The sequence below is a fragment of the Schistocerca serialis genome, chromosome 5 (genome assembly GCF_023864345.2).
Source record: "Schistocerca serialis cubense isolate TAMUIC-IGC-003099 chromosome 5, iqSchSeri2.2, whole genome shotgun sequence".
NCBI classification, from domain to species: Eukaryota; Metazoa; Arthropoda; class Insecta; order Orthoptera; family Acrididae; genus Schistocerca; species Schistocerca serialis.
Window position 1 is genome coordinate 85,789,255 of NC_064642.1, and position 1,045,304 is coordinate 86,834,558.

The following is a 1,045,304-nucleotide window of genomic DNA, read 5'->3' on the forward strand; positions in this document are numbered from 1 at the left end:
TAGACAGAAAATGCAGTTGCAACATTCTTATTTCTGCTTTTTCTTTTTTCCACATTTTTCCATCTCATATTTTCATTAATTCCACTGCTGAAATATAGTCTGCATGGTTTTGAGTCTATTTAGCTTGTTTCCACAGTAGACGTGCCTGAGTTGAGTCTTGTACTCTGCAGCTCGGATGTGACCGCTCTTCCATATCACTGGTTACGTAATGTCCTACCAGACGTGTCCAGATGTTTTTCTTGGTTATGGGATAGCAGTTTTCCCCTGGTTGTGGTGCCGTAGGGAAACCCAGTAGAAGACTTTTGTGGCCAAGGAGACGTAGCAATTTTAAATATGGCAGACCTAAGATCGGCTGCCGGCCGGAGTGGCCGTGCGGTTCTAGGCGCTACAGTCTGGAACCGAGCGACCGCTACGGTCGCAGGTTCGAATCCTGCCTCGGGCTTGGATGTGCGTGATGTCCTTAGGTTAGTTAGGTTTAATTAGTTCTAAGTTGTAGGCGACTGATGACCTCAGAAGTTAAGTCGCATAGTGCTCAGAGTCATTTAAGATCGGCTATAAAGGGAAACATTTATGAAAACTATTTAATTCTGTAGTAATTTTAATCTGCCTACATAAATTTTCTTAGTGATCCCAATAAAACTTGAATATTGGTCATATCTATAATAGTTTGGGATTTATTGTTAAAAGTGAAATTAACAAGTTTTGGAACAAAGATCTGAATGCTAAAATCTGAACGGTTTGGTCGATCTTAACGATCGACATTTCATAAAGAAGCGCATCATTAAAATGACAGATGTTGTAAATATCAACTCTGTAACTCTGTTTGTTTAAAAGATACAGTAAATTTAAATTATCAGTATTTTCAGTTAAGCATCAGATCATCATTTCCTCCACACAAAATACTTTGAACGATGACAGCATGACACGCTGTTGAATCATTAGACAATATAATATTTGTTGTAAAATTTAGTGCATAATGGTTACTTTTGTTCTTTGTTTATTTATCAGAAATCACATTGGTTCAAGGCTACTAGCCGTGGCGTTTAAAAGCTAAGAAGGAAGTTGTATTGGTTATATGTAATAGAATTTAACGTCTATTATGTAATGGATATTAGTGTTATTTTATTTAGAACGTGAAAGTGGTCAAGCTTTGATTATTTAAATTTGTTAAAATGTAAAGCAGTGTAGAGTAAGCTGTAGCCAATCAGATGGACGACTTCAGGAAAGAGAACAGCGCTTGTCAGTTGCGCGAAGATGTTCGACTCGCGGGAAATGCGGCCGGAAAGTTCGGCTGGAGACACCAAAGGTTACAGTTCGGACTGATACGCGAAAGCGGACAGTCGGTCTTTAGGCTGCTAGGAAGTGAAACGACTTAGAAAATTTCGCGTTGTGTGGTATCGCGGGACTTAGTTTGTGACGGTTGAGCAGCCCCGCGCCTAGTGTAAAGTCAAACTTTCCGCATATTTAATGAGGTGGAGTTATGAACTTGTATTTCGCGGTGAGATTATGAATGATCGACCTGTGTCAAATGGATATGCGCTCGAGTGTAACAGTAACTGTAAATATAACCACTTTCTCAGTTAGTTTGCCTTGTGAATAAGCATTATTCTAACCAAATCGCAACTGTGTGGCCTACATCATTTATGGGTCGTTAATTTAGTTCCCGATATTACTATTACCCTTATTATATATCATATTAGCTTCATACAATTTCGCAAACTTGCCATCAGCCAGACAATTTAATCAAAGGGTCACAAGTGTGTAATTTAGGGCGTGTAATGCGACACGTGCTGGTCAACCCCTAGACGAGTTTGAGCCGAGACGTTTAGACGAACAGGAACCCCATGTGAACCCGAACATCTTTGGGATATTAGCTCGCAATGTGCTGCCTTGTTTTTGCTCAAATCAATATCAAATTCTTACAGCACCATTCCCACATGACCTTATTCCCTCCACAGACGTATCTCTGTGGCAGGGTTTCGATAAAATTACACGCTCTACAGTTCCAACAAATATATTCTGTGAAGTTTTTCTTTTTGTTGGTTTGTTTCTTTGACTATTTGGTAGCACGTTAATGTTGCTGCTTCTAGCACCCTTGGATGGTATTTTTACTTCTATCCGGTTAACTCTTCCAGTGCTCCTCATTATCTGGTTTATTTGGGCGGTGATTCGATCTCACAGTATATTTGTTTTCGCCCGGGGGTAGCTACTTTGCCGTAGCAACATTCTGATGTGATCCGGCTCGTGGCGTATTTTCCTCCAAATTTGTTGATGCGTGAATATTGTCCAGCTTATATGTCTTCATGACCCCACTCAACGTACTGTCCTGGTATCTGCGGCACAGCTTCATTACTCTCTGCATCAACAGGGCCTCGCATTTTGTTTGTACATATGTTAACCCAAGGCACCCCTTCTCTCTGATGGGAGGTTTGCATCATTTATCCCCACCTTAAACGTTGTACCCCTCCAAATATACTACCCTATTGCAGCCATTATTTTTCTAGCTACACTTACTACTATGCAACAAACCTCTCACGATTTCTCCGCCAAGGGGATTCGCAGCACAACGTCAGCTATGCCAATGTCGAGGGATTACAGCGAGATTCTGACAGCGAAATACACAGAAAATTGCAGACATTACTCGTCTGCAACCTCACAGCCAGAATACCATATGTAGCTTCTGCCACAAAAACTGCATTACACTGGGAATACGGAAAAAAGCCATGGCTCGCTTTGCTACAGTTGCGTTGCAGCGAGGTACGGTAAAAAGAGTATCTAAAGCTACCACCCGAGACCTGAAGTCATAACCGAGAGCTCGCCACACCATGACGCCAGAAGTAACTCCGCTATATACACTGCTGGCCACCGTAAATGCAACATCAAGAAAGACAAGAGGTAGCACAACAAAATTTATTTTGTAGATAACATGTTGACCAAGTATCAAATGATTACGTTTACAGACGTCTGTGACATGTGGTTCCTGCCAGAATCAGTAGCCAGAGTAGCCGCCATTGTTGGAGATCACCGCTGCCACACGTCTCGGCATTGAGTCAAAGAGACGTTGGATGTGTTCCTGGGGTACAGCAGCCCAATCAACTTCCACACGTTGCCAAAGATCATCTGGTGTGGCAGCTGGGGATGTAATCTGGGTCACTCGTTGAGCAACCATGGACCACATGTTTTCTATCGGCGAAAGATCCGGAGAGCGAGCCGGCCAGGGAAGCACTTCAATCTGGTTATTGACGAAGAACCTTTGGACAATGCGTGCCACGTGTGGTCGCGCATTATCCTGTTGAAATATGGCTGTGGCCGAGCCCTGAAGGTAAGGAAGGACAACTGGCTCCAGCACCTCGGATATGTAGCGCCGGCTATTTAAAGTACCGGCAATGCGTACTAGAGGCGTGCGAGAGTAATATCCAATACCGCCCCATACCATAATACCCGGTGCAAGACGAGTGGGGCGGTGCATAATGGAGCTGTCCATCATCCTCTCTCCACGGTGTCTCGACACTCGAATCCGACCATCGTGGTGCTGCAGACAGAAGCATGCCTCGTCAGTAAAGACAACGTCATTCCATTCTGCCGTCCACATCCGTCTGTCATCACACCATTGGTGACGGAGACGTCTGTGGTTCTGCGTCAATGGTAGACGAAGCAATGGACGTCTTGCGGACAGACCACTCTGCTGTAAACGGCGTCGAATGGTACGCGCAGACACTGGATGATGCGTTACAGACGCAATGTGCTGTGCTATGGTTCGGGATGTCACTGAGCGATCCGTCACTGCCATGCGCACAATTTGCCTATCAGCACGTGCAGTGGTGCACCGAGGTGAATGCGATCGACCACGTCGGTCCGTCGTACCCTCCTGCAGCCAACGGTCACATATCCGCAGTACAGTTGTTTGGTTTCGTCCAACACGACTAGCGATTTCTCTGTATGATAATCCACAATCTCGGTAAGCCACTATCCTTCCTCTGTCGAACTCGGATACTTGATCAAACGATGTTCGCTGTTGTCTACGAGGCATAACTGATCGTCTTGTGAAACAACCACAAGGTAAACACACGTGTCGAACGTACACTCGTCGAAATCGTCAAGCCTTAAATGGCGCTATGAGGTGGCGCCACAGGCGCGCGTGATGTGCGTCTGCGCTGAAATTCTAATCAGTTGCATATCTCATCGCTGCAAACCCATGGTGTAAATTTCACTTGATTCGGATGCTTCCTTCAGGGTGTTGCATTTACGGTGGCCAGCAGTGTATAATTGCGTAGGCTTTGAACAATATGCACGGGAGGATACAGTTCACGCTGGAAGTAGAAAAGAAGAGCTAACACTATAAAGATTCGTGCTATTGAAGCATCAATAACGGGAGAAGTAATCGAAATGAAATTTCACAGTTTGAGAGATTATGTGACGTTGTGTCAATGATTACAAAAACGTGTCAAATTTTCAAAAAACTCAATCAGTAAGACGTTCCATCCACTCTCTCTGAAACCATGCACTGATTCTGTTGGCCACGGTGTCACAAAACCGGTGTAACCTCTCCTCTGGCAAGCCGTCTCACAAGTGTTGTAACTAGATGTTGATATCCTCGGAACTGGCGGGGCGGAGTTGACGTCGGAGATGGTCCCCTATCGGGGACAGATCTGGGGTATTGCTGGCAACTGCAGTTCTTCAACATCACGCAGACATTTTATTAGGACGCACGGCATGAGAGGACGAGCATTGTGCTGTTGAAAATAGCAACATCAAATTATCGCAGGCGAAACACCACGTGAGAACGCAGGACGTGCACGAAGTAGCATTGTGGCGTCATAGTTCCCTCAACCACCACCACTCGAGACCTGAAGTCATACCCGAGAGCTCATCACACCATGACGCAGGAAGTAACTCCGCTATGTCTCTCCAAAACGTTGAAGGCATGGGATCTTTTCAGAGGCCACTATTGTATTCGTCGGCAATAGTCATCTGAAATAGTGCAGCACCAAAATTCATCGCGGAACGCAATGCAAATTCATTCACCAGCAGGCCATACTTCCCGATCCAGGCACCGATACAAACGCAGCCGTTGCTTTTGTTCTATTAACGGCAGCATAAGCATGGGATGGTAATTTCGTAGTCTGGCTGCTGCTAGCCTCCAACAAAGATGTCGGACGACAAAATGTTTTGAGAGTCCATTACCTGTTCTCTGATCGTAGACGCACATGTGAAGGGGTTAAGATGTGCCAGGTGCATAATACGGCGAACGCCGGTCTTCATTTTGTGGTCCTCATACGTGGTCGACCGGAACCTTGATGACGAATATTTGTGCCCTCATATCTACATCTACATCTACATCTACATGATCACTCTGCAATTCACATTTAAGTGCTTGGCAGAGGGTTCATCGAACCACAATCATACTATCTCTCTACCATTACACTCCCGAACAGCGCGCGGGAAAAACGAACACCTAAACCTTTCTGTTCGAGCTCTGATTTATCTTATTTTATTTTGATGATCATTCCTACTTATGTAGGTTGGGCTCAACAAAATATTTGCGCATTCGGAAGAGAAAGTTGGTGACTGAAATTTCGTAAATAGATCTCGCCGCTACGGAAAACGTCTTTGCTTTAATGACTTCCATCCCAACTCGCGTATCATATCTGCCACACTCTCTCCCCTATTACGTGATAATACAAAACGAGCTGCCCTTTTTTGCACCCTTTCGATGTCCTCCGTCAATCCCACCTGGTAAGGATCCCACACCGCGCAACAATATTCTAACAGAGGACGAACGAGTGTAGTGTAAGCTGTCTCTTTAGTGGACTTGTTGCATCTTCTAACTGTCCTGCCAATGAAACGCAACCTTTGGCTCGCCTTCCCCACAATATTATCTATGTGGTCTTTCCAACTGAAGTTGGTCGTAGTTTTTACACCCAGGTACTTAGTTGAATTGACAGCCTTGAGTATTGTACTATTTATCGAGTAATCGAATTACAACGGATTTCTTTTGGAACTCATGTGGATCACCTCACACTTTTCGTTATTTAGCGTCAACTGCCACCTGCCACACCATAAGCAATCTTTTCTAAATCGCTTTGCAACTGATACTGGTCTTCGGATGACCTTACTAGACGGTAAATTACAGCATCATCTGCGAACAACCTAAGAGAACTGCTCAGATTGTCACCTAGGTCATTTATATATATAAGGAACAGCAGAGGTCCCAGGACGCTTCCCTGGGGAACACCTGATATCACTTCAGTTTTACTCGATGATTTGCCGTCTATTACTACTGCGACTGCGACCTTCCTGACAGCAAATCACTAACTGAGACGATACCCCATAGGCCCGCAGCTTGATTAGAAGTCGCTTGTGAGGAACGGTGTCAAAAGCTTTCCGGAAATCTAGAAATACGGAATAAACTTGAGATCCCCTGTCGATAGCGGCCATTACTTCGTGCGAATAAAGAGCTAGCTGCGTTGCGCAAGAACGATGTTTTCTGAAACCATGCTGATTACGTATCAATAGGTCGTTCCCTTCGAGGTGATTCATAATGTTTGAATACAGTATATGTTCCAAAACCCTACTGCAAACCGACGTCAATGATATAGGTCTGTAGTTCGATGGATTACTCCTACTACCCTTCTTAAACACTGGTGCGACCTGCGCAATTTTCCAATCTGTAGTTACAGATCTATCGGTGAGCGAGCGGTTGTATATGACTGCTAAGTAGGGAGCTATTGTATCAGCGTAATCTGAAAGGAACCTAATTGGTATACAATCTGGACCTGAAGACTTGCCCGTATCAAGCGATTTGAGTTGCTTCGCAACCCCTAAGATATCTACTTCTAAAAAACTCATGCTAGCAGCTGTTCGTGTATCAGATTCTGGAATATTCCATTCGTCTTCCCTGGTGAAGGAATTTCGGAAAACTGCGTTCAGTAACTCCGCTTTAGCGGCACAGTCGTCAGTAACAGTACCATCGGCACTGCGCATCGAAGATATTGACTGCGTCTAGCCTATGTTACCCGTTATCGGACCGCTGTCAAATCCCAACGGTCCAGAAATATGGATATCGCACGATTCGACCAGCCGCCCAAATGGACATCCACACTTTCAAACTCTATCAGTTGCTGATATACTGCCTCACATGAGTACCAGACATATCGGTGTCCTTCACAGTGAGCACTCAACATATAACCCCAGTACACATGCCCTATGTGAATATACACTACAAAAAGAACGTTAATGTATTCTCGTGGCTATTCTACCTGTCACAGTGATTTGAAATTCTAATCATTTGCTTACTAGCTGATGGTGCGTTCGTTACATTGACATCTGACGATGTCTTCAAGATGCTTTAGTGTTTTGGTCAGTCTCTGTACTTACACCAAACCTAACAAATATGCTAGATTAGACAGCTAAGCCACTCCACCGGTAATAAACTGCGCAACGCAATTAAAGGTTCAAAATGGCTCTGAGCACTATGGGACTTAACATCTGAGGTCATCAGCCCCCTAGACTTAGAACTATGTTGTGTACATAGTTCCGCGTAGTCAGCACGTACACAACTTTCCCACTGGAGCGCGCCCCGCTAAGCACAACAGCGCAGGCGCAGCGCTCGTCCGTCTCCACACTACGACATGCCGCTGCCTTAGAGACGGGCCAAATTCTGCTTCCGCCGATCCGAGCATTAATATGTAACGCAGCCAATGAGATTGCTGCTAACGTAGAAACTTTTCTCCTCGCGGATCTCACTCGCGCAGTGATACCTGAATGCGCGAGGTATTATAACGAGTGTACAGACCTCCGATTAGTCAGTCTGCATTTGTCTGCACCCGTCTGTACCAGTCTGCATTAGTCTGTAGTCAAGTTTCAGTCTGTGCCTAATAAGATTACCATATTCCTGTGCATAGCCATGAAGAGAAATGTATAGACACTTTGTCAAGTATCAGAGATATGTGAAAATAAGATTAACGTATCAAGACCAAAGGAACTTCAGATTGTCAATTGTAAACAGCATCCAGAATCAAGTTAAGTAATTTCTGTGCTTTCTATTATTTTAATAAATGTGTGTGAAAATTAATCAAGTTCTGTTTAAAGTTGGTCACCGTCAATCTGCTACTCTAAGCCTGCAAGTGGCATTTCTATCGTCTGACCTAACGGCAGAAGATAAACACGCCACGATAACACCACGAGACATATTGCTGACACTCGCCTACTTCGTTAGAGCGACAAGTCAAATAATCTGATGGTATGTGTACCGAAGGTCTTACAGTACGCACACCACAAACTACTTAAACCTAACTAACCTAAGGACATCACACACATCCATGCCCGAGGCAGGATTCGAACCTGCGACCGTAGCAGCCGCGCGGTTCCGGACTGAAGCGCCTAGAACCGCTCGGCCACCGCGGCCGGCCGCAATTAAAGGGTCACCTTTTTTTAAATACCGTAATTGTCTCCCCTTGCATCGTGGAAGTTTGAAAATTTGGTTCAAAGTTGTCTACAACATTCCTAATGGTACAAAACCGAGGCTCCGTCCGACGTAATACTCAGGTTCGGCAATAATTCGAACACCAAGTTGTCACCACCTGCGAAAAAAGCCCAGATCTCAGAAGTTCATGTGAGCCGTCACGTCTGTTATTGGTGCGACACTGATACCAAATGTCATAACAGTTCTGCCCAGTCCCACCTTGGACGGTTCACACAGTAGAAAGATGGTCACACTCGCCTTTACTCATATGTCATCTCCCATCTCCTTCGTTTGACGCCTCTACGACGAGGGGTCAGAACAGCGACGCCCAGAGTTGCAATCGAGCAGGTTTCTTTTGGGGTAGCCGAGGGAATCATCTCAAACACGCAGCTGCTCAGAATCGGCCAAGAGGGTGGCATAAATGGCGTCAATGAAACTACCCCTTCCATAGTGACGTTCTTTTCCATATATTTCGCTCTCGAAACCGACAGCTTGCAGTGCGATATGTAACAGAACGATGTTCTTGACCAATTTTGTCACTGTTGACACCTTGCGGACGATTCGATGCTCTTCTAAGGAAAACGCAGGGCTGCAATCCCATTAAACGTGATATCATCTTTTGGAGTGTATCGTGACCGCAAGCTTTGCTTTGGTATGCAAGGTGAAACCACTAGAGCCGGTTCAAAGCCATTCGACGAAATTTGAAACTGATCTGAAGCAGAGACGGATGTGTATTTTTTCCACCCCTCCTTTTTCGCGCCTTCCTGTGGTGAGTGCAGGGGTGGAGGTATGCTATATTGCAACGCAGTCCAATTAAACGGTGAAGGATCGCTCTAAGATAGATAGTAGATAGTGTCGGAAGTTCCATGCGGCTTTTCGCGGATGATGCTGTAGTATACAGAGAAGTTGCAGCATTAGGAAATTGCAGCGAAATTCAGGAAGATCTGCAGCGGATAGGCACTTGGTGCAGGGAATGGCAACTGGCCCTTTACACAGACAAATGTAATGTATTGCGAATACATAGAAAGAAGGATCCTTTATTGTAGGATTATATGAAAGCGGAACAAACACTGGTAGCAGTTACTTCTGTAAAATATCTGGGAATATGTGTACAGAACGATTTGAAGTGGAATGATCATATAAAATTAATTGTTGGTAAGGCGAGTGCCAGGTTCAGATTCATTGGGAGAGTCCTTAGAAAATGTATTCCATCAACAAAGTAGGTGGCTTACAAAACACTCGTTCGACCTATACTTGAGTATTGCTCATCAGTGTGGGATCCGTACCAGGTCGGGTTGACAGAGGAGATAGAGAAGATCCAAAGAAGAGCGGCGGTTATTTGGTAAGCGTGATAGCGTTACGTAGATGTTTAGCAAACTCAAGTGGCAGACTCTGCAAGAGAGGCGCTCTGCATCGCGGTGTAGCTTGCTGTCCAGTTTTCGAGAGGGTGCGTTTCTGGATGAGGTATCGAATATATTGCTTCCCCCTACTTATACCTCCCGAGGAGATCACGAATGTAAAATTAGAGAGATTCGAGCGCGCACGGAAGCTTTCCGGCAGTCGTTCTTTCCGCGAACCATACGCGACTGGAACAGGAAAGGGAGGTAATGATAGTGGCACGTAAAGTGCCCTCCGCCACACACCGTTGGGTGGCTTACGGAGTATAAATGTAGATGTAGATGTAAGAACCCACCATTCAGCAAAACCATCGGTACTACCTGCGCACTTTTGATGGGCACTTTAAAAATGTCTGTACAGAGACATCCTTCTACAGATCTCTGTCCCTCTGATTTCGCATGCAGCCAACAGGCTCTAGAGTGGAGCAGTTTGGCTGTCCCACGTGTGTGTGGGATTGGTGAATAACTATCTCTGTAGAGGGACATTCTTAAAGTGCCCAACGGAGTAGTTCGAGGAGCACAAAGGGTGTTCCCGAACTGGAAAGTCTTCGAGGGACATTTCTCCATTTGAGTCACGTTCATTCCAATGTCATACTGCTCAGCGAGGACACCACAGGAGGGAGCGAAAACGGAGGAATGAAAAAGCATGAACACTCTTTTCTTCTTCGAATCATGTTCAAATCTCGTCAAATGATTTCAAGTGGTCCCTAATGGATCCACCCTGTATACGAAAGCAAAACTTCCAGTTATCTATACTCCAAAAGAGCGAGATCAAGTGATATCGCGTTCAATGTTGCTGCATCCCCATGATGTCCTCAGAAAAGCTTTGAATCGTCCGAAGCGTGTTATCAGAGGCGTCGTTCTCTTGAATATCGAACTGCAAACTGTCGTACTCGAGGGCGAAATGTGTGCAAATGAATGCCCATAGGAAAAGGGTGGTGGTATTGAGATGCTATACGCCATATCCTGACGCCTTTCTGTCACGATTATGAGCGGCTGAGTGTTTTAAATGATTTCCGCTGCCACCCATAAGAATCCCACGTGATTTCAACGCTAGGCGTCGTGGTTCTGACCTCCAACGCTGAGGCATCAAACGAAGGGATGAAACGTAGGTAAAAGGAGATGTGACGACCTTCCCACCAAGTGCCGCCTGCACGATTCCGTTGGGGATAATTTTTTGCAATCTGGTGTCAATGTGACACCATTAACCCAGGTTACAGCCTACATAAACTTGTGAGCTCTGTCCTTACTTCCGCTTGTGTTGCCACCGTGCTGTTTGTAACGTCGCCGAGCCCGAGGCGTGGGGCGCCACGCTGTTGCACCATTACGTATGTTGTAGGCAATCTGTAGCCAAATTTTAAGACTTCTGTGTCGCAATCGGAGACTGGTACGGGGTTTCAAGAAAATGAACCTTTAATTTCACTGCGCTGTGTACACTGTGTAATCAAAGGTATCGGGACACCGCCAAAAACATACGTTTTTCATATCAGGTGCATTGTGCTGCCACCTACTACCAGGTACTCCATATCAGCTACCTCACTAGTCGTTAGACATCGTCAGAGAGCAGAATGGGGCGCTCCGCGGAACTCACGAACTTCGAACATGGTCAGGTGATTGGGTGTCAGTTGTGTCATACGTCTGTACGTGAGATTTCCACACTCCTAAACATCCCTAGGTCCACTGTTTCCGATGTGATAGTGAAGTGGAAACGTGAAGGGACACGTACAGCACAAAAGCGTACAGGCCGACCTCGTCTGTTGATTGACGGAGACTGGCGACAGTTGAAGAGGGTCTTGATGTGTAATAGGCAGACGTTTATCCAGACCATTACACAGGAATTGCAAACTGCATCAGGATCCACTGCAAGTACTATGACAGTTAGGCGGGAGGTGAGAAAACTTGGATTTCATGGTCGAGCGGCTACTCATAAGCCACACATCACGCCGGTAAATGCCAAACGACGCCACACTTGGTGTAAGGAGCGTTAACATTGGACGATTGAACAGATAAAAAATGTTGTGTGGAATGACGAATCACGGTACACAGTGTGGCGATCCTATGGCAGGCTGTGGGTATGGCGGATGCCCGGTGAACCCCATCTGCGAGCGGGTGTAGTGCCAACAGTAAAATTCGGAGGCGGTAGTGCTATCGTGTGATCGTGTTTTTTACGGAGGGGTCTTGCACCCCTTGTCGTTTTGCGTGGCTATATCACAGCACAGGCCTACATTAATGTTTTAACCACCTTCTTGCTTTGTTGAAGAACAATTCGGGGATGGCGATTGCATCTTTCAACACGATCGAGCACCTGTTCATATTGCACGGCCTGTGGCGGAGTGGTTACACGACAATAACATCCCTGTAATGGACTGGCCTGCACAGAGTCCTGACCTGAATCCTATAGAACACCTTTGGGATGTTTTGGAACGCCGACTTCGTGCCAGGCCTCACCGACCGACATCGATACCTCTCGTCACTGCAGCACTCCGTGAAGAATGAGCTGTATATCTAGAACGAGGAAATATGTGATGCAATTGTTGCTCAGCTACAACGAACAATGGGCGAGGTTTTGAAATACACAATAAATTTTTTTACGTGCGGAATTATGGTACCGACTTCATTATTTTCAAATGGAACTACGTACGTTTTCTGTGCATGGGGTAAGAGGGAAGGGAACGCGAAAGGCATAACACGTCCTGTCGTCAGCAGAAGAGGTCCCAGAGCCATCACCCTGCTGTACAAAATGCAAACACATCCGTAACAAAGGAGCGATTCGAGTGATTATTATTATGACTCGTATTAACTTTTCACTGGTTCAAATGGCTCTGAGCACTATGGGATTTAAGACCTGAGGTCATCAGTCCCCTAGAACTTAGAATTACTTAAACATAACAAACCTACGGACATCACACACATCCATGCCCAAGGCAGGATTCGAACCTGCGCCCGTAGCGGTTGCGCGGTTCCAGACTGAAGTGCCTAGAACCGCTTGGCCACTCCGGCCAGCTAACTTTTCAAAATATTGGCGTTGATCGATGATGCACGCAATGAAACGATTTTTCACATAGAAACAAACTGCAAGGAGGATATCATCTGCAGATATTGCACCATAAGCCGGTCTTATACAGCATTTCATGTCTTCTGAAATAGTGTTTTTTCTGTTAAATCGATGGCTCACTACCAAGAAATCCAGGACGTGCGCTGGGCCGTCGATTCTGGTTCTCGCATTGCCTACTAGAGATGGGCAAAACTGGTCTTTTCAGAGATCGGATCAGAACTGTTCACTCCCTGAAATGAATTAGCTCTTTTTCATGACTCACCACTCAATTACAATAGAAAATAAATGGAAGGCACATTGCCCTTTAAACTTGGTTTATTCCACTACTATACCTGTATTTTGATCTTATTTGATCCTATTTTGAAGTAACACAGATAATGAGTAAGAATTTTGTATTGTTTATTGAAATTTCCACGATATGACAAAGTTTTTGATTATTGATTTATTTTGCACTATCGTGGTTTTTTGGGTGATCGGAAAATGTTGTAACTTCAGATTTACATTAACAATATATTTGGCTACAATATATTAAAATTTCATTAACCTCATACAAATACATCGCAAGCCATATATTTTTAAAGTGAATGTTTCCTTCCGAAGACGCCTAAAATCGCAAAATCCGTACCAGAATAAGAAAAAAACTATAAATTTGACTGTAAAACGAAAGTGCTGCATATAGCCTTACGCAGAATAAAACAAGGAAAATATTGGTGTATCACATTTTGCGATACGTTTATCGGTTCGCTCGTAATTAAAGCGTAAATTCGAGTGTCCATAATAAAAATCCTATAGTAAGAGGAGTCGTCAGGAACCTAATCTAATCAGTTTAAACAAATGAAAATAAAATAAAAACAAATGATGTATACATAACATAATAATGTAATATACGTAGCGGTATTACTACGAAGAACAATATCCAGTAGAGACGAACTCCGATGCAGAGCCGCTGAGTCGAGCAGGTCGAGCCGCGAGCTGTATTACTGCGTGAGCAGAGACCGCAGAGACCAGAGTGACACCTGAGTCGCTTTGCTCAACGCTCTGGCTAGAGTCGAGACGGTGGAGTGAGCGTTGAGCGGGCGAGTTCCGTGGGTGGGGGGAGCGGTGAACTCACCCGCTCTGAGACAAATCGTCTGTTCTCTTGCGAGCAGGTTGTTGCAAGTAGTTCCTATGTTATCCGCTAGGTGGCTCTCTGTCCTGTTGCTCGCATCAACTGCCCAGAGGGCAGGACGTGCGACTGAAACGATCGTCGACAGAGTGCGATGCGAAGTCAAGCTGCGCCAGACACTGCGCGCGGCAGACGACGCACAGAGACGGCACGGCATATGTGAAACACAAAATCCAATGGGGCACTGCACAATGCAGGCAGCCAAGGTAGAAGCAGGGCAGAGGCCGGCGCTGGCTGTGTTGTGTGGCGTGCACTGTGCTGTGACCAGCAGAGGCGCCGCTGATATGCTCCGTCTCTCTCTCTCTCTCTCTCTCTCTCTCTCTCTCTCTCTGCCGTCGGAAACGTTTGGAGCTACCGTTCTTTTTTTCTGAATCACTGATTGTTCACTCCTTTGAAAGATTCAACTCTATGAATTAGTTCAAGAGTGCATCCCCCATCTCTATTGCCTACACGGAAGACGGCAGGCTAGTTTCTGTACGTTATGGTGTTCGCACTTTCTAGCTCTCGCACGTTTATAGTTCATCATTTCGCCACCTAGTTTGGACAGCACTTTCACTCGGGAATGCTACATTTCACTTAACCTGTTGAAATCGTAAACGTGTTTTTTTTTTCTTGTTCTCTTGATCCTCTGCATGTTTAGCTTATAGACGATTGCTGGAAATCGCCGGTTAACACAACAGTGAACATTTCAGTAAATGAGAGTCTTTTGCTACGCTGTACATTGTCCAGAATTTTAATTGTAAGCGAGGAACAAAGACCCGCGGGACAATAGGTTGTAGACAGAACACTGCGATACGCGAATCCACACACCGCTCTGTGGAGAGAGCGCAAAGCACGCACAGTTGCACGCCCGCGCGTGCGTCGGGTCATGCCCGGCGCTGTTTTCTGTTTGCGGATCCGCAGTGAAGGCCATTATACGGACACAATAACGCGAGGGGGGGGGGGGGGGAGCCAGGCGGGCGCTGAATGGGTGATCAGCGGGGACCGAGCGCCCACACAGCGTCAATTAGAAACGGCCGCGCCGGTCGCGTTCAAGGGTCGCCTGTGTCGCTTGTATACGAGGCCACATACAGCTTGTCAACAGCTTCTTTCGCCCGACTTGCTGCCTGCTTGGACATAGCTCAATATGGTCCCTACTTTTTGACATAGCAGTCAATTGCCGGTCACTGGGCGAACGTGCCGGCCGGTGTGGCCGAGCGGTTCTAGGCGCTTCAGTCCGGAACCACGCTGCTGCTACGGTCGCAGGTTCGAATCCTGCCTCGGGCATGGATATCGGTGATGTTTTTAGGTTAGTTAAGTTTAAGTAGTTCTAAGTTCTAGGGGACTGATGACCTCAGATGTTAAGTCCCATAGTGCTCAGAGCCATTTGAACCATTTTTTTGGGCGAACGTGGCATTCCAAAAGATCCCAAAAAGGCGCAGGTCATTTCCGTTTCCCACACTGGTAGTTCACATAGCTGACGGCATTCTGTTGTCCAGGGTGTCCGCCGAGATGTTGCCGTACTTTTGATGTTACTCCTCTGTGAACCATAGCACTTAACCACACACTTCACTTACTAATTAGCATCGTTAATTTGTCCTAATACACTCCTGGAAATGGAAAAAAGAACACATTGACACCGGTGTGTCAGACCCACCATACTTGCTCCGGACACTGCGAGAGGGCTGTACAAGCAATGATCACACGCACGGCACAGCGGACACACCAGGAACCGCGGTGTTGGCCGTCGAATGGCGCTAGCTGCGCAGCATTTGTGCACCGCCGCCGTCAGTGTCAGCCAGTTTGCCGTGGCATACGGAGCTCCATCGCACTCTTTAACACTGGTAGCATGCCGCGACAGCGTGGACGTGAACCGTATGTGCAGTTGACGGACTTTGAGCGAGGGCGTATAGTGGGCATGCGGGAGGCCGGGTGGACGTGCCGCCGAATTGCTCAACACGTGGGGCGTGAGGTCTCCACAGTACATCGATGTTGTCGCCAGTGGTCGGCGGAAGGCGCACGTGCCCGTCGACCAGGGACCGGACCGCAGCGACGCACGGATGCACGCCAAGACCGTAGGATCCTACGCAGTGCCGTAGGGGACCGCACCGCCACTTCCCAGCAAATTAGGGACACTGTTGCTCCTGGGGTATCGGCGAGGACCATTCGCAACCGTCTCCATGAAGCTGGGCTACGGTCCCGCACACCGTTAGGCCGTCTTCCGCTCACGCCCCAACATCGTGCACCCCGCCTCCAGTGGTGTCGCGACAGGCGTGAATGGAGGGACGAATGGAGACGTGTCGTCTTCAGCGATGAGAGTCGCTTCTGCCTTGGTGCCAATGATGGTCGTATGCGTGTTTGGCGCCGTGCAGGTGAGCGCCACAATCAGGACTGCATACGACCGAGGCACACAGGGCCAACACCCGGTATCATGGTGTGGGGAGCGATCTCCTACACTGGCCGTACACCACTGGTGATCGTCGAGGGGACACTGAATAGTGCACGGTACATCCAAACCGTCATCGAACCCATCGTTCTACCATTCCTAGACCGGCAAGGGAACTTGCTGTTCCAACAGGACAATGCACGTCCGCATGTATCCCGTGCCACCCAACGTGCTCTAGAAGGTGTAAGTCAACTACCCTGGCCAGCAAGATCTCCGGACCTGTCCCCCATTGAGCATGTTTGGGACTGGATGAAGCGTTTTCTCACGCGGTCTGCACGTCCAGCACGAGCGCTGGTCCAACTGAGGCGCCAGGTGGAAATGGCATGGCAAGCCGTTCCACAGGACTACATCCAGCATCTCTACGATCGTCTCCATGAGAGAATAGCAGCCTGCATTGCTGCGAAAGGTGGATATACACTGTACTAGTGCCGACATTGTGCATGCTCTATTGCCTGTGTCTATGTGCCTGTGGTTCTGTCAGTGTGGTCATGTGATGTATCTGACCCCAGGAATGTGTCAATAAAGTTTCCCCTTCCTGGGACAATGAATTCACGGTGTTCTTATTTCAATTTCCAGGAGTGTATGAAGTGATGGACTGAGGTATACACAACTTCCATTTATTAATATTCTATTGTAGCTAAGTTTTGGTTTGACTTATATTTATTGAAGATACACTCAGTAGTGAGAGTTGACCGTATTCGAATTATTTTCATTACGTTGTTTGCATAACGTAAACGTGATGCAATGCAAACGAAGCAACTCGTGCGCCTTGGGCTAAGGCTGTCAATAAAACGTCGATGTATCGATAATTTTTCCAACCAATCTCGATGTATAATGAACACATATATTCCCGACGTATCGATACATCGATATCGAAATGCCAATATCGGGTGCTGATATTACACTACTGGCCATTAAAATTGCTACACGGAGAAGAAATGCAGATCATGAACGGGTATTCATTGGACAAATATATTATACTAGAACTGACATGTGATTACATTTTCACGCAATTTGGGTGCATAGATCCTGAGAAATCAGTACCCCGACCAACCACCTCTGGCCGTAATAACGGCCTTGATACGCCTGGGCATTGAGTCAAACAGAGCTTCGATGGCGTGTACAGGTACAGCTGCCCACGCAGCTTCAACACGATACCACAGGTCACCAAGAGTAGAGACTGGCGTATCGTGACGAGCTAGTTGCTCGGCCACCACTGACCAGACGATTTCAATTGGTGAGAGATCTGGAGAATGTGCTGGCCAGGGCAGCAGTCGAACATTTTCTGTGTGCAGAAAGGCCCGTAAAGGACTTGCAAAATGCGGTCGTTTATAATGTCCATTGTTCGACGTGCCGTCAATGCGAACAAGAGGTGACCAAGACGTGTAACCAATGCCACCCCATACAATCACGCAGGCTGATGCGCCAGTATGGCGATCACGAATACACGCTTCCCACGTGCGTTCACCGCGATGTCGCCAAACACGGATGCGACCATCATGATGCCGTAAACAGAACTTGGAATCATCCGAAAAAACGACGTTTTGCTATTCGTGCACCCAGGTTCGGCGTTGAGTACACCATCGCAGGCGCTCCTGTCTGTGATGCAGCGTCAAGGGAAACCGCAGCCATGGTCTCCGAGCTGATAGTCCATGCTGCTGCAAACGTCGTCGAACTGTTCGTGCAGATGGTTGTTGTCTTGCAAAAGTCCCCATCTGTTGACTCAGGGATCGAGACGTGGCTGCACGATCCGTTACAGCCATGCGGATAAAATGCCTGTCATCTCGACTGCTGGTGATACGAGGCCGTTGGGATCCAGCACGACGTTCCGAATTACCCTCCTGAACCCACCAATTCCATATTCTGCTAACAGTCATTGGATATCGACCAACACGAGCAACAATGTCGCGATACGATAAACCGCAATCGCAATAGGCTACAGTCCGATCTTTATCAAAGTCGGAAACGTGATGGTACGCATTTCTCAAAAACTGGCTCTGAGCACTGTGGGACTTAACTTCTAAGGTCATCAGTCCCCTAGAACTTAGAACTACTTAAACCTAACTAACCTAAGGACATCACACACATCCATTCCCGAGGCAGGACCGAACCTGCGACCTTAGCGGTCGCGCGGTTCCAGACTGTAGCGCCTAGAACCGCTCGGCCACCATGGCCGGCCGCATTTCTCCTCCTTACACGAGCCATCACAACGAAACGCCGGTCAATTGCTGTTTGTGTATGAGAAATCGGTTGGAAACTTTCCTCATGTCAGCACGTTGTAAGTGTCGCCACCGGTGCCCTCCTTGTGTGAATGCTCTGAAAAGCTAATCATTTGCATATCACAGCATCTTCTTCCTGTTGGTTAAATTCGAGTCTGTAGCACGTCATATTTGTGGTGTAGCAATTTTAATGGCCAGTAGTGGACTTTCTGAGCTCCCATAACATCCAGTCTTTCTCTTTGACTGTCCAAGCAAGTATAAGTGGCACAAAGAAGAAATCAGATTGCAGTGGCGGGTTGGCAATGTGAATAGAGTAACAAGATTTCCGATACGAAGAAATAGCACACCAAAACACATGTACTGTGCTATTTATTCCCATCGTCATTCTTAAAAAAGCAGTTGCTGAAAAAGATGGCCATAATCTAAATGACGAGATTGGTTTTTGCTGTGGGTGGAGATGTTTGAGAGGATATGCTGACGTATTCGGTGCTCGGCGCTACGAACGGAAACTGCAAAGTTTGACTTTAGAACTGCTAGATCGCTGGCGTTTGCAGAAATCGGAAAACAAGGAAGGCGACGTGAAGTGTTCCAGAAAAATCCGATATGTGACGAAACCGAACGAAGGACCCATCAGACATCTTTTATTGTGCCACTTACATGCATTTACCACTATTTACCACTGCTGGCAGGGTGATTCTCGCTAAGCATGAATGTGCATCGTTTTCCTTTCAGTCCTTGCTGTAAGCAGGCAGCTTGTTTGCTGATGCACAGAGTATCTAATAATAAATCAATATTTAAATATACAAATCTAAAACCGGCAGTATGTTTACAATGCGCAGTCTATATTTTTATAGGCAGGTACGTCTACGTATTTTACACGATATATTGATATTTCCCTCCGATATATATCGACGGCCTGCAACGATATTTTCGAAATATCGGTGTATCGGATTCCTGATTTTTTTAAAAAATATCAACAGTCCTACTACCTCAGGCGTGTCAATATTGAGAGCCGAACGGAGCGTTTCGTTCTGTGACAGTCAAGCGCGAGATGTGAGCGGGTGAGCGCGCGTTTAGCAAAGGATATGGGTTGCGGTAATGCCACACTGACACGTCCCTACTTGCTCATCAAGTATATTAATGTCTTGCGGCTCTGTGTACAATGCAGAGCAGATGGTGTCAATTGGAGTTATTTTCTTATGAGCACTGTATAAAGTTTCGTGATCAGTGTCAGTATCGTTAACTGTGGACAGTATAACGTTCGACTCTCTAGTCGATCTTCTACAGTTTCAACTGTTAGCAGTTTGTGACTTTATCCACTACGTAGTTTTCATTTGCGATTAAAAGTTACTGGCATGCCTGAGCTCAAAACTGGGCTTCTCATTCGGTAGTTTATAGAGCCTTAGGTCAGTCACTAGTAACTTTCATTACAACCTCGCATCAAATTGTCGAGCACCGCGACCCGAGTGCTGCTTCTGCGTTGGGACAGCAATCAAAACAAGTTGGTGGACACGTAGAAGTTTTGTGTGTTCTGCCTTGAAAATAGAACACAAACCTGGCCCCTAGTACGCTGTGCAATCAAAGCACAAATTTGGACTGGGGCGAGCATTCGGTTACAGTATCCAGGACGGGATACGCAGGATAGACACTAGGACGTTATTTGTGAAGTTTGTTGCCATCAGACTAATTAGTTCAGAATCAATTAGTTCCCAAAAAAATCGTAAACCCTTGTCAGTATCATCCATCCTTTTGACTCTGTGCAATCGGGGAACTAAACAGTCGTTTTATTGGTATCCCTGCTTCGAGGCGGACGGAAGGATAATATTGTCAGTAGTCTGTTGCTTAAGCATTGCGTTGTTTCGGCTGCGAACCCAACGCTAATGTGAGCGGACAAAGTTACACTAATTAGGAGTGATTTGTGGCGGTTGCACAATCAGTGCATTCAGAGATCGCTTTGGCAAGGACCACCTCATAAAGCAATCCTGCTTGACTGTGAGGAACGTGCTTATTCTTCTGGCAGTGTTAAAAGACAGGGCGCGAGAGGAAATGTGTTCTGCAGAAGAGCAATCAATGGCGCGGTCTTCAATAAAATCCATTCGTAATAGAGTAATCGAAAATCAGGTACTGCCCTTAAGAGTACATGACTATATTTTAAGCAAGGTTTTAAAATGAATGGACTTAAACTCATGTTTGTGAGTGAATTATCCAACTGCGACATGATGCAGTGGGTTGCTGCATGTCGCACTTTCTTCACACAATTTCCAAATGCCGTATCTGTGGGAAAGGTGTTATTTCCTGATGAATGTGCGATATGTCGCAGCACAGAAGGAAAATTATGTTTTTCTGATCTAAGTAAAATCGTCATTATGTGCAAGATTAAGAAAGTTATCTGCCGCACTGTCGCCTCACGATCAAAACATAAAATATCAGATCATATTTTTGATTCGATAGAAGATTTCGTAGCAAACGGGACACAAATGTCATTCTTGATGGAGAGAAAGCATTAGACGAGGAAGTAACTTTGGGCTGCCCCAAAGGGTGTTATAGGACTATTACTTTTCTCAACACACAAATGTCCCTGATCTCTTCACGGGTAATTCTGCTGTATATAGAGAAGTCGAAATGCTGAAAATTGTAGCGAACTCTAGTAAGACCAGCAAAAAATAGACACATAGTGCACGGATTGACAATTGACCCTCAAATAAACAAATACATAATATGCTGAACAAAAATAGGCACAGAAATCCCCGTTACTGAATGATTTTTCGACTGCCAAACAGTCACTGGAACCAGTCACCACCACTAAATTCGTGTGAAGTTTCGTATGGAGCGAATTACAGACGAACGATTACTTTCATTGGAAGAATCCATAAAAGTGTAGTTCATCTACGGTAGATGTAGCTTACATAACCCTAGTTCGATCGATAACTGAGTTTTGGTCGTGATAGATAAAATAAAGAAGATCCTTTAAAAAAAAATCATAATGGTTCAGATGACTCTAAGCAAAAATGGTTCAAATGGCTCTGAGCACTATGGGACTCAACTTCTGAGGTCATTAGTCCCCTAGAACTTAGAACTAGTTAAACCTAACTAACCTAAGGACATCACAAACATCCATGCCCGAGGCAGGATTCGAACCTGCGACCGTAGCGGTCTTGCGGTTCCAGACTGCAGCGCCTTTAACCGCACGGCCACTTCGGCCGGCGACTCTAAGCACTATGGGACTTAACATCTGACGTCATCAGTTCCCTATACTTAGAACTACGTAAACCTAACTAACCTAAGGACATCACACTCATCCATGCCCGAGGCGGGATTCGAACCTGCTACCGTAGCAGCAGCGCGATTCCGAAAAGGTCATAAGAAGATCGAAGAAGTAAGCACAAAAGCGTTACATAGGATCATTCAGCTCTACTGGCAGACGTTACAAGAGAGGTGTTATGCATCCCTGTTTGGTTTACTGTTAAAGTTCCGGGAGTTAAAATGCTTTGGAGAGTGAATCAATATATTGTTAATCACAAAAGGGACTGTGGAGTTCACATGTAAATGTAGACAAAGATGAAGCTGTAGAATGTTCATTAATTTATCGTACAGTGAAATACCTTTCCCATCTAACACAGCTTTTGGGTCTTACCGTAACTAAAACACGAATTGTTCAAAGGAGTTTCAGTCATTTGTTTAAAAATGCCGGAAAAATATAGCACGTTTCAAATTGTTGGGTAACTATTTCTTCTCGTCTTCGTTTTTACCTTTCTATTTTCATATTTGGTGCCCATTGCGAAATCAAGAAAATCGTTTCCTCGGTCCTTCCAAGTCTCACAGTGCCGTTGGCGTGAATCGGAATGTTTCCAACGGCTGTTTCTCAAAGGGAATCCCTCCTGTAGGTATATCTTCCACTAGAATACTACTGTCTTGGTCATTGTCTAAGGTCATTAACATGTTCGAGAGAAATAGCTGTACGGCCTCAGTGTGACAAAGCACTAAGGTATTCGGGCGTAATAAATTTTGACCACTTACCTAATGCTGCAAACGGTCTAACAGTAAAATTAACTTCAAACACGAAATGAATCTATTTTTGATTGAACGGTACCTGTCGCACTCATCCATAACAGAATTTATGAAAGCATAATAATTTGGTTCGGGCGCGCTTGTGTTTGTGTGTTCAGTTATTGGAATACACTGAGGCAACAGAAGTCATGGGACAGCGATGTGCACAATACATAAGGCGGCTGTATCGCGTACACAATGTATAAAAGGGCAGTTTATTGGCGGAGTTGTGATTTGTACTGAGGTGATTCACGTGAAAAGACTTCCTACGTGATTAAGGCCGCGTGACGGAAATTAATGGTTCGAATGGCTCTGAGCACTATGGGACTTAACTGCTGAGGACATCAGTCGCCTAGAACTTAGAACTACTTAAACCTAACTAACCTAAGGACATCACACACATCCATGCCCGAGGCAGGATTCGAACCTGCGACCGTAGCGGTCACGCGGTTCCAGACTGTAGCGCCTAGAACCGCTCGGCCACCCTTGCCGGCTGGAAATTAGTTGGAGCTAGATGCAGGGGACATTCCATTTCGGAAATCGTTAAGGAATTCAATATTCCGAGATCCACGGTGTCAAGAGTGTGCCGAGAATACCAAGTTTCAGGCGTTACCTCTCATCATGGGCCACGTAGTGGCATACGGCCTTCACTTAACGATCGAGAGAGCGGCGTTTGCTTACAGTTGTCAGTGTCGACAGAGAACTGACATTGCCTGAAATAGCCGCATAAGTCAATGCGGAATGTTTGACGAACGTGTCCTAGAGGACAGTGCAGCGAAATTTGGTGTTAGAGGGCTATGACAGCAGACGACCGACGCGAGTGCCTTTGGTAACAGAACATCGTCTGCAGCGCCTCTCCTGGACTCATAACTGTATTCGGTGGGACTTCACACGGCTGGCAAACCGTTTCCTGGCCAAATGAATCTCGATTTCAATTGGTAAGAGCTGATTGTAGGGCTCGGGTGTAACGTAGACCCCGCGAAGTCATGGACGCAGCCTATCAACAAGGCACAGTGCAAGTTGCTGGTGGCTCCATAATGGTGTGGGATGTGTTTACATTGAATCGACTGTGTCCTTTGGTCAAACTAACAGATCATTGACTCGAGCAGACCATTTTCAGCCTTTCATGGGCCTCATGTTCCCGTGGAATTTTTACGGACAACAGTGAACCATGTCACTGGAACAAAATTATTGGCGATTGGTTTGAAAACATTCTGGACAGTTCGAGCGAATGATTTGACCACCCAGATCGCCCTACATGAATCACAACGAATCTTTTTGGGGCATAATCGAGAGGTCAGTTCGTGCACAAAATACCACCTCGGCAACACTTTCTCGCTTATGGATGGCTATAGGGACAGCATGGCTTAATATTTCTGCAGGGGACTTCAAAAGACTTTTTTAGTGTATGCCACGTCGAATTGCTGCAGTTTCGGCAGGAAAACAGAGGTCCGAGACCACATTAGGAAGTATCTCACGACTTTTGTCACCTCCATGTTGTCGACTGTCTGTTCCAGAATCGTGGAACAAGATTTACACACATTTTGGAGATCAAATGTCTCCTCTACAAGTATAGCCAAGAATTCCTCAAACTAAGATTAAATGAAACTCAATTTGCTCTGTGCATCGTTGAGTCCAGAGGACCGTAATTACTTTCGTGCAGATGATGTCCCGTTCCTTGCATTAGATATGCATCCTATACATTTCTGCAACTTTATTTTTCTTCTTTTTTTTCCATCATACGTTTCACTGAAATGATGCCAAACTCTTCATCTCAGAGTAACACTTGCACCCCATGTTGTAAATTATTAGTTTGATGTTTTCCAATCTCCCTTCTACCCTATAGTTCTTATCGTGTACTGTTCCCTCCAGTACCACCGAAATTATTCCCTCACATCGTATCACATGTTCCATCCTCCTCTTCCTTCTTCTTATCAGTGGTTCTCATATCATCTCTGCCGTTTATGCGGAGAATGTCCTCATTCCGAGTGTATCATCAGTCTGATATTCATCATTCTTGTAAAGCTTCGATTTTCTTCTGTTCCTGTTTTTCCACAGTCCATGATTCACAACTACACAATACCTTGCTCCAAAAGCATTCTCAGAAACATCTTTTTCGAATTAAGACCTGTATTTCATGCTAGTAGACATTCCCTGAACAGCAATGCCCTCTTTTCCTGTGTAAGTCTGTATTTTATGCCCTTGCTTTGTCCATCACGGTATACTTTGTTTCCGTAGTAGCAGAATTCCTAAACTTCGTCTGCTTTGTGGTCACCCACTTTGATGTTTAGTTTCTCTCTAGCCACATTTCTGTTACTCAACGTTACCTTCACCTTTCTCCGATTTAATCTCAATCTACAGGGTGTGTTCATCAGAATGTTCATTTCACTATCTGAACTAGCCTTGAAGTTCTTCGTAGCATTCACTATTTCATAAGCGAATTTTTATCTCACCTTGGGACATTTCTTTTGTTGCACATATTGGGTATTACCCGTCTCTCTCTACAGCATACTTCAATGTTATTCAGAATTTCGAACTTATTAATTTAGTTTTCTTTGTCGAACGCTTTTTATATGTCAACAAATCCAGTGAATGTGTCTTGGTACAAGCCATGCTTTCATTATCAAGCGCAACGTGAGAATTGACTCTTTGCTGCGTGTACCTTTTCTGAAGACAGACTGGTCGTTTTGTAACAGATCTTCAATTCTCTTTTATATTTGTCCGTAGATTATTCTGGTTAGAAACGTGGATGTATGAGCTGTTAAGCTGGCTGGGCGATAGTGACAGTGTTATCCGTCCTTACTATCTTGAGGATTTTGTGGATGATATTTTTTCGGAAGTCTGATGGTATATCTCCATTCTCTCAGATTCTGCACAGCAACTTGAATTATTGTTTGGACGCTGCTTTTCCCAGTGCTGTAGATATTCCGAAAGAATATTACCTATAACTTCTGTCTTGTTTGTTCGCAAGTCTATTAAAATATAACACACGATCCTCTACATTTCTCATATCGACTCCAGGTTCTTCTGTCACGTGATCAGACAAGTCCTTCCCTCATAGAGACTTTCAGTATATTCTTTTGACCCCTGTTCTTTGCTCTCTTCTTCGTTTTTAACAGTCTTCAAATTGCCAGCCTTGCTTTTAATTTCATCGAACGTTGTTTCGACTTTTCTATACGCTGAATCAGTTATTCCAACGATCTTAGTTTTCTGTTTCTTGACATTTTATCTGTAGCCATTTGGCCTTGGCTTCACTGCCCTTTCTGTTTATTTCATTCCTAAGTGACTTACATTGCTGCATGCTATCTTTCCCACAGTATCAGATGAAATATTTCTCCTGTTACCCAGGTTTTCTTCGTCGCTGTCTTTCTTGTACCTATCTTTGTCTGCGGGCTAGTGCAGCCGCGCGGTCTGAGGCGTCTTTTCACGGCCCGCGCGACTTCCACCGTCGGAGGTTAGAGTCCTCCCTCGGGCATTGGTGTGTGTGTTTGTGTTGTCCTTAGCGTAAGTTAGATTAAGTAGTGCGTAAGCTTAGGGACCGATGACCTCAGCAGTCTGGTCCCATAAAACCTTATCACAAATTTCCAAAATTTCCATATTCGATGATTGTTGACCAATTAGTGTTCCTCCTCTCTCGTTCTACTACCAAGCCCATAGCGTCGTATAACTCTTCCTGCTAATATTTCCCCTACTACTTTTCTTCAGTTTCCCATGATCATTAGATTTACATCTCACTTTACACACTCGTGTACTTTTTATACCTCTGCCTCTTCATCTTCTACATGTAAAGTAGGCTTGTGTACCAGAACTACTGTTGCTGGCGTTCTTTTGATGTCGGTTCTAATCATTATAGCCCCATCACCGAACCGTTGACAATAATTCAACTTCTTCCGTTCCTTCGTATTCATAACGAATCTTACTTCCGTCATACCATTTTTTGCTGCAAGAAAATCATACCTCCTTTCCATTTCAGTTCTTCGATACCCTCACTTTTATTTACATTGAGCCTTTGTATATCCCTTTGCTGATTTTTTCATCTTCTCCACCAGGTACAATCTTCTTCCAGTTGACGCTCCAACTTGTAGAGTGTTATCATTATGCTGGTTGCACCATCTTTTTCTCAGGGCAACCTGTCACATGACAGTCCTCTCCCGGAAACCCGAATGAGTTACTAATTTCGATGTTTTGCCAATGGAGAGATCATCAGGACATTTTTTTTTTAAATTACAGTCCACAAGTCCTGTGGATACGCATTGGGTTTCTTTAATGCCGTGGTTTCCACTGCCCTCTTCATGTCCATTCTGTTGATTATTGTTGATTCTTTCGGCTTTTGGTGGACGTTTTCCACCATAAGGGCAAGAGATTGCCCTGAACCCCTGCTCTTTCCACGAAAATCTCTGACAAGGCCGTTGGCACAACGAGGGTGACTATTTATGCCGGAAGTCTTCGACAGTCATTGCGGCTAATGTTTATTCAAAATTTAAGCAGTGATTAGGTTCAAGCCCATGAACCGAAAATTTTCAAACAGAATTCACTTAACTCTTTGTTCTTAGCAGACTTTGCAAGTACACCGAGGGAATATTGTAGGGCTGTTACTGTCCACGATATTTACTCGAATAACATGGCAGGAAGATCGGAAACTCTATGAAGGTGTTCCCCTGCGATTTTGTTGTGAATTGGAAACTCACAACTCAAGAAATTTTACAAAGAACTGCAGAAAGACCTTCAGAGGATTAAAGAGACAGGCGGGTCACACTATAAACAAATGCAATGTAATCTACATAAATAGGTGAAAAGACCCATTAGTGTTAGAGTTCAATAGTATAGATAAATTACTGAAAGAATAAATCACGTGAAACGTCGAGGAACATCCGCGTGGGACGACATAAAGTGGAAGCACTGCAGGAAACTACTTTTTATGAAAAGTATATGGCAGGCACAGGTTATGTTGAAGCTTCAAAACGAAATACATCTCAGTCACAAAAGGGTAAGCTTACAAAACACTTGTTGTGCTGAATCTTGCTCATCAGACTGTGACCGTTACCTGGTAAGGTTAATGGAAGAGCAGGAAAGATCCAAAGAAGAACGAGATCCTCCAATAAACGCAAGAGCGACACCGAGATGATAGTCGACCTGCAGTGCCCGACACCATAGGAGATGCAGCACGGAGAAGTTGACAACCCGAAATAAGTCAGGAAACATATTAGATCCATCCACTTCCATCACTTGTGATGACTAAGACGGTAAAAGTCATAGAACTCATACTAAAGCTTATCTACAGTAATGTCTCTTGTGTTGATGGAACAGGAACAGGTGATTTTGTGATGTTTCATCATTTAGAAGTTTCTCTTATGGTCAATGTTTCCCTCCAGATCTGTGCAGTTTGTAAAATTGATATTTCGCAACCTAAATATTTTAGTCAACATGTTTGTTCTGTTATCTGATCGTCATGAATAATTTCAGCTCTTCCATTGTGTCGACCTATTATTGACACAGCTTACATTTTAATCACTGGAATTTTCATTACATAGTTTTTAACGCTTTGTTTAATTTTGTTGCATTTTCATTGAGATCTTCATCTACATCATACTTCGTAAGCCACTTACTGATGTGTGGCGGCGGGTACTTTTTGTACCGCTAACTGAACCCTCCAAACCTGTTCCACTTGCAAATAGCGTATGGGAAAAATGATTTTTGGTAAGCCACTGTATTGGCTCTAATTTGTAGAATTTTCTGGTCATGGTCATTACGCGGGACCTTTGTGGAGAGGGGGGGGGGGAGTAGTGTTTTGTACGACTCTTCCCTGAAAGTGCCCTGTCGAAATTTCAATTCAATTCACAACGCGTCTATTGCAACTACTGCCAATGGAGCTCGTTGAGAATCTCCGTAGCGCTGTCGTGCCGACTAAACGATCCCATAACGAAATGTGCAGCTCTTCGTTGAATCTTCTCTATCTCTTCTAGCAGTCCTATCTGGTAGGGATCCCAGACAGATAAACAACACTCAAGAATCGGTCGAACAAGTATCTTATAAGCCACTTCCTTCGTGGATGAGTTACGTATCCTTAAGATTCTTCCTATGAATCTGAGTCTGGTACTGGCTTTTCCCACTATTTGTTTTATGTGGTCTTTCTACTCAGTGTCACTCTGGATAGTTACTACTAGATATTTTACGGCAGATACTGTTTGCAGCGGTTTGTCATCAATAATATATCTGTACACCTGTGGATTTCTTTTCCTATGTATGCGCAATATCTTACATTTATTTACATGCTTTATGTATCATCTAATAGTACATAGTCGGAACGACATTATTTATCGTTTAATCATTGTCCTGATTTATATCATCATTTACTTTCTCGTAGGTTTTTGTTCGTACAGCAGTAGACGTCAAAGGCTGAAGGAGAAAAAATCGCGACATCAAGAGGGAGTTGTGCGACATAAAAGAAAGTGGGTACGAGTGTTTACACATTTGAAAGATGATGTCTGTTCAAATTTCAAGCCAGTCGCATAGAAGTGGAGCCGCTAGTCGCACTATAAGAGTGCACATCAGGGTTGCTTTTAAAAAAATAAAATAAAAACACTGAAACGGTTGTGAACGTCAGTCACCTTTGAGATTGGGCGTGATGAGTTGGTATTAGTCAAGAATTCCTTTGAGACGACAAAGACGCCGTTACTAACATCCCACTGAGTTTGAACGAGGCCGTGTAATAGGGCTACAAGAAACTGGACGTTCCTTCCGCGATACTGGAGAAAGTCTTGGCAGGAATGTAGCCACTGTACATGACTCCTGGGAGCGGTGGTCACGAGAACGTACGGTAGCAGGAAGACCGGGCTACGGACGAACACGTGGCACCACCGAGAGGGAAGACCATCGTGTTACACGTATCGCACTGCATCTGCAGCAGCAATTTCAGCTGCAGTTGGCACCACAGTGACACAACCAACTGTTACAAATCGGTTGCTTCCAGGGCAGTTTAGAGCTAGACGCCCTGTAGCACGCATTCCACTGATCCCAAACCATTGCCATTTTCGACTTTATTGTGTTAAACGAGAGGTCATTGGACGGCAGGATGGAGGTCTGTTGCTCTTCCTGAGGAAAGCTGGTTGTGCCTCAGTGCCAGTGACGGCCGTGTGTTGGTTAGAAATAGTCCAGTTGAGGGCCTGTTTACGTGATAGACACATAGGTCCTACACCTGGAGTTATGGTCTGGGGTGCGATTTTCTTTAACACAAGGAGCACTCTCGTGGCCAACTCACACACCTTGGATGCAAATTTGTATGTCAGTCTGTTAATTCGATCTGGTGATTTGAGCTGTTGTGCTTTCATTCACGAATACCATTTCATGGGGTGTTTTCCAAAAGGATAACCCTCGCCCAAAATGCTCTTCAGAGTGTCGACATAATGCCTTGGCAAGATCAATAACCAGATCTATCTCCAGTCGATCACATAAGGGACATCAGCGGCCGACAACTTCAGCGTCAACCAAAAACAGCATTAACCGTCCCTGTATTGACCGGGCAAGTGCAACAGGCATGGAAATCCATCTCACTGACTGACATGAGGCACCAGCACAACACAATTCATGCGCGTTTCCATGCTTGTATTCAACATTATGGTGATTACACCGGTTATTAATGTACAAGCATTTCACATTTTCTTATCTCGCGCTTACGTCAACATGTGATCTCGGAACGTTTATCATTTAAATGTGTTACCTAGTCAAATGCATTCCCGAAATTTCATTACCCTATATTAATTACTTTTTGGTGCTGCGATTTTTTCCGCACTTTAGTACAGGAGAGATTTCACTGCATAAGTTGTGGATGACAAACGGAAATCTTGAATTAAATTGGTGACACGTATGTGTATAATATCTAAGCAGTCATTTTTTTAAAATATCAGTACGATTTACTGAATAACTAGTTTTCGAGCCACTGCAGGCTTATCAGCTGGATGTGTCATAGGAACATTATGTTCTGTACCATATGGAGGTAGACGCTGTCATGGTGCTGCGTGGTGGAAATAACAGAAATTTGGTTATTGAATGTTTTACGTATCGAAAAAAATCGTTATGGTTCAGGACAGCGACATTCTATTGCCTCGTTAACCTCACAAACGACTGGATTATTCTGCAACACAACAGGAAAATAACATAACATTAGTCCACATTACCGTATAGCCTCTTGAGGCAGTTTTTCCTTATAATCGTCTAGTCTGTATTATCAGAGCAGGAAATTTGCATGATTGTGTTTTGAAGATAAAATAGTACTTGTGTCCAGATCTGCTTAGTTCCAAAATTTAAAAGTAATTGGTCGCTGTTGTATACATTGTGAAGCAATCAAAGGTACTTGACCTGCCATAAATATTGGGAATAAGAAGCTTTCACAAAATTCCATTAGCTACCATTTAGAATTAGTACCTAATGATGGCCAGAACTATTCAATAAGTTTGTCCGCCAAAGGTAAACCTACACTGCACCAGATAGTCCTTAAACTCTTTGTCAGATCGCTTCACAGCGGCAAAGAGATAAAAAAACACCTATTCGCCGACCCTAACTGTGTAAACGTCGACAACATCTTGCACTCAAAAGAATCCGAGCGATGTCGTAATTCCATGTGAGAGTGGATGAAAGAGTCGTACCGAAAGGTACCGACTCGGCAGTGAATTTTTAATAGGCGACCTTTCAGATAGGATCTTCTTTATTTTCCGTTTCTGAGCCTCGTCCGGGAGTGCATTTATTATGCACGCTTTCCGAAGAGCATTTATTGGGCTCTTTTATCTGCCAGTCTGTCGGAACAAAGCGCTTCCCGGGTTTTCTTGATTCCTTTTCATTAATATTGCTTATAGTTCCGTTAGATAGATATTTCCATGGTAAAGAGGAACAACTGCAGAGCACGTAATAAGAACATGACAGGAAATCTGCGCACTTTTCTAAAAATATGATTTGCTACTGTTCTCCTGTTAAAACATAACCATCAGAGAAGCAGCTTTTTTTCATGCTGTGTGCGCCGATGTTACATAGCAACTGTCAGTCTTTAAAATGCTTGTCTTTATGCCAAAGTAATTTTATGATTTCCTAGCAGAAACTTCATCTGTACCGTCTTTCTTCAACATCCGACAACAGTTGGATACCATATTTTAATTCCATCTCCCTTGTTATCTCCTCTCCATTTCCCTAATGTCATGATGGAAGTTTTCTCCTTGCTATTCACTACAACAATCCAGATTTTCAAGAAAGTAATCAATATTTGAGTATAGGATGAGGTTCCCAAACTCATGTCAGAACAGAACCTCTTGAAATTTTCGAAAATGGTTTGATAGCGTTCTCATATTTTAGCGTTCTTATATTTCTCGATAAAGTTCTCAGTAACAGACGTGAAGGAAGTCCTTGAATGTTTTTTTGTCTAACATTCAATGTGTTTTCAAATCCGTGCTCTTTCGACGGTTTGTGAATTTGAGGACCTAGAAAAATTTCAGCTTTCAAGCTTTGCTGCCTGATGAAGGGAAATTTCATAGAAAAGTAGTTAGAGTAGCATCTATCTTGTGGAAGATTCCTTAGAAACTGCTTCATCAAACCCAATCTGATAACGTAGCGCTGGTCGGAATATTTTTAGTCCTAGGCACAAAATGTCTCTGATTTGGCCGAACATTCACACTCTCGTACTTTTGATTTGAGCATCTACCTCACTCACATAGAAAGCAGCTCATTTTTGGTACCCAGCTTGCTCTCCTAATAAATTTCCCATAGCCTAAAATAAACTTCCTTCCATTATGATAAAACTGTATGTGACATAAGAAAACAAAGAGCAATTTTGATATAAATATAAAGAAGGCATGTAATAACAAACGTTTGCTTCCAATCATCTGACATCATGTAGACTGGTGATATTGGTAGTGATGAAGTGAATTGTGAGCTGTACCAAGAAAAGGCGCGCCACAGCATTTCCCTGTTTGTCTCTTCAGTGAATGCACACTGCCTGACAAGAAAGTGACGCACCTACAAGAGGAGAAGGAAACGCAATGAACCGTAACGGGTTGGGATGGTACTTTATGTTATTTCAGTAATTACAACATTGAGTCAAATTCACGAAGATCTTGGCAGTGTAGGTCAATTTACCATGACGTTGGACCGCGTCTTGCCTGTATGCATGTTTGGGTAGGGTTGCGAATGGTGTCACAAAGCAGTTATGTCCTCTCCGGAGGCAAGTTGGCCAACAAATGTTGTAACTGGTCGTTGATATCCTGTAGCACTGGGACTGAGTTGCCGTCCGAAAATAGCCTACAAGTGGTCTAGCGGGGGCAGGTCTGCAGCTAATAATGGCATCTCGTATCACGAAGATTGTTCACAGGCACATGTGTCATGAGTGTACGATCATTGAGCTGTTGAACAACGGCACCACGAGAGCTAACATGTGGACACAGGATGTCCGTAACATGCAGGGACAAAGGATGGCCGTAATATACCGCTGTGTTCTCGTAATTCCTACAATGGTTAGCAGCCGTGATCAGGAGTCATACCCGATGGCTCCCCATAGCTTGACGCAGTGAGTAATACTGTTGTGCCTCTCCAAAATACTGCAAGAGTGGGACTTCTTCACAGGACGCCACCATACTCGTAGACGATGTTCATCCAAAGTAGTGCAGAAATGCGATTCATCACTGAACACAGCGCGATGCCATTCATCAGCAGTCCGTGGTTCCCGGCCATGGAACCACTCCAGACGCAATCCTTTTGTGTTGTGGTGTTAACAGCAGCATATGCACGGGACGGTAATACCCTCGACCGGCTGCTGCTAGTAGTAGACCAATGGTACGGGATGGCACAGAATATTGCAGGGAGTCGATTATTTTGTTTAAAAAATGGCTCTGAGCCCTATAGGAATTAACATCTGAGGTCATCAGTCCCCTAGAACTCAGCACTACTTAAACCTAATTAACTACGGACATCACACACATACATGCCCGAGGCAGCATTCGAACCTGCGACCGTAGCGGTCACGCGGTTCCAGACTGTAGCACCTAGAACCGCTCGGCCACAGAGGCCGGCAGTCCATTATTTGTTCTTTGACAGCAGCTGGTGATGCGAAGAGGTTGCGATGTGCTCGGTGCTCAACAAGTCGATCCACCCATACAGTCGCCTGACATGCCGACTAGAACTTTGATGAGGAGTATGTCTGCGCTCAGGTTCCCATGCAGTCAAACAAAGGGCGGCAGCCACATCCGAAGGCCCAAAAAATCTGAATATTGCACGACTCGACCAGCAGGCCAAATCGAGACCGACAATAAGACTGCTTTCAAACTGTCAGGTACTGATAAAGCTGTCTCACACGATTACGCGGCCTCTCTTTGTCCTTCATAGCGATCACTCAACATCTGACGCTCCTTGTACACCCTAACCAGACCTTTTAACCACAGTAAACACGAACGACGCTAATGCACTTGATGACCGTTCTACCTGTCAAAGAGAATTGGAAGTTTCCAGAATGAGATTTTCACTCTGCAGCGGAGTGTGCGCTGATATGAAACTTCCTGACAGATTAAAACTGTGTGCCGGACCGAGACTCGAACTCGGGACCTTTGCCTTTCGCGGGCAAGTGCTTTACGAACATAGAGTGTAATGTTGATGCATTAAGTGGTTCTGAAAGCGGTGCTGATATTCAAGACAATAAAACCGGGTTAAAAGCTGTGAGCTATCTGGGGAAGTTAACCTTGCATTACTGAGCAACTGTTTCACCAGGTATCCAGTCCCGCTTACCAAATTCCCAACCAGACTAACATTAATTATAATGTTTTAATAGTCATCTTACGACAACCGGTGACATATACGTTTATATAAAGAGAATTTAAATAAAAAGAAATAAATCAGTTTATATTTGGACATTTATTTTAACATTGATCATTGTTCCGTTAAAATTTCAGCACATTAAACTTGAGTCATAACTAAACTGGTGCCTTATTTAGGATTGTGAAAATGTGAGTTTGTAATCTTACGGAACACATCAAATATGGAGCCAAGATTGGGAGATTGCATACAACACTGCATTCATAAAATAACACACGTAGAACGTTGAAACATATCTAAGAGGAAATTAACCACAACCAACCGATTCAATTTTCACCCAAAGAAGTTACGTTCGTAGCGCAATCCTGTCCGTTGTGAAATTACCACACGCTGGTATACTAAATTCATACTAACTCTCTGTGAAATCTTCCCGAAAAGAATAGCTGAGGGCTACTTTGATGATTACACCACATGCTTCACGTGGTCAACTTGGTTTACACAAAGAGTGTAAGTCCACAATAATTTTGATAATTAAAATAAATTACTTCGAAACGCAAATTACAAAAGAAAAACCTCGTACTGGTTACTATCGTCTTACTATTAACCTGTTGGGTCAAACAAGTGCATAAGCACGTGGTACAGGTCTTACAAAGTACACCCCACGTGGGTTGAACATAAAGAAAAGTTGCTGTATTGAAAAACATTGTCAAGACGAGACGTTATAATCTCACGCACATTAGCATTTAAGATTGATGATCTTAAAATTACGGATCATCCACACGTGGTCCCACTTTACTCACAAATAGTGGCAAAGCAATTACTGGAAGATATTCTGAACTTCACACTCGAATTACACTGCGTTTCAGTTTAAGATAACATAAGATATTTTAGATCTAAACCTGAAATAAAGGTGATTAAATTTTCAGTTTGGCTGAACTTAAGAAATCCGTTGTCCTACGGACTTAGCAGATACGCGCTTAGCCGGAGATCTTACCACTTCAGACGCTCGCCGCGGACAGACTGACCTGGGCCGCTACCGAGCGTGCTCCACAGATTCTAAACGGGAGTGACCAGAGAGGCAGCTTCCTATACCAAGATGACAAGAGACGGACAGGACCATACTAAGAATAGAAACTTTGCTTTTAGAAAGCGTAGCTACCTGTTCCGACGTTGGTCCTACTGTTCTCTAGCAGACAGGCTTGTCTGCTACCATCGAGCATGCAACTAGAAATACATTTGCTCATTCATCCTTTCACACAGAAGGGAAGGGGGGTGACAGTACCTTATCATATACACTATATAAAAAAAGCGCATGTAGGTTCCATATGAGGCTGTGTGACATGAATTACATATAAACTGTGTTTTAAAGTGTAGTAGTGTGACAGATCGTTCTTGTTTATGAGTAAAAGTAACGCGTTCCACTGCTCAGTCTCATCCCATATAGTCAGAAACACCAGAGTAAATTTAGAAGAGGAATTTATGCCGTAGATGACAACAGATTTAAGAAATTACGAGGGCTATCCAAAAAGTACATTACGTTTCCGTTTGTGTCCGTTAGCGGCGGGGCTAGTGCGGCCAGCCGGCCGCGGTGGCCGTGCGGTTCTAGGCGCTCCAGTCCGGAGCCGCGCTGCTGCTACGGTCGCAGGTTCGAATCCTGCCTCGGGCATGCGTGTGTGTGATGTCCTTAGGTTAGTTAGGTTTAAGTAGTTCTAAGTTCTACAGAACTGATGACCACAGCAGTTGAGTCCCATAGTGCTCAGAGCCATTTGAACTAGCGCGGCCATCATGGTGTCTTGGCATTCCGCCGCTCAGTCGGCATCCTGCCGTGCTAGTGAGAGGTTCGTGCTGTGCTCCGTTGAGTTACTGTGACAGTTTGAAATGGCAGCGTTAATTGAAAATGCCGCGAAGTGTGAAGTGCGTGCTGTAATAGGTTTCTGACAGCAAAAAACTGTACACCGATAGAAATCTATCGGCGGCTTTGTGAAGTGTACGAGGCCAACATAATCACTGAAAGTGGAGTGCATCAATGGGTCATAAAATTTAAAAATGGCCGAACTAACGCTCACGACGAAGAGCGAAGTGGAAGACCCAGCATAGTGACTGTCGAACTTGTCGAAAAATTTGATGCCGCGGTCCGTGAAAACCGTAATTTCACAATAAAGGAACTCTCTGTGAGTTTTCCACAAATTTTACGAAGTTTGTTGCACGAAATAATTACCGAAAAGCTTGGTTAACACAAGTTTTGTGCAAGATGGATACCAAAAATCCTGACAGAGATTCACAAAAATCAGCGAATGGCTGCAGCGTTAACGTTTTTGGACGCTTACGAGAAAGATGGCGACTCATTACTCGATCGCATCGTTACTGGTGACGAAACATGGGTTAAGCATGTGAACTGCGAGACAAAATTGCAGTCAATGCAGTGGGGGCACACAAATTCCCCCCAAAAACCTAAGAAATGCATGCAGACAATGTCGGCAAGGAAGGTGATAACGACTGTCTTTTAGGACAGAAAAGGTGTGATTTTAGTGGATTTCCTGGAAAGAGGCACTACAATAAACTCTCAAAGGTATTGCCAAACTCTGCACAGCCTCAGAAGAGCAATACAAAACAAGCGCAGGGGAAAGTTGGGCTCAAAGATCTTGCTGATTCACGACGACGCCCGGGCCCACACGGCAAATGCCACTCGTGAAGTTCTCGAATCTTTTGAGTGGGAGCTGTTTCCTCATCCCGCCGTACAGTCCCGACCTGGCACCGAGCGACTTCCACTTATTCCCAGCAATGAAGAAGTGTTTGGCTATGCAGCGTTTTGATGACGACGCATAGCTTCAGGAAGAGGTAACCACGTGGTTGAAGGCGCAGGCGACCGAATTTTACGACGAAGGAATTTCCAAGCTCGTCCATCGCTACGATAAGTGCCTTAATTTAAATGGCAACTATGTAGAAAAGTAGTATTTAAGTGTGGCTTTCATCTGTATATAATAAAAAAATTCCAATACTTTATTTATTTTTAATTCCAAAACGTAATGTACAGGGTGATTCAAAAAGAATACCACAACTTTAGGAATTTAAAACTCTGCAACGACAAAAGGCAGAGCTAAGCACTATCTGTCGACGAATTAAGGGAGCTATAAAGTTTCATTTAGTTGTACATTTGTTCGCTTGAGGCGCTGTTGACTAGGCGTCAGCGTCAGTTGATGCTAAGATGGCGACCGCTCAACAGAAAGCTTTTTGTGTTATTGAGTACGGCAGAAGTGAATCGACGACAGTTGTTCAGCGTGCATTTCGAACGAAGTATGGTGTTAAACCTCCTGATAGGTGGTGTATTAAACGTTGGTATAAACAGTTTACAGAGAATGGGTGTTTGTGCAAAGGGAATAGTTCTGGATGGCCGAGAACGAGTGATGAAAATGTAGCACGCATCCAGCAAGCATTTGTTCGCAGCCCAGGAAAATCGACTCGCAGAGCTAGCAGAGAGCCTCAAATTCCACAATCAACTGTATGGAGAGTCCTACGAAAAAGGTTAGTTATGAAACCTTATCGTCTGAAATTGGTCCAAGCACTGTCTGCAGCTGATAAGATTAAAAGAATCGATTTCTGTGATTTTTATCCTTGCTCAAATGGAAACAGATGAATCTTTCGTTTCAAAGATTGTGTTTAGTGATGAAGCAACTGTCCACACTAACGGGAAAGTCAACCGTCACAATGTCTGTATATGGGGCACTGAGAATCCGCGTGAAACAACTCAGCATGAACGTGACTCGCCTAAGGTGAACGTTTTCTGTGCCATTTCAGCCAATAAAGTTTTTGGTCCCTTTTTCTTCGAAGGTGCTACTGTAACTGGACTACAGTATCTGGAGATGTTAGAGAATTGGCTGTTCCCTCAGGTCGAACAAGAAGCACAACAATTCATATTTCAGCAGGATGGAGCGCCACCACATTGGCACTTATCTGTCCGTAACTACCTGAACGTCAACTACCCCAGGCGATGGATCGGCCGCCAGGCAGCCCGTGACAGAGCACTTCATCACTGGCCTCCAAGAAGCCCTGATCTTACCCCCTGCGTTTTTTTCTTATGGGGGTATGTTAAGGATATGGTGTTCCGGCCACCTCTCCCAGTCACCATTGATGATTTGAAACGAGAAATAACAGCAGCTATCCAAAGTGTTACGCCTGATATGCTACAGAGAGTATGGAACGAGTTGGAGTATCGGGTTGATATTGCTCTAGTGTCTGGAGAGGGCTATATTGAACATCTCTGAACTTGTTTTTGAGTGAAAAAAAACCTTTTTAAATACTCTTTGTAATGATGTATAACAGAAGGTTATATTATGTTTCTTTCATTAAATACGCATTTTTAAAGTTGTGGTATTCTTTTTGAATCACCCTGTCCTTTGTGCCCTCGTAACATGAAAGGAATCCAACAGAGACCTTTCAAGAGCACTTTCCCGCGGAAGGCAAAGGCCCGAGTTCGGGTCTCGGTCCGGCTTACAGCTTTAATCTGCCAGGAAGTTCCAGAATTGGAAGTGTTATCATTCATATACCCGCCGATGCAGTGTACGTATACTAAGCTGTGCTTCACTTTTGTGTCAAGCGGCGTACACCACCTGTTGTGACGCAGTGTAAGCCCCAGTGTTGACAGAGAGCCACCTGTGGTGTTGCAGAGCACCGCGGCCTGGTGTCGCCGGCCATCGTGGAGCACACGAGCAGCGTGCAGGTGGCGCAGGACGAGGGCGCCGTGCTGCTGTGCGTCGCACAGGCCTGCCCGTCGCCGGAGTACAGGTCAGTGGTCAGTGTGTGTGTGTAGCGGTGGCAGAAAATATCACTTGTTCCTGTTAATCTTGTAAGGTCAAACGCCTTGTAGTCTGGTGTGATTCTTTAATACCTCATCCTTTTACAACTGCCTGTATACTATTTGTGCGAACAGCCAGAAAGCGGTGGAGAGCGCACTGGTCATCGTCTTCAGTCCACAGGGTCGCCATTCAGCTCGCCAAAATTGAATTAAAATGTTCTCTCCATGAATAAGGCTGAGGGAAACCACGGCGATAAATAAAAGTCTACTATCTCTTAACTGAGCTGTATATTCTGACAAAACGTCACACGCTCAGGAAATAGTTTGGAAAATCATTAAAGCTCTTTCTACCATATTCAGCACGTGCCACAGTTGAGAGACGTTTTCTAAATTTTTTCCTAATTATGTTAAACTAATTTCTCTCCTTAAAGGGTCACTTCTAAAGAAATGCACACTATTTTTTTTAATCCATCTATTATTCTACGTGTTTGAAAGTTTTACACTGTGTAGATTCATCCTTCAGGAACAATATCTTCATTTCTCCACATAATTTCCATCCCTCTCAGCTGCCTTACGCCATCTTGGAACCAGCCCCTGTATACCCGCACGGTAAAATTCTGGACCAACCTGTTGGAGCCATTGTTTGTCAGCGTGCAGAAGGGAGTAATCATCTTCAAACCTTGTTCCACGAGGACAGTCTTTCAGTTTCCCAAAGAGCTGATAGTCACATGGAGCCAGGTCAGGACTGTGAGGTGGGTGTTTCAGTGTTGTCCATCCGAGTTTTGTGATCGCTTCCAAGGTTTTTTTGACTGACATGTGGCCGTGCATTGTCGTGCAACACCAAAACGTCCTGCTTTTGCCGATGTGGTCGAACACGACTCGGTCGAGCTTGAAGATTCTTCAGTGTCGTCACATATGCATCAGAATTTATGGTGGTACCACTTGGCACGATGTCCACAAGCAAGAGTCCTTCGGAACTGAAAATCACCGTACCATAACTTTTCCAGCAGAAGGTGTAGTTTTGAATTTTTTTTCTTGGATGAATTTGCACGATACCACTCCATTGGTTGCCTCTTCGCCTCTGGTGAAAAATGACGGAGCCATGTTTCATCACCTGTCACAATTTTTCCACGAATTTCATCTCCACCATTCTCGTACTGTTCCAAAAGTTCGCTGCAAATGCTATTTCAATATTTGATGTATAATGTATAGCTAAAAATAGTCCAGTTACAATTTGAATTACCAAACATAACCCTACCGTTTTTCTTGTTTCTTCGTGAGCCACCCCGGAACCCACCTGGCACAAACATTTTTAAACGCGAACACTTTCAGTCTTCTGCAAACACTTCCCTCCCCTATCCCATCGTAGCGTGACAATTCGTTCACTGTGATGCGTCTGTCAGCAGTCACCAATTCGTTAACTCTCTGCACATTGTCTGGAGTGTGTGCAGTACGAGGCCTGCCGCTGCGAGGACAATCCTCCATATCGCCGTGCCCGCTTTCAGCACGTAACCTGCTTGCCCACCGACTAACTGTACTGCAATCGACAGCAACATCTCCATACACCTTTTTCAACCTCTTATGGATGTTTCCCATTGTCTCGTTTTCACAGCAGAGGAATTCTATGAGAGCACGTTGCATCTGACGAACGTCGAGTGTAGCAGCCATCTTGAAGACATGCTGTGACGGCGCCACTCACGGGAACAGGTTGAACTAAATTTGAAAACATGCGAGAATTATGTATCTACACACTGTAAAACTTTCATACGTGCAGAATGAAAACTGTATTTTTACAAAAACAGTGTGCATTTCTTTTGGAGTGACCTTCGTATAATACACCAGACGGCATACGAACAAAAAATCGAAAACGAAACACTGCCTTTTCAGTTACATTACGAAACCAAGTAAGATCACTTTTACACATTTTCACAACAAACGCGAGTTATATAATTCGATCGAAAAAAATCATGTCAGCCATCATTAACGTCATCGTTGGCTTGAGCGGAGACGGGTAGGCAGACTCACGGCAAATTCTGTAGTAGAACGTATCTCCGTATGACTGACAATGATCGACATAGTTCCTCAGTGCAGACGCCCGTGTAACTTGTCCTTCATATTCTGAGTACTGGCACTGGGACGGAGTTGGCACTCACATCACGCAGACAATTCATAGGCGCATGTGCCGTGGCTGGTCGGACGTTGTCCTGCTGAAAAATGGAACCACGAAACTGCCGCACGAAATGTGACACAAAGGCGCACAGAATGTCCGTGACGAGCCGTTGTGCCTTAGGAGTTCCCTGAATGACTACCAGCCATGACCGGGAGCCGTAATCAATGGCTGGTTATGCGGACGGCGAATGAAATAATCGCTCCGAAGTTGCTTCCAGCGTCGGCAGCACTGCTCATCCATCACCCTTTTTTTATTACAAAATTACTTATGTGGTTCGTAGTTGAAGACCTACAACTATCCAAATCTTTCTGCAGGTGAATCTGTACTTTCTAACTTTAGCATCCAGAATTTTCACAACGGAACCAAGGTTAGATAGTGGCCTCTGAATAGTCTCTTTACCTATTTCTGTAACTTTGTCAAATTCGAATATGATAGTGAAAGTTGGTACAGTTTCATTACTACTCATTTAATCTTTTTGTCTTATATACTAAGATGACTTAATTTAACTCGGCTTTATAGCTTTAGGCACGAAAGTGGTTTTTACTTAATAATTTTAAAAGCAAATGAGGTAACTTCATGAAAACCTCTACGGAATGTTTTGCAACCACCTGATACCAGTTTTAAATTATAACGTTCTAAATTGTGACGCAATTTTCAAATTTCGAAGACACTGGATTTTTAAAGAAACGAATTACCGTTTCATGCTGCCATTAAACATATCGATAAGTGCTTGCTACCACGCAAGTGAACAGTGGGTGGCCAATTCACTATGCTCACACTCATCACCCCCTGGAGGCACCACGCTAATACCGTGTAACATCGACTCTACCCTTATTAACGCCCTCAATTCGAGTCCGCAAGTTTCTTCATGTCTACCACATCCAGTTGAAGTCTTATTTATCTTTAGATCCCATAGGTTCCTTACTACACTGATTTTCATCGCTACGTGCCACCTGCTATTCGAAATACACCGTAACATTTTCTGTGAGATTAAGATTGGGTCGTTTTGCAGGACAGTGGAGGTGCGATAGGATACTTGCATGTTCCTCAAATCAGAAACGTATGTCTTGCAGCCCTGTAAACACGGTTATTGTCATCTTCAAAGACTGCGGCGTTTATACCATACTGTAATTTTACAATACGTATGTATTAGGGGTTTGAAATGGTGTTTCCTTTCGTACTCGCCTGTGCGGATTCCGTAACCTGAGAAAACCAGCAGAATAAGATCTGCTTTGTACTGCTCAATCAACTATACCGACATCTCCGTGCCCTGACGCGTAACGTAACAGGTAGATACGTGCCACAGCGATACAGGAAGACGTACCGCAGGTGTACCCACAACGGAAAGGTGTCTGTTGGGAGGTCAGGCACCTGAAGAGGGGCACCATCCTATCCAGTAGTTGTAGGGGCAACATTTTGGATGTTTGACTGATCTGGCCTTGTAACATCAACGGCTGAAAACAAGGGGAAAAATAGCGATAACTTTTTCTCAGGACATGCAGCTCTACTCTATGATGATGGGATCCTCTTGAGGAAAATACTCCGGAAGTAAAATAGTCTCCCATTCGGATCTCCGGGTGGCTACTACTCAGGAGGATGTCGTCGTCAGGAAAAACAAGACAGGCGTTCTCCTGGTCTGAGCGTGGAAGAAAATAGGAATGCGTATAAGCTACTAAGAATAACACTATGAACGGGTTACAGTACCAAAGACAGATACGAAGCATTCGCCCACCACAGTAGTACAAGTTTACGTGGCAACTTGCTTCGCAGATGATGAAAGATTGAAGAAATGTATTATGAGATAAAAGAAATTATTCAAGTAGTCAAGGGAGACGAAAATTTTATTGTGATAGGAGACTGTAATTTGATAGTAGGGAAAGGAATAGAAGGAAAAATATAGGTCAGTACAGGCTGGGGCGAAGGAGTGAAAGTGGAGACGCCTGGTAGAATTTTACACAAAGAATTATTTAATCATCCCTAACACTTGGTTTATGAATCATGAAAGAAGATTATATACGTGGAAGAGCCCTGCAGACACCGAAAGTTTTCAGATTAATTCTATAATCATAAGACAGAGGTTTCGGAACCATACTTTAAACTGTAAGACATTTCCAGGGGCATATGTGGACTCTAGCCACAGTTTATTGGTTATGAACTGTAGATTAAAACTGAATAAATTGAAAAAACAGATAGGAAATCAAGGAGACGTCAACCGCCACAAGTTGAAACAACGAGAGTTTATTGAGAGTTTCAGAGGAAGCATTAGCAACGACTGTCTAGAACAGGAGAAATGAATGTAACAGAAGACGAATGGGTGACTTTAAGAGATGAAACAGTGAAATAGCAGAAGTAAAAAGACGAGGACTATTACAAATCCTTGGATGTCACAGGAGATACTGAATTTGGTCCATGAAAGGAGAAAATACAAAAATGCAGCAAATAAAGCAGTCGAAAATAATACAAACGTTTAAAATAGGAGATTGACAGGAAGTGCAAACTTGCTAAGCAGGAATTGCTCGACGACAATCGTAAGGGTTTAGAAGTATATGCCACTAGGGGAAACATAGATATCGCCTACAGGAAAATTAAAGAAGCCTTTGGAGAAAAGAGATGCAGCTATATGAATATCAAGAGCCCTGGTGGGAAACCCGAATAAAGCAACGAAAGGAAGGCTGAAAGATGGAAGGAGTACAAAGAGAGTCTATACGAGGTAAATAAACTTGAACGGAATATTATAGAAACAGAAAAAAACGTAGATGAAGAGGAGACGGGAGATATGATACCGCGAGAAGAATATATTAGAGCACTGATAGACGAAGTCGAAACAAGGCCCCGGGAGTAGACGACATTCAGCCAAAATTGCTGACAGCCTTGGTGGAGCCATCCATGACAAAACTCTCCCATCTGTGTATGAGGCAGGTGAAATACCCACAGACTTCATGAAGAACGTAATAATTACAGTTCCAAAGTAAGCTGGTGGTGACAGGTGTATCTGTTACCGAAGCATTATATCACGGTTGCAAAATACTAACACGAATTCTTTACTAAAAAAATGGAAAAACTGGAAGAAGCCGACCACGGGGAGTATCATTTTGGATTCCGGAGAAATGTAGGAACACGCAAGGAAGTACTGACCTATGAACTTCTCTTAGAAAAGAGCATTTGTACACTTTGAGAAACCTTTGTCAGTGTTGGGTGGAATACTGTCTTTGAAATTGTGAAGCTAGCAGAAGAAAAATACAGGAATCGAAAGGTTATTTACAACTTGTACAGGAATCAGATGGCAGTTATAAGAGTTGAGGAGCATGAGAGGGAAGCAGTGGTTGAGAATGGAATGAGACAGGGATGTCATCCCTGATGTTATTCAATCTGCACATTGAGAAAGCTATAAACCATAGAAGAATTTGGAGTAGGAATTAAAGTCCAGGGGAAGAAATAAAAGCTTTGAATTTTGCTGATGACATAATCTATATCATCTACGTTATTACTCTGCTATTCACAATAAAGTGCCTGGCAGAGGGTTCAATGAACCACCTTCAAGCTGTCTCTCCACCGTTCCACTCTCGAACGGCACGCGGGAAAAACGAGTCCTTAAATTTTTCTGTGCGAGCCCTGATTTCTCTTATTTTATCGTTATGATCATTTCTCCCTATGTAGCTGGGTGCCAGCAGAATGTTTTCGCAATCGGAGGAGAAATCTGGTGACTGAAATTTCATGAGAAGATCCCGTCGTCACCAAAAACGCCTTTGTTTTAATGATTGCCACTCCAATTCACGTATCATGTCTGTGACACTGACTCACCTATTTCGCGATAATACAAAACGAGCTGCCCTTCTTTGTACTTTTTCGATGTCATCCGTCAGTCCCCCTGATGCGGATCCCACACCGCAAAGCAATACTCCAGAATAGGGCGGAAAAGAGTGGTGTGAGCAGTCTCTTTAGTAAACCTGTTGAACCTTCTGAGTGTTCTGCCAGTGAATCGCAGTCTTTGGTTTGCTCTGCCCACAATATTATCTATGTGATCGTTCCAATTTAGGTTACTTGTACTTGTAATCCCTAAGTATTTAGTTGAATTTACAGCCTTCAGATTTGTGTGACTTATCGCGGAGTCGAAATTTAGCTGATTTCTTTTAGTACTCATGTGAATAACTTCATACTTTTCCTTATTCACGGTCAATTGCCACTTTTCGCACCATACAGATTTCTTATCTAAATCATTTTGCAAGTTGTCAAACAGAAAAGAACTCGGAAGAGCAGTTGAACGAATGGTCAGCGTCTTGATTGGAGGATATAACATTAACACCAAAAAAGACGGCAAAACAAGGATAATTGAATGTAGTCGAATTAAATGTCATGGAGTGGGAATTAGATTGGGAAATGAGGCACCTATAATAGTAGATGTTTTGTTGTTTGGGCAGAAAAATAACTTATGACAATGGCTAGGAAAGCGTTTCGGAAGAAGAGAAATTCGTTAATATAGAAAATAGATTGAAGTGTTAGCAAGTCTTTTGGACAGGAATTTGTGTAGAGAGTAGCCGTGTATGAAAGTGAAACACAGACGGTAAACAGTTTGGACAAGAAGAGAATAGAGGTTTCTGAAATGTTGTGCTACAGAAGAATTCTAAAGATTAGATGACTAGATCACATAAATAATGAGGAGGTATTGAATAGAACTAGGGAGACAAGAAATTTGTGGCACAACACGACTAAGCGAAAGTATCGCAATTATCAGGTTCAGAAAGATGTCGGTTGCAGCAGCTATTCGGAGAAATAGAGGCTTGCACAGGATAGAGCAGCATGGAGAGCTGCATCAGACCAATCTTCCGACTGAAAACACTGTTTTAGTTTCAGTGTCTCATTCGACCTGCAATATGTTTTCATTAACTTTATGTAAGCTCTATTCATATCTTACGCTACAATTATTTGCACTAAAAGGAGTAGGCCACGAACTGTTTTCAAGTAGGAAATGGCAACGCCGCTGGAGCAAGATAACTGATACACATTTCACCAGTGTTGCGCAATACTATAGCCGAACATACCAGCCTGCTCGCGAATACCAAGGGAGAAGCCTTGAGCGTCCGACGCTCTTGAATGTCCAGAACGAACTGCTATTTGGCGGTATCTGACCAGGAAGCCCAGCGAATGTTTGGACCAGCCAATCAGGGTCCCGTACCTCCCTCCAAGCTACTGCATCTTGTAAAGCCTTTTGTATTAACTGCTACTCTGAAAAATTATTAATCATGCCAGATGACTTCGTGGAACGCCGTATGTCTTTGATTATAAGCCATGAATTGCACTGGTTAATAGGATATGTGACATTATTTCAGTGATTGCAGTATAAAAGCAAAGTTACAAGAGACTAGGTACTAAGAGCCCTCTTATCAGTATGACATTGCAACCCGTTATTGCCTTGATGTATTCACTGATTCGGTTGCGAAGGGTGTGACGAGGCCGTTGCTTCCTCTCCTGACGCAAGCTGATCTACAACTGTTTTAACTGGTCTTTGATATCCTGGATACTAGCACTGACGTCAGAGCTGATCCTACACGTGCTCTGTTGCGGACATATCTGTGGATTAACTTCCCATAGCCAGGGTTGACCGTTTACACTTCAGTTTCAGCCTTTGAGCCATTTTCAAGTGGTGCTGCAAGAGATTTTGCTTCAGCGCATGTCGGACTTAAAAATCCTCCGACACGTACGCAAGGTTTAGTTTTGACGACGACAAGTGTACATATCGGAGGATTTTAAAGTCCAACATGTGCTGAAAAAAAAATCTGTTACGGTATCATTTGAAAATGGCCCAAAGGTCGAAATTTCAATTGCGAAATAAATACTTTCTACAGTCAACGGTGAATATTATGCCGTTTAGAAAAAGATCTGGGGATGCTGCTCGCCCCGGGAGAGCCTCAACATCACACAGTTTCATACGCACAGGTACGGTGAGGAAAAGAACACATTGTCCTGTTGAAAAATGGCACTACAATATTGTCGCACAATAGGGAACACACGAGGATGCAGGATGTCCGTGACGTATAGTTGTGCCGTCGGTGTTCCTTCAGTGACTACCAGTCTGTCCAGAAGTCATACCAGACAGCTCATAACACTATGAAGCCAGGAGCAACAGCGCGGTACCTCTCCGAAACACAGTTCCGATCCAGGGCTGTGAATCATTGTCTGAGTTTTCGGAGCACTCTGGTATTTTTTTGGCACGCAAGATTGGCTGAACCATTGGGGTACCACGCCACGTGTTCAACAGGTGAGCCTGGCGCTGCGCATTTGAAACATGCTTTGGGCCGCAATCCATCTGCCATTTAATATGGAGCTCTTCCAGCTCTTGACACCCTCCGCCAGCTACCTGTACAGTACTTGAAACTTCCACGTCCGCTTTCATACCTTTGGGCGTAGCCACAACATCTGACCAACTTATTGATCCCTTAGATATGAGTGCCATTCCATTACAATACTCATGATTGAGATGTAGGTGAAACAGCAAGCCCTAGTCAAAGAAGAACATTCTGGTTCATGTTCACGGTAACCTGAATGAAGAGACCCAAGCCACGGAGCGAGAAACACGCCTAAACATCACAGGATCACCTCCGGTCTGAATTAAACCCTCCACACAGTGCAGGTTGGGCACCTTATTGGGCCACTGTTGCACTGGACGCGTTGCACTATCTGAACTCAGCAAAACCATGACTATCGGACCACTTGCCTTCAGTCAACTACTGTCTGTATCGCTTGACTGACGTGCAGCTTTATGTGCCTTCTACTAGGTACCTAATAACAAACTTCTACTGCATGCAGTTCTCGTCGCATTATTTGTTCGGATACTTGTTCATAGAGACCTGCATTTACTGGCAGCACTTTCTGTCGAGCTTGAGAGCGATGTTCACTGACAAGGCTTGACGCACCTCTCCAGTTCCTGTCGGTTAGCGCGTTTTTTACGACCACCGTACTTAACCTAGAAGAGGTCCACCATGCAGACACGTTGGGGAGTCCCTGTTGATATACCAACAAATCGAACAATTTCATTCAGTTGGTGGGCGTTGGCGCTTTCAAGCAAGATAGCTTTTTTCTACCGTTCTTATCACGACTCTACGTGAACTACTGCATTGATTCCTCACAACCGACTGATGCATACGCTCCAATTTATTGTTATGCATTAGTACAGCAGCGAAGGGTCTGATGGTACACTGGTTTTAGTGCTACACCATCTGAAGTGCTTCAAAGCGACCAGTATGCATTTCTAAGGCGGCGGAGATATTTTGTCCAGTGACCCGACCTGCCATATTATCTCTGTGACAAAACATATTGTGTACGAGCACCATGAACCAATGACAGCTCCAAAAAATGGTTTAAATGGCTCTAAGCACTATGGGACTTAACATCTGAGGTCATCAGTCCCCTAGTCTTGTTGTTGTTGTTGTTGTGGTCTTCAGTCCTGAGACTGGTTTGATGCAGCTCTCCATGCTACTCTATCCTGTGCAAGCTTCTTCATCTCCCAGTACCTACTGCAACCTACATCCTTCTGAATCTGCTTAGTGTATTCATCTCTTGGTCTCCCTCTACGATTTTTACCCTCCACGATGCCCTCCAATACTAAATTGGTGATCCCTTGATGCTTCAGAACATGTCCTACCAACCGATCCCTTCTTCTGGTCAAGTTGTGCCACAAACTTCTCTTCTCCCCAATCCTATTCAATACTTCATCATTAGTTATGTGATCTACCCATCTAATCTTCAGCACTCTTCTGTAGCACCACATTTCGAAAGCTTCTAGTCTCTTCTTGTCCAAACTATTTATCGTCCATGTTTCACTTCCATACAGGGCTACACTCCATACAAATACTTTCAGAAATGACTTCCTGACACTTAAATCTATACTCGATGTTAACAAATTTCTCTTCTTCAGAAACGCTTTCCTTGCCATTGCCAGTCTACATTTTATATCCTCTCTACTTCGACCATCATCAGCTATTTTGCTCCCCAAATATCAAAACTCCTTTACTACTTTAAGTGTCTCAGTTCCTAATCTAATTCCCTCAGCATCACCCGACTTAATTCGACTACATTCCATTATCCTCGTTTTGCTTTTGTTGATGTTGATCTTATATCCTCCTTTCAAGACGCTATCCATTCCGTTCAACTGCTCTTCCAAGTCCTTTGCTGTCTCTGTCAGAATTACAATGTCATCGGCGAACCTCAAAGTTTTTATTTCTTCTCCGTGGATTGTAATACCTACTCCGAATTTTTCTTTTGTTTCCTTTACTGCTTGCTCAATATACAGATTGAATAACATCGGGGAGAGGTTACAACCCTGTCTTACTCCCTTCCCAACAACTGCTTCCCTTTCATGTCCCTCGACTCTTATAACTGCCATCTGGTTTCTGTACAAATTGTAAATAGCCTTTCGCTCCCTGTATTTTACCCCTGCCACCTTCAGGATCTGAAAGAGAGTATTCAAGTCAACATTGTCAAAAGCTTTCTCTAAGTCTACAAATGCTAGATACGTAGGTTTGCCTTTCCTTAATCTTTCTTCTAAAATAAGTCGTAAGGTCAGTATTGCCTCACGTGTTCCAGTATTTCTACGGAATCCAAACTGATCTTCCCCGTCGGCTTCTACTAGTTTTTCAATTCGTCTGTAAAGAATTATTAAACCTAGTTAACCTAAAGACATCACACACAACCATGCCCGAGGCAGAATTCGAACCTGCGACCGTAGCAGCCGCTCGATCACAACGGCCGGCAATGACAGCTCCATCTTGTCATTTAAATACTGTATTCCTATTTCCCTGTAAAAGACATATTCAGAAAAGCAAGAAAAATGTATTTCTTAGAGAAAAAGTGTTAAATGGCACATTCAGTTTCCTAAAAATCTACTACACGTTTGCACGTAAGAGTCGTTTTCTCCCAAGCACTCTCCATAACGAGATACTTGTTTCTTCAGGCCCTCGCCATAAGGGAACTTGGGGCAGAAACGGATAATGGGAAGGTGATGTTTCCTAGCCTGCAGAATGCTGCAACCTGTAGTAGCGGCATGTAACTATGACTCTGTTTGGAATGAGACTTGTAAGAGAACAATTATCCTTCACGTTAACTGTAGTCTTTTGTAACTTTTGTTGAATTTAGACGAAAAATATGCCTTTAATGGTTCATTTTACGCTCTTAAGTAACATGTTATTTTAAGGCGCATATCATTCGCTATACGTTAGTTACATAACACGTATGAATCGATTATTTATTATGCCCCGCAGAAGCTGTTAACCTGAAACGCACTCTTGAGACGGAACGGGGCAAAGCAGAATGGGTTTATTTTTTATGCGGGTAGATTTCCAACTTTATATTTCTTATTTTCCCTTGCTTTTCCAGATAGTGTGAACTTACATTTGGTGGACTGATAAACAACAGTTGGGTCTTAAATCAATGTAAACGGTAGTTTCAGCCGTTTCATCTTCCGAAACAGAGTTTTAAAAGCGTCTAAGGAGTTTATCGTACCAAAATTAATGTTGGAAAGATGGTAAGGCTAAGAACAATCTCAACTACAGAGATGAAAAAAAGAACGGTAATTTTAAAAATGTTCACTGTAGAACACAAAGACAAGCTGGTGCATGACTGAAGGCAGCGGAGAGCAGACTCATAGGCGCAACGATGAAACATCTCATTGTCAAATCATTAGCCTGTCAGCCACCAAAACGAAACGGCTTACCATACAGATTTGACAAAGAAACTTGCCTAGCTGGGCGGGATTGGGTTAAAGGATTTACTACTAGGCTTCCTATATTGTCTGTTCGCAGATCAGAAAATACATCTGGTGCGCGAGTGATGGAATAAAATAAAGTAACAGTAACAGTCACCTGGTATTATGCATTACAAATAATTGTAAGTTTTTTCAATATGACATTGAAACATTTTCTTATTGACAACAATACCATATTCCTTAGTCTAAATTGATCATAAGACAACCTTATGTCTTAGTTTTCATTTGAAATTCCTAATAATTTCAAAGTCTATGCAATAATTTGACAAAGAATGTTTTATTCCATTCCGCCCCCATGGTTGGGGCACAATGGGAAATACGCATTGACTTCTTTGAAAGAATGCAAAAACATGTATAACGTAGAGGTTTAATCGATTTTCATGTAAGGTACATTACACTATAGGACAATAGTATTTTTAATACCTTTAAGAAGTGTTCTTTTGTGCTCTTTTATTTTACAAATATTGTTAAACATCAAGTAGAGTATCACGATCTATCCCGAGTTCCCCTACTCGTTTTCTGCCAGAAAACTTAACCAGTTGATAGTGGCGGTAATGAGTGGCTCGTTGCCTTCGGACTATTGTCTACAAAACAATTTTTTCAAGTGCAAGAAGAAGTAGCAATCGCCTGCCTGTCTATCGATAGGGTTGCGGGTATTAAATTGGAGCCCCAGCTGAGGTGTAAGCTATACTGACAAGTGGAAAATATCTCTGATTGAACACAAACGAAATAGCTTCAGTAAACAGTGATAACTTGTTAGATTAATGTGGAAATGCAATGCAGTGATGGTTACTTCAGCATGAATGTGATACAAGCTTCGCAGTTAATACGAGTGTGTATGAGCGGAGGCATTACTGGGGAGTGTGTTACGAGCCAAAGGAATAATAAAACGAAGTAATATCGATCTGCAGTGTTCTAATTTCAAAGTTACTTTCTTTCCATTCTTTTAATTGAGAAACGTTATTATTTGCAAGTATTAGGTGACATGTTCAGTTTCAGTGACAGCTGATGTGAAGTCATCATATAACTATCATTTAAGCAATATTGATGATGTTCAGCCTAGTTGTCAGTCGTGTGACTGCCGCGAGGGATTAGCCAAGCGGTCTGAGGCGGTGCAGTCATGGACTGTGCGGCTGGTCCCGGCGGAGGTTCGAGTCCTCCCTCAGGCATGGGTGTTTGTGTTTGTCTTTAGGATAATTTAGGTTAAGTAGTGTGTAAGCTTAGGGACTGATGACCTTAGCAGTTAAGTCCCATAAGATTTCACACACATTTGAGCATTTTTGAGTCGTGTGATTATTGCCACAACAGGTTTCGGGACAACATTACGACATTTTCAAGTGCTAAAAACGAGGAAACCAGGTAAAAACGAACCTCTTTATAGCGACAGTCGTCATGAGTTATAACCTGCATTAAAAACTTTATGTCATTAGGCCTCATCAAAACTTTAAAAAAAAAGCTGCACACTTGCATTGTCAACTCAAACAGTTAAACATAAAGCAGCACAAGTCAGTATATCCACCGTTTCTGAGGCACAGTTGCAAACTGAAAGCCGTTGCCATCACCTACCAAAATCACAAGTCCTCATGCCACCCCCATAAACATAAATCAGCAATTTTCAAAAACGCTGTCCACCGGGCTAATTTCACACCTCTAAGTCTGGAAAACAAGAATGGATAAATGAAAACCCGCAGACAAATAACGGTAGGAAATGATTTTGACTTGGGTTTGATAGATCGGTTGGATGTAGCAGTTAGGTATGGTAACCAGCAAAACGATAAAAGCCCGGACGAATACAGAGTCATGCCGTATTGGGGAACCATCTCATATAAATTAGCGAGGTTTCTTTTTAACAAGAAACGGGTTAGAATGGCTTTCAAGATGGACAATAAATTAGGACAGAGGCTAAGGCATACGATGGACACAGATGCGTACTGGATGAGGAGATCGGGAGTGTATGACGTAAAATGTAAAGATTGTGAAGCGAGATATATGGGGCAGACGGGATTGAATTTTAAAGTTAAAGAGCATAATAACAGAGAAAACGACTCATCAGCTGTAGAAATACCTGCCTTACACCTGTAGAAAAGCACCGAAGCGGTGATTGCTTTACATCGGAGTAGAAATGCCATATATACGCCTATTGTACAAATCGTTTATAATATTCTTCTTTTCATTGTTTTCTGAAAAAGTCCATTTGACCATAAAGAATTACCTAAGAGTAATTAATCAATAAAGTATTTTAGCCTAATGTCACCATTACAAGAAATACCGTTTTAACATAAAATCTGAATTATACGTACAATGAGTTAAAGAGGTAAAAGGTGGTATGAAGCAAAACAAGACAAAAATGTCCAGTAAACATGGGACCTAAAATGCGTACCTTGAAAGCTTTTAGTACGTGTCCATCTTCGCTATTGTGAAATATATTTGTTCTATTGGTGGCTCTTTGCTATTAGGGAAGTCCAAGAAAATGAAGTACAGAAATGAGGACACAATCCTGTCTCGTTGTCCATGGATAAAGCACACAGTACACACTCGTTAGTGTTCTTTCTGTAAAATACATTCACAGTTTTGGGTAAGTGCGACGCTTACATTAGTTCTACCCGAATCAGTATGCGTTTTGATAAGTTTGTGAAACGATTTTATATTGTAGTTTTATCTTAGAGTTGTCGTGTGACTAGGGCCTTCCGTCGGGTAAACCGTTCGCCGGGTGCAAATCTTTCGATTGCGCGTCGATGGAAATGAAATGATGATGATTAGGACAACACAACACCCAGTCCCTGAGCGAAGAAAATCTCCGACCCAGCCGGGAATCGAACCCGGGCCGCTGACTGCTCAGCTACCGGGAGCGAACATCTTTGAGTTTAGCAGCAGCCTATTATTCCGCACGGGAAACGGCAGACATGGTCTTGTGTTCTGGTCTGCCGAACAGAAACAACGGCCGAGGCCGTGTCCTGTAAGCTGAAAATGTCCGTAACGCAGGCCACCGTCTGCATAATTATTCAGTCGTCTTTCCCAGCCACTAGCAGACTCGGGTTCCTTCACTGAAGAAGTGGATCGTGCATGATGGAGCACCAGATCATTTTCTCCGAAGTATCCGAGGACGCTTCACACAGACATTTAATGCGCAATGGTACTGATCCTCCGTGGCACATAAAACATGTCAGAACACTGTCACAGAAGCAACAAAAAAAGGCATGCCTAATTTAAAATGACACGAAATCTTCAAGACTGGGGATGTTTTACCGAAGCTCGGAACTTACTTAGCACGAACTTCAGTGCGATATGCTTTTAATAGCTTCCACAACGAAAAACTGTCTCGCAATCTGACAGAAAATCCAAAGAAATTTTGGCCGTATGTAAACTGTACTAGCGCCAAGACACAATCAATACCTTCACTGCGCGATACCCATGGCAATATTATCGATGACAGTGCCACTAAAGCGGACTTATTAAACACTGTTTTCCGAAATTCCTTCACCAAAGAAGACGATGTAAACATTCCAGAATTCTAATTCCCCGAGAACAACTGCCAACATGAGTAACTTGTAGATATTCTCGGTGTAATGAACCAACTTAAAGCTCTTGATAACGATAAGTCTTCAACTCCAGATGGCATGTCGATATAATAGCTACGTACTTAGAAGTCATGTACAACCGCTCGTTCGCCCAAACTTCCGTACCAAAAGTCTGAGAGGTTGTACAGGCCACACCAGAACTCAAGAAAGGAAACAGAAGTAATCAGCTGAAATACAGAGGCCCATATCACAAACGTCGAGTTGCAGCAGAGTTTTGGAACAAACGCTGTGCTCGTGTATTATGAATTACCTCAAAGATTAAAGTCTACTGACACACAGCCAGCACGGACTCAGTAAATGTCATTCTTGTGAAACACAACGAGCTCTTTATCCGCAGGATGTAATGAGAGCCGTCGGCAGGAGGTCTCAAATTGATTCCATATTTCTAGATTTCCAGAAGGCCTGACAAGAGACTTCAAATTGCGTGCCTATGGAGTATTGGTTCAGTTGTGCGACTGTATTCGTGACTTCCTGTAAGAAAGGTCATACAGTACGTAGTAATACACGGAAAATTATGGAGTAAAACTGAAGTTATATTGGACTTTCTCCTGCTGTTCCTAATCTACAGAAACTATTTAGGAGACACTCTGAGGTTGTTAGATTGTCTGCAGATGACGCTGTCATTTACCGCCTAGTCAAGTCATCAGAAGATCAAAACCAATTGCAAAATGACTTAGATACGGAATCAGTATGGTGCGAAAAGAGGTAATTGTCTCTAAAGTCCGTCATTCGATTACATACCTAGGAATTACAATTACGAATAACTTAAACTGGAACTATCACGTAGACAGTGTTGTTCGGAAGGCAAACCGAATACTGCTTTCTATTGGCGGAAAGACGATGCAACACGTCTGCTGAAGAGACTGTGTACACTTCGCCTGTTCGTCCTCTACTAGAGTATTTTTGTGCTGCGTGGAACCGTTACCAGGTAGGACTGACGGAGGACATTGAAAAATCCAGAACTGCAGCAGCTCGTTTTGCATTATTGTGAAATAGGGGAGAGAGTGTCACCTATATGGTAAGCGAGTTGGGATGGCATTCATTGAAACAAAGATCCCTTTCCAAAATTTCAATCACCAACTTTCACCTAAGCATTGGAAAATATTTTATTGTCGCCAACCCTCATACGGAAAAACGATCACTATTACAAATTACTGTGTGCACTTTACTAGCTTACGGTGAGTTCCACTCTAACCCACCTCCCTCTCGCAGTGGAACAAACTTCCCGGGACGTATGGGAATTTGTAGGTTATTCGTCGGCCGGCCTGGAACCTCGGAGCCTGGAATATATAAAGAAGTCACTAATCGACAGCCATAGATCGCCCGGAACCTGTCCGTATATTGACTCGTATATTTCATACGACTCAATTATCATCAGAATTAAGTCGATTTGTATAGGAAAATGTACTGCTCAATCCAGAATATATTCCCTTTAATGTTTAAAAGGTACGTAGTTATTTTTTATTTGGTGGTGTAATTAGCGTTACCATATCCTATTACCGTTACCATATCCTACGGTGTCTCATAGATCGTGCGGATTGATGCAGAACAGACATTTAGTAGGAACCTGCAATCAGACTAAATTTACTTGAAAATTTAGTAACTATGGCTGCCAACAAAGCACCTGTTACATAAAAGTGCCTATGCGCGATACATCGACTTACTCGTAATAGTTCTCAGACATAAATGAATCCACTTTACATTACTAATGTTAAAATTTGCCATTGAGGTAATACTACTGTGATTCAAAGACCGCTGAACTCTCTCGCAGCCGTATATATTACGCTCATAGTATAGGTTGAGCGAGAGTTTGTACGGTAGGTGTGTTTAGATGTAAAGTGACGTTATAGTTAGCTAGCTTCGTCCAAGAATAAAGCTTAAAACATTCATTTAACCAGGACTATAACGTAGATGACATTACATAGTGCAAGATATTCGTAATTTTGAGAAAAGTAGAAGTAACACAGGAAAGATACAGCCCACACGAGAACAAAATTGACAGGAAAGATACAGAACGGATTACCCAGTAAGATAGGCCTGCAGTCCCTTGCCCTTATTGCCCGATATACATGTCGAGGAAGCAATGGAGCGTTGGAGAAACCAAATTTGCGAAAAAATTTAATATCGAAAGCGGGGACCACGTAGTAGAGGAATTCTACTGTCTGGAAGCACAGACATGACAGACGAAGCAACGACATAAACGCGGGGTAAACACAGGCAAAGCGGCCATGTCTTCTGCTAGTATCAGATATAGGCATCAATCTCAGGAAGAAATTTCTGGGAATGTATGTTTAGAGCACAGTATTGTACAGTAGCGAATCATAGTCCGAAAAAGAATTGTATCTAAGCATTTTAGGTAAGGTATTATAGCAGGGTGTTGAAAATTATGTAGATAGGGAGGTTCTCTGCAGAATATGCGAAGAAAGGAACATGTAGAAAATACTGAGAGGATATTAGGGCATTTGTTTGGACATCAGTCGCACTAGAGGGAGTTGTAGGGGTGTAAAATCTGCAAGAGAAGATAAATTGCGGTTATATCCAACAAATAATTGAGGACGTATGGTGCAAGTACTACTTTGAAATGAAGAAGTTTTTGCAGAAGACAAATTCATGGAGAGCCTCATCGAACCAGTTAAAAGATTGGTGACTCTGGTAAAATAAAAAGTCTCAATCAGCTGATTGTACTTGATACAATGGGAAGTACCCTCCGCCATGTACTTCACGGTGACTGACCGAATACCTGTATAGAACAAGTAGCTTCACAGAGTGGTTATGGTCCTAAATCCATTTAAAGAGCTGGGTCTGGGCTTTACGAGCCTAGGGGATCCCCCCTGCGCGGCGCGGCCCGCAGCCACACTGCCAGTGGCTACCTGCGGGCGATGGGCGCGCGCCGATTGGCCGGCAGAGCTCGCGCCGCGACGTGCCGCGGCTGTGAATTAATAATCCGGTCGGCTGGCGAAACAGCCCCGTTCGGTGTAAATTTAATTTGGCGAAATGAAGCGGGCTAAGAGCGCCAGATGCCGAGACGGCGCGTGGCCCGCCTGCAAATGTGCCTTTCTGCTTCTCAGCTCCCGCCGTGCATCACGCACATGGTGGTCGGTACGTTGGATATCGCCCTATCGAGATAACGGGGAAGCACGTGCAAGGTGTTACTCTGCAAGCGCGGAGTTTGCGAGGGCGTTTCTGAAGGTGGCGCACGGTGATATAGACTCATGACAGTAAATTCAGCGGTGGGAAACTAACACACTTACCTCAGTACACCTCGGGGTAGCCGATCGGTTCTAAGCGCTACAGTCTGGAACCGCGCGATCGCTACGGTCGCAGGTTCCAATCCTGCCTTGGGCATGGATGTGTATGATGTCCTTAGGTTAGTAGGGTTTATGTAGTTCTAAGTTCTAGGGGACTGATGACCTCAGAAGTTAAGTCCCATAGTGCTCAGAGCCATTTGAACCTTACGAATGCTTTGACATTTTACGGTAGTACGTCTTGTGTAGCCCCACAGCTCGTAGATATTTAAGGACGATCATTTTCACGAACCACCAAAAACTGCCTACAAAATAAACATTTATTCCCTATCGGTTTCAAGCGAAACGACCGTCACCCGTCAACATAACGTTATTTACAGCAGACTGTATGGTATCGTCCTTACTGTGGCTTAACATAATGACAACTAGAGAAACAAACCTGAGTCATTTCCCGTAAATATCTTTTATTTCACTAGCGCCTACAATGTAATCCTATTTCATCCTTACATTACCAAAAACTTAAATGTTTTCACACTATTGGCTCAAATGGCTCTAAGCACTATGGGACTTAACTTCTGAGGTCATCAGTCGCCTAGAACTTAGAGCTAATTAAACCTAACTAACCTAAGGATATCACACACATCCATGCCCGAGGTAGGATTCGAACCTACGACCGTACCGGTCGCTCGGCTCCAGACTGTAGCGCCTGGAACCGCATGGCCACTCCGGCTGGCTTTCACACTATTAACGAGATGGGTGATTTTCTTGTCAAGATAACCTAAAACGTATTACCACATGCTAGCTAGTGCTATGCTCTCCAGACGATACGGATCATAACCATACAGAGAAGGACGTGGTGCTGCCTAGTACAGGGATATTCAAAATGATCTACGCTTTTGGGTGATTATAAAAGTGTTTGTATTGAGGTAAGGAAGCTTTTTGAGTCATAGCCAAAATGTTTAATGTGTGAACCGTTAGCCACATGGCACACGCCCACTGAACCGTCCGACACAGTCCACAGTTGCCCCAAAATACCCGCATCGATGTCAGTCACAGCTGGCCTGATACGTCCACCTTCAGAAAGTCATCCTACTTCCTTAAACTTATGTATTCAGTTGTAAATTCTTTGTCTGGCATGTGGGGGCCTTGTTAAATCTGGTCTGCGGATAAGCTCATGCAAAGCTCCATCACACAAACGCCTTCCCGTTGGTCCGGCAGCTGTGATACTGGAGAGTGCTGCAACAAAAAATTTTGAAAAAATTAAAGCAACTGGGCAGAAGATGGGAAAATAAAAAATGGTGGAAGGAGAGGAAAAGTGAAGGGGGGGGGGGGCGGTGAAAGGAGCCAACGGAGGGTGAGGGCCCATAAGAGGGCGGGGGGTGCTGGGCAGATGCAACAGGGTGGAGAAGGCAGCGGAGGGGAATACAAAAGGATTTGGGGGGGGGGGGAGAAGGGAGGTAGGGAGAGGTTTTGCTGGGAGAAAACAGGATGGAAGGGGGGGAGAGGGAGCCCAGGGAAAGAACAGAGGAAAGGAGGGGAGGGGGTGAGGATCAGAGTTGATAGGAGGGATAGATGGAGGGAGAGAGGGCATCATCCAGGAGGGGGAGTTGATGTAAGCCACCTTGGGAAAGAAGATGAAGGGTGTAGAGATGGAGGGTAGGGGGACACAACAGTGAAGACATGGCAGGAAGTGGGGATGGGAGAGGAGAGGAGCAACCAGGGGGTGAGGGGGATCAAGGCAGTGGGAGGTGTAGAGTATGCGGATATGTTCGAGGAATAGGAGCAGATGGGGGAAAGTAATGAGGTCATGAGGATCCACGTGGGGGACGGGAGGCATATACGGAAGGTGAGGCGAAGTGAATGATGCTTAAGGATCTGGAGGGACTTATAGAATTTGCGGGGGGGGGGGGAGGAGGGGGGGGGCAGATATCCAGTTGGGACTGGCATAACAGAGGATGGGACGGATTAATGATTTGTAGGTGTGGATGATGGTAGAGGGGTGCAACCCCCATGTCCAGCCAGGGAGGAGTTGGAGGAGCTGAAGGCGGTTGTGGGCAATGGATTGGATGGAGCGGAGATGAGGGATCCAGGTGAGGTGATGGTCAATGGTGAGGCCAAGGTAGGTGAGGGTGCGGGTGAGGTGGACAGGACAGGCGCAGATGACAAGGGAGAAATTCAGGAGCCGGAAGGAGCGAGTGGTACAACCTACCATGATTGCCTCGGTCTTGGAAGGATTAATTTTCAGCAGCCACTGGTTACACCATGCAGCAAAAAGGTCAAGGTGATTCTGGAGAAGGCGTTGGGATCGTTGGAGAGTAGGAGCGAGGGCGTGGAATTCAGTGTCATTGGCATATTGCAAGAGGTGTACTGGAGGGGGGGGGGGGGGATTGGGGCATATCTGCCATGTACAGGAGGTAGAGGAGAGGGTAGAGGACAGAGCCCTGGGCACACCTGCAGAGGGGTATAAGGTGTGGGAATTGGCATTATGGATGGTAACATAGGAGGGGTGGCAGGAGAGGAAGGAGGCCATCAGATGGATGTAGGTGACAGGAAGGGCAGGAAGGGCGAAGGTTTGGAGTTTAAACAGGAGACCGGGATGCCAGACATGGTCTTAGGCCTTTTCGAGGTCCAGGGTGACAAAATTGGCGGAGCGATGGGAGTTAAGCTGGAGGGAGAGGAGATGAGTGAGGCAGAGGAGTTGGTCATCGGCAGAGAAGGAAAGTCGAAAGCCACATTGGGTTTTGGGGAGGAGGTGGTTTTGGTGGAGGTGGTGAAGGATGCGCCAGGTAAGGATGGATTCCAAGAGCTTGCTGAGCACCGATGTGAGACAGATAGGACGATAGGAAGAAGCATCAAATAGGGGCCTTTAGGGTTTGGATAACATTAGGATATGGTAGGTTTTCCATAGGTCGGGATAGAAGCCAGAGGCAAGGATGACATTGTAGAGGGTGGCAAGGACTGAAAGGAAGGAGGGAGGGCAGTGTTTGAGGTGGCGGTAGGTAATGCAGTTGTGGCCGGGAGCAGTGTTGCATTTAGTGTGGAGTGTGAGGCTGATGTCCTGTGGAGTGATCAGAATATTAAGTTCAGATGGTGGTGTGTGGCCCAAGTACTGGAAGCTAGGAGCAAGGTGAGGAACAGAAGCATTTGTATGGTCCATGGCGTCAGGGAAGAGGGAACAATCAAAGTGGGGATCACCTGGGATGGGAAAAACATCGAAGAGGTGAGAGGCAAAGTGGTTGGCCTTACTGAGGTTGTCAGGAAAGGGACAGTCATCAAGGAGGCGAGGGTACTGGGAGGTGGGGCAGTTCCCAGTAAGGCGGTGGAAAGCAGACCAATACATGGAAGAGGTTATGTGGAGCATGGTGTTGAGTTTTGTACATGTCTGGCGGCAGGCACGGCGTTTCTTCACAGTAAGCAGGTTGCGGATGTGTCGTCGTAATTGCCGGAGGCGGGTAAGTGTGTCCCGTTCACGAGTGTGGAGAAAAGTGCGGTAGAGGCGGTGGGACTCTTGAAGGAGGAGGACAGCCTGTGGAGGTAGGGCGGGGCGGTGAGTGCTGGCTGAGCTTCTTTTTTTTCTGTATTGCTATTTTCACCCCCATACAAAATGACAGGCTGTCAGCAGCATGTTACGCCGCTCTTCAGCCATAGAATAGATAAATAAACAACAGAAAGAATACACGTAAGTGACATAACGGTGGGTGATAAAACAGAAGACACATGAAAACAAACACGGAGCCGTTCACACTCGACGATAATCCACACTACAAACTGTTGACACGACGCACAGACACTGAAGATGGCGATGGCACAGATGAACGATGGAGTGCGACGGTGAACACTGAACACTAAATACAACGGCACACACGAGACACTGATGGTGATGATCTCTGGCACGCGAATGTCCACGTAGCGTGTGTGAGTCTGGGGACCTGCCAAGAGGGGAAGAAGGGTGAGGTAGGGGAGAGGGGAGAACAAAGATGCCAATGGCTGAGGAGATGGGGGGATGAGTAGGGGGACAGAGGAGGGGAAGCCTGGGGGAGGAGTGGGGAGAAATGGAGGAGGGAGGGAAGAGGGAGAGAAGGGAGGGAGGGTGCCCAAAGGAGCAAACACAGGAAGAGGGAGGGAGGATCAAAATTGGTAGGAGGGGTAGATGGAGGAGGGTATCATCAGGGAGAGGGAGCTGGCGGAAGCCACCTTGGGAGAGGGTAAGGAGGGTGGAGAGATGGAGACCGGGTGGGATGTGGGAATACAAGTGTGGTAGCAGGTGGGGGTGGGAGAGGACGGAGGAGACAAGCGGATGAGGAGGTGTACAGGATCCGTATCCGTTCAAGGAAAAGGAGGAGGTTGGGGAACGGAATAAGGTCGTACAGGATCCACATGGGGGAGGGGAGACGGATGTGATAGGCGAGGCGGTGAGCATGGCGTTCAAGGATCTGAAGGGATTTGTAAAAGGTAGGGGGGGGGGGGGGCTGGCAGAGCGAGAGGCAGGCGCTTAAGTAATCTATCGGGGGCGCCGATATTGGCCGCTGGAACCACGTGTTCCCCTGTGGTGCCCTCACACTAAATGCGGGCCAGGGGGCGCGCGCCGCCACTTACGGCGTGATGGTGCAGGGACCTCCAGGGGTCTTCGGCGTCCATGACGTCTGGCGGGGATTCAAATTCCGCGTCGCGCGGTACCACACAGAGCACACCATGCCATTCTCAGGGGAGAGAAATCTTCTGACATCAAAGTAATTTTGGATGTACCCCAAGGCAGTGTCATATGACCATTGCTTTTAACAATATATTAAAATAACTGAGGGCGGATAACGTCGTAAGGGGCGATGAGGTTTTTTCGCAGATGATGCTGTTGTATATAGAGAAGTCGCAACGCTAGAAAACTGTAGCTAAATCCAGAAAGACCTGCAGATATTGGCAATAAACAAATGTTGCTCACAACAAGTGTTGCTCACAAATACTAGAGAGACTCATTATTGTATGCTTATACATCTGTAAAACAGTCACTGGAGGCCGTCACATCCATAATGTATCTAAGAGTACGCGCTGTTGCTACGGTCGCAGGTTAGAATCCTGCCTCGGGCATGGTTCAAATAGCTCTGAGCACTATGGGACTTAACTTCTGAGGTCATCAGTCCCCTAGAACTTAGAACTACTTAAACCTAACTAACCTAAGGACATCACACACATCCATGCCCGAGGCAGGATCCGAACCTGCGACCGTAGTGGTCGCGCGGTTCCAGACTGTAGCGCCTAGAACAGCTCGGCCACTCCGGCCGGCCCTCGGGCTTGTATGTGTGTGATGTCCTTAGGTTAGTTATGTTTAAGCAGTTCTAAGTCTAGGAGACTAATGACCTCAGATGTTCAGTTCGATAGAGCTTAGAGCCATTTGAACCATTTGAAGTACGCGAACGGAGTGATTTAAAGGGCAACGACCACGTAAAACTAATCGTAGATAACGTAGATGCCAGTCTGAGATCCACTGGAAGTCTCCTCAGGAAATGTAGTGCATCAATAAAGTTGTTACAGCAATATAAATATCTTACACTAGTCTACATGGTATTAGATGATTGAAATGTAATATGCGTTTTTAACTCGATTTCTAATCCTGATTCCAGAACTGTTCTTAATCTTTGTCTAATACGTACAGTCTTTTAGCTATGAAAGCGGGTGAATATTAGGGACTTGGATAGGAAAATTTCACTCGAAAGACCTGCAAGTCGTTGTATTTGCTTTGTTGTTTTTTTCAAGTTAAATGAATGCACTAGAATTTGTTGCTGAGCAGAGACTGGTGCGTTTCTCTCTTGGGAAGACAGTTTTATGCATAACTTTTCTTCGAGAGGTATTCTTAATTTTATTTTATTTCTGTGAAATACTTCTTCTGTGTGTGATAGTGTCTACTCCCAAATGTATGAACAGTTTTGATATTTTCTGTTACATTTGTCAAAACTTCACAGTGCTTAAGCAACGAAAGTACGTAACAGACTTTGTGTGGAGAGCTTATTACGCTTAAGGGAGCCAAAGAAAGTTTGCCGTTATTGTGTTGGCGGTTAGAGGCTATGGAGTAGGGGAAAGAAATCGTGCATGCCTTTTGCAATTCCTATGGTTTGGAGGGAGCCGAAAGACTACCTTACACCTACATCTACATCTACATGACTACTCTGCAATTCACATTTAAGAGCTTGGCAGATGGTTCATCGAAACAAAATCATACTATCTCTCCACCATTCCACTCCAGAACAGCGCGCGGGAACAACGAACACCTAAACCTTTCTGTTCGAGCTCCGATTTCTCTTATTTTATTTTGATGATCATTCCTACCTATGTAGGTTGTGCTCAACAAAATACTTTCGCATTCGGAAGAGAAAGTTGGTGACTGGAATTTCGTAAATAGATCTCACCGCGACGATAAACGTTTTTGCTTTAATGACTTCCATATCAACTGGCTTATCATATCTGCCACACTCTCTCCCCTATTACGTGATAATACAAAACGAGCTGCCCTTTTTTGCACCCTTTCCATGTCCTCCGTCAATCCCACCTGGTAAGGATCCCACACCGCGCAGCAATATTCTAACAGAGGACGAACGAGTGTAGTGTAAGCTGTCTCTTTAGTGGACTTGTTGCATCTTCTAAGTGTCCTGCCAATGAAACGCAACCTTTGGCTCGCCTTCCCCGCAATATTATCTATGTGGTCTTTCCAACTAAAGTTGTTCGTAATTTTAACACCCAGGTACTTAGTTGCTACTTCTGTTTAGTCAACATTCAGGTATGCAGTGCGAAAAATAAGAAACACATCGCGAATCCAAATATTCCTTCTGTCATTAGGCCCGTTCCACATGGAGAGGACTTGCCTGCCCCTCTCCCTCCAGTTGATTTTGAGAACGCGGGACCTGATGTTTCTGAAAGTGATGCTGCCGAACGTGATACTGTTAGTAATGACGACGACTACAAACCTCCACACGACCTAACCCACAACAATTCTCCCAGAGGGAAATTAATGTCCTAGTACAAGATCTGAATTTGCCTAAGGAATCTGCCAAATTACAAGAGTTCGGCTAAATGTATCTTCTGGCACCAGAAACAAAGTTTTCGCGGTACAGTAAAAGAACTAGTTCCTGCACTGTCACATAAAAATTCTTTAGTGTAGTGAAATAACATTAACAAGTTAATGCCGTTGTATGGAATTAATGTGATTGTAATCAGTGTAGACTTTTTATAGACTCATCAAAGATTAGCCTCAAGGGCGTGTTGCTTCATAAGGGAATACTTATGGATCCCTTCCTGTGGCTCATTCAGTTCGAATGAAAGACATTTGAGAACCTTGAGGTACTGTTAAGAAGTATTAAATATGAGCGACATGAGTGGTTTATCTGTGGTGATTTTAAAGTTTTAGGACTGCTCTTCGGACAACAGACGGAATGTACGGAAATGCCTTGTTTTTTATGTGAGTATGAGATATTGGCCAGAGTGGAGGTATTTCACTCCTGGAACTAAAAATATCCTACAAAGGCCGCTTGCGGATCCCAAGAAAGTTCTGCTTCCAACATTACATTTCAAATTAGGTGTGATGAAGGCTCTACCACAATATGGGCCCTGCTTCACCTGTTTGTAATGAAATTCCGCTTCATTACACAAGAAACGGTAATCGCTGGAATTTTTGCTGGTCCTCAAAACCGTATATTGATGAAGGACGAAGAATTTGAGAAGATAATGAATGAGAGAGAGAAGAATCCATGGACTTCCCTCAAATCTGCCACAGAAAATTTTCTAGGAGGTAAGAAAGATCCAAATTACAAGAATATTGTTGAAACCATGTTAGAAAACTTCCAAAAATTGGGCTGCAATATGAATGTTAAGCTTCACTTTCTGCAATCCCATATGACTATTTTCTGGAAAATCTGGGACATTACAGTGAAGAGCAAGGTGAATGCTTCCATTAGGACATTAAGGAGATGGAGAAAAGATACCGGGGAATATGGAAAGAAAATGTGATGGCTGACGTCTACCACACGTTAAAGGGGGACGGTAAAGGTGGAGAAGACGGCGGGTATGCAACGAAGACAAAAAGGAGACTATTTGAAAATTAATGGACATCTTCCCTTGGCACTTTGCTAGACCAAATATAAATTTGTAACTACTGTGCGTTTTAAATGTCTCAGTAATGTTTCTTGCGAAAAATCAGCCATTTCGAAACATGAACGTTTGAATAAATTGGTTCAATTCTTTGAAATGTAACCTCTTATTTTGTGTAAAAACCTGACGTGATGGAACAAAACGGAAGTCATTTCTGGAATCACCATCAACAAATGATTCATAACGCCTCTTAGTGACAAATCAACTGAGAAAAGTTCAAAAAATGCAGACTAGTATGGACATGTTCTGAGGCATCAAGGGATCACCAGTTTAGTATTGGAGGGCAGCGTGGAGGGTAAAAATCGTAGAGGGAGACCAAGAGATGAATACACTAAGCAGATTCAGAAGGATGTAGATTGCAGTAGGTGCTGGGAGATGAACCAGCTTGCGCAGGATAGAGTAACATGTAGAGCTGCATCAAACCAGTCTCAGGACTGAAGACCACAACAACAACAACAACAACAACAACAGTATTATACATACCAGTACTTGTAAGGCGACGTAGGGTTGAAACACAAGCAAAACAGCGGCAACAGTGCTGCTCTTCTTCATGAGCATCGATACATTAAAGACGTAAGGAGAGGTACTCTGTCCGCAACGGGGTTGAAGAACATGCTTCGAGAGATAGAATTAAGTGGCGGTCTGTGAATTACTCATGGAAGAGACTGCCGGCAATTGTGCCACAAACTGTTGAAGGAGTTAGCGTTGCCACGGTTGATGATGCTGGACGCAACGTGCCATCTCCAAGCGGTGCACGACCTGTGTCACGACAGTTGAACATTCCATGAGCCGCCGTTCGGAAAGCAGTAGAGCAGTCTCTAGCGCGGATCCGCCATACCGTGAATGCAGGTGGTCGTCACTATTAGCAACGGTTGTAACCTGGAACGTAAGCATGATACGCAATGAGCATGTGCTACCCTCTCATGTGGAAATTAAAATGCGTGTCTTTCAATAGCTCGTTCGTTACTTCTCTTAAGCGTGTCCTTACAAATGTTCCCACAAAGTTGCATTGTCCACGATGATTTGTTTTTGATGGAAGTGCTCTCAAGTAGCGAAAGCCTAATTATAATCGCCCTTTAGATGGCCAACAATCTGATTTTCACCTCCTCAGTTACAACTTGGAGAAATTATCTTCCTGCAGTTATACAAAGAGTCATCACACCTTCCAGTGTTGGTCGTTATTCGGTTAAGAACAGACCAGATCCAGCGTGGTAGTTCAAATCCAGGTGGCTTGGTCGATAGGCACGCCAACTTTAGTTATTCCGTCCTAGCGTTATTCTGCCATGCGTTTCTCCAGCAGTCATTAATATTATAGCCGTTATCAACTAACATCCTTCCAGTTACCGTTGGTGGGTGACGAGTCTGAAGCCTTCCTTCGCTAATGGTTTGAATGTCTGATTGAACAGGGAGGTGAGAATTTTTGTGCGGTTTCTTGTACTCCAGTACAAGTACACTTAACCCGTCGCAGAGTGGAGGTGGTATGAAGTTAAGTATGGGTAACCAGAAAGAAGGTGCAGGTCTGTTTATACCAGTTATAAGACGAATTGGAATGGCTGAGCTGTGTGTCAAGAAATACTGTTTCCAGAATGAATTTTCACTCTGCAGCGGAGTGTGCGCTGATGTGAAACTTCCTAGCAGATTAAAACTGTGTGCGGGTAAGTGCTCTACCACCTTTTTTTTTTTCTTCACTGACTTCGGAGGCCAGTAATGTAAGGCTGAATCATTTGGTCCAGTGCGACAGATCCATTGTTCAGTAATCCTTTGATTAAAAAATTCCACCACTACCAGATGCCAGTGTGGCGGTGCCCCATCCTGTTGGTAAATGAAATCGGATGGTTCTTTTTGATACACCCTGTACATCTTGAAGCAGCATAACTCACGGCGCGCAAATTACCCGGCCTACATTCGTCCAGTGTTTGAAAATGAGAGCACTTGGCAGCTTCTAACAAACTTTACACATAGTCTCAAACCTTATCGAACCTTTTCTCACTGACACTTTATTTCTTTTTCACTACTGATTCTATCTGCAACGCCATCCATCGACAAATTTCGCAGTAGTCAATAATGTAAAATCGTTAAAATAGCTTGTGACATCCAATTCCCGTTCGGTACTAAATGTTGTTGTTTATTATTCTCATGAGCCTAGGTGGCCCAGTTTGGTTTACAATGCATTCTGCAACAATTTTCTTAGGCGCGCTCATTAGAGGGAAAAAGAATGCGCCAGTGTTGAGAGATATTATCAGCGATCTTATTTATGCATAACAGGCGATCAAAACTTTTCAGTTTGAAGGCAGTACAATCCAGAATCGGTATGGCAATGAGGAAAACTGGCCGTGAGAATTGAGGCCATCATCCCATTGACATATCAGGTTGAAGATGTATGTTTGGTAAAACGCCGTGTACTGCTCCGTGAAGTAGTGCATAATGTACTGCTGCACATCAACTTGTGTATTCGTACACTTCGCAATGGATCAGGAAAACTGGAAAACTGTCTATGAGAAAAGAAACAAATTCTGAAATTAAATATAGATTACGTATTGGCGAATTCAAATTATAACGGTTTTTCTAAAATGAATATAAAAAATTAGCAGCCGCCTGCCGAGAAACAGCAGCAAGAGGGAAGTAAAGCGATTATGTGACATTTTACAAGTTCTTAACCAGGAGCGAATTACATAATCTCATTTGTGTGCTGTGGTAGTTTAGTTTTCAAATTTCCATGTGTTAGTTTAATATTTGATAGGCACGCTTTTCGCGTTTTAGTTTGTGTCGGAAAGTTATGATTTTGTGACTTTCACGAGTTCCTAACCGAGAATGAATTATATAGTTTCACCTGTGTGCTCTGGCAGTTAAGTTTTTGAATCTCTGTGTGCCGATCTTATTTGCTAGACAAAGTTCTTGCATTTTTCTCAGTGTCTAAAAACCAAATAAAATCAAACTTCCTGGCAGATTAAAACTGTGTGCCCGACGGAGACTCGAACTCGGGACCTTTGCCTTTCGCGGGCAAGTGCTCTACCATCTGAGCTACCGAAGCACGACTCACGCCCGGTACTCACAGCTTTACTTCTGCCAGTACCTCGTCTCCTACCTTCCCAACTTTACAGAAGCTCTCCTGCGAAACTTGCAGAACTAGCACTCCTGAAAGAAAGGATATTGCGGAGACATGGCTTAGCCACAGCCTTGGGGGATGTTTCCAGAATGAGATTTTCACTCTCATTCTGGAAACATCCCCCAAGGCTGTGGCTAAGCCATGTCTCCGCAATATCCTTTCTTTCAGGAGTGCTAGTTCTGCAAGTTTCGCAGGAGAGCTTCTGTAAAGTTGGGAAGGTAGGAGACGAGGTACTGGCAGAAGTAAAGCTGTGAGTACCGGGCGTGAGTCGTGCTTCGGTAGCTCAGATGGTAGAGCACTTGCCCGCGAAAGGCAAAGGTCCCGAGTTCGAGTCTCGGTCGGGCACACAGTTTTAATCTGCCAGGAAGTTTCATATCAGCGCACACTCCGCTGCAGAGTGAAAATCTCATTCCCAAATAAAATCAGTTTTCAGATTTTTATTTGTTAGCAACCGGGTTCGGCCCCTTCCTCAGATCAACTTCAAGCTTTTCCCCGCCATTATGGCTCCTGGTGGTGGCAGACGGAGCGATATCCGTAGAAATAAGGATTATAGAATGCTTGCTAAAATTTTAAGATCTACAGTATAGTTCTGCAGCGCGTGTCGACAGTCGTTTGCTTGTATATGTAGCGTAGTTTTCCACGGTATTTTGTATGGATAGGACTATGATTGCTGTTTGCTGATGCGAGCTGAGTTCGTGGCATTTCGCTCTCAGCTCCAAGGTGAGTTGGCTTCAGCTACACAGCTTAAGGCTGCAGGTCTGGGTATCACTGTTGTGGGGATCCTACGGGAGTCCAGCACGACTCACGAGTCCGCCGGTTTGTCCACAACTGCGGCCAGCCAAGCTACTGATCGCATTGAGGTTGACCCCTCACGTGTGGTCGAGTGGGAGGTCAGCTTGAGGCGTGGCAGGCTACGGAAAGTTTCCCACGGTGCCGAACGTAAGGCCTCCCCAGTTTCGCAAACAGGTCCCAGGTGCTGTCTGTGGTTGACACTCTCTCTTAGCCGGATACAGTCACTTGTAGTGTTTCAGAAGAAACCTCTAAGTCTGCAAGATATGGACAGTCACAGAGGGTGGGATTATTGGTAGTTAGGAGCACCAATGTTAGGCGCGTTATTGGGCCTCTTAGGGACTTGGCTGCCAAAGGAAGAAAGTCAGTGTGCACTCGGTGTGCATACCGGATGGAGTCATTCCAGACGTGGAACAGGTCCTCCTGGACACCATGAAGAGCACGGGGTGCAGCCAACTGCAGGTGGTGGTTCACATCGGTACCAATGACGTGTATCGTTGTGGATGTGAAGTGATTCTCTCTCGTTTAGAGTGTCTATCTAAAGTGGTGAAGGCTGCTAGTCTTGCTAGCGAAATAAAAGCAGGGCTCAACATTTACGGCATAGTCGACAGGATCTCTAGTCCAGAGCCGAGTGTAAGGTCTGAATCAGAGGTTCAGGTGGTTCTGCCACAGTGTAGGCTGCAGATTCCTCGACTTGCGCCATAGGGTGGTTGGGTTTCTGGTACCGCTAGGTAGGTCAGGAAGTGGCTACACGGGGGACGGGGGCTGTGTGGGGTGGACTGGGCGGCTTTTTTTAGGCCAGAGGTTTTCGTGGGAACACAAAAAGGGCTTCAGTTTCAAAGAACGCAGGTCAAACACAGGAAGAACGCGGATACAGGAATCTTCGATATAACAACTACAAATGGTCGTAGCTGTGTTGGGAAAGTAATAGGGCTCGAAGTGCTAATAGAAAGTACTGATGCTCAAATAATTATAGGCACTGAATGCTGGCTAAAGCCGGAGGTAAGTTCAGCCGAAATTTTTGCGGAAGGGTCTAACGGTGTTCAGAAAGGATAGGCTAAATACAGTTGATGGCGGTGCGTTTGTTGCTGTTAGAAGTAGTTTATCTTGTAGCGAAATTGAAGTAGATAATTGCTTTGACTTAGTATGGGTAGAGGTCATTCTTGGCAACCGGAATAAAATAATAATTGGACCCTTTTACTGACCTCCCAACTAAGATGATACAACTGCTGAAAGGTTCAAAGAAAACTAAGTCTATTTCAAATACATAGCCGACTCATGTCAGGAGGTGGCTACACGGGTAACGGGGGCTGTGTTCAGTGGACTGGGCGGTTCTTTTTAGGGTAGAGGTTTTCGTTATAGTTGGTAGTGACTTTGCTTTACCCTCGATATGTTTAAATCCGGAGGCACACATGAAACATCATCCGACATTGTACTAAACGCATTCTCTGAAAAAATGTTTCGAGCAATTAGTTCATGAACCCACCCGAATAGTAAACGGTTGTGAAAGCACACTTGACCTCTCAGCTATAAATAGTTCTGGGCTTATAACGAGCATAAAAACGGATACAGGGATTAGTAAACACAGGGGTGTCCTAGTGACACTGAATACCGTAACTCCCAAACCCACCAAAAATAAACGAAAAATAAATCTATTAAAAAAGGCAGGTAAAAATTCACTTACGCCACCAAAGACAATCTCCACTCCTTCCACATTAACAATGTAAGTGTAGACCATATGTGGCGTGAGTTCAGAGAAATAATATCGATAGCAATTAAGAGATTTATGCCAACTAAATTAATAAACGACGGAGCTGATCCCGCGTTGTACACAAGACAGGTCAGAACACTAGAAGAAACAACGAAAAAAGCATGCCCAGTTTAAAAGGGTAAGATTGGCGATCTTCTACAGAAGCTCGAAATTTAACACGGAGTTCAATGCGAGAGGCTTATGGTAGTCTCCACAACGAAACTTTGTTTCGAAACCTGGCAGAAAATCCCAAAAGATCCTTGTCACTCCTTCGGTCCAGATTGTATGCCAATTACGTTCCTTCTAGAGTATGCTGATGCAATAGACCCGTACTTAATCATATACAGTAGATTGACAGAAGACCCATATCCAAAAACTGGAAAGTTGCACAGACCACGCAAATATTCAAGAAAGGCAATAGGAGTAACTCGAGCAGATGTAGATGCATTTTGTAAAAAGCATCTTTTACTCAGCAAACCATTTACACATCCGTTAGTGTTCGGTGCTATACGTCATTTAACAGCATCGCGCACCGCCGAGAAGGTAGGCATATAACTCTATTACTTGGATGAAACACTGGTTGGTAAAAAAGACATATCACCGAAGAGGTTAAGGCAATAATAAAGCTAAACGCTAGAATTAGTTTCTAGTGAGGCGCGTCATCACCAAACAAAGACGAAAGTTAGTACCTTGCAACAAAGTTAGTGGCTGTTGGTAAGTGTTTGGGGCAGCTCAGTTTGGGTTAGTTCCCCCCCCCCCTCCAACAACCAAAATTTAGGTTCCCGTGGTTTTCATAAATCACTTATTGTTCCAGCATGATCTTTCTGAAAAATAAATCGCCAGATACCCTTCCCCATATTTCCGCAATGTAAGCTCCTCGCCCCGCCCCCCCCCTCCCCCTCAATATCTTCGTCAACGAGACGTTAAACACTAAACTTTATTCCAGCCACCCTTCCTTTTTTCCCCTCCTTCAGGTACATCAGAGGCAATCAGCATCGATGGCATTAAGCTCCGGCAACCTCGCTAGGACCACATGCGCTTCTTCTAACTGTTGCTACTTATTTTTCGCACAAAATGTTTTGCCATCCCAAGCATGAATTCTCGAGAAATGTGGGAATACAGGAGACAATACTGACTGTACGATTTATCCTCGAAGGTAAATAGAATAGGCAAATTTACGTTTAAAGTAGTCATGGACTTAGAGAAATCTTTCGATAGTGCTGACTGGAATGCACTTTTTGAAATTCTGACTGCAGAAGGGACAAAATGCAACTTTTGGGGAAACTAGACTCTAATTATACAGGCTGAGGGCATGAGGGGAAGCAGTGGTTGAGAAGGGAGTAAGACAGGGTTCTAACTAATTGCCAATGTTATTCAGTCTTTACATTGACTAGGGAAGCAAAGGTGAAATTTGGAGAGGCAAATAAGACTTTGAGGTCTGTTGAGGACACTGTGGCTTTGTCTGAGACGGCGAAGGACTTGCAAGATCAGTTATTATAATCGATACTGTCTTGCTTATAAGATGAATGTCAACAAAAACTATACTGGGGCTAATGGAATGTAGATAACTTAAATCAGATGATACTAACAGAATTAGATTACGAAATTAGGCATTAAAAGTAGTCGATGAGGTCCGCGATTTGGGCAGCAAAATAACTGACTATCTCATATCCATCTATATCTACATCTGTATGGATTCCCTGCAAATGACAAGTGTCTGGCAGAGGGTTCGTCGAACCATCGAACCACCTTCACAATAATTCTCTGTTATTGCACTCTCGAACGGTGGGCGGAAAAAACGAACGTGCGAGCTCTGATTTCTCTTATTTTTTACGATGATCGTTTCTCCCTATGTAGGTCGGCGTCAACAAAATATTTTCGCGTTCGGAGGAGAAAGTTGGTGATTGAAATTACGTGAGAAGATTCCTCTGCAACCAAATGCGCCATTGTTGTAATGGTGTCCATAACAAATTCCGGGCGCCTTGTCACGGTTCACGCGGATCCTTCCGTCGGAGGTTCGAGTCCACCCTAGGGCATAGGTGTGTGTGTTGTCATTAGCGTAAGTTAGTTTAAGTTAGGTTAAGTAGTGTGTAAGACTAGGGACCTATGACCTCAGCAGTTTAGTCCCGTAGTGCCTTACTACTTTCTCGAAGTACTCCGTTAATCCTATTTGATAAGGATCCAAGACCTAGCAGCAGTACTCCAAAAGAGGCCGCACAAGCGTAGTGTACGCAGTCTCTTTAGAAGGTCTGTTACATTTTCTAAGTGTTCTGCCAATAAAACACAGTCTTTGGTTTGCCTTCCCCACAGTATTTTCTATGTGTTCTTTCCAACTTAAATGGTTCTTAATTGCAATTCCTAGGTATTTAGTTGAATTTACGGCCTTTGTATTTGATTGATTTATTGCGTAAGCGAAGTTTTGCGGATTACTTTTAGCACTCACGTGGATGACCTCACGCTTTACGTTATTTAGGGTCACTTGCCAGTTTTCGTACCATGCAAATATCTTTTCTAAATCGTTTTGCAATTTGTTTTGATCTTCTAATGACTTTACTAGTCGATAAACAACAGCTTCATCTGCGAAACACCTAAGACAGGTGCTCAGATTGTCGCCCAAACCGTTTATGTAGATAAGGAACAGCAAAGGGCCTGTAATGGTTCCTTTGAGAACACCGGAAATGACCTCAGCAGTAGAGAGGATATAAAAGAAAACTGGTAATTGCAAGACAAGCCTTTGTGGAACAGAGAAATATGCTAATATCTAAAATAAATTTATGTTTTAGGAAGGTCATTCTTAAGTTATTTGTCTGTAGTGTAACCTTGTACGGAAGTGAAATGTGGAAGATAATCTCTTGATAAAATAAGATGCTACAGAAGAATGCTGAAGAAGAGATGGGTAGATCAAACAACAGATGAGGAGGTACTGAAATTATTTTATATGTCAACTTGATTAAGAAAGTTATCGTTTGATAGAACACATCCCGAGGCATCGAGGGATTGTCAAACAGAGGGCAGTTTGAGGAGTAAAAACTGTAGAGAAAGATCAAAGCTTGAACACAGTGGGTGGAGACTTCGTAAGTTGTGTGGATACGAAGACACCTACGCAGGACATACTAGCATAGTGAGCCGCCGCCTCGAACCAGTCTTTGGACAGAAGACCAAAAGAAGAATATGACGAGCACAGCAAGAAACATATGACAGGATGAAGCACGACAGCATCACAAATTCTTCTATTAAATCCCGATGAATGGATTATCTCAAGAACTCATAAAATATTGAAAGAATATTCCACTGACCGTAAAGGATTTGTGTGAGGCTAGATTTTAAGGTTTAGGCTCATTTTACGATCTGGATTCGTAGGACTGCACGAAGGCACTGGGAAGACTTGAAACGGTTCAGGGTTGTAACGATACAAGTATCTTTAAGACCATAAACAGTAAACTTCAGCCAGATAAATTTTTCCGTAATTACTTTGTATTGTAACGCCGGCCGAAGTGGCCGTGCGGTTAAAGGCGCTGCAGTCTGGAACCGCAAGACCGCTACGGTCGCAGGTTCGAATCCTGCCTGGGGCATGGATGTTTGTGATGTCCTTAGGTTAGTTAGGTTTAACTAGTTCTAAGTTCTAGGGGACTAAGGACCTCAGCAGTTGAGTCCCATAGTGCTCAGAGCCATTTTGTATTGTAACAACTGGGCAACGCTTAAGGACTTGTTTGCTCTCATGAGGAAAAAGAAAAAGACATAGCATAGAGCACGCCTAACTATACGCATATGCCATCTAGCAGGTGTAACGAGAGTTAATGTTGGAAGTGACAATAACATGGGAAGTCGCTGTGACCTACTGTCGCCTCGTGGCTGAAGTTGGAACTAACGATGCTATAGACACTTGTAAACCATATTTGTGAAATATAGAAATTATATTGTTTTATTTATTTAGTTAAAATGTCTATGTTATTAATAAAATTATAAAGTTATGTATTTCTCATTGTTAGAAGACATTGCTTTAGTATTAACGTATTCTGTTGGGAAATACCCACAGATGTATTGACGCGTCTATATCCACCCTTTTTTCAGTAACTCTAGTACTAGAACAGTACAACATGGAGTATCCTAGTTCAGTCCTGGTGATGTGAAGACGTAATGGTCTGTTCGATGTTAATTGCGCTAATTATCAATGAGAGGCTCGGAAGACAATGGTAGAATGCTACATTGATGCAAGGAGAACAACTAAACAAATAAGTATAAAAAAATGCCATGAAATGATCGCGTGTTATTGATGCCCGGGAGGCCCCAACCTGGAAAATTCGGCCGCCGGGTGAAAGTCTTATTTCAGGTAACGCCACATGGGGCGACTATTGCCTCGATAATGATGAGATGATGACGAGGACAATACAACACCCAGTCCATGAGAGGAGAAAAATCTCCGACCCGGCCGGGACTCGAATCCGATCCCGCCACATGGTAGGGAAGCACATTACGAAAAACAACTATCTAAGAAGAAGTGGGTTATGATTTATTACAAAATATATGCTAGATATGTAGTGGAATCGCGGGCTCTGCAGAACTTCAAGATGCGAGGTGCGACAATAAAGTAATGAGACTGACGTGAAAAAATATTGCTTACTGTTTTAGTCAAGTTTAGTGATGTCTCCTTCAAAGTACTTCCCTTCTGATTGCACACACTTTTTCCAGCGCTTGAGTCACTGATGGTAACATTTCTGGATCTCATCTTCTGTAATATCCTCCAAGACCCTCGTCACAGCTTTTTGGACATCTTGTGTTGTTTGAAAATGGTGTCCCTTGACCGCCGTTTTGACTCTTGGAACTAGAAAAAAGTCGCACGGAGCGATATCTGGTGAATAAGGTGGCTTTGGTTGTACTGAAATTTGTTTAGTGGTTAAAAATTGCTGTACTGACAGATCAGTTTGGGATGGCGCATTATCATGATGCAGAATCCAATTACCAGCAATATTGGCACGGACACGAAGAACTCTTTTACGAAGTCTTTATAGTAATATTGGTTAACTGTTTGTCCAGGAGGCATCCTCTCCTTATGAACAATTCCCTTAGAATCAAAGAAGCACACAAGCATGCATTTCACTTTTGGCTTTGACATGGGAGCTTTTTTTGGTCTGGGTAATCCCTTTGAGCACCATTGCGAACGTTGGCGTTTTGTCTCTGGATCGTACTGAAAAAAAAAAAACAACTTTCATCACCAGTGATAACACGGCTCAACAATTCTGGAATGATTTCCGTTTGCTCTAACAGACCGGCTGCCACAGTTCTCCGTGTTTCTCACTGTTGCGGTTTGAGATTTTTGAAACCATTTTTACACAAATCTTTCTCATACCAAGATCTTCAGTTATTATAAGACGAGCCTTTTCTCGATTGATGTTCAGTTCTTCTGCAATCATTTTCACGGATAATCTTCGATCAGATCGTACGAGTTCACGCGCCCTGGCCAAGTTGAGATCCGTCTGTGAGGTTGATGGTCGTCCACTGTGGTCTTCATCTTCAACATTCGTTTTGCCTTCACTAAACATTTTATGCCAACGAAAACTTTGAGCTCTTGACATAACCTCCTCTGCAAAAGCCTTCTGAAGCTTACCGTAAGATGTCGTCGCGTCTTCACCCAATTTAACGCAAAAAGAAATGTCATATCGGTGCGTAATATTATGCGGTTCCATTTCCGTGACGAGACACACAAACACGCGTTAACTTGTTACAGCACAACTCACGACTGTGCAGTTGCATCGATGTGCCGCTTGGACTAGAAGCGGCTTATAGACCAAGGTCAAAGATATTGTGCCTACGCAAGCCTGCAGGGTTGCCACATCTTGCAAAGAAAATCAGTCTCATTACTTTATTGTCGCACGTCGTACGTGGTACTGGTTATTAGTACAAAGCAGTATTATTCAGAGCCATAAAAGCGTAAGCTGCGAAGTGCATTTCCTAGCAACATTTTCGACGGAGACTTGGATGTAGCTCATCACACAAGTAGTAGACTTTATTTTTGTATGTGCTTTTGTGTAGTTCGGACTTCATATGGGAAAGTCATATCTGAGTTGTGAAAGCCATGGTCTATTCTGATTTTCAGATTACGTAACAATTATTTGAGTTATTCTAAATGCAAACGTTTTTACAATGTCATGATTTGTGTAGGTAAGAAATGATCGCTTTCTCCTTCTAGAACACGTGTTCTAGATTACCTTTTGCAGTGATAAAATCTGGTAGAAATCTGAATATAAATACTTGCCACTTACTTAAATTAAGCTAATACCTAAATTACAAAACAACATAATCCTATTGTAAAGGCTATGTGTTGCTGATGCTGAACTTACCAAGAATGCACTGCGAGGTAATGTAAAACTTTTATTGTTCTTGTCAAAAGCACTGTAGTGGTTTGTAGATTACGAAAATTCTCAATTAGTGTGCGTGTTGTGAAATAATATTCTTTTATTCAGAGTTAGGTTCAAATAAATATAGCTCAGAAAGTGTAATTTCTTGTCAGATATTGAGATATAATCTAAATAATTTCAGCTTTCGTATGAAACAAATGTTCATAACCGTGAAGTTACAAAATCTGCTACATAGTAAGCTAAGCATCTTTTATGCTTCGCAGGCTAAGTATTATAATATTTATCTAACCAGTATCCACAAAGTGTCTTACATTCAAAGCAGTTATTTGTGTGTGAGTGCACGTAGAAATGCTCGTTATGTATTGATGCACATTGTAATGGTACTTGAATTACGTAACCATTATGGTACCTCACCTGAACCTCTCGATACCAGTAATATTCTACTGTGTTTCTGTTAACTACCTAACATATTTCTGAGACAACATTCAGATTTGATTTCACTTTTGATACATCGATATGTTTATATTGCAATGATATTATTCATATGTGTATTCTTTCTTTTGTCACTATGATCTTTGACGTACTTGTAACTCTGATTTTTGGGCGCGTAAGCGATTGTTAGTTAAGCTGTTGAGTTGTTAAGAGAGTCGGACCTTGAGAATGACAAGTGTTGGACGTCATGTTGGAAAGACGCATAACGTAGTCAGCTTATAAAATGTGAACTTTAACAGTGACCGTGAGGAAGATGTTTTCGAGTATGTTTTGTATTGTGAAGTGATGTTTTGTGTTTACGTGATATTGCAATAAAAGCAATTATTTTTTTACATCACCATTGTCCAGCAAAAGTGTAAACTTCAAGGATGGTTTGTGAAGCGCATCTACAGAACTTTTGAATATAGCGGAATAAAACCTAAGCCTCTTTGCATCCGAGCTTGGAATCGTAACCACCTAGATTTTCGACGATTGAGCCACGATTTTACGACGAGACCAGCGTGGGAGACACAAAAAGGTGAGTGCCTAGTTTTTTGATTATTACATGAAATGACTCTATTAACTGTGCTCTAATGACACCTGCCACATAATATGACTGTTGTTGCCCGAAAATGCAGTATTTAGCAGCGTGAGCAACATCACAATCGTTATTAAATTCTGACCTTTGTTGTTCAAAAATGGTTCAAATGGCTCTGAGCACTATGGGACTGAACTGCTGAGGTCATTAGTCCCCTAGAACTTAGAACTACTTAAACCTAACTAACCTAAGGACATCACAAACATCCATGCCCGAGGCAGGATTCGAACCTTTGTTGTGGTAGGGTTGTTAGAACGTAAAGTGCTCATGTTAGTTCACCTTTTCCCGTCATCGTCATTTCAAAGGCAGTTAGTATAAATTCAGTCAGCCTTTCTCTACTTTCAGTCTGCAATAACTATTTATTTATGAGTACTTTGTCGTGTGGTAGTATGCAGTCTCTGTCTGTTATAGAGTGTGATCAGTAGTTTTACGGCTGAGCAGCTACTGCAGACGATAATTTCTCGTTTTTTTTTTTTGTTTTTTTTTCGAGTCCAATTGCCAAACACTGTCATTAGAGCAATTAACACTCCTAATTGGCGTATAACTCAAGCGAATGAGGACGTAGCAGGGTGAGGCTTAGCAGTATCCAATGAAGTATTCAGGACTGAGAAGAGAAAGAACGCCGAGTCGGCGTTATTACGGATGTTACACAGTTGTAGGCGTAGCATCGAACAACGATGGTTACTGCTCTGAGGGCGGCGCCACTTACGGCTGAAGTTTCTTGTGCGGCAAACAATGTGGGCACATTCAACTTTACAGACGAGCGTCGCAAGAAGAGCGATAGGCTACTTCCCGTCGGATTTATCTCCGCCGTTTACAGAAGCGGAGAAGAAGAATTTCCGCGTAATGTCAAGGGCTGTCACACTCCGGGCGAGAGAAAGTTCTCCAGGACGCTGTGTAGTTGACGTCTCTGCGAGCGCCCAGTGAGAGGAACGTCAACGCAATTCGTTGTTTTAGTTTCAAGGAAAAGAATCTCATATTTATGATAAGGCGAACTGTCTGTACAACAGCTTGACAGAAGCCGGGTAATACAGCATACAGCATACAGCAAAAAGGTGTATTTGTCGTGCAACTATTACCACATTACACAAGTACTACATCAAGCAGTGCTAAGCAAAGATCGGAAGACTACGTGGAGGAAAGAATGCATTGCGGGGCTGTATAAGAGGAATGAACTTCAAGGTAATGCTACAGAATGAGAAGAGGAAGTAAATGAAGACGAGGTTGGAAGACCCAACACTGCGAGAAGATTTCACAGAGCTCTGTGGCTCACTTCGACGCGGAACGCGTCGCTGAAGACAATTCTATTCCATTCAGTAAGATTCCAGGCACTGATGAGCAGCGAAGACGTGTATGATGAAGCCCCAGACTGCGGTTTGATGCCAACCTGATTGCACCCACCTTACGGCCCGACAGCCGAGTGTTATGGTCTGGTGCGCCATTCATTTGATGGGAGGACCCCTTTGGTTGTCATCCACGGCACCCTTACAATACAGCGGTACTTTGGCGATATTCTACTCCCCGTTTTGTTGCCCTTCATGGTAAGCCATCCTGGATGCACATTTCAGCAAGGTAATGCCAGCCAGCACACAGATAGGGTTTCTATTGCGTGTCTTCGTGCTTGCCAAACCACCCATTAGCCAGAAAGATTGCCAGATCTCTTTCGAGTTGACAATGTTTGGAGCATTACGTGCAGGGCCCTTCGATCAGCCTGGGATTTTGACGATCCAGCGCGCCAATTGGACAGAATCTGGCACGGTATCCCTTAGGAGGACATTCAGTAACTCTATCAGTCAATATCAAGCCGAATAACCGCTTGTACAAGGGCCAGAGGTGGACAAACGCATTATTGACTTGCTCAATCTGCGTAGCTCTTTCTGTTGAATAAATCATCAATTTTTCTGAAACTGCATCACTTGTTTGTCTGTACATGTAAATCACATCTACCGATTTCCGCCTCATTCGTATATTTCCTTCGTAGTGCGTCCGTTTTTAAATCTTAGAACGAACTTTTCAATTGAACTGGAAACAAACACAAAAGCATAGGAGAATACAAACGAGAAATCAAGGTACTTTCTCATAGAAAATGCGGTACGTAACCACAAACAGCAAATTTTCAGACAATGTGTTGTGATTTTGACGTCAATATTAACGAAATAAGAGTTAAACTACTACATTATTGTCTGTAGGTTACTGAGAGACAACAATGAGCAGGCCAGTACATTAACTTATTGTAACAAGCCTCATGTGACTTACGTTTTAGTTAAAAGCTGTTAAGTGATGAAAGCGCCTGCAACTTTTACGTTAGTCATTAAGAGGATGACACAATTGTAGTGAAAGTATATACAGGGTTATTACAAATGATTGAAACGATTTCACAGCTCTAGAATAACTTTATTATTTGAGATATTTTCACAATGCTTTGCACACACATACAAAAATTCAAAAAGTTTTTTTTAGGCATTCACAAATGTTCGATAGGTGCCCCTTTAGTGATTCGGCAGACATCAAGCCAATAATCAAGTTCGTCCCACACTCGGCTCAGCATGTCCCCATCAATGAGTTCGAAAGCATTGTTGATGCGAGCTCGCAGTTCTGGCACGTTTCTTGGTAGAGGAGGTTTAAACACTGAATCTTTCACATAACCCCACAGAAAGAAATCGCATGGGGTTAAGTCGGGAGAGTGTGGCGGCCATGACATGAATTGCTGATCATGATCTCCACCACGACCGATCCATTGGTTTTCCAATCTCCTGTTTAAGAAATGCCGAACATCATGATGGAAGTGCGGTGGAGCACCATCCTGTTGAAAGATGAAGTCGGCGCTGTCGGTCTCCAGTTGTGGCATGCGCCAATTTTCCAGCATGTCCAGATACACGTGTCCTGTAACGTTTTTTTCTCAGAAGAAAAGGCCGTAAACTTTAAACCGTGAGGCATCCAGAAGCTTTAAACTGTGCATACCATCGCTGAATGGAGTTAGCAGTTGGTGGATCTTTGTTGAACTTCGTCCTGAAGTGTCGTTGCACTGTTATGACTGATGTGAGTGCATTTCAAGCACGACATACATTTTCTCGGCTCCTGTCGCCATTTTGTCTCACTGCGCTCTCGAGCGCTCTGACGGCATAAACCTGAAGTGTGGCTTCAGCCGAACAAAACTTTATGAGTTTTTCTACGTATCTGTAGTGTGTCGTGACCGTATGTCAATGAATGGAGCTACAGAGAATTTATGAAATCGCTTCAATCATTTGTAATAGCCCTGTAGTACTGATTGTAGATAAAACATACATCAAAAATTTTGATGCAACCATTAAGCAAAAGGAATCCACATATCATGGTTCAAATGGCTCTGAGCACTATGGGACTTAACGTCTGAGGTCATTAGTCTCCTAGAACTAAGAACTACTTAAACCTAACTAACCTAAGGACATCACACACAGCCGCGCGGGATTAGCCGAGCGGTCTCGGGCGCTGCATTCATGGACTGTGCGGCTGGTCCCGGTGGAGGTTCGAGTCCTCCCTCGGGCATGGGTGTGTGTGTTTGTCCTTAGGATAATTTGAGTTGTGTGTAAGCTTAGGGATTGGTGACCTTAATAGGTAAGTCACATAAGATTTCACACACATTTGAACATTTTTGAACATCAGATACAGCCATGCCCGAGGCAGGATTCGAACCTACGACCGAAGCGGTCGCGCGGTTCCGGACTGAAGCGCCTAGAATCGCTCGGCTACACCGGCCGGTGTAAATTACGTGTAACGTGTTCATCACGTTGAATGAGAATGTAGAATGAGGTCCAGGTGCTAACTATCGAACAGGACGTACAAGAGGAGTATCAGATATAATTATTACTGAGACACAGTAGAATGCTTTAGTTTACAATCAAAAATAAAAACGTAAGCAGTAAGCAAAACCTCTATTCATTATGTATAATGCTTTTCTGAAGTCAGTCCACAATGTAGCCCGAGGTTTAGGTGCTACGTAACAATCGTTGTCTTGGTAAATAAGAAGTAGTAAGTAACAGGCTTTAATTATATCATTGGCATATAAACAATACGAGTTATGACTCATTCATTGTGGAGCAGATGTCCATAAATCATGCACGACGTGCACGTAAGAGGATGATAATATAATTAAAGACGGTATATTGATTACAGAAAAGTATAAATGAGGAATTTGACACAAATATTAAATAAAAGACGTCCGTTGGTCGTGTATAGGCACTCATCAAGTGAACTAAAAATGCAGACCGAGGTTTGCTATGACTCCATGTACAAATACTCTCCGAAAGGCGAACCACGGATGTTGTCTGCGGCATTGTTTCAGCCCCGAGTGCGAAGATAAGCTTCCTTTTTGCGAATGTCCGTAGACAGTCTAGGCAGGCATATAAAGAGCGGAGCATTTCCTGAAACTTTTGCCGCACTTTCCGTGAAGCTGGTCGTAAAACACGGCGACCGAAGTATCAATGTTTTATGTATCGAGCATTGCAGCCACTGCGTCATTCTTTTTGCCAAACAGAGAATACCATACTCTATATAATTTATGACTGGCAGCAAAAAGCTGCTTTGTTTTACTGCGTCGTTCTGGTTCTGGCGTAGCGATAAAGTAATAGCGGCCCCGTTACAACAGACATTATTTTGTTCTCCGTCCGTAGTGCGCTTAAGGACTCAGAGTCTTTTTCTTTCTGTGTACATGTTATCGATAAATGTTGATACAATTTAAAATCATCACAGCTTATGTTAAACGCGAATGTAAATGTAAAGTACCATTTTTTTAAATTTATTGATAATCTCAGTCGCTGACAGTGTAAAATTACAATCTCGAATGGCAAGGATTCAGTCTTTAATTGCTCCTACCAGTTTTATTACTTTAACTTTCTCTCTCAGTTATCATTTCTTCGGTGACTTGTATGTGAAGTGCTGTATTGCACCGTGGTTAGGAGAACACTTTAAACTGTAGACACTACTACAAATGCTTAGGTGCGCGTACATCATGCTGTAGGTTTATGCCTAATACAGCAACTTTCGTCGAGGATAGCTTTACCATGTCTTACTGGCAAGTTGTGCTGTAAATGCGCACATCAATCACGATTGGTCACCTGAAAGTCTACATACCAGCTACAGTTCAAAGTGATAGACATAGGACATTTCAGGCCAGCCTGGATAGTTCAGACTGTAATAACATCTTCTTCTTTCATCATGGTCTAGTCTATGGGCTTTCTCCGTCTTCTGAGTATCCATCCATCTTTTCTTGGTATTCCTATGGATCTGGAACCTGAAGGTCTGAAATTTAAGGCTTGTTTTGGTAGTCTTAAATCAGACATTCTTTGTAGATTTCCAGGCAGCTTTTTCTATTAGACTTGATCTTCTCATTTACAGCATATATCCTATATTTCAAACTCCGCACTTATGTCTTCGTTTCTTAGTCTACCTAATCTTGTACAGCCATAAACTCCTCTTAGAAATTTTATTTGTGTGTGTGTGTGTGTGTGTGTGTTTGTGTGTGTGTGAAATCTTATTGCTCTTAACTGCTAAGGTCATCAGTCCCTAAGCTTGCACACTACTTAACCTAAATTATCCTAATGACAAACATACACACCCATGCCCGAGGGAGGACTCGAACCTCCGCCGGGACCTGCCGCACAGTCCATGACTGCAGCGCCTAAGACCACTCGGCTAGTTCCGCTAGGCATATTTTATTTCTGCCGCTTGGATTCTACTTTCTTGCTTTTTCGTAATCGTCCAAGTTTCACTTCCTAATAGTAGTGTGGGGATGGCCATTAACTTATAAAACTTGATTTTTGTGTCTCTTTTCACTTCAATTCTCAATGTTCTATTTATTGTCCTGCATATCATTTGAAGTTTCAGCAGTTTGTTGCCAAACTCGAATTCATTCTCGTAGCTTATTTTCCCAGGTAATTGAAGTGACTGACTTGTTCAGTGTTTTTATTTGCTATTACGATCGTAGTGCTCAGCGGTTCTTTCCCTTTGAAAGCCATCACTTTTGTTTTTGGAATGCATATTTTTGTATTATATTCTTTAGAAATTTGGTTCAGTCCATAGATGGGCCTTTGTAGCTAAGTCTCCCTATCCTGTACAATTGCAAGGTCGTCTGCAAAAAACATCGTATTATAAGATACGTCATGTGATAATCTCAAGCCCACACCAATTTGTTATGTCCATGATCCAGTCATGTCGTCAATGTATATATACTTCGATATTTCTGGTATCTCAACTGTAGATTTTTCAGCGCTCATTTAACTTTAGGACTCTGTATCTCAGAATGAATAAAAATGGACTTGTACCACTATTGAACTAAGCCCTTCTAATGTGCTTCGAATGGTTATCAGCAATGAAATTTAATCTGGTCGCCCTTGCTTGAGAAAAGGAGATACTGTCCTCTCGTGCTTTCGTGTAGTGTTGTGGTACGCTTTACATACATTTTTAGCTGGCCCAAGAGGAAGACAGGCGTTGCTGTGCTTCTCATTTTATGGCGTTCATGTGAGATATACTCAGGTTGCAGTAATCAGTTTGGCACGCTAGTGTAAAAGGCGAAACGAAACTCGATAAATGCAAAGTCTGCGCAGTTCGCACGGTTATTTACATATATTTACGTGTATAATCCGACTTCCAGTACTATCTATGTGTCCGACAAAATTCACGTGAGCGAGATAAATTCGCCTTTAAAACGTACCCCAAAATCTTGACGTAAAATTTGAACGTGCTTCTTGTGTTGATTGTATTAAAACTCGTACGTGTGTATTTCCGTTATAGTATCAGTTGTAATGAACATTTGTGCTTTATATAATTTCAGCTGTAGAATTCTCGTTCAAAGAATCGTTAACTCCGAATTTCAGTGTGTGTCCACGTGGATAAAAGAAAATCTTTGAGAATTTCGGAAGGTACCACTAATTTTGTGCATAAAATATTTCGTGGAAAATCGGTGCTTGTTCTTTAGTTACTGTAGCACGTTACAACTAATGTACCTTGTTACATATAATTTTTCGTTTCACCACAATGTACATTCCCGGCGTTTACTGTAAATTAACGCTATTTCCAAGATTATTAGCGCATATAACCTCAAAAAGTTTCAAGAAATTAGTAACATTAACCCCAGGTTTTCCTGTTGCCTTAATCGATATTTCGTTTTGCGTATTAATTGCTTCAGTTCGTAAAAGAAATCAGTAACACGTTTAGCTTAACAGATCCAGACATCAACAGAAAATCACAGAGCTTATTTTGAAGTTGTTTATTTATCTTCTGTAAAACGTTGCATCATCCAGAATGCTGTTTTCGAAAGACTAAATCAAAGAAATATTGAAGTAATGAGCAGCAGCTGAAGTGAGATTAGCGAAAATATTAACGTCAAAATTGGTGACCAAGAAGTAAATGAAGTAAAGGAATTCTGATATCTTCTAGGGAAGAGAACATATGTCGGATAAAAGAATGTGGACATAAAGAACAGACTAGCACGGTGAAGAGAGCATTCCTGGCCAAGACAAGTCTACTGATATCAAACATAGACCTTAATCTGAGGAAGAAATGTCTGAGAATGTACATTTGGAGCACAGCATTCCATGGAAGCGGATCATTGACTATTAGGAAACTGGAACAGAAGAGAATCGAAGCGTTTAAGACGTGGTGCTATAAAAGTATGTTGAAAATTAGGTAGAACGATAAGATAAGTAATGGGGAGATCCTCTGCAGAATTGACGAAGAAAGGAACATACGGAGAACATCGAGAAAAAGAGGGGCCGGCTGAAAGGGCATACGTTAAGACGTCAGGGAATGACTTCCAGGGTACTGGGGAGAGCTGCAGAGGGTAAGAACTACAAGGGACAACAGAAATTGAAATACATCCAACAAATAACTGACAGTGTAAGGTGCAAGTGCTAATCTGCCGTGGATAGTTCGGCACAAGAGAAGAATTTGTGGTAAGCCGCACCAAACACTGATGGGTAGAGCCGGGATTTTATTGACCTAAAAGACAACGAATTATGCAACCATTTATGACCGAAAACTGACGTAAATATGACCTTACAAATGAAATATGACTTCGTATATGCTAATTTAAAAATGTTCTTCAGTTTTTTTATATGACAAATTATACAAAATTCATTTATGAACAAATTTTGGGCACAGTACTTATTCTCCGCCCTGGGACTGGATGTCTCTGCTGTCCCCATCATTTCATCATCATTCGGGAAAGTGGCGATACTGGGCAGTGAAAAATTTGGGAATTTGTATGGGCGCTGGTAACAGCGTAGTAGAACGCTCCACAAACCAATTATCATCATCATCATAGTACTTACCTTTTGCAGTGTTTGAAACCAACTAACACTTATTTTGCAATTTTGTGCTTGCGTCTGAAAAAAACGAGGTACAGTGAAAACACTAACAACTATCCAAAAAATAAAGTCATGTTTGCTGCTGCACACCACTTGTTTAAAGTTCAAAATGGGTCTGAGCACTATGGGGCTTAACATCTGTGGTCATCAATCCCCTAGAACTTAGAACTACTTAAACCTGACTAACCTAAGGACATCACACACATCCATGCCCGAGGCAGGATTCGAACCTGCGGCCGTAGCGGTAACGCGGTTCCAGACTAAAGCTTGTTTAAAGTGTCCCAAACTAGTTAAAATGTCCTGCCAATCATTGGTTTCTGCAGAGCGGCGTTGGATCACAAGGTTGTTTTTCATGTTTTCCATTTTCAAAGATTTGTGGTTGTCCCTGAGGACAGTTTTGTACCGGAAAAGGTCCTCTCCATACAGGATGTCACAGGAGCGCGTCAGGAGGAAGCTAGGTGACTGAAGACCAGCTTTGCTTCATCGGGTAGAGAATCTCAATCCCCTTGGTAGCTTTAGCCATGTATGAAACACCATCAGTTACTAGCAGCAAAACGTTGTCTCCATTCACATCATCCGGCCACACTAGCTTCATAGAATTGTCAAAGGAAATGCGACTGTCGAGTTGTTTACTGTCTCGAGAGCTTCAGACGTTCAGACGTTAGGAGGAACATTTCTCCAGGCCAATCAACTTTTAGGGCACCAACAAAATTTAGAACATAACACCCACCCACATCTCTCATTTTTCTGAGCAGCAGCTCCTCGTAGCACACGGATAAATAGTTCTTTTTCAAGGCAGATCCATATGGAACTACATGTGTTGGTACTTATCCACGAACTGCCCGAACCGTGGATTCCTCAACTGCTCCAATGGGAAGCAAGACCCATCATCTCACTAAAATCCTTGGTGAACGATTGCACGGCTGAAGATGGATCTGTTTGGTGAAATAACAGCCTTTGTTCGGTGTCCAAAAAAAAGTTCAAATGTGTGTGAAATCTTATGGGACTTAACTGCTAAGGTCATCAGTCCCTAAGCTTACACACTACTTAACCTAAATTATCCTAAGGACAAACACACACACACCCATGCCTGATGGAGGACTCGAACCTCCGCCGGGACCAGCCACACAGTCCATGAATGCAGCGCCTAAGACCGCTCGGCTAATCCAGCGCGGCGTCGACCCCGTGCAACAATGTCTCACGTCAGCGAACCGACTATAGTATTACGCCTTATGACCTGCTATAGTCCTGCTAACACGTAAGTGAAGCTCTGTTGTAAGTGTTTCGTTTACTTGTGACTATATCACATGAAACACTGCCTTGTGAGCAACATTTTCACGTTTTTAATCATTTATCTTTGAAGATATGACAAATATATTCGTTTCTGGCACAAGCCGCCGGAAATATGAGCTACTTCTGAAAAGATGTAAATAGCCTATGTGCAGGATTTTGAAGCCATTTTGACTATTTTTCGGCCGTGATTGTCTCAAGAAATATGTAATGTTTTTTTTTTTTTTTTTTTTTTTTTAAATTGCCGTTACCAGTCACAAACTTTGTCAACTATTGTATTACTTATTCATTTAGCGAGGATTAAACCTAGTCTTCAGGCTAAATGGCATTACAGAACATTTGGATTCGATAGTGTATTGTGGTAAAATACAGGAATATATCACCTGTCTTTAAAATTCGGACCCTACTGACGACTAAACAACTCACTACCTCCAGAATGATATTTTCACTCTGCAGCGGAGTGTGCGCTGATATGAAACTTCCTGGCAGATTAAAACTGTGTGCCGGACCGAAACTCGAACTCGGAATCTTTGCCTTTCGCGGGCAAGTGCTCTAACAACTGAGCTAACCAAGCACGACTCACGCCCCGTCCTCACAGCTCTACTTCTGCCAGTACCTCGTCTCCTACTTTCCAAAACTTTACAGAAGCCCTCCTGCGAACCTTGCAGAACTAGCACTCCTGAAAGAAAGGATAATTGCGGAGACATGGCTTAGCCACAGCCTGGGGGATGTTTCCAGAATGAAAGGCAAAGGTCCCGAGTTCGAGTCTCGGTCCGGCACACAGTTTTAATTTGCCAGGAAGTTTCAACTCACTACCTGCGTCACTCTTGCTCAAACCCCAAGTATGGCACAGTGTTTTACGCCGAACACATTAGTTTGGACGCTGTGTGACACAGTGCCGGCGTTCTAGGATAATTCCGTAGCACCTGTGGTGCCATTGATTGTCACCTGTGGTACGGTTTCACAGCGGGTGCGCCAGTAACCAGCATCCAACATTCCTCGCTTGGACAGCTGGGCGCGGTGCGTCGCTTTTTGTATTGATTCCCGGCTCCAACTGACGGACTGGACGGACCGACGGGCAACGGCTGCAGCTATGGCTGTGACTCACTGCTACTGCACACAACGCTCTCTCCCTTCTCAAGTTCCGCCGCGGCACCTCCAACGTGGCCATCTCACTGCCCACGTGAGACCTAAATTGAGGGCATGGTTATAAACTGTTAGTTAATATTCATTTATTTACCTATTGCATTCCATTGTAGCTTGTTACATGTAATTTAAAGATAGGTTTTATTGAATGTTACACTAATTATGTAATATACATTAATACACTACTGGCCATTAAAATTGCTACATCACGAAGATGACGCGCTACAGAGGCGAAATTTAACCGACAAGAAAAAGATGCTGTGATATGCAAGTGATTAGCATTGCCTGGTGAAACGTTGTTGTGATGCCTCGTGTAAGGAGGAGAAATGCGTACCATCACGTATCCGACGTTGATAAAGGTCGGATTGTAGCCTATTGCGATTGCGGCTTATCGTATCGCGACATTGCTGCTCGCGTTGGTCAGATCCAATGACTGTTAGCAGAATATGGAATCGGTGGGTTCAGGAGGATAATACGGAACGCCGTGCGGGATCCCAACGGCCTCGTATCACTAGCAGTCGAGATGACAGGCATCTTATCCGCATGGCTGTAACGGATCGTACAGCCACGTCTCGATCCCTGAGTCAACAGATGGGGACGTTTGCAAGACAAAAACCATCTGCACGAACAGTTCGACGACGTTTGCAGCAGCGTGTACTATCAGCTCGGAGACCGTGGCTGCGGTTACCTTTGACGCTGCATCAGAGACCGGAGCACCTGCGATGAAGTACTCAACGACGAACCTGGGTGCACGAATGGCAAAAAGTCATTTTTTGGATGAATCCAGTTTCTGTTTACAGCTTCATGATGGTCGCATCCGTGTTTGGCGACACAGCGGTGACCGCACATTGGAAGCGTGTGTTCGTCATCGCCATACTGGCGTATCACCCGGCGTAATTGTATGGGGTGCTATTGGTTACACGTCTCGGTCGCCTCTTGTTCGCACTGACGACACTTTGAACAGTGGACGTTACATTTCAGATGTGTTACGACCCGTGGCTCTACCCTTCATTCGATCGCTGCGAAACCCTACATTTCAGCAGGATAATGCACGACCGCATGTTGCAGGTCCTGTACGGGCCTTTCTGGATACAGAAAATGTTCGACTGCTGCCCTGGTCAGCACATTCTCCAGATCTCTCACCATGGTGGCCGAGCAACTGGCTCGTCACAATACGCCAGTCACTACTCTTGATGAACTGTGGTATCGTGTTGAAGCTGCATGGGCAGCTGCACCTGTACACGCCATCCAAGCTCTGTTTTACTCAATGCCCAGGCGTATCAAGGCCGTTATTACGGCCAGAGGTGGTTGTTCTGGGTACTGATTTCTCAGGATGTATGCACCCAAATTGCGTGAAAATGTAATCACATGTCAGTTCTAGTATAATATATTTGTCCATTGAATATCCGTTTATCATCTGCATTTCGTCTTGGTGTAGCAATTTTAATGGCCAGTAGAGTACTTTATTTTATCCTATACAATACTGCCTTCTGTCACCTTAAGTATTTCCATTATTATTACTAATAATAATAATAATAATAATGTTTCTTGTATGAATAAACTCTACCTACTACCAAATCTAGGCCTAATTCTGTTGTAATAACTTCAGTCCTTGCGTGTCACATTCCGTAATGCATTCCATCGTTCACTGGTCTATAGGCATGCCCTGCTGATTCCTTCGGCGCCTGGAGGTCACTGTTGTTGTATCTGCCACTTCCGTTGTTTGTTGGCTCCCTGGTTCCAGGGAAGGATTTCTCAGATCGAAGAGAGCATCGTTGTTGCTGTTGATGAGTGCAGCGACATGCCGGTCCACGTCGCCTCAGTTCTGGTTCCTCGAGTGGCGAGACACTCACGATGGTGTCGTTATGATGGCTGCGCATATGGTGTTGGCAGCTCTTCTGGCAGAAGTGTTGACTTCAACTGCCTTCGCTGCGTTTTTTCTCGATCTTCTGTCTCAACCTATCGCAGTGTAGTTGACGGGGTTTGTTTGTTAGGATAACGCGCTACCCAAGCCTTTCTTGAAACAGCGTCAGCAATGCTGTCCAAGAACTGCCGTTCTGTTTTGCAACACAGTACCTCTTTCATATCGAGTCTCCCTTTCTGGTTCAGATGCCGCCAATCGCTATCAATTACATTGGATTACATCAGATATCCCCAGATAGTATGTTCTGGGGTACCTACTTCACCACAGGCAGACTCTGAAGTCTGTCTTATGCCAGCTCGATACCAGTAAGCGGCGTCGGGCACATGACCAGTAAAGAAGTGTGTCGGCCCTCTTGAGTGATTCAAGTGCTTCATTTCCAGTCTCTGTTTTATATTTGGACATTACCCCATCGTTTCTGCTGTAGGTGGAGGAACTGATTTTGAATTTGCTGCTTGCTTATGGACCGTATTCCTATTAAATTCAGCACGTCATGATACAGGGTGATTCAAAAAGAATACCACAACTTTAAAAATGTGTATTTAATGAAAGAAACATAATTTAACCTTCTGTTATACATCATTACAAAGAGTATTTAAAAAGGTTTTTTTTCACTCAAAAACAAGTTCAGAGATGTTCAATATGGCCCCCTCCAGACACTCGAGCAATATCAACCCGATACTCCAACTCGTTCCACACTCTCTGTAGCATATCAGGCGTAACAGTTTGGATAGCTGCTGTTATTTCTCGTTTCAAATCATCAATGGTGGCTGGGAGAGGTGGCCGAAACACCATATCCTTAACATACCCCCATAAGAAAAAATCGCAGGGGGTAAGATCAGGGCTTCTTGGAGGCCAGTGATGAAGTGCTCTGTCACGGGCTGCCTGGCGGCCTTTGCACAAACACCCTTTCTCTGTAAACTGTTTATACCAACGTTTAATACACCACCTATCAGGAGGTTTAACACCATACTTCGTTCGAAATGCACGCTGAACAACTGTCGTCGATTCACTTCCGCCGTACTCAATAACACAAAAAGCTTTCCGTTGAGCGGTCGCCATCTTAGCATCAACTGACGCTGTCGCCTAGTCAACAGCGCCTCAAGCGAACAAATGTACAACTAAATGAAACTTTATAGCTCCCTTAATTCGCCGACAGATAGTGCTTAGCTCTGCCTTTTGTCGTTGCAGAGTTTTAAAATCCTAAAATTGTGGTATTCTTTTTGAATCACCCTGTATTATTTTCTCTTCAGCCAATACATCTCCGCCATTTTACGTATCTGGAGATCGAGTGGATATATTCCAAGTACTACTTGCAACGCTTCGACTGACACAGGGACGAAATCTTCCGTCAGCTGACGAACTACTTCACGCTGCAACCTGCGAACTATTCGTGCTGGTGTTACGAGCAGCCGCGCGGAGTGGCCGCACGGTTCGGGGGCGCCATGTCACGGATTCCGCGGCCCCTATCGCCAGAGGTTCGAGTCCTCCCTGGAGCATGGTTGTGTGTGTTGTTCATAGAGTAAGTAAGTTTAAGTAGTGTGTAAGTCTAGGGACAGATGATCTCAGCAACTTGGTCCCTTACGAATTCACACACATTTCAACATTTTGTTACGAGCAAAAGTCTGTGACCTCAAGCACTCGCTCAGTATCCCAAGATCGCAGGTAAGATACCTTTACGATATGTTCATATTGTATGCATTGACATCTTATAACCGTAACTGGCGAGACTAATAATTCTGTTCATCCTGTTCCTGGCTCTCCTGCTTATTTCTTCAACATGTGCACCACAATTTTGTTGACTAAATATCTGGTGACGGATTGTCTCTTTATGGACTTTCCGCTTAATTTCATGGCGAAGTCAGTTAAAAGATTCTCTTTTAACAGAATGTATATGCTCTCTTTGGGCGCAACAGACACTTTAACTCCATGGCATCACTGATGTAACTGTTTCAGGACTCTGTTACATTCATTTTACAGATTGCTTCTGATGCTTCCCTGCACAAGGATCATCATACGACCTCTTCATTACCCTGTGACTTTCCTAACACCGGGTCGAGTAATAGATCCTCGAAAACAGGGCTACTTACGGATCCCCGCCGGTAGCCTTTTGAAATTTCCATAATTAATACCTCTCCGGGCCATGACGGTGGTGCTCCTCTGTCTTCGCAGTAATTCTTGAAGCAGTTGCATTACTCTCATGGGCAGCACAAGTTCCTCAGGCGGTCAAAAAGTGCTTGCCCCAGTAATTGATCGAATGCCCTGGCGATGTCCACCATTATGGCCACAACATATTTTTGCGGATTGTTTTTCACAAGTCTTATCGCCTCAGTTACGGCGTCTTCTGCTGACTTCCAGCCTCTTAAACCGTACTGTTGCAAATTCATTCCACGAAGAAGTCTTTTCTCGTGTAATCTACTGCATAGCAGTTTCTCCAGAATCTTCCCTAAGGTGTCGAAAAGGCAAATCACTCTACAGGATTTTCTTGTTAGGGGATCGTTACCCTCACCTTTTTCCAAAATAATCACATTTGCTTTCTTCCATGTATCTGGTATTCTTCCCGGTAATAAACACAGAGCTAATAATAATAATAATGCCCTGTGGCTAGGGCCTGCCGTCGGGTAGACCGTTCGCCTGGTGGAAGTCTTTCGAGTTAACGCCACTTCGGCGACTTGCGTGTCGATGGGGATGAAATGATGATGATAAGGACAACACAACACCCAGTCCCTGAGCGGAGAAAATCCCCGACCCAGCTGGGATTCTAACCCGGGCCGTTAGGTTTGACTTGCCGTCGCGCTGACCACTTTTTTTGTTCTTTTTTTTTTGCATTTTGTTCGTTACGGTTCGTTGTATTTCGTCGTAGCAGACGTCATATGACATCCGTTCAAGTTCGTTGTTGATCTTTTGACTCAGTTTTTTTATTGCAGAGGCCAGCCAGCTCTCTGACCGAACACGCTCAGCTACCGCGCCGGCAACCAGTCAGCTATCAGGGGTGGACGTTATAGAGCTGGCATAAATACAATGCTATGTGCAAATGTAGGACTTGTAGAGCTTCAGCAGAGATGCCGTCAGGGCCAGGTTCATATGTTCAAAATGTGTGTGAAATATTATGGGACTTAACTATTAAGACCACCAGTCCCTAAGCTTACACACTACTCAAATTATCCTAAGGACAAACACACACACCCATGCCCGAGGGAGGACTCCAACCTCCGCCGGGACCAGCCGCACAGTCCATGACTGCAGCGCTCTAGACCGCTCGGCTAATCCCGCGCGGCCAGGGCCAGGTGATTTATTCCTTAATACCATGAAAAAGCAAAGTTATATATTTAATTTCTAAGTTATTTGCAGTTCAAGTCTGCAGTAATGGTATACACTGATATCCATGAACCACAATGTCTTTGGTAACAGCTAGCGGAGACAAAGAGAATGACACAGACCGTTGATAAAGTGAAGTATCGCACTGTGATTCATTTTTCTGAAATTTGAGGGAGAATGCTGCAACAAGTTCTGGAGTTGTGCGGCAAAAATTCACCATTTTAATATACACTCGTTAGGTGGTGCATGGTTTTACAATGAGATCAAACATATCTGAATGACAAAGAACGGAGCAGCATTGCCTCGAGCTTGTATTAGGGTCCGTCTTAATATCCTGCAGAACCCGGACCTCCAAATCTGCTGTGCAACCGGCCGCTGTGGGCGAGAGGTTCTAGGCGCTTCAGTCCGGAACCGTGTGACTGTTGCGGTCTCAGGTTCGAATCCTGCCTCGGGCATGGATGTGTGTGACGTCCTTAGGTTTAAGCAGTTCTAACTTCTAGGGGACTGATGACCTCAGATGTTAAGTACCATAGTGCTCAGAGCCATTTTTCTGCTGTACACGCAGTCCGTCGCCTCCCTCACGTTTGTCTATCTGAAAGGACTCATGATCACACAAACAGCCAAAAATTGGCTTGAAATGTTGAGTGTCTGTAACGGTATTTGTTTTTGGTATATCCTTGCTCCCTCTCGACCTTTCTATCTGACTGGCCGTGCACAAACACCATCTCTGTTTGTTCTCGACATGAATTCGGACCATTTCTCCTGCTTACAGCATGCTGTGTCAATCACACACCCTCCGACACACAAGGAGCACTTGACGCGTAGTCAGAGGAACTTTCGTTCGTAAGCTGCATCAACCGTGGCAACGATGTAATTCCGGACACATGTTCATAGGACCCTTTTTCTTCCACTTCCAGTCGGGAATCCGTCCCTGCAGTTCATCGGTTTTATTAATGTTCACCCTGTATTTGTGTGTGTGTGTGTGTGTGTGTGTGTGTGTGTGTGTGTGGTGTGTGTGTGTGTGTGTGTGTGTGTGTGTGTCTTTTTCTATAACTTCTCAAAATTTATATTAATATTTAAGCTCTGTTAAGAGAACGTCTAAGAGATAACGTCTTGAGATAACACACTCTTGACGAATTATCGAGTCTGTGACGACAGATCAAGAAAACATGACAGGAGGATGAAGTGCGTTCACCAAATGATGATTATTATTAAAATAAATTTACAGTTGTATTCGGAAAAGTTACAGAAATGAAATATGAGCTACACAACTCACGTTTAGCCCATAAACGCAAGTTGCCATGATCAATAAATACATAGAAACAGTGTTTATGGTCGCAGGGACATAACATTAACGTTACGCTGTGCCGTTTTCGTTTGACGGGGCACATAACTTTTCTCATGGTGTGGGTGGAATAAACACGAATACAACCACTTTGTTTGCACTGGACGAAACTTCTACGTTTTCCGATTGAAGTGTGGACTATGCCATTGACGTAACAATGGTGCCTTGATTTGTAACGCTTTAAAGCATGCAATCCACAGCCGCGCGGGACTAGCCGAGCGGTCTGAATCGCTGCAGTCATGGACTGAGCGGCTGGTCCCGTCGGAGGTTCGAGTCCTCCCTCGGGCATGTGTGTGTGTGTGTGTGTGTGTGTGTGTGTGTGTGTGTGTGTGGTTGTCCTTACGATAATTAAGGTTGAGTAGTGTGTAAGCTTAGGGACTGATGACCTTAGCAGTTAAGTAAGTCCCATAAGATTTCACACACTTTTTTTTTTTTCAATCCACAACACTACATTCGTACTTTCGTACTCGCCACTTAAATCTCTTTCCCTCTCTTTTTTGGAACGTGCCCACACAACCGTCTCAACACTGGAGACGTATACTTTAGTCAAGTCTATCAAAGGAACTTTCATATAATTATACCGAGAGAAATTCAGCAGTATTTCTGTAACTAACCACGTTGTTTTTAGGCAATATTTTCTTGGTTTCCCACCACAGTTCAAAGCGCCACTTAATAACCCTTTCTGTTACCGTTACGCGGTACGCGGTACCAAGGTGAATGCTGCATTCGGCTCTGTTTTACGGTTTCTTTTCCTCCATTTGTGGATGGGGACGGCACAACATGTTTTCAGTGAGTCGATATTGATCTTTTGTGACCATACCCTGTTATAAATGTTGAGTATAAGTAGTTTTTCTTTGTTTAGGATGTATCATAGCATTGGGTCCCCAATATAATCCGAACGATGTGCAATACCTTTCTCTTTATCAGAGCACAATGTAGAATTCTTCCAGCGAAAAGGGTTGTGTAATGACACTCTAGCCTCTTCATATTCCACCTTGTCTTCCTTTCCATTACGTCAGGTGTGATTATTACACACAAAAACGATTTTAAAAATTCGTCGGAAGAAGTATACTCATGTCCATTGTCAGATCGTTTTCAAGTTCCTCATCACATTCTACATCCTGGTTATTTGTGTTCCTTTGCAGATTGCAGAGCAGAAATATTTCCATGATTTTCCTTTTTGTACTTGAATATTTTCTTAGCTGTAGCTTGTGCTTTCTTAAGAGCAAGAAAATTTCTATAATTAGAGAGATTTTTATGATTGCGCAACACCTCGCTTCGTTGCTTGACAACCGCGTCAGATTGTGAATCCCACCAACAGGGTGATGGCCGATGAGTAGTCCGTTTATGATCTTTTTGAGGTATTGCGACTTTAGCTGTTTCACTGATAACGTTACAAAGACCTCTAGCCTCTTATGTCGGGATCCTCAGTTTCTACTATCAGTTGCTTCCAAGAGTGTTTCGTGTAGGTTAGAGTTGCCTTAGTTTTTGTTGCACTTCTGTCCGACTGTGTGTTTGACAGCCTCCCTGGGTTGAACGATTATTACGATTTGAACTGCCAAGTGATCCGAACCTAACGTGGCCATATCCCTTCCCACATTGTTCCGGCAGAGAATGCAGGACGTGCTACGCTCAGGTACACTGCCGTCGAGACGCCATTGGATCGGACTATTTGTATGGGTGTGCCATCATTTAGTACTACAAGGTTTTCAGTATTTTTCCTGTTGCGTTGGCATTTTGTCAGCCACAAAGTGCATGGTGGCCGTTAAAGCCACCTCCAGATGGAGGAATGATTGTTGTTAACTGTTGTTTGGAAAGTATGTAGCTAGGTTCTTTTCTTTCCGTGTCATCTGTCTTGTGAACGGTTTCATGCGACCCTCCACGAATTCCCATCCTGCGCTAACCTTTTCATCTCAGAGTACCATTTCCAACCTACGTCCTCAATTATTTGCTCTATGTATCATAGATTCTCACTTCCTCTACAATTTTTACCCTCTACAGCTCCCTCTACCACCGTAATGCCCTAACAAATGACCTACCATCAGTGTTTTCCATATATTCCTTTCCTCGCCGATTCTCCGGAGAACCTCTTCGTTCCTTACTATCTCAGCCCACCTAATTTTCAACATTTTTCGATTCTCTTCTTTTCAGGTTTTCAAACAGTCCATGTTTCATTATCATACAATCCAGTGCTCCAAACGTACATTCTCAGAAATTTCTCCCTCAAATTAAGGCCTACGTTTGATACTAGCAGACTTCTCTTGGCCAGGAATGCTCATTTTGTCAGTGCTAGTCCACTTTTTATGTCTTCCTTGCTCCATCCGTCATGAGTTAGTTTGCTGCCTAGGTAACAGGATTCCTTAACTTCATCCACTTCGAGATCACCAGTCCTGATTTTAAGTTTCCCGCTGTCCTTATTTCTGCTACTTCTCATTACCTTTGTCTTTCTTCAATTTACTCTCACTCCACATTTCGTACTCATTAGTATATGGGTTCCACTCACCAGATCCTGTAATGCTTCTTCCACGGCTTTGTTACCTTTAGCCGATTCAGGATTACAATTTTGCTAAATCTCCTGACGGCAAAAATTTCGTAGCAACACATTATTTGCGTTAGTAATTCGTCCTCCATAAGTGTAGTTGAAGATGGCTTGTATAGTAGTGGAGAACTTCGGATTATATGCCTCGAAGTTTGCCTGGTCTGAGAAAGAGTATTGCACCAAGGCATAGGCAGTTCATCGTTACAGTCTCCATTTTCACGCAGTTTTTCCGTGCAGCGCTAATATTGATTATGTGCTTGGGTAACGACTCATATTCCCGTGTAATATTTTGCCTAGTGCAATAGACAGGAGTCTTCCTATGTTTCTGTGTCTAGTCTCAACAAATAAGGTGGAAGTCCCTTTGTCGGTAGTTGCATATAATTCACCAGTGGACCTGACATGTTGAAAGCTACTCGGATGACGTCGACGTGTTTCACTTTCTCCATTTTGTTTCTCTCGTCGTCTCGTTCCTCCTCGTCCACAGCTCGTGGTCTCGCGGTCGCGTTCTCGCTTCCCGAGCACGGGGTCCCGATTTCGATTCCCGGCGGGATCAGAGATTTTCACCTGCCTTGAGATGACTGTGTGTTGTGTTGTCCTCATAATTTCATCCTCATTCATGTAAGTGGCTAGATTGGGCTGAGCTAAGGTTGGGAATTTGTACGGGTGCTGATAACCGCGCAGCTGAGCGCATCCCAAACCAAACATCGTTTTCATCATAATCGTTCCTCCTCCTTGCGGTCCCTTTGGGGTTTCTGAGTGGGCTGTAGATTACCAGCTGTAACAGCATCTGTAGATCTGCGCTGTGAGACGCGATGATTGCGTCGATGATCACTGCACTGATGGGTGCATGATTTGCATCAGTGCCCACTGCGATGCTGTACGGCTGGTTTTGCGAAGTTTGTGAAGCAGGGGAGGGGAGGAAAGAGGGGGGGGGGGGGTGCTGTAATCTCCGCCGTCCATGATTGTGACCGCAGAGCTGAAAAGTTTTAACGATTTCGTTGAGCCTGTGAAATTTAATCGCATACAGGAGCCAATCACACTGTTTACACTGGTCGAGCAGTAGTCTAGTAACAAGTGTTTAAACAGTCAGAGTGCCGGCCGGAGTGGTCAAGCGGTTCTTGGCGCTTCAGTCTGGAACCGCGCGACCGGTACGGTCGCAGGTTCGAATCCTGCCTCGTGCATGGATGTATGTGATGTCCTTAGTTTAGTTATGTTTAAGTAGTTCTATGTTCTAGGGGACTAATGACCTCAGATGTTGAGTCCCACAGTGCTCAGAGCCATTTGAACCAAACAGTCTGAGCGCACCGTTGCTCACACTTGCGCGTCCCGGACCGAATTCACTCGTTTGCTTTCTGATCTCTAAATACGACATCATACGGAGGTTTACGAATAGTCGTTCGTCCCGGACCACTCGTAAACAGAATTAGAAAGGGGAGAGGCAGATGGATCATAGTGTCCTCCGTCACATACCCTAAGCTGGTTTACAGATATACACGGGATCAAATATTTAGGACCACAGTATGTAACTGCCTTAGTACTTCTTTGCACGTGACAACATAACGCAATAGAATATGAAACAGAGTGACAATGCGTTGCGAACCATCTTCCTCCGCAGAGTAAATCGAGAGGCGAGTGTAAAGGTCGTTAGATGATAAGTCCAGGCGCTGCACTGTAAAGAAATCATGTGCCGCCGTACTGTCTGCTACTTAAATTTCACCCGAGCGAGGTGGCGCAGTGGTTCGACACTGGACTCGCATTCGGGAGGACGACGGTTCAATCCCGCGTCCGGCCATCCTGATTTGGGTTTTCCGTGATTTCCCTAAATCGATCCAGGCAAATGCCGGGATGGTTCCTCTGAAAGGGCACGGCCGACGTCCTTCCCCATCCTTCCCTAATCCGATGAGACCGATGACCACGCTGTCTGGTCTCCTTCCCCAAACAACCAACCAACCAACCAACTTAAATTTCACTGGTGTTTCCTCGCTAAACGCCACTAGGGTACAAAATCTAAGATGGCGCTCCCTCTTGAGGAATTCCCAGAATTGTAATAGTACTGTGCTTTGGTTTCGAGTCCTGACGCGGCAGTTATGCTTTTATTCTCCTTATAATTTTGTGCTTCATGTGTAAGTAGGCTGTTTATGTTTTCTTATTGGCAACGTTACGTAGCGCTCTGTATGAAAATCACTGGCTGTGCTGTGTGCAGTCTGTGGCTAGTTTGCATTGTTGTCTGCCATTGTAGTGTTGGGCAGCTGGATGTGAACAGCGCGTAGCGTTGCGCAGTTGGAGGTGAGCCGCCAGCAGTGGTGGGTGTGGGGAGAGAGATGGCGGAGTTTTGAAATTTGTAAGACTGGATGTCATGAACTGCTATATATATTATGACTATTAAGGTAAATACATTGTTTGTTCTCTATTAAAATCTTTCATTTGCTAACTATGCCTATCAGTACTTAGTGCCTTCCGTAGCTTGAATCTTTTATTTAGCTGGCAGTAGTGGCGCTCGCTGTATTGCAGTAGTTCGAGTAACGAAGATTTTTGTGAGGTAAGTGATTTGTGAAAGGTATAGGTTAATGTTAGTCAGGGCCATTCTTTTGTAGGGATTATTGAAAGTCAGATTGCGTTGCGCTAAAAAATATTGTGTGTCAGTTTAAGCACAGTCTTGTATAATTGTTCAAAGGGGACGTTTCACATGGATACGTGCCAAGTTTGTATAATTCCGCATTTACTTTGCACTCTTTTTCTCACATCCGCTACTTCCTCACTACGCAAGCGGCGCCGAAAGTAAGAGGCAACCAAATACTTACACTTTACCAATCTATCCCTGGCGACATTTTCCAGCTGTTGATCGCCATCAGTGTATGTTAGGAGCGTCTCTATCTCTCAGAGACCTAAGAACAGAGTAGGAATGGAAGCTCCCAGCATTTCCACCGCAAAAACAGTGGAAACACAGACGTCACAGTGGTCTTCTCCCATTACTTACTTCCAAGGTGGCCACAAAGTTTCTGGAAAATATTGCGGCATCTCTAGCTGAGATTGCAGAAGCCTGTCAAGTAGAAATGCTGTGTGTTCGTCCGCCGCTGCAGGATAGTGCATAGCACGTTCTTCGCAGGAGACAGTGACGCATGTGGCTGCTTCGGGTTATGAAATTTTGTCCCGGCTTTCATATTCACTTGCGCTGACACCCAGTGACGCCGTCTTCTATCCTAACATGATGACTCAACTTCATGATAGAGGCTTCCAGAACCACACCGAGGTAACACTGATTTAGTGAGACAGTTGCATGTCCTAAAGGGCATGTAGTGAACCATTTCTTTTGTAGTCCCTCATTAAGAAGTTATTCATGTAGTGCTGTTTCTCTAAAACAACTTTTGGGAGGGTTATATATATATATATATATATACTCCTGGAAATTGAAATAAGAACACCGTGAATTCATTGTCCCAGGAAGGGGAAACTTTATTGACACATTCCTGGGGTCAGATACATCACATGATCACACTGACAGAACCACAGGCACATAGACACAGGCAACAGAGCATGCACAATGTCGGCACTAGTACAGTGTATATCCACCTTTCGCAGCAATGCAGGCTGCTATTCTCCCATGGAGACGATCGTAGAGATGCTGGATGTAGTCCTGTGGAACGACTTGCCATGCCATTTCCAGCTGGCGCCTCAGTTGGACCAGCGTTCATGCTGGACGTGCAGACCGCGTGAGACGACGCTTCATCCAGTCCCAAACATGCTCAATGGGGGACAGATCCGGAGATCTTGCTGGCCAGGGTAGTTGACTTACACCTTCTAGAGCACGTTGGGTGGCACGGGATACATGCGGACGTGCATTGTCCTGTTGGAACACGCATACGACCATCATTGGCACCAAGGCAGAAGCGACTCTCATCGCTGAAGACGACACGTCTCCATTCGTCCCTCCATTCACGCCTGTCGCGACACCACTGGAGGCGGGCTGCACGATGTTGGGGCGTGAGCGGAAGACGGCCTAACGGTGTGCGGGGCCGTAGCCCAGCTTCATGGAGACGGTTGCGAATGGTCCTCGCCGATACCCCAGGAGCAACAGTGTCCCTAATTTGCTGGGAAGTGGCGGTGCGGTCCCCTACGGCACTGCGTAGGATCCTACGGTCTTGGCGTGCATCCGTGCGTCGCTGCGGTCCGGTCCGAGGTCGACGGGCACGTGCACCTTCCGCCGACCACTGGCGACAACATGTACCGTGGAGACCTCACGCCCCACGTGTTGAGCAATTCGGCGGTACGTCCACCCGGCCTCCCGCATGCCCACTATACGCCCTCGCTCAAAGTCCGTCAACTGCACATACGGTTCACGTCCACGCTGTCGCGGCATGCTACCAGTGTTAAAGACTGCGATGGAGCTCCGTATGCCACGGCAAACTGGCTGACACTGACTGCGGCGGTGCACAAATGCTGCGCAGCTAGCGCCATTCGACGGCCAACACCGCGGTTCCTGGTGTGTCCGCTGTGCCGTGCGTGTGATCATTGCTTGTACAGCCCTCTCGCAGTGTCCGGAGCAAGTATGGTGGGTCTGACACACCGGTGTCAATGTGTTCTTTTTTCCACTTCCAGGAGTGTATATATACTATCCGAAAACAAGTGTCAGCTCTCCCATCCACAGCCCTTTTAACTGTTCGCTATCTTGTTTTCCTATCTTCCAAACAGTGAGACAGTGCATGCAATACTTTTAATTGTTTCCATTTCGTTTTCGTATCTTGCAAATAGTGAGACAGCGTCAGTTTAAAGTGCATTTTCACGCTGAAGTCAATGTCGAAACCTGTAGAAGTAAGTGTAAACATATCGCATACACACACATACACACACACACACACACACACACACACACACACACACACAGAGAGAGAGAGAGAGAGAGAGAGAGAGAGAGAGAGAGAGAGTGAGAGAATGAGAGAGAGAGAGAGAGAGACTCTCACTTACAGTAAAGTAATGTAAAAGACAACAGTATATCATTCCCAAAAGGTAAATTTCGGCAGAAAAAAGTTTTCTGTATTCTCTTTGAATGCAGATGACAAATTGCAAATGAAAAATAGCTAAAACGCGAAATACAATGAGCTGCAGAACCCAGGCAATAAAAAAATTTCTTTTCAAATTAGAGAATACTTCACATAGTTGAAAGTCTGTATATACCGACAGCAGAAGCAAATTTTCCTATTATTTGATGGAATTGGATATAACATCAGTAAAATAGAAGGGGCGATCAAAAAGTCTCCGTTTGAGGACACTGCTGCTTGCAATCCAGCGCGACTCCAATGCGGGTATTATCTGAGGTGATTAAAGTGGTTGCATACCTCCAAATATCGTATCGACCTCCTTTTTCCTGGCGTAATGCAGCAGCCCCACGTGGCATGGACTCGACAAGTCGTTGGACGTCCCCTGTATAAATATTATGACAATTGGGACATGAGGCCTCTGTAACCGTCCATAACTGCGTAAGTGTTGCCGGTGTAGGATTTCGTAAACGAACTGACCTCTCGATCATGTTCCATAGTTGTTCCATGAGATTCATGTAGTGTGATCCGGGTGGCCAAATCATTCGTTCGAATTGTCGGGAATGTTCTGCAAACCAGGCGCCAACAATTGTGGCTCGGTGACACAGCGCATTAGCGTAGTGTCATCTATAAAAATTTTGTCATTGAATGGCTGCAAATGTTCTACAAGCAGCCTAACGTAATCATATACAGTCAATGATCGGTTCAGTTGGACCAGAGGGCGCAGTCCTTTCCATGTAAACAGAGCCTACGCTATTATGGAGGCACCACCAGTTCTGCACAGTACCTTCTGGCAACTTGGGTACATGGCATCGTGGGGTCTGCGCCACACTCGAACCCTACCATCAGCTCTCACCAACTGAAATCGGGACTCATCTGACCAGGCCACGGTTTTCCAATCGTCTAGCGTCCGCCCGATGTGGTCACGAACCCAGGAGGGGCGCTGCAGACGCTCGTCCTGTTAGCAAAGGCACTCGCGTCGGCCGGTTGCTGCCATAACCCATTAATGCCAAATTCACCGCACTGTCCCAACGGATGCGTTCGCCGTAGGTCCCACATTGAACTTTGCGGTTACGTCACGCATTTCTGGTCTGTTAGCACTGATAATTCTATGCAAACGCCGCTGCTCTCTGTCGTTAAGTGAAGGGTGTCGGTCACTACGTTGTCCGTAGTGAGACGTAGCGCCTGAAATTTGGCATTCTAGGCACACTCTTGACGCTGTGGAACTCGGAGTATTGAATTTACTGACGATTTCCGATATGAAGTGTCCCATGCGATTAGCTCCAACTACCATTCCACGTTCTAAGTCTGTCAATTCATACGACTACAGTTACGTCAGGGACCTCTTCACAGACGGCCGCTGTGGCCGAGCGGTTCTAGGCGCTTCAGTTCGAAACCGCACGACCGCTACGGTCGCAGCAGGTTCGAATCCTGCCTCGGGCATGGATGTGTGTGATGTCCTTAGGTTACTTAGGTTTAAGTAGTTGTAAGTTCTAGGGGACTGATGACCTCAGCAGTTCAGTCCCAAAGTGCTCAGAGCCATTTGAACCATTTTAGACCTCTTCGCGTGAATCAGCTGAGTATAAATATCATCTCTGTCAATGCAGTGCCCGTTTGTACCTTGTGTACGCAATACTGCCGCCGTCTACCAGGTGTAGAAGTAAAAAAAAATCTTCAAACACTTCTTCTTTTGAAGCGAGCCATGTTCTTACATTTTTATACAAATTGAAGCGTTGTTCAGCGAGAGCGTTATCATGGAGCAATGTAACTCTCTGTTGCCTTTTTCCATATTCCGGTCGCTTTTCACTTAATGCTCGATTTTCATCGATCAGTGTTAACGGTTTCACCAAGTTTTTGCAGCTCGTAATAGATGACACCCTTCTGATGACACCAAACACAGAGAATTTTCTTCTTTCCAAAGCGATTTGGTCTTGCAGTGGATATCGTTGGTTTGCCTAGATTCACTCATGATTTATGGCGCTTGGGATTGTCAAAATATATCCATTTTTCATCACCTGTCACTATTCGATGGAGAAACGACTTTTTGTATCTGGCGATCAGCATTTCACAAGTGGTCTTTCGATTTGCTTGCTGTCTTTCATTCAGTTCATGCGAAACCCATTTTCCCATTTTCTGCACCTTTCCTATAGCTTTCTACCGAAGAGAAATTGCTTTCTGCGTCAAATTCAATTGTTCCGCGAGTTCCTGTTGAGTTTCAGTATCATCTTCATCCAATAAGGCCTGCAATCCGTTGTCTTCGAACTTTTTCAGTGGTGTTCCGAGCTCGTCGTTTCTCATGTCAGAATCACCACTTTAGAATTTTTTGAACCACTCGAAACACTGTGTTTTACCAAGAGCATGATCGACAAGCATTCGATGCTATTCTCCAGCAGTTTTCTTCAAATGATAACAGAAAACCAATGCTGTCCGCAAATCGTAGTTCGTAGGCACAGTAGTCGACATGTTTACCGGTTTGTAACAGACACCGATGTATGGAACGTGGGTTACTGTGTGTTGACATTCATCGTCAGTCGTAACGGGAAGCAGGCACTTCGTTGTGGAAAGCAAAGTAATCACGTACATGTAGATATACATGCAGATGGCGCTGCAGACGCGGTACCCTGGGCCCTACACTGACGGCTAGCACCATCTATAAGGAAATTCCGGTTTCATACTTCTGCACCTGGTATACATGTGCATAACGCTGTCCCTTGACTTTTGTCTCCTCAGTGTATAAGCAACCACAAAGCAAAACGACCAGGAAAACTGCGACAAGCGGGGCTGGTGCTTCGTGATAACTCACGGCCCCGTATCGTAAATGCCGTAACACATCTCTCCCAATGCGACTATCTCGTCTTCGGTCCCTTAGAAACGGCCTTGAAGGGTCGACAATTCTTGTTGGACGGTGGTGTGGAGCAGGCAGTGGCGGACTTCTTCACGCAGCAGGACATGGTGTTTTAGCAAAAGGATATCTTACCCCGGTACGTCGGTGGGATGGTAGCCTCAATGCTCACGGTGATTATGCCTGGTTAGCATACCGATTCTATATAGGATGGCCTTCGAATGGACACTTTTCAATCGCTCCAAATTAAAAAAAAAAGAAAATCCTGTGTTTACTGAAGGCGGAAAGTATTCAAAACAAATAGTATCATTAACTATAAAGAAAGGCACTTGAGTGTGGCATTTTCAGTTAGTGGCAAATGAAAGAGTTAGGTGCACAAATTGCAAGAATGTGATTACTGTATTTTAACTTACTGTTGTTTTCACAAAATCTAAATTATTCTGCACCAAAACTGAGCTGATTGCACTTACCGTTTATAGAACGCATGGTGAAGCAATATGATTCCATCAAACAATCAAATTAAAAAGGTAACAGTAATATGTCCACTGCGTTAATGAAGATGTCAGGAGTACGTTCCTGCATGCCACTTGAGGCAAGTGTTGTCAGACAGTGTGTTAGAGGAATGTTGTACAGCGTTTTATTACTGGGCGGCATGACAGTAGCGTGTGGTAATGAGAGACTTGCTGAATAGGTGGACAGTATTACTTCTGGGCACCAGGATGAAGGCATTAAAAGAAAAAAAAACTGGTCTCTGCATTTACCAGCAGTGACTCCGGCTAATGGTCATTGCTTACACCAACCATACAAATGTTGAACTAAAGTCTCTCCAGGCAGACGAAGTGTCCAATAACAGGCCTAGCTGTGAAGTGTCTCGCAGCAGAAGTATTCATTTGTCTCCTCCCTCCTACGGTGTACTGTAAAATGAGCACCAAGTGTGTCATTATATCGAACAGGAAATGTAAATTCTGTCACACCAATTGAATTATTTGAAGCTTTTCGTTGCCCTATTTCCCACACTAAAACATACATACATTTTCTGAAATATATCCATTCTAAAAGGATACCTAGCTTAGTTTACCGGTAAAAATTTGCAATCTCCTTAGTGTCTAAATCATCAAGTCACAAATTGTCTTCTCTGAGGCTCGTCCATTGTGTATTATCACTGATATCCAGCTTGGCAGCAACCCTTGGGTCCGGAATATTGGATTTCCACCTATAATACCAAGTATTCCGACGAAACCTGCGGTAAGAATACCATTTTTGGGTGAGATCATTTCGGTGTAACTACAGACATCGAAATGATGTGGAGCGAGTCAGTTTACTACATACGTATACAGGATTTGTTTTGTTTGTGTGGCTGCATGTTGACCATTTATGAAAGACTGAATAACACATTGGTTTAATTTTATTAAACGTATTGAGATCTCCCCTGTGCTCTTTACTTAGGTTCTGAGAAACTATTTAGAGAACGTGAAAGTGAATTAGCAGAAGCTGAAATGAAACAACAAATAAACCTAGGAACAAAACAGAAAGAAATGAAAGCCAGGTGCCTTGTCTTTGCGTGTCACTTTGGCGTCAGTGACAAAGATCACCCAAATAAGCGTCCTCGATAGGTTATCAGGGAAAACGGGCCTACAAATTTCGTCGTCCAAAACAGACTGCAAGACAAACATTGAAGGTGAGCGAAATCTTTGAAAACAGATTCTGGAAAATCTAACAAAGATCAAAAATTTAAATATGATACGGCGAAGGATTATTACCATAGCAGAGCAGTGGTAAGCACATACTATGCTCCAGTAGAACAGATTTTAATACAGCAGCTGCTTTTAGAATGAGATTTTCACTCTGCAGCGGAGTGTGCGCTGATAAGAAACTTCCTGGCAGATTAAAACTGTGTGCCGGACCGAGACTCGAACTCGGGACCTTTGCCTTTCGCGGGCAAGTGGTCTACCAACGGAGCTATCCGAGCAGGACTCACGCCCCGTCCTCACAGCTTTACTTCCGCCAGTACCTCGTCTCCTACCTTCCAAACTTTACAGAAGCTCTCCTGCGAGCACTTTCCCACGAAAGGCAAAGGTCCCGAGTTCGAGTCTCGGTGAGGCACACAGTTTTAATATGCCAGGAAGTTTCAGTACCTACCTTTGTATTCCAGAGGTGTCCACAGAAGAAATTTGAAACAGTCATTTAAAAACATATTCCAGTCAAAATTTTAATAAAAGACCCCGAAGCAATAAAATTGAAATTAAATTTAAAAATCTATTTCCTTTTAGTCCTCTAATAATGAATTAAAATTAGTAAAAATTTTATTTTAGAAAGCTTTACCATTAAAGTTACAGCTTGAAGTAATCAGATACAGTTGCTGACAGTTTTAAAACCAATAAAAAATAACTTCAGTCACATCTTTGAATACACGATTACTGACAAGATTAATAGACGAAGAGGTTTTAAATGAAGTAATAATTCATGAGGAGATCCTCTGAAGCAAGGACACGCCATCAAGACGCCGGATACGTTCGGCTCTGTGCTGGTGTACTGCATATGTCTGTGTGTGTGTGTGTGTGTGTGTGTGTGTGTGTGTGTGCGTGCGTGCGCGGGCGTGCGTGCGTGCGCGCTTTACAAGTTACGAATACCACTGGTGCCACTTGTTACAACATACAAAAAGGAAAGTTCTTCCTCAAATTAAGGCTGATGTTTGTTCCCAGTACTCTTCTTCCCCAGGAATGCCTTCTCGGCCTTAGCTAGTCTTATTTTTATGTCTTCTTTCACCCGTCCGTCGTGTGTTACTCTCCTTCCAACGTAGCGGAATTCCTTCACTTATACTTCTTGGTCACCAATTTTGATGTTAAGTTTATCACTATTCTCATTTATGCTATTCCTCATTACGTTCTACTTTCTTCTGTTTACGCTCAATTCATATTCTGTACTCATTAGACGTTCATTCTTTTTAACACGTTCTCTAATTCTTCTTCACTTTCAGTGAGGATCGCAACGTTATCAGCGAATCGTATCACTGACACCCTTTCAGCTTGAATTTTAATCCTACTCTTCACCTTTTATTTTATTTCCATCACTGCTTCTTCGATGTATGTATTTTACATATTGCGTATTACCCTCTGTGTTTATAGCTTACACCTATTCTCTGGGAATTTCGAACATTTTACACTGTGGAATTTTTTTGTACATCGAACAATCCCATCACACACGACTTTACAACGAAATAGAAAAGTAAACAGATGAATATTTCCTTTTTGTACGATATAATTCAAAACACGGAACAACACACAGGCTAAAGTAGCAATGTTTGCAATAACAACACGATTCTTTTTTCATTATTTCATTGCCGATAAATTCAGAACCGTAATAAGCAAATCAACCAACTCAAAGCAGACTCTTTATAAAATTTGTGACAGATTAAAGACGTGTGCTTGACTGCCACGTGAATCTGGTACCTTGCCTTTGGTGGACAGTGCTCTTCCCGACTGAGCTATCCTAGCATGTCTTATAAGTCGGGCTCCACAGTTTCCTGCCTTGTGAGATCGACACGCAAGCCGCCGAAGTGGTGTCAAATCGAAAGACTTCCACCAGGCGAACGGTCTACCCGACTGAAGGTCATAGTCACACGACATTTACATTTACCTTTTAAGGAATCCAGTTGTACGTGGAGCCCGATTTTGTAATATAATTAATGAAGATTATATTTTTGATACCACTGAACCAAAGAAGTTGCCTGAGTGGCAGAATCGATTGTAAGTACGGTTAGGGGCGGGCGGAGCGAATTTTCAGTTGCCTTCGCGCTATGTTAAAGGTAATTGAGTTGTTGGCCTAAGGACGCAGCACAATTTAATTTTTACAAAATGAAGTGATGAGTGCTATTGTTTGTGCTCACACAGAGCCACCAAATGTTAGACCGTAGCTATCTCTATAAAAGTGTAAACTGTGAATTACTAATCTGTAAGGCTACAAAATTATCAAGAAGTGAAGTGATTCTTATCTTAAACAAATATTGACCACTGTCCATTGAAATTAGAGAAGAGCAATAAATTGATGCTGTAACTCAAGGGGAAAGCAACTGGAATAAATATGTAATAAAATTTTGTATATTTAGTTTTATGTTGGAGCAAGGCAATGTGGATTTAGCTGAATTTTACAATACTGACACTTGAATGTAGGAACCAATTATTTTCCATCAGGTTTAACGCATAGGTTGATTAGGTATATCCGATTTGTAATATTTTGTGTGTTTCGTAATCCTGATACAGAGAAGACAAATTTTGGAATCTATTTTGTGACACGACGTCAGACTTTTTTTCATGGAACAATCCAAGTGTTCGTAACTACGTCAATAAGCGAGAATTGCAGAACAGCTGAGAAGTTAACTGATTCTGAAGTTAATGTTAAATGTTCCCTATCAGATTTTGTGAAAGGTGAAACCTTTTTTGAATACAATTTTCAAACTGAAGAATTCGGTCTTGTCATATACCCTTATCAGTGCCTCATGTTCCTCCATGTCGCGTTTATTTAAATCTAATGATTATTTTTTAAAAGAAATGATTTTTCAATCAGAATAAAAGAAATATTAATGTGCCAGAATAAGAGAAGTATTAATGTTTGAAACAGTTTCAATGCGGGCGGCATTGGACTGAGCCAATATCTAGTATTTTCACCGAACATTTGCAAGGTTATCCATTTATGAGCCAATCTACTGATATTATTTTTATGACGTAATTTTATGGGCGGCATTGCACTTCGCCGTGGCAAGATTGAATACTTTCTATACCTACTGTGGAGAGAACAGAATACCAAGATTACATCCGTTGCGACTCTAGAGCTAAGGAAAATTTATTTGATTGTTTATTTGCACAGGAAATTGTCAGGTTTTTTGTACAGGGCCATAGAACTCGGTGTTCTTGAGGATGGGTATATTTCAGAGGGACGTATTTCATTATAGGCATTGCATGCTGGTTTTCCAGATTAAGTTGTTTAATCTGCTCATCGACACATCACTCAGCACATTTGCATAAGACAAACATTACGCATTGCACATTCATTGGCAAAAAACCACAAATTTTTTAAAGGGAGTTACAACCTTGCAAATTTCACAGACCATTTCATACACGCACTTAATAACCAGAAAACTCCTGGAAGAAATGACGTCGCGAAAAAATAGTTTAACCACAGTCTGGTCTAAGCAAAAGCCTGCCAAGGAAATTCGTAACACAACACATACTGCTGCATTCTGGCTACACTTTACACTTCCTTTCCAATGGATCGCTTTGCGTAGCGATAGAGTGATTCCATCAGGTAGTCTAAGACAAAGCACAAATGTCTCCTTTTCAAGGATAGGTAGGCATTAAGGAAGTTCCTCACACTGTAATCCGGGCGCAAAGATTCTCGTTCGTATATCTCCGCCTCTTACCCATTGTAGCGTTCGACAACCAGTTTCTGAAATTTTAGACGCGGAAATTTAGGAATACGCATCTATTTTGTCACAGTACAAGTTAAATACTGGGTGAGTATAAAGTATTTTCCTAATGATAAAAATTGCTTTCTAAGGGTGTTTGCTAGATAAAGCTATATGGTTTGTTGCAAATGGTGACTCATTTTATGGTACTGCGGCGGGGCGGGGTTTATTTAATGTCCGCCTACCTCAGTACAGCGTCCATTCACCACCCGTTGCTCTGCATTCGTAGGTACTATGCAGACGATGAGAAAAGCAGCGTTGAATAAAACCACCGTCCACACTTACGATTACAAAGTCCGCGTAACTCCAGTAACAAGATAAACCTGTAAATCTCTATTAATAACGGGCAAAGTGGGTACTTCCTCCCTTCACTGAAGGGATACTTGTAGATACTGATGTTTTATTACGGTCCTTTTCATTTATTGTGCCACCAAGCCCACATTTACGTTGGTAGTACATCTACTACTAGTTCGTGCAGCTTATATCAGACGTAAGACAGCCAAAAATGTACTAAGTCCAACCCGAAATATTACGAGATTCACACAGGCAACACACTCTTACAAAACGAGTTCACATTCGGTCCTTTTCAATGGATTCTTCGAAAGAAGATGCTCGCCAAATATTCTGTATAAGCATACGGAACACGCCACGCAGAATATTCACAAAGGCCGATAGTTTCACACGCGTTTTATTCTGCAACCAACATTCCAAAACCTCTCAAAACTTCACCGAAATGTCCGTAATTGCATCTGCTAGCAAGGCGATATAAACCGAGGGCGATTTAACCGTCATTTATTCATCTTACAGATAATTTTATCGGACACATTTAACATGAGCTTCTCGTTCGACAGCGAGTCCACGACTGACTCAAAGCCGTCGTTCACAGGGCATACAACTCATTCAATTTCGAGGGAAAGACTTTTCTCTCATTGATTGATCAAAATGATCATCCAATCAGATTAACCTTTCATGATCAATTTCACGCGCAAACCGCTTTACTCCAAACAGCATTCCCAGATGCATCTACGTCGTTTCATATTGACAAATTTCACAAAATGTTCCGCAAAACCAAACGAAACTAAAATCAAAAGAAAACTATGCTTGAAATATACTTTAGAACTAAGTATCCTCTTACTACCTTTCTGGCTGTCTTATTACAAAAGCAAACCCTCCTAGACATCCGTCATCCACCAGTTAGGGGGATCCACTGTTTTCAGGAGATCCTGGTTACGTAACACTTGCTAGTTACGGATGTTGTAATACATTATAAAATTGAAATTTGACGTATGTCCCCACGCACACATTCACATTCACTCTCATCTACTTCCTCCCTACCAAAAATATAAAGATCAACTTTTAAACTATTATTTTACTTACGAAAGCAAAATTATTAAAAGTTTAGCATTAAAATTCTTTAAAAATAACTTGTGCACACTGGGAGTGCTGTTAGTATTTTCAAATGACAAAGAAACTTAAACTGTTGTGATTGCTATCTGAATTTACTTTACTAAGTGTCGGTTAAGTACTTTTTTAATAGGTTTTTTATATTTTCGAAACCATTAAAGTTACCTGCATGAAAATTTTACGTACTGTTCTTTCAAATTATAAAAGTTCCTGCACCAAATTTGAAAACAAACAAAATCAAAAATGTTCATACGTGTGTCGAATCTTATGGGACTTAACTACTAAGGTCATCAGTCCCTAAACTTATACACTACTTAGCCTAAATTATCCTTAGGACAAACACACACACACCCTGATGCCCGAGGGAGGACTCGAACCTCCGCTGGGACCAGCCGCAGGGTCCATGGCTGCAGCACCTCAGACCGCTCGGCTAAACCCGCGCGGCGAAAACAAACAGATCATATTTATCATAGTTATTTAGTTTCTTAGGTTAGATGAAGAAGTGATCTTAGTACGCTCCACACGCTCTCACAGTCCGCACACCGCGACAGATGGCATTATGACGCCAGCAGCCGACTACACAGCGGCCAGGGCTGGAGGCTTCATTGCCAGCCTCCAATACAGCTTGACTTAACGGAATAAAACTTACTGCAAAACTCTGCAGCCGTGTAAATAGCTGCGACGTTGCAGTACCCTTACATATGTGCTCCTTTTGTCGCCTGTAGAATGTCTAGCCGACGCTACGTTTCTCCTTGTGTCTTTGCCAACAATCTGAAACAAGAGAAAGAGAGAAACACAAAAGAAGGCTAATACTGTCAGAACAAGTGTAGAAGTGTACCATTAAAATTTCATAAGCTAACCTTCTGTCGGGAACGGCTGTTCAAATTGATACACGCCTTATTTGCTGTAAATTACACTCCTGGACATTGAAATAAGAACACCGTGAATTCATTGTCCCAGGAAGGGGAAACTTTATTGACACATTCCTGGGGTCAGATACATCACATGATCACACTGACAGAACCACAGGCACATAGACACAGGCAACAGAGCATGCACAATGTCGGCACTAGTACAGTGTATATCCACCTTTCGCAGCAATGCAGGCTGCTATTCTCCCATGGAGACGATCGTAGAGATGCTGGATGTAGTCCTGTGGAACGGCTTGCCATGCCATTTCCACCTGGCGCCTCACTTGGACCAGCGTTCGTGCTGGACGTGCAGACCGCGTGAGACGACGCTTCATCCAGTCCCAAACATGCTCAATGGGGGACAGATCCGGAGATCTTGTTGGCCAGGGTAGTTGACTTACACCTTCTAGAGCACGTTGGGTGGCACGGGATACATGCGGACGTGCATTGTCCTGTTGGAACAGCAAGTTCCCTTGCCGGTCTAGGAATGGTAGAACGATGGGTTCGATGACGGTTTGGATGTACCGTGCACTATTCAGTGTCCCCTCGACGATCACCAGTGGTGTACGGCCAGTGTAGGAGATCGCTCCCCACACCATGATGCCGGGTGTTGGCCCTGTGTGCCTCGGTCGTATGCAGTCCTGATTGTTGCGCTCACCTGCACGGCGCCAAACACGCATACGACCATCATTGGCACCAAGGCAGAAGCGACTCTCATCGCTGAAGACGACACGTCTCCATTCGTCCCTCCATTCAGGCCTGTCGCGACACCACTGGAGGCGGGCTGCACGATGTTGGGGCGTGAGCGGAAGACGGCCTAACGGTGTGCGCGACCGTAGCCCAGCTTCATGGAGACGGTTGCGAATGGTCCTCGCCGATACCCCAGGAGCAACAGTGTCCCTAATTTGCTGGGAAGTGGCGGTGCGGTCCCCTACGGCACTGCGTAGGATCCTACGGTCTTGGCGTGCATCCGTGCGTCCCTGCGGTCCGGTCCCAAGTCGACAGGCACGTGCACCTTCCGCCGACCACTGGCGACAACATCGATGTACTGTGGAGACCTCACGCCCCACGTGTTGAGCAATTCGGCGGTACGTTCACCCGGCCTCCCGCATGCCCACTATACGCCCTCGCTCAAAGTCCGTCAACTGCACATGTGGTTCACGTCCACGCTGTCGCGGCATGCTACCAGTGTTAAAGACTGCGATCGAGCTCCGTATGCCACGGCAAACTGGCTGAGACTGACGGCGGCGGTGCACAAATGCTGCGCAGCTAGCGCCATTCGACGGCCAACACCGCGGTTCCTGGTGTGTCCGCTGTGCCGTGCGTGTGATCATTGCTTGTACAGCCGTCTCGCAGTGTCCGGAGCAAGTATGGTGGGTTTGACACACCGGTGTCAATGTGTTCTTTTTTCCATTTCCAGGAGTGTATTTGTCAGCAGTTGGTAGCACAGGCGCCTTCTCGCTAGTTGCTTCCCTTCTCCGAACGCTTTCCATTCTTGTATGCTTCAGTATCAACGCGACTGCTCTGTTGTCGAGATATTCAGTTTGAGACACCGCGCCCGTTCCCGTTACGTTTCAACAGGTAATTTCTTTGATTATCAACACAACTTAGTAAGTAGTAGAAAGCTAATTTAGAATGTAAAACGCATTTATATTCCTTTTGGAGCGTTTAGTGGTCTTTTACAGTTGTCTGAATATCAAGTATCAAATTGATACACCGCACCCGATTGCGTTGTTTATAGGAATATTATAATTTTAGGTGGGATGTACATCATGATGGCAGGCTACAGTATGACATATAACCTTCTTGATCCAAATCATGTTGCAGAAATCCAAAAGATGCTATTCGAAGAGGATAATAATGAATTTCAAGAGAATTTTGAAGACGAAGTGCACACAGATGGTTATAACGTAGTTGAAGTCCGGCCGGAAGATCAAGAAACAGAGGAAGACGACAGTGAAGATCAGTAGGAAGTGTTTGCGGATAACGGCCATTACTATATTGGAAGGGACAAAGAGACAAAATGGAATGAAGTTCCACCATCGATTCAGGGCTCTCAATATTATTCGGAAGTTACCTGGACCTATAGGTGTAGAAAATCAGCGAGAACGCCTTTGGAATACTGGAATTGTTAAGAATTGTTAAGAATAATTGTTAAGAATAAAGAATAAGAAGAATTGTTAAGAATAAAGTAAACAAAAGTAACAGTCAAAGCTCAGAGGATCTGTGGGAAAGGGATGGATTTGGCATTGAGAAATTTCGTCAAGTAATTCAAATTCATTGTGCGGTGTCTCAGATTTGACAATCGCGCAGCTCGCCATGAAAGGAGAGGATTAGACTAGATAACAGCGATTAGGGAAATATCTTCTATATTTGTACAGAACTGCCAGAAATCCTGTACCCTCGGAGAAAATGTTACAGTAGATGATAAACTGGAAGGATTCCATGGAAGGCGCAGTTTTTTTCGCCAATATGTACCTGTCAGACGAAAAAAAAATATAAACCTAAGAGATATCCTCTTGAGGATTCCCAAGTATTTTACCTGTATAATTTGAAAATATACGCTGGGTTGCACCCAGAGGGGCAATAAACCTCCCGATGTTGTTCTGCGATTATGTGAACCTATTTGTCAGATAGATAGATAGATATCCAGCGATCACAGGCCCTGCAGACCACGCGCTGCTTCCACAAACTGCCTCCATTCCTTCCCGTTTTGTGCCCGGTTCCTCTAGGTGTCTTCAATCCTCAGGGCTGCTAGGTTCTTCAGCACGTCGTCCATTTGTCGGTCAAGTCGAAATGTGACCGCAGACAACTGGTTTACTAGTGTTCGCTTGACAGAAGAGTTACGAAGGAAAAATCTTTCTTTTGTTGGAACTGTGAAGAAAAACAAGCGTGGGATTCCTCCGGAGTTTGCTACCAGTAAAGAAGGGCTGCCAACTGTTCACTTTTTGGCTTCAAGAAAGTATGTAGTCTAATGTTCCTAGAAAGGGGAAGTGTGTGATCCTAGCATTAAGTTTGCATGACGATGCTTCAATAGATGCTGACACTGGAGATAAACTAAAGCCATTAATTGTAACATTTTGTAATAGCACCAAAGGTGAAGTCGATACTACGGATAAGTTGACCTCTTCGTCCAATGTTGCAAGAAACGTGCGCTATTGGCCCATGGTTATACCTTTTGCTTTGATCAGTATGAGTGGAATCAGTGCACAAGTAATCTATTGTGGCAATAATGAGAATTGTATCAGAGGAAAAGGATTCCTGGAACAGCTACCTCATGCATTAGTTCTACCTCACTTGGTTTGAGGAAGTCTGGACACCACAGGAGTTCACAGGCATCTTCAACTGAGGCTACAACATTATAGGCCAACTAGTGGAGTTGAAGCAGACGAAAGCAGAAAAGGAGGAAAAACAACTGCAAGCAAGAGGAAAAGGTATAATACATGCACAATAAAGAAAATTGACAAAATATTGTTGCAAAATGTGTCAAAAGCCAGTCCGTATGATGCACATTGAACCTTTTTTTTCTGACTGTGGTACAATTCCTCATACGTTACCGCAGTCCAAAAATTACGATGATACAACTGAATAAGTAATGTTACCATTATTATTGTGCTATAACGTCATCTTTGCCTTTCTGTAAACATATTTGTCATTTATAATTAATTCAATTAGTGAAATGTAATAAAGAAGAAAGTGAAAAAAAGGCGATGTTATCTTGAATGAATAATATTTCTTTTGCTGCTGTGCTCTTCTGTCTTCTCTCCCTTTGTTTAAAGATATTTTTACTTTATTGTGTGTTTTGTTAACGAAATTTAATAAATAATAACGTGAATATGCAACATGATCAATTGGATACACCGCGCCCAATCTCGTTGCGAAACACCGCGCGCGACAGAAGGTTCAGCAACATTTGCAGAAAACCGTGTAGACATGTGGAACTTTATGCGTAAAAACCTTTACGAATGAGGCTACAATTTTAAACAAACCACATAGCTGTATCGAGCGTAGATTCTTAGGAACACTTTTTTTAAAAATTAGAAGTACATCTTCAAACATCCAAGATCGCTATAGGTCAGAACTTATTTTAATTGCCAGTTTCAGCAAGCTATATTGCCATCTTCGTGTCTTACGCAGTATATTTCATTGATTATCGACCACGTGCACATTAAAGCGTGTCACATAATGAAAAGATCCTAAGGTGGCAACACAGCTTGCTGAAACCAGTAATCGGCCGGCCGGGGTGGCTGAGCGGTTCTAGGCGCTACAGTTTGGAACCGCACGACCGCTACGGTCGCAGGTTCAAATCCTGCCTCGGGCATGGATGTGTGTGCTGTCCTTAGGTTAATTAGATTTAAGTAGTTCTAAGTTCTAAGGGACTGATGACCTCAGAATTTAAGTCCCATAGTGCTCAAGGCCATTTGAACCATTTTTGAAATCAGTAATCCAAATAAATTCTGGAATGAAATTTTCACTCTACAGCGGAGTGTGCGCTGATATGAAACTTCCTGCCAGATTAAAACTGTGTGCCGGACCGAGACTCGAACTCGGGACCTTTGCCTTTCGCAGGCAAGTGCTCTACCGACTGAGCTACCCAAGCACGACTCACGCCCCGTCCTCACAGCTTTAGTTCCGCCATTACCTCGTCTCCTACCTTCCAAACCTCACAGAAGCTCTCCTGCGAACCATGTGATATCCTGTCCTTCAGGAGTGCTAGTTCTGCATGGTTCACAGGAGAGCTTCTGTGAAGTTTGGAAGGTAGGAGACGAGGTACTGGCGGAATTGAAGCTATGAGGACGGGGCGTGAGTCGTGCTTGGGTAGCTCAGGCGGTAGAGCACTTGCCCGCGAAAGGCAAAGGTCCCGAGTTCGAGTCTCGGTCCGGCACACAGTTTTAATCTGGCAGGAAGTTTCAAAATAAATTCGGCACTGTGTCGGTCTTGCCTCTTTCAAGTTCCTACTTGTAATTTCATATTAATCTAGATAGCCCCCATAGGTGAAATAATTTTTTGTGATCAACCCTGTAGTCCGTGACATGTCTTCGCTGAGTAATAGTGGTACACAATAGAAAATTCCTTCAATTTAGTAATCTTTTGGAGATCCAAGTCCATAGGCAACGGCAAGTTCCCTCGATCAGGAGATGGCACCAGCTGCTTGATGATCCGAAACGATCTTTCGTGGACGCTGCTGGTCCTGTTACACTGACCAGACCCTGTTGTTGAGGGCACCAGGTAACTGCTATCACCGCCTCCTACTTCGGGCAGCAGTGTCTCGCTCAAGCCGAAATCATGTCAGAGATTGCGTTGTGTCTATATCTGCATCATAATTAGAGCCAGGGTTCTCAGTAAGCTGGAATACCTTTTCAGGAGGTGGTGTATATGAAAAATGTCATACTACCGCCTTGAGCCTCTGGTGAAAGTTCCTTCGTTACATAAATTCAGTCGACTATTGTTAGGAATCTGATGATTGGTTGATGGAAACTGGTTATGTAAATAACTAAAAAATTACCAGTAGATCAAGGCGGTAATAACTACAAGAGTTCCCTTTTTTCATCTTCTCATTCTTTATTACCACTACATCTGCCTCCCTCTCTTCTTTTGTCGTTCCTAATTTCTTCCACTCATCACAAAACTGTCCCCCCGCCCCTCCTAGGTCACATGCCCAAGCTACATTTGCCTATTTATGTCACCAGCATGTGCCATCATTTCCTTGGGGTTCGCTCTTCTGCCAATGCCTCTCCATTAATATAGACGCACATTGTTCTTCTTGGGAGTGTATACGGTTCCGAGCGGAAAAATACAGCCAACCGCGGAAGTTCAGAGGCATTCCTCGTCTGTTTAAAGAGGACTCCCGCAAAACAGTGGAGTCTAGATTGCGAGCGCAAATCATGCTCGGCTGCCGGTTAGCTGTAGGTGGGGCGGCGGAGGAAATCTGAGAAGCAGGAGGCAAAGAGCAGACGAGCGCGTAAAGAAAATACAGCGGGAGTCCTCGCGGGTCCATGGCCCCTGAGGCGTGACGAGGTATGAGCGGAAATAACAACAGCCGGAGGGCAAGCGGTGCAGCGCCGGGGACTTCGGGCTGGCGCGGCGGTCGGGGAAGGCGCGGAAGAATATCGACCTCGGGCCGCGCCAAGACAGCGCGCTGCCGAAGCGGGCGGGAAGGGGAAGCGGAAAATCTGGCCAGCCGGAAGGAGCAGGGGCGGAAAGAGAACGAGAGAGGGAGGGAGGAGAAGAGCGCAATAAAGACGGCGCGGCCAGATTCCCGCGAGCGCCGTTCGTCTGGCTAGTTGGCCCGCGCACGTTCCGGCCGTAGTCGCGATGGGCATTATCAGTCACTATTAGGCGCGCAGCTGCTACGGCCAGTTCCACACCCATTGGGATTTACGGGCAGCGTCCCCGTGGCCTTGCCGCCTCGTATACCACGGACCGCCCCTCCTGCGGCACTGATCGTAAGGAAATCGCGACCAGCGCGGGTCTGATCCCCAGTGAACAGTTTGTTGTGAGGCCGGAGAATGCGTGGCGCGGCAGTTGACGTGGATAGAATTCAAACGAACACAGTTGAGTGTATTTTCTCGCATTGGTATCGTTGTACTATCAGAAATATTACATATTTTTTAAGGACATGGTAACGATTCCACATTGACTGTTGCTCTATTTGGTATCACTGGCCAATTTCGACCTTACACGCCATTCGCTAGTGCTGTAGGCGCCAGCATGTCGTAATATATCCCACTATTTAACACTGGACATGGCAGTTCTGAAAACGAACATACACAGGTTGTTTCAGCAGCCCCTACCGATAGGTTTTAAGCAACCCGCAATGTCCTAAAAAATCTCATGCTAGATTTTCCCATTCTCTCACTCTCTTTGTGCAAACCATTAGTCGTAGAGAAAAAAAAAAATGAACAGGTCCTTTTTTGTAGAAAATTTAATGTAGTTAAATTTTGTACTGGATTACATTTTCGCTGGACATCACAGGTTTCCAGTTGTTCAAGGAAAACGCGTTTGAAGGTCACCTTCGTACGTCTTTCTTGACTAATTCGAAAACTACGGCCTCTAGCAAAAGTGTATCCCATTACAAAATTTAACTCATTATGTTTCCTACAAAACGGCCCTGTTCATTCTTTCTGTAAGATTAATACTTTGCATGTAGTGAGCGAGAGAACATTAATATCTTTCATGTGGCATTTGAAGATGTTGCAGTTTGCATTAAACCCTTAGGTAAGGGAAACTGTATCACCCTGACAACTGCAAGTGTCAGATTCGAGCAAAAGATAATAGCCCTGGGATGAAAGGTGCTCTTAACGTTTTCCGTATTTACAATTTAAAATTTTAAAATAATTTATACGCCCGCTAAACCCGCTGGGCAGAACAGGTAATAGGATTGTGGAAAAGCCCAAAGATTGATGTCAGTTTCTCTTAACTGTAATTTATTGTAATTTAATAACATTTACAACCAAAGGGGCACACAGCCGAACCTTTACCAAATGCAACTCTTCCACGACTGAAGGCCTCCAAACAAGAACGCATTAAAAAAAATCAACACGATTAAAAACCAATTCAGATAGCAATAAAATAAAAAATACATCACACCAAGCAGATACAACAAACATACGCAAGTTGCAATACCAAAGGCTGAAGGCCACCATTAAGTTTCAAAATTTTAAAATATATTACCATAATCTTTAAAAGGCAGAAGGCCGCAACGTTTAAGCTTGAATGATAAATTTAAGAAATAATTTTGCAAGATTTTAAGAAAAAATATAAAAATAACCATAAGCCTTAAATTTTAAGTAGCTGAAAACATAATTAAACACCGGCTGCACTCAGAAGCCTCCAGGGAGGTCGGTCTGCCCTCATTCACTCCGGCGAGACAGGTGGTGAGCCCAACTACAGTTGATCCATCGGAACCCAACCAAGGAATAGTCACGGACCGACCGACAAAACGACTTGCTTGCCACCAATCGGTACATGAGAACTCAGACACAAAATGTTAGGACGTAATTATCCACAATCGAATATGTACAAACACTCTGTGTTGCTCGTAGGAAAACCTCCCAAACAGCGAACCACCGAAACGAGCCACAACATGAATGGACGAGGCACCACTCAACTTTGACGTCCTGGGTCGGTGAACCACGAAGGTCGTAGCGATCGGACAGCTCCACACACGCTACAACACTGCGCAGGGACCGGCAGCGTTCCCGGCGACTTCACCGCGCGGAGATATCTTCCCTGGTCCGCAGCAACCGACCGACTGCCTGCTGGTCCGTCCGCGACTGCTGCTCCGTCGCGACTGCACTGCTGGTGTGTCTCTCACTCACTTCCAGACACACGAAGGCGGAAATACTGGCTCGGACCCAACCATGCAGAGGAAAAAAGCCCACTGGCTAAACGACATCCCTGCACCAGGAAAGGACTGACCCAAGTTCCACAAGATGGTACTTGGAGGGGCCCAGAAGTGCTCAGAGAACCATTTACACGTTGCACGATGAGACAACTGACCTCTTAGAGCCACTACTCCGACAACATTTAAAATAATCGTCAGTAGAACTAACGCCAACTACACAGACAACCTGAGAAACACTTGCACGAAGACCTGAACGATACAATAGCAACTAAACACGCACGAAGACAAATCGGGAGTCAATACACCAATACACACACACACACACACACACACACACACACACACACACACACACACACACACACACACACACGACTCATGAACGATCGGCGGGCCAAAATGCGTCGTCCGGTGGGACGACCGACCGACGATCCACCAAGACCGTTGCCTGGCTCAAGTGATGCGTGGCGGCAATGGTCGGGCGAGCCATGTCGGCGCAGACCTCACTGCTGCTCCAACCCGACTGCACCAGTGCCGCATTGCAACTCCCCGACTGGCAGGTCCGGACTGCACTCCAGACGTGTTCCAACTGACTGACAGACCCGAACTCGCAACCTGAACTGCTATCTGACTTACGACAGACCACGACCGGGAAGTAATAGCAGTCAAGCAAAGATACTACTAGAGGGGATATATCGATACGCGCTGCTAGCGCCGCTCACGATCAAGCAAAGCAGCAACTCAGTGACAGTAGTTATTTAAGTTAACATAGTGAGGTGGAAGTACGTTAAAAACAGGATATAAAAAACATGATGGATAGGCACAGCAGCCACGCACGGCTCAATAATATGTTTAACGAATACAATAATGATCATTGTTGACATTATTGTAACATTCTTAGACACTGTATGTGTTCACTTTCGTAGCTGATGTTTAACAACGAAACGGACGTCATACAGTGTCCATGAACGTGACAATAAATTCAACGACGACTGCTACTGTATTCACTACACTTTCTATTTTAGATCTGAGTCTTGCGGATATATGTGCTCGCTTTCGGTACTGTTAAGACAGTGCGAGTAGAAATGTTGAAAATAACTGGCAGACACTTGCAGCCTAACCTGGATTACGCAGTTGCCGTCGAAGCCACCTAACCGTAACATAACCAGCTGAGAGTAGATGCGCGACCTTAAATTTCGGAGCAGTTCTACATCTACATTTACATCTACGTCCACATCAAAAATCAGCAAGAGGAGGGTACTTCTGGTACAGCTAACTGATGCCTCCTTCTCTGCTCCACTAGCGAATGACGGTAGGAAGAATAACTGTCGGTATAATTCTATATCAGCTGCAGTTTCTGGAATTCCGCTGGATTAAAGAGGGTCGGTCAGAGAATGTTGCTTTTAAGTCTTAACCGAGATATGAATTATGAACCCGTTTCATCATCATAGAGTTTAGCCAACGTGCAAATAAATAAATAAACAATAAACGAATAATGAAGATTAAAGGATAAAGAATATGGAAATAATCTGATGGAATAATAATGTTGACTACAACGGATGGTTTAAATTACCCACACGTTTACTCAAATAAGCACATAATGACCACACATCAAGTGATCACTTAACAGAGCAGTGCTTCAAGAAAGAAAAGTAAAACATGTATACACAGTACAAGCAGAAACTTCACCCGTCTTTCCCTTTAGCTTACATCTACACTCCTGGAAATGGAAAAAAGAACACATTGACACCGGTGTGTCAGACCCACCATACTTGCTCCGGACACTGCGAGAGGGCTGTACAAGCAATGATCACACGCACGTCACAGCGGACACACCAGGAACCGCGGTGTTGGCCGTCGAATGGCGCTAGCTGCGCAGCATTTGTGCACCGCCGCCGTCAGTGTCAGCCAGTTTGCCGTGGCATACGGAGCTCCATCGCAGTCTTTAACACTGGTAGCATGACGTGACAGCGTGGACGTGAACCGTATGTGCAGTTGACGGACTTTGAGCGAGGGCGTATAGTGGGCATGCGGGAGGCCGGGTGGACGTACCGCCGAATTGCTCAACACGTGGGGTGTGAGGTCTCCACAGTACATCGATGTTGTCGCCAGTGGTCGGCGGAAGGTGCGCGTGCCCGCCGACCTGGGACCGGACCGCAGCGACGCACGGATGCACGCCAAGACCGTAGGATCCTATGCAGTGCCGTAGGGGACCGCACCGCCACTTCCCAGCAAATTAGGGACACTGTTGCTCCTGGGGTATCGGCGAGGACCATTCGCAACCGTCTCCATGAAGCTGGGCTACGGTCCCGCACACCGTTAGGCCGTCTTCCGCTCACGCCCCAACATCGTGCAGCCCGCCTCCAGTGGTGTCGCGACAGGCGTGAATGGAGGGACGAATGGAGACGTGTCGTCTTCAGCGATGAGAGTCGCTTCTGCCTTGGTGCCAATGATGGTCGTATGCGTGTTTGGCGCCGTGCAGGTGAGCGCCACAATCAGGACTGCATACGACCGAGGCACACAGGGCCAACACCCGGCATCATGGTGTGGGGAGCGATCCCCTACACTGGCCGTACACCACTGGTGATCGTCGAGGGGACACTGAATAGTGCACGGTACATCCAAACCGTCATCGAACCCATCGTTCTACCATTCGTAGACCGGCAAGGGAACTTGCTGTTCCAACAGGACAATGCACGTCCGCATGTATCCCGTGCCACCCAACGTGCTCTAGAAGGTGTAAGTCAACTACCCTGGCCAGCAAGATCTCCGGATCTGTCCCCCATTGAGCATGTTTGGGACTGGATGAAGCGTCGTCTCACGCGGTCTGCACGTCCAGCACGAACGCTGGTCCAACTGAGGCGCCAGGTGGAAATGGCATGGCAAGCCGTTCCACAGGTCTACATCCAGCATCTCTACGATCGTCTCCATGGGAGAATAGCAGCCTGCATTGCTGCGAAAGGTGGATATACACTGTACTAGTGCCGACATTGTGCATGCTCTGTTGCCTGTGTCTATGTGCCTGTGGTTCTGTCAGTGTGATCATGTGATGCATCTGACCCCAGGAATGTGTCAATAACGTTTCCCCTTCCTGGGACAATGAATTCATGGTGTTCTTATTTCAATTTCCAGGAGTGTATTTCTCTCAGAATTACGAACATCTTGCACCATTTTTCCTTGTCCAACGCATTTTACAGGTCGACAAATCTTACGAAAGTGCCTTGATTTTTCTTCATTTTTGTTTCCATTATCAACCGCGACGTCAGAAATGCCTCTCTGGTGCATTTACGTTTCCTAAAGGCAAACTAATCGTAATTTAATAGCTATTCAACTTTCTTTTCCATTCTTCTGTGTATTATTCTTGTCAGCATCTTGGATGCATGCGCTGGTAATCTGATTGTGCGATAATTCTCACACTGCCGGGCTCTTACTATCTTCGTAATTGTGAAGATGATGTTTTTCCGAAAGTCTGATGGTAAGTCGCCAGACTCACACGTTCTACACACCAACGTGAATAGTCGTTTTGTTGCCACTTCCCCCAATGATTTCAGGAATTCCGATGGAATGCCATCCATCCCTTCTGCCCTATTTAACGTTAAGTCCTCCAGACCTCTTTTAAATTCTGATACTAGAACCGCTATCTCTTTCCTGTCGACTCTTATTTATTCTTCTATTGGACAAGCCCTCCACCTCGCAGATGCATTCAGTGCACTCTTACAATTGTTCGCTCTCTCCTCTACATGGAACAGTGAAATTACCGTTGCTCTCTTAATGTTACCGTCCCTGCTTTTAATTTCACCGAAGGTAGTTTTGCCTTCCCTATATACTGAGTCAGTTCTTCCGATAATCATTTCTTTTTCTATTTCTTCGAATTATTCACTTAGCCGCTTCGACGTAGCTTCCCTGCAGTTCCTATTTATTTCATTCTTAAGTGACTTGTATTTCTGTATTCCTGAATTTCTCTGAAAATTTTTGTACTTCCTTCTTTCGTCGCTCAGCTGACGTATTTCTTCTGTACCCATGGTTTCTTCGCAGTTACTTACCTTGTACCTACATTTTTCATTCTAACTTCTGCGATTTCCCTTTTTAGATAATTCCATTCCTCTTCAGCTGAACTACCTACTGAGCTATTAATTATCGCAGTATCTATAGCCTCAGAAAACTTCATTCCTTAGTATTTCCGTATCCCACTTCCTTGCATATTGTTTCCTCCTGACTAATCTATTGAAGTTCAGCCTACTCCTCAGCGCCGAGCGGAATTAGCCGAGCGGTCTGAGGCACTGAAGTCATGGACTGTGCGGCTGGTCCCGGCGGAGGTTCGAGTCCTCCCTCGGGCATGGGTGTGTGTGTGTTTGTCCTTAGGATAATTTAGGTTAAGTAGTGTGTAAGCTTAGGGACTGATGACCTTAGCAGTTAAGATTTCACACACATTTTGAACATACTCCTCATCGTTACTAAATTGTGATCTGAGTCTATATCTGGTCCTGGGTACGCCTTACAATCCAGTGTCTGATTTCGGGATCTTTGTCTGATCATGATGTAATCTAACTGAAATGTTCCCGTATCTCTCAACCTTTACAAGTATACCTCCTCTTCTTGTGCTGAACAGAGCATTCCCTATTACTAGCTAATATTTTCATGTTATTGATACACGAACACAGTATTCAGCTGAACTTGGTTTTACAGTTATTCAGAGTAAGTAAACACTGAATGTAAGTATGACAGACGTCACACTTTGCCAAAGCATGGTCTTTGGGCTGAGGGGTTGGGTTGGGTTGTTGTGGAGGAGGAGACCAGACAGCGTGGTCATCGGTTTCATCGGTTTAGGGAAGGACGGGGAAGGAAGTCGGCCGTGCTCTTTCAAAGGAACCATCCCGGCATTTGCCTGAAGCGACTTAGGGAAATCACGGAAAACCTAAATCAGGATGGCCGGACGCGGGATTGAACCGTCGTCCTCCAGAATGCTCTTTGGCCTGAAATGCAGTGTATCACAGAACGAATATTTGCAAGTATAGATAACAGATTCAAGTTAATCTTGCTATCTGTAGGTGTGTTCTTTCAATGGCAATATACATGTAATATGGATCAGAAAGATACACAAAAAATAAACACGTAGAGTACATTATTTAGCACGTAATTAAAGAGTGAAGACTTAGTGTCACACGTAGCGAGGGTAGACATGACTTAAAGAGGAACGGCGACCGTTAGAAATTAAAATTGCCAGCCACAAGTCGCATGTAATTTTTCTATATTTTGACATGTTTCCCTCGACCAACGCGAGCACCTTCAGAAATTAAGTGGCTGAATAATTGAACGCTGCACGTTACAAACATCAGCCTGTGTATAGAACCAACATCATACACAAACTACTTCACGTATGACGGCAGAACTATACACAGCGCGATATTTGTATGACGGCAGCTCTGTACACAGTCCGATATTTATAACGTGTGGCCCTTGGCTACGTAATTTCTGACGACGCTCGCGTTGGTCGAGTGAAATATGACAAAATGAAGAAAAGGTACATGCGACATATAGCTGCTCTTTATTTGCAACTACCATATTCTTCTTGTGGCAATCGTAAAACGAATAATAAAGAGCAAAACAGTTATATGCAAGCAGACAAATTGCCATAGTTGTTACACGAATAAGAAGATAATAATTGGTGCTGGAGAATGAATATTTCTTAGCACTGTTTTTCTTTGGTTTTTTGATACCAGAATGTCTTGGGAATTCTGGAAAGGAAAGTTCTTCGTCGATTCGATTCATTCGGTAAGGACTTTTTGAGGTGATTTTAGCTTATGAATATAAATGTCTAATCGTTCAAAGAGGTCCATTTGTAACCCTTGCTCAGCAGTAGGTAACAAAGAAAGATTGTAGCTGATATCACCAACACAGTGTTGTGGATACGCCATGTGTGGATTGTTTACGTTTTTTAGACGGTGGGTAGCCAAATTTTATCTATAGCAATTTTCAAAATTTCTCCCTGTTTCTCCTACGCAAAAGCAAAAGCAGGAGCTTGTGAGTTTGCGTATGCCGAACTTTTGACGGCAATCTCCTCTGGCTTTATTACTGTGAACAATTTTATTTTGTAGCGTGTCTGTATGGAAGAAAATTTTTGTATTATGTGTGCTGAAAAGATTGCAATGACACGTTGGCAAGGAATTGAATTTTTCTTTGGCTTGGAATGCTGACAGGTAGTTGCTTTAGTTTACTTTGTATTTCTTCGAGGCCTGTGAGGCTACAACCACTGCGTCCGGCATTAAAATCATGCGGCATTTTTTTGCGTGGGGGGGGGGGGCGCCGGGGTTGCATAAAAGAATTCACTGAAACCACATCGCCGGCCGGTGTGGCCGTGCGGTTAAAGGCGCTTCAGTCTGGAACCGCGTGACCGCTACGGTCGCAAGTTCGAATCCTGCCTCGGGCATGGATGTGTGTGATGTCTTTGGGTTAGTTAGGTTTAATTAGTTCTAAGTTCTAGGCGACTGATGACCTCAGAATTTAAGTCGCATAGTGCTCAGAGCCATTTGAACCGTTTGAAACCACATCTTTCCCTGGGGCGTTGATTCCCACATATCTCGAGGTCGAAAATGACAATTCTGGACAACCTTTGACACTACTGACACCCTAAGGATATTGTGGGGCTGCATCCCCAAATGCCATCTGATCGCTTTGCAGGGCAGCGCGACCGCAATTTTGGCTCTTGTGTACAGGGGGCAACCACTTGAGAACGTTCAAAACCATTCGACGAAATCTGAATGTTATCCGTGGCAGAAAAGGGTACCTATTCATTTTCACACTCTTTTTCGCGCCCTCCTATGGCGTGATAACAGGGAAGGGGTAGGGCGGGTGGTGCAACGTTAGATTTGCGTGAAATAAACTGCAAAGCCTCCGCCTGAGATTCCTACCTTCCCCCCTCCTCTGCTGTTCGGCAACACCCTCACTGCCACCCACATACATTAGTTGAGCACGTTACAAACGTACCTGTTACAAATGTGCGAGTAACTTCAACACATGCGAACTTCGTTTTCGACTATGAAATGTGTGGGAGGCAACGCCCTATGGAAGGAAATGGTTTCATTAACGCCGTTTATTCCAGCCCCTGAAGCTTTTTCGTGGCGATTCTGAGCGGCGCAGCGTTTTCTGTGGAATGTTCTCTTCGGTCACTTATAAGAAAACCGCGTGATTTGAACGCTGGACGTAGCTACTGCAACCTGCATCACAGAGGCATCAAAAGGAGGGGTGAAATGTGATTAAGAAGGCCTGTGACTTCCTATAACGTGACACGTCCATGGTGGCGCTGGTCTGAACTGTGGTGAATTTTTTGTACCAAAGTGACGTCATTATACCTCCTAACATGTCGCTTGAACTTCTGAACCTCGGCTTTTTTTTTTCATGTGTAGACACCTTGCAGTTTCAAGCATCGCCGAGCCATTGAACGGGAAGGCTGTACGCACCTTTGAGCGACATCTGAAAGTTATGCGCAACAGTGGGAGACAATTACAGGATTTTGAAAAAGTAATCCTTAAATTCTGTAGCGCAGTGTACCAAGAGTTATAGATTGAAGTATGTTCATTTAATTATATGCATCTGCTTCACTTCTGGGGATGTGGAGCATATGGTTCACAGCTGACCTGAAGAGAGTAATTTTGTATTGATTCAGATGGCATGATGTGTTGGTAATGGTAGCGAGATTTCTATGTATCTGGAAAGTATGCTTGTTATAGTGACTGGAAGTAACCGTATCAAGGAAGTCAATTCCATCAGTTGTCTGAACGACACCACAAATTTCGCGAGAATCCGCTATGAATATTTCGGGCACTGTCTTTCAGACCCAAAACAACGAATATTTTTCAGCCGTCTCCATATGAGAGAGCAGTAATGAACTCCGGAAATTCGCTTTAAACTCGCCAGCGGGTCCTCTGATGTCATCTGCGAACTCCTCGTCTCCCTGTGCCCGTATCTCGAATGGTTCAAATGGCTCTGAGCACTATGCGACTTAACATCTGAGGTAATCAGACCCCTAGAACTTAGAACTACTTAAACCTAACTAAGGACATCACACACATCCATGCCCTAGGCAGGATTAGAACCTGCGACCGTAGCAGTCGCGCAGTTTCGGATTGAAGCGCCTAGAACCGCCCGGCCACCGCCGCCGGCTATCGAGTCCACGCCACGTCGAACTGGTGCACTTCGCCGGACAAAAGGAGATCCAACACGATATTAGGAGGCATCCTAGGCCTTTGGCCCCACCGTATATAACGACTGATCTTTTCGAAGACTGCTGTAATTTTATATATTACATACATTTCATATGTCAGTTACCGTCACATGTACTCACTTTCGGTGCTTTACCAAGTCTGTAACCACTGTACCCACCGTGTATAACGACTGATCTTTTCGAAGACTGCTGTAATTTTATATATTACATACATTTCATATGTCAGTTACCGTCACATGTACTCACTTTCGGGGCTTTACCAAGTCCGTAACGACTGTACCAGAAAACATGATATAAGGATGAGGTGCAATCTTTAAATACTGATTAATTATTAAAATGAATTACAGAAATAAATGATAAGCTACAGAACTCGACGTTAGCTCATAAACAAAAGTTGCCATGGCCTAATGAATACAGAAATAGGTCTATTTTTTGTCGCAGGTATATAATAGTGACGTTGCTCTGTTCCCCGTTTTCGTTTGACGCAGCACATATGTTTTCTCACGGTGGAAGTGGGATAGTGAAGACTACAACCATTTTGTTCCCATTGTACAAAATGTGTATGTTTTCCGCCTGAAACGTAGACTATAACGCGAAACGTATACCAAACATCACAAGTGTTTCAATGAAACACATTTGCAATTGTGCACTCTGCATCAGTTAATTTTTGTCTTACACCTTCAACAGTGTTACAAAACACAGCTTTTCGTTAAAAGCCATCTGATCCCGACAGTCGCTCATTTCGTCCTGTCAGTGCTGCTTTGCAGCAACAAGAACGTGTACTCATCTTCCACAGTAACAAAAAATCACGACTAGCCTTACACTCCTGCAGCCTTTAATAAGAAGGAGCGGGTGTACGAGTCTGAAGCGACACTAGCGCCACGGTTCTCAGACTTGGCAGAACTACAGCGAGAACGGAGGAAGCCCGTTAGCGCTGATATAACAGCGCCACCTCGATTTGTATGCAACCCGCAACATTAGATTCGTACTCTCTCCGTTTCTGTTCTCTACTATCCATATATTCGATCCATATCATCAAGATAAAATTAGTCAGATAATGGCTTGTAAACTCCCGAGCAAGCAATAATTCTGTACGTGCTCCAACCGTTCATAGGTTGGAGGAAACCTTAGTACGTCGCTCAATAAAAACGTACGCACTGCCATGCAACTAACTGCAAACATAGATGTAGATGAAAATCAGATATTGCTTCACTTAACTCATTAACTGGGATGAAACGGGGGTTGACACGAATTGTAATGTTTGTTCCGCTTAAAATATTTGCTATTCTTTTCCCAAATTTTAATAAAATAAAACAAAAGAAACCTTTATTCTTAAAAGGTTGCGATGTAAACAAGCTCTATCGAAATCATACAATTAGTTAATTTTGACAGCTTGTAATTATCAAGCACATTGTGATATTTTTTTTCTTTCGAATAACCCATTGTATTAGATTTCTTCAGTTTCCAAATTTCCTTCATCCTTTTAGAGTGTTGTTCCCTTTCTTCTTGAGTCCACTTTCGCCTAGTTATTTTCTTTCTCTCCTGAAATTCTGCCTTTTGAACTGCCTTTCTGAAATGTGATCTGTTTTCTATTGTATCTATTGTAACTCCAGCATTTTCAATGTCCTTTTCAGTCTCTATGAACCATGCTGGCTTGGATTTGTAGCTATTGAGTAATGTGAATATCCGCTTGGTTAGTCTGTTGTGATCCATTCTGAATATATGTCCAAAAAACTGCAGTTTCCTCTTCCTCATTACATCAGTTAGTTTCTCCGTTTCCAGATATAGCTCTCTGTTTGGTCTTAACCTGTATTCAGTATTATCGTTTCTTTTAGCTCCCAGTATTTTCCTTAAAATTCTTCTTTCGACCTTCTCTAGTTTCTCAAGATCTCCATTTCTTGTTAGTTTAAGTGTTTCTGCCGCATAGAGAGCTTCTGGTCTGGCCACCGTTTGGTAGTGTCTTAATTTCGTGTTCCAGGACAAGGATTTTTTATTATAAACGTTTTTGGTCATATGAAACACTCTTTCCATTTTGTGCACTCTAGTTTCTATAGCTATCTTTTGTTTGGCATTGTATGTAATCCACTCTCCTAGGTATTTAAAGGAATCTTTTTTGTGTATTGTGTTGTTGTCAACTGCAATATTTTGAGGAGCATCACAGATGTTTGTCATAAACATTGTTTTTTCATAGGATATTTGTAGTCCTACTTTGGCTGCTTGTTTTTGTACTTCTCTTATTTGTTCTCAGGCATTGTCTAGTGAATCTGTAAGCAATGCCATGTCATCTGCGAAGGCTAAACAGTCGACAGTGATCTTGTTTGGATTTCTCCCTAGTTGAATCCCTTTAGTATTGATGGCCTTCCTCCATTCTCGAACTACCTTCTCCAAGACACAATTGAAAAGCAGAGGTGACAGACAATCTCCCTGTCGAACACCTGACTTTATTTCAAACGATTTTGAGAGCTCTCCCCTAAATTTTACTTTCGATTTTGTATTTGCCAAAGTACCTTTAATTATTGCAGTTGTTTTAGCATCGAGTCCCAATTCTTTTAAGATATCAAGCAGTGTATTTCTGTCAATTGAATCATAGGCTTTTTTTAAAATCCACAAAAGTAATTACATATTTTAAGTTCCTGAATTTCGTCATTTCTATTATGTTCTTTAAATTTAGTATTTGTTCTGCACATGACCTTCCCTTCCTAAATCCAGCCTGATACTCTCCTAGCTGTTTGTCAAGTATCTCTTCTGCTCTTTTTAAAAGCGCCTTAGACAAGATCTTATAGGTCACTGGTAAGAGGGAGATTCCCCTATAATTGCTAGGATCTGTTTTCTTCCCTTTTTTATGTAGCGGATGTATTAATGCAGATGTCCAGTCTGGTGTTGTCCAGATTTCTTTTAGTATTTCTGATAGACACTGTATCATGTTGTCACTAGAGTACTTCCATAGTTCAGCAACTATATTATCCTCTCCAGGGGCTTTATTATTTTTAAGCTCTTTTATGATTTCTTTTATTTCTTCTGTGGTTGGCGGCTTGGAGTCTGGTGGTGTTGGGTTTACAATATTGAAATTAAATTTTTCTTTCGGTGGATAACAGTTATGTAGTTCTTCAAAATATTCAGCAAGTATTGTGATATTATGTATTAGATATTGTAATTACCGAATTATTTTTCTTTACTTAGCGTTAACGCTGTCTAGAACGGGGTCCTCTGTGCTCAAGGACCTCCCAAATTTTTTCTTATTTAACTTTGCGGCCAGATGCCCTTCCCATTGCCTCAATCAGTGTATGTTGGCTGAGGCAGGGTAGGCATGTGTGCAGCCTGCCAATGAATCGTTTAAAGTGTATTCTGTGTGTGATCGTATCTTTACTGTTCGTGTACCGTATTCTTCGAGACGTTAACTGGGGGACCAGCCCAGCATTTTCCTGAACTAGCGTAGAAAACCACCTGAAAACCACATCCAGGCTATCTGGTATACAGCCACTGCCGTTGATGCGCTGCACAGAGGGCCAGAATCCTGAAAACTTGACCAAAATTGCAAAATATGCACCAATATGGCCAAAAATGGGTATAATCTGATTTCTGACACTTGAGATAAATGTTTTTATATCAGAACTGAAAAATTCAAAAAGGCTGATACAATCTGGCGAAAAGTATCTGGAAAAACATATTTTTCTATTTTTCTTGCGTACAGTCTAGATTTTGGCTTTGATACCTTTATCGAGTACAGTGTTCTCAGACAGTGAACATCATTTTGCTGTTTACTGTGCAGGATGACAAAAATGCAGTTCAACACATTTGCTTAACAGTGCTGAACTGCGTATTTGTCAAGCTGCATAGTACACAGCAAAATGCTGTTAATACTCTAAGAACATTGTATTCGATAATGTAGTGAAAGCCGAAACGTAAATTGTACAAAAAAAAAAAAAAAAAAAAAAAAAAAAAAAAAAAAAAAAACAGGAATATACCGTCCAATAGCGGTATATTAAGAGGACTATTCGGAAAGCCCTCCATTGTGAAAATCTTAATGAAGTTTTGCACAGATGTGTTGGACAGTGTCTCTGGTACGCCCACCGATCGCGGCACGTCGCCCTTTTCAGTTCTGAGCGCACAATGAGCACGTCAAGATGATTAGAAAACAGTGTCCCCCCTCCAAGTATGAGGGCCTGGTGAGAGATTTCGCCTGATGTGCAGCCCCCATAACGTAACTGTCATGCGTTTCGTTCTTCATGACAATTCTCTGCCGAACTCTGCAGGGGCAATGAACAGGTCCTAGAACTTTTCCAATGGGGAGTGTTTCATCGCCCACAACACAACCCGTAATTGTCTCGTCCTAGTTTCATCCCTGCTCACATGAACCGCTGGCTACGAAAACAATTTGGCTCTGACAACAAGCTGTAGACAGGCATTGAGAATTGGTGAAAAGCCCTGGCGGCTGCCTTCTGTGACGATGATATGGGAAAGATGATACAACGCTACCACATATGTCTAAGTTAGAGCAGCAACTATAAGTGGCTGTAACGGGCAGATAACTATGGCAAATGAAACAATTTTGATTTTCACAGAGGTGTCCATTTCGCGACCAGCCGGTACTTGCTTGTCGAATAGCCCTCGTATTTCAAAAAATAATGTATGACTGTGGCTCACGACCATCGAAAAATCAGCAAAAAATGTATGAAGTGAACTAAAAATGCTTTTCAATGAATTTTCATAATCTGATGGTAAACTTTATAACAAAATTGTCTCTGTTATTGTCTTTATTACTGAAAATATACATCAGTAACAAAAATTGAAGATTTCGTATGTCTTCAATTTCTTCCTTTTGTGCCTCTTGTTCTTCGTCTTCATTTGCTTCATCATTTTCTTCCTCACCGAGGGGCCCCTCTTCGTCCTCAGAATCTGTTTCCCCGGAAACCGTTTCCTCAAAGACGAAACACTTATCAGTAAAATATAATGTAATAACATTAAATTTATCAAGGAAAATCTCACGGATATGAATTTATATAATCACACACATCAAAAAAAGTTTTACATCTTGCAATAGAGATCAGCAGAAAAATCATTTCCGCCCTTTTTATTGCTCACGAGAACTACGCATTGCGTGTTGTGCCACCATACATCAAGACCTTCAGAGGTGGTGATCCAGACTACTGTATACACCGGTACCTCCAGTACCCAGTAGCACATCCTCTTGCATTGATGTATGCCTGTATTCGTCGTGGCATACTATCCACAAGTTCAACAAGGCACTGTTGGTCCAGATTGTCCCACTCCTCAACGGCGATTCGGCGTAGATCCCTCAGAGTAGTTGGTCGGTCACGTCGTCTATAAACAACCCTTTTCAATCTGTCCCAGGTATGTTTGATAGGGTTCATGCTGGCCCCTCTTGTCGAGAGATATCGTTGCCCTGAAGGAACTCATTGACAAGGTGTGCACGATGGGGGCGTGAATTGTCGTCGATGAAGACGAATGCCTCGCCAATATGGTGCCGATATGTTTGCATTATCGGTCGGAGGATAGCATTCACATATCTCACAGCCGTTACGGCACCTTCCATAACCACCAGCGGCGTACGTTGGCCCCACATAATGCAATCACAAAAAAGCAGGGAACCTCCACCTTGCTGCACTCGCTGGACAGTGCGTATAAGGCGTTCAAAACATATCTCCGATTGTCTGGTTGCAGGCATATGCGACACTCATCGGCGAAGAGAACGTGATGCCAATCCTGAGTGGCCCATTCGGCATGTTGTTGGGCCCATCTGCGCTGCATGGTGTCGTGGTTGCAAAGATGAACCTCGCTGTGGACGTCGGGAGTAAATCTGCGCATCATGCAGCCTATTGTGCAGGGGTTGAGTCGAAACACGACGTACTGTGGCTGCACGAAAAGCATTATTCAACATGGTGGCGTTTCTGTCAAGGTACCTCCGAGCCATAGTCAGTAGGTAGCGGTCATCCACTGCAGTAGTAGCCCTAGGGCGGCCTGAGCGAGGCATGTCATCGATAGCTCCTGTCTCTCTGTATCTCCTGCATCTCCGAGCAACATCGCTTTGGTTCACTCCAAGATGCCTGGACACTTCCCTTGTTGCCAGCCGGAGTGGCAGAGCGGTTCCAGGCGCTTCAGTCTAGAACCGCGCGACCACTACGGTCGAAGGTTCGAATCCTGCCTCGGGCATGGATGTGTCTGATGTCCTTAGGTTGGTTAGGTTTCAGTAGTTCTCATTACTAGGGGACTGATGACCTCAGAAGTTAAGTCCTATAGTGCTCAGAGCCACTTCCCTTGTTGAGAGTCCTTCCTGGCAAAAAAGTAACAATGCGGACGCGATCGAAACGAGTTATTGACCGTTTAGGCATGGTTGAATTACAGACTGCACGAGAATAGGCACTTCCCATGCATGGTTGTTTACATCTTTGGGCGGGTTTAGTGACATCTCTGAACAGGCAAAGGGACTGTGTCTGTGATACAATATCCACAGTCAACGTCTATCTTGAGGAGTTCTGGGAACCGGGGTGATGGAAAAATTTTTTGATGTGTGTATTTTATGAAGAACATTTCTTACATTTTAATATATTAAAAATATGTCTTCATATGTAGTAATAATATTTTTGTTTTTCAACAGCTTATTAGCTGTGTGATAGAGATAGCAGTTACATTATTATACATACATAGGTGTTTTATTTGTATTTTAGTAAAGTTCTAAATTCTATTTTCTCATTTTAATAACAGCTTTTCGCATCTGTCGCTCTAAAACTGGTTCAAAGCCGCAGATGCGGCTAGTAGCAGGATATTACGGCTTATTCGCGAAAATAGCAGTACATCCTTAAGGACGGAATGGAAAAGAGGGAAAGATGGCTGAATGTCGTACAATATTACATCCTTTACATCTTTTGTCGCTCGCGTTTAACATATTTTTTTTTTTTTTACATTTCGGTATGAGGTTAGTTAATAAAAAATCAATTGTTAATTTGATTAAATAATGAAGTAAGTGTTCGTAATCAAGTACTTATCTTCTGGAATAGCTTGCATTTTAAAGAGAATCCATCTGATTTCTCTGAACAAAAATATCTTATCCACACGAAATTCAATCTTCGGAAGAAACAGCTGGCAGCCTTTGAGATTACTCTAGCTAACCTATTAAATGAAACTTCGTAACTCCGAACTTTTTCATTATTTATCGCCACTTTTTCACGATTCTGACCCAATGTGTACCGCGTGGGTTCGATCCTTATCCAGCTCACATATCTACATTGCAAGCTATACGGTTGGTTTATTCAAAATATTAGCTAACACTTCAGTTTAATCGTCATATCTCCTCAGACGTGTCTACAGATATACGCTACTGAAATCATCGTTGTAGAAATCAGGAATATGTTCGATACTGCTGAAAATCAAACATTATGTACACGCAGAATGAAGTTATAGCATTTGCAATCGTAAACTTGCTGTGTTTCAAGGTACCGCATGATTTATCCTGGAGCACTGCCATGAATAGTGTGTTGACAGTCCATCACATCGGGCTGCTGGCATCCGTGCTATTTCAGAACAATCTGATTCGTACATGAAAAGCTCTCGTCGCCATCGGCCGGCTCGTTGTGGCAGACACGGACAGTATTTCGGCAGCATACCGAGCTGTCGTCATCAGGCGCGTTGATGGACTGGCGCCAGGAAGCGGAGCGGTGTTCTGGAAGTCCTCTGGCACGTTTCCATCTGCCCGCTTGACCATGACAACCCAGTCTTCTGTTCAAATAATTTAAAAATCCGTCACATTGATCCCGCCATATATGGCAGAATATGTGCAGAGAGCGACTGAAGAATTAAAATGTTAGTCTTGCAGCCTTTCTTAATACTTACATCAAAACACAGAATAAAATAATAGCTGCATCTTTTTTGACAATTTAAAATCTATTCATGACGAAACATCCGCAAATATCAGACATTTCTATCTGCTGTTAATAAACGAAAGGCGATCCCATTGAAATGCCTCTGTGGAGTCGTTTCAAAAGACGCTTGTCTCACTGGATTCTGTGCATCCTACTCTGTCCACCGCCTGGTTGCGGTTTATTTTATTAACTCTCCCAAAAAGACTGAGCAATCAAACTAAAGCTTATTAAATGATATTATGTTTGATTTTTTTATGTTCCATAGGGAGTTATGACCTGTATTTATTACCTTTCCCTTCACCCTACCTTAATGTGTGCGTGAACGTGACTGAATGAGTGTTTTTACGTGTGGTTTCGAGATCTTTCTTTTTTTTGTGGGGGACGCTGAGTTGGTTGTCGTCAGCTAGGAGCAGGTGATGTTTGCTTCTCGTTTGGAGGGTAGCACAGAATTACCAACTTAGGATCCCAGTACGTGGACAGAGAGGTTTACCCCTTTTAGTCTGAGGTTGGTTTTGTCAGTCAGGTCGGTGGCGGAAGCCTACCCCTCTCGTAGCTTCAGTTGCGCCGGTAGTTAGGCGAAGCTCGGTGGAAAAGGACACTCGGCAGCTAGCGGTTGGTGAGTACAGTTCGTAGCTCCTAGAGAGGGTTTCTAGTGATAGGAAGTAGGTCGAATTGGAACTTTCCTATGTTAAATTCGTGGCATATTTAAGTACTTCAGCTTAACTAAGGCGTGTGTAGCTATGTATTTTCGGAATGTGGCATAATTATATTGTTAAAAAAATCGGCGAAGATAGTGGTTGAAATTAAAAGTGCGGAAGTTTCTTTGTTCCTTTCGGACATCATAGTGTGGAATTTATAGCAGTGAATATGTTTAGGAAAAGCTAGTCAGTATAACTTCGGGTCAACGTGAGAATAATGGTGTTTTCGAGCGAGTGTGATTTTTATTGTTGTTATTTTCTATGTTTTCGTGGAAGATGCTATTGTCTCTTTGTGTTCATCTCGTACCTCGTGTGAGGTAACCGATAATCCTTCTGGTCTACTACTGCACTGCAATAGGTTTCCATATTACCAGTTTAATTGTTTCGTGTGTTATAATTTCAGTAAAATATCATATTTTCGTGCGCATAAATGAAATGTTTGTTACGGTTTGTTTCTAAACGGACCACGTGTAAGTTGAAACGGTTGGCAAAATCATTCTGGTATTGCACCATTAAAATTAAAATTTCTTACATTTGTGGTTGGTTTAATGTCTAACCTCTCAACAGTTAACTCGTAATCAAGTTTACCACGTGCTGAAGTTCGACCGTTCGTAAGCGGCAGGGGAGGTTTCTTCGTCATATATCTACTCTACCGAACCTTGCGAATCGGATAAACCTATTTCCAAGCTATTGCATGAGCATAATGGTGATAGGTATCTCTCAGAACTATTTCTGTCGTGGGTATGTAGATAGAATGATTGAATTATTGTGTTTCACTTCCCTCTTGTGTGTTTTTCCTTTTTCATTGCGCTATCCTACCATTTTTGCGAATTATTTAGTTAAATTTTTTTATTCAGGCACCAGTCATGTGTATTCATAGGATGTGTATCAGATTCAGTCATGAAATAAATTTGCTACGTAAAAGATAAATTCAGCGTGTTTCATCTTTCTCATTGATGCCACTTTTCAAATTAATATTCTATTCCTTGATTTTTTTAAAGTTAATCTGCTTGCTTGTAATGAACAAAAATGGGAGAAAAAAACACAGTGAACTGTGTACTGACTCAAAATTAAGGGATTCACATTTAATTACACAAGCTCATTGATGTACGTCATACAATGCTGTTCATCTTGTTAGTTTCTTTGAAAAAATTTCATTCTTATAATTAAATTCTTAATTTAATTAAACTGATAATTTCCAGTTCGACCTTTTCTTAATTGTTAGGAAGGGCTTGGGCTGGTGGTGACCCTGTAATTTTTAAATTTATAATTGTCCTTGTGAGGTGGCTTAACCAGAAATTGCGCACAAGGGCTACATCTCCATTAATTTTGGTACGTAACGTATGTCGAGCCTCGGCTTGGATCCGTTTACAGTTCTACATACATACTTTACGCCATAGTCAGTAGGATAAGAAGCTTACGATTTTATCCGTGCTCAAAACAAAAAGCGAATCCCACATAAAATAACACCTTTTCTGATTAGCTTGAGTCGACTGTCTTTATGTTACCGGACCGTTAGGAGTGAAATGCGAACAGAAACAGGTATTGTCGGCTTCGAGACTATCTATAACCAGATCGCGATAACTATCTGACTCGCAGCTAGTTGTTTAAGATAAAGCTACTATAGCAACTACTAATCTGAGAACGAGAATAGTCACATCTCCTCTCTTGTTGGCTCCTGTCACATCACTATCTGGACGTCAGTTATGGCTGCTGACGAACATGTGTGATTAGTTTTCGTCATGTATTTTGTTTTTCTTCTAAATTTTTGTAATAAGCAAAATAATGTAACTAATAGCACGGAAGCGGTAAGGCTATTAACACCATAGAGAGAGAACTCAATAACGTAGGGTAGCAGGATACAAAGGAAGGAACTGAGCGCTGTATTGCCCATCTGTTGTTGACACGGCCATATTGACCGTGCAGGCAGCTGCGAACCGATAGCATCGTATCAGTGCTCGTCTAGCTTTGAATCACTGTGTTGTTTACTACACAAAAGCTCTGGATGCTAAGGTTATTGTTCGGTCATGGCCTTAATTGGATGTTCGACGAAAATCTTTACCTGTAGTCGAGTTTATTGCACTAACTGTTCAAAGTTACACTAAACTGTTAATACCACGCTGATATTGTTCTTTTCTTTTATTGCAGGTCAGCGTTCACGATTAAATGAGTCTCTGAATCCTTGAACTTTCGCATCTCAAATGCCAAAAAATTTGCAGCTTCTGAGATCAGTGTTCTGGGAACTGTCAAAATTTCACTTCGCCCCACTTGGCACAAGTTTACACTCAGCTTCGTACTATTACTGTAATTAACCTTGCACATGAGCATATTAACTTCCACTCGGCTTAATCCACTTCTCAATAAGTTCCTGTAACAAACACTAGAGTATTTTGTGAACCACACGTTTCCCCCTCGACCGCAGAACTGTGCATATGTCCTGAGCACCGCCTCCTGTACGTGTACCTCCTGTTTCACGTTCACCCCAATCGTTCCATCCGAGACAACCACTCATTTCAACTGAGCCACAGTCTCTCTCTCTCTCTCTCTCTCTCTCTCTATCTATCTCCCAACGCATTTTATTCCCTCTCTCCCTCTATTGTTCTCTCCTTCATTCCTCCATCACCCTCTCTCTTCCTCTCTCTCCTTCCATACTCGACAACATAGTGTATAACAGCATGTAAAACCCGCTCCATACTACCAGTATTAATCTACCAGCAATTAAGAAGAGTCAACTCAGCAAAGGGAATAGGAGAGTAGGTAAAGTGCTCTTGCACCTGTCACTACCCCTGTATTGCTACAAGGAATTATTTACGAAATATCAGGGTATTCGTGTCACAGATACTACACTACACGTTTCGCTATACACGCTTCTGCAATCATAGCGTCTCTGTTTCGCGTGAAGGTATCATTATCGATTACTGTTCTGAGTCAGTAATAATGTATCCGAACCGCTACTGGTAGATTACGTGTTGATGAATCCTCGACATAGCTGCTGCCTTTTCCAGCAGAAATGTTTTTATGCTGAAGGCTGCGAAACATACGCTATAAAGGTGTGTAATGCAGATCAGAAGTTATCATTCCGAACATAAACTTACATCTGGAAATGTTTGTTACATAAGGACGGAAGTGGAGCAGAAATAGTTAACTTCTGATCTACGACCTTCACTGTGTGGCATCAGATGCCACCATCCAGACTCAGATCAATGAGGAGCAATTTAAGAAGAGGTGAACCACTTACTGACAATGCAGAAAGTCGCTGATTGGAAATGTTGCGAAAGTAGGTATCACTATGATTATTGGTGCTGAAAGAGGCTTCCTCCTCTAGCTTTAACTTTCCATATCACTCATGGTGGTCCCTCAGTCGGTTGAGGACGGGAGTTTCATAATTCAAAACCCATCTTGTTAAATAATACCTGAATGGAAAGGAGAGATGTCACAGGAGACTGCCACAAACTGAAGAACTTCTCCTAGTCTTTGAGAATCTGTACGCGATTTTCACCAATCGCGAGATTTTAATTTGCAGTGACAAAGCTATCTTTGTTGTTATATATTGGCAGAACCAAATTTTAAATAAGTTTAATTTTTATTATGGCATTTATCTGTTGCTACAATTATTATTGATAAGTTATTATTGTGGATGCCTTGATGTATTATGAGTAATAAAAAGCGTTTTCCTGCCGTCTTCTAAGTACTAATGCATTTATAACCAAGTATCTACTGTGGAATCAATGACCCATGTGGCAACAATAACCAGTACTAACCACTGTTCGAATATTAAATGTTTTGTGGACCACCAGAGTGAGAAAAGACACCGAGATGACTTCGGCCATTCATTAGGCATCCATAAATCCATCGTCCGTCATTTGTAGCAACGTTCGATCCTTGACACATGTCCAGTCTCTTGACCCAGAAACTGTCACAGTTCCTAGTTCTCTCAAATTGATTTCATTGTGATCAGATTCTACGCAGCAAATGTTCTCAGGTCCTTACAAGGCTTGGTGAACAATAGAAGCCCATCCCAGTGTTTGGTGTGGTGCATACTTCCTGCAGTGATATGTCATCCGAGACGACTCTGGACGAAACCCACCTTTTCCCTAGGAAAATGTATTGAGAATCAATGTTAACCACTTAGGGCGGCTATTTTGGATCCCCAGGTGAAATCTGGTGAACTCTGGGAGTAACAGAGAATCGCCAGTTTGCTAGCGGGAAGTAGCAGTGGCTTCACCATTGATGAAAAACAGATTTCATTCAATAAATCTCACACACTTTCCGAGCGCTGGTGTCTATACCCGCGCCGGCGATATGTGTCACTTGACAGCTCGCGTTAGTTGGCTCTACTGCGATTGCGAGGTTGCAATAGCCGCTACCGCACACGCTCACAACTCCGAAGTACATTTTGTGAATGTAAGCTACAATCAATATTTATACGTAAGTACAACAAAATACGTTTTTTTTAAGAATGGAGAGAACGACGACGGAGACTAAGCGTTTGACAGTTTATGAAACCAAAAAATGAAAACACCCGAAGTTATAACAATATCTACACTACTGGCCATCAAAATTGCTACACTACGAAGATGACGTGTTACAGACGCGAAATTTAACCGGCAGGAAGAAGATGCTGTGATACGCAAATGATTAGCTTTTCAGAGTATTCAATCAAGTGGCGACTCCTACAACGTGCTGACAGCAGGAAAGTTTCCAACCGATTTCTCATACACAAACAGCAGTTGAACGGCGTTGCCTGGTGAAAGGTTGTTGTGGTGCCTCGTTTAAGGAGGAGAAATGCGTACCACCACGTTTCCGACTTTGATAAAGGTCGGATTGTAGCCTATCGTGATTGTGGTTTATCGTATCGCGACATTGCTGCTCGCGTTGGTCGAGATCCAATGACTGTTAGCAGAATATGGAATCGTTGGGTTCAGGAGGGTAATACGGAACGCCGTGCTGGATCCCAACGGCCTCGTGACACTAGCAGTCGAGCTGTAACGGATCGTGCAGCCACGTCTCGATCCCTGTCAACAGATGGGGACGTTTGCAAGACAACAACCATCTGCACGAACAGTTCGACGACGTTTGCAGTAGCATGGACTATCAGCTCGGAGACCATGGCTGCGGTTACACTTGACGCTGCATCATGGACAGGAACTCCTGCGATGGTGTACTCAACGACGAACCTGGGTACACGAATGGAAAAACTTCCTTTCTTCCGATGAATCCAGTTTCTGTTTACAGCATAATGATGTTCGCATCCGTGTTTGGCGGCATCGCGGTGAATGCACATTGGAAGCGTGTATTCGTCATCGCCATACTGGCGTATCATCCGGCGTAATGGTATGGGGTGCCATTGGTTGCATGTCTCGGTCACCTCTTGTCCGCATTGTCGTCACTTTGAACAGTGGACGTTACATTTCAGATGTATTACGACCCGTGGCTCTACCCTTCATTCGATCCCTGCGAAACCCTACATTTCAGTAGGATAATGCACGACTGCAAGTTGCAGGCCCTGTACGTGCCTTTCTGGATACAGAAAATGTTCGACTGCTGCCCTGGCCAGCACATTCTCCAGATCTCGAACCAATTGAAAACGTCTGGTCAATTGTGGCCAAGCAACTGGCTCGTCACAATACGCCAGTCACTACTCTTGATGAACTGTGGTATCGTGTGTACCAGTACACGCCATCCAAGCTCTGTTTGACTCAATGTCCAGGCGTATCAAGGCCGTTATTACGGCCAGAGGTGGTTGCTCTGGGTACTGATTTCTCAGGATGTATGCACCCAAATTGGGTGAAAATGTAATCAGATGTCAGTTCCTGTATAATATATTTTTCTATCGAATACCCGTTTATCATCTGCATTTCTTCTTGGTGTAGCAGTTTTAATGCCCAGTAGTGTATGAAAAGTCGTTCCAAATTGTTACCGTAACACCTGCATGTAAAACGTCGCATAATAATGTAAACCTAAGCATACCAAAGAACGCTGTATCCACACTCATAGAAAGAAATAAAGCAAAACATGCATAGCTTATTCTATTGCAGAGAGAAATAATTAATTCTGTATACATTTACACTTACCAATTTACGATGTCGATGGCTCAATTCCATCCAGTTCTCCTTCACTATCATCGAAATCTACGCCAAAACCGTTTTCTTCATCATCATCATCATTAAGAGAAATCGTTAATTGTTCGTCTTCATTTATAATGGCGTCTAAAGTCTGTGCTTCTCTTATTAGTTTAGCTACATGGTCTACTTTCTTCCTCCATAAGGTAGCGTCTACAGTAGGGAGACCGTCACGTAGCAGTCTTTCCACTCCTATTATAGTAAAAGTCTTGTTATTACTTCTAATGTACACCTTGACTTCACTCTAAAATAATTCAATTGGATTAAAATGGCACTTGGCACTGATAAGGCGGTAGCCTAATTACCAAGTGACTTTGTTCGCTTGCAATTTCATCTGCAACGTATTTAGGCGTCACAGGCTTATTTTGTTTTACGGGTTGTAGCCTATCATAAGCTTTATCATGCTTATGTCCGCAGCAATGTCTCTCGCCTGCAACCACTGCACCACAGTTTCTTTACGGTCGCTAGTGGTGGGAGTTTTATCTAAAATCACGGAATGCTACGGTGCATTGTCCATCACAAACACTGTCGGAACACAAAACTGGAGCAACAAACTTTTAATCCACTGTAGAAACCGTGGGTGGTCCTTATCTTCGTGATAGTCACCGGTTTTTTTCGGTAGAGAAAATAAAAGTTCTTCAGGCGCAAAGCCGTTTGAAGATCTTGCATCGACCACAGTTAATCGAGATCCTCTTCCTGTCGGCTGATGACCGTTGCTATTCGGAGTTTCATCTGTCCAGCATTTCTCAACTGATTCTCCAGTGTGACCCAGGTTTAGTCTAACCATATGACTGAGTGTATGTCCTTTCTTGCAATTTTGTGTAAGAAAATGGTACGAGCTGCAACGACATGAGCTTTTTCAAGAAACAGTTTTCGTCCCAACTTTTTAAAACGGAAGACCATACAATTTAATACCACGTTAAGTGACTTCCCCCCTCCCCCCCCCCCCTCCCCCTGAGAAATGTTCACTTTCTTGTAAAGAAATTAGCAATTTCGCTATTGTGGAGTATTCTTTCCTTCTATAGCATTCTTACATCTGCCGACAAGTTGGATCAGATTGGAAATAATTAAAATCTGTAACAGAACGAGACTGCTTTTTCTTCTTTCCAGGAGTACTTAAAACACATTGTTTCCGACAAGGGCTTTCTTCCACACTGTTTACTTCAGTGTCTTGTAAGTCTTGAAGTAGCACCCGTTTCCTTATAACTGTTCTTTAATTGAGCCCTAGAGTTTTCGAGGTACGCTCTAAAGCATTATCGGCAGGAATCTACGCATGCCCATGAACGAATTCCTTTTCTTGCTCGTAAAACTCACGCGTCCTACGTTGCAATTCCAAAGCCTGACTATTTAATGGCACCCCATGGCGAAACGGGTTGCCGCTTGGTAAGCGACATCGTTTAGGTAACATTGTTTAATAAACAGAAACTGTAGTCACTGCAGTAACACAACACAAATTCCAAAGCCTGACTATTTAATGGCACCCCATGGCGAAACGGGTTGCCGCTTGGTAAGCGACATCGTTTAGGTAACATTGTTTAATAAACAGAAACTGTAGTCACTGCAGTAACACAACACAAACACAAGCGTTCGCGCACAAACATATAATGCTTACACGGAAGCCGGCAACGTGGTAGCGTCGACACCGGAACCGGCTTTTATTCTGTGCTGATATTGGTCCAGAAGACGCAGCGCCTCGCGTTCCTCACTTGTTTGTCAGTTACATTGCCACCTTTACGGCGCTTGTGGAGTGATCTTGAAGTAACGTGTTTCAGCCGCCCGGGTATAGTAAGAGAAAACTGTGCACTTTAAAAGTGCAGCATACAAGAGAAGAGCTATTTTCCGCCTGATTTCGGTAATTTCTGATCTACACAATCCTCCCTCTGTAGTTGTCAGAGCAGTATGCCTACATTTTCGGCGGTTGATGGCAGAGTGATGCCGACTGGCAGACAGCCACCTCTTCTTACACCACTTCTTCTACGTCAAAAAAGATATCATTCCTACCTGACCCTGGTGATACCGTGAATTACTCAGCTGCGTCATGAACACGAAAATCTACGTTTTCCCTAGAAGAAAGACCTCAGTCAGCAGTTTGGTAAAGGGTTTATAACATTCACATGTAATTCAGGGATCCTCGTGGAATAATTTAACATGCAATTAATCTCTCACTGAAGTGTTCTGACATGTCCTAAGCAATAATTTTATATCATTGTTTATTAAAATAAATACAGTTTGTATATATTAAAATACTAACAGCATTTATTTCAAACAGCCTGTTTTCAGATCTACAAATTTTATGCATCTGGCACCAAACTGTCTTTGAAAATCTGCTTGTAGGACAAGAGCGTACTTAAAAACTGCCGCCCAGCAAGGGACTAACTGTCCTCTAAATACGAGGGTCACTCCAAAAGAAATGCACACTTTTTTAAAATCTGTCTTTTATTCTACGTGTTTGAAAGTTTTAGAGTGTGTAGATACATCGTTTAGGAACAATATTTTCATTTCTCCACATAATTTCCATCCCTGTCAACTGCCTTACGCTATCTTGGAAGCAGCGCCTGTATAACAGCACGGTACAATTCTGGGCCAACCTATTGGAGCCCTGTTTGGCAGCGTGCACAATGGAGTCATCATCTTCAAACCTTGTTGCACGAAGAGAGTCTTTCAGTTTCCCAAAGAGATGATAGTCACATGTAGCCAGGTCAGGACTGTATGGCAGGTGTGTCAGTGTTGTCCACCCGAGTTTCGTGATCGGTTCCATGGTTTTTTGACTGATATGTGGCCGTGCATTGTCGTGCAACAGCAAAACATCCAGCTTTTGCCGATGTGGTCCAACACGACTCAGTCGAGCTTGAATTTTATCAGTGTCGTCAGATATGCATCAGAATTTATGGTGGTTCCACTCGGCATGATGTCCACAAGCAAGAGTCCTTCGAAATCGATAAACATCGTAGCCATAACTTTTCCAGCAGAAGGTGTGGTTTTGAATGCTTTTTCTCGGGTGAATTTGCATGATGCCACTCGATTGATTGCCTCTTCGTCTCTGGTGAAAAATGATGGAACCATGTTCCATCATCTATCACAGTTCTTCCAAGAAATTCATCTCCACCATTCTCGTACTGGTCCAAAAGTTGGCTGCATAACGTTTTTCTTGTTTCTTTGTGAGCCACTGTTAACATCCCTGGAACCCACCTGGCACAAACCTTTTTTAACGTCAACACATTCAGTATTCTGCAAACACTTCCTTCCCCTATCCCAACGTAGCGTGACAATTCGTTCACTGTGATGCGTCTGTCAGCAGTCACTAATTCGTTAACTCTCTGCACATTGTCTGGAGTGTGTGCAGTACGAGGCCTGCCGCTGCGAGGACAATCCTCAATATTGCTGTGCGTGCTTTCATCACGTAACCTGCTTGCCCATCGACTAACTGTACTGCGATCGACAGCAGCATCTCCAAACACCTTTTTCAACCTCTTGTGAACGTTTCCCACTGTCGCGTTTTCACAGCAGAGGAATTCTATGACAGCACGTTGCTTCTGACGAACGTGAAATGTGGCAGCCATCTTGAAGACATGCTGTGACGGCGCCACTCACGGGAACAGGTTGAACTAAGTTTGAAAACAAGCGGGAAGGATCTATCTACACACTGTAAAACTTTCACACATGCTGAATGAAATCTGTATTTTTGTAAAAATAGTGTTCATTTCTTTTGGAGTGACCCTCGTAATTAGCACCGAGCGTGAAGCGAACAGAAGTAGCCACTTACGTGTGTTTCGTTTGTCGATACGAGGGTAAAAATTGTAGAGGAAGGCAGAGATTGGGGTACATCCAGCAAATAATCGAGAACGTACATTGATGACCCAAAACATTGTGACCGGTTACTTAATAGCTTGTTTGTACGTCTTTGGAACGAAATACATCACTGATTCGGCATATCAGAGATATGAAAGTTTGTTAACAGGTTTTTGGAGGTATTAGATATTAAATGTGTAACCGTAAGTCACGTAATTCATGTAAATAACGTCCCGCTGATTTGCGTACGTGGTGATAGCGCCCGGTAGTGACCCAGATGAGTTCCATAGGATTTACATCAACGTAAGCTGACTATAATGCCCCTCCAACCACTGTAGCACGGTTCTGATTCCGACACACTGTCAGTTATACAGCTGAAAGACGACATCTCTGTCGGGAAACACATCAAGCATGAACGGATGCTGCTGGTTCCCAGCTGTCAGCGTGATTTCGAGATTAATACTGCTCCCATCAGCCTGCGTCTGTGGCGCGTTGCACATTTTGAGCTGCCATTCACATCGATGACGGCGTTTTTGAAGACGACTATCGACCTAATGCAGCAAAAATGTGATTCACTGGAAGGTCGACACTTTTTCCTTGATCGACTGCCGAATCCCGATGGTCCCACACCCATTGCAATCTTAAGTGACGATGTCGTTGGGTCAACATGTGAACGCACAAGGGTGGTCTGTTGCGGATCCCCATGTTCAACAACATAGCTGGATCCGTTAATCAAATCGCTGTGCAACAGCTCTTGGTTGCTCCTTCCGTGTATGGCGATTTTTCGACTATGACGTGTGGGGCCTGAAAATGGCATCAATGTAATGCCGAAACTGTTTGCATATAATAAGTTCATAAAATCAATTTTTACAATACATACGGCTTTTGGTAAATTATTGTATCAAGAAATACATGTCAGCCGTTGTCCCACAGTCCATAATGGATCAACAAAGGCTTTGTCAGTGTCGTTTATCTCCTTGGATTTTTCCCATATCTTCGTTAGGATTATCCCCCGTCCGCTTCTGCTCTGCTTAGATACCTTTTCTACCGTCAAATGCCGGTAACACCACCAGGCGGCATCCAACATCGTGATGGGACATCGCGATGGGCAGTAGTCATAATGTATTGGCTTATCAGTTTAAGTTGCAAGTGCTACTCTGACGTGAAAAGTTTGGCACGAAAGAGGAATTCATGGCGGACCGCATCAACCCAGTCAACCCAGTCAGACGACTGATGACTCAAAAAATACCTTATACTACTCACAATTTAATAACGAGGACCGGCAATGGCACTTTCAACCAGCAAACCAAGGAATAGTCTAATGCAGTGATAGTCGTGTCAGATTCTACAGTGAGCAAACTACATATTCGTACCTGTATTCCTACACAAAATACTTCCACAGGCTCACACTGGAAGCAAGATCGAAAGTTAAACGGTTAGCAGGAAAAATTCTCTCTTGCTGATGAGCCAAAACATTTTGAACCTTTTTCCACCGCGGGATGTAGCCTAGTTCCGCCAGGCGGCACTGCAAGCACGCGACGTGGTAGGGGAAGTATATTAGCAGAGTAGAGAAGAATCGACTCAGACAAGGCAAGTGACTGGAGGACTGTGAAACCACGAGAAAGAGACAAGGCGCTGGCAGTCCACGACTCGTCACCGAACGTCCAAGTCGTAGCCTTGCCAGTTCTGTAACGTAGAAAACGTAGCGAGTGATCTGTGGCAGATCTTTGGACGAGTACAGTGCTGGTGCAGGCGCAGCTTTTTCGCGGCTCACAGCTCAGCGCACATTGTTGTACTTGGGGCTGCGCAGCGGACGACCCCATGTGCACCCAAAAACATCGTCAGTTACGTTTATGGTGTGCACAGGGTCATCAAGACTGGACAGTGAATCAATTTCCTGGTTGCTTGCTACAACAGATTAGAGCTGTAAAAGTACCATAGGATACCGTAGACCATCGTAAGTAAGCCTAGATTACGGTAGTAGTTTTCCTAGTAACTTTGGCCAGGTAACGTCGTACCCGCGTTTCCTCTAAGTTAGGTGTGTTGCGTACCTATCGGGCGTTACCACATAATGATCGCTCTCTTTACAGTTTCAATCAGTGTCTTACTATATTCCCCTAAAAACCTGAAGCGGTAAGCTGTCTACAAACTGGGTGAGGATATATAAAGGGCTGTGCAATCTACGGAACATTTCTGTGTTACATAGTTATCCTCCTGTCTTGCACTTAAAAATAAATAGTATTTACAGCAAAATTAGTCCTGTCAATATTTAATTTAGGTTTTATTCGAAAACTGTTCATTTGTGACATGAAACATAAGGATGTTGAGTAAAAATAACGAAAACCATACAGATAGAGCTAGAAAACACAATTCTCTCAACAAAAAAGGTAAAACAAAAAAACACAAAACAAAAATATATGAATCGCTTTAATACTTCGCCGAACATACATAAAACATGTTTCTGTTATACATAAACAACTTTCGCACTTGTAAGTAATAACAGGATGAAGAACATTCCACTGCGTACAAAATAACAAGAAATTTGTATTTTTTTATGTTTGTGCATGTAAATTGTACTTGCATCAGAAGCAATTGCTTTGATCACATAAAAGCACAGAAGTTACGTCATCAACTAATTTCATGACTTATACTCTGCAGTTTATATTCTGTAATGATATAAAAACACAATGGAGTAACAATGAATGATTATGATTCTAATAATGTACAAAACAAACAAGTAAACAAACAAAAAGGAAGACATCATCGACTCCTAGATTTCTCTTACAAATTCATTTATGTTTCTTCCCCACCAGTTTTACCAATAGTAGCAGTAATCCTATCATGTACTGTATCATTTATGTAGTGTACCACAACTACTGAACCATAGTTTTGCAGCGCGTATCCCTATGTTAGATCGATGCCCCTGTCCAGGTACGTTGCCATATAGGCTATCAGCTGCTACAAATATGCACCAAACAATGGTACAGGCTTCGTCGGGACAGTACTGTGGTATGGGAAATATTCACCTTGGCTTCGAATGGAACATCGATATTAATCAAAGACATCATGACAGATGCATGGCAGATGTGGACCATGTCAATATTATTGTGGACCAAATGCTTCATTTCATGCTAACAAATCCTTAACGTTCGATGCACCATTAATAATGTGCGGCTTGACACAGTCATTTTGATTAAATATCTGGACATAACGTTGCAGTGCGATATGATATGGAACCGGTAAGTAAGGATCGTAGTAGGGAAGGCAAATGGATGACTTCAGTTTATTGTGAGAATTTTAGGAAAGTGTGGTTGATCTGTTAAGGAGACCACACGTAGGACACCAGTGTAACCTATTCTCTACTCTCGAGTCCTGCTCGAATGTTTGTGATCCACACCAGATCGGATTGGAGGAAGACGTCAAAGTAATTCAGAGGCAGGCTGTTGACTTGTTACTGCTAGGTTCAAACAACACACGTCTTATGGAGATGCCTCAGGAACTCAAATAGGAATACCTGGAGGGAAGGTGATGTTCCTTTCGTGGAACACTATTTTTTTTTTTTTTGTCATCAGTCTACTGACTGGTTTGATGCGTCCCGCCACGAATTCCTTTCCTGTGCTAACCTCTTCATCTCAGAGTAGCACTTGCAACCTACGTCCTCAATTATTTGCTTGACGTATTCCCATCTCTGTCTTCCTCTTCAGTTTTTGCCCTCTACAGCTCCCTCTAGTACCATGGAAGTCATTCCCTCATGTCTTAGCATATGTCCTCTCATCCTGTCCCTTCTCCTTATCAGTGTTTTCCACATATTCCTTTCCTCTCCGATTCTGCATAGAACCTCCTCATTCCTTACCTTATCAGTCCACCTAATTTTCAACATTCGTCTATAGCACCACATCTCAGATGCTTCCATTCTCTTCTGTTCCGGTTTTCCCACAGTCCATGTTTCATTACCATGCAATGCTGTACTCCAGACGTACATCCTCAGAAATTTCTTCCCCAAATTAAGGCCGGTATTTGATATTAGTAGACTCCTCTTGGCCAGAAATGCCTTTTTTGCCATAGCGAGCCTGCTTTTGATGTCCTCCTTGCTCCGTCCGTCATTGGTTATTTTACTGCCTAGGTAGCAGAATTCCTTAACTTCATTGACTTCGTGACCATCAATCCTGATGTTAAGTTTCTCGCTGTTCTCATTTCTACTACTTCTCATTACCTTCGTCTTTCTCCGATTTACTCTCAAACCATACTGTGTACTCATTAGACTGTTCATTCCGTTCAGCAGATCATTTAATTCTTCTTCACTTTCACTCAGGATAGCAATGTCACCAGTGAATCGTATCACTGATATCGTTTCACCTTGTATTTTAAATCCACTCCTGAACCTTTCTTTTATTTCCATCATTGCTTCCTCGATGTATAGATTGAAGAGTAGGGGCGAAAGGCTACAGCCTTGTCTTACACCCTTCTTAATACGAGCACTTAGTTCTTGATCGTTCACTCTTATTACTCCCTCTTGGTTGTTGTACATATTGTATATGACCCGTCTCTCCCTATAGCTTACCCCTACTTTTTGCAGAATCTCGAACAGCTTGCACCATTTTATATTGTCGAACGCTTTTTCCAGGTCGACAAATCCTATGAAAGTGTCTTGATTTTTCTTTAGCCTTGCTTCCATTATTAGCCGTAACGTCAGAATTGCCTCTCTCGTCCCTTTACTTTTCCTAAAGCCAAACTGATCGTCACCTAGCGCATTCTCAATTTTCTGTTCCATTCTTCTGTATATTATTCTTGTAAGCAGCTTCGATGCATGAGCTGTTAAGCTGATTGTGCGATAATTCTCGCACTTATCAGCTCTTGCCGTCTTCGGAATTGTGTGGATGATGCTTTTCCGAAAGTCAGATGGTATGTCGCCAGACTCATATATTCTACACACCAACGTGAATAGTCGTTTTGTTGCCACCTCCCCCAATGATTTTAGAAATTCTGATGGAATGTTATCTATCCGTTCTGCCTTATTTGACCGTAAGTCCTCCAAAGCTCTTTTAAATTCCGATTCTAATACTGGATCCCCTATCTCTTCTAAATCGACTCCTGTTTCTTCTTCTATCACATCAGACAAATCTTCACCCTCATAGAGGCTTTCATTGTATTCTTTCCACCTATCTGCTCTCTCCTCTGCATTTAACAGTGGAATTCCCGTTGCACTCTTAATGTTACCACCGTTGCTTTTAATGTCACCAAAGGTTGTTTTGACTTTCCTGTATGCTGAGTGTGTCCTTCCGACAACCATATCTTTTTCGATGTCTTCACATTTTTCCTGCAGCCATTTCGTCTTAGCTTCCCTGCAGCTCCTATTTATTTCATTCCTCAGCGACTTGTATTTCTGTATTCCTGATTTTCCCAGAACATGTTTGTACTTCCTCCTTTTATCAATCAACTGAAGTATTTCTTCTGTTACCCATGGTTTCTTCGCAGCTACCTTCTTTGTACCTATGTTTTCCTTCCCAACTTCTGTGATGGCCCTTTTTAGAGATGTCCATTCCTCTTCAACTATACTGCCTACTGCGCTATTCCTTATTGCTGTATCTGTAGCGTTAGAGAACTTCAAACGTATCTCGTCGTTCCTTAGTACTTCCGTATCCCACTTCTTTGCGTATTGATTCTTCCTGACTAATGTCTTGAACTTCAGCCTACTCTTCATCACTACTATATTGTGATCTGAGTCTATATCTGCTCCTGGGTACGCCTTACAGTCCAGTATCTAATTTCGGAATCTCTGTCTGACCATGATGTAATCTAATTGAAATCTTCCCGTACCTCCCGGCCTTTTCGAAGTATACCTCCTCCACTTGTGATTCTTGAACAGGGTATTCACTATTACTAGCTGAAACTTGTTACAGAACTCAATTAGTCTTTCTCCTCTTTCATTCTTTGTCCCAAGCCCTTTTCTTCTACTCCTTCCCCTACAACTGCATTCCAGTCGCCCACGACTATTAGATTTTCGTCCCCCTTTACATACTGCATTACCCTTTCAATATCCTCATTCACTTTCTCTATCCGTTCATCACTCAAGTGGCAGACTCTGCAAGAGAGGCGCTCTGCATCGCGGTGTAGCTTGCTCGCTAGGTTTCGAGAGGGTGCGTTTCTGAATGAGGTATCGGATATATTGCTTCCCCCTACTTATACCTCCCGAGGAGATCACGAATGTAAAATTAGAGAGATTAGAGCGCACACGGATGCTTTCAGACAGTCGTTCTTCCCGCGAACCATACCCGACTGGAACAGGAAAGGGAGGTAATGACAGTGGCACGTAAAGTGCCCTCCGCCACACACCGTTGGGTGGCTTGCGGAGTATAAATGTAGATGTAGATGTAGATCTTCAGCTTGTGACGTCGGCATGTATACCTGAACTATCGTTGTCGGTGTTGGTCTGCTGTCGGTTCTGTTTAGAACAACCCAGTCACTCAACTGTTCACAGTAACACACCCTCTGCCCTACCTTCCTATTCATAACGAGTCCTACACCTGTTATACCATTTTCTGCTGCTGTTGATATTACCCGATACTCATCTGACCAGAAATCCTTGTCTTCCTTCCACTTCACTTCACTGACGCCTACTATATCTAGATTGAGCCTTTGCATTTCCCTTTTCAGATTTTCTAGTTTCCCTACCACGTTCAAGCTTCTGACATTCCACGCCCCGACTCGTAGACGTTATCCTTTCGTAAATTATTCAATCTTTTTCTCATGGTAACCTCCCCCTTGGCAGTCCCCTCCCAGAGATCTAAATGGGGGACTATTCCGGAATCTTTTGCCAATGGAGAGATCATCATGACACTTCTTCAATTACAGGCCACATGTCCTGTGGATACACGTTACGTGTCTTTAATCCAGTGGTTTCCATTGCCTTCTGCATCCTCATGTCGTTGATCATTGCTGATTCTTCCGCCTTTAGGAGCAATTTCCCACCCCTAGGACGAGAGAGTGCCCTGAACCTCCATCCGCTCCTCCGCCCTCTTTGACAAGGCCGTTGGCAGAATGAGGCTGACTTCTTATGCCGGAAGTCTTCGGCCGCCAATGTTGATTATTTAGGTAGTGGCGGGGATCGAATCCAGGACCTAAGACGTTTTGATTATGAATCAAAGACGCTACCCCTAGACCATGGGGTATGATCGGAGCACTATTGAGAAAATTTAAAGAACCAGCATTTGAAGCTGACTGCAGAACGATTTTACTGCTGCCAACATACATGCAGCGGATTTTATTTGATCAAAAAATACCCCATAGTGGAAATGAGTTGCAATACAACTAGCTATAGGGAAGTGAGAGTGTTATACATTTCAAAGCAAAACACAGCCAACTGCGTTGCGAAGCAGAGCCAGCTATGCAAAGTATAGTAATATGCTAGGGGAAGGACAGAAGCTGTCGTAGCGGCCCCTTGTCGGTTTGAGGGCCCGCACAACAGACAAGCAAGGTGGGTGGCTGACCTCCCTTCAAGAACTCGCCAGTGGATGTAAACATAAACAGACTTTCCGCATAAACATTAAATTACTTCGTGAAAAGTCATGTGACAGAGATCCACCAATTGGAACTAATGTGACTACATGCAGTACTCCGCCAAATCGGTGTTATTGGCACGCCAGCAGAGTCAGACAGGCAGCGTATATCTACAGCTAGGACAGCTCCGACCAATACCTACGCTGTCTCCAGCCTTCAGTAGAAAGTTGTATCTTGTTGCGTGTAACGCTACTTTGTAATTGTGTAGCGTAGTATTTTGGTTATTCTTTCTTTTCGTTGACTAGTACTCTTATCTGGCTTTTGCCACCACAAGAATTGTCGGGTTTCTTGTTGTTCTTGCGTTTGGAAATTAGTATACGCCAAGAAGGCGTTTTAGTTAAATAAAGTGTGTTCAAACTTGATAGTTAGTACTTTTCTACCGACCGCAGGAGACTACGGAAGCCTTTCCTCACTTGCACTAAGGAAGTGTTTAGAGTATGTGTCTTAAGCCCCAACGCACATAATTTGGAGCATATAAGTACTCAGGCATTTGTGTACTGGATGATTCTCATCTGAGTGTCACACCCTACACCACGAGCCTGTGACACCCAAAGTGACATTCCAGAATACAGTATGGGGTCCGCTGTTCGACTATAAGGCACGACAATAAGCCGTAAATCACAAAGGAGCTGCTCACTCACTGGAGGAAGATCACAGTTCAAAAAAATGGTTCAAATTGCTCTGAGCACTATGGGACTTAACATCTGAGGTCATCAGTCCCCCAAAACCTAACTAACGTAAGGATATCACACACATCCATGCCCAAGGCAGGAATCCGAACCTGCGACCGTAGCAGTCGCGCGGTTCCGGACTGAAGCTCATAGAACCGCTCGGCCACCAAGACCAGCGTAGTTCATAGTCATAGACAGCTGCGCCACCACACTGTCATCATGGCCACTGTCAGAGATGTCGCTAACAGTGACATTCAAGTGACGCCATGATCTACCCTCCTGTTTGCACTGTCAGCAATGCCAAAAGTCTATTATTTCACTTGAGAGGGAACTGAACGCCTCCGCCAAGCTGTTCCTGATGTACTACATTTGAGGGCCAAAATAAATTAATTGAACAAATCTACTGTCATCCTGACGTCTCATTTTACTCTCCACGTCTCTGCCTCGTGATGACTGGGTGTTGTGTGCTGTCCTTAGGTTAGTTAGGTTTAAGTAGTTCTAAGTTCTAGGGGGCTGATGACCATAGATGTTAAGTCCCATAGTGCTCAGAGCCATTTTTTACTCTCCACGGGTAACAATCCAAGGATTATTTAACAGTACATTTCACGTAAGGACCATGAATATAAGAAAAATTAGGGTCCATCTAATTGCATATAGACATTCGTTTTTCCCTCGCTCTGTTTGCTAGTGGAACAGGAAAGGAAATGACTGGTAGTGTTATGGGGTACCCTCCACCATGCACTGTGCGATGGCTGGCGGAGCATTTATTACATTTAGATACAGGTGTCCTCGCTGATAGCAGTGGCATCTTTTAACAAGATAACTGTACATGTCACAAGACCCATATAGTTGTATGGTGGTTACAAGAGAATGGTAGTGAACTCATGTTGGCGTCTTAGTCATTCACCTGATCAGAACCTGATGCAACGCATCTGGGACACTAGCAGACTCCTGCTCTTCACCCACAAACAACAGGCACAGGTACATGTGCGCAGACATGTGGTATGGTACCACGTACAACCAGATACCTACGAAGGACTGGTCGACGGACTAAGACGGTATTAAACAGGAGGCCATAATGTTTTGGCTGATGAGAATACTCATCCACATATCCTACTTTTAGGAGGCTTCGATTTCTTCATGACGGATGGTGTGGAATCCGTGCACTGATATATAAACATCAGTATGTAGGAAACATTACTTTCCAAACAGCTACCTTTATTGTCACATCTGCTACAGTCTAAGCGATTTCAAAATATAGCGTTACTTACATAATCAAATACATGCTATCATGCTTAATGCTGCCAAATTAAAATATTAGTCTTTTTCACTGGCCACCATCAATTCGTCAACAATTACATACATGTTCTAATTTACTGTATACAGTATACAGCAGAAACTGTAGATTTTCTTATTTACTTCGCGGCACACACGAAATGAGTTGTTCCCAGCATTTTGTTCCCTGTGCTGCCGTCTATCGATTACACCATTAAATCACGAGCGAAACAGATTGTGTCTGCTCTAAAACGTACCTGCAAAACCGGTTACAGTTGCAAAAGTCGGTGATCCGTGGAAACAGAAGCAAAACTCGGCGAATCGAAAAAATTTTACGTTATAACTAATAAAACACAGACACAATGCTTCAGGGATTCTCACAAATACAGTCCTTATACAAACATAAATCTATGATGAAAAAAATTTCGAAGCAAAGAGAAGCTTTTTATGTATCCCGAGAAAACTGATCTGGTGCACTCACTGCACTTGTGGACGACTCACATAGAGAGTATCTTTTCCGATGGCTTCCAATCCCTATTCCTTTTTTGGTCTGTATTCTCGTATCGGTATACGACGACTTCTGTCATGCACTCCTATTACGTCGCCTGTGTAGATTTTTCCGGTTTCGTACTATTTTTGTTCTAATTTTAATTATATTTACCTCTGTTCTCTTTACTCTCTTAGCTCTTTTCTTAAAACTGCACTCACCTCCGCTGTTTGGTTACCGCTGAAACACCCATCTTAGAAGAGTTACGCCATATGCGAGAATCAGTACCCCCAACCTCTACTTCCCTTTACCGGGTATTTCAAAAAGATTGATCAGATTTCACAAGACTATGTCTTCCGCATAAATGAAGACAGAAACGTACACATAGTATTAGGAGGTTTTTATATTCTTCATAACAATCCGAATTTACAATGGTATATCTTTTGCAAGGGTACTTTTAGAGAATTACGCTTAGGATCAAAGTTTTCAATTGTCTTCCATAAATTGCTTATTACCATTATGTAGAGCTTGTGGCAACTGGTCTTGTAGCACTTGTACGAAGTATTGTTGAGAGCATAAATGTCGCCACAGAAAGCGTCACACAGACACATGGTAAATGGCTAACCCTCAACTGGCACGATAAACAGACTTCTGTAAACTAAGTACAAAACTATTGACTGTGCTCTACGTTTTGTACACGATGGCGAACTCAGAATTTCCCCGTAGGTTAAGAACCAGTCTCTTGTACGGCTTCCCAACAGTCGAAGTTTCGAGCGCCGCACAGTTAGAACTGAACTGCACCTTTTGAAACAGACTACGATAAAACGCCTTTTGTTGACATTCACTCACCATCTGGAACCGACACTTACGAGTGAGGAGGCAACTGATCTAGCTGCGCCACGACATACGTACCTGCAGCAATGCAGAACTTGAGCCAAGCTGTTCTAATTTGTAAACAGACAGTTGCAAATAACTGCCTTTATTTTTCACAATAATTTCGTTGGCATGTAACAAAATGGTAACTATCATGGCCTATTTTTGTTTCAATGTTTACTTCTTTCTTCTACTGCTTTACGAAATAGTCTATGTGCATATTAAAATAGTGAGTCGTATGCTGCTCTCCTTGAGCCTCTTCCACATGACGTTTTAAAGTTAACATCGTTACTGCGCTGGTGAGTCCGTCATCTGTAATGACTCGTTAAGCAGCCTACAAGTTCTCGGCCAGTGCTTTCCTAGCCATTCTTTGGTAATGACTATCCAGGAGTCTGTTTGTGCCCTCGGCAGCAGTGAACGTTCAGTTACCTTCATTTGGACCCCAAAAAATGTCGGGATAACAGGCAATGAATTTGCTGACAACCTGGCCAAACAGGCTACCGGTAAACCAGCTCTGGAGATTGGCCTGCCGGGGACCGATTTGCGATCGCCGTAAAGTTTTCGCGATCTGGGACACTGAATGGCGCACCCTCAGTACACCAGATAAACTACGTGTTATCAAGCAGACAGCGAAAATGTAGCGGCCATCCGTGCGAGCCACTCGCAGGGACACCGTTGTCCTTTGCCGGTACCGCATAGGCCAAACTTGGCTAACACATGGTCACCTCCTCCGTCGCGAGGACCCACGTCTGTGTCGCTGTGGTTCCCACACAACCGTCCACATCTTGCTGGACTGCCAAATTTTAGCCACTCTGCGACGGACTTTTAACCTTCCCACCACACTACCAACGGTGTTGGGATACATTGCCTCAACGGCTGATACAGTTTTACGTTTTATTCGTGAGGAGGGTTTTTACCACACAGTCTAAAGGTGGAAGTCTGGCCTTCTCTGATAGACCCCCATTTTGTCTTCCTCGCCCTTTCTTTGCTGTTTGTTCGCCTTGATGTTCTTCTTTTCCCAATCTGCGTTCCTCTAGCCTTGACTACCCAGCTTGAGATTTTAGTGTGTTGCAGGGTGACTGGCTCATCCCTTTTATTTCTGCGATCAGCCAGTCCAGGCCATCTGCCATATTAATACCTTCAACTACTTTTTCCTTTTAGTGTATGGTTTCCCCTTTTTGATAGCTTCAGCAGTTTTTCCTTTTAGTGTGATTTGATGTTAGTTTTACTCCTTTTACTTTACCCGACTCATTTTTGGATTGCTTTTAACTCGAGACATGTTTGAATGTGGAAAGCGGGACTGAAGACCCCGTAGTCCACTCCCTTTGCTCCCCAAACCAACCAACCATATTGCTGCCTCTGACCCACACATATTTCGTATAAAAACTATACAACAACTGATCAAAAGTACCCGAACGCTTACTAGTGAACATTAATAGGTGGGTGTGTCCATCCTCCGCCATTACGACGACTTCATCTTGGTGTAGACACATTCAGTGAATATCTGTGGCGAAATGACTGCCCATTCATCCTAAAGAGCCGAAACAAGTGAAAGTCTTGGAGCGAAGTCGATGTCCTCACTCATCCCAGAGGTGTTCCTATCGTTTCAGGTCGGGACTCTGGGCAAGCCATTCCGTTAGAGAAACGTTAATGTCCAAAAAACATTGCCCCACTTATGCTGCTGTATGACAGTTACCGTCTCTCTACTGTAATCAGTACACGATGCTACAAAATGTGTTCGTACCATTCCTCGTGTAGCGTTTTCTCAAGCGCAATAAGGAGGTCGCATCTTAACCACTAGAAATACCCCTTAACACCACATTCTCCCTATTTCATGGCAGGTAACTTTCTCCAGGCATTCGCCAAACCCAAACCTTTCCATGTGATTCATGCAACATATAACCTGTTTCTAATCAGCCAGTGCCCGCTGACGTGGCTCTTTACCCCACGTCAAAGTGTCACTTAGCACTGTCTAAATAAATCTGTTACTATGACGAACTACTCGATCACTGTGTAGCCATTCATTTTATCTCCCTATGCACAGACATTGAACTAGCTGGACTGCTGGTTACACTTTGTAACTAACGAGTGATTCCCCGTTCAAATGTCAGAGCATTTCTAGTCCGCGCAGTGAATGGGTTTTTGCGTCTTTTGTCAACTAAGTCCTTTGCTAAGAACACAGCTAAATAATCCTGTTTCACTATTACTGCGACGAAACTCTTATTAGAATGCCTTATTCGTTTGTAATTTCGCGGAATGGAACAAAAGAAGTTTTATATATATGATATTGAGATAATACCATCAAATCGCATCACTAAACAGCACAGCCTGACAAATATTCCACTCGCCAGTGATGAATTTAATCTCTGTAAAACAAAAGAAAAATTGCTTTCATGGAGATGTAGCTGAAATGTAAAAAGCTGCGGCATTCCATGAATGCATTTCCCAGAAATTTCTCGTACTTTTATGTTTGTAGAGATATCGTATCTGTAGCGAATAAATGAGAATGGCATTCCTTCAGCCGAAGTACACAGTAGTAAGGTCGTTTAGTTTTCCTATTTCAGATGTATCTACAATATTAAAACTAAACCACAATTCTACCACTTATTTCGCTTGAGCGAATGCCGTTCTCATTTATTCGCCACAGGCACAATAGCTCTACAAAGGCAAAGGAACAAGAGATTTCAGTGAAATGATTTCGTGGAATGCCGTATCTTTTGCCATTTGAGATTCAGCTTCATTTTCTCCACAAAAGTAAGTTTTCTCCTGTTTTAAATGGATTTAATGCAGACGTCAAAAGATGCAGCTTCATTGCTGCAAATGAAATTCCAGTCCAATGTAACTTAACAATACCAGCTGGAACTAACGATAGGTTCTCTCAGTCTGCGGGCAGATACAAAGTAAAATTGTAGACGCTATGTCCGCCAGATTCACCTATCGTGCTGCGTCTTGCAGCGGTGTAGGTTATTGTTCTGACTTCCTATTCACATTGAAAGGACTCAGCTTTCGTGAAATCCTCAAAAAATATGGCTTACCCTGAGACTGCGTATAATGCTTCTCAGATGAGAAAATCTGTGAAAAACTAGCTGCGCCATACGTCCATGTCGACAGTGTGTATAATGAACTGATTTTACCAGATCCATTTATAACCACTAAATAAAGAAAAATCTTTGAAGAAGTGAATTTTATCCATAGTGGATGCTGTTGAACTCCGTGACTGTTCCTTTATAGGGTGTACAAATATTTCCACTACCAGTCACACGACCGGTTTCGTGGTTGCGCCCATCCTCAGGTGTTTATACATTCATGTACATGTAAACACCTGAGGATGGGCGCAAGCCCGAAACCGGTCGTGTGACAAATAAATAACCTTTTATTATGACTGGTAGCGGAAATTTTTCTACATGCTGGAAGAAGATTCAGTTCTGAATTGTGTGTCTTTTGTACACGCTATTGCTACCAACTCATTCCCGATATACAGCTCCAGACAAAAACAAAAACGAACACGAACTCAGTTTGTATCAGTCTTACCGCACAATCTTTAAGGTTATTATTCAGAGTGGACACTGAAAGAACAGCATTGTTATTGGTTGATGAATATTCTTCAAACACACACAACATCTGGCAGTTTTGAAAGTTCGCTTATACACCGCCGGAAAAAAAAAATAGAAGAACTGGAAAGACAACGTCGATTTTGATCCGATGACCGCATATACCACGTAGGGGGTTTCAGCGTCGTCCGACAACAGATAGCGTAGTGGCATAGTTACTAGAGCGCCGTCTGTGTCTAGCCTTTAACAAAAATGCTCACAGCCAGAAGGCTCAGTGTGGTGCAAACGCGTGAAGCAAGCAGGCAGCCTCGCCACGGAGACCCACTCGTGCTTCCTACAACCAACAAAGCGAGTTTGAAAGGTGTCAAATTGTGTCCTTCCGAATGACAGGATAGTTCTTTCGGAGAATTACCGCGCAAACTGGACGTGCTGCGTCAGCTGTGCAACGATGCTGGTATCAATGGTCACGTGAACGTTGTCATAACCTCAGGTGAAGTTCTGAGCGTCCACGCAGCACAGTAGCCCGCCAAGATCGTCGTATTGTAAGGACAGCAGTGGCAGATCGTACAGCTATCACAGCTCAAACAAGAGGGCTTGTGAGCGCAGGCATGTCAACACGAACTGTTGTCAACCAGTTACCAGCAGTGGGATTACGGGCACGCACACCTCTTGGCCGTCTTCCACTCGCGCCACAGCATCGAAGTCCACTGCTCGACTGGCGCCGTCAGAGAGTCACGTGGAGTGGCGCGCCGTGTCTTCAGCGATAAAGACAGATTCTGTCTGCGCACAAGTGATTTTCGTCTGCGTGTACGACCCAGACCTGGTGAGCGCTGATTCGTAGAACACTCTCGTCCAAGATAAACTGGCGTCATACTGGGCATTCTGGGCTGGAGTGCGATAAACTAGAACTCTCGTTCACTTGCGGTGTTTCTGGAGGGGATGCTAACCGCCGCTTGGTACTCGTAGAGTGTTGTTAGACCCGTTCTTTTGCCGTTCTTGCTAGAGGACGGTGATACGTTGTTCCAATATGATAATCTTCGCCCACATACTGCTCGTGAAACTCAACGAGCTTTGCAAGACGTGTGCGTTTTTCAGCGTGGGTCGATACCTTGTACCTGAGAACCGCTTGCGCTGTTGATCTGTAAATACATGTTGAGTGAACTTGAAACCTCTAAAAGGGTGTACTAATTTTTTTCCGGGAGGTCATTTTTTAAGTGACAACGGCTACTCGAGCGTCGATGGCGGTAAAATCATGAGCACAACACGCACATCCAGTCCCGAGCAGAGAAAATCTCTGACCCAGCCGAGAAACGAACCCACGGCCTCGTGATCGAGAGTGAGCACCGCTAAGCAAAATACCACTTTCTGCTCCCAGATATTCCCGAATCGTCACATTCGGGCTTAGGAAATTCAGGATAATGACTGCACAACACACAACGCAGAATTTTTACCCTCCAGAAGAGATTCCATTCACACGAAAAAAATCCGAAATGTTCATAAACGGCATCCACCTCTCATCTCCACACTTTTCTGATACGTCAGGGGGAACGCTTGGTACCCCAGACCGCAGATGAAACCCCCAGGAGCAGGTTTGGTGGGCGCGGACCGCAGAGGGAACACCTAGAACCGCAGCGGACATAAAACGGAGCAGCAACGCTCCAGCAGGTCGCAGGGAATGGGCGCGGACCACAGAGGAAGCGCCTGCAGCCGTTGGTGGAGGGGGAAGGCCATAGGCATAAATACTGGACCAGGTCCACTTGAGGAGCAGTCTCAGGTCGCACCTGATGAAGGTTACGAGCTATGTGACCGAAATATCGTGCAAGTACGACGCTGATATCCGGCAGAACACCCGACAACCCAAGATGTCATTAGATCGCTGGGAAAGCCTGAAGAGTTATTTTCATACCTTTTCGCATTTAGCATTTCCTTAAGGCCAAGCTCTCATTCAGAATGGTAGAATATTCGACTTTTTATTGACTTCTTTTTGGAAGGTATATGTATCTAGAATGTTGGGACGAAAACGTATTTTAATCCGTGCGTTACAAAAGTTTTTACAACCCATTCTCCGAAGCAGTGTCACGGTCGCCATGGGACGCTCGCAGTGGGAGACGCGCGACAAGTGGAAAAAAGGTTTCGCCGTGAGGCACGTTCAAAAAATGATTCATATTCCAATAGGCGTGCAAACATATCCGCCGAAAAAGCTGACATACAACAAGTGCAGCCTGCCGAACGCAGCCTATCTAGCTCAGTCAGATCGGCTTTCCTCGCCAAGGAGAACGAGGGAATTGCTCTCCAGGATTATTTAGAGAAAGGGTTAAGATACAGTCCTGAAACGGCAGACTAAACTTAAGTCACTAAAACACCATATTGCTCTCCAGAATTATTTAGAGAAAGAGATGATATACAGTCCTGAAATTGCAGACTAAACTTAAGTGACTAAAACACCATTTTTGTTAATTTTTTGCAAAAATTGGTCGAAACAATTTTTGGTCCGACATATTAGATTGTTGTTGTTGTGGTCTTCAGTCCTGAGACTGGTTTGATGCAGCTCTCCATGCTACTCTATCCTGTGCAAGCTTCTTCATCTCCCAGTACCTACTGCAACCTACATCCTTCTGAATCTGCTTAGTGTATTCATCTCTTGGTCTCCCTCTACGGTTTTTACCCTCCACACTGCCCTCAAATACTGAATTGGTGATCCCTTGATGCCTCAGAACATGTCCTACCAACCGAATCCTTCATCTGGTCACGTTGTGCCACAAAATTCTCTTCTGCCCAATCCTATTCAATACTTCCTCATTAGTTATGTGATCTACCCATCTAATCTTCAGCATTCTTCTGTAGCACCACATTTCGAAAGCTTCTATTCTCTTCTTGTCCAAACTACACTCCTGGAAATGGAAAAAAGAACACATTGACACCGGTGTGTCAGACCCACCATACTTGCTCCGGACACTGCGAGAGGGCTGTACAAGCAATGATCACACGCACGGCACAGCGGACACACCAGGAACCGCGGTGTTGGCCGTCGAATGGCGCTAGCTGCGCAGCATTTGTGCACCGCCGCCGTTAGTGTCAGCCAGTTTGCCGTGGCATACGGAGCTCCATCGCAGTCTTTAACACTGGTAGCATGCCGCGACAGCGTGGACGTGAACCGTATGTGCAGTTGACGGACTTTGAGCGAGGGCGTATAGTGGGCATGCGGGAGGCCGGGTGGACGTACCGCCGAATTGCTCAACACGTGGGGCGTGAGGTCTCCACAGTACATCGATGTTGTCGCCAGTGGTCGGCGGAAGGTGCACGTGCCCGTCGACCTGGGACCGGACCGCAGCGACGCACGGATGCACGCCAAGACCGTAGGATCCTACGCAGTGCCGTAGGGGACCGCACCGCCACTTCCCAGCAAATTAGGGACACTGTTGCTCCTGGGGTATCGGCGAGGACCATTCGCAACCGGCTCCATGAACCTGGGCTACGGTCCCGCACACCGTTAGGCCGTCTTCCGCTCACGCCCCAACATCGTGCAGCCCGCCTCCAGTGGTGTCGCGACCGACGTGAATGGAGGGACGAATGGAGACGTGTCGTCTTCAGCGATGAGAGTCGCTTCTGCCTTGGTGCCAATGATGGTCGTATGCGTGTTTGGCGCCGTGCAGGTGAGCGCCACAATCAGGACTGCATACGACCGAGGCACACAGGGCCAACACCCGGCATCAGGGTGTGGGGAGCAATCTCCTACACTGGCCGTACACCACTGGTGATCGTCGAGGGGACACTGAATAGTGCACGGTACATCCAAACCCTCATCGAACCCATCGTTCTACCATTCCTAGACCGGCAAGGGAACTTGCTGTTCCAATAGGACAATGCACGTCCGCATGTATCCCGTGCCACCCAACGTGCTCTAGAAGGTGTAAGTCAACTACCCTGGCCAGCAAGATCTCCGGATCTGTCCCCCATTGAGCATGTTTGGGACTGGATGAAGCGTCGTCTCACGTGGTCTGCACGTCCAGCACGAACGCTGGTCCAACTGAGGCGCCAGGTGGAAATGGCATGGCAAGCCGTTCCACAGGACTACATCCAGCATCTCTACGATCGTCTCCATGGGAAAATAGCAGCCTGCATTGCTGCGAAAGGTGGATATACACTGTACTAGTGCCGACGTTGTGCATGCTCTGTTGCCTGTGTCTATGTGCCTGTGGTTCTGTCAGTGTGATCATGTGATGTATCTGACCCCAGGAATGTGTCAATAAAGTTTCCCCTTCCTGGGACAATGAATTCACGGTGTTCTTATTTCAATTTCCAGGAGTGTATTTATCGTCCATGTTTCACTTCCATACATGGCTACACTCCATACAAATACTTTCAGACATGTTTTCCTGACACTTAAATCTATACTCAATGTTAACAAATTTCTCTTCTTCAGAAACGCTTTCCTTGCCATTGCCAGTCTACATTTTATATCCTCTCTACTTCGACCATCATCAGTTATTTTGCTCCCCAAATAGCTAAACTCCTTTGCTACTTTAAGTGTCTCATGTCCTAATCTAATTCCATCAGCATCACCCGACTTAATTCAACTACGTTCCATTATACTCGTTTTGCTTTTGTTGATGTTCATCTTATATCCTCCTTTCAAGACACTATCCATTCCATTCAACTGCTCTTCCAAGTCCTTTGCTGTCTCTGACGGAATTACAATGTCATCGGCGAACCTCAAAGTTTTTATTTCTTCTCCATGGATTTTAATACCTACTCCGAATTTTTCTTTTGTTTCCTTTTCTGCTTGCTCAATATGCAGATTGAATAACATCGGGGAGAGGCTACAACCCTGTCTCACTCCATTCCCAACCGCTGCTTCCCTTTCATGTCCCTCGACTCTTATAACTGCCATCTGCTTTCTGTACAAATTGTAAATAGCCTCTCTCTCCCTGTATTGTACCCCTGCCACCTTTAGAATTTGAAAGAGAGTATTCCAGTCAACATTGTCAAAAGATTTCAAATGCCTGAAACGTAGGTTTGCCTTTCCTTAATCTTTCTTCTAAGATAAGTCGTAAGGTCAGTATTGCCTCACGTGTTCCAGTATTTCTACGGAATCCAAACTGACCTTCCCCGAGGTCGGCTTCTACTAGTTTTTCCATTCGTCTGTAAAGAATTCGTGTTAATATTTTGCAGCTGTGGCATATTAAACTGATTGTTCAGTAATTTTCACATCTGTCAACACCTGCTATCTTTGGGATTGTAATTATTATATTCTTCTTGAAGTTTGAGGCTATTTCGCCTGTCTCATATATCTTGCTCACCAGAGTTTTGTCAGGACTGGCTCTCCAAAGACCGTCAGTAGTTCCAGTGGAATATTGTCTACTCCGGGGGCCTAGTTTCGACTCAGGTCTTTCAGTGCTCTGTCAAATTCTTAACACAGTATCGTATCTCCCATTTCATCTTCATCTACATCCTCTTCCATTTCCATAATATTGTCCTCAAGTACATCGCCCTTGTATAGACCCTCTATATACTCCTTCCACCTTTCTGCTTTCCCTTCTTTGCTTAGAACTGGGTTTCCATCTGAGCTCTTGATGCTCATACAAGTGGTTCTCTTATCTCAAAAGGTCTCTTTAATTTTCCTGTAGGCAGTACCTATCTTACCCCTAGTGAGATAAGCCTCTACATCCTTACATTTGTCCTCTAGCCATCCATTCTTAGCCATTTTGCACTTCCTGTCGATCTCATTTTTGAGACGTTTGTAGTCCTTTTTGCCTTCTTCATTTACTGCAATTTTATATTTTCTCCTTGCATCATCTAAATTCAATATTTCTTTTGTTACCCAAGGATTTCTACTATCCCTCGTCTTTTAACCTACTTGATCCTCTGCTGCCTTCACTACTTCATCCCTCAGAGCTACCCATTCATCTTCTACCGTATTTCTTTCCCCCATTCCTGTCGATTGTTCCCTTATGCTCTCCCTGAAACTCTGTACAACCTCTGGTTTAGTCAGTTTATCCAGGTCCCATCTCCTTAAATTCCCACCTTTTTGCAGTTTCTTCAGTTTTAATCTACAGGTAATAACCAATAGATTGTGGTCAGAGTCCACATCTGCCCCTGGAAATGTCTTACAATTTAAAACCTGGTTCCTAAATCTCTGTCTTACCATTATAATCTATCTGATACCTTCTAGTATCTCCAGGATTCTTCCATGTATGCAACCTTCTTTTATGATTCTTGAACCAAGTGTTAGCTATGATTAATTTATGCTCTGTCCTAAATTCTACCAGACGGCTTCCTCTTTCATTTCTCTCCCCCATCCATATTCATCCACTATGTTTCCTTCTCTTCCTTTTCCTACTCTCGCGTTCCAGTCACCCATGACTATTAAATTTTCGTCTCCCTTCACTATCTGAATAATTTCTTTTATTTTATCATACATTTCTTCAATTTCTTCATCTGCAGAGCTAGTTGGCATATAAACTTGTACTACTGTAGTAGGTGTGGGCTTCATATCTATCTTGGCCACAATAATGCGTTCACTATGCTGTTTGTAGTAGCTTACCCGCATTCCTATTTTCCTATTCATTATTAAACCTACTCCTGCATTACCCCTATTTGATTTTGTATTTATAATCCTGTAGTCACCTGACCAGAAGTCTTGTTCCTCCTGCCACCGAACTTCACTAATTCCCACTATATCTAACTTTAACCTACCCATTTCCCTTTTTAAATTTTCTAACCTACCTGGCCGATTAAGAGATCTGACATTCCACGCTCCGATCCGTAGAACGCCAGTTTTCTTTCTCCTGATAACTACATCCTCTTGAGTAGTCCCCGCCCGGAGATCCGAATGGGGGACTATTTTACCTCCGGAATATTTTACCCAAGAGGACGACATCATCATTTAATCATACAGTAAAACTGCATGCCCTCGGGTAAGATTACGGCCGTAGTTTCCCTTTGCTTTCAGCCGTTCGCAGTACCAGCACAGAAAGGCCGTTTTGGTTATTGTTACAAGGCCAGATCAGTCAATCATCCAAACTGTTGCCCTTGCAACTACTGAAAAGGCTGCTGCCCCTCTTCAGGAACCACACGTTTGTCTGGCCTCTCAACAGATATTCCTCCATTGTGGTTGTACCTACGGTACGGCTATCTGTATCGCTGAGGCACGCAAGCCTCCCCACCAACGGCAAGGTCATGGTTCATGGGGGGGCATATTGGACTAACAGTTTTGAAAATCTAAATTTTTGCCGAGCGATATCAAAAATATTTAACGTGTAGTTTTTATGCAAATTGAAGTAAGAATACATATAAAAGTTTTCACTAAACTTTAAACAGGTTTTTCTCGAGAAATGATTTTTCAAAATTGCATGCACAATAAAATGAAAACGGTTCAACCTATTAACTTATACCTTTCATCCTCGAAAAGTAAACACTTTTTTTGCGAGATTGTACCTAAAATACTAGAAATTTTTTGATATTAACTATTTTTGTAAAGCCAAAAAGAGTGAAACAAACCGCAAAATATCGAACTCGAAGTTCGACTTTGTACCATATCGTTAAGGTTATTTCATTGTGTTCAAGTATAACCTCCATAAACGTAAAGTAGTATCGAATGATGTTATCCATCTTTCATTTAGATAACTCCTGAAGGGTTACACTGCACGCAGTCTGCGTACTTCAAATTCGTAGGCCCTTGATCGAACTATAATTAAGGGTGCCATTTTTTGTATAGATAATCTAAAGTTCAAAGTATGATTAATCATAATCTCCAAACACATCCTTTGTTTTGTCTTTTCAATGTCTCAAAAAAAGTTTTGGAACTTCCCCTATTTGTTGCTCATTTCAATCAAAACCTAGCCTTAAGTGCACTAAGGTTAGCACCCCTATACTGTAACAGGAATTTATGGCTTATGAAGAACTGTTCGACCATTGTACCTCTTTAATCCCCTGCGAACTAACACCGACAAGAAGAAAGGACAGGATGGTGGGACATCTGTTACGGCATCAGGGAATAACTTCCATGGTTCTGGAGAGAGCTGTAGGGGGTGAAAACTGTAGAGGAAAACAGACATCGGAATACATCCAATAAACAGTTGAGGACGTAGGATGAAACTGCTACTCTGCGATGGCGATGTTGGCACACGAAGGAAATCCGTTGCAGGCCGCATGAAGCAGTCTGAAGACTGACGAATAAAAAATGGAATGCAGTAATATACAGTAATGCAGAGGAACTGGGTTCAGTTTCCGAAGCTGCCAGGAATTTCTGCTTGGTGGGACGACTGGAACAGGGTGCTCTCAGTCTCGTGAAGCCAGTTGAGGACCTACTCGACGGAGTGGTTGCGGCTCAGGACAGGAAAACTGAGCTACATCTACCTCTACATCTACATTTATACTCCGCAAGCCACCCAACGGTGTGTGGCGGAGGGCACTTTACGTGCCACTGTCATTGCCTCCCTTTCCTGTTCCAGTCGCGGGAAGAATGACTGCCGGAAAGCCTCCGTGCGCGCTCGAATCTCTGTAATTTTACATTCGGGAGGTATAAGTAGGGGGAAGCAATATATTCGATACCTCATCCAGAAACGCACCCTCTCGAAATCTGGACTGCAAGCTACACCGCGATGCAGAGCGCCTCTCTTGCAGAGTCTGCCACTTGAGTTCGCTAAACATCTCCGTAACGCTATCACCCAGAAAAATAACCCTGTGACGAAAGGCGCCGCTCTTCTTAGCTGTGTGCTAACTGCGCATGTCACCATACAGCATCCCATGACGCGATTTTGAGAGGATGACTCGATGGTCGTTCGGTACCGAGTGGCTCCTCCAGGACCTATGGACAGAGTTCGGGCCTCATTTGTCAACCAGATACCTAACGCAAGTAAAGTCCCACGGTACCAGTTGCAGATGAACTCTGGAACGTCTCACAAAGAGAGGGAAGGAAGGCTTCAGTCTTCGCCCGTAGTCGCTCTCCGATGACAGACACGTCTGCACGTTGCTAGAGCTTGATGCAAAGCGGCTGTTTTATGCACCCTTGCCGAGTAGCGCGTTCAGCAAGCGGAGTAGCGACGTGACAGACACCCGGACACGAGAGCGGGGATACGCTGAGGCCTGTCGTCGTGGCGCGTGTAACGAGCGGAGGCGCGGCGTCACACGGCGTCGCACGGCGTCGCGTGGCGTCCCGACGGCCGGCGTCTGACGCGGCGGCGTGGCGGCGTGGCTAACGACCGGCCGACAGCACCTCGCGATCTTAAAGGAGACGGGGCGTCGCGCGCCACGTGCTGCCGCGTCCCAACACACACGGCGAGATGAGAGCCTCCACATGCCGTGAACATCTCGGACACAGGGCGACCCGTAGCTCCCATGTTGCACTTGTTGTTGTTGTAGTCTTCAGTGAATATGAACTACAAGGCCGGACAACACGCTGTTTAACAACAACAAAGTTACAGCAGCAGGACGTAAGACGTGTTCCTCTTACCTGTGGTTCCCAAAATTTCTGAGAATGCTTCTCCTGAGTTAACAAATCTTACACTAATGGCCATTAAAATTGCTACACCGCGCAGATGACGTGCTACAGACGCGAAATTTAACCGACAGGAAGAACATGCTGTGATATGCAAATGATTAGCTTTTCAGAGCATTCACACGAGGTTGGCGCCGGTGGCGACACCTACAACGTGATGACAAGAGGGGAGTTTCCAACCGATTTCTCATACACAAACAGCAGTTAACTGGCGTTGCCTGGTGAAACGTTGTTGTGATGCCACGTGTAAGGAGGAGAAATGCGCTCCATCACGTTTCCGACTTTGATAAAGGTCGGTTTGTAGGCTCTTGCGGTTGCGGTTTATCGTATCGCGACATAGCTGCTCGCGTTGGTCGAGATCCAATGACTGTTAGCAGAATATGGAATCGGTGGGTTCAGGAGGGTAATACGGAACGCCGTGCCGGATCCCAACGGCCTCGTATCACTAGTAGTCGAGATGACAGGCATCTTATCCGCATGGCTGTAACGGATCGTGCAACCACGTCTCGATCCCTGAGTCAACAGATGGTGACGTCTGCAAGGCAAAACCATCTGCACGAACAGTTCGACGACGTTTGCAGGTTTGCAGCAGCATGGACTATCAGCTCGGAGACCGTGGCTGTGGTTGCCCTTGACGCTGCATCAAAGACAGGAGCGCCTGCGATGGTGTACTCAACGACGAACCTGGGTGGACGAATGGCAAAATGTCATTTTTTCGGATGAATCCAGGTTCTGTTTACAGTATCATGATGGTCGCATCCGTGTTTGAACGCACATTGCAAGCGCGGATTCGTCATCGGCTTACCTCTCGGTTACCTCTTGTTCGCATTGACGGCACTTTGAACAGTGGACGTTACATTTCAGATGTGTTACGACCCGTGGCTCCACCCTTCATTCGATCCCTGCGAAACCCTACATTTCAGCAGGATAATGCACGACCGCATGCTGCAGGTCCTGTACGGGCCCTTCTGGATACAGAAAATGTTCGACTGCCGCCCCAGCCAGCAGATTCTCCAAATCTCTCACCAATTGAAAACGTCTGATCAATGGTGGCCGAGCAACTGGCTCGTCACAATACACCAGTCACTACTCTTGATGAACTGTGGTATCGTGTTGAAGCTGCATGGGCAGCTGTACCTGTACACGCCAATGCCCAGGCGTATCAAGGCCGTTATTACGGCCAGAGGTGGTTGTCCTGGGTACTGATATCTCAGGATCTATGCACCCAAATTGCGAGAAAATGTAATCACATGTCACTTCTAGTATAATATATTTGTCCAATGAATACCCGTTTATCATCTGCATTTCTTCTTGGTGTATCAATTTTAATGGTCAGTAGTGTAACTAGCAACCCCCCCCCCCAACACCACCCCTCCCTGACTTTAGAAAAAAAATCATTATTTCCTTTGAACACTATTTTTAAATGTCTAAAACACTGCCCATTCTCAATATTGACGCTCGGTTTGACACTCGAGAGCCTTGAGTCAGCAGTGTACGCCGAGGAAGTCCATACTCATACATGCGCAGTTGTGCTCTTTCTAAATGCAAGGAATAATATTACGAGTCTTAAGACCCGTAGGATAAAATTGTGTAATCGACTGACAGTGAGTTGTCGGTATATTTCTACATTTATTGACAACTTGAAATTGTACCGCATAGACAGAGATTTGGTTGCCAAAGCAACTTGTCTCAATAACAATAACATAATGTCAACCACAAACAAGTTACTTCAAGCAAAGCGATCAAATGCCTAACAAACATCGTCATCAGAAAATCTTCAATACAACAATTACTTATTTACTGCACTGAAAATAATTAAAATTTATATGAATTTCGAAAACATGATTAAAAACCACAATGATAAGACAAGTCGGTGCAAATCAATTGTAGAAATACCTGAGTTTACACGGTCAAGTGTTTACCATATATACCAGAACATTAAGACTAGTTTCCCTTTTGTGGTATACGGACCTTTGCCATTGTATGTTCCAGTAAACATGTTAATATGGCTGATAACTAGGACATGGGCTGCTAGATGGAAGGACTGAACCCAATTTGGGAGACACTCCAAAAATACATTTTTTTTTATTTGGCAAGACACTTTGTACAGTACATACTCGTTTGTTAATTATTTAGTTTTACATTCCGTATTTCAATTTGCACGATAAATCTTAATGCTGTGGAACGAGTCATTTTACATTTCATCGAAAATTAATTTGTGAATACGACTACGTGCCGAATATTTATAAGTCAAAGAAAAGATGGGCGTTACGAATTCCTACTCACTACCTTTTCTTCTACTGGATGGGAGCTGTCAAGGAGCTGTCAAGGAGAAACTTTTTCAATTTGTTTTCAGTTTTTACTTCGCTGTCTTTGAGACATTTTATATCACTGGATAAGTGATCAAAAATTTGTTGTAGCATTGTGCACCCCTTTTGTGATAAAGACATCCTTAACGTGGAGTAATGAGTGTCATTTTTCCTTCTGGTATTGTAATCATGTACATGTCCGCCCCCGGTAGTCAGCGCGACAGAATGTCAATCCTCAGGGCCGGGGTTCGATTCCCGGTTGGGTTGGAGATTTTCTCCGCTCAGGGACTGAGTGTTGTGTTGTCCTGATCATCATCATTTCATCCCCATCGACGCGCAAGTCGCCGAAGTGGCGTCAAATCGAAAGACTTGCACCCGGCGACCGGTCTACCCGACGGGAGGCCCTAGCCACACGACATTTTATTTATCATGTACATCATTGTTCGTTTTGAACTGAGAGAATAAATGCACTGTGAAACAGAATGTCCAACTCCTTAAACAGATGTCTACAAGACTATCGTGGGTGAGCACCACAAAATATTCTTATAGCACGTTTCTGAGTAACATTGACTCTCCTAAAATGAGTTACCTCGGAACATTATCGCAAATGACGCTATTGAAAGAAACTACGTAGAATATGTCAACTTACCGATTTGTCTCTCCCCAAGACTTGCAATAATTCTAAGCGCAAATGTGGCTTAAATAAGTTGCGTTAGGAGTTTCAATGTAAACTCTCATCAGTACGAAAACCTAAGAATTTTTAAGTTTCCACTTCATGTATTATTTCTTCACTTAAACTTTAGTGCCAATTTATATAATTTACAGAAAATTTAAAGTTAACTTTAACCCACGATGACAGTGTTCTTTAGGGCAAGACTCGCCTCATATAAGACTTAGAATGAAATAAAGGTAAATCGGTAATAAAGACAGATGTAAATCTAAATAACAATATCAAAACAGATCAAAAGGGCCTTAATTACCAAATGGTGAGAACAGAACGTGATTAAACTCGACTGATTAAAAAAACCTAAAATCATACTTACAAACCATTTAACACCATTACCTAGGAAAGGTAATTTTAAACCCAGATACACACGTCAATGTAAGATTTAACACGTTTTCTAAAAGTACAAGAATAATTAAGTTACAGATTAGGGTATATGTTAGGATCCCAACGCACATCAAAATTTGCCTAAGGTGAAGGCCACAAGCTAACTGATACAAACTCAGAATTATTCCAAGTGGAAACTTAGCTTCCACAGGAACGTTGTTGTTGTCGTTGTTGTGGTCTTCAGTCCTGAGACTGGTTTGATGCAGCTCTACAAGCTACTCTATCCTGTGCAAGCTTCTTCATCTCCCAGTACCTACTGCAACCTACATCCTTCTGAATCTGCTTAGTGTATTGATCTCTTGGTCTCCCTCTATGATTTTTACCCTCCACGCTGCCCTCCAATGCTAAATTTGTGATCCCTTGATGGCTCAAAACATGTCCCACCAACCGATCCCATCTTCTAGTCAAGTTGTGCCACAAACTTCTCTTCTCCCCAATCCTATTCAATACCTCCTCATTAGTTATGTGATCTACCCACCTTATCTTCAGCATTCTTCTGTAGCATCACATTTCGAAAGCTTCTATTCTCTTCTTGTCCAAACTGGTTATCGTCCATGTTTCACTTCCATACATGGCTACACTCCATACAAATACTTTCAGAAACGACTTCCTGACACTTAAATCTATACTCGATGTTAACAAATTTCTCTTCTTCAGAAACGATTTCCTTGCCATTGCCAGTCTACATTTTATATCCTCTGTACTTTGACCATCATCAGTTATTTTACTCCCTAAATAGCAAAACTCCTTTACTCCCTTAAGTGTCTCGTTTCCTAATCTAATCCCCTCAGCATCACCCGATTTAATTTGACTACATTCCATTATCCTCGTTTTGCTTTTGTTGATGTTCATCTTATATCCTCCTTTCAAGACACTGTCCATTCCGTTCAACTGCTCTTCCAAGTCCTTTGCTGTCTCTGACAGAATTACAATGTCATTTTTTGGTTGAAGGAAAGCTCGCGAAAGACAGACAACGGCGAGAGCTGTCGCGCGTATACAATCCAAATGACGTAAACAGACAGCTAAGCAAGCCACAGGGCGCTAGTAAGTGGGGCCAGATCCTGGGAAACAAATACCAGACGGAGTGCAAAAGATTAACGACGGTTTCCTGCAGCACAAATAATAATTAGGAGGAATTCCAACACATAGCCGTGCATGAAATAAATAATTTTTATGGTAGAATTAATCTGAGCTCTAACCAAAAGCCAGACAACATAACTGCCTATTTTATAAGTTAATCAAAAGAATTAAGGAACCAGCTACACATATTTAAAAAATAATGATGTCAACAAGAAAATGGTAATATCGGTTGTTTTCTTTTTTACCAAGCCATTAAAGCAGCCACAAGGACCTCGCGTGATTTTGAAAGTTCATCAGTACATACATTAGTCCATAGAGTTTCGCAGAGAACAAATGATTACTGGAACAGACAAAATTAATGTAATCTCTTAGACAGCATAGGTCTTAAGCGTTAGCTTCAAGGAAACCAAAGCAACAAAACTAAATTATAAATACACCAATAAAATAGCAAAACCGACGCACATTCTGACATGAACAATTTTAAACATCCCTAATGACCAGTAATACAAACGATTTGACTACTCCCCCCAATTGAAATTACTTGGTCAGCCATTTACATCAAAAAATCAGAATAATTAATGGGAGGCGGACAAGAACAGGTAACTCTTACACTAATGCACACAGCCAATAATCCATATAAGCTTCCTTATGGAACACGGCGCTTTACACTGGCAAAACGTTTACAGGCATCACGGTTACATAAGGTTGACATATAAAACAAATTATAATGAGATATCAAGCAATGAATCAGTATAAAATGTCTTCCAGATCTTGGAATCACATTCCCCTTCGAAGACCATGGAGACACGGGCGTCCGTACCCAACAAACAGAAGGAAGACAGAAGAAAATGACAGTGAATACTGCCCTGACATCTCGGCACCCTTCTGATAAATCACGTTCTGATAAACGTCGGTACTCAGCTTACAAGAGGAACTTGACACCACATAACACCAAGGTGAAGAGTCCCAAAAGGAAGAGCTCGTTACAGAATCGTTCTTCAGTTCATACTGCCCAGCAAACTGGCCACCACTCCCGGTGCCGCCACACCAGAGGGCGCTACGCTCCAACGGCCTCATATTAGTCAAAGATCTTAAGAATATTGATATCGAAAACACTGCGAGAAAGCCGCCACGGCTTTAGTAACCTTTCTTAATTATTTTGAGTACTTTTTGCAATACGCAACTGCTTCAAGGTCTCTACTTGTTCTTGCCAATAGATACAGTTCCTTTACCCTTTCACAAGAAACTGTAAATGACTAAATGATCCATGGTGTTTTAATATCTTTTGATTAGCTTACACTTAAAGCTACACTACAGGCCATGAAAATTGCTACACCAAGAAGAAATGCACATGATAAACGAGTATTCATTGGACAAATATATTATACTAGAACTGACATGTGATTGCATTGTCACGCAGTTTGGGTGCGTAGATCCTGAGAAATCAGTACCCAGAACAACCACCTCTCGCCATAATAACGGCCTTGATACGCCTGGGCATTGAGTCAAACAGAGCTTGGATGGCGTGTACAGGTACAGCTGCCCATGCAGCTTCAACACGATACAACAGTTCATCAAGAGTAGTGACTGGCGTATTGTGACGAGCCAGTTGCTCGGCCACCATTGACCAGACGTTTTCAATTGGTGAGAGATCTGGAGAATGTGCTGGCCAGGGGAGCAGTCGAATATTTTCTGTATCCTGGAAGGCGCAGGGATCGAAGGAAGGGTAGGGCCACGGGTGGTAACACATCTGAAATGTAACGTCCACTGTTCAAAGTGCCGTCAGTGCGAAGAAGAGGTGACCGAGACATGTAACCAATGGCACCCCATACCATCACTCCGGGTGATACGCCAGTATGGCGATGACGAATACACGCTCCCAATGTGCGTTCACCACGATGTCGCCAAACACGGATGCGACCATCATGATGCTGTAAACGGAACCTGGATTCATCCGAAAAAATGACGTTTTGCGATTCGTGCACCCAGGTTCGTCGTTGAGTACACCATCGCAGGCGCTCCTGTCTGTGATGCAGCGTCAAGGGTAACCGGAGCCATGGTCTCCGAGCTGATAGTCCATGCTGCTGCAAACGTCGTCGAACTGTTCGTGCAGATGGTTGTTGCCTTGCAAACGTCCCCATCTGTTGACTCAGGGATCGCGGCGTGGCTGCACGATCCGTTACAGCCATGCGGTTAAGATGCCTGCCATCTCGACTGCTAGTGATACGAGGCCGTTGGGATCCAGCACGTCGTTCCGTATTACCCTCCTGAACCCACCGATTCCATATTCTGCTAACAGTCATTGGATCTCGACCAACGTGAGCAGCAATGTCGCGATACGGTAAACCGCAATCGCGATAGGCTACTTTCCAACCTTTATCAAAGTCGGAAACGTGATTGTACGCATTTCTGGTCCTTACACAAGGCATCAAAACAACGTTTCACCAGGCAACGCCGGTCAACTGGTGTTTGTGTAAGCGAAATCGGTTGGAAATTTTCCTCATGTCAGCACGTTGTAGGTGTCGCCACTGGGGCCAACCTTGTGTGAATGCTCTGAAAAGCTAATCATTTGCGTATCACAGCATGTTCTTCGTGTCGGTTAAATTTCGCGTCTGGAGCACGTCATCTTCGTGGTGCTGCAATTTTAATGGCCAGTAGTGTATTTTCAGATAACGATATCATTTTATCATTTGGTCCAGTACAAATTTCATCCCAGGTCATCGCTTATAAACTAGTCTTCAGCAAAGTGATGCTGGAATCATTAAGTGACATTTTTAAGTGCCCAACAAAGGTGCAAAGGTCCCACCGATGGTGTTGCCGAATTGGGGGTGGGGGTGGGGGGATGCCCTACTCGGGCCTTTTCTCACTTTTTCCACGAATGTAGCAATTTCGCAACCCCCTCCCCATTATGCACAGTTTACACGGGGACGCAGAAAATAAAAGTTGAAAAAGCGTAAACACTCATATCTGCTTCAGGCCACATTGAAATTTCATCGAATAGTTCAGGATGGTCCCCAACTGTCCCACCCTGTACTCCAGAGAAAATACTGCAGTACACCCCAAAGTGGGTAGATCATGACCAATGATGTTGCAGCCCCATAGGCGTTGCCTTAGAGAAGGGTTGAACTGTCCTTGGAGGGGCGGGGACGTCAGCGGTGTCAAAGACTATGAAGAACGATGCTCTATAGCGCATTTCACTGCAATCTGTCGTTTTCGGCCACGAAATATGTGAATATGAAGGCCTCAGAGGGACGAGTGATTCATTTCACGCATTTTATGACACCTCCTGTAGCCTTTTCGTGTCGGTTCTGAGGAGCAATGTGCCGAAATGTATTCTTCGGCCACCCATAAGAAAATTGTGTGATTTCAATGCTGGACATCGCGGTTCCGTACCCTGTCGCAGAGGCATGAAGGGAGGGGTTGGTGTGACACGGCCACGGTGCTTTGGGCAAAATTGTGACAAATCTGTTACCAATGTGACCTTTTTTTCTTTTCTTCTTGTTTTTCGAGTGTGGACACCTTGCTGTTTGAAGTGTGCTCGAGCCACATGGCACCGTTGCAAAGAACCACGCTTCTGCACCATTACAGAGGAAGATCGTGGCCACGTCCGAGCAAATTTCGAAGTTCTGTCTAACAAAGGGAGTCTATGACGGGCTTTTAAAAAAGTGGCCCCTGAATTTCTTTGCGCAAGGTATTAACTCATTTTTAAAGCAATCATACGCCTGAATCTGTTTTATACATGGGAGTTCCAATCTTTAAAGAAGCACGGTTGGGGAGGTGGTTATATTGGTAGTTACTAATGCACAATTATATATCATTTTTCCACATTTTCACCATTGTTATCCAAGCATTTGTTGCATTGTTTAGCTAGCTTGTAGAAACCGTCATACAAGAAGTCACAGTCCTGGTCTAGGAGCCTCTTGATAACAGCGCACCAGCCAGCTGCAACTTTAATAGCCTGGAGAGATGAAAATCATCTGGTGCAAGATCCTCGCAATATGAGAATTTTCCAATACACTCTGTCGGAAACTCCAGATCAAATCAAGTATAACCGAGGCCGTATACTGTCCGGTATTGCCGTCCAACGACAGGACACGTTTGGAAAGCAATCTCAATCGTATTCTCCGAATCGTTATGTGCAACCGTTCTAGATGGGCAAAAATATGTGGGAGCTGACGAAGTCAACTACCAGCAGACGTTGTGAGTCTCAAAAAGGCTGAGACCATAACTCTCTTTGCAGATACCGTTGTTTTGAAATTATTACAGGGAGACGGAGTATCTCCCCTTAACATTGGTGCTTTATTCGACTCAAATGCCTCATAATGCTTTCACGGTTCCTCCCCTGTCGATGCGGTATGGAAATGTAACACGAGTTCTAGAAAGGAAACCCCACTCGTTTGAGTTTATTTTCGCCTGACAGTTTGCGCAGTACCAGGCGAGAACATGTCTTGAGTTGGTCCAGTGCGTTTTTCACGACATCCGCTAAACAGCTAAATAGCAATGGTATAGATATGCGTATTCAAATACAGCAGAGTACGGTGCTTCGGTCGACAGCGCCTATGTAAGACAACAAGTGCCTGGCGCAGTTGTTTGATCGGTCACTGCTGCTACAATGGCAGGTTATCAAGATTTAAGTGAGTTTGAACGTGGTCTTAGAGCCGGCGCACGAGCGATGGAATACAGCATCTCCGAGGTAGCGATGAAGTGGGGATTTTCGCGTACGACCATTTCACGAGTGTACCGTGAATACCAGGAATACGGTAAAACATCAAATCTCCAACATCGCTGCGACTAGAAAAAGATCCTGCAAAAGTGGGATCAACGACGACTAAAGACAATCGTTCAACGTGACAGAAGTGCAATCGTTCAGCAAACTGTTGCAGATTTCTATGCTCTGCCATCAACAAGTGTCAGCGCGCGAACCATTCGGCGAAACATCATCGATGTGGGCTTTAGGAGCCGAAGGCCCACTCGTGTACCCTTAATGACTTCATGACACAAAGCTTTTCGCCTCGCTTGGGCCTGTTAACACTGACATTGGACTGTTGATGACTGGAAACATGTTGTCTGGTCGAAAGAGCCTCGTTTCAAATTGTATCTAGCGGATGGGCGTGTACTGGTATGTAAACTGTTCGCGTGCCGCCGTGATTAAAGTATATCCACTGCAAAATGGCACTAGCCAAAACTGGCGGCGAAGCAACTGTGAACCACCGCGGGTCTATAGACGACAAAAGTAAACGACAGCTGCGGAGATGTGTACGGGCGATCAGACGTGTAACTGTTGAGCCACTGACCGCCCACATGAGTCAACGGGCTACCAACAATGTCTCCTTTGCTACGTATGAATCTCCGCAGCAGGCGATCAGATCATACTGACTGCTGTTCGCTGGCGAAGAAGACTGGAATTTGCAAGCCAGTACCGCAGCTAGACGTCCACTAAGTGACGACAGGTGGAATTGTCAGATGAATCACCTTATATGTTCCATCTGACAGATGGCTTAGTGTCAATGGCTCTGCAATAATCATCGTAACGGGCCAGGTGGGAGAAGGGGCGTTATGGTCTGGAGAATGTTTTCGTGGTATTTTCTGGATGATCTCGCCATTCTGGAAAGCATGATGGCTCAATGCAACTATGCACCTATTATTGGGGATCATGTCCATCGCTGCATGCAGTTTGATTTTTCCTCGGCACGACGGCATCTAACTGCAGGACAATGAGTTTGCAGTATTCTCCTGGCCACCAAATTCCCCAGATTTAAACCCAACCGGGAATCTGTAGCAGCACCTAGATCGAGCTGTTCGCGCCGTGGATTCTCAACAGAGAAACCTAGCGACACTAGAGTCTGCGTGGCTCCACATCTCGATCGGTATCGTCCAGAACCTCATTCACTACTTGCCTGCACGTCCATGCTGGAAAATGTGGCTGTTCAGGCTTTCGACAGATGGTCACATTAATGTCACTGCACCCTGTATTTCAAGGTCACGAACAGTGGCAATCTTCATAAACTAAACCTTCAAATGTCACATACCTTTACATCACTTAAAAGGCACAAAGCTACAACGTATCTAATCAACAAGAAAAGTTTAACTTAATACTCGTTTTAAACAGGGGCCGAGTTAAGAAGGGTGTTGGAATTCTGAGCAAGACCCTCACTTATACTGGAGACAAATATACTGACACATACAGTTTACCAAAATATGCACTCCCGCTAAGAGGTGGCATGAAACCAGCCCAATACACAAACAGGACGGAAGAGACACAACTAAAAATGACAACGCCGTGATAAGCCAGAATGACAGCTCAAATGGTTCAAATGGCTCTGAGCACTATGGTACTTAACATCTGAGGTCATCAGTCCCCTAGAACTTAGAACCACTTAAACCTAACTAACCTAAGGACATCACACACATCCATGCCCGAGGCAGGATTCGAACCTGCGACCGTAGCGGTCGCACGGTTCCAGACTAAAGCACCTAGAAACGCTCGGCCACACCAGCCGGCAATGCCAGCTCAAAACAATGATGTTGATACACTTATCAACCACAATGTCTGGATAACAACGTCACTCAGATGCTGATCAACGACAATGTCTGGCTAACAACGGCGTTTAAACACTGATGGACTACATTACGTACCAGTCACACTGCTGCACAATCCCCTACCAGGAAAAGAACAGAATTCACAGTAAAGTACGACAAACCGACAACAGCTGCAAATCTGGCGATTAGTGGCGTGGCAGCTATTTATCTCTTGCAAGCGCAGCGGAGTACCATGGTAGCATAATCCTGTCACTTTCACTTTTATTCGTATCGGAACTTGAGAGGCGCAGCATTCACCAGGGCGCCGTACTCTATACGCAGCATCGATAATAGGAAACAGACAGCCTGCACTCGTTTCTGTAGTTCGGCAACTGCCTTCGTCGCTCAGCAGTCGAACGTCCGTGACTGGAGTACACGGACTGGATGACTGCCGACCCACTCCAGCTGAAAACCTGTTCACTTCCTCGTCAGCAGGCAGAGTGCTCGCTGACACTCCACACCACCCGACAGTGCTTCGACTTCGTCCTTGGTCACAGATAACATCAGCCACACAGCACTGTAACGAAGCGTTCTCTCACATCGACAGGTAGAGACGTTCCTGGAACGGCTCTGTTCCGACCCTTACAGCGTGTCTCCTACTACATTCTGTGTCTATCATGTCTAGTTGATAAGGACTTGTTGTATGCGATTTCCTTTACACACGTATTACACTTAATAAAGTAAATATGGCAGAAGTAAAGCTGTGAGGACCGGGCGTGCGTCATGCTTCGGTAGCTCAGATGGTAGAGCACTTGCCCGCGAAAGGCAAAGGTCCCGAGTTCGAGTCTCGGTCGGGCACACAGTTTTAATCTGCCAGGAAGTTTAATATCAGCGCACACTCCGCTGCAGAGTGAAAATCTCATTCTGTAAATATGTTGTACTGTTGTAATTACCAAAACAAGTCTGATGCCCAACGTCCAAGGGAGCAGGAAGCGAACATTTTACAACAGAAAACTAGTTGCTGTACATGGTAGGTGACTAGCACTATAGCAACTGATGGCCGCAGAGGCCGTTTTACAAATATCAACAAAACTTTTGCGTCACTCCGATAATTCACACAGGTGAGTTGCTAATGTGACTGTTTCGCTGTTTCGTTACCGATCGAAAGGTCACCACTGGTGTATGTAAACATACGCACAGTTACCATGAGCGCCACCTACAGGCAGGTAGATGCACTCAAATGGACTGCACCGTTTCAGCTGATAGTAAAGCACAAGCAGGCACTCATTGTAGACGTCTGTCGAACAGTAGAGTGAACACAATGGTTGCAGCTGGGATTCACATCAAGAAAAAAATTTTTTGAAGGACATCACCTTTACGCCAGTGACTGTTATATCATGTTACACGCTGAAGGCTTGTCAAGCAGGGAAGTTGCTCGACGTGTGCACCCAAGTCGCAGTGACGTGGTGCGAACATATTAACAGGTAATGTTGAGGACTAACACGGCACAGGCTGTCCTCTTTCTACAGATGCACTTGATAATCCATCTATACGGCTTTTCAGCCAAAGCAACAGTTCGGTCAGTTCTCCAGAACTGAATTCGATGTTCTCACAGGCTACGGGACGCCATGGATCACATAAAGCTGCCAGCAGACTACTGGATGTTGCGAATCTCCGTTAAGGAGGGGCAAGGCATCATGCAGAATGGACGCACCTAGGATTGACGTCTGGTGCTGCTGACGAATGAAACTCAGATCTGTTTGTACCCTGGCAATCGCAGACAACGCATGTGGACTTATTCTGGGGTGGCATTACATGGGACCACCGTGCACCTTTCGTGGTTCCTGAAGGCAGCCTCAGTGGTCTGCGGTACAGGGACGTGATTCTCCACCCAATAGAGGAACCGTATCGCCAACATTTTAGTAAGTGATAATCTCCCATGTGAAACAGATGTTGTCGTTACACAATGTTTTTTTAATTTTTTTTTTAATCCGGTCATACTGGAAATGAATATATACGAAAGCGTCGACGTCAGTTGAGACGGGGTGAAGTGGAGTGTGGGCTCCAGGAGGATTGAGACGTGGTCCAGCGTGACTGGCGCCACCCAGTATTTTGGTGGGTGCTGGAGGTTCGGTTGAAAACAACACAGCGTGTCTGTGTCGATGTTGCAGTAGTAGCAGTAGGTTTATTCATCCATAGATCTCCTTTTTACAAAGATATAGGACATTTCGAAGTGTTTACAAGTTTAGACCAATTTAAAATAAGCCAATTCGTATACACATAAATTTACAGACTTCTAGTTAGAGACAATCATTAGATTTACTCCTGGTATACAATGATTTTTCTTAAAAATAACTTATTAAATAATGTAATGCCACACTGTTCCAAATATCCAAATGTGTGTGAAATCTTACGGGACTTAACTGCTAAGGTCATCAGTCCCAAAGCTTACACACTACTTTACCTAAATTATCCTAAGGACAAACACACACACCAATGCCCGAGGGAGGACTCGAAACTCCGCCGGGACCAGCCTCACAGTCCATGACTGCAGCGCCTGAGACCGCTCGGCTAGTCCATTTTCTGTACCGCAACTTCCCATTTGCTATCCTGAAAACCTGAGTCAGCATCCCTCTATAATGAGTGAGATGTTGAGCTCATAAAGAGGAAGAGGTGTTAGTATTGTGCTAAGCATAGCTTGGGGGTACGTTTTTCTAAGAAAGGAAAAAAGGAAGAAAAAACACAGTGTAAAGTTGTTATGTGGAATGGTGGAAATTTTATAATCATAATTACTATTTGTTTGTACAACATTTTTTATCAAACCCCTACTCTGTTTTATCTAAGTAATCCTCCAATGTATAAAATGCATTGCATAACAGGTACTTTTTAGCTGCCTTTTTAAATAAGTATATCTTTGCAATTTCTTTAATCTCTTTTGGTAATTTATTGTACAGTTTTATTCCTTGGTAGAAAATGCTGCTTTGAGTTTTACGTTTATTTTTTCTTGGTAAATGTGAGTTGCATCTAGCTCCGGTTCCATGGTCATGGACAGAGCTGTTTGTGCAGCAATTACCAACGTTATTTTTTATATGTACAACTGACTGGTAAATGTATTCAAGCGGAGCAGTTAAAATTCCCAGTGTTTTGAACAGATCTTTACAATGAGCTAGACTACTATTTTTGGTTATTATTCCTATTTCTCTTTTCTGCAGTTTCAAAACTGTGTTCCCACCGAGGGCTGCATAGCTAGCGGACCCGAACAGCGGCAACCCGCGACACACACCTACATGGTTGGTGGCGAGTTGCAACTAGCAGCCTGTGGATGCAATAGTTAGTGTTGACAACCCCGTGCAATAGTTTAACAACATAAATTGTCTTATTCGACGTTTAAGCTAAATTATCAGTTTCTGCAGAGGGAATATTGCAGAAGGCATTACCCAGGATAAAAATGGTACAGTGAAGGTAGTAACGGGTGCAGGTTCGAACTGAAGCGCTTAATACTGAAATTCATGTCTGATAAACGGTTTCTACACAACCACAAGAGTTGTTAGCTGAAAATTATGTACGTTCTGTTACCTATTGAACTGAAAATTTGCAATAATTATATTGTATTTAAGTCAACCAGGGACATGATGGATACTAGGAACATGGTCACAGCTTTCCATTGAAAATTCCTGGCAGATTAAAACTGTGTGCAAGACTGGGACTCAAACGTGAAACCGGTTCGGGAGTTGTGCTTGAATAACTGAGTCAGTCGAACACTCGTCCGCGAAAGGCAAATTTCCTAGGTTCGAGTCCCAGTACATCAGCAAATTTTAATCTATGGGAACCTTCAAATCACACACCGCTGCAAATTGTGATTGTTTACCTTGCAAGTATACCACTCAGCTTAGCCCGGACGATGTACCCTTTCTTCCGGCGTTGTTCCTCTATGAACAGTAGCACGGCTAATGCTGTTGATAGGAACTGTTTGAGTCAACAGTGTGGGGAGTGTGTCGTGTCTGGGGCGGGAGTAAGGACGCAAGGCACGTGTTCGTGTTAACCTGTTGAGTCCCAACATTACGGAAAAAATACTATTTTAATTTTTTTTTAATTCATCTTTATTATCACAGTACGAAAGAATACAAGAAGAAATTGGCAAAAAGAAAACAAGCAAATATTTTAAGGAGGTGGTTTCATTTTAGAATTTAATTTTAAAATATTTCGCAGAATTAACATCTCTTATCATGGTAAGCAATGGATACGAGAAGAAATTGGCCAAAAGTAAACAAAGAAATGTTTTAAGGAGGTGGTTTCACTTTGGAGTCACTACTACATATAGTTTTCAGCCACCGGTCATTCATATGATACATGTGAAATCAATTTACCATTTTCCCTAGACTCAATCCCGCACTGGAAACTCCCATGAATTAATAATGCTTAAAACAAATTATAGTTCTAAATAACAATCGAAAATGGGCCAAAATATTTAATAAATCTGAATCAAAAGTAAATAGGCCTACTGTCCCAGTGATTTCATTTCTGAACCAGTCACAGAAGCAGTAGTAGTGACTCGAATTTACTTTACAATAACTTTTGACCTACTTACTTCCGTTGGCAATGATCTCCCCAATGCGATTAGTACAAAAGAGCATATGTCACTATTTCGTTCAGTCACGTAGCACAGTCCCCACATCGTGCTCTGAAAGCTGTAGATGACTGTTAGAATGTTGTACATTCGTAGTAATACCCGAGTATACAGCTAAATGTATTTGTCTTGCAATAGCATCGGTAGTTTCATTGGTATTCAAAAGATTAAAAGTATGGAAGCGGATATAATACAGTTAATTAGGGGCGCAGGGACGAAACTATATCGCCAATGACTTACGAAAAACGTATTCTGCGTTGATCACTTCAAACAAGTGGAAACATTACCGCTGGTATTGGAATTACGTGTATGAAAGGTAGAATTGTGATTTCAAAAATGTGCGTATAAAGCTATGAATCATAGTGACTGATATTTGATTGTTAATTCCAAAAGGATCATGAAACTTGAGCTGTTATTACTCAGTACTTTCGCAGTGACTAATAGTACATAGTCGACTTCAATTGTGATAGCATTGTTTAGGGCACGTGGTCATTGTTACAAACAAATATGAGCAATGGATGTCAGCTCTACTACTAATTAAACAATCTGTCAAAAAAGTCATTAAATTATGATAACAAATTACTATAAATGAGATTATAAGTTGTTAGTGGGTTATTTCCCTCCCCCTGCCCCTCCCCTCTCACGCCACAATCTCGAATCACCGATAACCTTTAGTTAAATTTGCAACCGCTAATTCCCCTTCTAACAATACCACCACTTGCAAAGTAGGTTAGAAATCAGATTAATAATGTTGCTCACGCAGCATATGTTCGCTTTATCGGGCAACAACGAAGTTATTGACTGTGGATGGTAACGTCAGAATGGAAATAATGAAGTCACTATAAAAAAGTAATTAATTTCGGCACTTATCTTGAATGGATTCCCACGTAGGTTTCGTCGAAGTTGTTATGGCTCATCTTGTTGACTCTAGGGTGATTCCACTTTGACTGCAAGAACGTCCAGATCTGTATTTTAGCAATATCTGAAGACCTACAAATGCTTTTTCAGGAAATTCTTAATGATCAAAAAATCCCAGATTGGAACAATGGTATGGTAGAAATAATTGTTGACTTGGTGTTCACGATTCACATTTTTATTAAACTTCTTGTAAATTCACGTATACTTCTTCTTAATTGTCACATCATCAAGAAAACAGTTTTGTATCAATCTACATGTATTTAATTTCCACTTTAACCGAATACAAGACTTGATTGTTCTTTTACAAAGCGAAATAACAACTTAACTTCTGCAAAGTGAAACAAAGACTGCTCTGTGCGCATTCGCCCCAAAACGGTTACAAGTAAGTCAAAGATTTTGACAGTCTCACAGAAACGAACCATATCACTGTAATATATCGATACATCGGAGTACCTATACATTAATAAATCCAAATGTGATTATTGTCACAAAAATATGTCTGTTACTTCGCAGAAATATAGTACGATGTTACTGGTATCGAGAACTGGGGTTGGAGTGCCGTAATGGTCACTTAAATAAAGAACCATTACACCCTTAAATATTGGACATATATGGGGTTGAAACTTACGAATCACATATTTGCGATGATAATATGATAGTACCTGAGTCAGTATTCGATGACTTATCACAGGGGTAATGATAGCCTTAGAGCTCTTGTTGACCTGCTTTCTGAACTAACCTCGTAGATGGAGAGAGATAAGTAAGAGCAGAAAAGAAAAACAGGGAATCGACAGCGCCCCCAGACGAGTACATGTGCAGCAACAAGGCACGACACAGCGGACAGCCCGCGCGCTCTTATCAGCGACGCTCCGGGACAACGTGGGGGCTGCAGCTCCGAGATAACGGCCGTTTTTATTCCGCGCGATATGGCGGCTAGTGTATGCAAACTGTCGGCCCTCCAGCGCCACTGCAGCGACGCGCTACGTTAGCCACGCGCACCGAAAGGCCGCCGGAATTTGCGCGTCCAGGCGCAGGCAAATGCCACCAGCGCCGCATTGGTCGGGTAAACACGATGTGTGTGTGTGTGTGTGTGTGTGTGTGTCTGTGTGTGTGTGTGTGTCTGTGTGTGTGTGTGCTAGGAAGTTTTTCTCAATAGCTAAACCATACCGGCATACATACAGTACTAACCGTCGTATCCACTGCAATCTGAAACTTACAACCCCTCCTCCCACCCCCAGGCCTCTCTAGTACATAACTTCTTTCTTTACTGCCACTGAATACTCGTTATGTGCGAGTGTATGCTTCTGAAGCCGCTATTACGTTTCCGGTTATGTGATCACGTAGCCATGTATAAAAAGCCAACGTTTCAGGCACTGTAGCAAGTGCATCATGAAGATTACGTATTTACTATTGGGCCAGTGTTGCGTTCGTATCTTCTATGGCATAATAACTTCGTGCTCGTAATGTCTGCTTCGGGAACGTCATTGAACTCTTACAAGTAGGGTTGAGATCATGCTAATTTGGTGGTTCACTACCATGCTCTTTAAAAGCTTTATCACGGCTCCCACCTTTGTTGTTTTTGTGGTCTTCAGTCCTGAGACTGGTTTGATGCAGCTCTCCATGCTACTCTATCCTGTGCAAGCTTCTTCATCTCCCAGTACCTACTGCAGCCTACATCCTTCTTAATCTGTTTAGTGCATTCATCTCTTGGTCTCCCTCTACGATTTTTACCCTCCACGCTGCCCTCCAATACTAAATTGGTGATCCCTTGATGCCTCAAAACAGTCCTACCAACCGATCCCTTCTTCTAGTCAAGTTGTGCCACAAACTCCTCTTCTCCCCAATCCTATTCAGTACCTCCTCATTAGTTGTGTGTTCTACCCATCTAATCTTCAGCATTCTTCTGTAGCACCACATTTCGAAAGCTTCTATTCTCTTCTTGTCCAAACTATTTATCGTCCATGTTTCACTTCCATACAAGGCCACACTCCATACAAAAACTTTCAGAAACGACTTCCTGACACTTAAATCTATGCTCGATGTTAACAAATTTCTCTTCTTCAGAAACGCTTTCCTTGCCATTGCCAGTCTACATTTTATATCCTCTCTACTTCGACCATCATCAGTTATTTTCCTCCCCAAATAGCAAAACTCCTTTACTGCTTTAACTGCCTCATTTCCTAATCTAATTCTCTCAGCATCATCTGATTTAATTTGACTACATTCCATTATCCTCGTTTTGCTTTTGTTGATGTTCATCTTATATCCTCCTTTCAAGACACTGTCCATTCCGTTCAACTGCTCATCCAGGTCCTTTGCTGTTTTTCCATTCGTCGCTCCCACCTTACCCTCCCAGAAAAGGCCTGGCCAAACACCGCTGCGTAAGCGCGACTGCTCTACCAGCACTTCTGCCAAGCGTTCGGAGTGCAGCAATGAGTGGAGCCGAGGGGTGATGAGAAAAAGGACGGCTGCAACCGGACGCGTCTAGAGAACAGCAGGCTGACACTATTGTCTTAAATGAGATTTACGTTCTGAATTAGTAACACTTGCACTGTGCACTTGTCCAGAACAAAACAAAAAATGAAGAAGACACATCTTTCAATACTGAATAGGATTTGCCGGACTTCTCCCATCATTTAAAGTCCACGAAAAGTACTTAATATGCCATCCACTATTATGAACTGGAAAAACACTTGTCGGGACATTACAGTGCCAGCCACGAAAAGGATATGTTGCATTTATTCTTTGCTTATCGATCGCGAATGCTGGCTGCATTGGGGTTGATATTTAGGAACAAACCTGAGTGAAGGGTAAGTAGAGGGGTGACAAAATCTTTTTATGGTTCACATCACAAATTATTTGAATTCATTGTCTTAAGGTGCGAACAGAATCATTTGTTAACAGATATGGCGGACAAGATTGATGATTTTTTTTCAGCCATCAGTCTTCTGATTGCTTTGATGCAGCCCACAATGAGTTCCTCACTTGTGCCAACCTTTTCATCTCAGTTGCACTTACAACCTGCATCTTCAATTGTTTTTTGGATGTACACTACCCTCCACAATTTCGGAAACACCTAGTAATTGTAGACTATGGAAAGGAAATACAGTATAAAAATGCATTTTGTTGTTTTCCAAATCTTTATTAAGCTCAGATAATACACAGAAAGATGCAACAATTAAATTTTAGATTCCTCAAAATAGCCACCCTTTGCTTTCATCACTGCCTTGCGCTGCGTCAGTTTTGCCAAGGTTTCAGTTGCAATTAATCTCTATTCTTACTGCAGGATCTCCCACAATTGTGACCCACTCATGATTTCCCGTTTTCGGATCCTCTTTTCCAATTCATCCCATAGCAGCTCCATTGGGTTACAATCAGCGGATTGGGCCAGCCATTGCATGTTTTTCAATATTTTACGAACCTCTAGAAACTTCATATAGTTCTGACACAAGTGAGACGTGTGTTTCGGGTTGTTGTCTTGCTGCAAGACAAACCCTTTCCCAAGCAGACGCACACCAGATGTCTTAGTATGTCGATGGAGAATTGCATGATAATCCTTTTGGTTCATTTTTCCATCTATTTTCACCAAATCTCCGACTTCTTCCCTCCAAAGGATCCTCATACCATCACAGAACCTCCTCCATGCTTTACAGTTGAAATTACGAACTGAGGATTCAAGCGTTCGTGGGATAAACGGCGTAAAATTGACGGCGTTTACTTCTAAATATTTTGAACTTGGATTCATCAGTGAATAAGACTCTTTCCCAATCCCCCGCTGTCCAATGTTGGTATGTCTTAGCCCACTGAAGCCATTTCTTCTTGTTAACGGCGTGCAACAGTGGTTTCCTTGTTGCTACATGACCTCGGAGGTTGTTATCTGCCAGGCGTCGTCTCACCGTTGACTCACTCACCGGTGTATCCCTCGTTGCATTTAGTTCAGCAGTCAATTCACGGACAGTTTTTAATCTGTTACGTTTACTGGTCACTACCAAATACTTTTCTCGGCGATCTAATGTTTTCCTGGGTGCTCCTGAGTGAGGACAATCTCCATAGGAGCCTGTTTCTCGATGCCGGTGTATGGTTTTGACAACTTCGCTGATGGAAATAATCAGTTTCGTTGCTATTTGTCGGACACTATTGCCTTCTTGGTGCACAGGGATCGCGGCGTGTTATACCTTTACGCAAACGCAACTACAAGTGAAGAGAAATGTAAACAGCGTACCTCTACATAGCCATGCGGTCTACTCGCGCCACCTGGCTTGTTTAGTAGAACTGCTTGGACAGGTAACGTCGGTTTACATAAAACGGAGCAATACTAGTATGTTCCAATATGTAAGTATATGTACAATAATTAAGTGTACAATACTGTACGTGTCATTATTAACCGTTATTTGAGCTTGTTATTCCGTATTCTAACCAATAATTCAGGTAGATCACTTCCATCTTGCTCGGTTGTAATACGCAGCATGGTGTTTCCAAACTTATGGAGGGCAGTGTAGTCCAATCTCTGTCTTCCTCTACAGTTTTTAGCCCTACTGCTCCATCTAGCATCACGACAGTCATACCCTGATGTCTTAACAGGTGTCCTGTCATCCCGTTCTTTCTTGTCTTCAGGCCGGCCGAGGCGGCGCAGTGGGTAGCATAATGGACTTACATTCGGCAGAGCGACGGTCCTGTACCCCTCTCCTTGTCAGTGATTTCCACATATTCCTTTCCTCTCCGATTCTGCATAAAACCTCCGCATTCCTTACCTTATCAGTCCACCTAATATTCAACATTCGTCTGTAGCATCACATCTCAAACCCTTCGATTCTCTTGTGCTCCAGTTTTCCCACTGTCCATGTTTCACTACCATACAATACTGTGCTCCAAACGTACGTTCTCAGACATTTCTTACCGGAATTAAGGGGTATGTTTGATTCCAGTAGACTACTGTCGGCCAGAAATGCCGCCTTTGCCCAGTGCTAGTCTGCTTTTTATGTCCTCCTTGCTCCGTGCGCCATGTTTTGTTTTGCTTCCTAGTTGGCAGAAGTCCTTAACTTCATCCACATCGTGATCACCAATTCTGATATTAAGTTTCTCGCTGTCTCATTTGTGTTGCTGCTCACTACTTATGCCTTTTTTCGATTTATTCTCAATCCTGTTCTGTATTCATTAGACTGTTCACTCTGTTCAGAAAGACTACATTCCTGTCTTACAACCTTTTTAATCCAAGCACTTCGTTCTTGATCTTCCACTCTTATGTTTCTTCTAGGCTCTTGTACTTATTCTATGTTACCCGTCTCCACCTATAGCTTCCACCAATTTTTCTCAGGATTTCGACCATCTTCCATCATTTGACATTGACGAACGCTTTAAACATGTCGCCAAATTCTATAAAGGCATCATCATGTTTCCTCAGTCTAGCGTACATTTTCAACCGCAACGTCAGAAATGCCTCTGGTACCTTTATCTTTCCTAAAGCCTTACTAATCGTCGTCCGTCACATCGTCAATTTTCTTTATATTCTTCTGTATATTATTCTTGTCAGCACGCATGAGCTGTACAGCTGAATGTGCGATAATTCTCGGACTTGTCAGCTCCTGCAATTTTCAGAATTGAGTGGATGATGTTTTTCCGAAAGTCAGATCGTATATCGCCAGTCTCAGGCATCCTACATACCACTGTAAATAGCCGTTTTGTTGCCACTTCCCCCATGAATTTAGAAATTCTGATGGAATTCTATCTATCGCTTCTGCTTTATCTCATCTTAAGTCTTCCAAAGCTCTTTTAAATTCTGATTCTAATATTGGATCCTCTATCTCTTCTACATCTACTCCTGTTTCTTCTTCTACCACGTCGTCAGACAAGTCTTACCGCACACAGAGGCCTTCAGTGTACTCTCTCCACCTATTGAAACGTCCCCTTAGAAAATTTATACATGACTGTGCCTAAACTGACACACAATATTTTTGGCGCAACGCAATCTGACTTTCAAAAATCCCTACAAAAGAATGGCCCTGACTAACATTAACCTATACGTTTCACAAATCACTTATCTCACAAAAATCTTCGTTACTCGAACTACTGCAATACAGCGAGCGCCACTACTGCCAGATAAATAAAAGATTCAAACTACTAAAGGCACCAACTACTGATAGGCATAGTTAGCAAATGAAAGATTTTGATAGAGAACAAACAATGTATTTACCTTAATAGCGTTCAAAAGTCACAATATATATAGCAGTTCATGACATCCATTCTTACAAAAGTACTGTTTCTGATGGACACACGTCCAGATCATCCGCTCTCAAAGACCCGCCATCTCACTTCCCCACATCCACCACTGCTGGCGGCTCACCTCCAACTGCGCAACGCTACGTGCTGTTAACAGCCAACTGCCTAACACTACAATAGCAAATTCCAGCAATACCACCCAGCCACAGACTGCACACAGCACAGCCAGTGATTTTCATACAGAGCGCTAAGTGGCGTTACCATTAAAAAAACCTAAACAGCCTACTTACATAGCCCCCATGCTCCCCACAAAAAATTTTACAAATTGTTTTGGGCACTGGCCAATACATATTTGTTAAATTTTTTTCACAATTACAATAACAAAGAAATCAAATGCACACACTTATTGATACAATGTTGGTCAAAAGGTAAAATTTTCTTGCAGTCCATAAAGACAGTCCTGATCATTCATCACAGTAAAATTGCAGTGCTTTTTTTTCTCAAAGTCTGAAAAGTAAAAGAAAATGCACACGGAAGTAGTGGGTTTCCATGAAGTCTTGAAGAAGTAGTGTTGTCCTTCCAACGGAAGACAGTGCTGACTCTTCACATGCAACAGATAATGGGCCACAACAGAGCAAACCCACAGAAGAGTCAGTCGAAGTTTTGAAGAATATTGGTAGGTAGGCCATCACAGAGCAGACCCACCGTAGTCCTGGTAGAGATTATGGTATTGGTGAGCTACCAAAGGTGCAGACCCACTGCAGTCCTTGTAGAAATAATGGTATTGGTGGGTCATCAAAGGTGCAGACCCACTGTAGTCCTTGTAGAGACGGCCAACAGCCATCTGTTGCGACTGTGCAGGTGCACAATCACCACCGAAGAGTCTTGCGGAGAATATAGAAAGTCCATAAACCACCACTTGTGCACTCACAAAAACTTTTTTTGAAATGTCCTTAGAACCAGCAATGCTCTTATCCAGTCCCTTGCTGAATTATTAACACACGTGCAAAAACTATCAGTCCCTACTTCTCACATGTTGTCCATATACTATGACCAACAGAAACGTGTGCAGTGAAATGTAACTTACAAGTTACTTAATTTGATGAACTGGTGTCAGTTACAATTTTATAACATAAGAATACAATAACAAAGGTATAAATACATCATTAAAACATAATAATACAGATAACATTTGTAGTAAACAATAGAAATAAACATATACATCAATGTTACAAGAATTATGACATAAGTAAATACATAAAAGATCAGAATAACTTTTGAAACATCAACTTTACACATGAGCATTAAAACAAAACAGAATAGAATAAATAATGTCTTAACATCTTTACAAAGGAAATAACATAGTATTTGAAAAATTCTACAACATGATTCTTATTAGCTAGACACATACAGACAGGAAAAACAGAAATTCACATAGAGTAATAACACAAAATACAGGACAGGGTTTGTTTTCGGTGTAACATTTGTTACTGCAGTCCAACCCAGAACTTCATTCCATAGATCTTTCGTCTTATTTCAACATGTGTTTCCACCAAAAGAATCCTATCCAAGCATGCTTTCTGTATTTATATGTTCACATATTTCTTACCTCTTTATTTATTTTCCATTATCTTACCTCATCATTTATTTCCAAGAAAATCCTACCTAAACCTGTTGTCCCTAAACCCTACTTTTTTGGTTCATATCCTCTTTCAAAATACTTTTTAAGCCAAACCATTTTTTATAGCTTCTCAATGCATTTCTTCCAATTCATCACAACTTGTTCTCTTATATGGCCTACCCCATCTTAAGCTAACTTAAATCTACTAAGCTCAGATGCTAAACTAAGGGACGAGGCAATGCAGCAGCACAAAACAATTAACACAAACAGCAATGACAAAAAAAATGCAAATTAGCGAAGCAAGCAGCAATATTACAACTAATATAAGACAATGAGCAGCAAACAAGAAAAATAAATCAGTAGTAAAACTGGCTTAACAGAGTAATGTAAAGTGAAATTTAGTAGCACTATGCCTGGCAAACAGCAGCAGCAAATGAAATAACTTATATGTAAACATGACAAAGCTCAAGCAGAAAAAATTGTACAGTAAAAATGGCCATGTTTAATACGTATGTCACATCTTAACACTAGAGTGATGCATCACGATAACTTACTCTACCAAAGAAATTACCAAGTAGTTGAAAAGAAAATTATGTATGCAGTTACTGTTATTAATCCCTTCTAATTGTTCTTTCCATTCCAAGTGCTCCTTTTTCGAAGATTATGGATCATAAAATTATTTAATAGATCTGTTGGCAGAAAGTGTTCACATTAGCAAATGCACTTAATTTTATTTTATAAAACCAATGCTGCAACACAGCTGGAGATCTGATATTAAACAAAATGAGCAATCTCTCAACTAGAAACACAATAGATGTAAAATGTTTCTCATCATTTTATTAGGCATTTTAGTAAATATCATAAATTAAGAGCTCCACAGTGCAATCATATGTTTTCAAGTTTGAGCGTGTCGTATTTGCGATGCTTGCGACAAAGAGATGTCAATCGCGAGGATATTGCCCTCTTTTTTTTTCTCCACCTAATGGCTTTCTTTTGTCAGACGACTATCTCTCAGCTGGGCGCCCAAAACGCATTACGTCAAGGATAATTACCTTTCTTACTGAAATATTTATGACAGCAGTTTCCGCTACAGGGGCAGTCTCATATAAAAATATTTTCACAGGTTGAGAATTTGCGTTACAAATGTGTAGAAAATAAAATCCTATAAATATAACAGTATCCAAAAAATTTTCGTCGGCATTGCGGTACATTCACGCAGTTACACACATTTCATAACTCTTAAAGTACGATTCTTGGTTTCCAACATTCTTTTCCACAAATCAGAGTCCGTAACCACTACTCATTATTCATATACGTATTCGTCGACACTTCTTCAATATTTCATCAAAATAAATACGTAGCATAATCAAATTCCTCATTTATGGTAGCATCATCTTATGGATCATAAACATACCTCAACAGCATAATACACATCGTCGTGGTAAAAGTAACATCATAGCACCTCAGTCAAATCTCAAAAACGTCGTAGCTTTCTGCAATAATGTCAAAACCTAAAAAAAATCTCTGCTCATTTCAATAGTGTCATCTACCTCAAACGTACTTTAAAATCATGCTCCCTTACCAAATACATCATTCAAAGCTCTCATAGTATCACAATGGTTCTGAAAAAATATGAACAATTCACAAAGTACAGACAAAATACAATTTCATAATTGTGAAGTTACCCAACTGTGTAATTGCGTAAACATGTGTATCTGATGCAGTAAAAAAATGTTTATCTCTCAGTTAAATGATCAGATAGCTGTGTAATTTGTGTTAGAGAAATATGGTACCGATGTGTAAAGCGGTATAAGCAAATACCATATTAGATAGGGCTCCTTGTGCTTGCCAAACACATGGTACACAAAGTAAGCGTGTACCCCGCTGAGGATTAATGTAATTATACCCTCAGGTGTTACAGATTACAGCAATGGAATGAAATGTATCACGGAAAACGTTTGTATCATTGTACTTCAAATATCTTTAAAAATAAATGTTTTAAGTACAAAATTAATCACTCAAATACGTGTACTGTAGCGCTAAACTGTGCGTCTTGTTGTAAGATAATCTCTGTGGAAGTGTCGTAGTTATCGTCCTCCGAAAGCTAAGTTCTGCAGAAGTCAGTGTACTTACCTCATGATAAACAAAAGTGAAATGCTTTGCGTATAGATATCTTAGTTATTACGCTTATTGCCGTGATGAAGAAAGTACTGTGATGTAACGTATTGTTGTGCTACCGTATTGTTGTGCTACAGAAAAGGATATCTCCCTGTAGCTATACCACAAAAGTTACTACTAAAACATGTTTTACTTTCCAGAAGAATCCAGAAAAACTGTGCAGATATAAAGCAGATACAGCACAAAAGCAACAATGTAAATTGTGTCACACATTAGTAGCGTCGTGATATAGTCGTGTAGCTGTCAAATAAACTAACCTCTGTGTCATCTGGTATCTCTTAGAAAGCACTTTAAATCCAGAATGTATTTTCAAGTAAACCAAAATGTTGCAGTAAAATCTCATTAGCAGTACTGGTATATGTTCTAAGCATGTAAGCCTTATAGTCGTTACGCAATCGTGCAAATAACAAGCAAGAATGTACACACACAATAACACTGTGACGTCTGTTCACTATAACAATGCATTCGTAATTTCTGTTTAAATGAGTTCTCTTGGTTTTTGACTGGATATTTAACTTCAAACATAGTTGCATGGTAACAGTTTCTAAGTCTCACGAAGTGTACTAGTAACGTGAAGTGAAAAATTTTGTAGCAAAGACTAAGTAAAAAAGCAGATTATCTCTCAATAAACGGTATTACATGTGAAATGTGGTGCAATCTTTTACTCTTCATAGTACTCAGAGTTTCAACTTGAACGCAATTATCATGCGGTATACGTCGGTAAAGAATACTGGAATTTTTCTCAAGGTTAGCGTCCACGTTATTTTTCTCTGAGCCAGCCGGCGCACGCGGCTGCCTGCGGTGCGAGTTATTGTCTGTCTCTTTGTTGGCGCGCGTCGTTATTGGGATTAGGAGACCTAACTTCTACAAATTCACCTTCCCGAGAAGGCCCTGATCTGTTTGAATCCCGCCAGTTCTGATGTAATTCAGGTCTGTCGTTACGATCATATCGTCTGTCGTCATGTCGGTAGATTCCATAGTTTCTTTCTTGTCGGTCACGTGGTGGAGAATTTCTCCCTGAATCGTAACTGCGCGCTGGACTGTTGCATCTGAAGTTATTCTGTATCCCTTGATAATAATTATTTTGGTTCCCATATTGTCTGTTTCTCTGATTGTCTCTGTGATAGTCATTACCGCGGAGAGGTGATCGTTCCCTGTAATTATTACTACTCTGCCAACGGTTGTCATACGTGTGGTGTCTGTTTTGGTCACGATTTACGTTGTGAGAATAGCTTTGTCGTGTATTATTTCTGTCATCGCGGAATTGTGACAGATGTGACCTGTAATTGTTGTGCTCCTGTTTTCGCGTTCCGCGATTGTCAGTGTCAATTTCCAGTTCTTGTAACAGTCCCTGAAAATCTTCAATGTCGTCTTTGCAACGTCCTGCCAAAATAATATTTCTTAAATGTTCAGGCAATTTCATTAAGCAAATGCGGATGTGTTCTGAAGGGCTGTATTGGTTTGAAAGATATTGATTCTTATGCAACATGTCTTCAAAATATTTGACAAGACTGGAAAATTAAGATTGTTCAAAGTGTTTCATCATCATGATGCTATGTTTTACTCGCTCTTGTGTAGCTTGAGACCAATATGCTGAGAGGAACGCATGATAAAATTCTCCTTCACTGTGGCAATCGTGAATGACCGATCACATTCTTACAGCTGGTTCATTCTCTAAATAGCCACACATAAATTCTAATCTGTGCTCTAATGACCAGTTAGGAGGAAAACAATGAGAGAAATGATGGAGCCACGCTTGTGGATGAATGTCGTTGCCAGAATTCTTAAATGTTTTAAATTTACGTGTAGTAATGAACAGCTTATAGTCAAAATCATCATGTCGGCGAGTCGCATATCGGTCATTCTTACGTCGTTTCGGCGGTTCCATTTCAAAATTCGGTGCACCTTGCCAATTTCTTTCATAATTTCCGAAATGTCCTGTGTTATTATTTTGTGGTTGTTCTGTGTTCCGTATTTTTATGTCCGTCTTCCTGTACTGGAGCGCGAGTGTCGTCTGAAATATGTAATTCTTGTATTACTTGTGCCAACTGATCTTGTACTTCCCGGATTTCTCTTTTGTACTGTGTATTGACTTGATTTTGATTTTGTTTGATTTTTCTAATTTGTTCATAATCTTCAGTGTCCGTGAAGGCTACAGGTCCTGTGTCATTCAGATCATCATCTACCTTTGTAGATAAGTTAGTGAACTGATCTGAAAGTTCGGCTACTTTATCCGATAGTGAAATTATTTCCTCTGTGAGTTTTTCTGAACCAAGTTTCAGAGTGTCCATTTGTGTTGGAATCGTGTTACTGTGTCCTTTAAGTTTTCCTGAGTTTTTGCAAGTTGCGTAACCGAATCGGTAGATGCAACTGAGTCAATTTTAGCTTGCAAGGTGTCGAGATTTTCATGAACAATAGTTTGCAGTTCTTTTATGGCTGCTTCGTGATTCTGTAATGCATTTTCATGACGCGAAAAAAAAGGTTGGAAATGCTCACAAATTTGTGTTTTTACGTCATTACAGACTTTTTGACATTTCGATTCAATGTTATGTAACTCAGTAGTTAAATCTTCACGTGTTTGTTCAAGTGTGGTGTGTAACTTCCGAACATTTTGTTCCATTGTGTCTAACTGTTGCTGTGTTTGTCTTTGGTGTTGTTCCATTGTGTCTTTTGAAGATTTTGTTCCATTATGTCTAACTTTGGAAGCTTTTACTGTGTTTGTCCCATTTGTTGTATTAATTGTAATAACAATGCACTGGTGTCGGGAACATGTTCCTCAGTGCTATTTGGCAGTGCGTTTGAACCGGCAATATTGGCATTTTGAAAAGCAGAAAATGTGTCTTGATTTATTTGAGAAAACGGTGAGGACGCAAAACCTGAATCTACAGCATTGGCAAGATTATGTCCTGTCATTTCGGAATCCTGAGGGGAGCTGTTGCCGACCGATCGATCGATAATGCTTCCCTGCTTTCGTCTTCACTGTCATTTCTCAGTTTACTTTGGAGCCTAGTATTACGTTTTTCACACGCCATTATTGTCACAATATTTCACACAACACAGAAAAACACAATTTGAAGAGCAAAAATAAGAGAACACATTAACATAGCACTGAAAATAATATCTAGTTAATTTCAAGCGCAGCTGCGAAATACTTGGTGCATATCTACATGCATGCCACAACAACAATGAAAGACTGCAACTACAAAGGAGATTCTCTCTGCAATTACGCGCTAGCAATAAACAATAGCTACACTAATTACACAAACTACAAGAAAAAAATCAGAAGATTCCAGTGAGGTATCCTCGGCTAAGGGTCGACATATGAAACGTCCCCTTAGAAAAATTATACATGACTGTGCTTAAACTGACACACAATATTTTTGGCGCAACGCAATCTGACCTTCAAAAATCCCTACAAAAGAATGGCCCTGACTAACATTAACCTATACGTTTCACAAATCACTTACCTCACAAAAATCTTCGTTACTCGAACTACCGCAATACAGCGAGCGCCACTACTTCCAGATAAATAAAATATTCAAACTACTAAAGGCACTAACTACTGATAGGCATAGTTAGCAAATGAAAGATTTTGATAGAGAACAAACAATGTATTTACCTTAATAGCGTTCAAAAGTCATAGTATATATAGCAGTTCATGACATCCATTCTTACAAATGTACTGTTTCTGATGGACACACGTCCAGATCATACGCTCTCAAAGACCCGCCATCTCACTTCCCCACATCCACCACTGCTGGCGGCTCACCTCCAACTGCGCAACGCTACGTGCTGTTAACAGCCAACTGCCCAACACTACAATAGCAAATTCCAGCAATACCACCCAGCCACAGACTGCACACAGCACAGCCAGTGATTTTCATATAGAGCGCAACGTGGCGTTACCATTAAAAAAACCTAAACAGCCTACTTACGTTATCTGCTCTCTCTTTTGCATTTAACAGTGGAACTTCCATTTCACTCTTTATGTTACGTCCCTTGCTTTTAATTTTGCCGAAGGTTGTTTTGACTTCTCTGTATGCTGAGTTACTCCTTCCGACAATCATTTCTTTCTCGATTTTTTCGAATCTTTCATATTTTAGCTTCCCTTTTACAAGATTTTCGTAAGATGTTAACCCAAGATGAATATCCTCGAGTGCACACGCAAGCTGATAAAGTTATTTCTGTGTTTGGTTCAGCACATCTGAGCGAACTTTATTTTCTGTTATGAAACTGAAAAATTTCCTCCAACGAAAGGTTCATTAGATTTTAATCTGCGTGAAGTCCATGTGTTTAAATGTGTTATGAGCCATAGTTACAGATACATATTATATAGCTTCAGACCGGAACCGTGCGACTACTATGGTCAAAGGTTCGAATCCTGCCTCGGGCATGGATGTACGTGTTGTCCTTAGGTTAGTTAGGTTTAAATAGTTCTAAGCTCTAGGGCACTGATGACTTCAGATGTTAAGTCCCGTAGGGCTCATAGCCATTTGAACCATTTTGAGCCATATTCTAATATCGAAATGTGTATAAATTTCATCAACGTAACAACTAAATGTGAAATGCGTGCACGTAAGGTTTTTTGTGGTTTGCTCTCTTTATTACCACTACCTAATGTACGATACTTACTTAATCAAGTAATTAAATTATGGTCAGAATCCATATTTGCCCCTTATTACAGTTTAAAAGCAGGTTCCGAAATCTCTGTCTCACCATAATATAACCAATCTGAAACCTTCCAGTTTCCTTGTCGAAAGGATTCGATTAGGTCCCTTACGTGGTACGTAACATAACTGTGTTGTGATTTCTGCCCGTCGCTACTCTGTGGTATCAGCAGCAGACCCCGAGGAAGGAGAAGCATCTCGATGTACACTCCTGGAAATGGAAAAAAGAACACATTGACACCGGTGTGTCAGACCCACCATACTTGCTCCGGACACTGCGAGAGGGCTGTACAAGCAATGATCACACGCACGGCACAGCGGACACACCAGGAACCGCGGTGTTGGCCGTCGAATGGCGCTAGCTGCGCAGCATTTGTGCACCGCCGCCGTCAGTGTCAGCCAGTTTGCCGTGGCATACGGAGCTCCATCGCAGTCTTTAACACTGGTAGCATGCCGCGACAGCGTGGACGTGAACCGTATGTGCAGTTGACGGACTTTGAGCGAGGGCGTATAGCGGGCATGCGGGAGGCCGGGTGGACGTACCGCCGAATTGCTCAACACGTGGGGCGTGAGGTCTCCACAGTACATCGATGTTGTCGCCAGTGGTCGGCGGAAGGTGCACGTGCCCGTCGACCTGGGACCGGACCGCAGCGACGCACGGATGCACGCCAAGACCGTAGGATCCTACGCAGTGCCGTAGGGGACCGCACCGCCACTTCCCAGCAAATTAGGGACACTGTTGCTCCTGGGGTATCGGCGAGGACCATTCGCAACCGTCTCCATGAAGCTGGGCTACGGTCCCGCACACCGTTAGGCCGTCTTCCGCTCACGCCCCAACATCGTGCAGCCCGCCTCCAGTGGTGTCGCGACAGGCGTGAATGGAGGGACGAATGGAGACGTGTCGTCTTCAGCGATGAAAGTCGCTTCTGCCTTGGTGCCAATGATGGTCGTATGCGTGTTTGGCGCCGTGCAGGTGAGCGCCACAATCAGGACTGCATACGACCAAGGCACACAGGGCCAACACCCGGCATCATGGTGTGGGGAGCGATCTCCTACACTGGCCGTACACCTCTGGTGATCGTTGAGGGGACACTGAATAGTGCACGGTACATCCAAACCGTCATCGAACCCATCGTTCTACCATTCCTAGACCGGCAAGGGAACTTGCTGTTCCAACAGGACAATGCACGTCCACATGTATCCCGTGCCACCCAACGTGCTCTAGATGGTGTAAGTCAACTACCCTGGCCAGCAAGATCTCCGGATCTGTGCCCCATTGAGCATGTTTGGGACTGGATGAAGCGTCGTCTCACGCGGTCTGCACGTCCAGCACGAACGCTGGTCCAACTGAGGCGCCAAGTGGAAATGGCATGGCAAGCCGTTCCACAGGACTTCATCCAGCATTTCTACGATCGTCTCCATGGGAGAATAGCAGCCTGCATTGCTGCGAAAGGTGGATATACTCTGTACTAGTGCCGACATTGTGCATGCTCTGTTGCCTGTGTCTATGTGCCTGTGGGTCTGTCAGTGTGATCATGTGATGTATCTGACCCCAGGAATGTGTCAATAAAGTTTCCCCTTCCTGGGACAATGAATTCACGGTGTTCTTATTTCAATTTCCAGGAGTGCATTTATTTCAATTATATAAAAAAAATTAAAAAATCTGCATTACTCCTACTCTCCGCATCCTGCGTGAATAAACGTACCTTCATTCCTACTTTCCACTTCCTGTGTATCTGTGAAAATGATATGTTTTAAAATGTTTTGAATGTGATCTTTGGGTGAAGAGTAGCTTTTCTGCTAACGTAGGTTTGCCAGCCCTACAATATTAGAGTGCGGTGAGAGAAGTTAACATGCACAGTTCTTTGGGGCTTTAGATAAAAAGTGTTTTCACGAAGTTGGTCAGAGCTTCTTTGTGGCACCTTTCCCGCTCTACGGCTGGGACCGGCCAGGGAGCAGAAATCGCTTGGAAACGGTTCTTGCGGTCAGTGGACCAGATGAAACAGATGGAGATACTCTGCACTCTTTATTTTGTACTATGTAGGTGTTCAGTTTCCTATTTCAGTGCGTTTTTAAGGTGTTTAATCGGTGTTCTTTCAGTGCTTGTATTTTTGACGATGTTTTAAATTTTCATATCTATGCGCATTAAACATTTAGGAGAACTTTTCGTTATTAGACCTAATCCCGCATTTCTCCTATTTGATTTTGAATTTATAACCCTGTGCTCACATTACCAGAAATCCTTTCCAGCAGTTAACATGTGACTAGTTTCAAGGTATTTTGATTTTGTACTTATAACCATGTGCTCAGGTGACCAGAAGTCATTTTAAAGCATTGACATGCGACCAAAACTTCGTGGGATTTTGTGATATTTTGGTTCGAAACGCCCTTCTGATAGCTTAAGCTCAATTACACACTATGAGGAACTGTACTAAAAGAGGGGATTCGAAACGTATGACAAACTCATTTTGTAAATTTAGCGACAGTTTGACAGGAAAAGACGAAAATCAATTTTACAATGATTAGCAACCTCTTTCTCAGATAATAAAAGCAAATTATGAAGGCGTGAACTGCACAAAATATTACTACGTATCAGAGCGGAAAATTTCTGCTCCTTTACCGCCGAAAGCGCGGTAATAATGACGGAAAGACGGCCGTAGAGCAAGATTATCGATGTGGCATAGTCCCCACCACAGGAGCGACATGTTCTTCCCCTCTTCCCTCGGCCCATAGTGACACTTCGCCGCGCTTGCGAATCCCTTTTAGATTTTCGCTTTTTAAAAGAAAATTTTAGCGAGGCCAGCAGTTGCGCGTGCTCACACTCACACTTACACACACGTGTGCCCTACTAAAAGGCAAACACGGACGACGCGGTGCTACTCGTGCGCGCGGCCGCCTGCTGCCTACATTATCTCCCATTAGCCGTAATGGGGGTGGAGGGGGTGGGTTAAAAAAACGCGTAATACCGCCTGTATTGGCGAGCCGACGGCGCTGTCCGCCGCTATTTCTGAGGGGTGGCTGCCGGGCTGGCGGCTTTAATCCGCGCCGACACGTAGTTTAGGGGGAGGCTGGGTCACCGGCGGTTTTAGGAGGAATGGGCTGCGCTGCTGGGGGGATGGGCCGGTTGGTCCCCTGTTGCCTGATACATCGCGACTGCTGAGAGATGGCGGCGTGCTTGTTTTACACGCGCTGAGTCCGCAGAATACGGAGTGCCGCTGCCGGAATTTCCACACCAGCACTATCGCGATGATCTCACACGTGCATTTGCTTCCCTCTCTCCCGTCTTTCTCCGTCTTTTTCGGCCGTTCCAATTGCTGTGGCCTTCTCCACCAGACATCACGGCGCCTACAGTATCAGCAACCAAACTAACAGCCTGCAGCCGCGGGTTGCCCGCCTCGCAGGAACACCGAAGCGCTACACAACCGACAGGCAATATTGATGAACGACCACAGCAACAACCAGAACAACAATACCACAGAAAAGACACCAGCGGCCACCAGGGGCCACTACCGGCCCACATAAACATAAGAAAGAGGTCGCTGCAGACCCCGGAGCTATTTTCACACGTCAAACCATGTATGGAAAATAGTTCCGAGGTACTCATCCGCCGAAGCGCTATAAAGGCCGGCGCTCGGCCGCACATCGGCAGTTCATCGACCGCCAGCAGACACCTGCCACCCTAGCAGCCCGGCTCGGATCTTCTCGCTGATCTCTGGATTAGGCTTGGTATATTGGCGAAGTCTCTCGCGGAGACTAGTAGGAAATTATTTCAGTTGTTTTCCATCTTACTCTTGTATGTAGTTGTGATTCGAAGACGGATCACTGTTTTGTGTTGGTGTTATACTTGCAGAATTTGTTTTGGTTAATTGAACAGTCCAATAAATTGTTTTCGGACTTTCATCGTTAGTTTCTTCTGCTTACACAGACATAACACCAATGAAAAAACTTCAACCCAGGATTCATATATGCACTACCCTAAGGTACTGGTCCAGTCCTATCGACTGTCTGATGGTTTGCTTAGGATCCTGATGTCTACAGGAAAGAAATGCAGAAAGACTTGAGTAAAATTTAAACGCGATGTAACGAACGACTTTTAAACGTGGATAAATGTGCTTGATCTGATCAAAAGAATTAGTATGCCTATTAGTGGATATTAATATGGGATGTTTCTACCATTTGACTTCCTGACGGCTAGAACTATGCTAGGAACATACTTCTAGATAAGCTCGAGTACTGTGGTATGAGTGGGACAGCTCTCAAATGGTTTAAATCATACCTAACTGGAAGAGTGTAAAAAGTGGAAATAAGCAGTTCACATAATATACAAAAAACTGGTGATTTCTCAAACTAGCGAATAATGAAGAATGGCGTGCCGCAAGGTTCGGTCTTGGGTCCTCTGCTGTTCTTAATATATATTAAGATGCAAAGCTGGTACTTTTTGCCGATGATACAACTATAGCTATCACACCCAACAGATAAGAATTACCTGGTGGAATTGTAAACGATGTTTTCCAGAAAATCATTACGTGGTTCTCTGCAAATGGGCTTTGACAAAACACAGTACATACAGTTCCACACAGTAAATGGAATTACACCAATAATAAATGCAGACTTTGATCAGAAATCGGTAGCTAACGTAGAATATTCAAAATTTATAGGTGTACGCATTGATAAGGGGTTGAACTGGAAAAAACGCACTGGAGATCTGCTGAAACGTTTGAGTTCAGCTACTTATGCTATTGGGTCATTGCAAATTTTGGCGATATACATCTCAGTAAATTAGCTTACCACGCCTATTTTCATTCTCTGCTTTCGTATGGCATCATATTCTGGGGTAACTCATTATTGAGTAAAAGAGTGTTCATTGCACAAAAGCGTGTAATCAGAATAATTGCTGGAGCTCATTCAAGACCATCCTGCAGATACTTATTTAAAGAGCTAGAGATCTGCAATGTAGGCTCACAATATATCTATTCACTTATGAAATTTGTTATTAACAATCCGAACTAATTCAAAAGTAATAGCAGTGTGCATGGCTAAAACACTAGGAGAAAGGTTAAATCTAACTTTGGCTCAGAAGGGGGTAAATTATGCTGCCACAAAATTCTTTGGTCACCTAACTAATAGCATCAAAAGTCTGACAGATAGCCATATACACTACTGGCCATTATAATTGCTACACCACGAAGACGACGTGCTACTGACGCGAAATTTAACCGACCGGAAGAAGATGCTGCGATATACAAATGAATAGCTTTTCAGAGCATTCACACAAGATTGGCGCCGGTGGCGAAACCTACAACGTGCTAACATAAGGAAAGTTTCCAACCAATTTCTCATACACAGACAGCAGTTGACCGGCGTTGCCTGGTGAAACGATGTTATGATGCCTCGTGTAAGGAGGAGAAATGCGTACCATCACGTTTCCGACTTTGATAAAGGTCGAATTGTAGCCTATCGCTATTTCAGCGTGTCGTATCACGAAATTGCTGCTCGCCTTGGCCGAGATCCAATGACTGGTAGCAGAATATGGAATCGGTGGGTTCAGGAGGGTAATACGGAACGCCGTGCTGGATCCCAACGGCCTCGTATCACTAGCAGTTGAGATGACAGGCATCTTATCCGCATGGCTGTAATGGATCGTGCAGCCACGTCTCGATCCCTGAGTCAGCGGATAGCGACATTTGCAAGACAACAACCATCTGCACGAACAGTTCGACGACGTTTGCAGCACCATGGACTATCAGCTCGGAGACCATGGCTGCGGTTACCCTTGACGCTGCATCACAGACAGGAGCGCCTGCGATGTTGTGCTCAACGACGAACCTGGGTGCACGAATGGCAAAACGTCATTTTTTCGGATGAATCCAGGTTCTGTTTACAGCATCATGATGGCGTATCACCCGGCATGATGGTATGGGGTGCCATTGGTTACACGTCTCTATCACCTCTTGTTCCCATTGACGGCACTTTCAAAAGTGGACGTTACATTTCAGATGTGTTACGACCCGTGGCTCTACCCTTCATTCGATCCCTGCGAAACCCTACATTTCAGCAGGATAATGCACGACCGCATGTTGTAGGTCCTGTACGGGCCATTCTGGACACAGAAAATGTTCAACTGCTACCCTGGCCAGCACATTCTCCTGATCTCTCACCAACTGAAAACGTTTGGTTATAGGTGACCGAGCAACTGGCTCGTCACAATACGCCAGTCACTACTCTTGATGAAATGTGGTACCGTGATGAAGCTGCATGGGCAGCTGTACCTGTACACGCCATCCAAGCTCTGTTTGACTCAATCCCCACGCGTATCAAGGCTGTTATTACGGCTAGAGGTGGTTGTTCTGGGTACTGATTTCTCAGGATCTATGCACCCAAATTGCGTGAAAATGTAATTACATGTCAGTTCTAGTATAATATATTTGTCCAATGAATACCCGTTTATCATCTGCATTTCTTCTTGGTGCAGCAATTTTAATGGCCAGTAGTGTAGCATTTAAAAGGAAATGAAAAGAATTTCTTAATGGCAGTTCCTTCTACTCATTAGATGAATTTTTGAGTATAGTAAGCGGGTAATTTCTCCAACCCTCACCAAAAACAAAAAAAAAATTGAAAATATTAAGTGTCATGTAATATTTTGTGTAATTTAATATCTTGTAAAGACACCTTTCATTAACCTGACACGTTCCATATCATTAAGAAGTGTCGTATTCATGATCTACGTAACAAGTACTGATCTAATCTAATTGAGGTCACTGAATCCCTCTGGAGAAATGGCAGCCAATTCTTTCTCAAGAGGCGTGAATACGGTGGTGATGTTGGACACTAGATTCTGGAGCGAATTCGACAATCTCACTCATTACAAAGGTGTTCCACAGGGTTCAGGCGGGGACTCTATACAGGCCAGTCCATGTCACGAATGTATGACAACGTGCATTGTGATGCTGAGACAAACAGTCCCCGCCTCCGAATTGTTCCTCTGCACAGTGCGCAGTGCTGCAAAACGTATTCATATTCTTCCACATTCGCCTTTTTCTTAAGCTCAATAAGGGGGCCAATCCCTAATCAATAAGAGAGCTGCTTCCTTTTCTTGCTGTTGGCACTACTCATACTGGCAGGTAACGCTCTACAGGCTTCTCCAAAGCCAGACCCTTCCTTCGCGTTGCCACAGGCTATACCGTCGATCATCACTCCAAATAACTGGTTTTCAGTCTTCTACTGCCCAGTAAAGCCGCTCTTTAGACCACCTCCAGCGTCACTTATCACTGACTACAGGAATGGATAACTTATGAGCTCGAATTTAATTTCCCTACACACAGTATTCTGCTTGGTCGACAGTTGGTAGCACTTTGGGACTCGCAAGTGATTTCTCCCTCTCATTACATACAAGACACCATTCTTGTGAAACACGACTAGCCCTTTACATACTGCAAGTGTTGAGTACTACTGGCAAGCGATTTCAAATTGATTCCGTATTTCTAAATTTTCAGAAGGCTTTTGACGATGTACCACACCAGCGGCTTGTAGTGAAATTGCGTGCTCATGGAATATCGTCTCAGTTATGTTACCGGATTCGTGATTTCCTTTCAGAGAGGTCACAGTTCGTAGTAGTTGACGGAAAGTCAACGAGTAAAACAGAAGTGATTTCTGGTGGTCCCCAATGTAGTGTTATACGCTCTCTGTTGTTCCTTATTTGTGTAAACGATTTAGGAGACAATCTGAGCATCGATCGTATGTTGTTTTCAGATGTTGCTGATGTTTATTGTCTAGTAAAGGCATCAGAAGAACAAAACAAATTGTAAAAATTGGCATTTAACCCTAAATAATGAGAAGTGTCAGGTCATCCACATGAGCGCTAAAAGGACTCCGTTAACTTCGGTTACACGATAAATCAGTGAAATTTAAAGGTCGTAAATTAAACTAAATACCAAGGAATTACAGTTACGAACAACTGAAATTGGAGAGAACAGAATGAAAATGTTGTGGGTGAGACAAACCAAAGACTGAGTTTTATTGGTGGAGCGCTCAGAAAATGTAATAGATCTACTAAAGAGACTACCTACGCTACGCTAGTCCGTCCTCTTTTGGAGTACTGCTGCGCGGTCTGGGATCCTTACCAGGGAGGATTAACGGAGTACATAGAGAAAGTTTAAAGAAGAGCAGCACGTTTTGTATTATGGTGAAATAGAGTAGAGAGTGTCACTGACATGATACAGAATTTGGCGTTTTCGTTGCGGCGGATACTCCTCTCGAAATTTCAGTCACCAACTTTCTCCGCAGAAAGCGAAAATATTTTGTTGACCCCGACCTACATAGGAAGAAATGATTGTCGTAATAAAATAACGGAAATCAGAAATCGCACGGAAAGATTCGTTTTTTTTTCCGCGCGCTGTTCGAAAGGGGAGTAATAGAGAATTATTGTGAACGTGGTTCGATGAACCCTCCACCAGGCGCTTAAGTGTGATTTGCAGAGTATCCATGCAGATGTACACTATGTCATTAAAGGTATCCGGACACCTGCCTGAAAATGACTTACAAAGTCGTGGCACCCTCAATCGGTAATGCTGGAATTCAGTATGGTGTTGGCCCATTCTTAGCCTTGATGACAGCTTCCACTCTCGCAAGTATACGTTCAGTAAGGTGCTGGAACGGTTCTTGGGGAATGGCAGCCCATTGCTGCACTGAAGAGAGGTGTCGATGTTGGTCGGTGAGGCCTGGCACGAAGTCGGCGTTTCAAAACATTCAGCATTCAGGTCAGGACCCTGTGCAGGCCAGTCCAGGGATGTTATTGTCGAGTAACCACATCGCCACAGGCCGTGCAATATGGACAGATCCTCGATTGTGTTGAATGATGCAGTCGCCATCCCCGAATTGCTCTTCAACAGTGGGAAGCAAGAAGTTGCTTAAAACATCAAGGAAGGCCTATGCTGTGATACTGCCACGCAAAACAACAAGGAGCGCAAGCCTTCTCCATGAAAAACATGACCACACCATAATACCACCGTCTCCGAATGTTACAGTTGGCAATACACACGCTGGCAGATGAAGTTCAGCGGAAATTCGCCATACCTGCACACTGCCATCGGATCGCCACATTGTGTACCGTGATTCGTCACTCCACACAACGTTTTTCCACAGTTCAATCGTCCAACGTTTACGCTCCTTACACCAAGCGAGGTGTCGTTGGCATTTTCCGGCCAGATTTGTGGCTTATGAGAAGCCGCTCGACCATGAAATCCAAGTTTTCTCACCTCCCGCCTAACCGTCATAGTAGTTGCGGTGGAATTTCTGTGTGATGGTCTAGATAGATATCTGCCTATTACACATTACGGCTCTCTTCAACTGTCGGCTGTCTCTCTCAGTCAACAGACGAGGTCGGCCTGAGCTCTTTTGTGTTGCACGTGTCACTTCACGTTTCCACTTCACTATCCCATCGGAAATAGTGGACCTATGGATGTTTAGGAGTGTGGAAATCTCGCCTACAGACGTATGACAAAAGTGACACCCAATCACCTGACCACGTTCGAAGTCCGTGAGTTCCGCCAAGCGCCCCATTCTGCTCTCTCACGATATCTCATGACTACTGAGGTCGCGGATACGGAGTACCTGTTAGTAGGTGGCAGCACAATGTACCTAATATGAAAAACGTATGTTTTTGGAGGTGTCATGATACTTTTGATCACATAGTGTAGATGTAGGTGTAGATGATAATCGTCAGTCCTGCCCAACAGTACATGAAATATGGCTGGTCCTGGTTTAGCTGTAGTCGTTTCTTTGCGTTTCCACATCACAACGACGTCACCAACAGTCGATTTTAGCAGCTATATAAAAGTTAAAATGTACCTGATGGATTTGTTAGAGGACATCCAGTGACTACTTCACCTTCAAAGTCACTGAGCTGTCATGACGGACGCTTTCTGTTCTTAGTGCTTTTCTGCCGACAACACAACAGTTCCCGCTTTCTTTTATACCGGCGGGTCCGTCTTTGGTAACATCTAGTGGTTAATTCTGCATCACACTGGGGTATCCGAATACTTTTCCTCAACTAGTGTACATGGTGTTATACGTACCAAGTTTGTACGGCTGAAATAAAATGTTTACCATTTACATGGCCAAGTATATAGTACAATTCAACACAAAGTTCCTTTCGTTGATTGACCCCTTCCTGATGTTGCATTCATAATGGCCATTTACGTAATTCACATGTGGCACCTGCTGGCACGCAACCGATGGCTGGGAATTTAAAACCACAGTTTTGTAGCTAGAGCGAAACAGTACGCAGCGCCCTGGACGCCCGGCACTTGCAGTTCGGAATAAAACGGTAAATATGTCGGTGATATATTTGCTGCCGTGTCGACGTCACGTGACGGCGTACTGCAAACAGCGCCACACACAGGCCACTCATCTCGCTGAGATTAATTACGTTCGCCGGCACCGGATAGAAACACACGGCTCAATAAATCGGGTACACAAGCCGGTGCATCGAACTCCCCAATACACGAGTTGGCCATCATTTTAAATGAAAATGTGTTCCATTACGGCGGCTCACTGAATCCTACCTCGTGTCCTCATCAGCTGCGTCGCGCAGAATACCGCCCATATCCGACATTAATATTACCAATGTCTGACGTTCAGGAATTAATTTAAAAATGTAACTATATAAGTGATGATTTTGGCAAATCATTAGATAAAACACAAGACACTCAAATTCTGTACTGCACCTTCCTGACCATACAACTAGAAATAATGTGTGAGGACCAAATATAGAGGAAAAAGAATATTTGAAGCCCCTCTTTAGAGTTATAATAATGAAAAAAGTGAACAGGATGCCAGATGTTGCAGATCGTCAACGTTTAAGGTCCTATGCGACTTTTACAATATAGATGATATCCGATTTTGGAGATGAAAGTGACAAGAAGTTGAGTTAGTCATCCTGAGAAAAAAAATAGTAACTCCTAGAGAAGTAGTTCCTCGCATCATTTAATAGCGCGTAAATCTGCCGGTGCACTTGATGACCTTGTAACTTCCCCCTCACTTACCGACCTTAATGACAGTGAAAAATTAAACCGCGTGTACCTAATAGAAATTTGGGAAAAGCAATCGTCACCGAAGTTAATCTGTCGGTAAAGAGGGAGGAAGGGTTACATGTAAATGAAGGGAAAAATGCAAATGAAATTGGTGGAAATTAGTTTTGAAAGAGGGTAAAGTTAATAAAGAAAGTAAATGTGCGGTCGTTACGTTTACAATTAACTGGCGTTAATTGTATATTTGAGATTTGGGGAAAATTACGGCCGCCAGTCCTATGGACAACTACTATAATAACTAAAAAAGAAAGGTTAATGCACGTATAATTAGCACTAAAAGCGTGGCAACTGAAGATTGACACATGTTGTGTGAAAACTGAATGTTTGTCAGAAGTATCAAATTTCTCTACACTCTGACTTAATTTAGCAAAAGTATTAATAAAACCGGAAAATTGGAAGTTAATTTAGTGACTGAAATTAATAGTGAACTTTGTTTCTGAAGCACTACGAAATTAAATAAAATAAGGTTAGTCTTTGGCTACCTCAACAATCATCTCAAAAGCTACTTCAATCAACGCAATTTAGAAATAAGAGATTTAACTTTGATCTTGAATTAAATGATGTTGAACAATTAACAATAGTAAAATTTAGTACGTACCAAGCCGAGCTGCAGTCACAGGTAAGCTAAAATATGGTAACAAAACTCGCTCTCTTAATTTGTGTTTGTGTAATCTAAATATTGTAGCCAGCTATGAATACTTTAACTGAACTTTGAAATTAAAGCAGTGAAATCGAATGATATTACTTTAATGCTGGCGATTGAATATCAATGACACTCGGGTTCATTTCGGAAAAGGAAGGGACCCTGCTTGGTAATGAAATTGGGACAATGAGCAACAAAGGTTCATGCTAAGTTGGTGTATTTTAATGATACAAATGGAATAGTTAGAAAAGCTGTGGTCTGCCATACAGTTCTAAAACTTTACGTGCTTTCAGTCTTCCTTGTTGGTTGATTGAAGGTTTGAAATCGTCGATCGAGGAGGTGGCGACAATCACTTATTGTCGGCCGTAGCTATTGCAGAAGCTGGATGTTGGCGCGCCTTCTTCTCGACACAGTCACCAGGCGAAACGGGTCTTGATGTGCGCCAGCTAATGTTTCCCGTCCGCGACACCGTGCCAGAAACTACCATAGCAAGTCGAGCGCAATTACATGCTGCCAAACACCGAAAGCGCGGCAACTCCCGGGGCGTCACTCCACACACCTGCTCCACCGCCCTACTCCAGCCAGACTCTGCTCTGCCCGCGCCCCACGAGGCAGAGCCAACATTACCAAAGATCCTAACACTTTGCATATATATACAAATTGTAAAACAATTACAATATATAAGACAGAAATGCCATATCTTCAGGTAACAAAATAAAGAAAAAGTTTATAGTACAATAGATGGAAATAGGAGGATATGCATTTCCGGCGTTACAACCTCTTGGATTCGCGTAGGAAGTGAGCCGACAAGATTGTGCAGGTCCGTCGGATACAGGTTAAGCCAAACGCTGAGGATTTGATCGCTCTGTGCAGATGCCGAAGTCGGCGTTTCACCTGTTGCTGCAACAAGTACCACAGGTTTTCTATGTGCTTCAAGGCTGGTGATTTTCCAGACCAATCGAGATGTAATAGGATGGGGAGCGCTCAGAAAGCCATTCTCATGTTCTTCCAGCCCGATGAACTTTGCAGTTGTGTTACTTATGTGCCTGTATGAGCGATGGCCTCTTGCGAGGTGACCGACTCGAAATGTTCTTCGCATGCAGTTCCCGTAGCATCGTTCTCCCGCTAACACTTAGGGATGGATCTTCATCATAGCCCACAACAATTCCTATCGGGCCTGTAAGTGATTTTGATTCACTAGCGCATCTCCTGTCCCTTTTACTCAGGATCTTCTTCTGACTACTAATCCGACGTCTTGTACCGCGGCCAAGTGTGTTACACGCTAAACAGTCCGCCGCGAAACACCAACAAATCCTACAACTTCACACACCATATGGCCATGGCCAAACACAACTGTACCTTTTTGACACGTCCTTAAATTTACCCATGTTACGTACAATGATCGCTTCAAACCTAAATGTCTCACTGGTCGCTAATGCCTTCCGCTCGCGTAAAAGCAGTGTGCGCGCTTTTGCGCATGTGACTCAATCGCTGTGCTAACTGTAAGGCCGCTTGACAAAGGAATATGATCAAAAATATTGGACAAATTTCTTTGACAAAGATCTTTGGCTCTAAAATGGGTATTACATAGTCATCATATTTTTCTTCAAATTTCAAGATGGCGGAGAACAACAACGTCTTGTTATGCGCTGCAATTGCTTGTATCACAACTGCATTATGTGTTCAATTGGAAGGAAAGCGGAGGAAAAAAGGAAACGTACTTGGATGAAGCCATGGGTATTACATAGAGATAGTAAAAGCATTCAGCAGAATTTGTTACGAGAGGTGTAAGTGCAGGACGTCTAGTCTTAGGTAGATTATTTACGAGTGGAGGAGAGTGCACGTCAATATTTGCTCAGTGAAGTGGCTTCTCATATTACAAAATAGAATACTCACTTCAGAAGTGCTGTATGTGTAGGAGGCAGGCTCGCAGTGACGCTGCAATTTCTTGATACAGGAGCGAGCTTCTCTAGTTTACAATACAGCACTCTGATACCACAGTGTAAGTTAACCAAACTAACTACAGAAACGTGTGAAGCAATTTATAAAGCACTGAAGGCGGAATATCTGAAGATACATAAATTTTTAGTAAAATATAAGGGTAATAAGAACTATTCTATCTTCGCATAATTTATTTGATACAATTAGTGTTCCGACAACTTCAAAATAATAAAAGGAAAGATGCACATGAAGCGCTTTTTAACCTCTGGCATCCAGTGTTGGAAAACAGACAAAGTGTAATGGAAAGCTAAGAATTTTTTTATTTTAGAGTGTAACCATGTCCTCTATTTCGGCTTGCTGAAAATCTGCCTGGATGTTTCCTGCTGTAAAGCTGGATGGCTGTAGCTCTGTGGCTATGGAGTCGCCTGGAACATGTTCCACCTGCACAAACAGCACGCGGTTAATAACATACATTGTTCCCCATACTCACTCCCCACCCCAGGCGAAGCAAGGTTATTAAAAAAAGTCTAAGGAATACACCAACTCTGAAGCCTGTTTACAAAAACACTACCGAGAAGTCAAATAGCTTAGTGACGCCAGCGCTCCAAGCAGTTGCGTTTCACATTACAGTGAACAAAAGACGGAAGATTTGTTATGATCAAATCCATAGCGAGGCATTAGATTTAATCATATTTCGTTGAAGAAAGACAACATTTGACAAAGTTCCCTATTACACTGTCAAATTTCTTTGACATAAATATTTGACATATCAGTCTTGACAAAGAAATATGATCGTGTAATACTGGCCTAAAGACTTAAAGATTCATCTGTGTATATGTATTAAGGGTGATTATTTTTCCTTTGTCCGATGAGCTTATTCTTATTGGTTAATCTCTTACACAGCAGTGTGTCACAAGGACAACATGCGGTACCCCTTATACACTCCTGGAAATGGAAAAAAGAACACATTGACACCGGTGTGTCAGACCCACCATACTTGCTCCGGACACTGCGAGAGGGCTGTACAAGCAATGATCACACGCACGGCACAGCGGACACACCAAGAACCGCGGTGTTGGCCGTCGAATGGCGCTAGCTGCGCAGCATTTGTGCACCGCCGCCGTCAGTGTCAGCCAGTTTGCCGTGGCATACGGAGCTCTATCGCAGTCTTTAACACTGGTAGCATGCCGCGACAGCGTGGACGTGAACCGTATGTGCAGTTGACGGACTTTGAGCGAGGGCGTATAGTGGGCATGCGGGAGGCCGGGTGGACGTACCGCCGAATTGCTCAACACGTGGGGCGTGAGGTCTCCACAGTACATCGATGTTGTCGCCAGTGGTCGGCGGAAGGTGCACGTGCCCGTCGACCTGGAACCGGACCGCAGCGACGCACGGATGCACGCCAAGACCGTAGGATCCTACGCAGTGCCGTAGGGGACCGCACCGCCACTTCCCAGCAAATTAGGGACAATGTTGCTCCTGGGGTATCGGCGAGGACCATTCGCAACCGTCTCCATGAAGCTGGGCTACGGTCCCGCACACCGTTAGGCCGTCTTCCGCTCACGCCCCAACATCGTGCAGCCCGCCTCCAGTGGTGTCGCGACAGGCGTGAATGGAGGGACGAATGGAGACGTGTCGTCTTCAGCGATGAGAGTCGCTTCTGCCTTGGTGCCAATGATGGTCGTATGCGTGTTTGGCGCCGTGCAGGTGAGCGCCACAATCAGGACTGCATACGACCGAGGCACACAGGGCCAACACCCGGCATCATGGTGTGGGGAGCGATCTCCTACACTGGCCGTACACCACTGGTGATCGTCGAGGGGACACTGAATAGTGCACGGTACATCCAAACCGTCATCGAACCCATCGTTCTACCATTCCTAGACCGGCAAGGGAACTTGCTATTCCAACAGAACAATGCACGTCCGCATGTATCCCGTGCCACCCAACGTGCTCTAGAAGGTGTAAGTCAACTACCCTGGCCAGCAAGATCTCCGGATCTGTCCCCCGTTGAGCATGTTTGGGACTGGATGAAGCGTCGTCTCACGCGGTCTGCACGTCCAGCACGAACGCTGGTCCAACTGAGGCGCCAGGTGGAAATGGCATGGCAAGCCGTTCCACAGGACTACATCCAGCATCTCTACGATCGTCTCCATGGGAGAATAGCAGCCTGCATTGCTGCGAAAGGTGGATATACTCTGTACTAGTGCCGACATTGTGCATGCTCTGTTGCCTCTGTCTATGTGCCTGTGGTTCTGTCAGTGTGATCATGTGATGTATCTGACCCCAGGAATGTGTCAATAAAGTTTCCCCTTCCTGGGACAATGAATTCACGGTGTTCTTATTTCAATTTCCAGGAGTGTATATTGCTACATTGATGATCCAGAACATATTATGACGCCTGTCCACCCTGAGATTGAGGGTCGCCTAGTACCGTTGTGGGTTCGTGACGTGGTAAGCGAAGTACACATTCGAAACAGAGACCACTGTGGATTCAGTCTAGCGACCACACATGCCGAAAATGCATTGATATAAGTGACTTTGACACAGGGCGCTTTAATGGAAAGTTGCTCCAGTTGCTTTTTTAGAACTTTATTACGTTCAGCTTCATTATGTCCATCTTAAACTGCCACATGTTCATATAGATATTTTTGTTTTTTACAATAGAGGATGACAGACAATGTTTATATATGTACAGTACAAGTGGAGAAATAAAATACAACATATGTTATGTTGTAGAAATGTAATGTCAAATGATAACAACAGTAGAAATCAAGATTCGCGCCCAATGATATCACGAGAAAAATGGGCGTGTCGTTATTACAAAAAGTGTATACTCCGATAGTTCAAAACTACTGACATGGTGTAGCTTAAAAAGAAGAATCTGACGCATTTCAAAATTCAAAAAATTAAATTGCTAAAAGTTCAAATGGTTCAAATGGCTCTGAGCACTATGTGACTTAACATCTGAGGTCATCAGTCCCCTAGAACTTAGAACTACTTAAACCTAAGGACATCACACACATCCATGCCCGAGGCAGGATTCGAACCTGCGACCCTAGCGGTCGCGCGGTTCCAAACTGAAGCGCCTAGAACCGCTCGGCCACCACGGCCGGCCGAATAAAAAAAACTGGAAATTTGTGGTAAGTTCTTATGGGCCCAAAGTGCTGAGGTCACCGGTTCCTATGCTTACACACTACTTAATCTGACTTAAACTAGCTTACGATAAGGACATAACCTCGAAGTTTTCTACAGTTCGATTATGCTGAACTGAATGGCAGAGTACCGCGAAACTAGAGATGATACAAAACAATTACTTTATCATCATATTCTTCTCTGAAATTGCTTAAATATGAGTCAGAGAATGTAATAGAAACAGTCAGAGAAACTTACTTTTTTATTATTTTTCTTAATGCAGCTAGTGGCCCGACAGTTGTTTGTGCTTGCTAGTACGACTGTTCAGTTCGATTTTACACTACTTTTAGCATTTAATAAACGTGGGATCAGATACTACAGGATTACGACTCAAGCTGTGGTACGACAAACGGAACCTTACTCTTCATACTCATTACAAAAAAAAAAACTTAAAAATTTAAGTTTCAGATATTTATCGCGCCGAATGTTTCAGCAGAGACGAAGTGACGTCCGTTCGTTGAACATCTTTGGTCGTCCTGAGCGACGGGTTACTGTTGTGGATACATTGTCTCCTGAGGTTCTGAGAAACCATAGTAAAAAAAAGGTTCAAATGGCTCTGAGCTCTATGGGAATTAACATCTGAGGTCATCAGTTCCCTAGAACTTAGAACTGCTTAAACCTAACTAACCTAAGGACATCACACACATCCATGCCCGAGGCAGGATTCGAACCTTCGACTATAGCGGTCGCGCGGTTCCAGACTGAAGCGCCTAGAGCCGCTCGGCCACACCGGCCGGCCTTGCTAAAAGTAAACGATAAAAGATTAAAGTGACGCAGACTTAAAAAAAATTGCTCCCAATGATGTTATAAGAAAATGGATGTGTAGTAACTATAAAAATGTGCAATCCGGAAAACTCTTAACTTAAGAGAGCTCTATTATGAAATGTTTCACAATTACAGTTGCATGATCAAAACCCACTGCAAAATGATTTAGGCAAGATATGTGTATGGTGCATAAGTAACAATTGACTCTAAATAATGAAAAGTTTGAAGTTATCCACATGAATACTAAAAGAAATCCGCTAAATTTCGGTTACACGATAAATCACAGAAACCTAAAGGCTGTAAATTCCACTAAACACATAGGTTTTACAATTACGAATAACTTCAGCTGGAACGATCAGTAGATGATGTTGTGGGTAGAGCAAACCAAAGACTGCGATTTATTGATAGAACACTTACAAGATACAACAGATCGACTACAGAGACTGAGTACACCACGGCTGTCTACCTTCCTCTGGAATATTGCTTTGCGTTGTGTGATCTGTAAGATGAGATTGACAGAGGACATCGAAACTGTTCGAAGAAAGACAGCTCGTTTTGTATTATCGCGAAATATGCGAGAGAGTGTCACGGACATTATACATGAATCGGGATGACAATCAGTGAAACAAAGCCGTTTTTTGCAGTAGCAGGATCATCTCGTGAAATTTCACTTACGAAAGTTCTCCTCCAATTTCGAAAATATTCCATTAGTGCCCACCTACATAGGGAGAAATGATGATCACGATAAAATAACAGAAATCAGAGCTCGCACAGAGAGATTTAAGTACTCGTTTTCCCTGGCGCCTTTCGAGAGTGGAACGCTAGATAAATATCTGGAAGGTGGTTTGATGAACTCTCTGCCAAGCACTTAATCGTGAACTGCAGAGGAATCATGTAGATGTATTTTGTAGAGAGTACTAGGCATTTCGGATAGGGAGAGGGGCTTCGGGTTTTTCACACTGGGTCGGTACACTCTCGGCGTGGCCTCAGGGTCTTGTTGTTGGCAGAAGGCTGTCAGTGAATCGCATTAGGAAACTCCCCAGAGAGAAGGGCAGTTTTCACGGAAGTGAGGTTGTAGCCTGCGTCACGCTTTTGTGCTCAGAGCCAGCGCCTGGCCCGGCTGAGGGTAGCTGACGCCTTACCGCTGCTGCCGACCTCAGAGGATAATTATAACTTTTTTTGTCTCTTCTGCTCTGACATCAAAGGTCGAGACGCCGCGGCGCCATCCAGGCAACGTGAGAAAGACGGTTGCTTTTGCTCTAAAAGTTTGGGTCATCCTTTAGAACTGAGTCACTTCACCACTGTGCCTCTTCGTGGCAAACCGATCGAGAAGACGCTGCTCGTGGCCAATACCAACCTCGTCGCATATTTTTATGCCAAGAACGGGAATATTCTCCTTAGTTCCCATATTTTATTCCGTGAAAGAAGCGATATGCTCGTCCGCCACATTGACAACAGGATTGAAGCACACCCTCCATATAGAGTTTTTGGAAGCAGAGGTCGAAAAACTAAGTTTAGTGGCCTTTCAGCTCGGGACCTGTATCTGGTACTGATGGGATCAGTGCTCTGCTGATTTTGGGGAAATGTACGTCATTGCCGTAGCGGGATCCATTCGCGGACAGCTCGCTGCTTACTCATTTTGGCAAGCAACTCCATTTTCCCGGTCGATTACAATTTGTGGTTCTGCATCATTAACTTTGAATTCACCAGCTACTTAGACCAGGATAATTAGATACGTTTCCTCCATGCAGTCTCCCACATAATTTGGTACCTCCCCACAATGTTAGAGTCATTTTGTATTCATTCAGTTTAGGTTTCTAGAAATCTTTGCTCTCATTTAACTGCTTGTGTACTGTGTCCAATAATCTGAGCAAATAAAAAACTTTTTTTAACTGTGATGAACTCATGTTGTGCTCAGCAGCCAACCTCAACGATCTTTCACTTTTTGTTCGATCGTAGGTCTGTTCATTAAGCAGGAAGAGCTGTGTCACTAACCTCTAGGTTTTGAAGTTTGCTTTGTGTTGCTTCACGATTATGCGCGTAACTTCCTTGTAGTCTCCAGGCGTAATAAGCAACAACATTTTATAGAAGCGTCATAGCGTACTTTAGGTCAAGGGTCACTGCCCACACAAACAGCTTAAAAAAATGGTTCAAATGGCTCTGAGCACTATGGGACTTAACATCTATGGTCATCAGTCCCCTAGAACTTAGAACTACTTAAACCTAACTAACCTAAGGACAGCACATAACACCCAGCCATCACGAGGCAGAGAAAACCCCTGACCCCGCCGGGAATCGAACCCGGGAACCCAACAGCTTAAACTTTCAAGTACTCTTCGACATGTCTATTTCGTCTTACTTGCATTATGCTCTGTTTACTGCTTATTCATGAGTAGCCCTCCTTTACTTGTTGCTATGACGACCTTATTGTACACCTCTTCAAGATCTGGTTCGCTCTCATTCACTAACGCTATGTCGCCAGGGTAAGGAGGTTCCTGAACCCTTCCACCTCCCATTCGGAGCTCATTACACTCTACAGCTTTGATCTCTTTAACGATTTTCTGCAGGGAATGCTATACCACATAATTTTTTTCCGGCAGTGATTCCAATGAGTTCTGTCAAACGAAAGTTCCGATCAACGTTCCATTATAGAGCTATGCAGAACATTGGCGCAGAGAGGTCCAGCGTGTGGCAGCGGACCATTTTTAGGGATACCGAAGAGTAAGCTGTTTTGATTCTGACTTGTACATTAGGCATACGTTCGTGACATTGATTTACCGTCAGTGTGTGATGCGTGGGTTGCCAAATTCGACTGGTTTTCGTTAAGGTCAGGCACTTTCACTGGAGCCTCAGTAGGTCAGGCTTGAGAGTGAACCATTCGGTTCGAAACAAGTCCCTAAAATGTGTGTGTTGAAGTCGTGACAGATTTGTAATAATCACTTCATTAAAGACAATATTGATTGAACCTGTGTAGACTATCTGATCGAAAGTATCCGGACACTCCTATGTAATGTGGAATTGACCACTAGGCGTCACAAGAGGCGGACGCACCAGTATAAAAGGAGGCCCCGGGAGGGGGGCGCGGAGGGGAGGGGGGGGGGGTCAGTACACAAGCAGTGATAGCAGAACGGGTCGGTCAAAACATCCGAGTCACTTCGAACGTCGATTGATTGTCACCTGAGCAACAAATCCATCAGGGACATTTCAACCCTTCGTAAACTGGCCACGTTGACTGTTGGTGACGTGACTATAAAGTGGTAACACGAAGAAATAACAATATCAAAATGTCACCAGGGAAACTTGTACTGACGGACAGCATCTTAAAGTACTGCGAAATGTGGTTACAAAAATCGCATGAAGGCCGAAGGAACCACTCGTCAGTTACGAAGTACTATCAACAGTGCAGCTAGCTAGCACAATAACTGTGCGTAGGGAGTTAGAAAGAATGGTGTACAATACTTGAGAAGCCTCTTATACGCCACTCATTCAGTAGTTAGTTCCAAGGACGGTTCAGTTGCTCTAAAGAGCGAAACGACTGGACAGTGGATGACTGTAAACGAGTCATGAATCACTCTGTATCCTGCGGTAACCAGTGTGAAGCGATTCCGTTTGGCAAATTCCCGAAGTACTTTATCTGCCATCCTGCGTAGTGCCAACAGTGACGTACGGGGCTAGATGGTGTTCAGTGGGGATGTTTTTCGTCGTTAGTGTGTGGTCCCCTTATTGCAACTGAGAAAAAGACAAATGGGGAAGAATTGACACATATTCTGTACTGCGTACAGTAAAGGACAATTTGGAGACATGATTGTATAACTACAATAATGTTCCTGAAGTGACTGCTCTAGCAGGACAAAGCGGGTTAAGTTGTGGAAAGGGGCCAAAATTAGTTCCTGTCAGTTGCATTCAACGTACAAACTTTATTTATCAACACACAATATTAAACAAGTATGCAAAACACTCAAAACTTTAATCGACCTCTTTTGATTAACTGTCGATCGGCTGAAGGCCACATTCAGAATGTGAGACACAAGGCTTAAGCAAAATTGAAATACAAGGTTTTTCTGGAAGTTTCATCCAAGATTATTTTATAAATCTTCAATCAAATCGGCTGAAGGCCTTAGCAATTTAATTTTAATGGAACCAGGCTGAATTTCGCATATTAAGCAAAAAGAGAAGTTTCAATCAAAAGATAGATGGCCTTATCTTAAAACATTTCATGCAGATTGGGCTGAAGGCCCCATTCAAAAGCATAATGATCTTATGCCTTCAGGGCAAGAGAAGAAGATTAATTTAAGAGATATTAAGACTCGGCTGAAGGCCGCTCACCAACAAATAATTTAACGACTTAAGCCCTAGAAACAAGAGTTTCAATTTTAAAGGGCAGAAGGCCGTATCTTATAATATTTCATATAAAATAAAGAATAACGATCTCATGTCTTAAGGGAAAGACAAGAACATTAATTAAAGAGATATTGATAATCGAATCGGATGAAAGCCACACATCAACCAAATAACTAAAATACAAACAGGAAAATTACTGCATAACACACAAGGGACGGCGCTGGAAGTTTCCAAGGCTCGCCCTGGGATTGTAAAACTAACGCCCATTTAGGTGAGCCAGGCAGCCTGTCCAACGACTACTTAATCTGGAGTCAACCCAACCGATAGACAGCCGACCGACCAGTCAACCAAATAAGTTCCACTCCATGCAACCGGCAAAACGACCACAAGATTTCAATACACGACACACAGAATATTGTCCCCCACAATGACCAACAACACCTCAGCTGTCGAACTACACGCCACGCTGGACACAACAACACGACGAGGAAAATACACTGTTTAAACCAGGACAGGTAACCGGAACGTCAACGGCCATAAGGCAGAAGATACCGCTGGTGAACTTCCATAACAGTGAATAAATTAAGTTAAATTTCACAGGAAGACGACTGGAATCTTAGCCGACTTAAATACACTCCTGGAAATTGAAATAAGAACACCGTGAATTCATTGTCCCAGGAAGGGGAAACTTTATTGACACATTCCTGGGGTCAGATACATCACATGATCACACTGACAGGACCACAGGCACATAGACACAGGCAACAGAGCATGCACAATGTCGGCACTAGTACAGTGTATATCCACCTTTCGCAGCAATGCAGGCTGCTATTCTCCCATGGAGACGATCGTAGAGATGCTGGATGTAGTCCTGTGGAACGGCTTGCCATGCCATTTCCACCTGGCGCCTCAGTTGGACCAGCGTTCGCGCTGGACGTGTAGACCGCGTGAGACGACGCTTCATCCAGTCCCAAACATGCTCAATGGGGGACAAATCCGGAGATCTTGCTGGCCAGGGTAGTTGACTTACACCTTCTAGAGCACGTTGGGTGGCACGGGATACATGCGGACGTGCATTGTCCTGTTGGAACAGCAAGTTCCCTTGCCGGTCTAGGAATGGTAGAACGATGGGTTCGATGACGGTTTGGATGTACCGTGCACTATTCAGTGTCCCCTCGACGATCACCAGTGGTGTACGGCCAGTGTAGGAGATCGCTCCCCACACCATGATGCCGGGTGTTGGCCCTGTGTGCCTCGGTCGTATGCAGTCCTGATTGTGGCGCTCACCTGCACGGCGCCAAACACGCATACGACCATCATTGGCACCAAGGCAGAAGCGACTCTCATCGCTGAAGACGACACGTCTCCATTCGTCCCTCCATTCACGCCTGTCGCGACACCACTGGAGGCGGGCTGCACGATGTTGGGGCGTGAGCGGAAGACGGCCTAACGGTGTGCGGGACCGTAGCCCAGCTTCATGGAGACGGTTGCGAATGGTCCTCGCCGATACCCCAGGAGCAACATTGTCCCTAATTTGCTAGGAAGTGGCGGTGCGGTCCCCTACGGCACTGCGTAGGATCCTACAGTCTTGGCGTGCATCCGTGCGTCGCTGCGGTCCGGTCCCAGGTCGACGTGCACGTGCACCTTCCGCCGACCACTGGCGACAACATCGATGTACTGTGGAGACCTCACGCCCCACGTGTTGAGCAATTCGGCGGTACGTCCACCCGGCCTCCCGCATGCCCACTATACGCCCTCGCTCAAAGTCCGACTGCACATACGGTTCACGTCCACGCTGTCGCGGCATGCTACCAGTGTTAAAGACTGCGATGGAGCTCCGTATGCCACGGCAAACTGGCTGACACTGACGCGGCGGTGCACAAATGCTGCGCAGCTAGCGCCATTCGACGGCCAACACCGCGGTTCCTGGTGTGTCCGTTGTGCCGTGCGTGTGATCATTGCTTGTACAGCCCTCTCGCAGTGTCCGGAGCAAGTATGGTGGGTCTGACACACCGGTGTCAATGTGTTCTTTTTTCCATTTCCAGGAGTGTATATAAACGTTGTTGCTCGCGGGAATGTCCCAAAAGCGACAACCAGGATCAAACGAAGAAATGTAAATAGTTGAAGCTCGATAGTAAGTTAAGTGAGGACTCAACTTTCATGTCAAACATCGGTGGGCGAATAACTTCGTAGCACTCGCAAGCAGCACCTAACACCGCGCACGCACGCCGCCAGTGGCTCTGGCCCGTCTACGCACGACGGGGGCTTGCTTGCTGCTCCACGCCAACCGACCTATGGACTGCTGGTTCGTCCGCGACTGCTGCTCCGTCGCGACTGCACTGCTGGTGCGTCTCCCACTCACTGACTATCCGATACACGACGACTCGGAAATACTATCGGTTGCTCTAGAGATGGTACGCCAGTGTGCTTATCGATACGCGCTGCTGCTGCTACTCACGGGCAAGTAAGGCAGAAAGTTAGTGATGCCTGTAAATGGAATAAGAAAACGAGGCGGCACTACCGTAGCAGAAGATGACAAACAAGTAATGGAATGAACACGAGCTGTGCAAGGCTCAGTTCCCCTTTATACTGCAGCATCTTTGGTATTGCAGAAGATCGCCGAGTTCTCTTCAGACCTCCGCTTCCATCATCATTATCTACACTGGTCTCAGTTATTCAGGAACAATTCGTCCACAGATATTCAAACACCTCATCGAAAACGTCTCCAGCAGTGTTCAGGCCGTCATACACTGAGGTAACTAAAGTCACACGCCCTAACATCGAGTCTGGCCTCCTTTTGCCTGGGGTGGTGCAGCAGCTCGACCTGGCGAGAACTCCACAAGTCGTTGGAAGCACTGAGCAGAAATTTTAAGCCATGTTGTCATTATAGCCGTCCATAATTGCGAAAGTTTTGCCGGTGCAAGATTCTGTGCATTAACTGACCTCTCGATTAGGTCCGTTGTCGGGTGATCTGGGTGGCCAAATCATTCGCTCGAACTATCCAGAATGTTCTTCGTACCATTCCCGAACAATTGTGGCCCGGCAACTTAACGCATTGTCATCCATAAAAATTCCATCATTGTTTAGGGGCATTAGGTCCATGAAAGGTTGAAAACAGTCTCCAACAAACCAAAAATAACCATTTCCAGTCAATGATCGGTTCAGTTGGATCAGAGGACCCAGTTCATTTCATGTAAACACAGCTCACGCCACAATGGAACCTCCACTAGCTTGCAGGCTGCCTTCATGAGAACTTGCGTCTGTGGCTTCGTAAGGTTTGCGCCACACTCGAACCGTACCATAAGCTGTTACCAACTGAGACTGGGACCATCTGACAAGGCACGGTTATCCTGTTGTTTAGGGTCCAACAGATTTACACTCATGCTCAAAAATTAAGGATAACTGCAAAATGTGGTGCCAAACAACGTGGCACTGTACAAAACTGGCGCTAATAGCATAGGCACATAGGGAAGACACACGATACTGATCTGTAAGTCCACGGTATTGGTGATAAGTTGAGAAAAAGGTCCCGAAACACATACTCATGCACCTCGACATCAGTATGGGATATGATCACCATGCACACGTACACGTACACGTACACAGGCCACACAACGGGTTGACATACTCTGGATCAGGTGGTCGAGCAGCTGCTGGGGTATAACCTCCCATTGTTGCACCAGTGCCTGTCGGAGCTCCTGAAGACGTGCAGCGAACATCCCAGACGTGCTCGATGATGTGTAGGTCTGGAGAACAGGCAGGCCACTCCATTCGTCTGATATCTTCTGTTTCAAGGTATTACTCCACGATGGCAGCTCAGTGAGACCGTGCGTTATCATCCATCAGGAGGAAGGTGGGACCCACTGCACCCATCAAAAAGGCGGACGTACTAGTGCAAAATGACGTACCGAAACATCTTATCTGTTACAGTTCCTCCATCAAAGACATGCAGGGATGTATGTGCACGAAGCATAATCCCACCTCACACCATCAAACCACGACCTCAATACAGGTCCCTTTCAAGGACATTAAGGGGTTAGTATCTGGTTCCTGGTTCACGCCAGATGGAAACCCGGCGAGAATCACTGTTCAGACTAAACCTGGAGTCATCCGTGAACATAACCTGGGACCACTGTTCCAATGACCATGTACTGTGTTCTTAACACTGGGCTTTATGGGCTATCCTGTGACCAGGGGTCAGTGGAATGCACCTTGCAGGTCGGGCGAATAAGCCATGTCTGTTCAGCCGCCTGTAGACTGTCTGGAGACAACTGTTCCAGTGGCTGCGGTAAGGTCCCGAGCAAGGCTACCTGCAGTACTCTGTGGCCGTCGGCGGGCACTGATGGTGAGATATCGGTGTTCTTGTGGTGTTGTACACTGTGGACGTCCCGTATTGTACCGCCTGGACACGTTTCCTGTCTGCTGGAATCGTTGCCATAATAATGAGATGACACTTTGTGACACACGGGGGCCCGCGCTACGACCTGCTGTGTTTCACCAGCCTCCAGTCGCCCTAGTATTCCTCCTCTCATAACGTCATCAATTTGTGCTTTTTGAGCCATTTTCAACACACAGCCCCCATTAGCAGGTCTGAAACCGTCTGCACACTTACTCGCTGCACCGTACTCTGACATGCACCAACACACCTCCGTTTGTGGACTGCTGCCAGCGCCACCGTGCGACGACCGCAGGTCAAATGCACCGCACGGTCATACCCCGAGGTGATTTGTACCTTGTTTACGCCGTACAACCGCCATCTGTATATGTACATAACGCTATCCCATGACTTTCAGTCAGCTCAGTGTACAGTATCCAAATGTATCTTCAGTGCATTTGCCTGTTCCCCGTGATGAGGGGTTGCCTGTTCCTGTCTGTAACTTGAAAGCCATGGAACCAGACACCACGTCAAGTGAATCAGAAAGTATTGAACATATAGAAGTGTACTGCCCTCAGTATCATGACACAACGCCTCAGCTCTTCAATCAAAAGGAACTGAAAGATTTGGTTCGCGATCTAAAACTTTCGAAGGAGTAAGCTGAACTCTTGGGGTCGAGACTGCAACAACGGAACCCTCTAGCTCCAGGGACAAAAATTTCCTGTTTCAGATCAAGAGGTGCTTCCTTCGCTCAGTATTTCGATATGCAGACTCAATGTGAGTATGTAGAGATGTCAGTGGTCTTTTGACGCAGCTAGGTGTTCTACATAATCCACAGGAGTGGCGACTATTTATTGACTCCAGTAAAATCAGCATGAAATCAGTACTACTGCATAATGGCAACGCATTTACATCGGTACCTTTCGCTCAGACATGAAAGAAACTTATGAAACCATGGCTCTGCTGCCAGAGGCAGTCAAATATAAGGATTATGAACGGCAGCTTTGCTGTGAATTAAAAGTTGTTGCACTCTTTACAGGTTTAAAGGCTGGAGTCAGGAAATGCTGCTGCTTTTTGTGTCTTTGGGACAGCCGTGACACCAAGAACCACTATACAGTCAAGGAATGGCCTGTAAGGAAGTCATATGTTCTTGGAAACGTAAATGTGAACAATACCCCATTGGTTGACCCCGATAAAATCATTTTGCTTCCCTTTCATATCAAATTGGGCCTTATCAAGAACTTTGTAAAAGCTGTGTATAAAGAAGGTGAGGCCCTAAATCACTTAAAAGAAAAATTTCCAAAATTAAGTGAAGCACAGCTGAAAGAGGGTATATTTGTTGAACCACAAGTAAGAAAATTGCTGAAAGATCCAACTTTCGATGCCAAACTCAGAGATATCAATTGGCTGCTTGGTCTTCTTTTAAAGCAATTGTGAAGGGCTTTTTGGGTAGCAGAAAAGACAAAAACTTTGTTACCATTGAGAATGATCTGTTGGACAACTATATCGCTTACGCTATGTCGCTTAAAATTCACTTTTTACACTCTCATCTTGGTTTCTTCCCGGAAAATTTGGGAATCGTAAGCGATAAGCATGGTGAACGCTTTCACCAAAACATTCTTACCATGGAACACCGTTACCAAGGCCGTTGGAACCTTCGATGATGGGTGACTACTGCTGAGGTCTTGTTAGGGAGAGTGATGAAAGGGCAAACAAAAGAAGAGCTCCGTCGTCGCATATTTCAAAAACCAAAGATGATTAAAGGTGAAAATATTTTCTGCACTAATTTGGACCTTTTATTGGCGTCATGCCCATGCATACATACATACAAAATAGTGTTGATTTCAAACGTTCTGAATGTGTATTTTTTTTTTACTTAATTGTGTCAATTTTCGCTGTTACCATTTCTTATTCTGCTGTATATCCAGGAAATGTGACGTCATAGAGAATAACTGATTTTACCAGTGTATTCAGCACCCCAAAATTAGGTATATCCACCCATTTAAAAAACCAGATGCAAAAAAAACGTGTACATTTGTTAACTAGTGTAATGCACTACTCGTGTTGTGCTATTATCTAAGCGTGATACGACATGTGTGACTTACTTTTTGAAGTCGATATGTAATAGAAACAGTTCGTGAGCTTCTCTGTTTGGGATAGGTAAAGACTACACTTGGATGAACAGTAAAACAAATAAACAGGAGAGATAATAAAACGCCGGCCGGGGAGGCCAAGCGGTTCTAGGCGCTTCAGCCTGGAACCGCGCGACCGCGCGACCGCTACGGTCGCAGGTTCGAATCCTGCCTCGGGCATGGATGTGTGTGATGTCCTTAGGTTAGTTAGGTTTAAGTAGTTCTAAGTTATAGGGGACTGATGACCTCAGAAGTTAAGTCCCATAGTGCTCAGAACCATTTGAACCATTTTTGATAATAAAACAAGTATATGAATCAGGGAACAAACTAGATTGGAATATCTAATTATAACTTTAATTGCAGTGAAATGGAGGAGTGTGTGACAGGTAGCCAGGTGAATGGATAATACGAGGAGCAAGAAAGTAAATATCTGTAGGCCTACTCGAAGAAGTAAAAGAAAAAAAACTGAGGACCGAATGCAAAATGGGTAGACATTATAAAGCACGTGGTAATGTACAAAGTCCTTACAAATAAAACTACACCGAATATCACCATTTAATTATATTCCTCCACCATGTTCTCTTAGATAGCAGGTACAATATGTTAGCGACAGTAATGCCTTGCTTGTGCCAGACGGAGAAATATTCATCATGTCCTTGTACATGCTTTTGAAATAACTTATTAATAAAGGAATTCAGGCTTTATCGCCGAAATTGAGTGATGGAATCTTCTCGGATTATCAACTGAGTCGTGCCGTAGCCTGAAGATGACTAGTAGTAAACTCGTCGAAACATCGCGACAACTCAACTCCACGGCTCAGCCTGAAAACCATCAACTTTTGTAATTTTCCAGCTATTCATTTAAGTTAGGTTAGTTCCAATATTGTACGGTCTGCATACTAGTTAAACATTAAAACGAGGAACGTGTGTACACCTGTAGGAAACTTTGCTGACGAGAGACGCACCGAATCCGGAAGTGTCGTATTTAAACGCCTCACTTAACGACAAGCCGATTCACAAAGGGATGCCTTGCAGCGGAAGACAAGTTTAATATGACGCATGCCAGCCAGTTTCAGGGAAGTTACAAATACTTCGTCGCGTAACTTGGTTGCGTAGTTGCTTAGGTGCACTACACGAGAAGAGACTAACATTCCGTGCAGTCCAGAGGGGAAGGTTATATAACAAGGTTTAAGCAACACGTCTAACAGAGTGCAGCGTATATACATCTTTGGCGCATCTCTCGGATGAAGTTCGGTGTCTCCAGTTACCTTGCCGTAATTACTTTCCTGTGGATGAAATACCGTCTTTCTGCATAGACGTTACACACGGCAGAAGACACCGAGACCAGAGAACTACGCTCACAGTGTTCCCTTACACATCTGTCGCCCCAGTACTCTCTGTCTTATTGCTTCCTTTGTGTCCGAACTTACACCTCCTGAAGTTCTCTGTTTATAGATCTTGCTTCTGCCCTGTCTTTTACCCTGCGAGCGGTTACCAATTCCATATACAATGCTAATCATTAAAATTGTAATACCATAAAGATGGCATGAATCTTGCTACGTGAATGAATACTTAAATGATTTGCAATCTGGTGCAGCCACATGAAATAGGTATTCTGTTTATAAGAATATTGAACACCCGGCATCGGCCGGGTATGTATCCATTTCCTCTCCCCACTCTCTGTCCGTATGCTGCTCTCTCTGCTGTCCATCCACTCGTTCACCCTCTGTCTATCTCCTCTCACCACCGTCCATCCCCTCTCTCTCTATCTCCTTCCACCCCATCTAAGTCCATATCGTCCTCCCACTCTCTTTCTCCATCTATTCCTACTCTCTGTCCATCTATTACTTTCTCCTTTCTCTGCTTCTCTGTCCATTTGCTCCTTCCGCCATCTCCTCTCACTCGAACCCCATCTCCTCCACCCTCTATATCCTCATCGCTCCGTCTCCTCCTCACTCCCTCTATGTCAACATCCTCCCCACACCCTCTATCTCCACCTTCCCTTCTCTTTGCCCAACTCCTCCTTCCTTCTCTCTCTTTGCATCTCCTCCTCTCCCTCTTTCTGTCCTCCTACCCCACCCCTTCTCCGCCCATCTATTCCTTTCTCAGCACACGTCCTCCTCTCCCCTTTTTCTATCCAAGTCCGCCTCTTCCATTTGTCAGTCCATCTCCTTTCCCCTCTCTCTGTTCATCTTAGTCAGCATTTCCTGTCCATCAACCCCATCGCCCACTCTCTGTCCATCTCTTCCACACCACTATCAGTGTCCACCTCCTCATTCCCACTTTCTGTATGCCCAGGTCCTCTACCCCCTTCTCTCTCCCCGTTATCACCCCTATCTCTTTAGGGTGTTGCTGTTTAAACCCACAGTATTTCTTTCCAGATAGTAAGTAGTATGTGTATCAAGTCCGGTTGAAATCGGTACAGGGCATTATGAGGAACTTTTTACAAAAGTCTCTGCTCGTACAGACATATTACATTTATTTCATATATATTTAAAATATTTTACAATATTTGTACACATAGTTCATCTGAATTTCTATGGAATTTCGGGAAGCAGCGACGTTTTCACGTTGCTCAATCTTTATGACGTCATCTCTCTTGAACTATGTATCGTGCAATGACACAATTTTATTGGTACTTTCAGAGGCATATTGGATACTTGCTACTAGATGTGTTTTGAATGTAGTAGCAAGGATGTAAAACATTTTAAACGTCAGGCATGATGTGGCAGTTTGTGAAGTCATAACTCTTCAAGTGTGTGTCGTACAATGACATAATTTTGCAGGTAGGGTCAGTGGTAATAGTCAGTATTGCCTGCAAAATGTGCCATGAGTACAGTAATTAGTAAAGAAGTAATAAAGTAAAAGACATGTCTGCTGCGGTAGTTTTATTGTAGGGACGGTGAAAATATAAGCGATTAACTTTTTCATTTCATCATTTTGTGGGGGACGCAAAAGTTTTGAAACTATATGCAAAGTTGGTTGTAAGCCTCTAATACTGGACGAATATAGTGTGGCTATTCACGCGTATTGGGTTATAGTTCTTTTTCGCCCACATCCTTTTTGATAGGTAGATGATTCTTCCCCCACAGCGACTCTTTCCAGACAGTAAGTGACACATGCACCAAGTTTAGTTGAAGTCGGTCCAGTGGATTAAGTGCAGATGTGGAACAAACATACTAACATACATTCATACATACACACACACATGCATAGATATACACGTACATTGTTGTTGTTGTGGTCTTCAGTCCTGACTGGTGTGATGCAGCTCTCCATGCTACTCTATCCAGTGCAAGCTTCTTCATCTCCCAGTACTTACTGCAACCTACATCCTTCTGAATCTGCTAAGTGTATTCATCTCTTGGTCTCCCTCTACGATTTTTACATGTACATACATTTTCAAAATATGTATAGATTTTTAACTGGGTTTCTCATTCAGGAAGGAGCATTTGAAGTTTCGTTGTTTCTGAGGAGATTGTGTTATACCTCGTGTAATCAGCAGAAACGCCATTTGTCGGAATTAAACAGAGGCAGCATGATGTCCTGTCAAAAATGTTTATTGTTCTGTTATTTCGCAGTTCACATTGGTCGCGATGCCATGACTGGCTTGGCAGGCTAATGGTTGAGGGGGACGTACTCATGCACAGTGGAATCTCAATAACCCCACTCGACTTGCGCACGAGAGAACAGACTTCGTTCGCTCATCTGAGTATGATCGTTTGGAACATCACAGGCTGCCAGCTCCATTGTTGCAGCTTCCCTGGGCGTAGCCCAGAGAGAAGCATGCCGACTGCTACATCTGTCGACAACACTGGAGCCGGCCGAAGTGGCCGTGCGGTTAAAGGCGCTGCAGTCTGGAACCGCAAGACCGCTACGGTCGCAGGTTCGAATCCTGCCTCGGGCATGGATGTTTGTGTTGTCCTTAGGTTAGTTAGGTTTAACTAGTTCTAAGTTCTAGGGGACTAATGACCTCAGCAGTTGAGTCCCATAGTGCTCAGAGCCATTTGAACCACTTGACAACACTGGACAGGCGAACGGCACCACATCTTCTTTACAGGTGAATCCTTGTTCTGCGTACAGCTGCACCAAGGTCGTACCCCTGTTTGGAAGCCGAAAGGAGAATGAACGTTGCCGGATTGCATTCGTCATCATCATATACAACCAGCACGAGGCGTGGTGGGTGTAATGTTCCAACAGCGCTATCAACCCCGGTTCTTCTAGCCTTGATCTGGATAGCAGGCACACATTTTTTATGTTTTCAAGACAGTAGCTGACAATGGTGAGGAGAGCGGTGTGCTGACCACATGCCCCTCCGTATCCGCATCCGATGACGCCTAAGTGCGCCTAAGTGTGCCTAAGTGCGCCAGTATGAGATACCTCTGTGGCAAAAAGGAACAGTTACAATGTCTCAGCTGGCTGGCTCTGGTCTCTGACCTCTTACGTGATTCAAAGCTGCTCTCTTTTGTGAAGTCAGAATACTGCCGGAGTGTGGTACCAGCCACGCCATGAACGGTCTGCCCGGCGCCACGGCCGGCACCTACTCAGTTTGGGCTTGGAGATGGACCAGCAGCAGCATGCAGTAACAACAGTTTAGCTGTTCATGACTTCTATTGTGCCCCGCGTGCTGGAGTAGCACTATGAACAGGAGGTCGAGCAGAGAGTGTGCGTGGGAGGTCCGGTTCATGTGTGGAGGCATTATTGACACAGCGGGATCTGTAATAACATTTATTTACTATGCAAAAGTGTGCAGACTTATAAACGTCCTCAGACCCCTGCTGTCAGTGCCCAAGCGTAAGCGCGCGTGCCATCAAGAAGTACTGGTGCCTCGTCAGCTAGTCTTGACATCGTTCCCGCAGATCAGATCTGTTATGATTCTCGTCGTCAGTTGTTATGATGACAGGTGGCCAATGCTAACTAGAAACATGTATTGCAGGTTTGGAAGTGAAGTCGGTAAGGAGCAGTCTGCATAGACTGTTTGTGCAACGACTGAAATAATTAGTAGTCGTTGGTAAAAAGTAATATATATTGTACTTAACTTGTGTTACAGGCTTCTTCACATGCTGCATACAAATAATTACAAAGAGATACCTAGAGAGGCGTTACTTATGCCATACTTGACTAAGCGCCTTGTTAGAGGTTGCTTCCTATCAGCTGAAGGCTATGCTACATTCCTAGTTGACGTCCGGAGGAAGAGTGGATGAGAGCTCGCTAGATACTTGTCACAAGCCGCGGAGCGGCGCTAGTCGCGACTCGCGGGTCCAGCTATATCTATTATGGACCTCCGTCGGTATCTGCAACCCCCAACAAGTGTGGTATCGAACGTTGATACCACAAGATCCATGGCCGCATGCTGTGCTACGAAGAGCTCGGTGCGATGAATTCACGGCCTGTCCAGACACTCTGCGATAACCCAGTGCAGCTACCACCTTGGCACTCTCAAAATCTTTTCGCTGTGCTTTCAAATTTCTTTCTTATTGTGATATCCTCCCACATTTTTCCAGTATCGAAAAGAATCAGGGACCCGCAGCAAGTAGGAGCGTTACCAAAACATTGCACGCTCAGGTAGAAGCTAGATAATCAATTCTGAATCGGCGTGGGCTGCTAACATTTTCCGAGCCCACAAACTGGGACAAGCCCCTTTCATTTTCACCGCCTGGAGCTGCCACGCAAACGGTATCTGAGCTGTCTGTTACAGACAGTTTTCCAGTGAATATGGCAGCCCAACGCGAGATAACTAAATTTGAAATTCTCTTTCTTTCTTCCTACTTTTTTTATCTTTTGCCTTTATCCCGCACCTACACGGGGTCGCCAGGTTAATTATCGGATGTGGCGCTGTTAATGTCATAGGGTGGGCTCGATACCATTCCTGTCGGCACTCCTCCACCTCGGGACGGAATCTGCGTACCCCAACTGTCTGCGTCCACGTGAAAATGTGCGAACATTTTCTAAATCTTTGCAAATCGTATAACTGATGCAGAATGTTGGTACCTGCGCACTATTCACCTATTCGAATGTGGAAAACTGCCTAAAAACCTCATCCAGGCTGAAGCTGTGCGCCAACACATGCAGCTATCTGGATGGGTGAGCTATCCAACTCTGAACATAGGATGACAATAATCGCTACAAAACGTGTCATACCGTATAGAATATTAGAAAAAAAATTAGGCTGCCGAGAGCTATTCAGAAAGTATGTATGTATGTGAACCGGGGACCTAGAAACGATGGAGAGGCTCCGTCCCCGTCGCAGCCGCAGTGATCCATAGCCCCACGATGACTACTGCAGTCCACTTCACCCCTCCATCACCCCACACCGAACTCAGGGTTATTGTGCGGTTCGGCCCCCGGTGGACCCCCCAGGGAACGTCTCACACCAGACGAGTGTAACCCGTTTGTTTGCGTGATAGAGTAATGGTTGTGTACGCGTACGTGATTCGGAAAGTAAGTTCCGATAGGTCGTGAAACGGAACGACACTGAACACCCGATGAAGCGTTGCACAGAAGTGTTGAGCAGTGTCCCTAGTATGCTTGTCGACCGCATCACGTCGCTCAGTGAGCACTTAGAGATGCCTACAACAGTGTCTCCCGCCCAAGTTTAAGTGACTGCCGAAACATTTCGCCTGATTAGATGGAGCCAACGTAACATAACTGTCATGGATGTCCTTCTTCATGACAATTCTGTGTCACACTCTGCATGAGGAACGAAAATGTTCCTGCAGCGTTTTCGGTGGGAAGTGTTTGATCACCCACAACACAGCCTGTAACTGGAGTTTCATCTCTACCCACATGAGCCGCTGGCTACGAAGACAAGACTTTGACACAACGAGCTGTAGACCAGCGTAGAGAATTGGCGAAAACGAAAGCAGCTGCCTTCTATGACGACGGTATTGGAAGCTGGTACAACGCTACGACAAATATCTAAGTCAGAGAAGTAACTATGGAGAGAAGTAGCTGAAAGGTGTAGCTAAATGTTGCAAGTAAAACATTTTTGATTTTCACAGTCGTCTTCATTTCGTGCCCGATCGGACCTTACTTACTGAACAGCCCTCATAGTATCACACTTTCCACATGTATAAACTGTTGCACAGGACAACTATAGGTGTTTGACAAACAGAAATAACGTAGACTCTGGAGAGCCGTATTGGGCGATCGACAGTCTTCTGTGAGTCATATCGCTGACAATTTTTTGAGCTCAAGGACACATTTCTACCGGGACGGTACAGAGACAAATAGACCGTGTAGGCTTCAGCAGCAAACTATCGACATCATATCCAGTTCCTTCGCATCATTTGTGGCCACTCACTCTAGTAGATGCACGGGAACAGATAGAATCCATCTCCACAGATTTCCAAAAGTCACTTGACACTGTAGGTCACTGTCGAGTGACGATAAAATTACCACAATATGGACATATAACTGGACTTTGAATGTTCAACTGAAACAAAATTAGCATCAAGTATAACACATGGAAGTTTAATAGAATCTCTGGTGCTCCAAATTCACATAAACGATTTATTAGACAGAATCAGTGGTACTAACAGATTATTCGCTTACAGTGTTACTGTTTATAGTAATATCTTGCCTTTGGATGATTCTAAGCAAATCCAGAAAGACCTGATCAAAATTTCCACTTAATGTAGAAGAAGTGGTCTAAATTCTGACTACCATTTACTTTTTCGAGCATAAATCACATACTGTTGAAAATAAAGTAAAGAAAGAGTTCTGCTTTGAACCATGATGGTAAAATGCAATATAACGTTACTACCTTTTCTTGTTTCAAATTTAAAAAACATTGGCAAGTTGACAAACCTTAGAGGTGTGGTCTAAATTTGAGCTAGTTCTAAAAATATTGAGGTATCGTTGAAAAAAACCTTAGTACTATGAACGAAAAACAGTTTGGTTAAAGAAAACCATATTATAAACATTACACAAAGTGACAAATAATATGGCATTTTTTATATTTAAATCACTGTTATTTATGAAAAATGTGGTAATGTGATGTGAAACATCCTATTCTATTCACAACAGTCGCAAATATAAACGTCTTTAACAGCCGCTGCCCTTTTTATGGTTAATATGTCCGCTGACGGTGGCACAAAATATACCCAGTGATAATTACTAAAGAAGTTTGTTTATTAAAGATTAATAGCACAACTATGTGGTTGTGGATTGAAATACAACTTAAAGTAAGTCACTTCTTGAAATAGAACAATAACGCTTCTAGCCACTAAAGACCAGTCCGTAAGTCACTGAGCCTAAGTTCCTTAAACGCACACTTTATAAAATTAAAAGTCCCATAATATTCTCAGTGTTAAAGTGCCTACTGAGTGAAGAAAACTTAAGACCCGTAGAGAGCAAAATTCTCTAAGTCCAGTGTGTAGCCATTTGAACAGTAAACAGAAATAAATTTATAACTCCACATGTCTGCCAGGGTGATAGATTTCCCCTCTTATTCAGTGACGAGGCCACGGATGGTAGCTCTCGGGGTCGCAGATTCAGACGTTAACGGCTGCGATGTCGTGGAGGCGGCTCTCAAGTGAGAATCCTGATTGATGGAATCCTTGCAGAAAAGTCGCGTGACCCAGGAAAATTCACTCAGGGCGTACTGGTCTGATCTGAACTGAGGACTGCAGTAAATACCACTCGGGTTTAGGATATAGTCATTCTTATCTCTAATCACGTATCTTGTGGAAAAGAGGTTTGTGTGGACTGCAGCTTCCAGTAGCACTTTGATCGCATCCTTGTGGATGGCCTGGAAATTTGTCCGCTGAATGTTAGGCGTCTTCCAACCACTGAAGTGATGTTGGTTGCTGCCACTGCAGGCGTTAATCCTCGGTACAGCAAATACGAGTACTATGCTTCTTGAACGAATGTTGTAGACCGTCTCTTTTCCCTAACTGATACGCTGACCACCGTAGGTCGCCATTTGTGAAGCTATAGAATTTCAGTTCCGTATGAAGTACGTAAGACGTCAATTCCCCACATAATACGAGTTTTCTTCCAGTTTTCTGTAAAAGTAATTTAAAAGGAGAAACTTCAGCCTTCCTAAATGCCTGTAACATCGACCGCAGCACATTCAGTAATTTCGCTGCCGCTAGTATTCATATAGATTCCTCATAGACTGCACGAATCGACTTGGTGTTTCGTTCCATTTTTTCCCCTTCCCTGTGGAATATATTTTCTCTTTGTTCTTGGAATTCTAGAAGGAAAATAGCAAATGTTAGATATTTTGAAAAAATGTCCAAAATCTGGCTACAGTCCAAAATTAGGCCGTCCTTAACAGCCCAAATTTAGACCAATACTACTACAGAATTTTTAGATTAATTTCAAAACAACGAAAATAGGAGCTATTAAGACTAAAGATATTCTAAAATCTAAGATCACTCTTAATATGACGTACTACGGAGAAGACTATTTGTAGGCGTAGAAACTGTATGAAAAAATAATGAATGCATACCAGTAAAAGTTTCAATACGGTCATAATTGAGTTTATGTTGACGATATTGCTTGTTATAAGTGACGTGACAACTTTACAGAGTGATTGACGTTGTCTGAAGCGTTGTTTTACGTTGTTTCCCAGGCTTCAGCACCTCCTGCAATTTGACATCCAACTAGCCCGAATTTAGACCTTAGGTGAAATTTGGACCCCCCTCCCCCCTCCTCCTAATAATGGCAGTTCGCTGTAAATGTTAATCTGTGCAGAGTAATGTCCATAAAAATGATAAATTACTCTGAAGTATCCATTTATAATATAACTAGTTTTCTTATTGAGCCAATCACATAGTTTAATTATGAGGAATTGTAATATGGATTTCTATGAAAAGGTGCAAACATGTGAAAACAGTGGTAGGGAAGACCAATGGTTCAAATTGCTCTGAGCACTATGGGACTTAACATCTAAGGTCATCAGTCCCCTAGAACTCAGAACTACTTAAACCTAACTACCCTAAGGACAACACACACATCCATGCCCGAGGCAGGATTCGAACCTGTGACCGTAGCGGTCGAGCGGCTCCAGACTGAAGCGCCTAGAACCGCTCGGCCACAATGGCCGGCGAAGACCAATGGAAATTGCTTTTTTGGCTGTATTCCGGTACAGTGCACTGACACAGTAGAGAAAATCACACACAAGACGCAACTGCAACTAACTCTAAGGTACTTTTTCAGTATTGGGAGTCCTTGTCATCTAGGCATGACTGTGGACATCGAAAAAATTTGGACCCAAACCTATGATCAGGACATATAGGCGTAACCTGAACAGAGATTCCTGGAGAGCTTAGAATGAATCGTCATTCTCGCTGATTGTGTCTGAATAAATCTTGTGGTACACCAGTTCGTGGAAGGTTGTATGCTAAGAAAGATTAGGGCGTCAACAGACACGTACAATCATTTTTACCTCGCTGCTTATGCGAATGGGACAGAAAATCCCGTATAAAGCCTTGAAAGGTGTATATTTGGTTATACGCCCACATCTTCAAGACTGCCCAGTATTAAATTATTCACGAACACACATTACCTTTGAGTGGCAGGTGGTTCTCACTTATGTGATTGCATGTTCTGGTAGAGGACTCTGACTGATGTGATTGCCTTTGTCCAGCAGGTAGATCTTATATAATTGCGTAGGCTTCCGCGGCCAGAGTCAGACGACATAAAAGTTTTCTGGGTTTGGTACCGCGTCGTAATGTAAAAACTACTGCTGCTATAGAAAAACCAACTTTTCGGCAACGATTGCAGCGGCCTTCTTCTGGGTCTAATGGTGCGTTCTAGCTATGCAGTGTCCTTTATATTTTTTGTTGTTAGTGTTCACTGCGCATGCCATTACGTCATAATTTTAAAAAGGTAGTTAGTTTCATTGGTCACTTAAGGAACAAGGAGAGGGAACTTTATTTTAATAGGTTATTGCGGTGGAGGGAGAACGTGATCTCTGCTGCCTATTGGCTCTTGTGTTATGCACCATGATTGGTGGCCACCGTCGAATGAGAAGTTTGCTGCTGTTTACCAACTGCTGGACGTAGGCCGCGCGGCGGCAGTTACTCGCCGGTAGTACTCGTGCCTCGTGTTGGCAGTGCGGTCTGTTGGGCTCTGATTGCTGGTAGCCAAGATGGGGCAAGTATGAGTCCATCCTCCCTGTTCATGTTGTTAGAGTGTTTAAGTATTTCGATGGCCTCTCTGATTTTGCGTTTCGTCATAATTGGCTGCTTGGCCAGCACATAGGCTTCGCTAAATTTTATTTCTTTTCCGCAGTCATGGTGATGTTCTGAATATAACGCTCGTGCTCCCGAATGCGCGTTGCTATTGGCCTACCAGTCTCGCCGATGTATGCCTCTCCACATTCGCATTCCACCTTGTAAACGCCTGCAGTGTGTAAAGCATCCACCTTGTCGTTGGTGGAGCCTAGCACGTCCTGGATCCTACGACCACTATAGAAGACAGGCTGCACCCCAACGCTGCGAAGGTGTTTGCACGCCCAATCCTACCACCACCCATCGCAGAAGAACTCTGTCATCCGCTCTTTGACAATCCGTGCGCAGCGCCTAAGTGATGCTCAAAACATCACACACTGCGGAAAAGAAATAAAATTCAGCGAAGCCGGTGCGTTGGCCAAGCAGCCAATTATGACGAAACGAAAAATCAAAGAGGCCATCGAAATACTTAAACACCCTAACAACATGAACAGGGAGGATGGACTCAGGCTTACCCCATCTTGGTTACCAGCAATCAGAGCCCAACAGACCGCATTGCCAACACGAGGCACGAGCATTACCGGCGAGTAACTGCCGCCGCGTGACCGACGTCCAGCAGTTGGTAAACAGCAGCAAACTTCTCATTCGACGGTGGCCACCAATCATGGTGCATAACACAAGAGCCAATAGACAGCAGAGGTCACGTTCTCCCTCCACCGCAATAGCCTATTAAACTAAAGTTCCCTCTCCTTCTTCCTTAAGTGACCAATGAAACTAACTACCTTTTTAAAATTATGACGTAATGGCATGCGCAGTGAACACTAACAACAAAAAATATAAAGGACACTGCATAGCTAGAACGCGCCATTAGACCCAGAAGAAGGCCGCTGCAACTGTGGCCGAAACGTTGGCTTTTCTATAGCAGCAGTAGTTTTTACATTATGTAGCGGTACCAAACCCTAAAAACTTTTATGTCGACAGGTAGAACTTGTTGATGGGACTGCCATCGTCTGGGAAGCGATTCTCACTGACATGATTTGACTTTCTTTGTCTAGCAGGTAGTTTTCGTTTTGTCTTGCAGTTGATTCTCTGACATGATGTGATTGCCTTCATCTGGCATCTGTTCCTATCCCTGATGATGTGCCCACTCTTGTCCAGCAGGTGGTTCTCGCTAGTGTGATGTGATTTCCTGATGCCTAGCTGGTGATTCCGCCCCTGCCCCCTCCTGACGTCACAGTCTTTGTCCTGCAGGTGATTCTCGCTGACGTGATCTCCTTTTGTCCCACAGGTGGTTCTCGCTGACGGCGGGCCCAGAACCAGCCTCGGTAGTCGCAGGCCCTCGCACGCGCCTGCTGGGTCCCGTGCTGGTGGTGGAGGCGGCGGTGGCGGAGGATGCTGGCGTCTACCGCTGCGTAGCCTCCAACGCGGGTGGTGAAGCCAGCGCCGATCTCCGCCTCACCGTCGTCACTCCGCTCCGGGTCGAGGTGCGTGTGCGTCTCACTTCCAAAGAGCTTTGAACCCTCTGCCTCCTACATGCCCTGCCTCCAGCGGCCACGAGTAATAATACAATATCTAGATACGCCATGAATCTAAAAGAGGAAATATTATATTACCTTTGAATACATTATGGGAGTGAACAGCGACCAATGTGTTACAAATATTTTTTATCAAAAACAGTCTTGATCACAATTTATTTATTATGGTTACCGGTTTCGACCACTGCTGTGATCATCTTCTGGCCAGTGAGTAAGAACCTCCTTCTGTTGGAGAATCACTACTCAATATTGATTCTCCAGCAGAAGGAGGTTCTTACTCATTGGTCTGAAGATAATCACAGTAGTGGTCGAAGCCGGTCACCATAATAAATAAATTGTGATCAAGACTGTTTTTGATAAAAAATTAAAAGAAATATTTTATGCTTGATAAAAAATCGAAGGACACAGCAGAAGACCACCTTCAGTTGGACCTTACCCATGTTAATATTGACATCAGCATCTGTTGACGAACGTCTCGCTGCCTTTGACTTTTATAATAGCAGCTGCTAGTGCTATGGTTATATGTCAACTCACCCATAAGTCATATATATATGCCACATGGAGGCAGTACACGCGAATGTGTATTAAAGCAATCTTTCAGGTACATGTGTTACTCATGTACCAGATAGGCGTACAATTCCTCAATAAAATATCACAAACATCACAGATATTTTGGGCTGTGAAAAGAGGATATAAACCCATGTAGCTATTAAGATAAACACAACGTATCTAACTTTTGTGCCTGACAGTAGTGTATGGAGCCATAGGACAGAGGAACTCCTGACGATATTTGGCATTTAACCACTAGTCCAGATAATAATGGAGAGAGGCATGCTGTACTGGCTTGGAAAGGGAAAGATATCTGGAGACGCCAAAATATGTTGGGGAAGATGCTTGTCCCACTCTAATGTTAGCAAGACGCAATATACGAGTAAGTTCCGATCAGTCGCTAAATGGGAACCACAGTGAAAATCAGAAACATTTTATTTGCAAGAGTTAGCTACACTTCCCAGATACTTCTCTACATAGTCTACTTAGACATTTGTCGGATCGGTATACAAAATTTCCAACACCATCGTCATAGAAGGCAGCTGCCTGTACGTTCCGATAATTCTCTACGCTGGTCTACAGCGTGTACCCTGCGCCCAAGTGTTGTCTTCGTATCCAGCGTTTGATGTGAACAGAGATGGTACTCAGGACGAGCCAATTAGGGCTGTGTTGTGGGAGATCGAACACTTCCCATCGAAAAGGCTGCAGGAGCGTCTTCACTGCCCCTGCAGAGTGGGGCTGATAATTGCCATGAAGAAGGAAGTGCGTGGCAGTTGTGTCAGGTGGGCTGCATTCATTAAGGCGAAGCCTCTCGGCGGGCCCACCTACTTGGAGGGAGACATTGTTGTCCTAGGCACCTTTACTCGCTCACAACTTAAAAGAGAGCCTTGATGCGGTCGACGGTCATACTAGAGACACTACCCAACACATCTGTACACAGCTTCATCGGGTTTTCACCGATGTGTCTATTTGGAGAGCGATCGGAACATCGGAACTTACTTTCTGGACGACCTTCGTATTACCCAACTTTAGTGCATAGCTTCTATCAGAGTTTGTAGTGAAGTATAATACAGAATTGTAATATCCCCTCAGCTCCTCTTCTTCCCACCCATCTTACCGTCCAGTTTCTTACTGGTGAAACAGTTTTCTACTAAAATAAACTAATGAATTTTCAACTTTATCTAAACAAAATGAGGTGCCGATATTTAGATTGCAGGGTAACTGTAAACTGCAAATCATCATCATCTTCTTCTTCTTCTTCTTCTTCTTCTTCTTCCTCCTCCTCCTCTTGTACCATATTTGTTATACCCTCTGTCTATATCATGAGGCTAATCTCATAAACTACTTCAGCAATTTTTATACGGCTTTCACCAATAGGTAGACTTACTTACGAAGAAGGTTTGTGTGTACATTTTACAAATATTTCAAGCAAATTGGCTGGACTGTAATGAATTAGACTCCTACCTTTGTGAAAACAAGGCCATTGTCATCTAGCGGTGTATGGCAGTCAATGTGGATGCGACTTAATGAATTCACATAATATTTCTTTACGTGCTTCCAAATTATACTTAAGATTGCTAAACAGATCTCTACTGGTGGCAAACAGATATAAACTTTTTACCTGCTCATAAACATTAGCGGGTTCGTAAGCTTCTTAAAGCGGGGAAAAGACGAGGGTAAGATCTTATTTGTACCTTACAAACAACAATGGAATGAGATTCATAAATTCCTTGTGGAGAGTATATAATATTTCAAAAGTGTTTTATAGATGGTTGGGGGCCGCATTCTGAAAACAGGTGACCATTTTACACTCTCGGTTTCGGCTTCCCTCACATTACCAATCGTAATTCATACTCATAATTCACTTCATGTTCTTCGAGCAACAAGCAGTGACTGACAATTTCGAAGTATTGTAAGCAGTCGTTTGAAAACAACTGCATAGCGATTAAATAAATCTTACAAAAATCTGTTGAGTTAATGCGGAGTTCAAGTTTATCGTTTTACTAAATTGTAATTACGCTGTTCGTCCCAGCAGAGGATGGTTCCCGATCCTAAATGAGACTCTTATTCGTACAATAGAATTCATCACTGAAACTTAGGATGTAATAAAGACATATATTTAACACAATAAAAGTCTTTTTTAATACTCATGACTGTATTCAATGCCTGAATAAAATTAACCTCTCACTTCGAATATACTTACCTAACAAATCCCAAAAATACATATGACGCATTGCTGTGCCGACTTCTTCATCTTCGAGAAGCACAAGTGCCAAGCATTGGACATATAGAGAAAATCGTTTAAAACGAAAATGGTTAGCAAATACCGATAGTAGTAGCGACTGCTGATCTGATGCTACTCAAGTGCTCACCAAGAACGTCAACTTGACATCATTCTTCTTGTGATGTTACTTCAAGGATAGGGTTTATATTCCACCTCCACCAGAGAGTCTCGAAAATTTGTAGCAGCTGTTCTTAGCGCCTCATCTGATACGCTGGATCGGTTTTAGGCGGAATTTTTCATTACCGATTAAATAAGTGATGTGTGACGTAGGGTGGATACATAGAACACTTATAAACATTGTAAAAGAATTTTGAGAGTTTATGTTTTACATGATTTATCAATCGTTCTCTTGTTACTTGTCATTTGCCTGCACCTATGTTTTGAAATGCTTAATGGACTTTATAATTAGCCTGCACTACGTAATTTATTTATTTTATTCTTTTACTACGAAACGAAAACCATACAACACAAAAACATTTCAGCTACCGGACCAACAAGTGCACCTGTTTTCTGTAGTCGTGACGTCACGCAGATTTATTGTTTTTTTTAGTTTTCGTTATATTAAACAAACTGAACAAGGATTGTACTGTTGACATAAGCTGCTAATAATAATTTTGTGTAAGGCAATTGCCTGAGGCAAGTCTTTCAATTGGACGCCGCTTCGGCGCTCACGTTTTGTACTTTCGAGTCTGCTGATGATGGCGTCTCGAAGTGGAAATCAGTGACTGTTGTGTCAGAATCATTTCATGGTTTGGTTCATTGAACAGGTATTACGATTTTACGTTTTCTTATTTTTATCTCCGGTGGCAAGGATTGTTCAGAGGAAAAAAGTCCGCACCTATGTAGAAACGAGGAACTTGACGAAATCGTAAGTCAATTCCCGTTCCAACTACATTAGAAATGTACGAGGATTGCCCAGAAAGTAATCCACCACATTTTTTTCTTCAACAATTCTTTATTGAACATAATGAGAATTACACACACGAAACAATGGTGATTTATCTACATTACCTATTTTTACGCGTAATCTTCATCCCGTTCTATGGCCTTCCTCTAGCGCGAAACAAGGGCGTGTATGCCCTGTCGGTACCAATCTTTGTCCTGGTGGCGGAGCCAGTGCTTCACTGTGTGAATCACCTCCTCGTCGTCCTCAAAATGTCTTCCACGAATGGCATCCTTTAATGTCCCAAACATATAGAAGTCCGAGGTGGCTAGGTCAGGGCTGTCAGGTGCGACAGCCGTGGATGGCCTCCCCGACCGCTGTAAATCGTGGAGCTCCGCCGAACCGCCTTCTGATGACCTCACCCTCCGTGCCCAGCGACTAATTGTAGTTCTCTCGACGCAGATACTACATAGACTTTGCACAAGCGTTTGTGAATATTCTCCACAATTTATTTCTCTGCAGTTGGAACACCCCCTTAGAAAAATTAAGAAAGACTGTGCTGGTAAACCTCTTACGTTATTTGATTTTCAAACAGCTGAGAAAAACCGAACGTACTCAGACATTTCTCTCTTTACTTATTCTGATCAACAGTAAACTGACACACAATATATTTTTTAGCGCAACGCAATCTGACTTTCAATAATCCTTACAAAAGAATTGCCCTGACTAACAATAACGTATACCTTTCATGAATCACTTACTTCACAAAAATCTTCGTTACTCGAACTATTGCAATACAGCGAGCGCCAATACTGTCAGCTAAATAAAAGATTCTAACTACTGAAGGCACTAACTACTGATAGACATAGTTACCAAATGAAAGATGTTGGTAGAGATCAAACAATGTATTTAACTTACTAGTGTAGTTCATGACATCCAGTTATACAAATTTCCTTTTTCTGACGGACACACGTCCAGATCGTCCACTCTTAAACTTCTGCCATCTCTCTCTCCACATCCACCACTGCAGGCGGCTCACCTCCAACTGCACAACGCTACGCGCTGTTCACATCATGCTGCCCAACGCTACAATAACGAATATTTCAACAATACCAACCAGCCACTGATTGCACACAGCACAGTCAGTGATTTTCATGCAGAGCGCTAAGTGGCGTTACCTACATAAAAACATAAACAGCCTACTTACACAGTGAGAAATTCAATGACGGCACGTTACTTGTTACGTACATTACCTACAGACGCCATTTTCAAACTGACCGGCAACTGCACTATCTGTCGAAAGCTTCGGAAACTTGGCGCGCTCACACAGAAGACTTCAAATAATAAATACGTAACTTTTAGCATTCGTAGCATTATTTCCGGCTGAGAAAAAAATGCGGTGCATTACATTCTGGGCAATCCTCGTAGAAGGTCGGGAAAAGTATGGGCAGCTATTTAAATGCGCATTCGAATGGCGAAATCAATAAAATAATCGACGATAACGATCAGTCTATGGAAAATCTGGTGTTGAAAAAGACACTGCCGAAAACAATAATAGATGTTTTTTTCTAACTGCCGGTTCACCATGTCGTGCAACCAGTGGTTGCTCAAGTTCAATCCTTCCAAGACGCAGGCGATTATTGTTGGCAAAACCACCCATTCCCTCCGTCTCCTCGACTTCTATATCACCATTTATGGCCGTACTATCACCCTAGCCCCCACCCTCAAGTACCTTGGCGTCACCCTTGACCGTCGCCTCTCCTGGACCCCCCATCTCCGGACTATCCAAGCCAATGCACGCTCCTGACTCCGTCCCCTTAAGCTTCTTTCTGGCCGCACTTGAGGTCTGGACCCCTCCACCATCCTCCACACCTATAAATCCCTCATCCCCCCTATCCTCTGTTATGCCCACACTGCCTGGATCTCTGCCCCTCCTACCTTTTACAAATCCCTTCAAATCCTAGAACGCCATGCGCTCCTCCTCACCTATCACATCCGTCTCCCCTACCCCACGCGTATGCTGTATGATCTCATTCCGTTCCCGCACCTCCTTTTCCTCGAACGGATACGAATCCTCTGCACCTCTAGTAAAATTGATCCCCCTCACCCGCTTGTCTCTCCCATCCTCTCCCACCCCAGTCCGCTGCCGCACCTGTATTACCATGTCCCACCTGCTCTCCTTCTCTCCACTCTCCTTACCCTCGTCCAAGGTGGCTTCCACCAACTCCCCCTCCCTGATGATGCCCTCATCTCCTCCATCTACCCCTCATACCAACTTCCACCCCCTGTGTTTTTCCCGAGGGCACCCTCACTCCCTTCTCTCCCTCCTCCCTCCCTCCCTCCCTCCTCCTCCCAGGCTTCCACTACCCCCCTACATTCTTTCTTCCCCCTCCCATTTCCTCTGCCACTGGCATCTTCACCCTCTCCTCTTCCTCCTCCCCCACCTTTTCCCCTTTTGGCAGGTCCCCGGACTCATACACGTACAGTGAACATCCGGGCGCCGGAGATCATCGCCAGTGTCTGTGTGTGCCATAGTGTTAGTGGTTCAGTGTTTCGTCGTTTGTGCTCCTTCGTTCACGTGTGTCATTTCTGTCGTCTCTGTCAGTGTCGGAGTGCTGAACGTTTTTCTTTGAACGCTGCACCTGCAAACGACTTCGTGTATTTTAAATCTGTGTGTCTACTGTTATCTATCCACCGTGTTGTTTCGTTTTTCGATGTCTCCACTTGTACTGAATGTATTATCTGTGGCCGAAGAGCGGCGTAGTTTTGCCGCTGTCGGCCTACCTTGTATGAGGTTACAAAATTGGAATAAAGAAAAAAAACTTTCTCTAACAGCAGTTAATACCTACAAGACAAAATTTTACCAGGAAATCGAATTACTATACTGTAAGCAAATTAGACTAATATACTACTTTCCTTTTTGTACATGCATCTTTAGACACGTAAAAATCTGACCTTTTTCTATTAAACTTAACGCTATATTCCGATATTTTTCTCCCCCTACAATTTTTGCCCTGTACAGCTCACTCTTCTACCAAGGACGTTATTTCTTGATGTTGTGTACGTAGTTCTGCGTAGTCAGAGCGTACACAACTTTCCCACTAGAGCGCGCCCTGCTAAGCACAACAGTGCAGGCGCAGTGCTCGTCTGTCTCCGCACTACGAGATGGCGTTGCCTTAGAGACGGACCAAATTCTGCTTCCGCCGATCCGCATATTAATATGTAACGCAGCCAATGAGATTGCTGCTAACGTAGAACCTTTTCTCCTCACGGATCACACTCGCGCAGTGATACCTGAATGCGCAAGGTATTATAATGAGTGTACAGACCTCCGATTAGTCATTCTGCATTTGTCTGCACCAATCTCTACCAGTCTGCATTAGCCTGTACCAGTCTATAGTCAAGTTCCAGTCTGCACCTAACAAGATTATCATATTCCTGTACATAGCCATGAAGATAAATGTATAGACACTTTGTCAAGTATCAGAGATATGTGAGAATAAGATTAATGTACCAAGACCAAAGGAACTTCAGATTGTCAATTGCAAATAGCATCCAGAATCAAGTTAATTAATTTTATGCTTGTTATTATTTTAATAAATGTGTGTGAAAATTAATCAAGTTCTGTTTAAAGTTGATCACCGTTAATCTGCTACTCTAAGCGTGCAAGTGGCATTTCTAGCGTCTGACCTAACGGCAGAAGATAAACACGCCACAATAAGACCACCAGACATATTGCTGACACTCGCCTACTTCGTTAGAGCGACAAGTCAAACAATCTGATGGTGTGTGTACGGAAGGTCTTACAGTACGCACACCACGCTTGATGTCTTAATACACGTCCCATCACCCTGTCACGTCTTCTAGGCAGTGGTTTTAACATATTCCTTCCCTCGTCAATTCAGAGGAGTACCTTCTAATTTCTTATCAGTCAGATTCATCCTACACTCACGTAATATTTGTGGCAAAAAGGCAAAGCTGTTGCCACCTGAAGGATCGACCAGGGATTAAACCAGAGACCTCTGGATTCATCTTTTGGAACTTCTCTAGTGAGGCAGCGAGTATAAAAAATTAAGGAAGTGCATTATAAAAATTTTGTGTGCTACTGAGTATACAACATCCGACACGTGTTTGTGTGGACAGGTTCAGCCGCCGCGGCTGAGCGTGCACCTGGGCGGCAGGGCGGAGTTCCGCTGCGTCGACGCGTCGGGCTCGGTGCACCCGCAGCAGCCGCTCAGCATCACGTGGTACAAGGACGCGAGGCCGCTGCCCGGGCCGTCGCGGGACCTGCTGGTGGTGGCGAGCGTGGGCCGCGAGGACCGCGGCATGTACCAGTGCGTGGTGCGCCGCACCGAGGGAGACACGGCGCAGGCCGCCGCCGAGCTGCAGCTGGGAGGTGAGGCGCGCCAAGTGGCCGAGGCCCGCTCGCACCAGGGTGTAGCTAGCTAGCGTAATGCCTGACAAGTGGCACCGCCCAGGCGGCAGTTGGCCGAAAAGGCGATTACCGTGCTCATTTGGACATCACATAAACTGCTCCATTTCCGCGTTACGACAATGGCTGCAGTGTTTACCACATCCTTCCGACATGCTTTATATACCCTCCACTGCTAGAGCGGCCCCCTGCTGGAAATTTCTCTGAAAAAGTTCTATGTAACTGTGGTGGCCCATTAAGGAGAATCATGGTTATTATAAAACTTCCTGGCAGATTAAAACTGTGTGTCGGACCGAGACTCGAACTCGGGACCTTTGCCATTCGCGGGCAAGTGCTCTACCAACTTTTTTTCTTTTTTTTGTGCATTTCGTTCGTTATTGATCGTTGTGTGTGGTCGTTGCGGACGTCGCAAGACATCCTGTTCAAGTATGGTGGTTGATCCTTTTGATCCTTCCACTCAGTTTTTTATTGCAGAGGCCAACCGGCTCTCTGACCGAACACGCTGAGCTACCGTGCCGGCTAGCCAACTGAGCTACCCAAGCACGACTCACGCCCCTCCTCGCAGTTTTACTTCTGCCAGTACCCCGTCTCCTACCTTCCAGACATTACAGAAGCTCTCCTGCGAACCAAGCAGGACTAGCACTCCTGAAAGAAAGGATATTGCGGAGACATGGCTTAGCCACAGCCTGGGCGATGTTTACAGAATGAGATTTTCACTCTGCAGCAGAGTGAGCGCTGATATGAATCTTCCTGCCAGATTCCTCGCAGGAGGAAGGTAGGAGACGAGGTACTGGCGGAAGTAAAGCTGTGAGGACGGGGCGTGAATCGTGCTTGGGTAGCTCAGTTGGTAGAGCACTTGCCCGCGAAAGGCAAAGGTCCCGAGTTTGAGTCTCGGTCCGGCATCATAGACTGTGCGGCTGGTCCCGGCGGAGGTTCAAGTCCTCCCTCGAGCATGGGTGTATTTGTTTGTCCTTGGGATAATTCAGGTTAGGTAGTGTGTAAGCTTAGGGCTGATAACCTTAGCAGTTAAGTCCCACAATATTTCACACACATTTGAACTTTTCTTTCGGTCCGGCACACAGTTTTAATCTGCCAGGAAGTTTCATATCAGCGCACACTCCGCTGCAGAGTGAAAATCTCATTCTTGAATCGTGGTTATTATAGTTTTCATGCACACGTGTTTTTGCAAATACACGAGTTATCATAAAGTCTTGTACACTCATGCTCATAAATTAAGGATAAATGCAGAATCTGGTGCCACACAACGTGGGACTACAAGAAAAAGCGCTAATAGCATAGGTACATAGTGAACACACACGACACAGACCTGTACGTCCACAATATTGGTGATAAGTTGAGAAAACCGTCCCCCGAAACACATATATGCTACAAAACGCTGCCGTTTCCTGCGCATGTACCCGGTCATAAATATGGGATTATGATCACCATGCACACGTACACAGGCTGCACAACGGGTTGGCATACTCTGGATCAGGCGTTCGAGCAGCTGCTGGGGTATAGGCTCCCATTCTTGCGCCAGTACCTGTCGGAGCTCCTGAAGTGTCCTAGGTGTTTGAAGAAGTGCGGCGTGCCGGCCGGTGTGGCTGAGCGGTTCTAGGCGCTACAGTCTGGAACCGCGCGACCGATACGGTCGCAGGTTCGAATCCTGCCTCGGGCATAGATGTGTGTGATGTCCTTAAGTTAGTAAGGTTTAAGTAAAGTTCTAGGGGACTGATGACCTCAGATGTTAAGTCCCATAGTGCTCAGAGCCATTTGAACCATCTGAACGTGCAGCGATTCGTCGACCGAGAGCATCCCTGACGTGCTCGATGGGGTTTAGGTCTGGAGAACAGGCAGGCCACTCCATTCGCCTAATATCTTCTGTGTCAAGATACTCCTCCACGATGGCAGCTCGGTGGGGCCGTGCATTATCATCCATCAGGAGGAAGGTGGGACACACTGAACCCCCGAAAAGGTGGACATTCTGGTGCAAAATGACGTCCCGATACACCTGACCTATTACAGTTCCTCTGTCAAAGACAAGCAGGGGTGTACGTGCACCAATATTAATCCCACCCCACAACATCAAACCACGACCACCATACAGGTCCCTTTCAAGGACGTCGAGGGGTTGGTATCTGGTTCCTGGTTCATGCCAGGTCAAAACCCGGCGAGAATCACTGTTCAGACTATACCTGGACTTGTCCGTAAACTTAACCTGGGACCACTGTTCCAATGACCATGTACTGTGTTCTTGACACCAGGCTTTACGGACTCTCCTGTGACCAGGTGTCAGTGGAGTGCACCTTGCAGGTCTCCAGGCGTTAAACCATGTCTGTTCACTCGTCTGTAGACTGTGTGTCTGGAGACAACTTGCAGTGGCTGCAGTAAGGTCCCGAGCAAGGCTACCTGCAGTAATCCGTTGCCGTCTGCGGGCACTGATGGTGAGATATCGGTATTCTTGTGGTGTTTTACACTGTGAAAGTCCCATACTGTAGCGCTTGGACACATTTCCTGTATGCTGGAATCGTTGCCATAGGCTTGAGATCACACTTTGTGGCATACGGAGGGTCCGTGCTACGACCAGCCTCCAGTCGCCCTAGTATTCTACCCCTCATAACGTCATCAATATGTGTTCTTTGAGCCATTTTCAACACACAGTCACCATTAGCACGTCTGAAAACTTCTGCACACTTACTCGCTGCACCGTACTCTGCCATGCACCAATACACCTCTGTGTTTGTGGACTGCTGCCAGGGCCACTGTGCGACGACCGCAGGTCAAATGCACCGCATGGCCATACCCCGAGGTGATTTAAACCCGCAAACCGCCAACCAAAGCGTTGTTTCACCATGTATCAGCATTATCCGTAATTTATGAGCATGAGTGTGTATAAATTCCCCTACCTTTGGAGTTGTAGCAATAGTGTAACGGTTTGTATTTTCGCACTTTCTCCGAGAGGTAACGTTGCACTACGTCGGTCTTTGATGTCTTTTATTCTTTTAGTTGTTTTATGTAGAGCGTGGTTTATGATCTGCTGGAGTTTTAACCATGGCTCTCGTATGATTTTGAGGTTTTATCGACGCGCAAGTCGTCGAAGTGGCATCAAATCGAAAGACTTGCACCAGGCGAGCGGTCTATCCGACGGGAAGCCTTCGTCACACGACATTTCATTTTTTTGAGGTTTTAATTGTATATTTTCCTTTCATTTTTTACGTACGATGCTGCTGATTATCTGGTGCTTCTGGAAACACTACACTCTCGTGTCTCTTTGAAGACATACACGGAAATAGTTGATCTATTTGTATAGAAGTCTAAACCATTTCTCTCGCGTGTGTTCTATCGGAGTACATCGTCGTGACAGCTGAATGCTAGCCTCTTTAGTATTATTTCTTATAAATGTTTGTGCTTACCGCCAATAATATAGCTACTATTCCACTAAGTATTAGGTAAATTGAAGATCTCCACTAATTGAATACTACAGATTTCCGCTTTTTCCACTTCCTGTAATCTCGTCGTGTTTCTCAACGTAATTAAGTTTCCCTTGTTATCTCAGAACCTCCCCATCCTCCACCTCACTCCCAAATATGTCTCCTGGAGGGAGGGGGAGAGGGGGGAAGATGGGATATGGGAATGGCAAACAGCTCTGATGATAATATTTTGTGCAAATACTCGGAAATACTGAAGCTCTCGATGGTGTCTCTTAAAATGAAGATAAACACCACGAATAGTGATTCATTCCTTGGATCGTTCGATGAATACGTTACGCTACGGAATTAATTTGCTGCTTTTCGAAAGCAATAGGTGGTGAAATGACACAGGATTGGAGGATCTTTCATTTATTTTCCGTATCATGTGCAGTAACAGAATAAAAACACGTTGCATTGGCGTTCATCACAGGCTACGCACTTGGCAAGATGCGCTAAATGTTGTGGAAGGAAATTGACCATGACTTTTTCATCAGAAACATTCCGTTATTTGCCTTCATCTATTCAGAAAAAGATGAAGCAGGAAAATGAGACGGGGTTTTGAAATCCCACTGCCACTGAACGCAAGTCTAGTGTCTTAACAATTGCGCCATCTCGTTTGGCACCACTTTAGGCTTCTCATGAATAAGTTCGATAGCAGGCAGCAGCCTGAGGGTTCAGCCTCGACTTTACTTCACTGTATTATCATATAACTAATTCCACTGCTGCACAAAAGTTAACAGTTAAATGGATAAAGTAACATAACGTGTTAATTATCCGTTGGAACTGAAGGTGCGGGAGCATGTTGCCAGAGGTATCCCAGTCGTTCGAAGAGTCTTGGACGTCACAAAGCGTGACGTCACCGTGACTGTAGGGACGAAGGTGCTGGCCTCGCAATACGAGGCAGCTGAGGGAACGGCAGAAGGCAATGCATGTCACCCAGCGAGCAGCTACTGGGCAATGTTGTGGTGGCCTTTACAGCTTTTGGGTGCCGTCATGTTTTCTGATGTGTCGACAGAAGTGCCGACACAGTGTGGTTTGAGGAGACCGAAATTCACGCTATAAGCTCACGCTGGATGGCGTGAGGTCTGAAACAGGATACGTAATGAATGTTATAAAGAAAAGTACGTAGCTTCTGGAATACTTAACTTTAATCCATCCTTGGTACATCGCTATTGACGATACAAGTGAGACTATAGTTTCAGAGAATATAATGCTAATGGCGCCTTGCTAGGTCGTAGCCAGTGACTTAGCTGAAGGCAATTCTATCTGCTCTGCAAATGAGCGAGGCTTCGTCAGTGTGCATCGCAAGCTACGTCGTCCGTACAACTGGGCCGAGTGCTAGTACGTCTCTCTAGACCTGCCGTGTGGTGGCGCTCGGTCTGCTATCACTGAAAGTGGCGACACGCGGGTCCGACATGTACTAATGGACCGCGGCCGATTTAAAGCTACCACCTAGCAAGTGTGGTGTCTGGCGGTGACTCCATATTTTTGGAGCCCTGAAGAACGTCATTCGTGGCCCTCTATTTTCTTCGGACGAAGAGGCGCACGCCTGGCTACAGTCATGGTTCCGCAGGCTAACGAAAACGTATTTCCGCGGTGGCACTGACCGTCTCGTCACAACAGTGGGATAAATGTACTAATTGTTATTACTTTTGAAATAATAAACAGTTTTTCCCATCTGTCTGCCGGCCAGAGTGGCCAAGCGGTTCTAGGCGCTACAGTCTGGAAAAGGTTCGAATCCTGCCTCGGGAATGGATGTGTGTGATGTCCTTAGGTTAGTTAGGTTTAAGTAGTTCTAAGTTCTAGGGGACTGATGACCTCAGAAGTTAAGTCCCATAGTGCTCAGAGCCATTTGAACCCATCTGTCTCGTTTTGTATGACTGTGTCTTATATGTTCAAAATGGTTCAAATGGCTCTGAGCACTATAGGACGTAACATCTGAGGTCATCAGTCGCCTAGAACTTAGAACTACTTAAACCTAACTAACCTAAGGACATCACACACATCCGTGCCCGAGGCAGGTTCAAATGGTTCAAATGGCTCTGTGCACTATGGGACTTAACATCTGTGGTCATCAGTCCCCTAGAACTTAGAACTACTTAAACCTAACTAACCTAAGGACATTACACACATCCATGCCCGAGGCAGGATTCGAACCTGCGACCGTAGCGGTCTCGTGGTTCCAGACTGAAGCGCCTATACCTACTCGGCCATACCGGCTGGCTCTTATATGTTGTCCGACTTTCCTTGGAATGTAAGCCGTCCAAATTTCAGCAGTATACTTACCCGTGATGCACAGCGCCTCTCTCATAGTGACGCACTGGAGTTTGTTGAACATCTCTGCAACACTCTCGCGCCCGCTAGACACCATTATGAAATGCGCCGCCCTTTTATTAATGTGACTTGCTTAAGGTCCGATATTGATGAAAAATTATCAAAAATCGGTGAAACGAGTGTTTTGTATGACACGTATTTCATGGATAAATTACAATTCCTTAAGATACTTCCAATGAAACTCAGCCATTCATCTGCTTTTCGTGTAGTTACTTCATGTGGTTATTCCAATTCTGGTCGTTCTGGATGACTAGTCCGAAGTATTTTACGGTAGGTACGGTTACGAGCTATTTTTCGCCAACGATGCAATCTAACAGTAACGGTCCTCTTAGATGATGTATACGTATCACTTTACATTTATTGACGATCGTTGTCGACAGCCGGCTCCTACAGGGATCACCAGTTATTATTCAGGGTGAAGTGAAATTCGTGCACTCGGGCTTCTCAGCGTGACTCCTCACATGTCAGCGATAAAAAAATGTCTCTCACAAAATTTCGTCTGCCGAGTATATCCAGCAGAAAAAGGACGTTAAAGAGTGGCAATCTGGCAACACTGTAACAACAGCTATGGTAACTACCTCTAACTGCACGTTTTCTGATGCTGCAAAGTTGGTGCAGTGCATAGAGTTTTCGGTTAGCATGCAGGACGTCAAGAGTTCAATCCTGGGTTGGGGTGCATTTTTTTTTTTATTTGCTAGTTTCATTCTGACGTTTCTTATGTCAAATGTACCCCTAATTTACAACATTTTGTAACGCTGAACACAACAAATGCGTGGTTATACAAATAAGAAATAACCAGTTCAAAAAATTAATCGGACCATGGCGATAACACATACAAAAAGTAACCAAGTTTGGACATTATTCGCAAAGCATGTTGCTAGTGCTACTGGTAACGTAACGCCCTAACGAAATGTAATGGACGAGGCAAGAATAATAGTTGGTACTAATCTGTGTAACCATTATAGGAGGATACAAAGAAAACAGGTTTCGCTTCGAGTAGAGGAAGTGGTGCGAATAAATTCGAGCCCACGTCGTGGAAAGGGCATCTCTCAAAGCTGACCATTGTTCCATTTCTACGATTGTCGTATGTAAGTGCAGTTGTTTTCCAGAGGACCTGCTGCAATCGATGTTGACGAGTAAGAAGCCAGATACCGTACCACTTGGACTACATTTACCAAATAAAAAACATATTCTTGAACACAGGATTGAACCCTCGACCTCCTGCAAGCCAATCCAAAATTCTATCCACTGCACCAACTCTACAGCACAACTCAGTCGTAGTGACAGGCTAGTTACGATACATGTGGTTACAGTGTTGCCAGATTGCCACTCTTTAACGTCCTTTTTCTGCCGGATGTAGTCCTCGGGGGAAATTTTGTGACAGACTTTTTTTTCGCTGGCATGTGAGGAGTCACGCTACGAAGCCCGAGTGCGCGAATTTCGCTTGAGGGGCGTCGATAAGTAATGCAATACTTTTTTCTCAAAGCAGGTTATTTATGTTCTGGGTTCCAAAACAACACTTATTCCTCACTCTTTCGGCTACGAAACACTATTTTTCAATATAATCTCCGTTAAGTGCGACAGCCGTACGCGACCTTACTGGGAGGACCTGTAAGTCCCCATGGTACGAGGGTTAATGTATGGTGCGGCATTATGGGAGGAAGGATAATTGGCCCCCATTTTATCGATGGCAATCTAAATGGTGCAATGTATGCTGATTTCCTATGTAATGTTCTACCGATCTTACTACAAGATGTTTCACTGCATTACAGAATGGCGATGTACTTCCAACATGATGAATGTCCGGCACATAGCTCGCGTGCGGTTGAAGCGGAATAGTATATTTCATGACAGGTGGATTGGTCGTCGAAGCACCATACGATGGCCCGCACGTTCACCGGATCTGACGTCCCCGGATTTCTTTCTGTGGGGAAAGTTGAAGGATATTTGCTATCGTGATCCACCGACAACGCCTGACAACATGCGTCAGCGCATTGTCAATGCACGTGCGAACATTACGGAAGGCGAACTACTCGCTGTTGAGAGGAATGTCGTTACACGTATTGCCAAATGCATTGAGGTTGACGGACATAATTTTCAGCATTTATTGCATTAATGTGGTATTTACAGGTAACCACGCTGTAACAGCATGCGTTCTCAGAAATGATAAGTTCACAAAGGTACATGTATCACATTGGAGCACCATCTGGTTTCCCCATTCAAGCTAGACGAGTTTCGTTCTTTGCAGTTTTTTCGTTAGATGCTTATTTTGTGAGATATTTGGCCCGGTCACGATCAATGGACCACCCTGTATACATCAGTATATTAGCGTAGACAGAATTATTTGCTTGTTTGTCAAGATCTATCGCTGCATTATTTGCTGAAACTGAGTGAAATGCTGTCTCAAAACCTATGAATCACACGCAATGCGGATTTGATCGTACGTGGAAGTTTAATTGACCTGCACATATTCTGATAATGAATTGTTTTTACAACTCCATAGATTCAGAAACAAATGTATAGGCAAATACGTCTTGTGTCGGTTGTGAAGTGTACTACTTTTGTTCGCAGTACCACGAGTGAATTCCGAAGCATTTTATTACGTCAGTGCGCAAGTGATGCGTGCCGAGAGCCCCACTCCAGTGTTTGAGCACGCGGAATGCGGGAAGAGGCTTTTGCGGAGCCCGGCATACCAGCCCGCAGTAATTAGATCTGCCACGCACATAGCGACCACTGGAATGCACCGGCGGGGAAATGATGCGGAACTTCCGTTATTTTTTTTGAAGGCTTATAAATGCTGCGGTAGTTATTCAACCGGTATCTTTATAGTACGAGGGACGTACTACAAGTAATGCAACACTTTTTTTCTTGGCAAATAGCAGTTGAAACATAAAAGGAATTCGTTGTGGGGAAATCGTGGAAGATTCCCTCCTCACTCCCTATAGTTTCATGAAGTTCCGATACCTGGCGGCGCTGTACGTAGCTTTCAAAATGGCGTCTGTAACGGAGATGAGTTACAAGCAGAGAGCTGTTCCTGGGTTTCTTTTAGTGGAAAGCAAACCCACCGCAGATATTCATAGGTACTTGCAGAATGCTCAACGAGACTTAGCAGTGAACAAAAGCACAGTGAATCGCTGGACGAGGCGTCTTTCACCATCGCAACATTGTCGCGCAAACTTGCCCGATCTCCCACGTGCTGACCGACCGAACACAGCTGTGACTATTGCAATGTTGGAACGTGTGGACACTCTCATTCGAGGTGATCGACGGATCACAATCAAACAGAATGCCGCAAAATGGATGTCTCTGTTGGTAGTGCTGACATACTCGATCACCAGTCGGGATACTCAACCACTGGGTTCCTCGCCGCCTATCATAAGACCATAAAGAGCAACAAAGGACCATACGTTCGAAATTGCTTGCGGGTTACGAGGCTAATCGTAAGAGATTTTGTCGAAGATTCTCACCGGCGATGGAACATGAGTTCATCACTTCGAACCAGATACTAGACGAAAATCTTTGGAGTGGGGCCACACCACATTCTTCCCGAAGAAAAAGTTCAAAGCCGCACCACCAGCTAGTAAAATCATGGTGACGGTCTTCCGGGACAGTGAAGGGGTTATTTTGTTAGATGTGCACCCTCATGGTGCAACGATCAACTCTTGAGTGTATTGTACTACCATCAGGAAATTGAAGAAACGCCTCCATCGTGTTCTCCGAAAAAAAAAAAAAAAATATGCAAACGGACTCCTCCTTTATGACGGCGCAAGGCATCACACTAGTCTCCGAAATCGCGAGGAACTCACAAGACTTGTTTGGACTGTTCTTCTCCACCCACCCTACAGCCTGGATTTCGTATCTCTCCACTTCCATCTGTTTGGCCCAACTAAAGACGCCCTCCTCTGCGAAAAGCAATATATTGATGATCGGGAGGTTATTGATGATGCGAGACGTAGACTACGATGTCGACCAGTAGAACTGTACGAGTGTGGGTCAAATGAAAGAACCTTACATATTTTTTAAATATTATTTATTGTGCAAAAGTGGTACAAAGCAATATCACTTTTCAACATTATCTCCCCCACGCTCAATGCAAGTCCTCCAGCGCTTACATAGTGCATAAATTCCTTTAGATAAAAATTCCTTTGGTAGTCCGCACAACCACTCATGCACTGCGTGGCGTACCTCTTCATCAGAACGGAACTTCTTTCCTCCCACTGCGTCTTTGAGTGGTCCAAACAAATGGAACTCACTTGGGGCAAGGTCTGGAGAGTATGGTGGATGAAGAATGCAGGTCTGTGATTCTTGCAACTGTTGTACGGGCAGTGTGGGGCCTTGCATTGTCACGTTGCAAAAGGACACCTGCTGACAACAATCCACGTCGCTTTGATTTGATTGCAGGCCGCAGATGATTTTTTAGGAGATCTGTGTATGATGCACTGGTGACACTGGTCCGTCTAGGCATGTGATGCTCTAAACTGACGCCTTTTTAGTCCCAAAAGAGAGTTAGCATAATCTTCCCAGCTGATAGTTATGTTCGAAACCTCTTTGGTTTTGGTGATGAGGAATGGTGGGAATGGTGTCATTCCTTGCTCGCTCTCTTCGTTTCCGGTTGGTGGAAACGAACCCAGGTTTCGTCCCCAGTAACGATTCTTACAAGGAAGCCATCACCTTCTCGTTCAAAGCGCCGAAGATGTTCTTCACAAGCATCAACACGTCGTTCTCTTCTTTCAGGAGTCAGCTGCCGTGGCACCCATCTTGCAGACACTTTCTGAAACTGGAGCACATCATGCACAACGTGGTGTGCTGACCCATGACTAATCTGTAAACATGCTGCAATGTCATTCAGTGTCACTCGGCGGTTTTCCTTCACTATGGCTTCAACTGCTGCAATGTTCTGTGGAGTCAAAACTCGTTGCACCTGACCTGGACGAGCAGCATCTTCCACTGAAGTCACACCATTTGCGAGCTTCCAACTCTATTCGTAGACTTGCTGCTGTGACAAACATGCATCAGTGTGCTGAACCTTCAGTTGTAGATTACTTTCAATAGGTTTCAAACCTTCAGTACGCATAAAAAGAATAACACAACGCTGTTCTTCCCTAGTGCAAGTCGCAAGTGGGGCGCCCATCTTTATACTGATACTGCGACGGTATGTGTGCATCTGCACGATGCTGCCACCTACAGCCCATTCTGCACGCTGTTTGTAGCACGCTTACCAACTTACAGGATAACGGCGCGCCGGCCGGAGTGGCCGAGCGGTTCTAGGCGCTTCAGTCTGGAACCGCGTGACCGCTACGGCCGCAGGTTCGAATCCTGCCTCGGGCATGGATGTGTGTGATGTCCTTAGGTTAGTTAGGTTTAAGTAGTTCTAAGTTCTAGGGGACTGATGACCACACATGTTAAGTCCCATAGTGCTCAGAGCCATTTGAACCATTTTTGATAACGGCGCGAAATTTTGATTTGTTATTACAATGTTCCAATTGTCGCAGTCATCGTGGCTTTCCGTTGCCCAATAGTGCATATTTTGCCGGTTTACGTTACCGCTATTGGTGAATGACGCTTCGTCGCTAAATAGAACGCGTGCAGAAAATCTGTCATCGTCCCGTAATTCCTCTTGTGCCCAGTGGCAGAACTGTACACGACGTTCAAAGTCGTCGCCATGAAATTGCTGGTGCATAGAAATACGGTACGGGTGCAATCGATGTTGCTTCTCAACACCGACGTTTTTGAGATTCCCGATTCTCGCGCAATTTGTCTGCTACTGATATGTGATTAGCCGCGACAGCAGCAAAAACCACCTACCTGGGCGTAATCATTTGTTGCAGGTCGTGATTGACGTTTCACATGTGGTTGAACACTTCCTGTTTCCTTAAATAACGTAATTATCCGGCGAACGGCCCGGACATCTGGATGATGTTGTCCAGGATACCGAGCAGCATACATAGCACACGTCCGTTGGGCTTTGTGATCACAATAGCCATACATCAACACGATATCGACCTTTTCCGCAATTGGTAAACGGTCCATTTTAACACGGGTGATGTATCACGAAGCAAATACCGTCCGCACTGACAGAATGTTACGTGATACCACGTATTTATACGTTTGTGACTATTACAGCGCCATCTATCACAAAGCGAAGAATGTTGCCCAACTAAAACATTCATATTTCTTTACGTACTACACGAATATGTAATAAAAAATTAGGGTTCCTATTTTTTTAAAAAGCAGTCGATATCCGTTTGACCTATGGCCGCGCCATCCAGCGGGCCAACCATAGCGCCATCTGGTTTCCCCCTTCAAGCTAGACGAGTTTCGTTCTTTGTAGTTTTTTCGTTTGATGCTTATTTCGTGAGATATTTGGCCCGGTCACTATCAGTGGACCACCTTGTATACAGGGTGTTTCTCAAAATAAGACAATATATTTCATGTATTGTTGCCTGCGTGTATACGAAAAAAAGGGCAGTACAACTTGTGTCCGGAGCACTGGAACGTTTTTCTTCCCTCAGGTTCTCGCCTTTACTGGAGATAATCAAACAGCCCATGTACTTGAACACAGATCTCCAGTCCACGTCTAATAGTTCAGCGAAAACGATCCCAAATCCCTCATAACCTGCCCAAAGTCGATTCCAAAGCGATTCCATGTCAGACACTGAAGACAACTACAGCAATGATTTTAAACTGCCACACTATTAGAAACCGACAGGGCTCAAATTAGATGAGCGTGAAGGCCAAGCAATTGGTCCATCTCTACATATCCATCAATGAGATATTTGAACCATGTACCCCTGAGGTGTCCGAAAAAAATGTGCAGGAGCACCATCATGCAAGAAGTGAGCTTGTTGATGAATAATCAGTGGAGTATCTACAAAAACCTGAGCTATGGCTTTTTCCCGGACGTTTGCGTGTGCCTGTCCTGTAAGTTTGTTCACGAGTAAGTATAGTGCTACTAAACCGATCACCAATGATATTGGTCCACATGTAGGGGCAAAACCGCATTTGGAGATGAGATCAAACAACTACATATGAGTTTTCGTATACCCATACGTACTGACAGTTTAAATTTGCAATGCTATCTCGTGTAAACAAAGTTCCATATGTCAATAATTCTAAGACAGGTAAGTTCTAATTGGTAGCATACTACAGGAAGAACCACTGGCAGAACATAATTCGCGCAAAGTATTCTGCTGGTGACAGGGACCGTACACGTTGTAAATGATGAGGGTGTAGCTGTTGTTCTAGCAATGTTCTCCAGACAGTCGTAAGAGAAACATTCACTTGCAACGCTAACCTTCGTGTACTGATATATGGAGTAGCGCGCACGGAATCCATCACCTCGAATCCATACCACCAGATGCAAACTTCCCTCGAGCGCACACATCGCGATGGAGACATTCAAATGCCTTCCGAACTGGATATCTTTGCTGTGGATTCGTCTCCTGGCACGGACGAAGAGCCATCGCAGCACTTTCGTCCGCCTTAACCTACAGCTCTTGATCTGAGTACATGTACACCAAATACAGCACTCAATAAACAATGCCAGCCACTCGTGCTGGCGCAACGTCAGTAAAATCATTAGATGAATGTCCGCCGAAGAACCCGGAACAGAAGCCAATAGGCAGTTTGTCAACGAGTGGCCACGAAAGCCTTAACAATTTTGTATTACGCCTCTACGGGGAGGAGATTTGCAGATTGTACTGACGCCTTGACCAACGACGAAAGAAGAAAGCGCGATTGATGTCCTCTCTCGCCTTTTTGTCACGGTGCCGAGATGAAGGTGCTACACCGAAGTTCTTGAAATGTAAGCGCCTGTTCACCACTGCCCAAGCACATCCTATCTACGACAGAATGGAACGAGCTTTTCTACGTGAGCGAATTCATACAACACGGAGAGACTTAGCAAGAACGGTTCTGGAACTTTTGGAAATTTTCTACAAACTAAGTAGCAGAATGCATCGAGACGACTGGGACAAGATCAAATATAAAAATATGTGTGAAATCTTATGGAACTTAACTGCTAAGGTCATCAGCCCCTAAGCTTACACACTACTTAACCTAAATTGTCCTAAGGACAAACACAAAGACCGATGCCCGAGGGAGGACTCGAACCTCCGCCGCGACCAGCCACACAGTCCACAACTGCAGCGCCTGAGACCGCTCGGCTAATCCTGCACGGCATTGGGACAAGATCGACAGCATCACTCACTGGAGCATGCAGAACGAACTCGAGCGCTGCACCGAGCGACAGAAGAAAAAGTTTGAAAGGTGCCGGAGGCAGACCGACAAGGCGATTCCCGACATGTCACACACAGTGGTCATCCTCACTGAATGACAATTGGCCGAAGAGGAAGTGTCTGTTCTTCAAAAAGGAGGGAATTTCGCTATCATCCCGAGAACTATAGCTATGGAGGACATCATTGCCAACACCGAAGCAGCCATTCGGACCCTTCCTTGTGAAAGGGCAGAGGAAATACGCACTGAAACAGCCAGGATACTGCGCCGAGCAAAACCACAAGCTTGCGACCTGAAAAAAGCAGAGGCACAAGTCATTAAGAATCTCAACGCCGACAAGAGCATATTGGTACTGCCTGCTGATAAAGGGAATGCCACCGTCGTAATGAAGACCGAAGATTATGAGCAAAATATCCGAGACCTATTAGATCTGACGACGTACCAAAAACTAAGTGCAGATCCAACGCAGCGTATCACACGGAATACGAATCGATTAATCAAGGCGTCTTCTCTGCCGCAGGACATACAGAGAAACCTGCGCAACAAAGAGGCCCTACCACCTCGGCTGTATGGATTACTCAAGATCCATAAGAACAACGTTCCACTAAGACCGATTGTTAGCGCTCCTGGTCCACAGACGTATTAACTGGCAAAACACTTGGCCTCTCTGCTCCAGCCACACGTGGGGAGGATCGACACGTACATAAAGGACTCAGGACATTTCATTGAGAAGCTGAAGAAACTGAAACTTGTAGCAAACGATATCCTGGTCAGATTTGATGTTGTTTCTTTGTTTACGAAAGTGCCACTCAGTGACGCTCTGGAGCACATCGGTTCCATTTTCCCGCAAGACATGAAAACGCTCTTCCATGCATGTCTCACCACGAGCTATTTCACGTGGAATGGCGATTTCTGCGAACAGCTGGAAGGCGTCGCCATGGGTAGTCCTCTCAGTCCAGTGGTGGCCAACTTCTTCATGGAACAATTCGAAGCACACGCACTGGACTCGGCGACTTGCAAACCTAAGGTGTGGTACAAATACGTCGATCGTACTTTCGTTGTGTGGAGCCGTGGTGAAGAACAGCTCGGTGACTTCCTAAGACACTTGACCAGCCTCCATGCCAACATAAAATTTATCATGCGAGTAGAAAACGACAAAAAGACTGTCACTTCTAAATGTGCTGGTCACAAGGGATGGCGAAAACCTGGGACATAGAGTGTATCGAAAACCGACACACACGGACCGATACCTGCACAAACTATCAAACCACCACCCGAGCCAGAAAGAGGCATGATTAATACGCTCGTAACGCGAGCAGGACGAATATGTGAGCCGCAGCACCTCAGACGCAAAATGCAACACCTGGAAAGTGTTCTGAGGAGCAATGGGTATTCCACAAATTATATTAGAGGTGTGGCAGAGCCAAACACTCGACGAAGTAAGGCATCAGAAAAAGAAATGTCGGATACGGCCTTTCTGCCATCCATTCCCAGAGTGACGGACAGTATCGGCCGTATATTGCGCAAACATGGCCTAAAGACGATTTTCAAACTGACAAGGAAGATCAAAGAGTGTCTTAGATCGGAAAAGAAGGGACCCACTTGCACTGTCGGGAATATACCGTATACCATGAACATGCGGAAAAGTTTACGTCGGAATGACTGGACGTTCAGTCAACACCAGTATCAAAGAGCATAAGCGACATTGCTGGTTGGGGCAGGTGGAGAAACTGGCCGAGACCGACCACGTAATAAAATTCGCCGACACGGAAGTTCTGGCTGTAGGGAAGCACTATTACATGCGCTTGTTCAGAGAAGCTGTAGAAATAAAAAAACACGCGAACAATTTCAACAAGAAAGAGGAAAACCTTAAGGTAAACGGATCCTGGCTTCCCGTACTGCAGCGAACGACCGTCGCAGGTAGCAAGAGGAGAACCGCACCGGAAATAACCGCGGAGAAGTCCTCGGATGTTGGCGCACCAGGTAGATATAGTCTGCGGCCGCGAGCTCGGCTCCAGTTCACCACCGGCAATGGAGGGTGAAGCTTTGACAGTGTCAACCACTCGTGCTGGCGAAACATCAGTAAAATCATTAGATGAACGTCGGCCGAAGAACCCGAGACAGAAACCAATAGGCAATTTGTCACTCTATAAACCCTTCGTCTCGGATTTAACTTTCCTGTCAATATCTTCTACAAAGGCAAGTACCCGCTAGAAGAAACATTTTACTATGAAAATCACTGTTTTGAAGACCATAATTTGGAAACCAAACATTTTCCGACGCTTGTTGTAATATTTTTTTTTTTTTATTGTGTACATGCGGCCAATACGTGCCTGAAATGTCTTCTATTTTTGGAACACAATGTGCATACATCAATATTGAAACTAGCGAAAATAGTACACTTCACAAAAGGTTCTTCGTTTCCTACGCCGTTATTGATGATTCGAAGGAGTTTGGGAAGAAGTAGTTCATTGAAACTTCCTGGCAGATTAAAACTGTGTGCCGGACCGAGACTCGAACTCGGGACCTTTGCCTTTCGCGGGCAAGTGCTCTACCAACTGAGCTACCCAAGCACGACTCACGCCCCGTCCTCACAGCTTTACTTCTGCCAATACCTCGTCTCCTACCTTCCAGTTTTAATCTGTCAGGAAGTTTTCTCTCAGCCACACTCCGCTGTAGAGTGGAAATTTCATTCTAGTAGTTCATTGCTGTTCTGTGCGAGAGTCACTTAGTTTTACTGCTCGACATTTCTTTTAAGTCCTTAAGCACAGTCGCTGTACTACTGCCGGTACCTCTTTGGGATTCACGAGTGATTCTGTCTACTGATTTGATGCGATTTTTCGCAAACACCTTACACAATTCTTGACGATCCGTATCCGTCAGTACATGACGTCGGTACTGTCTTGTTTTTAGCTGCTGTTGTTTCTTCACGTTTCCGCTTCACAGTCACATCACCAACAGCAGCCTTTGGTAACTTTAGGACTGAAATATCCCTCTCTGGCAGATCATTTATGTATACAGCGAATAAGAACGGTGCTATCACACTTCCCTGCGACACTCCTGATGATAACCTTGTCTCCGACGAACGCTCGCCGTCGAGTACAATGTAGTAGGTTCCATTACTTAAAATGAATTCGAGGCACTCACATATCTGGGAACCTACACTGTATGCTCGTACCTTCGTTAACCGTATGCAGTGTGGCACCCTATCAAACATTTTTCTGAATTCTAGGAATGTGGAATCAAGTCTGTTGTCCTTCATCTGTTGTTTGCGGGATATGATGTGAAAAAAGAACAAGATGAGTTTCACCTGAGTGACGCTTTCTACGTCTGTGCCGATCTGTTGACGACAGCTTTTCCATCACAATGAAGTTTTTATTTGAACTGGGAACATATTCAAGACTCCTGCAGAAAACATATGTCTGTAATTTTCCTTTCCCAGGCGCTTGGGTCTTTGCACTGGGCTTTCGATTCGCGATACATGCAAGATAAGTAAGGGGCCAGCGCCGTAGAGTACCGTTTGTAAAACCGAATTGGGATTCCATGTGGACCTGGCAACGTACTTGTTTTCAACTCTTTCGGTTGCTTCTCTATGCTGGAGCCCCTATTACTATGTCTTGCATCAGGTAGTCTGTGTGATTTTCAGACGACGGTATATTTGTACGACCCTTCTGAGTGAGTTATTTCTCAAATGTGAAATTTAAAAATTTATCTTTCCTTTTTGCTATCTTCCATACTGGTCAACGCATGACTGAATAGCAGCTTTCGACTGCTCAGCGATTTTGTGTAGGACCAGAATTTTTTTGGGTTCTCGGCAAGGTCTTTTGCTAAGGTATGACGGTGGTAGTTTCAGCGTTTTCCAGTTCGGAACTCCTCACTGTTCTGATAAAGTCAAACAAAGCTGTAAAATCAACTAAAGTGTCCGGACGCCCCTAAAAGCATGCGTTTTTCATATTAGGTGCATTGTGCTGACAACTGCTGCCAGGTACTCCATATCAGCGACCTCAATAGTCATTAGACATCGTGAGAGAGCAGAATGGGGCGCTCCGCGGAACTGACGGACTTCGAACGTGGTCAGGTGATTGGGTGTCACTTGTGTATTACATCTGTACTCGAGATGTCCACGCTCCTAAACATCCCTTGGTCCACTGTTTCCGTGTGATAATGAAGTGGATACATGAAGCGACACTTACAGCACAAAAGCGTATAGGCCGACCTCGTGTGTTGATTGACAGAGACCGCCAACAGTTGAAGAGGGTCGTAATGTGTAATAGGCAGAAATCTATCCCGACCATCACACAGGAATTCCAAACTGCATCAGGATCCATTGCAAGTACTATGACAGTTAGGCGGGAGGTGAGAAAACTTGGATATCACGACGAGCGGGTGCTCATAAGCCACACATCATTGCGTTAAATGCCAAACGACCCTTCGCTTGGTGTAAGGAACGTAAACACTGGGCAATTGAACATTGGAAAAACGTTGTGCGGAGTGACGAATCACGGAACATAATGTGGCGTTCCGACGGCAGGGTGTGGGTATGGCGAATGGCCGGTTAACGTCATCTGCCAGCGTGTGAGTGCCAACAGTAAAATTCGGAGGCGGTGGTGTTATGTTGTGGTCGGGATTTTCATGGAGGGGTCTTGCACTCTTGTTGTTTTGCGTGGCACTATCACAGCACAGACCTACGTTGATGTTTTAAGCACCTTCTTGCTTCCCAATGTTGAAGAGCAATTCGGGGATGGTGTTTGCACCTTTCAACACGATCGAGCGCCTGTTCATAATGGACGGCCTGTGGCGGAGTGGTTACACGACAATAACACGACAATAACATCCCTGTAATGGACTGGCCTGCACAGAGTCCTGGTCTGAATCCTACAGAACACCTTTGAGATGTTTTGGAACGCCGACTTCGTGCCAGGCCTCACCGACAGACATCGGTACCTCTCCTCAGTGCAGCACTCCGTGAAGAATGGGCTGCCATTCCCCAAGAAACCTTCCAGCAGGTGATTGAACGTATGCCTGCGAGAGTGGAAGCTGTCATCACGGCTAAGGGTGGGCCAACACCGTATTGAATTCCACCATTGCCGATAGAGGGCGCCACGAACTTGTAAGTCATTTTCATACATGTGTCCGGATACTTTTGATCACATAGTGTATTTATCAGTGAACTAATAAAAGTAGAAAGAATGTTTTATTTCTAAAAATTTGTCAGTACATCAAAATCTATGTTCTCCAGACAAAATGTTTCAAACCATCAGCTGTAGAATGTGATGACGACAATGAAAATTTGTGTCGCACAGCCGGCCGCGGTGGTCTAGCGGTTCTAGGCGCGCAGTCCGGAATCGCGCGACTGCTACGGTCGCAGGTTCGAATCCTGCCTCGGGCATGGATGTGTGTGATGTCCTTAGGTTAGTTAGGTTTAAGTAGTTCTAAGTTCTAGGGGTCCGATGACCACAGATGTTAAGTCCCATAGTGCTCAGAGCCATTTGAACCATTTTTTGTGTCGCACAGGGACTCGATCCCGGATTTCCCGCTAGTAGCGAGCGGTCGCCTTACCATTTGGCTATACGTGCACGACTCACGGCCAGACCCAAACTTATATACGTCATCAACAATGCGTCCACGACACATACTCTTACATCCATTATGTATATTCCCTTACAGATTCGACGTTGTACGTAACAGTTCAACGTCCGACCTGTACGAAAATGTACATAATGGATGTCTAATAAGGGTCGCAGACTCGTGGTTGACGACATATTGATATCTGCGTGCGGTCGTGAGTCGTGCACGGATAGCCAAATGGTGAGGCGGCCGCTCGCGATAAGCAGGATATCTGGGTTCGAGTCCCGGTGGGGCACCAATTTTTATTGTCTTTATTCCATTCTACAGCTGATCGTTGCCCATATTCGCAATTGCGAATAAATTGAATATATTTCGTAACGGCTGTAGTCGCTGCAGTGCGTGTTCCTTTGGACACGCATGCATGTCCAGAGAAACTTTCCATCGTAATCAGAAAAACAGAGACAATGCAATATCGTCCTCATAAACCAATAATTTCTGTCGTCAGTGCTAAGCTTGAGGTAGTGAAGAGAACGACAATGGATGGTTGGAAACGAGCGATCTGGAGTGATGAACCACGTTTTATTCTGTGACAATCCGATGGACGGATTTGGCTTTGGCGAATGCCTAGAGAACGTTATCTCCATGATGTCTAGAGCCAGCAGTAAAGTACGGAGCTGTTGATGCTTTCGTCGTTCAGGCGTGGTCACCTTATTGCACTTACGTAAGGGTTAAAATATGCCATTGTCAGGCCGCTCTACAAAAAGGGGACACCACAGATGTCAATATTTATCGGCCAGTATCCTTCCTTAGAGCATTTTCAAAAATCTTTGAGAGAGTAATGTACTCAACAGTGTTTCGCCATCCCAACAATAATGGGATACTTACTAAATCACATTCGGATTTCAAAAATGCTGTTCCTCTGAGACAGAAATATACAATTTCGCTATCCACATAATAGAGTCTTTAAATAATAAATAATAAAATGTCACCAATAGGAATTATCTGTGAATTGTCCAAAGCATTTGATTGTGTGAACCATGACATTATGTTACAGAAATTACAGTTCTATCGTATAAATGGAATAGCAAATGAGTGGTTTAAGTCGTACCTACAGAACAGGAAGCAAAACGTTTCCTTATATGGGTCAAGTGATTTAAATAAGTTTGCCACTTCATCTAACTGGGGTGAAATTACATTAGGTGTTCCACAGGGGTCAGTCATGGGTCCTCTTCTGTACTTGATATATGTGAACGACCTCCCTATCTGAAACAGGAACCTGAACTGACAGTTTGCTGATGATACAAGCATCATTATTAATCCGGTAAAAGAAATTCCAATTGAAAATGATACAAATAAGGTATTTGGAAAAGTCCTTAATTGGTTTTCTGCAAATGGTATATTTTCTGCTTTAACCGCCGTTACACCGTGACCGGGGCACCAGAAGGCGTGCCTCTCTCTCCCGCCGGAGAATGGCTTCGTTCTCGGCCACGCAACAACTGCGCTGCATCCTGTCGGCTGTTTATTGATCGCTAGCCCCTCTGTCATTATATCCCATATCTGGAGTCCTCAGTCGCGGAGAGAATTACTTTTTCCCCCTTTCCGCTGACTCTGGCCTTCTATTCAGCTCTCATCCCAGCTGTGTGTATACTACCCGCTGGCATCTTCTTTATTAAGTACTCTCCAGTCTTCATTGTCAGTCTCCAACATTTCGCTGACGAATTTCGTAATTGTGGGCTCCGTGATGGGCCTATGAGGATATTCAGAGACGATATACGCGAAATTCTGGAAGATGAGAGAGGGAGGAGAGGGAAGTGGAAGAGAGAGAGAGAGCGCGCGAACTGCCGGATTGCTGAATTGTGGAACAGGACTATTCCATTGTTCTGAATTCTTGCAATAGACAAATGAGCATACCACGCTGTTCCCCTTGCCAACGATCTTGGTGTTGCAAAACTTTAATAATTCTGTCTAGCTTCTATGAGTACATCATCTTTCATTTTTTAGGTGTTATTGCTTTGTTTCCTGCGATGGAGCCCACCTTGAATTCCTCTCTTACGCCAACCTATTGGTCTCAGAGCATCACTTGTATACTATGTCTTATTTGTTTGATATATTCCAATATCTGTCTTCCTCTAGAATTTTTAATCCTGTACAACTCGATCTAATACAACGGAAGTTATTCCCTGAGGTCTTAACACATGTCCTGTCACTCTGTCCCTCTCCTTGTGACTGTTTTCCATATTTTTCTTTCTTTGTCAATTCTACGGAGAACTTAGTGTTCCCTTATCTTATCAGCCCAGCTAATTTTCAGCATCATTCTGTAGCACCATACTTAAGACTGTTTGATTCTCTTCTTTTTTGGCTTTCAAGACCGTACTACTCTGAACTTCAAAAGTATGTTCTCAGAAATTTCCTTATCTGATTATGGCCAATGTTTGATACTAGCAGACTTCTCTTGACCAATAATGCCCTCTTCTCTTGTGCTAAGCTGATTTATTTTGATATTAAGTGTCTCGCTGATCCCACTTCCGATGCCGGCCGCTGTGGCACTTCAGTCCGGAACCGTGCTGCTGCTATGGTCGTAGGTTCGAATCCTGCCTCGGGCATGGATATGTGTGATGTCCTTAGGTTAGTTAGGTTTAAGTGGTTCTAAGTCTAGGGGACTGATGGCGTCAGATGTTAAGTCCCATAGTGCTTAGAGCCACTTCTGCTGCTTCTCATTACTTTCACCTTTATTCAGTTTACTGCTAGTCCATATTGTGTATTCCACTCAACGCGTTCTGCACTTCTTCACTTTTACTAAGGACAACAATGTCATCATCGAACACTGCCTTTGATATCATTTCGCCCTGAATTTTAATACTGCTCACAAACCTTACTTTTATTTCTCTCATTCTTGCATGATTAAACAATAAGGTCGAAAGACTACTTCTCTTACACCCGATTTAATCGGAGCACTTCGCTCTTGATGTTCTGTTGTTTTTGTTTTCTCTTGGTTCTCGTACCAATTGTATATTATTTGCCTTTCCGTGTAGATTACTCCTTTTTCCAGAGGATTTCGGGATTTCGAACATCTTACGCTATTTTACGACATCGGAAGCTTTTTTCCTAATTCTAGAAAGGCTACTCAAGTACTGCTTCCGTTATGAGTCACAGTATCAGAACTGCCTCCCTGGTGTCCTTAACTTCCAGAAACTTAACTTCCATCGTCTCTAACTCCGTCTTCAGGCCACGAGTGGCCTACCGGGACCATCTCACCGCCGTGTCATCCTCAGAGGAGGATGCGCATAAGAGGGGCGTAGGGTCAGCACACCGCTCTCCCGGACGTTATGATGGTATTCTTGACCGAAGCCGCTACTATTCGGTCGAGTAGCTCCTCAGTTGGCACCACGAGGCTGAGTGGACCCTGAAAAATTGCAACAGCGCATGGCGGCCTGGATGGTCTTGTCTCTAACAGACCTCCATTTTTTTTTTTTTACTTCCGTATGTTATGATTGTCAGCAACTTGGGCGCACAAGTTATCCTTTTCAGGAAATTTTGGAAAGTCTGATGGTACTAGTAGTGAATCTTCTGTGTCTTCCATTCTGACATTCATTTCTTACACAATCGTGACATCAGACAGGCCTTCCCTTCGCAGAGCCATTCATTGAACTATCGGGATATTAATGATATGAAGTGCAGTCACCATTTCATAATATTTCTAAATGGTGCTTCGAAAAACGTCCGTATGTATCTAGACATTTTCATATGTCTCACAACAGTATTTGAGCCTCTTTTGTATAATGGATTACTTAATTTACTTCTGAAATGGCCCATTGTCTCAACAGGCAGTTTCCATAATTTGTGAAAACGTAGATGTGTTGACAGCGTATGCCAATAAACGATAATATATATCACAGCACTCAAGTAAACATTTACAGACATGACGCCTGAAAGGCATTGCATGTTTCCTGGACCCTGACTATACCTATCTAGTAAAACGTGTTATTCGCTCTATGACGAGATAACATGACTGTAAGTACTCTTCTTTAGTCCTACTTAAACCTCTGGCCTGGAGGAAAACAGCCTACAGACCAATGTGGCGTAATTTTTATGGTCAGCCTAACTGAGTCTTTTGTAGTAGGTTCTGAAAGTATCAATCAGTGATTTTGGACAGTCAGCCTCCATTGACTTTCTACCACCATTTTCACCTCATATGGATATGTGTGTGCATGGAGGCAGGTTGTTATTCCACAAAGGCGTTGGTTTAATAGGAATCTCCAATTTGGCGATAATTTGCAGTCCATCACTGATTTCATGTATCAGCTCGCAAAAATCAGGTACAAATACTCCATTAACAGAGAAACATCACAATAGCAGCTATTGGTAACATTCGAAATCTGAATGAAATTAATACTGACAATTTCCTATTGAGCTATAATCAAACATAGATTTTTCATTAATTTTAACTTCCACGGCTTCCCTTAAATAATTCTACTTGATTATGGAATATAACTTCGACATTGCCACTCGTTGTGGATGTGGCATCACAGTTTCATCGATAATTCATCGTCATCAGTGAATTTATGTAATACACACATCAAAAAAAGTCTTGCATCCCCTCGGTTCCGGGAGTTCAGGAACCTGTAAATAAAATTGGAATAGAGATCAACAAAACATCATTTCCGCCCTTTTTATTGCTCATGAAAACCACACATTGCGAGTTGTACCACCATACAGCGAGACCTTCAGAGCTGCTGGTCCAGACTGCTGTTCACACCGGCACCTCAAATACCCAACAGCACGTCCTCTTGCATTGATGCATGCCTGTATTCGTCGAGGCATACTATCCACAAGTTCATCAAGGCACTGTTGGTCCAGATTGTCCCACTCCTCAATGGCGATTCGCCGTAGATCCCTCAGAGTGGTTAGTGGGTCACGTCGTCCATAAACAGCCCTTTTCACTCTATCCCAGGCATTTTCGATAGGGTTCATGTCTGGAGAACATCCAGGCCACTCTAGTCGAGCGATGTTGTTATCCTGAAAGAAGCCATTCACAAGATGTGCACGATGTGGGCGCGAATTGTCGTCCGTGAAGACGAAAGCCTCAGCAATATGCTGCCGATATGGTTGCACTATCGGTCGGAGGATGGCATTCACGTATGGTATAGCCGCTACGGCGCCTTCCATGACCACCAGCGGCGTACGTCGGCCCCACATAATGCCACGTCAAAAGAGCAAGGAATCTCCACCTTGCTGCACTCACTGGACTATGTGTCTAAGGCGTTCAGCCTGACCGGGTTGCCTCCAAACGCGTCTCTGACGATTGTCTGGTTTAAAGGATATGCGACACTCATCGGTGAAGAGAACGTGATGCGAGTCCTGAGCGATCCATTCGGCATGTTGTTGGGTCCAACTGTACAGCGCTGCATGGTGTCGTGGTTGCGAAGGTGGACCTCGCCATGGACGTCGGGAGTGAAGTTGCGCATCATGAAGCACATTGCGCACAGTTTGAGTCGTAACAGGACGTCCTGTAGCTGCAAGAAAAGCAGTACTCAACATGGTGGCGTTGCTGTCAGGGTTCCTCCGAGCCGTAATCCGTAGGTAGCGGCCACCCACTGTAGTAGCAGCCCTTGGGCGGCGTAAGCGAGACATGTCATCGATAGTTCCTATCCCTCTGTATCTCCTCCGTGTCCGAACAACATCGCTTTGGTTCACTCCGAGACGCCTGGACACTTCCCGTTGTTGAGAGCCCTTCCTGCCACAAAGTAACTATGCGGACGCGATCGAACCGCGATATTGACCGTCTAGTCATGGTTCAACTACAGACAACACGAGCCGTGTACCTCCTTCCTGGTGGAGTGACTGGAACTGGACTCCCTACGTCTTACAGGCGCTGGTGGTGCATGGATGTTTACATCTTTGGGAGGGTAAAAGTGACATCTCTGCGCCGTCTAGGGGACTATGGCTTGGCTCTGAGCACTATGGGACTCTAACTATCCTAAGGACATCACATATATCCATACCCGAGGCAAGATTCGAACATACGACCATAGCGGTCGTGCGGTTCCAGATTGTAGCGCCTAGAACCGCTCTGCCACCGCGGCCGGCTAGGAGACTATGTCTGTGATACAATATCCACAGTCAACGTCTATCTTCAGGAGTTCTGGGAACCCGGTTGATGCCACCCTTTTTTTCATGTGTATGAAAATTCATGGAATTAGTTTGTTACACAGTAAAAAATAAATTCATTGGAAATGGCGTTGTGAATAGCTGTAAGTTGATGTTTTAACATAAAACATTTTTCTGTTACGTCACAACGTTCATAACACGTTGTGTCACCTCATAACGAACGTCGGCTACAACATGAACGCATGTTGAAAATTAATTTTGAATTTCAATAGATTTCAGAGACAAGGCAACCCTTATACGTGTTGCTTAAGTCTTAGCATCGATTTCTTACGTGGCTGCTTTGAAAAATTTGTCTTTGTACATTAAACACTGTTAATTAAATCAGTGAAATTTTGTGAAAACGTAAGTATTGGTAGGTGATCACAGATTTTAAGTTAATAATTATCTACTACGAAACTTCCTGGCAGATTAAAACTGTGTGCCCGACCGAGACTCGAACTCGGGACAGCTGTGAGTACCGGGCGTGAGTCGTGCTTCGGTAGCTCAGTTGGTAGAGCACTTGCCCGCGAAAGGCAAAGGTCCCGAGTTCGAGTCTCGGTCGGGCACACAGTTTTAATCTGCCAGGAAGTTTCATATCAGCGCACACTCCGCTGCAGAGTGAAAATCTCATTCTGGAAACATCCCCCAGGCTGTGGCTAAGCCATGTCTCCGCAATATCCTTTCTTTCAGGAGTGCTAGTTCTGCAAGGTTCGCAGGAGAGCTTCTGTAAAGTTTGGAAGGTAGGAGACGAGGTACTGGCAGAAGTAAAGCTGTGAGTACCGGGCGTGAGTCGTGCTTCGGTAGCTCAGTTGGTAGAGCATTTGCCCGCGAAAGGCAAAGGTCCCGAGTTCGAGTCTCGGTCGGGCACACAGTTTTAATCTGCCAGGAAGTTTCATATCAGCGCACACTCCGCTGCAGAGTGAAAATCTCATTCTGGAATTATCTGCTACGTTTGGATACACTATGAGTCTGAAACAGGATTGAAACGTACGAGTATTTGTGTGGTGTACATGCATCTGCTGTTAGAAATTCAGTAACTTTGAATGTCACAGGTATACATTGCGCCTCTGGTACACACTATGCCAGTGACGATCATGAACACAGGAACCAATCAAGAGAAGAACTTAAACGTGTAATGAATGTAAAACTCATTTTATCATTCAAGTTCGGAACGGTTTACTGCACTTTTGTGCGTCGTCATTGAGCAACATCCACTTCATACAGTATTTTATGTAAGCCTTGCCTTCGATAGCAAAAACATATTTCTGAGACGGTACAGGAGGAAATAAGAAGCTAACGACAAGCTGATAACGGCATTTACAGTTGTATAAAATGGGAAATTAATTAATTTATCGAGCTGAATCGGGTACAGCTTGAATAATACAATGTGTTTTACAAACCAATTGTTATTTGTGGTTCAGTTTACCACTGTAATGAATCTTACATATTATTGCATCTGCCAATAATATTCTTTTTAAAAAAATCTTAAGTGAAATCAGGTACCCAAATTTTCAAACCACCTTGGATTTTCGACGAACTTCCGAAATCATTGCAGACGAGTATCCGGATGTTTTATAGTAATGGTGAAAATTTCTCATTATCTACACATTATTAGCCATTGACATTAATTCCTATTATTGTTATTGCTCTATATATTTAATTATGTGTCACGTAATGCAGTAACAAGTTCTATCGTTCTGTGACGATGTTGACGGTGTTCCAGTGGAGGGTAAAAGTGTTTCTCTAATTTTCTTCATTATACAGGCCTACAACAATATGTTTTGCAACAAAAGCTCGCTACAGCAGGAAACGTAGCATTACAAGAGGCACCAGCGACGAACTCTGTGTTTGTTAGTTCCCTTCGTAGTAAAACTAGTCAGTATTTAAAGTAACTGTATTATATTGTAGTAGGGTTTTCGACTGCTGCAACTACAGAACCGTCGTTGTCAGTAACAAATGTACAACACTCTCGAAAACAGACATGATGACTAAGATATGTTATAAAGATAAAACGAGACATCTGATATCAACTTACGTTAATTGCGATTTGGCTGTGGGATGCACTGTGAATGACTAACAGTGGAGAAAGTGCACCTGTGCTAACCGGGATATGCAGCCATAAAAACAACCAAGTACCAGTTAAAAACGAAACGTAGAGCTAATTAATTGAGAAAGTACACCCATGTTCAGAAAAAAACTGGTACACCTCGAACGACTAGCGGTAGGACGTTGATATTCATACACTACTGGCCATTAAAATTGCTACACCAAGAAGAAATGCAGATGATAAACGGGTATTCATTGGACAAATATATTATACTAGAACTGACATGTAATTACATTTTCACGCAATTTGGGTGCATAGATCCTGAGAAATCAGTACCCAGAACAACCACCTCTGGCCGTAATAACGGCCTTGATACGCCTGGGCATTGAGTCAAACAGAGCTTGGATGCCGTGTGTTGGTACAACTGCCTATGCAGCTTCAACACGATACCACAGCTCATCAAGAGTAGTGACTGGCGGATTGTGACGAGCCAGTTGCTCGGCCACCATTGACCGGACGTTTTCAGTTGGTGAGAGATCTGGAGAATGTGCTGGCCAGGGCAGAAGTCTAACATTTTCTGTATCCAGAGAGGCCCGCACAGGACCTGCAACATGCGGTCGTGCATTATCCTTCTGAATGTAGGGTTTCAAAAAAAAAATGGTTTAAATGGCTCTGAGCACTATGCGACTTAACTTCTGAGGTCATCAGTCGCCTAGAACTTAGAACTAATTAAACCGAACTAACCTAAGGACATCACCCACATCCATGCCCGAAGCAGGATTCGAACCTGTGACCGTAGCGGTCACGCGGTTCCAGACTGAAGCGCCTAGAACCGCACGGCCACACCGGCCGGCATGTAGGGTTTCGCAGGGATCGAATGAAGGGTAGAGCCACGGGTCGTAACACATCTGAAATGTAACGTCCACTGTTCAAAGTGCCGTCAATGCGAACAAGAGGTGACTGAGACGTGTGACCAATAGCACCCCATACCATCGCGCCGGGTGATACGCCAGTATGTCGATGACGAATACACGCTTCCAATGTGCGTTCACCGCGATGTCGCCAAACACGAATGCGACCATCATGATGCTGTAAACAGAACCTGGATTCATCCGAAAAAATGACGTTTCGCCATTCGTGCACCCATGTTCGTCGCTGTGTCTGTCATGCAGCTTCAAGGGTAACCGCAGCCATGGTCTCCGAGCTGGTAGTCCATGCTGCTGCAAACGTCGTCGATCTGTTCGTGCGCCCGCATCTCGTGGTCGTGCGGTAGCGTTCTCGCTTCCCACGCCCGGGTTCCCGGGTTCGATTCCCGGCGGGGTCAGGGATTTTCTCTGCCTCGTGATGGCTGGGTGTTGTGTGCTGTCCTTAGGTTAGTTAGGTTTAAGTAGTTCTAAGTTCTAGGGGACTTATGACCACAGCAGTTGAGTCCCATAGTGCTCAGAGCCATTTTTGATCTGTTCGTGCGGTTGGTTGTTGTCTTGCAAACGTCCCCATCTGTTGACTCAGGGATCGAGACGTTGCTGCACGATCCGTTACAGCCATGCGGATAAGATGCCTGTCATCTCGACTGCTAGTGATACGATGCCGTTGGGATCCAGCACGGCGTTGCGTATTACCCTCCCGAACCCACCGATTCCATATTCTGCTAACAGTCATTGGATCTCGACCAAGGCGAGCAGCAACGTCGCGATACGATAAACAACAATCGCAATAGGCTACAATCCGACTTTTATCAAAGTCGGAAACGTGATGGTACGCATTTACCCTCCTTACACGAGGCATCGCAACAACGTTTCACCAGGTAACGCTTGGCAGCTGCTGCCTATGTGTGAGAAATTCGTTGGAAACTTTCCTCATGTCAGCACGTTGTAGGTGTCGCCACCGGTGCCAACCTTGTGTGAATGCTCTGAAAAGCTAATCATTTGCGTATCACAGCATCGTCTTTCTGTCGGTTAAATTTCGCGTCTGTAGCACGTCATCATCGTGGTGTAGCAATTTTAATGGCCAGTGGTGTATTACATGCACATTAGTATGTTCTGTAGGAATGATTAGCACTTGCGTCATGTCGGCCTGAGGGTACAATATCAATCTGGATATCGCAGAGGAATAGCACCTACCGGTAAAATGTGTCTGCGGCTCTCGTTGTCGCTGTAAACCCAAAGTAATGGATCAGTGTCACTTGAGCAGACGTACAGGTTGCCTGGCAGACGTATGCGAGAACCGGACCGCTAGATTTGTGGGTTAGAAGGAGGGCGCATTACTGGCATGAGAGAAAATTGCTGCTCGTGTGGGACGAAGTGTTTCGGCAGTGCAACAGCTGTGTGCAGAATGGTTCAGGAAAGGCCGTAGAAGGCGTGGAGATGGGTCAGGCCGCACCACTCAGACCACACCCTGAGAAGATCGACACCTCATCCGAATGACATCGCAGGACAGATCTGCGTCCTCCTTGGCCCTGGCGCAACAGTGGAACGGTGGAACACATCGTACACGATCAGAGGTGACAGCCGCCGTTTATTATGGCATGGGTTCCGTGCGCGTCGTCTACTTCTCCTCTTGTATGTACTGTATGTATGTTAACCGGGGGCCTAGAAACGACGGAGAGGCTCCGTCCCCGCCGCAGCCGCAGCGGTCCACAACCCCACGACGACTACCGCAGTCCACTTCACCCCTCCGCCGCCCCACATCGAACCTAGGGTTATTGTGCGGTTCGGCCCCCGGTGGTACCCACAGAGAACGTCTCACACCAGACGAGTATAACCCCTATGTTTGCGTGGTAGAGTAATGGTGGTGTTGTAACCTCCCCCTCACTTATCGACCTTAATGACAGTGAAAAATTAAACCGCGTGCACCTAATGGAAATTCGGGAAAAGCAATCGTCACCGAAGTTAATCTGTCGGTAAAGAGGGAGGAAAGGGTTACGTCTAAATGAAAGGAAAAATGCAAATGAAACTGGTGGAAATTAATTTTGAAAAGGGGTAAAGTTAATAAAGAAAGTAAATGTGCGGCCGTTACGTTAACAATTAACTAGCGGTAATTAGATATTTGAGATTTGGGGGAAATTACGGTCGCCAGTGCTATGGACAATTACTATAGTAACTGAAAAAGAAAGGTTATTACAAATATAATTAGCACTAGAAGCGTGGCAACTGAAGGTCTACACGTGTAGTGTGAAAACTGAAAGTTTGTCAGAAGTAATAAATTTCGCTACACTCTGATTTAATTTAGCAAAAGCATTAATAAACCCGGAAAATTGAAAGTTAATTTAGTGACTGAAATTAATAGTGAACTTTGTTTCTGAAGCATATCGAAATTCAGTAAAATACAGTTAGTCTTGGGCTACCTCAACAATCATTTCAAAAGCTACTTGAATCTACGCAATTTAGAAATAACAGATTTAACTTTGAACTTGAATTAAATGTTTCTGAACAATTAACAATAGTAAAATTTAGTATGTACCAAGCTGAGCTGCAGTCACGGGTAAGCTAAAATACGGTACTCTTAATTTGTGCTTGTGTAATCTAAATATTGTAGCCAGCTATGAATACCTTAACTGTACTTTGAAATTAAAGCAGTGAAATCGAATGATATTACTTTAATGCTGGCGTTGAATTTCAACGACACTCTGGTTCATTCCGGAAAAGGAAGGGACCCTGCTTGGTAATGCAATTGGGACAATGAGCAACAAAGGTTCATGCTACGTTGCTGTAATTTAGTGAGAAAAATTTAACAGTTTGAAAAGCTGAGGTCTGCCATACAGTTCTAAAACTTTACGTGCTACCATTCTTCCTTGTTGGTTGATTGAAGGTTTGAATTCGTCGATCGAGGAGGTGGCGACAGTCACTCGTTGTCGGCCGTTGCTGTTGCAGAAGCTGGATGTTGGCGCGCCTTCTTCTCGACACGGTCTCCAGCCGAAACGGGCTCTTGATGTGGGCCAGCTAACGCTTCCCGACCGCGACACCGTGTCAGAAACTATCATAGCAAGTCGGGCGTAATTACATGCTGCCAAACCCCGAAAGCGCGGCAACTCGCGGGAGCGTCACACAACACACCTGCTCAACCGCACTACACCAGCCAGACTCTCTCTGCTCTCACTCCACGCGGCCGAGTTCACACTACCAAAGATCCTAAACACTTTGGTTCTCCACACGACCTATGGATGTATTCGTTCGATAGCATAGTTTTCCCTAGGCAAGACCCAGCGTAAAAATACAAATAGTATTTACAAAACAAACCAATTATACATCGACATAAATGTATGTATATACAAATAGTAAAACAACTACAATATACAAAGACACAGAAACGTCATATCTTCAGCTAACAAAATAAGGAAAAAAAATTATAGTACAATAGATGGAAATAGGAGGATATGCATTTCCGACCTTACACTGTACGCGTACGTGGAGAACTTGTTTTCGCAACAAACGCCGACATAGTGTAACAGAGGCGGAATAAGGGGAACCAGCCCGGATTCGCCGAGGGAGATGGAAAACCGCCTAAAAACCATCCACAGACTGGCCGGTTCACCGGTTCCACCGGACGAATTCGTGCCGGGGGCCAGGCGCTCCTTCCCGCCCGGAAAGCCGTGCATTAGACCGGACGGCCAACCGGGAGGGCCACTTCTCCTCTTACTTTTGACAAATGTGCAGACGTATGCTAGACGGCAACTGTGTATGGAACGATGTCACTGGGGACAGCAATGTCATCAGATAGTGCTATCGGGCGAATCCATGTTCTTCTTGTTTGAAAGTAATGGCCATATTTTGGTTCACCGCAGACAGGGGGCGCAGCATCACAGTGACTGCATTCGCAGCGCCAGTTCAAGGCCCTATGGTGTGGGGTGCTACTGGATGCAAACACAAATCAGAGCTGGTGCGTATCCGAGGCACTGCGACCAATGTGACCTAAGTGAACGACATCCTACGGCAATTAGCCATATCCTTTCTGCACAGCACCCCAGACGCCATTTTTCAGCAAGACAATGCACAATGTTGCTGCATAGAACGTCAGCCTTTTGTCCTCGCCTGACAGATCACTAGACTTGTCCCCAATAGCAAATGTTTGGGATATAGTGAAACAACGGGTGCAGCAATTTGGGATATAGTGAAACAACGGGTGCAGCAATGTGACCCAATGCCATCCCCACAGCTGAGCTTTGAAACCAGGTAAATGGAGCATGGATGGATATATCACACGCCATTCGCGCCTTATACGCGTCGACTTTATGGAGCGTGCAGCAAGTTATCAGGGCCCATGAAAGACCCTGTACCTACTAGGCAACAGGATATCATTATGCTCAGCCGAGGTGACTGAAATGCTAAACATTTCTGCAGAACACACTGATTTACATGTCCTGTGAATATTAACATCTTATCACTAGTCATTTAAGGTGTTGTGTTTCTTCTGAACATGAGTGCAGATGATATTTCAGCAGCACTGAGACAAATCTGAATCAAGGGAGTAATTATAAAACTGAATTTTGTTCAAGCTTGCATCATTGACACAGTTTTGCTCAAGGTCAAACGTACAAGAGCATAAATAGAGATCATCAAAAAAAAAATACAAAGTGTTAAGATCATCTTTGTTCACAGCTGTTCTGTGCAACTGTCCATCAACAACTTAGGTTGTCGGTGAAGGGAATTTATATGATGATTGTTCAGACATTGTGGGAATCACACATGCAACTCATCTGGCTCATGGTTTTCCCACCGTGTCTGATTAATAGTGTACTTGCAGGTGTACAACCAAGTTGTTATTTCCGTTTTGCACAATACTTCGACGACAGACCCAACCATATTCTTCATGCGCTGCGAGTTTTGCTATAATGTGTTATCACTGTGTTGCATACATAGTTCCGTGTAGTCAGTGCGTACACAACTTTCCCACTAGAGCGCGCCGCGCTAAGCACAACAGCGCAGGCGCAGTGCTCGTCCGTCTCCGCACTATGAGATGGCGCTACCATAGAGACGGACCAAATTCTGCTTCCACCGATCCGCGTATTAATATGTGACGCAGCCAATGAGATTGCTGCTAACGTAGAACCTTTTCTCCTTGCGGATCACACTCGCGCAGTGACACATGAATGTGAGAGGTATTATAATGAGTGTAAAGACCTCAGATTAGTCAGTCTGCATTTGTCTGCACCAGCCTGTACCAGTCTGCATTAGTCTGTACCAGTCTGTACGAGTTCTACATTTGTCTGTACCAGTCTATAGTCAAGTTTCAGTCTGCGCCTAATAAGATTACCATATTCCTGTACATAGCCATGAAGATAAATGAATAGACACTGTGGTCAAGTATCAGAGACATATGTGAGAATAAGATTAACGTACCAATACCAAAGGAACTTCAGATTGTCAATTGTAAACAGCATCCAGAATCAAGTTACATAATATCTATGATTTTTATTATTTTAATAAATGTGTGTGAAAATTAATCAAGTTCTGTTTAAAGTTGGTCACCGTCAGTCTGCTACTCTAAGCGTGCATATGTCATTTCTATTGTCTGACCTAATGGCAGAAGATAAACACGCCACGATAAGACCACGAGACATATTGCTGACACTCACCTACTTCGTTAAAGCGACAAGTCAAATAATCTGATGGTATGTGTACTGAAGGTCTTACAGTACGCACACCGCACGCTGCATGGACGCCGAACCAAACTGTGAACTGTTGTTGCTCTCGCACTGTTACTTTAGTTGACTGTTTGTGCGACTCCCAACGGCCTCTAAGCGCTTTGATGGCCTTTTGTTTTTCATAGCCTACACTGATACAGTATTTCGTGAAACGCACAATCTCTCAGCGTTTTCCAGCTGTGGAGCATGTGGCTGCCGACGAGCTCTTAATAAATTGAGTGCCGGGCCTACCAGAAACGTTAAGAGAATGAGCGCTTCACGTAATGGCATAGCAGGCTCTGAGAAACAAAAGAGCATGAAAAGGCTTAGTGGGCGTCGGTAATAGAGCTGGTGAGAAGCGTATACGTGATTGAAGGCTTGAAGAAAATAGGGATCTAAGTGCCTTTTTTTTTTTTTTTTTGAAAAGTGTAGTTTTACCAAAAATGGGACCTATGTGTCAACGCCAACAACGTAAAAGGCGATTTAAGTGCCAAGACGGTTCCTGTTCGTTACAGTGACCAGTAACAGAATGCGCTGGGTGTATGTGCCAGACGGTCGAATGTGTAAATGGATCTAATATCTGACAATAGGTGGGAACATAACCGTCCAAAAATTCTACTGTTAAGAACCGCCTATGGGTTGCGCCAACACACAGAAATAACAATCACTGGTCAATTTGTGCAGCATTGCAAAACTAACTGGCATTACCAGGTCTAAACCAGCCAAGCAAGTGGCAAACCAGGGAAACCGTGCTGCACACTAAACGCAAACAAAACCAACCAAAACCCTTACACAGTGCTATCGATTTACGACCAATCGCCCACTCACGTAGCGACCTTGGCTTGTTACAGGTACAGACGTTAAACTTGGCCCAGAAGATTCAGCCTAGAAGTACCCCTTCTCGATAGGATTGACACTCCTTATGACGACCTAAGCTTTGACGTCATCGATGCGACGATATTAGTTGGTAATCCTACACAGACGCACGGATAATATCATGGCCCAACGTCCCGTGAAGTCCTCGATTAGTAACTAACAGTTACCGAGGTAACAGTAGATCTTTTGAGATGGTCACCATGCCGGTATGGACGTGGAAAGGCTCCATCTCCCATTGAAGAAAAAAAAAAAAAAGAAAGACGCACCGGTAACCTAACCTCGTGTTTGGCAGTTGTGATGATGACGTTGGTTTGTGCGGCGCTCAACATCGTGGTCATCAGCACCTGTACAAGTTCCAGATCTTTCCATTTCCAGTCTCGGCGCATCCCGAATGATGATGAGATGATGACAATACAAACACCCAGTCCCTGGGCGGAGAAATTCTCCGACCCGGCCGTGATCGAGAGGCTGCAACGCTGGGCGCTAGAGCACGAGCTGAGCACTTTGTCAGTTCTTGTGTTATGTTGCAGCCTGCTGTCTTTGTAGTGTGTTGTGAGTCACTAGGCTAAAAAATGCAAGTTTCTGTATTACAGTAGCAGTTTCTTTCCATTATCATCAGAAGCAGGAATAGAGGACCAGTACGTATTCTGTGATTAAGCATTATCCAATGAAACATTTGTATAAATGGATGTAAGTGTCCTACTTCAGGTCAAATACTGTAGAGGTAGGACTGACTGCATGTTCTGAATTTTTTTACTGGTATTCATTAATTTCTGTTTTTTTTTAAATTATTAAGCACAGTGTAATATGTTTTCAATTAAATATATAAACCTGTTGTGAATTATAAAATGAAAAGTAACTACTAGCCGAAGAAGAAACGCATTTCCTGCAAAATGTTGAGAATGGCGCTTACTTCAAGCCTTCATTTGTTCTCAAAAAACTGATGTATCCCCGGAACAGCTTCCTTATGGGTTCTCAGTCGGCCGTGTGAAGTAAAATGGAGCAAAAGTTAAATAATGCCTGCGAAAAGTTTCAGTTTCATTTTAAAGATTTTATAAAATTGTAGACCGAGTTCACAGTGTTGTCAAATATAATTAACCGCAAAAATGCGTCTGACGACGTGTAAATTTTGCTGATCATTTTATCGGACGAGCAAACGCCGGCGACTTATTCAGGACGCTAAGTAAAGACCAATTTCCTATCCTAACGGATTACGCGAAATAAGTGGCGTTGATGTATGACATTGATGTTTATATCTACGTGCTTTTGGTAAGAAACCTTCTACCGCAGAGGAAGCGTAATATTCATTCGCATAGCACACGAAGTCGATTACTCTCGTTTTTCCGAATTGTTGCATCATAAAGGCACTAAGTTATGCACAAATTCAAACAACTTCACGTCATCAGCACTAGTTAATTGGCCGCAACCGCCACCGCCCCCCTTCCACCCCCTCTCCGTGCCAGGTAACGGCTAGTTTTTGTCTGAAATGTATTACCTGCCAATTATAGCACACCTACATTGTCCGCATAACTATAAAAGGTAAACCTGATTACTTTTCCTTGACTGTGGTTCACAGACGTATAAGACTTTTTGCCGCCATTCACTTATTTTTGAAAACCCCTATTGCAGTTTCGGCCGATTAGCCATTATCAGATGGAATATACCGAAAATTTTATACTTTATTCGTTTTTTCTTAAATATGACATGAGCTGAAGCACAAAATTTTCGCTCTATTCCACGAGAAAATGGCTACCCATGCGGAAGAGGCCATAGAAACGCATACAATGGAACGAAGTTTTTACCTTCTTTTTTAATCGGATTAATTCACGCATACATGACATTGGAAAGGGGCGATCAGTAGAAATAAAATTTGAGAGAGAAGGCAAAAATAAAATATATAATACCAGGCCAGGAATTAAAGTCCACGTGTCCAGTGACCGCATAAATGTAGTGCATATTCGTAAATGCAAATCAAACCGGGTATTCTACACCGACAGCACAAAACGTAACATTTCACTCAGAAAAACATAACCTTTAGAAGTACTGCGTTAAGCAAACGAGCTTCACTTGTGTAGAGCATTCCAGTTCATATAACTCTGTTGTTCATTTTCTGTTTTATTACCGCCATTACATAGTTAAGGCAACAGAAAACATCCGACTTTTAAAACGGCGAGTTACTCTCACTCGCAGCAATGTGATTTTTACAGCTAGTTATATAATTGGCGCTCACTTAAATTTCGTATTAGCATTCTCGGATATGAGAGTTCTTCCGAAAACCATTGGTTAGTAAACTAATATATAATTTTAAACGGGCAGAGAAGTCTTTTAGTATCGGTTGCTGCAGCAGATCTGCTTTGTTATGGTGTTACATAACTGATAAGTCATATTCCTGAGCATCGCTATGACACAGCTGTCCGCACCGTACTAAGTTTCTACAACTTTCGGTAAATGTGTGACTTTTACGAAAAGTATATATCTTTTTTTTTCAAATTTAGTTATTGTTTAAGTTCCTCTTATTAGGTGCGGGCTGGTTGTGGCCAAGCTGATCATTGCAAAAAAAACAATACACTGAGGTGACTAAAGGCATGACTATAGGCATGGGATAGCGATAGCACAAGTACAGATAGCGGTAGTATCACGTACGCAAGGTATAAAATGGCAGAGCATTAGCAGAGCAGGCATTGTCTGCAGGGGGTTAAAACTAAGTTTTCTAAAACAGCCACATGCCGCAATTTTGTATTTTTAATTGTAATGTATATAACAAAAATATAATATAATAAAGAATCGAAGTGAAAAATATGGCTGTTTTCGAAAAATTTGAAATTAACAGACAGTGAACGCGAAATAGTACTTGGATCTAGACGCATGAGATATTCCATTTCGGAAATCGTGACATGGCGCATCAAAACGCGCGGCCACTCCGCGCGGGGTAGTTGTTATCTTCGGCTACTAGGGAACCATTTGCAGCCATTCACGGACTTCACGTTCCCAAACAACGATGGAATTTTTATGGATGACAGTGCACCTTATCACTGGGCCACAGTTGTTCGCGACTGGTTTGAAGAAGATTCCGGACAGTTCGAGCAAATGATTTGGCAATCCAGATCGCCCGACATGAATCCCATAGAACATTTGTGGGACATAGTCGAGAGGTCAGTTCGTGCACAAAACCCTGCACCTACAATATTCCGGAGGTAAAATAGACCCCCATTCGGATCTCCGGGCGGGGACTACTCAGGAGGACGTTGTTATCAGGAGAAAGGAAACTGGCGTTCTACGGATCGTAGTGTGGAATGTCAGATCCCTTAATCGGGCAGTTAGGTTAGAAAATTTAAAAAGGGAAATGGATAGGTTAAAGTTAGATATAGTGGGAATTAGTGAAGTTCGGTGGCAGGAGGAACAAGACTTCTGGTCAGGTAATTATGGACTGCTATGGAGGCAGCATGGCTCAATATTTCTGCAGGGGACTTCCAACGACTTGTTGGGTCCACGCCACGCCGGGTTTCTGTACTACGCGGGGCAAAAGGAGGTCCGACGTGATATTGTGAAGCATTCCATGACTTTAGTCACCTCAGTGTGTAGTACAAATCATGTCATCGACCTTACGTCCAAGGTAACGCTGTGCCGACCACACGGCATCAATTCCACATGCAAACAGCTCTCCCGTTACAAGACTGACAGCCACTTTCATTCGCTGGAGTTGACAAGGCGGGATGACGGTCCGGATGTGCCGCTTTTTGATGCCGTAGAGGCCGCGTAAGCCTTGCCTAACGGCGCGGACTCGTTATCTTTGGAAATCGATAGCGAACTGGCTCAGTCACCCGAAAATACACGTTTAAACGTAGTTGTTGTTATGGTCTTCAGTCCAGAGACTGGTTTGATGCAGCTCTCCATGCTACTCTATCCTGTGTAAGCTTCTTCATCTCCGAGTACCTACTGCAACCTACATCCTTCTGAATCTGTTCAGTGTATTCATCTCTTGGTCTCCCTCTATGATTTTTACCCTCCACGCTGCCCTCCAATACTAAATTGGTGATCCCTTGATGCCTCAGAATACACCCTACCACCCGATCCCTCCTACTCAAGTTGTGCCACAAATTTCTCTTCTCTCCAATTCTATTCAATACCTCCTCATTAGTTATGTGACCTACCCATCTAATCTTCAGCGTTCTTTTGTAGCACCACATTTCTATTCTCCTCTTGTCTAAACTATTTATCGTCCATCCCCATACAAATACTTTCAGAAACGACTTCCTGACACTTAAATCTATACTCGATGTTAACAAATTTCTCTTCTTCAGAAACGCTTTCCTTGCCATTGCCAGTCTACATTTTATATCCTCTCTACTTCGACCATCATCAGTTATTTTGCTCCCCAAACAGCAAAACTCCTTTACTACTTTAAGTGTCTCATTTCCTGATCTAATTCCCTCAGCATCACCCGACTTAATTCGACTACATTCCATTTTTCTCGTTTTGCTTTTGTTGATGTTCATCTTATATCCTCCTTTCAAGACACTATCCATTCCGTTCAACTGCTCTTCCAGGCTCTTGCTGTCTCTGACAGAATTACAATGTCGTCGGCGAACCTCAAAGTTTTTATTTCTTCTCCATCGATTTTAATTCCTACTCCGAATTTTTCTTTTGTTTCCAGTATTGCTTGCTCAATATACAGACTGAATAACATCGGGGATAGGCTACAACCCTGTCTCACCCCCTTCCCAACCACTGCTTCCCTTTCGTGTCCCTCGACTCTTATAACTGGCATCTGGTTTCTGTACAAATTGTAAGTAGCCTTTCGCTTCCTGTATTTTAACCCTGCCACCTTCACAATTTGAAAGAGAGCATTCCAGTCAACATAGTCAAACGCTTTCTCTAAGTCTACAAATGCTAGAAACGTATGTTTGCCTTTCCTTAATCTAGCTTCTAAGATACGTCGTAGGGTCAGTATTGCCTCACATGTTCCAATATTTCTACGGAATCCAAACTGATCTTCGCCGAGGTCAGCTTCTACCAGTTTTTCCATTCGTCTGAAAAAAATACGCGTTAGTATTTTGCATCCGTGACTTATTAAATTGATTGTTCGGTAATTTTCACATCTGTCAGCACCTGCTTTCTTTGGGATTGGAATTATTATATTCTTCTTGAAGTCTGAGGGTATTTCGCCTATCTCATACATCTTGCTCACCGGATGGTAGAGTTTTGTCAGGGCTGGCTCTCCCAAGGCTATCAGTAGTTTCAATCGAATGTTGTCTACTCCCGGGGCCTTGTTTCGACTCAGGTGTTTCAGTGCTCTATCAAACTCTTCACGCAGTATCATACCTCCTATTTCATCTTCATTTACATTCTCTTCTATTTCTAAATTATTGTCCTCAAGAACATCGCCCTTGTATAGACCCTCTATATACTACTTCCACCTTTCTGCTTTCCCTTCTTTGCTTAGCACTGCGTTTCCATCTGAGCTCTTGATATTCATGCAAGACGTTCTCTTTTGTCCAAAGATCTCTTAATTTTCCTGTAGGCAGTATCTATCTTATACTAAAATGTTGACTTTCTCGGCCGGAAATGTTTTGTCCATTATAGTTATCCTGGCTGTTATGCCGTGGTCGGTTGATGAACAACACAGAATTCATCAACCGACCACGGATAACAGCCCGGATAACTATAATGGACATAACGCATCTATCTTACCCCTAGTGATATGCTCCTCTACATCCTTACATTTGTCCTCTACCCATCCCTGCTTAGCCATTTTGCACTTCCTCTCGATCTCATTTTTGAGACGTTTGTATTCCTTTTTGCCTGCTTCATTTACTACATTTTTGTATTTTCTCCTTTCATCAATTAAATTCAATATCTCTCCTGTTACCCAAGGATTTCTGCTAGGCTTCGTCTTTCTACTTACATGATCCTCTGCTACCTTCACTATTTCGTCTCTCAAAGCTACCCATTCTTCTTCTACTGTGTTTCTTTCCCCCATTCTTGTCAATCTTTCCCTAATGCTCTCCCTGAAGCTCTCTACAACCTCTGGTTCTTTCAGTTTATCCAGGTGCCATCTCCTCAATTTCCCACCTTTTTGCAATTTTTTCAGTTTTAATCCATAGTTCATAACCAATAGATTGTGGTCAGAGTCCACATCGGCCCCTGGAAATGTCTTACAGTTTAAAACCTGGTTCCTGCATCTCTGTCCTACCTTTATATAATCTATGTGATACCTTCCAGTACCTCCAGGCTTCTTCCATGTGTACAACCTTCTTTCATGATTCTTGAACCAAGTGTTAGCTATGCTTAAGTTATGCTCTGTGCAAAATTCTACCAGGCAGTTTACTCTTTCATTCCTTACTCCCATTCCATATTCACCTACTACGTTTCCTTCTCTTCCTTTTCCTACTGTCGAGTTCCAGTCACCCATGACTATTAAATAATTTTCTCTCTCTTCACTATCTGAATAGTCATTTCATCAATGTCTTTTTTTTTTTTTTTTTTTGTCATCAGTCTACTGACTGGTTTGATGCGGCCCGCCACGAATTCCTTTGCTGTGCTAACCTCTCAGAGTAGCACTTGCAACCTACGTCCTCAATTATTTGCTTGACGTATTCCAATCTCTGTCTTCCTCTACAGCTTTTGCCCTCTACAGCTCCCTCTAGTACCATGGAAGTCATTCCCTCATGTCTTAGCAGATGTCCTATCATCCTGTCCCTTCTCCTTATCAGTGTTTTCCACATATTCCTTTCCTCTCCGATTCTGCGTAGAAACTCCTCATTCCTTACCTTATCAGTCCACCTAATTTTCGACATTCGTCTACAGCACCACATCTCAAATGCTTCGATTCTCTTCTGTTCCGGTTTTCCCACAATCCATGTTTCACTACCATACAATGCTGTACTCCAGACGTACATCCTCAGAAATTTCTTCCTCAAATTAAGGCTGGTATTTGATATTACTAGACTTCTCTTGGTCAGAAATGCCTTTTTTGCCATAGCGAGTCTGCTTTTGATGTCCTCCTCGCTCCGTCCGTCATTGGTTATTTTACTGCCTAGGTAGCAGAATTCCTTAACTTCATTGACTTCGTGACCATCAATCCTGATGTTAAGTTTCTCGCTGTTCTCATTTCTACTACTTCTCATTACCTTCGTCTTTCTCCGATTTACTCTCAAACCATACTGTGTACTCATTAGACTGTTCATTCCGTTCAGCAGATCATTTAATTCTTCTTCACTTTCACTCAGGATAGCAATGTCATCAGCGAATCGTATCATTGATATCCTTTCACCTTGTATTTTAATTCCACTCCTGAACCTTTCTTTTATTTCCATCATTGCTTCCTCGATGTACAGATTGACGAGTAGGGGCGAAAGGCTACAGCCTTGTCTTACACCCTTCTTAATACGAGCACTTCGTTCTTGATCGTCCACTCTTATTATACCCTCTTGGTTGTTGTACATATTGTATATGACCCGTCTCTCCCTATAGCTTACCCCTACTTTTTTTAGAATCTCGAACAGCTTGCACCATTTTATATTGAACGCTTTTTCCAGGTCGACAAATCCTATGAAAGTGTCTTGATTTTTCTTTAGCCTTGCTTCCATTATTAGCCGTAATGTCAGAATTGCCTCTCTCGTCCCTTTACTTTTCCTAAAGGCAAAATGATCGTCACCTAGCGCATTCTCAATTTTCTTTTCCATTCCTCTGTATATTACTCTTGTAAGCAGCTTCGATGCATGAGCTGTTAAGCTGATTGTGCGATAATTCTCGCACTTGTCAGCCCTTGCCGTCTTGGATGATGCTTTTCCGAAAGTCAGATGGTATGTCGCCAGACTCATATATTCTACACACCAACGTGAATAGTCGTTTTGTTGCCACTTCCCCAATGATTTTAGAAATTCTGGTGGAATGTTATTTATCCCCTCTGCCTTATTTGACCGTAAGTCCTCCAAAGCTCTTTTAAATTCCGATTCTAATACTGGATCCCCTATCTCTTCTAAATCGACTCCTGTTTCTCCTTCTATCACATCAGACAAATCTTCACCCTCATAGAGGCTTTCAGTGTATTCTTTCCACCTATCTGCTCTCTCCTCTGCATTTAACAGTGGAATTCCCGTTGCACTCTTAATGTTACCACCGTTGCTTTTAATGTCACCAAAGGTTGTTTTGACTTTCCTGTATGCGGAGCTAGTTTGCATATAAACTTGTACTACTGTGGTAGGCGTGGGCTTCGTATCTATCTTGGCCTCAATAATGCATTCACTATGCTGTTTGTAGTAGCTTACCCGCATTCCTATTTTCCTATTCATTATTAAACCTACTCCTGCGTTACCCCTATTTGATTTTGTATTTATTACTCTGTGTTCACCTGACCAGAAGTCTTGTTCCTCCTGCCACCGAACTTCACTAATTCCCACTACATCTAACTTTAACCTATCCATTTCCCTTTTTAAATTTTCTAACCTACCTGTTCGATTAAGGGATCTGACATTCCACGCTCCGATCCGTAGAACGCCAGTCTTATTTCTCCTGATAACAACGTCCTCCTGAGTAGTCCCCGCCCGGAAATCCGAATGGGGGTCTATTTTACCTCCGGAATATTTTACCCAAGAGGAAGCTATCATCATTTATCCATACAGTAAAACTGCATGCCCTCGGGAAAAATTACGGCCGTAGTTTCCCCTTGCTTTCAGCCGTTCGCAGTACCAGCACAGCAAGGCCGTTTTGGTTAATGTTACAAGGGCAGATCAGTCAATCATCCAGACTGTTGTCCCTGCAACTACTGAAAAGGCTGCTGCCCCTCTTCAGGAACCACACGTTTGTCTGGCCTCTCAACAGGTACCCCTCCGTTGCGGTTGCACCTACGGTACGGCTATCTGTATGGCTGAGGCGCGCAAGCCTCCCCCCCCCCCCCCCCAACGGGGCAAAGTCCATGGTTTATAGGGGGTAGTTATACGTAGAAACAAAAATAAAGAAAACTTAAAACGAAACATTTTGTTTCACTGTAGAAAGTTGAAGAATGTGAAAATTCCAGAGCATACATATAAGAAGGAATATAAAAATATATTTTAAAATGACAAGAAGTAATGATAAAAGTGACAATGTTGATGATGTGCTTTTTCCTCTCTGGTGGATACTTTCCGTAACAAAAGGGAGGTATAACTGGAATGAATTGGATATAATGCTGTATGAAAATAAATGTATTCGTGATTGTTGCGATACAGGAATCAGGGAACTGTAGGATTTAAATTAAACAAAAATAGGGAGTAAATTAGCCTTCATACCGAATGGAAATGGTGGAATTGATTGGATGAATATGTCTCAAGGGTTGTTTCATAATCTGGTAAAGGGTGCTGGTAAAAACTGGCCTGAGAAAGAATGTAGAGTGGACATGAAAGTATAATAAAAACGTTAAAAAGCAGGTCAAGGGTCTCAAGATTGACGACGGAATCGCGTCTTGAGGCTCATGTTTACTGGAATTGCAGGAGAGGCAAGGTGTTAAAGATGCTGAAGGATGTGAGATAAATTTCTAAGTGGAGGATACAGGTGACAGACGACAATCGTCCGGTTGCTGATAGTCTTCTACCAATGGTACAGCAGGACACACAGTGTTACAGTAAATCTATTACCTATTTCTTGGATGGCAGGCGTAGATGTGAACGTGTTACAACGTTCTTAGTGCACACGGCTGCGATCTTCCTGTGTAGTGGCCAGACGCTCTCAACAGAAACCTTGACGACGAGTATGCCTGCCCTCTCTTTTTTGGGCGACGCGGTCCAGCATCGGTCCGCTGTCACATCTGAATGCTCCACAAACCTCGATACTACACGATTCGACCAGCCGGTCACATGGAGACAAGTAAGGAGGCCCCTTCTGAGCTCTGTCATCTGCTGATAACGCTGCCTCATATGAGTACATGCCACATCCGTCTCCTTCGCAGTGATCAATCGACATCTGCAGATGTTTCACGTGTCTTATACACCTGTCCACGCCAGGTAACAACGCTGAACACCTACCATGTTAATGCATTCTGAGGGCCGTTGTACCTGTCACAGAATTGCAATTCTTAAGGGGGGTAGGACGTTAAACGGGCCGACTTGGGGCAGGAGAGGCACCACAGGACATTTTAATTTTCACTGTCTATACTGTTGCAAATAGATTCATACAACTTTGTCAGCATGTCCAGGAAGGATTCAGGATTCACACTCATAACAGTTGAAGTTCAGAAACATAACAAAATAAAATTTTTTTACATGTCAAATTTCATCATTTTTTCACTTACTATTGGCTGCCTGTGTTACTATAGGTACACTTTTCTTCATACGTAAGAGACATTCTTCGACGAATTTTGCACAGCACACAAACCATACTCACAGGTGTATGAAACTCTAGAATTTTCCAAATCTATTAAAAACTGCGGTAAAAATTCAGATAATTAACTATAGAATTTGAGTTTTTTCTAAACATGAAATTTAAAATATAACAGCTCATTCATTTTTTTGTAAATTAAAGAAATTCTAGAGTTTCATGCACCTTTAAGTATGGTTTGTATGCTGTGTGAAATTCATCGAAGAATCTCTTCCACTCATGAAGAAAAGTGTACCTATAGTAACAAATGCAGCCAGTAATAAGTGAAAAATGATGAAATTTCAAATGTGAAAAAAAAACAAAATTGTTATGTTTTTGAACTTCCTCTGCTAAGAGTGTGTATCCTGAATCCTTCCTGGTCATGCTGAGAAAGTTTTATGAATTTGTTTGTAAAAGTATAGACACTGAAATTAAAATGTCCTGTGGTGCCTCTCCTGCTCCAAGTCGGCCCGTTTGACGTCCAACCCCCCTTACGGCACAGTTCACACTGAGGCGATACGATTCGTTGTAATTAAGGCCGTGCGATGCGACCCTTATCTATGCGACTCTGGCATTCTCACTGGAACAATGCGATATGCACACTTTTCAAAATATGCATGGTGCACTACTTTACGGACAGTGACGAAAATAAAACCGGTTACCGGTTCATGGTTACTTCTGATGTGTGGATAGAAGATGCGGAAAATAAAATTTCCTCAAAATCGAATGAGAAAGGCTGCGTAGCGCAGAACATACATGAATGCGAAAACAGTGGTTTCTATTTTTTTACTCGTAAAAAGACGGATGTAGCTATGCTTCATTTACATAAAACAATTCTTTAGGCAAATGGGATGCCGTCAAATTTCATTACGTGGAGTGACCAGCACTCCGTGTCGCACTGTTATCCCATTGTGAACCAGTTAAGTCGCTTCCATGAAGTTTCTACGCGCTCTGCCGAAGGCGCTATTCGCGCTGAGGTGATATGCGATGCGATGCAAAAGCATCCCGCATCGGCGGAGCGCATAAAAACATAACACAAGCGACTTTACTATTTTACACTTGGACGACAGAGCAACACGGAGTGCTGGTGGTTCCACGAAACTAATGTCGTACGATACGCTGGGAGTGAAATTTCATGTGGTCTGAACCGTCACAACAAGCTGCTTTATATAGGTGAAGCATAGCTAAATCTGTTTATGTGCGTAGTTTCACACTAAAGCTTTCACCTTCCGCATAAAAAAAATAAAAACCTCTGTTCGCGCATATTCTCAGCTACGCAGTCTTTCTCATTCGATTTTTAGGATTTATGCGGTTAACTACTCGAATGAGGAAGACTTCGTAAGTGAGTATTTTACTTCGAATCATCACAATAACTATTGGCAACAATGAAAAGAAAAGTAGTTCATTACTAATCTTTGATGTATGGTCATACGATGCAGAAAATATATATATATATATATAAGGTGGTCCATTGATAGTGACCGGGCCAAATATCCCACGGAATAACCATCAAACGAAAAACTACAATGAACGAAACTCGTCTAGTTTGAAGGGGGAAACCAGATGGCGCTATGGTTGGCTCACTAGATGACGCTACCTTAGGTCAAACGGATATCGACAGCGTTTTTTAAAATAGGAACCATTTTTATTACATATTCGTGTAATAGGTAAAGAACTATCAATGTTTTAGTTGGGCCACTTTTTTCGCTTTGTGATAGATGGTGCTGTAATAGTCACAAACATGTAAGTACGTGGTATCATGTAACATTCCGCCAGTTCGGACGGTATTTGCTTCGTAATACATTACCTGTGTTAAAATAGACCGTTTACCAACTGCGGAAAAGGTCGATATCGTGTTGATGTGTGATTATTGTGATCAAAATGCCCAACGGGCGTGTGCTATGTATGCTGCTCGGTATCCTCAACGACATCATTCAAGTGTCCAGACCGTTGGCCGGATAGTTACATTGTTTAAGGAAACAGGAAGTGTTCAGCCACATGTGAAACGTCAACCACGACCTGCAACAAATGGTGATGCCCAAGTAGGTGTTTTGGCTGCCGTCGCGGCTAATCCGCACATCAGTAGCAGACAAATTGCGCGAGAATCGGGAATCTCGGAAACGTCGGTGTTGAGAATGCTGCATCAACATCGACTGCACCTGTACCATATTTCTATGCACCAGGAATTGCATGGCGACGACTCTGAACGCCGTGTACAGTTCTGCCACTGGGCATAAGGAATTACGAGACGATGACAGATTTTTTGCAAGCGTTCTGTTTAGTGACGAAGCGTCATTCACCAACAGCGGTAACGTAAAACGGCATAATATGCACTATTGGGCAACGGAAAATCAACGATGGCTGCGACAAGTGCAACATCAGCGACCTTGGAGGGTTAATGTATGGTGCAGCATTATGGGAGGAAGGATAATTGGCCCCATTTTATCGATGGCAATCTAAATGGTGCAATGTATGCTGATTTCCTACGTAATGTTCTACCGATCTTACTACAAGACGTTTCACTGCATGACAGAATGGCGATGTACTTCCAACATGATTGATGTCCGGCACATAGCTGGCGTGCGGTTGAAGCGGAATTGAATAGCATATTTCATGACAGGTGGATTGGTCGTCGAAGCACCATACCATGGCTCGCACGTTCATCGGATCTGACGTCCCCGGATTTCTTTCTGTGGGGAAGGTTGAAGGATATTTGCTATCGTGATCCACCGACAACGCCTGACAGCATGCGTCAGCGCACTGTCAATGCATGTGCAAACACTGCGGAAGGCGAACTACTCGCTGTTGAGAGGAATGTCGTTACACGTATTGACAAATGCACTGAGGTTGACGGACATCATTTTGAGCATTTATTGCATTAATGTGTATTTACAGGTAATCACGCTGTAACACCATGCGTTCTCAGAAATAAGTTCAGAAAGGTACATGTATCACATTGGAACAAACGAAATAAAATGTTCAAAAGTACCTACGTTCTGTATTTTAATTTAAAAAAACCTACTTGTTACCAACTGTTCGTCTAAAATTGTGAGTCATATGTTTTTGACTATTGCAGCGCCATCTATCACAAGGCGAAAAAAGTGGTCTAACTAAAACATTCATATTTCTTTACGTACTACACGAATATATAATAAAAAATGGGGGTTCCCATTTATAAAAACGCAGTTGATATCCGTTTGACCTATGGCAGCGCCATCTAACGGGCCAACCATATCGCCATCTGGTTTCCCCCTTCAAGCAAGTCAAGTTTCGTTCTTTGTAGTTTTTCGTTTGACGCTTATTTCGTGAGATATTTGGCCAGGTCACGATCAATGGACCACCCCATATATATATATATATAACATCTTTTCATTATTGCCCATAGTTATTGTGATAATTCAAAGTAAAGTACTACAACGCACATTTTTTGGAATGTTTGCAGTGAAAATTGTAGTCACTGGCCAGTTTACATTTGGTGCATTTTACGGCATACGAAGTCTGTTCAGAAAATTCCGGAACATTCGTAATTTTGCGCCAATGGAGTGTTGGAGCGAAATGCGGTTGGCATCCCTGCACACGCCTGTGTTTAATGTGTAACCGTCAGAAATTCCATAGTTGTATGTGTGTTAGTTATTGTGCAGTGTTGTAATGAGTAGAACGTTATGTCGCACAGTTTGCGAATTTCGAGATGCGGTGTTACAGAGCAACGCGTCGGTATTAATTTTTGCATGAAAGTCAAGAAATCCTTTACAGAGACACACCAAATGATACAGGAAGCCTAAAGTGATGCGTGCTTAAGCCGTACTCGGTGTTACAAATGGTTCGCACGGTTTAAAAATGGCCAGACGGAAGTTAAATATGATCCTCGTTCAGGATGCCCTTCGACGGTTACCGACGGCGCTCATGTCAGGAATGTCAACGAAATTGTGCGTGCCAATCGAAAACTGACCGTCCGAGAGATTGTGGAAGAATGTGATTTCAGTTGGATCATGTCATGCAATTCTGTCGCTGCTTCTTGGAATGTAACATGTTGCCGCCAAGATCGTCCCACGGCTCATGAAAAGGCCGCTGTGACCGAGCGGTTCTAGGCGCTTCAGTCCTGAACCGCGCTGCTGCTACCGTCGCAAGTTCGAATCCTGCTTCGGGCATGGATGTGTGTGATGTCCTTAGGTGATGTCAGGTTAGTTACGTTTGCGTAGTCTAGGGGACTGATGACCTCAGATGTTAAGTCCCATAGTGCTCAGAGCCATTTGAATCATTTGAAAGGCTTATGATTCAAGACCATAAAGACCTTCACCTCGCAATCTGTGAAGAGCTTCTGGATCGCGCAAATAAGAACGAAATGTCCGTTAAGAGAATCATAACTGGTGATGAGACGTGGGTTATGAAGTTGCGACCAATGGATCGGAATACGTTCTCCAACATCAAAAAAGGTTCGTCAGGTCAGGTCAAATGTCAAAGCCACGCTGATAATTTTCTTGGAAGGATCAGGTCATCATGAATTCGTGGCACAGTCCCAAACTGCTCATCTATGGTAGTATCGGGATGTTTTGCAACGCCTGCGAGAAAATGTGAGAAGGGAACGGCCTGAAATACGGCGAGACAATTCGTGGCTCTTGCATCACGATAACGTCCCCGTATATTCATCCCTGTTGCTGCGTGGCTTTTGCACAAAAAACGAAATACTGTGTTGCCTTATCCTCCGTATTCTTTATACCTTACCCCTGTGGACTTTTTTTATCTTCAAAGTTGAAAACCCCGTTGAGAGGACGACGATTTTCAACGATAGACGAGATAAAAGAAAATTCACAGACGGCGCTTCACGTGATGCAGCAACAGGCGTACCATGACTGCTTCCGGAAGTGGAAACACGGTTTATCAATTGTGGAGGAGAGTATTTCGAGGGAAACCAGGAACAATAAGTAAAAGATAGGCGTACAAAAACTTTGTGGACAAAGTTTCGGAATATTTTGAAAAGACCTCGTATATTGCTGCGTAAGAAATGTTGCTAATTTATCTAAATACTGCTACGTAAGTGATACGTTTTGGCGTTTGGCTGCGACGAGCTGCAGCTTGCCACACTCGACGTTACGACTGCGCGCTACCCTTTGCGAAGCTGTATCGTGTTCCTGCCGGATCGCATATCGTGTCGCCCCGATGGGAGCTTGCCTGTTCAAATGTGTGTGAAATCGTATGGGACTGAACTGCTAAGGTCATCAGTCCCTAAGCTTACACACTACTTAACCTAAATTATCCTAAGAACAAACACACACACCCATGCCCGAGGGAGGGCTCGAACCTCCGCCGGGATCAGCCGCACAGTCCATGACTGCAGCGCCTAAGACCGCTCGGCTAATCCGGTGCGAACTTGCCTGTCTCAGCAGTAAGTGTCGCGTCGCTCTACCACGAATCGTACTGCCTATCGTGTAGCCTCAGTGTGAACAGCAGCTAATCATTTGCGTACCCGACATAAGTGCATGCATGTACGAAGTTACACTGACATCCGATCATGTCTTCTGGGTGCTTCATTTTTTATCACGCAGTGTAGCCAACTATGGTAGTATGTGTGATTTTCATACATTGTAGAAATAGTATTGTATTAGCTGTAGTAGTATGTTTTGCATCATTGGGTGCGGATGTACAGAGAGCAGCTCGTACAGCGTAATGCGCAGCACACTAGCTTGCGAGACAGGGAGGTCGGCGAAACACAGATGGGAGTCTGCACGGCGGATTAATAACCGTAGGCTGCGCTACGGCCAGCCAGGGGCGCTGCAGGCCGTTTCCGACTCTCGATTAGCCGAATTCTGAGCCGGTCCCAAAATTTCCTGTCCACTGAATACGATCACGCACAGAACAAACTTCACACAATTCACAGACAGATGGCGCACGTGACTTCTCTCCTTCAGGTTACCTTGATAACCGTGGTGTCAGGAAGGGCATTCGGCAACAAGGTTAAGTAATACACTAAAATTCCCCCAAACCCTGAAAAAGTGGGCCCCGTACTGGATGGCATGAACGCTAAGGAACAACGACAAAGTAGCCGATGTATAGGGAAAAAAAAAGCTGCTGACAGTAATAACCCTGAGTAAGAGTCAGTACATCCTATGTTTAAATTATAAATAACTGGCTCTAATGTAATAAAGAGAGAAATGTTGTGTGAAAATCGAAACAGAATAATTATGTACCTTGCATTTACATACTGGCGACTTGGTCGCACGGCTTGCCCGCGGGCTTAGTCGCTTTCTTCGTGCCGACAGCAGTTCCCATAAGCCTTTTTACTATTGGCGTTCAATAAGTAATGCAACATTTTTTTCTGGAATCAGGTTGGTTTTATTCATAATTCAAATATACAAGGGTAATCTCAAAAGTAAGGTCTCCTGTTTTTTTATAAGTACATATGTAAGTAGGCTGTTTATGTTTTCTTATTGGCAACGTTACGTAGCGCTCTCTATGGAAATCACTGGCTGTGCTGTGTGCAGTCTGTGGCTAGTTTGCATTGTTGTCTGCCATTGTAGTGTTGGGCAGCTGGATGTTAACAGCGCGTAGCGTTGCGCAGTTGGAGGTGAGCCGCCACCAGTGGTGGATGTGGGGAGAGAGATGGCGGAGTTTTGAAATTTGTAAGACTGGATGTCATGAACTGCTATATATATTGTGACTTTTGATGACTAGTAAGGTAAATACATTGTTTGTTCTCTAAAAAAAATTTTTTTTTATTTTTTTATTTTTTTTATTTAGGGAACAAACAATGTATTTACCTTAATAGTCATCAAAAGTCACAATATACACTCCTGGAAATTGAAATAAGAACACCGTGAATTCATTGTCCCAGGAAGGGGAAACTTTATTGACACATTCCTGGGGTCAGATACATCACATGATCACACTGACAGAACCACAGGCACATAGACACAGGCAACAGAGCATGCACAATGTCGGCACTAGTACAGTGTATATCCACCTTTCGCAGCAATGCAGGCTGCTATTCTCCCATGGAGACGATCGTAGAGATGCTGGATGTAGTCCTGTGGAACGGCTTGCCATGCCATTTCCACCTGGCGCCTCAGTTGGACCAGCGTTCGTGCTGGACGTGCAGACCGCGTGAGACGACGCTTCATCCAGTCCCAAACATGCTCAATGGGGCACAGATCCGGAGACCTTGCTGGCCAGGGTAGTTGACTTACACCTTCTAGAGCACGTTGGGTGGCACGGGATACATGCGGACGTGCATTGTCCTGTTGGAACAGCAAGTTCCCGTGCCGGTCTAGGAATGGTAGAACGATGGGTTCGATGACGGTTTGGATGTACCGTGCACTATTCAGTGTCCCCACGACGGTCACCAGTGGTGTACGGCCAGTGTAGGAGATCGCTCCCCACACCATGATGCCGGGTGTTGGCCCTGTGTGCCTCGGTCGTATGCAGTCCTGATTGTGGCGCTCACCTGCACGGCGCCAAACACGCATACGACCATCATTGGCACCAAGGCAGAAGCGACTCTCATCGCTGAAGACGACACGTCTCCATTCGTCCCTCCATTCACGCCTGTCGCGACACCACTGGAGGCGGGCTGCACGATGTTGGGGCGTGAGCGGAAGACGGCCTAACGGTGTGCGGGACCGTAGCCCAGCTTCATAGAGACGGTTGCGAATGGTCCTCGCCGATACCCCAGGAGCAACAGTGTCCCTAATTTGCTGGGAAGTGGCGGTGCGGTCCCCTACGGCACTGCGTAGGATCCTACGGTCTTGGCGTGCATCCGTGCGTCGCTGCGGTCCGGTCCCAGGTCGACGGGCACGTGCACCTTCCGCCGACCACTGGCGACAACATCGATGTACTGTGGAGACCTCACGCCCCACGTGTTGAGCAATTCGGCGGTACGTCCACCCGGCCTCCCGCATGCCCACTATACGCCCTCGCTCAAAGTCCGTCAACTGCACATACGGTTCACGTCCACGCTGTCGCGGCATGCTACCAGTGTTAAAGACTGCGATGGAGCTCCGTATGCCACGGCAAACTGGCTGACACTGACGGCGGCGGTGCACAAATGCTGCGCAGCTAGCGCCATTCGACGGCCAACACCGCGGTTCCTGGTGTGTCCGCTGTGCCGTGCGTGTGATCATTGCTTGTACAGCCCTCTCGCAGTGTCCGGAGCAAGTATGGTGGGTCTGACACACCGGTGTCAATGTGTTCTTTTTTCCATTTCCAGGAGTGTATATAGCAGTTCATGACATCCAGTCTTACAAATTTCAAAACTCCGCCATCTCTCTCCCCACACCCACCACTGGTGGCGGCTCACCTCCAACTGCGCAACGCTACGCGCTGTTAACATCCAGCTGCCCAACATTACAATGGCAGACAACAATGCAAACTAGCCACAGACTGCACACAGCACAGCCAGTGATTTCCATAGAGAGCGCTACGTAACGTTGCCAATAAGAAAACATAAACAGCCTACTTACACATAGACTGTTTATTTCTATAATGGTTTACATCAGTTTACAGCTTGAAGATTCGCCTATTTTTTAACATAGTCACCATTTCTGTCGACGCATTTTTGTAGACGCTGTGGCAGTTTTTGTATGCCCATGTCATACTAGCTCTCCGCCATGCTGTTCAGAAAGTTATGAACCTCTTCTTTCACCTCGCCGTCGGAGCTGAATCGCTTTTCTGGTCAAATGTTCTTTTAATCTAGGGAACAAGTGGTGATCACTGAGCGCCAAGTCAGGACTATCGGGTGGGTGGGTGATTATGTTCCACTGAAACTGTTGCAGGAGAGCAACGGTTTGCCGAGCGATGTGTGGGCGAGCGTTGTCATGGAGAATGTGTAAGCCCTTGCTCAACATTCCTCTTCTTCGCGGTTCTGAATTGCCCGTTTGAGTTTTTTCATAGTCTCACAGTACCTGTCAGCGTTAATTGTGGTCCCAACGATTCAGCTCCGACGACGAGGTGAATGAAGAGATTCATAACTTTCTGCACAGCATGGCGGTGAGCCGGTATGACATGGGCATACATAAACTGTCACAGCGTCTACAAAAATGCATCGACAGAAATGGTGATTACGTCGAAAAATAGCTAAATGTTCAAGCTGTAAACTGATATAAAGCATTGTAGAATTGTAGAAATAAACAGCTCTATGTACTTATAAAAAATTATGAGACCTTTCTTTTGGGATTACCCTCGTACCATATATTCCTACTCTTCCAGCAACAAAATCCTGTTTTTCAACATAATCTCCATCAAGCGACGGCTTACGGCATCTCACTGGGAGGGCCTGTTTGCCCACATCGTAGCACTCTAATGGCTACGTGGTAGGCAACGTTTTGCTGCATCATAACCTCCCCATCATCCCATAACGCTTCCCGCAATGTCATCCTTCATTGGGCCAAACAGATGGAAGTTGGAAAGTATGAGATTCAGGCTTGAGGATGGATGAGGAAGAACAGTACATTGAAGTTTAGTGATCACTGCCAACAGAGACGCCCAGTTGTTCAGCGACGTGTTTGTTTACGATCCGCTGATCACCTCAAATTAGAGTGGCCTCACGTTCCAACGTAATAGAAGTCACAGCTGTGTTCGGCCAGCTGGCACATGATAGATCAGACAGGTTTGAGGGATCTTGTTGCGGTGATGACAGACGCCTATGAATGATGCTCAGGTTTCCCGCCAAAAGAAACTCAGTGACAGTTCTCTGCCTCGAAAGCACCTCAGTTACGGACGCCATTTTGGAGTCGGCCGGAAAAAAGTGTGTTGTATAACTTATTCAGCACGGCTCATAGTTTACACACTGGCGATTCGTCAGAGCGCCCTGAAGTGCACTAGCCGGCCACGGCGACTGGTTGCGGCCATTCGGCTGCTTTAATAGGGCCCTTTACCCGCTCAGATACTTGCACCTACTTATCTATATAGACTTTGTTTGCACAGACAAGTTGTTTCGTGTCACTGAATGGCCGACTGAAAAATTTGTCTGTGTCACTGTGTTCCCCCTGTGCGACATCTGGCGGAGCTTGAAGTGGCACAGACCAGATGAAAGGTTCTAGTACTCCATACATGCCACGACAGTTTTCCGAAATGGTATAACTCAACGATGAAGGTGTTTCACAGCAGAAAATTTCAGCCAGTTGCTAAGTGCCTCAATCTATGCTGTTTTATACAGACAAGTCGTTCTTCAACGTTGTTATCAAAAGTTCTTCGCAGACTTATTTCAGATTTTTATACCATACTCTAATGAACATTTGTAGAGACATAGGCTATATATTTTTGTAATATGTGTAATATTATATTTGTATCTAATGTACACACTGATAAGCCAAAACAATAACCCAAAATGCGAGGTCTGGAACTTTAATAGTGGCAACTATTTACTTACAGCTCGTACAACATAGATACGTGTTTCAAAGTTTTACTGACCTTCAGAGTAGTCACCAGCATTGTGTATAGCCCGTTGCCAGCGATGTTGAAGTCTTAGGATACTCTTAGCAGCGCCAGTTGTGTTGACAGTTCGAGAGGCGGGGTCTATTGCCCAAAGAATTTGCAGCAGTTCTGAAGCGAATGCCATGAAGTGTATCCTGCAGTTTAGAAATCGAGTTGAATTTATGAGAGCTTAAGTCAGGGGAGTGCAGGAGGTGGTGTAGCACTTAGCAGCCCCATCAGTCAAACAAATCAGTAACAGCTTGCACTGCACATGTTTGAGCATTGTCCTTCAAAATGGTCAGTTCACGCAGAAAGTGTCATCACTTTTGTCTCTACGCTGGTTATTTCTGGAACACAACCTACGACCAGCTTAGAGACAGAACTGATGACACTTTCTGCAGGACTTGATCATCATTTTGCTGGACAACGTTCAAGCACGAACAGTGCAAGCTGGTACTGATTTGTTTGACTGATGGGGCTGCTAAGTGGTATACCACCTACTGCGCTCTTCTGACATAAGCCCTCGTGAGTTCAACTCGATTTCTAAACTGAAGGAAACACTTCACGATATTCGCTCAGAACCACTACAAATTCTTTGGAAAATAGACCGCGGCGCTCGAACTGTCAACACAACTGGCACTGCTAATAATATCCTACCATTTCCACATCGCTGGCAACGGATTATACACAATGCTGGTGACTACTTTGAAGGTCAGTAAAACTTTGAAACACGTATCTATTTTGTACGACCTGTAAATAAATAGTTGCCACTATTAGAGTCCCAAACCTCGTATTTTATAAAGACAAGTTCAAAATGGTTCAAATGGCTCTGAGCACTATGCGACTTAACTTCTGAGGTCATGAGTCGCCTAGAAAGAACTAATTAAACCTAACTAACCTAAGGACATCACACACATCCATGCCCGAGGCAGGATTCGAACCTGCGACCGTAGCGGTCGCTCGGCTCCAGACTGTAGCGCCCAGAACCGCACGGCCAATCCGGCCGGCAAAAGACAAGTCGTTGTTCAACTTCGTTATCAGAGGTTCTTCGCAGACTTACTTCAGATTTTTATACTGCGATACTCTAATGAACATTTGTACAGACGTAGGCTATATATTCTTGTAATATATATAATATGTGTGTAAGTAACTAATGCGTACACTGATACGCCAAAACAATAAGCCAAAATATTATGACCACTGCCCACCGTGGAGTTCGATGCCGCCTGGTGGCGTTGCGGGAACGTGACGCGGTAACATAGTATGTAGGCGGAGCAGACATGGACGGGTGAGCACCCTAGCGCAGATATCGGCTGCGAATGGAAAAATTAATTGAGGTAAGCGACTGTGACAAAGGGTAAATTACTATTATTAAGCAGAGCCTGTGAACGTGTAACTCGAAAACGATGAACCTGGTCGAATTTTCACCTGCTACTGTCGTGAGCATCTACGGAAAGAGGCAGAAGGGCAGTGGAACTACCACCATCCGCTAAATATTTGGATGTCTGCTACTCTTCACAAAACATGGGGTTCAGTGGCTTGTCTACTCTGTACAATCGAATTGATGGTAATCTGTGGAACCTCTTCCAAAAAAGAGCACAATGCTGGGTCACAAAAAAAGGTTTAGGAGCACACTGTTCATCTTACATCATTGAACGTGGACCTCTGCATCAGATCACCCCTAAGTGTTCACATGTTGACCCAACTACATCGTCAATTATGATTGCAATGGGCACAGCACCATCGTGATTCGACTTTCGATCAATGGTAACGGTTCGGCTCTTCAGGTGAACCACATTTTTGCTACACTAGGTCGCTGGTCGTCTCCACAAACACCGTCGTCGAGGCTAACGGCGGCTCGAAACGTGCAGCGAGCGACGGACACAGGCTGGTGGGAGCAGTATCATGCTATTGGAGACATTCTCCTGCGCTTGCAAGCGATCTGTGATAGTAATCGATCACAGCTGCGGACCACCTGCATCCCTTCAAGCTTGATGTCTTCCCCGACAGCGATGTCATCTTTCAGCAGTATAATTGTCCCTGTCTCGGAGCCAGAATCGTGCTACAGTGGTTTGAGGAGGATTATAGCGAACTCACGTTGACGTCTCGGCGACAAAATTCGCCTAACATACACTACGTGATCAAAAGTATCCGGGCACCCCCTAAACAACTTTTTCAAATTAGGTGCATTTTGCTGCCACCTATTTCTAGATACTCCATATTAGCGACCTTACTAGTCATTAGACATAGTGAGAGAGCAGAATGTGATGCTCAGTGGAACTCAAGGACTTCGAACGTGGTCACGTGATTGGGTGTTACATGTGTCATACGTCTGTACGTGACATTTCCGCACTCCTAAACCTCCCTAGGCCCACTGTTTCCGATGTGGTAGTGAAGTGGAAAACGTGAACGGACACGTACAGTACAAAAGCGTACAAGCCGACCTCGTCTGTTGACTGACAGAGGCCTCTGGCAGTTGAAGAGGGTCGTAAAGTGTAATAGGCAGACATCTATCCATGCCATCACACAGGAATTCCAAACTGCATCAGGATCCACTGCAAGTACTATGACAATTAGGCGGGAGGTGAGAAAACTTGAATTTCATGGTCGAGCGCCTGCTCATAAGCCACACATCACCCCGGTACATGCCGAATGACGCCTCGCTTGGTGTAAGGAGCATAAACATTGGACAATTGGACAGTGGAAAAACGTTGTGTGGAGTGGCAAATCACGGTACACAATGTGGCGATCCGATGACAGGGTGTGGGTATGGCGAATTCCCGGTGAACGTCACCTGCCAGCGTGTGTAGTGCCAACAGTAAAATTCGGAGGCGGTGGTGTTATGGTGTTGTCGTGTTTTTCATGGAGGGTTCTTTCAGCCTTGCTGTTTTCCGTGGCACTATCACAGCACGGGCCTAAATTGATGTTTTAAGCACCTTCTTGCTTCCCAATGTTGAAGAGCAATTCGGGGATGGCGATTGCATTTTTCAACCGATCGAGCACCTGTTCATAATACACGGCCTGTGGCGGAGTGGTTACACGACAATAACATCCCTGGACTGGCCTGCAGAGAGCCCTCACCTGAATCCTACAGCACATCTTTGGGATGTTTTGTAACGCCGACTTCGTGCCAGGCCTCACCGACCGACATAGGTACCTCTTCTCAGTGCAGCATTCCGTGCAGAATAGGCTACCATTCACCAAGAAAACTTCCATCACCTGATTGAACGTATGGCTGCGAGGGTGGAAGCTGTCATCAGGGCTATAGATGGGCCAACATCATACTGAATTCCAGCATTATCGATGGAGGGCGCCGCGAACTTGTAAGTAATTTTCAGCCATGTGTCCGGATACTTTTGATCACGTAGTGTAAATCCTACGGAACACACCTGGGTCGCAGTCGGGTTCCATCACAGCGTACACAAAACCACGGTCCGTTATTTACGCGAATTACACGACTTCTAATGTCACATAGGTCCATAAACCTACCAACAAACTGTTTGATCCCTGATACGCAGAAACAGTGATGTATTTCGTTTCAAATTCGGAAAAACGACCTATTAAGCAGGTGGTCATAATGTTTTGGCTCGTCATTGTAAGTGGCAACATTGTTACCAAAAGTCTCGAGAAGTTCTTGATTGATTTACTTTATTTTTTGCAGGATATTGTAATGAGGATTTAGACACACACGCTATATATTTATAATGTATTTAGTATATCAATATATTTTTAGTATAGAAAGTAGAATCGTTATTAGTAGAATTTTCCAGTAGCTCTTGACCGACTTACTTCAAATTTGTGCACAACGCTCAGTGAATGGTACGCAGTCACTCAGTCTGAATTACGATTGCAATGCATGTTATTATAAAAATTGTTTGTCACATACATATTCTTTCTCCGTATTTAAATAATTTCAAACAAAATTTGTGCAACCAATAACGTCAATAATGTCCTGGTTTGTTTTCTTCCTTGGCGTTGGTGTTGTAGGATGCAGGTAAGGTGTATTTATGACTTATAGGTTCATGATTAGAATACAATTACGGAATCAGAATCGTGCGAAACTTTGTATTCCTTTAATTCAGAGATTATATCTATGCGAAATGCTGTCATGTAGGCTACTATCCTCACAGATACAGCAAGGAGAGGTTTCTCTCGTACCCTGTACTCCCTTGATCCCAACCGGTTTACCCGTTGATTTGAACTACCAGTGAAGATTTCGTTAGCAAAAACAATAAATAGGTCTCAAAGTCAGAGTGGCAAGAGAGCAGAGATGGAGACGAGGAAATGGACATAGAGAGGGGAGGAGAAGGTAGTGGAGAGGAGGATATGAGAAGATTGTGGGAGTAGGAGTTCATGCACAGAGAGAGGGTGGTGACAGTAGGAGGAGGTGGACAAAGATAGGGGTGAGGAGGACATGGGCAGGGAGAGAGAGAGAGAGAGAGAGAGAGAGAGAGAGAGAGAGAGAGGGAGAAGCAGTCCCAGGGTCGCCAGTGTTATACTGTAAGTCTGTCATAAGTTTTATCTCCCGGAAAACAGTAACATGCGAAAGCCGCACACGTTTTGGAAGCCACTCTTTTATCCGTTTTTTTCCGTACCGATCTTCGTCATTTTATAATTTCCGAAGCAACAGCTCTCCACAGAACAATTATCTTACAAGCCAGTTCACTTGGTTTGACCGTGGCCAGAAATGCTCTGCTCTCTCGGACTACTGATTCAGATCTGTGCGGCCTGCTTTGTGGTTGAAACGTGCAAACGCGAAATGAATACTGCAGAGCAGATGCGTAGGCAGTCGTTGCGAACACCGTATGCTCAAACGAACCTGCGCTTATAAAGGGCCGTCATGATGCTTTCACACGTGGTGATCCGGCAGCGCGGTTGCCCAGGGAGGCGGTAAACAGTCGTCGCCTCGCGCCGTTGTGCTGCGACTGTCGTTTGTTAGCCCTTTATGATTACTGAATCATGCGCAATGTCTGTATTGTTTTAAAGAATTTTGCGCTGTTTTCTGCTACAAAAATGACTTTTGACGTGGAACTTCTCATCACTGAAGTAAACGTTGTCCTGTAATTTGGGATTCAGAAAATTAGGATTAAACCAATATGATCGAAAAACATGCTGCTCGGGAGGACATGTGTTAAAAATTTGTTCCTGGCTTCGAAAATAAAACTGTGTCGGAGCAAAACGAATGTGCTATGCATCGTTTATTACTTATTAGAATACAATTTACATCTTGTTCATTTGCCAAAAAGCATGACAGTGCTGACAAAATATGCTATGAACTTCTATCGTACTCTCGTGGCACAGCGACTTCTTACACGCGTGGTGCTCCATACACGTTTCTAAACCAGTTACTCCTAACGTTCCGACCAGCTTGAATTCCATCTCTTTCGCAAACAAAGTTGTGCAGAACGCAGCATACTCTAATTAGCTTCTTTCACGTCTAGAGGATGATGAAATATCCTCTATTTGTTGGATAGGTTTCTAAAAGCTCTGTGAAGCGGAGCGCCCTCCATAACCTGCATTTATAAACTTCTCTTTTATCTGACAATTTTTATCCACTGCACGGACGTTGCATATTGTCTTCGAAAGAAATACTTCAGCTCCGACAAAGCGGAACGGAAGAGGCTCACCTGAGTCAGACAAAGATCGAGGCTTTCGCAAATTTACATTATTATCTTCCATTATTTTATAAAGGTCACTATTTTTATAAATTTGTAAGCCCAGACTTTTTCCATATGATCCTACGTCTATGAATTTACAGTAATAGCGTCACAAACTGCTAGTAACACCGTTGAAAAAATGTGATTGCAGTTGTACAAAGAGCCACTGCGTTCATGTTTAACTGTTCTTATATGATTCCCATCGATTTCATCAGGCAACTTCGGAAAACCGGAGTTGATACTTAACTTTACTCCTATATTAATCCAGCCTTTTCCGATGTAAGTGACATGCATATGCTTAGTGCGTTAATCCATATTTTATGAGCTATTTCTACAACAATTTTGAACATTCTGCAACTACCACATTTCAGGGAATAAAACAGCTTTGTGAATGCAAAGCCTGTTGCAACATACCGGTGAAATAATATACTTCTGTTATATTGCAGCCACGCAGTTACAGAAGGGGAAGAACATTCTTGACTATTACACAAGAGTACTGAACGAGAGGAAAGCCTCAAAGCCGGCCGAAGTGGCCATGCGGTTAAAGGCGTTGCAGTCTGGAACCGCAAGACCGCTACGGTCGCAGGTTCGAATCCTGCCTCGGGCATGGATGTTTGTGATGTCCTTAGGTTAGTTAGGTTTAACTAGTTCTAAGTTCTAGGGGACTAATGACCTCAGCAGTTGAGTCCCATAGTGCTCAGAGCCATTTGAACCATTTGAAAGCCTCAAAAAGTGGTTTTCATGCAGAATCGTAACAAATATGTGTGTTTGGACACGTTAACTTTCCAGTCACCTGTAATTTCCACTAAACCAGCAGAGTTATGTGACTTTCTCATGTGATAAATGATTCTGATGTTCAGAATGGAGTTGTCTCCAATCCTCGTAAGAGACAAAGGGTGACAAAAGAGAAGAAACTATTTCAGGTACTTGCAGCAATCATCAAGGAAAAAAAATCATCAAAGCCTGAAGTACATGACTCTATAAGCATTTTCTACTGTCACTATTAGATGATTTGAAATCTGTACCACAGAAACTGAAGATGAACGCTAAATCTGAAATATTATCTGTTTTGAGAAAGTACAGTTCTTCTTACATTTCACTGGAAATCTATAATTTTCCGTTCATTTCAAACTTACCATTACCCATATATTCATCTTCATTAACAAGTGGTCTTGCATCCAGTCTAGGCCCAAGTACATCAAACTGCGATGCTACGCTTTCAAGTATATCATCTAATTTCATCAGTGGTCACTTTCTTATTCTTTGGGTAGCGTAAATATTAAATAGTTGGATTATTGTATTTCAATATTATACGTGGAACAAATTACTGCTAAAACTTCCCTAAAAATACACACATCAAATAAAAAAATTGCATCACCCCGGTTCCCAGAACTCCTGAAGATAGACGTTGACTGTGGATATTGTACCACAGACACAGTCCCTATGACTGTTCAGAGATGTCACCAAACCCGCCCAAAGATGTAAACAACCATGCATGAACAGTGCCTATTAGATGGTCGCAGTCCGACAGCCGATCAGTTCCAGTCATTCCACCAGCAAGGAGATACACGACTCGTGTTGTCTGTAGCTCAATCACACCTAGACCGTCAATACCGCGGTTCGATCGCGTACGCATTGTTACTTTGTGCCAGGAAGGGCTCTCACCAAGGGAAGTGTCCAGGCGTCTCTAAGTGAACCAAAACGATGTTGTTCGGACATGGAGGAGATACAGAGAGACAGGACCTGTCGATGACACTCATTGCTCAGGCAGCCAAAGAGCTACTACTGCAGTGAATGACCGCTATCTACAGATTATGGCTCGTAGGAACCCTGACAGCAACGTCACCATGTTAAATAATGCTTTTCGTACAGCCACAGGACGTCGTGTTATGACTCAAACTGTGCGCAATTGGCTGCATGATGAGCAACTTCACTCTCGACGTCCATGGCGAGGTCCATCTTTGCAACCACGACAACATGCAGCGCGGAACAGATGGGTCCAACAACATGCCGAATGGACCGCTCAGGATTGGCATCAAGCTCTCTCTACCGATGAGTGTAGCTTATGCCGTCAAGTAGACAATCATCGGAGACGTGGTTGGTCGCAACCCGGCCAGATTGAACGCCTTAGATACACTGTCCAGCGAGTGCAGCAAGGTGGAGGTTTCCTGCTGTTTTGGGGTGCCATTATGTGGGGCCGACATACGCCGTTGGTTGTCATGGAAGGCGCCGTAACGGCTGTACGATACGTGAATGCCATCCTCCGACCTAAGAGCAAACCATATCGGCAGCATATTGGCGAGGAATTCGTCTTCATCGACGACAAATCGCACCCCCGTCGTGCACATCTTGTGAATGATTTCCTTCAGGATAACGACATCGCTCGACTAGACGGGCCAGCATGTTCTCCAGACATGAACCGTATCAAACAGGTCTGGGATAGATTGAAAAGGGCTGTTTGAGGACGACGTGACCCACCGACCACTCTGAGGGATCTACATCGAATCGCCGTTGAGGAGTGGGACAATCTGGACCAAAAGTGCCTTGATGAACTTGTGGATAATATGCCACGACGAATACAGGCACGCATCAATGCAGGACATGCTACTGGGTACCAGAGGTACCGGTGTGTACAGCAATCTGGCCCACCACCTCTGAAGGTCTCGCTGTATGGCGGTACAACATGCAATGTGTGGTTTTCATGAGCAATAAAAGGGTGGAAATGATATTTATGTTGATCTATATTCCAGTTTTCTGTACAGGTATCGGAACTCTCGGAACCGAGGTGATGCAAAACTTTTTTTGATGTGTGTGTATATGTATAAGTAAAATAAGCATTTTATTTGACGTGTAGTAATGATAAGTCTTTCCCCTGGTGACATACTGGTGACCAAGAAGTCCTTTAACATTTGAAAATGCACTAGTTCACGGCAAAATATAGGTAGGGAGGTAAAACTTGAGATATGTCCTAGACGTGGGGTTTTATTGAAACCAAGGAAAAGTACAAAAACCGACCAACAGATGGCACTGGACAGCAACGTGACAGTAACGCCACTTGAGAGTCGTGTATAAAATGAGCCGTAGTGAGAGACGGAGTCAGGTGCCCCAGCAATCACGCGAAAGAACTTGCGCCCCTTCTAACAGCCGTGTACCGCAAGTCTCTAGAGGAACGGAAGGTTCCAAATGATTGGAAAAGAGCACAGGTAGTCCCAGTCTTCAAGAAGGGTCGTCGAGAAGATGTGCAAAACTATAGACCTATATCTCTGACGTCGATCTGTTGCAGAATTTTATAACATGTTTTTTGCTCGAGTATCATGTCGGTTTTGGAAAGCCAGAATCTACTATGTAGGAATCAACATGGATTCCGGAAACAGCGATCGTGTGAGACCCAACTCGCTTTATTTGTTCATGAGACCCAGAAAATATTAGATACAGGCTCCCAGGTAGATGCTATTTTTCTTGACTTCCGGAAGGCGTTCGATACAGTTCCGCACTGTCGCCTGATAAACAAAGTAAGAGCCTACGCAATATCAGACCAGCTGTGTGGCTGGATTGAAGAGTTTTTAGCAAACAGAACACAGCATGTTGTTATCAATGGGGAGACGTCTACAGACGTTAAAGTAACCTCTGGCGTGCCACAGGGGAGTGTTATGGGACCATTGCTTTTCACAATATATATAAATGACCTAGTAGATAGTGTCGGAAGTCCCATGCGGCTTTTCGCGGATGATGCTGTAGTATACAGAGAAGTTGCAGCATTAGAAAATTGTAGTGAAATGCAGGAAGATCTGCAGCGGATAGGCACTTGGTGCAGGGAGTGGCAACTGACCCTTAACATAGACAAATGTAATGTATTGCGAATACATAGAAAGAAGGATCCTTTATTGTATGATTATATGATAGCAGAACAAACACTGGTAGCAGTTACTTCTGTAAAATATCTGGGAGTATGAGTGCGGAACGATTTGAAGTGGAATGATCATACAAAATGAATTGTTGGTAAGGCGGGTACCAGGTTGAGATTCATTGGGAGAGTCCTTAGAAAATGTAGTCCATCAACAAAGGAGGTGGCTTTTGACCTATACTTGAGTATTGTTCATCAGTGTGGGATCCGTACCAGATCGGGTTGACGGAGGAGATAGAGAAGATCCGAAGAAGAGCGGCGCGTTTCGTCACAGGGCTATTTGGGAACCGTGATAGCGTTACGGAGATGTTTAACAAACTCAAGTGGCAGACTCTGCAAGAGAGGCGCTCTGCATCGCGGTGTAGCTTGCTCGCCAGGTTTCGAGAGGGTGCGTTTCTGGATGAGGTATCGAATATATTGCTTCCCCCTACTTATACCTCCCGAGGAGATCACGAATGTAAAATTAGAGAGATTAGAGCGCGCACGGAGCCTTTCAGACAGTCGTTCTTCCCGCGAACCATACGCGACTGGAACAGGAAAGGGAGGTAATGACAGTGGCACGTAAAGTGCCCTCCGCCACACACCGTCGGGTGGCTTGCGGAGTGTAAATGTGGATGTGGATGTAGATGTTGATGTTAATTTTACCAGAAAAGGCACTGTTAGTGAAGCTTTACTATCAGAATAGCGAATCCGCTACTAATCGCCTGCTGAGACAGCACTTCTGTCATGCTTGTTTTTCCAGTTCGTCACACCTCAATCCGTGTAGTTACTGGTTGTGGGGTTACATGAAGTCGTACATCTACCGCGACCGTCCGACCTCATTAGGCATGCCAAAAGACAACATCCGACGCCAGTTTCTCTCCATACCTACTGATATGCTATACAGTGCTGTTCACAACAGTGTCACTCGGCTACACGTGTTATCGATAAACGACGAACAACATGTTCAGCATTTGTTACAAAGAGCATCGTCTTTGCTAAAAAATCAATTTTTGTACCATTTATTTTTTTGTATCGTATGAAGCGTCATCTGGTTGTCAAGGAAGGCAGGATTCGGTTACGATTGTGGACGGGGCCGTAATCAGTTGGCTTTTCTTTTAATCACACACAATTTATTTAGAAGCAACAACAAATTAAAATAATGGCAATAATTTAAGAACTGTTTCACGGCTCAAGCCTTTAATGGCAATAAATTGAGAATTGATTAAACTTGCTGCAATTTACAATCACAGTTATTAAAATATAAAAGACAAGTGACCAAGGTCTTAAAGCTCGCTGGAAAAATACAATTGCCAAATTAAAATTTTAAGACACAGATAACGACACTCACGGCTGAAGGCCTTAATGGCAATAAATCAAGAACTGTTCCACCGCTGAAGGCCTTAATGGCAATAAATTAAGAACTGTTTAACTTGTTGCAACTTACAAATTACAGTTATTAAAATACTGAAAACAAGTCACCAAGGTCTTAAAGGTTAACTGCTAAAATACAATTGCCACATTAGAATTTTAAGAGAAGTGGCGAGAGACACGGCCAAAGGCCTTTAACGCCAAGAATGGCAATTATTAAAAAAATTTAACAAGCATACTGTCAAACAGCAAGGCAATAGCAAAAGTTAATTTGAAAGGCAGGCAAATAATGATCAAACAGGTGAGACAAAATGATAGTAAACTTGGTAGCACAACCGTTTAAACTTGCTGTAACGGCAAGAATGCCAATTATATTTTAAAAAATTGGAAACATACAATAAAACAGCAAATATAATATCAAGGTTAATTCAAGAAGACAAGCAACTGATCACAAAACAGGTGAGACAAATGATGGTAACTTGGTAATACAATGTTAAAACACAAGGGCTAGTCACAGACGGTGCTCCAGGAATCGACCTCTGAGTTGGTCAGGCCAAAAACACTTTTGCGAGCGATGAGAAAGGCAGCCAAGAGTTGCATTCACTTCACAAGATGGTAACTCAGACTAGTGGCAGTGTAACGATCTAACGAATGACTAATGATAATCTGGTGAAACTACCTAACGTCCAATAAACAATGCAACGATGGAACACCACGCCAAAGCCGGAACCGGCGGTCAGCACTGCGTCCTCATAATGTTGTGTTTAGAGCGTCCGAAAGGAGAAAGGAACCACTACTACCAAAGTAGAAGAAACACCAACCGACCTCCAGGGCAGGTCACTGGGTCATTAGCGGCCACCAGGCAGGAAAAATACCGCTGGTTGAACTTAACAAATAGCAACACATAGAATGCAACCATTAGTAACAAGAAGTCGAGGAAAGCTAATTGGATCCGCCTTCCCCCAGCACTCCACTCGCTGCTCTTCGTCTCGGCGACACTGCAAGCAGCAACACGAACCCAAGTCACCAGAGAATCGCGAGATCTCCCAGTGGTGGAGGTTTCACTGCTAGGATTAAAATACACTCAACTTAAAACTTGTTGGATCCGGTTGACGACTAGGTCATGCACCCTCGCGACCACAGCCCTTCCATCCGGCAGTCCGGCGGTCACGGCCTGATCTCGCACTGTCCTCTTGGCTCCTCCGGAGTCCCCAGCTGACCTCCTCTCTCACACGACGTGGAAGAACAACGACGTCACCCCAAAGACAGGGCCACTGTTACTACACACCGATAACGCCGCTGCTGCCACTAGCAGACAGACAACGCTTATGAAACGAAGTGGCGCCAGCCAACACAAGAAGAATACAAACAACCCCTATCATGTAAACAAAACGATACAGTCTGGCCTCCAACAGACGACGGAAACCTACAACAGCACCAACGCGGGCCACAGCACGGCTTTTTGGTTACAATTAAAATCCATGTCATTTTAAGCATATGTGCCTTTTTCACATCTCACCTGTTCGTAATTTGCCTTTGATAAAACTCTCTCAAGCTCCCAGCCGCGTCAAGTGGCTTAAAATCTACGAGCTATCAGCTGAGTACTCCTCGGTTCAAATGGTTCAAATGGCTCTGAGCACTATGGGACTTAACATCTGAGGTCATCAGTCCCCTAGAACTTAGAACTACTTAAAACTAACTAACCTAAGGACATCACACACATCCATGCCCGAGGCAGGATTCGAATCTGCGACCGTAGCGGTCGCACGGTTCCAGGCTGCAGCGCCTAGAACCGCTCGGCCACCCAGACCGGCAGTACTCCTTGGCCATTGTTAAGTGGTGACTCACCATTTGGCAATGGCCTAGAAGTACTCGGCCGGTAGCTCGTGGATTGTAAACCACTCGGCGCGGCTGGAAGCTCGAGAGAATTTTATCAATACATATCGTCGTGAAACCATACATTCGTAAAGTACTTTCCTTTGTTTCATTAGCGCTCAGCACAGCACATAACTTACCAAAAGTTCTGAGGTAGTTAAGGTATTTTGTAGAGTTTTCTCTCAATTTCTTATAAACTGTAAAAAAAAAGGAAAAATCTTCTTGTTCCTCTCGATTAGTTAACATTAGAATCCTCTACTTTCGTTGCCAGCGATGGCGTCGGTATTATCTTTTCAGCAACAAAACGGAAAGCATCTCCTCGTCAGAATTCATTCAAAAATGGCTCTGAGCACTATGCGACTTAACTTCTGAGGTCATCAGTCGCCTAGAACTTAGAACTAATTAAACCTAACTAACCTAAGGACAGCACACACATCCATGACCGAGGCAGGATTCGAACCTGCGACCGTAGCAGTCCCGCAGTTCGGACTGAGCGCCTAGAACCGCTAGACCACCGCGGCCAGAATTCATTCCTTAACTGGTTCGCTCGAAGACACAACCAACTATTGCCACAAATCTTCTGCTCCGCGGTTGAGTCGCGAGCCCAGAGATTCAAAACACTGTGCAGAGACTTAACTGTACGGCGGAATCGCCGCGACGAAGTCTCCAGTGTTGAGAGAAGTCAAGTTCACGTTGTTGTTGCTTGTAGATTAAGAGTGTAGACGATGCGGGGGAACGTTACAATTCGATGTGACCGACTTAGAGCCGATGCTCTTTCACGCCAGAGCATAGCGGCGCCGGGCGCTGCCCGGTGTCTTCTAATTAGAAGCTTCTAGCAAGTCAGCGGACGAGACGGCAGAGCAAAGTAGCCCGAGTGGCAGTGACTGGACGCCGGCGCCGCTTTGAGTGCGGCGTGACGGATGAGACCGCCCCCACCGCCCCCGACCGCCTCCGTTAATGAAACATCAAAAGTGCGAGCCGACGGCCGCGCCGCGCACCCTAATGGAGCCCCTCGGCCGGTCGCCAATGGAATTACGGGCGGGCCCCGGGCGCCATCAAAGGCCATCGGCTGGCGGCGGAGGGACCTAAGTGACTGGGCGAGCGCGCCGGCGCCAGCGGCAGGTGATAATCGACGGCATCGAACCGGGGGCGGCGAGATGCGCGCGCGCGACGCAAATGCAATTTTCCGCCCCCGCGCCGCCCGCGGCGTACTTTAAAAATCGTTTTATTGAACGCTGCCCCGACGAGCGCCGACCGACGGAACGGTTAACGAGAGTTAGGAGCTCCGGGCTTTTGCGCAGCTAAATGCATTGCACTCCACTCTGCGTCACGTGCCACGGCATAATTTGTACTCGTTAGTATCCAAAACTGCTCGTTAATGCCTTCCGAAGGCTGTCCTGTCGCATTTCCGAGCGTCCGACATCAGCAATTACTCCGGCGTCAATTGTGCGGTGTGTTTCTTTCACAATTGCTGATACTTCTCCTATAAAAGCGTTAATCGTGCTGGTTTGTTCGGGTCGAAATGGGTATCAATTTCGTTTCTCATTATTTAAATGCCAAGATAACTTTATGAAATTCGGTAACTTTGTACGATAATGCTTGAACGGTACGCGTATAAAAATATTTTGAAGTACAGGCTGTTTGAAAAAGAACTCCCTAGTTTTAATGTGTCCTAGTCGTCAACCGGATCCAACAAGTTTTAAGTTGAGTGTATTTTAATGGCTCTGAGCACTAAGCGACTTAACTTCTGAGATCATCAGTCGCCAAGAACTTAGAACTAAGTTAACCTAACTAACCTAAGGACATCACACACAACCATGCCCGAGGCAGGATTCTAACCTGCGACCAGAGTGGTCCCTCGGCTCCAGACTGTAACGCCTAGAACCGCACAACCACTCCGGCCGGCCATACACTATTCTAGTTTGTGGTGTTTGATTCATGAACTCTCCAAGTTTGGCTCCCCTGCAGTTGGCAAGTCTGCTTGATCTTGAGACGGCACCAGTGGTGTTTTTTTCCTCCTTTCCCTCATTTCAGTCCAGGCGTGCGTACAGTGCAGTGCAGAGCAACTCGGTAAAAATGTGTACTCCGCAACAGAAAGCGCAGTGTGTTATTTGCTTTCTTTTGGGCCCCCTTAAAAAATGTCGTATACAGTGAAAAGATCAGAGAATCAATCATTTACGGGAAAGAATAGTCGCGGCGGTTGGGACAGCAACACCTGAAATGTTAATGAAAACTTGGCCAGAAGTTGAATATCTTCTCGACGTGTGCAGGGCAATGCATGGATCCCATGTTGTCGTCTACTAACATTAAACAAAACTTAAAGGTACTCTCTTTCATTATATGTACTCACTGATGTAATTTTTCATTAATTTCCCCATTAAATTTATACTTAAAACTAGCGAGTTCTTTTTCAAACACGCTCTGTTTTAACTAGTTTGGTCTTAAACCTTAAACCTAGCAGTACCAACTGCATTTTCCATAACGCGCATTATCAAATGACGGAGAGGGGACACTTTATGCTCATCCGAAAAAAAATTTATTAATTGGTCAGACTTATATGACCAATATATTTTTTAAACATATACTGACATGTGATTATGGTCCAGGATCTGAAAATATCTTTTAGCATACTCTTAGCAATATCAATGCACACTCAACGTGTACTACCACCGACTTTATGACCACAACAGAAATATTTAAAAAATGCAAATATCGTTCATTATTGTTGTCTTTTACTCTCAACATACTTTTTTTAAGAGATAATGTGTTAAGTAAGGCTCTCGACCGGGGAGTATTGAATACTACATTCATATGATTGTGTGGCATGTGCTACTGAGACTTAAGTTTTTGAATTAATTTCAATTGATAAATTTAAAACAGATACTGAATATCGTAGAAAAATTCATTACTTTATTCAAAATTTTAAAATATAAAGTACCTCGTCCAATTGGCAAAATGAGGGTTAACAGTGACATATGTAACATTCGGATCGTAATGATCCGACGTAAATACGATTACTCTGAAGTCTAATAATTTTAGAGTCGGTTGTGAGCTCAGCAACATCCATGTACTAATTTATATTTACGTGACAAATCCTATTTTTGGGCTATATTTTAATTTTGACAAATGGATCTATGCAGACATTTGTAAAAACGGCGATGATACATCAGTCCATACTAATGTAAAATTGCCACCCTCTGAAGAAGACAAATTTAGATTTGTTGAAACCTAGGTAAAGATTGCTTTATCCATTGCAACTGGTCGGCTGTTTATTATTTTATTACGTGGAACCGTTGCTGTTGTGCAGCTATGTTTAAAATACTGAATTTTAGTTTCCTGTTACATTTTGTCATAATAGTGACTTTTATCGTTACAACTAACTCTGAACCATCAAAAAAGCCTTTGGTTTATAACAATGGGTTTGTCTCTTACTTTTTCGAAGAAATTGTTTAGCACCTCTTAGATATTTGAAATATTTGAATCTTCATTGTTTCCGCTCAGTTTGCGTTGTGACACCATCGCAATTACATTATTATGGTTGAGGTTGAATTGGAAGAATTAATAAATGCCTCAACAGGTACAGAGTTTGAAGATCGCACCAGTAACGCATCTGAAAGTAAGCGTCCTGCTGAAAGTGACTGCAGCCCATAGACTGTACAAAATAGTGTACAGTCTTTTCTTTCTAAAGATGGGAATACAGATTGACAATTACACTCACCAGCACAATTTAGCTGCCTATCAGCTCCGACTGTCGTCAACAGTACCCCAGCAGTCACCACGTATGCAACCAGTATAGTAAGTGATGGAAAATGTTCATTTGAAGTAGTGTGTTATACAGCGCTTCAAAATGATGTAACAGATTTGTCAAATGTTGACGAGCCGTGAGTGGATGGTAAACAACTGACTCTGTTTTTCAAGTCCACATAGGACTTTTATTCCACGCAGGTGTTTTCGTGAACAGATCATATGGAAAATCTACAACAAGTTCTAGTGATAATGAGACGGCGCGGAACGCAGTTCGAATACTTACGTCCGTCGAAACATTCTTAGAGATATCACTTGTGTTGTGTTGTGATAAGAAATCCAATAGAGCAAAAATACGGCGTACTCTTAAACTTGCTGCAATCTGTAGTGCAGTGTGGTTACAATTAAACTTTCGCCTCTGGAGCTTGTGCAGACGGGAAACAACCGCATGGGTACTCAAGTTCATAGGAAAGATGTTCAGACTGTGCGCTGCAGGATTTGTCGAGGAACTGAACTTTTGGCAGAACATTGCGACCGATGTTTATAGAATTGTTGTGACTATTATGGAAAATAGGTCCCGTATCTGTGTCAGTGAAGCCTGGCAATAGCTGTCTTAACATAATTTACTATAAAAAAATTTAATGTAAAAACTTTTAATGCCTAGTCGCAGTTTTCATGGGGTCTAGTTTCGGTTGCTTTCTACAACCACCTTCAGTTCGTCCAAATCGTATAAAAAAAAAGAGAGATGAATATGCATTGAAAACATCGTCATTAGCTATAGTTGTGCAATGACATGCATATATATTATGGTGCAGCAAGACCATGACAGTATACAGTTGAAAGCTTCATCAGGAGCGAGCCGCACTGTAAACCATAACCTCACAAGATTCACGTAATAAAGAAGGAAAATCGCCAGTTGCGTTAGTATAATTGGATCAAATGCAATTAACGGGCATTTGATGCAATAATTACTAATGCAACTGGCGATTTTCCTTCTTTGTTGCCTCCATCTAGTGCGGTTACGATTTACAGAATGGCTCTCTCACGATGAAGCTTTTAGCTACATACTGCCGTAGTCTTGTTGGCCGATAGTACGAGTGTGTGGCTGTACCTAATGGTGATGATTTCGATGCATATTCAACTCTTTTTTTACGATCTGAACGAACTTATGGTTGGGGAAAGCAACAGAAACTAGTCGTCATGCTTTGATTATATAATGAATATTGCGGTCCAGGCAATAAAAAGTTATTTACATTAAAACATTTTTATTTAATAAATATCTGTATCACTTTGAAATGTAGTGCACATTCAATAAAAGTTACTTGGCCTGCCAACATAAATGGTAACTTAGCTTCTAAAGTCCCCTGGTATGTGCTTGGATATGCTACCTAGACTGTGATTAAAATTACACTGAAATTGTCGTCTGTCACTTGCCACTACAGTTTTGCCGTATCGGCTGTCGTTCGGTTACGGGCGATTCATAAACACAGCTGGTTATTTCACAATTTTGTTACATCTTGTCAGCGGCCGCCGTTAGGCGTTTCTGGAACGCGGGACGCTCCGTTGACGAGTAGTTTTAAGCGATTAATGACTAAACTGCGGCAGACGATGCTTTTTGCAGCCCTCAGTTGAAACTCGTGTCATAACCTAACTGCAACTCGTGATGTGCAATATACCCAAGAAAACAGCGGTCAACAACCTGCCAGAGAAGTGTTAATCAGTCTCGCTTGTCTTCATGGCCATTATAGCTAACCGATGTGGTGGTTCAGATGGGTGTGAACACTATAGGACTTAACATCGGAGGTCATCAGTCCCCTAGAACATCACACACATGGATGCCCGAGGCAGGATTCGAACCTGCGACCGTAGCGGTGGCGCGGTTCCAGACTGAAGCACCTAGAACCGCTCGGCCGCACCGGCTGGCTATAGCTAACCCCTACGAGCAAAATGAAGATAGATAAATGTCAGTTTCAGCGATAACACCAAACTGTAGTTTCTCGCTTTCATTGACTGCCTGGAACTGTCCTTACACTGGCTACACCAGCTGACGCGTTACCAACCGATGAGCAGTCCTGGTTGGCACTCGATTACAGTTTACAGGCGACAGAGGCAGATTCCAAATAACAAAAGAATGACAGGAAGAAAAATAAGAGCAAATAAAAACGACAATATGATGATGAAAATTATGCAGCAAATGGTTAGAAATTTAAAATATTTAAACCAATTCAATGAATAAATATAATAATCAAAGTTATTTTGGTAAATATTTTTTTAAAAAGTTCCAAACCGGCTAAGGAGGTCTGAAACCACGGCCTTCTACCATCTGGAACGCATCTTAATCACTACGCTACACCACCAGTCTCCGATGCACAATTATATTTTTGATTTTTTTCGGTTCCGAATCTCGGGACTGCCACTTTTATTTCGTATTTGATCAGACACGGTAACCACATAAAAAACAACTATACCAACGATGTACGTACCTTACTGCAGACAACTGAGCCAGCAAAGGTGCTGCCGCCACAAGCCGCTATTTCACTGCGTCAGACTTCCACCCTACGGACGTCATGCACCGTCTCTGCGACTCCGACCACACCACGGTAGCAGCCACTGTTGTGTTATTAACTCTACACCCACCGCTGTACTGGAGAACCCATCTCACATGCAGCACTGGAGGCAACAGTGCCCGTTCGGTAACGTTATCGTAACTGCGTCTTCCTCTACAGTCCATTTCCCGATCCAACTGCCTTTCTCATTTCTCGTCTGGTAATTCCCAACATTATTTTAGTAATTACGAGTTTGAAATCTACCTTCAAGTTCATTTTGAGCCTACACGAATGTAATACGCAGATCCACAATTTCACACTTTTCGTGGGCACACTTAGCCTCAAAATCTTTCAGCTAGTGTCAGTCCTAGAAGCACAGCTCCAAGACTTCCCTTCAGCTTCTGAGGTTACCAATGAACAATTTGAATGAAACGTTTATTTCTCACTTGTGACGAGATAGAGCACTGAACGGGTATCAAAAATTAATATGGTTGATACCTGTGTTGTCACTGTAAAATGTGTGTTACACGAACACGTAGCTATGTGCCATATATCGTGTGTGTACCTGTACTGGCGCACTTCAGCTTTGCCAACTCTTTTTGTAATCAGTTACTGGAGCGACAAAACAGGTGAACGTCATAAGAACTTCTTTCCTTAAAGACTTCAAAAACGTGGCTTCCCAAAACTTCGTTAATTACTGTATTACTTAAAAAGGATCTGAAACTTCGATGTTTACAAAAGGTAATAAAAACGAGTTAGAGGCTGCCGCAATTAGATTCTTAGTACCCTTTCACATAAAATTTCAAACGAAAACAAGTAAGGCAAGAACTAACAATAAATTCTTTGGAAGGAAAAGCTCTGAACTATAGAAATTACTGGAGACAGCATGTTGCCAGGATGCCGAAGGAGAGGATCCAAAGAAGAGCGTTGTAGTAAGGAAGATTTCCAGGAAGACCAAAGAAATTATAGTCAGATAAGTTTTGAAGCCGAAACAGGCAACATTGTCTAATCCATGGGTGCAGGAGGAGGACAAGAAATGGATTTACGTACTTCAGCAGCAAACGTTACTGACTTTGTTTCCGTGTATTCCAGTGAATTTGTGATTACTATACATCAAAGGTTTGTAAAGATGCCACGACCATTCACCAAACCAGTGCAAACATTTCTCATTTACTAAATATTACTTTCAGTTTTTCAGGGCTGATGCTACAACTTTATTTCGAAATTGTTTGATATTGAACAGACGAAAAAAAAAAATTTCTTATTACTGTGTTGTCACCTCCAAGTACGGAATATTACAATTTTCTTCGACAAGAAGACGTCTTTGCATTCGATGCCGGGTGAAGGTAGCCAGTTGTTATCAAATGAGCGACAAGTTCCATCGAAGTAATTTCAAACTTAAATAACTCGTCTAAAAATATACGTTGCGCTGCCATCTTGGACTCGTTTTAAAGAGGAAATATGAGGCTTTTTCCTAGTTCCGTTTCATCGTTTTTGTCGGTTGGATGCCGTGAATTCCACATGCAGAAATTCATTCCACGTTTTTCGACGTTACACATTTGGTATGTGTGTGTGTGTGTGTGTGTGTGTGTGTGTGTGTGTGTGTGTGTGAATTTGAAAAATCTTTGGTTTTTACTAAACGCTACATATGAGTATAACGTACGACAGGATATACAAAAATCAGGCACTAATGCGTACAGCACAATAATCTAAATAGAATAACACAATAATCTAAATATAACAACACGGATAACGGCTGATGTGGAGCGAAAACCAACGGACTAGACTATCTCAGCACACTGGCGAACATGGTGGCATCTGACGGCCTGGGTCACGTCCAAATCATCATATACTTGATCTTTCAAGTTAACATCCCTTTTCCTCAACACATATTAATCTTACGGGGATAATGAGGTATCGTTAGAAAGGTTTCTAACAGGCTTCTGATACTGCATACCGATTTCGTTCTAAGACTTACTATTTGTGGAAAATTTTTGTATAAAAGAGACTTTTAACTAGCATAGGCAAAACGGCACGTCGGGTGCCCAGCTTCATACCCATATTTTACGAATTTAACTTATTAATCATGAATAAGAGACTCCCTTTTCATATTATCTTGTTACAGACATCATTTTGCTTCTTTTAAAGTACTTATTAATTGGATAATTTGTACACGATATTGTCATAGACAATAACCGCAACGACTAGTCGATTATTTCTGCCCGTCGTACGAATTGACTTTGCTAAACGAGTATGCTTTACGAAACGACAAACATATTTCTCATTATAGCCTTGAACTGCGATTTATCTATTGCCTAACGTGCTAAATGAAACTGAAAATGTTTGCCGAGTTAAAGGTCATGTGGCCCTGCTGAATGTCCCCGACCTCTGCCAGTCGTACAAGCCGGGACAAACATTTCGAACACAAAACACATTTTTGGTCACAAGGAAATATATATTTACAACGATGTATCATGAACTGATGATTATCATTTCACGTCGCTCGATTCATTATTAAAGATGTTTTCTCTTCATTCCCACAACTACCCTTATCCCAATAACTGCACTTATTCCAAGTACTGTCATTACGCCGGCCGCTGTAGCCGAGCGTTTCTAGGCCCTTCAGTCTGAAACCGCGCGACCGCTACGGTCCCAAGTTCAAATCGTGCCTCAGGTATGGATGTGTATCATGTCCTTATGTTAGTTGGGTTTAAGTAGTTATTAGGGGACTGATGACCTCATATGTTCAGAGTGTTCAGAGCCATTTGAACCATTCTGAACAGTCATTACTTAAAAATATAGAATTCCGGAAGTATCGTATGGGACCCCTGGTTTGGATTCGTTACTGGTGAGGTCGAGATTACATGGAACTCATTCGTCAAACCAGGTATACCACCCAAAAGGGGACTGCACCTCTGTAACAGATTGTTTACTCGTTTAAAATGCTGATGGACGAAGAAAAACTCACCATCATCTTAACATAAAAGAACTATGGGTTTACTGTGTATAGTTTCCGATTACGAAATTTTGCACCTTCTTCTGCGTTAAGTACCAGCCCTCTCCGCATTCTTTTAGGAACTGAAAGTGTACGAGACTATTGGTAGCACTCATTCATTGTATCAGCCTCACATCAACTAAAGTGACATTTGCCTCCAGGACCATTCTGCCGGCTCAGCATGTTAATGTTTTTTGGTGTGTTGTCGGGTGTTCATAAAAAACAGTCTAATTCATTTTGACACTCAACATTTTCCTGAAAACCTTATAGTCTTCTTCAAGTGCTTTGAGTGATAGTCTCACGTGTGGTCGCCATGTGGAGTCGTCTGAGATTATGACATATTGTTGGTGTTACTCTCTAGTCACACTTGAGAATCGGTCCACACGTAAACACTCGTACCGCGTCAGTCCAGAATATCTCGAACCTGGATTAACAAAAAATAGAATAACCTTAATATAATGGGTTTAATGCCTCAGCTGTTTTACATAGTGTCCCCCACTAGCGTACAACGCACGGACCATGTGAAACTTTCAGAAAACTCCTTCTTAGGGATATTGTTCAACTTGCGAGTTACGTTTCCATGAACCCCGGTTATGTCGTCAAAGCTTTGACCTTTTATGCGAATTTCTGCACTTTTATCAAGTTCCAACATAATGTAAGAGCGAGGTCCAGCAACTTGGATTACTAATTTTTTCTGTCACAGTCGCATTCAAAAAATTTTATTTGTGATGACCTTGTCCATTATCAAACTATACTCTTCGTTGTAAATGTTAACGTACATGAAACTTCCTGGCAGATTTGAACTGTGTGCAGAACCAAGACTCGACTTCGGGATGGCTTAGCCATGTCTCCGCAATATCCTTTCTTCCAGGAGTGCTAGTTCTGCAAGGTTCGCAAGAGAGCTTCTGTGAAGTTTGGAAGGTAGGAGACGAGATACTGGCAGAAGTAAACCTGTGAGGAGGGGTGTGAGTCGTGCTTGAGTAGCTCAGTTGGTAGAACAATTGCCTGCGAAAGGCAAAGATCCCGAGTTCGAGTCTCGGTTCGGCACACAGTTCTAATCTGCCAGGAAGTTTCATACCAGCGCACCTTCCGCTGCAGAGTGAAAATCTCATTTTGTTAACGTACATTTCCATCAGTGCAAACATTTACCATAGCCATAACTGGGATTTTTACATACGTACAGTAAGGCAATTACTGGTTCCTGAAGAAGCTCTACTATGCTGTACATATGCAAAAATACCACTTACAACTATGGTATGGGTGTGTGCACTGGTGGAAATGTGCGTTAACATGTGCAACAAAGGCTATGGATTGAGAACGGATAATGAAGTCGTAAACTGGTCATCAAAAATAAAAATTTTGAATGCAAGTGTGACACAAGCTGAAGAAAAAAATTAAATTTCTGTGCTTTTTCGTTTTGTGGTAGCCCTGTTGATAACGCCATGTCTCGTCACCCGTGATGACACTTTCCCAGTAAGGGATTGTCCACTTCTGCGTTTTAACCAATTTACAGCAGACGGTCCACGAGCCTTTGTTTTTGTTTGGCAGCCAAGGCGTTAGGAACAAACACTGCACACACTTTTCTCTTCTTCAAAACATTCTGGAGAATGTATTGAATACGTTACTTTAGAGATGTGGCACCATTGTGATTTGCGACACAACAACGGTGACACAGCACGGCCGCTCCTCAGCACTCAACACCCCTGTTCACAAATGACTGGTCGAATGCACTCTGTTGTTTACAGTTCTTAGTTCAAACTGCTGCCGTAGTTAACTTCGCTAGCGTCGCTTATACAGCAGGATAAAATCAGTATCGGAACTTATTGAACGGACGCTGCACACTTACGAAACATGGCTCAAAATTTTTAATTTTTCTCGCAAACAATGAATACTGGTCCAGGAACAAATTGAAAACGTTCCAGTCAACCATTTCCGACCATCGTTCTCTGGAGGTGTCATTTGGTTAACCCTAGATTACTAAACCTCGCTACGGTCGCAGTAGTGTAAGAAACAGGACATTACGTATTTTATTTGGTATATAACACATCACTGGAGATCTAATAATTGTAATTAACTAACGCACAGCCTATAAATTTGGACTTCCTTTGAATAAATTTGGCGTAGTACGATTTACGGTGGATTAACAGAAATGTATCATTTTCCGCATTTTAGTGTTCTAGAGTTCAGAAATGAGTGCAGGAACTGGAAATCTCAACTGGGAACTTCCCCTTTTCCCTACCCTCAGCAGGCCATCCTGCTCTCTCTGGCAGAAAACATGGAAAAAAAACTGGTAGCGAAACCACATCAGGTAAAGTTTTTACATACCGCAAAGCCTCTTGTTGAGAGTCGGTCACTAATTCTTCTTAGTCCGCAATGACTATGTGTAGACGTAGTGACCGCATAAAATTCGCTTCTTTGTATCATTCAGGTTACGATCAGCAGATACTTCACACACTGTCTTATGTGTGCTTCTGGTGGTGATGGTGACATTGTTGAAACTGAATTACTGAATCTTACCTCTCCGGAGAAATAACTATTTTTAAATAAAAGGAATTCTCAACGAATCTGCCTCCGATTACCACCTATTCTAGTGAGTTCACGTCAGTAATCAAGGTCTCTTTATCGAATTAACAATAAACACTGTACGAGAAGAGGCGTCCATATTGAATTAATTATTTTCTAGGGTTTGTACACCATATGAGCCGTCAAGGAGTCACTACAGACGATGATCACAGAATGCTTATTGAAAAGCCACAGAAACAAGTAGGAAGCTATGGCACAGACATTGAACGACGTAATACAGACAAAGGTAACGTCTGTATACAGTCAGTGGGTTACCTAGCGAAATGACGCAGTGCTAAGACATTGGACTCGCCATCGGGAGGCCTGCGGTTCGAATCTCAGTCCCGCCATTGAGGTTTAGATTTTCCATTGTACCACTCAATTTGATAAATAACGATGGTTCCTTTCAAAACGACACTATCGATTTCTTGTTCCATTCATACCCAACCCCAACATGTGCTCCGTCCTTAAATACCTTGTCATCGACGGCACCCTAAACAATGATTTTTTAGTAAAATATGTAAACCACCGGCAAACTTTATTACGTAAATTTGTAAATATGAGGTTTATTATTGACATTCTAAATGGCGGTACAAGACTCTCGATTTGCAGGATTGATTTATTCAAGAGAAAGAGTTTCTCAAATTGAGCAAGTAAATAACGCTTCGGTCCACCTCCGAGCGTTACGCGAACGGCCATTCGTCTTGGCATTGACTGACAGTTACTGAATGTCCTCTTGGGGGATATCGCGCCGAAATTTATCCTACTGGCGAGTTACATCGTCAAAATCCCAAACACGTTGGTGGGGCCCAGCCAACAGTGCTCCAAACGTTCTCAATTGGAAAGAGATTCGACTACTTTGCTGATCAAGGTAGGGTTTGTCAAGTAGGAAGGCCAGCATTATCTCACTGATATGTAAGCCGAGGACGGTTTGCCGATAAGGGCAACAAAACGGAGCGTAGAATATCGTCGACGTACCGTTTAGCTGCAATGGTGCCCCGGATGGCAACCAAAGGGACCCTTCTATGAAATGAAATGGCAACCCAGATTATCATTCCTGACAATAGGACCAAATAGTGGGCGATAGTCAGACTGATATCCCACAAGACAATTCTACTCCAGTTAATGAGATACCCCGACGAATGGCGTGCCAGACACCACTGCAAAAGGACTTGTTGGTGTACGGAGGTCAATGGTAGTCGGCGCAAGGGACGCCATGAGCTAAGGCTGCTTTCTGTAACCCGCCTATTGATGGTCCGTCTCTTCACCGAAGCATCTGTTGCACGTCGATCGATGGTAATGACGAACCCGGGGCTCTGAGTGCCTCTCTGATGATTACTCGGTGCTCACGTTCTGTCGTCTCTCTAGGTCGACCGTTTACTTCTTGAGCTGTTCAAATGGTTCAAATGGCTCTGAGCACTATGGGACTCAACTTCTGAGGTCATCAGTTCCCTAGAACGTAGAACTACTTAAACCTAACTAACCTAAGGATATCACATAAGTCCATGCCCAAGGCAGGATTCGAACCTGCGACCGTAGCGGTCGCGCAGTTCCAGACTGTAGCGCCTAGAACCGCTCGGCCACACCGGCCGGCTCTTGAGCTGTGTCCGGCCATGTTTCACCCATTCCTGCCAACGTCGTGGAATAGTGGCATCGCCCTATTCAAATGTCGAGCGATTCGCCGATTAACCCAACCGGCTTCTTTGAGCCGAACTACATGCTCTCTCAGTATTCCTGACATCTGCGTATGTTGTTCACGCGCCTCTCTGCGAGGCATATTTAGTGTCCAACGGGGTACACGGAATGGTATTGACATGTTCCCTGTGTACTACCCTTGCCAATTGCGCTATGAAATTGCGGTACAGCGTCACACTATTCATCCATCAGCGGCCAAAGTTTACAATTTTGCATTTTCGATTGATGTAGATTATCAATACAACACACATGCTACAATGAGACGAAGAGGTTAGCGCAAGAGAGGAGTTCGTGTCGGGACGAATCAAGCCAGTCAGAAGACTGATGACTCAAATTGCGGCTATTTATTTATTCAGACAAAAAAAAATGCAAAGTAAACAACTTCTCCACGGAATTGGCACTCTAGCCGGGGCGCAATCCGTGTAACCATTTGTCTGCGTCAAGAGTAAATCTAATCTTAAAATGTCGAATGTTTTTTAACCATCGGCATGCTTCCATATCATTTATCACGTACGTAAAATATCATCGTTTATATGTTGTTTATTTAGTGAATAACGGAGTGAAGATCCATTTAAAAGGGATTTGCACCGCTGACGAAAAACCCCATAAGGGAATACATTTAGGCCCACAGGGAGTCGTCGAGGCAAAATTTCGAGACGCTAGAGCAACAACAACCTATCTGACCACAAACTGACACTGCAGATTGTTCTGACAGCCTTTTCTTTCTAATAAGGTGACAGTATCATTTCTGATTGCACAATGTTCTCGTAAAATATGACACCACAAAATATAATAGAGTCAGAATAGGAAAAGTACTGAGAAATAACGAGACGCGTTTGAAATTCGCTAAGAATGTTAATACTGCGGTAATGAATAGCTCAATAGGCATTGCAGTTGAAGAGGAATGGGCATCTTTAAAAAGAGCAGCCACGGATGTTGGAATGATGAACATAGGTAAAAGGAAGATAACTGCGGAAAAAACGTTAGGTAACAGATGAAATAATTCAACTGATCGACAAAAGAAAGGAGTACTAAAATGTTCATAAAAAAAACAGGAATACTACAACATACATCCCTTAGGAATGAAATAAATAGCAAATGCAGGGCAGCCATGGCGACCTGGATGCAGGGAAAATGCGAAGAAATCTAAAAAGGAATGATCGTCGGGAGGGTTGATTCTTCAGTTAGAAAAGTCAAATCAACCTTCGAAGAAATTGAAAGGAAGGGTGTTAACATTAAGAGTGCAATAGGAGTTGCACTGTTAAACACAAAGGGGAGAGGATATTGGTTGAAAGAATGCACTGACGACTTGTCGATTAGACAGAAGAGTAATAGGGATGACATAAGGAATCAAGTACTAGAATCAGAATTCAAATGAACTCTGGAAGACTTCAAAGCAAATAAGTCAGAAGGGTACATAACATTCCATTGGAATTTCTACATCAATGGAGGAAGTGGCAACCAAGCAACTATGCAGGGTGGTGTGGAAAATCTACGAGACTGGCGAATTACTATCACACTTTCGAAGAAATTTCATCCACACAATTCCGAAAATAGCGAGGGCAGATAAACGCGAATTCTGTCGGTCATTCAACTCAGCAGGTCATTCATCTTAGCTGCTGACAATAATAATACCTAGAAGAATGGAAAAGAAAACTCAGGAACAGTTAGACGATCAGTTTGTCTGTAGGAAAGGTAAAGGGACCAGAGAAGCAGTTCTGACGTTGCGCTTGATAATGCAAGCAAGGCTGAAGAAAAACCAAGAGAAGCGCACAGGATTCGTCGACCTAGCCAAAGAATTAGACAATGTAAAATAGTGCAATATGTTCGAATTCTGAGTTAAGGCGTGGAGTATGTACAAGAACCGAGAGGGAACAGTAAGAGTGGAAGACAAGAACGAAGTGCTCGGATTAAGAAGGGTGTCGACAGGGATACAGTCTTTCGGCTCTATTGTTCAATCGTCGAAGAAGCAATGACGAAAATAAACGAAAGGTTCAAGGATGGCATTTAAATTGAGGGTGAAAGGGTATCAATGATAAAATTCGCTGATGACATTGCTATTCTCAGTGAACGTGAAGAAGAATTACAGGATTTGTTGCATGGAATGAACAGTCTAATGAGTACAATGTATGGATTGAGAGGAAGAAAGACAAAAACAATGAGGAGTTGCAGAAATGAAAGCAGCGAGGAACTTAACATCAGGATTGATGATCACGAAGTAGGTGAAGTTAAGGAATTCTTCTACCTAGGTAGCTAAATAACCCATAATGGACGGATCATGGAGGATGTAAAGAGCAGACTAGCACTGGAACAAAGGGCATTCCTGGCCAAGAGAAGTCTACACTGGTCTTAATTTGAGGAAGAAATTTCAGAGAATGTACGTTTCGAACTTAACGTTGCATGGTAATCAAATATGGACTACGTGAAAGCCGGAACAGAATATGTGGTACTACAGAAGAATGTGGAAAATTAGGTGAACTGATAAGGAAAGGAATGAGGAAGTTCTCCGCAGAACCGGAGAAAAAATGAATGTATTGAAAACTCTGACAGCAAGAAGGTAGGACATTTTCTAGGGCATCAGAGAAGAAACTTCATAGTGCTAGGAGAAATTGTAAAGAGTAGAAACTGTAAAGAAAGATCTGAATACATCCAGCAAATAATTGAGGACGTAGGGTGCAAGAATTGTTATTCGAAGACTAAGAGGTTGACGCAGGAGATGAATTTGTGACAACCGCATCAAACCAGCCAGGAGACTGACGTCTCAAATTACGGTTATTTATCCATTGAAACCAAAATTACAAAGTAAATAACATCTCCGCTAAGTTTTGGCACTCTACACGGAATGGAACCCGCATACACCATCTGTGTTTAGAGTAAATCTAATGTTCAAGTGTGAAAGAGTTTCCTAAGTGTTTGCGTCCAATGTATCTGTGGCGGGATGGCGGTACCAGCACGTTATTTACGTAGTTGGATGTTACAAACTACCAAAAATCCACATCCGGGCTGGCCGTCTCACCAACTGAAGTCGGTAGTACGCGAGGCGTATTCCATGTGCGGCTGGCTCACCTCCCTGCATCCCGAGATCTGCGCTTAACACGCTCGGTTTATCCGGGCCGGTCGATGCTTCCAGCAAAACCGTTTAATACATTTTCACATTCCTAAAATAACAAACTATTTAGCCTTTTAATTGATTATGTCCTCATTACAAAATTTCGCTTGTACGAGAGGTTGATTCTCAGAATCCGTATGCACTATTTTACTGTAGTTAATTTTCAATCTGTTCTCTGTAGCCCTCCTTGGGGTATAGTTTAAATTACATTCCGCGTCTTGCTTACCTGTCTTCAACTAAACCAGTTCGTTACCGATACCCTCCAAGTTACGACAAAGTGATTTTACGGCAGTTTGTTCTCGTCCAAAATCACAAAGTCTTCCAAAGTTGTCGCATCTTTCACCTCGACAGCAGGAAGAAAGAAAATTACGTAGCAAATAAATTTTCGGCAAAGGAAATCCCCCCGAGCGAAGTAAATTCAATTTAAGAGAATTTAATCAGTCGCTAAGGGCGGGTAATCAGGTCTAATACCGTCGAAGAGGGGTGTGCAGGAAGAGAGGGGGAGGAAGACATTAAGATTCCGAAACAAAACAAGCCGGAGATTGAAAGTACGGAGTCTTCCGCAGCCCTGCAGGCGGCCGGATGGACACGGCGCTGGAGGGGGAGGGATGGGGGGGGGGGGGGGGGGCAGCAGTAGTCTTTGAAATTAGTCGAGGGTGAAACGTGAAATATCAGACCGAGGTCTGAGAATCTCTCCGCGCGTATTCTTAATGGAAGTAAACAAAGCGTTCGAGGAAGTAGGCAGGATAAGAGGGGGTGGAGGAAGGGAACAAGCAGAAAGAGAGAGAGAGAGAGAGAGATAGAGAGGTGCAAACAAATGGTGCTCTGGGAGCGGCACTTCGGAAAGCGGATGCTGAACCAAGTTTGCTCAGAACATCTTAAAGGCGATGAATGTTTATCGTGCAATGCGTAGCATACATACAGATATGAAGCGTGTTCAGTTAGCGACTGAATTTTGACCATGTGCTATAGAAAATCATTGAGCAACTGATTAAGTGAAATATCTAGATGATTTTCGCAGATAACACTGCATGGACACAAATAAATGAATTATTTCACTGGCAGGAAATTCAAAATGAACATAAATATTACAAACGGCTATAATTATTTAACGCATAAAGATACATCTGTAAGAATTACTTAGCATGTAAAAGAAGATTTAAGTGTTTTACATGCACTATGGGTGATTTCAATTAGTCGGAGACTCCATTTCACGCTATAAATTCTGACGCATATGTGGAGTCACCGACGTGAACGCATTAGAAATGCGTATTATGAGTTCTGGAATTGTTTTCGGGGAAGGAGGAAAATAAGGATGGAAAATACACGAGACCTTTGACATAGCCCTACAAAAGGAATCTTCTCTGCACTGCGATCACGGACGATTGTTAAATACTGGCATGTGTAATACCATTTTGGTAGCGTTTATCCTTTAGAGATCTGAAGCCCTGACATTTTCTTTGTTGGCCTAAAGTTCGATCAAATGTTATCTTTCTGCAAAATCATACTAACCTTACTTCACTTACATTTTTACTGCAAGGGAGAGCGGCTGTGTCCTTGCATCTTTTTTTTAATCGTTGTTCTTCGACCTCCTGTATGCTCGCAGAACTCTGTTTACTTCTTTATCTGAATAGTGGTTTTTCTGGAAAGTTTGGACCCGGATTTTTAACTCGCCTTGTAGGTGATCCGGCGAGCAAATCATTTTCGCTCTCCCGAACTTACAGTGACACGGAGTGGCCGTGCGGTTCCGTGCACTACAGTCTGGAGCCGAGCGACCGCTACGGTCGCAGGTTCGAATCCTGCCTCGGGCATGGATGTGTGTGATGTCCTTAGGTTAGTTAGGTTTAATTAATTCTGTTCTAGGCGACTGATGACCTCAGAAGTTAAGTCGCATAGTGCACAGGGCCGTTTGAACACCGCCTTTTGCTGTGGGTGATGTTTGGAGCCCTTACATAAATATCTGCTGAATGACTTGGCGAAATACTTTATATTCCAACTGTCCATATGTCTCTCAGATAACCAAAAGAACCGAGAAGAATATTTTGCTGTCCTTTTGATTTCCATAGTTAACTACATTGTTTGATTCACATTATTCACATAACGTAAGAATTATTCTAAAATCATTCTACCGAGTAATCATCCATATATCGATAAAATCAATGTGCTTTCTCACTTGCTTCTTGCAGAGCTGATTGCGCGAATTTTTCCATATTACATTAGCGATGGCAGGACCAGATGGGTTACCCTCTGTGGCTTCATCGACTTGCTAGAATTCATTGTCCCGTGGAACTATCAGTAAGACAACGTATAAAAAGAGTAGCCAAATCCTCTGAGAAAACATCTGCTACGTAGATCGTGGCTTCATTAACTGGAGTCATAGTAAGTCAATTTACAAGAGCTCTTGGTTCGTTGTGTTTACATAACAATAAAAATGCGGTATATTTCTACATTATATGATATTTTTCAGCCAAATACCGTAGCAATAATTATAACAAATGAACGTTATGTTTGCTTGAATGGTAACTGTGATTGATTTTTGAACAAATCTTGAGGAGGTGGATTATCATCGAATCCATACATATTACAAAAATGGATGTACCTATATCTGTATATATACTGTAAATGTGTTTGTATGTATGTTCCACATCTCCTCCTACATCACTAAACCGATTTCAGCTCAACTTGGTGCACATATCACATACTGCCCTCCCGCGTCCGGCCATCCTGATTTAGGTTTTCCGTGATTTCCCTAAACCGCTCCAGGCAAATGCCGGGATGGTCTCCTTGAAAGGGCACGGCCGACTTCCTTCCCCATCCTTCCCTAATCCGATGAGAACGATGGCCTCGCTGTCTGGTCTCCTTCCCTAAACAACGCAACACACACATACTGCCTGGCAAGAATCGCTGTGGGGGCGAGAAGCGCCTACCTCTCAAAGGGGTGGGGGAGAGGAAGCAGCGTAGTTCATAACGAGTGATACCCATATTTTATTCATCGAGTATTTGAGAATGAGAGCAGTTACAGTAGCTGCCTGCAACAAACTTTACACGTAATTTCAAACCTTTACGAAACTTTCTTTCGCTGAAATTCCTCACAAAATGACGAAAGGAAAAAGTTCATCCTTACTTCGTTTTCGCTGTTCATCCAGTAAAACACACGCCTGAACCATGACTTTTTAAATTATCACTTCATTACTATTAACTGTATTCGTGACATTTTGCAGACAGTATTCACAAATATACCACTGAATGTACCAGGAAAACTATTTTACGACACATAGTTCAGGCGACACAACATCATAAACATTGAGCTGCGTGAAAATGAACTCACATCGCGAAATTCGACAGAAACGCAGGTGAAACATGCATATAAATTCGTGTGAACTATGTTTAATATATGTGAAACATATTTTACATGTGTGTACGCGAGAAAGGCACAGGTAAAAAAAAGCTCACACTGAAGCTGAAACGATTTCAATCAAATCTGGTATACAGGTACGATTTGGAAAGTGCAGTGCTGAGAACCACCAGTGGGGTTCGTATGACTACGTGGAGGGATAAGAGGGGAGGAAGAGATGGACGGACAGATAGTGGGTAAGGAGGAGATGGACAGAGAGGGGGGAAGGAGGGGATGGGAAGAGAGGTGGAAAGAGATGGGGAAGAGGAGATCGACACAAGCAGGGGAAGAGTAGACGGACAGAGAGAGGGTGAGGGTAAAATGGACAGATGTAGAGAGGAAGGAAAGAGGAAGTGTGGACAGAACAGGGGGAGGAAGAGATGGGCAGGGAGAGGGGGCAGAAGGAGACAGACAAAGAGGGGGAGGGGGAAGAGATGACAACTGAAAGGGGGGGGGGGTAGAGGAGATTGGCACAGCGAGATGGAGAACATGGGAAGGGGAAGGAGCACATGGACAGAGAGAGAGGCAGGAAGAGATGGACGGAGAGTGGAAGCTGAAGGATATGGATTGAGAGGACTGACAGAGGGGAAAGAAGGAGATGGATTTATGGAAGATGGGGATAAATACATACTCGGACAATGATAGGTACGCAGCTACTAAAATCTAAAGGGTGTTATTAAGAAACACTTCGTAACGAGCAAAGATCCAAAATGTCAGTCATCGTGGATACTATCCTCCCTGCCTGCTAAATAACATTTACCTGAAAATTTTTTCTTTTACTTTGTTTCTTGATTAAAAGTTGTGTGGGGTGGTGGATGTAACTGGGGCGCCCTGTGTAGAGGAAAGGGAGTGAGAAGGGAGTGAGAGGGAACGCCCTGCGGTGTGTTGGCAGACGCGCCGCCGGTGCTGCTGTACAGCTTCATCGAGCAGACGCTGCAGCCGGGGCCTGCGGTGTCCCTCAAGTGCAGCGCCTCGGGGAACCCCACTCCGCAGATCGCCTGGACGCTCGACGGCTTCCCGCTGCCCACCAACGGCAGGTAGGCCCGCCCACGCATGCGCACTACTGCAACGCCGCGCGCACGGCGGAGCGCCTTCTGATCAGATAGCACTTCACTCATCACCTACAGCTGTCAACCAATTTTATTTATTGCGACTGCAGTTCCTACTATTTTTCGTGTTTCAAGAAATTGGAAGCATATCATGCTATGACGATAAACATGAGAGAGAGCCCGAGATTATGAATACGCCTTATTCGTCAGAGACTTTCGTAACAACTCTCCCTTTCGTCTGAAGCGTTTCTCTTTAAAAACAACACCATCCACACTGTTGAGCAAAACTGAAGGATGCAAGAAGTTTTCGCGTCATGTGTCACTGCTAAGTAATATCGCGCATTGAAACTTGGACCATACGTAGGAAAAAATGCTACAGTGCAGCACACTTGGTAACTGAAAGAAATACGCAATGAGACGAACAGAAATTACACTTTTATTGAAAGACAATAATTGAGGGGTAATCATGAAAATGGGCCTGAGTAACAATACGCACATCCTAGGTTTTCAGAATAAACTTTATTCAGATAACAAGAACATAAATATGCACTACCTCTACATTAACACATGCTCCCTGACTTCAGAAAAGAAAGTTGTCACTTTTCATGATCATACAAAAGTAACTATTAAACAGTGAATTATCCAAATAAATGTGCACTGAAATTCCCTCTCGCCGGAGGTTGAAGTCCTCCCTTGGGCGTGGGTGTGGTTATTGTTCTTAGCATAGGTTAGTTTAAGTTAGTTTAAGAAGTGTCTAAGTCTAGGGACCGATGACCTAAGCAGTTTGGTCCCTTAGGAATTCACACACATTTGAACATTTGAAGATTTTGCACTGAAATTCTAACCCGACAAGCAAGTCCAGCAAACAGGTTTTGTAATTTTTCTGTCTCTAGTAATCATTTTACTGTGCGTCTTGGGACAATCCACTGTAAAATTGTATGTGTAGCTCAGATAAGTTTGATGTCCCTTTTCTGCTTTGAATATAATCGTCTTGCACCAGCGATCTTACTGAAAGTGAGCGTTTTGAAATCTTTGTCACCCTTCCTTCAACAACATTCATATCATTTCCTATCCCTCTACTTTATCAAATGTCTGTAAGTGAATTCCCAGGCGTGGTGGTTTTAATCCATGAGGCAGAACTTATATTAATCCCAGTTGTGCTGATGACCATATCAGCTGCTTATTGAAAGTCCATAAAACAGCTGTCCTTCATGTGAACAGCTATAAAATGCTGCTTACAGCGAGCCATTGCTATGGTGTTCATTATATCATCAGGTACAAAATGCTTCCTCACATTTGCTCACGCTGTCTATTAGGGTTACCAGCTTTTCTGTTACTTCCCTTTGCTGAATTATTCAAATTGTTTGCACTATCCACTGCACCGGCAATGAAGACATGCAAGAGACAGACTACAAAATGGGACGAGCAAGCAGAAATATATCAGCCCTACGTCCAGTATAGTTAATTCGTGTAACTCATTCTGCACTTACCCTATTTTGCAGAAATAAGTCACAAGAACTGTCCGCGTCTCGTGGTCTAGTTGGCTAGCGTTGCTATGATCACGGGTCCCGGGTTCGATTCCCGGCCGGGTCAGGGATTTTCTCCTCCCAGGGGCTGTGTGTTTATGTTGTCCTCATCATCTCATCGTCATTTGGGAAGTGGGGAGAGTGGAACTGGGAAGATTGGGAACTTGTACGGGCGCTGATGACCACGATGTTGAGCGCCCCACAATCCAACATCTTCATCGTCACAAGGATTGCCTCTCATACCATCTACTGATCTTAGTAGTAGCGCTCATTAAAAACCGGAAGTTAATTTTCTGGAATTATTGCGTATCAGGAGTGTAATCTCCATAAGAATAACATTGGCGGAAGTGAATTTTCCAGCAACAAACAGACAAGTAAAATATCAGACGGAGAAAAAGGCTAGTGGTCCTGCTTCTTTGGACGATTGTCGTATTGTGGGTGATTGTACTGTATATAATCATTGAAAGCAGTTCTCAAATCGGCCCTTTTAAGGGCCACAAATACTACACATTGATCTTGCCAAAAGCCGAGAAGTGATTCTTCTTGGTGTTTTAGCTCCCTGGGGCACTCTGGGATGCTCTCTGGGCACCCCGGAATGCTCTGTGGGCTGCTCAATAGATGTCGAGCACAGTCTCTGATTGGTTGTCTTGGTTTTGGCGCGCGATTCAAATTACGTTTGAGCTGTCTGGTAGATTCATTTACTATTGTTGGACTTAGAATTTTTCTCCGTCTGATATTTTACTTGTCTGTTTGTTGCTGGAAAACTCACTTCCGCCAATGTTATTCTTATGGAGATTACACTCCTAATATGCAATAATTCCAGAAAATTAACTTCCGGTTTTTAATGAGCGCTGATAAGGACTTCCGCTTTCTGAAGGTGCAATGCAACACATCAGCCATGTTGGATATAGTCTTTCCAGTATCTAAAAACCCTGTTCACATACCACCTAACGAAGTAGAAAACCTAATTCATGCAAAACTGGCGCTTAACCCCTTTATGGTGATAATTCTTCAATTACACTGAAGTCATACCAATTCATGAGGGTCCCACAGACACTTCAATACATGAGGCATTGTTCTTAATAGGATGTGTGACAACCAAAAATGGCAATGGATGGTCTGCAACGTGCTCCCACTCTGGCCACAATGTTGGTAAACAGTTCTGGAGGTAGTGCGTTCCATTCCTCCACCAGCGCGATTGACAGTTGCTGGACGATCGTTGATCCTTACGTTTTGTAAACCAGTGTACAATACTATTTTCTGAAACCTAGAAACAAACATTAATAAACAGATTCCAGACTTAATTGGTGACTATCTAACTAGTACTTCCCTTAATATGGAACCAGTACACATAAATGTTTAAGTGAATTACATTTGCAAGAAAAATAGAATATGGATCACATTTAAAATAACTACCAACTGCTTATTTGCTAGTATGTTGTAGAATAAAAGCAATCTGTTCCAATTTACTGTTTCATGTTTCATTTTAAGTGACACTTTCCAAATTTCCTTTCTCATTTGCAGATCTAAGTAGTATTTGTTACGAGTAAGCTTTGCCAAACGTCGTCTAATGAACGAAATAGTACATCATTATTTGTTCCTCATTCTGTAGTAATTGAAAAATATCAATTAAATTAGCGCAAATATATTCAGTATAAAGAATATAAAAGTGTTTGCTGTTTATGCACGCTCAGTAGCTAGCACACTCGACATCCCGAGATAGTGCAACACTTCAGAATAATGGAAGACATCGTAGCAATATTTCAGTTAAGTGCCTGTACGCGCATTTCACTATGTTGTCAGTGGTACTTATCTCTGTTCTCTGTGATCCTCTCTTTCAAGAGCTATTTAAAATTATCTTCCCCCAGTACATCGATAATTAAAGTTGAAAGCATTAATCGTACAGCAAAACATCCGCACGTTTCCACATTATTTCTTTTTGGAAAGCTTGCTTCAACAACTTAACAGTAGTAACAAGTTTGTTGTGGCAAGTTCAACGGAGAGTTCCAGCATACGTATGTTTCGTTCAGGCTACTAGATAGGTTGAGTATTATAACAATCCAAACGACCTCGAGAGCTACTTCGTGGAAGCGCGGAACAATTACATTTGTTTACAAGCAAACTGCAATAGCAAAAATGTTTCTGTATAGTGAAGCACAACACCAATAAATCGTAACACACGCAGTCATGTTCATATTTTATTTAAAAGTTCAAGACAACGCGTCCTCTTTGCTGCTGCCTTGTAAGATCTGTCTATGGCTATGCTTAAGATCTGTCCAAATACAGCAAAGTGCGAATCGCACGATTTCGTCGTATATCGAACAATTAAAGTCGTTACACCAGGCGACCTGAGGGTGCCACCAGATCACTGTTCCAAAAAGTACCGTTTGATCGCTAACATGAGCTACGTTATTGAGCGGAAGTCGAAGTTTCCTTTATTTTTTTAAGGCTAAATATTTTTGTCGGAAAAGAGGTGGTATACCAAAGAATGAATAACACCTTCAGAAACGAGCAGCTTTCAAATACAGGATTCACTTCAGCGGCGATGTCTGAGCTGTCAGTACTAACTCTACGCCGATGACTGCAAAACTTGGGCATGGCTTTTATTAAACTAGGTGGATTTTTGTTGACTGAATGGTGACGTACACGATTGTGTGCACACGATCGATTTAGCAGAGTGCCATCAGTCAGCTGTCTGCCGTGATTGATCGAGAACCACTCTCGGAATGACTGACGGCCAGCAAACAGGACGGTGGAGAACCGAACCACAACTTGTGCGGCTAATGCTGACCATCCGGCCAGCAGCGCCTCGCTGCGACATAGACACCGAGCGACCCCAGAAGAATGCAGCCCCGTGGTGTGGGAATATATCGAGGAGTAACGGCTACAGGTGCGGGCAACAATTACCGTTCCGCCACTAATATTCGTCTGTGGAAAACGTGTGTGTTCCGAATTAATAGTGACACCTTGCCATAATATGCAAGCAGCATTAGTGCTCACACAGCCATAATCGTGGTACAGCTGAAAGTGCCAACGAAAACTTAGTCACTTCCATAAGAGACACTCTAAATCGTCTCTAAATTGATTACGGCCTCCAGTTCGGCGTCTACAATTCTGTTCAGATGTTCCATACCCAACTGAATCTGCTCATTGATGTGCAGATCCAGTAGAGCAAACAAACTGCAGGGAATCTGCTACCTTTCAAAAGACTCAATAATACTTAGGTCTTGTGATTGGTGGTCAGGGGAAATGCGGCAGTTCATCCTCGGGCTCACAAAACCAGTGCCGCGCGGGGTAGCCGCGCGGTCTCAGGCGTCTTGACACGGTCTGCGCAGCTCTCCCCGTCGGAGGTTCGAGTCCTCCCTCGGGTGTGGGTGTGTGTGTCGTCCTTAGCGCAAATTAGTTTAAGGTAGATTGAGTAGTTTCTAAGCTTAGGGACCGATGACCTTAGCAGTTTGGTCCCATAAGAGCTTACTACAAACTTCCAAAATTTTCACAAAATCAGTCCTGGCCCATGCGAGCCGTGTAAACAGGGGTCGTGGAACGCAAAATCACCACTGGGGAACAAACATTATATTATGGCATGGAAAAGAAAATTGAGTATGCGTTTCATGACGATCAGTTTGACTTTAGGAAAGGTAAAAGCACCAGAGATTCATTTCTGACGTTACGGTTTATAATGGGAGAAAGTCTAAAGAAACTTCAATACACGTACATAGGATTCGTCGACCTGGAAAAAGCGGTGGACAACGTAAAATGGTGCAAGATGTGCCAAAGTCTGTGACAAATAGGGGTAACCTATAGGGAGAGACCGGTAATATACAGTATGTGGAAGAACCAAGAGAGAATAATAAGACTAGACGACCAAGAACGAAGTGCTTGGATTAAAAAGGGTGTAAGACAGGGATGTAGTCTCTCGCCTCTACCGTTCAATCTATACATCGAAGAAGAAATCATGAAAATGAAAGAAAGTTTCAGGATTGGAATTAAAATTCAAGGTGAAAGGATATCAGCGATACGATTCGCTGATGACATCACTATCCCGAGTGAAAGTGAAGAAGAATTACATGATCTGCTGAATGATATGAACATTCTAATGAGTACAGAATATGGATTTAGAATAAATCGAAAAAAAGAGATTAAGATGGTACGGGCATGTTAAGAGCATGCGTGGGTAGAGACTTCCCAAAATTATGGAAGAACTAAATATGGATGGAAAAAGACCTAGAGGGTGCCCAAGAACACGGTGGAAAACGGGAGTGAGAATATCTGTGGAAGGAGAGGTGTGACCTGGCAGCAGGTGGTGGAAGAAAAGTGGTGGGAGGACCGAGCCAAATGGAGACGACTCGTCAGCACCCAAACTCGGCAGTAGCTGGAGCGACATCCAGATAAAGTCATGAGAAGCAGTCGAAATGCGAACAGCGAGAAACTTAACATCAGGATCGATGGTCACGAAGTAAATGAAGGAATTGTACTACCTTGGCAGCAAAATAATCCATGGCGGATAGAGCAAGGAGGACATCAAAACGACACTAGCGCTAGGAAAAAGGACACCTCTGGCCAAGAGAAGTCTGGTAATGTCATACATAGGCCTTAATTTGAGGAAGAAATTTCTGAGATCGTACGTTTGGAGTACAGCATTGTATGGTAGTGAAACATGGACTGTGGGAAAACCGGAATAGACGCGGATCGAAGCATTTGAGATGTGGTGCTACAGACGAACGTTGAAAATTAGGTGGACTGGCAAGGTAACGAATGAAGATGTTCGCCGTGGAATCAGTGAAGGAAAGAATATGTGGAAAACACTGACAAGCAAAATGTACGGGATGATAGGACATCTGTTAAGACATCAGGGAACGAGTTCCATGGTACTAGAAGGAGATATAGAGGGCAAAAACTGTAGAGGAAAACAGATACTGGAATACATATACATCTACATTTATACTCCGCAAGCCACCCAACGGTGTGTGGCGGAGGGCACTTTACGTGCCACTGTCATTACCTCCCTTTCCTGTTCCAGTCGCGTATGGTTCGCGGGAAGAACGACTGTCTGAAAGCCTCCGTGCGGGCTCTAATCTCTCTAATTTTACATTCGTGATGTCCTCGGGAGGTATAAGTAGGGGGAAGCAATATATTCGATACATCATCCAGAAACGCACCCTCTCGAAACCTGGACAGCAAGCTACACCGCGATGCAGAGCGCCTCTCTTGCAGAGTCTGCCACTTGAGTTTGCTAAACATCTCCGTAACGCTATCACGCTTACCAAATAACCCTGTGACGAAACGCGCCGCTCTTCTTTGGATCTTCTCTATCTCCTCCGTCAACCCGATCTGGTACGGATCCCACACTGATGAGCAATACTCAAGTATAGGTCGAACGAGTGTTTTGTAAGCCACCTCCTTTGTTGATGGACTACATTTTCTAAGGACTCTCCCAATGAATCTCAACCTGGTACCCGCCTTACCAACAATTAATTTTATATGATCATTCCACTTCAAAACGTTCCGCACGCATACTCCCAGATATTTTACAGGAGTAACTGCTACCAGTGTTTGTTCCGCTATCATACAATCATACAATAAAGGATCCTTCTTTCTATGTATTCGCAATACATTACATTTGTCTATGTTAAGGGTCAGTTGCCACTCCCTGCACCAAGTGCCTATCCGCTGCAGATCTTCCTACATTTCACTACAATTTTCTAATGCTGCAACTTCTCTGTATACTACAGCATCATCGGCGAAAAGCCGCATGGAACTTCCGACACTATCTACTAGGTCATTTATATATATTGTGAAAAGCAATGGTCCCATAACACTCCCCTGTGGCACGCCAGAGGTTACTTTAACGTCTGTAGACGTCTCTCCATTGATAACAACATGCTGTGTTCTGTTTGCTAAAATCTCTTCAATCCAGCCACACAGCTGGTCTGATATTCCGTAGGCTCTTACTTTGTTTATCAGGCGACAGTGCGGAACTGTATCGAACGCCTTCCGGAAGTCAAGAAAAATAGTATCTACCTGAGAGCCTGTATCTAATATTTTCTGGGTCTCATGAACAAATAAAGCGAGTTGGGTCTCACACGATCGCTGTTTCCGGAATCCATGTTGATTCCTACATAGTAGATTCTGGCTTTCCAAAAACGACATGATACTCGAGCAAAAAACATGTTCTAAAATTCTACAACAGATCGACGTCAGAGATATAGGTCTATAGTTTTGCGCATCTGCTCGACGACCCTTCTTGAAGACTGGGACTACCTGTGCTCTTTTCCAATCATTTGGAACCTTCCGTTCCTCTAGATACTTGCGGTACACGGCTGTTAGAAGGGGGGCAAGTTCTTTCGCGTACTCTGTGTAGAATCGAATTGGCATCCCGTCAGGTCCAGTGGACTTTCCTCTGTTGAGTGATTCCAGTTCCTTTTCTATTCCTTGGACACTTATTTCGATGTCAGCCATTTTTTCGTTTGTGCGAGGATTTAGAGAAGGAACTGCAGTGCTGTCTTCCTCTGTGAAACAGCTTTGGAAAAAGGTGTTTAGTATTTCAGCTTTACGCGTGTCATCCTCTGTTTCAATGCCATCATCATCCCGGAGTGTCTGGATATGCTGTTTCGAGCCACTTACTGATTTAACGTAAGACCAGAACTTCCTAGGATTTTCTGTCAAGTCGGTACATAGAATTTTACTTTCGAATTCAATGAACGCTTCACGCATAGCCCTCCTTACGCTAACTTTGACATCGTTTAGCTTCTGTTTGTCTGAGAGGTTTTGGCTGCGTTTAAACTTGGAGTGGAGCTCTCTTTGCTTTCGCAGTAGTTTCCTAACTTTGTTGTTGTACCACGGTGGGTTTTTCCCGTCGCTCACAGTTTTACTCGGCACGTACCTGTCTAAAACGCATTTTACGATTGCCTTGAACTTTTTCCATAAACACTCAACATTGTCAGTGTCGGAACAGAAATTTTCGTTTTGATCTGTTAGGTAGTCTGAAATATGCCTTCATGCCTTCCCTTTTTTTATATTCTTATTAACTTCCATATTCAGGGATGCTGCAACTGCCTTATGATCACTGATTCCCTGTTCTGCACATACAGAGTCGAAAAGTTCGGGTCTGTTTGTTATCAGTAGGTCCAAGATGTTATCTCCACGAGTCGGTTCTCTGTTTAATTGCTCGAGGTAATTTTCGGATAGTGCACTCAGTATAATGTCACTCGATGCTCTGTCCCTACCACCCGTCCTAAACATCTGAGTGTCCCAGTCTATATCTGGTAAATTGAAATCTCCGCCTAAGACTATAACATGCTGAGAAAATTTATGTGAACTGTATTCCAAATTTTCTCTCAGTTCTTCTGCCACTAATGCTGCTGAGTCGGGAGGTCGGTAAAAGGAGCCAATTATTAACCTAGCTCGGTTGTTGAGTGCAACCTCCACCCATAATAATTCACAGGAATTATCCACTTCTACTTCACTACAGGATAAACTACTACTAACAGCGACGAACACTCCACCACCGGTTGCATGCAATCTATCCTTTCTAAACACCGTCTGTACCTTTGTAAAAATTTCGGCAGAATTTATCTCTGGCTTCAGCCAGCTTTCTGTACCTAAAACGATTTCAGCTTCGGTGCTTTCTATCAGCGCTTGAAGTTCCGGTACTTTACCAACGCAGCTTCGACAGTTCACAATTACAATACCGATTTGCTGCTTGGTCCCCGCATGTCCTGAATTTGCCCCGCACCCGTTGAGGCTGTTGCCCTTTCTGTACTTGCCCAAAGCCATCTAACCTAAAAAACCGCCCAGCCCACGCCACACAACCCCTGCTACCCGTGTAGCCGCTTGTTGCGTGTAGTCGACTACTGACCTATCCAGCGGAACCCGAAACCCCACCACCCTACGGCGCAAGTCGAGGAATCTGCAGCCCACACGGTCGCAGAACCGTCTCAGCCTCTGATTCAGACCCTCCACTCGGCTCTGTATCAAAGGTCCGCAGTCAGTCCTGTCGACGATGCTGCAGATGGTGAACTCTGCTTTCATCCCGCTAGCGAGACTGGCAGTCTTCACCAAATCAGATAGCCGCCGGAAGCCAGAGAGGATTTCCTCGGATCCATAGCGACACACATCATTGGTGCCGACATGAGCGACCAACTGCAGATGGGTGCACCCTGTACCCTTCATGGCATCCGGAAGGACCCTTTCCACATCTGGAATGACTCGCCCCGGTATGCACACGGAGTGCACATTGGTTTTCTTCCCCTCTCTTGCTGCCATATCCCTAAGGGGCCCCATTACGCGCCTGACGTTGCAGCTCCCAACTAACAGTACGCCCACCCTCTGCGACCGCCCGGATCTTGCAGACTAAGGGGCAACCTCTGGAACAGGACAAGCAGCCATGTCAGGCCGAAGATCAGTATCAGCCTGAGACAGAGCCTGAAACCGGTTCGTCAGACAAACTTTAGAGGCCTTCCGTTCAGCCCTCCGGAATGTCTTTCGCCCCCTACCACACCTTGAGACGACCTCCCACTCTACCACAGGTGAGGGATCAGCCTCAATGCGGGCAGTATCCCGGGGAACCACAGTCGTAGTCCGATCGGGGGATGCGTGGGACGAGCTGGCCGTCCCCGACAAACCCCCATCCGGACCCACACAGTGATGCTCATTGGCAACAGCCTCAAGCTGTGTGACCGACGCCAACACTGCCTGAAGCTGGGAGCGAAGGGATGCCAACTCAGCCTGCATCCGAAGACAGCAGTTGCAGTACCTATCCATGCTAAAAACTGTTGTGCAAAGAACGTCTGAACTAATCTACAGAGAGCGCAAACAAATCGACACAAAATTTAAACGGTTATTAAAATACAAGATTGCCTAGTAAATGCAGTAATGCTGCTACTTGCGCACTGCTGACACACTGCTCGGCGGCGGAAGGAGACTACGCGATTTTACACTATTCAGGTACTAAAATGCGATGCTACAACTCTGAAATACTATAATACGCCCGAAATTTATGAATTAAACAATGCAAGTACCAAAAACACGCAAAGAAATTAAGAATTAAACTATATAACAAATGAGTGAGCTAGGAGTATACGACTTGCTGCTGCAGCTGCTTATCCAACGGCGGCAGGGAGCACACTCCAGCAAATAATTGAGAATGTCGTTAGCAAATGCTACTCTGAAATGGTTGGCACAGAAGAGGAATTCGTGGAGACCTGCATTGAACCAGTCAGAAAACTGAAGACTCAAAACCATGACGTCGAGGCTTATCACAATGTAAAACTGAGTATTTCAATTTTAAAAACAGCATGTCCTAACTGTAAGCAAATTTTTTTGTTAGGGAAATGCCAGATAAAAAAATGAGTGCAAAGCAAAAAGGCACTTACCTTCCAGTAATATCTCGTTAACGAATAAAGTCTTCTGAAAATGGGTTTTCACAGCTTCAAGAGTTCAAGAATGCACAGAAATAAAAACATTTTATAAGTCCTACTTTGGATGCAATTAGGTGTGGAATACATCGGGTTTAAGGGAGATTGATTTCGTTTCAAACTGCCAAAATTCTGAGAGTCATTCTTTTTGAAGTCTTGCCGATTTCATCATTGCGTTTGATCAGACGGACTAAAAGCGACGGAGCGCGGGGTTTGAGAGGTCAATGCTGACTTCATTCATAGAACATTCAGCCGAATACGCCCAAACAAACTAATAAATCCTTCGTCTTTTACGATTATGAAAGTGACCACACCACACTATTAAAACAATTTCCTTTACATTTGTGGCGCAATGTATTTTGGGTGCGGAAGTCTAGACTGCAGCCTATATAGGCTGCGCGTGAATGCTGCCCTGGACCGTTACTCTACCGGGTGGTGCGCTATTCCTCGTAGACACCTTGGACAGTCCGCAGTAATGCACTGAAAAATGGGGAAGCTTCACTCATGGTGTGATAATGGGCATGTTTAAACATGGTAGCTCCGTCAATTACAGCTTCTCGGGTTATCAGTCGAGCCGTGGTATCGTGTTGTCGCAACGCCTCGACGAGTTTCCTACTCGACATCTTGAGGCGAAGTGTCAGGTTCATGTCCGGTCCCTTTCCTTTCAACCTTTGGATGACAGACTCCGCAGCCGAGGACCCGATGGGTCTGTGATCCAGTCGCTGCACAGGAACGGACTGGACACGAATCCTTCACTTTCTTTCAATATGACAAGCAGGACACTCGTTGAAACGTTGCGTTAACACCATACCATGACTTGCCTGATAAGATTTCTTCAGTCAAATTCACCTGTAGAGCTCCCTTCTTACACGGACACTGCTCTGAATCCATGCAACCGGCTGCCACGTGAACACCACTTTACTGCCATGATTTACGTCAGCTTTGGAGGGTCACAAGTCCCCCTGGTATCGGTTATACAGTGTGAGGAGTGCGCTCTTTTATAGGGGTGGCTCTACACTGTCCAGTCAGATTGAAGCGACCACCTGTCAAAGTCCTGAATAACCACCTTCAGCAGCGCGAGACGTGCGGGAAAGGGTCGGTGAGGTTCTGGGAGGTGCCGACAGGGATGTAGAGCCTTGCCGACTCCGGTACCGTGACCAGCCACGTTACGTTTTCTCGTTTGAAGATGCGTGGTCCGAACAGCCCAATCAAGAGGGTCCCACAGATTTTCGACTGGGCTTAAATTCGGAGAGTTTGGTGGACAGGGGGGTACGGTAAACTTAGCCCGATGCTCTTCGAGCTACAGACACTGCGAGCTCTCTGGCACATTGCATTGTCCTGCAGGTAGATGCTGTAGTGCAGAGGACAAAAACATACGGCACGTAGAGGTGGGCATGCTCTCAAATGTTCAGATGGTTGTGAAATCTTATGGGACGTAACTGCTAAGGTCACCACTCCCTAAGCATACACACTACTTAACCTAAATTACCCTAAGGACAAACACACACACCCATTCTCGAGGGAGGACTCGAACCTCCACAGGGACCTGCCGCACAGTCCATGACTGTAACGCCTTACACCGCTTGGCTAATCCTGCGCGGCGGGCATAGTCTCTAAGCATAGATGCATATCTGCGTTGATCCAGTGCGCCTTCCAGAAAAACTAGATCACACAGGGAATGCCACGAAAACATTCCATAGACCATAACGCTTCCTTCCGCTGACCTTCAGACGGTTGTAGCAGAATGCCAGGCGCCTGTCCTATGCAGCATTAAACATGATTCATAAAAAAAGAGCCACCTGCCCCAGCTCAGTGAACGACCATTAGAGTTATTGGCGCGTAAATTGCTACCTCCGTCACGGATAAACAGCAGTCAGCATGGGTGCGTGAATCAGGCACCGGCCGTGGGGGCCCGTGCGCAGCAACGTTCACTAAAAAGTCGTTGAGGAGACACTGTTGGTGGCCCATCGAGTTCTATAGCTACTTGTCTATTGGCCTGTAGTTGTTCGCCCCTGTTATCTATGGCTCTTATGCACCTCTGTGGGATTGGATTGTTTGGGGGAAGAGACCAAACAGCGAGGTCGTCGGTCTCATCGGATTAGGGAAGGACGGGGAAGGAAGTCGGCCGTGTCCTTTCAAAGGAACCATCCCGCCTTTTGCCTGGAGCGATTTAGGGAAATCACGGAAAACCTAAATCAGGATGGCCAGCCGCGGGATTGAACCGTCGTCCTCCCGAATGCGAGTCCAGTGTGCTAACCACTGCGCCACCTCGCTCGGTGCATCTCTGTTGCCTTGGCACCGGCTCCGGATAGCACCATTTTACCGTCCACCCACTGCGTACTTAAGCCATGGCCCCTACGAACACTTTAGTAACATAGCCGCTTCGGAGATGCTTCCACTCTTGCCATTTTGGACGTAAGACAAATCGCTCCGTTTCGTTTGCATTACGACAACGATCGCACTGTTTTCCGCATACCCACCCCCCTTCTCCAACACTGTTTATATATCCTCCACTGCTAGTGCTGCCACCTGTTGTCTGTGAGTGGTTATTGCACGTTGACGTCCAACATAAGTGGAGGGTACATTAATCTGATTGGACTGCGTATACGTAAACATTTTTGTTAGACAAGTGCCAGACAACAAAATGAAACGTTGCTATCCACAGTATATATAAATGACCTTGCGGATAACATCGGAAGTTCACTGAGGCTTTTTGCGGATGATGCTGTGGTATATCGAGAGGTTGTAACAATGGAAAATTGTACTGAAATGCAGGAGGATCTGCAGCGAATTGACGCATGGTGCAGGGAATGGCAATTGAATCTCAATGTAGACAAGTTGTAAAGCGCGCGCGTGTGGCACACGATACTCATTAAAGCCTGTACTATGGTAAGTTGACGGGCTTCACCTTATGAGAAAGGATTTTCGTTTAGATATTGACCGCGTGTACCTGAATGGTGGCAAATCAGACTTACACTCTCTTTGTAATAACAATAGTATGTCAAGCAAGTCCGAAATGCAACTACACGTCAGGACGGACAAGAAACAACATCGAAGATGCTACCAATTTGTTAATAATACGGTCGCCAGCCTAATTAGGCACTAACTGAGCTTCTTCCCTGTACAAGTTAATGTACGTTCATGCGAAACCACACGTAATAACACTGCATAATACGGTAAATTTTAGAACCAGAAAATCTACTGAACTGATAATTTCACTTTCTGTACTAATATGGATAAACTATAAATACATAACATTACACGATAATATTTACTACAAACTTCGTACTGTCTATTGATCTGATTAAAATCGGGCATAGGTTACCATAGAAATAGCACTTTGAAACGTCCCCATTGAACAATTATACAGGACTGTGCTTAACCTGACATACAATATTTTTAGCGCAACGCAATCTGACTTTCAAAATTTCCTACTAAAGAATGGCCCTGACAAACATTAAACTATACCTTTCACAAATCACTTACCTCACAAAAATCTTCGCTGCTCAAGCTACTGCAATACAGCGAGCGCCACTACTGCCAGCTAAATAAAAGATTCAAACTATGGAAGGCACTAACTACTGATAGGGATAGTTAGCAAATGAAAGATATTAATTGAGAACGAACAATGTATTTACCTTGATATCATCACAAGTCATAATATATATATCAGTTCATGACAAATTACAAATCTCCGCCATCTCTCTCCCCACATCCACCACTGCTGGCGGCTCACCTCCAACTGCGCAACGCTACGCGCTGTTGACAGCCAGCTGCCTAACACTACAATGGCGAGTATTACAACAATGCAAAGCAGCCACAGACTGCACACAGCACAGCCAGTGATTTTCATATTGAGCGCTACGTAACGTTGCCAATAAGAAAACATAAACAGCCTACTTACATAGAGAAAACATAAACAGCGTACTTACATAGCCCCCATGCTCCCCACAAAAAATTTTACAAATTTTTTTTTGGGCAGTGGCCAATAATGATTTGATAAAATTTTTCCTAATTACAATAACAAAGAAATCAAATGCACACACTTATTGATACAATGTTGGTCAAAAGCTAAAATTTTCTCACAGTCCATAAAGACAGTCCTAATCGTACATAACAGTAGAATAGCAGTGTTTTTTCTCAAAGTCTGAGCAGTAAAAGAAAATGCACACGGAAGCAGTGGATTTCCATGCAGTCTTGAAGAAGTAGTGTTGTCCTTCCAATGGAAAGACAGTGCTGACTCTTGATATGCATACAGGTAATGGGCCACAACAGAGCAAACCCACAGCAGAGTCAGTCGAAATTTTGAAGAGTATTGGTAGGTAGGTCATCACAGAGCAGACCCACTGTAGTCCTGGTAGAGATTACGGTATTGGTGGGCCACCAGAGGTGCAGACCCACTGCAGTCCTTGTAGAAATAATGGTATTGGTGGGTCATCAAAGATGCAGACCCACTGTAGTCCTTGTAGAAATAATGGCGTTGGTGGGTTATCATAGATGCAGACCCACTGTAGTCCTTGTAGAGATAGCCAGCAGCCATCTGTTGTGACTGTGCAGGTGCACAATCACCACTGAAGAGTCTTGCGGAGAATATAGCAAGTCCATAAACCACCACTTGTGCACTCACAAAGTTTTTGGAATTGTCCTTAGAACCAGCAATGCTGTTATCCAGTCCCTTGCTGAATTATTAACACACTTGCAAACACTAACAGTCCCTACTTCTCACATATTGTCCATATACTATGACCAACAGAAACGTGTGCAGTGAAATGTAACTTACAAGTTAATAATGTCATGAACTGGTGACAATTACAATTTTATAACATAAGAATACAATTACAAAGGTACAAAATACATCATTAAAAACATAATAATACAGATAACATTTGTAGTACAGGCTTTACAAAAGAATAGAAATAAACATATACATCAGTGTTACAAAAATAGTGACATAAGTACATACATAAAATAATGAGAATAGTTTTCGAAACATTAATTTCACACATGAACATTGAAACAGAACAGAATTGTAAACAACTTTACAAAGAAAATAACATATTATTAATGCAACTTATATTTGAGGATAACAGTATTCCTCCTCATAGTGAATATAGCTTAGTATTAGAAGAGAAAAAAAATTCTATGAAACAGTACACAGAGACAGGAAGAAAACAAATACTCAAGGGTACACAAACACATAGTGGGATAACACCAATAGGAAAGGACAGGGTTCGTTTTCAGTGTAACATTTGGGACTGCAGTCCAACCCAAAACTTCATATATCTTTCCTCTTATTTCATCCTTTGTTTCCACCAAAAAAAATTCTATCTAAGCATGCTTTCTGTATTTATATGTTCACACATTTCTTACCTCAACATTTATTTCCAAGAAAATCCTACCTAAACCTGTTTTCTCAATGCATTTCTTCCAATTCATCGCAACTCATTCTCTTAGAGGCTACCCCCTCTTAAGCTAACTTAAATCTACTGAGCTCAGATGCTAAACTAAGGGACGAGGCAATGCAGCATCACATAACAAATCAACACAAACAGCAATGCAAAAAATGCAAATTGGCAAAGCTAGCAGCATAAATGAGCAAAAGTCAAATTCAATAACACTATGCCTGGCAAACAGCAGCAACTTATACCTAAACATGACATAGCGCAAGCAGAAAAAATATTACACTAAACAACAATGCAGATAAGGGAAATGTATATTCACATCTTAATGTCTATGTAATTAAAGTGGTGCACCACAAGAAGTTATTCTACCAAAAAGTTACCAATTACTTGAAAAGAAAATTATGAATGCTGTTACTAGTTCCTTCTTATTGTTCTTTCCTTTCCAAGTGCTCCTTTTTTAAAGAATGTGGATCATAAAATAATTATTTAATAGATCAGTTGACAGAAAGTGTTCACATTAGCAAATGCATTTTATTTTATAAAAGCAATGCTGCAACACAGCTGAAAAACAGGTATCAAATGAAATAAGCAATTACGCAAACCAAAGCATAAAAATATCATTCAATAGTCATGTGACATTTCATAAGTTAGTAGAAATTCTCTCAACTCTCGTAGAAAGACGCTTGTCATAATCAGGTGTGCAGATGTAAAAATATTTCCAAGGATAATGGCCTCCCCTTTTTTTTTTGTTCTATCTTCCTGTGCTCTGAAAGGCACGCGCTAATGACTTTTTCTCCAGGCGTCTGACACAGCTGGGTGCCCGCGACGCATTACATGCAGGTGGTCACTTAACTTTCGTACGGAAATATTTACGACAGCAATTTTCGCTAAAGTGACAGTCTCACATAAAAATACTTCACAGGTCAAGAATTAGCGTTGCAAATCTGTAGAAACAAAATCCTATGAATATAACAGTGTCCAAAAAAATGTTCAGTGGCATTGTGATACATTCACACATGATTCACACATGTCATAACTCTTAAAGTACGATTCTTGGTTTCCAACATCCTGTTTCACAAGTCAAGAGTCCCTACCCACTATTCATTACTCCTTACCTTATTACACATATACGTATCCATCGACACTCGTCAATATTTCGTCATTATAAATATGAAGCATAATAAAATAACTCATGTAGCCTCAGCCTATTAATCATAAACATACCTCAGCAGCATAATACACATCGTCGTCGTAAAAATAACATCATAACACCTCAGTCAAATCTCAAAATCGTCGTAGCTTCCTCCAATAATTAAAAAAATTCTCTGCTCATGTCAAAAGTGTCATCTGCCTCAAACGTACTTTAAAAATCATAATCCCTTTACCAAATACATCATTCAAAGCTCTCATAGTATCACAATGGTTCCGAAAAAATATGAACAGTTTACAACGTACAGACAAAATACAGTTTCATAAGTGTGAAGTAATCCAACTCTGTAATTGCGTAAACATATGTCACTGATGTAGTAAAAAGAATGTTTGTTTCTCTGTCAAATAATCAGATAGCTGTGTAATTCTGTGTTAGAGAAATATGGTACCGATGTGTAAAGTTGTATAAGCAAATACCATATTAGCTAGGGCTCCTTGTGCTTGCCAAACACATGGTACACAAAGCAAGCGTGTACCCCCCTGAGGATTAATGTAATTATACCCTCAGGTGTTACAGATTACACCAATGGAATGAAATATATCACGGAAAACTTTCTTTGTAATTCAAAAATCTTTAAAAATAAATGTTTTAAGTATAAAATTGATCACTCAAATGCGTGTACTGTAGCGCTAAACTGTGCATCTTGTCGCAACATAATCTCTGTGGAAGTGTCGTAGTTATTTTCCTCCGAAAGCTAAGTTCTGCAAAAGCCAATGTACTTACCTCATGATAAACAAAAGTGAAATGCTTTGCGTATAGATATCGTAGTTATTATGCTTAATGGCGTGATGAAGAAAGTACTGTACAGTAACGTAATGTTGTGCCACGAAAAAGGCTGTCTCATTGTTGCTATACCACAAAAGTTACTACTAAAATATGTTTTTCTTTCCAGAAGAATTCAGAAAACTGTGCAGATATAAAACAGATACACCGCAAAAGCAACATTGTAAATTGTCACACATTAGTAGCGTCGTGATAAAAATCGTGTAGCTGTCACATAAACTAACCTCTGTGTCATCTGGTATCTCTCAGAAAGCACTTTAAATACAGAATGTATTTTCAGGTAACCAAAATGTTGCATTAAAATCTCATTAGCAGTACTGGTAAATGTTCTAAGTATGTGAGCTTTATAGGCGTTACGTAATCGTACAACTAACAAGCAAGAATGTACACACACAATAACACTGTGACGTCTGTTCACTATAACAATGCATTCGTCATTTCTGTTTAAATAAGTTCTCTTGGTTCTTGATTGGATATTTAACTTCAAACATTGTTGCATGGTAACAGTTTCTAAGTCTGACAAAGCATATTAGTAATGTGAAGCGAAAAATTTTATGACAAAGACTAAGTTAAAAAGCAGATCATCTTTCAATAAGCGGTTTTACATGTGAAGTGTGGTGCAATCCTTTACTCTTCCTAGTACGCAGAGTTTCAACTTCAACGCAATTATCATGTGGTTTACATCGGTAAAGAATGCTAAATCTTTTCTCAAGGCTAGCGTCTTTGTTATTTTTCCCTGAGCCAGCGGCCGCACGCAGCTGCCTGCTGTGCGAGTCATTGTCTGTTTCTTTGTTGGCGCGCGTCGTTATTGGGATTAGGAGACCTAACTTCTACGAATTCGCCTTGCCGAGAGGGCCCTGCTCTGTTTGAATCCCGCCAGTTCTGATGCAATTGACGTCTGTCGTTATGATCATATCGTCTGTCGTCATTTCGGTGGATTCCGTAGTTTCTTCCTTGTCGGTCACGTGGTGGAGAATTTCTCCCTGAATCGTAACTCCGCGCTGAACTGTTGCGTCTGAAGTTATACTGTCTCCCTTGATAATAATTATTTTGGTTCCCATATTGTCTGTTTCTCTGATTGTCTCTGTGATAGTCCTTACTGCGGAGAGGTGATCTATCCCTGTAATTATTACTACTCTGCCAACGGTTGTCATACGGGTGGTGTCTATTTTGGTCACAATTTGTGTGGTGAGAATAGCCTTGTCGCGTCCAGTTATCGTTTCTGTCGTCACGGAATTGTGACGGATGTGACCTGTAGTGATTGTTTTCCTGTTTTCGCGTTCCGCGATTATCAGTGTCAATTTCTAGTTCTTGTAACAGTCCCTGAAATGCTTCAATGTCGTCTTTGCAACGTCCTGCCAAAATAATATGTCGTAAATGTTCAGGCAGTTTGATTAAGCAAATGCGGATGAGTTCTGAGGGGCTGTATGGGTTTGAAAGATACTGATTCTTATGCAACATGTCTTCAAAATATTTGACAAGACTGGAAAATTCAGATTGTTCGAAACGTTTCATCATTATGATGCTACGTTTTACACGGTCTTGTGTGGCTTGAGACCAATATGCTGAGAGGAAGGCATGGTAAAACTCTCCTTCACTGTGGCAATCGTGAATTACCGATCGCATTCTTACAGCTGGTTCGTTCTCCAAGTAGCCACACATAAATTCTAATCTGTGTTCTAACGACCAGTTGGGAGGAAAACAATGAGAGAATTGATGGAGCCATGCTTGTGGATGAATGTCGTTGCCAGAATTCTTAAATGTTTTGAATTTACGTGTAGTAATGAACAGCTTATAGTCAAAATCATCGTGTCGGCGAGTAGCATCTCGGTCATAGTTACGTCGTGTCGGCGGTTCCATCTCAAAATTCGGTGTACCTTGCCAATTTCTTTCATAATTACCGAAATGCCCTGTGTTATTATTTTGTGGCTTTTGCGTATTTCTAAGTCCCTCTTCCCGTGTTGGAGCGCGAGTGTCTCCTGAAATACGTAATTCTTGTATTACCTGTGTCAGCTGATCTTGTACTTCCCGGATTTCTCTTTGGTGTTGCGTATCAATTTGATTCAGATTTTGTTTCAGTTTCCTAATTTGTTCGCTCTGTTCTGTGTCATTAAAGACTACCGGTTTTGCGTCATTCAGATTATCATCTACCTTCGTAGATAAATTATTTAGCTGATCCGAAAGTTCAACTACTTTCTCTGATAATGAACACATTTCCTCAGTGTGTTTTTCTGAACCAAGCTTCAGAGTGTCCATTTGTGTTGAAATCGAATCTACTGTGTCCTTTAAGTTTTCCTGAGTTTTTGCAAGTTGCGTAACCGAATCGGTAGATGCAACTGAGTCAATTTTAGCCCACAAGGTCTCATGATTTTCATGAACAATGGTTTGCAGTTCTTTTATGGCTGCTTCGTGATTCTGTAATGCATTTTCATGCCGCGAAAAAATAGGTTGAAAATGCTCACAAATTTGTGTTTTTACGTCATTACACACTTTCTGACATTTCGATTCAATGTTATGTAACTCAGCAGTTAAATCTTCACGCGTTTGTTCAAGAGTTTGTTCCAATGAGTCTAACTTTTGAAGCTGTTGCTGTGTTTGTCTCTGATTTTGTTCCAGTGTGTCTAACTTTTGAAGCTTTTGCTGTGTTTGTCTCTGATTTTGTTCCATTTGTTGCATTAATTGCAATAATAATGTATTAGTGTCTGGAATCTGTTTCTCTACGCTTTTCGGCAGTGCCTTTGCACCGGCAACATTCACATTTTGACAAGCAGAAAATGTGTCTTGACTTATTTGAGAAAACGGTGATGACCCAAAACCTGAATCTACAGTATTTGCGAAATTGTATTCTGTCATTCGCGATTCCTGAGGCGAGCTGTTGCCGACCAATCGATCGATAACGCTTCCCTGTTCACTACCTGTTTCACTGTCTACACCATTGTTTGCAGCCCGCTCCATTTCCCTATTCACAATTACCAAATTACTACTTTGAACATCAGTTAATTCACTACTCGGTGGCGCTAACACACTGCTTTCGTTTTCACTGTCATTTCTCAGTTTACTTTGGAGCCTAGTATTACGTTTTTCACACGCCATTATTGTCACAGTATTTCACACGACAACACAGAAAAGCACAATTTGAAGAGCAAAAATAAAATAACATAGCAATGGAAATAATATCTACTTAATTGCCAGCGCAGCTGCGAAATACTTGGTGCAAATCTACATGCATGCCACAACTGTTTTACTGTACAACAATGAAAGACTGCAACTACAAAGGAGATTCTCTCTACAGTTACGCGCTAGCAATAAACAAAATCTACACTAATTACACAAACTACAAGAAAAAATCAGAAGATTCCAGTGAGGTATCCTAGGCTAAGGGTCGACATATGAAACGTCCCCATTGAACAATTATACAGGACTGTGCTTAACCTGACATACAATATTTTTAGCGCAACGCAATCTGACTTTCAAAATTTCCTACTAAAGAATGGCCCTGACAAACATTAAACTATACCTTTCACAAATCACTTACCTCACAAAAATCTTCGCTGCTCAAGCTACTGCAATACAGCGAGCGCCACTACTGCCAGCTAAATAAAAGATTCAAACTATGGAAGGCACTAACTACTGATAGGGATAGTTAGCAAATGAAAGATATTAATAGAGAACGAACAATGTATTTACCTTGATATCATCACAAGTCATAATATATATATCAGTTCATGACAAATTACAAATCTCCGCCATCTCTCTCCCCACATCCACCACTGCTGGCGGCTCACCTCCAACTGCGCAACGCTACGCGCTGTTGACAGCCAGCTGCCTAACACTACAATGGCGAGTATTACAACAATGCAAAGCAGCCACAGACTGCACACAGCACAGCCAGTGATTTTCATATTGAGCGCTACGTAACGTTGCCAATAAGAAAACATAAACAGCCTACTTACATAGAGAAAACATAAACAGCGTACTTACAACTTTCGAAACACACACACAATGTCAATTTTGATAAAGGTACAACACTGATAAATTTTGGATTTTATATTGCCTTTAACTTTGCTGGTCTAATCAGTTTAGAACACTTCAGAATTCAAATTAATAAAAAAAGGGGGGGGGGGGAACCCTGAAACTGTTATGATCACTGTATAAAAAAAATTAATTACTGAAATCATTGTGTGCTCAAAATTTTCACTATGAGTTACTACTCTTTTTTTTTATTTCCTGCTCATTTAAATACCATTATATCTGTCTCGAAATAATTAAACTTCATTACTAAACCCATTTCAAAATTATCTTTCAACTTTGTCAGACCTTTGTTATTCGTCTATTAGTTCATTAACAACAAAGTTCTTTAAACATCATTCTAACATAGCTAGTTCTGCAGGTAATTATTATTAACATAAACTTTAATTCTTCATTTCGGGACACTCGGATTGCACAACATTTGGAAAGGACCCTGGCTAGGTTAGTTCTGAGGATAATTAAATGATAGGACAGTTCTGGTAAAATTTAAGTTGTTATTGAACAGCATGGAACAAAAGTAACACTGGTCCACATGAATACAGTACTAAAAGTTTCAACCTGTTCGTATCTATGTGGCGGTTGGCGGGCGGCGAGATGGCGAGGCACAGAGCACACATACAACCACAGCAATGGCTCTTGATGTATCGGCACTTTACTTCTTCATAGCGTCGCAATACTTTCCCATTTAGTGCTTATGGAATTTTTGCCATGCTGTATAGGCGTCGGAACGGCATATCCGAGGCTCAATGAAACTACGTCTTCCAGGAGAGCCTTCTCGATCCAGGACGTGTTGCTCAGACCAATGCCCAACTCCGACTACTACTGCTGAGCCCGTTATGCCATGCCGCGCCCGTGTGCATTTTCCCGCGCTCGCCTGCCATCCACCTTTTACCGCTCCCCTACCGACAGAGTAGTCACCAGAGGTTTTGCATTCTACATATCCTAATACATTGCCTACGTATGGACCAGACGCACAATTACAATTTTAACTTCTTACAATAGTTTCAACGTTTCTTATATTTCAATTCTGTTATAATATTGCTTGAAATTTGACATAAACATTAATATTCACATCGAAAATTGTTTACAGTTTCTTGAACATAATGGCATGAAACAAAAAAGAAATGAAATCAGAACATCGATTACACTAATTTATCGAAAATCAGAAGAAAAAATTATTATATGTACAATAGTACAGCGTTGTTGTTGTTACAAAGTGTAATATGCTGCGAATACATAGAAAGAAAGAAGCCTCATCATTTAGCTACAACATAACAGGTCAGCAACTGGAAGCAGTTAATTCCATAAGTTATCTGGGAATAGGCATTAGGAGTGATTTAAAATGGAATGACCGTATAAAATTACTCTTCGGTAAAGCAGATGCCAGACTGAGATTCATTGGAAGAATCCTAAGGAAATGCAGTCCGAAAACAAAGAACGTAGGTTACAGTACACTTGTTCGCGCACTGTTTGAATACTGCTCACCGGTGTGGGATCCGTACCAGATGGGGTTGATAGAAGAGATAGAGAAGATCCAATGGAGAGCAGCGTGCTTCGTTACAGGATCATTTAGTAATCGCGAAAGCGTTACGGAGATGGTAGATAAACTCCAGTGGGAAAATCTGCAAGAGAGACGCTCAGTAGCTCGGTATGGGCTTTTGTTGAAGTTTCGAGAACATACCATCACCGAGGAGTCAAGCAGTATATTGCTCCCTCCTACGTATATCTCGCGAAGAGACCATGAGGATAAAATCAGAGAGATTAGAACCCACACAAAGGCATACCGTCAATCTTTCTTCCCACGAACAATACGAGACTGGAATAGAAGGGAGAACCGATAGAGGTACTCAAAGTAACCCTCCGCCACACACCGTCGGGTGGCTTGCGGAGTGTGGATGTAGATGTAGATGTAGAATGTAACGAAAAATCCTGTTTTAATAGATTTAATTCAAACTACTTTCTCGCGGTGTAGCGTTAAAGAATAAAGTTACATGAAAATGGTTTCCCTCGCTTCAAGATTTCATTAGTCCAGTTCTTGCGTTTAGTGAGGGGTGCCGAAGTTAACGTTCCCATTCCCTCAACAGAGCCGTTTTGAACGGAAGGCTCTAGAAATCCGTTGTACCCAATGGGTGGTAGCTGGAGGCGTATCTCGTATTTCCTCGTTTCTAACGGCTACAGTGGCTTCTCATTAGTAATCGCTCTGTATCCCTTGATATCCTTTTATTACAGTCCTCGCCGTACATCTGACAGTGGCTACTGCTGCGAACTATGACGAACGATTCGAGCCAGCTCTTATTCCCTTCGGATCTAAACTAGCTGTGCCCTACAATGTCCGCCATGTCAAGAGCAGGTTAGAAGGGAGAAAAAGTGAGTATGAATTAAATAAGAGGGCTTGTTTTCGGGTGACCGCCAACCCTTGGACGAGCTGCCCCCGGTCCTATTAATAACCAGCCCTGCAGTGCGTCGGTGCTCGGCGCTACTACGCCGCTGCGACCAGCATCCGACCGCGTCAGCAGTCGACTCCTCGCTCGCTTCTTTTTCATAATCGACCAGCAACGACGTCGCCCGCCCCCCACGGCAGAAAAGAAACAAACACGGGAACAAATAACGCGGCCGCCTCCTGGGCTCCCATTCAGCGCACAAAATAGGCGCCTTCTGTTTACCGGTGCCACCGCAGCAAAACAAACGCATTCATTTCCCGCCGCTGACGAGCCCTGTCTTTTTGTCTTCATTTGCGTATTGCGCAACTGGGGCCGGGCCCCACGAAAAAAAATACACAGCCTGCATTATTAAAGAAATACGCAGTAAGCCACACAGAATGAACTGCTGCCAACACTGCTGTTTTGGATGCAGGTGAGAAAAACTCTAGAGGTGGAGGAATGTGACGCATTCACGTGATCTACACTACTGAGTTCCACGTGTTGACTGTTCGGGAGATCTTGGCCCTGTTCGACCGTCCTGGCGTACACACACATATATATATATATATATATATATATATATATATATATATATATATATGGCTATTACAATGAAGCGATTTCATAAATTCACTGTAGCTCCATTCATTGACATATGGTCACGACACACTACAGATACGTAGAAAAACTCATAAAGTTTTGCTCGGCTGAAGCCGCACTTCAGGTTTCTGCCGCCAGAGCGCTCGAGAGCGCAGTGAGACAAAATGGCGACAGGAGCCGAGAAAGCGTATGTCGTGCTTGAAATGCACTCACATCAGTCAGTCATAACAGTGCAACGACACTTCAGGACGAAGTTCAACAAAGATCCACGAACTGCTAACTCCATCCGGCGATGGTATGCGCAGTTTAAAGCTTCTGGATGCCTCTGTAAGGGGAAATCAACTGGTCGGCCTGCAGTGAGCGAAGAAACGGTTGAACGCGTGCGGGCAAGTTTCACGCGTAGCCCGCGGAAGTCGACGAATAAAGCAAGCAGGGAGCTAAACGTACCACAGCCGACGGTTTGGAAAATCTTACGGAAAAGGCTAAAGCAGAAGCCTTACCGTTTACAATTGCTACAAGCCCTGACACCCGATGACAAAGTCAAACGCTTTGAATTTTCGGCGCGGTTGCAACAGCTCATGGAAGAGGATGCGTTCAGTGCGAAACTTGTTTTCAGTGATGAAGCAACATTTTTTCTTAATGGTGAAGTGAACAGACACAATGTGCGAATCTGGGCGGTAGAGAATTCTCACGCATTCATGCAGCAAATTCGCAATTCACCAGAAGTTAACGTGTTTTGTGCAATCTCACGGTTTAAAGTTTATGGCCCCTTTTTCTTCTGCGAAAAAAACGTTACAGGACACGTGTATCCGGACATGCTGGAAAACTGGCTCATGCCACAACTGGAGACCGACAGCGCCGACATCATCTTTCAACAGGATGGTGCTCCACCGCACTTCCATCATGATGTTCGGCATATCTTAAACAGGAGATTGGAAAACCGATGGATCGGTCTTGGTGGAGATCATGATCAGCAATTCATGTCCACGCTCTCCCGACTTAGCCCCATGCGATTTCTTTCTGTGGGGTTATGTGAAAGATTCAGTGTTTAAAACCCCTCTACCAAGAAACGTGCCAGAACTGCGAGCTCGCATCAACGACGCTTTCGAACTCATTGATGGGGACATGCTGCGCCGAGTGTGGGAGGAACTTGATTATCGGCTTGATGTCTGCCGAATCACTAAAGGGGCACATATCGAACATTTGTGAATGCCTAAAAAAACTTTGAGTTTTTTTATGTGTGTGCAAAGAATTGTGAAAATATCTCAAATAATAAAGTTATTGTAGAGCTGTGAAATCGCTTCAATCATTTGTAATAACCCTGTACATACATACACACGTAAAAATAGGTCGAGGAAAGTGCCAAACGATCTGGTAGATGAATCTTAGGAAACTTTCGTTACCTGAGAATTGTGACAGAGCTCAGGGAGATACTCATCCAACTACAGTGGAGACGCTAAAATGTGGCGTTGAACAACACGGTATGATTTACTGTTAGAATTATTGGATTAATCAAACAATATATTGCTTCCTCCTAGGTTTATTCCGCAAAATGTAAAGTTAGGGGGACTCTGATTTGGAAGCCTACCAACAATAAATGAAAATGAATTGAAACCCTCAGCTGCCGACAGGTGTTGTTGATATACCTCGATGGGGACAGCTGAAAATGTGTGCCCCGGCCGGGACTCGAACCTGGGATCTCCTGCTTACATGGCAGACACTCTATCCCTCTGAGCCACCGAGGACACAGATGAACAGCGCGACTGCATAGACTTATCCCTTGCACGCTCCCCATCCCAACTGTCCACAATCTACATACGTAATGTATCTAATAGATATTTGCCCACCCACTCATTACTCGTGCACACGAAGGTGATGATTCCCATATGAGTTCGGGCAACCAGTACGCATTCGCACAGACGAAGGTCAATGGCTGGGTAGCCTTTAACTATATATATGAAGATGGTAACTGTTCTCGAAAGAACAGATGCCGGCCGGCCGGTGTGGCCGTGCGGTTAAAGGCGCTTCAGTCTGGAACTGCGTAGCCGCTACGGTCGCAGGTTCGAATCCTGTCTCAGGCATGGATGTGTGTGATGTCCTTAGGTTAGTTAGGTTTAATTAGTTCTAAGTTCTAGGGGACTGATGACCACAGATGTTAAGTCCCATAGTGCTCAGAGCCATTTGAACAGATGCCAAGTACCTGCAGCCGCACTTTTCATCTGTGTCCTCGGTGGCTCAGATGGATAGAGCATTTGCCATGTAAGCAGGAGATCCCGGGTTCGAGTCCCGGTCGGGACACACATTTTCAGCTGTCCCCTTCAAGGTATATCAACAACACCTGTCGGCAGCTGAGGGTTTCGATTAATTATCATTTATTCTAGAGAAGCTACGTGGTCATGAATGGTATCTGTTCTTTCGAGAACAGTTACTATCTTCATACTACCAACAATAGTTTCTGCTACGTACCATTAGCGACAGAAATAGCAAATGAGGGAACTGACACGCCGGTACATTACCAAGGAACCCCTTGAATGCAAGGTTGTTTATTCGATCTTTAGTTAAGTCCATTTCAAAGTGTGTTAACAATTATGAGAGGAAAAATTTAGCTGATGATGTCTCACCATGTGCATCAGGAAAGCGACAGAAAATGAGTGTCTGGGAGGTGTACAGATCAAACTTCTAGGGATGTATGTTTTACAGTTCACAAAATGAACATCGTCGCCATTCAAGAAACGTTCGAAATAAACCATTAACGTGCACCATGAACACCGAATGGAAAATGGCGAGCCACAGTGAGTACAAAGGTTAGCACCATCAAGAACGAAGGCGAACTCCTAGGGAGTCCCAAACAGTACAGGACGTTCAGTTACGTATCCATTCTTAAGCAATGCCTGTAGAGTCATATTGGTGTAAAAGAGTGATGTGAACTGATGGAATGTAATGGCATGCAACCGAATGCGAAACGGTCTGTCGTGGAGCCTATCGTGAAATTGCCTGTCCTTTTAGGCGTAGCTGCAGATAGTGCGATAATATGTTTTACAGACACGGAACAAGCAAGCGTCCAGTGGCTGAATTTGTCGAGGGATTCCAGATGGTATAAATTGCAACGCCACACACTTTCCAGGAGGGATATTTTGCTCTAATGACTTATGATTTGCATACGAAGACCAGGAATCAAGCAAAAGCAAATTATAGTGACCAGCTATTGGCCAAAACCAATTATGATACCATAGTTGAAGTTCTCTTACACCCATTTTCCCACTCTTGCTTGATGTGACGCAATTATTTCCTACTGCCGTTGAAAGATCATGCACACAAGAAAGAACTGTAAGGGACAGAGCATCAAGTTTTCGCAGCACAATAAAGAACTTCTAGCCAATTTACCATCTAGACCAAAAAAAGGCTCTGAGTACCATGCAACTTAACTTCTGAGTTCATCAGTCGCCTGGAACTTAGAACTAATTAAACCTAACTAACCTAAGGACATCACACACATCCATGCCCGAGGCAGGATTCGAACCTGCGACCGTAGCGGTCGCTCGGCTCCAGACTGTAGCGCCTAGAACCGCACGGCCAGTCCGGCCGGCCCATCTAGATCAACAGTCGGCATAATTGCATACAAATTCGTTAAGACATTGATGTTAAGTGACCTTGATATAACCGTCTCGGTACCTCTAATTTCAAGGATTCCTTTCATATTGATTTTCTTTTCAAATTCTCTTACTGAACGATGGGATAAGTTTGTTTATCTCCTCTACAAATTTTCGGGCCGATTCTCTAATTTGCTGTGCATCATCCAGTTGGCGCTTTGTTTGAAATTTAGTTATCTTATTTCTTTCAATTCTGTAGCACTTTTTGAAGTTATGCAACCATCAACTACATCCCTTGAAGTCACTGTAATCTATGTCACGCTTAATTTTATATGCATAATATAGTAGGTCACTATCATGTAAATTGTATTGAGCATCCTTGAAACGCGTAAACACCAGTTTTTGTAACAAGTGCGTCTTTTCCTCCTTTCTTATACACTTCAATTCGTATTGCTGCTGACTTATTCGAAATCTGTTCATGATCGTTTTTTACTATGCTGTGGATGATCTTTCATGTACGTAATTGCGTTTAGTACTCACTCATTGGACAGCGACTGTCCTTGTCTACGTTTCACTGAAGGCGGGAGTTCTGGCTCCCTGGCGTCAAGGATGATGAGCTATATGGTTCGACACCAGTGTCAATATCACTTTCACTTGTTAAGCACGTATCGTCATCGTTGTCCTCCTCATGTATATTGTCCGCTCAGTCGAGTGTATTCCACTTACTCATCCTGCAGATACCCTAATATTTCATCTCCGATTTCTTTCTCACTCTCCGAAATTCCTTGGTTTCTTTCTGACGAAATTGGCAACTGCTGTTGTAGATATAATGCAATGTTTCCTTGGTTTATCGTTGCCATTGCTCTGCACTGTATCAACACCTCTAGCACTGTAGAACTGTTGTAAGCTACTCGTCGACTATGCAGTTCAACTAGGCTCCGTATCCTCGTGCTGTGCTCACCATGGGATACCTCCAGTCCAGTTCCCTGTTGCCATTAGCAGACAATATTGTGGTTGCGTAGTAGACAATATATGGGGCGTGGAATGCCGTAAACATCATGGACCTTTTGCGACCTCCCAATAAAGGGCTTCCCTGTAAGAACCCTCCGAAACATTATACGATTGCTTATGGAGTATAAACGTGGCTACAGAATAGAAGCTGGCCGCCGTGGCCGAGCGGTTCTAGGCGCTTCAGTTTAAAACCGCGCGACTGCTACGGTCGCAGGTTCGAATCCTGCCTCGGTCATGGATGTGTGTGATGTCCTTAGGTTGGTTAGGTTTAAGTAGTTCTAAGTTCTAGGGGACTGGTAACCTCAGATGTTAAGTGCTCAGAGCCATTTGAACAGAATAGAAGTTTACACATATCTCCATCTCCAGCCCTCCCTAAGGAGAGTTAATAGTTTCTTTCTGCACTGCGAGAGCTAAATGATCTTTTCATTAAGATATTGATACTTTTAAAATGTTCTTCGCTGCTGCTAGATGGGCATGCATTTTTGTATCAAATCTGTTGCTAAAACGTCTCCTAAAATACTCTTGAAGCCGTCAATTGCCCTGAAAGTGAATCCATGTATAGTCAAAAATGCATCACTTCGGATTTTCTTTCTTATAACCAGATGAAAAGGAATAAAAACGTCCAAAAATGAGAGTGACAGGAGGTGCAAAGTGGCTAAGCAGGAATGGCTAGAGGACAAATGTAAGGATATAGAAGCACATATCACTAGGGGTAAGATAAATTCTGCCTACAGGAAAATTGAAGAGACCTTTCGAGAAATATGTATGAATATCAAGCGCTCAATTGAAAAACCACTCCTAAGCAAAGAAGGGAAAGCAGAAAGTTGGAAGGAGTACATAGAGGGTCTATACAAGAGAGATGCACTTGAGGGCAATATTACAGAAATGGTAGGGGACGCAGTTGAAGATAAGATGGGAGACTTGATTTTAGATATGATACTGCTTAAAGAATTCCATAAAGCGCTGAAAGACCTACGTCGAAAAAAGGCTCTGGTATTAAACGACATTCTGTTAGAACTACTGATAGCCTTGGAGGACCCAGCCATGACTAAACTCTGCCATTTGGTGAGCAAGATGTATGAGACGTCAAGAAGAATATAATATTCCAATTCCAAAGAAAGCATATGTTGACAGGTGTGAAAATTATAGAACTATCAGTTTAATAAGTCATGGTTGCAAAATACCAACACGAATTCCTTACAGAAGAACGGAAAAAATGGTAGGAGTCGACGTCGAGGAAGATCAGTTTGTATTCCGGAGAAATATAGGAACACCCGAGGCAATAGTGACCCTACGACGTCTCATAGAAGACAGCATAAGGAAAAATAAGCCTGCGTTTACAGCATTTGTAGCCTTAGACAAAGTTTTTGACAATGTTGACTGGAAAACTCTCTTTCAAATTTGAAGGTAGCGGGGGTGAAAGACAGGGAGCTAAAGGCTATTTACAATTTGGACAGAACCAGATGGCAGTTATGGGAGTCGAGGAACACGAAAAGAAAGCAGTGGTTGAGAAAGGAGTGAGACAGGGTGGTAACGTATCTCCGATGTTATTCAAGAGCAGTACAGTAAACAAAAGAAAAAATTGGAGTAGGAATTAAAGTCTAGGGCGAAGAAATAAAAACTTAGGAGTTTGCCGATCACATTGTAATTCAAACAGAGACAGCAAAGAACTTCCAAGGGCAGTTGAACGGAATGGACAGTGTCTTGAAATGAGGATATAAGATGAACATCAACAAAATAAAAACGAGGATAATGGAGTGTAGTTGAATTAAATCCGGCTATGCTGAGGGAATTAGGTTAGAAAGTGAGACACTTAAAGTAATAGATGACCTCTGCTATTTGGGTACCAGAATAACTGATGAAAGTCGGCGTAGGGAGGATAAAAAATGTAGACTGGCAACAGCAAGAAGAGCGTTGCTGAAGAAGAGAAATTTTTAACATCGAGTGTATATTTAAGTGTCAGGAAGCCATTTCTGAAAGTATTTTTATGGGGTGTAGTAAAAGGAAGAGAAACATGGATGAGATCCAGAACATGAAGACAATAGAAGCTTTTGAAATTAGGTGCTACTAAAGAGTGCTCGATGTTAGGTGGGTAGATCACGTAACTGTAAGGAGATACTGAATAGAACTGGGAAGAAAAATTCGTGGCGTAGCTCGACTAGAATCGATTGGTAGGACACATTCTGAGGCGTCAAGGGAACACCAATTTAGTACTGGACGGATGCGTGGGAGGTAACAATCGTAGAGGGAGACCAAGAGATGAATACAGTGCCCAGAGTCAGAGGGATCTAGGTTGCAATAATTATTTAGAGACCAAGAGGTCTGTCGACTGAAGACCACAACAACAGGTTTAGAACACCTTGTTTAACCATCAGCTTTCAAGTTCGTTTAAAGATCACACTGATTCATCAGAAATGAGTTAAGTGCAATCAGTCCCACCTAACAGTTACAGAGGGAGTTTCATGCCACGTGCAAACCGAATGGGGATGGAAATCGGCGTATTTCACATACGCACGACACTACCATGGCAGAACGGCTCAAAAAAGCTGGGATGGGAACTCGTACATCTACCATTGTAATTACACACTTAGCTACCGAGCCATTTGAGACACATATGAATTTCTACTATTTGCGAGCAACTAATTTGAAATCACCAGCTTGGACGACTGATCACGAACTTTTAATTTACTTTTTGTAACGCCAGCAGTTCAATGACCTACATTTACGTTGCCTGTGTTGAAAGAGCCCATGAAACCAAAGATTCACAGAACAAGCATCACGTAAACCGTACACAAACAAACAATTGCATTTCAGCGCAAGCGCCTACTGGACCAGAAATTCAAAAGAAAACCCCTTCAGCCGGCGGACAGCAAAACATTTCCATCCATTGTTTCATTCTCCTGTGCTCTGTTCAGATTTACTGAACCTGCATTGTGAAAAGTTCTCCCTTAATGAAATATGAAGTGGAAAAAATAATCCGTGGAACAATTGAGCTACGGGGGAGCAAAAAATTAAAAAGAGATATCTGCTAGCGAAAAAAGAAAATAGATTGTCCGTCTCGTCTGCGTGTTTTCTCGGCGCCCACTCATCCTCGAAGGTCCTGCAGGGTGCGTAATTACTCACGGGAAATTGCACTCAGGATTTTATACAGAGAGCTACGGCCGCACCGCCGCCATAATTGAAATCTTCTTTCTAGCAAATCTCGCGTAGAGCGGTGAGTTATCACGCGTACATTTAATTCCTTTCCAATTTAAATTCTAAATCAATGCATTTTAAATACTGCGCCAGATATACGACCCGCCGGGGGAACTGACAGCTGAAATGACTGGTGCCCACTGATTTCCAACCGTGTCCGTGCTAAAACCCATCTGCGCCCTGCAGCGAATGGCAGGACACAAGGCGCGGCATTCTCCATGTCGGCTTTATTTAGGCTCAATCTGACTTAAATTATTTTCGTATGTAAGATTAGACTAGCTATACGTTTTATGTATAGAACCATTCTTTTTTATTGTGTGGTACTGATTCCCTAAACTGAGTTGGTGGTTTGAAAAAACGATATACTGACTAGTGTCTACGCATTTACAGTTCTCCACAGTTCGATAACATGTTATTTGCACAGTATTTTGCCTAAGTCAGTTACAGAAATAATTTTCCGCGAAGTGGAATCGGAGCAGGTAGATGCTCCCAGGTGCAAAGATCACCTCGCTGCGGTATTGTTGCCTGAAGCGATAGTGGGCGTAACCCATGTTCTCTGCACAAGAAGATATAAGACTCCCGGTAAAAACTAAAAAGACTATGTAGACGGAAGAAAATCACTGATAGTGTGAGCCAAATACGAAGTATGAACGACCAATAACAGCTTCACCATTGGCGGAATGAGAAGTCACTTGTGATAGTTGCACAAACCGCTGTACGGGCTATTAAGCTGATTGCGCGGTAGCTCTTGTATTTATCTGCTCTTTTTATCTTCGAGATCTTTCAGATGATATTCTTCCGAAGTCCGATGGTGTACCTATATATCCAGATGTTACAGATTAACTTGTTTGGTTGGCGTTTCCCGCGATGAGTTTCTAAATTTCAGAAGATAGTATTCATCCCTTCTGCCTTCTTTGACCGCAAGAATCTGATTCTAATATTGAATCTTCTATGTCTTCCAAATCGACAACTAATTCTTCTTCTATCAACGCACAGTTACTCCTCCTTGTAGTGGCCGTGTACTCTTTCCACTTATCTGCTCTCTCATCTGCGTTTAACAGTGAGTTACCAAGTCACTCTTAATGCTGACGCCTTTACATTTTATTCAAACGAAGTTGTTTTGAATTTCCTATCTGCTGAATCAGTCATTCCGAAGACCATATCTTTTTCAATTTTTTTCGCATTTTGCCTGAAGCCATTTCACCTTGGCTCCTCTGCACATCCTACTTACTTGATTCATAAGTGACTTATGTTGCAGTATTCCTTCTTTCGACGATCAAGTAAAGAGAGGTTTCTTTTCAATTAAGGTCTTTGTATAAATCATACTTACACAGCAGCATAGTCGTCGTACTAACTGTGTCGAGTACCCGTATTCTACGTTAACGAAACAGCACTTGACTAGAGCAGCCGACCTCCTCCAACCGATTTTAAGTTTTCCTCTACGTAACAGAATAAATCAGATTTTCAGAATCCCTCTTATTCAATTTCTTCTTTCAGATTAACTCTTTCTATATCTATAACGTTTTAGTACAGTGCCGAAGAAACATGAAAACCTTATATGTGGTTTTCTTTGGAAAGGCCCACTACTTCCCAACACCACCCTCTATATATCAAGGTCTACCGGAAGCCTTTCATTTCCTATCGTTTCTTAACGTTTTTCCGGAGATATTTCATCAAGATAAACGAGCGTCTTGTTACGACGGTCACTAGCATTACGTAGTTTGTCTGTTGTAATTTGCAAATTGTACGAATTCACGATAACGTGTCAGAAAATATCACCTCATTACACGGAGAAACATTTCATTTTGATGAGGCTGGCGTTGTCTGTTTTATGTTCCAGCAGCGCACCCCCGTTCTCGTAATTCTTTCTTAATACCATCAACTCGACAGCACACACACTCCCTGGGTCCACAGTGTTATCATATATATTGGTGGCAGACGTTTTCGTGTACTTTTCTTGCTTTATTTGAAAGAAGTACTTTTCATACAAATTACCTAATTTCGTTCCCTTGCGGATCACCAAGATACATAATGGAAAAACTATGTTTTAAGCTTCAGTTTGTCAGCACATCAGTAACAGGAACATGTAACGAAGACTCGCATTCCCTTCGATTAATAAGTAATGCAACACACTTTTTTCTGGAAGCAGGTTGGCTTCTTTCAGGATTTCAATACAGAATATTATCCACGAAAATCTGTTTCCCAACGTAATCTCCGTTCAGTGCGAAGGCGTAACAACACCTCACTGTGGGACCTCATGGTACCACTGTATTGGTTGCCGTCGGAGCCAGCGTCTTGTTGGTTCAGTAACCTCCCCACTATCCACTTCCTGCGGTGTGCATCCTACAATAGTCCAAACACAAATCTAAAGCTGTGAATTCAATTAAATATTTACTGGTTATAGTTACGAATAACTTGAATTAGAACGGTCACATAGATAATGTTTTGGGGAAAGCAAACCAATGACTGCGATTTATTGGCAGAACATTTAGAAAATGCATCAGGTCTACTTCAGAGACTGCTTACACCACGCTTGTCCGCACTCTTCTGGAGTAGTGCTGTGCGGTGTGGGATCTGCATCAAATGGGACTGACTGAGGACATCGAAAACGTTCAAAGACCGTCAGTTCGTTTTGTAATAGGGGAGAGACTGCCACGGACATGATACATGAATTGGGGTGGCAATCACTAAAACAACGCCGGTTTTAGTGGAACCTTCTCGTGAATTTTCGATCACCAACTTTCTCCTCCGATATTCTGTTGGTGCTCACATACACAGGAATAAATGATCACCACGATAAAATAAGAGAAATTAAAGCTCGCACAGGAAGATTTGAGTGCTCGTTTTTCTCGCGTGCCGTTCGATGGTGGAACGGTAGTCAATGAACCAGCTGCCAGGCACTTAATTGTGAATTGCATAGAATCGTGTAGATATAGATGAAAGTTGTATGGTGTGAATCTGGGCAGCAGGGTGGATGAGGAAGAAGAGTCCAATGAAGTTTTGTGAGCTCTTCTCTGGTGCACAGACTTGTGCGAGACCTTTCGCTGTCATGGAGAATGAAAAGTTTGTTTGCATTTTTGTGGCGACAAACATGCTGAAGTCGTTTCTTCAGTTTCCTGAGGACAGCACAGTACATTTTAGAGTTGAGCGTTGGACCATGAGGGAGAACATCAAACAGAGTAACCCCGTCTGAGTCCGAGAAGACAGTCGCCATCACTATACTGGCTGACGGCGAGTTTTTTCTTCAGAGAAGAAGTGCTGTGGCGCGACTCTGTGGGTTGCCGTTTTGTTTCCGGATCGAAGTGATGAACCCATGTTTCATCACCTGTGATGATGCTTGACAAGAAACTGTCACCGTCAGCCTCGTAACGCGCATGAAATTCCGCACAGATGGTCTTTCGTCGCTCTTTATGTGCTTCTGTTAAGCGGCGACGGACCCTGCGGGCACATACCTGATGGACAAGTGTCTCCATGCCCGAAGCTGGATTCGAACCTGCGACGGGAGCGGTCACGCGGTTCCAGACTGTAGCGCCTAGAACCGCTGGGTCAGATCCGTCTCTCACCCCGAATGAGAGTGTGTGCACTGTTCAACATTGCAGGAATCGCAGCTGTGTGTGGCCAGCTGTCACGCACGAGATCAGACAGGTTTTGAGCGATATTGTTGCGATTATGACAGATGCCTCACCCGAAGACTCACCGTGCTTTTGTTTACTGCCATGTCTCCGTGGACACTCTGCAAGCGCCTGTGAATAACTGCGATGTTCTGGTTTTCCGGCAAAAGAAACTCAATGGCTCTCTGCCTGGTACATACCAATGTTACAGACGCCATTTTGAAGGCTTTGTGTAGCCCTGCCACCTATCGGAACTTCATGGAACTATAGGTGCTGAAGCGGATTTATTGCACGATCTCCGACAACAAATTCCACATTTTTCAACCGAAATCAGCAGAGAAAAAAAAGGGTTCCATTAGTTATTTAATGACCCTCGTATCGTATATTGACAGGTACCAAATTCTACAAATCGAAACGACAGAAGAAGTTGTGGAGCCTCAACTCGATATTTACATAAAGGAACGAGAACTTCATACGCCTTTAATTTAGCGTTGTTCATGCCAGAATTTAATTTCTTAGTGTCTTTAATTCTATCTAAGGCGCCTTGATTATTTATTACTACAGACTTCTTTAAACGTGAGAGTATGTGCAAGTCTCATGGAATATAACGTCGATGTTGTGTACATAAAATTCCTCGGCTTTTCCGTTGTCAAAGCATATTTGTGGGCCGGTGTAGTGTTCTAAAGATGTGTTCTAAAGATTTTCTCTTTCTTTTTCTTTTTGAATGACAGCCTTTACCCGTGTAGGTTTTGATACTATTCGGTCAGATACCTGCATACTATTTAGCAGTTATTGTCTTACAACGTAATCCACATTCAGAATCGCTTCTGCGTCCCATAAAATACTAGCGTCACCTTTCTGGCAGATAAGATCTGCTTTACCGTTATCATCTGTTTTGACCGCTGCTTCATTTCGGACATGAAGTAATAGGCCCAAGTATCAATCCACAGTAACTAATCCGATTATAGCCCCGAAAATTTACCTACTTGATACATTTTCTCTGTTTTCAGTGAGTGACATTTGAAGGTTCATACTGATAAGCCTGTCGACCGATCAGACGGGAATCTTCAGATCTTCGTAACACGTATTAACCTGGTCGTCTCCGCGGATCTAATCCATCCAGTGCTCTTGAAAGGGTGTTTCTCTCACGAAATCCCTTCTAGTGCCGAGTTAGCTTCTCCTGGCTACATTTCACATGCACGACTAACAATAAGTAGTTTATTCTGTAAGTGAAACAATTCCTAAACAGCGTTCTCGCATGTTACACCTTCACTACACCATTTCGTACTTTTGGCCTTTTAAGCTGTGATCTGTCACTTAACTCCTAAGCTACCGATTACTTTCATCATTTGTTAAACACTATAACAAAAATAAAACCAATGCTTCTTACATCATTGACAACTATAAGCTTCTGGAAACCTGTACAATTTTTAAAAAATATTTTAAACTGATATCTCGCTGTAAAACATCGGGTATTGATTTAAGTGTCAGGAAGTCGTTTCTGAAAGTATTTGTATGGAGTGTAGCCATGTATGGAAGTGAAACATGGACGATAAATAGTTTGGACAAGTAGAGAATAGAAGCTTTCGAAATGTGGTGCTACAGAAGAATGCTGAAGATTAGATGGGTAGATCACGTAACTAATGATGAGGTATTGAATAGAATGGGGGAGAAGAGGAGTTTGTGGCACAACTTGACAAGAAGAAGGGAGCGGTTGGTAGGACATGTTCTGAGGCATCAAGGGATCACAAATTTAGCATTGGAGGGCAGCGTGGAGGGTAAAAATCGTAGAGGGAGACCAAGAGATGAATACACTAAACAGATTCAGAAGGATGTAGGTTGCAGTAGGTACTGGGAGATGAAGAACCTTGCACAGGATAGAGTAGATGGAGAGCTGCATCAAAACAGTCTCAGGACTGAAGACAACAACAACAACAACAACAACAGCATCTCGCTGTAACTGTTAGAACACACACGGTGAGTGTTCATTGTCAAAGGGATCGTCAGGAGGACCCCACGCAAATATGACGGCGCCGCTCTTGTCCTCCATATACGCAAACCATCTGACTGGTAGGGTGGGGAGCAGTCCGCAACTGTTTGCTTTTGACGCAGCAGAGTAAGAGAAAGTATCGTCTTTGAGTGACTCTAGGAGGATACGGCGCGATTTGGATAGAATTTCTATTTTTGTTATCAATAGCAGCTCCCTCCAAATATGTAAAAATAGAAATTGATGAAGATGAGTGGCAGTGGTCTTCTGCCTGATGCAGTTACGCCGAATAAATATCTACGAGTAACGTTACAAAGCGTTGTAATGGAACGAGCACGTCAGGCCTGTTGCATAGAAGGCGAATGGTCGTCTTCGATCTATTGGGAGAATCCTAGGAAGGCCATCTATAAAGGAGACAGTGTAGAGAACCATTACGATCCGTTCTTCAGCAATGCTCGAGTGCTCGGGATCTGCACAAGTAAGATTAAAAGAAGACATCGAAACAATTCAGAAACATGCAGCTAGATTCGTTCCCGTTAGACGCATCGTGAACTCAAATGAGAATCTTTGGAGAGAAGAAGACGTTCTTATTGGTGAAACACTATTGCTACAGAACGAACCTCCTGCCAGCAAAGTACACTGAAGCGTCAAAGAAACTGGTACAGACATGCGTGTTCCAACACAGGATAAGTAAACAGCCAGAATACGGCGCTACGGTCGGCAACGCCTGTATAAGACAACAAGTGTCTGGCGCAGTTGTTAGATCGATTATTGCTGCCACAATAGCACGTTATCAAGATTTAAGTGAGTTTGAACGTAGTTGTAGTCGGCGCACGAGTGATGAGACACAGCATTTCCGAGGTAGCAAGGAAGTGGAGATTTTCTTATACGACCATTTCACGAGTGTACTGTGACTATCAGGAATCCGATAAAACTCGAATCTCCGACATCGCTGTGGCCGGAAAAAGATCCTGCAAGAAAGGGGTCAACGACGACTGTAGAGAATCGTTCAACGTGACAGAAGAGCAACCCTTCCGCAAATCGCTGAAGATTTCAGTGCTGGGCCATCAACAAGCGTCAGCGTGCGAACCATTCAACGAAACATCATCGATATGGGCTTTCGTAGCTGAAGGACCACTCGTGTACCCATGATGACTTCACAACACAAAGCCTTACGCCTCGTCTGGGCCCGTCAACAACGATATTGGACTGTTGTTGACTGTAAACATTTTGCCTGGTCGGACGAGTCTCGATTCTAATTGTACTGAGAGGATGGACGTGTAGGGGTATGGAGACAATCTCATGAATCCATGGACCATGCATGTGAGCAGGGGACTTTTCAAGCTGGTGGAAGCTCTGTAATCGTGTGGGTCGTGTGCAGTTGGTGTGATATAGGATCCTGATACGTCTACATACGACTCTGACAGGTTATACGTACGTAAGCATCCTGTCTGATCACCTGCATCCATTCATGTCCATTGTTCATTCCGGCGGACTTGGGAAACTCCAGCAGGACAATGCGACACCTCACACGTCCAGAATTGCTACAGAGTGGTTTTGGGAACACTCTTCTTAGTTTAAACTCTCCGCTGGTCACTAAACTCCCCAAACATGAACATTACTGAACATAGATGGGATATCTTGCAAGGTGCTGATCATAAGAGATCTCAACCCCCTCGTACTCTTAGGGATTTACGGACAGCCCTGCAGGATTCATGGTGTCAGTTCCCCTCAGCACTTCTTCAGACATTAGTTGAGTCCATGCCACGTCGTATTGCGGCACTTCTGCGTGCTCGCGGGGATCCTACACGATATTAGGCATGTGTCCTAGTTTCTTTAGCAGGTTACCTTCCATTAGGAAAGTGGGTGCACTCAGCGACTGTTATGTGATTTATAAATTATAGAGCGCAGCTATCAGTCGTCCTTTTTTTTTTTTTTTTTTTGCAGGTTTTATTACGCAAATCCAGATTTCGGCTAGTGCCTAGCCATTATCAGTGCACTATTTCTAATCTTGATGCATGTTAGTTCCCCGTTGTTCGGGCGTCAGTCACAGTTCTTTGAATATCAGTAAATCTCGCGTAAAGACCGCGAGGACAAGAGAACAGAAATTCAGGCTCGAACGGAAGCGTGTTGTTTTTGTTGAGGTTTCTGGACAGATGACTATTTTGATACAGGTCTCCATACTACTCTATTCCGTCCAAAACTCTTCATACCCGACTGATTACTGCAACTTACGTCCTTCTGAATCTAGTTACTGTATTCATATTTTACTTTCTCACTTCGATTTTTATCCTGCACCCTTCCCTCCAGTACTAAATTAGTTACCCTTTTATGTCTCAGAACGTGTCCTGTCAACCGATTCTATCCAACAGTTAGGTTTGGCACCAAACTTCTTTGTTCCCTAGTTATATTCAGTCCCTCCTCATTAGTTACGATGTACGGATATAATCTTCAACATTCTTCTGTAGCAAAAAATGGCTCTGAGCACTATGGGACTTAACTTCTGAGGTCATCAGTCCCCTAGAACTACTTAAACCTAACTAACCTAAGGACATAACACACATCCATGCCCGAGGCAGGATTCGAACCTGCGACCGTCGCGGTCGCACGGTTCCAGACTGTAGCGCCCAGAACCTCTCGGCCACTCTGGCCGGGCTCCTGTACCACTACATTTCAAAAGCTTATATTGACTTTTTGTCTAAACTGTTTATCGTCCATGTTTCACTTCCGTATACTGGTAAACTCCTTTCAAATACTTTCTGAAAAGATTTGCCAACACTTAAGTCTATATTCGATGTTAACAGATTTCGCTTCTTCAGATATTCTCTTCTTGCCATTGCCAGTCTACGTATTGTATTCTCTCTACTCCAGACATCGTCAGTTATTTCGCTGCCAAAATAGCAAAACTCATCTGCTACTTTTTCTTTTTTCCTAATCGAATTCCCTTAGCATCATCTGTTTTTAATTCGACTGGTAGCTGAGTGGTCTGCCGGCACGGTAGCTCAGCGTATTCGGTCAGCGGGTTAGCTACCCTCTGTAACAAAAAAAAACTGAGTGAATAGGTAAACAAAGAACCTAAACGAATGACGTTGGACATCCGCCCCGAACAAATTCAACGAACACTATAGATCAAAAATAAGATCACTAAAAAAAAGCGGTCTGCGCGACGGAATGTCATACCTAACGGCCCGGGTTCGATTCCCGGCTGGGTCAGAGATTTTCTTCGCTCAGACACTGGGTGTTGTGTTGTCATTATCATCAACATTTCATCCCCATCGACAAGCGAGTCACTGCAGTAGCGACAATTTGAAACACTTGAACCAGGCGAACGGTCTACCCGCCGGGAGGCCCTAGCCACACGGCAATTATTTTATTTTATTCCAGTATATTCCACTGTCCTCATTTTACTTCTGTTGATGTTCATCTTATATCCTCCCTTCAAGACAATGTCCCTTCCGTTCAACTCTCCTTCCAAGTCCTTTACCGTCCCTGACAGAAATACAATGTCTTTGGCGAACCTTAAAGTTTCCGCATTTTCTTCCTGAACTGTAATTATGACTCCAAATTTTTCTATGGTTTCCCTTAGTGCTTGCTCAGTGTACAGATTGAGTAGCATCGGGAGTAGACTACCACCCTGTCTCACTCCCTTCTCATCCACTGCTTCCCTTTCATGTCCCTCGAGTCTTATAACTGCCGTCTTGTTTCTACGTAAGTTGTAAATAGCCCCTGTATTTTACCCCTGCGAACTTTAGAATTTGGGAAAGAGAATTCCTGTCAGCATTGTCAAAAGTTTTCTCCATGTCTACAAATACTATAAACTTAGGTTTGCCTTTCCTTAACCCACCTTCTAAGATAAATCGTAGCGTCAGTGTATCCTCGCGCGTTCCTACATTTCTCTAGAACCTAAACTGATCTTCCCCTTCTACCAATTTTTCTATTCTTCTGTAAAGAATTCTGGTTAGTACTTTGCACAGAAGCATATACACTATCATATACACATTATGGCCACCTACCTAATGGCCTGTACGTCCATCTTTGGACGGATAATAGCTGCGACACATCGTGGTATGGAAGCAGTGAGGCCTTGGTAGGTCTCTGGAATGAGCTGGTACCACATCCGCGCACACAAGTCACATAATTCTTGTAAATTCTTGGGAGCAGAGCTATGAGCTCTGAAGCCACGTTCAGTCACATTCCACATGTGTTCGATTACACAGGCCTGGCGAGTTAGACGGGGGCAGCATAACAATTGGAACTCGCCACTGTGTTCCTCGAACCGCTCCATCACACTCCTGGCCTCGTGACCTGGCAAATTATGTTGTTTAAAAGTGCCACTGCCGTCGGGAAACCTGATCGTCATGAAGGAGTGTACGTGGTCTGCAACTAGTGTACTATAACTTTCATGGATGCCCACGTAAATGTTGCACAGAGAATAATGGGGCCGCCGCCAACTTGTCTATGTCCCAAAGTACAGGTATCAAGGAGCTGTTTACCTGGAAGACGACCATCGGCACAATGAATAAATTATCGGGCTTCATCAAATCATGCAACACTCTACCATTGCGCCAATGTCCAGGACCAATGGTCACGTGTCCATTTCAGTCGTAGTTGCCGAAGTCGTGGTGTTAACACTGGCACATGCATGGATCGTCGGCTGCGGAGGTCCATCGTTAAGAGTGTTCGGTGCACTCTTTTCAGACAGACTTGTACTCTGCCCAGCATTAAATCCTGGTGTTGGTTGCCCATCTTGTTTACCAGTCTGCCCAGCCTACAACGTCCGACATTTGTAATGAATAGTGGCCGTCCTACCCCATGACACCAGGACGTGGTTTCACCTTGGTTTCGCCAAGTGTCGAAGAGACTCAACAAAGCAATCTTCGAACATCCGACAAATCCTGCAGTTTCCCAAATGCTCGTGCCGAGCCTCTGGGCCATCACAAGCTGTCGTCTGTCAAATTTACATAGACCGCGCTCCTTCGCTATTCTACACACGGACAGCACTCTCGTTGATACTACGTGCACCGTGCGTGTGTCTGACTAGCAGTCATTCCTCGCTAGGTGACGCTGCTGTCCCCTGGACAGGTTTATATCGACAGTAGGCCATAATGTTCTGGCCGATCAGTGTAGAGTCGTTTCTCCCTCGCTCCATTTTCTAGTGAAACAGGAAAAGGGAATGGCTAGCTGTGCTCCGTAAGGTAGCTTACGGAATATGTATATAGATGTAGGTACAATATTAAATTAAAGGCTTGTGAAGTTCTAGCTCCTTTCTGTAAATATCGAGTTGAGACGCCACAGGTTTTTCTGCCGTTTATTATTATTTATTATTTACACGTCAAGTTCCGTAGGACCAAATTAAGGAGGAAATCTCCAAGGTCATGGAACGTGTCAGTGCGTGAAATTACAACATGAAAGTAATAACAGTTAAAAAATGTGTATGAAGCCGAAAAAAGTCAGTCCATAAGTTTAAGTCAACGCAATCAACGATAAAATAAGAATCAGCTTAATTTTTCAAGGAACTCCTCGACGGAATATAAGGAGTGACGCAAGAGGGAACTCTTCAGCTTCGATTGGTGGAACTTGGCATCTGTCAATATATGATACGAGGGGCACTAAATAACGAATACAACACATTTTTTCTCGGCTAATTTCGGTTGAAAAATGTGGAATTTGCTGTGGGAGATCGTGGAATAAATCCACTTCAGCACCTATAGTTCCATGAAGTTCCTTCGAGGAACACAGCTAGGCAAATAGCGCAATCGTCATGAACACCTAATACTGATATATTTTATTCCTGTTAAGTGGGAAATGGAGAATAAAATTCTTCCACCAGTAGCTGTAAAACGTCATCTGACTTGTCCTACCCCATAAATTTTCAGCAATCGGTACATTGCTCAAGGAAACTTCTTTTACAGGCGAAAAATATTCAAAATCTATGTTAGTGTGCATCGGCTGGCGTCGTTATTCACACGTAACTGATCTGCAGAGGGGCTATGGTGCAAAGGAATCGTATTAACAGCTAGTGCCCTAGATGGTTCTTTTAATAAGTTATAACACAGTTCCACGCATTGAAATACGAGATCATCATATGATAAACATTGGAAATTACACGCAGCTTCTGGTAACCCATTTCAAAGGACGACGGATCTGAGTTTCTCAGAAACTATCTGCCACCTAGTAGCGAATTACTACTCACTGCTGTCCCAGGGAACGTCTGGGCTATGGCGACTGGGGACCTGCACTAGTGCAGGTTCCTCTTGGAACGAAGTATTGGATGTCTAGTGGCTTTACAGGGTACGAATGAAAGAGAGACAGCGCGAAAGGCAGTGGCCGGTGTCTATGGAGCTTTGAAATACGATACAGCTGGCACCTTTGTCAGCCAAATGTATTGCCGCGGCGGGAATGGGTGGCTGTATATCGCTGGGAATGGACCGCTGATGCATATCTGTCACGGCCAAGTGATGAACGTACCATTTCGTTGCAGTGTGTGGCCGTTAGAGAGAATGTACGTCATGTAACATAGGCTTAATGAGAGGATACCTACATTACATTCCTATTTTTTTCTTTCACCGCTAGACGTCTCTAATAAATTGCTCCTGTAACTGATACGACAGATTTTTGTGAAACTATTACAAAGTAACGAGACAATTTCGCTCTAAAAGTAGTCTCATGGGGTGAACCAGTGCAGTTCACGCTATACATGGACTTCGCCAATACTACAAAGTTGTTACCTCATGTCTTTCACAGTTGAGGAAATTCTAACCTTTGAAACTACTAGGACTATCGAGTTAAATCTCGACAAAGTATGAGCCCTATTCACTGTCTTAGAACTAGCTCCTAATTTAAAGAAACACAAAACTGTGTACTTCACAAAACGTAAAAGCGTGGTATTCCCTTGTTAAGCAGATTGTTGATACACAACTAGAGTCACTCCTGCCGAAAAAATGTTTAGGAGTAACAAGATGTAGACGTGTAAAGTGCAACGATCGCCTAAGCTCAGCTGTAGGTAAAGGAAATGGTAGGTTGCGGTTCATTGGAGGAAAGCTGGGAACCTGCAGTTTCTACAAATTAAACTGCATGGAAAATCCTTCAGTATCTTGTACCAAAATACTGCTCAACTTTACTGGGTCCATATCAAGTCACATCGAGTATTCACAAAGAAGGGCGACTTGAAAATTCAAAGACTTCTTTCGCTGGCGAGAGACAGTTACAGAAATACCGAAAAAAATTGGAAGAAAGCCGCAGTGCATCTCCCAAAATCCTCCTTAAAAATACGTGAATAATCACGACCTCTGGCACAGAGCCGAATGCAGGGTCTGAATCAGAGGCTCAGACGGTTTTGCGACCGTGTAGGCTGCAGATTCCTCGACTTGCGCCAAAGGGTGGTTGGGTTTCGGGTTCCGCTGAATAGGTCAGGTGTCCACTATACACAGGAGGCGACTACAAGGGTAGCAGGGGCTGTGTGGCGTGGACTGGGCGGTTTTTTAGGTTAGAGGGTCTCGGGAAAACACAAGAAGGGCTTCAGTAACAAAGGGGGCAGGCTGAACACAGGAAAAACGTAGATACAGGAACCATTCGTATAACAGTTGTAAATTGTCGTAGCTGTGTTGGGAAAGTACCAGAGCTCCAAGCGCTAATAGAAATCACTGATGCTCAAATCTTTATAGGCACTGAAAGCTTGCTAAAGCCGGGTACAAGCTCAGCCGAAGTTTTTGCGAAGAACCTAGCGGTGTTCCGAAAGGATAGGCGGAGGCGTGTTTCTTGCTGTCAAAAATAGTTTACCTTGTCGCGAAATTGAAGTAGATACTTCCTGTGAGTTAGTTGGGTAGAGGTCATTGTTGGCAACCGGAATAAAATAATAATTGGATCCTTTTACCGACTTCCCAATACAGATGATACAGTTGCTGAAAGGTTTAAAGAAAACTTGAGTTTGATTTCAAACACGTACCCGAAACATCCGATAATAGTTGGTGGAGATTTTAATTTACCCTCGACATGTTGGCGAAAATACATGTTTAATTCCGGAGATACGCATAAAATATCATCCGAAATTGTGCTAAACGCATCCTCTGAAAATTATCTCGAGCAATTAGTTCAGGAGCGCAAGCGAATAGCAAACGGTTGTGAAAACACACGTGACCTCTTAGCAACAAATAATCCTGAGTTAATAACGAGCCTCAAAACTGATTCAGGGATTAGTGAACTCAGGGCTGTCGTAGAACGATTGAATATCGTAATCCCCAAATCCTCGAAAAATAAGCGAAAAATATACCAATTCAAAAAAGCAGTTAAAAATTCACTTGACGCCTTCCTAAGATACAATCTCCTCTCATTCCAAATTAATAATACGAGTATAGTGTAGACCAGATGTGGCTTAAATTCAAAGAAATAGTATCGGCAGCAATAGAGAGATTTATACGAAATAAATAAATAAACGACGGAGCTGATAGTCATTGGTACACAAAACGGGTTAGAAAACTGTTGCAGAAACAAACATGCCAAATTTAAACAGACGCAAAATCCCCAAGATCGGCGATCTTTTACAGAAGCTCTAAATTTAGGGCGGACTTTTATGCGAGATGCCTATAACAGTTTACACAACGAAACTTTGTCTCGAAACTTGGCAGAAAATCTAAAGAGATTCTGGTCGTATGTGAAGTATATTAGCCGCAAGAAACAATCAGTGCCCTCTCTGCTCGATAGCAATGGAGATACCATCGAAGACAGTAATGCCAAAGCAAAGTTACTAAACACACCTTCCGCAATGCCTTCACAAAAGAAGACGAAGTAAATATTCCAGAATTCGAATCGAGAACAGCTGCCAACATGAGAAACGTAGAAGTAAATATCCTCGGAGTAGTGAAGCAACTTAAATCAGTTAATAAAAGCAAGTCTTCTGGTCCAGACTGTATAGCAATTAGTTTCCTTCGGAGTATGCTGATGCATTAGCTCTATACTTAACAATCATATACAACCGTTCGTTCGACGAAAGATCCGTACCCAAAGACTAGAATGTTGCACAGGTCACACCAATATTCAAGAAAGGTAGTAGGAGTAATCCACTTAATTACAGGTCCATATCGTTAACGTCGATATGCAGCCGGATTTTAGAACATATATTGTGTTCCAACATAATGAATTACCTCGAAGAAGATGGTCTATTGACACACAGTCAACATGGGTTTAGAAAACATCGTTCCTGTGAAACGCAACTAGCTCTTTATTCACATGAAGTGCTATTGTCAAGGGATTTCAGATCGATTCCGTATTTCTGGATTTCCAGAAAGCTTTTGACACTGTACCACACAAGCTGCTCGTAGTAAAATTGTGTGCTTGTGGAATATCGTCTCAGTTATGTGACTGGATCTGTGATTTCGTCAGACAGGTCACTGTTCGTTGTAACCGACGGAAAGTCATCGAGTAAAACAGAAGTGATTTCTGGCGTTCCCCAAGGTAGTGTTATAGGCCCTTTGCTGTTCCTTATTTATATGAACGAATTTGGAGACAATCTGAGCAGCCGTCTTCGGTTGTTTGCAGATGTCGCTGTCGTTTATCGACTAATAAAGTCATCAGAAGATCAAAACAAACTGCAAAACGATTTAGAAGAAATATCGGATTGGTGCGAAAAGTGGCAGTTTACCTTAAATGACGGAAAGTGTGTCACCCACATGAGTGCTAAAAGGAACGCGTTAAACTTCGGTTACACGATAAATCAGTCTAATCTAAAAGTTGTAAATTCAACTAAATACCTAGGTATTACAATTACGAACAGTTTAAATTGGGAGGAACACACAGAAAATGTTGTGGGGGAGGCTAACCAAAGACTGCGTTTTATTGGCAGGACACTTAGAAAATGTAACAGATCTACTAAGGAGACTGCCTGCACTACGCATGTCCGTCCACTTTTAGAATACTGTTGCGCGGTGTGGGATCCTTACCAGATAGGACTGACTGAGTACATCTAAAACGTCCAAAGAAAGGCAGCACGTTTTGTATTATCGCGAAATATAGGAGAGTTGCTGTTGTTGTGGTCTTCAGTCCTGAGACTGGTTTGATGCAGCTCTCCATGCTACTCTATCCTCTGCAAGCTTCTTCATCTCCCAGTGTTTACTGCAACCTACATTCTTCTGAATCTGCTTAGTGTATTCACCTTTTGGTCTCCCTCTACTATTTTTACCCTCCACGCTGCCTTCCAATGCTAAATTTGTGATCCCTTGATAACTCAGAACATGTATCTAACTTTAACCTATCCATTTCCCTTTTAAATTTTCTAACCTACCTGCCCGATTAAGGGATCTGACACTCCACGCTCCGATCCGTAGAACGCCAGTTTTCTTTCTCCTGATACCGACGTCCTTTTGAGTAGTCCCCTCCTGGAGATCCGAATGGGGGACTATTTTACCTCCAGAATATTTTACCCAAGAGGACGCCATCATCATTTAACCATACAGTAAAGCTGCATGCCCTCGGGAAAAATTACGGCTGTAGTTTCCCCTTGCTTTCAGCCGTTCGCAGTACCAGCACAGCAAGGCCGTTTTGATTAGTGTTACAAGGCCAGATCAGTCAATCATCCAGACTGTTGCCCCTGCAACTACTGAAAAGGCTGCTGCCCCTCTTCGGGAACCACACGTTTGTCTGGACTCTCAACAGATACCCATCCGTTGTGGGTGCATTTACGGTACGGTCATCTGTATCGCTGAGGCATGCAAGACGCAAGGTCCATGGTTCATGGGGGGTGGGGTGTCACCGAAATGATACAGGATTTTGGATGGACATCATTAAAAGAAAGGCGTTTTTCGTTGCGACGGAATCTTCTCACGAAATTCCAATCACCAACTTTCTCCTACGAATGCGAAAATATTTTGTTGATACCGACTTACAAAGGGAGGAACGATCACCAAGATAAAATAAGGGAAATCAGATCTCGTACGGAAAGATATAGGTGTTCATTCTTCCCGCGCGCTATACGAGATTGGAATAATGGAGAATTGTGAAGGTGGTTCGATGAACCCTCTGCCAGGCACTTAAATGTGATTTGCAGAGTATCCATGTAGATGTAGATGTAGACGTAGATGAATTTCCTCATGCTTCTACATAACTATAGCACATATAAAATCAGGCAAATAACAACTCGTGCTGAGTAGTACAAGCAGTCTTTCATGCATAAATGGTATGAGTGGTAATCTAAATACACTGTCCTAAAAGAAAACTCCTGCAGAAAATATTTCATGCACCTTAACTTAGGCAACCCAACTTACATGTTCCGCAACAGGGACACTGCAGGTCTTACGAGTGCCACCAACCACCTCTGGCGGGGAGCAATCAGACGAGCTTCATAATTCTTAACCACACGTTTAAATGCATGCTAGCTCTCGATAGCACACGTCAAAGTTACGACCTTTAGTGGGTACCTTCTCACTGGCATACTGATTTCCCGTGGGCCCTGCAAGCAGCCGAGCATTCACGAAGTATGGCGAACGAGGTGACTAGTTTCTTTAAAATCAGTACGGCCATTAGAATGTTGTTTATTTACAGTGTTACATTTACTCTTACACAATCATGATTTCGGCTTCAGAGTGTCATTATCAAGTGTTTTAAGTGTTATAAATTGCCTAAGATGGCATACTGTCATATTAAAATACGCTATTGGATATATTGTCTAAGAGTCGATATTTCTGGCAGAGCCTACTGCTTTGTTTCATTACTGAGATGGTGCATTAATCCTACAGGATTTACCCACTAACTTTCTATTTGTTTATAATTCTCTTTCACTAACTTGTTTAATGAAAAGGGTTTAGTGGTAAGTTTTGTGTTGAATGTATGAGCTTTAGAGCAAAGTTACAAGGCCGGCCCCTTCTGAAAAAAAACGCGTCAAGCTAACAAATTTGGTAGTGCATTGTGCGCTCACCATTAGTGCCATATAAACACCGACGGTGTTCTTGTAACATCACTACTCCAACTGGTTATTCTAGTCTATGCATGACAGAGACGTTCATTCTGCAAAGCTCTTTCGTGTGATGAAGCATAGCTGCATTTCTTGTGGTTCGTCAACTCGCAGAGCAATCGAGACTGGAGTTTCGAAAATCCTCGTCATAGCCTGGACACGACGCGAAAACGGCAACTATTGAACAGATCTTTTTGCAGAAAACCATAACTTCTGTTAGATAGGTGAACAATATACTGCAACATTTTTCAGACAACCAATAGCCTAACGACAGACTGTGTCTGCGGTTATTGCAAGTAGTACAGTGCAAGAGAACACATCGTCAATGCATGTATGACTGCATTACAAGGCTTTTCGCATGACAAGAACGTATATTGCGATCGTGTCCCATCTGACTCCATACACAGCGATCGCTGGCCTCAGGTGATTTTTGAGAGAGCCAAGTCCTCCGAAACAAGGTCGACTTAAGTTATTGAACGAACATCTAGAAATCGCTTTCTGTGAAGTAACGATATCTGGCCTACAGACAAATTTTCATTAGACATGTTAGCACAAAATATTACGTTATGATGAGAACACCCCTTCAGGGATTAAGTAGGCTTTCACACCCTTAAAGTCTTGAAAGCTTCTTAACGCTAACGAAATAGCTGGCAAAATAGCTGACGACGGTGGTGTAAGAGAGCAAGAGGATACTGTGAAATTCTCGCGTGGGCGCATGCGCTGTAGGTTAGGGACTTTTCCGCGTTAATTTGAGGTTCTTTTATAGTTTCATAGACCGCACGTGCCTCATAACAAACTGTCCGTCTCGACCTCCCCCACATCACTGTGGCATGTTGTAAAGAATTATCGGTAGCACCGTGCATATATAAAAAAAAAAAGAAAGGAACGCTAGCTGTATTATCAAGTCAGGCAACATGCACATTAGTAATGTGGCCTGTCTATAACCCAGGTAACTGACACGAAGCTGGAAAAATACATGTTGGCTCGGAAGTTAAGTCTTGTTCGGACTGTGCAGAAGGTTGAATACTGCCGGGTAAATGCACGGGTTTTATTTCGATCGACTATCTGCAGCGCAGTTGCAACTTGTCGCAAATGGTACGATCACGTTCCTGTCCATTTGATCTAATATAAAATCCTCGTGTTTCCTGCCAACCGAGTTCGGCGAAAAATACAAAGTTTTGATGAGATCGATGTCTGCAATCTTCTGAGGAAGTTTCTAGATTATGTCTGATTCCTGTTTTACAGCTACCGCTGCGAAACGAGTTTGCCGCTTCTCCCACGCGGAAGGAGGAGGTGGGCGTGAATCTCATTCGGACACCCTATCACCGCACTCTCTTGCCTGTCAAACTAAGAACTTTATATCCTTGCAAATGGATCTCATTTCCCACAAAGCGAAGAGTACAATAACTCATCCATAGTCCGATGTGCGAAAGAACTGTTTCTAGTGTCTCCAGTGGTAACAGCTTATTAATCTAGAAACCCAAACAAATAGTATAGTTTTTCTATTTTATCTTTGTTCTCTGTTTGGTTTTTAGTACAACTTACAGCTACCCTTGATACAAAAATTTTAAATACAAAATAATGTTACTGTTATTCTATCAAAACCCGATTAAAATGTTTCTGAAGCGTTCTAATGCGAAATAGCATAAGTCTAAAATCTCCCAAACATAATTTTCATTTATTCGCCATGTACATCAAATTCTCCAAGATGGAGGTTGCAGACAGCAAGTATTAGTGAGGTCAGATCGTGTCACTGTCGTCTAATCGAGTATAAATCTGTCGTATAACTACATGCAGTGTTGTGACCCTCAAAATCATAAATCGACGGGCAGACATTGACGAGCGCGCGACTCACACGTAGTCTTAAGCATTGTTGTTGTTGTGGTCTTCAGTCCTGAGACTAGTTTGGTGCAGCTCTCCATGCTAATCTATCCTGTGCAAGCTCCTTCATCTCCCAGTACCTACTGCGACCTACATCCTTCTGAATCTGCTTAGTGTATTCATCTCTTGGTCTCCCTCTACGGCCGGCCGAAGTGGCTGTGCGGTTAAAGGTGCTGCAGTCTGGAACCGCAAGACCGCTACGGTCGCAGGTTCGAATCCTGCCTCGGGCATGGATGTTTGTGATGTCCTTAGGTTAGTTAGGTTTAACTAGTTCTAAGTTCTAGGGGACTAATGACCTCAGCAGTTAAGTCCCATAGTGCTCAGAGCCATTTCAACCATTTCTCCCTCTACGATTTTTACTCTCCACGCTGCCCTCCAATGCTAAATTTTTGATCCCTTGATGCCTCAGGACATGTCCTACCAACCGATCCCTTCTTCTAGTCAAGTTGTGCCACAAACTTCTCTTCTCCCCAATCCTACTCAATACCTCCTCATTAGTTACGTGATCTACCCACCTAATCTTCAACATTTTTCTGTAGCACCACATTTCGAAAGCTTCTATTCTCTTCTTGTCCAAACTATTTATTGTCCACGTTTCACTTCCATACATGGCTACACTCCATACAAATAATTTCACAAACAACTTCCTGACACTTAAATCTATACTCGATGTTAACATATTTCTCTTCTTCAGAAACGCTTTCCTTGCCATTGCCAGTTTACATTTTATATCCTCTCTACTTCGACCATCATCAGTTATTTTGCTCCCCAAATAGCAAAACTCGTTTACTACTTTAAGTGTCTCATTTCCTAATCTAATTCCCTCAGCATCACCCGACTTAATTCGACTACATTCCATTATCCTCGTTTTACTTTTGTTGATGTTCATCTAATATCCTCCTTTCAAGACACTGTCCATTCCGTTCAATTGCTCTTCCAAGTCGTTTGCTGTCTCTGACAGAATTACAATGTCATCGGCGAACCTCAAAGTTTTTATTTCTTCTCCCTGGATTTTAATACCTACTCCGAATTTTTCTTTTGTTTCCTTTACTGCTTGCTCAATATACAGATTGAATAACATCGGGGAGAGGCTACAACCCTGTCTCACTCCCTTCCCAACCACTGCTTCCCTTTCATGCCCCTCGACTCTTATAACTGCCATCTGGTTTCTGTAGAAATTGTAAATAGCCTTTTGATCCCTGTATTTTACCTCTACCACCTTTAGAATTTGGAAGACAGTATTCCAGTCAACATTGTCAAAAGCTTTCTCTAAGTCTACAAATGCTAGAAACGTAGATTTGCCTTTCCTTAATCTTTCTTCTAAGATAAGTCGTAATGTCAGTATTGCCTCACGTGTTCCAACATTTCTACGGAATCCAAACTGATCTTCCACGAGGTCGGCTTCTACCAGTTTTTCCATTCGTCTGTAAATAATTCGCGTTAGTATTTTGCAGCTGTGGCTTATTAAACTGATAGTTTGGTAATTTTCACATCTGTCAACACCTGCTTTCTTTGGGATTGGAATTATTATATTCTTCTTGAAGTCTCAGGCTATTTCGCCTGTCTCGTACATATTGCTCACCAGATGGTAGAGTTTTGTCAGGACTGGCTCTCCTACGGCCGTCAGTAGTTCTAATGGAATGTTGTCTACTCCCGGTGCCTTGTTTCGACTCAGGTCCTTCAGTGCTCTGTCAAAATCTTCACGCAGTATCGTATCTCCCATTTCATCTTCATCTACATCCTCTTCCATTTCCATAATATTGTCCTCAAGTACGTCGCCCTTGTATAGACCCTCTATATACTCCTTCCACCTTTCTGCTTTCCCCTCTTTGCTTAGAACTGGGTTTCCATCTGAGCTCTTGATATTCATACAAGTGGCTCTCATTTCTCCAAAGGTCTCTTTAATTTTCCTGTAGGCTGTATCTATCTTACCCCTAGTGAGATAGGCCCCTACATCCTTACATTTGTCCTCTAGCCATGCCTGCTTAGCCATTTTGCACCTCCTGTCGATCTCATTTTTGAAGCGTTTGTATTCCTTTTTTCCTGCTTTATTTACTGCATTTTTATATTTTCTCCTTTCATCAATTAAATTCAATATTTCTTCTGTTACCCAAGGATTTCTACTAGCTCTCGTCTTGTTACCCACTTGATCCTCTGCTGCCTTCACTACTTCATCCTTCGGGGCTACTCATTCGTATCTACCGTATTTCTTTCCCCCATTCCTGTCAAATGTTCCCTTATGCTGTCCCTGAAACTCTGTACAACCTCTAGTTTAGTCAGTTTAGCCAGGTCCGATCTCCTTAAATTCCCACCTTTTTGCAGTTTCTTCAGTTTTAATCTACAGGTCATAACCAATAGATTGTGGTCAGAGTCCACATCTGCCCCTGGAAATGTCCTAAAATTTAAAACTTGGTTCCTAAATCTCTGTCTTACCATTATATAATCTATCTGATACCTTTTAGTATCTCCAGGTTTCTTCCATGTATACAACCTTCTTTCATGATTCTTGAACCAAGTGTTAGCTCTGTGCAAAATTCTACCAGGCGGCTTCCTCTTTCATTCCTTACTCCCATTCCATATTCACCTACTACGTTTCGTTCTGTTCCTTTTCCTACTGCCAAGTTCTAGTCATCCATGACTATTAAATTTTCGTCTCGCTTCACTGTCTGAATAATTTCTTTTATCTCATCATACATTTCTTAAATTTCTTCGTCATCTGCAGAGCTAGTTGGCATATAAACTTGTACTACTGTAGTAGGCGTGCGCTTCGTGTCTATCTTGGCCACTATAATACGTTCACTATGCTGTTTGTAGTAGCTTACCCGCACTCCTATTTTTTTATTCATTATTAAACCTACTACTGCATTACCCCTATTTGATTTTGTATTTATAACCCTGTATTCACCTGGCCAAAAGTCTTGTTCATCCTGCCACTGAACTTCACTAATTCCCACTATATCTAACTTTAACCAATCCATTTCCCTTTTTAAATTTTCTAACCTACCTGCCCGATTAAGGGATCTGACATTCCACTGTCCGATCCTTAGAATGCCAGTTTTCTTTCTCCTGATAACGACGTCCTCTTGAGTAGTCCCCGCCCGGAGATCCGAATGGGGGACTATTTTACCTCCGGAATATTTTACCCAAGAGGACGCCATCATCATTTAACCATACAGTACAGCTGCATGCCCTCGGGAGAAATTACGGCTGTAGTTTCCCCTTGCTTTCAGCCGTTCGCAGTACCAGAACAGCAAGGCCATTTTGGTTAGTGTTACAAGGCCAGATCAGTCAATCATCCAGACTGTTGCCCCTGCAACTACTGAAAAGGCTGCTGCCCCTCTTCAGGAACCACACGTTTGTCTGGCCTCTCGTCAGATACCCCTCCGTTGTGGTTGCACCTACGGTACGGCCATCTGTATCGCTGAGGCACGCAAGCCCCCCCACCAACGGCAAGGTCCATGGTTCATGGGAGGAGGTCTCAAGCATTATATATATATATATATATATATATATATATATATATATATATATATATATATATATATATATATATATATTGGAAAATACATGTGGCATGAAAATAAAAATAAGGAATTGAATGGATTTGGAGCATGATCTGTGATGTGAACTGAGAAGAACTCAAATATACAAAAGTTTGTTACATACTGGCAGTACCAACTGTCTCTCTGAGTCATTAGTTCGTGGCTTAATAACACACCCATAAAAGCTAAGTACCATTCATCTTTCTTAATTTTGAAAATAAAAATGTTCAAAGAAATTTGTTTTCATTTTAAAGTTTCATTAAACGCTGAAGTTTGTGATGTTGGAGAGTAGCGGCGGCAGGGAGGAGAGGGGAGGTTACTAGCGTGTATCTGATCGGGCTCATGGGTAACTGTCTGAGAAAAGCTGGGAACCCCTTCACTAGATTATGCAAAGTGTCCATACAGCAGAACTCACTTAGAAAGCATCAAGAACAACCTTTCCGCGTGGAAACTACGAATAGTGCACAGTTATATACACATTGTTAGTGGGTCAATGCGATCTACTTCCATATGCTAGCTACCTATCTTGAGCAACATTCCACCTCCTGATATCAGACGGAAGAGCGCGCTACTGCGCAAATTACAAAAGACTGCTAATAAACCGACCTTATAATAATGAACGCCGTATTCCCTGCGGAGCGATAGAGAGTAAGACCAAGATATCTCACTGTCATTACAGCCAGTATTCTCATGGAAACTGAATTCAGTACCATCTATTAATGGAAACGTTGCTGGCAGCAAAACTGTTCCGCACAATGTCTGAGGCTGCCTTGCATCCAGAAGAAACCTCCCGGATTCGACCAGTTTCTGGCAATTTGGACCTCCTTGAACCACATCCGAGCGGGCCACGGACGATGTGCAGACACTCTCTACAAGTGGGGCAAATGTTTATCACCATCGTGTGACTGTGGTGCAGAACGACAGACAGTTGCTCATATTGTATCGATATGTTCCGCACATGCACACAAGGCTCCTTTCGAAAATTATCTCACAGCGACGAGTGATGTTATAAAATACGAGGCATATGTTTTTTAAGTAAGTATCGTTTTGAAATTAAAAAAAAGACGTGCAAAGATATCTCAATAATTTTAGTTTTACATGAAAGTCTGTACCTTAATCTAAGCAATGATGCCATTACGGTCTGATTCTTCCTTGTTTACGTTGTGTACTGAGTGTCTATATTCGTGAGTCCCGCCGACTGTGAAGTACGGGCTGTTATAAGATTTCTTAGTACTAAAGGCCTAAAAGCGATCGATATTCATCGTGAGATCTGTGCAGTTTACGGAGAAAATTTTATGAGTGATGGAATGGTAAGAAAGTGGGTGAGAGTATTTAAAGATGGCTGCAAAAATGTGCATCATGAACAACGGAGTGGGCGGCCTTCGGTCGTTAATGAAAGTTTGGTGCAGGAAGTGTACAATAAGGTGAGAGAAAACAGACGCTTTACGATTTCCTTCTTGCGGGATGACTTTCCTAATGTTTCTCGTAGTGTTTTGTATGGCATTGTGACCGAGCACTTAAATTACCGAAAACTGTGCGCACGTTGGTACCGAAAATGTTGACGGATGTGCACCAAACCAAACGTTTAGACAGTGCATTGACTTTCCTTGAGCGGCACCACAACGACGGTGATGATGTCTTAAGCCAAATTGATACGGGCGACGAAACATGGGTGGGCTACGTCACACCACAATCAAAGCAACAGTCCGTGGAAGTTGAGCAAGGGCATCGTTTTGCTCCAAGACAATTCCCGTCCGCATGTGGCGAAACAGACCAAAGGTCTCATCACATCTTTTCGCTGGGAAACTCTAGATCATCCTCCGTACAGCCCCGATCTTGCTCCCAGTGACTACCATCTGTTCCTGCACTTGAAGAAACACCTGGGCGGTCAGCGTCTTCAAGACGATGACGAAGTCAAAACAGTGGTGATGCAGTGGTTAACAAGCCACGCGGCAGACTTCTATGTGGAGGGTATTTAAAACCTGTGCAGAGTTATGACAAGCGCCTCATTATTAACGGAAATTATGTAGAAAAGTAGATTAAGGTGCAGGCTTTCATGTAAAAATAAAATTATTGAGATCTTAGCACGTCTTTTTTTAATTTCAAAACGGTACTTACTTAAAAAAACACGCCTCGTACATAAAAGACCTTGATATCAATATATAACTGTTGTTATTCGTGTTATTTTATGTTGGAGAGCTGTGCTTAGATGTTGAACTGTAGTAGTTTTATAATCTTTCTGTGTGTATTGCCATAGGCTAAATAAATAAATATACACTCCTAACCCGAAGAGACGGTTTAGATGAAATTAGCTGACAATAATTCGCACGGAGGCGTCGAAGAAGGAAGTCTTACCACGAGCCACCCACAAAAGCAACGGAAAGAAATTCTGCCATATACGAGAGCTATTCGGAAAGGAGGGTCCGATCCAGTGCGAAATGAGAACCACAGTGAAAATTCGATAAAGCGTTGCACAGATCTGTTGGGCAGTGTCTCTAGTATCCCCGTCGATCGTGTCACGTCACTCTTTTCAGTTCTGAGTTCACAGTGAGAACGTAAAGATATCTAGAACGCAGCGTCTCTCGCCAAGTACGATGTCCTGGTGAAAGATTTCGCCTGAAGCTATGCAACTCACATAACATAGCTGTCACGTGTTTCGTTCCATACGACAATTCTCGGCGGCACTCTGCAGCGGCGATGAAGATGATCCTGCTGCGTTTTGGATGGGAAGTGTTTTATCACCCACAATACAGCACCTAATTCGGTCCCCCTGAGGTTCATCTCTACTCACATGAATTGCTGGCTATGGAGACAACATTTTGGCACAGACATCGAGCTATAGACCAACGTAGAAAATTGGTGGAAAGCACAGGTGACTGCCTTCTATGACGGTGATACTGGAAAGTTGGTACAACGCTACGATAGATGTAAGTCGGAGCGACGGCTATGTACTGGGTGATCAAAAAGTCAGTATAAATTTGAAAACTGAATAAATCATGGAATAATGTAGATAGAGAGGTACAAATTGACACACATGCTTGGAATGACATGGGGTTTTATTAGAACCAAAAAAATACAAAAGTTCAAAAAATGTCCGACAGATGGCACTTCATCTGATCAGAATAGCAATAATTAGCATAACAAAGTAAGACAAATCAAAGATGATGTTCTTTATAGGAAATGTCCACCATCATTCCTCAACAATAGCTGTAGTCGAGGAATAATGTTGTGAAGAGCACTGTAAAGCATGTCCGGAGTTATGGTGAGGCATTGGCGTCGGATGTTGTCTTTCAGCATCCCTAGAGACGTCGGTCGATCACGATACATTTGCGACTTCAGGTAACCCCAAAGCCAATAATCGCACGGACTGAAGTCTGGGGACCTGGGAGGCCTAGCATGACGAAAGTGGCGGCTGAGCACACGATCATCATTAAACGACGCGCGCAAGAGATCTTTCACGCGTCTAGCAATACTTTTTTTGTTCTAATAAAACCCCATGTCATTCCAAGCATGTGTGTCAATTTTTACCTCTCTATCTACATTATTCCGTGGTTTATTAAGTTTTCAAATTTATACTGACTTTTTGATCACCCGGTAGATAAGTATGGCTGGAAGTTGTAGCAAACTGTTGCAAATAAAACATTTTTAACTTTTACAGTGGTTTCCATTTCGCTACCGATCGGACCTTACCTTCCAAATAGCCCTCGTAGAAGTGCAGAGATTACCACTTTTCATATATGAAGTACTAATTCGGAGAGTATAGATCTCCAGATACAGATGTGAGAAGTCCAAGATATTCCTAGAGGCACAGTCTCCAATGATTAAGCCCTTCGCTGACTGGGCGTTGAACTTGCGTCTCCCCTCTGTCCTCGACCCGCTACGAACCACCAGTTCGGACCGGACCACTCTGCGCCTCAGACAAAGTCGACAAATTCCGAGCTCCGCTAAATGCGCTATTTGCTCGCATTCGTTCTCGAGGGCATAATTGAGCCATTTCGTCGCCTCGGTGAGGGGACAGGCGGAAGGCGGCTACGGCGGCGCGGCGTCGATATTCGCGCAGATTCGCCTCGACATGCGCGCACAGCACCCCCCTCCCTAGCCCCCTCCTCCTACCCCTCCCCCCGGCACCACTTCTTCCCTCCCTCCCATCCCCGGGCTGCGCTACGCGGCGGCAATTAAAGCAATTTAAAAGCCATTAGCGGCCGTGGGCCGGGCCTCGTTACAGAGCCGGCAGGCGGCGTTGGCGCAGCGCTGCAGGAAGTATCGTTAACTCGCCGCGTTCAGGACGGCACGCGCTGTTCAAACGGACCGCCGCTCAGCGCCCCGCAACGGCTGCGGCTGACTGTGTCTGTACCGCCAGCTGCCGCTACGGCCCGCGCGCTGCTGCGGTGCTCGTAACGAGGTTTGAGCGTTCCGCTTCCATGTACGTACATGCGACCACTAACGGATACCACTGTCGGAAAACGCAATGAGGACGCAACACTTTGCTCCCCATTGACGCACAATATACCTTATTTCGGCTACGTGCTGTTGCACACTAAACAAGAGAGGACCGCACGCAGTTACTCAGTGTGACAAATGACATAGGCTGAAGGCGTTAATACATTTTCCACTACTCTCTATTAATAATGATACCATTAGGATATATGCACAAGGGACTAAAAATTAGTCACCCCCGTCGCGTTAAAATTGCTACACCAAGAAGAAATACAGATGATAAACGGGTATTCATTGGACAAGTATATTGTACTAGAACTGACATGTGATTACATTCTCACGCAATTTCGGTGCATAGATCCTGAGAAATCAGTACCCAGAACAACCACCTCTGGCCGTAATAACGGCCTTGATACGCCTGGGCATTGAGTCAAACAGAGCTTGGATGGCGTGTACAGGTACAGCCGCCCATGCAGCTTCAACACGATACCACAGTTCATCAAGAGTAGTGACTGGCGTATCGTGACGAGCCAGTTGCTCGGCCACCATTGACCAGACGTTTTCAACTGGTGAGAGATCTGGAGAATGTGCTGGCCAGGGCAGCAGTCGAACATTTTCTCTATCCAGACACGCCCGTACAAGACCTGCAACAGGCGGTCGTGCATTATCCTGCTGAAATGTAGGGTTTCGCAGGGATCGAATGAAGGGTAGAGCCACGGGTCGTAACACATCTGAAATGTAACGTCCACTGTTCAAAGTGCCGTCAATGCGAACAAGAGGTGACCGAGACGTGTAACCAATGGCACCCCATACCATCACGCCGGGTGATACGACAGTATGGCGATGACGAATACACGCTTCCAATGTGCGTTCTCCGGGATGTCGCCAACACGGATGTGACCATCATGATGCTGTAAACAGAATCTGGATTCATCCGAAAAAATGACGTTTTGGCATTCGTGCACCCAGGTTCGTCGTTGAGTACACCATCGCAGGCACCAAGAGGTGACCGAGACGTGTAACCAATGGCACCCCATACCATCACGCCGGGTGATACGACAGTATGGCGATGACGAATACACGCTTCCAATGTGCGTTCTCCGGGATGTCGCCAAACACGGATGTGACCATCATGATGCTCTAAACAGAATCTGGATTCATCCGAAAAAATGACGTTTTGCCATTCGTGCACCCAGGTTCGTCGTTGAGTACACCATCGCAGGCGCTCCTGTCTGTGATGCAGTGTCAAGGGTAACCGCAGCCATGGTCTCCGATCTGATATTCCATGCTGCTGCAAACGTCGTCGAACTGTTCGTGCATATGGTTGTTGTCTTGCAAACGTCCCCATCTGTTGACTCAGGGATCGAGACGTGGCTGCACGATCCGATACAGCCATGTGGATAAGGTGCCTGTCATCTCTACTGCTAGTGATACGAGGCCGTTGGGATCCAGCAGGCGTTCCGTATTACCCTCCTGAATCCACCGATTCCATATTCTGCTAAAAGTCATTGGATCTTAACCAACGCGAGCAGCAATGTCGCGACACGATAAACCGCAATCGCGATAGGCTATAAGCCGACCTCTATCAAAGTCGGAATCGTCATGGTACGCATTTCTCCTCCTTACACGAGGCATACAACAACGTTTCACGAGGCAACGCCGGTCAACTGTTGTTTGTGTATGAGAAATCGGTTGGAAACTTTCCTCATGTCAGCACGTTGTAGGTGTCGCCATCGGCGCCAATCTTGTGTGAATGCTCTGAAAAGCTAATCATATCATAGCATCTTCTTCCTGTCGGTTAAATTTCGCGTCTGTAGCTTGTCATCTTCGTGTTGTAGCAATTTAAGTGGCCAGTAGTGTATTTTGTAACACGGCTTCTAATTTTTTCGAACCACCGCAGCCTGCTCTCTGTACCAATCTTTTCATTTCGTCACTTACACCTTACGTCCTCAGTTATTTGCTGGATGATATCAATGTCGTTCTTCCTCTACATCTTTTACTCACCACAGCTCCTTCTAGTGCAATCTGAGGTATTCTCTGATCTCCTAACGGTTGCCCTGTCATCCTACCTTTCCCTCTTGACAGTATTTTCCACATATTCCTATTCTCACCTACTTTGTGGAAAACCTCTGATACCTCACAACAAGTGATGGGATAAATTTAAGGAAAAATACATGGAAAGTGGACCCACATATTTCGTCATCTGCCATTTCATGGAATGCTTTTATTGCTTAACAACAATTACTATGATTACAAATTAAAAAGCTTGTCATAAATAAACAACAACACTCACAATAATTTAAAGAACTCGAATACGATCATTTTATTAATATAAAACCTTAACAATTTATACCATTAAGTATAGGGATTAAAGCCAGAAAAATACAAGTAAGAAGCCATACCACCTAGGAATGACTGCAAGCTGGTTAAAAAAACTGAGTTTTACCATAAAATGAATTACAAATGACTGCAACTAAAGGTACTAACAATTCCCATGCATGGATAAAACTTTAAGCAAATAGACAACGCCCGCCCAAAATACAGAAAGGATAACAAGTGACGCCACTGATTGTGGCTGTTGGAAAGCCCTTAACAATTCGTAAACCTTAACAAAATCCCTTAAGCAATAAGATACACAGTCCCCCAAATTACAAGATAAACCGGGAAGACAAGCTATTTTAAAGTGACTCCCAACTGGTATACACCAGCAGAAAAATCAACAATGACCCTTAAATAAATATGCAGTCCCTCTAAATACGAGCAAAGGTGGCAAATTACAGCAGACGGCTATCATAACCAACAGGCAACAAGCAGGCAAGTTGCCTCCCCCCCCCCTCCCAAAAAAAAGAGAAAACTCAACAGTTCATACTCATAAGTAAAGGCCTTGAAAGCTTATCATACTCCAGAGTTAGCAATAAGGGTGAAAGGTTTAAACTAGTAGTTAAAGAACATGCTTCAAAGCTTATGTGCTTGCTGAATTCATAATATTGAATAGATGAAGACATGATACTCCGCCATGGCACGCATCAAACGATCAAGTTTACCTAACTTGAGCCAACATGAGTTGGCAGATAGAGACGCCAGCTTGTGAGCCAACCCAGACGTCGTGCAAAAAGAAAACACGTCTCTGCTCCCGGCCCAGGAAATTGGAATGCGTCGCCAACTGCCAACATACATCAGAAGGAAACAGTGATCTTCCCAAATAAAGCCACAGACGAGAATGTGTAGGATGTAGGCAATAGTAACATATTCCGGAAGTGACTAAACACAGAAGTTACAAGCTAATCACTTCTTAAAATTACTTGAAAATTAAGAAGGTGAAATGTCAGCGCCAGACGATCCATTTACAAGGGCCTTCGATACATACTATACAATTTCAATTTAATCATTTCAGTTCACATCAGAGAAAGGTCGCAGACTTGCAAGGAACATGGCCTGGAACAACAAATTATTATCAGTTACACTAACCGATGACCACCCACACAGTGGCTAGGAAGCGCGTTAATATGACAGGTCCAATTCCACATCAACACGGACTTGGCCTTACTATAACAAGTACCAATGAAAAACAACACTTAACTCCACTCGGGTGTGAAGCGATGCAGTCCTGCAACAAATGAAATAGCTTACAATACGTTAGTTCGTCGAGTCTTGGAGTATTGTTCGTTACCAGTTGGGTCCGATTCAAGAGATTGAGAAGGCCCAAAGAAGAGCGGCAAGTTTCGTAACTGTACATTTAGCCATCGCGAGAGCGTTACAGATCTCATAGAAAGTTTGAAGTGGGACACACTTGCAGATAGACGGCGCGCTTAACAGAAGGGGCTGCTCACTAAATTCCGAAATCCGATCTTTACCGAGAATGTAGAGCATATATTATTATGCTGTACCACCAACTTTCAAATTGCGCAATGATCACGATTCAAAGATAAGGGAAATGAAAGCTCGTACTGAGGCGTTCAGACAATCGTTTTTCCCCCGCGCGATCCGCGAATGGAACGGAAGGGGAGACGGGGGGGGGGGGGGGGGGGGGGGAGCGGAATATGACTTTGGCGCGAATTGCGCCCTCCGCCATACACCGCTTGGTGGCTAGCGGAGTATATATGTAGATGGAGTCGTGACTTCCAGGATTCCAAGCGGGGTATTGTTGCCTCCAGTCTGTAATGGTGATCTTCCAGGTGCCATAAAATTTAAGCTTGCAGAGTTACTTTCCGACCCGGTTGCACGCGGCGTCCTCTGCTCTTCCCGCAACTCGCACTATCAATCTTTATTCCAGCCGGCAAGGCTTGCCTCCTACCGATTTAACCACTCGTGGATTCTCAAGGCCTGTACCGGACAGCAGGAGTCCCCCAATCAACAATTTGCCAGCCACGTGCCCTCCAGCTAACTGTCCATACCAGGGCCCGCCAAAAATAAACAACACACCCTTCGACCAAAGACCCTAGCCCCCAACACGATCAGGATCGATATCGGCAGCCCATATAGTTGATGGCGCCAGCAGAGTACCATGCCCGCCATAATTAAAATCGCCACGGTTCATCCTCATTGCTTATCAGTCCACCCAAGTTCCAACATGCTTTTGCAGCAAAACGTTTCAGGCGCTTGAATTTTCTTCTTCTCACATTTCCCCAGACTCCATTTTTCGCTACCATACAATGCTGTGCTCCAGATGTACATTCCCAGAAATTTCTTCCACAAATTAAGGCCTATGCTTGATAGCAGTAGACTACTTTGGCCAGGAATGTCCTCATTCCCTTTGCGGATCTGCTATTGAAGTCTCCTTGCATTATCCGTTAAACGTTATTTTGTGCCAAGGTAGCAGAATTCCTTCACTTCGTCTGCTTCGTGGTCCCTAATTGTGATATTTTAATCCAAGTAATGGAAAATAAACTTGAGGATCTGTTATCTGACAATTAGTTTGAATTTAGTAAAGGCACAAGAGGGGCAGTATTGAAGTTGCACTTTATATTAGAAACAAATTTTAAAAAATGAGGACACGCTTTTCGGATTTGTAGGTCTAGAAAAAGCATCCGACAATGTAGAATGGGACAAGTTGGTCGAGGTTCCGAGGAAAATAGGGGTAAGCTGTAGGGAAAGACGGGTAATATACAATATGTACAAGAACCAAAAGCGAACAATAGAACTGGAAGACCAGAAACGAAGTTCTTGAATTAAAAAGGTGGTAAGACAAGAACGCAGTCCTCTGTCCCTACTGTCCAATCCATACATCTAAGAAGCAATGACGGAATAAAAGTTTCAAGGGTGGGATTAAAGTTCTGGGTGAAAGGATACCAATCATATGATTCGCTGATAACATTGCTATCCTCAGCGAAAGTGAAGAAGAATTACAGGATCTGTTGGATGGAATCTGTTGGATGAATCCTATTGAGTACAGAATATGGATTGAAAATAAACCAAAAAAAGTCAGAAGTAATGAGAAGTTGCAGAAATGAGAATAACGATAAACTTAACATCAAAATTGGTGATAACAAGGTGGACGATTTCAAGGAAATGTTCTACCTTGGAAGCAAAATTACCCACGAACTGCGAATCAAGGAAGACATAAAAAGCAGACTAGCACAGGTAAAGAGGGCATTCTTGGCGAAGAGACGTCTACTAGCATCAATCACGGCCCTTAATTTGTGGCAGAAATTTCTGGGAATCGACGTTTGGTGCTCAGCATCGTATTGTTGTGAATCATGGACAGTGGTAAAAACGGAGCAGAAGAGAATCTAAGCGTTTCAGATGTGGTGCTACAGAAGATTGTTGAAAAGAAGGGACACCGCGATAGGACATTTGTTAAGGCATCAGGAAATGATCTCCGTGGTGCACTGCATAAGGAAATTGCTCTGTCATGGTCAGTACGTGCACTGTAAGAAACAGACCGTGTTTAGGTAAGTTCTGGGTGGACTACAGCGCCCTTTGGGAGCCCGGCCTCTTAGAGAAGCCCTTCAGATATAACGCGTCAGCGCCAAGGCCGAGTTGGGGAAGGGGTGCGGACGAGAGTGGGGGTGGTGAAGCTTCACTTGGAGGGTTCCCTCCGCATATCGCCCTCCGGCGTAATCCCATAACGTCCCATTTCATCGCGATACCTAACGACCTAAAGAAACTGACGAAATCGATTACCAAGCGATGAAATCGAGTAATTGCTGTGTAACAGGATTAAAATTCTTGATTGATATGGAAATGTAGTAAGCATTTTCGAATTTTTCCGCCCAGGAAACAAAAATAACAGCAGTAAACGTTTTCACCTAATCTGTCCCTCCCTTTCGTAAAGTTTACCGCTACGTTCGCAGTCAGGCGTTCTCATTAGATGGCAAATTTAATTTACTGTAACTTTGTGGCTGGATGAAGCTGTTCTTACCATTGTCGTGAAGGTAACATAAAGGAGGGAAGTCGACCCCATCTGTCTGTGAATTGTGTAAACTTTGTTCTAGGTGTAATGGTATTTTAACTGTTTTTCTATCGCATTTTCTGAAGCTCAATATTTGCCTAAAAACTACACCGAGGCTGGCCTGTGTATCAGATCAATGGGTGTCCATTCGCCATACGGATATGATGCGGCTACAACTCACCTCCCCTTTATGCAAACTAGTACGCGGCAAGTTAAACGAACAGGTAAAATGTTTTCACATAATATATACAAACGGAGCTATAGGATTTGGCATATATTAAAATTACGGTACATAAAAGTAATGTTTTTTGTCAACAGCGCCACTAGATACGTACTTCATTGGTTATTACGTACAACACTTTCTTTTTACCTAAGGTTGCCTGGGAAATTGCGATAATGATTTCTCGCTAAAGATAGCACACAGAAACGGAAGGAGTTATAGTTTCTCAACAACGACTGCATTTTTGCCTGTATATTGACACTTCATACACTCCTGGAAATGGAAAAAAGAACACATTGACACCGGTGTGTCAGACCCACCATACTTGCTCCGGACACTGCGAGAGGGCTGTACAAGCAATGATCACACGCACGGCACAGCGGACACACCAGGAACCGCGGTGTTGGCCGTCGAATGGCGCTAGCTGCGCAGCATTTGTGCACCGCCGCCGTCAGTGTCAGCCAGTTTGCCGTGGCATACGGAGCTCCATCGCAGTCTTTAACACTGGTAGCATGCCGCGACAGCGTGGACGTGAACCGTATGTGCAGTTGACGGACTTTGAGCGAGGGCGTATAGTGGGCATGCGGGAGGCCGGGTGGACGTACCGCCGAATTGCTCAACACGTGGGGCGTGAGGTCTCCACAGTACATCGATGTTGTCGCCAGTGGTCGGCCGAAGGTGCACGTGCCCGTCGACCTGGGACCGGACCGCAGCGACGCACGGATGCACGCCAAGACCGTAGGATCCTACGCAGTGCCGTAGGGGACTGCACCGCCACTTTCCAGCAAATTAGGGACACTGTTGCTGCTGGGGTATCGGCGAGGACCATTCGCAACCGTCTCCATGAAGCTGGGCTACGGTCCCGCACACCGTTAGGCCGTCTTCCGCTCACGCCCCAACATCGTGCAGCCCGCCTCCAGTGGTGTCGCGACAGGCGTGAATGGAGGGACGAATGGAGACGTGTCGTCTTCAGCGATGAGAGTCGCTTCTGCCTTGGTGCCAATGATGGTCGTATGCGTGTTTGGCGCCGTGCAGGTGAGCGCCACAATCAGGACTGCATACGACCGAGGCACACAGGGCCAACACCCGGCATCATGGTGTGGGGAGCGATCTCCTACACTGGCCGTACACCACTGGTGATCGTCGAGGGGACACTGAATAGTGCACGGTACATCCAAACCGTCATCGAACCCATCGTTCTACCATTCCTAGACCGGCAAGGGAACTTGCTGTTCCAACAGGACAATGCACGTCCGCATGTATCCCGTGCCACCCAACGTGCTCTAGAAGGTGTAAGTCAACTATCCTGGCCAGCAAGATCTCCGGATCTGTCCCCCATTGAGCATGTTTGGGACTGGATGAATCGTCGTCTCACGCGGTCTGCACGTCCAGCACGAACGCTGGTCCAACTGAGGCGCCAGGTGGAAATGGCATGGCAAGCCGTTCCACAGGACTACATCCAGCATCTCTACGATCGTCTCCATGGGAGAATAGCAGCCTGCATTGCTGCGAAAGGTGGATATACACTGTACTAGTGCCGACATTGTGCATGCTCTGTTGCCTGTGTCTATGTGCCTGTGGTTCTGTCAGTGTGATCAAGTGATGTATGTGACCCCAGGAATGTGTCAATAAAGTTTCCCCTTCCTGGGACAATGAATTCACGGTGTTCTTATTTCAATTTCCAGGAGTGTATTTAAGGTGGAGGGGCCACAAATGTATTTTGTTCTACCCTTTTTCGTGTTATTTGACCATCATCAAGTAACTCCTCACTGCCATCAATACCTACACTAATGTATAAGGAACCAAACCTATAAAGCTAAATATTTTAACACTGTGTGGTATCTTTGTTCATGACATTACTCAGTAAGTATCAAGGCTAGTGCTTATTATTTATATTTTGTTTCAAGTATGTTACTGTTTTTACTTAGAATAATATACTACAAATGTATAAAGAAAGAAACTGAGAATGGATAAATTACATTGTAAATAGTCCTCTTAACCTCTTTCTCTGTAAGGCTGGTCGAACAACAGTTTTCTTAGAATACTTCCAAGCTTTTTTCATAAAGCTAGGTTTAAGCCGGTCATTCCACCTTAAATCACTCCGGGTCGAATTTGACAGACACTTGCAGATTGTGAAAGATCGCCCATCAGGAAGTATCGGATATTTCCGTCTATGTACGCTCATTGTATTACATTTGTAGTCAGGTGCCAAACATTGTACTAGCGCTTAACATCTGTATAGCTTTCTGCATTTCGAACCAAGACTTTAACGATGTACAAAGGTGCTTAATCATACGCTATTCACCAGGTCAATTACGCACCCCAATACTGTACCATCTTATAGTGTGTGGCGGAGATTACTTTTTGTAATGTGAACTCGCCCCTTTCCCCTCCCCCCCCCCTCCTCCCCTTTTTCTTTTCCGTCCCAGTCTTGAGTGTGCGGGACGAAAGATTGTTGGTAAGCCACTGGCTGAGCTCAAATATGTCTAATTTCATCTCAATGGGCTTTTCATGAGATTTACATACGAGGAGGATATATGTTGGTTGAGTCTTCAAGCAACGTAGATTCACGGAATTTTGATAGTAAAACACTCCATGATGCACAAGGCTTCACTTGCAGCGATGTTTTCGCACTTACCTAACGAGCATGTGAAGAAATGAACTGCACTTCTTAGCATTTTCCCCATGTCCTCTATCATACTAACTAACAAGGTTCGACCAATAAGAATCGGTCGATCGAGAGTTTCGTAAACTACCTTTTTAGTGTATATCTTACACTTTCTGACTCCTTCTCCAGTGAATATAAGTGTAGCATCCTCCTTCCTGTGTTATATGTGTGTGGTTGTTCCACTTCAAATCACTCCGCATGCGTACTTCCAGATGTTTAATGGATGTGACTGCTTTTCGTGCTTGTTGGGTAATCTTATAATCAATAATGGTCCCTTCCGCTTGTTTATGCTCATTACTTTACATTTGTTTTTATATTGAGGGTCATCTGCCAATCTCTGTGCCATACTTCGAACCTCTGCAGGTTTTCTTGAATTTCGCTACAATTTTCTGTAGTTGCGACGCCTCTATACATGGTGAATTTTTTCCACCGTACACAAGCTCAAGGGATTGATCCGTGTGAAGATAAAGAACAAAAACAGGTCTAATGAAGTTAAGTCCGTAATTGCATGGATACCATGCTAGAGATCATTTATTCAGTCATACATTGTTACAGACACTGCGGTCTAATACACGCTGTACCGTGCGTCGACAGTTACAGTAGGTGTTGAAAATGATTTCCATGTGCCTCAAGGCATGTGCGTACGCGCCGTAGCCTCTTCTGTCTCATAAGATCACATCGGCCAGGCTGCATCCGAACAAAGGCAGCATGAATACGCTGCTCTAGTATCTCCACATCTGGAAAAGGCTCTGCATACACGATACCTTTGAGACGGCCCCATAACAAGAAACTGCACGGGTTGAGATCCGGAGAACGAGCAGGCCATGTAACTGGACCTCTCCCCCCCCCCCCTCCCCCACCTCCCCTCCCACCATCGTCCGATCCATAGACGTGGGAAGGTCCGATCGAGAAGCGTCCGGAAGTTAACGACGAAATAGGCTGGAGCACCATCATGTAGTAGCCACATAACCCTTCGAATCATCAATAGCAATTCTTCCAGCAGGAGAGGCAAAGTCACCGGCAAGAAACGCCGATAGTTCCGTCCCGTCAGGTGACGTGGAAGGAAGACTGGCCAGTTATACCGGCCCTCATATTCCGGCTGCACCGACGCTGATGATTCGCTGTCACCATACCATGGAGGTTTTTCATACTCTCCCAGAGGTGACTGTTATGAAAATTAAAGATACCACTCCGCGTAAAGGTGACCTCATCTGTGTTTAGGATGGATGACACAAATCCCGGAATCGTGGTTGCCTGGTGAAGAAACCAGTGAAAAACCTGCCCCCGATGTGGAAAGTCTGTCACTAATAAGATCAGCACACGCCGTAAGTGATAAGGGCAGTAATAACTGTCATGGGGAATGTTCCACCCGGTCGTCTGGCTTACCCTCTACTGACGGGCCAACTGCCTGGTACTGACACGGCGGTCGCGTTCCACAGTGTTCATCACATTTTCCTCCACTCCTGGTGTCCATACATTTCGGGTAGGTCCTTCGTGATTTCTTACTTCCTGAAACGACCCTGTCTCAGACAAAAGGTGAAACACTATTCCAAACATTGAATGCTGTGGTTGTTCTTGGCCGGGATAGGTTTCCTGAAACAATCTTGCTGCCCGCCGCCCATTGCCATTTGCCTTTCCGTAAGTAAACACCATGTCGGCGACGTCTCCATTCGAATACGGAACCATTGTGTATAACACTGTATCATATCCATTTCAAGTTGGGTCAGCAAGAGAAGTGAATCGGACACAACATTACTGATTAGTATGGCAGAAGAGGGCGCTAGAGCATGACGTATGAGGAACAGTACCATCGTCTAGGAGGAAACCATGCATATTGTAACCGTGACTGCATGGTGCATCGGGGATGAGGCCGCAGTCGCTGTGACAAAGTATGATTGAATAAATGGTATAGCATGGAAACCATGCATTTCCGGTATGAAACGTCCCCTTTGAACAATTATACAAGACTGTGCTTAAACTGACACACAATATTTTGTTAGCGCAACGCAATCTGACTTTCAAAATTCCCTACAAAAGAATGGCCCTGACTAACATTAAACTATACCTTTCACAAATCACTTACCTCACAAAAATCTTCGCTGCTCAAGCTACTGCAATACAGCGAGCGCCACTACTGCCAGCTAAATAAAAGATTCAAACTATGGAAGACACTAACTACTGATAGGGATAGTTAGCAAATGAAAGATATTAATAGAGAAGAAACAATGTATTTACCTTGATATCATCATATATAAATATAGCAGTTCATGACAAATTTCAAAACTCCGCCATCTCTCTCCCCACATCCACCACTGCTGGCGGCTCACCTCCAACTGCGCAACGCTACGCGCTGTTCACAGCCAGCTGCCTAACACTACAATGGCGAGTATTACAACAATGCAAAGCAGCCACAGACTGCACACAGCACAGCCAGTGATTTTCATACAGAGGTGGCGTTACCATAAAAAAACCTACTTACATAGAGAAAACATAAACAGCCTACTTACACCGGACATAAGTTATTAGACCTCTTTTGTTCTGTATCCTCTTATCGATCAATCCCTAGAGTTTGACCACTGTGGAAAAATCACCCTGTACAACAGCTTCATCTGCGAACAGCCTCATACCGCTTCTGATGTTATCCACAAGTGCATTTGTACACCAACACTTCCCGGCACAGCTAGAGGAGTTTATTTTGAATTCGCCGGTCCTGGGAAGACGAGATTTCACCGAACTGCATCTACATACTGCACACACAGCAGACTGAGAGAGTGGGTTCCAACAAGAAATCCTGAAGAATATTTTGAAACGGAGGAAGGTATTTTAGAAGCGAATCAGGAACTTAGCGAACCCTTTTTATGTCGAGTAGATGACTGGCTTATAGGCAGCAGTCGTTGCATATGCTCACTGCAGAGTGCCTACGCCCTGTTGCCTGGAAGGGGCTTAAGCCGTTCAAAAAGACGTCTGGCGTCGCCAGGAAGCGCCAACAAACACAAAAAATTCTTTCACTTGAAGTGGTCTCCCACCCCTTAAGTTTGAAACACCATTTGCAAGGGCAATATTAATGGTTCTATAACACACCCTCGGGCCACTCCCTAACTTAATTTTACGATGGACGTTCATTAAATAATGCAACACATTTTTTTTCTCTGCTATTTCGGTTGGAAACATGTGGATTTTGTTTTTGGACATCATGGAATATTTCTACTTCAGCCCCTGTAGTTTCATCAAATTTCCGACAGGTGACGGTGCTATACTTAGCCTCCAGAATGGCGTCTGTAACGGAATTGCGTTCCAAACAGAGGTCTGTTATTGAGTTCTTTCAGTGGGAAACCAGAGAGGCGTAGATATTCATACGCACTTGCAGAAAGTCTACGGAGACCTGTAAGAGAACAAAATCACGGTGATCGTTGGACGAGGCGTCTGTTACAATCGCAAGAAGGTATTGTGTTAGAGTATAATGACTTTTCTGGAGACTAGAAATCTACTCTGTAGGAATCAGCATGGGTTTCGAAAAAGACGGTCATGTGAAACCCAGCTCGCGCTATTCGTCCACGAGACTCAGAGGGCCATAGACACGGGTTAACAGGTAGACGCCGTGTTTCTTGACTTCCGCAAGGCGTTCGATACAGTTCCCCACAGTCGTTTAATGAACAAAGTAAGAGCATATGGACTATCAGACCAATTGTGTGATTGGATTGAGGAGTTCCTAGATAACAGGACGCAGCATGTCATTCTCAATGGAGAGAAGTCTTCCGAAGTAAGAGTGATTTCAGGTGTGCCGCAGGGGAGTGTCATAGGACCGTTGCTATTTACAATATACATAAATGACCTTGTGGATGACATCGGAAATTCACTGAGGCTTTTTGCAGATGATGCTGTGGTGTATCGAGAGGTTGTAACAATGGAAAATTGTACTGAAATGCAGGAGGATCTGCAACGAATTGACGCATGGTGCAGGGAATGGCAATTGAATCTCAATGTAGACAAGTGTAATGTGCTGCGAATACACAGAAAGATAGATCCTTTATCATTTAGCTACAAAATAGCAGGTCAGCAACTGGAAGCAGTTAATTCCATAAATTATCTGGGAGTACGCATTAGGAGTGATTTAAAATGGAATGATCATATAAAGTTGATCGTCGGTAAAGCAGATGCCAGACTGAGATTCATTGGAAGAATCCTAAGGAAATGCAATCCGAAAACAAAGGAAGTAGGTTACAGTACACTTGTTCGCCCACTGCTTGAATACTGCTCAGTAGTGTGGGATCCGTACCAGACAGGGTTGATAGAAGAGATAGGGAAGATCCAACAGAGAGCAGCGCGCTTCGTTACAGGATCATTTAGTAATCGCGAAAGCGTTACGGAGATGATAGATAAACTCCAGTGGAAGACTCTGCAGGAGAGACGCTCAGTAGCTCGGTACGGGCTTTTGTCAAAGTTTCGAGAACATACCTTCACCGAGGAGTCAAGCAGTATATTGCTCCCTCCTACGCATATCTCGCGAAGAGACCATGAGGATAAAATCAGAGAGATTAGAGCCCACACAGAGGCATACCGACAATCCTTCTTTCCACGAACAATACGAAACTGGAATAGAAGGGAGAACCGATAGAGGTACTCAAGGTACCCTCCGCCAAACCCCGTCAGGTGGCTTGCGGAGTATGGATGTAGATGTAGATGTAGATGAAGGTCACGCAAACCTGTCCAAACTTCCGACTGTCGGTCGGCCGCAGACAGTTGTGACTCCTACAATGTTGGAACGTGCGGACACTCTCATTCGAACTGATCACAATCAAATGCCTCGCTGTACAACTGCACGTCTATGTTCGTAGTGCTGGCACACTCGTCCACCTGTAGAGGGGCCCAAAGCTGTGTGCCCGCTGAATCGCTCGCCTCCTTGCAGAAAGCATAAAGAGCAACAAGCTATGCGGAATCGTTTGCGCTTTAGGCTGATCGTGGCAATTTTCTGTGGAACATTGTCACAGACGATGAAACATGGGTTCACCACTACGAACCAGAAACAAAACGGCAATCCAGGGAGTGGGGCCACATCACCTCTCCTTCGAAGAAAAAGTTCAAAGTCGCACTTTCAGCCCATAAAATCATGACAATAGTCTTCCGGGATTCTGAAGGTATTATTCTTTTTGATGTCGTCTCTCTTAGTGCAACGTTCAACTCTGAAGTATATTGTGCTATCCTTAAGAAATTGGAGAAATGACTTCACCGTATTCGTCGCCACCAAAACGCAAATGAACTTCTACTTCTCCATGACAAAGCAAGGCCTCAGACAAGTCTGCCCACCGGAGAGGAGCTCACAAAACTTCACACGCCTTCCGACTTCCGTCTGTTTGGCCCAATGAGTGAAGCATTGTGCGGAAAGCGGTACCTATAGGGAGATTACTGCTGGAGGAAGACATTGGCTACGATGTCGACCAATAGAGTGGCACCATGCGGACGTACAAGTCCTACCAATAAGGTTCCTCTGAGGCCGTCGCAGCGAACGGAAATTATGAAACTTCCTGGCAGATTAAAACTGTGTTCCGGACCGAGACTCGAAATCGGGATCTTTGCCTTTCTCGGACAAGAGCACTTGCCCGCGACAGACAAAGGTCCCGAGTTCGAGTCTCGGTTCGGCACACAGTTTTAATCTGCCAGGAAGTTTCGTATCAGTGCACACTCCGCTGCAGTGTGAAAAATCTTATTCTGGAAACATCCCCCAGGCTGTGGCTAAGCCATGTCTCCGCAATATCCTTCCTTCCAGGAGTGCTAGTTCTGCAAGATTCGCAGAAGAGCTTCTGTGAAATTCGGAAGGTAGGAGACGAGGGACTGGCAGAATTGAAGCTGTGAGGACGGGTCGTGAGTCGTGCTTGGGTCCCGAGTTCGAGTCTCGATTCGGCACACAGTTTTAATCTGCCAGGAAGTTTCGTATCAGCGCACACTCCGCTGCAGAGTTAAAATCTCATTCTGGAAACGGAGATTATGTTGGAAAATTGGGCATTTTAGCCACAAGAGTGGGGAATAATGTAGTGTATTGAAATCTTGAGAAAATACTACTTTCAGAAGAAAGGTGTTACATTACTTACTGAACGCCACTCTTATGTCAGAAGATTTGTCTTAATTAATTGTGATGTGTTGCGTTCTGTCTGTTAGGATTCCTACAGCCCAATAACAATGCCGATCTGATATTTCGGACACTCGTATTTTATTCAGAAATATATCGAACTCCTTTTAGAAGTCAAGGAACATAACATCAACTCGGCAGCCAATACCCAGTGTCTACTGGGTCTCGTGGACAAATACATCGAAATGGGTTCCACATGATAGTTGTTTGCTGAATGTCTATTAATTCCGATTTTTGGTCCCTATAAATGGAGCATATTCCAATATTTTACAGCAGACTAGCACTAGTGACAGAGCCCTATAGTCGAAGAATTTTTCGAGTGTCGTTCTTGAAAAGTGGACCGACCTGCGCATTCTTCCCATCACTGGGAAACCTTAGTTGCCTCCAGCGAACTGCACTAGACTACTTTTTCGATACTCTATTTATGTCCAGTCGCCTTTCTTAACTTGAACCATTTTAGTAGATTATTCGTCTCACTGTCTCTTATTTTCATTAATGTTATTTTGGCGATAATGCATCTACTGAAACGAAGACCAGAATACGATCTTCCTCAGAGAAATAATTTAGTAAAAGTAGAGAACGCAGCGGCTGTCATACACTACCTTGAGTTACGCCAGACGCTACCTTCGCTTCTGGCGATTCCTGCCCATCAGTAACGAACATACTTTCTCTTTGCTAGTGATTCTTCAATCCAACTGTATATCTGTTCGAATAATCCACAGTAAGTGACGGTGTAGAACTGTACCGAGGTCAAGGAACTCGGTATAAGCCTGAACTACGCTGCGCTTCGGATCGAATGAAGGAAGTATACAGAAGTGCTCGTTGGGACTTAGTGTATAGGGGCTTCGTAATTTCGTTTCTAGCCGCCACAGGTAGCACAGGGAACAGTGTGCGCTCTCGGCGGCAGAGTGACGATGGCCGCTCCTGACGGACAAAGTGCATTAAAAGCTCGCGCAACTCGATAGCGGGAGGAGGGCCGGAGTGAATCGATCCATCAGCGCCCGTGTTTCACTTTAGAGATTAAAAATTCACAGCTAAAGTAAGGTCCAGTGTCACATCGCACCTGCTCCCACCACACATCAGGCTCTCTCGCAGAGTTTGCAGCATGCATACGTGCAATATTTCTGTTTTGTATGAAGTGAATGAACGTGGTCTAGAAGTAAACACAGTCCCTATCAGCTTTATTTTTCTCGCAGTTGTACCCAAATGTTTCTCATTTACGTCATTACTTTGCCTTTATCAATTTGTAACTCTATTTAAAAGCCTCTTGCAGCCGCTATAGTTCACCTACTTTTTCTACACAATGTTTTCTCTGTCACTCACTTCTCAGTCACACAAAAAAAAAAAGACCCTGCAACGGCTACTGAAGGGAAATTGTTTTATTTGTGACAGCGTTCCGACGCGTCCACGCCATAGGAATCGGGACCCAAGTGGCATCACACACGTAAAATACTGGTCTCCTTAAGGATCCCTAGCTTGTCTTAGCGTCTGAGTCACCATTTGTTTACCACGAGTGACCCAGTATAATGTTTCAAATCAAATGCCTTCTTGTCATACCGAAAGACATGTGATGTTCACGGAATGACCACTGTCGAGAGTTACCAGTGAATGCAAAAAACAACAGGATGTATTTCAAATGATATACACTGTGAAAACCAAGATGTACATGAACCAGCAGTATCAACTAGGTGTTTATGAATCAGTACTGAGAATGCTACTCTCCAGTTGTCTCCTTCCAAGAGCGAAGCTTGACGTAACTCATATCGAGTGTGTCACGCGTTATCCCTCACCTCAGAACTCTTTACTGACAGATCGTTAAAGTTACTTCTCTCCAACGTAACATGGCACAACCGGGTATTGTGACGAGAAGTGGCGCAAGCGAGCAAGTTTTTATATTCCGGATCTCACTTATTCCTAACAAGTTATCATTTCGTTTAGACATGTACAATTCTCAGTGAGCTTAAGTTATACCGTAACTATAAAAGACGCACGAGGCCAGACATTGCATGTTACGGGCGTAGATCTTGGTGTCAGTTGCTTTCCGCACAACTAGATGTAAGAGGTTCTCTCCCGTTTTAGTGAAGCAAACTAGGTCTTCATTCATGTCCCCAACACTACTGTTCCAAACGTTGTATACAAAGAAGTTTTATAAGTCAAAAATAAATTCCACACATACGAAACCTCTGGGGACGTCTATAATTAAATATGTGGGCAACGCCAGTATTTCTGAAACGCTAGTATTTCACAAATTCCAGCTTTCCCCATCCAGTTCTCCCCTGTACCAGTCTTATGTTTGAGCCTCTGCTCCAATTTGTTGTCCGTCGTAAATGCAATTTAAATCCCTTTGTCCCTAAATAACCTCGCCAATTTATATTAGTTCCCCAATAAAGCATGACTCTACATTCCTGCAGATTTTTCTCCTTTTGTTGCTTTCTGCGTCCTACCGTTAGAACCATTTTCTACCACTATGTACCTAACTGTTTTCATTTCCTCATTGTTGTTCTTAGGACAGTAGGATGGAATTAGCACTATGCATAGCATTTTTGAAGAACGCTAATTTATCTTTACAGGGGTGGCATGAGATCTTATCTGCTCCTGCACCAGTGAACGTGTGTTTACGATTGATGACTCTGCAACACTGTCAGTGAATGAATATTATGCACAGCCTTTCTGTGTCTGTAGGTCCCAACCTACAAAATATACTAACGCATAGTTCACAAATATAGTTCTTTCGTTAGCACTCCGTAGGTGATAGTAAGGATTTGCCTTTAATGCGTATAGTTCTCTTCAGAAAAGTTTTCAGTGTTTTCAGGATACTGTTCTAATGTGTCAGAAAGTTTCCCCTGCCATCAAAGGGAACTTTTTTCTGGATATTGTTGTTGGCGTCTTCATTACGATGGCTGGTTTAATACTGTTTTCTACACTACTCTATCCTGTGCACGTCTCTCCCTCTCTGCGTAACTACTGCTAACTACATGCAGTTCAACCTGCTTACTATATGCAATACTTTTACCTTAACCACGCTGCACACTACTATCATAATCAGTTTTTTCTTGAGAACTGTGGATGTATTCCACAACCTATAATTTTAACAGAGTTGTTCCATAAAGCTCTTTCCTCCACGATTCTGTTCAGCACCTCTATAATAATTATCTGATTTACCCGTCTAATCTTCAGCATTCCTCTGCAACATCCCATTTGAAAGGTCCTGTTCGCTTCTGGTGTGAACTGTTGATCGTCCACATTTCACTTCCTTATAACGTATAACAGATACTCAAAGACTTTCTGGCAAATTCATATTAGGGTCGACGTATCTCTCTATTACAGAACTCTTTTTCTTGATGTTGCGGGTCTGCATTTTTAATCATAGGTACTACAATTTTCGCCCACAACTTTTCTGCCTAAATGGCAAGACACATCTACTCTGTTTACTGTCCGTTCCTAATTTGTAAGGGACGATCAAAAAGCTTCCGTTCGAAGGCCGTAAAGTCGAGAATCGGTATGCCAGTCAGGCAAAATAGCCGCTAGTATTGAGGCAATCATCTCATCGACGCACCAGGTTGAAAATAAAAGTAAAAACCGTCTCCTCCTGCATGAAAAAGTCCGGAACTGCCTGTTGCACAACCTCGTCCGACAAGAATTGTCGATCTTTGAAGTTTCCCTTTAAGGAATCGAAGACTATAGCTTGAGTTCGCATAATTCCTGCGTTACGACATTTACGATATCGAGACGTGCGTTATCACAAGTAGCAACCGAGCGAGGTGGCGCAGTGGTTAGACACTGGACTCGCATTCGGGAGGACGATGGTTCAAACCCGCGTCCGGCCATCCTGATTTAGGTTTTCCGTGATTTCCCTAAATCACTCCAGGCAAACGCCGGGATGGTTCCTCTGAAAGGGCACGGCCGACTTCCTTCCCCATCCTTCCCTAATACGATGAGACCGATGACCACGCTGTCTGGTCTCCTTCCCCAAAAACAACCAACCAACCAACCCTTGGTGCACAGTTACACAACGGTGATTCTCCACACACATACAGCCCCATACATATTCTTCATTCTCCGATGGATGTCTACCGATGTTTATCCTTCGGCAGCCAAGAAAAGAGCAGCAGCAAGTTGGTCCTGATTGGACGCCATAGTTCACGTTTCCGCATTTACCGTACGCACTTCGGAAACACATGAATGCGACATTAACCCATTGGGTGCATTTCAGTGCTTACACTGACAAGCCAGAACATTATGAGCACTGTCCATCGCGATGTTGGATGTCGCCTGGTTGTGTTGCGGGCAAGAGTCGCGGTAAAAAAAAAGTGTGTAAGAGGAGCAGATACGGACGAGGGATCACACTAACGAAGATATAGGCTGAAAATGGGGAAATCCATTCAGATAAGCGACTCTGACAGAGGGCAGATTATTATTACGCACAGCCTGCCTTCTAGTTTGTTTGCCTCGTTCTTTTCCTGACGTCACTACTTGCAGCCGTATCCCTGCTGCTAGTGCGACCAATCTATACTTCTTACAGCAAAGGGGAAGCCTCGGCAACTGGCAGTGCCAGAATTGTAAAAGGCTACGCGCAGCACAGAAGCTACGTGACTGGAAAACAATATGTCATTACATTTCAGTTACCACATGTTTAAAGAATTGCTGCCGGATATTTTAAAATCAGGTGATACATTTACAATTTTTACGTCTGATAGCACATTGTTAAACTAGTAAAAACTGTTTTGAGGCAAAAGAAGCGTAATAACAGTGAGTTACAAAGAAAATGAAATTAGTTGGTTGGTTCAAATGGCTCTGAGCACTATGGGACTTAACAGCTATGGTCATCAGTCCCCTAGAACTTAGAACTACTTAAACCTAACTAACCTAAGGACAGCACACAACACCCAGTCATCACGAGGCAGAGAAAATCCCTGACCCCGCCGGGAATCGATCCCGGGAACCCGGGCGCGGGAAGCGAGAACGCTACCGCACGACCCCGAGCTGCGGATAAAATTAGTTGAAGGAAACGGAATGTTAAAATGGTAAATGTAGTACAGCTGCAAATTTTCGATTGCTGTTAAAACTAAATATACTAGCCGGCCGGAGTGGCCGAGAGGTTCTAGGCGCTTCAGTCTGGAACCGCGCGACCGCTACGGTCGCAGGTTCGAATCCTGCCTCGGGCGTGGATGTGTGTGATGTCCTTAGGTTAGTTAGGTTTAAGTAGTTCTAAATTCTAGGGGACTGATGACCTCCGTTGTTAAGTCCCATGGTGTTCAGAACCATTTGTACCTAAATATAAGATGTAAATTATGGCTTGCATAATTGCTGTTCCAGGTAAGAGGGCCTGAACAGAAACATCGAAACTGGCTCACCTGCTTATTGGAGCATACCCAACGCAATATTTGTAATTGAATTTGTGCGCTACCAAAACTACAGTTTGCTACAATACGTAAACGATGTAGCAAATGGTAGGTTTACCGATAATATTGGTAGCATGGGTAGGGAAAGACGCATAAATGATGTGTGTGAGAGAAACTAGGAGTAGACGGCTTCTCATTGATTTTTTTGTTTGTTCGTTTTGTACGTAATTAGAACCGTACATCGTTCAGTGTTAGTCCAGTGTACATTCTATATCCTTACAAAATTAAATTTCATAAGTAAAAAAATTTGTTGATCGCGGATCTTCTGTGCTTTTATGTAACCAAAGCAACTAATTTTCATACAAGTACAGTTTACATGCACAATGCACTCAGTAGAACGTTCTTCATCGCGATCAAAGGCAAGAGTTTCATTTTATTATTTTTAAGTGGGAATGTTGTTTATAAATAACAAAAATCTGTTTTATATAAGCTCGACGAAGTACCGAGGCAAAGTTTGATACGTTTTTGGAGGATTATTTATTTTATCTGTTTTTGAGAAAATGTTATTTTCTATCACCATATGATAAATCTGCTTTGTTTTTGTATTCTTACCACAACATCCCCTTGTTTCACGCTAAAACAATTTTCGAATAAAACCTGAAATAAACATTGGCAACTTCAGTTTTTCTCTAAATACTGTTTATTTTTAAGTAACACACAGGAGGATAACCACGTATATCAAAAATGTTGTGTAGGTTATGCAGCCATATATATATATCCTCACTCAGTTTCTAGATGGTTCACCGATTTTGGTTTCTAGAGGCATCTAGTAAGGCATTGATCACATACACGAAGCAATCGAAACGATGTAACGCCCATTAGGTATGCAACAGACCAAACGTACAGGTAATGCCGTTACAGTCTTAACTGACCAAAGCTGCTTGGATTACTGCGATAGTCTAAGCTTACTTGCGACGTCTACGGTAGCCTACAATAGTTTTACAACTCTATTTATAATGCTGCATCTAGACTTACTAGTTCTACATTACATATCTATGCTGCTGTGTTGTGTGTTTATGTGAATAATGGTGAAAAACAGTAGGTGTAAATCGGTAACATGTACAAAATGTCTCTGCGAGATTGTTTGTGGCAGATGTGCGAAGCAACTGCAACAAGCCTATTTCAGTTGCCAGGGATCTTCTTTGACCATACAAGTTACATATGTAGGCGCTCAATTGCAACTTAACCTCACAGTGGCCTTTAATTACTGGGAATGGCAGCACAGTTGGGTAAATAAAGTATTAGTGGTTTATTTGATGCATATGGGGAAGAAGAAACTCACAGCTGTTACAGTAATCATATGCACTTCCAACACACATGTTGGCATCAGTCACTGTGCGACAGCTGCAGCATGAGAGCCTGTTGCATGCTATTAATCAAACTTAAGACCTTTGTATACAAGCGACTTTCTTGCCTCAAACGACACCTCGTGACAAGTGTCCCAAGTGTATTATTTGCTGTATTTACTCTCGCCTTTCACGACTAGTCGATTTGGTTTCCGTGCACGTGTCAAATCCGGGTTAATTGGCAGGGTTTTCTGTCCTGCAGTTAGGCAGTCGAACATTCAGAAATAATTTTTATGACGGACCATTCTTCAAAGAAAAGGTCGAAAGAAAGTGAGAAAAATAAGGAACCAGCAGTGACTATAGAGTTTATTAATAACCGAAACAAAACTCATAGTAGATGTTCGTGACAAAAGTCCTATGGCAAAGTTCTCAGATTGTTGATAACTCAAAGAATACGGAAAGTGTCGTCTGAACATTTCAGAACATCAACATTTATTTGCTGAAGAAAATATGTACATACAGATACATCAAGCAATATTTAGAACACAGTAAATATTTTACACTTTCAATCTTGTTCTCATTCTAAGCGCCAAATTACAACGGAAAGTAGTTTTCTTATTCAATATATCAGAGTTCATGACTGATGAAACAATTTTCATCAAAAAGTGTTTCTCTATGTACATTCCTATATTTTTGCATAGTGTGAGTTTTCTTATCCCAGATGTTGTAAAACATAAAAACCAAGTTGTTTTCAGGTATTCGGCCTCTTGTGTGAGAGAACACTAGCAGAAAAAATTTCAGTTCTGGCTCTACCGTTTCCAATGCACCACGAAAGCAAAGTAAATAATAAAAAAAGATTATGAAGACATTAAAACCAGAAAATCTGTTACTATGATTTGAGTGAGCGAAGTGGGAATAAGTTTGTCTCCGACGTTAGGAGACGTCACCAAAGGTTTCTGTTCCTCCTCATACTCAGGGTTCTAGAACTTTACACTGAGTACACTCAATTAATCATTAATGTCACTGACCCACCCGCCAAGTGGTTGGTGGCTGATTTACACACAGGCACGTAATGCGCTCGCACTATTAACATTCGTTTTAGACTAGAAAGCCTTTCGTATGAACAGGGGCTTACGGCGAAACTTGCTGCGTGTGGCATAGGCTTTGTTGCTATCAGAAGAATGAGAATAGTTCTGTAACTTCATTTAAGCAAACCGAAAGAGGTTTTACAGTGTGGACCTTCAGGTTCGACGTAAGCAAGAACCAAAAGCATGGGTTGAATAACTGTTTTGAGAAGGACAGAGAAACAAGGCATTTGAAATGCAACAAAAGAAAGTGTGCAGTGCAAACCGGAAATTGTTCCTCGGAATACGTAATACTAAAAAAAATTTTAATTTTGTTTATTTTAAGGTGCCGTGTTGTATGTGGCAGCTTCGTAATTCGCCCGTCACGCATCGCCGCGCGCCGGCTGCACACTAAGCCGTAACACTGCTCTCTCCCGCTTATGCGGCTGATCTGATCCTCCAGAAATCCCCCGCTCAGCCGCCATGTCCACAAGCGGCCGCTCGCCGCTGGCACACAATGCTCGGTCCCATGCAGCGGGTGAGGTAGCACTGCAGTTAACACAGTGCCGCCGTATTCGGGAGGATTTGGGTTCAAATCCCTGTCCCTTCATCCCCAAAACGACTACAGCGGATACTTTGATGGCTTCTTTGCAAAGGATACGGATACGGTAAGCTGTTAATTACGAGAAATAGGTTCAAAGGTGGTAGTTCCAGCCAGGCAGTAGGTCCCAGAAGCTTATTATTATTAGGCACATGAATTGATTCTCGCAGTTTGTTGTTCATTTTAACAGAATGCTATAAGATAATTTACGGAAAGTAGCGTCCGTCGGCAGTTACAACCTTCCCCCACTTTCTGCCCAACAATTAGACTCCGCGGTAAAAAAAAAAATCACGTTCTATTGAGGCGGACCAGTTTTGGAAACAGTTTTCGAGAGCGTTAAAACATGTTCAGGAAGGCCACGCGCCATGGACAGAAACGAATGGTACTCAGAAGAAGCGATATCTGGCGAGTACGGTGGCGAAGCGACGGGGGAAGGGGGAGGGGGTAGGGGATTAAAATATGCTAAGGTTGCAACAGTGGAAAAATATTGAAGCACCAACGGCAAAAATGCGAAGCCTCAACTGTCATAGAGTAAGACGATTCCGAGTGATTTCTGGGACTCCCATGCCATGGTGCTAACACATTATACTCGTAAGGAAAATACTACCGCAATTTCGCAACGAGGCACGAGAGGCTGTCAGAGTGAATCTTCACGGAAATCTGTCCACCCGGAACAAGTCAATCAATGTTTCAATAGTTTTGTAGCACTAAACGATACACTGTGAGTGAGCTCCAGTCCTAATTCTAATAAAGTGAATACACACTGAGTGTAGAAATCTGCTCATTGATTGTTAAAATTACAGCTCACCACCTTTCGGTTTAAATATTAGAAGAGTTGGCCACTCAAACCCCAATGGCATTATCGTGAACATAGTCAACTTCGCGTCCATCGCTGAGTAGAGGCCTTATCTAGACTTGCTGGAGCTCCAGAACTCCATTGGTAAGTAGTATACTCGTATTTAGACGGGTCTCTGGACTCACACACGTTACAGCGGATTGAGTGCAAGCAATGAAACCACATGCGATGACTATTGCCAAACATAAGTAGCTATCAAGACTTCATTGTTGCCGGGCGTTCATTGCATAGCATTACATTAGAATACACGGGATCGAGTGTGCCAAGAGACCAAAGTTCTGGCATTATCTCTCACCACGGACACCGCAATGGCCGACGGCCTTCGCGTAACGAGCGACTGCAGCGGATTTTGCGAAGAGTTATCGGTGCTAACAGACAAGAAACACTGCGTCAAATAACAGCAGAAATCTGTGTGAGACATACGACGGACCTGTCCTTTTAAAGGATAGTGCGGCGAAATTTGACGTTATTGGGATGTGAGCGCAGACGACCAACGCGAGTACCTTTGCAAACAGCCCTATATGGCCTGAAGTGCGTCTCTTGGGCTCTTTATCATATCGATTGGACCATATACTAGTGGTAAACCGTGGTCTGGTCAGATTAGTCTCGACTTAAGTTGGTAAGTCCTGATGGTAGGATTAGAGCTGTGCCAGACACCACAATGCCATGGACCCAGGTTGTCAACAAGGGACTGTGCAAGCTGTTGGTGGCTCCGTAAAGGTGTGGTCTGTGTTTACATGGAATGGGCTGGGTCCTCTTCCAACTGAACCGATCACTGATTGGAAAGTACGCAGCTCGTGGTCGTGCGGTAGCGTTCTCGCTTCCTGCGCCCGGGTTCCCGGGCTCGATTCCCAGGGGGGTCAGGGATTTTCTCTGCCTCGTGATGACTGGGTGTTGTGTGATGTCCTTAGGTTAGTTAGGTTTAAGTAGTTCTAAGTTCTAGGGGACTGATGACCATAGATGTTAAGTCCCATAGTGCTCGGAGCCATTTGAACTGATTGGAAATGGTTCCGTTCTGCTGTGTCGAGACCGCTTTCAGCCATTCGTGGACTTCATGTTCTCGAACAACGACGTTATTTTTATGGAAAACAATGCTCCATATTATCGGAGCACAGTTGTTCGCGACTAGTTTTAAGAACATTCTGGAAAATTCGAGCGAATGATTTGGGCATCCAGACCACCCGACATGAATCCCATCGAACATGTATGGGACGTAATTGAGAGATCCGTTCGTGCACAAAATCCTCCACTGGAAACACTTCTGCAATTCTAGACGGCTACAGAAGCATCATGGCTCAATATTTCTGCATGGAACATGCAACGTTTTGTTGAGTCTGTGCCATGTCGAGATGCTGCACTACGCCGGGAAAAAGGAGGTCCGACACGAAATTAGGAAAAACCTCAGCGTATTTTGTTGCCTGTTGCTCTGTGGTGAAGTGTGCCGGGCGACATAAGTGATTCTTCTGAGCTGAATTTCCTGGATGCTTCTAGAATATGTTTCTGGGACTTATCTTTTCTTTGTTTTATGTGCAGAATATCAAGTTGCACCGCTGTAACTATGGCTGGCCCCTCCCCTCAATCCTCCACCCTCCCCCCCTGCGGGTCCGGGGATTAGAATAGGCCCGCGGTATTCCTGCCTGTCGTAAGAGGCGACTAAAAGGAGTCCATCCCCCTCACGGGGGTAGTTAGCGCCTGCGTCCGGAGACGGACGGTTCCACGACCTATCATCGTGGTCCTTTTGGTTTTTCACTTCTCGTTTCTTCCCTCCTTTTGTTGGTTCCTTTCTTTGCTCTTCTCCACCTCACTGTCTTCCTTACTCTTTCCCTTGCCTTCTCCTTGCCTTTTTCTCCTTGCCTTCTCATTGCCTTCTTCTCCTTGCCTTCTCATTGCCTTCTTCTCCTTGCCTTCTCATTGCCTTCTTCTCCTTGCCTTCTCATTGCCTTCTTCTCCTTGCCTTCTCTGGTCTCCGCCTCGGCGTTTGAGACAGTCTGTCCACTTTCTCCCTCTCTCTCTTCTTTTTCCTCTTCTTCCTTCCTCCCTGTTCGTGCCTGAAGGCCGACCCACGCGTTCGCACGCGTAGCCGGTGACGGGGTAACGCGTAAGTCCCCGCCCTGGGTAGACATGTAAGGCACGCGCGTACCCCCTGGTAAAGGCCAGGCCCGGGGAGGGGTGATTGCCTGAGCTGATACCTTCTGACCATGCCGATTGGTCCCTCCGTCTGTTTCTCGGGAGGTGTGACCTGAGGTGTAAACATTCACCTAAGGCGGGAGTGCCCTCTGAGAGGGTCCCCACAAGGAAGGAGCACGCCATCGGAGACGCTGGCAATCATGGGGGATTCCTCCGCAATGGATTCTACTCCATCTCTTTCGACTTCGACCCAAAAACGGAAACGTGACCAGCCAACAGTGACAAAAGTACTACCGCCTGCCCCACAGTTCCTCGTAGTTTCTCGATCTGAGGACGGAAAGGATTTTTCCTCTGTCAACCCTTTCGTTATTCAGAAGGGCGTAGATGCCATAGCCGGATCTGTCAAATCTTGTACCAGGTTGCGTAACGGCACCTTATTACTAGAAACTGAGAGTGCCTTTCAGGCACAAAAACTGGTTCGGGCCACCCTCCTGTACACGTTCCCTGTCCGGGTGGAGGCCCACCGAACTTTGAATTCGTCTCGTGGTGTAGTCTATACTAGCTCCCTCGACGGATTGACTGACGAGGACCTTCAATCATTCCTCGCTGAGCAGGGCGTGACGGCTGTCCATAGGGTCATGAAAAAGGTCAACAATGACCTTGTACCGACCCGGACAATTTTCTTGACCTTCGATAGTGTTAAGCTGCCATCGCGCATCAAGGCGGGCTACGAGGTTATTTCTGTTCGCCCCTATGTCCCGACACCTACGCGCTGCTACCAGTGTCAGCGTTTCAATCACACTCGACAGTCTTGTTCCAATGCGGCTAAATGTGTCACCTGTGGCAGGGATGCCCATGAGGGTGACTGTCCACCTCCGTCTCCTCGTTGTGTGAACTGTCAGGGTGACCATGCCGCATCCTCCCGCGACTGTCCTGTCTATAAGGAAGAACGCTGTATCCAGGAAATTCGGGTCAAAGAGAAAGTGTCCACCTCGGCTGCTCGCAAGCTATTGGCTAGTAGGAAGCCCACGCTGCTCCCAGCGGGGAAATACAGTACTGTCCTCGCCTCTCCTCGGACTACCCGGGAGGTAGCAACCCAGACATGCGATCTGACCTTCAGCACCACGGTCGTCCGTTCGGCCAGTGCTAAGATCGCGCGGTCGACGTCTCCTCTTCCTCCCATCACCCCACAGACACGAGCACCTTCCTCAGCTTCTGCTAAGACGAAGACACCGAAGTCAGATGCACGGGCCTTCAAGAAGGAACCATCCCGTGCAGACTTCCTCCGTACCTCGACCTCCCAGCCTTCGACCGGTACTTCCACTACACGTCGTTCCAAAAAGGCGCATAGGAAGCACAGTTCTCCTTCCCCGCCACGGCGCATTTCTTCTCTTGCGCCACCCAGCGGCTGCCGCCCCAGGCCGTCATCCGTTTCGCCTGGCCGCACCGCTGGTCGCCGTACATCTGGCCGTTCACTGGCGGAGGAAGCTCCCCCTCCCGGCCATCCTCCCGAGATGGCCGACGACCCTATAGACCCAATGGACGATGACTGTCCGCCTACTGATAGCGGCGGCAGTGCTCGCTCGAAGCCAGGCCCTAAGCGGCCTTCGAGGTGACCACTTCTCTCATCTTCCTTTTCTTACGATGGCACTTATTCACTGGAATATTCGCAGCATTCGCTCCAACCGAGAGGACTTGAAGTTGCTGCTCCGCTTGCACCGTCCGCTTGTCGTAGCCCTCCAGGAAACGAAGCTACGCCCATGTGATCAAATTGCCTTGGCACACTACACCTCTGTGCGTTTTGACCTACCCCCTGTGGTAGGTATCCCAGCTCATGGAGGGGTTATGTTGCTGGTCCGGGATGATATTTACTACGATCCCATCACGTTGCACACCGGCCTGCAGGCAGTTGCCATCCGCATTACTCTCCCCACTTTTACGTTTTCCTTTTGTACCGTTTACACTCCATCGTCATCTGCCGTTACCAGGGCAGACGTGATGCAACTTATTGCTCAGCTACCTGCACCATTTTTGTTAACTGGAGACTTCAATGCCCACCATCCCCTTTGGGGCTCTCCAGCATCCTGCCCGAGGGGCTCCTTGTTAGCAGACCTTTTCAACCAGCTCGATCTTGTCTGCCTCAATACTGGCGCCCCTACTTTTCTTTCGGACACATCTCACATCTATTCCCATTTAGACCTCTCTATATGTACTCCCCAACTTGCACGCCGGTTTGAGTGGTATGCACTTTCTGATACATATTCGAGTGACCACTTCCCGTGTGTTATCCATCTCCTGCAGCATACCCCCTCTCCGTGCTTCTCTAATTGGACCATCTCCAAGGCAGACTGGGGGCTCTTCTCTTCCAGGGCGACCTTTCAGGATCAAACTTTTACAAGCTGCGATCGTCAGGTCGCACACCTCACGGAAGTCATTCTCGCTGCTGCTGAATATTCCATCCCTCACCCTCCGTCTTCTCCACGTCGCGTACCGGTCCCCTGGTGGACCGCAGCATGTAGAGACGCTTTACGTGCTCGTCGACGTGCTTTACGCACTTTTAAACGCCACCCTACAGTGGCGAATTGTATCAATTATAAACGATTACGTGCTCAGTGTCGTCGTATTATCAAAGAAAGCAAGAAAGCCAGCTGGGCTGCTTTCACAAGCACTTTCAACAGTTTTACTCCTTCTTCTGTTGTCTGGGGTAGCCTGCGCCGGCTATCTGGCACTAAGGTCCACTCACCAGTTTCTGGCTTGAAGGTCGCGAATGACGTCCTTGTGGCCCCTGAGGCTGTCTCCAATGCCTTCGGCCGCTTTTTCGCAGAGGTTTCGAGCTCCGCTCATTACCACCCTGCCTTCCTTCCCCGCAAACAGGCAGAGGAGGCTAGGCCACCTAACTTCCGCTCCTCGAATTGTGAAAGTTATAATGCCCCATTCACCATGCGGGAACTCGAAAACGCACTTGGCCGATCACGGTCCTCCGCTCCAGGGCCAGATTCTATTCATATTCAGATGCTGAAGAACCTTTCTCCTGCAGGTAAAGGTTTTCTTCTTCGTACATACAATCGCATCTGGATTGAGGGACATGTTCCCGCATGCTGGCGCGAGTCTATTGTTGTCCCGATTCCTAAGCCGGGGAAGGACAAGCACTTGCCTTCCAGTTATCGACCTATCTCGCTTACCAGCTGTGTCTGTAAAGTGATGGAGCGAATGGTTAACTCTCGATTGGTTTGGCTGCTCGAGTCTCGACGCCTACTTACCAATGTACAATGTGGATTTCGTAGGCGCCGCTCTGCTGTTGACCATCTGGTTACCTTGTCGACCTTCATTATGAATAACTTCTTGCGGAAGCGCCCGACCGCGGCTGTGTTCTTTGATTTGGAGAAGGCTTACGACACCTGTTGGAAGGCGGGCATTCTCCGCACCATGCATACATGGGGCCTTCGCGGTCGCCTCCCTCTTTTTATTCGTTCCTTTTTAATGGATCGACAGTTCAGGGTACGTGTGGGTTCTGTCCTGTCCGACACCTTTCGCCAGGAGAATGGGGTGCCACAGGGCTCAGTTTTGAGCGTCGCTCTCTTCGCCATCGCGATCAATCCAATAATGGATTGCCTCCCAGCTGATGTATCAGGCTCCCTTTTCGTGGACGATTTTACCATCTATTGCAGCGCGCAGTGTACACGTGTCCTGGAGCGCTGTCTTCAGCGTTCTCTTGACCGTCTTTACTCCTGGAGTGTCGCCAATGGCTTCCGTTTTTCTGCCGAGAAGACGGTCTGTATTAACTTCTGGCGATACAAAGAGTTTCTCCCACCGTCCTTACGACTCGGTCCCGTTGCTCTCCCAATCGTGGAGACAACCAAATTTTTAGGCCTTACATTTGACAGGAAACTTAGCTGGTCTCCACATGTGTCATATTTGGCCGCCCGTTGTACCCGTTCTTTAAATGTCCTCCGTGTTCTCAGTGGTCTGTCGTGGGGAGCGGATCGAACCGTCCTACTTCGTCTATATCGGTCGATCGTCCGCTCCAAGCTGGATTATGGGAGCTTCGTATACTCCTCTGCACGGCCATCCATCTTACGCCGCCTCAACTCCATACAACATCGGGGTTTACGACTTGCGATCGGAGCATTTTATACCAGTCCCGTAGAGAGTCTTCATGCTGACGCTGGCGAATTGCCACTCACCTACCGGCGCGATATACTGCTTTGTCGGTATGCCTGTCGGCTACTGTCAATGCCCGACCATCCGTCTTATCGTTCCTTTTTTGACGACTCTCTTGACCGTCAATACGGGTTGTATGTCTCTGCCCTGCTACCCCCTGGAGTTCGCTTTCGTCGCCTCCTTCAACACCTTACTTTTTCCCTCCCTGCAACCTTTCGAGTGGGCGAGAGCCGCACGCCACCTTGGCTCCAGGCTCAGGTCCGCGTTCACCTTGACCTCAGCTCGCTCCCAAAAGAGGTCACCCCCGGTTCGGTCTACCACTCCCGTTTTTTGGAACTTCGTTCGAAGTTCATCGACATGACTTTCATTTATACAGATGGCTCTAAGACCAATGACGGGGTCGGGTGTTCCTTTATTGTCGAGGCACAAAGTTTCAAATACCGGCTCCATGGCCATTGTTCGGTCTTCACAGCTGAGCTCTTTGCCCTCTACCAGGCTGTTCTTTACATCTGCCGCCACCGACATTCTGCTTATGTCATCTGCTCAGATTCCCTGAGCGCCGTCCAGAGCCTCAGTGATCCGTACCCGGTTCACCATTTCGTACACCGGATCCAACGCTCTCTTCAGCAGCTGGTGGACGTCGGTTCTCCAGTTAGCTTTATGTGGGTTGAGGGCCATGTCGGTATCCCTGGGAACGAAGCTGCAGATGCCGCGGCCAAGGCTGCGGTCCTCCAGCCTCGGACAGCTTCTTGTTGCGTCCCTTCGTCCGATTTTAGCAGGGTGATTTGTCGGCGCATCTTATCTCTGTGGCATGCCGATTGGGCTGCACTTACCGACAACAAGCTTCGGGCCTTAAAACCTCTTCCCGTGGCTTGGACGTCCTCCTCACGCCCTTCTCGGCGGGAGGAGGTCGTTTTAGCCCGGTTAAGAATTGGACACTGCCGGTTCACCCATCGCCATCTGCTGACGGCTGCGCCGGCGCCGTTCTGCCCATGTGGGCACTTGCTGACGGTTAGACACATTTTAATGTCCTGTCCAGATCTTAACACACTGCGCCTCGATCTTAACCTGCCAAATACTTTCGATGCCATTTTAGCGGATGACCCACGAGCAGCTGCTCGTGTTCTTCGTTTTATCAATTTGACAAACGTCGCTAAGGACATTTGATGATGATGTTTTTTAATCCTATGCCTGTCAGTCTGTCTTTTATCGTGTTTTCCCTTTTAGTTGTTGTGGTCAACTTGTGCCTCGCGGTGCATTCTTAGAGTAGTCAGGGCGCTAATGACCATTGAAGTTGTGCGCCCTAAAACCACAAAAAAAAAAAAAAAAAAAAAAAAAAAACCTCCACCCTCTTTTTCCCTCGTTCACTTCCTCCTGTGTCCTGTGTCCATTTTCGAGCGGTTTCTCATTCGAGTTGTTCTCTCAGATTTATTGCTATAATGAATCGGGCTTTGGTGGTGAATCCTATAGGTATATGTAGTAATACCTAGTGCTGACAACGGACCGATGCCGTCGTTGGCTGAGGGAAATCTCCACTTTTTTGCGATCGGAGACAGAAATTGGAAGCTCCCGCTGAGTAGGTTCAATCAGCAGCGGGGTTCTCGCTAAGCTGGCCATTAGTAACAGATTAAAACATGGAATCGAATCCAGATTTTCGGCTCTGCTTGTCAGTGCTTGATCAGTTGAGCTTCTCCACAGCTTTTGCGGGCTTGTGACACCAAAACATGGTTTTTGCATATCTGTAATTTATGCCTCCGTTATAAAAAATTATATCACTGGTAATCCTGCTGACCTGATTCCAGTGAGGAATGGGAATGTCTATTTGGTGAATCATCACCCAGGAATAAATAAGCCTTCAGACTAGTTCTCGAAAATATAATCTCTCTTTTTGTCAGAGTGATTCTTCGACGAAGGAAGATGCCGACACAAGTAAAGCTGTCCTCAATAGCAAGTTTGAGGAACACAGTACATTCCTAGGCTAGATACTATTGCCAGTGATATGTCCTTGCTTCTTACCCGACTTTTGATTTTACTTGACACGGACGTTATAGGCAGGTGTGGTTTAAAGCACAAGCTCTTGGGATGCCAAGCTGAGCGAGACACTGGGGGAGTTCATGTGCAAGATTTGAATAACGAACTATTTATCTGTTGAAAGTAACTGGTAAATAGGGACAGCTGCTTGTAGCTTCGTCCATCTTGTGCTGGGGCCTAGCGATATACATTTCCCATTTAGTACAGTCAACTCCGATTCCTGGAATGTTCTTTCAAAGTGAATGTCTCTTGCATTTTATTAGCAGATTGTTCTACTGAGGAGGGAAATCAGCGCTACTTCACAAATAGTACTGCGTATGGCATGAACAGCGTATTACCGAACCACGTAGAGCGAGCAGTGTGTCGGTCGATAGAAGGACTGAAAGGTGTTTCGAATTTTGCAGAGTCGTCCGTTTCAATCATCATACACTCATCCCACATAAAAATTTCCATCAGTCAAAAATCCAGTGTTAACTGGGAAGAAGAAATCGCGGTATCGCTTTCCTCTTAGATGGTGCTGTTATCAGTGGAATCATTTTTAATCGCAGACTCAAGTGCTAAGTCATAACATTTTTTTTCGTAATGTATTAAAGAAGTGACTTAAAACCGAAATATAAAGAAATGCTGTAGCTTTTTTAAATTTTATTGTGCAGATCTAGATTTCGGCTAGAAGCTAGCCATTCTCAATGCACTATTATTTCCGCTCAATGCATGTAATGCCTGTTGGTCGGGCTTCATCCACAGTTCATTGAATATTCAATGAACTGTGGATGAAGCCCGACCAACAGCCATTACATACATTGAGCGGAAATAATAGTGCACTGAGAATGGCTAGCTTCGAGCTGAAACCTAGATCTGCACAATAAAACTTATAAAGGACGACTGATAGCTGCAATCTATAATTTACAAGTCAATATAACAGTCGCTGAGTGCAACAGCTTTCTGAATGGAAGGTAAACTGATGAAATGCTGTATCAATGATTCAGTGTTTCTTCCACAAAAATAGGTACACAGAAACGCACTTTTTGTCTCACAGTTTCCTTGGCGTTTCCCGGAATCACACTCTGATATACTCTCGGTTGGAGCAGATTCGTACATAATCGGGAAAAATCGTTTGCTTTAGTCTAAGTCGCACTTCTATTTTATCTACTGACGACCGAAACTGGTAAAACATGGAAATAAAACTATGGTAGTAGGAGATCTCCCGAAAAGAAAAAAGATATTTCGTTTAGTCTGTGGTGCTACATGTGTTTTATATATCGACTACTGAAACCGGTGGTTTACGGTCTCACTTTTATTTTATCTTCTAACTTTCGGTTTCGGTAATCAGAAGATAAAATAAAACTGCAACTATACACATCAAAACAAGTTTTGCATCACCTCGGTTCCGAGAGTTCTGGAACCTGTACAGAAAATTGAAATAGAGATCAACACAAACATCATTTCCTACCTTTATATTGCTGAAAACCATACACTGCATGTTTTACCACCACACAGCGAGACCTGCAGAGGTGGTGATCCAGATTGCTGTACACACCGGTACCTCTAATACTCGGTAGCACGTAGGCACTTTCGGTCCAGATTGTCTCACTCCTCAACGGCGATTCGGCGTAGATCCCTCAGAGTGGCTGGTGGGTCACGTCTCTGATGATTGTCTGGTTGAAGACATATAAGACACTCATCGGTGAGTTTGAGTCGTAACGCGACGTCCTGTGGCTGCACGTAAAGCATTATTGAACATGGTGGCGTTTCTGTCAGGGTTCCTCCGAACCATAATCCGTAGGTAGCGGTCATCCACTGCAATAGTAGCCCTTGGGCGGCCTGAGCGAGGCATGTCACCGACAGTTTCTGTCTCTGTATTTCCTCCATGTCCGAACAATATCGCTTTGGTTCACTCCGAGACGCCTGGACACTTCGCTTGTTGAGAGCCCTTCCTGGCACAAAGTAACAATGCGAACGCGATGGAACAGCAGTATTGACCGTCTAGGCATGGTTGAACTACAGACATCACGAGCCGTGTACCTCCTTCCTGATGGAATGACTGGAACTGGTCGGCTGTCGGACCCCATCCGTCTACTAGGCGCTGCTCATGCATGGTTGTTTACATCTTTGGGCGGGTTTAGTGACATCTCTGAACAGTCAAAGGGACTGTGGCTGGGATACAATATCCACGGTCAACGTCTATCTTCAGGAGTTCTGGGAACTGGGATGATGATAAACTTTTTTTGGTGTGTCTATAAACATAAGCAAATATTTCTTTTTAGTTTTCGGGAGAGCTCCTACTCACCATTATTCTCTTCATTATTTCCATGCTTAATGAAGAGTGTACGTAGCCCACGCATCATACAAGCCCATTAACACTAATGTCCGTTCTAAGGACGCCGACCATGTAGGCAACAGAGACTGGTTATTTGTTTGTTATTTATTACTTCTGATGAGGTTTTTCTTCAATTTCTGTCACTGTCACAGCGTTCTTTGTAACCCATTCGAGTATTACCTGATTGTGCTATTTTTATAGTCAAAAATTGTCAGAAAATCAATATAATAATCCACACGTATTACAAAAATGGGTGTATATATGTGCGTATGCGAGTGTGTAAGTATGTTCCATATCTGGTCCTAAACCACTGGACCTATTCCAACTCGACTCGGTACACTTACACCTTACTGTCAGGTGACTGTACTGTGGGGGTAAGAACCACCTACCGGGTGATCAAAAAGTCAGTATAAATTTGAAAACTTAATAAACCACGGAATAATGTAGATAGAGAGGTAAAAATTGACACACGTGCTTGGAATGACATGGGGTTTTATTAGAACAAAAAAAAAAAACAAAGTTCAAAAAATGTCCGACAGATGGCGCTGGACAGCAAAACGTCAGTGACTGCGCATGACAATCGTGTATAGAAGGAGCTGTAATGACAGAGAGAATCAGATGCGCCAGCAGTCGCAGCATGTTGACGTTACCTGAAAAGGCGCTTTTAGTGAAGCTGTATTATCAGAATGGGGAATGTGCTAGTTCAGCGTTACGATCCTATCGCCATAGGAAGGGGATTCGAACGGGTAAAGGTCCGTTGACAAATGCAGCTGTGGCGATAATCATTTCGAAGTTCGAAGCCACGGGTTGTTTAGACGATAGACCCCGTAGTGGCCGACCGAGCACAAGGCGTAATGCTGCTGACACAGTTCAGGAAGAAATGGAGACTGTAGCGGGTTCGTCTATGCACGGGGAAGTCAGAAGCGCTCGTGCAGTTGCACGTCGCACCGGCATTCCATACACTGTTGTTTGGTTGCCACGTAGGCGTACCCTCCGATGCTATCCGTACAAAATCCATCGGCACCATTAACTGTTACCTGGCGATTTAGTGAAGCTGAGGGCATTTGCGGTGTGGGAGTTTCGAAAGATGGTGGAAGATGACGCTTGGTTGAGTAACGTGTTGTGAACCGACGAAGCTCATTTCACGTCCCGAGGGTCTGTCAACGCCCACAACTGCAGAATTTGGGCTACCGAAAATCCTAGAAATGTCGTGGAAACTCCATTGCACGACGAGAAAGTCGCGGTATGGGTTGGATTTACCACATCTACCGTTATCGGGCCTTTTTTCTTCGAGGAAATGCGTGATTCTGGTTTTGTAACTGGTACCGGAAGGGCTATAAAGCCTGGCTGATAAACACCTGCTGGAACGTACGATGTTTATGCAGGATGGCGCTCCACCGCATATAGCTAGACGCGTGAAAGATCTCTTGCGCGTGTCGTTTGGTGATGATCGTGTGCTCGGCCGCCACTTTCGTCATGCTTGGTCTCCCAGGTCCCCAGACCTCAGTCCGTGCGATCATTGGCTTTGGGGTTACCTGAAGTCGCAAGTGTATCGTGATCTACCGACATCTCCAGGGATGCTGAAAGGCAACATACGACGCCAATGCCTCATCATAACTCCAGACATGCTTTACAGTGCTGTTCACAGCATTATTCCTCGACTACAGCTATTGTTGAGGAATGATGGTGGACATACTATTTCCTGTAAAGAACATCATCTTTGCTTTGTCTTGCTTCGTTATGCTAATTATTGCTATTCTGATCAGATGAAGCGCCATCTGTCGGACATCTTTTGAACTTTTGAATTTTTTTAGTTCTAATAAAACCCCATGTCATTCCAAGCACCTGTGTCAATTTTTACCTCTCTATCTACATTATTCCGTGATTTATTCAGTTTTCAAATTTATACTGACTTTTTGATTACGCGGTACTTATCAGTAGGGTGGGTGTTAGGGAGAAACAGAAGCGTAGCCCACGACACACGAATTCCAAGACTTCGTCCATTTAATATCTGAGGATGAGAGGCCTTAGTGACTTGGAACAAGCTTCAAACATAATTTCGAACCTATACGAAATTTTTTCTCACTGACTACCCCAGAAAACTATTAAAGAAAAATGTTATCGCATATTACTTTTCTTTATTACTAACTACACTCGCGACACATTTTACAGACAATATGCATATATACCACTGAATGTAATTGCAAAATTATCATCGTACGACACATAGTTCGGGAGATATGACATCATAAACAATGAGATGCGTGAAAAACTACCGCATCCTGGAAGACGTTTAAATTTATTACTTCGTTGCTACTAACTCCATTCGAAAAATAGTTTTCAGAAAGTATCCACATATGCCGCCCGATGTACCTGCTTAATTATACCATTGTACGACAAATTGTTCAAGAGCTCTGCCATGTCTCGAGGGGGAATGTGAATGACACTAAGCTAGGCAACAGGGGTCTTATCTCAGTAGCCTATTTGCTGAGTTGGAGATAGTATGGGCTGCCTGTAGACCTGCAACTACCGCTGGCCTGCAAGCTGTAAGAGAGACAGGTATGGAACTCGGTAAGGATGATTAAGAAATCAAGGTGAAACTCTCTAGAAGCCTTCTCTACTGTATACCTTCAGAAGGCTCTCGAGCCAACTATTCATTAATAGTCTATCTGCAGCTCTAAGAAGACGTCTCGGTAGCAACGGCTGGCGCCGGGGCTACTTGAGAGTAAATAAGTCTGACTTCCGGCGCCCTGCAGCCTGGAGACGGTCTCCATTGGTGGCTGTGGTGTCCTACCTCTTCCTTGGGTACTTACGAGCCCCTATTTACACTACTGGCCACTAAAATTGCTACACCAAGAAGAAATACAGATGATAAACCGGTATTCATTGGACAAATATATTATACTAGAACTGACAAGGGATTACATTTTCACGCAATTTGGGTGAACAGATATTGAGAAATCAGTACCCAGAACAACCACCTCGAGCCGTAATAACGGCCTTTATACGCCTGGGCATTGAGTCAAACAGAGCTTGGATGGCGTGTACAGCTACCCATGCAGCTTCAACACGGTACCACAGTTCATCAAGAGTAGTGACTGGCGTTTTGTGACGAGCCAGTTGCTCGGTAACCATTGACCCGCTGGAGAATGTGCTGGCGAGGGTAGCAGCCAGCAATTTCTGTATCCAGAAAGGCCCGTACAGGACCTGCAACATGCGGTCGTGCGTTATCCTGCTGAAATGTAGGGTTTCGCAGGGATCGATTGAGGGGTAGAGCCACGGGTCGTAACACATCTGAAATGTAACGTCCACTGTTCAAAGTGCCGTCAGTGCGAACAAGAGGTGACCGAGACATGTAAGCAAAGGCACCCCATACCGTCAGGCCGGGTGATACGCCAGTATGGCGATGACGAATACACGCTTCCAATGTGCGTTCACCGCGATGTCGCCAAACACTGATGCGACCATCACGATGCTGTAAACAGAACCTGGATTCATTCGAAAATATTACGTTTTGCCATTCGTGCACCCAGGTTCGTCGTTGAGTACACCATCGCAGGCGCGCCTGTCCGTGATGCAGCGTCAAGGGTAACCGAAACCATGGTCTCGGAGCTGATAGTCCATGCTGCTGCAAACGTCGTCGAACTGTTCGTGCAGATGGTTGTTGTCTTGCAAACGTCCCCATCTGTTGACTCAGGGATCGAGACGTGGCTGCACGATCCGTTAGAGCCATGCGGATAAGATGCCTGTCATCTCGACTGCTAGTGATACGAGGCCGTTGGGATCCAGCACGGCGTTCCGTATTACCCTCCTGAACCCACCGGTTCCAAATTCTTCTAACTGTCATTGGATCTCTACCAACGCGGGGCAGCAATGTCGCGATACGATAAACCGCAATCGCGATAGGTTACAATCGAAGTCGGAAAGGTGATGGTATGCATTTGTCCTCCTTACACGAGGCATCACAACAACGTTTCATCAGGCAACGCCGGTCAACTGCTGTTTGTGTATGAGAAATCTGTTAGAAACTTTCCTCACGTCAGCACGTTGTAGGTGTCGCCACCGGCGCCAACCTTGTGTAAATGCTCTGAAAAGCTAATCATTTGCACATCACAGCATCTTCTTCCTGTCGGTTAAATTTCACGTCTGTAGCACGTCATCTTCGTGATGTAGCAATATTAATGGCCAGTAGTGTATATGGCTTGTGTACCTGTTTGCCGAACTTTCCGAGCCGCTGTTGGAGAACACAGTGCTCTTCCATTACCATATTTGGGTAGGTCTTGCAGCTCTGTCGTGCTGCCAGCTTTGGCTTTCAGCCATTCACGTAGACAAGAGCGTGTTCTCCCCTGTTTTTCGCCAGGCGCTGCGAGGCCGTCTTGGATTGCTGTCGCGTTCTAAAGTTGTGGCAGTGTTTCCGGGCTCCTTTGGCCGGCCACCGTGGAAAACTTCCTAACTTTTTCATCAAAGTATATGGCCACAGAAATCCTGTTTGCAACAAGGCAAGACGCTGAATGGTACTGGCGTGGACGTACAGCTATAAGTCAATGCTTTGGGAACACCAGATTTCTTCACTCACTGGAGACAATAACTGCCAATACATTGTCGTTTGATAATATTTTCAATTAAAAACAAGGAATTCAAATTCGACAAAAGACCCGCAGTGTCGAAATGTTGCGTAACGTATCCGCACGGCAGCATATCAGACAGTTATAGATGTGTAGTTTTTGGTCCTGTAACGGAATACGAAATCGCGAATCGCCTTTAGCTGTCTCTGTAGGAATACCTGTATACGTCGGAGATCAAATTCGCGCGTGTGCACAAGGCTTACTTAAAATGTGCGCATTAATAGGCGAGGATGACAGTGGAGAAACCCACATGTGTGCCGCGCACAAGCGCAGTTCCGGAGATGTAGCTGGCGCCAGCAGTGGCTACAAGCTAGAGGGGGTGGGTGTGACAGTGCAGTGCAGCAGCTGCTGCGCGGGCAGCCTGCCACCAGGCGCAACGCCCTCGCTGCCCACTGCTGGCGAGGCGACCGCTATACGTCCAACACTGACTGACCTGACGCCACAGAGTTACGGCTCGCCACAGAAAACGGTACACCACTATTTTCAATATCCAAGAGTACATCTTGTGCATATTTTTTACTCATTTTGGCGAAAATTAAAAGAAATAACAAAGTCTACGTAAACTTAAACCCTACTGATAACATTACGGTCTATGATGCCACCCATGTAAGTAAAAGCGACTGCTTAAATGCCTGTAATTTATTATTTCAGATGCTATAGAAAGTTTCAGTACATAATTCTCCTCGAAAAATGTGAGAAGAAAGGTACGATGGCTTGATGAAATACTGTAAGAAACAATTTCGCGAAAGGCTCTGAACTGTTTCGGTGGATTTCGGCTCAGAGAAAACGAAATCTGCCGAGAGGAAGCTTCTCGTCTTTGATATTCTGGAGATTCTTGCGCTTTTTGGCTTCTAGGCTACTGGTTATGAAACCACTGAATATGAAACTTGCCGAATAGTGCGCACCGCAGGCGAGAAAATGTTACCAAGTGTAAATTGTTTTTCTTTATATCATTCACTGCGTGAATAATAGAATTACTTCTGAATGGGTCTTTATCATTAGTCACAATACTTATGGGAGTGTACAGCCTACCAGCACACACGGTGACAATGTTCCTCTACTCACGCCTACCTTCTACCACAGTAAAAGAAAAGTTCTCTACTTACGCATACTTTCAGCCACAGTAAAAGAAAAGTAATGTAGCAGTTTTTAATCAAGAACAGCTTTTATTGTACGCAACATATCGTTTAAAAGTACTGTACTACAGTACATGTACCCATAGTATAAGTACGAAAACGTTATTGGAATTATTGCTTTGGTAACTTAGTTTGTCCACTGATCATTAGCATTTATAACTTCTCTTCGTTGGTGTACATTATAATCAAACCCTCAGTGAATTCTAATGATTGAATGAGAGCGTGCATTTCCGTTGTGTATCCATTTGTTTACTGTCAGGTGCAGCACGTGAACGAGGTACGCTATCCGGTTACCTGGACTGAGTGCTAGTACGGGAGCTATAATTGTGTAGGCTTTCGCTGCCAGAGTCAGTTGGGATACAAGTTTCCTGAGTATGGTATCGCGTCATAAATTAAAAAAAACATTACTGGAGAAACCAACATTTCGGCCACGGTTGCAGTAACCTTCTCGGTCTGTTGATGTGTTTTAACTGTGCAGTCACTTATATTTTACGATTACTGCTCACTGAGAGTCACATTACATCACAATTTAAAATAGATCGTTGCTATGATTGGTTTCTTGGGCGAAAAGAGTGGGGGCGTCATTGTAACAAGCTATTACAGCGGAGAGAGAGGGGACCTGCTGTTCTCTGGTGGCTCATGCATTGTGTGCTATGACTGTTGATCACCGACGAATGAGGTGTGGGTTCCTGTTTACCTCCTGCTGGATGCAAGCGGCGCGGCGGTAGCGCTCACGCGTCGTTTTGTTGTTGCGGCCTGTTGGACCCAGAGAGACGGCAACCATGGTGGAGTAACCCTGAGTCCATCCTCTCTTTAGAGGTTTCAGTTTGTTATAATATTCTGGTGGCTTCTCTGATGTTGCGTTTTAGCAAACCTGGATGCTTGGCTAGTGCGCTGGTTTCGTTAAATTTTATTTCCTTGTGGCTCCCTTGCTGGTGTTCGGTCGCTGCAGATTTCCTTTGTTGCCATAGATGAATGTAGCGCTCGTGTCCCTGTAGGTGTGTTGTTATTGGCCTGCCTGTTTCATAGATCTATACGTCTCCACACTGACATTCCACCTTGTACATGCCTGCATAGTGTAAAGCGTCTACCTTGTCCTTGGTGGTGCCTAACGGCTGCTGTGGAAGATACGCTAGACACCAAGCTGGCGAAGGTGTTTACCAATCTAGTCAGTGACATTTTTCACACAGGATAAGCTAGCTGCAGTTTGTCGATTTCATGCCAGTCTTGCTTTCTTTCTTACTTTCGTTTCCGTGGATTTGAGGACCAATTTATAACCATTGGCCAAGAATGTTGTACAGAGCCGTTTGAGCTCATATCTTACCTTTTGAGTATCACTAGGCGCTGCGCAACAATAGCCAAAGAACGGATAACAGTTCTTCTGCGATGAGTGGTGCTTGGATTTGGCGTGCAAATACCTGTCCCTGCGTGTCGACTTCAGATGTGCTCTGCGTCCAAAATGCCCTCCGTTGTCATATATGCTTCCTCGTCTAGACATAGAATTGCGCCATTCTCTTATACGTCCAGTGCAAACTGTATCTTCCCGCGAATTTTATACAGATATTCGTGAATCCTGTATAGCTCCGTTTCACCATGAGACCATGCAGTGAACGTATCATCCAGGTACCTGAATCAGCATCTTGGGCAGTTTCATTAGCTTCACACACTCGCAGGTGAGTGATTCTGTGGACGTTGCCCCAGTCGGTCAGCAACAGCTTTGCTGCTAACAGAAGATACAGGGTGGGGAAAATAAAAGTGGCGCGGAGAACACAGTTCCAGGACACAAAAAACACAACAAAGGAAAGGAAATACAATACTAACCTGACTGTAGCACATGTTGAAAGTGACCACCATTCATCTCTTGGCCCTTCTGGGCCGTCGGCAAGTTGCTGAAGGCGGATCGATGCTGGACTGCTGGAATCGCTGCAATCTCATCTGAAACGTTCTGCTGCACTTTTTGGAGACTGTGAGGGTTGTTGCGATACACACTAGACTTGAGGGTTCCCCACACAAAGTAATCGCACACTGATAGATCAGGTGACCTGGGTCGCCAGCTAGGGCGGCGACCAGACTGCAGATCCAGGTGGAGTATTCGTCCGCACTCTCTTGCGACAGGCGTCGGGTTGATTTGTTAAGAGTCTGAAGCGTTTTCTGGTTAACTGCTGCCACCATTTTCTGGTGTGCTTGCACGTTTCTGGATGTTTTTTGACTTGTTCAAAACAGATCCTGTCTGACGCCATTTTCAGACTACACGTTGCATGGCACTCTTTGCTGGCACTTTGACACATTTAAGCTTCTCAGGAAACAAAGGACCACACCGTTCCCACGACTTTGCCGTCACGTAACTTCCCACAGAGAGCACCCGCTGCTCCACTGTGAGTACCATCGGGTCGCTCCAATCACAATGGCACAGCCCACACTACGCTCTCAACCCGTGTGGGTCACGTGCCTGGCGCACACGTGGTGTGCACGTCACGGGGTGTGTTTATGTGCACACATTCACGTCCAATCGTATCCACTCGTCCGAGCTACTTTTATTTGCCCCGTCCTGTGTATTTACAGCAATCTTCTGGTGTGGAAATCAAGCTCTCTACACCTGCTGCATACACTCCTTCATAATAGATTTACTGGTTCGCTTGAAGATGGTTCTTACCCTGTGGGTGTCGATGTGCAGTTTAAGCTACAATAATTTACATACGATGTCATGATCCCATAAGAACCCAGAAGACGGCCACTGTAACCGTTAGCGATTAGATTAGATTAGATTAGATTAGATTAATACTAGTTCCATGGATCATGAATACGATATTTCGTAATGCTGTGGAACGAGTCGAATTTTCCAATACATGACATAATTAGGTTAATTTAACAACATACTTAAGTTAATATAACTACTTTTTTGTGTTTTTTATTTTTATTTTTTTATTTTTTATTTTTTTTATTTTTTAAATATTTTTTTTCTTAATTTATATCTAAAAATTCCTCTATGGATTAGAAGGAGTTGTCATTCAGAAATTCTTTTAATTTCTTCTTAAATACTTGTTGGTTATCTGTCAGACTTTTGATACTATTTGGTAAGTGACCAAAGACTTTAGTGCCAGTATAATTCACCCCTTTCTGTGCCAAAGTTAGATTTAATCTTGAATAGTGAAGATCGTCATTTCTCCTAGTATTGTAGTTATGCACACTGCTATTACTTTTGAATTGGGTTTGGTTGTTAATAACAAATTTCATAAGAGAGTATATATACTGAGAAGCTACTGTGAATATCCCTAGATCCTTAAATAAATGTCTGCAGGATGATCTTGGGTGGACTCCAGCTATTATTCTGATTACACGCTTCTGTGCAATAAATACTTTATTCCTCAGTGATGAATTACCCCAAAATATGATGCCATATGAAAGCAATGAGTGAAAATATGCGTAGTAAGCTAATTTACTAAGATGTTTATCACCAAAATTTGCAATGACCCTTATTGCATAAGTAGCTGAACTCAAACGTTTCAGCAGATCATCAATGTGTTTCTTCCAATTTAATCTCTCATCAATGGACATACCTAAAAATTTGGAATATTCTACCTTAGCTATATGCTTCTGATTAAGGTCTATATTTATTAATGGCGTCATACCATTCACTGTACGGAACTGTATGTACTGTGTCTTATCAAAATTCAGTGAGAGTCTGTTTACAAGGAACCACTTAGTAATTTTCTGAAAGACAGTATTGACAATTTCATCAGTTAATTCTTGTTTCTCAGGTGTGATTACTATACTTGTATCATCAGCAAAGAGAACTAACTTTGCCTCTTCATGAATATAGAATGGCAAGTCATTAATACACTCCTGGAAATGGAAAAAAGAACACATTGACACCGGTGTGTCAGACCCACCATACTTGCTCCGGACACTGCGAGAGGGCTGTACAAGCAATGATCACACGCACGGCACAGCGGACACACCAGGAACCGCGGTGTTGGCCGTCGAATGGCGCTAGCTGCGCAGCATTTGTGCACCGCCGCCATCAGTGTCAGCCAGTTTGCCGTGGCATACGGAGCTCCATCGCAGTCTTTAACACTGGTAGCATGCCGCGACAGCGTGGACGTGAACCGTATGTGCAGTTGACGGACTTTGAGCGAGGGCGTATAGTGGGCATGCGGGAGGCCGGGTGGACGTACCGCCGAATTGCTCAACACGTGGGGCGTGAGGTCTCCACAGTACATCGATGTTGTCGCCAGTGGTCGGCGGAAGGTGCACGTGCCCGTCGACCTGGGACCGGACCGCAGCGACGCACGGATGCACGCCAAGACCGTAGGATCCTACGCAGTGCCGTAGGGGACCGCACCGCCACTTCCCAGCAAATTAGGGACACTGTTGCTCCTGGGGTATCGGCGAGGACCATTCGCAACCGTCTCCATGAAGCTGGGCTACGGTCCCGCACACCGTTAGGCCGTCTTCCGCTCACGCCCCAACATCGTGGAGCCCGCCTCCAGTGGTGTCGCGACAGGCGTGAATGGAGGGACGAATGGAGACGTGTCGTCTTCAGCGATGAGAGTCGCTTCAGCCTTGGTGCCAATGATGGTCGTATGCGTGTTTGGCGCCGTGCAGGTGAGCGCCACAATCAGGACTGCATACGACCGAGGCACACAGGGCCAACACCCGGCATCATGGTGTGGGGAGCGATCTCCTACACTGGCCGTACACCACTGGTGATCGTCGAGGGGACACTGAATAGTGCACGGTACATCCAAACCGTCATCGAACCCATCGTTCTACCATTCCTAGACCGGCAAGGGAACTTGCTGTTCCAACAGGACAATGCACGTCCGCATGTATCCCGTGCCACCCAACGTGCTCTAGAAGGTGTAAGTCAACTACCCTGGCCAGCAAGATCTCCGGATCTGTCCCCCATTGAGCATGTTTGGGACTGGATGAAGCGTCGTCTCACGCGGTCTGCACGTGCAGCACGAACGCTGGTCCAACTGAGGCGCCAGGTGGAAATGGCATGGCAAGCCGTTCCACAGGACCACATCCAGCATCTCTACGATCGTCTCCATGGGAGAATAGCAGCCTGCATTGCTGCGAAAGGTGGATATACACTGTACTAGTGCCGACATTGTGCATGCTCTGTTGCCTGTGTCTATGTGCCTGTGGTTCTGTCAGTGTGATCATGTGATGTATCTGACCCCAGGAATGTGTCAATAAAGTTTCCCCTTCCTGGGACAATGAATTCACGGTGTTCTTATTTCAATTTCCAGGAGTGTATATAATAAGAACAACAAAGGACCCAAGACTGACCCTTGTGGAACCCCATTCTTGATAGTTCCCCAGTTTGAGGAATGTGCTGATCTTTGCATGTTACGAGAACTACTTATTTCAACTTTCTGCACTCTTCCAGTTAGGTACGAATTAAACCATTTGTGCACTGTCCCACTCATGCCACAATACTTGAGCTTGTCTAGCAGAATTTCATGATTTACACAATCAAAAGCCTTTGAGAGATCACAAAAAATCCCAATGGGAGGTGTTCGGTTATTCAGATCATTCAAAATTTGACTGGTGAAAGCATATATGGCATTTTCTGTTGAAAAACCTTTCTGGAAACCAAACTGACATTTTGTTAGTATTTCATTTTTACAGATATGCGAAGCTACTCTTGAATACATTACTTTCTCAAAATTTTTGGATAAAGCTGTTAGAAGGGAGATTGGACGGTAATTGTTGACATCAGATCTATCCCCCTTTTTATGCAAAGGTATAACAATAGCATATTTCAGTCTATCAGGGAAAATGCCCTGTTCCAGAGAGCTATTACACAGGTGGCTGAGAATCTTACTTATCTGTTGAGAACAAGCTTTTAGTAGCGAAAGGTTGGTTTCTCCAGTAAAGTCTTTTATAATGGAACACGATACCGTACTCATAGAACTTTGATGTCAACTAGTACTTGAGAATCAATGTTTCGCGTTTCGTCGTCGACAGAGTCGTGTTTAACAGATCTCTGCACTGTGACACGTTTTGGAACAGGTGTATGGGAGAGGGACCGGATTACTGAAAAAATATGGGGCGCTATTAATAAAATATGTGCTCCAGTTCATATCCTAGAAACGAACACAGTTACGAGAAAAGCTGTCCTGCTGCGTAATGTTCATCTGCTAGATAACCGACGTTAGCTGGAAATCTTTTTTATCTTCTTCTCGACAAAAAGTTATTTGGGTTTGTTACGTAATCCCCACCGCACACCGTTTTTACTTTGTATGCAGTTTATAGGGCATAATATTTTAATTAATTTTATATTGCTTATAGTTGTGAGCACGACAGATAAAATACGATTTTCACTATTAGTTTCTGCAGTTGAAAATATTTTAACTTTATGGACTTTGACCTATTATGTGGGGATAGATTTCCTGCTATGGACGTACGATCTTTAATTTGCAAACTATTTTTATAGAACACTGATCTGGCTTGTTAGATATGGAACATGGTATCATTATTGTAACTAATTATGAAAAAAAAAAAATGCCCATCGCTACTCATCTCCTGAATGCACAGAAAATTACTCTTATTGCCTGTTCGGATGTTACAGTATGGTTCAAATGGCTCTGAGCACTATGGGACTCAACTGCTGTGGTCATAAGTCCCCTAGAAATTAGAACTACTTAAACCTAACTAACTTAAGGACATCACACACATCCATGCCCGAGGCAGGATTCGAACCTGCGACCGTAGCGGTCGTGCGGTTCCAGACTGTAGCGCCTTTAACCGCTCGGCCACTTCGGCCGGCCGTTACAGTATGTTATGTTCATTAAACGTAAACCTGCAGTGGATTTTTGTGTGTGTGTGTGTGTGTGTGTGTATGAAGACTATTAACTGCCACGACTAACATGAGAGCATGAATCAAAAAAAATTAAATTTAATTATTATGTTATTAGCCAGAACAGGTTTTGCACAGCAGTCTTTGATCACACACAAGTAAAACTTTATCACTCATGAATTATTTACGAAACTGATAACATAATAGCAGCTGCCAACGTCCACCTGAAAATGACATAATAAAATCCACAATTTCCCTCTGAAGTCTCCAGGAAGCTGAAAGAGATAATTTTAATGTACCGTTACCTACCTACTATATTGCGGGAAAACTGCTTTCATTCAGTTTAATTTGAATTTGCCGCGGCAGAGGCTCCCGCGATCGCTGCACGGGTCTGCGTCATAAAAAATTCCTAATATGCTGAAAACAGCTCTTACAGGCTCTTACAACTTTAACGGCTACAAGAAGACAGAGAGAGTAATGTTTTAACCTGCACTATTTATGGGCAATTTAATAAGATTCTTTGTAATTATTTTTCATTATCTGTTTTGATACATACATTCGCCGACCACAGACGTTATTTGTGAAATATAGATACATAACTGGAGGGCAGTGTGGAGGGTAAAAATCGTAGAGGAACACCAAGAGATGAATACACTAAGCAGATTCAGAAGGATGTAGGCTGCAGTAGGTACTGGGAGATGAAGAGGCTTGCACACGATAGAGTAGCATGGAGAGCTGCATCAAACCAGTCTCAGGACTGAACAACAGGTACATAACTATTGCACAAACATAAAAATGAAAAATTATTTCCTTTTATACATAATCTACAACCATTAATACAGTACTGAAATAATAATAATAATAATAATAATAATAATAATACAGATAAATGTTTACTGTTATTATTTTTTTATATTCTACCGATTTTGTAAATGTCTTGCCAGGAGACGTAACATATTGCACCAGTATAAGTTCTCTGTGTAGTTGTCTAAGTACTCTCCTAGTGGTGAGTTTGCAAATAGTAATGATATAACCAGTTTATCTGAAATACGGGGTGTCCAATAAGTGTCTGTACTCCTAAGTAAAACGAGAGATGAAACGTGTGTAGCTGCCGCTGCATCCAAAGAAATCCGTTTCCAAGACAGCAGTTAAACATCAGGTACCGCGATCGAAAATGCATGACCAGATAACCAAAATATTTGAAAATTAAAGGACTTAGACCGGTGTTTGAGAATGATCTGATGATATGGAGCAGCTGCAAGTCGCCTGTCGTGCGTTGTTGGTACAGTTTGGAAACGCTGTGCCTTGATGAAAAGTACACTACTGGCCATTACAATTTCTACACCAGGAATAAATGTAGATGATAAACGGGTATTCATTGGACAGATATATTGTACTAGAACTGACATGTGATTACATTTACAAGCAATTTGAGTCGATAGATCCTGAGAACCAGTACCCAGAACAACCACCTCTGGCCTGAGCATTGAGTCCAACAGAGCTTGGATGGCGTGAACATGTACAGCTGCCCATGCAGCTTCAACACGATACCACAGTTCATCAAGAGTAGTGACTGGCGTATTGTGACGAGCCAGTTGCTCGGCCACCATTGACCAGACGTTTTCAATTGGTGACAGATCTGGAGAATGTGCAGGCCAGGGCAGCAGTCGAACATTTTCTGTATCCAGAAAAGCCCGTACAGGACCTGCAACATGCGGTCGTGCATTATCCTGCTGAAATATAGGGTTTCGCAGGGATCGAATGAAGGGTAGAGCCACGGGTCGTAACACATCTTAAATGTAACGTCCACTGTTCAAACTGCCGTCAATGCGAACAAGAGGTGGCCGAGACGTGTAACCAATGGCACCCCATACCATCACGCAGGGGGATACGCCACCATTGCGATGACGAATCCACGCTTCCAATGTGCGTTCACCGCGATGTCGCCAAACACGGATGCGACCATCATGATGCTGTAAACAGAACCTGGATTCATCCGAAAAAATGAGGTTTTGCCACTCGTGTACCCAGGTTCGTCGTTGCCTACACCGTCGCAGACGCTCCAGTCTGTGATTCAGCGTCAAGGGTAACCGCAGCCATGGTCTCCGAGCTGAAAGTCCATGCTGCTGCAAAAGTCGTCGAACTGTTCGTGCAGATGGTTGTTGTCTTCCAAACGTCCTCATCTGTTGGCTCAGGGATCGGGACGTGGCTGCACGATCCGTTAAGAACTGATGGCGATACGAGGCCGTTGGGATCCAGCACGGCGTTCCGTATTACCCTCCTGAACCCACCGATTCCCTATTCTGCTAACAGTCACTGGATCTTGACCAACGCGAGCAGCAATGTCGCGGTACGATAAACCGCAATTACGATAGGCTACAATCTGACCTTTATCAAAGACGGAAATGTGATGGTACGCATTTCTCCTCCTTACACGAGGCATCACAACAACGTTTCACCAGGCAACGCCGGTCAACTGCTGTTTGTGTATGAGAAATCAGTTGGAAACTTTGCTCTTGTCAGCACGTTGTAGGTGTCGCCACCGGGGCCAACCTTGTGTGAATGCTCTGAGAAGCTAATCATTTGCATATCACAGCATTTTCTTCCTGTCGGCTAAATTTCGCATCTGTAGCACGTCATCTTCGTGGTGTAGCAATTTTAATGGTCAGTAGTGTATGATACCTGCCCGGACAATACCACCCCAAATAAATTCATTATTCATTGTGGCTCTACGTCGGTACAGGGGTAATGAAGACTTGCGCAGTATTGTTGAGGAAGCTCATCGAAGCACAGTTCCTGAAATGCTTCTCTAAATATCAGAAAGAACAAGGAGGCGCATAGATCTCTTGCGTAAGGCGCGGTGGTGAACATACAAATGCCCTGGATTTGCAGGGTGTCTTTGTGTCAAACGTCTACGGATGACAGATCAAGTCATGGGGAACAACTTTTGTTTGAGACAAAATGTTCTCTTACGCTTCCCGGCGAAGCTAGACGTCTTTTTACTGAATTTCTGGGACGACTGCATTTCGCCTAATTAGCGGGGCATAATAAGCAAGTGTGCTGAATCTGCATACTGCCTTCCCTTGTAAATTGAGATAGTGATTTTGAACAAGATAACTTTAAGAATGAGTGCTCTCAGCGGGGAAGGATACTTTAGGCACGATTCAGAAACTTTAATTTTACTCGGCATACTCCGTTTCACAAGGAGCAGATGACTGAATTACAGACAACACACATTGCGTATAATGCCGCAGACTGCCTACGCTGTGCACCTCTCAGGTCCCACAAACAATAGTGGTCCGGCCGCTGTGGTCTCGCGGTTAAGGCGCTCAGTCCGGAACCGCGCGACTGCTACGGTCGCAGGTTCGAATCCTGCCTCGGGCATGGATGTGTGTGATGTCGTTGGGTTAGTTAGGTTTAAGTAGTTCTAAGTTCTAGGGGACTGATGACCACAGATGTTAAGTCCCATAGTGCTCAGAGCCATTTGAACTCCATTTGAACAAACAATAGTACCGCGTAGTGTCGACGTAAATGGTCAGTAAACATTTTGTCTCCACCAAAAGTTGTTCGCCACCTCCGTTAAATGTATGATGCAGAGACTTTCAAACACCCTGTGTACTTTCTATTTATAGGTACAGTGAAATATCACCTGTCCGAACTAGGTAGCATTGTAGATCATCTGTCTTATCGAAAATTCCCATAATTTGGAAATTCAGGAAAAAATTAGACGGCATGGGTTAAATGACTTAAAAATTACATTATTTATATTGACGTTAACACCCAAATTACTTTCACGTATTATAATCGCATACTTAAAAAATGCAGTGAATTTTATACACTGAAACAATAAGTTTCCGTTGAGCTAGATTCTTATTTCTTTCACGAGCAGCACTGCCACGCAGGCGTTTCATCAACGTTATTTCAGTAGAAGTATTTTTCGCCTGGCGTTCCAAATAAACCATTATTTTGTTGCTTCAGTGTATGCAAACAAGGGAAACTCCAGTACTGGTGGTATAAATTTTAATCCGTTTTTTATGAATGCGTATTAATTTCAATCGCACAGTGATCATCTTCAACGCAAGACTAAGTCCTATGGACTCATAAAATCATGCACAGAATATAACCTGAAACATAGGTCTTTATCGTGAAGAACATACTAGCTAGTAGGTAAGATTCAAACTGCGCCAGCTGCTTAGAAAAACCTAACGCAAATAGCTCATGGAACTTAGATGTGTAGGTTTTTGTAAACAGCTGGCTCAGTTTGAATCTTACCTACGAGTTGGCATGTTCGTCGCGATAAACACCTATGTAGAAGTAATATTTTGTGCCTGATCATAAGGGTCCACAGGACTTACTCTTGACCTGAAGATGATCGCTCTGTCATTGAAACCGATATGCAATAAGAATAAAATTGCTTTCAAATTTATGCGACCAGTGCTGGAGTTTCCCTTGTCTACAGTACTTGTTGTGTGGTCGTGGTGCACAAACTTCTCAATGGAATCCAGCCTCTGTACACGTCATATCTTCAGACTGAATCTCTGTTTCGTCAGCTAATCCATCATGACTATCATCACTGTCTGCAGACAAGAAAACAGTGATAATTTCGTTATCATAAATCATAACGTAAGTAACATCTTTATCTAAATATCCCGAAATGTTGCCAAATGCTTCAACGAAACCCCGATGAATCGATAGTCACCAATTCCTACATCCAATGCGCAGCGGGCTCACAAATGTATGTTCGTAGTGGATCTGACTTTTTATCCTTGAACACTGGCACCTTCTTTCTCTTTGATGTCATGTTACACTCTCAATAAACGAGAGAAATAGAGTACTGTATAGCTCAATGCTAACACCGTGCCAGGACCCACATATGGCGATTCACAGTCGACTATTGCCAAAATTACTTATTTAATATCAAGCACTGTACAGTCACTTTACTAAAAAGAAAAGTAATGACTCGAATGATTCGGAGATTTTTGCCGATGAGGAATGGATAAACGAGATTCCATTGTGTTCTAACATATATTCTGCAATGCACTACTTTGACGTACGGGTAGGGAAGCTTCTCAGGCATACTGCAGGTGAAGTGAAATGATATTCGTTCGAAGATGAAAAATCAAGGCATCCAGAGCACGATTCTCGTAAAAAGTGCTGCACATAACTGCTAAGAAAAGGGGTATTTGAGCAAAAAGAATGAAATATCTCCTTGTCTACATTTACCGTAGCATTTAGCGGGGAAAGCATATACGGATTATGAAAACGTACTAAAATATATTCACCTGAGAGAATGGCCTGCGAGGACATGAAACACCGACCTCAAAAGAGTGCTCACCGCTTGTAGAGGACGTTAATTATGTTGCGCGACAGTCGCGTCACCCAGCTCTCGGCGGCGAGTAATGAGCCGGCGAAAGAGTAAAGGGCGAGGCTAGGAATCCCAGTCTCCGCTTTTAACACGGTCCGCCACAAAGTGCGCAGCCTATGTCCGCCGGAGATAGAAATTCTGCACTTAGTCTGGAGTCAACTCGATCTCTCTGACTCCAGTAACACTGAAGTAGTTCAGCGCTTCACTTTGTGTCTGCAACACCGCGTGGTCTGCCGCACGTATTCCGCTGCTCATTAAAATCGCAACTCCACGAAGACGGCGCTCAACAATCATCAAATTGGCATGAACTGTACTACATGCTTCATTATGTAGTTTGTAAGGATTCCAGCGCGAGCGCATAGTGTATGAAGAGGTACTGCCATCTACATTATTTGTATACACTGACCAGTTACATTAACGTGACCACGTGCCAAAACTTAAGAGAGATGCATGGTACACACTGTGTTGTCTTACACAACATGTATTCACTACCAATTACGGTCCGGATCCATCTTTTCAGTGGAAAAATATATTTTGTGACAACTTCAGACGGCATAGATATAGAAATTTTTCCACTATGTAGTTGGCTCATGATCTAAACCGGTAGTGAACAAATGTACTGTAAGACAGCACAGTGTTCATCATGCATTACCCCAAGCATATCGATGCTGTTGACAGTCGCCTGAAAAAAAAATTCACCTGTCAAAAGCCTGAATAACCTTTAGCAGCGCGGACCGGTGCAAGACGTACAGGAAGAGTGTCAGTGAGATTGTGGAAGGTGCCGACAGAGTTGTGGGCCATGCAGACTCCGGTGTAGTGACTAACTGCGCCAGGTTTCTCGGCTGAGGATCCATGAACAGCCCGATCGAGGTGGCCCCACAGACTGTTGACTGGGCTTAAATCTGGGTAGCATGGTTGCCAGAGGAGTACGTTAAACTCATACTGGCGCTCTTCGAACCACGAACGCACCCTCGCACCCTCGCACCCTGTGAGCGGTGTGCCACGTTGCATTGTCCTGCTGGTAGATGTCATCGTGTCAAGGAAAAGCAGACTTCGTGTAGGGGTGAACATCTTCCCCAAGGATAGATGTCTACTTGTGTTGATCCACTGTGCCTTTCAGAATGACGACAACACATTCCCAAGACCATAACGCTCCCTCTACCAGCCTCAACCCTTCCGATTATTGTTGCAGAATGTTTTCACTCAAATATACAACGCCGATGGAGCATAAAACGTGGTTCATCTGAATAGGCTACCTGTCGTCACTTAGTGGACGTCCACTTGCGGCATTGGCGTGCAAATTCCAGTCTTCGTCGCCGATTAGCAGTAGCCAGGATGGGTGCGTGAAACAGGCGCCCACCCTACACAGTAATGTTCGCTAAACAGTCGTTGTGGATACACTGTTAGTAGGTCACTAGTTCATCTGGGCTGACAGCTGCTGAACGGTTGGACGTCTATTAGCCCACACGCATATCTGCAGCTGTCGTTCACCCCTGACCCATAGTGCACCACAGTTTCTCCGCCTCCGGTTTTGTATAGCGCCATTTTACAATGCACGGCGGCACCACGGCAGCACGCGAAAAATTTACAAAGTTAGCTGTTATATATGAGGTGGAACTATGGGCCTCATGGAAAAAGGGTGACCCGGCTGAGTCATGCAGTTTGACTCTTAGTCTGATCACGAGGCGTGGCCATGAACTGCATGCGTTGATCAAGTAGGCTGACGTGAAGATCAATGAACTATACTTGACGGGATGTGTCTGGAACATCTTAGGTGATTAGAAAGATAGTAGACAGGAATACAATTAAATACTTAGCTTTAATACAGCATCAGCGGTGAACGTCGATCTTGACTTTGTACAATAATACTTACAAGTGCAGTTATAGACTGAACTGTGAATGCTTCTTTACAATTCTGATTGCTTCACACATATAGATCAATTCTCAGTGCATAAACTCTATGTAGCGCCTGGCTAGGTCGTACCTACTGACTTAGCTGAAGGCTGTGCTAACTAGGGTCTCTGCACATGAGATCTCTGAAGCTATAACAAGTGAACCATTCCTACTAAAGTCGGTCTGCTAGCGTCGACAGTGGCGACTCGCGGGTCCGATGTGTGCTGACGGACCGCGGCCGATTTGAAGCCTACAACCTAGCACGTGTGGTGCCTTGCGGTTGCACCACATTAGCCGTTTCGAAAATGCTTCCACCCTTGACCTGCAAGCGAATGATCATGCCCTTTAGGATTTCAGATACATAGCTCCGTTTCCGCTTTACGATAGCACTGTTGTTCGGGTTCTCTCCGACGCGCCTTATATACCCTCCACTGTTACTGCTGCCACCTGTCGCCTGTGAGCTGTTATTGTACGTTGACGTCGAACAAAGGGTGGTGATCACATTAACGTGACTGGGCCGTGTATAAGGATACGTTACACCTCAGGTTTCTCATTCGGAAGTCGTGTTTCAACGCTCGTTATCTGTAAAAAGATTGTGTTATGCCTGCGTCAGCTAGCACATGGTGGAATGGATGGTTGCCTATCGAGACTGCAGTTGATCGTCACGCCATACTGCTGCACGCGTTGGTTGAGATCCGACGACTGTCAATGTGGAATCCGTGGGTTCAGGACGACCATACTCAACGCTGGATCTCAGCATCCCCAGGCGGCTAGCGCCCGAGAGGACAGACATGTAGTTAATCGACTGTGCTGGAACGTATAGCTACGTCAACACAATAAGTGGACTTGTTTACGGCAAGGAAAGTATTCACACAGACTGAGCGACGACTTTTTATCATTATCGTAAATGAGCACTGGAAAACAATGGCATGTGCCAAATATACAGAAAACTTTGGCAAAATGTTAAAAATAATAACAACGCCATAAATACACAAAGTAATAACCACACCATAAATACATGAAGAAGAAGAAGACGATGACTATCAGCTGCTATTAGGAATGATGCTCCAGCTCTACCCATAAAAGAGAGAAGTGTTAACTGCTGAAAAAAAAGTTTTTAATATTCCGAATAACATAAATTTTTTGTGCTACTTAATGGTAATATGTCTGTATTATGCGGATAAATTGTACGCTTACTATCAATAAATTATTCTTGTTCGCTGTTCGCCTTAGTCCCTTCACTGCATGTGTTCCTGTTTTTATGCGTTTGGGCGCTGATGACCACGCTGTTTAGCGCCCGTAAACCTCAAACACACACACACACACACACAATAAATTATTTCTGAAAGAAGTAAGCAAGATGACCATTGTTGCAGCTTTCATTGAAGTGGCAACAGAAAGTGGAGCGCTGGTTGCGAACCCAACGATAATACTGGACACAATATGGTACAACTTCGCCTTTTCACATTTGTTCCGGTTCTGTGTGCAGCATCACATGTGAAATATCCCTGTATGGAGGCTCCGAGGAGAAGGTACGGTCCTGTACAGTGATCATCATCCTCATACGGGACGACTATCTGGCGTGATGGTATGGCGTTCCGTTGTAAACACAACACAATCACATCTGGTTTGAAGAACGATGCTATGCAGAGTGTAACGGGAATAAGTGCATATACTTTCATACATGATACGTTAATACTTATATGTACATACATCACTGTCTTCGTTGTTTTTTTCCTTCGTCTAACAGTCTTTCCACAAATATGTCACGTAATGTACTAGCTTACGTTTTCTACACGGTTTGTAATTGCTCACTACGTGGACTACCCCTGCCAGTATAGACTAACGATTTTGCGTCCAGACATCTACACTGCAACACCTGACCTGCTGCCCAGGGGAAACTAAGCATTAATGTCTTGCTCTTGCCATATGTATTTGGAGGTAGTACAAAACCTATAAACATACGGCTTGTAAAAGTTATACTTATTATTCTGCAAATGATGTTAATATTGACGTAACTTTGTTCAGTACACCGTCTGCAGTCACCAACAGAAATATCTGCACTTGTTCCTGTTGCCCTCTTTTCTGACGTTTGCTCCTCTTTCGCCCCCTTGCGAACGCCTGCACTCTATCTTCGAGGCCTCCTTGATGTGAACTTATGACGTAACTCTCGATGCAGAGAATATTCCACTATTGCTCTGGCCAGCACGTACTCTAACTCTCCCAGTAAACCGAAGTCGACGGCTGTTCTCCCCTATAACCGCCGTTGCGCGCTCGTCCAATTCCATGTCGCTTTGCTACGTTTCGCCTAGATATTTAATAGATGCAACCGTGCCAAGCAGCACACCACCAGTTCCGTAGGATTGTTTTTCCTACTCTCACAGATCTTTGCTCAACCTTTCCGACAGATCGTTTACGTACGTAAAGAACAAGAGCGTTCGTATAATAGTTCACTGGGGCACTACTGACGATACCTTTGTTTCACGTTAACACCGGCTAGAATTCGCCGGAAACGGGAGATGAGGTGGTTGCGTATAGACGATTATCACCAGGATTTGTGGCTATCTCCTGGATTAAATTCCAATACTCTCCACAGTATCTCACGTACTTAGGTGTTGTGACACAGTCGACAGTGATCTGTCCATCCGATAAGTAAGTGATGAATGGTGGTCCTCTTGATGATTTCAGAGAGGAGCATGTTATATGCTGGCTCTTCCGCAAAGACCACAGACAACCATAACGAAATACATAACCGTAACTTGCCCAGGAAGAGAGTTTGGGATGCTGGCGTCTGACTCCAACGGTCATTTCCTGAATTACTTGAATTTGCTTCTAAAATGAAATTTTTTACAGCCGCAAACGTCTCTTTATTAGAATATATATTGCTGTGATGGAGCTCTGTTGTAAAGTTAAGTGGTTATGGCATGCTCTTGGGTAAAATATTACTCAGGTAAAATAGTCCCCCATCCGGAACTGCCGGTGGGTACTATTCAGGATGATGTCGTTATCTGAAGAAACAAAACTGGCGTTCAACGGATCGGAGCGTGGAATGTCAGATCCCTTAATCGGGTAAGAAGGTTAGAAAATTTCAAAAGCAAATGAATAGGTTGAAGTTAGATATAGTGGAAGATAGTGAAGTTAGGTATCAGGAAGAACAGGACGTCTGGTCAGATGAATACAGGATTATAAGTACAAAATCAAATTGTAGTAATTCACGAGTTGGTTTAGTAATGAATAAGAACGCGGGCAAGCTACTATGAACAGCATCTTGAACGCATTATTATAGCCAAGATAAACACGAAACCCACACCCACGATAGTAGTACAAGTTTATCCACCAACTAGCTCTGCAGATGATGAAGAGATTGAAGAAATGTATGATGAGATAAAAGAAACTAATCACGTAGTTAAGGCAGACGAAAAGTTAATTGTGATGGGGGACTGGAATTGGAGAGTAGGAAAAGTAAGAGAAGGAGAAATAATTGGTGAATATGGACTGGGGGAAAGGAATGAAAGAGAAAGCCGCCTTGTATAATTTTACACAGAGCACAGCTTAATCATCGCTAACACTTGGTTTACGAATCATGAAAGAAGACTGCATACGTGGAAGAGACCTGGAGACATCAGAAGGTTCCAGATTGATTATATAATGGTTAGGCAGAGATTTAGCGGTCAGATTTTAAAAATTAAGACATTTTCAGGGGGCAGATGTGGACTTCGACCACAACTTATTGGTTAAGAAAAAGACTAAAACTGCAGAAAGGTATGAAATTAAGGAGATGGGACCTGGGTAAGTTGAAAGAACCAGAGGTTGTAGAAAGTTTCAGAGGGAGCATTATAGAACGATAGATTAGAACAGGTAAAGGAATACAGTAGGAGAATGGGTAGCTTTGAGGAAGGAAATAGTGAAAGCAACAGAGGATCAAGTAGGTAAAAAGACAAGGCCTAGAAGAAATCCATGCATAACACAAGAGATATTGAATTTAATTGCTGAAAGGAGAACATTTAAAAATGCAGAAAATGAAACAGGCGAATGGGAATACAAACGTCTAAAAATGAGATAGATAAGGAGTGCGAAATAACGAAGCAGTAATGGCTACAGGGCAAATGTAAAGATTTAGAAGCGTATTTCACTAGGGGAAAGATAGATATCGCATGCAGGAAAATTAAAGAGGCCTTTAGAGGAAAGAGAAGCAGTGGTATGAATATCAAGAGCTCGAATGGAAAACCAGTTCTAAACGAAAAATGGGAAGCTGAAAGATGAAAGATGGTACACAGACAGTCTATGCAAGGAAGATGGACCTGTCCGAAGTATTATGGAAGTGGAAAATGACATCGTTGAACATGGAATGGGAGATATGATACTGCGTAAAGAATTTGACAGAGCACTGACAGACCGAAGTCGAAACAAGGCCCCGGCAGTAGACGACAACCCTTAGAACTACTGATAGCCTTGAGAGAGAGACAGCCATGAGAAAACTCTCCCATCTGGTATGCAAGATGTATGAGACAGGCGAAATACCCTCAGATTTCAAGACGAATGTAGTAATCGCAGTTGCAAAGAAAGCAGGTGATTACAGGTGTGAAAATTACCGAATTATCAGTTTAATCAGTCATGGTTGCAAAATTATAACTCGCATTCTTTACAGAAGAATGTAAAAACTGGTAATAGCAGACCTCTCGAAAGATCAGTTTGGATTGCAGAGAAATGTACGAACACGTGAGGCAATACGAACACTACGACTTAGAAGATAGGTAGCGAAACATACGTTTACAGCATTTGTAGACTTAGAGAAAGCCTTTGACATTGTTGACTGGAACACACTCTTTGATATTCTGAAAGCAGCAGGGGTAAAATATAGGGAGTGAAAGTATTTACAATTTGTACAGAAGCCAAATTAGTCGATGGGCATGAAAGGGAAGAAGTGCTGAGAAGCGAGTGAGACAGGGTTGTAGCCCATCCCCGACGTTATTCAGTCTGTACACTCAAGAAGAAGTAAAGGAAACCAAAGTAAAAGTTGGAGTAAGAATTAAAGCCCAGAGAGAAGAAATAAAAACTTTGAGATTTGCTGGTGACATGGTATTTCTCTGAGAGATAGCACAGGACACAGAAGAGCAACTGAAAGCAAAACAAGGACAGTGGAATGTAGTCGCATTAAATCAGGTGGTGGTGACGGAATCATATTAGGAAACGCGGCACTTAAGTAGTAGACGATCTATTCTATTTGGGCAGCAAAATAACTGATGATGGCGAAGTAAAGAGGTACAAGTAACTGGCAAAGCGTTCAAGAAGAACAGAAATTTGTTAACATCGAACTCAGATTTAAGTATTAGGAAGTCTTTTCTGAAAGTGTTCTATAGCCGTCGTCCGCCTGCTTAGGCGGATGGCAACGTGCTCGCTCCCATGCACGCGGGCACGGATTCGATTCCCGGCTGGTTTGATGATTTTCTACGCTCGTGGACTGTGTGTTGTGTGGTCCTCATCACCATTTCAACCTCATCACCGGCACATAAGGCGCCCAAAATGGTGTCGACTGAAATAAGACCAGCACTTGGCGTCCGACCATCCCCGGATGGGGCCCCGGCCAACGATACCATGTACTCATTTCATTTCCATTCTATAGCCTTGTATGGAAGTGAAAAATAGACGATAAACAATTTACTCAAAAATGGAACAGAAGCTTATGAAATGTCGTGCTACAGAATATACTAAAGATTACATGAGTATGTCACGTAACTAATGAGGAGGCACTGAACAGAACTGGGCAGCAAAGAAATTTGTCGCACAACCTGACAAGAAAAAGGAATCGGTTGGAAGGACACATTCTAACACATCAAGGGATCACCCATTTAGTACTAGAGGGAAGTGTGGGTGGGAAAAGCCGCAGGGGGAGAATAAGGGATGAATACAGTTAGCAGATCCAGAAGGATGTAGGTTGCAGCAGTTACTCGGAGATGAAAAGGCTTGCATAGGATAGACCAGATTCGAAAGCTGCATCGAACCAGTCTTTGGACTGAAGATCACAACAACAACAACATGTTTTTAAACTTTTGCCACCATATTAAATCCAATCCTAAAATAAGCGAAGTTACGGTCGTGCTTCAGCGACCTCTCTCAAAGCATAGACCAATTAGCTGGAGAGTGGTTGCCTCTAAGTGCATTACATTTCTAATGTTTTTTATAAGACCAGCGACATCAGGATCCAGGATTTGGTAAGGTCCACTAACTGCAAGGCTGCTGTAAAAGCCCTGAACGCTGCGAGTTCATCTCATTAGATGCGATGCGAGTGCGGAGCTGCCTGCATCGGAGAGCCGGAGGCTTGTAAACACACAGATCGGAGAGCATGAACGCCAAGTTCACTTGTCACAGGACAACGGATCGGCACAAGCGGTATACCGTCCCGATTGTGGGGAGGCTACTAAGTTTCTAGAAGCACGAATACTTACAAGACAACCAAGGATCTGCCGTCTATCCGAGTACGACGGGGCGAGTCCGATAGCAGGGCAGTGGCCTCACAAGACACCTCCACGACTGGCGAAAGCAATGATAAACACTACTGGTGTTGTTTTTCGTAACTAACAGCAGAAAACTAGGGTCCAGGAGCGTATCGCTGCTTCCTAAAAGCCTGCCAATTACCAGCAACCGTATAAACCACAAACTTCCTGTAATATACACTACTGGCCATTAAAATTGCTACACCTCGAGAATGACGTGCTACAGACGCGAAATTTAACCGACAGGAAGAAGATGCTGTGATATGCAAATGATTAGTTTTTCAGAGCATTCACACAAGGTTGGCGCCGGTGGCGACACCTACAACGTGCTGACATGAGGAAAGTTTCCAACCGATTTCTTATACACAAAGAGCAGTTGACCGGCGTTGTCTGGTGAAACGTTGTTGTGATGCTTCCTGTAAGGAGGAGAAATGCGTACCATCACGTTTCCGACTTCGGTAAAGGTCGCATTGTAGCCTATCGCGATTGCGTCATTGCTGTTCGAGCTGGCCGAGATCCAGTGACAGTTAGCAGAATATGGAATCGGTGGGTTCAGGAGGGTAATACGGAACGCCGTGCTGGATCCCAAAGGCCTCGTATCACTAGCAGTCGAGATGAGAGGCATCTTATCCGCATGGATCCCTGCGTCAACAGATGGGGACGTTTGCAAGACAATAACCATCTGCACGAACGGTTCGACGACGTTTGCAGCAGCATGGACTATCAGCTCGGAGACCATGGCTGCGGTTATCCTTGACGCCGAATCACAGACAGGAGCGCCTGCGATGGCGTACTCAACGACGAACCTGGGTGCACGAATGGCAAAACGTCATTTTTCGAATGAACCCAGGTTCTGTTTACAGCATCATGATGGTCGCATCCGTGTTTGGTGACATCGCGGTGAACGCACATTGGAAGCGTGTATGCGTTATCGCCATACTGGCGTATCACCCGGCGTGTTGGTGTGGGGGGCCATTGGTTACACGTCTCGGTAACCTCTTGTTCGCATTAACGGCACTTTGAACGTGGACGCTACATTTCAGATGTGTTACGACCCGTGGCATTCAATCCCTGCGAAACCCTACATTTCAGCAGGATAATGCACGACCGCATGTTGCAGGTCCTGTACGGGCCTGTCTGGATACAGAAAATGTTCGACTGCTGCCCTGGGCAGCACATTCTCCAGATCTGTCACCAATTGAAAACGTCTGGTCAATGGTGGCCGAGCAACTGGCTCGTCACAATACTCCAGTCACTATTGTTGATGAGCTGTGGTATCGTGTTGAAGCTGCATGGGCAGCTGTACCGGTACGGGCCATCCAAGCTCTGTTTGACTCCATGCCCAGGCGTATCAAGGCCGTTACTACGGCCAGAGGTGGTTGTTCTGGGTACTGATTTCTCAGGATCTATGCACCCAAACTGCGTGAAAATGTAATCACATGTCAGTTCTAGTATAATACATTTCTCCAATGAATACCCGTTTATCATCTGCATTTCTTCTTGTTATAGTAATTTTAATGGCCAGTGGTGTACATATGAGGCATACAGCTCCTTCCTGTCACCTAACCTCGACAAGTGGTGTCTTAAGGCCAATGAAATTCCAAGAAATGTAATGTCGATGGTCTTATGACATAGTTATAAATTAAGTTTATTTAGGCACTCACCCCCTGAGGAAGGATGTTGCAACATCGCCGGGAGATCGGTTATCATCGTTTTTCTTTTAAATAATAATATAAGACGTCCCGGCGATAGACCCAGAAGCATCTTGAAACTGACAAAGATTTCAAAAGTCTACTTATTTGTACATGAGTTGATATCTCATTCCCTAAACATAATAAAGCCATTTCCGGGGTGAGATCTTTGAAGGAGGACACTACTCCTATCTCCCTCTACACTTGCACATCCCGAGCTTGTAATCAATCTCTAATGACCTAGTCGTTGACGGTGCATTGAACACCAAGCTGTAACCGAGCCAATTTTTTTCTGTATGAAACTTTTCCTCGGGTTTCGTTCCTAGTGAGCGAAACAAGTTTTCCGTGAATAAGGTTGTACTTTATCACGACTGACGAGAAAACCGAATTCTGAGCAGAAAGGCTTTGACTGGCGTGCACGTAAACATGAAATATCGGAAGGGCGCCCCGGGAAGACTGCGCGCTACTTTGAAACGTCACCTGGCAGGATCGGGCCCATCAAACGACACACATACACACACACAGAGAGAGAGAGAGAGAGAGAGAGAGAGAGAGAGAGAGCTCTGTGACATTCTGCGGCCAGTACCAGCCACATGCAGTTTCACAAAGAGACCGCCCCCTCTCTTTCTCTTTCTGTTTCTCTCTCTCACTCTCTGTCTCTGTCCGACTCTTTGCCCCAGCTGCCATTGCGCGAATACCGACGGCAATGCGTTAGCGGTTAACATGCGGTTCGATTTCTCGCCGTCTGGTTTTCATTTCCATACAAGTCGAACGTACGAACATAATTTCTCAGTGAGTGCATGACCACGTTATGATGTGACCACGTGACGATTTTTTTTTTGTTTGGTAATAACGAGTTTAGGTGCAAGCCAACACCATCTTTTATCTACTATGTTAGCAGGGTCTTTGCGTTTTCATTTCTTATGGTATACCGGCTCCCTTGTAAGGCTGCGAATGTGTTGTCCAAGAGGTCATGCCTCTCTCTCTCCCTTATCTTCCACGTACTCCTCTAAGAATGTTTTTACAAGTATCCTTCTTTCTTAGGATATACAGGGAGTTTGTTTCAACTTGAGACAGATAGATATCTCGAAAACGAGTACCGTACGAAAAAAAATGTTGTATTAGTAGTACTATCAGTAAAGCAGGTATCTGTGTGTGCTGAAACCGGCCACTTCCTAACCACCCCTCCTGCGTGGGACGGGTCGACTTAGTATTTTCAAATTGGAGCCCTCCATTTTTATTGCATATTCGCATTATACGCCAAAGAACCGTACGGTTTACTTAAAACATTGTTTCCCATTCGTGGTAGATGTCGCTATAATCGACAAATATGAAGTGTGCCTGTTTTTCCTATTAAGAACCGACACATTTGATTCTATCCTTCATTTACGATGAAAATGTAAACCCTTGTATTCTAACGGTTCATACTGATGTTCACACGTTTCTTGAATGTTGCAAATGTGATTGTACACCACAAATAACGTGGCTCGACATTGACATTTCTGCAAGATAAGCTACTTCTGTGGTAACGTAGTTTTCTGTTCCCTAAGAAGATTGTGACAAGTCCCCGGAAAGCTGGAAAGCTTGATTCCGGTGCTCGCCGTAAAACTCCGCCCTCATGGTGACTGATTTCGGTGCGCGTTCCCATCCAACCGCTCCTGGAGAATACAAACCACAACCACAGTAATATGGTTAAATGTCCATGAAGTGGTAGTGACAGTCTCACCTGCCATGGATACACACGGATGTCAAGCACACCAATGGTGAGAGGCAAGGGGACCCATCGATATCAAGCATCCCGATGGGAACAGAGAACTATTACATCCACTTCCTTGTTCCAGGATCAAAAAAATGGTTCTGAGCACTATGGGACTTAACATCTGTGGTCATCAGTCCCCTAAAACTTAGAACTACTTAAACCTAACTAACCTAAGGACATCACACACATCCATGCCCGAGGCAGGATTCGAACCTGCGACCGTAGCGGTCACGCGGTTCCAGACTGAAGCGCCTAGAACCGCACGGCCACACAGGCTGGCGTTCCAGGATCACGCTAAACGTAGTTTCTACTCAGGCAGTGAAACGGCTAACCATATTACACTGCACAATCAAATTTGCAACACTAAAAGAAATTTAGAATGTAAATATCAACCGTTAGAACACAAAGGTTTACATTTAGATCGTAAATGAAATGTATGTCAAAGCTTCGGTTCTTGAGGATAAGAACAGGCACACTTGATATTTGTCGATTACAGCTCCATTTACCACCAACGGGAAACAATGGTATGAATAAACATTACGTATTTGCTAGCGTAGAATTCAAATATGGAATAGAAGTGTCGGTTTCCATTTGAAAACGCAAAGATGACCCCGACCATGTAATAAGTGTAGTTAGGAGGTGGCCAGCTCTAGAACTATCAGATGTCCCCTTGACTAATATTAACTTTTCACCTAGAAAATTTTTTTTGTGTGCGGTGCCTCTTTCTCGAGATATTTAGTTGTCTCAAGTTACAACGAACGCCCTTTATACAGGGTGAATCACCTAAAACTTTGACTGCAAATATTACGGAAATGGAAAGTAATGTGGTGTCCGGTTTTCACACAATGGAGGTCACGTATTTCTTGCCAATAAACAGATTGCAATAATGCTTAAAAACATTATTTGTGCAAACATACACCATTTTAAAGGGAACAATGCCTTTCTACAGCAACAAACTAATAGTGCGGTAAATCAGCATGTCAGTGATGTTTGTTGCAGGAATCTAAAAAATATTGTTCAAATGGCTCTGAGCACTTTGGGACTTAACTGCTGAGGTCATCAGTCCCCTAGAACTTAGAACTACTTAAACCTAACTAACCTAAGGACATCACACACATCCATGCCCGAGGCAGGATTCGAACCTGCGATCGTAGTGGTCGCGCGGTTCCAGACTGTAGCAGGAATTTAGTACAAGTCGTTTACGTGTTAGAGTATTTTGAAAAGCTCACAAACCGACACTTGCAAAATACCAGCAATAGTACACACTAAAATACAACACACGTGCATATACTAGTTAAATGGATTCTGACCAGTATCGAGACAATTCACCATCACAGGTCGTGTTCAAAATTACCACGGGAATTGGCAATACAAGCTTCCAGTCTGATGAAGAACAATTGCTGCACACGTGCTAGCATTGCAGCACGGATGTCAGAGCTGGCTGCAGTAATACGTCGTTGCGTATCGTCAGATGTATTGTAGAGAGCATCTTTCAGCTTTTTCCAGGCGTCAAATCCGGGGAACGGGACGGACAAGGTACAGGTCCTCTGCGTCCAGTCCAACAATTTGGAAACAATTCGTGAAGACGTGCTGTAGTACTTCGTGCACTATAGGCTGGACATCCGTCATGTTGGTACCACACGTCCCTCCTATTCTGCAGAGGAATTTCTTCTACTACCCGTGGAAAATGGTCTGTTAGGAGGCTGCGATACTTGTGGGCGTTCAGTGTTCCGTCTACGAAAAACGGGCGTATGAGCTGATGGTTCACAATCCGACACCACACGTTTACTGTCCACGGACGCTGACGTTTCACCTGACGAAGCCAACGGCGACTGTCAAGAGACCTGTAGCGCACGCTTCGGCGGTTTACCTGGCCATAATTGGTAAATGATGTTCCATCACCAGAGAAGAAATAACATACATCTTGAGTAACTTGTCTTAATGCCCATGCACAGAAGTTAACACGATTCTCAATAATCGTTTTTGGGCAGCTCTTGCTGGAGGTAGATGTGATAGCAATGCAACCTATTCGATGGCAAATGCATAGGACACTCCTGATTCATGCCGCCTCTTCGTGTTACTGCGCGGGACCTAACGTGCGGATCAACTGCAACAGCAGCAAGAACATTAGTTCCCCCTCTTCTGTCGTCTCTGGTTTGATTTTGTAACTCTGTCTATGTGTTACATCACTAATTTTACGTAATTGGTTGAAAACGTTGATAAATAATTGCCGAGATGGTTGACGCGTATTGGCATATCCCGCCGTATACACCGTACAAGAACGAATTGCATTCTTCCTACACTCTACATCACAATGTGCATGTCGGCTTTTTCTGCATTCGTCCACTCACGACCTACTGTTTGGACTGTCACACACTGACTAGCAAGTTGCAGGCACTCAACGAAGACACAAGCATTCTGTAAGCAAACATAAAAATATCGTATCTAGTAACTTCGCAGGTTGAATGGCACAAACAAGTGTCGGTGCGGAAACTTTTCAGAACACGACATCTCGTGAACGACTCGCTCTAAAATCCTGCAACACACCACTGATACGCTAATTTATTTAATTTTTTAACGTCAGCAGGCAATGTTCTATTTAAAAAGTGTATGTTTGCATAAAAAGTACGCATTATAAGTATTATTACAATTTTTTGATTGGCTAACAATACGACCCCCTGACTACCAATCCATTATGTCGAAACGCACGTCAATAGCACTTAATATTTCCGCAACATTTGCGGTGCAAGTTTTAGATGATTCACCCTGTATGTTACCAAATTGCTAACCCGGTGCTTCGAGCACAATTCCAGTTGCAGGTTGCCCACCTAACGCCTTCCAGGGGCCACGCATTTGATTTCCAGTATTTCATATAATTATTGACATAATTTGAAAATTTAAAATGCTGTGATAAACTATTAAGAGGTATAATCTTATGTTAAAGTATAGCACAATAAGACAAATATTAATGTGTGTATATCTTGATGTAGCGTAACTCGGGGCGTGTAGATTACACAGACTAAATTCATACAGATCTTTTTTTAAAAAAAGTTCTCGGTCACGTCCCTCAACAAAATGATGAAAGGAAAAAAAAGTTTAGCGCTTACCACATTTTCGCTGTTCACGCAGTAAAACTTCAGCATCAGGCCTGATGTTTTAATTTATTGCTTCTTTACTACAATCTCTATTCGCAACACATTTTGTAGACAATATTCACATATACCACTGAGAATATCCCTGCAAAATTATACCACTGTATACCAAGTAGTTCAGGATATATGTGGTCATGAACATTGAGATGCTGTAAATAAATAGCTATTTCGTAAAGCAGAGGGCAAATTAAGTAGATTATACTCATCCAGTGTTCAGTAATGAGAGTACTTAGCGACTACCATCAAATTTTAAGCATAATTTTAAACCTTTTCTTAACTGCTTCTCATTTACATCCTTAACGTCAAATACTTAACACCTTAACTCACTGCTAAATGATCAGACATTTGAAGCTGTTTTATACATGCTAATTCGAGTCCAAAAAGAGTTAAAGGCACGAGGTTTACTTGTATGATCTGTCCAGTTTTTTTTTCTTCTTATTATACTGACCAGTTGTGTCTGTTTTCCTACTCTTCTCAGTACTTCCTTATTTTTCACCCTATCCAGACAACTTTCTTTTTCATCTTCAGTCGCATCCACATCTCAGAATCTTCCATTATTTCGCTATGTTTCTTTCTCATTTGCCATGTTTCAGCATCATACAGGACGAAAGTCCACACAGTAGCAATTTTATTAGTCTTTTCCCTAAATTTATGTTCATGTTGCTGCAGAAAATTTGCCTTCCTTGCAGAACGCCTCTGAGACAATTGTTATCCTAGAATTAATTTCTGTGTTGCACTGTCTCTCGCTTTCTCTTCATTTTCCTAGGTAATTAAAGCTTTGTAAATGCTCTGTTTCTCCATGGAGTCTCTACCCTTTTATTTTCTCCTACGGGCATAGCTTGTCTCTTCTTTGCATTGCTTTTCATTCCACAGCTCTTCCTTTCAGTTTCAGTGGCATTCACTATTTCCTGCAACTTTTTTGGAATAGTACTGCGAGCTACTTTGTCTACATACAGTCAGTTCCACAAGAAAGAGAACGCCATAATTTTAAATGTAACGTCCGCAGCAACATCTCTGGTACTGGTCTCGAATCTGTGATCAATGTTTTCTGCACAGTGTATAGATAAACAATGTGAGAGTTGACTGTTCTGTTTTGTCTGTTAGAATTTAAAGTGAGCGCAAAATACCTGAAGCGTCACAAGGCAGTGTTCCTTGTAAATCATCAAAAGAGACCAAAGCTTTCGTATGAAGCTGCTCCTAAAATACTTAGAAAGTCAAAGACATTCGTTGCAAAGTCGGTCGAATGATATTTAGAGGTTGGAAACGTGGATGATTTACCAGAGATGGGGCTAAGGTGCCAAGCTATAATCGATAATGGCGGCGATTCGATTAACTATTTGGTAATTGCGCAATTAGCAATAACATGTATTTTCGCGTAAACATATATTTATAACTGTATCTTTTATTGCATACAGATAACGGTGTACACTTTGTTGTGGAACTGATTAAAGCAGCCCCAGTTTGTCTACAAAATTAGGTTGCCTGGTATCTACGCATATTTGTCGAGTTACCCTGCGATTGAGCCGGCCGTTGTGACCGACCGGTTCTAGGAGCGTCAGTCCAGAACCGCTCTGCTGCTACGGTCGCAGGTTCGAATCCTGCCTCGGTTATGGATGTGTGTGATGTCCTTAGGTTAGTTAGGTTTAAATAGTTCTAAGTCTAGGGGACTGATGAACTCAGATGTTAAGTCCCATAGTGCTTAGAGCCATTTGAATTTGAACTCTGCGATTGGTGATATAACGTGTCGCCAATATGGCTCGTTGTCGGTCCAAGAGCGATCATACACCGCCGCCTTAAGTAACTGCTTTCCACAAACGGTGAGAAAAATTGCTATAGACCTATAGCATGTGACTTAAATTACGATAGGCGAAGTACGTGGATTTCAAGATCAATACGTGCTTATTCAGAATAATGAATGTTGAAGTAAAGCTTCGTTTGGTGAAGCACTGAAGAGACGAAAGTCAACGACTTACATTACACACACGAAAAACGTGCTAAAACTCTATGAAGCACTGCTTGTACTGACATGAAATAATAATGGAAAACTATCCATCATGACTGAATTTAAATAATGTCCAGAGCCCTCCCCCCCCCCCCCCCCCCCCACCCACACACACACACCAATAATTTTATAAGTTCACTCAAGCTGTCTTATAAGAAATAGGTTATAGCACATAGCTGATAATAACTTTTAAGTTCTTAGTAGAACACTAACTCCACTCGGATAATTAGTCTTTCATTTATGATCGGATTGCTTCATACTCCATGTTTGCCTCCATAGCCAAGACGTTATTTGATGATAATAGACTGATCTAAATAGGCAGAAATAAAGGTTATTTCATCAGCAGCTGTTGGTGCTTGTTAAATAAGACTTTCTTCAGACAAAGATTTTCTTTTAAGTTCCCTGGCACTAGTGACTAATTTGAAGCATGCAGAACACATAGCATCTGAAAAATCAACTCGGGTATCTCGTCTGCAGTAACGAAGCGTAAGAAGGGATTATGTGCTGAAACAACGCAATGTGACACACATACCACACGAAAAAATTCGAAGTGGTTTGTTTCTAAATTTTTGAATTGCATACCGGCATTTTAGACAACAGCAAATAATTAAGAGTGACATCAGGTAGTTTTTCGAGACTCACTACGCCGCAGGTTGTGCATGTGATTTCGATACAGCAAAGCCTCAAATAGAAGTACATGTCGTGGTGAGTGCTTTAAAAGGTTGGCACGCATTTTTTACGGAGAAAATAAGGAAAAAAAGAAAGAAAGAGTGGAAACATGTAGCGGTGGACGAGTGCTGTTTGCGGAACACTGAAACGTGTTACGGGCGACGCGTCTGTCGGGCCCGTGTATTGGCGGAGCGGGAGTGGCCGCAGAACACAGCAACGAATTAACAGGCGGTATTTTGCCGTATGTGTAAGCCAGCGACGGTCTCCGTGCACTTCGCGAGCTTTCGATTCTGTCATCTGTATACGAGGGATGTTCAATAAGTAATACAGCACATTTTTTTTCTGTCAGTTTAGATTGAAAAAATGCGGAATTTACTGTGGGACGTCGTTGAGTATTCCCGCTTCAACACTTATGGTTCGATGTAGGTCAAATAGGCGGCGGTGCTATAGTAGTCTTCAAATGGCGTCTGTAATGGAAATGTGTTCTAGGCAGATAACTGCCACTGAGATTCTTTTTACGGAAAACCAAGAGTCTCGCAGATATTCATAAGCGCTTGCAGGATGTCTACGGAGACCTGGAAGTGAACAAAAGCAAGGTGAGTCGTTCGGCGAGGCATCTGTCATCATCGCATGAAGGTCGCGCACACCTGTCCGATCTCTCGCGTGCCGACCGGCCGCAAACACCTGTAACTCCTGCACTGTTTGAACACACTCATTCCAGGTGATCGAAGGATCACAGTCAAACACTTTTCTGTACAACTGGACGTCTCTGATGGTAGTGCTCACAAAACTTCGTTGGACTGTTCTTCCTCAACCACCCTAAGGCCCGTATTTCACACCTGCCGACTTCCATCTGCTTGGCCCAACGAAGAACGCACTCCATGAGGAGCATCACATGGATGATGGGGAGGTTATTGTTGCAGCAAGACGTAGACATCGACGCCGACCAGTAGAGGTGCCATGTGGGCATGAAGGCCCTCTAAGACGGTGGCATAAAGCCGCTGCATTGAAACATGGGGTTTTGTTGACAAAAAAGTGGTTAATGATATGGTGTATTGGAATCCTGAGCCACGCGGGATTAGCCGGTTGGTCACAGTCAGTGTGCTCCCTGCCGCCGTTGGATAAGCAGCTGCAGCAGCAAGTCGTATACTCCTAGCTCACTCATTTGTTACATAGTTTAATTCTTAATTTCTTTGGGTGTTTTTGGTACTTGCATTGTTTAATTCATAAATTTCAAGCGTATTATAGTATTTGAGAGTGTAGCATCGCGTTTTAGTACCTGAATAGTGTAAATTCGCGTAGTCTCCTTCGGACCGAGCGGGGTGGCGCAGTGGTTAGACACTGGACTCGCATTCGGGAGGACGACGGTTCAATCCCGCGTCCGGCCATCCTGATTTAGGTTTTCCGTGATTTCCCTAAATCACTCCAGGCAAATGCCGGGATGGTTCCTCTGAAAGGGCACGGCCGACTTCCTTCCCAATCCTTCCCTAATCCGATGAGACCGATGACCACGCTGTCTGGTCTCCTTCCCCAAACCAACCAACCAATCTCCTTCGGCCGCCGAGCAGTGTCAGCAGTGCGCAAGTAGCAGCATTACTGCATTTACTAGGCAATCTTGTAATTTAATAACCGTTTAAATTTTGTTGATTTGTTTGCGCTCTCTGTAGATTAGTTCAAACGTTCTTTGCAAAACAGTTTTTAGCATGGATAGGGACTTCAACTGCTGTGTTCGGATGCAGGCTGAGTTGGCATCCCTTCGCTCCCAGCTTCAGGCAGTGTTGGCTTCGGTCACACAGCTTGAGGCTGTTGCCAATGGGCATCACTGTGGGGGTCCGGATGGAGGTTTGTCGGGGACGGCCAGCTCGTCCCACGCATCCCCTGATCGGACTACGACTGTGGTTGCCCGGGATACTGCCCGCATTGAGGCTGATCCCTCACCTGTGGTAGAGTGGGAGGTCGTCTCAAGGTGTGGCAGGGGGCGAAAGACATTCCGGAGGGCTGAACGGAAAGCCTCTCCAGTTTCTCTGACGAACCGGTTTCAGGCTCTTTCTCAGGCTGATACTGATCTTCGGCCTGACATGGCTGCTTGTCCTGTTCCAGAGGTTGCCCCTCAGTCTGCAAGATCCGGGCAGTCGCAGAGGGTGGGCTTACTGGTAGTTGGGAGCTCCAACTTCAGGCGCGTAATGGGGCCCCTTAGGGAAATGGCAGCAAGAGAGGGGAAGGAAACCAATGTGCACTCCGTGTGCATACCGGGGGGAGTCATTCCAGATACCGGGGGGAGTCATTCCAGATGTGGAAAGGGTCCTTCCGGATGCCATGAAGGGTACAGGGTGCACCCATCTGCAGGTGGTCGCTCATGTCGGCACCAATGATGTGTGTCGCTATGGATCGGAGGAAATCCTCTCTGGCTTCCGGCGGCTATCTGATTTGGTGAAGACTGCCAGTCTCGCTAGCGGGATGAAAGCAGAGCTCACCATCTGCAGCATCGTCGACAGGACTGACTGCGGACCTTTGGTACAGAGCCGAGTGGAGGGTCTGAATCAGAGGCTGAGACGGTTCTGCGACCGTGTGGGCTGCAGATTCCTCGACTTGCACCATAGGGTGGTGGGGTTTCGGGTTCCGCTGGATAGGTCAGGAGTCCACTACACGCAACAAGCGGCTACACGGGTAGCAGGGGTTGTGTGGCGTGGGCTAGGCGGTTTTTTAGGTTAGATGGCCTTGGGCAAGTACAGAAAGGGCAACAGCCTCAACGGGTGCGGGGCAAAGTCAGGACATGCGGGGACCAAGCAGCAATCGGTATTGTAATTGTCAACTGTCGAAGCTGCGTTGGTAAAGTACCAGAACTTCAAGCGCTGATAGAAAGCACCGAAGCTGAAATCGTTATAGGTACAGAAAGCTGGCTTAAGCCAGAGATAAATTCTGCCGAAATTTTTACAAAGGTACAGACGGTGTTTAGAAAGGATAGATTGCATGCAACCGGTGGTGGAGTGTTCGTCGCTGTTAGTAGTAGTTTATCCTGTAGTGAAGTAGAAGTGGATAGATCCTGTGAGTTATTATGGGTGGAGGTTACACTCAACAACCGAACTAGGTTAATAATTGGCTCCTGTTACCGACCTCCCGACTCAGCAGCATTAGTGGCAGAACAACTGAGAGAAACTTTGGAATACATTTCACATAAATTTTCTCAGCATGTTATAGTCTTAGGTGGAGATTTCAATTTACCAGATATAGACTGGGACACTCAGATGTTTAGGACGGGTGGTAGGGACAGAGCATCGAGTGACATTATACTGAGCGCACTATCCGAAAATTACCTCGAGCAATTAAACAGAGAACCGACTCGTGGAGATAACATCTTGGACCTACTGATAACAAACAGACCCGAACTTTTCGACTCTGTATGCACAGAACAGGGAATCAGTGATCATAAGGCCGTTGCAGCATTCCTGAATATGGAAGTTAATAGGAATATAAAAAAAGGGAGGAAGGTTTATCTGTTTAGCAAGAGTAATAGAAGGCAGATTTCAGACTATCTAACAGATCAAAACGAAAATTTCTGTTCCGACACTGACAATGTTGAGTGTTTATGGAAAAAGTTCAAGGCAATCGTAAAATGCGTTTTAGACAGGTACGTGCCGAGTAAAACTGCGAGGGACGGGAAAAACCCACCGTGGTACAACAACAAAGTTAGGAAACTACTGCGAAAGCAAAGAGAGCTCCACTCCAAGTTTAAACACAGCCAAAACCTCTCAGACAAACAGAAGCTAAACGATGTCAAAGTTAGCGCAAGGAGGGCTATGCGTGAAGCGTTCATTGAATTCGAAAGTAAAATTCTATGTACCGACTTGACAGAAAATCCTAGGAAGTTCTGGTCTTACGTTAAATCAGTAAGTGGCTCGAAACAGCATATCCAGACACTACGGGATGATGATGGCATTGAAACAGAGGATGACACGCGTAAAGCTGAAATACTAAACACCTATTTCCAAAGCTGTTTCACAGAGGAAGACCGCACTGCAGTTCCTTCTCTAAATCCTCGCACAAACGAAAAAATGGCTGACATCGAAATAAGTGTCCAAGGAATAGAAAAGCAACTGGAATCACTCAATAGAGGAAAGTCCACTGGACCTGACGGGATACCAATTCGATTCTACACAGAGTACGCGAAAGAACTTGCCCCCCTTCTAACAGCCGTGTACCGCAAGTCTCTAGAGGAACGGAGGGTTCCAAATGATTGGAAAAGAGCACAGATAGTCCCAGTCTTCAAGAAGGGTCGTCGAGCAGATGCGCAAAACTATAGACCTATATCTCTGACGTCGATCTGTTGTAGAATTTTAGAACATGTTTTTTGCTCGAGTATCATGTCGTTTTTGGAAACCCAGAATCTACTATGTAGGAATCAACATGGATTCCGGAAACAGCGATCGTGTGGGACCCAACTCGCTTTATTTGTTCATGAGACCCAGAAAATATTAGATACAGGCTCCCAGGTAGATGCTATTTTTCTTGACTTCCGGAAGGCGTTCGATACAGTTCCGCACTGTCGCCTGATAAACAAAGTAAGAGCCTACGGAATATCAGACCAGCTGTGTGGCTGGATTGAAGAGTTTTTAGCAAACAGAACACAGCATGTTGTTATCAATGGAGAGACGTCTACAGACGTTAAAGTAACCTCTGGCGTGCCACACGGAAGTGTTATGGGACCATTGCTTTTCACAATATATATAAATGACCTAGTAGATAGTGTCGGAAGTTCCATGCGGCTTTTCGCGGATGATGCTGTAGTATACAGAGAAGTTGCAGCATTAGAAAATTGTAGCGAAATGCAGGAAGATCTGCAGCGGATAGGCACTTGGTGCAGGGAGTGGCAACTGACCCTTAACATAGACAAATGTAATGTATTGTGAATACATAGAAAGAAGGATCCCTTATTGTATGATTATATGATAGCGGAACAAACACTGGTAGCAGTTACTTCTGTAAAATATCTGGGTTTATGCGTGCGGAACGATTTGAAGTGGAATGATCATATAAAATTAATTGTTGGTAAGGCGGGTACCAGGTTGAGATTCATTGGGAGAGTGCTTAGAAAATGTAGTCCATCAACAAAGGAGGTGGCTTACAGAACACTCGTTCGACCTATACTTGAGTATTGCTCATCAGTGTGGGATCCGTACCAGATCGGTCCGACGGAGGAGATAGAGAAGATCCAAAGAAGAGCGGCGCGTTTCGTCACAGGGTTATTTGGTAACCGTGATAGCGTTACGGAGATGTTTAATATACTCATGTGGCAGTCTCTGCAAGAGAGGCACTCTGCATCGCGGTGTAGCTTGCTCGCCAGGTTTCGAGAGGGTGCGTTTTTCGATGAGGTATCGAATATATTGCTTCCCCCTACTTATACCTCCCGAGGAGATCACGAATGTAAAATTAGAGAGATTAGAGCGCGCACGGAGGCCTTCAGACAGTCGTTCTTCCCGCGAACCATACGCGACTGGAACAGGAAAGGGAGGTAATGACAGTGGCACGTGAAGTGCCCTCCGCCACACACCGTTGGGTGGCTTGCGGAGTATAAATGTAGATGTAGATGTAGATGATGTAGCCGAACGGTGTGGGGGGCTGCAGTCACGGACTGTGCGGCTGTTCCCAGCAGAGGTTCGAGTCCTCCCTCGGGCATGGGTGTGTGTGTTTGTCCTTAGCATAATTTAAGTAGTGTGTAAGCTTAGGGACTGATGACCTTAACAGTTAAGTCCCATAAGATTTCACACAAATTTGAAAAAAATTGGAATCCTGAATGAAACCAAGTTACTTTCAGAAAAAAAAGATCTTGCATTATTTATTGAATGCTCCTCGTCTCATTTTCCCGGAATTTCTTTTTGCCTATGTTGGCAAACATCTATAACAATCCAACAGGTCGTACAGAGCAGCACCTAAAAGATTCTGCATGTACACTTATTTATCAAATGTGAACATCATTACTTATCCTGTATATTTATGATTCAGTTATTTTTTGAAAGGAATTGGATGACATCAACAAGTGAATCAAAACCCATATTACCCGTTGAAGAAAACGTTATACAGATGATACTGTGACACTTTCTACTAACATACAAGATCTTCATCTGCTACAAACATAATTAGCATCACTACTCAAGAATTTCAATTTATACCGATTATCAAAACCCAATTTCCATGTTCAAGTCAAATAGCGGTAGCTGTACTGGTAAGCAGAAAAATGGAATCACAATTAAGAGTTATCTTATCATGAGAAGCATGTGAAAAATTCAAACATCAAACATGAGATCGTGACATGCAAGTTACAAAAAATATATTTATTTATCGTATTACTCATGGCAGCACCATATATATAAATGTAAATACAACAATAAAATTTAGAAATTTGTGTTAAGGTCTTATGGGACCAAACTGCTGAGGTCATCGGTCCCTAAGCTTACGCATTACTTAATCTAACTTAAACTAACTTACGCTATGGACAACACACACGCCCATGCACGAGGGAGGACTCGAACCTCCGACGGGGGGAGCCGCGCAGACCGTGACAAGGCACCGCAGACAATAATAAATAAGAATACAAATGTGTAACAAGAGTACACCCAGATCTCTATCTACTTTATAGCATGAGGTGTGGTTTCTAAAGAGGGGTTGGGGGGTGGGGGGAGGGGGATAAAATTGGCCCGCACGAGCGGATTCAACTGGACGTGAATATATGGATATGACCACACCCTGTGACGCAGGTATACGCCCGCCACGTGATCTACATCGGTTCAGACCATATTGTGGGGTGTGTCAGCGTGAGTAGAGCAGTGCAAAGGGGACGATGGTACTCACAGTGGAGCAGCAGGTGTTCGTTGTGAAAAGTTACATGATAACGAAGTCTTGGAAACGGTGTGGTCAGTTGTTTCTTGAGAAGTTTAATGGTGTGAAAGTTACAGCAAAGAGTACCATGCAACGCTTAGTCCGGAAATAGCGACAGACAGGAACAAGACAAAAAACATACCGAAATGCTCCCGCACACCAGAAAGTGTGGCTGCAGCTCACCAGAAAATGCTTCAGACTCCTTCCAAACCAACCCGAGCCTGTCGCTATAGACTGGCACATCACGTCAATCATGCGAACGAATACCTCACCTTGACCTGCAGCCTCGTAGCTGCCGTAGCTGGTCACCCCGGTCACCTGATTTGTCAGTGTGCGATTACTTTGTGTGGGGAGTCCTCAAGTCCAATGTCCATCGCAACAACCCTCATAGTCTTCAAGAACTGCAGCAGAAAATTTCGGATGAGACCGCAGCAATTCCAGTAGTCCAGCTTCGATCCTCCTTTGACGGCCCAAAAGTGCCAAGAGATGAATAATGGTCACCTTCAACATCTGCTATAGTCGGGTTAGTTCTGAATTTCCTTTCCTCTACTGTGTTTCTTTGTATCCTGGATCTGTGTTCTCCGGTCACTCTCATTTACCCCACCGTTTATAAAGCCCAGGAAATTCACCATATTTTCTTACAGAACATGCGTTTCTGATAATGTCCACAGTTGTCTCAAGTGCCATACAGTTATAATTTGTGTTATCCCATTTACAGAGCATAGACTTGCGTCTTGTGCGGCCGTTTCAAATACAATTGAGTCCAATCCAATCTTTTCTCGGGAGTACGAACCCTTGAAGTGCTTTTGGGGGACCAGTTACGAGATGCTGATTACTAACGAGTTCTCCCAGTCCTTTTCTCAGGTGACTGTTGGGTTAAAGGCGTTACATCTTCTTTCATAGCTGTTGTTCCATATTGGTTTCCGTGATTTCAAGTACGTATTTAGTAAACTCATTATTCCATCCTGGGTAAGTCAATTTTTTGCATACCACAGTCTGGCGAATATTAAAATGATGTGTGTTATCGGGGTTGCTGTACGAAATTTAATGTTGGACGGTACAACGCACTCGCTAGTTTTCCTGAGGGGGAATTCCAATTAACCATGTTATAACACGTAACTATAGCTACGTGCTGCATGAGTATTGTTACATCACTGACAAATTGTTTCCTGGTTTTGTTCCTGTGACAGACACACTACACAGACTTATTTAAGTAAGCTCATTCAACAAACTCTCAACATTCCAATATTGCCGTTTTGTAATGCATATAATAGTGTTAATAATTAATTTGGCTGTGGAACTCAAGCCATCTATTAGCAACGAGAATTGTAATTAGCATCATTGTACCAGGTGGGTAAGAATAACTAATACGTGCTCCAAATGAAATATTCACACAACATTTTAATTAATATCTGGTATGAATTACCAGAAAACTCGCAACACAGTCTAAAATTAAAAGTACTTACCTCCCGTTTATAGCATGTCTGTTGAAACAAATGGAATGCATATACTACTAACATACACTATTACCCTTGGCGCAGCGAGAGCAACTTCAAACGAACACACAGAGATTCCACAGTAGCCCGCCTCAGATACTTCGCAGCCGCTTCAGCTCTTGCTTTCAGAACTGAAGTTCCATTGTGACTATGTAGCTGCCTCATAATTTTAGTGCGTTCTCTTACGTACCTCAACAAGGCAGATTGTGTCACTTTATCATTCTTTCTTGGCGCGCAAGTATCTCTACCATTTACATGTACTTGTCTCTATAATGGCAATGATTTCCCTTGTGTAACTGTCTTCGCAACTAATTCCAACAGAATGTTTACTACTTCAATATTGTTGATGCCAACGAACAGAGCTGTAAAAATTTTTTCATAGATAAATGGATAGAGTGTATAAGACAAATTTTACAAATGCAAAAACGCAATAGTGTATCAAGAACTATGTGACACACACATCAGCAATTCCATTCGTCCCTGTCATATTTGCGAGACGCGCAAATGTCAAAGTTCTTAAAACTGAACCGAATTTATGCAGAAAAAATGTAAGTAAAAATTTAAATAAAATGATAAGTACATAGAGCATTGTATCGTTACAAAAATTAAAACTTCATCTATGAACAGAATGAACGCATTTCACATATGGAGGTACTGCCACGTGCTAATGACCCTGTGGAGAGGTCATGTGACCAACGATGTGGTACTGCAATGTGCTTGTAAGAATCTTGTAACCTTAACCTCAATAAAATGTTAAATTGTCAACCAGATGGAGGAAGAGACATACGTAGATCAACCAAGCAATAGAGATATGATTTTGTAAGGCGAAACAAGCTACAAATCTAAGCCATGAAATCTAGAAAAATAAGTAATATGGGATAAATTCCGTCTTTGAGCCCTATAATAATAGTCTTTTTCAGGCCAGACGCATTTCGATTTTGTTTAAAACATCACTACTGGTCGCTCTAACAATTGTAGATTTTCTTACAAATCTCTTTGGCAGGGTCATAAACAGTTCTCTTGTTTTAAATAACTGTTATAAAAGAGTTCTCATGTTTTAATTTACTACTGTTACTCATGCTTTTTTGGTTCCCACTTCACTTCTAAACATGCTTCTACACACAGGCATTTGACATATATCACACTAGACTTATCTGATACAGGATATATTATCGTTTCCATGTTTTCTTAATCGACTTTCGCCTCGTGTACTTTGTTTTTATAGCGCGGAATGCAAATAAATCGAACACCTGTGTGTAGAAAAGCGTTCTGGAATGAGATAGGAAAAAGGTAGCAATAATTTAATAATATTAATAATAATAATAATAATAATAATAATAATAAATTAAAAAATTTAAAACAAATTAAAAAGAAGAGAAGCTATCACCAATCAGAGTGAAAACTAAAACCATAGGTATTGAAATTCACTGTTTAGCATTTCCGGACGATTTTTGCCATTCTTTCTGAAAACCTAACAAATGCTGGAATACAAATCAATCTCTTAGAAGAAATAGCCAACAAAGCAGGTTTAAGAATATCTGTAGAAAAAAACAAAATTTATGACAAATATAAAAAATGCTTGGGAATCCCTGGCAACAGATATTGGCCAGATAAAGAAGGTAAATAAATTTAAATATTTGGGAGGAATAATCTAAGGAAATGGCTTAGAAAAATTCACTATAGAAGAAGTAGTTCATAAGATGGAGAGAGCTTATGGAATAACTACGAATGTCTACAACAAAAGGTGTCTGTCTAAAAATTTGAAGATACAGCACTACAACACATTAGTAGAACCAGAATGTCTTTATGCAAGTGAATGTTTAGTACTGAACTACAAATTACACAAACTTGAAGTCCTATAAAGAAAAATCATCAATTTGAAGATATAGCACTACAATACATTAGTAGAACCAGAATGTCTTTATGCAAGTGAATGTTTAGTGCTGAACTACAAATTACACAAACTTGAAGTCCTATAAAGAAAAATCATTCGAATCTACTTGGACCACCAAAAAATACAGAAATGGAAATTAAGAAACAATGAAGAAGTTAACTGCAACATAGAAAACATAAATGAAACACTACGAAAGAGGCGACTGCTATGGACACTTATACAGAATGAACAGCAACAGGTTAACCAAACATATTTTTAAATATCTTTGGGAAAAGAAGTCAACAATATCCTGGATACAAGAAGTTAGGAAATATTTGGAAAGAAACAACATAAGTGAAAAAGATGCAACAGAAAAACAGAGTTTAAAGAGGAAAGTATTAAAAATGGAAGGATTCCAAGGCAAGAGGGAGAAGACGGGGTCAAAATGGTCCGAGGCGAGAAAAAGGATACGTAGTGAAGAGATGAAAGAAGACTGGAGGAAAAAGAAAGAACAAAAAAGAAGGAAGCATTGAAATTGATGCGACGTCCTTAGATGACCTAAACGAAGAAAGAAAGAAAGAAGAAGAAGAGGAATAAAAGTTTAAAACCTGAGAACTCCTTATGATCCCGCCAAAGAGATTTGCAAGAAAATTCTTCATTATTATAGTGACCAATGAAGATGCTTTATACTGAAGCAACACGTTTCCGGTCCAAACAGTACACTTATTACAGTCGCAAAAAGTAGAATATATCTCATATTAATTGTACACGGATGGAAAAAAGCGCAACACCAAGAAGGAGTTGTGTGACATAAACAAAGTTCCTACGAGTGTTTCTACATCTGAAATATAATATCTGTCAAATTTCGCGTCAGTCGCGTAAGAGCAGCGCTAGTAACGTCACTATGAGGATACGCTATGTAACGGTGGTGAGTGTTAGCTTCTTTTGATACTGAACGTGGTGAGCTGATGTTAGACGAGAATGCCTTTAAGACGACAAAGATGCCATTATCAACCCGTTCTCTAAATGTCCTCCGTGTTCTCAGCGGTACGTCGTGAGGAGCGGATCGAACCGTCCTACTTCGCCTATATCGGTCGAACGTAGGCTCAAAGCTGGATTATGGGAGCTTTGTATACTCCTCTGCACGGCCGTCCATCTTACGCCGCCTCAACTCTATACAACATCGAGGGTTACGTCTTGCAAGCGGAGCGTTCTATACTAGTCCCGTCGAGAGTCTTCATGCTTAAGCCGGTGAATTGCCACTAACCTACCGGCGCGATATACTGCTTTGTCGGTATGTTTGTCGGCTATTGTGAATGCCCGAACACCCGTCTTATCGTTCCTTTTGTGACGACTGTCTCGACTGTCAATACGGGTTGTATGTATCTGCCCTGCTACCCCCTGGAGTTCGCTTTCGTCGCCTCCTTCAGCACCTTGATTTTTCGCTCCCTGCAACCTTTCGAGTGGGCGAGAGTCAAACGCCACCTTGGCTCCAGGCTAAGGTTCGCGTTCACCTTGACCTCAGCTCGCTCCCAAAGGAGGTTACCCCACCTTCGGTATACCGCTCCCGGTTTGTCGAACTTCGTTCGAAGTTCATTAATACGATCTTCATTTATACAGATGGGTCTAGGACTAATGACGGTGTCGGGTATTCTTTTATTGTCGGGGCACACAGTTTCAAATATCGGCTCCATGGCCATTGTTCAGTCTTCACAGCTGAGCTATTTGCCCTCTACCAAGCTTTACTTTACATCCGCCGCCACCGACATTCTGCTTATGTCATCTGCTCTGATTCCCTGAGCGCCATCCAGAGCCTCCGTGATCCGTATCCGGTTCACCCTTTCGTGCACCGGATCCAACGCTCTCTTCAGCAGCTGGCGGACGACGGTTCTCCGGTTACCTTTATGTGGGTTCCTGGCCATGTCGGTATCCCTGGGAACGAAACTGCAGATGCTGCAGCCAAGGCTGCGGTTCTCCAGCTTCGGACAGCTTCATGTTGTGTGCCTTCATCTGATTTTAGCAGGGTCATTTGTCAGCGCATTTTATCGCTGCGGCATGCCGATTGGGCTACACTTACTGGCAACAAGCTTCGGGCCTTGAAACCTCTCCCCACGGCTTGGACGTCCTCCTCACGCCCTTCTCGGCGGGAGGAGGTCGTTTTGGCCCGGTTACGAATTGGACACTGCCGGTTCAGCCATCGCCATCTGCTGACGGCTGCGCCGGCGCCGTTCTGCCCATGTGGGCAATTGCTGACGGTACGCCACATTTTAACGTCCTGTCCGAATTTTAATACACTGCGCATTGATCTTGGCCTGCCATGTACTCTGGCTACCATTTTAGCGGATGACTTGGGAGCAGCTGCTCGCGTTCTTCGTTTTATCCACTTGACAAACCTGTCCAAGGACATTTGATTATGCTGTTTTCTTTTAATCCCTTGCCTGTTAATGTGCCTTTTATAGTGTTGTCCTTTTTAGTTGCTGTTTTAACCTTGTGCTCCGCAGTGCATTCATAACTTAGTCTGGGCGCTAATGACCACTGTAGTTGTGCGCCCTAAAACCACAAAAAAAAACAACGAACTGTTAGAAGTGGGTTACTTCAAGGACAGCTCCGCGCCTGACGCCTTGTAGCGTGCATTCCACTGGCCCCAAACGAGCACTATTTGCGATTTCAGTGGTGTCAAGTGAGAATTCGTTGGAGGGGAAGGTGGAGATCTGGCTTTTTTTCTGATGAAGTCTGTCTCTGTCTCGATGCCATTGATGGCATTGATGTTGGTTACAAAAAGGCCAGTTGAGGACCTGCAACCAGCCTGCCTGTGTGCTATACACTCTGGAGTCACTCCTGAAGCTATGGTAAGGTGTACAATTTCGTTGACTGCAGGACAACTCTCGTGGTTATCCTACACACCCCGACTGCAAAATTTTACGTCGGTCTGATGATTCTACCTGCTGTGCTACCATTCATGAACGGCATTCCATGGAGTGTTTTTCAACAGGATAACGATCGCACACGTTCCACTTTGTAACCCAACACGCTCTACAGAGCGTCGAGATGTTTCCTAGGCCTGCTCGCCATCACCAGATTTGCCTTCAATAGAGCACATATGGGTTATCATGGGATGATGACAACTCCACCGTCATCCGCAAACAGCATTAACCGTTCCTGTACTGCCCAACCAAGTACAATAGACACGTGGCTTCACCCCACAAACTGACATCCGGCGCCTGTACAACACAACGCATGCTTGCATTCGACATTCTTGCCGTTGCAGCGGTTACTAATGTATCGGCATTTCACTTTTGCAATGGCTTATATCGCACTTACATTAACCTGTGATCTTGCAATGTGAAACGTCCCCTTTGAACAATTATACATGACTGTGCTTAAACCTTTACACAATATTTTGTTTAGCGCAACGCAATCTGACTTTCAAAAATCCCTACAAAAGAATGGCCCTGACTAACATTAAACTATACCTTTCACAAATCACTTACCTCACAAAAATTTTCGCTGCTCAAGCTACTGCAATACAGCGAGCGCCACTACTGCCAGCTAAATAAAAGATTCAAACTATGGAAGGCACTAACTACTGATAGGGATAGTTAGCAAATGAAAGATATTAGTAGAGAACAAACAATGTATTTACCTTGATATCATCATATATAAATATAGCAGTTCATGACAAATTACAAATCTCCGCCATCTCTCTCCCCACATCCACCACTGCTGGCGGCTCACCTCCAACTGCCTACGCTACGCGCTGTTCACATCCAGCTGCCGCTGCCCAACACTACAATGGCAGACAACAATGCAAACTAGCCACAGACTGCACACAGCACAGCCAGTGATTTTCATATTGAGCGCTACGTAACGTTGCCAATAAGAAAACATAAACAGCCTACTTACATAGAGAAAACATAAACAGCCTACTTACATAGCCCCCATGCTCCCACAAAAAATTTTACAAATTTTTTTTGGGCAGTGGCCAATAATGATTTGATAAAATTTTTCATAATTACAATAACAATGAAATTAAATGCACACACTTATTGATACAATGTTGGTCAAAAGCTAAAATTTTCTCACAGTCCATAAAGATAGTCCTGATCATTCATCATAATAGTAATTACAGGTTTTTTTTCACAAAGTCTCATTAGTAAAAGAAATTGCACACAGAAGTAGTGGATTTCCATGCAGTCTTGAAGAAGTAGTGTTGTCCTTCCAACGGAAAGACAGTGCTGACTCTTGACATGCTGACAGGTAATGGGTCACAATGGAGCAAACCCACAACAGAGTCATCCGAAGTTTTGAAGAATATTGGTAGGTAGGTCATCACAGAGCAGACCCACTGGAGTCCTGGTAGAGATTGTGGTATTGGTGGGCCACCAGAGGTGCAGACCCACTGCAGTCCTTGCAGAAATAATGGTATTGATGGATCATCAAAGATGTAGACCCACTGTAGTCCTTGTAGAGATAGCCAGCAGCCATCTGTTGTGACTGTGCAGGTGCACAATCACCATTGAAGAGTCTTGCGGATAATATAGCAAGTCCATAACCACCACTTGTGCACTCACAAAGTTTTTGGAATTGTCCTTAGAACCAGCAATGCTGTTATCCAGTCCCTTGCTGAATCATTAACACACGTGCAAACACTAACAGTCCCAACTTCTCACATATTGTCCATATACTATGACCAACAGAAACGTGTGCAGTGAAATGTAACTAACAAGTTAATAATATCATGAACTGGTGACCATTACAATTTTATAGCATAAGAATACAATAAAGGTACAAAATACATCATTAAAAACATAACAATATAGATAACATTTGTAGTACAGGCTTTACAAAAGAATAGAAATACACTCCTGGAAATTGAAATAAGAACACCGTGAATTCATTGTCCCAGGAAGGGGAAACTTCATTGACACATTCCTGGGGTCAGATACATCACATGATCACACTGACAGAACCACAGGCACACAGACACAGGCAACAGAGCATGCACAATGTCGGCACTAGTACAGTGTATATCCACCTTTCGCAGCAATGCAGGCTGCTATTCTCCCATGGAGACGGTCGTAGAGATGCTGGATGTAGTCCTGTGGAACGGCTTGCCATGCCATTTCCACCTGGCGCCTCAGTTGGACCAGCGTTCGTGCTGGACGTGCAGACCGCGTGAGACGACGCTTCATCCAGTCCCAAACATGCTCAATGGGGGACAGATCCGGAGATCTTGCTGGCCAGGGTAGTTGACTTACACCTTCTAGAGCACGTTGGGTGGCACGGGATACATGCGGACGTGCATTGTCCTGTTGGAACAGCAAGTTCCCTTGCCGGTCTAGGAATGGTAGAACGATGGGTTCGATGACGGTTTGGATGTACCGTGCACTATTCAGTGTCCCCTCGACGATCACCAGTGGTGTACGGCAAGTGTAGGAGATCGCTCCCCACACCATGATGCCGGGTGTTGGCCCTGTGTGCCTCGGTCGTATGCAGTCCTGATTGTGGCGCTCACCTGCACGGGGCCAAACACGCATACGACCATCATTGGCACCAAGGCAGAAGCGACTCTCATCGCTGAAGACGACACGTCTCCATTCGTCCCTCCATTCACGCCTGTCGCGACACCACTGGAGGCGGGCTGCACGATGTTGGGGCGTGAGCGGAAGACGGCCTAACGGTGTGCGGGACCGTAGCCCAGCTTCATGGAGACGTTTGCGAATGGTCCTCGCCGATACCCCAGGAGCAACAGTGTGCCTAATTTGCTGGGAAGTGGCGGTGCGGTCCCCTACGGCACTGCGTAGGATCCTACGGTCTTGGCGTGTATCCGTGCGTCGCTGCGGTCCGGTCCCAGGTCGACGGGCACGTGCACCTTCCGCCGACCACTGGCGACAACATCGATGTACTGTGGAGACCTCACGCCCCACGTGTTGAGCAATTCGGCGGTACGTCCACCCGGCCTCCCGCATGCTCACTATACGCCCTCGCTCAAAGTCCGTCAACTGCACATACGGTTCACGTCCACGCTGTCGCGGCATGCTACCAGTGTTAAAGACTGTGATGGAGCTCCGTATGCCACGGCAAACTGGCTGACACTGACGGCGGCGGTGCACAAATGCTGCGCAGCCAGCGCCATTCGACGGCCAATACCGCGGTTCCTGGTGTGTCCACTGTGCCGTGCGTGTGATCATTGCTTGTACAGCCCTCTCGCAGTGTCCGGAGCAAGTATGGTGGGTCTGACACACCGGTGTCAATGTGTTCTTTTTTCCATTTCCAGGAGTGTAGACATATACGTCAGTGTTACAGGAATTATGACATGAGTACATACATAAAAGATCACAATAACTTTTGAAAGATCAACTTCACACATGAGCATTAAACAGAACAGAATTAATAATATCTAACATCTTTACAAAGTAAATAACATATTATTAATGCCAATTATATTTGAGGATAACAGTATTCCTCATCATAGTGAATGTAGCTTAATATTAAAAGAAGAAAAAATTCTATGAAACTACACAGAGACAGGAAGAAAACAAATACACAAGGGTACCCAAACACATAGTGGGATAACACAAAAGGAAAGGCAGGGTTTGTTTCATTGCAGTATTTTGCAAACAAAACTTTCTTTGCTTCTTGGAGATCTCCCTTCATTCATCATTATTCCCAAAAGTCCTATCTAAGCCTGCCTTCTGTATTTCGTTCACATCCTCTGTCAAAAATAGTTTTTCTCTCTGCTTTCTGTATTCTGTTCACATCCTCTGTCAATAATAGTTTTTCTCCACTGTACAGTATACTTTTTATTTTGCCAGACCATTTTCTGATAGCTTCTCAATGCATTTCTTATAAATTTATAATAGTTAGTTTCTTATATAGTCTCCTCTTAAGCTAACTTAAATCTACTGAGCTCAGATACTAAACTAAGGGACGAGGCAATGCAGCAGCACATAACAAATTAACACAAACAGCAATGCAAAAAAAATGGAAAATTGCAAAGCAAGCTACAGTAAATATAAATTACCAAGCAATGCAACATTACAACTAACATGAGCCAATGTACAGTAGCAAGAAAAATAAGTCAGTAGTAAAATTAGCTTAACAGAGTAACACAATTTAAAATTCAGTAGCACTATGCCTGGCAAACAGCAGCAGCAAATATAAAAAATATAAAAAATATAAAACTTATATCTATACATGACAAAGCTCAAGCAGAAAAAATATTACAGTAAAAACAACAATGCAGATAAGGGAAGTGTATATTCACATCTTAATGTCTATGTAATTAAAGACTTACAAATGTTAGTCACTTACGTATGTTACCTAGACAAATCTATTCCCGAAATTTCATTACTCTAAATTTGTTATTTTTTGGTGTCACGTTTTTTTCGGTCAGTATAAAACTGCTGCTGCGAAAGAGAGGTTAAAAGACAACACGTAGTAGAGGGTGTTAAATAACAACACAACAATGCCCGGAACCACAACTAGATATTCGTGCCATCACGACGCAGAATATACTGAAAAATAATGACAAGGTATTTATTACAAAATGTCAGTATAATTTTACTTTAGTTGCCATCACACATTAAATGAAAATAAAAAGAGTTACAGCCGGATACCAGCAGATGTGACATATATCATAAACGAAGATAGTAACTGTTCTCGAAAGAACAGGTACCATTGATGACCGTGCAGCTTCTCTAGAATAAATGATAATTAATTGAAACCTTCATCTGCCGACAGGAGTTGTTGATATACCTCAATGGGGACAGCTGAAACTATATGCCGCGACCGGGACTCGAACCTGGGATCTCCTGTTTACATGGCAGACGCTTAATCCATCTGAGCCACCGAGGACACAGGTGAATAGCGCGACTGCAGGGACTTATCCCTTGCACGCTTCCCGTGAGATCCACATTTCCAACTGCCCACAATGTACATACGTATTGTTCCTAATACACTCCTGGAAATGGAAAAAAGAACACATTGACACCGATGTGTCAGACCCACCATACTTGCTCCGGACACTGCGAGAGGGCTGTACAAGCAATGATCACACGCACGGCACAGCGGACACACCAAGAACCGCGGTGTTGGCCGTCGAATGGCGCTAGCTGCGCAGCATTTGTGCACCGCCGCCGTCAGTGTCAGCCAGTTTGCCGTGGCATACGGAGCTCCATCGCAGTCTTTAACACTGGTAGCATGCCGCGACAGCGTGGACGTGAACCGTATGTGCAGTTGACGGACTTTGAGCGAGGGCGTATAGTGGGCATGCGGGAGGCCGGGTGGACGTACCGCCGAATTGCTCAACACGTGGGGCGTGAGGTCTCCACAGTACATCGATGTTGTCGCCAGTGGTCGGCGGAAGGTGCACGTGCCCGTCGACCTGGGACCGTAGGATCCTACGCAGTGCCGTAGGGGACCGCACCGCCACTTCCCAGCAAATTAGGCACACTGTTGCTCCTGGGGTATCGGCGAGGACCATTCGCAACCGTCTCCATGAAGCTGGGCTACGGTCCCGCACACCGTTAGGCCGTCTTCCGCTCACGCCCCAACACCGTGCAGCCCGCCTCCAGTGGTGTCGCGACAGGCGTGAATGGAGGGACGAATGGAGACGTGTCGTCTTCAGCGATGAGAGTCGCTTCTGCCTTGGTGCCAATGATGGTCGTATGCGTGTTTGGCGTCGTGCAGGTGAGCGCCACAATCAGGACTGCATACGACCGAGGCACACAGGGCCAACACCCGGCATCATGGTGTGGGGAGCGATCTCCTACACTGGCCGTACACCACTGGTGATCGTCGAGGGGACACTGAATAGTGCACGGTACATCCAAACCGTCATCGAACCCATCGTTCTACCATTCCTAGACCGGCAAGGGAATTTGCTGTTCCAACAGGACAATGCACGTCCGCATGTATCCCGTGCCACCCAACGTGCTCTAGAAGGTGTAAGTCAACTACCCTGGCCAGCAAGATCTCCGGATCTGTCCCCGATTGAGCATGTTTGGGACTGGATGAAGCGTCGTCTCACGCGGTCTGCACGTCCAGCACGAACGCTGGTCCAACTGAGGCGCCAGGTGGAAATGGCATGGCAAGCCGTTCCACAGGACTACATCCAGCATCTCTACGACCGTCTCCATGGGAGAATAGCAGCCTGCATTGCTGCGAAAGGTGGATATACACTGTACTAGTGCCGACATTGTGCATGCTCTGTTGCCTGTGTCTATGTGCCTGTGGTTCTGTCAGTGTGATCATGTGATGTATCTGACCCCAGGAATGTGTCAATAAAGTTTCCCCTTCCTGGGACAATGAATTCACGGTGTTCTTATTTCAATTTCGAGGAGTGTAGATATCTGCCCATCCACTCATTACTCGCGCCAACTAAGGTGACGATTCCCGAGAGAGTTCGAGCAACTTGTGAATATTCGCACAGGGAATCGTCACCTTATGTGCTAGTCCATCCTGTGCAAACCTCATCATTTCTGCATAACTACTGCGACCTACAGCCATTTCATACTGCCCACTGGAGGCGACTCTTGGCCTCCGACTACGATTTTCGCCTCCCGACCATTCCCATCATCAGCAAATTGTATGATTCTTGATACGTCAACATGTATCTTATGAACCTATCCCTTCTTTCACTTAACTTGCGCCATAAGTTTCATAGCACCAAACTTAGTTTCTATTGCCTGAACTGATTACCGTCCGAGTTTCACTTTCTAAGAAGGGCGGGCTCCAGACATATACCAACATAAAAGACTTCTTAGCACTTCGATTTATATTCCAAGTCAATAAATTTCTCTTTACCTGAAAAGCTTTTCCAGCTATTTCCAGTCTACATTTTATATCCTATCTGCAACTATACACGCAATCTGCAGGCAGCCGAATGGTGTGTGGCGGAGTGTACCCTGGAGGAGTGTATCGCTGCTCACTTCCTTTCCTTTTCCACTCGCAAATAGGGGGAGAAACGATTGTCTATATTCCTTCGTTTGAGCCCTAATCACTTTAGTCTTATCTTTGTGGTCCTTAAGCGAAATGTACGTTGGTGGCTGTATAATCGTTCTGCAGAACGACTCAAGTGCCTGTTCTCTAAATTTCCTCAACAGTGCTTCTTGAAAAGAACGTAGCCTTCCCTGTATGGATTCCCATTTGAGCTTCCGAATCATCTCCGTAATACTTGCGTGTTGTTCAAACCTACCGCGAACAACTCTAGCAGCCCGTATCTGAATTGATTCGATGTCTTCCTTTAATACTACCATGAGCGGATCTCAAATACTCGAATAGTACTCAACAATGTGTCACACTAGTGTCCTATATGCGGTCTGCTTTACAGATGATCCACACTTTGCTAAAATTCTCCCAATAAAGTGAAGTCGACCAGCCGCTTTGCCTGCTAGTCCACTACACTGGCCTAATCTACTTCCTGTATATCGCCTGGTTTCTTTCGACTTCATTCCATTACCCCTGATTGACTTTTGCCTGACATCCATCTTATAACCTCTTCTCGAGAGAAAAACAATTTATCCAACTAGTCTTTCCTACTGTGACAGAATTACATTGTCATCGGCAAGCATCAAACATTTTCTTTCTTTTCCGTGTACTGTAATACCCTGAGAGACATATACCAAATAAATTAAAAAGAGATGGTACTGATCCAAATGGTACACAAAACAGGTCAGAACACCATTGAAGAAGCAACGAAAAAGCATAACAAATATAAAAGAACGTAAAATCTCCCGGTTTATCGAAGTCTTACAGAAGCTCGAAATTTAGTGCGAACTTCAGTGCTAGATGCTTTTAGTGGTTTAAACAACGAAATTCTGTCTCGAAATCTGGCAGAAAACCCAAAGAGATTATGGTCGTATGTAAGGTACACCAGTGGCAAGACGCTATCAATACCTTGACTGCACGATACCAATGGTGAAGTCATTGATAACAGTTCCGCTAAAGAAAGTTACTAAACATGGTTCTCAGAAATTTCTTCGCAAAAGGAGACGAAGTAAGCATTCCAGAATTCGTATTAAGAAGAATTGCCTACAAAAGTGACTTAGAAGTAGATATCTTTCGTGTTGCGAAGCACCTCAAAATACGTAAGAAAAACAAGGCTTCCAATCCAGTTTTTATACCAGTCAGGTTCCTTTCAGGGGACGCTGATACAATAGCTCCATGCTTAACAATCAACAGCTCGCTCGTAGACATATTCGTAGCCAAGGAAGCAAAAGTTGTATATGTCACACCAATACCCACGAACGGAAATAGGAACAGTCCACTGAATTACAGACCCGTATTACTAACGTCAATTTGCAATAGGATTTTGGGACATATGCTGTGCTCGAAGATTATGAATCACCTCGAAAAAAACGATTTTTTGGGAAATAGCCAGCACGGATTCAGAAAATATCGTTGGTGTGTAACGCAGCTAGCTCTTTATTCTCACGAAATAATGAGTGCTATGGACAGGGGGTGTCAAATTGTTTCCACATTTTCAGATTTCCGAAAGGATTTTGACACTATTTCTCACAAGCGACTTCTGACTGAATTGCGTGCCTGTGGAGTATCGTTTCAGTTGTGAGACTGGAGTTGTGATTTCCTGTCAGAAAAGTCGCAATTCGTAATAACAGACGGGTAAGTCGTCGAGTAAAACTGAAGAAATATCTGGTATTCCCCAAGGAATTGTTAAAGGCCCTCTGTTGTTCCTGATCTATATTAACACTTTAGGAGTCAATCTGAGCAGCAATCTTAGATTGTTTGTAGATGATACTGTCATTTACCGTCTTTTAAAGTCAAAACTAACTGCTGAATGCTTTAGACAAGAAGTCAGTATGGTGCAAGAAGTGACAATTGACTCTAAATCTTGAAAACTGTGAAGTCATCCACTTGAGCACAAAAAGTATCCGCTAAATTTCAGTTACACGATAAACCACGCAAATCTAAATGCTGTAAACTCAACTAAGCACTTAGAGATTACAAATGAGAATAACTTAAATAACTGGAAGGATCACATAAATGTTGTGGGGAAACACTGCGATTTATTGCCAGAAAAATTAGAAAATGCGACAGGTCTACTAAAGAGACTGCCTACACTACGCCTGTCCACACACGTCTGGAGTATTGCTGTGCGGTGTGGCATCGTCATCAGATAAGATTGACGGAGGACATCGAAAAAGTCCGAAAGAAGTGCAGCTTGGTTTGTACTATCAAATAGGGCAGAGAGTGCCACGGGTATGATACACTAACTGGGGTGGCAGTCATTAAAACAAAGGCTTTTTCGCTGCGGCAGGACTTTCTCACGAAATTTCAGTCACCAACTTTCCCCTTAGAGTGCGAAAATATTTTGTTGGCGCCCACCTACGCAGGGAGAAATCATCATTATAATAAAATAAGAGAAATCAGATCTCACAAGGTGTAATGGATCTTTATTTATGTGACCGTTACGGCACTCCAACCGCAGTTCTCGATACCAGTAATATCGTACTACTTTTCTGCGAAGTAACAGACATATTTTTGTGACAATATTCACATTTGGTTTTATTAATGTATAGGTACTCCGATGTATCGATATATTAAATTTATATGGTTCTTGTGTGTATTCATTTCTGTGAGAATGTCAAATGGTTCAAATGGCTCTGAGCACTATGGGACTCAACTTCTGAGGTCATCAGTCCCCTAGAACTTAGAACTACTTAAACCTAACTAACCTAAGGACATCACACACATCCATGCCCAGGCAGGATTCGAACCTGCGACCGTAGCGGTCTCGCGGTTGCAGACTGTAGCGCATAGAACCGCACGGCCACTCCGGCTGGCTGTGAGACTGTCATAATCTTTGACTCACTTGTAACCGTTTTGGCGCGAATGCGCACAGAGCAGTCTTTGTTTCACTTTGCAGCAGTTAAGTTGTTATTTCACTTTGTAAAAGAACAGTTTGGTTAAAGTGGAAATGAAATATATGAAGATTGATACAAAACGGTTTTCTTGATGATGTGTCAATTAAGAAGACGTATATGTGAATTTACAAGAAGATTATAAAAATGAGGATCGTGAACACCAAGTCAAAAATTATTTCTACCATACCATTGTTCTGATCTGGGATTGTTTGATCATTAAGAATTTCCTGAAAAACGCATGTGTTAGGTCTTCAAATATTGCTAGAATACAGATCTGGACCTTCTAGCAGTCAAAGTGGAATCACCCTAGAATCAACAAGATGAGCCATAACAACTTCGACGAAATCCACGTGGGAATCCATTCAAGATAAGCGCCAAAATTAATGACTTTTTACAGAGACTTCATTATTTCCATTCTGACGATACCATCCACAGTGAATAACTCTGTTGTTGCCCGATAAAGCGAACATATGCTGCGTGTGCAACATTATTAATCTGATTTGTAACCTACTTTGCAAGGGGTGGTATTGTTAGACAAGGGAAGATTTAAGTGTTCGTTTCCCCCGTGCGCTGTTCGAGAGTGGAACGATAGAGAAGTTGCTTAAAGGTGGTTCGATGAACCCTCTGCCACGCATTTAACTGTGAATTGTAGAGTAGTCATGTAGGTATAGATGTTCCCAAATTTCTCTTTGATTTCGTTTATTGCTGAGTAGAGTGAGTGACATGTGACGAATATCATCAACTGGATTGGAACACACAGTAACAACCACAAAACTGCAGATGTGATTGTAACGCTGTTGATTTTCGGCTGTTAGAACGTGTAAACTAAGGCCGAACAAAAGTGTGCCCCGGGCGCAGGTCAGTTTGAATGCCTTTGATTGCACGCGCCGGCAGAAAGCGGCCTCTGAAAGCCTTTCCGGTGCGCTATCTGGCCGTCCTCTCGTCTGGAAGCAGTCACTTCGCCACCCCCACCCCGACCCCTCCCGGCGAACCCACAGCAAAGTGTTTCGCCGTCGCCAGAAGCGTCGGGCTGCGTGTCGCGGCGCGCAAACTTTCTCGCGACAGGCAAATGGCCCTCTGTTTGTGCTGCACTCGCGGAACGTGACCTCTGCGACGGCTCGCCGCTTTGTCGCCTTCCGCCCCCTCCGACCGCCCCCTCACCCTCTTCACGCCCAGGACGCAGCTAGCAGCGCAAACACGGCGTACGCGCGGAGGTTTGCTTAGCTTTCATTTGAATAACTGCAAATTAGCGCCGCCTAACGCTGCAATTTGAACGCGCCGCGCAAGCTTCTAGGCCGACACTTAACGAATAACTTCGTAGAAACACTACATGTACCTCTCACACACGCTCTCTCTCTCTCTCATACACACACACACATTAACTTAATTTCTTTGCACGAGAGTATATTGGCAAAGTAGCGCTGTACGCACGACTGCGGAAGTATATGGGGCGATCAAAAAGTTTCCATTACGGAGCGTCCCTGCTTCGCTAGTCCGATGTGGGTATGCAGGGTGGTCCATTGATAGAGACCGGGCCAAATATCTCACGAAATAAGCATCAAACGAAAAAACTACAAAGAACGAAACTCGTCTAGCTTGAAAGGGGCAACCAGATTCCATTATGGTTGGCCCGTTAGATGGCGCTGTCTTAGGTCAAACGGATATCAACTGCGTGTTTCTTAAATAGGAACCCTCATTTTGATTACATATTCGTGTAGTACGTAAAGAAATATGAATATTTTAGTTGGATCACTTTTTTCGCTTTGTGATAGATGGTGCTGTAATAAAAATGGTTCAAATGGCTCTGAGCACTATGGGACTCAACTGCTGAGGTCATTAGTCCCCTAGAACTTAGAACTAGTGAAACCTAACTAACCTAAGGACAGCACACACATCCATGCCCGAGGCAGGATTCGAACCTGCGACCGTAGCGGTCTCGCGGTTCCAGACTGCAGCGCCAGAACCGCGCCGCCACTTCGGCCGGCAGCGCTGTAATAGTCACAAACGTATAAGTACGTGGTATCACATAACATTCCGCCAGTGCAGACGGTATTTGCTTCGTGATAAATTACCGGTGTTAAAATGGACCGTTTACCAATTGCGGAAAAGGTCGATATCGTGTTGATGTATGGCTATTGTGATCAAAATGCCCAACGGGCTTGTGCTATGTATGCTGCTCGGTAGCCTGGACGACATCATACAAGTGTCCGGACCGTTCGCCGGATAGTCACGTTATTTAAGGAAACAGGAAGTGTTCAGCCACATGTGAAACGTCAACCACGACCTGCAACAAATGATGATGTACAAACCCAAATAGGTGTTTTACTGCTGTCGCAGCTAATCCTCACATCAGTAGCGGACAAACTGAGCGAGAATCGGGAATATCAAAAACGTCAGTGTTGAGAATGCTTCATCAACATCGATTGCACCCGTACCATATTTCTATGTACCAGGAATTGCATGGCGACGACTTTGAACGTCGTGTACAGTTCTGCCACTCAGAACAAGAGAAGTTACGGGACGACAACACATTTTTTGCACGCGTTCTATTTAGCGACGAAGCGTCGTTCACCAACGGCAGTAACGTAAACCGGCAAATATGCACTATTGGGCAACGGAAAATCCACGATGGCTGCGACAAGTGGAACATCAGCGACCTTTGCGGGTTAATGTATGGTGCGGCATTATGGGAGGAAGGATAATTGGCCCCCATTTTGTCGACGGCAATCCAAATGGTGCAATTTATGCTAATTCCCTACGTAATGTTCTACCGATATTACTACAAGATGTTTCACTGCATGACAGAATGGCGATGTACTTCCAACATGATGGATGTCCGGCACATAGCTCGCGTGCGGATGAATCGGTATTGAATAGCATATTTCATGACAGGTGGATTGGTCGTCGAAGCACCATACCATGGCCCGTACGTTCACCGGATCTGACGTCCCCGGATTGCTTTCTGTGGGGAAAGTTGAAGGGTATTTGCTATCGTGATCCACCGACAACGCCTGACAACATGCGTCAGCGCATTGTCAGTGCATGTGCGAACATTACGGAAGGCGAACTACTCGATGTTGAGAGGAATGTCGTTACACGTATTGCCAATTGCACTGAGGTTGACGGACATCATTTTGAGCATTTATTGCATTAATGTGGAACTGGAGGTAATCACGCTATAACAGCATGCGTTCTCAGAAATGGTAAGTTCACAAAGGTACTTGTATCACATTGGAAATAAAATGTTCAAACGTACCTACGTTCTGTATTTTAATTTAAAAAACCTACTTGTTACCAACTGTTCGTCTAAAATTGTGAGTCATATGTTTGTGACTATTACAGCGCCATCCATCACAAAGCGAAAAAAGTGGTCCAACTAAAAATATTCATACTTCTTTACGTACTACACGGATATGTAATAAAAACTGGCAGTTCCTATTCAAAAAAACGCAGTTGATTTCCGTTTGACCTAATGCAGCGCCATCTAACGGGCCAACCATAGCGCCATCTGGTTTCCCCCTTCAAGCTAGACAATTTTCGTTCTTTGTAGATTTCTCGTTTGGCGCTTATTTCGTGACATATTTGGGCTGGTCGCGATCAATGGACCACCCTGTATAAGCACTGTCATGTAGGCGAGGGATTATTGAAGTATTCGTGTCTTTCCGAAGTGCGTGCGGTAAATGCCGAAACGTATAATATGGCGACATTATTACCAAATGCATCAAAACAGGAGCAAGGTACTGTTATTATTTTCTCGGCTGGCGAAGGACAAACACCGATAACATCTATCCGAGAATGAAGATTGTGTATGGGGCAGCATGACTGCAGAAAACAACCGTTGTGGAAAACGGTGACAAACGTTGCTGCTGCTTCTTGGTAACGCACATCTCAATGCCGCAAACGTCATTAGGCAGAAGTTACCCCAAGTCATGTAGCACATTAAGATAATTCTCATTTATTGTTCAGTCTCAGTTGCACATTTTTAATTAGATTATCATATATGCTTGAAATTGTCGAGTTAGGTGGCTATCTACATTAATGCACAGGCAGAAGTACAACTTCGGACAGCCAATATCGCTATTATAGAACATTTATTGTAATCGGTTTCTGCAAACTACGTTACCATCATCAGATCTTCTGCAGTGCATTTCACTGAACCTTGACTAAAAGCAACTTATATCGTATCGTATTATACACTGAAACGCCGAAGAATCTAATATGGACAAGCGTAATCAAATACAGAGATATGTAAACAGGCAGAATACGGTGTTGCGGTCGGCAACGCCTATATACGAGTAAGACAAGTGTCTGGCGCAGTTGTTAGATCGGTTCCTGCTGCTACAATGGCAGGTTATCCAGATTTAAATGAGTTTGAACGTGCTGTTACAGTCGGAGCACGAGTGATGGGACACAGCGTCTCCGAGATAGCAGTGAAGTGGGGATTTTCCCGTACGACCATTTCACGAGTGTACCGTGAATACAGGAATGCGGTAAAACATCAAATCTCCGTCATCGCTGAGGCCGGAAAAAGGTCTTGCAAGAACGAGACCAACGACGACTGAAGAGAATCGTTCAACGTGACAACCCTTCCGCAAATTGCTGCAGATTTCAATGTTGGGCCTTCAACAAATGTCAGCGTCCGAAATATTCAACGAAACATCATCGACATGGACTTTCGGAGCCGAAGAATGGGAAAATTTCATATTTGCATTTGATCTGCTGTCCACGATGAAAATCCGTGTAAACAAAATTCCGTTATGAGCTCATTTACCTACATGTGCTACAACCACAACTGCTGTTTCGAGGTAGCCCCACAGCTTCTGAGCAGGCTCGATATCTTTGCACACGTTTCCCTGTCAGTGACGTTCGAGCAATGATATATATATCAAGCGTTATTCCAGGAAGTCCTTTGAAATCTCGATAGATTTCTCGTGCACAAGGCTTTCAGCATCATCCCACAATACAGGGTTATTACAAATGATTGAAGCGATTTCACAGCTCTACAATAGCTTTATTAGTTGAGATATTTTCACATTGATATTTGCACACACATACAAAAACTCAAAAAGTTTTTTTAGGCATTCACAAATGTTCGATATGTGCCCCTTTAGTGATTCAGCAGACATCAAGCCGATAATCAAGTTCTTCCCACACTCGGCGCAGCATGTCCCCATCAATGAGTTCGAAAGCATCGTTGATGCGAACTCGCAGCTTTGGCATGTTTCTTGGCAGAGGAGGTTTAAACACTGAATCTTTCACATAACCCCGCAGAAAGAAATCGCATGGGGTTAAGTCGGGAGAGTGTGGAAGCCATGACATGAATTGCTGATCATGATCTCCACCACGACCGATCCATCGGCTTTCCAATCTCCTGTTTAAGAAATGCCGGACATCATGATGGAAGGGCGGTGGAGCACAATCCTGTTGAAAAAGTCGGCGCTGTCGGTCTCCAGTTGTGGCATGAGCCAATTTTCCAGCATGTCCAGATACAAGTGTCCTGTAACGTTTTTTTCGCAGAAGAAAAAGGGGCCGTAAACTTTAAACCGTGAAATTGCACAAAACACGTTGACTTTTGGTGAATTGCGAATTTGCTGCACGAATGCGTGAGGATTCTCTACAGCCCAGATTCGCACATTGTGTCTGTTCACTTCACCATTAAGAAAAAATGTTGCTTCATCACTGAAAACAAGTTTCGCACTGAACGCATCCTCTTCCATGAGCTGTTGCAACCGTGCCGAAAATTCAAAGCGTTTGACTTTGTCATCGGGTGTCAGGGCTTGTAGCAATTGTAAACGGTAAGACTTCTGCTTTAGCCTTTTCCGTAAGATTTTCCAAACCGTCGGCTGTGGTACGTTTAGCTCCCTGCTTGCTTTATTCGTTGACTTCCGCGGGCTACGCGTGAAACTTGCCCCAGCGTTCAACTGTTTCTTCGCTCACTGCAGGCCGACCCGTTGATTTCCCCTTACAGAGGCATCCAGAAGAACTGCGCATACCATCGCCGGATGGAGTTAGCAGTTGGTGGATCTTTGTTGAACTTCGTCCTGAAGCGTCGTTCCACTGTTATGACTGACTGATGGGAGTGCATTTCAAGCACGGCATACGCTTTCTCGGCTCCTGCCGCCATTTTGTCTCACTGCGTTCTCGAGCGCTCTGGCGGCAGAAACCTGAAGCGCGGCTTCAGCCGAACAAAACTTTATGAATTTTTCTACGTACCTGTAGTGTGTCGTGACCATATGTCAATGAATGGAGCTACAGTGAATTTATGAAATCGCTTCAATCATTTGTAATAGCCCTGTATTTTCTAGGTCGGTAGGTGTCTCTAAAGGTTTGCTTCCTCACGAAGAGGCTCTTAACATAGTGCAAGAGACACGAATTTTTAGTAAGTAATTATTTATGAGTGACGTACTGGAAAGCCAGCCGCTATGCGTTTCCCCTAGACATTTTACAAATTCTCTACCGGTTCATGGAGACATCATGAAAGCAACTATGCACGTGGAAGAAATGACCTGTACCCTCTTTAGCGTGCTTCAGTAATGGTTCGACTGCACACAGAAACGGCACCTCACTCGATACAGAACTATACAGAACTGTAGTTCTTAAGGTAGTCGCCACGGTCTGGAACGTGGGTGTCACAAACACAGCGCAACTACCTGAGTTACGGAGACAAAGCGTAACAGTGAAGCGTGCTTCTCGATAGCATCCGAGAATACCGATTAGCACCAACTGGTGGATTTCAGTTGGGAGATCCCCACGTCTCAGTGGGGTCGCATTTCTGCAGCTTCCCACAGTACCGTAGCGCCTAGGGCTTCGGCCCGGCTGCCTCGGAAGCAGACTCTGCCGAAGTTTCGAGGGCCGCGCCCACTCCATAACGTGCCAAAGGCAGCCCTCCAGGGAAGACAGCTCGGGCGCATTCTCTTCTCGGCTTCCCTACCTCTACAGACGACTGTCCTGTCAACAACAGAACCCTACCACTGACGCTCTGCAGGGCGACAGTGGATCGGCAACAGTAGCGACATAACTGGCGTTCGTACTGCCACTTTACAGGTAGCATCGAGAGGTAATGTGTGAGACAAAATCACAAACATGGAGCATTTATGTTACTATTACTCAAACTACACATCGAAGATCATTGCGCTCTTCTACGCACTGATTCCAGTACCACACTTCAATATGCCAGTTTCACTAAGATTACACACTGATGAACCAAATACGAGGGCAGTTCAATAAGCAATGCAACACATTTTTTTTCTCGGCCAATTTTGGTTGAAAAAACCGGAAATTTCTTGTGGAATATTTTCAAACATTCCCGCTTCGTCTCGTATAGTTTCATTGACTTCCGACAGGTGGCAGCGCTGTACGGAGCTGTTAAAATGGCGTCTGTAACGGATGTGCGTTGCAAACAACGGGCAGTGATCGAGTTTCTTTTGGCGGAAAACCAGGGCATCTCAGATATTCATAGGCGCTTGCAGAATGTCTAAGGTGATCTGGCAGTGGACAAAAGCACGGTGAGTCGTTGGGCAAAGCGTGTGTCATCATCGCCGCAAGGTCAAGCAAGACTGTCTGATCTCCCGCGTGCGGGCCGGCCGTGCACAGCTGTGACTCCTGCAATGGCGGAGCGTGCGAACACACTCGTTCGAGATGATCGACGGATCATCATCAAACAACTCAGTGCTCAACTTGACATCTCTGTTGGTAGTGCTGTCACAATTGTTCACCAGTTGGGATATTCAAAGGTTCGTTCCCGCTGGGTCCCTCGTTGTCTAACCGAACACCATAAAGAGGCAAAGGAGAACCATCTGTGCGGAATTGCTTGCTCGTCATGTGGCTGAGGGTGACAATTTCTTGTCAAAGATTGTTACAGGCGATGAAACATGGGTTCATCACTTCGAACCTGAAACGAAACGCCAATCAATGGAGTGGCGCCACACCCACCCCCCTACCAAGAAAAAGTTTAAAGCCATACCCTCAGCCGGTAAAGTCATGGTTACAGTCTTCTGGGACGCTGAAGGGGTTATTCTGTTCGATGTCCTTCCCCATGGTCAAACGATCAACTCTGAAGTGTATTGTGCTACTCTTCAGAAATTGAAGAAACGACTTCAGCGTGTTCGTAGGCACAAAAATCTGAACGAACTTCTCCTTCTTCATGACAGCGCAAGACCTCACACAAGTCTTCGCACCCAAGAGGAGCTCACAAAACTTCAGTGGACTGTTCTTCCTCATGCACCCTACAGCCCCGATCTCGCACCGTCGGATTTCCATATGTTTGGCCCAATGAAGGACGCAATCCGTGGGAGGCACTACGTGGATGATAAAGAAGTTATTGATGCAGTACGACGTTGGCTCCGACATCGACCAGTGGAATGGTACCGTGCAGGCATACAGGCCCTCATTTCAAGGAGGCGTAAGGCCGTAGCATTGAATGGAGATTACGTTGAAAAATAGTGTTGTGTAGCTAAAAGATTGGGGAATAACCTGGTGTATTTCAATGCTGAATAAAACAACCCCTGTTTCAGAAAAAAAATGTGTTGCATTACTTATTGAACTGCCCTCGTATTACAACCACCTGCTCAGTAGCGTGTTGGTCCACCTTTGGAATAAAATAAAACAGCGATTCTGCATGGCATGCATTCAAAAAGTTCTTGGTAGCTTTCAGGAGGTATTTGGCAACAAATGCCTACACATTGGTCGAGCAACTCTCATAAATTGTGGGTCGTGGTAGGTGGACGTGGATAGCGTCCCACAAGCGTCTCCATCGGGTTGAGATCAACAGAACTGGGCGGCCAATATATCACTTGAGGACCCTATTATGTTCCTCAGATCACTGTAGCACGATTCTAGCCTTGTAACACCAACAGTTATGTTGGCTCTGAGCACTATGGGACTCAACTGCTGTGGTCATCAGTCCCCTAGAACTTAGAACTACTTCAACCTAACTAACCTAAGGACATCACACACGTCCATGCCCGAGGCAGGATTCGAACCTGCGACCGTAGCAGTCGCACGGTTCCGGACTGCGCGCCTAGAAAGTTATGTTGCTAGAACATGTCATTGCCATCAAGGAAGATGGTCCGCAGCTGTCGAGGTGCCTTCGACTACTACTACAGGTCCCATGGAACCACAGATGAATGTTTCGAGCAGACGCTAGTTTGCTAGAAAGTTAAAACATGTAACAAGAAACTTGGTTCATGCAATAAGGCAACACTCCGTTAATTCACGGTCCAATTTCTATGATCCTGTGCCCACTGCAGAAGTACTTAATGACGAAATGAAATTATATGGTTATAGAGATCTTTCTAAGTCTCAAACATCTATGCTGTATATGTGCAGACAGAAGCTGGGATTAGAATCCGGTTCTCCTGCGTACTACGTAGATGCGCTAGCTACTACACCATAGTGGCTTTGCACATCTGTACAGACTACTACAGCACGCTTCACTCTGTAAATACACATCACAGATGTTGGATACTTGGGAAGGTATTTTGAACAATACACTTTGATTTGATTAAAAGCACCTCTGCACAGGTTTCAGTCAGGATCCCTCGTATCGCAGCTGAGATGCTATTGCAATACAGTTGGCGGATCTCTGCAATGCTGTTCGAGTGGGGTGAGGTGTGAATGGGAATTTGGAGTGAGGAGGGAGGTGTCCTTGGGTGGTCCATACTCTTGTGCAAAGCCACTGTGCCAGGGTGGCGTAGTGGTTAGCGCATCTGCCTTGCGAGCAGGAGACCCTGTTTCGAAACCCGGCCTTGGAACATATTTCCTCTCGTCGCTTCAGCCTGCATATACCATCATAGCGAATTAATGTCGCTGGCTCAGTATGGGAACACGTAGGGGTCATTAGCTGCGGAGCCTCACGTTCAACACTACGCGCTATGATGACGATGCTTGGTTTGTGGGGCCCTCAACTGCGCCGTCATCAGCGCCCGTACAAAGTCCCAATTTTTTCACAGTCCAATTTTTTACACAGTCCAAGCTAGCCACTGTCACTAATGACGATGACATGATGAGAACAACACAAACGCCCAATCCCCGGGCAGAGAAAATCCCCAACCCGGCCGGGAATCGAACCCGGGACCCCGAGATCCAGAAGTAGCAAGTCTAGCCACTAAACCACGAGCTGTGGACACACACACACACACACACACACACACACACACACTATGCGCTGAACGATGTGCTTCGAAACACTTGTGCCTGCACCATCTCTGCCTTCAGATATGCCACAGACGCCGCCTATGCTGCTTTACAGAGCAGATAAGCGTCCGACCTCCACGTTCTGTGTCCGCAGCTCGTGGTCAAGTGGCTAGCGTTGCTACCTCTGGATCACGAGGTCCCAGGTTCGATTCCCGTCGGGTTGGGAATTTTCTCTGCCAGAGCACTGGGTGTTTGTGTTGTCCTCATCATTTCATCATCATCTTCATCATTCGTGACAGTGGCTAGATGGGACTGTTAAGAAAGTTGGACTATGCACAAATTGGGACTTTGTACTGGCGCTTCTGACCGCGCTGTTGAGCGCCCACAAACCAAACATCATCACCATCATCCGCGTTCTCTCAGGAGACTTGGACGACCAACGACTTGTCACCTACTCGTGATTTCACTGTCCTCCAACCCCTTTCCATAAATACTCGCGACAGCAGCTCGCGAATAGCTGACTGGCGTCACCGCCTCCTGCATGCTCGTTACGAGGCGCCCGACCGTAACGACTGTGTCTTTGACAAAGTCACGCACGTCAGTGGATTACCCCGACTGCCGCCCGTATCGTCGCGAGAATGATTCCCTTTCGTCTCTGTTTCACTTATACTATTCTCGCCTAAAGTGTCAGCAACTCCACCATGCGGCATTTACTCTCGAGATGGGCAGTGTTCACAAAGTTTTATCTCCTTAGAGTACAGAGAAAGTCATAATCTTCTTATAGGTATAGAAGTTTTTATTCTGCTATTGTAATTTCGACATTACACCATTGTCTACCATCTACAAACATTCAGTGCAACATAATGGGAAAATACAGGGTGATCAGAAACTGAAAAGCTTTGTAAGGGAGTAACAGGATAAGCTGAGCTGAAAAATTAATGTTAAGACAAAAATTCGATACGTTGCGACGTTTCCCAATTAATTAGCATTGATGCTGGCCAATCAGGCCGTTACGCAAGCAAATTCAAGCCGCCCGCCACATACATTTAGCGTCAGTTGTTTTCCTAGCGTAGATGGTAGCGTACGAGACTGTTTAGCCTTTGACTCCAGTTCGATCCTTACCCCCAGCCGGTCTCCAATTTTTGTATTGCTCTCTTGTTCGGTCTTACGACACCAACGTATTTGTCGACAGCGTCTCTGGCAGGCTGTTCAATCTGCACGCGCAAGGACCTGATTGGCTAACTCCAATGCTAATGCGGAAGAGGCGCAATGTTAGCACTTTTTCCATACCAATTATTTCTCAGCACAATCTACCCTGCAACACCCATATATGCTTTTCAGACTGTTTCTAGCCACCTTGTATAATTGTAAGACATAAATATTATGAACAACAAATTTGGCAATCTGTTAACACTCAAATACAAAATTGGATGTAATGTCACTAGCCAGATGTAAGTATACGTACTCATGTAGGGTTCTGTCCTACCTTATATCCTGCTTACAAAGTAATGATACATACATTACATTTAATATTAAGGATCCAAATTACTTGTGAGAATGAAGTATACCATGGTAGAATGAATACTCACAATGGACGCAGCATTTGTGGTCAGTGACGCTAGTATCAAAAACAGGAACTACTGCTGTCCACACTTTCTTTGATATTACCTATGAAATCTTGGATACAATCGCACGGTCATCACGCGCAGATTTGTAATGAATAAAAAGTATACTTTATCAGTTTCGTCAGCCTTTCCATGCTGGTTAGGATTTCTTCTCATACGCTCCTGGAAATGGAAAAAAGAACACATTGACACCGGTGTGTCAGACCCACCATACTTGCTCCGGACACTGCGAGAGGGCTGTACAAGCAATGATCACACGCACGGCACAGCGGACACACCAGGAACCGCGGTGTTGGCCGTCGAATGGCGCTAGCTGCGCAGCATTTGTGCACCGCCGCCGTCAGTGTCAGCCAGTTTGCCGTGGCATACGGAGCTCCATCGCAGTCTTTAACACTGGTAGCATGCCGCGACAGCGTGGACGTGAACCGTATGTGCAGTTGACGGACTTTGAGCGAGGGCGTATAGTGGGCATGCGGGAGGCCGGGTGGACGTACCGCCGAATTGCTCAACACGTGGGGCGTGAGGTCTCCACAGTACATCGATGTTGTCGCCAGTGGTCGGCGGAAGGTGCACGTGCCCGTCGACCTGGGACCGGACCGCAGCGACGCACGGATGCACGCCAAGACCGTAGGATCCTACGCAGTGCCGTAGGGGACCTCACCGCCACTTCCCAGCAAATTAGGGACACTGTTGCTCCTGGGGTATCGGCGAGGACCATTCGCAACCGTCTCCATGAAGCTGGGCTACGGTCCCGCACACCGTTAGGCCGTCTTCCGCTCACGCCCCAACATCGTGCAGCCCGCCTCCAGTGGTGTCGCGACAGGCGTGAATGGAGGGACGAATGGAGACGCGTCGTCATCAGCGATGAGAGTCGCTTCTGCCTTGGTGCCAATGATGGTCGTATGCGTGTTTGGCGCCGTGCAGGTGAGCGCCACAATCAGGACTGCATACGACCGAGGCACACAGGGCCAACACCCGGCATCATGGTGTGGGGAGCGATCTCCTACACTGGCCGTACACCACTGGTGATCGTCGAGGGGACACTGAATAGTGCACGGTACATCCAAACCGTCATCGAACCCATCGTTCTACCATTCCTAGACCGGCAAGGGAACTTGCTGTTCCAACAGGACAATGCACGTCCGCATGTATCCCGTGCCACCCAACGTGCTCTAGAAGGTGTAAGTCAACTACCCTGGCCAGCAAGATCTCCGGATCTGTCCCCCATTGGGCATGTTTGGGACTGGATGAAGCGTCATCTCACGCGGTCTGCACGTCCAGCACGAACGCTGGTCCAACTGAGGCGCCAGGTGGAAATGGCATGGCAAGCCGTTCCACAGGACTACATCCAGCATCTCTACGATCGTCTCCGTGGGAGAATAGCAGCCTGCATTGCTGCGAAAGGTGGATATACACTGTACTAGTGCCGACATTGTGCATGCTCTGTTGCCTGTGTCTATGTGCCTGTGGTTCTGTCAGTGTGATCATGTGATGTATCTGACCCCAGGAATGTGTCAATAAAGTTTCCCCTTCCTGGGACAATGAATTCACGGTGTTCTTATTTCAATTTCCAGGAGTGTAGTATTGTGATTAATGTATATATACACATACTAAGTGATCAAAAGTATCCGTAAACCCCCAAAAACATACTTTTTTCATATTAGGTGAATTGTGCTGCCACCTACTGGAAGGTACTCCATATCAGCGATCTCAGTAGTCATTAGACATCCTGAAAGAGCAGTACGCGGCGCTCCGCGGAACTCGCGGACTTCGAGCGTGGTCAGGTGATTGGGTGTCACTTGTGTCATACGTCTGTACGCGATATTTCCACACTCCTAAACATTGTTTCCGATGTGATGGTGAAGTGGAAACGTGAAGGGAGACAAAATCGTACAGGACGACCTCGTCTCTTGACTGACAGAGACCGTCGACAGTTGAAGAGAGTCATAATGTGTAATAGGCAGACATCTATCCAGACCATCACACAGGAATTCCAATCTGCATCAGGATCCACTGCTCGTACTATGACAGTTAGGCAGGATATGAGAAAAGTTGGATTTAATGGTCGAGCGGCTGCTCATAATCCACACATCACTCCAGTAAGTGCCAAACGATGCGTCGGTTGGTGTAAGGAGCGTAAACATTGGACGATTGAACAGTGGGAAAAAGTTGTGTGGAGTGGCGAATCACGGAACACAATGTGGCGATTCGATGGCAGGGTGTGGGTGTGCCGAATCCCCAATGAACGGCATCTGCCAGCGTGTGTAGTGCCAACAGTAAAATTCAGAGGCAATAGTGTTATCGTGCGGTCGTGTTTTTCTTGGAGGGGGCTTGCACCCCTTGTTGTTTTGCGTGGCACTATCACAGCACAGGTCTACATTGATATTTTAAGCACCTTCTTTCTTCCCACTGTTTAAGTGCAATTCGGGGATGGCGTTTGCATCTTTCAACATGATCGAGCACCTGTCCATAATGCACGGCTTGTGGCGGAGTGGTTACACGGCAATAACATCCCTGTAATGGACTGGCCTGCGCAGAGTCCTGACCTAAATCCTACAGAACACCTTTGGGATGTTTTGGAAAGCCGACTTAGTGCCAGGCATCACCGACCAACATCGATACCTCTCCTCAGGGCAGCACTCCGTAAAGAATGGGCTACCATTCCCCAAGAAACGTTCCAGCACCTGATTGAGCGTATGCCTGCGAGAGTGGAAGCTGTCCTCAAGACTAAGGGTGAGCCAACACCATATTGAATTCCAGCATTACCGATGAAGGGCGCCTCGAATCTGTAAGTCATTTTCAGCCATGTGTCCGGATACTTTCGATCATATATATATATATATATATATATATATATATATATATATATATATATATATATATATTGTTAAGTTGATTTATTATCACATACTGGCGTTATTTTCTTTTTTTCAAATTGTGCTTCCTTGGGTTTTAATCAGCATACTGAACTTCCTGTCTATCACATTGTATTTAGTTAGTAAAAAATATGGCGCTGTCTTCCGATTGTCAAGTAGAGATTTTATTTATGTTGCATCCAAAAGATCCCTTTGTGCAGCAACCATTGGATTTTCTGGAAGGCGGAACAGCGATCAGTCGTGAACAAACTGAATTTTATTGCAAATCGATTTTTACTATAGAATAGTGAACATCAGTACATACATCCCCTGTTATTATCACATTAACGTGAGGTTCAGGTGCATGTGGCCGGCCAGAGTGGCCGTGCGGTTCTAGGCGCTACAGTCTGGAACCGAGCGACCGCTACGGTCGCAGGTTTGAATCCTGCCTCGGGCAAGGATGTGTGTGATGTCCTTAGGTTAGTTAGGTTTAAGTAGTTCTAAGTTCTAGGCGACTGATGACCACAGAAGTTAAGTCGCATAGTGCTCAGAGCCATTTTTTTTTCAGGTGCATGTAGACCACGATTGAAATACAGAACTACATATAACTATCATTACAAAAGATACAGCCAGTGATTTCATTGGCTGCATCTTTCATAGTGATTACTATATGTATTTCCGTATTGAAGTTGTGGTCCATATGCACCTGAACTTCAATGTGATTACGCCAGGTGTTATGCGTACTGATGACTATTCTATAATCAAAATCGATCTGTAATAAAATTCAGTTTGTTTGCGTCTGATCGGTGTTCTTCCTCCCTGAAAGTAGGGATTTTGTTTCGATCGAAAAACGTGTTCAGAATTTATTTTTTGGAGAGCACATGTTGTCTAGCCATTCCAAAGTCTATACTCAATGCTCAGTTACACAATGTCGGCGATTGCTGCGCAAACACTGTCTCCACGTACGCGTACACCATAATTACTCTACCACACAAACATTTGGGGTACACTCGTCTGTTATGAGACTTCCCCGGTTTGTGTGTGTGCGTGTGTGGGGGGGGGGGGGGGGGGGGGGCTGTGGTTGTGAGCCACTGAGGGCTACGGCAGTACACACGCTATCCTCAATACATTCTTCTAACTACGGAGGGGATCTGTAAACATGCTATTCGCGCCTCGTTTTCTTCTTCATAAGGTGCTGTTGTCTATTCCTCAGTTTTATTCTTTGGGCTTTGGCTTTGCATCCTCTCTGGTTATGATCGATCACTTTCGGGAAGACATATAAACCAGTACCTTCGTCAAAGCAAATGCAAATCGTTTTCTGGCAAACTTACTGTGTTTCTAAAACGTGGTGGACACAGTAAGTTGTGAGAGGGTGTACAATATAAACACTGCTAGAGTTTAAATTGCACATGATGAAGCACTGTTTTTTTACTCTTCTGAGACAATAAAAAGTTGAGGTCCTAACGTACTGTGAATCAAGACACATCCTCAAGCAATGAGAATTGTTGAAAGTGTGGTAATCCCGTGTGACTTGCTGCCCAAGCACTTAGTGAAGCTGTTTTCTATTACCTTTCTCGAGCTTACTGTGGTAATGTTCATAATGTGGCGTTAACTAAAATGAAAACCATTTTACTTGACGCCCCAGGGAGAACATTACCTTACAGTCCGCTGCAAAGAATTTTATGATACCTGAAAGTCATCACAGGATCGAAACCGGTAGTTAATAAAGATTTATTTCAGCGGCAGCTCTTTACTGTCCTAAAGTACTTCCTTTTTCATCATTGTTTGAGGCTTAGGTGGCATCTCCTTTCATAGCTGACAAATTAAGGGCTGCAAACCTTGAAAAATAAATGTGCGCAACCATACTATTTCGGCCCAGCAGGTCAGGGGCGATCTGTTTGGACAGGCGGGAAAGGGTAATGAAAGGTGGCAAACCGTTAGGCACCTTGCGCGTCGAACTGACCCAGCGAAGACGGTGAAACGCTTGCTAAATTCCACTGCAGCGAACGATAGGCTCCAACTGTTTTACGATCAATTCCGTTTCCATAAAAAAATACGTATGGTTAGCGAGCTAGAAATGAAGCAGGGTTAGCAGAAGTCTCAGTAGTTAGCGAATCGATTACACACTTAAGGAAAAAATTTAAGTCAATCGAGGAGCACCTAGTGAGAGGAGAGTATTTTTCTGATGGTTGGAGATTTCACGAACGCCGTTTGACTGAACTTTAAAGCTTATTGGTTACAAATCGGGGGATGTGTGTTCTTCCGAGGAGCTGGTGGTCCCAGACTATTTTTAGACATACCTCCTATGAGGCAGGACGTGTCTCGCTCACTTAGGTTCTGGGTGATGTGTAACTTGTGCTTAACGTACAGCGGGGTGTGTATTGGATTCCGTACGCGGATGATAAACCTTGTGGAAGATCATTAAGAAATATTTTGTGCTGGTGTACAGTGGTTTTTAATGGTTACTTAACATGTTTACCACGAAACTGCTAAGCACTAATCTACCAGTCAGTGTGCTGTGGAATTTAAATCTGTTCGCTGGCATTTGACTTGCATCGCTAGTTTTAATGTGTCTCTAGACATCAATTAACTGCAATTATTTTTTGACATAATAAGCTTTTGCATGTTATTTTATATTATACATTGAGCTCAGCTGTGCCCATATACACGTATATCCCCTGTAAAGCATTCTAATACTACCCACACAATATTGTGGTTGTGCAGGGCAGCATACATAGTTGTCAAACTTCTTCAACCCTACCCTCAACTCTACCAAACACATCAGTAAGAAAGCGAGTTAATATTGCATTGTCATCTAGTTCTGATCTATGTTTAAAATTTAAAATTTCTAGCCCATTGGGAAATTATTTTAATATCAATTGCAAAATTTGTACCAAACAGTCTGACAAGACAGTGGGTTATCAAGTATATGATAATAACCAGTACCGTCGCAAGAGTTGCGGGAGTCTATCCATTATTCATCCACTCCAGTATTTTCAAATAATTCAGATCCCCTTGCATGGGCAGACATTTTGTCTGTGAGAGTTGCAGCAACTGTTAGAAAATTGTAACATTATTTATTTCAGTTACAGTTGCGATTTAATATGGGTCACTAAGGGTTTCGGTAGCCATGGACCATCTTCATATGTTATCAGCATGATTTCGGTGAAACAAGTCGACTTCATCGCTATGTATGTGTGCCTCAACAGTTTCCTTCTCTTTGGATGCTGAGGTAGCCACATTTCGAGATGAAGCTGACGTAGTTCATCGTAACTAAGTATAAAAAAGCTGAAAATAGCCAATAAGACCCAAAACCTATACAAACTCGCAGCTTTGACAGAAATAAATCACCTGTTATACCTTCAGAAACCGGTTGTCGCAATTACATTCTTCAGTTACGTTAATGGATCTGCTGTACAAATAATAGAGGGAATGAAATATTTCGCCCTGCAGATCAGCAAGAAACAGATGCTGCCCGCATCTCGTGGCCGTGCGGTAGCGTTCTCGCTTCCCACGCCCGGGTTCCCGGGTTCGATTCCCGGCAGGGTCAGGGATTTTCTCTCCCTCGTGATGGCTGGGTGTTGTGTGCTGTCCTTAGGTTAGTTAGGTTTAAGTAGTTCTAAGTTCTAGGGGACTGATGACCATAGATGTTAAGTCCCATAGTGCTCAGAGCCATTTGAACCAGACAGATGCTGCTCGACTGCGGGCATTATTCTGGAGAAACTCCTGAAGAAATTGTCGGAGCAATTAATAGGCTCCTTTTGGTTGCATCTCTTTTCTTGTTCCATCTGACTCTGATAGCAGCACGAGACCAGTTCACATTGTATGAATGTGCAGGAGCATCCGGTTCTAATATCGCCCCGCCGCAGTGTGTACCACCAACGCATTTAGAGAATTGCTTCCACAGATGGCGGACGCCACGCTCTAGAAACTACACTGCAGTTTACCCCTTAATTAAACCTGTTCTTCATGCTCATGAACACATCGGAACAAGAATGCACCGTGTTAATTTCGTTCTCATACATTGTGTGCTGCAAAACATCGTTCTTGATTCGAAAAAATCATCCAAATTAAACAGACGTTTCATATTTTTTATCGTTTTATTTGGAAAATTGAAGGCTTCATTTGCATATAATAGTAATTCTTTACTCTCAAACATATACAGTTTTTACAAAATTGTTGAGGTTTTAACAGCCTTTTGTTGCATAAGCTTCGTCCTGTGACCTTCAGTCGACTTTTGTTTAAAGACTTTTTTCTGATGTTTCGTCAGCACAGGTGGCTGGCATTGTCAGAACTTCACCTTCAAATTCTGGTCTTTGCTGTCAGCTCATACTTTATCTCCTTAAGATAATTACAAAAAACGCAACTACACAGAACGTGTTCTGTTCAGGTCCGAAACGAATTCTTAACGGAAGATGTGGTGTTCTTGAAAGATGTGGGAAAAGTCGTTTGCTTTTAATGGGACAGAGCGAGGTGGCCCAGTTGTTAGCGCACTGGACACACATTAGGAAGGACAGTGGTTCAAACCTGCATCGGACCATCCAGGTTTTCCGTGGTTTCCCTAAATCGCTTGAGGCAAACGCCGGGATGGTTCCTTTGAAAGGGCACGGCCGACATCCTTCCCCATCCTTCCCTAATCCGATGGGACCGATGAGCTGGTTGTTCGGTCCTCTCCGCCAAATCAACCAACCAACCATTAACGGATACGCAGTGTCGATCGACTCATTTATGAATAGTAGTAGATCATCTTTGTTTCACACAGACCAGAGCTGTGAGTAGTTATAGGATGTAAATTCCTCCTTTTACTGCTGCCTCGTACAGTACTCTGGTTACTTAGACAATGCTAAAAAAAAACAGTTGAATAAAGATTTACTGTGGGAACAAGTTACAGAAAAATACGTGAATAATGGTTTGTCATGGAGGTGTCTTCCATAGTCTTCCATACAGCACTCTGTTCAGTAGGGTCCATTGTTCGGCGCAGTTTGTTAACCCTAGAAACGTTTCTTAAGAATTTTTTTAAACTGTTGTGATAAGAACAATGTGAAAATTTGCTGAATGTATTTTTCACGCAACAACTAGATTAACATAAGAAGTATAGCTACCTACTTTACAAGAATATTGCTTGTTATTGCGGAGGTTTCTCGGACGAAGCGGCTAGTTGTAAAAAAATTAACGGGTTTAGTTAGGACAATGGGGAAAAAAGAGAACAGAAATGAAATTTTAAACACTCTTTTTAGAGTTCTGTGCCTCAGTCGGTTAGAGCGGAACCCTTTTAGGATCACTTTGTTCTCCGTCTGTTAAAAACCCTTTTTCTCAGGAACAGGTAGGGGTATCACGATGAAATTTATGTCACATACTAAAGTCTGTGGGCCCTTGGCGATGTAGAAGTTGAAACTTCTAATTCAATGGAATTAAAAGATACGGTCATGTATGACACGTATTTTGATACACGCAAACTCACTCCTCAATACCTGTGGGGTACTTCTCCTTAACCTACAGTAATGAAATTTGGGAAGATGCAAGTTCTCACAATGCAAGTACAAGAAAAAACCTTTAAGTGTTATTTGCAATTATACCACACGAAACAAATATTATTTTGACATTTTTTACCTCTCTCTCTGTCTGCCAGTCTGTTAAGACCACTTTCTCTCAGGGACAGGTTGACGTATCAAGTGGTAATTTATGTCACGTACTTAAGTCTATGGTCCCTTGGCGGTGTAAAAACATTAAGCTTCTACGTCAGTGCAATCAAAAGATACGACCATTTATGCTACATATTTGAGACTCACAAATTCGCTCATTAAAACCTATTGTGCACTTCACATGGTCCAAGAAGCTACACTACTGGCCATTAAAATTGCTACACCAAGAAGAAATGCAGATGATAAACGGGTATTCATTGGACAAATATATTATACTAGAATTGACATGTGATTACATTTTCTCGCAATTTGGGTGCATAGATCCTGAGAAATCAGTACCCAGAAAAACCACCTCTCGCCGTAATAACAGCCTTGATACGCCTGGGCATTGAGTCAAACAGAGCTTGGATGGCGTGTACAGGTACAGCTACCCATGCAGCTTCATCACGATACCACAGGTCATCAAGAGTAGTGACTGGCGTATTGTGACGAGCCAGTTGCTCGGCCACCATTGACCAGACGTTTTCAATTGGTGAGAAATCTGGAGATGTGCTGGCCAGGGCAGCAGTCCAACATTTTCTGTATCCAGAAAGGCCCGTACAGGACCTGCAACATGCGGCCGTGCATTATCCTGCTGAAATGTAGGGTTTCGCAGGGATCGAATGAAGGGTAGAGCTACGGGACGTAACACATCTGAAATGTCAATGCGAACAAGAGGTGACGGAGACGTGTAGCCGATGGCACTCCATACCATCACGCCGGGTGATACGCCAGTATGGCGATGACGAATATACGCTTCCAATGTGCGTACACCGCGATGACGCCAAACACGGATGCGACCATCATGATGCTGTAAACAGAACCTGGACTCATCCGAAAAACTGACGTTTTGCCATTCGTGCACCGAGGTTCGTCGTTGAGTACACCATCGCAGGCGCTCCTGTCTGTGATGCAGCGTCAAGGGTAATCGCATCCATGGTCTCCGAGATGATAGACCATGCTGCTGCAAACGTCGTCGAACTGTTCGTGCAGATGGTTGTTGTCTTGTAAACGTCCCCATTTGTTGACTCAGGGATCGAGATGTGGCTGCATGATCCGTTACAGCCATGCAGATAAGATGCCTGTCAGCTGGACTGCTAGTGATACGAGGCTGTTGGGATCCAGCACGGCGTTCCGTATTACCCTCCTGAACCCACCGATTCCATATTCTGCTAACAGTAATTGGATCTCGACCAACGCGAGCAGCAATGTCGCAATCGCGATAGGCTACAATGCGACCTTTATGAAAGTCGGAAACGTGATGGTACGCATTTCTCCTCCTTCCACGAGGCACCACAACGTTTCACCAGGCAACGCCGGTCAACTGATGGTTGTTTATGAGAAATCGGTTGGAAACTTTCCTCATGTCAGCACGTCGTAGGTCTCGCCACCTGCGCCAACCTTGTGTGAATGCTCTGGAAAGCTAATCACAGCATCTTCTTCCTGTCGGTTAAATTTCGTGTCTGTAGCACGTCATCTTCGTGGTGTAGCAATTTTAATGGCCAGTAGTGTATGTTCCACTGGACAAGTAAAGGAAAAAATGAGAAAATTGTTAATCTGCAATTATAAAACACGAAAAAAAATATTTATTTTGTCACTCGCAATCCGACATCAAACTTAAAATTAAAGCATTGTCGGAAGTCATGGAATTTCTGGAACCTATAACTTCCCAGTGTCAATATCGATAACAGGCAAAACTCATCGAGTTCTCGATTACCCAGCATTGATGAACTGCCTATATATGTAATTAAATACGTGCGGAACCGCTTAAGTTCTTTTTGAACCTGGCCGAATTTGTTTCTCAAATAGAATTTTTCCCAGTTAATCCTCCAAATTCCTACGTCCAACATCACAACAAAAATAAGTCGAAGAAATGATTGGCGCACCGTCTTGAATATTCTTGGATTGCTGCGAGCGATAGTGACAACCTCAAAAATTCTGGCAACCCGCTCCTTGACTGGTGTCTGGAAGATGCAGTTTTTCGTAAAACCCCACTCAAAAAATTCCAGCAGCGTTAGGTCGAATAATCTGCTAGGCCACTGTCGGGGACCGCAGCGCCCAACCCAGCTGCTCCCCAGTACTTTATTCAAATGTCGGCTGATTGCAAGAGTGGAATGCGGCGATGCACCATTGATTGGAACAACATGCTTTGGCAAGTATGGAGACGAACCTCTTCCTACTTTATGGGCAACTTCACTTGCAATAATTGTAAATAACTGTTTCCCTGCAGTCGCTGCAGTAGAGCGAAAGCTCTAGTCAAATTTTAACGAACATTTCTTCCCCAAACAGTCACCGAACACCCTGCTTGATGCCCTTGTTCTTCAGTGTAGGGATTTTATTACGTCTGCTCGTGACGGTTGTGAACGTTTAATAATGCTTCGCCGCGCGGGATTAGCCGAGCGGTCTGTGGCGCTGCAGTCATGGACTGTGCGGCTGATCCAGGCGGAGGTTCGAGTCCTCCCTCGGACATGAGTGTGTGTGTGTGTTTGTCCTTAGGATAATTAAGGTTAAGCAGTGTGTAAGCTTAGGGACTGAAGACCTTAGCAGTTAAGTCCCATAAGATTTCACACACATTTGAACATTTTGAATAATGCTTCACTATTAAACTGTAGACTCATACCCTAGGCCGAAGTGGCGATAATATTCACATTGAACATTTTTGGAAGATGACTACTAATAGCCGTCAGGTAACGTCTAAAACGCGTGATCGACAGTTAACTGCTTCTTAATAAAATACCAAATGTCGACCGTTTCTGGTCACATACTATCTTCAACCATAATGCGTGAAGATGGTCTGTGAGTGAAAACGGTCGGCATTTGGGTTTTAATTATAAGAAGCAGCTGATGCTCACACAAGCATTTTAAACAATATTCACAATGTTGGGATACTGACTGCCTTAACACCCCGGCAGAATTCGCTCGCCTTCTTGAATTTTAGGGGCATGGATCTATTGCCCATCTTAACGATGCGAACCGTTTTTAACAAACTGTCGATTGACATCGAGATCTTGAGCCGTTACTCCAGGTTGCCTATCTACCGACTTCCAGGGGCAACGAAAGTTTTATTCTCAGTATTTCATGTAAATTAATTTTAAATTAAAAATTTAAAATGCTGCCATATTCTACTCATTAGGACATATAATCTTATGTTAAGGGTTTAACAAGGTAAGACATGTATTACAGTTAAAAACTGTGTACATTTATTGAGGCAGCGTAACTAGTGACGCACAAATACCCGAACTAAATACATATAGAATATGAGACAGAGCACTTAACATCCAACGAAATTTACACATAATTTCAAATCATTGTGAATCTACTTCTCGCTGATGCTCCCCGAAAAATGCGAAAGGAAAACAAATAATGCTTACTACTTTTTTACTGTCAGACTTCGGCATCCAGCACGTCGATTTAATTCCTCTTTACTCCAGATTCTGTTCGCAATACACTGTGCAGACACTATCTCCGTATATCACTGACTGTACCAGCAATATTATATCTCTGTACTACATATAGCTCAGATGATATGACGAGATAAACACTGAGATGCATGAAAACCAGATTTTGCTTAAAACTGAGGGCATAACGAGACCAACTAGCGACTTCCAGTTATCCTAAAGCATAATTTCAAACCTTTGTTAAAATATTTCTCTCTTAGATGCTGAAAGTAAAATATTTAACTCATCAACTCATCTGAAAAGTAATTAATCTGAAGTTGTTTTATACATGGGAGTTCGATTCCTTAAAGAATAAAGGGTTTACTGATTGTTTCGAAAAACCAAAGTACCTCTTCATCAGATTTCAGGAGATTCTCAGTTATTTACCGTCGTTTATTGACTTTGTAATGTTCAGACACGCTTGTTCCTCTGAAGAAGATGGTCCGCAGCTCTAGACTTCTTTTTGGTAAATGTCGACATTCGATCTTCTCGCACTCTAAGCACTCCACCAAGCACTGCTCGACACACCCAAGAAACATTCGTTTACCGAACTAACTTCGGCACAATCGAAGCTGATTGGCTGTCGGTTTGTGAACTTGGATTCACAATGGTTCGTTTCCGACCTAAGTTAACCATTAACGGAATACATCGCAAGATATCACGAGAGACAGTACTGCCAGTACATAAAGAGGTAGGCGGTATTCTACTGTCAGTAGACCACCAGGGACATTTCAGCCATTCTAAAGCTGTCGAGTCGACTACTGGTGATGGGAATGTGAAGCGTGTACGGCCAACCACAACTTAGTCAAAATCAGGTAAACGCCATGTAGTGCAGGAGAGGGACCGTCGAGCACTGCGAAGGGTGGTCGTAAAAAAAAGCATGAAATCAGCGGAATAGTCTGCCCCAGGTAGCAGAGCGGTCAGCGCAACAGACTGTCAGTCCTAAGGCCCTGGATTCGATTCCCTGCTGGTTCGGAGATTTTCTCCGCTCAGGGACTCGGTGTTGTCCTAATCATCATCATTTCATCCCCATCGACGCGCTAGTCGCCCAAGTGGCGTCAAATCGAAACACTTGCACCCGGCGAATGGTCTACCCTATGGGAGGCCCTAGTCACATGACCATTTATTTATTTAGCTGAAGGAATCAGTCGTAAGTACTACCAACAGTCTAGCTAGCACAGTGACAGAAAGAGATGCAAGGGTCTAGCAGCTTCTCATAAGCCACGCATTTCTGTAGCGGATACTTAAAGACGCGAGAGGCAGTGCCACGCGGGATTAGCCGAGCGGTCAGAGGCGCTGCAGTCATGGACAGTGTGGCTGATCCCGGAGGAGGTTCTAGTCCTCCCTCGGGCATGGGTGATCCGTTACAGCCATGTGGATAAAATACCTGTCATCTCGACTGCTAGTGATACGAGACTGTCGGGATCCAGCATGGCATTCCGTATTACCCTCCTGAGCCCACTGATTCCATATTCTGCTAACAGTCATTGGATCTCGACCAACGCGTGCAGCTACGTCGCGATACGATAAACAGCAATCACAATAGGCTACAATCCGACCTTTATCAAAGTCGGAAACGTGATGGTACGCATTTCTCCTCCTTACACGAGCATCACAACAACGTTTCACCAGGCAGCGCCAGTCAACTGCTGTTTGTGTATGAGAAATCGGTTGGAAACTTTCCTCATGTCAGCACGTTGTAGGTGTCGCCACCGGCGCCAACCTTGTGTGAATGGTTTGAAAAGCTAATCATTTGCATATCACAGCATCTTCTTCCTGTTGGTTAAATTTCGCCTCTGTAGCACGTCATCTTCATGATGTAGCAATTTTAATGGCCAGTAGTGTAGTTTCCCATACACAATGGCTCAAATAGCGAAAATGTAACCAGGTTGTATGTATGGATTTATTACTGAGTTTACCCTTTCGACAATTGTTAAGGCACTCAATTTCTGTTGCTTCTGTTCATCAGTATAGTAGAAGTTAATCGAAGGCCACAATTGTGCAACAATGCACAAATAAAAGAAAAACGACAGCTGCAGGTGGTTCCAAATCAATAAACCAATTTGTTCCAATTGCGGACCCAACCTCACTGAGGAAGATCTTCAGATGATGGTGCTGTATGAATGGGGCGCTCCCTTCCGGAAGCAGTGGCGCGCGCAGGCCGCCCCTCTGGCAAGTTGCGAGTGGCGTGTTGCGTGTTGCCTGGTGTCCAGGCGGGGTCGCAGTGCTGGCGGATCGGCGCTGCTGGCGTGCGTCACATGGCGCCGTTTCGCGCTCCACGTGACCGACGTACCGGGCCATTGTCTGCTGCCCTCGGCAGCTGCCCGTAGCGCGTACTTCAAGCGTAATGTTCGCACGCGTCGCTGCTCCAGCCACGTCCGGCGGTAGCGGAGCGGTGCTGTCCTGCCGCATCACGCGTCCTAAACTATGATATACCGTCACCGGACACACTGGGTGAATATTGACCTTTCATTACAAATGAATATCGTAGCTAGGAAGTTTAATGCTTGTAGGTCCTCATCAATTACGAATTCGAACCGAGAACAGCTGCAAACATGAGTAACGTAGAAGTAAATATCCTCGGAATAGTGAAGCGACTCAAATCACTTAAAGCAAGTCTTCTGGTCCAGACTGTATACCAATTAGGTTCCTTTCTGAGTATGATGATGCGTTAGCTCCATACTTAACAATCATATACAACCGTTCGCGCGCTAAACGAGATTGGAATAATAGAGAATTGCGAAGGTGGTTCGATGAACCCTCTGCGAGGCATTTAAATATGATTTGCAGAGTGTCCATGTAGATGTAGATGTAGAATTTTTAAATAATATGGTGCCGCAATTGGCTGAATTTGTAATCTTAAATTTGTGTTACAGTACTTTCGGATATTACGCTCTCTTCAAAAACTTGAAGCGAGGAAAGTTCCGACAATACGTATACATATAATCATCAGCCTTCTGACTGGTTCGACGCTGCATTCAATGAATTCCTCTCTCGTGCCAACCTCGTCATCTCAGAATAACCCATGCGACCTGCGTGCTCAATTATCTCTTGAATGTATTCAAACCCTATGAAAGTGTTGTTAATAAAACTTCTCTGTTTAAACTAGACTGAACTGCATGTGTCTGCGTACTTAACTGAACTGAACTTTATCTGACTGCCTGAAAATATTGTTGGAAAATTAATACTCAAAATTCACATCTGACTGCATGAAAGTTTAGTGGTAAAAAGAAATGAAAGTTACCAACCTGCATCTGACTGCGTCTGTGGACTTAGCTCGTGCACTCCTTCCGGTTTAGCCGATAATAAAACATATATTCAACTCAGCCGTAGTGCAGTGACATAAAATTGTCATTCTAGATAACTTTACTAATTTTGGCCCTGCTTGTTACTTAATAAAAATTCTGTCCTGATCTGAATAATTTGCCAACTGTGCAATGACATATAGATTATTTTACTCTGATAAATGAAATTATTAGCTTTACTCATGGGAACTTTACTTTAATGTACCTTTTGGTTCAATGCAAGCACAGGATGTGGAGAACGACATAAGGTGTGAGATGAAACTCTAATTTTATCTAAAAAATATTTATTGTTCAAACTTTTAAGGCACATGTGAAAAACTAAAAAAAACTTCTATAGCATGGATTTACGAGAAAGTTTCACAAAACGTTGATTGCATCAACAATAGGATTTCTATCTAGCTTTTAGACATCATTTATCCAAAGAAAACCTATTTTATTAATTATTCTTTCTAGTTTCCCCACGTATGAACCGAGTATCTCTCAATATATAGCTTATTATGTGCCTAGCGCCAATTCTTACTTTGATGCTGTCACGACCCGGCTGCCCCCTGCAGGCATCTAGCTCCGACTCGAAACACGTCTGCTGTCTCTACGCATCTCCTCACAACTACTCAAACTTTTACCGCGTGCACCTAGCTCTGTTAGCTGTCAAAGATCTTACTACTCGAAGATGTACTACTCGTCCAACCTTGCGGTTGGGCACTATCGGCATTTTTCACTGGCTCTATCCTGATCGAATCTCAGCACATACCTCTCACCTATCTTCCCCTACAGTTTTTACCTTCTACAGCTCGCTCTAGTATCGTGGAAGTTATTCACTCATGCCTTAACACACGCCCTATCATCCTGTTCCCTCTTCCTGTCAGTGTTTTCCATGTGTTCCCTGCTCCACCAATTCTGTGGATAACCTCCTCATTCCTTACCTTATAAGTCCACCTGATTTTCAACATCATTCTGCAGCACCACAACTCAAACAGATTCTATTCTGTTCCGTTTCTCCCTTACTCCACGATTAACTACTATATAATGCCGTGCTTAGAGTACACTCTCAAAAATTTCCTCCTCGGACGAAAGCCAATGTTTAAAGCTAGCACACTTATCTCGTCCGGGAATTCCTTCTTTGCCTGTGCAGATAGCAGAAGTTCTTAACTTCGTCTACTTCGTGGTCCCCGATTTTGACGTTACTTTTATCACTAATCTCATTTCTGCTACCCCTCATACTTTCACCTTTCTTCAGTTTACTCTCAATCGATATTCTTTACTCATTATATTGTTCATTCCGATCAATACGTCCCGTAATTCTTCTTCACTTGCACTGAGGAAAGCAATGTCTTCAACTAATATTGCCGTAATTTTAATCCAACTCTTGATTAACCTTCCTTTTATTTCCTTCCTTGGTCCTTCGATGTATAGATTGAACAGTAAGGGCTAAAGAAGGCATCTGTGTCCTACACCCTTTTCAATCAGAGAACTTCGGTTTATGTCTTCCTATCTTATTGGCCCCTCTTGGTTCTTTCACCTGTTGCCTAGTATCAGTGTTTCGAACATCTTCCACCAGTTTACAATGCCCTGGTCGACTAATCCTATGAACGTCTCTTGATTTTTCGTCAGTCTTGTCTCCGTCATTAATCACAACGTCATAACTGCCCCTGTCGTAACCTTACCTTTCCGAAAGCCAAACTAATCGTCATCTAATCAAGTCTTCTATATTCTTTTCCAGTCTGCTATATATTTTCTTGTCAGCAACTTGATCGCACAATTTATTAAGCTGATTCTGCGATAGTTATCATAGTTACCTGCCAATGCTATCTTCGGGATTTTGTGAATGATTTTTCCAAAAGTCTGACTCAATGTCACATAAATTTGTGCAAATTACAAAAAAAGAAAAGAAAAAGAAAACAACCTTGTTCCGCTTGGCGTGGCAAAACGTCGCTTAATTTTGTTGCTTGCAGGTTGTCAGCCGCTCTTTCTTTTTTGTTTAAAAAATCATAAACAGGTACGAAATTTTATATTTATAAGGCACACTGCGTTGCACGATAGTAGCTCCATTTACAAGTCACGATGTTGGGTTTAGTACAACACCACTAGCTTCAAACAAAGTCTCGCTTGGACTCGCAGGACAAAGTTAAACGTCTCACTGGTCCAAAGTCAATAATAAAAAAGTCCTGTAGCCAGCCTACTGCTTTCAGAAAGATGCCGATATCCGACTACTGGACTGAAAAATATACCACAGCTAACAGTCCACTGACCGCCTCCAGATGGCTCCTAAAAACATCCGAGATCATTTCCGTTACAACATAATAGGAATCCAGTACAAAGTCAGTTCCATAAAAAACACCACACTTCAAGTTCCACAGAAGCAAGTGGAATTTACGGCTTTAATAAACTCCCTGCAAATCCTGTCACTTGTATCCATCAGTACCTGGAGCCAGCTTCTAGTTCCGGACTGCATACCTAGCACCACTAAACCGCACCATTCACCCCGAACCCTGCCACAATTCTACATTGGTGCACGGAAACGCACTTCTGAATCTCGCATGCTTCCCTTACTTGAAAACTAACTTGTCTGATCACTAAGAATCACATCTATCGTAATAAGAAATACACTGCCCCACAAAAAAGGAAGCAGTCAGTTGGTAAGGCGGAATGCCAAAGTAACTTCGTATACGGATTCTTGATTAGCGGATCTATAAATGTTAGAGGCAGTTGTCCGTGATAAGTGTAGCGGCCGCCAGACTAAATCAGTGCTATTCGTGTTTAGAGTTGTTACCTAGCCAGGTAGGGTATGTAGGAGGCGTCAGCAGCGTTCATCGTTGAGCTGTCAATGTGAAGGATACGGAGATGCTGTGTACACGAGTGGACAGAGACAGATATCTAAAGGGACCTAATTATGGGTCTACGTCTGGCCAGCTGGTTGAATAGTGCGATATAAAGATTTGTGGGGCGTTCACATGTGACAATTGCCCGATGTTGGACTGCATGGCAATGTGAGGCCAGGTTCCAGTCCACCACCTCTGACCACCAGAAGGCAGGATCGCCGTACTGTACACCAAGCACAAAGTAACTCTTCACATATGTGCAAGCCGTGCGACAACAAGTAATGGACTCTCTTTAACTGGGGAGTCAACCTAAAACACCCCCTGCTTCCCGGGATTTGCGAAATTACAAGTTAACAGTGACCGTGAATTATAAATTTTGACCCGTGTAGGGATAAGGCATCCGAAGTAAATAATGATTATTCCGCGGGAAACAGGACACGTTATAACTTGATCGTTATTGAATGAGTAATTATATTCGATAACGATCGGTAAATGAAATAATGGAAATAATTTGGAAATAAATTTTGCCAGTGGAAATTTTGCCGAAAGAAATGATTAAGTTGTAAAAGCAATTAAAAAATCGGTCGCCAGCTCAACTGATGAGCGATAGTACTGTTAAGTACGTGAATGATTGTGTCAAAAATAAAGTTCATCTGTTTGTAGCGCAGCAGGTGGATCGGGAACTTTTACGTAAGTGCTGTGTCAGGCTCAGTAGTCATATAAAATAATGTCATAACAATCTAACTACACTTAAACATTAATTGTTAATTTTCAATAAGTATTTTGATAATTATTTTGTTCATAATTTGTCAGCTGCAACACAGATAATTATCCATCGAGATTTTGAATAATGGACTGTCATTCTGTCTTTAAAATTAAGTACTTTGCACAGTTTAATCTACTGATAATGAAATCTATTGCCAATAATTCATTAACTATGTTTTGAGTGATAATAATTCATTAATTGGGCGATTGTCACGTGGAATATGCTTTATACACTCCTGGAAATGGAAAGAAGAACACATTGACACCGGTGTGTCAGACCCACCATACTTGCTCCGGACACTGCGAGAGGGCTGTACAAGCAATGATCACACGCACGGCACAGCGGACACACCAGGAACCGCGGTGTTGGCCGTCGAATGGCGCTAGCTGCGCAGCATTTGTGCACCGCCGCCGTCAGTGTCAGCCAGTTTGCCGTGGCATACGGAGCTCCATTGCAGTCTTTAACACTGGTAGCATGCCGCGACAGCGTGGACGTGAACCGTATGTGCGAGGGCGTATAGTGGGCATGCGGGAGGCCGGGTGGACGTACCGCCGAATTGCTCAACACGTGGGGCGTGAGGTCTCCACAGTACATCGATGTTGTCGCCAGTGGTCGGCGGAAGGTGCACGTGCCCGTCGACCTGGGACCGGACCGCAGCGACGCACGGATGCACGCCAAGACCGTAGGATCCTACGCAGTGCCGTAGGGGACCGCACCGCCACTTCCCAGCAAATTAGGGACACTGTTGCTCCTGGGGTATCGGCGAGGACCATTCGCAACCGTCTCCATGAAGCTGGGCTACGGTCCCGCACACCGTTAGGCCGTCTTCCGCTCACGCCCCAACATCGTGCAGCCCGCCTCCAGTGGTGTCGCGACAGGCGTGAATGGAGGGACGAATGGAGACGTGTCGTCTTCAGCGATGAGAGTCGCTTCTGCCTTGGTGCCGATGATGGTCGTATGCGTGTTTGGCGCCGTGCAGGTGAGCGCCACAATCAGGACTGCATACGACTGAGGCACACAGGGCCAACACCCGGCATCATAGTGTGGGGAGCGATCTCCAACACTGGCCGTACACCACTGGTGATCGTCGAGGGGACACTGAATAGTGCACGGTACATCCAAACCGTCATCGAACCCATCATTCTACCATTTCTAGACCGGCAAGGGAACTTGCTGTTCCAACAGGACATTGCACGTCCGCATGTATCCCGTGCCACCCAACGTGCTCTAGAAGGTGTAAGTCAACTACCCTGGCCAGCAAGATCTCCGGATCTGTCCCCCATTGAGCATGTTTGGGACTGGATGAAGCGTCGTCTCACGCGGTCTGCACGTCCAGCACGAACGCTGGTCCAACTGAGGCGCCAGGTGGAAATGGCATGGCAAGCCGTTCCACAGGACTACATCCAGCATCTCTACGATCGTCTCCATGGGAGAATAGCAGCCTGCATTGCTGCGAAAGGTGGATATACACTATACTAGTGCCGACATTGTGCATGCTCTGTTGCCTGTGTCTATGTGCCTGTGGTTCTGTCAGTGTGATCATGTGATGTATCTGACCCCAGGAATGTGTCAATAAAGTTTCCCCTTCCTGGGACAATGAATTCACGGTGTTCTTATTTCAATTTCCAGGAGTGTAGTTTCATGAAATATCCTTGAACTAACTTCAGCTGAATATGCATTGAAATAAATCTTAATAATCAGATTTATTACTTCAGTCTATTATTAAGTTACTACAGTTGGCGTAAGCTTATCAAGTGCAACAATTAACTACGAAAACCAATCGTTCAAAACAGTCTGAAATTTACTCTTCACCGTCTATGCAAATAATTTAATGATTAACATATTTTCTCTTGATAATGGCGTGACACACTCGGTTCAATAAGGTAATCATCGGAAGGAACCTACTTGGTGTTTTTGTCGGGTGGAATGTAACTGCAACACTTCGATTATAAAGTGCTTGTTATTAATTTTTCAACTTCAGAGAAAAGCACCGTCACTGGCAAGCCTTCTACAATTTTATCCTACAAAAATTACGTAGATCTTACTTCCCTCGTTGTCGGTGGATCGACGGAAGTCCACGGCGGCGACACAATGTGGCAGCGGGCTTTTACTGTTGCGACTTGGGCCCACAGTGCGCTTCACATTTAAGCCCTCGTTTCTACAGCACTATGCCCATTAATCCATAATAACTTGCCCGGCCATGCTTCCAGATATGCTGACCATTACTTTCCCGTCGTACTTACATCCACACACTAGCCGTTAGATGTAACACAGCTAGGACTAGCAGCACTCGACTGTACGTCTTACTCCGAGCACGGCGTCACTGCTACTGCTGCCCGCTGGCGCGCTCCCGCGCCCAGCGGCACGACAAAACAATCTCTCTGACTTCAACGTTAACTAAATATGCCCTGACTTGCCAGTGTTAAATATTACATAATTTAAACATAGTATTTACAATATGTATTTACACTAGACAATACGTTGTATTCAAACAGTTCACGTGTTAAGTAAGCGAAAAATTTCGTAGCAAGGACCGCGTTGTATCTCACAAACCCACTCTATTGGTCAGAGAGTAGCAGAAGTGGAATTGGGGAATCGCCGTCCTATGTGTGTATGCTGCGTTGAACACCACAAGACAAATGGCTGCGTTTGGAATGCTGCTGGGGATCATGGAATGCTGATGTATGACGTAGCCTTGTGTACAACGATGAATCGTGGTGCATCACAACCCTAGATCGTCATCGTTGGCAAGCATGCAGTAACCTGGGTAGAAATCCCGTTCTTTCAAAGTTTTGAAGAGGTACTACTCCTGGCGTCCCGGTGTGGGGAGCCATCTGGTACGACTTCAGGTGACAGCTGGTAGTGTTTGAGGGGACTCTGCCCGCACAATGGTCCTGCTTCCTCTTATGTTACCTCACATCAGCCATTTTTCAGTAGAACAGTCTTCGTCCACAGGTTGCTCTTGATTCTACTGTCTGTGAGATGTTGTGGTAGTATCATGGCGAGTAAAATCACGATATCTGCCCCCAATAAAACGTTTGTGGGCTCGGCTCCGATGCCAACTTGTGAGGTGTCCCTTCTTTTGAGGGGTAAGTCTTTCCCGAAATTTTACGTTTAACGAAGCTCGGCAGAGAGCCGAAATCTGTTCGCTGCATTAATCAATGGTTCTGAATAAGTCGGCGGTGAGCAAAAAAAGGGTTCCACGGAGGCAGAGGTATCAACTGGACCACACGGTGCGATGATGAATCATGAGGGTGGAGAGGGGAACCTGAGCCTTAAGAACGGATCTGACCCGTCAGTAAAGATGTAGAGGAATCGTTAATGTTGTAGCGCTAAGTGCCGATTTTACTTTGTTAAATATTAATGATTAATCTTTTGACATAACTGATACTAGCAGTAGCCCAGGGGTCATCACGGCTCCACAACTTAATAAGGCTACGCAGTTGTATGGCGTTTGCAAACAGACGCCCCGTAGTGGCATGCTGGAGTTTTATATCATATAAACAACCTACCTGCACCACTAATTAGAATCACAGCTGCTTGCACCTTCTGAAAAACTCAATGCACTACCAGATCTGCTTTCGGGGACATCATCTACGAGATCACCCTTCTGGGTGCGTTACTTTTCTTGTCAGGCAGTGCCTGCTTCAAAACGCCTCCTCAGCCTCAGAGAGCGCTAGAACTGCTCGACTTTCTCGATTTCGCGAGCTCAAGGAGCTCCACGAAATCTGTCTCAGGAACAGAATTCAGAAATTCCTTTTCTCCATTTCCTGCACCCGCTAAAGCACTCTTCAGCAAAGTATTTTCAAAGTTTGCTTACAACAGGTGCTGGAAAACACCAGACATAACGAGATGGCTCAGCACAATAGGCCCAGACAAAAACTCATAGAGAACGATTACGGAAAAACTGGCTCCTTGTCTAGAGGCTGGGAAAAAGCTCCCTCCACGAATATTGCAAACAGGTTCTCGCTTAGCGGTAGCCAACGAGTCGGTACAATGATGCGTCCGATCGCGAAATGGAAACCAGTGTGAAAATCAAAAGTGTTTCCTTTGTAACAGTTAGCTACACCTTCCATTTACTTCTCTCATTTGTCGTAGTGTTGTACCAACTTTTCAATATCGTCGTCACAAAAGGCAGCCGCCCTGCTTTCCGCCAATTCCCTGTGCTGGTCTACAGCTCGTTGTCTGTGAGAAAATGTTGTCTTCACAGCCAGCAGTACATGTGAATAGAAATGTGAGCCAATTACGGGCTGTATTGAGGTGATCGAATACTTCCCTTCGAAAATGCTGCGGGAGCATCTTCATTGCCCCTGCAGGATGTGGCCGAAAATTGTCGCGAAGGAGGACACGCATGGCATGTTATGTTGGCTGCATGACATCAGGCGGAATTTCTCACCAGGCCCTCGTACTCGGAGGGAGGTACTATTGTTCTAGACATCTTTACGTTCTCACTGTGCGCTCAGAACTGAACAGAGCGACGTGACGCGATCGGCAGCCGTACTACAAACCTAAGAATTTTTATAATGTTGCAGCCCTGTCAGCAACTGTGATAAATTAATACGTCAAAGATCCGCCTCATTTGCGGAAAGTTACTGGTCTTTCCCAGGTTTCAGCTGGAGTAATCTAGCCTTCTTCAGAAGCCTAAAAAACTAATACGTGCCGTAATAAGGCACGGTCAAACATAAAAAGCTAAAATATCGTGGTAACATGTCAAGCTACGTTACTTAGCTGAGGACCAGCCCCGGACATAACATAACGCTAGTCAAATTTCGCGTCAACAAATCGAAGTATTACTCCATGTATAATGGAAATTATTTTATTTCCACCTTCTCCCAACCCTGAGAAGTTCTCGCGTTACGGACATATAACCTTGTTCGTCCCCCGCATGAGATCGTGCAGAACCATATAACTTAGCGGTGATCATTTGGGGTTTTTCATCTAACAAGCTGAACTTAAGGTCTAAGTAAATTTCTTGCCAGTTAATAAGGTCTCGGTTTATAGTTAACGCTCATCGGGATTATACTTGTTCTCTCACAAATTTACGGTTTAACATTGAAGGTAATTACCCAGTACATAACATAAAGCATTTGTAGACTTAGAGAAAGCTTTTGACAGTGTTGACTGGAATACTCCAAATTTTAAAGGTGGCAGGGGTAAAATACAGGGAGCGAAAGCCTATTTACAATTTGTACAGAAACCAGATGGCAGTTGTAAGAGTCGAGGGGCATGAAAGGGAAGCAGCGGTTTGGAAGGGAGTGAGACAGGGTTGTAGCCTCTCCCCAATGTTATTCAATCTGTATATTGAGCAAGCAGTAAAGGAAACAAAAGAAAAATTCGGAGTAGGTATTAAAATCCATGGAGGAGAAATAAAAACTTTGAGGTTCGCCGATGACATTGTAATTCTGTCAGAGACAGCAAAGGACTTGGAAGAGCAGTTGAACGGAATGGATGGTGTCTTGAAGGGAGGATATAAGATGAACATCAACAAAAGCAAAACGAGGATAATGGAATGTAGTCGAATTAAGTCGGGTGATGCTGAGGGAATTAGATTGGAAAATGAGACACTTAAAGTAGTAAAGGAGTTTAGCTATTTGGGGAGCAAAATAACTGATGATGGTCGAAGTAGAGAAGATATAAAATGTAGACTGGCAATGGCAAGGAAAGCGTTTCTGAAGAAGAGAAATTTGTTAACATCGAGTATAGATTTGAGTATCAGGAAGTCGTTTCTGAAAGTATATGTATGGAGTATAGCCATGTATGGAAGTGAAACATGGACGATAAATAGTTTGGACAGGAAAAGAATAGAAGCTTTCGAAATGTGGTGCTACAGAAGAATGCTGAAGATTAGATGGGTAGATCACATAACTAATGAGGAGGTATTGAATAGAATTGGGGAGAAGAGGAGTTTGTGGCACAACTTGACGAGAAGAAGGGACCGGTTGGTAGGACATGTTCTGAGGCATCAAGGGATCACAAATTTAGCATTGGAGGGCGGCGTGGAGGGTAAAAATCGTAGAGGGAGACCAAGAGATGAATACACTAAGCAGATTCAAAAGGATGTAGGTTGCAGTAGGTACTGGGAGATGAAGAAACTTGCACAGGATAGAGTAGCATGGAGAGCTGCATCAAACCAGTCTCAGTACTGAAGACCACAACAACAACAACAACAACAACAAACATAAAGACAGCCGATGGCAGGCACTTTTGACTTTCCGTACGCGCCTGCGCGTGATCCGCCGTCTTGCTCGGCACATATCCGCGTGCCACAGTCAGTTCCAATGTAGCGTCCGCGGCTAACCGACCGCTTTGCGCGAAGTGGGGCCGGGGCAGTTCCTCAGCTAAGAAACGTAGCTTGACTTGGTACCACGGTACTTTAACTTTTTATGTTTGACCGTGCCTTATTCCGGCATGTATTAGTTTTTTATGCTTCTGAAGAAGGCTAGATTACTCTAGCTGAAACGTGGGTAAGGACCAGTAACTTTTCGCAACTGTGGCGGATATTTGACGTACTAGAGACACTGCCCAACACGTCTGTGCAAAGCTTCATCGGAGTTTCACTGTGATTTCGATTTCGCGAGCGATCGGACCGTACTTTCCGAATAGCCCTCCTACAGAATTCGAGATGAAAGCTGATAAATTTTTATTTACATCATAAACAAACAATCTTGATAAACGGAATCCAAATATTAGTCTTTTATGCAGCACTAAAAATTCGCAATTATTATTTCTACTTTAACTTGGACTGGAGATCTTGCTGTAGGCACCACTTCCGTCCACGGCTGTTCACACGCGCACTCTTGTGCCCAAGCGTCCTCTGGTTTCCAAGCGACGGACCAGGGACAATCCTACTGCAAGTACAATCGACACTAGCAAAGACGTCACACATACATGAAACAGTCACCTTTCCAATACTATACTGAAAAATAAGATTTCTACGTTTACGTCACACAGCTCCATTATTTATATTGAGCTTGAAGTATTGTATATACCAAACTTTATGGAGCTTTACACTAGTACAGCTACACACTTCCTTTTAGCTTAGCATAGTAACAAAATAATTTTATCCACTGCTTCCAGGCACTCGCCATTGCCACCGTAACACGCGCTGTAGAAGCTGTAATGTCGTTATGGCAGACACTTTTCGGAGACTATCATTGTACCCCGTTCGAATTCACTTGTTAATACTCCACCGTATGACGTCAGTGAGGCACGCTGACACTTGCCTTACCGTTTCCGTTCCTTTTGCACAACCCAGAGGAAGCGGCTACTGTGGGCGCACGTGATAGCTACTTCTGCAGTCTTGTTCGTTTTCATCTACATCTACATCCATACTCCGCAAGCCACCTGACGGTGTGTGGCGGAGGGTACTTTGAGTACCTCTATCGGTTCTCCCTTCTATTCCAGTCTCGTACTGTTCGTGGAAAGGAAGATTGTCGGTATGCCTCTGTGTGGGCTCTAATCTCTCTGATTTTATCCTCATTGTCTCTTCGCGAGATATACGTAGGAGGGAGGAATATACTACTTGACTCGTCGGTGAAGGTATGTTCTCGAAACTTCAACGAAAGCCCGTACCGAGCTACTGAGCGTCTCTCTTGCAGAGTCTTTCACTGGAGTTGATCTATCATCTCCGTTACGCTTTCGCGATTACTAAACGACCCTGTAACGAAGCGCGCTGCTCTCCGTTGGATCTTCTCTGTCTCTTCTATCAAACCTATCTGGTACGGATCCCACACAGGTGAGCGGTATTCAAGCAGTGGGCGAACAAGTGTACTTCCTTTGTTTTCGGATTGCATTTCCTTAGGATTTTTCCAACGAATCTCAGTCTGGCATCTGCTTTACCGAAGATTAATTTTATATGGTCATTCCATTTTAAAGCGCTCCTAACGCCTACTCCCAGATAATTTATGGAATTAACTGCTTCCAGTTGCTGACCTTCTATATTGTAGCTAAATGATAAAGGATCTTTCTTCCTATGTATTCGCAGTACATTACACCTGTCTACATTGAGATACAATTGCCATTCCCTGCACAATGCGTCAATTGGTTGCAGATCCTCCTGCATTTCAGTACAATTTTTCATTGTTACAACCTCTCGGTATACTACAGCATCATCCGCAAAAAGTCTCAGTGAACTTTCGATGTCATCCACGAGGTCATTTATATATATTGTGAACAGCAACGGTCCTAATACACTCCCCTGTGGCACACCTGAAATCACTCTTACTTCGGAAGACTTCTCTCTATTGAGAGTGATATGCGTTCAGTTATCTAGGAACTCTTCAATCCAATCACACAATTGTTCTGATAGTCCATATGCTCTTACTTTGTTCATTAAACAACTGTGGGGAACTGTCTCAAACGCCTTGCGGAAATCAAGACACGTTTTCTGTTGTTACACTGACGTATACCTAGATCTTCCATGTAGGAGTACACACTTATCTTATCGGGTGATACAATTTTTGTACACCGGCGCCGGACGCGGTGGCCGAGCGGTTCTAGGCGCTTCTGTCCGGAACCGCGCGACTGCTACGGTCGCAGGTTCGAATCCTGCCTCGGGCATGGATGTGTGTGATGTCCTTAGGTTAGTTATGTTTACGTAGTTCTAAGTTCTAGGCGACTGATGACCTCAGATGTTAAGTCCCATAGTGCTCAGAGCCATTTTAACCATTTGTACACGTCTCTGTACAGTTACCTCGTGGTTTTCACTTCTAGCGACGACATTCTGCAGAATATTTTGAAACTTTATTTTTCGAGAGAACAGGGCTGTAAGCCTTCCCCGAAGAGAATTCACTTTCTCTCCCGTGAACTCGCTGTTCTCGGTGGCGGAGGAGACCGGAGAGGACACTTCTACGGTGACTACAGTCAGTCGGAGACAGCGTCGCCGGCGCTTGCGCTTTTTAATCAGTACTCATTAAATTAATCTGCGCGCCTTGTTTCGCGGAATCAGACGTGGCTCGGCCTTTGAGCGCCGGCGGATTCCCTTGTCGCAGACAGCGCGCGCTTTGTCGCCGGCAGCACGCTCCGCGGCCCTTCAAAGCGGCCGCCACAAAGGCGCCGAAATCATCAGAATAATTACTCGTACTGCGGCGCTGTCTCGCCCTGTCGGCGTCGCCCCGGCGGAACTGAACGCGACTCCCCAGCCGTCAGCGGCGCAGGCGGGGGCGGAGGCGGAGGTGGAGGCGGAGGCGCAACCTGCGGGTAGAAAGAACGCCGCGCTCGAGAGGGAAGCCCACCAGGGCACAGTGGTTGTTCGCCTGCCAGAAAAACAGTGTCGCCTTGCTTACAGGGCACCAAAAAACGACTGCTTTTCTCGGATACGGGATTAATGTCTGAGCCGCATTTAATCCCTCTCTCAATTATCTCTCATTCATCATAATTATCTCATTGAATTCCACATTTATTTAACAGCCTGCCGCGGTGGACGAGCGGTTCTAGGCGCATCAGTCCGGAACCGCGAGACTGCTACGGTTCTTCCAATCCATATGTGGCGTATAGCAAATCAGTGCTTAACAGTATTGGTTAAAAACAGTCTTGGTTGCGATTTTAGTTTTTTTATTTTTCAACTACGCGTTTCGCCTTATTTAGGCATCTTCAGGTTGATCTTAACTTCGTATTTCTTAGAACGATCCTTTAGACAGTGTAGCCAAAGGGCATCGTCGAATACATCAGGCCAACATCGCCTTCGTTAAACTCAGTAAAAACTTTCCTAGATGGACGCGAGTGACTCCAAGACCTGCATAACGCGTTCCCGTTCACAGGAATAACATGGGACACAGGTAGTAAGAGTAATATTCGCTCCTGTGAACGGAAACGCGCTATGCAGGTCTTGGAGTACCTCGCGTACATCTAGAATAGTTTTTACTGAGTTCACCGAGGGCGATGTTGAGATGCTGAGATATGCAAATGATTAGCTTTTCAGAGCATTCACACAAGGTTGGCGCCCGTGGCAACACCTGCAACGAGCTGACATGAGGAAAGTTTCCAACAGATTTCTCATACACAAACGGCAGTTGACCGGCGTTGCCTGGTGAAACGTTGTTGTGATGCCTCGTGTAAGGAGGAGAAATGCGTACCATCACGTTTCCGACTTCGATAAAGGTCGGACTGTAGCCTATCGCGATTGCGGTTTATCGTATCGCGACATTGCTGCTCGCGTTGGTCCAGATCCAATGACTGTTAGCAGAATATGGAATCGGTGGGTTCAGGATGGTAATACGGAACGTCGTGCTGCGTCCCAACGGCCTCGTATCACTAGCAGTCGAGATGACAGGCATCTTATCCGCATGGCTGTAACAGATCGTGCAGCCACGTCTCGATCCCTGAGTCAACAGATGGAGACGTTTGCAAGATAACAACCATCTGCACGAACAGTTCGAAGACGTGCAGCAGCATGGACTATCAGCTCGGAGACCATGGCTGCGGTTACCTTCGACGCTGCATCACAGACAGGAGCGCCTGCGATGGTGTACTCAACGAAGAACCTTGGTACACGAATGGCAAAACCTCATTTTTTCGGATAAATCCAGCTTCTGTTTACAGCATCATGATGGTCGCATCTGTGTTTGGCGACATCGCGGTGAACGAACATTGGAAGCGTGTATTCGTCATCGCCATACTGGCGTATCACTCGGCGTGATGGTATGAGGTGCCCATTGGTTACACTTCTCGGTCACCTCTTGTTCGTATTGACGGCGCTTTGAACTGTGGACGTTACATTTCAGATGTGTTACGACCCGTGGCTCTACCATTCATTCGATCCCTGCGGAACCCTACATTTCAGCAGGATAATGCACGACCGCATGTTGCAGGTCCTGTACGGGCCTTTCTGGATACAGAAAATGTTTGACTGCTGCCATAGCCAGCACATTCTCCAGATCTCTCACCAATTGAAAATGTCTGGTCAATGGTGGCCGAGCAACTGGCTCGTCACAATACGCCAGTTGCTCTTGATGATCTGTTGTATCGTGAAGAAGGTGCATGGGCAGCTGTACCTGTACACGCCATCCAAGCTCTGTTTGATTCAATGCCCAGGCGTATCAAGGCCGTTATTACGGCCAGAGGTGGTTGTTCTGGGTACTGATTTCTCAGGATCTATGCACCCAAATTGCTTGAAAATGTAATCACATGTCAGTTCTAGTATAATATATTTGTCCAATGAATACCCGTTTATCATTTGCATTTTTTCTTAGTGTAGCAATTTTAATGGCCAGTAATGTATTAAAACCAGGGTTAGGTGTAAAAGCTTTGTATGTCTGTTGTGGTAAGTACCTTATTCCTTAGAATGTTCGTTTCTGTAGCACCTCGTTTGAATTATCATATAGCTTGCCATCTGCATGTAACGTTATTCTGTGGTGGGTTGACTAGTTAGAAAATCACATTACCTGAATTCGTACTTTGCAACTACTTACATTATCCAACTACTTACAATTGTCCCCCTTGTATCCGTTTAGTAACTAGCAAATAATTTTTTTTGTGCTTATACAGTGATCTCCAGCAATATAATCATGTACATGAATGTACAGACACCTGAGGATGGGCACAAGCCCGAAACCGGTCGTGTGACAAATAATCTTTTATAGTGACTGGTAGCGTAAATTTTTCTACACTCTGCTTACATTTGTTTTCGTGGTACCTGTCCTTATCTACACGCTCATCTGTTGTGGAAATACATCGTCCGTTCCAAAAGGTTCAGAGACTGATTGCTGGCGTATAGGCGCCGTCGGCGCAGTAACTACGGAGTCGCCAGATGTCCCTTATGAACAGGGAGTGCTAAATAGTTAACGTGCGGCGGTTCTGTGTCAACGTTGTTTTAAAAATCCAATTGGAGCAACATCTCTAAATAAAGTACTTAAGATATTTTTCAGAATATTTTGAAGGAAAGTAAAGTGTGTGCAAAGTTTGTCCCGCGCACCTTGACTCCGGAACAGTAATGCCTGCCGTGACTTGATTAGTGTGCAAAACGCGGACAATTCTTTACTGGAAAAGACGATGACGGGTGGCGAGACTCGGTGTCAGCAATACAAACCTGCCAGATACTGACAAAGTGCAGAAATTCAGAAGAAGGGTCATCCCTTTGATGACAACGGACATTCAAGCCAATGTGTCGCGCGAGTTGCACTGTACACCAAAGACAGACTTTTGTATGAAGGTTCTGTGCGTTATACTTAAATGGGGAGAGAGTATAAAGCACATATGGACATTAAAACAACCATCCTAACTTTCTCTGTTTTATTAATCCCGTCTCTAAATTTTGAACTTACTGGGTATACACCGAAACACGGTACATGTTTTTGGTGTTTTTCAACATGGAACTTGTGGAACTTGACAAAACAGTATTTCCGTTGTTATTGTATGTTTGGTCCCTATCGATGTTCACCTCCCCCATTCTGGCGCCTTATACGAATTTTGTCTTTTTCTTTCGCGTTATACGATCAAGTCACCGAAAGAAAGAAACTAAGATGTGTGGAAAGATTGAACATTGTGATACCATCCTCATGCTTTTACCCATGAGTCATGGAAACTGTGAACAAAATAGCTCGTTAAAATCAGCCATGCATAAAATATATCCCATATGCCTATTTAGAATTAGAACCACTCTCATGTCATCTCATTTGTTGGTCTCACCAAATGATTAGCAAACTGTCACCTTCCATCTAACCAAGTTATCGTGGTACGTCATAGATCAATATGTCACTTCAACTAACATTTCAAAAAAAATAGAAGCTATCTTAGCTTGCGCTCTTGTGATACCCCATACAGTCACCATCACGTCATGAGCCAAACAAGTCTCATATCTGTTGATTCAAGCCACAGAAATGAGTTATGAATGTAAAGATCTTTCAGTTCGTCGTTGGATCTGCCAATTATTATCTTTTACGAGTTATTTACTAATTCCTATATCTTGATTGTGGTTGCTTTCCCATGTTTATATTCTAGCTTAAAACTGAGTATTAAAGAAACCAAGTCCTAATTCAGCACTCACGCAACTACAATCAGCTCTTGTCAGTGCAGAAACTACATGACAACATCAGATGTCGTTAGGAGATAAATATTAGAAGAGATTCCTGCCACTGTTTTTATGATACGTCAACAACACTTAAGAGAATTTATCTGCGGGTTTCATTGTTCGATGTTGACTAAATCCTTTTTCACAGATAATTTCATGCAAACCTTCATGATAGATCAGTTATGCTTGGAAAATTATTCTGTCAGAGCAATGCAGCACCGTCTATATTTCCTAGCAGTTATTTAATATTCTAATATAGTGGATCATTCCGTGATGATGTTACAGACTTTCAGGGATGATGGAGAAGGATAAATGAATCAATTTGAGACAAGGGATCCCAGTCCGGTAACAACGGAGTCGAAATGTAGAAGCGAAAAATCTACTCAAGTTCACCTTAGGCTCGCCCAGCGCTCAAACTAAGGGCACCGACTTCCAACCTCTGATCATGATGTGCAGAATTCCCTCTGAATACTCCCCAATACTCTCAGATGTTTTCCCCTGTTGAAGGACTATCAACGGCGCCGTCAGAGATCGAATGTCCTAAGACTTCGTTACAGTAATAATGCACTCCATTTAGTTGCATAAGTTTCAAAAGCTGCTATAGTTACAACAGTTATTCAAAATGGCTCCCACTAGCGTAAATGCAGGTGTAACATCGTCCCATAAACTTCTGTCGTAGCCATTCCAATGTCCCCGGTGCCGATTTTAACAGTGTCGCAAGCAGCGAGAATTCGTGGCAAGATATCCTCTTCAGTCTCGACAGACTTTTCACATGGTCGCACAAGAAGTAAACATGTGGCTGAGAATAGATGAACAAGCTGGCCACGAGGGAAGTCCTCCTCCGCCTATCCAGTTTTCAGGAATGTCCGATGCAGGTAGTCACGAACCTCAAACTAAAGTGACGTGGCTCCATTATGTTGGAATCACATCCATTGACGAATAACAAGTGGGATATGTTCCAGGAACCTCTGGTAAACCGGTACACGTATGCCTCTGTCAGACGTATCAGGACGATTTTTGCCCATAACGTAATCGTCCCCGGACGAAGGCCCCTTACCCCAGATTGATACATCTACCTTAGTCCACCATCCCTGAAAAGTTTGTAAAATCATTACGGAGTCACCATGCAGATTGGTTCATGATATTATTACAAAGTTAGGTGGTGAGCACTAGTTTTCTTGAGGATTTGAAAGATACCAATTGAATGTTTTGGACATGAGAAGCGTTACACCACAAGTACTAGTTCGCCGTTTCAAACTTGGTGCAGATGTTCAACATACAATGCGTACCATCAAGCAAGTATGAGATGTTGCTCCTCAGGGAAACGAATACACTCTCGTATTCGTTGCGGCATGGAAGCAGCCTCCAAACGTCATCTTGTGGAATTTCTTGCCACGCTTGCAACACGTGCTACGTCAACCCATCAAGACTCTTGGCTTCAGGTATGGAATGATGGCATATGTTAGTAGGGCAATAAAGCCGAAGTGACGCTAGTCTGCATTGTTGCCAAAATTATTCAAGATAGCGGCTCTCCCTGGTATGACTGCCCTCCCCCCCCCCCCCCCCGCGCTGCCTCTCTCTGGGCTGTAGATGTAGCAATGTAAGATAATATCACCACCCCTACTCCTCCCCAATTCTCCATTTCCCCTCTCCTCTCTCATTACCCTCCCCTCCTCCCCTTCACCCTTCCCCCCCTTGTGAGTTGGTGGGAAGAATACACAGTCTGCGCTGAGCTGTTGGAGAGGCAGAACTTAAGATTGTGTCTTTATTTATTTATTTTGGCGGGAAATGTGTTCTTTGTGGTATTATCTTGCTGCTGAATTGTCCTATAGCTGCTTCCACACCCTGCGACCCACCCGCCCCCACTTTTTCCGATGGCGCGTGTGTATGTTCGCCTCGAAGTTTGAAAACAGACAGCTCTCGTTTACAATGCCGCCAGTAGAGAGTGCTCAAAACTATCCTACAGTCGGCATCCGCGCCTACATGTGAAGGACGGAAATGCGTTCAATTGACGAGATGTTGGTGTTGGACAGAGAGGACTTTGATAAGTGCATTACCTGTAAGCGTAGAGCTGAGGACTGCGACCACAGCCTCCTAAATGAGGAATGGAATGAAGTGATAATGGACGACCGTAGGGGGAACACTTTCCAGCAAATAATAATGATGCATCAGGATGGACTGAAGGTGCAGTTCACAGCTCATAGCGCCTATTGCCTGTGCTGGAGCTGTTCTTGTTTCCTGAAATGGCGGGTCAGTCCGAAGTCCAGGAGGCAACTTCAGTCCCCTGCCGGCACCCCCCAGTCGTCCCTTTTTACCGACCATACGTGTCTCGCTGTTTGATGTCGGAGTTCGCTACAGACGCCTCCTGCCGTGTTACTGTATATCCTAATCGACAAACACCCTGCAGCATGGGTCATCGAAATTCAAATAAACGGTGCTGTCTTTAATTCTCGTCAATTTCGTCTTATTCCTCTGCCCCTGATAGATCACCCTGGTATAGCTGCTGAAGAACTTTTACACAAATACATGGAAAGAAGTGATAGCACAGCAAATTATCACTTAAGTGTAGGTACAGTAAGCCCCTACTGATTTACAAGGGTATAGATGCTGAGGAACTTGTTCACAGGTATGTGGTAAGAAGGTGTAGGGAGACAAACTATCACTGAAGTGTAGGAAGGCCAGTACAGGCTACCGCAACTGAGGGAAAAACTTCACTACTCTATTGTCATTTTTTTATCTGCAGTGAACTTACTCAGACTAAGGATGTTATCATGTCATCAGATGGAGGGTCACCATCTGTACAGCAGGAATGCCAGTCTTTCACCACCTGTATCCCTCAACTCTTTCTGGAACAGGTTTCAACCACCCACGGATGTACCTAGAACGTTGTCAACAAACCTTTTACTTTGTTGTATGTTCCTAAAGATGACTGTGAGGCGAACAGAATATCTCATCCTTCCACCGTATACGAGGGCACACGGACACACACAAAGTTGTTATTTGGTACAGTGGAGCATCTAAAGCCTCTACCAGAAAGCCTTCGCCGGTCGGTGTGGCCGTGCGGTTCTAGGCGCTTCAGTCTGGAACCGCGTGACCGCTACGGTCGCAGGTTCGAATCCTGCCTCGGGCATGGACGTGTGTGATGTCCTTAGGTTAGTTAGGTTTAAGTAGTTCTAAGTTCTAGGGGACTGGTGACCACAGATGTAAAGTCCCATAGTGCTCAGAGCCATTTGAACCATTATTAGACAGCCTTCGGGCAGTTTATATAGAGGTAGAAAAACGCGGGCGATGAATGGTTATAACCTCGTGCACCAGCGGACACTGCTCTCCACCTATTGGGGGGCGGAGTGTGCGGACTAGGGTACGGTGAGACGACTAGTATCAAGTTTCGTGTGCATTTCATTTACGTAAGATGTAATATTTCAGTTTTCTTTTCCTACATGAGCATGATTTTATTTTGCCGAGGACCACTTTCAGACAGAGCTGGCACATCCAGAATGTTTGAAAGCACGCCGCTGTTGACCGTTCAGTTCTTCATCTGTGACGGATAGTCAGGAATTTCGCTATTGTTCCAGGGGTGAGGGTGGGGTGGGGGGGCAGTCTTCCCGAGATATACGTTTAACAGTATGGAGGAAGCGTCCTGTTCTTGAGTCTTTTGTCCATCTGTGACCAATTTCTACAGACCGGAAACAGTACACTGATGAACGAAAAAATTATGACCACCTGCTTATTCCATGTTTGTCCGTCTTTGGAACGAAATACGTTACTGATTCTACGTATCAGGGTTCCAACAGTTTGTTGGTAGGTATTTCGTGGTATGTGGCATTAGATGTGTACGCAGAGATAGTGTAATAACGTTCCTCTAATTTGCGTACTCAGTCATGACTCCCGATAGCGACACAGATGGGTTCCATAGGATTTACATCAGGTGAATTTGGTCGCTGAACATCGACGTGAGTTCTCTACAATGCTCTATAATGCGGATCACTCGCATGACTCAAAAATTGTACAGCCCCTGTTTTCGTCTGCCATACAAGTCTCATCTTTAGCTGAGTAGCGAAAAAGCATGTTTTCCAGCTGTTCACTGAGCGTGGAATTTAGCCCCGAATCATATTTCTCGGCCCATGTTTTCGATCTGTGTTTTGGGCGCGGAGTTTAGCCTACCAATCATATTGCTCGGCGCCGAGTTTCTAGTTCATTTGCGCAATATAGCCTGCCGGACACACTAACTCTGTTTTGCCTCTTGTACTGCTCGCCGCCTGAAGCTGTTAACATTTGCTGATGATTTGGTGAAGTCTTGCACCTTATCGAGATGGATATTTCTAAGCGGCAGCGTCCATGATATTGGTGAGATCGTTGCTTGCAAGCGTAGCCCTGCGATCATTACATGATTCTTCAGATGTATGTATGGGAAATGTTTTTGCACTTTTGTATCCATGTGAGTAAGGTTAGATATTTGTTTGGAAATGCGGCGACCAATATATATTTTTACTGAGTCATTCGATGATTTAGGTCCTCTTCCACGTTACTGTCCCACTGTCTAGATAATATTACTGGCATTGTTCAGCATCTGGTGTTATTTTTCTGCTTTTTGTGAATATGTGGTATTGTGCAGCCACATTGCCTGTTAGAGGACGTTTGTTCATTGTTAGTGAATTTTATGTCTACTTTCTGAATAATAACTGTAGCTACTATAAAATCCCTCAACAATTATTTTCCTTCCGAAGTCATTTCTCAATCTTACGATCTTCTATTCTCATATACACAGGCACGCATTTCAACTTGTAACACGCCCTGGAGTACAAATGGGTGGGGTACCTTAAACTGTATCTCGTTCCTTTGACCGTGCGCCCTGTCCACACGACGTACCTGATAATCCCGCGGCGGTCGTACTGTTCTGCTCCACACTGCTGCTGGCTTGCCTGAAATGATCTATCGAAATATGAAAGCGAGTTTACGGGAGCCACTCAACGTTAAAACACAACACTGTTCAACGTCTGGTATGAACAATTATATTCTGATACGATTAAGGGGACACAGTCGCGAACAGGCTCAAAAAAATCGATTTTTTTTAGTCTTAATCTATGCTCCAATTATATGGCTACAAAGTGCCGTTAATTTCACACAAATCTGATTATTGGATTCGGAGTTATTACATTCGTGAAGCATGGTAACCAGCGCCACGTCCGTTTTTGCTGTGTCTTGCGCAGTAGTCAGCATTGACTATAGAATAACAATCATTTATGTTCCACGGATATAAATACTCTTTATTTGGGTTGCAAGAGAGAATTGTTATTCTGATGTTTGCCAGCCTGTCTGCATTGTAGACTATCGTTTGTCAGTTTCTTCATCCTAATTGGGTGATAAAGGGGGCCTGACAAAGGCTGGACTAGACAGGATCCAGACTTATTATGGTATGGCCATTAGAAATAACTACAACAATGTAGAAGCAATGAGGAGGGCCATCTGGGCTATATTCCTTCATAAAATTTCAACAGATGAGGAACCACAACATAACCTTTGCCCACGGAGACCTGACAGCTGGTGCAAATTCAACAACACAGCTACATCTTCAAGCTATAAGCACAAACATTCAATTCCAGAAAAAATCCTGCTAGCTGTGAAACCCATTTTCAGAGACCTTAGCCAACAAGAGCTCTTGAAAAAGTGTCTCCATGGAAAAACTCAAAACCCAAATGAAAGTTAGAATTCTGTCATTTGGACAAGGCTACCAAAAACTGTTTTCGTTAGAAAAGAAACACTAAAATTTGGTGTTCATGATGCAGTGATGTGCTTCAATGCTGGTGTGTCAAAGAAGACTGATGTATTAAGATCTTGGGAACAAAGGATGGTATCAATACTGAAAGGGGACTGAAAAAGTTTGACATGGACCGTATCCGTTATGCTGATATTTCTGCAGGAAATGCTACCAAGGAGGCCAGGATAGCCAGAAGATCAAAGAAAAGAAGATAAAGATCAAGAAGCTGAGCCACAGTATAGCCCTGGAATGTTTTAAAAGTGTGTCTGTATGACATTGTACATTACTTTCTTGTATGTAAAACTTTAATACCATTTTTCTCAAAACTACATTTTTTGACCTTCTGGTACACTTTTCTCAAAAACTATGACTGCTACAGACATCAGACTTACAGTATCTCTTGTTAATACAACAATTATTAATTAGATAAAAAATAGACCATTAGTGATAAAAGGAACAGATTTACAAGCTCCAAGGTGTTTAGAAAAGTTTTAATTTTTTGTCTTATAGAACAAAAAAAATGATTACTCATGAAATAAATAAAATATATTTACCATTTTTATGTGATTTGAGAATGATGTCTCAGCTGTACACTGTAAACGTTTCAGGTCTGTATCTCCAATAGTTACATCAGAAAGTGTACCTGACGTTTGCTCGTTTTAGCATTGATTCCTTATGGGAGTTCCCTCGCGACTGTGTCCCCTTAAAGGAAATCGCAGGTTGCACTGTTTACATTCTAATTCATAAGTGTTTATCCCAATTAATAGATGATTATCTGTCCACAATATCACTCAAACGAGCGTACTCGTAACCGACACGACTTGGGTGATTGTTGATGATGCAGAAGCCGAATGATCGCACGAAAGTTCTTACGCGCGACACGCACACACAGATATTTGGTACCAGTCATCCCTGGCACTAGTAATGATATAACACAGTTCGTAAAGTTAATTTTTCAGTTCTCAGTTCTCACTTGTAGGAGCGTGCGCGTAACCGTCGCGGCGCGGCTGATTGTTGATAATGCGGAAACACGATGATCGAACGCACGTTCTCGCGCTCGCTACAAGACACTGGCACTTGACTGCACTCTTTTATGGTGACTAATTTCTACTGATTCACATCAGTTCACTCTGGGAGACCGAACACGACGCGGATGATTGATACTGTGCGACACGCAACGAGAGGATGCAAAAATGCGTTATCGGCGGCACTGCTCATTTTAAATTACTTCTTGACGCACTTTCCTCTGAATTATTTACTTTTTGTATCACTTTACTGTAATAGCACTTGTAGCAACACTTCAACTTCCATGCTGACAATGCCTCTCACATGCAGAGCTACACACTACACAACAACACAGTTCCGTGTCCCGCGCTCGACACTACAGACGCAGTTGCCCGCAGAGATACTCCGCAACCAAGCCAGCGATATTACAACCTTTGTTCGTGCTAGTACCATGTGGGATTAAAACATACTTAAAATGAAATGCTTTCAGTGAAATTAATATTCCGATAACCTACCTTCAGCAGACACAGTATTTTCCTATTTTACGTACAGTTTCAGCTAAATAAGATAAGTGTGACATGTCTCAGCAACGAATCGTTTGAAACTTCAGTGAATATTTTTCTTGTCGTTTGGTATTAGGGTATACGGTGTGCAATTTCATCTACGTAGTATGCATCTTTCCTACCAGTAAAGGCTGCCTTATACATTCCGTTTCTCAACGACGGTTTGCTTGCTACTTAAAACGTATTTCGATAATAGTAGTCAGATCGCATAGTTGTTCATTAAAGTCCATCTCCATACCTTCCAGGCCAGGATTCATCATCCAATACCCTATAACACCGCTGTCGAACATTTCAAACAATATTAGCAAAGAGCAGAAGAGGAGCCACATGAATGCGCCAGGGCATCTTTATTCGCAAGGAAGAGCACGTTGCCGATCAGGCGGTGCTTTGCAAATTCGAGGTCTCTGGGCGTGTAGAAGAGAGTGGGCAAAGAGAAGAAGATGAAGCAGAGAGTAAGCGCAGTGTGGCGGTAGCGGTAGGAGGAATGGAGGGGGGGGGGGGAGGTGTAGAGGGGTGAGGAGAGAGGGACCCGCCGGGCATCAGCGAGGCCGCAGAGGAGCAGAAAACGCGAGCCTCTCTTCCACGTCCTTCCTCTCCCACCCCCCTCCCAGCATTCGCTGGGTTCAATCCTTCGTCGGCGACCACTGAAGCGGCCTGTCCGGCGTTCTCACCGCATGCACTATCTGATCGATGTACTTCAGTGTTAAACTCACTGCCACCGTGAGCTATGGACCACTCGAGAAGCGCTATTGTGACAATTTCCTGCCAGAAGCGGATCTACGTTCTGGGGAGAGGGCGGCAAGGGCATAGCTTGTCACTCTTTCCCCCTCCCACGACAGCAAACATATATTTGCCTCACTACTACTTCTAGCGTGCCACAAAAGCCTAGGATTTTTATAATTATGACAAAAAAAATACGCTGTTGGCCATTAATATTTCAACATCGGCGAAGATAACAGATCACGTAATTTTAAATCTATTTCGATACTGAATCAGGTCGTGTATCGGGTAATACACGTTCTTCTCTGGATATGGTTCTTCACTAAGAGCTCGCATGGTCATTTCTCGAAATACTAGACAGAGGGATACAATCTTTGGCGTCTGTACTTGTACGTCTTCACAATTTTCAGTTTATATTTCCGTGAGGTACAAAGGAAAGAAAGGCTTCTGACGGACTATAATCACACCCATGTTTGTGACATCCAGATATCTAAAACTTTTATACAGAGAATAAATTATACATAAATTTTTGAAGTTCTTTTGGAACTACAGCGAACTTCTTAAACAGTATAAGAAAAACAATCAATCTAGATTGCAACTAATACTTTTTGCGGTAATCCGTTTCGATCAAACATTAACATCCTCAGACCATTAACTCCTTGGCGACGTGTGGCTCCAGTACACTAAGTTGCTATACTTACCAAAAGGTACCAGTCAACAAGTGCAGTTGTTTCTTTTGGTAAGTACAGCAAGTCGGTGTACTGGAGAAACACACCACCAAGGAGTTAGCGGTCTGAAGATGGTAATGTTTGACCGAAACCGGTTGCATGCATTTCTGTAATAACAGACGCTGTTGACGATCCAGAGCTGTACGAAATACCAACGAATCTAACCTGCCTAGGATTAAGTCAGACTCAACTTGTTCGAAATGTATGGGTACGTCATTCTACGGTGCTTAAACTGTGTACGGGGTACAACAACCATAGTGGCTGGCGAATAGTGGTGTTATTAAGTGTTATTAATGTGTGTGAGATGTGGATAGCAAGGTGGCCAGGATAACAGACGAACAACCTCTGTATCGAGGTAGATAAAGACAGGAACATGTGGTTCTGAGTTATTATGTATGGAGATATTGCCAGGGAGGTGTGGCTGATAGGGCACAGTTACTGCCCTTTTACGTGTCAGAAATGTAACGACTGCTGTCCACATTATCGTCTATGTTAACAAGAGGTGACCATGTTGTATACTATACCGTCATATCAGATGCTGGGTTCGGACGACATTGATGACTACGATGTGCCAACATTCGTCCTCTACGGGGCATCCACACATAGATGAATCCACAGAGTTGCGTGACAAAAGTAGCCTCTTTCATCCTACTCGTTAGTACGTATTGCTTATGAAGGGTGGTGGCGCCGAAGACCCCAGCCGAAACACTGTTGATAGTTAAGAATGACTTTTATTCACTTCTTTTTTAAACTGAAAATTCCTTAACCTTTAATGTATTTATGTATTTAATATATTTATTTGCATCATAGATAAATCATTAAGAGAATTACAATCATAAATCAGATAATAATTTCTTTAAGAACCGCCATTCAGGCAAAGTTTACAAACTGCTTGTTATATAAATCCACAAATGAATTAATCTCTTTGAAAACATTTAAAAACCCGCCACTCAGGCCAATTTTACAAACTGATTGTTATATGAAACAACAAGCGAATTCATCTCTTTGCAAACGTTTAAAAAAACGCCCCTCGGGCCAAGTAAATAATTAAAAATAAACTTTATATCAAATAACCAGGAAATCAATTATTATTTCCACATAGATTTAAAAACCCCCCATGAACCATGGACATTGCCGTTGGTGGTGAGGCTTGAGTGCCTCAGCGATACAGATAGCCGTACCGTAGGTGCAGCCACAACGGAGGGGTATCTGTTGAGAGGCCAGACAAACGTGTGGTTCCTGAAGAGGGGCAGCAGTCATTTCAGTAGTTGCAAGGGCAACAGCCTGGATGATTGACTGATCTGGCCTTGTAACAATAACCAAAACGGCCTTGCTGTGCTGGTACTGCGAACGGCTGAAAGCAAGGGGAAACTACAGCCGTAATTTTTCCCGAGGGCATGCAGCTTTCCTGTATGATTACATGATGATGGCGTCCTCTTGGGTAAAATATTCCGGAGGTAAAATAGTCCCCCATTCAGATCTCCGGGCGGGGACTACTCAAGAGGATGTCGTTATCAGGAGAAAGAAAACTGGCGTTCTACGGATCGGAGCGTGGAATGTCAGATCCCTTAATCGGGCAGGTAGGTTAGAAAATTTAAAAAGGGATATGGATAGGTTGAAGTTAGCTATAGTGGGAATTAGTGAAGTTCGGTGGCAGGAGGAACAAGACTTCTGGTCAGGTGATTACAGGGTTATAAACACAAAATCAAATAGGGGTAATGCAGGAGTAGGTTTAATAATGAATAGGAAAATAGGAATGCGGGTAAGCTACTACAAACAGCATAGTGAACGCATTATTGTGGCCAAGATAGATACGAAGCCCACACCTACTACAGTAGTACAAGTTTATATGCCAACTAGCTCTGCAGATGACGAAGAAATTGAAGAAATGTATGATGAAATAAAAGAAATTATTCAGATTGTGAAGGGAGACGAAAATTTAATAGTCATGGGTGACTGGAATTCGAGTGTAGGAAAAGGGAGAGAAGGAAACATAGTAGGTGAATATGGATTGGGGGACAGAAATGAAAGAGGAAGCCGCCTGGTAGAATTTTGCACAGAGCACAACATAATCATAACTAACACTTGGTTTAAGAATCATGAAAGAAGGTTGTATACATGGAAGAACCCTGGAGATACTAAAAGGTATCAGATAGATTATATAATGGTAAGACAGAGATTTAGGAACCAGGTTTTAAATTGTAAGGCATTTCCAGGGGCAGATGTGGACTCTGACCACAATCTATTGGTTATGACCTGTAGATTAAAACTGAAGAAACTGCAAAAAGATGGGAATTTAAGGAGATGGGACCTGGATAAACTAAAAGAACCAGAGGTTGTACAGAGATTCAGGGAGAGCATAAGGGAGCAATTGACAGGAATGGGGGAAATAAATACAGTAGAAGAAGAATGGGTAGCTTTGAGGGATGAAGTAGTGAAGGCAGCAGAGGATCAAGTAGGTAAAAAGACGAGGGCTAGTAGAAATCCTTGGGTAACAGAAGAAATATTGAATTTAATTGATGAAAGGAGAAAATATAAAAACGCAGTAAGTGAAACAGGCAAAAAGGAATACAAACGTCTCAAAAATGAGATCGACAGGAAGTGCAAAATGGCTAAGCAGGGATGGCTAGAGGACAAATGTAAGGATGTAGAGGCCTATCTCACTAGGGGTAAGATAGATACCGCCTACAGGAAAATTAAAGAGACCTTTGGAGATAAGAGAACCACTTGTATGAATATTAAGAGCTCAGATGGAAACCCAGTTCTAAGCAAAGAAGGGAAAGCAGAAAGATGGAAGGACTATATAGAGCGTCTATACAAGGGCGATGTACTTGAGGACAATATTATGGAAATGGAAGAGGATTTAGATGAAGATGAAATGGGAGATACGATACGGCGTGAAGAGTTTGACAGAGCACTGAAAGACATGAGTCGAAACAAGGCCCCCGGAGTAGACAATATTCCATTGGAACTACTGGCGGCCGTGGGAGAGCCAGTCCTGACAAAACTCTACCATCTGGCGAGCAAGATGTATGAAACAGGCGAAATACCCTCAGACTTCAAGAAGAATATAATAATTCCAATCCCAAAGAAAGCAGGTGTTGACAGATGTGAAAATTACCGAACTATCAGCTTAATAAGTCACAGCTGCAAAATACTAACACGAATTCTTTACAGACGAATGGAAAAACTAGTAGAAGCCAACCTCGGGGAAGATCAGTTTGGATTCCGTAGAAACACTGGAACACGTGAGGCAATACTGACCTTAGAAGAAAGATTAAGGAAAGGCAAACCTACGTTTCTAGCATTTGTAGACTTAGAGAAAGCTTTTGACAATGTTGACTGGAATACTCTCTTTCAAATTCTAAAGGTGGCAGGGGTAAAATACAGGGAGCGAAAGGCTATTTACAATTTGTACAGCAACCAGATGGCAGTTATAAGAGTCGAGAGACATGAAAGGGAAGCAGTGGTTGGGAAGGGAGTAAGACAGGGTTGTAGCCTGTCCCCGATGTTGTTCAATCTGTATATTGAGCAAGCAGTAAAGGAAAGAAAAGAAAAATTCGGTGTAGGTATTAAAATTCATGGAGAAGAAATAAAAACTTTGAGGTTCGCCGATGACATTGTAATTCTGTCAGAGACAGCAAAGGACTTGGAAGAGCGGTTGAATGGAATGGACAGTGTCTTGAAAGGAGGATATAAGATGAACATCAACAAAAGCAAAACAAGGATAATGGAATGTAGGATAATTATGTTGGGTGATGCTGAGGGAATTAGATTAGGAAATGAGGCACTTAAAGTAGTAAAGGAGTTTTGCTATTTGGGGAGCAAAATAACTGATGATGGTCGAAGTAGAGAGGATATAAAATGTAGGCTGGCAATGGCAAGGAAAGCGTTTCTGAAGAAGAGAAATTTGTTAACATCCAGTATTGATTTAAGTGTCAGGAAGTCATTTCTGAAAGTATTCGTATGGAGTGTAGCCATGTATGAAAGTGAAACATGGACGATAAATAGTTTGGACAAGAAGAGAATAGAAGCTTTCGAAATGTGGTGCTACAGAAGAATGCTGAAGATTAGATGGGTAGATCACATAACTAATGAGGAGGTATTGAATAGGATTCGGGAGAAGAGAAGTTTGTGGCACAACTTGACTAGAAGAAGGGATCGGTTGTTAGGACATGTTCTGAGGCATCAAGGGATCACCAATTTAGTATTGGAGGGGAGCGTGGAGGGTAAAAATCGTAGAGGGCGACCAAGAGATGAATACACTAAGCAGATTCAGAAGGATGTAGGTTGCAGTAGGTACTGGGAGATGAAAAAGCTTGCACAGGATAGAGTAGCATGGAGAGCTGCATCAAACCAGTCTCAGGACTGAAGACCACAACAACAACAACAACAACAACAGATTTAAAACCGCCCCTCCCGTGCGAGATATTATCAACCAATTTTACAAGGTTATAGACAGTTTGATCAATAACAACCTAGTTACTTCCCCATCAAAATTGACATACGCCACTAAGGCTGAATTGCACCGCAATTTTAGAAAACGGTTTCAATTAAGACGCATTCTTCTAGAAATCCCTCAAAACACTTAAGACAAATATTTAGACATTTAACCCGTGCAACATTGCAGAGCCACCACAAGTTTTAGAAAACTGCAGCTTGTACAATAACTGAGGTCCGAGATTGTGAGGCCGCGACTTGGCCACGAACGGTGGAAGTGACGAGTACTTATCTTCGAATTAAAATGTGGACTCCGTTTGTACTTCCACCCCGTTCAGACCACCGGTATCGGACCAAACAGCACACGCGAGCTCAGGCGAAGTCCACCGCCCGTACGACAGCTAGTAATTTAAAAGGGGAGGCTCTGCACTTCGGTGGCCCACTGCTTCCGATCTCTGAAACATAAATCAGAAGCGACAACAGGGAACCAAACAGCCCTTCCTTCACCTTAATACCCAAACTTATAGAAAACTGCTTCGATAAAATTGACAGTAATAAAACTGATTTCATTCCTTTAAGCAGAACCACGTACACGAATGATGCAAACGGAACTGGCTCATTAAAATCCAAGCATCACATGGAGCGCCTTGTGTGGGGCTGTAAGGTACCACACGGCAATCTTTAGACACGGAATATAGATCGTTAGGTAAGGCTGCGTACACGTATCAATGTTTTAGACACTTGCCGGGCTACAGTAAGAATAAGCACACACTTAATAAGAGGCATTAAATATCACATCACAGTCCTTGCAACACTTTGCTGCCTCAAGAGCAATCATCATTATGTTCCATAAAAACACGGGAGAACTGCCGGATATCAGTAACTTCCTGCCACGATATTTCGGAGCAGTCTTCTGGCCATCTTCAGGTGAGTGCCACTGTAGTAGTACTGGCGAGCACGCGCTGAGCTCTGCTATTTAAAGCCATACTGAGGTGACATTGCTCATGCGCTGCTCAGCGTGCGCGTTCGTAACAATTCTGTGCGCTGCGCCTCGCGCCCTCCACGGTGAAAGCTTGGCGTATCGATATCAGGTCGATTTTCATCTTTATGCAGGTAACTACGTCGACTACGAAGTTTCTCTATAACAGGATTCCAAGCAGAGTTTAGCCGATAACCGCTATCTCGATTGATGAGAGTCTCGTTGTCAGACAGTCTTATTTCCACAGATTCATTGATTCTCGAGCTCCAAAAGTTTGATGTATGGGGCAAAATTTTTGTGTCGTTGTAATCCATGGAATGGTCTGTGGGAATACAATGTTCGGCGATTGCGGACTTGGCGGGTTGGAGAAGGCGAGTATGTCGTTAGTGTTCCACAATGCGTTCCTGATCAGTTCGTGTTGTTTGCCCTATATATGATTTGCCGCATTCACACGGAATTTTGTAAACACCTGATTTACGCAGGCCCAGGTCGTCTTTAACTGATACCACCAGTGATGAAATTTTGGAAGGAGGGCGAAAGATGACTCTCACTTGATACTTTCTCAATATTCTGCCTATCTGTGAAGAAATATTCGCAATAAATTGTAGATAAGCAGTCGACCTGAAGGCCCCTTCCTCTTCCTTGTTCTGTCGCTTGTAGGTCTTCATCACTCTGTTCACTTGCCTAGGTGAAAAGCCATTCTTCAGAAATACTTTTTGCAAGTGTTCCAGTTCCGCTTGAAGACTGTCGGTGTCAGAGATGGTATGGGCACGGTGGATAAAGGTTTTGAGAACGCCCATTGTTTGTGCTGGATGGTGGCACTAAACGTTGGTAGGACTTGAATTACTCAACTTGATGCCAGCTGCTGGATCGATGTGGCGAAGACCTCAGATGTTGCTTAGTCCGATAGTAGCAGCGTGTTCCTTCACGGAAGCGAGCACATGCATAGCTTCACGAGGTTGCCAAGAAGCCACAGCGCCGGCCCGCTGTTCCTGACCCCAGTACGATCGAGCGCCAACTGCCGCCCGTACTCAGGCACACCGTGCTCGCTGTCGTCTATCCAACGTCTCGCTAATACGCGCACTTCCGCGTCCCGTCCCCAACGTTGTTGCCCCTTTCCACTTCGTATTGCCCCCTATATCCTGAACCGGCCCAGACTCCAAAGACAAACTTCTGCCAGAGGGAATCGATAGTGCCTAAGCCGAAGGTATCCCTGGCGCCATTCCCGCCACAGCTCAATGACGTGGTGAGATGACCATGCCTCTCTGTTGTCCCTGCCGGCATTGCCGTATGGGCGGTGACTTCCTCCAAGGCTGCTGAGCCAGCACCCTGCAACACTGACGACAGGCTCTTGGGAGACCGGCACCATTTAGAGGCAATGGCCGTTGACGTCAGCTACTTCCCTCGGCATCATGGAGTTTGATGGCCCTCCTGTCCCTGACAACGCGCGAGAACGGCTGTGGTGGGGGTGCGACCCACACTACCCTCCCGCATGAGTCGAATGGCGACTAGCGCTGTAGCGCCAAGTCCCACTAGGAATTCAGCGTCGTGGTGGCAGCAGCCTCGGATGGAAGGTCAGCAGGGCTGTGTGGCACCGAGCCCAGGGAAGGACTTAGTGCTGGCGGCAGGGGCAGCCCTGTCTCGAACCCATGGCTGCTGCTCGCAGTGCCCAGTCCTCTCGCTGTATGGTGTAGCTCTGACGTCGTGATTGTGCTACTGTTCCCTCCATGAGAAGTGCCCCCGGAGTGCATTTCTTTCACTTAGACCCGTACCAAGAGACGTGCCCTAGTGTGGTGACATCAGGCCGTCGACTACGTGGTTACTGCTGTATGGTGGGAATGAGCGTTTGGCGTCATTGGCCGGGAGGCCCCTCGCGGGGCAGGTCCGGCCGCCATATCGCAGGTCTTATTACATTCGGCGCCACATTGGGCGACCTGCACGCCGGATGGGGATGAAATGATGATGAACACAACACAACACCCAGTCCCTGAGCGGAGAAAATCTCCGACCCAGCCGGGAATCGAACCCGGGCCCAGAGGACGGCAATCCGTCACGCTGACCACTCAGCTACTGGGGCGGACTGCTGTATGGTAAAGCTTACTGCTGTACTTGACTATCCTGGCTTCACTATCAATTTGCACTCTGGCGGCTACCGGCTGGTTGCCATTAACGTAATGCTCCATGGCTGCTTCCACAGTGCTTCTCGTTATTTCTGCTAAAGCCCCGGACTGGGTAGCAACACTATACTTCAACTTAATTCGATAGGAATTAAATAGAAATGCTTAAATATTCTCCCATCTTAAAAATAATAATGCCAACAAAACTGCGCAGAAGTCCAAACAGATCATGCTGTTATCAAAATGACGAACTGAATCGGAGAAACATGCGAATTACAGTATTATGATTCCTGTTGATACACAAGGATCGAACAGAATGAGATTTTCACTCTGCAGCGGAGTGTGCGCTGATATGAAACTACCTGGCAGATTAAAACTGTGTGCCGGACCGAGACTCGAACTCGGGACCTTTGCCTTTCGCAGACAAGTGCTCAACCATCTGAACTACCCAAGCACGACTCCCGGCCCGTCCTCACAATTTCACTCCCGCGAGTACCTCGTCTCCTATTTTCCAAACTTCACAGAAGCTCTCCTGCAAACCTTGCAGAACTAGTACTGCTGGAAGAAAGGCCATGTCTCCGCAATATCCTTTCTTCCAGGAGTGCTAGTTCTGCAAGGTTTGCAGGAGAGCTTCTGTGAAGTTTGGAAAGTAGGAGACGAGGTACTGGCGGAAGTAAAGCTGTGAGGACGGGGCGTGAGTCGTGCTTGGGCGGCTTAGATGGTAGAGCACTTGCCCACGAAAGGTAAAGGTCCCGAATTCGAGTCTCGGTCCGGCACACAGTTTTAAACTGCCAGGTAGTTTCAAGGATCGAACAGCTTATTGGAGCACACAAGTCTCCCTGCTGAAATAAAGAGATATCTGGCAGCGGTACAGCATCGTGTAAGAAATCTCTGTTCAACGAACAAGAATTCGAGGCTCGCGGCAGAAGGAAGGAAACAATGGCACATATTTTATCTAGATATAAAACAATGACTATCCCAGAACATTTAAATAGGTATGACTAACTCACCAAAATAAACCTTAAGATAGCAGCATCAATTAAACTAACACTATCCACCCCATTGTCAATATTATCCTATCGCTGTTGTATGACGTTATTAACTAAACGGTCAGTCACACTAATGTGACCACCGCCTATGTCTGACGTCAGCGCTTGATAGTCATTCACAGATGGCAGGTGGCAGCAGCAGCAGCAGTGAAGGGAATATAAGGCGAGCCGGGGGGGGAGGGGGGCAATTGGGGTATGGGTGAAGCGGAAACACAGTGCATTCGTTGTTGTAATGCGGAATCGGAGAGATTTATCTATCGTCCAAAAGGGCCTGATCAAGTGATCAAGTTTGGAAACTATTTGCGTGCCTCCTTATTTAAAGTATAGCGAGCAAGGCAAAATCGCGCTATCCAAAACCGGCGCCGAGGCAACTGTGGTCTACCAAGGCCGTAAATGAAGGAGTGAATGTTGGCTGCAGAGATGAGTACGGGCGAATAGAAGTGCAACTGTTGATCAACTAACAGTTCAGATGAAACGAGGGACTACCAACAGCGTCTCAAATTGGTTCAAATGGCTCTGAGCTCTATGGGACTTAACTTCTGAGGTCATCAGTCCCCTAGAACTTAGAACTACTTAAACCTAACTAACCTAAGGACATCACACACATCCATGCCCGAGGCAGGTTTCAAACCTGCGATCGTAGCGGTCGCACGGTTCCAAACTGTAGCGCCTAGAACAGCTTGGCCACCCCGACCGGCAACAGCGTCTTCTCGACGGTCGTTTAGTGAACGTTGCGAAGAACAGGCCCACGCAACAGGTGCCTGGTTCACGCACCCTTGCTTAGTGCCGTTCACTGGCGACGAAGGCTGGAATTTGCACGCCAGTGCCACAGCTGGACGTCCGCTTAGTGGTAACAGATGGCCTTATCAGACGAACCATGTTTTATGCTCCATCAGATGATTAGCCGTTACGTGTACGGCGTAAAACGTCTGAAAGCAAACCAGTTCTTCGGCACCATGAGGCCCGATACTTAGGTGTAGTCGTCGATGACAGGTGGAACTATACATCACATATTGACACCGTGACGCAAAGATCTCTAGAAACATTCAATAATTTGATTGGGATTGGTCATACACGATTCCACCTGCCACCAGAATTAATAAAACTTTACCACAGTAGTAATCCGACATCGATTATAGGTCAGGAGTCTGGGCTCACAGGATTACGAGGATCATGCCCGCCATAGCCGTAAGAAGAGTGCAGCGAAATATGCTCCTACGTTATGTAGGGGCATATAGGACAACTCCGGGGGGAGCATAATCAGTATTAATGAGACTTTGTCCTCTTGATATAAAGATGAGGGAACAGGCGGCAGTGGCCGAGTGGTTCTAGGCGCTACAGTCTGGAACCGCGCTACCGCTACGGTCACAGGTTCGAATCCTGCCTCGGGCATGGATGTCTGTGATGTCCTTAGGTTAGTAAGGTTTATGTAGTTCTAAGTTCTAGGAGACTGACGACCACAGCAGTTAAGTCCCATAGTGCTCAGAGCCATTTGAACAATTTTTGAACAGGCGGCGTGATACTGGGTAAAAAAGTAGAAAAGGGGCAAAATAATCGAACTAATGGGGATTCACGTGGAGAACAAATCAGAAATTAAGCGTAGGGGGGAGTAGCTAAGGTAGGAACAGTGGGACAACGAGGAAACGGGCCGTAGTACATACGACTTGCTGCCCAACATTATGGAGCGATTACAGCTACAACACTCTAAGCCATCAAGAGAACTGATGCACTTCCTCACTGGATATGGACCCTACCCGGCGTACCTATGCCGGTTTGCGAAGTGGGCTACACCAGGCACCCCGGACTATGTGGTGTATGAGTGTCACCTCTACGACGATGTAGTGGCACAATTAAGACAACAGCTACCAAATTACGACACGTACCACTAGCTCTGGCAAGAGGACCATTTCCAAATCTTGAGTGAACTTGCCAATGAAATATCAAGCAACATTATAACAGAATTAATAAGGCATAACCATTAATAGATCATACCTGATTTAGACTCCGTACACCTGTCCTGTTCTACCAAGGCGTGGACTTGCCAGCCGCTTCACGGCTGGGATCCGCCACGTCTATGATTAGGGGGGAGGGTGCACATTCTAACTGATTCAGACACTCACCGGACATGACTGTAGGATTTAGTATTTTTAGAAGTAGGATAAGATAGGATAATTCCATAGCACAGTACTGCAGCGATTCGCTATTCTGGGCCATCCCGGTGCCAGGGGCATACCCACGGGGATTAGCTCGGTGGGCACGGCCAACAATGCAGATTGATAAACGACGGCACACCTGTAATGCTGCAGGCTGCAGACTGCCAATAAGAAGTAGATATGTAAAACACCGGTAACCCAAAGACACAACGAGTAATGCCCACAGTGGAAACAGGAACAACACCACATTCCTAGAATTTAGATAAGCTGCAGTAATTGTAATTGTAATAAGTATAAATTAGGACTCTCTAATGTGATAGGTGGGCAACGGCCTTGCCGCAGTGGATACACCGGTTCCCGTGAGATCACCGAAGTTAAGCGCTGTCGGGCGTGGTCGGCACTCGGATGGGTGACCATCCAGGCCGCCATGCGCTGTTGCCATTTTACGGGGTGCTCTCAGCCTCGTGTTGCCAGTTGAGGAGCTACTCGGCCGAACAGTAGCGGCTTCGGTCAAGAATACCATCTAACGACCGGGAGAGCGGTGTGCTGACCACACGCCCCTCCTATCCGCATCCTCAGCTGAGGATGACAAGGCGGTCGGATGGTCGCGGTAGGCCACTCGTGGCCTGAAGACGGAGTGTGTTATAATGTGTTAGGTGGTGGGTTATTATGAATCATGTATTTGAAGAATAAAGATTTTTAAAAACTCAGAAAAAAACATTGTGCAACAATTGTCGGAGGTTCCAGGCCGAAGGAGGGAGCACTATCATCTGGGGAATGTTTTCATGGCATTCTCTGAGTGATCTCGTCACTCAGGAAGGCACACTGGATTAACAGAAATATGCATCTATCCTTGGGCACCATGTCCACCCCTACATGCAGTTTGTTTTTCCTCACCACGATGGCATCTGCCAGCAGGACACTGCAACGTGTCACATACCTCCCAGTATACGTTCCCGGTTCTGAAACACCAGGATGAGTGTACCGTATTTCCTTGGTGTGGGGCGTTGCCTACTAGTCTCGTGTAGGGCGCTGCGTTCTCGGCAAGCTATACAACAATTCAAGCAAATAATATTAGTAGTTTTATTTCAATAAAGCAGATTGACAATACTTAACCCTGAAATGACCATGGTGTCGCAAGCGATGGGTGAAATGCAACATAAACCCCAGTCCTTTGCTACATATAATGTTCACGCAAGTTTGACACACAGTTTGTGGATCACTAATAACTGCTATAGTAGCGCTCTCTGCTAAGCTGTGCTAATAACTCCGTGAATACTGTTCACTAATGTCCGGCCGAGGCTGGCAGGAGCGTCGCTTATATTCACTTCGGCTAGATGCCGCTCCTATCGTGGTGACGTTCTGGTGAGCGCGCTATTGACCGAAGTCGTCTCATCGCCTTCTCTTCTCTTGCGTTCTTCATCTTCGTTCCGGCGCTTGTGGTTACGCCAGAACCCTTGGCCACGAGGTACCCCAGGTTTAAGCCCAGTCGAGAATCAGTGCGACCAGGCTGTTCACGCCATGGATTCTCAACCGAGAAACCTAGCGCACCTGGCCACGACACTGTAGTTGGCATCGCCACACACCCCTGTCTCTATCTACGAGAGCTTCATATACTCTCTTCCTGCATGTCTAGCATCGGTTCAGATCACAATGTTATTTGACACTACAGATCCGCAGCATGGACTCAGAAAACAGATGCCAGAGACCTTATAACCATGTTCGATCTGGTCAATTTCCGTAAAGGCGTCGCTCCGTCATACGCACAGAATTTACAAACCACTTGGAATGAGAAGATGGCCAAATACAAATAATTTGCACCTGAAGTAACAATGCAAAGTATATCACTGGAGTGATTGTAAAAAAAAAAAGATATAACAAGCAGAAGGAACCTGAAAGCGCTAATGACTTTTGTGTTGAACTCCTGCAAAGTCTGTCGAATAGTAGAGAAAAACCGTTGAAATATATTGATAATGTGCTGTAAGAAACTATCATCTGTACATGAACGAACACGAAAAATGTGTAAAAGTACTACTGACACCATGACTACATTACAGTTTTGTAAGTAGGCTGTTTAGGTTTTTATGTTGGTAACGCCTCTGTATGAAAATCACTGAATGCTGTGTGCAGTCTGTGGCTGGTTGGACTCATTGTTGGAATATTCGCTTGTGTAGTGTTGGGCAGTTGGATGTGAACAGCGCGTAGCGTTGGGCAGTCGGAGGTGAGCCGCCAGCAGTGGTGGATGTGGGGAGGGACATGCCAGAGTTTCGCGAGGAGGGTCTGATCGTCTGTCCGCCAGAATAAGGAAATTTGTAAAGATGGAAGTCATGAATTGATAGATATATATATGATTACTTTTGAATATTATTAAGGTAATAAAATGTTTGTTCTCTATCAAAATCTTTCATTTGCTAGCTATGCCTATCAGTAGTTAGTGCCTTCAGTAGCTAGAATCTTTTATTTAGCTGGCAGTATTGACGCTCGCTGTATTGCAGTAGTTCGAGTAACGAAGATTTTTGTGAGGTAAGTGATTCATGAAAGGTATAGGTTATTGTTAGTCAGGGCCATTCTTTTGTAGAGATTATTGAAAGTCAGATTGCGTTGCACTAAAAATATTGTGTGTCAGTTTAGTGTTGATCAGAATAAGTAAAGATCGAAATGTCTGAGTACGTTCAATTCTGCTCAGCTGTTTGAAAATCAAATAACGTAAGAGGTTTACCAGCACAGTAATTCATAAATTTTGCTAAGGGGACGTTTCAGTTTTTACTACTACAACTATTATTATTATTAAGTGAAATTATGTAACCTAAAGGATAAGATAATTTCTGTTTATCTTCTTAAGAAAGAGGCTATTGCAAAGAGCAATAATGCAAGTCCATAATTTGTCTATGACGTCAGTTCCTAAGTTCATCAGCAATAATGCTGCATTGTTTCTGATTACTGCTGTCAATCGTGCATCACAACAACTACCAATTACATTCGATGATAGCTTTATAAAATACGGAAAACTGTCGCTGAACCGGAAAATATCGACAACCTGGTGAAATTAGAACAATAGACATCGTGAACGCGTGAAATGCTTGCGAAGCGCGCCGTTCGCTCGTAAAAATAAAAAATAAAAAATTATACAATATTTCGAAACTTGTTTCTCGCGATGGACGAACCGAACACTGCTATCGTGGAGGTGGCGCAGTGTCTGAAGCCCTCCACACGCATTCAGCTTAATTTAAGTTTTCTGCGGGTTCCCTACACCTCTTAAATTGCGGTAGGAAGCCTTTCAAAAGATCTCAGCCGTCTCCGTTCCCCAGCCTTCCGCTATACGAGTTAGCCCGCCGTCTGTAATAAATTCGTCTTCGCTTATCATCCTTTTCCTCTTTTCTTATGAAAACTGCTATTCCTGGAATTAAAGAATTATGTGCAGTAATTTCTCGCCGATCTACGGAGAGATTGTCAAAAGTGGCTAACGAACCGGTGACGGAGATGAACTGCGTGGGAATCGAGACCTACTCCGCCAACATCAAAATCATAATACGTCGACATCAACGTAATTTAAGATCTAATTTTGTTCAGATTACAAAAATCAATATTATATTCGTAAACATTTCGCACAGTTGTTTAAACCACAGTTTCTCTGATGTATTATAATCGTAAAAGAGCGTATGTGAAAGTATAAATTCTTGCTTAATGTTTGGCACGCATTTCTCCTCTTTGAGAAAATGATCGCTTCTGTAAATATGTCAGTGATAGACCGTATCTAAAAAGACTGTATTTTTCCATATCTCCTCCTAGGATAGACAAGATGACGAAACATGGGTAGGAGAGATGCCTTACGATTGTACTGGTTCGTTGAATTACAAAGACAAGTCAATCCTACTCATTCACAGCTGGCTTAAGAAGCTTTCATTATAGTCTCAATCCAGTGGAAACAATGAAGGAGTTAGAAGAACACTTACCTATTATAAGCGTATGCGGTAACCGATGCAGACGTAAAAAGTGAATGAAACATTTCATAGATACGTAACTAAACAAACAAAGGAATTACAAGATAGCAAGTATTATTCTACTTTTGTATAACTGCAGTTTTTTGTGCTTTATCTTTTCATTTCTTCCTCAAGGGACACACATGTTGTTTTAAATTGAGCAACCTTCACAACCTACACATTGTGACCAGTCAGGCTTAGATCGAGTTCTAGAGTAAAGTTCCAGACATTCCGCACATTCATCTTCATTTAATTTCTCTGAGTCGGTTGATGCATTTCTCAAATAGTCTTCGATTCAAGGAGCTCGATTCGTTATCCGTTTTATGTATTCGGCATCATGTCTTTAACCTATGCACAGGTGAACTAAAAAAACTATACCACACTAGAAGCGCGATACTGCCTCACAATAAACTAATAGTCGTTTTAGGTTACAGACTTCATTCTTACCTATGTACTGACAGAAACCAATCCGTTAGCAGAAATATTCGTACAGGTACCAGTTGACTTTCTCGATGCCGAATTATCTGCTGCCCCTCTATAAATAGAACGAGGGCAATAATTACACCTGAGAATCAGTTTCGATACAGAACAGTACCATTAACCATAAGAAAAGATTTAGATTTGTAATTGTGGAAGATGAGGCATGATTTTAAGTAAAGGAAACTGCGTAGACGCTACAAGTACTTTCATCATTTCGTTTTTAGCAGTTTTAAAACCAAAATAACCTTTAAGTACACAATTAAAGTATTTGTTCGACTTTTGGAACACATTCTTTTTCCTGTTACAGTAGTACGGTCAAGGTACTCCAACTTCTTTGTTCTCCAGTCGTCGCCAGCTTTCAGTTTTACCATTTACATGGTCGAAATACAAGTTACTGTGTATGAATTCTGTTATCGATCCAGAAACTCTCCTCTGGTAAGTTTTCATACAGTTGGTCTTTACATCCCACGAGCCACTGTACATAAACCTTCTGACAGAAGAGAGAGACTTCGAGTGTTTTAATGCAGATCCAACGGTATCCACCTCTTACTTCGAATTTTATGTCTTATCCGGTGCGAAGTAATGGCCTCACAAGTTATCGACAGTGTGTAAAATCAGTTTGGTCCCTTTCACAAGTGTTCAAAGGTTGATGATAGGTACTTTCCTGCGTTTAATTTTGGTCAGCATTCAACAAATGCAACATTTAACCCATCATATCATTCAAGATTTAACGTAGTTATCCATGTAAAACGCACTGCACCTTTCCTTCTTTACTACGACGTCGCATATATCGTTCGCTTCTCGTTAGGATATAATGCGCTTTCTTAAATCTTTATTATGTGGCTACAGTTTTGCAATGTCCTTCACATGAATCATCTTCAAGTGGCGCCCTTCTCTTCACTGTTGAAAACCAAGGAGCAAATTCGCACTTTGACGGCAATCATACTAAAACTAATAACGCTTTAGTATTTCAGGTTACCCATTTGGACGAAACAAATGGAATGCAGCAATTTCAATACGACCGTAATGGATGGTAGAAGGACCTAGAAGTTCTTGGTTGAACGTCAAGAGATAATAAAATATCGGAACTGCGCCCTAATGTAAAGTTAGTTGATGACATTATAATAAAAGCATGAACATCTTGGATGCGTATGATTGAAGACTGAAAAGCTTTGGGGCTCTTGGAGTCCTTTATCCAGCGGTGGATATCAAACGACTGATGATGAGATCACGACATCATCATCATCGCCATCATCATCAATTTGTAGTGCTTTGTGAATATGTGAGTGGAATACACTTCACCATTTTCCGAATGACACGTCTCCTATTTTTCAGTAATCTCTGTTCCCTGGTTTTCTACTTTTCTTACGCCTCAATAAGTGTTTGTGATAGAAGCCTGAAACTACGTCAGTATATGTGCACTAAAACTTACTTTCCTAGCGGTGTGTACTGTGCTGATCCAAGCGGCACATCAGATCTGCTTATTAGATCGGTGATGATCCATTATTTATAGCCAGAGTTTGACAGAGTTGTAGAAGACTTGCAATCGAACAAGGGAGTATGGAGAGATAAAATTCCTTCGTAATTTCAAAAATCCATGGCGGAAGTGGTAACCAAATGATTATTCTGCTTAGTTACTCTGTGTAACTTGCGTGGCTGGATACATCGCTGGACATTTGGAACTATATCAGCCTCACAAACCGAAGAGACATTCAACCTATATAAATGCGATAACTATCGCGCAATTAGATTAAGAGCTTATACATCCGAATTTGTGACAAGAATAATATACAGAAGAATGGGATGTTAAATGGAGGTTCTGTTGGATGATCAGTTTGCGTTTAGGAACGGTAAAGGCGCCTTAGAACCTCTGACGTTGCATTTGATAACGGAGGCAGTTCATAGGAATAGGCACCTTCGTAGTAGGATTTCACGCACCACAAAAAAGCGTTCAAAGACATAAAATTGTGCAAGATGCTCTAAATTCGCACAAAAATACATGTAATCTTAAGAATTGGTAATGTACTCTATCTACAAGGACCATGAGGTATCAACAAGAATGGCAGAATAAGAGAGGTGCTCGAATTAAGAATGACTTATAGGTCAAGAACGCAGTCTTTCTGTTCAACATGTGCATCGAAGAAGTAATGATGAAAACAAAAAAACTCGTTCAGGGTGAAGATATAACAGTGACTACATATGTTAATGACATAGCTATCCTCAAAGAAATTCAGGAAGGATTACAGGTCCAGTTGAAGTGAATGACCAGTTTGTTGAGTAAAGATTATGAATTTAGCGTGGAAGCAAAAAACAGATAAAGGACAAAGAATGGAGGATATAAGAAACAGATCGAAGTTTTTGAGATACAGTGTTACACAAAAGTGCTGGAAGCTAAGTAAATTCATAAGATAAAAAAATAGGCTTTCCAAATAATCGTCAAGGAAAGGATGTATCGAAATCACTAATTATAGGAAGGGGTATGATAATAGCATACGTGTTAAGACTTGAGTGAATAGGTTTTACGGAACTAAAGGGAGTCGTAGAGGGCTAAACCTACACGGGAATTGAGGACGTTAGGAGTAAAAAATGCTCTGAGATGAGGCGAGTCGCATGCAGTCAGAATACTAAGAACAAAAATTAAGATTTAAAACTAAAAAGTGAACCGGAGTTTAACTCGAACCCCTGTCTCCGTTGGTAGTTGTCATTGAATTCTATCGCTGTAGTACTCTTAATGATGGTACATACAAGGACTGCGAATTATTGAATTTATGGTTCTATTGCTAAACGGCGGGCTTTCTTAAGATTACCGACCCATTTGTTGCACATGGCCAGCAGACAGATCCTACGCTTTAAGTCTTCTAAACATCCCTGCATTAAAGCTTGCTTTGTATTCATGTAACATGTGAAACAGTAGACAGGAAAGTCTAGTTCCAAATCTGTTCTCGGCTAGCCACTCAACAGTGTATGGCGGAGGTTACTTCTGGTACAATTATCTCTTGCTCTTTTTCTGCTCCGTTTGCGAATGGCACATGGGAATTATGATTGCCCTTTAAAGCGCCGTACGTGCTCTGGTTTCTACGGTTTTCTCGTCGTGACTATTTTGCTAGATGTATTTGGGAGGATGTAATATTTTGCCCTACTCTTCCCGGAAAGTATTCTTTAACCATTGGAACACTAAACGTCTCCTTGATATACAATGTGTCTGTTGTGGGGTCTGCCACTACACTTCAAATGGTTCAAATGGCTCTGAAAACTATGGGACTTAACTTCTGAGGTCATCAGTCCCCTACAACTTAGAACTACTTAAACCTAACTAACCGAAGGACATCACACACATCCAAGTCCGAGGCAAGATCGAACCTGCAACCGTAGCCATCTCGCGGTTCCAGACTGTAGCGCCTAGAACCACTCGGCCACTCCGGCCGGCTCACTACACTACGTTGAGCATCTCCGTAAAGCGTTCGCGCTGAGTAAAAGAAACAACTGAATCAGAGAAGAAGCCTTACCAGCGCACGGCAGCATCGTTTTGCCATTATGGCAGCGACGCGTCGTGGCAAACACTCCACGAGTCGCGAAAGCGTTGAAGCTGCTTTCTATTCTGTGGCCGTTCAGCATACTTCCACAACTCAGACATACCGGAAGAAGATCCAACGTGCGCACCCGTGTGGGGAGTTTGTCTAACCACTGATCAATTCCGGAACTGATGGGGTAGTGTAGTGTTCTCGTAAAAGTACAGGTCGCTAGCCCTATGCTATAGGCACAAAGTCTGTTCTCAGGCGTTGCACAGTAGCATGCTGTAGAGCTCGCCGGTAAGAGTGGATGTAAGACTCACCAACGGGTCCATTTCATCCCGTGAAAGCTTACCCTAGAGGTCAATGCTGCCATCATCTGCCCTGGGCACTGAGCATCGCCAAAGAACTTACGAAAATCCGAGATGCTCCAAATTGAGTCAATCATTTTACTTCGTCCATCACACGTCTCATGCAATGGGTCGGAGAGCATAATTACAGTAATTCGAGCTTTTCTAGTGGCTTGACAGTCCTTCTTCGTATATATCATCTACGAATGGAATAAGTAAATAGAAAACTTGTGCTTCTATGCTGCGTCCCCTGCATCTTGTGGAGTACAAATAAATACCGGGTGATCAAAAAGTAAGTATAAATTTGAAAACTTAATAAACCACGGAATAATGTAGATAAAGAGGTAAAAATTGACACACATGCTTGGAATGACATGGGGTTTTATTAGAACCAAAAAAAAAAAAAAAGTTCGCAAAATGTCCGACAGATTGCGCTGGACAGCAAAACGTCAGTGATTACGCATGACAATCGTGTATAAAAGGAGCTGTAATGAGAGAGAGAATCAGATGCGCCATCAGTCGCAGCATGTTGACGTTACCTGAAAAGGCGCTTTTAGTGAAGCTGTATTATCAGAATGGGTAATGTGCTAGTTCAGCGTTACGATCCTATCGCCATAGGAAGGGGATTCGAACAGGTAAAGGTCCATTGACAAATGCAGGTGTGGCGAGAATGATTTCGAAGTTCGAAGTTACGTGTTGTTTAGACGATAAACCCCGTAGTGGCCGACCAAGCACAAGGCGTAATGCTGCTGACACAGTTCAGGAAGAAATCGAGACTGTAGCGGGTTCGTCTATGCACGGGGAAGTCAGTGCTCGTGGAGTCGCACGTCACACCGGCATTCCGTACGCTACAGTTTGATTGGCACTGAGGCGTACCCTCCGATGCTATCCGTACAAAACCTATCGACATCATGAACTGTTAGCTGGCGATTTAGTGAAGCGGAGGGCATTTGCGGTGTGGGCGTTTCAAAAGATGACGATTGGTTGAATAACGTGCTGTGGACCGACGAAGCTCATTTCACGCTCCGATGGTCTGTCAACGCCCACAACTGCAGTATTTGGGCCACCGGAAATCCTAGAACTGTCATGGAAACTCCATTGCATGACGAGAAAGTCACGGTATGGGTTGGATTTACCACATCTACCGTTATCGGGCCTTTTTTCTTCGAGGAAATGCGTGAGTCTGGTTTTGCAACTGGCACCGTGAAGGGCTGATGAAGCCTGGCTGATAAACACCTGCTGGAACGTACGATGTTTATGCAGGATGAGGCTCCACCCCATATTGCTAGGAGCGTGAAAGATCTCTTGCGCGCGTCGTTTGGTGATGATCGTGTGCTCAGCCGCCACTTTCGTCATGCTTGGCCTCCCAGGTCCCCAGACCTCAGTCCGTTGCGATTATTGGCTTTGGGGTTACCTGAAGTCGCAAGTGTATCGTGATCGACCGACATCTCTATGGATGCTGCAAGACAACATACGACGCCAATGCCTCACCAGAACTCCGGACATGCTTTACAGTGCTGTTCACAACATTATTCCTCGACTACAGCTATTGTTGAGGAAGAATGGTGGACATATTTAGCATTTCCTGTAAGGAACATCATCTTTGCTTTGTCTAACTTTGTTATGCTAATTATTACTATTCTGATCAGATGAAGCGCCATCTGTCGGACATTTTTCGAATTTTATTACTTTTGTGGTTCTAACAAAACCCCATGTCATTCTAAGCATGTGTGTCAATTTGTGCGTCTCTATCTACATTATTCCGTGATTGATTCAGTTTTCAAATTTATACTGACTTTTTGATCACCCGGTAAGTAGATTTAGGAGGAGGAAGTAAGATGCATAATTTAACATCCCATTGACTTCCAAGGTTATTGCAGGCGAATCATTTGCTTAATGAGAGAAGGAATGGAGGGGCAGTTAGCTCAGGCAGTGAGGGATATGGAATGAAGGACTGGGATAGTTCATTTCTAAAAAAGAAAGTGTTCTTTGTTGAAAAACGTGCTGTAAGAATAATCTCTGGTCCGCTCCCACAATAATTTTGTAGACATTAAGAAACTATGCATTTCAACTACTGTTTCACGGTATATTTATTCCCTCATGGAGTTCATTGTAATTGATCTTCTGCAGTTCAAAAGGAACAATGATGTACATAATTCGATACCAAATGACTTTCATTACTCCACGTTAAGGTTGACTTTAGCACAAAAAGAACTGCACAATGCAGAAATCAAAATTTTTGCTCACTTGCCCAGTGATATAAAATGTCTGACAGACAGCAAAGAAAATCTGTAAACAAACTGAGAACAAATTAAATTACATTCCAGAAGATAGGTTAACTCCCAGCAAAAAAACTTTCTCATCAACATCGTTTGGTTGCAGATGACAAGCTACCTCTAGTAATTAACACACAAGTGATCCGGGCCGACCGGGGTGACCGAGCGGTTCTAGGCGCTGCGGTCTGGAACCGCGAGACAGCTACGGTCGCAGGTTCGAATCCTGCCTGGGGAATGGATGTGTGGAATGTACTCAGGTTAGTTAGATTTAAGTAGTTCTAAGTTGTAGGGGACTGATGACCTCAGAAGTTGTCCCATAGAGCTCAGAGCCGTTTGAACCATTTTTTGAAGTGATCCGGAAAATTCATGTACACCAAATGTAAAAAATTAATCAAACCAAAACCCACTGATGATGGCACAGTGGTGCCGAAACATGTTTGGGTACTGACAAAAAACGGTGTTTTGCATAACTGGCGGACCTCACATCCAACAATTTTAACTGCAAACACGGCCACCACAAGGAGCTGCAAATCAAAATGATGAACGAGAATGTTTCTCCTTGATAGCTCCTTCTATTCCGTAGGAGAATTTCTGTTATTGTATTGTGTGAAATATGCTCCATAGGAATTACTAAACCACATTTGTACAATTAAAAATAAGCTTGTAAATCTTCTGCATGAAGCTGTACATGCAAGTTAATCTGTCATGTGAATATAAAATCACTTGTTACACGTCATTACGCATTATCGTGCCAATGATCCATGGACCATGAAACCAGCTAACTCATGGAACCCTGGATCATTCGCGTGATATAAGAAAAAATGCTTATAAGTTGACTGGATGTGGATTTGAATAGTCCTACTGAATGTAGTTACCTTATCTTCAGCAGCGCGTCACTAAGCGCGCACTGGTCATTATTTCTTTCAAACTATCAGTGCACAGACACCGTATAACAATGTTTGGCTCCCTTACTACTTGCATCAGGATTCAAAAGAGAATCACTCTTAAACAACTGCTAGCAAGTAAAAATCTGGGATTCTTTTCCCATTTTTCGCCAGCCTCTTTTGTATGAAAGAGAAATTCCATTTTTAGCCTTTCGCTAAAAGCGACTTTTAATGACGAGACCACGATAAATTATTTGAAAGTTACGCCCTACGCGGGAAAAAATTTCCGGTTGCGCGGGCGCAGAAAAAGGTGCCGGCACGGATTCATTTAATAAGGTTCTCTTTGACCTGGCGAGCAGTGTTAATGAAAAATCTCGCTCACGTCCCGGGGACGGTGTAGCGCTGTGGCGTCCTTAATAAACGGCGCAGACGAGACGGGGGGCGTAGCAGGGGTTGAGGGGCAGACGGGCTGGGGCCGGGAAATATTGCCTTCGGAAACGGAAATACTCTCTGCTTAGCCGGTATTTATGGCTCGCGACGACGGCTGCAATCTAGGCGCAGCATGACAGCGCGAGTGTTCAGCTTCCCCGTCCTCCTGATGTCAGCCTGATAAGGTCGCCAGTCGAGCGACGGGAGCAGCTGAGGGTGTTAGTGGAAGATTTATTTATTCTCGAATCAGAAACATACAAATTTACAGTTGCCATACACATCAATAAATATATACACACAAATTGTATTTATACAGGGTGATTCAAAAAGAATACCACAACTTTAGGAATTTAAAACTCTGCAACGACAAAAGGCAGAGCTAAGCACTATCTGTCGGCGAATTAAGGGAGCTATAAAGTTTCATTTAGTTGTACATTTGTTCGCTTGAGGCGCTCAACAGAAAGCTTTTTGTGTTATTGAGTACGGCAGAAGTGAATCGACGACAGTTGTTCAGCGTGCATTTCGAACTAAGTATGGTGTTAAACCTCCTGATAGGTGGTGTATTAAACGTTGGTATAAACAGTTTACAGAGAATGGGTGTTTGTGCAAAGGGAAAAGTTCTGGACGGCCGAGAACGAGTGATGAAAATGTAGCACGCATCCAGCAAGCATTTGTTCGCAGCCCAGGAAAATCGACACGCAGAGCTAGCAGAGAGCTGCAAATTCCACAATCAACTGTATGGAGAGTCCTACGAAAAAGGTTAGTTATGAAACCTTATCGTCTGAAATTAGTTCAAGCACTGTCTGCAGCTGATAAGATTAAAAGAATCGATTTCTGTGATTTTATCCTTGCTCAAATGGAAACAGATGAATCTTTCGTTTCAAAGATTGTGTTTAGTGATGAAGCAACTTTCCACACTAACGGGAAAGTCAACCGTCACAATGTCTGTATATGGGGCACTGAGAATCCGCGTGAAACAACTCAGTATGAACGTGACTCGCCTAAGGTGAACGTTTTCTGTGCCATTTCAGCCAATAAAGTTTTTGGTCCCTTTTTCTTCGAAGGTGCTACTGTAACTGGACTACAGTATCTGGAGATGTTAGAGAATTGGCTGTTCCCTCAGCTCGAACAAGAAGCACAACAATTCATATTTCAGAAGGATGGAGCGCCACCACATTGGCACTTATCTGTCCGTAACTACCTGAACGTCAACTACCCGAGGCGATGGATCGGCCGCCAGGCAGCCCGTGAAAGAGCACTTCATCACTGGCCTCCAAGAAGCCCTGATCTTACCTCCTGCGATTTTTTCTTATGGGGGTATGTTAAGGATATGGTGTTTCGGGCACCTCTCCCAGCCACCATTGATGATTTGAAACGAGAAATAACAGCAGCTATCCAAACTGTTACGCCTGATAGGCTACAGAGAGTGTGGAACGAGTTGGAGTATCGGGTTGATATTGCTCGAGTGTCTGGAGGGGGCCATATTGAACATCTCTGAACTTGTTTTTGAGTGAAAAAAAAACCTTTTTAAATACTCTTTGTAATGACGTATAACAGAAGGTTATATTATGTTTCTTTCATTAAATACACATTTTTAAAGTTGTGGTATTCTTTTTGAATCACCCTGTATTACAAGTGCCCAGTACTTTGCAACCTCCAAAGCGCTTGGAGTGGGTTGTAGGAGATCAATCTCCGTGCAGGATGTAGGGCACAAAAGGCACTGGAGCCTGTGGCTTGTGGTTTGTTCTTGTCCTCAATCACAGGATGTATCTTCTGTTATGAAGCCCCATCTGTTGAGGTTGTCTCTGGATCGCCCAACTCCTGATCGTAATCTGTTTAAAGATTTCTACACCAGCCAGCTCTCGTTGTGTCCAGGTGGTAGTTCTTCAGCTTCTGACGTCTGCAGGTGAGGCGTCGACTTCTTCCATAACTCCAAACTTGCCTTCTCTGGTGAAATGGTGAGCTTCTCGGATGTTCTCAGGAAGCTCTTTCGCGAACTCAGCCGTTGCTGTGGTGGATTATGTCCGTGCAGTGGATGGGCACTGTCCTGTTCCACTTTCAGTCTCTCCTTGTTGGCAGCCACTGTTCTGCGTATCCATGGTGGCGCTATTCCAGCCAGGCAGTAGAGCTTATTAGTTGGGGTAGGTCTTAAGCAACCTGTGATCAACCTGCAGGTTTCGTTGAGAGCAATGTCTACTTGTCTGGCATGAGATGACCTGTACCAGACTGGATAAGCACATTCAGCAGTAGAAAAGCACAGTGCCATTGCAGAACTGCGAATAGTTTGTGGATGTGATCCCCACTGTGTCCCCGCTAGTTTGCGAATTAGGTTGTTTCGAGCGGAGATTTTCATTTTGGTGTTCTTGCAGTGAGTTTTGAATGTCAGAGTTCTGTCGAGAGTGACTCCCAAGTATTTAGGTGCGTGATGATGCTGGAGTTGGATGCCTGACCATGCAATATGTAGCTCACGATTAGCTTCCCTGTTCCTTAAATGAAAGGCACACACTTGTGTCTTCGAAGGGTTTGGTCTGAGTTGGTTCCGATTGTACTAGCTTGACAGTGTTCTAAGTGCTGTTGTCAGGTTTCTTTCCACTCTTTCAAAGCATGAGCTCTGTGTAGCAAGGGCTAGGTCATCTGCATATAAGAATCTCCTTGTGTCTGGGGTCAATGGCTGGTCGTTGGTGTAGATGTTGAAAAGAAGTGGAGCCAAGACGCTTCCCTGAGGTAGATCATTTTTCTGCGCTCTCCAGCGACTGCGTTGCCTTTGAAATTCAACAAAAAACCTGTGGTTTCGGAGGAGGGTGCTGAGTAGTCTAACGATGTGGGCGTTCTCGATCATATTGTATAATTTTGCATGGAGTAACCGATGATGATGGACAGTATCATACGCTGCTGTGAGATCCACGAAGACCACGCCCGCTACTTGACGGGTTTCAAAACCATCCTCTATAAACTGAGTGAGATTCAGAAGTTGTTCTGTGCAGCTTCTGTTTGATCGAAATCCTGCTTGTTCGGGTATGAAAAGAGGGTCTGTTACTGGTAGGATTCTATTTAGAGCCATACGTTCGAACAGTTTATAAAAGTGACTCAAAAAGCTAACTGGTCTGAAATTCTTTGGATGATTTGCTTCTTTTCCAGGTTTCAGAAGAGCTATCACCCTGCTCTTTCGCCAGATCTTTGGTATTTGGCACGGGTTCATGCAGTTGTTGAAAAGCTGCAGGATCCACTTTCTTGTTTCTGGGCCTAAATTCTTGATTTGCTCCATACGGATGTCATCTAGACCGGATTCTTTACCAGTTTTACTCTCCTTAATAGCCTTGTTTATTTCAGATATCTCGAATGGGAGAGACAGATCCCTCGTTTGTTCTTGGGCCTCTTGCTGTACTTTTGGAACTTTGATTCTATGGCTTCCTTTCCCATTCATGAGCAGTTGGTGTGCTATCTGATCTGCAGTAACGTTGCAGTGTGCTGTGGATCTGGTTGGGTCATTATTGAGGCGTCTCAGTAATCTCGACGCTATATCACTGTTTCTGATGAGATCAAGTTCTTCCATAGTTTTAACCCAAGAATTCCTTTTGGATTCTTTCAGAGATGCAATAAGTTTATTCCCAGCCGATAGCGTTGTCTCGCCGAATGGATCTTCTTCGAATAGTACCTTATACTCTGTAAATTGAGCACTGAGTTCTGAAGTTAGACCAGGAATGTATGATGTTCGACAACCCCGAGGAATTGCAATTCTGCAGCACCTCTTTACAGCCCTCACAAAAGTATCATACGAGTCAGGTGAAGGTTCAATATTGAGAACCGCAGCGTCTAACGTTTCTGTAAACTTTGGCCAGTTGGCTTTCCTGAAGTTAAATCTCCTTCTGAACGGAACTGTCTGTGGTCTAACTGCTGCGTAAATTTCGCACATGATCGGTCTGTGCTGTGTATTTGGAATAGGGTTGCAGACAGTTTTTATGCACTGTTGTGAGATCTCGCTGCAAAATATCAGATCGGGGTTGTATCCGCGTTTCCATCTGCCACTGTTGAAAGATGCAGGTTGCTTAGGGTCATGTATAAGGCTCAGATGATTGCCTTCCGCCCATTCTTGTAATGCTGTACCATTCTCATCATCATGCTCATATCCCCACGTGGTGCTGTGACAGTTGAAGTTACCAGTAACTATTTGTGTGTGTTGACTATAAAAGTTAGCAGGTAGATTGATTTTGAGATCAACATCCGGTGGTTTGTATACGGATGTGACTGTACAGCCTTTGATTTCCAAAGTTAAGATTTCAATATCATTTGCTTCAGTAAAGGCTGATGATATTATCTGTATTTCTAGTTGGACAAATATAGCACTTCCGTATTTTGGGTGGGGTCTTTCCGTAGCCAGTCGCATTCCGTTTATTTTTGCTCTGCACATTTCACAGCTTCTGTGGGTCTCCTGTATGCAGAATACATCGCATTTGCTTTGTCTGCACAGATCTTGTAACAGTGCTTCTTTTGCTGATGATATACCTTCTATATTCATCGATATGATGGTCAACTGTGGTCCTGAAAAGGACCAAAGTGATGTTTCTGGTGTGAAAGGATCAGCCGCCAGAGAAACCTGACGCTCAGGGTACGCCCGATTGTAAGTCTTATCTTGGTCGGAAATCATTACAATCTTCGTGGAGGCTCCTTTCATGTACCCCTTAGTGGAAGATGCAAGCTCCAAATGGAAAAAGAAAGCATCCATAGCAACCGTGATGCGTTTTGCTATAAATTATGAACAGTTCCTCTTTATTACTGATTTCGTAATAACTGACCCCTACATCTACATCTACAGCTACATACATATTGAGCAAGCCACTGTACAGTGTATGGAGGAGGATATATCGTACCGATATCATCGATTTTCTGTCCTGTTCCATTACCGGATTGAGCGAGAAAAATTAGTATCTATATTCCTCGTTATGTGCCCTAATCTCTTGTCTTAAGGTCATGATCCAAAAGCGAGATGTACTATATCTGATCAACATTATCCTGACACCTCTGTTGTCAATAAAGAAGCAGAATGGGTCGGTCAGGGGACCTCAGGAACTTCGAAAGAGGCCACTGGATTCAAGTAAGTAACAATACATCACTGGCAATTAAACCTTTCCAGGGTCGCCGATTTGGACTGTCGGTGATGTGATTGTGAAGTGGGAACGCGAAGGAACAACACCCAGCGAAACCTAGACTAGACAGTCCGCATGTACTGAGGATGGGGACTGTCGAACATTGCGTAGGGTGGTTGTACAAACCGCACGAAATCTGCAGACGAAATCATTCGTGGGTTCCAAAGTGCTGTCAGCAGTCCGACTAGCGCAATGACTGTGCGTAGATGGTTAAAAAGAATAGGGGACATTGGTCGAGCAGCATCTCGCAACCCAAACATTTCTGAAGCTCAAGTTCTTATTTGTGGGGCATCCACAACTGTTTTGTAACATGTTCATGGTAAACAAATCCGCCACAATTGTAAAATTCTCTATTGACGTAAGTCTTACATGACAGAAGTCGGTATACGATACCACGGTTTCGGAGTCTTAGCCCCATCATCAGGTGTATTGGATGCAGCAGTCTGGGATGTTATTTGTCGATTCACCTATGGTATATGTTTGCCTATCAGTTGTTAGGTCATGGAGATGACGTCCTCTTACTGCTAGATTTCAGATACGCCTGATGACGTGGCTAACAAGGGAACCTCCCCATCGCACCCCCCTCAGATTTAGTTATAAGTTGGCACAGTGGATAGGCCTTGATAAACTGAACACAGATCAATTGAGAAAATAGGAAGAAGTTGTGTGGAATTGTGAAAAAATAAGCAAAATATACAAACTGAGTAGTTCATATGAAGATAGGCAACATCAAGGACACTGGGAAGGTAGGGGCGACGTAGTCTCGTGGTAACGTGAGCAGCTGCGGAACGAGCGGTTCTTGGTTCAAATCTACCATCGAGTGAAAAGTTTAATTTTTTATTTTCAGTTTGTGTGACAAACTCTTATGTTTTCATCACTTTTTTTGGAGTGATTATCAGATCCACAAGAAAACCTAAATCGGGCAAGGTAGAAGAAGCATTTACCCATTCGCCAAGTGTACAAGTTAGGTGGGTCGACAACATATTCCTGTCATGTGACGCACATGCCGTCACCAGTGTCGTATACAATATATCAGATGTGTTTTCCTGTGGAGGAATCGGTTGACCTATGACCTTGCGATAAAATGTTTTCGGTTCCCATTGGAGAGGCACGTTCTTTCGTCTACTAATCGCACGGTTTTGCGATGCGGTCGCAAAACACAGACACTAAACTTATTACAGTGAACAGAGACATCAGTGAACGTACAGGTCATAACTTTGCCAAAATAAACAAAGTAAAATTGTCACTCGAGGGAAGACTTGAACCAAGGACCTCTCCTTCTGCAGCTGCTCAAGCTAGCACGGGACAACGGCGCTCCTGAGCTCACATTGTCCATGATGTTGCCTATGTGGCACATGGACTACTCAGTTTGTATATTTTGCTTATTTTTTCACCGTTCCACACAACTTCTTCCTGATTTCTCAATTGATCTCTGTTCAGTGTTTCAAGGCTTATCCACTGTGCCAACTTATAACTAAATCTGAGGGGGGTGCGATGGGGAGGTTCCCTTGTAAGACCCCGAATCCGTGGAAGTGTATAGCGACTTCTGCAGTGCAAGACTTTGGCAATAAAGTATTTTACAAATGTGGCTGATTTGTTTACCATGAACATGATTTCTGGAGTTAATGCTAAGCGATGCTTGAAGTGATGTAAAGATCGACGCCACAGGACAGAGATTGACTGGAAAAGAGTCATTTATTGTGAAGAATCACACTACCTTGTGGCAATCGGATGGAAGAGTTTGGGGTCGGCGAATGCCTTGAGAATATGTTACGTGCCGTAGTGCATGAGGCCAATGGTGAAGTACGGAGGAAGAGGCCTTATGATATAGGGGTGTTTTTCGTGGTTACGGTGTGGTCCCCTCAACGTGCTTACGAAAACACTAAATGGGCAAGGATATGAACACATTTTACGACATATGACGGCTTATGTGAGGAAACGGTTTGTGGACCATAAAATTCCTGAAATGGACTGCCCTGCCCAGTGTTCCGACCTAAACCCAATGAAACACCTATGGGATGAGTGAGAACTCGACTTCACTCCGCTGTCAAACTTCACTATTTTCTCTGGTTTCGGGCCTTGAGAAAGAATGGTTGCCATTACTCCACAGATATTGAGACTCCTCACTAAAAGTGTCCCCAGTCTCCAAGCTGTGATTCCCAATTCATTGACGGGGACTTAGTAAATATATTAATATAATGTGATAAATACTATCATCCGATTGCAACTACACTAAACTATATTTTAAAAATAAGGATTATTTTTCTTGTAGAGTAAGTCTTAGTTCCACGAGTAGATCCAGTTGCCATTTTTGCAAAAGAAAACTTTACACGAAAGTATTTCACGAGAATTACATAGTTTCTTGCTATCATTCTCTTTTAAGTTCTCCTAGTCTGCCTGTTGCAATATACCGACCCGTTAGGAACCTAACAGTGCATCTCTGAACTGGTTGACACACTTACTTGATAAGGACTACAAACGCAGTGACAGTTCTGTAGAATTTGTCTCAGCACATTGATGTATGTGATTTCTCTGACACATGCTCTGCACTTTCCCATCACCCTTCTAACAAATCCAGTTCTTCCATTCGCATTCCTTATTCTGAATTTATGTGATCGCCCCATTTCGTATCGCTTCTTAATATTACCATTGGTAATTATACGCTCGAGGTCATCACCACTAATCTTTTTAGATGGTACACGCTTCTTCCTCTTTGTTAAAGGCATTATTCATATTCACCCTCATTTACAGAGAGCTGCCTTCGTTACATTAAGTGGGAATTTTGTCCAAATCTTTCTGCATTTCCTTACGACCGTCTGACGACGTAACAGCATCATTAGTGAACATATTAGAGTACTAGTAGTCCTTTATGATAAACTGCTTATGTGTATGAATAACGTTACAAGAGCTATTACGCTTCTTGGAGCACGCGCTGTCCCTTTTCTGTACAATATTCGCCGTCCAGTGTAACCTATTGGATTCTGCAAGTCAAATATTCTTCCAGCTAATCACATGTTTGCAGAGATAATGCGTATGACAGTGCTTTGCGTAGCAGCTGAATGTGTGACACCTTATGGAAGTCTAGGAACACGCATCCACCTGCGCAATAGCATCTGTGTTCCAGACGAATCGCTTCTTTCTGAATCCGTATTGATTCTCTGAGAGAAAGCTTATTTTCTTCACGGACGTCATAATGTTTTAGCTCAGAACATACTCTAGAATCCTGCAACAAATGGACGTTTGTAAACATGAGTAACCCACGCCCTTTCGCAGTCTCACGTGGCTGCTCGCTGCGCAAGCGATCCTCGACAAACACGAGCTAGGGAAGGAGCTAATTTCTCTGCGTAATCAACGCAAACTCTATTTGGAATTCGGTCAGGAACTCGAGCTCCTCTTTAGTCTAGGTTACGCGATTATCAATGCGTGCCACCTTTCTTAACTCGTGGGAGAGACCTCCTTGTTGGTTAAATGTTAGCTCGGAGCGAAAACAAAACTCCCACAGCTTACACAATGGGTTTTCTCATGCAAGTTTTCATAGCCAAAAAGAGTGGGAAATGGTCAACGAACTACCTGATGGAACCGTATGAGGTCTAGTTTTGCACAAAAAATATTTAATTGCTTGAAGGTTATCTTGGTAATTAAGAAAAACTTAATTAGTTGTGTGAGGGGGAAACTGAAATGTCAAAAAATTCCTCTCTCCTGTAAATGAAATGTTAGGAAGTTCATGTCTCCTCTTTTGTGTTGTTGTTGTTGTTGTTGTTGTGGTCTTCAGTCCTGAGACTGGTTTGATGCAGCTCTCCATGCTACTCTATCCTGTGCAAGGTTCTTCACCTCACAGTACCTACTGCAACCTACATCCTTCTGAATCTGTTTAGTGTACTCATCTCTTGGTCTCCTTCTGCTATTTTTACCCTGCACGGTGCCCTCCAATACTAAATTGGTGATCCCTTGATGCCTCAGAATATGCCCTACCAACCGATCCCTTCTTCTAGTCAAGTTGTGCCACAAATTTCTCTTGTCTCCAATTCTATTTAATACCTCTTTTACCGAGCGAGGTGGCGCAGTCGTTAGACACTGGACTCGCATTCGGGAGGACGACGGTTCAATCCCGCGTCCGGCCATCCTGATTTAGGTTTTCCGTGATTTCCCTAAATCGCTCCAGGCAAATGCCGGGATGGTTCCTTTCAAAGGGCACGGCCGACTTCCTTCCCCGTCCTTCCCTAATCCGATGAGACCGATGACCTCGCTGTCTGGTCTCCTTCCCCAAAAACAACCAACCAGCCAACCAATACCTCTTTTGTGTATAGTATGTTTAATGTAGACGTCCACCTCTGTGGAAACTGCTATTCTACCCCCACTTTAGTTATAATATGTTAATATCCTATTTTTGTAGGAAAGAAGGCGATATTGATGGAAATATTTACGTGAAAGTGTGCTTTGTCGGGAAATTTTGGGAACTTTGTAATTTGGAGTACCGTGGATGCCAGTCTGTATTCCTCAGAACAATCTTCTGTGCTTAGTTAAAATGTGTAACAGTTCTTTATTTACTGGCAGATTTTCGTTGCTTTCCTATTGGTTTTTCTTTTTTTTTGTGGTAATGGCGGATATTTTGTTGCAACCCCTCTTATAGTGAAGTGTATAAGCTAGAAGATAGAAAAATGTTCAAATGTGTATGAAATCTTATGGAACTTAACTGCTAAGGTCATCAGTCCCTAAGCTTACACACTACTTAACCTAAATTATCCTAAGGACAAACACACACACACCCATGCCCGAGAGAGGACTCGAACCTCCGCCGGGACCAGCCGCAAGAAGATAGAAATGCAAGTTCTGCGGTCACCTTTCATATTTTTGTTTTTATGCTCAAAATATGTATTTATGAAAGGAACTGTCCTGACTGATTCACTGAAATATCATCGCCCAGCCCAAACCTCTAAGGTAAGAAACTCGTAATTTTGACAGTGTTTTGATCTTATACTGAACGCGACGTTTAAGAAGGGATTTTTCGAAATTCCACAACCAAGGGGGTGAAACAGGGGATGAAAGACATTTGGCAATATTTAGTTAAATTCAGTGATAAATAAATGTGTGTTGGCGGATGAGAATTTCTACGGAAATATGACCACAAGAACACAAAATATAAGATTAACAAAAACCTCCGGCTCCAGTTACCGGAATCGCTTTTGTGGTCAGAAGTACATTCGGAAAAGACCGTGCTTCTATGGCGTTATTTATACCGTACAGTCTAAGCGAGAGGAGCAGGGGCGCTGAGCTTGTATTACACAAAGCGTTAATACCAAGCGTTTGATTTATTTTGTTTTTGCGTCCTCGTGCGCCATATTCCAGCAGACGCTATGTTCCCGGACTTCTGAACTGCATATCATCTGTAACTTAAGCCCCGCTTACGTCGTGATTTCTCGTCAGATGTATAACAATCGTGAAGCCATTCGTTGTCCACTGCTCAGGTGAGACAGCTTTTTGCTTTCTATTCATTGGCATTCGAATGGGGGGGCGGGGGGGGGGGGGGTGAAGGAAAGACACTTGTACACTTCTGGAAACTAGAGCACAGACTTTTCATTGTTTTCGGAATTCTCACGTATTTCTGGAAATGGTTGTCTTCGAGTATACAGATGCGAAGTTTTGCTACTATCGTGCGCGAAGCGAAATGCTGTGATCCAGCAGTCGCTCGACAATTTAAGTTTGTCATGCTGTTAACGAGGAAACACGCCGTCTCATTGCCGCAGCAGTGGTTTCAGCCCTGTATTGGAGTCAAGGAGAAGGTGAACCATACCCAAATATTGCCCATATAGTCCTCACTCTTCCTCTCTAGCTTAGTCATAGTCTTTATCGAACTGTAGAAAACGACCTGTCAGACACGCAACGTAGGCTGGCGCGATCTTCCACGACACCCTTCTCCTACTCAGTTGCTATTCAAAAATACGACTAAATATACCTGGCCGATATCCAACCCTAAATACTTCAAGGATATCTCCCACCTAAGCTGCACAGCGTAATTACCATAGTGGCTTACTTTTTGTATGTGGGCAAAAAAGATGCATGATGGCTTTCTTAAACCATATACATTTTGTACGGTAGAGAAATTGTAGTAAATTTCATTCCAATGATTCTGTCGGTATGCTCATCTATATTTCGTCTGTGGACACAACTGCTATAGTCGGGAAGAGCTAGAAAAGCGAAAAAAATGTGAAACTGATGAGATGTGTTATTTTTTTAAGCTAATGAAGTTTTATAGAGGATATGCAATCTGAAAAAAGACGTCCTTTTAAAGTTCATTTTCTGTATCTCTACTCTGATGAATATTAATAGTTGATATTATTTCGCTACTTATTTTTGTTGACATCTGACAGGAGTTTCGCAGTTAAGTTTACCTTCCAATGTCAGATGTTTAATTTTCAGTGCCCACCTGACATTATCAGTATACGTATTTAAGAATCTCCAGAATTTAGTTCTTGAGGCAGGATTCTTCTTCGTACTCTCCAAATCAGTTATACAAGAAACGGCTGTTTCAGAATCTTTCTTCTTTTGGATAAACTTCTGTGGACGCTCTTGTTTGTATTTGCGTGAGAGCATGTTGAGAGATCAATGGTTACTAGAGCGCTCGCTAGTTAATACGTAAGGATTTTGCTAATAACACGTCTTAGAATAAATAAAATTGTCTCGGGTTTTCAGCCGCATCAGGTGGTTAAAATCCCACGAGCTTTCGACCGAGCTCTCCTCAGTCATTGTCAAGTGGCAAGACTGACTGCTGTGTCGCCGTGGTGGCGTCGTTATATAGCCGCACTGCTGGCTGTGACATTACTGGTACTCTCTTCCTCGCCATATGTGATAATGTTTTCATCCCGTGTCCTTCGCGCCCGTTTTAACCTCGCAACGCCCGGATCCCAGGCTGTGCTGAGCTGCAAAGCGCCGACCTTGTTGAAGGTGTTTTCAGAGGTTCTTATTTCAATAGCTTCTTTTGTGACGCTATCCCAAAATCCCTTCGTCCTCATAACGACAGATGCTTCGTCGAATAGAATTCGTTGTCCATTTCCTAAGACGTGTTCTGCCACGTCTGATTTTTCTGCGAGATTAAAACGGGCGCGACCGACGCGGGATAAAAACATTACCATATATGGCGAGGAAGAGAGCACCAGTGACGTCACAGCCAGCAGTGCGGCTATATAAGGACGCGGCGACGGCGACACAGCAGTCAGTCTTAGCCACTTGACAATGACCGGGGAGATCTCGGTCGAAAGCTCGTGGGATTTTAACCACCTGATGCTGCTGGAAGCCCAAGAAAAAAATTTATTAATTCATATCGCCGCGAAACCATGCATTCATACACATCTTAGAATAATCTACGGGTCTTCAGGAACACGCACGAATGCACGAGAATTCCTTTCGGAAATAGTGTTGCTCTCACTGGACAGAGAAATTAACCTTGTATAGATGACTTTGGCAAACTGCGAGTCTGAGAGCTTGAATCGTTGCTGGTTAGATCATATATCGTTACTGAAACGTGGACCTCACGTTTGTCAGTGACAAGTCTGTAAAATAGTTGCGTTAGTAGCTGCAATATATGCGAAGCTGTGGTGAGCGTAGTCAAACCAGCACGCCGCCACAATTGTAATGTGCGGTAACCGCCTTTTCCACCAATCTAGTTTTCGTTATCCATTACAGTGTTGCCGCATTCAGAGGCCGTCGCGTCTTGAGGACAGGAATGTGACCTTTCAGAGGATGTAAAATGGTGAATTGTTACCAAAAATTCGATATTCAACCGTTGTGGTATTTGTTGAGTATGCATCACATCACCTACAAGACTGCACCCCAAAACGTGGTATGTTTATCACTTCCTTGTTATGGCCCGTATTGTGACAAATTTAGGGCACACAAAATGATGTATGATAGTCTTCAGTATTACTCGTTACACGTGCACGCTATGTTTTGAAATATGACGGAGTGAATCAGGGAATTTGTCGCTACTCTCTGGTATAGCACTTCATACAATTTATGGTAATGTTTGTATCCGATTTCAAGTCTGGGTATGGTTTTCCATTTTGGTAGAGATTCCTTCAAGACTAACGATTTTTTTTACTTTTTTCTTTCGTAAAAGTCCCTCCTTGGTATGCAGTTGTATGAAATTTTAGCGCGTAAAGAAAAAAGGCGATTTCAATCGGTGCTAAATGTGATTCCCAGAGATAGTGGGTGAACAACATTCTGGCTAGCGTTCTCTTTCTATTTTTTTGGTCGAGCGAGTCGTAATCGACTTGGACGCAACTCTGACCGATTTCCAAGCGCACACGAGCACATTTGACATATTCTCAAGCATTCTGTAAGGAGTAACATATGTTTCTGAGAGTGAATAGAATAGATCTGAGCACAGTATCATGTGTAGCCTACAAATCATTGTTTATCTGTTCATTAGCATTTTTTGAATACAAATATTTAAATTGAGTCATATTTTGTTTCAGAAAAAACTGAATAACCGTGCCTAACGTGTAATTTACAAGGAGCAACATCCTAATCAGCACTCTGTTTAATTGCGCACACGTTTCTCTTCTGCCTCTTTACAATACTGGCAAACATATTGCAGGAACTTGTCTGCAGTAATTTTAATAGAGTGCATGGTAATTCAACTGTTCAGAGCAAGTCCTGGAGAAGGAGCAGTTATATACATGTAGGTTTGTGCCACAAAATATTTACTCAGATCTCCTAGAAATGCTAGAAATGTGCAGAAGCTCTTGCAATGTTTCTTTCGTCCTCATTACTTATCAACAGATACAGCGCTAACGCATTAGTGGCGGCCATGTCATGGAAGATGATTTCTTTCGGCTTTTGAAACGCTATATTTTCTGTCTCTATATTTGCCTAGTTTTGCTTCACTGTTGTCGAAGTTCACTACCTGAAAGCTGTGGCTCAGTGTTGAAACAGTCACGTTAGCTATCGTACCACGGATATGGTTGGGTCCCAACAACGGCGCCAGTGTAAGAGTTCTGTAACCGCAACACAAAATGAGTTAGCCCAGGTACAGAACACTTACTTATTGTAACTCACAAGGACCTTAACAGGAGGACAGAGGACACTGACGGAGAGTGGGGGATGGATGGGATGGACTACTAGAATTGAAATAAATACATATCCAGGCAATCCTGGGTAGTCAGATAGTCTCACATAATTTGTAAGCAACAGCTACCGAGTCTGCAAACACCGTATTACCAGGTTACAACACTATGACCAATAGTTCGACGAATATAGATATTCGGAGCCAATAGTTTCTCAGTATACTTAAAAATAAATAGCCACATCTACAAACGGACAACAGAAACAAAACAAATTCCACTAGTTGCTGCCTAGCATAGCGGATAAAATCACTCACTACGCTGCTGGCATGGAAGTTACGTTCCAGTCCCCTAAGCACCTGTTAGGTAACATTACCTAATAAAATAATCTTCTCCATTTTCACATCTTTCTGAAGCAGTGAATCCTTGGGAAGTACTTGTGTTCTCCATATCCTTCTTTATTTTCTTTATTGAGAGACTGGAATAGCTAGCTGTTCCTAGAAACCTCCAAAGCACAGTTTTTAATGACGATTTTGCTTCCTTGTTTAGGTCTTCTGACAAAAATTTAATGGCATTTAATATAATCCAAAGTGCCTGATTGTGAAGAACATTTCCAGCACGAAGATGCGTAAGACTGCAGCGCTATGATATTAATAAAGAGATAACGTAAAAGTTCGAAGTATGCAATTCGGCTGGTGATAGACCACTGAGGTGACCACCTCTTCGGAGCAAGTCCGCAACTCCTGGTCTAGTGGCTAGTGTTGATGCCTCTGGTTCACGGGGTTCCGGATTCGATTCCCGGGCGGATCGGAGCTTTTCTTCGCCCAGGCAGTGAGTGTTTGTGTTGTCCTCATCATCTACATCTACATCTACATTTATACTCCGCAAGCCGCCCAACGGTGTGTGACGGAGGGCACTTTACGTGCCACTGTCATTACCTCCCTTTCCTGTTCCAGTCGCGTATGGTTCGCGGGAAGAACGACTGCCGGAAAGTCTCCGTGCGCGCTCGAATCTCTCTAATTTTACAGTCGTGATCTCCTCGGGATGTATAAGTAGGGGGAAGCAATATATTCGATACATCATCCAGAAACGCACCCTCTCGAAACCTGGACAGCAAGCTACACCGCGATGCAGAGCGCCTCTCTTCCAGAGTCTGCCACTTGAGTTTGGTAAACATCTCCGTAACGCTATCACGCTTACCAAATAACCCTGTGATGAAACGCGCAGCTCTTCTTTGGATCTTCTCTAACTCCTCTGTCAACACGACCTGGTACGGATCCCACAATGATGAGCAATACTCCAGTATAGGTCGAACGAGTGTTTTGTAAGCCACCTCCTTTGTTGATGGACTACATTTTCTAAGGACTCTCCCAATGAATCTCAGCCTGACACCCGCCTTACCAACAATTAATTTTATATGATCATTCCACTTCAAATCGTTCCGTACGCATACTCCCAGATATTTTACAGAAGTAACTGCTACCAGTGTTTGTTCCGGTATCATATAATCGTACAATAAAGAATCCTTCTTTCTATGTATTCGCAATAAATTACATTCGTCTATGTTAGGGGTCAGCTGCCACTCCCTGCACCAAGTGCCTGACCGCTGCAGATGTTCCTGCATTTCGCTGCAATTTTCTAATGCTGCAACTTCTCTGTATACTACATCATCATCCGCGAAAAGCCGCATGGAACTTCCGACACTATCTACTAGGCTATTTATATATATTGTGAATGGTCCCATAACACTCCCCTTTGGCACGCCAGAGGTTACTTTAACGTCTGTAGACGTTCCATTCGGGAAGTGGCGAGACTGGAAATGGAAAGACGGGCCACTTTCACCGGAGCTGATGACCACGATGTTGAGCGTCCCACAAACCAACAGCAACATAATTGTAATCTTCGGAGCAATGGGAGGGAATCGCCCAGGGCTCGTGACTAAAATCCATTTCTGCACCGATGCCACGTTATCTTGCGCAGCTTCAGAATACCCACATATATGTATCGGTATTTCTTGATATCGAGTACTTTTCATTTTGATGCCGGTACTTTTTAGTCGATACTTTTCAATTAATAGTTTTACTCGTATCAGTGATTTACAGCAAGTATGGCATCGAATGGCCCTAGTAACGATTTATTATATTTTACGTTATTTGCCCAAAATTTTGGTCGTATAATTCAGTTCCAAACTTCCAGCAACTGACCGCAAGAGCACCAACTGGCCAACGTGCGGCGTACCTGCGGGCGACGCGACAGTGAGTGACCTAACAGATTTGCGACGCTTCGCCAACTGTAGTAACGTTTCATTCACAGTTCGTTCACTTGCATTCCCCTTGTTTTCACGATCTTTTTTCTTATTGTTCTTTAAAACAGTTTCATTGCAAAAATTATTGAATCAGAATTATTGAATCAGCAAACAGAAACGGCGTCTTCTGTAATGCAATAAAGCCCGTGACATATCGATATCTTCGTTCACAAAAAGAAAAGTTCATGTAAACACTACGTCTACAAAAATTGAGTATTTCAGGCCTAAATATTTTTATTCCAATTATTTAATTTTCTTGCATTTATTGAGTTTCGATCCCCCCCGAAGTGGGCGGGCTGGCAGCAGCTTAGTATGCCGCTCTTCAGCCTATAGTATTTGTTTTAAAAAGATGAAGACAATAAATGATAAAAACAGGCGATGAAATCGGAGACTTAAATGGTAACATGGCGGAAAAATCGTGGAACTTAAAACATAGAGAAGGGATGATGATGCTAATAAAATATATATGAAGCAGACAGGTAAAATAACAGACAGAAAAAACACGGCGACAGTCTGGTTTCTGTTCACAAGAGACATAAAATTCACACCCAGCGACAGCACGATTTCTGTTCGCAGGACATTGGAAAGATGAACAACACTTAACATTCACTTGAACACTGCACTAAAAAGATGGCAAATATGACATACCCATAAGAGGGGGGGGGGGGGGGGGGGGGTGCCGGGCAGACGCGACAGGGAGTGGGGAAAGGCAGAGGAGGGGAATGCAAAAGGGGTGGGGGGGAGAGAAGGGGAGAAGGGAGGTAGGGAGAGGTTAGGCGGGGAGAAAACAGGATGGAAGAGGGGCAAGAGGGAGCCCAGGGAAAGGACAGAGGAAAGGAGCGTGGGTGAGGATCAGAGTTGATAGGAGGGATAAATGGAGGGAGGGAGGGCATCATCCGGGAGGGGGAGTTGATGGAAGCCACCTTGAGAAAGGAGATGAAGGCACTTATTTAAATATATGTTGAAGCTTTAACACAGTATTTTGTAACTTCTATTAAGTTTAATAAATATGTACCAGCAAATGTCTCTGATAATGATCTAACCTCTTTCCTTCATATACGAAGGCGTGCTGAAAAGTAATGCCTCTCAATTTTTTATTTTATTGTCAGTATCAGGCCAAGTATTACTTGTCATGCAAATTACTCGGTCGACTTATCCGTTTCGCTGATACAAATTGCAACCTTCTGCCGCTAGATGGCTCCGAACTGTTGAGTGTGAGATGGCGGTGTGTACTGCAACTACGTCAGTGCGTAAGAAACAGCGTTGCTTTAATCGAGTTTCTGTCCGCAGAAAAATATGCCTCCGATTCAGATCCGAAGAAGAATGAAAGCTGTTGATGGTGATGCTTGTATCGACATGCGACCTCTATTTGTCCGTGCTCGTCATGAAGGAAACGTGGTGCTAACCTCAACGTGTGTGACAGGACTCACAGTCGATGACCGCGTACGGCTAACGACGAGACTCATCGGAATTGGGTTGATGAACTCATCAGAGAAAATCGTCGGGTAACGCAGGCACAGATCTCAGTGGCATACAACGAGAGCGTGTATAGGCCACCACTGTAGAACTCCGCTACAGGAAACCGTGTGCACGGTGGCTGCCGCGAGTGTTCATAAAACATAGGACATTGGACACATCTCAGTAATTTCTTTTGCGTTTTGAACGTCAGAGTGGTGGATTTCCTAACAACATTTTGACAAGTGATGAAAGCTGTGTTCTCCATTTTCACCCAGAAAACAAGAGATCATCAAAGGGATTGCGACAGAAACGATCACCGACGCCTGAGAAGTTCAAGACCATTCCATCAGCGGGCACAGTCATGCTAAATGTCTTCTGAGATGTTCAAGGTGCATTTACACTACTGGCCATTAAAATTGCTTCACCATGAAGATGCCGTGCTACAGACGCGAAGTTCAACCAACAGGAAAAAGACGCTGTGATATGCAAATGATTAGCTTTTCAGAGCATTCACACAAGGCTGGCGCCGATGGCGACACCTATAACGTGCTGACATGAGGAAAGTTTACAACCGATTTCTCATACACAAACAGCAGTTGACCGGCGTTGCCTGGTGAAACATTGTTGTGATGTCTCGTGTGAGGAGGAGAAATGCGCACCATCACGATTCCGACTTTGATAAAGGTCGGATTGTAGCCTATCGCGATTGCGGTTTATCGTATCGCGACATTGCTGCACGCGTTGATCGAGAACCAATGACTGTTAGCAGAATATAGAATCGGTGGGTTCAGGAGGGTAACACGGAACGTCGTGCTGGATCCCAACGGCCTCGTATCACTAGCAGTCAAGATGACAAGCATCTTATCCACATGGCTCTAACGGATCGTGCAGCCACGTCTCGATCCCTGAGGCAGCAGATGGGGACGTTTGCAAGACAACAACCATTTGCACGAACAGTTCGACGACGACTGCAGCAGTATGGACTATCAGCTCGGAGACCACGGCTGCGGTTGCCCTTGACACTGCATTACAGACAGGAGCGCCTGCGATGGTGTACTCAACGACGAACTTGGGTGCACGAATGGCAAAACGTCATTTTTTCGGATGAACCCGGGTTCTGTTTACAGCATCATGATGGTAGCATCCGTGTTTGGCGACATCGCGGTGAACGCACATTGAAAGCGTGTATTCGTCATCGCCATACTGGCGTATCAAAAAATGGCTCTGAGCACTATGGGCCTTAACATCGGAGGTCATCAGTCCCCTAGAACTTAGAACTACTTAAACCTAACTAACCTAAGGACATCACACACATCCATGCCCGAGGCAGGATTCGAACCTGCGACCGTAGCAGTCGCGCGGTTCCGGACTGAAGCGCCTAGAACCGCTCGGCCACCACGGCCGGCCATACTGGCGTATCACCCGGCGTGATGGTATGGGGTGCCATTGGTTACACGTCTCGGTCACCTCTTGTTCGCAATTACGGCACTTTGAACAGTGGACGTTATATTTCAGATGTGTTACGACCCGTGGCTCTACCCTTCATTCGATCCCTGTGAAACCCTACATTTTAGCAGTATAATGCACGACCGCATGTTGCATGTCCTGTACGGGCCTTTCTGGATACCGAAAATGTTCGACTGCTGCCCTGGCCAGCACATTCTCCGGATCTCCCACCAATTGAAAACGTCTGGTCAATGGTGGCCGAGCAACTGGCTCGTCACAATACGCCAGTCACTACTCTTGATGAACTGTGGTATCGTGTTGAAGCTGCATGGGCAGAGGTGGTTGTTCTGGGTACTGATTTCTCAGGATCTATGCACCCAAATTGCGTGAAAATGTAATCACATGTCAGTTCTAGTATAATATATTTGTCCAATGAATAATCGTTTATGATCTGCATTTCTTCTACGAGTAGCAATTTTAATGGCCAGTAGCTCTGTCAACAATTCGCCACCATAAACACTCCCAGAACTGTGACTCCCACAGAAAACTGAACGGATGAATTTGAAGAGTTCGTCCTCACGTAGAGCACCCTCTGCTTCAGCGTGATAATGCGCTGCGACATCTGCAAAGATCCTGCGCATTGGATTTACTGTCATCGCTCATGCATTTCCGACTTTGTTCAAATGTTCAAATGTGTGTGAAATCTTATGGGACTTAACTGCTAAGGTCATCAATCCCTAAGCTTACACACTACTTAACCTAAGTTATCCTAAGGACAAACACACACACCCATGCCCGAGCGAGGACTCGAACCTCCGCCGGGACCAACCGCACACTCCATGACTGCAGCGCCTAAGACAGCTCGGCTAATCCCGCGCGGCCGACTTTGTTCCATCATACTTTCATCTGTATCCAAATCTTCCATTTTCGAGGACTTCATTTTGATAGTGATGTAGCGGTGCAAGCAGATGTGAGATTGTAGCTCTGTCAACAAAGCCAAACATTCTACAGCGACGGTATCGACAAACTTGGCTCTCGCTGGCAGAAATGTGTTCACCGCCAGGTTGACTATGTTGAGAAATAAGTATGTAGATGTGAAGATTAAATATGTAGAATGTTAATGAAGTTAATTTTATTTAAAAAGCTTTAAGAGTTTCCACATAAAACATTCGGTGGCATTACTTTTCAGCGCGCCCTCCTAGTATCTGTTTTATTCTTCTTTCTGGTGAGTGCCAGACGCGTCATTTTGGAGGCTGCAGAAAATAAGATATGTTATGGGAATTGTTAGTTCAATTTGTGTCGTCACAGTGTCTGAAGGTGTCAGATGACAGACGTTGTAAAGTTCAGATTCTTTACTTCATTTAGCAATGTGAGAATTACTCTGTTTTACACATCACTTCACTAATTAATTTTCTACGTACTAGAAAAATCTGCAAACAGCAGGGCGTCTGTAAAGAAGACATCGAAGCCAGCATCAACACAAACAAAATGGTTCAAATGGCTCTGAGCACTATGGGACTTAACATCTGTGGTCATCAGTCCCCTAGAACTTAGAACTACTTAAACCTAACTAACCTAAGGAAATCACGCATATCCATGCCCGAGGCAGGATTCGAACCTGCGACCGTAGCGGACACGCGGTTCCAGACTGAGGCGCCTAGAACCGCACGGCCACACCGGCCGGCCACAAACAGCCATCTAAAACTTAATATCGTAGCATGTGGATACAGCTAGCTTCAGAATAATAGCTAACGTCCAGTCTGAGGACAAGTCGTTGAATATGCGGTATTGAAGAGGCACAGCACACTGCCAAAAGTGAAAAATGGCGGTACTTTGAGGAACTGAATGACAAGCGAAATTAGGCGTAAGGTCTGTTTCAAAAATTTGAATTCTCTGGGAGATACTTCAAACGTGGAAAAGCTTATAAGAGAAAACTCCACTATAACAGCAAGGTAAACCTACAGGGTAATCAAAAAATCAGTATAAATTTGAAATCTTAATAAACCACGGAATAATGTAGATAGAGAGGTAAAAATTGACACACATGCTTGGAATAACATGGGGTTTTATTAGAACCAAAAAAAGCAAAGTTCACAAAATGTCCGACAGATGGCGCTGGACAGCAAAACTGCTACCGTGACGGGTGAGAGGTACGCCGATATGTTACAGAGTCGCATCATCCCTAGCCTGGCTGATAAACTCCTGCTGGAACGTACGATGTCTATGCAGGATGGCGCTCCACCGCCTATTGCTAGACGCGTGAAAGATCTCTTGCGCGCGTCGTTTGGTGATGATCGTGTGCTCAGCCGCCACTTTCATCATGCTTGGCCTCCCAGGTCCCCAGACCTCAGTCCGTTGCGATTATTGGCTTTGGGGTTACCTGAAGTCGAAAGTGTATCGTGATCGACCGACATCTCTAGGGATGCTGAAAGACAACAACCGACGACAATGCCTTACCATAGCTCCGGACATGCTTTACAGTGCTGTTCACAACATTATTCCTCGACTACAGCTATTGTTGAGGAATGATGGTGGAAATATTGAGCATTTACTGTAAAGAACTTCATCTTTGCTTTGTCTTACGTTGTTATGCTAATTATTGCTATTCTGATCAGATGAAGCGCGATCTGTCGGACATGTTTTAAACTTTTGTATTTTTTTGGTTCTAATAAAACCTCATGTCATTCCAAGCATGTGTGTCAATTTGTACCTCTCTATCTACATTACTCCGTGACTTATTGAGTTTATACTGACTTTTTGATCACTCGGTATTTACTTTGAGAGATAAGAGGAGAGTGAATGGATTCAGTAATGAAAATAAAAACTTTGACTTAATTGAAAGCTTGTATTATAATACGTAAAACTTATGAAAATTCACTATCTCCCTCTGTTATAAATACTGTAGATTTTAATGACAGAGATGGAGGGATTGAAGCTAATAGAGCGTATCTAATCTCATCATTTTACCAAATATGTGGGAACTTAATTTCGGCTTATGAGTAGGATAAATTTCTTGCATCTCTACTCGTGAGTAAAGTGTCGGTATTCTCGTTCGATATCGTGCCCTAGTCACGTGATAGGAGGCTTTTCGCCGCTGTCGCTGATGGCGGGTGCGAACACTTGCTGCCGATTGCCCGCTGTTGGATGCGACGCGCACAGTGGCTGTCGACTGTCCTCTGGTGGACAGGGCGTGTCCTGCCCCTCCGCCGGCTTGCTCGGCCGGCACGTACGGCCTGCCACGCGCTGATTGGTCGCACCGCCCACGCCGCCCTGACAATGAGCAGAGGAACTGAAAAGCCCAGCACTGCGCTTGGGATTCAAGACTGCCACAGCATTTCCAATCGGCAGTAAATCCTCGGCTTCTGCCTGAACCACGTTTAAATAGAAATTACGCCCGACAGAGTTGCGTAGCTCCCATATATTTCAATTGGGAGGAAAATTAATGTTTAACGTCACGTCCGCTATAAAATCATTAGGGACGGAGCGCAAAATCGAAATCGAAATTCAGATGACCGAACGAGGAATTGAACCACCGCGCTTCCGAAAGCATGTCCGATGTACTAACGTTGCCACACCTGGCTCGGTATTTCAATAAGGCTGTCTTAGATGTCAAGACGGGTGCAACGACGATGTTGTGTACGCTTTTCCGAGCTTAAACATTTGCTATAGTGGTCAACAATGTATCTCACTGTTAGCAGTACACCAACCGCCGAATCTACATACATACAGGGTGTTACAAAAAGGTACGGCCAAACTTTCAGGAAACATTCCTCACACACAAATAAAGAAAAGATGTTACGTGGACATGTGTCTGGAAACGCTTACTTTCCATGTTAGAGCTCATTTTAGTTTCGTTCACTTCCTCGGTTCACTGCCAGTTGGCCCAATCGAAGGAAGGTAATGTTGACTTCGGTGCTTGTGTTGACATGCGACTCATTGCTCTACAGTGCTAGCATGAAGCACATCAGTGCGTAGCATCAACAGGTTAGTGTTCATCACGAACGTGGTTTTGCAGGCAGTGCAATGTTTACAAATGCGGAGTTGGCAGATGTATGGATTAGCACGGGGCAATAGCCGTGGCGCGGTACGTTTGTATGGACACAGATTTCCAGAACGAAGGTGTCCCGACAGGAAGACGTTCGAAGCAATTTATGGCGTCTTAGGGAGCACTGAACATTCCAGCCTATGACTCGCGACTGGGGAAGAACGACGAGGACACCTGCAATGGACGAGGAAATTCTTCGTGTAGTTGACGATAACCCTAATATTAGCGTCAGAGAAGTTGCTGCTGTACAAGGTAACGTTGACCACGTCACTGTATGGAGAGTGCTACGGGAGAACCAGTTGTTTCCATACCATGTACAGCGTGTGCAGGCACTATCAGCAGCTGATTGGCCTCCACGGGTACACTTCTGCGTATGGTTCATTCAACAATGTGTCAGTCCTCATTTCAGTGCAAATGTTCTCTTTACGGATGAGGCTTCATTCCAACGTGATCAAATTGTAAATTTTCACAACCGACATGTATGGGCTGACGAGAATCCGCACGCAATTGTGCAATCACGTCCTCAACACAGATTTTCTGTGAACGTTTGGGCAGGCATTTTTGGTGATGTCTTGATTGGGCCCCATTTTCTTCCACCTATGCTCAATGGAGCACGTTATCATGATTTCATACGGGATACTCTACCTGTGCTGCTAGAACATGTGCCTTTACAAGTACGACACAACATGTGGTTCATGCACGATGGAGCTCCTGCACATTTCAGTCGAAGTGTTCGTACGTTTCTCAACAACAGATTCGGTGACCGATGGATTGGTAGAGGCGGACCAATTCCATGGCCTCCACGCTCTGCTGACCTCAACCCTCTTGACTTTCATTTATGGGGGCATTTGAGAGTTCTTGTCTAGGCAACCCCGGTACCAAATGTAGAGACTCTTCGTGCTCGTATTGTGGACGGCTGTGATACAATACGCCATTCTCCAGGGCTGCATCAGCGCATCAAGGATTCCATGTGACGGAGGGTGGATGCATGTATCCTCGCTAACGGAGGACATTTTGAACATTTCCTGTAACAAAGTGTTTGAAGTCACGCTGGTACGTTCTGTTGCTGTGTGTTTCCATTCCATGATAAATGTGATTTGAAGAGAAGTAATAAAATGAGCTCTAACATGGAATGTAAGCGTTTCCGGACACATGTCCACATAACATATTTTCTTTCTTTGTGTGTGAGGAATGTTTCCCGAAAGTTTGGCCGTACCTTTTTGTAACACCCTGTATACATATACTGCAATCTGCTTGCATGTATAACAGGGCCTGTATGCCACATCGGTGTATCTTCCCTGCCCAACAGTGAAACTTTTTTTTTAATTCTGCTGTATTGGCTCTTCGCGTAAGTTTTACTGAGCATAAGGCCGGCAGGTTGTATGGGTCAAGTAACACAAGAAAAGGTTTAAACCACTCCGTCGACCTCTGCGTCATTTGTAAGGCTATGTCTCTCAGTGGGTAAAAACGGAACCCTTATAACATCGCTTTGTTGTGCGTCTGTCTTTCCGACTCTTAAAAACCCTTTGGCTCAGGAACGTATCAATTCGAAATTTATTTCACTTGCTAAGGTCTGTGGTCCCTTGGCGGTGTAAAAAATTGAAGCTCCTATGTCAATCAGGCAAAAGATACGGCCATATATGTCACAAATCTTAACACTCGCAAACTTACTCATCAAAACCAATAGGGTGCTTCCCGTTGATCTAAAATGATGAGATTTGGCAATAAGTAAGGTTTCACAGTACAGGTAAAGGAAAAAATCCGAAAATAGTTAACTTGCAACTATATCACACGAAGAAATATTTCTTTTGGCATTTGCCGACTAGGGCACTTTGGAATTCCCACTCACTGAATGGAGCATTGTACGATTCGGGGTGGCGCGTATGGAATGAAATGCTCTGACATTCAAACCGCTCTTTCAGGGAGCGGAAGGCCAGCGGGGAATTCGTAGAAGTGGAGCTCTGAGCGTAATGCTCTGCAAAGAGTTTTGCAATTGTGTCTGATTCAATGCAGACTGCTCCATTCAGGGACAGCCCACGGACACTGACAGAGGTCTGATATCCATAGAGTCGTCTAATCTTGGCCCAAACCTGTGATGGAGAGGTACTGATGCCAATGGTGGAGACATACCGTTCCCAGCACTCCTGCTTCCTTCGGCGAATAAGGCGGCGGGCTTGGGCACGGATCCGCTTAAAGGTAATGAGGTGTTCCAGTGATGGGTGCTACTTATGACGTTGCGATCTCTAATCGCCTCAGCGATCTCCGGTGACCACCTAGCACAGTCCTCCGCCGAGGGGACCCGGAAGAACAGGGAATTGCGGCTTCCGCTGCAGAAACGATGCCGGTGGTGATCGTGTGAATCACCACATCAATGGCGTCATGAGAAAGAGGCTCAATAGTGGCAATGGAGGCGAACAAGTCCCAGTCAGCCTTATACAAAGCCCATCTGGGGAGGCACACAGAAGAGTGACGCTGCGGCAGTGACAGAAAGATTGGGAAGTGGTCACTACCCCACAAGTCGTCATGTACACTCCATTGGACAAATGGTAGAAGGCCAGGGCTGCAGACCGAAAGATCGATGGCAGAGTATGTGGCATGTGCCACACTGAAATGTGTGGAGGCACCATTATTTAAGAGAGAAAGGTCGAGCTGTGCCAACACTTGCTCAACAGCAGTGCCTCTGCCTGTTGCCACCAATCCACCCCAAAAAAGGGTTATGGGAGTTAAAGTCGCCCAGTAACAGAAAAGGAGTCGGCAGTTGCGCTATCAGCGCAGCCAATACACGCTGTTGGGACATCACCATAGCCACGCGGGATTAGCCGAGCGGTCTCAAGCGCTGCAGTCATGGACTGTGCGGCTGATCCCGGCGGAGGTTCGAGTCCTCCCTTGGGTATGGGCGTGAGTGTGTGTGTGTTTGTTCTTAGGATAATTTAGGTTAAGTAGTGTGTAAGCTTAGGGACTGATGACCTTAGCAGTTAAGTCCCGTAAGATTTCACACACATTTGAACATTTTTCTGAACGTCACCATACGGTGGAAGATAGAGACTGCAGACAGTAACAGCCGGAGGCGTCCACACCCAAACAGCGACAGCCCCTAAAGGTGTGTGAAGAGGTACACACTCGCTGTAAATTGAGTTAAGGACGCAGACTACACCAGATATCCTTGCATAAGCTGCCTGTTTCTTATAATAACCCCGATAGCCACGGAGGGCGGGGGTTCGCAGCGCCAGAAACCAAGTATCCTAGAGATCAATGCAGAAGAAAGGGTGAAGGCTGATAAGTTGTCAGCAAGGTGGTGGAAAAAACCGCTGCAGTTCCACTGGAGGATAACATGATCGTTAGGCTGGGAAGACATGAAGCGCTCAAGGAGGCAGGTTATGCCTCAGGGTCATCTGCTGCCACCGATTGAGCACCTGTGCGACTGGCATCCATTGCGTCTGAGAGTTTAGCGAGATCTAAGTCCTCAGCGGACGCCAGAATCTCCACCTCATCCTCAGACGCAGAGTGTGTAGAGAGCGATGGTATGGGTGCCACCGCAAGGTCTGGATTCTTGGGGGCCTTCTTCTTCTTAGGTTTCTCTCGCTGTTCCTTCGGTGGTTCTGACTAGAAGGTACTGAAGAGGAGTGTAAAGCCCTACGACCCCGATGGGGGTGGGGTTGTTGCTCCCGAAGGAGGAGACGCAGGAGCAACAGGGACGGAAGTGCCCCCACCATCAAGGGGGCTCATGGATTCTGACGGCTCTGATCGCAGCAGTGGCATAGGTTTATGTCATATGCACAGGATGCTCTCGTATTTTCGCTTAACCTCAATGTAGGTCAGGCGGTCCAGGGTCTTGTATACCATTATCTTCCGTTCTTTCTGTAGAATCCTACAGTCCAGCGAGCAAGGGGTAATGGTGCTCTCCACAGTTAACACAGATGGGAGGTGGGGTACAGGCGGTCCAGGGTCTTGTATACCATTATCTTCCGTTCTTTCTGTAGAATCCTACAGTCCAGCGAGCAAGGGGTAATGGTGCTCTCCACAGTTAACACAGATGGGAGGTGGGGTACGTGGAGTATTGGGATGCGAAGGACGTCCACAATCGTGATAAGTGACGCTGGAAGTACACTAGGAAGACATATGGCCAAACTTCCAGCATTAAAAATACCGCATCCGGGGAGGGATATATGGCTTCACATCACAGCAGTAAACTATCATATTGACCTTTTCGGGTAATACGTCACCCTCGAAGGCCAAGGTGAAGGCACTGGTGGCAATCTGATTATCCCTGAGACTCCGATGGATGCGCCGGACGAAGTGAACACCTCATCGTTCTATGTTGGCGTGCAGTTCGTCGTCAGACTGCAAAAGATGATCCCTTAGAACATAAAGACCCTGAACCATATTCAAGCTATTATGGGGCGTGGTGGAAACAGAAACATCCCCCAGCTTGTCACGGGTGGGGAGCGCAAGTGACTGGGCAGAGGATTCTGTTTTGATCAAGACTGACCTAGAGCGCATTTTGGACAAGCCCTCCATCTCCCAAACTTGTCCTCTAAATGCTCTACATAGAACTGTGGTTTCATCGTGATAAAAGACTCCCCATCAGCTCTCGTACATACAAGGAACCGGGGCAATAAGCTTCACTGCCATCCTTAGCCTTTCATTCCTCCCATGCTGTGGCCAGGGAGGGGAACGATTTGGTGTCATACTTCTGCGCATTGAACTGAGCCCTCGAACGCTTAGAGACTGCTGGCGGCTGGCCACCAGCAAGAGAAGATCTGCCACGCTTCATTTCGTGTCATCCGCTCTGACGCCCCCCACTCCGACCAAAAGCCCCTCCTCACGGGCGCCACCCAGCCGCAGCAAAGGCCACCTGGCAGGATGGCAGGAGTCCCAATGCCCCAGGGAGACAGGCATACGTGGCGAGTTAACGGGGCAGGCATCAGCAGAGCGATCCCTGTGTTGTCAGGGGACTACAACCAACAGGGTACATGGCGACCCCACCGCAACGGACTGGCTACCGTGCTGGATATCAGGTGCAAAGAAGTCCATGGTCGTCGTCGGCGCAGAAAGCGACATTGCATATTGCATATTGCATTTGAAAGGAGCAGTGATACGCTACTGGACATTAAAATTGCTACACCAAGAAGAAATGCAGATGATAAACGGGTATTCATTGGACAAATATATTATACTAGAACTGACATGTGATTACATTTTCACGCAATTTGGGTGCATAGATCCTGAGAAATCAGTACCCAGAACAACCACCTCTGCCCATGCAGCTTCAACACGATACCACAGTTCATCAAGAGTAGTGACTGGCGTATTGTGACGAGCCAGTTGCTCGGCCACCATTGACCAGACGTTTTCAATTGGCAAGAGATCTGGAGAATGTGCTGGCCAGGGCAGCAGTCGAACATTTTCTGTATCCAGAGAGGCCTGTACAGGACCTGCAACATGCGGTCGTGCATCATCCTACTGAAATGTAGGGTTTCGCAGGGATCGAGCAGGCGCTCGTCTCTGTGATGCAGTGTCAGGGGTAACCGCAGCCATGGTCTCCAAGCTGATGGTTCAAGCTGCTGCAAACGTCGTCGAACTGTTCGTGCAGATGGTTGTTGTCTTGCAAAAGTCCCCATCTGTTGAGTCAGGGATCAAGACGTGGCTGCACGATCCGTTAGAGCCGTGCGGATAAGATGCCTGTCATCTCGACTGCTAGTGATACGTGGCCGTTGGGATCCAGCAAGGCGTTCCGTATTACCCTCCTGAATCCCACCGATTCCATATTCTGCTAACAGTCATTGGATCACGACCAACGCGAGCAGCAATGTCGCGATACGATAAACCGCAATCGCGATAGGCTACAATCCGACCTTTATCAAAGTCGGAAACGTGATGGTACGCATTTCTCCTCCTAACACGAGGCATCACAACAACGTTTCACCAGGCAACGCCGGTCAACTACTGTTTGTGTATGAGAAATCGGTTGGAAACTTTCCTCATGTCAGCACGTTGCAAGTGTCGCCACCGGCGCCAACCTTGTGTGAATGCTCTGAAAAGCTAATCATTTGCATATCACAGCATCTTCTTCCTGTCGGTTAAGTGTCACGTCTGTAGCACGTCATCTTCGTGGTGTAGCAATTTGAATGGCCAGTAGTGTATTTGTGACGCGCTACGCACTCGTGTGGGTAAACTGATTTGAACCCGGCTCCTCTAGCCAGTGGCCTATCGACGACTCCTAGTCCTGACAGAACGCATTGGCAGGGCATGTTTGTTGTGACAGCCGTTACGTCCGTCCAGGGAAACGCGGCGGCCACGAGCCTGTCGCCCGATTTCCACTTGTGCACGATCACTAATCAAACAAGTCGGGCGCGACCCGGAATCTAACAAGAGGCCCCGCGAGGGCGCCCACAGCACCTGTTAGCTCGTCGGCCGCGTCATTACGGTGCCCACTGTGCGTCGACGACGTTGCGCCGCCTGATCCTTGCGACCTCCTCAGAACCTCGTTTAAACTTGCCGCGCCGAACCGCAGTCATTATGTGGGCGCTCAGAAGAGGCTGGAGCCGGCAGCGAAATCGCTCCGATCCGCGTCCCTTCTGTTTCCCTCCTCCGTGCGCTGCTTGTCGGGCTTTCCTCCTCCCGCCTCTAACCTCTCACCCTTCACCCTCCGCCCGTCAGGCAGCTGCGGCGATTCGGCGCACTCGGAATTGCACCGCTCTATTTCCATTACCGACCACTAGAAGCGTCTGGAGCACTCTCGTATTGCATTACGTTTGCGCCAGGCGCCGGCGACTGGAGGGATAAAAACAGAAAAGGATAAAATTCCGAAAGTCGACCCAGCGCCTGCCGCTCTCGCCTGTCGCGATTTCCAGTTCACACATTTCCTTCCTCTCTCGTTTAGCTCTCTCTCTCTCTCTCTCTCTCTCTCTCTCTTCTCTATCGTACACGTGGTAAGTCCATTTGCGCTTGCCGTGGACGAAAGTCATCCACCTGCACTGCATGTCTAATCTCCACGTCTTGTCATATTCTCGTCCAAGGCGACACATCGACAGATAAATCTTGATGCAATAATAATTTAGTGTGGCTTAATAGCATAGTGAAACACTTTCAATTGGACGCCGCTTCGGAAACTTGAGTGTCACTAATCTACCCCCAGTCATCCAACCGTGGTAAAGACACCTACAATGTAACGTTGACTCCAAACCACGTGTTGTTTCTGACTGACTTCACTCCCCCACCCCACTCGGCCTGCCCTCCCCCCTTCCTCCACCATTCGGACTCCAATGTTCCTCCTTGACCATCACGTCACGAAATTTAGTGTGAGAGCTTCAGCAATGACGGCGAAACGTAGGAAAGAGTAGTACCGAAAATGAAGCAATAAAACGTACAAAGCTGTTTTCACGAACGATACAAATTATTATCTGTGTTTGTCGTATGCCAGTGGTACAGTCTGGCAGACGTTTACCAGTTGGTCCCGGCCGGAGTGGCCGTGCGGTTCTAGGCGCTACAGTCTGGAACCGATCGACCGCTACGGTCACAGGTTCGAATCCTGCCTCGGACATGGATGTGTGCGATGTCCTTAGGTTAGAAGGTTTAATTAGTTCTAAGTTCTAGGTGACTGATGACCTCACAAGTTAAGTCGCATAGTGCTCAGTGCCATTTTAAAATGGTTCAAATGGCTCTGAGCACTATGGGACTCAACTGCTGAGGTCATTAGTCCCCTAGAACTTAGAACTAGTTAAACCTAACTAACCTAAGGACATCACAAACATCCATGCCCGAGGCAGGATTCGAACCTGCGACCGTAGCGGTCTTGCGGTTCCAGACTGCAGCGCCTTTAACCGCACGCCCACTTCGGCCGGCTAGTGCCATTTTACCAGTTGGTCGTGGGAGCTGGTGACGTACACCGTCGAGCTCCAGCACTTAGGGATTCGTTATGAGTCCTCTTGTACTGACATTAATATGAGCTGTTGGTTGCACCTCACAATTTTAACAAGTGTCCAAAGCTGTGGCAAGCTACACCACGAAGCACCAGAACTTAGAGGTTCAGTACAATTTCTCTTGTACCGATATTAGTAGGAGCTGTTGGTTCTATTTCATGATTTTAACCAGAGTGCCGTAGACAAAGACCCCCAGATTAATAATGTGATCTTTGACTTCCGGAAGGCATTCGATGCAGCTCCGAACTCGTTTCGTGAAAAAAATACAAGTTTACCGAGGACGGGGCCAGATTTGTGACAGAATTTAGGACATTCTAACAAATGATGAAATCGAAGGATGCAAGGGTAATGTCTAGAGTACTCCAAAAGAGTGCTATAGGGTCATTAGACTTTAAAGGATATATAAATGATCTAGTGGATAACGTCAGAAGCTCAACGAGGCTGTTGTCTACAGGTAGGTCGCAACGTCAGAAGACTGCAGAGAAATGCAGGAAGACTTGCAAGGGATCGATGGTCTGTTAAGAGATGGCTGTTGAACCTTCACGTAAACAAATGGGCAGAAGATTGATTATTGTTCGATTACGCTATTGGTGAAAAGCACTGGAAACAGTAGGAAAAGTTAATCTGTCGCCAATCCTAAGGTTGTTACGATCGTCATAGTGCTTTACTGATCATGGTCCTGTTGGAGGTTGTTATGCCGCTGCCTTCCTCCAGCCTTTGAACTGGCTTAACCAGGAATTTATGTGGATACCTACAGCTTAACGTGAATTCGAAACCACGGTGCAGCTCGGCATTTTGCGCATCAGCGAACAATGCTAGAGGTGAAAGGAGTGGTAAGTGCCAGATAAAAATCTAAATATTCACCAGGTAACAAACCCGAGATTTTGGACTTTTAGTCTGACGTTTTACCACGTTTTTTCCCCTTATAGCCTTTCCACTAGCTAACCTTATTTGCCTTCTCGGCTTGGCTTCTGTGGCTTTTATTTTCCTGAACGATGAAAGAAATTACCTGATGCAACTATTTCGTTTGATGAAGCAGCTTCTTTTTTATTTAAATTATACTTTTTATCAACTGTACATTAAATCAGCAAAAATGTCGTTTTTTGGTGTACGGCGTGGAAGATCGCTTCCGATTCCAACAGTTGTAGATCCTCAACCTCGCTTGTCCAGGATCATCATGGAAGTTGTTGATGGTTCTTTGCCCACATGGTTTTGCCCCTCTTCGTTACTACTCGCAGAAATTTTTCCCTTAGACTTTTCAGACGCAACTGTACGAGCAGACTCAGTTGTGTCCATTCTTGATTATTCCGTTGTTTCAGATGGTGAATTCGCAAATGATTCCGCTTCTCATTTCAGGACTTGGCGCAGGAGCTACGCCCATTGCGTCACCCTGAAACACATCCAACGCGGACATTTCTGATCTGTTAGTCGTAAGCTGTGCGACAGCGACTGTAGTGTCTCTTTGACACTCGAGTCGTTTACTGTTTGTTTTCTCAACACACCTGCTGTCCCTGTAATCTTCAACTTTACTGCTAGCCTGGGCTTGACTGTCAGTAAATCGATCAGTGCTCCCCGTTCCTACAACGTTCTGATTCTTTCCACGCACCCCGAAACATGGAAATGGGCGTTCGTTTTCGACAGTTGGAACATCACTAAAATGCTCAGGATTATTATTTACAGTCTTGGTATCATTAACATCAGCTGAATTACTTTCAGCTATTTGGGCACGATTTGCTATAGGTTCTCCGCTTGTTCCTACTACGAGATCAGAAAATATAGATTTCCATGAAGTTAGGTTGAGCTCAAGACGGTCTTTTCGTTTGACATAGACTGTTTTATTACTTTGGAGAAACTTGTAATAGTCAAGATCGCATTCACTACTACTTATCCCTGATGACCAGTTTCAACGATTAAGACTGTCATCGCCGGCCGCGGTAGTCTAGCGGTTCTAGGCGCTCAGTCCGGAACCGCGCGACTGCTACGGTCGCAGGTTCGAATCCTGCCTCGGGCATGAATGTGTGTGATGTCCTTAGGTTAGTTAGGTTTAAGTAGTTCTAAGTTCTAGGGGACTGATGACCACAGATGTTGCGTCCCATAGTGCTCAGAGCCATTTGAACCATTTTTAAGACTGTCATCGTCTGATCTTTAAGAGCTTGTTGTTATACATCTTGTTCCCTTATGACGGGACGTATAACAATAAGTTTTTGGAAGATCAGAAGATGACAGTCTTAACTGTTGAAACCGGTCACCAGGAATAAATAGTATGAATGTGATCTTGGTTATTACAAGTTCCTTCAAGGCAAATACAGATCACCCGCTCCGATCTCTAATTATGAAATATGTTATGTTTCATTACATATCAAGCAAGCTGGCCGTTTCTCCATGTGTTTAATTTATGTGTAATATACATCAATACTCATTACGGATAGGATTGGTTCTTTAACTTCCATTTTGGCAGATATTTTTCAGTTTGGAGTTGGAAAGGGATCAAAATCTGCCACTTAGTTGCTAAGTGCAAGAACGCTTCCATAAGTTTGCAATTTTAGTCTTATTATTTCATCGTGACTTCCATTGGGGTGTTAAAGACACATACATTTGCCAAGTTGCCTCGACTGGACTAACAGTCAACTTACAGACAGAGCCTCTTGCTAATGTTAACTCAGAGGTACCACCAGTACACTCACGGATTACGCGCTCATAAAGCAAAGTATGAAACAGTATATCGACTCGTTAGTATTAAGTTGTACATTGTCTTCTTGGTCTCTTGTTAGTTTCATACAGGCAACAATCCATTTCCGAATTTCGAGAGCTGATGGCCGCTCGTTGTCTTCGGCGAATTACAGTTTCACAATGATTTTCCGGGCATAGATTTCTATTGCTATTTATAATTCTTCACACGCTGAGGAAAGTGTAAAGACCATCACTCTTCGCGTGACGAAACTGTATAATAGACGCTACGTAAAGCGGCACGAACAGCACTTACCCTGTAAACACTGGCTGCAGCGCATTGTGTGGCCAACCGCTACGATCGTTGAAGCGGAACCGTGCAATCGAGCCTCACAGTAAACAGTATCAACCGTAAAATACCTAGGAGTTACCGCTTGGAGCGATTCATTACGAAAAATCTTAAAGAAACATAATTCATCCACCAGCGAAGTGACTTACATAAATCTTGTTCGACCAGTTCTTGCGTATCCATTTGGGACACTTACGAAGTAGCATGTCATTCTGAACGCAGAGAAGTTTTCAACCTTAACAGTACCATTTGGATGTCCCAGGGGAATCTTACAGATCATTACTTCTTACAATATGTGTCAATGACGTAGCAGACGTCATAATTTGCATTAAGCTTTTCGCGGATGAGGCTGCAGTACACACGGAAGTCGCGAAGCTCGAAAATAGTAGTGAAATACAGAAAGACCTGCAGAGGGTGGACGCTTGTTGTAGCGAGTGGCAGTCAACATAAACAAATGTAACATACTGCAAATATATAGACTGAAATACCCATTTCTGTTTGATTACGCAACTGCAGAACAAATTGTCGGAAGCATTGCTTTCATAGAATAGCTAAGAGTATTCGTACGGAGCAATTTAAAGTGGAATGACCACATAAAATCAATCGCTGGTGAGGTAGATGCCAGACAGATTTACTGGAAGAATTCTCAGGAGATGAAGCCCACCAACAAAGGAAGTAATTTACAAAACACTCGTTTGACCAGTACTTCAATATTGCTCTGCTTTATGCGATCCGTACTAGATAGGACTGAAAGAGGAAATAGATAAGATCTAAACAAGAGTAGCACGTTTAGTAGCAGGTTCATTTAGTAAGCGTGATAGCGTCACCAAAATTTTCAGCCAATTGCAGTGGTAGGCGATGGAAGAGCCGTATTAAAGTTCCGCAAGCACACGTTCCTTGAAGAGTCGACTAATATAATGCTTCCTCCAACATATATCTCGCGAAAAGGCCGTGGAGTAAAAATTAGAGAAATTTCGAGCCCCTACGGAGGCTTACCAACAATCGCTCTTCCTGCAAACCATATGCCACACACCGTAAGACGGCTTGTGGGATGTAGATATAGACACAGAACAGAGGAGATAAGAAGATCCAACGAAGAGAGGCATTTTTCGTTGCAGGATCGTTGAGTAAGCGTGAGAGCGTTATGGAGAAGAACAACAAACGCGAGTGACAGTCGCTAGAGAGAAGCGTTATTCGTAACGGAGAAAGGTTGCTTTAGAAATTCTAACAAGGGAACCCTCCATACTGTAAATCACGGATTTTTGTGCGCTTCAAATATGTTGTAGAGGCACTTACCCTGAGTACCTGGCTATCCGGTTTTTTAGCGACGGGCCTTGGTTTTTGAGAAAATCGATTTTTAAGTTCATTGAGCGCTTTGTATACTTGTAACATTACCTATATTTCGAGTAAGTCAGCCTAGCGCAGCGGTAAGGGTTCACAGCTACCGCACTGGGGGTGCTGTGTTCGAATCCTGCTCGTGTACATTTTTTTTTTTCAAAATCGATAGAATTTCTCAATTTTATTTCACAGAATATCAACAAACAGTGTAAGGTGTGCGAAATCATAAAGATATATTCAGTTATTTATTTTTTTCAGATATTCATTCCGTTTATGGTTCGCAGTTGCAGTTTCAAATGTTCGTACAACGGTCTCTTCTTGTATTACCTGAAATCGATCTCCGTCCATAATCGTCCCCTCTCACGTGAATACCGTTAGCCGTAACGGGAACCCCAGCTCCTATGCTAATTAGGATACGAGCTGCATTTCTTTACTTTCGCATCTAACTACAGCGTCAGTTGGTCGTAAAGCGTCTCTAGTGCCATGTGTTAGAAAAATTCTGTGAAATTAAAGAACCAAGTGTTTCTGCAGTAGTGCAGCCAGAAGAAGATCTACAAGTGGAGGAGATGAACGAAGACTCAAAAGGCGAAATCACGAATGTCATTAAATACTCCGAAAATCTATTGCGCGATTTGAATCTCGTAACGAATCCACCGCCTAGCGTGATCTCTGCCAATTCCGTTGCAACTGGCGATGAGATATGTATCGCAATACAGGAACTCTTGGCCGAAAGACAGATCATTATTGATGATGAATTGGTAGATTTCAACGAAGAAGATGAATTGGGAGAATATGATGCGAACCGCAAACGGAATGAATATTTGAAAAAATTAATAACTGAATATATCTTTATAATTTCGCACAGCTTACACTGTTTGTTGGCATTCTTTGAAATAAAATTGAAAAATTCGGTCGATTTTGAACAAAGAAAGTACACGAGCAGGACTCGAACACAGTACACCCACCGCGGTAGCCGTGAACCCTTACCGCTGCGCTACGTTGACCTGCGCGAAGTATATGTAATGTTACAGGTATACAAGCGCGCCCAATGAACTTCAAAATCGATTTTCCGAAAAACCAAAGCCCGTCGCTAAAAATAATAATAATAATAATAATAATAATAATACCAGGTACTCAGGGAAAGTGCCTCTACAACATATTTGAAGCGCATAAAAATCCGTGAATTACCGTATGGAGGGTCCCCTTGTAAGAACGTACATTCGAGAGAAGCGTTTGGCAAAATATTACGTCCTAGCACGTATGTCTCGCGAAAAGACCACTATGGAAAAAGTCCGAAAAATCATAGATCATACGAAAGTTCGCACACAGTCGTTTTTCTCACGCACTATTCGTGTATGGAACAGAGAATGGTGGGTGGAAGGGGGGGGGGGGCACAATGTACCAGAAGTGCTTTGTTCATTGTTTTTAATTAATTTCATGTACTAATTTCGATATAATGTCTTTTGTTTTATCACCCTGTTTTTTCTGTCCACATTACCGCGTTCATTACATTTCTCATTTTGTTTGAATTTCGTTATACTTATCAGCTCTTCTTGCATTTAAATCTTCATCTGCGTTATTTTGTCCAAAGTGCAGTAAGTATTTATGTTTAAATGTTTGCACGACGATTACCATACAAAAAAAATGCGCATCTGGTAACGAAAAGCACATTTTTTGCACTACTGAACAATCAATATGAACAGATTATTAGGACTTTTGTTTTTTGAACTCATAGCTCAGAATTTTCAAATAATTGTATATTGTAACAGATACATATGATTAATTTCATATTCACAAAAATTGCGACTGCAAAAATAATGATATAAGGAAAATGAAACAAATTAAAATATTTCTTATGGTGATTAAAATAACGTAACAAAGCAACGGAAATAAAAAATTACATTTAAACTAATCAACGACATAAAATGAGTGATTAAAGTCATTTCAATACAGATTAAAAAATAAGAAAAGTTTATTGCGTCTGATGTCATTCGAACCCACAATTTATTCGATATCAAGCTATTGCCTTATCCTCCTTTTTGTTGATCTCATTTTATTTCTGTTCGTTGCATTTATTCGAGGCGGATGTCCTGTGACAGCCATTCAAGTTCGTCGTTGATCCATTCGCTTAGATTTTTGTATTACAGAGGGCAGCTAATTTTCTGACCGAATACGCTGAACTACCGTGTCGGCAGCCATTACACCACCCAACCAAACCATGTATTTCGACTTTTTTAATGTAAAAAAATGAATGAGCTGTTATATTTTAAACTTCATATTTAGAAAAAACTCAAAAATGGTTCAAATGGCTCTGAGCACTATGGGACTTATTAACTGCTGTGGTCATCAGTCCCCTAGAACTTAGAACTACTGAAACCTAACTAACCTAAGGACATCACACACATCCATGCCCGAGGCAGGATTCGAACCTGCGACCGTAGCAGTCGCGCGGTTCCAGACTGTAGCGCCTAGAACTGCTCGGCCAAACCGGCCGGCGAAAAAACTCAAATTTTATAGTTAATTATATCAATTTTTACCACAGTTTTTAATAGATTCGGCAAAATATAGAGTTTCCTACACCTGTAAGTATGGTTTGTATGCTGTGCAAAATTATTCGAAGAATATCTCTTACTTATGAAGATAAGTGCAGCTGTAGCAACATATACCGCCAACACTAAGTAAAAACATGATGAAATTTCACATGTAAAAAAATTATTTTGTTATGTTTTTGAACTTCCACTGCTATAAGTGTCAATCCTGAATCCCTCTTGGTCATGCTGAGAAAGTTTTACGAATTTATTTATAAAAGTATAGACAGAGGAAATTAAAACGTCCTGTCGTGCCTCTCCTGCTTCAAGTCGACTCGTTTAACTTCCCACCTCCCTTAAATTTAGTTCGGAAATAGTCAATACTTAACACGCGGCTGAGTAACGAACGTCATAAATCTGAATAATAGCTTTATATTAATAGACGTCGTTATGAAACACGAGCCGACGGTCTGACAACCAGCGATCTCAGTCCAACGGGCCCCTCTGCCGGCAGGTACACAAGCCCAGATTCAACTGCATAAGCAAGCGGCCACAAGACTTCTACCGTTATTATTTATTTATCGTTTGGCATAAACACTCCAACACGTATGATACATTTGACATTTAAATTACTCCAGAAAAGGAGATAAAAAAGCAAGAATATTGGGTTTACGTACATTAGCTACAAAATAGTTGTAACATAGATATTAAAATGAACAGCACAATGTGTGATGCAGTGGACTGTAAAATGACCAGTAAAAATAGCTAGTGAGGCGAGCTAATAAAAGGAACAATAAGTTACACATTAAAATAATCGGCTGAATGGACATTACAGTCAACAATAAAAAAACATTAAAATGGAAAACGTAAGTTCAGTCATGAAAAGAACAATGAAATTAATAATAAATTTACGTTAACACAGTTGAGAGGTGGGCAGCAAGTAGAATCACTATATACATAAAAAACATCCAGCTAAAAGATGGCAGTATCATTCAGTTCACATACATCTGCTTACGCTCTGATGTTGCAATCACTCACGTTATGTCAATTGTCCGACGCAGGACTCCACAATCACACTGAGGGCTGGGATTTGTCCCTTTTGGTCTGGCAGACCCCATGTGATGTTAGAATCCTGTTAAGAACTTTCCATTGTCTGCGGGGAAGTTGAGTAGCTCTTCGTGTGGCATCGGAAGTGATCCAGTGAACCGCCAGTTATCGGCGCTCCCGTTTGTCGGCCACTGCGCAATGACGTTGGTGTTTGTGTCTAGTAGTTGCTCCTCTAAGACTAATGGAGGTCGGCGTCTTGCTGCAGGAAAGCAGGCTGCCGGTTCACTGTTGGCTGTGGATCACCTGCTAGAGTAGCACAACAATAGCCACCTCTGCACAGGAATCTTGACTTTCAACTGTCCAGAATATGACATCGACCGTTACGTGACAACCGAAGTGGTACAGCGTACAGCAGAGAAGACCATCCCCAGATTAGTCGCCCTGAAGAGACCCGGTGCGAAAACGGTCGAAACGTCGGTTAATAGTTATTTTTGGTGTTTTATACTCGTCGTAATGCTGCCCAACACCCAAAAGGATTTTATTTAAATTGACACTGGCCACGGAGCTCTACGCACTTATATCAGAATGTCATCAGCTTTCCCACTTTATTCCCCTAATAAAAATCGGATTTTAACGTTCCATTTAGATCAGGGGAGTCAAATCGTGGCCCAAAGAAAGTATCAATACGGCCCACGAAAGCATCTATCACACGATCGGGAAAAAAGAGTCCATAAAATTCTGTTTATTTAAAGTTACGATAAATAGAATATTTTTATTTGAAACTTCTGCCAGACGATGCTACGATGCCATTCTCTCATTGCTCCATCCTTTCTTCTCAGCGGTTATGTTTCTGGTGATCGTTAGAAATAGAGACCAAGGACAATGACAACGATGAGAGAACGCCTGAAACTATTTGGGGAAATTTAAACTAGTGCCTAATCAGTAAACTTAACCCTGTCCCGTCAGATTACAACGGTACTGTCCATACTTCGGTCACGTCGCTCAAAATCCAGTCGACCGTAAATCGCCGAGCCCTTTAAGTGAAATGAGCAATTGCAGTAATGAAAGTTTTACATCATTTGTGTAATGTTCCTAAAAGGAGTTAAATTGTCAGTAACTTTCTTTTTATTTCGGTTGCCTGGAAGCCATCTCTGCGCCTAATGCGAAAATGGGTTACAAATGAAGGCATTTGTCTTGACGAGAAAATTCGGGAGAGAACAAAGAAATGAACGTCGCGTGCTCCGGTGAGCGGAGGTGTATAAATGGCTTTTTTATGCGTTGAATTGCGAAATCAGCTAACAGTCTGAAAGACGATGTAGCTGTATCCGCTGCAAGAATGAAATTTTTCAAGCGGAATAAGACTGGTATTAGCGATCTCTATAAAGAGTAGCTACAGCGAGACTTCTGCAGTTGAATACGCCATTTTGCCGTGTGATTTAACTCACACTGCGAAGGCGAGGAAAACTTTAAGAGCCGTCGAGGTGATCGCAGTTGGCGATGAAAGTGAAAATAATCCATAAGAAGAAACCAAGCACCTGGCGTGTCTTCCGTATGCAGGGCCGTCCACAGTCAGATTGGCCAAGATAATGGGGAAGTACATCATAGAAACCACTTTTCACGAATATGCTTCAATCAGTCGAAGACCGATCTTCCGAACATGTTGTGGGCATAAAAAATCGTCATAAATTGTACTAAACGCTTTCTCCGAAAAATTATTTTGAGCATTTAGTTCAGGAGCCCTCTATAAATGTAAATGATTGCGAAAACATGCTTTACCTCTTAGCTACAAATAACCCTGAACAAATAGAAAGCAACGTGATGGATACAGCCTTTAGTGACCATAAAGTTGTTATTGCGAGACTGACCACCGTAATATCAAGTCCACCAAAAGTAAACGCAAAATGCATCTGTTTTTAAAAAAAAAAGAAACAGATAAAAATTCGATTAACGCCAACCTAAGAGGCAATTCCTACTCCTTCCCAAGTAACTATGTACTGTAAATGTAGACACAATGTGGTTCAAAATCAGAGAAATAGTATCTGCTACAACTCGGAAATTTATACCGAATAAATTAACAAAGCCGCCGGGGTGGCCGAGCGGTTCTAGGCGCTACAGTCTGGAACCCCGCGACCGCTACGGTCGCAGGTTCGAATCCTGCCTTGGGCATGGATATGTGTGTTGTCCTTAGGTTAGTTAGGTTTAAGTAGTTCTAAGTTCTAGGGGACTGATGACCTCAGAAGTTAAGTCCCATAGTGCTCAGAGCAATTTGAACCATTAAATTAATAGAAGACGGTATTGGTCCCCCACGCTACACAAAACAGGTCAGAACATTGCTGCAGAAGCAACGAAAAAAACATGCCAAATTTAAAAGTACAAAATATCTCCAAGATAGGCGATGTTTTACTCATCCTAGAGACTTAGTGCGGACTTCAATGCGAAGTGATTTTAACAGCTTCCACAACGGGACTTTGTCTCGAAATCTGACAGAAAATCCAAAGAGATTCTGGTCGTATCTGAAGTACATCAGCGGCAAGATGCAATGAACGCCTTCACTGCGCGATGTCAATGATAATATAACAGTTGGCAGCGCCACTAAAACGGAGTTGTTAAACATAGTTATCCGATATTTCTACACGATAGAAAACCAAGTAAATATTTCGGAATTCGAATCAAGAATAGTTGTCAACGTGAGTAACTTGGAGATAGACGCCATCGGGTTAGCGAAACAGCTTAAATTACTCGATAAAAGCAAGACTTCCGGTCCAGGTGGTATACCAGTTAGGTTCCTTTCAGAGAATGCTCCGTTCGAACGTTAGATGACGGTCTTTCGGCACATAGTCAGCACGTATTCAGAAAACATCGTTCTTGTGGAACACAACTAGTTATTTACTCTCACAAAGTGCTGTCGACAAGGAACGTCAAATTGATGCTACATTTTTAGATTTCCAGAAGGCTTTTGACGCCGTTCCGCACAAGCGATTTCTAATTAAGTTCAGTACCTATGCATTATCGCTTCAGTTGTGTGACACAGGATTCATGATTTCCTATCAGTAAGGTCACAGTACATAGCAGTCAACGGAAAACTGAAGTGATATCTGTCTTTCCCCAAGGAAGTGTTATAGGCTCTCTGCCGTTCCTGATCTACATAAACCATTTAGGAGACAAAAAAATGGTTCAAATGGCTCTGAGCACTATGGGACTTAACATCTGAGGTCATCAGTCCCCAGGAACTTAGAACTACTTAAACCTAACTAACCTAAGGACATCACACACATCCATGCCCGAAGCAGGATGCGAACCTGCGACCATATCAGGCGCGCTGTTCCGGACTGAAGCGCCTAGAACCGCTCGCCCAATTTAGGAGACAATCTGAGCAGCCCACATAGACTGTTTTGAGATGAAGCTGTCATTTGCCGTCTTGTAAAGCCGTCAGAAGATGAAAACCAATCGCAAAATGATTTAGACAAGATATTAGTGGGATCCAAAAAGTGGCGATTAACCCTAAATAATGAAAAATGTGAGGTCATCCACATGAGTACTAAAATGAATCTGTCAAATTTCGGTTACACGATATCAAACAAATTTAAAGGTTCTCAATTCAACTAAATACTAAGGAATTACAATTACGAACGACTTAAATGTGAACTATTACATAGATAATGTTGCGGGAAGGCGAACCAAAGACTGCGTTTTATTGGCAGAACACTTAGAAGACGCAACAAATTCGCTGAAGAGACTGTCTATGTTACGCCTGTCCATCCTCTGCTAGAGTATGAAAGGTAACCCTAGTGGGAACTATGTAAATGATTGAAAATGTTGGCATAATTTTAGTGCTCTAACAACATTACTTTTTCTCTAAAAAAAGAAACATAAATTATGCTAAACAAGTTATTGTTTGAATACCGTAAACAACTAACAGGTGGTTTAAGATTACACTGGACAAGGATCCTGGGTGGCAGAGACAAGTTAACTAGTGGAGTGAGTTAAGTACTCTGGCCCTAAAAATGTGGATAACACAATCTGAATTGATCTGACGCTGAGCAGACTTTGACTGATCAAATCTACTGTAGTTTCTCTACATAGGTGCAGCTGAGAGCAAGTGGCGATTGAGATCTGTACGCCCTGGCAATGGCGGAGTGGCCATACGTTACCCTGTTTGCTTCGTTCGGCGATGTAACTTGCAGCTGACGAGCTGGGTGCGGCGAAGGTGAGACTTAGAGGCTGCTTCTGTGAATCGATCCCGGCCTCGAAAGAAATGCAAAAATCTCACAGTCTAGCTAACAGGCAGACAGATCGCAAATTGCTCTCTACCAGAGCCCTGAAATCACACCCATTCGGTACAGTAAGAACACCACAGGCTCCCCTGTCTAAACTACTAGCAAGTGAAGTCAGACTCAGGACAGGTCCCAAGCACCAACCATACATGCCAGAGCTTCGAGCAGAAGAACTTCCAGACCAAAATATCGCACCCAAGTGCCTCGCACCTCTCCCAAAAAAAATTCCGTTTTCCTACAAAGCACACGAGCGACACTGCCTTCACCCCATCATGAGCCAATCTCAGGGCTCTAGAGGTGCTACATCTCCCCTCCCACACGACAGAACAAACTCATGTCGAACCAGGGCAAGAGTTAAGAAACCTGCATCTCTGGAAAAAAAAGAAACTGTCAATTACTGGCTTTTTTTAAGTTTTTGCAGAGGGGAAAGATGCTTTTCTCCAAAGTCGTGTCGCTTCCCACAGCAACAAGATACAATCTTAAACATCTTTATCAAAATCGCCTGTGCCTTGGACTTTGTTAGTCCTAGCTATGAAGTGTAATAAATATTCAATCTATAAACGTTTCTCAGACACTGGAGTTTCTTATACAACTGGGGTGGCCAATAGAAGTCGTTCACAGGCCTATTTACACTATCGGCAAACACGAAAACTTGAGAATTTTTTATTACGCATGGCTCTGCACACAATACCCAGTTTACGACTCCATTGTCTAGACACGTTCCTTCAGACCATCGCCCCAAGCCCAGGCTACTTCTGGTGCCATGGCAGGTATCGTGGCATTGTTCTGCTGGAGACCTGTCTCGATGAGGGGCTGCCCTGTCTGCGCTGTATGGCTTTGGGCCTGTCCAGCAACATTTACTGAGGGATGGGTTCGCTGCCAATTGCTTTCAACTCCCAATATGCCCTTTCTACAAGCTAATAACCATAAAAATACCTCATGCTTTTAGCATCCTACCAGGTTCCATCAACGTCTGCTCAGGCCATTAACTCTCTAGAGTCTCACTCAAGGTGTTTCAGTTTGTAATGAAACCTTTAATAATTTTCCATACGCGAAAACTAGGTGAGAGAGTAACTTGTCCTCTCTCAAGTACAGCAGTGCGATATGGGAGCCTTACCAGAGAGGATCGTTGGAGGACATCGACAAAGCCCAAAGACGGGCAGCTCATTTTGTATTATCGAGAAGTAGGGAAGAGAATGTCAAGGATATGTTATGGGAGTTGGGGTGGCAATCACAAAAACAAAGGCGTTTTTCGTTACGACGAGATATTTTCAGGAAATTTTAATCACTAGCTTTCTCCTCGGAATGTGAAAATATTTTATTGTTACCAACTTACATACAGAGAAATGATCATCACAATAAAATAATAGAAATCGTCCTGCTATTCTCAACAATAAAAAATGTTTTTCCACATTGTGTAATGGGTGGTTGAGTCACTATATTTCCTACGATATCATTAGTATTCATTGTTGTATATTACAATAGCATAATGTCATATATATGACATTACACTATTGTACGACCTATTCTAACTATAATTTCACTATCAGTCGACAGTCTAGAAACAGTAAAAAAATTGAAAGAAATGTGATCTTAAGTGATCAAATGAGGTCATAAAATGAAGAAATAAAATAAGGCAGGAATGGAAACTTTAATTGGCTGGATTACATTTTATAACTCTACTTTGAAAATACTGAATGGTGTATTTCAATGTACGGTGCAATACGAAATTCTGCATCACTCATTCTGCACGTGAAACTACACTCATGCTCATAAATTGAAGATAATGCTTGATACATGGTGCAACAACGCTCTGGTGGGAGGTTTGCAGGTTTAAATCACCTCGGGGTATGACCATGCGGTGCATTTGACCTGCGTTCGTTGCACGGTGGTGCCGGCAACAGTCAACATACGCAGAGGTGTGTTGGTGCATGTCAGAGTACGGGGCAGCGAGTAAGTGTGCAGACGCTTTCAGACGTGCTAATGGTGACTGTGTGTTGAAAAGGGGTCAAAGAACACATACTGATGACATTATGAGAGGTGGAATACAAGGGCGACTGGAGGCTGGTCTAACAAAGCAGGTCGTAGCATAGGCTCTCCGTGTGCCACAAAGTGTGATCTCAAGATTATGGCAACGATTCCATCAGACAGGAAACGTGTCCAGGCGCTACAGTACGGGACGTCCACAGTGTGCAACACCACAAGAAGACCGATATCTCACCATGAGTGCCCTCAGACGGCCGCGGAGCACTGCAGGTAGCCTTGCTCGGGACGTTACCGCATCCACTGGAACAGTTGTCTCCAGACACACAGTCTACAGGCGACTGAACAGACATATTTTGTTCGCCCGGAGACCTGCAAGGTGCATTCCACTGACTCCTGGTCACAGGGGAGCCCGTAAAGCCTGGTGTCAAGAACACAGTACTAGTTCATTGGAAAAGTGGTCCCAAGTTATGTTCACGGACGAGTCCAGGTATAGTCTGAACAGTTATTATAGCCGGATTTTCATCTGGCTTGAAACAGAAACCAGATACCAACTCCTTAATGCCCTTGAAAGGGACCAGTATGGAGGTCGTGGTTTGATGGTGCGGGGTGGGATTATGATTGGTGCAGGTACACCCCTGCATGTCTTTGACAGAGGAACTGTAACAGGTCAGGTGTATCGGGACGTCATTTTGCATCAGTATCTCCGCCTTTTCAGGGTGCAGTGTGTCCCACCTTCCTCCTGATGGATGATAACTCACGGCCCCACCGAGCTGCCATCGTGGAGTAGTGCCTTGAAACAGAAGATATCAGGCGAATGGAGTGGCCTGCCTGTTGTCCAGACCTAAACGCCATCGAGCACGCCTGGGATGCTCTCGGTCGACGTATCGCTGCACGTCTTCAAACTCCTAGGACACTTCCGAAGCTCTGACAGGCACTGCTACAAGAATGGGAGGCTTTACCCCAGCAGCTGCTCGACCACCTGATCCAGAGTATGCCAACCCGTTGTGCGGTCTGTGTACGTGTGTATGGTGATCATATCCCATATTGATGTCGAGGTACATGCGCAGGAAACAGTGGCGTTTTGTAGCACATGTGTTTCGTGACGGTTTTCTCAACGTATCACCAATATCGCGGACTTACAGATCTGTGTCGTGTGTGTTCCCTATGTGCGTATGATATTAGCGCCAGTTTTGTGTAGCGCCACACTCTGCAATTATCCTTAATTTGTGAACATGAGTGTAGTATTATCCAAAATATTTTATCGTCATTACGACGTGTCTAGAGTTCAAAGGGGTAACGTTGCAGACATTTTCAATCCCGCGAAGATTCGAGTACGCCAGTAGTGAATATCACAGCTCGTTAGCCTCGAAACGCGTCGATTTTAAGGTGCTTGCTATGACTATGTCACTACAGCGAATTCACTTCCACTTGCAGTGGATAATTCGAAAAGGCAGACCTTTAAGTGAGAGATAGTCGTAGCTTGTTTCCGGAACGAATCCTTCGCTCTGATCTTTAGTGTAGGCAGTAATGAAGCTTCGGTTCAACTCCTGGTAGATCAATCGTCACGAGTAAGATGCGGCTTTATAAATTCCGAGAATGGAAGAGCCGCCCAGAATCGGCTCTTGGGAAACTGTAAAGCATTGCTGTATCTGGTTCGCGGCACCACTTAGCGATAATTGCACAGAAGCGCGTTCGTACAACGTGGTTACCAATGCAGGAGAACCGTCCTAAGTACTCAGATCAGAAACCGCTAGAAGTGAAAGGGCAGATCACTGGCTGCTCGAGGCATTAGCGGAGACTGCGTGCGAAGTGCAAAGGAGCAAGTCGAGAATCAGTTGAGCGCTCGGAGTTTGAACGTTGTTGGGGTTGGCTCATAAGACTTCCTAAGGGGGAGTCGTAGAGCTGGAGACTCACGCAGAAAAGTAAACACCACAGCCGTTAATTCTCAAAGAGGCAAATCATGCACCTCTTTCCAGTAGGAGATAATTCATTCGGACAGAGCTGGCTGTCAACGAATTAAATTACCACAATTTACAGACGGTAAGTAAACCACCAACCGCTGACGTTTATCTATTCAACGATACGTTTCTAGGATGCTGCACCCTCATCTCGAGTTGCACGATAGTGTCAGACAACCGCCACCCCACAACATGATTCTTTAAAAGTGGAACTCCCGCACAAAACCGCTTCAAATGTCTGATTACTTAGCAAATGAGTTGATCTTTTAAACATTTGACGTTAACGGTATAAAACATCTATTGAGAATGAAAATATGGTCCAAGTAGGCTGTATACTTTCAGTTATCTGTGAAATTGGTCAGTTTAAACCGTGGGTCATTTTCAAGTACATATCTTAAGCTCCTAGCTTAAATTAGCCAATTGTCTGCATGATAAAAAGAAAACAGGCTACTTGGACCATGTTTTCAGGACTATATTTTCGTAACCAAAACACTTTGAGGCTGTGGATTCCCACAAAAACAAAATTTTAAAACATTTGTAGTTGAAGACGCAAAACCTTTCTCATGCTGGTTTTATTAGTTTCGGGCTATTCGCTCATATTTTAATGAAAAAGTCATAATCAAAACGCTAGATGCCGAAGTTTTCATAGTATGAGCAACGAACTTATAGTACGCGACAGACTTTTATTTTCATTATTTTGAGGGACTGTAAGGGAGAAAGAAGTTTAGGGAAGACTTGAAATTATTTTAAAGTTTGTCGGAAGTCACTGAGTGAATATAGTCTCTGTAATTTGCACGCTGAGAGTTAAGCTGCCTCGAGAGACATACACAGTTCTTAACTTCAAAACTTGACTAATTGTGTTAAACCTTTAACGTATGATTACTCTTCATAACGAGTAAAGAAACTAGTTTTTTTTAATTCGGTCAATAATTATATGAAATACTAAAAATCGAAGTTTTGTTTCTCCCGGAAGCCATTGACAGGCACGCTGCAACTGGGATTGAATGAGTTATCTGTTTAGTAGCAGAATACTGAAGAGCTGTTGCACACTTGCTGCTTAATGTCGCTATGAAAGCTAATACAAGTAGTTACTATTCATGGTATATGGTGTAATTACATGAACTACAACTAATTTTTTTTTACTTGCAAAACGTAACAGAAATTATTTCCAAAATGACACAGACATACAAATACATATTTAAAAAATCACCTTACTTCACTTGTTGACACCAGAAAATAATTTACTTGTCGGTAAGCATGCGACAGCATGCATACCTAATACGCTCCAAAACTCCGCGCAGAAAAACGGTATTTTCCAGTGTTCATACCTGGGGTTCCATTGGTGATAAAATGTAGGATCAAGTGTTTTAGATATACCTTGGGCTAGGGACTATTTGTATAGGCAGCAGAAGGATCGTATGAGCGTCACTTTCCTACAGTATATTGTCAAATTATGGATATTCCACATTTCCTCCCGCTTAGGCAAATGGAGCAAATCGGTTGATTCTGCTTGCATTTGATGTGGTCTACAATGAGCTTATGGCACTTATTGAGGCACCATTAGTTCACGGGGCGTTTCTTAAATTTTAACTGCATGTTCTTTAGGCATTTATCTGGAAGATCAATCTCCCGGTTTTCCAAAATCTTTATCCGCTATCGAGAAACACACCAAAAACTTGTTTTTTGAGTACCAAAACCCAGCCGCGGATTCCGAAACGGCTACGCACAACAAATGGGTGTAATTTTTACGATGTATTCCTGAGATCCCGATCCCGAACGAAGTGATGTACCAACTGTCTCACTGTAACTTCCGCAGCACCTTTAAAATTTTTCCCAAAAAATTTGGCGTGCGAGATGGTACCCATCATTTCAGTCATAGTCTTTTAAATAAACAGGAACATGTTCGCATTTTTTGTCCTGCAGTAGGAGCACTTTTCCGCTGGTTTAATATATGATTGAAGTTCATGATGCACAGACAACACACTTCAGAAAGTTTCAACAGTTATTCTGAGGCGAATGATATTATTATGGACAGAGTACAGGTTGAATTACGTATTTTTATTAATGTGACCAGTTTCGGCCATCTTGAGATCTAAAATATGGAGAGGATGATAGCTATCACTGGCGACAAAACTGTTGTCTTACAGAGGACGTTTTGGCGATAAGGATCTCCGTTTTTGACTCTTCTTCCAATTTTAAAGTCCTTACTGACATACGTATTCTTCAATACAGCAGCATAGCAGGAGTTGCCATTGCATAGTTTATCGAGAGAGAGTCAAAAGCTTCGTCAGAATCCCGGAAAAACTGGACATTATACTCATCATCCCGGTCTGTTATCTCTTTCATGGGTTTCATATGATCCACTGCATTATAGCCACTTCTGAGGACAGCTATCAGTATAGTATAGAAAATGTTTTAATACAGTAGTAATAAATCCTTTACATCATTGCTTAGTTCGTCTCTTTAGTGTAGCTGACAGGAAACTGAAATTCAGAAAAAAGCCACGTGAAAAGCATTTGTCCGAAAATTTGAAGAAGAGCATGTGTCCTGTATTGAAGATTTATAATAGTAAAACATCTTATAGCTTCATAAGTCCTACGACGACGTAATTTACAGGGTATAAAATCGAAATGTGCACCCGGCATTATCAGTATTTCACGTAGCACTACGATTTTGAATTCAGGTCTGCAGGCTATAAACATGCAAGCGAATAAATAGCTTTTTAATTTAGTCGTTCACAACTATGGACAGCCAGTTTTGTGATGGGACTCAGGCACAAACATCCTCGTGACTATTTTGTAGTGACGGCAGATACCGAGTGCTACACTGCACACCCAAAATTTCCAGTTTTCCCAAAGTGACTATGTCAGTACCAGCCACAGACTCACTAAAATGAAAATACTTATTATAGTACTCACAGTTAAACTAGTGTTAGGGATCTGGATATGAATTACACATGCTCATTAATTATCATAAAGGTGCAATGACCAAGCAATAGAATCAAATGATTACTTTTGTCACAGAGTCCAATCAAATAGAGCTCAGAGATCGCTTGGACATAAAGCCCCAACTAAGAGAGTTAAATGACCACTTAGACGGTAAATCCAACCTATGAATGTTAAATGATTAGTTAGACGCAAAGTCCAATACTAACACTTGCCAGAGGTGAAAGCTAAATGGTCAATCGATTGCTTTCTGATGACCATATCTCCGCTGCTCGCCACAGCCAGAGGTACATGCCTGAAGTGGAGTGTAACCAGCAGTGGCCCAACAACTGGCTGGCCGGCTTGCACCTATTGGTCCTCCTGAATACTGAGTGGGTGGAAGGTTATTGTGTCTCGCTCACTTACAGACCCGTGATCAGCGTAGGGAAATAGTACAGCGACTTTAGCGCCACTAGTGACTACATTGGTGCCGCCGATCTGCGTGGAGGCGTCCTCAAGCCAGCCCGTAGACATGTTATTAACATGCTGTTGCCCCTGTAAGCTAGGCAACCTAGAAGACCTGGCTGTGTTGCTATACGCCCTAAGCCGCTGACTCTTTTTTTTACCTAGTCAATGAAGTTCCCTTACTCAACTTCTGGTGGCTTGCCGCTTGTACCTGAGGGCTCACTAACCGTATTGAATCTGTTGTTGCAAACAAGTGTGGTCAGCCTACGAATGGGCGCCTTATGCAAGCTGGAAAGTTTTCTGCAAGCCCGACCAAGTAGACTAACTCTCAGGTTAGCAACTGAGAATGTACCTGTCTTAAAAAGAGCTTGCCATTTCCTGGAATTAGTTTTCATGCCACTTTATTCTCCAAACGTTAGCTGAGAATAAGACAATTGTTTATGTAAAAATACTGGTCATTAAAATTGCTACACCACGAAGATGACGTGCTACAGAAGCAAAATTTCACCGACAGGAAGAAAATGCTGTGATATGCAAATGATTAGCATTTCAGAGCATTCACACAAGGTTGGCGCCGGTGGCGACACCTACAACGTGCTGACATGAGGAAAGTTTCCAACCGTATTCTCATACACAAACAGCAGTCGACCGGCGTTGCCTGGTGAAACGTTGTTGTGACGCCTCGTGTAACGAGGAGAAATGCGCACCATCACGTTTCCGGCTTTGATAAAGGTCGGATTGTAGCCTATCGCGATTGCGGTTTATCGTATCGCGACATTGCTGCACGCGTTGGTCGAGAACCAATGACTGTTAGCAGAATATGGAATCGGTGGGTTCAGGAGGGTAATACGGAACGCCGTACTGGATCCCAACGGCCTCGTATCACTAGCAGTCGAGATGACAGGCATCTTATCCGCATGGCTGTAATGGATCGTGCAGCCACGTCTCGATCCCTGACTCAACAGATGGGAACGATTGCGAGACAACAACCATCTGCACGAACAGTTCGATGACGGTTGCAGCAGCATGGACTATCAGTTCGGAGAACATGGCCGCGGTTACCCTTGACGATGCATCACAGACAGGAGCGCCTGCGATGGTGTACTCAGCGACGAACCTGGGTGCACGGATGGTAAAACGTCATTTTTTCTGATGAATCCAGGTTCTGTTTACAGCATCATGATGGTCGCATCCGTGTTTGGTGACATCGCGGTGAAAGCGCATTGGAAGCGTGTAGTCGTTATCGCCATACTGTCGTATCACCCGGCGTGATGGTATGGGGTGCCATTGGTTACACGTCTCGGTCACCTCTTGTTCGCATTGACGGCACTTTGAACAGTGGACGCTACATTTCAGATGTGTTACGACCTGTGGCTCTACCCTTCATTCGATCCCTGCAAAACCCTACATTTCAGGAGGATAATGCACGACCGCATGTTGCAAAGCCTGTACGGGCCTTTCTGGATACAGAAAATGTTCGACTGCTGCCCTGGCCAACACATTCTCCAAATCTCACACCATTTGAAAAGTCTGGTCAATGGTGGCAGAGCAACTGGCTCGTCACGATACGCCAGTCACTACTCTTGATGAACTGTGGTATCGTGTTGAAGCTGCATAGGCAGCTGTACCTGTATATGCCATCCAAGCTCTGTTTGTCTCAATGCGCAGGCGCATCAAGGCCGTTATTGCGGCCAGAGGTGGTTGTTCTGGGTACTGATTTCTCAGGATCTATGCACCCAAATTGTGTGAAAATTTAATCACATGTCAGTTTTAGTATAATATATTTGTCCAATGAATACCCGTTTATCATCTGCATTTCTTCTTGGTGTAGCACTTTTAATGGCCAGTAGTGTATTTAGTTTCAGTAAAACGTTCATGAAGAGGTCATTCCTCATTTTATCCTCCTCCCGCACCCCTTCCTCGGATCTACACGTATTGTGAACGAGAGTAATTACAGCACTGTGAAACTTTCTCTATTGCAAACACTCTGTAAATAAGTTTCCAATTTCCTTTTGTATTATTTTACTTCCATGCAGTACCACTTTGATTTAAGAGAGCAGTGGACATCATTCGCGACAGAACAAAGTTAGACTCGTATGAGAGCGAATTCCCGAAGCGCCACTTAGAATTTTCCGCTCTTCTCCGTGGAGTAGACAGACGGGGCCAGAACGAGTCGCGAGCGCTCAGAAGGCACGGCCCGGGTGGCCGGTTCTTCTGCCCGCTTCCGCTAAACTGCAACCAGCGTTAAGGCAAATTGTCGCCCTCCCGTCTCCCTCCCACTCCTTCTGCTGCCTGCCGCGCTGTGGTCTTTCTTTTCCCCTCCCCCCCCCCCCCTCTCCGTCCTACCCCAGCCCTTTCGAGTTCGTCCTCCAGGTGCACGGCGATGTTCCCTGCCCTTAGCGCTGAGCTCGGAATTTGCGACGACCGGAAAATTGTCCCCGTAGCACAGCGGTCGAATGTGCCTCCAAGCAGCAACCAAAAAAGTTTCTCTTTCTGGAAGCACCGCAGTGGGGCCCCGTAACCGTAGACTGGGAGAGCTCCGGGACATTTCTCTAAACTCACTGTCGAGTTCTCAGGCTCCATAAAGCGACTAAACGGTTACTTCAGTCTCTAGCCTCACATTCACAACCTCTCAGGTTCATGTAACGATTAGCAGGTAGTAGCTTACAATTATATCTACTACATCTATACTCTGCTTCGAGACTGCTTGTGTCGCAGCCATATGTTATTCGACACTTTCTTTGAGTTGTCAAGGCTGTACGCCTGGTTGACTAGGAAGGAGTTGAAGTTTGTGATGTCTGAAGATGGGTGTAATCCCGAAACGCGTAACATGTTCTAATAAAAGAGTCAATTGAATATCTCACGACTTTATTGCGATTGTACAGCATTGGTTGCCAATTAATAACATAAAAATGATCGCAGGCCTCAGACGGGATTTTATGTCCTCTATATCATTCTGCAAATCATTTCGAGAATATATATTGTACCATTTATTTACCCTTATTTTCATTCCATTCTTGGATGTGGCGTGCATCTCTGTACTGACTGTTACTAACTTAATTTAACCTGTATTATTTGTTCGGGATAAGTGTGTGGGGTTCTGAAGAATATTTGTAGTTCCAAAATGACGATTCTAGTGGTTTTCTAAGCAGGTTGTCAAGCAATGTACCGGGTCTTTCTTCGAATGTTCAACAATAAAGGTGTAAGCCTCAGGCTCGTTCCTCAACTTCAGATTAACGCAGATATCTATCTTCAAACCTGCCTTGAATTAATTACCATATTCTATACAACGTCATGCCCGTGATATCATAAAGTAACGCTGTCTGACTGCACCTTCTATAAAGAATAGAACAAGAGAAGTAGTCGAATAGTTTCTTTTGCATAATACACTGAAGTGCCAAAGAAACTGGTATAGGCTTGCGTTTTCAAGTACAGAGATATGTTAACAGGCAGAATACGGCACCGCGGTCGGCAACGCCTGTAAACAACAACAAGTGTCTGAAGCAGTTGTTACATCGGTTACTGCTGCTACACTTGCAGGTTATCAATATTTAAGTGAGTTTTAACGTGGCATTACAGTCGGCGGACGAAGGATGGGACACAGCATCTTCGAGGTAGAGATAAAGTGGGGATTTTCCCGTATAACCCTTTCACGAGCGTACCGTGAATATCAGGAATCCAGTAAAACATCAAATCTCCGACATCGCTGCTGCCGAATAAAGATCCTGCCGGAGGGATCAACGACGACTGAAGAGAACTGTTCAACATGATAGAAGTGCAACCTTTCCGCAAATTGCTGCAGATTTCAATACTGGGCCACCAACAAGTTCAGCGTGCGAAACATTCAATGAAACGTCACCGATAATGGCTTTCGGATCCGAAGGCCCACATGTGTAGTCTTGATGACTGCATGAAATAAAGCCTTGCGTCTAGCCTGAGCCCGTAAAGACCGCCATTGGACTGTTTTTGACTGGAAACATGTTGCCTGGTCTATCTGGACTCGTTTCAAATTGTATCGGGCGGATAGATGTGTATGGGTATGGAGACAACCTCATATCCATGGACCCTGGATGTCAGCAGGGGAATGTTCAAGCTGGTGGAGGCTATGTAAAGTTGCCTGGTTGGACTAGTCTCGTTTCAGGTTTCATCGAGCGGATGAACGTGTACGGGTATGGAAACAACCTCATGAATCCATGGATCCTGCATGTCAGCAGGGTCTGTTCAAGCTGGTAGAGGCTCTGTAATGGTATGGTGCGTGTGCAGTTGGAGTTATATCTCTGATACGTGTAGATACGACTCTGACAAGTGACACGTACTTAAGAATTCTGTCTGATCACCTGAAGCCATTCATGTCCATTGTGAATTCTGACGGACTTGGGCAATGTCAGCAGGACAATGCGACACCCTACACGTCCAGAATTGCTACAGAGCGGCTCCAGGAACACTCGTCTGAGTTTAAACACGTCCGCTGGCCACCAGACTTTGCAGGCATGAACATTATTGAGCGTGTCTGGGTTGCCTTGCGAAGTGCTGTTCAGTAGAGATCTCCACTCTCGTATTGTTACGGATTTATGGAGAGTCCTGCAGGATTCATGGTGTCAGTTCCCTCCAGCACTAATTCGAACGTTAGTCTAGTCCATGTCGCGTCGCGTTGCGGTGCTTCTGCGTGCTCACGGGGACCGTGCACAATAATTGGGCAGGTGTACCAGTTTATTTGGCTCTTCAGCGTATAAAAATAATGATCATACGTAGCCCCTTGCCTGTATGAAGTGCCACTCACTGTGCAACTTCAATTACTGTCTTACCTTCTTGCCTGTAAAAACGCGCAGAAAAATAGACGAAACGAGGCACCCACCACAATTTTGAAATGTATATGGTGAGTGCCATACAGTTCAAGAAAATTGGCATTTCTGCTGCAGGCAGAAAATTTACGCCATTGCGTGAGAGAAATCGATGGCTGGTTGCAAAGTTCAACACAATCACAAAGAAATGTGAATTTGAAAATAGTGACAAGCGATTTATTAATTAGAAAATATGTAACTGCATTTAAAGCTTGATACACACTTTATCCATGCGTGAAACAAGTGGTCTAATGAATCACTAATATTTAAACAAAAAGAATTCTGTGTGCGCTGGAAGGTACTATAAGCAACTCACTAAACAGGAATGGGATTAATGTAAATGCCATAGTAGTCGGCTGGACTACTATAAAACCCAATTCTGTGCCGGCCTTTGAAATTGCACATCTCACCTAACGACGAATGCATCGACCAACAGAGAAAAGTATTCACCGAAGTTCTGAAAATACTGCAAAATCCAGTACCCCAAGCCTTGATATACGAATCAGAAAATAGGTACACTTTTATAGCAAAAGTTCTGAGATTTTGCAACAGATTCAGACTCCAGTTCTACTTAAAATTACTCAATCACAACAGCGTCTTACCCACCAGCTCAGCCAATCTCCCGCGTCCTAGTAGAACCTTCCTTGTGCAATCTAACTAAGCGTTCCCAGAGAACCGTGCGGTACCATCGCGTCTCATTGTCCGACGTAACTGCTCCTCCAAAGTGATCCCACGTAGACACCTACTGAGTGTGTCAGAGCCAGTCATGCTACAGAAATCGATTACTCGCTACAGAATATATGTCTGTTATTTAGAACACGCGGAAGAAAGCAGTATCGAAAATTGTTTTGTGATAGACAAATTTCACAGCTCTGTAACATCTCGTCAGTCAACTGACCGCCCCCGCCCCCCCCCCCCCCCCGGCAGCTGAGTGGTCTGCGCGACAGAACGTCAATGCTAAGGGCCCGGGTTCGATTGCCGGCTGGGTCGAAGACATTCTTTGCTCAGGGACTGGGCGTTGTGTTGTCCTAATCATCATCATCTCATCCGCATCGACGCGTAAGTCGCCGAAGTGGCGTCAAATCGAAAGAGTTGCACCCGGAGAACGGTCTACCAGACGGGAGACCCTAGTCACACGACAGTCAGTCAACTAAGAATGTGAAATTTGCAACATCCTTCTTTGTATACGTTCAATGTACCCCGCTAGCCCAACATGTATTTATCTTTTTATCTGATTTTTTTCCACCACCTTCAAACTGGTTTGATGTAACTCGCAACAGCTTTCTCTCCTCTGTCCGCATTCGAGCCGACGATTGTTAAAATGCGCTTCCGGCCATTCAGGTTTCGAATTTGCCTGATTTCCTTCCCTTGAGAGGGCACAGCCGATTTCCTTCCCCATCCCTGGAACAACGAGAGCCTGTGATCGGTCTCTGATAACCTCGATATCGAGGAGGCATTAAACCTTAATCTTCTTTCATTCCTCTCATCTGTCAACTTCTTCATCACGGAGTAGCACCTACATCAACTGTCCTCAATTATTTGATAAAATGTTCTAATCACTATCTTCCTTCACAGTTTTTACCCTCTACAGATCCATCTAGTACCATTCCCTGATGTCTCAGCACATGTCCTATATAGTCAGTGTCTTCCACATAATCCTTCCCTGCCGATACTGTGGAGCACCTCCTCCTCCTCCTCGTTTCGTATCTTATCAAACGTCTTAATTTTGTGAATATTTTGTAGTAACCGTTAAAAGCGTCATCCACCGCTCACTAAAGGGTCAGGCTGTGCCTCAATAGAAGTAAGGGATGGTCGCTAATAGTCGAGTAGTAACAGATTGCATTATTTCGCATACCCGAAATTTGGAGTCGGTTTATACAAACAGATGTTCTGAATTTATACCAGGTGCCACCTCTCCAGTTTTTCAGAGGCGTTAGGCCATTGATGAGTTGGGCATACTGCAGAGCCGAACAACAGAAGTGGCTGCAAAAGGTTTCAAAAAATGTGGAATCAATCCTTGTGAACCATGGTTTTTACCTCATGGAGTTTCCTCTTCAGCAATCTGCAGCATACTCTGATAAGACCCCAATAGCTGCAGCAGGGCCATTGTCCACCGCACTTACTGGAATGGAAAAAGCAGATTCTACTCTGAAATCAGCTCACCTCGTCTGCTTCCACCAAGAGCAGGTAATGCAGCAATGTTTGTCACCTCCTTTTAAAAAGGCTTTGTAGCAGTCCCTGGGTAAAGGGAAAAAGAAATCAAGTATCAAGAAAACAGGAAAGACACAACTTTCAGGAGCTTCATGTGATACATCTGATAGACATTCAACATAATGAGGCTACAAGATAATGTTCTTCGTAAGAAAGAACCAAAGAATCGCGAAGCAGCAGGATCACATTGAGCAAGACTCCGATTCAAGGGTTGATGAAACGATGATGAAAGACTCATCATCTGAATATGAAGAGAACGAAGACTGTATTTAGCACGGCCAACTGTGATCAACTGATACTTACACACATCAAAAAAGTTTTGCATCACCTCGGTTCCTAGAGTTCCGGAACCTGTACAGAAAATTGGAACAGAGATCAACATAAACATTATTTCCGCCCTTTTTATTGTTCATGAAAACCACACATCGCATGTTGTACCACCATAGAGCGAGACCTTCAGAGGTGGTGGTCCAGACTGCTGTACACACCGGCACCTTTAATACCCAGTAGTATGTCCTCTTGCATTGAGGCATACCTGTATTCGTCGTGGCATAATACCCACAAGTTCATCAAGACACTTTTGGTCCAGATTATCCCACTCCTCCTCGGCGATTCAGCGTAGATCCCTCAGAGTGATTTTTTGGCCCACGTCGTCTATAAACGGCCCTTTTCAGTCCATCCCAGGCATGTTCGATGGCCGTTCTAGTCGAGCGGTGTCGTTACCCTGAAGGAAGCCATTCACAAGATGTGCACGATATGGACGGGAATTGTCATCCATGAAGACGAATACCTCGCCAATATGCTGCCGACGTGGTTGCAGTATCGGTCAGAGGATGGCATTCACGTATCGTACAGCCATTACGGTGCATGTCATCGACAGATTCTGTCTCTCTGTATATCCTCCATGTCCGAACAACATCGCTTTGGTTCACTCCGAGACGCCTGGACACTTCCATTGTTGAGAGTCCTTCCTGGCACAAAGTAACAATGCAGACGCAATCGAACCGCGCTATTGACCGTCTAGGCATGGTTGAACTACAGACAACACGAGCCGTGTACCTACTTCCTGGTGGAATGACTGGAACTGATCGACTGTCAGACCCCCTCCGTCTAATAGGCGCTGCTCATGTATGGTTGATTACATCTTTGGGCGGGTTTGGTGCCATCTCTGGTCAAAGGGACTGTGTCTGTGATACAATATCCACAGCAAACGTCTGTCTTCAGGAGTTCTGGGAACCGCGGTGATGCAAAACTTTTTGTAATGCGTGTATAAAGAGACCTGGATTATGTGCACCGATCGCTTCTGCTGGTGTTATGAGCTTTGAGCAGGTGTCGACGATGATACTTCGAAAGATTTTAAGTGTGACTTCTGTTAAAAATGCACAAAGATTTGACATTTTTCTTGTTATGAGTGAAACGTCTGCAGAGTAACCGCCCACTATAGGCACCCTTTACTTCCGAAACAAACATTTGGTACGAATAAATGCTATGTTACTAATTCATTAAATTTTAGCGTTCATGTGCGTCCCTTGATTAGGAATCCCGAAAACCCGAAATTAGGAAACATATCTTCTTCCATTCCGCTCCAGCTGACGGAGATATCGCGTCTTCGTAGAACATGTGTTGCGAGAACTGCTGGGAGAAGTCCCTCTGAATGTTAGGCAAAGCACGATGCGACCCCGGCTCTGAGAAATCATCTGAGAGCCACTTCGGGAATCGATGGATCGGCCGAGGTGGCCCGTGGCTGTCGACTCAGGTCATCGGACCTCACGTGTCTGGATTTCTTCCCCTGGGGCATATGAAGCAGCTTGTGTATGAAACCGTTGTGGAAGTAGAGGAAAACCTCTTCTTTAGGATCGCCGTGGCTGCTGGTACTATTGCGACTACGCCAGGATCTTCGAACGGACACGACAGTGAATGATCCGACGCTGTACAGCGTCCATGCAGTCCAATGGTCGCGCCTTCGAGCAGTTCCTTCAATTCCACTGCTGTAATTAGCTTGAGAAACTACCTTCTGCGTAAACTGTCCTGAGCATCAGAAACTGCCGTCAGGGACCATCCATAATTACCATAACTAAATGTATATAGTATATTTGTGCCGGCCGGTGTGGCGGAGCGTTTCTAGGCGCTTCAGTCTGGAACCGCGCGACCGTTACGGTCGCAGGTTCGAATCCTGCCTCGGGCATGGATGTGTGTGATATGCTTAGGTTCGTTAGGTTTAAGTAGTTCTACATCTACATCTACGTCCATACTCCGCAAGCCACCTGACGGTGTGTGGCGGAGGGTACCTTCAGTACCTCTATCGGTTCTCCCTTCTATTCCAGTCTCGTATTGTTCGTGGAAAGAAGGACTGTCGGTATGCCTCTGTGTGGGCTCTAATCTCTCTGGTTTTATCCTCATGGTCTCTTCGCGAGATATACGTAGGAGGGAGCAATATACTGCTTGACTCTTCGGTGAAGGTATGTTCTCGAAACTTCAATAAAAGCCCGTACCGAGCTACTGAGCGTCTCTCCTGCAGAGTCTTCCACTGGAGTTTATCTATCATCTCCGTAACGCTTTCGCGATTACTAAATGATCCTGTAACGAAGCGCGCTGCTCTCCGTTGGATCTTCTCTATCTCTTCTATCAACCCTATCTGGTACGGATCCCACACTGCTGAGCAGTATTCAAGCAGTGGGCGAACAAGCGTACTGTAACCTACTTCCTTTGTTTTCGGATTGCATTTCCTTAGGATTCTTCCAATGAATCTCAGTCTGGCATCTGCTTTACCGACGATCAACATTATATGATCATTCCATTTTAAATCACTCCTAATGCGTACTCCCAGATAATTTATGGTATTAACTGCTTCCAGTTGCTGACCTGCTATTTTGTAGCTAAATGATAAAGGATCTATCTTTCTGTATATTCGCAGCACATTACACTTGTCTACATTGAGATTCAATTGCCATTCCCTGCACCATGCGTCAATTCGCTGCAGATCCTCCTGCATTACAATACAATTTTCCATTGTTACAACCTCTCGGTACACCACAGCATCATCTGCAAAAAGCCTCAGTGAACTTCCGATGTCATCCACCAGGTCATTTATGTATATTGTGAATAGCAACGGTCCTATGACACTCCCCTGCGGCACACCTGAAATCACTCTTACTTCGGAAGACTTCTCTCCATTGAGAATAACATGCTGCGTCCTGTTATCTAGGAACTCCTCAATCCAATCACACAATTGGTCTGATAGTCCATATGCTCTTACTTTGTTCATTAAACGACTGTGGGGAACTGTATCGAACGCCTTGCGGAAGTCAAGAAACACGGCATCTACCTGTGAACCAGTGTCTATGGCCCTCTGAGTCTCATGGACGAATAGCGCGAGCTGGGTTTCACATGACCGTCTTTTTCGAAACCCATGCTGATTCCTACAGAGTAGATTTCTAGTCTCCAGAAAAGTCATTATACTCGAACACAATACGTGTTCCAAAATTCTGCAACTGATCGACGTTAGAGATATAGGTCTATAGTTCTGCACATCTGTTCGACGTCCCTTCTTGAAAACGGGGATGACCTGCGCCCTTTTCCAATCCTTTGGAACGCTACGCTCTTCTAGAGACCTACGGTACACCGCTGCAAGAAGGGGGGCAAGTTCCTTCGCGTACTCTGTGTAAAACTGAACTGGTATCCCATCAGGTCCAGAGGCCTTTCCTCTTTTGAGCGATTTTAATTGTTTCTCTATCCCTCTGTCGTCTATTTCGATATCTACCATTTTGTCATCTGTGCGACAATCTAGAGAAGGAACTACAGTGCAATCTTCCTCTGTGAAACAACTTTGGAAAAAGACATTTAGTATTTCGGTCTTTAGTCTGTCATCCTCTGTTTCAGTACCATTTTGGTCACAGAGTGTCTGGACATTTTGTTTTGATCCACCTACCGCTTTGACATAAGACCAAAATTTCTTAGGATTTTCTGCCAAGTCAGTACATAGAACTTTACTTTCGAATTCATTGAACGCCTCTCGCATAGCCCTCCTCACACTACATTTCGCTTCGCGTAATTTTTGTTTGTCTGCAAGGCTTTGGCTATGTTTATGTTTGCTGTGAAGTTCCCTTTGCTTCCGCAGCAGTTTTCTAACTCGGTTGTTGTACCACGGTGGCTCTTTCCCATCTCTTACGATCTTGCTTGGCACATACTCATCTAACGCATAATGTACGACGGTTTTGAACTTCGTCCACTGATCCTCAACACTATCTGTACTTGAGACAAAACTTCTGTGTTGAGCCAACAGGTACTCTGAAATCTGCTTTTTGTCACTTTTTCTAAACAGAAAAATCTTCCTACCCTCTTTAATATTCCTATTTACGGCTGAAATAATCGATGCCGTAACCGCTTTATGATCGCTGATTCCCTGTTCTGCGTTAACTTTTTCAAATAGTTCGGGTCTGTTTGTCACCAGAAGGTCTAATATGTTATCCCCACGAGTCGGTTCTCTGTTTAACTGCTCAAGGTAGTTTTCAGATAAAGCACTTAAAAAAATTTCACAGGATTCTTTGTCCCTGCCACCCGTTATGAACGTTTGAGTCTCCCAGTCTATATCTGGCAAATTAAAATCTCCACCCAGAACTATAACATGATGGGGAAATCTACTCGAAATATTTTCCAAATTATCCTTCAGGTGCTCAGCCACAACAGCTGTTGAGCCAGGGGGCCTATAGAGACATCCAATTACCATGTCTGAGCCTGCTTTAACCGTGACCTTCACCCAAATCATTTCACATTTCGGATCTCCGTCAATTTCCTTCGATACTATTGCACTTCTTATCGCTATAAACACGCCTCCCCCTTCACTGTTCAGCCTGTCTCTACGGTATACATTCCAATCTGAGTTTAGGATTTCATTACTGTTTACGTCTGGTTTCAGCCAACTTTCTGTCCCTAGTACTATATGGGCATTGTGACCGTTTATTAATGAGAGCAGTTCTGGGACCTTTCTATAGACGCTCCTGCAGTTTACTATTAGCACATTAATTTTGTTATTCCCTGTTGCATTTTGCCTACTCCTACCTTGCCGCGTCTCAGGAGGCGTCTTGTCTGGCCTAGGGAGGGGATTCTCTAACCTAAAAAACCCCCATGTGCACTCCACACGTACTCCGCTACCCTTGTAGCCGCTTCCGGCGTGTAGTGCACGCCTGACCTATTCAGGGGGACCCTACATTTCTCCACCCGATAGCGGAGGTCGAGAAATTTGCACCCCAGATCTCCGCAGAATCGTCTGAGCCTCTGGTTTAAGCCTTCCACTCGGCTCCAAACCAGAGGACCGCGATCGGTTCTGGGAACGATACTACAAATTGTTAGCTCTGATTCCACCCCGCGAGCGAGGCTTTCCGCCTTCACCAATTCCGCCAACCGCCTGTACGAACTGAGGATGACCTCTGAACCCAGACGGCAGGAGTCATTGGTGCCGACATGAGCAACAATTTGCAGTCGGGTGCACCCAGTGCTCTCTATCGCCGCCGGTAGGGCCTCCTCCACATCTCGGATGAGGCCCCCCGGCAAGCAGACAGAGTGAACACTGGCCTTCTTCCCCGACCTTCCCGCTATTTCCCTAAGGGGCTCCATCACCCGCCTAACGTTGGAGCTCCCAATAACTAATAAACCCCTCCCCCCCTGTGCCTGCTCGGACCTTGCTGAAGGAGCAGCCACATGTCCACTCACAGGCAGAGCGGGCGATGCCACACGGCCAGCCTCCACATTGACCCTCCGCCTCGTGCGCCGCGAACGCCGCTGAACCCGCCACTCCCCTTGGGGAGAGGGTGGCCCAACCGCGCCCGGTACCGGCGAAGATGTCTCGACAGCAGGGACAGTGTGTGAAGCATGTAACACCTGAGGTGTACCCTGCGACGCACCAGACTCCCCACTGCCGCTACACTCCGAGGCAGCAGCCTGAAGACGGCTGACCGCGGCCATCAACGCGCTCAGCTGTTCGCGAACAGTGGCCAGCTCCTCCTGCGTCCGTACACAGCAGTCACACATCCTATCCATCCTAAGGAATCAATTTACTGAAGAGAGTTGTTCAACCTTTAACTAGACTGCTAATTCACTAAAGGCGGCTGTTTATTCACTAAACTGGGGTTGCTAGCCACTTCTTGTAGAAAACAATGAAAATTGCACTACCTGTCTCTGTGCTGTATTGAAAACAAACACTAGCACTACTGGCACTATGGCTGACTAAAGGGACTCTCTGACTGTATTCAAAACAAACACGAAATCTATGGAACACTATTAATAGCACCAGACAATTAAAGCTTCCTAAAAGCAAATACACACGGAAGAAGAAGTGACAAGTGAGAAAAATACAGTTAATACTTAAATTAAGGTAGCTCGCTGCACAGCAGACGTGAAGCAGACGGCAGTTACGACGACACTGACTCTACTGGCACTATGGCTGACTAAAGGGACTCTCTGACTGTATTCAAAACAAACACGAAATCTATGGAACACTATTAATAGCACCAGACAATTAAAGCTTCCTAAAAGCAAATACACACGGAAGAAGAAGTGACAAGTGAGAAAAATACAGTTAATACTTAAATTAAGGTAGCTCGCTGCACAGCAGACGTGAAGCAGACGGCAGTTACGACGACACTGACTCTACTGGCACTATGGCTGACTAAAGGGACTCTCTGACTGTATTCAAAACAAACACGAAATCTATGGAACACTATTAATAGCACCAGACAATTAAAGCTTCCTAAAAGCAAATACACACGGAAGAAGAAGTGACAAGTGAGAAAAATACAGTTAATACTTAAATTAAGGTAGCTCGCTGCACAGCAGACGTGAAGCAGACGGCAGTTACGACGACACTGACTCTACTGGCACTATGGCTGACTGTTCTAAGTTCTAGCGGACTGGTGACCTCAGACGTTAAGTCCCATAGTGCTCAGAGCCATCTGAACCATTTGTACAAGCAGACAGATGGAGTTCATAAATTCCGCCCGTGGGAGGGGGGGGGGGTGTTAGAATAAGACATTAGACAATTAATCTCTTCAAACCTTTAATCAGCAGAAGGAGCGTTGATTGCCCTACATGATTTCTACTGTGAGTTTTGGCTGCGGCTGTGTTTTTCGGCAAACTCACCTTCTATTCCACACCTCTCTCTGTCTGATGTCGATGAAACCTAAAAATCCATGTTACATATTCTTTGGCGTTTCTAGGTAAACATGGAAAACACGCATTTCGAAGACGCATTTCTTAGCAACAATACGCATTTTCTTTTTCATTGTTACATGGCCAGTCAATGCGAAGACGTAACAAACAAAACAACAAACGCAGAACATACTTCTTATACATTCGTTGCGTTGGATCAAATGGCATAACGAGAGTAGCTCCATCTAGTAGCGGAAAACGATACACAAGTGTCACTGTAAAGCAGAGAGGTACGTCGTACGGAACAGCACCTCAACACATTTACAGCACCCTGATTATTTCTTTCCTTGCATGCCTATCACCTTTCCATTAGGGCTGCTGTTGAAACATCTATATATCGATATTTTTCCAGAAAGTATCGATGTACATCGGCAATAATTTTTCCACTGATATATCGATTTCAAAATGGCAATATCGAGTGCCTTTATTATTATTTTATATTACTTTTTGACAATTTTAGGTAAATACTCGAAGCTGTTGTTCCACAAAATTTCGGGCGAACTGCCGGATGTTTACAACTTCTTGCCACAATATTTCGGCGCAGAGTCTTCTGGCCATCTTCAGGTGATACTGGCGAAAACTCTTTTTTTTTTTCTTTATTGTGATTTCATTCCCCTGCCCCATATGGGCAGGGGAGGGCTGTCAGCAGCACAATCCGCCGCTCTTCAGCTGAGTGACACGACAACTAAAACAAGAATAAAATAATACATACATAAGGCGATAAAAAAGGGGAACATAAAACAGTGTAAGGGGAGAAAATGGAGGTAAAAATACACTGACATGTAGACGTTCATTGGGGACAGTTAAAAAAGTCACCAGAAAGTTAAAAAACACAGCTGGCGATTCTTGAAACACAGAGAAGACACTGGATGCGCACGCACAGGTTAAAAGTTGGCCACAGTATTAAAAACACTCCGAAACAACACACTTAAAACCCACTTGGAGTACACACGACAAAGAATAAAACTACCAGGTGGGACCTGCCGAGGGAAAGGTCAGAGAGGATGGAAAAGGAGGGGAGAGCATGGGGCAGCTGGGGAAGCGGCAGGATGAAGAGAGGAGGGGCAACTGTGGGTTCACGAAGAGGCAGGAGACACATGGGGCGGGAGAGGAAAAGGGAAGACAGGGCAGGAGGGAGCGCAGAGACACTGAAAGAAGGCACAAGAGATGGAGGGGGAGTAGGAGGGGAAAGCCGCTCAGAAGGAGGGAGGGGGAGGAGAGGGAGCCCGGAGGGGGAGGCAGGAATTTGGGTCAGAGTTGGTAGGAAGGGTAGATGTCAGGGCGAAGCTCATCATCCGGGAGGGGTAGACGGTGGAAGTTGTGTTGGGAAAGAGATGGAGGGTGTGGAGATGGAGAGAGGGAGGGACACAACGGAAAAGGTCGGCAACTGGTTGGGTGAAAACTCCCTGTGCTCTGGTATTTAAGGTCCCTCCGGCACATGCGTTGTGGATTCATTGGTGTTGCGCTTGCGCTACTTGAGCGCGTTCGATTCTGCTGCCCCGTCGCCCTACGTGGTTAAAACTCGCCGCAGGAAGACAATCGAACTGATATCGTTGCGCAGGAAGACAATCGAACTGATATCGATGAGGCGAGTTTTCACCATGGAGGGCGCGCGCCGCAGCAGAATCGAAGGCGCTCAAGTAGCGCAAGCGCAACGCCAAGTGAATCCACAACGCATGTGCCGGAAGGACCTTAAATACCAGAGCACAGGCAGTTTTCGCCAGTATCACCTGAAGATGGCCAGAAGACTCTGCGACGAAATATTGTGGCAGGAAGTTGCAAACATCCGGCAGCACGCCCGAAATTTTGTGGAACAATATGTACGCTGGCAAAGTTTTAAATCTCACATTTGAAGTTGTTCTTTCGAAGTTGTTGTAGAACGCAGTTTTACTTTCACTGTGTGAAGGAGTGTTACTACTTTTTGAGCTTTCATCACGCCCAGTCTTTCACCTTTGAGAGTGTGAAGCAAGTATTTGTAGCACAAAAGAAGGAGTCCGATTGCACTGGGGGGGAGGGGGGGGGGCTGGCAGTGTGAATGGAATAACAAGATTTCCGATGTGAACAAACAGCACACCAGCAGCACTAAAAAACAATTTTTACCGCAACTAGTGTGCTATTTCTTCACATCGACGTTCTTCAAAACCAGTTGCTGAAAATGAAGCTAACGTAATTGGCGCTCGGCGCAACCAACAGAAACTGCAACGTTTAGCTTCAGGATGCAATTTTGACAATACAACTGCCAGATCACTGGCGTTGAGAGAAACGAGAAAACCAGGGAAGTCGACATGAAGTGTTCCGGACAAATCCTATATGTGACGACACCTAACGACGGACCCATCGGACACCTTTTTATTGTGTCACTTACAAGCAGTTACCATTGTTAGCAAATTCGTTACCGCCAAGCGTAAACGTGCATTCTTTTCCTTTCGATTCTTGCTCTAACAAGGGAACCTCCCCATCGCACCCCCCTCAGATTTAGTTATAAGTTGGCACAGTGGACAGGCCTTGAATAACTGAACACAGATCAATCGAGAAAACAGGAAGAAATTGTATGGAACTATGAAAAAAATAAGTAAAATATACAAACTGAGTAGTCCATGTGCAAGATAAGCAACATCAAGCATAGTGTTACTTCAGGAACCCCGTGGTCCCGTGGTTAGCGTGAACAACTGCGGAACGAGAGGTCCTTGGTTCAAGTCTTCCCTCGGGTGAGAATTTTACTTTATTTACTTTCGCAAAGTTATGATCTGTCAGTTCGTTCATTGACGTCTCTGTTCACTGTAATAAGTTTAGTGTCTGTGTTTTGCGACCGCACCGCAAAACCGTGCGATTAGTAGACGAAAGTACGTTCCTCTCCAATGGGAACCGAAAACATTTGATTGCAAGGTCATAGGTCAACCGATTCCTCCACAGGAAAACACGTCTGATATATTCTATACGACACTGGTGACGGCATGTGCGTCACATGACAGGAATATGTTGTCGACCCACCTAACTTGTACACTTGACGAATGGGTAAAAAGATTCTTCTACCTTGCCCGATTTAGGTTTTCTTGTGGATGTGATAATAACTCCCAAAAAAGTGATGAAAACATAAGAGTTTGTCACATAAACTGCAACAAATGAATGCAACAGTTTCACAGTCACACAGTTTTCCCTGTGCTCTGTCAAAACATATGTTTTTAACGTTTTCCAATTTTTTCCGTGTGTAGACCGTCAAATCCTGCATATGTCCAAGCAAATCTGAACATGTCCTGGAATTTTCGAGAGCGAAGTTGATTGTGTGAGTGCCTGAACTTTGATAATTGACACACGTCAATTGCTATAAAATAAAAAAGTTAAAATTTTTACTCTAGGGAAGACTTGAATCGAGGTCCTCTCAAACCGCAGTTGCTTACGCTAACCACGAGACCACGGCACTCCTCAGATCACACGCTCCTTAATGTGGCTTATGTTACACATCGACTACTCAATTTGTATATTTTGCTTATTTTTTCACAGTTCCACACAACTTCTTCCTGATTTCTCAATTGATCTCTGTTCAGTTTTTCAAGGCTTATCCACTGTGCCAACTTATAACTAAATCTGAGGGGGGTGCGATGGAGAGGTTCCCTTGTAAGAGGGATAGGCAGGCTGCCAGCTTGTTGATGTACAGAGTATTTGTGTGTGTGTGTGTGTGAAATCTTACGGGATTTAACTGCTAAGGTCATCAGTCCGTAAGCTTACACACTACTTAATCTAAAGTATCCTAAGGACAAAAACACACACCCATGCGCGAGGGAGGACTCGAACCACCACCGGGACCAGCCGCACAGACCATAACTGCAGCGCCCACAGACCGCTCGGCTAATCCCGCGCGGCGTACAGAGTATTTAACAGTAAATCAATACTTAAATAGACAGCTCTATAGCCGCAAAGGGTAGATGCGCTGTCTCGGGCGCCTTGCCACGGTTCGCGCGGTGGAGGTTTGGGTTCTCCATCGAGCGTGGGTGTGTATGTTGTCTTTAGCCTAAGATTAAGAAGTGTGTAAGCCTAGGAACCGATGACCTCAGCGGATTGGTCCCATAGGAATTTACCACAAATTTACAAAAAAAAAAAAAAAAATAGAAAAAGCTGTAAAATTGGTAGTATATTTTCAATGTGCAGCCGATATTTTTATATGCAAGCACTTCGATATATTTTCTATCGATATTTCCATATATCGACACGCTTTTAGACGCAACGAGAGCCAATAGTGATTTTCTTTCAATTATCGATGCATCGGATCCCGATATTTTTAAAAATATCTACAATGTGCAGCCGATATTTTTATATGCAGGTACTTCGATATATTCTGCATCGATATGTCGATATATCGCTTTTAGTCGCATGGAGAGCCAATAGTGATATTTCTTTTAAATATCGATGCATCGGATTCCCGATATTTTTAAAAATATCGACAGCCCTACTTTCCGTTTTAATGCCCTTCAGTTCTTACCCTTCTTGTTCTTCTCCTCCCCTCTCCCTCTTCCCTTTGTTCTTTTTTCCCCTTCTTCATTCTTTTCCTCTACCATAAAATGTGTCTATACGGAGATCGTGCACAGAATTCGGGCCTCGCCTGGCAAACACGTGTTACACCATTCCATGTTCTTGTCTTTTACTTTCTGCTGATGCGGTAACAACAAAATTAACGAGTTCTCGTAGCATCGGGTCACGTCCCAATAATCTGGACTCCCCTGCTGTAAGACGGTCTACGGAAGCGCTCTGCTCAGCACATCTCTAACTTTCAAACCCCACGATCCCTGGTTCTTAGTCCTAGACCAGTTGTACCCCCTGGTTCTTAGTCCTAGACCAGTTGTACCCTCGCTAGACCCCCTGTTGCTTGGCTCCTGCTGAGGTGTGGTATTGCGCTGCCGTCTACTCTCCCCCCTCCTAGCTGGTTTCCCTCCCTCCCTCCCCCTACCCCCCCCCCCACCCCTCCACCTTTGTCTCGTGTCGTGTTAACGAGCCTTGCCGACGCGCCACTGGGTGCCTCTCCTCGCACGCGCCGTGCCTGATTCCGCCCTAAGCCAATTACGGCGCCGCGGGCAAGGCAAGATAAGCCGGCCGATACTCCAATTACCCGTTATGGCATTTTACAGACGCGTTACGAATTAATTAATTTAGACTGCGCCAATTTTCACCCAATTATACCGCCGTATAATGGCTGTATTAAAAGGTGATCCTCCAACTCAGTTCTTCGCTGGCTCCCTACTTCTGAATGTGTATGTGTGTGTAGTCAACGACGACTACACGAAGGAAACGCAACTGTTATGCTTACCAACAGCCAAACGCGTTTTAATGTTTTATGGCTGACGTCAAAAACGGCTATCGTCTTCCCCGTGTACCCATTTCAGTTACTGCCCTCGGTGCTGTAATAATCTAGTGTGTTCCAGAATGTTTATACTTAAAAATGCTGCGAGTAATAAGAACACGTAATATGCTTCGCACTTGAAAGTAAATGTTATTGCACATCTCTGCTTTAAATTATACTCATAAAAAGAGCAGGTGAGAATAGTACACTCCTGGAAATTGAAATAAGAACACCGTGAATTCAGTGTCCCAGGAAGGGGAAACTTTATTGACACATTCCTGGGGTCAGATACATCACATGATCACACTGACAGAACCACAGGCACATAGACACAGGCAACAGAGCATGCACAATGTCGGCACTAGTACAGTGTATATCCACCTTTCGCAGCAATGCAGGCTGCTATTCTCCCATGGAGACGATCGTAGAGATGCTGGATGTAGTCCTGTGGAACGGCTTGCCATGCCATTTCCACCTGGCGCCTCAGTTGGACCAGCGTTCGTGCTGGACGTGCAGACCGCGTGAGACGACGCTTCATCCAGTCCCAAACATGCTCAATGGGGGACAGATCCGGAGATCTTGCTGGCCAGGGTAGTTGACTTACACCTTCTAGAACACGTTGGGTGGCACGGGATACATGTGGACGTGCATTGTCCTGTTGCATTGCCCTCGCTCAAAGTCCGCCAACTGCACATACGGTTCACGTCCACGCTGTCGCGGCATGCTACCAGTGTTAAAGACTGCGATGGAGCTCCGTATGCCACGGCAAACTGGCTGACACTGACGGCGGCGGTGCACAAATGCTGCGCAGCTAGCGCCATTCGACGGCCAACACCGCGGTTCCTGGTGTGTCCGCTGTGCCGTGCGTGTGATCATTGCTTGTACAGCCCTCTCGCAGTGTCCGGAGCAAGCATGGTGGGTCTGACACACCGGTGTCAATGTGTTCTTTTTTCCATTTCCAGGAGTGTATATCACGATATATTAGCATTTTCTCTACGCAATGTACAGATGGCTTGCAGTATTACCAGGTACATATTTTTTGCAACGCACTGAACTAGTCTGACTGCTTACCTTCGTTTTTGTTATGTCCTACATAATTGACACGCGGAACTTAAACCGAAAAAATATTTATTGACAATTATGTGGAATGAGCACAGTTCTGAGCCTTTAGCTAAATATTAACAACACAAAAAACTGCATCTCGAAGTGTCTTCCAGAACTAATCAGTTAACACCATAGAAATGAAATACTTCTTCATAAAATTTCCTGTGGCAAGAAGAGTTATTCATTAACAGCAGTAAACAACACAGTGTTACGAAAGTCAATAATTGGAAAGCAAATAAACAGCTCCCTTGCTGGACGATATAGATCGTAGAAAAAAAGTTAAAGTTCCGACAAGCCACTGTGGATCACAATAAGTCCACGCCGATCGCAAGTAATGGAAACGTTAATCTTCCTAGCTACAGTCACTGAAACGACGACAAACTCCAGACGCGCCCAGCTGCTTAGATGCTTATCCCAGGGGAGGGGGGGGGGGGGGGGTTTCAAATGGTTCAAATGGCTCTGAGCACTATGGGACTTATTAACTGCTGTGGTTGGTCATCAGCCCCCTAGAACTTAGAACTACTTAAACATAACTAACCTAAGGACATCACGAACACCCATGCCCGAGGCAGGACTCGAACCTGCGACCGCAGCGGTCGCGCGATTCCAGACTGTAGCGCCTAGAACCGCTGAGAAGGGGGGGGGGGGGCGTATGACATGTTGGTTGAAGAGCGGTAATGGACAACGGACCTGACGGCGGCGGCTCTGGTGAATTTCACCGATCCAGGCTGCCGATGTCACTGCATTCTGCTGTCCCAGCGTAAGCTAAATTCCTCGGTGTCCGGAGCACTACATCTTACCAATTGTCTGCTAGGTTGGATAGCGGAAGCAGAACATAGCCTCGCTCGAGAAAATGTATGTAAAATCACTAAGCGGGTCTAATGCTTCCATTCAGACCCCTGTTTCACCAGTTTGGTGTGGTAGTTGCAGATAGGAAAAGGAAATCTGAAGTTTTAAATTTCATGTTCACACAGGAAACTCGTACAAACATACCGTCATTTAACCAACGGACAGACTATCGTATGGACGACACAATATTAAATGTACCTGTCGTAGAAAAACAGGTGAAGGGTTTGAAAGCAAATAAATCACCAGGTCCAGATGGAATCCAAGTTCGATTTTACAAAGAGTACTCTACGGCATTGTCCCCTTATCTAGGTTGCATTTATCTTGAATCTCTCGCCCAACGCGAAGTCCCAAGCGACTGGGAAAAGCGCAGGTGACTCCAGTATATAAGAAAGGTAAAAGAAAGGACCCGCAAAATTACAGACCAGTATCCCTGACTTCTGTTTGCTGCAGAACCCTTGAACATGTTCTTAGATCGAATACAATAAACTTTCTTGAGGCTGAGAAGCTTATACGGACAACTAGGTTTTAGAAGGCTCGTGCAAACTCAGCTTGGCCTTTTCTCACATGATGTACTGAGAACTATGGATGAAGGGCAACAGGCAACTTTCATATTTCTAGATTTTCGGAAAGCATTTGACACAGTGCCCCATTGCAGACTATTGACGAAGGTACGCGCACGTGCAATACATTCACAGATACGTTAGTGGCTCGAAGACTACTTAATAAAATAGAACCCAGTATGTTGTCCTCGACGGCGAGAGTTCATCAGAGACAAGAGTGTTGTCAGTAGTGCCCCATGGAAGTGTGACAGAACCGCTGATGTCCTCTATATACATAAATGATTTTGCTGACAGAGTGGGCAAGCAATGTGCTGTTGTTTGCTGATGATGTCGTGTTGTACGGTAAGATGTCGACGTTGAGTGACTGTAGGAAGATATAAGACGACTTAGACGAAATTTCCAGTTGGTGTGATGAGTGGCAGGTAGCCCTAAATGTTGAAAAATGTAAGTTAACGTGGATGAAAGATGTAATGCTCGGATGCACTATTACTAGTGTCCTGTTTGGCTTGACAGATTCAAGTCGTTTAAATATCTGGGCATAATATTTCAAAGCGATATGAGGCGGAACTGTGGTAGGGGGTGGATTTCGATTTCGATTTATTGGGAGAATTTTAGGAAAGAGTGGTTCACCTGCAAAGCAGACCGCAGATAGGATGCTGGTGCGACCTATTCTCGAGTACTGCTCCACTGTTCGGGATCCGTACAAAGTCGGATTGAAGAAAGACATCGAATAAATCCAGAGGTGGACTGCTAGATTTGTTACCGGTAGGTTCGAACAGCACGTAAGTGCTACGGAGATGCATCTGGAACTCAAATGACGATCCCTGGAGGGAAGGCGTTGTTCTTTTCGAGCAACACTATTGAGAAAATTTAGAGAAGCGGCAAAGCGGCGTTTGAAGCTGACTGCCGAACGATTGTACTGCCGTCAACATACACTGCACGTGAGGAACACAAAGATAAGATACGATAATTTAGGGCTCATATGGAGGCGTACAGATAGTCATTTTTACCTAACTCTGTTTGCAAACGGAACAGGAAACTAAGTGACTAGTAGTGGTATAGGGTATCCTCCGCCATGCACCGTACGATGTAGACGACCGAAATGGGATGGTTTACTATCAGAAAGACGGTGCACCACCTCATGTCCTCGTGCAAGTTCGACGTTTCCTCGATAATCGCTTCCCAGGCCGGTGGAATTGCCGTGAAGGGACAGTCGCAAGGCAACCTCGTTCCCGGACTTCACACTATTAGCTTTCTTTCTCTGGGGTTTCATTAAAGACCATGTATATGTACCTCCACTACCATACAACTTAGCCGACCTGAAAAATCGAATCTACGCTGCCGTTGCACAAGTTACGCCCAATTTGCTGCTGCAACAAGTGTGGGAAGAAAATGATTACCGGTAGGATGTTTGCTGCATCACAACTGACGCTTTTACACTATTCGGACACGTGGCTGAAAATGACCTACAAGTTCGTGGCGCCCTTCATCGGTAATGCTGGAATTCAGTATGGTGTTGGCTCACCCTTAGCCTTGATGACAGCTTCCACTCTCGCAGGTGTACGTTCAATCACGTACTGGAAGGTTTCTTCGGGAATGGCAGCCCATTTTTAACGGAGTGCTGCACTGAGGAGAGGTGTCGATGTTGGTCGGTGAGGCCTGGCACGATGTCGGCGCTCCAAAACATCCCAAAGGTGTTCTATAGGATTCAGGTAAGGACTCTGTGCAGGCCAATCCATTACAGGGATGTTATTGTCGTGTAACCACTCCGCCACTCCGCCACTCCGCCGCATTATGAACAGGTGCTCGATCGTGTTGAAAGATTCAATCTCCATCCTCGAATTGCTCTTCAACAGTGGGAAGCAAGAAGGTGCTTAAAACATCAATGTAAGCCTGTGCTGTGACAGTGACACGCAAAACAACAAAGGGTGCAAGTCCCTCCATGAAAATCACGACCACACCATAACACCACCGCCTCCGAATTTTACTGTTGGCGCTACACACGCTGGCAGATAACGTTAACCGGACATTCGCCATACCCACACCCTGCCATCAAATTGCCACATTGTGTACAGTGATTCCTCACACCACACAACGTTTTTGTACTGTTCAGTCGTCCAATGTTTACGCTTCTCACACCAAGCGAGGCGTCGTGTGGCATTTACCGGCGTGATGTGTGACTTATGACCAGTCGCTTGTCAATGAAATCCAAGTTTTCTCACCTTCCGCCTAACTGTCATAGTATTTGCAGTGGATCCTGATGCAGTTTGGAACTCCTATGTGATGGTCTGGATAGATGTCTGCCTATTACACATTACGACCCCCTTCAACTGTCGGCGGTCTCTGTCAGTCAACAGACGAGGTCGGCACCTACGTTTTTGTGCTTCCACTTCACTCTCACATAGGAAGCAGTGGACCTAGGGATGTTTAGGAGTATGGAAATCTCGCATACAGACGTACGACACAAGTGACACCCAATCACCTGACCGTGTTCGAAATCCGTGAGTTCCGCGGAGCACCCCATTCTGCTCTCTGACCATGTTTAATGACTACTGAGGTCTCTGGTATGGAGTACCTGGCAGTAGGTGGCAGCACAATGCGCCTAATGTGAAAACGTATGTTTTTGGGGGTGTCCGGATACTTTTGATCACTTAGTGTATTTCAAAAATGGTTCAAATGGCTCTGAGCACTATGGGTTCAAAAATGGTTCAAATGGCTCTGAGCACTATGGGACTCAACTGCTGAGGTCATTAGTCCCCTAGAACTTAGAACTAGTTAAACCTAACTAACCTAAGGACATCACAAACATCCATGCCCGAGGCAGGATTCGAACCTGCGACCGTAGCGGCCTCGCGGTTCCAGACTGCAGCGCCTTTAACCACACGGCCACTTCGGCCGGCTGAGCACTATGGGACTTAACACCTGAGGTCATCAGTCCCCTAGAACTTAGAACTACTTAAGCCTAACTAACCTAAGGACATCACACACATCCATGCCCGAGGCAGAATTCGAACCTGCGACCGTAGCGGTCGCGCGGTTCTAGACTGAAGTGGGAGGGGGGGGGGGGGGGGAAGGGGGGTCCCTAGCCATACGATTAAATAAAACTGTAGTAATAAATAGTGAATCAGTTTACAGGCTTAGAGATATTTTGATTGTTGTATTTGGACGCTTTCTGTCCATTTACACACTTTCAGGAAGGATAGCTGGCTCGATTACTGGAGGTGGCAAAAATTTTCGTCACCATTGCTTCTTTGGAGAAGTAGGGATAGATGAAGACGTGCAGTTTCTGCTCGGAGGAATTGTTGTGAGTGTCCTGTGTTACATCCAAAACATCGTAGGAGCGTGTCATGAAGCGATTGAATCTGATATTGTTGGAGGGGCCCTTTAGCTTGGCGGCCCTCTTGGTGCTAGGGACTGAGAGTAGGCCGTGTTGCCGGCGCTAGCTTTCGCCCTCTCCATTTCTTTCATTCCATACTTACTCATGACAACGCAGAAACATCACAGTCATTCCAGGTTACAGTAGTGTAGACACAAAGCACTATCCTGTGTACATCCACGTGCCATGAACAGCAACTAAATTGAGTCACAACATTAAGTTTGATGTACTGAATAGGTATTATGCTGGAACGTCAGTTTACTGGTGAATAAACACTCATTAGCAACTTTATTAGAGGTACTTGCTATTTGTTCATTTTCTACGTTTTGTCAGAGGACTAGGAATTTACATGGACTGAATATTGATTCGGATCTATTAGGTCTGTAATGAATGACGAACGTTATTGGCAAAGCGGTTATTATCCAGAATCAAATCATCCATTCACATTATGAAACACTTGCTCGTCCCTTCATGTACAAAGTAATGAACCGCGCTGTGGCGAGCGGACAACGAGCTCAGGACAAAGAGATCTATCGGATAGTGTTCACTGCTGTTCTCGCAAGTGTACGAGTGTACCACTGTAGCCGGTACTACATTGCCAAAGACTTTTGTCAAACTTCTATAAAGGCTAAGACCATGCTGCAACTACCATAAACGGAAAAAGAACGTACCGCAGTAGACCTTCAAAATTTTACAATACATGTTTGTAACTGTATCTGTATTTTTATTTTTTCCCTTTTAATGTTCTCGTTCTACTCATGCTTACTTCGCCGGCAAAACTGCATTCAAAGTACGCACATGAACATTTATATACACAACATCGAGACCTGTGAAATGGTACAAAAAGTGACAGCTTCTAACTACGATTGTGGCTACCACATGCTATAAACTAGTTTATTATTGGTTCCAAAATACTTAATCTTTTAACGTATCGCTAGTAACAAGGTATTGTGAGAGTTATTAACTCTCAGTGTTTCTTTTTAAATATTTTCGCTCCAGAAAAACCAAAAAAACGCACCAACTGCGAATTTGCACATAAATTATTTTTTCCTGCATTAGAAAAGGAGGTCTTATAACTGTTTGTGCATTCTTGAAATGTACACATCACTAATTATATTTTGTTCATTTTTTATGTCAATGATTTTCGATGCGAAAAGACATACAAAGAAGTCTCTCGTAACTCGTGACGTATAAAGACGGCCAGCGATGCTGCAATCTCTGATTTTGCGAAAAAATGGCGTGGGACCTTTCTTGATTTAACGTAAATATGCATTAAAATGTTATTAACGCTCTTGTCCGACAAACTGGCTTCAATCAAACTTTTCTCTGAAAAGTACAATTGAATTCGGAACAGTGTGTTATGAAATATGGAGGTAAAAGTAATATTTCCAATTTACTCGCAATCACCGATTTTCAGTCGTATTTGACCGCAACACCTGATACAAAATTCTTGGGACGCGAACATTTATTAAGCCAAAAAGACACATTAGGTGTGCCATGGTTCAAAATGGTTCAAATGGCTCTGAGGACTATGGGACTTAACTTCTGAGGTCATCAGTCCCCTAGAACTTAGAACTACTTAAACCTAACTAACCTAAGGACATCATACACATCCATACCTGAGGCAGGATTCGAACCTGCGACCGTAGCGGTCGCGCGGTTCCAGACTGTAGCGCCTAGAAACGCTCGGCCACTCTTTTTTTTCTTTTTTTTTTTTAAATTCATAATCAACTTTCAGCACCGATTTTTCAGGCATTTATATCATGTGCGTGGTACGCATCAAAATTAATTCCCGAAAAAGACATATTTTTAAATGTAAACCAAGTTTGTTTTCCGCCGACTCTTCGGAAGGAACAGTGTAGCTGTCGAAAGATTGCATTCATTAGATGTTCTTGGTGCCGTGAGTATAATTGTTTAGAATGTTTATATGACAATTACCATCCATCTAGTTGTTCGAAGAAAAGTAAGGAAACGTAACAGTGACTGGAAGAGCCATTGTAAAGTGACCTGGAGTAACATTTTAGTTGTTTACTATCCCAAGAGGTCTGATAAGTTTATCCGCCCATCCCACCACTATCATTCCCCACTGATTTACCCACCCTACCAACCCTCCCATCCCCATCAATTGAGACACGGAAAAATACAAACGAAAACAACAACATCCGCTAGGTCTCCTCGAGACCCGAACCCGGGTCCTCCGACTCCCAACAAGTTACCTTTTTTTTCATTTTTTTTAGACTGAAGAGACTATAAAAATACTTTGTGCCAGCTTCTCTCGACCCACAGACATTGTGAACAGCTACAACGCACGCTACTGCTTTTTTTTTTTTTTTTTTTTTTTTTTTTTTTTTTTTTTTTTTTTTTTTTTTTTTGAAGGGCCAAGACGCAAACCACCGCCCCAACAAACAACTCAAAACAAAACAGTGTTGCTACTCATTACGCTTTATTTATTTTTCTAATAATCTTGGGCCTTAGACCGTTTTTTTTTTCAAAAGAAAACAAATACTCCAATTATACAGGTTTCTCCTTCCAGTAAACAAAAATTAGTCTCCTTCGCCTTGATGGCGAAGAAGCAATCTTTAGTAACAAAAAAAACGTTTCTCAAAGCCAAAATCAAATTTCATTTTCCTTTAAGAAGAAATTATGAGGAATAAGTAAGGAAAAGTCGTCGTGCGACTTGTAGTTAAAGACCAGTTCTTACAGGAGCGCCTGAAGTGTCTCCGCCTACAGCAGGCCAGCTCGTCCAAACGTGTCTTCTCATTGCGTAGGCGTGGGTTCTGGGCAGCAGATCTATTCAGTTCTGTCGGTTAATACAGTTTTCAGCTTCTCAAGGCCTGGACGTTCCAGCTACGAGGTGGGTCATCGAAGGTGCTCCGTAAGAAATTAGAAAAATATTGTTTATAGCGTGGGTTGTATATCAGGACGCAGTGTCGTTCGTTGAGATAAGTCCAATATGTAGTTAAAGACCAGTTCTTACAGGAGCGCCTGAAGTGTCTCCGCCTACAGCAGGCCAGCTCGTCCAAACGTGTCTTCTCATTGCGTAGGCGTGGGTTCTGGGTAGCAGATCTATTCAGTTCTGTCGGTTAATACAGTTTTCAGCTTCTCAAGGCCTGGACGTTCCAGCTACGAGGTGGGTCATCGAAGGTGCTCCGTAAGAAATTAGAAAAATATTGTTTATAGCGTGGGTTGTATATCAGGACGCAGTGTCGTTCGTTGAGATAAGTCCAATATGTAGTTAAAGACCAGTTCTTACAGGAGCGCCTGAAGTGTCTCCGCCTACAGCAGGCCAGCTCGTCCAAACGTGTCTTCTCATTGCGTAGGCGTGGGTTCTGGGTAGCAGATCTATTCAGTTCTGTCGGTTAATACAGTTTTCAGCTTCTCAAGGCCTGGACGTTCCAGCTACGAGGTGGGTCATCGAAGGTGCTCCGTAAGAAATTAGAAAAATATTGTTTATAGCGTGGGTTGTATATCAGGACGCAGTGTCGTTCGTTGAGATAAGTCCAATATGTAGTTAAAGACCAGTTCTTACAGGAGCGCCTGAAGTGTCTCCGCCTACAGCAGGCCAGCTCGTCCAAACGTGTCTTCTCATTGCGTAGGCGTGGGTTCTGGGTAGCAGATCTATTCAGTTCTGTCGGTTAATACAGTTTTCAGCTTCTCAAGGCCTGGACGTTCCAGCTACGAGGTGGGTCATCGAAGGTGCTCCGTAAGAAATTAGAAAAATATTGTTTATAGCGTGGGTTGTATATCAGGACGCAGTGTCGTTCGTTGAGATAAGTCCAATATGTAGTTAAAGACCAGTTCTTACAGGAGCGCCTGAAGTGTCTCCGCCTACAGCAGGCCAGCTCGTCCAAACGTGTCTTCTCATTGCGTAGGCGTGGGTTCTGGGTAGCAGATCTATTCAGTTCTGTCGGTTAATACAGTTTTCAGCTTCTCAAGGCCTGGACGTTCCAGCTACGAGGTGGGTCATCGAAGGTGCTCCGTAAGAAATTAGAAAAATATTGTTTATAGCGTGGGTTGTATATCAGGACGCAGTGTCGTTCGTTGAGATAAGTCCAATATGTAGTTAAAGACCAGTTCTTACAGGAGCGCCTGAAGTGTCTCCGCCTACAGCAGGCCAGCTCGTCCAAACGTGTCTTCTCATTGCGTAGGCGTGGGTTCTGGGTAGCAGATCTATTCAGTTCTGTCGGTTAATACAGTTTTCAGCTTCTCAAGGCCTGGACGTTCCAGCTACGAGGTGGGTCATCGAAGGTGCTCCGTAAGAAATTAGAAAAATATTGTTTATAGCGTGGGTTGTATATCAGGACGCAGTGTCGTTCGTTGAGATAAGTCCAATATGTAGTTAAAGACCAGTTCTTACAGGAGCGCCTGAAGTGTCTCCGCCTACAGCAGGCCAGCTCGTCCAAACGTGTCTTCTCATTGCGTAGGCGTGGGTTCTGGGTAGCAGATCTATTCAGTTCTGTCGGTTAATACAGTTTTCAGCTTCTCAAGGCCTGGACGTTCCAGCTACGAGGTGGGTCATCGAAGGTGCTCCGTAAGAAATTAGAAAAATATTGTTTATAGCGTGGGTTGTATATCAGGACGCAGTGTCGTTCGTTGAGATAAGTCCAATATGTAGTTAAAGACCAGTTCTTACAGGAGCGCCTGAAGTGTCTCCGCCTACAGCAGGCCAGCTCGTCCAAACGTGTCTTCTCATTGCGTAGGCGTGGGTTCTGGGTAGCAGATCTATTCAGTTCTGTCGGTTAATACAGTTTTCAGCTTCTCAAGGCCTGGACGTTCCAGCTACGAGGTGGGTCATCGAAGGTGCTCCGTAAGAAATTAGAAAAATATTGTTTATAGCGTGGGTTGTATATCAGGACGCAGTGTCGTTCGTTGAGATAAGTCCAATATGTAGTTAAAGACCAGTTCTTACAGGAGCGCCTGAAGTGTCTCCGCCTACAGCAGGCCAGCTCGTCCAAACGTGTCTTCTCATTGCGTAGGCGTGGGTTCTGGGTAGCAGATCTATTCAGTTCTGTCGGTTAATACCGTTTCCAGCTTCTCAGGGCCTGGACGTTCCAGCTACGAGGTGGGTCATCGAAGGTGCTCCGTAAGAAATTAGAAAAATATTGTTTATAGCGTGGGTTGTATATCAGGACGCAGTGTCGTTCGTTGAGATAAGTCCAATATCCTAGCGTAGACTTGTCGCCAGAAGTAAAAAGATAGTGGATCGTGTGGCCACAGATCCAATTCACAGAGTGAGTTTTGGCGGAGGGGTAGAAAGTCTTTTCGGGGTACAAAAGCATCTGGACGTCGATCTGAGTTGGTGTCTGTCGAGTAAGAAACGCCAAAATTCGCCGCGCAAATGTCCAGACGTCGAACGCTGTGCCACAGTGGAACCGGTGGACATCCGTGTCATCCACTCCACAGTGGGTGCAGAGGGATGAATCGGCGAGATGGATGCGGTGTAGACGATCTCGGTTAACTTGTTTGCCATTCACGGTGATGTACCACGCTGATTGAACGTCTGATTCGAGAAAACGCGCATGGATCGCCTTCCATATGTGTCGCCACACGTACTGTGGATACTTACGTTCGATGGGGTTGAACGGGGGGCATTGTTGTAACAGTTCGGAGACTGTTTTCGTGAGGTACACACGTGTAAGTGGCAAGGACCGGTAGATATAACTGAACTCCAGGAAAAATCGTTGGGTGTAATAAAAGGGGGTTGGAATGGTCGATACCAGTACTGGGGCGGACAAGGAGGCCGGTGCAAAGTTGTGAAGCAGGAGGCTAGTAAGGCTCTGCGGGCAACGATGCCAAAGTTTTAGTTGGGAGCTGACGTATAGTGCCTTGACACGAGTCGGCACGTGGATGAGTCCCATCCCGCCACGATCTCGTGGCAGTGCAAGGGATTCATACTGCACCTTGAATAACATTCCCGAGCTGACGAAGGAGCCGAAAACCATCAACAGTCGTCGCGCCAGGAGATTTGGGACTGGTAGTACTTGAGCCACGTGTGGTATACGGGAAGCATGATACATGTTCACGTATTGCGCGCGTTGGATAACGTCGAGAGCTCGTAGCCGGTGATCTGCGAGATTTGCTCTGATTGTCTGTAGCAAGCGTCTACCATTGATAGTCGCTGAGCGGCGCAGGTCTGCTGTGAAATCAAGTCCAAGACACCGTATGGTGGCGGCGACACTAAGGGGGGCAGCGCATCTCTCCGGCAAGCCCTCACCAATGAGCAGGACCTTGGATTATGACACGTTGAGGCAGCTCCCCGACGCTTCGCCGTAAGTCGCCACCCATGTCAGTGCTGCTCGTACTTCATCTTCACTGCGCAGATATAGTACTACGTCGTCTGCGTAGGCTGTACAACAAGAACGGTGGCCGTGCACAGTCATACCTTCCAAACGTTGTCGCATGCCCTGGAGCAGGGGTTCCAAGGCGAAAGCATACAAAATCGTGGAAAGAGGGCAGCCTTGTCGTACAGATCGTGCGATGACCAGGGGCGGTGTGAGGCGACCATTGTACATGATTTTAGAGGTTGCACTACTCAACAGGCGCATAACCACTGTGACAATACCGCCAGGAAATCCCATATGCTGAAGAACTGTCCGTAAATAGAAGTGGTCAACACGGTCGAAAGCCTGGCTAAAGTCCAGTGAAGCCAAGGCGCCAGGGAGACGTTGATAATGCGCCAATGCTATCATGTCTCTGTAACGGAAAAGGGCCGTACGGATGTTGTTGTCGCCTCCTAGGGAAGTCTGGTCGCAGGATGTGACGTAACGTGCGACCTTCTTGAGTCGCGATGCCAATAGCCGTGTGAATATTTTCATGTCGCTGTTGAGCAAAGTAATTGGTCGATAGTCCTGGACTGTCGATAACCCGTGCGGTTTATGTGCGGGGATATTAATGCAATTTTGAAAGGCGCTCGGGACCACTGTCGAGGGTGACATCAGCTCCTGTGCGATTGCCGTCCACGTGGAAGCCATCAAATAGTGAAAACTTTTACAAAATTCGATGGGTAACCGTCAGGTCCAGGAGATCTGTTATCGGTACCCGCCTTGATCACTTCATCTATGGTTACGTCGTCTTGGAGGTCATGCACTGCATCCTCTGAAAGAGTGTTCGTAGTAAGCTGAGCGACTTCTGTGATCAGTGCTGCAGAATGCGGTACGGCTGCGTATAGCCCGGCAAAATGAGCATGGAGAGCACGACCGACGATTTGTTGGGTGTCGTACCGGCGCCCTTCCACATCAGTGAGTACTTGGATCAGAGCTCGTCGTCGTCGTTGTCGTTCCTGAAGGAAGTGGTACATCGACGGACGTTCCTGGGGGATACGATTAGAAGCACGAGAACGGACTACAGTTCCTTCCAAGTAACGCCGCATGATCAAGGAGATCTGCGCCTTCTTGCGATGGACCATCGACTGGCGGGCTGGCGAGAAAGGCATAGTCGCACAGTCACGTAGTATGGTGTAGTAGAAGTGCAGGGTATTAGTTTGCCACGCCTTAAATTCCTTCCCATAACTCATCAGTGTCTTCCTGAGGGTCGGCTTTGCACAGGAGATCCACCATGATAAGGTGGAGTCATAGGCTTCTCGACGATGGCGGCAGCGTGCCCACGCTTCTTCGACCATGCGGCGACAGTCTGAGGAGGTCAGGTGATCGACATTGAGATTCCACAGACCACGACTATGCCACACTCGCTGTCGGGAGAGACTGACGTCACAGAGGTACGCATCATGGTCTGAAAAGGCCAAAGGCCAGACTTCCGCATGACGTGTGCCATCAGCAAGGGAGCGGGTAACGTAGATGCGATCTATGGGGCTTGACGGGTGAGAGGTGTAGAATGTATAGCCCGGTTGAATTCCGTGGAGCTTCTTCAAGGGTCAACAAGTAGTAGACGGTCGGTGACCACTGAGAGAGATGCACAAGGTGAATGTCGCGGGAGCTGGTCCGCAGGCTCTTGTGTCGAGTTAAAATCCCCACCGAGTACCAAATCGTCCTGCGGACCTGTGAAGAGGGGTGTGACGCTTTCGGCAAAAAAAGTTTGTCGGTCATGACGGCGGCCAGTTCCGGACGGAGCGTAGATATTAATAATACGCACGCCGAACAGTATGAGGGCCATACCTCGCGCAGTGGGAAGGTAGATGACGTCCTCTGCAGGGAGTCCGTCGCGTAGCAGGATTGCGACGCCGCTACCGGTGTCGGACGCGGGAGAAACATGTGCGTTGTATCCGGTGGGAACTAGGAAGTCAGCCACAAACACCTCTTGTAAGAGTGCTATATCAACACCCGCAGAGTAGTGTCTCGAAACTTGGCCAGTTTGTGGGGGGCACGAATGGTGGCAAGATTCATAGTGGCGATACGATATTGCTGTGTACGGCCATACTCAGTTTTTGCCGAACGTGCGGTAGAAGTAGCCGGCAGGTGGAGACCCGCCGGTGGTGCCGCAGTGGTGATAATTACTGGCGGGGCGCCAGCCCCAGTGTCGCCATGGTGGAGTCCTGTGCAGACACGCTGGCAGTCTGTTCCACTTCTTCGTCAACGTCATCGGCCCAGGAAGCTGACGACGTGGACATGTGACGGTCACGTACTTCCGGAACGGGTGTTGTGGATTCCGCAACATTAGTGGCAGGGGGACCGCCGTCATCATTCGTTGACAACGGCGAGGACACGTCCCTGGCTGGGAGAGTAGGCGTCACAGGAGGGGCGCCTGTTGCTGCCGCATCGCGTGACTGGACGCAATGTGGGAGATCACCGTCAGACATCAGGTCGACATCTCGCGGGGCCGTCTGAGAAAGGGCGTCATCGGAAGGCGTTCGTCGTCGTTTCCTGTGTTTGCGAGGCGACCGCTGATTTCTGATGTGGCCTTCTGAATCAGAATGTGGTCGCCCGTCGTCTGACGCCGAACCCGTCTGGACAAAGGCAGACGTCGGCACGACACCGAGGTCGACGTCCATGGTTCCAACAGCAACATCGGTTTCGGTCTGCAACCCGGACGGTCCTGAAGCGAGCACTGGAGGCGACACCGTGCTTGTGTCGTCGGCGCGTTGTGCTGCGGCGGGTGGCGTTGACGATGCTGCTGGTGCAATCGGGAGTGGCACGACGGGGTCCTGTGCAACCTTGGCGTAGGTGATGGGTAAGGAATTGACCGCCGAAGCCTGGGTCTCTTCACGTAACGGCGTCTGTATTAAACGGCGGTGTAAGCATTCGGAACGTACATGTCCCTCCTGGCCACATCCTGCGCACGTTCGTGGCTGTCCATCATACATGACGATGGCCCTCACACCGCCAATCAGCAGGTACGATGGGACATGTTTCGTCAGCTCATTTTTTATTTGCCTGACGCCATTTAATACGGGGTAGGTCGTAAATGTTTGCCACTTCTCCGCGACGTGACCCAAGACGGTGCCATATGGTTGGAAAGCGGCAATGACCACATCCTGAGGCACCTCGAGCGGGAGCTCAAACACCCGCAATGTCCGGAGACCGAATCCAGCATGAGCGACTGTCACAGCATACATATGTCCATCAGATTGTTTAAATTTTAGTCCGGTGGCATGACGGTGAATTACGTCAGTGCAAATTTCCTCCGTCGACATCTTGACGTAGACAACACTTACAGTGATGGAAAAGTGTATGCCGATTACGTCCTGGAGGTTCAAACGTAGGTCCTCTCGGATGAACTGTTCGACTTCGAAAGCTCTTGGTCGCGGATGTTCGGCCTGAAACGTTACTTTGATCGTTGCACGGCGGTACGAGTGCGCCACGGAGTGCGTTAGTACTGGACTCGATAGACACAAACACCGCGACGCGGAAGTAAACACCGCCGAGAGCGGAGCGTCGGACGGCGCGCGGAGCAGCTCCGCACGCTAACACGGCTGTGAGCCGACTGTCACTCCGGCCGGCGGTCTGCCATGAGTTCACAAGAGTATTATTTAGTAATCAATTACTCGTCATTGTAATTTAAGAAGAATCCGCGTTTTTTCGTCATCTGTAACTCACACGTCAGCTCTCTATGCTCTTAAATCGCTTGTAGAACCTCAGCAACTTTAATCACTTGCAATCACATGTTCTTTACTGCACATTTATACACCCTTACCACTAACTGTTGATCGCACAGTCGTTCAGATCCTTATTTTCCATTCCACTGATTATACACAGATATTAATCTCTCTATGCAACAAAAAATAAGAAAGTACAACACTCACTTATGCAGGGTGTTTCAAAGTCTCTGTGACTAACGTCTAGGGCCGGCCGAAGTGGCCGCGCGGTTCTGGCGCTGCAGTCTGGAACCGCGAGACCGCTACGGTCGCAGGTTCGAATCCTGCCTCGGGCATGGATGTGTGTGATGTCCTTAGGTTAGTTAGGTTTAACTAGTTCTAAGTTCTAGGGGACTAATGACCTCAGCAGTTGAGTCCCATAGTGCTCAGAGCCATTTGAACCAACCAACGTCTAGGGCTGATAGATCACGTTAGAGACAAGATGTTCGCTGACACCTACCGGCAACTTTGGGCGACCTTTAGCATTCGCTGGCTCTGGGACGACAACATTTCACCTCACTAGCGGGTGTGCAGCACACTGTCTACACCAGGAAACTGAAAGTGATTCTCAACCAGAAAAACATTAGAAAGAGTGTCTCTAAGTGGAGAAAGATAGTTTAGAAGCCAATCACGAACTTATACTTTGCACGGCCTCCTGCCTTTCACGCGGAGCAGATGACTGGTTGATATTCAACACACTGCACGCGAATACTGCAGAGTGCCTCTGGGGTGGTATGACATGCATTAAACGGCGTCTAGCATCGCCGGAAAGTGTCAGCGGACGTTTCTGTCTAACAACAGTTATTTCCCTTTACATGACCTGTCATTCCTTGGTGTTTGTTGCTGAGACTTTGAAACACCCTGCTCCATAATAAGGAAGAAAAACTTTATTTAAACACGTCCGGAAAATTCAGTCACAGTTTGGTCGTTTTACGGCGCAATATCGGCCGAAATACAATTGGATGGAGGACATACCTGGTGTTCTTTATCCCACAGGTACATTTCAAAGACTGCAGCACTCTCCAGTGACTCATATGAATGTAGTGACGAAACAGCTGTTAGTGAAAACGCGAGTCTATCCTTTAGTGACGGCATGTGAGGTTACTGGAATGTCCTCATACCTTGAACTAGACATGGGTCTGAGAGTGGAGGGCAGGACGGGCAACTCACGCAGTCTCATTGCATTTCATCATGGTCGCCCAACGCATTGTGCACACTGCTGTATTCCACAAATGCGCTTAGCGTCAAACATACACTCATACTCATAAATTAAGGATAATTGCAGAGTGTGGTGCCGCACAACGTGGCACTACACAAAACTGGCGCTATTAGCATAGGCACATAGGGAACACACACGACACATATCTGTTAGTCCACGGTATTGGCGATAAGTTGAGAAAACCGTCCCGAAACACAAGTGCTACAAAACGCCACTGTTACCTGCGCATGTACCCCGACATCAATATGGGATATGATCACCATGCACACGTACACAGGCCGCACAACGGGTTGACATACTCTGGATCAGGTGGTCGAGCAGCTGGTGGGGTATAGCCTCTCATTCTTGCACTAGTGCCTGTCGGAGCTCCTGAAGTGTCCTAGGAGTTTGAAGACGTGCAGCGATACGTCGACCGAGAGCATCCGAGACGTGCTCGATGGTGTTTAGGTCTGGAGAACAGGCAGGCCACTCCATTCGCCCGATATCTTCTGCTGCATGGCACTACTCCACGATGGCAGCTCGGTGGGGTCGTCTGTTATCATCCATCAGGAGGAAGGTGGGACCCACTGCACCCCTGAAAAGGCGAACGCACTGGTGCAAAATGACGTCCCGATACCCCTGACTTGTTACATTTCCTCCGTCAAAGACATGCAGGGGTGCACGTGCACCAATCACAATCCCACCCCACACCATCAAACCACGACCTCCATACAGGTCCCAGGGCTGGTATCTGGTTCCTGGTTCACGCCAGATGAAAACCCGGCGAGAATCACTGTTCAGACTATACCTGGACTCGTCAGTGAACATAACCTGAGACCACTGTTGCAATGACCATGTACTATGTTCTTGACACTAGGCTTTACGGGCTCTCATATGACCTGGGGTCAGTGGAATGCACCTTACAGGTCATCGGGTGAATAAACCATGTCTGTTCAGTCGTCTGTAGGCTGTATGTCAGGAGACAACTGTTCCAGCAGCTGCGTTAAGTTCCCGAGAAAGGCTACCTACAGTACTACGAGGCCGTCTGCGGGCGCTGATGGTGAGATATCGGTCATCTTGTGGTGTTGTACATTGTGGACGTCCCGTACTGTAGCGCCTGGACACAATCCTGTCTGCTGGAATCGTTCCTATAATCTTGAGATCACACTTTGTGGCACACGGAGGGATCGTGTTACGACCTGCTGTGTTTGACCAGCCTCAAATCGCCCTGGTATTCCATCCCTCATAACATCATCAATATGTGTTCTTTGAGCCATTTTCATCACACAGTCACATCAGCAAGTCTGAAAACGTCTGCACACTTATTCGCTGCACCGTACTCTGACATGCACCAACACACCTCTGCGTATGTGGGCTTCTGCCAGCGCCACCGTGCAACGACCGCAGGTCAAATGCACGGCATGGTCATACCCCGAGGTGATTTAAACCCGCAAACCGCCCACCAGACCGTTGTTTCACCATGTATCAGCATTATCCTTAATTTATGAGCATGAGTGTATAAAAGTCGAAGGAAATTAGTTGCTGTTATGAAATGGTTCGCTTGCACGCAGCAACTACTCAGCTTTGAGCTGGGGTCAAATAAGATTGGGCAATATTTATGGCCCACCCTTATCCTTGATGACAGCCTCAGCCTCCACTCTCGCAGGCATACGTTCAATCAGGTGCTGGAAGGTTTCTTGGGAAATGGCTGCCCATTCTTCACGGAGTGCTGCTCTGAGGAGAGGTGTCGATGTCGGTCGGTGAGGCCTGGCACGATGTCGGCGTTCCAAAACATCCCAAAAGTGTTCTATAGAATTCAGGACTCTGTGCAGGCCAGTCCATTACAGGGATGTTATTGTAGCGCAACCCATCCGCCACAGGCCGCGCATTATGAACAGGTGCTAGATCGTGTTGAAAGATGCAATCGCCATCGCCATATTGCTCTTCAACAGTGGGAAGCAAGAAGGTGGTTAAAACATCAATTTAGGCCTTTGCTGTAATAGTGCCACGCAAAACCACAAGAGGTGCAAGCCTCCTCCATGAAAATCATTAGCCGGCCGGGGTGGCCGAGCGGTTCTAGGCGCTACAGTCTAGAACCGTGCGACCGCTACGGTCGCAGGTTCGAATCCTGCCTCGGGCATGGATGTGTGTGATATCCTTAGGTTAGTTAGGTTGAAGTAGTTGTAAGCTCTAGGGGACTGATGACCCTAGAAGTTAAGTCCAGTAGTGCTCAGAGCCATTTGAACCATATTTGAGAAACACGACCACACCATAACACTACCGCCTCCGAATTTTACTGCTGGCACTACACACGCTGACAGATGACGTATACCGGGCATTCGCCATACCCACACCCTTCCATCGGATCGCCACATTATGTACCGTGATTCGTCATTCCACACAACGTTTTTCAACTGTTTAATCGACAATGTTTACCTCCTTACACCTAGCGATGCGTCGTTTGGCATTTATCGGCGTGATGTGTGCCCTATGTGTAGCCGCTCTACCATGAAATCCAAGTTTTCTCACCTTTTGCCTAACTGTCATAGTACCTGCAGTGGATCCTGATGCAGTTTGGAATTCCTGTATGATGGTCTGGATAGATGTCTGCCTATTACACATTACGACCCTATTCAACTGTCAGCGGTCTCTGTCAGTCAACAGACGAGATTGGCCTATACGCTTTTGTGCTGTACGTGTCCCTTCAAGTTTCCACTTCACTATCACATCGGAAACAGTGGAACTAGGGATGTTTAGGAGTGTGGAAATCTCGCGTACAGGTGTATGACACAAGTGACACCCAGTCACCTGACCACGTTCGAAGCCTGTGAGTTCCGCGGAGCGCCCCATTCTGCTCTTTGTCGATGTCTAATGATTACTGAGGTCACTGATATGGAGTACCTGACAGTAGGTGGCAGCACAATGCATCTAATATGAAAAAAGTGTGTTTTTTTTGGGGGGGGGGGGGTGTCCGGATACTTTTGATCACATAGTGTATGTGAAACTTTGAGATCGTTTGCTACAAAATGACACATCTGGCGATTCTCTAAGTTATTTCAATAAATTTCTATATCAACCCTAAGTTGTGAAGCCGTTTCTGACTCACACTGTGTGACGTTGTAGGTCAGCTACCAGTCCATATAGCAACTATCGACCCTGTGTAGGTCTCTGCAGTCTTCTGACATTCGACCTTGTAATAGACTACATCATCATCTACGAACAGCCTCATGGATCTTTCAAAGTTATCCGCTAAGTTATTTACATGTAGTGTCATACTTCCTTAGAGAACTCCTCAAATCACCTTTAAATCTGTCGATTTTGCTCCCTTAAGAGCAAGTTCTACCAGGAACGAAATCGTGAATGCAGTCACAAATCTGAGCCGGTACTCGGCAAGCTCGTATTTTGTTCACTAATCTACTGTTTGTGACTGCGTCAGATGCCTTCCTAAGGTCAAGGTACGTTAAGAAATCTGGAGTCTTTGTTTAAGACACACTGTATTTTTTGTATGAACTGAGTGAGCTGCCTTTCGCAAGATATCTGTTTGCGGTATCCTTGTTGAGCTTTATCGAGAAGATCCACTGTCTCCAAAACCGTTATAATATGTGAGCATAAAACATGTTCCAGACGAGCGTCAAAGATATAGGCTGATTATGTGCATCTGTCCGACGACCCTTTTTGAAAACAGAAATGACCTGCGCTTTTTTTTTCCAGTCGCTAGTTACCTGCGATAAAGTAATGCTAGGAGCGGTGGAAGTTCTTTAGCATAATCTTTGTAAAGTATTACAGATATCTCATCTGCTCCAGATGCCTTTCCACTATTAAAGGGTTGTAGATGCTTTTATATTCCACGTTCACTTATCTGAACAGCTGCCATACCGGCTTTTCAGGGTTCCATACCACAGTCGGTGTTAGTGGAACCCTTATAGTATCACTTTGTTGTCGGTGTGTCTGTCTGTCCAACTGTTAAGAATCTTTCACGGGAACGGTTAGACGTGTCACATTGAAATTTATGTTAGGTGCTAAGGTCCAAGGTCCCTTGGCTGTTGGAAAAATTTAAGCTTCTAATTTGATGAAATCAAAACATTCGCCATTTATGTTACATAATTCGAAAGTCGCAAATTCACTCATCAAAATCTAAAGAGTACTTCCCGCTACCTAGAATCATGAAATTTGGCAAGAAGCAATGATTTACAATACAAGTAAAGGAAAAAATCGGAAAATTGTTAATTTGTAGCTACACCACACAAAAAGAATACTGATTTTTGCTATCTGTTTGCGACGGAACAGTTCGTTGCCAAGTTCCACTCACCTCAGGGTTTGTCTTCTAATATGCACGACTCCTTGAAGTTACTGGCGAGTAGTTATCAGCCACGAAAAGCTATATAAAAAACGGCACTATTTATCGTAACTACAAATCGCATTAAAACTGTTTTGTCGGTGTAAGTAATAGTTAAATAAAAGTATCTAAGTGCGTAATGTTTCACTCTGTTGCGATAAGCTTGCGTACACCACTCATTACCATGCATTGTGTGTTGTGTATTGAACTGGGAACCTAGAAATGACGGAGAGGCTTCGTCCTGCCGTAGCCCTCCGTGGTTCACAACCCCACAACAGGCCACAACAGTCCACCCACCCCACCGCCGCCCCCCACAGAACCCAGGGTTACGAACCCAGGGTTATTGAGCGGTTCGGCCCCCAGTGGACCCTCCCCCCACTTTCCCCCCCACCCTCACCCATCCTCCGGGAAAGTCTTGCACCAGACGAGTGTAACCCCAAATGTTTGAGTGGTAGAGTAATTTTGGTGTATGCGTACGTGGAGCCAGTGTTTGCGCAGCAACCGCCGACATAGTGTAGCTGAGGCGGAATAAGGGGAAGCAGCCCGCATTCGCCTAGACAGATCGCCTTAAAAACCATCCACAGGCTGGCCGGCACACGGGACCTCGACACTAATCCGCCGGTTTATGACAATTATGAATTATTCTTCACTGAAAGTTCACAAACGAATTGTTTCCTTTAGAATATCTCGTTCGAATGTTGTTATTATCACTCACAGAACAAAACGTTTAAGCTCGCGAGTAAGTAACACGCCACGCGGAATTTAGTTATTTAAATGTCACCAAATGTTCCGAATTTCATACCGTGTTTCAAATCGAACTCCCTTCCACACTTCACGGCACTTCTCAAACATTTTGATACCGAAATATCACAATATTAATAATTTCCAACGGAGTACACATCAACAGGTTTGATCACTATGAGATCCAAACACCGGTTCTGCTCTCTCTATACAAAAGAACTTTCTAGTTCCTCTAAAATCGCAACGAATATACTAATTTCTGATTGGCAGACAAACATCACAGCCAGTCGGAAAGCAACATCCAACCCGCTCAATCTCGCGCATACATGCATAACCAATCAAAATTTGTCATTGAATTGGAACGCTAAATTACCATAAACATATTTAGCAAACCCACAAATATGAAGTTAATTCCCTCTTCACAAAACTACTTTTCCGAAATCATAATCTCATTTCCCCAGTGCCATAAACTGACGACATAGTTGATAACAAATTCCCCAGTACGAATAACTAACACACACGTCATTCTCGAACACTCCTCACGCGACCAGTAACTTCACTGTATAGTATAAAACTTTATATGAAACAGTAGATCACACCCACACTTTCATTCACTCTCAAAACTACTCACAATTATAGTAGTAATTAATAAATAATTAAAAAGTTAAACAGGAAATAAAATTGACAATATTTTGACTGCAGCTCAAACAGTGTCCGTCAGCTAGTGACGTCTATCAGATCGCATAGAAGTTACACACACCCGAGTAATCTCACGCCACCTGTCTGGCCCATGACTCATATTTTTTGTTTCCTTTATTGAATTTCGATTCCCCCCCCCCCCCCCCCGGAGGGGGCGGGCTGACAGCAGCTTAGTACGCTGCTCTTCAGCCTACAGAATTTTTGAAACATAAGAAGATAAGAAACAATATAAGCAGGCGATAAAACGGTAACTTAAATTGTAAAACGGCGGAAAATTGTGGAAAGTTAAAACATAAAACAAAAGGTGGGCGATGCTAACAAAATACACAGCAAGCAGACAGGTAAAATAGTAGACAGACAATTAAAAAACAAGGCGACAGTCTGGTTTCTGTTCGTGAGAGATATAAAAATCACACCCAGCGGCAGTATTATGTCCGTTCCCAACATTTCGAAAAGACGCACAGCACTTAACAATCACTGGAAACACTGCACTAAAACGTCGGCACAAAGATGACACGCCACAGCCAAGGGTTGATGGGGGGTGGGGGGAGGGGGACCTGGACAGATGAGGGGGGAAAAGGGGGGGAGGAGAGGAAAAACGAAAGGGGGGAACCGACGGAGGGAGAGGATTCATAAGGGGGGGGGGGGGCAGGGCAGTCGCGAGGGGGAATGGGGAAAGGTAGAGGAAGGAAATGCAAAAGGACTCAGGGAAGAGAAGGGAGGCAGAGAGAGGATAGGCAGGGAAAAAACAGGATGGAAGGAGGGGAGGGGGGAGGGAGCCCAAAAAAAGGACAGAGGAAGGGAGGGAGAGGTGAGGATCCGAGTTGATAGGAGGGATAAATGGAGGGAGAGAGGGCATCATCCGGGAGGGGTAGTCGATGGAAGCCACCTTGGGAAAGGAGATGAAGGGTGTAGAGATGGAGGGTAAGGGGGACACGACAGTGAAGGCATAGCAGAGGGTGGGGGTTGGAGAGGAGAGGAGCAACCAGGCGATGAGGGAGAACAAGGCGGCGGAAGGTGTGGAGGATACGGATATGTTCGAGGAATAGGAGCAGATGGGGGAAAGGTATCAGGTCGTAGAGCATCTGCTTGGGGGACGGGAGGCGTATACGGAAGGCGAGGCAGAGTGTGTCACGCTTGAGGATCTGGAGGGACTTATATAGTTTGGGGGGGGGGGGGCGGATATCCAGGCGGAACTGGCATAACAGAGGATGGGATGGATTAAGGATTTGTAGGTGTGGAGGATGGTAGAGGGGTTCAACCCCCAAGTCCAGCCAGAGAGGAGTTTGAGGAGTCGGAGGCGGTTGTGGGCTTTGGATTGGATAGAGCGGAGATGAGGGATCCAGGTGAGGTGATGGTGAATGGTGAGGCCAAGGTAGGTGAGAGTGGGGGAAAGGCAGACAGGACGGGCGCAAATGGTAAGGGAGAAAGCAAGAAACTGGAAGGAGCGAGTGGTAAGACCTACGATGATTGCCTGGTTCTTGGAAGGGTTCATTTTCGTGACTCATACTGGACGTCGGATCACTGCTGTAATGTCCCATCTTAACTGGTACGATGTAGTGGCGCTACGTCTTATGTTCTCCGATTGTCTGTCAAGTGTTGAGAGTCCTTTTTCTCAGATACTGCAATAGCAAATGCGAAATTACACAAAAATTTAAACTTAAAACATTCTCAGAAGCTATGGAAATGCTGGAAGTACTGATCGATAACAGATAAGAACGTCGAGATTCTCAATCCCCGGGATGAATGCACTTTCTATACACATGATTTAGTTCGAACTCTCAGCGCTCGAGTGCTACTTTGACTTGGTCCATTTTTTCGTAGTTGACCAGTACACTCTATTGCTAGAAGATGGAACCGTTTTCTTAAGCACGCAGCATTTGTAGATGCACGTTAGCACGCAGCAGTGGAAGTCTGTGCTCGCCTCGAGACTTGGCGCAAATTGGAACAGCTGTGTGTGTGCGGAAGGCGGCCCGCCGATCCCAGCTGCAGCCGCCCCGCCAGCCAATCAGAACGGTGCGCCGCTGATTGTGTTCCGGCTGATTGCTAATTTATCGCCGGGCCCCGCTGACCGGGCTGGGCTGGCGGCGGCGCTAAACGAGAGAACTCCCCCTCGGCGCGATGAGAGCGCCGCACTCATTACCCGGGCCGGACCTCGTGCCAGGCGCCCGGCGCTCCCCGGCCTGCACGGCGGCTCCGGAAAACCCAATCAAACAGCGACGTTCTGCCACTCGAGTGATGAGCAAAATTATTACTGTAAGGACTTGACGATATTGCCGATACAAATATCGATACATTTGATTCCGTACCGTATGTGTCGGTATCGATACCGAGTGTTCGAGTATTTCATAGAGTCGTAAGAATCGGTCCCAGAAGTATCGAATGGTGTGGGAGAACATAATAACTTATCGCACTTTGAGGCGGCTATGGTAGGTCACCCAAAATAAATCTAGAACAAGGCAATATATCCAAGAGCTGGTTCGTCTAGTACAGTGGTTCCAAACGCCGGGATAATTATTTTCTGAGGGGTAAAATGAAATTTTCTGAGGAGTAAAACCTAAATGATTCTATTCTGTGTCATTCAAGAAACTAAATTACACTACTGGCAATTAAAATTTCTACACCACGAAGATGACGTGCTACAGACGCGAAATTTAACCGACGGGAAGGAGATGCTGTGATATGCAAATTATTAGCTTTTCAGAGCATTCACACAAGATTGGCGCCGGTGGCGACACCTACAACGTGTTGATATGAGCAAAGTTTCCAACCGATTTCTCATACACAAACAGCAGTTAACCGGCGTTGCCTTGTGAAACGTTGTTGTGATGCCTCGTGTAAGGAGGAGAAATCCGTACCATCATGTTTACGACTTTGATAAAGGTCGGATTGTAGCCTATTGCGATTGCCGTTGGCGTTGGTCGAGATCCAATGACTGTTAGCACAATATGAAATCGGTGGGTTCAGGAGGGTAATACGGAACGCCGTGCTGGAGCCCAACGGCCTCGTATCACTAGCAGTCGAGATGACAGGCATCTTATCCGCATGGCTGTATCAGATCGTGCAGCCACGTCTCGATCCCTGAGTCAACAGATGGGGACGTTTGCAAGAAAACAACCATCTGCACGTACAGTTCGACGACGTTTGCAGCAGCATGGACTATCAGCTCGGAGACCATGGCTGCGGTTACCCTTGACGCTGCATCACAGACAGGAGCGCATACGATGGTGTACTCAACGACGAACCTGGGTGCACGAATGGCAAAAAGTCATTTTTTCCGATGAATCCAGGTTCTGTTTACAGCATCATGATGGTAGCATCCGTGTTTGGCGACATAGCGGTGAACGCACATTGGAAGCGTGTATTCGTCATCGCCATACTGGCGTATCACCCGGCATGATGGTATGATGTGCCATTGGTTATACGTCTCTGTCACCTCTTGTTCGCCTTGACGGCACTTTGAACAGTGGACGTTACATTTCAGATGTGTTACGACCCGTGACTCCACCCTTCATTCGATCCCTGTGAAACCCTACATTTCAGCAGGATAATGCACGACCGCATGTTGCATGTCCTGTACGGGCCTTTCTGGATACCGAAAATGTTCGACTGCTGCCCTGGCCAGCACATTCTCCAGATCTCTCACCAATTGAAAACGTCTGGGCAATGGTGGCCGAACAACTGGCTCGTCACAATACGCCAGTCACTACTCTTGATAAACTGTGATATCGTGTTGAAGCTGCATGGGCAGCTGTATCTGTACACGCCATCCAAGCTCTGTGTGACTCAATGCCCAGGCGTATCGAGGCCGTTATTACGGCCAGAAGTGGTTGTTCTGGGTACTGATTTCTCGGGACCTATGCACCCAAATTGCATGAAAATGTAATCACATGTCAGTTCTAGTATAATATATTTGTCTAATGAATACCTGTTTATCATCTGCAATTCTTCTTGGTGTAGCAATTTTAATTTCCAGTAGTGTATTGGCAGAAGGTGATCACTGCCATCAAAATTTTGTGAGACTCTAATATTGATTACATAAGTTGTCAATACTTACTTTTTCTCCGTTAGCAGCACTAACGCGATGTTGGTTACAGGTTCCGCATATAGTCCACCCACTTCACATACATGTCGTGCTTTGACCCATACATCGCTGATGATAAAAGTGAGACATATATGTAACGAATGCTAAATATCTCAAGAAAATGTCTTCTTCAAGTTGTAGATAGTACCTGCAGTAGTCCATAAATTGCTTCATTACTTGCTTCAAAACGGATAAATGAATTAACTGACAGTACGACACGCCAGTAAGTACATAATGGCTACTACAGTGCTGTAAACAGTATTATTATTACTATTATCATCATTATTGTTGAAAAGGTTAGACACAAATCATTAGCAGCTTGAAGTCTTCTAGTTTCTGCCAGTTCAGAAGAAGGAGTGCAGCAATCAAATGAGTTACGAACATTAAGTGTAGTGCACACATCTGAGCTTGATTGTTTTTATATAGGGTTGCAGTGAGCAGGTCAAGCAACTGTCACAATTGAGAGGAGTAGTGCAGGCGAAGTATCTTTCCTAACAAGTGTCTAACCTTACCTTGGATAGTTAGGTTTCTTATCTGAGAACGAGTTGTGTGTAGCACATGCGATGCACTCCAAATTCCCTCCCCCCCCCCCCCCCCCCCCCACACACACACCCATACACACACATACACACACACACACACACACACACACACACACACACAAACTAAATAACATTCATCTGTCATCATTTTAAAAATAAAAGTCTTCCAAGAACAGTATTTCATTCTACAGTTCAGTTATGTGCTAAAGTTGGTGATAATGTGGGGGACGGACAGGGGGGGGGGGGGGGGGACAAGAGACGGCAGTATAGTATAAATACAGTCGTAATACTGTACAGTGCCTCAGATAGTAGTCATCGTTTGATCGCACTGCGTACAACTCAGGTATAATAGTTTTCCCACTGACACTTTGCAGAACTTCTGCAAATGGTCAGTACTAGGAACTACGTACTGTGTGTCACCCAGCAGTACACATTCTTGTATTTTTGATAGTATTTCAAATATTTGAAGACAGATCGGCAATCTGGTAAGTACTTAGAACAGTTAATATTTTTAGGTAGAGGAGCAGTGAAAGAATGGTTCGAATAGATATGAATTTTCACTACGAAAATACACTCCTGGAAATTGAAATAAGAACACCGTGAATTCATTGTCCCAGGAAGGGGAAACTTTATTGACACATTCCTGGGGTCAGATACATCACATGATCACACTGACAGACCCACAGGCACATAGACACAGGCAACAGAGCATGCACAATGTCGGCACTAGTACAGTGTATATCCACCAGCAATGCAGGCTGCTATTCTCCCATGGAGACGATCGTAGAGATGCTGGATGTAGTCCTGTGGAACGGCTTGCCATGCCATTTCCACCTGGCGCCTCAGTTGGACCAGCGTTCGTGCTGGACGTGCAGACCGCGTGAGACGACGCTTCATACAGTCCCAAACATGCTCAATGGGGGACAGATCCGGAGATCTTGCTGGCCAGGGTAGTTGACTTACACCTTCTAGAGCACGTTGGGTGGCACGGGATACATGCGGACGTGCATCGTCCTGTTGGAACAGCAAGTTCCCTTGCCGGTCTAGGAATGGTAGAACGATGGGTTCGATGACGGTTTGGATGTACCGTGCACTATTCAGTGTCCCCTCGACGATCACCAGTGGTGTACGGCCAGTGTAGGTGATCGCTCCCCACACCATGATGCCGGGTGTTGGCCCTGTGTGCCTCGGTCGTATGCAGTCCTGATTGTGGCGCTCACCTGCACGGCGCCAAACACGCATACGACCATCATTGGCACCAAGGCAGAAGCGACTCTCATCGCTGAAGACGACACGTCTCCATTCGTCCCTCCATTCACGCCTGTCGCGACACCACTGGAGGCGGGCTGCACGATGTTGGGGCGTCAGCGGAAGACGGCCTAACGGTGTGCGGGACCGTAGCCCAGCTTCATGGAGACGGTTGCGAATGGTCCTCGCCGATACCCCAGGAGCAACAGTGTCCCTAATTTGCTGGGAAGTGGCGGTGCGGTCCCCTACGGCACTGCGTAGGATCCTACGGTCTTGGCGTGCATCCGTGCGTCGCTGCGGTCCGGTCCGAGGTCGACGGGCACGTGCACCTTCCGCCGACCACTGGCGACAACATCGATGTACTGTGGAGACCTCACGCCCCACGTGTTGAGCAATTCGGAGGTACGTCCACCCGGCCTCCCGCATGCCTACTATACGCCCTCGCTCAAAGTCCGTCAACTGCACATACGGTTCACGTCCACGCTGTCGCGGCATGCTACCAGTGTTAAAGACTGCGATGGAGCTCCGTGTGCCACGGCAAACTGGCTGACACTGACGGCGGCGGTGCACAAATGCTGCGCAGCTAGCGCCATTCGACGGCCAACACCGCGGTTCCTGGTGTGTCCGCTGTGGCATGCGTGTGATCATTGCTTGTACAGCCCTCTCGCAGTGTCCGGAGCAAGTATGGTGGGTCTGACACACCGGTGTCAATGTGTTCTTTTTTCCATTTCCAGGAGTGTAGTTATGCTTGTAAGAATGACGACCACCTCCATAGCGAGATAATGGGTAGTATCATCGTCTGACAACTAGGAAGAGTAAATGCTGTGTTCTATTTAATTGACTATGAATAGTAAAATCATCCAATTAGTTTGCAATGGATCTTTGTAATACGACGTTGAGCAAACGACACAAAAGGATGGACGTTTATTTTTTGATTGACAAGTTCAGTTGAAAGCTCAGTCACAGGACTAGTGGAATGAAGAAAACAGCTATGCTGGATATGTCTCTTAACAGATTTTTCTACTACTAGGAATTTGTCTCGTGCTTGCAAGAAAAAATTTTGTCACATACAGAAATATTTATGTCTAGAAGTTGTTACCTCGTTGTAGGTTGCCGTATACAGATTTCACTGTTTCAAATTGAATTTGCGCTAGCTACGAAAGATGCCAAGAAAAAGATCATCAACACTGGGATCAATTTATTGAATGTGGTTTTGGTAGATCAACCTATGACGAAGACAAAGTGTAAGTATCTAGAATCTATTTGTAAATTCAGTTAGTCGTTACTGTCAGCGTTTGTTACTGCAAATCACGTGATGTTTGTTATGTTTCATGACATGCAAGACGAAGATGGGATTTAGAAGTTTATAAAGGGAATGTCGAAACTTACATAAAATATCTAATGAATCCGTTTTACGAAGTAATACTCCAGTCCCTTTTCCGACTTTTGATAGAAAAGAGCAGTTCCAGCTGAGTGGTCAGCTTATCTGACTGCCATACTGCGCGCCCGTGTCTCATTCCCGGCCGGGTCAGAGATTTTCTGCGCTCGGGGACTGGGTGCTGGCTTGTCCTGATCATCATTTCATCATCGACACGCAAATCCCCCAATGTGGCGTCAATTGCAAATACTTGCAATTCGGTGGCCGAATTGCCCCAGGTCGGACTCCCAGCCGCCAATGCCATATGATTTGACAGCTTGAATCTTCTTGTTATACAAATGGATATTGCTATTTATTCATAGTAATGTGGCTGTAGTCGGGCTATTAATAAAATATAGATATATCGATTTATCCAAAACATCGATATGTCGCGGCCTACATTCCCTTCACCATCATTTCGATACATCGATATCGGAATGGCAACATCGAGCCCCGATATTTTTATTTTAAATTATATTTTTACGCAATTTTCCGTAAATATTTGAAACTGCTCTTTTTTAAATTGTAGTAGAACATAATTTTACTTTCACTGTGTGAAGGAGTCTCACTACTTTTTGAGCTTTTGGCACTTCCAGTCTTTCTCTTAGACCGTGTGAAGCATGCATAGATGGTACAAAGAAGAAATCCAATTACGCTGGCGGGTGGAGGTGTGAGTGGATTAACAAGATACTCGATGTAAAGAAATAGCACACCAGTTGCGTTAAAAAGCAATTTTTAACCCAACTAATGTGCTGTTTCTTCACATCGGCATTCTTAAAGAACTGTTGCTTGAACTGATGAACAAAAATCTAAATGACAAGATTGGTCTTTGCGATGGGTGAACACGTGTGAGGGAAATGCTGACGTAATCGACGCTCGGCGCAATCAGCAGAAATTGCCACGTTTAACTTCACCACGAAATTTTTACACTACAACTGCTAGTTCCCTGGCGTTTTCAGAAACGAAACAGGGAAGTTGACATGAAGTGTTCAAGACAAATGCGAGATGTGAGGAAACCGAACTTTATTCTGCCACTTACATGTAATTACCATTGTTAGCAAATTTGTTATCACCAAGCATGAACGGGCATCGTTTCCCTTTCAGTTCTTGCTCTAAGGGGGATAATCAGGCTGCTAGCTTGTTGATGTACAGAATATCTAATAATAATTCAATACTTAAATATACAGCTCTAAAACTGGCAGTATATTTACAATGTGCAGCCGATATTATTTTGGCTGGTATGTCGATAGTTTTTCCGGAGGTATATCGATAATTTTTTCTACTAATATATATCATGTGCCGATAATTATATTTTTTAAATATCGATATATTGGATTTCCGATACTTTTAAAAATATCAGCAGTCCTAGCTGAGGATTGCAAGAAGCGCAGTGCAGTTCACTTCATCAGCTAATGGCATTATTACATTTCTACGTAGGTTTCATATATGAGTTCTGTCTTTCCGATGTTATTAGGAAGTGTACCAGATTTATACGCGATACATCTCACTTATTATATATGTTGTTAATAATAATGATAACGCACAAAAAAGTTTCAGTTGTTACCCGCATCATTTATGTGAATATTAAATTTACGAGCTACGCAAATTTTTTTTTTTTTTTAGCTGCTACACTTTAATTTACAGAGACAATCAAAAATTCGCAAGAAAGCATAATTCGGAGAAATAATAACTATAGGAGTACTGCGGTGAAGTAAACTCCAGACTAACTGCTCAATAAATGCTCTGACTGCTTGGATGCCAATTGGTATGTCAGTGAATCGTTGCGATCATAAACGAAAAGATTAAATATATGGGAATACTGTTGTATTCTTGTCATGGTGCAGTTTTTATCCTAATCAAACAAAAACCTCAGTTTTTAACAGTTCTGAAACAGAAAATTTCTTCCTTAAGGCTACCCAGCCTTAGCTGACTTATCTTTGAATTTATCATATCCAATTTTTCCACTCATCTCCGCGTAAGATGATAATTTGGTTTCTTTCAGAACAAATAGGTCCAGTGTCGTCAAACAGGAAGAAATTGTTTTCCCATAACAAGTGGAAAAATTCTGTCACTAAATTGCTTTCTGCTTGATAATATGTTGAGCTGTACTGTAAGTCTGAGTTTGCTGGAATACTTATCAAGAATGTAGAGGGAAAAAGATGATCGGCCAGCCAGACTGACTGTCATATGGACTAGTAGGATTTTTCCTTGGTGGGAAGATTGGAACAGGACACAGTCACAAGGGAACCTATTGGTTTTCCTTGATACTTGTAGGACTTGCAGGTCAGGTTTGAGACACCAGTTTCCTAATGCAGTGCAACACAATTTTCAATACACAATCGAAAAAATCGACTTAGAATATGTAAAGATTTCTGAGTGCAGTTAAGCACAAAAAATTCAGACAATGTAACAGAGTCACCATAGCGAATTCATGGCACATAAGTCTTGCAATCGCAAAGCTGCAGATTCAAATCGAGCTAGTATTAACATTTTTATTTTTTATTTTTGTTGAATTCTGTATTTATTATCAGATGGAAACATTCATTAGCAAATATTGAATCACAGTTCTTTAATAAAGATAAATATAACTGCACTAAATGTGCGTATTTCCAATAAAAAAGTTTGGTAAAAAAGTGCAGACCACATAATATAGAACAAAAAATGTATTCTAAGTACAGGTAAACAATATTATTGATATGAATAATTTTACTTTTCTGTATCAAATTTTAATTACTTTCATGTGGTTAGTGATTATTACTTTATTAAAAATTATGATTCATTATTTCTTATGTCACACATAATAACTATACAGTTCAAGTAAAAGTAACAAATGGGGTAACTAACAAGATTTAAATTAGAGAGTTTGCAACTACAAAAACTGTACAGTTGCCACTTTTCTTATTAAAATGTTTTATTGTTCAGAAATACAATAAATTAAAAGTTGTGCACATGTTGACGCAAAACTCAAGCACTACCAACACATCCCAATTATCTGCAGATTTAAGCAAGGAATTAATCTTAAGAACTAGAAAACAAGAAAAAATAGAGTAGTACACTAAATTACAAATTTTGTTAAGCAACGTAAATTAATTTTGATTTCTTCTTGCAGAACATTTTCCGTTTGCTATATTGATGAAGTGTTAAAACTGGTTTTACATCTCAGTTTAAGTAATTATACATCATAGTTGTAACGACTGCCACAGCTTAATTTTTTTAATAATAAATACACCTTTATTAAAAGGAAGTTAGTGACCATCTGCTCTGGTACTCGTAAAATGCCTGAGATGTTTCTTATTTAACAGTGCTGAGAAGTCTTTACACCCAAGTCGATTTTTTAAGTTCTCTTTTTAGTACTATGCCTTGCTGCCTTAGGAAAAATTGATGTCTGGACAATGACCTTCAAATCGCATATGTGTGAAAAAATCGAAGAGGACCGATCAATAAGGTCCTCATGACAGTCTTGCGAGGCTATGGGGAGCTGTTCGAATGAGAAGTAGGGGCTGCAACATCTGTGGTTCTGAGAAGGGCTGGAAGAATGGTATGCTGACCCGATGCCCCTCCATTTCTCTTCCAAATGACGCCATTATTACAGTGACATGTACCAAATTTCATCCGTAGCACCTGGTGTGTGTGTGTGTGTGTGTGTGTGTGTGTGTGTGTGTCCGCCAATACAGTACAGACCGATAGGTTGTGTGGTGACATAGTGACAGAGGGTGTTATGTTGCAGGTTTGTGATCGGCCAGTATGTGACGGTGCACGGCGACGTCATCAGTCACGTGAATATCAGCCAGGTGCAGGTGGAGGACGGCGGCGAGTACACATGCACGGCAGAGAACCGCGCTGGCAAGACCTCTCATTCCGCCAGGCTCAACGTCTATGGTGAGTGAGTGCCATCTGCATTTCTAAGTTCATTGGCGACACGGGTATACCGGTTAACACAGCCACGTGACTGACCGACGTTACAGCTAGTGTTGTGGTAGGGTCAGCCGGTAACCATACACGGCTATTTTACGAGCTTCAACACCTATGCACCGACTCCCCCCGTCAAGACTCCCTCTGATCACGGCACCAACTCCAAATGCTAAGTAAATTTTCCTTGTGGTGGGCTAAAAAAGGCATATACAAGTTATATTCAAATTTATGTAGTAGTAAATTAAACATAATGTACCATAATTTTGTTGTGGGCGATGTACCAGCACTTAGTAAACCCAGTGGTAAACTGGATGTCCAACTATTTCTGACTGAATGCGTAGTCAAATATCCTTGTACTTCATTTCTTACGTCATAACAACATGGCGACTACGAAATATAACTAGAATGCAAAATAAAACACTTTCGAATTTTGCGCCCATCTGAGCCACATCGGTTGTATCAGATTTCTGGGGAAGAGCAAAATGACTTGGCTCAATATTAGTTCTGCTACATAACTTCGAAATTCTTGCATGATCCAGAACTGACAAACTGGTCGGGAATTTATTTTGTTTTATTTCACTTCTGCTTTACTTGTACATGTCGTTGTTGTGAAGAACAGTACCATGAGATATAGTAGAAATCGATCAATTATGTGCTGCGTTACCAAATATCTAACTAGGGTGTAATTTGTAAATTCAGTTACTGTAAGCAATGCAGAGACCACTTCAAGAAAGTTGCCTTTGTTTGTTCACACATGCAACTAATAATAATAAATATTAGAAATCAAGTAAACAAGTACTCATTAATTATAAACTGGTAGCAAACAGCAAAGTGATCTATTTCTCAGTCTAAAGCGAATATACATCGTTACACCCTACTTTGATTAACTGGGGTTTAACTGTCTATACTTCTGATCCATACTGTCATAATGCTTCTAATAAATGCTTTGAATATTTGTTTCCTTTGTCTCTTTTCAAATCCGCTGATTCCATAAAATACCATTTGATGTTCCAATAGTAAACCTCCCAGCACTTATTGCTGAACTAATTTCTTAATCTTGTTTACCATCTTGTGTGCCTTAACTCCCAGATATTTGAGCTCTTCAGCATGTGTAATCGTTCCCATGCCTTTTTCCGGTGTCAAAGTTTCATTTGTTTCTCCTTCATTAATTTCCAGTGTGTGGGAGACTTTAAAATCATCCAATAATAATCCTGTCATTAAGTAATTCAAGAACTGTGTGAAAACTCTACACTAAGAATAAAAAAATACAAAATTATCTCTTACCTAGATTTAAAATTATCAAGGGATTTCGTCAGGAATACATCCTATCACTGATTTCTTTACAAATTGTCAGAGCAAATTTTGGAAAATTGGAAATATTTGAAAGTAGATGGGAATCTCAATAGATGTCTGTGTTTATATATGATAGTACTGTATATATGCACTACCGTTTGCTGATGGCCACCTAATATACGTTAAAGGAGGAAAACTGTTTTTCACATGGAACAATCACAAGGATCAAATTACAGTTGTCTTACCGACAAGAGCCGTTTTAAGTGGAGAAAAAATTTGAGAAATAGTGTAATACGAGAGTTAACAGTGAATAGACGATTTATGTGATTTTATGGTCATATATATGTGACAAGTACTATGTAAATGCGGTAGCTAAACATGAGGCCTTCGAGCAAATTTCACCTGAAGCTATGAATTACACGCGACAGTTTGAACCTCATACAGTCCTCCAAATCATTGTGCTTGTTTGAAAATTGTCGCAATAGGGAACAGTAGTACCAGAACCGTTGACGTGGAGTGAGACACTGAACGAGCAATATTTTTGCTTCCATAAAGTATAGCACCGGAAGGTAAAAGTAGAAGAATTTCGTACCCAAAGATACCTCAGTGTGGAATAAGCGGCTAATCTGTTGTAATAGTTCCTATTTCGATGGTTTATGAGTCAGTTTCAATTTGGCGCACCAGGAAGCCATTTCGCAATAAGCCGCAGAATAATTGAATAAAACAGGCTCGGCAGTACCATAAAGCGCAGTGGAAAACCTAAAAAGCAACGATGGCTACCGTTTCTTTCCCTGTAACAAAAAAATTAACGAGATCTGAGCCGTGACACTTCCTCCAAACCACTAAAAAAACCTTTGCACATCTAAGCCTCAAGCCAAGTACATTTCGGATACCGAACGCAAATTATTAAAATGCGTGTAAAATCTACAGTATTTTTTAACGGGGTCTACCAATACTAGCGAATAATGACACTCAAAACCCGCAGTACACTTACGGGCAAACCTTGCGGCATCCAGTAGTCACTTGACTTTGCAGGCAACAAACAAAAAATGTCGTTGGCTGGGATGTCGCGCATCTACATCTACATCTACATCTATACTCCGCGAGCCACCTTACGGTGTGTGGCGGAGGGTACTTATTGTACCACTATCTGATCCCCCCTTCCCTGTTCCATTCACGAATTGTGCGTGGGAAGAATGACTGCTTGTAAGTCTCCGTATTTGCTCTAATTTCTCGGATCTTTTCGTTGTGATCATTACGCGAGATACATGTGGGCGGTAGTAATATGTTGCCCATCTCTTCCCGGAATGTGCTCTCTCGTAATTTCGATAATAAACCTCTCCGTATTGCGTAACGCCTTTCTTGAAGTGTCCGCCACTGGAGCTTGTTCAGCATCTCCGTAACGCTCTCGCGCTGACTAAATATCCCCATGACGAATCGCGCTGCTTTTCGCTGGATCATGTCTATCTCTTCTATTAATCCAACCTGGTAAGGGTCCCATACTGATGAGCAATACTCAAGAATCGGACGAACAAGCGTTTTGTAAGCTACTTCTGTCGTCGATGAGTCACATTTTCTTAGAATTCTTCCTATGAATCTCAACCTGGCGCCTGCTTTTCCCACTATTTGTTTTATGTGATCATTCCACTTCAGATCGCTCCGGATAGTAACTCCTAAGTATTTTACGGTCGTTACCGCTTCCAATGATTTACCACCTATGGCATAATCGTACTGGAATGGATTTCTGCCCCTATGTATGCGCATTATATTACATTTATCTACGTTTAGGGAAAGCTGCCAGCTGTCGCACCATGCATTAATCCTCTGCATGTCCTCCTGGAGTACGTACGAGTCTTCTGATGTTGCTACTTTCTTGTAGACAACCGTGTCATCTGCAAATAGCCTCACGGAGCTACCGATGTTGTCAACTAAGTCATTTATGTATATTGTAAACAATAAAGGTCCTATCACGCTTCCCTGCGGTACTCCCGAAATTACCTCTACATCTGCAGATTTTGAACCGTTAAGAATGACATGTTGTGTTCTTTCTTCTAGGAAATCCTGAATCCAATCACAAACCTGGTCCGATATTCCGTAAGCTCGTATTTTTTTCACTAAACGTAAGTGCGGAACCGTATCAAATGCCTTCCTGAAGTCCAGGAATACGGCATCAATCTGCTCGCCAGTGTCTACGGCACTGTGAATTTCTTGGGCAAATAGGGCGAGCTGAGTTTCACATGATCTCTGTTTGCGGAATCCATGTTGGTTATGATGAAGGAGATTTGTATTATCTAAGAATGGATGGGTTCAACCCCCTATCGGAAAAATATTCCTCCTCCGCATACATTAGCTCCCGCCTTTGCGGATATGTGAGAGTTGTGTCTTACGTGTATTTGTAACATCTAGGTGATGGTAATGGAGACGCGTATAGTGTAATGTTATGTTTGTACTGTATCGTGATGATGATGATAACGATCAAGAGAGAAGGGAGAGGGTAAAACCCAGTGCCTGCACGTAGCCTTCTCCTTTCGAATAGCACCAAGGAGCCCGCGAGCTTAATGTTCCCATTTGACTGATGGATCACCACCAACAGTATCACACGGCCTCACATCGTGGAACACTGCGAACGGTTTGGAATTTAGTACAGGACTTTGGCGCAAAGAATGATGATCAGGAACCATAAGCCACCACCTCTCCTCCAATTGCCTGCTAAAAACTGGGACTGATAACTTCATCCACTTCCAAGCTTCGAACCGGCTTACGTCTAACACGATCGCCACCGCACAGGCATGCGTTGGCGACATAGGCTACGGATGCGGTTACGAAGCAGTGAGTAGTTTCAAAACGAAGCCTGTTCTGCCCCTCTTCATACATACAACTACTCTCTGGTGCAAAGAGTAGAAATATTTATGAAGTGAGCATTGCATTTTGCTCTCTCTCTCTTTTCACTTTACACCAAGACCGAAACATTAACATTACACATATTTTTCCTGTTCTACACGTTTATGTATTAATAATATCAGTGGTGAATAATTGCTATTGCTACAGATGAAAATCGAAGCACATGAAAGGAGGAACAGTTCTTTTCAAAGGTTAAGTACCAGAATGTTGCGTGACAGGAGGCAATAAACGTTGGCAGAAAAAATTCTGTCCCGCGCCAATGAGAAATATTCCTACTCTGTCAGCATGCGGCATTTACTCGTTAACGGAGGGACACATGGCCTCACTTCCAAGTTAATTAATCTGATTTTGTTTACAGCAATGTATTAACTAAAGGACGATAAACGTAAAATATCTACCGAGCTCATTTTCAGATGTAAAATCTTAAAACTACGAGTGGTTGGTCAATTAATTTCGGACTGTTATTACTATGCTGAATGTGGAAAACTTTCTTTCCTTCCAGCAGCTATTTTATTTACTCTTTTTCAAAGCACGTGTCGTTCGAAATATATTATTCCGTTTTCAAATATACACAATCGTCTGTCAGTCGTTGACAACAGATATTCGACCATAAATATGCTTCATGGGCGCCTGCTCTGTACATCCGTACAAGTGACCCACGCCTATATCTACATCAGGACGTAACTCAGCCACATGTTCATATTATTCAAACTATAAATGAATGCTATCAAAACAAAGACTTTAAGACATTTCCACACATTGTCATATGACAAAAAGAAATGATAAATTTTGAAACTGGACGTATACTAAGAAAAGTGTAAATTAATAATTTCTTGGAAGGAAAGAACGTTCTCTACATTCAAGATTTTACAGTTACCCAAAAGCACCCCATCTTAAACAACACTGACGAACAATGAAATAATAATCAGTTTACTGCCAACCTGCAATGTGACGGACCGAAATGTTTCACTAACTTATTTTCTAGGAATCGACTGAAAAACATTCCGAAAGCTATAATATTGTGAAAGTCAGTTCGTTCTACTCAATGAGATGCAGAAGTCAGTACCTATCAGCACACAGGTTGATGCAGTGTTTTCTTGCATTGCAAAGGCGATCGCTACAGTTCTGCAGTGTCATATAATGAACAACGTACGACTTTAGGAATAACGGATCATCTTTCATATTGGATAGAGAATTTCTTATCAGATAGAACAAAATAGTCGTTCCCAGCGGGGAGAAATGATCAAATTTGAAAGTAACTTCGCGCCTACCCCAAAGTGTTATAGCGTCGTCACTATCTGGTGCATAAACAAACAACTGGCACACAGACGCACAAATGCTACCAATCACAGATACGTACTTAACTATCATTCACTGTGGTGCAATAGTCAAACACATTAACAAGAAGTAAGGTGACAAAAAAATTGAAAAAAGAGAATGGGCACTGAGTAACACCCGAGCTGTACATGGTTCAAGTGAAGAAAACCGCAAATATCGTAACACGTTACCGGACAAAATTTACTTACACATGCAGAGTGACAATTGTTGAGCTTTATGAAAAAAAACGTAAATTATTTACAAACTACGGCGTGCACACATTTTATTCAACATGTAAACGTCACTGCAGACATTTGGATTTAGGTTATGACATGTGTGCCTGCCAACACTGGCGATGATATGGAGCAGACGAATATGAAATTCTGCATGACCCGATCTCAATGACCTCCTGAACGGCTGTTTTCAGCTCAGCAATCGTTTTGGTGTCAATGCTGAACACCTTGTCTTTGATATAGCCCGACAAAAAGGAGTTTCATGTGTTCAGACCCGGAGAATATGGCGGCCAGTCGAAGCCCATGCCAGTGGCCTCTGGATACACCAGAGACAGAATGCGGTCCCCAAAGTGCTCCTCCAGTACACCAAACACTCTCTTACTTCGATGGAGTCGAGCTCGGTCTTGCACGAACCATATATTTCGAAATCAGAGTCACTTTGGATAATGGGGATGAAATCACCTTCCAATACCTTCACATACCGTTCGGTAGTCGCCGTACCATCAAGGAACATGGACGTTGCACACCACACAGTCACCCGTTGACGGTGATGAGACTTCTCGATCGCGAAATGTGGATTCTCAGTATCTCAAAGGCGCTAATTTTGCTTATTGATGAACCCATCCGAATGAAAATGGGCTTCGTTGCTAAACAAAACCACATTTACATCAAAGTCCTGAGCAATAGTGTTGACGAAACATAACCGATTTTCCATGGCCCTGGGGCTCAAGGGATGATGTGTTTGAATTTTGTATGGGAAGAGATGCAGATCTTCAACAACAATATGTCACAGTGTCTCTCGGTTGATTCCCACCTGTTGTGCAGCTCGTCTGATCGGTTTCCAGGGGCTGGTTTGAAACACAGCGCGTGTCTTCTCGATGTTTTCAGGCGTTTTCACCCTTTTTGGACGACCGACATTGCCAACACCGTTATCACGAACACTGCCCGTTCTCTCAAACTTGCGAACCAAATCCATGATTGTAAACACACGTGGACCGCTTGTCTTCAGCTTTAATTTAGTAGCAAACTTCCTTTGAGCCACGGTTGGGCTGTTATTGTTCGCATTGTAGGCCTCAGCAAGCGCTATACGCTCAGGCACAGTACCGTGACATTTTCATGTACAAGTGGCCGGAAACAACGAGATGCGTGCGGGTGCCCATACAAATTCCCGTCATGCCTCGCGACCAATCGTGCAGACTGAACGTCCTAAAGCAAACCGTTCATAAGTTATGAAGATTTTATTTCATATAGTTTAATAATTGTCACCCTGTAGGTCTTACTTTTCTTCTCATTCCCTACATAGAGTGAGTTATTAGATTAACTGTCTGTTTTAGTCAGGAACTTCTTAAACTTAACTTTTACATATTTCATTCACTACTCGTGAGGACTGAGTGGAGTACGCTAGTGGAGAACTTTGTTGTGTTCACCCAAACATCCCAGTGGGCTGGGAACCCACTGCGGTAGCCGTGCGCGTTGAAGCGCCCATTTCCGGGACACGGGGAGATGCGCCGGCCCCGGAAAAAATCCGTGCGGCGGGCTAGCGACGAGGGCCGGTGTGCTGGTTTCCCACATTCGTCTAGGTGAATACCGGGCTGCTTGTTACCCACGTGGCACCTCGGTTGCACTACTCACAAACATTCAGAAAACGTTCTTACATTTGCACATGAGATAATACTAGACACAGACGGATGGGATACACAAATTACGTCCCCTAGGACCACTAACATTGCCAAATTCGAATTAACATGCCGACTCCGAGTAGAAACGGGATAAGGCCAGGAAGGGAAAGAATAAGATCGCAGTAGACTGGAGTTGGATAAGAGAGTCCCCAATTGTGAATGTTTGGGAAGCGATTTCCACTTCCAGTATTTGCCTGTCAACCAAGAGAAACATCCCAAAACCTTGGGTCACTTAAGCACGTTTTTGTTAGATCGCTTGCTTATCTGTCTGTCTGTTCAGTACAAGTATTGCTACTCATTTTTACCTAACTTCCCGATGAGCTAGTGACATGAAATTTTAAATACAGCTCAGAACTTGATGACAATGAAATAGTGTAAGGGTAAGAACCACCTACCTGCAGTAGTGGAGGTAGTGAGGGTGAAAACTGGGTTACAAGGAAGCCTAAAGCAGAGCACCGCCTGACCATTTGGGAGTTCCTCCACGATGGCAGTGCTTAGCAGGTTGCTTCACAGCCCCTGCAGCTGCAATTGAAACTTCTTCATTAAATTTTTACTTAAACTGCTGACTGTTCTGTCTCTTTGTTGTTTTATCATTTCAACGCTGACAAACAGAACTCAAACTTTTCCTATTCATTAATTACTCACAATACTCAACGGCAACGCGATCTCACTGCTTTAAAATTAACTCAAAAGAATGGCCCTGAATTAGAAGAAATCCTAACAATAACCCATAAGTATCATAAGTCACTTACTTCACAGTAAATCTTGATTATACGATCTACAGCAATGCAGCAAACACCAATAATGCCAGCTAAATAAAAGATTCTAACTACTGTAGGCTCTAACTACTAATAGGCGTGTAGTTAGCAAAGGAAAGATTTTATTGCAGAGCAAACAACATATTTAGCTGATTTTACCTTAATCATGTGACAACCAGTTCAAAGAAAATTATATAATCATCAGTAATACCATAAACCTTCATGACGGATGCACATTCAGACCGTCCACTCGTGCTAATACTGCAAACCTCCAACACTGCTAATTATTAACCTCTAACCTTTATCACTGCTGTCTACTCACTCCCAGCTTCCATCACTGCTGGCTGCTTACTTCCAACTGTTAGTCTGACCAGCCACAGAGTCTCTGACAGAGCGCACACTGCGCTATCAGAGTTATTAATGCAGAGCGCTACATAGCACTGCCAACATACAAACACATAAACAGCCTACTCACGTAGCCCCCCTGCTCCTATCAAAAAATTTTACAAGATAGTTTGGGCAGTGGCCAAGACAAATTTGTTAATTTTTTTTCATATCAACAATATCAAATAGATCAAATACACACAATTAGTAATATACTGTTGGTCAAAAGCATAAATTGTTCTCACAGTCCCTAAAGACAGTCCTATCATTCATCATAAGAGTAGCTATGACAGTTTTATGCACAAAGTCTGAGCAATAAAAGGAGATTCACACACGAGTAGTGCACCTCGATGCAGTCTTTAAGAAGTAGAGTTGTCCTCCCAACGGAAACACAGTGCTGACTCGTGACATGAAGACAGGTAACAGGCCACAACAGAGCAAACCCACAGCAGAGTGAGTCGAAGTATTGAAGAATATTGGTAGGTAGGTCACCACAGAGCAGACCCACAGTATGCCTTGTAGAAATTATGGTAGTAATGGGCCACCAAAGGTGCAAACCCTCTTTAGTCATTGTAGAGGTTACAGTAGTAGTGGGCCACCAAAGGTGTAGACCCACTGTAGTCCTTGAAGAGATGTCCCACAGCCATCCGTTGCGACTGTGCGGGTACACAGTCACAATTGAAGAGTCTTGCGGATAATATAGCAAGTCTATAAACCATTACTTGTACACTCACTAATTTTTTGCAGTATCCTTAGAATCAGCAATGCTGTTAACCAGTCTCTTGCTGAATTATTAACACAAGTGCAGTCACTAAAACAGTCATATATCCTCTGACATTTTATGCATATAGTATGACCATCAGAAGTGCACAGTAAAATGAATCCCTACTATTTACTTAACTTAAAGAACTGGTGTCCAAACAATTACAATTTTACAGCATAAGAATACAATTGCAAAGGTACAGAAAACATCATTACAGTCAAGAGCATGATAATACAGATACCGCTTGTAGGAATACCGGCTTTACAAAAAGAACAAAAAAAACATATACATGAGTATTACAGTAACTACGACGTAAGTAAATAAATGAAAAAATTAGAATATTCTTAGAAACATTAACTTGAAACATGAACATTAAAAGGAAGATTACAGAATAAATAATGTCTGAACATCTTTCCAAAGTAAAAACAGGTTAGTTTTGAGGATAACAGTATTCCTCACCATAGTGAATGCAGCTTAGTATCAGAAGAAAAAAAATTCTACCAAATTTATCTTAACAGGTAAATACACATGTACAGGAATAACACAAACACAGAAGGGTACACATAAACATATAGCGGAACAACACATCAGGAAAGGACAGTGTTTGTTTTCAGTGTTACATTTCGTACTGCAGTTATTCTCGGAGATCTTCCTTCTTATTTCAGCATTTGTTCAGCATTTGTTCCCACAAATAAAGTCCTATCTATCTCTATTTATACTTTCATATCTTTCTTACGTCATCATTTGTTTCCTCAACATTTGTGTCCAAGAAAATCCTACCTAAACCTGTTGTCACTATTCCCTGCTTACATCTGTTCATTTCCTCTTTCAAAATAATTATTCCTCACTGTTCAACACTCTCTGGCCAAACCTTTTTCATATAGCTTCTCAATGTATTTCTTCCCAACTCATCGTAGCTCATTATATAGCATACCCCTCTTAAACTAACGTAAATCTAGTGAGCTCAGACACAAACTAGAGAAGGAGGCAATGCAGCAGCACAAAACAATGAATACAAACAAGAATGACAAACGAAATGCAAAGTGGCAAAGCAAGCAGCAGTATATCTAAATTAGCAAATCAAATGCAACATTGCAACTAATATAAGACAACATGCAGCAAACAAAAAAATAAAGAAGTGGTAAAACTGGCTTATCAGAGTAATACAAGGTAAAATTCAACAGGACAATGCCTGACAGATAGCAGCAGCAAATGCAATATCTTATACCCAAACATGAGAAACCACAAGCAGAAAAAAATATTACAGTAAAGCCAGCAATGCAGATAAGGGAAATGTCTATTCACATCTTAATGTATATATCACATCTTATCACTATAGTGGTGCACCATAACAACATCTAAAAAAAATTACCAAGTCCTTGAAAAGAGAATTATGTATGCAATTCCAGTTACTAGTCCCTGCTCCTTCTTATGCTTCTTTCCTTTCCAAATGCTCTTTTTTTAAGAATGTGGATCATAAAATTATTATTTAATAGATCTGTTGACAGGAAGTGTAACATTAGCATATGTATTTTAAAAAAATTATTTTATAAAACCAATGCTGCAGCGCATCTGGAAACTAGATATCAAAGAAAATAAGGAAATATGTACAAAGCAAAGCATAAAAGTATCATTCAGTAGCCATGTGGCATTTCGTAAGTCAGAAAAACTTCTCTCAACTTTCATAGAAAGATACTTGTCATAATCAGGTGTGTAAACATAAGAATATTCCTCATCACTTCATAAGCATTTCAGAAAGTAGCACAAAGTACGAGCTCCAAAGTATAATCATATGGTTCCAAGTAATAGTGTGTCGTGTTTGTGGTGCGTTCTTTTCTGCAGCTATGCAAGCGCTTGCAGGAGTGCAGCAAGCTTCAAAGTTGCTGAAGCGGCACGAAGAAATCTGAAGTCCACACCATATGCCTCTGTTGTATTCTTGTCAAGACATTTAAAATCGACTAAAATTTCACACACGTAGGATTAAAAAGCAGAAAATAATTATTTAAATAAAAATAAATGTTTAATTTAATGTGTTTTATATTGAGCTAAACAGTGTAAAATAATTTCTCTTGTCTCATACAGATGCCCAGCTCACACACAGAATGTTCTGAAAATTTATGCTTGTGAATTTTTAATAGCTATGAAAATAGTTATTAATAACAAAAATCATATGTATTGCATGAACTTCACGTTTTTTGTTTTAAATCTTACAAGTATTTTGTAGATATTAAAAATGCACATGCACAGATTTTCTGGATTGTCTGTGTGGGGTAAGGGCTCTATACGGGGCTAGAAGAAATATCTTATACTTTTTAGTCCGATATGAAAACGTAGTATAAAAAAAATTGCTTTCATTAAAATAATTATTTACACATTTCCTGAACTATTATCCACTGCCCCAGCCAAATATTAAACTCTTATGCAAGCGTATGTCTGTTTATAACTTCCACGTACCCATAGATATGAATATTGAATACAAGAATTAAAGACGGCCGAGGGCAAGAATATTCGAGTAGTTACGCTGAGGAATTGAAACAGAATTGGCGAAAACTGCTTCTTAGCGTAGTACATGCAAATTGCAAAGGAAAGTGGATTACGGCTGAGGAGGAGAAAACATGTTCCGCAGAGGATGAAGTACTCTGCAGCGCCGCTTAAGCTTAGCTTTAAACGGATTCAGATGAGAACTACAGCAACTGCTTGACTCCATTCAGGACACAGCTGACGGGATTCTCAACGCTAGCGTCCATGCATATTTCTATAATACTGGAATTACGTGAGGGAATTGCCAAGCTTTTATTGGTTACGGTCTGTGATTAGTCTTATTTATGGATTCTTCCGTCACTTCTTGATAGAACAATTCCATCTTGAGGGTTGAATAACACCTAGGCGGGTTCTTGTTCTACTGATTTTTATTTGTATGACCTAGTTTTCGGCTTATTAGGCAATCTTCAGATAACTAAGGGCTATTTTTTTACAAGGAGCTTGTGTTCTTACGAACCAAACATTCTGGTCTAAGTTACAACGCACTTACATACAATCTTTAGTTGTGGTATTGTCTTTGGAATTATCATACGTGTCTTTTGACTTTTTGTTATGTAAAATTAATATATTCGCACCCCAATATAATGTAATATCCCTTATGTGTTTACATTCCTATTTGTAACTCAACTGTAAAAATGTAATATTTGGTATATATTAATGCACAGTTTTTCTAATAACAAAATATAACCCCCAAAGAAAACATCGCTATTGTACAACCAACAATTAGTGTCCAGTGCAAATATTCGCAACAAATACCAAAAAATTGTAATTTTGTAATAATGTGTATTCAAAATAATTCTAATTGTTGTCATACATGATACTGACAAACCATAAAATGTGATTTATTATGTTAAAGAACAGTTTTACAGAAAAAAAGTCAAAAGACCCGTATGGAAATTCCAAAGACCATACCACAACTAAAGATCGTGTGTAAGTGCCTTTTAAGTTAGTCCAGAATGTTTGGTTCGTAAGAACACAAACTCCTTGTAAACAATAGCCAGTAATTATCTGAGTGGCCGTGCGGTTCTAGGCGCTTCAGTCTGGAACCGTGTGACGGCTACGGTCGCAGGCTTGAATCCTGCCTCGGGCATGGATGTGTGTGATGTCCTTAGGTTAGTTAGGTTTAAGTAGTTCTAAGTTCTAGGAGACTGATGACCACAGATGTTAAGTCCCATAGTGCTCAGAGCCATTTTGAACCAAGTAATTATCTGAAGATGGCCTAATAAGCCGAAAACTAATTTACACAAATAAAAATCAGTATAACAAAAAACCAAGTAAGTGTTATTCAACCCTCAGCCTGTGATTAGATTTTAGTCGAAAATTAGTTTTTGCGATGCAACGTTTTCAGTAGTACCGACCCTTTTTAAACATACTAATATTTTAGTAATTAACCACCCGTAAAATACTGTTCCTTAAGTCCTTAGGAACAGCACTTTACGGTCAGAAATAATACGTAGCTTTTTGTTACTGACATTATCGACAAACACATCGCAGCAACAACTTCAGTTCATACCAACTGTTGAAAATAACAACCTCCAATTTCCTTTTATATTGGCTCGATGAATGTTCGACTAATAGAACCCTACTCTTAGATGAAAAGGTTGGCACAGGAGAGGAATTCGTGGCGGGCCGCATCAAACAAGTAAGAAGAGTATTGACTCACAAAAAAAGAAGAGTCCGGCATGTTATACTTGATGACAAGTGTTCCATAGATTCTAAAACAACATCGGCTGTGCCCAACGGAAGTGTAATATAGTATCTCATCATCCAGTATACGTAAAAGGTTTACCAGACAGGATCAGCAGCACGCTAAGACTGTTCGCAGACGATGCCATTATCTACACGAAATTACACTCCTGGAAATTGAAATAAGAACACCGTGAATTCATTGTCCCAGGAAGGGGAAACTTTATTGACACATTCCTGGGGTCAGATACATCACATGATCACACTGACAGAACCACAGGCACATAGACACAGACAACAGAGCATGCACAATGTCGGCACTAGTACAGTGTATATCCACCTTTCGCAGCAATGCAGGCCGCTATTCTCCCATGGAGACGATCGTAGAGATGCTGGATGTAGTCCTGTGGAACGGCTTGCCATGCCATTTCCACCTGGCGCCTCAGTTGGACCAGCGTTCGTGCTGGACGTGCAGACCGCGTGAGACGACGCTTCATCCAGTCCCAAACATGCTCAATGGGGGACAGATCCGGAGATCTTGCTGGCCAGGGTAGTTGACTTACACCTTCTAGAGCACGTTGGGTGGCACGGGATACATGCGGACGTGCATTGTCCTGTTGGAACAGCAAGTTCCCTTGCCGGTCTAGGAATGGTAGAACGATGGGTTCGATGACGGTTTGGATGTACCGTACACTATTCAGTGTCCCCTCGACGATCACCAGTGGTGTATGGCCAGTGTAGGTGATCGCTCCCCACACCATGATGCCGGGTGTTGGCCCTGTGTGCCTCGGTCGTATGCAGTCCTGATTGTGGCGCTCACCTGCACGGCGCCAAACACGCATACGACCATCATTGGCACCAAGGCAGAAGCGACTCTCATCGCTGAAGACGACACGTCTCCATTCGTCCCTCCATTCACGCCTGTCGTGACACCACTGGAGGCGGGTTGCACGATGTTGGGGCGTGAGCGGAAGACGGCCTAACGGTGTGCGGGACCGTAGCCCAGCTTCATGAAGACGGTTGCGAATAGTCCTCGCCGATACCCCAGGAGCAACAGTGTCCCTAATTTGCTGGGAAGTGGCGGTGCGGTCCCCTACGGCACTGCGTAGGATCCTACGGTCTTGGCGTGCATCCGTGCGTCGCTGCGGTCCGGTCCCAGGTCGACGGGCACGTGCACCTTCCGCCGACCACTGGCGACAACATCGATGTACTGTGGAGACCTCGCGCCCCACGTGTTGAGCAATTCGGCGGTACGTCCACCCGGCCTCCCGCATGCCCACTATACGCCCTCGCTCAAAGTCCGTCAACTGCATATACGGTTCACGTCCACGGTGTCGCGGCATGCTACCAGTGTTAAAGACTGCGATGGAGCTCCGTATGCCACGGCAAACTGTCTGACACTGACGGCGGCGGTGCACAAATGCTGCGCAGCTAGCGCCATTCGACGGCCAACACCGCGGTTCCTGGTGTGTCCGCTGTGCCGTGCGTGTGATCATTGCTTGTACAGCCCTCTCGCAGTGTCCGGAGCAAGTATGGTGGGTCTGACACACCGGTGTCAATGTGTTCTTTTTTCCATTTCCAGGAGTGTATATTCGTAGTAAGATGGCGAGGAAATACATCGACTTGGACAAAATTTGCAGTTGCTGTAATGAATGACATCTCACTTAAAATGTGGATAATAAAGAGTTGGTGGTTAGATGAACTCTCTGCCAGGCACTTAATTGTGAATTGCACAGTAATCATGTAGAGGTAGAGACAGAAGTAGTGTAATAAGAATTTGATAGTCGCCGATACAAGATTATTGGAGAACGTCTTGAACATGTTCAAATAACTTACGGAAATGCAGCGGGGTGACGTTGTCGACAACCGCCGACCGAAACAAAATCCACCATCTTTATTTATAGGGCTATTTGCTAATGTAGTTGCTTTAGTCAGAATGGTTATAGTGGAAGACAGATTAGACTTGCGTTGCGCTATCTACTAAATGTGCACTGGGTGAGTAATGAAAATACTGAGGTAGCACCAAAATCTGCAACTTTTTTGTCTTACGAAGGAGAATTTCGAACAGGATTGGTCGTATTTTTCAGGAATATGTTGTGAAGTGTGTGTTTCGATCACTGTCTGAGATCAGGGTCCTTCTAGGTTCCGTAAAGAGTGATCTTGGTTTGGGTAAGGCGGATGTCTACTGTGTTCATTGCAGTTGTGGGATGTCATGTACTGGTCAGACTATCAGGGCAGTTGAGGACCTGTGTACTGAGTGAAAGCGGCACACACGTTTACAACAGCAGAATCGCGGAACATTGTCTTGGCACCGGTCATCCTATGGAGTATAACAACACGGAGATTGTGACATGCACTTCCAGCTGTTGCGATCGTTTTATTAAGGAAGCTGTTGAAATTAAATTAGCAAGCAGCCTTGTAAATAGATATGGTGATTTTTGTTTAAATTCTGCATGGAATTTGCTCTCTAACTTGCCAAAAAAACAGAAGGACAGAGTTTATATTACCTCACCTGTTGATTATTAAATTCACTATCGATAACTTCTGACGTCTGTGGTTTGTGATGGCGCTAGTCTTTACAACGTGTGTGTGTGTATGTGTATGTGTGTGTGTGTTGCTTGCGCAGAGCTTACTTGCTGCAATTTTGTCCTGAAAAGGGTAGGGTGTGCTCCTGTCAGCGGTTGTCGACGACGTCACCCAGCTCCATTCCCATAAGTTATTTGAACATTGTACACGCCGGGAGAAACTAAGACTTCATCTTGAACATGTATTTACGGTAATATTAAGAAACGATTCGAAGGTGGACAGTCATGTAAAACCATTAGTAGGGAGGTTATATGGCAATCGGAGATATGTACAGGGCTATTACAAATGATTGAAGCGATTTCATAAATTCACTGTAGCTCCATTCATTGACATATGGTCACGACACACTACAGATACGTAGAAAAACTCATAAAGTTTTGTTCGGCTGAAGCCGCACTTCAGGTTTCTGACGCTAGAGCGCTCGAGAGCGCAGTGAGACAAAATGGCGACAGGAGCCGAGAAAGCGTATGTCTTGCTTGAAATGCACTCACATTAGTCAGTCATAACAGTGCAACGACACTTCAGGACAAAGTTCAAAAAATATCCACCAACTGCTAACTCCATTCGGCGATGGTATGCGCAGTTTAAAGCTTCTGGATGCCTCTGTAAGGGGAAATCAACGGGTCGGCCTGCAGTGAGCGAAGAAACGGTTGAACGCGTGCGGGCAAGTTTCACGCGTAGCCCGCGGAAGTCGACGAATAAAGCAAGCAGGGAGCTAAACGTACCACAGCCGACGGTTTGGAAAATCTTACGGAAAAGGCTAAAGCAGAAGCCTTACCGTTTACAATTGCTACAAGCCCTGACACCCGATGACAAAGTCAAACGCTTTGAACTTTTGGCGCGGTTGCAACAGCTCATGGAAGAGGATGAGTTCAGTGCGAAACTTGTTTTCAGTGATGAAGCAACATTTTTTCTTAATGGTGAAGTGAACAGACACAATGTGCGAATCTGGGCGGTAGAGAATCCTCACACATTCGTGCAGCAAATTCGCAATTCACCAAACGTTAACGTGTTTTGTGCAATCTCACGGTTTAAAGTTTACGACCCCTTTTTCTTCTGCGAAAAAAACGTTACAGGACACGTGTATCTGGACATGCTGGAAAATTGGCTCATGCCACAACTGGAGACCGACAGCGCCGACTTCATCTTTCAACAGGATGGTGCTCCACCGCACTTCCATCATGATGTTCGGTATTTCTTAAAGAGGAGATTGGAAAACCGATGCATCGGTCGTGGTGGAGATCATGATCAGCAATTCATGTCATAGCCTCTACGCTCTCCCGACTTAACCCCATGCGATTTCTTTCTGTGGGGTTATGTGAAAGACTCAGTGTTTAAACCTCCTCTGCCAGAACTGCGAGCTTGCATCAACGATGCTTTCGAACTCATTGATGGGGACATGCTGCGCCGAGTGTGGGAGGAACTTGATTATAGGCTTGATGTCTGCCGAATCAATCAAGGGGCACATATCGAACATTTGTGAATGCCTAAAAAAACTTTTTGAGTTTTTGTATGTGTGTGCAAAGCATTGTGAAAATATCTCAAATAATAAAGTTATTGTAGAGCTGTGAAATCGCTTCAATCATTTGTAATAACCCTGTACATGGTGATGTGAAGGTCGATGGCAGCATGTCATGACCTCACACAAATGTAGGATGCTTTTGGATCGGTACCCCTGGGATTTGCAGTAGGATGACAGAGGTTGTAGGAATCTCGAACATTCTATAATAGATAGTACTGGAATACGTTAGTAAATAACTTTTACTTAACTTTGTCCTGCTACTGCGCTCCGGGAACGTAACTAATAACAACTATCTTTCTGGAATACAAATGACTCATTAACAAACATTAACTGGATTATACAACAAGCAAGATAACACAATTCTGGTATTACGTGCGTAATAAATGCGCGAACTAGAGGCTGCGAACCTAGCGAGCTGAAGGCTATTCCAACCTGACTTTGCTCACGATCTGCAGCTGACTCAGCCGGTGCGATCTGCAAGTCTCTGTCCGTGCCGTAAGGCGGCGCTGCAAGCGCCAGCGAGTCCAGAGAGCTAGCAAGTGCTGGGCCGCTATCGATTATCGTAACCTCTAGCGTGGTGTCTAACACTGATACCGCACTAGGTACGTGAACTCAATATATAGCCGGCCGGAGTGGCCGAGCGGTTAAAGGCGCTACAGTCTGGAACCGCACGACCACTACGGCCGCAGGTTCGAATCCTGCCTCGGGCATGGATGTGTGTGATGTCCTTAGGTTAGTTAGGTTTAAGTAGTTCTAAGTTCTAGGGGACTTATGACCACAGCAGTTGAGTCCCATAGTGCTCACAGCCATTTGAACCATTTGAACTCAATATATATACACTACGTGAACTTCAAACCTCAATCGTCAATATCCAAGAGCAGGTCGAGCCACTCATGAGAAAATCGACTTTGACGTTTTTCGACTGTCTTTAATACTCTAAAGTATGATCGATTTTTCTCTACAAGCAGCGTAGCTATGTGGTAGAATGATATCGGCTACCATGTAGGGAACACCAGTACGATTCGTGGCGGATGTAAATTTTTAAACAGAGGTGCATATCCTACTACAATTTGCGTGAAGTGTAGAATACATAAAATTGGAAGACAATCAGTGGCGTTCGAGATTGGTAATCGCTTGTTCGAGTCTCGTTTCGATCATTAATCTTTCGGATTTTTTTCTGTTCAGTTCATATTCCTGCGCCATTTCATTATAAATTTTATCAAATACATGCTGATTAACACACATTTAATTGTCATTTTTATGAAAAATGCACGTCGTGTTATTATTTGTGCTTCACTATTGTTATTTGAGTTCACATTTTGACATTTTGTCATTTGGAGATAATGAATACAGCTGTGGGCGCATGGAAATGGACTCCCAAGTAGAAAAATCGGAACATGTGCGCCATTTTCTCCTGTTTTAAGTTCAGCAGAGCGGCGGAGGCAGTTAGAAATATTTGCGCCATGTATGAGGATAACGGCACTGCACAGAGCACGGCAAGAAAAGGGCTTTCTCGTTTTAAGGAGGTTCGCTGTGACATCACTGACACTCCACGTTCAGGAAAACCTTCAGGGTTTGACGAAGATCGTTTAAGCGCATTAATCCACAGTGATCCACGTCACTGTACTCGAGGAGTGGCATTTGTGATGAACTCTGATCATTTCAGCATTATTCGACATTTGCATGCAATGGGGAATGTTCAAGAATCGGGTGTATGGATACTGCATGCTGTAAGCCAAAATCACAAAAATGGGTGTGTGGCCACATGTGCATTTCAGCATGCTAGTCATCAATTGGCTCGTGAACAATACCGATCGTTGCTATTCTGTATCGCTACTGGTGAGGAGAAAGGGTGTCTTTATGCTAACATAAGGAAAAGAAAGGAATGGTTGAGCCCAAACAACGTAGCAACTCCCCATACAAAAAAGATAATGTTATGCATCTGGTGGAACGTGGAACGTTACGCCGTATGTAGGCGAGCTAATGGGCCGCATAGAATTGGTACGAATTAAGGTGAATTTGTTGTACGGCTGAACGCTAGCGGGCCCAAGGGCTCAGCTCGCGGCGGCAGTTCCGACTTCTGATTAGATGACCGCCCCAGGAGGTGCAGAGACAATGAGCGCTTCGCCGACAGCGGGTAAATCCCGGAACTGTTAATTTGGACGGCTGATGCTCGCATTGCCTTTGTGCAGAATATGCTCCAGGAAATGGCGGGGTGTCAAACAGTTCTAAGGATGGCCAAGTTACAACTCTTTGAGATTCGACAATTACTCACTTCAAATATTAATGCAATTAAATACGTTTGCGATTTCAGAAATATGAAGGCATCCAATGACAGAATAATATCTCGATATCTTTAAAACTACAGAAGCTAATATCTCACAGCGGTTAAACATTTTCACAATGACCCCCTGAATTAGCAACTTTTAATCGCTCCGTGCGATTTCAACAAACGTTATCTCACATGATAGCATTGCGCTATAGCTATTATCCCTGAAAGCAACGTATCTGTATATTTTATTTATTGATACACGTCTATTTTACACCTTTTTCATTATGTAAATGATTGTCAGAACATCTGTTCCCCATGAATACAGCATGAATACCATGCCTCACATATTGTCGTACTTTTGTAGTTATTTAATTAACATTTTCCTTTTTGACAGCAACTTTATTTAAATGTAGATTGTCAGTGCTGTTAAAAAGAATGGTACTTTAAAAGCAGTCATTCGCTTGAATTAGCTGACACCACTATTGTAAAGAGTGCCAAAAGACGCTTCTGTCAAGCAGGCATAAATAATTGTCTTAATAATACTGAAGGTCAATCTGTTGTCATTTATCATAAGGACACTTGCGCAAGAATACTGCCTTATTTACCCACGAACGAACTATTACTTATATTTATCGTGAATTATCTCAGCGTAACTGAGTTTTCATGACATGTCTTCATTTAAATACTGTGGCAATATATTAATTTAGTCCGGGAAGTAGTCAACTTGAATAAAATCGTGTGTGTAGACCTTGAGAGCGATGTATTTTTGGTGGGGATGGCCTTCAGTCTGTGAGAGTTGGACAGTGGTGTAACATTGCTGGAGTCAAGTGGAGGCTGAGAATTTTCCAGTGAAAAGCTCAAGGGAGTGATTCTGGACACTTTATGTCGATTTCTAGAAGAGGTTCAAAATGGCTCTGAGCACTATGGGACTTAACATCTGAGGTCATCTGTCCCCTAGAACTTAGAAGTACTCAAACCCAACTAACCTAAGGACGTCACACACATCCAAGCCCGAGGCAGGATTCGAACCTGCAACCGTAGCGGTCGTGTGGTTCCACACTGAAGCGCCTAGAACCGCTCGGCCACATCGGTCCGTTCTTGAAAAGGGAAGACCTGTCTGCGGTGACGTGCGTGACTCGATCGTGGATGTATTTGATTCTGCGCTGTGGACGGCCGCTTTCGTACTTCTGAATGGATTTGATATTTTGAGAGACCTGAATCTGTTCCAGAATAGCGCTCTAACTTTTCCTGCTTGACTTACGGAACTGAGAATAGACACAGTAACAGATATCTTCGTACCGCGTGTGTTCATTTGTGAACCACCATGTTGAACACTGAACTATTTTGAGTTGATTAATCTCCAGTGTATTGTGATCACGAAATGGACTTAGTTTCCGAAAGTCTGTGAGGTCTATTTAGTTTCGGGATTTTGCTACCATTCTCGGTACACTCTCAACGTAGCTTTACTGCGTCTGATAAGGGTATTTTCTGTCTGTATTTTAACTGAACGTCGTAGGAAAACTTCCCGTTTATTTCAGATGTCCTTTCTTGGACAAACATTTTCAGTATAATTCTCTGTCGTCTTCATCAGTCACAGAATTTAGAATAGAACAACTTTTGTTAAATTATTCGTTTATCTTTTATTTTATATTTCCTTGTACACTCCTGGAAATGGAAAAAAGAACACATTGACACCGGTGTGTCAGACCCACCATACTTGCTCCGGACACTGCGAGAGGGCTGTACAAGCAATGATCACACGCACGGCACAGCGGACACACCAGGAACCGCGGTGTTGGCCGTCGAATGGCGCTAGCTGCGCAGCATTTGTGCACCGCCGCCGTCAGTGTCAGCCAGTTTGCCGTGGCATACGGAGCTCCATCGCAGTCTTTAACACTGGTAGCATGCCGCGACAGCGTGGACGTGAACCGTATGTGCAGTTGACGGACTTTGAGCGAGAGCGTATAGTGGGCATGCGGGAGGCCGGGTGGACGTACCGCCGAATTGCTCAACACGTGGGCGTGAGGTCTCCACAGTACATCGATGTTGTCGCCAGTGGTCGGCGGAAGGTGCACGTGCCCGTCGACCTGGGACCGGACCGCAGCGACGCACGGATGCACGCCAAGACTGTAGGATCTTACGCAGTGCCGTAGGGGACCGCACCGCCACTTCCCAGCAAATTAGGGACACTGTTGCTCCTGGGGTATCGGCGAGGACCATTCGCAACCGTCTCCATGAAGCTGGGCTACGGTCCCGCACACCATTAGGCCGTCTTCCGCTCGCGCCCCAACATCGTGCAGCCTGCCCCCAGTGGTGTCGCGACAGGCGTGAATGGAGGGACGAATGGAGACGTGTCGTCTTCAGTGATGAGAGTCACTTCTGCCTTGGTGCCAATGATGGTCGTATGTGTGTTTGGCGCCGTGCAGGTGAGCGCCACAATCAGGACTGCATACGACCGAGGCACACAGGGCCAACACCCGGCATCATGGTGTGGGGAGCGATCTCCTACACTGGCCGTACACCACTGGTGATCGTCGAGGGGACACTGAATAGTGCACGGTACATCCAAACCGTCATCGAACCCATCGTTCTACCATTCCTAGACCGGCAAGGGAACTTGCTGTTCCAACAGGACAATGCACGTCCGCATGTATCCCGTGCCACCCAACGTGCTCTAGAAGGTGTAAGTCAACTACCCTGGCCAGCAAGATCTCCGGATCTGTCCCCCATTGAGCATGTTTGGGACTGGATGAAGCGTCGTCTCACGCGGTCTGCACGTCCAGCACGAACGCTGGTCCAACTGAGGCGCCAGGTGGAAATGGCATGGCAAGCCGTTCCACAGGACTACATCCAGCATCTCTACGATCGTCTCCATGGGAGAATAGCAGCCTGCATTGCTGCGAAAGGTGGATATACACTGTACTAGTGCCGACATTGTGCATGCTCTGTTGCCTGTGTCTATGTGCCTGTGGTTCTGTCAGTGTGATCATGTGATGTATCTGACCCCAGGAATGTGTCAATCAAGTTTCCCCTTCCTAGGACAATGAATTCACGGTGTTCTTATTTCAATTTCCAGGAGTGTATTTTATTAACTCGCAATTCTAGCCAGTGCATAGACCGTTTGACTGCAGGATCAAAGCTACAAGTTAGTATTTGCAGAGAATTAGCTGCGGGGCATGAAAGCAGACGTGAGTGGCTCGACGGACTACATCAAGCTATTCTTTTCAATAAGAGCCGTGTACAACTGCAGTACCTAAAGTACGAGTAACCGCAAGTAATGACGCACCTGGTTTGTTCATATTGACTGCTGTTTGGGAAGAGCAACTACCGCTCAGCAGCAGTAACACTTAGGTAATGTCGCAAACAGCGTCGGTGTAGTGAACTACGAATTGCTTCTCCTAGGTGCAACCATCACTGCTGCCTTTTATCGCCAACGACTAAAACGTCTTGCAGACGCAGTCCGAAACCAATGACCAGGAAGACTGCGTGAAGTGATGCCACTCCACAATGACGCCCGCCCGTTTTCTGATAGACTGACAAAAAACACTGTGCAAGAGTTGGGTTGGGAAGTCATACCGCACCTGCCTTATTAACCTGACCTTGCGCCCCCAGATTTTCACATTTTCCGGTCTATATCGAATAAGGAACTTCCTTCCCGGATGAAAATGAGCTCCGAACATGGCTCCACGATTTTTTCGCCTCAAAACCACGTAATTTCTAAGTCGGGGAATCGAAAAGTTACCTCAACGTTGGCAGACTGTTGTTATTAGTGAAGGAGAATATGTTACAGATGACAAAAGTCTCTGCTGTGTGTATCTGTTGTGTTTATTAAACTTATGATACGCTACGAACTTAATGCACCAACCCAATACTTTACGTTTCACGAAAATACTCATGGAATATCCATCTTTGTTTAAAATTTTACCATAGCCAGGGAGCTCATCCGAATAACGGTCTTCATTGAAAGTATTAAAATGAATCGGAAAAATTCAAAATCGACTTTCTGGAGCATTTTTGAAAGTTCCGTCGAACTGCGTGGGGATATTGATATCTGATTTCTGAACTTCACATACCATAAATATTTTTTAAAAAATCCTTTTGACGTAAGGTCGTTGTTAGTTCTGTTGGAAGTGTTCTGGGAAAGTGTTGACTGAGTAAAATGAAATTGCATACAAAGCACTAGTGTAACCAATTCTAGGCTCTTGTCCCAATGTTAGGTTCCATATCAAGTAGGCATTACAATAGCCACAGAATGAATTCATGAATGCGCTTCTGGGACCGTAATAGGCCGCTGTAGTCCATTCAGAAGTGTAGCAGAAAAGCTCGTAGTGCTTAAATGCCAATCTTTACAAGAAATACGACGTAGGTCTCTTGAATCCTTGCTAGTTAATTATTCCATAGAACACTTGAACGATTTTTTATCGAAGTCACGTGGAACTAGTCAGTGTACAGATTATACACATGCATGATTAGTTTTGACGTCAATGAGCGTATACATTTTTCACTTCTACTTTGTTTCTCTGAATTGCATGTTAATTGATCATTAGATGAATTTTTTGCAACAATCAATGCTCTCCTATAAATGGTTTTGTACCTATGGCAGGATTTTACGAACAAGGGACTCTTTGACTCCTTTCTATAAAAATGAGTAACATTATGATCTGGAATGACTTTATAATACCTACATTTATGAATTTGCTTTTGTGAGACAACGCTACTGGTGTTTGTAGCCGGCCGGTGTGGCCGTACGGTTCTAGGCGCTTCAGTCTGGAACCGCGTGACCGCTACGGTTGGTTCAAATGGTTAAAATGGCTCTGGGCGCTATGGGACTTAACATCTATGGTCATCAGTCCCCTAGAACTTAGAACTACTTAAACCTAACTTACCTAAGGACAGCACACAACACCCAGTCATCATGAGGCAGAGAAAATCCCTGACCCCGCCAGGAATCGAGCTACGGTCGCAGGTTCCAATCCTGCCTCGGGCATGGATGTGTGTGATGTCCTTAGGTTAGTTAAGTTTAAGTAGTTCTAAGTTCTAGGGGACTGTTAAGTCCAATAGTGCTCAGAGCCATTTGAAATTTTTTGTTGTTTGTACTTTCGAAAACATCTTTTCAGGGTTGAATTTAAATGATTTTGAGGCCTTAGAGAATTTCGTATTTAATTTGCAATCTCGATTAAGTTATTCCCAACCTCCGTTCGTTGATTCTCTTGAAAACACTTGCATTTTTTTACTTCTAATATATCTTCAGTAGAACAGCAGTTTGTGGTTTTTCCATATCTGATTGTACCGTTACTTTTTAGAAAAAATGATGTGAGACTTCAAGATATTTTTGCAGCTATATCACATATTTCTCTGTCTGTATTTCTTACTACATGTCACTTACCGATGCTATTCTTGTAGCTACCTTTGTTGCTATGTTGACCAACAGGGTCATGCCGAAACTGAGAACTGACAGTCCTACTTGTTACATCTATGATACTTCTGTTTATTTTTATGTCCAACTGAAATTGGTGTGAAGAATATTCGACGTCAGTAAAATATCTGGACTCTCCCTCAATGTCTCCGATTTTGAACGTTACTGAAAATCTCTGGAACCACCTGGCACCCCTCTCGCCGAATATCGATATAACGTGTCCGACCAGAGAGAGTTATGCCAAAAATGGGATCTTATGTTCCCTACATACAGAGCGTTCTCGAGTTGGTAAAGCGCGCTTTGTTGGAACGAAGATGGTTCATATACAGATGCATACAAAATGTTAACATCCACCTTTCGTCCGAAATTTCGCTCCCATTTTACTACAAATGTAAGTAACATCTATGATTCAACGGGTTACAGGATAGCAAAAATGTAGGTTCACGTATCGACACAGAAAATCTGATTACAAAGAGAATCTGTTTCTCACTATATTTATTTTCGACGCAAAACCGCAGTAGTGCTACAGTTCTACAGTTACTGAGAAAAACTTTGGACTGGGTTACATTTGACACGGTGTATTCGTCATTTCCAAATTCCAAATTTTCGATATGCATCCGGCAATCCCCCCCACCCCGCCAGAGATTTCACGAATCGCTGCTCCAGCTGTCGTTACCTGCTCTCGCCATAAAGATAATTTTATCACTGCTTGCCTCAGTTTCATTAACTTTTTAATCTCGGGTTGAGATCTGTTCCATCCACTAAATAAGTGCTGTGCTCGCGAGTCCGCCGAGGTTGCCTCAATAATTTTTCAACCCGCGAGATTTCTTTCGGAGTGGCCGTACGCCGAGAGCGTTTTAATTTCAATGTCGCCGCCACCCCCACCCCAGCCCTGCGACCGGCGCAGCTGGCGACCGGTAATCTTGCTAATGGCGGGACTGCGCGCTCCCCAGACTCGGGGGAAGTCCCGTGGCGCAGGGCAGCCAACCGTCTGGCTGACTATCCAATCCTGTAGCACATTCGGCGGCTAGAGAACTTCTCTTACTGCAAACCCGAGTACATCTTCCACAGTGCATGCTTTACATGGCGTTGCAGAAGTCCTTGAGTTCAGCAGGTCACTTTGTAGTAGCTGTTGTTGTTCAGATTACTAAAACTAACTTTTGAGTAACATTTTTATACATTAAACTAACCTAGGCTAGTTTAATTTAATAAGGCAGAGACTATTGCTGTGTACTTGGTAACTATGCTTTTTTTATCACAATCTTGTTCTAAACATTTTGATAGTATTAATTTACCAACTATTTGCACTATGCCTTTGTTCTTTTAGATATTGGAGAGTTTAAATCGCATTTTAGAAGTGAGCTTGATTTCAGCAATGATTTTATTTTTTATTTATTTACTTATTTGTTACTTACCAGATCAGGGCCTTAACACCCTCTCTTGCATTTGCAATGAGCGACATATACCAAAGATATTACGAAACCTTCCCAATAATAATAATAATAATATTAAATACACAGATCACAATAATAATAATAATAGTAATGACAACTGACAATAACAATAATAATAATAGTAGTACTAGTAGTAGTGGTAATAATAGTAGTAATAAGTAAATTCATATGGTATAAATGGCTGGCGACAGTGGCACATTCGTGTAAGAGCACATTAACACCCTCACTTTTGGCACCATGTGGATTTATCGCTTTTTAAAATTTTTTTCTTTATTGTGATTTCATTCTCCTGCCCCACATGGGCAGTGGAGGGCTGGCAGTGGCACAATGCACCGCTCTTCAGCTGAGTAACATTACAGTAAATAAAAGGAGGAATTATATATATACAGAGTGAAGAGAAATTCGCGCACTTGGGCTTTGCAGCACGACTCCTCACATGCCAGCGATATTATACCAAAGATATTACGAAACCTTCCCAATAATAATAATAATAATATTAAATACACAGATCACAATAATAATAATAATAGTAATGACAACTGACAATAACAATAATAATAATAGTAGTACTAGTAGTAGTGGTAATAATAGTAGTAATAAGTAAATTCATATGGTATAAATGGCTGGCGACAGTGGCACATTCGTGTAAGAGCACATTAACACCCTCACTTTTGGCACCATGTGGATTTATCGCTTTTTAAAATTTTTTTCTTTATTGTGATTTCATTCTCCTGCCCCACATGGGCAGTGGAGGGCTGGCAGTGGCACAATGCACCGCTCTTCAGCTGAGTAACATTACAGTAAATAAAAGGAGGAATTATATATATACAGAGTGAAGAGAAATTCGCGCACTTGGGCTTTGCAGCACGACTCCTCACATGCCAGCGATATTATACCAAAGATATTACGAAACCTTCCCAATAATAATAATAATAATATTAAATACACAGATCACAATAATAATAATAATAGTAATGACAACTGACAATAACAATAATAATAATAGTAGTACTAGTAGTAGTGGTAATAATAGTAGTAATAAGTAAATTCATATGGTATAAATGGCTGGCGACAGTGGCACATTCGTGTAAGAGCACATTAACACCCTCACTTTTGGCACCATGTGGATTTATCGCTTTTTAAAATTTTTTTCTTTATTGTGATTTCATTCTCCTGCCCCACATGGGCAGTGGAGGGCTGGCAGTGGCACAATGCACCGCTCTTCAGCTGAGTAACATTACAGTAAATAAAAGGAGGAATTATATATATACAGAGTGAAGAGAAATTCGCGCACCTGGGCTTTGCAGCACGACTCCTCACATGCCAGCGATATTATACCAAAGATATTACGAAACCTTCCCAATAATAATAATAATAATATTAAATACACAGATCACAATAATAATAATAATAGTAATGACAACTGACAATAACAATAATAATAATAGTAGTACTAGTAGTAGTGGTAATAATAGTAGTAATAAGTAAATTCATATGGTATAAATGGCTGGCGACAGTGGCACATTCGTGTAAGAGCACATTAACACCCTCACTTTTGGCACCATGTGGATTTATCGCTTTTTAAAATTTTTTTCTTTATTGTGATTTCATTCTCCTGCCCCACATGGGCAGTGGAGGGCTGGCAGTGGCACAATGCACCGCTCTTCAGCTGAGTAACATTACAGTAAATAAAAGGAGGAATTATATATATACAGAGTGAAGAGAAATTCGCGCACTTGGGCTTTGCAGCACGACTCCTCACATGCCAGCGATATTATACCAAAGATATTACGAAACCTTCCCAATAATAATAATAATAATATTAAATACACAGATCACAATAATAATAATAATAGTAATGACAACTGACAATAACAATAATAATAATAGTAGTACTAGTAGTAGTGGTAATAATAGTAGTAATAAGTAAATTCATATGGTATAAATGGCTGGCGACAGTGGCACATTCGTGTAAGAGCACATTAACACCCTCACTTTTGGCACCATGTGGATTTATCGCTTTTTAAAATTTTTTTCTTTATTGTGATTTCATTCTCCTGCCCCACATGGGCAGTGGAGGGCTGGCAGTGGCACAATGCACCGCTCTTCAGCTGAGTAACATTACAGTAAATAAAAGGAGGAATTATATATATACAGAGTGAAGAGAAATTCGCGCACTTGGGCTTTGCAGCACGACTCCTCACATGCCAGCGATATTATACCAAAGATATTACGAAACCTTCCCAATAATAATAATAATAATATTAAATACACAGATCACAATAATAATAATAATAGTAATGACAACTGACAATAACAATAATAATAATAGTAGTACTAGTAGTAGTGGTAATAATAGTAGTAATAAGTAAATTCATATGGTATAAATGGCTGGCGACAGTGGCACATTCGTGTAAGAGCACATTAACACCCTCACTTTTGGCACCATGTGGATTTATCGCTTTTTAAAATTTTTTTCTTTATTGTGATTTCATTCTCCTGCCCCACATGGGCAGTGGAGGGCTGGCAGTGGCACAATGCACCGCTCTTCAGCTGAGTAACATTACAGTAAATAAAAGGAGGAATTATATATATACAGAGTGAAGAGAAATTCGCGCACTTGGGCTTTGCAGCACGACTCCTCACATGCCAGCGATATTATACCAAAGATATTACGAAACCTTCCCAATAATAATAATAATAATATTAAATACACAGATCACAATAATAATAATAATAGTAATGACAACTGACAATAACAATAATAATAATAGTAGTACTAGTAGTAGTGGTAATAATAGTAGTAATAAGTAAATTCATATGGTATAAATGGCTGGCGACAGTGGCACATTCGTGTAAGAGCACATTAACACCCTCACTTTTGGCACCATGTGGATTTATCGCTTTTTAAAATTTTTTTCTTTATTGTGATTTCATTCTCCTGCCCCACATGGGCAGTGGAGGGCTGGCAGTGGCACAATGCACCGCTCTTCAGCTGAGTAACATTACAGTAAATAAAAGGAGGAATTATATATATACAGAGTGAAGAGAAATTCGCGCACTTGGGCTTTGCAGCACGACTCCTCACATGCCAGCGATAAAATAAAGTCTCTTACAACATTTCGTCTGGCAAGTACATACAGCAGAAAAAGGATGTTAGAGAGTGGCAATCTGACAACACTGTAACCACATGTGTGGTAACTACCTCTGGCAGTACATATGAGTCGTGCTGTACAGTTGTTGCAGTGGAAAGAGTTTTGGGTTAGCATGCAGGAAGTCAATGGTTCGATCCTCAGTTGGGGCGCATTTTTTTATTTGCTAGTTTCATTCTGCCATTTGACGCAGTAATATACACCACTTCTTAGGTCATGTGTATCCAATATTTACAACATTTTTAACGCTGAACATAACAAAAAATGTTTAAACGTGTGTGAATTCCTGATGGACCGAACTGCTGAGGTCATTGGTCCCTAGACTTACAAACTACTTAAACTAACTTACGCGAAGAACAACACACACACCCACGCCCGAGGGAGGATTCGAACCTCCAGTGGGAGGGGCCACCGAATCCGTGACATGGCGCCTCAAACTGCGCTGACACTCCAAGCGACAAACACAACAAAAACGTGGTTAGACAAATAAGAAGTAGACAGTTGAAACAAATGACCTGTCATAGGACAGAATAACTACAAAAACAATATCAATTTCGATATGCTTAAGATGATAGCACAGCACAATAACACAACATCTACTTGTCATTTATACTATGTGTAATATGAGCGCTCAGGTGTCACACATTAGCAACCAGTGACAATAATAATGTCCATATTAACGACCGCGTCACCTTCACAATAGAATATATTGTGCTCAGAACAACAGAAGCCCAAAGCAACCCCCCCTGCATGTCCAAACATTGCACATTCCATCGGATCGTACAGCTCTGGACCCTTAGCAGGAAAACTGTGTACATAGTAACAAGAGCAGCATGAACACACTCTACCAGTTCTTCCACGTTCATCGGTGGATTAGAGTATCCATGCTCCTTCAAGTGTCCCCACAGGAAGAAATCCAGGGGATTCAGGTCAGGTGAACGCGGTGGCCATAAAACTGGACCTCCATGTCCGAGCTATTTCCCTGGAAATGTTCTGTCCAAATACTGTCACAAATTAATTCCAGTGTGTGGAAGTGCACCATCATGTTGGCACTATATACTCTACCGAACATGCAGTTGAACATCTTCCAGCACGTCCTGACATCAAATATGGTGTGGCAGAAAGACCCCTCAGTGCACCACGTTGTGATTAACAGGAAGCAATGCTGCCAAGAATTGGCCTCAGAGCTCGTCACTCGTGGGGGAGGGGGGCGGGGGAGGGGGGGAGCATCGAACCCCAGTATGGGCAACCTGAAGTTCATGATTTGGAGCTGGTTTTATTCCACATCATTCGCACCACCTCGGGCACTGAAGCAGAAACCTTGATGGAGGACATCATCTGTAATGACATCAAGGATGTGATAGCAAAGGGTGCTCCAAACAAGTCGCCTGGCAAGGATGGTCTCCCTGTCGAATTTTACTGATATTTCAAGGATTTGATGGCGCCACAGCTGACTGTGATGTTCCAAGAACTGTTGACAACAGCCACCAATGCTCCGCCATCATTTGGTCAAGGCATTATCATCCCAATTCACAAGCCATAGCAGGGGAATACAGTTGCCGATTACCGCTCCCTAACATTACTCAGTGCTGACTACAAGATATTTGCATGTATTTTGGCGACACGATGTCGTCGGATCCTTCCGAGTATAATATCCACGGATAAATGACGCCGCATGGACCCGTCAATGCCCAGATAACCACTGGTGACGGTCGAAATGTGATTTCTCCAATAGCTACGTGCAGTCTCCATACAGCATTAGTGGCTGTTGATTTTGACATTGCTTTTGATCCAGTACGACATGGTTACCTCTTTGCTGTCACGGAGCTGGTAGGTTTCCCGGCATCCTTCACTAGTGCCTTACAACGCCTCTACTCCAGCGCCCACTCCCTTGCGCAGGTTTATGGTCGTATCACCGGACCAGTACCGATCCGCTGTTTCTTAAGTCAGGAATGCCCACTACCGAAGCTTCTCTGCGCTCTCGCCCTGGACCCACTAATTGGGAGTCTCGTGACGCACTTGTCATGGTTCACCCGGCGGCAATAGACGTTCAGCTGTCGTGCCTATGCAGGTCTGTTGTTGCTGTTATGATCACGGAAAGAGACCACACGCGTACTTGACCTGATCTCCAAGTACAGGGACGAGGTAGGCAGTGTTTTGAGTGTTGCCTGATCTAAGACGACGCCAATTTTCTGCGGACTCACTCGAAAAGAACTGGCGCCTCTACCTTGCGTTGGGAGATTCCGGTACCTTGGTATCGTCGCACCACAGTAGTCCACTTCCGGCACCCACTCAACGTCAGCTGCACGGCCGTTCGGCAACATCGCCTCCATTGCCTTTATGCTTTGCAACATTCGGCATATCTGAACATGCATGTAGTTACCAAGCTGGTATACATAGTACAGGTCCTTCCCATGTTGCCAGCGATTGGTTGCACGCTGCAGCCAGCGCTGTGTTACTTCGTGATGGCTGGTAATATTTTTAAAGTCAAATATGAGATACTCACCCTCCTCCATAAAGCCGAGGGACTTGGACTCACCATCGTCCAGTGTCGCGTGGCCGAACAGCATGAACGAGCAAGGGCCGGGCACAGGGAAGGCACTCACGCGACAACTCTTGGACATTAACGCCGGCCTCTGTCTCCCTGCTGGTGTCAGTAGGACATATTGCGCATCTACTTGTGCATCTGTCTGCAGAGCCTTCCATGCATGCGCCCCACATGTCGAAAGGATTTCTAAATTCAAATACTGCATTGCGTACCTTGCAACAATGTTGAGATCAAGTAGCCTTAAAGGAGGTGAACGGCAATGTGGCGCAACCTTAGTCAGCCGAACCTCCCGATGCAGTCTGAGCGACAACGTATCACGTCTCCTGCGGAAAATTCGCCACCAACCAGCATCTGCATGCGATTGGTTTAGTGGACTCTCCTTGTTGATACACCAGTCACTCAGTGGACGATGACAACCCCTTTGCCTGACCTGCGCCAGTGTTCGCGAAGTCTGGACATTGGGACCGCCAATGGTCGCCTGTTTTCTCCGCAACCCTCCATCCGGGGTCAATTCTTACGCTATCAAAATGGTTCAAATGGCTCTGAGCACTATGGGACTTAATATCTGAGGTCATCAGTCCCCTAGAACTTAGAACTACCTAAACCTAACCAACCTAAGGACATCACACACATCCATGCCCGAGGCAGGATTCGAACCTGCGACCGTAGCGGTCGCGTGGTTCCAGACTGAAGCGGCTAGAACCGCTCGGCCACTCCGGCCGGCTCTTACGCTTTCATTCGCCCAGAGAACGTATGTTTCCCTGCAGCCAAGACACATGCGACAGTCTGGGTCAAAGAATGGACAATCTTGTACCTTTATGGAGTCAAGGACAAATCGTGCCTCGGTCTTTGAACCCTCCTACAGAATGAGCATGCGGTGACTGAACGACGTCCGACCTATAGCGTTTATTTCCCCAACTACCTCCGTGGTGTTTGTGGGGTTTCGAGCGACCCCCGCTCAGTTGAAACGTGCATAGCGTGGTTGGCTGGACTGCTCTCGAGGTGCACTATTAACATCCCCATCACGTTGTTTCAGTCCCCGGGTGGGTGCAACGCCTTCTGCTTGTTTTCCTTTCCCATATCCCCTACCCAGCACTGCTGCGTTACACGATGAAAATTCATGGTTACAGCTAAGTATCTCCTTTCTTGACTGTCCCTTGTTGTAGTCTTCCGGTTGACTGGTGGTGTTGGGTACGCCGTGACCAGAACTCGTGTGGTCGACCCCTGCCAACTCCGCCACCCGTTCACCATCGAACCGGAGGTGACCTACACGTACTCATATCCCATCATCCCTACCTTCCGTCTGCTTGTAGGGAGTACCCAGGAGTACACATATACACAGATCACACATTAGTAGTGATGAAGAGTAGGTTGAAGCTTAAGAGATTAGTCAATAAGAAACAATACGCAAAGAAGTTCTCTAAGACTATAGATACTGCGATAAGGAGTAGCTCAGTAGGCATTTCACTTACAGAGAAATGGACGTCTCTGAAAAGGGCAATCACAGAAGTTGCAAAGAAAAACGTAAGTACTTGGAAGGTAACTGCAAAGAAACCGTGGGTAACGGAGGAAGTACTTCAGTTGATAGATGATATAAGGAAGACCTGTCCATTGTGATAGAAGAAGAAACAGGAGTCGATAAGAAAGACATAAGGTATCTAGTATTAGATTCAGGATTTAAAAGAGCTTTGGAAGACTTAAGATCAAATAAGGCAGAAGGGGTAGATAAAATTCCATCAGAATTTCCAAAATCGCTGGGAGAAGTGGCAACAAAACGACTATTCACGTGTAGAACGTATGAGTCTGGTGATACACCATCTGACTTTCGGAAAAAATATCATCCACGCAATTTCGAAGAATGCAAGAGCTGACAAGTGCGAGAATTATCGCACAATCAGCTTAACAGCTCATGCATCTAACAAAAATAATATACAGAAGAATGGAAAAGAAAGTCGAGGATGTGTTAGACGACGATCTGTTTGGATTTAGGAGAGGTCGGGGCACCAGAGAGGCACTTCTAACGTTGCGATTGATAATGGAAGCAATATTAAAGAAAAAACAAGACACATTCATAAGATAAAATGTTTGAAATTCTGAGAATAAAATGTGTAAGCGCAGGGAAATATGGGTATTATACAATATGTACAAGAGACAAGAGGAAACAATAAAACTGGAACACCAAGAACGAAGTGCTCAGATTAAAACCGAGTAACACAGGGACGTAGTCCTTCGCCCCCACTGTTCAATCTATACATCGAGGAAGCAATGACGGAAATAAAAGAAAGGTTCAGGAGTGGAATTAAAATTCAAAGTGAAAGAATATCAATGACATGATTCGTTGATGTCATTGCTATCCTCAGCGGAAATGAAGAAGAATTAGAGGATCTGTTGAGTGGAATGAGAAGTCTAATGAGTACAAAATATGGATTTACAATAAATCAGAGAAAGACGAAATAATGAGAAGTAGCAGAAATGAGAATAGCGAAAAACGTAACATCAGGATTGGTGATCACGAAGTAGATGAAGTTGAAGAATTCTACTACCTTGGCAGCAATATAACACATGACGGACAGAGCAAGGAGGACATAAAAAGCAGACTATCACTGGCAAAAAGGGCATTTCTGGCCAAGAGAAGTCTACTAATATCAAACATAGGCCTTATTTTGAGGAAGAAATTTGTGATAATATTCGTTTGGAGCACAGCATTGTATTAAACATAGACTATATAAAACACGGAACAGAGGAGAATTAAAGTATTAAGATGTGGTGCTACAGGCGAGTGATGAAATTTAGGTGCATTGATAACATAAGGAATGAGACGATTCTGCGTAGAACCAAAGGGAACACTAATGTATGGAAAACACTGGCAACAAGAACGAACAAGATGATAGGACATTTGTTAAGACATCAGGTAATGTGCTGTTTGAGGCTTTCCCGGCGCTGCATCTGCTTGATAGGTTCTCGGGACTTACGCCGGATAATATTGTAGAAGCCGCACAATATTTCAGCGAGACAACTGCCCGCCATCTTCAGGTGCTACTGTCGCGTCGCTGAGAAACGCGCCAATTTATATGCAGGCTTTCTAGAACAGCGCAGGCGCCAGCGGGGCATAACGTCATCGAAGACCAATCGTAGACAGCGTCGAATACCAGAGTCCTCTGCTGGAGAAACGGGTCGCGGTCTGCGGAAGCGCGCCGCGGCGCGGGAAATGCGGCCGGGAGCGACGGACCCCGTTCGCGCGCGCGAGGTGTTGGCGCCCGATTTAAGCATCTGCGCTAAGGCTGCCCATCTGCGTTGACTCGGTGCGGTTGCTAATCTGTGGCTGACGGTTCCTTAGTGCCGACAAGGCTGGTTCCCAGGCTTTGCTCAGGTGAAACCCCGTGTCTCTGTTTATTAGCTCACTGCTTATACGTATTTCGACCGCCTCTTTGATGATGGAGTCCCAGTATGTGGAAGCATGCGAGAGGATCTTGGTTTCTTCGTAATTCATGCCGTGTCCCGTGTCAAGGCAATGTTCAGCAACCGCAGATTTCTCTGGCTGACCCAACCTCGTGTGACGTTTATGTTCGTCGCATCTGTCTTTGACCGTACGACACGTCTGGCCAATATAAGATTTCCCACACTGGCACGGGATTTTGTATATTCCTGGTCTCCTCAGGCCGAGGTTGTCTTTAACAGAGCCCAGCATCGATTTAACTTTTGCTGGAGGCCGGAAAACACATTTAATACGGTGTTTCTTGAAAATTCTGCCCACCTTAAAAGACACGCCACCGACATACGGTAGAAAAACCAACCCTGTGGTGTTATCTGCTTCTTCAGGTTGTTCTTGAGGTTTGGAGCGTGCTGGTCGAAACGCGTTCCGGATCTGCTTCTCGGAGTACCCGTTCTGGGCAAATACAGAGCGGAGATGGTTGAGCTCTGCCGATAAGCTGTCCTGATCTGAGATGGCTCTAGCCCTATGCACTAGCGTCCGTAATACACCGCTGCGCTGTGAGGGGTAATGACAGCTCGTAGCTTGTAAATACAAGTCTGTGTGCGTAGGCTTCCGGAACACACTGTGACCCAAGGAGCCGTCACCTTTTCTACGCACCAAAACATCCAGAAACGGGAGCTCACCATCTTTTTCTACCTCCATGGTAAAACAGATACTTGGATGGATGGAGTTCAAATGTTCCAGGAAAGAAGGAAGCGTTGCTGTCCCATGCGGCCATACCACAAACGTATCATCTACATATCTCCAAAAACATTTGGGTTTCAGAACCGCCGTCTGAGGTGCTTTGTCCTCGAAATCTTCCATAAAAAGATTTGCTACTATGGGAGACAAAGGGCTACCCATAGCAACACCGTCAGTCTGCTCGAAATACTGGTTGTTAAATAAAAAATAAGTCGAGGTAAGCACATGTTTGAAAAGGTGTAAGACGTCCCCTTCCAGCTTGGCTCCTATAAGTTGTAATGAGTCCATCAGAGGCACCCGTGTGAACAAGGAAACCACATCGAAACTCACTAGTAAGTCTGTAGATTCAAGACGCAAGTTCTTCATTCGCCGTATAAAATCTTCTGAGTTTCGAATATGGTGTTCACGTTTCCCCACCATGGGACTCAGAAGAGAAGCCAGATGTTTAGCTAGATGGTATGTTGGGGCACCTATATTACTAACGATAGGGCGAAGCGGAACATTCTCCTTATGTATCTTAGGCAGGCCATAAAGTCGTGGCGGAACCGGCGCTCGTTCTCTTAAACTCTTCTTCAGATGGTCAGGAAGTTGGCTGGATTTGAGGAGAGCGGATGTCCTCCGTTGTACGGCATCCGTCGGATCTTTCTGGAGTCGACGATACGCTGTATCCTGTAGTAGGTCCATCATCTTGCCAGAATAAGATGTAGCAGGCATAAGAACAGTGGCGTTACCCTTGTCAGCTGGTAAAATTACTATATCATTGTCTTCTTTTAAAGAACGGAGCGCTCTTCTTTCTTCAGTGGTGACGTTCTGCTTGGGTGCAGGCATCCTGGTTATTGATCTACAAGCCTCTCGCCTTATTTCTTCAGCAGCGTCATTCGGAAGTTTTAAAACACCTTGTTCAACGGCACTGATGAACTCCTTGATGGGCAAGGTCTCGGGAGTAGGCGCAAAATGGAAAAACGACCCTCAATTCCCCTTCATGCATCAATGTTCCATCGTGTGCAGCAGCATATATCCTATTGCAGTTCTCTCTATGAAAATAAAGAACCAAACACATTACATGGATTGTGCGGAGAGAATTCTGCGGGCTAAGGAAAGAGGTAAGTGGTGCGCTGTTTAGATATGTCCACCATAACACAATGCTATACAGTCGTGGAATATTATAATCTGACAGTACTAGAATGAACCTTAACCAAATAAATTAGTTTTGAGAATTAATGTGAAGATGCTCTTTAGTGGAGTAGCTGAAAATGTCAATGAAAACATCGTAATTTACTCTTCAGTTTCACTACATTACTCACATGACATTTGATACGCTCAGGCAGCTTAGTTGACTGTGTGTACACCTGTGTCTTTGACTCCTTTCTGAACTCTTGTTAAATTTTTGAAGTCTTATGTAGATATTATTTTGTTCCTAGTATTATAATGATTTTGTACCATTTTTTTGAGAGAGAAGATGTATTGGTAACAGCTAAGGGCATAATGTCAAAACTATCAAGTTTTTTAAACACATCTCTGCATGGTGTTTTAGTACTAATTTCTAATATACTTTTTGTAATATATAATGTATTCTGGAAATGTTATCTTTGAAAGTTTTGCTTCCTCAAAGAACTCATTCTCTTGTTTCATTATTGAATGTAAATATGTTAATGCCTTCACTGTGCCTCATTTATACTTGTAACAACGTGCACTGCAACTGAAGCTAAAAGTACGTGCTTCATGAAGTTTGCAATGCGGTTTTTATATATCAGGTGACGATAGATTTGCAGTCACAAAGACTAAACAATATCTGTCATGTATTTAATTGTTTGAATGAATTATAGTTACAGAATCTGTCGTTCTGTGAGATATAATGAATTCTTTCTGATGAGTCAAGTCAAAATTTAACAGTACTCCATTTTTATTTACTCATCTGTTGATATTTTCAGATATTCCATAGCTGCCTTTTCAGTAAGGTGACTAACTGTTTCCTACTTTCAGTATCATCAAGCAAAAACATTACATGTTAATGAGTAAAATTTTCCTTTCCTCTTTGTGAGCGTACCGAAAATTAAAAAATTTTTCACCAGATCCATTTAATTTTATTGGTTAAGAGTCGTCAGTAGTGACTCTGTAAGCATTTTGAATATGTAATCCATTTCAACATTTAAACTATTATAACTTGCTGTACTCAGGACTAGACAAGCAATGTAACACTTGTTACGTAACTAGATAATGCCAGTCCGAACAAACATAATAGTTTTAAATTTTTTTCAAGCTGAAAGGCTTCATTCACTATAAGGTCATAAATTACGTTTATGACTGCTAATTTACTATTTTCTTTGCAAATCTGGTTAATCTGTAAGCAGCTGATCATTTTCTTAATTGCTGAAAGACCTGCTCTTTCCTGGCGAATATAAGAGAAACAATTTGCAAAAAGTGAATTTTTATATACGTTTGATTTGCCTGGAAACAGATAAATGTTTCCTCCAAATAACAAGTAATTTTTATTGTTTTAGTTTACTTCAACAAATCAATTGACGAAATAATATTCTATTGTTTCCAAGAAAATGGCGAAACGTAATTATGTGTTATGTTTACAGGTCTGCCCTATATTCGTCTGATCCCAAAGGTGACGGCAGTGGCCGGTGAGACCCTGAGGCTAAAGTGCCCCGTCGCAGGATACCCCATCGAAGAGATTCGCTGGGAACGAAGTGAGTACTTACTACCTGCTGCACGCGCTCTGTCTGTGTGGAAGAGTGCACGTGGTCCGTGAAGTGACGCTCAGCCCTCGTGTAACCGGGAATGTTGTCGTGATGAAGAATCCACTCCTCTTGTCGTCATAAGGCAGGCAATCTTCCTGCTGCAGTGCTCTGTACAACGGTTTTAGCGCTAGAGAACAGTGATATTGGTACGTGCACTAAATCGTGATGGGCTATCCCCATCACATGGAAAGAAACAATGCAAAATTGTTTCTATCAACTGTTTTGCTTTCTTAAGGCTTGTTGACGGAGCACTCTTCGCCAGCTCCGTTGTTTGGATTCTGGGTCGTACACATATGGCTCCCGCTACTGATTTACCCAAAGGACATGTAAATGGATGTTCGCACGTTTCTCTCTCGTCCTCATAACTGCAAAATTAACCATCAGGTGAAGCAGTCTTTGCAGAAAAAGGCATGGTGACTTAATTGATGGGTCCACACAAACGGCAGTTGGTCAAACTGATTGGAACTAGTGAGTAGTAGAGGTAACTATCAGGAAAACTTCTCTCTGATACTCATCTAACTACTTGCTAATTTTCTAGCTAACTTTGGATCCCCTTAACACTCATCCTAAGAGAAGCAGCAAACAGACTTTGAATTTCACCCCTCACAGCACAGCGGAATGTCGACAATATTCTACGCCTTGTTTTGTTGCCCTACATGGCAAGCAATCCTGGGCTTACATTTCAGCACACTGCGAGAATTTCTACTGCTTGTCTTCATGCTTACCAAATCCTATCTTCACAACAAAAAGTCGTTGGATCTCTCCCCGAATGAGCACGATCGGAGCATTATGCGTAGGGCCCTCCAACCAACTCGGGATTCTGACGATCTAAAACCCCAGTTGGGCTGAATTTGGCACAATATCCTTCAGGAGTACATCCAACAACTATATCAATCAATGCCAGGCCGAATAAATGCATGCGTGAGAGGTGGAGCTATGCGTTATTGACTTTCTCAAATTGTGAAGTTCTTAAATAAATCATCCTTTTTTACTTAGAGAGTACTCAGTACATTCCTGTCTATATTCGTTATCTCGCCGGTTTCTGCATCCCTGTTCTGAGTCAAACGCTGAGATGTTGCCTCCCTTGGCACTATGTCTCTGTGAGTTTCGTTCTAATGGAAATCAATTTCTTGATCTAAATTTGTCATGTCAGCTCGTTGTTATTGTTGTGGTCTTCAGGAGGTTTGATGCAGCTCTCCATGCGACTCTATCCTGTGCAAGCTTCTTCATCTCCCAGTACCTACTGCAACCTACATCCTTCTGAATCTGCTTAGTGTATTCATCTCTTGGTCTCCCTCTACGATTTTTACCCTCCAAGCTGCCCTCCAATGCTAAACTGGTGATCCCTTGATGCCTCAGAACATGTCCTACCAACCGATCCCTTCTTCTAGTCAAGTTGTGCCACATATTTCTCTTCTCCCCAATTCTATTCAATACCTCTTCATTAGTTATGTGATCTACCCATCTAATCTTCAGCATTCTTCTGTAGCGTCACATTTCGAAAGCTTCTATTCTCTTTTTGTCTAAACTATTTATCGTCACTTCCACACATGACTACACTCCATACAAATACTTTCAGAAAAGACTACCTGACATTTAAATCTATACTCGATGTTATCAAATTTCTCTTCTTCAGAAACGCTTTCCTTGCCATTGCCAGTCTACATTTTATATCCTCTCTACTTCGACCATCAGGTATTTTGCTCCCCAAACAGCAAAACTCATTTACTACTTTAAGCGTCTCCTTCCCTAATCTAATACCCTCAGCATCACCCGATTTAATTCGACTACATTCCATTATCCTCGTTTTGCGTTTGTTGATGTTCATCTTACATCCTCCTTTCAAGGCACTGTCCATTCTGCTCTTCCAGGTCCTTTGCTGTCTCTGACAGAATTACAATGTCATCAGCGAAACTTAAAATTTTTATTTCTTCTCCATGGATTTTAATTCCTACTCCGAATTTTTCTTTTGTTTCCTTCACTGCTTGCTCAATATACAGATTGAATAACATCAGGGATAGGTTACAACCCTGTCTCACTCCCTTCCCAACCTCTGCTTCCCTTTCATGCCCCTCGACTCTTATAACTGCCATCTGGTTTCTGTACGAATTGTAAATAGCCTCTCGCTTCCTGTATTTTACCTCTGCCACCTTCAGAATTTGAAAGAGAGTATTCCAGTCAACATTGTGAAAAGCTTTCTCTAAGTCTACAAATGCTAGAAGCGTAGGTTTGCCTTTCCATAATCTTTCTTCTAAGATAAGTCGTAGAGTCAGTAGTGCCTCACGTGTTCCAATATTTCTACGGAATCCAAACTGATCTTTCCCGGGGTCGGCTTCTACAAGTTTTTCCATTCGTCTGCACAGAATTCGTGTTAGTATTTTGCAGCCTTGGCTTATTAAACTCATAGTTCGGTAATTTTCACATCTGTCAACACCTGCTTTCTTTGGGATTGGAATTATTATATTCTTCTTGAAGTCTAAGGGTATTTCGCCTGTTCATACATCTTGCTCACCAGATGGTAGAGTTTTGTGAGGGCTGGCTCTCCCAAGGCTATCAGTACTTCTAATGGAATGTTGTCTACTCCCGGGGCCTTGTTTCGACTTAGGTCTTTCAGTGTTCCGTCAAACTCTTCACGCAGTATCGTATCTCCAATTTCATCTTCATCTGTGTCCTTTTCCATTTCGATAATATTGCTCTCAAGAACATCGCCCTTGTATAGATCCTCTATATACTCCTTCCACCTTTCTGCTTTCCCTTCTTTGCTTAGAACTGGATTTACATCTGAGCTCTTGATATTCATGCAAGTGGTTCTCTTTTCTCCAAAAGTCTCTTTAATTTCCCTGAAGGTATTATCTATCTTACTCCTAGTGATACACGCCTCTACATCATTACATTTGTCCTCTAGCCATCCCTGCTTAGCCATTTTGCACTTGCTGTCGATCTGATTTTTGAGACGTTTGTATTCCTTTTTGCCTGCTTTTGCATCTCGTAAACCATATTAATTCTCCTAATCCTTTTCTTATTTGCTTATTTGTCCTGTCCATATGGCTATATCCGCTCTCCCGGATATTTAAAATTTGATGCTTATAATGCAAGAGAGTGGATACGTTGTGAGGCTGCGTTCTGACAGTCCTGCCTGTGAGTAAGAGCGGCCTTCTTTTCTCGCAGGCGGCCGCGAGCTTCCGGACGACCTGAGACAACGGGTAACGGCGGACGGCACGCTGGAAGTGTCGCCTGTGCAAAAGGCGGACGACGCGGGCGTGTACACGTGCTGGGCGCGCAACAAGCAGGGCCACGTGGCCAGGCGCTCGGGGGAGGTCGCTGTCATAGGTAAGCTGCCGCGCAGCGCGGCGCCACGTCAGCGCCGCCGGAGGAGCGCGTGGCCGCTGCGCGAACTGCTACGGCGCACAGCGCGTGGGGAAGCGAAGACGAACTAGGAAAGGACACAAGAGCCCTTCTGAAAGAAGCGCCAAACAAGATCTGATGGAAGTGTGAGGGGGACGTGTGAGGGAGACTAGGGGAAATGATGCAATAGTTTTTAAGATCGCACAGCAAACGGCTCTGGGTACACTTGTCACTATTAAACACTTCAAAGCGATACTGACAGGGGCAGGAATAGAGTTCGGTTTGCAAAATTTGTTTTCTAGTGGTTTGCGAAATTTGTTTTCTAGAGGCACCGGAATGAGAGAGGGGGGAGGCGGCGGTTGATCACCACCTCTCGTTGCGCACACCCTTGTTACGAGACAGTGTTCCGTGTGTAGCTGCAGGACCCAGCATTCTAAAAACAAACACGAAAAGAAAAGAATCTCATTTCATTAAAGTTAATAATAAGTCATTATTATTGCTGTTTATTTGGTCGATAAGAATAACTACTAGTCGTCTTTAGTAACTTAATTTTGACTTTGTTTTCAACCAGAGACGTTTTCTTCTCTTTCGCTTTATACATGTACGTTGACTCTATACTCAAATTTCTTTGGGGAGTTTTCAATCAATTGTAAGTCGCAATCTTTCTGCTCACTGCACTTAACCTTGTTGTTTACTGGACTTAACACCAAGATGAAGTTCCTTGAACAGCAAGGCTAAGTGCAGCGCGCAGGAAGATTCTGACTTGCAGTTGACTGAAATCTTGTGAAAGAATTACGAGTCCAGAAGTGCTTACACAAAAGCCAATCGACACACACGAAGTATAGAAGACATGTAAACCACTAAAGATGTCAAATAAAATCAGGTGAAACATGTTTGGTTAAAAATAAAAATTTAATTGCTAAAGATGGAAAATACGATGTGGTTGTAATTGAACTTTCGCTACTTGAGCCAGTGTAGACAAAGAACTAACTATCTACTGCGCAGTCATATTTATAGTTATGACGTTCGGAATGTGGGCTGCGGGGTTTGCTTTGGTGACAGTGTTAGCGTCATGACTTGCTGTTAGGCGTTGGTTCTGGTACGGCGACGTAGGGTTTGAACACAAACATCGGTGCGCATTACAGATGCAGACAGGCAACATGCGCCTGAACAGGGTGAGCTGGGCTTTATTAGTAAAGCTGTTCGGCGGTATCACGCAGGAAAGAAACAGGGAGAGGTCCTTTCTCCGCGGCAGGATTGAAGAAGAATTGGAAGTGCGAACTGACTGGCGATTTGGAAGAGCCCGACGGGCAATTCCGCCACAAATTATTGAAAAAGTTAGTATTGCCATGGCTGATATCGCTGGGCGCAGTGTGCAGTCTTCAAACAGTGGACGAACTGTGTCACGACAGCTGAACATTCCATGGCACAACGCTCAAAAAGTGCTGCGAACAATTGTGAAATGGTATCTCTAATGCGGTTCCAGGCAGTCGAGGACGCAGACTATCATCACACTGAGCAAAGTCTGTAACCTGGAATGAACACATGGTACGCTATTAACACATGTTACACTCTCATGGGAAATTAAAATCTGTTTCTTTCAACGGATTACTCATTGTTTCTCATCCACATGTCCTTAGAAATGTTTCCATAAAGTTTCATTGCCTTATGATCACTCGTTTTACACGTGGGCCGTATCAGGTAGAGAAAATTTAATTATAACCTCCCTGTAACATAGGCTGCATGATCTTCTTCTTCTTCCTCGCTTTATTCCGTGTCCCCACGCGGTCGGGATGCCACATGTATTTCGGATTTGGCGTTGTCAGAGGTTGTATCGTAGGCTACTTGATAACTCTCCTGTATTGTTTGCTGGAGCGGAGATAGTTTGACAGAGGTGAAATCGATGTTTTTCAGTTAATACATCAAAGTATCCTAAAATAACAGTGATACATTTGTAATCCAGTTACAGCTGCGTTGAATGTAAGGCAAGAGAATAATCAGATCTTTCGTATGTTTTCTGTTTTACATTAACCAGCATAACAGGTACATACTCGTATTTTTTCTTCCAATAAAACTTATTGTGCTGTTCATATTCAATTAAAGGAATATTAAAGTCGGATAGAATCAAGCAATTAATTTATCGTCGTTCTCATGTCCGCAGTTGGACCTTTGAAGCTTTGGCAATCTTCTACCACAAACATTTTTTTTTTCTTCGTCAGTTTGTGCTTTACATCTCTTAGCTCCCACAAACACCTGTTGTACCTACATTCTTCCATTATCAACAACACATTCTTTTATGACCACTCCACAGCTCACCCAACCCACGTTCAGCGTCAGAGGTAGCCTGCGCGTAAGGGATTATACAAATGCTGTCTGTGCTGAGAGAGCGCAAGTGGAGAGCATACAAACTTCCTTTGATGGTTCACTAAGAGATTGACAACCAGAAGAGCACAAGCAAGCACCCGTGAATGCTGTGTGCTGTTTGCTCCCGCTCGCTTACCGTTCAAGTCAAAGAGAAATCTCCCTCATTCTTCTCGTCAGAACGTTTACGGCGCCGTGTTAGCACAAGGGACGCATGGTTTCTAGTAAGTTTCGATGTACGCCTACCTAGTTATTGGTTGTATCAACATATACAGTGACTCATCAGCCTGGGCAACCTATTTCTTAGTGTTGAATGGCGGTGTTCCTTTGCCCGTTCTAACCTCTGTGTCTTGTGACGTGCGATGAGCAGAGGTATACGTGTGGCATGGTGGTTTCTGCCCCCACAACGAGGAGATTGTTCTAAACAGCATGGCTGCTCGCAGCTGTTTAGCATTGAAATGGTGAATTTCTTGCTGCACTTAAACCATCCTATACGCTGTTACAATCCGCCGTAGTCGATGGCAAACCTCACAAACCACACGTCATTGCTCGCGGCATCTCTGCTCTCACGGTACATCATCTGCGACGTGGGACTATCACAGTAGCTGTGCGAACTAGGAGACGTAAAATGTAAATTTCGTATGGCATTCTTGGCTGCGATACCCCACGGGGCGGGTTCAGCCCGGGCCAGTCAGATGTACGGGCCCTGCAACGAACTTGTGACGTCACACTAGTTAGCTTGTCCGCCACACTTCGCAAACGCTCGGCTTCGCGCAAGGATCACGGTAAATCAATATTTAATTGAAAAGGTGCCGAATAAAAGTCTTAATTTTGTCGTGTGCTGTTGGGAACTTGCATGGTTTTAAACACACGGTCAAGAATTATTAAACTCGTCTGAAGCCGAGACGGCCGCTGTCACTCGCAAGACCTGCAGTGTCGCATGCTGTGAAGTACGTGCCACGACATGTTTCTCGAGTGGGCCTTGGTTCAGCCGACTGTAGGATATGTGCTTCCTCCGCGCACTTCGGTCCCTTTCCTTGCGGATACGTTAGAGCAGTGTCACATGTGTATTTGTAGAATGTAGGTGAATGTAATGAATGCGTCTACGTTTTAGTTTTACGACAATGATCATGACGACGATGACGATGATGATGAAGAGAGATGGAAGAGGATGAAACCCCGTGCCGGCACATAACCAACTTCTCTCGAATAGCGCCAACGATGTCTTTTGCTCTCACTTCATGAGACATTGTGGATAATTTGGAATTTAATCTAGTACATCGGCGTAAACTGGTGATCGCGAACTTAACGCCATCATCTGTCCTCCCTTTTTCGCCTAAATACTGGCAGTCAAAATTTCATCTACCATTAGAATTCGATATGATTTGCTTCCGAGTCGAGTGCACTGCACAGGTGCGCTAGCGAACTCGGCCACGGAGTTGGGTAAGTAGGAGATAATGTGCCCCATGTGTCAGGTATCCACGATGTATCCGCCTTCACAGCGCCGATATCGTACGGGTTGTCTGTCCTGCACTCAGCTATTACAAAGGCCAGTCCAATGACACCACAGCCACGTGATACGTCAAAGTATTCCTTTCGCCACGGCACAGGAGTCCTCGCACTCGAACACAGCATCACAGCATTACTGATGGGCGTAACCGCAATTTTTTTCAATACCGCCGTAACAACTGATTTTGTAAATCGGACTTTCAGTAATTACAGAAATGCTTCAGTCGCTGCATGGGTTGTATAGTGTGACGTATAAACAGAAAAAGTGTATTAGCGGCTATAAATGTGCCTTGTTAAATTATTTTGTGATGTGCCACGCAATAATGTAATGATAATAGTAGCTGAAGGATGATTCGTGTTCAGTTTTGAATTTCAGCTTATTGTGAAACATCTCGTTTGGATGAAAGCAAGCGTTTTTAGGATACTGCCACACTTTTTGCATCATTTATGGACAAATTATGATTATTACTATAGCTGCAGACCTAATAACAAAAGGTTTCTGGTCACTACGTATTTTAACCACGGATTGCAATCTTCATACAAATCGTACAACTTACTGTCTCAGTTACTACTATGCCTACAGTGAGTTGGTTAAATACATATATGTGCATAATATGCCGGTAAAAATATACATACATCTCTAATGAGATAAGAGATGACGTAAAATCAAATCATTTTCACGACACTGTGTAAAACGTATTTAAAAAATTCCAACGTTCTGATGTTCTACATGAACAAAATGTAGTGTTTACAAAGTTTCTTGGCAATGCAGAATTAAATAATTGAAGTTACTTTTTGTAGTTTATTGTACGTTTAACAATTCTTTTCTTTCAACAGGATTTTTTTTTCCTGTAGCGTGCAGTTTGTTTCGTGTGTTTTGAACACTATGTAATGTACTTTTATACTTGTCATTAGATATATTTATGATTAAAGTTGTGTATTTATGTGATGTACATGTCTGTAGCGAAGACGGTTGACTCTTTTTCATCCAATTCATACACCAGTCAAGAAAATCTTCCAGTAACAATCGAAGAAAACAGAATTAATAATAACATGGCTGTAAGCACAATAAATTAAATTACATAAGTTTGCGAAGACTTACTTACTGATTTGTGGTTTGCAATTGAAGGTCATAATCAGTGATAATTTTTGTTGACAGCACACAGCTAAGTATATAATCAAAAGCATCCGGACACCTACTGCTAGACATTTATATAGGATGAAATTAGAATTATATACTATATTATTAATATAGGATGTGCCCGACCTTCGTTTTTATAACGAAGTGAACTTTGCTGGGGACAACTGAATTGAATGCCTGTGGAGGAACTGGAGCCCATTCTTCCTCAAGAGCCGTAACCAGAGAAGTTAGTGATGTTGCACAACGGTGTCTGGATCGAAATCGATGTTCTAACCTATCCCAAATGTGTTTCATTGGGTTCAGATCGTACCTCTGTGCAGGCCTGTCAGTTTCAGGAATGTTATTGTACATAAACCATTGTCTGACGGGTGGTAGTTTATGATACAAACAGTCATTGTCTCTGAACTTTTCCTCTACTATAAGCAGTACAAAATGCTGTAAATATGTTCATACCCTTACTCATTTACGGTTTTCTTAAGACTAGTAAGGAGCCAACGACCTAACTACGAAAAACACCCCGATACCACAGCACCGCAGTATCATTTTGAGGGCAGGAACGTTCTCCAGGCATTCATCGAACAGAGACCCTCCCATCGGATTGACGCAAGCTACAGTATGATTCCTCTCTCCATATCACTCGCTTCCAGTCATCCACTGTCCAATGGCGTTGTTCTTTACGCATCTCAAGCATCGCTCAGTACTGACTACAGAAATGCTGCTTATAAGAAGCTGCTTGTCCACTGCACCCCTTTTTCTTAACTCCCTACGCGAATCATTACGTTAGCCGGACTACTGGTAGCACTTCGGAATTCACGAGCGATTCCTCCAGTTGATTTCGTGCGATTTTTAGCAACCACCCTCCGCGATGCTTGACGATCCCTTTGGTCAGCACATGAGGTCTACTTGGTCTTGATTTAGCCGTAGTTATTCCTTCGCGTTTCCGCTTTACAACCGCACCACCTACCTTGGCCATCTGTAGATGGTTTGAAATGTCCCTGCTGGATTTGTTACTCAAGTGAAGTCAGTTCAAAGTCAGCAGACTCTCCTCACCGGCCCAACTCGGTGTTTGCGCCTCTCTACAGAACGCCCCGCCTCCTTTTGTAATGGTGTGATATTTAGTGGTCAATCCCGCACTGTATTGGGGTGTCCGAATACTTCTGATAAGATAGTGTATATTACGCTTCTTCTAGTTACTGCAGGAACGAGACTGAAACAGATAACAAAATCTTTGTTCGAAATGCCGATAATTTCCAAGAATGATTGCCTATCAAAGTCGCGTGGTCCAAGCGATACGTATCGAACGTGCGATCCTAAATCGATCATGCGACTCTGGTGGCGGGCGTTATGAGTATGTTTACGGTGGTCACTACAGCAACGACAAAAGAAGAGCGTTACAGAAATACTTGTAATTACGAAGGAGACGACTTACCTTGCTCGTCGTCGGCGTTGTCGTCATGTGAAAGTCCATGTGATGTGTACGCTATGGGATCAATTCCCTTTCTGCCATAGCCTGTGTAAACTCTGCCAATATCTCTCTTTGTATTCCACCAAATATCCAAATATGATCGATTTCACTCTTTAAAGGTCGTCCTCTCTGGTTCCTCCTTCTTGCTATGTGAGATTCGGCCACTTCAACAACTTTTCTCTGTCCACCAATCGGTACACTGTCGTTCGTCACTTTCACATAACAGACTTCTCTGCAAAACCCGAGAGAGTCGCACACGGTATTAGCAGATAACTCAGTTTCCGATGCTATTGGTTGCAAGGTGGAGGCTCGAATCCAGCAAGATAGAAGATTTACGCTGGTCTGGATGGATAATTTAGAAGAGTCGAACCATGTATTCTTCCTGAAACACATTCGTTTTCCGCACTGTCCGCAATGAAATCGTAACGGTATTTAAGCATCGGAGCTCTTCTTACGAAGTTTTACACACTTCGCACCACCACAGTCTGCACAGTCCCACGTTTCCTCGTCCGGTAGTACTCCATATTGGCGACAAAAGGTCAAATAATTTTCTACGCTGGATAAGCATGGAATTAAATTTTTACATGTGAGAGAATTCGCCGAAGAAACGTCAAGAACACCAGACAACCCACTCACTACCGACATAAATCGTCTGGGTTTCCTTAGCAACTCAGAAATAATTCGCAGAGGTATGTAATTTAGAGAAACTAAGGGAGCGAGAGAAAACAGATAAAAATGACGATCACAAATAATTTAACATAACGTCATGGACTGTGCGGCTGATCCCGGCGAAGGTTCGAGTCCTCCCTCGGGCATGGGTGTGTGTGTTTGTCCTTAGGATAATTTAGGTTAAGTAGTGCGTAAGCTTAGGGACTGATAGCCTTAGCAGTTAAGTCCCATAAGATTTCACACACATTTGAACATTTGAACATAACGCCGGCCACCAGGGTCGCTTGACCGATTTAGGATCGCACGCTCGGTACGTATCGTTTGGACCACGCAACTTCAATAGGTAATCATTCTTGAAAATTACCGAAATGCCTATAGAAATTGCGTATAGTATGAAGAGAAGATGACAGTCTAAGATCCGTGAAGCTCTACAGCAATGAGCAGATAAATGGATACTAAGAAAAGCTGGGCATTTGTCTCATTACAAAAACGAACAAGAACGAGGGTGTTTATACAACTGGTATCGTTAGAGCTATATTGGTAGCGGCATTAGTTCAGAAAGGATTGAGACGGGGTTGTACATTATTCAACCCGTAGAATGAGCAATCAATAGAGGAAACCAAAGGTAAATTCGGAAACGGAAAATCAATTTCGGGGAGAAGAAATAAAAAACTTTCAGTTTTATCAGTGATATTGTAATTGCGTCAGAGACTGGAGAGAGCTGGGAAGATCAACTGCACGAAATAGATAGTATCCTGAAAAGAGGTTAGGAGATGGACGTCGGTAAAAGAAAAACAACGGAAATGAAGTGAAGTAGAATTAAGTTAAATGTTGCTGAGATAAATAGATTAGGAAACGATATACTAAAAGTAGTAGACGAGTTTCGCTATTTGAGCAGAAAAATAACTGACGATGGGCAAAGTAGAGAGGACATAAAATGTAGAAGAGCAGTAGAAAAAACAGAATTTCTGAAGCGGAGAAATACTTTAGTCGCAGACTACAATAAACAGATTGAAGCGTGTATGGATTGCAGTACGGAGTTGAGGCTTGTAGGAAATAGGTTAGCGAGGAGAGCTCCATCAAACCGCTCTTCTTACTGAAGACAACAACAACAACAACAACAACAACAACACTGTTACCCCTGTCAGGCCATACAGATTTAGGTTTTCCGCGAGTTACGGGATGGTTACTTTTAATACATTTCCTCCCGAATAGCCATCCGCTACTTTGCACGAGAAGCGTGCGTAACGATATAATTCAAGAAGTCAGGTCAGGAAATTTTGCGCCACTCGCATACTACTAACTCTGCGCCAATGACAACGACGACACTTTGCAGGTCAAGAATGGTTTTCATTTCTTTGATACCACGATTTTGAAAAACTACATCCACAATATCGAGAGTGTCTGTAATGAAACTGTAACTAAGCAGAAAGTGTTATGATACACAAACATGTGAGCATAAGAGAACTTTGCACATTTTGAGTTATTTTCGTGTCGATATTACATTTATAATGAATCATTCCTTTCTTGTGAGGCTTTCTGGAAATCGTCAACAGACTGAATTTATACTTTTCGTTACCCGGAATAAATTACAGATGTATAAATACGAAAGACTAACAAACACCATAAGGGTATTTTCTTTGCGAACGACGGACAGGAATGAGATTTTGCATCTCTTTCGGGCAGTACGAAAACTATTTTTGTGTCATTGTGTATTTTTTGTGACTGACAACTTCACATTTTAGTTGTTAAATATTTAGCCTCCAGTCTAGATATTTTCTCCCATCCACTTTACCCAAATTATGTGCAAAGTAATTATACGAGTATCTATACGTATTCTGCACGTTAAAACTGTCAGCTACACAGTTATTAAATCTCAAAACACCATTAGCAATTCAGGACGTATATATTGTACATGCTGTAACTCGCTCCCACACATACAGTCCATGTTTGATGTATGACCCGCAAGTAATAACTACATTCCATACTATAATTAACGCCTTGCAGCGACAGTCAGCATATTAGATAGATCATTAAAGCGAAAATTGCCAATTAAAGCACAGCTACAGATAAAATTGCAAATGTTTCAAAATTCCACTGGTAACCCTTATAGAAATGACAGAAACATATAATAATATGGTTCCATAACAGATTATACTTTAATTTGATTTGATGCCAATCTCCTTTATGAGTTGTATAATTTGAGGGAATGGCTATATGGCCTACAGTCCCAAAAAAGGTGGAAAATACTCTCTTTTGTTTTCTTTCTGTACGCCAGACGTTACAAGCACTTGGTGAAAAGGTATTGGCGTGGCTATGAAGTACTGTGTGTTTATAGTTAAACTGCATTTATTTTGTGACGTGGTGCTCTGTTCAGTCATTTCACTCTTTTCTCCCCTTACGTTCCATGCTGAAGTGCGGTTCTAAAAACTTTGTAAAACATCCATCTGTTGTTGTTGTTGTTGTCTTCAGTAAGAAGAGTGGTTTGATGCTCTCCTCGTTAACTTATTTCGCACAAGCCTCTTCAACTCCCTACTTATAACTTCTCGTGCGGTCCCACTTCCTATAAAGAAAAGACAGCTGAAGAAGAATTCAGAAACATCAGTAGATGGTACAGGGCAAACGGATTATCATATAATTTTACACGACACTCAGTACATGTAGTTCAGCACTTCTCACATAATTTTAGAAACCATGAAAATAACTTCCTCAAATAATGAAATACAAATAGTAGAAATTATTTGGTTTTAACCGGAAAAAATCGCTATCTAGAATTAATGATGTGATAGTAGATTAGCTACTTTTGCTGTATGTATAATTACAGCAGTAGGTGAATTAAAAATGAAGAAACTACTTTGTGTTGTATATTTACATTCACTAATGAGTTGTGAAATCGATTTCTGGGGAACAGCTTGCCGGACAGCAGTTGGTCGTTGGCAGTATTTCTCTTTCTCAAAAATTAGTGAAAAGTATAAGACATTGCGATCGAAAACAACCTGTACAAAGACTTGAATGAATTAGAACTAATAGAGAGAGGACTCAGAGGAATTAAGTGCCAGGTAGAGTAAATGGTGCAGTTTAAGAGAGAATTAAAGAGATTCCTGTTGGGCAACTCATTTCACTTTGTTGAAAAGGATCTTCAGAAATTCTTAAATTTAATGTTTTATGTTGTTTTATAACTAGAACTAGCGTTGTAACACATATTTTAGTCATGCTAAGTCATTTCATGTATTGCATTGAAAGTGAATTGAATTTACATTTTTGACATCATGCTGCATACCAAAGATCACTCTCCGCGGGATTCATGGACTAATACCTTAAGATTACATTATCTAACTCAAAATACTTTATAAACACATTTTTTATGTACGAAGAAGTGTGAAAGTGAGAAGGTACTGAATATAGTGAATAGGGTGTATGTTCCAAACTTTCTTCCCATTTCCAAAACCCCTTGGAGGGGGTGGAGGGGGGGGGGGGATGCTTCGTCCTCACGAAAATTGTGTAATTTATTCTGTAGTCCAGGCACCTTCTTTTACGCTTTTCATCGTCCAGAAGACTTGCGTAGTAAGTTCAAATTCGAAGAACCGCACTCGAGGAAACACTGGAAACACTAGTCATTCTTTCAGTCTGATGAAATAGATTTCATTCTTTTGGATACCAAGCCACTAGATTCCACCCACCGCTTTGAATGCTGTTTTCTTTCTAGCGTGATATTGTAGTTCCATCATAAACTTACAGTAACAAAACGCCACCCAAAATTAGTTGGATCTCTTTTAACTGTAAAACATTGCCGAGAAATTAGTTTTCGTCTACGTTTTTGGTAAGCATTCAATAAATGTGCACACATCAAGCATAAATCCTTCTTACATCTAATCCTTGATATAACACGTACTTTGCTGTTGCTTCTGACATGCTTACGACGTCAGCTATTTCATTCACCTTCAATCGCTGATCGTCTTGTACCATTTGATGCAATTTTCCTGCAATTTATAAAGTCTTCAACGTCGATCATTTTGGCAAAAGTCCATCCATGTTTGATTTCGGATGACCGCATCATAATTGTTTAAAGTGAAGCAGTACGCTCCTTGTAAATCTTCATCAACATTGGATAATTTCGGTTCCTGTTAATCTGCTAAATAGTCTAATAAATAAATATATTAATGTGGCTCAGAAATCTAGTTTGTACATTTTAACGAAGCACCAACAACACATCTACAGTAAAAGCCCCATAATCTTAACTATTCCATATATCAGCCTTCCACTTACCTTATGCGATGGTGCAAGTGTAACAACATAGTAAACCATATTGCTTTGATACCAATGGTGTCTCAGTGCCAATGCCGAAAAATGTTCTCCTTGTCCTCGTAAAATTGCAGCATAAGAAAATTTTATTATGAATATGCTTCTTTCACGTTTGGGTATGCTCTAAAACAAGTCATTTAGCGTCCCTTATAACCTACTGCGCCTTTATTCCATCGTCCTCTTCCAGTCAAGATCGAAGATATTCCTCATAAACACTCGTCCTGCTGCCTTTTATTAAAATATAAACTAATCAAAAAAGTTTTGCACCTCCTCCGCGACTTGCGTTGATATTCTTTCAAACGGAAACCTTTGCAACAGTACTTGGACCAGAGGAAATCGTTACACACAGCCACCTGTGTAATCGAGGTGAAATTGAACTTGTGTTTACAAAAGCACACTGCGTCTCTGATCGTGACGGGAACTGTGATTTGTGTATGCTGTTTGTTGAGTACCACTTCGTTGGGCTACAGAGTTGTATGGCAAGTGTCATCGTAGGGAATGCTTTGCATTTCTTCAAGCGTACAAAGATTCATTACATATAATGCAACAAGGAATAGAGTCTACCTTCTCTTGCTGACAGTACGGGTAATGTCACTGATGATAATAAACAGAAGGCCGAAATTCTAAACCTAGCTTTCAAAAACTTGTTTACGGTAGAGGACTGCAGCACCATCCCCCTTTCAGTTATCGAACAAACGCAAGGATAGCTGACATAGTGTTTAGTGTATCTGTGTATTGAAACAGTTAAGATCCTTAGACACCAGGAAGGCATCTGGCCCAGACTGTATCCCCGTAAGATTATATGTTGACTATGCTACAAATATAGCACCATTCTTATCCATCATCCATCAGAGATCATTGGAACAGCGGAAAGTTCAACGGGACTGGAAGAAGTCCCAGGTCATAACAATCTATAAAAAGGGTAGAAAAGCGGATGACATAATTACCGGCCAATTTCACTGACATCGATTTGTTGTAGAAGCAAGGAACATATTTTGTGTTGAGACTTAATGACCTTTCAAGACTCTGAGAAGCTCATCTGCAGAAACCAGCACGGTTTTAGGAAACAGCGGTGTTGCGAGACACAGCTGGCCCTCTTTGTGCATGATATACAACAGGCTCTAGATACCGGCTACCAGGTTGATGCCGTATTTCTCGACTTTAGAAAGGCGTTCGACTCCGTTCCGCATTGTCGCTTGCTCCAAAAAGTGCGATCTTACGGCCTATCCGATGACGTATGCGGTTGGATAGAAAGTTTTCTAACAGACGGGGAGCAGTATGTCGTCCTGAACGAGGTGACTTCAACAGAAACAAGCTTAACTTCAGGTGTGCCCCAGGGCAGCGTAGTAGGTCCGCTGCTTTTTACGATTTACATAAACGATCTAGTTGATGGTATTGACAGCGGCATTAGAAAAAATGTTCAAATGTGTATGAAATCTTATGGGACTTAACTACTAAGGTCATCACTCCCTTAGCTTCCACACTACTTAACCTAGATTATCCTAAGGACAAACACACACACACACACCCATGCCCGAGGGAGGACTCGAACCTCCGCCGGGATCAGTCGCACAGTCCATGACTGCAGCGCCCTAGACCGCTCGGCTAAACCCGCGAGGCGACAGCTGCATTAGACTATTTGCCGATGATGCTTTAGTCTACAGGAAAGTAGAATCACACGAAAGTTGTGAACAAATCAATGAGGATTTGCAGAAAATAAATGCGTGGTGTAATTACTGGCAGTTATCTATCAATATTAGTAAGTGTAACCTACTGCGTATGACAAGGCGAAAATCCTCATTAATGTATGAGCACAAAATAAATGCCCAGTCTTTGCAAGCGGTAACATCCGTTAAGTGTCTGGGTGTGACTAATCGAAATGATCCCAAATGGAATGATCAGCTCACACAAGTAACGGGTAAGGAGAACTCTCGATTGCGATTTATTGGTAGAATCCTGAAGCGATGCAGTCCTTCAGCGAAGGAAATAGCTTACAATATGTTAGTTCGTCCAGTCTTAGAGTATTGTTCTTCTGTATGGGACCCTTACCAGTTGGGTCTGATTCAAGAGATTGAGAAGGTCCAAAGAAGAGCGGCAAGATTCATGACTGATAAATTTAGCCATCGCGAGAGCGTTACTAATTTCATAGAAAGTTTGAAGTGGGACGCTTGCAGACACACGGTGCGCTAAACGGAAGGGGCTGCCCACTAAATTCCGAAACCTGATCTTCACCGAGGATGTAGAGCATATATTATTACCACCAACTTTCAAATCGCGCAATGATTACCATTCAAAGATAAGGGAAATTAGAGCTCGTACTGAGACGTTCAAACGGTCGTTTCTCCATCGCGCGATCCGCGAGTGGAACAGAAGGGGGAAACATGACTTTGGCGAGAATTGTGCCCTCAGCCACACATCGCTTGGTGGCTAGCGGAGTGTATATGTAGATGTAGATGCAGATGTCAATGAGAATGAGGCTCACTGTACTGTGCACGAACAATGGTACTGTAGTAAAGAGGCTCCAAGTGCAAGTGGGATACGTCGCTGCCACCGGCCATCTTATGTCGTGGCGGCAGAGAATTCTCATAGTCCAGAGCCACTACATGCATGGCTCAGCGGGCGCACACCATTGGGTCCGCCAGGATACCACGTGGTCACAGTCGGAGTCCAACGGAAACTTGCAGTTGTGTTGCTATTACATCCATGGGGTGGTATCGGTACGTGAGACCACACTATTTGGTCTATCGAAGTACCTCGAAGGGTCGTTTCAAATCTAGACCACGTGCACTTTGTCCCTTTACCGCAAAAATGACTGTCAGCACTGGAATTTGCAGTCAAATTGGCGCACATCAACGAAAGTCACCCCTGTAGTGAGATATAAATCGTCGAAGCATCGTAATGACTTCTTGTGGTCAACACCGCCAGCTGTCTCATGGGCACCCAGAGCGGAAAGCAACAACCATGTGTGCTAATATTCTGTAGGCAACTGGGGAGGCTGATTCAAGCCAAGCAGTAAGCAGGCTTCTCCACACTATCAATCTGGTCTCTAGGCATCCGTTGTGAAGAACAGTACGACACTGTAAAAGACAGTAAAGACCATTACCAATGCACGCCTCAGGCATGCGTTCAACTACGAAGTGTCATCAAAGCACTCCGTCTTCAGGCCACAAGTGTCCCATCGGGACAATCCGACCGCCGTGTCATCCTCAGTTGAGGATGCGGATAGTAGGGGCTTGTGGTCAACACACCGCTCTTCCGGTCGTTATGATGGTTTTCTTTGACCGGAGTCGCTACTATTCGGCCGAGTAGCTCCTCAATTGGCATCACGAGGCTGAGTGCACCCCGAAAAATGGCAACAGCACATGGCGGCTGGATGGTCACCCATCCAAGTGCCAGCCACGTCCAACAGCGCTTAACTTCGGTGATCTCACGGGAACCGGTGTATCCACTGTGGCAAGGCCGTTACCGAGTGTCATCAGCCATGTTTTGAATTAGTATCATGCACGTCATGTCTTGGGTTACTATCATGTACAGATGTCGGACGTGTCTCGTCGTTATTGATGATAACTTGAGGACATTCCAGTATCGGGACGGGATTCTTGAAACTGCTGTGCACCCTTGCTGATCTGTCCACTGATTAACTGACTGTCCCATGTCAAAGTCAGTTAGCATTTGCTTTCATACCTCTCAGAAATGCAAAAATACAAACATGTTCAGCATTGACTTAGTGTGTCAATTGAACTGAACTACAAATTAACGATTGATAATAAAAATTATTTAGTCTCTGCCCATGCGTGAAAGAGCCTGAAAGATCAGAAGTCCCACAGAAAGAACCACAATGATGGGAGTCACATAACTAGTTTGCAATATGGGTGATAAGTCTTATTTGCAATTAACACTGGCCTCTATTCAGGACTTACCACAAAGTCTAAATCCTTTCGATAGTAAAGTGACGGCGACTACTCAGCACAGTTGATAGTCTGAGTTAGACACAAGTACACCATTCTTGGAACACCGAGTCCGGAAGAGCCCAGGCTGGAGGAGGTGAAGTTCCCTGGACGGTGGCTGGCTGCTCGTAGTGCCTGCAGTCCAGTATCCTCCACACTGAACTGCTGCCCAAAACCACGTGTTGCAGATCCCAGTGACGGCTCTGCTTCGGCACTGCTTGCAGTGGCTCAGCGAACGAAACTGGCAGAGAGCGGCCGGGTGCCGTCGTAAATACACACCCGGCGGGATGATGTCTGCTCGGTGCTTCGAGTGGAACGCGATTCGCGGAGGCAAAGTAGTGGCTACGATTGTGAGGCTGTTGTCGGGAATGCGCACGCTGCTAGTCCTGGTGCAGGCTCAAGTTCCACTTTAAACGAAGACCGTTGTGTTTTGGACACAATCCAGCTAGTTGATACGCTGTGCCTGTCGTGCTGCTGCTGTCACGATCTGCCAAGGCAGTGTCTCCTGCGGAGCCGCAGAACGCGCAACTTGCAGACCACACCTGCAATGCGCGCAGCAGTGATCGCAGGCGAAGATCTTGGATACATCACCTGTAGTCGCCTTTTGCGATCACACCGACCGTACCTCGTGTATATCATCCTAAAGGAGACACGTATCAACCGAATGGAATGACTGTCATATCTGCAGACGTGGACACAAATGAACATGCTTGTGACTAGTTGCAGTGCCTTGCCCCAGAGACCAGTCTCGCACACTGGACGGCCTCAACAAAGCAGCCGTCGAAAACTGGGGAAAGCTTGAGCAGCAACATCTTGACCACATCTACGAGGATCCGAGCGTGTAACAATGCGACAGATGGACCAATACTATACTGACTGTTGCCCAACAGCATATTTCGACTTCACATTCATGCGATAATTTTGTCTTTACTTCGCAGTAAAATATATATATATATATTTTTATTTAATAAGCCTTTTTCTTAAATCCAATGTGAGGCCACCTCGTAAATACACAGGGTTTCCCGGGAGGAATGGTCTACGCCTACATCTAAATGGTTACTCTGCAATTCACACTTAAGTGCCTGGCAGAAGGTTCATCGAACCATTTTCATACTACTTCTCTACCATTCCACTCTCGAATGGCGCGTGGGAAAAAGGAACACCTAAATCTTTCCGTTCGGACTCTGATTTCTCTTATTTTATTATGATGAGCATTTCTCCCCACGTAGGTGAGTGTCAACAAAATATTTTCGCATTCGGAAGAGAAAGTTGGTGATTGAAATTTCGTAAATAGATCTTGCCGCAAAGAAAACCGCCTTAGTTTCAGTGACTGCCACCCCAACTCGCGTATCACGTCAGTGACACTCTCACTCCTATTGCGCGATAACACGAAATGAGCTGCCCTTCTTTAGACTTTTTCGATGTCCTCCGTCAATCCTACCAGGTAAGGATCCCACACCGCGCAGCAATATTCCAGCAGAGGACGGACAAGTGTAATGTAGGCTGTCTCTTTAGTGGGCCTGTCGCATTTTCTAAGTGTTCTGCCAACAAAGCGCAGTCTTTGTTCCACCTTCCCCACAATGTTATCTATGTGGTCTTTCCAATTTAAATTACTCGTAACTGTAATTCCTAGGTATTTAGTAGAATTGACAGCCCTTAGATTTGTGCGATTTCCTATACCCAAAATTTATCGGATTTCTTTTAGTACCCATGTGGATGAACTCGCACTTTTCTTTGTTTAGTGCCAACTGCCAGTTTACGCACCATACAGAAATTCTCTCTAGATCGTTTTGTAATTGGAATTGGTCGTCTGATGATTTTACTAGACGGTAAATTACAGCGTCATCTGCAAACAATCTAATGGGGCTGCTCTGATTATCACCTACATCATTTATGTAAATCAGGAACAGCAGAGGGCCTATGACACTACATTGCGGAACGCCAGATATCACTTCTGTTCTATTCTATGATTTACCGTCTATCACTACGAACTGTGACCTGTCTGAGAGGAAATCACGAATCCAGTCACACAATTGAGACGATACTCCATATGCAAGCAGTTTGATTAATAGTCAGCTTGTGAAGAACGTTATGAAAAGCCTTCTGGAAATCTAGTAATATGGAATCGAGCTGAAATTCCTTGTCGACAGCACTCATTACTTCATGGGAATAAAGAGCTAGCTGTGTTGCACAAGAACGATATTTTCTGAATCCGTATTGGTTATGTATCAACAAGTCATTTTCTTCAAGGTGATTCATAATGTTCGAGTACAGTACTCGTATATGCTCCAAACTCCTACTGCAAATTTAAGTCAGTGATGTGGCTCTGTAATTCAATGGGTTGCTCCTATTTCCTTTCTTGAATATTGGTGTGGCCTGTGCTACTTTCCAGTCTTTAGGAACAGACCTTTCGTCAAGTGAGGGTGTTCAGGGATATGACAGGAAAGATCATTCGAAGCAAAAAATTCTAGTAAATACTGGCTCTAAAAAGGATACTTTAAGAGCTATGAGCACTTCCTCATCTTCCAGATTGTGAAAAAAATCTCTTCTGCTGCAAACTCTTTGCTTTCATATTTTGTGAGATGGGAGTATGAACCAAAACAAGAAAAAAATGACCAGTGAGGATGGGCTCTAAGATTCATACCGTAAGAGCAAAGAGCACCAGTTCATCTTCCTACTGTGGAACACATCTCTTCTACTGAACAAATACTCATAGTACTTCAGGTATGAATTTTAGAGCCCATATTTACTAGATTTTTTGCTGCGACTCATCGTTCCTGTCATATCTCTAAATATTTACATTCCTCATAGGATTCCCTATGTGGCAGACGAGTGAGGTATACACCTACTTACTTTCGTTGATGCCCAAATATGCTGCCAGAGAAAGCACCCTAAAATGCACTTATATTACAGACTCGAGGACTGGAGGTCTTCGACATCTGCCAGCATGTTAATAACTACAAAATGCGCTTGTGACGCGCTCTCTCCATTACATAAGTGATTAGTCGATATCAAGTTCTTTAACAGGGACTGACTTTGTTTCAGAATCCAAAGAAGCACAGGACTGCAATTTTAAAAAGAACCTGAATTCAACTGGAAACGCGGTGGCTTCGTAACGTAGGACAGGAAAGGCACTTTCCCAAACATATTTGTGGCTGGCAGACCAATAAGAGAGAGCCAAACCCACAAAAATAATGTCAATCACATACTTCCCCGCACACAGTTTTGTAAGCACTAGTAAGGCTGAAACAACAGACAGATCAAAGGTACCTCTTACATTAAGCGGTATATCTGTCACACATAACTGCACACAACACAATTTTCCATACCTGGCCAAAGACAACTGCAATTTACCAAGCTCAAATAAAACTAAGAATTTGAGCACTGGCGATACTACGAGTAAACGCGACCATTCGGTCATTAGCGATTCAGCAAATTATTGTCAAAACGAAACAGACACAGAGCATTAGCGCGTTGAAGACTTAATTGTGGGTCCGCACGTTTCTGTAATGCTCAGTCATCTTTAACCCCTGTGAATAGCGTTACATAATTGGGTGGGACGCTGTGAAGCCGCGTAATGTCAAAGGACCACGCCAATAACGTTGCTTCTCTACGCTGTTGGTGGCACAATCTCCAGAAAATGCTCACCGGTCGACCACGACGTCTTCTGCCTGATTCTCTGTCACAAAGCCTTCGGCGGTGAACTCCGCCACAACGCCATCTGCCTCGAAATGCAGAAGTTACTCCTATTTGTTTCCGATACGTTGTCGCAAGTCATAATCGCTAACTGTTTATGCTCCAAAAAATATACTTGGAACCTAATGGTATTCGTTCAGGAACATTGCAATTCCTCTCTTAACAGCGCGCTCAAAAACTACTAAAATCTAACCTTATTAAGCAAAATGAACGATTCGATTCTTGTAGCCAATGGATCCAGAGTTTTGGGGAAACGTCGATGCGTCAATGTTCTTGAAGCTTCAACATCGAAATTCCGAATTTCAACTGGAGCCACACCCATCACGGAAAGCAAAGTTCGGACCGGTGTTTCCAAGTTTGTGTGATCAGTGACTTATTCTTGTACCTCTCCAGCAAGGCATGACATAGTAACGGTCATGCGTCCTCTCAATACTTTGGTGACTAGTCGGTCTTTTATACCGTTAAATTCAAATAAATCAACCAATAAAATTAATTCTTATTTATACTTCATTTTTATAATTTTATTTACCATTTGAAGTTTCATAAAAATGCAGCTTGACGGAGCGAAACGTGGGCTCCAACCCAGTGCCAAGCTACACGTTGCTCCCCTTGAATCTAAGCCCACACATGTTCGGGGATATGTAGGTTGCGCAAAACTTTTTTGAGTAGTTTATTTAGAAACATTTTCCTCTTTATGATCAATCTCATACAGGATCAAAATTAAGTATGAGGACAGACTTCGGGAGATGATTTCTGACAGGGAAAGAAAAAGGAAAGTTTACTTCAACTTATGTCTGGAAATGGACTATGAGTCTGTAATAAAGCAGGTAGTACCGGTATATTATGTGAACTTAAAATAATATTTAATTAATGCATATTAGCCAGCTTAGATATCACTGATGGACAACATCATTATCTGTGTTGCCGGTTGTGTGCTTTCAGCTAAGTAGAGGCAGAATGGTTCATTAGTGATTCCTGAAGCAAGTCGAGATGCTTTTCGTTTACAATAAAGCACACGGAAACTGTCGAGAGTCCTCGCGGATTTAGCGAGCTGCCTACCGTAATAGACTTCCCCATCTGATTCACAAAACGTTTGCAGCCATTGCTTGAAATTTGTGTGAACATGGGTTCATTCAGAGAGATGAACAACTTATATGGTCGCGGCAAGTTCAAACAGCAGCTCTGGAACGATAGGTTCTACACGACACTGGGGCCAACACAACAAGCTCCACGTACGTCGCACGCCAGCATGGAGTTAGCCAAAGGATAGTGTTGTGTAATGGCTCTGAGCACTATGAGACTCAACTGCTGTGGTCATAAGTCCCCTAGAACTTAGAACTACTTAAACCTAACTAACCTAAGGACAGCACACAACACCCAGCCATCACGAGGCAGAGAAAATCCCTGACCCCGCCGGGAATCGAACCCGGGCGTGGGAAGCGAGAACGCTACCGCCGTGTTGTGTATCCTGCGTGAAGACATACACTCTTGCTATCAATTACGATCACTTCAAGGATTATCGATTGCAGATTTTTCTCCACGCTGTTTGTTTTGATGCTGGTTGTTGCAACAGAACATTACCACTATGGGCTGTCTGCCTTTGGTACTCTTCACCGATGAAGCGAACTTTGCTAGAGATGGCATCAGAAACCTATGCCGTTGTCATCTGCGGGCTGTAGAAACTCCTCGGGGAATGGTCGAATCGTCTATCAGTAACGGATTAGTATCAGTGTTTGAGCAGGGATTATTGGCGACCTTGGATCAATTGATTTGCCACAGTGCCTTAATGGACGCACGTTTGTGGAGTTTCTGCGTAAGTCTCTGCCTGTTTTTCTGCCGACTGTGCCGTTAGCTGTGCTGTAGGTAAAGTGGCTGGTGCATGGCGGAGCATTATTCCACTCCCGTATCGTTGTTCTTCAGGACCTCGGCATCTTCCCCAGGAGATGGATAAAACGAGAAGGCTGTTGGTCCTGGTCGCCTCTGTCATCAGTCCTAAACCCCTATGATTTTACCTGTGCGCGCATCTGAAATGTCTTGTGTAAGCTGTACCACTTATTGCAGACCCTCGAACATTGTGTCTGTGCAGCCTGTGACGCTATTTGGTTACAACCTGGAATTTTCAAAAGTGTGATGCAGTCCATGATACGACCTGTCAATTGTCGCTTTGCATTCCGTAGGAAGCACTTTCAACATCTTTTGTAAGATGGAAAAATTAATACCATGTAATGTGCAATGTAATGCACCCGTCATCTTTTGTAAGCTGGGAAAATTAATACCATGTAATGTGCAACGTAATGCACCCGTTACGAACTGCTTTATTGTAGACTCACCATCCATTTGCTGACACGTGTTGTTATGAGTCTTTTTGTTCCTTTTTCTGTCAGGAATCACGTCCTGAAGTTTGTCTCAATACTTGATATTCGCCTGGAATATTGTTATTTATATCATAAATGAACAGATAATCTTGCACTCTTGTAGAAGTAAAGACTTCGTGCAGAAAAACTGAACAGTAATATGGAAGTACTATAAAAGAATGAAAAAATAATTAAGTAAGTGCTATATCTAAGTCCAGTGACTGTGTCTGCTTCTTCCCACTACTGGAGTCATTAGTAAAAATATATCCAAGTTTTCAAACTAAGTGTTAGTAACCAGTATTTACTGTTTGACCCTGAACTTACAGTTTTTAAAGAGAAATAATTTATATAATGATAATCTACATTTTTTTCATGTCTCTTTTCGTCGTCAATAAATGAATCTTATATTCTGTTATGTCAGTGTAATAATAAATAACCAATTTCAATCTGTTTCAGCTGACTTGAAACTCGAGGCACTCTTCATAGTAAGGATAAATGTAAATTTATTTGTACTGTTTGTGCAAAAGGCATTGTCCGTCAAGGAATAGCTGTGTATTATTACAATTTCTCCAAAATATATGTGTTGTAAGAGTTTAGTGTTGAGATTATTGAGTTTCCATATGCATATTTTCATCTGCGCACTTTCTCTTTGGCGACTTCAGGCTATTGAGGAGTGAAGTACAGTGTACTGCATGTGAGGATTAAGGCGGAGGAGACAATAAGCTCCACCTCCCTTTCGCTTTGCTACGAACAAGAGAATTATGGCACTCATCATATTGTGCACCTGTAATGGCGCCCACTATGGCTCAGTAACTGATCCATCACTAGTTCTGCTGCAGGCTACTTGGAAACAACTTTTTTTTTAATGAAAGTGGTTTATTCTTGTTGACTTCAGTGTGTTGAATCCCAACATGATAACAAAAAAAGGCGTATCATCCGCCAGTATTTTACAGTTAACATTCAATTTATTTTTTAAAATACATTTTAGAGATTTTAATCATGTAATACATATATTTCGTATATTGTTTGAGTGAATAACGAAATGGTGTTGAAATTTCGCAGTATGTTTTGCTCTGGTTAGTATGTGTAGTAGTAACTACTACAGTAAGCTCCATAATTCCTTTTTTCTTTTGCATAAGAACCTTATGGATCCGGAAAATTTCTGTTATCGTCTCAACATGTTAAACTGAGCCTCACGGAATAGTTTGTGATAACTTCCCCAAAAATGCAGAAAGCTTCAGATGTCTCCTCGAGACTTTTCCTCATCTACCAGAAACGAAATTTAAAGAATTCCTGTTTGTTGAACTTGAATTCGAAAACTTATGTGAGATTCCATCTTTGAGTATGAAAAAACTGGGAGAGTGGGTTTGGCATCATTCAAGGAGATTGTTACTAAGTTTTCAACCAACAACATGGACCCGCAATGGTTTGATTTTGCAGACGAACATGTAGTTTGATGAGCCTCAAGATTCAATTTTTTTAACAGCTACCTTGATTTTTTTTCGTGAAACAGAATCAGGGCCCCTGAAATGCTAGTATAATGTGAGATTGCTTTTAGTTGCTTCAAACGACGTACATCGGAAAGAAAGTTCTATTAGGTGCTTTAAGGAAAAGAGAGAAAGGAAACGTAAAGCTAAGGTCACAAAATTTACATGTATTAGCGAAGTATTTTCATGTTTATACTTCAAGTAAACCTTTGTTCGTAACGAAAAATTTAATTATTTCTCATACTGGTTATATGTTTTTTGCTAATTTTGTAGTTCATAAACAGGTCACATTGTGACAAAATTGTACATGGTAGAAGAAAACTAAGGTCGAATATGGATTCAGCGCCCGAAAACCATGGGATTAAACCATTACCTAATAAAAAGTAATCAAAAAATGTTTCCGTTGAGCTGTGCATTTAAAATCAGCGCTTCGAAGTTAGTGTACCGTCCGGTTCCAGACCTTCCTACCAAAGAGAAGTCCGCTACCTAAGCCTCAGTAGCCATTGGTGCTAACGAGGGAACCTCCCCATCGCACCCCCCTCAGATTTAGTTATAAGTTGGCACAGTGGATAGGCCTTTAAAAACTAAACACAGATCAATCGAGAAAACAGGAAGAAGTTTTGTGGAACTATGAAAAAAATAAGCAAAATATACAAACTGAGTTGTCCATGTGCAAGATAAGCAACATCAAGGAGAATGTGAACCCAGGAGCGCCGTGGTCCCGTGGTTAGCGTGAGCAGCTACGGAACGAGAGGTCCTTGGTTCAAGTCTTCCCAAGAGTGAAAAGTTTACTTTCTTTATTTTCGCAAAGTTATGATCTGTTCGTTCGTTCATTGATGTCTCTGTTCACTGTAATAAGTTTAGTGTCTGTGTTTCGCGACCGCACCGGAAAACCGTGCGATTAGTAGACGAAAGGACGTGCCTCTCCAATGGAAACCGAAAACATTTGACGGACGGACGGACATATAATAATTGTCTGAAAATAAGAAATTAATCTTTCCACTCGAGGGAAGACTTTAACCAATGACCTCTCGTTCCGCAGCTGCTCACGCTAACCACGGGACCACGGCGCGCGTGGTTTCACACTATCCTTGATGTTGCTTATGTTCAACATGGACTACTCAGTTTGTATATTTTGCTTATTTTTTTCATAGTTCCACACAACTTCTTCCTGTTTTCTCGATTGATATGTGTTCAGTTTTTCAAGGCCTATCCACTGTGCCAACTTATAACTAAATCTGAGTGGGGTGCGATGGGGAGGTTCCCTTGTAAGGAGACAGTCGCCAATGTTTGATGCTACAATATAGGACTGTTAGATAACAAAAGATCACGGATCCTGGGAAAATAAACATTACAAACCGAAAGTGTTCCAAATTGGCAACTACGGACGTGAAGCGCGAAGGAAAGTGCGCAGATGGTGCTACGCCTTGGCGGACACTGCCACCTGACTCCACACGTACGGGACAGACGTTGAGAGGTGTTGTTTTTCTTGTGAATTGCAGTTCCTCCCAAACTTAGCCCATTTACCTCTGACAGAACGCAGCACGTGGGCGAGCGGGCCAGCCTGACGTGCTCTGTGACGCGCGGAGACCTGCCGTTGACCATCAGCTGGTTCAAGGACGGCCGCTCGGCGGACTCCATGCCACGGGTCTCCGTGACCCGCGTCGATCAGTTCAATAGTATTCTCTTGATCGAAAGTTTGTCTCCAGATCACAACGGCAACTATTCTTGTGTGGCGCGCAACCAGGCGGCCGAGGTATCTCACACGCAGCAGCTCATGGTCAATGGTAAACAACCATCTCTCATGTCGCCGCAGCCGACTTTATTATTATTATTATTATTACTACTACTCTTTTTTTCTCCGAAGGAAACTTTTTTTTAATTTTCTAAAAAGAATTTTTTCTATTTCTTCTTTTTCTGCTCTCATGTTTTTATTCTTCTCTCTTTAATTCTTCCAGTTCCTCCTATAATTGAGCCTTTTTCCTTCCAAGACGGGCTTTCCGAGGGCATGCGTACCCGCACAGTGTGTGGCGTGAGCAGGGGGGACTCCCCGCTCTCCATCACGTGGCTCAAAGATGGCGGCACGCTCTCCTCTCAGCTGGGAGTGAACGTGTCAGCCCTTGATCTTTATTCTAGCCTCCTCAGCATTTCTAGCCTCTCTTCCACACACTCTGGCGATTACACGTGCGTAGCCTCCAACCCGGCAGCCGAGGTTAGGTACACGGCCAAGCTACAGGTCAAAGGTAACCGCTTTTTTGTCTTCTGCCGTTTTCTGCCTCTACTACTACTACTACTACTTCTTTCTCTATTTGCGTTTGTCTCCTGCTTCCCAAGTACGTTTCTTTCTTTTATTGTGTTTTACTAGTCAGAAACCGCCACGTCTTTACATTTCGGTTGCTTTGGCACATGGGAATGCACCGGTGACTGGAATCCCAGGTTTGTTTCACAAAGGTAACAGTTGATGCACCTTTTGAGTTGTTTCTTTCTCAGTAGCTAGTGACTTTTTTTCTAACTATTTTTTATCGCATGCAACTATATCTCTTTATTTCTTCAACATTTCTACATATATTTTCTTATTATTCACCCAATTAATCCCGATAGCCAATTTCACTACAAATATTTTGCTCACATTTGTTCCTTTTTAGCAACCCTCACCGTGTAAATAAGCTTTTGCAGCATTTTTATCACCACGTAAAAGTAGTCCTGACACCCACAGTAGTTTCACTTTGACAAATGTGCTTATATTTCGACTTTTCTGTTCAGAGACGAATAACTTGCAAGAAATTCACTGTTTTTTTTTGATCGAGTTACTAACACTTTTGCAATACTGTTCAAAGTGTCATAACGACTGAGCTAAACGTCTTTGGTGTTAATTAGTAGCTGATATAACGCCACCGGCGGAGGTTTCGTCGACGCTGACGTGTGTGTCGTGTGTCCAGTGCCACCTCGCTGGACTGTGGAGCCCTCGGACGCCAGCGTGGAGCGCAACCGCCACGTGACCCTGCACTGCCAGGCCCAGGGGGTGCCGCAGCCCACCGTCGTCTGGAAGAAAGCAACAGGTAGCTTCCCAGTGCCGCCCGCCTACTTGGGATGCGTCATCAGGGCGCCGACGAGAGGACAACTTTAGCCGCGGCGGGCGCATCCCATTAAAAAGATAACTCCTTTTCGTGCAACGCTTAGCTTCAAACAAACTACTTGCTTCCGGAATGAATTTTTCACTTTGCAGTGGCGGGTGCTCTCATGCGAGACTTCCTGGCAGATTAAAACTGTTTGCTGGAGCAGTTCTGGAATTCAGAAGCTCTGTCTTTCGCAAATGCTCTGCTCAAGCGCGAGTCGTGTCCAGTCCTCACAGCTTTAGTTTCACCACTATCTGATCTCCTACCTTCCAAACTCCACTGGACTGGAAAGCACACTACTGGCCATTAAAATTGCTACACCAAGAAGAAATGCAGATGTTAAACGGGTATTCATTGGACAAATATTATACTAGAACTGACATCAGATTACATTTTCACGCAATTTGGTTGCATAGATCCTGAGAAAAAGATTGAATAATCAACGAAAGGATAACGTTCTACTAGTCGGGGCGTGGAATGTCAGAAGCTTGAAAGTGGTAGGGAAACTAGAAAATCTGAAAAGGGAAATGCAAAGGCTCAATCCAGATATAGTAGGGGTCAGTGAAGTGAAGTGGAAGGAAGACAAGGATTTCTGGTCAGATGAGTATCGGGTAATATCAACAGCAGCAGAAAATGGTATAACAGGTGTAGGATTCGTTATGAATAGGAAGGTAGGGCAGAGGGTGCGTTACTGTGAACAGTTCAGTGACCGGGTTGTTCTAATCAGAATCGACAGCAGACCAACACCGACAACGATAGTTCAGGTACACATGCCGACGTCGCAAGCTGAAGATTAACAGATAGAGAAAGTGTATGAGGATATTGAAAGGGTAATGCAGTATGTAAAGGCGGACGAAAATCTAATAGTCATGGACGACTGGAATGCAGTTGTAGGGGAAGGAGTAGAAGAAAAGGTTACAGGAGAATATGGGCTTGGGACAAGGAATGAAAGAGGAGAAAGACTAATTGAGTTCTGTAACAAGTTTCAGGTAGTAATAGCGAATACCCTGTTCAAGAATCACAAGAGGAGGAGGTATACTTGGAAAAGGCCGGGAGATACGGGAAGATTTCAATTAGATTACATCATGGTCAGACAGAGATTCCGAAATCAGATACTGGATTGTAAGCCGTACCCAGGAGCAGATACAAACTCAGATCACAATATAGTAGTGATGAAGAGTAGGCTGAAGTTCAAGACATTAGTCAGGAAGAATCAATACGCAAAGAAGTGGGATACGGAAGTACTAAGGAATGACGAGATACGTTTGAAGTTCTCTAACGCTATAGATACAGCAAAAAGGAATAGCGTAGTAGGCAGTACAGTTGAAGAGGAATGGACATCTCTAAAAAGGGCCATCACAGAAGTTGGGAAGGAAAACATAGGTGCAAAGAAGGCAGCTGCGAAGAAACCATGGGTAACAGAAGAAATACTTCAGTTGATTCATGGAAGGAGGAAGTACAAACATGTTCCGGGAAAATCAGGAATACAGAAATACAAGTCGCTGAGGAATGAAATAAATAGGAAGTGCAGGGAAGCTAAGACGAAATGGCTGCAGGAAAAATGTGAAGACATCGAAAAAGATATGATTGTCGGAAGGATAGACTCTGCATACATGAAAGTCAAAACAACCTTTGGTGACATTAAAAGCAACGGTGGTAACATTAAGAGTGCAACGGGAATTCCACTGTTAAATGCAGAGGAGAGAGCAGATAGGTGGAAAGAATACATTGAAAGTCTTTATGAGGGTGCAGATTTGTCTGATGTGATAGAAGAAAAAACAGGAATCGATTCTGAAGAGATAGGGAATCCAGTATTAGAATCGGAATTTAAAAGAGCTTTGGAGGACTTACGGTCAAATAAGGCAGAAGGGATAGATAACATTCCATCAGAATTTCTAAAATCATTGGGGGAAGTGGGAACAAAACGACTATTCACGTTGGTGTGCAGAATATATGAGTCTGGCTTTATACCATCTGACTTTCGGAAAAGCATCATCCACACAATTCCGAAGACGGCAAGAGCTGACAAGTGCGAGAATTATCGCACAATCAGCTTAACAGCTCATGCATCGAAGCTGCTTACAAGAATAATACACAGAAGAATGGAAAAGAAAATTGAGAATGCGCTAGGTGACGATCAGTTTGGCTTTAGGAAAAGTAAGGGGACGAGAGAGGCAATTCTGACGTTACGGCTAATAATGGAAGCAAGGCTAAAGAAAAATCAAGACACTTTCATAGGATTTGTCGACCTGGAAAAAGCGTTCAACAATATAAAATGGTGCAAGCTGTTCGGGATTCTGAAAAATGTAGGGGTAAGCTATAGGGAGAGACGGGTCATATACAATATGTACAACAACCAAGAGGGAATGATAAGAGTGGACGATCAAGAACGAAGTGCTCGTATTAAGAAGGGTGTAAGACAAGTCTGTAGCCTTTCGCCCCTACTCTTCAATCTGTACATCGAGGAAGCAATGATGGAAATAAAAGAAAGGTTCAGGAGTGGAATTAAAATACAAGGTGAAAGGATATCAATGATACGATTCGCTGATGACATTGCTATGCTGAGTGAAAGTGAAGAAGAATTAAATGATCTGCTGAACGGAATGAACAGTCTAATGAGTACACAGTATGGTTTGAGAGTAAATTGGAGAAAGACGAAGGTAATGAGAAGTAGTAGAAATGAGAACAGCGAGAAACTTAACATCAGGATTGATGGTCACGAAGTCAATGAAGTTAAGGAATTCTGCTACCTAGGCAGTAAAATAACCAATGACGGACGGAGCAAGGAGGACATCAAAAGCAGACTCGCTATGGCAAAAAAGGCATTTCTGGCCAAGAGAAGTCTACTAATATCAAATAGCGGCCTTAATTTGAGGAAGAAATTTCTGAGGATGTACGTTTGGAGTACAGCATTGTATGGTAGTGAAACATGGACTGTGGGAAAACCGGAACAGAAGAGAATCGAAGCATTTGAGATGTGGTGCTATAGACGAATGTTCAAAATTAGGTGGACTGATAAGGTAAGGAATGAGGAGGTTCTACGCAGAATCGGAGAGGAAAGGAATATGTGGAAAACACTGATAAGGGCAAGGGACAGGATGATAGGACATCTGGTAAGACATGAGGGAATGACTTCCATGGTACTAGAGGGAGCTGTAGAGGGCAAAAGCTGTAGAGGAAGACAGAGATTGGAATACGTCAAGCAAATAATTGAGCACGTAGGTTGCAAGTGCTACTCTGAGATGAAGAGGTTAGCACAGGAAAGGAATTCGTGGCGGGCCGCATCAAACCAATCCAGTAGACTGATGACCAAAAAAAAAAAAAAAAAGATCCTGAGAAATCAATACCCAGAACAACCACCTCTGGCCGTAATAACGGCCTTGGTATGCCTGGGCATTGAGTCAAACAGAGCTTGGATGGCGTGCACAGGTACAGCTGCCCATGCAGCTTCAACACGATACCACAGTTCATTAAGAGTAGTGAGTAGCGTATTGTGACGGGCCAGTTGCTCGGCCACCATTGACCAGACGTTTTCAGTTGGTGAGAGATCTGGAGAATGTGCTGGCCAGGGCAGCAGTCGAACATTTTCTGTATCCAGAAAGGCCCGTACAGGACCTGCAACAGGCGGTCATGCATTATCCTGCTGAAATGTAGGGTTTCGCAGGGATCGAATGAAGGATAGAGCCACGGGTCGTAACACATCTGAAATGTAACGTCCACTGTTCAAAGTGCCGTCAATGTGAAGAAGAGGTGACCGAGACGTGTAACCAATGGCACACCATACCATCACCCGGGTGATACGCCAGTATGACGATGACGAATACACGCTTCCAATGCGCGTGCACCGCGATGTCGCCAAACACGGATGCGACCATCATGATGCCGTAAACAGAACCTGGATTCACGCGAAAAAATGACTTCTTGCCGTTTGTGCGCCCTGGTTCGTCATTGAGTACACCATCGCAGGCGATCCTGTCTCTGATGCAGCGTCAAGGTTAACCGCAGCCATGGTCTCCGAGCTGATAGTCCATGCTACTGCAAACGTAGTCGAACTGTTCGTGCAGATGTTTATTGTCTTGCAAACGTCCCCATCTGTTGATTCAGGGATCGAGACGTGGCTGCACGATCCGTTACAGCCATGCGGATAAGATGCCTGTTATCTCGACTGCTAGTGATACGAGGCCGTTGGGATCCAACACGGCCTTCCGTATTACCCTCCCGAACCCACCGATTCCATATTCTGCTAACAGTCATTGGATCTCGACCAACGCGAGCAGCAATGTCGCGATATGATAAACCGCAATCGCGATAGGCTACAATCTGACCTTTATCTAAGTCTGAAACGTGATGTTACGCATTTCTCCTCCTTACACAAGGCATCGCAACAACGTTTCACCAGGCAACGCCGGTCAACTGTTGTTTGTGTATGAGAAATCTGTTGGAATCTTCCCTCATGTCAGCACGCTGTAGGTGTCGCCACCGGCGCCAACCTTGTGTGAATGCTCTAAAAAGCTAATCATTTGCATATCACAGCATCTTCTTCCTGTCGGTTAAATTTCGCGTCTGTAGCACATCTCCGTGGTGTAGCAATTTTAATGGCCAGTAGTGTAGTAGATGAAGTATTGGCGGAAGTAAAGCTGTGAGGACGGGTCGTGACCCCTCGCTTGAGTGCCTCAGTGGTACCTCAGCGCGATCGGTCAGAGGGCTGGCCACTCTCTCTAATAATACACCAAGTAAAGATATTTGCGTCGTTGAGACTTCGAGAGGCGTTGTGAGACGACTGCAGAGAACCGATCTCCCCGAAAAAGAACCGTGACGAAGAAACCGACAGAAAGAAAGAAAGAAAGAAATTCTAAAAAAATGCTAGAGCACTTACCCACGAAACGCGAATGCCCCGGGTTTGAGTCCCGGTCCGGCACACTGTTTTAATCTGCCAGGAAGTTACAACTACTTGCTTGCACAACACAGACTAATTGTGAGACAACTTTTTAAGGGGGATAGGACGTCAAACGGGCCAACTTCGAGATGGAGAGGCACCACAGGACATTTTAATTTACACTGTCTATACTTTTACAAATAAATTCATAATAGTTTGTCAGAATGACCAGGAAGGATTCAGGATTCACACTCATAGCAGTGCAGTGGAAGTTCAAAAACACGAAAAAATAATATTTTTTAAATGTGAAATTTCATGATTTTTTGTCACTTACTGTTGGCTGAATTTGTTGCTATAGGTACACTTTTCTTCATAAGTAAGAGAGATTCTTCGATGAATTTTGGACAGCTTACAGACCATACTCACACGTGTATGAAACTCTAGAATTAATTTAATCTATGGAAAAATGAATGGTCTGTTACGTTTTGAACTTCGTGTTTAGAGAAAACTCGAATTTTATAGTTAATTATCTCAATTTTTACCACAGTTTTTAACAAATTTGGGAAATTCTAGAGTTTCGTACACCTGTAAGTATGGTATGTATGCTGTGCAAAATTCATCGAAGAATCTCTCTTACTTATGAAGAAAAGTGTACCTACAACAACAAATGCAGCCAATACCAAGTGAAAAAATGATGAAATTTCACATGTAAAAAAATTTGTTTTGTTATGTTTTTGAACTTCCTCTGCATTGAATGTGAATCCTGAATCCTTCCTGGTCATGCTGACAAAGTTTTATGAATTTATTTGTAAAAGTGTAGACAGTGGAAATTAAAATGTTCTGTGGTGCCTCTCCTGCTCCAAGTCGGCCCGCTTCACGTCCTACCCCCGTTAAATGAAAGTGGCTTATTCTTGTTGATTTTAGTGAGTTGGATACTAAGATGGTAACCACTACTTTAACTGACAAGGGGATCCTCCATACTGTAAATCACGGATTTTGATGCGCTTCAAATATGTCATAGAGGCACTTACCCTGAGTACCTGGCTAACCGGTTTTTTAGCGACGTGCCTTGGTTTTTGAGAAAATCGATTTTGAAGTTCATTGCGCGGTTTCTATGCGCATAACATTACATATTCCGATTAAGTCTGCGTAGCGTAGCGGTAAAGGTTCACGGCTACCGCGATGGAGGTACCGTGTTCGAATCTGCTCCCATATGTTTCTTTAAGTATGCAAGAACCGACTGCAAAATTTGGTCCTAACATTCAGAAACGAGTAGACGAATTAACTGGGAATACAGAAATGTAGTCGTGTCCTGCACGAAATCCAGGAAGTTGACGAAACTGGTGTACGACGAATTTTTGTATTCTGTAATTCTTCCGTACGTGGGATAGAAATTTTTTTTGTACATTATCGATTCGTGGGGAGGGTAACCAGATTCAGCTTTATACGATCATCTATTCACTGATGAAAGGAAAGCGAGCACCTGCACCCTAAAAGTGGTCCCACCAAAGGGCACTCCTTATTGTTAGCCCTGCAATGTTTATTTTTACCGACAGGTGACAATCTGCACGAAAATTGTTCAGTATGCTGCCGACTTGATGAAAGACAGTAGACAGATCGCTTCTAGGGAAGATTCGATAAAATTGCATTCGCTATTCCTACATCAATTCAGTGCACCTAATTTTGAAAGCATGGTTAGATATACATGGTTCGCATCGAAATAAGCGGTTGAAAGTGAAATATTTTTGAATGCAAAAGAATTGTGTTTCCCGGTATCGCGCTCATGAAGAAACCGTGCACGTGCAAGACGGTTGCTTTCATAAAATGCGCGTGGTGCTGCGAAAATTTGTGCTTCGGTTGTATCTGTGATAAGTATCACCCACAATATTGTTCTGGCACATCAAGACGATGAAAAATAAGATTTTGTATTATTTTATGACAGAAAAATTAGTGACTGAATATATCTTTATAATTTCGCACCCTTACACTGTGCTGATATTCTTTGAAATAAAATTGAAGAATTCGGTCGATTTTGGAAAAAAAGTGCACGAGGAGGATTTTAACACGGCACCTCCAGCGTGGTAGATGTGAACCTTTACCGCTGCGCTATTTTTTTTCTCATTTTGTTCGTTATTGATCGTTGTGTTTGGTCGTTGTGGACGTCGCAAGACATCCTGTTCAAGTCCGGTGGTTCATCCTTCCACTCAGTCTTTTTATTACAGAGGCCAACCGGCTCTCTGACCGAACACGTTGAGCTACCGTGCCGGCAAGAGAGAGAAGGAGGGATTTGGGAGGGAGAGACAGAAAGAGAGATTTGGGAAAGAGAGAGAGATATATAATAGAGGGGGAGAGAGAGGGAGAGGAACGGGGTGGGTTGGGTTGGGTTGTTTGGGGGGGAGGAGACCAGACAGCGAGGTCATTGGTCTCATCAGATTAGGGAAGGATGGGGCTGGAAGTCGGCCGTGCCCTTTCAAAGGAACCATCCCGGCATTTGCCTGGAGCGATTTAGGGAAATCACGGAAAACCTAAATCAGGATGGGCGGGAGCGGGATTGAACTGTCGCCCTCCAAATGGTGATGAAGGACACGCAACACCCACTCCCCTGCCGGGAATCGAACCCAGGCCCCCTTGCGTGATAGTCGGCGACGCTATCGCTACGCTACGGAGGCGGACGTTACGTTGCCTTGCTCGAAATACAACTAATGTTACGGGTATAGATATCGTGCAATGAACTTCAAAATCGAACTTCTCAAAAACCAAGGCCCGTCGCTAAGAAACCGGATAGCCAGATACTCAGGGTAAGTGCCTCTACAACATATTTGAAGCGCATCAAAATTCGTGGGGCCGGCCGAGGTGGCCGAGCGGTTATAGGCGCTACAGTCTGGAACCGCGCGACCGCTACGGTCGCAGGTTCGAATCCTGCCTCGGGCGTGGATGTGTGTGATGTCCTTAGGTTAGTTAGGTTTAAGTAGTTCTAAGTTCTACGGGACTGATGACCTTAGAATTTAAGTCCCATGGTGCTCAGAGCCATTTGAACCAAATGCCGTGATTTACAGTATGGAGGATCCTCTTGTGAGACACAGTGCGCTTTCCGATAGGCAGTAGGTTGCCGAAGTAGACTATTCCTCATTAAAACTCCAAGACCTGGATAGATAGCAATTAACAACTTTTTACTTGTAGCGCGTATACAGTAGTAGGAAGCACACATGAGTAAGTTTGTAGGTGATGTGGGGGAGCGCGATGGGGGGGGGGGGGGGGGGTGGAGGAGGGGTGGAGCGGGAGGGCGGATGGAGACAGGGTGCGAAATTTACTACATTGAGCTGCCAACTCTGTCAGCAGTAACGAACGTAACAGGGCTGGGCATAGGGTCGTTCTGAGTCTGATTCACAGATAAGGCAACTTTAGGTGATCAAACAATTTGTCAGACTTCTGATGTTTATCAAATTATGTGGCAATGTGCGCCTCGAGAAAATTTGTAAGTGCACAGTTTAACGTACAGGTTTGAACGTTTAAGCATGACTTTGTCATACTGTAGGCAGTTGCTTGCCTTATTGTTATCTGTGACATGTAGCAACTGGAGCAGTCTTCGAATTTAGCGTCTTGCATTGCTCCTCGTACATCGTCCACTAGTGTCAAAATGCTTTGGGGCATGACATCCACAGGGTGACAGCTGCTCGAAAGTGAGATGAAATCAAACAAACTTGGTTGCTGCAATTCTCGTTTGTTTGCCAAACACGTGGACAGCAAACAGTGAATTTGACATACAGGGCCCTATGCTTGTACGTCACTCCATGTTGGTTCAACTCTGTGTCAGAGTTCATCGATGTGTCTGATGAATGGTGGCGCGTCAGTCTCTCGGCAATGCCTGTCTCGATATTTTCAGTGAGCGAGGGATGTTGAGAACGTGTTGGTTAGTACAACAGTCAAACACCCTCAGTATCGAAATAGGTCAGGACAGTACGGGCAACGACATTGCCGACGACGGATCGTTAAACCTTAACTTTTCTGCCTTCCTACTATACATTGCTGTCAGCTGAACGTCCCGAATCATTTTTAGCGCTAAGCAAGGTTTATCAACGAACACATTTTTATTTTTCCAATACGAATCTTTTGACTTGGAATAGATTGTAGAGTTCATTATAAGGCTGGTTTCAACTGATTTGTCTGTGTTAATAAGTGCACCAACATGGTATAGGTTTGGCAATAACAATGTACCACATTAAAAGAATGGATCCAGGCAGACTTACAAAACAAATATTCGATTTCATTAACAACAGGAGTAAAGCGAAAACCGACACGGCGGAATTAGCGATATCAAAGCTGATCTGAAATCGGCAGGAATTACTCCAGAAGATGTCCAAAACGGCGAAATCTTCAGTCCAAAATTCACAAATGGCAAGTTTACTAAGAAGTAAACCGAAGAAGAAGACTGGGAGAACATGGTCTGAAGAGAGAATGGAAGCCCACAGGAAGACAATGAAAGAAACATGGGCAATAATTAAGGCAAATTCCCACCCGTAAAAACTTTTCATAGTCCTAAAGGGCTTATTAGTAATTAATAATCAAAATTTAAAAAATTATCTACTGGTGACAACATATTTTCAACACTCTTGTGTGATTTGTCATAATCAGACTTCTGGAAGTTAATTCGTGCTTGTTTTCTATTTCCCACCAATATATATTCATTTACTATTGCGTAAGACCTGAATATCTAAAATCATCAAAACACGATTCAGGCTACAGTGTACAAATAACAATAGCATTACCGTCATAATTACACATAGCTCATTCACCATTAAGAGTTTTCCATTATATTTCATATATATTCATTTGGGATACGTTCGTATTCACTCTGCAGTTTACAGAAATACATCGGAAAGTGAAAACTAACACTGTGCAGGCTTAGAATAACAATATTTCTAGAGCACCATAGGCTACAGCGCTTGTAATCAACATCAGTCAGAGATTGTTACGTCATTCTACTACAGCGTCGTTCGTTTAAGCTAAGATCGAAACCTTCATATTACACGTTCCTGCCCCGTTTTTGCCTACTTCTTTGTTTGCAGCTGCAATGGTTAATTACAGTTGCTGCCTTGGTTCAAATGGCTCTAACCACTATGGGTCTTAACATCTAGGCGCTTCAGTCTGGAACCGCGCGACCGCTATGGTCGCAGTCTCGAATCCTGCCTCGGGCATGGATGTGTGTGATGTCCTTATGTTAATTAGGTTTAAGTAGTTCTAAGTTCTAGGTTACTGATGACCTCAGAAGTTAGGTCCCATAGTGCTCAGAGCCACTTTTTTGACTTAACATATCATCAGTCCCCTAGACTTAGGACTACTTAAACCTAACTAACCTAAGTACATCACACACATCCATGCCCGAGGCAGGATTCAAACCTGCGACCGTAGCAGCAGCGCGGTTCCAGACTGAAGCGCCTAGAACCGCTCTGCCACAGCGGCCGGCAGTTGCTGCCTTGGATGCAAGAGAAATTAGTGAACAATTCTGAACCGTTCCACCGTACCGGAGTCAGGTGGGCGAGAACGCAAAAATCCGCCTTGAATATCTGAACGTTCACTTCTAAGATATTTCTAGTTTGTCAGAATAGCAAAGTGGGCTACATGCCATAGTGGTTCAAATGGTTCAAATGGTTCAAATGGCTCTGAGCACTATGCGACTTAACTTCTGAGGTCATCAGTCGCCTAGAACTTAGAACTACTTAAACCTAACTAACCTAAGGACATCACACACATCCACACCCGAGGCAGGATTCGAACCTGCGACCGTAGCGGTCGCCCGGCTCCAGACTGTAGCGCCTAGAACCGCTCGGCCACTCCGGCCGGCCATGCCATAGTGGATCCAGTACCTGTATACCTACAAAACTAGTCATACCTTGTTTTTCTCTGGAGCTTTGTGGAGCTTTGACGCTTGTATATTGTCATCTTTCATGCAGAGGAGGATATATTTGTAGGCTATCACTAATTTTCACATTCCCAGCTCATCTCCTGCAGGTTATAGTTACTATGTGTTTGATCTTCTAATGCGAGCTAATAAATGCGTTACTGTAATGAGTGTGTCTATGAAAGGCGCTGACGTTAATTTCGATACATGCCGTACGCATTTCTGCTCTGTAAATTCATTATAAAAAAAGAAAGAGGGAGCAGTAGACGAAGATGAGATGATAAATATGATACCGCGAGAAGAATTTAACAGGGCACCCAAAGCTCTCGGTCGAAACCTGACAGCCGGCCGTTGTGGCCGAGCGGTTCTAGACGCTTCAGTCCGGAACCGCGCTGCTGCTACGGTCACAGGTTCGAATCCTGCCTCGGGCATGGATGTGTTTGATGTCTTTAGGCTAGTTAGGTTTAAGTAGTTCTAAGTCTAGGGGACTGATGACCTCAGATGCTTAGTCCCATAATGCTCAGAGGCATTTGAACCATTTTCGAAACCTGAAGCATACGTCATTTATATAAGAATTATTAAGATCCTTTGGAGGACCATCTAATGAGAAAACTATTTCATCTGGCGTGTAAAATATATAAGACAGGCATAATACCCTCTGGTTTCAAGAGGAATATAATACGGCTAATTCCAATTCCAAAGAAGGTAGTTGCTGACAGGTGTGAAAATGACAGAACTATGAGTTTAGTAAGTCATGGTTTCAAAACACTGTTACTAACAGTATACAGAAGTTTGGAAAAACTAGAAGTCGAGCTCGGGGAAGGTTAGATTTCGGAGAAATTTAGGAACACGTGAGGTAACGCTGACTCTACGACTTTATTTATTTATTTAGCGTATGGCATCTACAGGGTAAAATTGCACACAAACTATTAATTAATATAATAAACGAATTACAAATATATTATTAAATGATTGATTGCAAACAACAATATGCAATCAATCATTTAATACTCTACGACTTATCTTACAAGATAAGACTATAGAAAGGCAAAGCTGCTTATAGAGCATTTTTTTAATTTGGAGAAAGCTTTTGACTAATTTGACTGGAATACATTCTTTCAGATTCTGAAGATAGCAAGGATAAAACACAGGGAGTGAAAAGTTATCTACAGAAGCCAGATCGCAGTTGTGAGACTCGAGGAACATGCAGGGGAAAGAGTCATTCAGAAGGGAGTGAGACAGGCTTCTAGCCTATCCCCGATGTTATTCATTCTGTACATGTAGCAGTCAGTAAAGGAAATCAGATATAAGTTTGGAAAAGGAATTAAAGTTCAGGTAGAAGATTCAAAGCTTTGACGTTAGCTGATAACATTGTAATTCTCTCAGAGACGGCAAAGGACTTACAAGAGTAGTTGAATGGAATCGGAAGAGTCTCAAGAAGTTAAAGGATTCACATCAACAAAAGTATCACGGGTATAATTGATTATGATCTAATTAAAACAGGCGATGCCGAGGGAATTATGTTGGGAAACGAGAGACTAATATTAACAAATGAATTTTGTTATCTGGGCAGCAAAATGACTAATGATCACCGAGCGAAGTGGCGCAGCGGTTAGCCACACTGGACTTGCATTCGGGAGGACGATGGTTCAAACCCGCGTCCGGGCGTTCTGATCTTTTTTCGGTGATTTCCCTAAATCGCTTCAGGAAAATGCCGGAATGGTTCCTTCGAAAGGGCACAGCTAACTTCCTTGCCCATCCTTCCCTAATCTGATGGGACCGATGACCTCGCTGTTTGGTCCCCTATCCCGGATCAACCAATTAGTAAAAACGCACACCGGCAAAAAATAATTCTGAAAAAGAGAAGTTTATTATTATCGAATATAAACTTAAAAGTTAGGAACTCTTTTCAAGAGGTAATTGTCTGTACTGTAGCCTTGTACGAAGTGAAACGTGGATGATAAATCGTTCATACGACAAGGGAATAGAAGCTTTTCAGAAATGATGCTACAGGAGAATGCTGAAGATTAGATGGGTAGATCAAATAACGAATGAGGGGTTAATGAATCGAAGTGGGGAGAAAATAAATTTATTGTATAGTTTGGCTGACAGAAAGGGTCAGTTGATAGCACGCGTCCTGTGGCATGAAGGAGTCGTTAATTTGCTAAAGTAGGGAAGCGTCGTGGGTAAGAATTGCAGAGTGTAACCACGGCTTGACTGCAATAAGCAGGTTCAGATGAACATAAACAACAGTAATTATACAGAGATGAAGACAGTTGTTCATGATATCTTGTACATTTGGTGCTCTGCAGCTTGGAGAAATTGCAAAAATCTCCTATTAATAATCGTGTATTTGCACTTGCACAGGATAGACTAGCTTCGAGAGCTGCACCAGACCAGTCCCCTGGCTTAACTCAGCTACAATAAATTCACTGTGTACTACCACTGTCTAACTTTATTCACACATTCGTCTGTGGGTATACTGGATAATTTGTCGAAGTGGATAATGTTGCTTCAGTTGTAGCTACTTTTGAAATTCACAAGACATTCCAATCAGGCTTGCCAGGCAACTCGGTTTTGGTGGGCTTGTTCGAATGTCCCTACTAAAATGCCGGCCGCGGTGGCCAAGCGGTTCTAGGCGCTTCAGTCCGGAACCGCGCGACTGCTACAGTCGCAGGTTCGAATCCTGCCTTGGGCATGGATGTATGTGATGTCCTTAGGTGAGTTAGGTTTAAGTAGTTCTAAGTTCTAGGGGACTGATGACCTCATATGTTAAGTCCCATAGTGCTCAGAGCCATTTGAACCTACTAAAATCCTGACTCCTGATTAAATCTTATCGAGACACGTAAAATCCCGCTTACACCAAAACGGATAATATTTCATATAATATTGTCTGTACACTATCTGAATGTGTAAATTAAGAGGCAGTCTAGTAAAACTCTTAGCATTTTTCACGCCGACAGCGCTGCTGTACAAAGACACGCGAAACAATGTTACTTTTATTTCGAAATTTGGCGCAAGTATAGGCAATCAACCAGTTTATCTACAAGAATCAGCGCCGGTTGACGCCCCCAAACTACATATGTGAGTACTTGGGGCGCCAAGCTAAGAGGGCGTCAGAGACACCTCTAGTACAAAAATTGTAGGAAAGGTGTCTCATTATTAATAGCGAGAACAAACGATCTCCATGCTCATTGTATTTATGTTTATTTTTAAAGATCTTATCAAGAGCTCAAGGAACGGCAACTAACGTATGAGGGAGGGCGGGAAATAAGAAAGCGGTGGAGGACAAACGATATGTCGCTTGTGTGTAAAATATTCTCGACCCGGTTCAAATGGCTCTGAGCACTATGCGACTTGACTTCTGAGGTCATCAGTCGCCTAGAACTTAGAACTAATTAAACCTAACTAACCTAAGGACATCACACACATCCATGCCCGAGGCAGGATTCGAACCTGCGACCGTAGCGGTCGCTCGGCTCCAGACTGTAGCGCCTAGAATCCCACGGCCACTCCGGCCGGCTCTCGACCCGGCCCTGATAGGAATACAGAAGTCCGCAAACGAAAAAAATTTCGTAAATGCAGTTCGTAACGTCTAACAGAGCTATGGAACATAGAAAGTAATATGTAGAGTGAACCGAAACTTCACCGACAAACTTTCAGAGGTGTTAGTGCGAATCAAAACAAGACAAATATGTCTAGTAAACATGACCTCTAAAATGCATGCCTTAAGAGCTATGAACACTTGTTCAGTAGTGACGATCAACAAGTTCTCGTTGCTCTTAAGATATGCATTTTAAAAACCATGTTTAGTACATATATTTTTCTTGTTTTGGTCCACACAACCACCTCTGAAAGTTTGTCGGTGGGGTTCTGGTTGATGTATACACGAAAACTGAAATCTGAGAAAGGATATTCTCGTTGCTATCGTCGTACTAGAAGAAGATTTTCGTCACTCAGCCATAATTGTATTCTACAGAGGTTCGCAAGACTTCTAAACTTTTTTAAACTTCACCACTTTGTTTCTGCGTTCATGGTCAACAACTTGCCAGCAGTCCGTTTTTGATTATGATCTTTGTAAATATTACTTTTTACATACCGTAACTCTGATCGTAGATGAATCGTACTTATGAAGTTCATAGTTTTCTCACTGCTCACGTAAACCACAATAAAATGTTAACAATCAACGTTTTCTTTTATCTCTAACTACCTTAATTATTTTAGCCCTTCCATTAAAGAGCTGCAAACGTCTGCCACCAAGGGACGTGCGTTTTGAAGAGGTACATCAAACTTATGTGTGAATCACCTGTGTCCAAAAAACTAAGCGTTATCCCCCAGGTTGTAAACTGGTATAAGGTCTTTTATATTGGCACTGATCTCACCTACTCTTGGGAAAACTGCTTTCGCGATATATTCAAAACTGTAATCCAACATCTGCTTTTATTTTACCAGTGCAGTGATCACTACTGACGTGTGCAGTAAACACAAATACAGTTTCGTGAGTTTTCATCCCGTCCGTCACAAACCGATGATATACGTGACAAAGACTGATAGAGGCTCACATCATTTTTGTTCCTTTTATTAATGTTGACTACTGCTGTGTTTCGAGCATATGTGAGATCTTGAAGATGACCTAAGGTCGAAACAGCAATAGTGCGTATAGTAATAAAGGTCATTACCGGAATATCCAAAGGAAGTGTGATAGGAACGTTACTGTTTGGAATGTATATAAATGATCTAGTAGATAGCGTCGAAAGCTCTTTAAGACTGTTCGCACATGATGCGATTGTCTGTAACAAAATAGCAACGCCAGAAGATAGTATCGATTTGCAGATTAACCTACAGAGTATTGATGAATGATGCAGTCTCTGACAGTTCATCCTGAACGTAAATGATTGTAACATATCGTACATACACAGGGAAACAAACCCACTACTGTACAACTGTACTATTGATGACAAATTGCTGAAAACTGACTTCAAATGGAATGACAACATAAAACAAATCGTAGGAAAAGCAGATGCCAGACTGAGATTCACAGGAAGAATCTTAAGGAAATGTAACTCATTCGCGAAAGAAGTGGCTTACAAGGCGCTCGTTCGAGCGATTCTTGAGTATTGTTCATCAATCTGCGATCCTTACCAGGCAGGACTGATAGAGGAGGCAGAGAAGATGCTACAAGGAAGCGTTGATCAAAAATGTTCAAATGTGTGTGAAATCTTATGGGACTTAACTGCAAAGGTTATCAGTCCCTAAGCCTACACACTGCTTAACCTAAGTTATTCTAAGCACAAACACACACACCCATGCCCGAGGGAGGTCTCGAACCTCCGCCGGGAACAGCCGCACAGTCCAGGACTGCAGCGCCCCAGACCGCTCGGCTAATCCCGCGCGGCTGGAAGCATTGTGCATAAGAGACAGCTTTACTACTGAAATTTCTAGAGAGTACTTCCCAAGAAAATGCTGACAATATATTACTTGTTCCCAGATACATTTCACGAAATGATCTCGACGAGAAAATTCGAGACTACAGAAGCTTACTGGTAATCGTTATTCCCACACTAGTTGATTCGGTGGAGGGAGGGGACGAAAACAATGAGGTCATTGGTCTCATCGGATTACGGAAGGATGGGGAAGGAAGGCGACCGTGCCCTTTCACAGGAACCATCCAGGCATTTGCCTGAAGCTAGTTAGGAAAATCACAGAAAACCTAAATCAGAATGGCCGAAAGTGGGTTTGAACCTTCGTCCTTCCGAATGCGAGCCCAGTGTACCGTCATACACCGTCAGGTGGCTTACGAAGTACTGGTGTACATGTAGATGTAGAATAAATACTACAGTCGCAGGCAGAAATTAAGCCATTTAAAAAATTCTAGAAGAGGTAAGATTCCTGTACCTTTTCACGAGGTAAAGTTTTGGAAGCATTTCGCTTACTTAAAACTCGGTGATTTCTTTTTTTCTTGCTAACTGTTTTACCTTTGGAGTACAAAACGGAAAAGTCACCACACTCACTTCTCGTAGCTTGCTTTTCTCCATGTCGTGACAATACTACGGCCTATGTAAATATTTCTGGCCCGGAATGTATTGTTGTAAACATCGCAAGGTAACAGTGTCAATAACTATTGACGAACAAGTGACTGAAATTCATATACCGGCAATATGCGGTTCCTAAGTACCTTGCAAACTTCGTCCAATGAAATGCCAATGCTGAAAAAGAAACACAGTAAGTTGAAATCGGAATCTTAGTTTAACAATGAAAGGTGTAAGGTTTTCTTATGATTTAACAAGGGTGAAGATTATAATGCTCTCCAGACTCAACTGCGGAAGGAATCAAGTGAACTCAACCTACTCGTATATAACTCATCAACATCACCAGTTTTTGTGTCGACAACGTGTCTGTAAGTTGAGGATAGAGTAGAAGTGTATACTTCTGATTACGCAAAGAAAATTCTAACTTTATTGCTGCACCATGGAACTGAATAATACTAAAAAGCAGGCAGTGCTCTTAGAATTGATGTGCAAACCTTCATTATTCAAGTATACATTGTATTTTATCGACCTACTAAAAAGGTGGCTCAAGAAAAATAGACTTCTTGCTTGACTGGACGTTGATTGACAAGAGGTTTTAAGCCACGTAAGAACCCAGTGGCTATGTCTCGCACGTCATGGAGCGAATAACGTAAAATTTTGAATAAAGCAAATCCTCATTAGTTAAAACTTCCGGGCTGAGAGGCCGCGGTCGATCGGTGAAACTTCTTCTTCCTGAAGTTTCGTTGCCAACTGCGGGAAACATTTTCCGAGGTGAGTCAAGATCTGTGAAACTTCTTCTTCCTGAAGTTTCGTAGCCAACTGCGAGCAACATTTCCGACTCACCTATTTACGCTCGCAGAAGGATCGCACTCGGCGACTTTTTCGGCGATACGCTGTCTTTGTCATAGTTCGGCTTTATCACTTACATTGTTATTTTGTGCTGCCCAAAGCCAAAAAACAAATAAATAAGTAAATGTTATTTTGCACCGTTCGATACATGAGTCTACTGATATGATGCGCTTGGCACAGACTTATTTGACATAATGTACCACTATATAACACATGTGATACAAAGAGAAAACCAGTTTTATGATCCTGTGACATCCTCGGTCGTCCCGAAAACAGTAAGTGGCGATCATGAAACATTCAAACGAGAAGCGGCCGATTACTTACTGCGTGCTGTAGACTTAACGAGTGGTTATGATTAAGAGATGCAATGTTCGTAACACAAACTTATTGTTTGTAAGTAATTTCGATTAAAATGTAGTTACATTACATAGCTCTATTACCTTAGTACAATATGTCTTATACTATTACTACCTGAACGAAACCAAAAATAATTTTAAACATGCACGCTAAATGAAAATGTCGTGTGACTAGGGCCTCCCAGGGGTACACCGTTCGCCGGGTGCAAGTCTTTCGATTTGACGTCATTTCGGCGACTTGCGCGTCGATGGGGATGAAATGACGATGATCAGAACAAGACAATACCCAGTCTCTGAGCGGAGAAACTCTCCGACCCAGCCGGGAATCGAACCCGGGCCCTTAGCGTTAACATTCTGTCGCGCTGACCACTTTCTTTTCATTTTGTTCGTTTTTGATCGTTGTGTTTGGTCGTTGCGGACGTCACATGACGTCCGGTCAAGTTCGTTTGTTGATCCTTCCACTCAGTTTTTTGTTACAGAGGCCAACCAGCTCTCTGACCGAACACGCTGAGGTACCGTTCCGGCATCACTCAGTTACCGGGGGCGGATAACATGCACGCTGTTTTCGATGTACAACTGACAATGAGTGCGCTTTGCTCATTGTCAATATTTAAATTCATTGAATAACGATTTGTAGTTGACATTACAAAACATTTCATTTTTAAGTTAAGAAACTTGCTGGAAACATATTTGATTTCGTTGTTTAGATAGGAATGTAGCGACTTGGTTCGTCGTGGAGATCGAAATTCTACCGTACCTGGATATAGATGTAACATTATATTAAATTAAAAAATGCTGAAAAATTAGTTTTAGCGATGCTGCAGCGTCAAAGCATGTGCACAATTAACTCTGAAATCGTAAATGCCACACATAAGGACCAGATTTGCAACAGGGAAGTGAGGAAATGCTAAAAAAAGTTGTTACACAAGATATTGTTCTGGAATGTTCTACAGTTAATAGCGCAAGTTCGCGTTGTGGCTAAAAAGTCACAAGGACAATTAACGCAAAGCGTACCGTTAACGCGTCTCATAACTAATAAAGTTTACTCGCCTTTTAATTTCTAGATATTTCACAGATTATTATTCTGGAACAGTATGTTCATTCCAGACAAACTCTGTCGACAAATTATGTAAATGCACATGCCATGTGCATAAAATCACTGTTCTTTGTTCACAGTATTACTTCGGTGATTCCTGAAACAGATTCAGTACAAACATGTTTTCTGATAATTACCAACAGTGGCGCGTTCACTTATCGATCTCAGGTACTATTTCTTTTGACTGTCTCGTGTTTCACAATATTTCACTATGTCATGATATCTAAGTACTTACAATACACGTTTTTAAAGAACGAGATTCTATACCCCAATTGCGTCTGTTATGAAGTACATTCTTTTTATGTACAAAATGTTTTGAATATGATACGACTTCAGAGTTACTTTACATAATGCATTTTAGTATATATTCCTTTGAAATGTCGCTAATACGCCATATTTATTTACTCTTTATCCCGTCTTTTTATTTTGGCAGAGTAATGTAGTTTTCATTTTAAAAACTGCTTCATCATTTTTTGTAATAGAGATTTTACTGTTGTTCATAATGTTTTGCCTGTTCCTGAAGCAGTATGTATCTTGTTGCACGAACTGTTCCACTGACAATACTGAACCCAGTCTACCGCCTCGTATTTCCGCAGGCAGTAAGTCGGGAGAATACGAAGAGATACGAGAGAAGCCTTACGTCAAACTGTTAAACAACGGCTCTCTGCTGCTGCAGAACGTGAAGGAGGACAAGGAGGGCTTCTACTTGTGCCAGGCCACCAACGGCATTGGCACTGGCATCGGAAAAGTCATACAAGTCAAAGTCAACTGTAAGTTCACTACACCACTTTTATCCCTCTATTACTGAGTCACGCAAACCCAATTAAGGCTCGTAACGCCGCAGATGAAATTGACTGTTGCAGCTTCGCCATATTTTTCGGCGCCAGCTAGTGTGGTGACGGTGAAAAAGGGGGACACGGCTGTTCTGCAGTGCAACGTCAACGGAGATAAACCCATCAACGTGGCGTGGCTGCGTGGCGGCAAGCTCAAGCTTACCCCTGCGACCAACTACAGGTAACACGCGATAACGTTTTGTACCTGGCACTATTTAATACCCATGCTGCGCTTCAGGAGCCGGATACATAAACGCTGAGCAATTGCTCAAACGTGTCTCGTTGTATATACTAACGGTAATTTAGATTGTTGCACCATGAAGCACTAGTCGGATATTTATCAAACTTTGTGGAGGTCCTCATCATAAGGTCTAAATGATTAACCTCTGATTCCATTCAGAAATGATGCCCAGCATTGATACGAGACGGCACCTCATGGTCTTGGAATTTTTTTCTGAGTTATCAGAGAGGAGAGGACCGCTATCAATTCCTCTCCCGTGCCAACCTCTTCAACTCAAATTTGGACTTGCACCCCGCGTCTTCAATTACTTGCTGGATGTATTCCAATCTCTGTCTTCCCCTGCAGTTTTTATAGTCTCTATAGCTCCCTCTGGTATTATGGAAGTTATTCACTGACGTCTTAACACATGTCCCTATCATCCTACCCCCTTCTTCTTGTCGGTGTTTTCCATGCGTTCCTTTCTTCGCCAATTTTGAGCAGAAACTCTTCATTTCATTCAATAATTAACTTGTACAATTGCTCTAGTGTTCTGTCACCAACGGTCTCGATTAGACTATTCTTCCTTCCTTGACTAGTAAGCTAACTAAACAGAAACTCGCGAGTTTTGTTTTGTAGGGGAATACAAATTGATATTGTGATGACTGGGACAAATCTGGAGGTAAAGCAGAGGTAGTGATGCTAATAGTAGATCTTTCGCTGCGTCTGCTTTGTTTCATTTTATAATTTTGTGCTCTGTGATTGAAAAGCGATATCATTAAGTCTCCATGTGAATCTTTCTAGTTACCGATATCAGCTAACACGCTCTTGATAATCTATTTTGCCTCAGACTGAGTAAGGAACGAAGACGTCCTGCAGCGAGTCAACGAGCAAAAATGTTTCCAAAGAACGTGACGTACAGTACAAACAAAACTGGAGAGCTGCATCAAACGAATCTTACGGCGCGGCCTGAGAAAGCGCACTCCACGGGCGCCCGCGCTAGCTCGCTCTCCCCCGCGGTGCGCCGCTTGCAGCTTGTAATAGTTTTCTACAGGGACTGCGGCGACCAAGTGCATCATAAACAACAGAAATATTAATTTATATAGTGTGTGCAAATGTTTTGGACGATTTACGCCATACTGAATACAAACATGTTTCGAAAAATTCGGCAACGTTGAAGGAAATAAGCGGCAGTCTGAATCAAACCAGTGTTAATTTATTCCATACTAGCCGAGTACCAGAAGTTGGCTGGGTATGTAATAGTCCATCTCCTCCTTCCACCTCTATCTCTGTCCATCTCGTCCTTCACCTCTCTCTGTAAATTTCCTCCACCCCTCTTTCTCTCCATCTCCTCCACCCTTCTCTCTCTGCTCCCGCCCCCCTCTCTCTCTGTCCATCTCCTGCTCCTCTCTCTGTCCATCTGCTCCTGCCCTTCTATCCATCTGCTCCTTCCCCTTCTGTCCATCTCCTCTCCCTCTCTGTCCATTTCGTCCCCCCCCCTTCTCTTTGTTCATCGCCTCCTCCTTCCCTCTCTATCAATCTCCCCCTCCCCCTCTCCCTGTTCATCTCCTCCTCTCTCTTTTCTCAATCCGTTTCCTCCTCCTCCTGTCTCCTCTCTTCCTTCCTCTCTGTCTGCCTATCTCTTCCTCTCCCTGTCTCTATCCATTTCCTCCTCTTTCTTTTCTCTGTCCACCACTTCTTCTCTCCCCTCCCCCTCTCTCTGTCCGCCTCCCCCTCCCCCTAGCCGTCTTTCTCCTCCTCCCCCCTTCTTTCACCATATTATCACGCTCACTCCATTAGGACGCTGGTGGTTCTTACCTCATGGTACTCGGATTTCTTTCCATATACTACGGTGTATCAAATTTGGTTGTAATGGTTCCAGGGGTTTACTATGAGCTTTTTGCCAGTTTACACATGTCCAAAATATTTTACATATGTTTCACTTGTATTTGTGCACATTTTCACCTGTATCTCCAGCGAATTTCGTTATGCAGTTTCATTTTCACACAGCTCAATGTTTATGAGATTGTATCTCCTGCACTATGTGCTGTACAGTGACATAATTTTGCAAGTACATCCAGTGGTATATGTGCCTACTGTCTGCGAAAAGTGTCAGGAATAGATTTCGTAGTAAAGAAGTAATAAATTTAAACGTCATACATGATGCAGCAGTTTTGCCGTATCTCAGTGCTTATGACGTCATATCTCCTGAGCTAAGTGTCTTAACAATGATATATTTTTCTATTTCTTTCAGTAGCATATGTGGATACTGTTTGCGAAATGTGTTGCGAGTAGACTTAATAGCAAAGAAGTAATAAATTAAAACGTCTTGCGTGGTGCGGCAGTTTTTCACTCATCTGGTGTCACATCTCCTGAACTATGAGTCGCACAATGACATAATTTTTCTGGTATGTTCAGTGTCACACGTGAATACCGTCTGCAAAATGTGACGCGAATACAGTTGACAGTAAAGAAATAGTAAATTAAAACGTCGTTCTTAATAACGCAGTTTTACAGCGTGAATAGCGAAAATGTAGTAAGCGATTAACTTTTTATCCTTTCATCACTTTGTGGGGATTGTCAGCAAGAAACGATCTGGTAAAGATTTGAAATAATGCGTAAAGTTTGTTGCATGTCACTAAGTGCTTTCATTCTCAAATACTGGATGACTAAGGTATAGGTATTCGCATGTAGTAGGCTACCCCATGGCTCATAACTCCACAGCAATTCTTCCCAGACTGTAAGTGACATGTGTACCGAGTTCGGTTGAAATCGATTTTAGGAGGAGATGTAGAACATACATACAGACATACAAACATACGAGGTCTGTTCAAAAAATTCCGCAATTTTGTCCACAAAAATTTTATACGCTTACCTTATTGTGCACGGTCTCCTTCGAAATATTCTCCTCCACAACTGAAACAACGATCCCAACGCCATTTCCACTTTTGGAAGCGAGTCTTGGAACGCTGGATCGCGTGAAGCACCGCCTGCGAACTGTATCTCGTGTATCGTTGCAAATGTGCCAGGCCTGCAGAGTACGGAGGTTGAGGGAGCACAGTGATTTGTTTTTTGTGCAAAAGTCACGCACCAACAGAGATGAATGTGCGGGTGCGTTATTGTGATGCAAGAGCCATGAATTGTCACGGCACATTTCAGGCCGCTTTCTTCTCACAGGATTTCATGACATGATCCAACTGAAATGTTACACTCTTCTGCAATCTATCGGGCAGTCAGTCTTCTGTTGACACACACAATTTGTCGTCGGTAGACGTCCAAGGACCTCCTGACGGACCGAGCGAGATGGCGCAGTGGTTAGCACACTGGACTCGCATTCGGGAGGACGACGGTTCAATCCCATCTTCAGCCATCCTGATTTAGGTTTTCCGTAATTTCCCTAAATCGTTTCAGGCAAATGCCGGGATGGTTCCTTTGAAAGGGCACGGCCGATTTCCTTCCCAATCCTTCCCTAACCCGAGCTTGTCCTCCGTCTCTAATGACCTCGTTGTCGACGGGACGTTAAACACTAACCACCACCACTACCACCTCCTGAACGAGGGTCGCCATTTTTAAACCGTGTGAACCATTCGTAACATCGATACGGCTTAAGCACTCACCACCATAGGCTCCCTGCGTCTTCTGGCGTACATCTGTAAAGGTTTTCTTGAGTTTCACGCAAAATTTAATGCAGAAGCGTTGGTCCACTAACTCTGCCATCTCGAAATTCGCAAATTGTGAGACACGACGTTCTACTCTGCACAGCACTGAACAGTAACTAACAGACATACAACAATGAAACTTCCGGCAGTTACTCATTAAACACGGGCGTGTGCAGGGATGCCAACCGCATTTCGCTAAAACACACCACCGGCGCGAAATTACGAATGTTCCGGAATTTTTTGAACAGACCTCGTACATTCATAATAATCTCCTTCCACAGGCCCTGGCGGGCGCATCGTTACCGACCGGCCGCCGTGTCATCCTTAAGCACCGGCGTCACTGGATGCGGATATGGAGGGGCATGTGGTCAGCACACCGCTCTCCCGGCCGTATGTCAGTTTACGAGACCGGAGCCGCCACTTCTCAATCAAGTAGCTTCTCAGTTTGCCTCACAAGGGCTGAGTGCACTCCGCTTGCCAACAGCGCTCGGCAGACCGGATGGTCACCCATCCAAGTGCTAGCCCAGCCCGACAGCGCTTAACTTCGGTGATCTGACAGGAACCGGTGTTACTACTGCGGCAAGGCCGTTGGCACCGTACATACATAGGTACATCCATTTTTGTAAAATGTATGTATTCTTCTTCTCGTATAGGCCATTTCCGCACCACGCTAGTTCAAGTGGACTATTCCTTTTCCTTGCACCTGGGTCTTGATTTCAGCCCACATTCCCGCGTTTTTTTTCTCATATTCCTCCTTTTTCACTTCTGCATTTGCGTCTATACTCTATAAGCCACGTGACTGCGTGTGGCGGAAGGTACTTCCTGTACCAGCTCCACTTTCCTCTTTTCCTGTTCTAGTCGCGAATAGTTAGCGGGAAAAACGATTGCTGGCAGACCTCCATGAGAGTTCGAATCTCTGTAATTTTGTCTTCACGCTCTTTTCGCGAGACATACTTAGGAGGAAACAATATACTGGCTGAATCTCCTAGGAACGTAAGTTCTCTGAAATTTAACGGTAAATTACACAGTGATGCAGAATGCAACTCTTGAAGCGTCTGCTGTTGTAGTTGGCTGAGAGTCTCAGAGTCGCTTTCGCGCTTGCTAAATGAACCTGTAACGAAACGCACTGCTCTTCTTCGAATCTTTTCTATTTCGTCTATCGGCCCTACCTGGTACGGATCCCAGACTGGCGAACAATATTCAACTGTTGCTCGAACGAGGGTTTTGCAAACCACGAGGGTAATAGCAAAAGTAAGGTCTCCTATTTTTTATTAGTACATAGACCTGTTTATTTCTACAATGATTTACATCAGTTTACAGCTTGAACATTTAACTACACTAATGGCCATTAAAATCGCTACACCAAGAAGAAATGCAGATGATAAAAGGGTATTCATTGGACAAATATATTAAACTAGAACTGACATGTGATTACATTTTCACGCAATTTGGGTGCATAGATCCTGAGAAATCAGTACCCAGAATAACCACCTCTTGCCGTAATAACGGTCTTGATACGCCTGGGCATTGAGTCAAACAGAGCTTGGATGGCGTGTACAGGTACAGCTGCCATGCAGCTTCAACACGATACCACGGTTCATCAAGAGTAGCGACTGGCGTATTGTGACGAGCCTGTTGCTCGGCCACCATTGACCAGACGTTTTCAATTGGTGAGAGATCTGGAGAATGTGCTGGCCAGGACAGCAGCCGAACATTTTCTGTATCCAAAAAGGCCCGTACAGGACTTGCAACATACGGTCGTGCATTATCCCACTGAAATGTAGGGTTTCGCAGGGATCGAATGAAGGGTAGAGCCACGGATCGTAACACATCTGAAATGTAACGTCCACTGTTCAAAGTGCCGTCAGTGCGAACAAGACGTGACCGAGACGTGTAACCAGTGGCACCCCATACCATCACGTCGAGTGATACGCCAGTATGGTGATGACGAATATACGCTTCCAATGTGCGTTCACCGCGATGTCGCCAAACACGGATGCGACCATCATGATGCCGTAAACGGAACCTGGATTCATCCGAAAAAATGACGTTTTGCCATTCGTGCACCCAGGTTCGGCGTTGAGTACACCATCACAGGCGCTCCTGTCTGTGATGCAGCGTCAAGGAAACCGCAGCCATGGTCTCCGAGCTGATAATCCATGTTGCTGCAAACGTCGTCGAACTGATCGTGCAGATGGTTGTTGTCTCGCAAACGTCCCCATCTGTTGACTCAGGGATCGAGACGTGGCTGTACGATCTGTTACAGCCATGCGGATAAGATGCCTGCCATCTCGACTGCTAGTGATACGAGGCCTTTGGGATCCAGCACGGCGTTCCGTATTGCCCTCCTGAACCCACCGATTCCATATTCTGCTAACAGTCATTGGATTTCGACCAACGCGAGCAGCAATGTCGCGATACGATAAACCGCAATCGCGGTAGGCTACAATCCGACCTTTATGAAAGTCGGAAACGTGATGGTACGCATTTCTCCTCCTTACACGAGGCATCACAGCAACGTTTCACCAGGGAACGCCGGTCAACTGCTGTTTGTGTATGAGAAATCGGTTGGAAACTTTCCTCATGTCAGCATGTTGTAGGTGTCGCCACCGGCGCCAACCTTGTGTGAATGCTCTGAAAAGCTAATCATTTGCATATCACAGCATCTTCTTCCTGTCTGTAGCACATCATCTTCGTGGTGTAGCAATTTTAATGGCCAGTAGTGTATTTTTCGAAAAAATCTCTATTTCTGTCGATGCATTTTTCTAGACGTTGTGGCAGTTTCTGTATGCTCGTATCATACCAGCTCGCCGCCATGCTGTTTCGTCGTCGAGCTGAATCGCTTTCCGGCCAAATGTTCTTTTAACTTATGTAACAGGTGATAGTCACTGGGCGCCAAGTCAGTACTATAGGGTGCGTGGGTGATTATGTTCCACTGAAACTGTAGCAGGAGAGCAACGGTTTGTTGAGCGATGTGTGGGCGAGCGTTGTCATAGAGAATGTGTATGCCCTTGCTCAACACTCCTCTTCTCCGGTTCTGAATTGCCCGTTTGAGTTTTTTCAGAGTCTCGCAGTACCTGTCAGCGTAAATGGTTGACCTGAGCACTTTGACCCACTGTCTCCTCAGAAATTGACGGTCTCCCGCTCCTTTGTTCGTCGTGAATTTCGGTCCGACCAGCTGCAAACTCTGTACACCACTTACGAACATTTTTGACAGCCATGCACGACTCACCATACACTTCCGTCGATTGGCGATGGATTTCAATCGGCGCAGTGCCCTTTGCGTTCAAAAACTGAATAACTGCGCGCATTTCGCACTTGACGGTAACATCCACCAGGAGCTCCCTTCTCAACGGCTGCCATGCTAAGACTGAGCGCCTCAGACTGGCTCTCCTATTATGACTTCCTCACTGTGAGGAGGTTCGAGTGGAAGTTTGTGGCCTGTTGGCCTTTACTCCCCTGGGAATCTTGTAGAGTCTTCTTTCTGCACGTGTGGTTATATCTGGACTGGCAAGGAGTGCCGGTGACCTATTTCTTGGGCTTGTCGATATGACTGTTTTTCTTCTTCTTCTTCTTTCTTGTTGCTGAGGGCTCTCCCTCGGTTGGGATGCTGGGCACAGTGTATCCTGCTTTGTCGTATTCTCCGTTGATCAGAGCGAAGATGAGGTAGCGCATTTGCCCCTCTGTGAAGATAGGGAAGGAATTAATCAAATCGTAATCCTCCCTAGAGAGACCAACAAGGCCTTCTGGGTACTCAGTTGGGCGATGTGAGGGTTGAGGTTTAGGATGGTTAGGTGGAACGAAAGGATAAGGGTTGTCGTGGTGGGGGTAAGTACCATCGCGAAGCGAGTCAGCGATCTTCTTCGTTACAGCGCTTGCGCTGTACATGTCTGGAAGCGGGAGGAATGGGACTTCTTCCCACTCCTCTTCTTGCGTTGCTGCTTCGGTGTTCTCCTTGTGCTGTGTCGCCCCCCCTTCGGCAGGCTCGTCTGTCTGCATGGCCACCGTCGCGAACTCCTTCTCACGTGGAGGAGTCGTCTGGGTGGCGGTGTCTTCTGTTGTGGCAGAAGCTGCTTTGGCTGAGCGAAGCTCCTGCGTCAGCACAGCAATCTGACGCCGAGCCTCGCCCAGTTCCGCCAGCATGGCCGCCCTCTCTTCCGCCATGGCGGATTTGAAGGCGGACATGGCTTCTTGTACGGCGTCGTTAAGGCGCCTGGTGACGACGTCTTCTGTACAAGTGACTACCTCTTCGTGTGTGGTGGTCACTTGCTTCTGTGTCTTCTTCTCCGGCCCGCGCCAGTTTCTTCTGTAGGCGCAGGAACGGGCGTTGGCCGCATGTGCGCCGGCGCAGTTGGCGCAGGTGCAGGGGGCGTCCTCCTGCTTCTTGCAGTCGCGTGTGTCGTGTGCTTGCGCACACTTCAAGCACGCAACTGCGCCGCTGCAGTGCTTGGCGACGTGGCCAAGCTTTTGGCAGCGAAAGCACTGCGCTGCAGTCTTCCTCTTCTTCTTGCCGGAAGTCCCTGCTATCGTGAGCAGCAACTCCGCCAAGGCAGCAGCTTTGCGTCCCCTTCCGCGTCCCGACATCTCGAGTAGCAAGAGCAACAGCGACAATCAGCTATGCGTCATTCACCGCAGCGTGAGCGGGAATGACGGCGTGCGCGTGTTTACACACAGCGCGTGAAAGCACCCTTGATAACAGTGTGGCCAATTGCCACACAAACAGAGTTCTGTACTTATAAAAAAATAGGAGACCTTACTTTTGGGATTACCCTCGTACTTTCTTTGTGGATGGACTACATTTCCTGATGCTTTTCCCAAAGAATATAATACTGCCATCTGCCTTATCAGCGATTAGCTTCATGTGATCGTTCCATTTTAAATCGCTCTCTGCAGATACTTCCAGATATTTTATGGATGTAACTGCTTCCAGTGGTTGTTCACCAATCGCGTAATCATGCAACAGTGGATCCTTCAGTCTATATGTGCGCAATAGCTACACTTTTTTTATCTTTAGGTTCAACTGTCAATTCCTGCACCAAGCGTTCATTCTGTACAGGTCTTCCCGCATTTCGCTACAAGTTTTAGCGTTGCGACTTATCTCTCTGAACCTGAGCCCCCGGTCATGTTTGTAGTGGCATAGGCTGCCCACGCCAATAATAGCTTCGCACATGTGCCTGACATAAATTGTCCAGGTGCGTTATAAATTCGTTGTAATCTGTATGGCGCATGAGGTGGCGCCATGGATGGAGATTTCCGAGCCATCTGCCGAGTGCAGATTAATAGTCGCCGACGGCTCGAAAACGAGCGTGCTGTCGTATGGCAGGGAACTGGCATCAGAGTTCGTATTAACAAGGAAGAATTGTTTTGTAGTTAGGTCCTGAATGAAGAGGCATCTAGCCACGAGCGCCGTAGAAGTGATGTTATCCTGTGTGACATGCGAGGGGGATAGCCAACTATGCAGGGCTGAACGGGCTGTAGTGTCTATTTTAGACTGCTGAAATTTGGCCGGGAGCCCCCTGACGGGGCAGGTACGGCCGTCCCGGTGCAGGTCTTATATTACATTCGACGCCACACTGGGCGACTTGCGCCCCGGATGGAGATGAAATGATGATGAAGAGAACACAATACCCAGTCCCTGAGCGGAGAAAATCCCCGACCCAGCCGGGAATCGAACCCGGGCCCCTTGGGACGGCAGTCCGTCACGCTGACTATTTTTTTTATTCCACAAAAACAGTAACAAAAATGGCTACAATGATATGACATAAATAAAGTGACAGATAATTGCAGTCATAAATTATAGCATTCAAAGAGTGAGGAATCATATTCAGTCTTTAGCAGTAGCACAATTTAGCACCTTCGTTGTCACCTTCAACTGGTGGCAGTTCAGCATGCACATCTTCTTCTGCAGTCTGAGGTTCCTCATCATCATTTCTCAGACCAAAATTAATTGTTCAGTAAATCCTTGATGTGTGTTCCTTCCAGGGTAAATTACGTGGACAGAAGAGCAGTCCCGAACAGCGACATCGCAAAATCCTTCACAGCCTTGTTATTTTTGTCAGTTCCAGCCTTCTAAACGCATCCTTAGGGAGTTCAAGATCTTCCTTTGTATCAGACACCAGACGTTTGCCGTAATATTCTTTTATCTGCTGTACTACTGATTTATTTTCCATGTGTGACTTGCAGGTGAGGTTAGGGTCGGGATCGTGACCCAACCCATTCCCTCTCTACTAGGAATCCAGTTCCTAACCTATACCCATTCTGTTTAAGACAATTCGTAGCATGTTGCCGTATTTCTTATTATGATTCTGAATTTAAGTATTTTCTCGAATTCATTTTCCATATAAATCTTGCATTCAATATGTTCATCGCTCCCCAGCTATCGAGACGGACAGCCCGCTGAAGGTGTTTGGTAAGCCACATAGTTTTCGACATTTTCGAGCTGTCTGCCCGAAGGTAGTATGAAACCAATAGCACAACAATCGTGATGAGGTCGAGTCACCGGATGTGTCCTTGTCTTGTGGCGGGGGCGAGGTGTTCTTGCTGCGGCATGCTGGAGTTAGACAGAGAGGTGTGTGACGAACTGGCTCAGCCGGCGGTGGTGGGCGCTGAAAGTGATAACAGGAGAACATACGGTCGGTTAGCGTGAATCGTTTCTCGAGAGGTTTGGACTCAAGTCTGACCACACTAGTTGTAGTTCCGTCGATAGTTTCACCATCCATAGTGTCCATAATACCGTGTCCGGCACGAGGGCACGATCGAGGGCTACACAGCCACGTCACCAGAGGTGTGACATAGTGTTTTCATGTAGCTGGTGATCGTACATAGTCTCCTGTATTTGTTGTTCAGGGATACGAGGAGGCGCTGTAGGAGTGTGAACTTCACTGTGTCGTATTTGTCGTTTGACGCGATGGTAATATGACGTCACTGATGACTTCCACTTGACCTATTAAATGGCAGAGTAAACTGACATATCTAGCATCACCACTGTGTACTCCTGTTGCCGTGAAAATACTGTCAATTGTCGCGAACCATAAGGTGGTATTGGCAGCATCAAGAGGGAGCAGTTTGAGGTGAGTACTAAGTTTAGGACATGAGGCGAAAGCCGAGTTCGCAGTATTGTCTCCTGCGGCAGACAAGGTGGCTGGCGACAGTGTGTGAAGCCAGGTTTGTTACTGCAAAATGGTGAACGACTGGACGCGGAAGACGCAGGAGGCACGCAGTTTATGTCGCTTGTATGTTGCACTCGTTTCCGAATGGGAGCAATGCCCGCAAAGGCACTATCCTCCAAATCTAAAAGCAGGTCCATAGTGTGAGACATGGCCGGCAACCGTTCGTGACACACGAATGGTTGTTGCGGGGCAGAATGCAATGTTCAAATTGCACACGTGTTGCGGAAGACGTGGACAGCGCGAAAATGTTCCTGCAAACAGTCTTGATATCGTTGTGTACAGGTGGCGCAATTCATAGTGGAATGGATTCGTAAGTCGTAGGCATTGTTGATGTACGGGAGGTTCGATGATGTCGATAGGGACGAGTTTTGAGTCTTCATATTTTCGTGGCACAAAGACTGTTCCATAAAATTTCGGGCGTGCAGCCGTATAAATTCAACTTCTTCTTCTAATATTTCGACTGAATACCGTCCAGCCATATTCAGAGTGAACCGAGGTGACTGACGCTCCAGCACTTGCTCCGTCCTTTTAAACCCGCGGACCGAACCACTGTGCATGCGGCCACAGAAGAAGTTGAATTTATGCGACTGCATGCCCGAAATTTTATGAAACGAGTGTTGAGTCATCTGTGCGCTGATTTTAACACTGTTTGTGCACACTGAGAACACATCTTGCACTGCAGTCCTTTCGTCACTGCAATCCAGAGGTGGGGCTCTGGTCGGAGCGTTGTGTGGCGGACACATGGTGACGACGAAAAGGAGCAAAAATTAAGTTGGTGTGCCGCATATCAACGCATTTCTATAAAGTTCTCATGCATGGTTTCATGTTCAACGCATTCAGGAACCACGATTTGCTCATTCTCTCCCGGTGAATGTATGTAGTGTCAGGTTTCCAGCTTCCACTACTAAACACTTTTTTTAAATGTGTAAATCAGGCTTCCCCAACCCCACAATGTTTACTGTATGGCCGGGGCCATACAAGGGGGTGGCGAGAAAGGCACTGCAAAGGCTGTAGGAACAAAGGAGGAGCAAACTGTCAACAAAAAAGAAAAAAAAGCGAAGAAAGACGGTTTAACAACTAACAGGGAGTGGTGCGTTAATGTTCCACCAGTCTGCTGCCTACGAATAGAAGACTTGCCCTCTTCCGTGACTGTAAACGCTCACTACGGGTTCAGTGTCACTTCTGCACACTACGGTTACATGTGACACATCTTCCGGAAGGCGAAACCGAATTTGCCGGCCGCGGTGGTCAAGCGGTTCAGGCGGTCAGTCCGGAACCGCGCGACTGCTACGGTCGCAGGTTCGAATCCTGCCTCGGGCATGGATGTGTGTGATGTCCTTAGGTTAGTTAGGTTTAAGTAGTTCTAAGTTCTAGGGGACTGATGACCGCAGATGTTAAGTCCCATAGTGCTCAGAGCCATTTGAATCATTTTTTTGAAAACCGAATTTCGGAAACCGTTTCTGTCGTGTTTACATATTAAGGTCTGGAGCGGCTTTGCTAGCCCAGTAAATACGGCGGCTGGAAAACAGCTGATCCAATTTATGATTCAGTCAACAAAGTCGTTATTTCTTTTCAATTAAATATTTCAGACACACACCTTCATGTTCATTCTACTATTTCTGCTTCTCGTTCACTGCATAATAAGTCTATATTAACCGAATATTCTTAAAACAAGACATAACTTGACAACCCAAGCACGTTTCAAACCGATTGTGTTTACATGGTAGCGAAAATCGATTGCTGAATTGGAAAGTAGGCAGCTGATGCCCAGAATCGACTTTGAAGTGTTTACATGACCTCTCAGAAGCGGTATTGGGAAATCTGTTTACGAAATCCGGCTTCGGGAGCCCCATGTAAACAGGCTGATAGTGTCACTGCGTCCAAGTAACAACTTCAGTAAAAGCTGCAAGCGAACAGACGTCTATCGCTATATAGTAAATCTGGCAACAGTGCGCCTGCTCTTTGTTCACGCAACTGCCTGAAGAGCGGACTAGTGGTCAACAATGGAGTTCTTGCTGCTACCGTGCTATTTCGCTAAGGCATTGTAGATCTCAAAGGTCGGCTAGCGGGTGCTGAAGCAAATATGCTATTTGATCGAAAGCTACCTATTGTTACAGAGTCATAACAACTGAGGAGTGGACGAAGCGCTACAGAGAAGGAAACAACCAGAAAGCGAGGAGGAGATAATTATATGATTTACTTGCCCTTCCAGCGGGTACTTTTACTGCTCCAAAGTTCCGTATGGAACGATCTACTATGTAATTGAAAAAGAATTGTAGAATAAGTCTTCTGTTGCTGATTAATATTATTACAAGAGTTGTTAGTGTTTATACCTGAAGATACTCTGTTGATCTAAACAGCACCATAGTGTAAACAGGCATATGGGCAAGTTCTGCCATTGGCCGTGTAATGTCGTTAAAGGCGTATTCACACTGAAAACCAACTCCAACAAACTCAATTGACAACTGTTTTCAGTTAGAAGTTTGACTTAGTTGTTTGAAGTCGTGAGTCTGAACAACTAGTTGTGGGAATTTCTGCCTAGAGTTTGTAGTTTATGGTCCTTGAGCAAAAATACCACAGAGTTATGTGACGTGCGCATGTGCCGTATCGTCTGCTGTGTTTCTTTCGACAATGGCGACTTGCGATTGGTCAACAGATCTAACAGTTCAGTTTTTGTTAGAGTTGAAATGAGGAAACCTCTGTGGTCCTTCTGATTCTGCTTATAAAGACAGATATAAAAGGAGAGATTTGCTGAAAGAAGTTTCGGATAAAGTTGGCAGGCCGCTTGTGGGGTGAGAAAGGAAACGGACAAATATGAAAACACGGTACGATCGTGAGCATTGTAAAATGCACAAAACTAAAAGTGGGTACGTAACAACTGAGATCTACGTTCCGAAGTGGATATTTTACGAGCATATTTCGATTTTGGAAGGCGTAAACAAGCCGGGGAGACAAATATTTACAGTCGTAGGTAAAATGCCATTCACTAGCATAATTGAAGCTGTAAGACTTTTAGTCGGAAATTTTGTAATTACTTCTGCATTTTCACTGGAAATTATTTCTCTTGTCATGTCACTTTGTCAAGTTGTGATACAAAGTAGTTTGCGAGTTAATGGCTTCTATTGTTAATAACTAAACCTATAAGGGTTTCGTTCGGAAGTTGTTAACTACATTTGTCTTTTCACTCGATATTTATTTATGCGTATTTCTGTTGCCATTTCACTTTACCAACACGCGATACATAATAAATTGCAAATTGATCCCTTATATTCCTTGCGGTTCTTCCTGCGTTGCCTCCCTTTCTCTGAAGACATGCCTCCCTTTGCGGAGACGTCCTCCAACTGGCATCTGAACCCTGCCTGTTTCTGGATCTTCCACACCAAAACTGCCAGGTGGTGAGTAAACTGTTCCACTTTCTTTATTTCTTCTCAAATTGTGCAAAGACACAGCTGCAGAAGTCACTGACGGTGTTTTTAAGGACTTAGGTGCATTGCTGTTCCAAGACACCGAAAAACTGCTAACAATATTCCAAAAAAATTTTCCACAATTCTTTCCTGGCTGCTTTTCTCTTGCCACCCTGCGTATGGTTTCATCAAGTACTCTGAAAGAGCAAAAGTATTATCTCCCACCATAAGAAATGGCACATCCTCGTTTCTTCCAGGAAGTGATCTTGGTGTGGGATGAGCAGTCTTTCCCTTAGAAAATCGCTCACCCATCTTGGAGCGGCTGAAGAATCACACACCACCATATGATTTTGTCGGCCATCTATTGCACCAATACAATGTGGCAAGTGCCACATTGTTTCAAATCCATTTGATACTTCTTCCCGTTCTGCTTTTTTAGGTGTTTCCTAAAAAAGTAAGAAAAAATACTGTCAAAAATTAATCGATGTTTTAGTAAGTAGCTTTGGGGGGGGGGGGGGGGGCAGTGTTTTAAAGTTTACATTTTGCGTATTTCAGAATTCATCAGAAACATCTAATGTGCACCACTTAGCCACCTCTGAAGAGGGTAGTGATGATAGCAATGATGGATCAGATGAAGTATTAATCAATGCAACTGAATTCCAATGTACAATCTTTCATGAAGAAATTCCAGCTGTCACAACAAACATCTTTGCACCTGCAGTGCTATCACCCATCATTTATTTATTTATTTTATTTTGATCCAACATCAACTGATTACGAAAAAAGGTTTTTTTTGTTCCAGTCTTCTGGATAAGTCAGGGCCTTACTTACTAGAGTTAGGCCTACGTATTATTGCCTGGCACTTTTATCTACACAACTTTTTCTAAATTTAGTTGAGAGAACAATGTTACATATATGGACTATACATAAAAACAATTTGTTATTGCAATACTTAGATTAAGGAATCTATAGTTTGTGACACAGTATTCAGATCTGAGATTCAAATAGGCTATTTACAGTTTGTGACACAGTCTAATATCTGAGATTACATATATTTTTAGATAGATGGCGTTCCATCATACGAGTAAACTAAATCTAGAAACTCATGTACTGAATATACAGGCTTGTTTAGGAGCCATAATTTTAATTTCGTTTTTAGTTTTGTAATGGGCAATTTGGAGACATTACGATGGAAGCAATTCAGTAGTTTTATGCCTGTATATTGAGGGCTTTTCTCATAAAGTGTTGTTCTATGAGAGATGATGTGGGGCCTCTCTCTACCTCTAGTGTTGTGATCGTGTATTTCTTTATTAAACTTAGTGTTTTGTTACTGTGTACTGCCATAATGATTATCTTCAGTACACACAGGTTATGAACAGATAGTATTTTAAATCCTTTAAACAAATTTCTGCAGGACTCCCTGGCACATTTCTTTCCCATAATTCTAAGTGCCTTCTTTTGTAAGATAAGTACTTTTTTCATATTACCTTTACTGCTGGATCTCCATAGCTTAGATGGGATTCAAATAGGCCTAGTGCAAAATATATTTGCCTCAGATTGGTGATGTTACAAAAAGGTGTCAGTTTTCTGAGGACATATATGGTAGTACATAGCCTTTTGCAAATAGCATTCACATGATCAGACCAGTTTAGCTCTGAATCAAGTGTCAGGCCAAGAAATTTGGTTGAGTATTGTTTTTTAATGTATTCGTCACCCGTTAAAATTTGGTTTTCAGGTGTTTTTTGCCTCCCAAGATCAAATTCAGTATAGACAGATTTATTTGTGTTTAATTTTAGTTTGCTTTCATTAAAATACTGCAGAATTAAGCCTGCTGCAGTATTGGATTCCACTTTGAGCTGCGAATAGCTTGGATTGCGGCATATTAACGTGGTATTATCTGCATATAAGATGGCTGTTGCATGGTTTGTTATGGGCTGAATATCATTAACTCATATAATAAAAAGAAGTGGTCCTAATATTGACCCCTGTGGAATACTAAAATTTATGTCAATGGTGTTTGATTTGTATGCTCCCTCTTTAGTGCTAATAGACACAAACTGCTTCATATTTCTGTCAAGTAAGACCTCATCAGATTATGGGCTGTGCCTCAAATGCCATAGTTCCACAGTTTGTCCAGCAATATGGTAGTATCAACACAGTTAAATGCTTTTTGTAAGTCTAGAAAGATGCCACATACATGTTCTTTATTATCTATTGCTTGAGTGACACCTTCGATTAAGTTGGATGCTGCTGTAATGGTGGCTGACCCCTTGAAAAACCCATACTGCGCCTTAGAAATCACTTTTTTTGCATACCAGGAAGTTCCAGATTCTTATGTATATTACTTTCTCAAAGATTTTGGATATTATTGGAAGAACAGAAATGGGTCGAAAGTTTGCTACTAGATTTCTGTTTCCTTTCTTAAAAATAGGCATAACTTGGGCAATTTTCAACTCATCTGGAAATAGACCATCTTCCATATGAGAGCTGATAACTGTTGATAAAGGTGATGCAATTTTATGTATACATTTCTTAAGAGTGTCCAGACTAAGACATCCTGCTGCATGGGAATTCTTTAAGCTACTCACCATTTTAATTATTTCTTCTTTACTTGTTGGCATCAAAAATATACGTCCTGACACTGGTGTTCCTCTGAATTTGTATTTATGATTTTTAAGCTGATTGTTTACGCTGGAGCCAACAGAAGCAAAGTAATTGTTAAATAGATCTGCTATCTTATTCTGATCAGTTTCTATTGTGTCGTTTATCAGCAAGTGAATTTTCAGTTGTATGTTTCCCAGATTTACCCATTTCTCTATTTAGTAGTGACCATGATGTTTTGGAGATATTATTTGAGTTCTGAATGACACTTTCAAAATGTTTCTGTTTTTCTGAAACTAGGAGGTGTACATAGTATTTCTGATACTTTTTGAACTCTTCTTTTAATTTTTTATTGCTCAAGTCATTTAACATAGCATACTCATACCATCTTATTTTTTCTCTAGCCTCAGTGACTGAACTTGATATCCAGTTTCAGGTTACAGCATGTGACGGGGCAAGCTTGGTTGAGAATGTAGAATAGTTAACTTGAGAATTTGCCGTAACTATGATGTGTTGTTAGAATACTTTTCCGATCCACATTCCTTAGCATATTATTCAAATGAGTTATATTTTGGTCTGTATTCATCATAATATATCTATAGCCACTGTGTGTAGGAACCTTCTTTATGTGGACACTTAGTTCTACTACATGGTGGTCTGACAAAGCACTTATAATAACAGAATATGTAAGATCGTAAAAATGAATACTAGTGATTATGTTATCTATTGCAGACTGGCATGTTTCAGTCTCCCTGGTTGCAGTGTTTATCAGGTATCTTACATTATATTCAAGCAGAGTATTCTTGAATAGTTTAGTGTGTAACTTATATGCTAATACATTTATGTTGAAATCTCCTATAATTACTAACTTGTTCAGATGTGATATAAAAACATTCTCTATCATGTCACAGGACTTTGTTAAGAAAACTTCGAAGGTTCCACCTCGCGCTCTATATAAACATATAATATAAATTTCATCATTTGGTACCTTTATACGTGCTGCACATAATTCAGTTGTTCCTTCTAATGAATATTTACTTACATTTACAGAATTAAAATCAAATGTGCTTTTTACATACATTGACACACCCCTACCTCTGATAGAAGTTCTGCAAAACTTATTAGCTAGTACCATGTTTAGAGGTTTAAAAAGTTCTAATTTGGCATCAGATAACCAGTGTTCACTAATACCAAACCCATCAGGCATAGTTTCATTTACAAACACGTCTAACTGTTCATATTTCTTGCTCAAGCCCTGTACATTCTGGTGGATTATTTTAAAGTTTTAAATACCTTGTTGTAGATTTCTCTGCTTTACCAACTTAAATGAGGCCATATCACAATCAACTGCACGTTCCCCATTGCTTTCAATATCTGTTAGAGGTCCCAATTTTGAAAAGAAGAGCAAGAGGACCACTGCTACAGAGCAAGTTGTAATGTGCATGAAGTCAGTTGCTTCATCATTACAAAATAAAAACCAGTCAAACACAACAGACAAATACTCTGCACTGGCAGACTGGTTTCAGCTGAAGGGAGAGAAACAAAGAATGAGAAAGTGCTTATTAAAGTAAACAAAAAAATTCTGATGTAATGAATAACGCTAGAGAAATGCTTGCTGAGCAGGCTGAAGCCCAAGCTGCTGCTGCTACAGCAGAAACAGTGACATTATTTTATGCAGCTGAAAATGAGGCTGCAGGTGCAGAAAACACACAAATACCGACAATGTGTAGTGAGGAAACAGAGTGATATCTTTTCTAAAAAAAAAAAAAAAATTTCTTAAAGGTTGAGATATTTGGAAACTACTATGGAAGTCAGAGACCTTAACAATAACTTTCAGTTTCTTGCCTCCATATAGTGGGTTACTGGGAAGGAATTGAATATGTAGTAAGTGAATGTGTACATGTTTTAAGAATGTGTAGTAAGTAAAATGACACTACTTACTTTTACGAAATCCGTGACACATTTACTATAACTCAGCACTCTCTAGCACAGTTTCACTAATCTTGGACAGTGATATTCGATGAGAGTATGTTAAATTTGTACAATTATCACCTGTTGCCAAAAATTAAAGGGGTACAAGAAGTTGTTCTGTTGGTGACAGTGCAACTCAAAAATTTGTCTTTCCATTGAAAATGTGGTGCTGCTAGGCTCAAGAGTTATTCACTCTGCCCACATGTCATTCTGACAAAATCCTCGAAACCTTGACTATCTTCAACACAGAGCTCCTCCAATAAGCTCCACAAGATTCACTTTGTGTCAAACACTTTCTGGGCAGCAAGCATCTCTTTTTGGGTTGATTTTCTTGACAAACAATTACACCAAGAATTATAGCTCAAATTGCTAATGCATCTTCACAATCAGAATCCATTTCTGTTGCTTTTATGTAACAAAAAATAAAAATGCCAAATGTGTGTTTACAAGAGTTTGAAACCGTTGCCAAACTTACAACAATTGTATGATTTTGTTTGTTGGAGTTGGTTTTTGGTGTGAAGGTACCTTAGACCACTGGATGTAGGCTTTACACCATTTTTTATGTGTCTGTGTAGGTATTTTATCATTATTGTTCCACCCATGAAACTCTCACACACACTAATGAGTAGAAAGTCTTAAGTTTCTTTGTTAATCACTGTGTTATTGCTTAACCATCTAGTTCACATATTAAATCTCACATGAGTGACAAGCTATAGTGCCTGATGGTTGTGCTCATTATGTGTTAATTAAGTGTACTTGCAAAATATTTTATCCAGAGATCTACAATCATCAATGTAAAATACAATGCAGTTTACTTTTTAACATTAACCACAATGATTGATAACCAAATTTCAAGACAGTTTGCACAAGCTAGCGCCTGAAACAGCAGGCAAGTGCAAGTTCTTTCTGTATTTACCTGTTTCTTACATAATTGACCCATTTGTGATAAACACACGAGTATATAGGGTAGATCATTTCTTTAAATTAAGTTTGACATGTGACCCTTGGAAAGACACAATAAGGTAAGCAGTAATAATGTTACAAAAGGAGGAAAAGTAAAATTGGATTAAAGTTATACATAAGTGGTAAACTGGCAGATTATACTATCCAGTAGACATAACAAGTGAAACATAAAAGAAAGAGACCAGTGGAAAGTACCATATATGTTAAAGGGTAATATTCTTAGAGCATATATCACATCTAGATATTATATTTCTAGGCGTTAGAAACACTTCCAAACCAAAAGTGTATCTACATAGTTGTTCAATCTCACATTGCATCACACATAAATTTTACAGCCCTTGGAGGGCTTTTCACTATGATTTAGAAACTTCCAAACTGTAAAAAGACTAGCCAGAAAAAAACTGCCTCAGAGGCTCCTTAAGCTTGGACTTGTATCTACTAAATTTACTTCTGAAGGGAGAACATTATAAACTTTTCTGCCAGTGTACTGCAAATCTTTTTGTACCATCATCAGATTTCACAATCACCGCAAAAGTCATGCTTCCTCTTTGTATTTTGTTCATGGTATTCACTATTTACAATTCGGTATTTTTACTAATAAAACACATCAGCAAAGATAGATAGTTAAATCAAATGATGACAAAAAAATGATGCAAGAGCCATTACCTGGCATTTCCACGTAGTTAAAATTAGAGAGAGCACACTCATCAATTTTTGCATATACATGCCTGAAGTAGGTTGTGATCTAAATTTTAATTCATTTTTATGACTGGCTTACTACGAGCCCTACATAAATAACAATTTTTCTGTGCCATGTGAATAGAACTAATAAGAATTGGTGGTGATTGATAGTTTCTGTTTCTTGAGTAATTTTGGCTATGTTGGTCAGATAATGGTCAAAATCTAGGTGCATGTCATGTGTTACTACTTAAATCACCAAAATAAGATTTTATTAGACATTAATTTCAAGTAATGTATGACAAAGTAATAAATTTTTCTTTCTTTTTTTTTCTTTTTTTTTAAAAAAAAGAAAGAAAAAGATAGTGCAGAATAGAGCGTCCACAGTCCTTTAGTACTACAGGCCCCAGCATGACGTTAAACCATCCCTGTGTAGCACATCTAACTAAGAAAAGGGTTTTTATCAGTAAAACAACAACTCTGAATATTGTTAGACTGTAGAATGAAATGTAAAGATGATACAAAAGTAACAGTTAAGCTTATGTCTCACTTTTGCATTCATTCCATATCTGCGACACGTGTACACAGATATCTAGATTTTGCCCTCTTCAGAACACTTCAGGATTACTTGAACGTTTTGCATCACTGTCTGACAGACGTGATGGTGGTGTGCTTGTGTAATGTGTCTGGACATTCTGCTTGATCTGTGTATCAGATTTGGTCTTCCACACTATGCCACAAACCACACCTTTCTGTGTATCCCCATTTCCAAAATGTACATGATCCAAGTTGAAATCGTTTTGGAACACCCTGTCCAATGGACCACAGGTTTCATTGCCCTGCTAATGTTGTTTTTGGAATAGTGAGAAACAAAATGCAGAAATACTTAAGTTGTTTGTAGATAAAGTGCTTAATGTCATTGCCGTGGTAGTACATGAGAGATAAGTGGTGGTTATTTAAATACTGAGTGTGTCAGTAATGTGCCCTTATTTTTCTTCTCATTCTTTCTATGTCTTCAACTTCAGTATTTGGAAAGTGTCCTAGCTGTTCATAGAAAGCATAATGCTCATTATAGGTAGATAAAGATATAGAGTATGGGTCTTATTTTTAATTAAATTATCTACAATCTCATGATACTAGATGCTAGTGATGCCTCCGTATGTTCTCAACTTCTTGCCTGACTGATTCTTTGCCCAGTTATTAGAGAGGTAAGTGGAGCCCTTTCTTTGCCCAGTTATTAGAAAGGTAAGTGGAGCCCTTTCATTACACTCCACACACATTGCCACAAATCACAAGCTGTGTTGTCCTTTTTATACACTTGTCAAGAATTGTAATTCCATGCGTAATAATAATAATAATAATAATGTAATACTTATTTTTTCAGCAATTTGATCTCTGAATTCCTTCTCTCTCTCTCTCTCTCTCTCTCTCTCTCTCTCTCTCTCTTTCTCTCCCTCCCCTCCCCTCCTCCCTCCCCCTTTCCCCACTCCTCCCCCTCCTACTGGTTGCTTCTACGATTATGAACACAGGTCTCCACACTGCGGCTATGCAAATGTCTAAATGATGGGAATGTTGTTTCTTTAAGTCGTTTTCTCATTTGAGCAGGAAGTCACCCATTCTTTTCTTTCTGTCTCCTCCCTCAACTTCCTGTAGTTTGCTGTTCTATCTGTTGACTCATGACAGATTTGTTGTTGGCTGAAGGTACAGTCAACCTGTCAGGAATGTTATCTTCTTGCAATTAGGCTGCAAGCACATGTAAACAGGTAGATCCTCACAAAAGGAGTGTAAAAGTAGCCTTTTCTGTATTAACTATAGCCTGTAGTTTCTCTAATTTTTCCCATTTTTGAGACCATTAATTTTTATGCTAATTTATTCTCCAAGAGAAATCTGGATTCTGATATATGTAAAAACATAAACATATCAGCTACAGCACAACAAAAAGACTTTCACAATTAAAGCTTCAGCCATTGGCCTTTGTCAACAGTAGACACACACACACACACACACACACACACACACACACACACACACACACGAGTGCGCGTGCTCCGCCCCCCCACACACACAACTCATTGTGTGTGTGTGTTTGTGTTGTTGACAAAGGCCAGTGACTGAAAGCTTTAATTGTGAAAGTCTTTTTGTTGTGTCTATCTGTGACTCAGCATCTCCACTGTATGGTGAGTAGCAACTTTGCTTCTCATAATATTGTTACATTCTGTCCTGGATTTTCTATTGTTTGACAATACTATTTTTGCCAGAGGTGAGAAGGGGGAGGTAATAATACCCATAGATTCCTCCTACCCCTTGAATCTGTGCTTATGTACATGTTTATGATAAATGAACATAGAGAAAAATGCTTTGCAAATCAAACTCATCCCAAGAAATATGTAAGATGCATACAGAGAAATGACTGTGTACTATATCTCAAAACTTAAATGTTTTCTTCTTCTGGGTATATGCAAAAAAGTACTAGATGTTTGAATAAAGTTTTGTTGTTGTAAATGCTTGATCTCTTATATTGCACACAACCATCATTACTTACACCTTCCTAACTTAGTGTCATCCCCACAGGGTATCAGTTAAACAAGACCCAACTCCTGATGGGGTGACAGCAGAACTACAAATAGCAGCAGCTGAAGCTAGTGACAGCGGAGCATACTTTTGTCAAGCCAGCAACCAATACGGCAGTGACAAGCAGCTGGTACAGCTTCTTGTGCAAGGTTAGTGTAGAGGTTGCATGATAATGTCACTTTTGCTACATCACATTAACTTGCTTGCTTCTAAAGACACTGTTGAGGAGCAGTTGCACTCATTACTTACATACATCATGTGAACTGCTGCTATATTGAAGAAAAAGCAATTTTGAGAAACTGCATATACAGACTTTGATTCATAATTAGTGTTGAGGGACAATAACATATTTCTGTCTTGCTTAGAGTGTCTGTACATGTGTAAATGTGTTGAATGAGAAACTTGTTGTATCAGTACCTAGAGGGCGTGAGCTGGTAGGGTCCAAGGACTGTGGAAGGGTGACTGTTCAGTGTGTGATTTGACTGTGGTGTGTAATTAGAGTCAGCACAGGATACAGTGACTGATGTGTAGTGACAAATTTTTGCCCAAAGTGCTGGGCGAGTTCATTCATCTGTTCGGAAGGGGAGGCCAATTCATGATGCGCTGCAGTGAGAGAATCAAGGCACACACTCTGCAATCTTTCTCAAATTATTTTACAGAAACTATTTGGTAGAAAAACACACTTTTACAATACTTATAGCCTCATATGTCAGCTTCATGATAATGTACCCATCATTTTGTTTATGGTCATAGTTATAGTGATATTTGCATTTAAGTATGACAAGATGCAAAATTGAAAAAATTTGCAATGAAAAATAGGAGTCGCTATGATTTTGCATTCGATGCATATTGAATAATATGTTGCTGCATAGGAAATTTAGCTTACATATTGAATTTTTCTTTAGACTTGGGTGAAGGACTCTATCTGTCACTAATCTCGAGAAAATTGATCTTGTGTAGCACATTCATTTGCGATTGTAGGTGCCAGTGATAAAGCAAGTGTGAAATATTCACAGCATTCCTCATATTTCATAAACAGTTTGAGATACCAAAATGGGATTTTGGCAAATGATAGCATGCAAAGAGGAGAGTATTTTGCCATGTAGTTATTACGCTAAAGTTCATTATCTACCATTTCATTTCAGTAATTACAGACTTTTTCAGTTAAAGAATATAGTTTTGTGATAACTGCTGAAATGATAAATGTTGTGATTTTTAGAACAACGCAAGTGGAGATGTAACACATTTATATTTGTGCATAGGATGTGTATTTTCATGAGGTACTGACTTTACTTTTCCTTGCCATGTAGCAGTTGCTTATAACACTCAAAGCAACAGTTGGTGAGTATTTTCTGCCATGTGATTGCAGGAGATTCTGAGGTGCTGTACTTTTCCTCAGTTTCCCACCTAATAAACCATTGTTTCACAATTCTCTCACACTTGCGGCAGCACAACATTTTAGTGAGGGGACATTTTGTAAACTCCACTGCATTTTGGCAAAGGAAGAAAATTTTAATATGGCAACAGAGAACTGAAGGTTTTACTCAGAATTCACCACTCGTGATACTTCTCTGAAAATTACAAATGGTTAACAACCCAGGCGAAAATAAAGTTCTGTTTTTGTTGCAGTTACATCTGGATTCTTTTTAGATACTAACCACAGCAGAGGTGATGTTAGATCTTTTTGAACTGTGTGTGGGGATGGAGGGTCTCCACTTGATATTTACAAAAAATTTGGCCATAGGTTCAGATTAGAATCACACTTCCCTTCCTTTATTTGGCATTTCTCCTATAACCCCCACCACTACTGTTCAGAACTGGATGGTGGAGTTTGCAGTTTAGTCTCCCCATGCCCCTCCCCCCCCCCCCCCCCCCGACTCTTCCTCTCCATCACCCCTCCCCCCTTCCTCTTTTTCCAACTCCTGTCCCCCTTTTTCCAACTCCTCTCCTCATTTTATCCACCCGTCTCCCTTCCTATCTCCCCTCCCTATCTCCCTTTTCACCGTCACCTTCCTCTCCTTTCCTCCCTCCCTCCACCCACTCTCTATCCTTCATGTGCTCTACCCTTAAAACGCCTTTCATCTTGTGCAGCTGCTGAGTCATCTGGCGAAGATCTGTCTCACACTATCCTGCTACCCCCTCCGTACCTCATGTGTCCTTCCCTAACATCTCCCACCTCCCACAGCTCACGAATCTAAGTGCTGACAGGAACAATATGCCAGAGAATGGAAAAGGAAAAATAGGATGTGTTTGATAATGACCATTTAGTCTTCAGGAAAGGTAATGGCAGCAGAAAGGCAGGTCTGATGTTGCTGGTGATAATGGGAGCAAGACTGAAGGAAAAATCAAGATAACATTTATAGGATTTGTCGACCTGGAAAAAGCGTTTGACAATGTAGGATGGTGCAAGATATTCAAAATTGTAAGAAAAACGGGAGTAAGCTGTAGAGAAACACAGGTAATATGCAATATATAAAAGGACCAGGAGGTGAAAAATAAGACAGAAAGACCAAGAATGAATTGCTAGGATTAAAAATGGTGTAACACAGGGTTGTAGTCTTTCACCCCTACTGCTCAGTCTATACATCGAAGAACCAAAGGCAGAAATAATAGAAAGGTTCAAGAGCGTGATTAAAATTCAAGGTGAAAGGATATCAGTGATAAGATTTATTGATGACATTGTTATCCTCTGTGAAAGTGTAGATAAATTACAGGATCTGTCAAATGGAATGAACAGTCTAATGAGTACAGAGTATGGATTGAGAGTAAACTGGATTAGCTCAGGCAAAGAGGTGATCCTGGCCAAGAAAAGTCTCCTGGTATTAAACATAGGCCTAAATTTGAGGAGGAAATTTGTGAGAATATACATTTGGAGCACAGCATTGTATGGTAGATAATCTTTGTCTGTAGGAAAACCAGAATAGAAGAGAATTGAAGTGTTTTAGATTTGGTACTACAGAAGAATGTTGAAAGTTAGGTGGACTGATAAGCTAGGGAATGAGGAGGGTCTCCTCAGAATTGGTGAAGAAAGAAATGTGTGGTAAACACTGATAAGAAGAAGTGACAGGATGATAGGTCATGTATTAAGACATCTGGGAATAACCTCCACAGCAGTAAAGGTAGCTGTAGAGGATAAAAACTGTAGGGGAAGTTAGAGATGGAATATATTCAACAAATAATTGAGGACGTAGGGTCAAAGTGCTACTCCTAGATGGAGAGGTTAATGCAAGAGAGGACTGACTAGTAAGTCACAGTGCATCAATGAACACATAAGCATAATGTAAGTAAACATTACAACATTGTACCAGCAACTGTGTGGGTTGAATGACAAACAAGTGTCGGTGTGGAAATTTTTCAAATGGTATCTCGTAAACTACTCTCACTAGAATCCAGCAACAAACACCAATGACATTCTAATTTACTCTACTTTTAATTTGTTAATGTCAATAGTCATTGTTCCATTTTTTAAAAATGTGTGCATGATTTAGCATAATTGATTATTTCTACTGCTTCATCAAAAACTGATTTTAGATTTGGGGGAATCTTCTTTATCTCAAGTGCTTGTCTATGCAGGATACAAACTACAGTTTGGTGCCTTACTTTATATCAATGATACCACTTCCACTATTTTATCAGTCATTGCTGTGGCCCCATCTACAAATATCAATATAATCATTCCAATCAAGATGTTTCATATGTTTATTTATTAGCCATTCAGCATGTTTACCAGGCAATTGGCTTCATCAAAATACATTTTACATATTTCATAAAAGTATAGTTGTTACTAATTTTTACATTATACATTATGCATACATATACATACATCTTTTTAGTAGTTAGTAATTTGTACATTTTACTCACATCATTATTTTACATATACATAAATACATATAAATACGTAAACTTCTTACTAATCAGACAATTTCAGCAATAATAATTATGCAGTTTATGTTCAAGAATTAATTATACAGTTTCACACATTTCATTAATGATGGTTAAGTTATTTCATTGTTTATACATTCCTTCCAAATTACTTCCAAGATATTCTTTAATTGAGTAGTATGCTTTATTTTTAAGCCATGTGTCTAATACCTCCTTAAGTTTAAAGAAGGTGAGGGTTTTGACCGATTGTGGCAGTTTATTATATAACTTTAGACTTAGGTCTTTGTGACTGTTGTGTGTCAGTGACAGCCTAGAATATGGTATATCAGAATGCAGTTGTTTCGAGTGCTATGCAAATGTAAATTCATTCTCTGTGTAAATTATTGTATATTTCCTTCTATGTATATTAAGCAATTATACATATAGAGACTTGGGAGGGTCATTATGTTTAATATACTGAAGTGCTCCTTACAGGTTTCTCTTGGACCCAATCCTTGTATACATCTCAATGCATTTTTTTTAATATAGCTATGACTTAGTCAAATTAAGTGGTTTGTCTGCAGTACAATAAGGCTGCAAGATCATTAATTTCATGCAAAACAGTATCGTTTGTAAGTCGCACTGTAGAAAGATGCTTTTCAGATTTTTCATCGAATGCACATTGTGTTATGTCTGTCACATATGGTTTTATTAAATTCTCAGCAATAGTGTTTATTTTACCCATTTGCGCAATGTGATAGCTGGATCAAATTTGATGCCTCTGTGCCTTTTTCATTCACAGTTTTGCTCACATACTTCATAGCTTTTGACTTCTTAATAACGTAGAAAGAGTTATTCATTCTTGTCTTTGCAGTCAGGATGTATAGTTTCTGAAGGCCACTGGAGCTCAGCAGTTACCATGCACCTATTCAAAAGTAGCTTGTTACATAACATGCAAAGAGGTCAGCTGTTAGAATCAACTAATCAAAGATTGATGTAAGATTCGTCATACTATCTTTTTCACCTTTTGTGAGTTGTTTGATGTCTTACTGTTTGAAACCATGAAGCTTGAAGTCATTTAATGACCTTCTTGACTCTCAAAGCCTTGATCAGGAATCTTAGGTGTTACATCTCCCATGTGAACTACCAGTGAACTTTCAGTGCAATATCTTGTTGCAACACCTTTAAGCCTACATTCCATTCTATCTTTTAAAATCAACAATTTGATTTTACAATTTGACAAACAGAACAGTATTGCCACAGGATATTGAATTTTACAACTCTAGTAAATAACAAACACGAATCTGCAGTCAGAGAGCTCTGTGCAGATTGACTATGCTGAATTGGACTGTACATAGTAATTGAAAGCTTGAGTAGGAACTGTGATTTGTGCTGCACAGCATTGGTTCATGTAGCCCAGGGCGTGGAGCATAGGCAGCAGTGAGGTGAAATCCTATGAGGTGATTCGAGGTGGATGCAGGTGAGAGAGAGATGGTTGTGGAATGTAGTTAAGACAGTTTTCAGTGACAAATGGAGGGAGAAAGCATCAGTATGGCCACCATGTGCATGTGTAGTCACCACATACCTACTTGTGCAAATTAAATTCTTTTGTTTCTGGTAGTAGAATTATTATGATGTTTTTGCCTCATTTTTGGCTACAAACTGAGAGGAAAAAATAACTTTATAAAACCATCATTGATATAATATTTGTTAGACTTGCTTTTCTCAATGTCTGACAAAACAAGACATGATGTGATGTGCTTTGTTCTTTAAGTTGTTGTTATTTTGGCAGAGCCCTCTCTGAGGTCTAGTAGAGGGCCAGGGCTGCAAGGATCACACCTCAAGTACCACTGCTGTAAAGTATCAAAACAAGTCACTGGAAGCATGTCGAATTTGCTGTTTGTCAGGTTATGTGAGCGAACTGGACACTCTGTGCACTTGATTCTTTGCTGCTGAAGATAAGCTCTAAATTACTGAGTGTTTTCATCTTGTTGAGTGCAGTCATCACTTGATGCACCAGCAGTAGGGCATACATATGTGACAAAGGTGCCATATCTGTACTTGCATATGGAGAAACCTGCAGATATCTGTATCCACTAGCCAACGTAAAGACATATTTTCATTCTAAGTCATCCCTTAATGATGACAGGTTCTGGTTGTTTATCAGATCTTAATCTACCTGTTGTCACTTCATGAGCCAAACTGGGTCCCATCTGCAGACAGAATGCTTCTCTATTAACATTGTTTGTAGTTCATGTGCTATAGAACACACTGAAAATAGCTCCTCCTGTGACGTGCAACACTCATTTGTGTGGTTGTCTCACATACACACCATCTTCATGGAGCCTTCCACGGCTAGTGTTCAGTGATAAGTCCTTCCAGTGTGTGCAGCAATGGTAGGCCATAGGTGTAATGGGCACAACACCATTTTCCTGTGAGCACATAACAGCAAATATTGGTACCCAACGTAGCCTTTGGCTATTCTTGATTGAACCTTCTGGATATTGAATTTGTGATTATAATTGTTGGTACTCCTTATGAACAACAGGAGAACTGTGTTGAACTGACAGTGCCATCTTTCTGTCAGAAATGCAGTTGTTTTCCATGTTAATGGATTCTGCTATCACTGTTTGGTAGAGTGATCACATATTTACAGACTGGTGGGCTTTCAAACCAAAAGCTGTTTCACAAAATAAATTAATGCTGCAGAACATTCACAGCAGTTGTTTGTTATGTCAGGATGTTGCAAGTGGATTCAGTGCCCTGTTGGCTTCCACTTGGCAGTTATGCAGCGCATTACTGTGGTAACAACATACTCATCTTTTGTGGGAAAGCTTAAATACCTCCCAGTATGTTGTTTTTACGATTTTTCACTAAATCATGGAAAGCATTTTATTCATTGGGAAGCTTATGCCTTCATACGTGGAGCTGCCATGATATTCCAGAGATTATAATAATGATATAAAGGCTGTGACTTAAATCAAGATACAGTTTTCTTAGTACTGTGAATGTAATCATCAGCACACCAAAGTCAGCAAGGGAGCTGCACCCTTCAGTGACCCCATCATGGATGGATCTGGTCTCAACTAAAGCTGTCAAGCAATGAATAGGAGGGAGGGAAGGCTTGGAGATTTGTCAACTGAATCAGATCACAAATGGCAAGGACCAAAAGATTTTCTCCAACTTACAGTGGCAATATTTGTGACTGCAGTGAAATCCAAACAGCAGCATGTCTCAAACAGTGCATAATGGGGAAAAAATGCATGCAATGTTCCCCAGTACTGGTCTGATTTATCTTATTTTCTGTGTTTTATAAATTAGTTTTAAAGTATTTGTTAGCTGTATGTTTTATACCTTATTTATTGAACTATATGCATATAAATATTGTACTTTTGTGTATTCCTGACATGAAATAAATATATGTATAGTGATAGGTATAAGCTTGTGCTTTTCATGTATGCTCTGCCATGAAGTTTCAGTGTATATTATAATGACAGAAGCCTTAATTTTTTCTACTGAACAAAAATGTGTGAATACATGCTGTCACTTCTGGGATCAGTCTCTTACAAAGAATGTGCTGTTTTGACTAAAATATGAGCTTACTGCCTGAAATGTAGATAATATGCCATAAAAACATGAAAAACATGGTTAAATTTTTTTGTGCAGTAATTACTATATTTTGCAAGAATGTGCAGACAAGTCAATTGAAACAAAATAATTCATTTAGTTTTTGTTATCATAACTCTTGAAATTGAAAACTGTAATGGATAATTATGTTACCTTTGTTTTCTTCACATTCATGAAAGCATTATAAATGGCATGATATTGCATTACTCTTGTAAACATCTTCAGACAATGGTCGTGTTTGGTGAATAAACAGTAAAATTCAAAATTTCAAGTGTGCACTATTTACCCAATGAACAGTTGAGCTATTAAACCTGTAAGGACTTAACAACTCAACAGTTGCCAAAATGAGCATGAAAGGACATGTTTTTATTGGTATGTTAACAGCACTCACTAAACTGTGTGAAATAGTGCTTATTATCTTCAAGGAGAAGTTTGTATGAAGTGCTGTTTGATCAAAAAATGGAGTGTAATTTCTGACGTTGGAATTTTGTAGACAGAATGTGAACCAGGATAACTACATGAAACAATTTAATAGTTAAACTTCATCCAACAGAGATTATAAATTCTCATATTTGTTTTCTGGTATAATAATTGAAGACGTGAGTGGAAAAATGGGCTAACACTCACCGTATTTGCTCTAATGTAAGTCACACTCGAATCTAAGCCGCACCTGAAAAATGAGACTCGAAATCAAGGAAAAATTTTTTTTCTGAATCTAAGCTGCACCTGAAATTTGAGACTCGAAAATCAAGGGGAGAGAAAAGTTTTAGACCACCCCTCCAAATCGAAACAAAGTTGGTCCATTGTAACATGAGACACAATTGAGGTCGAATGGATGATGATACAGCTACAGTAGTTTGGGGTCGAGTCATAAGCTTAACAGTTAAGCTTTGCCAATTAGCCATTGGTATGTATCAGGCACTCCGTACACATTTATACGGGTACCCTTCCTTTTTCATGTGGTTCGTGTGGTTTGAATCGATTGCTTATTTTGCTTTGATCTGATAAGTGCCATTCTCTTTGTTATATGTGTTTACGCCACTCTAAGCTTAAAATGCATTATTGTACTGTCGTGCATTGTTTGTCACATTCTGATAATGAGTGTTTACGACCTGTCGCCGCTCGCGGCATGGCTTGCTTTTGTGCATGCTACCGCGGCTTACAATAATGAAAAAGAGAGGAATTGTCTCATAAGCGAAATAACGGCAAGAGACTGCTATTTGTTGTCACTTACACTGCTGCTTTCTTTGATAATGATCAACAAGAACCAAATAATAGACTGCGTATGATAGAAAATGTTCTGAATGAGAGTTTAGCGAAAAAAAAATTTCCATTTGAAAATCTTTGCAAACGCCTCTTTAGTACATTACATTCTACACAGAAATTAGAGTCATCTTAGATTTAAAAATCTAGTCAGTTGCCGTGCTTCATTTCTGACTGTATCACTATTCAGCATAAGAATAATACGAATATAAACATGACACAATATGTATATTCTTCCGCGTTTGCTGTTGTCTTTACTCTAGTTTCGTAGTTTATCAAGCAGACTGGATTTAAATGAGATAGCAGCAAACACGAAAGAATACATGACATAATGTTTACATTATTCTACCTTTTCTTTTAATTTATTTACTGACGCATAGGTTTTGGCTCCAGTATTTATCTTTGTGCCTATAAACCATGCCTGTGTAGCGCTACATATATTCGACGGCAGAAGTTAATTGTGGCGGCACCTACCAACATTTTTCAGAACTTCTACTTACTTTGCACTCGATTCTAAGCCGCAGCTGGTTTTTTGGATTACAAAAACCGGAAAAACAGTGCATCTTAGATTTGAGTAAATACGATAAATGTAAAAGCTTAGGTATAAGTATTGCCATCTGTTGCTGGGTATAAGAACTATCAAAATTGACACTGGTCTCACCCCTAAATTCCTAATGTGATATTTAGGGGTGAGAATAGTGTCAATTTTGATAGCTCGCATACGCAGCAACAAATGGCAACAGTTACCTCTAAGCTTTTACATTTGAGGGTTATCCTGATTTTCCGAGTGTCTTCAATTCCCACACGAACTGAGATGAAATTGTAACTGACTGGGATGATACTCGTACTACTAGCCACAAAATAAAATTTGATAACAAATGTACAATCTGTCAGCTTTCTCTCAATAACACCTCAGAAGCAATTCCACTTCAACCAGTGCATGCAATTCTTAAATGCAATAATGGCTGAAGATTCATATGTGCCCTACACTTATCAACTCTATCTGTTTTTGTCAGGAGTTCCAAAAGGTGTAATGCAGCATTTGCAAATACTGAATGGTACTTCATCTGCCCAAGCTGCGGCTGACTTTTTCTGTACTAGGCTTACATCTACAGTCAGTTCTGTTCTTGAATGAAATAAAGTGTATTTCTCCTAGGTTCCAAAGCTAGTAAATAATTCAAGCAGCCTGAAATTTGTGTAGTATTCCTTTAGACTGTGGGTACATAGAGAGCAGAGTTCTAAGACAGATTTCTGTATGACAGAGCCACCTCGCAGCCCAAGCAATCTCGAGTCAGTGATGATCAGCAGCCGATCAGTGAGTATCAAGTGGCAACATCAGACATCAGATGCTGCTGAGGTGACGAAGTATATAGTCCAATACAAAGAAGGTGAAGGTAAGCTTAAATGTATTGGTAAATTACGCACCTATTCAGCTTCATAAAACCAATTTCATGTAGTTCTTTACCCATATGTATTGTTATTGTGGATTATACTTTAATTTCACAATAATTTATAAGAAGTAGGCACTTTGTCACACTTTTCACATCACATAAAAAGAAAAGAAGCAAGATTATAGATTAATCTCACAATGACATTGACATCATTAAGGATGAAGTGTCAACTCTTGCGAGGTTGGGGGAAGGGATTTCTGAGGGTTATGTTTAATGTGCCATTATGACATTCAGCTGAAGTGTCCACTCCATCCTACTTTTCCTGCTGAAGATCGGTTCTATTGTTCACAGTAATTGTAAAAGCTAATTGCTCCAGTTATAAGGTGCATGCAAAGTGGAATACAGTTTACGCAATTTAAGGTCCAGTGCAAGTAGAAAGATAAAGGAAGCAGATCCTGCAGGTTAGAATACTACGGTGACTGGCTTCTCCATTTTAAGCTATGGCTGCTTTCAGAGCTGTGTCCATTATCAAGTGGCAGGCACGTGTACAAATATGCTAACATTAAATGCAGAGAAACAGTTCTTAATGTTGCTATAGCCCTGTATATCATACTTGGATACACTGTAATTGGATAGATAAAAGATCTACTCACCAAGGGGCGGCAGGAGAAAATACATATACTGATATTAAAATTTGCGAGCTTTTGCAGCCACTGGCTTTTTCCTCTGGCAGAGGGCATTAGCTTCGTGGTAGTAATACCAATGCAGAAGCTGTACAGAATTTACATAATAGCTGATACGTAGCATGTTTTGTTTCACAAGTATATGTTCCTCAATTACAAGGCTGATTATGTGGCAGTTGGGCTTGAAGGGGAAGGAAGAGGGGTGAAGGAAAAGGACTGGTGAGGTCTAGGAAAAGGGGTAGAGTATGGAAAAGTCACGCAGAAACACTAGTTGTTGGGGACTGCATCATATGAGATTTGAAAATCTGGGAGCTTAAAGATGGGAGGTAGGGTAATAAGGAAGACATAGATTCATGCACAAGTTAATTAGAATAGAAAGTTAAGTGTGTTTGTGATAATGGCGTGAGGGGGTGGCAAAAACAAACAGGTCAGAAAATGTAAAAGGGAGTGAAGAAAGGAATTGTAGCTGGAAGAAATGCTGACACCAAAAAATTGATGTAAATTGAGGCCAGGTGGGTGGTGAGAACCAAGGATGTGTTGTAGTACCAGTTCCCACATGAGATCTCTGAGAAACTGGTGTCTGGGGGATGATTTCAGATAGCTTTTTGGTAGTCATACCAATGCTTTGCTGAACAGAATTTACATAATAGCTGATACACAGCAAGTTTTGTTTCACAGGTATACGTTCCTCAGTAGAAGTGGTCTCTTTGAGAATCGAGAAATTCTTGGACACATTTCCCAGTACATTTACTCCCTAATGGTGTTTGTTGCTGACTTGCAATTTGCATAGTCGCAGTTAAAGATGTAAAAAATAATCATCATATAGACTTGAACTCCTTCAGAATGGAAGCTGGTATTCCAGCTTTTGCACCAAGTACTAATTAGTTGAATAATGGGGGAAGCAATAGATAGGAGAGATTTGAAGCAGTTGGGAAAATTGTTATGACTGACATGTATCATTCAGAATGTTGATTCCAGTATACAAACAGTTGGCAGGCTACACATAGCTACTGAGTAAGGTGGCACATGATTAGCTCACTGGACTCATATTTGTTATGATAGCAGTTCAAATCCCTGTCCACCCATCCCAATTTAGGTTTCCTAAGTCACATAAGACATATGGTGGGGAAGTTGCTTCAGCCATATCCACTACAGTTTCCTTCTCCCGCTCTGTCACCAGTGATCTTGTTGTTGACAGAAGCTTAAATTCTGATCTTGTTTCCTTCCTTCAAATACTTCTTTTTCAACAATGTTACAAAATTTACACAATTAGATGTGTGGGTGAAATTAATGGAAAGTTATATTTTCATCACATTGCCTCAGTGATTCAGGTTTACATCATTCACCTTTTTGCATATTCCCTTTGATTTGCTTAATTGTCTTATTCAGTTATTGCCTTCTAGCATAATCTTATTTGTAAATGCAACCAATTTTCTGATGTAGCAGTGTTTTCATGTGTGAAGTAGTACAGTTATTATTCTTTTGTTTAACAGGAATTTGGCAACAGCTGGAGAAGACTGAATCACCCTTGCAACTGTCAGCAACAATTGAAGACCTGAAGCCAGCCACCCGTTACACATTCCGGGTGCTGGCAGAGGGTCCGGCAGGGCAGAGTGTGCCTAGCGCAGAGCTGTCCGTGCGTACGGAACCCCAGAGACCAGCAGGCCCACCTCTGAATGTGTCTCTGAGGCCAGTGTCCTCCACAGAATTGCTTGTCACGTGGGCACCCCCACTGGCCGAGTTGCAGCATGGTGACATTCAAGGCTACAATGTTGGATATCGTGAAACTAGGTCAGCTGATTGTCTACATCAAAACATCCCTGAAGAACAGAAGTCATTTGCACGTTTATTTTCTAAGTAGTACTTGCATCTGTGTCTATACAAGAGTGAATATCTATATATTTGATTTATAGCTATGTTACTGTCTTTTCTTTTGGTTTCAGCAAGAGTATTTATCATACACATTTTTGTTTGTATCTTGGCTGTACAAATGTCAGAGACTTCGGTTACATAAGCACTTTTATAAAAATGATGCAGTAGAAGTATATCCTATGAGTAGATAAGTCAAAATCAGAACTTAAAATTTCTTCAGATAGAAAATATAAAACCAGTCAGACTGTTTCATCAGTTACTGAGGAATACAGAGAGATTTGCAAATGAACATGCAGTTATAAAGTGGCTCGGTGGTAAGTGGTAAAGTACCAGATTGCAAATCCAGTCTCATATTGCTTCTTTCACCTGTGTCAATGTTGATTGATTTGAAAACTGCTGAGATGCCCCGTCATTCAGAATCCACATTAAGCTTTAGGTCCTCCTGTAACTGGCTGAGTAAGTCTGTTTAATGGTCAAAGGAAAGCACCGGCATACCACCTCCAACAGGACCATGCCTAATAAAGCAGTGGAGTGTTGAAAACAATCTTTGGACTGATAACTGCTGTGATGTATTGTAATTCATTTCTTAAATTAGTTTGGTTATTTATAGTGTTACATAGAATCTGGAATCAAGAGGAAGTTTGTCAACAAGAACTAACACTTCACACTGGAAACATGTTTATTAGGCGCACACTAAATACAAACAAATGAACTGCATTATTGAGCAGAAAGTCCTCCTATTTACAGTGAGATGACAAAAGTCATGGGATAGTGAATGCCCATATACAAATGGCGGTAGTATCACATACACTAGGTATAAAAGGGCAGCACAGTAGCGGAGCTCTCATTTGTACTCACATCATTCATGTAAACGGGTTTACGACCAGATTATGGCCTCACAACAGGATTTAACAGACTTCGAACATAGAATGGTAATGAAGCTGGCTGCATAGGACATTCCATTTAGGAAATTGCTAGGAAATCCAATATTCCAATATCTACAGAGCCAAGATTGTGCTGAGAATACCAAGTTTCAACCATTACCTCTTATGATGGGCAACACAGTGGCTGACACCCTTCACTTAACGACCAAGAGCAGTGGCACTTGTGTAAAATTATCGGTTCTAACAGACAACACTGTGTGAAATAACTGCAGAAATCAATGTGGGATGCACAATAAATGTGTGTGTTAGTACCGTGTAGTAAAATGTGACGTTATTGGGCTATGGCGGCAGATGACCGATGTTAGTGCCTTCGCTAACAGCATGACATCACCTGCAGTGCCTCTCCAGGGCTTGGACCATATCAGTTGAACTGTAAATGACTAGAAAACCATGTCCTAGTTAAATGAGTCCCAATTCCAGTTATTGAGAACTGGTGGTAGGGTTTGAGTGTGGCACAAACCCCATGAAGCCATGGACCCAAGTTGTCCACAAGGCGCTGTGCAAGCTGGTGGTGGCTCCATAATGGTGTGGGCTGTATGTACAAGGAATGGACTGGATCCTCTGGTCTTATTGAATTGATCATTGACTGGAAATGGTTATGTTTGGCTTCTTGTAGACCATTTGCAGCCATTTATAGACTTCATGTTCCCAAACAGCGATGGAATTTCTATGGGTGATAATGTGCCATGTCACTATGTCAATGGAATTTTTATGGGTGAAAATGTACCATGTCACCAGGTCATAACTGTTCACAATTGGTCTGAAGAACATTCTGAACAATTTGAGTGTATGATTTGGCCACCCAGATCACCTAACATGAATCCCATTGAACATTTATGGCACACTATCGAGAGCCCAGTTCATCCACAAAATCCTGCACCGGCAACACTTTTGCGATTATGAAGGGCTGTAGAGGAAGACAGCCCAGTATTTCTGCAGAAAACTTCCAACAACTTGTTGAGTCCATACTACATCGAGTCATTGTGCTACATTGGGCAGAAGGAGATCTGAGATGATAATAGTAGGTATCTCATGAGTTTTGTCACCTTAGTGTATATGTAAATGGAATGTACTAGCAAGATGCAATGTTTTTTGAGCAAGGAAGTCCCAGAATCGTAAAAAAAGAGGCCAGATCATAAATAATTACACAAGGACTCATTCGAATCAATCACCAGTCAGCAGCTGTAACTGCCATGCCCTGGCAGGTGACGCACAACAAGTGGCGTCCCTCTCCCTCATGACTAAACACCTGATGTTTTGCCATGGATTGTAGCTTCAGAAATCTGGTGCTAGCATGTAATCCTTCATAAAGCAGTGCAGATGGACCCTATATTCTGGCCATGCTCTCACATCCTCACAGTAGCCATGTCATTCAAGTATAGTTACTTCCATTAGTACAAAGGGACTATCAAATAGGCCTTCATGTTCCTTGTATCATGCCACAGCACAAGTATAAGGCATAGTGCAAAGGACTGCTTTTGTCTGCTCAGTGTGTCATCATCATTTTTTACTTTGTAGGTGACATAGAAAAAGTGATATAGGGTTCAGTACAGGCCAAAGTAGAGCTGAAATAATTTTTCTGAAAGTCTCAACTTCAGCACAGGTCTGAAGATCCTCACTTGGTCACCTTGTATATGTACCAACCATCTTCTGTCTGGGTGAAGAACTGTTTGATGTAATCATCAGCAGCATTTTCAAGTGGAAAGAGAAACAAGGTATCCATTATAGTTACAGCCTCTCAATTGCAGATCAGAAAAATGGTTTTCAATATGTACTGTTTTGCATTGCTTTGTTTCATGCGAATGTTGCTCCAAGCACTATCTGATCCCAAACCCTCTGCTCAGCATCACTGAATATTTACATCTATGTGCATACTCTGCAAACCACTGCAAAGTACGCAGCAGAGGGTATGTCCCATTGTACCAGTTATTGGGTTTCTTCCCGTTCCATTCACATATGGAGCTCACAAAGAATGATTGTTTGAATGTGTCTGTGCCCGCTGTAATTACTCTAGTTTTGTCCTCATTATACCTATGTGAGTGATATGTAGAAGGTTGTAGTATATACCTCGAATCATCCGTTAAAGCCAGTTCTTGAAATTTTGTTAGTAGACTTCCTTCAAGAGTGTGCCAGTTCAGTTTCTTCAGCATCAGTGTGACACTCTCCCATGGTTCAGATGAACCTGTGACCATTAATGCTGCCCTTCTCTGTATAAGTTCAACATCCACTTTTAGTCCTATGTGTATGGGTCCTGTACACTTGAGCAATACTCTAGAATGGGTCGCATGAGTGATTTGTAAGCAGTCACCTTTGTATACTGATTGCACTTCCCCAGTATTCTACCAATAAACTAAAGTCTGCCACCCTCTTTATACACAACTGAGCCTATGTGATCATTCCATTTCATTTGCATACAAAGTGTTGCACCCAAGTATTTGTATGAGTTGGCTGATTCCAGCTGTGACTCATTGATATTGTAGTCATAGGACACAATGCTTTTTGTTTTGTTTTGCAAAATGCACAATTTTACATTTCTGAACATTTAAAGCAAGTTACCTATCTTTGTACGATTTTTAAATCTTATCAATATCTGACTGAATATCTATGCAGCTTCTTTCAGACAGTACTCCATTATGGGTAACTGTATCATCTGTAAAATGTCTAAGGTTCCTATTAATAATGTCCGCAATGTTATTAATATACAACGCGAACAGCAAGGGGAACACATGAAGTTACTTCGCCATCTGACGATAACTCATCATCCATGATAATGTGCTGGTCCTCCCTACCAGAAGTCCTGAATCCAGCCACAAATTTCACTTGATATCCCATATTGTTGGACTTTTGACAATATGCATAGGTGTGGTACTGAGTTAAATGCTTTTCAGAAGTCAAGAAATACTGCACCTGCCTGACTACCTTTGTCCAAAGCTTTCAGTACGTCGTGTGAGAAAAGTGCGAGTTGGCTTTCACATGATCAGTGTTTTCGGAATCCATGCTGGTTGACATCAAGGAGGTCATTCTGTTCAAGGTAGCTCATCATGTTTGAGTTCAGAATATGTTCTAAGATTCTACAACAAATCAATGTTCAAGATACAGGATGGTAGTTTGGTGGATTGCTTCTGCTACCCCTCTTGTAGATGGATGTTACCTGTGCTTTCTTCCAATTGCTAGATATGGGTTTTTGTTTGAGGCATCTACAATAGATCAAAGTTAGACAAATTCATTATAGAAACCTGTAGGGATTGAATATGGTCCTAGAGCTTTGTTCAGTTTTAATGATTTCAGCTGTTTCTCAACACCACTGACACTAATACCGATTCCATTCATCTTTTCAGTGGAACGAGGATTAAAATGGGGCAATATCCCAGAGTTTTCCTTTGTAAATGAACATTTGGAAACACAGTTAAGCATTTTAGCTTTTGCTTTGCTCCCCATTTCAATTACTGTCCCTTTTTTCTAGGGAGTGGACACTAACTTTGGTGCCATTAATAACCTTTACATGCAACCAGAATTTCTTTGGGTTACAGTGAGAACATATCTGCCAACATCTTACTAAAATTCGTCTCTGGGTAGTTGGCAGTTGCCATACTGTGGATAATGTTGTATTGTTAAATTAAACAAATCTCTGTGACCAGGGATCATTACATTCATGCATCAGAATTATGTCTTCTACAGGACATTGGTGATTTCCAGAGTTTTGAAGTTCCTCATCATTGCTCACTTCTCTGATAATTATGCCTCTCCATGTCAGTGATGGTTTGTTTCACCATTAGTATTATTTGATGTTCATATGGGTGAAGTTATTAAGCACAATGTATGGGATGCCATTACTTTATTGTTCCTCATTTACTGAGTATTTATCTCATGTAGTATAGGGCCACTGTATGCACAACTTGGCAAAATCATTTTTATTTTACTTTGTGGCCAGATGTGCTGCCAGACGCTGCAGCCATCAGTTATCTAAAGGAGGGAAGTTATATACACTGCCTGTCTGTGAAATGTGTAATCTTTGTTTTTTCTTATGATCATATTTTAACTGTTTGTGATCCATTTTTTCTGAGGCAGGAATTGGAGACCAGCCCAGATTTGCCTAAATGAGTGTCCGAAACCACCTGTGGGGCACAGCCATGGTTGTTAATCCATTGTGCAAATTCTATCCTGGCCTGGCCCTCCTTCCCATCTCACAAACTAGCACACTGTGCAATATACTAAACCAGGTCACTAATAGTGTATTATATCCTTTGTATTATTGGATTACAATCATGCCACTAAATTCAAATAAATCTTCATCTTTCCTGAATGCTACACTATTGGATAACATTCCCTACTTGCGGATTGTTTTCTTCTGACACAAGAGCATAAATTCAGTATGCTACTTGGCTTTGTTTTGTATACTTCCTCTGACCAAGGGTTCACACTCAACCACATATGTAGACCTCATTTTAATTACTGCCACATGTTCGAGAACAAGTAACCGTAAAACTCATTGTTGAGCTCAGAGATGCTGAACAACACATTTGTCATGTTTCATAGAGGCTGTGTTTATTCATATGTTAATCAAGATGCAGCAACACAATTGACATTAGATTCCTGAAACTCTTAAATTTTCGTCCATGAATTCCTCATGTGAATTACAACTCCAAGAGAAGGAAGACCAAACAAGCTGTCTGCACAGGCCTCAGAAGGCCAAACGGTAATGACCAATCGCCATGTCATCCTCAGCCAAAGGGTGTCACTGGATGCGAATATGGAGGGGCATGTCATCAGCTGCTTTTCTGGCCATCATCAGTTTTCATGACCAGAGCCACTACTTCCCAGTCAAGTAGCTTCCCAATTGGCCTCAGAAGGGCTGAGTGCACCCCACTTGCCAACAGCACTCGGTAGATCCAGACGGTCGCCCATCCAAGTGCAAGTCAAGCCGGACAGCACTTAATTTTGGTGAGCTGATAGGAATTGGTGTTACTACTGCGGCAAGGCCATTGGCTAAGACGAAACAAAGACACAACTGAAAACATCCAAATAGTCAAAGAAATATTGCAGATTTGTAACAAAGTTTATGTGTATGACTAATATACTGTGTGACTAATCGAAGTATGACCAGTGTAAGTTTGCAAGTGATATTGTGCGCTGTGGCACTTACAGAATGTAAATATTTCTTTGGTGGCAGATTGTAGAGAGATCCTGTTCATCTGTAGCACTTGATTTTAGTGTATGGCTGGCCATTGTGTTAGGGTGAAAGTGTTCAGTATTAGCAGTGATGTATCACAGGATGTTAGATATACCCTACTCACAATCAAATCTTTTGTGCTAGCTTGGAAAGAAATGCTAATAATAACATCATTCATAATGGTGATGAAGTAGTAAGCATATGAAGTTATGTACAGGAAAGTGTAAACAAAATGCACTAGTGAACCATAGTACAACACCTTTCTGTAATGGAAAGTAAAATGATGAGTTTGTTATCAGTGGTAAAGACTAGAATAATTGTGAACTTGACTACATCCTATGAAATATAAGCTGTTTCAAGATTTTTAAAGTAGACACATCATAATCATACTCTCATGAAAGACAGAAAAATTGTCTAGTAGACTATCATGAAACTTAATCATAGATTTAAGTGTAAATAATTGTAGTCATACAAACATACACAAATTTCTTTAACCAGATTAAATTTATAAGAATTGGTGGCAAGTAGCAGGTGTAACCATACCATGCTCTCTAAGTTGATAACTGATTGCTTCAAACAGCCTCTCATTGAGACACTCTTGTTGTGGAAATTTCTCTGGATACAAACACTGAATAGCACTGTCATTACCATAATTTTATGCTAATCTGTACATCACATAGGCATCTGTGAACTTTGCAGTTGTGTACATTTTTATTTCACTACTAGCTGAGTGCCTGGCATTGCCCAGGTATGTATATATTCCAGTCCTCTATCAGCCTCCTCCTCTTTCTCTCCCTTCCCCCCTCCCTCTGTCCATCTCCTTCTCCAACCTCTCTTTGTCCATTTCCTCCCAACTCTCTTTGTCACCTCCTCCTCTTTCCTTCCTCTGTCCATCTCCTCCTCTTCCCTTTCTCTGTGCATTTCTTCCTCCTCCTCTCTCTGTCCGTCTCTTCCTCTTCTGTCCATCTCTTCCTCCTCCTCCCTCTCCCTGTCTATGTCTTCCTCCTCTTTCCTTTCTCTGTCCATCTCCTCCTCACCCTTCTCTGTCCATCTCTCCCTCCCACTCTCCTTCTCCCCCCTATATGTGTCCATCGCCTTCTCGCCCTGTCTTCCTGTCCATCTCCTCCTTTCCCCTCTCTTTCTATCCATCTCCTCCCCCCCTTCTCAATCCACATTAACACCCATACCCCAATAGAAGGTTGCTGGTTCATACCCCACAGTATTTATTTCGTGATAGTAAGTAGTATGTGTGCCAGATTTTGTTGAAATTGATCCAGGGGTTTAGGAATAACTTTTACACATGGCTTTGCACATGTATACATGTAACATACATTTAACATATTTCACACATTTTTGCACATGTATTTCACTTTTATCTCTAGTAAATTTCATCTTACTTTTTCGTTTTCATAAAGCTGAGTGTTCACGAGATCATATCTCATGAACAACATGGTGTAAAATGGTGTATTTTTGTAATAAATTCAGTGGCATGTGTAGATACTGTCTGCAAAACATGTTGCAAATAGAGGTAGTAGCAAAGAAGTAATAAATTTAAATGTCGCATGTGATGCGGCACTCTCCTCTGTACTTATGACATCATATCTCCTGAACTGCGTGTCATACCATGATATAATCTTGCAGGTACACTTAGTGGTACATGTGAATATTGTTTGCAAAATGTGTCATGAGTATAGTTAGCAGTAAATAAATAATAAATCAAAATGTCAAGCATATTGCAAGTGACTAAATATTCTTACTCCTAAGTACTGGGTAAATAAAGTATGGGCATTCGCACCTTCTTTGTCACCCCACCCCCAGCCCTTTGATAGGCAGGTGGTTCTTACCCCACAGCAATTCTTTCCAGACAGTAAGCGATATGTGCACCACAGTTGGTTGAAATTGGTCCTGTGGTTTAGGAGAAGACGTGGAACATACATACATTTTTCTGATATGTATGGATACTGGAAATCATATTGGTGATGAACACTGCTAACTGATTATATACTGATAAAAGTCCATGAGCATATAAACAGATGACACAGTGTGTAAGAAAAGCAATGAAGAGAGACATTTTAACCTGAAACTCAGTGAAATGTAACACAAAGTACTGGCCATGAACTAAGCATTGCTTATTAACTAGGTTTAACCAAGAGAGCATTTTGAGCATTTCTTATAAGGAAGAGTTTCATTCTCTTGCTGCTTTGTTCTGTTTCTGTATGTTTCCTGTTATTTTAATTCACTATGAAAAACTGTAGAAAATTAAGTCTAATGTGTAAATAAAGGACATCCAAGTAGTTGTTCATATAACAAACAAACATAAGCCAAAACATTGGTCCACATATGGAACACAATACAGCAGTGTTTCTGTGTGGCATATATTTGACAAGTCTGTGGTAGGTTTCTAGAGGTATGTGGCACCAGATGTCTATGCACTGGCCATGAAATTCCCATAAATTATGGGCTGGCCATTTGTGGACACAGAGCTGGCACTCGATCACACCCCATGAGGTGCAGGTTAGGTTACTTTGGTGCCGCAAACATCAGCGTGAGTCGACTATTATGTTCATCAAACTACTGTAGGTTGATTCTGGCTTTGTGACATGGTACTTTATCCTATTACAAGACGCCATCAAGGGAAAGACATCTAGCGTAATGGGTGCAGACGGTCCACAATATTGGTCACATAGTCCACAGGCCTCATGGAAGTCCTAGTGAGTGTCCACCATAGCATAACACTGCCCCACTGCCCTGTGTCAATAGCATGGTGCCTGTTTGAAAAATTGTTTGTCTGGTCAACACCGAATGCAGATGCTACAATCTACCTTGTGTAGCAAGAAACATGATTCAACTAACTAGGTGACACATTTCCATTGATCACGTGCTCACTGAAATCATAATTGAGCATGTCAGTGGATCAAAATGGTAGCACATAGTGGTCATCCGCTATGGGCCCTCATGTTCAGCATTGTTCTGAATGATGTACTCTGAAACACTTGTGCCTGCACCAGCATTGTACTCTGTCATCTGATCTGCCACTGTTCACCACACATCTTGTTTTACAGAGTGGTGAAACATCTGACCTCCCTTGCACACCATAAGATGGCTCACAAAGTATAGATGTAGATGTCTACATCCAACAACTTGTGGCCTTCTTTTGGTTTCACTGTTCATCTCGTCTTGGCTTATATACCTTCCTTACCATGTCACGCACCTGCACCATCATCACATGGCATATAGTCTCACGTTGGGCAGTCATCGTAATGTTTTAGCTCACCATGGTATTTTCTTCTTCTATTTGTAACCTCTACAGTTACATCACACTCCGCAAATCACATTTGAATGCCTGGCAAAGGGTTCATTGAACCATCTTCACAATAATTCTCTATGATTCCAATCTCATACAGTGCGTAGAAAAAGTGAACACCTATAGCTTTGTGTGCAAACTCTGATTTCCTTTATTTTATTATGATGATCATTTCTTCCTATGTAGGTCATAGTCAACAAAATACTTTTTGCATTCGGAGGAGAAATTTGGTGACTGAAATTTTGTGAGAAGATTGCATCGCAGTTAAAAATGTCTTTGTTTTAATTATCTCAACCCCAAATCCTGTATCATTTCAGTGACACTTTCTTTCCTATTTTGTGATAATACAAAATGTGCTGCCCTTCTTTGAACTTTCTTGATGTAATCCATCTATCCTATCTGGTAAGGATCCCACACCGTGCAACAGTATTCTAAAAGAGGTCGTATGAGTCTCTTTAGAAGATCTGTTACATTGCCTAAATGTCCTACCAATGAAATACAGTCTCTGGATAGCCTTCCCCACAACATTTTCTATGTGTTCCTTCCAATTTAAGTTGTTTGTAATTGTAATTCCTACATATTTAATTGAATTTATGGCCTTTAGATTTGACTGATTTATCATGTAACCGAAGTTTAATGAATTCCATTCAGCACTCATGTCGGTGACTCACATTTTTCCTTATTTATGGTCAGTTGCTAATTATTGCATCATACAGACATCGTTTCTAAATCATTTTGCAATTTGTTTTGATCTTCTGAGACTTTACTAGTCAATAAACGACAGCATCATCTGCAAACAACCTAAGACCGCTGCTCATATTGTCTCCTAGATTGTTTATACAGATAAGGAACAGCAAAGGGTCTATAACACTACCTTGGGGAATGCCAGAAATCACTTCTGTTTTACTCAATGACTTTCCATCAGTTTCTACAAACTGTGACCTCTCTATTGGGAAATCACGAAAGCCTTCCCCACAACATTTTCTATGTGTTCCTTCCAATTTAAGTTGTTTGTAATTGTAATTCCTAGGTATTTAATTGAATTTATGGCCTTTAGATTTGACTGATTTATCATGTAACCGAAGTTTAATGAGTTCCTTTCAGCACTCATGTGGATGACTCACACTTTTCCTTATTTATGGTCATTTGCCAATTTTTGCATCATACAGACATTGTTTCTAAATTATTTTGCAATTTGTTTTGATCTTCTGAGACTTTACTAGTCAATAAACGACAGCATCATCTGCAAACAACCTAAGACCGCTGCTCAGATTGTCTCCTAAATTGTTTATATAGATAAGGAACAGCAAAGGGCCTATAACACTACCTTGGGGATTGCCAAAAATCACTTCTGTTTTACTCGATGACTTTCCATCAGTTTCTACAAACTGTGACCTTTCTGAGGGGAAATCATGAATCCCATCATATAACTGAGTTGTCATTCCGTAAGCACACAATTTCGCTACAATATGGTTGACTGTGTCAATAGATCATTCTCTTTGAGGTAATTCATAGTGTTTGAACACAATACATGTTCCGAAATCCTGCTGCATATCAATGTTAATAATATGGTCCTGTAATTTAGTGGATTACTCCTACAACCTTTCTTGAATATTGGTGTGACTTGTGCAACTTTCCAGTCTTAGGGTATGGATCTTTCATCAAGCGAAAGGTTGTATGTGATTGTTAAGTATTGTATCAGCATACTCTGAAAGGAAACTAACTGGTTTACAGTCTGGACCGGAAGACTTGCTTTTGTTAAATGATTTAAGTTGCTTCACTACTCAGAAGATATCAGCTTCTACATTACTCATGTTGGAAGGTGTTCTTGATTCGAATTTTGGAATATTTACTTCATCTTGTTTGGTGAAGTAATTTCAAAAGGCTGTGTTTAGTAACTGTTGTCAATAGTATTTCTGTCACTATCATGCAGACAAGGCATTGAGTGTGTCTTGCTGCATACATTCTTCACATATGACCAGAATCTCTTTGGATTTTCTGCCAGGTACCGAGACAAAGTTTCACTGTGGAAACTATTATAAGCATTTTGCCTTGAACGCCATGCTAAATTTCAAGCTTCTGTAAAAGATTGCCAGTCATGGAAATTTTGCATCTGTTTTAATTTGACAAGATTTTTTCATTGTTCCTGCAACAGTCTTCTGACCCGTTTTGTGTACCAAGGAGGATCAGCTCCATCATTTGTTAATTTATTTGGTATAAATCTCTCAACTGCTGTCAATACTATTTCTTTGAATTCAAGCCACATCTGGTCTGCACTTACATTGTTGAATTTGAAGGAGTGGAGACTGTCTTTCAGGAAGGAGTCAAGTGAATTTTTGTCTGCTTTTTTGAATAGGTATATTTTTCGTTTATTTTTAGGGGATTTGGGGGTTACAATATTCAGTCCCACTATAACAACCCTGTGTTCACTAATCCCTGTATCCATTTGGATGCTTGTTATTAGCTCAGGATTATTTGTTGCTAAAAGGTCAAATGTGTTTTTACAATCGTTTGCTATTTGCATGGGCTCATGAATTGACTGCTCGAAATAATTTTCAGAGAATGCATGTAGCACAATTTTGGATGATGTTTTATGCATACATTCAGATTTAAATATGTATTTGTGACAACATATCAAGGGTAAATAAAAATCAGCACCAACTATTATTGTATGAGTTGGGTATGTGTTTGAAATGAAACTCAAATTTTCTTTGAGCCTGAAAGTGTGACTGCTCCTTTTTGTTACACCTTATATGTGGGAACTCTACATGAATCTGTGATCAGAATGGGATTATGAAAAGGAAAGTTACTATTCACCATATAGCAGAGCTGCTGAGTCGCAGATAGGCGCAACAAAAAGACTGTCACATTGTGATAAGAATGGGCTTCTCTATTGGACAGAGAGGTGCCATTATGGCAGAATTGGAGGTTTTATAGAAATGCCACTGTTCTTCCAATATTTCATTGATGTGGTGACAAATATTAGTTACGAATTCAGATGATAACGATTACCTGTATTCTTGTTAACCTGAACAAAAGTTAATGAATAGCTAATAAGATCTGGTCATAACTGCAATGAATGGTAACTTTCAAACACCCAAATTGGGCATAATTGTAATTCACTACACAGAATAAACTGTGTGAGAATTTGCCCAAGTCATGCCTGCATTTGTGCTGGACACAAAATACATAATGTGAGCAAAAGTATCTGAGAAGATCACAGAAAATACACTGTGCAACAGGCTGTGTTTATGAGTGGTAAGCAGAGACATAATTCCATCACAGATATTTTTTAAGACAAAATGAAACAACAAAGAAAAATGGATGATTAAACAGTGTCAGTCATAACATTGGCATGGTATTGTGACTTTCTGTGAAAGAACTGATCAGCATCTTCAGAAGAAATCCTCAAACAGCGCAAAAGTGAGTGAGCTCAAATGGGACTTATTTGTAGACTACCACAAGCTCAGGCTTTAAACCACAGGCTTTGTGGGCTTAAGAAGATAATTGATGTGGATCATTGAATTCCAAAATGTACTTCAAAACCGAATGATCAGATGTCCTTTTCCATTAATTATAGCAGAGGAATCCCATTCAAACTCATTGCAGTGACAAAATGATCCATTGAATCTAAAGGACATGCTTTTCATGGTTCTTTCACTTTCTAGATATTACTCACTGGATGTGTGATGCTACTTTGAGTTGCCTAAACAGTGCCATCATTGATCTTTGGGACAATGGAAGGAGGTGTCAGGGAATGCTGAGTCATGACATATGGTGTAGCATCCAAGATGGGAATGTAGGGATCTGGCAGATTTCTGGAAAACCTTATTTACCTGAAGGTGTAGTGATAATGATGAAGAGATGGAGACTGGATTGAGTAGGGGTCTCAGTGTGACTATTTTTTTTTTTTTTTTTTTTGTTTTTTTTTTCTTTATTTCCTATTTAGACTGAGCTCACTAGTTTTACTTGATGGTGAAATGATTCAGAGGATCATTAAAACATTTTAGAGAACACCATGCTCTCCTCATTGTGACAAATGTTTTGAATTCAACTTTTGCCATATTTTCATTATAAGGCCCTATGCAAAGTAACAACCATATCATTATGAAACTTCCTGGCAGATTAAAACTGTGCCGGACCGAGACTCGAACTCGGGACCTTTGCCTTTCACGGGTAAGTGCTCTACCGACTGAGCTACCCAAGCACGACTCAAGCCCCGTCCTCACAGCTTTACTTCTGCCAGTATCTCGTCTCCTACCTTCCAAACTTTACAGAAGCTCTCCTGTGAATCCTGCAGAACTAGCACTCCTGAAAGAAAGGATATAGCGGAGACATGGCTTAGCCACAGTTCGAGTCTCAGTCCGGCACACAGTTTTAATCTGCCAGGAAGTTTCATATCAGCCCACACTCCGCTGCAGAGTGAAAATCTCATTCTGGAAACATCCCCCCGGCTGTGGTTAAGCCATGTCTCCGCTATATCCTTTCTTTCAGGAGTGCTAGTTCTGCAGGGTTCGCAGAAGAGCTTCTGTAAAGTTTGGAAGGTAGGAGACGAGATACTGGCAGAAGTAAAGCTGCGAGGATGTGGCGTGAGTTGTGCTTGAGTAGCTCAGTCAGTAGAGCACTTGCCCACGAAAGGCAAAGATCCCGAGTTCAAGTCTTGGTCCGGCACACAGTTTTAATCTGCCAGGAAGTTTCATATCAGCGCGCATTCTGCTGCAGAGTGAACATCTCATTCTGGCATTTCATTATGATTTGAGGTGAACCATATGAATCTGCTACAGGAGAATCAGTTGCATTGGCCAATACAAAAACCTAGTAACAAATATTCACCATGAAACAAAAAGAGAAACACATTCTGTCTTCACAGATCAGTATTCTGGGAAACTGGTAAAGACTAAATGTAGCAGTAGTACATAGCATTACCAATTTGTTTTGGGGTCTCTTAAGTCTCCTGGATTATCACCTTCGTAAATCATCTTCTTATAACTATTTTCTGTTATAGGCAGTTATTAAATAAAAGTACACAGCACTATCGAATGTACTTTTTCATTCTCTTAAAATTTAGTGATACTAAACTCACAATGATCAGCTTGCTTGTATTTTGTCAGTTTCATAACAGAGATCGGTAAGCTGCATCGATAATAAGTGGTCGCACAGATTCACAAATGCAAAGCTAACGTAATAATTCATCTTGCTGCTCAACCATGACTGAGACATTTAAGTGTTGTCTACCTGGCATGGACTCTGACATGAACGTTTGCATAATGAGTGACAAATGAGGAGTGACTGACAAGGAAAATTACATAATGATTGCTGAATACAGATAGCCTATGACTTTGTGCATGACATCTATACAGGACATGTTCAAAATTCCTATTACAAGCTTCTGGGATTGTGGAGGAGACTTGGTAGATAAAGTCTTGATAAGGAACCCATATCTGGAAATGTACCATTTGGATACAATTGAATTGAAGGACAAATGACCTACTCTTATACTCAGTGTAGTTCTAAGTGAAAACAAAAACACAGCCTGGTATGGTGCAATGAAGGGATTTGTACAATAAAGGACTTTGACAGGAAAGTACAAAAGTATCAGATATCGAAACGTCACCTGCAGAACAAAGAATCATTTCAGTTATTGGACAAAAGTAGAATTGAGCATGCCCATTCTGAAGCTGCTTGTCTGACAGCAATGAAATACAACAGACAAGCCGCATCCAACAGGAGAGTATTGGCACATCTTATTCAGGCAATTCTATTTCTTTGTAAACAAGAACCAGCCTTTTGTGGCCATCAAGAAGATAAATCCTCTAGCAAAAAAGTAACTATCTGGAATTGTTGGATTTACTAGCTCAAAGAGAGAACTTAATCTGAGACCATCTGACATCATCTTCAACCTTTAAAGGAACTTCTCCAGATATACAGAATGATGTAATAGAAATGATAACTCTGGCAGTTAATGAGAAAATAAAAGCTGAAATTCAGAACTGCAATTTCATTTTTATTCAAGCTGATGAAACATTATACGTGTCATGCAAGAGTGAAATGAGTATAATATTCAGATACTGTATTGCAGACAAAATTGAGGAAAGATTCATTGGATTTTACGATGTTTCTGCAGATGAAACTGCTGAAGGTTTGTCAAACATTATTCATGTGGTATTGAAAGAATGGAATGTGAAAGGAAAAGTGGTTAGTCAAACATATGATGGTGCTACAGTAATGGTGGGCAGAGAAAGAGGACTACAACAATTGGTGAAGCAGTTCTGTCTCTATGCACTCTTTATTCATTGTTATGCACACCAACTTAATTTGGTACTGTTACATGCCTCCAAAATCATATGACAAGTACGCATGTTTGTAAGTGATCGTACTGCGTTCTGTTTGTTTTTCAGCAAATCATCAAAATGAACTGAATTGCTAACTGAGAAAGGATTTAAACTGCCACATGCAAGCAATACTCGCTGGAACTTTCGTTCCAGGGCAGTTTCAACAATATCTTGTCATTTCTCAGAGCTATATAGTGTTTTTAATTATACAATTGATGATACAGACTCTCAGTGGGACCCAGAATCTTTGAGCTGTCTTGTGGGAATGAAACGACAGATGGATGATCCTACGTTTGTGTACTTGCTTTGCTTCTACCGAGCATGCTTTGTTTATGTTGATCATCTCTTTAATGTTCTTCAGTCAAAAGCTGTCAGTATAACTGCTTGCCATGACAAAATAAGAACTGTTTTGAGAAACCTTCGACAATTAAGAAGGGAAACATTTGTTAGTGAGTGCATTAAATGCACCTTATTTGAACAGCAACTTAATGATTCTGTGACAGTCAAAAGACATCTCTGAGGGCACTAACTTACGAGATACTGGATTTGCAAATTATTCAGATGGAAAGAAGATTTAAAGACTTTCCCCAAATTCAGTTTGTTGAACTTTTGAATGAAAAATTTTTCCCAAACTATCAAAAAGAATTCCCAAAGTTGAACCTGCTTCAGTTATTAGAACAGTACCCTTTTTTTGAACAAGAACAACTTGAAAATGAACTGTGTAACATATACATTGATGATAAAAAACACTTACCTCAAAGGATCCTCTTAAAGTACATTGTCGCAAAGATTTAGACTCTGTTTATGAAGAAACACTGAAGTTCCTGTGTTTGGCTTTGACCCTACCTGCAACTACAGCAGGCAGTGATCAAAGCATGATTACTCTTAAATGAGTGAAGAATTATTTAGGAAATTCAATGTCCAACACCCGGCTGTTGTGCTTGAGCACGTTAGCAAAAGAAAAGACACTACTTGGAGACTATCCATTGATCAGATCTTTGTAGACCAAGTTATAGACTTATTTGTGGAAAGAAAAGACAGTCACATTGCACTTGTGTACAAGAAAATACAAGTGCTTCTTCTCTTGCGTTGTTGTTGATTTTCTTGTTTTGTATGATGCATTTTGTTTCATTTGTTTAAATTAATTTTTATTGTATTAATTTTTATTGTATAATTTTGCCTCCCTTTAATAACTGCAGAGTCTATGCCACTGATGTTTAATGTAAAATGTACTGAAATCATCTGATAACACCAAAGGAATTGAATGAAGGAGGGAGCAGGGTAACACATATTACATTTAGTAACGTATAGATATGTATAAGGTTAGATCTCAAACAATGGAAAATCCAGGATGGAAGGTAACAGTATTAGAGAAGGAAAGTTGCCACTCACCATATAGTGGGGATGCTGAGTTGCGATGGGCACAACAAAAAGCTTCACACAATTATAGCTTTTGGCCATTAAGGCCTTTGTCAGCAATACACAACATACACACACTCATGCAAATGCAACTTGCACACACATCTGCAGTCTCAGATAACTGAAACCACACTCACATATTGTTACATTGTCAGATCTCAAAGTAATTCACACAAACAAGTTTATGATGCAGCCATGTCAAAGTGCCTGCACTTTGCAATCCATGTTCAAAGTCTCCTAAAGCTTGACCTAGTAGATAGTGTCGGAAGTCCCATGCGGCTTTTCGCGGATGATGCTGTAGTATACAGAGAAGTTGCAGCATTAGAAAATCGTAGCGAAATGCAGGAAGATCTGCAGCGGATAGGCACTTGGTGCAGGGAGTGGCAACTAACCCTTAACATAGACAAATGTAATGTATTGCGAATACATAGAAAGAAGGATCCTTTATTGTATGATTATATGATAGCGGAACAAACACTGGTAGCAGTTACTTCTGTAAAATATCTGGGAGTATGCGTGCAGAACGATTTGAAGTGGAATGATCATATAAAATTAATTGTTGGTAAGGCTGGTACCAGGTTGAGATTCATTGGGAGAGTCCTTAGAAAATGTAGTCCATCAACAAAGGAGGCGGCTTACAAAACACTTGTTTGACCTATACTTGAGTATTGCTCATCAGTGTGGGATCCGTACCAGATCGGGTTGACGGAGGAGATAGGGAAGATCCAAAGAAGAGCGGCGCGTTTCGCCACAGGGTTATTTGGTAACCGTGATAGCATTACGGAGATGTTTAACAAACTCAAGTGGCAGACTCTGCAAGAGAGGCGCTCTGCATCGCGGTGTAGCTTGCTCGCCAGGTTTCGAGAGGGTGCGTTTCTGGATGAGGTATCGAATATATTGCTTTCCCCTACTTATACCTCCCGAGGAGATCACGAATGTAAAATTAGAGACATTAGAGCGCGCACGGAGGCTTTCAGACAGTCGTTCTTCCCGCGAACCATACGCGACTGGAACAGGAAAGGGAGGTAATGACAGTGGCACGTAAAGTGCCCTCCGCCACACACCGTTGGGTGGCTTGCAGAGTATAAATGTAGATGCAGATGTAGATGTAGATGTATTTAGAATCAACTGGAAAATCCAAGTCCAACACAATGTATTTCTATTCAAGAACTACTCCCAGTCAAGGATATTGTAAATGAAGCCTTAATGAAGTTCAGATTAGCAAGTTTTAATGAAATTGAAATACAGTTTCTTAATGAGTACATAAACTGTTCAAAACCTGTCGCTGATGGCATCAGAAGTTTAAAAAGGGACAAAGATACAAACTGTGGCTGTCTTCTGCCTGAACTAATAAGAATGCAAAGAATGCTAAGCAACTTGCAAATGTATACTGTGGTGTGCTAATAGAAGTTATTAAAGATTCTATAAATTAGAGGAACCAAAAGCTAAAGGTGGCATATTAGCATCCATACCTTATCCTTTTTTTTTTTTCAAATAGAAATAGATACTGAAGGCTAGTAGAAAATACGTTAAAGAGCTGTTTATTTCAGAAATGTGGAAGATGAAACAAGAAAACGAATATGGCAAGAACTTGCAACATTTTAATAAAAAATGGTTGAATCTTATTATATGTGTGTTGAGGACTCTGATTTCTGTAGCCAGTAATTGTGTGAACACTACATTTAGTCTGGAAACACAACAATATTTAAACTATAAATACATTTGTTTAGATTCCTTGGACAGACATCCAGCTATAAAAAGTGTTTTTTCTGTGTGTGCCAAGTTCTGCTCCTGTTGAATGACTATTTCACTTTGATAAAATCAAACAGTGGAAAATCGAAGATGAAATGTAACAATATAATGAAAAAGATAGTTGCTACTCACCATATAGTGGAGATGCTAAATCACAGAAAGGCACAAAAAAAGACTGTTGGACAGTTAGCATTTGGCCAACAAGGCCTTTGTCAAAAATAGACAATGTACACACACGCACACATTCATGTAAACTCAACTCGCACACGTGACCACAGTCTGTGGCAGCTGGAGGCAGACTCCTTTGGTGGAATAACAATGTGACCACATGGATGAAACATGAAAGGTGAAATATTTGAACAGTTATTGGTGTTACAGTCAATGAGATAAATGGCATGTAACATAAATTCACTAACTAGGGATATTTTATTTAAATAAAAGTGTTTTGAAAATGTGTAGTTTACATTTTGTATTTCAGTACGTTTGTTTGAAAACATTTTGTATTTACATTTGCAATAGAAAAAATAAGTAAGTATTTGTATTTTGAATTTAAATACTATTAACAAACTAATTTGCAGATTTCTGGTGGTGTCATAATCACAACAGAGATTGATGACACTGTGCTTTTCTTAATTTGTGTGCGTAATGTGAATCAAAAGATTTGGAAGTTATGCAGTCTTCAGACTAATTTTATATTCAAATTTTAGATTTCTGGACATGGGTTTCTTATCAAAACTTTGTCTACTAAGTCCCCTCTACAGCAGCTAAAATTATGCAATAGAAATTCTGAAGCACTCTCTAGAAAGACATACAGAGTACAGAAGTTATAAACAGTTAAAAGTACTAAGCTAACATATTTTAGATGTTAATGTAAGACACAGTAAAGATAAAAAAGTAGAGAGTTAAATTACCTTGATTAACTATGAGCTGTACAATCATTAAATACTATTTTATGATGTACAATTTTTAATGTGTATGGGAATTTGCAAAGCTCACATACAGTAACTTTCATTTGCTTGTAAGTAATACTTCAGTTATTTATTGTGTGGAAAATCCTGAATTTTGCTGAGTTGCTTCAGAGACAGTATCGCCTCTTTGGTGTTCTGTAAGTGTCCAAGTAGTACAAGAAAATGTTTGCTTCAAAAAGAGGATAATTTTTTTATTTTATTTTTTTATTTCATACACTGCTGTATGAATCATTGTTTAAACATATGCTATTTCAGAAATGGACAGGTTACCTGAATTTAAAATTAATGATGTTATTAATTTGGCATTGTCAGGGATTCTGAATAACATCGTGTCTTTCTTGTACTAACCCTGTAGTATAATTTAACTAGATAGACAAAAAATCTACTCACCAAGCAGTGGCAGAACACACACATAAAAGAGGGTTGTAATTGGCAAGCTTTTGGAGCCAGTGGCTCCTTCTTCAGGCATAAGGGTTGAAGGGGAAGGAAGAGGGGTGAAGGACAAAGACTGGAGAGGTCTAGGAAAACGGGCTAGACTTCAGGAAAGTCACCCAGAAGCATGGGTCAGGGGAGACTTACCAAATGGGTTGAGAAGTCTTTCCTTCTCATCTCGTGTGGTAAGCCTCCCCTGACCCACATTTCTGGGTGACTTTCCTGAAATCTACCCCTTTTCCTAGACCTCTCCAGTCCTTTTCCTTCACACCACCTCTTTCCCCTTCAAGCTTTCTACCTGAGGATGGAGCCACTGGCTGTGAAAGCTTGCCCGTTACAACCATTGTTTATGTATGTGTTCTGCCATCGCTTGATGAGTAGATTTTTTATCTATCCAATTAAATTATTTTGTCAATAATTGAGTGTTTTCATTGTAACAACTCTGTAGTATGCAGCATGAAATAACAATATTCATTCTGTTCTTGTAGCTCTGGCACAGGGAATTATAACTTCAGTTCTGTGGTTGGTGATGGAGAGGAAGGAGGTGGTGAACTGCTGCTAGGGGGCCTTAGCAAATTCACTCGCTACTCTGTAGTTGTTCAAGCTTTCAACCAAGTTGGTTCAGGACCCCTTTCTGAGCCTGTCACAGCACAGACTATGGAGGATGGTAACATTGGCTCTTTTGTAATTAATTTTGCAGATTCTTGACATAGTTCTTTGAGCTGAATTTACTGCTTTGTATCAAATGCATGATGTTTTCCTTCAGTAATAAGTTTAGATGTACTGCATGATGAAAAGACCTTCACAACTTGAGGTAGATACTAAGAGAGTAGTTTGAATATATTCATATCAGCATACACCATTTCATGTAAACTAGTTTTAGTTTGCAATTTAACTTGTAGAAAAGGAGTTTGCTTTGCTGCATTGCAATGTTAATAATCACCGGCTGCTTCTGGTGACATGGTGACAGTGTTTCCTGAGCAGCCAAATTTCATCAAAATATCTTTCTAATGTCCTTTTACTGTTCTTTTATGTAGGTGATTAACATTATGTCTTTCTTGTTCTAACTGTCTAATATGCAACATCAACTAACAGTATTTATTTTCCTCTTGCATCTGTGGCACAGTGAATTATAACTTCAGTTGGAACGATGAAAATATTTTCCTTACTGTAACCTTGTTTCATTTAATTCTAGTAGCCTGGCCAGAATATGTTCATGACTGCTACTGTTTCTGTTTAAAATGATAACAGAAGCACATTTTTCATAGTACCAAATAATTTCATGACAGGCAGGAACTTCAAGTTGCTCTCTTTCTCTTACCCAGTGTTCTATCCTTGAGTGCTGGCCGGGATGGCTGAGCAGTTCTAGGCGCTTCAGTCTGGAACTGCGTGACCGCTACGGTCACAGGTTCGAATCCCGCCTCGGGCATGGATGTGTGTGATGTCCTTAGGTTAGTTAGGTTTAAGTAGTTCAAAGTTCTAGGGGACTGATGACCTCAGACGTTAAGTCCCATAGTGCTCAGAGCCATTTTTTTGTCCTTGAGTACTTGAGTGATCTTTACCGTCTTTCCAACAGCATCCTATTGCTGTTATGGTTTTCCTATACTATTGAGGAATAATTTACAACAACCAGTTACCAGCTATGTGTAGATATTTGTTTTATTAGGTTACTAAAATAAAGTTGAAAACCTAAGTAGTGTCTGGATGCTGCAAATCATTCATTATTAATGTTTGTTACTGTCGTGGTATTCGTTCACTGAGAGAAAACCATATTTTATCATGGTATTTTGAGCTCTGTGGAAGCTATCCTGCAAAAACAGCCAGGCTAGCATGAAGGTTGTATCAAAGGATAATACAGATAGGGCCTAAGTTGGTTCCTTAATGAAGACTTCCTCTTGAAAGTAGATTATCTTTACAGGCACACAACTCTGCCAGGAAAGCATCTGTGGAATTTGAAATAGAAGAAGGAGGCAGTGTTAAACTGAAGATATTTCTCAAACGGAAAGCCTTCCTCCATGATAGCCAATATAGATTTAGGAAAGATTAGTCATACAAAATCCAATTAAGGTTTTTTTTTCACGTGGCACCCTGAAAGCCATGAGTTAAGTCACTCAGAAAACTGCAGTGTTCTACGACTTCCGAAAAGTCACAGGTTATTAACAGAACTTGTGTCTGCCTTGGGCATTTCTTCATAGAGAGGACGCAGCAAATTATCTTGAATTGAAACTCTCTGATAGATGTGGAAATAAGGTCAGGATCCTTGCTGTCATGTTTTACTTGGCAGACACTATTAATAGTAACCTAAGACTTTTTGCAGATAATGCAGTTATAGATAATGAATTACTGCCTCAAGGAAAGGCTGCATAGATATCCAGTCAGATCTTGACAAGGCTTCAGAGTTGTCCAAGCTATCTTTAAATGTTCAGAAATGTAAAATTATGGACTTCACAAAATGCAGAAAATACACAGTAATATTTTATGACAATAATATCAGTGAGTCACAGTGGGTATCAGTCAACTCCTTCAGATATCAGGTTGTAACTATTTGTGGAGATGTGACATGGAATACTCACATATTCTCAGTTGTAGGTAAAGCAGATGGCAGAAATTTCATTCATTGGTAGGATACTGGGAAAATGCAATCACTCTGCAAAGGGGATTGCTTACAGAGCACTCAGATATTGCTCAAGCATGTGGGAGCCTGTATCAAATAGGATTGACAGTGTATATTGAACATATACAAATAACAGTAATACAGAGAAAAGAGGTTGGTTGATTCATGGAAGAGTGTCAAGGAAAGACTGAAAAACCTGAAATGGCAGACACTGGAAGATCTACACCAATGATCCCATGGTAAATATAATAACTATGTTTCAAGATCCAGCAATCTACATCTACATTCCATATTCTGCAAATCACTTTATGCTGCATATTGGAGGGTATCTTGTACAAGTAACAGTCATTTCCTCTCCTAGCCCACTCACAAATAGATGGAGGGAAAAATTACTCTAAAAGCCTCTGTGTGAGCCCTAATTTCTTGCATCTTATCTTCATAGTCCTTATGCAAAATGTACGTTGATGGCAGTATAATCATAGTGCAGTCAGCCTCAAATCCCAGTTGTCTAAATTTGTGCAATAGTGCATTGTGGTAGGAGCATCATTTCCCTCCAGGGATTCTCATTTGAGTTCACAAATCATCTCCATGAAACCTATGTGGTGACTGAACCTACCATAACAAATCTAGCAGCCTACCTTTGTCTTCCTTTAGTTTGACCTGATTCGGATCCCAAACACTTGGACAGTACTCAAAAGTGTTTGCACTAGCATTCTATATGCCATTTCCTTTATGGATGTGTTACACTTTCCCAACAGTCTCCCAATAAAATCAAGTTGAGCATTCACCTTCCCTACTACCAACCTGATGTGCTCATTCTATTTCACATCACTTTGAAATGGTATGCCTAGATATTTAATTGAAGTGACTGTGTCAAGCTGCATCCCACTAGTGCTGTATTCGAATTTGATAAGACTGTTTTTCCTATGCATTTGCATTAACTTACATTTTGTACATTTAGAGCAAGCTGTCATTCATCACACCAACTAAAAATTTTGCCTAAGTCTTCTTGTATATTCCTACAGTCCCTAATTGATGACTTCTTTCCGTGCACCACATTGTCATCAGCTAACAGCAATAACTTGCTGCTCACCCTGTTCATCAGGTCATTGATGAACACTTGCTGTCGAGAACTGCATACTGGGTTCTATCACTTAAAAAAATCTCCATGCCTCTCAGATATCTAGGAATCTAATCGATATGCTCAGACATCCATCAGCAATCTGCAGTGGGGCATCACGTCAAATACTTTCTGGAAATCTAGGAATGTGGAATCTGCCTGTGTCCCTCCATCCATCACTCGTTGGATATCATCTGAGAAAATGACAAGCTGAATTCCACATGAGCGATGCTTTTTAAATCGATGCTGATTTGTGGACAGAAGTTTTTCTGTCTCAAGGAAATTCATTATATTAGAACTCAGAATGTGTTCTAGAATTCTGCAGCAAACTGATGATAAGGATATGGGTCTGTAATTATGTGGCTCAATTCTTTTACCTGTCTTATGTACAGGAGTCACCTATGCTTTTTTCCTGTTGCTTGGGACATTTTGGTGAGTGAGATATACATGATAAACACAGACTAAGAGAGTACTTTCTGTGAAACCAAACTGGGATTCCATCTTGACATGATGACTTATTTGTTTTCAACTCTTTCAGCTGCTCTCTATGCCATGGATGCCAGTTTCTATGTCCTCCATATGAGCATCTTTTGGCAGTCAAATGACAGAATGTTCATACAATCCACTTGCTTGAATGTTTTCTTAAATGTGAAATTTAAAATTTCAGCTTTCCTTTTGCTGTCTTCTACTGGTACACCAGTCTGGTTGATGAGTGACAGGATAGAAGCCTTTGATATGCTCAGTGGTCTTGTACATGACCAGCATTTTCGCAGATTCTTGGGAAGAATGATGGTGGAAGTAGTTGTATGCTTCACACATTGTTCTTCTTATGGCCGCATGAATTTCTACTACCTTTTGTTTGTCAACATTTGTGCACTTTTTTTTAACCAAGAGTGCAACAATCTCTTTTACCTCAACAGTTTCCAAATTTGGTTACTAACCCATAGAGATTCCTTTTCATCCTTAATCAACTTACTTGTCACATACATCTCCAGAGCATGATTTACCATCAGTTTAAACTTTGGCCATAATCCCTCTACATCCATCATACTGGAACTAATTGAAGTCCATTCATTTTTTAAGTGGGATGATAGCAACTGCTTATCTGCTTTTTCTAGCATAAATATTCTTCTAGCATTCTTGATGGATATCATCACTATGATGACATGATCACTGCAATCCCTGTCTCTATACTGACACTGCTGATAAGGTCAAGCCTGTTTGTAGCTACAAGGTCTAAAATATTTCCATTGCTTGTGGGTTGTCTTACTAGTTGTTCAAGACAGTTTTCGGAAAACATTTTCAGAAGTACTTTACAAGACAATCTGTCCATACCACCTGCAGTGAACCCATATATGTTACATGTATTCTCAGGCAGCTAAAGTCACCTCCAACCAGGGGCAGGTACTTATAGGAGGTGTGCACCCCTCCTTGTGGGGCTGCCCGCATTGCCACCCTTTCTTTGAAGAAGAATCACTCTTTGTGATTAAAAAGAGACTAATGGGAGAGATTCTTCAATACAAGCAAATGAGTATAAACGCCCTTAATGATTGTGATTCTGTTATACAAGCATTGTCTGTTTGTCCTAGATCTGACTATCCTACTTTGCACATGCTGTATAAAATATTTGCTTGTCTACCTGCATCTACTGCTACAAGTAGAAAGAATTTTTTTCAACATTGTGGCATATAAAGTCATAGCTGAGGTCAACAATGGAGGAGGATTGACTTAATGGCTTACCTCTGTTGAAAACTCACCCTGACATTGATTGTCCTACTGATGATGAAATTAACCAATTTGCCAGGAAGAATAGGGGCATAGAATTCATCATTTAAGTAAGAGAACCTCAATTGTAACTTTTTTATATCATAAGATGGCATTGTTTTGTACATGCATATAATCAGTTGGTAGTACAAGATATCTTTAGCGCCCTCTCCTTGAGGTTTTCCTGTATCTGCCACTGTTTCCAACTGCATGATCTGAGTGTTTCCACAACTGGTGGGTGGCCAATAAAAACATACAGCAATTATCTTCATATTACCTAGACCCATTACATTCATCCCGATAACTTCATATTTCCTAGAGGTGTTACATGCATCATATAACTTCACTGATACACTCAAATACAACCACAAAAGAGAGAACATTTTTGTCAACTGCAGTCACACTTCCCCTTTAATTTCTCTTTCCAATACATGTTCCATTAATTGCTAAATATTCAGAGCTTTCTACTTCAAATTTCAGAAAGCTCTCAGTCTAAAGAATAATTTAAGCACAAGAAATTTCCTGGAAGTCAGTATTCTGGAACTCTGTTATGAAGACTTCAATAATTTACTTTTAAAATTTTGACAATTGAAGTGTTTACTTTCTGTATGCTCTGATTCAGCTGTCTGCATATGCCCGTCAGAGGGCATCAGTTTTCTGTCCTGTGTGTGTTTTGGTGGGTACACCAAACCACAGGGAAACATTCATGTTCCTATTAAGGTCACAATAGACTGAGTTCACAAAATGAATGAAGCACTAACAAGTCTAGGATATAGTGAAGTCAGCGAAGAAATACAACAGTACCAAATCAGTAACCACTCAAGATTGGAAAATAAACTGAGTCATTTTGCGTTTGCAGTGGTGTGATATGAACAGCTACAAGGTACAGCAAGCAATGAGCAGCACCATAAGCCCGGGCTACTGGCTCAACAGCAAGCAGACACTACTGGTTGGAACCACATGATGTGCATATCTTAGAGGTGGCTCCTCTTATGATGGCAGTCTACAGCCGCTGCTTGCAACCTTGTCGAATACAAAACTGAAATTACTGCCTACCTTAAAAATTGGCCATGTGCTTTCCACAAGTATTCCATTACTTCAGTAGCTGCTTCCTTTGTGTAATGCATTCCTGACCTATCAAGGGGAATCCTACAACTCTTCACACTATGATGCAGGTCCAGAAATGTGCTGCCATGACCATCAGAGAATCAATAGTGCATCTGGTTGAGACCTTCCACTCTGATGCAAACCAAAGAACCTTGACTGACTCTAGGTACAATGCTGCAAATTGTTAACTCTGCTTGCATTCTTCAGCACTTCTACCAACCACACACAGGAACTGAGGATGTCCTCAGAACCCAAGAGACAGGCGTCATTGGTGCCAACTTGCAGACTACTGCACCCTGCACCCTCATTAGCCAAAGGCAGGGCCTCCTCCACATCTTGAATGAGACAACCTGGCAGACACACTGAATGCACATTGAAATTCTTTCCAGCTTTGGACATTATTTCCCTAAAAGGCTCCATAACATGCTTAATTTAGAGCTTCCAATAACTAGTAAACCCTCCCCCCCCCCCCCCATGTGCCTAATCGGACCCTGATGAAGGAGTGGCCTCCTGTCCACTCACAAAGCGAATGGGCGAGGTCAGACTGCCAGCCTCCACACTGACTCTCCACCTCAAGTGGCAAACCTGCTTAACAAGCCACCACTCACCCTGCATGAGCACGAATCCCCCATGTTGACTACACAAGAAGTTTCCTCAATAGCAGAGCCCATTGGCAAAAGAAGCAATGCCTGAGCTGAGGTGTCCCATGCAATGCGCCTATTTCTCCACTGCCTTCACATCCCAAGGTAGCAGCCTCCGGATAGCTGACAATGGCTGTTCATGAACTGCAGCCAGCTCCTCCTGCAATTGCATGCAGCACGCACTCCATCCTCCTACTAGTAACTTAAGAATTAAACTATGAAAACAAACAGAAAAGCTAAATATGTGACTCACTAGTCTCTTGGCACTTCACCAATGGAGGCTGGCAAGTGATTAAGTGAAGAATTGAGGAATATGCTACATACTCCAACATCTTGCTCCCATAGGGATTGCAGAAACAAAATTAAGTTAATTACAGTACACACAGATGCAATTAAACAGTTATTCTTACCACACTCAATATGTGAATTGAATGAAAAGGAAACCGAACAACTGTACATTGTTGTTATAAATGGAAATGAATTGTTATAACTGTCAGAATTTGCATTTGAATGCCACTGTAAGCCTCTATAAAATAAAGTAAAAACTAACCCTTCATATCATGTACCACTCAGAAAATTTCTTCCTGCGAGGTCTTGTCTTGTCCTTTTAAAATAGTAGATGATAATAAGTTAAAATTAATTATCACTACTAAGAATACAATTTCATTTAATAGAGCAAAGTTGCACTTTTAAACGTCATGAGCATTTACTGCCAGTGTACCAATGAAAGCTTATACACCAATAAACAGTGGAAAGATCAGTGTGGTGTTATTTGCTGGGAGACCTTGATGGTTTTGCAATTTCCTACTGGGAAGATATCATTTATTTGTGATGTATGAATGACATGTTAGAGTCATCTCTTTGACAGGTACTTTCCCTTGCTTACCTCAACAAAATTCCATGTAAGACATTTTGATGTTTGCAAAACACTTCCAGTAAGCATACAGTCCACATGCTCACTGAAGATTTTCTGTGTGATGGCTGCCGCCACACTTTTTCACAAAAACTACAAAAGTGATAGCTTGTTTATCACATGTTCTGCCAATCTTGTGTTGATGCTCAAGTGTATGAAAGTAAAAGTATAAGGCAAGTTGAAAAAAATATACTACCTGAGGATAGACAAGAAAGGTATTGCACAAGATGATTTAGCTTCTAATTTCCTTCAAAGCTGCCGCTACAACTCTGCGTGCGTAACTTGGCAATTCTTCCCTCTCTTGAGATATTTACCTGCCCAGACAGCCAAGTTCATTGAAGCGCCTGCTTCTGAGTGGGGTGTTATGCTATCCCTGTTTCAAATCTTCCCCACAGATTAACAACAATGGCTGGGGTGCCAGCCAGCTTGGGTATGGAGTTTAGGTGGTTTCGCACATCCCCCTAGGAGAATGCCGGTTTGGTACCCACATTCTGCCTCAGATACACACTACATAAATATTTAGAAAACTTTCTCTCACTTGCACATGGACTTTACTCTCCTTCCTGGGGAGTGAATATGAGACTGATGACCTTTGATGTTTATTCTCTCTAAACCCATAATCAGCAGCAGCTTTAGACAGTTACAAAACTCTGCTTCTGAAGCAAAGTAAAGAATTCCAGGCTACCATGTTCCTGGCAATCATTGATTTTGAAAAGGCCTTCATTTCTGTGAAACATTAAGTGCAGTGGCAGGTGTTGCACAAGTATGGTGTGCCACAGAAGATTCTAACCAACATCAAAGACCTTTCTGATCACTATAAATGATGTGTGTCCCTGAAAGGAAATCTCACAGGGCCAACAAGAGTCCAGCAGGGATATCTTTTGTCACCAATACTTTTTCTATTTTTCCTTGACTCAGTTATGAGAAGAGTCACAGCAGGCACAAGAAGAGAAATCTGATGGGGATCCATGAATGTCTGGAGGATTTGGATTGCACAGATGACTGTCCTATTAGCTCAAATGCTAGCAGATATGAAAGTTAAATTAAATTCCAAAACAAGCTGAGATTGCTGGCCTCAAGATAAATATAGATAAAACAAAGGAAGTGAGAGTAAATTCTGGGAATATGGGAAATGCCTCTGTTTACAGGGGAGCAGCAGGTGGAGACTATCAACTCATTCTTATATCTGGGTAGTTGGTAGCTGGAGAAGATATAAAGAACCACATAAAAAAGACAAATGCTGCATTCAAACAGTTGTATCCAATATGGCAAAACAGAAACATCATGTACATGAAAGAGGGTAGGAGGGGGAAGTAAAGAGAATTAGAAGGACCAGGGCAGAAATGAGGAAATGTCAGGGACAGAGATAGTTGGCAAGTTCTGCTAGATACTCTATGCCCCCATTGCAGCCAAAGGAATTAAGTTAGTAAGTTACAGGTTGCTGCTGTAATAGCCACTCTTGTTGTGTTGATACCTGTTGTCCTATTGTCCAAAAGTGGACACACTCAGGTTTCTCAGTACGCCTGCCAGGTGCACTTCATTTGGATCTGTAACATGGCCTGTGTGGCATTCTTGCTGCTACTGTGACAAACAGATTCTATGTATCCAGTGCAACCATAATCAGTATAAAAACCTGTGTGATAGGGGCTTGTGTCTGTTTATGATGCTAAGAGTTTTTAGAAGAGAAAAGCAAAGTATGATAGCAAGAAGGAGATGAATGAGGATCCAAGAGGAAGTTTTTGGGTGAGAGATCATCCAGTTTGAGAGCTTTAGCAGGTATCCACTATTCAGACACATCCTGTGTGGAATGACATATCATAAGGCTGATTCCGTGTGAGTGACTACAACCATATCTTGACTCATGCCTTGAAGCTTGGTAGACATTGTAAGTAAGCCTGGCCTGCTTGTTTCTTGCAGATAAAGAAACTCAAACCTTCAGGCTTGATGTGAACTCACCAATCATAATGCTAAGGTGACATCTCTATGCTTTTTCCATTGTTGAATGAGAAAGACACTGACTGAGGAGACAGCTGTTATAGCAGTCAAAGGACTTGTGTACAACAACAGAACAAGCAGCAGTTATAGCTATTATATTTCGGTGTCTCCTATCCAATGTCCAATGGTCCTGCTGATGAAGGAATAGCTAATTTTCTTCAGACGTTGAGGGTTACTACTAAGGAATAACAAAAGATGAAAAAAAGCAAAGTACTTTTTAATCCCTTTTCATTACTAACATAGACAAATATGTACATAAAAATGCCACAATCGCTGACATAGCATGCCTTGTGGCACACTTCACAATTTCTCTTTGGCAACTGTTCTCTCCAGCTTTCTGAAGAGCACAGATCTCCTTTTGCATTCCTTACTGGACTAATATCACTAGGAGAAAAGATTTGACAGATACATGGCTTAGCAGTGGGATAAAAAGAGACTGTTTCCAGAATAAATATTTCACTCTGAAGTGGAGTATCTGCTGTTGTGAAACTACTTGGTCAATTAAATCTTTGTGTTAGAGGAGGATTAGAACCCAGACCCATGGATTTTGTAGAGTTATCCATATCTACTTCCGTGCTCCAGTCTACTAGTACATTTCTCTGTGTTATTCTTTTTTACCAACTGTGTCAGTCTAGCAGAGTCTGGAGAAGAACCTATAGTTGGAAAAACCAGAGGGAAGAGCTGACAGATTGAAACTCTAAGGCATACCTTGATAGCGCAGTTGGTAGGGCACTGTTCACAAGTGACGAGGGCCCAGGTTTGAGCACCATACTAGCACAAAATTTTATTATGTCGCAATATTATGCAAAAGACAGTTGCTACTCACCATATAGCAGAAATGCTGAGTCTCAGGTAGGCACAACAAACAGACTGTCAGAAAGTGAGCTTTTGGTCAACAAGGCCTTCGTTGGATATAGCCAACATACACACACTCACTCACGCAAACACAACTCACACACACATGACCACAGACTCTGGCTACTGAAGCAAGTAGCATTTGCCTGAATATGTGTGTCTATAATCAACGAAGACCTTGGTGTATGAAAGCTCACTTTGTGGCAGTCTTTTTGTTGTACCTATCTGCAACTCGACATCTTTGCCATATGGCGAGTAACAAGTATCCTTTTCATAAAGCCTTGTTTATTCTGAAGCAATGCCTTGCAACACTGTGACATGCTACAAAAATGTGCTGTGTGTCATCTAGTAGTGTGCTACAAAAGGCAAGATCTTGCAGCATATATTGCATGGGGCAGGTTAATTTATACCAAAGCAACAGAATTTGTGCCACACTGAGTCGGTCTTGCAGGAACATAGGTGATCAAGTGACTGCACTGGCGGCTTAGTTTGTCATTGCACATGCTGTTAGCAATGAAAATGAAAATCAACAGAAAACAAAATGATGATCGAAGAGGAGAATATGTCAAGAAGGCTCACATATGAAGTGGAAATTCCCTCACTGTATGGGAGTGATAGATGGCAAGCATATACAAATTACATGTCCTGCCAAGACAAAGTGAATATATAAACTAAAAATAAAATCATTTACCATTATGCTTATGGCAGTTGTAGACACAAATTACTGTTTTCACTGCATATGTGTTGGATGTCAGGTCCCCATATCTGATGGAGGACTTTTCAAGAACACTGCGTTTCTCAAAGCATTAACAGAAAATAAATTAAACATTCATCCCTCAGATTCTCTTCCAATCAGAGAAAATCTGAGCCCATATGTTTCAGTAGCAGATGATGCATGTCCAGTGACCAAAAATATCATGAAGCAATATGGTGGGCAATTAGCGAAGCCACAGGAGAGCATATTTAATTACCAATCTTCTCGAGCAAGACGTATTGTCAAAACTGCATTTTGAAGATGTAGATAATGGTGCAGTTGTTCTCGGAGCTTGAACACTAAGTACCCACAATCATACAGGTTTGTGAAGCATACCTCGAAGACCATGCACAACTAGTACGAGAAGAGTTCAACGAGTATTTCATGCCGCTATAAGGAAAGGTTGAAAGGCAGGACATACACCAGTAGAATCATACTATGTCCTGCAATATATATTAATTATTTATTTACTAAAATGTATATTAATTTATGTAAATAAACATAATTATATAAATGAACTCTAACTTTTCAGTTACTTTCTTCCTACAAACTCGTTTATGTAGTTTACTGGGGCAGAATAAATTCTGAAATTACTATTGCGTCTATTGATTACATATTATTCAAATGCATTTGGTAGAAGGTGCTATGTGTAAGCTATTGATTACAACAATAACTTAGAAGACTGAGACTTTCTGTGAACAGAATAAAATTTAAAAATATACTTATTGATAATTTTATGATGATGGATTGGTATACTACAGCAGTCAGTTGTAAAATATGTATAGTTATTGAACTGTCATGACTTAACTGAGCTGTTCATTCCTGCATGTGGTTCCGTCACATTGAGAATAAATTTTAATGTTCATACAATAACCATTTCCTTTCCATAGTAGGCACTGAGCCATGTTTTTTTTAATTTGTTGCACAATGAAATGCACTTCTCAGTTTCTTAATGTTCATCTTCACTGTGCCCTCACCAATTTCATATTTTGAACCGAGGTTCCATATAACATCTCTTTTTTATAACATTATTTTTATAATTGCTTTTATGTACATCCCACAGAACATCGGATTGTTTGTAGTCATCTATGAACTCTAAAAGACTTTTCATTGAACAGCTCCATGTTTTTGAAGTTAGTGCTGCCACACAGAAAATGTCGCATATGAATCCACTCAGCTTGGGAGCTAGCTGCGGCAGCTTGCGACACAATGCAAGGTGTCATCTGTGTTGCATGAATCATGTCACAACATACATCACTACAGTGCACAGCACTGCTGCATGTCACAATGTTGCTAACTGTTGCCACAGTGTAAACAAGGCTTAATATTGCGACATTCCATCCAGAATTTTTCATTGTTTGATTTTATTATGTCAGTATGTTTTCCAACAGCTTGCTCTCCATTCCATAGCGAAAATTCATTCTGAAAATCACAATTCATATTAATTTATTTTATTTATGTGTTGCCACACCTGTCAGTGTTGGTCCTCTCACAGTGACTGCTAACACCAAACTCTGCTGATGTGAAACTTTGGAATTCTTGGCAGATCTGTTTAATGTACAGTTCTCAGTTCTGCCCTGTTTAATATACAGTTCTCAGTTCTGCCACTAGACCACATTATTTTAACCCCACAATATTATTTGGCCAACTGCTCAACGTCTTGGAAGTGTCTGCTGCTGGTAGTTGCTGGTACAAGGCCTGACCAGAAAGTAAGTGCCATTTTGGAAAAACAAATGATAAAAACATTTTTTCAAACCAAAATTTATTTTTGCAGGAAAAAAACATTTTCTACATAGTTGCCTCTATTGTTCAGACATTTGTCATAGTGGAAAACCATCTTTCTATGCCATCTTCACAGAAAAATGCCACCAGTGAAGACAGCCACAGGTGAGCACCATTTCCTATGTCATCATCACGGTCAGAGTGCCTTCCTTCAAAATCATGCTTCAAGTTTAAGAACAAATTGTGGTGAGTGGGTGAGAGATTGGGGCTGTATGGGGGGTGATCAAACTGCTCCCAACTGAATTGCTGAATAAGGCTTTCAGTTACAGCAGCAGATTGCAAATGTGCATTGGCATGAAGCAACACAATGCCTTGACAGAGCAGCCCACACATTATGTTTTGAATTGCATGCCAAAATTTTCTCAGTTTTTCACAGTATCATACTGCATTGCTTGTTCCAGCTCTGAGAAGGAACTCAACAAGCAGAAAACGGTGCATCTGTGTGAAAAAATAGTTTAAGAAATGCTCTGTCTTGTAAAAATAAATTTTGGCTTGAAGAAAATATTTTATGAGTTTCTTTCCAGAATGGCACTTACTTTCCAGACGTGCCTCATATATAGTAAATCCCAATGCCCAAAGTGTGGCAATCTTTTTGTAGTAATTCCATCTGGAAGTTCCACCCCTTAGTACAATCCTAATTTTGTTTGAACATGCATGACACATTTGAGATGTGTTCTGAGGAACCAGAAATATTTCCTACATTTCTTCAACAGCTGAATTTACTCTATCTCATATTAAGTTGGAAACAGATGCAGTAAAAGATGGCACATTACCCTTGCTAGACCCAGTGGTATGAAGGAAAGCCAACAAAATGCTGGGACACAGCATGTACTGTAAGCCAACTCACACCAGTACATTTCAGCAATTCAGAAAAACAAATTAATCAAACGTTCCATCTGAAATGAGTCAGGCCCAGGTAACACTATGAAGAAGTGGAGGCACCCACTCCCCATGGCCTTCTTGCTGTACTTCAGTAGAAATTTTTCATGAACTGAAAGAATAGTCAATTGACACAGTGTTAAAGGTATTAAAAGTAAAATTCAGCTGAGAAAACTTTTAAATTACAAGGAGACAAAAGACTGGCTAGTAATTACCTTCAGGCAGCAAAATTCCAAGTACTGTCAATAGAAATACTTAAAAGAGGAAGAAAAACGATCTCTAGCTATCAGCACTTAAGTTCCTGGCTCAGGGCATAAAGAAAGATTGGTTGGGAAGGAGGAACACATAACTCAGTCCCCAATGTGAGGAAGAAGTGGTATTATATTTGTCTTTCTCCACTTGAAAAACTGAGCAACTTTGGGTATCCTGACAAAGAAAAGCACAGCCTTGGAAAACAAGGCATGTATAATATTCTGCATCAGTGTGGAATGTCTGTATTGGTCTGAAGTTTTTCATGGTGCAAGAGTGGTGCACTGAACGCCCTTGCCTAGATGTCTGGGACAACTAGACAAATCAGAAGTAGCAGAAAAATTTCTGTGCTCAGGATACACATTCACATGACAGACAACTTTGTGAATAGAGATTCTGTATCCCCACTCAGTTTAGTCTGTAAACCTACAGTTTCTGCCATCAGATCTTGCGAAGCAGGACAGAAATTTCAAACAAAAAACAATTTTCAAAACAGCAGAGAACCCACACAGAACCAGTTCTGTTTTGGCTTCCAGCCACAGTGAAGCCCTGATCTAACACTAGTGACCATGTGCACATGTGGAAAGCCACACTTCAGTTCTCAGTAGGAGATTCTCAACACATACCATCATGAAGCAACTCCAGTGAACAGTGTGGATGCTGACAGCCATTACTTGCCAGCAGAAGCAACCACCTGAGAATTTTGTGGAGTGGCTTCAATTGAATATTGTGGAGTTTATGCAGTGTAAACAGATCCTAAAACTGTATCTTCCGTGTGTTAGTTACCTGCAGATCAGTACCTAATCTTAACCAGCTGTTCAGCTGCAGCAGTTGATGTTCACATAACAGATATTTCTGAAGTCAACTATTCGACGAACTGGAGCCACACCACTAAGCACATATGTAACTGCACTGTAACCAATACCCATGATTGGACAGTGACTGTTGGGCTGTCACAGATTGTCATGTCTTGAGCAGTGCATGTCATAACAAGTCATTATCATTACCATGACAAAATTGGCTGCTGCATATGACTCACAATTTATCTCTGAACTCCATTGCTCTTTACTGAACTTGGAGACCAGCAAATTGCTAAAAACATTAATCTGGTTCACATATATGGTATAATGTGGAAATTTGTTGTTTTTAAGGAGATTGTTTGCAGCATAGGAGAGTATAATGAAAAACACTCCTAAGTGAATCCTGTTTCAACACTTGGGAATACGATCTGCCTCTTTTGCTACCACTGTGTGTGACAAAATTCTGCTGGTCCAGTATTTTTGGTGATTGGTCCTTCTCTTCTTCTCTGTGTAAAGAACTTTTTCCATTCTGAAATTAATTCAGCTTTGTTCTTTCTTTATTTTGGTGTGTTAGACTTGCTGGTAGTGTAGTTTTTACAGTGCATGAATGTCAGTATTATGTTTTTCTGTGCAGTGTGTAGTTTTGCTTTTCTCTCTCATATCTTTTGTCCATATGCATTATGTGTGTGACAATAAATGTTCTAGTCCTACATGTCATGTTGTCATTTAAGGCACAGCTGCCTTTTCAAAACTTATGTGTAATTTTGTGTTTCCTTCTTAAGATAGATTTCTCTGCCAGTTATTCTCTCCTTGGATATTCCTCTTAGTTATGAACTATAGGAGAGTGTTTGGCCACTTATGTTCCTATTGGCTAAATCTTCTTATTGGACTTTAACATTGCAGTGCTTTTGTATAGCTTCATGTTTTTGCTTTATCTGAGATAGTGTATCCAGTGTGTGTGTGTGTGTGTGTGTGTGTGTGTGTATGCGCGCGTGCGTGCGCGCATATGAGAGAGAGAGAGAGAGAGAGAGAGAGAGAGAGAGAGAGAGAGAGAGAGAGAGAGAGAGGAGGAGGGGAGATTTGGGGTGGAGGGGCCAGGAGGAAGGGATGGGGAGGCTGGAGATATACCAAGTCCTACTGCCTCGTTTGCATGGAATTCCATTTTCATTTCCTTGACGTGTGCTTACACTTGTTAGAAGCAAGAATGATGTATTTTTTATTTCAGGTGTAGTCTTTCTATTTTTTCTGTGTAGATTTTTGTGTCATGTTCAAAATAGTTTCAGTATTTTGTAAATCAAAGTGCAAAATATTGGTATAATTATGCTAGTTTAATGTTTCAGTTCCAAGTATGCCACCTGAGGATGTGCGCTGTGTTGGTTTGTCTTCCCATTCTGTACAAGTCAGCTGGCAGCCACCACCCACATCACACAGCAATGGTGTTCTGCAAGGCTACAAGCTGCACTATGAACCTCTTCTTGATGATCTTTGGCATGGTAAATAATTTCCTTGACTGTTTTCCGTGAGACCTACTTTCAGAGTACTTCATTAAAATTCACTGTAACCCAGAAGGGCTACCAAAATCTTTGATAACTTATGCAGAAAAATTAAATCAAATTCCTGGAAGATAGCAATGCTAAATTTGCTTCTGGCAACTCATATTCCATAGAAACAAAATAGTCTTTTCTTGTATGTGGTTTCATTTGCAAATAAAAGAATGCAGTCACATTGAAATGCAGATAAAGTTAATAACCATAAATTATCTCAGTACATATCACCAAACTATATCATGTAAGTGATGATGCAATATGTAACTGATAAACCAGTTAGGAAAAATATATCTAAAAAGAAAGACGATGTGACTTACCAAATGAAAGTGCTGGCAGGTTGACAGACACACAAACAAACACAAACATACACACAAAATTCAAGCTTTCACAACAAACTGTTGCCTCATCAGGAAAGAGGGAAGGAGAGGGAAAGACGAAAGGATGTGGGTTTTAAGGGAGAGGGTAAGGAGTCATTCCAATCCCTGGAGCGGAAAGACTTACCTAAGGGGGAAAAAGGGACGGGTATACACTCGCACACACACACATATCCATCCACACATGTACAGACACAAGCAGACATATTTAAAGACAAAGAGTTTGGGCAGAGATGTCAGTCGAGGCAGAAGTGCAGAGGCAAAGATGTTGTTGAATAACAGGTGAGGTATGAGTGGTGGCAACTTGAAATTAGCTGAGGTTGAGGCCTGGTGGATAACGGGAAGAGAGGATATATTGAAGAGCAAGTTCCCATCCCCGGAGTTCGGATAGGTTGGTGTTAGTGGGAAGTATCCAGATAACCCGGACGGTGTAACACTGTGCCAAGATGTGCTGGCCGTGCACCAAGGCATGTTTAGCCACAGGGTGATCCTCATTACCAACAAACACTGTCTTCCTGTGTCCATTCATGCAAATGGACAGTTTGTTGCTAGTCATTCCCACATAGAATGCGTCACAGTGTAGGCAGGTCAGTTGGTAGATCACGTGGGTGCTTTCACACGTGGCTCTGCCTTTGATCGTGTACACCTTCCGGGTTACAGGACTGGAGTAGGTGGTGGTAGATCAACACCTTCAACCCATTACATGCAGTCTCCCATCCTTCATCAAAGACACCAACCACTTTCTCGAACGCCTGGAATCCTTACCCAATCCGTTACCCCCAGAAACCATTCTTGTAACCATTGATGCCACTTCCTTATACACAAATATCCCGCACGTCCAGGGCCTCGCTGCGATGGAGCACTTCCTTTCACGCCCATCACCTGCCACCCTACCTAAAACCTCTTTCCTCATTACCTTAGCCAGCTTCATCCTGACCCATAACTTCTTCACTTTTGAAGGCCAGACATACCAACAATTAAAGGGAACAGCCATGGGTACCAGGATGGCCCCTTCGTACGCCAACCTATTCATGGGTCGCTTAGAGGAAGCCTTCTTGCTTACCCAGGCCTGCCAACCCAAAGTTTGGTACAGATTTATTGATGACATCTTCATGATCTGGACTCACAGTGAAGAAGAACTCCAGAATTTCCTCTCCAACCTCAACTCCTTTGGTTCCATCAGATTCACCTGGTCCTACTCCAAATCCCATGCCACTTTCCTTGATGTTGACCTCCACCTGTCCAATGGCCAGTTTCACACGTCCGTCCACATCAAACCCACCAACAAGCAACAGTACCTCCATTACGACAGCTGCCACCCATTCCACATCAAACGGTCCCTTCCCTACAGCCTAGGTCTTCGTGGCAAACGAATCTGCTCCAGTCCGGAATCCCTGAAGCATTACACCAACAAACTGACAACAGCTTTCGCATCCCGCAACTACCCTCCCGACCTGGTACAGAAGCAAATAACCAGAGCCACTTCCTCATCCTCTCAAACCCAGAACCTCCCACAGAAGAACCACAAAAGTGCCCCACTTGTGACAGGATACTTTCCGGGACTGGATCAGATTCTGAATGTGGCTCTCCAGCAGGGATATGACTTCCTCAAATCCTGCCCTGAAATGAGATCCATCCTTTATGAAATCCTCCCCACTCCACCAAGAGTGTCTTTCTGCCGTCCACCTAACCTTCGTAACCTCTTAGTTCATCCCTATGAAATCCCCAAACCACCTTCCCTACCCTCTGGCTCCTACCCTTGTAACCGCCCCTGGTGTAAAACCTGTCCCATGCACCCTCCCACCACCACCTACTCCAGTCCTGTAACCCGGAAGGTGTACACGATCAAAGGCAGAGCCACGTGTGAAAGCACCCACGTGATCTACCAACTGACCTGCCTACACTGTGACGCATTCTATGTGGGAATGACCAGCAACAAACTGTCCATTCGCATGAATGGGCACAGGCAGACAGTGTTTGTTGGTAATGAGGATCACCCTGTGGCTAAACATGCCTTGGTGCACGGCCAGCACATCTTGGCACAGTGTTGCACCGTCCGGGTTATCTGGATACTTCCCACTAACACCAACCTATCCGAACTCTGGAGATGGGAACTTGCTCTTCAATATATCCTCTCTTCCCGTTATCCACCAGGCCTCAATCTCAGCTAATTTCAAGTTGCCGCCACTCATACCTCACCTGTTATTCAACAACATCTTTGCCTCTGCACTTCTGCCTCGACTGACATCTCTGCCCAAACTCTTTGTCTTTAAATATGTCTGCTTGTGTCTGTATATGTGTGGATGGATATGTGCGTGTGTGCGAGTGTATACCCGTCCCTTTTTCCCCCTTAGGTAAGTCTTTCTGCTCCCGGGATTGGAATGACTCCTTACCCTCTTCCTTGAAACCCACATCCTTTCGTCTTTCCCTCTCCTTCCCTCTTTCCTGATGAGGCAACAGTTTGTTGTGAAAGCTTGAATTTTGTGTGTATGTTTGTGTTTGTTTGTGTGTCAGTCGACCTGCCAGCACTTTCATTTGGTAAGTCACATCATCTTTGTTTTTAGATATATTTTTCCTACGTGGAATGTTTCCCTCTATGATAAACCAGTTAACTGCATGATCCCAGAATTATCCTCATTTTACTATCATCTTCCCAACAACAAATATTACAGCTTTTTATTGTTTTGCCTGAATTTTATTTGTGCTCTCCATTGTTGAGGACAAAACTACTGTGAACTCGGCATTCAGTGTTGGATAAGAAACAGGAGGAAATTTCCCAGTCACTAGTAAGCTTTTGGCATACATTAAGAAGGACCTTATGCATGCCTCCTTGTTAAGGCATTAGTGAAGGTGGTTTGTCATTGCACTCAATTGTGGATGTTGTATCAAATGAACAGTAATAGAGATGACTGTTACCTGTGTCAGTCCAATTTTCTTTTTTAATACCCAGGATACATTTCAAGGGGGTCTGCCCTCTTTCTCAGGCACATACAGTGGCTCACATGTGTGTATTTGTTAGCTGCAGCAAGTCATCAGGATTGCATTTCATTTTGTAGTTGCTCCAGTAAGTTGCTTACTGCAAGCCATTATGTAAACACTTCACACAATGCAATGCCTCCAAAAACTTAATAGCCTGCTGTATGCATGTTGTTGCAGGTGCATAGGATGCTGGTCTTCAAATTCATAAAAAGTCTGAAATTAAGTCTGGTACTGCTACTGCCTTAAAGCAAAATAAAGTTGTAAATATCAGGGACACTATTCACTGTGAAGTTCTATCTGCTCACTCTGTATTTGTAGGCTGTAAGTTTGTTTTCTCATAGTTCTAATACTATGGATGCAGGTAACCATTGGATGACAGTTGCTATTTTCTTGGTTACCTTGAAAGTTTTATCTTCAAAATAAAATGCAAACAAGACAGATGGCTGCATAAAGCAAAAATATATTTGAGAACATCTGTATCCACTTGCGGCAGTGGCTGAAACCCTTGAATTGTGTTAGGATATTGATAAAAACTTTTACTGGTGTAGATAGTTGTTGTAATTTTCTTGTATCATAAAGAGGCCTATTTGGATTAAATAATGTTACAGATGTCTGTGCAGAGAATTTTTGGCATGCAGTGTAACATTTAATGCTGTATTGAATCTGATGTAACTGTGTGGATCATGGAACATCAAGCTCATGAGAGGTAGGGGTTATTCTGTGTTTGTGTCTTCACATTACAGTTTCATTCAGACATGCAAGCATTGCAATGTAGTATACAGACACCATATGGACACAAGATATTGTAACCATCATCGATGTATCCATGGCTCAACAGGCTAAAATGACAGTAAAATATTTGTCTTTCCCTGTGCAGGAATCACAAAATTTGCTATCATAAGAGTTGTGAATTCCAAGACGTGGCAGTTTCTGTTGGTTCTGGAGGTATGCTCAGATAGCCAAATTTTTTAAAGCGACCACTTGCTGATAAGCGGGAAATCCAGGTTCGAATCCCATTCAGGCACAAATTTTGTCACAAACAGCTGACATCAATCTGTACTCACATAATGAAAATACATTTTGTAATAAAATATTAATTACCACCTACAAATAAATTAAGCTGTGATCAAGAAACTTGGTGATCATGCTAATTTTTCTCTACATATTCACACTTCAATGTGATACATTTTTCATAATGGTGAATGACATGATGGAGACCTTGGTTGTAGAAATCTGCATTCTAGCTATTCAGGAAACGTTCCAGCTGTAAAAATCACCTAGTCATCATTTTTGAAGCAGAAAGAAGTGGCATGTACAAATGTATTCTTTGCAGAATGAGCTACATCTATGGTAGGTAGCAAAAATATCACCTCGGGAAGCTTCTCACAAGACTTTGTCTTTACAGCCTAGTCTAATCTCATCTCGAGATTTTGATAGTATGGTTCTGAGCTATTTTGTGCCTCATAAGCATAATCTCTTAGCACTACACCATGTGAGTCCAAAAGCTGACCAAGTGTCACCTTGCCCAATGACAGTTGGCTCTCTTGTCTTTTCCAGAGGAAGGGAAACCACATGTTTCAATGTTGCTTTACTCCCTTGTCTAAGGGCCACAGTAGTACACTCAAAACTCATCCAAGATAATTAAGCAGCTAAATAAATCATATGGCCCACTACAGCTACAACATTTTCGTAGCTGCCTTGGTTTGGCAGGCTTTGTGAATGTTTGTTAGTTTGTTAGTTATGTGTTCCGTATATCTTTTGAATGATTCTTTTACCAAAATGATGTGTAACAAGTCAGTTTACTCCCTCTCCCTCCATCCCTCAAAAAACTTTTGTTGCTGCACATTTTATTTTTCTTCATCACCAACAGCTTTAATAACAGGCAATAAAGATCAGTTTTTCCTCTGGTGTTGTTGGTATGGACATCACTATTCTTCTCAACTTATGGTGAATTATTTATCATGAATGTCATAAGGGAATATATGTATTGTGATGGTGCAGTTAAAGTTCCTAAGGCTTGGATGGAGTTCATACTTGATGATTGCAGGTGAACACCACAAATTATTCTTATTGGTCATTTTTGTACAATCAGTGCTCTATTTCTAAGTGATGAGTTACCCCACATAAATTATTCAATAAGACAGAACTCTTCTTGTGCACAGTGCACGTGTCTCTTGCCCAAGTTCACACTTCCCTCTGTATCATGTCACACTCTCTGAGTGGAAAGAGAGAAAAGAAACAGAAACAGTGAAAGCTCCACTTGTGGTGTGTGATTTTGTTTTGTATGCCCCAAGAACATTGATTACAAACAAAACAAATTTTCAGTCTTATTTAATTATTTTTGGCATGCTGAAGACAACAAGATTTGTATATTGCACAAATTTTTATCAGGCAGACAGATACAGACAGTTTTTTCTGGTTTTCATCTCTCAGTTTGCCACATGATCATGAGTTATTTGGTTTCATAATTGAAAAAAATCCTTTCACACAAAACACACTTGCAACTACATTATGGAAATGTGGAAACTCATCCCAAGGGAAACAACATAGAACTCCTAGACAGCTTTAATGAAAAAGAATTTGTCTTTTAGACAGAATTACATTACCAATCAACAAGTTCCAAATGGAGATGTACATGATCACGTTCAATTCAGATGGCAAATGGTCTCAAAAGCAGCCCAAAAGCAGATGTACGAAATGCAGTGTCCTCAAATGCTTAGAAAGGTATTCCTGTAATTCTTTCAATGCCACAGTGGATTGTTCAGAAGAAGTTTTCTTTAATGCCAGTGAGCTTAGGGAAATGGATAGTGTTCTTTGTCAGAAGTTGTCCCTTCCACAATGTGATTTCCATTGTAAACACATCTACTTTCGCCACAAAATCAGAAATAAGGTGCCTTTCACCCTGAAATATTTCACTGAGGGCAATCTGCAGTCAAGTCTATTTAAAATGCAAGGTCTGTAATCCATTCCAGATCCTCTCATTTTCATTCTTACTTTCCTTTTTTCTTCATAAATTCAAAAGTAGTGGATCTTAAATCTGAAATTCTTTCAGACATGTCCTTTGACGTAATCAGCATATTTTGCAGTAATATGTGTCATCTTCATACTCTTTGGTCAGTTCCATCAAAAACTGTTGCAACTGATGCTGTAATAATGTGTGCAACTTTCGGAAAATTTGCTGTTATCACCATCGCATGTCCCATGCCTGCATATTTAACACAAGTGTTTACCAGTGTACAGAACGGTTAATTGCATAAAAATTGTCTGTTGTCAGTCATTATAACTAGTAGCTGTTTTGTTGTCAATTAAATCTTTAAAGTCTTTCTGCTTGTTGTTGTAATGCCATTTCACAGCAAATTTTCAGTACCTGTCGATTATGCAACTACGTAACAGATATAAGAGTTCTCATCCTTCTTCTCTATGATTCCCATTCATTTTTGAAGAATTGCAGCAACATATTATTGGACTGCCTCTTTTCATACAAACAGCCACTGGACCTGTGAACTTCCTTTATATCACAAACAAATAACAAAGAATAAACAGCACTTACATCATGATTCTGCCAAACTGAAAAAAATTGTCCCAACCAAAATAAACCACAACAAATTCTGGAAGAAAGTGTTTCATGGCACTGCTAACTGAAATGTCATACTATACCTAGAAGGACCAAGCAAAGCTGAGACATAGCAAGTAGTGATGAGACAGGCCGAACCTCCGACCATACATGAGCAGCACATCATGCACCTGTGAAGTTTTGCACATTGTGGCCAATCCAGCCAAAAGATGTTATTGAATGAAAATGTGCAGAATATGTCAGGAGGTTAAGTTGTTCATTTCAGTTGTATGAAAAAGAAAAAAAAGAACTGAACATAATTGTTTGAACAGGTCAATTTTTCATCAATACGTTGTAGTTGTGGTCTTCAGTCCTGAGACTGGTTTGATGCAGCTCTCCATGCTACTCTATCCTGAGCAAGCTTCTTCATCTCCCAGTACCTACTGCAACCTACATCCTTCTGAATCTGCTTAGTGTATTCATCTCTTGGTCTCCCCCTACAATTTTTACCCTCCACGCTGCCATCCAATACTAAATTGGTGATCCCTTGATGCCTCAGAACATGTCCTATCAACCGATCCCTTCTTCTGGTCAAGTTGTGCCACAAACTTCTCTTCTCCCCAATCCTATTCAATGCTTCCTCATTAGTTATGTGATCTACCCATCTAGTCTTCAGCATTCTTCTGTAGCACCACATTTCGAAAGGTTCTATTCTCTTCTTGTCCAAACTATTTCCTTGCCATTGCCAGTCTACATTTTATATCCTCTCTACTTCGACCATCATCAGTTATTTTGCTCCCCAAATAGCAAAACTCCTTTACTACTTTAAGTGTCTCATTTCCTAATCTAATACCCTCAACATCACCCAACTTAATTCGACTACATTCCATTATCCTCGTATTGCTTTTGTTGATGTTCATCTTATATCCTCCCTTCAAGACACCATCCATTCCATTCAACTGCTCTTCCAAGTCCTTTGCTGTCTCTGACAGAATTACAATGTCATCGGCGAACCTCAAAGTTTTTATTTCTTCTCCATGGATTTTAATACCTACACCGAATTTTTCTTTTGTTTCCTTTACTGCTTGCTCAATATACAGATTGAATAACATTGGGGAGAGGCTACAACCCTGTCTTACTCCCTTCCCAACCACTGCTTCCCTTTCATTTCCCTCGACTCTTATAACTGCCATCTGGTTTCTGTACAAATTGTAAATAGCCTTTCGCTCCCTGTATTTTACCCCTGCCAGCTTTAGAATTTGAAAGAGAGTATTCCAGTCAACATTGTCAAAAGCTTTCTCTAAGTCTACAAATGCTAGAAACGTAGGTTTACCTTTCCTTAATCTTTCTTCTAAGATAAGTCGTAAGGTCAGTATTGCCTCACGTGTTCCAGTATTTCTACGGAATCCAAACTGATCTTCCCCGAGGTTGGCTTCTACTAGTTTTTCCATTCGTCTGTAAAGAATTCGCGTTAGTATTTTGCAGCTGTGGCTTATTAAACTGATTGTTCGGTAATTTTCACATCTGTCAACACCTGCTTTCTTTGGGATTGGAATTATTATATTCTTCTTGAAGTCTGAGGGTATTTCGCCTGTTTCATACATCTTGCTCACCAGATGGTAGAGTTTTCTCAGGACTGGCTCTCCCAAGGCCGTCAGTAGTTCCAATGGAATGTTGTCTACTCCGGGGGCCTTGTTTCGACTCAGGTCTTTCAGTGCTCTGTCAAACTCTTCACGCAGTATCATATCTCCCATTTCATCTTCATCTACATCCTCTTCCATTTCCATAATAGTGTCCTCAAGTACATCGCCCTTGTATAGACCCTCTATATACTCCTTCCACCTTTCTGCTTTCCCTTCTTTGCTTAGAACTGGGTTTCCATCTGAGCTCTTGATATTCATACAAGTGGTTCTCTTATCTCCAAAGGGGTCTTTAATTTTCCTGTAGGCAGTATCTATCTTACCCCTAGTGAGATAAGCCTCTACATCCTTACATTTGTCCTCTAGCCATGCCTGCTTAGCCATTTTGCACTTCCTGTCGATCTTATTTTTGAGACGTTTGTATTCCTTTTTGCCTGCTTCATTTACTGCATTTTTATATTTTCTCCTTTCATCAATTAAATTCAATATTTCTTCTGTTAGCCAAGGATTTCTACCAGCCCTTGTCTTTTTACCTACTTAATCCTCTGCTGCCTTCACTACTTCATCCCTCAGAGCTACCCATTCTTCCTCTACTGTATTTCTTTCCCCCATTCCTGTCAATTGTTCCCTTATGCTCTCCCTGAAACTCTGTACAACCTCTGGTTTAGTCAGTTCATCCAGGTCCCATCTCCTTAAATTCCCACCTTTTTGCAGTTTCTTCAGTTTTAATCTACAGGTCATAACCAATAGATTGTGGTCAGAGTCCACATCTGCCCCTGGAAATGTCTTACAATTTAAAACCTGGTTCCTAAATCTCTGTCTTACCATTATATAATCTATCTGATACCTTTTAGTATCTCCAGGGTTCTGCCATGTATACAACCTTCTTTCATGATTCTTAAACCAAGTGTTAGCTATGATTAAGTTGAGCTCTGTGCAAAATTCTACCAGCCGGCTTCCTCTTTCATTTCTTACCCCCAATCCATATTCACCTACTACGTTTCCTTCTCTCCCTTTTCCTACACTCGAATTCCAGTCACCCATGACTATTAAATTTTCGTCTCCCTTCCCTATCTGAATTGTTTCTTTTATTTCATCATACATTTCTTGAATTTCTTCGTCATCTGCAGAGCTAGTTGGCATATAAACTTGTACTACTGTAGTAGTTGTGGGCTTCGTATCTATCTTGGCCACAATAATGCGTTTGCTATGCTGTTTGTAGTAGCTTACCCGCATTCTTATTTTCCTATTCATTATTAAACCTACTCCTGCATTACCCCTATTTGACTTTGTGTTTATAACCCTGTAGTCACCTGACCAGAAGTCTTGTTCCTCCTGCCACCGAACTTCACTAATTCCCACTATATCTAACTTCAACCTATCCATTTCCCTTTTTAAATTTTCTAACCTACCTGCCCGATTAAGGGATCTGACATTCCATGCTCCGATCCGTAGAACACCAGTTTTCTTTCTCCTGATAACGACATCCTCTTGAGTAGTCCCCGCCCGGAGATCCGAATGGGGGACTATTTTACCTCCGGAATATTTTACCCAAGAGGACGTCATCATCATTTAATCATACAGTAAAGCTGCATACCGTCGGGAAAAATTACGGCTGTAGTTTCCCCTTGCTTTCAGCCATTCGCAGTACCAGCACAGCAAGGCCGATTTGGTTATTGTTACAAGGCCAGATCAGTCAATCATCCAGACTGTTGCCCTTGCAACTACTGAAAAGGCTGCTGCCCCTCTTCAGGAACCACACGTTTGTCTGGCCTCTCAACAGATACCCCTCCGTTGTGGTTGTACCTACGGTACGGCTATCTGTATCGCTGAGGCACGCAAGCCTCCCCACCAACGGCAGGGTCTATGGTTCATGGGGGGGTTCATCAATATATACACCCAAAAATCTGGAGCTTTCTACCCTGTTTACTGACTCCTGTTCATCTGCTACATCAAATCCCAGTATGACTCTATTTATTGTACAGAACTGAATATAATGTGTTTTCTCAAAATTAAGGAAGAGTCCATTTCCAGAGAACCACTTAACAATTTTTGAGAAACCTTATCAACAGTTTCTTCCATTACCTTCTCTCTAACAGGATTTATTATAACAGTAGTATCATTTGTAAAAGTACCTACACTGCTTGATGAAGCAGTTAAGTGGAAGTTCATTCCCATACAGAAGGAATAAGAGTGGACCCAAAATTGAACCTTGTGATACTCCCTTTGTGATTTCTCCCCAGTCACCAAAATTTTCTCTTCTTCCAACATTGTTTGAATTATTCATCACAACTTTTGGCATTCTGTTTGTTAAGAATGGTTTAGACCAGTTTTGTGTAAATCCACCAATTCCATAATGCGGTTCTTGACAGAGAGATGTTCTGTCACATTGTTCTTCCACTTTGAGCTTGTTTCATAAAAAAGGGAAGCATTTGTGCCACCAAACCACTGTGTCATATGATGATACAGTATTGCTGTAGACTTCCACCAAATTGGCATGGATTGCTGCAGCATTATTCATTCTGGGCTCTGCCACTTTATTTTGGCTCCCCTAGCTTTTTGTTGTGGTACCGTGGTGCGGGGATTTAAATGTGTAAAATAAACTTTGTTTTTTGAGGTGGTAACTAAAACTTAATGACTACCTTCCATAGCATGTCCTCCAACAGGAGGATAATTATTTGTTGTTTTCAGCATTATTCTTTTCTAAAAAAAATGGTACAAAAAGCGTGATTACTATATAAGAGCGAAAAAAAGATTCACTACACAGACACCAATGATTTAACGTTAGTCGTTAGTTCACAAAAGAATCATATAAATGGGAATGGGTGTATGTGATGACTTTCTCGAGTATGTAATTTCTGCTTCATTAGATGGTATTTTTGTTGTAATACTGCACAAATTAATACTTTTAAACTGCCAATATTTCTTGGCCGTTAGTCATTCCTTAGTACTACACTTAAATGGAATGTATATTTTTTATTGCTTTCCACATCCCAGAGAGTCCTTCTTATATTAGCTACGATGTAGCCTGTGCAAATACTACTAGAATATAGTTACATCATTCTTATACATTAACCATTTATTACAATTTCTCATTCCTCTGCCAGAAAATTTCTGGTTTCTGGTTCAAGGCTTACCATTTAATCATGAATTAATATGCTAGACTGCATAGGTGTACGTAAGAAAAAAATAATGTCTCACATCCATCAAAAGATGTACTGGTGACACCTGTGCATACAGTTGTGATGTAAAGAAAACCATTTCTACTGAAACTTCCAGACAGATTGCAACTTTGTACCAGAGCAGGGATTAAACTTTTACCCTTGCCCTTTGTAGTGGACTTTCCAGTCTTCACTAATTAACTAGCTCTCCCATGTACCCTGATTGGCCAATACTCCTTTACAGAGTGAAAGAGTCATCCTGGAAACAATCTTGAGTCTGTTGCTCAGCCATTCCTCTTTGATATCCTTTCTTCCAGGTATTTGCTAAGGTATACAGAAGAACTTCTGTGAAGTCTGGAAAGTAGGAGAGAAGTAGTGGCACAGTTGAGGGTGTGATGGGAGGTCTTGAATAGCACCTGATAGCCCAGTTGCAAAGAATATTGTCCATGAATGGTAAGAATCCAGTTTCAAGCCCCAGTGCAACACACACTTTTTATCCCACAGGAAGTTTCACAGTAACCTGCACTTTGATGCAGAATGAAAGATTTACTCCAGTTTTTTAAATCCAGATTTCACGCCTCAAAGTTTTAAAAAATAAGTAATGCAATAAATTTCAGTAGAGAATTTGTTCCACTACTTCCTTTGCCAAATATTCTTCCTATTTAGGAGCTACTTGACAACTGCAAGTGAAATCTCATAAATTACTGAAAGATAAAAAATAGTAGTATAGTAAATATCTCTTTTTTCTTTTGCATCCTATATTTTGTTATGGGTTTATTAAATGCAAGACTATGAAAGTCAGGTACACATCACTTCAACATTTCTTTCTTTCATTTTCCCTGAGCCTAACTTAGTCCCATTATTATTTTAGTATCTAGAAGAAGATGCTGTGATGATTTTGTACTTGTATTTTGTGTTGTTTCTTTCTGTATTTGTCTATAATTAATGTGTAGAAAAGTCAAAATAGTGCATATTTTTTTATTTTTATGCAGCCTCTGACACAATGGAAACAAAGAAAACAACAGCTCTCACTGCAGTTCTTACTGGTCTAAGAAAATTCACAAATTATAGTGTTCAGGTGCTTGCGTACACAAGAGTTGGTGATGGAGTGATTACACATCCTATTTACTGCAGTACAGAAGAGGATGGTAAGAACAGATTTCACGTTGACTGGTGTAAAACGGTGTGCATATTACATAGTTTTTGTACATTGTACAGATTGAACAACATGACTGCTTATTTTCCAGCTCCAGGTGCACCTGCTGACATTAAAGTTGTAGTAAAGTCACCACAATCCCTGTTGGTATCATGGTTACCTCCAACAGAGCCTAATGGTATAATAACACATTACAACCTCTATACAAGGTAAGGTCAAAATTGTACAAGATTTTCGTGTTACAGTAATGGAATTTATAGGATGATCATTGAGTGTGGCTAAAGGCCTGCTGTGTGTGTGTGTGTGTGTGTGTGTGTGTGTGTGTGTGTGTGTGTGCGTGTGTGTGTGTGTGTGTGTGTGTGTGTGTGTGCTTTAGATAGAAAAATTGTAGTAGATCACTCAAAAAGCTGGTGAAATTTTCTGTACTGTTAAGTGTGGCTGTGACATGACAGCTACATTATGAGCAATATTTGGATATATTACATTTGTTTGGAGTGGGTTTTTTAACCTAACTTCCTTACAAAGCTGTACAATACTCTGTGTTAATGCATCTAACAAAGATGATAGTTTTCCTCAAAATATTTGATGTACATGATCGATGCTCTTAGTCAATTAATACAGTCTACTCCATTGCAAATGAGTTTTAGTGTATTGGAAATTAGGTTGCTGACAGCAACCTGACATTTGCGTACATTAAAAAAATAACTAATAGTCAAGGGATGGTTAAGAATTTTCAACTGTCAGCAGATATTTTAACTCCATCCAATTTTAAGTCAGTCAATGTGAAATGTCAGCTATCTTTATTGCATCAAAATATTCGAGGACTGAGAAATAAAATTAATGAATTAACTATCTGCATAGATGAATTAGAGTCTTCAAACCCAGCTGACATAATCTGCCTCTCTGAACATCATGTGACCACTGGTATAGAACTTTTAAGTGTTACAGGATTTAGGTTAGCATCTCACTATTGTAGATCAGAAATGGAGAAAGGAGGAGTTGCCACATTCATCAGGAACTGTCATAAATTTAAGAACATAGACATTCATAAATTTTGCCTAGAACAGCATATGGAAGCATGTGCAACAGAATTAGATTTTCACAAAAAATCTTTCATAATATTAAGTGTATATCGAGCACCTGCAGGTAACTTTAATCTGTTTGTAAACCACCTTGAAGCTGTACTGGCCCATTTAACAACCAAAAACAAAGAAATAGTGGTTGCTGGTGATTTCAATGTAGATTTCCTTAAAGACTCTCCCAATAAGAACCTATTTGAGTTAGTAACACTATCATTCAACTTAATTCCCACAGTAAAGTTCCCCACTAGGATAACCACTTGCTCACAAACAGCCATTGATAATATCTTTATAGAAAAGTCAAATGAACAAAATTATATTACAAAACCAATAGTCAATGGCCTCTCAGACCATGACATGCAGTTCCTTCTGTTAAATGTTAATACTGAACAGGATATAAAATCTGTTAAATCTGAGCTCAAGAGGGTAATCAGTAAGCCAAAAATTGATTATTTTAGGACACTCCTCAGAGACATTCACTGGACTGATGTTTACAGTGCTCATGGCATGAATGAAAAATATAACATTTTTGCTAATAAAGTGCTTACCTTATTTGAACACTGCTTTCCCCCAAAACTTACCAAGGTTAGAGCAAAGTCTACAAAGAAGCCATGGATTACTCGAGGAATAGGGGTATCTTGTAAAACAAAAAGAAAACTGTATCTGTCAATCCGAAACATTTCCAATGTTGATGCTATAGCACATTATAAGAAATACTGCAAAATATTAAAGACTGTAATACGGATGTCAAAGCAAATATATTACAAGGAAAAGATAGTCATATCAGATAACAAAATAAAGACAATATGGGATATAGTGAAGGAGGAGACCGGTAGAACCAGACATGAAGAGGAACAAATAGCATTAAGAGTAAATGATGCATTGGTGACAGATGTGTATAGTGTTGCAGAACTTTTTAACAAACATTTTATAACTGTTACTGAAAAGATGGGGTTGTCAGGTTCGGTAGATGCTGCTATGGATTACCTTAGACCAGACATTTCAAGTAACTTCCATAATATGAATTTGACCCTCACTACCCCAACAGAAATAATGTCCATCATAAAATCTTTAAAATCAAAAACATCTAGTGGGTATGATGAAATATCAACAAAGTTAATTAAAGAATGTGATTCTGAGCTAAGTAACATATTAAGCTATCTGTGTAACCAGTCGTTTATCAGTGGAATATTTCCCGAATGGCTGAAATATGCTGAAGTTAAGCCACTGTTTAAGAAGGGAGATAAAGAAATAGCATCAAATTTCCGTCCAATTTCACTGTTGCCAGCATTCTCAAAAATTTTCGAAAAAGTAATGTACAGTCGTCTTTATAACCATCTTATCTCAAATAACATACTGTCAAAGTCACAGTTTGGATTTCTAAAAGGTTCTGATATTGAGAAGGCTATCTACACTTACAGTGAAAATGTACTTAATTCATTAGACAAAAAATTGCAGGCAACTGGTATATTTTGTGATCTGTCAAAGGCATTTGACTGTGTAAATCACAATATCCTTTTAAGTAAACTAGAATATTATAGTGTAACAGGAAATGCTGCAAAATGGTTCAAATCTTATATCTCTGGCAGGAAACAAAGGGTGTTATTAGGAAAGAGACATGTATCAAGCTATCAGGCATCATCCAACTGGGAACTAATTACATGTGGGGTCCCACAAGGTTCCATTTTGGGGCCCTTACTTTTTCTTGTGTATATCAATGACCTTTCATCAGTAACATTACCAGATGCCAAGTTTGTTTTGTTTGCTGATGATACAAACATTGCAATAAATAGCAAATCAAGTGTAGTCTTAGAAAGATCAGCCAATAAAATATTTGTAGACATTAATCACTGGTTCCTAGCCAATTCTTTGTCACTAAACTTTGAAAAAACACACTACATGCAGTTCAGAACTTGTAAGGGGTGTCCCAAGAGTATATGTCTAACATATGATGACAAGAAGATAGAAGAAGTGGACGGTGTTAAATTCTTGGGATTACAGCTTGATAATAAATTCAACTGGGAGGAGCACACCACAGAACTGCTGAAGCGTCTTAACAAATCTCTGTTTGCAATGCGAATTTTGTCAGACATAGGGGATATAAAAATGAAAAAGCTGGCATACTATGCTTACTTTCATTCCATAATGTCATATGGGATTATTTTCTGGGGTAATTCATCAAGCCAAGCTAAAGTTTTCCGGGCACAAAAACGTGCAGTAAGAATTATATGTGGTGTGAACTCAAGAACATCCTGCAGAAGCCTGTTTAGGGAACTAGGGATACTAACTACAGCTTCCCAATATATTTATTCCTTAATGAAATTTGTCATTAAAAATATATCACTTTTTCAAACCAACAGCTCAATTCATGGAATCAATACTAGAAATAAGAATAATCTTCACAAGGATTTAAAGTCACTTAGTCTTGTACAAAAAGGTGTGCATTATTCAGGAACACACATTTTCAATAACTTGCCAGCAGCCATAAAAAGCTTAACAACCAATGAAATTCAGTTTAAGAGAAGCCTAAAGGATTTATTGGTGGCCAACTCCTTCTACTCCATTGATGAATTTCTGAGGAAAACCAACTGATTTGTATATAAGTACAACATAACTTCTGCACAATTTCAGTGCAGTAATGTGTTCACTGAAAATTTGTGTGTGTGTGTGTGTGTGTGTGTGTAAGTATAATCTAACTTCTGCACCATTTCAGTGCAGTAATGTGTTCATTGTAAATAAGTATTACAGTAGTTGTATTACATGTTTCTTACCTTATAAATAAATATAAAACTTTTTTATTTTAAATTCAGTGCAATAGTATTTGTAAAATGACTCTTAGTGTTCATTAAAAAATGACGATCATTCCACTTGGGACCTGTGGAATGGTACATTAGCTTATTTGTTTTAGTTTAAATATTTGTCATGTATTGTTGTTTTTCTGACATGTTCCACATCCTGGAGGACCTCCTCACTACGGATCAATTGGAATGAAAGTAAATCTAATCTAATCTAATCTAATCTAAAGATTCTTTTGTTGTGAATATGGGCACATTGTATCATCAGAGTTATGCCATGGGTAAAAGAACTATGGACAAATAGAGTGACAAGAATAAGAAAACAGCCTACGTGAGAAAAATAACATATGTATCGGAAGTTTTACATATCTGTGTAAAAAAATGTAAATGTTCATTTGCTCAGAATCTTAACTCTCTCAAAGCTCTTTACCGATTGCTTTGAAATTTTGACACAATGTTGTAAATATTGTATTTGAATATGCACATGCTTTTATATACTTACATTTGTGCAGAATTGTAAATCTCCAAAAGTTCTTCACCATTTGAATTCAGTTGTTTTTATATATTTACTGTACTGCCCTAAAGTGCCCATTTCTCTTCAACCCTCACACTGACCCTAAGCCTTGTTTGTTGTTATAACAAAGAAAGCTTTGATTGGGAATTGAAGTCATTTAAAATTGATGGGCAAATCAGTTGGGGTCATTGGTATATGGGATATGACAGACCTCTCTTGCTGCTACTTCTGTGAGGATAGAAGCTTCATGACAGTATTTGACATAGTTTTAATCTGCGAACAAGTAAGAATACAAAAGTTTCAGATGATTCAGATTCTGTAGATGTAGACTAATCATAAGCCAACAAGCCATAAATACTGTTAAAACCGACTGTGATGAAGAAAGAAAAACAGCACATAGTTTTGTCTACAATTTTTACATAAAGTTATGTATAAGGAGAGAAAAATGTACGGGAGAAACAATTTGCCTAACGATTTAAATGCACTGTCACTGTAATTAAAACTGACTGCGAGAAAGAAAACAAAATTGCACATTTTCACAGCATGGCATAGCACAGCATTTTCTTTCTCAGTCAGTTTTAACAGAAAACCTATATGTTGTTGTTTAAAAAAATATGTACTCTATGTTTATTAGAGTATCGTGTAAAAATGTGAAGTAACTCCGTCAAGAACTTTTCAAGACTTTTGCTGACAACTTTTCCCTGTACATAATCTCTTGTAATGTCCATCCAAACATATATTAGAGTACCATTTAAAAATTTGAAGTAAATTTGTCAAGAACTTTCCACGATTTTTGGTAATAATGTTAAACATCAACCTGCCTGTATACAGTATTATGATGTAGATAAGAGGATAAGTTTTAAGCAAAAATTTGGTTGGTTGGGTGATTGGTTTGGAGAGAAAGGGACCAAACTAGCAAAAATTTCTTCATTTGTTCAAAAGCTTAAAACTCGAAAAGTTATTCATTGATTGTTTTGAAATTTTGATACAATGTTGCCTGTGAATAAATACATTTTTGCAAGCCTTTTTTAATTTACTTGAAATTTTTACATGATACTCTACTGAACATTTGGACAGACATAGGCTATATATTTTTAATATATATAAAATATAAATGTACACATAATATTAAAAACTTGAATTCACAGTATTAATTCGTGACATGTTTACTTAAAACATTCAGATGGACAGAGTGCGTGTGTGTGTGTGTGTGTGTGTGTGTGTGTGTGTGTGTGTGTGTGTCTTGACCACCCTAAATAACTGTTTGTCCAGATGCAAATCTCAAAATGTTTCAAGCAAATGTTCTTTAGCCATCAGGGGGACATCAATCAACATGATTGCCTTCATTGCATTTTTTTTTCTTTTTTACAAAGATATGAACAGCAGTATGACTTTTTTTTAAATGGCACCCAGTATTTTTTATTCGGTAATTCATTTCCTCTCCTAAAGACCTATTCAAAAATGTATCAGAGTGCACCACTCACTGAAACACAATGTTATTAATCACGTAACACAACATTCATGTTGATGCTCCCAGCACTTGGTGTGAGTACTCAGGGTAATGGAGCACATCCACGTGCTGATGTTGACAGAGGACAAATGTAAACATAAGTAGAATGCACATCCATCATTCCGTCAACCATCATCAATTGAAGGTGGAAATGCTACTCACCTATGGGGAATGTAATTGCAATACTGTTTTCTTGTGTACGGGTAAATTAAGTACAGTAGTTTAGTACTTTTAAATACTGTTGTGTAGAGTAGGCATACAGTAAAGGCTTTCCTTCCTACAAACTGTATCGACATAACATTTCTTTTATTGTTGTTGTTCAAGGTAGGCGAAATGCTATGCAGGCAGTGGAACTGCACAGCGAGCGATATCCTGACAAGAACCCACCTTCCCGACAGATCTTTTCTCGTCTTGTTGCAACGCTTCAGGAAACGGGAAGTTTCAACCCATGACAATGCAATCGTCGTAGCACCCGCACAGACAAAGCTGCCGAAGTTACTGTTTTCGCTTCAGTTGCTACGAATCCACATGTGAGCACATGACAGCTTGAAAACAAGATTGGCATTCCTAAAACCAGCGTGCATCGTATTTTTAGATGTCATCGGTTCCATCCTTACCATGTACACCTACATCAAGAATTGCATGGGAATGATTTCCAGAATCATGTACAATTCTGTCAGTGGGCATAGCAGCAAATCCTCGCCATCCCGAATTTCTTCTCCAATATTCTATTTACCAAAGAATGTTCCTTCTCAAACAAAGGACTGGTATATGCAAGGAATATGCATTATTGGTCCAGTGACAACCCATGATGGCTTAGACAGGTGGAGCATCAGTGTCAATGGAGAATTAACATCTGGTGTGGGATGCTTGGTATTACAATTATTGGCCCTTATTTCATCAGTGGTAGACTAAACGGTACAGCATATGCCAACTTCCTTAGGTGAATTCTCCCTCCTCTTCTGGATGAAGTGCCGCTAAGAACAGAGAATGTGTATGTGGTATCAACATGATGGATGTCCAGCACATAATGCCTTGCGTGTGCATCATGTTCTGAACCGAAGGTATCCTGCCAGATGGATTGGTCAAGGAGGATCAGTTACTTGGCCTGCTAGGTCTCGTGATTTAAATCCTCTGGACCTTTTTTGGGGGGGATGCATTAAAGATGTTGTATATTGCGATATTCCAACATCTCCAGAGGACATGCAGAAACGTATCATGCTTGCTTGTAATTCTTTTCAGCAGGTAACACTGGAAGCAGTAAATAATTCTTTCATTCAACGAGTGCACCAGTGTATTGGTGTCCAGGGTCACCATTTGAGTACTTTTGAATGTTCTACTCCTGGGCAGCGGTACAGGAGAGTCAAAGTGTTATGTTTTTACTTGGTTTTCATTTGTTTTCTGACAACTCCAGCAAGTGGACGAGTTTGTGATCCTGGGCTCAAAGTCAGTGTTGTGTTATGTAATTAATAATGTTGTGTTTCAGTGAATGGTACACTGTGATACATTTTTGAGTAGGTCTTCAGGGGAGGAAATGAATTACCGAATAAAAAATACAGGGTGCCATTTTAGAAAAGTCATACTGCTGTTCATATCTTTGTAAAAAACAAAGCTTCAACAAAGGCAATCATGATGATTGATGTCCCCCTGACGGCTAAAGAACATTTGCTTGAAACATTTTGTAATTTGCGTCTGGACAAACAGTTATTTAGTGTGGTCAAGATAAATCGGACACCCAGTATATATGTGAGAACTCTTGAAGAATTCTTGACCAATTGACTTTCTAATTTTAAACAGTACACTCTATTAAACACTCAGACAGACATGGACTAAATATTTTTTTAAACTACAATTTACACATTTTCTTATAAAACTTACTGCAAGAAAAAAATGCTCTGCTGTAAAAATTTGTGGTTTCATTTACTTTTGTCACAGCTGGTTCAACTACAGTAGCAGGGTATTTAAACCATAAGAAAAATTGTTCCTCTTCTATATATTATTTACAGCAATATAATGAAAAGGATAGTTGCTACTCACCATATAGCAGAGACACTGAGTTGCAGAAAGGCACAACAAAAAGACTGTCAGAAAGCTAGATTTCAGCCAACAAGGCCTTTGTCAAAAGTAGACAACATACACACAAGCACACACTCACGCCCACACAACTCACATGTACATGACCATATGTCTGACAGCTAGAGCCTGACTGCGCCAGAGACTGTGGTCGTGTGTGTGTGTGTGTGTGTGTGTGTGTGTGTGTGTGTGTGTGTGTGTGTGTGTGTGTGTTTTGTCTACTTTTGACAAAGGCCTTGTTGGTCAAAAGCTAACTTTCCAACAGTCTTTTAGTTGTGCCTTTCTGCGACTCAGCATCTCTGCTATATGGTGAGTAGCAACTGTCCTTTTCATTATATTGCTATACATTATTTAGCATTATATTTTTTTAAACATAAGTTGTATACACAGCAATATGGTGCATTGTTTCGTTCCTTGCAGATGGTTTTCACAGAAAACAGAGAAGTTCTATTTCTGGCTTATCGGCTTATGATTAGAATACTACTACAGAATCTGAATTTGCAATAACAATAAACAAAGCTCAAGACCAGAAAGGAGGGGGAAGAGGAGACAGACAGACAGGGAGGGGTTTAGGACATACAACCAATTCTCATTTCTTCTTTTCTTTGATTTCCATTTAACCAGACTGAACCACAGCAATGTGTGCACAGCTACAGCTAGTATGTGAATAAATGTGGTCATGGAAAGTTCTGGTAGAATTAAATAACTTACAAGTAAAAGTAACAACACACACACACACAAAACTACATTGTACCAGCACAGTGAAGCCATACAGTTGTAAGTGTGTGTGCATATGCATGTGGGTGTGTGCGCACACCTACACCTACATTTATGTCTCCATGTGAACTCTAGCTTGAAAAAGCTCCAAGAGCTAGCAAAGTTTTCAGTCATATCTATGTGTATGTTGATGACTCGTTGTTTGGTGAATTGTTACCTTTGCTCCTAAATTATTTTTATATGTATAAGACAGGAGATGTTTCTAAAATATTGTTATATCCTGAGTGGTGAAGGTAGAGGAAGGATGTACCTGTAGCAACTGCAGAAGAACAGTCTGAAAAGTAGTTTCGTTGCAGTTATTCAAACTGAAAGTGATAATTCTTCTGGAGAATAGTATAGTCCATTGGCTGGAATGAAGTTCTTGGACAAATAAACACACAAATGGCTACTGCCTCCAGGCGCTAAGACCTGACTGCGATTGCATCTGACATAAGCAGTAATTTGCTGCAGTGGGTGGTGGGGCTAAGAGGGAGGCATGTCATAGGAAGAGTGAGGGATAGCAGTACAGTTGTGGGGAAAAATGCCAGTGCTGCCTCTGAAATCATGCAGTTACCTGGTAATGGCAGGATAGGGCTGGTAGGCACAGCATTGGGAGGCTGTGCTGAGGAGGAGGAGGAGGGGAGGGGGAAAGAGAGGAGAGAGATGTATAGAAGAGAGAGTTCTCGCATACATTGCTCAGAAAATCTGGTGTTGGTGGGAAGAATCCAGATAGCACAGGCTGTGAAGTAGTCATTAAAGTGAAGCACACCATGTTGGGTGGCATGTCCAGCAACTGAGGGGTCCAGTTGCCGCTTGGCCACAGTTTGTGAGTGGCCATTCATGCCAATAGACAGCGTGTTTTTAGTCAGGCCCATGTAGACTGCAGCACAGTGTTTGTGGCTAAGTTTATAGATCACATGACTGCTTTCACTTGTGTCCCAGCATTTGATGGGGTGGGAAATGCCAGTGACAGGACAGGAGTAAATGGTGGTGGGAGGATCTATGAGTCAAGCCTTGCATCTAGACCTGCTGCAGAGCTCTGAACCATGAGGCAAGGGGTTGAGAGCAGGAGTGGAGTTGGAGTGGACAAGGATGTTGCATAGGTTGGGTGGGTTGTGGAGTACCACTATGGGAAAGGTGGGAATGTAATGGACAGAGTGAGAGATGGTTGAAAGCCTGGCAGAAAATGTGATTCAGTTGCTCCAATTCCGGGACGTACTGATTTACAAGATGAGTAGTGATGTTCTAACGTAAGTAAGTAAATTCAAATAAGTATTCGATACTTTGTTTTTAACTGAGTACTTTTATAATCAAAGCATTCTTTCAATACTTGCTCGGTATCAAAAGAAAAGTACTTGTATTGAATCAACTCTTTATATGTTGCAGTATCCAAAATAATACCAATGATTAATTTTTCATCAACAGAACTGTACAATTTCACACCAGCTGTTAAAGAATGCAGGAAGTTTTATTGTGATACCTGAAGAAAAGGTAATGGTTAACTGAATTAAATTGTCATTTAGCCATTGCTAATCTGTTGGATCCAAGGTTTAAAAACCTGCATTTTCAATATCCAGCAGCACATAGGTGAGCCATACAATAACGTAAAGCATTGTTTATGAGCCAAAACGCAGACCAACTGAATTGGAGGAAGATGCTCCTTCTTCATCTACTGTAACACAGGCATCTACTGTAACACAGGGATATGACTTATGGAAACATCATAGACAGCTAATGCATGGCTGCAGAATGAAAAAGGAAACACACCAACTAGACAGAATGTTTTTGTTTGTCAAACTCAGTAATATCTTTAAAATGCAACTCACCTGCAGCACGGGCATACATGAAAGATATTTTTCCATGTTTATACGAATGTGCTCAACAATAGTCTATCATTGTTGCAACATCTGTGTCTGTGAGTGTTTACTTTCAAAATCTGGTGCAACTACAATTCAGAATAGAAATAAATTGTCTCCTGATATTTACATCAATTGTTTTTTCTGGGAAACCTTCCAAAAAGGTGACATTTTAGTTTAAAGATTATCATTAATAAAGGAATAAAAGTATTTAATGTGTTTTATTTGTTTGTACAAAATAATTAACAAAGTAAAATATTGTATATACTCAGCATTACTTCAGTAACTTAAAAAAATTACAAAAGTACTGATATGATTAGGTATCGATACTTTTGGAGTACTCGTGTGAGTAACATCATGGCATGACTTGAGTACTACTCATTCGAGCTGGTATCAGTACTCTGGTAGTATCAGAACACCCATAGAAATGAGTGCTCCTTTGTGATCAGACTGTGAGTATGAGGGGGTGCTAGATGACTGTGGAAACAAAGGGAGATCAGTTTCTACACAAGTTTGGGAATGTAATTCAGTCTGCGAAGGCATCAGTAAGGCCTCTGATTCATTTGAGAAGGACTGCTCCTTATTACAGATGCAACGACTTTAGGTGGCTAGGCTATCTGGAAGGGATTTCTTGGTTTGGAATGTACGGTAGCTGTCAAAGTGGAGGTACTATAGGTGGTTAGTAGGTAGGTTTGATATGGATAGAGTTGCTGGTGTAGGCATCCTTGAGGTGGAGGACGACATTGAAGAAGGTGGCTTGTTGGGCTGAGGAGGACCAGGAGAAGCTAATGGAGGAAAAGTTGTTGATGTCCTGGAGGAATGTGGATAGGTTGTCGTAACCCTCAGTCCTTATCATGAAGATTTTGTCAGTGAATCTGAACCAGGTGAGAGATTTGGGATTCTACGTAGTTAGGAAGGATTGCTCTAGATGGCCTAGGACAGCATAGGATGGTGCCACGTGTGTGTCCATTTCTATATTACAGATCTGTTTGTAGGTGATGCCTTCAAAGGAGAAGTAATTATTGGTGAGGATAAACGAGAACTTTTTTTTTTTTTTTAGTAAGTTCCATATTGAAATGAAAATAAGACAAGTAGATCTTTTTTTAGCAATTTTATTTTTACATGGGAGCCTGTACCTTAACCTTTTTTTTTTCTACATCATTCCCACCAGCATTAAGGCACTTACTGTATTGTACATGAAGCTTTTGAATGCCATCCTCATATAAATCTGCCCTTTATTAGGTAACATCTGCATAAATCACATTCTTGACACATGAGAAAACACATTACATAATGTCAAAATCATAAATCATCTGTTGTCTCTGTCTTTTTCATCAACTTTCTGCACCAAATCGTCATTACTGACTGAAGGTCATCCTCTTTGTTCCTCATCATCCACACTCGGGGGCCATCTTTATAAGTTCTCACCCAGTTCTGTACCATCCCATTACTCATTATGTTTCCTCCATACACTTCATTATGTTTCCTCCATTCGCTTCACTGATCTGACAATGAATTTCAGCTCCTTTCACACCTTTGCATTAACATGTATTTCACAGTCGTCGGGGCTTCTCAACAGGAGGAGGAATTTTAAATACTCAAAAATAAAAGTAAACATGCTGAATATTGGTGACAGTTATGTAGAAAAGTAGTTTGAAATACAAGCTCTCATGTAAAAATAAAATTACTAAGATGTGTGTCCCTTCAGATTTTCATTTCAAAACAGTACTTACTTAAAAAATGCATCTTGCAGTTGGCCATAGTGATCAGGAAGGAAGTTGTAGATTTGGAGTCAGTCAGGCATTGGGAAAGTAGTGTTCAGTAGCAGAAAGGCTATTGGCAGTGGGGATGTTAATGAAGAGGAAGGTGGCATTGACTGTGTCGAGCAGACGCCAAGTGATAAAGGAACAGAAACTGTGAAGAATCGTTGGAAGAAATGTTTGGTGTCTTTTATATAGGAGGGTAGATTACAAGTAATAGGCTGAAGGTGCTGTTCCAGAAGGGCAGAGATTCCCTCTGTGGGGGGGAAGACTAACCAGTCACAATGGGACATCCTAGATGGTTGGGTCTATGAAGTTTCGGAAGCGCATAGAATGTAGAAGTGAGGGAAGTGATGGGGATGAGCAGATAGACTCAGTGGAGAAGTTCTGTGTTTAACTGAAGGATTTGTGGAGGGACTAGAAATCCTGCTGGATTTCTGGAATGGGGTCACTGTGGCAGGGCTTATAGATGTATGTATCTGACAGCAGTGGGGCCCCTTCAGCCTGAGGCTCATAAACACAGTGGTGGATCCTCTGTCAGCAGGTAGGATTGTGGTCATCATTTTTAGGTGGTGGATTGCAGTTCTTCATGTGGATGTAAGGTTGGTTTCCATGTTGAGGGATTTGGGGAATGATGGTGAGACAAGGTTTGAAGTTAGGAGGTTTTGGAAAGTCAGCAGGGGATGATCTGGGGGCAGTATAGTGGATTACATTTGAATGGTAGAGTAAACTGAGTCGTGCAGGGTTCAGAATTGGTTTTGGATAGAGTCTGACTGGTAGGTTTAGCAGTGGAAAAGTGTTTCCACTGTAAAGAGTGGAAAAAGAAGAGAAGATTTTTAATAAGCCCAGCATGATTGAATTTGGGAGTAGAGCAATAGGAAATGCCTCTGGAAAGGACTGATACTTCTGTTGGAGGGCAGGTTTCTTTCTATGTTGCAGGTCAGTTTAGGCATTGGGTTCTGTACAGTGATGAGAGGGAGTTTTTAAGGGTGTGTTTAATGTAGTAAGTCTGCAAAGCAGTGTTTGGTAGCTGTGAGGAAATGCAGGGGAGGTTTGGTGGAGGCTCTTATGATGGTAGTGTGCAGTGGTAGACACAAACCTCCATGTGCTATCTCCTCTCCATCTGTAAAATTTTCCTGATCTGCAGTCCCAATTTCCTGCTCTCGTTCCCACATTGAAACCTTTGCCCTGCAGGGACTAGAGCAGTATGCGCAATGCCACCTCAAAAAACTCTCCAGTCTGTTCACCTCATACTTCTGCCTTGGACTACCTCATCCACTCCCACCATGCAGTCCCTGCTACATTTACCACATTCTCAGAAACTCACCTCACCCTACAGAACCCAGAGCCTAAACTAACCTGCAATGCTAATGAACCCATCCTCCAAAAACCTCAGTCACCCAGAAGTATCATTCCTTTCCAAAGGTCTTACTTCATTTCCAAAGGTCTCACCTTTTGTCCCACTCCCAAATTCAGTTTTGCACTTGTTAAAAGCCTCCTCTCCTTTTCCTGCTCCCTACAGTGGAAACCCTTATCCGCCACTAAACCTACCAATCAGACTCAATCCAAAAGTAATATTGAGCACTACATGACTTGGTTTACTCCTCCGTCCAGACATAACACACCAAACTTCCCCCAAATTGGCCTGTTAACTTTCCAAAATTTCCTAACCTCAAACATTGCCTCACCATCATTTCCTAAATCCCTCAACATGGAAACCAACCTTACACCCATGGAAAGAACTACAATCCACCACATAAAAACTAACCCTTACCTTCTTATAAACCTACCTGCCTACAAAGGCTCCACCACTGTGGTTATGAACTGCAAATATTACCTGTCCAGCTGTCAGATACGTCCACCTACAAGCCCCGCCACAGTGACCCCATTCCAGTCCCTCTTAAAATCCTTGGATTCATCGAAGAACCTCTCCACTGTCTCTCTCTCTCTCTCTCTCTCCCTCTTTCTCTTTCTCTCCTCTCTCCTCTCTCCTCTCCCCACCACTCCCTCTACTTTTACACTCTATGTGCTTCCTAAAGCTCATAAAGCCAACCACCCAGGATGTCCCATTGTGGTTGGTTACTCTGCTGCCACAGAGAGAACCTTTGCCTTTCTCAACCACAACCTTCAGCGTATTATCTGTAACTTACTCTCCTACATAAAAGGTACCAAACATTTCATCCACCGACTCTCCAAACTTCTTGCCCCTGTACCATCCAGCACCCTGCGTGTCACTGTCGATGCTACCTCCCTCTACATTAACTTCCCCAATGCCCATGGCCTTGCTGCTGTTGAACACAGCTTTCCCAGTGCCCAACTTACTCCAAATCTACAACATCCTTCTTGGTCACAGTGACCAACTATAATCTTCTTTGAAGGCATCACCTACAAATAAATCCATGGTACAGCCAGAGGCACAAGCATCCTAATCTATTCATGGACCATACTGAGGGATCCATCCTAACCATCCAAAATACCAAATCCATTACCAAGTTCAGTTTTATGGGTGACATCTTAATGATCTGGACCAACAGTGAGGATATTGTATCCCCATTCCTCCGGGACCACAGCACCTTCTTCCCCTATTCACTTGGTCCTCAGTTCAGCGAGCCACCTTTCTTACTGCCAACCTCCACCTCAAGGGTTGTTACATCAGTACCTCCAGCCACATCAAATGTGTCAACCATCTACGATACCGCCATTTGAACAGCTGCCACCCATTGCATGGCAAGAAGTCCATTTCACACAGCCTAGTAACATGTCATCATTGCATCTGTAGTGACAGGTAGTCCCTCCCCAATTATACCAATGATGTCATTGAGGTCTTCACAGACCAAAATTACCTTCCCAATTTTGTCCCAAAACAGATCTCCCCTGCCTTGTCTCCCCAGTCATCTATCATCTGCCACATACTCCTCTCATGACTCAGTACCACCCAGGACTGGAGCAACTGAATAACATTCTCCACCATGGTTTTGACCATCTCTCAACCTGACCTAAAAAGAGGAATATCCTCTCCGTTATCCTCCCCATACCTCCCACATTGGTATTCCTCCACCTGCTCAATCTACGCAACATTCTTTTCCATCCCATCTTCCAACTTCTTGCCTCAGGGTTCATTCCCTGCAATACATCTGGAAGTAAGTCCTGCCCCATACATCCACTCACTAACACCTACTCCTCTCCTGCCACTGGCATTTTCTACCCCATCAAAGGCAGGGCCACCTGTGAAGGCAGCCATGCGATTTGCAAACTTAGGTGCAACTCCTGTGCCACATTGCATATGGACCTGACAACTAACAAGCGGTCTGTCTACATGAATGGCACTGCCAGACTGTGGCCAAGAGACAACTGAACCACCCACTTGCTGAACATGCCACCCATCATGACATGCTCTACTTTAATGGCTGCTTCATTGCCTGTGTCATCTGGCTTCTTCCCATCAATACTAGTTTTTCTTAATCACACAGGTGGGAACTCCTCTCCCTAAAACCTAAAACATATGCCATATGCTTCATTCCCATAATCCCCCCCCCCCCCGCCTTTCATGCCATAACCTATGCTAGTCCCTCTTTGTCGCCTGCCCATCCCTTTCCTGGCTCCCAGTACTGTATACACATACTTTCTATACCACTTTCTTCTCTACTTCTCTCCCCTCCCTTTCATCCTCCTGCTCCCTCCCCCCTCCAATTCCCCCTCTCCACCCCACCACCTCCAGCACAGCCTTATCCTGTCCCCACCACATCTGTGCAAGCTCACACAGGTAGCAGTAGTAGCTTTCCCCACCCTTAACCACCCCTACCCCTACCTCTATCCCTACCCCTATCCCTACCCCTATCCCTATCCCTCCCCCTCCCCACTACACGTCTCTTGCTCATTCTCACTATCCACACCAACAGAGGCTGCAGTCTGTGTGTTAATTGTTGTTGTTGTTGTTTTTGTGTGAATGTGAGAGTGCTTTACTTCTGAAGAAGGGCTTTGTCTGCATGCTTAAATATTTCAAGTATTCTTTTTCATTGTGCCTGTCTGTGACCCAACACACTTTCAGCGTGATGTGTGGTATATATATGTACTCCATCGTTCAACGCAATTAAAGAAATTCCTATAGGCAGTTGGTATAGATAATCCTATTTGTTTGTGTGTTTCCTGGTCCATTATTGCGATACACCATTCAAAGAATTATTCAGCATAAAGTTAATCAGTCTAAATTACCTTGAACTTAACTTTATTTTTGTATATATAACAACTCTGTCTTTACTCGTGGAGACTCTACAATAGTACATTACTAGCTTTTGTGTATCAGATATGTATCTGTTTAGTTTCAGAGAGTTCTATGTATTGTTCTGATATGCACAGTACAACTGCTGATAATCTACATATACTGTCATATCAGTAGTTCATCCTTTTTGTTAATGATGGTTCCAATATTTTGACAGCAGATACTATATGAATCTTAAATGTCTATTGTTTTGTTCAAACTACATTCTGTCATTTTGTCAGCAGCTGTTTCAGTTATATTTATTCTGCATTTTTGTCTATCAAATGAGTTTATCCTAAAAAAATCCCTTGAAAATACATTGTAAATCACTTGGATAGGTTGATAATGATGTGATCAGACCTGAGATTTCCGATAATTAGGCATGCAAGTATCATCTTACCAGAATCATTCAAAAGCAAATCTTATTGTGTATGATATAATGAGTGAGAAATGATGAATAACTCATACTCAGCTATGTATGTGTCTCTCTTTTAAGGTATTTTCAAAGCTATGAATTATTTTGTTCTACATACTACTTCATCCAGAGCTTACTGTATCACTCAAAGGGTGACATGCTCTCCACACTAGTGTGAGGAGCATGCTCAGCAATGTGTCTCATCTCATCCTCAATTGAATAATTGAAATTGTGGTGCAAACTATTGACTGCATGCTGTATTATTGCTACATGATATTCTTTTCCAAGGTCCTTCCCCAAAGAGCCTAAATCACAGTGATATCTGTGAAATCTGAACTTGGCTTAAGAATATTAGTTTCCTGGTTAGCATCCCCCAACTGCTATGCAGCTTTATCTTCTTTACACATTTGTTTGTCACCTCAGATTGCACCTTATGTCTTGTGCTGTCCGTCTGGTTCTGAATTTGTTTTGTTGTCTGTATGTTTTTGTCAACATTTTCCAAAGCACCTAAACCATTTCAGATAGACAGACTGAAGCTCCAGAATTGTGTTTTCTCCTTTATCATTTCATAAATTTGGATTGCTTGGCTGTAAACTCATCTTATGATCCAGCCCTAACATTACTAACACAAGATGCAGCTTCTAGTTGTACTAAACCTTCCTGTGTCCCTGCCAAAGTAGTTCGAAGTAGCAAGATTAGCTGTCCTTTTTTCTGTATATAGCGATAATGACAATTACTGCATCTCCAGCAATAGCCAGTACCATTCTTCATGTAGGTTGTATTATGATATCTCACAGGAAGTAATGCTGACATTACTCGGGGGTTAACATTGCTGACAATTATTTCCATTCTGGAACCTCAGCACCAAGTATCGGTTATCTGCAGGTCTTCCTGCATAGCACTACAGTGTTCTAATGTTGTGTCTTCTCTGCATACAACAGCATCATCTGCGAAAACCCTCATGGAACTTCCGACATTATCCAGTAAGCGCATTCTGATAACTCAGTTGCCAGCAATCCAGGGTAGAGCCCTGGTCCAACAAAATCTGTCAGGAGATTTTTAAATGACTTCTAGATTTAAAAATGTGATTTCTTCCACTATCAGTTTTATTTGTTGCAATTACTGGTAGAATGAATGTATCCTTCCACAAAAGTTAGTTGTTTATGTCAAAATGAGAGCTGCATGAACAGCTGTTCTCATGTATGAAACAGGGAGCACCAATCCTATTAATTCCCCTCTCCCCAACCAATATTTGATAACTTTCCAATTTGTAAAAACTTCATCTTCTAATATATCGTTGATACAAAGTAACTTATCACTTCAGGAACTAAGTATGTAGCTGCCACCTGCCAAGGGAGTTCACAGTGTTCATCTTTTCCTTGATCCTTGCCCTTCCAGTTCAAACTCACTTAGTTTCCTGCAAACATGATCATGACCACTAAAGTTTTTACAACATTTTTCAGAGTTGTGGATGGCCGTGAAGAATTGAAACACAACAAACGCAACTTGGCAAGTCATCAGACAAGTTTTGAAGCAACTGATCTGCTGCAGCATGTGGAACATCAGTTTTATGTCACAGCTTCTACAAAAGTTGGTGAAGGGCAGAGTTCACGTGTTGTGACACAGGTTCCTACAAATAGAGGTAATTATCATAACAACTTCAATGAAATAAACATGAACAAGTTTGAAAATAAATTCATATTTACATGGTATTTAGTGCATCTCAATCAATTAAATGTTCAGAGCAGTATTGAACCTTGGATCTGTGGAACAATAATTTATATGTCTTTGATTTATGTAGAGGAGAAGGAAAGGAACGCAGAAATAATATTAAAGACATCTGCGTGAAATTAATACTAGGTATGGGGAAGACAATGAGACTGTATGAAGTTGAAGATTCAGTTACCACAAAAATTATGTCAACCCTTCACTGTTATCATTCATACCCATATTCCTATTTCATTTGTAGCTATTATTAATAGAACACTCGGGGTGTAACATTAACAATTATGAAAAGGTTAGATTGCTGCTCACCATAAAGATGACAGGTTGAGTTGCAGACAGGCATAATGAAAAGACTGTTACACACTGAGCTTTCAGCCAAAGCCTTCCTCACAAAAACAAGAAAAACATGCAAACAAGCAGGCACACCTCACACACACATGACCATTACCTCCCAATCCTGCACCTAGTAGGCTGCTAGGTGTTCCTCTGTGTTCTCATACTGCTTCCAACATTTTTAATATTTTCTGTATGTTGAATTAAAAGGGAACAGCACTTCCTACCTTAAAAAGGAACAGCGCTTTGTACCCTTTACAAATTTTTCCCAGAAATTCCCTTCTCTGAGTTTTCATTGGATGTCTCAAAATTATTTCTCTGAAACTCCAAGTTTATAAGTGGCAATAACTTCAGAGATAACATACTTTTAAAAGAAAGTAGTTGTATTTGATACTTATCTTTGCATGTTTTATTTTATTGTCTACTTATTTTTCAACTCTTCTTGTCAGTTATATTTTTGTGATAAATCTAAAGTGTGTAATTCACTGTATATTTTCCAACAAGTCCCAGCACGTATTTCATCATTTGGTGGAGTTGTTGTGAGACCATGGCGTAGCACTGTCACGATGCCTTGTCTGTGTGTGGGGCAACCGCAGCCTCGCCGACGGTGGTATCGTAGTGGACATCTCCTCACAGGTGGCCCTGGAATCACACTTCGGGAGTCTGGAGAGCTAGTAATCAACCAGCTTGCTCCATCTCATGCGGGGAACTACAGCTGCCAGGTGGAAAATACTCAGGGCTCTGACCGCATACAGTTCACACTCGTAGTGCAAGGTAAGTTGTAAGTTGTGTATAGCAAACTATGTACAACAAACAAAGTCACTGTGATAATCAACACAAATATGATCTGAGATAGATGACACAGAATAGCTAATATGTCAGAAGGAGTTTGCCAGACAAAATCTGGACAGTTCATTATCCAATAGGTCAGGCAGCAAAAGAAGCAGAGAATTTAGAGCCTAATGTAGTATCACTGATATCATCAGCTTCATTTTAACTCTTTACTGATTTCTTGTAACATCATAATCAAGGAAATGGTGTTAGGGATATGAACTAAACTGCTTATGGTGGACATGAAGGATTGTCAGATGTTAGATATGAGATTAAAGTCATCTGACTTGCATTGAACAAAACTCAAAATTGGAAAAAGCATTATCAAAAGAAAGTTAGTCAATAACAGATACAACATTATTTAACTTTTATGTATGTATAAACTTGAAATACTACAGATATTTAAGGCAGTCTATAGAGGAAAGATGTAGAGAGGGAGGACAGGAAAAGTTTCAAAAAGTTATTCTTGTGCATAAGTGAACTGGAATGGTGTTATTGGTGTAAACTCAGGTGCTTTGGTCTTCATTAGGTACATTAAGTAAACAAAATAGCATCAAAAAGATAGTTTCCATCTGCGAAGAAAGGAGATGAGCCAATAACCTAGAGGTACTGTTCGCAACAGAAATAGAAAAAATTCATTACCATTTGCTAGCCTTCTAAGAGCTTAACATCTCATTTCCCAATCCCTTCTCTATCGCTGTAATCTAAAGATGCTTATCACTAAAGATAGGCCCCACTCATTCTGGGATTTGACTGACCTGACCTTCTTTTGTAATCTTCCCCAACTTATCCCTATGCTCCCTGTGGAAGGATCTAGTTCCAGAAGCTGTGGTAGTTTCCTGTACTTTTATGTAATCTGATATGAGAGTATCACATGCTCCATAAGTTCAGCTACTGTTGAATGCTGATAAATCCTTTTCAAAGCTCTGTATGTCATTTGTTTTTTGGTTCTTCAATGCAGTTTATGCAGTTCAGTGCCATTTTTTAGACAAAACACAGCAGCTGCCTCTGGAAATCATCAGCTGGCAATCTTCCACCAGAGTATTAGAGGATTTTGTAATAAACTAAATGAACCAACAGCCAATATGCAAGAATTTGGAAGTATAGATCACACCCATGTATTGTGCTTCTCTGAGCATCACATCTGGTCAGGGATGGAAAGACTTTTAACACCTGAATACAATCTGATGTCTTCATATTGCAGAAAACAAAGAAAAGAAGGAGATAATTGCTATTTTTGTTACAAACTGTATCCAGTGTAACACAATTTATAAACATGATTTTTGTATATGGCAACATTTTGAAGCATGGGCCATTGAACTTCCTGTAAGTAATTCTATCCTCTTCATTGAAGTAATATTTAGGACACCTTCAGGGAATCTTGACCTCTGTTTGAAGCAGCCTGACTCGCTTTTACTGCTCCTGTTTAATAGTAAAAGAAAATTATTGTACTTGATATTTCAATATCAACTTCCTAATGTATAGTAGTGGGAAGACATACCTGAAAAATTTGATGTACACCCACAACGTCATCACAATTGTCAGTTTTCCCACCGTAGTAACTTCAAATTTAAGCACCCTAACTGATAAAATTTTTGTAGACCAATGGAAATTGGGTAGTATCATCATTAGTAATTGTGACGGTCAGAGACTTATTACTAATAACATCAATATTTGCCAGAATAAAACTGAGCCCCAGTGGAAGTTATTCAGGCCCATAAATGATGAAACAATCAAGGCCTTTAAATCATCCTCCAAAATGTAAGTTGAGTCACACATATTTCAAAACAGATGTCAGTTCCAAATATAATCTGTACAATAATGAAATTGCATCAATATTTGAAGTCTCCTATCCTTAAAAAAAGGTTTACAAGAATCAACCTGAATAAATCACAAACAACCCAAACAACCCACATAAAAAAACAGGAATTGTACATAAAAAAAACTCAGCAAACCATGCCCAAATAAATCATTATAAAAATCACTGTAAAATATTAAGCAAAGTAATTAAACTGTCAGAAAGTTCATATTTTAACTCAAAAATCAATCCATCTTCTAATAAAATCAAAACAGTTTGGGACATAATAAGGAATGAGACAGGCGTTAGCAGTGCCAGTAAACCTGTAGACTTTGTTTCAAATATTTATGATAAACATATAAGTAACCAAGAGATAATTACAAAACCATCAGTGACCATTTCATAAGTGCTGCTGAGCAAATAAGCTGCTATGGTTCCTTAGAAAGTTCTGTGGAACTCCCAACCCTATAAATGAGATAAGCATATCCCCTATAACCAGGTATGAGTTGAAGAAAACAATTGCCTCATTAAAAAGCTATGGATCATCAGATGTAGGTAACATTTCCAATAAACTACTAAAATCCTGCTCTGATCAACTATTCAGAATTTTAGCCCACGTATTTAATGCTTTTATGTGTTAGGTGTTTTCCCAGATGGAATGAAACTTGTTATAGTAAAGCCATGCCACAAAAAGGGAGACACAACATGAATCAGAAACTATCATCCCATCTCTCTTTTGAAAACATTTCAAAAGTCCTTGAGAACGTACTGCATTCCAGAACTGTGAGGCACCTCAAAAACTTTGACATCATCTGTAACAGTTTGGTTTCCAAAAAGACATGTCTGCAACTGAAACCATATTTTCATTCACAAACAATGTGTTGCAATCCCTAGATAAAAAAAATTAAGCTAGTTGGGATAGTCTGTGAGCTTTCTAAGGCTTTTGACAGTTTGGTCACAAAAGCTTTGTATCAAAGAATGCTACTGTGGCATCAGAGGGGAAGTTGTTTTAACTGGCTAAAATCCTACACACAAGACAGGAAGCAGAAGGCAGTTTTTGATGAGAGCAGCAAAGCAGATGAGGGTAGAGAGTCCCTCATGTATCTGTCCTTTGTCTGATGCTCTTTCTCATACACATAAATCAGCTATCTTTGCCACACAGAACAAACAAATTCACTTTATTTGCTGATGATCCTAGCATTGTGATAAACAAGCAGTCCACCAATATAGAAGCTGATGTGAACAAATTACTTAATTACTTACAGAACTCTCAATCTGGTTCAAAGTAAACTCACTGACTGTAAACCTGGACAAAAATAATTGCGTCAAATTGAACATTGGTTACAAATTGACACAGGAGATACCTATTGTACATGACAGTCAGCAAATACAAAGGGTACATTGCACCAAATTCTTAGACGTCCACATAGATAGTATGGTTGGCTAGGAACACTGTGTCCTCCAAACCATAAAGGACACTCTCACAGTTTGGAGACTTCAATGTCACAGATTTTGTGTACTTCCACTGTATTATGTGCTATGGAATTATCTTCTGGGGCAATTCACCCACATTAAAGAAAATTTTCTTTCTACAGTAAAAGGTAGTCTGAATAATGAGTAGAGACTCTCCCCCCCCCCCCCCCCTCCCCCTCTCTCTCAAGAACCTCATGTTACAATCTTTTTAAGAAACTTGGGATACTTTCCACAACTTCCCTGAATATTTGTTCGATTATGTGTTTCATGGTTGACAGTTCTGTCCTCTCTGAAACCGTGATCTAACTCAGATACAGAAAAGTGTACAGTATTCTAGTAAATATTTAATTCACTACCAAACTACATCAAAGGTCTATGTAGGAACAGTGTATTATGTAAAAATAAATTAAACATGTACTTACATAAAGAAACTTTTTATTCATTAGACCAATTTGTCAACAGAGAAGTATAGGCTTTGTATGCATATACACTGAAGCACCAAAGAAACAGGTATAGGCATGCGTATATAAATACAGATATACATAAACAGGCAGAATATGGCACTGCAGTCTGCAACACCTATGTAAGACAACAAGTGTCTGGCACAGTTGTTAGATCAGTTACTGGTACTACAATGGTAGGTTATCAAGATTTAAGTGAGTTTGAACGTGGTGTTATTGTCAGCACATGAGCGATGGAACACAGCATCTCAGAGGTAAGGATGAAGTGGGGATTTTTCCATACAACCATTTCATGGGTTTACCGTGAATACCAGGAATTCGGTAAAACATCAAATCTCCGACATCACTGCGGCTGGAAAAAGATCCTGCAAGAACAGGACCAACAATAACTGAAGAGAATCATTCAACATGACAGAAGTGCAACCCTTCTGCAAATTGTTGCAGATTTCATGCAACCATTCAACAAAATGTCATCGATAAGGGCTTTTGGGGCTGAAGGCCCACTCGTGTACCGTTGATGACTACATGACATAAACCTTCATGCCCCGCCTGGGCCCATCTACACCAACATTGGACTGTTGATGACTGGAAACATGTTGCCTGGTTGGACAAGTCTCATTTCAAATTGTATCAAGTGGATAGACATCTACGGGCATGGAGACAACTTCGTGAATCCATGGACCCTGCATGTCAGCAGGGGACTGTTCAAGCTGTTGGAGCTCAAGCTGGTGGAGGCTCTGTAATGGTGTGGGACATGTGCAGTTGGTGTATATGGGACCCCTAATACATCTAGATATGACACTGACAGGTGACACGTACATAAGCATCCTGTCTGATCACCTGCATCCAGTCATGTCCGTTGTGCATTCCAATGGGCAGTGCGACACACAACATGTCCAGAATTACTACAGAGTGGCTCCAGGAACGCTCTTCTGAGTTTAAACGCTTCCACTGACCACCATACTTCCCAGATGTGAACATTATTGAGCATCTATGGGATGCTTTGCAATGTGCCATTCAGAAGAGATATACAACCTCTCCTACTCTTATGGATTTATGGACAGCCTTGAAGGATTCTTGGTGTCAGTTCCCTCCAGCACTAATTCAGACAGTAGTTGAGTCCATGCTATGTCATGTTGCGGCACTTCTGCATGCTCATGGGGACCATAAATGATATTAGGCAGGTGTACCAATTTATTTGGCCCTTCAGTGTATATTTGCTGTGTGTTCATTGGGTTTTATACAACATGTGTTAATCCTTGCATGATGTCTTTGCACATGTTTTGTTCTAGTCGTACATTTTGTATTTTCTCCACAACTGTTTTTGTAAAATAACTGTATTATGTTTATGTAATCTTCATTTACATATACTTTAACTCGTTTCACATCGTGGTGTCTCACATGTATAAAAGGATGTATGAAAACACACACACACACACACACACACACACACACACACACACACACAAAAGCTTCCTCCTTAGCAATGGAACATTGTTGATTGGGTGACCTGGAGAGGAGGGCTAAAATGTAGTGAGGGGAGAGTGTGCTAGCAGAAAGGGATAAAGGTATGGGGACAAGTTTAAGAATGTGGGATAAGGGAGATGAGAGATAATTATCATTAAGTGACAATGATGATGTGTCCCTCCATCACATATTTGTTTAGATTTCTGTGCCACTAAGCAGTGTAGACTGTGCCTTGTGAAGCTGTGCACTCTTGCCCTGTCCCCTCTTCAGTTAAATGTTGCCTTCAGCCTCAATTTTCAGTTGATGCCCAACAGATACAGGAACCTTTGTGTACTATGGAATAAATAACTGGATTTTTATAATATATTGGTTTTAATTTCTATGTTATGTTACTATTTAAGATTTTTCTTGTACTAACTAGCAAAGTCTACTTCTGATGCACAAGAAACAAATACAACCAGTTTTGATCCCCTCATCCTGTACCCTGTGATAGATGGTGAGAAGAGTTACATGTCTGTTGTAGTGGCTTGTATACACTGTAGCAAAGAAGTGGTTCAGAATGGTGTGGCTACTCGTAAGTTGTTGTCATCAATTATTGGCAAGTGATTTACTACTCATATTTCCACTGTTGAGACCTGTGACAGTCAGCACTTGGTTGCCCACAGCAGATGACAGTAATGATGACATTGTTCCCTGGATCAAAGTACTCAAAGTACATCTTTTGCACAGTGGCATAGAAAAGCCCATTGTCTGCATGACCTCAGAGATGAAGTGTCCTATGCACTGATAAACCTTGAGTTGTTTACCATTGAATCTGCTTATATTGCATGTCTTGCTTATCATCCACTCAGCTGTCATGTTGACAGAAGTACAAGATTTGATGACATCCCTAAACTATTCCCTTGTACTTGTCAATAGGAGTTCTGTCCCCCCCCTCCAAACACACACTCGTAAATCATCTGTCATTTGACTGCTCATGGATGTAGATGAACACTCAGTTAGATTATACACATTCTGCATCATCACATGTTCAATGTTACAGTATTGTTCAGTAGTCTTTTTATTATTTTAATATTAACATGTTATTATTTTTACAAATAGTGTCCCATTGTAATTTTTCTCCCCTTTTGTTCAGTTCCACCTGCTGCTCCTGTGTTGTATGTGACAAGTACAACAAGTAGCAGTATACTGTTGCAGTGGAAAGTTGGTGACACTGGTGGTGCCCCCATCACAGGATTCAGTTTGAGCTACAGGAGATCTCATGGTGATACAGAGGAAGTATCACTACCTCGTCATACCTCAACTTACGAGCTCAAGGTTAGTTTCTGTATATTTAATATAGTTTTCTTCAGATGTGTGGATATCTCTGCACAACTAATAATGCTTGTTACAAACAAATCAAATTAGAAAATGAATGTTGTGTGATGTTTATGAGTACCTGTCAGTAAGCTGGCTTACACTACAGTTCAATAATATTTCCAAGATTGAAACAGCAAACAAAAATGAGGGAAGAAGACTATTCACCTTAGCTGACTGATGGATGACACATTGAAATATGTACTAGCATGAAGATATTATTAGCTTTTGAGATACTGCACATAAAAAGCACTAGTGTTGTTTGTGCAGTAAATATTAAATTCTTCCGAAGATGTAAATATATCACATCAGAAGGAATTTGACGAATGCAAGAAAAGAAAAAGAACTGTTGTGCAACAAAGGCAGCAGATATGGAAAGATGATAATAACTATTGATTTTGGATTGCTCCACAAATATCATCTACAGATGTAAGTCAGCTTCACGTAAGAAAAATTTACATGTGCATCTACAATCCTACAATATATAATGATGACTCACAAACAAGTTTTACTTACTGCTTTGCATGGAGTGAACTGATAGATAGAAAAGATAGTACAAAAATTTGTGCATATCTGTTCAGTTACCTCTTACCTGTTCTTCCCTTGGTGTCTCATTTTACTCTGATATTTACACAGTTCAGTATGCAACCAGCACATACTAGTTGTACTACTGTGGATTCTGCAGTAGTTTATCTAAAATTGACATAATGCTTTCTTACTTTTTGTTATGAAAGAGATGGTAAAGTCAATGTCTGAGTTTGTGATCCCTGCAACTAGCGACCAACATCAATTCTTCACATAACTGTGTGTTTGTGTTTTTGGACTTAACAGCTTTTCCTAGCCTGCCTGGAATATATAGAGTCTTATCAAGCAAGAGACCCTGCAGAAAACAAATGTTATGGTATAATGCTTGCTGCACTAAATCATGTAACAACAAACACTGCCTGGAAAAAAAAATTAAGCACCCAGAAGGAGAAGATATGAAATGAAACTTGAGGTTGAGAGGATATGAGATATTATTTCAGCAGTTACAAAATGTCAAATTTACGTACCATGAGGCCACTCGTTAGTGTGATGTTGCATCCCCTCTGACCCGGATACATGCACTGATTCTGCTGGAAAATGTGTCACAAAGCCTGCCACAGGAGTAACTTAACATTATGCAGATAGTTCATAAGTACATGTGTCATGTGTGGATGAACACTGTCCTGTTGAAAAATGATCCACAATACTGTTGCATCAGATGTAACACACAAGGATGCCAGATGTTCGCGATACACAATTGTGCCTCAGAGTTACCTCGTGTGACCTGAAGTCATACACAGTGCCCTCCCATGCCATAACTGTGCTGCACCTCTCCAAAACATTAGAAGAATTAGCCTCTCACCAGGTCGCTGTCATATTTGCCAATGAGGGTCATCTGGGGTAGTACAGAACCGCTATTCATTGCTGAAAACTGTGCAGCACCACTTATCAGCAGTCCATTCTTCCTGGTCATGAGATCACTCCAGACACAGCTATTTGCGTTATAGCATTAACAGTATGGAACTGTAATTCTCTAAACTGGCTGTTTCTAGTATCCAATGAATGGTGTGGGATGCTGCAGAATGTTGCAGGGAGGACATTACTTGTTCTTGGATGGCAGGTGAAGATGTGAAAGGGTTATGGCATGCTTAGTGTACAGTATGGCAATCCCCCCCATGTGATATTCAGACATGGTCAACTGGAACCTCGACAATGAATATGCCTGTTTCCATACAGTCCAGCCAGGCGATGTGGCCGTGCGGTTCTAGGCGCTTCAGTCTGGAACCGCGTGACCGCTACGGTCGCAGGTTCGAATCCTGCCTCGGGCATGGATGTGTGTGGTGTCCTTAGGTTAGCTAGGTTTAAGTAGTTCTAAGTTCTAGGGGACTGATGACCACAGATGTTAAGTCCCATAGTGCTCAGAGCCATTTTGAACCATACAGTCCAAAATTGGGCCATTGTCACATCAGAATGCTCCACAAATATGGAAATTGCATGATTCAACCAGCTTACCAAATGAAGATCCCCAATGATGCCTCTTTCATACTCTGCCAGGTGGTGACAACACTGTCTCACATGAGTACATTGCATTTCTGTGTCCTTCACAGTGGTCACTCAACATTTGACACTTTTCACTTCTCTTGTATACTTGACTAGGCCTGATAACAACACTAAACATGAACAACACTAATGCATCCTGATGACTGTTCTACCTGCAGCAAGGAATTGCAGCTCTAATAATTTACATACCTGTTGGAGTTGTGTGCGTGTGTTGTGAAGTTATATTGACATCCTTCTGTGTTTCTGGCTGCTTTACTTTTCTGTCAGGGCATGTAAATTGTTGTAATGTGCAGGAAATAACATTTGTAAGTGAAATTTTTATTGTACATCTTTGATGATCTGTTTCACATTCAGGCTTACATATGAAAATATCCTTTTTCCTGGAATGTATAGCACCATCCACAACAACAGATCAGAGGCTGCTACCCATGTGGCTGCTGTGTGTGGTCTATTTTTAGATAGGTGACTCCAACTAGTCTAGATGATAGTAATTGTAGGAGACCCCAAATTATTAGTGTAAAACTGAAAGGAATTCCGCCACGAACTAAATTACGAGGGTGGTTTGAAAAGTTCTCGGAATCACATGAGAGGTCAGCGCTAGCACTATGAGTTGTTCACATGATATTCATTGGACTGTTGCCTGTAAACATGTGCCATGTCAGAGCTCTTGTAAGAGAGCTGTGGCGGTGACGTGGTGCTGTTGTTGTTCCCGTGTAGTGATTTGCGAAGATGGAAAAAAATCGAGATTTGAGCAGTGATTAAGTACTTCATAAAGAAATGTATGAAAGCAAAGGACATTCATGCCAATTTCCAGAATACACTGGGGAACTCTTGTCCTTCCTATTCAACTGTTGCCAAGAGGACAAAAGAATTTAAATTTGGTCGGGAGAGCTTAGATGATGATCCATGCAGGGGTTGGCCAAGATGTGTTACCACTCCAGAAATCATTGCAAAAGTGCACAAAATGGTCATGGAGGATTGCCGATTGAAAGTGCATGAAATTGCTCACTCTTGCCAGATGTCATCTGAAAGGGTATATCACATTTTAACTAAAGTATTAGAAATGAAAAAATTATGTGAAACATGGGTGCCGCGACTCTTGACGCTGCATCAAAAATGCATTCCATCGCCATGGCAAAAATACACAAAGTAAGGTATGAATTGTTGCCACACCCACCTTATTCATGTGATATGGCTCCATCAGACTTCCTTCTCTTCCCAAAACTGAAAATTTTTCTTGGTGGGCGAAGATTCACTTCAAACGAAGAATTGATAGTTGGAGTTGGCAACTATTTTGCAGGCCTGGGGGAAACTCATTTTCGAGATGGGATCAAGGCACTGGAACATTGTTGGACCAAGTGCATTAATTTACAATGACACTACATTGAAAAATAAAAAAAATTTCAGTGATGTAAGTACTTTTTTTCTATTCCACTCTGAGAACTTTTCAAACCACCTTAGTACTAAAATCTTAGTGATCAGTTTCCAATGCTTTCACAACAGAATGTCATAGTTTGAAGCACTCTTAAAAGGCAGAAAGCTGGCTAAAACACAGTGTCACCTAGGATGATAGTGGGTGACGAAGTTGTTGCAACTTTACAGCTGATTCTTGGGGTGTTGGGAGGATTAGGGGTGTGTGAGGATATGGCACAGGAAATCTGTTGGAGGACTAGGTTTGGGGATAGTACCTGTCTGTGAAGGTCTGTATGAGACCTTCAGTATACTGGCCAAGGAAATTCTTGACAGTGTAGATATGCCGTCCACAGATGGCATGGCTGTGTGGGAGCAATTTTTTGATGTGGAAGGGGCAGCTGTCAAAATACAGGTACTGTTGGGGGTTAGTGGATTTAATATGGACAGAGGTGTGGATGAAGTTATCAGGTAGATGGAGGTCACTTTCTAAGAAGGTGGCATGTTGGGTTGAGGTGGACAATGTAAAGTGAATGGGGAAGACTGCATTGAGGTTGTGGAGTGTTGAGGATAGGGTGTTATGGCTCTGGGTCCAGATCGTGGAGATATCATTAATGAACCTGAGCCAGGCAAGAGGTTTGAGATTTTGGGAGGCTAGGAAGGTTTTCTCTAGATTGGACTGTTCCATTAAGTTCCTCTCAGGCTGGAGTACTCATGGCCTCAGCTTGGAGCTGTAGTTGTGGTGGGAGCTGACATTACACACACTAATGCTCTGCAGGCACAAGTAAACAGTTGCACCTTTGCCTGTTTAATTCTCATGGATGTGTAGTTGTGTTACTAACAAAAATGTGCAGTTAGTGAAACCACTTCCTGCTTCATTAGGTGAAACAAATCTCTCCAGTGACACAAACAGACATCCACAGTGCCTAACAGAAACAGATCTCCACAGTGTCTGGTGTGTCAAAAGTGCTTGTTTTTACAAAGGAATGTATTTTATAACATCATTCCAATTGCATTCAATGCAGTACATTATGACCAAATGGTAGGGAATGCTCTCAAGGAATGGTCACCAATTCAAGAAGAAACATACAAGGAGACGTATGTTAAGAAAATATTGTGACTGAGTTCTTTTTAAAACTGTAAAGAAGTCCTGTACTACTGTAAAATGTTTATTAATTTCAGAATGTTGCTGAAGAAAACCAAGATGAAGCTGTTACATGTGCAAGTTACAAAGTAGTAACCGTTTGGCTCAGCTTTGGCGGCGCACCAGCGGGGACGCGCATATCTAGAACACCCAGTACGCGCATCTGGGATAACGCTCCCACTGGCAGTTGTGAAAACTCTAAGTCCATGCACAGTATATAAGCGAGCGCGCTCTCGCGCTATGCTCACTCTGTGTCTTGCTGCTGCACAGGCAACTGCATTGAACGCCGCCAACATGCCTTACAAGAGATATCGATGTCGTCGTCGCACGACAGTTTACAAGAATATAGAAAACATTCTCTTTGGGATCTCTCATTAAATCTTGTCTGGTAGTATTAGCAGAATACATGATTCCATGGGAATTAGCAATGTTTGTAGGCATTTATTTGCTAAAACAAATGATGTCCTGTCAAATCTTTGACATGGGAACTGATTTGGAGGTGCAACTCAGAAATAAAGCACAGTGTTTCACAACTTTTTCTCTCACACTTGAAGGAAACCCAGATACGTATGATTGTGCCAAACTTGCTATTTCGTATATGGTGTGTAACAGCAACTGCAAATTATGAAGTAGCTGCTACATATGATACCACTCGATTGTATGACAGCAGTGCTTGATATTTTTGAACCCATATGTGAGTCTGTGGACAGCATGAATTTGCTATTGAAAAACTTTTATTCTGTGGCTACAGATGCTGCACTGCAATGTCAGCAAGGTTTTGTCTCTTGCCAGAAAAATTAATTTAAGAATGACTTGGGAAAGGACATCTGTGGTGTGCATTGTTTCATTCACCAGAAGGCACTGTGGGTTGAGACTATGGAACTTCATCATGGAATGGACACTGTAGTGAAGTGTGTGAATTTTGTATGAAGGCATGGTGTCAATTGTCATCAGTTCAGTGGGTTTCTTCAAGGTTTTTCTAGATAACATAGTGATGCACTAAACTGTCACATCATGTATGACATTGCTACTGATTCTATTCACAACATGTTTAGCAGACAGTATCTGCATGTGCCACTGAATGTACCTACAAAATTATATCTTTGTATGACACAGAGAGAGGGGGAAAAGGAGGTGTACAGAGGAAGGGAAGAAGAGGAGATGAACAGAGAGAGAGGAAAGAGGAAATAGACACAAAAATGAAAGAGGAGATGGGCAGAGGAAGGGGGACAAAGAGATGGACAAACAGAGGGTAAAACAGAAGATGGACAGAGAGAGAGAGATGGGAGGTGATGGACAGTGTGTGGGGTGTGGAGGAGGTGAACAGAGAGAAGGGGGAGGAGGAGATAGAGGGGAGGAGGAGATGGAGTACTAGAATTGAGATAAATACATACCTGAACAAAGCTGAGTACTCAGCTAGTGTAAAAAAAATTTAAGATGGATGGCATGCTTGTAGTTACTCCACTCCCAATAAGCATAAAATGATTCTGCATACTTTTCTAATTGATTAACCTTTAACAGTGTTTCATAAATCAGGTAACAGTTAAGTCTTATAGTCCATTCAAAACAGCAGAATCTAACGTACCCAATTTTCAAAACATTATTTAGTTCCCGAAATTAACAAATATGTGTACACTAATCTTTAAATAGCCCACCATAATCCAAACTTGTGTCCGTGAAGTCCAGTCATATTGCTAATCTTTCGTGCCAGATTGCACCCTCACATTAAACACATCACATCCTCATATCTAAAAGTTTGTGACCAGCAAGCAATCGTGTAATGCTATTGTGTTGGCTTCAGCAATCTTACCCTCAACTATGTAGGTCGGTAAGAAAAAGTATCGGATACCTTATTAACCATGTACCATCATTGTAGCTGAAAGTTTCAGATGATTTAGTGACTGTTGAACTTCTCAATAAAAGTTAATATACATCCGACTATTGAGTGACAATATTGCACAAATATTACTATTTGGTTACTATAATCTGTTCTGGTGATGTCATTGAAAACTATAGTGTGTGCACTGCTAATGTCGTATTTCTAAATCTGTGCTGACCACATGCCACTGCCAATGGCCTTACTGCTGTGGTAACACTGATTCCCATCAGCTTACTGAAGTTAAATGCTGTCGGGCTTGGCTAACACTTGGATGGGTCACTGTCTGGATCTGCTGCATACTGTCGGCAAGCAAGTTGCACACAGTCCCTGTGAGACTGGTTGAGGAACTACTTGATTGAGAAGTAGTGGCACCAGTCACAAAAGCTGACAATGACCAGGAGAGTGGTGTGCTGACCACATCCCCCTCCATATCCGTATCCAGTGCACCTAAGGGCTGAGGATGACACAGTGACCAGTCAGTACCATTGGGCCTTCAAAGTCTGTTTGAGTGGTATTTGCCACTACGATGTCCACCAAGTAGTTGGTATGGGGGTTTCCTTAATCATACCACACTTACACACCATATCTTAAATACCATAAAAGAGAAAGCGGGATGGAATCATGGTTGGTAGTCACAATTTATAATTAGGACAATTTATTGACATTACACCTTTTAAGGAATTTAACGATTACAAATTGTGGACAAGCCACTAGATAAAGTTTTGCAAATACAGTTAGAAACCCAATGTACTCAGTAATCAAATAAACAGTCCCTTAAGAGACAGTTATAAAAAACTTAATGTGCCAGGCATTTATAGAAACTTTAAGCTTAGCAATTATCAATACCTCACATAGCCACTTCATCAAAATCCTTAAAACCAATTGTTACATTAAGATGGCCACAATTAAAACATTCATCACTAACTTACACTTATAAACTTACTATGTCAGTCTGTTAAAGAAGTGCTTGTTAAAAGGTCAGTTACACTCAACGTTGCTGGGCACTAATACCCCTCACTTTATTTTCCCTTATTAGGAAAACAGAGTTACTGACAAATTCAGAAGTTCAAACTACCATGTAAAATTTCCCTTAAAATACGTATAATGAAAACAATTACCAGTAAAGGGCGACTTAATGACACTTGCACACTAGTGCCAATCTAAAATCCGATTACATAACATGATAGAACCACTTAAATAAAAAAACTACCACAGAAACACTGATCTTTAAAAACAAATGTTCATGTGCTAAGACATATTAAAAAAAATTACGAGAAAGAGCTGCACAAGGAACTCAGCAGATGCTATGCAGCTTAAGGTTTAGCCAGTTGTCTGTCCCTAATATTTAGGGAAGCAGGTTCATATACGAACAGGTTACATGCAGAATGAGATTTTCACTCTGCAGCAGAGTGTGTGCTGATATGAAACTTCGTGGCAGATTAAAACTGTGTGCCGGACCGAGACTCGAACTCGGGACCTTTGCCTTTTGCGGACAAGTGCTCTACCAACTGAGTTACCCAAGCACGACTCACGCCCCGTCCTCACAGCTCTACTTCTGGCAGTATCTCGTCTACTACCTTCCAAACTTTACAGAAGCTCTCCTGCGAACCTTGCAGAACTAGCACTCCTGAAAGAAAGGATATTGCGGAGACATGGCTTAGCCACTGCCTGGGGGATGTTTCCAGAATGAGATTTTCACTCTGCAGCGGAGTGTGCGCTGATATGAAGCTTCCTGGCAGACTAAAACTGTGTGCCGGACCGAGACTCGAACTCGGGACCTTTGCCTTTCGCGGGCAAGTGCTCTACCAACTGAGCTACCCAAGCACGACTCATGCCCCGACGTCACAGCTCTACTTCTGCCAGTACCTCGTCTACTACCTTCTGCCCGCGAAAGGCAAGGGTCCCGAGTTCGAGTATCGGTCCGGCACACAGTTTCAATCTGCCAGGAAGTTTCATTTCAGCGCACACTCCGCTGCAGAGTGAAATTCTCGTTCTGGAAACATCTCCCAGGCTGTGACTAAGCCATGTCTCTGCAATATCCTTTCTTTCAGGAGTGCTAGTTCTGCAAGATTCGCAGGAGAGCTTCTGTAAAGTTTGGAAGGTAGTAGACAGGGTACTGGCAGGAGTAGAGCTGTGAGGACGGGGTGTGAGTCATGCTTGGGCAGCTCAGTTGGTAGAGCACTTGCCCGTGAAAGGCAAAGGTCCCGAGTTCGAGTCTCGGTCTGGCACACAGTTTTAATCTGCCAGGAAGTTTCATATCGGTGCACACTCTGCTGCAGAGTGAAAATCTCATTCTGGAAACATCCCCCAAGCTGTGGCTAAGCCATGTCTCCGCATTATCCTTTCTTTCAGGAGTGCTAGTTCTGCAAGGTTCGCAGGAGAGCTTCTGTAAAGTTTGGAAGGTAGTAGACGAGGTACTGGCAGAAGTAGAGCTGTGAGGATGGGGCGTGAGTCATGCTTGGGTAGCTCAGTTGGTAGAGCACTTGCCCGCGAAAGGCAAAGGTCCCGAGTTCGAGTCTCGGTCTGGCACACAGTTTTAATCTGCCAGGAAGTTCAGGTTACATACAATACATATTTATATATCTACCAACTTAACCTGCCTTGGCGGAGGGAAGATAAATACTAAACTTTGGAAGGCGATATGTGAACAATTCCCAGTAGTGGCCAGGTTCTCACAAAGACATTCCAATAACTCGGAAACATAGAAACACTCGGCAGGACCTTTGACTCGATATATGGGTAAGTGTGTAAAGGAACATGTTACACTACTGACAAAATCGCACTTTGATCTTAAACATTTTACACATGGACAACTGTATTAATGGAGTGCAGGCTTTGAAAATGCCAACATAAAATCATTTGATCACAAGAGACACAAAGCACTAGTAAAACTTCTGAGAAAACTTACAAATAATGGCCACCGTTTAACTAGGCCAACTGAACTCTTCCACACCATCCTAAAGTTTGACTATGAAAGTCTCACCATAATAATAAAGTTCAAATGGCTCTGAGTGCATCGGTCAACAAAACACAATTCCGACCACTTACTTCATGCCATGTACACAATATGAGGGAGCGGGTTCCACAGCTTCACCACTTCACTTCAAATTTTTTTCCCAGCATAATCACAGAACTTGTATCTCCAAGCTGCCCATGTCACCAAAACACCCAACCAATTTCACATCACAACATATAACAGTCATCACACTCATTTGGCAGCCGTTGACACTCGTCTCCCAGCGAATGTCACCAGATCTGGAGGGTTACCCATCAAAGGCTAACAACCAACTCCGCTTCCCCCACCAACCCAGAAGATAAGACATGCGAAAAGCAAAGATAGCTTACAGTGTGACTGGAACCGGCCATCAAAATCATCAAACTGAAAATAAAGTGTGAAGGAACCACTTAATTATGAGTAGAGCATGGTATGTATCATTAGGGCATATTCTTTCTAAAGTCAATTTTCATCATGTTATTGATAACATCAGGATATGAGACTTCGAGACATGTGGAACTGAGTGCAGTACAGGTAGGAGAAATGTCAAAAACGGTCTGCTGCTCCACCTAGAAGATCTGTCTTAGTGACCCCATCCCAAAAGTCCAACATAAACTCCAATCCCAAATGAAATCCTTAGACCCATTCCAGAATCTGTCCCCCCCAGTCCATCTCACTTCTCACCCCAAAGACACACAACACACATCCTTTCTACAAGCTCCCCAAAATCAACAAACTCCACAATCCTGAACACCCCATTGTAGCTGTTTATTGTGCTCCAACTGGAAGAATTTCTGCTCATTTACGAACACCTCCAATCATTTGCCTGATGCTTTGCCTTTCACATCAAAAATACTAATCACTTTCTTCACAGACTCTTGACCATCCCCACTGCATTCCCAGCTGAGCCATGCTCATCTTGCCCATGGCCTTGCTGCTATTGAACTTTACTTCTCCCAGTGTCCTTCTGACTCCAACCCACTACCTCATTCCTCATACATCTTACCTGCTATATCCTCACACATAAGTACTTCTCCTTTGGGGGAGGTATATAAACAAATCTGCGTCATAGCCATGGGCCCCTCCATGACATTCTCCTATGCCGACCTATTTATGGGCCATCCAGAAGAAATATCACTATTCTCCCCAAACCCCAGACCCCTTGTCTGTTTCAGGTTCATTGGTGATTTCTTCATGATCTGATCTCATGGCTATGACACCCTGTCCTCATTTATCTACATCCTCAACAACTCTTCCACAACTTCAACAGGTCCTCTGCAACAAAACATCTCACCTTCCTGGATGGTAACCTCCACCTCTCTGATAGCTCCATTAACACCTATGTCCATATTAAATCCACTAACCACAACAGTACCTTCATTTTGACAGCTGCAACTCCTTCCACACAAACAAAATCACTCCCATACAGCCTGCACATCCATGAACAACTTATTTGCAGTGAGGAGAATTCCCATGCCCACTGAAGGTTTCACAAAGGTCTTCAAAGACAAACACTATTCTCCTAACCTGGGCTGGAAACAGATTTCCCATGCCATGCCTAGGAGATGTTGTACTATAGAAGGATGGTGAAGATCAGCTGGAGAGACAAAGTAACAAATGAAGAGATGCTTAGAAGAGTACAGGAAACCAGGTCTCTGTGGAGGCACATCCAAACAAGAAAGAGACAAACTTGTAGGGCACTTCCAAAACATCCCAAAGGTGCTCTATAGGATTCAGGTCAGGGCTCTGTTCAGGCCAGTCCATTACAGGGATGTTATTGTCATGTAACACTCCCACTCTGCCATAGGCTGTGCATTATGAACAGGTGCTCGATCATGTTGAAAGATGCAATCACCATCCTTGAATTGCTCTTCAACAGTGGGAAGCAAGAAGGTCCTTAAAACATCAATGTAGACCTGTGTTGTAATAGTGCCATGCAAAACAACAAGGGGTGCAAGCCCCTCAATGAAAAACATGACCACACCATAACACCACCGCCTCCGAATTTTACTGTTGGCACTACACACGCTGGCAGATGACGTCCATCAGGAATTTGCCATACCCGTGCCCTGCAATCAGATCGCCACATTATGTACTGTGATTCGTCACTCCACAGAACGTTTTTCCACTTTTCAACAGTTCATTGTTAATACTCCTTACACCAAGTGAGGCGTGGTTTGGCATTTACCAGTGTGCAGCCGCTTGACCATGAAATCCCAGTTTTCTCGCCTCCTGCCTAACTACCACAGAACTTGCAGTGGATCCTGATGCAGTTTGGAATTCCTGTGTGATGGTCTGGATAGATGTCTGCCTATTACACATTACAACCCTCTTCAGCTGTCAGCAGTCTCTGTCAGTCAACAGACGAGGTCTACCTGTATGCTTTTCTGCTGTATGTGTCCCTTCATGTTTCCACTTCACTATCACATCAGAAACAGTGGACCTACGGATATTTAGGAATGTGGAAATACTGCGTACTGATGTATGACACAAGTGACACCCAATCACCTGACCACGTTCGGAGTCCGTGAGCTCTGCAGAGTGCCCCATTCTGCTCTCACAATGTCTAATGACTACTGAGATCGCTGGTATGGAGTACCTGGCAGCAAAATGCAGCTAGTATGAAAATCGTATGTTTTTGGGGGTGTCTGGATACTTTTGATCACATAGTGTATATTCATGCATTTATTTCTCAGACATTGCATGTTATTCGATCTGACAGTGGACTTTCATTCAACGGGTCTTACTGTGATGTAATGACACCCACCGTTACACTATCTGCTCACTTAACTTATATGTATAATACTAGTGTTAAACCTTTTTTTGTTATGTTTGCCTGAAACACCTTTTGCACTGCCACCATCTCACAGCTTACCCACACGTCAGAATAATTTGAGGCTCACTTTCTATAATGCATTGATGAGCCAATAGTTCGGGAACAATGTCAAATTACCATAGATCATGCCACTGTGTGCTTCACTGAATGGAATACTCGACAATATCTACACAAAGTGGTTTTCCCCAGCGTTACTTCTTTTCCATTAACACTAGTACCCGTTGGACTAATTACATGGGTTATATGTACATGGGGATATTGTAACTGATTCAGATTGCCAAAGCCAGTCCTACTTGAACAGCAGGCATTGGTAGATTATCAGAGTTAAAAGATGTTGACACGAAGTATGACCCATGCGTGTGGCAATGTTACCACCATGACAACAGCAACTGCGACTGAAATGGGTGCATGACCATTGGCACTGGATGTTGGCTCAGTGGCAGAGCACTGCATGGACTGAGGAATCCTGATACCTTGTTCATCACGGTGGCAGGTGGGTGCAAATCTGTCATCTTCCAGGGAAACAGCTCCTTGACACCTGCGGTGCGGGACAGAGACAAGCTGCTGGAAGCTCCATTATGCTCTGGGTAACATTCAGTGGGGCATCCATGGGTCCAGTGCAGTTCATGCAAGGCACTATGATGGCCAAGGAGTATTGTACACTGGTTGCAGACCAAATACACCCCTTCATAACAATGGCAGTTGCATTTTTCAACAAGATGATGTGCCATGTCACAAGGCGAGGAGTGTGGTGGAGTCATTTGAGGAACACAGTGGCGAGTTGCAATTGATGTGCTGACTCCCAAACTCACCCGATCTGGGATGTGACTGATCATGATGTAAGAGCTCATCATGAGTCTCCCCAGAATTTACGGGAATTAGGTGACTTGTGTGTGTGGATTCACCACCCTCCCTGGAATTTATGGGAATTAGGTGACTTGTGTGTGCAGATTTGGTGCCAACTCCCTCCAGCAGCCTACTAAGCCCTCATTGCTTCCACACCATGATTTTTCGCTGCTGTTATTCGTGTCAAAGGAGGACACATATGGCTATTAAGGCAAGTGGTTGTGATGTTCTGGCTGATCAGTTATGTCCAATTCACTTAATAAATGTTCAAAGGAACTACATTTGTCAAGTCAACAATGCAGACCATGGGCCTGGAGTGGCTCAATCAACATCTGTAGGCTGCGCAGGTGCTGCTCCCACATGGCCCCAGTAATTAGTAAGTCATTTAAATAATTGACACAATTGGTAATACCTTGGGTGAATTGTTCAAAGTATCTCCAAAATATCACAGGAGCATTTGCAACCCAAAATGGCAACCTGTTATAATGATACATGGAAAATAGCATATTAATCACTAAAAACTGTTTCAACTGGTCATCTCAGGATCCTAGTGAGTTTTGCCAATAATTCCTCAGGCCTAGGAATTGGATACAGATTAACATTTGCTTGAGCTTTAAAGGTAGATTTAAAATCACCATGAATTACAAGTAATCCACGTGGCTTCTTAACTACAACTATGGGCGTTGCCCACTGTCTAGATCACACGTGGACAACTGGTGGCCTGTGGACCAAATCCAGTCCATGACGAGTGTCAGTCCATTCTGCAGAACAAATTCAGGGGAGAAAGAGCAATGTACTGCAGAATTTTGAAATGGAAGTTTTTAAGACAGCTATTATAAAGTATCATAAGTAGAGAAACAGCATTCAAGACATGTGAATAAATGTAAATATCTTAAGAGGGGTGAACATAAAATGAATATACTCTCAGTAGTGCATGTTCTGAGTTATATTTTGTTAAAATGGCATGCTGCAAAAGTTGTGCCCTTCATATTTGTGCTTACCCATAAACAATAATGTCATGCAAGTTATATTTTTGACTACATGCACTAGGAGCACTGGTGTCATGTCATGTGATGAGTGGCCCATGAGACTAAGTAAGTATGTGAATTAGTCCCACAGGTCACCAAAGGTTGCCTAAACCTGGGCTAGTTGGTACGAGGAATATTACTCCCATACTTTCCAGTCTATCTAGTTCCACATTAGTATGTTTGTGACAGCAAAAGGGCACTGTTCTACAAAAAGTAGACACTGCTGATGCTTTAAGAATATGTGGTCTTGGAAACCTGTTACACAACTTAACGTTTGTTCAAACAGTTTTTACATTGCTCACATGAGCCAGTGTATCAAGTTCTGTGAATGGTATCACAACTGAATCTAGATTCACTTGGTTTTGAAATTGGAAAGCAAAAAATACAAAAGTCTCTAAGCCAAAAACACTAGTTGTTGTACAAGTTTTGACTCCTAACAGTGTTAGCAGCTGAGCTACATTTGTATACCGAGCCTAGGTTATGATCAGATCCTGTGCATGTCCACATTAATGAGAGACATGGCCACATCTGTGGCATTGCTCTTCTAATTTCCAGCTGCATGAGCTTCTGAATCCCATCTGCTGCTGCTGCTGCAGGCAGTGGCAAGGTAGCATACAATGTGCTGACAGCTGTCTCTGTCAAACACTAACTGAGGCACACACTTGTTAGATGCCCCAGTTTGCAGCATGCAAAACAGGTGACATCACTGAAAATGCTGTGACATTTGCTTTGCCATGGGCAGCAATATGGACATGATTTGAAGGCACGAACTTTTCTCGGATCCTTTGACAATGAGAGGGAGGAAGCTGTTGTATGAGACTTAGCTCGCCCTGAGACATACAATCAGTGAGAAAAGTGCGTCTCTGTTTGCGCATCTACTAATGATGATAGTGGGGGATTGCTAACTACTTCACTAATTACTGTATCATATGTCACCGTACAAATGGGTGATCGATAAAGTGGAAGAGGTCATTGACTGGATGTCATCATCTTAACGTAGAACTCAATGCAACTAAGAGGGCTGTTCAGTAGGTAATAAAACATTTTTTTCTGAAAGCAGGTTGGTTTTATTCAGGATTCCAATACACCATATGATTCCATTCTCTTTTGGCTACAAAACCCTGTTTCTCAACATAATCTGCGTTCAGTCAATAGCTTACACCATCTTACTGGGAGGGAATGTATGAGCACATGGTACCACTCTACTGGTCGATGTGAAGCCAATATCTTGCTGCGTCAATAGCGTCCCCATCATCCACATACTGCTTCCCAAGGAGTGCATCCATCATTTGATTAAACAGATGGAAGTCGGAAGGTGTCAGATGGCCTGGTGCCACTCCAGGGATTGTCGTTTTGTTTCCAGTCCAAAGTAATGAACCCATGTTTCATTGCCTGTGACAATGCTTGACAAAAAATTGTTACAATTAGCCTTGTAATCTGCAATCAATTCCACACAGATGCTCCTCCATTGCTCTTTGTGGTCTTGTGTGAGATGGTGAGGAACCCAGTGGTCACATACCTTTGTGTACCCCAATTGGTTAATGAGTGTGCCAGCAATACCAGCAGGGACATACAGTCGAGCAGTGATGTATTTGACTGTAATCCATTGATCACCTTGAATGAGAGTGTTTGTGCATTCCAACTTTGCAGGAGTCACAGCTGTGTGCGGCTGGCTGGCATGCAGGAGATCGAACAGGTTTGCATGACCTTGTTGCGTTGACCACAAATGCCTTGTCCAACCACTCATCATGTTCTTGTTCAATGTCAGATGTCTGTAGATGTTCTGCTAACATCTATGAATATCTGCAATGCTGTGGTTTTCTACAAAAAGAAACTTAATGACAGCTTGTGACTGTTCGCTTTCTTTATTTCTTCGTTTGTTGTCTGCATTGCTATACTGGCTGAAAAATGGGGTGTGGAAGTACAACACTGACTACTTTAAATAATGTAGCCAAAAGGTGCACAATTGCATTTCACAATAGTTTACTGTCACTGTTCCAACCCACCAGAAATACACAGTTATATATGGGCAGTGCACTATTGTTTTATCTTTCCATAAACCTCTTAATAGTTCACAGGCAGACCTCCAGATACTGCTGCAATAGTTTACTGTTGAACATCTACAAGCAGAAAAACCTAACCACAAAGGTCACAGTTCTTGAAGAATAAAAAGGCACGTATGGAGCAGACACTGACATTCTTTTAACACACAGCCTAACTGTGTAACACTTATTTCACAGTTAATTTGAAGCATTGTTGTTCTAACCAACCCAGGTTCCTCATCTGAAACTTGGCCATGGACTGACTGTCTCAAGACAAAAAATCAGGCCCTTATATATCCTCACAATAATAGATAATGAAACTACACATTGTACGAAGTTTAATTTACAGAAATTACAATTAAAACTTGACTCATTAAATTAACTGAATACATAGAAAAATTGGTTCTTTTTAACACTTTCTTCTATTACAAGGGTTAAACCGAATACTTGTTTAAATGATGAAATTAACATATATAGTTACACAAACAATACTTAATCTGCCAGGAAGTTTCAGTAATACTTTTGACGAAACTGGAAATTACTTTGGAATTAATTGAGGGCTGGCTTTGCTAACATCTTTTCGAATAGAGCCATATAGATCCTCTATGAATACAATTAGTTGTTCCTCCAAATGTTTGTAATTAGTACAGAATTTATATTTGTTTATAAGTCAACAATAGCATTTATGTTATGAAGCAATTACTGATTTCACCATATAACAAAAGATACTAACTAGGAATAGTCAAAATAAATTAGAAAATCAATTACATAAATAAAACTAAGCACAAAGTTAGATCTCGTGTTATATTCTTTAAAACTGAGGGCCAACCTTTCTCTTTTATGAAAATGCAGATTATACTCATGTATGTTAATGGTAATTAGTCAGACATGAAAAAATGAGTTTTAAGGAGGCAGATGGCAAAACAAGATGGAAAGTAAAAATATCCCAGCTTGCTTCATCATACCAGCCCCTTGTTTGATTGACCAGATAGATATTGCAAATAGCTAACTGCGCAATTCAATGGCCACAATTGATCCCAGACAGTGGGTCAAAAATTTACACACACAAAAAAATATTGCATAAGAAATCTTATCAAAACTACAGTACACATGTTTTTAAATTCCTACGTATATGAATTGGCCATATGAAAATGCCCATATAAAATATTTACATACAGTGTATTGTACATTTGCAAAAAAAATCTACAAGTTATATTTTTAACAAAATTTATGTATCTTCATCATAAGTGATGTACTCTTTGGGTAAGTGAAGATTAAATTCAAAGATACATATCATTCTATAGAAGTCCTGTCATACTTAAAAAAACTCATGGGTTGCAAAAAGTTAAATTACACTGTGCGTTGCAGTTCAATCTTTTAGACAGAAAATTTCACTTGCTCAATGTTTATAATTTTTCACACATTTAATGGGCTTTTACACACTCTCACCAAGTTGTCCACACCTTCAACAGGTCCAAGTGGCAGTTATGAGTGTTGAATGATAACTAATGCCTCCACTTTCATTAATTGGGTTTGGATGGGAATATTTTAATAAATCAAAGCAGAAATAATCCTTAGAATGTGATCTTTAACTACCAATATTCGCTTTTTTACATAATCACCAGCCAGTTGGATACATTTCTGCCAATGATGAACAAGTTTTCTGAAGCCCTCACAGAAGAAGTCGACACTCTGTTTCCACAACCATGTTCCATCTCCGGGTCATAATGGTGTACCCACGTTTCGTTTCCTGTCACAGTTGAATGGGGAAAGGCCGCACCTTCATTCTTGTAATGTGAGAGGAGTTCCTGGCAAATTTCAGGTCTCTGCTCTTTCATTTCAGGAGTCAGGATCCGGAGTACCCATCATGCACAGATGTTCTGATAGACAAGGAAAGCAATAATGTGACCCACATGTTCTTGTGAAATGCCAATTGAGCTTGCAGTTTCTCTCTGAGTGATACGACAATCGTCCTGAATCAATCTGTCAACATTTTCCTTGTGAAAGTTGGTGGTTGTTGTCACAGGATGTCTAACTCTTTGTTTGTCACACAGGTCAGATGATCCCACCTCAACATCTTTAAACTTACTCGCCTACACATCAGCACAATTACTCACATCAACACAATCACCATAAACTGCTTTCATTCTCTGATGAATCTCCTTTGGGGTGACACCTTCTGATGTCAAGAATTCAATGACTGCACGCTGCTTAAATCACATTGACCAACCAGGGTTCCATACTTTAAACTGTAACAACACAACCATTCAATGCTAAGGCTTCCTGCCAACTGAAGCTGTAGAGAAGAGGCTACGGAACAAGCCAGTACCTGCCACATACCAATGCTGCCAACTGTTGAAGAGTTATGAAGGTTGAGGCAGTACTTTTCAGTCAACCCTTGTAGTAAGGAAATGCAGTGCTATCAGTTCCCTTGGAGGTGGTTCTACTTCGCCACAGTACATGAAAAATGAGACAAAATACCCTACTTTAATACACTTACTTTTACTTCTAACTTAAGTATAATAAAAAATGTTTAACGCTAATGCCAAATAATAGGCGTTACATCATAAATAAATACATTACATAGTTCTCATAACATTACAATAATTAGCACTGAATTTCACCACAGTGCGAAAGGTGTGGACTATAAAAATTTTTAAATCAAGTGCACATTACCCTACAAAACATTACTCTGTCTTAACTGTGTGAAACTGGTTAAATTGAAAGACTTCAGTTTCTTTCCCATTTGCAAAATATCAAAAACTCAAGATGCAATTACTGATTTCACCTTATAACAAAAGATGCTAACTAGGAATAATCTAAATAAATTAGAAAATCAATTACATACATAAAACCAAGCAGGAACCTCATGAAACTACAGGGACTGAAGTGGGAATATTCCACAATGTCCACAACAAATTCTGCATTTTTTCAACTGAAATTGGCTGAGAAAAACAATGTATTGCATTATTTATTGAACACTCCTCATACTACTACTACTACTACTACTAATTCACTACTAAGAAAGCGGACAGTAAAGTATCGTGAAACAAACCTTGTGCTCACACTGTTATTTCATGAACTTGTAATTTTTAGGAAATCACTCAGGGTTGTATCACACAACTCTAAAGCTTCTACACTAACTTCTCTATCAGTAGTGAGGTGTATAATAACATCCCGGTTTAATGATTCTGCACACAATGCACTGCACCGTTTACAAGAAAAAACACATTTGGTTGCTAAGCCCTGCAAGTCAACAGCCCATACTACATAGTATTGCTTACATTGGTTAACACATTGATTAAATTTGAACCTAGATGCAGCTACATGAGTTTGGTGATAGAAACATTCAGTCAGAAAACCACAGACATCAGCAAAGCTCAAACTACTTGGATACGAAATTGGGTGTAGTTTTTACACCACTTTGTACAACTTATTAATTGAATACAGTAAGTGTGTACTCTGATATTTGGGGCTGGTTATTGGACTTGCGTTGCAATGAGGAACAAAACGATGTAAATAGGCCTCCCAACTCTCATGTTCCGTTTCAAAGCAGGCGAATGGTGGAAGGGGAGGTGAGGAAACAGTAGCTGCAGACTTGTTTCTTTCTCTGTAGTTGTAACAGCAATAACTGCTATTTCTGTTGCAATTCCCACTGCCATTAGTACTGCATCTGGAATTACCATTATTTTTCTTGCTGTAGCTGTTCCTGCAGTTGTCGTTGCTGTCATTCTGGTGATAAAAATAATTCACCTCTCTTTATTAGAAAACATAGTATATTTCAGTCAAACATGTTAAAAGGTACATCTAATGCTGATGACTGTCAGTAATAATGATTATGAGGTACACTTCTTCACTGTGTAGTAAGTTTTAGAATAAAGAGAAACTTCAGGTCCACCCTACCCTGATTTTTGCAAGGAATTTTCTTGGAATATGCTACTGTTTTTTATATTTTTTTATATGTTGTGAATGCATTGTTTATTTTGTTAACAGTCAGTATTTTTTTCTCATCTGTCTGTCAGGTGTACCTCAAAATATGTTGTGTCCTTTAACTGAAACTGTGTATAAACTTTACAGGGACTGCTGTGTGGTAGCACTTACCACTTATCACTGACAGCTCATAATCACATTGACAGCTCTCCTAGCAGCCCAACATTATCTGTCCGCACACAAGGGCAGGCGCCAGGTGTACCACACCAGGCAATGCTGATAACACCCAACTCCACATCTGTGTTGTTGCGGCTACATGTCTGGCCTGATAATGGCTGTCCACTGACATATTTTGTACTGCAGTATCGGCCGAATGGGGCGCAACACTGGACACTTGGTGGGTCATCTGTACCAGGGAGTAATATCAGATGTAATAAATAATATCATTTAATAACTATGATGTCAGACCTCAGATAAAAAAAATTAAAATTGTTAATATGAAAGACATTCTCCAACCATTCACATAAATGTAACACTTTTCTTAGATTATTTTACGGCATTATCCAAAAGTAAAATAGGCAAATGACACATTTTACTGTGCAGATGGGAATGAATGGTCCATTTAGTGCCTCCTTAATACTCACAACTTCCTGGCCTAAACAAATCACTGATTCGAAAAAAAGATGTTTGTATGAATGTATTAGGAAATTTGCAGCTATCTGAAGCTGAGCTGCATGAAAAGTGACTCAGGGAATTAGTGCCACACAATGCAGTATTCTGCCACATGGCCAGCTGGCTGCACTGACTAGTATCACACCTGCACCTCTTATGCAAATGCATCTGACCAGCCACAAGTGTGGGTGTGGCTGTCATGTAGCATCCTCAATCTTGTAGAGCAGTATATAGTACAGCGTGAGGTGTGGGAACTTCCTTTATTTTAAAAATTGTAAAACAGAAAGTACTGGAGTTATTGGTTTAGTTCTCTTTTCTTTATATAGAACTGCATTTAAAATTTTATCTCATTAGGTTTTGAAAATGGTAGCTTGAAGGTGGCCTCTGTTCTGCTCAATGCATTTAGAGAGTCAAAATCAGAAGTTTCAGTCCACTTTGTCAATCATGTCTGCGTCTGTGTTGGTAATAGCTGTATGATTATTGTTCCGCAGCTCACCAAAGTTCCATGGATGATTGATTTACACCACAGATTAAGATGGCTCAAAAGAAAAAAATACCAGGGGGCTAAATCTGCTGAGCATGCTGGCCATTGAAGACCCCACCCCCCCCCCACCTCCCCCAAAGAGATGAGACAGTCAGGGAGGTGTTTGCACAAGAGAGTCATTCATATTCATGTTAGGTCCTGCTCTTTGGAATGCGCTCAATCCCCCACAGCAATGAGTTATGGCTGCTGTGTAGTGTGTGTTTCAAATAAGGAAGTTCCTGCACCTCACCCAGTATAACTGAGGGGCTGCAGCTTCTTTTTTCCCAAAGTAGCTGCTTTCTTTGTAATTTACTTGATTAAATTTAGCTGGTTTAACCATGAGTATATTAAGCCTTATAATGGTAGTTTATTGTTAATACAGAATACAGATTAAGTCTCTATGATTTGCTTGTCTTTTGTCAACATATACTTTGACTTGTTCCCCATCCCTGAAGGTTTACCTTTCTAATGGAGCTATGGAACATGATGAATGAATGAGTGAACATCTGGCTAACTGCTTAAAAAATTATAGATTTATTGGAACAATACTTATAAAGTAAAATTTTGTCAACAGTGTCAAATGCCTTGAAGCCTCAACGCAGATTTACTGTTTCTGGCCTAAATCCAGCTTCTATATATCAGCTAAAGATAGAAGCACATAACATAGCAGGATCTTCAACTGCTGAATACACATTTGCTACTCTTACAAAGGATGGTGGTAAGAAATTATAGTATAAATTGCTCACATGCTGAAAATTTCACGTTTTTGATATTTACTAAATTTATACACTCATACTTGATGTAGTGACATGGCAAAAGTCCTTATTTTCTTCTGAATTGTTGTTAATAAGTGTAATTCATGTCATTAACAACCATAATAGTAGAAAAACGTAGAACCATAAGGTATTCTCATATATTTCATGGGATACCTTGCCAGTTACATAAAAAACAAACCATGCAAGTCCAAATAAAAGTAAATAGCCAAAAAGACAAATTATTTACAAATAAAAATAGAATTGAAAGTTTTACTTCTCAAAAAATGTGGTAGTATAATTGACAGAGATAGCGAAATATCTGACAAGTGTCAAGCTCAGGATATTGAAATAAAAGAGGAACAGAAAAGGGAGAGATTAGACAGATATGGAGAAGTTACATTGTAGTCAGAGTTAAACAGATTGTAGTGACTTGTGCCACTTGTGTGAACAAGCAGACACAGTGAAAGTTCATAAATATTCTATGTGTCTACTCTTCTGTTATGTATTCTTTGATGTTACTTTTTCTCTCATTACTCCTTGCTTCTTAGTGACTAATGTAACTAGCACTATGAATAGCACACACCCTGTAATTAATATATGTAGAATAAATCGGTACTTGAGCAGACTACCACATGTTTGTACTACCACACGCCCGTTTTGACATCCGTAGTCACATCAGAACATACGTGTGTGTTACTTCCACACAACTATGTTGGGTTTATTTTCACATGCAAATGAATACTTCAGCAGCTATTACCAAACCAACCCAGAGTTGCGAAATGATTGGAGGAGGAACGATAAAACCACCACCTTTTTGGCAGCAAAGTCCAGTACTATGGTCTATGGTTTGCACAGATAGAGAGCTAGTTCATTTTATTGCAGATTTCATCAGATGAAACGAAGTCAGTTAAATTGTTGCAGCACTAACAGAAGACTTTGCTGCCGAGGTGCAAGATATCCATGTGACACTGCCAGAGGTGGAACAGTATGATGCTATAAAGAATGCTCTGATTACGCACCTGTCTCAATTGGAAGCAAAAATGCCTTGAGAAACTTCTGCGGACAAAAGAATTAGGAGATTTCATTCTGTCACACACTAGCCAGCAACACAGTCAGTGTTGATATGTTATGTGATATCTGGTTGTCGAGGTTACCTGCAGAAGCACAGAGCATTCTAACAGTGTGTCAAAGAGATCTGAATGCATTAGCATAAACAGTGGATAAGATCCTGGAGATGTATCCCTCAATGAGTTCTGCAACTCTGATGATACAGCAGGGTAACAGAGCTGCAGGCGCAGTGGCTAGCACACTGGACTCGCATTCAGGAGGATGACGGTTCAATCCCACGTGCGGCCATCCTGATTTAGGTTTTCCGTGATTTCCCTAAAACGCTCCAGGCAAATGCCGGGATGGTTCTTTTGAAAGGGCACGACTGACTTTCTTCCCCATCCTTCCCTAATCCGATGAGACCGATGACCTCGCCGTTTGGTCTCCTCCCAAAACAACCCAACCCAACAGAGCTGCAGTGTCTTTAGCATCATTGCAGTCGCAGTTAGTAGAACTAACCACACAGGTTGCCGTGTTGCAAACAGTACATACCAAACAACGACTGTATCAGTGTTCATTGAGAAGTCGTAACCATTTGGCTGTGGTGTCAACCACTTGCTGGTATCATAAAAAATTGGTAAGGCTGCACAAAAATGCACACCACCATGCAAATGGAAGCGCAACGGGGAATCAGAGGCAGCTACACCTATCTCCACTAGTAATACATGCCGATTGTTCATCACAGGTCACAGTGCAATATTTAGTGGACACACGAGCTGAAGTATTGATGTATCCAACAACTAAATTACTGCATCACAACTGTGATGGTTATTACTTTGATGCCACTAATGACTCAAAGATTAAGACCTGTGGACAAGTTGCCTTAATACTCAGTCTTGGTCTCCATCAAGTATTCGAATGACAGTTCACAGTGACCAATGTCTTGCAACTGATCTTGTGGGCAGATTTCCTGTCTTTTTACAATTTGAACAATGCAACAAAATATCTAGATGCTCAAGGAAAGGTCAGCTACACTTCCCCCATGGCAGTAAATGTAATCACCAAGGGTATCCAATATATGAGATGGCTGAAGGAGTTTTCTGAAGTTTCGCACAGTCACCTACATTACTGCCAGTTAAGCATACAACAGCGCACCACATTCTCACCCACACCACATTCTCACCGCACCGGGCCCACATGCCTATGCGTGTCCTAGATGGCTGGCACATGAAAAACTAAAAATAGCCAATGAGGAATTTTGCAGTATGTTAGCACAAGGTGTATGTTAAACTTTGAGTAGTAACTAGGCAGCCCCTTTACACATTATTCTGAAGAAGAACAATGATTGGCATCCATGCAGTCCATACATCCATGCATACTACTGCCAGTTAAACACAGGGACCATTCTGGACCAGAATCCCAAGCTGCATATAGAGGATTTCTCCATCTATGTGCACAGTAAAACAATCTTTTCCCTGATCGACTTATTACCAAATACCAGATACCAGTAGCCACAGATGTCCCTAAAACAGCTATCGCTATATCTTGTGGACTGTTTGAGTTTATGAGAATGGCATCTGGTCTCTGTTACTTGCTGCAAAAATTCCAGCATTCCATGGATGAAGTCACGTGAGAGTTTGATTTTGCTATATATACATAAATGATGTAATGTTGACTTCTGAGGAGGAACAATGATGGCATTTAACTCCATTGTTCGACCATTTATGCATGCACAGTCTACTAATTAACCCTTCAAAATGTATTTTTGTGGCAACAGAAGTTCATTTCCTGGGATACTCTGTTGACACAAATGGCATATGCCTTCCTCAAGATAAAATACAAGCCATAATCACATACCCTCGTCCAATCACAATTAGAGATCTTTGTTTGTTTCTCAGTGTTTTTAACAACATTTCATTTCCAATTATGCCCTGATCACAGCTTCATTAAATGAATTCTTAAGGGAGCACCAAAGCCAAATGACAGATTACAGTGGGCACGTAAAACAGACTCTGTTTTCCAGGCCATAAAGATAACAATATCAGATGCTACATGACTGACACATCTTATAGCACAAGCTCCACTGGCATTAATGGTTGACATGTCTGCTACCACTATTGGGGCAGTTGCACAACTGTCAATAGATCATTGTTGGCAACCACTCAAATTTTACAGCCACAGACTGTCACCCTTCCAACAATGGTGGGTGACATACAATTGTGAAATATGTGCTGCTACCAAATGTAACCAGATGTGAAAATTACCGAACTATCAGTTTAATAAGTCACAGCTGCAAAATACTAACACGAATTCTTTACAGACGAATGGAAAAACTGGTATAAGCGGACCTCGGGGAAGATCAGTTTGGATTCCGTAGAAATGTTGGAACACGTGAGGCAATACTAACCTTACGACTTATCTTAGAAGAAAGATTAAGAAAAGGCAAACCTACGTTTCTAGCATTTGTAGACTTAGAGAAAGCTTTTGACAACGTTAACTGGAATACTCTCTTTCAAATTCTGAAGGTGGCAGGGGTATAATACAGGGAGCGAAAGGCTATTTACAATTTGTACAGAAACCAGATGGCAGTTATAAGAGTCGAGAGGCATGAAAGGGAAGCAGTGGTTGGGAAAGGAGTGAGACAGAGTTGTAGCCTCTCCCTGATGTTATTCAATCTGTATGTTGAGCAAGCAGTAAAGGAGACAGAGGAAAAGTTCGGAGTAGGTATTAGAATCCATGGAGAAGAAATAAAAACTTTGAGGTTCACCGATGACATTGTAAAATCTGTCAGACAGCAAAGGACTTGGAAGAGCAGTTGAATGGAATGGACAGTGTCTTGAAAGGAGGGTATAAGATGAACATCAACAAAAGCAAAATGAGGATAATGGAATGTAGTCGAATTAAATCGGGTGATGCTGATGGAATTAGATTAGGAAATGAGACACTTAAAAGTAGTAAAGGAATTTTGCTATTTGGGGAGCAAAATAACTGATGATGGTCGAAGTAGAGAGGATATAAAATGTAGACTGGCAATGGCAAGGAAAGTGTTTCTGAAGAAGAGAAATTTGTTAACTTCGAGTATTGATTTAAGTGTCAAGAAATCGTTTCTGAAAGTATTTGTATGGAGTGTAGCCATGTATGGAAGTGAAACATGGACGATAAATAGTTTAGACAAGAAGAGAGTAGAAGCTTTCGAAATGTGGTGCTACAGAAGAATGCTGAAGATAAGGTGGGTAGATCACGTAACTAATGAGGAGGTATTGAATAGGATTGGGGAGAAGAGAAGTTTGTGGCACAACTTGACTAGAAGAAGGGATCGGTTGGTAGGACTGTTTTGAGGCATCAAGGGATCACAAATTTAGCATTGGAGGGCAGCGTGGAGGGTAAAAATCGTAGAGGGAGACCAAGGAATCAATACATTAAGCAGATTCAGAAGGATGTAGGTTGCAGTAGGTACTGGGAGATGAAGAAGCTTGCACAGGATAGAGTAGCATAGAGAGCTGCATCAAACCAGTCTCAGGACTGAAGACCACAACAACAACAACAACAACCAAAAAATTTTAATATTACTTGTATGGTTGACAATTTAGCATTTGTATAGACTACAACCCTTTGACTTACACTCTCATGGTCAAACCAAGCAAAGCATCTCCAAGACTGCTGAAGCAGTTAAACTACATTGGTCAGTTTTCAACTCATTTTGTTTATGTACAGTGCAACCTCAGTGTGCCCGCAGATGCACTGTTCAATGTTGAAATCTTAAATATATTGGAGCGTACCACAGCACAGATCAAAACTATAGCTACAGACATTGATTTTGATGCTCTAGTGCAAGCACAACATGATGAGGAATTGTGCATGTTGCTCACACAACAATTTGAACTGAAACTATGACAGATAATCACACCTGAAACAAATGCCAGACTGAACTGTGACATTTCTGGAACAAAACCGTGATTGTTTGTGCCAGAATAATTTCGAACTTGGACGATAGCAGCTGCACATAGTCTAGCACATCCTTGAGTTTGAGGCACCATTATGTTAGTCGAGCACAGTTTCATATGGCCTGGACTGCAAAGCATTTGTCAAGAGCTGCATGGCATGTGTAAGGAATAAAATTTCGTTACATGTCAAGGCATCACTGGGCACACTTGTACTCCCAGTAAACAATTTGAACATGTCCACATTAACATTGTGGGACCTTTCTCAGTTTCTGAAGGCTACAGCTTCTGCTTCACAATAGTGGACCGATTCACCAGGTGGCCAGGAGCATTCCCAATGATAGATATCATGGTGGTAACGCAGAAATTCTTTTATGGGTAGATTTCTCAGTAGATTGCTTCATTTGGAGTGCCTTTACACATCACTTCTAACCAAGGATGTCAGCTGGAAATGTATCTTTTCAAGGCACTGGCAATGTTACTAGGTATTAAATGCATATGCACCAATCCTCAGAAGGCACACTAGATGACATCCATTTGTTTTCACAGACTTAGACAGCCTCACACAAATATTTTTGTACAGTGTCTCTGTTTGCAAACCGCTCCAACCACCATATAAGGGGCCATATGTTGTACGAAGTAGAGACAGTAATGTATTCGGAATTGACATTCATGGTGCACTAACTAAAGTTGTCATTGACTGGATCAAGCCTGCATCTTTTGATGCGCAAGACGACACTAAAAGCTATCACCACCAGTTAACAAAAAATGAAGATGCCGCAACTGATGACCCGTCTGCATGCCACCTTGCTGATGCCTCACGACAGTCACCAGGCATTATCCTGCAGGAGATTATGCCAAGCTTACCCATGCCTCACCCGGATGCCCCTCTATTCATGAGTGCCATGACAGCTGCGATAGGCACAATAAAAAGATTCACACAATCATAGCTTTCAGCCATTAAGACCTTTGTCAGCAGTAGACACACATACAGACATGCGCACACACACATTCATGAAAGTGCGACTTGCACACACATCTGCAGTCTCAGAGAGCTGAAACTGCACTGCGGGCAGTGGCACCAGTGCATGATGGGAATGGTAACTGGGTGGGGGTAAGGAGGAGTCTGGGGCAGGGAGGGGGAGGGATAGTATGGTGGGAGTGGCAGACAGTGAAGTGTTGCAGTTTAGTCGGAGGGTAGGAGAGAAGGTGCGGAGGGGGGAGGGGGTAAGTAGCGGAAAGGAGAGAAATAAAAATAAAAGAAATTAAAAGACTGGGTGTGGCGGTGAAATGACAGCTGTGTAGTGCTGGAATGGGAACAGGGAGGGGGCTGGATAGGTGAGTCACTGTCCTCGGGAAGTGTGTGTTATTTGCATTAAATACATATGTGTGCATTTTCTGCATCATTGGTTGTCTGATTTTTGAGCAGGAGCAGGCACAGAATCTGAACATGAAATGACATTGATTTCCATCCATTCTTGCTTTGCATTATTCATGCATGAAACAGAGAAAGGCTCTGTAGTCTTTTGCTGGCAGTCCCATGCAATAACAAAAATTGTATTCAGCTTGTCTGAAGAGGCAATTCTTCTGATCATGGGTGATATAGCATTTCATGCATGACTCTGCTTTGCACGAAGCTGGGACAGTGTAATTGGCATTGTGCCGATGCAGCAAATCCTTAATGTAGAGTGCCCAGCCTTGTCTACACAGTGCTGATTTGTGAGTTCTGGGGTCAGCGCTGTGGCTGGAGAAAAGGTTGTTTGTCTCAAGTGAAGTGATAACTGGTAGACAGAAATCTTGCTCAGCTAAATCTTGAACTTTGCATGCATCAATAACTACAAGCATTTCACTGAGACAAGGGTTGCAATGCTTTAGAATTTTGGCCCTCAATTTCTGATTTTATAGATTCTGAATTATAGCATCATGAAGCTTTTCATCCTGATAAGTTGTGCCACAGACACAATTGAATCTACAGTCTCTAGTTGCACTCTGCAATTTCACAATCCATTCTCTATAGGATTGATCACTATGATGTTGACTGTGGAAAAGTTTATACCATGCAACAAAACATGTATTTGACTCTCAAAAAATACATCTGCTCTTGCAATTATGACCTTGTAGTGCTGGGTTTGCAGGTCACTAAGGGGAAACAGTTTCAGTAGGAGGCAGCAGGTGGACACTCCTATGCATGAAAAGAAAAGTGCACAACAGGTCCGCCTGTGGTCTTGTAGACATTGAATTGTTGATGCAGTTGTGTTATTTATTTTTTCTATGCTTCCTTCATGTCAGTGAACTGTCAGAATAGCGGAGGCAGCAGCTGAATTCCTGAAGTCCACAAGGATGGAAATATGCGATGATGTATTGGAGAACATTCCCATCTGCAAAGTTTAGGGGAACTATAGCAGGGTGCTTCTGGCACCTTTTGCTGCTGGACTGCTTGCACTGGTACAAGGCAAGAGACTGCTGACAGTAGTTTGGTTATTTGTTGACCCTGAAACTGAACAAGAAATGCTTCTCAGCACTTTGATGTTGCTCTCCACAGTTTGCCATGATTCAGTAAATATCTTCACTTAAATACTTCAGCTTAGTGTATGCACACAAACAAAAAAGAATTCAATAGAAAGAAAAAATTGTTCTGCTCTGGTTTGCATAGCTCCTTTTTCCACTTTCTTTTTCTCGTCACCAGTATGCTGTGTCTATCTTTGCACACTGTGTGTTTCTTTAGTGGATACAGGAGTGGAGAACAGTTGCCATTCATAACAGAGAATTCGGATATTAATTTATTCTACATCTGATATAAAATAGTTGAAATAATACGTAACATTATTCCTATATTTGCAGTATCAGTTACTAACAGTAGATTTGAATGTAGAAATATATACAGATACAAAAGATTTATAAATCTTTCACTGTCAGTACAATGACTGTTCAGAAGGTGTCGATGCCTGTCCACTATGAAAGTCTGTAAATGTTAGTCAACTGGCAAAAACACGAAATGGGCTCAGTGCACGTATGTTTGAACACCCACTACAGGAGCTCGGGATACGGGATGCTTGCATCTCATTAGCAGCAGTGTAATTACTCATGGCAGTGCTCTTGTGCCGCAGTGGCAGCTGTAGGAAACACGGCTTAGTAACTGGCGGCGCGCATATTTGAAAGTGCGGCTGACCCTATAATGGCCAATACCACAGGGAGTACTCTTGATGAATGTCCTCTGTAACAGGGTATTCCAGCTGGCATGCCCGCTGGCTGGCAGCTGGGTCCTTATAGCTGCAGGTAGAAGGGGATAGGCAAACAGCAGACGCACAGCAGTCACACAGCCAGGCTGTACCCTAGGTGACAGTACTGCACCTGCCGATCACTCGTGGACTGGAGTGGCCAAGTGGCTGGTGCATGCGCAGAACATGTGCAGTTGGGCTGCCTGGTGGATAGCCTACACTACTTGCACCTGCCCACAAGTGATCTGAGGGAAATGCAGGAGCATTCTTGCCAACTGAGCGGTATTGGAACAGATTGCTCTGTAAGATGGCTTAATAGACCCGAATGTCTGCTGCACCCCACTGAGCATTTGGATCCTCTGACATGGTACTAAAGCAATGTGCTCACAAGAGGGCAGGTGGTGGGGTAATGCGCAGTGGCAAGGAGTAGTGTATCACATGATGCTCCAGGCGATAGTGTCATTCTGATGTGTGCCCGTAGCACACACATTGAGATGTGTGTATAACATGTAGCATTGATTTTCATGTTAGTTTAGATATGGTCAGGTTAGTTAGCCACTATGAGTTCATTATGGATGACATCAAGCAGACACAATGAGTATTATATTAAGAAGTGACAGTGATAGTTTTTCAAGCATATAAATTTTGTTAGCCAGAGCCAGAAGCAGAAAAACAGTGGCTCGGAGTAGCACTCATCCGAGTGATGCCAGTTACCAAGGTATCTGACGACTGCAGTGTGAGGTGTGTGTCATAGACAGAGAGCTCACTGGTGACACTGCAAAGATTCTTTGTCATTCTCTGCACAGAACACACCACACTGCTGCCTTCTTACCTGCACCCTGCTATAGTTCCCCTCAACTTTGCAGATGGGAATGTTCTCCAGTATATCATTGCATATTTCCATCCTTGTGGACTTAATGCCCATTAACAACTTTCCCCATCTTCCTAATTTATTAAGTTAATTTATTTTAATGGTATTTCTTTATTTTCTCAATTATTTATTCTATTACCTTTTTGCCTAAATTTTTCTCTCCCTCTCTTTTTGACTATTTCTATGTCTCCTTTTCTGTTTTCCTCCTAATTCTTAATTGAACAATTAGTTTCACTTCTGTCTCACTTCCCCCTAATCCAGCTGTACTTTGTACTCTGTCCTATCGTCTCTGGACTGTAGCTGGTACCGTTCTTACAAGTGCACTATGTTTGACCTCCTACTCTCTCTGATATAGCCCACTTTGTTTTTATCTCCTCTCATCCTTGCAACAGATGATTCCCTCTCAACCTAGGGTCTGAGTTACCTATCCCTTCTTCCTAACTGTCCCCAATCTCTCCGTCTTGCCTTTTTTAGGAAAGAACTACCAGTTCTGTTTTTCTCCACTTTTGTGTATATACAGGGTGTTCATTTTAAATGAAGACATTGAAATATCTCAAAAACTACACATCAGATAAAAAAAAGTTATAATTCAAACTTGTCTGTCCAATGATACCACACTCGACCCCCCACCCAGTCCCAACTAGGGTAGCAGTGGGTGGCTTTGAACTCTTCAATGGGAACCCCCATTTTTTGTTGTAGATTACAGTTATGGCAAACTCTACATACATTTTGTCTGAAACATTTGCTTTGTTTCACCACAGATGTTGGTGTAATCAGCATAATATAAATGGTCACACAATCGTAAATTATGACTTGCTACTCAGTGACCCTTGAATATTCAGTGGTACGTGGAACCCCACCTCCATGTTGCGAGGGTAGAACAGGCCAGTATATCATAATTTCTAATTGGAAACCCCATTTACAATATTGTATTTATTTGACATATTGAATAAGGGACTGATCGACGTGGCACTGTGGCCGTGACTCCAGGTGAATGCTACTCTGTGTTTCCAATTAGAATGAGTGTTGAAACAAAGTACCAGCAACTTCAATACACTTAGTGGTCTGCTTTTCAAATGACCATACACAGGACAGAAGCATATCTGTGGGAATGTCAGACCAAGCATTTTTGATGTTGTCAAACATTGTCTTCATAGCCTGTTGGCACTTGCTGGTACACCTTATGTTTTAAATATCCCCACAGAAAGAAATTGGTGATATCAAATCCTGCGACCTACCAGGTCAATTAATAGCCACCTCTCCTGACCCACCAACCAGTGTAAACATGGTCAAATAGCTCCCATGCTTCAGTTGTGCAATGCAACTGTCATGCTGTAACCACATACATTGTTGAACGTCCAGAACAATATCTAACTGTAGTACCAGCAGTTCCTGATCCAAAAGAGTTCAGTATTTGTGTCCATTCAGTTTGCTATTGATAAAATGTGCACCAATGAATTTGTTCCCCATGATGCCACATCATACTTTAACCAATCAATGACATTTGTGATCAACTTGCCATAAACAGTTGGGATTGTCTACACTCCAGTACTGCATGTTATGGAGGTTCGTGCTATCGTGGTTTGTGAATGCAGACTTGTCAGAAAATAGTACCTGGGCAAAGAATGTGGGGATTATTTGCATTTGTTGACAGGCTCATTCGCAAAATGCTACCCAGTTATGGAAATTGGTGACATGAATTTTTTGATCCAGTGACACGTGGTATGGATGATACTTATGATGATGCAGTATTGTGACAATACTACCTACAGACATACTGGAATTGCGGTGTAATTGTGGGGTGCTTACCCATGGATTGTGGTGTACTGTCGCTGGTACAGCTATTTCATTAGGTTCTCCTGCAACTTAATTCATTTCCTTTTGCCGATCTGTATGCTGCCGTCAGATGTTAAGGTGTTAACAATCTTGTAAAATAACAAACAAGAGCTAGCTTTCTCTGGAAAATGCTTGGCATACGGGGCAACAGCAGCCTCAAAGATTCTCCTACGGTCTCTGTAAATGAGTATCATTTCACTTTTTTCTTCTGTGGTTATGTCATGCATCATCCACTTGCACATCTGTTCTCTACATGATAGGCAGGTGTGCAGGCAATAAACACTTTGCAAGTATTGTAATGTTTAAAGCCACTATCTGCTCTATGTCTGCACGATATGTGAGCTCTTGTTGCAGTGTACTGCCTGTTATGATACATCATAGTTCGCTGCACAGCCATGGTGGCTGGGAATCGAACCCAGGAGCCTGTGATCCAGAGGCAGCAACGTTAGCCCCTAGACCACGAGTTGCAGACATTGTGAATGGGGGTTTGCAGTTAGAAGTTATGCAATACTGGCCTGTCATACCCTCACAGCATGGAGGTAGGATCAGACGTACCACTGGATATACAAGGGCCATTGAGTGGCATGTCATAAATTACAATTGTGAACCCATTTCTATTCCACTGATGACAGCTCCATCAACGATGAAATGAAGAAAATGCTTCAGACAAAACGTATGGAGATTTTGCCATAGCATTGTATTCTGCATTAAAAAACGGTGGTTCCCCCCCTCCCCCTTCCCTTCACCCCTCACCACTGCCACCCGGAACATACAAATTTGAATTATAACTTCTTTTTGATCCGACGTGTAGTTTTCAAGATATTTCAGTGTCTTCAGGTAAAATGAATATGCTGTGTATCAGCAGTGCTCTGAAGTTTGCCTCATGAAGATAATTGATTGCTAGCCATTCTGTCTCCTTTAATTTTACTTTCTCTCTTTTTTTTTTTTTTTTTTTTTTTTTTTTTTTTTTTTTTTTTTTTTTTTTTTTTTTTAAAAAATACACAATTTATCATTTGCCATTACAACTATGTGCTCTTCTTATTTTCTTTTCAAGTTTTAATTAATTTATCATACATTACCCTTCCGACTTACCATCTCATACTGCTATTCCTCATTCATAAGGCGCACTTCAGCAGGTTGCCGTGTAAAACAGAACAACAGCAATGGACACATTCTTTCACTCTATCATGATATAAAAGGAATTTGGTATTTAGGTCTTTCTTATTTATTTATTTGCTGCTGCTTCAGTCCAGAGCGACGCTGCTGCTACAGTCTCTGGTTCGAATCCTGCCTTGGGCATGGATTTGTGTGATGTCCTCCTTAGGTTAGTTAGGTTTAAGTAGTTCTAAGTCTAGGGGACTGATGACCTCAGATGTTAAGTCCCATACCGCTCAGGGCCATTTGCTGTCTATACAATAACCAGTTTTCAGACATTGTAATTGGTTTCTTCTGTTCTCTTGATTTATTTATTTTTTACTCAGTTATGCAGTGCGTTAAAAGTATTCCAGATTGATACAGCACATTTTTGTACGTATTCCATATTGACACTGCATTTTACTTGCAGGTTTCCTTTTAGAGTTTTCACTTGTAGACTTTCAAGTAATATATCATAATGAAACTTCCTGGCAGGTTAAAACTGTGTGCCACACCAAGACTCAAACTCGGGACCTTTGCCTTTCTCAGGCAAGTGCCCGTTAAAGGCAAAGGTCCCGAGTTTGAGTCTCAGTCCGACACATGGTTTTAACCTGACAGGAAGTTTCATATCAATGCACACTCTGCTGCAGAGTGAAAATCTCCTTCTGGAAATATATCATAATGTTTCAGTGACACAAGGAGATGTAAATCTGGGGCAGTCAGTTTCCTTTTGTTAAAGGCTGCAAATTGAGTCTGTGATTGGAGATCAAGATGATGTTGAGATACAGATGTTATTCAGCTTTTGTTAATTCTGTGGATGGAGTTGTGACATAATAACAATGTTCATGAACCACATTTTTGTCTTGCCCCTTTACTGTAAGGACCTCTGTTATGTGTGCAAATTTTAGTAACTTCCATGGGTTGACAGTAAGTGCAAAATGGCTAAGCAGGGATGGCTAGAGGACAAATGTAAGGATGTAGAGGCTTATCTCCCTAGGGGTAAGATAAATACTGCCTACAGGAAAATTAAAGAGACCTTTGAAGAAAAGATAACCACTTGTATGAATATCAAATGCTCAGATGGAAACCCTGTTCTAAGCAAAGAAGGGAAAGCAGAAAGGTGGAAGGAGTATATAGAGGGTCTATACAAGTGCGATGTAATTGAGGACAATATTATGGAAATGGAAGAGGATGTAGATGAAGATGAAATGGGAGATATGATACTGCATGAAGAGTTTGACAGAGCACTGAAAGATTTGAGTCGAAACAAGGCCCCAGGAGTAGACAACATTCCATTAGAACTACTGACGGCCTTGGGAGAGCCAGTCCTGACGAAACTCTACTATCTGGTGAGCAAGATGTATGAGACAGGCTAAATACCTTCAGACTTCAAGAAGAATATAATAATTCCAATCCCAAAGAAAGGAGGTGTTGACAGATGTGAAAATTACCAAACAATCAGTTTAATAAGCCACAGCTGCAAAATACTAACGCAAATTCTTTACAGACAAATGGAAAAACTAGTAGAAGCCGACCCCGGGAAAGATCAGTTTGGATTCCGTAGAAATATTGGAACACGTGAGGCAATACTGACCCTACGACTTATCTTAACAGCTAGACTAAGGAAAAGCAAACCTACGTTTCTAGCATTTGTAGACTTAGAGAAAGCATTTGACAATGTTGACTGGAATACTCTCTTTCAAATTCTGAAGGTGGCAGGGGTAAAATACAGGGAGTGAAAGGCTATTTACAATTTGTACAGAAACCAGATGGCAGTTATAAGAGTAGAGGGACATGAAAGGGAAGCAATGGTTGGGAAGGGAGTGAGACAGGGTTGTAGCTTATCCCCAATGTTATTTAATCTTTATATTGAGCAAGCAGTGAAAGAAACTAAAGAAAAATTTGGTGTAGGTATTAAAATCCATGGAAAAGTAATAAAAACTTTGACGTTTGCCGATGACATTGTAATTCTGTCAGAGACAGCAAAGGACTTGGAAGAGCAGTTGAACGGAATGGATAGTGTCTTGAAAGGAGGATATAAGATGAACATCAACAGAAGCAAAACGAGAATAATGGAATGTAGTCAAATTAAGTCGGGTGATGCTGAGGGAATTAGATTAGGAAATGAGACACTTAAAGTAGTAAAGGAGTTTTGCTATTTGGGGAGCAAAATAACTGACGATGGTCGAAGTAGAGAGGATATAAAATGTAGACTGGCAATGGCTAGGAAAGCGTTTCTGAAGAAGAGAAATTTGTTAACATCAAATATAGATTTAAGTGTCAGGAAGTCATTTCTGAAAGTATTTGTATGGAGTGTGGCCATGTATGGAAGTGAAACATGGACGATAAATAGTTTGGACAAGAAGAGAATAGAAGCTTTCAAAATGTGGTGCTACAGAAGAATGCTGAAGATTAGATGGGTAGATCACATAACTAATGAGGAGGTATTGAATAGGATTGGGGAGAAGAGAAGTTTGTGGCACAACTTGACTAGAAGAAGGGATCGGTTGGTAGGACATGTTCTGGGGCATCAAGGGATCACCAAATTAGTATTGGAGGGCAGCGTGGAGGGTAAAAATCGTAGAGGGAGACCAAGAGATGAATACACTAAGCAGATTCAAAAGGATGTAGGTTGCAGTAGGTACTGGGAGATGAAGAAGCTTGCACAGGACAGAGTAGCATGGAGAGCTGCATCAAACCAGTCTCAGGACTGACGACCACAACAACAACACATGGGTAATGATTACACACATCTAAAAATTTTGACTTTTCATCTGAATTTGTATGATAATATGAATTTCTGACTAAATGGATTGCGCTGATCACAAATCTAAGGCCTGTTTCTCTACAGCACATGAGGTTTTCGAACCATCATCCTCATCATAATCTTTGAAATCTGTTCTTAGTGACATCAGAAAACAATTACAGGCAGATGGAGATAAAATGGAACAATAAAAGAGTAAAATAAAGTTACATGAAAGATGTAATAATTATAAGAAGCAATATGGTGATTTGGACACGTTCCAGGTGGAGGTATTCCTTCCATTTATGTTTACTCTTGAATGAATGCTTGATTTCCTTCATTTTGCCTGTGACTTCTTCATGTGTGATACGCCACCAGTAGTCAGACACCATGTTTATTCCCCAGAAACCTTGATAATCATGTTCCAGAGTTTTAAGTTTCTGATGGAACCAGTCACCATGTTACTCTGATGTTTCAACCAAATTGTCCTGAAAATTGTCTGGAGGACCTAACTGTTTGGATGACTATAGCATATGTTGCACTATTCCCTTATAATCAGGCTGCTTATTCTGTCCAAGGAAACAATGCAGAACTGTTTTGTTTCCATCATTGTACTTTCAAAATTTTTATGAGGCATCAACTTACTTACATGCAATCCAACAAATATCCCTTCTTTCAACTTTGCAGCCAATAGATTTCGGAACTGGCTACACAGGTATTGGACACAGTTTCCTTTTTTGTCCAATGCTTTCATATACCACTTCATCAGTCCTAATTTTTTGTGCAGTGGAGGCAATGAAATATGATATGGTTTAACCAAATGCTCATTCACAGTGTTCTTCCATCCCTGTATCAGGTTTTTCCTCTTAGGCCACTCTCTCTTACTCCAGTGCTCATGATACTACTACTACTACTACTACTACTACTGCTACTGTCCTATCCACATATATAGCAAAGCATCTTGGTACACCCTTTTGGCTGGCAGAGAAAAATACTAGTCACTTTAAAGTCACCACATACAAGCCAGTGGTGTTCTTCATACTTCACATTTTGAGCGAGTACACTCATAGTACTGCATGTCTCTATTAAGTGTGCTGAATCTGCAATCGAAATTAGAGCTAGCTTATTTCCAGTATGTAACAACACTGCTTTCATATTTTGCTTTGAAGAATCTATAAGTAACCGCCATTGGTTACTGTCATAGTTTGGAGCTCCCACTTTCATCACTAATCTAGCAGTGTCATCCAAAACACCATTAAATCATCTTCAACAAAAAAATCCCCTTAAGTCTTTATAATTATTTCTGAACATTGAATATGATGTACTGTATGCAAGCAAATTACTTTCACTGAGATGTGATCTCAGAAGCTGTGCTGCATTTTTTGAGAGTTGTGTTGTAGAACTGCCATTGGGTATCATAGACTATTGCAAGTAAGTTTAGACTACGGTAGTTTTCCGAGTAGCTTTGGTCAGCTAAGGTCATAAACAAATTACCTGTGTGGTAAGTGTGCTGCATAGCTGTTGAGTGCACTCAGTGTCTTACTAGAGTCCCCTAACTGGAAGTAATGAACCATCTAGAAACTGAGTGAGGATATACAAAGGGCCACTTACATAAAATATTTGTCCTACATAGCTATTCTCTTGATTGTTAACTTCTGTATGAGTAAGAAGTTGGGGTCCTATCAGTAACTCACTTGCAGTAGTCAGATTTACTACTTTCATGACTTAACTCTGGTTCAGAGAATTTAAATGTATCCATTGATGTTAGTAGAGAGTGGATTGGTAGCCTGGACCATGAGAGACAGGTATAACTGCCAAATCTGAGTATTTTTATCATGTTTCCCTTGTTGTATCCCGCTACTTTTATCATACAGAGAAACCAATGATTGACCTGACTCTTCTGTTAGTGCTTAGTGAAGTTCAAACACTTCATTTTACTTTCACTCTATTTCCTTAATCACTCCACATATGTATGAGAGACAAGATTTGGAGCAAATGACATGTCCTGATCTCCAAACTTAATGTCAAAAAAGAAAAATATGATTTCTGCACAAATTCTATTAATTATCTCAGCATCATGTACTTATATCACGTAAGTTACACATATGTAACAAAATGTATACAGGCCATTAGCACACTGCCTTCCTGACATTTCGAACTTGACTTCGATGACATTTTGAACTTGGCTTCGATGAAATAACACCACTGACAACAACACGCATAAGCCTCTTCTTCTAGCTGTCACATTCACTGAGTTGTTGATATCTGTGGTCGTAAAGAAGCATCTGCTTTGAAGTTCATTCTCCCTCATCAACTCCAGCATCCTACAGAGAAACAATGTTGCCACATGTATATAAATTATAATACATAACACAAATTTTGCAGCCAATAGTAAATATAATGCAGTAGGTTGAGAGGAGGGGGTAGCTGTGCAGGAAAAACAGAGGGTGATAGGAAAAAAAAGATGATACCATTTTCGTGTTCAGGGATACCATATTAGTAACAAACACCACTTACTTTCCAAAGCCTAGAATGTGTGCGGACCTGTTATTAATTGTCATAAAAGCTACTGCATTATTGAAATTGATCACATATAAATCATTTTGATTCTAATCATATTCTGTTTGAGTTGATGCTTAGTATTTCATATTCCAGAATTGCCACCATTGGAGTTAATGAATGGAGGAAGTCCATCATCCCCTTTTTATGCAGACATTAGAATAATAATTCCACTTGTTGTGGCCTTTGTGGCAGTAGTGGGAGCTGGCGCTGCTGCTGCCCTTTGCTGGAGAAACAGTAAGTTTCATACAATTTCCAAGACTAAAATAGTGAACAAACAATACAGCACATACTCCATAACACAAAAAAGGGCACACCATGAAGGAACTATCTGAATGGGATGGAAATTGGTAGATGTGATGTGCATGTACAGACAAACAAATGATTACAGTTTCAGAAAAAATTGGATGATATTCAAGAGAAAGAGCTTCACAAGTTGACCTTATCAGTAACTTACTGGTCCACCTCTGTCCCTTATGAAAGCAATTATTCAGTTTGGTACTGATTGACAGAGTTTTTGGATGTCCTCCTGAGTGATATCATTCCAAATTCTGTCTAATTGGTATGTTAGATTGTCAAAATCCCTAGATGTTTGGAGGGTTCTTCCCACAGTTCTCCAAACGTTCTCAGTTGAGGGGAGATCCGGTGAACTTGCTGGCCAAGATAAGGTTTGGCAAGGATGAAAACAAGCAGTAAAAACTGTTGGCATGTGCGGGCAGGCAGTATCTTGCTGAAATGTATTCCCAGGATGGCTTGCCATGAAGAGCAACACAACTGGCCATAAATATCATTGACTTACTGCTGTGCTTTAAGGGATGACAACCAAAGTGCTCCTGCTATGAAAAGAAATGGCACCCCAGGCCATCACTCCTGGTTGTTGGGCCATAAGGCAGGTGACGGTCAAATTGATATCCCACCACTGTCCAGGGCTACTCCAATCAATGAGACTCTAGGGTGAAAATGCGTCTGGAGATGTCCTGGACGGCTGTGGGCTACCAGCCTGACTGTTAACCACCATTCAGCCTGACAATGAGAACTGTTTGTGTGGGGTGCCGTTTCTTTTCATTGCAGGACTCCTTTGGTTGTCATCCTCAGCACACCTACAGCAGAGCAGTATGTAATGATATTCTGCACCCCATTTTGTTGCCCTTCATGACAAGAAATCCTGTGCTTACATTTCAGCAAGATAACACCTGCCTGCACACAGTGAGGGTTTTTACTGCTTGTCTTCATGCTTGCCAAGCCCTACCTCAGCCAGCATGGTTGCTGGATCTCTTCCCAATTGAGAACATTGAGAGCATTCTGGGCAGGACCCTCCAACCAGCTCGGGATTTTGATGATCTAACATGCCAGTTGAATAGAATGGCATGATATCCCTCAGGAGGTCATTCAACAACCCATCAATCATTGCCAAGCCAAATAACTGCTTGCATAAAATAAGGGCCAGAGGTTAACCAACATGTTATTGACTTGCTCGATTTGTGAAGCTCTTTCTCTTGAATTTCTCTCATCTAGTTTTTCTGAAATTGTAATCATTTGTTTTTCTGTACATGTACATCACATCTGCCGATTTCCATCCCATACAGACAATTCCTTTGTGGTGCTTCTTTTGTCTTACTTGGAGCTCTTTATACAAGTTATATGCATTTGTGTGTACTGTCATTTCACAACAATAATTTGTGTAGATCTTATATCTTTGAAGTATATTTCACCCCATGTATGCACTTCAAATAATCTCAATGTTTCAATGAGAATAAAAGGGAGAATGAATATTAACAATATTTGAGATAGAAGAGGAGGATGAGTAGCTAATAAGTTACCTATGCTGAAACATAAAGGGTGGGACTGATGACATAAAAGCAGAGTAAAAAACAAGATACTCCAAAAGGTTGCTTTTTAGAGATAGGTGTGGCTAATTTCAAAGTTTTATGTCAAGTTTGGTGCAGATCTCCACCTTGACTTCTTAACAGGTCCAAGATTGTTCTAGATGGGACATTTTTTATGAACAAATGAATTCTAGATTTAAGTTCCAAAGCCTTACTTTGTAACAATTTAGAGAGGCACGCTGCATTGATGGTTCAAACCAAGGCGACGCGTGTAGTTGTTCATTTGTTTTGCACAGTCATGTTTTCATTTTCCTTCCCAAAGAATATACTACATGCAGTGCAAATACGCAATCAGTCCTGAAGGCAATGAAGCAGAAAATGTATAAGAATCGCAGATAACATATCCAGCAGAGAAAATTGTCAAAACAATACAGGAAACAGTTTTTCTTTTTCATCATCCAGGGCAATACACATCATTCTGCTGATTATCAGGCATGTGGAAATAAGGGGAAATTTGCAAGCAGGCAAAACAGTCAAGGATGCCCAGGGAAACACATTGTGACACAACATTCTTCAGTCAGAGGGCTGTGTAATTGTGAGAGATGGGTTGGCAATAAGAGACTACAAATATAAACTGCATCCAGTGAAGTCAACTGCCTGGCAATGACATACTCTATATTGATCACTCTGACAAGATGAAATCACCCTGACCTGCCTCCAAGTAAGATACTATTCATAAATGCATTCCTTGGAATGAGTATTACACAGAATACCCAAAGCAAGGAGAATATAAGAAGGAGATTGTCAAAAGCAAAGAAAGCTTTAATCAGTAAAGGAGTCTACTGAAATCAAATATTAATATGGTGCTGATGAAGAAGTTTGGAAAATAAATGTCTGGAGCAGAGCATTGTATGGTAGTGAAATACTGACTATCAGAAATATTTGCAGGAAGAAACTTAAAATATCAAAAATTATATGGACAGATAAAGAACAAAATGAAGAATTACTAAAAAGAATAAATGAGGATAGAATTCTGTGGAAAACTCTTACCAGGAAAAGGGGCATGTTAGAGGGACATCTGCTTTGGGTTCAAGAGTAGTTACCAAGGCACAGAAAGGAACAGTAGAGAGGAAAAAAATAGTACAAGAAGACCACTACTAGGTCTGCCTCTGTAGCTGAGTGGTTGCATGTCTGATTGCCATGTGGAAAATCTGGGTTCAATTCCCAGTATTACCAGGGATTTTTCTGTGGTGGAGGACTGGAATGGTGTCCACTCAGTCTTATGATGCCAATTGAAGATGTATTTGAATAAGAAGGAGCAGTTCCAGTGTCTGGAAAGCTGGGAGAGTGGTGTGCTGACCCCAAGACCCGCCAAACAGCATCTGAATGACATTATATGGCAGAAAATAATTTATTGTTTTTAGTTTAGACCAAGACTAAAATGTGCAAAAGAGATTATAGAGGTTGTTGAGTGTAATAGTTAAACAGATATGAAAAGATGAGTGCAAGACAGGAAACACTGAAAAATGGTATCAAACCTATCAAAAGATTGATGACAAAAAAAATTGTTGTTATTTGATTCCTTGGTGAGAGTAAAATTTTGTCTCTATAGAAGTTTTGTGCCACAAACAGTATGGGTAGTGGTTTGGTTTAATGAAGCATAAATCTGTTGTCTCTGAGGCACATGTGGATGTCATCCATTACTCTTAAGGTGGAAAAGTTCTGATAGCATCTAAGTGCTTTAGGAGTAAAGGAGATCACTCACTAAGAAGCAGAAATGGTGAAACGTTGACAGGTACAGGCATAAAAGAGAGTAAACTTGCTAGCTTTTGGAGTAAATCCTTTCTGAAACTGTAATACAACACCACACACACACACACACACACACACACACACACACACACACACACCAATGTCCCTACATGGTGCCAGCTGGACACAAAATGATGTGCATCCAGCTGGCACCATGTATGCGCGCGTGTGTGTGTGTGTGTGGAGAAAGCATTTACTCCAAAAGCTAGCAAGTTTACTCTCTTTGTGTGTGTGTGTGTGTGTGTGTGTGTGTGTGTGTGTGTGTGTGTGTGTGTGTCAAAGACTAAACGCTTCTGCTTTTTGGTGACTGGTTTCCTTTACTCCTAAATTGTCCAGTACCTTGGTTGTTAAATAATTTGCGTGACCATCCACAGTTTTAATAACTTCACTGGATGTTTCCAAATAGAAAATTTTGATTAATCGCATATCATCTTAGTGGCAACTCATAAAAAGCTGGAAAAGAACTGTGTTGACCTTTCATGTTACAGAATCCCAGTCAGGTGGAAACCTGTTGCCTGATTATTGACACATGTCCCTGTTTGTCTGGACGAAGTTAAAGTATTTTTAGAGACCCAAGAAATGTTTGTGAGTAAGGAAATAAGAAAAATACCGTGATGCGCAACATGACTCAATCTTATGCATTAGTTTTCAGTATCAGCTTACACTCTGCTGCTTATAGGATGGACATTCAATAAATAATTCAACTTTATTTTTCTCAGCCAAATTCAGATGAAAAGATGTGCAATTTATTGTGGGACATGTGGAATATTCCCACTTCGGCCCCTAGGGAAACGGTATGTGGATGATGCAGAGGTTATTGATGCAGCATGAATTTGGCTCCAACATTGACTACTAGAGTGGTACAATGCAGGTATACAGGCACTCCCATTAATGTGGCATAAGGCCATCGTAATTGAATGGAGATTATGTTGAAAAATAGAGTGGGGAATAATATGGCATACTGAAATCCAGAATAAAACCAGACAGTTTTTAGAAAAAAAAGTGTTGCATTACTTATTGAATGCCCCTTGTAACATTTCCTGAAAACATAGAGGATAATTTTCCTGAATTGGTCAGATAAAAACAAGGTTACAGTAGAAAAAACATCTCTGATGCTTAAAACAACTTCCTTGTTTCGTTTTGCATTCATTAACAATTCTCTGTGTAGGACAGAAATTACACTTTCATTAGAGTATTATACCCTTGATTAATTTTGAAACTCTGTTGTGAAATTACTTAAAGGAATTTAAGGTCTTTCACTTTTGTTGTATTAAATCAGGTAAAGTTACTAATGAGTTATGTATTTTCATTATTGCAACACACCAGAAGAGTTTTTACACTCAGGTTCTGACGCAGCTTGCATATTTTGTAAATCTAGATGTAAAAGTGAGTGAATACTTCTCTTATTAGTAAGACAATACTAAATTGTAAAACATGGCTTCAAAGCTAGCAAAGAGGATAAAATAACTACAGTATTTGTGCCTTTGAATCATATATTTCTTAATTTGTCTTGTTATCTTTTCATGTGACTCATTGGCTTGTAAAATGCCATATTTTAGGGGCAACCGTTTTAGAGCAAAACCGGCCACTGAAAGAGACCTTGGACAATCAGCAGAATGCCGAAGCTCAGAGGGAAAGATATTATGCCACAATCCACAAGGTAGCTTTGCAAGCTAGTGGTGATAAAATACCAGGTAAAGAAAGCCTCAGGACTGTCTGAGTGAAAATTTTCTTTGATGTTCTTCTGTGCAGTGAAATTTCAAAAAAAACTGTAGTTTGACTGATGTGCACAGTTTCAGTGGGTAGTCATGTTTAGCCTCAAAACAATTGTAATAATATGAGCATGTGGATACCTACACTCCATGGGATTTATGGTGTAGGTATGTGTTCTGATTTCAGTATGTTTGTTTTTGCAGAAACGTCAGAGGACATATCACCATACGCAACATTCCAGCTATCAGGTCCTGGTGTAGACCCAAACAACACTCTTCTGCACAGTTTTATGTATCACGAACAAGCTATGACTGAAGGGTGTGCATCACCACCACCACATGCAGTATGTTCTTTTATTTACATACATTTTTGAACTCTGAGAAAAAATAATTCTCTCTCAAAGATTTTTCAAAATATTGTATAGTAATTTTATAATGAAAATAATCTCAGGATTATAGAGTTTAAGATCAAAAGAACATCTCTAAAAAAGGTGGCAAAAGACAAATGTGTATGTAAATAATTCAGTAAAAAATAAGGAGGGTTTTGAGGAAGCAAAACTATTTAAGGGCTGGAGAAACTAATTTTTGTTGTGTTTCTGTGATCTCTGGTCATTACAGAATTTTAAGCCTGTTTTCCTTAACCCCGTTTTATGTCCTCCAAGACAGAAAAAAAACCGCTGATGTGTCATTAGCTATTGAATGTTTTATCAAAATGCTTCTGAGCACAAAGATTTGCCACAGGTATTTTATGATGACACTGTAATTTAAACTGCAATATCTTATAAACTGCATCTGTTTTTAGGCATGCAAAACATGCTCACTTAACTAATTACATTCACAGATAATGTTTCAGGGAGCAAGAGCTGTTTATCTGTAACATAAAGACTGCGTGTTAGGTGAGACAAAGAAGTAAGTTCTTCCTCTGCAAAATAGAATTCTCATATCAATTTCTGCCCTTGAATTAAAGTTAGTTACAGCTTCTCTCTTACCTTGTACAAAAATATAAGCTCACGCATATTTCACATCAATACCTTAGTGAACAACGCCTACATTACTCTCATGTTATTATCAGAACAGGTTAGTATTTTCCTCTTCAATCCTCTTCTTTGCCTTAGTAATGCCCTTCTCAAACAAGTGAACAAGAATTTTTTTCCATTTGAATTGCTGTCTCTTTAAAGGATTATTAATAATCATATGTGCATCATCAACAATATAAAAATCCAGGTTTACACATGAATGCATCGCAGCCACCTTCATGAGAGAGTAAAGACACACAACACACTAACTTCCCCTGTGGTATCAGCCTAGAAAGTCTTTGTTCCAGGCCAAGGGTTACACCTGTAAGTACCTAATTTGATTGATGCATTCTTACATTTAGGCATATCCTTAAACTTTCTCTCATAACCTTCATCTTTTTTAAATAAAAGTTTGACACACCTCTTTCACCAGTAAGTAAATTCCAATTTATGTACCTGTGAACACAATGTTTTCCAGTTTCATCTTCCAGATCCTACATTATTTATTACTATAAAATTAGTACTGTGTATTATTTCAGGTAATAAAAACTGCAACAAGGAGAAGAGGAAGTAGGAAAACTGAGGTGGATTCTGATGAATCAGATTCAGACCCTGATCAATTGACATCTAGTCGAACAGAGTCTTCCAATCAGCTTGATGCAGCAAAGATAAAACACAGTAAGTGAGCATATTCTTTATTGGTTGTAAACCAAAATTATCTTGAGATTTGTTGCATTTGATATCTCTCTCTCTCTCTCTCTCTCTCTCTCACACACACACACACACACACACACACACACACACACACACACAGAGAGAGAGAGAGAGAGAGAGAGAGAGAGAGAGAGAGAGAGAGAGAGTGGGGGGGGGGGGGGGGGGGGAGGGGGGAGGGGGTGATTGTAATGTAGATTAATGACAACTTAGTACACAATATTAGATGCGATCTCAGAGTTTTTCAGTTATTGTATTTGGCTATGAGGAAGCTTTATCCAATAAAAACAGAATTAATATCTAGTCAGGTCTATACAGAATGTTACAGAAAAGACTGACAAGTAGCTCTAATGGAAAGGAATGGAAAATTAAAGTTCTGTTAACAAATGTATGAATTCATAATTACACAATGGAAAAGTCAGGATGGAATGTAACAATATTATGAAAAGGATAGCTGCTACTCCTCATATAGTAGAGATACTGAGTCACAGATAGGCACAACAAAAAGACTGTCACAAAACAATCTTTTGGCCAACAGGGCCTTTGTCAAAAATAGATGACAAATATGTGCACACAGACACACAAACACACACACACACACACACACACACACACACACACACACACACACACACACACACACACACAAATGCAACTCACACACACATGACCACAGCCACTGGCAGCTAAAGCCTTTTCATAAGATTCATAACTCATGATTATAATAGTAATTTTTCTAGAATGTGATCTATACACAAACCAACTGGGGCTCGCCCAGTTTATTCACAACAAGGGATGTAGACAGGATGTTTCTTGGAAACACTCCATATTCCAAGTCACTGGTGTGGTCTCATCCGAGGGTGCTCCTCATGAAAAGTGCCCACTGGATAGTCATGGCACAGTGGTCGACAGTAATGTTGTGCCACCTATTCGGTTCCTAGTGGCATTAGGTTGCCCCACTATGTCCCCTGCCTCCCATCTCCCCCCCCCCCCACCCCCACCCCCCTCGCCCTGCCCCCCAATGTGCTAGAAGATGCAGGAGGCAGGAGATGTGAGGGCTAGATGAGCTGCCACCATGAAAGTCAGTGGACATCAGTGCAGAAGGCCTGGGCAGAACAACGCTTGATAGAAGATGCATGAGTCACTACAGGACAGGAATGTCCACTAGGGGCAGAGGAGCAGATGGCTGCTAACCAGCATGTCAGGGTTGAGCTTGGCTTTGATAGTGCCGCAGAAGCTCATGGATAGAGGCCATGGTATACATTAAGGACCTGGGTGGGCAGAGAATGTTCCCCTAGTGGGTAGTGCCTGAACTGATTGACCCACACTGGGGTGCCCATTCAGAAGGGAGAGCACTTGGCGATGACAGGTGCTTTTGGTGGACATGGTGTATCAAAGAGGGTGAGGTGAGAGTGGTCATAAAGACACTCTGCTGGACTGCAGCCCTCATCAGGGTGGCCCTTCAAGCTGTTAAAAATGCATATGGCATTAGGTGTGGTGTTAGACATCGTTTCCTTGTGGAGCTGGGTTTTAAAGATGCAGATAATGTGTTCCACACCACTGTTGAAGGCTGGGTGAAGGGTGCAGTGCAAAGGTGTTGAACTCTGTTATGTGTGCAAAACCATTTGAAGTCGTAGGAGGTTAAAGGTATTCCATTAACCCAAAACCAAAGCCTGTGGGTTGCCTTCAAGAGAAAAGATTTTTTTTTTTTTCAAGACAACAATAGTAGTGGCAGTAGGGACCTGAGTGATGGGAAACACTAAAGGGCAGTGAGAAAACAAATCAGTCACAGTCAATCACATGGAGACCAAAACTGACACAGCAGAACCTAAGTGGATACATTCTCACTTCTCTGCAGTATTGAGCCAGGGAGAGAACTGATGGAGAGGTGCAGTTTGATGGGCATGACAGGTGAAACATTCGTAGATCAGGTCCTCAGTGTCAGAATCAATATTTTTCCATGCTACATTCTGTTGTGACAAGCTTCTCATCTGAAACACATCTCAGTGGGCATTGTGCAGGATGCACAGCACTTATGGCCAAAGAGAGAGAGGAGTAAGGAAGGGGCAGTGATTCTTGTCCAAGACCCAAAACAGAACCCCTCAGTTGAGATGCAGTTGATGTTGCCATGGGCATTAGAGTCTAAATTTGGGGCTGGCAGACATCTCCAGCCACCTGTGTTGTACAAAGTGACCAAGGCAATATAACATCAGGATCTTGTGAGTGGTGGATGCAATGTCACACAATCACATCTGGTAAGTCTCTGCTGACCTGGGATTCTGGGCACTTTTCCAAACTCTACCCCTTTTCTTAAGCCTCATCAGTCCTTTTCCTTCACCTGTCTTCCTTTCTCTTCAACCCTTCTGCCAGAAAAAGGAGTCACTGACTCAAAAGCTTGCGCACATAATATCTTTTATGTGTGTGTTCTCCTGCTGATGCTAGGTTAGTAGATTATTTTATCTGTCCAATTACATTATGTCTTCAAAAATTGGTTATTTTCATTGACATAGCGTTTAGAGAAAGGCTGAAACAGTTGAATCCAGATCTGAGTCTAAATGGATACACACCAGTTCATGTTGATCAAATGTTGGATCGGGAATCAAGACTGTGCGTCAGCATTTGTATTTAACATCTCTGCATGATAGTGGATAGAAAAATGAAAATTATACCAGTGAAACATCCAGCACCATAAGTGATGGGTGGTCTGGTCTGGCAAGCAATATGGTGAGCAATGGGTGTCAATCAGTGATGATGAAATTTCTGTCAATAAAGGAATAACTTAAATTTCTGACCTGTGTAAACAGTAGCAAGGGCTTCCTGCTCTATTTGAGAAGATCTTCTAACCTTATACAATAGGGTAATCTGTGGTGTCAGTGTATTTATGGGATAGGGCTGTCCTGATAATATGAGCAGTTGCTACTACCAGAGGCAGACCAGTGCCTACTTAAGGCAATCTTTTAAAGTCTAGGAAGCATGTTGACAGCAAGGTGACCATTCAAAATGTGCACTTATTTCAATGGGCAAGGGAATTCTTCTAGGTTTGCTATGTATTGGCCATAATAGTTGATCTTACCCAAGATGAACTTCTACGTATTTTATATTCATTGGGAGGGGGGGGGGGCAATTTATCAGTTGCCACAACATAATCCCTTATTAGTTCCAGTCCATTTGCTGAGATATGCATCAAGGAAGTCATGAAACTGGTTGCATTCAAGTCCTTTTGCTGCCATTCTCTGAAAAAAAGTTCTAGGTTGTTGGGGTGATCCCCTGGAGTTGCAGCTGTGACCAAGATAGCATCAAAGTATGTGGCACAGGTGGGAATATCTTGCAGTAACTGATCCATAAAATGCTGAAATATGCCAATGGCTGAACAGATTCTAAAAGCTGTGTGGCAAATTACCACTAAGTGAGCTGGTGATGCTACATCCAAGCAGATTTGAAAATATGCCTCTGCAAAATAATTTTTACTGAATAGTGTGCCATGACCTAATTTTGCAAAGAGTTCATCCAGGGTCATTAGAGGATAAGTTTCTGTTTCAGCTTGTGCATTTGTCATTACTTTTAAACCATTCCAAAGTCTCAAGGTACCATTGACTTTCTATACTGTGACCAAGAGAGTGGCCCATTGACTAGGAGGAACCGATATTAACAGATCTTCATAACTGAATCTGTTCAGCTCTATTTTGAGGGTGTCGTTTAGAACTGAGGATACCATGCAAGCTTCGAGGAAAGACGGGCAGCCATCGTTTTAATAGTGTCATGAGTTTCAAAGTCATTTGTATCTTTAATGTAGGTGACAAAATGTTGAGCATATCTGTCACAGAGAGTTCTTAAGGCAGTGCAAGGCCCTTTGGATTGCATGGTGTGCACTATTTGATGAACCATAAACCCAAAAGTGTGGAATAAGCCTATCCCGAAAACATTGTTCACACTGGGGTCAGCTACCACCAGAAATTTTCTGGAAAAATGACTTGACTCTAAGCAAGCAAAACTGGAAACTTTTCTAATGAACAGGGTGAGCAGTCTTCAACTGTTTGCTGATGATGCTGTGGTATCTGGGAAGGTGTCATTGCTGAATTATTGTAGAAGGATACAAGATCATTTAGACAAAATTTATAGTTGGTGTAATGAATAGCAGCTTGCCCTAAATGTAGAAAAATGTAATTTAATGCAGATGAGTAGGAAAAACACTTCCATATGTTTGAATACAGCATTATTAGTGGCTGCTTGACACAGTCACATCAATTGACTTCAGTTTATTGGGAGAATTCTAGGGAAGTTTAACATGTCTGTAAAGGAGAGCACTGTTGTAACCTGTTCTTGAGTAGTGCCCAAGTGTTTGGGATCCACACCAGGTCAGATTAAAAGAAGACATTGAGGCAATTCAGAGATGTGCTGCTAGATCTCTTACAGGTAGGTTCGACCACTGTACTGGTATTATGGAAATGCTCCATGAAATTAAATAGCAATCCCTCGAGGGAAGGCAATGTTATTTTCATGAAACACTATTGAGGGACTTTAATAAGAATCCACAATCCTCTGGCCATCCCCATGATCCTCACAAAGCTGATTGCAGAACGATTCTACTGTTGCCATCATACATTTGACATGAAGATGATGAAGATATATGAGAGACTAGGGCTCGTACGGAGGCATATAGACATTTGTTTTTCCCTTGCTTTAGTTATGAGTGGAGCAGTACAGGAAACAACTAGTAGTGATACAAGGTATCCTCTACTGTGCACCATATGGTGGCTTGTGGAGTAAGTATGAAGATGTAGATGACAACCATAGGCCCAAAGGTTTGTCTCAGCTGCCTGAAAAAGTGGTGACTCTAACTTGGGTAGATTGGGTTAGTAAGACACATACACTCCAGTGAACAACAGGAACCTCACAGGGTGTTCGCCAAAGAACACATCTAAGTACATTTGCTGTGCTCTGCTCTGAGAAGCGTGCACTTCCATAGAGTGATCGCTCACTTGGTTTACTTCAGCAGGTTGGGGCATATCTGCAGCACAACTGTTAAAGCATACCTGTTGCAAGGGCCTGATTGATGCACTCTGTTGCCACTCGTATAGTTTTTCCGGGGTCTTCTGAACCGTGGAGCCGATGAAGCCTACTCCAGAGGTGGTGTAATGTTCTGCACAACTTGTCCCAGAGAGCTGAATGCCACAGTGTCTTCTTCCATCCTAAACAAACTTTGGGCTTGGCTATTTGTATTGCTTCCATCAGAGAAGGATCTGATTTCCTCAATACATGGTTTCTCATTTCTGAGGTGGGCTTAATCTGCACTGTAATGTTCCTGATTAAAGAATCCACTTAGTTCTATCTGCATGAACATCTGAAATTGCAATTGATACTTAATCCAGGTAGGTCAGCATCCCAGTCCACATAAGATTGATTGGGGTCCTTTTTTGCTGCCAGTATTCTGACCTGCCTGAAATGTTTTTTGTCAAAAAATGTTCATGTTGTTATAATAGAGGGAAACATTCCACGTAGGAAAAATATATCAAAAAACAAAGATGTAGTGACTTACCAAATGAAAGTGCTGGCAGGTCGACAGACACACAAACAAACACAAACATCAAGCTTTCGCAACAAACTGTTGCCTCATCAGGAAAGAGGGAAGGAGAGGGAAAGACGAAAGTATGTGGGTTTTAAGGGAGAGGGTAAGGAGTCATTCCAATCCCGGGAGCGGAAAGACACCTTGTTTGTGTGTCTGTCGACCTGCCAGCACTTTCATTTCTTTGTTTTTTGATATATTTTTCCTACGTGGAATGTCTCCCTCTATTATAACCATATCATTAATTTGAACCCAACAATTACGTTTATTATTGTCGCTGTTGCATTTCGAAATCTTTCCTGTCGTCTTATTTTCTCTTTCTGTTTTTACCAGTAGTCTCACTTTGTATTCACCTTCCCCTTTTTACCATAATACAATTTTATCCCGCCTAGATATACCCAATAATACGTAACCCACTTACAAACCATAACCAAAAAAATTTAAATTTTTATTTTCTGCTTTCAACACTACCGCTGCTAACCGTTTCTAGTTCAATAACAGCTGCTTTCACGGATTTAACAACCATTTCGGCTAGTTCTAATTACTTTCACTTTATTTCCACTTCCGTTTTTCGCACATCACTGATCATTTTTAGCCGCTCCCCACAGGTTTTAACGTCATTATTTCTTCGTCAGACTATTGTTAACCCCATTTTCGTAATCTTTCACCACAACACCACTCCTTTTAATACATTTACACGATTTTTTTGAAATTTTCTCGAATTTCTCCGTCCTTTTACGTGTTTTAGCGGCAACACAACCACCTAACCTTCATGCACATCGCTGTCTACCAACCCAAGTTCACCACAGGATCAACTTAACCATCACTTTTTCGCCTTTTTTCATACCAGATCTCCAGTTACTTTCTAGTTCACCCTTATCTCTCCCCATATATTTTTATCTTTCATTTCCATTTCAACCTCATGTTACACTTTCCACCTTCTAATATCATGTCACCCTCACAACACCCCCACAACGACCCCATTAAGTTTTATTTACATTCCATCCGCAAACATGCCTTCACCCTAGCCAGATTACGCTCGCATATTTTATTTTCTCAGGCTTGTCTGACATTTGGCATAACCCCCAAAGGCCTCACACTTAAAGTTCCCATCTCTGGCTGCAACCCTTCTTTCCATCAGTCCCTATACCAGTTCCAAACTGAACAATCCATTGCCCTCACCCACCTAATCCTTCACCTACACATCAACTCAGCCAATGAACACACCCGTCAACTCCTATCCTTAATAAAAGTCCTCAATCTTTCCTCTCCCACATCCAAACCGGCCATTCAGAGCATCCTCCTACAGGCCAACAGCAAATTAGAACAACATGCCACCCTTCACCTCAAAAAACTATCCAATCTCCTGGTTTCCCACCTCCGGAAAGGCAACTCACTCACCCTTCAAAATTTTTCCACCAAACCTCAACCACCTCTCATTGCACACAAACCCAGTCTCTCCCATCTACTCAGTCTCCCACTTCCAGCTCCACTCCCTCCAAAACCTCAAAATTCCAATCAACACAATCTGGCACCACAACACCCTAATTCAGTAGTTAACCTTTCCTCCAAACCTCTCTCCCAATCCGAAACCTCTGTCCTATCCAAAGGCCTCACCTTCATCCCCACTCCCAGATTCAACCAAACAGCCCTCGTCAAAGATTTACTGTCCTACACTCGTACTCTCTGCTGGAAATATCACTTTGCCACGATGAAAAATGATCCTAATCCTACCCCTAATGATCCAACTCCCCAAGACACTATCCAAATTGAACCCTGCCTGGAACAGTTCCGTCCTCCGTCACAGCGGGACCCACCTCCTCTTCCTCAAAATCACCCTCTCCAAACCTTCCAGGAATTTCTGACTTCCAGCCTTGCCTCTCAATCATTCTTAAAAAACCTTAATCCTACTCCCAACATCACCACTGCTGAAGCCCAGGCTATCCGTGATCTGAAGGCTGACCGGTCCATCGTCATTCTTCCGGCGGACAAGGGTTCCACGACCGTGGTACTTGATCGTCGGGAGTATGTGGCTGAGGGACTGCGTCAGCTTTCAGACAACACCACATACAAAGTTTGCCAAGGTAATCCCATTTCTGATGTCCAGGCAGAGCTTCAAGGAATCCTCAGAACCTTAGGCACCCTACAAAACCTTTCACCTGACTCCATCCACCTCCTGACCCCACCGACACCCCGCACCCCTACCTTCTACCTTCTTCCTAAAATTCACAAACCCAATCATCCCGGCCGCCCCATTGTAGCTGGTTACCAAGCCCCCACAGAACGTATCTCTGCCTACGTAGATCAACACCTTCAACCCATTACGTGCAGTCTCCCATCCTTCATCAAAGACACCAACCACTTTCTCGAACGCCTGGAATCCTTACCCAATCCGTTACCCCCAGAAACCATCCTTGTAACCATTGATGCCACTTCCTTATACACAAATATCCCGCACGTCCAGGGCCTCGCTGCGATGGAGCACTTCCTTTCACGCCGATCACCTGCCACCCTACCTAAAACCTCTTTCCTCATTACCTTAGCCAGCTTCATCCTGACCCACAACTTCTTCACTTTTGAAGGCCAGACATACCAACAATTAAAGGGAACAGCCATGGGTACCAGGATGGCCCCTTCGTATGGCAACCTATTCATGGGTCGCTTAGAGGAAGCCTTCTTGCTTACTCAGGCCTGCCAACCCAAAGTTTGGTACAGATTTATTGATGACATCTTCATGATCTGGACTCACAGTGAAGAAGAACTCCAGAATTTCCTCTCCAACCTCAACTCCTTTGGTTCCATCAGATTCACCTGGTCCTACTCCAAATCCCATGCCACTTTCCTTGATGTTGACCTCCACCTGTCCAATGGCCAGTTTCACACGTCCGTCCACATCAAACCCACCAACAAGCAACAGTACCTCCATTACGACAGCTGCCACCCATTCCACATCAAACGGTCCCTTCCCTACAGCCTAGGTCTTCGTGGCAAACGAATCTGCTCCAGTCCGGAATCCCTGAAGCATTACACCAACAAACTGACAACAGCTTTCGCATCCCGCAACTACCCTCCCGACCTGGTACAGAAGCAAATAATCAGAGCCACTTCCTCATCCTCTCAAACCCAGAACCTCCCACAGAAGAACCACAAAAGTGCCCCACTTGTGACAGGATACTTTCCAGGACTGGATCAGATTCTGAATGTGGCTCTCCAGCAGGGATACGACTTCCTCAAATCCTGCCCTGAAATGAGATCCATCCTTCATGAAATCCTCCCCACTCCACCAAGAGTGTCTTTCCGCCGTCCACATAATCTTCGTAACCTCTTGGTTCATCCCTATGAAATCCCCAAACCACTTTCCCTACCCTCTGGCTCCTACCCTTGTAACGGCCCCCAGTGTAAAACCTGTCCCATGCACCCTCCCACCACCACCTACTCCAGTCCTGTAACCCGGAAGGTGTACACGATCAAAGGCAGAGCCACGTGTGAAAGCACCCACGTGATCTACCAACTGACCTGCCTACACTGTGACGCATTCTTTGTGGGAATGACCAGCAACAAACTGTCCATTCGCATGAATGGACACAGGCAGACAGTGTTTGTTGGTAATGAGGATCACCCTGTGGCTCAACATGCCTTGGTGCACGGCCAGCACATCTTGGCACAGTGTTACACTGTCCGGGTTATCTGGATACTTCCCACTAACACCAACCTATCCGAACTCCGGAGATGGGAACTTGCTCTTCAACACATCCTCTCTTCCCGTTATCCACCAGGCCTCAATCTCCGCTAATTTCAAGTTGCCGCCACTCATACCTCACCTGTCATTCAACAACATCTTTGCCTCTGCCTCGACTGACATCTCTGCTCAAACTCTTTGTCTTTAAATATGTCTGCTTGTGTCTGTATATGTGTGGATGGATATGTGTGTGTGTGCGAGTGTATACCCGTCCTTTTTCCCCCCTAAGGTAAGTCTTTCCGCTCCCGGGATTGGAATGACTCCTTACCCTCTCCCTTAAAACCCACATCCTTTCGTCTTTCCCTCTCCTTCCCACTTTCCTGATGAGGCAACAGTTTGTTGCGAAAGCTTGAATTTTGTGTGTATGTTTGTGTTTGTTTGTGTGTCTGTCGACCTGCCAGCACTTTCATTTGGTAAGTCACTACATCTTTGTTTTTTGATATAATGTTCATGTTGTAAAAGACATAAACAAATCAAGTTCCACCAGATTTGTTAATGGCTCCAATGTCTACATGAGGTGATACAGTTTGAAAGTGTCGGGCAATAACATAGACTATTGTCTTTTCAAATTGGAAATTGGACAAGCCAGAAAAAAAATGCAATTGTCGACAGTAATCATCCCATTATTCATAATGTTCATTAAATGTTGGAAAAACCATAGACATTGGTGAGGTTAGAGATGGTCCTGCTACATTTGTTAATGCTTGGACCACCTGCAGTATAGCTATCATTAGCTGCTGATAATCCTGTGTGCTATGCTTTAGTAATTCTTGTAAGTGTTCAACCTGCACTCTCACCAAATTACAAAAATGTTGAATGTCCGCATGCATGTGTCGTGGCTCGCACCTGTATTGCCACTTTTGTAAAAGTTGATCTATACTAACAACCAACGGGTACTTGTCCTGGTTTATTCACTACAAGAGATACATGTAGGTTGCTGCTTGTAAACATTGCAAGCTATCTCAAGCCTGTATTACAAAGCAAAATCCAGTCTGCACCATATGGGAGTTCTGCCTATGGCAATACTGCCCATAATATAAACATCTTAACCATACCAATAGCACTCTTGTTTCGCACTCAGCAAACCACATCACGGCTGACTCAGGCTCACCTTGGGCTTGCTTTCATGTCAGATTTTGGTATGATCTCATGATTATAAGCTCCCTGGAATTAGTGAATGATGTTAGGTGAGCAATTTTGGCTGGTGCCACTAGAAGAATAACAATTAGTAACCTTGATATCCCTTCACCCTTACAACTGGTGAGTCACCATCATCCTGACATTTGAATCAGATGACCTCTGTTTTTAACTTTACCCAAACTATCCATCTCTTTCTCCTGAGGAAGGATCTAATAGTTATTAAAGCTAGGAAGTGTCTTGAGTGTTAATATGTGTCTATTGGCACTATCAAATATTTTGCCCCCTGAAATAACATACTAGCCAGCAATTTATCATTTCCCACTCATTTGTTCATCTGTTGAAAAAATGCTGGGAAATCCTTTCCAAAGATGTGTTATGTCTTTTATTGGTCGTTTCTCCATTGGAGTTTAGATAAACTGTCTCGTAATTTTGTAATGTTGTTGCTTCTGTTGCTATAGGGACAAAAAGCATTTCTTTATTGTGTCCCTCATATCTTGCTACAGTTAGAGATTCAGGGTGTTTAAAAAAAAATGACCTGATTTTGGATGGTAATAATTATGGAACTTGGGATATGCTGGCAAGGAAATGTGTATTGTGTGAATGAGCATGACCTAAAGTTCCACAAAATCGCCATTAGATGTCAGTCAGTGCTGCTTCTCAGTTTTCAGACAGCTAGAAGTAAGATGGCACCAACTCAACAGAAGGAGTTTTGTGTGCTGCAGTTTACAAAGTCAGTGATTTTTTTCCAGTGTGCTTTTCTTTGGTGTTTTGGCATTGATCCATCTGCTCCAGAAAACATTTGTCATTAGTTTCACCAATTTGAAGAGATAGAATGCTTGCACACAGGTAAGAGTCCAGGTCGACCTCCCACTTCTGATGACGTGGTTAAAAGAATTCAGCAAATTTTCGAGCTGAGTTCACGAAAGTCTACTCATCGTGCAAGCAGCAATGCCTCATATGGTTGTCTGGCAATTATTAAGATGTCTTATAGTCTATAAAAAATACAGACTGTAATTAGTGCAAGCTCTTTAGGTCAGTGAGAAAAGGAAATTGGTTGACTTCAGCAATGTTCTGTTAGAGGAAATGGAAGACTGTTATTTTTCAGTGATGAAGCAACTTTATTGAGCATAAAAAAGACTCACCTAAAGTGAACATTTTTTGTGCCATTTCTTGTGTAAAAGTATATGGTCCCTTCTTCCTTGAGGAAAACACAGTGACTGGAATGAGCTATCTTCAAATGCTACAGAATCAGCTTTTTCCACAACTTCAGTAGGACTCCAATGACTTCATTTTCCAACAGGATGGAGCTCCAACACACTGGCTCAACAACACGCATCAGTTTCTCAATGACACACTGCCTCAACACTGGAAAGGGCACAGTGGACCCTGAGACACTCCCCTACATACCTTACCTCCAAGATCGCCAGACATGACCCCCTTGATTTTTTCTTTTGGAAATATGTGAAGAAAACTGTGTTCATTTTGTCTTTACCTCATGACATAGAAATAGTGAAGAACAGACTAACAGCTGCCTTTGATGGGATAGGTGTTGTTAGCAACTGGATTGGAATAGGTGGTGGTGGGAGGATGTATGGGACAGATCTTGCATCTAGGTCGATTACAGGGGTATGAGCAACGAGGTAAGGGATTGGGAGCAGAGGTTGTGTAAGGATGGACAAGTACATTGTGTAAGTTCGGTGGACGTCGGATAGAATACCATTGCGGAAGGGGTGGGCAGGACAGTATTGTTTGCCTAGGCTTTGACTACTTATAATCATGCCTGGGAATGGGGGACATGCTAAACGTAATCTTTCCCATCCTCCCTAAGTGGGTATTGCCCCCCCCCCCCCCAAATCTTTAAAATATCCCAGCTCATCTTTACACCCCACCCACCCTTAACCCCGTGCCACATAAGTCATACCACTATGGAAAACCCATACTCAAGATCTGTCTGATGTTCCCATCCAGCACATCCTTAGTCAGTCGTATCATGGACATATCCTATCCTATTAATGGCAGGTCCACCTTGGACAGGTGTCATATCATATACCAGCCCTGCTGTGTTTTGTGAGGGAATGGCCACCAACCATCTGCCCATCTGAACAAAGGGCCACTGTCTACCTGTGGTCAAGATTGTGTTGATACCAAGTGGCAGAAGAACCAGCTGAGCACTACATGCTTGCTTTCAGTTCCTGCTTCACAACCTATGCTGTCAGGATCCTTGCTTCCAACACCCGATTCTAGGAATTAGGTATACACAAATTGTCTTCATCACATATTATTTTATCCCATAGTCCTATTCTCAGTCTGCACTTGTCACATACCCAGAACCTCTCCTAGCCCATAACCCTAAATTCATTCATCTTGCTCTAACACATTTCTCTCCACAGTGTGCAACTCCCCTTTCCTACAGCCAGAATGAACCTCCGATGCCACATTCCTATATCTCGTACACCTGCTGCCTTTTCCATGTAGCTTTCAGCCACTCTTCCCCATCCCTCTCTCGTGCTCTCCATTTCTTTTGTCCCCTAATACATACCGCCTGACACTGTCCCCACACCCCAGTTGAGCTGCAGTGGTGGTGCAGTTTACTGAGTGGGGGCAATGTAGTTGTGTGTGTGTGTGTGTGTGTGTGTGTGTGTGTGTGTGTGTGTATTCTGTTAGCTCTGAAGGAGAAAGCTAGCAATGTACTCCACCTTTATTTATGTGCCTGTGGACAAGTCAACTAGAAGATTAATTGATGTGTTCACTTCTGCTGTTATTTATTATCTGTATCAGCTTCCCTGATTGTTATATTCTTTTGCAATCAGTAGTTGCACTACATTATTTTTTGTGGTTGCCAGATGTAGTTTCTCATGTGTCTTTTTCCAGTATATCACAAACTGATATTCAAAATTTTTTACTCTCCAAATATGTGTGGAGTAGCTACTATATCTTGTGACCAAAACTGAAATTTTTCTGTGAGAATTTATGGCTTAGATATATTGTATTATCATAGATGCAGCATATGCAAAAAGGAGGTTTGAAGGGGTGAGTGTGAGTTTCTGAACCACAGGCAGTGGTAGCAGTATTTGTACTGGAGAACACTATGGTCATCCAGAAGAGGTCTGTATTTGGTTATGTAAATTGCCACCAAGCTGAAAACAGAAGCAGAAAATAAAATAAAGAAGCAATGAATATTCATAAATGTCCTATAAATATCTTGATCCAGCTCCTAATTGCGAATCTTCTCCATGTCCACATTTTCATTGCTATTTATTTTTCCTGTGCTTTTCCTCTTTTCTTGTTGTTCACGTGACACTTTAGCAGAGAGCACTGCACAGACAAAATATTTATGAAACAACTTCTTTGTTTTAATGTTCAGTAATTTCACAGCATGCTGATGCATTAGTTCCTTACTTAGTGGTCGTATACAACCACTCACTTGTTGAAATATCTGCACCGAAAGACTAGAAAGTAGCATAGGTTACACCAATACTCAAGAAAGCAAATACGAGTAATCCTCTGAATTACAGACCAATATCACTTAGGCCTATGTAAATTTGCTGTAGGGTCTCGGAATCTGTGTCCGAACTTCATGAATTACATTGAGAAAATGATTTGTTGACAAATAGCCAACCCGAATTCAGGAAATATCGTTCTTGTGAAACAAAACTAGCTCTTTATTCTCACAATGTAATGAGTGCTAGCTACAGGGGATGTCAAACTGATTCCATATTTTTAGATTTTGACATCATTCCTCACAAGGGACTTCTACTCATATTCCATGCCTGAGGAGTATCATCTCAGTTGTGTGACTGGATTCATGATTTCCTGTCAGAAAGTTAACAGTTCCTAGTAACTAACAGAAAACATTGAGTAAAATAGAAGTAATACCTGTTGTTACTTGCAGATGATGCTGTGATTTACTGTCTTGTAAAGTCATCAGATGATCAAAACCAATTCCAAAATGAGTTAGACAAGATATCTGTATGGTGGGAAAACTGGTAGTTGACTCCAAATAATGAAAAGTGTGAAGTCATCCATATGAATACTAAAAGGAATCTGCTAAATTTCAGTTACATAACAAATCACACAAATCTAAAGGCTGTTAATTCAGCTAAATTCTTAGGGATTACAATTTCAAATAACTTAAATTGGATTGATCACAAAGATAATGTTGTTGGGAAAATGAACCAAAGACTGCAATTTATTGGCAGAACACTTAGAAAATGCACAGTTCTACAAAGAGGCTTGTCTATCCTCTTCTGGAGTATTGCTGTGTAGTGTGGATTAGATAGGATTGAAAGAGGACATTGAAAAAGTTCAAAGAAGGGCAGCACATTTTGTATTATCATGAAATAGGGGAGAGAGTGACATGGATATAACATGCAATTTAGGGTGGCAATCATTAAAACAAAGGCATTTTTCACTTAGGCAGATCTTCCCATGAAATTTCAATGATCATTGTAATAAAATAAGAGAAATTGGAGCTTGCTTGGCAAGAGTTAAGTGTTCTTTTTCCTATGTATTGTTCAAGAGTGGAACGGTAGAAAAATGTGTTGAAGATGGTTCAGTGAGCAGTCTGCCAGGCACTTAATCATGTAGATGTAGATCATGAATTTGCTCACTGAGAGACTTCTCTTGCCCTGGAAAATCAATTTGTAATGACTATCCATTTTCTAATTCATAGAGTTTATCTCTTGTTTTCAAAAATGATTCTCACTAAATACATTTATATCTGTACATTAAAGTGTCCGCCTGCTCAGCTGGGTGGTAATGTGCTCACTTCCCAGGCAAGTGGGCCTGGGTTTGATTCCCCACCGGGTTGGAGATTTTCTCCACTCGGGGACTGGATGTTGTTTTGTCCTTATCATCATTTCATCCTCAAGTCACCCAATGTGGCATCGAATGGAATAAGACTTGCACTTGGCAGCCGAACTTCCCCAGATGGGGCGTTCTGGCCAACAATACCATACGCTCCTTTCATTTTTTTGTACATTAAAGTATCTGCAAAATCCTGGAAACAACTTGAGACATGGCAATAATCTGTGCACTGAAAGGTGTCCAGCAGCATTGTGAGACATGGCAAAGTTACAGATGCAATGTAGACTGGAGACTGCCCATACGTCATGGCAGTACTTATGGTGTATAGTACTTTTCAACGACAGTGTGCCATTGGAAGGACAAGCATCATTGCTGACTGTGATGCACTCACATGATGCACAATGGCCCCTGTGCATCTGATTAAACCATCCTCTGTGACTTACAATAATGCCTCGTACTTCTGGGCAGGCAGCCTCTGGAGGTAAGAATGGCCAATGGTGGCAAGGCTAGGACTGCAACCCACCTGTCTAGAGAATCCCAAGTTTGTTCAATTAGGTTTAAATCCAGGTAGCTAGCTGGTCACTTCAGGTCTGTGGTGTCTTTATACTGGCAGTACTCTTCACCAGGTCAATCCCTTTCTGATCAGGCATTACCATCCATCGTATGGAAAAACTAAGTCCATATGCACCACATGGCATACCTTATAAGGGTGATTCACAAAGATATGCAAATATTTTAATATGTTATTCTACAAGTAAACCTAAAGAAAAAAGTTCATATAAACATAGGTCCGCAAATTTTTAGTTACGGAGTTACAGCTAGTAAAAAATTTTGCCTGGAATTTTGAAACTTCACTAATATGAAGCCACCGCAAAACTGTACGAGGTTGAAGTAAAGCACAATTTCTATTTATTTTGTTTTTGTTGATCTGGTGACTCTAATAAGACATGTAACAATATTATGAGAAGGAAAGTTGCTACTCACTATAGCTATAGCGAGGATACTGAGTCGCAGATAGGCACAACAAAAAGACTCTCACAATTATAACTTTCGCCCATTAAGGCCTTTGTCAACAATAGACACACACAACTCATTGTTAATTCCATCCTGGATTTTCCATTTTTGGTTTAATGAAACATGTCCCAGATATATATCTGCAGTAGTTTTTCAGAACATCCAGAGAAGCAAAGATGATTATACAAGTAAATTTGTTTACTTTCCATTAAGAATGCTAGTTTTCTGTATTGTTCAGTGAAAGACATAATAACAACAGTGTATTTAAGTGAAACCACATAGTAACTGTTGTAGTTTGTAGATTATTTATGAAATGGGGATGCCTTTCAAATTTAAGACAGAGGAATATGCTGATATGATGTTTATGTATGGCAAATGTGATGGTAATGCCACAGTTGCAGTTAATGAATATCATGTACATTTTCCAACTCTGAGGATTCCGATTGCACGAACCATTAATGGAGTATTTAGAATCTTTCAGGAGACAGGTTCTCTACCTAGCATTCATAATCAGTATGAGTGCTTGATACATGAAGATGGTGATGATATTATGGATGCTGTTCAACGTAGCTCGGGTATCAGTACACAACATATCTCTCAACAATTAGGCATTTCACAATCTAATTTATGGCGTACACTGAAGTACAATAATCTGTATCCTTACCATGAATTCTTGTGTGCTATGGTATTAATAAAAGCAGATTATCTGACACAGTCATATAGTTTCAGTTAACGTTATTACCATCATTTTTCCAAAATTAAATTCTCCACAACTTCTGTTGAAAACTTTGTGCAATTGTCTGAAATTTAAAAAACAAATTGGGCCAAGTAGTTAGTAAATTAAAAATTTTATGAAATTACTTCTTTGCTTCTCTGAACATTCTGGAAAACTACTGCAGATACACACATCTGGGACATGTTTTATTAGGTTCACCAGATTAATAATGACAAAATAGATGGAAATAGTGCTTTACTTTAACCTCATACTGTTTTGCAATGGCTGCATATTAGCGAAGTTGCTAAATTTCAGGCAATATCTTTTATTATCCATAAATCCATAACTAAACTATGAACTTTTTTCTTTAGTTTTGCTTGTAGACTAACATATTAAAATATTTTCATATCTTCGTGAATCACCCTGCGTACTACAGCCATCATGTGCCCCAAGGAATCACAAGCAGTACTGTGCCTGCATCTAAAATGAGGCCAGCCCAGACACAAACACTGAAGCAACATATTTGTCGCTTTCCACAATATGCAGTAGATAATGTTGTCACATAGCCCAGAGATAAATCAGGTGAGCAGATGGTATCGCTCTCCAGGCCAAACCATACCTCACTGTTCTGTGTCCATTCACAGTGGGAGTGATATCTTGTTCATTTAGCCACACGATGTCCTTGTGTGAGAGGAATGGAAATGAAGGGCTCTGAATTAAACAGAGCAACTGCTTGTGGCTAATAATACATAGCCTGATGGAAAATGTTAACACAGAGGCTTCTATAAGGTCTCTAATCAGGGCAGGTACCATGCTGGTTGGATGTCTTCTGGCACTTTGAGGCAAGACTCCTGCTGTTGAATGTGTCCTCTCTCCTGAATTTTCCTTGTAAAAGTGAAATCATACTGCATGATATGATGACATTCAACTCCCAGTCCACCTTGATCACACATAATGTCATTTAGATGTGTTCACTATGCCATCCTGCTTCCCAATGGCTTGAATCCAGTGTGTCAAAAGCATCAACAACTGGTTGGAACCAATGCACCCAAGACTCCTGCCTGACGTAACATTGCAGATATATAGAGAAGCCTCATACTGGCATGCCATGTATGCCCCACATTGTGCTGCCACAGTTTAATCACTACTCTGTCACTTTGATACACTGTTTCATGTAATCTCAAAGGCCTCTTTTCTTATGGTAAAAAGTGTGGTAAAAGATTTCTACTTGTCCATTTTAGGATCCCCTCAACATCAGATTTGCACTGAATTGCTGATCACTCTTCTATTACTAATGGTTATTTTTAGTAGTTTTTATCTTTAATTTATACTGCTTGAGTGGTGCTGCTGGCACTTTTGGCTGTCTGTTCATATTCTTCCCTAAATTTATGATCAACAGTTGTTACTCATTTTTGATTTCTGAATGTGTTGATTAAAATGTCAGAAATTTATCAAATATTGAAAGCTTTCAGCCATTAATATCATATGGAATAATATTCTGGGGCAATTACACAATTAAATGTATGGTATTCATTGCATAAAAATGTGCAGCAAGAATTATATATGGCATTCATTATCAAACATGTGGTCAACTACTAGGTATACATGTAATTTAGAACTTTGTGTTTGTAAACCAGTTGTAATGGACGTAAAATGGGGGGGGGGGGGGGGGGGTTATGACATCACAAACTTGAAGCCCACATCCGCCATGTCGGTTGCCCCAAACGTGCTTTGATTGTTCAGAAACATGGAAGTGTTTTGATCAAAATATCAGCTAGCCTCATTTATGGATATAATAATAGTTCTGATTATGGTCTAAAGTGTAATGAGATAACATTCAAGCAATATTTTATTTTATTTTTGCTGTTTACTTTTACTGTAGTGGTTTTACTTCTGTTCTTTGACTGTAGATTTTCTATCAGCCCATCTCAGAAAAGTTCTTGACTCAAATGTTTTTGGATGAAAAACTGGAAACTCATCAGACATAATGAAAATATGTTTTCAGAATTTTCGGGAAGAGGACACAGGCCAAACGTTAGTTTCATCAGTCCATATTAGGGGAAAATAGTGGATTATGAAAGCAGCATTTTCAGATCATGTACTTCTCTTCTTGATCATTTAAAACATGTATTAAAAAAAAAACTTACAATAACGAGGCCAAATACATAGTATTGCTGGACCAAATGTACATTTAAAACCAGAAAAAAGTCTGAAAATGCCTTCCTGACACTGTGTTATTCACAAAACACTGTAAAATTTACTATTCAAAACAGTTGTTACCTGCACACAACAAAAAATTAGAAAAAGAAGCAGCTATGACTGTAGTCTGCTAATGTTCTGAATCATCTGACATGGTGGCTTGGCTTCAAAGCAACGTACAGTGTAAATCTGTTGTGCCATATTCCCTTGTTATGCCTCCATGCATGTACCACTTCATATTATAAACATGATCTTTTGAACACCAGGATAACTAAGAAATAATTAACTTCATTATTTAGTTATGGAACTGTTTCTTTTTCTTTGCAGATTTCATATACCATGGTGCACATTCTAGTACATCTTCTGATATATCTCCCATGTCAGAACAAAAATCACTGCCAAGGAGAGGGAGAGCGAGGTAGGCATCTTTTTGAACTAGTGTGCAAAGACTTTTTTTTTTTTTTTTTTTTTTTTTTTTTAAGAAAGTAAAAAGCAAAGAAGGCACTTGTTACCACTGCAATTAGCATTCTTTATTTTGTAATATAATGCCTCTTATTGCCTTCCTTACAACAAACAAAAAAATTGTTTCAGTGGGCACTTAACATTTTTATTTTTTGTATTGCATTTATATGAAACTGAAGAACAAAGCAAAATTTTACAAAATAATGCAGCTGTTACTAGCAAGGTGATGGTCAGCAAATGTAACTGGCTTTCATAATACGAGTTTACATCAGGAAACTTGGTCTGGTAAACTACCTTAGAAAACTGGAAGAATGGTTGAAAAGAATGTTTGCAAATAACATTGTATGAAATATATCCTCAAAATGATAGATGACTATGAGAAAAGAATTTAGCTGACTATTTTTGGTACTTGAAGGATCTTCAAAAGTAGACCAAGGCTGTCTAGTACATTTTAGATTAATAGATTTCACTTTGATTCTGGCCCAAAATTTTTGATAATTTTCTTTCAGTAGAAGGACTGTGAAGTTATTCCATCAAATGTTACTGTAAAACTGCTTAGTAATCAGCTAATTTTTCCACACAGTAATTGTTTGGGTACATTACACATTTTTTTCTTGATAGATCCATGTCATGTTGTAGAATTTGTCAAATATTTTATTACTACAAACAAAGATCATAACTGTATGGTAGTCAATAATTAAAAAGTATGCCTGACATTTTATCCTAACCTAATTTAATTATTCTTCTTTCTGTAAACAGTTCATTAACCAGTACAACTTAGGACACCAACAATTGGAATAGCTTGCTTACCTTTCACATTACAGATACACGCAACAGACCCTTCGCAAAACTGAATTAAGAAAATGGTTTCTGTACTGTTATACATTCTTTACCCAGGGACACAATATCATTCTTTTTAATTTTCTTCTACACTATTATACACATTTTTTTGAAATTCACTCTTTCTTTTTTCACCTTTCTTACTGGCATGCAGATAATCTAGTAAATACTTCACAGCAGTGAAAGTCAGCTCACACTACTGATCTCGAAGACAGTGGAACTCCATTGGATAGGTACATTAGAGCATCAAAAACTTAATACAATGTTTCACAAGTACTGTGGAAATTTATTTTTAAACAGGAATTGTTCCAGATTATTCAGTAGTTGCAGTTTCTCTAAGGCATACAAGTTCTTGTTGTTCACAGACAGGATGGATATTTCCCAGCAATAATATACTTTATGTGCAACATACTGGGTTTTTAAAGAAAATTTCAACAAATCATTGTGCAGATTCATTTCATGTAGTCATTTTAATCAAGCTTAATGAACTTGAATCTGATAAAGTACTAAATAAAGTTTAGCGAACTGAAGAAAATATACTGCAATGATGAACCTTCATGTCAGTCAAAACTGTATCCCAGTCCAGGCCTCAAACTTAGATATAAGAGTCAAAGAAAGTGGTGAAGTAAAATGTTGGTGGATAATGGATAATGAAAACTGACATTACTACAGAATATTGAATTTTATGTTTAGGATAGAAGCCAAAAAAATGAATGTACATGAAATACAGCAAAAATAACCTGCCATTTCACTTGACAGATACTTGTTTCCTTCATAAAGTTCATTTCACTCATTTCACCAGTGAATGTTGCAGTGAAGGATAATGGGAGGGCTACAGCTATAATGTAAAAATGTCAGTACCCTGTCATCGCTTACAGAATGTTTCACATTATTTATTCTTTGCATTTGGTAATCCAGCAATGAACATAAAAAGTTTCAGTTAAAAAATATACATCAGTCCTTGGAATAATACTTTTTGCCTGCTTGACAATTTCTGCATGTGCAATGCACTATTTGTAGAATAGTAATAGAATTTTGACACTTTTTAGAAATTCATTTGAAAACTGAGTTGTGCTTGTAAAAAGATAGAAAATGACTACTTATATCAGTACCATTCTTCTTTAATTTGTGTTGGAATTTAAAATTTTCTGTAGTGAAACTCTTTCTGCAACAGTTGTTCAGAGTGCAGAAGGTAGTCAGTACTGACACATGAACATAGTGCACCCTGTTTTTATAAGTGTTGACAAGTGGCAGCAATTGCAGATGGCTTGCCCCCAGCAAAGCATCGCTCAGGACGCTGCTGCCGCCACTATCAGTTGCTGAGGCATCTTTTACTGTGAGGGATCCGAGGGAGAGGGAGACTCCGGACCGGCCTGAACTCAGTGAAGCAGAGTGCGATATTGACACACTGAAGAAACTCAAACTGGGCCTGCGGTCTTCCCTGTGGTCTCGTCCCAGTGGTAGTGCAACAACCACTCATCACAACCAGTCTGATTACTCGATTGCTGTATAACAGCGAATGGAAATGAGAGAACATTTTATATTCTGTGTTGTACATATGCATATGAACACCATGACATGTAATATATTTTCATGTTTTGAAAGATTTGGGTACTTGTTATCCAGTATTATTGTTAGAAAATATTTCTGGTTAATGACTGATATAATTTTATACTCTTGTAATGTTAACTGGTGCAATTTTATATTTACACATGGAAATGTATAAGATTTATGTGAGAACTGAACTGTCTTTGGCTCAGTAAGCGTGTGGCATGGTTTGAGTTCAAAACCCTTTTTACATTATGTAGCATTATATATTTTTGTTGTGGTTAGCAGCTCACAGCAAACCCGCAGATTGTTCTCTCAGAGAGAATGACAGTTTGTAACTGAACTGTATGGAATTACTAGGTTTATACCTGAATCTCCTCCCCCACTCCCAATCCCCCCCACCAAAAAAAAAAAAAAACATGACTTTTTAAAAGACTGACTCGCTATGTATAGTACATATTTGAAAATGTGAAGGTATGCTACTGACTCTACAGTTCAAATTCTTTATTGCAGAAAATTACAACAGACTTTTATTCAAAATTTTAATCATGGGTGTCATAAGGGTTGTAGTAAAGGTTTGAATCTTTCCAGAATATGCGTTGTAGATTCCCCTCACCTTAAACATGCAACCCCACCACCAAAAAAATAAAGCCGTATTTATATATATATTTGTAACAAATGGTGCTCAATATCTTTGTGGTTATTTGAGACTTATACTGGATCATCTGTTCAAAATTTGGTATGACATGTTTGTTTCAAATTTTCCTGGGTGTATGGTAGAACATAAATTCGCTTCTTCACCTTCTTGATCACAACTATTGCCCTAGAATATATATGCAAAAATGGTATTGTATGTGTGTGTGTGTGAGTGAGAGAGAGAGAGAGAGAGAGAGAGAGAGAGAGAGAGTGAGAGGTATGTTGACAGGAGAAATAGGGGGAGGAGGACTTCACGTCTAAATTACCAACAGAAAGACAGACAGGAGACCACAAAACCTTGCATTTGGAAGACAGTACAGGGGTCTCTTACTAGCCTGCCCACATTAAGGCACTATCATCATCAAGTCATACTTTACCTAAGCCAAAAAGTATTTTTTGTACACTCTGGTTGTTTTATTTTCACACTACAAAATATTAGAAACAGACAGTCTGGATAATAAACTGTATATCAACAGCATGCTAATTTTATTAAGTTTATGACTATTGGTCACTTTTTCCATACCATCATAAGAGTCATTGTGAATAAGTTCTCAAAGAGTTAAAATATTAAGCTGATGTGCCTATAAAAATTGTAAACAGGTGTAAAAAGTGATGAGGGGCAGCTTCTGTTGACAAAATAAAAAGCAAATGTTAAATTCTTCACCCTGCAGCATAAATACAAAATAGCTCCACTAGCCAATACATCATACTATCAAGTATTTATAAGTCAGCTCACATACTAACAAATGTAAAATGATTTTTTTATATATATAATTTACTGTCCGAAGAGTGATGTGCTTGCTTATTACTGCCAAAGAAATCTTTCAAATATTACTATGTAATAAATTGTGCCACATGGAAATTCTCATCCTGTAAAAGCCAATCATTTTCATGTAAATATTGTGATACTGAGGAGGCAAATAATTTTATTAATGTATCATTCAAAATTGAGGCAAATTGATATTTACCAGTCTAAAGATCACAGTTTTCTACAAATTTTCTTGCTCATGTTCTTAAAACTAATGTGTAACAAAAGTCCAGGTCTGATGTACTACAAATTGAGGACCAACAGGGTGTCCAAATCTTAGTACTCCACATAAAACTATACAGTATTCCTGTGACCCATGTGTTTTATCCAGTTAAAATCTATTATACAGTCACTTGTAAAAAATGAAACAATGAAAACTTTTCTATGTACGTTATATGTTTTTGGAATAAAAGATGTACTTTCAATGCAATTTGACAATGTTTTTTTCCTCAGCAATTGGAAAGGCTCTCTTCATATTTCCTTTCATAGTGAAAGTACATATTTCCTCGTCAAATTACAATGATCAAAACAACACTTCCCAATGGTCAGCCAACTCCAATTACTTTTCTGGTGAATGTAACACAATCCAATCCCATTAATGTGACCACAGCCTATGTTTGACCTCAGTCTGCAACAAACACTCTCAAACAAGAGGTGGCAGCATTAGCAGTGGAGGGTATGTCAGGGTGTGCAGAAAAAAATTCAGTCGTCGTAATGTGGAAATGGAGTGATTTATCTGACATTGAAAAGGACGGCATCATTGGCTTTTGAGCCAATCAAAGCATTTCTGAATGGCTAAGTTTGTAAGCTGTTCACATGCTGTTGTGGTTACAGTATACTGTGTGTGGCAAAATAGCACAATCCAAAACTGGCAACGAGGTATCCTGGTGCACCACAGGCCTTAGACGACAGGTTGAAGATGAATGTGGAGATGTGTAGGGGCAAATAGGTGTGAAACTGCTGGACAACTAACATTCAAATGAACCAAGGGGTTACCAACAGTCTCCCCTCAACAACTGCTCAACAAATGATGGTGCATATGCACCTGTGAAGCAGGTGACTGGTTCATGCACCCATGCTGACTGCTGCCCATCAGCAACAAAGGATGGAATTCACAGGCCAATACACAAATGGACATCCAATGGGTGGTGAAGGTGGCCTTTACAGATGAATCAAGGTTTTATGGACAGATGACCATAGCATGTACACATTAAATATCTGAAAGCAAAAACCCTGCAACAATTTTCAGAAGGGTTCAGGCCAGAGGGCATTCTCTGGGTGATCCTGTCATTCTGGAAGGCACAGTGGATCAACAAAAGTATGCATCTATCCTTGGGGACCATGTCCACCCCTATATGCAGTTTATTTTGTCTACCAGCAGGACCATGTAATGTGTCACACAGCTTGCAGTGTACATGCATGTTTGAAGAGCACCAAGAGGAGTTTACCATACTCCCCCCCCGCCCAGCAAACTCATCTCATTTATACCCAATTGAGAATCTGTTGGACTGCCTCAATCAGGCTGTTCATGCCATGGATATTCAATCAAGAAATCTAGTGCAGCTTAGGTCCACATTCCTAATGGTACCTTCCAGAACCTCATTGGCTGCCCTCATGCCCATCTCACAGAGGTCCACACTGCAAAAGATTGTTATTCAGTCATTTGACAGGTGGTCATCTTAGTTTGACTGCGCAGTGTATTTTAAACATCACTACACATCCCAATGGCCATGCCATCATTACCAGATGGATTATGTATTTTTACTTGTGACATGCATATGTGTCATCTATTTGGCAACTGCTGATGTGTCATCTCACATCTGTATCAGTATGTAATGACTGTAGTAGGGACGACAAATGGTAGACTTTGGTTTATCGGGAGAATTTTAGGAAAGTATAGTTCATCTGTAAAAGAGATTGCATAGAGGACATTAGCTGTAACCCATTATTGTGCATTGTTTGAGTGTTTGGGGCCCACACACCAGGCTGTATTAAAGGAAGACACTGCAGCAAGTCAGAGGTGGGCTGCTAGATTTGTTATCAGTAGGTTTGAACAACATGCAAGTATTGTGGAGATGCCTCAGGATCTCAAATGGGAAGCACTGGAGGGAAGGCGATGTTCTTTTCAAGGAACACTACTGAGAAAATTTAGAGAACTGGCATTTAAGGCTGACTGCAGAATGATTCTACTGCCCAAATGTACATTTCATGTAAGAACCATGAAGATAAGATTAGAGAGATTAAGGCTCTTCTGGAGATATTCAAACAGTCATTTTTCCTGCACTTTGCGAATGGAATAGGAAAGGAAATGACTAGTAGTGGTACAGGGTATCTTCTGCCAAGCACCATGTAGTGGCTTGCAGAATATGTAGATGTAGATGTAGAAATGTGCAGGAATACATTTTTGTAGCATTCCACATGTTTGTGACTACACATTTTCATTGTATATGAAATATTTGTTACATGAAGTATTCGATAACTTTAATAGGCTTTTATCACTAACTGCTTCCAAAAGAGTGTAACTGAGAGAAGAATTGTGATGCATTGCTACAAATGCAGCGTGTACAGTGCAATGAATATTTTTAGGTGTTTGACCATACAGGATGTTGTATTGTGACATCAAAAATGGTTTATTTTTATGGAGAACTATAATCCCTCTCCTTCCCCATATTTCCTAAATATATAAATATGGGCATAGGTGTTAAACATTCCCCATTTAATTCTATGTCCCTCAGACAATATGTAGTTGCTTGTTCAATGCAAAAGACAAACAACCAGCCATCACGAAAAGTGCTATTTATAAAATGACATGCTGTGAGTGTAAGTCATGCTACATTGGACAGATGGGAAGGTCATCCTTCCACCTCAAAAACGAATGAAAATGTTGTGAAAGTTCGCGACCTAGTGTGCTCTGATCGTAGATTTACATTTAGGGAGATGGCTGATGAACCTAATTTAAGTTTCTATGCAGTTCAGTTAATTTTAAGTGAAGATCTGAACATGCGTCAAGTGTCCGCAAAATTCATTCAAAACGTGTTAGCAAGTGACCAGAGACAATACCGACTTGAACTGTGCCGAAACTGATTAATCAGACTAAGAATGACCCAGATTTGTTTAATAGGGTAATTACAGGTGATGAATCATGGGTATATGGATATGATCCTGAAACCAAAGTGCAGTCTTCACAATGGAAGACACCAGGTTCACCACAACCAAAAAAAGCACAGCAAAGTCGGTCGAAGGCAAAGACAATGTTGGCGATTTTTTTTTTCAATTCTACCGGTATTGTGCATCATGAATTTACCCCTGGAAGACAGATAATTAACCAGGAATACAAAAAATGTGTCCTTGAGTGTTTGCGCAAAAAGGTGCGGAAGAAAATGTCTGCATTGTGGAAAGACATATGTTGGGTGCTACACCATGACAATGCTACGGCTCATTGTGCCTTCTCCATTGTTGAATTTTTGACCAAATTCAAAATTCCTGTGCTTCCACAACCACCATATTCCCCTGATTTGGCCCTGTGTGGACTTCTACCTGTTTCCTAAACTGAAATTTTCACTGAAAGGGAAGCGATTTGACTCGATTGAAGACATCCAGACAAATATGGGGTGTCCTTAACACACTTAAGAAAGAAAACAGGAATGTTTCCAAAACTGGAAACACCATTGGAGTCGGTGTGTTCAGTCAGAAGGGGACTATTTTGAAGGAGATGCATCACAGTAGCATGTAAGTACCATCATTGTACAATTACAAGCCCCTTTTTAAAACTTTACGGTCACATCTCATAGATGTACAAGTCATACACATAGAAGAATAGGAGACTAAACTCAACCAATTAGAAATTTTAGAAATTAAAAGACAGATGTGTAAATCTCCACATCTATTATGAAATGATCAGACCCAATACAATTATTCACCTCTTTTAGATGAGATCACACCCCCAGGATAGAAGCAAAACTTTGGACCTCAGTCCATCAGTAGATAAAAAGTTCTTGGCTGATGCATAACTTTAAGTCTTGTCATGTTAGTGTAATTGCTGAATAGTGTAATTACATGTGTAATATGTTAAAAAATAGTCATTGATGTAATTTTACATTAAGCTATGGATCGATACCTTAAGAAGTTGAGATAATTATCTTTGCCTTGTCATCATGTTTATCTGTGCATTATCATAATAATGCCAGGTAATAATATGTAACTCCAGTAAGTAAGGCTCCGACCTATCCGGAGACTGGAAAAAAAGGGTGGATGTTGGATTAAAATAAATTAATTAATTAAAATAAATAAATCTTTGGGAATCAGTAATGTACTTGAAAATGGGCTTATAACTTGGAAAACTAGGACATGCGGTAACATTAATAGTAAAATTTGTGATTAAGGCAAAAACAGTGTTTGTTTAGTTAATTCCTCATTTTGGTCTAATGATGTAAAACATCTGGAACAAGAAAAGAAGAAGATGAAATTAATATAGGGGAAGGGGGCAAGAAACCAGATATATAGTAGCCATGGTGAACAATGCATAAAAAGTTCTCGGTTTACTTGCCGCATCAAATTTGGATAAAATCCCAAGCTTTTGATGACTACCTCCGTCATCTTCTTCAGGGGTAAAACTGACTGTCGTGGTCCAGTGAGGCTTCCGCTTTCATAAGCCGTGGACGGCTTCTCATTGGCTGCATGATGTCACGGTGAAAATGGTGTGTACCGAGGTGGCGGTCTCTATATCCATATATTTTGTTTGCGTGCTTTATCCAGTGTTGCTTCCAGGCCCATCCATTGCAACAGGTGGAGAACTGCGAGGAATTTAAGAAGTCTCCCTCTGCACTCTTTTTTTTTTTTTTTTTTTTTTTTTTTCGTGCTTCCATGCATTGCTGAGTGCATAACCGGAGTCTCTGTTGAAATTATTTTCACAGAGTCTAATTTAAGCTGCTTCCCTGATGACAGAGTCCCAATAGTTTGAAGCATGAGCAAGTAGTCTTGTTTCATCGAATAATTATGTTTATTTAACAAACTGTGCTCAGCCACCACTGCTTTTTCTAGATACCTGTATTTAAGGTGATGCTGATGTTCCACACAACGATCGGCAACAGTTCTTATAGACTGGCCCATGTAATTTTTGCCACACTCGCATAGAAAGCTGTAAATTCCTGGTACTCTCAGGCCAAGATTATCTTTCACAGATCGCAACATTTCCTTAATCTTCCTGGGTGGCCAGAAGACCAGTCTGATTCCCTGCCGGCTCAGGACTCTGCCATCTTGCTGGTCGTTGCACCGCAGAATGGTAGCTGCGCGATGAGTTGGTCCTCTTGATCTGTTTGAACAGCGTCCTTCCTAGGTTTTTCCGCCAGAGTAGATCTGATATCAGATCGGAATATCCATTTTTTCTGAATACCGTCATCAGATGGTTAATCTCGGAGCCGAGATGATCCTTGTCCGAAATAGTTCTTGCTCTGTGTACCAAAGTATTCAGCATAGCTCTCTTCTGAGCTGGGTTGTGAAAGCTACGTGCATTTAGATATAAATCTGTATGCATCGGTTTTCTGTACACAGAATGTCCGAGACATCCATCTGATTTTCGCTCCACCAGCACATCTAAGAAGGGTAACTTCCCATCCTCCACCTCCTCTGTAAATCCTATGTTCTGATGTATACCGTTCAAATGATCAAGAAACTGATGCAGTGCCTCATTGCCATGTGGCCAGATTAAAAATGTATCATCAGCATACCTGAAGAAGCAGTATGGACATAAGGGAGCACTGTTCAACGCTTGTTCTTCGAAATCCTCCATGAGGAAGTTAGCTATGGCTGTTGACAGTGGCAAACCCATGGCTGTTCTGTCAGTCATTTCATATATTTTCCACCATACAAAAAATAGGTGGTCGTCAAAGTGTGTCAAAATAACTTCAGTATTTCAGAAGAGAAATGAGCAGCCAACAGTTTTAACATATCTTCAACTGGTACCTTTGTAAACAAAGAGACCATATCTAGGCTGATCATAATGTCATTCAGGCCGATCCTCATCTGCTTTACGATGTCAACAAACATTTTTGAGTTATTAATATGATGGCTACAGTGGCCGACTATAGGTGCTAATAATTTGGGTAAGTGTTTTGCCAACCGATATTTAGGAGACCCAGTAGCACTAACAATAGGTCTTAACGGGACTCAATCCTTATGGAGTTTGGGTAGACCATATAACCTGGGTGGCCTTGGTGCTCTTGGTTGTAGATTCTTGACTAGTTCTTCTGGGAGGCCAGAGTTCTTCAGTAATTCCCCTGTCTTCCTGCTAAGTGCTGCTGTGGGATCCCGTTTAATAATCTGGTATGTGGCATCTTCCAATAATAGGGCCACTTTCTTATGATAATCGGTAGCATTGAGGATAACTGTGGCATTCCCTTTGTTGGCTGGTAGTACAACTAACTCTTCATCCTTCCCCAACAATTTCAGTGCCAATTTCTCCACTCTGCTTACATTTGACTTAGGAGGCTTGGCTGTTGCTAAAATCTTGAAATACTGAAGTAATTTCGACACACTTTGACGACCACCTATTTTTTGTATGGTGGAAAATATATGAAATGACTGACAGGACAGCCATGGGTTCGCCACTGTCAACAGCCATAGCTAACTTCTTCATGGAGGATTTTGAAGAACGGGCATTGAACAGTGCTCCCTTACGTCCATCCTGCTTCTTCAGGTATGTTGAGGATACATTTTCAATCTAGCCAAATGGCAATGAGGCACTGCAGCAGTTTGTTGATCATTTGAATGGTATACATAAGAACATATGATTTACAGTGGGGGTGAAGAAGGATGGGAAGTTACCCTTCTTAGATGTGCTGGTGGAGCAAAAATCAGGTGGATGTCTCGGACATTCTGTGTACAGAAAACTGACGCATACAGACTTAAATCTAAATGCACGAAGTTTTCACCACCCAGCTAAGAAGAGAGCTATGCTGAATACTTTGGTACACAGAGCAAGGACTATTTCGGACAATGATCATCTTGGCTCCGAGATTAACCATCTGGCAACGGTATTCAGAAAAAATGGATAATCCAATCGTGATATCAGATCTACTCTGGTGAAAAAAACCTAGGAAGGATGCTGTTCAAACAGATCAAGAGGACCAACTCATTGCGCGGCTACCATTCTGCGGTGCAATGACCAGCAAGATCGGCAGAGTCCTGAGCCAGCAGGGAAACAGTCCAGTCTTCTGGCCACCCAGGAAGATTAAGGAAATGTTGTGACCCGTGAAAGATAATCTTGGCCTGAGAGTACCGGGAGTTTACAGCATTCCTTGTGAGTGTGGCAAAAATTATGTGGGCCAGTCTATAAGAACTGTTGCTGATCACTGTGGGGAACATCAGCGTCACCTGAAATACAGGTATCTAGAAAAATCAGCAGTGGCTGAGGACAATTTGGTAAATAAACATAAGATTTTATTTGATGAAACAAGACTACTTGCTTACACTTCAAACTATTGGGACTCTGTCATCATGGAAGCAGTTGAAATTAGACTCTGTGAAAATAATTTCAACACAGTCTCCAGTTATGCACTCAGCAATGCATGGAAGCACGAAATTGATAAAGAAAGAGCGCAGAGGGAGACTTCTTAAATTCCTCGCAGTTCTCTGCTTTTTGTGATGGATGGCGCTGAAGCAACGATGGATAAAGTGCGCAAACAAAATCTATGGATATAGAGGCCGCCACCTCAGTACACACTGTTTTCACCGTGACGTCATCCAGCCAATGAGAAGCCATCCACTGCTTATAAAAACAGAAGCCTCACCACTCCACGACAGTCAGTTTTACCCCTGATGAAGATGATGGAGGTATTCATTGAAAGCTTGAGATTTTATCCAAATTTGACATGGCCAGTAAACCGAGAACTTTTTATGCAAGGACTCCGTTGCGAAAGACTTGGTAGTCATGGTGAACAATGAATTGAGTACCATGAGCATAATTAATCTTGAGCATTAATTTGTTACCAGATATATTCTGTCACTGCCTGCTCTGTATTAATGATTTTTCTGATATTCGAATTTCATCCTATGACATCCCTTATTGTGAGGTTTTGTCAGTCCTGGGTGTTGTTGGATTACTCATTAAAATTAGTGTTGAGGCCATAATTACGGTTTCCTGTGTAACATGATCTTCCTGAAATTTACCAATTTTTCCTGTTTAAATTTTTAAGCAGCAGAAGTGTCAGCTGGCCAAAATTTTCAGTTTTCCAAATTATCCCCTTTCCATTGATAAGAAGGAAGAGATATATCAACTTCGAAATGAAGCTCAAGGCTCCCATCATTTTTTGACCTGTTATTTACTAAAAATTGGAATGACTAATAAAATACAAATATTAAAATAATGGAAATTTTGTGATGAGCACAATGTATATAGGAATATATACAAAAATGAAATAATAACTACCTTTTGAACTTCCATTCTTTTTCTTGCAAAATTCAAGCAAAATCTTGAAATAACTGCAACTTCCTGAACAGAGGTTTCAAGGGTTATGGAACAAGATGCAAGACATTTTACACGTACTTATCAGAACATTATAACAATAATGAAAATTCCTGCATGGGACAGTATATAAAATAACTGAAATGCAGCCACCCCCCTACAGTGGACTGCTGTATGGGCCGTAGAAACACACAACAGAAAATAATAGTCAGACTAGCTTTCGAGCTCTTGCTCTTTTCCTAGTAAAAGTACACACAGTCACAATCACAGACACCTAAACATACACTCCCATGACCACGGTGAAACAGATCATTCATCATCAATTACTGAAAGTAGTTGTTTGGCATGATGGAGGTGGGGAGAGGCTAAGTAAGGGTACAAAAGGCAAGGAGAGGGTATTGCAGTGAGTGAGGCAGTTCTTTTGACAGATGGCTTAATGGCTGTACAACAAGATGAAAGGAGTTGAGAGGGTGGAGCATGTAAGGGATAGACAGTGAACAAGATGGGGGGAGTGGATTTTTTATGCTCGGCTTGTGATGTTCACCTGCTTTATTTCTTTGTTTGTTGTCCTCGGTGTCGACTTACTGTGTTGCTACACTGGCTGAAAAAAATGGGGGTTGGAAGATCAACACTGGCTACTTTAAATGATATAGTCAACAGGTGCATGTTTGCATTTCACAGTTCTTTACTTTCACTGTTCACAACCCCCCAATAATACACAGTTATATGGCCAGTGCACTATTGTTTAACTTTCAATAAGCCTCATTAATAGGTTTCAGGCTAACATCCACATACTGCTACAATAGTTTACTGTTGAACATGTATAAGCAGTAAAAGCCTAAACACATGGTTCACAGTTATTGTAGAATTATAAGGTATGTATGGAACAGACAATCATTGTTTTAATACAGGCCTAATTGCATTACACTTATTTCACGGATGCATTATTGTTGTTCTAACCAACAGAGGTTTCTTGTCTGAAACACGGCCGTGGACTGACTGTCTCAGGACCAAAAGTCGGGCCCTTATATGTCCTCACAATAATAGGTGCTGAAACTACACATTGTTTGATGTTTAATTTACAGAAATTACAATTAAAACTTACTTCATTCATTTAATTGCATACATCAAAAAATTGGTTCTTTTGAGCAGTTTCTTCTACTATAAAGTTTAGGCCTAATTATTTGTTTAAATGATGAAATTAACATATATAGTCACACAAACAATACTTTTGATGAAACTGGAAATTTTTTTGCAATTAATTAAGGGCTGGCTTTGCTGACATGTTTTTGAATAGAGCCACATAGATCCTTTAAGAATACGATTAGTTGTTCCTCCAAACATTTATAATTAGTACAGAATTTATATTTGTTTTAAAGTCAACAATAGAATTTAAGTTACAAAACAATTATTGATTTCAACCTGTAACGAAAGATACTAACTAGGAATAGCAAAATAAATTAGAAAGTCAATTAAAAACACAAAACTAAGCACAAAATTAGACCTGGTGTTATATTCTTTAAAACTGAGGACCAAATGAAAATGTGGATTATACTCACATATGTTAATGGTAATTAGACATGAAAAAAATGAATTTTAAGGAGGCAGCTGGCAAAACAAGAGGGGAAGTAAAAATATCCCAGCTTGCTTCATCACAGACTTTTCAGTCCACTATAGATGAGTTGTGTTTCTCTTGCAATGGTACTGGGAAGATGTGCGACTTGAAACTTGATGTGGCGGACTGTCACTAAAAGCAAAATTAACAGTCACCCTCTAGTTGGTTAAGTATGCAAACCTAGAAATTTGCATGACTTGTTACTCAGTAGGAATTCAGTTGAACATTACAGTGGATCTTTGATTTTACAATCTACAGTTTTTATTATATTAGCCAACTGGGGAGAGGGACGATGTGAGAAAGGAAATGCTTACTTAATCCATTATTAGTGTTACCAACACAACTTCCAACATTTAGCTTCACCAGGCAATTGTTATACAACTACTGGTGCGAAGTGCTCCAAATTGTGCTAATACATGATGAAGGGCCCCAGCCACCACCTTTTCTTGTACCACTTGTAACTCAGTCTCATCTTTTTGCATGTACTGCCGATGTACTGTATTCAGCAACAATATCAAACGCCAACATTTTAAGTTCAAAAGCTTACTCTCAATGAATATGCTCAGTTATAATAGAGGAAATGTTGCCCATTTGCGGCCAGTGAACCCTTATTGGCTGACAACTTGTTAAGTCACCCAATAACCAATGTAGCTACCACACCACACTAACACATGTAAAATGAGCTCACCTACAGGATGTGTGAAGAGAGGGAGTGGCCCTTCAGTGATGGGAGTGCTGGTAGAGGTGAAAGCATTTTGTGAAGTACTGAAAATATACTTCTTGTGCAGAAAATGTGCTAGGACAAAGATTTCAAACAGAAACAGAAGAAGGGTTTTTAAGGACTTTCATGTTAAAATCTGACATGATACATTTTCAACAATTCTGTACACTACTCATGTGTATACTTTGCACCGCACACTGTAGATCATAAAGATTGGCAGCTCTGATAGAGGGCACAAAGTGAAACTGTAGCACCTGAGCTTTGTTTCAAATTTACATTTTACACAGTCTACAGAATTTCACTAAGTCGACTTCTAATAATCTTGTAATGTCATTTGGGGAATAACTATTTTTTTCGTGTCTCTGTTTCTCTCATCAAGACTAAAATAACACATTAATGGTGGTGAGCATATGAAGTGCAGCTCACAAAAAAAGCATTAAACAATAATAGCAATGGTGACAAAGTATGTCATTGAGCAGGTGTCCACATTTATGCTTATGGTTTAACCACTTAGCTGCTGTGATGTTTTTGGATTAAGTCAACATGTTCATCAATTTTTGCTTTTATTTGGGCAAGCACAAAGGATGAGCTCTCAATAATATGTGTTTTCAACTTGCAGTTTGTGGTCATAGCATGACAGAAAATAGCTTGATTACCTTGTACCCTGATATCTATTTCAATTTTTTGATGCATTTTTACTTGCTGTTATGCATCTGTGATTTTTTAAGAGCTGATGAAATTCATTACCACAAATTATCGTGTAAACATTACATTGTACATTTAATTTCCTTCACTTAGACATATTTTTTACAGAGTATTGGAGAAGATTGTGATTTTTAATCATATATGCCAAGTACATGTGTTTATCCTCATATTTTGGGGGATTTTAACATTTTCTTGATTCTGCATTCCCTCAATTTTGTGTTTTTTTTTTTTTTTTTTTTTTTTTTTTTTTTTGTTTTAAGCCTGAACAGCACAAAAACGTAAAAAAGGGGTTTCACTGTATCGCCTTCATCCTAAATAACACAAAATTCACATGACATGCAGAATACGCAATCAAATTATAAACTTGAAGATGAGTCAGTTATGTAAGTAGATAGATGAAGAGTTAATAAAATAATGGTAAGAGAAAATGTATCCCAAAGGATAAATAATGTTGGTGAAGTGCACTGAATTAAATATTAACTCGCAGTGTTTATTTCAAGTAAATAAACCCCAAAGAAATCATGTACAAACTGTGTCCATATAATTCTATTATAAATAAGAATTTCTCATCACTGATGAAAATAATTAAAAACAATGAGTAGCAAGCAGAGAGATAGGCAATGTTCCATGGACCAGTTGTTGTTGAAGTTCATGCCACAAGAAATTCACTATAGGCTTCACCAGCTATGTTCCATCCACACTCACAAATATAACATTATCAGAGTCCATCACTAACTACACTACTACTATTCACACACAGGGCCTTTAAATGTTCATGCAGAGTCCAGAAAGAAGTGCAAATACTAAGTGCTCTCAACATATGCAGCACTCTGACTGCCCAAAATATCATCAGTCTTACTGTAAACCATGAGCAAAAAACACCTCAGTGCCATACTGGTCAAACCAAACACTGTTAAGATCAATAATTATAACAAAATCTATTTGTGCTAATAATTACTGCACGTCACTTAGTGCAAATGAAACAAGCTGCTGCTAATAATTTGCGTGGATGTGGATAACTCTGTTTTGGCCAGTGTTTCAACATCAATAAATAATAATTTGAACGTTCAATAATTGCACACCAAGCTGTCTCATCATGTAACCTATGAGGTGTGACAATGAGGGAATGAGACTGATGTGAAGAAAAAAAAAAAAAAAAAAAAAAAATGTTGCTTACTGTTTTAGTTAAGTTTAGTGTTGCCTCCTTCAAAGTAGTTCCCTTCTGGTTGCACACACTTTTTCCAGCGCTTCTGCCATTCATGCTAACATTTCCGGAACTCATCCTCTGTAATATCCTCCAAGAACCTCATCACAGCTTTTTGGACATCTTGTGATGTTTGAAAATGGTGTCCCTTGACGTCCGTTTTGACTCTTGGAAATAGAAAAAAGTCGCATGGAGTGATATCTGGTGAATAAGGTGGCTGTGGTTGTACTGAAATTTGTTTTGAGGTTAAAAATTGCTGTACTGACAGAGCAGTATGGGATGACACATTATCATGATGCAGAACCCAATCATCAGCAATGTTGGAACGGACACGAAGAACTCTCTTACGAAGTCTTTCTAAAATTTCTTTGTAATAATATTGGTTAACTGTTTGTCCAGTAGGCATTCATTCTTTATGAACAATTCCCTTGGAATCAAGGAGCACACCAGCATGCATTTCACTTCTGACTTTGACATGCGAGCTTTTTTGGGTCAGGGTGATCTGTTTGAGCACCATTGTGAACTCTGGCATATTGTCTCTGACAAAACGCCAACTTTCATTACCAGTGATGACACAGCTCAATAATTCTGGATTGATTTCCATTTGCTCTAACAGATTGGCTGCCACGTTTTTCCATGTTTCTCGTTGTTGAGGTGTGAGATTTTTGGGAACCATTTTTGCACAAATCTTTCTCACACCAAGATCTTCAGTTACTATTAGACAAACCACTTCTTGATTGATGTTCAGTTCTCCTGCAATCATTTTCATGGATAATCTTTGATCAGATAGTACGAGTTCATGCTTTCTGGCTTATGATAGTGGCCATGTATACATGACATGCGCTTGCTTATGTGAATGTTTGTGTGTTTCCTTTCTGAAGACGACTTTGGCCAAAAGATCAACCTGTAACAGTCTTTTCATTGTGCCTGTCTACAGTTCAATGTATTGTCTTTACAGTGAGTAGCAATCTATGTTATTTATAATATTGTTCAATTTTATTTATTTATTAACAAAACTGGGACAGTTCTCCAGCCTAAGGGCAGGTAAAAGCTATTACAAATTTGAGTGTGCAACACATTCTATTATAAAACCAAAAACTTATGTGTGTTCCCATGATATTAGGTTTCGAAAATTTTCTCAGTAATTTGTTTTCACTGAAATGGCGAAACACGACAAGCTTCGAAAAAGATGCACATAAAATGACACTGTTAATGTGCTGTTACTATGAATTTTGGTTGCAATAGGAGCATGTCTCTCTCACAGATCATGCAGGACTATGGCTTCGAATAGAAAATTCAAAACTCAACACTAAAGAAAGACAAGTGACATATAGACTTCTAGGAGAATCCAATGTAAACAACATGGTTAATGAGTTACAGGAAATTGATTGGTCTCATAAAATTAATAATAATAAGGCAACTGATGAATGCTTTACTATTTTCCTCACAGAAATTAAGCACATTGTAGAAAAGATGTGCCCCACTGTAACCAAAAGACAACATCCTAATAATACACATAAGCAATGTCCTACTAATAAGTGGTACACTCCAAAACTTAACAAACTTAGGATACTACTTCTAATTCTGAAGGATAAGTCTAATGAAAGTGATCAAGACAAGGCAAATTACATAAATGTGAGAAAACTTTACAAATCAGAAATAAAAGGGGCTAAGTGCAATGCAAATGATGAATACATTTTGAATTCTAAAAATAAATGTAAAGCAGCCTGGAATGTCATAAAACAGGAAATAGTGAACAGTGTTTTATTCGTCTCATAACATACAATTTCTAATCATATGATTAGTGTACAGGAGACACTTAAAAAACTGGATAGCACAACTTAGGCCTAATTGAGACAAAGAATTTTAACATTAATATAAACTTTTATTTTTCTTTCCTCCCTTTTGTGAAGGACAGCTACATTTACACACAAGACTATATGTAAATTTATCATGCTCAAATGTTCAGTTCATCCTTCATGAACTCCTCAACAGTGTAGTAGCAGCGTTTGACAAGTATATCATATAGCTTTGTTTTCAGTGTCTCTAGCTTCATACTCAGAACATTCTTTCCTTTTAGCTTGTTATGGATTTTCATTGCCATATACTGAGGAGACTGCGCATATAGGTTTAACTGATGAGTGGGAAGCATAAAATTGTCTTTGTTTCTTGTGTTATATGAGTGACTGAAACAGTTTTCTCGAATAACTCTAAATTGCTATGTAGAAAGATGATAATATCATAGATGTATAAGGAGGGAACTGTTAATAGCTGTTGTGTTTCAAATAGTGGGTGACATGATGTCCTTGGATGGGTGGTACATGTTCCTTATTATTCTTTTCTGTAGCTTTAGTATGCGCAATATATTGCTTGAATTTCCCCAAAAAATAATACTGTACCTTACAACTGATTGAAAGTAGCTGTGGTATGCAATTTTCCTTGTATTCATGTCTGTTGCACCAGCTAATATTTGCATAACAAATACAAAGCTACGTAATTTGTTTAACAAGTAGTCAACATGTTCATTCCAATTTAAATTTTTATCTAGGTTTAACCTTAAAAACTTTACAGAATCTACTTCTTCTATATCCTGATTTTTATGAGTTATTTTAATTTCTTGGGGCTTTGACTGTTTTGTTCTGAACAGGACTATGTGGGTTTTGGGGATGTTCAATCTTAATCCATTCAGTTGGAACCATGTTTCTAGTTTGTTCATTGTGTTTATTATGTAGAGAGGGATGTTTTCTAGCTCCTGGTTTTCAATTAATACAGATGTGTCATCTGCAAATAAAATCGATGGAGCATTTATATTGTTCGGTAAATCATTAACATAGAACAAGAACAAAATAGGTCCTAGAATTGAGCCTTGAGGGACACCTTGGGCTACTGTTTTCCATTTTGAATAGTAATTTGCTGCATTTGATGAGACAATCACTCTTTGTTTCCTATTTGATAAGTATGAAGTAAGCCAATTTAGAACATTACCCTTGATCACATACTTGTCAAGCTTATAGATAAGCAGTGCGTGATTTACAGAGTCAAAGGCTTTTGTGAGATCACCAAAGATTCCTGCAACTTTATTATGGTTGTCTAATGATGTGCTGATCTTGTCGATAAACTTGTTAATTGTATCAGTAGCACTTTTGCCACGCTGGAAACCAAATTGGTTTTCCGTAATAATATCATATTTCTCGATAAAATTTCGAATCTGCATAGCAGCAGCATTTTCAAAGATTTTTGAAAGGACTGGAAGGAGGGAGATGGGACAATAATTCCCCATATCCTCTCTTGACCCTTTTTTGAGCAACGGTTTTACTTCTGCATACTTCAGCACCTCTGGGAAGCTTCCTTTTTCAAAGGATTGGTTTATTATTTTAGATAGTGGGTACCCTATTATTTTACACACAAATTTAAGGACTTTTGCTGGTATTCCATCCCAACCTGCAGAATTTTTGTTTTTTAGTTTTAATATAATTTTTTCTGCATCTATTGTTGAAACTGTTTTGAATTTTGTGAGGCATACAGAATTATGATTTAGTCCAAAGGGACATACATTTTTCCCATAATCTGCAACATTAACATCTGGTTTCACTACATTAATGAAGAACTCATTGAGGCATTCTGAAATTTGAGCCAGATTTACAATGATCTCATCTTCAAGCTTAATTGTACTAATTCCATGTCTAGAGGCTTTGATACCTAATTCGCGTTTTACAACTGACCACACTGCCTTCGATTTATTCTTGTGGTTTAAGATTAATTTATTATTTGTCATTTGCTTTGCTGCTTTGGCAACTTTCTTATATGTACTTTTGTATCGTTTAACATATTCAATAAATTCAATTTTTTTATTATGTCTTAGTTCCTTATGTAGCTGCCTTTTCTTAGCACTGGAGATTTTTATACCTTTAGTGATCCATTTTAATTTTGTCATTTTATTAAAATAAGTTTTCTGTGGAAACATTTCATTGAAAACACTTAGAAAATCCCTTAGAAATGCTTCAAAATTTGCCGTGCATGAAATATTTTTATCAAAGTGCCATTCTGTCTCCTTGGGCTTATCATGGAAGAGAGTCATTAATAACATCAATAAAGAAAACAACATCCCTATAGACTGTGATACACTCAATGATTATTTTGTAAATAGTGCCACTATCACTCCACTCAATAATTCTACCATAGATGCAGAAGCACTACTCATCCATACAAAACAGACTAGTGAGAAATTTACTTGGACCCCTATCACACTAAATGACATTTGCAAATGGATAAACAAACTAAGCAATTCCAAAACAGAAGACTATTATGGACTCAGTAATTTCATCATAAAGCGTATAGCAAAGGAAATCAAAATGCCACTTCTCTCACTGTCAAACAGATTACTAGATGAAGGAATTTTTCCAGAATGTCTTAAGCTCACCTAACCTAACCTAACCTTTACACTACCTATGTATAAAAAAGGTGATAAAAACCTCCCAAACAACTACAGACCCATATCAATAGTACCAATCATATCCAAAATAATAGAAAATTGCATGCATATGCAGCTATACAGCTATTTTGAAAGCAACAAACTATTAAATGAACAGCAATTCGGATTCAGGTCTCACCTATCAACTGCAAAAGCAATTGAAGATTTGGTGAACAATATACATGAAGCATACGAAAAGAGGCTGCATATATCTGGAACACTTATTGATTTAAGCAAAACACATGATTCAGTGTCTCATGACATAAGCATTAAAAAGTTAGAATACTATGGCATTGAAGTTATACCCCTCACCTTATTCAAATCTTATTTAAGCAATAGGTTACAGCTTGTACATGCAAATAAACAGAGATCAGAAATACTCCCTATAAATAGAAGAATACCCAAAGGCTCGGTTCTTGAGCCTTTCATGTTCATTGTCTATATTAACAATTTCTCAAATTATATACCATGTAAGAATATACTGTATGCTGATGATATAACACTAATAACCTCAGGTGACAATTTACAAACTGTGCTGGATAACAATAGAGAAATAATGCAAATGACTAGTCACTGCTGTCAGGCCAATCAACTGTGCATAAACAATACACAAACAGGAGAAATAATTTTTAATCTAAAAGCTACAAAAAGTAAAAATAAAGCAGTGAAACTATTTGGATTCCACATAGACCAAAAACTCTCCTGGGAAGAACACACCAATCACATGTGCAGCAAACTAGCCTGTGTACATTTTTTACTGTACAAATTGAGAAACAGTGTGAACAAACAACTGTTACTCCACTCATATTTTGCTTTCTTCCATTCGCATCTGGAGTATGGAATTTTGCTCTGGGGTAGTTCCTCAGGGGCTAAATGTATTTTCAGATGGCAAAAGAAGGACATCAGATGTATACTAGGATTAGCATCCAGAGATTCCTGCAGAAACCACTTTAAATATCTCAGTGTAATGACAGTACGTAGCATGTACATAAATAACTGCTTAAAGAAAAATAACAAAAAAAAAAAAAATTTGGAGTAGGAATTAAAATCCATGGAGAAGAAATAAAAACTTTGAGGTTCACCAATGACATTGTAATTCTGTCAGAGACAGCAAAGGACCTGGAAGAGCAGCTGAACGGAATGGACAGTGTGTTGAAAGGAGGATATAAGATGAACATCAACAAAAGCAAAACGAGGATAATGGAATGTAGTCAAATTAAATCGGATGATGCTAAGGGTATTAGATTAGGAAATGAGACTCTTAAAGTAGTAAATGAGTTTTTCTATTTGGGGAGCAAAACAACTGATGATGGTCGAAGTAGAGAGGATATAAAATGTAGACTGGCAATGGCAAGGAAAGTGTTTCTGAAGAAGAGAAATTTGTTAACATCGAGTATAGATTTAAGTGTCAGAAGTCGTTTCTGAAAGTATTTGTATGGAGTGAAATGTGGATGATAAATAGTTTTGACAAGAAGAGAATAGAAGCTTTCAAAATGTGGTGCTACAGAAGAACACTAAAGATTAGATGGGTAGATCACGTAACTAATGAGGAGGTATTGAATAGAATTGGGGAGAAGAGAAATTTGTGGCACAACTTGACTAGAAGAACGGATCGGTTGGTAGGACATATTCTGAAGCATCAAGGGATTACCAGTTTAGTATTGGAGGGTAAAAATCAGAGAGGGAGACCAAGAGATGAATACACTAAACAGATTCAGAAGGATGTAGGTTGCAGTAGGTACTGGGAGATGGAGAAGCTTGCACAGGATAGAGTAGCATGGAGAGCTGTATCAAACCAGTCTCTGGACTGAAGACCACAACAACAGTGTATGCTAAAGAAAATCTGGACAAATTCAGCACGAGATGTGGTGTACACACACACACAATACCAGAAATAGTCGCTTGTTGGATTTTCCTTTCTTGAGGCTAGCTGTTGTCCAGAATAACTATAAACATTTGGGCATAAATTTTTTTAATAAGTTACCATACTCAACTCGTACAGCCCCTTTTAATAAATTCAAGAGTGTATTGCAAAATTGGTTAAATTGCAGTGAAGTCTACACAACTGAAGAATTACTAGGAAATACTCATTATAATATAAGCTTTTAATAAGTGATAAAGAATTTTTTCAATTCTTAAATAAGCTAAATAATTCTGTGTATGTAAGTGTTTATTGTGCTTAACTGTACTCCATTGTAAACTTTGACGAAGCCAATTGTATGAAAAATACTGAAAGGCGAATAAAAATATTCTATTCTATTCTATTCTATTCTATTCAAATAACAACAACATATAATCATATACTAAAGACTATATCATCAGAATCACATGATGTAGAAAAACTATTACAGTTATGTGCAGTTTAAGAAAATTACTTCCTGAGAATCCAGTGACAAACCTTGTTGGTTGAGATTATATAACAAGAGGATTTTACAGAATGTAAACACAGAAAATATTTCTAGAACACTGTATTTCCATATAAATTTTGTTAACAACCAGACAACATACTTTCAATTATTTTTACAACATCCATATATTTTGCAAAACTGAGTTACATCCCCTGTTTTATCATGTGAGAAATTTTACACAAGCCTTCTCATCTGCTTTATCATGCAGTGGATGGTAGGATACACAAACCTTCACTCGTTCTCAAGTCTGTAATGAGCTATTAAAGTTTTTATCACTGATCACAAAGCAGTTGTGAAGCTTTCCCCCCCCACCCCCCCCCCCCCCCACCCCACCCCACCCCTCCGCCCCCCGGCCCGCCCTCTCATCTTGCAGCGGTTCTGCCTACTTTATTTATTTCATTTAAATCTATTTCATTTGATAGTCCTCGGTGTCGACATACTGGCTGAAATAATGACGTGCAGTACTGTCTACTGTAAAGGGTGTAGCCGACAGATGCACAGTTGCGTTTCACAAGCTTTTACTTTCACTTTTCACAACCCCCAATAACACACAGTTATAAGGCCAGTGCACTGTTGTTTAATTTTCAATAAGCCTCATTAATAGTTTTCAGGCAAACTTCCACATATTGCTACAATAGTTTCCTGTTGAACATCAGTGAGCAGTAAAAACATAACCACGTAATTCATAGTTCTTGAAGAAAAAACAGGTATGTATGGAAACAGAGAATGTCGTTTTTACACATGGCCTATTGGTGTAACACTTATTTCACCGTTAAATTGATGGATATTGTTCTTTTTAACAGTTTCCTCTACTGCAAGAGTTAGGCCAAATTATTTGTTTACATCATGAAATTAACAAATATCGTTACACAAACAATACTTGGACAAAACTGTTCATTACTTTGGAATTAATTATTGAATTGAATAGACACTGTCATTGCTTTAACACATGGCCTATCAGTGTAACACGTATTTCACTGTTAAGTTGATGCATTGTTGTTGTTCTAACCAACATAGGTTCCTCGTCTGAAACTCGGCCATGGACTGACTGTCTCAGGACCAAAAATTGGGCCCTAATATATCCTCACAATAATAGGCACTGAAACTACACATTGTTTGAAAATTCAATGTATAAGTAAACAGATATTTTAAGATTACTAATATTTCATCTTCCAAATGTTTATAATTAGTACAGAATTTATATTTGTTTATAAGTCACAATAGAATTTAAGTTACAAAACAATTACTGATTTCACCCTATACCGAAGATACTAACTAGGAATAATCAAAATAAATTACAAAATCAATTACATATGTAGAATTATCACAAAATTATATCTGGTGTTATATTCTTTAAAACTGAGGGCCAACCTTTCTCTTTTATGAAAATGCAGATTATAGTCACATATGTTAATGGTTAATAGTTAAAATTGAAAACATGAATTTTAAGGAGGCAGATGGCAAAACCAGAGGGGGAAGTAAAAAGTATTCCAGCTTGCTTCATCGCGTCACCCCTTCATGGGATTGACCAGATAGATATTGCAAATGGCTAAGTGGGCAATTCAATGACACACGAAAAAATATTACATAAGACATCTTACCAAAACTACAGTACTTATGTCTTTTCAGATTTATACTTATGTGAACTGGCCATATGAAAATCCCCATAAAAAATAATTACGTACAGAGTATTGTTGTACAATATCACAAAATATCTACAAGTTATACTTTTAACAAAAATTATATATCTTCTTTATAAGTGATGCCCTTTTTGGGTAAGTGAAGATAACATTTAAATATAACATATCATTTGATACAGTCCTGTCTAGCTTCAAATAATAAATCCTCATGGGTTGCAATAGACAGAAAATTTCACTTGCTCACTGTTTAGTAATTTTCACAAGCATTTTCACTTTTTCAATGACTAACACACTTTCTCACCAAGCTGTCCATGCCTTCAACAGGTCCAAGTGGCAGTTAGTTAGGAAATGCACTGCGATCAGTTCACTTGGAGGTGGTTCTCCTCCGCCACAGTACATGAAAAAATCAGACAAAATATCCCACTTTCATACACTTACTTTTTACTTCTAACTTAAGCCTAAGAAAAATGTTTCACTAATGGCAAATTATAGTCATTAGTTCATAAATAAATACATTACATAGCTCTCATAACGTTACAATACTTAGCACTAAAATTGACTGTAGTATGAAAGGTGTGGACTAGTAAAAATGTAAAATCAAGTGCACCTTACATTACAAAAGATTACTCTAAGTCATAACTGTCTGAAACTGATTAAACTTGAAAGACTTTTGTTTCTTTCCCATTTGCAAAATAGCAAAAACTCAAAATGTCCAGTAGTATACATTTACTAATCATTACTTTATGATAAAAAGAATAAAGTCATATATCTAAAAACAAAGATGATGTGACTTACCAAACGAAAGTGCTGGCAGGTCGATAGACACACAAACGAACACAAACATACACACAAAATTCAAGCTTTCGCAACAAACGGTTGCTTCATCAGGAAAGAGGGAAGGAGAGGGAAAGACGAAAGGATGTGGGTTTTAAGGGAGAGGGTAAGGAGTCATTCCAATCCCGGGAGCGGAAAGACTTACCTTAGGGGGAAAAAAGGACAGGTATACACTCACGGACACACACACACATATCCATCCGCACATACACAGACACAAGCAGACATTGAATTTTGTGTGTATGTTTGTGTTTGTTTGTGTGTCTATCGACCTGCCAGCACTTTCGTTTGGTAAGTCACATCATCTTTGTTTTTAGATATATTTTTCCCATGTGGAATGTTTCCCTCTATTATATTCGAAGAATAAAGTCACCATTACATAGCTCAATTACTATTCAAATCAAAACTATGGGGATGGAAGTTGTACCAAATCATAGCCCCACTTGTCTACTCAACTCTGAGCACTATTCTCATTCAACCAGAAAGTTAAATCCTCACAAAACACTACCAAATAGTTGACCTGACAGAATATTCACATCAGCCTAGCACCACAGTTATTAGTTAATCACAAATTCACTTTTCTTCATCCCAATATTACCACTTTAAGCTCATAATTCCTCAGAACACAAATGGAAGTTTTCAGATAACCTATAGATTTGTGGGTATTACATGGCGCAGAACCATAATAACACACTTTTGCAGTCGAATGAACATTTATTTTAACACTGAACAAAGCGAATACAAGAAAAGCTGGCCAGACAAAACATTGAGTCACTAGTCTTGTTATTGCCCACATCCCGAGGTGGGCCAGATTGTGTACAGTGTTGAAGATCCCATGCTGAAGGGCAGACATCACCAAGGAGTGAGCCAGTAGAAACATCGTGGAGGTCAGGGGTTGACGACCCGTACAGGGTGAGAGGTTTTACGGCAAGCGAAGACTAGTCCAAAACCAGTCACTGGGTGTCCGCGTCTTCAGACTGAAGTCTTGCCACTTCGTCTAAGTTCAAGGGTGTGGAGGAGATCACCAAGATATGAGATGGATAATCAGCTACATTTTCCACACTGCGGATGTAACAAGCATCTGAAGAATATTGGCAATTGAAGTCCACGTGCTGGAAGCAGTGCGTCGGGAGATCCTTCACTGAGTTGTGTATTGCACGAATGAGGCATTTATGGTCTGAGTAGATAGTGAAAGGATGCCCCTCCATGTCACTCCTGAAGTGTTTAACTCTCTCATAAACCCTGAGAAGCTTGCGGTTGAAGGCTGACCATTTACACGGACTCCTGTTTAGTTTTTTCGAAAAGAAACGGAGTGGCTGCATGGAGTCTGCGATGTGCTGTTGTAAGACAGTGCCCACAGCTGAGTCACTAGCGTTGGTAGTGGTAGAAATACAGGCCTCAGGGTTGGGATGGGTGAGAGTGACTGCTTTCACGATGGCCGATTTCATATCGTCAAAAGCGTCGAGCATGGGCTTAGTCCAGTCCAACTTTTGCTTCCCCATGGTATTTTTACTGGAGAGGACATTGGTAAGGAATGACTGGATGGAGGCAGCCTGGGGGATATGCCGTCAATAAAAGTTTACCATACCCAGATAGTGCCAGAGTTGTGTGTAATCCTCAGGAAGAAGCAGTGCAAGAATGGTTTCGACATGAGAATCCATTGGTCGTGGGCCGTCGGCCGAGACCGTATGGCCAAGGATTGTAACTGATGTAGAACAGAGTTGGGTTTTGTCGTGGTTGAAAACCACATCATTGGCTGCGAGAGCCATACAAACTGTATGAAGATGAAATTTGTGTTCCTCAGCAGATGAGGGAAAGATAAGTATGTCATCCAAATAGGCAAAAGCGAAAGCCAGAGGTAGCAAAATTGAATCAATGAAACGTTGACATGTCTGCACACCGTTTTTCAAGCCATAAGGCATGTGAAAGTATTCAAATAGCCCGAAGGGTGTGATGATGGCCGTCTTTGGAATATCTGGTGGGTGTGTGGGAATTTGGTGGTATGCCTTCGAACAGTCTAAGACAGATTAGAACTTCAAGCCATGCAGTAACTGAGTGAAATCCTGGATATGAGGGATGGGATAGTTAACAATTATTGTCCTAACATTAAGGGACCTATAGTCCCCACACATGCATAGTGAGCTGTCTCTCTTAGACACAAGGTGGATAGGTGAAGACCAGTTGCTATCTGATAAATCCTGAACAATTTCTTTCCCTCATAGTAATTTGCACGCATCAAGACGTTGAGCTTTATGATGTATGGATGGTGCAGATGATTCTGGGTTTTGTGACAAGCGCCGTTGATTGCCGAATCGTGACCTGTGAAGGGTGACAGGTGGTGGTGGGGGAGAGGGGAGAGGGGGGGGGGCACATGAGCAACAGCATGGTTCACTGACCTTGATGGAGAGGGTGGTACATCAGCAGCGGACGATGACTGAGGGTGTTGCACAGCAGCCACAGGATGTGAGAGATCCCGTGAAGTGAGAACATGTACTTTCGTGCCATGACAATGAGGCAGACAACAACAGAGGGATTGGCGTGGCAGCCATGCGATGCGAGGGATCCCATGGAGTGGGAACATGTGTGTCCTGTAGATTCGAGTGCGATAACGCAGAACACCCAGCAGGGGAAGGTAAGCTCGACCCAGGAGCAATGCAGAAAGTAGATGCAGTAGAAGCAGGTGACAATTCCAAAAGAAATGGCTCTGCAGACAGACTGTGAATAGTACTCCGTGCATGAACCAATTCAGCAGAGGCGGCAGCAATGCATGTGTGTAACTCCTCGTTATGTGTTTGGAGCCCGTCAATCTGCATGCAGACATCTTCCAAGTCAGAGAGACGTTAAGTAATACATTCAAGCAGAAGTTCACAAGTGGAAAGCATAGCCAAGGAGGTGGAGAGTGGAGTCGTGCCAAACTCGTTCAAGCATAAGGCCGTAGAATCAGATGCGTGGCAGAGCGCTGCGGCCTGCAGGTCTGGTGAAAGTCCAACCTAATCACAGGTTCATCCACCTCAGTGACATGGAAGGTCCAAGGAAAGGTCACAACCAGTGATAGGTGAAGTGACTTCTTGATGGAGCCAAGGACCGTGATAGGAGAATAATTTGCAGCTATCATAGCGAGGTTAGCAGGAGAAACCATTTGGGTATGCACAAGGCGCACGGCACTTGTGAGCAGTGTCCCTGTAGGTTGCATGGTACAAGCATAATGAGTAAGCTTGGAGGTGAGGCGGTGTGGAGTGGGTGGGGGACGCAGCTGACTGTGTCATAGCCCAAGACTCAGAGGCTGCTGCTCGGGCGAGGTCTGGAGGTCACAGGCAGTACCTCCTGCAGGCCATCAGGAGGCAGCTCCTGGTGGGTCACTGATCTGCTGAGATGCACGCATTGACCCCTACCAGCAGGGTGTGGACCCGAAGGTGCAGATGTGGCAACTGAAGGAAAAGACAATGTCATCGATGACAGATGGTGTTGGTGACGAATGATTGTGTAGGCCTGATTGGCCATGCATAGACGAACATTGAGAGGGTCCACTATGTGAGATAGTAGGTGAAGTTGTAGGTCCAACGGAAGCTTGACCATCCTCAAGGTCCACAGCATGGCATCTGGTAGAGCTCGGTCATCAATTAATGCTGAGAAGGTGTGCAGTCATCAAGATGTTCATCATGGATAATGTGGTGGATAGCCTCTGCTGGAGGGCGAGAAAGGCATTCGATGAGTAATGTTTTTGCTGAGGCGGGCAGCGAGATGAGCAGATCACTGATGTCTAGATGAGCATGGAGGTGGCTCATCAGGCAGACAAAATGCATTATCGTCCAAAATCCAGTGGATATCCAATAGTTGATCCACCAATGTGAATCAAGTCTTAGGGTTGTCCTTTTGCAACACAGGCACCTTAGGAAATCTGCCAGGTAACACATATTGATGCAGTACAGGGAGGCAAAGATCAGTGTGAGTGTAACAGCCGGTGCTGTTGCAACAGCGGGCGGAAAGCAGTCCTGATGCAGCCAAGAGGGGGTGATCAGGAAACCGGCATGGATGAAACAGCTGGTGCCATTACGAGTGTATGCGGAAGGTGAGCGTGGTGTGACCATGGAGCGATGGTCGAGGAAACTGGCACAGATGAGGTGACAGGTGTCACCGAGGTGGGATGTGTGGGGAGGGGGAGGGGCGGGAATGTTCAAATTACAGTTCTCGAACTTCATCCGTACATCAAGCCAACCCCCAGGCGACAGTTTAGCTGAGGCGATCACTGTCCATGCAGCAGGTGTTGCTGTGTAGTAGCATTTGACGGTGCCCATATTGGGCCGGTAATGGTTAAGTGGCTGCCGGCATGGCTGGGGCCACGTAATTGTTCACTTTTAACCAAATGTAGATTGGGTACACTAGTAAAAAGGCAAGCACAGTTAATAGGGTGTGAGGCACTGGCACATAATGACACTGGTAAATCCACTGTTCCGAGGACAATGTGGACCGGCACACGAAGTTCGTTAATGGTGAAAAGAAGCACAAAATGATTCCCGAACATACCATGATGATGTTGGGGTCACCACTATGGGTATTACATGTCGTAGAACCATAATAACACACTTTTGAAGTCAGATGAACATTTATTTTAACACTGAACAAAGCGAATACAAGAAAAGCTGTCGAACATGGCATGCAGCGAGACATAGACAAAGTGAACTCAAGTCAAGTCAGAGAACATTGGGTCCAAAGACGTGGTACTTCATGCCAGAGGTGCCACAGATCCAATGCTGCAGCATTATATGACTAATACCTCACCAAAATATTGGCCTCTATGTTAAGCTATCCTCAATATAGTTACACCACATTTGTTTGTATACAGTTATCTTTTGTATTAATCATGTTTCTCAGCCTCATTATTTTACTTACCTTTCTCACTTAGTTAACTAGTGGAATGCATTCTCAAAAAATATCCCTACAGCAGAGACAGGCTCCCTAACCATTAAGACCCTAACGTTATTCATTATTTTATTCTTTCATCATTGTTCCATTATCTAATAAATAAACACCTGCCCTGCTAACCTAATGCATTATTGATTCTACTGAAAAACACTCCACAGCAACAGATCCTTATGATAAGGCAAACTTAACTCTCATTACCGATCAGACAAAATTATCACTCAGAAAAACTATTATTTCACTGTATTCCAGCCTGAAGGGTGATATGTATACAAATCTTCATTATTCTGTCCACACATTACCCCGGGCAACTATGTTTAAAGTCGGAATTCCTTCAAGTTAGAAAAGGCTGTACCATGACGGACTTCTATGGGTAGATAGTTATCTCCATATACTGATTGCACTGAACACAAACACTTCTATTGTATCACAATTAAGATCTAACATTTATGATTATCTTTACTGCATATTGCCTCTGCTGCTACACCAATGAGCTCACTACTTCAGGTGTTAACTATCCTTCACATATGCTGACACCTTTCATTTTCTGTTTACCTTACCTCTTTGTTTGACAGAAATTCTTTAATCATGGTACCACTTTATTTTATTCCATCCTCTTATAAATACACATGCAACACTGGAGAAACTTTTCCTACAATATTTCTATACTAAAGTACGCTGCTGCACAAAATCACATGACAGTCAAAGAAAGAATGTTTCTGATTTACTTATAAACTGCAGATAGGATAGGAGAAGAGTTTCTCTGCCTCAGGAAACATGAAAAATGAGGCAGACGGCTGGGATAAGCATTATCGCCACATAATGAATCCCAACACAGAATGTTGAACCCCCTACTTGCTAATTACTCAAGGAATTAGTCTCAAATATTACATCAAAGCTGAGATTTTGAATCACCAACAAATTGCATTCCACCAGCCGTCCTGCTAATTCCACAGTTAATAGTATCTCTTGTTTCACTCTCTTTAATAGCTTACCTGTAGCACCAACAATTTTTATTCCAAAAATATGCATCACTACTATATTCTCAGTGTTCTTAATAGATTCAAAAAATGCTTGTGACTTGCCATTCAAATAACTATCATTGTGTAGTAAACACATAACATGTATACCTTGTACCCTTGCTGTTAGTACAGGGTGACACACTTTCTTTTTGTTTATATGGTCTTCTTCATACAACAAATCCTCATTAATTCTTTCCCTGGAGAAACTATCAGCCTGCTTACCAAATCAATTATAAGACACTGTCAAATGACAGATAGCATGGTCCTCTTCCCCATTGCCACTCTCAAACTCTAACTCTTCATTAGGCCTAACATTATCATCCTTTATTCTTCCTTTACTTACCAGTTGGCCATAATTATCAATTTAAGTTCAAACACCTCATCCTCATCACCACTGGAGTCATCACTGCTATCGTCATTACAACTACTGTCAGAATCAGACCCACTGTCACTTACACTACGCTTTAGATTTTCTCTGTTTCAGTCAATTTTGAATCTACATTTTCATTTACTTTACCAGTTTTTCCTCTACCACTATTGCACATTTGGTTTCTACTTCCATTTCAAAATCTTTGGTTCTCTAGTTTAACCCTATTTTCAGCACATTGTTTCTCAACAACCTGCACCTTTCTACTGTTGTCATCACAAAGTTTCTCTCTCTCTTCTACACATTTACTACTTGATGTTAATTTCTCATTCATATTATGTATTAATTTCTTTATATTATTTCTCAACCTATTAATGGCTTCTTTTGTAGCTATATTATTCATAATTTGCCTTACCATTGCTTCCAATTTTCCAAAATGACTATTGTCCTGCGAATCAGTCCCTATTAAGTCTTTCTGTTTGTTTTAAAACTTAACCTCTACAGCTCTGTTTTCAATCACACTGTCTTGTTCATTAAGGCCACTCATTATGAATCACTTAATATAAAACAAATTTTGCTCTAAAATACCTTATTTTTCAATCACTCGTCTCCTGTTGCTGCTGCTGTTGGTGCGGTTGATGTCCAATTCGTCATCTGCACGGCCTCAGCAAGTTGTAAGGCTCTCAGTGAGGCGTCTTGTTTATTTCCTGTCAGCTGTGTCCACCTGTGTGCTGATTGGCTGCTCCTGTACTCAGTGGCTGCTTCCATAGAACCTGCTCACTGATTGGCTGCAGTCATTCTGTGGCCATGAAACCCCAGTGCTGGTTGGATGTATCATCTCTCCCATTTTAAACTGTACTGTAAACCACTAGAGTTCACACATCAAAGCTCACGAGTCCTTGTTTATTGTGGTTACATACAATATTCCTCACCCAGGGCACCACATGTAGCGGTTCTGCCTGCTATATTTATTTATTCTGATTGTCCTCAGTCTCGATGTACTGGGTGAAAAAATAGCGGGTGGATGTGCAGTATTGTCTACTGTAAATGACAGTTTCCTTATAGAATTGTAGAATGAACTTTTTCATGTCACTTTACTAGTTTCATGTAACTTTTGCATTTTGGTTTCTTTTGTTCAGGTGCTTAACACCATTTAATATACACTCCTGGAAATTGAAATAAGAACACCGTGAATTCATTGTCCCAGGAAGGGGAAACTTTATTGACACATTCCTGGCGTCAGATACATCACATGATCACACTGACAGAACCACAGGCACATAGACACAGGCAACAGAGCATGCACAATGTCGGCACTAGTACAGTGTATATCCACCTTTCGCAGCAATGCAGGCTGCTATTCTCCCATGGAGACGATCGTAGAGATGCTGGATGTAGTCCTGTGGAACGGCTTGCCATGCCATTTCCACCTGGCGCCTCAGTTGGACCAGCGTTCGTGCTGGACGTGCAGACCGCGAGAGACGACGCTTCGTCCAGTCCCAAACATGCTCAATGGGGGACAGATCCGGAGATCTTGCTGGCCAGGGTAGTTGACTTACACCTTCTAGAGCACGTTGGGTGGCACGGGATACATGCGGACGTGCATTGTCCTGTTGGAACAGCAAGTTCCCTTGCCGGTCTAGAAATGGTAGAACGATGGGTTCGATGACGGTTTGGATGTACCGTGCACTATTCAGTGTCCCCTCGACGATCACCAGTGGTGTACGGTCAGTGTAGGAGATCGCTCCCCACACCATGATGCCGGGTGTTGGCCCTGTGTGCCTCGGTCGTATGCAGTCCTGATTGTGGCGCTCACCTGCACAGCGCCAAACACGCATGCGACCATCATTGGCGCCAAGGCAGAAGCGACTCTCATCGCTGAAGATGACACGTCTCCATTCGTCCCTCCATTCACGCCTGTCGCGACACCACTGGAGGCGGACTGCACGATGTTGGGGCGTGAGCGGAAGACGGCCTAACGGTGTGCGGGACCGCAGCCCAGCTTCATGGAGACGGTTGCGAATGGTCCTCGCCAATACCCCAGGAGCAACAGTGTCCCTAATTTGCTGGGAAGTGGCGGTGCGGTCCCCTACGGCACTGCGTATGATCCTACGGTCTTGGCGTGCATCCGTGCGTCGCTGCGGTCCGGTCCCAGGTCGACGGGCACGTGCACCTTCCGCCGACCACTGGCGACAACATCGATGTACTGTGGAGACCTCACGCCCCACGTGTTGAGCAATTCGGCGGTACGTCCACCCGGCCTCCCGCATGCCCACTATACGCCCTCGCTCAAAGTCCGTCAACTGCACATACGGTTCACGTCCACGCTGTCGCGGCATGCTACCAGTGTTAAAGACTGCGATGGAGCTCCGTATGCCACGGCAAACTGGCTGACACTGACGGCGGTGGTGCACAAATGCTGCGCAGCTAGCGCCATTCGACGGCCAACACCGCGATTCCTGGTGTGTCCGCTGTGCCGTGCGTGTGATCATTGCTTGTACAGCCCTCTCGCAGTGTCCAGAGCAAGTATGGTGGGTCTGACACACTGGTGTCAATGTGTTCTTTTTTCCATTTCCAGGAGTGTAGTTTAGTAATTTATCTTGGTAATTGTGTTCCACACAACACGACTCTCGTCTACTTCGTTTATTAATTTCATTGGTGTGTCACACCATTTAAAACTTTTATGTATGATTTTGTGCTTACACTTTTGTATTTCTACATTAATAGCAGCTTAACACCATTTTAATATTGTTTTTATGATTTTTGTTTGACAATGTGCTGCATACAATTCAATCTGCATTTTGAAAGTTTTTTTATGTAGGGTTTTAAACTCATTGACTCTCGTTCATCTACCACTGGTGTTGGAATTTTGATTACTTTTCCAAATTTCACATACACTCCATCTGCTGGTTGTAGAAGAGTTTTCCATTAACTGACATTAGTAAAATCTCTGGGGGGGGGGGGGGGGGTATTGAAACGGAACCACCTTCCCATTTCTATCCTTCCCATTACTATGTGCAGATCTTAGTGTCTACTTTCATTTTTATGCAGATTATGTGCAGATCTTAATTGTGCATTTTACTATGTGCAGATCTTAGTGTCTACTTTCAGTTTTATGCCAATTGTTAATCAAATCTCAGTTATGCATTTTCTAGTGTGACAGAATTATTGATATTAATTTTAATGGTTAAATAATTAATCTTCTATTTCCAAAGATGTTAATGTTTTGTAAATTGTTTGTTCTTTGGGAGAGATGTGTTTTGGAGGGAAGTTGGAACGGCAGTGGAATGCACATGGGTGGTGTTGATGGAATGATTGGACAGTGAAATTGTTTTGTATTTTTCGTGAATAAATGACGATGACTCAAAAATTCTGCAGATTATTATTGCAACATACGCATATAGGAAGACCAGATACAGTAAGACCAAGGATTCTCTTTCCTAGCGGAACAACCTACATCCAAAGGAATTTAGGTTAAGTATTCCTTAACCAGCAACAGAGAACTGACTCTATAAATACAAGTTTTTTTAGTTTTTCTGGATGTGTGACCAGTGGTGGAGGAGACAAAGAAGCATGTGCTTCATTCTGTAAGTGCCGTTATTACTATTTGATGCAATATATAACGTGTGAAGAGCTCGCTGATCACATTGATAGTAATTGGAATGCTTCCCAAGGTAGCGGAAACATTTCCTCGGGACAAAAAATCAGGCCCTTATATATCCTCACAATAATAGGCACTAAAACTACACACTGTTCGAAGTTAAATTTAGAGAAATTACATTTAAAACTTAACTCATTAAATTAACTGAATACATTGAAAAATTCATTCCTTTTAACAGTTTTTTCTATTACAAGAGTTTAAATCATGATGTGGCATCGATAGGTCATACCGACCATGAACAACATGATCTTTGGCTGAGATCGGACATTTGAGCTGCCATGTTATTCTAGCACTCTGCATTTATGTCTCTTGCTGTGTACATGTGTACAACTACTGTGGAAATATATATTTATGTGCAGATATTTGTGGGACAATTTGTTCAGTATACCTCTACACGCATCCCATTCCCATACTGGTGTCCCAGACGTGATTACCACGCCGGATGTTGTAGCATCAACAGGGTATGTGCATGCCGCTATGGCCGCCTCACCGAACGTCTTGTTCAAAGATTTGGAAGCTCAACAACGATCGCTGGACCTCTTCATCCCTTCACCAACGACCAGTTCTACATTAATTCACAGCGTTTCATGATCTCCAACCACTTTAAACTCAAACTTTGTCACTCTACAATGGTCGAGTGTTACACTGCTAACACAAACAATGGACTCGGGTTTTGTGTCACCGGATTGTGCTTGCCAATGTGTGAAGTTTGAAGTGAACAATATTCAGAACTGTGTACCTATCGATCGATTGTATAATGCTCAAAGCGATCTACATTAAGACATGTACCTTGACTCTCAACGGGCTGCAACGACAGTTACTGTGGTGCTGTGTGCAGCGCTGCCATTACTGCAAAACGCACGTGGCCACTATCAGCCACACCCTGGTCCAGTTTTGCCTCATTTGCAAACTAATATAGGACATTTAAGTGCGCACAATTCTCCATACTCATCCCCCAGACCAGTCGCTCAAGTTTTCGACCACGTCAGTTCAAGTGCATCATTCGGTGTTTCACCTTCCAATGGCAGCTTACCACACTGAAGTGACTTTCCACAAGTTCCACCGGTCATTTATAGTCCAACCTCATGGGACGTGTCTTCAACATGCGCAGAGAAATCAAACTTTTGTCATACGAGTTACCAACCCGCCACCTCCTGCCCCCTCCCCCCCCCCCCCCCCCCCTCTTGCAGAGGACCCCGGTTCCAGCCACTCGCCTCTCCCACAGAACCGCCTGTGTCTGGCGCACCAGCATTCCGCATTATTTACGAGGTGGGTCAATTCAAATCAGTGCCTGTAATCTACGGCCCAGTTTACGGGACCCCAACGCCTACTGCGCTACCGCCCATTCCCACGGTACCGACCACGTCTGCCGCATGGTGTTTTCCCAACACATCAAGGAGATACAACCCACAGTTGCTATGGATGTTTTCGACAGAAACACACGCACACCTACTGCGCCAGCCTGCTGTATAGCCTTTCCCGTCACGGACCAGACGGTTTTCCAAGAGACACCAAAGCCGCCTTCGTCCCCACCTCCAAATCATCTGCCAAAGCTGCCACCTTTATACGAGGACAACCCAGTGTCATGGTTTGCACTTGTTCAGCATCTTTTAGAGTTGCATCATGTGTCCGACAACAACTCTAAATTCCTGTGTCTCGTCACGCACCTCCATGATTATTCTGACTTAACTTGCGATCTACTCCTCTCGCCACCGCCTCCACCAAAATTCGAGTTCATGAAGAAAATGATGATTGAACAACTTGCCTGCTCACCACAAGAATTAATCATCAAGATCTTGTATGAGGAACACCTGCGGGAACCGAACCCCATCACAACTCTAGTGCCGCCTTCGGTTACTTGTAAGTGAGCATACGATGCTGGGCGTCACTCTGTAGGTGGTGTGGTCTTCCAAGCTGCCTACTGACCTACATATCCACCTGCTACTGCATTCCTTTGAGTCAATTGGATCTCGTCTCCACATCGCAGACCAACTGTGTTCATTGCTACGACAGCGCCAGCCAGTTCACCACTCACTGCTAGTTGGCACAACTGCTCCCACTTACTGGCCATCTGGTGGCTTCCATGCCTTCTACATTGCCTGGCAGCATCTGCTCGCTCTCTCCACCATCTGAGCACTCCAGGATCACCCACGCACCATATGTGCCGGCATACACACCAGAACAAATCGACGAGGACAAGCCTCCTCCGCTGCTGTAGTCACCACTACCACCACATCTGGCTCATCCATACTGCTGGTACCACAAGATTTTTGGCGAGGATGCTAAGAAGTGCCGGTTACCTTGCCAGCACCCAACCACTAACTGCAGGACCTAAAAGATGCTGAGTCCTGCGGAGAACCTCACGGGCGCCCTCATACATTGCACTTTGTCCACTCATACACCCTACTGAGCAGTCGTTTGTATGTGACTGACATTTCACCACGGTTCACTTCCCTAGTCAACACTGGTGCTGACGTGTCTATCATACCTACATCGATGGCTCCCCCTATCTTTTCACTGATGAGATCACTTCTATGAGCTGTCAACGCATCAACATTACAAACCTTAGGCTCTGTCAAAGTTACAGTGTACCTACCTCATTTTCTGTGTTTTCCGTGGACATTCTACATTGCCAACATTGATGAACCAATTCTTGGTATGGACTTTTTGTCCCACTACAAACTCTCTCCAAATGTAGTTCAGGGCTCACTGCTACACCAACCCACTAACACTCAGATACTGTGCTCCCGCACTTATGTTCCTTATATAAAATTACTTTTATCTTAATAATATGAATATCTGTATATGTGTTTGGAGAGAGGGAGATTGATTTTGATTGAGAGTTTACTTTAAGTCATAAATGGTTGCTGAATTTTGGTTGCTGCCTCCGTAAATGCTCAGCTTCTGCACCAGTTGGTGATGTATTATAATTTGGAGGAACTTATTGTTCTTTAAGATTTAAAGTACGACTCCGTTGGTTACTTGGCCATATTGTGGATAGCTTTGAGCCCAAGTTTTCGTAGCTTATCATACCTTAGGGACCACTGTTGTAGGTAAATAAAACCAAACAGCAATCTGCTTTTCATGAGAAAAGGAGATTGCTTGGCACACAAAGTTCCTTCAAACTACACGTCCTGCTACATCAAAATTGGTCAGTGGAGTTCGCACCATGCTATTGTACAAGAACATAATCCAATTACTGTAATTAAGAAATTATGAGAGATTGTTATGTACTGAATGAAAACTATAGAGAATGTATTTCTTTTCCTGTATTTTAGAGAAACTTTGTACATTTACAATTCTGTCTATTGATAGACAGTGACGACAATGGAGTTCACCTCCTTTTCCAAAAACAAGATATTTCTATTCTTCACTTCCAGAAAATTTGTATACATAAATGTTTGGCAACTCTTACACATACTTTACTCGGTCTTATCACTAAAATATCAATTTTCATTAAATGTAACAATACGTTCTGAGTGTTGGCCTAACAACACGACCTCTTTCCACAAGATACAGGTTGACAGTCCTCTTTTTTTTAAGTAAATCATTTTTTTTAGAGTCCATACTCAAAGATTCACAACTACTATCATTGCAGGGATTGCATGCTAAAGAGGTTCTCGCTGTCTAACTGCACTTCATTGGTATGTACATACATTACTGAGCTTCTCAGAATAAAATTAGGCACAAATTAGTTAAGGAAAGGGCAGCGAGGCTCACATAACATTACACCCCCTCTGCTTTTCTCATGAGATGTGAGTTAGTATGCGAGTGCTCTGCCCTCGTTGGCAACATTGTGACCTGTGTAACTAATCTACTGTCAGAATACGACTCGATGACACAACTCCGCCAGGACAACGACGAGCTGAAACAACACATCGCACACACCTACAACGAGCTCGTCATGCCTCGTAACTCGCTGCTAAAACTGCATTCCACAGTTCTGCCACCTAATCGAGCTTCTCCAGCCAACACTAGCTCGGACACTCATCAAGTTAGTCCTAACACATTAATTGCATGTGACGATTCACGTCTGGTAGACTCCACACCCTCGACATACTTGCCACATTCAGTGCCTCATGTTTCAAACAGTGCTTCTAATGACAGTCATGTGCACGCATGAAATGACCATGCACATCATGCAAGCGGACGCCCCGCATGTTGATAAACATTCCCCCTCTCTTGCACACCAGCCGTGTGCCTCAGTGGCCATCACTGTTCCACGCGCGACACCAACACCACTCTCGCCTGTCCCGGTTATCAAGTGCAAGGTTGACAGCAGACACTCACTGCACATTCCGACCCACTCTGCACTGCACGTGCAACCGCCCTCTCCACACAAGTGCACGCTGCGCTCATGTACTAGGCATATGACTTTCAGGCTGCCTTTTCCCACTCACGCTAATGGCTACACCTCATCGCACTCTCCTCGTCCAAAAACTTCACATCAGGACAATGATCAGTCTCGTGTGCAGTTCTCAGTTTCTTCCGTCACTGACAGGATGATGCACAAGATAGTTACCACTGCTGGTCCTCCTATTAGGCACCAGGTTAGACACCTCAACCCTATTAAGTTGCATGCGGGCCGGCAGCAAATTAACGAACTTTTGGAGGCAGGTATCCTGCAACCGTCAGACAGCAACTGGTCTTCACTGATTCACCTCGCCCTCAAACATGACGGTTCTTTCTGAATGTGTGGTTATTACAGACATCTAAACGCTCGTACCATCACGGACAATTACCCCATGTCTAACATACATGATTTCACTCACATGTTATCGGGCGCTACAATCTTCGGTGTTATTGACTGTAAACATGCCTATCCCCAGATTCCCGTAGCACCGGAAGATATCCCTAAAACAGCTTTTATCATGACGCTTGGTTTGTTCCAATGAATACGGTGCAAACGTGGCAGCGATTCATTCACTCCATCTTACGACAGTTCAAGGTTTGCTTTGCATATCTGGATGACATACTCATTGTCAGCAAGTCAGCTGAGGAACATAAAAATTATTTATCCATGGTCATCTAGACCTTGAACTCCAATGGCGTCGAGGTCAACAAATACAAATTCCAATTGCACCAGCCTTCCGTCACTTTCTTGGGTTGCACCATCTCCACTGATGGAATACAGCCTTCCAAATCTCACGTGCAGGCCATCACATCAATGTCACCCCCTGCTACTTACAAAGAACTCCGACATTTCCTGGGCACAATAAATTACTACTGCTGTCACCTGTCCTCTTCTGCCCCCGTGCAGGCCCCACTGACAGACTCGCTGTCGGGTAAACAGACTTCAGGACTCAAACCCAAACCCCTTCACTGGACTGCACCTATGCTGGAGGCCTTCAATGCACTAAAGACTTCTTTAGCTCACCCACCCCGACCCCTCGGCCGAATTGTTCATCACTGCAGATGCCAGTGGCATCGCGGTGGGAGCAGTACTACAGCAACGCAAAGCAGACATGGTTTCCCCTCTTCATTTCTTCTCTAAAAAACTATCAACAGCTCAGAAGAAATACTCCACTTTTGATAGAGAACTCCTTGCAGTCTACGAGGCCGTCAAACACTTCGCCCCGTCATCAAGGGTCGCTTGTTCTTCATCCTCATGGATAACAAACCACTCGCAGATGCTTTCTGCAACTGGACTTGCCACACCTACACTCCACCATCTGCCATTCTGCTCACCTGCTCATGGACCATCCACTGCATCGTCCGCCCTTGTGGACTCAACGACTTCGAGGGGGACCTGCCTCCCATTTTTCTGCTGCCGCACCCCGCCCAAGTCGAGTTGGAGGTACCAGTCATGCATGTACCATCTCGTACGATCACCAACAGTGTCAATACTCACACTGTCTCCAGCAAAGACTCACCTGTGGTGCTCCATACTATGAGGGGAGGGGGGGGAGACTGTGTGGCATTGGGTATTGATAGATCACATGGACCATGAACAACATGATGTTGTGGACCTCCTTTCAAATGGCACTAAATTTCATGTACCATTTTTGGACATGTTTAATGGACATACATTTGTTACCATACATTTGTGTCAATTGACAATGAATATCCAAGACTGGAATCCATTTCATGTGCAAAAAATCAAATTACAGAACGAATCTCATACTTGACAGCATCAATAATGGGCTCCTCCATTATGGACAGATGGTGAGCCTACACTGAGTGGTGCAGTGAAGCATGGCTGGGCAGAATCGAGAATGGGTGACAGCCTTACACAGCGGTGTTATTGGATTTCACCTAGCACCTTCCCATGTAGCTGGAGCTCTTTGGGAATCTCACTCCTTGATCAGCCCCTGTATTCTGAAAAACATGCCATAAAAATTCAAGTGCAGTAACTATAACAAGTTAAAAAAATATATAAAGATTTTTTGCATGGGTAATGTAAGATAGGCAAAGAACGTAGTATTTAAAGTTAAAAAAGGAAACATTTTTTAGACACAAAGAAATATAGTTGATAATTAGTTAGGTGAAACAAAATACTTGCAAATACATGCACAGTTGACATTTTAAATTTCTGCTCAACACTTTTAGCAATGCACACGGAGGACAGGTGACTGTAGCAGCCGATTTTGACACTTCTACTCCCACTGAGGATGCCAGCCATAAATTGTGACATAGCAATCAGCGGCATGTTAGTGGCAGCTGTGTGAATGAAGCTCAGTGGCCTCCAGCAGCTTGGACAAGATGTAAACAGAGCAACTGCACAGCTGCTCTGCACAGCATAAACTCCGTGGAGGCAGCAGCCGGTGGGGAGTAACAAAGTGAGTGCACACCTGGACCTTCACAAGTCTGCCTCTGGGCCATGGACAAAGTGAGATGTGGTGGTAGTGACATCAGACATGCAGTGAATGAGGAAACAATAATGCATCTCAACACCTACACTCATGATAGGGAACCAAAACGTGTGCTGTGCATAATATTCCTACATTCTCAGTTTCTAAATTTGTTAGGTGTTACAATCAAAAAATGCCAAAGAAAGAAAATTCACTGTTAATTATGATGACAGTCTACATTGTTGCTAGCCTAACACATATACAGTATTTTAATCCAAACAATATGAAATTACAAAACAAATCACTGTTTGTAAATATTTGATAGTTCTCTTATATGTGAATACCATTTAATTTTCCTGTGGGCCTACAAAATGCACAAATCCACTGTTGTCCATCTCTTCTCTTCTTTTGTCTTCTCTCCACCATGTAATATTTACATCCTTGTAAGTGATCAACTGATGACATGCTGCTGCAGCTCCACCTATCCTGCTTCACTCCAATCTGTGCACGTTTTTGACCTTTGTCATTTGCTCCTTTCTCATTCCACTTCTTCCTGTGTTTCTGTCCATGAGTCAGTGGGCCATAATTATCCCATGCATATTCTTTTAAAACAATGTGCTGTCAGTAATAATGTTATTTTATTTTGCTATCAGTTTCAGTTCTGAACCAGCATCAACAGCAGGAAAATTATCACAGTTGTATCACATGTCATACATGCTTTAACATAAGTTGCCAAAGGAAACCATAATTGTCAAAATAATATAAAATCAAAACTTGTGACAAGATTAAAATATGCTGGTACACTGACACAAGGACAAGAAGTAATGTAAAATATCTGTAGTAATTTTCCTGCTGTTGATGAGGTTCATAATCAAAACTGGTAGCAAAATAAAATAACATTTTTTCAGACAGCACAGTGTTATGCATTTTTTTAAATTTGTACATGCTGTTGACCATCACCTAAGCAAGATGTTATGTCATGTGTATTTGTTGTAGTAACTGTGTCTTCTCTTTTCTCTTTCACATGTGTTTCCTCTTGCTTATTCTCTGTTCTGTTTTGTGCAGATCTTTGCTGTACCTGCTCCATATTTCTAGATGACCATAAACTTCATGCATTAGCTGTCGTGTCACACTGCATATCATGTGACTTTTTTTTATCCTGTACTTCAAAATACTGGTTTCTTCCTAATTCCTCTTCTAATAATTCTGCATACATTTATCATTTCATCATGTATCCAGCAGTATGGATCACAGCAAATCAAATTTAACTCTCATCTTTTGTGTTTTTAGACTAATATTTTTCCAGGAATGTCTTCTCAACCTCTTCTTACCATGAGGTTTGCTCTTCTTGCTTCACAGACAATGTATCTTTACCTTTCTAATCATGATCTGATGGCCTCTGATATTTCTCTCCTAAGTCTTGTTTTTGTTCATGGCAGTATGCTTTAGCTCCTCTGCACTAATATCTTCTAATTCTTTACCTTAATATTTTGTTTCAAAGAATGTTCTTCATCCATTGACAATATATCTGAATTCATATTGATAATTTTAGTATCTGACTCACTACTATCACCACCTGCACATGTTTAATAATCTGAGAGAGCAGCAGTCAGCACTCTGCTTGACATGTAGAGTTCAGGGCTAGGTGTTTCAGTTATCAAGTCAGTGTCTGAAGTTGCTTCTAATTGTGACTCCTTAGGAAATGAACATACCATAACAATAGCAATGCATTTTGCGTTTCATTACATACATACATGTATTTCTCTTCTTGTCTCTCTTCAGACATTTTCATCATTTCCTCTGGAGCCTCCTTAAATGAAGATTTAATTGTTTCTTTTAATTCCTTCACAGTTTCATTTTGACTTCCTTTTAATTCTTTTGAAATTTATTCATATGATGATTTTATTGCATTAATTAGCACCATTGTTACATCCTCAGAAGTTAAAACTTCAAATCCTATCTTGTCATATTCTCCTTCTTTATCGAGCTGATTTCCCACAACACTATGAGCTAGTATTTGCTCCTTTCCTGATGACATTTCTACATTTGAAAATCAAAAGTACAAAACACAAGGCCAACTAACTTTTTCCACACTGAATTGGTCATGTGACGAATAATTCAAAAGTTTTGCCTACAGCTGCAATTTCAAACTACTCACGAATGGCACTATTGCCACACTTAAATTTGTTACTGTCACTATTGGTTGTCATGCTGTGGTATGATGCTGTGAACTGTTCCACTCCCTTGAGTCATCAAAATTGTCATCTTGAATAACTGCACTCCAAGATGTTGAAGATTCTTCTCATCTTGGACCACTAAAATCCAATTTACACATGCATTGTCGGCAATGACGCTCTCTTATTACTCTCGCAATGTGTGGACTCGTTGCTCTGTTGTTCACAGTTATTTCTCATTATTGTGTTTTGACTCACTGTTCTTCACCAAAAAGCAGCTGTCCATACACATACACTAAATGTAAAGCTTCATACTGAATTACTATTCTTCACCAAGGAGCAATTGCCCTTTCTCATGTCGCAGGATATAAAGCTCCGAATGTCTTTTTGGTTTATTTTATATTAACTTTTTTGTCTATTTTGTGACTTGACTATGGAAGCTTTATAAAGAGAACATGCTTTGTTATGAAATAACCCCTAACCATGTGCTTAATATGAACACATATCTCTTAGACTTGTCAAGTATTTACGTTATTCATTTGAAACTGGAAAATTTCACTTTGAAATATTAACAGTACATGTCAAATTACTTTGTTTTATTGTCCCTTAAACAAATAACACAATTTCCTAACAATGTCTGAGCCCATCTGGTCTTGTGTTAACAGTTAAGCTGGTTTCATTTTCATACTGGAGTAACCATTGCTACATTGCATTTCCACATTAATAAAATAGGTAATCACTGATCACAGAAGACTTTTCATTCACATTCTACTATCAACATGTCTCTCCAAAAAATTACTGACTCACAAACACAATACTGCATCAGCCTTAAATCTCATAACTTATCTCATGCATCTTTCCACAAAATAACTGAATTACTCAGTTATTCCATCCTGGATTTTTTTATTGTTTGAATTACTCAAATACTTTTCTCCTATGAACCAACATAACACTTTCAACTACTAATTATACTTTCTAGGCAGTTCTTCATCTGATTTTTCCATGACATGGCTTCGCACAACTGCATTGTGCCAAATCTCAGCAACAACTCTGCTTTAAACTTTGAGATAGTGTGTGACCATTACTGCTGGGGCATTGTTGCCATTATACAGCAAGACAACGCTCCCTCGGAGAAAAGGAGCACTCTGTTTAGAAACTTCCAGAAGTAAGGAGTGCAATATCAATATGTTATGACATCAAAGCTAGCAGTACCGCTTACACAGTTCAGAAAAAAATTCTTTAGAAGGCACAAGAAATGTGTGTTGTACAGCCAGTCTCTCTGAAAGATCTGTAGTCTGCATTTGTAGTGCCAAACATGCACACAATCTGCTTGTACTTGTTTCATGAAGAAAAGTCATCAATACTTCATCATTTTCATGAGTTATTTTGTATTTTCATGTCAGTTTTCTTTGGAATTTTCTTGTCTTCTGTATAACCTTATTAGTGATGACTCACTACCCTTCTCCTCCCCTCATGAACATTAATCTTTTATTTTTGTGAGACTTTGGCATGTTATATTTATTTATAACATTTTTACCAAACAGAAATGTGTTGGAAAATAATAAAAAGAGCAAAGCTAACCACATGCTGTAGAGTTAAGGCACTGTGTGGTAGAAAAGCACATAAACAAGGCTGAGAAAGTAATTAAGCTTTTGCACACTGTCCTGAAAGCTAACAAACAGTCAAAAGCACACACACACAGCACAGATATTTACACTGTCTCAGCAGTGTGATTCAGTTGAGGTGAGGGTTTGTGTCATGTAAAGTGGGTGATGGAAACAAGGCGGGGGGGAGGGTTGAAGGAAAGGGTGGGCAAGAGCTAGGCAGCATAAGAAATGATATTAATATGGTACACTTGAGTGTGCCTTGATGCAGTCACAGGAAGTTGCATATGGCACACAATGGCATTGGAGACACAAGTTAGTGGGGGGATGGGGTGGGATAGGAGACGAGGCCTCAACAGAGGAAGAGGGAGGTCACAGTGAGATTATCTACACTGTTCTTTTCACTACCTTACTCCTCGCACCCACTGAGAAAGGACTTTCTGAAAGTTACCTATAGGTCCAGTGTTGCTGAAGTGTCTGTTCTTTGGTTAATAGTTACATTTGCTCATTTCATTGTTTGTATTCCCCTCAGAAGAAAAGCTTGTGTATAAAGTCCTGCCAAAAATGGTATCACTACAAACAATGTTCAAGCTGAGATTGTGGAAGAAAAGCTGTCATATCCTTTTGAATCTGCAATCCCAGCATTTGCACTGTAGCCATTCCCACTATGGCATCTAGGTTGATATTATATCTCATAGGACTGCCTGGTAGCATGAAAATCAGTTGTCAATACATTTCAGTTGCTATTTGTCCTTTCACATGCTGAAAACAAGTTACAGTGTTAATTTCACACTTGCCAGGATTTCACATCAGGATTATCACTTTTTTTTAACATCTGTATCAAGAAGAGAGAACACCATCACTCAGGTCTGGTGAATTATGGGGAGTCATTCTAACAATGTGGGAAATGCAAGCACTTCAACTACAAATAAGGTCAAAGGATGCTTTGTCAGATGCATCTAGCAAGAATTACAAACAATTCTTCATCCATATAGGTACAAATTCTCTTAGAAGCAGCAGTGAAGAGGAAATTGTTACTGAAACAAAACACTTTATCTGATATGCCAGTAGCAGCATAAATCATCTAGAATTGTAGGGGCCACGTTGTCTACAGAAGATCTGTCAGTGTTCTTTATATAGAAAGAATGAACAGTGGTATAAGAGAAAACTATAAAAATCTATGTGGTATATATAAAAAACAAGTATGTTCTTAATCAATAAGTGTTTGGTTACAGACATCATACATTTAAATCTCTTAGATTCCAAAATTTTTAGTAAAATGTTTGCTGACACATTGTAAGGACACAATACCCTTGCATGTTGAGAATGTAATATTATTGCTGATGTCCACAGTTCTTAGTAAGAGTGACTAAAATGAGTATGGTACAACAGCGTTCAGCTGAAATTGAAAATCAGTCTTGATGTCCCTTGTTTGCCACTTTGGAGACATTGTATTAGATTTCATTATATTTGATTGTTTTTGAATTTTAACTTGGATGTTATGGCAACATACTGTTTCAAGGCAATGGTGCACTGAAAATTTGTCATGAACATGTCGCTCTTGGTTACAGTTTGTTCTAATTAAATGTCAATTCATAACACATTGGCAGTAAGAGCCTTTAAGCGATTTTATGATGAGTGAAAATAACGCTCAGAGTCATATGTGTTCACCATGGTCTTGTAGTTAAAAATGTGCAGTTACAGAGTCAAAGGAAGTAGGTTCACATCCTTCCACAAGGTGATACATTTTTATCTCATCATCATGTTTGTAACAGTTTCGGAGACTTTCTTATTCATGTAATACAAGTATGTTCAACAATATCCAATGTTATATCTAAAAACAAAGATGATGTGACTTACCAAACAAAAGTGCTGGCAGGTCGATAGACACACAAACAAACACAAACATACACACAGAATTCAAGCTTTCGCAACCAATGGTTGCTTCATCAGGAAAGAAGGAAGGAGAGGGAAAGACGAAAGGATGTGGGTTTTAAGGGAGAGGGTAAGGAGTCATTCCAATCCCGGGAGCGGAAAGACTTACCTTAGGGGGAAAAAAGGACAGGTATACACTTGCGCACACACACAAATATCCATCCGCACATACACAGACACAAGCAGACATTTGTAAAGGCAAAGAGTTTGGGCAGAGATGTCAGTCGAGGTGGAAGTAAAGAGGCAAAGATGTTGTTGAAAGACAGGTGAGGTATGAGCGGCGGCAACTTGAAATTAGCGGAGGTTGAGGCCTGGTGGATAACGAGAAGAAAGGATATACTGAAGGGCAAGTTCCCATCTCTGGAGTTCTGACAGGTTGGTGTTAGTGGGAAGTATCCAGATAAACCTGATGGTGTAACACTGTGCCAAGATGTGCTGGCCGTGCACCAAGGCATGTTTAGCCACAGGGTTGTCCTCATTACCAACAAACACTGTCTGCCTGTGTCCATTCATGCAAATGGACAGTTTGTTGCTGGTCATTCCCACATAGAAAGCTTCACAGTGTAGGCAGGTCAGTTGGTAAATCACGTGGGTGCCTTCACACGTGGCTCTTCCTTTGATCGTGTACACCTTCCACATTACAGGACTGGAGTAGGTGGTGGTGGGAGGGTGCATGGGACAGGTTTTACACCGGGGGCAGTTACAAGGGTAGGAGCCAGAGGGTAGGGAAGGTGGTTTGGGGATATCATAGGGATGAACTAAGAGATTACGAAGGTTAGGTAGACGGCGGAAGACACTCTTGGTGGAGTGGGGAGGATTTCATGAAGGATGGATCTCATTTCCGGGCAGGATTTGAGGAAGTCATACCCCTGCTGGAGAGCCACATTCAGAGTCTGATCCAGTCCCGGAAAGTATCCTGTCACAAGTGGGGCACTTTTGTGGTTCTTCTGTGGGATGTTCTGGGTTTGAGGGGATGAGGAAGTGGCTCTGGTTATTTGTTTCTGTACCAGGTCAGGAGGGTAGTTGTGGGATGCAAAAGCTGTTTTCAGGTTGTTGGTGTAATGGGTCAGGGATTCCGGACTGGAGCAGATTCGTTTACCATGAAGACCTAGGCTGTAGGGAAGGGACCGTTTGATGTGGAATGGGTGGCAGCTTTCATAATGGAGGTACTGTTGCTTGTTGGTGGGTTTGATGTGGACGGACGTGTGAAGCTGGCCATTGGACAGATGGAGGTCAACGTCAAGGAAAGTGGCATTGGATTTGGAGTAGGACCAGGTGAATCTGATGGAACCAAAGGAGTTGAGGTTGGAGAGGAAATTCTGGATTTCTTCTTCACTGTGAGTCCAGATCATAACATGCCTTGGTGCACGGCCAGCACATCTTGGCACAGTGTTACACCGTCCGGGTTATCTGGATACTTCCCACTAACACCAACCTGTCAGAACTCCGGAGATGGGAACTTGCCCTTCAGTATATCCTCTCTTCTCATTATCTGCCAGGCCTCAACCTCCACTAATTTCAAGTTGCCACCGCTCATACCTCGCCTGTCTTTCAACAACATCTTTGCCTCTTTACTTCTGCCTCGACTGACATCTCTGCCCAAACTATTTGCCTTTACGAATGTCTGCTTGTGTCTGTGTATGTGCGGATGGATATGTGTGTGTGTGTGTGTGTGTGTGTGTGTGTGTGTGTGTGTGTGTGCGAGTGTATACCTGTCCTTTTTTCCCCCTAAGGTAAGTCTTTCTGCTCCCGGGATTGGAATGACTCCTTACCCTCTCCCTTAAAACCCACGTCCTTTCGTCTTTCCCTCTCCTTCCCTCTTTCATGATGAAGCAACCGTTGGTTGCAAAAGCTTGAATTTTGTGTGTATGTTTGTGTTTGTTTGTGTGTCTATCGACCTGCCAGCGCTTTTGTTTGGTAAGTCACATCATCTTTGTTTTTAGATATATTTTTCCCACGTGGAATGTTTCCCTCTATTATATTAATATCCAATGTTATTTACACATGAGAGCACACTCCCTCAGGAATGCATTTCTTCAATTTTGTGATTTCAGTCTGGTTTAAAAAGCAAAAGATGAAATTAAACAATGGAAAATCTAGGATGGAGTGTAACAATATTGTGAAAAGGAAAATTGCTACTCACCATATACCAGAGACTCTGAGTTGCAGATGGGCACAACAAAAAGACTGTCACAAATAATAGCTTCCGGCCAGTAAGGCCTTGTCAGAATTAGACAGCAAACACACACATACACACTCATGCACACACATGACTGAAGTCTCAGGCAACTGAGGCCACACTGCGAGCAGCAGCACCAGTGCATGATGAGAGTGACACCTGGGTGGGGTTAAGGTGAGGGCTGGGGTGGGGAGGTTGAGGGATAGTAGGGTAGGCATGGTGGACAGTGACGTGCTGATTGGGAGCATGGAGGAACATGGTAAAAAGAGTGTAGGGCAGCTATATGCAGTTGGCAGGTTAGACAGAGGTAGTGGAGAGACGAGGGGGGGGGGGGGGGGGGGGGGTTAGCAGAAAAGGAGATAAGTAAAAAGACTGGTTGCCATGGAGAAATGAGGGCTGTGTGTACATAATCCCTGCTCCCAACCCCTTACCTCATGGCTCATACCCCTGTAATACACCTAGGTGCAAGACCTGTCCCATACATCCTCCCACCACCTACTCCAGTCCAGTCACAAAACATTACCTATCCCATCAAAGGCAGGGCTACCTGTGAAACCAGTCATGTGATCTACAAGCTAAGCTGCAACCACTGTGCTGCATTCTATGTGGGCTTGACAACCGACAAGCTGTCTGTCCACATGAATGGCCACCAACAAAGTGTGGCTAGGAAACAAGTGGACCACCCTGCTGTTGAGCATGCTGCCAAACATGACCTCCTTGATTTCAATGACTGCTTCACAGCCTGTGCCATATGGATCCTTCCCACCAACACCAGATTTTCTGATTTGCACAGGTAGGAACTTTCCCTGCAATATGTCCTACTTTCCCATAACCCTCCTGGTCTCAATCTTTGTTAGTCATTGTCCTCTCCCATCCAGCCCCTTCTCTGTTCCCATTCCAGCACTACACAGCCCTCGTTCCTCCATTGCACCCAGCCTTTTTACTTCTCTCCTTTCCCACTATCCCCTCTCCCCCCCCCCCCTCCCCATCTCACCACTCCTTCCATCTAACCTCCCAACTGCACATAGCTGCCCTAACCTCTTTTCACCACGTCCCTCCTACTTCCTTTCGGCAGTAAATGAATATCTGGGAGCAGGAAATTTTCAGTTGCAGATGCTATTCATCATGTGAAAACTAGGAGGATTGGATGGTGAATTTGAGGGAATAAATACTCAATTTAAGAGGATAGATGAACAGATAGGAGGGATATCTGTTGAGAGGCCAGACCAGACAAATGTATGGTTCCTGAAGAGGCGCAGCAGCCTTTTCATTAGCTGCCGGGACAATAGCCTGGATGATTGACTCATATGACCTTGTAACATGTAATCTACCTCATCCTTCCTAATTGCAGCTATCATTCACATTAGTCTTTTATGAAGATTTTAGAGGAGTGAAGATTTCAACAAACTTTCTAGTTTACTTCTCTTTCCACGTAAAGTTGGCTCCAGTTCTTCTTGTTTACGGATCTGATTCTTGAAACTGAAATTCTCTCATTTTAGGTCCTCATGGTTGAACTGATCTAAATAAATTTGAAGATTGTTGTTGCAGAAATTTTTTTGTTATGTTAATATATCTTGTAACATTTAGTAAATCTACAGTATTTTGATTTTTCACTTCAACAAAGCTAAAATTACGTTGTGCACACAAATACAAAAAGCAATGTCTGATCAGTTCAGAGGCATGCTTACTACTCTCTTTCTCTCAGTGGAAATAATATTCCAAAGTGTTTACAATTTTCCTTGACAAATGAATTTCTTTTAGTTTCAATTATTATTTCATAAATGAATCCAGAAAATAAACATAGTAAATAGTACTAGATTGCATAATTAATAACAGAAATTTTATGTGTGCCAAATAATTTGTAATTTAAAATGTTTCTAAAAAAATAATTTTAACAGTACATACAGATACTTATCGATTATAACAACCAAAATAAAGTAGTTCTTTTTCATAAATTTTAGCTTGAAATATAACACTTTGTGTATAAAATTATATGAAAGTTTTCAGAAAAGCAGCTGAGATAATACTAGCCTGTCCAAAATTTAAAAAATGTTACTGAGGAAAGGTAATGCTAGAGGAGGATGTTCTGTTACAAACATTAGCCAAAATGGCCTTGCTGTGCTGGTACTGTGAATGGCTGAAAGTAAGGGCAAACTACAGCTGTAATTTTTCCAGAGGGCATGCCGCTCTACTGAATGATTAAACGATGATGGCATCCACTTCAGTAAAATATTACAGTTGTAGAATAGTCCCCCTAGTTCCCCATATGGATCTTCAGCTGAGGACTACTCAGGAGAATGTCACCATTGAGGGAAAGAAAACCAGTGTTCTACAGATCAGGGCATTGAATGGAGGCACCAGAGGATCAGATAGGTAGAAAGAAATCCTTGGATAACACAAGATATACTGAATTGATGAAAGGAGAAAGTGTAAGAATGCATTAAAGCAAGCAAGCAAAAAGGAAAACAAATGTCTAAAAAATGAGATTGACGGGAAGTGCAAAAGGGCAAAGCAGCAATGGCTAGAGGACAAATGTAAGGATTTAGATGCATATTTCACTAGGGGAAAGTCAGATACCCCCTAAAGGATAGTTAAGGAAGCCTTTGAAGAAAAGAGAAGCACCTGCATGAATATCAAGAGGTCAGATGGAATGCCAAATCTATGCAAAGAAGGGAAATCTGGAAGATGGAAGGAGTATACAGAGGGGCTACATTATAGAAATAGAAGAGGACATCGATGAAGATGAGATGGGAGACATGATACCACAAAAAGAATTTGATCGTATATTTAAAGACCCAAGTCAAAACAAGGCCCTGGGAATATACAACATTCCATCAGAAGTACTGACAGCCTTGGCAGAATCATCCACTAACCTGTGATATTGCAGTGTTAATCACTAAATATGTTACACAGACAAATGTATTTCCAAAATTTCATTACTTTACATTAATTATTTTTTGGTGTTGCATTTTGTTTTTCTGTCAATGTAACTAGTAGACTTAAACTGATAATTCAAGATAAAAACATATCCAGTGTCAGGAAAACGAAATTCTGAAATGAAGTAATTTATAATTAAAGTTGACATTTTGTTGAGTATGCTAGACATTATAAATTTATGTTTATAGATGTTGCAAAGGCAGTCAAATAAATGAAAAGCAATACAAAACTAAGGCAAAAGTAGTGTGGTCAGTGGCAAACCCATGTTAGGTGTTAGAGTTAGTAGTCATGGAGTATTATAAGACTAATCACGAATCCATGTAAAAAATTCAGCTGTCTTCGGAATTTTTGTTCTTGTATTAAGAAATACAAAAGAGGTGTGCAAGTCATTGTTGTCCTATATGTGAGAGCAACCAGATGCTAAGGTTATTATTGATTATTGTTGTTACACTGATGGGGAAAAAATTGCAACACCAAAAAATAATTAATGTAGAGTAATGAAATATCTGTTATACACTGAAGAGCCGAAGAAACTGGTACACCTGCCTAATATTGTATAGGGCCCCTGTGAGCACACAGAAGTGCCACAGCATGACATGGAATAGACTTGGTTAATGTCTGAAGTAGTGCTGGAGGGAACTGACACCATAAATCCTGCAGGGCTGTACATAACTCCATAAGAGTACAAGGAGGCAGAGAGTTGTTCTGAAGAGAATGCTGCAAGGCACCACAGATATGCTCAATAATCTTCATGTATGGGAGATTGGTGGCCAGTGGAAGTGTCTGAACCAAGAAGAGCATTCCTAGAGCCACTCTGTAGTAATTCTGGACATGTGAGGTATAGCATTGTCCTGTTGGAATTGCCCGAGTCCATCGGAATGCCCAATGGACATGAATGGATGCAGGTGATCAGACAGGATGCTTATGTGTGTGTCACCTGTCAGAGTCATATGTAGACGTATCAGGGGTCCAATATCATTCCAACTGCACATGCCCCTCACCATTACAGGGCCCCCACCAACTTGAACAGTCCTCTGCTGACATGCAGGGTCCATGGATTCATGAGGTTGTCTACATACCACTACACAACTGTACTCAGTTTGAAATGACACTCCTCTGATCAGGCAACATGTTGCCAGCCATCAACAGTTCAAAGTCGGTGTTGACTGGCCCAGGTGAGGCTTGTAGCTTTGTGTCGTGCAGTCACTAAGGGTACACGAGTGGGGCTTCGGCTTCAAAAAGGCATATCAATGATGTTTCATTGAATGGTTTGCATGCTGACACTTGTTGATGGCCCAACATTGAAATCTGCAGCAATTTGCACAAGGGTTGCACTTCTGTCATGTTGAATGATTCTCTTCAGTCGTTGTTGGTCCCATTCTTGCAGGATCTTTTTCCGGCTGCAGCAATGTTGGAGATTTGATGTTTTACCAGATTACTGATGTTCATGGCACACTCGTGAAATGGTCACATGTGAAAATACCCACATCATCGCTACCTCAGGCATAATGTGTCCTGTCGCTCATGTGCCGACTATAACACCACGTACAAACTCACTTAAATCTTAATAACCTGTCATTGTAGCAGCAGTAACCAATTTAACAACTGTGCCAGACATTTATACAGGTGTTGCTGACTATAGCACCATATTCTGCCTGTTTACATATCTCAGTAATTGAATACGCATGCCTATACCAGTTTCTTTGGCATTTCAGTGTAAATCTACACCTACATATACTTCTATACTCTGCAAACCATTGTGATATGCATGGCAGGGGGTACATCCCATTATACCAATTATTAGGGTGTCTTCCTGTTCCAGTCCACCTGCTTAGCTGAGTGATAATGTATTTGCCTACCATGCAGTGGGTCCAGGTTCAATTCCCAGCCAGGTTGGAGATTTTCTCCTCACGTGGACTGGGTGTTGCATTGTCCTGATTGTCATTTCATCATCACTGACATGCAACTCACACAATGTGGAGGCACCTGAAATAAGATTTGCAACTAAGTGGCTGAACTTCCCCAGTTGGTGCCTTCCAGCCATCAATGCCACATGATCATTTCATTTTCATTTTCCTGTTCCATTCATGTATGGAGCATGACAAGAATGATTGGTTGAATGCCTCTGTTGATGCATTACTTATTCTAATCTTATCCTTATAACCCCTACATGAATGATATATAGGGAGGGTTATAATGTATTCCTAGAATCATCATTTAAAACCAGTTCTTGAAACTTTGTTAATAGACTTTCTCGGTTTAGTTTATGTCTATCTTAAAGAGACTGCAGCTCAGTTTCTCCAGTATCTTTGAGACACATTCCCACAGATTAAACAAACCTGTGACCATTTGCACTGCTCTCTCTCTGTGTATGTTCAATATCCACCATTAGTCCTATCTGGCAGGAGACCCACACAGTTCAGCAATATTCTAGAACTGGTCACACGAGTGATTTGAAAGCAATCTCCTCTGTAGTCTGATTGCACAGCCTCAGTATTCTACCAAGAAACTGAAGTCTACTATTGCTTTATCGAAGACTAAACCTATGTGATCATTCCATTTCATATCTCTACAAAGTTTTACACCCAGGTATTTCTATGAGTTGGCTGATTCCAACTATGACTCAGTGATATTATGGTCATAGGATACTATGTTTTTGTTTTGTTTTGTAAAGTGCACAATTTTACATTTCTGAACATTTAGAGCAAGTTACCATTCTCCGCAACATGTTGAAATCTTATCAAGATCTGCTGAATGTTTACGGAGGTTCTCTCAGATAGTACTTTATTAGAGATAACTGCATCGTCTTCAAAATTCCTGATTTTACTATTAATGTTTCCTGCAAGGTCATTAATATATAACATGAGCAGTGAGGTCCCCACATGTACCTGGGGCACACACGAAGTTACTTCTACATCTGACGATGACTCTTCATCCGAGGCAACATGTTGTGTCCTCCCTATCAAAAAGTCCTCAGTTAAGTCACAAAGTTCACTTGATACCCCATGTGATCGAACTTTTAACAGTAAGTGTAGATGTGGTACTGAGTCAAATGCTTTTCAGAAATCAAGAAATATTATGTCTACCTGATTGCCTTGATCCAAAGCTTTTAGTACGCCATGAGAGAAAAGTGCAAATTGTGTTTCATGTAACTGATGTTTTTGAAATCCATGTTGGTTGTCACTGAGGCAGTCATTTTGCCCAAGCTACTTCATTAAGTTTGAGTTCAGAGTATGATCTAAGTGTCTACAACAAATCAATGTCAAAGATAATAGATGGTAGTTTTGTTAATCACTTCTACTACCCTTCTTGTAGACAGGTGTGACCTGTGGCTTTTTCTGAAAACTGGGCATGGCTTTTTTGTTTTAGGGATCTATGATAGATTATAGTTAGAAGAGCAGCTAACTCAGCCACAAATTCAGTATACAATATGATAGGGATTTCATTGGGCCATGGGCTCTGTTGAATTTTAATGATTTCAGCTGTTTCTCAACACCATTGACACTAACACTTACTTCATTCATCTTTTCAGTGAGACAGATTAAATTGGGGAAATTCTCCTGGGTTTTCCTTTGCAAAGGAACATTTAAAATGGAGTTACACATTTCAGCTTTTGCCTTGCTACCATCAATTTCAGTTCCTCTCTCATTTGCTAGAGACTGAACACTAACATTGATGCCACTAACAGCATCTACATATGACCAGAATTTCTATCAGTTCTGTGAAAGATCAGTTGACAATATTTTGCTGTGGTAGTCATTGAAGGCATTGCACATTGCTCTCTTGATGGCCAAACATGTTTCATTCAGCATTTCCCCATCTATAGCCCTATGCTACATCTATTATGTAGTAATCTATGTCTCTCTAGAAGTTTCTATACAGTGACTGTATACCATGGAGGTTCCCTCTCATTATGGACTCTTTTACTGGGTACACATCTATCCAGTGTGTGGTCAACTATTCTTTTCAACTTCGAACAGAGTTCCTCTACATGCTCCTGCCCTGTGCTGAAAGTCTCAAGTTTGTAATTGAGATATGACACTACTGATTTTGTATATAGTTTAATGAACATATATAGATCTTTCTGCTTGTTTTAGTTGTCCTTTGTACTTTGTTAATCATTGTTGCCACTACCGCGTCATGGTCACTGATAGCATTTTCGATGTGAACATCCTCAAAGGGGATACATTTGTCTAAGTGAAATGTTTAAGTGATTAACACTGGAAGATCACAGGTTAATGTAAGTGCAAGCTAAGTTGTTGCAAATGTGAAATGCTGTTCAATTAATAACCAGCATGACTGCCAGAATGTTGAATGCAAGCATGCAAATATGCATGCATTGTGTTGTACAGGTGCCAGATGTCAATTTGTGCACTGGAGTTCCACACCCATCACATTTGGTTGGTCAATACAGGGATGGTTAATGCTGTTTATGGATGACTCTGGAGTCGTTATCCAATGATATCCCGTATGTGCTCAAATGGAGACAGACTTGGTGATCATGCACATCAAGGCAACATGTCAACACCCTGTAGAGCATGTTGGGTTACAACAGTGGTAAGTGCGCAAGGGTTATCTATTTGTGAAATGCTACCTGAAATGCTGTTCATAAATGGCAGCACAACAGATTGTATCACCAGATGGAAGTACAGATTTTCAGTCAGTGTGCATGAGACAACCACGAGAGTGCTCCTGGTGGCACACAGACGGTTGGTTTGCAGGCCCTCAACTGATCTCCTCCTAACCAACACATGGCTATCACTGGCACCAAGGCAGAACAAGATTTCATCAGAAAACGCAACAGACCTCCAACCTATGCACTAATGAGCTCTTGCTTCACACCACTAAGGTCACAAATGGCAGTGGTTTGGGGTCAGTGGAATGCATGCTACATGGTGTTTGACTTGGAGCTGCCCTTTAAAGTAACCAAATTGTAACATTTCGTTGTGTCACTGTGATGCCATCTGCTGCTCAAATTGCTGCTACAGGCAGATTATGGTGTGCCAGAGCCATAAGGCAAATATGATGGTCTTCCCTCTCGGTGGTGCCATGTGGCTGTCTGGAGCCCAGTCTTCTTGTGACCGTACATTCTGATGACCACCGCTGTCAGCAATCATATACAAAGCTACATTCCTACCAAGTCTTTCTTCGGTATTGCAGAAGGAACATCCAGCTTCTCATAGCTCTATTACACAACCTATTCAAACCCATTGAGGTTCTGATAATGGTATCTTCTTCATCTTGACTAAGATTAACTCACTACATCCAATCTCAAAGGTAACTAATGCTCATGGCTGTTTAAATTAAACCTGATATGCATCCTCATACTGACACTACTGGTGCCACTGTTGTGCAACTGGTACAAAATCTGAACAAATATCATCTTTCAGATGTAGAAATATGCCTACCAACTTTTGTTTGGTGCTCTGATTTTTTTTTTCCATCGGTGTACAATAACCAATGAAATAATAAGTGAATGCTTAAAGTATGCGTGGTATTTTATTTAAAATAGTGTAATCAGTGTGTGTCCCATTAATCCAGAAAGCTTTCATGTATTTTCAGCCTGTTACTTAGTTGGAAGTGATTGTTTTGCTGAAGCTGCTGTTTCATTTCCACAAGTTGAGTCTGCAGTCTAATGTTTTTTATGAGGTCCAGTTACCACTGTCATTAACATGCAAATCATTCCATTGCTCTGAAACTAAACATTAACACTGTCTTGTGTCACCAGAATTTTCCACTCTCCAACAGTGACTTGTGAGTCTGAGGAATCATTTACATCAAGATAACAGATATAGCATTAACTCAAGGGATTATGTGAAGCAGGAGAATTTTCTTCCATACATTTATCCTAAAGCTAATGTTTCTTTCATGATTTTATGATTTGCTTGGTGTCATCAATGTGATGTGGGCTTGGTTCATGAAGAAATTACTTCTAACTCTAAAAACACTTAAATAATCTACACTGATCAAAACAAAGCTTACATTATGCTGGTGACACAGTGATTGGACCAACATTTGATTTACTTTTATCTACATTATAACATAATACAAAAGGTAAAGAAAATCTTATTTATTCTCCTTTGCCTATCCATAGAGTAGGTTTGCTAGACAGCTGTAATCATTCAAGTCTCAGTTTTGTTTGGTATTTCAATATTTTAGAATTTCTATAGTAATTAGTTTTAACAATAGTGAATTTGGTTTGTACAGTATTGCTGATGTTACATCACACGAGTGCTGAATGCCATTCTGCTTATTTATTGTTTCAACCAATTAATGTCATCTTTGCAAAATATTCTTACTCAGCTCTATTGTAATTTGCATGCTGATTTAAATTGAGATATGTGATTTCACACGTGTAAACTCAGTCACCTTTTATCAAATAATGGAAAATCCAGGATGGAATAATGAAAATATTATGAAAAGGATTGATTGCTACTCACCATATAGTGGAGTGTTGAGTCACAGACAGCTCAAAAGAAAGAATGTTAAAAAAGTAAGTTTCCAGTCAAAAGGTCTTCTTCTGATTTAGACAACATACACACACATATTCACGCAAATGCAACTCACACACACATACCACTGTCTCTGGCTGCTGAGTCCAGACTGCAAGCAACAGAACATGATGGGAGAAGAAATCTGGGCAGCAGATGTAAGGAGGAGGCTGGGACATGGGGGGTGAGGGATAGAAGGGTAGCGGTGGGGGATGGTTGCTACATGTGGGAGCATACAGGGATGAGGTAGGGGGAGGTTAGGGCAGCTAGGTGCAGTTGGGAGGTTAGATTGAGAGGAGGAAGGGGGGGGGGGCGGAGGAGGGGAGTGGAAAAGAAGTAAAAACACTGTGAGGGCATAGGTGGTATAAAGGGCTGTGTAATGCTGGATTAGGAGCAGTAAAGGGGACAGATGGGTAAAGGACAATGACTAACGAAGCCTGATGTCAGGAGGGTTGCAGGAACATAGATTATATTGCAGGGTGAGTTCCGATCTGCCCATTTCAGAAAAGGAAGTGAAGTGATTGTGTTGGGCAGTGTGTGTGACAGCTGGATGGGCCTGCTTTTTCTTGGCCACACTTTGCCAGTGGCCATTCATGCAGATGGACAGATTGTTGCTTGTCATGCCCATGCAGAATGCAGCACAGTGGTTGCAGCTTAGCCTGTAGACCACATGTCTGGTTTCACAGGTAGTCCTGCCTTTGATGGGTTAGGAGATGGTTGTGATTGGACTGGAGTAGGTGCTGGTGGAGAATGTATGAGCTGAGTCTTGCATCTTGCAGGGATATGAACCATGAGGGAAAGGCTTGGGAGCAGGGTTGGTTCAGAGGGCTGTGGTATATGACTATGGGAGGGGTGGGAAGGATAGTGGGTAGGAAATTCCTCATTTCCGGTCAGAATGAGAGGTAGTTGAAACACTGGTGGAGAATGTGATTCAGTTGCTCCATTCCTAGGTGGTGTTGAGTCACAAGGGGAGTGCTCCTCTGTAGATGGAGGGTGGGACATTGGGAGGTGGTGGGTGACAGGGGAGATAAGGCATGGATGATCTGTTTCGGTATAACATTGTCTTATCTCTCCAGTCACCCATAATCTATGAAAGTGCCACCATCCTGCCACAGAGAAGCTTTTCCCATGTGACTCAGTACTACCCAGGACTGGAGCAACTGAATCACATTCTCTGCCAGGATTTTGACTACCTGTCATTGTGCCTGAAATGAGGAATCTCCTACCCATTATCCTCCTCACCCTTTCCACAGTGGTATTTCTTCACCCACTAAACCTACACAATGTTTTTGTCCATCCCTAAACAACCTCTTCTGCCAACCCCTTGCCTCATGGCTCACATCTCTGGATAGACCTAGATGCAAGAGCTATCCCATACATCCTCCCACCACCACCTACTCTGGTCTGGTCACAAGCATCACCTATTCCATTAAAGGCAGGGCTCTCTGTTAAACCAGTCATATGATCTACAAGCTAAGCTGCAACTACTGTGCTGCATTCCACGTGGACATGACAATCAACAAGCTGTCTGCCTGCATCAATGGCCACTGAAAACTTTGGCCAAGAAACAGCTGGACCAACCAGTTGTTGAGCACACTGCCCAACACAACGTTCTTCACTTCAATGACTACTTCACAACCTGTGCCATTTGGATGCTTCTTACCAATGCCAGCTTTTCTGAAATGGGCAGGTCGGAACTCTGCCTGCAATATATCCTATGTTCCCATAACCCTCCTGGCCTCAACCTTCACTAGTCACTGTCCTTCATCCACATATCCCCTTCCCTGTTCCCACTCCAGCACTACACAGCCTTCTATTACACCAATGTACCCACAGCCTTTTTACTTCTCTATTGTTCTGCTGGCCCCTCCCCCTCCCTGCCCTCTGTTTAACCACCCCAACTGCACGTAACTGCCCTACCCTCTCCCCACCTTGTCCCTGCATGTTCCCACAAGCAACACTTTACTGTCCCCACTGCTATCCTGCTATCCCTCCCCCCTCCAAATTCCAGCCTCCTCCTTACCTCCACCACCCAGACTGCTTCTCCCATCATGCACTGTTGCTTGCAGTCTAGCCTCAGCAGCCAGAGGCAGTGGCCACATGTATGAGTTGTGTTTACATGAATGTGTGTATATACCAGGGTAATCCCAAAAGTAAGGTCTCCTATTCCTTAGGTACAGAACTCTGTTTGTGTGGCAGTTGGTCACACTGTTATGAAGAGTGCTTCACACACTGTGTGTAAACATGCGCACAACACTCTGAGGCGCTCAGTCTTGACTTGGCAGCCGTTGAGAATGGAGCTCCTGTTGGATGTTACCGCCAAGTGCGAATTGCGTGCAGTTATTCAGTTTTTGAATGCAAAGGGCACTGTGCCAATTGAAATGCATCACCAATTGACGGAAGTGTATGGTGTCGAGCATGGATGTCAGAAATGCTTGTAAGTGGAGTAGAGAGTTTGCAGCTGGTCGGATCAAAATTCACGACAAACAAAGGAGTGGGAGACTGTCAATATCTGAGGAGACAGTGTTGAAGGTTGAGCAAAGCATGCGCAAAGATCAGCGGATCACCCTGGATGATCTCTGTTTGTTAGTTCCTGAGGTTTCCTGAAGCACCGCTCACAGAATTTTAATGGAAACATTGAACTACTGGACGGTGTGCGCAAGATGGGTGCCACGCATGCCGACTGAGGACCACATGTGGCAATGAGCTGATGCTTCCTGCGCATTTCTTCACCGCCTTGCAGCTGAAGGGGACAACTTTCTGGACTCAATTGTCATGGGTGACGAAACCTGGGCATACCACTTTACACCCGAGACCAAGCAACAGTCACACCAGTGGTGGCATCCTTCTTTGCCAGAGCCACGGAAATTCAAACAAACACAGTCTGCCGGTAAAGTCATGACAACTGTCTTTTGGAATTGGAAAGGGGTACTGTTGGTCAACTTTATGCCCACTGGGACCACAATTAACACTGACAGGTACTGTGAGACTCTGAAAAAACTCAAATGGGCAATTCAGAACTGGAGAAGAGAAATGTTGAGCAAGGGCGTACACATTCTCCATGACAACAGTTGCCCACACATCTCTTGGCAAACTGTTGCTCTCCTGCAACAGTTTCAGTGGAGCATAATCACCCACCCACCCACCCTATAGTCCTGACTTGGCACCCAGTGATTGTCACCTGTTCCTTAGGTTAAAAGAACATTTTGCAAGAAGGTGATTCAGCTCCTACAATGAGATGAAAGAAGAGGTTCGTAACTTTCTGAACAGCATGGCGGTGAGCTGGTATGACATGGGCATACAAAAATTGCCACAGCGTCTACAAAAATGCATTGACAGAAATGGTGATTATGTCAAAAAATAGCTAAATGTTCAAGCTGTAAACTGATGTAAACCATTGTAGAAATAAACACGTCTATGTACTCATAAAAAATAGGAGACCTTACTTTTGGGATTACCCTCATGTATTGTCTAATTCAGAAGAAGGCCTTTTGACTGAAAGCTTACTTGTTTAGCAGTCTTTATGTTGTGCCTGTCTGTGAGTCAACATCTCCACTTCAAGATGAGTAGCAGTCTATCATTTTCACAATTCAGCCATATTTTATGTTATGGTAAAAACATGAAAATCCATACAAATGGGGCTTCAAATACAAGACAGAGAGAATCAAATGCTGATGGTGGTGAATTTGCTAACACAGGCATTGAGATCATTCAAGCTTCAGCCTACGAAGCTGGATCACATGCTGAAAGTGATATAATTAGTCCAGTTGTTGGTACAATATGAGATTCAATTGCTGCAGTGCATTGTAATTTGAAGGCTATGATAAAAGCAAGTTTACAACAAATGAAAAATGAACTATCATCTGAAAGATCATCTGTAGTGACTTCAACCAGAACAGTCGTGGGGTAGCAATGATGGAAAGCGCGGCGGGACCCGCGGAGAGGCCCATGAACAACAAACAACGGATGAGGACAGATACAACCAACAAAGGACAGAACGAATACAACAAGACCAAACAACAGAGTCACAAGGAAACAAACACGTCCACTCATACACGAACCAGGAAGTATGCAGTCTAGTGCAAAGTGAGGTGTAAAACAAAGTAAGCGAGATTAGACTGACTGGCTGAGAGACAGGCCGGCCCTTAAGTACGCTATTGGGGACGCCGCTATTGGCCGCTTCAACCACATGTTCAACTGTGGCACTCTCACACTAAAAGCGGGCCAGGAGGCGCATGCCACCACAGCTTAGGGCGCGATGGTGCAGAGACCTGTATGGGTCTTTGATGTCCATGACGTCTGGCGCGGATTCAAATTCTGCAGCGCGTGGTACCAGATCATCCAAGCAGAATGAAATGCCATCCAAACAAGAAGAATTGCATTTTGATATATCTTCCAAATGAGATGAAATGTATAATGAAATGACCACTAAACATAATGAACTAAATGATTAATGGAAAATCTCATATAAAGATGTGAAACAAATACTAACAAAGAGATAGAGGGGCTGGCCAGTACTTACCTCAGCTCAGTACAGCCAATAGATACACAAAAAATAGAACCGAAAATTTACGTTCCTAGCTTTCAGAACAAATGTTCCTTCATCAGGGAGGAGAGAGGGGAAAGAAAGGGAAGAAGGGAAAGTGGATTCAGTTACTCACAACCCAGGTTATGAAGCAACAGGGAAAGGAAAACAGGGAGGGTAGCAAGGATGGAGGCATGGTTGTCAGAGGGAAGCCAATTGGTTCCCTGATGAAGGAACATTTGTACCGAAAGCTAGGAACGTAAATTTTCGGTTCTGTTTTTTGTGTATCTATCGGCTGTACTGAGCTGAGGTAAGTACTGGCCAGCCCCTCTATCTCTTTGTTAAACATAATGAACTGTCACCTAAAGTAATAAACTTCACAACCAATGTATCGTATTCGACACTGCAACAAAATGCTACATCAACTGACATAACAAACTTGATGTTACAATAAAACACAATGTCCACACAACAAAATTACATTTCATCTAAACTGACAAATTTGTTGATGTAACAGAATGTCTTGACTAGTGAGATTAGAGCATTTAAAATTGCACAGCAAAGCATTCTTGATGTGAAAAAACAATTAAATGACAAACAAGCACAAATAACAGATCTGTTCATAAGCTGCATATAGAAGTAGATAATTTTATGGCTGAGTGGGAGACTAAGATAAAATTGAGTTTTATGCACAAAGAGAAAGATTTTCTAAAGATTTTTCTGGGTGGATTTCATGTAAGGAAAAAAACATAAATGAAAGATTATATGCCAAATTACCATGTGTTGTTCAGCAGACAGTTACTGAGGTGGTATCTCAGGAAGGCACTTTGGGAGAAGTATTTAACAAGAATTAAACTGAATTAAAACTCTACTAAGCAAATATTTACTGGAGAGATAAGACAGCATTGTGTAACAAATCAGTAGCATACAATAGGAACTGTCAGTAGTTAAGCAGAGAGTAAATGACACATCATCATCTATTACTGGGCTAAGTGATGAAAATATTAGTCCTACATTACATGACAGAAGGTACAGTAATGATACAAATCATACAGGTAAGTCACCTAACCATGTATCATATACCATGGTGGCAGCTCCTCCATTGTAATCTGTTCTGTAGATGAGAGCTTTTTAAAGAATTGACAGATTCAAGATATTACCCCTGACAAAAAAAGGTATTCATCCTGTCACTTTTGTTATCAAGGTCATGGACTGATCAGCAAAAGATCCACTTAACTACAGACTTTACTCAGGGAGAAGCCATCCTTTAGGCATCTGAGACCACTGGAAACTATCAAATTCGTAATCAGATTGAGAAAGAATTCTCATCACAGTAAGTATTTTGAAAAGTATTTCAATAAAATCTGGTATTTGGTTGGGCCCTTATTACACAGGGATATTTTAAGAATATTAAAAGCAAAATTGTTGCTTGATCCGAGGGACAAATTAGTCCATGTTCCGGAATCCAGTCTTCAGCATGTCATGTCTATTTAGGTTTACTTGATCTGAAAAATGAAGAATCAAAATTGACCAATAACAGTAACAATGGCACAGTCCTCTCCACCCCATGTGCCATCTTACAGTCACAGGAGGATAAGGAACTGTCATCTGAATTTTGTTGTCCCTACAGCATAACGCACAGTCAATTGATCAGGGTCCACCAGATTTTAATAGGAAGAGAGGAAAAAAATAACAGATATCGTCCTCATTACTATGATAACAGGGACTGGCAGAAAAAACAACAACAAATGAAGGACTGCAATCAACCAACCCTGAGCAATAATCAGTAATCATAACATGCAAGATATTCCAGTACAGAACAGTACTTTTGATACCAACTGGTGGGCACAAAATCCCACCTTGAGTATTACTGAGGTGGTTGAAGAGACCTATCCTGGAACATTGAATTGGACAAATTAATTTTGGCCACATTACAGCTTCATGTGTTGCCTGTGGGATAGAATGGGGGCAGTGTATATATTCCAGTAAATCTATGACATGGACATTAGGAAATAATTAACAACAGACCTCAACAAATGCTATGCTTATAGTAAAGACATTGTGTAAGGTACTGTACATGCTATCCTAGGTAAAGTGCCAACAACAATTGTTCTGGACAAGGATTGCAATCTACCCTTCCCTCACATCATTTGTTGATTGTCACTGTCTTTTAAGGTTAACTCTTTTAATAAGTTTCAAGGGGAGTAAGATTTAAAATTAAATTTTTACTTATTATCATTTCTAGTTGTTGGCTCCAGTTCTTCCCCATCTAGGGGCTGATTCTTGAAACTGAAACTTTCATATTTTAGGATCTCATTGTTCCAATTGACATAATTAATTCTGAAGAATTGACTGTATTGTAGATTTTGTTCTCTCACATTTTTCTATACCACACTGGCTTTTGAATTTTCACATTAACAAAGCCAAAATAACATTCTTATTCAAAATTAAAAAACATGTCTGATCACCTCAGAGGCATGCTCACTACTACTTCATTCTGCAGTACTAACAATATTCCAAAGGGTTTACAAATTCTCTTGACAAATGAATCCAGAAGTAAATGTAATAAACTATACTAAATTGTGTAATTAATAATAGAAATTTTAAGTGTGCCAAATATTTTGTAATTTCTAATGTTTCTAAAAGAAAATAATTTCAACTGTACATTCAGAGCTAGTATATAACCATTGTAATAAAGAAAATAAAGTAATTTCTTTTTGTAGACTTCAGTCTGAAATATGATACATCAACTACAAAATCATATGAAATTCTTTTAGAAAAACAGCTGAGATAATACACTCCTGGAAATTGAAATAAGAACACCGTGAATTCATTGTCCCAGGAAGGGGAAACTTTATTGACACATTCCTGGGGTCAGATACATCACACGATCACACTGACAGAACCACAGGCATATAGACACAGGCAACAGAGCATGCACAATGTCGGCACTAGTACAGTGTATATCCACCTTTCGCAGCAATGCAGGCTGCTATTCTCCCATGGAGACGATCGTAGAGATGCTGGATGTAGTCCTGTGGAACGGCTTGCCATGCCATTTCCACCTGGCGCCTCAGTTGGACCAGCGTTCGTGCTGGACGTGCAGACCGCGTGAGACGACGCTTCATCCAGTCCCAAACATGCTCAATGGGGGACAGATCCGGAGATCTTGCTGGCCAGGGTAGTTGACTTACACCTTCTAGAGCACGTTGGGTGGCACGGGATACATGCGGACGTCCATTGTCCTGTTGGAACAGCAAGTTCCCTTGCCGGTCTAGGAATGGTTGAACGATGGGTTCGATGACGGTTTGGATGTACCGTGCACTATTCAGTGTCCCCTCGACGATCACCAGTGGTGTACGGCCAGTGTAGGAGATCGCTCCCCACACCATGATGCCGGGTGTTGGCCCTGTGTGCCTCGGTCGTATGCAGTCCTGATTGTGGCGCTCACCTGCACGGCACCAAACACGCATACGACCATCATTGGCACCAAGGCAGAAGCGACTCTCATTGCTGAAGACGACACGTCTCCATTCGTCCCTCCATTCACGTCTGTCGCAACACCACTGGAGGCGGGCTGCACGATGTTGGGGCGTGAGCGGAAGACGGCCTAACGGTGTGCGGGACCGTAGCCCAGCTTCATGGAGACGGTTGCGAATGGTCCTCGCCGATACCCCAGGAGCAACAGTGTCCCTGATTTGCTGGGAAGTGGCGGTGCGGTCCCCTACGGCACTGCGTAGGATCCTACGGTCTTGGCGTGCATCCGTGCGTCGCTGCGGTCCGGTCCCAGGTCGACGGGCACGTGCACCTTCCGCCGACCACTGGCGACAACATCGATGTACTGTGGAGACCTCACGCCTCACGTGTTGAGCAATTCGGCGGTACGTCCACCCGGCCTCCCGCATGCCCACTATACGCCCTCGCTCAAAGTCCGTTAACTGCACATACGGTTCACGTCCACGCTGTCGCGGCATGCTACCAGTGTTAAAGACTGCGATGGAGCTCCGTATGCCACGGCAAACTGGCTGACACTGACGGCGGCGGTGCACAAATGCTGCGCAGCTAGCGCCATTCGACGGCCAACACCGCGGTTCCTGGTGTGTCCGCTGTGCCGTGCGTGTGATCATTGCTTGTACAGCCCTCTCGCAGTGTCCGGAGCAAGTATGGTGGGTCTGACACACCGGTGTCAATGTGTTCTTTTTTCCATTTCCAGGAGTGTATTAAGCCATACAAAATTTGAAGATATTTCTGGATTGACTACTTCTGTTGAGGAAAAGTAGTGCTAGAGAAGGATGTCCCTTTACAACATCCCCCTCACGAAATTTGGACACTATTTGTTTACAATATTTTGTAACTTACTGTAAAGTTTGCCAAACAGTTTAAAAATGGTGCCAAAAGATAGAATACAGATGTATAGAAGTATCTGATACATAACATACTACAGAAAACATAAGAAAAATATATACTACACAAGTCACAATTTATATTAGAACTGAGCTTATGATTTGGGACCAACCCATGAATCCAAACCACACCAGGTAAACACCAGCAAAAAATGTTTCGACACAACAAAATGAATAAAGTTCATAACCGTATCAATAAGTTCAATCATATGTAAAGAGTAATTATAAGAAGCATATAGCCATAGTCAATAGTTGCATGCTTTCCTTGAGTACAGACCCATAGTCATGATGACCAGGGGTATCCAAAACACAGTTAAGAATGACGTTGCCCACAACTCGAGTAACAATCAGATACAATATTGCAGTACTCAGGATAGATACAGGTAATCAGAGTCATAAATAGCTTTGAGTGATGACATAATTTAGTAGCTTGAGGACCAAAATCAGTGTATGAGATCAGACATGTATACATCTTGTTATATTGTATATACTAGTAAATGTCTTCCACACTATTTACTGATTGTCCATACAAACTAACGTACATACATAGAGGCCTACAAGATTCATTTACAATTGCTAAAAAAAAAATGCTAATTTAAAGCTACATAATGTATTGGAAGGTCAATCCCCCTACTTGAAAAAACATACATTTATACGGATTAGCACTGTCTATGGCAGTAATTGTTTTTTTCTAAACAAATCATTCTATGACTTCCTCACACAGGATAATTTCTTGTCTAACTATTTACAAACCTCAATCACAACACTGGTATACTTGACAGATGCTTGAGTACATTACCCAGCACCTATGATCTCTTGTAAGTCGAATGGTCCAGCAGGGTACAGACATACAGCAGCATGGGAGTGGATCCATCCACATCTTTGAGTTTCCTCCCTAGAGTTCTCACCAAGTGCTCCAACAGATAGGTTACTTCCTGTCTAGCATTCACATCAAATCCTGAATCATTGTTCTGTGTACTAAATATGCTGTTTAATACCTTCCTCACATCACACAGCATATACTCTGCCTAATTATATACTGCAAAAACAAGTATATAGTATTTACATCAGATAGGAGTAAAAAGTGTTCACATATGAAACTTAAACCCTTTCACTGCTCTGGATGTGTTAACACACATACCTTTGTACCTGTCCCTGTGTGCTCTGAACGTGTTTACGCGCACCACCAGTCCTTCTACCTGGTACTCTGAACGTGTCAATGTGTAGACATGTTCAGAGTACCAGGTAGAAGAACTGGTGGCATGCATAAACACATTCAGAGCACACAGGGACAGGTACAAAGGCGCGTGCATTAACACGTCCAGAGCAGTTAAAGGGTTAATAAACAGAGCCATATGCATTGGAAAAATGAACTAGTAAGGTGATAGAGCACAAATCTATTACAAGACATATTTATAGAGTTGTATGAACCTCCAAGCATAGTGAGTCATGGATTTAAACTCAGTCAATACATAAGACAGAACTTTAGAAACCACACAATCTTACATACTACATTCCTGACAAACAAAACACAATTATACAGTCGTATGAATCTGCAAACACCGTGTATATTTTCTTCCAGACTAGGGATCATTAAGCATCCATGTCCGTAAGTCTAGTACTATATACTAAAAGTTAACGGTATCTAAGATATTACAAATTTGCTCTGCTTACCAGTAGCTCCTCTTATCTTTACATGCTCAATGGACATTTCCATGAAACTCTTACTATACTTAACCTTGTCTCTAAATTGTTCAGATATACCACAAATTGGGCTACCTGTGTCAATCAAATAGTTACCTTCCCACTGATCAATCTTAATTTTAATGTAAGGACACCCAAAATCTGAATCATCTCCTCTGTTGTTAGACACTTCATGTAAAAGATCACTTTCAGTTTCATCAAATTCTACATTCACACTGTCTTTACTGGGTTTTATCAATTTTACTGGTATCATAGCGTTACATGGATTCCACAGCAGAACTAACATCATTTGATACAGAAGGAACACAAAACACATTACTGTCAAAATTACACTTCATGCTTAGATCTTCTTTCACTTCATTCCACCAATTAGGATACAAATTTTGACTAACCACAGTTAACTTATTCCAAATGCTCACTTATCTATGTTATCTCATCAATCTGGTCCCAAACAAACTTCAAAAAGTTTGCACCTTTGTTCTCTAGGCTTAAATATAACTCACTTTTACTGTTTGGATCATTACTCTGCATGACATTAATGAAAAATTGTTTTGGCTGGACTGGTATTCCATGACTCTCACTTATAATATCACATACATCACTTACCTTACCTGAATTGTCAACCTCATTCACAGATAACTCTGAAACTTCATTATTTTTCTAACTCCACAAATACCTGATACTCATCATCATCATCATCTTCCTCCAAAATTACCTCATCAAGAACATCACTAACAATGCAAGTCTCATCTCCATCAAAGTCACTTACCTCACCTACATTCATTTGCAATGAGTCTAAACCAAAATTCTCACTACTCTCACATCCTGGTTTGTGATTAGTACCTACATCATCATAATTAAACATAGTATCCCAAAACTTTTGATCAAAACATAAATGAGAAATCTGATATTCCTTCTGTTCAATTTCAGATACATGTGCCTTATCATTAACACTGTTATTGTTATCTAATTCCAAGTCAACTTGGGGTTCCTGTGCTTGTTGTGTTTCCTCGCCCCAAAACTGTGGAGCTTCATTGAGGCGACTGGCCATTTCCCAAGTAGTTACTTCTATGATTGTTTTTACTATTAAAATTCCACTGCTGATGTTCAAAATTTCTCTCTCTATTGACACTTTGATTCTGATAGAAGTTATCATTATCTCTGTTTCTGTAATTATTCCCATTGTGATTTCTATCATTCTGATTATTATGGTGCATACTTCTTTCTACTGCCCTATCAAGATATTGTAAAAATCATTCAAGACAATCGTCAGGTCCATGTATTAAATCCCACTGCAACTTTTCTGGTAATCTCTATTAAGTGCATCAATCAAGGTCATTTCGTCAAATGGTTTGTCAAGGTGTGTTAATTTTTTAAGTTGGTTCATACAAAACTCTTTCAAAGTACCTTCTCTATTCCTATAATTAGGACCATTCAAAAACTCAGTTTTGATTCTCCCCTGTTCAGCCTCTGACCAAAATTTATTTAAGAAACTTTTCTTGAAACTTTGACATGTTTTCCACTGACTTAAATTTAAATTTACCCATAATAGAGCTTCGCCTTCAAGACATCTTTTAACAAATTCAATTCTTTGATTGTTATTCTTGCCTGACACAAAATTAGCTCTACAGTGGTGCAGTCCACTGAATTTAAATTGTCTGATGGAAAACTTTTGATTGGAGTGTTGGACCACACAATACCATTGTTTGCACATACACTTTGGTTCACTTGAATTTCTTGAAATGCTGAAAATTTTTGATCTTAGAAAGTTACATTAGTTTGCATATTGTTTTCAATAATTAAATTTTTTTGGTTTAAACTGGTGATGTTTTGTTCTGTTTTTTCTGTTACAGCCTTCTTTTCAACTCTGACGTCATCAACATTCTTCAATTGTCTTGCTGACTCAACTATGAACTCATTTTCTAAAACAAAAAATTTATTTTCTAATACATCAACTTTTTCATTCACACTTTTTAACCCCTCAGACAACCCATTTTTTGCTCTGAAACTTGACTACTAAGTTAATCCCTTTCATCTTGTACCCTTTCCAATTGACTGTTGTTATCTGTTTCCATTTCCTCTATCTTCGCCAAAATTAACTGCAAAATATCAGTTTTTATTGTTTCTTTGCTGACTACAATTTCACTCAGCTCATACATGTCCTGACTGGATCCAACAGCTTTCACTTCTACCTTGCTCCTACTGTCATCTCTATTCATTTTGTTAACAAACACACAAGTCCACAAACAAATTAACTTCACAAATAGTTTGTACTTATCTTTCTTTTATGATGTCCCTGATTGTAGTTTTAAAGTCCTCTTTCATTTGATCCAGTCTGTCATTGTTGGTAGTACATCATCGCTGTTGATACAATCTACTTTGTTGGGCAGCCCTCGGTCTTCATTCTTTGTGTGATTGGAAATCTATTCATACATAAACTGCAAATGACACAAATCACTCTCCCTTCTTCTGCAACAGACAAAACTTAATTATTAGTCAACTGATCCCAGAGGACGCCACCACTTGAAATCCATCCCTCTTTCACATCATTTGTTGATTGTCACTGTCTTTATGGTTAACTCTCTTATTAAGTTCCAAGAAGAGTAAGATTTACAATAAACTTTTTACTTATCTTCTTTTCTCGTAATTGGCTCCAATTCTTCATGTCTAGAGCCTGATTCTTGGAACTGAAATTGTCATATTTTAGGATCTCATGGTTCCAATTGACATAATATGTCTGCTTTTGTGTGTGTGTGTGTGTGTGTGTGTGTGTGTGTGTGTGTGTGTGTGTGTAAGTCTTTCCGCTCCAGGGATTGGAATGACTCCTTACCCTCTCCCTTAAAACCCACACCCTTTCATCTTTCCCTCTCCTTCCCTCTTTCCTGATGAAGCAACCATGGGTTGTGAAAGCTTGAAATTTGTGTGTGTGTTTGTGTTTGTTATTGTCTCTATCAACATACCAACACTTTCATTTGGTAAGTTACAGCATCTTTGTTTTTAGATATATTTTTCCCATGTGGAATGTTTCCCTCTATTATATGCATAAAATTAAGCATTTGTATATACATAAATCATTAAATGTGATTTAGCAACTAACTTAATAAGTAATGTTTGTAGAAACTTTGGAGCAATATGCAGGCATAGCATACATTTGGGTGATACTTAGGTATCTGTTACTGATGGAAAACTAAGACTATTAGTATTTACAAAGTCACCTACACTAGTTGTATATCTCAAATGGACTGATTACTAAAACCTACACTGCCTGTGTTACTTGAACACAACTTGAAATATGTATGTATATAGTACACGTTACAAATCCGAGTCCAAAAGACATTGTAGTACTAGTACATACACCATATGGCAGCACAAGACTTCTGGCATAAGAAGTCTCCTTCATTCAGCCAATGGCCATGTCAAAGAGAGCAAAGGAGCAGAGTGAGGTTCAGGACACTCTTTTGCCCTTGGTTGGGAAACTGCCCCTAAAGCTGGAAGAATCAGCAATTCTCAATGGCTCAAGGATGTAGATGCCAATGGAAACCTCTGCATTAAAGACACATAATGTATATCCACAGGGCTTGTGGCCTGTAATTGAAAAAGTGCCATGGTGATCTCACTATTGGCAAAAGATTCTGGAATAGTTATCCATTCGGATCTCCGGGAGGGGACTGCCAAGGTGTCGATGACCATAAGAAAAAGATTGAGTAGCCAATGAAAGTCTAATGTTCTACGAGTCGGGGCATGGAACGTCAGAAGTCTGAATGTGGTAGGGAAGCTAGAAAATTTGAAAAGGGAAATTTTAAGGCACAATCTAAATATAGTGGGCACCGGTGAAGTGAAATGGAAAGAAGACAAGGATTTCTGGTCAGGAGAGTATAGGGTAATATCAACAGCAGCAGAAAATGGTGTAATATGAATAGGATTTGTTATATATAAGAAGGTATGGCTTAGAGTGAGTTACTGTGAACTGTCCAGTGATGGGGTTTCTCTCATCAGAATTGACAGCAAACCAACACTGACAACAATAGTTCAGGCGTACATGTTGACATCGAAATCTGAAGATGAAGAGAGAGGAAGTATATGAAAATACTGAACATGTAATTCAGAACATAAAGGGAGATGAAAATCTGGAATGCAGTTGTAGGGGAAGAAGTAGAAGACAGGGTTACAGGAAAGTCTGGGTTTGGTACTAGGAATGAGAGAAGAGAAAACTAATTGAGTTTTGCAATAAATATCAGCTACTAATAGAAAATACTCTGTTCAAGAATCACAAGAGGAGGGGGTATACTTGAGGTGTACTTGAAAAGGCTGGGGAGATATGGAAAGATTTCAGTTAAATTACATCAAGGTCAGGCATAGATTCCGAAATCAGATAGTTGGCTGTAAGGCATACACAGTAGCAGATATGGACTCAGATCACAAGTTAGTAGTAATGAAGAGCAGGCTAGAGATCTACATCTACATCTACATACATACTCTGCAATCCACCATACGGTGTGTGGTAGAGGGTACCTCATACCACAACTAGCATCTACTCTCCCTGTTCCACTCCCAAACAGAACGAGGGAAAAATGACTCCCTAAATGCCTCTGTACGAGCCCTAATCTCTCTTACCTTATCTTTGCGGTCTTTCCGCGAAATATAAGTTCGCAGCAGTAAAATTGTACTGCAGTCAGCCTCAAATGCTAGTTCTCTAAATTTCCTCAGTAGTGATTCACGAAAAGAACGCCTCCTTTCCTCCAGAGACTCCCACCCGAGTTCCTGAAGCATTTCCGTAACACTTGCGTCATGATCAAACCTACCAGTAACAAATCTAGCAGCCCGCCTCTGAATTGCTTCTATGTCCAGGGATCCCAAATGCTCGAGCAGTACTCAAGAATAGGTTGTATTAGTGTTTTATAAGCGGTCTCCCCTACAGATGAACCACATCTTCCCAAAATTCTACCAATGAACCGGAGACGACTATCCGCCTTCCCCACAACTGCCATTACATGCTTGTCCCATTTCATATCACTCTGCAATGTTATGCCCAAATATTTAATCGACGTGACTGTGTGAAGCGCTACACTGCTAATGGAGTATTCAAACATTACAGGATTCTTTTTCCTATTCATCTGCATTAATTAATATTTATCTATATTTAGAGACAGCTGCCATTCTTTACACCAATCACAAATCCTGTCCAAGTCATCTTGTATCCTCCTACAGTCACTCAACGATGACACCTTCCCATACACCACAGCATCATCAGCAAACAGCCACACATTGCTATCCATCCTATCCAAAAGATCATTTATGTAGATAGAAAACAACAGCGGACCTCCCACACTTCCCTGGGGCACTCCAGATGATACCCTCACCTCCGATGAACACTCACCATTGAGGACAACATACTGGGTTCTAATACTTAAGAAGTCTTTAGCCACTCACATATTTGGTAATCAATCCCATATGCTCGTACCTTAGTTAGGAGTCTGCAGTGGGGCATCAAGTCAAACGCTTTCTGGAAGTCAAGGAATATGGCATCCGTCTGATACCCTTCATCCATGGTTCGCAAGATAGCGGGTGAAAAAAGGGAGAGTTGCATTTCACAGGAGCGATGCTTTCTAAAGCCGTGCTGATGCATGGATAGCAAACTTCCCTGTCTCAAGGAAATTCATTATATTCGAACTGAGAATATGTTTAAGAATCCTGCAACAAACTGAGTTAAGGGTATTGGTCTGTAATTTTGAGGATCCATCCTTCTACCCTTCTCATATACAGGCATCACCTGTGCTTTTTTCCAGTCACTCGGGACTTTACGTTGGGCTGAGATTCGCGATAAATGCAAGCTAAGTAAGGAGCCAATGCAGTAGGGTACTCTCTGTAAAACTGAATTGGAATCCCATCAGGACCTGGCGATTTATTTATTTTCAACCCACTCAGCTGCTTCACAACCCCAGGGATGTCTATCACTATGTCCTCCATATGGGAATCTGTATGAGACTCAAACGGCGGTATGTGTACGATCCTCCGGCATGAAAGATTTCTCAAATGCTAAATTTAAAATTTCAGCTTTCATTTTGCTGTCTTCCATTGCCAGTCCAGACTGATCAGTGAGTGACTGGATGGAAGCCTTCGACCCACTTACTGATTTTACGTAAGACCAGAATTTCCTTGGGTTTTCAGCAAGATCTTTTGCTAAGGTATGATGGTGGTAGTGGTTGTATGCTTCACGCATCTCCCTTTTTACAGCAGCATGAATCTCTACTAACTTTTGCCTGTCCTCATTCTCCCGATCTTTCTTGTACTGCGAGTGCAACTTTCTTTGCTTCCTGAGCATTCTCCTAATTGTGCTGTTAAACCACAGTGGGTCTTTTCCGTGCATAACCCACTTTTTTGGCACATACTTCTCCAATGCATGATTTACGATGTGTTTAAAATTTGCCCATAATTCTTCCACGTCCATCGTACCGGAAGTAAATGAAGTTGATTCATTTACTAAGTGGGATGCTAACAACTGCTTATCTGCTCTTTCTAGTAAGAATACTCTCCTAGCCTTCTTGACCGACTTTTTCACTTTCGTAACCATAGTCGTAATGACAACATCATCATCACTAATCCCTGTCTCAACACTGACACCGTCGATGAGGTCTGGTCTGTTCATGGCTACCAGATCTAAAATATTTCCATTATGTGTTGGCTGTCGATTCAGCTGCTCAAGACAGTTTTCGGATAATGTGTTCAACAGTAATTCACACGATGGCTTGTCTGTACCACCTGTAATGAATCCATAGACATCCCAGTCTATACTAGGTAGGTTGAAGTCGCCTCCAGCATGATCTGGGTACTTCTGCAATACAGAGTGTAGACTTTGCTTGAATGATTCTAGAAGTGTCACGGTGGAACCTGGTGGCTGGTAATAACACCCAACAATTAACTTTATTTCTTTTAGCCCTGTTAAACATGTCCAGATAACTTCACAATCACACTCTACTTTGACCTCAGTCAACTGCAATGAAGACACCACCTCCTACAGTGTCTAATCTGTCTTTCCGATACACATTCCAACCCTCAATAAATACTTCAGAACTTCCTATCTCAGGGATCAGCCAGGTTTCAGTCCCGAGAATAATTTGCGCGCCACACGCTTCCTGGCGGGCAGTAAATTCAGGAACTTTATTCCGAACACTCTGAAGATTTACTGCTAATATCTTGATAGCTGAAGTGTCTTTACACTGAGCGCATCCTGATTTCCCTGCCTGCACGTTGACTGGTGAATGTTCACCAGGACACCTCGCACTACCGCCTAGCCAAAAAACCCCCATGTGCATGCCACAAGTACTCTGCTACCCGAGTAGCCGCTTCCTTTGTGTAGTGCACCCCTGACCTATCTAGGGGCATCCTACAACTCTCCACCCAATAGTGCAAGTCTAGAAATCTGCAGCCAAGACCGTCACAGAGTGGATGAAGCCTCTGGTTGAGACCCTCAGGAGATTAAGAGTTTAGTCAGGTAGAATCAGTACGCAAAGAAGTGGGATACAGAAATGCTAAGGAATGAACAGATATGACTGAAGACTGTAGCTAAAGTGACAGTGAATAGTTCAAGAGGCAATTCAGTTGAAGAGGAATGGACAGCTCTGAAAAGGGAAATCACAGAAGTCGGAAAACAACATCGGTAGAAACAAGATGACGGTAAAGAAACCACAGGTAACAGAAGAAATTCTTCAGCTGATCAGAGTAAGAAGAAAGTACAAAAATTTTCAGGAATACAGAAAAATACTTACGGTCAGAAAAAACAGAACACCTTGAATGACTAAAGATAGGAGGTTCATATTCACAGGACATGTACATTAGTATGTTCTACAAAATGGTTCAAATGGCTCTGAACACTATGGGACTTAACTTCTGAGGTCATCAGTCCCCTAGAACTTAGAACTACTTAAACCTAACTAACCTAAGGACATCACAAACATCCATGCCCGAGGCAGGATTTGAACCTGCGACCGTAGCAGTCTCGTGGTTCCAGACTGTAGCGCCTAGAACCGCTCGGCCATATGTTCTACAGAAATGATTAGCATTTGAACCATCCCTATGGGTTCAAGATCAAGATCGATATTGTAGTGCAACACCACCTACTGGTGAAATGTGCCTGCAGCTCTTGTTGTCACTATAAACTGAAGGTAATGGATCAGTGTGACTTGAGGAGATGTGCGGGATGCCTCGCAGATGTATGCACTATCTGTACTGTCAGATCAGAGAGTTTGGAAGAGGGTGCATTACTGGCATGAGGGAACATGATGCATCCATCCAGGAAATTGCTGCTTGTGTGGGATGAAGCGTTTCAGTAGTGCAGAAGGGTTCACAGAAGGCCTTAGAACAGGATGAGATGGGTCAGGTTGCACCACCCAGACAATCTCCTGAGAACACAGACACCTCATCTGAATGGCACTGTAGGACAGATCTGTTTCCTCCTCAGCTCTGGCACAACAGTGCAACAGTGTAGCACATTGTGCACCATCAGGGATGACTGTACATTGCCGTTTATTATGGCATGGGTTACAGGCATGTCATCCACTTGTCCGCTTAACTATGATGAATGTGCAGAAACATGCTAGACAGCAATGGTGCATGGAGTGATGACACAGGACAAAAATGGCATCAGGCAGTGTTTTCGAACAAATCCAGGTTCTGTTTGTTTGAAAATGATGGTTGCATTTTGGTTGGGAGCGGTATCACAGTGACTATATTCGTACAAGACAGACAGCACCAGTTGAAGGCCTTATGGTGTGGTGTGCCATTAGGCACAGCCACAAATCACAGTTGGTGCATGTCCAGGGCAATGTGACCAATGTGACCTACCTGAATGACACCCTGCTACTTGTAACCATACCCTTCCTGCACTACACCCCAGACACCATTTCTCAACAAGACAATGCATGACCACATGTTACTGCACAAATACATGCCTTCTTGGTGTTACAGGATGTCAGCCTTTTGCCCTGACCCAACAGATCATGAGACTTATCACCAATCGAAAATGAGTGGGAAACTGAGAAATTACTGGTGTAGTGCTGTGACCCAATGCCAACCATCACAGATGAACTTTTGAATCAGGCGAATGCAGCATGGATAGCTATACCACAGGACATGCCATTTGTGGCTCATACATGTTGATTCCATCATGCATGGAACAAGTTCATCAGAGCCTACGGTGGACCCTGTGCTACTAGGCAACAAGACACATGCTGAACTGAGGTGTCTGAAATGCTAATCATTTCTTCAGCCATACTTTTAATGACTTTCAATGTACATGTCCTGTGAATATGAGCACCCTATCTCTAGTTGTTCAAGGCATTCTGTTTCTTCTGAACATCAATGTACAAGTTACTTAGGAATGAAATATACAGGAAGTACAGCGAAGTTAAAGTGAAATAGCTGCATTTTCATGCAGAAGAAAAAAAAAAGAAAAAAAGATTGTTGCAAGGACTGACTCAGCATATAGAAGAGACAAACCAACCTTCGGTGAAATTAAAAACAAGGGTGAAAATATTAAGAGCATAGGGGATATGTAACATTCCATCAGAATTTCTAAAATCATTGGGGAAAGTGGCAACAAAACAGCTGTTCATGTTGATATGTAAACTTATGAGTCTGGAGATGTACAATATGAGTTTCAGAAAAGGATAGCAAGAGTGACAGTGCAATAACTAGTGTGCAATCAGCTTACCATCTTGTGCATCCAAGTTGCTGACACAAATAATATACTGAGGATGTGTTAGATGCTGATCAGTTTGGATTCAGGAAAGGCAAAGGCATCAGAGATGCAATTCTGACTTTGCAGTTGATAATTGAAGCAAGACTAAAAAAAATTAAGACACGTTCGTAGGATCTGTCAAATTGGAAAAAGTGTTTGGTAATGTCAAATGGTGCAAGATATTCAAGATTCTGAGAAAAAGAGAGGTAATCTATAGGGAAAAATGGGTAATATACAATATGTACAAGAGCCAGGAGGAAACAATAAAACTGGAAGACCAAGAACGAAGTGCTCAGATTGGACCGTATGGCTCTGAGCACAATGGGACTTAACATCTGTGGGCATCAGTCCCCCAGTGCTCAGATTCAAAAGGCTGTAAGACAGGGATGTAGGCTTTCACTCCTACTGTTCAATCTATACACCAAAGAAGCAATGACAAAAATAAAAGAAAGGTTCAAGAGTGGAATTAAAATTCAAAGTGAAAGGATATCAATGATAAGATTTGCTCTGACACTGCTATTGTCACTGAAAGTGAAGAAGAATTACGGGATTTGCTCAATGGAATGAACAGTCTATTGACTACAGAATATGGATTGAGAGTACATCAAAGAAAGATGAAATAATGAGAAGTATCAGAAATGTGAACATCAGGATTGGTGATCACAAAGTAGATGAAGTTGAGAAATTCTGATAAATATGCAGCAACACCACCCATGATGGAAGGAGCAAGAAGGACATAAAAAACAGACTAACAATGGCAGAAAGGGCATTCTTGGCCAAGAGAAGTCTACTATTTTCAAACATAGGCCTTAATTTGAGGAAGAAATTCCTGGGAACATACGTTTGGAGCACAGTATTGTACAGTAGTGAAACAAGGACTGTGGGAAAACTGGAAAGGAAGAGAAGTGATACTACAGATGAATGTTGAAAATAAGGTGGACTGATGTGGTGAGGAATGAAGAGGTTCTCCTGATACTTGGCAAGAAAAGGGCTGTATGGAAAACACTGGCAAGAGGAAGGGACAGGATGGTAAGACATCTGTTAAGACATCACAGAATAACTTCCACAGAACTAGAGAGAACTGTAGAGGGTAAAAACTGTAGAGAAGATAGATATTGGAGTATCTATCCAGCAAATAACTGAGGACAGAGGTTGCAGGTACTACTCTGAGGTGGAAAAGGTGGCACAGAGAGGAGTTCATGGCAGGCTGCATCAGACCAGTCACAAGACTGAAAAAAAAAAAAAAAATTACAGTATACTAGGATGAAAAGAGACAACTACATTTTGTGATGCTATAGTGCTGAGATGTGTTTCTTAGAGTTCTGTAAAGAATAGGCACACATTTGTTCGTATAAGAGCATATGGCTATACTCCTCATTGTGTAAACAGTAATGTAAAAGATTTAGCTGTAAGTAATATTTCTTTACGTATTTTTTCCAGAACTTTCAGCACAAATAAAATGAAAGATTAGCACAAGAAAGGCACATCCCCATTAACAATTATTTGCAGGTTCATAACATGTCATATTGCCATATGGTAAGTATGGAAAACTGTTTTGGTATCAAAAATATTCAAAGCCATGTGAATAGAAACATCAACCAAACCATGTAAGTGGGATCTGAATCATTACATTTGTCCTGGCATGTCAAGTTGTAAGTAAGAGTTCTGCTCAGATTTGAGCATGTTTTTTGTTCTTTCTCTATGGTTTGCCAATTTTCGTGTGTGGTTTTAACTTGATCCACAAAAACAGGTTATTTTTGTCCTACGAACAGATCATAATTTCCAAGTCTACATACATGTTGGTTCAGTGAGAATGCTAAGGCTTTAAGAAATCAGGCCAGAGTCTTAAAAGAAAACTATTTTACTGACTCTTAACTTATTTCCCTAATGGAAAAGAATATAAATACTATATAATGATGCATACAAATATATCTATAAACACTTCTACCTGTGTTTTGCTTTACTAGAAACAACCGAGGTCTGTGGAGATAACATGAAAGCACATACTGTAAATAATATGTAATGATGAACTGTGATATAGAGAATTCAGTTTCTGAGAGGTTATTGTTTTAGTGAATACACAACTAAGTATGGGACACTGATGAACACACATGGTGAAAGGTTAAGGCACAATCAAACAAGTATTGTATTAGGACACGTTGAAATGGACCACAAAAACTAAAATGTCGATGAAAGCTCTATGAAAAACCTCACACTTACCTGAGATGAACTTAGCTATGTGCTGTCCACTTGTGGCATAGTGCTAGAGAATGAAGTTTTCTTCGTGTGATGCACAACTGGCACAGTGGCCCAGGGGCATGACTAACCATTCTGTGTGCCATGTGCCTAACTTGATAGTCTTGAGATACTGGGCACACTGTCATTATTGATTTAAATAGTATATTCAAAACACTGTAAAATTGCCCTGCAGGGGCATTTACACAGTACATGTTGCAGACATTAGTTACAAGATTGATTGTGGCTATGAACTCATTCATTATGAACTTTGGTAAATTAAATCACCACATACTAAACACGAAGCGATGCTTTGTAGATGATGTTTAAAAAAGATTCCTACATATGATGACACAGATATATTTAATGTATTTTATACATCACATCTCTGAAATTGAATCCTTTTCTCTCCAGCACCTGGAGGAGTGTTCCAGACACTGCCTCCATAACTAACCTTCTAACATCCTACTGCTGCCTTAGGCCAACACTATCCAACCCCTATTGTACCCACAGTGTTCCTCGTCGTCCACCCCTCATAGCCACTAAACCCTGCCTAGCTGACCTTCTCAACTTACCACATCCCCCAAAACACCATACCAACTCTCCACCAAATCCAGAACCTAAACATTCCTGTAACACTGTCGTTAGCCTTTCTACCAAAACCCTTGCCTCCACAGAAGTTTCAGTCCTATCCAAAGGTCTTATCTTTAGCCCTACAAGCAAATTTAGCCATGCTGGAATGTCAAAGACCTACTCGCCTTCTCCCAATCCTTGCAATGGAAGTACTTCTTTGCCACCAATCCCTCCAACCAAAACCACCCTAATTACAACACTGAGCCCTGCCTTTTCCAGTTCATATTACCATCCAACCATGATCCTCTCCCCCCCCCCCCTCCCATCTTCCAGGAATTCCTTACCTCAAACTTAACCTCACCATCCTTCCCTGGGTCCCTTCTCAGAACACCCACCTTTCAGTAGAAGAAAGAACAGCCATACATAACCTCAAAACAAATCCTCACCTAATCATCATACCTGCAGACAAAGGTTCCACTACTGTTCTTATGGATCTCAGTGACTACCTTGCAGAAGGCCTCCACCAATCATCTGACTCCCCAACCTATAAACTCTGCCCGAATGATCCCATCCCAGAAGTCCAACACAAACTCCAATCCCTACTTAAAGCCTTAGGGTCTTCGCAGGACACCTCCGCTGAAGCAATTTCCCTCCTCACCCTTACAACTCCCTGCACACCCACCTTCTACATGCTCCCAAAAATTCAGAAACCCAACAAAACTGGACGCCCCATTGTGGCTGGTTACTGTGCCCCACTGAAAGAATTTCGGCCCTTATTGACCAACGTCTCCAACCAACTGCCCATAATCTAGCCTCCCATGTCAAAGACACTGACCACTTCCTTCAGCGATTCTCCATCATCCCCACCCCTTTACCTCTTGGATCCCTACTCATCACTGTTGATGCCATCTCCCTATACATCAACATCCCACATGCCCATGGACTTACTGCTGTTGAACACTACCTTCCCCAATATCCTTCAGACTACAAACCCACTACCTTATTCTTCATACACCTTACTAACTTTATCCTAATCCACAACTACTTCTCATCTGAAGGGAAGGTATATAAACAAATCCACAGCACAGCCATGGGCACCTGCATGGCACTCTCCTATGCCAAAATTTTTAGGGCCATCTACAGGAGGCATTCCTAGCCTCCCAAAACACCAAACTCCTAGTCTGGTTCAGGTTCATTGATGATATCTTAATGATCTAAACTCAGGATCAAGTCATCCTATATTCATTCCTTCATAACCTCAACACCTTCTCTCCCATTCGCTTCACATGGTGCTCCTCAACCCAGCATGTCACCTTCCTAGACGTTGACCTCCTCCTCTCTGATGGCTCCATCCATACCTCTGACCACATTAAACCCACCAACCGCCAACAGCACCTGCATTTTGACAGGTGTCATCCCTTTCAAATGAAAAAAACCCTCCCATACACCACGGCCACTCAGAGATGGCATGTCCGCAGTGACAAAAACTCCATTGCCCTGTATACTGAGGATCTCACCAAGGCCTTTACAGAGAGGCACAAACCTCCAGACATAGTCTGCAAACAGATCTCCCATGCAATCTCCTCTTACACCACCAAACCTGTCACCACCCCCAAGAACCAGCCACAAAATGGTGTCCCCTTCATCACCCAGTACCATCACAGACTGAAACAACTGAACCACATCCTTCGCCAGGGCATTGATTACCTGTCATCATGCCCTGAAATGAAGCACATCCAACCTGAGGTACTTCCCACCCCTCCTAAAGTAGTGTTCCATTGCCTACCCAACCTCCACAACATCCTAGTCCATCTCTATGCCATTCCCAATCCCATCCCCTTGCCACAAGAATCATATCCTTGTGGAAGACACAGGTGCAAAACCTGCCCAATCTACCCATCCAGCACTTTCTATTCCAGTCCTGTCACAGGTTTATCCTATCCCCTCAGGGGCCACACCTGTAAAAGCACCCATGTCATTTACCGGCTCTGCTGCAATCACTGCACAGCTTTTTGTATTGGTATGACTACCAATCAGGATGAACGGCCACTGCCAAACTGTGGCCAAGAGCAAAGTTAGACCAACCTGTGGCACAACATGCAGCTGAATGCAACACACTTGATTTCAATGGCTGCTTCACTACCCAAGCCATCTGGACCCTTCCCTCCACCACCAGGTTTTTTGAACTGCGCAGATGGGTGTTATCCTTACAACATGTTCTTCACTCCCATAATTATTCCAGCCTCAACCTATAGTAACATACCATCCCCACACACTCCACACAACAGTTTCCACTCCCTCTGTACTATGATTTCCTTCCCATTCACATCTCCTACACTGTTTATTTGCAGCCCTCTACTAACACACCCACCTGTCTTACCTTGCTCCTCTCCATTTTTGCTCCTGTTTTCTCCCCATCTCCCTGCCTCACAACCTCCTGACGCTGTGCTTGTTGGCATTCTAGTCCCTGCACACTACACCAGGCTGCATTCATCTCTCTCCCCACCCATACACCATTCCTTCCCCTTCCCCACCCCCTCCAGATTGCTGCTTGCATCCCACGTGGGTGCATTCTGGCTCGAGATGCTGGAGTTGGCAGTCATCTGTGCGTGAGGTGTGACAGCTTGTGTGTGTGAATGGTATGTCTCTCTCTTTTACTGATAAAGGCTGTGGCCGAAAGCTATATGTAGGTGTCTTTTAACTGTGCTTGTCTGCAACTTGTTTTGTCTTCTTTACAGTAAATAGCAATCTTTCTTTTCCTATATTGTTAATTTATCCTTATTCATTTCTATTTGTGTAAAAATTTTCCTTTTATGTTAACAAAATATTTTCTTTCAGTACAACTGATGTAGGTCATACATTATGTCGTAGTAATTCTGATGATGAAGGACTACCTGAAGCATCATATGGTACAACACAAACTACAATGATGAGGCCTCCTTCGTATCCAGCTGTCAACATTTGTCCAGAACCCAATTACTGAGATGGGTCCCCAAGATGACTGACAACATCACCTACACCATATATTTGGTTCTATCATAACTTGTCATCACCAGCAAAGCTGTGCAAATACTACCACTGTCAGTACTTCCTGATTTCTGACACTTACTGTTCTGAAACACAAACTGTAACCATTATTTCACAGCACTTATCCTATGTACTGTACGTTGTTCATGTGATAGTGTCTGTGAGAAACAATACAAAAGAAAAAAAATGAGGGGATTAACTAAAGTTTATATATTCTGTTATACCAGTGAAAAGAGTGTAACAGATGAGGGAAGTTAAGATCGCATTTGGTTATCCTGGATCAGAGAAACCATTTGGGACTTACTGGGAAAGAATATTATGAAGACTGGTATTGGGCAACATGTAGCTCACATTAGATATTTGGCTCACTATTGTTGTATAACTTGAATCACACATGTCAGCTTTAACACCCTGCAGTAGCTTGACAATATTATATATGTCAGTTACCAATGATCAGACAGCCTCATTGACCAGACTTTGGCTAGTAACTGCAAATAATAAATAACATAAAGTGCAACTGGTTGTATTAAGTAAAATAAATGATATCAGGTGATGCCACAGTTAAATGATGTAGTCAACAAAGAATATTTCAAACAAAATGACAGCTTAATGCATTCAGTAGCTTTTTGAAATAATTAAAGGTGGTGGTCCTACATAAATTATTTAAATGATTAATAATAAAATAAATCACACAGTGAAGTTTGCTATAGTGCTTTAATATGAAAATGTATCGTATTCTCCAATATGCTAGAGCACAGGTGGTTGCATAGGATCTAAGATGAAACACTAGTGCTCAGCCTGGTACACCAGAATGCCAAAGAATGTTTTTAATGCAAGCAGACTGGGTTGAGAACACCTGTAACCACAGTGGAGTTAAAATGGAATGCCAGCCCACACTTGCTCCGGACTAAAGAGAGAATACCTAAGGATGCTGCTAACAGGAGCTGACTGCAAACAGAATGCCTGAAATTGATGATGGAGGGGGAAGAGCATAGGTATAAATACTCGACCGGTTCCACTTGACCAGCAGTCTTAGGTAGTACCTGGCAAAGATAATGAGTCATGTTGCTGAAATATCATGCAAGAACAATGCTGATATCCAGCAGAATATGTGACACCTCAAAATGCCAAAAGATTGCAGGGAAAGACTGAAGAATTACATCCCCCCCCCCCCCCCCCCATACTAACTGTTCATAGGGCTCAACCCAGCAACACAATTCAACTGCTGAATTTTGAATAAGTCCCACATGACATGAATATTTTCAGAGTCCCAACAATTGTAAAAGTGTCTAGTGTGACTGCATGCTGCCCAAGTTAAACCATCATTTGGAAACTGTTTTTATGAATCCCTGAATATAACCAAATCTTCCCTGATTTAATATCAACTCTCTTTTTCTATGCCATCCCACTGGCTGCCAACTGGTCTCCAGACACCTCACCAGTGCTGCTCAGCATATACGTCCATGCCAATGGTCTGCAGTCTGTCTCCCTTCCAACTTACAGTCTTTCTTAAATCTGATGCTTAATAAAATGGAATGCTTAATAAAACTAAATGCTGAATAAATGGACCACCACATTTTGCCTTACACTATTACAATGAAAGTATTTGCAGTTATAAAAAGTTCAGTTCTTTCTGGTTTTAGAGATACCAAATGACGTAAATTACATTCAATAATTTCCTACAAAATTATTAAAAGTGCTTCCACACAGTGTGGTATTTAAGAAACTATTAACAACTAGAGCACGTGGATGAGTGATGATGTAAGTATCGTGCCGGATTCACTGATTGTGTTCATGAGGGAGGCATGGTGATCTAACCCCGGTATGCACTAAATCTATATTATAACTTAATACTAGATTGATTCTGGCTGTGTAGAAGTCACAACAAAAAGCTAGACTGCAATGCTATAGTCCGATACAATGTCCGTCATGATCAAACATAGTGCCTACTTCTGGTTATACTTTATATAAATTCTAAACTGATTTGACTACATTCAAAAGCTTGCTTCTGTCTTATTAAGGCGGGTCCACATTGAGCGTGCCGCGCCGTGCTGCACCGCGCTGCTGCACCCCGCGCACAGCTGTAGCAGAGAGGAGAGCGCCGTCTGCGCCCCGCCGCGCTGCTCTGAGGCACGCACTGTGCTCCAGTTGGAGCGCGCGAATGGTCTGAAGATGGAGCAAGCCGAAGCCCCGTCTAAACTGAGCGCGCGCAAATGCGCCACTTCCTTTGATGTACCGACAACAGCCGGAAAACTACGCAGCTTGGCACGACGCGGCGCAGCGCGGTTCGCTGTACACACAGAGCGCGCAGAGCCACGCACAGCCGTTTTGCGCAGTGCGGCGCGCTCAGTGTGGACCCGCCTTTAGAGTTATCACAGACATCAGTATTTCAATAGAAGCAGTCATGATTTTGGTGTACTAAGATTAGTTCTACAATGAGTGGTTGAACTGCTAATGAGTCTTACTATGTGGGTATTACTTCACTTTTAAAAATAACAGAAGTCTCAGTTCTTAGTGCTGGCCAAACATCCTGTCCACCACAGTTCCATTAATGAGCATGGAATTGCCTGCCTTGTGCTGACCAGTCCTTTGTATAAACTCGCTACCTGCCACCATAGGAGGAATTCCCCGGTGCCGTTCAAGCTGGTAGCTGGATCACCACCACCGTGGCCTGACAGTGTCTTCATGGTTTCAAGATTTTAAGATCTTAATTTAGTTAGCTAGGTCTTCTCCAGTATATATATTAATTACATCAACTGAAAGTTTTCCTGGAGAATTTAAGCTGTGTTAACATGGACTATAAAATGCACACTAAATGATAAGTTTATTGAACACTGTCCTTTGATAAATTAATTTATCAATAACCTTACCAAATCCATTGAGTGCCAACACCATGAAAGAAATTTAAATTTTTCACAAAATTAACCTTTGTCATCATAGTAAGCAACAAATACAAGAAGAATTTAGCAAAAAGTAAACAATCGATTATTTTGAAGAGGTGGTTGCACTTTGGCATATAAATGTATAGTTTTATCCAAAATTGGTCTTTATTATCATAGTAAGCAACAAATATGAAGTTGGCAAATGGTAAACAATCAGTTGTTTTAAGGAGGCAGTTTCACTTTGGAACCACTGGAACATACAGTCTTCAACCAACCATATTTCATTTGATATACTTGAATGAAAATTCACATTTTTTAGACAAAATCTGACATCTTGAAACTTCTATGAGCTCATAATGCCTAAAACAAATTATAATCCTGAATATCAATCAAAAATTGGTGTAATATTTAATATATTTTGTGGTGGTGGTTAGTGTTTAACGTCCCGTCGACAACGAGGTCATTAGAGACGGAGTGCAAGCTCGGATTAGGGAAGGACTGGGAAGGAAATCGACCGTGCCCTTTCAAAGGAACCATCCCGGCATTTGCCTGAAACGATTTAGAGAAATCACGGAAAACCTAAATCAGGATGGCTGGAGACGGGACTGAACCGTCGTCCTCCCGAATGCGAGTCCAGTGTGCTAACCACTGCGCCACCTCGCTTGGTTAATATATTTTGTGTCAGCTACATACTGTCCCAGTGGTTTCATTTCCAAAATACTGATAAAAGCAGCAGTGCAAACTCAAATATATGTTACAATAAGTTACAATATTATGAAAGGGATAGTTGCTACTCATCATATAGTGCAAATACTGGGTCACAGACAGGCACAACAAAAGGACTGTCAGAAAATGAGCTTTTGTCCAACAAAGCTTTCCTCAGATATAGAAAGTACTCATGTGACCGCAACTCACACACACATGACCACAGTGTCTGGCTGCTGAGGCCACTCTCAAATATATCAATAAGTTAGGTATACAGTACCAACAAAGTAGGAAAAGATAGATTGCTAAGCAGCAGAACATAACATGCTTGATTCAGTGGCTGCTTCACTACCAAAACCACCTGAATCGTCCCTTCCATCACCAGCTTTTCTGAACTGCATAGATGGGGTTATCCTTACAACAGGGTCCCCACTCCTGGAAGTATCCCAGCCTCAACTTACAGTAACATACTGCCCCCACACCCTCACCCAACAGTTTCCACTCCATTTTGTCCTACCACCTCCTCCACATTCTCATCTCCCACTCTCTTCATTTGCCATCCTCTGCCAATTCACCCACCCATCTTTCCCCACTCCTCTCCTTTTTCACTCCATTTTTCCCCCTCCCTGCCCCACAACCTCCTGATGCTACACCTGTTGGAATTCTAGTCCATGCATATGCTGCCGGATAGTGCTCCTCTCTTCCCCACCCATACACTGCTACCCCTTCCCCTTCCCCATCCTCTTCCCCTCCACCTCCGCCTCACCCTCCTTCCTCCAAATTGCTGCTTGCATCCCACACAATAGTTGCATTCTTGGCCGAACTGCCGGAGTTGGTGGTTATGTGTGCATGAGGTGTGCTTGCTTTTTGTGTGTGTGGGGGGGGGGGGGGTCTCTTTTTGTAATGAAGGCTGAGGCTGAGGCTGAAAGCTTATGTTTAAATGTCTTAATTGTGTCTGTTACAACTTTGCATGTTGTCTTTACAGTAAGTAGCAATCAATCTTTTCCTGCATTGTTGATATTTTAACCTGGAGTTCCCATTGTTTAATATGTTAGATATACTTACCTTCACTGTCAATGAGATCCTCAATATGTGAGGGAAAAAAAGAAATGCATGTCAGAATCTCCTACAATCACTGCACCAACTGTTGTTAGAAGGACAATGTATCCTGGTGTGCCATTAGGAGTCTCTGTCTCGCAGTGGCATCACTGGTCTGATGCAAAGGGAACTGGTACTTTGAAAAAAAGTGGCTTCAGGCAGAAATCACTGGGGCTCATAGGGTTAAGAGAATTAATAACAGAGTCAGTATTGTTTTCACTGGTAAATGCTGCATTACATTTCTAACATTGTATGTGAAGTGTTAACGTCTGAAAGCCTTGTTGTAGCTAATATTTTTCTGTGAAACTTTAAGCAGTCTATTACCAGATGTCTTACCTAAGTGTCATGATAACAATAAATCAGTCCTTTCATATAAATCAATTGTAACTGTTTACCATGAATCATACTTTATTTAAAACAAACCAATTATTTAGCAAATATAATGTAACTGAATAGATAAAAAATATCTACTCACCAAGGAGCGGCAGGAGAATACACACACAAAAAGGATTAATTTATGCATGCTTTCAGAGCCAGTGGCTCCTTCTTCCAGCAGAAGAGTTAAAGGGAAAGGAAGAGGGCTGAAGGAAAAGGACTGGAAAGGTTTAGGAAAGGGGGTACAGTTTGGAAAAATCACCCAGAGCTCTGGGTGAGGGGAGACTTACCAGACGGGATGAGAAGGAAAGTCTTTCCTTCCCATCACATCCGGTAAGTTTTCCCTGACCAGGGGTTCTGGGTAACTTTTACAAACTGTACCCCTTTTCCTAAGCCTTTCCAGTCCTTTTCCTTCATCCTTCTTCCTTCCCATTCAACTCTTCTGCCAGAAGAAAGAGCCACTGGCTCTAAAGACTTGCATAAGTTAAACCATTTTGTGTGTGTTTTCTCCTGCTGCCACTTATTGAGTAGATTGTCAATAATTGATTATTTTCAAAATTATTTAGCAAAGCTATTTTATCTATTCCATCAACTGCAACTGTGTAATCACAATATTGTTACTCTACACTGAGGCAACAAAAGTCACGAGATAGCGATATGCACATATAAAGATGACAGTAATATTGCATACACAAGGTACAAAAGGGCAGTGCATTCATGGAGCTGTCATTTGTCGCCAAGTGATTCATGTTAGAAGATTTCTGATGTAATTAAGGCTGCACAACAGGAGTTAACAGATTTTGAATGCAAAAAGGTAGTTGGAGCTAGACGCATGGTACATTCTGCTTCAGAAATCATCATGGAATTCAGTATTCTGGGACCCACATTGTCAAGAGAGTGTTGAGAATTCCAAATTTCAGGCATTACCTCTCAACATGGACAACACAGTGACCAATGGCATTCACTTAATGTCCAAAAGCAGTGGTGTTTGTGTAGGGTTATCAGTGCTAGCGGACATGCAACATTGCATGAAATAAGTGCAGAAATGAATGTGGGATGTATGACGAACATATGCATTAGGACAGTGCAGTGAAATTTGGCATTAATGGGCTATGGCAGTAAATGAATGATGTGAGTGTCTTCGCTAACAGCACAACATTGTCTGTAGTGCCTCTCCTGGGCTCGTGACCATATCAGTTGGACCCTATATGACTGGAAAACTGTGGCCTGGTCAGATGGGTCCCAATTTCTGTTGGTAAGAGCTGATGGTAGGATCTGTGTGTGGCACAGACCCCACAAAGCCATGGACCCAAGTTGTCAACAAGGCACTGTGCAAGCTGGTGTTGGCTCCATAATGGCGAGGACTGTGTTTACAGGAAATAGACCAGATCTCTGGTCATACTGAATTGATTGGAAATGGTTATATTCAGCTACTGGGAGACCATTTGCTGCCATTTATGGCTTTCACATTCCAAACAATGATGGAATTTTCACAGATGACAATGTGCCATATCACCTGGCACACTTATTCACAGCTGATTTGAAGAACATTCTGGACAATTCGAGTGATTGATTTAGCCACCCATCAAACATTTATGGGGCATAATGGAGAGGTCAGATGGTGCACAAAATCCTGCACTGGCAATACTTTCGCAATTACGGATGGCTATAGAGGCAACATGGCTCAATACTTCAACAGGGGACATCCAACTACTCCTTGAGTCCATGCCACATTGAGTTGTTACACTATGCCACACAAAAGGAGGTCCAACAAGGTATTAGGAGGTACCCCAAGAGTTTTGTCACCTCAGTCTGTGTCAAATATTGAGCCCCTACAGGTTGAAACGTTGAATGGTGGCTCCAACATGTGACAGACATTATCTCTGCCATTCAAGGCGACACTGTAAGAAATCATTATCTTTGGAACTTTAGTCCTTCTGTTTATAAAATGCAAATGTGATGAGCAGCTCACTCCTGTCTTTCCTCTTAGAGCTTCCCGACACTAAGGTTTTTTTTTATTGATTATTGTTACTGTAATGACCAATAAAATAATTAATGAATGCTTAAAGTATGCATGACACTTTATTTAAAATAGTGTAATCAGTGCCATGTTCCACTAATCCCAAAATCATTCATGTATTTTCAGCTGGTTTATTATTTGGTTTGGTGACGCAATGATCGCGAGCCGTCAGCATGCTACCATCTATGCATTTTCATTTCTAAAATCCAAGCTTGCAATCTAATATTCTTTACAAATAAATCCATTACACTGAAACTAAACATTAACAAGGTCTTGTGTCACCAAACTTTTCTGTTCTCTGGGTCTGATGAATCATTTGCGCCAAATACAGGTATTTAACCAATTGAAGGGATTACATGAAGCATAAGAATTTTTTTCCACGCATTTATCCTACAGGTTACGTTTATTTCATGATCTTATTATTCTCTTGCTGTCATAAAGATGATGTGGCCTTTTTTAGCGAACATCTACTTCTCACTCTAAAAACATTTAAAAATCCACACCAGGAAAAAAAAAAAAAAAGGTCAATACTACAATATCTAGGATTGAACTAAATGATAACATTATTGTAAACACAGCACAAATATAAGACTGTTTAAATAAATTCCTCATAAATATAGAGAACACTGTAACTAAGTAAATACCTTTAGGATTCACGAGGAAGGTGTTGTGATGTCGATAAGGAAGATGTCATACAATCATTAAGAAACAAAAATTCTGTTGTGTGGGATGGGGCAGTCCATAAGATGATGAAAGCAGTGTATCACGTAACAGCACCTTCATCAGCTCCAGTAACAATTAATCAATCTTTTGAACAGGAGTTTTTTCCTGACATGTTGAAGTATGGAGAAGTAAGACCTCTGTTCGAGAAAGGGTCAAGAGAAGATAGAGAAAACTATCATCCTGTTTCCAATCTCCCAATCCTACCAAAAGTGCTGGAGAAAATGAGATGTGCTCTATCCATGAGTTGCTGGATACTGGTGCACACTTTAGAGAAGAGATGAAAAAGATGATGATGCAAGAAAGGAAGACTGCCTGTGGTCAGGACTCAGACCCACACTGGAGTCGAGCAACAGGGCAGATAAATGGCAGACTTGACAACAAGAGCAAGGCAATAGCAATCTAGGCTACAATGAAGTGTGACAAACATTTGACACAATGCTGTCAACAGATCAAGTACGAGCCACAATCCAAATCAAGACCAGAGAGGAAAACCAATATCAAGCGAAGTTACCAGCAAGTAGCCAGTAGTACAGTGGAGACAGTAATGAACACTATCAGATGAAGTACACAACTGACTGAGAGGTTAAGGTGCGGTGGTATTTATGCCAGCAGCGAGGGACACTATTGGCAGGTGCACTCACAGGGTGAGACGGTGGTACACTCACTAAGCAAGTGCAGCACTGCAGTGACACTGCCCTCTATCAGCCATCGAGATCAATTTGTTCCGGTGGGCATTCAACTTCTGTGTGGCCCGATACCAGAAGATGCAACCCAGATTCAATATCTTATTGTGAGACATTGTACTATCATAAGTAACCGATTTGGATTCCATACAGTAAAAACCACTGGGTGCAGCATAGAACTTCAATGAAAAGATAAGCAAAGAATATCAGAAGAGTAACGTTGCATGTTTCTTCTGCAACTTACAAGAACCTTTGAGTAAACTTTGCCTTTCTCATCTACAAATTAGATACAAGTGGGATTACAGGGAATGCCTCAAGGCTCCATTTTAGAACCAATGCTTTTCCTATAAATTTCAAATGACTTACCAATATAAATTCCCATCAGTTCTGTTTGCAGATGATACTTTTGTTTTAATGGAAACTTATAATGAATAAAAGGTTCTGAGTTTTAGTTTGAGCACACAAACTGGTTCCAGTTAAGTGTGCAGATGCTGCATCACAAATACCCAATTCAAAATGTTTGGAGCTTAAAATACAGCATAAAACCAACTTACAGAAGACGCTGATAGTGTCAAATATCTTGGATTAAATGTGGACAATAACTTAAGCTGGAATACTGCTGTTGTCTTCCTATTAAGTAAATCACACAGTTTTGCTTTTGCAATGCAAAATCTAGTGATTACTATTGACATTAGTACACAAACAATAGCATATCATAGATAAATTGAATCTCTCATCATGCAATAAGTACAGTACGGTTTCTGGGAAAGTTCAAGTAGCGCATCTCTGATATTGAAAAAGAAAACTGTCACATGCATGTGTATTTTATTTTTTATTTTACACATTAGTCTGTAGGACCAAACTGAGGAACAAAGCCCCATGGCCATGGAATGTGTCAGTACATGAAATTACAACAGAGTAATAACAGATAAAATAAAATGTTTGTAATTCCTAACAAAGTGTCAGGCTATCAGTTTATGTAAATGCAATCAACAATGTAACACAGCAATCAGTTTGATTTTTCAAGGGACTCCTAAACAGAATTCTAGGAGTAACCAATGAGGAAACTCTTCAGTTTAGAACTGAAGGCACATTGATTACTGGTAAGATTTTTGAATTCTTGTGGTACCTTATTGATAGTGGATGGAGCAGAACATGTCTTTCTGCGCAAGAGTCATGGAAATGCAGACTGGATTTCAGCCAAGTACTAACCGAGTTAATGCTGCTAATTCTTGGGAATAAACTGATTATGTTGACATGTGCCCATATGGCCACTCCGAAAATTTTGAAACTTATAAATGTTCTAATCGAAGGTGCAGAGTCACCGTAATGTTTATCAAGCTTCTCTTTAGTCTCCTGAGGCATTTTGCCTTTCATAAAGTAATATTTAATCACCACACGAAATTCTTTTTCGTCCATTTTCTGACAATCACACGAATGCCAAACACAAAGAAATAGACCAGTATGGCTGAAACTTGGTGCGCATTCTTTCCAAAGACGCTACTAACTAAACATGACCTCGATACGTGCCAGTGGTGCCATCTCTCGGACTTTGCACGGACTTTTCAAACGCCCCTGTACAACCAGAGAAAGGCAACATTGAGTTTTACATGGAATCCTAATCACACATTTCTGGCAATTCCTCAAATTGTTGAGAGATGAAGAGTATATTAAAACAAAGATGTTTTTTTCAAAGTAAATAAAATTCACTGACAGCCATATACTTTAAGATATTTTATTTTGTTCTGAAAGCAACCAGTTTTGGCATTTCATTTTGCCATCTTCAGGCCTCATACGCTTCTATCCAAATAAAGAAACTTTGTATGAAGCAAATGTATAATGATTGGAATTCATGACATCCAGTGATTTATGGCATTATACGACAAGTTTGTTTATTTGGATAGAAGTGTATGGGGCCTGAAGGTGGCAAAATGAAATGCCAAAACTGGCTGCTTTCAGAATAAAGTAAAATATATGAAAGTATATGGCTGTTGGTGAATTTTATTGACATTGAAAATTACTTAGCAGCTGATGTCCCCTGGCCCTGATGGACCAACAGAGATTGAAAAACATGTGCACAGGACAAGATTCAAACCCATGACCTCTCAGTTTCCAGGTAAGCACCTCACCACAAGACTACTCACCCTGATATGGCAATTCACAATCTTAGACTAATTTTTACTTTTGCGATAAACCTCAGGCCTATTTTCATTTGTTAATTACAGAGCAAATTCAGCCATTCCAGACTGGCCAAAACTTTTTTAAAAGAAAGTGGACAAGAATATTTCTAGAAGAAAAAGTAATTCTAGCTTTAAAAAATAGTAAAATAGTAACCAAGGAATCTTACAGAATATCCTCTTAGAGGGAAGATAGTCTAAAAATGTAGTACACAATTTAATACTGATGTTTGCAGTTCACTTTCCTTGTCTAAAATTAGCTTTTCATGAAGACATGAGTTTATTCTCTTCCTGGCTTTCCCTTCATTTTAAAAAAATTCTCTCAGCATGTCACATGTTACCAGAATGACACCATTCCAAAATGTTGGATTGGAAGAGGAGAGCAGAAGATTAAACTTCATCGCCAGTGGCCTTCCTGGTCTCCAGACCTCACACCTTGTGACTTATCTGTGACGTTATGTAAAAGACCACTTTTTATGGCAAGTGGTGGTACAAAATAATATTCTAAAGAACATAAAAAAACCTTTACAGAAATTAGAGCCTGAGAACTTACCCAGGATGACAGGTGGGTACATGATATTGCCCAATAAGAAGCTGACATAGCTATAATGTATGCACATAGAGCGCACAGAGGAAAGAATTTCCCCCTGAAACTTCTGTGGTCTTAAGCGTGTGGCCAGGCATTTTTTCTCACACTATGGGAAGAAATAAGTTCATAGAAGTCACGTGATTTTTTCAGATTTTATGACAAGCACACTATGCCAAAAGTCAACACCGATGGCTTTGCAGCCGCTATCTCAGTCTGGAATTCATTTGTAGCTAACAGTATCCAGAACTGTAGATGAGCAGCTCTATCCATGTAGAGCTTGTTGCCACTATATATGATACACGAGTAATAAACCAGACAAATTTGGTTTGAAGTTCTGGCCTGTAGCAGATGCCAGTAGTAAATGTATGGTGAATGATTTCCATTCTTGGATAAACAAAGTGAAAGATCCACTAATATACCTGTTGCAGAGCATGCTGTTACACGTCTCGTGCAACGTTACCCTTTGAAAGGAAGAAAATTAACATGCAACAATTTCTTCACAGCTAAACATCTTGCAGAGCAGCTGAAACAGGAGAACACAACCATGAGGGGTGCGGCTACAATGAAGAAAATCTGATGAGAAACTCCTTCAACAGTGAAGGCAAATCTTTATACAATCTTATACGATACTATAAGGTTCATTCGACTGAAACTTGGTCAGGGCGTCTACCTTTGTCTTACCCCTAAGGTGGCACCACGTAACTGCGGGTATGTTGGCACCATCTATTGGTACAGAGACTGACGCGTGTGCACCGTTCGATGTTTCATAGCGCCAGAGTGGTTTCATGCCGAAGAGAAGGTGGTCACCCAAGTTATCGACCACTGCTGAACACGGAGGCGAGTAAGCAGGAACAATGAGGAGTGGTTCGATGTTTGGCAGCGGAGGGAATTGGAGGCTGTGAAATATATCAACGGATGAAGGCTGTGTATGGTGAGTACAGCCTGAGTCGTTCAGGTGTTGTGGAATGGTGCAAATGATTCCTTGAGGGGCACGAGTCACTGGAAGACAATGCTCATCCTGGACAGGCTCATCCTGTCATCATACCAATGGTTGTGGAAGTGAATGCTTTAGCCTTGGACATCCATCATACAGTCCCAACCTTTCACCATGTGACTCATGTTTGGACTTCTAAAACAAGCTATTCGTGGACATCAATTCCCAACGGACAACAAAGTGTGTGACTGGGTCCAGGCCTGGATCCGACAGCAGCCTACTAGCTTCTTCAAGAATGGAATCGGCTGGTTAGTGTTGCAATGGGATAAATGTGCCAACAGTTTTGGCGGCTATTTTTGAGTATGTGTGCTGTGTATAATTACATTTTTGAGTTAATAAAATTGTTACTGTTATTTCGCATTAGTGACAGGGTTTCATTTGAGTGCACCCTTATATTTTACACAAATCTGGTAACTCAACAATTACTTCATACCAGAGGAAAGCCAAGAAAAATGTTCATGTATTGAGCACAAAGCAAAAGTCAGTTGCAGTGGATGAACAAAGACAGATGAAACTCCCTGAAACTGTGAGCTTCTACAATTCCATTGAATTTGGAGTTGACATTCTAGACCAGATGTCATGTCTGTACACTGTCAAGTTTGGCTGCTGCAGATGGTCTTTACGTGTGTTTTACAACGCCTTAGACCTTACTAGACTCAGGATCCTTTACACAGAGACAACAGAAGAAAAAGTTATCCAGTGAATGTTTGTTTTAAAAATAGTGAAAGAACTCTCCTCTGTGTATGT

At 42.9% G+C, this 1,045,304-nt stretch overlaps 1 protein-coding gene, 2 non-coding genes and 3 pseudogenes across 3 annotated transcripts; 4 read left to right on the forward strand and 2 right to left on the reverse strand.

Moving 5' to 3' along the window:
• The first annotated feature begins 225,169 nt into the window (after positions 1–225,169).
• On the forward strand, positions 225,170–948,851 carry LOC126481760 (Down syndrome cell adhesion molecule-like protein Dscam2). The gene is made up of 29 exons (XM_050105715.1): positions 225,170–225,180; positions 246,016–246,211; positions 254,122–254,374; positions 344,166–344,310; positions 678,333–678,484; positions 717,782–717,892; positions 721,112–721,273; positions 745,722–746,006; positions 747,159–747,278; positions 767,037–767,210; positions 767,304–767,454; positions 790,507–790,655; positions 800,520–800,651; positions 802,825–803,122; positions 824,013–824,191; positions 840,338–840,490; positions 853,244–853,399; positions 853,499–853,616; positions 871,887–872,065; positions 872,986–873,255; positions 879,647–879,828; positions 900,210–900,459; positions 901,832–901,975; positions 919,458–919,598; positions 924,559–924,693; positions 924,916–925,055; positions 926,267–926,405; positions 945,942–946,032; positions 948,180–948,851. Exons 1-29 carry the CDS (start codon positions 225,170–225,172, stop codon positions 948,427–948,429), a joined length of 4,866 nt encoding a protein of 1,621 aa, XP_049961672.1. The 3' UTR covers positions 948,430–948,851.
• Trnas-cga (transfer RNA serine (anticodon CGA)) lies at positions 280,958–281,032 on the forward strand. Its single transcript has one exon. It is a non-coding gene; the product is annotated as a tRNA-Ser (tRNA).
• On the forward strand, positions 371,932–372,006 carry Trnat-ugu (transfer RNA threonine (anticodon UGU)). The gene has a single exon. It is a non-coding gene; the product is annotated as a tRNA-Thr (tRNA).
• On the forward strand, positions 562,338–562,455 carry LOC126482655 (5S ribosomal RNA; annotated as a pseudogene).
• Positions 736,086–736,202, reverse strand: LOC126482779 (5S ribosomal RNA; annotated as a pseudogene).
• LOC126482710 (5S ribosomal RNA) lies at positions 771,625–771,742 on the reverse strand (annotated as a pseudogene).
• Positions 948,852–1,045,304: the final 96,453 nt, after the last annotated feature.

What these genes read in the sequence shown, in the direction of transcription:
- LOC126481760 (XM_050105715.1), top strand. An exon ending in GGGGGAGGTCGCTGTCATAG is followed by an intron (nt 721,274 to 745,721) that starts GTAAGCTGCCGC and finishes TGTGAATTGCAG; the next exon opens with TTCCTCCCAAACTTAGCCCA. An exon ending in GGCGCAACACTGGACACTTG is followed by an intron (nt 900,460 to 901,831) that starts GTGGGTCATCTG and finishes TTTTGTCAACAG; the next exon opens with TGTCAAATGCCTTGAAGCCT.